General features: G+C 46.1%; 35 protein-coding genes, 2 long non-coding RNA genes, 8 other non-coding genes and 2 pseudogenes across 128 annotated transcripts in view; 22 read left to right on the top strand and 25 right to left on the bottom strand.

Annotated features, from left to right (window-relative positions):
• Window positions 1-50,332: 50,332 nt before the first annotated feature.
• Window positions 50,333-215,449, bottom strand: KCNN3 (potassium calcium-activated channel subfamily N member 3). Of its 5 annotated transcripts, XM_066362354.1 has the most exons (9): window positions 214,203-215,449; window positions 166,247-166,342; window positions 118,546-118,964; window positions 79,399-79,540; window positions 72,351-72,461; window positions 62,923-63,050; window positions 61,957-62,026; window positions 55,346-55,591; window positions 50,333-55,099 (listed from the first exon to the last, which is right to left on the bottom strand). In XM_066362354.1, the coding sequence occupies exons 1-9, from the start codon at window positions 215,145-215,147 to the stop codon at window positions 55,067-55,069; spliced, it is 2,190 nt and encodes a 729-aa protein (XP_066218451.1). In that variant the 5' UTR covers window positions 215,148-215,449; the 3' UTR covers window positions 50,333-55,066. The 5 variants fall into 5 exon arrangements, with proteins under 5 accessions (XP_066218451.1, XP_066218450.1, XP_066218452.1 ...); XM_066362353.1 differs by having other exon boundaries at window positions 50,333-55,591; XM_066362355.1 differs by lacking the exon at window positions 214,203-215,449 and adding an exon at window positions 213,155-213,302 and having other exon boundaries at window positions 50,333-55,591.
• A 60,820-nt stretch (window positions 215,450-276,269) lies between these two features.
• PMVK (phosphomevalonate kinase) lies at window positions 276,270-291,156 on the bottom strand. 2 transcript variants are annotated; one of them, XM_066362351.1, is made up of 5 exons: window positions 290,792-291,156; window positions 288,367-288,430; window positions 284,351-284,503; window positions 281,276-281,405; window positions 276,270-280,244 (listed from the first exon to the last, which is right to left on the bottom strand). In XM_066362351.1, exons 1-5 carry the CDS (start codon window positions 290,884-290,886, stop codon window positions 280,108-280,110), a joined length of 579 nt encoding a protein of 192 aa, XP_066218448.1. In that variant the 5' UTR covers window positions 290,887-291,156; the 3' UTR covers window positions 276,270-280,107. The 2 variants fall into 2 exon arrangements, with proteins under 2 accessions (XP_066218448.1, XP_066218449.1); XM_066362352.1 differs by lacking the exon at window positions 284,351-284,503.
• A 21,726-nt stretch (window positions 291,157-312,882) lies between these two features.
• PBXIP1 (PBX homeobox interacting protein 1) lies at window positions 312,883-323,295 on the bottom strand. 5 transcript variants are annotated; one of them, XM_066362343.1, is made up of 13 exons: window positions 323,164-323,263; window positions 321,907-321,956; window positions 321,768-321,821; window positions 320,705-320,791; window positions 318,814-318,940; window positions 318,499-318,563; window positions 318,260-318,425; window positions 316,562-316,795; window positions 316,411-316,437; window positions 316,051-316,133; window positions 315,819-315,950; window positions 313,980-315,199; window positions 312,883-313,485 (listed from the first exon to the last, which is right to left on the bottom strand). In XM_066362343.1, the coding sequence occupies exons 4-13, from the start codon at window positions 320,753-320,755 to the stop codon at window positions 313,404-313,406; spliced, it is 2,187 nt and encodes a 728-aa protein (XP_066218440.1). In that variant the 5' UTR covers window positions 320,756-320,791; window positions 321,768-321,821; window positions 321,907-321,956; window positions 323,164-323,263; the 3' UTR covers window positions 312,883-313,403. The 5 variants fall into 5 exon arrangements, with proteins under 5 accessions (XP_066218440.1, XP_066218439.1, XP_066218436.1 ...); XM_066362342.1 differs by lacking the exon at window positions 321,907-321,956 and having other exon boundaries at window positions 323,164-323,232; XM_066362339.1 differs by lacking the exon at window positions 321,907-321,956 and having other exon boundaries at window positions 321,768-321,878; window positions 323,164-323,213.
• Window positions 323,296-324,067: 772 nt separating this feature from the next.
• On the bottom strand, window positions 324,068-328,365 carry PYGO2 (pygopus family PHD finger 2). Of its 5 annotated transcripts, none has more exons than XM_066362347.1 (4): window positions 328,064-328,128; window positions 327,586-327,635; window positions 327,185-327,336; window positions 324,068-326,759 (listed from the first exon to the last, which is right to left on the bottom strand). In XM_066362347.1, exon 4 carries the CDS (start codon window positions 326,709-326,711, stop codon window positions 325,695-325,697), a length of 1,017 nt encoding a protein of 338 aa, XP_066218444.1. In that variant the 5' UTR covers window positions 326,712-326,759; window positions 327,185-327,336; window positions 327,586-327,635; window positions 328,064-328,128; the 3' UTR covers window positions 324,068-325,694. The 5 variants fall into 5 exon arrangements, with proteins under 5 accessions (XP_066218444.1, XP_066218445.1, XP_066218446.1 ...); XM_066362348.1 differs by having other exon boundaries at window positions 327,221-327,336; XM_066362349.1 differs by lacking the exon at window positions 328,064-328,128 and adding an exon at window positions 328,002-328,048.
• Window positions 328,366-328,757: 392 nt separating this feature from the next.
• Window positions 328,758-341,622, bottom strand: SHC1 (SHC adaptor protein 1). Of its 3 annotated transcripts, XM_066362337.1 has the most exons (13): window positions 341,461-341,622; window positions 335,623-335,790; window positions 335,007-335,077; window positions 334,473-334,536; window positions 334,196-334,315; window positions 333,873-333,926; window positions 333,634-333,685; window positions 333,335-333,461; window positions 332,357-332,555; window positions 332,200-332,269; window positions 331,986-332,120; window positions 331,177-331,415; window positions 328,758-330,370 (listed from the first exon to the last, which is right to left on the bottom strand). In XM_066362337.1, the coding sequence occupies exons 2-13, from the start codon at window positions 335,785-335,787 to the stop codon at window positions 330,242-330,244; spliced, it is 1,425 nt and encodes a 474-aa protein (XP_066218434.1). In that variant the 5' UTR covers window positions 335,788-335,790; window positions 341,461-341,622; the 3' UTR covers window positions 328,758-330,241. The 3 variants fall into 3 exon arrangements, with proteins under 3 accessions (XP_066218434.1, XP_066218432.1, XP_066218433.1); XM_066362335.1 differs by lacking the exon at window positions 341,461-341,622 and having other exon boundaries at window positions 335,623-336,329; XM_066362336.1 differs by lacking the exon at window positions 341,461-341,622 and having other exon boundaries at window positions 331,986-332,117; window positions 335,623-336,329.
• Window positions 341,623-341,880: 258 nt separating this feature from the next.
• Window positions 341,881-345,977, top strand: CKS1B (CDC28 protein kinase regulatory subunit 1B). The gene is made up of 3 exons (XM_066362338.1): window positions 341,881-342,016; window positions 344,020-344,147; window positions 345,182-345,977. The coding sequence occupies exons 1-3, from the start codon at window positions 341,958-341,960 to the stop codon at window positions 345,232-345,234; spliced, it is 240 nt and encodes a 79-aa protein (XP_066218435.1). The 5' UTR covers window positions 341,881-341,957; the 3' UTR covers window positions 345,235-345,977.
• Window positions 344,696-344,771, bottom strand: TRNAV-AAC (transfer RNA valine (anticodon AAC)). The gene has a single exon. It is a non-coding gene; the product is annotated as a tRNA-Val (tRNA).
• Window positions 345,978-349,371: 3,394 nt separating the features above from the next.
• Window positions 349,372-355,327, top strand: FLAD1 (flavin adenine dinucleotide synthetase 1). Of its 2 annotated transcripts, XM_066362333.1 has the most exons (8): window positions 349,372-349,439; window positions 349,879-350,103; window positions 351,493-352,237; window positions 352,868-353,015; window positions 353,476-353,574; window positions 353,656-353,845; window positions 354,932-355,005; window positions 355,104-355,327. In XM_066362333.1, the coding sequence occupies exons 2-8, from the start codon at window positions 350,023-350,025 to the stop codon at window positions 355,237-355,239; spliced, it is 1,473 nt and encodes a 490-aa protein (XP_066218430.1). In that variant the 5' UTR covers window positions 349,372-349,439; window positions 349,879-350,022; the 3' UTR covers window positions 355,240-355,327. The 2 variants fall into 2 exon arrangements, with proteins under 2 accessions (XP_066218430.1, XP_066218429.1); XM_066362332.1 differs by lacking the exon at window positions 349,372-349,439 and having other exon boundaries at window positions 349,885-350,103; window positions 353,656-353,810.
• Window positions 355,328-355,783: 456 nt separating this feature from the next.
• On the top strand, window positions 355,784-356,502 carry LENEP (lens epithelial protein). Its single transcript, XM_066362334.1, has 2 exons — window positions 355,784-356,051; window positions 356,135-356,502. The coding sequence occupies exon 1, from the start codon at window positions 355,817-355,819 to the stop codon at window positions 356,000-356,002; it is 186 nt and encodes a 61-aa protein (XP_066218431.1). The 5' UTR covers window positions 355,784-355,816; the 3' UTR covers window positions 356,003-356,051; window positions 356,135-356,502.
• A 9,932-nt stretch (window positions 356,503-366,434) lies between these two features.
• On the top strand, window positions 366,435-382,739 carry ZBTB7B (zinc finger and BTB domain containing 7B). 3 transcript variants are annotated; one of them, XM_066362328.1, is made up of 4 exons: window positions 366,435-366,486; window positions 366,643-366,743; window positions 378,950-380,109; window positions 380,478-382,739. In XM_066362328.1, exons 3-4 carry the CDS (start codon window positions 378,956-378,958, stop codon window positions 380,941-380,943), a joined length of 1,620 nt encoding a protein of 539 aa, XP_066218425.1. In that variant the 5' UTR covers window positions 366,435-366,486; window positions 366,643-366,743; window positions 378,950-378,955; the 3' UTR covers window positions 380,944-382,739. The 3 variants fall into 3 exon arrangements, with proteins under 3 accessions (XP_066218425.1, XP_066218426.1, XP_066218427.1); XM_066362329.1 differs by having other exon boundaries at window positions 366,441-366,469; XM_066362330.1 differs by lacking the exons at window positions 366,435-366,486; window positions 366,643-366,743 and adding an exon at window positions 372,170-372,759.
• On the bottom strand, window positions 366,818-375,940 carry LOC136391023 (uncharacterized). Its single transcript, XR_010748804.1, has 2 exons — window positions 375,881-375,940; window positions 366,818-367,428 (listed from the first exon to the last, which is right to left on the bottom strand). It is a non-coding gene; the product is annotated as an uncharacterized lncRNA (long non-coding RNA).
• A 133-nt stretch (window positions 382,740-382,872) lies between the features above and the next one.
• DCST2 (DC-STAMP domain containing 2) lies at window positions 382,873-393,016 on the bottom strand. Its single transcript, XM_066364055.1, is given in 15 exon segments — window positions 382,873-382,975; window positions 385,658-385,798; window positions 385,904-385,997; window positions 386,341-386,468; window positions 387,438-387,568; window positions 388,245-388,345; window positions 388,472-388,639; window positions 389,363-389,527; window positions 390,238-390,395; window positions 390,548-390,761; window positions 391,240-391,305; window positions 391,622-391,819; window positions 392,069-392,170; window positions 392,401-392,571; window positions 392,749-393,016. Coding segments are annotated over 15 exon segments (2,208 nt in total).
• Window positions 393,017-399,224: 6,208 nt separating this feature from the next.
• On the top strand, window positions 399,225-410,683 carry DCST1 (DC-STAMP domain containing 1). 6 transcript variants are annotated; one of them, XM_066362324.1, is made up of 14 exons: window positions 399,225-399,307; window positions 399,801-399,929; window positions 400,266-400,405; window positions 401,457-401,673; window positions 401,773-401,916; window positions 402,443-402,564; window positions 403,010-403,167; window positions 405,768-405,846; window positions 405,974-406,069; window positions 406,192-406,318; window positions 406,664-406,780; window positions 407,265-407,407; window positions 407,957-408,070; window positions 410,374-410,683. In XM_066362324.1, the coding sequence occupies exons 2-14, from the start codon at window positions 399,869-399,871 to the stop codon at window positions 410,623-410,625; spliced, it is 1,770 nt and encodes a 589-aa protein (XP_066218421.1). In that variant the 5' UTR covers window positions 399,225-399,307; window positions 399,801-399,868; the 3' UTR covers window positions 410,626-410,683. The 6 variants fall into 6 exon arrangements, with proteins under 6 accessions (XP_066218421.1, XP_066218420.1, XP_066218418.1 ...); XM_066362323.1 differs by having other exon boundaries at window positions 405,747-405,846; window positions 406,198-406,318; XM_066362321.1 differs by having other exon boundaries at window positions 405,747-405,846.
• Window positions 410,684-411,035: 352 nt separating this feature from the next.
• Window positions 411,036-421,780, top strand: ADAM15 (ADAM metallopeptidase domain 15). 10 transcript variants are annotated; one of them, XM_066362311.1, is made up of 23 exons: window positions 411,036-411,279; window positions 412,409-412,515; window positions 413,375-413,451; window positions 413,865-413,943; window positions 414,112-414,188; window positions 414,274-414,466; window positions 415,210-415,275; window positions 415,358-415,426; window positions 415,505-415,674; window positions 415,812-415,896; window positions 416,353-416,501; window positions 416,587-416,761; window positions 417,033-417,125; window positions 417,246-417,550; window positions 417,635-417,830; window positions 418,095-418,172; window positions 418,914-418,986; window positions 419,204-419,342; window positions 419,738-419,807; window positions 420,415-420,486; window positions 420,901-420,972; window positions 421,233-421,357; window positions 421,448-421,780. In XM_066362311.1, exons 1-23 carry the CDS (start codon window positions 411,201-411,203, stop codon window positions 421,488-421,490), a joined length of 2,592 nt encoding a protein of 863 aa, XP_066218408.1. In that variant the 5' UTR covers window positions 411,036-411,200; the 3' UTR covers window positions 421,491-421,780. The 10 variants fall into 10 exon arrangements, with proteins under 10 accessions (XP_066218408.1, XP_066218407.1, XP_066218414.1 ...); XM_066362310.1 differs by having other exon boundaries at window positions 420,412-420,486; XM_066362317.1 differs by having other exon boundaries at window positions 412,399-412,515; window positions 420,412-420,486.
• Window positions 421,781-422,979: 1,199 nt separating this feature from the next.
• Window positions 422,980-426,950, top strand: EFNA4 (ephrin A4). The gene is made up of 4 exons (XM_066362309.1): window positions 422,980-423,152; window positions 425,092-425,387; window positions 425,758-425,826; window positions 426,254-426,950. The coding sequence occupies exons 1-4, from the start codon at window positions 423,040-423,042 to the stop codon at window positions 426,388-426,390; spliced, it is 615 nt and encodes a 204-aa protein (XP_066218406.1). The 5' UTR covers window positions 422,980-423,039; the 3' UTR covers window positions 426,391-426,950.
• A 9,931-nt stretch (window positions 426,951-436,881) lies between these two features.
• EFNA3 (ephrin A3) lies at window positions 436,882-445,662 on the top strand. 2 transcript variants are annotated; one of them, XM_066362307.1, is made up of 5 exons: window positions 436,882-437,097; window positions 443,866-444,155; window positions 444,568-444,633; window positions 444,823-444,900; window positions 445,114-445,662. In XM_066362307.1, exons 1-5 carry the CDS (start codon window positions 436,970-436,972, stop codon window positions 445,242-445,244), a joined length of 693 nt encoding a protein of 230 aa, XP_066218404.1. In that variant the 5' UTR covers window positions 436,882-436,969; the 3' UTR covers window positions 445,245-445,662. The 2 variants fall into 2 exon arrangements, with proteins under 2 accessions (XP_066218404.1, XP_066218405.1); XM_066362308.1 differs by lacking the exon at window positions 444,823-444,900.
• A 20,504-nt stretch (window positions 445,663-466,166) lies between these two features.
• LOC136396507 (U6 spliceosomal RNA) lies at window positions 466,167-466,272 on the bottom strand. Its single transcript, XR_010749792.1, has one exon. It is a non-coding gene; the product is annotated as a U6 spliceosomal RNA (small nuclear RNA).
• Window positions 466,273-494,577: 28,305 nt separating this feature from the next.
• Window positions 494,578-503,502, top strand: EFNA1 (ephrin A1). 2 transcript variants are annotated; one of them, XM_066362306.1, is made up of 6 exons: window positions 494,578-494,712; window positions 496,508-496,668; window positions 500,473-500,768; window positions 502,148-502,213; window positions 502,375-502,425; window positions 502,598-503,502. In XM_066362306.1, exons 2-6 carry the CDS (start codon window positions 496,577-496,579, stop codon window positions 502,708-502,710), a joined length of 618 nt encoding a protein of 205 aa, XP_066218403.1. In that variant the 5' UTR covers window positions 494,578-494,712; window positions 496,508-496,576; the 3' UTR covers window positions 502,711-503,502. The 2 variants fall into 2 exon arrangements, with proteins under 2 accessions (XP_066218403.1, XP_066218402.1); XM_066362305.1 differs by lacking the exon at window positions 494,578-494,712 and having other exon boundaries at window positions 496,452-496,668.
• A 446-nt stretch (window positions 503,503-503,948) lies between these two features.
• Window positions 503,949-506,840, top strand: SLC50A1 (solute carrier family 50 member 1). Of its 5 annotated transcripts, XM_066362301.1 has the most exons (7): window positions 503,949-504,545; window positions 504,849-504,935; window positions 504,991-505,001; window positions 505,056-505,179; window positions 505,832-505,993; window positions 506,229-506,348; window positions 506,430-506,840. In XM_066362301.1, the coding sequence occupies exons 1-7, from the start codon at window positions 504,114-504,116 to the stop codon at window positions 506,529-506,531; spliced, it is 1,038 nt and encodes a 345-aa protein (XP_066218398.1). In that variant the 5' UTR covers window positions 503,949-504,113; the 3' UTR covers window positions 506,532-506,840. The 5 variants fall into 5 exon arrangements, with proteins under 5 accessions (XP_066218398.1, XP_066218395.1, XP_066218397.1 ...); XM_066362298.1 differs by lacking the exon at window positions 504,991-505,001 and having other exon boundaries at window positions 504,355-504,526; window positions 504,849-504,926; window positions 505,850-505,993; XM_066362297.1 differs by lacking the exon at window positions 504,991-505,001 and having other exon boundaries at window positions 504,361-504,526; window positions 504,849-504,926.
• A 1,013-nt stretch (window positions 506,841-507,853) lies between these two features.
• DPM3 (dolichyl-phosphate mannosyltransferase subunit 3, regulatory) lies at window positions 507,854-508,399 on the bottom strand. Of its 2 annotated transcripts, none has more exons than XM_066362304.1 (2): window positions 508,358-508,399; window positions 507,854-508,195 (listed from the first exon to the last, which is right to left on the bottom strand). In XM_066362304.1, the coding sequence occupies exon 2, from the start codon at window positions 508,188-508,190 to the stop codon at window positions 507,912-507,914; it is 279 nt and encodes a 92-aa protein (XP_066218401.1). In that variant the 5' UTR covers window positions 508,191-508,195; window positions 508,358-508,399; the 3' UTR covers window positions 507,854-507,911. The 2 variants fall into 2 exon arrangements, with proteins under 2 accessions (XP_066218401.1, XP_066218399.1); XM_066362302.1 differs by having other exon boundaries at window positions 508,287-508,384.
• Window positions 508,400-534,211: 25,812 nt separating this feature from the next.
• On the bottom strand, window positions 534,212-542,119 carry KRTCAP2 (keratinocyte associated protein 2). Its single transcript, XM_066362296.1, is given in 6 exon segments — window positions 534,212-534,358; window positions 534,597-534,663; window positions 541,351-541,414; window positions 541,538-541,692; window positions 541,997-542,042; window positions 542,045-542,119. Coding segments are annotated over 6 exon segments (489 nt in total). The 5' UTR covers window positions 542,081-542,119; the 3' UTR covers window positions 534,212-534,237.
• Window positions 542,120-542,732: 613 nt separating this feature from the next.
• On the top strand, window positions 542,733-551,938 carry TRIM46 (tripartite motif containing 46). Of its 4 annotated transcripts, none has more exons than XM_066362294.1 (10): window positions 542,733-542,830; window positions 544,162-544,423; window positions 544,727-545,001; window positions 545,660-545,803; window positions 545,933-546,028; window positions 546,709-546,962; window positions 547,222-547,343; window positions 548,278-548,580; window positions 549,425-549,722; window positions 550,795-551,938. In XM_066362294.1, exons 1-10 carry the CDS (start codon window positions 542,768-542,770, stop codon window positions 551,186-551,188), a joined length of 2,211 nt encoding a protein of 736 aa, XP_066218391.1. In that variant the 5' UTR covers window positions 542,733-542,767; the 3' UTR covers window positions 551,189-551,938. The 4 variants fall into 4 exon arrangements, with proteins under 4 accessions (XP_066218391.1, XP_066218388.1, XP_066218392.1 ...); XM_066362291.1 differs by having other exon boundaries at window positions 544,658-545,001; XM_066362292.1 differs by lacking the exon at window positions 542,733-542,830 and adding an exon at window positions 543,408-543,442 and having other exon boundaries at window positions 544,658-545,001.
• A 902-nt stretch (window positions 551,939-552,840) lies between these two features.
• MUC1 (mucin 1, cell surface associated) lies at window positions 552,841-557,388 on the bottom strand. Its single transcript, XM_066362290.1, has 7 exons — window positions 557,238-557,388; window positions 555,091-556,790; window positions 554,946-555,001; window positions 554,674-554,807; window positions 554,393-554,514; window positions 554,160-554,309; window positions 552,841-553,202 (listed from the first exon to the last, which is right to left on the bottom strand). The coding sequence occupies exons 1-7, from the start codon at window positions 557,296-557,298 to the stop codon at window positions 553,134-553,136; spliced, it is 2,292 nt and encodes a 763-aa protein (XP_066218387.1). The 5' UTR covers window positions 557,299-557,388; the 3' UTR covers window positions 552,841-553,133.
• Window positions 557,389-559,672: 2,284 nt separating this feature from the next.
• THBS3 (thrombospondin 3) lies at window positions 559,673-571,500 on the bottom strand. Of its 6 annotated transcripts, none has more exons than XM_066362278.1 (24): window positions 571,478-571,500; window positions 570,147-570,263; window positions 568,900-569,106; window positions 568,068-568,324; window positions 567,865-567,967; window positions 566,697-566,723; window positions 566,398-566,480; window positions 566,266-566,317; window positions 565,993-566,141; window positions 565,462-565,602; window positions 565,146-565,223; window positions 564,453-564,605; window positions 564,132-564,242; window positions 563,934-564,041; window positions 563,461-563,620; window positions 563,051-563,169; window positions 562,879-562,931; window positions 562,403-562,596; window positions 562,035-562,213; window positions 561,877-561,925; window positions 561,502-561,698; window positions 561,100-561,272; window positions 560,063-560,202; window positions 559,673-559,976 (listed from the first exon to the last, which is right to left on the bottom strand). In XM_066362278.1, the coding sequence occupies exons 2-24, from the start codon at window positions 570,223-570,225 to the stop codon at window positions 559,918-559,920; spliced, it is 2,871 nt and encodes a 956-aa protein (XP_066218375.1). In that variant the 5' UTR covers window positions 570,226-570,263; window positions 571,478-571,500; the 3' UTR covers window positions 559,673-559,917. The 6 variants fall into 6 exon arrangements, with proteins under 6 accessions (XP_066218375.1, XP_066218378.1, XP_066218377.1 ...); XM_066362281.1 differs by lacking the exon at window positions 570,147-570,263 and adding an exon at window positions 569,972-570,092 and having other exon boundaries at window positions 571,478-571,493; XM_066362280.1 differs by lacking the exons at window positions 570,147-570,263; window positions 571,478-571,500 and adding an exon at window positions 569,840-569,891.
• A 42-nt stretch (window positions 571,501-571,542) lies between these two features.
• MTX1 (metaxin 1) lies at window positions 571,543-576,627 on the top strand. Its single transcript, XM_066362289.1, has 8 exons — window positions 571,543-571,681; window positions 573,066-573,135; window positions 573,277-573,356; window positions 574,909-575,001; window positions 575,184-575,366; window positions 575,491-575,567; window positions 576,016-576,170; window positions 576,267-576,627. Exons 1-8 carry the CDS (start codon window positions 571,601-571,603, stop codon window positions 576,479-576,481), a joined length of 954 nt encoding a protein of 317 aa, XP_066218386.1. The 5' UTR covers window positions 571,543-571,600; the 3' UTR covers window positions 576,482-576,627.
• A 488-nt stretch (window positions 576,628-577,115) lies between these two features.
• On the bottom strand, window positions 577,116-582,008 carry GBA1 (glucosylceramidase beta 1). 4 transcript variants are annotated; one of them, XM_066362286.1, is made up of 11 exons: window positions 581,845-582,008; window positions 581,395-581,482; window positions 580,776-580,991; window positions 580,505-580,651; window positions 580,076-580,209; window positions 579,741-579,913; window positions 579,291-579,528; window positions 578,408-578,632; window positions 577,853-578,016; window positions 577,371-577,487; window positions 577,116-577,279 (listed from the first exon to the last, which is right to left on the bottom strand). In XM_066362286.1, the coding sequence occupies exons 1-11, from the start codon at window positions 581,869-581,871 to the stop codon at window positions 577,177-577,179; spliced, it is 1,632 nt and encodes a 543-aa protein (XP_066218383.1). In that variant the 5' UTR covers window positions 581,872-582,008; the 3' UTR covers window positions 577,116-577,176. The 4 variants fall into 4 exon arrangements, with proteins under 4 accessions (XP_066218383.1, XP_066218382.1, XP_066218384.1 ...); XM_066362285.1 differs by having other exon boundaries at window positions 580,776-580,967; window positions 581,845-581,922; XM_066362287.1 differs by lacking the exon at window positions 581,845-582,008 and adding an exon at window positions 581,591-581,705.
• Window positions 582,009-613,554: 31,546 nt separating this feature from the next.
• ENTREP3 (endosomal transmembrane epsin interactor 3) lies at window positions 613,555-619,964 on the bottom strand. 3 transcript variants are annotated; one of them, XM_066362275.1, is made up of 12 exons: window positions 619,142-619,964; window positions 618,889-618,945; window positions 618,591-618,701; window positions 618,363-618,482; window positions 618,111-618,218; window positions 617,165-617,340; window positions 616,932-617,031; window positions 616,528-616,597; window positions 615,715-616,266; window positions 614,710-614,778; window positions 614,356-614,609; window positions 613,555-614,264 (listed from the first exon to the last, which is right to left on the bottom strand). In XM_066362275.1, the coding sequence occupies exons 1-12, from the start codon at window positions 619,364-619,366 to the stop codon at window positions 614,091-614,093; spliced, it is 2,016 nt and encodes a 671-aa protein (XP_066218372.1). In that variant the 5' UTR covers window positions 619,367-619,964; the 3' UTR covers window positions 613,555-614,090. The 3 variants fall into 3 exon arrangements, with proteins under 3 accessions (XP_066218372.1, XP_066218373.1, XP_066218374.1); XM_066362276.1 differs by having other exon boundaries at window positions 617,165-617,337; XM_066362277.1 differs by lacking the exon at window positions 618,889-618,945.
• Window positions 619,965-620,481: 517 nt separating this feature from the next.
• On the bottom strand, window positions 620,482-629,052 carry SCAMP3 (secretory carrier membrane protein 3). Of its 2 annotated transcripts, XM_066362272.1 has the most exons (9): window positions 628,788-629,052; window positions 628,370-628,447; window positions 626,299-626,418; window positions 626,099-626,219; window positions 624,256-624,384; window positions 623,256-623,415; window positions 623,053-623,154; window positions 621,225-621,342; window positions 620,482-620,943 (listed from the first exon to the last, which is right to left on the bottom strand). In XM_066362272.1, the coding sequence occupies exons 1-9, from the start codon at window positions 628,851-628,853 to the stop codon at window positions 620,797-620,799; spliced, it is 1,041 nt and encodes a 346-aa protein (XP_066218369.1). In that variant the 5' UTR covers window positions 628,854-629,052; the 3' UTR covers window positions 620,482-620,796. The 2 variants fall into 2 exon arrangements, with proteins under 2 accessions (XP_066218369.1, XP_066218370.1); XM_066362273.1 differs by lacking the exon at window positions 628,370-628,447.
• A 506-nt stretch (window positions 629,053-629,558) lies between these two features.
• CLK2 (CDC like kinase 2) lies at window positions 629,559-641,610 on the bottom strand. 5 transcript variants are annotated; one of them, XM_066362267.1, is made up of 13 exons: window positions 641,340-641,610; window positions 639,627-639,796; window positions 637,152-637,380; window positions 636,376-636,463; window positions 635,960-636,026; window positions 635,680-635,796; window positions 633,985-634,151; window positions 632,944-633,038; window positions 631,634-631,763; window positions 631,448-631,530; window positions 631,206-631,285; window positions 630,934-631,024; window positions 629,559-630,077 (listed from the first exon to the last, which is right to left on the bottom strand). In XM_066362267.1, exons 2-13 carry the CDS (start codon window positions 639,794-639,796, stop codon window positions 629,892-629,894), a joined length of 1,503 nt encoding a protein of 500 aa, XP_066218364.1. In that variant the 5' UTR covers window positions 641,340-641,610; the 3' UTR covers window positions 629,559-629,891. The 5 variants fall into 5 exon arrangements, with proteins under 5 accessions (XP_066218364.1, XP_066218365.1, XP_066218366.1 ...); XM_066362268.1 differs by having other exon boundaries at window positions 636,376-636,460; XM_066362269.1 differs by having other exon boundaries at window positions 637,152-637,377.
• Window positions 641,611-643,611: 2,001 nt separating this feature from the next.
• HCN3 (hyperpolarization activated cyclic nucleotide gated potassium channel 3) lies at window positions 643,612-655,865 on the top strand. The gene is made up of 8 exons (XM_066362261.1): window positions 643,612-644,112; window positions 649,832-650,261; window positions 651,148-651,309; window positions 652,108-652,326; window positions 652,747-652,893; window positions 653,299-653,539; window positions 654,360-654,524; window positions 655,165-655,865. The coding sequence occupies exons 1-8, from the start codon at window positions 643,829-643,831 to the stop codon at window positions 655,863-655,865; spliced, it is 2,349 nt and encodes a 782-aa protein (XP_066218358.1). The 5' UTR covers window positions 643,612-643,828.
• On the bottom strand, window positions 648,886-648,992 carry LOC136396492 (U6 spliceosomal RNA). The gene has a single exon (XR_010749778.1). It is a non-coding gene; the product is annotated as a U6 spliceosomal RNA (small nuclear RNA).
• Window positions 654,921-655,027, bottom strand: LOC136396473 (U6 spliceosomal RNA). The gene has a single exon (XR_010749759.1). It is a non-coding gene; the product is annotated as a U6 spliceosomal RNA (small nuclear RNA).
• A 32-nt stretch (window positions 655,866-655,897) lies between the features above and the next one.
• Window positions 655,898-667,851, bottom strand: PKLR (pyruvate kinase L/R). 4 transcript variants are annotated; one of them, XM_066362262.1, is made up of 11 exons: window positions 667,748-667,851; window positions 666,589-666,771; window positions 661,791-661,882; window positions 661,571-661,702; window positions 661,274-661,460; window positions 660,617-660,887; window positions 660,344-660,494; window positions 659,910-660,062; window positions 659,649-659,815; window positions 658,726-658,907; window positions 655,898-657,960 (listed from the first exon to the last, which is right to left on the bottom strand). In XM_066362262.1, the coding sequence occupies exons 1-11, from the start codon at window positions 667,848-667,850 to the stop codon at window positions 657,854-657,856; spliced, it is 1,728 nt and encodes a 575-aa protein (XP_066218359.1). In that variant the 5' UTR covers window position 667,851; the 3' UTR covers window positions 655,898-657,853. The 4 variants fall into 4 exon arrangements, with proteins under 4 accessions (XP_066218359.1, XP_066218362.1, XP_066218363.1 ...); XM_066362265.1 differs by having other exon boundaries at window positions 658,726-658,840; XM_066362266.1 differs by lacking the exon at window positions 667,748-667,851 and adding an exon at window positions 667,360-667,458.
• Window positions 667,852-678,238: 10,387 nt separating this feature from the next.
• Window positions 678,239-692,345, top strand: FDPS (farnesyl diphosphate synthase). Of its 3 annotated transcripts, XM_066362246.1 has the most exons (11): window positions 678,239-678,404; window positions 679,503-679,725; window positions 679,802-679,964; window positions 681,510-681,650; window positions 689,690-689,770; window positions 689,919-690,041; window positions 690,405-690,493; window positions 690,583-690,655; window positions 691,301-691,378; window positions 691,476-691,610; window positions 692,088-692,345. In XM_066362246.1, exons 2-11 carry the CDS (start codon window positions 679,544-679,546, stop codon window positions 692,286-692,288), a joined length of 1,266 nt encoding a protein of 421 aa, XP_066218343.1. In that variant the 5' UTR covers window positions 678,239-678,404; window positions 679,503-679,543; the 3' UTR covers window positions 692,289-692,345. The 3 variants fall into 3 exon arrangements, with proteins under 3 accessions (XP_066218343.1, XP_066218346.1, XP_066218345.1); XM_066362249.1 differs by lacking the exon at window positions 679,503-679,725 and having other exon boundaries at window positions 678,241-678,404; window positions 679,823-679,964; XM_066362248.1 differs by lacking the exon at window positions 679,503-679,725 and having other exon boundaries at window positions 678,241-678,404.
• Window positions 690,036-697,130, bottom strand: LOC136391001 (uncharacterized). Of its 4 annotated transcripts, none has more exons than XR_010748801.1 (3): window positions 696,791-697,129; window positions 695,000-695,132; window positions 690,036-690,149 (listed from the first exon to the last, which is right to left on the bottom strand). It is a non-coding gene; the product is annotated as an uncharacterized lncRNA (long non-coding RNA). The 4 variants fall into 4 exon arrangements; XR_010748800.1 differs by lacking the exon at window positions 690,036-690,149 and adding an exon at window positions 692,991-693,387; XR_010748803.1 differs by lacking the exon at window positions 690,036-690,149 and adding an exon at window positions 692,993-693,287 and having other exon boundaries at window positions 696,791-697,130.
• Window positions 693,584-703,385, top strand: RUSC1 (RUN and SH3 domain containing 1). 2 transcript variants are annotated; one of them, XM_066362240.1, is made up of 11 exons: window positions 693,584-693,667; window positions 694,335-695,774; window positions 696,056-696,466; window positions 697,444-697,542; window positions 697,698-697,774; window positions 697,894-698,068; window positions 698,150-698,255; window positions 698,444-698,490; window positions 699,158-699,707; window positions 700,466-700,591; window positions 702,654-703,385. In XM_066362240.1, the coding sequence occupies exons 2-11, from the start codon at window positions 694,421-694,423 to the stop codon at window positions 702,820-702,822; spliced, it is 3,114 nt and encodes a 1,037-aa protein (XP_066218337.1). In that variant the 5' UTR covers window positions 693,584-693,667; window positions 694,335-694,420; the 3' UTR covers window positions 702,823-703,385. The 2 variants fall into 2 exon arrangements, with proteins under 2 accessions (XP_066218337.1, XP_066218338.1); XM_066362241.1 differs by lacking the exon at window positions 696,056-696,466.
• Window positions 703,386-707,984: 4,599 nt separating this feature from the next.
• Window positions 707,985-1,032,046, bottom strand: ASH1L (ASH1 like histone lysine methyltransferase). Of its 3 annotated transcripts, none has more exons than XM_066362231.1 (28): window positions 1,031,997-1,032,046; window positions 979,629-980,149; window positions 931,381-935,944; window positions 903,808-903,909; window positions 885,767-886,508; window positions 867,308-867,487; window positions 805,870-805,964; window positions 760,531-760,604; window positions 758,937-758,982; window positions 758,716-758,824; window positions 747,739-747,945; window positions 747,473-747,619; window positions 733,175-733,283; window positions 732,591-732,755; window positions 732,352-732,446; window positions 729,119-729,276; window positions 726,902-727,054; window positions 724,902-724,956; window positions 724,683-724,815; window positions 723,410-723,658; window positions 722,454-722,540; window positions 718,929-719,019; window positions 718,217-718,355; window positions 717,930-718,102; window positions 714,333-714,499; window positions 711,737-711,777; window positions 710,543-710,844; window positions 707,985-710,199 (listed from the first exon to the last, which is right to left on the bottom strand). In XM_066362231.1, exons 2-28 carry the CDS (start codon window positions 980,046-980,048, stop codon window positions 710,108-710,110), a joined length of 8,895 nt encoding a protein of 2,964 aa, XP_066218328.1. In that variant the 5' UTR covers window positions 980,049-980,149; window positions 1,031,997-1,032,046; the 3' UTR covers window positions 707,985-710,107. The 3 variants fall into 3 exon arrangements, with proteins under 3 accessions (XP_066218328.1, XP_066218327.1, XP_066218329.1); XM_066362230.1 differs by lacking the exon at window positions 1,031,997-1,032,046 and adding an exon at window positions 1,031,387-1,031,521; XM_066362232.1 differs by lacking the exons at window positions 867,308-867,487; window positions 1,031,997-1,032,046 and adding an exon at window positions 1,031,387-1,031,521.
• On the top strand, window positions 823,286-825,643 carry LOC136390996 (NADP-dependent malic enzyme-like; annotated as a pseudogene).
• Window positions 863,605-863,743, bottom strand: LOC136396153 (small nucleolar RNA SNORA48). The gene has a single exon (XR_010749561.1). It is a non-coding gene; the product is annotated as a small nucleolar RNA SNORA48 (small nucleolar RNA).
• Window positions 925,739-990,245, top strand: LOC136391000 (large ribosomal subunit protein eL28-like). 2 transcript variants are annotated; one of them, XM_066362260.1, is made up of 4 exons: window positions 925,739-926,098; window positions 951,040-951,116; window positions 989,719-989,889; window positions 989,925-990,245. In XM_066362260.1, exons 3-4 carry the CDS (start codon window positions 989,769-989,771, stop codon window positions 990,191-990,193), a joined length of 390 nt encoding a protein of 129 aa, XP_066218357.1. In that variant the 5' UTR covers window positions 925,739-926,098; window positions 951,040-951,116; window positions 989,719-989,768; the 3' UTR covers window positions 990,194-990,245. The 2 variants fall into 2 exon arrangements, 1 of the variants encoding a protein (XP_066218357.1); XR_010748799.1 differs by lacking the exons at window positions 989,719-989,889; window positions 989,925-990,245 and adding an exon at window positions 953,380-953,631.
• On the bottom strand, window positions 928,270-928,345 carry TRNAT-AGU (transfer RNA threonine (anticodon AGU)). The gene has a single exon. It is a non-coding gene; the product is annotated as a tRNA-Thr (tRNA).
• Window positions 953,330-953,724, top strand: LOC136393999 (activated RNA polymerase II transcriptional coactivator p15 pseudogene; annotated as a pseudogene).
• On the top strand, window positions 1,012,551-1,012,765 carry LOC136396331 (small nucleolar RNA U3). Its single transcript, XR_010749669.1, has one exon. It is a non-coding gene; the product is annotated as a small nucleolar RNA U3 (small nucleolar RNA).
• DAP3 (death associated protein 3) lies at window positions 1,031,285-1,093,860 on the top strand. 9 transcript variants are annotated; one of them, XM_066362251.1, is made up of 13 exons: window positions 1,031,286-1,031,515; window positions 1,064,050-1,064,096; window positions 1,074,888-1,075,010; window positions 1,076,913-1,077,014; window positions 1,079,398-1,079,506; window positions 1,079,643-1,079,735; window positions 1,081,308-1,081,438; window positions 1,082,116-1,082,196; window positions 1,082,288-1,082,446; window positions 1,083,392-1,083,451; window positions 1,084,131-1,084,220; window positions 1,088,438-1,088,555; window positions 1,091,011-1,093,860. In XM_066362251.1, the coding sequence occupies exons 2-13, from the start codon at window positions 1,064,055-1,064,057 to the stop codon at window positions 1,091,094-1,091,096; spliced, it is 1,194 nt and encodes a 397-aa protein (XP_066218348.1). In that variant the 5' UTR covers window positions 1,031,286-1,031,515; window positions 1,064,050-1,064,054; the 3' UTR covers window positions 1,091,097-1,093,860. The 9 variants fall into 9 exon arrangements, with proteins under 9 accessions (XP_066218352.1, XP_066218348.1, XP_066218349.1 ...); XM_066362250.1 differs by lacking the exon at window positions 1,031,286-1,031,515 and adding an exon at window positions 1,032,214-1,032,559; XM_066362255.1 differs by lacking the exon at window positions 1,074,888-1,075,010 and having other exon boundaries at window positions 1,031,285-1,031,515.
• On the top strand, window positions 1,072,902-1,072,977 carry TRNAP-GGG (transfer RNA proline (anticodon GGG)). The gene has a single exon. It is a non-coding gene; the product is annotated as a tRNA-Pro (tRNA).
• Window positions 1,093,861-1,109,521: 15,661 nt separating the features above from the next.
• Window positions 1,109,522-1,114,507, top strand: MSTO1 (misato mitochondrial distribution and morphology regulator 1). Of its 2 annotated transcripts, none has more exons than XM_066362242.1 (14): window positions 1,109,522-1,109,647; window positions 1,109,758-1,109,893; window positions 1,110,318-1,110,387; window positions 1,110,475-1,110,550; window positions 1,111,273-1,111,327; window positions 1,111,414-1,111,552; window positions 1,111,724-1,111,841; window positions 1,112,155-1,112,289; window positions 1,112,397-1,112,549; window positions 1,112,768-1,112,899; window positions 1,113,153-1,113,337; window positions 1,113,571-1,113,675; window positions 1,113,759-1,113,871; window positions 1,114,161-1,114,507. In XM_066362242.1, the coding sequence occupies exons 1-14, from the start codon at window positions 1,109,564-1,109,566 to the stop codon at window positions 1,114,373-1,114,375; spliced, it is 1,716 nt and encodes a 571-aa protein (XP_066218339.1). In that variant the 5' UTR covers window positions 1,109,522-1,109,563; the 3' UTR covers window positions 1,114,376-1,114,507. The 2 variants fall into 2 exon arrangements, with proteins under 2 accessions (XP_066218339.1, XP_066218340.1); XM_066362243.1 differs by having other exon boundaries at window positions 1,114,136-1,114,507.
• GON4L (gon-4 like) overlaps window positions 1,111,431-1,131,787 on the bottom strand; it is a 105,878-nt gene continuing 85,521 nt past the window's right edge. For all 6 annotated transcript variants that reach the window (XM_066362234.1, XM_066362233.1, XM_066362236.1 and 3 more), the window contains 14 exons: window positions 1,129,414-1,131,111; window positions 1,128,429-1,128,684; window positions 1,127,342-1,127,526; window positions 1,126,833-1,127,030; window positions 1,125,462-1,125,605; window positions 1,122,603-1,122,746; window positions 1,122,378-1,122,497; window positions 1,120,143-1,120,256; window positions 1,116,618-1,116,828; window positions 1,115,511-1,116,138; window positions 1,115,319-1,115,421; window positions 1,114,800-1,114,945; window positions 1,113,922-1,114,018; window positions 1,111,431-1,111,522 (listed from right to left, as the gene is read on the bottom strand). In XM_066362234.1, the coding sequence (XP_066218331.1) occupies window positions 1,113,970-1,114,018; window positions 1,114,800-1,114,945; window positions 1,115,319-1,115,421; window positions 1,115,511-1,116,138; window positions 1,116,618-1,116,828; window positions 1,120,143-1,120,256; window positions 1,122,378-1,122,497; window positions 1,122,603-1,122,746; window positions 1,125,462-1,125,605; window positions 1,126,833-1,127,030; window positions 1,127,342-1,127,526; window positions 1,128,429-1,128,684; window positions 1,129,414-1,131,111 (3,996 nt within the window). In that variant the 3' untranslated portion in view covers window positions 1,111,431-1,111,522; window positions 1,113,922-1,113,969. The remainder of the gene's footprint in view (window positions 1,111,523-1,113,921; window positions 1,114,019-1,114,799; window positions 1,114,946-1,115,318; window positions 1,115,422-1,115,510; window positions 1,116,139-1,116,617; window positions 1,116,829-1,120,142; window positions 1,120,257-1,122,377; window positions 1,122,498-1,122,602; window positions 1,122,747-1,125,461; window positions 1,125,606-1,126,832; window positions 1,127,031-1,127,341; window positions 1,127,527-1,128,428; window positions 1,128,685-1,129,413; window positions 1,131,112-1,131,787) is intronic.

The raw sequence follows: 1,131,787 nt of genomic DNA, 5'->3' as shown, positions 1-1,131,787 counted from the left end.
CAATATATTTGTATTAGTTTTTGTATTTTGGAATTTTAATCTAGTGTTCTGGACTTATATTTTCAGAAACATGTTACTAATGTCTTAATCCATCCAGGCCCTCTAAAAAAATACCAGATTTATAAACAATAGAAATTTACTATACACAGTTCTGGTGGCTGGAAGTCAGGGTGCAAGCATGGTGGGTGATGACCTTTCTCCAGGTGGAAGACTTTTCCTTGTGTGGTAGAAAGAACTAGGGATCTCTGTGGGGGTCTCTTATAAGAACACCAAGTCAGTTCATGAGGGTTCCACCCTCACGATTTAAGCACCTCCCTAAGGCCTCACCTCTTAAGACCATGGGATTTTTTATTATTATTTTTTTTGTATTTTTCTGAAGCTAGAAACGGGAAGAGACAGTCAGACAGACTCCCGCATGCGCCCGACCGGGATCCACCCGGCATGCCCACCAGGGGCGAAGCTCTTCCCACCAGGGGGCGATGCTCTGCCCCTCCGGGACATCGCTCTGTTGCGACCAGAGCCACTCTAGCGCCTGGGGCAGAGGCCAAGGAGCCATCCCCAGCGCCGGGGCTATCTTTGCTCCAATGGAGCCTCGGCTGCGGGAGGGGAAGAGAGAGACAGAGAGGAAGGAGAGGGGGAGGGGTGGAGAAGCAGATGGGCGCTTCTCCTGTGTGCCCTGGCCGGGAATCGAACCCGGGTCCCCCACACACCAGGCCGACGCTCTACCGCTGAGCCAACCGGCCAGGGCCGACCATGGGATTTTAATATGTGAATTCTAAGGGGACATAAGCATTCAGACCACAACATTAAGATTCATCTTTTTTGTTGAGTAAAGTTGAGTTTCATTCATTTTTCACTGCTACATAACTATCTATTATGTGAGAGTACCATAATTTATGCATTTTCAGGCTGCTTGATATTAATGCAATTTCTAGGGTTTTCTTTTGCTGTTTTAATCAATATTGCCTTTGGTGCTTCTGTACAAAAATTTCTCCTGGGTGTATTTACCTAGGAGTGGAATCTGTAGGTCTTGGGTATTTAGTGTTCAACCTTATATGATAATGCCAAATCTTTATTCAAATTGGTTATACTAGTTTACACTCCTTCCAGCATCAACATCTTCTCTAAGACTTCAGATTTTTTGATGTTTGGCAATGAAGTGGGAGTTAAATTCTGGTCTTGTTGGCATATCCCTGAGGTTAACCATCTCATGTATTTATAAGCCACCTGTAGCTCCTTTTCTATAAATTTCAGTATTCAGGGTTCAAGCAATTTCCAGGCAGATCAAGGAAGAAGATATGATCATGAGATGACAGTAGCACACATAAGCTTTATCTGGGCAATCTTCGACAGATTTGCATGCAGGAGTCCCTAGTAGAACTACTAGACAATACTGAGATTATGGGAGGAGGGTGGCAGGAACACATCCATAAAGAGAAGGGCAAGGAAATTCCCACATTTTTAAGAGATGTTGCTCAGAAGCCTAGCAAAAGTCTCTGGGAAAGAAAGCTCCTAGGGCATCAGCAGCTTGAGGTCTTTACAACTACAATGTTTACCTTGTCTATGACTAGCAGATGTTGGGTGCAGTTTCGGGAAGTATGCAGAGCAGACAGCTTTAAATGGCTAAAATTCTGCTTATTGGGGGGATATGTTTAAGAAAACTGGATGTGGGTGAGGGAGTTGTGAGGCTGGGTGAGAACACTGAAGGTATTAAGGGGGAAAAAACCTCATAGAGACAACAGTATGGTGATAACAAGAGGGAAAGAGGGGTGGGGGAGGTAGAAGAGAGTATTAGGGGAATAAATGGTGATGGAAGATGACTTAATTTGAGGTGATGAATACACAATGCTTTATACAGATGATGGGTTATAGAATTGTACACCTGAAACCTATATAGTGTTTTGTTTTGTTTTTAGCAAGAGAGACAGACAGGAAGGGAGAGAGATGAGAAGAATCGACTCGTAGTTGCAGCACTTTAGTTGTTCATTGATTGCTTCTCATATGTGCTTTAATGGGGGGCTCTAACTGAGCCAGTGACCCTTTGCTCAAGGGACCTTGGGCTCAAGCCAGTGACCTTGGGCTTCAAGACAGTGACCTTTGGGCTCAAGCCAGTGACCATGGGATCATGTGGATGACCCCACATTCAAGGTGGGGACCCCGTACTCAAGTCAGATGAGCCATTGCTCAATCCAGCGACCTCATGGTTTTGAACCTGGGACCTCAGCGTCCCAGGTTGTGCTCTATTCACTGCACCACCAGCAGTCAGCTAAAACCTATGTAACAGGGGTCGGGAACCTTTTTGGCTGAGAGAGCCATGAACGCCACATATTTTAATATGTAATTCCATGAGAGCCATACAACGACCCATGTACGTTATGCATTATCCAATAAAAATTTGGTGTTGTCTCGGAAGACAGCTGTGATTGGCTCCAGCTACCCACAACCATGAACATGAGTGGTAGTAAATGAATGGATTGTAATACATGAGAATGTTTTATATTTTTAACGTTATTATTTTTTTTATTAAAGATTTGTTTGCGAGTCAGATGCAGCCATCAAAAGAGCCACATCTGGCTCATGAGCTATAGGTTCCCGACCCCTGCTATATAATTTTATTAACCAATGTCATCCTACTAAATTCAATTAAAAAATAAAGAAAAAAATGGCGCGAACCAGCACAGCTAGTAATTCCAGGTCCCTGAGTGGGAACGGGCAGAATTAAGGATGGGCTCAGGAGACCTCTGCAATGCTGATGGCAAGAGCAGAGTGCACTCCAGGCAAGAGCAGAGCGTGCTTCACACCCGCTTCTTGCTTTATTTATAGGGCAAAGTGGGCCATTAGCAAATCAGAGATCTCTGATCACATTTCCAAGGCAACCCAAGAATTTTACAGAGTGCAGAAAATCCTCACCATACATAACATCTTAACTTCATAAAACAAAGGATAAAAGAAACATACCTCCAGTCTTTACCGGGGACATGATGAGTAGGATGAGTATAAACAATCCAGCACCACAGCTTAACAGCCTTTAGCAACTTCACAGAACAAGTGAGGTGGGGGGTTGGGCAGACTGTTAGCTTACTGCCAGTTCCCCACACCTCTGTTCCCCAAAAATCTAAACTACAAAGACCCTGTTGTCTTTCAGTCCCCAACAAAAAAGCACAAAACTCTCCTAGAGTGAACCAGAGTAAAGAAAAGCAATTAGGGATACCAAGTATATTTTGTCACAAGTTTTCACTTCTTTTATTAAGAAGATATGGGTTTTGGCCCTGGCTGGTGGCTCAGTGGATAGAGAACATCAGCCCAGCATATGGATGTGCCAAGTTCAATTTCTGGTCAGGGCCCACAGGAGAAGTGGCCATCTGCTTCTCTTCCCCTTCTCTTTCCCTTCCCCTCCCACAGCTAGTAGCTCGATTGGTTTGAGTGTGGCCTGGCGCTGAGGATGGCTTGGTTGGTCAGAGTGCATCACTCTCAGGTGCTAAAAATAGCTTGGTTGATCTGAGCATTGGCCTCAGATGGGGTTGCTGGGTGGATCCCGGTCAGGGCGCATGCTGGAGCCTAACTATCTCCCCTTTTCTCACTTAAAAAAAAAAGAAGAAGACGATATGGGGTTTACCCTAGTTTTAATTTAACATTAATATATCTTTCAGTATTTATAGTGTTGATCAAGAGATCAAGATTGCATTCAGTAAGATGGTGACTGACCTGTTCTCTGTTCACCGATTTTCTGAGCCTTTAATGCCACTGATAATAGCCCATATTACTGTGTCCTGCCCAGGTAACTCTAAAGTATTTAGTCATTATACAGTAGGTACTGTGTAAAACCAAAGTGAAGTCTTGGGACTATTATTATTGTCATTTTGAGAAGAAGTAGGGGACATATAGTCTTGGTAGGCATGGCAAGAGAACAACCTTCACTGATCTGATACCAGAACTGCAACAGACTTTAGACGCTGGACTTTTTTTTAGGAAAGATGTTAATCTTTCTTTTTGCTTCTTTTCTGAACACATCTGATTTGATCATATATTTTGGTGTAGTGTGGCATCTGCTTAAGAAATTTCAGATAACAGAGGATTCTGCTTAATGGAATAATCTGTGTATATGTGTATGTACATGTGTGCCTGCAAGTGTGTACATGTATGTATGTGCATATTTCCACCTCTTAACTCTCCTGCCCTGAACCACCAAGCAGTGCTGTGACAATGAGAGTTTCCTCTTGTGCTCCCAGACTCTTTCAACACTTCTTTTTATCCTGGATAACTTTTCATGAGTTACAAAAAAAAAAAAAAAGAAAAAGAAAAAATACCTTAAAAATTATAGGACTAATTTAACATTAACAAATTAATTTTAAGTGGTATTGCTCATGAAAGCAAACAAGAGCTTTTGAACTTATAGGTCCCAGCCTACTGTGAAGAAATAAAAAACCTAGGGGCCAATATATAGAGGCTGTCCTGTCTTATTTTTATAATAGTCAGCTTATGTCTTTTGCCCCCCTTTTTTTAGTGGCTTCTCAAATTCTTTATATACTCTAAACACCAAAATTTTTATTTTTGTAATTTACACGCGTTGCAAATTTCTTCATTCATATGTAACTTGTCTTCTCTATTTTGATAAATGGGTGTTCTTAATTTTGAATTTATAAATATTTATTGTGCTTTTCTTTCTACCCTAATATATATTAACTTACTCTTCTAAAAGTATTTAGTTTTGCTTTTGACATTTAAATCCTTATTCTTTCTGGAATTTACTTTTGTTTATGGTGTGAGGTAGTGATCCAATTTTACTTTTTACATACAAATGACTTTTTTTCCAGATTTGTTTGTTTACCAGACTCATCTTTTCCAACTGATCCATCATGCCAACTTGGTCATATATCAATATTCATTTATGTATGGGTGTTTTTCTGAGCCGTCTATTCTGTTTTACTGGACAATTTGTCTATTTTAGTGTCAACACCACACTGTTTAATTACCATAGCTTTATAAAAGTCTTCATTATTTAGTAGGGCAAGTCTTCCTTATTTTTCTTCTTCATCTTCTGTCATGGCTATTCTGGGTCCTTTGTTTTTCCATACATATTTTAGAACAAGACACTCAAGTCATATGCTGCACATGCGCACACATAACCTGTTGAGTTGGGGTTTTTTTAGATTTTATTTATTCATTTTAGAGAGAGGAGAAAGAGAGAGAGAGAGAAGGGAGAGAGGAGCAGGAAGCATCAACTCCCATATGTGCCTTGACCAGACAAGCCCAGGATTTGAACCAATGGCCTCAGTGTTCCAGGTTGACATTTTATCCACTGTGCCACCATTGGTCAGGCAACCTGTTGTGACTTTAATTGGCATTGAATGAACATAGATAGATAGATGATAGATAGATAGATAGATAGATAGATAGATAGATAGATAGATGATAGATAGATAAATTTGAAGAGGATTAACATTTTTATAATTCTGAGTCTTCCAATTCATGAACAAGGGATAGCTCTCTTTTTATTAGGTTTTAATTAATGTATTTCAGTAAATGTTCATTATCTTCTGTCTGGATCTTCCACTTTTGTTGGATTTATTCCTAGATACTTTGTAGTTTTGTTGCTATTGTAAATTATGTACTTTAAAATTATGTTTTCTAATTGTTTGTTGCTGTTGTAGAGATAAATTGGACTTTTGTATATTGATAGTGTATTCAGCCAACTTGCTGGATACAGTAATTTGTCTTTGATTCTAATCATTTGTCTATTGATTCTTTTGGATTTTCTAATGTTAAACAATCATTACCTGACAACAGCGCCAGTTTTTTTCCCCTCTCCTGTCTGGGGGGGCGTGGGGGAGGGGATGTCCTGCCTTTTGTTTTTCTTTAGGTATTACACTGATTAGGACCTCCACTACAATGTTAACAGAAATGTGATATTTTCTTGACATTCTTGATTCAGGTACTCTAGACTTGATCTTGATTTTTGAGGACATTTAGAATTATTTTTGTAAATTTTTTTATAAATAAATTTGTAATGATATTTTGGTAGGCTTTTTGTAAATCCCTTTTTTCAAGTTAAAGAATGTTCCTTTCATTTTTAGTTTACTAAAGATTTTTAGAATCTTGATATATACAGAATGTATATTGAATTTAATCAGTTTTCTACACCTATTGAGATGATCATATATATTTTCTCTCCCTTTAATATTTTAATATGATAGATGACTTTTATAGATTTTTCTAAAATTAAATTATCCTTGTGTTTTTTGTTTTTTTTTTGTATTTTTCCGAAGCTGGAAATGGGCAGGTAGTCAGACAGACTCCCGCATGGGCCTGACCGGGATCCACCCGGCATGCCCACCAGGGGGCGATGCTCTGTCCATCTTGGGGCGTCGCTCTGCTGCAATCAGAGCCATTCTAGCGCTTGAGGCAAAGGTCACAGAGCCATCCTTAGCGCCTGGGCCATCTTTGCTCCAGTGGAGCTTTGGCTGCGGGAGGGGAAGAGAGAGACAGAGAGGAAGGAGAGGGGGAAGGGTGGAGGGGCAGATGGGCGCTTCTCCTGTGTGCCCCGGCCGGGAATCGAACCCGGGACTTCTGCACACCAGGCCGACGCTCTACCACTGAGCCAACCGGCCAGGGCCATTATCCTTGTGTTCTTAAGTAAACAACTTGACCATAAATGCTATTGAACCCAGCTTACAATTTGTGTAGAATTTTTGCATTTTTATTAATGAGCAACATGGGTTTATGATTTTCCTTTCTCGTTTCATCTTCATCTGTTTGGACATAAAGCCTCATAGAATGATAAGAGGCATATTCCTTCTGTTTATATGTCATCTGAAAGAATTTTAATAAGATTGAAATAATCTTTTCCTTTAAGTTGCAGTAGGATTCACCTATAACACTGGATATTTTCTTTGTGGGAAGATTTTTAAATACTGCTCTCATTTCTTAAATAATTATGGGTCAATACAGGTAACTATTTCTCCTTGAATCCGTTAAATAAGTACTATGTTTCCATAAATTTTTCCATTTTATCAAAGATTTCAAATTTATTAGTATAAAGTTGTTTTCTTCTTAATCTCTGCTGTATTGCAGTCATTCCTTTTTCATTTTTAATATGTCTTATGGTAGACTGTATTTATTGCTCCCCAAATATGAATAATCCTTCTTGTAAGAGGACTATACATTCCCACCGATTGCTGTATGATTGGAAGTGCCTCTTGTGTGAGGAATATGCATATCCACCCTGCTGACAATAGATTTGGTCACAGTGACATCATAGCTGAGCAGGAACTTTAAAAGATATTGTGTGTTTTCACTATGCCTCTTGCTCATTTCCCTCTTCTATGAGAATAGCATGTTTCTGAATGGGGATCCCAGAATGAAGAAGATACATGAAGCAGAGTCTAGCAGTGGAACCTATAGTCAGCATGTACAGCAAGCAAAAAATAAACTGAGACTTGGGATTTTGTTAGTTATCATAACATTATAGTGAAAACCGATAAATGATCTATGCCTTCTCCTCTTTTTTTCTTAGATAAATCATTGCAGAGGTTTGTTTATTTTGTTGATCTTTTCGAACTGAATTTTGGCCTTGTTTATTCTCTCTATTGTATCTTTGTTTTCTATTTCATTTCCTATTTCTGTTTCTACCCTTATAATAATTATCATCTTTATCATTCTACTTTCTTTTTCTTGTATTTTTCCAAAGTGAGGAGCTGGAAGGCAGACAGACAGACTCCCGCATGCACCCAACTGGGATCCACCTGGCATGCCCACCAGGGAGCGATGCTCTGCCCATCTGGGGCGTCACTCCGCTGCAACTGGAGTCATTCTAGTGCCTGAGGCAGAGGCCATGGAGCCATCCTAAGTGCCAGGCCCACTTTACTCCAGTGGAGTCTTAGCTGTGGGAGAGGAAGAGAGAAATAGAGAGAAAAGAGGGGGGAAGGGTGGAGAAGCTGGTGGGTACTTCTCCTGTGTGCCCTGGCTGGGAATCGAACCCGGGACTTCCACACACCAGGCCAATGCTCTACTGCTGAGCCAACCAGCCAGGGCCTCCTTCCACATTCTTTGCATTTATTTTGTTGTTTGTTTTCTTCCTCCTCCTCTTCTTCTTCCTCCTCCTCCTTCTTCTTCTTTTTGACAGACAGAGAGGGACAGACAGACAGGAAAAGAGAAAGATGAGAAGCATCAATTTTTTGTTGTGGCATCTTAGTTGTTTGTTGATTGCTTGTTTATTGATTGCTTTCTCATATATGCTTTGACTGGGAGGCACCAGCAGAGCGAGTGACCTGTTACTCAAGCCATTGACCTTGGGCTCAAGCCATTGACCTTGGGCTCAAGCCAGTGACCTTTGGGCTCAAGCCAGCAACCATGGGGTCATGTCTATGATCCCATGCTAAAGCCAGTGACCCAGTGCTCAAGCTGGTGAGCCTGCGCTCAAGCCAGCAACCTCGGGATTTAGAACCTGGGTCCTCCACATCCCAGTCCAACACTATATCCACTGTGCCACCGCCTGGTCAGTCTGTTTTCTACTTCTTAAGTTGTGTGCTTAGTCCATTCATTTTCTTTTTTTGTAAAAATTATTTAAGGTGCCTGACCAAGCACCTCCCTCCCTCTTCCCCTTCTCTCCCTCTTCCCCTCCCATAGCCGGTGGCTTGCTTGGTTCAAGTGTCCGCCTGAGGTGGGGGTTGCCAAGTTACCAGTTGCGGCTTATGCAGGAGTCTATCTCCTCTCTTCTCAAAAAAAGTGTGGACCTGAATGCCTACTTTGGTTTGTCCCATGTCACTTCTGTCCCTCTTCTTGTAGTAGAACCCCCCTTCTTTCTTATGAGAAATCTATCTGATTGGTCAGTTTGGGCTAACCTTCCCCTCTCTGGGGTGGGCCTATGACCTGTCTAGCCAACCAGAATCCTCTTCTACTCTTCTGCCACCCAGATTAGTTGATGGCTGGGCATGCAACTCATTCTACAGGGGACCAATCAGAATTTCTTCTAGCTTTTGTAAGGCTTTTTCCTCCAGGTTGTTAAACTAGGCTGGTATGAGAAGAGACCTTCCTGAGGTCATCTCACCACCATTTGGGGAGTGAATGTAGAAGAAGAATGAAGTCAAAGAGGGATAAATAAAACTAAAAGATAAAGCAAGCAGAATCCCGAGGAAATCTCTGATCCATTAGAATCCAGAGATGCCCTTGGCCTTCTCAATTTGGGGAGTCAGCACATTCCCTTTTACTGCTTAAGTTTCTGTCATCTATATTCAAAAGAACCTTATCTTACATAAGAATTATATTGACCTTTATTTGAATTTAATAAAAACAAAGCAAAATTGAAATGTAGTGGAAGAAATAATAAATTTGAGATAAAAGCTTTTTTGGGAAACAGATAATTTCTAAAATGACTTTTAAAGTTAACATTATGAAAACACTTCAAGATTGAGGCAATTGTGTTTTATAGTTTAACTTGGTTTCTTAATAAACATAAGTTTAAGTTTCCAGAACAACTTAGTCAATTGTCTTAATAACTGAAAGCCACCTCTGATGTCTCACCAGTCAACCAACCAACCAAACAAACTCCTTAATATATTTTTTAAAGCAAAACAAACCATCTTTTAAAATGTAAGCCTACATTTAGGGTCATTCTTTAAATTAGTAGGGGAAGAAATTAATAATGAAGTGACTAATCTAGAAGCAAAATATTCTTTATGAGAAGAAAACACTTTTCAGGAAAAAGAAAAACACCCAAAAGAGGAGAAATAATGATTGCTATTGCTTATAATAGATTTGAGGTAAACTCACTTAATCCAAATAGTTCCAAAGCATCATTCAAACAATTCCCTTCTCTCTCTCTTGCATGTGGCCGTGTAGATTAAAGCCCATTGTTATTGTGTTCATGTGTTCATTGTTAATGTGTCCAATTTCTTTTAATGTCCCAAGGGTTAAAAAAAAAACCAATTCTCTTTGAGAAGCTTCAGAATATTTGGGAAAATATTTAAGCTAATTTAGCTACTGGCACCAAATATTCCCCAGTGCATTTTATTCCAGGAAGAACCATTTAGTCTATATTCTATTGAAAGTAATCTGGTTATCAGAGGGAAGAGCCTATCTTGTCAAATGGCATATTTAATAAAAGTAAAACATACTTTGTATGACCATCTTCTCATTCTGAGAATGAAGGTTGCTCTGCAGTGGAAGTGTGACCTGTTCATAGGTCCACCAACTTGGAAAGGATCAACCTCAACCTGGGCAGTTGTATGTGACTTTAGGGAGGCCAGCTGAGGGTCCTGGTTCAGTGAATGCTATAGATTAGCAATGCTCAGATGAGGAAAAATTCTCTCATGCTCATATCTCTTGTGGGGGTTTTAGCTATTCTGAGAATTCCTTTTACCATAAGCTTTCCTGTGACTTCATAATAAATGGGGTAAAACATTTTAATCAGTTAGCATAAAAATTGTAGTTATACTGTATTTTAGTTATTGTCTTTTATTCTAGCAAATACTTGTGTGTTTTTTTTATAATTATTTTTATTTATTTTATTTTATTTTTTTACAGAGACAGAGTCAGAGTGGGGGATAGACAGGGACAGACAGACAGGAACGGAGAAATGAGAAGCATCAATCATTCGTTTTTCGTTGCGACACTTTAGTTGTTCATTGATTGCTTTCTCATATGTGCCTTGACCGTGGGCCTTCAGCAGACTGAATAACACCTTGCTCGAGCCAGCGACCTTCGGTCCAAGCTGGCGAGCTTTTTGCTCAAGCCAGATGAGCCCGCGCTCAAACTGGCAACCTCGGGGTCTCGAACCTGGGTCTTCCACATCCCAGTCTGACGCTCTATCCACTGTGCCACCGCCTGGCCAGGCCAAATACATGTGTTTTTAAGCTGACTAATAGATTTCTATATGACAGGGAAAGCTGTGTGGTGCTGTCAAGGATGGGGCGGCCTAAGATCAGACCTTTGAGTCCTGGCTCTCCTGAGTGTGAGCACTTTGACCCTCTTTAGCCAAATCCTGAAATGGTCAGAGCCTCAGTTTTCACATGTATGAAACTGGCATGATAAAATAGTAATGGATAGGAAAGGGCTTTGGAAATGAAAGGGGGCTGGATAAATATGTTGCTTATTGCCCACATAGCATTCTGAACTATTTTTAAAAAATTCCTTCATTTGTTAGAACTTGCACACCTAATTATCAAAACACCATTTGTACAAGGCTGTCACGTCTATGAAGTTTCAATAAAATAACTTCCTTACTTAATTCCTAAGTAAACCACCACCACAACAAACCTATTTAGTGAAATGTAAAAACATGTACTTTTAAACTTCCAAGAGTAATGTTCTTCCCTTTTGCATTGGAAATTAGGTGTAAACCTTCCTCATTGCCTGCTGCTAATAAGCTGCACGTTAACAAATAGCCCTCTGGTTCCTGGAGAGAGAGATCTTTCAGGGATCCGCTTTTTTCCAGATGTTGGCAATTTTTCTCACCCACCTTGGAGGTTGTGACTAGGGCTCCCCCTGCAGTTGATTAGAGCTCTGGCAGCTGCTGGGGGGGCTGGGGCTGTGGCTGTAGTCCTGCTGTCTCTGAGGACAGGAGCCAGGGCACTGCTCCATTTGCTATTTGGCCACTAGTCTGCTTCTCTGGATGGTGCGGTTTTTCTTTAAATGTTGGCTTCCCAATGTGGCTGAGCATTTGGCCCAATGATAACACAAGTCATTTTGCTAATAGCTGTCTTTTAGCCTATCAGCTTGGGAAGAAGAATTGAGGCTTTAAGATACCGTTTAAATACCAAGACAATATTAGTTATATATAGGAACAAACAAAAAAATAAGCCTTCTATGAAGAAAGTTGTAAACCATTACTGAGACAATTAAAAAGAAAAAAAAAAAAACATTCATGGATAGGATGACTCACTATCATGGCAGTTGCAATTCCAATAAATTTCCAGGCTCCCTCTCCTTGGCTACTCAACCACCTGTTGGTTTTGCTTCCTTCTCTTCCATCTGTCCACTTCTCTCTCTCTCTCTCTCTCACGGATTCTAATTTATTCCAAGTCCTCCTATATCTCTCCTAAATTACCGAAACAGCCTCTTAACTGTGTTCCTTTCTAAAACATCTTTCCACAACTGCAGCTAAATTTAGCTTTCTAAAGTGCTTATCTAAGCATGTCATTCTTGCGTCCCACCCTCCAACGACTCGGCATCACCCTTGGAACAGAGCCTAATCTGTATAGCCAGGCATCCGAGGACTCCTCTCTCCTCCCACTCCAGCTTCCCTGGCTGATGTACTGGTTTCCCAGGAGGCCCCCGTTCCTTTTGCCAGGCACACTTCTTCCTGTACCCCTCATCTTCTCTTCCCTTTGTCACCCGACGAACTCCTGCTAATCATTCCAAACTGAACTTGACTCTAACCTCCTCTGGGAAGTTTTCCTTGGTTTGCTAAGGCTCAAGGAGCTGCCCTTCTTTTTTTTTTTTTTTTTTGTATTTTTCTGAAGCTAGAAACGGGGAGAGACAGTCAGACAGACTCCCGCATGTGCCTGACCGGGATCCACCCGGCACGCCCACCAGGGGGCGACGCTCTGCCCACCAGGGGGCGATGCTCTGCCCCTCCGGGGTGTCGCTCTGCCGCGACCAGAGCCACTCCAGCGCCTGGGGCAGAGGCCAAGGAGCCATCCCCAGTGCCCGGGGCCATCTTTGCTCCAATGGAGCCTCGGCTGTGGGAGGGGAAGAGAGAGACAGAGAGGAAGGAGAGGGGGAGGGGTGGAGAAGCAGATGGGCGCTTCTCCTGTGTGCCCTGGCCAGGAATCGAACCCGGGACTTCTGCACACCAGGCCGACGTTCTACCACTGAGCCAACCGGCCAGGGCCAGGAGCTGCCCTTCTTAATGTCCACTACGCTGTACAAGCAGTCCCTGGGTTCCAAACGAGACAGGTTCTGTAGGTTTGTTCTTAAGTTGATTTGTATGTAAGTTGGAACCTATTAGATGTTTGTCTTAACACAGTATTTATTTTTACCTTTCTGTGCATATAAAAACTTAAACATTTTCAAACTTACAGAACCTATCTCACTTATAAACTGGAGAGTACCTTTAGATCTCCAGAACGTATTTATCCTGAATACCTGAAACTTTATGCTCTTCGATGGTCTCATTTCCCTCCCCCCTGCCCCTGGCAACCATCATTCTACTCTCTTTCTATGAGTCTCCTTTTTTAGGTTCCATATAATTGAGATTATGAAGTATTTGTCTTTCTGTGTCTGGCTTATTTTCCTTACTATAATGTCCTCCAGGTTGTCACAAATGACAAAGTTTCCTTCTTTCTTAATGCTAAATAATATTTCATTGTGTGTGTGCATAGGTGTGCATGTGTGCATGTGTGTGAATGTCTGCATCACATTTTCTTTATACATTTTTTTTGTTAAGAGAAACTTAGGTAATTTCCATAGCCTGGCTATTGTAAATGATGCTCCAATAAATGTGGGAGTGCAGGTATCTCTTCAAGATGTTGATTTTGCCTGGCTTGTGGTGGTGCAGTGGATAGAGCATCAACCTAGAATGCTGAGGTCACTAGTTCCAGACCTTGGGCTTGCCTGGTCAAGCCACATACAACAAACAATCAATGAACAACTAAAGTGAAGCAACTATTAGTTGATACTTCTCGTTCCCCCTCCTCCTTTCTCTGTAAAATTAATACATAAAATCTTTAAAAATTAGATATTGATCTCATTTCCTTTGGATATGTACCTAGCAGTGTGATTGCTGGATCAGACGGTTAGTTCTATTTAATTGTTTTAGGAACCTCCATATACAGGGTTTGACAAAAGTAGCTTTACAGTTGTTTGTATGGAAAATAATACAATAATAATAATACAAGAATGAAACTGTTTCACGCACTCACAATTGTAAACCTACTTTTGCCCTACCCTGTATTTTTTATTATGTCTGTACCAATTTACATTCTGTGTGATGGGATTTAAAAACTGTGTAGAAAAACAGTATGGAAGTTCCCCCAAAATTGAAAATAGAACTACCCTACGGCCTACCATTTCCACTTCAGGGTATTTAATCAAAGAAAATGAAAATGCTAACTTGAAAAGAGATATGCACCTCCATGTTCATTGCAGCATTATCTAAAATAGCCAAGATAGGAAAACAACCTAAATGTCCATAGAATGGATAAAGAAAATGTGGTGTGTTTATATTGGAATATGATTCAGCCACAAAATGAGTGAAATCTTGGCATTTGCGACAACAGGAATGGACCCCAAGGGCACTATGCTAAGTGAAATAAGTCAGACAGAATAATACAAATAACATATGATTTTGCTTATATGGAATCTCAGAAAAACAAACAAACAAAAAAACAAACTAAAAAATACAGAGAACAGATTGGTAATTGCCGGAGGCTAGGCAGTGGGGATGGGAGGGTAGGAGGAGAACACACTGGGTTAAGGGAATCAAAACGTACAAACCTGCAGTTCTAAAATAAATATCATGGGAATGTAATGTACAGTATGGCAGCTATAGTTAATAATACTGTATTGCATGTTTGATAGTTGCTAAGAGAGTAAATCTTAAAAGTTTTCATCACAAAAAATTCTATAATTATGGTGACAGATATTAACTAGACTTATGGTAATGATCATTTTGCAGTATATAGAATTATAGAGTCATAATGTTGTACACCTGAAACTAATATAATGTGTATGTTGATTACATCTCAATAAAAATAAATTTAAAAGTATCCTATTTTTCATCAAACTTTTTTTTTTTTTTTTTTTTTAAGAGAGCGACAAGGAGAGAGAGACAGAGAGACAGGAACATTAAGCTGCTCCTGTTCCTGTATGTATCCTAACCGGGAATCGAATCAGCAACCTCTGAGCTTTGGGATGACACTTCAATCAATTGAGCTATCTGGCCAGGGCTTCAGACTTTTTTTTTTTTTTTTTTTTGAAAAAGAGAGAGACAGGAAGGGAGAGGGATGAAAAGCATCCTCTCATAACTGTGTCACTTTAATTGTTCATTGATTGTTTCTCCTATGTTCCTTGATGGGGGTGGTTGGGGTTGGATGGGGGGTAGGGGGCTCCAGCCAAGCCAGTGACCCTTTGCTCAAGCCAGAAATCTTGGCTCAAACCAGCAACCATGGGGTCACGTCTATGATCCCACGCTCAATCCGGCAACCCAGTGCTCAAGCTGGCGAGCCTGTGCTCAAGCTGGGGATATCAGGGTTTTGAACCTGGAACCTCATTGTCACAAGTCGACACTTTATCCACTGTGCCACCACCAGTCAGGTTTTTATCAAACTTTTTATTTAATTTATTTAGATCAGTATATAGACTCATGTTTCCTATTTTATTTAATGAGCTATAATCATTGTTTTTCAGATTTGGCCATTGGGAGTGCTTTCAAGCTGCCTTCCAAATCTTTTTTGACATATTCCACCATTGTTTTAGCCAGTTTCTCATTCTGGTAGGTAGATAAGTATTATATTTTTTTCTTTTTCTGAAAGTCTGAATTAGGTATACACAGAATTCAAGTTAGTTACATTTGCTCAAAGGATGGCATTTTTGTGTTAAAATGAAATATCCTCCCAGGACTTTAAATCATGAGGAGTGAACAGATACAAATGAGAGCCTCAGTTTATCAATGAGAGCTCACAGAGCCTATGTTACATCAGGAGAGAAATGAATCCATTCCACATTTTCTCCATTAAGAGACTATAATTAGAAATGGCCTTTGAATAGCATTTTAAAATTTCTCTTAATTTTTAGTTTCTCACTTAAAAATCTGTATATTTGTTGTTTTGTGAAACGTTATTAATAGTTCTGCAAATTCTCTGCTGCCCTTAGGGAACAGATTGTATATTTAAATAGTCTTTTCAGGCACTAGAAAGTAAGTAAACACCTCCTTCCACTGGCCCTGCACTGGGTACATACTGTCTGTTCATATGCTCCTCAGGCCAGGGGCTTCAGAGGCTACACCTCTGTACCGGCCTGGACCCAGATTGGGGCTGGTATGTGATAGGTGCCCAGCATTGCTGGTTGGATTGCCAAGTGGTCATGAACTATCTCTCGCTTCTGCCCACAGGATGGCAGCATTTAGTCAAGGCTTCAGCCCCACCAGTGGCTCGGCTGTTTGGGAATTGGAAAGTACCTGGTTTCTTTTTGAAATGAAGAAACCTCCTCCTATGAAGGAGCCACATAAAATAATGCACCATGTTATCTGCCCACCTTCTCTTCAGTGTGCTTCCTGGAAGATGGCTTCTCTGAGCTGAATTACATAATGTTTTGGGACTGAGGGCATCCATCCTGGAAGGACGGTTTTGTTTAGAGTTTGTGTTATATGAAACCAATCAAGGAGGCTGGAATCATTAGCTCATTTCACGTCTGAGTCATTAGGTACAAAGAATTGCTGGTGCTATGTAAAGAGAAAGAAGGAAAACTGAACTATTGAGCATTTGCTGTATGTCACGTTCTTTAAACCAGGTGCTCTCACATGGGAGTGGCCGTCAGAATCACCTGGAGGACTGGTTAAACCAGAACTGCTGGGCCCCACCTCAAGAGCTTCTGATTCAGTAGGCCTGGGCAGGGCCTGAATTATGCATTTGAACAAGATTCCAGGTGCTGCTGATGCTGGTCCAGGGAATCACTGCTTTCAAACAATCACATTGATTTCTAAGCAGCCCTTTCCCATAAGTATTATTGTCTTCATTTTGCCGGTGAGAAAACTGAGATTCAGAAGCTTAAATAACTTGCCTAATGATACACCTAATAAAAGTAAGACTGGAATGTGAACTTGGTCAGTCTGACTCCAAACCCTGGCTCTGTCCACTACATCGTTCTGTAAGAAAAAGGGAAAGACTCTGTATGAAAGTGAGAGGTGTGTGGGGGGGTGTTTCGTAAATCATACTTCTCCTAAAAATGTGAAACAGTGCCCAATGTCAGAGTGATGCTTTTTACATTTAAGAGTATAGTAATAACAATTAATCTTTGCAATTCTTCTGATATGAAAGTAGTGAAGGAAATGGCCAAACTGGAATAAACAGGTGCACTTGTATATGATGCTTTGCAATATTCATTTAAAATTAAAGTGTCTTTGGAAACAAAATATTGATGTTATAGGTATTTAATCATCAAACCCCAACTTTTAAACTCAAATAGGATGTGAAAATAAGGCAGAAGTAAGTCATTATAAAATTCATTAGCTTGCCCATGGAGAGGAAGTACAGTTTGTCTATGGAAATAAATGAGGAAATCAAAGCTGGTGGGCTTTGTCTGGAAGTGAGTCAGCAGATGAGAGAGTACAGGTTCCAGCAATTGTTGAGTCCCTGATGTGTCAGCCTATGATGTATTGAGAATCTGTTTTGTATTTATTATTCCGGCACAACTTACCTCCAACTCTCTTCCTCCAATTTTGTAAAAAAAAAAAAAAAAATTAAACTTGATCTCTCAGAGGCAGGGATAGATTTTATTGTAAACATTTGTGGAGAAGGGGTGGCACATGGAGCAAGAGACTATAAAGAGAGAGACGACTTTGGCTAAAGCTGAGGCTTCCCATCTGGCTGAACAAAATGGTGCCCTCCCTTTGATGGCTCCTGTTTCTCCTCTGCAGTCAGGCGTCACCTGTCTGGTTCAAACTGATCAGGTCTGCTCGTGCTGGCTTTTGAATGCAGCCATCAATGACTTATTAGTTCATGGAGGGGAAGACGTGGCCAAGCTGGAGGCCTTGACACTCAGGATATTGCCATGCTGCCCACTTCCGGTCACCTCCAGGTGAGTCTCACCTGCTGCCTGGAGTAGTTGTCTCTAAAGAGAAACTTGTTTATTATAACCTGTTTGATCTGAACTTCCAGAGCCTGCCTCAGACCTAAGGGTTCCTAAATATTTCCTCTGACTTCCTTCCCCAAAAGGGGTTATAACCAAACACCCGGAAAAGAGAATTGTCTCTGTTGGGGAAGGGGTGGTTCTCTGAGATGTGGGGTCACCCTGCAGGGCACCGGGAACAGGGAGTGTGGAGACAGCCTGTGTGCCTGTGGAGCATCCCGTCCCCTCCCAGCCAGCAGGGTCCCAGGTCAAAGGCTGGGCTGCAGTCCCTTCACCCTCACACAATGCACTTCCCAGGGAATCTGAGCTCACAGAAGGAAACAGAGGCTTTTGAGGAACAGAATGCTATAAAATAAAGACAATAAAATGAGAAGCTTATACGATACAAAGTAAAAATAATAACTGAAAATATTACTTGGTGGTCTGGAAGTTGGGAACCATATTGTGATCTTGACTCATGGTCCTCATTCTTTACTACCCACTGAGCTCCAACACTGGTCCCTGAGGCACAGAGTGACACCTTGCTGGTTTAGAGCCGGCTTAGGCTCTCTTTCCAGGTTCAGGTGTTGGTCACTGCCTCTCTCCCAGCCAGAGGGAGCTGTAGTCACATGACTTCCACCCACCACAGAATGATTCCTCTTCATTAAATTCGGTTTTCACTGCTGTTCCATTGACCAGTTGCTCCTCCAGGCCTCCCTGGGTGAATGAAGTCCCTACAACCTACCACATGCCTCCTTCATGAGACACATATGCTTTAAAAAAACCAAACACAGCCTGACCAGGTGGTGGCTCAGTGGATAGAGCATCAGACTGGGATGTGGAGGACCCAGGTTTGAAACCCCGAGGTCATCAGATCGGGCACAGGCTCATCTAGTTTGAGCAAGGTTCACCAGCTTGAGCCCAAGGTCTCTGGCTTGAGCAAGGGGTCATTCAGTCTGCTGTAGCCCCCCAGTCAAGGCACATATGAGAAAGCAATCAATGAAAAACTAAGGAGAGGAGAGACAAGATGGCGCTGGAGTAGGTGGACGTACCAACATCTACCTCCCAGAACCAAAGTGGATTACAAACTAATTTTAAGAACGATCATCTGGAAAAACCAACTTTGGACTAAACTAAGAGGACTCTTCAACCAAGGAACACTGAAGAAGCCACACCGAGACTGGTAGGAAAAGCGGAAACGCGGAGAGGGCTGCTCAGCTCCCTGGAGCGAATGGCAGCAGGGAGAGACTCACGTGGCGGGAAGTGAGTTTAGCAGAGGGGGAAGGATCCTAAGCCCCAGGAACAAAGCCCCAGCCTGCAGCCCCAGAGCCCAGAAGAGGCATAAGGACAGTATTTAGCTGGAAACAAGTCAGGATACTGTTTGTGAGAAAGAGTCTGATTTCTCAGACCCAGGATCCTTCTTAAAGGGACCGCGCAGAACATCTCTCTCACAACCACTCACCCGGGGCTCCTGGGGATGGGGAGAGAGGAGAGGACCAGAGTAACAGGAAGAGAGTGTAATCTAGGAGGCACAGGGAGAAACATTTTGGGAGATAGCCACCCTAACCCCTGGGACGAGTCACTCCCCAAAGCGGAAGTGAATATTTCCCCCGGAAACAGCAATACCAGCAAAGGGAAGCAGGAGAGCAGCCAAACAAGCTCCCCCGCGGCACTCAGAGCAGAGTTGCATAGAAGGAGGGAGCTTTTGGGTCTACAGTAGTGAGTCTTAGGGTCCAAGCTACAACGCCTCCAACCACGCGGCTGAGGGCTCGCTGGAGGGTGGGCGGCAGCGGGAGACAAAAGCACGGTTCTGCTGGCAGGGGTAGAAGCCAGCTGGCCACCACTGGGCTCAGATGTGAGCTCAATCTTGCCCGGCCGGGGAGAAGGGGGTGAAGGGGGCGTGCAAAAGCGGTCAAGCTCAGCTGCCAGCAGCCTGTAATCCATCCTGCGGGAGAAGGGCGGGAACCCCGGAAAGGGTGGAGACCAGCCCCTGAGCAAGGGCACAGGAGCACAGCCTTGCCCCACCCATGCAACCCAGGCTTGCGGTCTGACTTGGTAGCTGACCCCTCCAACATGGGTGGAGCCAAAAGCCCAGAAGAGGCAGAGTTCTGCTACTGAGCTGAGCTTGGGCACGCAGTTCTGCCTGGTGGTAGAGCCAAGGCTAGCAGCTGTTCCTCGAGCGGGCTCCTCCTGTAAGGGCAGGGCAAAAGCCCGGAAACAGGTGGAGACCCGCAGCTGAGCAAAGGTGCTCGCCAGTGCCCTCAGGACCGAGCATAACGTCACACACGGGGGCGGGGCAAAGGCCAAGGCCACCCCAGCGCGTGATCACAGCCACTCCCGTGAAGAGAAAATGCGGAGGCAGAGAAATACAACACAAATAAACCAAGAGAAATCCCCAGAAAAGGACCTAAGTGAATCAGATATAACCAAATTACCAGATGCAGAGTTTAAAATAATGATTGTTAGGATGCTCAAAGATATTAGAACAACCATAGATGGCCATTACGAAAACCTAAATAAAGAGATAACAAATATAAAAAAGGACATTGAAATAATAAAAAAGAATCAGTCAGAAATGACAAATACAATATCTGAAATAAAGAATACAATGGAAGGAATTAAAAGCAGGATGGATGAAGCAGAGAATCGAATCAGCGAGTTAGAGGACACGATAAATAAAGGCACGGAAGCAGAGCAGAAAAAAGAAAAGAGACTCAAAAAGTCTGAGGAAACTCTAAGAGAGCTCTGTGACAACATAAAGAGAAATAACATCCGCATCATAGGGGTTCCTGAAGAAGAAGAGAAAGAACAAGGGATAGAGACTTTGTTCAAACATATCATAGTGGAAAACTTCCCCCAATTAAGGCAGGAAAACATTTCACATGTTCAGGAAGCACAGAAAACTCCATTAAGGAGAAACCCAAAGAAACCAACACCAAGACACATCATAATTAAAATACCAAAGCTAAATGATAAAGAGAAAATATTAAAAGCTGCTAGAGAAAAAAAGACTATCATCTACAAAGGAGCCCCCATAAGGATGACTTCTGACTTCTCAACAGAAACACTTGAGGCCAGAAGGGAATGGCAAGAAATATTCAAAGTAATGCAGAACAAGAACCTACAACCAAGACTACTTTATCCAGCAAGGCTATCATTTAAAATTGAAGGAGAAATAAAAAGCTTTACAGACAAAAAAAAAACTCAAGGAATTCACTGCACCAAACCAAGGCTGCAAGAAATGCTAAGGGACCTGTTGTAAACAGATCAATGGAAAAAAAGAATATAGCAAAAGAGGAATACAGTTTTAAAGAAGAAAATGGCAATAAACAATTACATATCAGTAATAACCTTAAATGTTAATGGATTAAATAATCTGATCAAGAGACATAGGGTAGCTGCGTGGATAAGAAAACAGGACCCATACATATGCTGTCTATAAGAGACACACCTTAAATCAAAAGATGCACACAGGCTGAAGATAAAAGGATGGAAAAAAATATTTCACGCAAATGGAAATGAAAAAAAAGCTGGGGTAGCAATACTTATATCAGACAAAATGGACTTTAAAACAAAGACCATAGTTAGAGATAAAGAAGGTCACTACATAATGATAAAGGGAGCAATCCAAAAGGAAGATATAGCCATTATAAATATCTACGCACCTAATATAGGAGCACCTAAATATATAAAGCAGACTTTGATGGACTTAAAGGGAGAGATCAACAGCAATACTATAATAGTAGGGGATTTCAATACCCCATTAACATCATTAGATAGATCCTCAAGAAAGAAAATTAACAAAGAAACAGCAGACTTAAAGGACATATTAGACCAACTCGATTTAATAGATATCTTCAGAACCTTTCACCCTAAAACAGCAGAATATACATTCTTTTCAAGCGCTCATGGTACATTCTCTAGAATAGACCACATGTTAGGGCACAAAAGTGGTCTCAACAAATTTAAGAAGATTGAAATCATATCAAGCACTTTCTCTGATCACAATGGCATTAAACTAGAAATCAACCACAATAGAAAAATTGAAAAACATTTAAACACTTGGAAACTAAATAGCATGTTATTAAATAACGAATGGGTTAACATTGAGATCAAAGAAGAAATTAAAAAATTCATAGAAACAAATGATAATGAGCATACATCAACTCAAAATTTATGGGATACAGCAAAAGCAGTCCTGAGAGGGAAGTTTATAGCATTAGAGGCATACCTCAAGAAGCTAGAAAAAGCTCAATTAAACAACTTAACCCTGCATCTAAAAGAACTAGAAAAAAGAACAGCAAGTAAAGCCCAGAGCTAGTAGAAGGAAGGAAATAATAAAGATCAGAGCAGAAATAAATGACATAGAGGCTAAAGAAACAATACAGAGGATCAATGAAACCAGGAGCTGGTTCTTTGAAAAGGTAAACAAGATCGATGAACCTTTAATGAGACTCACTAAGAAAAAAAGAGAGAGGACTCAAATAAATAAAATTAGAAACGAGAGTGGAGAAATAACAACTGACACAACAGAAATACAAAATATTGTAAGAAAATACTATGAAGAACTGTACGCCAAAAAACTAGACAACCTAGATAAATGGACAAATTCCTTGAATCATATAATCTTCCAAAAATCAATCTGGAAGAATCAGAAAACCTAAACAGACCAATTACAACAAATGAGATTGAAACAGCTATCAAAAAACTCCCAAAAAAGAAAAGTCCTGGGCCTGAGGGCTTCACAAGTGAATTCTACCAAATATTCAAAGAAGAACTAACTCCTATCCTTCTCAAGCTATTTCAAAAAATTCAAGAGGAAGGAAGACTTCCAAACTCCTTTTATGAGGCGAGCATAATTCTGATTCCAAAACCAGGCAAAGACAACACAAAGAAAGAAAATTATAGGCCAATATCCCTGATGAACTTAGATGCAAAAATCCTCAACAAAATATTAGCAAACTGGATCCAGCAATATATGAAAAAAATCATACACCATGATCAAGTGGGATTTATTCTTGGGAGGCAAGGCTGGTACAATATTCGCAAATCAATCAATGTGATTCATCACATAAAGAAAAGAAAGGAGAAAAACCACATGATAATTTCAATAGATGCAGAAAAAGCATTTGATAAAATCCAGCACCCATTCATGATCAAAACTCTCAGCAAAGTGGGAATACAGGGAACATACCTCAACATGATAAAGGCCATCTATGACAAACCCACAGCTAACATCATACTCAATGGGAAAAAATTAAAAGCCATCCCCTTAAGATCAGGAACAAGGCAGGGGTGCCCCCTTTCACCACTCTTATTCAACATAGTTCTGGAAGTCCTAGCCACAGCAATCAGACAACAAGAAGAAATAAAAGGCATCCAAATTGGAAAAGAAGAAGTAAAAGTATCATTATTTGCAGATGATATGATATTGTATATAGAAAACCCTAAAGTCTCAGTCAAAAAACTACTAGACCTGATAAATGAATTCGGCAAGGTGGCAGGATATAAAATCAATACTCAGAAATCAGAGGCATTTTTTTTATTTTATTTATTAATTTTTAGAGAGGAGAGAGAGAGGGAGAGAGAGAAAGGGGGAGGAGCTGGAAGCATCAACTCCCATATGTGCCTTGACCAGGCAAGCCTGGGGTTTCGAACTGGCGACCTCAGCATTTCCAGGTCGATGCTTTATCCACTGCGCCACCACAGGTCAGGCATCAGAGGCATTTTTATACACTAATAATGAACTGTCAGAAAGAGAAATCAAGGAATCAATCCCCTTTACCATTGCAACCAAAAAAATAAAGTACCTAGGAATAAATCTAACCAAGGAGATTAAAGACTTGTACTCAGAAAATTATAAAACATTGATAAAAGAAATCAGGGAAGATACGAATAAGTGGAGGCATATACTGTACTCATGGTTAGGAAGAATAAACATCATTAAAATGTCTATATTACCCAAAGCAATTTATAAATTCAATGCAATACCAATTAAAATACCGATGACTTACTTCAAAGATATAGAACACATATTCCAAAAATTTATATGGAACCAAAAGAGAACACGAATAGCCTCAGCAATCTTGAAAAGGAAGAATAAAGCGGGAGGGATCACACTTCCGGATATCAAGTTATATTATAAGGCCATTGTACTCAAAACAGCAGGGTACTGGCATAAGAACAGGCACATAGATCAATGGAACAGAACAGAGAACCCAGAAATAAACCCACAGCTCTATGGACAACTGATATTTGACAAAAGAGGTAAGGAAATACAATGGAGTAAAGACAGCCTCTTCAACAAATGGTGTTGGGAAAATTGGACAGCTACCTGCAAAAAAATGAAACTAGACCACCAACTTACACCACTCACAAAAATAAACTCAAAATGGATAAAAGACTTAAATGTAAGCCGTGAAACCATAAGCATCTTAGAAGAAAACATAGGCAGTAAGCTCTCTGACATCTCTTGCAGCAATATATTTGCTGATTTGTCTCCACAGGCAAGTGAAATAAAAGACAGTATAAACAAATGGGACTATATCAAACTAAAAAGCTTTTGCACAGCTAAAGACAATAAGAACAGAATAAAAAGACAAACTACACAATGGGAGAATATATTTGACATTGTGTCTGATATAATAACCAAAATTTATAAAGAACTTGTAAAACTTAATACCAGGAAGACAAACAATCCAATCCAAAAATGGGCAAAAGAACTGAATAGACACTTCTCCAAAGAGGACACACAGATGGCCAATAGGCATATGAAAAAATGTTCAACATCACTAATGATTAGAGAAATGCAAATTAAAACCACAATGAGATATCACCTCACACCAGTCAGAATGGCGCTCATCAATAAAACAACACAGAACAAGTGCTGGCAAGGATGTGGAGAAAAGGGAACCCTCCTGCACTGCTGGTGGGAATGCAGACTGGTGCAGCCACTGTGGAAAACAGTATGGAGATTCCTCAAGAAATTAAAAATCGAACTGCCTTTTGACCCAGCTATACCACTGTTAGGAATATACCCCAAGAACACCATAGCACTGTTTGAAAAGAAGAAATGCACCCCCATGTTTATGGCAACATTGTTCACAATAGCAAAAATCTGGAAACAGCCCAAGTGTCCATCAGAGGACGAGTGGATTAAAAAGCTTTGGTATATATATACTATGGAATACTACTCAGCCATAAGAAATGATGACATAGGATCTTTTACAACAACATGGATGGGCCTTGATAATATTATACTGAGCGAAAGAAGTAAATCAGAAAAAACTGAGAACTATATGATTTCATACATAGGTGGGACATAAAGATGAGACTCAGAGACATGGACAACAGTGTTGGGGTTACAGGGTGGGGGGAGGAGAGGGAGGGGGTTGGGGAAGGGGAGGGGCACAAAGATCATGGCTTTTCAGCATTTGCCATATTCCCCCTTTAATCTATAGACAGACAGAAAATATTTACTTATGGTGTTTCCACTATAAAGACTGCTGTCTTCAGGACAAATGCTGATGAACTATTTCAGCAGTTCCTCCTTCTTCAAAGACTTATATGTCAACATAGAGCTCCATGTTTCATAGGACATACTCAAGCCACTCCATACTTCCTGGAGCTTTAGCACAAGGGAATGTCCTTTTTTATCTCCTCTCTTTTCTTTTTTTTTTGGTTGTATTTTTTCTTTTATTTATTTATTTTTTGTATTTTTCTGAAGATGGAAATGGGGAGGCAGTCAGACAAACTCCCGCATGCACCTGACCGGGATCCACCTGGCATGCCTACCAGGGGGGATTGCTCTGCCCATCTGGGGTGTTGCTCTGTTGCAACCAGAGCCATTCTAGCGACTGAGGCAGAGGCCATGGGGCCATCCTTAGTGCCCGGGGTGGCTTTGCTCTGGTGGAGCCTTGGCTGCGGGAGGGGAAGAGAGAGACAGAGAGGAAGGGGAGGGGGAGGGGTGGAGAAATAGATGGGTGCTTCTCCTGTGTGCTCTGGCCAGGAATTGAACCCAGGAATTCTGCACACCAGGCCAATGCTCTACCACTGAGCCAACCAGCCAGGGCCTAGGAATGCCCTTGTTGATCAAGCTACCCAAAAGAAAATTATATGGAGCAACCATGACAGACTGAGCAAGTCAGTCTCATACTATTCATCACCAGAACGCTGCAGCCTGGTGTAAACAGTTTCAACTTTCTCGGGAAGCAGCATGGCAGATTGGGAAATCCTGTCCAAGGGGTCCTATACTGCCCCTTCATTTGGAGTAAACCCTCAAGGACCCCTACCAGGACAACTTTGGCAGATGGATGTTACTCATATACCTTCATTTGGCAAACAGTCGTATGTCCACATTACAGTGGATACATATTCCAGATCTATAGTAACCTCTGTCAGAACAGGAGAGGCTGCTAAGCATGTTAAAGCTCATGGTCTGTATGCATTGTTCTATTATTGGATTTCCTAAACTGGCTAAACTGAAAATGCTCCTGCATATGGAGCAAAAACATTTACTGTATTTTGTCATGCTTACAATCTTTAAAGTTAAAGTATTATTAAAGTGTACTCAGCAAACATTTTAAGGTCAATTAAAAAAAAAACTAAAAGGGGGTAGTCATATCCTGGAACTCCTACGGGTCTACCATATCATGCTTTTTACTTAAAAAAAAATTTACATTTCTTTTGAATGCTGATGAACAGGAGACACCAAATCTTTTTTGCCTGCAAACTACTACCTTCTTTATTAGATCCAGCTAATAACACTGGTTTGTCTTTTTCCAAATAGCTCCAGATATATGGAAAAGATTTATATAGGTGGATGGGGATCCTCAAACCCCTCAGCGAGATCTTCTGAGCATGGCTTTTAAGATACCTAGAGGCAGAAAAAGCCCAATAGAGATCAGGGGAACTACCAGCTTTTAGGATACACCCTTAAAGGCTCCAACGCCCCAAAGGGGGTCTCATAGGATGCCATCTGGGTCCTGCTTCAATAGTGGAAAGGAAGGTCATTGAGCTAAAGCCTGCCAGGCTTACATGCCTCTGCTGTGAGGAAACAGGGACACTGGAAGGTAGGCTTTCCCCTTGCTCCTCTAAGGGAGGGTTCAGTCTCTTCCAGCCCTGCTCCAGCCACCTATGACCTAACCTTGCCCAGAAAGCAAGAGTTTGCCACTGAAGGCTGAAGGTGCCCAGGGCCGTCGGCCCCATCTACGACACTGTGGACGAGCCTAGGGTATTTCTTCCAAGAAGCAGGTAAACTGATCTCATTTGCACAAGGGCCACTTAACTATGTTTTGCCTAAATAGTCAGGTTTTTTATTCTTCCCTCAAAGATCTCTGTTGTGGGTGTTGATAGTCCCATTTTATGCTGCTTTGCTTAATATATAGTGTTTCCTTTATCCCTCCTACCTCAATGCCCCACTCATATTTCAGGCTGCGACCTACTCCTGATTTAGAGCTCTCTTTCCCCCTTTTGCCAACTTCTATTATGAATCTACCTTTGCCACCCAGCTTAGTGTATCCCAAGGTTCTCTTTACCATGCCACAGTCACAGAGCTCCAGGGAAAAGCAACCTGGTCTCATCTCTCCAGGCAGAGGAGAACAGAAGCTCCATATCCATGCATGCTGCAAATGGCTTTTCCAGTCTACCTGAATCATTACCAGCTAGAAGCAGCGGTTATTGGGACTTGAACATGAGCTGCAAAGTATAGAATGGTGACAACAATTCCAGTGCCACGCGGACTTTTCCTGTGTAGACTTTTCCTGGACTCCTGCTCCCTGTGACAGCTCCTAACAGACTGAACTGTGGTTGGGTTGCATTTTTCAGGGATTTGGCATGGTGATGGGGCCAACTTGGACTTGGTGAACATGTTAAGGACACCACTCTTTTATGGATTCTTGCTGTATTGGCCAAGAGTTTGCTTAAAGGCTTTCAATCACTGTAAAAAAAAATAGAAGACTGGATAAAGAAGATGGGGCACATATACACCATGGTATTCTATTCAGCTAGAAGAAATGATGACATCGGATCACTTACAGCAGAATGGTGGAATCTTGATAACATTATGCGGAGTGAAATAAGCGAATCAGAAAAAAACAAGAACTGCAGGATTCCATACATTGGTGGGACATAAAAGCGAGACTAAGAGACATGGACAGGAGTGTGGTGGTTACGGGGGGTGGGGGGAGGGAAGGAGGGAGAGGGGGAGGGGTACAAAGAAAACTGGATATAGGGTGACGGAGGATGATCTCTCTTTGGGTGATGTGTGCAACAGAACTAAATGACAAGATAACCTGGAAATGTTTTCTTTGAATATATGTACCCTGATTTATTGATGTCACCCCATTAAAATAAAAATTTATTTGTAAAAAACAAAAAACAAAAAAAAAAAACTAAGGAGACCAAGGAGTCACAACGAAGAATTAATGCTTCTTATCTCTATCCTTTCCTGTCTTTCAGTCCCTATCTGTCCCTCTCTCTGTTTCTCTGTCTCTGTCACCAAAAAACCCCACAAAAAACAAAAACAAAACAAAACACGTGTTCATCAAGTCTTCCAAAGGGCAGTCCTCACAGTGGGCAGAGGCAGCACAAATATTTACATTTCTTTTTTCTTTTCTTTTTAGGTATTTGCATTTCTATTAATTAGAGAACATTAGCAAGCAGGAATGATAGAATTCCACCCCTTCTCTCAAGGAAATAAATTTTGGTAAAAGCAACATCAATAACAAAACTTTGTTAATTGATTTATATACTATCTGTTTTCATAGGTGATTTGGAAGTGGCTTACTATATTCAAATACAGATAGAAAACCACAATGAGATATCACCTCACACCTGTTAGAATGGCGATTATCAAAAAGACAAGAGATAACAAGTGTTGGTGAAGATGTGGAGAAAAGGAAGCCCTAATTTGCTGTTGGAGGAATTGTAAATTGGTGCAATCATTATAATGAACAGTATGGAGGTTCCTCCAAAAATTAAAGACAAAACAGTTATATGATCCAGCTATTTTACTTCTGGGCATTAATCCAAAGAAAAAAAAAACACATTACCTCTAAAAGATATATGTGCCCCCATGTACACTGCAGCATTATTTATAATACCCAAGCTATGGAAACAACCTAAATGTCCATTAATAGATGAATGGATAAGGAAAATGTATGTATATACAATGGAATATTTTTCAGCCATAAAAAGGAAATCTTGCCATTTGCAACATGAATGGACCTCGAGGGCACATGCCAAGTGAAATAAGTCAGACAGAAAAAGACAAATGATCTCACTTCTATGCGAAATCTAAAACACAAAAACAAAACCAAGGTACAGAGAACAGACTGATGGTTGCCAGAGGTGGGGGAGGGAGTTTGTGGGCAAAATGAGTGCAGGGAGTCAAAAGGTACAAAGTTCCAGTTATATAATAAATAAATCTTGGGAATATAATGTACAGAATGGTGACTATAGTTAATAATACTGTATTACATATTTGAAAGTTCCTAATAGAACTTAAAAATTCTCATCACAAGAGAAAAAAACTTGTAACTATGTATGATGATGAAGTTTAACTAGACTTATTGTGGCGATCGTTTCCAATGTATACAAATATCAAATCATTATGTTGGACACCTGAAACTAATACAATGTTACATGTCATTATACCTTAACAAAAAAAAATTTGAATACACATGGAATAGAATATGTAAACTAAAGATAAGTAATCAAGTGATTCACAAACCACAACTATTCTCTGCCTCCATCTTCTTATCTTTACAATAGGGATAATAATATCCTTGTGGATTTTAGTGGGGTGTGAAAGATATATTGTTTGTAAAGACATCCAAAGGGTGGTGCTGTGGGGGAGCAGCTGTGTTAGGCTTGCTCACTGGTTTACCGGATGCAAGCACTTTGCCTGATTGGTGCATGGAGCCTGTGACAGCACCGTGTGTGTGTGTGTGTGTGTGTGTGTGTGTGTGTGTGTGTGTGTGGTGTCTCTGTAAGGCTATGAGTGCATTTCCTTGCTGGCAATTCTCCCACATCGCTCACCTGCCACTGTGAGGTGCGGTTTTTCTGCTCCCTTGCCCTTAACTGCGAAAAGCAGGCTTTCCTTAGTTTATTAGCCCTTTTTCTGTTTTGTTTATTCGCTTGCCTGTCTTTGTGAGTCTCCAATAAACGAAAATCCTGGCTCCACAGTTCCTCTACTGTCTGCCTGAATCCAACGTGAACCTGCCTGGCCTCGGCCACTGGCATTACAATGGCACAATTTCAATCTCAGGAGCAGCTCAAGGACTCAGACCACTGCTGCTTGACGATTCTCTCCCTTCCTCTTTTCTTATTTTCTTTATTCATCCATATTTCAGCCACTATTTATTGAGGCCTCTTAGATGGTATTTATTGTGCTAGGTGTTGGGGATACAAAAATGCCCAAGACATAGATTCTACTTAAAAGGGACTTAGCCTGACCTGTGGTGGCGCAGTGGATAAAGCATCGACCTGGAAATGCTGAGGTTGCCGGTTTGAAACCCTGGGCTTGCCTGGTCAAGGCACATATGGGAGTTGATGCTTCCAGCTCCTCCCCCCTTCTCTCTCTCCTCTCTCTCTCTCCCTCTCTGTCTCTCTCTCTCCCCTTCTCTCTCCTCTCTATAATGAATAAAAAAAAATTTTTTTTTAAAAAGAAAATTTAATAAATTGTTCAGTATCTTTTTTTTTTAAAAAAAAAGGGGACTTAACATTCATTGTCAAGTGGCCCACCCAAAAGGAATGACCATCTCAATGGGACACCCAGCACAAACACAAGGCACAGCGGGGTTAACTGGACAGGACATGTGCTTTCTCCCTCTGAGCTTCAGATCCCTCATTGTCAGCTATAATTAACAATAACTATTTTTCAGGGTTATTGTGAAGATTATTTGAAATGTGTGCCAGAGAGACACAATAATAGTTAACATCTATTGAACCCTGTAGGGCAGCTGTGTTTGGCTTGCTCGCTAGTTTACTGGCTGCAAGCACTTTGCCTGACTGATGTGTGAGTGTGTGACTGTGCCACGTGTGTATGGCCTATGTAAGGCTGTGGGTGCTTGTGCTCAGTTGCAGATGGTGGACTGCCTGCCCACCACTGTGAGGGCCACTTTGCTATTTGTTTGCCTGAGAGGCGGTTTCCCCTGCCTGTGTGCTCGTCCGCCATTGTGAGACACTATTAAACAGAATGGCCCGACACTTTCCAGCTCTGTAGTCTCTTTACTGTCTGCCCGAATCCAATGCGGACCTACCTGGCTTTGGCCACCGGCATTACATCTGGCAGAGTGGGTAGGATTTGGAGCAGGTTGATATGGAGCTGCTGACACCTTTGAGAAGTGGAATAGAGGAGAGGCTCTTCCTGGTGGCTCTCCTGTTGGGGACCGTGAGCTGGGTGTTTTTTACCATCCTGGGAGAAGAAACCAAGAACTCTGTGTGAGAAGCTGAGTGAGGTCAAAAGCTCCAGGATGAGCTGCATACTAAGCAGCAATGACAGTGTGAACTGGAACAAGTGCTGGAGAGGGAGGCTGACCTGGTCCGAGAGTTGCAGTGTGAGGTGCAGGCTGAGTGCCAACAGTGCCTGGAACGGGAGTAGTCTCAGGATAAGGAGTTACGGGTTCACAAGTTGCAGTTTGCCCTGGAAGCTGAATGTTGGCAGTGACGGTTGTTAGAGAAACAACTGCAGGTGCAGGAACTCGAGTCTCAGCTTCAGGCCGAGAGCCAGCAACTGCAGGAGCCGAAGCAGGCATGGAAGATGGAGCTGCATTCCTGCCGGTGGAGCGGCTCTGAGTTGGCAGGAGCAGGCGTTTCCAACTCTTCTGAGGGGGGAGGCTTGGGCTGCAACTGACATCCGCAGACTCGAAGCCTGGCTGGTGGTCGCCAAGAAGGTAAAGACCCAGCAGCCAAAAGTCCCTCAGGGGCAGCCACAGCCTCCTCCCCCGGTAGTAGAGCACTCTTGTGGTCTGGCCCTACACCCAGGCAGGGCCGGTGGAGTTGGGGGTGAAATTCAGGTAGAAACCCACCGAGCTGCTGGCAGCTTGCTTGCTGCAGTTGCAGGACATAGGGATGGGTGGTATCATGCTCTCCAGAACAGAGATGGACTGTAAGGCTGTGAGGGCTGCTGCCCACGCTGCCCCCCTGACTAACAGGAGAAACGGGTCTGTAAAGGTTACCTGAACACAGATGTGGGTGGATTTGACTGTGGCCGGGGCAGATAGGGAGAAATTAGATGGCATACCTAATAGAGTCTTGTTGGAGCTTTGGCGGCAGCTTGAGTCAGAACAGAGGTTCCATCCCCTGAAAAAGCAGGGGAAGTGGGTAGCCCTGGCATCTGCCAGGAAAATGGCTGGTGTTCATGTTCAGCTAAGATAACTGTCAAGGCAGCACAAGCCTCAAATGTGTTTGGCCCTGCCAGGCCCTGTGAGCTTGCTGAGGAGTTTGGATGGGGCTTGTGGTAACAGACAGAGCACTTATGGAAAGCTGCTGAGGTCCATTAACAAAGAGCTATATGGCTAGTTGCCCAAAATGGACTTTTACCTTGGTGATTTGCACAGAGAGCTGGCTGTCTATTGTGGACCAGAGGGGGGCACTGGCTCCCTTGCTGGATGGACACACTGCTTGTGGATAAGAGACCTTGTAAAGGCGGCTGTGGCACCTGTGGAGACCCTTCTGCAGTGAGAGGCTGTTCCTATCCAGTTGCACCCAGGACACTTTTTGGGTTTGATGGACATGGCCCTGGACTGTACACCCTCCCCCCCCCCACCATGGGGTGGGGAGCTGGAGTTGGGCCTCCAGCTAACTCCCTGGGCAGCGTGCTCAGGGAGACATTGTGAAGGGCACCTTTGAAATTATTGTCTAACTGTTTGTTTCCTGTCATGTAGATTGTGAAGTGAGCAACCCTAAAGGGTTGGGATGTGGGGCAGCTGTGTTAGGCTTGCTCGCTGGTTTACCGGCTACAAGCCCTTTGCCTGACTGGTACGTGAGTGAGTGGCAGCACCGCGTGTGTATGGCCTGTGTGAGGCTGTGGGTGCTTGCGCTCAGGGGAACTGCAGATGGTGGATTGCCTGCCCGCCCCTGCGAGGGGCCATTTTGCTGTTTGTTTGCCTGAGAGGCGGTTTCCCCTGCCTATGTGCTTGTCCGCTGTTCTGAGACTTTATTAAACGGAATGGCCCAACACCTTCTGGCTCCACAGTTTCTTTACTGCTGCCCGAGTCCAGTGTGGACCTGCCTGGCCTTGGTGACCAGCATTACAAATAGTGACCAGCATTACAAACCCCTACTCTATGCCAGACACTTTTCTTATATTAACTTGCTTAAAACTCAAAGCAAACCTACGACGCAGATAATATTATTGTTGCCAGGCCTGTTTTGTTGAGTGGCTTGCCCAAGGTCAGGCAGCCAGTTAGCAGCACAGCTGGGCTTCAAACCCAGAGTAAGAGTTTTGAGCCTCTGACCATTGTTGCTGAGCAGCACATCTTCTCAGGCAGGCCAGGCATTAGAGTAACCTGGGCAGCTCAGGAGCAGATGAGTGCTTTGTTCCAAGGCAGTAGGTCTGGGATGAGGTCCAGAAATATGCATTTTTAAAGAGTTCTGAGGAGATCCTGATGTGCAGGCTGAGAACCAATGGTGTTTAGATAAGTGGCAGACGTTATGAGAGTGAGGGAGATGGAATGGGCTTTCGAGAAGTGGGTCTTGAAGAATGTGGTAGAGTTTTCTGGGCAAAATGTAGGTAACGGTTTTCCAGGCAGGAGGATGAGCACGTGCTAACCCATCGGGAATTAAGTATACGAAGCCCAGACTTGGCTAGGTAGCTCAGTTGGTTAGAGCGTTGTTCCAATATGACAGGTTGAGGGTTTGATCCCATTAGGGGCACAGACAAGAATCAACCAAAAGCTCTGGCTGTGTGGCTCAGTGGATGGAGGGTTGTTCCGGCGCACGGAGGTTTTGTGTTTGACACCTACCTGGTCAGGGCACATACAAGATGCACAACTAGCCTGCCCAGGCGGTGGTGCAAGGGATAGAGCAGGGGTCCCCAAACATTTTACACAGGGGGCCAGTTCACTGTCCCTCAGACCATTGGAGGGCCGGACTATAAAAACAACTATGAACAAATCCCTATGCACACTGCACATATCTTATTTTAAAGTAAAAAAATGAAACGGGAACAAATACAATATTTAAAATAAAGAACAAGTAAATTTAAATCAACAAACTGACCAGCATTTCAATGGGAACTATGCTCCTCTCACTGACCACCAATGAAAGAAGTGCCCCTTCCGGATTTGCGGCGGGGGCGGATAAATGGCCTCAGGGGGCCTCATGTGGCCCGCGGGCCGTAGTTTGGGGACCCCTGGGATAGAGCGTCTGACTGGGATGCAGAGGACCCAGGTTCGAGACCCCAAGGTCACCAGCTTGAGCATGGGCTCATCTAGTTTGAGCAAGGCTCACCAGCTTGAGCCCAAGGTCACTGGCTGGAGCTAAGGGTCAGTCACTCTTCTGTAGCCCCCCGGTCAAGGCACATATGAGAAATCAATCAATGAACAACTAAGGAGCTGCAGTGAAGAATTGATGTTTCTCATCTCTCTCACTTCCTGTCTGTCTGTTCCTATACAGCTGTCCCTCTCTCTGACCCTCTCTGTCTCTGCCACAAAAAACAAAACAAAACAAAACAAAAGACACACAACTAAAAGGAATGACTGAGTAGAACAGTGAGTTGATGCTTCTCTCTCTCTCTCTCTCTCCCTTTCTGTCTTTCTTTCTCCCTTTCTCTCTCTCAAATTGTTCGGAAAATTGAAAAAAAAAACCCAACCAATAAATGCATAAATAAGTGGAACAAGAAATCGATGTTTCTTTCTCTCCTCCCCCCCTTCCTTTCTCTCTAAAATCAATAATAATAATAATAAACAAGTATATGAAGCCAAGTTATATAAGTGTGGGCCAGGGTGACTGAAGAAGGAGGGAGGGGTGAGTTAGGAGGGGAGTAGTCAGAGAGAGAGAAGGAGGCTGGGAAGTGTGTCGGGGTTGCCCTATGACAGGATTAGAAATCCTGCTGAGAAATATGAACTTTATCCTCATACAGGGAGCACACCTGAATTTTCGTGCAACGCTGACCAGAATTTGATCTCTATGTGGTCTTTATTTCAAAGCTCATCTTTTTTATTCCAATAATTTCGACATATTGAAGGAAATGAACACAAGCAGGAAAAGAAAGATGGCAATTCCTAATTCATTTCGCCAGAAGCATCATAGCACTTTTGGTGAGAGAAGAGAGAAGGCTGTTGAAAATTGAATGCACTGTGAAGCGGCTATTATTTCACTGACTTAACTCATTTTGGAAGAAAAAGGATGAAGAAGGAGTATTTTCACAGCACAAGATATGGAGGCACAGCTGGGCGAATCGAACTCTGTGCCTGGCCTAACCCTGGAGCAGGCAGGAAAGAGGCCATGAGGGGGCAGCCTCAGGGCAGAGGAGGCCAGTGCCCACTGCTGCCTGGGGGACGAGAGTGTGTGGTGGCTCCCCAGGGTGGCTGGGAATGAGATGCAGCAGGAATGGTTCCCTGGCATTCTCCATGGGAACAAGGAGCTGCCGCCGCCCCGGGCCCCCTGGTTTTCCCCAGTGTTCTGTGCCTCCTTTTGAATGCTCTTAAGAAAGGCAGACCTCTGTAAAATTAGATTGGGAGGAGATATTTGTCAATTCTCAATTTTTGATGATTGGGAGGATTGTCACGATTGTAGTTTTTGAGGCAGTAAAACCTCTTTCTAAATCACATTGCATGATGTACTTTAGACCCCGGGTGTGAGATGAATTGTGTGAGCTGCATTCTTGATTTGCAGCCCCTGGGACACAGTGTTGAGATTCCCAGCCCCCTCTCTTTTATGCCGATAGAGTCAGTTGAAGCTAGGCATAGCAGAAACTAGAAAGCACCATTATTGGATGAAAAGAAGCAATGGCTGAGTGAGTCAGCTCTCTCTTAAAACACAAAGCTTGGAAATAAGCCACTGTAGCAGCAGCAGTGCCCCCCTCCAGTTCTGTGGGAGGTGACCTCATGTGCTACTGCATTTTGTCTTCATAGCAACAGTCTGGCAGGAATACTATTAATATTCCCATCTCATAGATGGGAAAACTGAGGCTCAGAGTTCTTCTTCCTCAGAAGATAACCAGCTAATAAGCACCTAAGTCGGCATAAGAACTCCAGTCTAGCTGACTAAATCCAGGTGTTGGGTACTTGAGTCATTCTTGATTAAATAAGACAGCTTTGACAGGGCTCCTTGTCTTCTATGAAAACCTAGAAGGAGTGCTCTCTCCTGCTTTCTCAGTTGTCAGGAGGTCCTGTCATGTGCTCAAAGTCAAAGTTCTCTGGTGATAAAAGCTCTGCTCTTAACTGAAGATGTATGGATGTCATTTACGGGCAGCTCTTTTGTTTTCTAATGTCCAGAACAACTTGGGAGGCCTCGTGGTGGACTGTCAGTTTTGCCCTGCTTTTCTGGATGTTGGGTCACGCTCCCTCCTCACCTTGGATGCTACTACTGTTCTTTGTGCCAACCAGCTGGAATGGACCAGAAGACAACCTTGCACATTTTGGCTGCTGTTTTATTAACTTTTTTTAAAAAACTATGAACTATAGCAGGTATACAGAAGAGTGTGTAAATATATCTTTCTACAGAATAAAGAATAATAAAATGAACATCTGTGTCTTATCTAACCCAGATTGAAATCTAAAAAGTGTTCAGAAGGTTAGAAATCTCCTGTTACCTCTCCCCAATCCCATCCCCCTTTCTTCCCCATGACACACTGATGTCTGTATCTATAAGCAAGATATCATTTAGTTCTGCCTTGTTCAGAGCATCATATCATGGGCACATATAGTGTATATTCTTCCTCCGCTTGCTTCTTCCCTCAGTGTTGTATGACTGGGAGTCATTCCTGAAGATGCACGTGGCTGTACTTCATGGGTTTCATTTTCACTGCTGCATAATATTCTATTGCATGACTAATTTAGCTACTCATTCTATTCTTGATTTGGGTTGATTCTGGTGGCATTATGTTTGTTTCTTTGTTTCACAAATAATTCTGGGTCATTGCATATGCACATGCTCAACTTTTCTAAATAATGCCAAATTGTTTTCCAAAGTGGCTGTACAAATTTACACTTCCACTAGCAGTGGATGAGACTTTCAGTAGCTCCACATACTCATAACACTTGGTATTATCTGATTTTTCAGATTTTTTCTGTCACTCTAGGGGTGTGAGGTAGTAACTTGTGATTTGTTTGTGCTTCCTTGATCATTAATGAAGTTGACCACCTTTTCATGTTTACAAACATTTGTGGTTCCTTTTCTGTGAAATTCCTATTCCTGTCTTTTGCCCATTTTTTTTTCTTATGGCTTGCCTGACTTTATAAGTAGAGGAGTTGTAACTCACTTTACACTTTAATAAAATTATGGAATGAAAGGTCTTAATATACTCAATTTGTCAATCATTCCCCCTACATTTGAGCTTCTGGAGTCTTGTTTAAAAAAATGTTTTCTTTTATCTTCTGAAAGTGTCACAGTTTTTCTTTACATTTATGTTTTGAATCTAATCAGAATTAATTTTGTGTATGAATTTAGATAATCATTGTTTCAATGCTATTCACTGAATAGTCCATTTTTTCTCAACTGATTTGCAAGGCCAGCCCTATACAAATCAAGTTTCCATAAATGTGTAAGTCTGTCAGCTCTCTGTTGTGTTCCATTGTTCAATTGTCTACCTCTCCCTGTACAAGATCACATTGCCTTAATTACCAGAACTTCCTGACTAACATTTTTGATTTATGGTAAGTTCTTCTACCTTTTTCTGCTTCAAAAATGTCAAGGCCTCTTTTCTTTTTGTATCAATTTTACAGTCATTGTGTCATGTTACACACACAAAAAAAATATTTGGGCCTGACCAGGCAGTGGTACAGTGGATAGAGCTTCAGACTGAGATGTGGAGGACCCAGGTTCAAAACCCTGAGGTTGCTGGCTTGAGTGCAGGCTCAATTGGCTTGAGTGTGGGGTCACTGGCTTGAGCAAGGGGTCACTTGCTCTACTGTAGCCCCTTGGTCAAGGCACATATGAGAAAGCAGTCAATGAACAACTAAGGTGCCGCAATGCAGAATTGATGCTTCTCATCTCTCTCCCTGTCTGTCTGTTCCTATCTGTCTCTCTCTCTGTCTCTGTCACACAAAAACAACAACAACAAAAAAAACCTATTTGGATTTTGATTGGCATTGATTACATTTATATATTAATTTAAGGAAAAATAAACATATTTACAATTCTAAACATGAATATTTTTCCGCTTACTTACATTTTATTTATTGTCCTTTAATAATATTTTATTTTCTCTGTAAAGCTTCAATGTCTTTTGTTAGTATATTGCTAGATTTTAATATTTTTGCATGCTATTATAAATGGTTTCATTTTTAAATTTTTATTTTCTAGCTTCTTATAGATATAGACATGTAAGTAAGTTGTATCTATTGAAGTTGTATACAGAAATTACAGTCCCATTAGTTCTAATGATTTATCTTTAGATGCTCTTGGGTAAACAAGCAGACAGTAATATCAGTTGCAAATAATGACAAATTTTCTTCCTTTCTGATCCTTTTTCTTCTGTTTTTCCACCCATATTACACTGTTTGGACCTCCTGTAGAGGTGGTAATAGCGGCCATCTTCATTACACCATTAAGTATGATATATGCTTTAGGAAGGTATCATTTTGTAGATGCCATTTATTGGATTAAGGAAGTTCCCTTTTGCATTAATTATTTTATTACTGCATAACAAATTACCACAAGTTTAATGACTCAAAACAACACACATCTATTATCTCAATTTCCATAGGTTAGGAGAGTAGGCACAGCTTCATTGGGTCATTCACTCAGTCTCACAAGGATACAGTTATTGTATCAGCCAGGCTGTAGTCTCATGTGGAGACTCAAGTAGGGAAGGCTCCTTTTCCCAAGCTCATTCAAATTGTTGACAGAATTCATTGCTGTATGATTGAGGATGCTGACTTCTTACTGCTTGCCCTCAGCTCCTAGAGGCTGCCCACAATTTCTTGCAACATGACCCTCTCCGTGGGCAGTTCTGTTTGCTTCTTCAAAGTCAACAGGAAACTTTCTGGTCCACTAAGATAGAATCTTCTATAACAAAGCCTAATGATGGGAAGGACAGCCCATCACCTTTGCCATATTCTATTGGCTAGCAACAAGTCGTAGGTCCTGCCCACACAAGGGAGAGGAAAACACAAAAGCTGTATCATTGGGTGATTCTACCCCACTTTCTTTGTCTACTTTACTAATCCCCCCCCCCACAAGCTGGAAACGGGGAGAAACAGTCAGACAGACTCCCGCATGCGCCCGACCGGGATCCACCCGGCACGCCCACCAGGGGCGACGCTCTGCCCACCAGGGGGCGATGCTCTGCCCCTCCAGGGCGTCGCTCTGCCGCGACCAGAGCCACTCTAGCGCCTGGGCCAGAGGCCAAGGAGCCATCCCCAGCGCCCGGGCCATCTTTGCTCCAATGGAGCCTTGGCTGCGGGAGGGGAAGAGAGAGACAGAGAGGAAGGAGGGGGGGCGGGGGCGGGGGTGGAGAAGCAAATGGGCGCTTCTCCTATGTGCCCTGGCCGGGAATCGAACCCGGGTTCCCCGCACGCCAGGCCGACGCTCTACCGCTGAGCCAACCGGCCAGGGCCACTAATTTTTTTAAATTAACCATTGTTGAGTTAATCTTTTAAAAAATCTATTATTATTAAATGATTTTCTCCTTTGTTCTATTAATATGGTAAATTTCATTATTTTTCTAATATTAGACAAAGTTATTTTGGGGGCCAACCCTAATTTAATTATGATGTATCTCCCCCCCATTTCTAGATTTGGTTGGATAATACTATAGTATGTTCAGGAGGTTTGCATCTACCGTCATAAGTAAAACTGGTCTATGATTTTTCTTTCTAGCGCTATTCTTGCCAGGTTCTGATATCAATGCTATGCTAGCTTCATAAAATGAGTTGGGGAGTGGCCCGCCCATATTTTTATGCTTTGGGAAAAATATGTAAGATTAGAATTATTTTACTCCTTGAATATTTGGTACAGTTTACTGATTTAATCCTTGGCCGGGTGTTTTCTTTGTGGAAAAATGTTTATTTATTTATTTTTAATGATTTTATGACTTGTATATTTTTGTTTTTGAGTCAGTTTTGGTAAGTGATATTTTTCTAGAATCTATCTTTTTTATTTATTTGCTAATATTCTCTCTCTCTCTCTTTTTTAGTGATGGTAGCATTATTCTTAATATTAACTGTGGTTTTCTCTGTCTCTCCTTCTCCCTTTCTCCCTTTCTCTGTTTCCTTTTGTTCAATCCTGCTAGAGGATTATCAATTTGATTAGTATTTTCAGAGGCTTAACTTTTGGGTTTTTTAAAAATCTAGTGCATATCTACTTAATCTGTTTAATTTATTTCTGTTCTTATCTCTATTTGTCCATTCTGCTTTCCTTAAAATTTTATTGAACTCATTTTGAAATGTATTTTCATTCAGATGCTATTTTATATATTTAAAAATTTCCATTATTATTTATTTATTTTTTATTTTTATTTTTTATTTTTCTTGAGAGAGAGAGAAGGGGAGGGATGGGAACATCAAATTGCTCCTGTGTGTACGTTGACTGGGGAATCGAACTGGCAACCTCCTTGCTCTGAGATGATGCTTTAACCCAGTGATAGTCAACCTGGTCCCTACCACCCACTAGTGGGCATTCTGGCTTTCATGGTGGGTGATAGCAGAGCAACCAAAATATAAATGAAAATATAGATTTAACTATAGTATTCTGCCAAACCTAGCGAAAATCCAACATAAAGTACTTGGTAAGTAATTATTATTATATGCTTTAACTTGCTGTAACTCTGCTTTATAAATTTTATAAAGTAAAGTTACTTCCCTACTTTATAAATCACCATTACTGTGGAACCGGTGAGTGGTTAGAAAATTTTACTACTAACAGAGATACAAAAGTGGGCGGTAGGTATAAAAAGGTTGACTACCCCTGCTTTAACCAATCAAGGTATCCAACCAGGGCTTAATTTTTTAAAATTTATTGATTGATTCTTAGAGAGACAGAGAGAGTACAGAAGAGAGAGGGGCAGGAAAAGGGAAGCATTCATTTGTTTTTCCACTCAGTTGTGCATTCACTGTTTGCTTCTTGTGTGTGCCCTGACTAGGGATCAAACCGGCTACCTTGTCGTTTTGAAACAACACTATTAACCACTGAGCTAACCTGTCAGGGCCTATATTTATTCTTTTTTTCATGAATTACTTATGTTTCTTAATTTGTAAAGGAATTTCTGGTGTAATTTTTTGATGATTTTTAGTATATATTGCATTGTTGCCAGAGAATGTTGTTTGTATGGTACCAGTCCTTTAAAATTTGTTGACTTGTCTCTATGGCTCATTAAGTGGTCAATTTTTATTAATGTTCTGTAGACTTGGGAAAAGTGTGTACTATAGACTTTATGATTATTATCAAATTTTCTGTCTTTTCCTGTCTTTTATCTGCTTGATCTCAATCAGAGAAAAATGTTAAAATTTCCTATTATAATTATAGGTTTGTCTGTGTTTTGTTGTAATTCCATAAATGTTTGTTTTATGTTTTTCAGGGCCAAGTGATTAAATGTATTATGTAAATTTAGAATATTTTCTTGGTAAACTCAATGTTTTTTACATTAAAATATATTTCCCCTGATATTTATATAGCTATAACTCACTCTCTTTTATTTCCATTATTCTTTATCTTTCTTTATGGTTTAGGTGTATCTCTTATAATTAGCATTGATTTGGTTAATTTAAAACTTTTAGCCTTGACAATCCTTTTCTTTTGCCTAGAGCATTTAATCCATTAATTTCACTGTGATTACAAAAATATTTGAATATATTTATTCTATTTTGTTTTATCTTTTCAATTTGTTCCACCTTATCTGTGTTTTCTTTCTCCTTTGAATTGACTTTTTCTTCAGTTTTTCAACTCCTACCGGTTTTGAAGTTATGAACTCTATTTCAATTGTTATTGATTACTTTGTAATGATCAAACTCTAAAAGTTATCAATATTTACCTTCCATCCAAACAATAGCTAGATCACTCTTATCCCACTCATCACTCCCACCTATTAGATCATTGCCTCTTTAGTCTCTTCTTGTGAAAACCATTTTTTTCTTTTAACAAAATCTCATTCTGTGGCTCTTTCTCCCTCACCTTTCTACCTTGGTGTTCAAGGTGCACTTTAGAGTTAATTTTGACTTTCCCAATTTTCTTGTTATTCTATTTAGTTTTTGTGTTTCAAACTTTTAAATGCCAGAACAACTGAATAAGCATTTCCTTTTAATTTTCATTCTGTCTATACCTCTAGGAAAACAGACATGTGTACAGGGTTTGGTTCTTTTCCATTAGGACTTTATGTTAAATGTGGCAGAAAATTCACCTTCAAATGACTTCACTGTAAAGCAAAGTTACTGGTTCAGGTAATTAAAAAACTCAGTGGCTCCAAGGATGTCCCCAAATGTCCCCATTTCTCTCTTCCTCTCCCCTCTGTTTTCTGTGGTCTTGGCTTCATCACAATGTTCTTCATGGTGCTTGGTACCCTGCTATCCCACCCTCTCACCTCATGAAACAAAGTGGACACATTAGCTCCTGACAAAATCCTTACACCATACCTTTCTAGAGAAGACTATCTTTTCTAGTAGCTGCTGCCCAAGCTCTGGGCTCTGGGATTCATTTGCTCATGTTGACCTGATTTAGGCCTAGTGTCCACTGTTTGGCAAGGGTGATAAGGTTCTCTACCTGGCTTAAGCGTTTGCAAATGAAATTAATTGCACCCAAATACATAGTGGAGATGGACAGGGTGATTTACCAAATTAAAATCCTTGTACTGTCGGCTGGGAGTTGGAAGAATGGGTGCTGTGGAAGTAATGAGTGAATGCCCTCTGTAGCTCTCTCACTATATTCCTGAAGGAAGAGTTGAGGGTGCCAGCTCCTCTTGTTGATGTTCAGAAAAAGCTAGATGATCATCTTCTCATTTAAACCAAGACTAAACAGTGTTCTAGTAGATTTCCAAATTTGTGAGTAAACATTGCTTTGTCACTCTTGGAAAAAAATTCTCTAGAAAATCCTAAGTATAAATCAGAATTCCTAAATTCTAAAGTTCTGACTGAGCTATGTATCTACCTTCTCATTCCAAGAAGTGGGAGGTGAAGAGGGTGTTTGAAGAAAGGGCAATTGAATCACGGCATATAGGAGCTCACAGAAGACCTGACATTTCCCCTGATGAGTGACTGGGGTGTGGGTGCCCACTGCTGTATGTATTCTTTCTTGAGAAATACTTGATTGCTTTAAGTGATACCCCACTGCTGGAAGTGGGAGGCAGTTCAGATTTGGAAAGAAGCTTTACTAAGTGAAGAGGAAATCGCCTGAAGGCAGCAGTAACACTGCATTTGTATTTTCCACCTTTGTTTTTCCAGGGGACAGGACTGCATCTTAAGAGATGCTATTAAGTGTGACTTGATCACAGAAAAAATAAAGTAAAAATTTCTAATTCATGCTACAAAATAAGATTAAGCTAATTCTGGCTAATCTTCATGTACTATTTGCAGTAGAGACTGAAATAAAGATTAATAACATTGACCACCATTAGCATAATCCACTGTAATGCCGGATATAAAATTGCATTATTTTAATAATCTAATTTAATTTTTCCTAACCAGTGTGGTTTTGGGGGTAGATTTGCAAGTATTAACTCTAAATTCTTTAAAGACAGATAAATTTGAAAATGATCAATGCCTATGCCTCTGGAATAGAAAATACACGAGTTATCTAGCCAATCACAATATGCGTATCTTTGTTTTCAGTGAGAGATTGATAATGTGGTGTATGCGTGTGTGTCTGTGTATATGCACACGAATATGTGTGTAGAGGGGAAACAGGCTTTTTGTTTTTATCTAACGTCTGAAAATCAATGAGTGTAGGAAGAGCACGACGAGGCTCTAAGCAGGCCTCAGTTTTCCAGCACAGAGGAGTCTCACTGTGGCATGACGATGCTCCGTCCAGTTTCTGCCCTAAGTCTCTATTTGGTTTTGGACAAATCAGTGCTCTTGGCTTTCCATTTCCTATGTGTAAGGTAACAAAGTGACATACAAAAGGCTTTCTCCCAGGTGCCAGAGGAGTTTCTGAGTTCCTTGAATGGATGTACGGATTTCTGTCTGAACTGCAGGGGGTAGTGTTACTCAGAGGGCTGTAACTTAGCAGAATTGTTCAGTTTAGAGAACTGGAGCTCCTTTGAGTTCTAGTGTTCTGTTTCTCCAACTTTCACAGCCATGCATAAGGGAAGGCAACATATTTAATGGTGAAATATAGTTAGGCCTGGCAGGTTACCCCAACTAGTTTTGTGTTAGGTTTAGTGAGACACCTGCTAGCAAGGAGACAGTTTTCATCTTAATGTTGTTTGTCTAATGAGAAATGTCATGAAGGTCCTCCCCAAACCTTGCCCAGAGCAGAGGCCAAAGAAAGACATTAAGCCCAGAGAGACTATGTGCCAGGAGAAAGCAGAAGGCTGCAGCAGTGAGGCAGAGAAATACTAAGTGAATAATAACCTGGCAGCATTGTTTGCCGATACGTGTGGAGCCTGAATGCAAATTAGCTCAGGTTCATGGGTCCAGAATTGAAAAGAAATGAGAGTAAAATGGAAAAGAATGGAGCTTCGAGCAGTTCTCCATCTTGATGAAAATCTTGCCCCTCTTGCCTTGATTTTCCCTTTCCCCACCACTTCTCACCAACTGGGGGGAGCATAGACATTTTGGGGAGCACCTGCCAGCCTGGGAGCTGGTGGGAAGGGATCAGTGCTCAACTCTGGGCACCCCTCGTATTACCTGCTGGGTGTCAGGAAAATGTCTAGGAGTCACCCAGACTCTGCCTCTGAACCTCCAGGGGTTGAGGGCACTGACTTGGGTGTTTTCAAAAGCTTCTTAGATGATCTAGTGAAGCATGGGTTGAGAATCTGCTCAGGTAAATGTAACTACTGTAGTGTTGAACTGTCTGATCCTTTACTTGAACATAGCTGCGAGTTTGCCTTATCACACCTTGATGTGTCTATATGTTCTTGTTGGTGAATAGCTGCTCACCTTAGAAACGGTTCTCACTTTCTCTCTAGGTTGTTAAAACTGAGTTAGGTGTTAAACCTTTTATGTGTTTGCATGGTGGCAGGGCCGATCTCCTGAGTCAACTGCCATCCACACCAGGGCCACCCTAGCCTTGCTGAAGAGATAACTGTTTCCAGTCTCAATGAAGATTTCCTCCTTTAAAAAATCCCTGTTTTCACTACTGCAGACATAGGAAGGAAGAAGATAAAATTAAAGGAGATCAGCTGCTTGCATTTTGGTTTTTGCTTTGAGTCAGTCCCCCTCCTGTTTTTATTTAATGTCATCAATCATATCATACCAGCATTTGCTAGAACAAGTTTGAAATGCTCTTTCTATCTAGCTGCAGCTCAAGAGGAAGTGGTGAAGGCCACAGACCCAGCCCACCCAGTGGCCCACTCCCACACTTGGCCCAGAGAAGAGACCATCTCCCACCCAGACCTCAGAAGCCGTACGCCAGCCCACCACCCACATTCCAAACATCCCAAGCCTGGGTCTTGACCACACATGGTCAACACACAGTCCCAGTCTTACTCATCCAAAAGTGGCCAGCAAGAGAATTTGAGCCACCTAGTTTTTATTCACTCCCCAAATGTGCTGAGAACATAAGCTGAATTTTCTGCTGTTTCCTCTAGCTCAATTCTCCCATTTGAATATTGGAAATAATATTGTCACTCACCTCACAGGGTGCCAACTAACTTATTAATAGTTGAGGCCCTTGGATGAAAGGTACTGTTTATAAGTACAAAGTATTTATAATTTACTAATCACTGAGTTGGTAAATGTATCCATTCTTAAGGGGTTTTTGGAAGAGAGTTTTAAGGATGAACAGCAGCAGAAATGTAGCTAGATAAATTTTTGAAAATATTTTTGGGTCTACTATGTAGAAAAAGCCCCAAATATTAGCTATCATTTCCAAAAGCATCTAAATTGCATTATTTTTCATATTATTTTTGTCTAGAGCTACAGAAAAATTCTCAGGGAAAAGTGACTATATGGGGTTTTAATTTGGGGACTTGATTCCCCTTCCCCTGGCTGGGAATGTGGCTGCAGCTGTGGGGACTGTTGGAGAGCACTGTTGTCTTTCTGGTCCTCTCTGACATCTTGCAGTGTCTCTTCTGATTGACACAGTAAATGGGCATTGTCGCCACTTGGGCAGGGAGTTAGAAGATTTAGTTGGTTTAAAGAAAAAAATGGGCCCTGGCCGGTTGGCTCAGCGGTAGAGCGTCGGCCTGGCGTGCGGGGGACCCGGGTTCGATTCCCAGCCAGGGCACTTAGGAGAAGCGCCCATTTGCTTCTCCACCCCACCCCCCTCCTTCCTCTCTGTCTCTCTCTTCCCCTCCCGCAGCCAAGGCTCCATTGGAGCAAAGATGGCCCAGGAGCTGGGGATGGCTCCTTGGCCTCTGCCCCAGGCGCTAGAGTGGCTCTGGTCGCAGCAGAGTGACGCCCCGGAGGGGCAGAGCATCGCCCCCTGGTGGGCAGAGCGTCGCCCCTGGTGGGCATGCCGGGTGGATCCCGGTCGGGCGCATGCGGGAGTCTGTCTGACTGTCTCTCCCTGTTTCCAGCTTCAGAAAAATACAAAAAAAAAAAAAAAAAAAAAAAAAAGCCTCTATCAGCTCATGAACAGAGCAGTGGAAACTTGGTGACTCTCCTTGGAGTTCTGGGGGCTTCTAACCAGAGAGATTGGTTCCTTACAAGTTGTCACACCACAGAAAGAGAAACCTTTGGCTAACAGAGAGCTTGACTGATACAGGTGGTTGTATTACTGTAGAAAGGCAGGGTGCAGGAGCCCTAAAAAGTTCACTGGGGGCTCTCTGCCAGTCTTCAGGGAAGGTACTTCCTACGTGTCCTCCTGTCTGTGCTACTGGAAAGAAGCAGTATTTAGAGCTGGTCTAAACTCCATTCCTGTGAGTTTAGTCTGCCCCATGCTGAGACCAGGCATAGCATGTAAAAGCAAGGCCCTTCTGATGCCGATGCATGAAAATAATTGGACTGAACAAAATTTCTGCTGTTGCATTATGGGAACCACAAAAATGGATTATAATAAAATTACCAAATCACTGTAACCACATCTTATTTATGCACTCCCGCCGAGGGAAAACAAAGTTGCTGGAACAGAAAAATGTTTCCCAAAGGAAAATATGGTTTTCTCTTTGGTGACCTGAGAAAGTTTACCACAACTCCATTCAACACCTTCAAGCACTTGACTTTTTTTTTTTTAATATCCTTTACCTTTTTAATAAAAAGTAAAAAACAAACAAAAAAATACATCAATGTCCTGAATAGAACCTCTCTATGTAAAGGTCTCACTAAACAAATAAACATAGGTCCAGACAAAAGAAATGGAGCTGCAAATAGCAATATAATATATTATGAAGCGTTTATATATGTATGTATATATTATATATGAATGTGCGGGTATATGTGTGTGCACCTATGTATGTATACATATGTAAATATTTGCCTACATACGTCACACACACACACACACATATATTTATACTGACCTCTTTAGATTGAAGTCCAAGGCACTTTTTACAATGAACAGGTTAAAGCCATTAATTTAGAACATAACTGTTTCTGGGTACATATCGATTTATGGCGCCAATATCACAGTTCACATCTTTTTTTGCTCACCTCGGAGTGTCTCTGGTTGGTGTAATGAATAAGAGAATTGGTTTAAGAAGAGATTAGGAATGTTTCTGGATGGTTAGACTAACTCCTCTTGCTAGCTTCCTCTGAGGAGGAGAGTTTCCCCGCAGGGATGCTCGTTTCCCAGGGGAGGACCGCTGTTTCCACACTGTGCTGAACAGAACTTCTGGGGGGCCTGCTCTAGGGGCCACCTAATATTCTGATGGCCCTGGCAGCACTGGCTAAAGTAAAACACCTAAAAGGGGCTTTGAGGTGGTTTAAAGCTATGAATGAGCAAGCGTTTTAAAAATTAGACTGGAGAAATACTCTATTTGCATACCACCCAAGGTGTGTTTTTGAAAACACCTAAATTGCTATATGACCACAGGGGAATTTTAAGGTGCATTTGATTTTATCCTTATGATCATACAAGACCTTTGCATCATCAAATAATTCTGCAAAAGGAAGAAATGGTTTAATTTTCTGATGACTAATAACATTGGTTACCATTGCTGTGTGGTAAGGCCAGCACTTCTCAACATTTAATGTGTATAAAGATCACCTGGGCATTCTGTTAAAATGCCAAATTTGATTAAGTGGGTCTGGTGTGGGACCTGAGATTCTGCATTTCTAACAAGTTCCCAGGTGATGCCGCTGCTGCTGGGCCATGGACCACACTCGAGGGGCAATGGTCGCCATACAGCACACACCTGAATCATTGTCTAGAGGTCTGGTTTCCCCAAACCAGGAATTTGTATTGGTTTCCTTGATCTAGATAGAATAATAACTTGGAGGGGAAAGATCAGAATATATTCATTTTCTATAAATGTAAGAGTTTTTGAGAAGTGCTAGGAGGAAAAGCAAAGAAGACAGTTCAGGTCTATTTAGTAGCAGAAAAATATAAAGAGACAGAGCAATTATCACCAGTACATTCATCAGTCAATTATAAAACAGAATAAACTAATTTCCATTACCCAGTGAGTGAGTAACCTGCTAAAAACAGGTGCCCTGGAGTTCTGATGGCTTTGATGGAGCTCAGCCTACCATGTAACTGAGGAGCAGTACAGACACTGAGAGAATGTAGTTCAATCAGAACAAAATGTGTGTACAAGTTAGGTCTCAGCTGCACACGCAGATTGAAGCTGAGTATTTAGATATTTGTCCTTCAAAGAGCATGAATAACTAATACCAAGGCCCAAGCCTTATCTGTACTTAAGCTCAAATAAATGGAAGTTTGAGAGGATTCCAGCATTTTTCCCAGGAGAAAACCTATTGTTTTGCATTATCAGTATATCTATGTGGATTTACAGAGTTAGTGAAAGGAGTAGATAGCACGGGCAGTTAATTCTACCCCGATGCTACTTATCTTGCACCTGTACAATGTTACCCCAAAGTGATGGTAACAAGTGGGGGGTCCTCTCTGGGGAGGAAACCATTGCTTCTAGAAAACCTTTGCTCTGTAACCGACACATCTTGCTTTCACCTAGTCCCTCCATATTCAAAAGAAGGAAGTGAGAAATTCTCTGTCTCCACTGCTGTATCAGAGAAGGAGAGCAATGGACTTCGTGTTGCTTACGTAGAGAATTTTCCACCATTTTGCTAACAATGGAAACATCTGGATTGAACTCTTCCTTTTCTCCCAGCTAGAGTAAACTAGTAGAAAAGGAAGCCTGGCCCTTTGCTTGGTCTTGCTTTGCATGTCCTGCCCCTGCCCTCATTCCCTTAGGAGCTGTGCCCCATGTCACGGGTACACAGTGGGAACCTCGCTCCCTCCAAGGTGCTGGCAACTCAGAAAAGCACACCTGATGCTGGGCTTCCACCGGGCCCCGTGCAAGAGGAATTCCCATCCAGCTTTTACTCAGACATAGAGAAACTCGTAATATTTGAGTTTTTAGTGTCACAGGAGAACAAAACTCTTCCTTTATGCCCAATTATGACATTGCCAAAGGAAAAGCTGGTTGGCAGGGTTTGAGACATAGAATTCATGTAATGTGGCCTTTGAATTTACATAGAAAGAGCCTGCACTTTTATTAAACTGGCTTTGCACAGTTACTAAAGGAGTAATGGCTTTTAAAAATCTCTTCTGGAATGGCTTGATAGTGTTTAGGATTAAATTAGTCTTCTAAGCTTGGAATAATGTTCTTTAGTCTCTAATAGCCAGGTCTTGGAGAATTAGAATATGGCAGTTCTGTAGGCTGAGGACCCTTGTTCTGGGGAGTCAGGCAATCCCTAGCAGTGATGTGTACTCAGAAACAGTCACTGGGAGAGCAGGCTGACACTTGACCTGCTAGAGACTAATTTGATACAAAACGTTAATTGAAAGTTACAATATATTTTGTAATATAGCAATATATTTCATATTTAAAATAAACTGATATGCTTTCTCCTATCATTAAAAAATAGCAAGCAGTACAGAGGCAAGATGCAAATTCATATTGAAGCTCATCAGATTCTGAATATAAACACTTCAGTTGCTGCGTTTGCCATGACAATGTTTCCTCCATTAACATCCTGTTGTTCTCTTTTGTTGTTCGCTTCTGGTCGGTGCAGAATGAGAGTTCTGGGACCAAAACTGAGCTGCTGTGCCATTAAAAACTGTGTCCAATGAAGGTGAATCAGTCCTGGTTTAGATTCAGAAGCTGAATTAATATGACACAACTAGAGAATGTTATTTATTCCCTGTCCTTCTGTGAATCTGGATGTTGGCTGTTCCAGTCAGATTCAGATTTGATTTGTCATTGATTTTTTTTGGCTATAAATTCAGCATCTCTTTGGGATCATAACTTCAGGTTGATATTGAATTTTGTGCTTTTCCTCCATCAGCCTGGTTGGTCACAACATCTCTTTTGTTTGTTTTGATACATGGCCCAGGTCCAAGATTACAGCTTCCAGAATGCGTTTCTCAGGAGTGTAAGTAAGGGTTGCAGGGCACTTGGCACCTAGGTTGGAGGTCATACGTTGAAGATCTGATAATGGTTTTGTTCAGAGGGAACTCCAGTTCTAGTTTGGGTGCTTCCAGTAATGGTGTAAGAAAAAAAGATCACAGTTATTTTTTTTTCTCTAGTCTGTATATATTTAGATACCATTGCACTGAGTACTTTTTAATAAGCTTCAGTCTACTTCAGTAAAAAGCTACATATTACTTGCCCGACAGAAGTTTAGTGTTAATTTCTATTCATGCAACCTGGCACAAGCTTTCATAATGAAGAGCACTCACCTATATTCTATACCAGAGGCAGACAGTTAATATTGCTATCCCTGTAACATTCCTTTCTTAGTGGTATCAATAATCCCATTTCCATAATGAATACTTTGGCAGCAGTAGCAAAGGAAGGGATACTGTCCAGAGCAGTCATCAAGCAGACTGACTGCATTGGGAGGGAAGGGGCTAGTCTGTGCCTACCAGGAAACTACCAGATAGCTGTCTAAGGTACTGAAACCGAAAGCCACAGAGTCAATAGGGACAGCAAAATGACCACTACCGGCTCCTTAATCTGCTTCTCAGCAACTTCCAGGGAACTAGCATGACTATAGCACTGGGGACATACTTTAGGATTTAAAAGTAGTAACTTAAAAAGATTAGTAACCTACTGGTAGTGCAATACTTTCATAGTGTCCCAGTTGTGGTACTGTGATGGTAGTAATGCCCTTTGTTCTGGGATGAAGCGCTGATTCTTAATTTAGGGTGAACTGTTTGTGGAGGTACACTCTGAAGAGGAGAGAGGTCCTGGACCTGTGAGCTCCCCCTATATTTCTCCCTGATCATCTTATTATCTAGTTGATATACAATAATTACTTTTTGGTAGCTACTGATTGAATTCAGATGTAACATCAAAGTGTGAACTAGATAGAGTCAGTCTGACCTGCCGTTGACAACAATGGTGATTCCATTAAAAATATTTATTGAATACTTTGGACTTATGAATATTAATTATTATCTTCATTTTAAGTACAGATAAACTGAGGTATGAGGTGGTTATATTAATTGGCTAAAGATGTGGATCCAGTGTTAGAATCTTATTTATTCTGATTCTGAATCTCTAGTTTTTTCCTTTTTTGTGATTACTTATTCACAAGAAACTTACTGAAAATGTAAGGGGAAATCCTCAAATATATTAAAGTCATTATTTCTCTCATGCTGTTCCTTCTTGTCCTTAAATGAATAACAAAAGCTTGCACTTGCTCAGCACCTTAGAATTTACTTGCACATACATTTTCTCCACCTCCTAAGTTGCGAGATTGTTGTTACATCTCTGGTCCCTGCTGGGGTCACTAGATAGTGGTGACTCAGATCTTACCCCTCTAGCTCTTTTGGATTATACTCAGTATTTCTGGAGATATGAATTTATGAAGTTACATATTATGAGGATGGCAAGAGCAGTTCATAGATACTTTATGAAAATGTATTCATGATGGTCATACATATATGGCCTTTGAGCCAAAGGTGATTTTTATTTGGATTTCAATCTAAGGAGGAGTGAGCCCCTGGTCTGGTATGATTGAACAACTGATGCTATGTCCTGAAATTCCACTGAGATTAGTGGTCTTAAAGTATCACAGTACATCCCTGACTTTACAGTACATGAAGCTATAATATGGCTTAAGCAATGAGGGGGTGGCTCTGTATTTCCAATTCAAGTGTCTAGATATTTTAAGGAACATTAAGGTACTTTGATCTGTCACTAAGTGATCAGTAAGGTTATAGTAAAGGCTCTGCCACTGGGCCAGCCTCCAGGAGTGGGCAGAACTCAACCAGTTCAATATTAGAGTGAGGTTATCACAATCCACAGATTTTACATATAGCCAATTCTTGAGTAGATAATTAAACCTCCTCCACAATCAAACTTGAAAATAAGGAACAAGAAGGCATGGTATGAGAATCCACCTGCTCCCTTTTCCTATCTGACTGTGATGCTGAAGCACAGTGGAATTAGCCTTAAAGTTGGATGTAGGAGGAATACTACCTGGGTGAGCTACACCCTGGGTAATCAATACCTAAGTCATCAAGGGTTAATTGTACTTACAGGAGAATGGGTAACTTTCCATATAAAGCTGAATTACCAGTACAGAGAAACAGTCTTCCATTTACCATTGCAGGATCAACATGCAAATTTGACCACTTTGTGGGGAAAGATTAAGTATACTTTTTCCAATGATAAATCCATACATAGCTATTGCACTACCAATAGGTCAAGTTATGCCCCAAATGCCCATGTTTCTAAGATGCCGGTGGCTACTGCTACTAGAAATAGCTCCAACCATGTCCTTCACTAGTCTTGCTAGTTTGGTATTCAGGGCTAAACTAAATGTACAATATTCATGAGGGATTACAGAAGAATTATCCACAGACTTGGATGGGTCAATGATGGTCTGTGCACATCTTTGGGCAGAGGGAATGGCAGTGGAATCTTGCATGTCATTTATTTGAAATGAAGACAAAATTGCTATATGTGTGCACATGCACACTCACACACACACATCCAGGGTTACAGCAGAATGGAAAGGACAAATAGGAATGAACAGTTGAGGGCTGTAGGTTAAATGACCAGAATTGGCACACAGTTGACCTGTCAGTGGTCTTCACTTTGTGAAATGGAACGGATGCCACGAAGAAACTACATGGTTATTTCATCTGTTCATCTGTTCAGCTGAACTGTCACTGAAAACAGGAGCACTGTTCTTGGGGTATCAAAAGGAGAGGGATATTTCAGATAGTCAATAGTTAAAAGAACAAGTAAAAAAAATAGAAAAAACCAATAGTGAGTGTGGCATCTGCGGTATGCAAAACAACCAGTGAAAATGTTCGAAGGGATTATCAAAATAAAGAGGAGGCCATTAAAGGAACAGCAACAGCAATAAAAATAGATAAACGAAGAAGTTTAGCAAGAGACCAGATCTTGAAAGCCTTAGTTCTAGGATCATCTACCTTTTTTGGATTTCCTAGTCCTTAGAGACCAGTGCCACAGAGGCACACCCTGTACAGCCAGACACTGCCTTTGGAACGGCGATGATGTCCTCTGCAAAGTGAAGCCCAACAGGGCAACCGTACACACAGAACGCCCTTTTGTTTTACCCTAAACAGATGAAATATTCCATGCAGTATCACTTAACTTCCCACAAGCAGATGTCAAAGACCTCAGAAAAAGAAAGTGATGAATGGCACGATGGCTGTCACATCACAAATGTGGAGTTAGGTTACAGAGCAATGACAGTGTTTTGCTTCTACAAGCCCACTCCTCACAATGCCTGTCACTGTACTGGATATTAATATTTCTGAAGTCTCTTGGAGTTTGAGAGATATTAGAATAGTTTTTGCACCAAGGTTAACATGGCACAGTAGGAACAGGCTACTGACAAATCCATGTCATCTTACCCAACCCACAAGGTTCCCTTAAGGGCTCCCTTTATTCTCATGATCTTTCATTTTGAGGTGATTTCAGGTCAGGTAGAAGGGACCACATTAGGCACTTGACCCTTTTGTACTCTGACCATCTGGACCTGGAAACCTGTTGCTGGGTTAATCTAGCTGAGCAAGTCGCCAGGCAGTGCATCTATTCATTCAGGTGTCACTAGGTCACAGCTGTCTGTGCATGTGTAGGCACATGTGCACAGTCTGTCTCCCATCCCTCACATGCACACACCTGCTCATATGCTCCATGGGAACATACTTGTTTGGATAGCAGAAGAAAACTCTGCAAAGCTGTTATTTTTAGAAGGCAGCTTATCCCTCCAGAATGCCAACAATTTTAGCTTGGCATCATCTCAAACCGAGCAAACACAGCGCTTCCAGGAGGAAGCAACCTGTATCGTGTCTGAAGGGACCTGCAGCTTCTGTGAAGCTCAGAATGTGGTCAACACCAGCAAAGTTCCTGAACTGAAAGCACCTACATTCGGATTCAAACCAAGTCAACACACATTTAGAGAGTGCCTACTGTGTGCAGGGTAATGTACCAGGTCCCTTCTCATTTGCATCAAATTCAAACAAGAAAAGACCTGGGTTGAATGTGGGACGTGTGTGTGTGTGTGTGTGTGTGTGTACACACATGCTTGCAAACACACAGGTTCATATGAGTATTGATATTAGATGGAAAATCTGACTTTTTATGTTTCTGATTTTTTTTTTCTGTCTCGATTGGGTTTTATGATTGTATAAGGTATGGGAGGAAAGAATGCTTGTTTTGGCAAGTTGCGGACAGCTCTCTTTTCCTTATGTCATCCAGCGCCTTCTTCAGACAAAAGGAAAAGAAAAAGAGGTGTGCTCGAGGACCCCAGTGGCGAGGAGCCCACTCCCCAAGCCTGACATGCCCCTCCCCCAGGGAGACCCTTTTCTGCATGGTGCACTGTTGGCCACTTCCGTGCATCTGACTCCCAGCCCCCCGTGTGAACACCTGAGATTGAGCGTGGATTTCTGTTCTCCACCAACTCTGCAGCAAGGGCCCCGCCAGAGGCGTCACTTCCTGTCATCTCAGCTTCCTGCTCCCAAGTTGAGGCACCTAAACAGAGATTAGATTTCTGGTTTCAAGGCATATCAAACCAAGCACGCTGAATGAACATGAGTTAGTTAATTAGCTCGGTCTCTCTTCTTTACATTCCCTGGTCTCCGTGTTCCTTGATGGCAAAGTGACCAGGAGAGAGTTGATTTGCATCTTAAGACCTATGGGTAATGCTTCTGGAGTGGGGAGGTTTATTTAGCAACTGCTTGAACTTGTGTATGGGGTCGGGAAGGAGGTGGAGCTGACCCCAATCGGGCTGTCGGAGAGTGGGGTGTGGGTAGTGCCCACTGCCACGCTGACACCCCGGGCCTCGATGATGGCAGATAGCAGCTGCTGCTGCTGCTGGCGCAGCGTGTCCGCGATGAGCAAGGGCAGGGAATTGAAGCTGGCAGTGAGATGCTCCAGCTTGGACTCCAGGCTCCCAATTTGCTTCTCTAGGTCTTCACTCCGATCATTGAGTTCTGTGATTAAGTCATACATGACATTCTGCATCTGTACGGAGAGGCAGAGAGATGAGAGACAGGGAGATGACAGGTCATCACAGAGAAATCTGCAATGGGAAAAATGAAAAACTCCTCCAGATCACAACAGGAGCAACTTCCACCCCAGAGATTCCCGATGTGGCCAAGAAGAAGCAGCTCAAGGGGAATAATGTTATTTTCCCCCTCATTACAAAAATAATGCATACTAATTATAACAAGATATTAGAGAATATATATAATAAAAAAGAAGCAGCACTCTTTTCTTAAATGGAGCGAGTCTCTACATCATTCTCATGTTCTTATTCTTCCCAACCTCTCAGCACATGTGGTGCTGGCCCCTGATGATTAAAGAGAAGGCACTGGTGGGGAGTGGACAATAAAACAGACTTACAGTTGGTAGGCCAGGGTTCAAGTACAAGTTTGAAGCTCACTAATAGTGTGCCCCTTAACCTCTGTGAACCCTGGTTTCCTTATAAAACAGGTGTTAATAATAACTACACTTCGTTATGAAGCTATTGTAGCCCTGCCCGTTTTCAACACAGCAGCCAGAATGTACAACATATAGCCACACTCACTCCTGGGACCTGGACCTTAGTGACAGGGAGCTGTGTCACTGAGGTGACAGCCCCACCTTGGTCTGGTCAATGAGGAGGTACACAGCCTCAATCTGCGACATCCCTGAAGGGACCGTCCACCTCCACAGGTCGCCTGAGGCCTCTGTCAATTGTATCCCAGTTCAAGCTCTCCCTCTGCCCCGTCCTGCTTCTCTTTCTTCCTGACAGGTGTCCCAATAAACCTGTGCTCAGTGCATTCGCCAGTGGTCCAGGGACCCAACCAATCACCAGTGCTCCCCCCACATCCCATGTCTGACAACCTTGCCTCCAACAAGCACCCTCTTAAAAATCACCTTCTCAATGGAGCCATGCCGACACCCTGCTCACCCTACCAAACCTTGTTGCACCCCCACCGCCGAGCCCACTAACCCTGCTCTCCTCTTTCCGTCTTCCATGCCACCTTCTAATGCATGAGCTAATTTGCTTTCTCCTGATTATTGCTGTTCTGTCATCTCCCACAAGAAGGAAAGCTCCTCCAGGGTGGGGACATTTGCCTGCTGTGCCCACTGATGGGTACAAGGGGCCTAAAACAGTGCCTAAGACATAGGAGATGCTCAACTAACATTTTTTTTTTTTGTATTTTTCTGAAGCTGGAAACGGGGAGGCAGTCAGACAGACTCCCGCATGCACCCGACCGGGATCCACCCGGCACGCCCACCAGGGGGTGATGCTCTGCCCACCAGGGGGAGATGCTCTGCCCCTCCAGGGCGTCACTCTGTCGCGACCAGAGCCACTCTAGTGCCTGGGGCAAAGGCCAAGGAGCCATCCCCAGCGCCCGGGCCATCTTTTGCTCCAATGGAGCCTTGGCTGCAGGAGAGGAAGAGAGAGACAGAGAGGAAGGAGAGGGGGAGGGGTGGAGAAGCAGATGGGTGCCTCTCCTGTGTGCCCTGGCCGGGAATCAAACCCGGGACTTCCGCACGCCAGGCCGACGCTCCACCACTGAGCCAACCGGCCAGAGCCTCAACTAACATTTTTTGATGGACAAATATACCATAACTTAAGGGGGTCTGGTGCACACAATTGTCACTAAAAGATGATGGGAGAGCCAGTGAGTGAATCAAGTCCTGGCACAAGTAAAATTCACCACCCCTGCCACCCTTTGGCCAAGGTAGCAGTTTTAGTGATGGAGACAGACCTTTAGCACCAGCAATTACTTCCATATACCACAAAGTTTCTCAGTGTTCATCACCGAGGCCTAAGTGCCAAGGAAGTCAGAGCTCGGGTCCAGCAGGACTCCTGAGCAGGTGCTCAGCAAGTGCCTGTGAGTGAATAAGAAAGAGGTGAGCGAGCAGGAGAGCAAAGCAGTCCTGCAGGGAGCGGAAAGAAATAAAATGTGAAAGCAAAACAATACACTGGCCTTCAAGAGTTAAGTTGTAAAACCAGGTCAGAGCAGAGCTAAGCAAAGGGGGCTCATGCCAAGGATCCCTTTTTCCTTCCTGAATTTGCTCTTTGCCATGAGAGGCAGTATCGTACATCAGGTTCTCCTGACCGGAAACCTGGGCATCATCTTCTCCCTCACCCCTCACAGCTCACCAGTCGAAAGTCCTGCCTACCTCTCCCATAAAGATCCCTCAGAATCAACTCATTTAACTGCAACCAAACCACTTCCGTTTCAACCAGAACCATCCAGCAGCCTGCAGCGGACTCTTATCAGGCAATGCTCTGATTGTAATCTGGCTTCCCGGATTGGGGTATAGAGCCCCTGTCTACATGACAGCCACATCTCTCCCACAAACTGACACATGCTATCGGACTGGAAAGCAAGGTTCACGAGCATCTTCACCCTCCCAGGTGTTCCAGTGGCTGTGACAGCAGAGGGCCGGGTCGCAAGTGGCTTTGTGCCATGTCCCCCTCCCACCACCAGGGACTGTGGCTCTTAGAGCTTCTGATCATCTGCCAGCGATACCCTGGTTCTATTTCACCTGAAATTTCAAATTACTCTGGAAGATACAGAAACACTGGTGCCCTCAGAGGCCCAGAGAATAAGAAATAAGGTGAGAGAGAAAAAAAGAGGAGTAAAGGCAGGTGGCAAGTATGAGAAACCAGAGAGGAGGTGAGGGAAAGAGGGGTTGAAAATGTAGCAATACCTTCCCAGCCGATGGCACGCCCCACAGGAACTGACGGGGACCCCAAAGAGCGGTCCCAGAGGTAGGATGAAGGCAGGGATGCCCTTGCGAGAACAGGACACTGTTGTGGACGACCTCAGAAGAGAGGGTGGCTTTGGACGTGAAAGTGCTCCCTTCATTAATTAACATTCAAGAACCTCTTCAAGGTGCCCATTCTTCCCGGAATGTACAAAACCGCAAATTCATCTGACCACAGGGCACCCTGACGAGCTCGGGACCGAGGTCGGGCCCCTGGGTCTTGGCTCCAGCACTGCCGTTTGCCAACTGCTTGACCTTGGGACGGTCACTTTGTTCCTTTGGATCTTGGTTTTCTCATCTATATTCATAATCAGAACAACCATTTGCAAACCCTTTATAATTTACAAAGCCTTTTCACAGATATCATCTCACTTGATCACTTAAGCCTCAGACACTCGGAATAGTTTTTACATTTCAGTTGAGGAAATTGAAGTTAGGAAATAAAGAGCCCAACCCTCCCAGCCCTTCCACCGCCTCTTCATTATAGCAACTAATACTTGGAGGCCACGTGACGTTTTCTCTTCATCTAGAGGGGACCAAAGGGCAGGGCTGGAAAGGTGGTGAGCTGGGAAGGAGAACAAAGCACAGAAAGAAAAGAGAGAGAGAACACAGCATTATCGACTTCCCTGTACCGTTGCTTGGTGACAGGAGGCCTGGGGGAATGTGGACCAATAGGAAATTGCTAAGCTGCTAAGCTGCTGCCAGGACCTTGGTGAGTCTCCTGGGAGGAAAAGACAAAGCCTGGATATAACATCAGCACTCCTTCTCTCCAGGTCTCACACCACCCTGCCCTGTGGAAGTCTTCCCTTGACCCTCTCCTCCACATCCTTTCCAGATAACTCATTCCCAGATTATTGATGTACGCCCTCTCTCACGTTCACACGAGCCTCTTTCCAATTCGTGGAGGTTTCTCTTCACCCTGTCTGCCCCTCGCTAGGCCCACTCCTATGAGATGCTGCGGCTCGCACTGAAGAAATGCAGGCTTGAAAGTTCAGTTTGCCTGATGGTCCTGGGCCTGTCAAGTCAGAGGTGAGGTAGGAAATGCTGCTACTTCTAGAAGAAATGTCTTGGGGTATGCTGTGGGGCCATTCCTGCATCTCACGGGGTGGGCCCCCACCATGTTAGCCATACATGACCCTCTTCCTGGCCACATCTGATTGGTCCGAGGGTGGACACATGACCCAAACTGGTCAGTCATCTCATCTCTTCTGAGAGTTTAGAATGAAAATCAACAGACAGCCAACTGTCTTTGCCTGTGGCTAGAACCAGAACACTTACTCTCTGGACAGGGCCTGCCGTGGCCTGCCGTGGAGACAGGGGCGAGGGGAGGGTGAGAAAGAGAGTACTGAAGCAGGAGCTTCAACCGAAGGAGAGAGCAGAGAGGGTGAGAGAGTATTTCCTGCCTGTGAGGGCTTCCCAGGTTGGGTTCTAGTTAGTTCCTTCCCGAAGCTGACCACATACCTGCTTTGAGGTTCTGCCTGGAATGATACTTTGTTGTATCCTTATAATAAATGCCTCCATTTTTAAACTGAGTCCCAGGGCGTTTCTGATACAGGATACACCTAAGACCCCAGGGGGCTCCCTCCCTCCCCTCTCAGGAGCCCTGCACTCTACCTCAGTGCCCCCTCCAAAGGCACACAGGCCTGTGGCTTCCCCACTGTACAAGCCGTGCATTCCCTGATTGGAGTCCCCCACTCTCCCGGGGCCTGGGGACCCTTTCTATGGCTTGATCCCTCACTGAACAAAGTGCCTGCACCTGGCCCGACAACCGGCAATTCCTCTGATTGTACCCTCTTTTGCAAAGAGTGTTTAATTTGCCTGAGGGGCTTTCCCTTGCTTACCCAGGGAACATGTGCCATTATGATAATTGACATCTGCTAGAATATTCTGTCAGCCTGGCTCAGGGCTGTACACTTGATATACGATGTCTATCAGGAGTCAATGAGGAGGGTCTGCGGGGGCGGGTGGGGGCCTTCAGTGGCGCCCACGCTCCGCTCCACCAGCAGGGCAGCCTTAGGTTCCTTCACTTCAGGGATTTGCAAGAGGAGCAAGTTTCTTTACAGTATTTATGCAGAATGATGGTGTGATACCCAGCCCCAGGGCTCTCCGAGGTGGACTCTCATTTTTGGCATCTTTATATTCATCATAGGCTACTGGCCAACAATTTGGGCCAGAAAATCTGGGTTATTAGGATTGAAGGATGCAAGAAAATGAATGTCCAATTATAACAGCAAATCGGAAGGATTTTTCTGGGTGTGACCTCAACAGTATCATGGCCATTCCTGTGCAAACTTAAGATCATCTTAGAAGCCCTCAACATTCAGCTAATAAAACAACATGCTGAAAAGATTTAGGAGATCAGCTAATTAATTCCAAGCATAAAAACATGAGCAACTGAATTTAAGAAATAAATGCCAGTGCTTAACCAGTGGTGACGCAGTGGATAGAGCACCAACTTGGGACACTGAGGTCCCAGGTTTGAAACCCTGAGGTTGCCAGATTGAGCACAGGCTCACAAACTTGAGTGTAAGATTGCTGACTTGAGGTCGCTGATCATTGACATGAACCTGTGGTCACTGGCTTGAAACCAAAGGTCATTGATTTGAAGCCCAAGGTCACTGGTTGAGCAAGGGATCACTGGCTCTGCTGTAGCCCCCCAGTCAAGACACGTATGAGAAGCAATCAATGAATAACTAAAGTGCCGCAACTATGAGTTGATGCTTCTCATCTCTCTCCCTTCCTGTCTGTCTCTCTCTACTGCTACTACTACTACTCTCTCTCTCACTAAAAAAGAAAAAGAAAGAAAGAAAAAAGAAACAAGTGCTAGGTTTTTTTAAAATTTTTTTTTACTTTATTTATTTATTTTTTAGAGAGGAAAGAGAGAAGGGGGGAGGAGCTGGAAGCATCAACTCCCATATGTGCCTTGACCAGACAAGCCCAGGGTTTCGGGCCGGCGACCTCAGCATTTCCAGGTCGACGCTTTATCCACTGCGCCACCACAGGTCAGGCACAAGTGCTAGGTTTTAAAAGACAACTAAACACACTAGTAGACTACAGATGTTAATAACTTGAACCTAGATTATTATTATTATATTATTTTATTAAGTGAGAGGTGGGAGGGCGGGGAGGCAGGGAGGCAGAGAGACGGACTCCCACATGCGCCCTGACCGGGATCCATCCAGCAAGCCCACTACAGGGCGATGCTCTGCGCATCTGGGGCCGCTGCTTCGTTGCTCCAAACAGAGCTATTTCAGTGCCTGAGGCGAGGCCATGGAGCCATCCTCAGTGCCTAGGGCCAACTTGCTTGAACCATTTGAGCCATGACTGCAGGAGGGGAAGAGAAAGAGAGAGAGAGAAAAGGGAGAGGGGTGGAGAAGTAGATGGGCACTTCTCCTGTATGCCCTGACTGGGAACTTCCACACGCTGGGCTGACACTCTACCACTGAGCCAACCGGCCAGGGCCAAACCTAGATTATTTTTTAACCAAAGAGTTTTTCTTTGTTTTCCCATCCTGCACTGCGCAGTTTGAACATTGCTCATCTTCACAGCCACATCTGAGAAGTCTAAATGCCAGCATCTGACAACTATTTAGGATGTCTTTAGATTTTGCCACTCACCTTGGAAAGGTCCACCAGAGTGTTGGCTTGGTCGCTCAACTTCCTCTGCTCCATCTTGACACTCCTCAGCCTGTGGAGAGAGTTGTAACCGCCGTAGTCTTCAAGTGCATGTTAAGGTTTAGCCCCACAAGCAGAGTCCACATTCACGTTAGTTAATCTAGTTTTGGAACCCAGCATGGGGACCTCAGATATGGGTGGCAGCTGACCAGAACCAAGGGCTTGCCAGGTCCCGAAGAAATTAAAATTTGTTTCCATGTATGCTTGCCTTCACTCACTTTGGTTTCCTCACTAGTCCCAGGTCACTTTCCAGCCTCTGTGCCTTTATCTAGGCCAGGCATCCCCAAACTACAGCCTGCGGGCTGCATGCGGCCCCCTGAGGCCATTTATCTGCCGCCCCCCTCGCACTTCTGGAAGTGGCACCTCTTTCATTGGTGGTCAGTGAGAAGAGCACTGTATGTGGCAGCCCTCCAACGGTCTGAGGGACAGTGAACTGGCCCCCAGTGTAAAAAGTTTGGGGACTCCTGATCTAGGCTGTGCTTTCTACCTTGAATGGCCTATACTTCACCTTTCAGGGTTTCCCCAAAACCCCCAGATCAGAATAACTGTTTTCATCCTCTACTTTATCACTGTACTTTTAAAATAAGTCTCCTATAGAAAGCACTGACCACAATTTGTTCTGCTTTGAGTTGCAACATGGGGTGTGTGTGTGAACTGCCAGCACCCTTAAAGGCTCTTATTCTAATTTTCACCTTCCACAGCAACCTGCCCAGTATCTGGCAGTGGCAGTTGCACCAATGAATGAACAGAGTGATCTGGGTTCTATTCACTGCCCCCAGTGCTTATTGAGTGGAAGCAAATGGATTTCTCCTGGGCTTTCAAGTGTACAAGGAGATATTGGCAGAGCTGTGGGAGGCTCAGCCCTCCTAATCTGGGTGTCTGATGGCCAAGCTTCCCTGGCATACTCACTGGTGGATGGCTTGGAGGAACTTCCTCTGGTGTTTCCTGACTTTGGCATGGTCTATCTTCTTTAGCAGCTTTGTGTGTTTATAGATGAGCCACGTTTCCCGAAGGACATTGGCTGCAGCATTCTTGATCTAAGGAAAAATAAATAAAGCAGGTTGCTATCAGGTTAATTTTCCTACTTTCAGATAAATGTTTTTCTGTTTGCTGATATAGTCTGCCTTATGGGGAAACGATTCTACAATGATCTAATTCCTTAATCAAATCATGAACTCTTAGGATGGATGATTAAAATTCATCCCTTACTAATCCTGTATTGGATGCAGTACACTGGAGCCTGAAGTTCAGGGGTGTTTCTTGTTCTTTCTTAATTATGTCAGGACTGCCTCTCGACTGCTGTTGCTGGTGCTATATTTAGATAAGCTGCATTAACAAGACCTGGGGCCTGGGGCACCGTTTGAATAGATAAATATATACCACTGCTGCCCTTGCACGCAGAGTTCCAGCTCTACCTGAGACTTCCATTTAGTGCACATGGTACATTTTTTGCATTCAGAGAGTGAACAGATTTCCTATCAGCTGGAGATTTTTAAAGGCCTTTGAGTTAGTCTTTCCTACCAAACAGGACAATAGATGTCAACAAGCCCGTTATTTCGTTTCCCAAATGACCAAAAACATTTACACTGCAATTTTACATGTAACTGTAATTGCGTTACACTGAAATAATTTAAAGCAGTATCTGAAAATCGGTAAAATATTTAGGTGTGAAAACAGAGCTGCCTCTTCCCCAAGGCTGGCTCGTTCACTGTGCACTGCAATCACACGTTTCAACATATGACACTGTGATCTGTTGACATGGAAACCACTGATATCACCTGGCCTGAGACTGAGCTGAGACACATCGATGGCATCCAGATGGCTGGGGACAAAGTTTTAGTCCAAACACAGACATCTTCAGCAATTAGTTACAAGAGCAAAAGGAAACATTTCTTATTAAGCACAAGCTAAACAGATTTTTGGTTCACCATTCCCATTTCTGTCAGCCATGCAAATTGGCACAGGCCCGGGGCCTGGAAGTAAGTAGGCTAGCCTAGTAGAAATCAAGTTACTAGCCAGAAAAGATTTTAATAAAACTGGAGAGTACAGACCTGCTTCTTCAGACTGACATCAACAGATGGGACGTTGTTAAAATACTGAGGCATGTGGGAAGGCCTAGGAAACATCATTCTGCAGGCTGATAACTTTTGTGTGTATATGTTTTAAAAATTTATTACTAAGGTTGGATTACATTTTTCATTGGCGCAGAAGTGACATTTTAAAAAGAACAGCTAAGTCTTCTCAGACATGTCTAAGTGACATAAATATTGCTTTTTTGTTCAGTTAAAGTCCACTGTGAAAATGGTTTTAATGACTTAATTGCTCCCCTCTGATAATTTCTTGCTTGAAAGAAAACAGGTAGAGTCGAGTATAAGCTGGAATAGTGAGTGTCCAGGCGAGCGGGGGGAAGTGGAGGAGGGAGTGGTCTCGGGGTACTGTCCAGGGCCTGAGGCGATAGTGGCCAGGCTGCACGGAAGGGAGCCCCTTCTCTCTGTATAGCACATTCTCCTGCTGTCTTTTGCAGTGAGAGGGCAACTTAACACATGCTCTCTTCAGTTTCCCTGGGTACTTAGCCTCTAAGGAAAGCCTCACAGAAAAACAGCAGGGAAAAACCCTGCCGTGGCCTCTAGAATGACCAGCAGAGCCCCGGCTCCAACAGTCTTCTCTTTGGGTAGAGTTAAGGAATATCAGTGCTGATGGGCCTTTGACAATCGTCTCTGTGTTGGTGTGGAACACACATTTGCAGTTGAAAAGACTGCAAGTGAATTCTTGTTTCAGTAGTTATTAAGCAGTTGAGGAGTAAATGCTTAATTATATATAAGCTAGGAAAAATAAATCCTCACTTTAAGGGTCGGTAAGAGGCTCAGAGGAGGCAGTGATGATGGTCTGAAGCTAACAGCTAACATTACCAGGCACAGGTCTGAGTACTTCATGTGTGTGAAATCAGTTAATCTTCACAACAGTCCCATTGGGCAGGTATTCATATTATTCCCATTTTATGGATGAAGAAACTGAGACACAGACCAAGACCATAAAGTTCTAAATGACAAACTGAGTCAACATGGATTTAAGTGTTACATAAACTGTAAAAACACTGATATTAGTTACCGTCTAGCCGAAACCCCTATTTAAAAGGGACCAGCTTCAGAGACAGGATGTGAGGGCCAGAATCACACAGCTAGCTAATGGCAAAGTCAAAACAAGAGCCAGGTCCAAGAAGAGCATAAGGTTTTCATATGGTCTGAAGAATGACCTGACTAGATTTCATCTCTACACAAACAAAATTATTTCCTGTTTTCTAGCATCAAGGAATTGGAAAGGACATTAGAAAAATTTTAAATCATCTTGGCCTTTACTTAGCAATATGACAGAACAGGAAGTCCATGTCCTACACATAACTTCAGCCCAAATGTGAGGTACTGAAATCACAGCACAGCCTGGGCAGCTGAGAGAGGCAGTCACATCATCTTTATGGGTCTGAACAGGAGGCCCCTGTGTATTCGGGAAAGTGATGTTAAATGCAAGCTCTGGTACTGACTCCAAAATTAATTGCTAGCAAGCAGCCTGGCATGAAGCTAAGTAGATCAATATCTACAAAAGAAAAAGAAATAGGCTTTTAACTGCACTGCGTTTTCCCAGGTTGGCAGTAACTGCTACTGCGACCAGGGTCTCCCCTCAATTCACCTGGCTGACGAGCATCGTCAGGATGGGGGGCGGTTGAGGTCATGCACCTTTTCTGGGATTCACTGAGCCCTTGATGGGGGCTGGTGTACCCTCTGAGCTCTCCTGGCAGGCAAGGACACCAGGGCCCAAAGGTGCTCCTCGGGGTGGGATGGGTGAGGGCACTGGGAAAACCTGAGCAAGGCTGGCCGCAGTCAGATGGGCTCAGGGAGAGTTAGAAGAGGGCCTTTGTGTGTGGATGGCTGGCTGTTCTGTTTACCAAACCTGTGAGCTGATTGTTTCTTCTCCATATGTTCTCTACCAAAAATAAAGTATGCTTTCATTCTGATGAAGGCCAGAGAACGGGTTCAGTGACCTGCAAAGTTTAGGAAGGGCTCTAAGATTAATGGAGTTGAACAAGAAAGTCATCCAAATGTGATCTTGCAAATAATAGTAACAGCTAACAATTACTGAGCACTTACTATGTGCTGGGCTCTGTGCTATAAACACCTTATGTCGATTATTATCTCCTCCTTGGATCCATTGCTAAACCTCCCTGGGACTTAATTTTCTTATTTAGTCCTTCAAAAAACATTTACTAAGCCCCTACGATGCGGCAGACACTGTTCTAAAAAGTGAGAACACCATGATGCACAGATCCATAACATTCAAGCCCTCGTGGTGTTTCTAACTTTGTGGAGACAGTATGAAGTTTGCGATATAGTCTCATGTAATAAATACTTCAGGAGAAAAATGCAGCAGGGAGGTAGGTGCCTAGAGATGATGCAAGAGCTACCGATCAGTGAAATGGGGCTGCAGTGTTGATTAGGTGAGAATACACTTCAAACACTTTGCACAGAGCCACTGTGTTCTTTAATACATAGTAGCTTCATTAATATTCTCCCTTCCCCTCAAATAAAGGTCAGGCTTCCTTCCTCCTTTCTAACAAAAGAGAACATTAAACAGAACAGATATGTCTGTTCCTTGAGCTCCTGGCTATATCATCCATGTCATTGGCTTGCTCCTGCTCCTTTCTGCCAGGGTGACCTGCCACTGGATATTACTGCCAGGAGGACTGTCAGTTGCAGGAGGAACAACAGGCAGGGGGAGAGAGGCACCCCCGTTGGATTCCCCATGCCTCCAGAGCCACAAGGAGACCTGGAAGAATAATCCCAGGAGCCTCGCTGGAAGCCATAATTAGCATGCCTATCATTGTCAGAAATCCTGCCCAGGGGAAGGATATTCATGGGGAGGTTGAAGAAGGGCGAAGGGAGGCTGCAAGTTAAGTGTGACTTAACTCTAAAGCAGGGGTCCCCAAACTACGGGCCCGGCGGGCCACATGCGGCCCCCTGAGGCCATTTATCCAGCCCTGCTGCACTTCCGGAAGGGGAACCTCTTTCATTGGTGGTCAGTGAGAGGAGCATAGTTCCCATTGAAATACTGGTCAGTTTGTTGATTTAAATTTACTTGTTCTTTATTTTAAATATTGTATTTGTTCCCATTTTGTTTCTTACTTTAAAATAAGATATGTGCAGTGTGCATAAGGATTTGTTCATAGTTTTTTTTATAGTCTGGCCCTCCAATGGTCTGAGGGACAGTGAACTGGCCCCCTGTGTAAAAAGTTTGGGGACCCCTGCTCTAAAGAGTCACGCTGATTGCATTTAGATTACCTGAGGGCTGCTAAACATCACAATCTGAGAACCTAAAGTGAGCTCCGTCTTCAGACATGTGACCAAAGATGTCCACTGGACACACAGCTGGGGAACAAGACCAGCCCCTCTTCCACTTCTGCCAACGCCTCCCCTCCTCAGCCACACAGACTTCCTCCTGGCTTCCTGCAGCTGCCAACTCTTTCATCTCCATACTTAAACCCTCTCCTCTTTCTTCCCCATCCTATTCCATAGTCCCTTCTCTGCCCACCTCACCTGGAAGCCCTCCATGAACTGGAAGCGCCAGCCCTGTGGCTGGCAGGAAATTGGGACAGGAAGCGAGAAGAGATGTATTTCTGTGGTTCAGAGTTGGAGTTTGAAGCTCTTTCCCTACAGCAGTACAGTCATGAATGGTGGTTAATTCTATAATGCTCTTCATATGATGCTCAGTGAGTTTGGAGGAGAGCTGGCTTTTCTCTCCAGCAGGCCTGGGACCTCAACCACCATGCTGAGTTTCAAGAAACTTGACTGCTTTAGAGAGCCCACTGGGTGATGGCTGGAGAGCTGCCTGCAGGCCTGAGAACAAATTGCAGCCCTGGATAGGACCCAGATCTCTGTGCACAGCTGGGCCACCCGTACCCACACTGGGCCCAAGAGGCACATCCCTAAGGGTCCTCCCAGCTCAGAAACTCAGTTTCTATTACCACTGTCTCTATCTGAGTGGGACAGAACCCGTTTGGGAAATAGAATTTGCAGTTCCTTTCTGTGGAGAATTAGCATTCCTGATAACTGCTCAATAGGTTATCTGATAAATTTTAAAGAGATTAAGATTTGTTCTGGGAATCTACTCTTGGGACCAACTACTTGTCAGTCACAAATCTAGTGTTCTTCAGCCAGAATTTCTGCATCTAGTATAACAATGACTGTTTGTCTATTTCTATAAAATACCCTACTACGAGACTCTGGCTGGTTGCTCAGTAGTAGAGTATCGGCCCAGCGTGTGGATGTTCTGGGTTTGATTTCCAGTCAGGGCACACAGGAGAAGTGCCTATCTGCTTCTTCACCCCTCCACCTTTCACTTCTCTCTCTCTCTCTCTCTCTCTCTCTGTCTCTCTCTCTCTCCCCTTCCTGCAGCCATGGCTCAATTGGAGCGAGTTGGTCCCAGGCACAGAGGATGGCTCCATGGCCTCTGCCTCGGGTGCTAAGAAGAGCTTGGTTGCTGAGCAACAGAGAAACACCCCAGATAGGCAGAGACTTCCCCCTAGTGGGCTTGCCTGGTGGATCCCGGTCAGTCAAAGCGCATGTGGGAGTCTGTCTCTCTGCCTCCCCTCCTCTCACTGGATAAAAAAAGAAAGAAAGAAAAAGGAAAAAAGTACCCCTACTATGAGTAAATCTTTGAATTAATCTGCTGTGAAAACAATTACTGTGATAAAACTTTGGCACAGGTTCATAATTAAAGAAAAGTTTTCTTTAACACTGTTTAGTAGGTCCAGAGGGGTTACCAAAGGTTTCTGAGCAGAGTGTTAATATGTTCAGAGCTCAGTCTTAGGGGACGTTAGAGTCTAAGGGGATCCATCGGGAGGCAAAGTGGAGGCTGACTGGGGTAAGGGAGACCCATAAACAGAAAGGATAGCAAGCAGCTGTGGTGGCGCAAGACTGAGCCGATAGCAGAGCAGGGGGCCTGGGAGCCCGGCATGCGTGAACCCACGGCAAGCTCAAACCAGGCTCAGAAACTGCCTGATGAGACCCTGTGGGTTCAGATGGTGCTAAGTTTTCAGACAGGGAGAATAGTGATGTCATTAGCCAACCAGGGAAGTTAGGAGAAAGAACCAGTTTAAGGAAGATATGGTTTGGTTTTGGTCTTACCCATTGATTTCATGGGGAAATGTGCTTGGATGAAGAATTTGGATCAAGAACCCCTGTGGCAAGGATAAAGAGACATAATCCTCAGCCAGTGGCATACACCGGGCTACTGTTGGAAGGTCAGAAGTGGAGAGTAAGCACAGCCCATGGTGCCTCTTAACCCAAGTGTGTCCCTGGGCGGCCTATCTTGCCTTTAGAAAGGATAGAGGCAGGCAGTCAGGGTGAGGGCAGGGACCATCTCTTACTCATCCTGATGTACCCAGGGCACAAAGTGTGGTGCCCAGTGGGTGACCCTGTGATGGATGTGTTTAGTTACATAAAACAGAGAGATATGGACATGTAATGTCAAGTGGGAGAAAAGATGGGGAGCTAGCATCTTTTTTACAGTCTCTCTGTGTGTCATTTACATACATATTATCTAATGGCCTAGAGGTTAGCAATAAATTATAGAATAATAATAGCAGTAACAGAGATCCAATGACATTAAATACAGACATAATGTTGTCATCATGGTTGACAAGTTATACAAGTGAAAGAAGAAAAGCCACAGGAATCAGGAAATCCAGAAACTATGTTCCTACCCTGTGCTACCAGATACCCCTCACTGTAGAAATCATATGACTCCAATGGTAGAGGCTGGCTGAAGCCTTTACAGCAGGACAGACAGGACGATTAAACACTAGAACAATTTAAGTATTTTTATGATTAATAGGTTCAGTTTCTCTCTCTGTTTTTTTTTTGCTTAGGTGTTTGAAGAATGAAAGTTGCATGTACTTGTGAGAAATTGCTTTTAACTGTGAAATTGAATTGTCCACTCCTGAGAGGTGTGGAATCACACCTCACTGGCTCCTCCCACAATTGGATCTTATGACTAGAATGAGCCTTGCATTGCTTTGACCCATGGGCCACTCCTGCTGGACACACTAGGCCATTTGGAGAGGGCAGAGGGTAGATGAGCCATCCCCAGTAGAAGAAAGGTGGGCTTCTCTGAGCAGACCAAGCTTGCAGCCAGTTTCCTTCATCAAGATTATGTCTCAGAACCGTTAGGAGTCCCAGTCCCATCAGCTTTGAAAATCCTCTCTGTGTCAGAGTCCTCCCTTTTGTGTTGTTTGGTTCTCTGGGAAAAGACACTAGACACTAACAGGACATTTCAACAGATTTAAGTGTTCTCAGAAAAGTGAGATGTTATTTGATTAAGAAGGTGCCTTGCACTCGTGAATGAGCAATAACTATTTGCTGGTTTGGTTTTCAGTTCTACTTTTCAAGGAGTAAGTGAACTGACTTGAGGAAGATTTTAGAGAATTATATCTGAAAGACTGAAATTAGCAACCACAATCTCATTTCCTTTGCAATTGCATTGGAGAAAAATTGTTTATTTTCTTGTCATATGAGGGAGCTGGCTTTCCTCGGCTTTATTTCCCTCTAGAGTCTGACTTCTGGAGTGAAAAATGGAGAGGACAAGGGAATAACATGAAATACAAAGTATTTTCTTGGTTTTAAAAAGCAAACCAGAACAGAAAGACTGTTAATATCTCTGCTCTAAGGAAAGAGCTTCTGAGAAGATTTTGGAGGCAACGCTCTTTTGCCCTTCACTCTTGCACTAAACTGCTTCAAGAAAAAAGATGCAAGTGTATTTGCATTTAAGTGTTCCGATCACTTGTGGAATTTGCTCATAACTTCTGCACGTGTATTATGGGGCTGAACGAGAGAGCCCCTGGGTTACAGGCTAGTGGATGAAACCCAGCTGGCGCACCCATAGGTACAATCCTGTCATCTTAATGTTGCGAGTTATGTTTTCTTTTATACAATGGACAGCTCAGGTCCACTATATACCATGTACAGTAAGTCCTCACTTAACGTTGTTGACAGGTTCTTGGAACTGCGATGAAACAACGTATAATGAACCAAATTTTACCTAAGGCTAACATAAACAAGAAGTAAGTTGCTACAGCATCACATCGATCTTTTAACAACACATCATTATTTGAAGACCTGCTGTACTCTATCTATATGTCAGCAACATAAGACTCTTTGCCTGTACCCATTCCTTTTAACATCTGGGGAGGCTCTTTAGAGAATCCAGTACATGTAATCAAAGACCAAACAATCACGCACCATAAATAATTCCGCTGTGAAACTGGAGAGGCCTTGGCAGCAACACACACTGACTGCCTTCTCGCACTCTGCTGTTTTCCTCTGTCTTTTGTTCTCCTTTCCAGCCTTTGTCTCTATTTCTAACACGTTTTTACTGTGCTGCAACATTGATCACTGAAGATTTTCTCTAGCTTTCAAAAACCCAAATCAAAAATTGGGTTTGGCTTATGGGCCTTCTAACCGACTTTAGTCCTAAATGAGAAGCACTCGCTGTGGCTGCCAAGACCCCAGCAGAGGGTCTGGATTCTCGCTCATCTCAGAAAGAGGAGATTTTGCAGGAAATCCTATTACTGACCTCCGTTCAGCCTGCAGCTCTAAAGAACGTTCCCTAAGAGCTGCCATGAAATAAACAGCTCCTGCCTGCTTGTTTCTGTTTCTTCTAAATGGGCCTTTTCTTCCCTGACAATTCAGTGGGGTGTCAGACTCTCCGCAGCGAAATGCTCTCCGTTCCTGCGTATTTTTGGTTTCAGCCTTCCTAACCACTTTTCTAAGGGTACAAGTGAGAAATATTAGCCAGAAAATCCAAGAGGAAAGTCGGATAATGACGTTTTTGGGGAATGTGGGTTTTACAACAATGATCATCTTTAATGTCTTTTTTTTTTAAAGGATTGGATTTAGATATATTTCCAATATTGTTTTTAAGACTCTCCACTGTCCTTCCTTATGAGAATCATGAAAATATTTGAGCATAAACAAAACCATTGTCTCATGCAGGGTGATTTACTCAATTACCATTAGGCTAGTGGGTGGTTTACACCACTGTGTGCTTTAGATTTAACCATCAGGAAAACAATTTGGTTGCCTGAACCGTTGCATAGTCATTTAATGGACAGGCCCTGGGATGTTGAGGCATGTGCCCGTTTTGTGGAGGTTGTTTGCAGGTGTCTGGGGCTCCCTCAACCCTCTACTGCAAGGTGTGGCCCTAGCCCATACCATGGGACTAGTTCTTTTCTGACTGGCTTCCACGTTGGTCTGAAGTCACCTGTTAAGATGCGGACAATGGTATTTTACCCGTTTGGTGAGCTGAGTGTCCATCATGAAATTGTGAACGTGTTTCTCCGCTTTGGTGAGTTCCAGCTTTCGGGCCACCACGGCCACCACGAGGGCAGTGCAGCCCGCGCCCTGTGGGAGGACAGCAAGAGGACCGGGGAAGAGAGCACATCATTAAAAGGCAAAGTAAGGGCTTGAGCTCTCTGGCTAGTACAAGTCACAGACCTTTTGGGCCCTGATTCCTGCACCCATGAAGGGGTCTGCAATGCTCTCGGCTCAGCTGCAGAGCTGACCTCTGGGAAACTGGGTCTTCATAGGACTTGCCAAGTTCTTAATTGAGCAGGACACTGAATGTGACTGAAGCTTTGGGGAATTTAAAACAATGGACAATCACCTGGTCATTTGCCAGGCTGTGCAAGGAACACAGAGGGTCGGGCACACACAGGCTCTCTCCCTCATGCGTGTCCCAACCCTGCTCCAGTCCTGGGCCGGGGTGCCCAGAAAGATCGAAGGCTACATGTACACAGGAGTATGGCTGGAACACCTGCTGACGGTGAAGAGTTTTTCTGAAAATAATCTAATAGAGAGGTAACACACATCCCCCCAGACCGCTTCCCAGGGACACTGGCTGGCACGAGTCTGTTCCCTTGGCACTGCTTGCTCCTCGGTGTGATTCTTTCTTGCTTTCACCAGGAGGCTCATGAATTCACCATGATGCAGAGATTTTAAAGATGACAACAGTCTTGCCTCAAACCAGGATTTTAAGGGAACCTACAGGGGGCCTCAATATTCCCCAGAGCAGCGTTCCTAGTCTGCCAGCGGGGGTCCATTCCAGGGGCACAGGGGAGGGTGAGTAAAAGAAGCAGAGTTTGCCTGCAAACACCCTCTCTCTCCTAATCCTCTGGGCGCATGCTTGACTGTCTTGGAAATGAGCAGGAAAAGGAAAGTGGCTCATTCCAACACTCTCCTGATGGATTTTCAAGGCCCCTCACTGTGCTTCTTGACTGGCCTGTGAGCACAGAGGACGTAGAATCAGTCCTCCTCTGACTCTTCTGCTGGCCGCAGAAGTCAGCCCTGCGCTTGCCTGGTCCTTGGAAGAGAGCGCACCCTCCTCAGCGGCCACTGCTCTCCCTGCACACTGGGCCCCGACCGTCCTGACCTCCACTTGTGTAAAGAGATGAGAAGCTCAGCAAAGTCAACAGTCTAATCTTCAGTTACAGCAGTAATTAGAGTTGCCACAGAGCCAGTTCAGTAGTTGAGGTTCCAGGACTGAATGACTCAATAACATTTCTGGCTCATCAGGTCTAACAGAATGTGTTAGAAATGGCAAAGAATGTTCTCAAAGGTACATTATCTGTACCGGAGATGGGAGGAATGTATATGAGCAGATCAGTGTGTCTCCTTTATAATCTCTTTCTTTCCTTTTCCTAAGATTGGCAAAGGCTGTAAGGTTTTGGCATGGCTGAAGTTGGCAACACTTTCTCTTAGCTTTGAACAAGGATTCCCATTAAAACAACCTCAATGTTTCTTGATACATTTGGTCATTTGATCAGCCACCCATTGTCTGCTCATTTCTAGCACAACAAGCTGAAAGGAACTGAGTCTGTGCGAACCTTCCTTTTCTGACCTCATTTTATTCTCTTGTTCAGGGATGGCCATGTTTTCCTGGCATCTCTGACTTGCAGGAGACTCTGTGCCTGATTTTCAAAAGATATATATGAGCAGTTGGGCAGCCTGGTCTATAGCTGTAATCAATTTAGCCAGGCCTCCAAAAGCAAAAAATAGCTTAAAAGAATCTCTCCTAGAGGGCAGATGTGTGCTCAATTCTGCTCAACCAGATCAAGTATAATCACTCTCCTTTATATGGAGTTCCAAAGGCACTTTGGGCTGGAAGCCCAAAAAGAGGGCTATATCATAGTGGTAAAAACGGGCCATCAGATGAAGAGGGTTCTTCCCGTGCTCCATTCTCCCTTCTTTCTTTGGATCCAGGCAAAACCCTACTTATATCACCCCTGAAAGTGTGTGTGGGGTGGGGTGGGGTGGGGGGCAGAATAAACCCGAAGAGGGAGTTTCCCTGCTCACCATACCACTTAAGGAATTTCATCAAGACAATCTATATCTTCCCAAATTTCCAGGGTCAAGATGGAGTGGTCCATGGTGTTGCCAGAGCTCACAGTATAGCAGCTTGAATGCAGGGGGCTTCTAATTAGAAGCTAGAGTGTTTTACCAAGGAACCATCTATCTTATATGATTAAGATAAATTTCTACATGGAGGCAGGAGGGTGGACTAGAAAACGTTCCGTAGTTTCTTTCTGCTTAAACATGTCAAAACTCCCTTGTGGCTATCTCTCTGGAGGATGTGGGCTCTTAACTCCTAATTCTAACTTGAATAGAGAACAGTGGATACTCCCAACTTTATCTTTCTTTTAGAAAATCCACCATCTGAATGTAATTAGGGAAGTCACCAATAAGGAAGCCTAACTTGGTTATTTTCATTAAGAAGCAACCTTGTAAAGATGGGGTCAGACATCTGCAACCTTCAGAAAGTGGTGGGCAGGGTGCTGAAACCCAGACTGTAGTCCTCTCCACAGTGTGTGTGTGTGTGTGTGTGTGTGTGTGTGTGTGAGAGAGAGAGAGAGAGAGAGAGAGAGAGAGAGACAGAGAGAGAGAGAGAGAGAGATAGGGAGAGAGAGAAGGGAAAGAAAGGGAAGGGAAGGGGAAGGAGGGTATGCAGAGAGAGAGAGAGAGAGAGAGAGAGAGAGCTAGAATGGAGACTGAGACAGAGAACAAATTGTACTCTATCCTAAACAGCATGGGACAGACAGGGAAAGAGGAAAGGAAGAAGCAGAGGCAATTAGAGAGGAAGGCAGGAGGAACAAGAAGCCTAAAACTTGAGTCAAAAGTTAACGGTCAATTTTGGCTCTTTAGAGGCAATAAAGGAAGTGGTATGGGATCCCCTCCTTCCTGTTGGGTTCACCTCAAAGTGGTATAATGCTCACCTATGTTCCTTTTGGAATCATGAGCCTTTTTATTTACAGGTTTTTACTTACAGCCTATGAGTCTGATGTTCCCATGGTGGCAGGGTGGGAAGACTGTGGGATGTGGCAGTCATGCAGGTTGGTTGTAAGAAACAAATTGCCAAGGACTTGGCTGATAAGGGGTATGAGAGTGCACACTGTCCTGGCGTGGAGTGTCAGAAACGGCAGAGGGAGCAAGTGAGGAGAGGATGGACTGGGGCAGAAAAGGGTCAGCAGCTGCTGCTGTGACATCCAGGGGTCAGATTGTGCAGATAATCTATGACTCAGACTTCTGTCTTCCGATGTGCCAAGCCCTGAATCACAGTTGACACCAGCTGGATCCCCTGTGTCTTCTCTGTCCAACTCCTATTTCACAGGAGGCAGGTAAGATGAGGTAGGGTCCACCTCTAATGAAGTCATACTGCCCAAGGTACAAGGTGAGCTGGGGCACAGGCGTGAGCAAAGAGAGAGTGGCTGGCATGGGGTGAACACGCTTAACTCATCTATAGATTTGGACCCAAATGGGCGACCAAAGCTTCTCCACATGGCTCCGCCCACTTCTGGTTTCCAAGACACATTTTCCAGCTGGAAAACCTTAGAATCTGGAGAAACAAGTACCCCAAGGGGGAAAGTATGAGGTGTTCTTAACTGAAGGAGCATAAAATAAAATAAACCATAAATAAAAGTGACAAATGGAGGAGAGAAGCCTGGAGGGTTTACAGTTGGATTCTGTTTCTGCAACAGATTCCATGTAACAACTAAAATAACATCAATTGGTTTGAAACCAAGGTGTTTTAGGGAGAAGCTTGTCTTCTAAAACTGACATTAAGCAGATGTCTTGCTGAGTCCTCTGTTTCCCTCCTCCCAAAGGTGACTCAGTTTGTGCCACCTTTTACTTCCTCGTCACTTTCCTTTTGCAGTTCAAAGCAGCATCTCTCAGGAAGCCTTGGGGGAAAGCTCAGTGTCCCCAGCAGACATCCTGGAAGCTTTTGTCTATTTGTACATAACTCATGAAAGGTCCGCAGAGTGAGTCTGGCTTTAGAAAGTGGCTCTATTGAAACAGGGCTCCTACTAAGCAGTGTCGGGGCCCCAGAGGTCTCCCAGATGCCTGCAGAACCAAAAAGCCTCCAAAGGCATCTCTGTCAGATTTGTTGTCATTTCCCATTCTGGATGCTAAATATTGAAAGCTTTCTCTCTGTGTGATAACTGTCGTCATAAAACTCTTTGTGGAAAGATGCCGGACTTTGACATATCTGCTTTGGTGGGTGAGATCTCTCAAACACACCAGGTCTGTGCCAACAATGTCAAGTTGTTCAGACAATTACATACCCTGCTTAATGGTAGATAATTACACCGTTACTGGGATTGCCAAGGGAAAACAATGATTAAGACTATTTACAGCCTGCACACTCAAATCCTTCCTTTCCCTTCCCAAGCAGGCCTTGTCCTGGCCTGCAAGGTGTCCATGGTAACCAAACAGGAAGCCATACCTTTAGTTAAGGCACTTGCAATAATAATCGGGGGATGTACACAGTGCTGGGAGGCTGGTGGAGGGGATGAAAGGGTTTTCAGCAACCCAAAACCCTCGAAAGGAGTGACTCAGCTAGAAAAGTCACGTTTGTTACTAAAATGCCACCAGGGTTCCTCACTGTGGCTGATCCTAGAGTGAGGCAGCTGACTTTAATTTGGGTAAAAACACTGTAATGAATGGAGGATACCTCCCTGTTTCTGTGTATAGAGAGGTATAGGTTTATGCCACAGAGTTCATGCAAAAAGAGAAGATGGAAGTTGTGTTGTATCTTTAATATGGGAGGTGGTATCAATTCCTCCTCATCTGTTCGTTCTTCCCACTTTGATTACAACTCTCTCCACAAGGTACAAACTCCCTTCCAAGGAGCTGCTGCAGAACAGATGCAAAAATGGGTGCTAAAGAGGACCATGGGGTCCCACCTGCCCAACTTGGCTTTGTCAGAGTGGAAGCCAGGAGATGCCTGCCAGAGGGAAGGAATCAGCGGAATGCTTGCTAGGGGGCCTCTTCTTGGACGGGGCCCAGCTCCTCGCTGAGAGGGAGGATGGCTGGCATCTGTACCAGAGGCTCCCAGCAGGGCCCATCCAGCGATGGCCATCTGCCCCACTGCCCACCACCTACTCTGTGCGCCCCGGCTGAGCGCTGGCTCTGAGGCACGAAGCCCCCGCCCGGCAGTGCCTCTAAGACAGGAAAGCTCTGGCTTCCAGGCAGCATTTCACTCCTTTCTGGAAGAAGGAATTGTTCCCTGGTTTCCTGGTGACAGCTGGAGCTGTGCCAGACAGACTCCTACTAACCAATGAGAGGTGTTTGTTCCAAGTCCTTACACTCACCCATGATTTATCCCAACCCTGGTGTTAAACCTTTTGTCATTAACTGCTGTTCAGGAGGACCTGCCTGCTAGTGTGCGTCTGCCCCGGGTTACAGTGGGAACGGCGAGAAGACGGTGCCCAGTGGTGACACGAGAGCACTGGGCCCTCCTGCTCACAGGGCCCCGACCCGGGGCTCTGCCCTGTGCGGCACTGCCTCATCACCGAGATCCGTCTCTGCCTCAGCACCGAGATCCGTCTCTGCCTCAGCACCGAGATCCACCTCTGCCTCAGCACCGAGATCGTCTCGGGAGGACCCCCGCAGTCGCCAGCCTGTGGTGAGGCGGGAGCAAGGCAGCCCTCCCACTGTATGAGGACCTAATGCCTTTCCTACTGCAGAAAGAAGTCCTTCTCATTCCCGAAGGAGGGTCTCCTTTCCTCCTCGGAGGACGAGGGAAACCTGAGGGGACCCAGAAAGGAAAGATATTCATGGGAGCTTAATGGGGCACAGAAACGGTTCCCCTGGAGTGTTGTGGCAACCACCAGGGAGACCTAGCACAAGTTGCAGACATCCTGTTCACCCTCACACCCCCCCCCCCACGACCCCAGGGACGCCCAGGCTTAGGTGGGTGCTTTCTTCTCTGGAGCCTGTGGTCTAGGATTCTAGGGAGGAGGGCAGAGAGCAGTGGCTGCCCATCCTGGATCTAAAGGTCAACAAGGCCAAAAAGTGCATCACCTGGCCAGGGAAGGAGGGCGGAGGTCAGGGATGCCGAGGACTTCGCCAGCCAGTTCCTCATGCTGACAGAGCACATTAACATAAAGCGTTGCCATCCATCCTCATCACCAGCCAGAGAGGAGGGCGGGGCAAGCCTTCCATGCTCACTTTATACTGAGTGCTGAGGTCCACCAGGCAGCGGGAATTCAGTCCAATTCTGATTCCCTTTCCCGGTCCCTCCCAGACACAGGGCGACAACGGCCATATGCTGGCCAAGAGTGTGTGCGGGTGGGGGTGGCAGGGCGATGGGCGTGAAAAATACACGTTGAAAGAATGCAGCCCAGCGGCTGGGCACTTGGGGAGAGGTGGGGATGGAGTCACAGTCTCGCTGATGCCAAAACCGGAAAGGACCTGGCACTCAGAGCCCAGCACCCACCGTGCAGACGTGGAAGCCCAAGTCTGGGGAAGTCAAGGGCTGGCTCGAGGCCCTGGAACAAAACCAGTGGCCCACCCAGGCCAGGACACAGGTCTGTGCCCAGTTCTGTGCTCTTTCCCCAATCCCTGCCTCCGTCAGTTCCAGCTAAGTTTAGCAGATGTGGTGCCAAGGTCTGTGGGGCCTAAGCGACAGGAAGGACAATTAACTGCAAGCCTGGACGTTCACTGGGGTTGAGCACACCAGGCAGTAGGGTGATGCTGAGTGGGAAGTGGGTCAGACCCACCACCAGCTTCGCCCAGTCCGTTTTGGTGTGGGGGTGGGGGGTAGGACTGTGAGCAGGTCATTAACTGTTAGGAGCCAGGACCTATTTCCGTTTTGGAAAAGGAAACGAAAAAATGAGAAGCCATTGCAGATTTCACATCTGCCTCTCTCTGTGCAGAGTCATGCATGCTGGCCTGTGAACTAACAGCTGGCCCCACGCTCTGACCAAGAAGGCCCCTCAGTGCTCACGAGAAAGGGCTCTCACTCTGAGGGGGGGGAGGGTAACGGGCAGAGGCAGGTACTCACCATGATGCCGGTGAGAAGACAGACACCTTTCCCACAGTATGTATGGGGCACCATGTCCCCATAACCAATGGAAAGGAATGTGATGGAGATGAGCCACATGGCACCCAGAAAGTTACTAGTTACGTCTTGCTGGTCATGGTACCTGCCAAGGGGAAGATAGGAGTTAGTTGATGGATCTGCCATTTCCGAGCGTAAAGGCTGTGGGCAAGTCAGGGCGGGGAGGGAGTAAGACCGTTTGCTGAGGCTGAGGCAACAGCACTGGCGACACAGGGATCTTCTCAGGTGACGAAAGGTGCCACGACTCTGCCCACCCAGATCCTGCCTGCAACTCCCTGATCCCCCAGCCCCTGGCCACACGCTTGGTCCCAGAGGTAAAATGTTGCGTCATGATTTGTACCGTATTATAGATGTCCTTTTGGTGCTGGTAAAATAGATTTGGATGAAATCATGCAGTAATAAAATTTAGATTTTCCCTTTCAAGTCGACAGTCTAAAAGTATGTGGATGTGATTAATCTGAAATCACAAGTTCTTGAACAGGGAAAATGTCAAAAAAAAAAATCACCAAACACATTTAGCAATTTCCTGAAGGTTGATGGATCCCCAAGATTGGCCCCTCCTGCTGTCTGGGTGCGAGCCAGGCAGGTTCTCAAGGGGCTGTTTCCTGGGCCAGTTCTGGGCTCTCCACAGAGGAGCAGCCTATACTGCTGAGGCCTCGTGACTGCAACACCAGGGAGGGGCCAGCTGGAAACCTATCACCCCGTTCTCTCTGCCCCATGCTCATTCCACCTCACCCTTTCCCTCCCTCCCTCCCTCCCTCCCTCCCTCCCTCCCTTCTTCTCCGACACCAAGGCCCCCTGTGTGCCAGGTTCTGTGCTGAGTACTGAAATACAGAGATGAACAGGGCACATCCCCTGCCTCAGGGCTCTCAGCCCAGGGGAAGAATCCAGGGAGGATGCAGACATTTGCAGAAAGGTCAGTAAGTGAGTGAACAAGGCAGCTTGGGGGCAGCAGGGGAAGGACAATGACCTTTGTCCCAAACGTAGAAGGGTTAGACAGAGACTTCCATTTTCCAGGCAGGCAGGGGAGGATGATCCAGGCTGACGGGGCCCCTGGTAAAAGCCCAGCCCTGACTCCAGGGCAATAGGTGGGGCTGGCTGCATTGGGGGTGGCAGGGCAGGTGACCCTGGGTCCTTTCTCAAAATGTTCTCTAACAGGGTCAGCCTGAATGATACACAAGGGATTCTGCATTTTATCCTGCAGGGACATCACTCCTTGATAATATCTCCCCTTCAGCCTCCGGGAGGCCATTGGATGGGAAAGTTGAGGTGGGTCTGAGAGACCAAACCATCCTGGTTGGGTAGAGCAGGCAGCCATTTAGGAACCCTGATCAGCACAGAGTTACTAAGGAGCTTACATGAGTCAAAGCACGTGGCATGCTGGGGCTGGAGTCTGGCACAGGGAGGCCCCCAGAAAGTGTTAGCTACTATCATCATTGCCCAGTGGATAATTGGCAAATGTTGCTTTTCCTCCCTTTTTTCCTAGGTCAGGTGTTCAGAGAATGCTGCAGGTAGGTACAAGTGCATCTGCTGGTCAGAAAGAAGATGGTGGGTACTTGAGTCAGGAAACAGCAAGGGCACAGAGTAATGGACGTCGTTTATAGACTCCTACTGTCCTAGTGGGAGTCACACAGCACAACCTACCATGTGGCTGGCACTTTGCATACAATCACTCTCTAATCCTCACAGCAGCATGTAAAGTATTTTCACGGGTAAGTAACTGGAAGCACAGAGACACCGAGTGACTTGTTGGAGAACACACAGGAAGTAACCGAAGCAAAGCCCATGTTCTTTTCGTTGTTCCATTCAGCATCAGAGAGGTGGAAGCAACTACTGTGTGCCTCGGGGAGCGGTGAGGAAGTTTTAGAAAGAGAAGGGCACCTGGGCTCCAGTGGCTGGTAATGAGGAGGTTTTGGAGACCAGGGTCTGAATTTGGAAGGCCTTGAATTCTAGGATGAGAGGTTTGGATTTGTTTTTAGAGATTTGATTCCTGAGCAGATGAGTGACAAAATGGCATGGCCTGCTGGGAAGAGTGGTCTGTGGGTGGCGAGCAGCATTTAAAAAGATGGAACACAGAGCCAGGTGAAAAGCAGGTGTGCAAAGCCAGGAGAGAGGTGCAGGCACAGCCTTTATTGCCCTGTGAGAACATCACTGAGGGGCTGGACAGCCCACGACCAGCAACCAGAAGGGGGTGGCATTAGCCTTTGCATAGTTGTCCTCACAGGGCATGCATTCCTGGAACTTCGGGACATCTGAAGAGCAGACATCCTTCCCCAAAGCTCACCCATAAGACACCTTACCTGCCTTCTCCCACCTGCTTAACTCACTCCCTAGCAATGTTCTTTTGCTACCTGGAGCTGGCTGTGGCTTCTGCCAGTTGCCTCATTTCCCCTGGGTCCGGGCCCGTGTCTACTCATCTGGTCACATTGGAATAACATAGATAGGTGGTGCCTAGCTTTGAACCCCAGGATGGAGTGCACTCTTGCTTTGACCAGTGTGCCAGCCCCATCCCAGCTCTGACATGGTTTTGGAGGGGTAACCACCCTCCTCATCCCATTCCCCCAGCCCGAGGCTCTGCCAGGCCTTCAGGTCACCACAGTCCCCTCCACTCCTGGTATGCTTTTGGCTGGGAGGGATGGCAGCTGACTCTGGCTCTCAGGACCTGTAGTGAGGCAGTGATGGAACATCCTTTCCCAGAGGGGGCTCAGGGCCTGTGAAACAACAAGAGTCAGTAACAGCTGAGTGGCTCCATGCCACAAGCCAGCAGCATGCAAACACATGTTGTAGAGTCAGAATGGGCATCAGCTCATCAGAATGCATTTCTTAGAAGAAGTCCTGGGTCAGGATGATGAGGTTAAATTGGTGGGTAGGGAACAGGTGAGACAGAGGTCTAGGGCTCAGCTTTCCTGGCTTCAAGCCCCAGCTCCACCTTAAGTAGCACCATGGCTGTGGGCAAGGGACTTAACCTCTCTGTGGCCCAGTTTTCTTATCTGCTGATGGGAGGATTAAGGAAAATAATCCACAGTGCTCAGCCCAGAGTCAGTGCACTAAATGTCAGCGGTTACTACAGTTGTTGAGAGGGGCAGTGCTATCAGTCTAAGAAAGTCTACAGAACAATACAGGGTGGGATATACAAGGGAAGTGGGGAGAGAGGGTCTCCACAAGGTCATGATGAGGTCGTTGAGAGATTTAGGCTGGAGAACTATTTGATGCAAGGATGAAAGGAACTGTTGGACAAAGAAGGGACATGAAACACTTGGTATCTGAAATGATTCTTCTAGCAGCTGAAGGCAAAAGTGATTCAAAAGATCAGGAGCCAGGCCCTGGCCGGTTAGCTCAGTTAGGAGCATCATCCCTAAACGACAATGTTGCAGGTTCAATCCCCGGTTAGGGCACACATGGGAATCAACCAATGAATGCACGACTGAGCGGAACAACAAATGAATGCTTCCCTTCCCCCTCCTCTCTCTTTCCTTTTCTCTCTCTGTCTCTAAAAAATTAAGCCTTGGCCAGATAGCTTGGTTGGAGCATTGTCCTGGAGTGCAGAGGTTGCCAGTTCGATTCCCTGGTCAGGCCACATACAGGGGCAGCTCAATGTTCCTGTTTCTCTCTCTCTCTTTCAAAAAAAAGAAAGAAAAATCAGGCGCCAGACAGTGAGAACTATTAGAAAATTTGCAGGTGCCCAAGGAAAAGCAATGAAGAACCTTGAATGCCACCCATGGGGTTTGCATTTAGTTTGCAGCCTCTCTTCCATGTGTTTTCTTGGCTTTGCTATGCATATAGGTCTCCACAGTCCTCCTTCCATTGCAAACCCTGAGGCTTAAGCAAGTGATCCCTGGCTGCTCCACTGCCTTCAGGACCATGGACCACCCTACTCATACATGGACACGGGAGTAAAGAGATGAAAGCTCAACGTGGAAGTAAGCATATGGCAGCCAGTAATCTCTTTTTAAAGTCAATGTTTGATTTACTGCTTTATTTTTCTCTAAATTCCCTTTATGTTCTTTTGGGTTTCTTTTTCATTCATCACATAAAATCCTCCTGGTGCTAACTATACGTGCTGAGGAGAGCAGAGCAGATCTTGAGGATGTCTCTCATTCATCATTTGTCAGACTTCAACAATCTGTCCTCTGGCAGGGGCTCTAAAAGACGCCACGATGAATCGGACAGACACCCTACACTCCCGTGGCTTGGAGCATCGTCATAGAGACAAGACACGAATGCAACTCGCCAAGCAGGAAGTGATGAGCGAGAGAGCGGGCCCGGTGATTCAGACTGTGGGAGTGGGGAGGAGGCAGATTTATATCCAAACCTATTCACAATTTTAGAGTGGTTTACACTTGTCACAAATTCACATATGAATTTCATGCTATTTTTTACAATAGAGAATTTTTGGGAAAGAATAGTTTGAGGGGTTTTTTCTAGGGCTAAGAAGGAAAAGGTGTAGTTTTGGGAGAAGATTATACTTCTTCATTTATCATTAGGGTGTGGACTACAGTTTTTTCTCTTTTCTATATTATAAAATAAACGCATGACTGCGTAAAGATGGTGGATTAAACACACGTGTGCTTTCGCTTCCTTCTCAAATCCCTCTACAACCGACAGTTTTAGCCCCATTCTTTTAAAAACAAGCAAAGGCCAAGAATCCCCAGACAGCTGAGTCAGGTCTCTAACATTTAAGACACAGACCAAATCAGTTAATTAAACAAAGAAATAGAACTCTGTATCAAATACAGACCATTCACAGAGAAGAACTCTTGGGGGGGGGGAATCCTATAATTAACATTGCAAGAGAGATAATACAAAATATCGGACCCACACAACAAGAACGGCATGCTATACCAAAAAGGTCTTCCTAGAGTGCTGGAAGATAAACTGAGGAAGGTTCCTAAAAGGCAGAAAAAGACAGAGAGAAATAAAAATAGGAGAGAAAATAGAAAATCAGTCTACCAATTCAAATAATAATAGTTTTAGAACAAGAACTGGGAAAAAAGAAGGAGGAGGAGGAGGGAAAAAAGAATGAAGAAGAAATAATCATTAAAGAAATCACTTCCCATAACTGAAGAAAACAAGTTTCTAGATCAAGGGCCCACTGTCCCTAGCAAAGTGGATGAAAATAGAGTCATACCAAGGCACATTATTGTGAAATTTCAGAATACCAGGGTGAGGAGGTGATTCTATGGAGCTTCCAGAGAGAGAGAGAGAGAGAGAGAGAGAGAGAGAGAGAGAGAGAGAGAAAGAGGTCAAATACAAAGAATCAGAAATCTAAGTGACTTCAGACTTTTTCACAGCAACACTAGAAGCTAGAGGGGACATGGAATGGACTTCAAATTTCTGAAGAAAAATGATCTCCAGATAAGAATTCTACACTAGAGAGACCAGAATTCCACACGGGCCAAAGTGTCAGTTAAATCTCAGAGTGGAATGAAGACATTTAAGGATGTGCAAGGTTCTCAAAGGTTTGCCTCCTCTGCACCCCTTCTCAGGAAGCCACAGGCAAGTATGTGTCACCAAAACAAAGGAGTACACCGAAACTAAGGAAGCCCTGGGGCAGAGAGCACTGGAGAAAGGCCGCGGAAAGAGGCCCAGAGTGAAGGCTATGGACCAGGCATGGAGGGTCACCACCAGACTGGAGCAGGTCAGAGGCGGGGAGACATTACTCTAAGAAGATGAAACTGATGGAAAATCTGATGTGCCTGAACATCTGGAGAATAGATTTAGACAATGACCAGCATTTGGAGTTGAATTAATGATAGAAACGTAGGAAACTAAGCAAATGAATAAACACGATAATTAACCAGGAAGAAACAAGATTTCTGCAGGAAAGGAGAAGTTATCATCCATTACTACAAAGGCTCAACTTTGAATGGAGCTAAATTAGTGTTGACTGGGTAATGAGAACACTGATTACAGAGCTAACCAATACTATAATGTAATTATGAAAGGAGGATGGGGAACAGGAAGAATATGAGGGGCAGAAAGAAAATTAACTCCTCATCTTCCAGGGAGGGAAGGGAATAGTTGTGCCAAAACCAAAGCACAAAAAGTAGCGATACAAGGCCCTGGCCAGTTGGCTAAGTGGTAGAGTGTTGGCATGGCAGGTGGATGTCCCAGGTTAGATTCCTGGTCAGGGCACACAGGGGAAGCACCCATCTGCTTCTCCACCCCTCCTCCTCTCACTTCTGTCTCTCTCTACTCCTCCTGCAGCCATGGCTCAATTGGAGTGAATTGGCCCTGGGCACAGAAGATGGCTCCATGGCCTCTACTTCAGGTGCTAAGAAAAACTTGGAGCAATGGAGCAGTGGCCCCAGATGGGCAGAGCATCACCCCCTAGTGGGCTTGCCGGGTAGATCCTGGTTGGGACACATGCAGAAGTCTATCTCTGCCTCCCCTCCTCTCACTGAATTAAAACAAAAAAGTAGCAATACAAGCCTGTTATTTAGAGACACGGAGACAAACACTAAAATCAATTAGCAAAAGGAAATAAAAGTATTAGTTATCTATTGCTGTATAACAATTTACCCTATGGCTTAGCAGCTTAAAACAACATTTACTATTTCACCATTGTTATGGGTCAGGAACTCAGGGGCAGCTTGCATGAGTACTTATGGCTCAAGGTCTCTCATGAGTTTGCAGTCAAGTTCTGGAGAAGGGTAAATTGGAAGAACAATCGACTCTAAAGTGTATGCATGTATAATATAAGTTCCATAAATCAAACATAAACCAAACCTGAGAGAAAGAAACCCAAAATACACATAATGTAAAATTAAGCTAGGAAGCATGAAAATAAAATAAGCATTCCTGAACTCACTATCCAACCCTGCCTTGTTGAATCTACTTGTGTGCTCTCTCCATTCAAGTCCTGCCACTTCCCCCAGACATAATCAACATCTTGAATTTCATGCTTATCACGACCTTGTTATTTTTACAGTGTTTCCACACAGGTGTGTATATCTAAATCACAACTACGTGAGTAAGCTTGAACACAGAAACCCCGTAAGTCAAGCCTCGAGGTGAGATCACAGCCCTGGCTGAGAGCTTGACTACAATCTCCTGAGAGACCTTGAGTCAGAAGTACCTATGCACGCTGTCCCATAGCAACGGTGAGATGGTCAATGTTTTAAGCTGCTAAGATATGGGGCAACTTGATATATGGCAATAGATAACTGATACAACGAACTCCTCTATGAACTGTTTTTTTTTTCCATTCAATGTGTGTGTTGATATATGTGGTCCTATTGTATTTTCATTCCTCTACTGTGTTTCACCATATGAATGGATCATTATTTATTCATTTTCCTATTGATGGACATTTGGGTGGTTTCCATATTTTTCCTCCAATGAGGAATAATGTACACTTTTTATTTTTAATTAAATATATATATTTAATTAATTTGACAGAGAGAGAAGCATCAACTTGTTGTTCCACTTAGTTGTGTACTCATTAGTTGCTTTTCATACGTGCCCTGACTGGGGATGGAACCCCCAACCTCTGTGCTAGGATGACACTCTATCCACTTAGCAACCCGGCCAGCCCAATACTGTACATTCTTAATCATAGTTCCTGTATGTTCTGTAAGAGTTTCTCTAGGACACATACCTAAGAGTAGATTTGCTGGTTTGTAGGATATATACCTACTTAATTTCACTAGAAAATGCCAAATTGTTTTTCCAAAATGGTGGTACCATCAGGCTTCCATTTGCAGTAGCGAAGAGTTCCTGTTGCTTCATATACATATCAACACTGGTCATCATCTGTCTTTACTTTTTGCCAAACTAGTTAACAAATTGGTATCTTGCCATGCTTTTATTTTGCATTTCCTTAATAAGAGCTTGACTATTCCTTTAGACGTTTATTGGTCATCCATGTTTCCTCTTCTGTAAAATAGCATTCATGACTTTTGCCCATTATTCTATTGGTTTGTTTTTGCTTTTTTTTTTCTTCTTATAATTCTAAGAGCTCTTTATATATCCTAGATAAGAAGAACTCTGTCGGTTTATAAATTGCAAGTATCTTCTTCCAGTTTGTGCCTGGTCTTTTTATTGACTTTGTAGTATTTTATAAATATAGTATTTTTAAAGCATTCTTGATAAATAAAAGATAATTTTTTAGGTGTGTCATCCTTTCCATTTATAGTTAGTGACTTGAATAATTTTTAAAGAAATCTTTCCTTACCTGCAGCTATAAGATTTTCTTTTCAATGTTTCTAAATACTGCCTTTCACGTTTAAATCATGAATTCACCTGGAATTGATTTTGTGTCTAGTGTGAGGTAGGGGGTATTACTTCATTTTCTCGTATGGATAAACAATGACTCCAGGCCCACTTAATGAGCAGTCCATCCTTTTCCCCACTGACTCTCAATGCTGCCTCGCCATGTAGATTACATGTGGAAGTGATGCTATTTCTGGGCCTCCATTCTGCTTCATGGGCCTATTTTCTGATGCTGGAGTCATATTATAGTCTTCTTTGTAGGCTGTTCTAAGTATCATCTCAGAGCTCAGCACATAATGGATGCTCAGTAAAAAGCTGTGGAATGAATATGATCTGCTTGTTGCTTTCCCTGCCTTCCCGCAAAAGTGATGCTGCTGGAGTAATTCAGTCAAGTGCGTTAGAGTGACTTTGCTGTTCTCTTCAGCAGATAAACTTTTGTCAAAGTGGCTGCCAAATCTCTTGGGCTTGGAGTCGGTTCTCACAATAATAAGAACTCAGCTTCTTGATAGTAGTTATGGCCTAACTCTTTTCACATGAATCTTAGCGATTTGATGTCCCTAGCCATTTGTCCTGGGTCTGGTTTATTTGTTAGGCCTTCTGCAGCTCTCTAGCCAAGCGATTGCTTTGTCTTCACCTTCCAGTCATTCCCCTGCCTCACAGAGTCAAACTCTGGTCTCACAAAATTGTGGACACTGCTTGCTAAGTTCTCCAATAGAACACCCAATGACATGCACTTGACTTGATCCTTGGTGGCCTTTGACTCCATTGGTGCCCCCGTCCTCAGAACACCGCCCTCCTCTGGCATCTTCGGTGGCTTGCTCTCCTCCTGATTTCCTCCGGCTCTGACCATCCTTGGCTTCTTCCTCTGGCTGCCTCATCAGTGTGGCTGTGCTCCAACCTTGCCTTGTACATACACCTTTCTGGCTCCTGTCATGTCTGCCACTGTCTTTGATGATCCCTTCTAACTGACCCTTCAAGACCCAGCTCAAATCCAACCCTGACCCTCTCAGCCAAAGTGGGCTCTTTGTCTCAAATCCACATGGCACTCAGCCTCACACTGTCTTGTGTAGGAAACCACCAGGCTGATTGGGGTCATTGGTGATTGCACAGGCTCTGGGGCCAGACTACCTATGTTTGAAACCAGGTTTTACCCCTTAGTATCTGCATAACCTTGTCCTTAGTTTTCCCATCTGAAAAGGGGGCTAATACTTCAAGCCAGAGTTACCATTAGGGTTAAATAAGCTGATAGCTCTGAAACAATTAGCACACTGGTCACGCTAAAAAAATGTTGGCTATCATTGTGCTATTACCGTCTGTATATATAAGTCCAGCCTTGGCATAGCAGAAAGACTGCTTTTCATGCCCTAATGGCTTTGTGACCTTGAACGAATCTACTGTCTCAGGGTTTGTTTTCTCTTCAGGGAATCAGGGCATAATAACATCCCCCCCCACCCCCGCCTGTCTCAAGATGCTGTGGTGAGGAATGAATGTGGAAGGGCTTAGTTAACCTTGAATTTGTGATACAGATAGAGGCTTGTTATTGCCTCTCCGAGAGCCTCCCACCTAGGCCACCTCTTCTTTTTTTCTTTTTCTTTTTCTTTTTTTTTTGGTATATTTCTGAAGTGAGAAGAGGGGAGGCAGACAGACAGACTCCCACATGCACCCCACCGGGATCCACCCGGCATGCCCACCAGGGAGAGATGCTCTGCCCAACTGGGCTATTGCTCCATTGTGACCAGAGTCATTCTAACGCCTGAGGTGGAAGCCACAAAGCCATCCTCAGTGCCTGGGTCAACTTTGCTCCAATGGAGCCTTGGCTGCAGGAGGGGAAGAGAGAGATAAAGAGAGGAGAGGGGGAGGGGTGGAGAAGCAGAGGGTGCCTCTCCTATGTGCCCTGGCCGGGAATCAAACCCTGGACTTCCTCATACTGGGCCGACACTCTACTGCTGAGTCAACCGGCCAGGGCCTGGGCCACCTCTTATGGGGGTTTCCTCCTAGTGACAAAGGCAGCCACATGGGATGTGGAGGAAAAATAGCAGACACTGCCATGTAGGAAAACAGTCGTTTGTGCCCAGTTCTCCTTTTACTCAGCCTTGCCCCACATGCAGGGTTGACCCAGTGTGTGATCTGTGGTGTGAACCCCTTCTCTCTATCAAATCCTGTCTGTTCCACCTTCAAAATACATCCAGAATCTAACCACGCCCCATGCCTTTGCTGCTCCCACCAGGTCTAGGCCCTGTCTTCTCCCCTGGACCGCTGAGGAGTCACCTGACTGATCTCCCCCTTCTGCCGGTACAGCCCCACCCACCACCCCACTAATAGCAGCCAGCATGGTCTTGTCAAAAAGTCAGACAGACCATGTCACCTCTTTGCTCAAAAATTTCTATAATCCTCAGAACAAAAGCCAAAGTCTTCAGGCGGGGCAACCGGGCCTAAAGAACCACCCCCACCAGCCCCTGTGGTTTCTCTGACCCCGTCTCCCGGAAGGCGGCTCTTCACCAGCTCCCGTCCTGCCATCTGCTGTCTGCACAGCTCCTTCCTCAGCCCAGCTGGACTCTGTCTTAGCTTGGGTACACGCTATTCCTTCTACCCGAAAGCTCTCGCCCCACTGATTTCAGGCCTTTGCTCAAATGTCAGCTTCTCAGTAAAGCATTCCGTGACCACCCTGGTTACAGCCTCTCTGTGCCCACGCCCACCATGCCCACCTGCTTTCCTGGTGTTGCTTTCCTCCACGTGTGTATGCCAACCTGACACACTATATATGCGGCTTGTTCTGTGTCTATTGATTGTCAACCCCCCATTAGAATATAAACTTCATGAAGAAAAGGAAGTTTTCTACTCTGTTTACTGCTGTATCTCAAATGATCAATAAATCCTTGTCAAATGAATGAATTATTTCATTTTGTCTTTATCACAAGCCAGCCAGACCAGGTCAGCAGGACAGGAGCTGATACCCCGATTTTACAATGAAGCAATGAGAAGCTCAAGAGAGTTACTAACTTCTCACAACAAGTCAATGAAAGCCGGGACTGAAACCCATAATTTTTCTGATTCTCAGTACAGCAGCTGTGGCGAGCAGGGCATGGGTTGGGGAACGGCAGCGTCCTCTGTGCGCTCGGGCAGGGACCGGCCTGTCCTTGCTTGGCAAAGCAGCGCCCAGCCCCTGCCAGCGGGGTGATGACCAGGAGGCCGTGTGTGTGACCGGCGGTGCCCGTCTGCACAGGGAGCCGGGAAGCTGTAATGAGACTGGGGCATTGCCGCGGAGCCCTGGCTGTTACTCCCATCCCAAACCTGGCCTTTGTCCAGGCCTTTCCTATGATCAGCTCCTCATTATCAAGTGCCCTCCATGTGCTAGGAAATGTAAGCCCAGTTTTGGGAAGAAAATCGCCATTTCTTAAGGAGGATTTTGGAAATGTCTGAGGTCTGGGGCGGGGTACCAGTGCAGTGCAAAGTGTGCTGGGGAATAAATGGCTCACGGTGACTTTAGAGCCACTACTGTGTATTCCAGCTACACCAAGACGAAAAAAAAAGTTCTTCTTTTTCCTTAAAAGCAATTTTTTTAGCCTGACCTGTGGTGGCGCAGTGGATAAAGCATCAACCTGGAAATGCTGAGGTCGCCGGTTCGAAACCCTGGGCTTGCCTGGTCAAGGCAGTTATGGGGGTTGATGCTTCCAGCTCCTCCCCCTTTGTCTCTCTCTCCTCTCTCTCTGACTCTCTCTCTCCCTCTCTCTCTCCACTCTAAAAATGAATAAATAAAAATTAAAAAATAAGTAATTTGTTTTAATAAACATCTTTAAATGTGAAATAAATGACTTTGAAAACTCAGGGCTGACCTCAAGCCTATTGGCCCACATGCCCAGGACGACACATGCATATAAAAAGTCACTCCTTGTCACTTCATGCCTATAGCTACTGTCCTATTTTTTGAGTTGCCTTTGAATTTAGGAAAATAAGGACATTTCCCTCTACCAGGTAATTCAAGGCAACATCCCTCGATCTTTCCAACGCAAATATAAATCTAGTCTTTTATTTCCAGCCCAAGAACAAACAGCATGGGTGCAAGGCCTCAGCAATTTTAAAAGAGGAGAAAACCACCACCACCAAAACACGGCAGTTCCGACAGGTTGCAACTTGCCACAAAGAGACATGGCTGCTTCTCTGTGAACACGGTTGCTGTAGCTTTTTCCCCCCAGAGATGGCAGCATGCATGCAGTGTCACATGTGGAAGAGTCAGGACATCTGACTGATGATGTCACACATCTGGATGCAATGTCTCTGTAGACCTTGGTGGAAAGTCTAAACAAGGACACCAGCTCAGCTCTTAGTGTGTGCTTCTCTTCTCTTGTTTGCTAAGATGTTTTGTTCAAAGTCTCTCCTTCACAAATGGATGCACCATTAGAGGGAAGCCAGCTGCCGTTCCATCCACAGTCCATTCTCTTCATAAAGGGGAGGGCTGTCAACCTCTTTGAATGGTTATTAAGTTAAAAACCAGATGGCTCATCTGGCAAATCCTTCTGAAGCAGTTTCTCTATTTGCAATATTTTCTTCCTATTAAAAATATTTCCATGCTTCCTGATTTGGAAACAATTAATAAAGATGCATGAAAATGGAGAAAAACAATATGTTTGGAAGAAACACCGTTCCCATGGGAAGCATGTCTTCCGAGGCGTTTGGAGGGCGGGGTTCCGACCCCAGCCCTGCCACTGTCTATGGGACATCAGACAGGCGCTCACCTCGCCACGTCTCGGCTCTTCTTCTGTAAAAAGGAAGTGTGAAACTCTCTCATGGTGTCGTGCTCATGGTTTGATAAGATAGCAAACATAAGACCAGGCATAGCAGCTGGCACATATCTAGGGCTTCATAAATGAGTTTATCCAGTTAACAACTACACATGAGCCCCCACTATGTGCCAGACCTCATGGATCTTATAGTGCAGTGAAGGAGGCCAACACCAAGCAACAAGAGAGAGAAAAAAGACCGCCGAGTTACAACTGAGAAAGTGCCCAGGAGGGAGGGGACAGGTGCACTTAGCAGAAACTGTCTCTGAGGAGACAACATTTATAGCACCCAGGACAAACAGGGGTGGAGGGTCTAGCTTTGGAGAAGGAGGCAGGGGGGGGGGTGACCATGGAGGGAGAGGCAGGGCGGATAAAGAGGTGCTTTCTCAGAGTCAGCCAGCGCTGGGTTTCAATGAGTGGAGCTGAGTGAACAAATGGGAATGCTGACCTGCACTGTCACCTGCATCCCTGGGTCCTCGCTTCCTCTCTTCCCCCTCCTCTATTTTTTCTTCCCATTGCCTCTCTGTTCTGTCTTCTCTCTCATCCTTCTCTCTCTTCTCCTCCTGTGGCACCCCACCCTTGCCTCTCTCTATCTCTCCCCTCTCATTTCCCTTTCACTAGTTCAGCCTCTTTCTCACTCCCTCCTGGGAGGAACGACAGGGGGAGCCCCACCGTGAGGGGGCTGACAGTCCCTGTGAGGACACCAGTCTTTGCTTCAGGTTGGTTTTGCTTATCCAGTGAGCTGGCACTGCACACCTCCCGGAGGCCGGATGTCAATGGCATAAGACGGAGCTGCCAGCAGGGCCAGAGTCCTGTGATGTGAAGTGGGGGCTGCGTGGAGTAGGAACACAAATCTCGTCCTCCCAGGGCCACGGAGCACAGCACCCTGCTCTTTGGACAGTCATGTGTCCTTCATGGTTTCCCTGTCACCACCCAGACCTCTGAAATGGCCCCAACCTCCCCTCTGAGCTTCAGACTCGCACATCTCTCTGGCCATGTGGAACATCTCTGGGAGGGATAGCAGGTCAATTAAGCTTAACTTACCCTGAACCCTGCTCATTACCTGCCCCTTCCCTAATATCCTGGTCCCCTCCACATCCTCTTCTCTTCCTCCTGCATCTCCTTTCTGGGGACAATACCACCATCTCGCCATGCCGGGACCCCAGACACTCTTCTCTAACTTCCTCCATCATCATCCCACATCCGATGAGGCAGTCCCGTCAATCTGGGCTCTAGTTCTTTCAAACCTGTCCCTGACTCTCCATCTCGGTGGAAGTGGCTTCCTGTCCCATGTATATCACTACAGCAGTGTCCCCAACTGGTCTCCTTGTCTCACGGTCACCTTAGTGTTCCCCTCACACCTCCCTCTACATTGCAGCCAGGGAAATCTTTCCAGAACAAGACGCTTCCCTGCTCAAAAGCCACCAGTGGCTCTCACAGACCTTGGGTAGCAGGCACAGCGGTGCTCTGAGCCTCGAGTGGAGACACTGCAGTATCCAAACCCTCTATCTAGGACTAACAGTAGTGGAAGAACTGACATTTGTGAGTGATCTACTGTTTCACGTCAGGATAATTTCAAGGCTGCCCCTATGATAACGGCACTCTCACTCTCTTGTGTTCTGATTTGCTTTCTCCAGTGGCAAGGAAGGGGCAGCACTCCAACTAGCCCAATGGAAATGATTCATAACCTGGGCACACCCACAGCACTAGTCTGGTGTCTAAGTGTCATCTCTCCTGCATCACTGGGTTAAAAAAAACAAAAACAAAAAAATAAGTAAATAAATAGAATTGTTACTTTGAGAGAAGATTAAGCCCAAACTCTTTAAACTGATGGAAGAGGTCTGGCCCCTGCCTACTCCTCCAACACCGAGTGTAGCTGACCTCATGGCAAACTACTGCTGATTTTCTCTCCCACCCCATTTTCTTCCCACCTCTGAGCTCTGCTTATGCTGGAGCACTCTCAGGCCCCCAAAATCTCCTCCTTCAGGAAGCCCTCCCAGATCAAGTGCCCTCTGCAGAGCTCCCTTATCTCCCGAGCTCCTTGAGGTCCCCTCCCACCACGGGACCTATCCTGTACCTGTTCCTTGGGCCCTCACTTCTGCATGGCCTCTGCCAGCCTGGGTGGCCAGGCCCTTGAGGGAAGCTCAGCAGATGTGCTAAAGGAGGCATGAGTGAAGGATGGCTCCAGGGGTGGTAACAGTTAAACCTCGTCTTATCTCCTGCCCCTCTGTGGGCCTCTGCTTTCTCTCACAGCTGCTGTCTTTGGTTTTCATTCAGCTCCACCTGACAGGGCCTTCGTCTGCTGCCTGTGAGCTTTTCTCTCCTGGTTGAGCTTTTTCCAACATCCATCATCAGTCACAGAGCATGACTCAGAAACAAAGGGGCACCACAGCTTCGTTTTTCATATACAGAGACAAGAATAACAGTGGTTGGAATTCTTGCAAAATATTCCCTCAAAGACCTTACAGACAATTCCTTTCTCATCTCATTTTATTTCTGGGACTATGTCTGCGAGGTAGGTAGAACTAGACATTGACTCCTATTTTAAGAGATAACAATCATCATCATCTGCCAAGAATCAGCCGTGTGCCACATGGGCCAAAGCTGGTATGCATTATCGCATTTAATCCTCACACTATGAAGATTAGTAATGTCATTTCCCGTTTTCTTGAGTTGGAGACTCAGGCTCAGCCAGAGTAGGGAACTTGCACAAAATAAAACATCTACCGAGTGTGAGAACCTGAGTGTGATCTCGGGCTTGGCTGATTGCACAGCCCCATCTTTGACCATATTGTGCCCGTGAGGAAGTAGAGGCTCAGAGAGTTTCAGTGGAGAGCTTGCGGGGGCTTCTCCCTTTCTCAGGTTTCTGATCCTGGATCTGTATTGCCGTGTGCCAGCCTCACAGGGGAGTCAGCCAGATTCAGGGCTGCCCTGTTCAGTAGCATAGACTGTGGGCTGAGCAACTGCGGGAGTACCATTCACCAAGACTCCAATGTGAATAGCGCCCCCTGGAGGGAAGTGCTGCGTAAGCAGTGGTCCTGGCTGCAGCCTCAAAGGAAAGAAGGGTGTTTTTCTCCTCTCAGTCATGCTTCCCAAAGAGAATTAAAGGCAGGCAGCTCCCCAGGTGAGCAAATGTTGAGGAGGGTCCAGAACTGCAGTCTCACCTGGGCAGCGTTAGTGTGGGAAGGAGGTGGGACTGCCCTGTGACCAAGAACAAAGAGAAACCCGTTGGAAGAGATTCTCTGCGAAGCTTTCTTGTTACTATTTCCCAGGGCAGTGGAGCTTCAAGGGCAGGACGTGGGAGCTCTGGTTGGATGACTGACTCCCCCTGCCACTGGGAAGAGGGGTGGCTTAAGAAGAGCCTGGACACCAGGTGAGTGGGGAGAACTCTGACTCAACCCAGGCAAGCACCAGGTCTGGGGCACACGGCTGCAGGGCTCTGGGGGGCTGCGGGATGCTCCCTGGCCTCAAGCAGCCTGCCTGAGGAGAGCACTTGCCTCTAACCCCTAGCCTCTTTCCACAGGCTTGGGCGTCCTGGTGGCACACTTCTTTGGAATCGTGAGGTGGGCTTTGGTCATGTGAAAGGTTACAAAATCTGGGGCGGGCAGGGTCTCAGGTGCTGGTCCAGGCCTGCCAGTCACAGTGTCAAAACACCCAGACCTTGGTTTATACAATTAACTAGGAAGTCCTGGTACACATCGGAAATAATGCTAATTCTGAAGCTCGGTCCTAGATGGAGAAAAGAATGGAGATAGCCAGCACACATCCAGCTTTCCCCCCAAGGGGGCTTCTTGCCAAAGGAACTTCTAAACCTCCAGAGCTGGCGTGCCCCGAGAGCCCTGAGGGCAGCAGCTGGAAGGAAAGGTTCCCATCTGGAGGCTCAGACCAGCGGCCTCTGCAGCCCTCTCTGCTCATCACCACCACCCCAGCAAGGAAGGAAGGGCTGCAGCCACAGCCAGACTGTCCCCGGCTCAGCATCACCTTTTTCTGCCTCTTGAACTGAGAAATTCCTGCTGGAGGAAAAAAAGGGAGCAAGACAAAGAAGAAATGACCCATCTGGAGGTTTCTTCTGTTTGCAGGGCCTGAAGAGAATGGTATAAAATCCCCTTAGGGTTGCTGTGGTCTCAGAGATCTGGGCCTCCATCTGCTCATCTGAGAAATGAGGGGTCACAGGAGCTTTCTTTCGGGACCCTTCCAGCTCTGAGTGGCTATAACTCTCCAAGCACTTTGTCTTTCCCATTGCCACACAGGCAGAGAGCTGGTTGTTAGGTCGGGGAGTGGGCAGCTGCGGCTCCCATCCTGAGGCTTTAAGAGGCCGTGTTTGGGAAGACACAGATTTCCAGGAGGCTTGCCCTGTGCTGAGGGTCCCTTCCTGCAGAATGGGGTTCTCCTAGGGAACATTAGCCTGACTCCCCCCAACTTCTAGGCCTTTCTGGGGAAGGGAGAGAACAGCATGGACACATGGTCAAAAACCTGGCCTTTTGGGTCAGCTTTGTCTCTGGGAGTCACTGAATCTTGGGCTATGTCTAATCTGACAAACCTCATTCTTTCAGGTAAGGAAATGGAGGCCAGAGCACAGCGTGCTGGGCCCAAGTCCACTGTGTTTCTCACCTCTGTGCTGTCTCTTTATACCCTGTGAGGCACCAGTCATGCCAGCCCGGGAAGGTCAACCCCATCCCGGGAGCTAAACGGGAGCTCAGATTCTCTTCAACTTGCTGTGTGACTCTGGACAAATTGCTTTCTTTCTCTGGACCCTGGTTTCCTCACATGTAAAATGTGAGGATTTGATTAAATAAGCTCTAGAGCCCCTTCCAGTTCTAAGGTAGGTGTTTCTTTGGTCACACTCTACTACCTGCCACCAGCACTCCCCTCTACCCAGTCTCTGGGGAGCTTGTGCTGGTCAGACTGCAGCTCTAGAAGCCACACGGCTTCACAGACTGCCGGCCTTTGGCACCCCACGGGGAAGAAGATGAAATGAGAGTTCAGATAGAAACTGCCTAGCAGCTGTCACCAGGGTCAGACATACCTTGGGGGGCCACAGCAGGTGACCACCAAGTTACACAGAACCTCTGATGGACCCTAACCAAAACTTTTGACTAAAAAACACCTGTGATTCCTGCATCAGGACAGGAGAAGGTGAGCTGGTACCTCGGCCATTATGAAACAATCAGCATAGCTGCTCTCAGAGATACCATACAAGCCAATCTGTCTGCCAGTCTGTCTCTCTCCTCCCAGACAGGCCACCAGAGGCATCTTCATCCCAGCATCCCCAACCCTGGCTCTGTCTTACAGGAAGCAGCCATCACAGAAGACACTTGTTACATGTTGCCAGGCAACAAAATGCTTCCTGAAAACTGCAACCCACCTCTGACACTTCACAGGACTGGAACCAGCAGATGAGAGGAGGCTGCCAGAACAAAGGAGAAACTTCGGGAGGGAAAACGTTGGAAAGAAAAATGAAAGAGCCCAGACAATTGCATGAAGTGCCAAAAAGCAAACAGATGGGAGAAAAACTGACTCACTTAAATGAGGGAGACAGAGAAGGAGACGTGAAGGAAAGTCCTCATGTGTCAAGTCCTCAAAAGTCCTCCTTTCTCTCTCTCTCTCTCTCTCTCTCTCTTTGTCATATCTGTTGTGATTAGAGTGGAGTTGTTGATAAGGAAGACCATGGTCATGATAATGATGATGATGATTCCTTGGCTGAACACTTATCTATGGGCTTCTACTTTTATCTGATGGGTGATTTTATTAAAAACAACCTCAAGCAATGCCACAATTCTCCACAGACTTTCCAGGAAACACAATTATTCTCTAAAACAAAGATCACCACTGCCATCACTACTATTCCTTCACCCAAATATGGGGTCAGTCATTTGCTTGTCAGTCTAAGTGACCGTGGGCTCTGGTGTTTGAAGCAATGAGTGAGGAGGGAGAGCCAGAGCCAGCCCCCTGGATACTCAGGCTGGATGACCCCTGGTTGCCAAGGGGACCTGGGAGGGAGGTTTGGGGACAGCAGCGAGATTCTACTTCATTTACTTCTCAAAGCCCTCATTCCCTAATTTCTTTTTTTTTTTTTTTTAGACTTTTTATTCAATTTTCAGAGAGGAGAGAGAGAGAGAAGGGGGAGGAGCAGGAAGCATCAACTCCCATATGTGCCTTGACCAGGCAAGCCCAGGGTTTTGAACTGACGACCTCAGTGTTCCAGGTCGACGCTTTATCCCACTGCGCCACCACAGGTCAGGCTCATTCCCTAATTTCTAAGATGGGAAAATTACTCCGGCCACGTCCACTTCGCAGCATGCTGGGCCACAGAGAAGAAGCTATGTGGATTGTAAAGCTGTGAACTATCAGATAGTGTTTCTTATTTACTCAAAAACCACTAACCTCCTACAAGCACTAGGCAATCTAGAAGACATTTTCTCACTGGCCTACCATTTGCCAGGGGACGGGCAGTTAGACAGCAATCTCACACTAGGGTGGGCAAGTTACTCCACTGTCCTTGGCCTCACTGTTTCCTTCAGTGAAGTGGAGATAATACTGCAAAAGCTTATCGGAAGGGTTAAGTGGGATGATGTATGCAAAGCACTGACAGGCGCTTAATAAATGATGGCTCTCTGCTTCCTCAGGCCTGAGGCCGTCCTTGCCCAGGCTCCCGACCCTGGCTCGGAGGCTCACCAGCCCTCGGGCTTTGCCTAATTTGGCTGCAGTGACAGTCTGGCAATCCTCAAGAGAGCATAGTTTAATTTCTAAAATAATGAAAAGCCTCAAGACACATTTATTCCCTAAATAAAATGCACAGTCTAAATTATAAATAAGAACAAAACAAATTAAGAATGCTGGTAACTAAGTGGGAGCAATTTCGTATGTTAAACTTGACAAAGTAATTATAAAGCTACTGCCCAGTTAACTATATTCACATTTGCTTAACTCTGTAAGTTGAAAGTATAGTTGATTACTTTATTAATTTTGACATTTACTTTCTCAGAAAATGTCTAACCAGTCCCCAACACTGCCTACCCCCCAAAAACTGATGTGGCAGTCAAGGACAATAGGATGTTTCTTCTACCTGTATCCACTAACCCAGGGGTCGGGAACCTATGGCTCGCGAGCCAGATGTTACTCTTTTGATGGCTGCATCTGGCTCGCAGACAAATATTTAACAAAAAAAATAATAATAATAATAACGTTAAAATATAAAACATTCTCATGTATTACAATCCATTCATTTCCTACCACTCATGTTCATGGTTGCAGGTGGCTGGAGCCAATCACAGCTGTCCTCTGGGACAACACCAAATTTTTATTGGATAATGCCTAACATACACGGGTTGTTGTATGGCTCTCACGGAATTACATTTTAAAATATGTGGTGTTCATGGCTCTCTCAGCCAAAAAGATTCCCAACCCCTGCACTAACAGAAAGTGGCTTCCCATTAAAAATTACTGGTTTATTATAGTTCCAATCACAATTTCTGTCTAGGTAGCAGACAGCATGCCCTTAAATAAATTATAAAGTGACATCCAAGCCCAAAATAAAAGAAAAACTTATTTTTCTTTGCACATTACACTTTCTCCTTTGACCCTTGAACAGTAACATAAGATAACTCTCCAATTTAACAAATACCCCAAGAGTCCTGTGGCAGGCAATCAGGTTCCTGGGGTCCCAGGCTCCGCTGTCCTGCAAGTCAGGGGACAGGCCAAACCACTGAGTCTCATTGAGTCGCCATGTCCTAATTCACAAAACATCGACTCTGGACTCCATCCTGCCTGCTCGCTTCCTAGGGCCATTGGGAGAGACAGGGGAGCACAGTCTTTTTTTTTTTTTTTTTTTTCCCTGAAGTTGGAAATGGGGAGGCAGTCAGACAGACTCCCACATACGCCCAACTGGGATCCACCTGGCATGCCCACCAGGGGGCGATGCTCTGTTGCAACCAGAGCCATTCTAGCGCTGAGCCATCCTCAGCGCTCAGGCCAACCTTGTTCCAATGGAGCCTTGGCTGCGGGAGGGGAAGAGAGAGGCAGAGAGGAAGGAGAGGAGGAGGGGTGGAGAAGCAGATGGGCACCCCTCCTGTGTGCCCTGGCCGGGAATCGAACCCAGGACTCTTGCACGCCAGGCTGATGCTCTACCACTGAGCCAACCAGCCAGGACCAGAGGAGCACAGTCTTACATTTTATTGTTTCCACAGTTTTTCATGCCTTCTTATCTGAACTCCATAACCCACCTATGGAGCACGTAAGACAAGCTTTATCACCAACCTAAAGATCAAAAGAATGAGGCTCAGGAAAGGAAAAAGATCCGGTGTTTGTCCAGAACCAGCTACAGTTGTAGGCATTTGTCTTATTTAATAGACGGTTATTGACTTGCCCAAGGTCACCTGGCTGGTCCATTAAGATAGGCTGAGAGCCTGGGTTCTCTGAACTCCGGTACTAGTGCTCTCAATTTTGTACGCAATAAGACCTTACATTTCTACATTTGTGGTGGTATTATTGTGAAGATTCACAGTAGGCCTCCCCAAGATGTGCCACTTGGGCACATGAATTATTTTCAGCTGAAGGCAATCAAGAGCCTGAGGACTCGTGTGAAACTTTTACTTCTCCCTTAAAGAACTGAAATGAAGGGACTTGTCCATAATAAGAGTTATCACCAGAAATAACTTTTTTGACCTATATGGCAGTACAAGCATCTAATTTCTCAGTGTCTGCTCTTCTAATTGTCCACTAAGTGACCTTCCTCCCCTTTGAAGCCTCAGGCTCCTGACCACAGCCTCAGCTCAGAATGTAATATAATATACATCTCATTTTAACTTTCTGACTCTGAACCTTTCATGCATGTAGGGTTCCCATAGTACATATGTAATTAAATTTGGTCATTTCCTCTTGTTAATTTGTCTCACACATATTTAATTATTAGACCAACTGAAAGAACATTGAAGCAGAGGGAAGAGTTTCTTCTTCCCCCACATTACAATCATTGCTAATGTTACTGAAATTGAACCAAACTGGTTTTATCATAGGTTGACTGGGGTTGGACTGTAGAAGAACTTGGACATGAAAGCAAATAATATGGACTTAACCTTCTAGGGAGATATTGAAGGGTTTAGGGGTAATAGGATGTATGTAGTGATAGTATAATTTGAAGCCAGAGCAGTGATTTCTGTACTCTGATGTAATGACAGGGATCTGTATTAGTGAGGGTGCAGGAAAAGATAACCTCAACAGACATCATAGAGTAAGACCCACAGGGCTTGATGCCTGAATAGAAGGCGGAATGGAGTTAGATGTTGGTACAAGGACTAGTTTTCAGCCTAAAAGATAGTTATGGCCCAATAGCCTTTCTCCCTTTCTTCATGGGTAAAAAAAACAACAACCCAGGAATGAGCAATGATTACCAATAATAAAGACTACATTTTCCCAGGTATATGAAAGACCAGTGGCTGTGAATGGAAATGACACCTGTTACTTTTAGGAAATGCCTTTTTTTTTTAAAAAAGAGCACATCTTATATTGGCCCTTTCTCCCTCCTTCTGGCTAAAAGGTAGATGGAATGACCAGAGCTCCAGCAGCCTTCCTGAACTCTGAAAGAGGGGCCACGTACCAAGGCTGGCAGGGCAGCCAGGGAGCAAGAACCTGGGTCCCTGAGGCCGCTGAGCACTGTATCTGCTTTCAACTGACGCTTTTCCCGTCTTCTTTTGCATAACAAAGAAACTTCTGTTTTGTTTAAGCAACTGCTATTTTGGGTTTCCTGTCACTTGCAGCCAAAAACTAATATTAACGGATAAAATTCCCAAAGGAAAGAAGACAAGAACAGAGAAGCAGAGAGAAATTAGGGGCAGCATGATGAGTATGAACACACACTTGGTACACGGGATATGCAGTGCAGGAGAACGTGCGAATCAAACTTAGCCTGGTACGCAGGAGGCACTTAAGAACTCCACACGGCCACCAGCACTCTTCTAAGTCAGCTGCCTCTTGACTGGCCTGCTGCAATGGTTTCCTAACTCATCCTCCTAGTAGTTTTCTTCCAACTTTTTCTCCACAAAGATACAGGAGTGATACCCATCTGTAGCTCAGGTCCTGCTACACTCACATGCCCGTCCATTCCACTCTCCTTCCAGTAAGCCCACACACCACGCTCATCACCAGCTCAGGGCTTTTGGCCACATTGTTCTTTCTTTCTGGAGAGCTTTTCCTCTCTGTCTGTAAAAGGCTCAGTTCTTCTTATCCTTTAAGTCTCAGCTGAAACATAACCTCTTTAGAGAGACCTTCCAAGCAGGTCCCAGCTGAGTAGGATCCCTCTCCAACCTCATTACTTTTTGTAAAATCACTGCAACCATGTTTTTAACTCCTCCACAGATTTCACATTACACACTTGTTTCTTGACTTTTTATAAGTCTTCCCTTATAGACTGTAAACCTCATGAGGAAGAAAATCATGTGTAGTTTATTCTCTAAGGCATGTTTAATTCCTAATAATATTGCCTGGCAAATAGTAGGGCTCAATAATTATTAATAACATTATTATTTCTTAGCAAACTATTCATAATATGAGCATTACAGCCCAGGGAAGAGGCTTGCCTCAACATTTTGACTGAGGTGTGGATGCATCCTTGCGAGGGGATGCGTTCTCTGGGGGCAGGCATGATGAAGGGAAATGGCAGCGAATGTCCAGCCAGAAGAAGCAGATTCTGGTGGAACAGATAGTGACGAGGAGGGACCAGCCTGAAACGGGTCCTGAGGGGGAGAGGAGGCCGTCTCAATACCTGGTGCTCAGGCAATCCTGTTGAAGATCTGCCAGGGCCTGGCAACCACTGCTTTTAGCAGCAGGAAAACTAAAGCAGAGAAATAGACCCCTCAGGCCAGCCCCCCCTTCCCCTTGCTAAAACTGGGTGCAGGGTATGAGTCTCTTGACACTCGGAGTTCTATCTGTTCCCCACATGGCTTAACACCCTTCAGTCCTTAATTCAGCTGTGGCTCCTGTCAGGTGGTAGGCCATGTGGGGTGGGAGTGCCAGTTACTCTCTGCAGGCTCAGAGGCTAAGCAGGGTCTTCGCAATTGTATTGAGGCAAAGTTAACAATAAAGTGTGTGGCTGCGGAATGAGAGCTGTCAGAAGTGCCTAGCCTAACCAGAGCTGTGCCCTGGGTCTCAGTCCCCAGTTCCCAGGCCATTATTTCTGTTCTGGGCACCCCCTACCCTTCCTGTGGGCCTCTCCCAAGCTCATTAAAAGGAGAACAATGCTGAGAAAATGGAAGTTTGCCTAACACTTGGACACTGTGTCCACTGATGACCAGAGAGGTAAGTGAGCAGAATAATGGAGACTGACAGAGTCCTGTGATGAGTTGTTGGAGGATTAGAGGCCATTCATTTGGAGAAGATGAAACCTGTTCTCAAATATTTAAGGGACCATCAGTGGAAGAGGGAATACCAGCCTGCTTCACTGGGTGTTCACTGGGTGCCAAATGCTTTCCCCTATGCCAAGGGTTTTTTGTGAATTATCCCAGTTCCTGGATGTCTTGAGGCTAGCTTGCCCAAGGTTACCTGCTTGTCCGAGCATGAGCAAGACCCCACGTCCATACCTGCCTAAATGGCAATGGTTAAACCATCAAACAATGCTGCTTGAATTTCTTGTGTGTGGATACAGGTAACAGAGGTAGGACCCAAGATGGAAACTACAGGAGTTAAATTTTAACCAATGCTAGGAAGATATTTCTAAGTCAGAGCTGTCTGCACATAGATTGAAAGACCTTTTAAAGTGATAAATTCCCTGTCCCAAAAGGTGTTCAAAGAAATAGCATGTCTCTGGTCAAGTTAAGGACATTTACAGTGTGCAAGGTAAATGGTGGAACCAGGAGCCCAACTGTCCCTTTACCCTGAGCTCAGGCGGTACCTGCCACAGGGCTCAGCCTCTGGCACACAATGTTATTGCTAACATGTGTTGGCTCAGCTGAAATGCGTTTAAAATTTTCAAAAGAGCCCTGGCCGGTTGGCTCAGCAGTAGAGCGTCAGCCTGGCGTGCGGGGGACCCGGGTTCGATTCCCGGCCAGGGCACATAGGAGAAGCGCCCATTTGCTTCTCCACCCCCCACCCCCTCCTTCCTCTCTGTCTCTCTCTTCCCCTCCCGCAGCCAAGGCTCCATTGGAGCAAAGATGGCCCGGGCGCTGGGGATGGCTCCTTGGCCTCTGCCCCAGGCGCTAGAGTGGCTCTGGTCGCGGCAAAGCGACACCCCGGAGGGGCAGAGCATTGCCCCCTGGTGGGCAGAGCGTCACCCCTGGTGGGCGTGCCGGGTGGATCCCGGTCAGGAGCATGCGGGAGTCTGTCTGACTGTCTCTCCCCGTTTCCAGCTTCAGAAAAATACAAAAAAAAAAATTTTTTTTCAAAAGAAGTTTTACTTACTAGGGGTTGTGGCCCCTCTGTTGTGGGGGTGGCAGAGCCTATCAGACCTGTCTCAGAGTGTCTGGGCCAGCCTGCAGGGGTCTGTTAGCAGGCTGCTCCCACGAGCCTCTCAGGAGAACAAATGGCCAGGTGTGTTAGGGCTGGTAGGTTCCCAAGGCCACTACTCCCAAGGCACCAGGAGACTATGGTTGTGCCTAAACTCCTGGGCACAGAAGGGGTAGTGGGCATCTAGGCAGAGGGGACTGCGGAGTGCACTCAGTGAGGTGCTATTTGGAGTATAGCAAGCTCTCTCTCACCCATACTTGCCCTCAGCTAAGCTTCTCAGGAACTGGGGCCAAGGTTCTAGATGAAGGGGTTGGTACTAAATAGGAGAAAAGCTTATGAAAGATCCTTCAGTGGTTGGGGCTCCACACCAGCCAGGGCAGTGGAAGGAACAGAGGAGCAGAGAGAGCCCACTTGACACGGCCTGGGCCACCAAACACATGGACAGGCCTGTGGGTAAGCGTCTAGTCCCCTGCTGGCAGATGCCTGCACTGGAGATTCAGGGCACAGTGGGATCACCAGGGGCAAACAAAACAACCCAAAGTTGACATAATATGGATTTCCTGTCTCAGCTAATGTCAGCCCATAAATAGATGTGGCCAGGATGGCAATAGGAACCCCTCCCTTTTCCTTACCTGAGCTTTCTCCAAGGACCTTGTAGCAAGGTTTGTGGCACGGTCTCTTCCCAGAGGTGCCACCCTTTCAACTGATCCCAGAGGATGAGGTGTCAGCCAGGTGCCCTTCGGCATCCGTAAGAGACAAGCAACTTTCTGCGATACATCTAGCATGGTTCTTAGCTGTGTACCATCTTTGGCAAAATGGGAAGATGGTCATCCTAGCCCATATTTTTAGGGCTTAATTCTCTCATGGATTCCAAGTGGGGAAAGGTTGGATAATCCTTACCAACCGGAGAAAGAACCTGGCACGTAGCTGTGCTTACCTAAGGCAGAGGTCGGGAAACTTTTTGGCTGAGAGAGCCATGAACGCCACATATTTTAAAATGTAATTCCGTGAGAGCCATACAACGACCCATGTACATTACACATTATCCAATAAAAATTTGGTGTTGTCCCAGAGGACAGCTGTGATTGGCTCCAGCCACCAGCAACCATGAACATGAGTGGTAGGAAATGAATGGATTGTAATACATGAGACTGTTTTATATTTTTAAGGTTATTATTTTTTTTTTATTAAAGATTTGTCTGCAAGCCAGATGCAGCCATCAAAAGAGCCACATCTGGCTCGCGAGCCATAGGTTCCCAACCCCTGACCTAAGGCAAAGATCCTGGAAGCAGAAAGCCTTTGGTGATCACTTCCCAGAAGAGATAGTGTAGAGAAACCCAGGATAACACAGCCTGGGGTTATCTGGGGATGACCTAACTGGAAAAATGGAATGGTTTTACAGTGCAATATGGAGTTCACTTTGCATCCACTGTCCCTAACTTACGTGCTTTCGAATGCTAATTTTATGGAAATTTCCCTGTTTGCCCCAGTTCTTCATTCTCCTAAGAGGTGTCATTCATTCATTCATTCAAATATATAAGTAACATTATTTTTTAATATAAATAGAAGTACAAGGACACTTGTCACAAATTAATTCCCATGCTCAAGGCTCAAAGAGCACAAAATTACTGCAAATGAAAAAAGAGGAAAGAATTATTGAATCAGAAATAACAGAAAGAAAAAGCGGGCTGTGAAGGTGCAGGGATGGGGAAAAACGTAAAGTCTGCACAGGAAATGAGAGTGTGTGCTTCCAGAGACCCGAGTGAGAAACGGCCCTGGGGCAGAGCACCAGGCCCGGAGCCACCCGCGGGCGCTCGCGCCACAGCAGAATTGAACTTGAACTCGCGTGCAGCCTGCCTCTGCCGGTGGAGACCCCGCCCCTAGCCCCCCTTCACTCCCCTCCCCGCGCTCGTGCTCCTCCGCCCGCCCGGCGCCCCCTGGCGGAGAGAGCCTGGGCACAGCCCCGCACCAGCCTCCTCCGGCCTTCGCGGTGCAGAAACCACCTGCTGACACGCGGTTTCTCCCAACCCGATGGGCCACCAGAGCCTCTAAGGCCCAGAGCCGGTGCTGAAGAGCCAATAGAGCCGTGCCTCCGATCACCCGCGGCCACAGACGTCTTTAACTGACACAACGTCCCGGGGCAACGCGGGAGGGGGGGGGGGGGTTGGTATCCAGCCTAGGCTCGTCTTGTCCCGCAGCCTGGCTGCTAGGTCTGAAGGGGATCCCTCAGCAAGGAACTTTCATTGCGCTTTTCTGAGAGGGTTATTTGTAAAAACTGAGCCATTGAACTTGACTTTCCAAGCCCTGCTGATATAAAACATGAGTTCCTGTGGAAGATGAAAAGGGGTTTTGCGGAGGGAGAAAAAAAAAAAGTTACCTCTTTCCATTAAAAAACAACAAATACATATATATTAAGGCATGCATTCTCATTGTAGAAAATACAATACAATGTAACGAAAAATCACATATAACAGCCCACATAGAAAATAGCTTAATATTTACATATATTTTCCAAGCATTTTCTATACATATTTATATATTTAAATTATTATAATATTTATATATATATATATTTTTAACTGAATAACATCCTATGTAATATTGTATGCTCCTTTTCCAAATATCACACCACACTCTTTCTACCTTATTATAGTCTTCAAAAGGCTGATTTTTTTTTTTAAACTGTTGCCTAACTACTCATCATATGGACATGCTGAATTTATTTAACCATTTAAATCTTGGACAGTTACTTGGTTTCTGATTCTCCACTGCTGGAGACAGCAGAAAACTCTGAATATAAGTTGATTATTGCATTAGAATAGCTTCCTAGAAGAATTACTGGGTTAGAATTCCAAACCTGTACAGGCTAGCATGACATACTATTAAAATGTTCCCCAGAAAGACGGTGCTAGTTTTCCTTTTTGCCATCAGTGTGAGAGAAACAACCCCACCACTACCAATAACAACTTTCTAAGTAGTGAATTATATTTATTTAAATTTTTGTCAATTCCAGAGGAGAAAAAAGTCATCCTCCTTGCAGTTTTAACATGTAGTTCTTTGATTAGTGAGACTAAATATGTGTTTCATTTTATTGCCTTTTTGTACTTCTTCTTCCTTTATGGTTGTCTATTTTTAGCCTATTTTTTACTGAAAACCTGAGTTTTTCTGATTGGTGTCTAAGACAGCTTTGTACAATAGGAATATTTATCTTTTGTCATGTTTGCAGCAAATATTTTTCCTAGAGTAACATCTGCTTTTTTCTTTTTCTTTTTTTTCTGAAGTTGGAAACGGGGAGGCAGTCAGACTCCTGCATGCACCAACTGGGATCCACCTGGCACGCCCACCAGGGGGCGATGCTCTGCCCATCTGGGGCGCTCTGTGCAACCAGAGCCATTCTAGCGCCTGAGGCAGAGGCCATGGAGCCATCCTCAGCGCCCGGGCCAACTTTGCTCCAATGGAGCCTCGGCTGCGGGAGGGGAAGAGAGAGAGAGGAAGGAGGGGAGAGGGGGAGGGGTGGAGAAGCAGATGGGCGCTTCTCCTGTGCGCCCTGGCCAGGAATCGAACCCGGGACTCCTGCATGCCAGGCCGACGCTCTACCACTGAGCAAACCGGCCAGGGCCAACATCTGCTTTTTAAATAAGTTTATATTTCTGAAGGACAGAAATCTAAATTTGTGTATATGCGGTTATTAAATACACTAGTCTTTTCCTTCTTGTTTCTTCTCTTCTGACATTTTTTGCTTACCAGTTCTTTTTCATCTCAGAATTGATTAAATATTCAGTTTGATTTCTAGAGCTTGTTCATACTTCTTCTTTTATATTTGGCTCCACTTTGAATTTATTTTGGTGGCTAGTGAGAGATGTGGTTCTAATTTGATTTTTCATCCAAATAGCCAATCACCCTATTAACATTTATTAAATAATCTCTTGCTTCATAATTGGTTTTCTTTTCTATATATTGGGTTCTTACATACTAGGATTTATTACAGAGTTTTCCAATAGGTTTCATTGGTCTGTCATTACTAATTTTTTAGTAATGCCATAGGGACTTTACTTGAATTTTATAATACATTTTAAGATTGAGTAGAAAAAGTTCCCCTCACTGTTTTTGTTTTTTTTTTTTTTTACAAAAAAAGCCTGACCTATGGTGGTGCAGTGGATAGAGCAATAACCTGGAATGCTGAGGTCACCAGTTCGAAACCCTGGGCTTGCCCGGTCAAGGTACATACAATAAGCAATAAGCAAGTGATAACTAAAGTGAAGCAACTATGAGTAGATACTTCGCACTCCCTACCCTCCTCTCTCTGTAAAATCATTAAGATAAAATCTTTTAAAAAGAGAGAGAGAAAGAGAGATTTCCATTTGCTGAGCACCTGGGTCTTGTATTATCTGAGCATGCCCCACCCATGCACCTTTCTATTAAAAAAAAAAGTTAAGCTAGTCTTGTTTATTTCAACATCCTCAGAATCAGTAGTTATTCCCCCTTAAAATTTCTAATTTTGTTTGCGTTTCCTAACTTTTTTCTTAATGAGATTTATTAGACATTGGTATTGCTTGGATTTTTTTTTTTTTTTTTAAGGAAGAGGAGGGGAGATAGTGAGACAGTGATCCCATGTGCCCCACCTGGGATCTATCTATCCTGCAACCCCTGTCTGGGGCTGATGCTCGCAACTGAGCTATTTTTAGCACCTGAGGCTGATGCAATCAGACCAACCAAGCCATCCTCAGCATCTGGGGCCAATGCTCGAACCAGTGAGCCACTGGCCCTGGTAGGGGAGGAGGGAGAGAAATGGAAGAGGGAGGAGGAGAGAAGAAGATGGCAGATTCTCTGTGTGCCCTGACTGGGGATCAAACCTGGGACATCCATATGGTGGGTGGACGCTCTATCCACTGAGCCACTGGCCAGGGCCTCGTTTGGATTTATAAATTTGTTTTTTCAGTTTTTAAAATTCATTAGTTCCTGTCTTTGTCTTTGTTATAAACTTAATCTGCTCTCCTGAAGTTTGTTTATTCTTTTAATGAATTCAATTTATTTACTTTTTTCTTTTTTTTTTTTTTTTGTATTTTTCCGAAGCTGGAAACTGGGAGAGACAGACAGACTCCCGCGTGCGCCCGACTGGGATCCACCCGGCACGCCCACCAGGGGGCGACGCTCTGCCCCTCCGGGGCGTCGCTCTGTCGCGACCAGAGCCACTCTAGTGCCTGGGGCAGAGGCCAAGGAGCCATCCCCAGCTTCCGGGCCATCTTTGCTCCAATGGAGCCTCGCTGCGGGAGGGGAAGAGATAGAGAGAGAGAAAGGAGAGGGGGAGGGGTGGAGAAGCAGATGGGCGCTTCTCCTGTGTGCCCTGGCCAGGAATCAAACCCGGGACTCCTGTACGCCAGGCCGATGCTCTACCACTGAGCCAACCGGCCAGGGCCTGTTTTACTTTTTTTAACTGAAAAACTTTAAGGATTTTTCCATTGTAGTACAACTTTGATTACACCTTTAAGTTTTGATATATAGAATTGTCATTGTAATCTTTTAAATAGTAGTTTGAATCATTCTCTTTTGACCAAGATGTAATAGAGGAGATTGCTTTAAAACTCTCCCCAAAGAGTTTTTTAGTTGAAGTTTTACAGTCTTGTAGTTCCAAAATATATCTGAAAATTTTTTTCTGATGTTTTGAAATGTGTGGCTAAGAAGTTAACTGACTTCTGTAAATATTCTGCGGTGCTTTAAAAGGATCCTGTGGTGGCACAGTGGATGGAGCATTGACCTGGAACGCTGAGGTCAGCGGTCTGCAACCCCAGGCTTGCCGGGTCAAGGCACAAAGGAGGAGCAACTACTATGAGCTGATGCTTCCTGCTCCCCTCCCCTCATCTAAAATCAATGAATAAAATCTTTTTTTTTTTTAAAAAAAAAAAGGAGATGTATTATTTGTTTATAGGCTACAAAGTTCAGTATTTATCAGTTAATTAAAACATTCCATAATTCAGATTCTCAACCTCATTTATTTTTGCATAAAAGCAAAATATTACTATGTTTAGTCTTTTTATCTTTCTTAAAATGGTTGCTTTGAACTATTTAATGGTTTTTGCTTTGAATTCAGCTTGGTTTAAAACGGTGACTTCTACTCAGTTACCCTTTCATTTGCACTTGTCGAATAAATCTTTGATATTAATTTCTTTTTCTTGGTCCTTCCATTTAGGGTACCTCTTTTTTAAATAGCATGAAATTAAATTTTGCTTTTAAATCCTAACTAAGTAAGAGACATTATCTTCCAATAGGGGAGGTAAACTCAATTTTGTTGTTATAAATTTTAAGTTTAGTTTTTTTCTCATCTTGTTTCATGTGTCCTGTTTTTAAACTCTTCCTTCCTGCTTCCTTTATTTTTCTGTCTGATGTTTGTGTGTCTCATCCTGTGATGTGGTAAGTACATATTCTCAGGGTAGGTAAGGGCGAGGCTCTCAGGCAGGGTGTTGGGGCCTCAGGTCTGCCATACCCTGGCTCTGTGACCCAAAGCCATTGCTTAACCTCTCTGTGCCTCAGTTTTCTCACATGTGGAATGGAGAGGACAACAACCCCTGTACCTCACAGAACTGGGGTGCATGCAGGTTGAGCGAAACAATACCTGGCTGATGCTATTGTTATCATTATTGCTATTCTTTAAAAATTCTATCTGTGGTTATCTTTAGGTTTAAAAATGACTTACACTATATGTCTCCAATTATTAAAATCAAGTGATAAGGCTTTTTAAAATTCTCTTCTACCTAAGATGATGAATTTAGCATGCTTTCACTAATCCTTTCTAGCTTCCTCTCTTTCAACGTCTTAATCTGAGGGTTTGCAGCACTCTAATTATTATGGAATTACTGTTTTCCTTTCACACAGTTACTCTTTCCAGAAACTAGTTTTTCTAAAATTTGGTTCTGTAACCATGCTTAAATGTCATCTGGATTTCATGTTATCTGATTTCAATGCTGTGTGCCTATCTTTCACATTATTCCATTCTGAAGCTCTTAACTGGGATTCATCCCTGGGTCACCTGGTAGGCAAGCTCCCCCAAAAGTATTAGAGGCTGTTTACCTTCTGAGTCCACAGAACTCCAAGAATGACTTGTTTTTCTTGTTTCCTCATGTGAATGGCAGCAATGCCTTAACGTCCCCTGGGATTTAAGGTTCCTGAGGAAAAGTCTGCACTGTGTTGCCTGTGTGCTTCGAGGATTGCTTCACCTTATGATTCAGTTAATTTTCCAGAAAAAAAAAAAATTTCCTCCCCATTCTAACAGGATAACAGAAAGCCTTTCTGATTTGCTTAATCTTAACCTCCCATCACCCCTTAGCAGGCCAGTTCTGGAAAAGTTTTCTTCATGCATGTCCTTGATTATGCTTTTATCCACCTTATTCTGGTTTCTTTCTCCAAAACTAACACTAATTCTTGGATTTGGTCTTGAGTCTATAGCTTTTAGTTTGTTCCCATTCACTCTCTCCTCTCGTGTCTTTGCTCTTGTCTTCTATATTCAGTGAGAACTCTTCAGTTTGTCCTTCACATTCCACATTTTAAAAAATTCAGTGCCCCTGGTGTAGATTTTCTTTTCGCTAAAACAATTTTAGTTTTCTGAAACTTGATGTTTATGTGAAACAGATGTGTGTTTATGTCGCACGTGCCCACTCTTCTTTGTCACAGAGACCACATCGTTTGTACCCTGTGAGGGATGCCCAAGAATCTGCTTTTTGTTTCTCATAATTAGGAGTCTTCTGCATCTCCAGAACTATTTTCCTTTTATTAACGCGGCAGATTCGTTTCAAAGGGCTGGTGTAGGATCCCCTTCCCTCCCCTGTCCTTTCTCTTTTCCTCACTCTCCTCCCATCCCCTGCTGTAAAATTCCTCTTTGAATTACAGTGATCTTTCCAGAACTGGCACCAGACAGCAGGACTTCCTGAGGCAGCCCCTCTGCCCTATGGGGTGCTGACTTCTTTCTGTGGCTGGAGGGCAGGGTTCCTAGGTCTAACAGGTTTCATCCAGTGTGGCAGGATATGATCCCACTAACTAGTCCTCTGAGAGCCCAAACCAGTGGTTTACAAACTTTTAAAATCATATACTCCTACTACTAAAAATGTTTTGAGTATGTACTCTCCTCCTGCTACATGGATGTTCGTTATAAATTGCACCCATGTATTACTGTCTACCTGCATATTAAAATATTAGCAGAGCTAATTTTTTAGATAAAAATAACTATGACTAGAAGATCTAATCACTTCTTCCTGTTGCCTTGGGGGTCCTTGCAGGTGGTCCACATAGCAGGTTATGCTTCAAACCCAAGGGGCTGTGAGAAACCACAGTCCTCAACCCATGATTCTCAGGGCTCTTCTCAGCTCAGCCCAGCACACAAGGCCTCTTTGGGGGCTTGCATCTCCCGATGCAATGTGCTCCCTCCTGTCGATGGTCTCCCTACTGCTTCTTTGGAGTTGAAGGTTCTGCCGGAGGTGGGAGGAGCTTGTGGGAGGAGGGAGTTTATGCTCCTAGTCTTCTGGCTGGTGCTCAGCTGGGTGTCTGAGATAGAGGCAGAAGAAATGGAGGAAGGAAACCTCTTTTTACCTCCCATTATGATGGAGGTGGCTCTGTTTTAATGAAAGAAAGACTAGGCCACTAATTGTTTTTCTCCAGTTTCAAGGGCTAGGTCTCCAGAATCAAATTTCTTATTATAATACAAATAACCAGAAAAACATGAAAATTCATAACATCCTCACCAGAGACCTGTTGCCAAGCTGGAGATACTGAGGCAGCCCATGTGTACAACTTCAAGCCTCAGGAGGGAAGAGTCCAAAGGGAATCCATTCAAGAGGCTGTTAGGTCATTTATAAAACCCGGCTCCGCTCACAAGACTCAGCCCACTTTATCAATGTTATGAGAGGACTTGCTGCTCCTCCAATAGAGATAAACACAAACGTGTGAGCTGGCAAACCTCTGCTCAGGGTGCGCCAGAAAGGCCTGCTTCCCCTACCTGCTGGGCTTAGGATAAGAGCTGTGGAAGGTCTCTCCGTCGGCAAGCCTGCTCGGGGAGTGACAGTGTCTAATGAGGAGGTTCCTCGGATGGGCTCTGGGCAGCCTGTGGGAGGCGGGCAGGCAGCCAGGAGAATCCCAGAGAATGCCGAGTGCCACAACTGTCAAGCCTCGGAGCCCATGATGTAATGCCTCACTGGGGTCCAAGGAAAACAAGCCTGCTGTTGTCACTGCCCTCCCAGCAACCGGCTGCTGCCCTCCCAACAGCAGGCTGTTCTGGGTAATTACTAATTCCCCCTCCCTACTTGGAAGGAGGAAATGAGAAAAACCTTTATCATCATATAAAAAGCCAGCCCAAGACATGAGAAATGTCTTTCAAAATGCATCTTGCTGAAGTGGGATTTCCATAGCAACTTCAAAAGAGTGTGTATACAACCAGAGATAAGTCCAGGCTGATGGAAGCCACCTGGAATGTGAACAGCCCTCCTCCAGGCGTCAGCAGACAGGAGTTTTCCTAGAACCTGTCATGCTGCTATGTGACCTTAGGCAAGTCCTTTACCCTCTCCGCTGTCTCACGTAACAGAATCAGGATCAGGTCAGGCTGAGAGAGAACAAGGTCATCCTGCCCACATCACCCACCCCAGTCCAATGCGTTGGTCCCCCAAAGCAGCTCCTCTCCTAGTCTCTGTCCAGCCTCGGGGTGATAAATTCCTGTCTCGAGGTCTCTGCCCATCTTGCTTATTATTTGACGTTGGGAAAGGACAGTGGTCATTTAAGCTAGATTCTAAAAGAAACTGCTTGGTCTTTTTAAGAGAAGTGTGTTGCCTGATTCAGAAAAAAAACATACTTATTCATAAACTTTTCACAGTTCTCTATGCCAGGTTCCTGGAAAACAGTCTCTGAGACTGAGATTGGGGTGCAGGAAGTCCACGGAGCTGTGTTGGAGATTCACAGCCGCGAGGAGTGAGGGAAGTGGGACAGGGCGGAGGGAGAAGATGAAGCACTCTGTAGTCACAGTGGGGCCTCCAGTGACCCCTTCAGTGAGCCCTGTAGCCTGGGTGGCCCTGTAGAGTTGTCCTGTGGGAGGTGAGGGGGCTGGGCCTTTAAACTCCTGCACTGACATGTCACTGGATGCTTGCTGCTCTGGGCAGGGAGCTTGACCTTGGCTGAAGCCACTCCTTTTAGCCACAGTAACTCTGGGAGAGGACCGGGCCACAGCAGACACCCCAGCTGAGGGGCTGAGAGCCTGGGCCTACAGGGGAGGGGGCATCTGGGAGATGCACTGTGGCATCTACCACACTTGAATCTGTTTAAATTTAACATAAAGTCAGCCCTGAAGGTAGTGCAATAAAATGGTTAAGAGGCAGACAAAACAGCAAGACTGGGATTTAAGTGCAGTCCCAGTGGCTCTGAGACTCTCAGATGGGGAAAGTTATCAGGAGAGTTTAGGCTACAGTTTCCCTGGAAGTGCCAATTCAGCCTGGGGTGGCGAGGTAACTATGAAGTTCAGAGTCAGAATCCAGTTCAAGTCTTGGCTTCACAAATACTAGATGTGACCTCAGCTCATTTTAGACCTCCACTCTAAATTGGGGACAGCTATTCTACCTCTATCATGGGTCCATTGTAAAAGCAAATGGAGATAACATATAGGAATTATCTCTCATAGAACTGGCACAGACTGAACTCCCAAAAGATGGGAGCAATGAGAAAATCTACCATGGCTTTAATAAACCTCATGTTGGAGCTAAGCAGAAGCGTTTTGGTCAATGGGCCTTTTTGTAAGAGAAAGGGAAACTTTAGGCAAACTTCTGACTTGCTCACAGTTCTCTGTACCTTTGCATTAGGATCAGCTGGGGCTTGTCAGTCATGTCTGCAGACAGAGGCCTGCAGGGCCATTCAATGCCAAATAAAGTGCAACGGAGTATTTTGCAAATTATGTACTTTGAAGCACACTTATTCTCCAATAAAAAAAAGTCACCCATACTTGTTACACATTTAATAAACAAAGAAATCTCACTTGCAGTGACTTTGCCTCATGGTCAGCTCATTTGCTCTCTGAAAAATGAGGTGAGCGTACCTGCCAAATAGAGTTGATCTGAGGATGAGGAAGATTTCAAACACCCAAAAGGGCTATGCAAATCCAATCCTTGCTCTTTGAAAAATCAGTTCCAACCATTTAGAACAGAAAACAGGAAGAGCACAGGTCTGCATATAGTAGGAATTGGTTTGTACATATAGTAAGCAAAGGCAGCCACAAAATTCTTAAGAGTTATCAAGATTTCCATTATTATTATTAATAATAATTTTCACTATATTGCATTTCAGTGTACAGTTCATATGCACTGTCTTGTTTAACTCTGACAACAAATTTTGTAAAGTAGATATTACTATCTCCAGCTTGCAGATGAGAAAATTGAGTCCCAGAGAGGTAAAGTGACTGGCATTATATCGCTCAGCTAAGAGTACTATGAGGAGTTTGGGGTTGGAACCCAAGCACATGCTTTCTCCATTGCAGAAAGAGTGTCTGCTTACCAGAGAAGGTTCATGAAACATTGTGAAGTGAGGTCTTAAGTAGAGCAGATGTTGCAACGTCAGCTGCTAAGTAATAGTGGGGTTCTGAATAGTAGGAATCATGTGTCCCTGAGAATTTGTATGTAAGAAAGGTCTCCCAACTGTGCACTGGCTCTCAAAAACTGACCCTGCCTGGTTTAAGGGTCCTTGTCCTGCTGCAGAAGAATTCCCTTAGTTTGACTGTGTGTCTCCTAGCCAAATATCTGAAAGAAATGACTGCAGACAGAATATCTCAAAACAGGTGGGAAATCTGGCTCAACTTTCCCTTGAGATGTTTTAGGCTAACTCTCCTTCAGAATTCTTTTTGCTTATCTCCAATGGGTTGGACACTGGTGTATGAAAAATTTGCCAATACAATTGTATTGGCAAATTGTATGTGTTGCTTGATTAAGAGTGACTACCAGGATCCATGTAAATTACACAGGATGCTTGACCAAACCTCCCAACATAATAAAAATAACCTCTCAACTGAACATATCTTCCTTTTATCCTAAGAGATCCTCATTTTAAGATGAGGACACTGAAGCCAGAGAGGCTAAGTGACTTGCCCAAGGTCTCACAGTTACTTAGAAATACAGTGTGTCTGTAAAGTCATGGTGCACTTTTGACTGGTCACAGGAAAGCAACAAAAGACGATAGAAATGTGAAATCTGCACCAAATAAAAGGAAAACTCTCCCAGTTTCATACCTATTCAGTGCAGTTTGATGTAGGCTCACGCACAGATTTTTTAGGGCTCCTTAGGTAGCTATCCCGTATAGCCTCTACAGACTCGTCACTGACTGATGGCCTAACAGAACGGGGTTTCTCCACCAAACTGCCGGTTTCCTTCAACTGCTTATCCCACCGAGTAATGTTATTCCTATGTGGTGGCGCTTCGTTATAAACGCACCAATATTCACATTGCACTTTGGTCACGGATTTGAATTTAGCGAGCCACAGAACACACTGAACTCTCCTCTGTACTGTCCACATCTCGACTGGCATGGCCGTGGGCTGCTCCGCCGTATACACGGTGTTACATCATCATCTGCGCATGCGCACATGCTGCCACATCATCCTACAGAAACTGGGAAGGTTTTCCTTTTATTTGGTGCAGATTTCACATTTCTATCGTCTTTTGTTGCTTTCCTGTGACCAGTCAAAAGTGCACCATGACTTTACGGACACACTGTAGAATCCAGGTTTCTAACCTAGGTGTTCAGGCTCTACATGTGAAATCAGATTAAAATGACTATCCAGGGTCAGCCTGAAAGGGAGAGGAGTCACCGAGGACAGCTTGAGGGTGATGGTGGAAGGAGATAGTTCTACCCTCGAGCTTGGTGGCAGCAGTTCTGAGGGGCTGGCATTTTGTGCTAGAGCCCCAGATCTATTAGGCCATATCCCCCTTCTCTCCCACCAGCTGCTTCTGAGTCACTCTGCCCAACCACCAGCCTCCTAAAACAACGTTTCGCAAAATGTAGTCCATAAGTACAGTGCTTCTCAAACATAAAGATGCATGCAAATCACCTGGTGAACATGTTAAACTACAAATCCCATTCAGGAGTTCTGGGGAGGCCTGAGATTCTGCATTCTAACAAGTTCCCAGAGATGCTGAGGCTGCTGGTCTGCGGAGCAAGCTTTGAGTAGTGAGGCATCAGTAGGTTATACATTGAAAAGGGTTTGCAGGCAAACACTTTTGAGAAAATCTGGACTAAACAAAATCAAACCAGTTTCACTACCGTAGGACTTCTCAGACCCTTTTAAACGCTAGTAGCATAGTAGTCTCCAATGGGAAGAGATAATACAAAACTTGCGGTGTTACATCTGAGAAAAGTTAACAATGTAACTATTAGAATGCACTGATATATTTTGGTTTACAAGGAAGGAAAGGAATAATATTATATATGCATTTCCCCAGCTTACCTTGGTTACAGTGTTTTCACTTTGCAGTTCATATTCAGCCTGACTGGGTCCTCCCTTTTCCCATTCTCTCCTGAGGTGTGTGGGTACACGCCCCTCTCCTCTGCCAGGCACAGCATCCTGCACCCTGCTTCTCCTCCCTCCTCTACCCTGTGCAGGATCTGCGCTGGAAGACAGGGGCTGAGTGGAGACCGCGACCCGCAGGAATACCTTTCGCAGACGCGAACGGTCCAGGCCGCGATGATCCACAGCGAGATGCTGAACACCAGCAGCACGGTGCCAGGGCAGATGGTCATGAGGGTCTTCATGACGAAGCGGGTGTTGAAGTTGATCTTGTTGAGGGCCCCAATGCTGCGAGACGAGGCATCTGTGAAGAGCTTGCTATGCAGCAGCATGACGCGCGCGATCAGATACAGGCGCAGGAACATTGGGATGGACAGGATGATGTCCACGTCCGCCTCCGCCCGCGAGGGTGTGTAGGAGAAGGCCAGGCGAGCCGTCCAGAAGAACTTATACTCTCCGGGGATGGGGTGGATGGCACACACCAGCATCTCCAGACTGATGTAGAGGATGCGCTCGTAGGTCATGGCTATCCGCCAGTCGTCCGCACCATTGTCGATCACGAAGAGCTGGCAGGAGCAGAGAGCCCGTTAGTGTAGCCAAGATGGAACCCACAGTGCACGTGGGAGGACGGGTCAGCTGACCCACCTCAGAGCCCTTTCTGGAGCCCTAGATTGTGTGGTGAGCACTCTGGAAGGGGTGTGGGGAGACCTGGCTGAGGCATTCACTCTGGGGGCCTCCATTTATGTGAATTTCTTCCCAAGGTCTCTTCCAGCTTGAAGGTATCCTCAAACTGACTTTCATGAGGAGGAGGAAGAACAGCTCATTTGTGTTAAAAACAGGTCCCTAAACTCTGGCCAGGCCCTGAACTAAGCCCTAGAGGGGAATCCCGAGATGAAAAGTTAATTTCCTTTGTGAGCGAGCTCACAGGCCCGCAGAGACTCCTCTTCCCATTCAGAGAAGGGACCCACAAGTGTTGCTGGCAGCGCTTTGCTCTCACGCAGAGCAGCAGGGTGTTCAGGTGTGGGCCCTGGAGAGGAGCTTCCTGGGCCTGGATCCTGATCGCGACACCGACTAGCTCTGGGACCTTCGGTGCCTCTGTGAGCCTCTGTCTACCTAGTTTGCTCATCTGGGGGCAGTGATACCTGTAGCTGCACAGTGGTCACTGTGAGCCTGCAGTGGATTAGTATATACAGAGTGCATCGAACCTGCCTAACGCCCAGTAAACACTCTGTAAGTATTAGCTATTATTATTTTTAACATTATTAATGGACGGGGTCTCAGTCTTTCGGTGAAATAAGGGCTGGACTCCATGATGTCTAAGCTCCCTTCCAGCCCTAACCTTCCGTGAGGTTCCCACTGGCACAGCAGGAGGAAGGGCAAAACAGCTGAAACCAGCATTGACAGAGCACCTGCCGGGTGCCCAGCTCAGACAGTGCCGAGGTTCACACATGGGGAGGGCTCAGACTGCTCTCACGGAGGGCCCACTACGGGACTCAGGGTTGAACCACACATCTTTGAGCATTGGGTTCGTGGGTGGGAACTATGGGATGCACTATGGAAGCAACTGGTGGTGGGGTCGACTTCGGCCCAGGTGACTCTAAAGGAAGGTGTGATCTCTAAACAGGAGAGGATTCCCAGACTAGACTCCTCCACTCTGCATCCCCAGGGCAGCTAAGCCTGGGTGTTTTCAGACACAGGTTTCCACCACCTGCGGAAACATTAAATACCTAATGGCTGCTCAAAGAGTTCCCTTTGCTCTAATGCCACCAGCAAGCCAAGCCATGGCAACGTGACTGGCTGGCCAAACTCCTCAAATACAAAATGAAAACCATCCAACCTATCTACAATAAAGAATTGCATCAGGTTACTATAGTAACTGGGTTCACTCTGGGCAGGAACTGAAGCAACGAGTCATGGATTCCTTTGAGTCCCTGATGGGGAACGATATTGTATGCCATCTGAGTTAAAGGGAGGGTACATCATCACTGCCCAACATGACAGGAAGGTTCGGACTGGGGTGGTGTCACCACTGCCTCTCAGGTGCCCCGCTTCTGCTCCAGTTTCCTGATGCAGTGTGGGTGGGTGGGTGGGGGCAACATGCGGAGTGGAGCTAGGGGCCAGCGAGCTAGACTGAGGTCTCACACATTCGTTTATTAGCTGAGTGATCGTAGGCAGGTCACATCTCTTCTCTGAACCTGTCACCATATCTTTATCATGGGACTATTGCCCTTGACCCTGCCCACTCATGGGATCAGCATTAGGATCCAGTATTACAGATAATAAGAGGGAATGTGCTTTACTAACTACTCTAAAAATGCAAGGGATTATTAAGCTGCTGCCCTGGGGAGCATTCATAAACAGTGGGGGTGGAGTGTTTTTGGTGGGGGTTGGGGTGTATGAGCGACAGATAGCCACTTCATATTACAGATTGAGATTCTGCTCAGTAGAGCTCCCATGTAGGGATCTGTGGATCTGCAGGGGTGGGTGATATGTCCCAGAAGACTCCATTGCTGTCCCCTATCAGGACGGACACCCTGGGCCTGCTCTCATCTGGTCTTTGGAAGCACAGCTCTCTAAGCATATCAAATAATAAGACACCCCACCCTGCTGTGTCCTCACTCAGCATCCTGTTCATTCCTTACAAATCACAAATTGCAGTTGTGAATGTGTCTGTGTTTACTTGGTTTCTGTCTGTCCTTCCCCTAAAGCAGTGGTTCTCAACCTGGTTGCACATTAGAATCGCTTGGAGAACTTATTTAAAATACCCACGCTTGGGCCACCCTCTGGATCTCTGCTCATGAGGCGCTGGCATTCAGGTTTTTCTTAAAGCTTCCCCACTGATTCTAAAGTACAACCCAGATTAGGACTCACCAGTCAAGTTAGACTTTCAAAGGGATAGGGACTGTGTCTTCCTTGTTTCGTGTGCTATCTCCATGCCCAGCCAGATCTTAGTATATAGTAAATGATCAATAAATACTTGTTTAGTGAATGAATAATTACCACTTACTCTGTGACTCTAGATGTCTAAGCTCCCTCTCTTGGGCTCAGTTTCCTCCTCTAAGGAATGAGAGATGGATTGGATGAGGCATCTTCTGCTCTGAAGGGCCATAATTCTGTAGTCTTATGTAGCCCCTCTGGCTTGGTGCCTCCTACTTCATGTGAGTTCTCAGGGGACCTGAGCTCGCCAGAGACAGGACCCACGCCTGGCTTGTCTCACCTCCCTCCAATGCCTGAGATTGTGCCTGGCACACAGTGGGCAATCAGTATAAGTATAGTGAATAAAGTAGGTGGATGTCATAAAGAAAAGGAGACTGCCAGTGGACTTTTAACTGCTCAGAATGGGGATTCCTGTAGAAACTCATTCCTAAGCCTGTGACTAGTGAAGTCCCTGGCAATTCAGCTTATTCCCAAAGAGTGGTCCAATCTGGAATAAAATGTCCCAGTTGATCTTCAAGCCTTAGGGAATTCTGGAGTTAACCTAGAACCAGGATCTTGAGGAGGAGCACTGGACCAGAGGCATAAAGGGGGCTGTGCTAGCTGCTCCACAAAAGGGTTGCCCTCCCTACATTTGTGCTCAGCCACCACCCAGCCTGGTTCTAGAGCAGCCTGACTGTTTGCCCTGATGGATTCTGGAAGAGTTCTGAGGTGATGTGGACAGGACCTGGCATGCTCTGGGCTATCATGGAGCAGAAGGCCTGGGTCTGACAAACAAGTATTTTCCTGACCTGGCCTGGGTTTGCCCCCTGTGTGCTGGCTTCCCTGGGTGAGGGAGAAAAGCCATATTCTTCAAGTTGCTGAGTCTTTCTGCCTCCTAAGCCTAAATCAGTGATTTGACTCATGTGGGGTATGGTCAGACTGAAGATGCTTCAGTGCCAGGGCCTATAGTCTTCTACAAGTCCCACATTTTCCCCAGAGAGTTCCCTGAACAGAGTTGGCTTCAGACCTAATTGTCCTGCCACTTAACTGAGAGCCTGTAGGATTTCAGCCTGTTGGTATAATTCTGAGAGCTTCGGAAAAAGGATTTCATGTGATAGAGCGATTCCAAACTTGCCTTCAAGGAGCTTATAATTAGAAAAGAGAACCAACTCAATTCAGTTAAACTCAATTCAGTAAAAACAGTAAGAACCAATTAGTACTTGAAATTTGCTAAGAGAGTACATCTCACACATAGAAAAAAGTTAATGCGTGAGGTGATGGATGGGTTCATTAACTTGATTGTGGGTAATCACTTCACAATGTATACGTATATGAAATGATCACATTGTACACTTTAAATATATGCAATTTTATTTGTCAATTATTCCTCAATTAAAAAGAACCAACTAGGTGAGGACCCTGTGGTGATATAAATATGAATCAGACTCATCCCCTGAATCAGCTCATGATCTGAAGTAGCTCTAGCATGGGAGGCACCATTAGGCCCATCCTGGAAAGCTTTTGGGACAGGATGGGTTTCAATGGTGCCTGGGAGGCCTGTATCAGACAAACCTGGCGTGGCAGCTCATCCAAGTGGCCTTGGGTTCCTCCCATCCTCTTTGTTTGCTTCTTCACCTAGCAAGAGGTGCAGTGTATTTCTCAACCCCTTGAATCTGAACTTGGCCATGTGCCTTGCTTTGGCCAACGGAACATGAGAAAATGTGATGCAGTAGAGGGTTGAGAAATGCCATTGCAGTGGACCTCGCTGTAGACACATGGCCCCGTTTACAGCCAGGCTGTGAGTGAGGCCATCTTTGACCTCTGCATGACAGAAGTGCGCGCACCCCAAATGAGACCAACAGAAGAACTGAGCCGACTGAGCTCAGCCCAGGTTGCTGACCCATACAATCATGACCTAAATGATTATTGTTTTAAGCCATTAATTTTCAGGGTACTTTCTTATGCAACAAGACTAAGGCATAACAAAACTAGCTCATGCACTTAATTAGCATATGTTCTAGAAGAGTTGGGTAATTTGCCCAACATCTCTGTTAGCTTCTCATGTCACAGCCCCTAGAAGGAACTTCCATCCCCACCCTTCCACTCTCGCACAGTTGATCAGTCAGAACTGGCCAGACTTTCTCAAGTGACTGGGTAACTGGACCGGGGTGGGGTGCGGGGGGTCGTGATTAATGGACAGGCCAACCTCCCCCACTCAGTGGTCACATCATTTCATATATCAAAGAATAACTCAAAGGATTTAAAAAGTTATTTTGCAAGCCATATAATGATTCTGTATGCAAAGTGTTTCTCACATGTGAGGATGTCAGCTGTAGACTGAACCAAGGAACAAAGGCAAAGCAGGACTTACTAGGTCTGGGGGAGAGAAGACCTGCAAGGAGTCAGGGGACAGTGAATCTTGGTGTAATTCTGGGAGTAAATTGATTAGCTGGTAGCTAGCAAAGAGGTCAGTATGAACACTCCATCCTTGAATGACCATTAGAGGTTTCAAAGAACACAACTTCGGTTACTTATGGATTTTCCAGAAACCCTGGAATTTTACCTGTGGCACATGGGTGCATAATAGGCCTCTCTCTCTCTCTCTCTCTCTCTCTATCTCTCTCTTTCTCTCTCTCTCATCTGCCGGCCCCTTCTATCTGCACCACCACCTGAGCCAGACCAGGTCTGCTTGCTTTACGTTTAGAGTTTCTCACAGCTCCCATGTGGACCAATTCTGAAGGGCCATCTGGTCACCTTGAGACAAGTCAGTTCAAGTGGAATTTCTGGAGCCCACCATATGTCAGCTTCAGGGCCCAGGACAGGCTGCTGACAGGGAGACCGCCATCCCACAAGAGCCCCTGCAATTCCCTTGGAAGCACATAAGAACCTGCCCCCCTTTTTTTCTCTTTCCCTGTAAGTTTGGAGTTGATTCATTGGGTTCACTAGATTTCCCCATTCTATTTTGAAAGCCTGAGGCCTTTCAGGTTCTTTATTTTAAGCAATAGCTTTCATTAAAATGTTCTCAGCTGTTAGGGGAGATCCTGCTTAGACATTCTGACCAATTTGAAAAACTTTCATTCTTGTGCAACTATGAATTTTTTTAAATTAAGGAGAGAAAATGGAAAAGGCCTTTTGTGTTCTCCATTGTTCTCTCTCTGTGCGAGAAAACTCCAGGGAAAATTTCTATCATTTAAAAATATATATGCAGAACAAAAGCAAAGGAAAAAATGAAAGATTTTTCTTAAAATCCAGTAGTAATATATTTATTTTTTCAAACTCCCTGGAGCATATATTCTGCAAGTACACCATTACTATGGGGGTTTCCATGGAAACAACATCAAAAGTCCTGTAATACCTAATTAGGTTTCCCAGAGGACAAGAGCTGATCACCAGTGATGAAATGAACTCCTGGGTTTGCAGTGATGGTGAACATAAAATTTCCAGTCAGCAAATGTGCCATGGAACCAGCTGAAGAAAAGGAGGAAGAAGGAAAAAAGCAAAGGTAGAAAAAGTTACCCCTAAAACAGGCCAGTAAGTAAGTACGCTGCCAGAAAAAAAGTCTGTGATTCTACCACTGAGACTCTCAGAGGGCTGGGGTCCGTGCTAGCTCGCTCTGTGTCTTTCTAGGAAGAAATCCTTCCCTTCTGAAACTGCTGGTGTTTACTGAGCCAAATGGCACCTGGCCATGTGCATGATCCTACGGTGGCTCTTTGGCCTGCCTGGGCCAGGGTTCTCCTGAGTGGACCTCACAGAGTTCACCTGTGGTCTCCTGCAGTATGCACGAGAACCCACAGGGACTTTTGAGTCTGAAGTTTGTTTGGGACAATCACATACCCGTGATGACCACAAATCCCTTCCTGTTCCCAGTTCTTAGAGAATGAAGCCAAGTTACAGGATTTGAGGACGCCAGTATTTTTCTCATGTAACAAAAAAATTGCTTGATTCCTGAACGCAGCACTCCTGGAGACACAGCATTCTGCCACTGACCCTCTACGTGTGGGCAAGTCTCTTTTCTTTTCTGGTCCTCAAATTCTTCATCTGTAACAGGAAGGGTTGGATCCAATTTATGGATTTCTACTTTCTCTTAGCTGTGGAGACATTTCTTCTAATGAGATTTTTTTTTCATATAAACCCAATACAGAAACAGATAAACTCAGAGCTGTTCTAGTTGGAAGGGTAGAGAGAACATTCAAAGACCAACTCATTCACTGCCCCCTCCAGCCTAGCTCTCCATGGTGGTGCCCTGCCCCTCCATAGAACCATTCAGCTGTAAAATCATTGTATAAACCAGCTAGCCTCTAGTTGGAATGAGGGATAAGGTGTGGTGCTGGAAATCAAGGTGCTTTGGGTCTAGTTTAAGAGATGCTGGATGCACAGGCATGGAGCTTACCCAGATCAGTTGGTTCATTCATTCACTCATTCATTTATTCACTCATATTATGTGACAGTCACCATGCTAAGCTCTAGAGATACAGCAAGAACAAGTAGACAAGGCTTCTATCCTCATGAAGTTTAGATTCTAGTGGAGAAAAACAGATAATAAACAAGTAGACCATTTAATTCCATTGCGTAATGCCTGGTAGGATGAGACGAAGGCAGGGCAAAGGAAATGAGAGCAGTCTGAGTAGAAGCTGTGCTGCTTTAGGAAGGCACCCTGGGCAGGGCTCTCTGAGGAGTGGACCTCTGAGTGAAAGAAAAGTCCTGCAAAGGTATGTATTACAGGTGCGGAGGATCGCACGTGCAAAGGCCCAAGGCAGATGGAGCTTGGAGAGTGTGAAAGATGAAAGAAAGAAGGTCAATGTGGCAAATAAATGAGGGTGGTACAAGATGAGGCCAAGAAGGTAGCAGGGCCCAGACCACTGGGACCTTGGAGGTCATGAAAGGAGCTGCATCAAGGGACAGGGAGGCCACAGGCTGACCTCCACCAAGGCCATGTGTACTTGCTTATCACTTTCAGAAGACAGATCATCACCGGTTAAATATGAGACTGTGTTAGCCTGCTTGGTCTGCCATAACAAAGTACTGCAGATCGAATGGCTTAAACAACAGAACTTTATTTTCTCACAGTGATGGAGGCTGAAGTCTGAGATCCAGGTGTGGTTATGGCCCGGTTCTGGTGTGAGCTCTCACCGGGCTGGCACACGGCCACCTCCCACTGTGTCCTCACGTGGCAGAGATCCACACACTCTCTCTCCCTCTTCTTATAAGGCCATGGTCCTATCAGATTAGACCACTCTTGTGATGTCATTTCATCTTAATTGCCTCCTGAAGACCCTTTATTCAGTAGGCACACTGGAGTTAGGGCTTCAATATAAGAATTTGGGGAGGGACACAATTCAGTCCATAGTAGTGTCTTTATGTGTCAAAATTACCCCAAAACCCAACTACAGGTCAAGCCAGGTGATTTTACACATACTGCCTCATTGAAACCTTAAAACTTTCCTGTAAAAAAATGATATGCCCATGTCACAAATGAAGAAAGTAAAATGCAGAGAGGTTGAACCAATTTCCCAGGACCCTGCAGCATCCTGTGTGCTCCCAGGTCCCATGTCCTTACACTGCTAAGCAGAACCATCTGTTGGGGACTAGTCAATTTGGGCTTTACTTGGTTTTGTTCTAAAAAAAAAACACCTTAAGCTCACTCTTCAAAATGTTCATTTCTCAGAAGAGACTTTACTGACCACAGAATCAATATATAATTAAAATAGGCTGCGTCTGCACCCACATTGTGACAGCAATCGGATTGGTCTGTTTGTGGAACTAAGGCAGCTGTTTTCATTCCCACAGACAGACGATCCATGTGTCTCCTTTCCCATCCTCCTTGCCTCACCCCCTCAGGGTAGATCTGGTGGTGGAGTTCCCAGTGGGGCAGGGACCATCTTGTCTTAGGAGCCACCTCCATACCTAAGCGGATTTGCTAATGAAGAAGATTCCTTTTGGGCCAAGTTGGGGTTAGGTCGGAGGAGACCGACACAAGGCTTCACCTATCTTTCCTAGAAATGAATAGGAACATTGGAGGTTGGTGACTGTGGGCTGAGGAATCAGGAGGAGGGGGAAATAGCTGAGGAGCACCTGGGGCCAGTCCCAAAACAGGAGGGAAGATCAAGTCTACTCAGAAGCGGCAGGAACAGTCATGAGACTTTCAAGAGCAAGAGTATGCAAAGTTCAATGCCATGTTGTTTGTTATGCCACCAGCAACATCACACCTTCCCCTTGCTCTCAAACCACAGAAAAGTCAGTTAACCCAAAGGTCTTGACCATGGCTCCTATGGGAACAAAGGGACCAGGAGGTGAGCCAGTGCCTACAGAGCTCACCATGTGCAGAATGGAGCAAGAGAATTCAGCAGAGGCAAGAGGGGACATCAGATGGGGTTACCAAGAGAGAAACGGAAGTTCCTCGGACTCCCAGAGACCTGTGGAGAGATACTCTTCTTGTGTGGGGTGAGAGTTCATGCCCAATCTATTTGAAGCAGGAAGAGCACGGTGACATCCCTTGAGTTACAGTGGTCACACCCAGGTATCATAATGTGCCCCACCCCACCCATCTTCCACTCTGCTGCCTGAACAAATGGTCTCAGATGCAAACCAAACTGTATTACTTTTCTTCTTAGAGCCTTTCAGAGGCTCCTAGAGCATTCAGAATCAAGTCTGACCTCCTAACTGTCCTTGGCAAAAGGGCCCTTTCCTGAACACCCCCAGCCACCAGCCACCAGCCACCAGCCCCACCCCAACCTAGCATCTCATTCCAGCCAAACCAAGTTACTCGTGATCCCGAACTTCTGTTCAATGGAGTTTGTACAAGCTGTCCTCTCTTCTCAACTTCTTTACCAAGAAGTTCCTTCTCATTCTTGAAGATCCAGATCAAACATCTCCTTTTCACGTCTTAGCTGGCCTCTTCCCAACCACAGACAGGGTTAAGTGTCCTCCTTGGGGATTACCCTCTCCCTGTGCAGTCACAGAGCCAATCCTCAGATAGCAGCTGGATAGCCAGAGGTCTGGAGTGCTAGCCCCCCGTTTCAGGGAAGGAGGGGAAGGAACAGGGTGGCCTCTCCATCAGACACCTTGGATTACAGCCCTATGCTGTGTGCTTTACAGGCATTGTCTCATGTAGTCCTAACTGGGGCTCTGACAGAGGTATTATTATTCCTATTATACAGATAGGGAAACTGAGGTTCCGAGAGATTAAGTAATTTGCTAAAGGCCATACAGTTAATAAGAGGCAGACTTAGGCTCTAAAGCCAGGAAAGACATGTTCCAAAGTCTTTACCATTGTGTCCTGGTCCCAGGCTATACAAGGTGGTGGCTTTGGTGGGCCAACCCTGGGTGTTTGCTCACCTCAGGCCAGGCCAGTGGGTATTTCTGGGTCTCTATGTGCCTTGGCATATTAGGGAGTAAGAAGGTTTCTAAACTCCAGTTTAAGTCTTGAGTGAGAACAACCGTTTTCTCAACAGGAAGTTTCTGGTAAGTTTCTATTTCGTTCTGACACATGATGGATCCTGCTGAATGTTTGTGGAGTAACAGTGAGATTACTGGGGCTGCAGGACACCTCATCCACTGTAACTCAAAACCATTTGCCACTAGAGAGGGCTTCTTTAACCCTGGCTCAGAGGGTGTTTTTGCAACTAAAAATAAGGACAGTTCTGGATCTTGCAACAACCTGGGGTGCTGAAGAACCAAGTTAGAACCAGGTGTTAGTGGTGGGTGGGGTCTGTTTGCTTTTCACCTGCAGGCTAAAAGCCCTTCAGTTTATACTCAAGGACCAGCTGACACCCCTCAGAGGAGTTTCCTGACCTCCAGTAGAGGGGGCCCTGCAAACAGCAACTAAAGCTCACTAGTTGCTCCAACTTGCTAGCTTGGTCCAAAGTGCCTTTCTTTACATTAACCCTCTTAGTCCTCACAATGGCCCCATGAGAAAAGTACTGTTATTTTCCCTGCTTTATAGATGAGCCAACTTCTCCAAGGTTGCACAGCAAGGGAGTGGTGGTGACATCATTTGAATCCAGGGTCTACACTCGCAGCTGTTAAGCCTCTTGCGCTGCCGGCTGAAGCATTCCCGTCCACCTGCTTGCCGGGTGCCCAGCGCCCACACTACCACAGGGCTCATTGAAGACAGAACATCTATGAACACCACCATGTTCACTGCCCACATAAATGCATAAGTGCTGGCCAATAGTCCGAAAAATGTGACAGGTTAAGGTGACAAAACAATTTTTTTGACTGTTAAGAAAAACATTTTGTTTGACATTTTTATAATTTTCCCAAGGCAAAATAGTCTTTTGCAGCATATGCACAAGATAAAGAAAAAAAAACAAAATAAAAACAAAGAATATTTAAAAGAGAACTGCTAATAAGATCTGCTAACAATACAACAAAACAAAACACACCAACCTGGAAACAACCTGAATGTACATCAATAGAGAAACAGTTATATATTGTAAATAATGGTACTCATACTGTGGAACATTATTGGCTGTTTTCTAAAACGAAATGGATCTATGTGTATTGACTTACAAAATGTTTATGATATATACTAAGTAAAAAAAAAAAAGAAAGAAAATTGCGTATAAAATAAAAAAGTGTGATTTCTCTTTAAACAATAACCACCAACATAAAAAAATCCATATATATGACGGTGTATTTATTTATGTGGACACACACTCACAAAAGGTGAAGTCTTCTGGTTAATCACCAAATGGTTAATGCCTATACCTCTGGGGAGAGAGGGGGGTGGGATTAATGTTTTTCTTTAATAATTAGAATACATCTCTCTCTGTTAAACCAAGCCCATATTGCTTTTGTAATTTTGAAAACCTAATAAAGTATTTTTTAAAAAGAATCATCCTGGGGAAAGCCACTAGTTAAGCTTAATGGGTATGTTTTAAACATGCCATTCTTGGAGGAACAATGACCTCCTGAGTCCTTCAACCCAACAACCCTGTAATTTTCTATGCAGAACTTCAAAGCCCCAGGAGGCCCCACCCCAGGATTTGTGAACAAAACCCAGCAGGAAGGTGTTAATAGCAGGGCTCATCTCACAAGGTCCCCCCCCCCCCCCTGCTCCTCCCCGGCCCCTGCCCCAACCAAGGCTAATTTCATTACCTGTTTCATAGCCCTTCTGACTAAACCACCCTGTGAAATATAGTTCAAATGTACAAAAATTGAACAAAGACACTTATTTCAAGGCCCAGGCGCTGAAAGCCACATTCATCATTAGAAGGCTCTGACTTGTCCACAGCATGCCATGCACAGTGCCAGGCTCTGTGCGTTACAACGGAAATTAGGAGGCAAGTTTCTGCCCAACTGGGAGCTTAGAAATCAATAGAAGTAAACAAAGATAAGGCCGTGAAAGTGACCAGGTAGGCAATGAGGGCAGAGGAAGGATGATTAATTACTCTTTTATTCAGGGTCCTGTGACACTGCCCTGTCAGAGCCCTTACCTGGTACTGCCCGGATCCTGACACGTGGGGCCCCTGCACTGCGTTCTCCCCACTAGAGGGCGGTGCTCCCTCCCTCCTCTGGCCACACCTCTCCCCAAAAGCCCACAGCATCATGGGCCCTGTCCAACCTCACCTTGTAATCCATCCTTCAAATATCCAGGACTGCACATTCCCTATCTGAACCTGCTCCCAGGACTCCACCACCTCTGCCCCCAACTGTCCTGTAACAGGCAGACCATGGCTGCTTGTAGGCGAAGCCTTAAGCCTGCAGGTAACCAAGGGCCAGCTGGTGGGACGGGCTGGATAGATCTTAGGCCTGAGGAGTCCACAAGAGTCCTCAGGTACAGGATGAGCCAGGGTGAAAAAGAGGGGCACCCTAGCAGGTTGGCTCAGTGGTAGAGCATCAGCCCGGCTCAGGGTGTGGAAGTCCTAGGGTCGATTCCTGGTCAGGGCAGGAGAAACGGAGGAGAAACAACCATCTGCTTCTCTACCCCTCTCACTCCCCCTTCTCTCTCTCTTTCTCCCTCTCCCTCCCCTACCCTCCCGCAGCCAGGGCTCAAATGGTGAATGGTTTGCACAATTTAGCCTTGGGCGCTGAGGATGGCTCCATGGCCTCACCTCAGGTGCTGAAATGGCTTGGTGCCAGCAATGGAGCAGTGGCCCCAGATGGGCAGATCATTGCCCCCTAGTGGGCTTGCCACGTGGATCTCCATCAGGACACATGTTCTCTCTGCCGCCCCACCTCTCAATTAAAAAAAAAAAAAAGGAGGGGCATGTTAGGTGTGGGTGCTGGGGGCTTGAATGCCTCCATCTGAAGCTGGTTGAGGCCTGAAGATAGCAGAGGTGGATCTGTCCATAATGCTTTGACTGTCTGAAGTATGTATAATATATACTACAGCAGCCGCTCTGTTTTCCAGGTGGTTCCAAGATCAGACAAACAGGACCGAGGTATTCCCTCTCCTCTCAGATAGCCTGTTCTACCTTTCTCCCCTTCTATGGCAGACCTGCGCTCCCAGACTTGCTCTGAAGGGGTCCTCCAGATCCCGAACACTAGTCTTGTTGAAAACACCAGAAAAGGGGGGTCCAGTGATCAATGTTTGGAAACTGCCTCTGGGAGATTCACAAAGCTCATTTACATATGAAAAGTTCTGAAATTTTCTAAAGAAAAGAAACCTAGCCAGCTTTGAAATATAGTTTCTCAACCTTATCTGACCATGACTCTTGTTTTGGAGTAATCGCTATTCATGTTTCAGGGAAAACTGGAGAGCACAGGGGGTGGGGCGTTCACTGTAACAGATACTGTGTTTTACTAGAACCAAGCAGTCTTCCTGAAAGGCACCAGCTACTCCCTGCCTTTATCAACAGGCTCTGCTGAGCATATCAAAGCCACTAAACCAGTCACACAACCCGAGCTATCTAATCGTCTCCTGTGAACCGGGCCCATCCAGCTGCCTCATAGGTATTTTATTTAACAAGTGTACAATTCTTACCAGGCACTGTTCTCAGTACTTTACAAATATTAACTCCTTTAATCCACCTAATTACCCTGTGTGGGTGGCCTTATTATTTTCCTTATTTAAAGATGAAGAAACTGAGGCATGACGAGGTTAAATGACTTGCCCAAGGTCACAGCTGGTATGTGAGAAAGCCTGGATTAAACCCAGGCAGTCTGACTCCAGGGTCCATGTGTATTTGTTCCCTGTTGCTGCTGAAATAAATTAGCACAAAATTAGTGACTTAAAAAAATACAAATTTATTCTCTTCTAGTTCTGGAGGCCAGAAGTCTGAACTCAGTCTCATTGGACTAATGTCAAGGTTGTCGTGAGGGCTGGTTCTTTTTATTTATTTTTTTTTTTTTTTTTTATTCATTTTAGAGAGAAAAGAGAGAGAGGAGAGAGAGACAGAGAGAGAGAAGGGGGGGAGGAGCTGGAAGCATCAACTCCCATATGTGCCTTGACCAGGCAAGCCCAGGGTTTCGAACCGGCAACCTCAGCATTTCCAGGTCGACGCTTTATCCACTGCGCTACCACAGGTCAGGGGAGGGCTGGTTCCTTTGGAGGTTCTAGGGGGGGTTGTTTCCTTGTCTTTCCCTGCTCCTAGAGGCTGCCTGCATCCCTCGTCTCCCAGCTTCATTTGTCACATCTCCTTCCTCCTGTTCTGTAGTCAAATTTCCCTTTGCCTCACTTTTATTAGGACACCTGTGATTACACGTAGGACCCACCTAGAAAAATCCAACATTATCTCCCCATCTCAATATCCTGAATTTGACATCTGTGAAGTTCCTTTTGCCATATAAGGTAATAGTCACAGATTTCAGAGATTGGGACTTAGATATTTTGGGGGCCATTATTCACCCTGTCATACTGTTCTTTAACCATTGTGCTATGTTAGTTTAATTTTCCCAGCAAGTCTGGGAGCATGTTGTCATTATCCTTATCTTACAAATTAGAAGACTAAGGCTCCGAGAAGTCACATGAACTACCAAGGGTCCCCCAGGTAATAAGCAGCCCAGCTGGAATAGATGTGGGTGGATTTCTCCTGTCCCTCTGTGTCTGCTGCTGGGGAGGGCACAGGACGAGAGGGGCTCAGGTGCTGCTTTTGTTACCTTCTAGACCAAATCCTCTTGGCTTCCTAATCCCACTGAAAACCTCAATAGAGCTGTGGACTTGTGTTCCCCAGAACAAGCTACACTTACATACCACATTTTGCAGATAGTTTCTGGAATGTAACAGGCCTTAGGTTACAAACACTTGAAAGCAGGATCTCAAAGATGTAGCACAGCCATGTTCATAGTGACATTATTCACAGTAACCAAAAGCTGGAAGCATCCCAAGATGGATGAATGGATAAGCAAAATGTGGTATATATATATACAATAGAATATTATTTAGCCTTGAAAAGGAAGACAATTTTGGTACATGTTACAGCTTCGAGGACATTGTACCAAATAAAATAAGCCAGTAACAAAACAAAACAAAAAAAAGACAAATACTCTATGATTCCACTCATCTGAGGAACCTAGAGTAGACAAATTCATAGAGACAAAAAGCAGAATGGTGGTTGCCAGGGGCTGAGGGAGGGAAGGAACGGGGACCAGAGTTGCAGCTTTGCAAGATGAAGGAATTCTGGAGTTGATGGCAATACAACATGAATGTACCTAACACTACTGAACACTTAAAAATGGTTAAGATAGTACATTTTCTACTATGTGCATTTTACCACAAATTTTACAAAAAAGAATACACTAGCTTTGAACTGGGAGCTCTTGCAGGGTAGGGAGCAGCAGTCTTGTCCCTTCTTGCAGCTAGTGCAAGGTAGGGGCTCAACAGATGTCTGCTTGGGACCAATGAAGAGGGTGAACAGATGATTCTCCTGCTGCCCCAGGCTGAGGGTTGGCTTCTTCTAGAAGCCTTACACTGGCAATTAAACAATTCTCCCAAGATTCATTAAAAACAAAAACAACAAAAGCATTGAGAATTAAGATTGAGGTGAGACAGATAGGAAGAGGTTGAACGCAGTTGTCATTGTGGTAAAGAACGGGTGGCTGCCACCCATTCTTTTTTTTTTTTTTTTCATTTTTCTGAAGCTGGAAACAGGGAGAGACAGTCAGACAGACTCCCGCATGCGCCCGACCGGGATCCACCCGGCACGCCTACCAGGGGCGACGCTCTGCCCACCAGGGGGCGATGCTCTGCCCATCCTGGGCGTCGCCATGTTGCGACCAGAGCCACTCTAGCGCCTGAGGCAGAGGCCACAGAGCCATCCCCAGCGCCCGGGCCATCTTTGCTCCAATGGAGCCTTGGCTGCGGGAGGGGAAGAGAGAGACAGAGAGGAAGGAGAGGGGGAGGGGGTGGAGAAGCAAATGGGCGCGTCTCCTGTGTGCCCTGGCCAGGAATCGAACCCGGGTCCTCCGCACGCTAGGCCGACGCTCTACCGCTGAGCCAACCGGCCAGGGCTGACAACCATTCTTGAAAGGGATCTTGAAAGGAAACAAGGGACCCTGATGTTAATTTTACAAATAACTTGAGGCCCCTTTAACTTGAGTTTGACTCCAAGCCTCTCTCATGGCTGAAAGTGACAGCTGTGTCCCTTGGTTGCTAAATGAGCGGGGTTATAAGATTTTTAAAATCTTATAACCTGTTCTCTGCTGTTTGCATGAACTCAGAAGGAAGAAGCAAACCTCTTCCAAGAGCTGACTTGCATTCCTGTGGGCATCGTGGCAGCCCCTCAGCAATCTCCTCACCTGCCAACATGTCTGCAATACCCTGTCTATAAGAGCATCCTCCCACTGAGCCAGGAGGATGGCAAAGGAAACAATGTGATTGCAAGATTATCCTAGCCAGGGTGGCAGGCGGCATCTGTGCCATAACCAATGTAGAGTGACGCCATTAAGGGTTCAGAATTGAGAGTGGGTGGATGCAGACAGCCAGAGAATAAATCCTGTCACCATTGTGGTAAAAATGGGTGATGCTTACTGTGGGAATCTTGAAAGGGAACAAAAGGGTCCTGATGTTGCTAATGGGTGTCCCTTTGCAGAGGGTCAGGTGACTCATGCAGCACCTTGGGTAGGTAGTCCCTCTGTGTCCCTCTCACTGCTGTGCTCCTACAACATGCCAATCCTCTGCCTTTAATCAGGATTGCATTAACTAGCCTTTCATCCAGCAACAGAAGGAGGTGGGCTCTTAGTGGAGCCCAGTCTATAAATACAGGGTAACAACAGGAACCAGAATGCTCCTCAGGAAACTGCTGGGACTTGCCCCCCCCCCATGCAGAGTACAGAAGATTTTCACAGGGATTTCTGTGATTGTTCTTCCCAATTATCATCCCAGAATGGTAATAACAAACTGATGAGTTTATTCATGTAATATCCACGAGACATAATTCTCTTTAAAAGGAAAGGGAATTTGCATGTTTTGTTATCTCCATCCTTTATTCCAGTTTAACTGGTCCCTAAGAGGCTTTAACGATAGCAAGAGGGATTTTGGTTACAGAGATTGTCAAACCTGGGGGTGGGGGACATACACTCAGAGAAAGAGATAGCAAAATGGAGAAATTCCCCCTAGGGAAGCATTTTCAAAATAGAATCTGGACCTATCCATCTGGGAACATCTGTATGGATCCTGAAGGCTTTTCCAGTCTGTTTGGATGAACTGCCTTTCTTTGCCTGTGATCAAGGTAGAAGTTTCACATTTTTACCCCTGAAGGTGTTGGCAGAACTAAAAGGGGGTTTCTCTGCACACACTCCCTCCTTCAGCCAAGTCTCCGGCGACTTCTGACTTCCGGTGTGTTTCTCCCCATCATTTTCATTCCTATCCAGACCAAGGGGGTTCCCTGGGTTTCAGTCCTTGGTCCTGCACTAACAGCAGGAAGTCCCTAACCCAAAACATGGCATTCAGGAACGTTCTCACCACAAACACCTAAAAGCCAACCTTCCCATTTCAAATGAATACGGATAGTCAATCCAGAAAGAAGGCGCTATTTAAAAGCTGTAATAATTCATGTGCCAAGTGAGGTGTCAGACATGCAAACCAGCAAATGAAAAGTTGTAGGGTTGCAAATAAAGTGTTGTGTTGAATAGCTCACGACTCTCAGGCTCTTTCTGCCCACAGCAAAGGGCCAGGGCAGGGGAGGTGCCATCCCTGCTTCTCAGCCAGGGGACAGGGCACCCAAATGTCTGCTCCTTGGCAAGAGGCTGACAAGTTCAGGGTTGAAAGGTTCACAGCTAGATTTCCATCCCTGCATCTTACAGTGAAGAAGGTGGAGTGAGGGTGGATGGGCCAGTGTGGTCATGGAAGAAGAAAGCAACCAGTGAGAGTGGCGGACCCCAGTGCAGCCTACAGACAAAACCACCAGGCTTGGGAACTGACAGATCTCATTTGAAAATTACAAACCACGTAAGGACTACCATCAATGATAGTTATTAATCTAAACTTTAAATTCTCAATTAATTATTAATAATTCTAAATCTTGTAACATTCAAAATGCTAGACTATTATCTAACTGTCAGGGGTGCGGGACAGAGACTGACCATAAGATGCCTGTGGTGAAATAACTGCAAGGACAGCCGGAGCAGTAACTTAGCTGACTCAGCCATGGAATGCCAAAGACCTGAAGTTGAGATCCTGGCCTGCACCAGATCCCACAGCTGGCACCGGGGAAAGAGGCAAAGGGTGGGGATGGGCTGGCATCTATTCTGGGGTTTGCAAATGCTCCAGAGGGCACCCAGCATTCCATCATGCTCAGTCATCCCCTCCACGGATCCCTGCAGTCCTCATGGATGTGATGCCTCCATTCCTCAGCCACATGTGGCACTGTCCCACCCGGGAGCTGGAGACACCGACCGGTGGTCCTGCTCCGTGTTTCCTGTTGTGCAGAAGGAAGTCAAGGAATCTTCTCAGGGCCTGCGGGCTCCAGGGAGTCGGGTCCTTCCTCCGTGGCCTCCTTTAGCATATCATGTCCTCTTGCTCTCTCACTTCAGCCATACTGGCCACCTTTTGCTGTCGTGCTCATCTTCTCCTTCCTAACACCCAGCCGTTGTTCATGCTGCTCCTTCAGCTTAGGATCCTCTTCCCTTCACTGTGTGCCAAGTTAGTGCCTAGTCATCCTCCCATGGACTGAGTCAATCTTAGACTCTTTGTGGCATTTTTACAGCTATTTGTGCAATCATGCAACTGAGGTCTGATCTGTTGAAACTGCAGGCTATTTGAGGGCAGAGGGCACATCTATTTCCATCCCCATTATCCCCCCTGAGCCTGCCCTTAATACTAGGTATTTAATAACTACTTGATGAATGAAAAAAATTAAGCCTACCTTAACGGAGCTCACAGCCCTAGCCAGGTGGTTCGGTGGATAAAGCACTGACCGGCACACCAGAAGTGGTTGATTTGACTCCCAGTCAGGGCACGTACAAGAAGCAATTGATGAGTTCACAACTAAATGAAACAAAAGTTGCCGCTTCTCTCCCTCTCTCCCTTCCTCTCTCTCTCTCAAATCAATCGGGAAAAAATTTTTTTTTAATTAAATAAAAAAGGAGTTTACAAGCAGGTGGAGAGACCCTCTCTGGTCCTCCATGTAATGACTCCCTGCAGTGGTCAGCAAACTCATTAGTCAACAGGCCAAATATCAACAGTACAAAGATTAAATTTCTTTTGAGAGCCAAATTTTTTAAACTTAAACTATATAGGTAGGTACATTCATTATTGAGGTAGCGCCCGCACGTGGTATTTTGTGAAGAGCCACATTCAAGGGGCCAAAGAGCTGCATGTGGCTCGTGAGCCACAGTTTGCTGACCAGGGCTTGGGCAAGATCAGTTTTCAGAGTGAGGAATTGGGTCCTCTGGTGCAGGTCAGGGACCTCTGAGAAGAGAAAAGGCTTGGATTGTGTAGAGCAGACTATTGTTATGCTCAGTATACTTCCCTATTGCCTTTCTGGTCTCCCTTTAAATTAGTAAGTTACTCAGTGATACTGAAGCTCACAAGAACAGACACTTTGTGTTGAGCCAGAGTTGCAGGAGCAACTGTGGGCATGGACATCCGGCCCTGAGGTGCAGCAGGAGACAGCACTATGCAGGCAAAGACAGGCTCTTCTCTCATGACAGCTCTGAGTGATTGGAGGTGCTTGCCCAGAGTACTCTGTGAGGATTCTGGGAAGACATTTGAGCTCATCTAGAAGGAATGCTGGGATTGATTAGTCATGTCTGCTCTGGGCCTCATGGGATCCCAATGGCACGCCTGTCATGTGTCAGCCAGCCCTGCTCTGAAGAGGCAGGGGAAGTTATTTCTTGACCTTCTAGAGAGCTCTTTCCTGTCCAATCTCTGAGAGCCTGTCTCTGTGTAACAAGGGAGGCCATTTCTTCAAAGTTCCTGGTGAGGGTTGAATCCCATAGCTGGAGGCTTCCTTAAGTAGCCTCTACTTAAGTTACTGAGGCAGGCATCACCTTAGGTCATTCATATTTTTCACAGAACATTCTCTGAAATGCTGCTAATAAAACTTTGTCAGAGAATGACATCCTAACATGCCCAAGAGAACAGGCAGCCACAGCGCCCAGATTCTGGTCTTTGTGGTCTCAGTACACTTGCACAGCTATTAAATACAAATTTAAGTCCTGGCATTAGGTCACCTTTGTGTAATCTGGGAAGCCAAGTCCTTTCTCTGATTGGCTTCTGAGGAAAGAATCTGGATTCCTTGGTAGGCTGATCACCTGCAAGAAGCACCTTGTAAGCACAAAGGGGACATACAGGCATTCAACAGAGCCACCTTTTCAGGAACAGTGGCAAGTCCCTGAAGGCTGACCACAACATGAAAAGAAGCCTTGTTTGAGGGTGAAAGCTCAACAGTGGGGCCTCCCAAGATAACATCTGAAAGGATAGCAGGAGTTGTATATAATTCACTCACTTGCCAAACGTTCCATGAGACACTTCTATCAGATGCTATAAAAGGTCTGAGGGATTCAGAGAGGAATGGCATGAGATGCCTCAAAGAACTCACTAAAAGGAAAAAGTCATGTAAGCAGAGGGCTGTATTGCACATGACAGGTACAACAAGAGAGGTCTGTGTGCATGAGACTGTGCAGGGGGTCAAAAGAAGTCAGCTTCAACAAGGGAAGGCAGGGAGGCCTCCCAGCATGGGACGACTGAGGCTGGAGAGATGAGTTGGCATTCACCAACCAAGCAAGGCAGAGAAGGGCACTCAGCAGAGGGGTGGCATGTGCAAAGGCCCAGAGATGCAGAACAGCGGGGCACAGGAACTCCAGGGAGACCAGCACAGTGTTCACGGAGGAACTGGCAGAGATGTGGCTCAGAGCAGGGCAAGGCCAGCTTTTGGAGGGCCCTGAGTGCCACGCTGAGGAGTCTAGACTGTATTCTAAGGACAGTGAGGAGCTGCTGAAGGTTTTCAGACAAGGACAAGGCCAGAGTTGAATTCCTACATTGGCAGCAATGTAGGTGGGGTAGGGTGATGGAGGAAGGGCGAGGAGGCAGGGGTACTAGTTAGAGACTGTCCTAACTGTCCACATGAGATCTGTGACAGGGAGATGAGTGAAGACAGCAAATACTGCAGTTAAAAGGCATTTTACCTTGGAAGATACACACTCAGCAATGACAGAGAAGGAACTCATAAATTCTTGGACAGCTCGGCCTCCCAGGACCCTTTTTCTGGTCTCTACTCCATATCTGAAATTTTTGCCCTTCTCCTGGTCTCCATAGCTCTTCATTATTAGTCTGTCTTCCTTGAATTACAGTCCAGGGAGTCTTCTCCCACCCCATCTGAGATCACAAGGAGGGTAGAGCTGGCAACCCACACAGGTCTGTGTTCTGCCTGGCACACGCCTGATACCCAATGTGTGTATTTCATGCATACATGGATGTTTAGATATAATTTTTAATTGAATGAAAAATTTAGATGCACAGACTTCTCAGGCTACAACTTATCTGGCTGCAAAGGCCCACAGTGAACTGGTTGCAAATTTGTGGTTTGGAAGACAGCTATGATTCAGGAACTGATTGTGCACATAAAGTAGCGGGTTCAGATCTGCGGGCAGGAGTTCAGGGGGGACCAAGACCCCCACAGAGCCCAGCACGATGGCCCCACAGGTCGGTGTGCACAGCAAACACTTGCCCATGTGTGCAGGTGCTCCTGGGCACTTGTCAATAATGGGGCAGGAAACGAGGCAGCACCCAGAAGACAAGATATGGCTTTTTTGATTGTGTGGTTTGCTTTTGTGATAAATGAAAGGGTTTTTCAAATGGAGCTGGTGGAATTGAAACAATCACTAAACTAGGAAATGAAAAGGCATCTGGGAGCTGGGACTCGGGCCTGTCAGCCTGGTGTGCATTTGGAAACAGAAAGTGCTCTGCTTGGTTTCATAAGGAGCCTGGGACAAATTACTACCTAAAAAAGCGAGCCCTGGGAGAGTGTCATCTCCCTCCTAATGAGGACATTGTCAGGAGAGGCGGGAGCGAGGCCACCTGCATAATCCACCTCATTCCTTCCCCTAGGACAGGAGGCAGAGAAAGCCTAGCCATGGGGTCACTTAATGCTCATATTAATGGTTGCCATATTGCCATGAACATTAGGACAATGTTATCCTAATTCCTGGAGACAATCAAAGATGGTGGAAAGAACTTGAACTTTGGAGTCAGGCAGAGTAGGGTTCAAATTATCTCTCTTCAATTGACCAACTATGTGATCTTAGGCAAGTTAATTAACCCTCCTGAGCCTTACTTTCTGAGAAGATAATATTGTAGTACACATGGAAAAGAACTAATATTAATGGAAATAAATATCACATCAAAATAATCATTTTTAGCCTTAGACCAGGTTTGAAAACATAAGAAGGGAGGGAGGGACAGAGGAAGGAAAGGGATTGGTGGGCATGGACATGTGCCAGGCCCTATATAGGTACTTTGGCATGTATTAGCCTATCTGGTCCTCACATAGCCTGGCGATATAATTATCCTTATTCACAGGCCAGAGGATGTGTCAGTAATAAGAAGCATCAAGCGACGCAGGAAATAAAGCAGAGCCTTTGACTTGAGGTCTCCCACTCTGAAGAAGTTTGTGGAGTTTAGACTCCAGGCCTCTCATCTATGACTGTTAATCAGGATATACCTCAAGTGTAATTTGTGGCAAGAAGACACTTCTAATTCCAGGGCAACTCTATTTACACAAATGGGATAATAAGAGCAGCTAACATTTCCAGTGCGTTTCCTAAGGGTGCTGCAGGAACACTCTCGTGTTTTATCCTCACTGCGAGGAGTAGGCACTGATACCCCACCCACTGTGCAGATGAGGAGCCTGGCACTTGAAGAGGCAAAGTAACATAAGTACCTGAGGTCACACAGCTAGGGAGTGATGGAGCCAATATTGAAACTCTGGTGTTCAGTCCCACCACCTCATCTTACCCTGGGCAGAGACCCTTGGGATAAATTTGATTATATGATGCTAATATTTATTGTATTTGTCTTACATTAATATAATACTTACCATATACACATGTACAAAGTATACTATATGTAATGATTTATACCAATACAGTACTTATACTATGATCAAACCAAGATGAAAAAAGGTGAGTGTGGCCCTGGCCGGTTGGCTCAGCGGTAGAGCGTCGGCCTGGCGTGCGGGGGACCCGGGTTCGATTCCCGGCCAGGGCACATAGGAGAAGTGCCCATTTGCTTCTCCACCCCCACTCCTTCCTCTCTGTCTCTCTCTTCCCCTCGCGCAGCCAAGGCTCCATTGGAGCAAAGATGGCCCGGGCACTGGGGATGGCTCCTTGGCCTCTGCCCCAGGCGCTGGAGTGGCTCTGGTTGCGGCAGAGCGGCGCCCCGGAGGGGCAGAGCGTCGCCCCCTGGTGGGCAGAGCGTTGCCCCTGGTGGGCGTGCCGGGTGGATCCTGGTCGGGCGCATGCGGGAGTCTGTCTGACTGTCTCTCCCCGTTTCCAGCTTCAGAAAAATATCAACACTAACACCAAATGGTGTTAGGTCATTCTCTGGGGTGAGGTCAAAGGCTCAAGGTCACTGTCACTCGCTGGTGATGGATCAGTGGTGCTAGGCATTTGCTATGTTCTGGCCATGGAGCTGACATAGACTATCCAGGTGAACCATCCAAACAGTACAGCTAGTCTCTCCAGGGAACATGAACAGGTGGACCTGCTTTTGGAGCCCAGACACTCCACACACAAAAAATGAAGGTGCCAGGGGTCATGTAGCAATGCAGCTGCAGAGGGTCATGTAGGAATGCAGCTGTAAATGCTCTAAAGGGTGGCAAGTGAAATGGCTTCATTCTTAAAGGCAAAGAGGGCCTCCACTGCCCCCTCAGGGATACACAAGTATCCTAGGGATGGGGAGACCTGTGGCTAAAAGCTAGCAGGCCATTGCCTGGAGCTGCCTGGTCAGCATGGTGGCCTCACCCCTCAACGGATCAGGCAGCAAAACACAAGACCTTGGAAAGGTCACTGAGATTACTTTTATAGCTGGACTTGAAACAGCTTTGCATGCTTGGGGATCTGGGGCTTTGCACCCCAGATCGGAGACAGCAACCCTGCCTTGCTGTCTAATTCTGGATATATCCTTTGACCTGTCGGCCCCTCAACTGCCTTATCTGTGAACAGAAGCTAAACACCAATCTAGTCATATGACTCATGCATGGGAAACAGCTTTGTAGAACTATAGAATCCTGAACAAATGTAAGGAACTTTGACTTACTATTTTGTCCCCCAAATCATCACTGTCGTTGTGCTGTTTCAGATGGTTTTATTGGCCATGTTCTTACAGAATGGGCCATATGAGCAGCTCACACAAATAAAAGGAGGGCCTCTTGCTTTCTTGTCTCCTGACCCAGCCCAAGGCAGATCACAGCTGTGCCTGGAATCATGAGTAATCACCTATCCCTGCTGGAGAAGATGCTGTAAGTTCCTGTATTTGTCCATCCATTCATTCGTGGGTGGGTATTTATTGGATCCCCACTGAGTGTTTAGTGAGGTCCTTGTGCTGGTGTTGGTACCTCCCTCTTTCCTCACAGAGCTGCTGTTCTACCACAGGACATGGACGTGGGAGCCAGAGTTGGCTGGGAGAGGGTTTCTGACTCACCTTCAACTAGGAGAAGAGTGCTTAGGGCCACAGTTTGTTAGGGACCCAGTCAGAGCCCCAGAGCTGGCTTATTATAACTGGCCAGGACATATGACCCACAGGGGAAGCTGACATCACCCACCCCAGTGCAGACCAATGCTGGGCACCAGTGTGATGACAGCCAGTCTGGAAATTCTGTCCCTAGACTCTAGGCTTTACAAGGAGATAGCCGTTGGGAGGAAACATATTAAGATTCTATCCACAAAGCTGTCCTGGGCCAAGCTGGCCAGTGGAATCAAGCCTCCAGTCTCCTTTCTTTGAGATTCTGGGAGAGACCAGGAGAAGGGAGATGGGGAAGACTACACCCCACACTGGGAGACCGTTCAGTTTTACATAGAAAATCCTGCTTCTTTGCTCACTCTTTCTGACTAAAGAGAGCCATTTATCTTGCCAAAATGGGAGAAGGCCCTTTATATTCTGAAATGAAGTGTCAGCATGCAGTGACAGTTAAGGCCCCAAAAAACCCCTAGAGTCACTTTTTATTTTTTCTATTCACGATCATTAGGAGAAAATCTCTGCAGCTTCTGTAGAACCCATTCACCCGAAGGAAATAGATCAGTGAGAAAGCGCCAGCCCAGAGAGGCTGCACTGACGGCTCTGAAGCCAGGACGCTCATTCTTCCCCGTAGCCCACGCCCAAAGGACAAGTGATGCTTGCTTACACCCCTCAAAGAAGAGCTTGCCAAAATGTTCTTTACCTAGATATCTCGTTCTTATTTTTTATACAGTAAGAACAAAATCTCTTTCTGAGACTGACTTATCTTACACTTCAAACAAATGCAACTTTTGCCACTTATCTTTAAGTGTACTTGCCTGCTAAAGTGATAGCAAAAAATCCAGGAGGAAAAGGCAAGATGGCAGAGGCACGGCTTTCCACACAGCTGGCGTTGCCAGCCAACAGCTGCAGGACCTGAGAACGGTCCCTGAGAAGACCTTGAAGAGCTGACACCCCCATGAGGATGTGCAATCCAAGCGTGGAAAACTCCACCTCCAGTGCTCCAATTGTCACATCAGCTCCCGGGTGCTCTGAGAATCTCCATGGTGGTCAGGTGGGAGGGGTGGGCATGTGGGCCCCAAATGAGGGAGGGGCCACATCCACAAGTGGGAGAACAAGAACACAGCTCAACCTTCATTCACTTGTTTGTTGATTCTACAATTATGAGCACCTACTGTGTGCCAGGCACTGGCAATGAGGTGGGGATGAAACAAAAATAGAAACAAAACTAATAGCAATTCCCATATTGAACTCATACCCTGTGCCATCCCTCTGCCAAGTGCTTTCTGTGTGTTATTTCATCTAATGGTCACAGCAGCCCCTTAAGGAAAGTACTAAAATGATTCTGCTTTACAGATGAGGAAACTAAAGCAGAGAGGTTTAAGCAACTAGCCCAGGGTTGTATAGTTAATAAGAGGCAGAGCTGAAATCTGTACCAGGTCCTCTCGACTCCTAGCTAGAGAAGGACACACAGTCCACCTATACTTTCTAAGCTTGTCAGCGTGAACAGGCACTGCGTTCACCGCCCACAGAGAAGCACACACGCTGCATCCAGGAGCTTGCTTTCCAGCTAGGAAGGGTGAGAGTTCACATAAATGCAGGGAGGGGGGCAGGTAAGATCTAGTCCATATTCAATGTCCACTGGGCAGCTGACCTGGGCTGGCCCTGGACAGTAGGGACCCCAGCCACACTGTGGGGCCTTGAAGTCCAGGATCTGGGGTTTATCTAGAAGTCACTGGAGGGTGAGAGTACATAAAGAGAGTGACCTACTGAAAGTTGTGTTTTAGGAAGACTACCAGCTGCAAGTGAATATTTATAACCTAAGAATACAAGGCAAAACATAATATCTAGAATATTACAGAAAAAGATAGGATTCATTTACTAAAACCTTCCAGCCAGACTCAAGCTCAGAAACTTGAATTTGCCCAAGGCCCTCCCTGCTGACACGCACAGGCATGCAGCAGCCATATCAGGAGGGAGACTAAGGACCCCAGTCTCCCCGGCAGGTTTCCTGTGGCTGCCACTCAAGTTCCTCCTCAGCCTCATTCTCCAGACTTTTCATGTAGTCGTTCTACCCTGTTGAAAGGGAGAAGCTGTCTATATTGTGAGCTGTTGGGGCACATGACAAGTCACCATTCTACCTTCTCTTATGGCTCGCCAAGGCTGGAAAGACCTTTTGTTGGAGACAGATCTCTTTTTTTGCATGGCCTCTGCTCCAACTGTATGCTCTGGGCTTTGGTTTCTTGCCAGGCCTGTGAAATGGCTCAGAAATTCCCTGGAGCCTGACCCACCAGTGAACCTGAGGGTCCTTTTTCCCTGCACAGATTCTTAGAGACTCCAGTGGTTCGGGAACAAGAAAGGACATTTGTGACCACCAGCGAGGCGCAGGAATAGATTACTAGGGCATCCAAGCGGGCCCCAGGCAACTGCAAACATTTTGCCAAAATCACATCAGCGTTGCAGCTGAAAGGTCAGCAGCTTGGAGAAGGCTGCTCCAACAGAGGTGGGGTCTGAATGATATTCTGACAGCAAAACCCTCTGAGCTGTAGGCCAGAATTGACACCTGTCATTTTGGTAACCAGCGGTATCATTACTGGCTCACAGTATGACCCTCAAACACACTCATCAACATCTGTCTGCCCTGAGACAGGTGAGTTTCTTCAAAACAAGAAAACCGGCCCTGGCCGGTTGGCTCAGTAGTAGAGCATCGGCCTGGCGTGCAGAAGTCCTGGGTTTGATTCCCGGCCAGGGCACACAGGAGAAGCACCCATCTGCTTCTCCATCCCTCTCCCTCTCCTTCCTCTCTGTCTCTCTCTTCCCCTCCCGCAGCGAGGCTCCATTGGAGCAAAGATGGCCGGGGCGCTGGGGATGGCTCCTTGGCCTCTGCCCCAGGCGCTAGAGTGGCTCTGGTTGCGACAGAGTGACGCCCCGGAGGGGCAGAGCATCGCCCCCTGGTGGGCAGAGCGTCGCCCCCTGGTGGGCATGCCGGGTGGATCCCGGTCAGGCGCATGCGGGAGTCTGTCTGACTGTCTCTCCCCGTTTCCAGCTTCAGAAAAATACAAAAGAAAAAAAACAAAAAAAACCCAAGAAAACCTACAGCCTGACCAGGCAGTGGCACAATGGATAGAGTGTCAGACTGGGATGCAGAGGACCCAGGTTCGAGACCCCGAGGTCGCCAGCTTAAGCGCGGGCTCATCTGGTTTGAGCAAAACCAGCTTGGACCCAAGGTCGCTGGCTTGAGCAAGGGGTTGCTCGATCTGCTGAAGGCCCACAGTCAAGGCACATATGAGAAAGCAATCAATGAACAACTAAGGTGTCGCAACTAAAAACTAATGATTGATGCTTCTCATCTCTCTCCATTCCTGTCTGTCTGTCCCTGTCTATCCCTCTCTCTGACTCTCTCTCTGTCCCTGTAAAACAAAACAAAACAAAAAAAGAAAACCTACAGCCTATCAAGCTCTCACCCCACCATCCGCAGGCAGATAGGAGTGAGTTATTGTCCTCTGAGTACATATTTTACAGGTCAAACCCAAGGAGTGTTGAGTCCTGTTTTTTAGTGTGTTCAACCAACTGTGGCCTGGGAAACGTGCCAGGGGTAACAGCCCAGTGGCGGTGCACAGCTGTTCCCACAGCTGGCAGATACACCACAGCTGCCGGCAATGTGGGCCAACACTGAGCAAGGGAGTGGATGAGCCAAGTGAGAGGCCTGAGGGCGGGACCAGCGGCCACTTGGCTGGAGGGGATGGGCAGGCACAGTCAGCCAGGGCTCACACCAGGAACTACTCCTCTCCTTTCCTATTAACCCCTGGGCCATTCTAGCCCACTTCTGGGGGGGGGGGTTAAGGCCCCAGGGCATTCTAAGCAACTTTGCATTAATTGCTGCGATTGCCCCCTCCTTTCTTTGTATGACTTGCCTTCCTTCATTTCCCTCCCAGTTGGACTCCCACTGCTCTCTGGGATGTATCTGGTAAGGACTGTGAACCTTTCCATGCAGGGACCCAATTCTTTTTCAGTGGCAGGCTTTCCCAGTGAGGGGCATTTTCAGCAGGAAGGGGATACCACTCACGCCTCTCAGAGACACAGTGATGCATGCACTAGCAAATGCTTTTTGTTCAGAATTTTGGAGGTGTGCATGGTAGGGACAAAACCATTAGGGTTTTATTAGAGGCTAGAATTCATGACACAATTCCACATCTGTGGTCCCATTGAATCCTCACATCGCAGATATCCTCATCGTTATTATCCCATAGCAATTTGGTTCACGCTCAACACTGAAAATTAGCTGCCCATCTGTCTGACTCCTCCCCCTTTTTCTCAACACCCCTTCCCCCTCCCAAGACCTTGAGCTACAAGAGGGCAGGGAACACATCTCCCTCTTTCCTGTCCTGGCACTGAGTACAAAATCAATGTTGAATTTAGTTGAATCCCACAGGCCTATTTTAAGAGAATAAGAGCAGGAGCAAGAAACATAAGACTGGCAAATACTTAATACTTACATAGTCTTGCTAGTTCAAATTCCTTTTACATAGGTAAAACCATGAAGTCCCACCTAACCATAGGTAGGCACTAGTATTATCCCTATTTTATAGGTGAGGAAACTGAAGCACAGAGGGATGGAATAACTTGCCCCTAGCTCACAGTCAGGAGCTGGCAAACTTGATCCAGAGTCTGATCTCCCAATTCTCTCCACATGCCGCCTCTCAAGTTGAACTGCAGCAAACTCCCTAAAAAACAGTTCTTTGTATTTCTTACAAGAGACCTTTATAGAAATATAACATGTGGCCCTGGCCAGTTGGCTCAGTGAATAGAGCATCAGCCCAGCGTATGGATGTCCTGGGCTCAATTACTGGTCAGGGCCCACAGGAGAAGGGACCATCTGCTTCTCTCCCCCTTATTTCTTTCTTCTGCTCCTGAAGCCACTCAATTGGTTCAAGCATTGCTGCAGGTACTGAGGATAGCTTGGTTGGTCCCAGCGCATCAGCCTCAGGCACTAAAAATATCTCGTTTGATTTGAGCATCATCCCCAGACAGGAGTTGCTGAGTGGATCCTGGTTAGGGCATGTGTAGGAGTCTGTCTCACTATCTTCCCTCCTCTTACCTAAAAAAGAAAAAAGAAAGAGAGAAGGAAGGAAAGAAGGAAGGAAGGAAGGAAGGAAGGAAGGAAAGAGAGAGAGAGAGAGAAGAAAGAAAGAAAAAAGGGTAAAGGGAGGGAAAAAATATAACATGTACAAGGAGGAAATTAATAAAATTCAATTCTGCAGACAACCATGCAAAGGAGGCATGACAGACGCAGGAGGAAAATACGACCAGATCCCAAAGGTGACAGTCCTCTGTGCAAATTTGATGCTGTTCTGCACACAGCCAAGGCTCAAGGGAGCCAGCAAGGAAGAAACAAGAGAAACAGGCCATCAGTGCAGGGCCCAAGTACAAAGTCCTGGGCATGGGAGGGGAGTGAGGGTGGGGATGGGGGTAGGGTCCTGGGTTCCATCAAAGGAGACTGTGAACATAATGGGGGAGGGGGCATGGCTAGGGCCATGCACTAACTCTAAGCAATGATTCCCACATTCTACTGTGTCTTAGAATCACCTGGGAGCCTGTAAAAACACTTATACCCTGTGCCTCCCCTGAGCAATCACACCCTGTCTCCAGGGATGGGACGCAGGCACTGATATTATGTTAAAGCTCCGTGGGTGATTCCCACGGAATGTACAGCCAACTTTGAGGTTCACTCATTCAGAGTCTATGCATTACTATTCACCAGAGAAGACTGTTCTTTCATTTTGGACTTAGATGGTGCATAGAGACCCAACCTGGGTGAGTGCCTTCCATCTTCCCTTCCCGCACTGTCATAGTCTGTTTGGGGTCCATTCTGGGGGAATGTGTTTCCTCTGTGGCAGGTTTTAGATCCTGCAGCTCCAGTTCAAATTCCAACCTTGCCACTTGCCAACTGCATGGCTTTGGGCATGTTACTTCATATCCAAGCCTCAGTTTCCCCATCTGCAAATAGGGGACTGGGGCAGGCAGAATAATAGCACCTCAAAATGCCCACATCCTAATCCCCAGGACCTGTGAATATGTTACCTTTTGTGATAACTAGGAATTAAGAATGCAGACGTAATTACAGTGTCTAATCAGCTGACTTTAACACAGGGAGATTAGCCTGGGTTATCAGGGGGCACAATGTAATCACAAGGGTTCTTTAATGTGGAAGAAGGAGGCAAGGAGAGTCAGGGATGAGAAGTGAGAAAGGCTTGACTGGCTGGCTGTTGCCGACTTTGAAGATGGAAGGGCAGACAGGATCTAGACGTGAAGAGGCAAGGGTCTGGATTCTCCCGAGAGCCTCCAGAACGGAATGCAACTCTGCTGACACTGCTTTCAGCTCAGTGAGACTAACTTTAGATTTCCAACCTCCAGAACTGAAAGATAATAAATCTGTATTGTTTGAAACCACTAAGTCTGTGGTCATTTGTTATAGCAGCAATAGGAAATGAATACAGGATGGATGGGAATAAATCAGAGATAGTGTGAAGATCAAATGAGATAAATTTTGTAAAACATGTACCACTGTTCTTAGTGCTTTGTTGCTATTATTATTTTTACCGTCATCCTCCTGTCAGGGAGCTGCCACCTCCCGTGGTCCATGCACCTGCCATGGGCTGCCCACTCTCTGCCTACCATCCATAGATCTACTCCCTGGCTCCTGAGGCAGCTGAGTGGTCCCATGCCCCATGCGTTAGCAATAAGCCTGGTTTCGTGACCTGGGCCTGAGCTTTTAGAAACCAGCCTATCGTTCCTGAACAGGGCAACAGGCTTCCTAGAGCCCTGTGATGCCCATTAACACAGCACGCACCGGTGTTTCTGCTTCCTGACTCTGTTCATGAGAACAACAGGAAATGGGGCTGTGGGTAGGGGGAGGGGAGAGAGTTGGGAAGGGAGGCCCCAGGGAATGTTCCTGACCACCAGCTAAGAAAGGACCGTGGGAATGGTCAGCAAAGGCCTCAGCAACTTCATGTAAAAGGGCTCAGGTGTCCAACAGTTGCTTCTAGCAGGTAAGAGCTGGAGCACTGTGTCATCAGCAGAGGGCTTAGGTTTGCAATAGTGACTGACTTGGCAAGGAGGGTCCTAAATTAAACCTATCAAGCCCCTATTGTGCCAGGCCCTCACGGGTCCTTTCACCCAGCCCACATAGCTGATGCACACAACACTCCTGTGTGGCCATTAGGACCCTGTTACACAGAGGGGGGAACAGATTGAAGAAAGCTCCGTGATTTGCCTGAGTCACCTGTTAGCAGCAGAACTGGGTTCAAACTCTCGATTCTGAATCTAAAATGCTCCACTCTGTATCGTATTTCATTTTCTTCTCAGAAAGTTCCAATTAATACTTCAGTCCTTATTGATTTGATCTTAAGAACATGAGGACACAGCTAGCACAGCCTATTCTTCTGGATTTCCACCTTGAAATGTGCCAGCCATAAAAATGGAGAAGCTTCAAGAACTACAAAAACTAGAAAGGGGCTTGAAGGAGATTAGGTGCCAGATGAATAAATCCTGTGTTAGGTCAGGGTTGTAGAAACTGCACTTCTGCGTAATGGTCATAAGCCTTGGGTTTCCTGTGCCCCTAAAGTGGACCAGGCAGGTAAAGGAAGACATGTCCACTCCCTGCTGTGGGTGTCCAAGGACTCCCACCAAATTAGAATATTGTACCAGCCCTGGGGACTAAATTTATCCTGCAAGCTCACCCAGATCAGAATGTTCTCAGCTACAAGAGATCCTGTCCCTCGTTGTCCTGCTCTTTCTCTTTTTCCAGAGCCAGGCAGTATTGGCAGTAAAATTCAGCCCGGTCAATTCAGCTTGAAAGCCACACACACACACACACACACACACACACACACACACACACACACACGAAGCCAGCCCACAGCGACAGACACCACAGGTTAAGATAGGAAAGACTGAAGTGAGCAAGAAAGGGAGAGCCAGGTAGAACGAAGCAGGTTTCAATGATGCTGATAAAAGGGCTGACAAGAAACCAAGAAGAGGAAAAACTGTCTCAGGGCGGCTGCAGGCAAGCTCTCCCGCTAGAGTCAACAGCAGCATGAGCCACGGTCGACGGACGGTTCCGTGTGACGTCAGCTGCAACAAGCCACAGGCAGCTCACCTCCTCCCTTTCTACGGCATTTGTACCCGTCAAGCCCACTACAATCTGAGAAGCACCCCCTAAGACCCTCCTCGGTCTTGATGACAGCCAAGCCCTGAGGACTGGAGCCCATGCTGCCGGCACTCTGGGAGGACGGTCCTTCAGCACTCTGGGAGGACGGTCCTTCAGCACTCTGGGAGGACGGTCCTTCAGTTTGGGCCTTCAGTTTGGGCCAAGCCCCCTCCCCAAACCTGCAGGTGGCATGCTGCAGGCAAAGGAAAGACCAAAATCCCTACTAGAGGGGGCTCAGTCTCCCAGACTGCTGGGAGCGGAGTATTTTTAGGTGGAGGCTGGATTTGGGAACAAATAAGAAAAGAGCACAATTGTAAAATCCAGACATTCTTGTAAAGTCTCAGGGCATTTCCCCGCTAAACATCTGAAGAGATCTGACAGAGCCAGACAAACTGGACTCCTTAAAGGCCCTGGTCCTGGTGGCTCACGCTCTGTCCATGAGATCAAAGAACCTCAGGTTCTGGGACCAGGAGGGCTGTCTTCTCACTCCCGTCACTCTTGAACAAAAGTGACCTGCTGGAGAGTTTTTTCAATGTTTCCTCCAGAGCAATCAATCCTGGGCTTTAAAGTCAATGCAGGTACCAGGACTAGGGAGACGGTGGGCCTCTGCCATCATCTCTGCCAGTCTCCTGCCCCGGCCCACCCCTTGGTCTTACTACTGCCTAGTGATGTTTCCTCAATCCTACATAAAATGCTTTACTAACACAACTTGGGGATCAGTCCCCTGACTTCCCTGTGTCTATCGGATTGCCATTCCATCCCCTCCTAACTGACAGTTATGCAGCTACCTCTGTAAGTGTGGATCCCTAATCTCTCCTGCTCCAACTCGCCAGGACCTGACTCCAGCCTCCCTGTTCATTCTCACTCCTCACCACTGGCTTTATGGCCAACTGCGTCCCTCCCCTTCCCTGGAAGCCCTGAGCTTTCCCATTGCTCCACATCTGCGCAGGCAGGTCCCTTCCCCTGCAGCACCTCAGCCCACCTGCAGCTGTGAGAACTCTGCTCAGCCGGCAAGGCCCATTGCAAAGCCCCTCTCAGCACTTGGCAGCCACAGTGGGAGTATGAGTGCTTATCTCCCTGTTAGATCACAAGCCCATTCAGGGCAAGGACCTTGCTGTCCCCAAAGTGCCGGGCTCAGAACAGACCTTCAATAGCTCTGTGTAAAATGAATTAATCACCTTTTGTCCAGTCCTCAGGGGAGGCAGACTACAGTTGCTATTTCTAACAGCAGCAGGAAGACAAATATTGCCCTGCCCACACAGCCCCCAACCCCCATCCCACACACATACCCAATGGTGGTCATCTTTCTTTGCCCTCAAACTAAAAAGGTTTCCAGAACATTCTAGCAAGAGGCACCAGAGAGCCTGAAGGAGCCTTGGAGAGCACTCAGCTCCCGGCTTAGGTTGACAAAGGAGGAAACTGAGGACAGTGAGGGGCAGGGCCTGTGGTCACTGACACAGTAGACAGTGCCAGGGGCACACCTGCCTTGGTGGTGCTGAGTTCAGAAGCTCCAGCTGCTCTGCACCTGCTGGATAGTTAGTTCCATTTGGCTAGTTAGTGATCCCTGGTTTGTGGCAGCGGCCAGAGGTGCCACAGGTCAGCAGTCGTGGCCAAGCCCAGTGGTGGCTGAGAGTGGCTTTGGGAATGCTGGAGTCACAGAGACATGTGGCCATGCAGCAACACTCTCCTTCGACACAGCCTGTTGGGGCGACACTGCAACGAGCCACCCGGTCCTGTCAGGTGGCCAAGCACCCGCCTCACCTTTCATTTCACAGACCCTGAGTAGCACGGAGACAGCTCCATCCTGCTCCAGAGGGCAGGGAGGGAGGGAGCCCAGAACCACAGCCTAGGGGAGGCCACAAAATGTTGAGGAGAAAGATTTGCAAATCCTTGAGTTCTTTTTTCTCCACCTCTGTTGTCTATAATCCTTTGAGTAGTGAGTTTTTTTTTTCATGCTCACTGACCCCCAGGAGTGAGTTGTTTTTTTTTCTTCAAAAAATGAAATTAGTTACAGTTACAGTTGTATTAACTTAAAATCGTGTTTGTTTGATAACCAATTTATGGAAACAAGAAGAACATACATTTGCCTTTTTTTAATGTTGCCTTCCACATGTACTATTGTACTCTGGATGGTCAGGAGGCACGAGGACGTACATGAACGTTCGTACCACTCAAAGGGTTAATCCAACAAAAGGAAGTTGGCTTCCCCAGATTTCCTTTCTTATTCTGCATTTGTATCAACGCTTTAAATGAAGTGATCATAGTCAGGCTCATCCAATGGGGAAGGGCAGGAAGCTTGGAGGCCCAAACATGCCACTGAGTGAGAGAGGCTAAAACACCTGGACAGACGAGAATGAACAGCTAAAACGAATGTGGGGAAACCAACAGCGACAAATGAAATGGGCAACTCGCCCCCAAAGGCCAACTAGACAAGCAAGGGTAGGAGATGGGCAGGGAGCCTGTGGCTTAGTCACTCTCTGAAGCGTGCAGCAGGTTTTAATAAACATTTGATTCAATGTCAACTAACAGACTGCCATGCAAGTCAAAAGGTACCAGCTATCTTTGGCTGCAGTAAGGGAATAAAAAGCAGGCCTGACCAGGCGGTGGCACAGTGGCTAGAGCATTAGACTGGGATGCGGAGGACCCAGGTTCAAAACCCAAAGGTCACCAGCATGAGCAAGGGCTCATCTGACTTGAGTGCAGAATCAGCAGCTTGAGTGTGGGGTCGCTGGCTTGAGCATGGGATCATAGACATGACCTCATGGTTGCTGGCTTGAGCAAGGGGTCACTCACTCTGCTGGAGCCCCCCCCCCCCATCAAGGCACATATGAGAAAGCAATCAATGAACAACTAAAGAGCCACAACAAGGACTTTATGCTTCTCATCTCTCTCCCTTTCTGCCTGTCTGTCCCTATCTGTCCCTCTCTCTCTCTCTGTTTCTATCACTAAAAAAAAAAGTAAAAGTAAAAAATAAAATAAAAAGCAGGTAGGTGGCCCTCTGACTGACTGTCTCCTCACATCCCTGGATAGAGCAGTGGGGTCAGGACAAAGACATGGATGGAATCATGGGTCTCCTAATATGCCAGGAAGTTGGGGTGTTTCACCTAGGAAAAAGACCAACCCAGGGGGACTTGAGTGTGATGTTGCTGGCCCCTTACCACAGGGACAGTCAGAAAAAGGAGGAAATTGAGCGGGCTACCGAAGCCTGGCCACTCAGGACCCCTGCAGCCCAAGGCTCTGTTTCTAAAACACCAGAAGCAACCCAGGCAGCCTTGGCTTGCAGGTGTAGTCAGGTACGGTCCCAAGGGCCAGGTTACTGGCAGGGACACTACAGCTCCAGGTGAGCAGTGAGCAGGCACAGGAAGCAGGAGCCGGCCCCTTGGAGAACAGGGGAGAGAAAGAACGAGACAGAGTGGGCCTGGCCAGGCAGCCAGGGCTTATAGGAGACTGGAGCGCAGCAAAGCCCGGAGTGAGGGTAGGGAACCCAGAGCAGCATCCCAGTGCTGAGAATGCTGCTCTAGACAGCAACCCCAACTCCTTGTAGTGCTGGACCCCGCCTTCGGGGAAGGCCTGGGACTCACAGGGAGGACAGTAGGGAAACCAGGATAAGAAAGAGCTTTCTAACAGGCAAAGGAGCCACCAGAGGGCAGAGGCTGGGGCTCCCATCTGGAGGTGTGGCTGGGGTGGAGGATACAGGTGCTGCTTGGGGTTGGACCAACAGTGTCTGGGTGGCTCTTCAGCCTCGCTTCGTGTCCACTCTTCCTCCCTGTCTTGGAGGGGAGTCCCTGAGGCTCAGCCCAACTTTCAGGTATGCTCAGGGACTGCAGGGTAGGAGAGACAGTTTGGGGACAGAGCACTCTTCCCCACGCAGGGAAGACTAACAGGCTCGGAAACATCAACCTGGTTTGAGTCCAGCTCTGCCTCTCGCCATCCACACGAAACACATCACAGAATCCACCTCACAGGACTGCTGTGAGGATCCACTGAGGTCACAAAGTTAAGATATCAACAAACGGAGGCCGCCATTATTATCATTTGTGGAATAATAAGCCATTTTCCAAATCTAAACTGGGAATCAGAACCCAGGCCTGTGATGTGAGGAGATGAGGAGAGGGTGCAGGTAAGTTCAGGGGCTGAGCAGTAGGGTGGATGCTAGTAGGAGATTAGCGTGTGAAGAAAGTCCGCCAGGGGCCTCGGCGGGACACCCACAACCATAAGCCATCAAATGACAGGTTACATAAAAAATGACAAAGTCAGCTCTGTAAATGGACAGTGGTGATGACTCCACAAGAGTCCACATTGTGGATGTACTTACTGCCACTGAATTGTATACTTAAAAATGGTTAGGCCTGACCTGTGGCAGCACAGTGGATAGACCACTGACCTGGAATGCTGAGGTCACCAGTTTGAAACCCTGGGCTTGCCTGGGGCATGGTGCATATGAGAAGCAAACAATGAATAGCTAAAGTTGAAGCAACTATGAATTGATACTTCTCATTCCAACCCCCTCTTCTCTCTGTAAAATCAATCAAATTAAAAAATTTAGTGATTAAAATGGTAAATATTATGCTATGTATATTTTATGACAATTAAAAAAAATTTTTTTTAATGACAAAGTCACAGCTTGGCCCCTGATTTACTGAGCACAACAACCCATTGTCTTTCCCACCACCAGACAGGTCAGTAGTAGTGATGTGCTCAGAGGGAATGGAAGTCTGTTTCTATTGTATTGAATTATTTACTTCAAAGATAAACTAAGCACCATTCATATCTTTTCCAATTATTGAGTTTTGGAGATGTTGAACAGTGGTGACTCTGTTATCTTGTCTCTTAAAAACAGGAAAATGTCACTTTACCAGATTCCTGTTGAACAGACTAGAACAATCAAAATTTTCTTGGTAGTACAATGCAATGATAATTGTAAAGAAGCCTCCAAACACTAAAAATTTGTCAATACCTTCCAATTTCCCAAATCCTCAGAGAGTCACTTACGTTTAGCCCAGATTTAGAGTCCTGAGTTCCTACATGTACAAGACCCTTTACTGGCACAGCAGGGACATCCACAGAGATGGCTGAGAGAAGAGACAGACCTCGCTGAGCTTAAAGGGCGCACAGTGTTTCGTTAGGCACATGCACTGGAACTCCGTGGGGCTCTCAGAACACACATCCCAGGCAGTAGGGTTCTCTAGCTGCGGGGCCCAGACATGGCACAGGATCTGATGTCCATCCCTGACTGAGTATTGCTGCTGTGGGGACAAGATCATCGTTTAAAAATTGTAATGGCAACAATACAAAATAGAATGAATGACTGAAAAAGTCACAGGCAGTCTACACTGGCATTTTCAGGGAGGTAGAATATTCTATTAAGTTGACACTTGTCCCCCAGTGACTTTTGAGAAGTGGGAGTTTGTATTCATGGAAGGAGGTTGGAACACAGCACTGAGGAAGAAAACTCGGTCACTGACTTTAATTATCTTAAAAGCTTTAAGATGTCTGACCAATTTATATTTGCAAGAGTCTTAAGAGGAATCACCTTTAAACTTTAAGAACTGTCTTTTTTATTATTTACTGTTTCAAGTTCAAGGCTATACAAAGGGGACAGCTCATTCTCTTACTGGGCAGAGAGGCCAAGCAGTTAGGAGAAGGGACAAGGTTGCTTGAACAGTCCCCCACAAAGGGCTTCCTGAATACAAATTATATTGGTCATTGTCAGCAAAAAACCCCAGCTACTCTCCCTTCATTTTTCTCTCCTTATCACTGAGCATCCTTTAGACATGGACTCCTGGAAACAATCAGAGGTCCTAGGGAGCATCCGGTCCAAACTGCCCACTTTACAGATGACAAAACTGAGGCTGAGAGAAAAGGAACTCGTCCAAGCTCACACAGTGAATGGCATCCCAGACAGAAGACCGTGAGCCCCTCGAACCAGGTAAAGGTGGCAGAGGCTTGCTGGGCGGAAGCCCACAGGTGGGACAGGTACTGGGCTGTTTCAGTCAGAACCATTCATTCACTTAGCTGCCATGCTGGGAGGGTGATTTCTTGTACCCCTGAATTACAGTGGAAGCTTCTTGAGAGGTGTGATACCCCCTTTGCTTCACAGGACCCAGGTTGAGGACAGTGCGTGGTTTCCAAGGCAACGTACAGATGGGTGGATACAACCGCCCAGTGCCACTTCTGAGCCAGCAGGGGAGGAGAGCGAGAAGTGAGGCGACACCAACTTCCCATTCACAAACACTGACTCCTCCAAAACCAGCTTCCCCTCTGTCCCCCTGCCAGGGCTCATGGGCGGAGCACACCTCTACTAACATCCTGGACTCCTGGAGCCAAGGAAGCTTCTAGAGGACTTGGCAAGAAGTATTTACTTGCCTGGAAGTCAGTAAAGCTCCAGCAGGCTGACTCCAGAGATCCAGGACTGTTCTTCCCGGCAGGGGCAAGTCTTAACATGCCTGGGGCAACGGTTTTCACATCTCTTAATAGACACTGCACACACCCTGTTGAGAAGCTTGACACAGGATGACATTTCCAAGTGACAAAACAAAAAGTCAACGCAGGCAGCAGAGAAACCTGCCATTGCTACAACACCTGGCACACAGGCCCAGCAGCTCTGGGTTGCCGTGAGACTGGATGACCTGGTGACAGCAGCAGGAGGCCTTCACACTCACAGGAAGGGGCCGTGGGGCAGGAAGCCGTCTTTGAGGCAGAAAGGGTTAAGCCCACATGCTTAAATATTTAGCAAATAAAACTAAAATGTCACACAGAGACTGCCAGGGCTAGTGTGGTAACTATGGCAATCCATAGCCAGCAGCAGATCCAGGAGTGAAGAGGTGCCAGGACAGAGGCCAGCCACCAAGAGGGGACAAGAGGGTGGCAGGGACAGCCACAGTGAACATGGCCAGCTCACAGGGGCAGCCCTCAGAGACCCAAGATCCCTTATGAGGCAAAAGCACAGGCCAGAAGCTCTCAGCCATATAGAGACTCTGTATTCTCTTCTGTAGATGAGGGAAGAATAAACCTGCCCCCAGGTTGATCATCCATTCATTTGTTTATACTTACTGAATACCTGCTAGGTGCTAGGTGCTCTCTCCCCATCAGTCCCCACCATCTGGACACACAGCCAGGGAACAGGCATGGGCAAGATATAGTGTTTACCATGTCACACAAGACATGCCAATGTCAGACCAGTGCCAATGCTAAGCCATCTCCTAGAAAGGGATGCTTTGCTCAGAGTGGGATAGCCAGAAGGGCTCCAAGAGGAAGAACTATGTAGACTGAAATCTCAAAGTCTGAGAGGTGATGTCATGCAGGCAAAAGGTCTGATAATATATGTGAGAATACTCCAAAAAATACAAAGGACTAGACAAGATAATGCGATGCCATCATCACTGAGGCAGTTGCTAACATGCCAGCGTCTTGGCTTTCGATCTTCGAAGGGTAGTCTGACAAGGTCTGAGCAGGCTCTGGCGAAGGTTGAGCTGCTTCTCGCCTCCACTCATTCTTCCTTTCTTTTCAGCCTCACCCGGTACCAGTGGGCTGGTAGGAGGGTGGGTGATGTCCTCAGCTAATGCACAGTGCCCCTCCTTCGGGCATTGTATCCTTGGAACACACTTCCCATTTCCAATCTCCTGTATGTGCAGAGAGCTGTGCAGAGAGCATTCGTTAGAGTAGAGCAGGAGATGGATGTGAGCTTGGCAGAGGAGGCTGCCATCTGGAATTTTCCTGTCAATCTCCACATCCCTGTGGTCCTGCAGCCGCCCTGGGTGCTTGGAACTCCCTCCTCATCTCTGGGCAGCGTGCCTGGGTTACGGAGCTGATGTCTTCAGACCAATCAGGCTTAGAGGGCCGTCTGTCTGGAGGTCTCAAGATCTCAGGGGCCTCCAATCCATTCAGCTCAAAAAGAGTGCCTTGGCCATTGGCCCATCTCTGAGCCCAGTGAAGGCAATTCAAATTCATCAGCCAACCAGCCAGACACCCTTAGGAAATGTCTCCTAGGGGCTTGCAAGGATGGAGACCCCAGCACTTAGAGAATTAGGCAGCTGCCATCTCCACTAGAGGACAAACACACCTTCCTCTGTTCTCTCATCACTCCCCTAAAATGCTTCAGGCCAAGTTTCATCCCAAATACACATACCTTGCAGTATGGCACTTATAGCTTGGGTCACAGTGCATCAAAGTCTAGGACAAACAGCTTCCAAAAGCAGGGATTGGGTTTGAATTAATTCTGAATTCTCAATGCCTGACATAAAGTAGACTTTGCCTTACAGGTAAGTTGACGATGTGACTTGAGCCCACTTTCTTCTCCAGGGAGCAGGGAGGGTGAGGACACAAAGTAAGACTCAGCTGGAACCGTTCTTCCTGTTCCCTAATGTGAAGACACCGCTAGCTCATTCAGCAGAGGGACCCCCCAAGCATCTGAACAAGTGACACCTCCGGCATTTTAAATTCCTGCGTCCCTGTGACTATGGGTTATATATATATACCCAGGAGGGCGCTCCAATTTATGGACATCATGCTGTAGCAGGTAAGCTTTTTTGTAATGTGAGCTGTGTCTTGAATATAATTTATGTCCTATAATTTGAAGTAATTTCCCTGTCAGCTGAGAGCACTATTGGTATTTAATTAAAATATCCACTTTTACATACCTAATAAATTAAAAGTCTCCCCTTTTATTGGTCCCCCTGGGCTTCAAGTTGAAGAAGTTGAAGGCCCATCTCTTGTTACTATCTTACTTCTATCAAGTTTGAAGTACTAGAGGCCACTGGAGGCTCACACCAGATCTTCAGGGATTGATACTTCCAAACAAGAGTAGATACCCCACTCTTTTGATCTGATTGATGCTTCTCCTTTGAATATGGCTAATAAGCACAAACTGAAATTATTTCTAAAGTTCTCATCTACACACAGAACATGGTACATCTACTACTGAACTATGTCCTAGGTTAGGCTAACAGCAGTTCCCTCATTGTAATTTGACAAACACTAGTTGAGCACCTGCTATGTGCTAGGCACTGTCCTACAACTTCCTGCCCCTGCAGCTTCATCAAGGACACCAAGGCTCCTCTCTGGGCCTCCAGAGGCGGGGCTGTCTGTACCTCCCACCCCATCCATTCCCCACCCCTGTCCCCAGGCTCTGAGCCAGGGCACTTCCTGCCTGGGGTGCTCGATCCCTTCCCCTCCTTATGCTTCTGGACTAGAACCTGGTTATTTCTTCATCCTCTCAACTGGCTCCTTTCTGGCAGCTGATGGACACATGAGTCTCTCCAGTCTACATAAACAAATCAAACTTCCCTCCCTCAGCTGCCACTCTGGCTTCCCTCCACTCATAGCCAAACTTCTCAGAAGACTGGCCAGTATTCACTGTCTCCAGTTTCTTACATCCCACTCGGTTCCCCTTCCCCACCAATGCCCTGTGACTACTCTGGAGAGAGGCACAGTGACCTCCCCAGAACCTAATGCAACTCCTCGACTGCTTTGAGGCATACCCTACACTCCCTTCTTTGCCCCCGGCTTTATGTCTGGAAGTCCTCTGACCTCCCCAACTGTTCCTTCTCCATATCCTTTGAGGGCACCCTTCTTCCTCCCACTTCTCACCTCACCAATACCCCCCCCCCAGGGTTCTGTTCTAAGCCTTGCTCTCTTCTTGCTGTGCCCTGCTTATCCAGCCCTGGCCTCTGTATTACTGTCCTGGAGGCAGCTAGATGCCCACCCCCCAAACCTCAAACTCCACATGCCTAAGACTGACCTCGTTATCATTCCCCACCCAACTTCCTTCTGTGGTTTCAATTTTAATAAATGGTGCTCCCAGCCACTGAGTTACTTGAGCAAGTGCCAGATGTCTCCTCTTCCTTCAGATAAGTACCTCCATCCTAATTGGAGGCCAAATCTGGTCAATTCCACTTGCTTAGTGTCTCTCATGTCCAGCTCCTCCTCCTGTCCCGGCTCTTGTCTTGCCCTAACTCAAAGCATGATTGTCCCTTACTTGGACTATGGTAACATGCTTCTAATTCATTTTCCTGCCTCAGAAATTGGCTTTTTCAACATTTGCCAAGCTGAAGCTAAAATGTAAATCTGATGATCTTCCACCACCCCACCACCACCACCACCAACCCTCAGCTTGAAGCCTTTCGGTGGTTTCCACTGCTGCCTACAGAAGTTTCAAAGCCCTTCAGCAAAACAGATACGTTCCTGCTGGTCCTGCCCATGCTCCATAGTAAATGCACCCCGCTGCTCAGGACCTCGTCCTAGAGGTATTCCAAATGCACTCTACAGTTTCCCATCTCAGGGCCTTTGTTTGTTTGGAGACCTCTGCCTGGGACATCCTTCCCACCCTGTCTGCCAGGCAAACACATCCTCATTTAAACTAAGGTGTTTTGCATTTATTATCTAGTTTGATCTGCACAACAACCCTTTGTGGCAGGTACTATTTTTAGTGCCATTTTGCAAGAAGGAAATAGACCAAGAGGGATTAAGTAACTTGCTAAAAGTTACCATACACACTACACTGTGTCAAACAAAGAGTAGGATTTGAACCCAAGCCAGACTACTCTACAGTCCATGTGCTCAGCCACCTGCTATCCAGCCCTCCAGGATGGCACCAGAGACATTAATTAAAGACATAGATTTACTGAAGGTTGACAACCCCTTGGAGAAGCAAAGGTGATTTGGGGGTTTCTAGCACAGAAAACTGGGCTCCTGTCCCAGCTCCGTGTGAAGGAGACCCTCATAAGTCTATGCTGAATGAACCAGATGGGTAAGGAGTAGCAGCTGGAGGACACTGGGATGCAAAAGGAGCTCCGTGTTTTTTACGTTGGGCCAGAGACACGCCAATGACATTGAAAATGTGAGCCTGCCACCTGGGAGGCTGCCACTGCCCACCTGGGAGTTGGTGATCACCCAAGCACAGGGATAAACGGACTCTCCAATGGACAGTACGGTTGTCAATGTTTTGGTAAATAAACAAAATGCGTTGTTTTTTGTGTTTTCATTTCTTTCCAGGAACACTGGCCTGAGAATAACAGATACCTGAGCCTTTGAAGGCACCGGGCGCCACACCACCGAGACAAGAGGTGACTAAGTAGAGCCGGGCAGCCATCTCCAAGTGCCAGCAGCTGCCTCACGGGAGACACGAGGGCCACCTTTTCCCTGAGCCAGAGCCAGTGGAGTGGGAGCTCCAGGGAAGCCCGTTTCCTCCCTGTGGGATGGCAACACCTCATGCTGTCCATTAAGGGACAGTTTCCTTCAAGAGGCGGTGAGTCCCTGTCACGGGCAGGCCCACAGAGGTAAGAAGAGGTTCATGCATGGAAGAGGGGTACACCCAGTCACCTCTGAGAGCCTTCCAAGCCCGAGACTCTCTCGCTTACAGTCAGAGTTTGATCAAGAGTTACCCAATAGCGTTTCAGAATACTTCTCCCTCAAAAACACAAGCTTGTCCAAACTAACAAATAGGAATACCATTCTAGAAGAAGATACCCCAGCATCATGTGCATTCAGGGCCAGGGCCTGGGGCCTGGCTCTGAGCATCTGGGGCAGGATTGGGGGAGGTGGAGACATGGTCATCTGGTCCCTGCTAAAATTTAGTCAAGTGACCAACAACTAGTATGGATGAGAGAAGTGACAAGCAGATCCTTAACACAGCCACTGGCATCACCATGGAGGCAGTGAGCCACACCCTGACCCTGTCTGCTTCACAGCAGGTGGCCTTCCCCTACCGAGGTATGTTCCCAGGGCTCCCCTCAGGATAAGTGCTGGCAGTCCACCCTCTTTCAGGAAGCAGGTCCCCTCCTGGTCACACACCAGACCTCTATCAGATAACTGCAGAATTGGGGAGCTTAGGATCCCCAATTAACAGATAAGGAAACTGAGGCCTAAGACCACAAAGCTAAGTAATAGTCTAAATTGCTTTTGAAGCTAGATATCTTAAATCCAGCACCCTTCCATTCAAAACATGCACTGCAAACACCAACCTTATGTCAGACACTGTGAGTCCCTAAAAATGCAGAGATTAATGATGTCATTGTCCCTGAGGTGGGGGAGAAAAACACAGAACAAAAAATGACACTATGGCCGGGGTGCATACAAGAGGTGTAGGTACAGTAGCAAGCCCTCCCTGCCTTCCCCACCACACCTCCCATGACTATCTGGGCCCAAACCATTCCCAGTTCCCTCTGGCAGGAGAAGGGCCACCTATGTGCAGAAAGAACTTTACTGGAAAGGTAAGAGGCACAGAAGGAGCCAGATACTGGGGGCTCCCCATGAGCCTGAGGGTCAAGTAGGAGAAGGGGCTGGCAATGACACTGATAGTGCAGGCAGGGCTGGGCCAGACTGCAGAGGAAGCCCAGCCACCTGCCAGTGCCAGAAGCCATGACAATGACCATCTGGTGGGCCCACTTGTACATGAACAAGGCCCAGCCGGAAGCAGTGGGGCAAAAAAGGGGCTGAAGTTTTCATTTTGTGAAAGCCTACTCTATACGCTCTACTGTTCCCAGCCCTCTTAAGAGTTCAGCAAAGTGTATGATAGGACTCCCACAACTCAGACAGGGAAACTGCGGCCCAGAGAAGTTGTTACTGGCCCAAGGTCATTCACACTGAAGTGTCTCAGCCAGGATTCCAGACCACTGATTTCACTTTGTTTCTCTAAACTGTGAGTGCCAGGCCAAGTGACTGAAATAGTGTCCTTTATTGCCCTAACTTAGGACAAAGCAAAATTAGCCATGAGCTGAAGATGGGACAAAGGGTGCCCAGCTAGGTGCTGGCCCGTCAGCACAATGGCCCTGCCACCAGGCCAGAACTGATCCGAGAGCCAAGATCAGATATCGGCTGCAGCTGGGCCAGATCAGGTGTGAAGGCTGCAGGCCCTGAGCTGGAAACAAGAGCCCCAAGAGAATCAGAGGGAGCGATCCCTGGTTCTTCTAACCCCGATGCCTAGAGTGGAAAGGAAGCAGTCAGGCTTAGAGGAACCACACTGTGGGGTTGTAACTGGGAACTCCTCTTCCCCCTCCCCCAAGCGTGCATTGTAGCTGAGCTTTATGGTTCTGCTGTTTTCTTTGGCCTGTGTAACACCTTCCACACAGGTCAGGGTGATATGTAGTAAGACAAACTCCCTACAGATGAGGACATGGGACTGAGAGCGGCTAAGGGACTCCCTGCTCCGTGACTGGTTTAGGGAGTGTGAAACCTGGCCCGAGACCTAGACTGACTCCTGGTCTTGTCCGGTATTCCTGCCCCTCTCCCTCCTGCCTACACTTCTGGCTCCTTTTTGGGACTGACTGGACAATGGTTTGGTTAAAGGCCACACATTTTGTCTGGTTCAGGCTCCATGAGGGAAGCTGCTTGGTGGCATCTGGAACTGTCAACCCTCGAAGTATATCTCTCTGAGCACCTGTGACCTTCAGAGACTAAACAGTCCCAGCCTTCTGAATTAGTGACATCTGGTCATCAACAGACTAGAGCTCTGCCAAGGTGGCCTGGAGCCAAGGCCGGTCACAGCAGCCCCTGGCAGTCAGTAGGAAAGCAGACCCACACTCTAAGAAGAGGCGCGCACACCCACATCTGTCTGTGCAGCCAATCTACCTTGAAAACGATGAGTAACAAAAGGTCACTCAGTTTACCACGCATTCTCTCATAAGTTCCTCATTCTATCATCACAACAACCTGTGAAAGACAGAATCAAACCCTCATGTTCCAGATGAAGAAAGTTTCACATGTTCCAGCCCTGAGAGGTCACAGGACTGGCCAGACACTCCATGAGAGGAGAGCATGGCTGAGACCTCACCCCAGTTGTTCTGACGCTAAAGTTCTGGTCTTTGTCAATCTCCTGCCGCTGGCTAGGTGTGCATCTATCTCTGCTCCTCCGGCCAAAGGACCAGGATTATATCCAGATTCACATGTGTGAGAAACAACACCTGGATACCCAGGTCCCACTAGAGCAGGTCAGCCTGAAGGGCCAGTGATGGGGGAGACCCATTGTTACGAGAAGATGCCACAGATCTGCCCGCTCCCGCCTGCCTTTTCCACCCCAGGTCAAACCATGTTTCCTATGTCAGCCAACTGGAAGTGTACCCCAGAGGCCCAGCCAATATTCCTCTGGGTGCCAAGTCACTCCTGGGCAGCAGGAGTCATTTTCTACTAGATGCAAAATGAATCCTCCCACCCTGGCAGTGTCCAGAGGGGAAAAGTCTATACCACATGGTAATACAGACTCCTGGTGGTATTCAATGCAGATTGAGTGTGTGTGTATGTGTGTCTGTGTGTGCATGTGCATGTGGGAGGACACGAGGCAGGTCTGTCTTACTGGGGGGTGGGGGTGGGGGTTCTGTGGCTCAAGTTCAGAAAGGATCCAGCAAGATAGAAAAGTCATAGCAACTCACAAGGGCTCTCAGTACAATGGTACTAAATGAGGATCTCGCTCAGGCTGCCCCCTAAACAATAAAGCCACGTTTGCCGCTGAGATCCCTCAACAAAGATGATGTCACAGTTATTCTAAAAAGCCGCAGGGCAGCCTCATGATTGCCTCTCCCATGAGGGTCCAAACAAATAGAAGAGCCAAGATGGGACACCATCTTATAAAATCACCCAAGTAGCTGCTTAAGGGGTGATTTGGGGGGTGGGGACAGACTCAGCCAGGTGAAAGAAATGTCCACTGCATGAGTGGTAAAGGCCAGAGTACCTACCTGGACTTCACGTGTGTGATAGGCGATGATCAAACCCAAGAGGATGATGGTGGACAGACTGATAAGGCATTTCAGGGCCAATGAAAACATGGAATCCTGCAGGAGAAACAGAGAAAGAATTAGGGAGGGACGGGAATGGGACATCTCATTGTACTCGGAGGCCGTGTAAAGGTGAAAGCCTGGCGCAAAGGAGGGACTGTCACCAGCAAGTGCCTTCAGCTGGGCCCTGGGCCGGTTCCATCTCAGCAGCCACTCCCCAAACCCCAGCCTCTGTTCTCTGGGGTTAAATCATTTTTGCATTCCCAGGATGAGCTCTACTAGGGTGTGATGTATTATGTTCGTTATACGTGACTAGATTCAGTTTGCTGATGTGTTGTTTAGAATTTTTGCCTCCATGCTCATAAGTCATGTGAACATAATTCTTTTTTTGTACTGCTATTATATGGTTCGGGCATCAATACTGTGCCAGCTTGGGCCTCTTTTTTCTCTTAACAAACCTGAACAAGAGGATTCCTGAGATTCTTCCATCTCTGACCATGAAGAATTTTTTCAGGAATAAATTAGAATGTCCTGGCAGCTGCTCTCATCTCTTGTTTTAGGTCAAGGGCAGGGAGGGAGGCAAAGGTGGCAGAGGAGCTACAAAGAGGAGGTGGCTGAACACAGGAGCAAAGACGGGTCCTGGACAGCAGAAGGGCCCTGAGGCCCCTCCTGCAGAGGAGGGGGGGAGGCAGATCGGCTCCCTTGCCTTCCCGGCAGCCTTCCGGCCCCAGAGCAGCTTCGAGGACCCATGTGGTTGAGAGCACAAGCTCTAGAGCCAGCACACAGGGTCCCAATCCTGACACAGCCACTAAGTATGTGACCTCAGGCCACTCCCTCTCTGCCTCACGTGCGATATGGGGATAACCTACTTCATGAGGCTGCTGTGAGAACTAGAGGAAATTCGTGTAAGTGAAGTGATTGGAACAGTGGCTAGCCGTGGCAGGGTGAGCTACTACTGTCATTTACTTTGCTTCCTCTACAAATTCCAGGCTACTTTGTGCCTTCCTGGCATTTGAAAGCCAGGGAGTAGAGATGGCTCCCAATCCCAAAGGAAGAAAGGAACCCATCCCTGAGCAAAAGTAGCAGATGAGAGGCAGGGGGCCTGGGCACCCTGAGAGATAGACAGCGCACGAGAAACAGCCCCTGTGCTCCCAGAGCTGAGATCCTAACAGCACCTGATTTCTGTAAAGCACCTTATGGTTTAAAAGGTACGTTCACGGACCTTGGCTGGGTAGCTCAGTTATTTGGAGGGTCATCCTGATATACCAAGGTTGCGGGTTCAATCCCCAGTCAGGGCACATACAAGAAACAACCAATGAATGCATAAATAAATGGAACAACAAATTGATGTTTCTCTCTCCCTTCTTCTCTCTCTCTAAAAAAATTAATTAAGAAATAAAAAGCTTTAAAAGGTGCTTTCACATACTGGTTCTAATCCATTCTCACGACAGCCCTTGGCCTCTATCCCAGCTTTATAGATATCATAGGCAAGGGCTCAGAGATGTAAGTGGCTTGTGCTAGACTAGAGTTCAAAGCTAAGGTCTATGACACCCAGGTCAGACAACTGCCCACTCTCCAATGGGAAACAGAATAGAAACATAAGAAGTGTCCATTTAATCATACCCAAATGACAACTTATGACAATAATAGAAGGTATTTTATTTTTTAAAGATTTTATTTATCCATCTTTATTGGAGAGAGAGAGAGAAAGAAAGAGAGAGAGAGAGAGAGAGGAAAGACATAGAGAGAACAGGGGAAGGAGCAGGAAGCATTAACTCCCATATGTTTCTTGACAGGCAAGCCCAAGGTTTTGAACCAGCAACCTCAGCATTCCAGGTCGATGCTTTATCCACTGCACCACCACAGGTCAGGCCAATAGAAGGTATTTTATTTTATTTTTAAAATTTTTTAAAATATTTTATTTATTGATTTTTAGAGAGAGGGGAGAGAGAGAGAGAAGGAGGAGGAGCAGGAAGCATCAACTCCCATATGTGCCTTGACCAGGCAAGCCCAAGGTTTCGAACCGGCAACCTCAGTGTTCCAGGTCGATGCTTTATCCCATTGCGCCACCATAGGTCAGGCCCAATAGAAGGTATTTTAAAGGTAGGATATGATTAACTGCTTGGTGGAACTTACAGTAGAGCCAGGGTAGGGGTGGGGGTGAATCAAGAGAGGGAGACATCACTGTGACAAAAGCTTTCAGCCTGGTTTGTGGTGGCGCAGTAGATAGAGCATCGACCTGGAACACTGAGGTCACTGGTTTGAAACCCTGGGTTTGCCCAGTCGAGGCACATACAATAAGCAAGCAATGAACAACTGAAGTGAAGCCACTGTGAGATGATACTTCTCATTTTTCCCTCCTTTCTCTCCTCTCTCTGTAAAATCTATAAATAAAATCTTTAAATAAATAAATAAACAAACAAAAAGAAAGCTTTCAGAGACAGAGTGACAGGTGGCTGAGATCCGCAGTGTTAAGTAGTATTGTCCAATAACTGCTAGAGTCAAGCCTAAACCCATGCTTCTAGCCACACTCTGCAGACTGAGACAGAATGAAAGCAGCTCTCCGTGCTGTCTGTCCACCTTCCTTTCATTTATTTGATACAGTTACTTGGGCCCACTTTATGCCAGGCACGAGCTAGCACTGGGGATCCAAGGGAGAACTAAGGAAGTAGTTCATTCATTGTTTCTTTTGTTCAGGACAATTTCAACCACTTCTGTTTCTTGAGCACCTACTAGATCCCCAACAGTGTACTAGATGTGGTAAGATATTTATAGAGCGCTCCCAGCCACAAGAAGCTTCCCATGTGGCTTATACACAAACTCAAACTTTCTACATTGTGTGGGGTCATCCCACTGTGGGGAAAGGTCTCCATTCTGCACTGCCCAGACGATGATCTAAACATAAACCACATTCCTTAGCCTCTGCTATGGTCTACAGTTTAATGAAGAGCAGCCTGCAATCATTTACTCAGCATACATGTACGGGATCGGTGGTGTGCGGCTCTAGTTATAGGCACAAAGCAAAACAGATCACAATTGTAGGCCTTGAGGTCTTCGAAAGCAATACTTGATGCCTGAAACATGACCCAAACCACAGGTCTAGATGGGACTAAAAGAGCAAGCAGTGAGTTCAGGGACACTCAGACTGTTTTAGGATAAGACAACCTCCCTACAGGAATCAACTGGGAACAGCTCACAATGTTTTTGAGCCAGAAATGACCATAGCTTTCTTCTCAAGAGTCTGAAGGCGTCTGGGGAGCATCATGCCTCCTCAGGGAGGAGGTTGGGATCTGCTGCACATGTCAACCTCTAATTTATTTCTTTTGGCAGAAATTAACTGAAATCATTATCTAAGTCTATTTCCATCATTTTTAGAGGAAGAGGTGAAGGGAAGGAGGCCAGATGCCGTCTCCTCTCCTTCCAGCCTCTTCCTTTTGTTCTAAAACTCAAAGCCTTTACATAAGAGGCAACTCCCACCTGCTTCATGCGTTTGGCTGGTACAACCTCCTTGGCCAGCTCCAGCCCCACAGGGAGGTGAGCTGTGCACTGGATCAGTGGGAATGCTCACTACTTTACGGATTCCCTTGTACTGTCTATCATTAAGTCACTAAAAAATAAACCATCAACCATTTTTCATAGCTGGGAAACATGTTAACAAATTCTGGCTGGGCTAGAAATGTTCTCTATTGGTAAAATGTTTAATCATTATCTTTTCTTTGCTGCCTGAACTCCGCTGAAGCTTGAAATTGATATGGTTCCTGGGTGATAACAGCGATTCAGGGCTGGCTAATTAGCTGCTATACACCCCGTGCTGGAAACACCGGCCACACGCGCTCCGACCCACTCACTCCTGTCCCAGGGCCGGAAGGGACTCACAGGGCTGGAAGGGAGCCCTGCGGTCAACGGATCAGCCTTCTACCCTGCAACTCAGAACTTCTCAACAACAGAGTAATAATCCTTAATATACAGGAATGCATAGGAATTATATCCCAACAGATAAGGGCCATTTTTAAGTCATTTATTTCTCAGTGCCCCAAAATATTGAGTGTTAAGTGAATTTGAGAACAGCCAGTGATAGAACACTATGTAGCCACTTAAAAGCATTTCTATAGAGACTATTTGAAGACATGACAAAAGGATGGAATATCAAGTGAAAACCCCAGACCCCAAACTGTATATATGGAGTATTTCCAATTATTTTTAATTTTTTTTACTTTTTAAATGTAAAAACAAAGACTGAACATATCAAATAATGCTACAAAGTGGCAGGCAGGGTACACAACTCACAGCACAAGTTTGTACACTCCTACAAGCAAGAAACTGAGAATCTAGGACATGTTACATCGATACCGTACCGCCTCTGATGCTCTGAGTACAACAGGTGCTTACTAAGTGCTTCCTGAAACTACTTAATAATAGTACTTTTATTTTTACCTAACATCTATTGAGTAATGACTGTGTACCAGGTCCCAGACTAGGCCTGCTACACAATTTAACTCATGTCCTCACTCTACAAATGAGTTCATTATGTCTCCATTTTACCAAAAATGAAACTAAGGATCAGAGAGATAGACTTTTCCAAGATCATACAACTAGCCCAGATTTTAGCTATACACCAGATGTTTTTACATACCAGGCTTCTCTCCTTCCTTCAAATGAACGGGGCTTCCATGGGAGATAGTGAAGTCCTCCTGTCTTTCTAGTGGAGACTGGCTACAGCCATCAGGGTGCTGCAGAGTCAGAGGACGAACTGCCACACACCCCCACCCATGTGGTCCCTGCTCTGCTCCAGACGATAAGCCAGCCCCTCACAGATCTGTGATTTCTCATTGATGACACCATCTGTAACTAAACACTACTGTAGGGGCCCTGGCCAGGTTGCTCAGTGGATAGAGCGTCGTCCCCATCTGCCAAGGTCACAGGTTCGATCCTCCGTCAGGGATCATAGGAGAAGCCACCAATGAGTACACAACTAGTGGAACAATGAATTAATGCTTCTCTCCCTATCTCTCTCAAATCAATGGAAAAATTTAAAAAAAAAATAAAACATATTATTGTTGGGCTTATCATGCAAGGTGGGCATCACCAACCCACTTTTACAGAGGCAGAAACTGAGTCTCCAAGAAATCAGCTAATTTGATCAATTATGTGCCAACAATGGGCAAAGTCAGGATTGAATAAACCGAGATTTACTGCAGACCTGTCCACCTCCAGGTGCCATGCTGCCCCTGCACCCACACGCTGACCTGCCCCACCAGCCATGCCCTGCTGGCCTCGAGTTTCTGCAAAGAGGTTCTCAGACTGCTCCAGGCCTTCTTCCCCTGGGCAGTGTGATGGAGTGTGATGGAGTATGTTCCCAGCTTCTGAGCCAGCTGTATAAATTGCTCCCCTGCCTGCCTGTGGCTTCCAAAGACAGGCCAGAGTTGTAATGATGACAGCAGTTCTTCCCAGAGATATTGAAGTTCTAGGAACATTTGAAAAGAACAGAAAACTATGCTTGTGGGCCGAGTCATGGAGGGGCACTGAGCAGAAGTGAAACATCAGCTTCGCCAAGGTAAGCGTGTGCAGGTGCCTTCCCCAGCCAAGCTCATACCCCCAAAGTATCTGTGTGTGTGCACATATGTGGTCCATTCATGACTTTTGTCACTGGCTGGAAACCCAAATGGGAAGAGGTCATACCATCTAAAGTCTGTATTTAGTGAATTAAGATCTACATTTTGTGCAATTGGGGAAATAATTGATTTAGAAATCTTTTCTGTTTAATAAGGTCAATTTTTTCTTTAATTTCATGGAGAGGCTCCAAAATTGACTGATATTCAGCATCAGCTTAAATACTGTGACTCTGTAATGGTTGTCCTAATTAGACACTCTTGCTAATTAATACTATGAAAATTAAAACCAGCCCCTCATCCACTGGCAGGTAGGACGGCAACCCTGATTGCTGTTCTCTCCAGAGCTGTGACTTCTTTCCTCACCCAGGGCTCCCACAGCAGCACCAAGCCTCTGCATTCTGCCCTTCTCTGTGCCTATGCGGCCCCTCTCTCAGCTTCTCTCTGCATCTTTCACCCTTACGCTCACCTCTTAGCTCAGTCCCATCCTCCCAGGTTGAGCTGCCTGATTCAAGTCCAGTCATGGCACCTCCTGGCATCCCCAGCCTGGCTCCTACCAGAAGTCAGCCACCAGAATCTTATTTTGATCACTCATGGTCCAGAGTGGAATCACTCAGAGCCTCTATATCCTTGGATTGTCCAACTTGAGAGCAGTGGAAACAGATGAATCTGTCACAATGGTATGGAAGAGAGCGTCCTGGAGGCCTCAGAAGGATCTCCGACAGGCCTGAGAAGAGACAAGTTCCAAGAACCCAAGATGCTTCATAACCAAGGGGGCTCTGGAGCTGGGCCCTGAGCTGGGCATCAGAGGGCCCTCCATGGAAAATGTCTGGCTTTGGATAAGTCATTTCACCTTCTAAGCCTCGAACCCTGAGTAATATTTGACTCTTGGAACAAATAGTCCCTGAAGTTCAGCTAAGCCTAATGGCCAACAGCACGGGCACACACTGGCCATGACCCACACACAGGTCACAGGAACACGCCAAACCTTTCTTTTCTTTCTTTTCTTTTCTTTTATAAGCATTTCTGTACATGATGAAACTGAGTGTGAAATGGTCAGCAGCAAAATTCACTCAGCCACCTTCTCCTCAAAAAGAATAAGGTGACTAACAAAGATTACTGCTCTCTTTCTAAATAATGTGGAATTTCAAATCAAAATGCCAAAATTCAAATCACATTTCTCTGCTGCTCACGGTGTGATGCTGGACCTGTCACTTAATCTCTCTGGACTTCTGTTTCCTTCTCTGCAAGCCAGGTCTAACAGGACCTCCTCTCACTTTACTCACAGGTGTTGAAAGATGAAATAAAGTAATGCATACGAAAAAAACCCAGCTTATTTCACACAAAGAAAAACTCCTTTTTAGCCTAGCACCCTTTCTCTGCTGCACGGGTATCAGTACAGGTGAACTCAGCCGGGGCTGCTGAATGCACCTCCAACATCAGCATTTCAGGGTTGTGGTAATTTACAAAGGTGCTCCCGGGTTGCAGAAAGACACCTTTGACAGTCTGCAGTGGGCCAAACACCCATTCACTCATCCATTCATATATAAATATTTACTGAGCATCACTCGCCTAGGCCTTGTGCTGGATATTTGCAAAATGCCAGGGCTTTCCCCCACCCCTGCCTACTGAGCCTGAATCCCTGCGGGCAGACCAAAGGGCAGGTGAGCAGGGCCTGGAGGAGATGGGGCTGTGACAGGCAGAAATGGCCAGGAAGCCCAGGCTGAGAGAAGACCTGCAGGTGGCCCCTGAATGACCAGGCTATTACCAGAGGAGGTGACCCTAGAGAGGCAGCTGAACCTGAACCTGACCCTACATCTTGAGTGTGAAGTGTGGAGTGCAGACTAACCCAAAACGCTACTCACTGAGGCCACAGGCTCTCCACACAAACTGTGCACAGGAGGGGTCACAAGGCCTTCTCCTGCTCAGCACCCACCGGAGCTGAGCACCAAGCCTGGGTGCACCAAGCCTGGGTGCACCAAGCCCCCTGTGTGGGTAAGTGAATGTCTCTACCACATCTCAGGCACTGGAGATGGGGCTGAACACCCTTGCTGCCTTTTCTGCATCCAAGTCACCTTACAGGGAGCCTTGGCTCTGGCTCCCTCCCCCACCCACAGCATGGGGCATATTCCCAGTGCAGGGAAACCAAGGTGAAATCAACCACACTATCATCCGCTCTGCGCAGACACCAGCTGGGACATTCTGAGCCAGCTGACCAGGACCGGGGTCGGGGGGCGGATCTGACCAATGCCCATGGCCCATGGGAAGATGGCTCCTCAGAGCCCTGCCCTCAATGCTTGGGTCCTCAGACCCACTATCCAAGCTGAGACTTCTGTTCCTTGCCTAGATGTCATGCAGGGTAACCTCAGCACCAAGAATCCTACAATCCTGGCCTGGACCTTATGCCCTCCTTGAATAGACCCTGTCAGCCACTTTCTCTGCTCGGGTGACTAGAGCACGTATCACCATCTAAGCCCCTTTTACCCACTAATGTTCCCTGCCTCTTACTCGCCAGGATAGAAGTCTCAGAAGGGCAGGATTGGCCTGACCTGTGGTGGCGCAGTGGATAAAGCGTCAACCTGGAAATGCTGAGGTCGCCGGTTCGAAACCCTGGGCTTGCCTGGTCAAGGCACATATGGGAGTTGATGCTTCCAGCTCCTTCCCCCTTCTCTCTCTCTGTCTCTCTCTCCTTTCTGTCTCTCTCTCTCCCCCTCTCTCTCTCCTCTCTAAAAAATTAATAAATAAAAGTTAAAATAAAAAAAAAAGATTAAAAAAAAAAAGAAGAAGGGCAGGATTTTCCAGTTTCATTTGACTACCTCTATGTCCCCATGCCACGGACATTGTCCAGCACTTAGTAGGTCAAGAAATATTAGTTGAATATTGAATATTTGAATGAGAGAATAAAATTTTGAGATATATCAAGCAGATAGGCACACCCATCCTGAAATTTCAAATGTATGAAAACAAAGGGACATGATAAAAATAACAGCTAACATTTACTGTGTGCTTACCTCAGGCCAGGTACGGTTGTAATTGTTAAAGGTTCTCAGAACAACCACATCAGAGGCCCAGGGAGCTTTAGTCACTTGCCCACTGTCCCTGAGCAAGGAAGACGTGGAGGCCAGATTCAAACCCAGGCAAGTCAGACCCAAACGTCTGTGCTCTCCCCACCTGGTGAGTCTCATGACACAAGAACTGTTGGTCATTGGAATCTCACCCTTCTAGGCCCAGCCTTCCAGGGCTTGACTAATTCCCCATCTTGCCTGATCCCTGACAAAGCCCCAGCTATGTCCCATTAAACCTAAGGGCAGGGCTGGAGGTCTGCATCATCACTGCAGTGTGGCCCTGACAGGCCTGATGTGCGGAGCAGGGAGGAAATGCTTGTGGAGTGAAGGAAGCCAATGGGCTCAAAATAAAATGCATAAAGTCACATTGGCCTGGGGCACTTCTCTGTGGCCCTCCACTCTGTCACTCCCAGAAAGAGATGGAACCTGATGTCTGCGGGACATTGTGCAGTTAATAACAAGGGCATTCAGGTTTAAGCAGAGGGTGGCCTGGTAATGTTTAGTGAAGCCAGCACAATGACCAGGACGCCAATTAAGAGGAAATGATCCTCCCTAAGCCCTGGCTTTCCCACTGCATGATGCCCCAAGGAAGGAAAAAAGGCCATCTGGGATACCATGCTACCAAAATATCAAGTCAGACGGGTTAACCCTATGGCCACAAGCATAACTCCAATTAAGGAGATGGTTTCCTTTACAAGGTCTGAGAAGAGGGGAACTGGCATATCATGAATTCTCTGCTGCATGCTTGCTTATAATTTATTTTCCTGCCCCACTTACAACATTGGCAAAGATCCCATGCAATTCAATCAAATTTTTTATTACATGCTTGCCATGTGCCAGGCCCTGTGTTAAATGTGGGGCATAGAGCCCTGGCCGTTTGGCTCTGTGGTAGAGTGTCGGCCCAGCATGTGAAAGTCCCAGGTTTGATTCCTGGTTAGGACACATAGGAGAAGCGCCCATCTGTTTCTCCACCCTTCTCTCCTTTCTCTCCTTTTCTCTTTCTCTTCCCCTCCCGCAGCCAAAGCTCCACTTGAGCAAAGTTGGCCCAGGTGCTGAGGATGGCTCCATGACCTCTGCCTCAGGCACTTGAATGGCTCCAGTTGCAACAAAACAACGCCCCAGATGGGCAGAGCATCGCCCCCTGGTGGGCATGCTGGGTGGATCCTAGTCGGGCGCATGCAGGAGTCTGTCTCTCTGCCTCCCTGCTTCTCACTTCAGAAAAATACACACACACACACACACACACACACACACACACACACACACAATTTTTTTTAATGTGGGGCATAGAAATAAACACAACGAAGTCCTTCTAAAGGCAGTTTGATGCTTGCTACTCCTAAGGTAGCCAAACTGGCCTTCCTAAGACTCTTCCAGATACAAAGTACACACTTAACAAATGTTGGGTGATGAATTGTGGAAGGGAAAATATAGCCTCAAACTTTTGAGCTCTATCCCAGGACAGAATCAAACCAGAAGGGTTGTCTCTCTCCACCCATCAGGCAGTCTGAGGGTGGGATGGAAGCCAGTCAGGAACCAATATCCCAGGCCATACTAGAACGGAGGGGCCTTGGCCCTATTCCAAAAAAATTAAATCAGAATCTCTGCAGATGAGGCCTTGGACACTGACATTAAAAAAAAAAAATTTCAGGCCCTGGCTCAGTGGTAGAGCATCAACTCAGCATGTGGATGTCCTGGGTTTGATTCCCAGTCAGGGCACAGAGGAGAAGCAACCATCTGCTCCTCCAACTCCCTCCCTCGCACTTCTTTCTCTCTCTCTCTCTCTCTCTCTCTTTCTATCTCCCACAGTCATAGCTCAATTGGTTTGCCCTGGGCACTGAGGACAGCTCTGTGGAGCCTCCACCTCAGGTGCTAAAAATAGCCTGGTTGCAAGCATGGCCCCAGATGGGCAGAGCATCGGCTGCAGATAGGGGTTACCAGGTGGATCCCATTGGGGCTCATGCAGAATCTGTCTCTCTATCTCCCCTCCTTTCCCTTGGAAAAGAGGAAAAATAATAAATTAAAATATATATATATTAGTAATTCTAATATGCAGGCCAGGGATGAGAATTGCTGCTCTAGGAGCACAAGAAAGAAGTCCAGAAGGCTGGGGCACCATCCACCATCATAACCTTGAGGAGATGCTGTTGAATAGGCAGTCATACACAGAAGCAGTGAGCCCCAGAATCTTGGAGTTAAAAGGAAACCTAAAAGCCATCTAGTTAAATGGCCCATGACTCTCTGGATGATTTCTGGCCTGTGGTCATCCAGTCTCTGCTAGGGACAGAGAACTCCCTTCCTCTCAATGCAGTCCATCTCAACTTTAGAAAGCTCTGACTTTTATAAAGATCTGGCTTCAGATTTCTCAGGTACTTGGCCTCTTGTAAACTAAATAAGCCAACGCTTCTGTGAAGCCTCACTCTGATATTCTTGAAGAGTGAGCTCTTCCCTGAGACAAACACCCATAAACAGACAGAACGCCAGACGTGGAGGTGCCCTTGGAGATCAGCTAATCGCCCACCCCTTGTTCTATATGAGGCTATGGAGGCCCAGTGAGGCTGGTTCAACCCCTGTGTGGAAGCAAAGCTTTGAACCTGGAGACTGGGGCGTCTAGGCCTATGCTCATAGGGTTGGCAGCCCCGCCCTCTCGTCTTCCCTGTTTATCAAAATAACAGCCCTAAATTTATCTGTTTGCAAAAAGCTTACATCCCTATCCTGGAAGTCACCTCAAAATCCCTCAGCTAGCCTCCGTAATTCCTTCCCCAGTACATAATCTGCTCCTGCTTACCTTTCATCCTCCCCCGCTTACGGAATGAGTGTTTGGCCAGTCAGCAATTACATTACTCTGGTGGTGTTAAAAGGACCCTGTAGCCTTCTCCAGCGTTGATGAATGCACACCTGTCACTATGCATCCCATTCCGAAGGTCCTGCATCTGGGGGAGGCATACACCTAAGGCCTTTGGTCCCAGCCCCAGTATCCAGCCTGGCAGCCGGGGGTTCCAAGTTACAGGGAACTACTTAACCTTTATTCAGCGCCCCATCAGAGGGCTGCTCCATTTGCCATCACCATGAGGGGATCTTTTTACAAATATCCACCACTTCCCTCGCCAAGACCATGGTCTCCATACCTCCTCCAGCCACAGAAGCCTCCCTGCTCTTAAATGTTCTAGAATGTTTGAGACAAATAACTGTGCTTTCTGGATGGCTTGCTTTGAAGTCATTTTATTTTCCCTCATTAAAACCTATCTAGCCCACAAACCAATAAAACAGCAGGAAATTGCTCTGCAGAAAACTGTGTGTACTCTCTGAGTTTCTGGCTAGAACTGAACCAGCACAGTCCTGGGCTCCCCTCTCCCCATCCTGCCCCATGACACATGCCAGACTCCCAGCTTCTCTGTAGGAGCTGTGGTCAACCAACTGCAGTGAACTGGGCAAATTCACCTTTAGATGAATATAACTTGAAATAAGAGTGCTGATTCGCATCACCTGATAGCCACAGGAAAGCATGTGTTGGTTTTAAAAGACACAAAGTGAGGCTTCCCCACACACATACGTTCATCTCTTGGCCTCATCACCCCTCCAGTTCATCTTCCCTCTTTTCTCCCTGCAACCCCTGCTGCAGCAGAAGCAGCACTGTTGCCTCACCTGTACCTTCCAACCTCCTCAGAGAATTCCAGAGTGGACCTCTGTCCACTCCCAGCCTGCTGCCTGGAGGCAAACCCATCTTCATCCCCACATGGGGCAAAATCATACTCTGAGCCGGCCAGTGTTTGGGTCAAGTGAATATTTTAAGTTGCCCAGAAATCCTATATGGTGAGAAAAACAACTGCCAGGGCAGCCCCACAGACACCTCTGAAAGCTGGTTTGAGCCTCCCAGATAACAGACAACCCTGTCTGTGTTTCCCCTGCCACATTTCCAGGCTTCCTGGAGCAGCATTCTGCGGACAGCACCCCCTTCCTTCTGCTTCCACACCCACACCCTTGCCAATAAACGTGAGACAGCAAGTGCTCCATCCAACACTCAGGCTTCTCTGGAAGGGGCCTCTAGTCCAACTCCCCCATTCTGTAGGCAAGGAAACTGAAGGCCCGGGCCGGGCTCCACCTTACCCAAAGCCGTATGCCAGTACCAGAAAGGGCTAATATTGCCCTAAGTCATTAATTAGAAGGCTGGGCCAGTGTTTTCCCCATATCCCTGTTCTGCCTGTTCATCAGCCTGGATGACACTGAAAGGGGCAGGACCCTGTCTGATGGCTCCCCAACCCCTTTGCAAATACTCAATTCAGGTTTGGAGAAAAAACATTTGTTATACGGCTCATTCAAGGGCAAATCAGACATAATAGTTACCTTCTCTAGGTTCTCCATCTTCTTTTTGCTTAAACATATAAAAGCTTAAATATAAATAAAGGGAAATGGTCTGGAAAAATAACCAGTTGGCATGGAACAACTGGCATTTCAGAGCTGCATAAGAAGTGGAAATACCATTCTTCAGAAACTCGGCATAGCCTGAGTTAACTCCTAGTCACTTGGCACAGGCTGTTCAATTGTTTGGATGTGATGGATGATGTTGACAGAAATGGTGGAGCCCAAACATGGGCTATTAATAGGACCAACATGGCACTTTTATAAGTCTCTCTTTCCCTCGCCAGCTCTCTGGCACCAAACTGTTGCCAACCTGCCTACCTTTTGCTTTGAAGTGCCATCAATTCTAGCAGTGAGGCACCACGCAAGCCATGTCTCCTGACCATGTCCAAGCAAGCTTCTCCCTGAGCCTAGAAGAAGGCCAAGGCCCCAGGTCGATATGGGCTGCCCGCCTGTGCAGAGAGCTTCAAAGGCATCACAAGGTCGGCAGGTGCCTCACACAGTGCATATACTCAATTGTCTGCGGCCTAGGCGAATCGGGAATCTCTAGATTTCTCCATATATTGATATTTATTATATACACTTCCTTCCACCAAGAACCTGGGCCATCCCAATCTCAGGGTAGGAGCTTATCCACTTAAAACTAGACCAAAGCTCAACTTAGAGATATTTCAAAGCAGAAGGACCCCTGTGGCTCCCTAAAGGAGGATGTTTCTGGGATTTCTCTCCAGATTTAAGCTCTATAAGGATTTATTGAAGAGCTAGTGCATATCAGACTCTGAACCTATATCAGTGGTAGTCAACCTGGTCCCTACCGCCCACTAGTGGGCATTCCAGCTTTCATGGTGGGTGGTAGCAGAGCAACCAAAGTATAAATAAAAAGATAGATTTAACTATAGTAAGTTGTTTTATAAAGATTTATTCTGCCAAACTTAGCGAAAATCTGACATAAAGTACTTGGTAAGTAATTATTATTATATGCTTTAACTTGCTGTAACTCTGCTTTATAAATTTTATAAAGTAAAGTTACTTCCCTACTTTATAAATCACCATTACTGTGGAACTGGTGGGCGGTTAGAAAATTTTACTACTAACAGAGATACAAAAGTGGGCAGTAGGTATAAAAAGGTTGACTACCCCTGGCCTATAGGATCTCATTTAATTTTCACAGCAAGGGATTACTTCCCCCACTGGACAAACTGAGGCACAGAGTGATTATACAATTTGCAGAGAACACATAGCTAGTGCATGCAGGAGTCTTGGATTCCAAGCCTTAGATCAGGTAAAGTCCCTGCTGGACATGATCTCTGTGCTCCCTATGCAGCCACTCCACTGAAGCCAGAGTTGCAGGTTCTCTCCCTCTGAGATCTGTTTGTTTCCCTGACCAGCTGTCCTCTGTCTGCATGAGGTCAGCCACTGGAGAAGCCAGGTCAAAGACCACAGCTGGACTGGTTTGGCTTCATCACCATCTTTCACATTCATTAGATTAGAGTAAAAATTCTTCCTTCCTTCCAGAGTTACTAGGAGGAAGACCAGATAATGAATGTGGAAATGCTCTACTACCAAGGGTTCCCATGAGCTTAAAACAGTCTCTGCGTAGGGTGACTGTATATCCTGGTTTGCCTGGGGGAGTCCAGCGATGCCTCTTGTCTGGTGTAATTATAAATTTGAGTAGTAATTATTAATGTAATACTCTCAAAAGTGTCCCAGTTTAGGCAATGAATCATATGATCATCTTATATATGTAGCATTGGCTACCATAGGATGAGAGAATTGGGGCCCCTCCTTGCCCTTCTGCCCCCAAGCCTCCCAGCTTCCACACCCACCTTGTACAGCAGGGGTTGGGTGGGGAGAGAAGGCTCCATGCTGCCATTAGCAGGCACTTTGCCAGGGTCCCTGCTCCCAGGCTCCTGGACAGGCATCACTTTGCTAGATCAAAGCAATTACTAGTAGGCACTATTTTTAGTAGGGCAGTGTCACAGGGCCTGGATTAATTGCAATTATACTTTACTCCTTTAAGTTTTATTCCATCAATTATGGACAATCTCAGTTATGTGCCCAGCCTGCCTTAACCCTTTGTGGCTTGAATTTCTCAGCACAGAGGAGGCTATAACCATGGAGAGGACTGAATATCAGAATATATTTGATACTGGCCCTGGCCGGTTGGCTCAGCAGTAGAGCGTCGGCCTGGCGTGCGGGGGACCCGGGTTCGATTCCCGGCCAGGGCACACAGGAGAAGCGCCCATTTGCTTCTCCACCCCCCCCCTTCCTCTCTGTCTCTCTCTTCCCCTCCAGCAGCCAAGGCTCCATTGGAGCAAAGATGGCCCGGGCGCTGGGGATGGCTCCTTGGCCTCTGCCCCAGGCGCTAGAGTGGCTCTGGTCGCGGCAGAGCGATGCCCCGGAGGGGCAGAGCCATTGCCCCCTGGTGGGCAGAGCATCGCCCCCTGGTGGGCAGAGCATCGCCCCTGGTGGGCGTGCCGGGTGGATCCTGGTCGGGCGCATGCGGGAGTCTGTCTGACTGTCTCTCCCCATTTCCAGCTTCAGAAAAATACAAAAAAAAAAAAAATATATATATATATATATATATATTTGATACTGAATCATTGTGTCTGAGCTTTCCTGCTTATAAAGCATTTTCTTGGGCAGTTTCCTATTTGATCCCTGAGAGATAGGGAGAACCATTCCCATTTGGCAGATGGGAAAACTGAGGCTCAGCATATTTAAGCAATTACCCAACATCACATAGGTAGGATTCTAATACTGTGTTGACAAAGCATTGTCTTCTTTATAGATCAGTAAGTCTGTCCTGTATGAGAGCTCTTTGGAATTGTGACCCTTGGGGTCCATGGTCTAACACAGCCCCATGGCCAGGCATATGGGACAGTATTTGAGGAGACTGGAGTCCGGCCTGGCAGTGTAGTCCAATGCATCAGTAAGCATGTTTGCATTGCAGACAGTCCTGTACTTTGAGCATATCAAGTGACCTTACTGACAGAAAGAAATGAAAGAAACTCCAAGAAAAGTATGCCCATATCAGAAAGGATGCGCAAAAATGCAGAGACCCAGCTCTCCCTTTGGTGGTCAGCTGGGAGAGCAGCAGAAGTCACCTGTTTTTAGTGAGGAGAGGGCAGGACTCCCACAGGCCTGCTCTGGGTGTCTCACTGTTGAGATGGGAGAAGCCAAAGGAACCACGTCTTCTACTTGAAGGACCTGGATTTGGGCTCGTGCTCCATATCTGCTATGTCCTGCACTCATCACAGAATATTAGTTCAAAGGAGATCTCTGAGATCCCCCAGTCCAAAGCCTCATTTTACAGATGGGGAAACTGAGGCACGGGTGGGAGTAACCAGTCTGTGACCCAGCTTGCCAGAGCCGAGCTGAGAGAGAATGTGGGCTTTTCCCTCCATTGGGCCCTGCTGACTGGCTGTCTGGAGGGTCTCCCTCGTGGGAAAGCTTGCTGCTTCCTTGCTTTCATCGCTCTTTCCTCCAGCCTCACCTCACTCTCCACGCCCATGTTTCTCCCCTCTCCCACTATTTCTATTTCCCTATTTTCTGGGAACAGGGGTTAGGATTGTCAGCTAAAGCTTCTATGTCTGAATGAAACTTACTGTGCCTAAGCCCCTGAGATCTGGCAACCCCTGGGCTTCCCACTGGGTGGTCACCCAGACGCTGGGCTGTTTGGTGGCACCTTCTCATCCTGTCTCTCTGTCTCCGTTACCTCACACAGAGCCTGGCACATAGTAGCAGATATTCAATAACTACTTGATGAATTAGTGAGTGGGTAAATGACGGAATGAACGAATAATGAAACAGCAGGCCAAATACCCAAGGAGAGGAAAAATCAAGCAAAATGACTCCTTTTCAAGTCTGATCACTCAGACAGTAAATAGCACTTAGAATGGGGGGAGGGGAGTAGAATCACCTTCGATTTTCCCATTCCACTTACTAAACAGATACTTACTTGTTTAGAACCCATTGTTTGAGCATTTAAATATAACAGCTGGCCTGACCAGGCGGTGGCGCAGTGGATAGAGCATTGGATTGGGATGCGGAGGACCCAGGTTTGAGACCCCGAGGTCGCCAGCTTGAGCGCAGGCTCATCTGGCTTGAGCAAAAAAAAAAAGCTCACCAGCTTGGACCCAAGGTTGCTGGCTCAAGCAAGGGGTTACTCGGTCTGCTGAAGGCCCACGGTCAAGGCACGTACAAGAAAGCAATCAATGAACAACTAAGGTGTCACAACAAAAAACTGATGATTGATGCTTCTCATCTCTCTCCGTTCCTGTCTGTCTGTCCCTATCTATCCCTCTCTCTGACTCTCTCTGTCCCTTTAAAAATAAATAAATAAAAATAAATAAATAAATAAATATAACAGCTGTTTTCCTCAAAGACTGAGGAAAGCAGAAGCCCCAGGCCTCCCCCTCCTCCGGGCTACTTAGCCTGGAGCAGCTCTAGGACCAAGTGCCACTGCTGTAAAGGTAGCTGGACAAACCTGCTTCCACCTATAGCCATTCTCACGGCCTCCTGCAGAAGTGGCTCCCAGGGCTCCTGGGCAGGAAGAGTGAATGCCGGGCGTCTGGACAACCACTGCAGATGATGGATGACCTGCTAAGCTTTTAAAATCCAGGTGAGAGCTAAGGAAAAAGACTACATGGGCCAAAGGCACCGATATCTCTCCACACAGATGTCCCTGTCTTCCAGACAGTGACTCCAAATCAGCCACCTCTTTCCCCTTGGGGCCAGGTAGTTGCGGGGTATGGGCCCAGTGGAATGAATTGTTTCACTGAAGAAGCCAGGCTGAGCCAGGCTATGAGTTGTGGGGAGCCTAGTGAGTGGGCCAGGGAAAGTGTCCCTGCAGGGGCGGAAAAGGCCAGGCAGTCCATGAGCCTCTTCCGGCCAGGTGGTCAGGAGCGCACATTCTTCCTGGAGGACTCATTCCTCTTCCTCCAGCTGGCAGCAGCCACTGAGTGTGGTGGGACAGCCAGGAGACATGGGTCAGAGGCCAGAGGTGGATGGACAAGTACGAAACAAAGGGCGTGGTGGCCAGAGAGAGGGAGGTGTGGAGAATGTCAGACCTGAAACAGGCCTTAGAGTCTTCCCCTCTTACAGGCCAGAAGACTGAGGCCTAGACTTGGCCAGTGTCACCCAGCTGCTAGGTCCAGATCTAGAATTTAGAGCTCGAATTGAGCCTCCTAGACCCCCTTGCCCCAGTTCCCCCTGTGATACCATGTAGATTCCACAATGGCTAATATAAAGCACGGATTATGCAACCCCTCCACACAAAGCCTTTCTATGGCTTCTGTGGCCTCTAGGTTAAAGGTAGACCCCCTAAGTAAGGCACCTGCATAATCTGACCCCTGCCTACCTCCCCAGCCCCACTCACACCATAGAGTCCAGCCACAATAGGTTATATTCACACACCTCCAAAATGCATTTTACTCAGTCTCTGGGCCTTTGCACATGCTCATCGGGAAGGAAAGCCCTTCCTCTCTTGACCTATCACATTCCTTACCAGCCTTAAAGATCCACATGTGCTCTCGTATTCCCACTGAACCCCCTCTAGAGTCGCCTCCTTTGTGCTTCCTCCACCAGGCACGTTAAGCATCTCTGGAAGACAATCTAACTGCACTAAGTATCTTTAAAAGACCATGAGCTCTTGAGGATAAGGAACAAGGTCTTTTTCATCTTTTAGTCCCCCCCAGCACCTCACATAGTACAAAAACCCCATTAATGTTTGTGGAATTAATAATCAAATTAAGAAGGGAGGGAAACCCTGGGCAGCATTGATAGCTATTTATGTTCCTCGTGGTGCTACTTATCCTAGAGAAGAGCCAGCAGCACTCAGAATACTCTTGAACCTCCGTTTTCTTTCTCATCTCTCTTCTTCCCCATGTGGAAGGGTGGTGGTGGAGAAGAGTCATGTGAGATGGCATCTCTGCTGAGACCCAGGACACCTGAGTAATTCCTCCAGTTGACATGAATTCAGGTCACTGAACCGTGATGGCAAAGCAGCCAAGCTGGTAACTGAGTTCACTTATCCATTAAATGAGCCTGTCAACATGTGACCACTGCCATCTGGTAAACTACAATGAGCAGACTCTACGAAGCTGGGCATAGTTATGCACACCACCCCATTACTGCTCCAAGTCTCTGGGGACCTGCACTGGAAGGGGAGCAAGGGAGCAGTGAGGCCCCAGAAGACCCCTTAGGAACTCTAATTCGTGTGATTTTACAGGCCACTTGCCTCCCAAATTCTGTTTTCCCTACACAAAGTATGAACAGACTATTACACCTGGTTGGTATCCCCTGATCATTACTAACTAGTAGCAAGGGAAGTCGCCTAATGTGGCATGGTGAGACTCGGTGGGGACTTGAACTGGTGGGGGCCATAGAGGGGTGACCAAGGGCTGGCCCAAACACAGAGAATACTCCAGAGGGAGGGTCCCTGGGCTCAGACCCCAGGGTGGCCAAGGACTCCCCGCCACGTATCTGGGTCAGACCCAGCCAGCCGAGCATCTGAGCCTTTCCAAAGCAGCCCCCAACCACCCCCTAGACTCTAGGGCCTAGAGCATTCTGGGGGCTCTGGCCACCAGTGGGAGTGTTTTGAACGATGAAGTACAGAGGCAAACACAGACAGGACAAGGTGCCGGGAGCCACATACCAGAGCTGCCTCTCCAAGCTGCGAGTGGCTCTCAGAGGGCATCCCGCTTCTGAAGGAGCAGTGCACAGGGGAGTCCTTCAGGGCAGGGCTGGTCACACGGCTGGGGAGGGTGCACAGGGAGACAGGGATTTCAAAGACTCAGCCTGAGAACCTGGCAGGAAAGGTACTGGAAATTATACTTTTCAGTTTGGTTTGTCTATTTGTCTCTTGTAATTTATCTAGTATTTCCTGAAAGGTCACTCGGTGGTGATTTCAATATTGTAAAATTTGTAGAGATGCTCTAAAAGAAATGTACAAATTTCACAGGTTTATGCTGGCTTAAAGGTAATATATTTTATTAAAAGCATCTATTCTGAGTGCACTTTGGATAGGATTTGGCAACCAATTGGTTAGAGATCCAAAAGGCCTTGTGCTATTAAAAGATTCATTGTGTTTTTTGGGCGGTAAAAGAAATAGAAATCAAAGGCATTCACAAAGGTGTGGTTTGTGGATGGAGAAAAAGTGGCATGTGAGATCACAAAATGCCTTGTCACCTTCCATTTTCCCGAAGCTGGGAGCTGGGTAAGAAAGATGCCGGCTGAAAGCAGAAGGCGTCCTACCTCCCGAAATCTCACAGGACCCCTTCTCACTTCCCTCTCATAGCTCCTCATTAGCTAAAATCAGTCTTTGGAAACTGAACAGGCAGCAGGGTCTGAGGGAAGAGAGAGTCCTTCTGTGTGGAGAGAAGGGCTTCTGCACACACCTTCTCCCTCAGCCCCAGACAGAATTCTCTTTCTCTCTCCCAGCGACAGAGCCATTTCCTTCCTGTCAGCCTAGTGATGCACAACTTCCTGTCAGGACAGCTGAGGGATCTGGGAAAATGTGTCTTCCCTCACAGCCTCCCCTCAGGTTTGCCTCAAACCAAGCCAAAGCAGCAGTCCCTCCCCCACTCCATCCCCACCTACACCCTCCCCTGAGCCCTCATCAATCAAGACACCAAATCCAGACTGGGTGTAGCACATCCCAGCATCTTGGGCCTCTGACTCCCTGAGACCCCTTAAAGAGACCAACCCTTTCATCCTCAAAGCCATCAAGAGGAGACTCGTGGGAAGCTTGATCATGGAGCTCCCCTTTCAGGAGCCCTGTCTAATCATGAGCTCCCTGGGGCCTGCCAGGGAGACTGAGGCCTGCCCTAGAGTTGCAGAAACAGTGAGAGGGGTCAGGAATAGGATTTTCCTTGTAAAGCTGAGCTACTGCCTGACCAGTGGTGGCACACAGGATAGAACATTGACCTGGGATACACAGGTCCCAGGTTTGAAACCCCGAGTTTGAGTGCAAGTTCATTCAGTTTGAACGCGAGTTTGAGTGCAAGTTCATTCAGTTTGAACGCGAGGTCGCCAGCCTGAGTGTGGCATCATCGACCTGACCCCATGGTTGCTGGTTTGAGCCCAAGGTAGCTGACTTGAGCAAGAGGTCACTGGTTAAGCTTGAGCCCCCTGGTCAAGGTACATATGAGAAGTAATCAATGAACAACTAAAGTGACGCAACTCTGAGTTGATGCTTCTCATCTCTCTCCCTTCTTGTCTCTCTCTCGCTTAAAAAAAAAATGACACTGACAGCCACTTCAGGGTCAGCATTCATAGCAAACCTACCATGGAGCAGAGATGAAAATGTTCCCATCCTGCAGACCCCACAATAAATGAAGTGAAAGGCAGGGAAATGAACAACAACAACAAAAAATAATCACCTCTTTTCATCGAGTCCTCCCCAGGGGTCTACATTTTCCCTTTTAATCCCCTATAAACCTTGACAGTGGTCCCCAGTTTTGCAGCCTATTAATATCACTTGTGGAGGTTTTTGTTGGTTTGTTTTGAGAATTTTATAAGAGTTTGAGTTTATATGAGCCAAACTGATGACATGCTGAGAAGCAAGATCTCAAATGCTCCTCTACCTGGGGAGTTTTTAAAAACTCTTAATACACAGGTTGTACCCCAGACAAGCGAGATCAGCTCAGAAGCTGAAAGCCAGATATCAGAATTATTTAAAGATCCCAGGTGTTTCCAAAATGTAGCAAAGTTTGGAAACTACTGAGGTAGATGTTATTATTAACCCCATCTTATTAATGAGGAAACTGGTACTCAGAGAGGTTAAGTTATTTGCCTAAAGTCACACAGCTTATAAGCAATGGAGTCAGGACTTCAGTTCACATCTCTGTGGCTTCAACATGGAGCCCCTCCTCACTCCAAACTCCCTGCATAAAGTTGAATCTACCATGTTCTGTTCTCCCACTTTACCCCCACTCCCCAATCACAGCATCCTAGGCACTTACGCTCGTAAGCAGGAGCAAAGACCCCAGGGGAGGCTGGAGACAGTGGGCTGAATGTGTGTGTGAAGGACCCGCAGGTTCAGCTCCCTCATCTGACAATTCCATTTCAATTCTCCCAAGAAAGAAGTTCTGGCCTAAAAGGATCCTGAGAGGCTGGCCAGGTGTGAGGGAAACACAGCAAGAGTGTACCTGCATGGGTGAGCGAGCGTTCATGGTGGGTGCTAGGGAGGGGTGAGCAGGTAAGAGAGAACCCTGCAGTGGTGAGACTGGAAACCCAGGCGATGATCTGCTTCCTCACTGGCTGTGTGACTTGGGGCAAATCACTTTCTCTCTGAACCACTGATACCTCCCCTTCCAGCCCTGTCCTACTCAATGCAAAGAATTCCCAGGGATGTTTTGATGGTGGCCCCATTTTTGGGTGTCGAAGGGTGTGGGTGTGGGAACAGCTGTGGTTTTACCCCATGCATCAGAGTCCACAAACAGTCCAGAGTACACCCAACGATGCCTGTACTCAGAGCTTCCTGGCAAGGCCAGGGAGGCCAGTGCACTTGCTGAACATATGGGTCAAGGAGAGTTGCCCGTGGGGCAGCACCCCACACTTGCCCTGCCTGCCTGTCCCCGCCAAGACCCCCCTGAGCAGGACTAGAGTTGAAGGCTGTCAGCTCCAGCTCACCCAGTCCGCACACACACCCATCGCCATGGTGAATGAGGCAGGAAGGGGCTGAGAGTATCAGAAATTACTCTGCTCACATGAAAGCCCCCCACCCCTACCTGCTGACCTGCAGCCTATGCTGGCCTCTTTCCTGATTTCAGAATCTGGTTCCCGTTCTGGGCATTACTGAGGAGCCACCCCTCTGTGAACATTCCCTGACATAACTAAATACTCTGTGCTACTTCTGTTCTTAGTTCAAACCTCTCTCTTTGCACACCTCACACTGCACCGCCCTCACCATCTGCTTACACCTCCGTTATCCTAAGACCCTCAAGGGAAGGGTCTGGGTGGGAGTCAACAGAGGCAGCAAAGCATCATGGTCAGGAAAATGGGCCTTGGAGCTAGAAGACCTGGCTTATCCTCTGTTTTGCCACTTACTGGCCATATGACCAAGTCTCAACTTATTCATCTATAAAATAGAGAAATAGTGACTTCATAAAGTTGTCGAGGCCCTGGCTGGTTAGTTCAGTGGATAGAATGTTGGCCGGGCATGCAGAAATCCTGGGTTCAATCCCCAGTCAGGGCACACATGAGAAGTGACCATCTGTTTCTCCCCCACTTCCTCTCTCACTTCTCTCTCTCTTCCCTTCTCACAGCCAGTGGCTCAATTCGTCTGAGTATCAGCCTTAGGCACTAAGGATAGCTCAGTTGATTTGAACATTGGCCCCAGACGGGGGCTACCGGTTGGATCCCAGTTGGGGCACATGTGGGAGTCTTGTCTAACTATCTCCCTTCCTCTCACTTAAAAAAAAAGTTGTTGTAAGCATTGACATGACACATTTAAACAAGAGACTTAGCACAGGGCCTGACACTAAGAATAAAACTCAGTAAATAAGAGTTATGAGGACTTTTTTATCTCCATGGTCCCGGCATTTAGAGCAAGCCGTGGTCCACAGAGCTGAGCACTTAATAAGTGCATTGAACTGAGCTGAACCCCAGCCTTTGTACAGCCTTGACAGTCTGCTCACCCTTTCCAGAAACTGGATATCCCTGTCTACCCTCCAACTAGGGTGCGTCCCTGCACCCACCATGCAGAACATCTACCTTCTCCAGATCAAGAAGCTGCCTTACCCAGAGAAGTATCAGAGCTTTCTGGAGAAGCCAGCTGCCACACCCCCACACACCCAGGCCCAGCCCACCTCCACAGCCACCGCCTGCACCCTTTCAACGTAAGCCACATCTGCCCAGGCTTCCCGGCAGCACCCAGCAGGCTCAGGCCTCAAGTGCCCTCATCTAATTTAGTCCTAAGATTAGCAAGGCTCAGGGAGGCAGGGAGGGAAAAGCAGAGGTGGAACCCACTTTACAGACAGAGGCTGAAACCCTTCGGAGCAAAGATGAGAACTGCCCAAAGAGACAGGTCGGGTGAGTTCTTTCACTTCACTTCCCAAAAGCCAGAGAAAAAGGCACTTGGGAATAGTTACAATTCCAGATGGCACTTAATGAAGTCCACCTTCTCGGTGAGACGGACATTTGGAGAAATAATAGTCCGGGGGTCTTCTTGGGGAAAGCTACCTGTACCCGGAGGGGAGGCTGAGAGAGTCAATGAAGCCAGTTCCACAGGAGCGGTGAGCACAGGATGGTGTGCTCCTGCCTTGGTGACTAACCCTGAGAGGGGGACAGACACAAGGCCAGCAAAGAAGGGCTGAGGGTGGGCCACCCTCAGGACAGAAGGGGGTAGGGAAGGAGGAAAAAATGGTGTCCCCATTAAACAAATCTGGGCAGGCATCTTCAGCCCACTCTTTCCCCTCCCCAACCCTCCCCCAGCCCCTTCATTATGCAAACCAAGTGACAACACAGATTTGCGTAATTCATGCATTATTGGTATGTGCTCTTGTCAGGCTTTTAGACTATATAAAGAGATTTTGTTATCTTTAATGGAGAATAAGAGTCAATGGAAGAGATTCTCTGTCCTTTTCTCATTAAACACAAAAACAATCTCTAAATCTAAAGTTGGGGAGAGGGTCATGAGAGAAACAAAGTGACTTCCAATTGTACTCTTTGGCCAAAAGTGTATAAAGAGGCTGGGTGACAAAGTCTATATGGCCACTCATCATGTCAGCCGTGCCTTATATGCACTCAGACCATGAGTGGTCTGGTCCTCAGTGAGGCAGAGAAAGTAAAGACCACAGGCATTATTTATAGGTCATTTTGGGTTTCTGAGTGATTCAAGAACAAACACCAACACCACTACTACCATCATTATCACCATCACCACCACCACTATCACCACCATCACCACCATCACCACCACCACCACCACCACCATCACCACCATCACCACCATCATCACCACCACAATCACCACCACTACCATCACTACATCACCACCACCATCACAACCATCACCACCACAACCATCACCACCACTACCATCACCACATCACCACCACCACCACCCCCATCACCACCACAACCATCACCACCACCATCATCACCATCACCACCACCATCACCATCACCACCACCACCACCATCACTCCCATCACCACCAACTCCATCACCACCACCCCCATCACCACCACCATCACCCCCATCACCACCACCACCATCACCACCACCATCATCATCACCACAACCATCACCACCACCACCACCATCACCATCACCACAATCATCACCACCACCACCATCACCACAACCATCACCACCATCACCACTACAACCATTACCATCATCATCACCACAACCATCACCACCACCACCACCATCACCACCACCACCATCACCACCACCACCCCCATCACCACCACCCCCATCACCACCACCATCACCACCACCACCATCATCACCATCACCACCACCACCACCACCATCATCACCACCACCACCATCATCACCACCACAACCACAAGAACCAACACCACCATCATCACCACCACAACCATCACCACCACCACCACCATCATCACCACCACCACCACTACCACCACCACCACCACCACCACCACCACCACCACTCTACTCTGTGCTTGTATTTCGCAAAGTGCTTCCACTCCACTCTCTTACTTAGTCCCCACAATAAGCCTATCAGATTGGAAAGCAATATTTTTACCCCCATTTTAGAGATCAGGAAACTAGGTCCCAAGAGAGGTAAAAGTTACTCATCTAAGATCAAACACAGGCTCTCATCTTTCCACTACCCAGCAACGGGAAACGACTGGCCACTCCTCTGTCCTTCCTTGCCTGTATAGACATCACAAATCAATCACAGCACTCTTCCTACGAAGCTCAGAATGCACTGCAGAATCCTTTTCAACACAGCCCTTACAGCAGCTCCTACCAATTGTTCAGAATTGACACCCTGATAAAACCTCTTTGCTGTTCCCACACTACATCCTGCCAACTGCTCAACATCTAGCCAATACCTTGACAGTGCCATGAGTTTCTGGGAAGTGCCTCTGGGCTAAGCTTAACCTGGCTGCTCAGCCTGGTAGCCCCAGACAGCCACACACCAGCCCACTCACTGTTTCCAAATGGGCTCCAAATGGAACCAGATGCACCTGCTTCTGGGAGCAAATCCAGAAGAGTTCCCCAACTCTCCCAAGTCCCGGAGGTCTCTGCTCTCCTCACTGCAGGGGCCCCAGCTGTCTGCCTCCTAAACAGATCCAGGCTTGCTGCTCCCTCACAAAGAGCCCTCCAAGGGGTTCAAGCAGAAAGGGGCCAAACACCATCAGACCCCCATCCTAAACAGAGATGCTCCCACAACTCTTCCACATAGGCCCATCCCACAACCCTGCATGGAAACCTGTTTAAATCATGGTAATAAAACCTTAAAAGTGCTCATTTTGATCCTCATGCACTCCTTGCACGCAAGGTAAAATGTGAATTCCAGATCTCCTGCCTTTCCCAAGCCCCCCTCCAGCTCCCTGAGCCCCAGAGTAGCCCTGGCTCCTTTTTCCCAGCTGAGGGGAGCAAGGTGGCATAGCATCCACCCCAGACAGCACCATTGTCCCAGCTGGGGACCTTTCCTTCTGGAACCCACAGGGCTGTGCTGGCCTCCTACCAAATCCAAGGGAGATGGAATACGCCTTCTTCCTGCCCACGTCCAAAGGGCCTGGACAATGCCTCCCCAGCCTTAGCTCACAACCTTCACCTCCACTGCCTGAATCTGCTCACCACTCCTCTACCTACCCCCACTTCCCAGGAGGTCTCCTGGGCCCCAGATCCATGCTCCCACTGCAATCATAAATAGCTCACCCTCCAAGATCTTCGTTTCCTCTGCAGGGCCCAGTGAGCTTCTCTCCTGGGCTCTCTTCTGGGTGACCATTAGGAAGGGTCAAGCCAAGGGCAGGATGTAGGTACTTTTGTGCCAAGAGGAGGAGGGTTTTTATCACTGACCTTATTTATGAGCCAATGAAAATAAAAAGAAGACCAACTTTTAGTCGGTTTTACTTACTTTCTTACACTCTACAGACAGTGTGCTCCCTCACTGTCCACACAAGGACAGACTGCTCCCTGTTCCATGGTACACCGCTGCCCTGCTGTCTTTGCAGCCAGTTCCTATAGGGCTGGGTCACATCGCAGGAGAGGAGAGCAAAGGGATACGACATGCAGCGAGGGCAGAGAGAAAGCGCAGCCTCAGAAGCACCACTGCTCTGCATGGCCACAGTTGGGGCAATGTAGGCATTTGGGACTGCCCTTGAGGGCAATTTTGCCCTAACCGTCTACTGTACTTACTAAAGGAGGAATGCATGCAAATTAAGTATTTGGCATGGCCCTGGTACTGTTTATTCATCTAGACCAGTGGTTGGCAAACCGCGGCTCGCGAGCCACATGCGGCTCTTTGGCCCCCTGAGTGCAGCTCTTTGGCCAGCTTAGGAGTACCCTAATTAAGTTAATAACAATGTACCTACTTATATAGTTTAAGTTAAAAAAAATCTGGCTTTCAAAAGAAATTTCAATCATTGTACTGTTGATATTTGGCTCTGTTGACTAATGAGTTTGCTGACCACTGATCTAGACCCATCACTGTGTTGTAAGAGCCCACACATCTGTGAGGGAGGGGCAGAGCCAGTGTGAACATCAGGTCACTGATCCCACCTCCAGGGCTCTTCCCCTCCCACCCCCCACCCCCCAGAGCCTGAACTGGGCCAGATGCCGGCTACAGCCCTGAGCAGAGAGGTCAGCCAGGCTCCAGGAGGGAGACACTGAGGACCAAGGCTGGGCCAGCCATGCTGACTAACTCCTGAGTACCCAACACACTGCAGTCACCTGCAGTAATGATGTTTTGGAAAGTTCATTCACCTTTAGCTGGTAAAGGTTGTTCATACGAACTGCACTCCCAGAAGACCCCCAGCATTGCCTAATTCTTCAGACACCCTCCTGGTCTCCCACATTCTGCAAATCTGGGACCAGCCTCGCCATTCCGACTGTCTTTCAGGTGTCCATCTCCTTTATCGGCAGCACAGTCCTGCCTCTCCCCACCCCATCATGGCCAGTCGGTCCCTTTTTCTTGTCCATTAAAAATAGTGGCCATTTGTTAAGCTAAGAACTTTACCCTGTGTTATTTATTCCTCTCTCACAACCATACCCCATGGGCTAAGCATCATGATCCCCGTTTTACACATGCAGGGACCAAGGTCTAGGGAGGTCAGGCAACTTGCCCAACCGCACAGCCTGTCAGCACAGAGCTCTGATGGGAGCTCCAACACGCTACTGCTATTCCTCCCATATGTTTGAAAACGAGCAGAAGGAGGGTGTATTCTGTCTCCCTCAGGCCTGGCAGAAGGTCGGTGCCGAGCCCGGGGAGTTCCAGAAGGAAGCCCCCCAGCCTCGTGGCTGGTGCTGGCACTGCGCCTCCCCGCTCTCTGGGACTGGTAGGTTGTGTAAGCGCTCACAGCTTCCCACCCTCCCAGCAAGGACTGTTTGTATAGCCAAGCAGTAAGGGGATCAGGTCATGATCCCACTTTGACCTTCACACACAACCTGTTTATCCGGGGTGGAGATGTATCAAGCCCAACTCATTACCTACCGCCCCCAAGCCCCCCTCTGCTCCCACATCTTCCCTTCCCTTTGCCCCTCGCCTGGTTCAAGCCTTCACTTCTCTAGACCTATTACAATAACCTTCTAACCAGCCTCTGTGCTTTGAGCTTCCTCCTATTATAACCCATCCTCTGCAGTGACCTGACCACACCTCTGCACTGCTTAAAGACAAAAGTACAAACTCCTCAGCCTGGTGTGCAAGGCCCCCAGGAGCAGGAGCCACATCCATTTCCAGTCTCTTCTTCTCAACACTTCCAGGAAAACCTAGTCCCTTTGTCCCTCCCTGAGAACACCTGGCACTCTTGAACTCTGGACCTCTGCCCAGACTGTCCCTTCAATTTGGAATCCTCTTTTCTTTTTTTCTTTTTTTTTTTTCAATTTAGAAATTAAATTTAATGGGATGACATTGGTCAAGAAGAGTACATAGGTTTCAGGTAAACATTTCTATAGCATTTGAACTGTTGACTGCGTTGTGTGCCCATCACCCAAAGTCAAATCATTTTCTGTCACCCTATATTTGGCCCTCTTTACTCCCCTCACCCCTCACCTCTCCCCCCTCCCCCTGAACTACTTCACTTTTGTCTGTGTCCATGAGTCTCAGTTTTACATCCCACCTGTGTGTGACATCATATAGTTCTTAGCTTTTTATCCTCCTTGCCTTTTGATTCATGAAAGCCCAGCCCAACCCCAGTTCCTCTCAGAGACTCTAGACTTGAAAAGTTCCAGACGTGCCCTTAGCGTGATGCTGCACCTCTTCAACATACTTGTCACAGTCTGCCTTACTGCAGAGCGGCGGCAATCTGACCACTCTCTCAACCATGGACTGTCTATCTCTATGCCCCCTGATATTTCTGAGGCCAGTGCCTGGCACAGAACAGGTGTCAGTGAAAGTTTGTCGGTAGAATGTCCTTGGAACTTCAGCACTTGGGTGCAGACCCTTCCCTGATAGCAAGTTCTGTCTTTCCCGGGGGCTAGTCTTGAGCTCAGATATTACTTCCTGAGGTGGTCACTGGGGAATCCTGGCCCACTCACCCTAGCACGATCTTAGCAATGCCCAGGCTGGCACACTCAGCCACCTCTCTCAACCAGAAAGTCTGCCACTCACCCAGCTCTTTCTCCCACTCACCCAGCACAGAAATAATAGCCCTGCATTTTCCTGCAAATTCCATCTTCCCCAAATGGAGGCTTTACCTCCACCTGATCAAGGAAACACAAAATAAGAAAGATGGAGCAGGCCTGGGAACAGCCATGCGGCCTCACAGGGCAGAGGAATCCCTGGGCTTTGCCTCTCCTAAAGTTTCATCCAGTGCCAGGCAGAAAGTCCACCATCCTGCTGCCTCCCTTTTGTCGGCACATCATAGCTGACAAAGCATCTTCCCCACAAAGGCTGCCACTTGGTCCACACCACAGCCTATCAGGAGGGAAACACCACTGTCCCATTTACAGATGAGACCTGCCAGGATGAAAGACAACGAAGACTGGCAACAAGGAAACACTACTCGGGGTCAGGACTTGAACTCAGGTCTTCTGACTCCTGGTCCAGAGACCTGGATGACACCAGGCGGGGTGGGGGTGGGGGCGGGAGAAAGGGATTTAGAATGCACCTGAAGCTGATAGCCAACCTCTTCTGTGTTCTCATTTGTCCTCATAACACGCCTGTGAGAATGAGTCATCTAAAGCAGGATTTCCCAGCCTCAGTGCTAGTGCTAACGGCATTCGGAGCCTGGTAATTCTTTGTTGTGGGGACTATCCTGTGATTCGTAGAGTGTTTAACAGTGCCCCTAGAAACCACCCTTACTAGCAACCAGGGAATGAACTTTTCAAAACACCAGCCTCACTGCTGACGACCTCAGTGTGGTGCTCAGAAGCGGGGTCAGCATGGCCAGCCCAGCCTTGGTCCTCAACGCCTCCCTCCCAGAGGCTGGTCAGCCTCCGCCCAGCATCTACCTACTAGTTGCCTGGGACATCCTTCCCCAGTTATGATAACCAAAAATGTCTGCAGACATTGCTAAATGTCTCCCCTGGGGATCAAAATTGCCCTAGCTGAGGCCCCCTGATTAAAAAGTACAGTTAGATCCCAGGTCTCATGAAAGGTATGAAAGATTGAGGAGACCTTCCACTGTTCTCACACACACCCCCCCCCCCCCAGTCAGGCAGGTGCTTCTTTCTCTTCTACTCATTCTGCTCATCAGGCATCCTCACCCCAATACCGGTCAGAGGCTGCCTTCTGCACCATCTCCTCCACTCATGGGCAGAACTGCCCACCCACAGGCATTCTCTGCCTTTGCCATGGGAAGGGGAAGGGAAGCAATATTTGCTAAGTGTCGAGTCACTGTTAACATTAATGTCGCTTCACAAAACTCCTGCAAGGCCAGCACCATCACCCCCATTCAGCAGATAGGCAAATGGACTCAAAGATAAGATCACAGAGTCCCATAGCCAATCAGGGTCAGGGTCCAGATCTGGACCCAAGTCAGAAGGCCCAGGCTGCCAAAGCGGGGTGGCCTTAGTCAACAGGTCCCAAATGCCCACCCTCCAGGCCCAGGTCCAAGCATCAGACACTGCTGGGCTTGGAAGAAGACCTTAAAAGACATTCCTGTACCTTTGCCCAGCCACAAAGGAAACAGGTGTGAGGGCTCCCTGTATGGTCTGAGAGCCCTGGACTGGTGAACATGGGGCTGGGACCCCCATTGGCTGGTCCTCCCTGGCTTCCCACTGTGAGGCCTTGAAGAGGTTTCTCCAACCTCTCTGTGCCACAGCATTAATCCCTCCCACACCCCTGCGGAGTTGAAGAGCTGGAAAATTCAGAATGTATGTCTCTAGAGTTTTGAATTGTTTCAGTAACTTACCATAAAAGCAGGCTTTCGGGCCATGCTTGGGGAGCTGTTGACCATGTATAACTCTTTCTAATCATCACACTGCTCTGAGGTTGGCCCAGAGCAGGGGATATGATATAACCTTGAAATGTGAACTGACCCAGAAAGACCCAAGCAACTTCCAGTGGCCTTTGGAGAATGAGCACCTCTGAGGCTGGAGACCCAGAGAACTTATTTGAATTTTTTTTAAAAACGTGGCCAGCTACGCCATGACAGTCCTCTGGAAAGGGAAGGGGACCATCCCTCGTGGCGCAAGGGCCCATGAAAAAGCTTTCCATTTCCCAGGCCTCTGGCCTCCCATGATCTCTGGGCATGCGCTATCCACATATTGAAACTGACTCCCCTCACACCAGGCAAGTCCAATCCCAAACTCCGCTTTCTCGCCAAAACTGCTTCTCCCACAGCCTTCTCCATCCCAATTAACTCCATTCTTGCTTTGGCTTGGGCCAAAATCTTGGCCTCATCCTTGACTTCCCCTTTCTCTCCCTACCTCCCCACCATCACCGCATCCCTACATCCAATTTGTCAGAAGTGCCTTCCTTCTGAATATTCCAAGGATCCGACCACTGCTCACCATCTCACTGCTCCCACCTGTAAATTTTATGAACTCTAACAGATCAGGTACTTTCAGTGAAGATTTATTCTCCAATGGAGATGTCCTGTATGGTACACACCACACTTCAGAGGCTTCATACGAAAAATGGCGTGTAAGCTATCTCAATTAGTTTTTACACTAATTACATGTTGAAGTGGTAATATTTGCCCTAGTTTGGGTTAAACAAAAAATATTCACATTAATTTCACATTTCTCCTTTCTCCTTTCTTTAATATGACTACTGGGCAACTTAAAATGCCAAATGCAGCTCACATTCTATTTCTATCGCACAGCGCTGTCCAGACCTTGCCAGACATAGTCCTGACTCAGTGCCTTCACATCGCCATTTTCTCCTCCCCTAGATGCCTGCTCCAACCCCACCACCACCACCACCACCACACACACACACACACACACCTTTCCTCAAACGTTACCTCCTCAGGGAGGTCTTCCCTGAACACTTGTTTAAAGTCACTGACCTTTCCTCCAAACTCCCTTCCCTCCCATCCCAGCTTTATTTTTCATCATAGCCTTTACCACCATCTAACGTAATATATAATTAATTAACTTACATACTTTATTGTTAGTTTTACCTACAAAAATGTTAAGTTCCCGGAGGCCGAGGATTCCTATCTTTTGTGGGGGTTTTCTGCTGTATCTGTGGTGCCTAGAACAGCCCTCATACATAACAGGTGCTCAGTAACCAGTTGTTGAATGAACAAAGTGATCTATTTCCTGCCTGGGCTCCCTGCATGGCTGGAAATTTCTCAAAAGCAGGGCCAGGTTGTTGAGCAGCAGGCTGACCTGTCACCAGGATCACAGGGGAAACAGAGGCAGCTTAGCTGAGTCATCCCAAGGAACGGCAAAGGCAATTACCAGGGTCCTCGAATTGTCACTGTGTATCCTTCCCTCCCCCCCCCCCCCCGCTGCCTTGGCTCCTCTCTCCCCACCCCCAGGAAAGCTACCCCCATAGCCGTGGATACTCTGGGGTGGGGGGAGGTACAGTTCCTTTCCTTCCCATCGATTTTTATTCTCCCAGTGAGAAGACAAATCTGTCTCCCCTCGCCAAAAGGACCTGAGCCACACTCCTTACATTATAGTAATTAAATCCCTGCTGATAGGAGAGTTCAGGAGCTGACAGGCCTCAGGCCAAGGGCTGGCCTGCAGGGAGGAGGCAGCAGGCAGGGAAGCTGGCCAGAAAGGCTGTTTCCTGACAATGAGAAAATCCCCTCACACAACCCCTTTGCAGGTTTCACTCACAACCCCCAGCCCACCCCTGGGAAATGTGCCCATTTAACAACAAAGTGCTACTTCCGCTCAGGGTATCTATCACAGCTTTTTCCCTGTGCACTCCTGAATTCCAGGTGATCCTCACGACTCTCCCATGAGATGGCCAGTGGAGGAATTACCATCATCCTAACCTCACTTTTCCCCATGTTCTGATAACAAAACAGAAGCCAGAAACCACGTTTCCCCACTTCTAGTCCATGGCCTTTCTCATCACCGCAATCTTTACTGGTGCTCACCATGGGTCCAAAACTACATCAAAGCTTTATATACAGTGGTGTCTCATTTAATCCTCACAATGGCTCCAAGAGAGGGTTATGATTAACACCCAAGAAAACAGAATTCAAGCATTGAAGCAACTTATCCAAAGCCACACAGGCAGCAAACCCAGATCTGCTGTGTTAAAACCTGTTCTCCTAACACCAGGCTATATCACACGTGTATAAGAGGCAGAGGTGGTAGGAAACAGATATGAGGGAGGCTGGAAAGAATTGAAGGTGACATGGACCTGCTGGGAGTCAAAGGCAGAGGGACAGGCAGAAGGAACAGGAGGCTGACTCGGGGTTGGGGGTTGAATCCAGGCCTCATGAATGTGGTTCCTTCTTCCATAAAACTCATCATAACTGTCATACTTGTTCAACATCTACCCCCCCCCCTGCCGCCAGCATGTGAGCTCACTGTTGAACCCCAGAGCCAACTAAAACACCTGACACCTGTTGAGAAACAGGTGGATGTGGGGCTGGAGGAGGTCCTGGGATAGACATGGGAAGAGACTAGCAGAGGAGAGGGGGACAGTAAGGCACCAGAGTTTGCATGAAACTCAACTAGGGACAGGAGTGCAGGCCATGTGGTCAGGGAGGTCAATCTAGCCTTCTGGGTATGGAGTTGACAAAGAGTTAAACAATGAGAAAATTAACGGTGAAAACAGTCAGCATTAACCAAGGCCTTTACCATGAGCTCAGCGCCATGTCTTGTCTTGTTTGTTCTCCAGGACACACATTCCCATGAGGGTGAAACCATCGTCATCCTAGTCACCGATCTGGAGACTGAGGCTCATGGAGCTCAATTTTCTCATCTAGACTGCACAGCCAGGAAGCCACAGAGCTGGGACAGCAACAACAAGCATGCGCCATTGACTGCTCAGCTGACCCCTTTAGAACCCACGGAAGACCTCAGGGTTCAGTCCTCTGTCGATGTACCCATGGCTCCAAGAGGGTCAACAATCTTCTGCATTTAAACTGGCAGAGCTCCCTCCAGAGCTCGAATTGTCCACTGAGGCTCTGGGTGAGGCTGGCAGGGCAGTGAGGGTGGCACAGTAAAGGGGGTAGGGTAGGCCATGGTGGGGAGAGCTTCAAGAGAACAAGAACAGCCTTTGGGCTCAAAACAGCCCAGGTTAGGAGGTAATCTGCAAAAACATGTTTGTTACACAGGGCACGGAGCTTTGAGGATGCTTCTGATTCAAACCCCAACTATCTCCTGGCTGTGAGACCCAGAGCACATGAAAGGGAGATCACTGGGAGAATTCAATGAGATGAGATGTGTGAAAGCACAGAGAAGGCCTTAATAATGTTCATATTCTTCTCCTCCCCTATCTACCCCTCTTTCCAGTCCTGAATAAGATTCAGTGTAGCCTTAGAGTCATTTTTATGGAAAGGAAAAGAAGTTTCTGCTTTATGAGAATGGCAAATTCTCCCGAGCTGCTGGGCACAGAAGTGCTATAGATGATCCCTTCCACCAGCAAGGAAACCCTCATCATTCCACCTCCATCCTGGACTTGTTCTCGGTTCAAATCAACTTCATTTGAATTCTGGGGGATTTTTCCATAGCTGGCACACAGCATGGACTCAGTCTGACATCCTGTGCCAAAATGTCCTCCCAACAGGCCCAGCACCATTACTCCCCCAGGAGCAGGGGAATGCCAGGTCCAGCCTGGAGGAGGAGGAGCAAGGAATCATGGGTCCAGCTATGCAGGACCTTGTATGATCCCATGGTCACTGAGCTCTCGGAAAAAGCCATCAGGGTAAAGCCTGTCATGGGCCAGCATGGACCAGAGAGACCCAGGGCTCTGTGGGTGCCTCAGTAAATCCTCCACCTCCCTCTCAGCAAAAGGAAGGAGAACCCCACTTTCCTGATAAAAAGGCTACTGCTCAAGGCCACAAAGCTAAATAGTGCACAGCCAGGATTTGAACCCAGGTATGTGTTGAAAGCCTAAGGTCTTTTAGGAAGAATCGGTGTTGAGGACAGACTCCTATAGCTGACTTGAGTCCTCAAGGGCTCAGATCTTTTCCTTCCTGGGATGTAGAATGTGACCTGCCACCAACCATGTGATCAGTGGAACTAAAACCTGGAATTTCTGGATTCCAGCAGCACCCTTGCCACTTACAATGCTGAGTGGCTTTACACAAGTCGCATAACTCCTCTGGGCCTTGGGGTCCTGTAAAGAGGAGAATGGTTCCTGTCCTGCCTTCCTCCCGGAGGCAGAAGGTGTATACAGGGGCCCTGCCTACTTAAGCTGGCACATCTTGTGGGCCTGTCGAGTTTGGCCATTCAGGGAGGTATGATGCCACACCAGGCCGGATATGCAACCAGTTCCCCCCAGAGGAGGCCTCCCCTGGGGCATCCCACCAACGCCATCCAGCTCTGAGCTCCTCTAGAGGCAGTACAACAACCCAGAGCAACACACCCCAAGTCCTCATCTTGAAGGATGGTACCATCACCTGTTGGCGGCTCCGGGCACTCCCACATGTGGGAGCTATTCAGGGACTGACTGAGCAAGCCAACATCCTACCCAATGGAAGCCAGAAAAAAAGAGAAAATGGCTTAGCCCCAATTTGTTAAAATCAGAAATCTTCTTAAAAAGAAGAAAAGGCTTTGCATAAATCCTTGCTGGAGGCACCCTGTGAGGGTACAGGCAGGTGCCAACTCAGCGGAGGCGCGAGGAAGAACTGCTGTTTGTTGGCAGTCTGGGATATGCCAGCCACTAGGCTGGCCACTAGCCCAACCATTATCACGTTTAATTCTCACCAGACTTGTGAATGCCACTGTCTCCATTTATAAATGGGAAACTGAGGCTCAGAGAGGTAGAGACATTGACCTTACAGTCCCCTGACTGGGCCAGGGTTAGCCCCCAGTGTAGTCTCTTCCTCCAGCAGATCACCTGCCTCAAGCTAAGCACCAAACAACAGCTCCTGTAGATGCCGGCAGCAGAATGGTGCCCGTGAGCTCTCGGGCAGGCACAGCCCATGTAGCCCCTGTGGGAGTGTCCTATAAGGCAGCTTTCCTGTTCGTTTGACACTGAGCACCATGACTGTCCTTTAAGAAAAATGCCCAACAAACTGACTCAAAAATAACAGATGCCAATTCGCATGTTATTTCACACATCATTTGTATGTTGTTCATTTAGTGTCACCAAGCCTCTGCTCAGAATACAAATCTGGTTACCTTCTGACCAGGCCTTGTGGGAAAAAAATAGCCTCCACGCAAGGCCAGCCCTGATCCCCTGACATGCTCCTCCCCCACCCTGAGTGCCAGGCGGGAGAGTTTCCACCTGCCACAGCAGGAGGGGGAGAAAGAGTCTGGATTCAAAAGCCCCCACAACATTTTGAATCCAAGAAGGTGCCCTTTTGCAAGTCTTGAAGGAAAATGTGTGTTCTCTTAAAGACACCAGAGAGTCCTAGCATTTCTTTCCCTCCCTGGTCCGTCCCAGGACTGCCTCCTGGTGGCACTCTTCCATTGTCCCCTGCTCCCAGACTCTGCCTGGTCATTGTATGTTCCCTGATCATCCTCAAGGTCTTGCCGCCTCTGGCCCTGCTTCATGGGCTTATTTCTGTCCTCCCTCCTCCTGTCCCATTCCCATGTCCACACCCAATGAGCAGGGCCCAGGCCACAGATCACTGACTCTGAGTATAAAATAACTGGGTCCCATGAGGTAAGAAGGCTCCAGAAGTGCAGGCCAGATGGCCCCACCTTACAGGGCATACCCTGCCTCCATTTCAATGTGCTGACTCACCTATCCGAACCTATCCAGTAACATGACCGGGTGCCTTGCCACTCAAGGAGAAGCCATTTGATTTTATGAAAAACAGGGCACATTCTACATGTGCTGACCTTTTCCAGAGCCCAGAGGGGTGACCTGTGCATTCATGCCCCTCAATGGTCCTTGAAGTAGCTATGGTTTAGCAGAAGTATCAGGCATCCCCAAACTACGGCCCACAGGCCACATGCAGTCCCCTGAGGCCATTTATCCGGCCCCCCCCGCCACACTTCCGGAAGGGGCACCTCTTTCATTGGTGGTCAGTGAGAGGAGCACTGTATGTGGCGGCCCTCCAACAGTCTGAGGGACAGTGAGCTGGCCCCTTGTGTAAAAAGTTTGGGGACCCCTGTAAGCACTTGTCTCATAAAGGCAACAGCTGGCAGACATCAAGAGTCACTGTGTGCCCAGCTCTGTGCCGGGCACTATGCCTCAGGCAGGCGCATGATTCTTTCTGAACACTTGGGAAACAGGCTTCAAACTCAGTAAACTCCCTGAGGACCCACCACTGGTATGCCACCAGCCCAGAGTCCAAGCCCTCAACCACCACGGCAGGCCAGCTGTGCCAACTAAGATTTCCTCTCAGAGAATAGCATCAGGTCTCCAGGGCCTGAGAGTAAAAAGTTCTGAGCCCCTGGCAATTATATCAATAGATATCAATTAGCTATTACCCTGGCCAGTTGGCTGAGCTGTAGTGTGTGTCAGCTGGCATGTGGATGTCCTAGGTTTGATTCCCAGTCAGAGCACACAGAAGAAATGACCATCTGCTTCTCCATCCCTCCCCCTACCTCTTCTCTCTCTCTCTCTCTTCTCTTCCCTCAGCCATGGCTCGGTTGGAGCAACTTGGCCCCAAGTGCTGAGGATGGCTCTATGGCCTCACCTCTTGGTTGCTGAGCAACGGAGCAATGGCCCCAGATGGGCAGAGCATTACCACATTAGGGGACTTGCTGGGTGGATCCCAGTCGGGGCATATGCAGGAGTCTGTCTCTCTGACTCCCCACTTCCCCCTTAAAAAAAATAGCTATTAAATCACCCCTGTGCCCTCACCCTGGGCATGAGGGTTGCACTCCCTGCTCAGAAACTTGCTAGATGAGACCAGCCCAAACAACCTTCCCAGGCTCCTCTTTCCTCCCATCCTGCCACTCACACCACATGACAGGAATGGCGCAGGTCCATGTCCTACCCACTTTGGCCCCTACTCAGGCTTCCCAATGTTCTCAAACTCAGGCCCCGGCTCATGCCCCCTCCCATCTTGGTCTGTCTAACCCTTCAGAGGCCGCCCTGCCTCCTACAGGGAGCCTCCCTGATGTTCCAAATTACGGACTCCTCCCTCAGTGCTTCCAACACCACCACCAGAAACCACAGCCCACCCTGAGCGGATGGTTCCCAGGTGCAGGCCTGACTCCCCTCCAGAACTTCAGTTTGAGGACTAGGGCTACTGTCTCTGCAATGGAGCATGACAAATATTTGCTCAGTGGAGTCAGAAAGCTTTGGAGCAGGAAGGGAGTTCAGCACCAGAGTCTGGCCTCATTTTCAAAGTTAGAGAAACAAAGGCCCAGAGAGGAGGGACTTGACACAGCAAGAGATGGAAGCACCTCCTCAGAGCTCCTTCAAAGCAGAGACAGGTTTTTCTTTAACACTAAACTGCCAGTGACAGAGCTAAACAAAGCCTCATGCCAGGCAAGTGGGAAACTGGGACTCAAAGATAAAGAAGAAAATTCTAGAACCAGGGACGGAGAAGCCCTTGGAGATTCTCTCACTCAAATCCTAGCAGAGGTCCATAGTGGGGGTTGGAACAGGGAGGCAAGCCCTGTACTGGAGACTTGAGCTCTGGTTCTAGAACCATCTTTCCTGAGATGGGCACCTGGAATAAGTGACTCAACCCTTTTGTGACTCCATTTTCTCATCTGTAAAATACTGCGGATTGTATTGACTTCCAAGGCCATGGTGGGGTCTTGAGGAGCCACAGCATGAAAATATCTTGTGGGGCCCTGGCTGGTTTGCTCAGTGGATAGAGCGTCAGTCTGACATGCAGACATCCTGGGTTCAATCCCCGGTCAGGGCACACATGAGAAGCAACCATCTGCTTTTTTCCCCTCCCTCTCCCCATTTGAGCATCGGCCCCAGATAGGGGTTGCTGGGTAGATCCTGGTCAGGGTACATGTGGGAGTCTATCTCACTATCTACTTTCCTCTCACTTAAAAAAAAATTTTTTTTTAAAGAATAAGTAAACAAGCATCATCTGACCTCACCATATTCCGTACCTCTCACTAAGTGGCCCTCAGCCCTGTCACTAGCAGCAGCCAGCCTTGGTTAGTAGCTTGGCCTCTCCTGGGTACTCCAAGCCCAGAACAAGTAGCAGCCATATACAGATTGCTTTGTAGTTCATGCCGGTGACCCTGGGAAGAACACAGGCAGCAGCTGACCTTGGCCTGCACTTTCCTAGAGGTCTTGGAGCCACCACATCCAGTGAACATCTTCAGACTACATCAAAGCGTCATCACCCAACCACCTCCACAAGCAACACACTCAAAAGGCATCAGAGTCCCGCTGAAGTAAGTCCTGTTCTGTGGGGTGGGCCCCTGCACAGCTGATCCTCCATCATGGTCAGAGGTTGGTGGTCAGTGGTCACAGCCAGTCCCTGCTGATGACCGGCCTGGGGGTGAATACTTCCCATTGACGTGCCAACAGCAACCAAGTTCTACTACAAGAGGAGGGTGTACACAGCCCACTTGGCATGGGGCACTCCTCAAGTGTCCAGCTTAAATGATTAGAGAGGTGGTACCACTGGACCCTACAGAACACCTACGACATTAGGTCACTCTACCAAACCTGTGCGATGTAGCATACAAAGAAACAAACACAGGAAGGCTGCCAAAATGAGGAGACAAAGAAACATGTCACAAATGAAAGAACAGAACAAAATTTCAGAAAAACAACTAAACAAGATGGAGACAATCTACTAGATGCAGAGTTCACAACACTGGTTATAAGGATGTTCAATAAACTTAAGGAGAACCTCAACAGAAATGAAGGATAAACTAACTGAAATGAAGAACAATTTACCCGGAATCAATAGTAGAGTAGATGAAGCGATTGGCATATAAAGAAGCAAAAAATATCCAATCACAATAGCAAAAAGAAAAAAGAATCCAAAAAAATGAGGATAGTGTCAGGACCCTCTGGAACAACTTCAAGTGTACCAACTTTTGCATCATGGGAGCACCAGAAGAAGAGAAAGAGCAAGAAATTAAAAACCTATTTGAAAAAAAATGACAGAAAACTTTCCTAACTTGATGAAGGAAATAGACATACAAGTCCAGGAAATGCAGAGTCCCAAACAAGATGGACCTAAAGAGGCCCACACAAAGACACATCATAATTAAAATGCAAAATGTCAAAGACAAAGAGAGAATCTTAAAGGCAGCAAAAGCAAAGCAGTTAGTTACCTACAAGAAAGCTGCCATAAGATTATCAGCTGACTTCTCAACAGAAACTTCGCAAGCCAGAAGGGATTGGCAAAAAATATTCAAAGTGAAGAAAAGCAAGAACCTACAACCAAGATTATTCTACTCAGCAAAGCTACCATTTAGACTTGAAGGACAGATAAAGAGCTTCTCAGACAAGAAGCTAAAGGAGTTCAGCACCACCAAGCCAGTCTTATATGAAATGCTGAAGGGTCTTCTTTATTAAGAAGGAGGAAGATGGTGTACTATAGAATTGTACCCCTGAAACTTACATCATTTTATTTACCAGTGTCACTCCAATAAATGCAATAAAAAAATAAATTTGAAAAAGGAAAAAATTTTTTAAATAAACAATAAATACATATCTACCAACAACTGAATCTTAAAAATAAAATAAACAAAATGGGAGAGAGTTGAGGAATGAGTAGAAAAGCTGAAGGAATTAAGAAGTTCAAATTGGTTGCTACAGAATAGTCATGGGGATGTAAAGTACAGCATAGGAAATATGATCAATAATATTCTTTTTATTCTATATTTAACTTTTTCTCTTTTTTAGCAAAAAAGAGAGAGACAGGAAGAGAGAGAGAGATGAGAAGCATCAGCTTGTAGCTGCAGCACTTCGGTTATTCATTGCTTCTCATATATGCCTTGCGGGGGGGGGGGGTACAAACTGAGCCAGTGACACCCTTGCTCAAGGCAGTGACCATGGGCTCATGTGTATGACCCAACACTCAAGCCCAGCAACCTGATGCTCAAGCTGGATGAGCCAGCACTCAAGCCAGGGACTTCGGAGTTTCAAACCTAGGACCTCAAGTATCCCAGGTCAACGCTCTATCCACTGCACCACTATCAGTCAGGCTATAAGCAATAATATTCTAAATAACTACATATGGTGTCAGATGGGTGTGAGATTTATTGGGATGATCACTTAGTTATATAATGTCTAATCACTGGGGTGTACACCTGAAACTAATATAATAATGTATGTCAACTGTAATTGAAAAATAAAAATGATTTCAAAATGAAAAAAAAAAAAAAAAAAAAAAACGATGAGCAATTTAGCCAGCAACAGCAGGCAAGGAAGAAGGCCTAGACTTGTAAGTCAAATAGCCTGGGTTCTTACACTAGTGCGGTCACCCAATAGTCGCATCAGCTTGACCCAGGGACTTTACAAAGGGGTCTTGACTACCACCTACTTCCAGAACTCTCAAGCGTAAAGCTGATCCAGGGCTTGGAAAATGGTCTCTGCCTTCCCCTCTTGTCACACAGCAGCCCTCGCGGGCCCGATGCAGAGCAGCAGTCCCTGCCCCCAGCCCGCCTTTCCTCTTTCCTCCGCGGAGCTCCTGGAGGTGGAATGACAGGGTGGGGGAGGGGCACCTAAAAACCCATTAGCCTCCTCCGGACTTCCCTCACAGAAAAAAAGGCAAGAGAACTTCCCTCCCCGCAGCTCCTGACAACAGCATGGTCTTAGAATTCCCCACCTTCATTATTTAAAGAGAAATAGGTGACTTTCTGCTTTTTCCCTTCCTCCCTTTGGGGTTTTGAAAGAAAGAAGAAAAACAGCTACGAATGAACAAGCTGGTCTGGCTGCCACCGAGTTGAGTAAGGCGGGATTTCATCTATATACTGTCGCCCTCCCACAACCCCTTCTCTCATTCTTTCTCACACACTCTCACATTTTCTCCTCCAAATGTGCTTTACAAATAACTGCAACAAAACCAAATCTTTCTGTTCTGATTTTACATTTTTCCATCCGGGCCTCAGCTTCACTACAGATCTTACTCAAATTTTGTTTCATTTGGTTTTTCTTTACCTTATGTTATTTAGAGCAGATCTTTGGACCACAGCCTCACAAGAAGGCTCATTGAGGGAAATAAAAGGCCATCGCCAGCTTTCTAATTAGCCTGCACAGCAAACAGATGCCCCAGCGATGATGCAGTGCCCAAGCAGGGTGTCACTGCTGTGGGGAAGTCCATGAGTATTATGAAGTCTGTCCCCTGGACAATTATAAATAGCGTGATGACACGCAAAGGAGAAGCATATAGAAAAGTTAGCCGTCCCTTCTGTGGGTTACAAACAGTTGACTCATTGCAGACTGTCCACAAGGTTATAAATAAAGTCAACACCACCCTGGGTAGGAGATGGGCCTCATTTTTACCTTGCCAGAGCCACATTGCCCTCCTTGAGCCAAGACACTCAGTGTGACCTGTGAAGATAAAACGTATTCCTAGGGAGGGGCCCTTGGTGCCTGGCTCTCCAGCTCCCGCCTGTCGCCAATGGCTTACAAAGAGTCTCCTGCCTTCTACAACCCTGTACTGCATGCAGGTCATCCCACAGGGAGGGTCTATGAAAAGGTGTCTGGCCTATTCCTACTTTCCAAACACATCTGACACCACAGATACAAGTGCCCTGGGCATCTTCTTCCAAATGTCAAGACGGTCCTGACAGTCACCCACTTAACCCCCAGTGGCTCCTACATCTGACAGGAGGTGAGGCCACTCACACAGCTAACCCCAGCTGCTGCTCTGCCTCTCTGCAGAGAAGACCTCCATGACCAGGAGAGCAGGGATCAGAGGACCAGGGATCCTACTCCATCATTCAGGCTAGAAGCTGGATAGACTCACTGACCTCTGTGGGTTGGCCCAAAGGGATCCCATCCATCTTTTAAAAGTGAATGGCTGGGGACCATGGTCCCTTGTGCACGCCTTTTCAGGGCAGCTTCCCACAAGGAGGTCTGAAGATGGAGGAGTAACTAGTGATGAAAAAGAAAGCCATGCATGGGATAGACAGTAAAGCCAGGTGGACTATCATACCAGCTCCTCTGCCCATGGCCTGGGTGAGCCCAGCAACAAGGCCAGGGGGAGGAGCCAGCAGAGCAGAAGGGCAGGAAGTTGGTGAAGCAGTCAGGGGTGGGCACAGGGCAGGACAGGGAACCCACTCTGCCCAGGAAGCAAAACTCAAATGGATTGTGAGACCAGGGGTGGCCAAGTGGTTTGAGGTTGTACAAAACTGGAAACAGAGAGCCACCTGCTACACCAGCATTTCCCAGCCTCCCCTGAGATGACTCAACAGCCTGAGGTCCCTGAGACACAAGGTCCCACCTGTGACTGGCCAGCTGGACGGATTGAAAGAGGTACCAGCTCAGCGACCAGAAGGATGGCAGGGTGGGGTCCAGGAGTCCACAACCTGGGGAGGACAGGGAGGGCAAGCTGGGCCTCGTCCAGCCCCCACTATTTCTTGATCCGGTAGAGAGAACACAGCAGGCAGTGTAAGGCAACAAACTGGGTGTGCCTCAAACCAACTCTGGGAGAAAGTAAAGCACTAATGTGGCAGAGACAATGTCACTAAGATTTCTCAACAGGCTCTCTAGGTCTGGCCATGTCAATGATGTCTAAGCTCCCAGGGTAAATTCGCCTATTAAAAATTAAAAACAAACCTGGAGCCCTCCTTCAGCTTAGGGGCAGTCCAGAACCATTAAGAGCCTGTTTGGGCCATCTCTGATACTTTTCTGCAGTGTGGCCTCATGGCCCTGGGTATAAAATGGATAACTCTCCTGTTACCTGAGCCCCACCTCAGCCCATCTTCCTTCCTGTCATCACCTACAGCTTGTGAAGGGGGAGCCAGGATGCAGAGGCTCCCCAGTTTCTTACCTCCTCTCACTGGCTCCCTTGTGCATTAACTCTGAATATGCTCAGGGACATGCCATGTTTGTCTCAAAAGAGCCAGTCCTCATGGTGAATTCCTCCTCCAGTAACAGATATCAGTCAAAGACAGGCAAACAGGAAGTCCACAGCTCCAAGAAAAAAAGCAGAGAACTTCAGAAAGCAGCAGCTTAGTTTTCAATCATGGGGGGGGGGGGGGGGGGGGTTGTCCCTCTCCCTAGGGGCCTTTAAATGGAACCGCCACCGTCAGTGCAGAATTACCCAATCTGACTGGGGTGCCTGAGGTCAACCTGTCCATCCTCCTGTTTCCAGACACACAAAGCCAACCAATCAGACACACAAAGTTCTCCAACAAACAAAAACAAAACACTATCCATCCCACCTCTGGTCTGCTAACAATTTTGAGTTCCTCCAATTGGTGGTTCTTCAGTCTCACTCAAATCTTCTTGTCAGAATACAGTTAGCTTTCTCCATGAAGTGAACAGACAGTCACCTCCCCTACAACAGACCTATGTGGGGAGACAGTTTCCAGTGAGACCTATCTCCTTCTCAGAACTTCTCCCTCTAAGACATAACTTCTCACTTCACTGACAAGTCTTAGTTCCCAATCTATTAAGGCCCCAGAGTAAGATAACAGAAAAAGACATTTCTTTTCCTCTCATCAGCATTATCATTATTAATAAGAATAACAGTGGACTCATTTATCAAGCCGGCACTGTGCTAAGCACCTCACATTTAGTCTAATTCACTTCTCCCTGCTTGACAGCTGAGGAGACAGGTTTGCAGAAGCTACATGGCTTGTCCAAGATCACACAACTGGGAGTGACAGTGCTAGGATTCAAACTTTAGTCTGATTCTTTAAAATGATCCTATTTGCCTCCAGGAGAGGAGAGAGGTGGCTACCTTACCCGTTCCTGGGCCCACGGGGCCTGACACAGGAGACAGAGTACTTGTTTCATAATGACTCAACCTATGGATGGATAGACGGAAGGGTTGATGAGCAGGTAAGCAGGTTAAAGTGAGCCCTGTTGATCATAACCAGTACCAACCCCAAGGTGCACAGGAAGTGGCCACCTCACCAGCGGAGGCAAAAAGTACCTTACCGGTTGCTGTCCCCTGTGTGGCTTCCATCAGCCAGAGGGTCAGCGATTTAGAAATGGTTGAAGCCTGGCTCCTCGGATCACTTCATCCTTCCTTCACACCAGAGTCTGCTTTCTCTGACTCTGGGGAAGCCCCTCTCCCTGAACACTGCATCAGCCTGGCACCTGCTCCCAGCCCTTTCCTGCCCAGCAGCAACCCTGCCATTGCATTAAGACAAATGTGCACAGACCCATCACACTGGGAGCTGTCTCTAGGAAGAGCTCTGACCACAGGGGTCATTGAAAGAGGAGGTGCTTTTTTACCCCTTCCCTTCACCCCCAGACTTTGGGCCTTCATAGTTTCCCGGCAAGGGCTTCTGGTCCTCAGAGGGTGACTAAAGGGAGCCAGGGCTGGCTGAGAGTGGCTGCCAAGCTTGCCGAGGGTGGAAGCCCCCTCTCTCTGAATGCCCAGAGGGAGAGGCGGTTCTGAGAAGGCAGTGAGCAGAAGGACCTGCAGACTCAGAGGCTCATTACAGAGAATGACTAAGTGAGCTGCAAATCCAGGGGAAACCCCACTCACTTCTGCTCACGGAGGGGCTCAAATCCTTGAGCTATTTAGACGAAGGCAACTGCTAGGAGCTGCTCAGCTGAGCAGTCCCCCTCTGAGCAGCCAGGTTCCTGGGGAAACCCTCCACCTGGAAGTCTTGGCACTGACCAGGAGGTCGTCAGACAGGTCTGCCCCAGCCATTTCCAGAAAGGCCAAGACCGCCCCTCCCCTGTTAGAGCTCAAGGCAGGGAATGGGGGAAATCCGATCAGCACTTCCCAGGTTTTAGCGGCTGGATTTCAACAAGAATGTGACAGTCTCGCAGCAGCTGTGCCCAGCTTGAAACAAGCTCTATTTGAAACCTCCAACAGCTGAACCCCTCCCAGCTACAGGCGGCCAGCCCAGCCACCCCCTGCCCAAAATGACAAATAAGTCATTTTGGAGAAATGCAAGCAACATTTGCAACATTTGCATTTGGAGAAATGCAAGCAACAACAAGGAGTCACACACCCACAAACACACATACACCAACAAATTGGGGGGTGAGGAGTATATGGGGGGAAATCCACTTGTCCCACGACTCCCCAAGTCTTCAAGCCTTCGAGCCCACAGCAGGCAGAGCATAAACAGAAACCCACCTTTCTCAATCACCACTGTCTTGGAGGACGCGATTTCCAAGCACCCTCTGGGAGGGAGCCCCGTCCTCCCTCTGGGGCTGGACTGAGAGGTTGGAGTGATGAGGCCAGCTTCCCCACTAAAGCCGGTGCTGCCGGTCTCCATTGGCGCGCACTCACACACTTGCACACACACTCAGCCTTATTTATCCCGAGAGAAGGAGCTGGGGTGGGAGGGGAGAACCCGGGCTGAGCCTGGGAGCAGGCTCTCTGGACAGGGAAGCCCCGACATCCCATCCGAAGGAGAGGCACTACCCCCACCAAGGCTGGTGCCAAGGTGGCGCCCATCTGCTCTGCCCAGGAACACCTGTAGCCATTTTTAATCAAGGGATGTTTATGAGGCAGCAGCAGGTTTACTCTGAGTCCTCTTTCCTGAGGAAAAGGACCGCTGATTTCCTCTGCCTAAATTTTTACCCAAGGTACCCAGGAGACTCACGGCAAGGGTGCTTTTTGATTTTGCCCTAAGTCTCTCAGGGACAAGGAAACAGAAACTTGGGAAGAGAGGGAGCAGACAGAGAGAAGGGACTGGCATGGAATCCCCACCCCCACTCAGACATTTATTTCTTTTTTATCCTTGGGGAAAATGGAGTGGAGCAAGGAGGGGAGGAGAGAAGGGAAGTCACAGGAACTGGCAAGCACATCAAGGCAGAGTGTAATTAATCGGTGCGTTAAGCTGCTGGGTTATGCTTTAGTATGGGTGAGCCAGGAGAAAAAATGATTTCTCAGAAGGGATTCTTTAATCCTCCCTAACACAGAGTCTGCAAATTAGACACAGTGCATGGGGATGTCCCCTCACCCAGGAAGGGAGGAATGAATTCTCCCATGATTAAGAAGGAAAACCATGGGAAGTTAGAGTGTTCAATATAATTGAGCAACCGTTTCTCACCACCACCACCACCTCTCTCCCCAATCTCTCTCTCTCTCTCTCACTCTCCCTCTCTCAATCTCTCTCTCCTCTTGCTACCTATATATTCCTTTTGTTCAAGGTATAAAGAGAAACCACAGCCCCTACCTTTGAGTACAAACCCCAAGAGAGCTCGGTCTCTATCACCATAACAACAATTCCAAACATCCCAAAAATCAGAGCATAGTCACTCAGTCGCTTTCTCTTTTCAAACAGGGCCCTCCTGTGTCCCAGCTTATAGCCAATGTTTTGGTTTTTCCGCTTGTTGGCTTTGGGAAAGGTGGTGCTGCTGGGGGTGGTGCCGGCATGCTGGTGGTTGTGGGTGGCATTGGGGTGATGGAGCAGGGTCTGGTGGGCATGGTTGTCCTCCCGGGAGGAGATGACGATCTCTGGGGGGTTGCTGGGGCTGAAGAGCTGGAGGGGTTGGCCCTCAGGCTCAGCCTCGATGAGGTTCCTTCGGGAGGCGCTGAGGCGGCTTAGGGGCTTCATGACCCCACCACTGTACTTGCAGGAGCTCATAGCGATCTCTGTGAAGGGGTTGCTGTCCCGCCGGTGCACCAGGGGGCTGGCCTGCCGGTGCCGGCCGCCTCCACCAGGCCCACTTGTGGCTGTGGAACTTGGAGAGTGGCCAAGCAAGTGGTCATTGAGATTGAGCTGGCTGCCTTGCCTGGAGGAAGGGTGGAGGATGGCGGTGGAGTTGGACAAAGGGGGGGCCCTGAAAGCGGTGGGAGAGGAGTGTAGCAGGCTGGGGTGGACCGGCTGGCTCTGGAGTTGGGTAAGCTGAGACAAGGGATGCGGTGGCTGCTGCTGTTGCTGCTGCTGCTGCTGCTGCTGCTGCTGCTGCTGCTGCTGCTGTTGCTGCTGCTGCTGCTGATGCTGCAGAGGCTGAGGCTGCAGTGGGGGTCTGGGGGGCTGCTGGGGGGCTGCTGGTGGTGCTGGCGGCTGCTGCTGCTGCCGCTGCTGCTGCTCATCCCCGGAGGATGGACAGGGGCACTTGGGGTCTTCATCCAGGTCTCCCACCCCCGAGTCATGGAAGTGCCCAGAAGTGTCCATCTTGGGGCCTGGCTGGATTCCCTGCAGCACAACCCCCCACCCCAAAGCCACCCTTGCTCCAGAGATGTCCTCAAAGAGAGTCAGGCATCCAAGCTCCCCACCAGAGTATCCTGGCTCCAGTCCTCTCTCTGTGGTTGCTCCGGCTCTCCGGGGCTGCTTGGAGTCCAAACGCTGACAAGTCAAGAATGCATTGTACTAGGCAGGAAGCAAGGGCAGAAAGGGGGCTTAGAGAAAGGAGAAGTGGGGAAAAAGAGCTCTGTCTCAGGAGGTGGTCCTCTAGGAGCGTGCGAGGCCAGGCTCAGCTTCACTCCTCGCTGGCTCAATAGCTTTGCTCTCCTCCTCCTGCCACTGTTATATTGTAGGCCCAACCCACTTATTAGCAGCTGGTCTCATTGGCTTGGCTTAACTCTCCCACCACCTCCTAACTCCGCCCCCCCAATTGGCTCCTCCCCAGAGGAGGGGCCTGCCGCCCTCGGCTTTCAGCCCCGCAGCCGCAAAGGGCGGGCTGGGAACTGTAGTTTCCGCTTGCTATAGGGGAGCTGAGCAGCAGCCCCTTTCTTCCGACAGGTAGAAACTGGGAGCCCACAAAAAAAGCAGTGGGGAGGAGGAGCAGAGGGCCTCCGAAGGAGGGAAGCTGTGCACCCTGATGCGAGGGCAGGAAGCCGAGAAAACAAAGTTATTAATGACCAGGGTCTGCAGTAGGTTGTCTCACACATATTATCCAGTTATATCCAACAAACACCCACAAAGGTGAACATTATGTTCCTATTTTACATATTGAGTAGCAACTACAAGATCATAGAAGCAGAAGGGATCCATGTCCTCCTGACTTCAGGTGGATGGGTTCACCTATTGAACGCTTGCAATATGTGTGCAGGCGCCTCTCTGTTATTTCTAACCCTCACATCAGCCCTATGAAAATGTCATCCTTCTCCCTTTACAGAAAAAAACTTTAAAAAACAGAAATCGTTCAAGTACTGACAGGTAAGTTACCAGATGTCACCCAGCTTGTGGTTTAGGGTGCTAAGACTTGAATCCAGGTCAGTCGGACCCACACCTCCTATCTCCCAGGGTGCTTTCCCTCTAGGATACTCAGCACAAGGTGGTTCCTCCATAAATGTTGCTCAAATGATGGGTGGGAAAGAGCCAGAGAGAAGCTGAAGAGGAGAAACTAGCCTCCCCAAAGCAGGATGTGTAAAGTGGACCTGGCCCCAGCTGGTCATGGAGTCACTAGAGGGTCGGTCTGGCAGGAAGACTGAAGACCCCTATGGTCACTCCCCACCTGATCTGCCCCATGAGGCTCTGAGAGTCAGAGTTGGGAACAGCTGCTGGCTTCTCAGGTTCAGAACCATCATCAAGTATTTATTAAGCTCCCACTGTGTACAAAGGGAGTTCAAAAGAGATGGGACCAATGCTGAATTCATTTCCATTTCTATCTGCAGCAGTCCTGTTTTCCCCATCACCCCTGGGCCTCTGTCCAGCTGCTCCCTGGAAAGGGAAGGGGAAGAGTAGGAGAGTCAAGCATACACACACACTGATACATGCATGCAGGTGAACACATGGGCATAGGTGTGCACACACTGGCCCTCAAACATGCGTTGGCCCATCCATATACATGTACATGCACACACGCGCGCACACTCATTGAACTTATAAAACAGCTTTCTTGAATAATGAGCAGCAAGTGGCCAGGTCAGAAAGAGGCAGAGTTCCCACCAAATCAGCTCATAGTACCCTCTGTGTACTATTTCTCACCTATTCAAGCTTCTATGAGCCCGGATCATCAAGAGGTAAATATTATCTATAATATAAGCATAAACTCAGAACCCTGAATAATTGCAATTACACATAATAATCTTGATTATTGTAATTGTTACCAATGACATAATCATTCCTTCTTCTCCCTCTTCCCTCACCACAAGTCAGAGCACTGGGGTACTGACATAATCCTGAGGTCCCCTATATTTTCCAATGGCAAGGCAGGCCCTCCAATACACATACACACACACACACACACACACACACACACTCCAGAATGCCCTGGCTTTCCTCCCCTTCCCTTTGGTCTTGGTTTCCCGCCCTCCATTCCCAAACAGAGTCGCCTGTTTGATTCAAGGCTCCAAATCATATACTTAGGCTCCCTGTTGTTAGTAGCAGACTTGTGCTATTAGTATTGGTCCTGAGAGCCAGTACAACAACTAGGCTGTGACACACTCCAGGCCTGGACATTTCCGTGCCCACTCTGCCACCATAACCTGCCTCTGCCTCTGCCGCTGGTGGTCTTGATGGGCCAGCCTCTGCTTCCATTTCTTCTGGCTATGCCAGCTGGATCCTAATGTTAAAGTAAATCCTGCTATCCTTGATGAGGATGAGAAACACCTGGGGGCAGGGAGAGAGGGACCAAACTATGCTGGAGCCAAAGAACAACTGGAGATTCATCTGGAAATGGACTGGAGCCTGACAGCTAATGCCACTGAAGCAGCTTACGCCCCTCGACACGGTTGCCCCATTGAAATGGGAAGAGAACAATGTCATGTTTAGAACTTGAACTCTAGAGTCACAATGCCCAAGTTAGAGCACCTCTCTGCCACACAATGAATGGCTGTGTCTTCCCTGCCTCTCACCAGCACAACCTTTGCCACTTGCTTAACCTCTCAGGATTTTAACTTCCTTAGCTCCACCAAGGTAGCAAGCACTTTGTCACTGTAAAGTGCCTAATTGGTTAGTAAATCAACTTGAAGTCACTCAGCTACAGAGCCTGATCAGGTTGGGTTTTCCATCCTGCCCTACAGACGTATTGCTCTCAAGCCTCTGCCCACCATTGCTGCAGGTCTAACCCTTACTTTTGGAAAGCTCCCAATACTCCCCCTGGCCCACAGCTAAAACCATGTCTTCAAAACCACCCATGAGTTGGAGTTATTACCCATTTCATAGATGAGGAAACTGAGACATTAAACAGATTAAATTACTTGCCCACAGGTACTACTAACTAGTAACCAGTGGCATAGTAGGAATCAAACCCAGATCTCTCTGACCCCCAAGCCCAAGCACTTTCCTGAAATGTAAATCAATAGGATTCAATCTTACTGGTATTTATTAAACATTGCCATGTGAGTCACACAGCCAGCCCTCAGTAGCTTATGGTCTCACTGTATAGAAAAGCTGTACTCACATGGGATAAGAAAGAACCACAACAGAGATCCCTGTTGTGGTATAGACAATAGAGTTCACTGATGACAGAGGATAGTTAATGAAGGCTTCATGGAGGTGGTGGGATTTGAGCCACATGCATGCAGGTGAACACAAACAAATTAGGCCTCTTTGGTTTTATAAAGATGAAAGCTTATGGGATGTGGTGGAGTTTCTTAGCTCAGAGAGTACAGGGAAGTTGAACAAGGACATGCTCACCAAACCTAGTAAGGTGAAGGTAGCCTTTGGCCATACCAGCTCCATATCAGTCATACTTGGTCCCTGCCCTCCTTTCTACACTCATTCCTCAACATTTCCCTCTTTAAACTCCAACAACACTAACTTTTTTTTTAGGTGAGAAAAGAGGAGATAGTGAGGTAGACTCCCACATACATCTCAACTAGGAGCCACCTGGCAACCCCATCTGGGGCCAATGCTCAAGTACTGAGCTATTTTTAGTGCCTGAGGCTGATGCACTCCAATGAAGCTATCCTCAGCACCTGGGGCCACACTCAAACCAATCAAGCCACTGGCTGCAGGAGAAGAAGAGAGAGAGAAGGGTGAGAGGGAGGTGGGGAGAAGCAGTCTTCTATGTGCTCTGACCAGAAATCAAACCCAGGACGTCCATACTCCATATGCCAGCTGATGCTCTATCCACTGAGCTACTGGCCAGGGCTATTAGCTTCTTAAACTTCCTCCAATAAACTATATCTTGCACCTCCATGTCTTTGCTCATGCTGTTCCTCTGCCTAGAATGCTGTTCCCCTACATCTTCGCCTATACATTTCTTTTTTGGCTTTAAAGATATGGCTTGTGGGTTTTCTTTCTGAGAAGCCTCCCTCAAGTTCCCCAAAATCTAAATTAGGGGCACTTCTATATTTTCAGTACCTGGTGCTCACCTCTATCCCTGTCTTTATCAAAGAGTATAGCTATTATCTCTGTGTGTCTTTTTCCCCTAGACTATGACCAACTCAAGAGCAGGAATAGGGTCTGCTCCATCCTGTATCTGCAGCTCTTGCAGAGAGCCTGGCAATTAATAAATGCTTAATAAAGATAATTGAACTGAACTGAACTTGAAACCTGAGAGAGGTAATTTAGAAGCAAATAAAAGAAAGTAGTAGTACTTTCCACAACAAATAATAGCCCCAATTTCCCTACCAGTAAAATGAGTGAGATAGAAGAGGTGATTCCTAGGATCACTCAGCTTTAAAATCTCATAATTCGGGCCTGGCTGGTTGGCTCAGTGGTAAAGCATTGGCCCTGGATGCCCAGAGTTCGAGTTCCAGTCAGGGCACACAAGAGAAGTAAGTGCACACCTGCTTCTCCACTCCTCCCCCTCTCACTTCTATCTATCTATCTATCTATCTATCTATCTATCTATCTATCTATCTTCTCCTCCTGCAGCCATGGCTCAGTTGGAACAAGTTGGCCCTGAGCACTGAGGATGGCTCCATGGCCTCTGCCTCAGGAGCTAAGAAGAGCTCAGTTGCTGAGCAACGGAGCAATGCTCCTGATGGGCAGAGCACAGCCCCCTAGTGGGCTTGCTAGGTGGATTCTGGTTGGGGTGCATGCGGGAGTCTCTCTCTGTCTCCTCTCCTTTCACTGAATTAAAAGAAAAAAGAAAAAAGAAATTATAATCTGTTATCTGTGGAACTTGTTTCCCTCAAAAGTAGAACTGACTGAAAATAGGTTTAATAAAAATAATGATCTGTGGTTTATATGGTTGTCTTTCTAACTAGGTTTTGAACTCCTTCAGCACAGGGAAGGAGTCCAATTTTCTTCTGTATCCCTGGCACTGAGCAGAGTTCCTGGTCATGGAAACACTCATTAAAGGTTTATTAGACAGTTAAATGAGTGGATGAATGAATAAATAGTTGGATTGATGGATGAGTGAATGAATGAGTAAGTGAATGGATTAGTGGATTGGTGTCTGAGTGCATAGGTGGGTGGGTATATGGGTTGGGGGTGGGTAAGTGGGCGGATAGATAAGTAGATGGTTATATGGATAGATTGGCAAATCAATAGATGGATTGGTATATGGATGGATTGGTGGATGAGTGGATGAGTAGATAAGTAGGTGGATAAATGGGTGAATAGAGAGATGGATGGGTCTGTGGATGGATGGATGGATGGATGGATGGATGGATGGATGGATGGATAAATGAATGAATGGATGGGTCAGGAGATGGGTAAATGTATGGGTGAGTGAGTGGATAAATAGATCAGTGGATAAATGTGTGGGTATATGGGTGTATGGGTGGGTAGGTATTTAAGTGGATGGATGGATGAGTAGGCATGTGAATGGATGGATGGATAGATAGATGAATGGGTGTATGAGTTGGTGAATGGATGGATTAAAGGATATGTGGATAGATGGCATTTAGATACCATAATCAATAATACTGAGTTGTTTTGGGGGGGGTTGTTTGTTTGTTTGTTTGTTTAGAAAAACCAGTGGTGTTTATGCGATATCCTTAACCTTGCAGGATAGACAGTATCATAAAGATCACAATACACCCTCCCTCAGACCCTGTATGGTTGGATCAGAGCTCTAGGACCCAGGTTCGAAACCCTGAGGTCACCGGCTTAGGTGCAGACTCATCCGGCTTGAACACAGGCTCACCAGCTTGAGCACGGGGTCACTGGCTTGAGCGTGGGACCATAGACAAGACACCATGATCGCTGACTTGAGCCCAAAGGCCGCTGGCTTGAAGTCCAAGGTCACTGGCTTGAACAAGGAATCACTTGCTCTGCTGGAGTCCCCCAGTCAAGGAACATATGAGAAAGCAATCAATGATCAACTAAGTTGCCCCAACAAAGAACTGCTGCTTCTCATCTCTCTCCCTTCCTCTCTATATTCCTATCTGTCCCTCTCTCTGACTCTGTCTCTGTCAAAAAAAAAAAAAAAAAAGGAGCTTTCTTCTGGGTCAATTAATGCTTTAATAATAAAAGCAATCCCTGTGTTTGCATAGTACTTTATAGTTTTCCAACTACTTTCCCATTAAATGTTTCCATTTGTACCTCCTGGCAGCCCTGGAAGGCAGGCCAGGAAGGTCCTATTGTTCCAGCCTTTACACTCTCACCTCAGTAAACTAAAGTGTAGAAAGGTTTAACTGACTCGCCCAAGGTCACCAGTTAGTCATAGATTTAAGTCTAGATCTGTCTGGCCTCTAGACCCCTCACATTCGCTCTGCCTGGAACACCATTCGACCTCTCGCTCTCTGTTCAAGCCTATAAGAATTTGAAGCACACACCAGTGCTGCCTCCACCCAAAGCTTTCCAGACTACCCCTTCTCTGCTCTTTCTCCCTGATTTGACATTGTCTCCCTCTTCTGAATCCCCTTAGCACTCAATATCTCTGGGGATGCTTTTTACCTCTTGCCTTGTATTGGAGTTGTCTGTGCGTATGTCTTTCTCCTCTGCTTTCAATTTACACCAGAAGCTCCTTGATAACAGGAGCTTCTGGTGTAAATTGTAAAACACATATACACACAGCACTGCACCTCACCCCACACCCAAAATGTGCCTTGAATTAATAAGTGAGTGAGTGAGTTTATGCATGAGTGACAGTTCAGGGCACTTTGACCTCAAAACACATGGCCCTCACCTAAGCCACTGGCCACTAGGAGTGCTGATGGGCAAGTGTGGGTCTCCTGTCCATGCTTCTTTCGTCTGAGTTCCTGAATGGCCCAACTCTGGGGTGAGGCCTCTCAGAACTAAAGCCCACCCACCCTTCCCTAAACAAAGACAGAAGGAGTTAGGCAGGACTATAGCATATCCACCTGCCCCCAGGCCACTAACCACACTTCGCCACCTCTAGGTGCTGAGGCCTTTTAGCTTAATATGATTACCACCAGTATCCTGCTTTGCTGGAGAAAAACTGAAATTCTTGTGTCTTATCTGGATCTTTCTATAAAGGGAACATACAGCCCAACATCCTATGCCCTAGCACATTCACTGAGGGACATTCACTGTTCATATGTGACTCCAACACGCCAGTGGGCTAAGGTTAGTATCCCCATTCTACAGTTGAGGAAACTGAGCTAGCTAAGTTCCAGAGAAGATAAACTGGCTTGTCTTGTTCTCAGAGGAGGTAAGAGGCCACACCAAACAGGTTTGTCTACTTACACATGGGTCACCCTCTCCACTTATTTTTTTTTAAAGATTTTATTTATTCAATTTTCAGAGAGGAGAGAGAGAGAGAGAGAGAGAAAGGGAGGAGCAGGAAGCATCAACTCCCATATGTGCCTTGACCAGGCAAGCCCAGGGTATCGAACAGGCGACCTCAGCATTCCAGGTTGAAGCTTTATCCCACTGCACCACCACCGGTCAGGCCACCCTCTCCACTTAGCCACCTATACTGGGCTTCTTCCCCTCCTAGTGAAAGTACCCTCCTGTTCTAGGTTCTCCATAAAACCACTCTGGGAAAAGGAATGGGGGGGGGGCGGATTTCATAAGAACAGCTCTATGGAGAACTGTCTGGAAGAACGCTAACAATTCTTTTCTGTGACAGGCCAGGCAGGTTCCAGACATAGGGAGAAGACAAAGTGGAGCAGCCAGCCGGTGCCAGGAGTGCCCCGGGCTGGGAATCCGGCCATCTGGTTCAGAGCTGCCATTTTCCTGCTAGTGACTGCACAAGCAAGTAGCACCACCCTGAGCCTATAATACTGGACCCATTTGTGCTGTTTGTAAAAATCAAGACACATTTTTAAATGCTTCTCCTGACCCTTTCTCCATGGCTTTGGTGTGAGAGCTTGCTATTCTAGCCAGATGAGTCAACTGGATGGGAATATTTATTTATTTATTTATTTATTTATTTATTTATTTAAGGGGTCAAGGGTTAAATGAAAGGTGCTGAAAACATGACTGAAAAGAAGGCTTGGGAAATGGCACAGGGTGTCAGCATCTCGTCCTCATGATGTTCTACCAGGCTCACAAAGAGCTGGTATAGGTACACATGCTTTGCAAACTGTAAAGTGCTGCCCATGTCAGCTGGATAAGTGCAAGAAACTTAGTGGACTTGGTGGCTGAGGGACGGCCCTGCAGACACTTGCCTGGCCAGAGTTCAGTATCTGAGCCTCATCCCTATTTGCTGAGTTGGTGGAGATAGTCCATCACCTGCCCATCCTGAGAGAGGGCTGCGTTCATTCCCAGCCCCACACTGTAGTGTAGATGACGGCACCCTTCCCCCAATCAGATAGTCAGCTTCATGAGGATGGGATTTTTGCCCTTTTTGTTCACTGTTGAGTCCTTAGTCCCTAAAACAGTGCCTAGCATAGTGCATGCTCTCAATTCAGATTTTGGAATAAATCAGCTTCTTGGCCTCAGTCAGAAAAGAAAACTTACCTCTAACAGTTCCCCAAACCCAGAGCAGGGACCTGAGCTGCCCAAGGGAGGGCTCAAAACCAGGGTAGCCATGGGGCCTGGCACAGAGAGAAGCAGCCAGCACTCTGGCCTTGGATGACCTATCCTCCTGCAATGAGGGTAGCAGGTTAACTGACACAGCCCCCGGGCCTGGCTGGTGATGTGGGCCCATGCCCTCTGAGCCAGCCTAGTGCCGCCAGACCTCCCCTGACTGCAGCAGGCCAATGGCAGCTTCAGCAAGAAGGTCCTAGCAGCTCCCTGCCCAGCCTCGGATCTGAGATGGAGCCCAGCTGTCTGCTGCTCACTCACCGCCACCCACCTGAGGCGTCAACCTACAGTGGGTTTGTGAGGAGTGTGGCGGCCTCTGCTGGTGTCGAATGCACAGAGCTCTGCACTCGAGGCACCCTGCGGGCACTGCAGGAGATCCCAGTGGAGCCTGCACCTGGCCTGAACTTTCGGCCTCCGAGGAGGAGGCCCAGCCAGGACTGCATCTGGTGCCAGGATACCTCTGTTAGCATTTGCCAAGGTAGCTCCTATCTGGTAGCTTCCCTGAGTTTTTCCTCTTTTGGTCAGGAAGTGATTACCCCTGTCATCTGTCTTAGGTGAAGCAGCCTGGTCTTTGAGAGGGCTTGAAGGGACCACAGAGATGCTTCAGAGCCCGTTCTTATCAGTAAGAGAAGAAGACCTCCCAGAGATGGCAGGTAACATGCCTAAGCTCACATGTGAGTTAAAGACAAAGCTGGTACCTAAACCAGGGTCCTCTTTCAAGGGCCCTGTCATCTCTCAGTTGCTGTTGTACACTCAACAGCACAGCTCGCCATGTCCTCTCCCTCCGGTTATACCACCTTGTTCATCCCAAACCAAAGCTCCCAGCTACATCTCCACTCCGTGTCGCTGCTGCTAAGTGAGAAAAAGCACATCGACAGGCAAAGTCAGCAACCAAGGTCCTCTGTGCCCAGCACTTTGATGTAAATAATGCAAAAGGGCAGGCTTCTCGTTCACCTCCTTTCCTTTCTTTGCCTTCCCTCTCTCCCGGTAAAGGTGAAAGCTGGAGGGTTGCTATGGACACTGCACTGGGGCTCTCCCTCCTCAGTAATAATCTGTAGCTGCCCTCCCTGCTGGAGTCTGAGTCTCTAATTGCCAAGCCTGGGAGGCAGCGGGGTGCCTCACAGGAGGTACCAGGCAGCCAGAAGAAACTCGGGATTAGATGAGCTAAAGGGAAGAAGAGAGTGACAAGATGGAAATCGCCCAAAACTGGAAACAACAAGCTCGACCTATGTAGAGAGAATGACAAAACCAATGCTAACTTAACCAGAATTAGGAAAGCAATAGTGTCTTGACAGGCTCCCCATCGAATCAGATGCTTAATCACATTGACCAGCATCTGTCTGGCAGGATGCTAAAAGGAGGGAGAGGAGGAGAGAGGCCCGCAGCTGTGCATATGAGCAGTGCCCGCAGGAAAGATCTTGACAGCCCTTTTGCACCTATATAAGAACAACCATGGGTCCAGGAACTTTTCTGAGCTGGACTCCTGGCCGCACCCCAACTCCCCACTTTGACATAGCCCCATCGTTTATACTCACCGAGAGATTCTATCATTATCAGTACTGCTAGTGCCCCCATGAAAATAGAGCATGCTCCCCCCCACTAGGCTCCCACCATGTGGCCAGAATGATCACCTCTGATCCTAACCCTTTCATGAGGACCAAAACATATCATCTCTATGAATGTCCCCTTCAAGAGACCAGGACACTCACTGCTATGCTTGTTGCCACTATGAGACCAGAGCTTTTTCTCCACCCCTGGGCTCTCCACCATGAAATCAGAACATTGTTAGCTCTAGACATGCCCCATAGCTACCTACCTACACACCAGACCAGATCACCAAGTTCCACATAGCCACAGTCTCAGGTCCAACTGGACAAGGTCCAATGTGAAGCATCCTTTCTCTGTTTTCTCTGGGAAGGACACTCCAGAGCCTCCAGTGGCCACAACCTTTAAAGAGAGGGGTATAGGAAAGCATGTTGGGCCCCACAAGTCACTGAACACATGTATGGTGATGGGGTAGCTTCCTGGAGGCTGTGCCTGTGTCAGCACGCCCATGAGTAGGACAAAGTTAGCTTTTCTCTGCCCTGATCACACCACGCAAATCCCTCCCCACATGCATTAATCCTGGAGGGAGAGTGTAACTAGACTAGAGAAGCCCATCCCCATCTCCAAAAAACTCTTGAGATAGATATAGATATAGATGTAGATATCTGTATACATATATATGTGTGTATGTGTGTATACATGTATATATATATATGTATAATGAAACTGAGAAAAGAGGTGGACAGAGGTGATCAAATCCCCACATTTACCAATATCTTTTTTTTTTTTTCTGAAGCTGGAAACGGGGAGAGACAGTCAGACAGACTCCCGCATGCGCCCGACCAAAATCCACCCGGCACGCCCACCAGGGGCGACGCTCTGCCCACCAGGGGGCGATGCTCTGCCCCTCCGGGGCGTCGCTCTGCCGCGACCAGAGCCACTCTAGCGCCTGGGGCAGAGGCCAAGGAGCCATCCCCAGCGCCCGGGCCATCTTTGCTCCAATGGAGCCTTGGCTGCGGGAGGGGAAGAGAGAGACAGAGAGGAAGGAGGGGGTGGGGGTGGAGAAGCAAATGGGCGCTTCTCCTATGTGCCCTGGCCGGGAGTCAAACCCGGGTCCCCCGCACACCAGGCTGACGCTCTACCGCTGAGCCAACCGGCCAGGGCTACCAATATCTCTTATTTTTTATTTCTACTATTAAATACAATGAAGCAGAACAGAAAATTGTTCCTCCCTCAAGCCCTGTCATGAAAACTCTAAGGCTCACCTTAGAAAGAGGGTCACAAACTCACCCCAGGAACTTGGGTACAGGGCAGTCAGCTGAGCTCAGTCTAACACTGACTTTGTAACAGGTAGAACTCCAACTCACACTTCAGAAAAACCACCAATCCCTGCTCATCCTGGGCCATGGGAGCACTCAAAGAAAGTCTTTATTACAAACTCTGGGGCCAGAATGCTGAGGGTCTGCTGACTAGACAGGAGGATTCTAGGCCACTGCTGGCTTGACATTTACTGCAGCAAAGAAATCCCCTTTGGGTAGAGCCACAGCCCTGCCTTCCCACTCCAGATCCTCTGGAGAGTTTTTCTAATAAAGGAGAGACACTAAAGAAGTGGGGAGAGCTCAATTTTGGGAAATGCCATGAGCAGTAGCTCAGAGGGCACAGAACCTCCCCAAGGTCAGGTGGGGTCGCCACTTGAGTCCTTCCTGACTTGGCCTCTGTCCTCTACTGTAGGAGTTTCTCTTCCTGCTCAGGAGCTCAGGAGAGTCTCTGGAGGGTCAAGAGTAGAGAGAGCATTTTATTCTGGATTTCCAGGCTGCCTGTCATTGGATGGGGTGAAGAACACTCCCTCCATTGCCCTGGTACAAGGCCTGCACTGTAGTTCAGAATCAGAGTCAACCAACAGTTTTAGATTACCTCCAAGCTCCAGGCAGCAAGCAACGGCTTCCCATTCACCCTGGGACACTCTAGGAGGCAGTCGTGTTTATAAAGAGAAACTGGGACACAGAGAGGCCTAAAAACTTGCCTAAGATTAAATAACTGAGTTTTATACTCAACGGCCTAGCACCCTCATCTTGGCTATTTTCCCATCTGGCATTTGAAAGCCACACATCAGAATGGGAATGGGATGAGGCTGTACATCTCAGAAAGACTACCTGCCAAAAAATAAGCCATTGTTCTAAACAGGGAGTTTTTCCTACAATTTAGGAAAAATTGTTTCCTAAACAATCTTCCTCGGATTGTTTCCGAAATTGTGTTCCCAGAGTTGATTTTATGACAAGTCACAGCTCCAGCAGTCCCTGTGGCCCCTGTGGGAGCTCCTGGGAAGCCTGGTGAGTGCTAATCCTCGTTTCTTAACACAGGACAGTTTCCCTCCTGCAAACCCAATGATTAAGCCTCCCGATAGCCCCCGAAACTGGCTAATGTGAGCCCGAGAGCAGGAAAAGCCAGTGGCTTTCTACTTCCTTCTTGTCACTTTATTAGAGAAGCTTCTGCATCATCTAGGAAGGCCAGAGGAGGAAGAGGTGGGGGCGGGAGTGAATGAGCGCCTGCCCTGGTAGTCCCCGGCCATCACAGCTGCTCTGGTGCTGTGCCCCTTGACTGTGGGGCCCTTCTGCATCTCCCAATAAAGCCCCCAAAAACTATCAACTCCCCTTTGCCCAACGAAGAAGCTTCACATCGTCCAGTGCTCTCAGACCCAGGGAGCTCAGCTGATGAAACTCCTAGTGTAGAAAGAGAGGACAAGACAGCAAGAGATCCTGAGAGACCTGAACCCTGGGTCTGGGATGGTAGGAAATTGATTTGTGTTATTGGTACCAAGGCAGAAATTTTCCAGAAGAATAGATTGCCAGAGGCAAGTAAGCAGCTGGTATCTCCCACCTCAGGTTAGACAGATTCTAACTAGAAAAATCTGGTCTCCCATGAAGTTATAGCTGTGAAGGTTTTCGCACAGTGCTGGCATGTGATAGGTACTCAGTAAATATTCATTTCCTTCTCTCCTCTCTTTTCATCCCTCTTGTATAAAGGTTGTTTCACTGACTTAAAAGGGAGGCTTTGGAAAATAAAAAGGATCTGTTACCTGGGTCAAGAATCTAAAAGCTCTCAATTCAGTGAGTACAATTAATTTCAGTTCATGCTGTTGCTCAGGAAAGGAAAGCGGGTAAACATCCTCGGCTCCAAAGAATGGGTGACATATGGGAATGAGCTGTGAGCACAGAAGGTAGCTGTGCCTGGGGCCTCGGCAGGGTCCCGCTGAGGGGAGGAGCTGGTGCTCACTTCCACCTGTAAGATTCCTGTACTTTCTTGTCTTTGACCTCCTAAAGAGCATGGAGAAACTGAAGTCAAACTAGCCACAAGGATCCTCAGAGCCCAACTCCAAGGCCAAGCTCAGTCATGCAGCTTCCAAGCTATTGCTGGCCGGGGAGGTGGTGTTAGCTCCCTTGCTGTCTTCCATCGCTCTGGCCCTGGCCATTTCTTGAAGCGGCTCTGCCCAGTGATGCTCCTCTGTGCATCACTCAGGAGAGACACGCCTCTGTGTGGCAGTTTGTCAGCTGCACCAGAAAAGTGACGGTGGGGGAGGCAGCGGAAGTCAGTGACTCAAAGCAGGTTCAGGGATTATCTGCTGTTTTCAATTATCCACATCCCTCATCACCATGGAGAATTGAGAATTGGCTGTATTTGCCTCCCCCTCAATGCTGTTGCTGGCATTAGAGATGTGATTTGTACTTGGAACGACTGTGGGGAAAGGACTCAGAATGGTCTCCATATAAAATTCTCCCCAGCACTGAAATGTCATTAAATAACTCTCTGCACCTGGCCCCTCTTGGTCCCTTTAAATATAGCTGGAAGATAAATGTATCTAGGGAGAAGAGAACTGACAATTGAGCATCTGTGTGGAGCTCAATATTCATTTTGAGCCAAGGAAACTTCGGTTCAGAGAGGTTAGATGATTTGTCCATGACACAGAACAACAGAGCTGATGCTCCAACCCAGAGCCATCTGATGCCCACCTTACCCCTCTCTCAGTGAACTCATACGCTTTTTTAATAAAACATCTTGGACCTCTTTGTCTGTATCTACAAAGATGCTTTCAGTTAGCAGTAAAGAAAACCCAAATCAAGGGAGTTTTTAAAGCAAGGACATTAATTATCCTGTACACTAAGAACACAAGAGGTTGGACAGCTCCAGGGGTCATTAATTTGGTGGCACATATCACCATGAATATAGGTTTTTTCTGACTTTCTATTCTGCCATCTCAGCACGTTGGCCACTCCCTCCTAATCACAAGATGGCTGCAGCACCTCCAGGCATCCCATTTTCATCCTTCAAAGTGTAGAGACAATAAAAAGAAGCCCCCTGTCGTCGATATGTTTTTTATTAAGTAGGAAAATTGTCCCCAAAGTCCCTAAACTTTGCTCCACATTGACTGGTCAAAATGAGTTACATGCTCAGACTTAAGCCAGTCACTAGCAAGAAGTGGGTGGGATTGCTATGTTGGGTATATTGAGATGGGTCTTCCCCTAAAGCAGATCTTGAAGAGAGGAATGTGGACACAGTGGGGATTCAAGAAAGAAGTGAGGCAAATGCTGCATCTGCCAAGCCAGCCAAAGGTCCATATGCACCAGTGTGGACCCTGGGGACATATGTCAGTTCAGTGTCCTTGGAATTCAGATAAGAAGAGGTGAAGCACTGGCTTGCATCAAAATGAGAGCCCGCTGGCCTTATTGTGAGCTTGGTTATCTAGAAGACACACACAACCAACTTCATTAGAGAGACCTAGGAAAGAAATCTCATTAAAGATGTACTCTCACCTGTCAGGAGACCAGCGCCTTTCATGAAACCTAACAGGCCACGCAGGTGACGCGAGCAGTTACACAGTGCCAAGGTCTTTAATTTCCTGTAGGAAACCTGATGATTATCTGTCTGGAAATGTTTCTGCTCAAGTAAGATCTGTGGAAGCCTGAGTGAAAGAGCTCTTTCTGTTTTCATGCTATAAATTCAGACTCTTTAGAAAGATGCTTGTCAAGGGAGGCCAAAGCAGTTCAGAGTGTCCCACCACCTCTGTCCTTTTCCAATACCCTCAAAGGCAAGCTTGGGCTCCCTTCAATGGAAAAAAACAAGGGGTTGACTTGATGACAGGTGAGAGAGATGAGAAAGAGAAAGACAGAGAAAGGTGTGAAGAGCAAGAGACACAGAAAAACAGGAGACAGAGAGTGAAACCAAGAGACTAGAGAGAGAAGAAAAAGAGAAAAGAAGGTTGATGCGGCAAAGAAGGAGAAATAGGAGCTAGAGGAACCCTGAGAAAAGGAGGGGAGAAAGAACTAGACAGGCAAGAGATGCCCACAGTCACTTTTCCAAGGTTTCTTTTTTTTTTTTTTTTTCTGAAGTTGGAAACGGGGAGGCAGTCAGACAGACTTCCGCATGCACCTGACCGGGATCCACCCGGCATGCCCACCAGGGGGCAATGCTCTGCCCATCTGGGGTGTCGCTCTGTTGCAACCAGAGCCATTCTAGCGCCTGAGGCAGAGGCCATGGAGCCATCCTCAGCGCCCAGGCCAACTTTACTCCAATGGAGCCTTGGCTGCAAGAGGGGAAGAGAGAGACAGAGAGGAAAGAGAGGAGGAGGGGTGGAGAAGCAGATGGGCGCTTCTCTTGTGTGCCCTGGCCAGGAATCAAACCCGGGACTCCTGCACGCCAGACCGATGCTCTACCACTGAGCCAACCAGCCAGGGCCCCAAGGTTTCTTGTTAACTCTAATATTTACCACTGGAATTTCCAGTCCTGGGTCATCTTCTTGTACCTGTCACTTGCTTTCTGCATGAGGATAGAAATCCAGGGGCCACGCATTATTTTTCCAGCCCAGCAGGATCCAGATGTTTCCAGTTCCTGTACCAAGCAGAACTGATGGTTCAAGGGGGTCATCATTCCAAGAGACCTTGAGCAGGCATGACTTTTAGTTAAAGGTAGGGGAAGAAACAGCCAGGACTCAAAGGAGTTATTCTAACTTTGTGAGTGCAGACCTTTGAACTCACTTTTTATCCTGACTTCCAAAGCAGGGCTGAGGACAAGTGTCTATAAACAATCCACTATTCCATCTACCCTCCTAGCACACGTAGGCTTCGCCAAAAATAATTTCCAGCATAGCATAAGCTCCATTCCCCTCTATTTGCTGCATAGAGAACTTTTATTCATTTTTCGAGGCCCTGTTCAAATTAGTGGTGTTTATGAAGCCTTTCCTGACCTCCACAGCCCCGAACAGGGCCAGCTGCTTCCTCTGCTGTGCGATCTTCAACACTTTGTAGGAACTTTCACTGAGGCACTTCTTACATGGTATAATAATCTGTTTATGCTCCCTAGCATCTGGGACAATGCCTGGAACATAGCAGGAACTCCATAAATATTTGCTGAATCAATGAATGAGTATATAAATAAATCTGCTTCTCTGACTAGATTGTGAGCTTCTTAACTTGTATGAAATTAAGTTGAATCACAGAACTTCAGAGCCAAAGGGCTCTCAGATATCAGTGTGATCAAAATCTAGTGATCCCCAAGCTCTTCTCACATCCCTGGAGAGACCGTCCTCATTTATGCCAATCTGTAAACACAAGAGGGGTTCAGTGTTTTAATTTATTTCCTTTTCTGAATCTTCATAGTAAATACTTGCTCACTATAAAAAATAGAAAATAATAAAGAAGCAGAACAATCATGTATAATCTCTCTAACTAATGTTGATAATATTTAGCATATTTCAGTCTTTTGCTTTGCACTGTGTTTTCCCTACAATTGAGATCATAGTGCATATACATAGGTTTTACAGTAGTTCTGATTAGTGTGTACCTGATATTTTATGTTTTGCTTACTTCATTAAAGGAAATATCACACATACATTAAATCCCATCTTGTTAATACAGCAACATAATTCCACCTACTTAGTGTTTTAATTAGAAAGCGTCATGCTGTCCCATCATATGTCTATAATTTGCTCAGCCATTCACTGTTCTTGGAACTTGTTTCTTTCTAGCCATCACTGTTCTGAACCTCTAGCAATTAGGTATGTGTGTGGAGCAGGGGTCCCCAAACATTTTACACAGGGGGCCAGTTCACTGTCCCTCAGACCATTGGAGGGCCGCCACATACAGTGCTCCTCTTACTGACCACCAGTAAAAGAGGTGCCCCTTCCGGAATTGCGGTGGGGGAGCCAGATAAATGGCCTCAGGGGGCTGCATTTGGCCGCGGGCCATAGTTTGGGGACGCCTGGCCGGAGCTAAAGCTTCCAATTACAGCATCATCCATGGACCCTGGAAGTGCTGTGTCTCAGCCAGCTTAGAGGGAAGTGAAGATAACATGTGCTAGCGGACTCTAAAAGTCACTGTGGTGGCAGTGGCACCCCGAGTGTCTGGATGGGTGTGAAGTGCGTGAGTTCAAGGGGGCCAGCACCAGGACTGTCTCGTTTCCGTGATATACCCAAGCCAAGCACAGGGCCTGACACATAACAGGTGAATTAATTAATTAATCAATGGTGCATGGCTAGAGTGGATGGATGAACTGTGCTCAGATGCCTGCAAAATGAAAACCCAAGCTTCTGGGGATTTCCAGAAGTAGTGGTAGAAAACTGTTGCAAGCCCTTGGACTAAACACACTGCCCTGCAGCCAGACCATGCCCCCAACTAAGCAGTAAATGTTGATGAATGGTGGTGAGATGCTGAGTACAACACTCTCCCAACTTCATGTCTTCTTTCTCTCTCACACCTGGCCACACACACTGCTACTCACAGGTACCTCTCTGCTGTCATCTGGGTTAACCAGATGGTAAGAAAGAACATAACAGGACTTTCTCTTTGTCATCCAAAGAGCAGCCATGTGCTGGCCATTCAATCAACAAAGCAGGTTAGCAAGCCTGACAGCATCTGTCCAGTTGTTCACAAACAGTTCTTGGGCCCCCAATAGGCCCAACACCTGAGTATTAGAGGTGAATAATATGTCCATCCTTGAGGAACACACCCTTATGTCCTAAAGAGCTCTTGGTTTGCTCCCCACACCAGCCCCTTGTCCAGTGTCCCCACCTCAGCCATGGCCCCATCACCCCCAGATGAGAACAGCTATCTTCAGCACATGCTTCTCCCTAATCTTGCTGACCAAGCCTCTTAAACAGATCACAACATTGTCCTCCTTTTCTCTCCACTTCTCTAATCTAAGTCACGACACTAACATCTTCTAACTGGTCCCACTACCACGCCTCCAATCCTCAGATCCATCCGCCACACGACAGCAGAGAAATCTTTAGAAAATGCAAATCTGCTCATATTGCCCCTCTGCCCCAACCCCACAATGGCTTCCCAGAGCTCTCAGGATAAAAGCTGAAGGTCTCCTCGCCTGATCAGGTGGTGGCACAGTGGATAGAGCATCAGACTGGGTTGCGGAGGACCCAGGTTCAAGACCCCGAGCCCGCCAGCTTGAGTGCAGGCTCATCTGGTTTGAGCAAAGCTCACCAGCTTGGACCCAAAGTCACTGGCTCAAGCAAGGGGTTACTCAGTCTGCTGTAGCCCCACGGTCAAGGCACATATGAGAAAGCAGTCAATGAACAACTAAAGTGTCACAACAAAAAACTGATGATGAATGCTTCTCATCTCTCTCTGTTCCTCTCTGTCTGTCCCTATCTATCCCTCTCTCTGACTCTCTCTCTGTCTCTGAAAAAAAAAAAAAAAAAAGAAAAAAGCTGAAGATCTCAGTGAAGCACCGTGGCCTCCCTGGGCCAACTTCACTCTCCTCCTGTGTCATCCTGCACCACTCCCCGCATCTCTGCATACCAGCCACACGGGCTCCCTCTAGCTCCTCAAAGAGTCAGGTGACCTCACCGCTCAGGGCTCTCCCACGGTGGCAATCCTATCCCTGGAATGTCACCAGTACCCACTCCTACATCTTCTTCATTTGACTACCAACTCCTCCTCATCACTAGCGTTCCCACATAGCCATCACTTCCTCAGGAAAGCCATCCCTGATTCCTCAGCCTTAGTCAGGTCCTCTGTTGTTTACTCCTGTACCTTTTTAGCCTGGCATTGTCTCACGGGTGTCATCCAATAGTATGTGCTTAGTGTTGCAGCCCTCCAGCTCGACTCCCACTAAAAGGGTGGGAGTAGGTTATCCCAAGGCCTGGAGCACGGGAGGTGCAAACAAAACATTGTGAAGTGACAATTATAGTATAGAGCTAGGCGCTGAGACAGTGGAGGACAGAAGAGACACTTAAATTAAACCTGGAAAGCAGGTGGTGATGGGGATGTTTTCCAAGGATGGTAAACCTGAGCTGAGTCCTGAAGGATGAAGATTCAGGAACCAACAGGGGGCAAAAGTGAGATATACACTCAAGGCAGAAGAGAGAAAGCTTTGAAGAATTGCCTTGGAGAAACAGAATAATCCTACACAGTTTAAGTTCACATGAGTATAAGATTACTTTAAGAGATATGGATAAAGAAGTAAGGAGAAGGTAGACTTGAAGGGTTTTACAACCAGGAAAGGTCGTTTGATAAGGAAATGGAGAACATCAAAGGATTTAAGCAGGAGAGTGAGTTCAAAAGCACCCTCTGGCTCTGGTGTGGAGAAAGGATAGCTATACAGTACTATGTCTACAGGTTGGAGACAAGGAAATCAATTTGGAGGCTGCTACAGGTACCCAGGGATCCAATAGGGCCTGAACTAAGGCAGTCGGTAAGGAGAGAGAGGAGGGAAAGAAGGAAATTAGAGAGGCATTTGAAGACAGGATTGACAGGGCTTGGTGACAAAATGGATATGGGGTTAAGAGAAAGGGTCATTCCCAAATTCCTCTTCTGAGTGGCTCAATCAAGGTACATTTTTTAAGATAAGGAATACAGGAGGAAGAAGAGATCAGGACATGATGATGATACACCACTTATTTGAGATGTTGAGATTCAAATGTCTGTGGGACAAGCCAAATGTACATGTTAAAAAGGCCTGGAGCACAGAAGAGAGGCCAGCAGGGGCTGTAGTTCAGTTCAGAAAAGATTTATCAAGCACTTGAAATGAAAGGTTGGTGCTCAGAAATGTCAATATCACAAAGGACTAAGAGATGAATGCACAGGTGCTACAGGGACTACAGAGAGGTTCTTGGATCATCTGCAAGTGCCAGGAAGCTTCCCGGGGACAAAGATGCCTGATCTGAGCACTAAAGGATAATGGTGTGCTTTGGTTCCAGGTGGGGATTAGTGGGAGATTAGGCTGGCTGGAAAGGTAGATAAAGGTCAGGTCGTGGAAGCCTGGAGTGCCATTCTAGGAACTTGAAATTTAGTCAGATGTTATTGTGTAGCCATTGAAGGGTTTAATCAAAGACATCTGACCACACTGGGAGACAGAGTCAAAGAGAGGGAAACATATAACTGTCTCTCCACTTCCCCTTCTTTCTTATAACAGAGCCAAAGATTGGTTCTGGTACTTTATCCCTTATGTCTCAGATAAGGAGAACCACATCTCCAGTCTCAGGAGTTGAATCATAATTGATCTAATGCTACCATGGCGATCCCATTTCCCTTCATAGTGACTGGTTTAGGCGTGGAAAAGGGATGGCCAATGGAATGAGAAAGGAAGTGTGTGAGTGGCTTCTGAAAAAGTTTTCCTTTATGCTGGACATTTTGGGGTCTGTATGTAATACTTGACCCTATGGAAGCTATCTTGGGACTCTGAGGGGAGTTCACTTGAAGAGAATTCGATGAGATTGGCAGGGCAAAAGGATGAAAGGAAGCTAGGTGCTTGATGACATCTCTGATGTTGAATCAGCCAACTCTGGAGCTGCCTTCCTTCTAGTCTTTTTACTATGCGACCTTTTTAAAATGTGACCCATTATGTTCAAGCCAATCTGGGTTGGGTTTTCTGTAACTTGCAACCCAAATCATCATCATCAACACATGAGAAAGGATATAAGCCATAACACTGGTCAGGACAGCCATAAGAAGACTGGTAGCACAGAGGTTGTGGTTGAAGCTACATGTGTGGATGAAATGTCCTTGGCAGAAGGTATATGAAGTATGTATGCAGAGTCAGAATTTGAGGAGGGCAGAACAAGATCCTAGGGAAATATCAATTATAGGGCAAGGAGGAGAAACCCACATGGCAAACCTAGAGACATGGCTGAAAATAAAGAAGTATAAGAGAGTTGAGCAGCAAGAACCAGAGGGAATAAGAAAAGGAGTAATTAACAGCATCCCAGACAGCAGAGAGATCTAGATAGAAGCCTGTAAAATGGTCCTGGCTACAAGGAGTTCAAGATGACACTTGTAAGTGCTAGGTTAGTGGAGTTGGTGGAAAGGAGAGTGATAGTAACTTGATTGAAGAAAAGCAAATAAAAAAAAGAAAGAAAATAGAGTTAATCATGTTGATGACCGTTTTCTTAGAACTTGGTTACAAAAAGAAGGCGAGACTTATACACGGAGAAACTAGAAGAAAATGCAAAGAAGATGGATTGGTTATCTATTGCTTCATAGCAAATTACCCCAAAATTTGGTGGTAACATTTATTATCTCTGAGTTTCTCTGGGTCAAGAAGTGGAGTGCTGCCTAGCTGGGTGGTTGTGGTTCATGGTCTCTCCTGAGGTTGCCAGCTGAGCCTGACTGGTGGTAATGCAGTGCATAAAGCATCAACCTGAGATGCTGAGGTTCCTGGTTCAAAACCCTGAGGTCATTGGCTTGAGCACGGGATCATCAACATGATCCCAAGAGCACTGGCCCAAAGGTCAATGGCTTGAAGCCCAAGGTATCTGGCTTGAGCAAGGGGTCACTGGTTCAGCTTGAGCCTCCCCCCAACATGGTCAAGGCACGTATGAGAAGCAATCAAAGAAGAAATAAAAGTGAAATGACTACAAAGTTGATGTCTCTCATCTCACTTCCTCTCTCTCTCTCTCTAAAAAAAAAAATGCCAGCTATGTTTATATTTTTAGTCTTTTTTCTTTGTTTCATGTTAGGTATTTCTAGTTCTCTGTCTTCAAGTTCACTAATATGTCCAACAATGTCTAATCTGCTGTTAAAATCACCCAATATACTTTTCTCAGAGCATCAGGAAGCTGCAGGACAACTTCAAGTGGCCTAACACATGTGTAATTTGAGTCCCAGAAAAAAAAAAAGTAGGATGGACAGAACAGGAAAAAAAAATTAAATAAGTAATGGCCAAAATTATTCAACATCTTTATGAAAACTAAAACTTACAGAATCAAGAATCCCAATAAACCCCAAGTACAAGAAACATGGAGAAAATTATAGTATATACCACATGACTCAAAATGAGTGATAAAGAGAAAATCTTAAAAGCAACCAGAAACATAACATATGGGGGTGGGGGTGGGGAGAAGATAAGCATGACAAGGCCCTGGCCTGTTGGGTCAGTGAATAGAGTGTTGGCCTGGTATATGGACATCCTGAGTTTGATTCCCATTCAGGGCACACAGGAAAAGTGACCATCTGCTTCTCTCCCCCTTCTCTTCCTCTTTTCCTCCTACAGCCAGTGGTTCATTGGTTCAGGTGTTGGTTTCAGGCACAAATGATGGTTCAGTTGGTCTGAGCATCAGCCTCAGGCACTAAAAATAGCTCAGTTGATTTGACAATTGGCTCCAGCCAGGGTTGCCAGGTCAATCCCAGTCGGGGCACATGCAGGAGTCTGTCTCACTGTCTCCCCTCTTCTCACTTGAAAGATAAAAGGAAAGAAAGAAAGAAAGAAAGAAAGAAAGAAAGAAAGAAAGAAAGAAAGAAAGAAAGAAAGAAAGAGGAAGGAAGGAAGGAAGGAAGGAAGGAAGGAAGGAAGGAAGGAAGGAAGGAAGGAAGGAAGGAAGGAAAAGATAAGCATGACAGCAGACTTTCTGTCATAAATAATTCAAGCCAGAGAAGTACGGAACAACATCGTTAAACTACTGAAAGAAAAACACTGTCGACTTCGAATTATATACCCCAAGAAAGTAAAAGATAAGACAAAGATTTTTTTCAGCCATACAAAACCTAAAATATTTCATTATCAAGAATTTTGAACTATAACCAGTGTTAAAGGAAGTCCTTCAGGCAGAAGAAAAATGGTAACAGATAAACATATAGATCTACACAAAGAAATGAAGAGCATCAAAATTGGTAACTATGTGGATAAGCAAAAAAAAAAAGAGATTAAATGGAATTATTAAAAATATTCATTAAAGCCCTGGCCGGTTGGCTCAGCTGTAGAGCGTCGGCCTGGCGTGCGGGGGACCCGGGTTCGATTCCCAGCCAGGGCACACAGGAGAAGCGCCCATTTGCTTCTCCACCCCTCCGCCGCGCTTTCCTCTCTGTCTCTCTCTTCCCCTCCCGCAGCCAAGGCTCCATTGGAGCAAGGATGGCCCGGGCGCTGGGGATAGCTCTGTGGCCTCTGCCTCAGGCGCTAGAGTGGCTCTGGTCGCAACGTGGCGACGCCCAGGATGGGCAGAGCATCGCCCCCTGGTGGGCAGAGCGTCGCCCCTGGTGGGCGTGCCGGGTGGATCCCGGTTGGGCGCATGCGGGAGTCTGTCTAACTGTCTCTCCCTGTTTCCAGCTTCAGAAAAATGAAAAAAAAAAAATATATTCATTAAAGCCCTGGCCGGTTGGCTCAGCTGTAGAGCGTCGGCCTGGCGTGCGGGGGACCCGGGTTCGATTCCCGGCCAGGGCACATAGGCGAAGCGCCCATTTGCTTCTCCACCCTCCCCTTCTTCCTCTCTGTCTCTCTCTTCCCCTCCTGCAGCCAAGGCTCCATTGGAGCAAAGATGGCCCGGGCGCTGGGGATGGCTCCTTGGCCTCTGCCCCAGGCGCTAGAGTGGCTCTGGTCGCCGCAGAGCGACGCCCCGGAGGGGCAGAGCATCGCCCCCTGGTGGGCAGAGCGTCACCCCTGGTGGGCGTGCCAGGTGGATCCCGGTCGGGCACATGCGGGAGTCTGTCTGACTGTCTCTCCCCGTTTCCAGCTTCAGAAAAATACAAAAAAAAAAAAAGATATTCATTAATTTGCCTGACCAGACAGTGGTGCAGTGTATAGAGCATCGCACTGAGATGCTGAAGACCCAGGGTCAAAACCCCAGTCACTGGCTTGAGTATGGGCTCACCAGCTTGAGCACAGGGTCACTGACTTGAGCATGAGATCATAGATATAACCCCATGGTCACTGGCTTGAGCCCATAGGTCACTGGCTTGAAGCCCAAGGTCACTGACTTAGGCCCAAGGTCATTGGCTTAAGCAAGGGGTCACTGGCTTGGCTGGAGCCGCCCCCCTGTGAAGACACATATGAGAAAGCAATCAATGAACAACTAAAGTGCCCTAACTATGTGTTGATGCTTCTCTTGTCTCTCCCTTCCTTGTCTGTCTGTCTGTCTGTCAGTCTCTCTCTCTCTCACTAGAAAAAAAAAAGAAAGGAAAGAATAAAGATCTCAAATAAATTACTTCAGCTTTTATATTAAGAAATATAAAAAGAAGAGAAAATTAAATTGAAGTAAACAAAAGAAAGGAATATCAGAGTGAAAATCAGCAAAATAGAAAACATTACAAAAAATATCAAACCAAAAGCTGAATCTTTGAGAAGAGTAACAAAATTGATGAATCTCTAGTCAGACCAACAGGAAAAAAGAGAAAAGACAAAAATTCATCAGTATCAGGAAGAAGAAGGTAACATCCCTACAGATTCTTAGATATTAAAAGGATAGTAAGGATTATTATAAACAACTCTATGCCAATAAATCTGACAACTTAGATGAAATAAATTCTTTGAAAGATAAAACCACCAAAGTTCACACACAAGAAAATAGATAATATGAATAACCTATATCTATCTATTAAAGAAATTTGCCCTGGAGGGATAGCTCGGTTGGTTAGAGTGTCGTCTGGATACGCAAGCATTGCAGGTTTGGTCCCTACTCAGGGACAGGTCAATGTTTCTGTTCCTCTCTCCTATCTTCTCTCTCTAAAAAAAACCCAATCAATAAATTGTTTTCAAAAGAAATTAAATTTGTAGTTTAAAGCTTCCCACAGCCCTGGCCAGATAGCTCAGTTGATTGGAGCATCATCATGAAATGCAGAGTTTGCCAGTTCAATCCCCAGTCAGTGCATGTACGGGAAAGGCTAGCTCAAGATTCCTGTCTCTCTATATATATAAATAAATAAGTAAATAAATAAATTAAATTAAATTAAATGAGCTCAGAAGCTTTCCTTCCTTTATAAGCTTCCCACAAAGAAATCCCAGTCCAGGTTCATTGGTGAATTGTACCAAACAGTTGAGGAAGAAATCATACTAGTTCTACACAATTCCTCCAGAAAATTGAAGAGAAGGAAATAGTCCCAACTCATTCTATGAGGTTAAAATTACTATGATACCAAAGCAAGACAAAGACATAAGAAAGTGCAGACCAAAATTATTCATAAATATCGATGTAAAAATTTTAACCCAAAATTTAGCAAATTGAATCCAACAATATTAAATAAAAGGATAAAAGATCATGATCAAGTGGAATTTAGCCAAGAAATGCAAGATTGGTTTAACATTTGAAAATCAATCAATATAATTCACTATCTTGACAAATTAAAAAAAATAAAAAGAAGGTATTTTTAGATGCAGGAAAAATATTTGATAAGATCCAACACACATTCTTGAGTGTGTTGGACAATCTTTAGTAAACTAGGAATAGGAATAGAACAAACTTTCTCAACCTGATAAAGGGCACCTACCAAAAAATTTAGAGCTAACATACTTAATGGTTAAATATTAAAAGCTTTCCCCCTAAGATTGGGAATAAGTCAAATTCACTCTCCTTACCTGTTCAACATTGCATGGTGGTTCTAGCCAGTGCAACAAGACAAGAAAGAGAAATAAAAGGCATCTATAATAGAAAGGAAGAAGTAAAATTGTCTTTATTTAGAGATGACATAATCATCTATGAAAAAAATTTGATGAAAATCTTCAAAAAAGACTGGTGAGTTCAACAAGGTTGCAGGATATAAGATCAATATACAAAATTCAATTGTATTTCTACTTATTAGCAATGAGCAATCAAAAATTGAAATGCCATACAATAGTATCAAAAAAATAAAATTGTTAAGGATAGATATGATGAAAAACATGCAACATCTGTACACTGAAAATTACAAAACATTACTAAGAAAAATTAAAACTCTAAATAAATGGAAAGATGTATACCATGATCATGGAGCAGAGACTCAAGATTGTTAAGATGCCAATTCTCTATAAATTGGTCTATATATTCAATGCAATCCCAATCAAAAACCGAACAAGCTTTCTAATATATATTTATGAGTTTCTTCTAAAGTTTATGTTAAAATGCAAAGGACCAGCCCTGGCTGGTTGGCTCAGCAGTAAAGCATTGGCCAGGTGTGTGGAAGTACTGGGTTCAATTCCTGATCAGGGCACACAGGAGAGGTGCCCAGCTGCCTCTCCACCCTTCCCCCTCTCTTTCCTCTCTATCTCTCTCTTCCCTCCCGCAGCCAAGGCTCCATTGGAGCAAAGTTGGCCTGGATGCTGAGGACGGCTCCATGATCTCCACCTCAGATGCTAGACTGGCTCTTGCCAAAACAGAGCAATGCCCCAGATGGGCAGAGCATCACCCCCTGGTGGGCATGCTGGGTGGATCCTGGTCTGGTGCATGCAGGAGTCTGACTGCCTCCCCACTTCTAACTTCGGAAAAATACAAAAAAATAAAAATAAAGCAAAGGACCTAGAGGAATTGAAACAACTTTGATCCATGCCGGGGTCCAGCCCCGGGGGGATCCAGGGGTCCCACAGGAGGAGACGGCGTCGGCGAAAATCGAGTGAGAGAGCCAAATTCTTTTCTTTCTCTTTATTCTCTAGTTAGCATTTACTGCCAGGCATCTCCGCCAATGGCTGGTTTAACTTTACTTTTTATGCACACACACTAAGTTACAATCACATGGTATTTTGAATACATCATTGTTTTAGTTTCACTATGGTTACATATTTCTAGATAACAGTTAATTCATATCTATAAGCTACAAATCAGGTGGTAAGTTATTCAAAGTACAGTTATACAATAACTTGAATAGTAATAACAATATCGGTACAAACTTCTAAAAGATTAGTACTAATTAATAACTCTATTTTACTGTTGTTGTGAGTCAAGGGCGCAGAGAGAGATAGCAGACAAAATTATCAAGGACTAGCAAAGGACCACCTCTTGCTCAGGCAAATAGCCTTGAGTTCATGTAGTGTCCTAATTCTTTTTTCACAAGACTACAAAAGGCTTGCTATTTAAGAAACTGACATAGTATTAAGAGTAATTTTTACTTAAAGATACATAGAGTGCACCTGCAAGATAGCTAGTAGCAACATAATCAGAAGGCATTAGTTGCTATTGCTGCTATGAATCCCACCACATTCCTCTCCTTATTCTTGGAAAATACAAAAATCTCATGAGAATGTTTTACTGAGAAAAGCCCAGCAACTGCCTTCAGTCACAAAACAAGTCTTTTAACAAAACATTCTTTACTTGCCAGCTGCACCCCTATCCAAGGCCACGCAACAGGCCACTCCACTACACTTTACCTAAGATTCTAATGTCTAGTCAAATTTTATTTATTTACTATATTCATACACTAGTTAAGTTCTAACTTTATTCTTTCTAACATGATTAATAAAAAGAAATTCTCCTACAAACTTAACCCTTTATGAGGGATATCATAGCCAGCCTCTTATGTTTATGAGCCCAGTTCAAGGGGCTTACAGGCTTTTCTGTGGAACTTACACCTTCTGTCTCATTTCCAAAGAAATTACTACAAATCTACAGGGAAAGCACGGTACTATTATTCCTGTGCCATAAATAATAGCACACACCCAGAAAAGGGGGGAATATAAGGCCAGATTAATTCAAAAGATTAAAGGGGGAAGTATCGTTGTGCCTTTCCTTTGTGGTGACTTTGTCAACCTGCAGCTGTTGGTCTTCACTGCGGTGACTCTATCTTCTTTTGCTGTGACTTTGTCAACCAGCAGTTGTGGATCTTCTCCTGCTGTGACCTAGTTAGCCAGCATTAGTGGATCGGCTCCCAACAGATCCATACACAAAAATTAACTTAAAATGCTCACAGTCTTAGCCCTGGCCGGTGGCTCAGTGGTAGAGCGTCAGCCTGGCGTGTAGAAGTCCCGGGTTCGATTCCCAGCCAGGGCACACAGGAGAGGCGCCCATTTGCTTCTCCACCCCTCTCCCTCTCCTTCCTCTCTGTCTCTCTCTTCCCCTCCCGCAGCCGAGGCTCCATTGGAGCAAAGATGGCCCGGGCGCTGGGGATGGCTCCTTGGCCTCTGCCCCAGGTGCTAAAGTGGCTCTGGTCGTTGCAGAGCGACGCCCCGAAGGGGCAGAGCATCGCCCCCTGGTGGGCATGCCGGGTGGATCCTGGTCGGGCGCATGCGGGAGTCTGTCTGATTGTCTCTCCCGGTTTCTAGCTTCAGAAAAATACAAAAAAAAAAAAAAATGCTCACAGTCTTAAATGTAAAACTTAAATCTATGTAACTTCTAGAAGAAAACATAAAAAATCTTTGCGACCATAGGTTAGACTGGGTTTTTTCTTCTTCTTCTTTTTTTTTTTTTAATTCATTTTAGAGAGAAGAGGGAGAGACAGAGAGAGAGAGAGAGGAGAGACAGAGAGAGAGAAGGGGGGAGGAGCTGGAAGCATCAACTCCCATATGTGCCTTGACCAGGCAAGCCCAGGGTTTTGAACCGGCGACCTCAGCATTCCAGGTCGACGCTTTATCCACTGCACCACCACAAGTCAGGCTAGACTGGGGTTTTTATTGGGACTACATTGGATCTATACTAAAAGCACAATCCAAAAGAGAAAAAATGATGATTGAACTTCATCAAAATTAAAAGGACTTGGAGAACCTAACATAAGTGCACATGATTTTAGTATGGTCCATGAGTACCATGGAGTATAGTAGTTGCTTGTTGTTGCATACCCATACTCTTTCCTGAAAGCTTTCCCTTTGGGAACCACCCCACTCATACTTCATAGCAGCCACATGTTTGGTTGGGATTGATCCCACCCCAGTGCCAAGGTGGTCTTTGCCTGGCATAATTTCATCTTTTGTACCACACACTGACATTCAGGAAGAGGAGGTAATGCCAACCTAAGTCAATCGATGCATGGATTCTCTTGTCCAATTCAGGCTATCCAACCACAGTGAGGCTTAGGGCTTTGGCTGAAGGAGAAGACATTCCCTCTTCCGGTTGTAAATGAGCAAGAACAAATGTAGGCTTCATGCTGGTAGCAGCCACTTTGCCTCCTTAGAAGTCAGTCTGAGAACAAAGTCAACACATCAGTGAAGGGATAAACAGAGCCAGAGTCCTGATCAAACTATACCTGAAGCTAATTACTCCTGAAATTCTCAGTCATTTAGATAATAAATTCTCCTTATTGTTTGAGTTCATTTGAACTGATTTTCCTCTGTCACTTGCACCCAAAAGCATCTTTACTGACACAGAAGCCTGGAAGAGGGCCTATGAATTGTGTCTGTGAACATTCAGGGAAGTCTTCCCAGAGGGGTCATCACTTGAGCTTTGATTTATAGGATGAGTAGTAGAAGTTCACCAGGAAACAAGAAAGGTAGAAACAATGGGAGCTAAATCTGTTAGGTGGCTAGGTCATTCCCTCCAGAACCGCCAGGTGACCTGAGGGCAGCCTGACTTCCCTCCAGCCCTGATGCTAAAATTCTCTCCTCCCCCAGGAATCTGCACACTGTCATCTCCATTCACCATGCAGCAGCTTATCGCCAGTGAGAGGAGACATTAGAGCTGACTCTTCTGCCTGGGAAATGGAAAGAACCCAGGAGAATTAGCTGGAGAAAACCTATTAAGCAACAGAGAACATACCCAGCTGTCGAGTCATCTTAAGAAATTTAAATAGGGTATGTTGCCTTCTGAGTAGCTTTCCCAACTTGTAAGGGCTCTTCACTTCAAGAAGGCCTTGGAGACCAGCGGGGTCTGGAATGTTCCCGGCCTGGGCACACCTCGTTCATCTCCCCTGTGTGCCCTTCTCTAGTCAGATACAAGACTTTAACAATAAGATCTATATTGTCATAAAGCCCCAAATAAGTATGATGAATCCTCTTTCCTTTTGAAAATCAATTCTTTCCCTCTTGGGCCAAGATTAAAATCCAGCCTTTGATGTGGCCTATGAGCTTTGCGTTGATAAGAGTTTCCTCTTGCACAGAGCTCTCTGGCATATTATCTCATGGGAGCTTCACAGTAACTCTGAGAACCAGGCAAGGATTACTGGCCCCAAGCAGCAGATGGGACCCAGAAACTCTAAGAGATTAAATGGCTTGCTCAAGGTCATGAGGCTGACCCCTGGTATGGCCAAGATTTTAACACAGGCCTTTGAGGCTTGTTCCTGGACCCCTGAACTGCCTCTTTTCTTACATAAAAATTCTCAGAAAACCATCTTCACTGTGCCTACCCAGTCTGCCATGCAAACAGCAGCAAACCTCACCAGAACAACAAAGTATTCTGTCCTTCCAGAAATCTAGGAATCCCCCGGTGGACCATGACAGGGCTCAGATGCCAAAGTGAGGCCTTGGGAATTATTCGATGTGTCTGAGCTCCATGTGAAATGGCAGCAGGAAGAATAAACAGAGTCAGTGCTCGTCGACGGGCAGGCTTTCACCCTCAGCCAGTGTGAGAACCCGCTGTGGGGACAGCCCCCTGACACATACACGCTGGCCAGAGCCGTGCTGGAGTAGGCATGGGTGCTAAGGGGTCTAGCTGACTAACAGCATGCTCAACAAGGACGATGAAAAAGCCACTTATGGCAGAAAGTCAGGAGAAAGGTAACTTCCTACTTGCTCTGTGGGAACCGGAGCAGAACCTCCCCAGGGCTGAAACCTGCACACCACACTCAAAGTTTCCATCCTTCTCACATGGCAGCCACGCTTCCGTTCCCACACTGGTGTCAACGCCTGAAACCGCCTCCCTTCTCCTGCCCAGCCTCACCCAGAACAATAGAACCAGAGGCCTCCTAAAATTAGCCAACTCTGCCTTCAGCCCTGCTCCAGTCTGCCCAGACAGGTCTCCTGCCACTGCTCAGGGTCATGGTGGGACTTCCTGAGCAGGGGACAAAGAGCCAGCTTGGTTTTATTTCACTGTGCATGCCCATTCTCCTTGCTGACCTCCTCCTTCCTTTCCCCTAGTTTAGATGCCACTGAGGAAATCTAAAGTGAGCAAAGCTATGGGTGCAGGAAAGCTGGGCCTGGAGGAAGGACAGGAGGCCTCCCACTGGGTAAACAGCTGGAGACAGTTATAAATCAATCCTGAATGGGTACCCCCATGCCCAGTGGGCCCAGCACACTCTCCTGGAATGGATATTTTCCATTTCCACAGTGATAAGCTCATCTGTCCCCAGCATTCCTCAGACCTCCTACATTCTCCCTCTACCATGATGACCTTCCTTCATGCTTCCTGGGGGAAAACTGGTGCAATCAGACCACCTGAACTGCCTCATCTCTCTGCCACCAAACCACCAGCTAACCCATATCCAGACCACCTTCTTGCTTCCCTCCTGTGATGAGGGAGAGTATCCCAGCACCATTCATTCATGTGTCCCAATTCCATCCTTCTGAAGGACAAGACTCCTACACATGTCCTCTCTCCTGAATCATTGATCTATCTCTCCTTTTCTACTGAATCCACTCATCACTATATAAACATGCTCTCATAGCTCTCATCTTTAAAAAATCTTCCCATGGCCTTGGTCAGATGGTTGCGTGGATAGAGAGTCATCCTGGCATGCAGAGGTTGGAGGTTCCATTCCTGGTCTGAACACATAGGAGAAGCAACCAATGAGTAAAGAACTAAGTGGAACAAGTTGATACTTCTCTCTCTCTCTCTCTCTCTCCTTTTCTTTCTCTCTTTTTATCTCTATCTCTCTCTTTCTCTCCCTCTCTCTCTCAATAGAAAAATATTTAAATAATGATAAACAAGCTTTGGCCAGTTGGCTCAGTAGGTAGAGCATCAGCCCAGCATGTGGATGTCCCAGGTTTGATCCCCAGTCAGGGCACACAAGAGAAGCAACCATCTGCTTCTCCCCCCTTCCCTCTCCCACTTCTCTCTCTCTTCTCCTCTCACGGCCAGTGGCTCAGTTGATTCAAGCATCAATCCCAGATGAGGTTGCCAGGTGGATCCCTGTGGGAGTCTGTCTCTCTATCTCCCCACCTCTCACTTAAAATAATAATAATAATACTGTAATAATAAATTAATTAATTAATAAAAACTCTCCTGCAACCTCATATTCCCTTCTAGGTGCTCCCCATTGCATCTCCCCTCTCCTCCACAACAAAGCTTCTATAGGACAATGGCTGCAGGCCCAGATTTCACCCATTTATTCCTCATTCTCTCTACAGCACACCCCACTGAGATTGCTTGGGTCAAGGAGACTCATGCCTCCCATGTTGCCAAATCAAACAATTACCTCCATCAGCATTTTCCACAGTTGACCATTTTCTCCTTAAGTCACACTATTCTCTTTATTTCTCTACTCCATGTTTTCCTAATTTGACTTTCCTCCAGCCTCCAAGGCTACTCCTTCTCAGTCTTCTCCTTAGTAAGTTCTTCCTCTTTTATTTTATTTTATTTGTGTGTGTGTGTGTGTGTGTGGGAGAGAGAGAGAGAGAGAGAGAGAGAGAGAGAGGAAGGGATAGAGATGAGAAGGATCCATTCATAGTTGCATCACTTTAGTTGTTCATTGATTGTTTCTCTTATGTGCCTTGACTCAAGCCTCGCCAGTGACCCCTTGCTCAAGCCAATGACCTTGGGATCATGTTGATACTGTGCTCAAGCCAGAAACCCCACGCTCAAGTTGGTGAGCCTGAGCTGAAGCTGGATGAATCCATGCTCAAGCCAGAGATCTCAGGGTTTCAAACCTGGGACCTCAGTGTCCCAGGTTGACACTCTATTCACAGTGCCACACATTTTCTTGACCTTTCAACACTGGAGGAATTCAGGACTGAGTCCCAGGACCCTTTCTCCTCTTTGTCATACTCTCCCTGCCTATTTATCTCCCATCCCAAAGTTTTAAATTTCATCTATATGGTTATGGATCCCAAATCTACATCTATAATCTTAAACTCTGTATCTCCCTGGACTTCTAAACTCAGATATGTGCTGTCTACAAGACATCTCCACATGAATATTTGATAAGTATCTCAAACTTTGCCTTGGACAAAACAGAACTCTGATTTCCTCACCTAAATCCATTTTTCCCTTGGTCTTCCCCATCTCAATAAATAATTCCACCATCTACCTAGTTACTCCATCTAAAATCTGTCCACTCCTCTCCATCTGCATTGCCTTCACTCTTGTCCGAGCCACCACGGTCTCTCCTGATGGGTCTCCTTCTTCCTCTCTGACCCAATTGCAATCCATCTTCCACACCCAGTAGAGTGATCTTCTGAAAGCATAACTTGGATCGGGTTACTTCCATGATTAAAATCTTTCAATGGCTTCTCATCACAGTTAAAATTCAAAGTCCTTAGCCCTGGCCGGTTGGCTCAGTGGTAGAGTGTCGGCCTGGCATGCAGGAGTCCCAGGTTCAATTCCCGGCCAGGGCACACAGGAGAAGTGCCCATCTGCTTCTCCAGCCCTCCTCCTCTCCTTTCTCTCTGTCTCTCTCTTCCCCTCCCGCAGCCAAGGCTCCATTGGAGCAAAGTTGGCCCGGGCGCTGAGGATGGGTCCATGGTCTCTGCCTCAGGTGCTAGAATGGCTCTGGTGGCAACAGAGCAATGCCCCAGATGGGCATAGCATCGCCCCCCTGGTGGGCATGCCGGGTGGATCCCGGTCGGGCGCATGCGGGAGTCTGTCTGACTGCCTCCCTGTTTCTAACTTCAGAGAGATACAAAAAAAAATTCAAAGTCCTTGCCCTGGTTCACAAAACTGTACCCATGCAGACCCAGGCTAATCCTCTATGGTCACAAGGTCCCGTTCTGCCCAACACCCCCTCCACTGCACTCCAGCCACTCTGGCTTTTCCATCTCCTGACCATGCCAAGCTCCTTCTTACTTTCTGGCCTTTGTGCATTCTGTTCCCTCTGCCTAGTATGTTCTTCCACAATATTTGTTCTTGTCATGCAGAGCTCAGTTTAAGTGTTTTCTCCTCAGAAATTATTTTCTTGACTACCCAATCTGCACCAGCCTCCCAGTAACCATCGCATCTCCCTATATTAATTCTCAAGATAACACTATAACTCTCTGATAATTTTTTGCTTCTTTATTTGTGGTTTGTCTCCCACTATAAGAATTAAATTCTAGGCCCTGGCCGGTTGGCTCAGTGGTAGAGCGTCGGCCTGGCGTGCAGAAGTCCCGGGTTCGATTCCCGGCTAGGGCACACAGGAGGGGCGCCCATCTGCTTCTCCACCCCTCCCCCTCTCCTTCCTCTCTGTCTCTCTCTTCCCCTCCTGCAGCAAAGCTCCACTGGAGCAGAGAGATGGCCCGGGTGCTGGGGATGGCTCCTTGGCCTCTGCCCCAGGCGCTAGAGTGGCTCTGGTCGTGACAGAGCGACGCCCCCTGGTGGGCGTGCCGGGTGGATCCCCGTCGGGCGCATGCGGGAGTCTGTCTGACTATCTCTCCCCGTTTCCAGCTTCGGAAAAATACAAAAAAAAAAAAAAAAAAGAATTAAATTCTACAACAGTAGAACCCTTATCAATTTTGTTTGGTGGTATGCTTTATTTATTTATTTATATATTTTTTGTATTTTTCTGAAGCTGGAAACGGGGAGAGACAGTCAGACAGACCCCGCATGCGCCCGACCAGGATCCACCCAGCACGCCCAGCAGGGGCGACGCTCTGCCCACCAGGGGGCGATGCTCTACCCCTCCGGGGCATCGCTCTGTTGCGACCGGAGCCACTCTAGCTCCTGGGGCAGAGGCCAAGGAGCCATCCCCAGCGCCCGGGCCATCTTTGCTCCAATGGAGCCTCGGCTGCGGGAGGGGAAGAGAGAGACAGACAGGAATGAGAGGGGGAGGGATGGAGAAGCAGATGAGCGCTTCTCCTGTGTGCCTTGGCCGGGAATCGAACCTGGGACTTCTGCACGCCAGGCCGACGCTCTACCACTGAGCCAACCGGCCAGGGTGGGTGGTATCAGAGGTCCCCAAACTTTTTACACAGGGGGCCAGTTCACTGTCCCTCAGACCGTTGGAGGGCCGCCACATACAGTGCTCCTCTCACTGACCACCAATGAAAGAGGTGCCCCTTCCGGGAGTGCGGCGGGGGGGCCGGATAAATGGCCTCAGGGGGCCACATGCGGCCCACGGGCCGTAGTTTGGGGACGCCTGCTAGACAGTGCCTGGCACATAATGAATAGTCAATAACTATTTGTTGGTTGAATAAATAAATAAAGGGGTCCTGGACAGGCCTATTTCAATTTTCTAAAGGGCTTTTTGAGTTGACACGATCATAATTAAAATGAAATATTGGGCAGATTAATATGCAAAAGCAGGGAAGTTGAGCATAGAGGGACCTTTAGGAGGCCAATGCAACAAGAGAGGCAGGAGAGCATGCTTCCCTGGCCAGTGGTGCAATAGCTAGAGCATTGTCCCAGAGCCCAGAGGTCACCAGTTCAATCCTGAATTCTCCAGCTCAAGCCCAGGGTCACCAGTTCTGAAGTCACTGACTTGACCCCAAGACACCGAGTCACCAGTTCCAGCCCCAGTCAGAGAACATACAAGAAACAATCAATGGCACAAGCTAGTGGACCAACAAGTTGATGCTTCTCCCTCTTTATCTTTCTTCCTCTCTATATATATAAGAAGGAAGGGAGGAAGGAAGGAAGGAAGGAAGGAAGGAAGGAAGGAAGGAAGGAAGGAAGGAAGGGAGGGAGGGAGGGAGGGAGGAGGGAAGGAGGGAAGGAGGGAGGGAGGAAGGAAGGGGAGAGGGAGGAAGAGAAAGAAAGAGAGGGAGAGAGAAAGAAAGAAAGAAAGAAAGAAAGAAAGAAAGAAAGAAAGAAAGAAAGAAAGAAAGAAAGAAAGAAAGAAAGGATGGAAGGGAAGGGAAGGGAAGGGAAGGGAAGGGAAGGAGGGAGGGAGGGAGGGAGGGAGGGAGGGAGGGAGGAAGGAAGGAAGGAAGGAAGGAAGGAAGGAAGGAAGGAAGGGGAGAGGGAGGGAGAGAAAGAAAGAAAGAAAGAAAGAAAGAAAGAAAGAAAGAAAGAAAGAAAGAAAGAAAGAAAGAAAGGAAGATGAGGTCATGCTGCCGAGCTTAGTAAAGACACAAATCAATAGTATCCAGTGCTTGGAAGGGCAAGGAGAAAAGCAGTCTCGTGAACTATTGATGACAGTGTAAACTGTATAATGCTTTTGGAGGGAGATTTGGTAGTATTTATTTAAAGTACTGTAGTCAATTTTTTGCCTGGCCAGTGGCGGTGCAGTGGATAGAAAATTGACCTAGGATGCTGAGGACCCAGGTTCCAAACCCCAAGGTCACCAGCTTGAGCACAGCTTCATCCAGCTTAAGCTCAGGCTCACCAGCTTTAGCGCGATGTCACTGGCTTGAGGATTGAGCAAGAGGTCACTGGCTCTGCTGGAGCCCCCTAGTCAAGGTACATATGAGAAGCAATCAATGAACAACTAAGAGTGCCACAACTACAAGTTGATGCTTCTCATCTCTCTCCCTTCCTGCCTGCCTGTTTCTCGCTCGCTAAAAAAATAATAATAATAATAATTAAAATAAAATAGTCCATTTTTATGTCCTCTGATAAATATTTCTACTTCTGGTAGTTTATCCTACAATAACTCCCACAAATGCAAAAGAAAAATAGGAGTACAAAAACACTCATTGCAACATTGTTTATAATATCAGAAACTTGGAAACCACCCAAATGTCCATAAATAGGGGACTAGCTACATAAACTATTGTATAGCCACATAATAGACTACATATTGCTATTTAAAAGAATGAAGTAGATTTATATATTTTTTTCATGGAAAGGTGTCTAAAGTATGTTGATAGGGGAAAAAAGGCAACTTTCAAGATAAACAGTATACACAACACTATCTTATTTTTGGTTTTAAAAAATAAAAATATGGTAGTGTGTGCATAAAAATTTTAGAAGAGAATACAATAAGCTGTTAATGACATTCTTGGAGGATTCAATATGAGGGGTTCTATTTTCTATATTTTGTATTTCTGCAATATTTTGGGTTTGTATATCTGCAGATTTGTACTTCTGTGATCTGAAAATATAAAAGGCAAATAAGAAGTAATCAGTAATGAGAGGCTAGACAAGAACAGTGCCAGAGGGAGCGGAGAGAAGAGGACAAGTGTGAGAGCCGCTGATGATGAAACAGGACACACAGAACTTCTGCCACGAAATTTAGGTCTGGGTGATTGGGAAAGTGGTTGTCCTATAACAGGTATGTTAACACTTCACCAGAATAGAATCACAAAATAAGCTCACGTTTCATGTAAATACCCAAATTATAATTGGCCATCTCCCATAGGCGACAGCCACCACTCTGGCCTTACCCTTTTCTGGTCATTTGTCCCCAGTGTGACAAAAGCCTCCTCCTTCATTCCCTGTTGCATAGCAGAGGTCAAGCTGCCAACACGCCTCTTAGATCTAGGCAAAAGGGGCCCTGCCCTGGGACCTGTGAGCGAGCATATGCATGCACACACACACACTGTTAAAGAACACAAGTGACCCTGCAGTTCCTTTCCTAGTATATCCCCAAGAGCATAGACAACATTGGTCCACACACAAATTGGTACATAAATGTTCACAGCACTATTATTCATAATAATCAAAACATGGGAACAATCCAAATGTGTATTAATGATGGAACACGAAACGTGTATCCAATCAATGGAATCTTATTCAGCCATGAAAAGGAATGAACAACTGATACATGTTTCAACACAGATAAACTCTGAAATCATTATGTTAAGTGAAATAAGCCAGTCACAAAAGGCCACAAAATATATATATGATTCCATTTATATTAAATGTCCAGAAAAGACAAATCCATAGAGACAGAAAGTAGATTAGTGGTTTCCAGGGACTTGGAAGAGGGGACAATGGGAAGTGGCTGCTAATGGGGACAGAATTTCTTTTGAAAGTGACAAAAACACTGAAATTAGTGGTGATGTTTGCACAGCTCTGTGAATGTACTAAAAGCCACTGAGCTATTCACTTTAAATGGGTAAATTATATGGTATGTGAATACTGTTACAATAAATCTGTTATAATAAAACACAAACACAGAGGCACCCTCCTCTCTCAGGAGCATAGCTCAGTGCTGGCTCAGTGCAACACACAACCCATAAAGATCCTCTTGTGTGACTGATGTTTCTCCACATCTCTTCCCCTGTGGCTTCCAGACAAAAGCAACTAAGCCAAATGCCAAGACATTGTGTGGGTTTTGACACAACCAACGCTAGAGATGAACTTGGTTTAGAGGGCAAGAAAGATTTCAGTGGAGGAGTGCTCAGGGAAAAGAAAGACAGATTAATTGATTTGTCAAGTCCTTCCTTCCAGATACCACAACAAAATATCCTTTACCAGCAGGCTGTTCATTTTCTAGCTTCCCTTCTTGTTTCAATCATTACTGTGGAAGTATTCATGTGTTAGCAGAGTATTCACAACTGTTGCACATGATAGTTGAGAAATATTTTTAATATTAAATCATATTACACTTAAGTTTTTAAATGTGTAGGTCTAGATGTAAATGCATAAATTTTTATATTGATTTTTTACATTGGCCACCAGATGGATGTTGAATACTGGAATTAGAAATAGTTTTATTTTTGCCTGACCTGTGGTGGCACAGTGGATAAAGCATCGACCTGGAACGCTGAGGTTGCCAGTTCGATACCCTGGGCTTGCCTGGTATAGGCACATATGGGAGTTGATGCTTCCTGCTCCTCCCTCCTTCTCTCTCCCTTCTCTCTCTCTCTCTCTCTCTCTCTCTCTCTCTCTCTCTCTCTCCCCTCTGTCTAAAATGAATAAATAAGGCCCTGACCGGTTGGCTCGGCGGTAGAGCATCAGCCTGGCGTGCGGGGGACCCAGGTTCGATTCCCGGCCAGGGCACATGGGAGAGGCGCCCATTTGCTTCTCCACCCCCCACCCCCTCCTTCCTCTCTGTCTCTCTCTTCCCCTCCTGCAGCCGAGGCTCCATTGGAGCAAGGATGGCCCGGGCGCTGGGGATGGCTCCTTGGCCTCTGCCCCAGGCGCTGGAGTGGCTCTGGTCACAGCGGAGCAACGCCCCGGAGGGGCAGAGCATCACCCCCTGGTGGGCAGAGCGTCGCCCCTGGTGGGCATGCTGGGTGGATCCCGGTCAGGCACATGCGGGAGTCTGTCTGACTGTCTCTCCCAGTTTCCAGCTTCAGAAAGATGCAAAAAAAAAAAAAAAAAGAAAAGAAAAGAAAGAAAGAATAAATAAAATCTTTAAAAAAAAGAAATAGTTTTATTTTGCCTGACCAAGCAGTGGCACAGTGGATAAAGCATTGACCTGGAAGGCTGAAGACCAAGGTTTGAAACCCTGAGGTCACCGGCTTGATTGTGGGGTCGCCTGCTTGTGTGTGGGATCATAGACAGGACTCTGGTTGCTGGCTTAAGCCCAAAGGTTGCTGGCTTGAGCCCAAGGTCACTGACTTGAGCAAGGGGTTCCCTGTCTCTCACACACGCAAAAAAAAGAAAAATGACATTTGTCTTTATTACTTATCCAATTATCTTGACTCATTATCAGAACACCCAGACATGCTAAATAATAATTCAATTAATTTGGATATTTTGCTAACTTTGAGTTACACTATTTTCCAATTTTGTCATTACAAAGTAGGAGGTTAGAACATATTTATTTAGCAGTTTGTTAGTTTCATTTTTAACCTTTAAATATTTAGACAGGTAGTACGTAGTCCTCTTGCCCCAGCCCCACAAACCTGAGGGGCAGGCCCCACTGGCTGTGCCTCCAGATTGCCGCTGAGGGTAACAGAAGGAAAGCAGAACACAGAGATAAACAACCTGACTATTAGAGACAGGGCCTCTCCTGGGGCCCATAGGTCCCTCCTTGCCTCACCTTCAGTCCACCTAAAAAGGGAAGAAAGAGGTCCCCCCTTCCCACCCCACCCCCACCAGGTGATAGAAAACCTGCCTTCTTGACCTAGGATCATCCCTCTCCCAGAATGATGAACCCTACCAAAAGAGGGCGCTCTTGCTCTATGGCCTTAGGTACAGCTGAACAAAAAATGTATCCATCTGTTAATCTGAGGAACACTGGCTGATGTACCCTCCCTGACCTCATGCTGCCTTCAGTCTAGTGGAGGGGTGATGTTGGGCAAACAAGTTTGTTTTTTAGGTTTACTCGCTTGTATTGGGGCAGCGCCATGTGTGTATAGTCTATAGAAGGCTGTGGGTGCTTGCCCTCAGGGCAGGAGATTGCAAATTGCTGATTACATTCCTGCTTGAGAGGAGGCCATTATTTGTTATCATTTGCTGAAGAAGGGGTTTTTTCCCCCCCAGCCTGTTTTGGCTGGAGAGTCTAGAAAGAGAGATGGAGTACTGAGGGGCTTGGGAGCCCTAAGAGAAAGGGAAGCAGTCATCCCTGCCTGTTTGCTCGTCTGTCGTTATGAGACTTTAATAAACAGAATGAATGGTCTACCATCTTCTGGCTCCACAGTTCCTTGACTGTCTGCCCAAATCCAGTGAGAACTTGCATGGCCACGGTGGCAGCCACTGGTCCTACAGGTGACAACCTGATCACATAGATCAGCCACTCATAGACCAACTAGTTAGTTAGATAAGTCAGGTCCCAACTGTTCTGGCTTCAGTCTCTTCTCCCTGTGAGGTGTGAGCACACCAGGGGTCCCGCCCTTGGTCTTTTTCACTCAGCCCTGGATGCCCACATATCACGGCCAAGAACACAGCCCATAAAGACAAACAGCAGTCTGCTGCTCAGTGTCCTCTAAATTCATACAGATTCAAGAAAGACTTCTCCCTACAACCTCTCAAAAGTGAGAAGTTCTCAGAGGCAGAGCTCTGGCTCAACTATACGCAAGAGCTGATATTACCAAACAGAGGGCTGGACTATATTGAGTGCACTCAGGTAACAGGTGACTAGTTCTCCCACCAATCAATGGGTAAATATTTACTTCATATGTTTGTAATGAAAGAGCCCTTTTGGGCAATTTCCCTGAAACAAAGGAATTGCCTGCTCCAAATGTGAATTGAAGTCACCACTTCCAGAGACAAAAACACTTCTTGTGACTTTTTTTAAACTAATTTTAGAGAGGAGAGAGAGTGAGGGTGAGAGAGAGAGAGAGAGAGAGAGAGAAAGAGAGAGAGAGAAAGAGAGAGAGAGAAAGGGGGAAGGAACAGGAAGCATCAACTCCCATATGTGCCTTGACCAGACAAGTGCAGGGTTTTGAACCAACGACATTAGTGTTCCAGGTCAATGCTTTATCCACTGCCCCACCATTGGTCGGACCTTCTTGTGACTTTTCAGTGACAGTTTTTCCCTTTTTAATTTATCAAGATTTCAAAATCTGAGGGTTCACTCTGAGCCAGGGCTCCCTGTTTCAGTCTGAGCGAATGGCTCACAGAAGAGAAGGAACCGGCTCTGCATCCACGTTGAGACGGGCTCACCCAGAGAGGAGGAAGAGAAAGAACAGAGAGTGAGGGCCCAAGGACAAGAAGAAAGGAGGAATCAGAAATAGACAAGAGAGGAGCAGAGAGCAGGAGAACCAAAGAAGTGAATGTGAGAAAGAGGGAATGGATGATCATATTGGCTGCTGCAGGCAGGGCATAAATAAGAGCTGGACTTGCTATGTCCATGGTAGGTGACCGTCAAGAAGCAATTTCACTGGAGATGAGAACAGAGTTCAAATTGTGTAGTGTTAAGGAATGAAGGGGAGAAGAGAGCTGAGACAGTACTTGAGTGCTCAGCAGACAGAAGAGAAGCTGTTTTAGGACAGGCGAAGACGGAGAAACTAGAAAATTCAAAGGAGAGGGGCTAATTGATGCAGCAAAGTCCTCGTTGGGGGGGATGGGACACTAGTGGGGATGACCATTGGAGAGAACCAGGGACAAGCTTCCCACCACCAACACAGACGGAACAGCAGAAGATGGAGCTAAGAACAGGAGGTGGGGGACACAGGTTGGGGCTCAGCCACTCTGCTGCCACCACTTGCCCAGCCTCCCTGATGCCTAGGAAGTAAACAATGTCAGCATGGCCACATCACCACTGTGTGTCTGGGATCTGAGCTAAAGCAGCGTCTGCCCCAGAGCCCAATCACTTTGGCAGTCATAATCATAGCTTCAGGCTCTCACTCACTACTCATTCTACAACACTTACTGCCCCCCTGCTATGTGATAGGTACACGCTAAGTGCTGGGACTTACATAAGAGGAACCAGGTCCCTACACCACAGAGCTCCAAGGGGAGCAGGCAACACTATTAAGCCAACTTTCACGAGGGTGGGGGAATAAGCCTAGAGGATGCTCTGAACACCTCCTCTTGGGGAGGGGCCGTGGGGAATAGTGAAATCAGAGAAGGAGACAACACATAAGCAGAGAACCAGAGAAGAGAAGGAGCCAGGGGAACAGAAGGGGCAGGGTTATTCAGAGCAGAGGGTATAGTTCACACAAAGGTGCAGAGGTGAACAAGAGCCTGGTGATTTCAAGAACTCGGATCCAAAGTCAGGATGGCTGGAGAGCAGAGCATAGGACAGTCATCCAAGGGATGGGGCTGAAATCATAGGAACAAGTCTTTCTGAGGATGCTGAACAGAGAACAAAAAATATAATAATTACCTAATTATGAGTTCAGGCCTCCATATGTCACTATATCCTGGAACCAAAACAACTGTGTACATTGTGGACTGAATAAAATCCAAAACCTTTGCAGAGAGGAATTGTGACAGTAGTTAAATCAGTGACCATCAGATGTATGAAAAGAAGGAAGGAAGGACCGGCCCGTACTGGGCTGGCTTAATGGGAGATGAATGTAATCGACTATACTGGTTTTTTTGGCTTTGTTTTTGTTTTGTTTTTACAGAGAGAAAGTCAAAGAGAGGGATAGATACAGACAGGAATGGAGAGAGATGAGAAGCATCAATCATCAGTTTTTCGTTGCGACACCTTAGTTGTTCATTGATTGCTTTCTCATATGTGCCTTGACTGTGGGGCTACAGCAGACTGAGTGACCCCTTGCTCAAGCCGGTGACCTTGGGTCCAAGCTGGTGAGCTTTTGCTCAAACCAGATGAGTCCATGCTCAAGTTGGCGATCTTGGGGTCTCGAACCTGGGTCCTCCGCATCCTAGTCCAACGCTCTATCCACTGAGCCACCGCCTGGTCAGGCTGTTTTTTGGGGTTTTTTGAGCTAGTCAAATTCAGTCCCACCAGATGTCATGAAAGGGAGGCCTATGAAGAATGATTGACAGAAGGAAACAAGGTATGAACAAACCCTGAATTGCCCCCTGATTCATGCCTGCGTGTCCGATACCATTCCAAGTGTGAGCCTCCCAAATGCATCACTGTTATCAATTTAAAAACCTGCGCGCCATGGAGGGGAGGGGTTCAAGTCTTGGGCTGTGCTGGCTGAGAAGCTGCTTTCAGCCACCAAAGGGTGCAGCTGAGCCCACTCCAAGGCTGGCTCTGGTTGGCCACCCCCTCCCAGTTCCAGGAGGGCTCAAACCATCCATCAGTAAGCCTATCTTTAAAGCCCACTCTCAGAGCAGGCAGGAGCAGCTTTCAGGAGGGTCCAAGGACCCTGAAGGACCTTCCAGGGTGCCTGTGCAAGTCTCAACTAGCCAGACAAGCAGGGAGGGGACAGAAGAGCAGGGGCAGGTGGGGTGAACCCCACACAAGCCAGACAGAAACTCAGCATCTCACAAACTAAGTGTCAGCACCCTACCCTTTTCTTCACACGTGCATTTCGATAGTTCTTTATTTCTTAAGAAGAATTCCTTTTCCAAAAATGCTAAGTTTATCTCACACAGACCAAAGGGTAAGTGGGAAGGAGGGACACCAAAAATGGGAGAGAAACTCAATTCCAGGCCCAACTTCACCATTTCTGGGAAAGAAGAAAGACAGTGGCCAAGCTCTAAGAGGGCGAGCTCTGTGCTGCCTGAACAGCCCTGTGCCTTGAGTGGCAAGATCCTCACTTTGTAAGTAGGAATCAAGGCTCAGAAAGTGAACTAACTTGCTTAAAGTCCCACCGGTAGATAATGACAGGTGGGATTCAAACCTGACTATGAAGCATGTTAAGCAAAGTCACTTCACCTTTCTGTGTCCCGACTTCTTCAGTTTAAAATGGGAATAATAATAGGACTGCTTTGAGAATGAAATGAATATGCATAAAAACACATGGTAGATGGCAAAGTGTATGAGTGCCTTCCCAATGACCCTTTCTCATGACCAAGGGCAAAGGCAGTATTTCCCTCACTGGTGCTCGGTGCAGGAGACCAGTTGATGAGAATGACTCTGCCAAACATATCTAAGGCCTCAGCTCCCTGCCCTTCCTGGCTCACTTGGCCAATACTCAACAGGATTTACTGCATGGTTCCTGGAACATCCCAGATATGCTAGAACAAAGCCAGCCCAGGCCAGCTGTCCTGAGGCCTCCCACCATCCTGCAGGACAGCCACTGCAGCCGGACAGACCAAGGTGCCAAGACCACCACTTGGTCAGGTCAGGACATGCCTGGAAATCCACTAGCACTGTCATGACAGAGAGATATTGCTGGGAATGTCTCTACTTAGCAGACACTATCTATACCCAGATGGAAACAGCCATGGTTCAGGGCAGGGCCCTCCACCTCCAGAATCCCAGCCCAGCTTCTCAGAAACAATAGGTCTAAATCTACACCTATTTCTCTTCTTTGTCTCCCTGCACACCTGTAGTCTTCCCTTCTAGGAAGTGGCTTCTGTGGCCTCCTTATCCTGATACAGCTTGATTCACCTATATAAGGCAAGCTAGGTGGCATAGGCAGGTGGCCTGGACTCTCAAGGAAGTCTGAGAAAACCTAGGAAGTGCCCCTGGCCAGTTGGCTCAGTGGTAGGGCATTGGCCTGGCATGCAGGAGTCCTGGGCTTGATTCCCGGCCAGGGCACACAGGAGAAGTGCCCATCTGCTTCTCCACCCCTCCCCCTCTCCTTCCTCTCTGTCTCTCTCTTCCCCTCCCGCAGCCAAGGCTCCATTGGAGCAAAGTTGGCCCGGGCGCTGAGGATGGCTCCATGGCCTCTGCCTCAGGCGCTAGAATGGCTCTGGTTGCAACAGAGCAACGCCCCAGATGGGCAGAGCATCGCCCCCTGGTGGGCATGCCGGGTGGATCCTGGTCGGGCGCATGCAGGCGTCTGTCTGACTGCCTCCCCATTTCCGGCTTCAGAAAAATACAAAGAAAACAAAACAAAACAAAACAAAACCCTAGGAAGCAAGGAACCAGGCCACGGTCCTGAGGGATCAAGCAGGGCCTTCTGTGCCACCTCCAATAAAGGGTACTGGGTTGATGTTCTCTCAGAGACACAAAGGGCAGGGGACAAGACCTGGGCAAGGAGTCAGGAGCCCTGTGGCCTAGACCTGGCATTGCCACCCACCAGTTGCTATATGACCTTGAGCAAAGCACTTCTCCTCACTGGGCCTCAGTTTCCTCACCTATAAGTAAAGAAACTGGAGCTAGATCACTGAGGCCAGTTACAATACTTGTTCTCTGTGATGTCACATATCATGGTGACCTTTCAGAAAGCCTCACACAGTTCCTAACACAGACCTTCCAAAAGCCCTGAAACTGGGAAGCCATTTAAGACAAAACCAGCCAGCAGGGAGAGGGTCTGCTTTTCACCTTCTGGGGGAGCTGTCATCACCCTCAGCTTGGGTTCCCCAGGAACTCAGCTTTACTGGTATTCCTTGGACTCAGCTGAAAGAAAAAAGGTTAAACTCCCAAACTACGAAGAGGGACCCAGCACTTCACTTGGCCGTCAGACAAGGCACTGTCCAGAACCTCAATTAGGCTATGAAAGTGATAGCAACTGATGCCCATATAATAAAAGTTGCTAAATTTGCTGTCTCCTGTTCATCAGGTCACAAGGGAACATGACAAAAGCCACCATTCATCAAAGCTCAGCTGCAGGCCAGCAGGGATGTCCCAGGGATGTTCAGGGTCCTTGGGTCCAGACAGCCTCACCTCAACACCAGCAAACATAAGATTGGGCAAAGCACACAGCTCTCTAGCTCTTCATGGTCCGGCAGGGAGCTCCAGTGAGAATAAACCCAGGAAAAGACAGGAAAGCTTGGCTGCCTTGGAAATGTTCCTTAGTCTCTAATTTTTTTTTAATTTTTTTTTTGTATTTTTCTGAAGCTGGAAACGGGGAGAGACAGTCAGACAGACTCCCGCATGCGCCCGACCGGAATCCACCCGGCACGCCCACCAGGGGCGACGCTCTGCCCACCAGGGGGCGATGCTCTGCCCCTCCGGGGCGTCGCTCTGCCGCGACCAGAGCCTCTCTAGTGCCTGGGGCAGAGGCCAAGGAGCCATCCCCAGCGCCCGGGCCATCTTTGCTCCAATAGAGCCTTGGCTGCGGGAGGGGAAGAGAGAGACAGAGAGGAAGGGGGGGTGGGGAATGGAGAAGCAAATGGGTGCTTCTCCTATGTGCCCTGGCCGGGAATCGAACCCGGGTCCCCCGCATGCCAGGCCGACGCTCTACCGCTGAGCCAACCAGCCAGGGCCTGTTCCTTAGTCTCTAGACCTCATTTTACTTCCTGTAAAATGGGAATAAGAGTAATGATAGGATTGATGCAAGAGATAAAATGTACAATATGTAGACATGTGCTGTACCAACAAAAGGGCCACTTGAATAAACTGATAAAGGTGGAAAAACATAGGAGGTGTAGAATTTTTGTAGTAGGGAAGGGAGCCAACTTGCAAGAGACTATTGCTAAATGTTCAGTAATTTTGCTAGCCAGTTGACCTTGAAATCAGTGGGTAGCTTGAAATCACTTTTAGTGGGAGCATTTACACCAGAGAAACACAAAATATCAGGGTTTTTCCCCCCAGAGAATTGTTTGTTTGGCATTTACCAGAACACCACAGCGTATAAACAAGAGTAAGTTTGTTGTCGCTTCAAACATACCATAACCATACACGTCCAACTAAATGTGACTACTTCAGGACAGTAAGCTTTGGAGGTCCTATTGTTTCCTACCATTTATAAAACTTTTCCATTTCTACATTTATTGAGACCTACTACATGCCAGGGATCAGCCAAAACAACAAAAAAAAGAAACTAAAAATTCTTTCCTGAAATGCCTACAAGGTGGTAGAAGAATGAGAAAGCACACACTGTGAGATCTTCCGGAGGGGAGAGGTCCAAGTCCCAGCTTGGGGTCCGAGGCTGAGCCACTGGGAAGGCAATTAGGCACAGAGAATGCGTACCCAAAGGCATGGAGTCGTGGATGACAAGACAACTTTTTAAAAATTCCTCTCTAAGAACTGGCTTTCAGAAAGTTTTAGAGTTGTCACATTACAGGTATCATTTATTCTAGGGGCGGAAAAAAGTTCATCCTTCACCAGAATTTAGTACCAAATTTCCTTTGACTGAAATCCACTTGTAGAGGGTGGAATTTGCCATCCCTGAGACCAGTTCCTCAAAACAAAGAACTTCTCTGAAAGACATTTGATAGCAGCAATATCCCTGAAGTATACAAGCCCAAACTCCTAAGGTGACTGCTTCAGGTTGCAGCAGGCACTTAGATGTCCAAGACCATTTAAATGTCCATCTCATTACTCAATAATGCTTTACAGGGAACAATGAGCACCAATGTCTCTTAAGATGCATCCACATTCCACCTTGGAGAATGCCATAATTTCAAAAATGAAGGAAAAATCCAAAAGCATTCAGACAGAAAAATTAAAACTACCTCAAAGGAACAAAAGTCATGGTGACCTGAGACTGTGCAACATTAAACACTATCAGGCAGTGGAACCATGTCATGAACCCTAAGCCTGCCAACTCATTGTCCACATGTAGAGGTAACAGAACGTCATTCTCTTGTTCAAAGGAGTTCATAAAATACATTTCACATGCCCTTTTAAAAAAAAATAAAAAAGATTGGCTCTCACTGGATGCTCAGTTGGTTAGAACATCATCCTGAAGTGCAGAAGTTGCTGGTTCAATCCCTGGTCAAGGCACATACAGAAACAGATTGATGTTCCTGTCTCTCTCTCTCTCTCCCTTCCACTCTCTAAAAAGTCAATAAAAATTTTGAAAATAAAAAAATTAAAAACTATTTTAAAAATCTTTGAAGGCACATCAACTGCCAGGAGAGGAATTAAAACACAATTCAAAGACGGGAAGTTGCGGTATCATATCAGGATTAAAAGTGCGCAGCAAACCAGTTAAGTCTAAAAAATAAGTAATTGTTGTAAATTTGGTTTAAAATTGGATGTTAATCATTTATATGAAGTTCTAGAATAGATAAAACAAATCTATGGTGAAAGAAATCAAAATAGTCATTGTTTTTGAAGGGCAGGGATTTACTAGAAAGGGTTAAAAAAACTTTTTTTTTTTGGAAATTTCTAGAGTGATGGAAATGTTTTTTGGTTTTGTTGTTTAGTAAGAGGAGGGGAGACTCCAACATGCGCCCTGACTAGGATTCACCCGGCAACCCCTGTTAGGGGCCGACGCTCGGACCAACCAAGCTATCCTCAGTGCCCGAGGACTGACACTTGAACCAATTGAACCACTGGCTGCAAGAAGGGAAGAGAGAGAGAAGGGGGAGGAGGGGAAGAGAAGCAGATGGTTGTTTCTCTTGCATATCCCTGGGGATCGAACCCAGGATGTCTGCACACTGGGCCAACACTCTATCTGCTGAACCAACTGGCCAAGGCCAGGAAATGTTTTTTATCTTAAAAGGCTTTGTGTTATTCAGGTGTGTACATTTCTCAAAACTTGAATTGTACACTTAAGACTAGCATATTTTAGCCTGACCCGTGGTGGTGCAATGGATAAACCATCAACCCAGAATACTGAGGTCGCCAGTTCAAAACCCTGGTCAAGGCACCTATGGGAGTTGATGCTTCCTGCTCCTCTTCCTCCTTCTCTCTTCCTGTTCTTTCTAAAATGAATTTTTAAAAATACTAGCATATTTCACTGTATATCAGTATATCTCATTTAAATAAATGATTATCTTAATATTAAGGTTCCTAATCCATGAATATAGTATACTCTCTGTTTCTTTAGGTCTTCTTTCATTTTTCTCAGCAGCTTTAGTTTTCAGTGTACAGGCCTTGCATGTCTTTTGTCAGATTTATAAATTTATCCCTATTTCATATTTTTATGCTACTGAAATTAGCATTATTTATTTTTTATTTTCCATTGCTAATAAATAGAAATATAATTGATTTTTATATATTGCTGTTTTATCCTGCAATCCTATTGAATACACTTATTAGTTCTATTACTTTTTCTGAAAATTCCACCAATTTTTTGACAGCTGAACATGTCATATATATATATTGTCATATTGCACTGACTAGAACCTCCAGTATAATGTTGTACAGGCAATGAAAGTGGACATCTTGCTCATCCCCAATCTTAGAGAAAAAGCATTTAGTATTTCACCATTCAGTATGCTATTAGCTATTGGGTCTTTTGTAGATGCTCTTTTTCAGGTAGGTGATGTTTCATTATATTACTACTTTCCTGAGATATTTTATCAAAACTGAAGTGGGAGTCATGTCAAATAAATAATTAGAGAAATGCAAATAAAATACTGATGAGATACTACTACATACCTACTAGAATGGCTAAAATTAAAAAGACTAATCATACCAAGTACTGGTGAGGATATGAAGCAATTGGAACTCTTACTCAGTACTGGTGGGCATAAGAAAACCACTCTGGAAAACAGTTTGACAGTTTATTTTAAAATCAAGAAGGTATTGCCTATCCTGTGGTGGCACAGTGGACAAAGCATCAACCTGGAATGCTGAGGTTGCTGGTTCAAAACCCTGGGCTTACCCAGTCAAGGCGCATATGAGAGAAGCAACTACTATGAGTTGATGCTTCCCACTCCCTTCCACTTCTTTCTCTCTCTCCTCTCTCAAAAATCAATAAATAAAATCTTTAAAGAAAAGGTATTTATACAGAAGAAATGAAAGCACATGTCCACATCAAAACTTGTACATAAATGTTCATAGTTGCTTTATTTGTTATATACAAACACTGAAAACTCAAATGTTCATCAAGAGGTGATAAACAATTGTGTAATATTCATACCGCACACCACAATAAAAGAAAGAAATAAACTATTGATACCTGAAATAATGTGGATGAATCTTAAATAATTATGCTGAGTGAAAAAAATAAGACAAAAAAATAATATATTCTATTATATGATTCATTTATGTAAAATGATTGAAAATGCAAATTAACCTACAGAGACAAAAAGCAGAGCAGTGGCTGCCTAGGGATGAGCATACAGGGGAGAGGCAAGAGGAGGGGAAACAGGAGGAAGCTTTTGGGGGTGATGACTATGTCCATTGTGGTTGCGGTGATGGTTTCAGGGGTGTATAAAAATATCAAAACTTAAAATTTGTGTACACTTAAAATATGTGCTATTATTCCATGTCAATTAGATCTCAATAAAGCTGTTTAGAAATGAAATAATAGCCTGACCAAGCAGTGGTGCAGTGGATAGAACATCAAACTGTGACACAGAGGAGCCAGGTTCAAAACCCCGAGGTCACTAGCTTAGGCGTGGGCTCATCCGACTTGAACGTGGGCTCACCAGCTTGAGCATGGGGTCGCCGGCTTGAGCATGGAATCACAGACATGACCCCAGGGTCACTGCCTTGAGCCCAACGGTTGCTGGCTTGAAGCCCAAGGTTGCTGGCTTGAGCCCAAGGTCACTGGCTTAAGCCCAACATTGCTGGTTTGAGCAAGGGGCACTCACTCTGCTGGAGTGTTGTAGACCGTAAGTGGCAAAAAGCCTTTGTAGATTCGAGGCTTAGCAAAAGGCTAAGTTCTCCCCCCTTCACCTCCATATTGGCTATGATATTTGCACCCACTTCACTTGCTTCCTTAAGTTGTTGGAAGCAATTTACATGCCCTTCTTCTTACTCTTTGTTTGTTCAGATGTTGGTTGATTTCACTTATGCATGGTAAGGGATTCCTGTTTATGCCTTGGGAGAGTTCCTGTCTTAGCCTCGGATATGTAACTTTGTATCAAGGACTTCCTTGATTTGCATATGACTATAAAATAAATAAAACTGGGGCTATGGGGCACTCGGATATTGCCATCAGCATTGAAGAGTCCTCCCAATCCCATCCTTTTTTCTTAATGAGTCTGTTTTCTTCATTCCGCACTGTTCTCACTCAAAACCCAGAATTAGGAGCCGCACTGGTCCGCGGCAAGTGGCACCTGAACAGAAGACTTGAGTACGAGAAAACTAAACTGAAGGCAGGTGACAGAATTCCCCAAGTGAAGTGTGCACAGTGAGTAAAGAACGTTTTTGGGGAAAGTGTAGTCGGGAGTAAAAAATTATGGGGCAGTAAGAGTAAAAAATAAGGGACTTTTTCATAGAAATGTTTCTGTATGAGGACAAATCATTGTCTGAAGAGTATCGGGGTGAAGCTGGAAACAGAGGGATGTGAATACGAGAACAATTTGGAGTCTGAGGATGACTTGGGATAAAAAATCCACGGCTATGGCTGCCTTAGCCACAGGGCCTCTGCTGCCCTTGACTCCTTCCTACGTTCAACCCTCTGCTCCTCCGTTCCCTTATCAGGCTGATTCCAGAGTCTATAGCTCAAAATCTGGGAAATCCCCTCTCCAAAATCTATAGACCAGGCTCAAAATATAGGGGAAACAATAAGTGGCTTTACCTGTTTTCCTGTTGTAGAAAGACAGGATGATACAGGGAGACTAGTGTGAGAACACAAACCTGTACCTTTTAGAACTCTGAAAGAGCTTGTGTTCAAGCAAGGGGCCTACTGCCCCTTTTTCACTTGGTTTATTAGATACTATTAGTGTAAATGCTCTTCCCCCAAATGACTGGAAGGCAATTGCTCGTGCTTGTCTCTCGGGGGGTGATTATTTGCTGTGTAAGTCAGATTTTCATGAGAAGGCCATAGAGGTAGGGGAGAAATCTCAGCATAGTCAACCGGAGCCTCCGGTTACAGCGACTATAAAATTTGAGAATGGATAGGATAGAAGACTCAGGTATTAGGAAAGTTACAGCTTTTCTTGTTATGGTCTGATTTTCTTTAATGTTTTAACTACAATCTTCTGAACTGTCATTTTGTTTCTTTCTTATTCTTTGCCTGAAAATTGAGGCAGGGGACCTGTGTTCGATCTGACTATAGAAAATATCCCAGCAGCTGCCGAGAGTAAATTTTCTTGGGGAGATTTTGTTTAGTCCCATCCTTCAGTCCCTCTGTCAGAAAATGCCCTGACTAAAATCAGGCAGGCATCTTTCTAATCTGGTAGTGCTCTGAAATCCCAGGTTTCTCTCTGGTTTGTCTGGTTCGTCTAATTCTTGTTTCTGTTTAGTCTTTGTTTAATGTTGTCTAAAAATGTGTCTTTTTAAGGCTTGAATTAAGTTCTTTTTTTTGCATGCAAAAATTGTAAATGCTGGCTCTAATACTTAGAAAAAATAAAATGATTTTAGAACTTGTAAGGAGCGCTCATTTAAATTTAGTTTTTGTGTTTTTTTTTTTGTTGTTGTTGTTGTTTTTATATTTTTCTGAAGCTGGAAACGGGGAGAGACAGTCAGACAGACTCCTGCATGCGCCCGACCGGGATCCACCCAGCATGCCCACCAGGGGCGACGCTCTGCCCACCAGGGGGCGATGCTCTGCCCCTCCGGGGCGTCGCTCTGTGGCGACCAGAGCCACTCTAGCGCCTGGGGCAGAGGCCAAGGAGCCATCCCCAGCGCCCGGGCCATCTTTGCTCCAATGGAGCGTTGGCTGCGGGAGGGGAAGAGAGAGACAGAGAGGAAGGAGGGGGTGGGGGTGGAGAAGCAAATGGGTGCTTCTCCTATGTGCCCTGGCCGGGAATTGAACCCGGGTCCCCCGCACGCCAGGCCGACGCTCTACCGCTGAGCCAACCGGCCAGGGCCTCATTTAAATTTAAATAGAATAGAATGTAGATCCTTAAGACTTATTAATTTGGTTAGTGCATTGTGAAGTGTGTTCAGAGTTAGGGGCCAAATAGCAATTCAAGTATTAGGATTAATCAAAGTTATATATTATACCTGAGTTTTTTGTACATAAATTGTCTTGTTTACGTGTAAGGTTATACTCTGGTAGGCAAAACAAAGAAATTGAGCAAAATTAAGCAGGGCCTTAATAAGTTGTTTCAAGAATTTGTCTCAAGCTGCTTCAGGCAGTTAGAAGAATAGTATAAGGATGCTAATTCTGCTTCTCAGGCCACATCCTGCAAAAGGGGCCCCAAGGAAATTGGTGATTTGGCTCCTCTGATTTTGCCTATTGGATTCAAAAGATAGGTCAGGAATGCCCTGAAATGGAACTAACAATACAAGGGCATAAATTTAAAGGACTTTTAGATACTGGAGCTGATGTATCTGTTATTGCTAAGCCACATTGGCCTCCTTCCTGGCCCACTCATGCAGCAGCCACAGAATTACAAGGTATAGGGCAGAGTAAATCCCCTCAACAAAGCTCTAGTTTTTTACAATGGGAAGATAAAGAAGGTCATTCTGGACTTTTTCAGCCTTATGTGCTCCCTGGATTTCCAGTTAATTTGTGGGGTAGAGATGTTTTGAAAAAATGGGAGCATTGCTTGTCAGTCAATACTCAAATACTTGATCAGGGATTTTTACCCACTAAGGGACTAGGGAAAGAACATCGGAGAATTCTCACCCCCATAGAAGTGGCATCCAATACTAGAAGGCATGGATTAGGATATCAAAATTTAGCATAGGGGCCTTGGTAGCTCCTGCTACCCCAATAATGCATTGTGCAGCCCAATTACTTAGAAATCAGATAATCCTGTATAGGTAGACAAATGGCCCCTTTCTCAGGAGAAACTTAAGGCAGCTGCTCGATTGGTACAAGAGCAGTTACAGCTTGGGCACATTGAACTATCTAATAGCCCATGGAATACGCCTATATTTGTCATTAAAAGAAATCAGGAAACTGGAGTCTATTACAAGATATGAGAGCAATAAATAAGACTATGGAAATTATGGGTCCTCTCCAGCTAGGATTCCCTTCTCCTACTGCCATTCCATGGAATTTTCACCTTGTAATTATTGACTTGAAGGATTGCTTTTTTACTATTCCTTTAAGCCCTCATGATTGCAAGCATTTTATTAATTTATTCATTTTAGAGAAGAGAGAATGAGAGTGAGAGAGAGAAAGGAGGAGGAGCAAGAAGCATCAACTCCCATATGTGCCTTAACCAGGCAAGCCCAGGGTTTTGAACTGGTGACCTCAGCGTTCCAGGTCAACGCTTTATCCACTGCACCACCACAGGTCAGGCATGATTGCAAGCATTTTGCATTCAGTGTTCCTTCACTTAATTTCCAGGCTCCAATGGAGCGATACCAGTGGAGAGTTTTGCCTCCAGGTATGGCTGACAGTCCTACCTTGTGCCAAAAATGTTTCTCAAGCTATCTCTCCAATATGAAGGCAGCACCCTAAGGCATACATAATTCATTATATGGATGATATTCTTATTGCTCATCCAGATAAATTCCAAAGGTGGAATCTGCCACCCCCACTGTGTTGACCATTTTGCAAAAACTAGAATATTCTTTGAAAGAATCAGGACTTTATATAGCTCCTGAAAAGGTGCAGCAATCTTTACCTTTCTCTTATTTAGGACAAATTATTGAGGGGCAAAAATTCGTCCACAAAAATTAGAAATCAGAACAGATCTTTTGCAAATTTTAAACAATTTCCAGAAATTATTAAGAGATATTAATTGGCTTAGACCTTCCTTGAAATTAACTACTGGAAAACTGAAACCACTTTTTGATATTCTTAGAGGCTCGGCTCATCCAGCTTCTCCTCAGCTACTCACAGCTGTGGAACAGCAAGCTTTAAAGCAGTGGTTCTCAACCTTTCTAATGCCGTGACCCCGCAATACAGTTCCTCATGTTGTGGTGACCCCAAACCAAAAAATAATTTTGGTGGCTACTTCATAACTGTAATTTTGCTACAGTTATGATTCGGAATGTAAATACCTGATATGCATTATGTATTCTCATTGCTACAAATCAAACATAATTTAAACATAGTGATTAATCACAAAAACAATATTTAATTATATATTGAGAAATATTTATTACTAATGGACCTCCTTACCTAGTGTATTGGGGCTACCATTCCGTAAATAGCTGCTTAACTAATGGATCTGTTTTTTCCAGGTTAGTGGCAAGTTTTCTATATAGAACAGTGTGAACTACATCATAGGATACACTGCAGTTTCTGCACAGCATGGTATCTTTCAGGGCTCTTTCACACTATAAAGCAGCGGTTTCTGCGGTGGAATCCACATCTCATTTACTTCAATGGGAGACCCGTGGATTCCGCAGAAGAGAGATCCCCTGTACGGCAGAAATGCAGTTCCGACACATTTCTTCCTCTCCTATTCAAGTCAATGGGAGGTCGCAGCAGATTCCACTCAAATATAGAGCATGTTGCTTAATTTTTTCCACGCTAGAACTTTTCCTAGAGCAGAAAAATTCCAAAGGTTGAATCTGCCAACCCCAATAGACTTCTATAGGAGGCAGATCTTTTACACTGCAGATTACGCACAGCAGATTCCTCAGTGTGAGGCCTCTTTCAGTCTTTCAGGCCTGATTTCAGCAGTTTCCTCATTCAGAATATGGGGAGATAGTGGGAGATATGGGAGATAATTATACATTGGGGAACAGTGTGAACTACATCTTATAGTGGTCTCTTATAGTATAAGACCGATGGAGTTCACACTGTGTAAATGTATGGTGCTTTGTATACTGTGTAATGATTACACACAAAGCACTTTACACTTAAACAGTATTGTGTGTATGGTGTGTGTACTGTTTTTACATTATTAACCTTTTTTACACCAGCAGGCTGTCTCGCAGGCTCTCTTGGCTCTCCGCCTCTTAGGCTTCTGTCCTCTGGTGCTTGCTGCACCCGCCCACTGATGACGTCAGCAAGCGCCGGACACACGTAATGTGCTGCTATGGACTGTGGAGTGTCCCCCTCCCCCCCCTCTCGCTTCCCCTACCCCTTAGACCCTGGACGGATGATGCAATCACATCTGCGCATGACCGCAGGCATTCAGTTTGGAACGCACGTCCATAACAGCGTGCGTTCAAGCTGAATAGCGCTGCTGCAGACGGCAGCGCGGCTTCTCAGCAGCTAAAGCCATCGGAAATATGTATTTTCCGATGGCTTTAGGTGACCCCTGTGTTTTGGTCGTTTGACCCCCACCGGGGTCGCGACCCACAGGTTGAGAACCGCTGCTTTAAAGCTTGTAGAAAAAGCCTTGCAACAAGCATAACTAAAACACATAAATTCTGAAGGCTCAATTGCCTTACTCATTTGTCCCTCAAGTTACACTCCAACAGGACTATTGTGGCAAGCTTCAGGTTCTATTGAATGGATTCATTTAGCTGTTCTTACTCCTAAGAAAGTTTTATCTCCATATTTTTTATCTTGTTGCCTCCTTGATTATCAAGGGGCATAGGCGACTCTTACAGCTTATAGGTTTTGAGCCTCAAATTATAGTTGTTCCTTTTTCAAAGGATCAACAACAATGGCTCTGGGAAACTTCCACTAAATGGCAAATTGCTTTTGCAAATTTTACAGGCCAAATTGATTCTCACTATCCAGCTGATAAAATAGTTCAATTTTCATTAATTACTACATTTGCTTTTCCTAAAACAATTGTTAATGAGCCCATTCCTGAAGCACCTACCATCTTTACTGATGGGTCCAGCTCAGGAATATCAGGCTTAATAATCGATGGACAAGTTTATACTGAAACAGTTGCTTTAAAATCAGCTCAAAGAGTAGAATTACATGCTATTATCATGACTATTCAGCATTTGCCATGTTCCTCCTTTAGTCTGTATACAGACAGCAAATATTTACTTATGGTTGTTTCCACTATAGAGACTGCTGTCTTAGGGACAACTGCTGATGAGGAACTATTTCAGCAATTTCTCCTTCTTCAAAGACTTGTACATCAACACAGAGCTCCATGTTTTTTATAGGACATATTCGAGCTCACTCCATGCTCCCTGGAGCTTTAGCACAAGGGAATGCCCTTGTTGATCAAACTACCCAAAAGAAAATTATTGGAGCAACCATGACAGTCAAGCAATCCAGTCTCATACTATTCATCACCAGAACACTGCAGCACTGCGTAAACAGTTTCAACTTTCTCGGGAAGCAGCATGGCAGATTGTTAAATCCTGTCCAAGGTGTCCTATACTACAATCTGTCCTTTTGATTGGAGTTAACCCTCAAGGACTCCTACCAGGACAACTTTGGCAAATGAATGTTACTCATATACCTTCATTTGGCAAACAGACCTTTGTTCACGTTACAATGGATACTTATTCTGGATTTATAGTAGCCTCTGCCAGAACAGGAGAGGCTGCTAAACATGTTATAACTCATTGTCTGTATGCATTTTCTATTCTTGGACTTCCTAAACTGGTTAAAACGACAATGCTCCTGCATATGTAAGAAAAGCATTTACTATATTTTGTAAACCTTACAAATTATGGGTATTTCTTACAATCTTTATAGTCAAGGTATTATTAAAGTGTACCCAGCAAATATTTAAGGTCAATTATAAAAAATATATATAAAAGGGGGAGTCTTATCCTGGAACTCCTGCAGGTCTATCTTATCATGCCTTTTACTTTTAAAAAATTTCTTCTGAATGCTGATGTACGGGAAATGCCAATTTTTTTTCTCCTACAAACTTCTACCCTTTTATTTGATCTAGCTAATAACACTGTTTTTTTTTTGTTTGTTTGTTTTTGTTGTTTTTGAAATAGCTCTAGATATATGGAAAAAGTTTATTTAAGTGGATGGGAACCCTCAAACCCCTCAGCGAGATCTTCTGAGCATGGTTTTTAAGGTCTATAATGACCAAGAGGCAGACAAAGCCCAAAAGAAATCAGGTGAACTACCAGCTCTTGGCATATGCCCTTAAAGGCTCCAATGCCCCGAAGGGGCCTCATAGGACTCCATCTGGACCCTGCTTCAATAGTGGAAAGGAAGGTCATTAAGCCAAAGCCTGCCAGGCTTACATGCCTTTGCTGTGAGGAAAAAGGGACACTGGAAGGTAAGCTGCCCCCTCGCTCCTCTAAGGGAGGGTTCAGTCTCTTCCAGCCCTGCTCCAGCCACCTGTGATCTGACTTTGCCCAACCTGTTGGGACTTGCCACTGAAGGCTAAAGGTGCCCAGGGCTGTCAGCCCCATCTCACGTGGACAAGCCAAGGGTATTTCTTCCAAGTAGCAGGTAAACTGATCTCATTTCTTACGGACACAAGGGCCACTTAGCATGTCTTGCCTGAATATTAGGGTTTTTACTCATCCCTCGAAGATCTCTGTTGTGGGTGTTGATAGTCTTATTTTCTGCTGCTTTGTTTAATATGTAGTGTCTCCTTTATTCATCTTGCCTCAATGCCCCATTCATATTTTAGGCTGGAACCTACTCCTAATTTATAGCTCTTTTTCTCCTTTTTGCTAACTTCTGTTATGAACTTACCTTTGCCACCCAGCATAGTGTATCCCAAGGTTCTCTTCACTACCCCACAGCTGTAAAGCTCCAGGAAAAAGCCCCCTGGGTTCATCTCTCCAGAGAATGGAAGCTCCATCTTCACACATGCCTGCAGATGGCTTTTCCAGTCTACCTGAATCATTACCAGCTAGAAACAGCGGTCATTGGGACTTGGACGAAAGCTGCAAAGTATAGAAATGTGACAACAATTCCAGTGCCATGCGGACTTTTCCTGGATGTGGACTTTTCCTGGACTCCTGCTCCTGTGACAGCTCTTAATAGACTGAACTAGGGTTGGATTGCATTTGCAGGGAATGCAATAATTTTGTGTCAGCATGGACTTGGTAAGTACACAAGACTCAAAACAGCAAAGACTCTTTTATAGATCCTGTTATATTGGCTAAGAATTTGCTTGAAGGCTTTAATTCCTGTAATGTATTAGAATGCTTGTTTGGGTATCTGTTAGCATTGGCTATGCTAATTTTGTGTTTATTCTGTATTTTTTCAGTCTGCCTCCAAATTAGAATCTGGGAAACTAGGTAATCAGATGAGTGCAAATCTCAGCACACAAATTAAAAAGAAAAAAGAAAAGGGGGATATGTTGTGGACTGTAAATGGCAAAAAGCCTTTGTAGATTCAAGTCTTAGCAAAAGACTAAGTTCTTCCCCCTTCACTTCCATATTGGCTATGATGCTGAGTATTTGCACCCACTTCACTTGCTTCCTTAAGTTGTTGGAAGCAGTTTACATGCCCTTCTTCTTACTCTTTGTTTGTTCAGATGTTGGTTGATTTCACTTATGCATAGTAGAAGGATTCCTGTTTATGCCTTGGGAGAGTTCCTGTCTTAGCAGCAGATGTGTAACTTTGTATCAAGGACTTCCTTGATTTGCATATGACTATATAATAAATAAAACTGGGGCTATGGGGCACTAGGATATTGCCATCAGCATTGAAGAGTCCTTCCAATTCCATCCTTTTTTCTTAAGTCTCAGAACTAGGAGCCATGCTGGTCTGTGGCACTGGAGCCCCCGGGGTCAAGGCAAATATGAGAAAGCAATAAACGGACAACTAAGGAGCCACACAAAGAATTGATACTTTTCATCTCTCTCCTGTCCCTATCTGTCTCTCTCTCTCTGACTCTCTCTCTGTCTCTGTCAAAAAAAAATTTAAATAATAGAATAATGTTAAGAGAATGTTGTCCTGGCCAGATAGTTCAGTTGGTTAGAGCATCACCCCAAAACAGTTGCTGGTTTGATTCCTGGTCAGGGCATATACGGGAACAGATCGGTGTTCTTTCTTGTCTCTCTCTCTCTCTCTTACCCTTCCTCTAAAACCAATAAAATAAACATTAAAAAAGAGAGAGAGAATGTTAGTACAAATCATTATTAAAATAACATATACATAATACGTATTACAAAATAACTTAATAGCAATACTCTGAGATTATAATCACAGACAAGGCTAATGAAGACTAGTAGGGTGGGAAGAATGTCCTGAAATAAAAGCAGCTATAGCTCTCATCATAACACAGGGTTTCAGAAGTTGGGGTTATTCTTGATTTTGATAGAGAAATATTAGCATTTTTATTTTGTTATTTTAAGTATAGAGGAACTCCAAGTGCAGCAACAGTGAGTCCAGTTAGCCACTGGAGTCTCCCATTTTAAGAATCATCAGTGCCACCATGTCAGAGAGTGGGGGAAGGGCCTGTTGGCTTCTCATGTCATATCCTACGACTCTTCCAAATTCCCAGAGCCAGGAACTAGGTCAGCGCCCCTTCCAACGACATATGAGACCCTCCAGCTCCATTTCCTCTCTCTGCTTCATCCCTGCCTCCTTGATGTTTAAACTTAACACTATAAGTCAAGCCTGACCAGGCAGTGGCGCAGTGAATAGAGTGTCTGACGGGGATGCAGAAGACCCAGGTTCGAAATCCTGAGGTCGCCAGCTTGAGTGCAGGCTCATCTGGCTTGAGCAGGGCTCACCAGCTTGAGCCCAAAGTTGCTGGCTCGAGCGAGGGGTCACTAGATCTATTGTAGCCCCCCCTGGTTAAGGCGCATATGAGAAAAGCAATCAATGAACAACTAAGGTGCCACAACAAAGAATTGATGCTTCTCATCTCTCTCCCTTCCTGTCTGTCTGTCCCTCTCTCTGTCTCTGTCACACACACACACACACACACACACGTCACCATCCAACAACCCTACTGCTGGGTACATACCTAAAGGAAAAGAAATCACTATCTCAAAGATATATCTGCACTGACATGTTTATTTAAGCATTACTCACAATAGCCAATACATGGAAACACCTAAATGTCCAAGGATGGATGAATAAAGAAAATATTATACATATAACATTTTATATATATGTATATGTATTTTATGTACATAGGGTATATTATATGTATGGTACATTATATATACATACATACACACACAAAAAAGAAAACAACTCTGGAACATTATTCAACCAAAACAAAGGAGGAGATTCTGCCTTTTGCAACAACACGGATGGACCCTGAGAGCATTAGGCATTATACTATGTGAAAATAGAGTAATGATTGCTAGGGACTGGTGGGTAGGGGAATTGGGGAGGTTCACCTCCAGTTATGAGAACAGTAAGTTCTGGGATCCAATGCACAACATGGTCACTATACTTAACAATACTGCATTATTTAGTTGAAAACTGCTAAGGGAATAGATCTTTTTTGTTTGTTTGTTTGTTTGTTTTTTGTATTTTTCTGAAGTTGGAAACGGGGAGGCAGTCAGACTCCCGCATGCGCCCAACTGGGATCCACCCGGCATGCCCACCAGGGAGCGATGCTCTGCCCAGGGCAGAGCATCGCTCTGTTGCAACCAGAGCCACTCTAGCGCCTGAGGCAGAGGCCATGGAGCCATCCCCAGCGCCCGGGCCATCTTTGCTCCAATGGAGCCTTGGCTGCGGGAGGGGAAGAGAGAGACAGAGAGAAAGGAGAGGGGGAGGGGTGGAGAAGTAGATGGGCGCTTCTCCTGTGTGCCCTGGCCAGGAATCAAACCCAGGACTTCTGCACGCCAGGCCAACGCTCTACCACTGAGCCAACTGGCCAGGGCCAAAGGGAATAGATCTTAAATGTTTTCACCACCAAAAAAAATGTGGCAATTATGTGAGGCGATGGAGGTTTAACAGATCTTATTTTGCAATAATCATTTTGCAATATACATATGTATCAAATCATATTGTACCCCTTAAACTTACACAATGTTATATGTCAATTATATCTCAATAAAGCAGGGGAAAAAAACAATTAGTGATCTGTTAGTCTGGTACCACACTGTATAAGTTCACATCCATCCTAAGCTTTGAATCTCTCACCTATGAAGGCAGGAATAGGCTGCTTTCAAAACTAAGGAGGTAGCACCTAAACAAGAACACTGAGGACCCAGGTTCAAAACCCTAAGGTCACTGGCTTGAGTGCAGGCTTATCCAGTTTGAAAGCAGGCTCACCAGCTTGAGCATCGGGTCACTCACTTGAGTGTGGGATCATAAACATGATTGATCCCATCGTCGCTGGCTTGAAGCCCAAAGTTGGTGGCTTGAGCAAGGGGTTACTGGCTTGGCTGAAGTCCCTAGGTCAAGGCACGTATGGGAAAGCAATCAATAAACAACTAAGGTGCCGCAACTATTAAGTTGATGCTTCTCATCTCTCTACTCCCTCATTGCACCCACCCCCAGCCACTCTTGCTAAGGAAAAAAACCAAAAAAACTAAGGAGGCACCACTGCATTCTCTCACACTGACAGAGACAGGGCTTCCAAGCACAGGCTTTGGGGCCAGACACACTGCCCCTGGCGCTGGCTCTGCAGTCACTACTGAGCCCACAGGAGGATCCACAGGGGTCCTCAGGTTAAATGGGAATAAAACCACCTACCTCTGTATGAAAGGCTTTTGCACAATATCTGAAATAGCAATCCTGAAAAACACACAGTTGTTATTACTGAGAGCTTTAAATTTGGTCAATATTATTCTTTTATTCTTTTTTTTCCCATTAATTCTGAAAACATCCCCTTGCGGGTGACAGGCACTGGGGACACAAAGGTGGACAGGGCTCAGGCTCACTCCCCAAGGAGCTCTCAGTCTAGGGGAAAGGGAGAGGTGTACCCCAAGCTGCCAGGGAACCTGAAATCAGTGTCGCAGAGAATGTCAGGAAGGAGGATGGGATTCCACGACCCCGCAGCTGAGGTGCCCTGGCGAGCACCATCCTGTGTCCTAGGGCACTGCCGCTGCTGCCTGGAGATGCCCCTCTGGAGCCCACTGCAGATGCTTTTGAAAAATACCAGTCGCAGAAATGACCAACTGTTGCTGGGGAATCAGGAGACAAACTCTTTGGGTTGCAAACTTAGGATGACTATAAAGTGCTCAGAGGAGGGGGGGCAGGCTCACAAACAGTCCCTGCCAGACCTCCGAGAGGAACCCCGAAAGGCCAGCGCTCCACATTGGAAAGGGTTCCAGCAGCGTTTAAGCCAGTCCTGGCTTGAGCCAGCATGGGAACAGGGAACAGAGCTCCAGGCCCTGGAGCTTGGACAGAGTTCCTGGTTGGGAGTGAAGAAATGTGTACTGCACAAAATGATCACCTACTAGATTTCAGCGTGACTTCTGCAGTCCTGCCTCACCACACGTTCAGTTGCACCCATTTTCTGTGTACCAGCACAGCTCCAGGAGCCAGGGGCACACTCTAAGAGAAACATGGCCCCAGCTACCAGAAAGCTGTCTATCTTCCTGTGAGAACCCCAAAAGGAGACACAGGCAGGTCAGATTAACAAAACATGGTGGCCAATTAGCCCCAGCAGTCAAGGAACAGAGAGGAGTTCGTGACAACTGTTAAGCTCTCAAGCCTGGATAACGGGATAAAGCAGGAAACTAGTACCAGGAACAGGTGATCTAAAGGGAGGAGATTTGGGCAGAAGTGTGTGAAGTTCAGTTTGGGTCATGTTGAGACTAATGTAATTTCTTTGGTTGGCCCCTCCTGTGAGAAACAACAAAATTTGCAAGAGAAAAACAAAGCCAGGGCCAGAGAGTAGGATGCTTAGGCCGGGCTTGAGGATGGCAAGGAGCAATGGGACTTTGTACTATACCCAAAGGCATGTGGCAGAGGGCACCTGGTCGGGAGTAAAGCAGCCTACTTGTGTTCCAGTCTGAGCACTGACCTCTAACCCTGAGCAAGCTGTTTCACTTTTCGAGTTCTTGGCATCTGCTAAATGCAGATGAAAATATTCTCCTTGCCCATTTCACAGGTGGCTTTGAAGAATCTAGAAGAAATTTACAAATTGTATAAGGCTACCTATATAAAAGGAGTCAAGTCCAAGGCCCTATATGGGAAAGTTGAGGCATATAGTAATGTTTCTTGCCCAGAGCCACTCAGTGGTTACTAGGAACCACTGATCTCTGGTGCCTTTGCCCCTCTCCAATACGTCTATCCCTAAGGGTACTTGTTGTACTGAGCCTCTCTTGGGGCCATCCCAGAAGATGAGACCCTAAGACCCCAATCTTGTCTCTGACACAGACCTGTTGCCCGCATGGCCCAGGTCAAGGTGGCTTCCCGTGTCAGATCCAAGGTCAGCCTCTGCAGGGTACATTCCAGCCCATGTGGAAGGCAAAACAGGAACCTACAGCTACCTGGACAACCCAAGCCTTCTGAGCCCCACACAGGATGGGCTGGCACCTGGGAAATGAGAGATGTCCAGTTCTGAGCATGTGCTCCAAGGAGGTTTATTAGTGCCCGTACTCTTGCCCAGAACAAGGGGCTGAGAGCACCCTGATGAGGAAGCAAGGCCACCACAGGCTGACAGGCCAGGTACCCATGGAGATGGTGATATTTCTGCTTCAAACACAGCCCTTTGTCCTTTAATTCTCCTCCTAAGCGGCAGGGCAGTCGAGTCCATAAAGAAGTAAAGTCCTAGAAGTTTCTTGACTTGTCTGGCACCTGCTGGCCTCCCAGAGACCTGGACCGAGGCCCTCCACATACTCCTCACATTGGCCAGCATCAGCAACCACAGGTCCAGCCCAATTCGCCCCCCACCCCCTTCACCCCAGCAGCTTCTGGTGCTCCTAGCACCTGACAACTAAAGTTTGGAGCGGACAAATGCTATCAGGTTCTCCAACTGCTCCTCCAGGCGCTGCTCATCTCCGTGGTTCTCAATGACCCAGTCGAAGTCCGCAAAGTTGTCCAGGCCACATTCTGACTCACCATCGTCCACTCCTGTGGAAGAGGCATAGTGAGGTCAAGCCTACTCCCTCCAGACAAATAGCAGGCAGCAGGCATGGAGGCCTGCAGGTCCTAGGTGAAGCAGCACCCGCTTGGCCTCTCTTCTGCCACTCCAGAGCCAAGCTCCACCCACCCCCACGAAGATATGTCCCAACCCCCTGAAACACCCTGAGAGCAGGTTCAGTAGCCCACAGCCGCCTAAGCCCTCAGAGGGTTCCACCAAATAAACTCTCCACTTGCCACTTCCTACAGAAGGTGGACTGGGTCACCTAAAACCAGACACTCCAAAAGAGCGCTGCACTTTCCTTTATGTGAAACTCGATATGTTATTTGCTTTCTATCCCTAAATCTGTGATTCAATCCTCTAGGGAGGCAGTGTGTGCCCTACTCATCTGACAAGGAGAAGAGTAATACCAGCATCACCTGGCAGGTTTGTTTTACCTATAAAGTGAGTTTCAAAGCACTTAGTACAGGAGATGAGCAGCCATGAGGAGGGGCCGTACCCACTGGATCTGAATGTCCCCGAGTCACAGTGAGACTGCTTCTTTAGGGCAGGAGGAGGCTGAACTGCGTCTCTGAATTGCCACAGAGCAGGTCCTGGGCTTGCACCACTGAGGCTGCCTGGTACTGCTTCCTCTTGCCCCCGCCCTCCACTCTGTTAACCAAACAGGAGTGAGTTATCAGGCCTGCCTCTGACCCACTGTCAGCCCCCACTGGGCTGGGGGTGGGCCTCAGCCAGACCTCTAGGAGTCCACTGACTTAGAAAGGACAGCCTAGGTAAGGGTACGAGGTGAAAATCATGGGAAACCTCTACCCCTTGGGACACCTGCCCCCACCCTACTCCACTTTCTAACCTGGAGATACTCCTGAGTCTCAGATTCCTTTTTCTAACCCCTTGCTCACTCTCCCACAGCCTTCCAGGGAAAGAGCAGATGGCCTAGAACACAGGAGCAGTTGGCCTTGTCTATAGGTAGGGTGGCAGCCTGTGTGCCGAGTCTCGGGGGCAAAGGTTGTGAGCAGCTCACCTGGTGTGAACACCCAGCCCCTCTGCTGTCGGCTCTTCTCCAAGGCCACCACGCGGACTGTCTGTGTCACAGCCCCATAGGCCTCCCGGAACCACTGGATGTCAGACATCCTCCGTGTGTCACTCACCAGCTGCAGAGAAGGGACACAGACAGGTGACCAGCAGGACATGGTGCAGGGAGCAGCAGGACAGGAGGGCACTGAGGGTAAGGGGGAAAGAAGGGAAGACCCAGCCCCCCTCTGAATAAGCAGGAGCACGATAGGGTTACTGGGGGGCTACCAAACCCAGACAAGTGTACTCCCATCCCCAACCAGCTGGGACAGATATCCCCTCGTCCTCCAGGCAGCCCTTCCTGATTGCTGCACCCTGCAGCCCACTCTGCCCACACTCTCTGACACGGACATACTTGTGATCTGTGGTCATGCTGGTCATCATTGTGCTAAAGAAGAGGCCTCAGGCTCTGAAATCAGTTCAGCCAAATCAGCACACTCATTTTACAGATAAAGCAGGCCAGGGGTATGAGGCCAGAACTGGGCCAGAAACAAGATACTGTAACAAGTCCCTGCTCTCACCCAGCACCTCTTAAAACATAAATGTAACTCTTGTCAGCCCACTGCCCTAAACCTCTCAAAGGCTTCCCATCATTCTAATAAAATCCAAAGTTCTCACCCCAACTTATAAACCCTAGGACATCTGGTACCTATTTCATATCATCTTCCCCTCATTTATTCCACTGCAGCCAACTGACCTCCTTGCTGTTTCGCAAACATGCCAACCGGGTCTCCCCCTCAGGGCCTTTGCACGTCCAACTCCCTTTGCCTGGATAATCATAAGGTCGGTTCCCTCACCTCATAGAAGTCTCTGCTCAAATGTCACCTCCTCAGAGAGGCTTTCCTTACCAACCTGGTGTCCTACCTGTCCTTCTTGATTCTGATATGCTACTTATTTTTCTCTGAGCACTAAGTACTCTTAAAATCATCACTATTTATTTGTTTGTATGTTTATTGTCTGTTTGCCCTACACGAGTCAGTTACATGAGAGAAAGGCTTTGTCTCATTCACTGCTATGTCCCTGGCCCCTAGTGCACTGTTTGACACATAAACACTCAGGAACATATGTTCAATGAATGAATGAATCATCAAGTACTATAGCAGGTGCCTACTGTGTGCCAGGAGCTGTAAATAGAGTGGTGAACAAAAAAGACCTGCTGTTCACCCTCTCAGAGCTTCTAGTCTTGTGGGAGACGGACATTAAGCAAGCATCTTCACTAATAACTGTAATCATGGTGCATGTCCACAAGTATCTCAACCTCACCACTGCCAAAACGGACTCTTGATTTTCTCCCAAACTTGTTCCTCCCACACCTTTCCTGTCTTAGAAAACGACAACTTTATTTGACCAGCTGCTCAAAATAAGATCTTTGGCTCTGTCTTCTGTCCTTGTACCCATAGCCAACACACCAGTAAGTCCCATTGGTTCGACCTTCGAAAGCTATGCTGAATCAAGCCCTTCTCTCCTTTCCCCCACCACTCAGAGCCGGGACACAGCCACTGTGCCTATCTGGTGGGAAGATCCTCTCCCCAGCTCTCTGCTTCCACTCCTGCACTTCCCCCCAGAGCCAGGGGGAGCCTTTAAACCTCAGATCGCATCATGTCCCTACTCTGTTCAAAACCCTCCACTGAGCCTGGCCTGCAGTGGTGCAGCGGATGAGTATCAACCTGAAACACTGAAGTTTACGGTTTGAAGCCCTGGGCTTGTCTGGTTTAGGCACATAGAACAAGGAATCAGTGAACAACTAAAGTGAAGCTGCTATGAGTTGATATTTCTCATTCCCCTCCCTCTCTTTCTCTTCTCTCTGTAAAGTCAATAAATAAGATCTTAATTAAAAAAAAAAAAGAACCCTCATTGAGTCACCATCTCATACAGAGAAATATCTAGGCTCTTCCAAAGAACCTACATGATCTGACCTCCTGCCACTCACTCCCCCCCCCTCAATATCTGTTCGGCTTACTCTCTTACCTTCTTCAGGTCCTGCTCAAATGTCATCATATCAGAGAGGCCTTCTTATACCCTTAGTAAAGCAGCAACCCAGCCTTTCTCATACCCCTGGCCTGCTTTGTGTTGCCACTTACTGTTTATCTCCACCTAACAGATTCTATATTACATTAGGGTCTACCTCCCTCTACCCCCAGCTACAATGTAAGCTCCCTGAAGGCAGGAACTTCATTGCATGTTTACACTAATGCATCCCCAAATCATCTGGAACCAGACTTCATACAGGAAATAATGCCAAGATTAATGTGGAAGGAAAAGGGTAAGGTGCTGTGGGAGCACCTGACAGGGAGCACCAGTTAAGACATGGGTATCAAGGAAGACTTCCCTACAGAGGTGCCAAGGAAGTTGAGCTGAAGCTAATCAGGTGAAAAGGGAAAGAAAGGGCAGTCCAGGCAGGTAGAAGAATATGTGCAAAGGCCCTGATACCAGAAGGAACTCAATTTATTTGTGGAACAAGAAAAAAAAAAAAAGGCAGTGTACCTGCAGCTTAAAGAGTAAGGAGGCTAATAAAGTGTCGACCTGGAACACTGAGGTCACCAGTTCAAAACCAAAACCCCAGGCCTGCCCGGTCAAAACATGTACAAGAAGCAACTATGAGTTGATGCTTTCTGCTTCTCACTGCCACCTTTCTCTCTCTCTCTCCGCTCTAAAAATCAATAAATAAAATCTTTAAAAAAAAAAGAGTAAGGAGGCTAAAGGGTAGCAGAAGCCAGATCATTCTAGGCCCAAAGAAGAAGTTTGGTTTTGTTCATTAGAACAGTGGAATAAAGAAGTAACATGACTTGGTTTATGTTTTCAAAAGTCACTCTGGCTGTTGCGTGGTCAATGACTCATAGCGGGACAAGAGCTAAAGCTGGGAGCAGTGTGGAGCTACTAGGTTGTCTGGGGCGGGGAATGGGGGGCCTTGGAACATGGGAAGTGGCAGTGGAAATAGAGAAATGAACACACTGGATATTTATTTGGGGAAAGGCAAGGATTGGAGAAATGGGGTTTTCTTAATGCTGCCTTACAGCACTCTTACCCAAACCGGCTGGGAGACGCCCTCCACAATCTTCCTACAGAAGAAGCCTGGGTCAGCCTGGCGCTTCTCCTCTCCCCAAAGGATCATGTCCCTCCGATAGGCCTCCTTATAGGTGCTGGCATCTAGGAGTCTCTTGAAGTTCAAGCCATGCTCCTGCCCAAAGCATATTATGTGTATGCCCCAGCCTCTCAACCTCGATGGCCTTTCCTAAAACAGAGGACGGGCCATCCCTTCTCTCACCCACCCTTCCCCAGGACAATGCAGGAACCAACAAGGTTTCCACCAAGACAGAGGCCTGCAAGGAATAGGCTCTGGAAACAAAGAAATCCCAAACATGTACAGAAGAAATTTTTCCACTTAGTCTTTTAAATGTGTAGTGTGGTTTTATGTTTGTTTTTGCAACAGTTTTACCTTCCCAATTATTTCTGACTTAAACTAATCCTGAAATTAATTTGGGCCCTGGTCAGTTGGCTCAGTGGTAGAGCGTCAGTCCGGCATGTGGATGTCCCAGGTTCGATTCCCAGTCAGGGCACATAGGAGAAACAACCATCTGCTTCTCAACCCCTCTCCCCTCTTCCCCTCTCACAGCCATGGCTTGATGGTTCAAGATGGTTCAAGTGAGTTGGCCCTGAGTGCTGAGGATGGTTCCGTGGCCTCAGTCTCAGGTGCTAAAAAGAGCTAGCTCAGTTGCTGAGCAATAGAGCAACAACCCCAGATGGGCAGAGCATCACCCCATAGGGAATTTGCCAGGTAGTTCCCAGTCAGATCACATGCAAGAGTCTGTCTCTCTGCCTCCCCTCTTCTCACTTTAAAAAAAAGTTATTTTGCACTTCCTGGCATAGGCTTAGCCTTCAACTAAAGTTGGAAATCTGAAAACACTGCATCCCATATCTTCCCATTACCCACTCTGGCATCATTTGCCCCTATCTCAAAGCCCAGGAGATATGGCTTCCCTGACTTCTTTCCTTCTCCCATTACCCCCAAATCACTGGCACCTCTGCTGAAACAGCATCATTCCCTTTGGCTCTGGGCACTCCTGGGGCCTCCCACACCCAGAGGACTCTTGGAGGAGAGGCTGCTCTGATCCCCTGGGGAGCTGCTTCCAGACCAGGCTTTCCCTTCTCCAAGGACACTGACAAGGAGGCGGGGTCTGTCCAGAGGGCCCCAGGACAGGAAGGGTCTGAAAAACATCACATAGTTCGGATTCTAGCTCCTACAACTCAATGCAACAGACCTTCTACCCTCGAACTCTGTTTCTTCATCTGTGAACTGAGGGGCTATGACCTGGCCAGTCAAATTACTTCTACCTATACCTCCTGTTCCAAGGTGATGTCAGCAGCCACAAACTGGTTAAACTGCCCTTTTTTTTTTTTTTTTTTTTTTTACAGAGACAGAGAGAGAGTCAGAGAGAGGGATAGACAGAAGGAATGGAGAGATGAGAAGCATCAATTAGTTTTTCGTTGCACATTGCGACACCTTAGTTGTTCATTGATTGCTTTCTCATATATGCCTTGACCGCAGGCCTTCAGCAGACCGAGTAACCCCTTGCTTGAGCCAGCGACCTTGGGTCCAAGCTGGTGAGCTTTTGCTCAAACCAGATGAGCCCACGCTCAAGCTGGTGACCTCGGGGTCTCAAACCTGGGTCCTCCGCATCCCAGTCCGACGCTCTATCCACTGCGCCACCACCTGGTCAGGCATAAACTGCCTTTTACCACAGGGAAAGAGTGGCCACTAGGAGCATTATAGTCTACTTGTCAGTTATATTTCCCACTGTGACTTAAATCAATACATTAACACTTAGTTTTGTTTCTGTGTTTGAATGAGAGTGGGGGATGGAGTGGTGCTGGACTTCCAGACAGCAGGGGCAGGCTGGCCTATCTGAGACTTGTACTGAGTTTACAAAAATGCAAACTCCTGCCTGACTGGTGGTGACACAGTAGATAGAGCAGCTGAGGTCATGAGTTCGAAACCTGGGGTCACTGCCTTGATCCTGGCCAAGACATATATGAAAAACAATCCTGAAGGCCCGCGGTCAAGGCACATGTGAGAAAGCAATCAATGAACAACTAAGGTGTCGCAATGAAAAACTGATGATTGATGCTTCTCATCTCTCCGTTCCTGTCTGTCTGTCCCTGTCTATCCCTCTCTCTGACTCTCTGTCTCTGAAAAAAAAAAAAAATGATGCTTGTCATCTCTCTCCCTTCCTGTTTGTCTGTTCCTATCTATCTCTCCCTCTGACTCTCTCTGTAAAAAACAAAAAACTGGCCCTGGCCGGTTGGCTCAGCGGTAGAGCGTCGGCCTGGCGTGCAGGGATCCCGGGTTTGATTCCTGGCCAGGGCACATAGGAGAAGCGCCCATTTGCTTCTCCACCCCCCCTCCTTCCTCTCTGTCTCTCTCTTCCCCTCCCGCAGCCAAGGCTCCATTGGAGCAAAGATGGCCCGGGCGCTGGGGATGGCTCCTTGGCCTCTGCCCCAGGCGCTAGAGTGGCTCTGGTCTAGGCAGAGCGACGCCCCGGAGGGGCATCGCCCCCTGGTGGGCAGAGCGTTGCCCCTGGTGGGCGTGCCGGGTGGATCCCGGTCAGGCGCATGCGGGAGTCTGTCTGACTGTCTCTCCCCATTTCCAGCTTCAGAAAAATACAAAAAAAAAAAAAAAAAACAATCAATGGATGCACAACTAAAGTTGAGCAATGAGTTGATGCTTCTCTCTCTCTTTCTCTCTCTCTGTCCTCCTTCCTCTCTCTCTCTCAAAAAAAAAAAAAGGATCAAACTCCTACCCCTCCAACCCCAGACTCCTGGCTAATAGTCTGAGCCATGCCCAATCTGAGAAATGTGGAGTCATACTGTAGTCCCCCTTGGAGGCCTGAGGTACTTCAGAAGTGCCCAGGTCCCACTAGGGAAGGCATCCCAGTGCCCCCAGTCAGAGTCACTCCTGGCCTGTCTACTGAATATCAGGAACTTCAGCATCCAAAGGTTCCCACTAAAAAAAAAAAAGTGAAAACCACTGACCCAGGATTCCCCAGGCTGTAATTCTATGATGGCGTCTGTTTAGCTGATGGGAGAAGTCTCAGTGGTACAGGAGATGCTTCCCATGTGATAGGGCTGTCATACGGAAGAGGGGGACAAGTGTGCCACAGACTTAGGCTAACTGACCAAGGGGCCATGAACACAGGTGCCTGGAAGGGGGTACCTAGAGGTCAAGGACAGAAAGGCAGGCCGCCACGGGGCTCTTCATAATGGACAACTGACCCTCCACATTTCCTTTCTAAGTCTAAGGGTCTACAAGTTCCCATTTATTTGTTTAAATCCTATTTTAAGAATCTTATTTATTTTTACAAAATCCACATGGTTCAAAATTCAAACGATACACATTCATTTACAGTGAAAAAATCTCTCTCCCACCCCTGTCACCCAGCCTGTAGCTCCCCTCCCTGGAGGCCACTGATGGTACAGTCTCTTATGTGTCCTTCCCGGTTTTTAACACATCCCAAGCACCAGAACAGTGTTTAACACAATGCAGACACCCCATAAATATTTGTTGGATGGCTGAATATATTTACAATTTTTCCCATTTTTATACAGCATTCCCTATACAATGTTCCAAATCTTATTTTTTTCACTTCATACTATATCTTGACAATTCACACAACTAAATTTCTTAGGGGAGAGTTTCAGGGGATGTGGCAGGCCAGCTGAGGTGGTGATGCGTGGTGTTATACTTTCTGAGTAAGAGAATATATGTAGATCCTTGCTAATTCCACAGCATCAGAGCTGCCAACTCACCTCTCCAGCCCTTCCTGCACATGCTTTCCTGCACGTGCTCCAGGGAGGCAGCCTGAGGTGTAAGCTGAAAACGCCCGCACAAAGTCCACCCACAGAAAACTGAGAGCTGGCTACTACCCTGCCAATAGCAGCCACAGGGACACTATGACTAGTGACTCAAAAAACAGCCACAACAACCAAAGCCAGGAAGCTGGCTCCTTCTGACCCACCAGATGTCAGAGAGAGCCACCACCTTACCTGAGCATACTGCTCCTTGAGGGGACTGGAGAGCCGGAGGACAGCACAGATGTCAGCTCCAAGTCTGTGGGACAGGGAGATCCAAACCCCATTAGCTGGGACCTTCTAGGCCCCAGAAGGGTCCAGAGGCCTGGATTGAAATTCATTTCTGCTTCTGTATCTATCTAACTTTATCAGGTTTCAACTTCCCTGACCCTATTTTCTCATCTGTAAGATGGGGATACCAGTTTCTGTTCTGTCTCCCACAGGATTTTCTATAAAGATTTTATTTATTGATTTTATGGAGGTTTGGGGGGACGAGAAGTATCAACTCATAGTTGCTTCACTTTAGTTGTTCATTGATGGCTTGTCGTATGTGCCTTGACCAAGCAAGCCCACGGTTTCAAACCAGCAACTTCAGCATTTCAGGTTGACACTCTATCCACTGTGCTACCACAGGCCAGGATTCCATAGATTGTGAAACAAATAAATGTGAAAGACCTCTGAAACTAAAAGGTAAAATAAAATTTTGACAGTGTGATATTCTGGCTAGATTAGGTTACTGCTGGACCCCTGAACTAGTTGTCTGACAGCAGGGATATCTCAGTCTTAACTGACTTGGTCACCACATCATCAATAATTCATTCAGTTCAATTTATTCAACCACCGGTTTACTGTATTATACTGTATGCTCACAGATTCACTTAAACACTGACATAGTAAGATAAGTGTTCTTATTTCCATGTTTCAAATGAGGAAACTGAGATTGAGTGAAAAGAACTGACTCATCCAAAGCAACATTGCAAGTAATGAAACTAGTGTTGGTTAAATAAAACTAACAGTCAACATTTAGTTCCTGCACCTTTAGGAGGTGTCAAAAATTCTTCTAAGCCCTTCACATGCATTCTTTCTTTTAATCCTTACACTCACCCAATAATTACTCCCATCCCACAAATGACAAAACTGAGGCTCCATATGGGTAAGAAACTCATACAAGATCTTATATTAAGAAGCGGTGAGTCAGGATTTGAATCCCAGCAGTCTTAATTCCAGAGCCTGTGTTTCTGACCACTATTTGACTTGTGTTTGCAGGTAAGGAAAAACGCAACTTAGGAAAAGGTGATGGATATTTGATGGTAAAAAATTAAGGTGCTGAACTCTCCCCTGGGCCCTACTCAACCTCTTAGAACCCATCTGATGCCCAAAAGCAACTTCCAGGTACCCCCACCACCCTGGTCTTCAAGAGGAAAGGAGCCCCACCCTGCTTTCTTCCTGGCTCCACTGCTCCCCTAGTCACTGCCTCAGCAAAAACGCTCCCACACAGAACATCTTGCTTTGAGAGAAAACACTGAGTGAAAGGTATTATTTGGGAAGGCAGGCAGGTTTAGCAGAAAGAACCCATTCCTTGAAGCTAAAGTCTAATTTTTATTTATTTATCTTTTTAAGCTAAAGTCTAATTTGAGTCCTGGATCTGAAGATGACTTTGTGATCTAGCAAGTTTAGCTTTGGTTTGGTTTTTTTACTTTCAGAACCTCAGTCTCTTCATCTGTGAAATGGAGAAACTGACTAATCACACCTTAAAAAGAGGTTTGGGGGATTAAATGAGATAATATATACACAGTGCCTGGCACATAATATAAAGGCTCACTAAACCCCACCTATTAGGTGGTGTGCTGGGCAAGGATTTGTCTCTGGAGTCAAGACACAATTGGGGTGCGGTCTTAGGCAAATTCTTTGCCTGTGACTCAGTTTCCTCGTCTTTTAACAGTTACCTTGCAACACTGTTGTGTGCATTAGGAATAGTGTGTAAAAAGTGCCTTGGTAGTAACTATTATTAATGCTTCTTGAAGAGAGACCTACAGCCTGACCAGGCGGTGGCACAGTGGATAGAGTGTGGGACTGGGATGCGGAGGACCAAGGTTCGAGACCTGGAGCTCGCCAGCTTGAGCACGGGCTCATCTGCCTTGAGCAAAAAGCTCACCAGCTTGAACCCAAGGCCGCTGGCTCCAGCAAGGGGTTACTGGGTCTGCTGAAGGCATGCGGTCAAGGCACATATGAGAAAGCAATCAATGAACAACTAAGGTGTCGCAATGAAAAACTGATGATTGATGCTTCTCATCTCTCTCCGTTCCTGTCTGTCTCTAATCTATCTCTCTCTCTGTCCCTGTAAAAAAAAAAGAGAGAGAGAGAGAGAGAGACCTACAGCTCACAGTCTGCAGAGGTGGTTGCTTGGTTCTTTGAGGTCGGCGTGGGTAGACTGCTCTTTTAAGTACTGGTGACAATCTCCCCCACTTCCCGCCGCTCAGTGGTCGCTCAGTGGTCTCTCACAAGTAACCCGAGGCCCCTACTCCAAAGCTCACTCCATCACACCCAAACACACCCCTTCGTGTCACGTGATACGGGATTTCTCTTTTTCCCTCTTTCCTCCCTCCCGACGCCCTCCCACCTGCTCTGCAGTTCCTCGGTCACGAAGTCCTTCCCGGATTTCCTCTTCCCGCTGAACAGCAGCACCAGCCGGGGGCCTCCTCCCACCTGGGCCATGGGGGCCCCCACGCTTTACGATCCCTAAAGACGACACTACTCCCAACTCTTAAATTGGGCCACCCGCGCAAAGCAGATGTGGCCACTAGATGGAGCGGCAACAGAGAGCTTCCGCATGCGTCTTCTCCACAGCTGTAAAAAGGACTGCCAGCCGCATATGCACTTCTGTACGTTTTAATTAACTTATAAACAAATTAAATTTTGAGGCAAAGAAGGCTAATTCCCAGAGCAGCCATCTCTGCAGCAGAAGCTCCCCTCCCAGCCCTCATTTAGAACAGCCCAGCCCCGCCCAGAACCAGACGTCACAGCCCCGCCTTCTTAGCTGACAGGCAGGGGGGAGTGTACTGGATGCAACTATTTTCTTCCTAGGGAGGTGACATCTTAAAATCTCCTAATATGAACCTCATATTCCGTTCCTCATAACCCTACGAATATTATTTGAAAAGAATACACATGGTCATGTGGAATAAGTTTTCCAAACTGTCTTTGTATTTGTGAATTACAAAGCATGTGCTAAAGCAAATCTGTATTTACCCCACAATGAAAATGGGTCTTTCTGGAGATGAAGCGAGACAATGACACGGAAGGGTGGTCTGATGGCGTCATACTAGGGTAGGGGCTTAATCGCACTCATGCTACATCGTTGTTAACCAGGCTTTTATAAGAAGCTTACATCGCTTTTCTAGCTGCTGCCTCCTCTCCAAAGGTGTTGGAAAGCGAGAGAACTTGTACGTAGGTGACATCCATAGCAGAGGTTAAAAGCAGTGGTGGGATTCAGCCGGTTTGCACCGTTGGGCAGAACGGATACTGTAAAGCCAGAAGCCACGGCCACTACTACTATCACAGCAGCCTTCTGGCCCATGCAGGTTCGCATTGGATTCAGACAGTCGGTAAAGAAACAGCGGAGCCAAAAACTGATGGGCCATAGTCTTTAATTCTAGCTTGCACCCGGCGGGCAAGTAAAAACATACACTGGGCTCCAAAACCCAATCACATTCAGTGCTCACAAAGCCACTGACTTATCCGAGTTTCCTAGAATCAAAGGTTTCTAGCTCACCAGCCTTATTCTCCTCAGTTCCCCATCTCCTTCCTTATCCCAGATACAAACTGCACAAACTGGCATCTCACTCAGCACTTCGCCATCTTGGCTGCTTCTCCTGGCCTCCTCCACGTGGCCTCCTTCTGCTCTCTGCTCTGCTCTCTCCTCTAATGCTAATCTCAGGAGCCAAGAGAGGGCAAGCCCCCCGTTCTGCCCCCATTTTATAGTGTAGAAATCCAAACCTTTAATCCAATATACAAAATAGGGAAGTCTCTAATACAAAGTCACTTCTCTGAGGCATGATTGGATTGTACCGCCCCACATCAAAAAGGGTGAGAAAGGCTTAATCCCAAAACCAAGCCCCAGGCTACAACGATCCTGCCTGCCCCCAACACACATTAATATCACCTGGGCAACGGCCTCCACGTGGGCAACGTTATCTTTTACAAAGTAAGCATAATACATTTTATCTACCCAACAGATACCTAATTTTTTTATTTTTTATTTTTTACAGCGACAGAGAGAGTCAGATAGGAACAGACAGACAGGAACGGAGAGAGATAAGAAGAAGCAATCATCAGTTTTTCGTTGGGACTCCTTAGTTGTTCATTGATTGCTTTCTCATATGTGCCTTGACCACGGGCCTTCAGCAGACCGAGTAACCCCCTTGCTCCAGCCAGCGACCTTGGGTCCAAGCTGGTGAGCTTTTTTTTTTTTTTTGGCTCAAGCCAGATGAGCCCGCGCTCAAGCTGCCGACCTCGGGGTCTCGAACCTGGGTCCTTCCGCATCCCAGTCCAACGCTCTACTCACTGCGCCACCACCTGGTCAGGCCCTAATTTTTTGTTGAGTTCAGTGAACCAGTTGTTAAAATGGCGCTTGTAATCAGTCACCCAATGTGGAAATCACAAATTTACATTCCTTACTCTTTTTTAACTTTCATCTGCACAACGGCATATTCTAAGCACCGCTTAGTAATGTTCATTCTGTCCATAGGTGAAAAAGATTTGCAAGTGAGGATGCCAATCAAGAAGCAACATGGAAAAAAAAAAAAAAAAAAGAAGCAACATGGAAATATCTTAAGTTTTATTGTTTTTGGTCAGGTAATATTTAATGTCTTTTCATTAATATTTTAAAATTCTTTCATATAATCTAGTTTTGTGTATCTCTTTTGTTGTTCTTAAGTATTAAATGCATGAAATAATAAACTACCTTTCAGTATATCTATTTTTATACTTAAAACTGGCACTAAGGCCTGACCAGGCGGTGGCGCAATGGATAGAGCATTGGACTGGGATGCCGAGGACCCAGGTTCGAGACCCCCGAGGTCGCCAGCTTGAGCGCGGGCTCATCTGGGTTGAGCAAAATAAAAAATGCTCACCAGCTTAGACCCAAGGTTGCTGGCTCAAGCAAGGGGTTACTCGGTCTGCTGAAGGCCCGCAGTCAAGGCACATATGAGAAAGCAATCAATGAACAACTAAGGTGTCGCAACGAAAAACTGATGATTGATACTTCTCATCTCTCTTTGTTCCTGTCTGTCTGTCCCTATCTATCCCTCTCTCTGACTCTCTCTCTGTATCCCTGTAAAGAAAAAAAGAAAAAAATAAACTTAAAAAAAAAACCAATTTGCCCAATAATTAAAGAAAAAAACAACAAACAAAACCTGGCATTAAGGCAGAGAATCAGTTGTTAAATTATTTGAATCTTACCCCTGGTGAAAAGTAGGCCTTGAAGCCACCCCCTACTAATATTACTTAGTTTTATCTGGATTCCAGCTTCCATCTAGGAGTTCAGAGGCAGAAGTAAGTGGTCGAGATCTGTCCCCTCCTCAAATTACCAGTTCCACCCCTGCCCACAGCATCTGACAGCCAGTCCCAGTTGAGTAAGTGGAATTGTCTTTATTCCTGACTCACTGTCCTATATTTCTCTGAGCTTGTCAAAAAAAAGCCTGTAATCCATTACTGCCTCCATTTTAGGAGCAATAAAGTCATGCAAAGACAAAAAGGGAGGTAAGGAAGCCTACTTCTATTAATGGTTTGAGAAACCATTAATTCCCTTAATACTGAAAAGATGGCACGGAAGCTAAGGATAGAGTAGTGAGATGCAAAATAAATGGACTTCAGAAAGGTGGGGTTTTTTTTAAGCAACTCTGAAAAGTGCTGCTTTCATCAATGCATTTAGAAGGCAGTATAGAGTGGAGTTTAATCCTACCTTTGAAACTTCACAGGAATGCAACTGTCAGCAAGTCACTTAGTTTATCATCGACAACGCCCACCTCACAGGGTTCTGTTAAGGAAATGACAAAAATATATGTTAAAATACTTTGTAAATCCTCAAGTATCATCCAAATGTAGAGCTGCGATTTATTCTGAGCACTTTGTGATTTTAGAGTTTATACTTTAACATGGGATCAGATTTTTCCAGCTCACCTTCAGTAAGTATTTATTTGGGACTCCCCTGAAAGCCCAAATCCCAGCTATACCAACAGAAAAGAAAAGGCTGAATGGGACATTCCTGCCTCCCTGAGTCTCTACTAGGAAGGACTCAGAACTCCCTCTCAGAGTCTCTTCCCCCACCTCAGCCAAATACCCCTGCTGCCATTCCTCTTCCCACTGGAATGGAGTTCCCTGGAATTCCCAGTCAGTGATCAGAATTATCCTAGTCTCTTCTCAAACGTTTCCCTCTTCTCCCTGAGGTTTTTTATTCTTCCCCAACCCTCAAAGCTCAGCAAAGATTCTGTGTCAGTCTGCGGCCTCCCTCCCTCCCCATTTCAGCTTCAGACCGTTACTCCGCAGCCTCTTAAAACGCTGGCTGCTTTAAAGCTCATATCATCACCTGGCTGGCCTACCCTTTCCCCTCCTCACTGTTGACAACCACCAATCCTGAGACTTATCCTCACTTACTGAGACTTGGCCACTGGCTCCTGGTCTTTTCCACCCACTTCCTGCTATTCCTCTTAAGTGAGTTCACTATGCACATGGTCAGCGTGTCCAACACCTTGATTATTCAATGCCTTGGCCTCCGATGTCCAAAGGCCTTTTTGTCCTCTCCTCCTCAGACCCCAGCTCCCACGGACACACCCTGGCCCTTGTCATCACTAGAGGCCATTCAACCTACAAGATCACTTGCTCATCTACTGCCCAAAGCAGTGCTTTCCTCCCAGGGCACCACTAGCCCATGAAACTCTTTACATTATATAACATCTGCTCTCATGTCTTCCACAACCAAAGACAATATCGAGTAAGGGAAGATGTGTTAAAAACCTTTACCTGACCTGTGGTGACACAGTAGATAAAGTGTCGACCTGGAACGCTAAGTTCGCTGGTTCTAAACCCTGGGCTTGCCTGGTCAAGGCACATATGGGAGTTGATGCTTCCTGCTTGATAGGGTTGCAGGTAGGGGCCATGATCTCCTCCTCAAGTGGACAAAGGGACACTGACAAACTGGATGTTCCAGGTCACTACCCCCTGGGCATCCAGGTGACTAACCTGGGGTTGGAAGGTCCCCTAGTTATTTACAGTTAATCTTGCATAAATTGCTGAAAGCTACATTTTTCCTTAATGACCACCAACCCCCACCCTCAAATCCCCTATTTAACCCTACCTCCAAATGATTCTGTCACTGCTTCTTGCCCCCACCTCCTTCATCTCTCCTCTCTAAAATAAATAAGTAAATAAATTTAAAAAGAAAAGAAAACCTTTGTAAGCTGTTCAGGGATGCACAAATGTAAGGCACTATTTTGGGGACAGAACCACTGGCCTGAAGGTTGGAGTGCTACTGAAGTTAGGGCTGCAAAGTGGGGAGCAGCAAGATTGTCTGGGAGTAGAGACAACCCAGATGTGGTTAGGGTGCTTGGCAAATGAAATCAGAAGCCAGAGATGCCAGACACCCTTGCATAATGGAGGGTCCAGAAGATGATGCTTAAGGAAGCAAGTGCTGACATTGGACAAAAAAAGAAGTGTCTCCAGAAGTGAGAAACACAATTACCCCTAAGAATCACCTCTCACTTCAGGGGTAGACCATTTAATTTTTTTTTTTATTCATTTTTTTTTTTTAGAGAGGAGAGGGAGAGACAGAGAGAGAGAGAAGGGGGGAGGAGCTGGAAGCATCAACTTCCATATGTGCCTTGACCAGGCAAGCCCAGGGTTTTGAACTGGTGACCTCAGCATTTCCAGGTCAACGCTTTATCCACTGCGCCACCACAGGTCAGGCCAGGGGTAGACCATTTAAAGAGAAGTTTGCCTCACTGTAATGCTGTAGGTTGAGACCAGGCAGGTTCACATTGAATTCGAGCAGAGGGTAGAGGAACTGTAGAGCCGGAAAGCATCGGGCCATTACTGGTTTATTGGAGGAGGCTTGCAGATACAGGCGAGTGAATGAACAAAAGAAAAGGAGCCCATTGCTTTTGCAGCGAAGGGCAAAGGGTCAGGAAAACTGCCCCTCATGGTTGCAGCTGAGGGAATCAGGGAGCCGCACCTCGCAGTGGCAGGAGGGTGATCTGGGAGAATCACCCCTGAGAGAAAGCACCCACAGCTTTTCACAGAGACACACACTTGGCTTTCTGCCACGTGCTCACACACTAGTCATGCAATGTGCTTGCAGCCAAAAAACCAGCTAGCAGGCCTAACACAGCTGTTTCCCCACATTCCACCCCTTTAGGGTTGCTAGCTCACAATCTACGCAACAGGAATCTTCCACAATGGTCCTTGTATGAGTGAGGTACATTACATAAACAGAAACTATACAGACTACAGCAGTAGAATTACAAAAGCACAAGCTATATGACAATAAAATGGTGCACCAGCCTGATGCTAAAGACGCCACTATTCTTGGAGGGGGTCCTCCGTTTGGTGTTCCACCTCCTGGGTCTCCTCCGCCAGGGCATGCAAGGCCTGGCTTACAATGTCCAGTAAGATATGGGTGAAAGAGAGAGTGGTCAGTGGCACCAAGAGAGACAAATCTTTCACTCTGGTAGAATACAGGCCAGAGTTTTATCCACAGACCGCTGGTACCAGAGGCTGCACCCGGGCGGGCATACCAAACCTTATTGGCCTGTACATCAGGATCTGATGGTTCTATGTGCAACAAAATGGGAGAACTCATTATAGACCATAAAGAAATTACAAAGGTGCCCTCATAATGCTATCTTATCTCCCTGAGCACTCAAGGGATAATACATATTTCTATCTTAGGCAGCCAGGTGCTGGTTGCTCAGAGAGTTAACTGGAGCCCCACCTCTAGCCCCCTTCCCCAAGGTGCCAACAAAGCCATCTGTCATAGGTGGTGTGGGGGTTGTACAGTCCAGGGTCATGTCCATTGAAGCCACTGGCCTTTAAGGAGGGTCGTTAGGGCAGGCAAAAGCACATTACCCTGTCACCCAAAGCCTGGCTTGAGTAAAGCTCCTTTGGTGTGTATCTGCAACTGGACGGGAGCAGCTGCCCAGTGCAGGAGCGCCTCCACCAGAGTTGGGTCCCCCTGTCGAGGGCCTCTCATTCAAAACCCAGAGTACCATCCACAAGTGGCATGTCCATCCAGTAAGGGAGCTAGTGCCTCCCCTCTTGTCGCAGTCCCTGCTTCTTAAGAGCCTGTTATACCGCTCAGTGATACCAGCGGCCTGTGGGTGGTAGGAAACATGGCACTTCCAGTCCACCCCTAGGTCTTGAGCCCATTGCTTCACCACAAAACCAGTGAAATGGGAACTGTTGTCACTCTCAAGAACCAGTGGCCGCCTGTAGGCAGCACTCAGGTGGTCCAGAATCTGTATGACTGCCCTCTGGTCAGGGTTATGGGCGGGCTAAGCAGCAGGCAGACTGGTGGCAGTATCTACACAGGTGACTGCATATTGGTACCTGTCCAACTTTGGTAATGGTTCAATGACATCTATCTCCCACCATGTCAGTGGGACACTGACCTCTCTGGATCTGTCCAGGTGATGCCAGTTGTCTCTAAGGGTACTCCCTGGAACACACTGCATATTGATTGCAAGCTGCAAGTACTTCTGCATAGGACACAGGTAAGTCCCATGCCTTAACCGTAGCCCACATAGTTTTCTGTCCTGCATGGAGCAGGCGCCAGTGGAGCCACTGTACCATGTCACCTGTAGATGCAGCCTCCAACCATTGCACCCTTGCCAGGGTGTCTGGCCTCATCATTCCCAGGATGGGCTAGAGGGGCATGCCCCGTGACATGATATACTGTCACCTGCTTCTGGTGTCCTATTTCCCATAAGTCCTGCCACATGGCCTGACTCCATAGTGGACGGTGCATTACCATCCACTGGTTAACATGCCAAGTAGCAATCCAAAGGGTCAGTCCATGATAGACAGCTCAGCTGTTGGTGCAAATCACCAGAGGTAAAGGTTCATTATGGGCAACTAGCCATATGGCTCTTAATTCTGCCCACTGGCTGCTTTTCCCCATACCAGTATCCATTCAAATAGTCTCCATGACTGGATGGAAGCCATCCACCTGGCAGCTTGGCCCCCACTAGAACCATCAGTATACCAGGCATCCTTGGGGATAGGTGTCTGCCCCTCCTGGTGGGGACTGACTGGACCCAAGACTTCCTGCAGTTCTGCCCTCAATGGGCTGGTGCTAACAGCACAGCATTGTTGCAGGTAGACACTCCACTTGGCCAGAGTGGAGATTTAGGCCATACCACTATGTGGTTTTGTTGCCGAATCTCTCACCCATCCTGCAATGGGGGTACATTGTCTTGACCGTAACTGGAGTTGTGGTCATAATATTCTCAGTGGCTAGGAGGATGGCATACACAGCTACCAACTGTTTCTCCACCAATAAGTAATGAACTTCAGCACCTTTCTACAATTGGGACAAAAACCCAATAGGTTGCTGAGAGAGCTCTGTCCATTGCTACAAGCCCTATCCAAATCCCTCAGAGGTTACATGGACATCAAGGTCACAGGGCCTGGCTGGACCAAACACATTCAAGGCCTGTCCTGCCTTGACAGCTGTCTTAGCTGCTGCAAAAGCACCTTGTGCCTGCTCAGTCCAATTCCAAAGAACCCCCTTCCAAATAAGGTTATATAAGAGACACAGTAACTGAGCCAAATGGGGTATGAATGCTCGCCAATACCCCCAATAGACCTAGGAATTCCCATAACTGTTTTACTGTAGTGAGCATGGGGAACACCTGGATCTTATCTATAACCACATCAGGGATAACTTTCATCTTACCCAACTAAACAACCCCAAAAACTTAATAGATAACCAGGTCCTTGTAATTTGCCCTTGTTGACCACCCAGCTACATGCTTTCAAATGAGACAGCAGAGTAGGCACTGCTTGCTCCAATTCTGGAAGAGTCACTGTTTAGCATGATATCATCAATATAATGGTACATAAGAACCACCTCTGGCTGGCTCCATTTAGCCAGGTCAGCAGCCACCAAGCCATGACACAAGGCAGGGCTATGCAAATAGCCCTGTGATAATACTGTAAAGGTCCATTGCCGCCCTTCCCAAGTGAAGGCAAATTAGCCTGGACTCTCTACAGCTATATCAATAGAGAAAAACACGTTAACCAAATCTGCCACAAAGTGGTATGTCCCCAACTTATGGTTCAGACAATTCATCAGGTTAGCTATTGAGGGAACAGCAGCATGCAAAGGGGGAATAACTTCATTAAGTTCTCTGTAATATACTGTCATTCACCAGGTTCCATCTGGTTTGTGCAGAGGCCATACTGGAGATTTGTAAAGGCTGTGTGCCGGCCAAATGATCTCCACTTTTTCTAGTTCAAGGCTCGTCCCTGTGATTTCTTCATAACTATCTGGCAGGAAGTACTAGTTTGTGCTAATCATGCACAGGGGAATGGGTAATTGCAAAAGGGACTGTGCTGTATGTCCCCACAACACTGCCTTCATGATCCAGACCTGCAAGCAGAACTCCCAGGCTGTGGTTTTCAACCACAGTCCTTGTAAGACATCTACCCCCAAAATATATGCAGAAATAGGACATACACATACTTATATGGCTTAGGAGGCAGTCATCCTATCCCCAGTGGAATAGTTATTAGCTTCCCTTGAACAGTTTGGCCCCCATAACCATCATTGGCCACCAGGTTTCCAGAGAACCACTCTGGATTCCCACAGAAGAGGGAACATTCTGCACCTGTATCCATCAAGGCCAACACCCATTGTATATTAGAAGGGGACCAGTGGATTGCCAATTTCACATGGGGCTTCTGGTCCCCACCCATCCCTGTTAGATGGGTCCCTCAGCCTTCCCTCTGTTCAAACTGGAAAAATGGATCTTGGGGATTCTCCTTTCCCTCAGCTGACTCCAACATATAATCTCACAACCATGCCACCTGAACACCAACCATTTTATTGGTAGCTGCTGGGGCTGTTTGTTTCAGTGGCTGGAACCTCTGCTCTGGTTTAAGCTGCTGCCAAAGCTCCAAAAGAACTTCATTAGATTTGCTATCTAATTTCTCCCTATCTGCCCTGGCCACAATCAAATCTACCCACATCTGTGTTTGGGTAACCTTTACAGACCTGTTTCTCTTGTTAGTTGTGTGGGGAGGGGGGAAGCACAGGCAGCAGCCCACACAGCCTATGGTTTCATTCTGCCTCCAGCTCCCCCAAATCTGCCACTGTCTGTGTAACTGCCCTGATGGGCTGCCCCTCATAGGGGCCACTAGTGACCCAAAAGAAGCTGACAGGGCACTACAGAGAATAAAGTCCCTCATCCCTGCCATACAAACTTCTTCATCTAGCCCATGGGACCTCAGGTTGAAAGTAGAATTCTTTTATTTATTTATTTATTTATTTATTTATTTATTTATTTATATTTTTCTGACGCTGGAAACGAGGAGAGACAGTCAGACAGACTCCCGCATGCGACCGGGATCCACCCGGCATGCCCACAAGGAGCAACGCTCTGCCCACCAGGGGGCGATGCTCTGCCCCTCCGGGGCATCGCTCTGCCGCGACCAGAGCCACTCCAGCGCCTGGGGCAGAGGCCAAGGAGCCATCCCCAGCGCCCGGGCCATCTTTGCTCCAATGGAGCCTTGGCTGCGGGAGGGGAAGAGAGAGACAGAGAGGAAGGAGGGGGGGGTAGAGAAGCAAATGGGCGCTTCTCCTATGTGCCCTGGCCAGGAACCGAACCCTGGTCCCCCGCACGCCAGGCCGACGCTCTACCGCTGAGTCAACCGGCCAGGGCCAAGAGTAGAATTCTTCATACCTAGTTCCCAGAGGACCCACTGCAGCTCAATATGTGACTGGCATCGACTCACTTCCCCCAGCATGTCTCCAGGATTCTGTCAGACTGTATGAATGGCAACCATCACCCATTCTAATAAGGTATGGTTTCCTGGGTTGTCATGGCAGTTCTGAAGATGCTGCCTCAAAGAATGTGCAGTAATGGCTGCTAATTTCTCCATCTCTGTTTCAGAGAGCATAATGCCATCCACCGCTGTGTTCCACAACCTCAGCAACCAAGCTGCCAGGAACTCAGTGGGTTTCTGCCTGAATTTTGCCCCTGGCTCCATCAACTCTGTCTAGGTGTAGGGCCAGACCATCGAGTGCTCAACTACTTATAGAGAGGGTTGTGCCTGCCCCTGAGGCACTCTTGGCTGCTGGGGTTTTGCCTTCTTGGTGACCATCAGCTGGGGTCTGAGTCACAGACAGCAATTTCAGCCTGAACTTCCTTCTCCTCAGAAGAGGAGGGATTGGAAACACCTGCTACAGTCAACTCAGAGCCACTCTGCCAGCACAAATGCAGCTCCTTCTTCAGCGACCTCTTCAGCTCTTGTGGCTGCCAGCTCTCAGCCTGAAGCTGAAGCTCAACCTCTTGAACCTGTAGTTGTTTCTCTAACAACCGTCACTGCCAGCATTCAGTTTCTAGGGCAAACTGCAACTCTCAGACTGCAGAGGAACTGCACAGTGGGAAAGTATCAGGCCATTATCCACTTATTGGAGGCTCGCAAAGATGGGCAAGTGAATAAACAAAGGAAAACTGTATTTCCTTCTCAAGCAACCATTCCAATTCCAGGCACCACTGGTATGCAGCCTGCATTTCAGACTGGAGCTCTCAGAAGCAGTTGCCTCCTTCTCTAGCACTTGTTCCAGTTCAAGCCATCATTGGCTCTCAGCCTGTAGCCTGAACTGCAGTTCTTGAATCTGGTTGGAGGTTCCATACCAATCTGATCCAAATCCTGCCAACTACACAAGATGTAATACCAGTGGTCAAGGCCAAGAAGGTTTACATTGAATTCAGGCAGATGGTAGAGGAACTGCGGAGCCAGAAAGTATCAGGCCATTACCCATTTATTAGAGGCTCACGTGCTCAAGCCAGTGACCGTGAGGTTTCAAACCTGGGTCCTCCGCATCCCAGTCTGACACTCTATCCACTGTGCCACCGCCTGGTCAGTCTATCATAACATCTTAAACTACACTATAATTATCAACTTATTCATGTCTCTTCCCCAGATGGTTAATACTTATTGAGCATTTACTGTGTGCCAGACCTTTTCCTAATCATATGATATAAATACTACTACCCCTACTCTGAAAGGAGACAACTAAAGCTCATTATAGTTAAGAGATTTGCCCAGGCATTTATCAGAACTACTGTACATATGCCACCTGGGATCCCACTCCAGAGAGGAGCAAAAAACTTCTAAAAAAACAACAACAAAAGAGTCAGAGACTTAGATGCCACTCCTGTCATGAATCCCTCCCCTAAATTTGTAAAATACCCAGTGAGACAGATGACTATAGATTTATTATAGTGATCATTTTCTAAATTATGTATGTTGAATCATTATGTTGTACACCTGAAACTAATAAAATATTGTGTCAAATATATATATATATACACGTGTGTGTGTGTGTGTGTATATATATATATTTTTTTTTTTAGAGAAAGACAGGTAGGGAGAGGGGCAGGGGAGGGAGACATGAGAAACAACTGCTAGTTCTTTCACTTTAGTTGTTTTTATTGATTGCTTCTCATATGTGCCTTGGCCCAGAGGCTCAAGCTGAGCCAGTGACCCCTTGCTCAAGCCAGCAATCTTGGGCTCAACCTAGTGACCTTGGGCTTCAAGCCAAAGACCTTGGGATCATGTCAATCCCGCACTGAAACCTGTGACCCCACTCAAGCTGACAAGCCCAGGCTCAAGCCAATGAGCCTGTGCTCTATACCGCCACCTTAGAGTTTCCAATGGGAGCCCTCAGCATCCTGGGTAGATGCTTTATCCTCTCTGCCACCACCGTCAGGCTATAATTAAAAATAATTTAAACTTTAGGCCCTGGCCGGTTGGCTCAGCGGTAGAGCATCGGCCCGGCGTGCGGAAGCCCTGGGTTCAATTCCCCACCAGGGTACACAGGAGAAGTGCCTATCTGCTTCTCCAGCTTTCCCCCCTCTCCTTTCTCTCTATCTCTCTCTCCCTCCCGCAGCCAAGGCTCCATTGGAGCAAAGTTGGCCTGGACGCTGAGAATGGCTCCATGGCCTCTGCCTCAGGTGCTAGAATGGCTCCAATTGCAGCAGAGCAACGTCTAGAGGGGCTGAGCATCACCCCCCAGGTGGATCCTGGTCCGGCACATGCGGGAATCTTTCTGTCTGCCCCCCCACCCCACCCCTGGCTTCTCACTTCAGAAAAATACAAAATAAATAAATAAATAAATAAATATAATTTAAACTTTAAAAGTACAAAAAAAAAAGATTATTAAAAATATCAGCAAAGGCAAAGCCAGAGGAACTAGAAGGTATTGGCCAGCTCTGACTTTGTAGGGTTCCTAGCTTTAGAAAATGCCGCCAGCAGATATCCTTTCAGGTGAGAGGCTGCTCACGTGAGGAAGGTATCAGGGTGGCTTCCAGTCTCTCACAGGACAGTGTGCCTCTCCAGCAGACCAATGGCAGGTTGGAGTCTCCTACTCAATCTTTGGTCTACAAATTACTCCCATCATTATGAGGTAGGTATATTCCCTTCACTTTTATAGCCGAGAAAAGTAAGAAACAATTCCATGAGTATTGTGCACCTAGATAAAATTTGAACATTGAAAGAGGATTTACTATTGTCTGTAAATATTTTTGAGTTCATACTCTTATTTTATCACACTCATAATGTAAGCAAAGCAAGGATCTTCTCATTTTCAAAAGAAACTAACTCCAAAATTTTTACTAGTGTACTTAAGGATGGCAGCTACGCCTGGGGGCGCGACAGATAAAGTGTCAACCTGGAGCACTGCGCTCTCGCCACTTCAAAGCCCTGAGGTCCCGACCTCTGAGCACAGGCTCATCAGGACAGAGTAGCTGACTTGAGCAGTGATCTCCCAGGCTGCTGGCATGAGAAGGGGACACTGACTTGGCCCTGATCAAGGCATGAACGAGAAGCAATCACTGAACTATTAAAGCAAAAGCAACTGCAAGTTGGTGCTTCTTGCTCTCTTTCCTCCCTTCCTGTCTTTCTCTCTCACTCTCAGAAAAAGAGAGAGAGAGAGAGAGAGAGATGGTAGCTATATCTAAATCTGTAATACAATGAGAGAACAAAGAAGATTTTTTTAAAAACAAATACTCATGATTTAGAGAAATATTTTTGTTTCCTGTTATTTTTTAGTGAATGTAAACCTTGGAGCTAGAAAACTAACCTCACTTCAAACACTATTAAAGAGTGATTTATTGATTTCATTTTACTGGGTATTTTTAAACAATCTTAGTGATAAAGTTTGATATTTATTTATTTATTTATTTATTTATTTTTCCTTTTTGTATTTTTCTGAAGTTGGAAACGGGAAGCAGTCAGACAGATTCCCGCATGCGCCCGACCAGGATCCACCCAGCATGCCCACCAGAGGGCGATGCTCTGCCCATCCAGGGCGTCGCTCTGCTGCAACCAGAGCCATTCTAGCGCCTGAGGCAGAGGCTACAGAGCCATCCTCAGCGCCCGGGTCAACTTTGCTCCAATGAAGCCTTGGCTGTGGGAGAGGAAGAGAGAGACAGAGAGGAAGGAGAGGGGGAGGGGTGGAGAAGCAGATGGGTGCTTCTCCTGTGTGCCCTGGCCGGGAATTGAACCCGGGACTCCCACACGCCAGGCCGACGCTCTACCACTGAGCCAACCGGCCAGGGCCAATATTTATTTTAAAAAGGAGATTGAGAGAACTGCCTCAAAGTCTGGAGCTATAAATGGTGAGCTGGGTCAGTGTTTCTCCAAAGCTGACCATTTCCCCAGGAAGGACAACCTCCTGGACATGTAAGCCCTGACTCGGCAGGCAGTGGTCACTCCTTCCCTGTGGTCCTCCCCCCAACACTGCACCTAACACTGCACAGGCTGCTGGAAAGCACATCAAGTGGTACCAGCGCAGGGCCAGGCTTAGGGTAAGCGCACTACTAATGATTGATGAATAGATGAATAAGCAAATGAATGGGGGCTCTTTGGGGATAGCTGGGAGGCCAGGATTTCACTCCTAAGGCCAAAAGGGCCATTTGTGGAATCCTCAAAGCTGAGACCTCCTAATGCCAGACCCAGTTGCTCAGGTTTCTGGGGCAGCTCCTGGAGACCCCTCTCTCCCTCCCATCCCATCCCAAACCTTGGCAGGTCAGGTTTCCTGTCCCTCTTGATGCTATTCTCCTGTGGCTACCACCAGACATTCTGCAGAAGGAGCCATGAGTGAAGTCATTGGAGACAGGAAGAGAAGGAAACTGTCTTGTAACAAGCAGCTCCTCCAGATCTCATGTCAGAGCCTAAATACCCAGCTCGAATAGCCAGAGAGAGGAGGGGAGGGGAGAGAGGAGGAACAGGGGCACACTTAGTCAGGGGTCAGCAGCTGTGGGCTCTGGTCTCCACTATGTCCTTAGTAAGCTTTGTGACCATGCACAAGTCACTTCCCTCTGTGGGCCTCAGTTTCTACCTCTGTAGACATGATGCTCATGAAGGATCCTTCCACAGCTGGCCTTCTTCTCCCCACAAGCTGGGACCCATAAGGTCTGGTGGCCAGAGAGGAAATCCTTCTGAATCAGGTGCCCAGGTAGCTGAAGTGGGATACACAGAGGCCCAGGGAGGAGGAGTCTGCTAAAGAGACACACAGATGGGAGCTTAGATATTGTTTCCAACCTCCGGGTCAGCTGGCAGGGAGGGAAGGGGGTGAACAGCAGTACTGGACATTTCAAATGCTACTGGTTTCCTAAGGGCTGCCTGGGGCCAGTCTTACTACACTGTCACTGTCTGGCTATGATGGTGAAGGAAATGTTTAACTCGGGTTCTTTTCTTCAACTGATTTCCCAACCCCCTTCATGCGGATTCCTCTGACCGGGGAATAGACTGAGAAATAGCTAACTTGTTCACCAATCCCCCAGCCCCCTTCATCCGCTCACCCAACCATTCCTCAACCCCCTTACCTAGTTAATGGTATCCCCATCTCTCCCTTCCACCTTGGTGCAGCCATTTAAACTAGCCAATCAGGAAAAAATAAGATTGTACAGTCAACACTCCAGCCAATGAAGCAAGACCCAGCATCTTAGGGCCTGTGTTCGAGATAAAAACAGAATTTGCCCTCTGCCCTAGGCTTGCTGGCTGGTTTTCGATAGTGGTGGCATGTCCTTCTGCAGAAGTTATTAAAGTTGCCTTGCTGAGGTATTTTGTCTCCACAAGTCTTGCTTAATTTCATTTCTAACAATGGGACCTTAAGCAAGTCACGTCATCTTTCTATATCAGTTTCTTCACCTGTAAAGTAGAGATATATTTGGCCATACCTTCTTTTTTTTCTTTTAATTCATTTTTAGAGAGGAAAGAGAGAGGGAGAGAGACAGACAGACAGAGAGAAGGGGGGAGGAGCTGGAAGCATCAACTCCCATATGTGCCTTGACCAGGCAAGCCCAGGGCTTCGAACCAGCAACCTCAGCATTTCCAGGTCAACGCTTTATCCACTGTGCCACCACAGGTCAGGCTGGCCGTACCTTCTTTAAGGTCTACTTCTCAGTGAGATAAAAGGTATAGAATTTCTCTGAGAAGTTCATGGCCCGAGTAGATGAGAGGGTGGCCTGTCTCTTCTCAGGCCTCATGCCATGGCTCCTGCACTAGGCCCTCCCCACGAAGCTGAGGCTGCGTCAGGGTCAGCAGAGCCCAAGGCCACATTCCAGATGAACAAGCATTTATGGCGGGCCTGTCCAGCCCATGGGTAGTTGACCTTCGGGGGAGGTGGGGGGGCCTGTAACATTTTCCTCTCCACAGCTCCTGACTTCAGGTTTTTGCCTGTCCTGCCACAGTCCCATGACCTGTCCCTTTGAGTTTGGAAAGGATCACTCCTTTTTGCTGGGTGCCTCCCCTCAGGCTTAGTCGAGGGAAGTATCTGATACTGGTAAGAATTTCTCCAAAGGGGCCCCACCCTGGAGAGGAATTGGGGGCATGATGAGACATGCAACTTGGTGGAGCAGAGAGGTGATCTATCCAGTCCCATACCCTGTAAATCAAGCCCAGCAGCTTCCTCCCACCTTCCCCCAAGAGAACCAGCTTGGCCTTTCCTCCTTTCCCAGCATTGCTTGAGGATGTAGTCATCCTCCTGTCATGAGGCTGGGAGCTGAGTGTGTTCTTGACTCCTCCCTTGCCCGTCCTTGTTCCACCCAAGGCCAGTCCATTCTAATTCACTAATTTAAATCAGGCCCCTGTCACCCACCACCTGCACTTGTTGGCTGACACCTCCTTAATTACCTTCAATTTCACATGTCTATTCCAGCCCCTGACCAGCAGCTACACTGCACCATGCATGCCTTCCTTCACACAGATGCCTCAAATGTCTTCAGTGGCACACACACCCCACCCGCCACCCCTCACCCCTGTGCATTTCCTACAGTAAAATGTCCCCCTTAGACATGTAGGCAGTCCTGTGGGGAGAATTTGGTCCCTTGTGAACATGAACTTAACCCTCTGGCCACACCTATGCCTAGTATGAAATCCACTCCTCCATCACAAATTCTATTGTCTTTTAAGGTCCAACTCAAAGGCCACCCCCTCCTTTCTCTTCACTTCCTTGGCTGACTCCTCCGTGGCACAATTAAGAGAGGACTTTTTTTTTTTTTTTTGTATTTTTCTGAAGCTGGAAACGGGGAGAGACAGTCAGACAGACTCCCGCATGCGCCCGACCGGGATCCACCCGGCACGCCCACCAGGGGCGAAGCTCTGCCCACCAGGGGGCGATACTCTGCCCCTCCGGGGCGTCGCTCTGCCGCGACCAGAGCCACTCTAGCACCTGAGGCAGAGGCCAAGGAGCCATCCCCAGCGCCCGGGCCATCTTTGCTCCAATGGAGCCTTGGCTGCGGGAGGGGAAGAGAGAGACAGAGAGGAAGAAGGGGGGGTGGAGAAGCAAATGGGCGCTTCTCCTATGTGCCCTAGCCGGGAATCGAACCCAGGTCCCCTGCACGCCAGGCCGACACTCTACCGCTGAGCCAACCGGCCAGGGCCTTAAGAGAGGACTTTTAAAATTCTGCTTTGTGCCTGACCTGCGGTGGCACAGTGGATAAAGCATCCATCAACCTGGAATGCTGAGGTTGCTGGTTCAAAACCCTGGGCTTGCCTGGTCAAGGCACATATGGGAGTTGACGCTTCCTGCTTCTCCCTCCCTTCTCTCTCTCTCTCCTCCTCTCTTACTCTAAAAATGAATAAACAAACTCAAAAAAAGTTTAAAAAAAATAAAATTCTGCTTTGTGTTAAACTAATCCAGTTAGCCTCAGGGACAAGAATTGGGGTCCCCACAGTATCTTGTGGTAGGACTTGCATGTAGTCAGCATCGTTCCCTGCCAGCTCTGCCGCAGGTTTGGGAGCCAGCACCCTCTACTCCTATCTCAGGAGCTCACAGAGGCCTCAGCTTTCCCCTTAGAGCTCAATAAAATAAAAATAACTACTATTTTTAACAGTACTCTACAGTTTGAAAAACCTTTTCATTTATCTTCAAGTGACTAATTTTATCCTCACAGCAACCTATAAAGAAACTATCGAGTTTCCACTTTAACGATGAGAAAACAAGGAGGGCCCTGGCTGGTTGGCTCAGTGGTAGAGCATCAGCCTGGCGTGCAGGGGACCCGGGTTTGATTCCCGGCCAGGGCACACAGGAGAAGCGCCCATTTGCTTCTCCACCCCTCCCCCTCTCCTTCCTCTCTGTCTCTCTCTTCCCTTCCCACAGCCAAGGCTCCATTGGAGCAAAGTTGGCCCGGGCGCTGAGGATGGCTCTATGGCCTCTGCCTCAGGCGCTAGAATGACTCTGATTGCAGCAGAGCGACACCCCAGATGGGCAGAGCATCGCCCCCTGGTGGGCGTGCCGGGTAGATCTTGGTCGGGTGCATGCGGGAGTCTGTCTGACTGCCTCCCCGTTTCCAACTTCAGAAAATACAAAAAAAGGGGAAAGAAAAAAAAAAACAAGGAGGGACAGCTTACCCAAGGCCCTAGGTAGGCAATGGTGGAGCCCAGAGACTGAGTTTTCTTTTTTTTTTTTTAAGATTTTATTTATTCTTTTTATAGAGGAGAGAGAGAAAGAGAATGAGAGAGAGAGGGAGAGAGAAAAGAGGGAGGAGCAGGGAGCACCAATTCCCACATGTGCCTTGACCGGGCAAGCCCAGGGTTTTGAACCAGTAACCTCAGCATTCCAGGTCGACGCTTTATCCACTGCGCTACCACAGGTCAGGTGAGAATGGGTTTTCTGATGTCAAAGTCATCCCAGGATAAAGGTCTAGTTAAAATAAGCTGGGCTGGGCCTCCATCTGGCCCAGCATAAAGAACAGGTGAGTGGGAAACGGGCCCACTTTTGTCCTAACAGGCAGTGCCTATTCTGGAAGCCAAGGACTATAAAGAAGATGGGCAGCAACCTTAAAGGAAAGACCATAAGGGAAGGGATTGGGAACTCAAACAACACAACAAGAATTGCTGACAAGGGGCTTCTGTGGCTCAGAAGGCTGAATGGTGAAAAGGGAGGGAAGGTACCTGTTGTCCAGATTTAGGGTAATAACACCACCCTACAGGGTCCCTACGAGACCCACTGTGAGCATGTGAAGTCTGAAGGAATCAGAAACACCTGTGTCCCAGAACAAGACCGAATGAGATGTCCCTGCATCAGGGTGGCCCCATGGAAACAGCCAGCCAGTCCATCATCTGTCCTTGGGCCCAGCAGTGAGAGAAGGGGGAAGGGAGGGTGGCCTCTGGGGACCAACTTTCAAAACAGACACATGCCTCTTACCCTTAAGGAGTTTATGTGAGTTGTACAAGTTGAAGGTGATCCACCACAAAATTCTAGCCACCACTCCAACCTGTTATCCCGGGATGGGTGGGAATGGAAGCAGTGGGCAAAGGCTGGGGCCTGGAGGACCTGGAAGATGGGGAGAGACAGGAGCTTGGGGGAGTTAAGGACTGGAGGGGGCATGGTGAGAGAAGGCTGAGCTGAGGGCAAATGGGAAGGTCTGCCGGAAGAGCAGAGAAAAGGGGATGCGGCTAACGAATGAGGGAGGGAGAGATGGCAGATTGGGTGACAGTGGAGGAAATGAGCACTGGGAACTGGCCAAACAAAGCAGAATTTCCATTTGAGAGGGGAAGGCACAAGAAGACCACCTACTACTCCAGTGATTCCCCCACAGCATCTGGAATCGAGCTGCTAGCTGGGGGAATTCCCAGAGGAAAGGGCAGAAAAGCCAGGTGCTCAAAGTAACAAGTGTTTACACTGGAAGGGCCCAGAGCAGACACTCAGAGGACAAGCAAGTCGGCCCACAGGTTTCTTGTTCCCCTGCCCAGCCAAGAGCTGTCCCCAAGCCTTGTGGGGAGGGAAGAATGCTGTCACCCAGCACCAGTATCCCTTGGCTCATCACACACTGACCCATAACCAAGAGAGCATCCTATGATCTGGGACGTGGGACCCCCCATCTTGACCAGTGATACTGTAGGTGCGTGGGTTTGATGGAGGGGCCAAATGACATGATGGGCATGAGGATACCTGCCAGGGCATCCCAGAGAGAGGGTCACCTAGAGTGGCCAATGTCCCTGGTGTCCTGGCTCTCTTTTATTTGCATTGTAGTTAAATTGAATGCCCCTCTCTCCTATCCAATCCTTTATTATTTTTTATTGGTTTTAATTATTGTGTTTACATAGATTCAAGTGTCCCACCAAATACATCGCCCCCACCCCCGTGTCCTGGCTCTCTTTTTCTCCGATTAAGCAGTTTGAGAAACCTCCAGCTCAGCATATCTACTTCCTGAGCGGGATCGAAGGGGTGCTTGGGGGAACTCCTAGCCTCCCTGAGAGTCCGTTATGCAAAAGGAAACAGGCCCTAGAAATGAAACTGAGAAGCCCCGAGCGACCCAAGTGAGAGTCATACCCACCGAGAACTCAGGGAGAGCAGGCTGTGTCCCCTCCCCTAAGTCCAGCCCGCCCTCTCCGAGACAGAATCCTGCCAACCTGCTAGCCTGAATCCCTCTCCTGGAAACCCAGGTTACCATCAGCAGACATTTTGAGCAAGGTGAATAGGGTAAGAGGGCTTCCTCAAGAGGGACAATGGGCCTGACCAGGAGGTAGCAGAGTGGAGAGAGCATCGGACTGGGACACAGAGGACCCAGGTTCAAAACCTTAAGGTCACTGGCTTGAGCATGGGGTCACTGGCTTGAGCGTGGGATAGTAGACAAGCCCCATGGTTAATGGCTTGATCCTTCCTAAAGGTTGCTGGCTTGAAGCCCAAGGTTGCTGGCTTGAGGCCAAGGTCGCTGGTTTGAACAAGGGGTCACTCACTCTGCTGTAGCCCTCTAGTCCAGGCACATATGAGAAAGCAATCAATGAACAACTAAGGAGCCACAACAAAGAACTGATGCTTCTCATCTTTCTTCCTATCTGTCCTTTTCTGTCCCTCTGTCTCTGTCACACACACAAAAAAGGGACAATGGTCCAAAGTTGAGATGCCAACTCCAGACCCTGGCCCTCCACACACCTGTACTTGCTCCTTCAAATCCACCCCCACCCCCCACAGAAACAGAATCCTCCTTTCCTAAACCACCCCTTGGCCCCCATCATTGACCCTCTGCCTGAGAGGAAATTCTTCCTCAGGTCTCACTGCAAGCCCTTTTGCTGCAGAAGTACACAACAGACTTTATAAATGTTGAATGTGGTCCGTTTCATCCCCAGTCATCCCTGCTCCCCACCCTACCCCACAGCTGAATTAAATGAGCTGATAGACTCACAGCCCTTTACCAGTGAGTGGCACATTATGATGTTACATAGTGTTACATAAGCACTTGCTATTCATTATAGCCCCTTCTGGAGCCGGCAGGCCCTTTCCTCTTTACTAGTAACACTCCTGATGTGGCCTGAAGTCATAGTTCATCCTGCCCCCTAGGGGATTCTCAGGGTATCGAGGCACCCAGTCAGGATGAACTTCCTAAAGCATAGCCTAAGGGAATCTGGGTCTTCTTGGGAAAGCTAGCCAGTGAGCAGGCCCCAGTCAGTGTGGTGGAGTCCAAGATTCCGAGATTTGGGGAACTAAGTAGTGGGGGAGCCAAGGAATGGAGCAAATGTGGGGCCAGTGCGCCACCTAGTGGCTTTGTCATCTCCCCAACCCAGAAGCTGGGGAGGGAGGGTGGCGGGTGGGGGTTCTCTCCTGCAAAAGGGAGTGAAATAACTTTTGAGTGCCAAATACTAGACATTTTGCTTACATTGCTTTAATCCCCCAGTCCCTCAATTCCCCTTTATGATAATAAGAAACACAAGGCTCCTAGAGATTAATTGGCCCTAGATCACTAAACTTGGATTTGAGCCCAAGGCTCAGACTCTAAAACCCATGCTCATTTTTCTACATATCCCAGGGGTGCAGGCAAGGCAGCTGTAAGCAAATGGGGTGTTCCAGTCTAGAGGACCTGAAACTGTTGGGAGGGTGAGAAGGGAAAGGAGTATATGGGAGAAGACAAGTACCAGTGCCTACGAGGTGGTGGGAGTGTGTCTGAGCTTAGAAACCACCCAAGCAACAGAGGCCCCTTGACGTCACAGCTCCAACAGCTCTTTATTGGGATCTGAAACTACAGTTAAAATGGGGCGGTGAGGCCACATGAGAAGCCAGAGTAAAAAGAGGATTTCACTCGCTAGGGATTAAGAGCTGCTTTCAAATCTAACAAAACCACAGGGAAAGCCCTGATGCTGGGACTCCAGCCAACAACTGTCAAACCCCAGGGGGCTCGGGTCAGGGTGCGGTGCCCAGTGGAGGAAAAGCTCTTTGGTTTCAGAATCAGAATGCTATCTCCCCCAACCTTTCTCTCCCATCTCGCCTTTCGCATTTGGCATGACACAATCAGATTGCCAAGGGTCATGGCCCAGGGCCCTGGACATTTGTATATATTTGCATAGACAACAAGGCAAGCCCATCCATAAGGCCTTTCTTTAGTGGCAGTGGCATCAGTGCAGGGTGGAGTGATTTTGCTCTCTTCTGTGAAGGACATCCAAGGACACCAACCAAGCCAGGGGAGATGGCAGTTTAACAGTCCCCAAGCGTTAGATAATAGCAGATCTCAGCCCCTGTGGTGGTGACTGTGCTCCTCCCTGGGTCCCACAACTCTGGGGCCCCGAAAGTGTTTGTCTTTCTTCCTGAGCCTGTGGGGAGACAGGGGGATGGGACAAGAAAAAACTTTAGAGGACAATGCCATGTGATGAGAAGGAGTTCCCTGAAAAGAGGGGGAATTTATCCCTCCTAAGGCAGCCTACAGGCAGCCACCACCAATTATACTGGGGGCCAGACTGGTCTCCCAGGATGAAGGTCCCTGTTGGGGAGGCAGGAAGGTAGAAGCAATCTCCTTTACCCATTGGGCCATGCAGGTGTAGGTAGGCCAGGACAACTGGAGAAGAAAAATCCCCCAGCCCAAAGGGGACTCTCTTGGGGTGAGCAGTGGCAGCTTCCTGCCTTCAAAGGAAGCCAGGAAAGTGTCTGAATGCCTTAAGAGAAGAGAAGCCGAGCAGGGGACTAAAGTGGACAGAAGGACTCTGACTGGACGACCCCGGACTCAGGACCCCTGCTCCTTCTCACACACACCCCCACCTCTCCCCTTCTCCTCTGTCCCACCTGGCTCAACACCCCCACAGCTGCCCACCTCTTCTTCAGTGCTTTGTCTCCAAAGAAGTGGCTGAAGATGAAGTTCTCAAAGTCATCCACCTCATCATCATCCCCTGTCTGTCTCACAGCCACCTCCTCCAGGCTGTCCTCCAAGGCATTCACAAAGTCCCGAAAGTGGAGGCGATCGTGACGAAAAATGCCATCTTCACCAAAGAAAGCAGGGGAGAGGGGTAGCTCCTTGGTCAACTGCCCAGCCCAGGGCAGCCGTGCCAGGTATGTCCTCAGCAGAGAGGCCAGCTCCTGTTGCTGCACTGGAGCCAACTCCATGCCAAAGAAGGCCAGGCCCTCCTGTCGGGCACACTCCTGCACACCCGAGCAGCCTTGGGGAGCCCGGTACTTGTGCCTAGATAGCTCTGCCCAGAATGGCAGGGGATCATGTCTGTCTTTAGCCCCTTCCTTCCACTGAAGGTGCTTCTGCCTTTCTCCAGAGTGGGGGCGCCCATTTTTCCTGGAGGGTTCCTTGGGGCCCTTTCCCTTACCATCCTTCTTACCCCACTCCTCTGCCCTTGACTTGCCCTCCTTCCACCTCCCTACCAGCTGCCTGTCCTTCTCACCCCCCCAGTTCATCCTTTCCCAGCCAGATTCCTCCTTTTTATGCTTCCACTGTTCAGCCTTCCGGTCCCCCTGCCCATCCCACTTTTCTTTTCCACTCTGCTCTCTGGAACTCTGGAAGCGGGGCTCCTGATGCCAGGCTTCTGAGGCATTAGCAGGCACCCAAGGGTGCTGGCCCCGGTTCCCTAGGCCTTGCAGCTTCTGGGCAAGCCTGTGGCCCAGCTCAGCAAGGCCAGCATGAGCTGGATCCCCTTGGCCTGCATCCCTCAAGCTCTGCTCCAGGTCCTGCTGCACAGACCCCAGTAGCCGCTGCTGCCTCTCCAACTCTTGTCTTAATGCCTGGGCCTCGGCCTCTAGCCGTTCCTTCTGCTCTAGGAAGCCAGTGCCTGTCTCCTGCCTCAGAGGCCCTTGCTCTTTAGTGACCTGGCCACCCTGTGGGCCTCTGCCCCAGTTGAGGCAGACTCCATCTGTTCCCCTGATGCAGTCAGCCTCAAACCCCTGGAGACGGGCCCGTAGCTGCTGCAGCTCTGACTCCAGGGCCCTCTGGGAGGCCTTGCCCTGCTGCAGGGCCCCTCGGAGCTGGGCATTCTCCTCTTCTAGCCTTTTGGGCTGTTGCATCAGGCGCTGAAGCTCCTCCTTCTGGGCCTGAAATGGGTGTAGAGATGGAGGGCACCACAGGAAAGTCTTTTCAAGATGGGTACAGTGCCTTTTACCCCAATTCTATTCCAGTATAATGGGCAGGTAGCCCATGCCCCTTTTATGGCCTGGGACACACAGAGGATTTTGTTCTAGTTTCCCTCCCCATCCACAACCTGTGTCAGACCCTGGAATCCCCAAATTCCATCACACGCCCAACTTCCAAATCCTTTTATAAGCACACACTTCAATTCACCTAAGGATACCCAATATGTGGCTCTCATCGCCATGTTTCCACCTCCTGTGCCCAGAACAGACATTATCAATCACGGCCCTTCTTTTCCATTGAGCCTTGGCATTTCTTCAAATCCTTATCCACACATTGTTCCAGGCAGACCATACCAATCAATCAGAGGTGGCATTCACATGAAACACATATGCCAGCCCTGGCCTAAACTTTAGCATGAGGGACATGAGTAGGGAACTATAGGAAGATACCCTGACTATAGTGGGAAAGGAGAGAAAATGTACGGGTAAATAGAGGAAATTTCTTTTGGGAGAGGGTACTACAACAGACACCTGGCCTAGGGGGGGCTGGCCTGCTCTACCCCTTCCCGCTCGTGTCTACCTGCAGCTGCGCCTGTAGCAGCCGGATATCCTGATTCTCCTTGGCCAACTTGTCCAGCAGAAGGGCCATGTTCTGCAGGCTGGGGACACTGTCAGGGGGCGCTGAGGCCTGCAGCTGCCGCCTTAGCCCATCCTGAGGGCAAAAGAGCCAGTTACCCCACTCTGCCCCACAGCCTGGGCAGCCCTGAACTCCCCTACCAGGCCCACACACTGATGGACATGTTGACAGATACCGGCCGATCCCCCACAGCACCCGGCATCTCGGGGTCCACCGTGGCATCTGGAAAGACCTGCAGTTCCACTTCCTCCATGGGCTCTGTGGGAAAGTGAAGTCCCAGACTGGCTCCAAGGCCCAAAGAACCCACTCCTCCCATACACACACAATCATCACCCTCCTTCCCTGGACCCACCTATGACTTAGAGGCACAGCCAGGTAAAGGGCAAGGGCTACTCTGAGCAGCTGTCAAGGCACAACTGAGAGATAAATGTACAGCCCCCTGCATCCCTACTTCTGACCCAAAAAGCCACCCTCATAGTCTCCCTCGGGGCTGGGTGGGAACAGACGTAAACAAGCCAGGGTCCTCCCCACTCACCATCGCTCTCAGACTCTGAGAGGCCACCTGAGGATAGAGACGGAGCAGCACGGTGAGGCCCCCAGAGCAGGGGGTGGGGTGAGGTGAAGGGCAGAAGGGCAGTAGGGACCAGGTAAAGGCTCAAGAACCCAGGAGGGGAGGCAAAACTCACCTGAGAAGAGGAGGATCCCCAGGCCCAGCAGAACCAGGGCCCCCAGGAGGCACATGTTGAGGGAGATGCCCAGCTCCCTGCTTACACCCTCGTCTGTGGCCTCGTCCTCCACACCCAGAGACACCAGAGGCTGAGGAGCGCTGGGCTGCCGGCCCCACCGTCTCCGCAGACCCTCCACGTCCACGTCAGTGTCGTCGTCACTGCTGGTGCGGTGGGTCTCCTCCCTGATCCAGTCTGGAGGAAGGAATGGGGACAAGGCAGTGAGGCAACTGGAGAGACAGGACATAGGAAGAGAGGGGGCGTGGAGGAAGACATGGGGAGGCGCCAGCCCTAACCACAGAGAGGGGCACACAGAAGCCCAACCCACATCTGCCTGGGCTTCGATGACCACTCCTGCACAGTCTGGAGGCAGGAAACCAGTCTCCGTCTGCAGACTACTGCAGCTTCATCATAAAAGCACCCTCCTTCCTCCCACATGGGCCTCACATCAAGCTTTTACAGCTAGTACAGGCCTCCTAGGTCAGTCCTAACTCCGCCCACTCCTCAGCCAGTTCCTCTCCGGCTCCTCCTGGTCCTAAAGGTGCTAGTCTCCTGACACCCCTTCTGCCCTCTGCTCTCCTCACTGTGCACACAGTCACCACTCTGTCACCCACACTGCTGACAGCCCCCTGAGCAGACGAACCCAGGCCTCCCTAGAGCTCCAGGTCCAGACATCTGCCTGCCCACTGGTCACTGGGTATCCTGCAGGGACCAACTACTCAACACACTGCCCTCCAAACTAGTTCTTTTCTGGTGTTCCCCCAATTCATGGAAAGGCACACTGCTATTGTCTAGCCAATCTAAGCCTTCACCTCACACCCAGACAATCTGACACTTAAACACTTTGACATCACATGCCTTGTAGCCACCTTAGTTCAGGTCTTCATCAGTTTTGCTTGACCACGGCAGATGTCTCCTAAATGGCGCCCAAGGCCCTGGCCTCTCCCTCCACCCTGTCACCTCCAACAGAGATGGATTTATACGCTCCTCTGCTACAAATCTTGAATGCAGCCTCCTTAGCAAGGGACAGGTGGCCCGCAACCCTTCGTTAATGTTGCAGCCTTGGCCTGGAATGTTCTCTTCCCCCTACCCTACCTACCAAAAAGCCTGCTCTGCTCTAGGCTCCACTCAAATGTCATGTCCAGTGTCAGCCTTGCCCCAGCCACCCCTGCCTCTCCTTTGCTCATCCTGTCCCTGACTGAACCACCCTTCCCCTCCTGTAGGACCAACTCAATTTTACTGTATCTCCTTTTGCACCCCTTATAGGTCTGACTTTCATCTTCGCTCAGTCTAGTCTGCCTCTTACATAAGCCATGAACCATCCACCCTCCATCCTCCCCCAAGCAAAGAGCTAACATAAAAGGAACTCAGGGAATGAAAGTTGAATCTAGAGACAAGGAAAGAGGAGCCCCCTTGGCAGAGAAGAAAGAGTCAACCAGATCTGGGCCCTGCCACTTATCAGCTGTGTGATCTTGATCAAGCCATTTAACCTCTCTGAGCCTCAAGGGTAATGATGAGGACTCACTGATATAATTTAAGGAGGCACCAAGCCACTCAGTCCTAGGGCCTGGCCCAAAGCTGTGCTCAGTAGTGATGGCTACTCCCACAAGAATACCTTCTAGAAGGATAGTGCCAAGGGGAAACAAGGATGACTCTTACCTGCTTTAGGGGATGAGGGAAGGCTCTGTTGGGGACTCTGACCCTCTAGGTCCTGTGTATCTGGTCCCAGGTCTGTCACCGTGAGGGTCTCCTCCAAGTCTTCCTGGTCCATTGTGTCTCCTGAGCCAGGGGACTCCATACCATGACCATCACCTTCCATGATGCCCTGATTTAGACAGAGCTGTGAGCAGCTTCTGACTCTCCCCACTTCCTTCCCTTCCCCCAGTGAAGGTCCTCACCTTAGCCTCAGTCTCCTCTGGCAGAATGAGACCAGACTGGGAGCTTTCACTCTGGAAGAGCATCTCTGTAGTACAAGAAAAGATCCAGGAAAAACACACAGTCCCCCAACTAAACTTCCTACACAACCTTCTGGCTCCTGCAGGCCCCAACCAGGTTGGAAGACGCAGGAAAAAAGAATTGAATGAAGGAACAATATCTTAAACTGGTATTAGTAAGGGAAATAAGACTAACCAGCCTCCCTTTCCCTGTGAAGCTGGGAACCCTAGAACATGAAGAGAGATATCTGCACCCCACCCTCAGCCAGATCCTTTTACCTTCTCCATCCAAGGTCTCGGCTAATTCTTCCTCATCTGCCTTAGCGGGGCTCCAAGGGACCTGGGCAGCTCTCTGAGGTTCTGGGTCCATGCTGGATTCTGGGCCCAGGGTCTCCACAGGCAGGTTCTGAGGAAAGGGGCGCAAACAGGATGTGCTCCAGAGAAAGGACAACAGGAAAAACCCAGGAGCACGGGGTCCTCTGATAGGGTCCCTGGGACCAGCTGCACTACTCAGGGACTCCAAACCAGATGTCACACAAATCTAATACACTGAGTAGTGAGCTGACCCACAGTGAGGGGAAGGGGTCAGTGGTACTGCAGCACCAGCTCAACACTGTGCTGGACCCTTCCCTAACCTCACTTGCTGCTCTAAGGGACTTTCGGAGGCTTGGTTTCTGTTAAATGAAGAAGCACTGCTAGACCAAGGCACTGGACTCTATACAAACCTGCCCCTACCCGAACCTGGCTAGTTAGAACCTGGGTCTCTGTCCCCTCCAAGATCATCAGCACATCCCTCCCTCCTGACAAATGACCAGTTATTGGCTGGAAGGTGGGAGGACAGCAAGAAAACAAAGTCCTCTGGGTGCTTAAGGGCCATAGCCACGTTCCCCACAGCCGTCCCTGCAGTTGCCCTCACAAAAGGCTGCCCACTTCACTACACCTTCTAAGTTTTTCCAGCCTTTCCCACTCTCCCACATACCCCTCTCCCAGTGGCTGCTGGCAGAAACCCCACCCCTGCCTATCCCCTACTGCGCTCTCAGCCTGCTTGGCCAGGCTCAGCCTCTTCTCTCTCCTGCTTACCCCATCCGTGGCTCCCGCCATCCTTCCAAGAATAATTCCTAGCTTTAGTATATTTTTTGAAATTTTCAACTCGCTTTTTTCTCCTAACCAGTTCTACAAGGCAAGAATCACACACACACACACACACACACACACACACACACACACACACACACACGCACTGGGCCTTTTACGGAGAAGACATCAAGATAAAATGGCCAGCTGTCAGCAAAGGCACCCAGGGCTCTGGGTGAGTGAGAGCAGTGTCTGCTCTCTTCTACTGGCAAGCCCCAGCCCGTGTGTCCTGCTCCAGGGTCGTCCTTGACGTCGGCTTCCTCACCCCTACCTGGGCTCCTCCAGGGCACTCAAACTCCACGTGCCTCACTCAAGCTCTTCACCTTCTCTCCTCCTGTCAGTTCTAACATACCAAGCCATGGGGGCTTGCACCCCTTGGCAAACTCTCCAGCCATTCAGTCCCCCATCCCAGTGGCCCCTTCATCCTTCTCAGTGGCTTCAGGAGCACAGAAGTCCACTGGGTCCCTGCCCCACCAACTACTACCTGGACTACAGGATCTTTAAAACCCTCTCCTCTGTTCCCACCCAGCCCACACAGTGGCTCCCTCTGCCCAGGCAAGGAGTGTCCGAACTCCTTCAGGCTCAGAGCTCTTCGGTGATCTCCCATCAGGATGAGTCCTGAATGCCTGAGCCAGGCCCTTCAGAGGTTCTCTTCCATAGGTTCCCAGGTTCTTCCCCTAACCTCACTCCAACACTCTGACCCATGTCACAATCTTACCCAATGGGCATCCTCAGTCTCCTGCAGAATGGCTTTCCCACCATTGTCTCAGATCCTCTGCTCATGCTGGTTTCCCCACCAAAATTTCTTCCTGCCTTCTCACAGCTTACCACAGCAGTACCCTTCTTTCCAGGCCTGGTCCAAGTCCTAGCACCTGACTTCTGGGGGCTGATTTCCTTCCCCTGCCATGAGAGTTCCTTTCACAGGCAGCAGGAGGTGATGCGGGTGACCATCAGGACCAAGGAAGGAACAGACCCAGAAAGCAGCCCAGCCCTGCAAGAATCCCCCTCCATGTGGTACCCAGACCTGCTTTCCTACCTCTGAACCAGCAAGCACCCAGCTATTGTCCGAAGCTGGGCAGGAGGCCATAGCTGCCGAGGTCCCTGAGGTTGCTGTGGCTGCCACCTACAGAGAAAAGCTTCAGTGCCCCTGCTCCCTTCAGAGGAGGGAGGGTGCAAGGAGCAGCCTTGGCTGGCTTCCAAGGTTTAACGACTGAGCACCAGCTTCCAGAACCAGCACCTGACTGGTTCCAGTCCTTCTGACCCTAACACTTCAAAACTGTTCTGGGCAGTATTTGCCTTGCAAATCAGAACCTGTGAACAGCTACAGAGAAGCTTGCCTCTCCCAGGACCAACAGGGACTGGGAAAACTGAACTGACCTTGAAAGGGCAATTGAAGCAGAGGGCTGGAAAGGCTTTGGGGAATAACCAGCCAACTCTCTCATGCTATGGTCAGGGTCGATGAAGACCAGAAAGTAACTGATCTAACTCGCAAAGACAAACAGCTAAGAAGAGGAATGAATCCAGCCTCCCTTTATCCCCAATATGCTTCCTCATAATCATTATCTCCTCCCCCAAGACTAGGAAGAGAAGATCCCACAGTCTCCTTCAGCCCTAAGTCTCCCACTCACCCACCCACCATAGGTCCTTAGCATGGTCTGGTTCAGGGTTTCTCAACACTGAATGCACACTGGAATCATCTCAGATTGTGAATCAATTGATATCAGGGTCAGGCTTGGGCATGGATCTTTTTTTAAAACCTCCCAAGTGATTCTCACCTGCAGACAAGGTTAAGAATAACAGGCATAGCTTAGATTCATCTGAATGTACCTTTAGTGAACACTCCATTACTCTCACTCTCCATTCTAAATTGTTTGCTTCTTAGTAACCCCCAGAGTTTCTTTTCATCTTAGGGAACTTTAAAGTGACTGGGAAAAGGGCTTTCTGGCAACTACCGCGTATAAAGACTTTATAGTTTATAAAGCATGGACAAAAATCAAGGCTGTGGTCCTGCCCAGGTTGATCTGGTCTGACTTGGCAGGGTAGAGTCCCTCCAGCTTACAAAGCCTGACACAAAGCAGGGTAAAAAGAAAGGGACCTACCCCTTCATCCACGGCCCAGACTGTCCCCTCAGGCTGGGCAGCTGAAACTGGAACCTGGCATAGAAGTGGAGGAATAGAAGGACTGGCTTCCCAGAGTCCTGAACTGTAATACTTCAGAGGAGGATAAATAACTCCTTACTGAGTGGCTGGAAGAGTGGCAGGCACATGGGAAGGGACTGTAAAGACATCCTGGGGAAGGAAAGGGAGGCTGGGGAAGACAGATGGCCATCCTAACTTGGGAAACCACATGCTGCCCCCTTCCATCTGTGTGGATATAAGGTGCACAGTGCCCTAATAGCCTGTTGTGGCCCTTCAAGATCCAAGCCCAGGGCAGAAGAAGGATACCTCACAGTGTCTTTCCCAATGCCTATGCCTCCCAGACATACACACCCACCCCACAAGGAGAGAGGAGAATGACTGCACTGACTCCCCATACCAAGTTCAACAGGACACCGATGATCAGCTCTAACCCTAACCCTAACCCTAACCCTACAGACATCCATAGAGCCGTCATCACTGGGCAGCCTTCTGCTCTCAGGCCCCTCCTCCACTGTAATGTCATCATCTCCCCATCTCCAGTTGCTGTGTGTGACTGTTAACAGGTGATGGCAGGAAGGAAGTGGTAGCAGCTTGGGCTGAAGTCCTTGTTTATCCCTGGCTATGTACAGCCTGCTCAGGTCCTCCAGAACCAAACACCATGGCAACCAGGGTGATGTCAGACCCAGTGTCTCCATGGAAACCAGCAATGGGTATTTGGGTCAACAAGACAAACACTTCTGAGACCCAAACAGGAGACAGTTCTGGAACCCCTGCACTCCAAGTTCTAAGCCTCTCTTGGTTGGGTTCACCCAAGATTCCAAAAGATCCTCGTTCTCCCAAGCAAGCATCTCACTACCTTATTAGGAAGTTCCTTCTGCTGTCTAACCTCCCCCATTCCCCTCTGTTTTCAGATCTCTTTACCATGGGCCTCTGAGAAGAAAACCCACCACCACTGCTCCCCCACTACCCTTCTGTTTTCATTCAGGCAAGCGTAAACAAAAACATCCTAAGGATTGTCAGAGACTTCTGCTATTTTTAAAAGACAGCTAAAGGGGGAGCTCTCCCACTCTGTACAAAGCTGGGAACTCTGGTCTAGCTAGTTTCAACCCCTGTAAGAGTTGTTCCCCCAAACCTCTAAAGCAAAGGACCTAGGGTCACAAGTACTTGCCAGACGGACCCAGAGCAAGTTTTTGTTTTGGAAACAGCTACCCATGATCTTCCTTCCCCCAGTCCAGCAGTGACAAGTAGCTCTGTAGATCCCCGATGGAGCCTAACCCTTTGTGTTCTGCCCTTCCTCCCCATTACCCTCTCTCCCACAGCCTGATCCGCGGGCCCTCACTCCCCGCTAGGGAATTACCTGATCCAGCTCTTGCTAGTCTTCAGATGAACTTGCTGCGGCCTCCCCTGGTTCCCAGCCCCAGAAAGGAGGGAGTCATGTGACCAGAACTGGCCAATGGGGAGTCAACTTCTCCGAGGGGGCGGAAACTTTTAGCCAATAAGAGCTGGAGCTGAGAGACAGGGAGAAGGGGGAACAAGCACAGCGCTGAAATCTGGACTTTCCGTTGGGAGACTGAAATTACAACAAACTGAATTTAGGGTGACCATCCCTCCTTCCCCAGTGTCTAGTTACTAGAAGGAAGACCCTAAACTAAAAGCAAACGTTGGCATCTCCGGAGACGACAGGGACAGAAGCCGATTGGTCCCAGGATTGACACAGGCAGCTGCAGGATGGGGGAGGGGAAAGTGGCAAATCGTGGCTTGGAAATAGCCCTCGTGTCACCCTCTCCACTCTGCTCCAGCACAGATTAAGGATGCCACTGCTACTTCTTTAATAGGATGGGTCTAAAAAAGCATCCAAAAATGACACCTGAATCCAGAGTAGCCCCTTCTCCACCCTTGGAGCTACATGACTCCTAACCCAAAAAACTAGGGGTTGGAGGGTGGGCACTAAACCCAGCAACGTTAAAAACACTTGTTTACCAGACACCTAGGAGCCAAAGCTCCCGCTTGGCTCCAGGCCCAGCCCAGGAATGTGCTCAGAAAAGAAACTTTCTCATTGCAGGACACAGGAGCGTGGAGCACACAGGACTCCCTCCACCCAGGCTCAGCAGCTTGTACCAGGGTCAGCTTCAGGGCCGGATCTTTCTGCCATTCCCACTAACTGGTACCCTCAGGGCACACATCCCAAGTACCCTTCCCAATGGTGATGGTGGCTCATTCCAACCATTGAGCACATGAACAGCAAGGAGTCCTTGTCTGGATTTTCATGTCATTTTATTAACCCAACAATACAAAAGACCCTTCCCCCACCACATCTTCGCCACCCCCACTTTCTTCCAAAACAGCAGGGAGGGCGTAAGCAGACATTTCCCTAGGAGCCACCTACAAAATGCCAACATGAGGGGAGCACAAAAATAGCAACAGATAAAAGACAGAAAACACAACCACAATAAAACCAAAAGTTGAGCATTGGGGGGGGGGGGGGTGCTCTCTCTGCTGTTTTAGAGTGGGGGAGACACTGAAAAAGAGGTCCAGAAGCCGTGGCTGCTTTCACACAGCCTAAAAGCCTGCTGACTCCACCTGGGCAGTTCTGCAGTATTCCTGTCTTCTCTTCACATGCTAGGGTACAGAAGACCACTAACTCCTCTCAGGCCTGCCTTCCACACCCCACTAAGGAATGTATGCATAAACTGTAAGAGCAGCTGTGAGGTTCTCCTGATTAGGCCCCAGGCCCTTCTCTTGCAGGCAGTGCTTTAAAAATAAAAGCAAATAAAGCCCAAGTACAGGACTCTGGCTGAGACAAATGAGAACTACTAGAACACCAGGTCCAAAATGTAACAAAGAGCAAGGAAAGAGAATATCCAGGCTCTGAACTGTATTTCAGTACCTTGGCAATGAGGGTCCTACTGCCTCCCCCATCCACAGACTGTGACAATCCTTTTATCAGAAGAAATGAGGTATAAGGGCTCTGTGCCCTTTCAAGCTTTCCTTCAATCAAGCCAGGGAGGTGAGGGAATGAGGGCATCAGAAGCTGAAGACCGACACTGAGAATGATGTGCAACAGATGGGCAGGGCGATGGGAGGTGGTACAACAGAGTCCAGGCTTCCAGGACTGTCCAAATTTCAAATATTCTGGCATGTCAGACCACATATCCCAATTTTTGGCAAAAAATATGCTCCTTAGAAGAAAAACACAAGAGAAGCTGAGAAATAACCAGTGACTTTGGTATGAGGAAGGTATATCCCAACAGCATCTCTTACCTACTGTTTTGAAGCCCCGAATCACCATGAAACTGCCATAGCAAGAACTCTCCTGTTTCTTAGGGAAGCTATTGGTTCTCTAAGGGAGGAGAGTTGAGCAGGTTTTGGAGGAGGCAAGGGGAAAAATCCCTTTTATTCCCTAAAGCTGTCTTCCAGAGCCCATGAAAGGACTAGAGCAGGGATGGGAAGAAACCCAAACTCCTCTGGCCAGAAACCTTTAACACTTGATCCAAAAAACTAACAATGGAGCTGTGGGGCTACATAGCAGTGTTAGGCACAGGTGTTGAGGGGTGTCCATCATCTGCAGAGGGAACACCCCTGCCTTCTAGATCTTTCTCCAGCCTCTTTTCTCTTGCAGCCGTACCCCTTGGCCTCCAGAGATAGCCACCAAAAAATGGCTCTGCTTGCAGGGCTTTGGTTTCCTGGATCTCTGTAGATCTCAACATGAAAGTTTCCAGAACAGTGAGTGATCCAGGATCTGCCCACCTCAGTTCCTCTTCTGCCCGCAGGAGCCACTGCATTTCTGCCCCAGGAGATGGGAAGCAAGGACCAAGAGCCAGACATGAAACAATCACCCTGGAAGAGCAGGGAGAAACGTATGCACTTCCCTGGGTCACCTTGCCAGTATCACCCATCATTGGCAGCCACCAGCTGCCCCATGCCCTCACGGATGTAGACAGATTGGATCTCCTTGGTCTTGAGGCAGAGATCACAGGCCCAGACTGCAGAGGCCTCAGTGGTCAGCAGTCCATAGGCGCTCTCAGTCATGCCTGTGCACTCTCGGTGGAACCACTTCTGGCAGGAGGCCTCACACAGAATTGCATCCTGGTCATCGTTCACCTCACTCCGACAGGCACCACATGGATACACCAGGCCTGGAGGAGGCTGGGGCCCTGAGCCCCCACCTGCCTTGCCAGGGGGTGCTAGGCTATTGGCATCTGGAGTGCCCCCACCCCGCCCACTGTTGTTTGGGGGGAAACTGGGCTGATTCCCATTAACAGCAGCAACTGGGGAGCCTGAGTGGGGCTCCTGGGGAAAAGCAGTGGGAGCAGGTGGATTCAGGGGCTTCCCCCCATCCTCACCACCAGGACCAGGAAAGCCAGGGTCTGGACCAGGGAAAGGACTTGTGTTGGGAGGCAAGCTAGGGAGCCCCTGACCAGGTCTCTGAAGAGGAGATGGGCCAAAAGGCACCCCTGGCTGGGCAAAGCGTTGGGGAAGAGAAGGAGGGCCCAGCTCCCCTCTGGGAGGTTGTCCCATGGTGGGTGAGATCATGGGGCCAAACCCTCCCACTGGGCCTGGCATCATCTGCCCACCAGAAGGGCTAAAGTTCTGACCCAGAGGCTGATTGAAGGGTTGACTAGAAAAGTTCATGTTGCCGGGAGGTGGGTAGCCAGGTCCCTGAGGCATGTTGAAAGCAGGGCCCATAGGGTTGGGAGGGAAAGGGGGGGGCTGACGACGAAGAGGTTGGGGACCCCCTCCACCTCCAGTGCCGTAGCCTGGGGGTACTTGGCCTGCCATGCCACCCTGTACACGGAAGCCTCCAAAGGGGACAGGACTGCCAAGGAATGGAGGGGCTGCACCCCCCACCTTAGGGGCTCCAAAGTCATCCTCAAAAGGGTTGGATGCAACCAGGTGATCCACCATAGGAGTCGGGGGTGGTGCAAACTCCGTCAGATGTGAGTATGCAGGGCCCTAGTAGGAAACAAATGAGGGAAAGAGGGTCATGGAGGGAAGCGCAGAGCTACACCAGAAGAGCACCAGAACACAGTACACATTTTGGGGGCTGGTTCCAGCCAGCTCAGATCTAAAATCAAGATGGACCTTATAATACAACAAAGAAGTAGAGGGCGGAGCACAGTGCAGTAATTGTGTTTTGAAAACAGGCAGAACTATGCTGGAATCCCAGCTCTGACACTGAATAACCTCAAGACCATAAAGCAAATATTTAACTTTTTTAAGCCTCAGATTCCTCATCTCAAAACTATTAAAGCACTATAAAGCACAATCCCTCACACTTAGAAAAAATAAGTGGTAGGTGTTATCATCAGAAGAGAACCGGGACAGGGAAAATGGGAGAGGAAGATTCTGATCCTGACTGATAAGATCTTTGGTCAAACCTGATCAGTGGTGGTGCAGTGAATTAGAGGATTGACCTGGGATGCCGAGGTCCCAGGTTTGAAACCCCGACGTCACTGGCTTGAGCACCAGATCAGACATGAGCCCATGGTCGCAGGTTTGATTAAGGGGTCACTGGCTCAGCTTGAGCCCCCTGGTCAAGGCACATATAAGAAGCAATCAGTAAACAAACTAAAGTGTCTCTCTCTCAAAAAAAAAATCTTTGGTCAAATCATCTCATCCCCTTGTCCCCACACCAAATTTATTATGAAGCTGAAGGAAAAGGCCAGAAACAGCTTTCTCTTCTCCCTGCATCTGATTAAGATACAGATATTGGAGTGACAGAGTGGAGAGCACAGGTAGGGACTACTAGGAATTCTCCCGCCCACCAACCACCATTCACCTGAGTATTTGACTTCCTCCTCTTCTTTTCTGGGCTCTTCATTTGCAAGCCTGGAAGAGCAGCAAAAAGCAAACACAAGTTTCTCTAAGGTTTTCCCAACCTCCTTTCTCCCAGCCACGCTTGGAGGAACTCTTCTAACTTCGTTATAAGCTTGCTTATTTACCTAACAAATGAATACTAACAGAGGTGTAATATGAAAAGTAAATTCTATTACCACACTCTCAGCTGCCTCTTCCTTTAAATGAGAGCCCATCTCGATGCCCTCAGATTCCCAGTTGGCTCCTAAATTCCACGTGCTTCCAAATCCTGGAGTCCTCAGTCTATGACACCCTACCCCTAACCTCTGGAGAGCTTCACCCACCCATCTTCTTCAGGCCCCTTGACCTAATGACCCCCTGCTCCTACCATTAGCCCACCCTCCTTCCAAGGTCCTCAAATCCTCAGTTTCTCCAGCCCCATGTCCTCACGGCGCTCTCACCGGCTTTGCCCTGCTTCCTCCCGGTGCTGGGCGGTGCAGGGGGCGGTGCGGGGCCACCACCTCCCTCCAGCTTGTCCGGTGGGGGCGGCGCCGAGGCTGCCATGGAGGGGGGGACCCGGGTCAGCGGCAACGGGAGACGGACGCGCCCTCGGGTCGCACCATCGCCCAAAAAGGTGTCCGGGGCAACACAAGCCCCTGCGCTGTGGCTACCGAAAGTATGAAGGGCAAGAGACGAGTTGGAACGCCCAGTGCGCTCTCGCCCCAGCTCACAGCCCGCCTGCGGCCGCAGCCACCGGAACCGGAACTCGGCTCGGCCGCCACCACTGAGCCGGCTAGAGGAGGCGGGGACTGGGCTACACGCTCCCAGAGCCCGGCTCAGGGTAGGGCCGTACCACTGTACGACCTAGGCGGGGAGCGTGTACCGCGCAGCAGCGGCGTTGGCCAGCTCCGCGGGTCGGACTGCGCCACCGGGCCGAAGGGCCTCCGCAGAGCGGCGCTTGCCCGAGAGGCCTGGCCACTCCGGACCGCGGTCCCCATTGCAAACGTGAATGTCGCCCCAAGGCGGCGGTCCCCATCCCAGTGCTCGCTGGCGGCCACCAGCTCAAGCGAAGCAAGGCGGGTTCTGCCACCCAATTCTCTGCCACGGAGGGCCCACGGCGAACAATGGGTAGCAGCAGTGACTGAGAGGCCGAGGTAGAAGAAATATGGATTTTAATGAAGATTCTTTTCCTTTGGTATAAGTGAGACCCGTGAAAACATCCAAACAACAAAAAGGAGGCGAGGGTTGATTCAACTCTCCCTTAAGAGACGCGGTAGGGCTGCCCCAGCCCAGTGCCAGTCGGCCTATAGAAGGTATTCAGTAACTGCCCGTTTTAAGTAACCCCCACCTCTACCCTAACCCACCCCACCAACCCATCGGTAAAACTAACGCTCATTCAGCCAGTCTTCCCCCTGCCAGCCTCAGGGTAAGAGGCCCAAGTGTTTCTGATCCTAGCTCACAATAAACTTCTGACTTGGGTCTCTCTAGAAAAGATAATGCTGCGAGGAAAAGGCCAGTAGTTGTAAAAGGGCTTTGAAAAGTCAAAAGAGATGTGTAAATGTAATCGATTACCATCATTTTATGCTCAAGAATAAGCATACATGGAAAACAAATTAGAAAAGTAAATCTACACCCCTAAAATATATGTATAAAGTAAAAAATAAATGCAGTTCCAAATCTACAGATGGTATTTGGGGACTGTCTACTGCTTTTGAGTCTCAATGCGTTTTCCTGCCTCTCCACAAACTCCATCTGGGAGAGCTAACAGTTCAGGGGGCCCAAATTCAGTCATCTCCCCCACCACTGTAGCACGGGGAGGCAGGGCTCGGGATACAGGAAGGGATACACTTTGGCTGTAGAATATAACATGCATGCAACATGGAAGGGGTGGGGTTAATGACAGTTATGTACAGACCCCTGAGGTCAGGGGCCCCGGCCAGGAGGCACTGAGCAAATAAGGGGTCCATCTCCCCACCTGGCCGGGAGGGGGGCTCTGAGGCAATCTATAGATGTGGCTTATGCCCAGGGAAAGGGAACAGCTGCCACTCCTGTTTCTGTTCTCCCAACCTAAACTGGAGGGGGTGCTGAGCAAGGAGAGGATGGTCCCAGAAGCCAAGGTGTCACCACCCCTATCCTTGACCTCAGGGGCCCAAAAACTCTTTGCATAAAATATCTTCTGAACTAGGAGATGGTCAAAGGCACAAAGTTTAAACACTGGGAAGGGAGGGCTATTGAGAAGAGCTAAAGTACCCTGAGCCCAGGGGTAGACCACAGGTGTGATTTGTTGCCTATTCCCTGGAAAGGTGACTGGCTATCACCACAGGACATTTTTCATTATGAGGCACACTGCCCAGGCCTTAAGCACCCACCTTCTTGAGGAAGGGTTATCAGGTTGGCACAGGAAAGGCCCTGGGAAAGGGGCCACTCTAGATTAATACTTTGGTGAGGTCTGGGGAGAAGTAGGACTCTACCCCAGGCTCCTGACTCAGACCCTCTCCCTGAGTTGAATGCTGAACCCAGTGTCCACACTACCCCCAGCTCCTATACAAAGCCAAGCCCACAGAACACTCCAAGTGAGGTCCTGAGAGTCAGGGAATAGTGGAGGGGATGGGCATCTTCTAGAAAGCACCTGGGACGGATCATAATTTCCGCTCCACAGGCTGCTGTAGACACAGTTCGCTGCCCGCAGAGATGATGGGCAAGTGATTGTCCATGTGGTAACTGATGAGGTGACTGACACTGTCAAAGCGGTGATCCTTTGTTCGAACCTGGGAAGTGGGAAGGGAAAGGGTCATTTCAGATGAAATCAAATAAGATCTGAGTCAAATAAGACCTCAGCCCCCAAGCCTGAGTAAACTGCAATATTCAAGAGGTTGAGAAAGAAGAAAAAGGTGGCAGGGGTGGGAACGCTGTCTCTCCTGATCACTGAGGCTTCAGAAAAAGAAGCTAGAGAGAGCCATGGGAATGGGAAGGTCGTGAACTGGTAAAAAGCTGAGGAGACATCAGAAATTGTGAGAGTTATCTACTCCTCCTTTGACCTAAAGGAAGGTGTCAAGATTCAGGAGAATAAATAGCACAAAAAGGATGTGGAAAGGAGGCCGAGATGGCTACAGAAGAGACCTAAGTTATAAGGGCAGAGGGACGTGGGGCAGTGCAGATAGAAAGCAGGACACTGGGCTGAGCCCTGAGTCTGGAGAAGGGAAAGAGCCCCAGGCTCCGCTTGTAAGAGGAGACTTGGGGTATCCAGCTATAACCGTCTCCAGATAGTTACCTCATCTGTTAAAGAAAAAAGGAGGGCTTGGGTAAGAGAAGCACCTTCCAACTCTCCTGGGCATAAAGCTTATGGACTTGAGGACTGGCCAGGGCTGAAGGGAACACAGCTCAGGCTCAGTAATGTGAGAAGGGAAATAACCCTAAGCCGCTAGGTGGGGGATGCCAGGCACCTTGAGAGCAGGGGAGGCCCATACAGGTGTCCAGCAGGGAAAACCTAAGAAGCAATAAGGGAAGGAACAGGGCTGCACAGGGCACTGCGCCTTCCTTTCAGACACCCCACCCATACCCCTGCCACACTCACCACACCCTCAGGGTCCACCAGTAGCAGGTGCTTGGGCTGCCCACTTTGCAAGCCAGTAAGCACATACTGGCCAGGTGTGGTTGTGCTTTCCCGCACCAGGAAATCCCCATTGAGCTGCAGCAGGGCCTCAGCCTCCCGCCGGCTCAGCTTTCCATGAAACCAGGGCTCCCCTCTGAGCTGCTCAGCCATAGCCGCTGACTGGAGAGGCGGAGGCACCCGAAGGGCATCTTCAAAGGGCTCTGGGGGATGCAGAGGATAAAGTGTCAACCTGGAATGCTGAGGTTGTGGGTTCAAAACCCTGGGCTCGTCTGGTTAAGGCACATACAAAAGGCAAGGCACATATGAGAAGCAACTATTACAAGCTGATGCTTCCAGCTCCATTCCCCCCCATCTCCCCTACTCTCTAAGATCAATATATAAAATCTTTACTGCAATTTTCGTTTTTAGAGAGGCATTTATTTTTATTATAGATTTTATTTATTTTATTATAGATTTTATTTATTCGTTTTTCGAGAGAAAGAGAGCAAGAGAGAGAGAGAGAAGGGAGGGAGGAGCTGGAAGCATCAACTCCCATATGTGCCTTGATCAGGCAAGCCCAGGGCTTTGAACCGACGACCTCAGCATTCCAGGTCGACATTTTATCCACTGCGCCACCACAGGTCAGGCCAATAAATAAAATCTTAAAAAAAAAAAGCATGCCTAAGACCCAGAACCTTCAGGAAGAAGTGGCCAGTAAGGAAAGGGCAGATAGGCCAGGGAAGAGGAGGAACCAAGTAGGAAGTGGAGATGCAGAATGGAGAAACACTCACTCATGTCAAAGAGATCTCGGGGTGCACTGCCATTGACAGCGAGATTGGGGGGCCCAGCCCCACCCCCTGCTTGCCGAGCCTTGTCCAGGTTCTGGACGTTGACGTAGGAGGGATCATCAAAGAGTTCTCTGCCTGCTGAGGAAAGGGAGGCTTTTAGTGACCCCAGCCCTGCCTCCTGCACCCCTGGCTCTGTTCCTCTCAGCCCCCTCCAAACCTGGGCAGGGTGGCAGAGGTGGCATCTGCTTGTGGACTTCTGGGTCTCCCCCAACTGGCTGCCCCACAGGCTGAAGGGACAAAAATAAGGTGAGACCAGAGACCATAACCAGTCACTCCTATCCTGGGCCCAGCCCATCTCTATCCAAGCAACTTACCAGCGTAGCTCCCAAGTGGCTGGGGGTCTGGGCACCGGGCAGAGTGGGTCGAGCAGGCCCTGGAGGGGCTCCTTCCCGAAGCCTCATGTCCACCACCCCCCCAAGAGGGGGTTCTTTCCCCGGAAAATCATTATAGTATTGATGGTCAGGTGGTTCTTCCTCCTCCTCATCCCAAGCTGAGCCATCAAAGCCAGCCATCCTGAGAGGAACAGGAGGGAGTGAGGAATCCAACTGGTGGGACGGAGGGAGGGGAAGAGAACAATGGCCATGTATGGGGATTTCCTTCAGGGTAGGCCCTAGGCTGGGTGTTTTATATAATCATTTCATCCTCCTATACAGTAGGTAGTATTTCCTTCCCCAGCTTTATAGATGAGGAGAATGAGGGTCAGAGATGAAAAGATTTGCCCAAGGTCTCACAAGGAGAGGTGGTTCAGCTGAGATGTAAATTCAGATTTGACTTTAAAGTTTATGCCCTTGACCATTACACTGTCTCCTAAGAGGGAGGGGAAACACGAAGCAACAGGGAGGCAGTGCTCTAAACACTCAATACCTACTGGCATGAGGAAAGGTAGGGATCTCGGAAAAGAGCCATCCTCCCTCACTCAAACTTTCAATGGCTTCTAGGGGAAGGAAAACAACTAAGATTGGAGAAATGAGCAAGAAAGAGGGACAGACCAGATACAAGGCAGCTAGGAATGAAAAGCCCATCTAGCCAGGAATGTGCTGCAGTGTGAGGTCCTGGACTACAGCCCCACCATAGGCAAATAAGGGAAAAGCTGTCCCTGCAACAGGCAGGGGCTCAAAAGACTTTCCTGATAGCCACAGGAAATGTAAGAATAGCAGGAAGTGGGAAGCAGGGACACACAGGTTATTTCCTTCCCTGAACCATTCTGAGCTCAAGTGTGGAAACAGCAGACCCACTTTCCCAATTCTGGTCTAGGATCCAAGAGCTGCCCCACACTCTCCTCACCCGCTCACCTGTCATGGGGGGTGACCAGCTTAGGCGGGTTCCTGAGGTATTGTTTGAATCGTAATTCGAAGGCCTGGCCAATGGTGCTGATGACGTCCTGAGCAAGCCCATCGGGACACTCCAGGATGTGACAGGCTGGAGACAGAGAGGATGTCAGTGAGCTCTGAGGTGGGGTTGCTGGGAGGAGATACAGACAAGAGCCCCTGCTTGGCTCCCCAGGTTCTGCTCACCTGCCTCATGGACAGTCAGCCCCACCCAGCGATTCCCACCCAGCGATTCCCACCCAGCGATTCCCACCTTGCCTCACCTCTCTGATTCACTGGATCTTTGGCAACATAGGCAACATACTCAGCTGTGTCCTGGGGTGGACAGAGTCAGAAGAGGCCAGTTAGCTAAATTTGATAACCCCAACTCACTCCTGACCCCTAAATCCCAGGCCTTTTCAGATATTCCCTCCATCCTAGCATGCCGACTCCTCTGGCCAGCATTTTACCAATCCCTGTCCCTTAGTCTTCTCCCACCCCCTTGCTCTGCTCCCCAACTCACCGGGTCCCCGCCGGATGCAAATGAGATAGACTGCATGTGGTGGTTGGCGATGATCTGAGGGTGAGGGCAGGAGATGGAGAAGGAAAGGAATGACGTGTGTCAGGCAGCCTCCGGGCTCACCTGAGCACCTCCCACCCCTGGCCCAGTACCCAAGAGACTCAGTCTCATCCTACCGGGTTCTTAACCCCATGTCCTCCTAATCTCCTACTTCCCTACTGTCCTGCTGCTCCCAAGCTTTCTCTCCTAGTGTCTCATCCCCACAGCCAGGTCCCCGCTTAGCCCTCCCATCAGTGTTTCTGGTCCTCCTGCCAGGCCCCACCAACCTGTTTGCAGTCTGCGGCCATGAGGTTGAGGCTGCTGGTAGAGACGGTGAGAGTGATTGGCATTCCAGCAAATTTCAGGTTACTCTTCCCCAGAATGGAACTGAGTGGGCGGCTACAGGGCTAAAGAAGCATCCAAGGATCTCAAAACTGGGGGTTCCCAACACCTAGAAAACCCCAAACTCTTCCCTTTTGGCTTTCCCCGTATGTCCCACACTCGCCTTTGCCCTGCCCCTCCACATCTCCCAGCAGCATCCATAGCCCCATCAATACCAGGTACCTTTCTCCTTCTGGTAGCCCCCTTAGCACCTGGCACAGCCTCACACACCAGACTGATGGCCTCCCTGGGGAAAGATGGGTACTCAGAGTCTGCCAATCACTCAGCTGGGGCTGCCACAGGCTGGGGGAGGGGAAGGCCAAACCAGACTCCAGGGGCACTCCAGGCTCTTTGTCGTTGTGGATTGAATTAAAACCCTTTAATATTTGATGACACTGAGAGGCCGCTTCCTGGCTGATTGGGTTAGGGCCTCAGTAGACTGGCCCCACCCCCTTCCAGCTAACAAATGTCCCATCCCTTCCCAAAGGCAGCAGCAACCTTCTATCTATCCCCATTTTCTACTCAAGCTCCAGCTGCCAGCTGCCTCTGCAACCTCCCCCAACTTCCAAGGCTAGATAAATAAGAAGGATCCAGGCCAGACTTGCCTCTTTTCATTCAGACTTAGACTCACTCCCCTTTCTCTCAATCCCCTTTACCACTCTCCTTCTCCCCTCACTAGCTTCAGGATTCCCACATTCTGCCCCCCTCCCCACTAACCTGGTGACCTGAGTCCGGGTGTTGAAGTCTAGGGCACGCATTGACTGCAGGACTTCCACACAGCCCATGTACTAAGGGGAGGGATGGCAGGATTATGAGTCAGCTGTCTCCCTCCAACCCCCCCAAAGGGTCCTAGGACTTTTCTCTACATGGTGCCTAAGTGAAGTAAAGATGAAGTTCCGCCATAGCCCACAACATGCAAGGAAAAGGGAATGAATAGAGAAGGGCAAGCTGGGAGGGCCTCATACGTCTAAGAAGAGAATTTGGAAAAGAGTAACAGGCATTGGGTGGGATGAACTGACATCTCTAGAAAGAAGGAGGAGACTGGAGGAACAATCAAGAGTCACTCATTCCAATAGTTACTAAGGGCCTCCCATGGGCTGGGCATTGTGCTAGGCATGACAGAGTGGGGGTGGGGTGGGGAGTCACAAGAAGGAAAGGGGGGTCAGGCAGAGCTGGAAGGGGCTGCAGAATCAGAGAAGGAGCAAGACAAGTTTGGGAAAAGGGACACTGAAACCAAGGGAGTTGCTGAGTAAAAACAGGAAAAAAAAAAAAGAGACTCCAGCAAAGCTAGAGTGAGCAGAGGAACTGGAGGGGAGGGAGGATGTTCACTCACCCGAACCAAGTAGGAAACTCCCGGTCCCATGACTTTGTCGTTAGGATGCAGCCAGCCCCTCGTGGGCTTATTGACAAAGCTCCCGTGGCGGGTCCACTCCTCGCCCCCCAGCTGGCCGCCTTCCACCCGAGTCCTGCGCCCGCCGCCTCCACTCAGCTTGTTCATGTCCTGGAGGAGGGGCAGGGGGCCTGAGTCTGGCATAGCTGTCCCCATAATCCCTTCCCCATCCTCAGCCACCCTGCCTGGCTCCCCCTTCTGTCCAGGGCGCCCCCCAGCTGGGTTGGCCAGCTTTAGGTTGCTCATCCGAGGGAAGAAGGAGCACAGCGTAGTGGGACTATGGTCCCCAGGCAGAGGTGGCAGGATGGGCCCCAGGGAAGAGGCTGATGGGGAAGGCAGCTCCTCCGGAGGGGTGGACCCTGAAGTCCCCTCCTCCAGCGATGATAGAGACTCATTCCGAAGTGGGTTGTACTTGGGCTTGGGGGGCAGGAGATCCATGGCTGGAGTGAGGAGGCTGCTACCCAGCCTGGCCCCCCTGCCAGTCAGGGCAAGGGGGCCAGGCAGGGGGCATCCCCAAGCCCTTAGCCTGATTGGCCCTTTATGGCCCAGGGCTCTCAAAGGTCCTAGGAAAGGAGACGGACAAGTGGCTCCAACTCCTTTGGCTCCCCCAGCTCAGACCCAGACAGTTTCATGCCCCATCCCCGCCCAGCGTGGAGCCTCTTCTCAGGCTGAGAGAAGAACAGGCTGGACCTAGAGCTGCTTGGCTCCTCCCCAGAGGCGGGGAGCTAAGGGGAGAGACCAATCCCGAAGACAGTGCTGACTCACAGGCTATGAGGGGCTGAGCCCCCACCACTGCCCCAATCTAGAACTCCTGCAGAGGTAGAGTTATCCATGCCCAACCCCCACCCTACCCCACCCCCATGCAAATAATTAGTATCTGGGGAGGAGTAAAGTGGGGGTGGGTGGGAAGGATACAGGAGTGAGAAGGAGATTAGAGGGATGAGAGGAGGTCTGGCTCAATTCAAACCGGACAAGGGCAGGCCAAAGGGAGCAGGAAGCTGAGGGAGGAAACAGAGGCAGCTGAGGGTGGAAAAGGGAGGGATCCATGAACTCAGCATTTCCCTTCCTATTCTGGTTGAATACTCAAATTCCCCCATCTTCCAGCCCAGGCACCCCCCACCACTACTACAGGGAGTGGTAGCCCCAGGGAGCCTGAGCTATTAGCATCCTCAGCTAGAACAGCTGTGAACAGGAGCTAAAGAAATGCAGAAAGGAAGTGTTCCCAGTGAGTGCAGAGAAGAGCCAAGAAGGGCACAGCTGGGAGGTAAGGGGATGAAGTCAGAAGGGAGAGAAGCTGGGGCAGAGGGCAAGCTGGTGGACCCTGTTCTCTATGCAAAACACCTACCATGCCAAGGACCAGAGGCCCACAGACAAGCACTCTTCTGCCACCTTTTCCACAGGCCTAGTTAGCAAAGCCAGCTGTCAAAGGTAGAGGGGGGGGGGGGCAGAACGCTGACGGTAAGGTCAGCTCCCTGGACCTGCCATGTATGCCATATCACTCTTTTTGCAGTGACTGGTGAGGGCACATGTGTCCACAAGGGAACACAGTTCCTTTCATACCAGGGGCAAAGTCTGTCTGGAGGAGATGGGACTGTGAAATAGAGACCGTGAAGGCCTAAAAGAGGCAGAAGACAAATCTGTGCTACATACAGGAGAAAGGAGTGCCAGAAGATGACCTGAGGCGGGACACAGGGAAACCATCCCAAACCCATTCCTTCCACCCACAACTTCCTGCCACAGCTCTGCTTGAAGGAGCCATAGAGGAAGTTGGAAAGTGACCAAAAAGGAAGTAGTAAGACATATATACCCCCTAAACTCGCCTCGGATATACCTATTCTTTTTTTTTTTTTTTTTTTTTGTATTTTTCTGAAGTTGGAAAAGGGGAGGCAGTCAGACAGACTCCCACATACGCCCCACCAGGATCCACCTGGCATGCCCACCAGGGGGCGATGCTCTGCCCATCTGGGGCAACGCTCTGTTGTAACCAGAGCCACTCTAGCTCCTGAGGCAGAGGCCATGGAGCCATCCTCAGCGCTCGGGCCAACTTTGCTCCAATGGAGGCTTGGCTGTGGGAGGGAAAGAGAGAGACAGGAAGGAGAGGGGGAGGGGTGGAGAAGCAGATGGGCGCCTCCCCTGTGTGCCCTGGCCGGGAATCGAACCCGGGACTCCTGCACATCAAGCCAACGCTCTACCACTGAGCAAACCGGCCAGGGCCCTATTCTTAAATTACTTCAGAAGATAAAAAGATGCAAATAATCATGATTATAGTGATTAACAATACCAGTGTTGGGCCAGTAGCCACGGCCACCATCACAGCCCCTGGCCCATTAAGGTTCTCATTGGATTTGGACAGACGGTAATTAAACAACGGAGCCTGACCAGGCAGTGGTGCAGTGGACAGAGTGTTGGACTGGGATGCGGAGGACCCAGGTTCGAGACCTCGAGATCGCCAGCTTGAGCGCAGGCTCATCTGGTTTGAGCAAAAAGCTCACCAGCTTGGACCCAAGGTCGCTGACTCGAGCAAGGGGTTACTTACCCGGTCTGCTGAAGGCCCGCGGTCAAGGCACATATGAGAAAGCAATCAATGAATAACTAAGGTATTGCAACAAAAAACTGATGATTGATGCTTCTCATGTGTCTCTGATCCTATCTGTCTGTCCCTATCTATCCCTCTCTCTGACTCTCTGTCCCTGTAAAAATAAATAAATAAAAATAAATAAATAAACAATGGAGCCAAAAACTGGTGGGCCATTACCTTTAATCCTAGCTCGTACCCGGCAGGCAAAAAATACACACAGTGGGAAAACACTTCCCATTCCATTCAGGGCTCCCAAAGCCACTGACTCATCCGAGTATTCCTAGAATTAAAGGTTTCTACCTCATCAGCCTTATTCACCTCTGTTCCCCATCTCTTCTCTGCCCAAACTGGCTTCTCCTTCAGCACTCCGCCATCTTGGCTGCCTCTCCTCTGCCATGCTGATGACAGGGTCTGAGTGAGCATGCACCAAGTCTGCCTCATTTTATAGTGTAGAAATTAAAGCCTTTAAGCCAATATACAAATAAAGAAGTCTCTGATACAAAGCCTGAGGCATGAATGGGATTCCTCATAAGAGTGCACCACCCCACATCATACAACAGTCAAGGGTGTGGGGAAAAGCTTAGTTCTGAGAAGATCTTAGTATTAGAAGGATGTTGAAAAGACCTTAGTATTTGCCTGACCAGGTGGTGGTGCAGTGTATAGAGCGTCGGACTGGGATGCGGAGGACCCAGGTTCAAGACCCCGAGGTCGCCAGCTTAAGCGCAGGCTCATCTGGTTTGGGCAAAGCTCACTAGCTTGGACCCAAGGTTGCTGGCTCAAGCAAAGGGTTACTCGGTCTGCTTGAAGGCCCACGGTCAAGGCACATATGAGAAAGCAATCAATGAACAACTAAGGTGTCACAACGAAAAACGATGATTGATGCTTCTCATCTCTCTCCATTCCTGTCTGTCTGTCCCTATCTATCCCTCTCTCTGTATCTCTAAAAAAATAAAATAGCCTGACCTATGGTGGCACAGTGGATAAAGCGTTGACTTGGAACATTGAGGTCACTGGTTCGAAACTCTGGGCTTGCCTGGTCAAGGCACATATAGGAGTTGATGCTTCCTGCTCCTCCCCCTACCTCTCACTCTCCTCTCTAAAAATGAATAAATTAAAACAAAACAAAACACATAAAAAATAAAATAAAATAAAAAAGATCTTAGTATTAAAAGGGTGGGAAAGGCTAAGTCTTAAAACTACGCCTCAGGCTATAATGACTTTGCCAGTTTACTGCCTGTCTCCCACACCCCATGCAAACTCTAAGAGAGCAAACATAGGACCCTGGCCGGTTGGCTCAGTGGTAGAGCATCAGCCTAGCGTGCAGGAGTCCCAGGTTCGATTCCAGGCCAGGGCACACAGGAGAAGCGCCCATCTGCTTCTCCACCCCTCCCCCTCTTCTTTCTCTCTGTCTCTCTCTTCCCCTCCTGCAGCCGAGGCTCCATTGGAGCAAGGTTGGCCCGGCCGCTTGGGGCTGGCTCTATGGCCTCTGTCTCAGGCTCTAGAATGGCTCTGGTTGCAACAGAGCAACGCCCAGATGGGCAGAGCATCGCCCCCTGGTGGGCGTGCCGGGTGGATCCCCGTTGGGTGCATGCAGGAGTCTGTCTGACAGCCTCCCCATTTCCAACTTCAGAAAAATACAAAAAAAATAAAATAAAAAAACAAATAAAACAGAAAGAGAGCAAACATATATATCATATTTACAAACTTATTTGACTAACAACCAGCATTTAAACCTTTCAGATACCATGCTAAGCTATGTTACCTCCCCTTAGTCCTCACCAGAGGAGAGCTTTGTCATTTCATCTACCACTCCTGAGATGGAATTCTGTCACTCCATTTCCTAAGGCTTAGTGCTCAGGCATAGAGGATTCTGCCATAACCTCACACCCCTGACATAAGGAAACACACACCAGGATATCTACATATTTAGAAAAGGGTGTTCTGTAGGAGCCTGCAGCATACAGAGGCAGAGAATGACCAACAAGTGTGGGCATTTGGAAGAAAGAGGAAGTAGGGCTCATTCTGCATAGAAAGAAAAGAGATTGCCTACTGGGAATGGGGTGATTGGGTTTGGGGAAGAAGCTGCATGTGCCTTCTAGACCAGCAGGGAGGAGGAGGCAAAAGCAGCGGGAAGTAGCAGGAAATGTCGAAAGCCTCAGGAATGTTTCCAGAAAGGAAGGCTGGGCAAGCGGGACCAGAAGGAATGCCCAAACAAGAACTCCGGTTAGGGGGAGGGTAAGAGCCAGAGAAGTGGTGGAGAATGGGCAGACAGTCCCTTAAAAAAAAATCCAACAGCAAAAAGGTCACTGTCCCCTAGATCCACCGAAGACAAATGGCCCCACCTAAATCCCTTGGTTCAGGTATGAAACATAACAGTTTGTGGGGTGGGTCGGTCCTGGGAAGGAAAACTCAGAAGTGGGGCCAGAAATCTGAGCAAGTCTCCCTTCCGTCTTCGTGCCAAACCCCAAGTCCAGCCCCCTTCAAGTTGCCACCCTTGGAAGGAGGTAAAGGAGAGGAAAAGGGCTGTCTCGACTCTCAGACCCAGAGTTGGAACTTTTGACTTCCCACCTGGCGGACCGTGCGAAACTAAGGAAAACTGAGCCAAAGGCCAAAAGACAAAAGGAGCAAGTAACTATAAGCAGGTGAAGTTTCTCGGGTTGAAGGCAAAGCTTATGAGGTGAAGAAGACACGGGTTCCGAAGGAGTATAGTCCGTACTTTGGACACTTTTAGGCGGCGAGGCTTCGAAACATAAGGACGTGGATTAAGGAAAGGGCGTGGCTTCTAGAGGGGCGGAGCCCCTAGAAAGGCGTGGCTTCACGAATTCAAATACTGTAGTTCTTTGAAGGGTAGGGTTTTGCCCTTTTGGGAGATCAGCTTTTCGATAGGCAGCAGTTAGCGGAGAATCGTCGCGTTGAGGAGTTTTGGGGAATTGGAAGGGCTAACGTGGGGTTTCTTGTAATAGGGTTTGGAAGCAAGTCTAGGGGTGGGACTTCCAGGAAAGTTGGGCGACAGGGTGGGGTGGGGACAATAAAGAAAAAACAACTCGGGGTTCAGAGAGCCCCCTGAAGCTGGTAGGTGGGACTTCCGGGGAGGGGGTCTCAGGGGCGGGACTTAAAAATAAAGAGCGGAAGTAGGGTCCCGGGAGAGGGGTTCCGGGGAGGAGGAGTGGGTCACCTAAGGAGAAAAGAAAGTCCCAACTCACCAGGGCCTCATGGAGTCTCCGCACCGCACCGCGGGATGATTTGGTTATGGATCACGCCACTGCCTCTTTAGGTCGCTGCTCCAACTTTCTCCCCGGGCAGGCCTCCCTGGAGAAACTTTATTGCACTCACTTCCGGCCTCGCTAACCCCTGACCCTCTACCTCACTGTCCCCCATTCACCCGTCCCACTTTACCAAATTAGCCAATGGCAGTGCGAGAACATGAACAGAAGCAGTGCTAGCCAATAAGAGGGCTATTTTTGACCTAAACTCATTCTGGAAAAACGTAAGAAATACGCTCCAATAAGGAGTCGACGAGAAGCAAATCTAAGCCAATGGGAGGCGTGGAGATGGAGTTATCCCGCCTTAAACCGGAGGGACCAATAGAAAGCCCAGGCGGCGTGTTTGAAAGTGAGGCCAAAGAAGGTGGGAGCGCGTGCTGCTGGGAGTTGTTTGGAGGTTGGCGGCGCGGGGCTGATGGTCCTCAGACAGAGCGGTCATGTCGCACAAACAAATTTACTATTCGGACAAATACGACGACGAGGAGTTCGAGTACCGGTTAGTGCCGGCGCGGGGGCCATAACGAAGTCGTGAGCTTTGACAAGTCAGGGCACGAGGAGCTAGTAACCGGGACTGAAGAGACAATCGGCGCATGCGCAGCAGATTAACCGGACGGGGTGCTATTGAGAGCATAAAGTGCATGCGCGAAGGGTAGGCGGTGATTGTAAAAGTAACAAAGTAGCGAATTTGGAGTAAGACCTTTTGGGAGAGGCGCATGTCGGTGTGATTGTTAGCTTGCAGACCACCTTCACCTTTGGAGTTCTTGGATCATTCTAAACTTTACAGTATTTGGCAAGTTGAACTTGCATTCTTTCCAGCAACACCATAGAATCGCAGGACCTAACTGGGAAAGGCGGCAAAGGCGGAGCTCGAATTTTCCTTGCGTCTTCATTGCAAAGGGAGTTAGAGAGCCTGAGTGTCACTAATTTATGGAAAGGGGCGTGGTTGTCCGGCTTGTTTTTAGGGAGGGTTCTTCGAAGAACTGGGATGTAATAAACCTGTCCAGGAACATTGAGAAAAGACTTAACAGGGACCTAATCGATACCCTTCAAATACTTTAAGAATTGGAAACAATTTTGGAGTGCTTATAAGTTTCAGGTGTTCTACTAAAGTGCAAGGATAAGCATGATCTTTGCTCTATTGAAGAATTACAGAAGACAGGGGTTTCTACAAATGTTGGCGTTCCACTAATTGTATTAAGTGTAATAGTTAAAACAACTTCCTAGTTTGTATCTTGTCTCTCAATTGGAGACCATAAAATGGAAACTTGCTTGTGTTTCTTCTCCAGCCTAATACAGGCTTCTGGGCCCTCTGGAGAATTCCGTGTGTGCTGATAAATACGTTAATCATCTGTATGCCAGGTCTTTGGAAAAGACCTCAGGCCCAATTAACTTTCTTTTTTTCTTTGCTTGGGCCCAGTTAACTTTCTTTTTCTCAGCCTCTTTATATCTGAACTGAGCTGTCTAAAATTATGTGCTTATAACACATTGCAGGGCTAGGGAGAAGTCAGGAGTTTCATCCTCTGGAAGATGTGTTAGCAGTGATATTTAGGTTTAAAAAAGGCTTTTGTTTTTTTGTGCGGTTTTGATTTTGGTTTGGTTTTTGTCTAATTAGATATTTAAGCTAATCTTTGTGCCAGGGACTTGTAGAATGTGAGCTATTTTCAGATATTTAGACTAGAATTATATTACGTCTTTAGGGGAAAAAATCTGTTACTGTACATTTTGTTGAGCATGATGAAGTCTATCTGGGTTATCCCAATTCAAATCAGAGTAATAATTTCTTGGCCATGAAAGGAGATTTTATTCTTGGTTAGGAAAGCACAGATTCCCAAAAGAAGTCTCATGGCACATCTCTTTAGATTTAGGAAAATGAAATTGAGAACAGATTTTAAAGGCAAAGTCACTGACATTTCATCCTTTGTAATGGCTTTTTCCCACAGCACTCCATAATAGGCTCTTCACAAAAATCACTTCTTTCCCTTACCATTCCTGTTCAAAACCACCTTTAATTTGCTTGGCCAGCGGTGGCACAGTGGATAGAGCGTTGACCTGGGACGCTGAAGTCCCAGGTTAAAAACCCAAGATTGTTGGCTTGAGCGCAGGGTCACCAGCTTGAGTGTGGTCAAGGCACATGTGAGAAGTGATCAATAAACAACTAAAGTGACACAACTATGAGTTGATGCTTCTCATCTCTCTCTCTAAAAAAAAAAACAAAAAAAAATACCTCTAATAACACCATGTGTGCTATGGGGCCCCCATTACATTGTTTTTAGGACAATCAACTAGAAGACCTTTTAATATATTTTTGTGAGGCTTTACATATGTTGGCTTTTATTTCTACCTGTCTCTAACCTTAATAATTTCAGATTATTAAACTCCCTGCCATCAGAAATTGGTTTCTCTCTATATTTGTCTCTAGGCTTTGTATGCAGGCACGTGCATAACAAACTGTACCCAGTACTGACACAAATTTCCTACCTTCCCATATTTCTGTTACAGGCATGTCATGTTGCCCAAGGACATAGCCAAGCTGGTCCCTAAAACCCATTTGATGTCTGAATCTGAATGGAGGAATCTTGGTGTTCAGCAGAGTCAGGGATGGGTCCATTATATGATCCATGAACCAGGTCGGTGCAATGGCTGAAGGAACCACGTGAGGCTGCTTCACTGAGGGAATGATAGGTCATATAACCCAAAGAAATAAGGGAAAGGTTTGGGTGGTTTACTGGTTTCCTACTCCACCAGTCATCTAGAAAAACTGGAGTGACCAAAAACAGACAACCTGACACTGAAAAACCATCTTTAATATATAATTCAATCAGAGGATACTCTTTTTTTTATTATTATTATTTTTTTTTTTTTTTTTTGCACTTTTCTGAAGCTGGAAACAGGGAGAGACAGTCAGACAGACTCCCGCATGCGCCCGACCGGGATCCACCTGGCACGCCCACCATGGGGCGATGCTCTGCCCACCAGGGGGCGATGCTCTGCCCATCCTGGGCGTCGCCATGTTGCGACCAGAGCCACTCTAGCGCCTGAGGCAGAGGCCACAGAGCCATCCCCAGCGCCAGGGCCATCTTTGCTCCAATGGAGCCTTGGCTGCGGGAGGGGAAGAGAGAGACAGAAAGGAAAGCACGGCGGAGGGGTGGAGAAGCAAATGGGCGCTTCTCCTGTGTGCCCTGGCCGGGAATCGAACCCGGGTCCTCTGCACGTTAGGCCGACGCTCTACCGCTGAGCCAACTGGCCAGGGCAGAGGATACTCTTTTTTTGAGGTCACATATACCCTGGGAGAGTAAGTTATGGCCCTTGTTTCATTTTCTATCAGAAAGAGAATTCTTGGGTGTGTTCCAAATAAACTAAGAAAAGTGTATTTCCTAGTAAGACACCAGACACCAAGTTGTCAGGGGAAACTAATAAAGTATGCCTTAGGGCTTTAAAAACATAACAAAATAACTGATATTAACAATTCTATATTTGACAGACAAGCCTGGCTTATGGCTCTGCTTGTAAGGTCGTGTGCTTAAATCATTTTTTTTCTTAAATCTTAATTTAGTTACTAAGATTTGAATGGGTGATAGCTGGGAAATGGGAGTGGGATAACCTATAGATTGTGCATAGAATGGTGTGAGTTTTTCCTCTTAGATTTCACCCACTCTTTCAGAACCTCACATCTTGCTGTTCCGGAGGCCACTGCCCAAGAAGACAAAGAAATGAAGCTGATGAGCCAGTTTTCAGCCTCAAGCTTTACACAGCTGTCCTCACTTGATAACATCTTTCTGATAACATGTTGCCTTGTTTCTCACTTTGGTATTTAAAGATGTTTAAAATACACTGTTTTAATGTGCTCATGACTGCTTTGCTTCTTGAGCAGAGCCAGCAGCACCACGGCCCAGCCAGAGCAGTTCTCTTTGGCTGCAGCCTCTGCTGAGTGTGACCCCAGAAACCATGGTGAGCTCTGTATCCAGCAGAATACACTTGGCAGATGGAGGAAGCATCTGAGAATAAGACCATGGCTGTGACAGGGATTTGTAAATTATCAAATTTTTTTGTTTTCCTGCCAGGTGATGTTCGTATGGTGATTTATGTTTCAATGTATTGGAAACTTTCCATTTTATTCAAGAAATCTCTTTCATGTTAAAAGCCTTGATTAAAGAGAAAGTTTTTTTACAATCTAATTCTCTATTTGTAAAGGTGTTTCCCCCTCTCAGGATGAACATCACAGACAATATCATGTTTTTAATTATATGCCCTTCAGTTAGATAATGAAGCTCAAACTTTTGTTCATAATGAGGTTTATTTCCACATTCAGGTAACTGGTTTTAATCTATCTAATCTTAAAAACAGACTTGGCTGTCAGACATCTACTGAAATACTATATTCTGATCTAACTTCTGGCGGAAGATAGAGGTTATATAGGTATAACATCTCATCAAAAGAACTGAACTGTCTGACCTGTGGTGGCACAGTGGATAAAATGTCGACCTGGAACGCTGAGGCACCAGTTCAAAACCCTGGGCTTGCCTGGTCAAGACACACATTGGAGTTGATGCTTTCTGCTCCTCCCCCCTTCTCTCTTTCTCTCTCTCTCCTCTCTGTCTAAAAATGAATAAATATCTAAAAAAAACCAAGTGAACTATTTCCCATAGTCAGGGATACTGCCTTTAATATCGTCCCAATATTTGAAGGGCATATGAGGTTAAATGGGGGAGGAGACTCAGCCAGAGGCTGCTAGTATGCTCCACTTCCTGCCAGGCCTAAGGCTCGGGCACACCTAAGGCCTGTTGGGGTTGTTTTCAGAGGTTCTCACTTTGGCTGAGCATTGGAATCACCTGGGTAGTTTTAAAAGTACTTGATCATGTCTGGCCTGTGGTGATGCAATGGATAAAGCTTTGACCTGGAATGCTGAGGTCACTGGTTTAAAGCCCCTGCCTTGCCAGGTCAAAGCACATACAAGGAACCAACTACAAGTTGATGCTTCTTGCTTCTCCCCTCCTTCACCCCTACCTTTTTCTCTCCTCTAAAAACAATAAAAAAAATAATATAAAAAAAGTACTTGATAGTAAATTATTCCAAGAGGTATTGACCTAATTGGCTTGGGATATAGCCTGGATGTGGGGATTTTAAGCATTGTTATGCAGATAATTACAGCACTACTTTTTGAAAAAACAAGTGCAAACTAGCTGTTCAAGAAAACATTTCACAGCCCTAGCTGGTGTCACAGTGGATAGAGCAGAGAGCATTCTTCTGGAGTGCTGAGGGTGCCAGCCTGACCCCAAGGTCACTGGTTCAAGCCCCAGACAGGACACAATCAGTGGTTATACAATGAAGTTGAACAGCAAGCTTATGTATCTCTCAAATCAATGGAAAAAAAGTTTCACCAAATCATAACAGCTTACCCTCTGCTTTTAAAAATAACAGAAGAGGCCTGACCTGTGGTGGTGCAGTGGATAAAGTGTCGACCTGGAACACTGAGGTCACCAGTTCAAAACCCTGGGCTTGCCTGGTCAAGGCACATATGGGAGTTGATGCTTCCTGCTCTGCTCCCCCTTCTCTCTCTCTTCTCTCTAAAATGAATAAATAAAATCTTTTAAAAATAATAATAGCCTGACCAGGCGGTGGCACAGTGGATAGAGCGTCGGACTGGGATGTGGAAGGACCCAGGTTCAAGACTCTGAGCTCGCCAGCTTGAGTGCGGGCTCATCTGGTTTGGGCAAGGCTCACCAGCTTGGACCCAAGGTCGCTGGCTCCAGCAAGGGATAGTTTGGTCTGCTGAAGGCCCGGGGTCAAGGCACATGTGAGAAAGCAATCAATGAACAACTAAGGTGTTGCAATGCGCAATGAAAAACTAATGATTGATGCTTCTCATCTCTCTCTGTTCCTGTCTGTCTGTCCCTGTCTATCCCTCTCTCTTACTCTGTCTCTGTAAAAAATAAATAAATAAAAATTTAAAAGAGAAACCACTGGTAAAGGACTGGGCCAGAGCTATTTGGGGTTTTGGAGGGTTTCACCCCCAAAAATATCACCATCATTACTAATAGAACACATGGCTATGTCATTAGGCATATACGACTTTTATTTATTTACTTATTTTTATTTTCTAGGACTTTATTTTTTAGAGCTGAGTTTAATTGGAAAAACAGGGTTTATTACTTCAGAACAAATGGTCAAAGCAGCGGTTCTCAACCGCCGGGGTCGCGACCCACAGGTTGAGAACCGCTGGTCTAAAGCCTGGATCTACTATTCACTTTGTTTTGTGGGATCCCTTCACCTTTCTAAGCCTGTGGCCCATCTGTAAAACAGGCATATCTATCTTAGAAGGTTTTTAGAAGTCAAATTTGTCCAGGTGTGGTCCAAATGGTGAATGAATTTTAAACCTTTACTACAGAGGCCCTGGCCAGTTGGCTCAGTGGTAGAGCGTTGGCCTGGCGTGCAAGAGTCCCAGGTTCGATTCCCGGCCAGCACACACAGGAGAAGCGCCCATCTGCTTCTCCACCCCTCCCCCTCTCCTTCCTCTCTGTCTCTCTCTTCCCCTCCTACAGCCAGGGCTCCATTGGAGCAAGGTTGGCCCTGTCGCCCAGGATGGCTCTATGGCCTCTGCCTCAGGCGCTAGAATGGCTCTGGTTGCAACAGAGCAACGCCCCCTGGTGGGCATGCCGGGTGGATCCCAGTCAGGCACATGCGGGAGTCTGTCTGACTGCCTCCCCGTTTCCAACTTCAGAAAAATACAAAAACAACAACAACAAAAAACAAACAAACAAAAACTTTGCCTGACCTGTGGTGGCGCAGTGTATAAAGCATCATTCTGGAAACACTGAGGTTGCTGGTTCAAAACCCTGGGCTTGCCTGGTCAAGGCAAATATGGGAGTTGATGCTTCCTGCTCCTCCCCCCCTCCCCTCTCTATAATGAATAAATAAAATCTTTAAAAAATAAAAAAATTTAAAAAAACCTTTACTACAGAAAACAAAGTCCATAGACCAGTAGCATCAGCATGACTTGAGAGCTTGTTAAATGCATGTGAGGCCCCACCCAAGGTACCCAGATGATTAGTATGAACATTAAGGTTTGAGAAGCACTTTTAGACCTAACGCAACCGAAATGAGAAGTTACAATGATGTAAGTTAGGAGAGTAGTCTAAAGTGGACACATGGCACTCCCTGGCTGCTGCCCTCACTTGTAGCTGTGAGAGCAATAAATGGGAGGGGTGATGTTTAAACTAAGCACTACCTGGAGCAAGGTGGGGTAAAGGTTTTTATCAGAGGTTTAGTAATTTGCTTTATCATTTATATCAGAGACAAATGAAAGTTCTACACACTAAAAACCCACCTCCAGGATCTTCCTACCTCACAGGCAATGCTGATAATTATTCTTGTTGTCCCTCCAACTTACATCTGCTACAGTGTCAAATCCCTTCTGATACCAGTAGCAGTATACCATAATCCCTTAGTCTCTAACAGAGTCATGGTTAATGAAAACAACCATGCACCCAAGAATCTGAATACAGAACACAGGTTACTGTCAAGTTTCCCTTTATTTCCAGCAGCAAAAAGGAGCACCTAAAAATCTTTAGAGTACCTCCAACAACCACTCCTTTCGCGCCGCAGCCTTTCTGCCACCACCCCACACCCCCACCCCTACATCCATATCCACAAATACCAGATCCTGGCCTCTACAATTCCGGGTGAGGGGTGACCACGTGGTTGTCGCTAATAATGACCCAGCACTGCTCCCGCCCTCTAGTTAAGGCTCGCGAGCGACAGTTGGCTTCACCAATGGACCCGTGGAAGTAGTCTGAGCGACAGCCAAATGACCAATTAATATGAGGTAAGTCTAGGACTAGGGCGGGACTGCAAGTACGGAAGCTGCCCTGGGACAGAAGGAAAGGAGAGAGGAAAAGAATTGCCGAAGGAGTCAAAAGCAGGTGAGAACATGAGAAAAATCTGTAGTAGGAAGAATGGTAGGAGAGAAGGGATTCCGGGCTAGAAAGAGTGCGGAAATCTGCAGAAGAAAGCGGCTGAATTCTGATCGGGATGGAGGGAGGAAACGCATTTAAAGAGGCCAAACTCCAGGAACAGGTAGATATTAAAGGGACAGATGCCCCAAAGAGAAGAGACATTTAAAGGTGCAGGTGCGCAAGATAAAGCAGACCCGAGGAGCAGAGCTCTACGGACACAAGACATGAAAAGTGGTAGCTGCTTGGGAGAGCATGACATTTTAAGAAGACAAGAGCTAAGCTTAGAAGACATTTAAAGAGGCAGGGGCCGGGGTTTGAGAACATGTTTATTAAAGAGGCATCTAGGGCTTGGTGAGGAAGATCATGCACTCCTGCTCTCCCCCATTGTACTTTCTGGTTCCTCCAGGTTCCCTCAACCCCGGACCCCCTGTTCCCAGGCTATGGCCCCCAGTGCCCTTTAGATCTGGCGGGACTCCCGTCCTGGCGACCCCTATTTGGGGGTCTGGGTGGCTACTGGAGGGCCTTGCAGTGGGGCAGAGAAGGCAGGACAATGGCATCTAGGGCTTCTGAACCTCCCCCAGGGCGCAGCGTGACAGCGGGCATCATCATTGTTGGAGATGAGATCCTCAAGGTGTGTCTGGGACAGAAGAGGGGGGAGAGTGGGGTGTTCTGTCCTTAAGAGTCTTCACGTTGTGTTGAGGGAGGATGAACCAGGGTGGGGCTTCCTTGCTGCAGTAGGATCCTGGATTGAGTCCAATATGGTGGATGAAAAGTGACCCTCAGTCTTTCAATTACTCTGTTGAAAATTTTATAGTACATAAAGTCCCTACAATTTGCCAAGCAGTATAGTATGAGGAGGGGCTTCACATAAATGACAAGGAATCCAGCATGTAAAGGAAGTACAGGTGCATGTATTATTTAAAACTTAAATCCAGCTAAACTGGGAAATGATCCAAAGCACTCAGCAGAGTAGATAAATGAGATAGAAGGAAATTACTAGAAGAGAAATTCTTCAGGGAAGTCATGGTAGGTATCAGGTTTGTAATAGTAAATAGTGATACCTATTTTTTGAAGTGCTTACTAGAACCTGACAATGGGCTTATTACATCACATGTGATTTTAATAATCCTCACAACAACATCATGAGACTGGTACTTTATTATAAATCTTAATAGATTATGAGACTAAGGCTCAGAGAGGTTGAGAAACTTTCCCAAGGTAACACAGCTAGGAAGTAGTAGATGGACTTCCAACCTGATTATCTCTTACTCCCTTAACCCTGTAGAGCAGTAGTGGAGATGGAGCTGGAAAAGGAGATTGCATACACACCGTGGACAGACAACCTCAAATATTCTACAAAAGAATTTGAACTTTATTCTATATGTGGTTGGAAACAACAAATGGCTTTTGAACCCAAGAGTGATGCAATCACAGTGACATATTAGGAAGGGTATTCAGAAGGCACCAGGCAGAGAGAGCACTGTGGCTGGAGGCTGGGAGCCTGGCCAGGGTGCTGTTGCAACTGTCCAGGTGAAAGGTGCCAAGAACCTACTTGGTGGCAGTAGGGACAGAGAAGAGAGCAGATGGGGAGACATTTCAGAAGTGGAGTTGACAGCATGAAGAGGCCACTAGCTATGGACAGTGTCTTGGGATGCCATTGAGAGCCAGGGATAGGGTGATGATGCCCCATAGGCACTTGGAGTCAGGAAACTGAGACTGTCTTGGTTGGTGAGGATGTAGAGGAGTTGTCCACATAGAATTGATAATTGAATTTATAAGCATAGATGAGGTCAAAATCACAGTGCAGAGAAAGAGGCCCAAGGGATATCACATCATCCCTGACTCCGTTCACATGGATCTTCCCACTCTTGTGCTCAGTCCAGAATTCTTAGCAGCCTGAGATGGTATCCCCCAGAGAACAGTGCCCCATCATCAGGCGGATACAGCTTTCATCCCTGCCCCCTTTGCCCTTTATCCCATAACAATAACACTCTCATCTTCTCCATCTCCAATCTCCCAGGGACATACTCAGGACACCAACACCTACTTCCTGTGCCGGACACTGCGCTCCCTGGGGGTCCAGGTGTGCCGAGTCTCTGTTGTACCCGATGAGGTAGCCACCATTGCTGCTGAGGTCACCTCTTTTTCCAACCGCTTCACCCACGTCCTCACGGCAGGGGGCATTGGTCCCACTCATGATGATGTGACCTTTGAAGCAGTAGCACAGGCCTTTGGGGATGAGCTCAAGCCACACCCTGAGCTGGAAGCAGCCATAAAAGCCCTAGGAAGGGAGGGCTGGGAGAAGCTGTCACTGGTGCCCTCCTCTGCCCGCCTGCATTACGGGACAGATCCTCACACAGGCCACCCCTTCAGATTCCCACTGGTCTCGGTCCGCAACGTCTACCTCTTCCCAGGCATTCCAGAGCTGCTACGGCGGGTGCTGGAGGGGCTGAAGGGGTTGTTTCAAAACTCAGCTGTTCAGTTCCACTTGCGGGAGCTGTATGTGGCAGCTGACGAGGCCTCTATTGCCCCCATCCTGGCTGAGGCCCAGGCCCACTTTGGACACAGGCTTGGCCTTGGTTCCTACCCTGACTGGGGCAGCAACTACTATCAGGTGAAGCTGACACTGGACTCAGAGGAAGAAGGGCCTCTGGAGGAATGCCTAGCTTACCTGACTGCCCGTCTGCCTCAAGGATCATTGGTCCCCTACATACCCAATGCCATGGAGAAGGCCAGTGAGGCTGTATACAAACTTGCCAAATCAGGTAGGGGCATAGGCACCAAATCACAGGTGCTACCCTAGGTCCCAGGAATCTAAGGGTTGTTGGAGGCTTCCCAAAAATCCAGAAGAAGATAGAGGATAGCTACAGTTGATTCACTCATTCTTTCAATAAATATTGATTGAGTACCCACTTTCACCAGCACTGTGTTGGGGCTTGGGGAGGTAGCTCAACAGGACAAATGTATACCCTATTGTATGGGCCAGGAAAGGTAGGTGTTAAACAGGCAATCATGCATGAGATGTCGGTAATGAAGGACTACACAGCAAGAAGCTCGGCCTTGATCTGGGGTCAAAGAAGGCTTTGGGCAAGTGACATATAAGCTGCGTGATAAGGATTTGGCCAGACCAGGAGTGGGACAAGAGCACACAGTATGAGAGAGGGCTTAGAAGGAAGCAGCAGGAGGTTTAGGAGAATGGAAAGAAACTAGGACCCGGGAGGGGAGACACTGAGATGTGTGGCTGAATGACAGTCACGGAGCAGAAGGAATCTGAACTTCATCCTGGGAACACTGGGAAGATATTGAAGGGTTTTAAGCAAGGGTATAATGGTCCCCACTGCCTTTTGACATCCATATATGTCTGTCTGATGGCCTCTTCCCTATCTGTCTGGCAGGGTCTTCTCTGGGGAAAAAGGTGGCAGGTGCCCTGCATATCATCGAGACTGCCTTGGCTCGATACAACCTCACCCAGCTCTGTGTGGGCTTCAATGGAGGCAAGGACTGCACTGCCCTCCTGCACCTCTTCCACGCGGCTGTGCAGAGGTGAGCCTATCCCCTGGAGGCAAAACCCCAGAGATACCAAGATACTGGATCTGCCCCATCCTCTAGTTCCCCATCCTAGGAAGCAAGGAGAAAAACTGGTGTCTGAGTCGGGTTGGAGAAGGAGGTACCCACAGTGACCTCTCGGTTCCCTTCCCCCACCATATTATTGAGCATCTGGCCCTCGGGGTGGATGTGCAGGCCACCATCCCTGACCACAGGGAGGTCCTGTTCCTGTTGAGGAGGTGAGATTTACTTACCTGAAACAGGATATATACTCCAGATTTAAGAGGTAAGAGATCTGCGCGGGCTTCCAGAGGATGTAGGTACTGATGTGTGGGAAAGACCAAGAAAGAGGAAGAAGGGAAGATATGCATCCCAGAGGCCAAAGAGAACAATACAGACTCTCTGGAGGGCATTTCCCTGCCCATGCTGGCAAGCCTGTGGTTTCTCCCCTCCCCAGGAAGCACCCTGATACTCGAGAACCCCTCCAGATCCTATATATCCGCAGCATCTCCCCTTTCCCTGAGCTGGAGCAGTTTCTACAGGATACCATCAAGAGGTACTAGGGGCCTGGAGGTTTGGGCTCCAAAAGGGACTTGGCAGTGCTCGTTCATGACTCCCAGGCCTCCCCCTTTCTCAGGTACAATCTGCAGGTGCTGGAGGCTGAGGGTGACATGAAGCAAGCCCTGAGCCAGCTGCAGGCACGGTACCCCCAGCTGGAGGCCGCCTTGATGGGCACCCGCCGCACAGACCCCTACTCCTGCAGCCTCAGCCCCTTCAGCCCCACCGACCCAGGCTGGCCCACATTCATGCGCATCAACCCACTGCTGGTAATGTGGAAGAGGACTTCCTGCTTTCAGGCTCATGTCCCCTATCAGTCGTTGCACCCTGGCCTCCTGAGGTGGGGACATTGAAGCCTGGGGCTTGGATGAAGGATCCCCGTCATCCAAGGAAGGCTGTGCTGTTTGTTCATTCAGCCTTTTGACAAGTATTTATTGAGCATTAATTCAGTAGCAGGCATTATGCTTTTTCACTATGGACAGAACAGTGACCTAGACCTGTACTATCCAATATGGTAGTCATTAGTCATTTATTTACATTCAAATCATAATTAAAATGAAATACAAATGACTAGAACACTGACTTATGTATTTTAAAAGGATGATTTTTTTTTTTTTACAGAGACAGTCAGAGGAATAGATAGGGACAGACAGACAGGAACGGAGAGAGATGAGAAGCATCAATCATCAGTTTTTTGTTGTGTCCCTTTAGTTGTTCATTGATTGCTTTCTCATATGTGCCTTGACCGTGGGGCTAGAGCAGACCGAGTAACCCCTTGCTCAAGCCAGCGACCTTGGGCTCAAGCTGGTGAGCTTTTTTGCTCAAACCAGATGAGCCTGTGCTCAAGCTGGTGACCTCAGGGTCTTGAACCTGGGTCCTCCGCATCCCAGTCTGACGCTCTATCCACTGCGCCACTGCCTGGTCAGGCAAAAGGATGAATATTTTTAAAGGATGAATTTTAATGGCATGTGAATTATATCAATTTTAAAAATTAAACCCAATTTAAAATTTAGTTCTTCAGTTAAACTAGCCACATTTCAAGGACCCACCATGTTAGATAGCACAGAAAGAGAACATTTCACATTGCAGAAAGTTCTGGCCAGCTGTGACTGACACAAATATAGCCCCTCCCTATCATGCCAGTGGAGGGTGGATTGGAAATGGAAAGGGCACAGGATGAAGTTTCTCTTTCTTATTGTTTGGCCTACACAGAGCAAGATGTACCAGCGAATAAGATAGCAGGTCCTCAGTGGCCAAGGTAGCAGAAGAGCCCTGAACGGCCCCTTTCCCAGGCAGCAGAGGGTAGAGTAGGAGAGGGCATTATTTGTGACTCTTCTCTGACTCTGACCTCCCAGGACTGGACCTACAGAGACATCTGGGACTTTCTACGTCAGCTGTTTGTCCCGTACTGTATCCTGTATGACCAAGGGTAAGGGTGCTGGAAGAGAATAGGTATGGGGAAACGTGTGGGTGCTGAGATAGGGAGCCACCCCACCACACACTTGCCCTCTATTCTCCCGGCTCCAGCTACACATCACTGGGGAGCCAGGAGAACACTGTGCAGAATCCAGCCCTGAAGTACCTGGGCCCAGGAGGACAGCCCACCTACCGTCCAGCCTACCTACTTGAGAACGAAGAGGAAGAGCGGAACTCCCGCAAGTGACCTCCCACTCTTGCCCACTCCAGGAGGAAGAGAAGGAGGCTGCCCTGCGGTATAACCTCTCAATAAACTGTGCCTCTCTTCTCTTGTGCCTGTTGCTGTGGCTGTGTCTTCCTGCTCCCAGGGGGATGGGAAAAGCAGAGTGGGCCAGGCCCTACCAGTTCTGAGCTGGCAGTTCTCACTCTGAGGGGCTGGCAAGGAGCTCTTAGTGGTGATTCTGACTGAATGCTGAACTGGGCAGGAGCCCACCAGAGGGTGGGAGCAGGGAATTGTGCTAACCACTGGGGGTACCAGCAACCAAGCAGGGCACCCGAGATTTCTAGGCTCAGGCTAGAGGAGGGAAGCTGAGCTGGCCTGGCTGTGGAGGATGAAAGATGGAATGGCCAAGTCCTCCTCCTCCTAACCCAACCCCGCCTCCACCACTGTGCACAGGGGCTGACTCAGCCCATTCTCAGGCCCAGAACCTTCCCTGTTAGACCCTGGGGCCTTTGTCCCTGTAGTCATGAGGCCTGAGGGGGTGGGGACACTGCTGATAAAAGGCACCGGAGGCATCTCCCACACCCTCAGAGCTGCTGCCCACATGCAGGCCCGAACACAGCCCCTAGCCCAGGCCTTGCCCTTCTCCCTCAGAGGGGCCCTGCGAGACGCTGGGCTCCGAGTGCCTGTTGTAAAGATGGGCACTAGGTGGGAAGGCCTGGAGCGCACCCTAAAGGAAGTTGCCTATATCCTCCTCTGCTGCTGGTGTGTGAAGGAGCTGCTGGATTAAAGGCAGCAGGGAGCTGCATCCTGCCAGCACCACGGCTGGCGTCCCTCTGGTGAGCGGGATAGGGCAAACAGGAGGCATGACTGCAGTTTCTGTGGTAGAGCCTGTCTCTCAGCTTCCTATTCTCTTCTTTAGTGCCCAGCCCAACCCCCATCAAGACTCCTGGCGCCAGCTGCACTGGACCAAGGATGGGCCACAAACAACGAGTGAAGTGTGGATCCTGCTTTGAGTTGGTGCCGTCTCTCAGACTTGCCTTGTCTCTGGGCCTCCATTCCCAAACCCCACCTCTGGTGAACTGCTGGTGCACAGGACCTTGGCCTGCTGGCTAGGACCCCAATAAGACTGCAGTAGGACCTGGCACTCCTCCAAACCTGGCACAGTGAGCCCACCAGCCCGGATGGTTGATCTTACCATACTCTCTTAGTGGCAGGAATGGGCTGCCCCTAATATCTCTGAAAGTCACTGAACTATATATAAAATAAATAGGCCTTAAGGCCAAAGTTCCCAATGTCTAAAGAAAAATCAGTAAAAGTCATCACTGGAAGGGTCTTGGAGCCAGGGTGCTGACCAGGGAGGGAAGGAGGTTGTCCTCTATGAAACAGACTGAACGCCAGGTTTCCTGACTCACTAATACCTGAGTGGGAAGGATGGAAAGGCCAAGTTGTTCCCACCTTGTGGGTAGGGAGGGGTCCAGTTTGGGTGGGGTCTTCTGTGAGGCCCTGTGCATTAGGATGGGAACCCAAATAGAAGAACTGGTCTTGCCAATTTTTGCCTCTGAGAATTTTGGGGGAAAGCCCTACTCCCCAGCTCATGGAGGAAGTAAGGGCCCTGCTCCTCCAGCTCACAAAGTTGCAAGGAAAATGCACCTATGTGGGCACACAGGTTCCTCAGGCTTATCACGGGACACAACAGCCAGAAGGAGCAGAATCAACCCTTCACTTGCCCCTGGCTGGCACCAGCAATTGCTTTCCCTGAATTACTCCCAGTGGTAGGTACACATGACCATTTACATCATCTTGCTCATGCTTACTCATGCTTATTGACATACCCATTCACAGCCCCCTACAACATCAGAGCCAGCTATAGGGTCCCCCCGATCATAGCCTCTCATACCCTGGCCCTTCTTGGAGCCCAATTATTGCTTCCCATTTCTCTCCTGGGGAACTGGCCTGGGGATGGTATATGGGTCCCTCCCTTTTCTCCCAGGAGCTGGCTCTTCCTCAGCCTTCTTCTTGGTTAACTGCTTTTTCTCCAGGTTTACTTTATTTTTATTTTATTTATTTATTTATTTTTAGCAAAAGAGAGAGAGGCAGGCAGGCAGGCAGGCAGGGAGATGAGAAGTATCAACTTGTAGTTGTGGCACTGTGGTTGTTCATTGATTGCTTTTTCATATGTGCCCTGACCAGGGGGCTCCAGCTGAGCCAGTGACCCCTTGCTCAAGCCCGGGCTTAAAGCCAGTGACTATGGGGTCATGTGTATGATCCCACACTCAAGTTGGTGATCTTGCACTCAAGCTGGTGAGCCCCGTGCTCAAGCTGGCAACATCAGGGTTTTAAACCTGGGTCCTCAGCATCCCAAGTTGATGCTCTATTCATTGTACCACCTGGTCAGGCTATTTAATTTTTCAGAGAGAGAGACAGACAGACAGACAGACAGACAGTTGATGAGAAGTATCAACTCGTAGTTGCAGCACTTTAATTGTTCATGGATTGCTTCTCATACATGCCTTGATGGGGGGGGGGGCTCCAACTGAGTGAGTGACCCCTTGCTCAAGCCAATGACCTTGGGCTCAAGCCAGCAACCATAGGATTATGTTGATAATCTCACACTCAGGTTGGCAACCCTGCGCTCAAGCCAGATGAGACCATGTTCAAACCGGCAACCTCAGGATTTCAAACCTGAGTCCTCAGCATTCCAGATTGGTGCTCTATCCACTGCACCACCACTAATCAGGCTTATTTTTCTTTTTGTAAAAGTAACATATGCTGAAAGTAAATAATTTTGATAGTAAAAGGTAAAGCTCCCTTCTATACCTATTCCCTAGCCCCCAGCTCTCATCCCTGGAGGTAACTATGGTTACCGGTTTCTTAGCATTATAAAGATAGTCCATGCATAGTATATTCATTCACTTAACAAATATATTTTTTTCATGTTTATTTTATTGATTTTTAGAGAGGAAGGGAGACAGACAGAGACAGGAACATCAATCTGTTCCTGTATGTGCCCTGACCAGGAATCAAACTGGCAACTTATGTGCTTTGGGCCGATGCTGTAACCAACTGAACTATCTGGCCAGGCCTTAACAAATACTATTGAGCATCCACTAGTATATACCAATATGGGTGCCTTGAATAGAGCACTGAGTAAAATAGATCCCGCCTGACCAGGCGGTGGCGCAGTGGTTAGAGCGTCAGACTGGGATGCAGAGGACCCAGGTTCAAGACCCCGAGGTCGCCAGCTTGAGCGTGGGCTCATCTGCTTTGAGCAAAAGCTCACCAGCTTGGACCCAAGGTTGCTGGCTCGAGCAAGAGGTTACTTGGTCTGCTGAAGGCCTGTGGTGAAGGCACATATGAGAAAGCAATCAATGAACAACTAAGGTCTCGCAATGAAAAACTGATGCGATGCTTCTCATCTCTCTCCGTTCCTGTCTGTCTGTCCCTGTCTATCCCTATCTCTGACTCTCTCTCTGTCCCTGTAAAAAAAAAGAGAGAGAGATCCCTATACTGGTGAACCTAATATTCTGGTGGGTGGATACAGAAAATAAAATATAAACATAAAAAATAAATATAGAGCCTGACCAGGTGGTGGCGCAGTGGATAGAACGTCGGACTGGAACGCGGAGGACCCAGGTTCGAAACCCCGAGGTCCCAGCTTGAGCGCGGGCCCTTCTGGCTTGAGTGCAGAGTTGCTGGCTTGAGCATGGGATCATATACATGATGGCTTGAGCCCAAGGTTACTAGCTTGAGCAAGGGGTCACTCACTCTGCTGTAGCCCACCCCATCAAGGCACATATGAGAAAGCAACCAATGAATAACTAAGGAGCTGCAACGAAGGATTGATGCTTCTCATCTCTCGCCCTTCCTGTCTGACTGTCCCTATCTGTCTCTCTCTCTGCTTAAGTCACACAAAAATAAAATATATAGAGATATTATTAGGTCATAGGTGCTATGAAAAAAAGAAAAGGTTTAACAAGAGATGTAAGTGGAGGCAGGTCAGAGGTGGGGGGTCAGGGGAGGGATGGGGGGACTAGTGAACCATGATAAGAATTTGAGATTTTATGAGGAGTTATTGCTGGGTGTTGAGCATGAACTGATTTTTTATTTAAAAGGCTCACACTGGCTGCTGTGTTAAAAATAGACTTAAGGAGAAAAAGGTAGCAGAAGAGAGACCTATTAGGTAGTAATGGACACAATCCAGGACAGCCATGTTGTTGGCTTGTAGCAGGCTTACAGTAATAGCAGTGGTGAGAAGGGGCCAGATTCTGCATACACTTAATTCATTTAGTTGATGACATACTCTACTCATGGTTCTATATCTTTTTTTTTTTTATGGTTCTTTTTTTTTTTTTAATTTTTTATTAAACTTTTTTTTAAATTTTTTTTATTATTCATTTTTAGAGAGGAGAGAGAGAGGGAGAGACAGAGAGGGAGAGAGAGGAGAGAGAGAAGGGGGGAGGAGCTGGAAGCATCAATTCCCATATGTGCCTTGACCAGGCAAGCCCAGGGTTTCGAACCGGTGACCTCAGCATTTCCAGGTCGACACTTTATCCACTGCGCCACCACAGGTCAGGCCTTTTTTATGGTTCTATATCTTGCTTTTTCCCTTAAAATATCTTGTACAGGATTCCACATCAGTACATTTACAGCCTGCTCATTCTTTTTTGTGGCAGTGTAGTACTACAACTCAAGATTATATCTTATCCCTGGCAGCTCAGCACGCCTCTTTAGGCAGCCACAAAATGCAGGTCAGTGCTCTTGCCTGGTACCTTCAGAGCCCCACCCTCATCCCAGGGCACATAAATGAGGAGGGTTAAGGTTCTAAATCCAACTAGAGAGAGCTTAGTGGTGGAGGCAGACACAGAATTTATCTATCTGAATTGGGGCTCATAACCTGTTTCTTTCCTGGCCAGCTCCAGCCCTTCCCTGGCCTTCTGCCTCCTTTTCCTTTCTTAGGCCCCACTCCCACCAAGCTGAGCTGTGCCCGGAGGTAGATCCTGGAGTCTGAGAGTTCTGAGCATGAGGGTCTTGGCCAAGGGAGGGGATGTCTTTGTCCCAGGGCAAAGACCACTGGGAAAGTGGTAGGTGGAGGAAGTAAGGGCCCAAGGCTAAGGCCTGTGGTGGGACCTGTAATGAGGAGCTGAAGGAGAGGCATAGAGATGTCCAGTGGCCCAAGGAGAGTGGTCAAAGCTGAAAAAAGAGCCCTGAATGTGGCAAGACTGAGAGGTATGGGGAGAATAACAAAAACCTCATATATCATTTTAAGAACCCTTTTCACACTACAGAGTGCTTTGAGCCTTACAAAAGTCCTTCAAAAGGAGACAAAACAGAGGTAATTATCCCATTTTAACAGTGAAAGAAACAGGCCCTGAGAGGTAAAGTGACCCATCCAAGGTCATACCCACAGCACACTGTGGTAGGGTAGTTCATTAGTAAATCAGATTTTCTCATCTCAAATTCAGGGCTTCTTTCTATTAGCTTGCCTTCCTCTTCTGAACTGGTGCTAGGGATGGTGGCCTAGGTGACCTGGGAAGCAGGGCCAGGCAAAAAAAAAAAAAATTGTGGAGGGGACTGCTACCCCCATTCTGCGCCCATCCCATGCTTACCAACTTCCACCTCACCCCTAAGCTCCCCTTGTTCTTGGTTTCCCGACATCATTTGGGGGCCTCAGTTTCCTCATTTTCACCTAATCCACACAGGCCAGGAGATGGTTCCTTGGTCTACACTTCCCACTCCTCTAGGACAAAAAAGAGATGCGGCAGCTTTCCTGCAATGCTCTCTTTCCAATGAGAGTAAACTCGGGTTTGTTGTTGTTTGTTTGTTTTTATTGATTTTAGCGAGATAGGATGGGAGAGAGAGAAAGAGACAGAAAGAGAGAGAAAGAGACAGAAACAGTGATCCTGTATATGCCCTTACCAGGGACCCAACCCACAATCTTTGCATGTCCAGAGGATGTTCTACCAACCAAGCCATCCAGCCAGGGTGTAAACTCGGGGCTTTGTTTTGTTTAGTAAGCTCAGGTTTTTTGTGGGTTTTTGTTTGTTTGTTTTTGTGGCAGAGACAGGGAGAGTCAAAGAGAGAGATAGACAGACAGGAAGGGAGAGAGATGAGAAACATCAATTCGTCGTTGCAGCTCCTTAGTTCATTGATTGATTTCTTTTTTTATTTTTTATTTTTATTTTTATTTTTGTATTTTTCTGAAGTTAGAAACAGGGAGGCAGTCAGACTCCCGCATGCCCCCGACCAGGATCCACCCAGCATGCCCACCAGGGGGCGATGCTCTGCCCATCTGGGGCGTTGCTCTGTTGCAACCAGAGCCATTCTAGCACCTGAGGCAGAGGCCATAGAGCCACCTCCAGCGCCCAGGCCAACTTTGCTCCAATGGAGCCCTGGCTGCGGGAGGGAGAGAGAGAGACAGAGAGAAAGGGGAGGGGGAGGGGTGGAGAAGCAGATGGGCGCTTCTCCTGTGTGCCCTGGCTGGGAATCGAACCCGGGACTCCTGCACGCCAGGCCAACGCTCTACCACTGAGCAAACCGGCCAGGGCCTGATTGATTTCTCATATGTGCCTTGACCCGGGAACTACAGCAGATTGAGTGACCCCTTGCTCGAGCCAGCGACCTTGGGTCCAAGCTGGTGAGCCTTGCTCAAACCAGAGGAGCCCGCACTCAAGCTGGCAACCTCGGGGTCTCGACCCTGAGTCCTCCACATCCCAGTCCGACGCTCTATCCACTGCGCCACCGCCTGGTCAGGCTTGAGTGAGTTCTTGAGAGAGTAGTTTGGATACTCAAAACCTGAGCTTACCTGACCTGGCGGTGATGCAGTGGATAGAGCGTCGGACTGGGATGCAGAGGACTCGGGTTCAAGACCCCGAGGTCACCAGCTTGAGTGCGGGCTCATCTGGTTTGAGGAAAAGCCCACCAGCTTGAACCCAAGGTCGCTGGCTCCAGCAAGGGGTTACTCAGTCTGCGGAAGGCCCGCGGTCAAGGCACATATGAGAAAGCAATCAATGAACAACTAAGGTCTCGCAATGAAAAACTGATGCGATGCTTCTCATCTCTCTCCGTTCCTGTCTGTCTGTCCCTGTCTATCCCTCTCTCGGACTCACTCACTGTCTCTGTAAAAAATAAAGAAATTAAAAAAAAAAAAAAGAACTCGCTCAAAGGTTATGGGGTTAGTAATAATGTACAGGGAAGGGGGTAAAGAGAAGCAAAGTGCCAAAATAGGGATTAGATAAGATTTCACCTACCCCCCTGTGCCCTACGGCCCTCTAGTGGCCACAAGGGGTAGGGAAACGGGCGGGGTAAAATAGGGAAGGAAACAAGGTAGAGCTGGAAAAGACCCCCAAGGGTGATGTCCTGAGGTGGAGGAGCGGCCTGACACCAGGATTCCCAGCTGATTTCGTAGGATATAAGACCCTAAGTGGTGTATGAAAGTCAGGTGAAAGGGAGGGAGCATAGTGAAGTGGTCTGAGTAACCACGAACAATAAATGGGATTTTATAGTTACAGTAATGATCTTGGGAGGGTCCCACGTTTTCCCAGGAGGGCCCGTTGGAAAGGGAGGTGTGGCAATCCTTTCAATAGCGCCCCCTTTTTAACAGCCCCCTCGAGGGCACAGGCTCTTATTTGCATCTCTATTTGCATCTCGTCTGCATATGAGTTATTTCCCCTTCAAAAGGCAGAAGTTGTCAGCCCCTTTCTCAATTATTGCAAGCTGAGGCTTTGTACTCCGGACTCTCGGGGTCATACCCATTCTTCAGGCCATTCTCTGGACCCTCAGACTTCCTGCCAGCCCTCAGTATCCTCCCATATTTCGCCTTCAGCTATCCTAGCTTCAATGCTGTGCCCCAAACTCCTAAGTGGGTTTCAGGAACCTAGCGATCTGCGCCGCCTGGTGGCTAGCCGGAGGGAGGCTGAGAGCAGAGGGGTTTTGATTCGCTTTCTCTGGGACGTGGAGTTTTGGAAAATGTTCCCCCGAGCTTCCTGAAGCTAAATTTATCTCCCCCAGCCCTGGGGGGCGCAAAGATCCAGGCGACGATTAGCACTGCGCTGCAGCCCGCTCTCGCCCGGAGGCCCGGAATAGGCGCTGAGTTATAAATAGTGCCGCCCGCAGGTGTGGGGGGAGTCGGCGGGAGGGGGGCAACCCTTGCAGCCACGGCCCCTTCAGGTGGGTTGGGCGGTCGCGGTAGGGGCGCCGGGCGGGTTGGGGTGGGGCTGCGGTCTGAGCGCCCCCAGTGGTTTCCTGGGCGGCGGGTTTTTCGAGGGAAGCGGAGGCAGCCGGCGGAAGGAGGGCCCTAGGGAAGAGGTGGTCGCCTGGCACAGGCTGACGCTCCACTTCCAGCTCGGTCCCCCACTTTCCAGAACAGGCCCCTGGACCCAATCACTCATTACCCCGCCCAGGCAGAACCTGGCCTTTCCTCCCGCCAGAATCCCTCTCTCCTTCAGGCTCTTGCAAGCATCTAATTCCTCTGCGGATGCCCTTTCGAGCACGTGGCTCAGCCAGCCGTCACTTCAGATTCCCTGTCCCAGGCCAGTCCCAGGTATCAGTCATTCCTAGGAGGGTTAACTTCCAGCCGGGGCTTTCATCCTTCTCTTTGGTCATACATATCATTCTCCGGGTATTTATCCACTTCCCGCTACTTTACCACCCCAAATTAAGGTCTAATTTGTCGCCTGAAGATTTAAGTTAGAATGTGTGTATCTAGAACGCTCCCTTATCCCCAGGAGGCCGCTGCAGGCCGGACACCTGCCCTCCAATTCCCAGTTCCAGTCTGGGGGCGGAGCAGGGGTGGCGGCAGGCCCTTGGGGCCCGGCCCGGGTATCGTGGGAGGGAGCGGCCCCCCAGTCAGCGTTTCTTGGCCGCAGCTGTCTCGGTGGTTTGGCGCGGTAAGGGACCGAAGTTGGGGGGTAGGCGGGAATTTCAAGTTGGGGTTCCCCCTCTGACTTCTGAGCAAGGAAGGTAGATATAAGGACCAGAGAGAAACGTGGGAGGGGGGGTCACTGAGAAACTATCAGGAGGGCTGTAGAGAATCAAATGGGGAATGGCATTTCGGCCGCTGAAAGATCCAAGTTGGGTCCAGCAAGACGTCTGATGTGACCCCTAATGTAGAGGACGGGGCAAGCCCGAGGCACTGGGCCCCGTTCTCTTATCTGTATCTAAGGGCTAGTGCCAAACAAGGCGCCCGCCCTTCTATTGCCTCTAGAGGCCCTAGCTCTTCCTTTCCTGGGGCTCTCCCGCCCTCCTTTCTCTCGGCCATGCCCCCTACTCCCCGAAGCACCCTTTCTCCAGTGCATCTGGCACTGCTGTCTAGACCCAGGCACGGCCATTCCCCAGACTAGCACGACCCCGAGGGCTAGAGAAGGGAGAGAAAAACCCTGGCCTGGACCCCGACGGCCTCGGGCCCTTACCAGCCAGAATCAGACCAGCGGGGCCGAGAAGAAAACCCGGAGAAGTGACCAACCTCCGGACCCAAGGGGGACAGGGACGATAGGAAAACCTGGAGCGGATTATCGTAGCGGGAGCTTCCCATGCCTGTGCAGCCCCTCCTTTCTACAGCCCCCCTAATTCTCCAGTGAGATAATGTCTGGGGTGGGGGGCTGTTTGGTTTGGCCTGGGCCCTCAGGGGCGCCTCACACTTTCCGCCTCTGGCTGGGAAGCAGGGCAGCGGCCCGAGGCTGAGTCACGGCCGGAGAGAGGGGAGGGAGGGACCGGGACTCCGTCCCTCCCCCTGCGCGGGGATCCCGGGTCAGCCCGGGTGAGGGCCAGGGCCACCCTGGCACCGCCCATTGTGGTCCAACAGGTTGAGCTAGTGTCCCGCGGAGCCACCTGCTTGAAAGGGAGGGAGGCCCCCTGCGGAGGAGGCTGGGGAGGAGAAAGCGAGTCCCACCCAGTTCGGCTCAGGTGGTCGCGGGTAGCGGAACCTGGCCCGAAGTGTCTGAATTTGATTTCGTCTTCTACTAGTGGGAGGGGCCCTTTGGGGTACGTAGCACTGCAGGCCCAGTTGGAAGTGTCCCTCACAGGCTACCTTCCTCAGTTGAAGGGCACTGAAATTTGTATCCTGCTCCCATACAAACCCACATCCTAAACACCCAGTATCCCTCCCCACCTGGATCTCAGCGAATCCCAATCAAGATGTCCCTTCTTCGCGGAGACTCAGTTTCTCCACTTCGGGAACCGGCAGGATGGAGGCGGGGAGAAGTGAGAGCGCGCCTCCCCCTCCCCCTCCGCTATCCTGACTCCTCCCCTCTGACAATGCCAAGGCCGCAGCAACGGCTGGAGCGCAGAATCTGCTTGCCTAGGGAGCCGATCCCTTCCCGCGGGGTTCCGTCACGCGTGGGGAGGGACGCAGGGTGCCTGCTGCCTCAACTCCCCCGCTCCCTCTGGCGGGGGTGGAATGGGGCGTAGGAGCTGGAGCCCAAGGCCTGGTGGCTCCCCTCCCCCTACCTCCCGGGGCCCTGACCTGATTATAGCCCATCACGGGACCCCCCCCCCCCCCCGCGCCCATCAATCCTCTAAGTCCCCGCCTCACCCCATCTAGCCTATCTTTCACCTCTCATACCCTTCCCTCCCGAGGTGCTGACCCTACAGAAGCCCCTCTTGGAGGAGTGGGAGCCCTTGATGAGGGTGCTCGGTTCCCCGGCTGCTACGGACACTACCCCCTCCCCTTTCCCTTCCCCTTCCTCCAGCTTTCAGGCCAGCCCCTCGGTTCCGCCCCCTCCCTGACCGAACGCAAGGCGGGACCTAGTTGGAATAGGCGGGTTTTCAGGCCAATGGGCCGATGGGGCGGTGTAGTGCCTGGGGCAGGGAGGAGCCGTAGCGGAGGGCTGGATAGGGGTCCGGGGCGGAGCTCAAGTTAAGGTGGACTGCGAGAGATAGGGGCTAGAGAGGAGAGAGAGTGAGAAAGGGAGAGAGAGAGAGAGAGAGAGAGAGAGAGACCGCGGCAGGTGAAGGGAGAAAGAGAGAAGGAAAGAGGGTGGGAAAAGAGGAGGGTGGGAAAGGCTCAGAGAGCAAAGTAAGAGTTTGGACTGAGGGAGCGAAAAAGGAGGGAGGGACGCGTTTGAGCCCTGCAGGGACTGGCTGGACCAAGGGGTTGAAGTTTATGTCCTTATTGGGTGGAGGGAGGGGGGCCTGGGGGGGCGGGTGAAAAACCAGGAAGTGACAGAGGGTGTTGCTAAGGGTTGGGGGGGGAGTTGGGGGGGTGGCAGGGGAGGGGGGAGGGAGGGGAGGGATGGGGGGAAAGCAAGCAGGAGGACAGGTGAGACAGCAGGACAGGTGAGGCGGGCCCTGAGGGGGGGGCGGGTGGGAGCCAGGTGAATGTACGGTTCTCGCGGCCGAGGGGGGGGCGGGCGGCAGGAGGAGGCAGAGGGCTGCGGAGGAGGAGCCCCCCAGCAGAGAGCGGCGAGCGACTGACCGCGGCCTTCTGACCAGGACCGAAGCAGGGCCCCAAGCCCCCGGGCCTGGCGGGGGACACGCTTCTCCCCACACACTGTGCCTCAGCAGCTTCAGCCAGCGGACCCAACGGCGGAGAGGTGAGTGTACCCCACTTTCGTCTCCCAACTCGAGGTCCCCCACACTACTGCAGTGTCCTTCGTCCGTCCTGTAAATGGGACCCCCCCCCACACACACACGCATGCAGACTAGATTCCCACCACTCCCATTCCCAGTGCCTTTCCAATACCCTGGCTCTTTGGAATTTATTTTAACTGAGAGGAAAGGTAGAAAAGGAACTACGGCCGCTCCCAACCCAGGCGGAGGGTCCCCAGAAACTTTCTCTGCACTTCAGGGAACAGACAGACTGGCGGCTCTGGGATGCAGAGAGGGCGAAGCGGAGCCGAGCGCTTCCCCAGTCTCCTTCTTGACTTTAGGGGTAGACCCCCGACCCGACTGAGTTGAGGGAATGGAAACGCTGACGGACGGACTCTAACTAGGACAACGCGCTCCCCCCCCCCCCCGCGCCCCCTGGCGCTGTGGGTTGGACCCAGGCCAGTTGCATGGGGGGTGGGGGAGCGCTGGAGGAGCGGCGGCCGGGGGGAAAGTTACCAGCTAGACTATTCGGTTTCTTGCGCTTCCAGAGCCGCGCGCTCTCTCCGGTAGTGGGGCTCAGCGACAACCTCCGAGCGACATCGAACGACCCCGTTCTCCGCCGTCCCTCAATTTCACTCCCTTCCTCAGGCTCCAGTCCCGCCGCCACCTTTTCAAAGCCAGCTCATGCCCCTAGATAGACCCAAAAGCGAGGCGGGGTGACTAGGAAGTATTCTACCTACCACTCGCACCCCCATCGGCTCCGGCGCACCTGCCCCTACCCAGAGTGGGGGTCGCTACTGTGTAGTAGAGCCTACATTAAGCGCCAATGGGAGGGGGCTGCCATTCAGAGGGGTGGGGAACGCTACTTTACACTTCCAGCTTTCTTTTCTCCCACCCCACCCCAAGTGAGCAAGCGACGTGTCCCGGCCAGAGCGGGGGGGGGGGGGGGGGGCGGCGTGGGCAGCGGGTTGTGCCCGGACACGTGCCTGCCCAGGCGCCCCGGCCCTGCTGGTGTTTGGAGAGAGGGCGGGTCCCCTGCCCCCCGCCCCGCACAACCCCCACGTATCAAAGGGCGGCTGAGACGTGGTGAGACCTCGGGGCGCCCTGGGCGGGGGGAAGCCTGGGTCCGGAGCAGGGGAGGGGCAGAGGCGCTGGTGCTAACTGACCCACAGGAAACGAGCGCTGCTGACCTAGTTTGGGACACCGGAAGTGGGTGCTGGGGAGAGGGGGAGACCAGCAGGCTGTCCTGGCTTCCGGGCCAGGTGGAGGGCGTTCTCGAATTGACCCCCACCCTAATACCTTAGAGACCCTTAGCTGCAGCTGAAAATGGGAATGAGTCAGCGAAGCTATTTCCCCTTCCCCCAACTTATTCCTAGAGGAGGGAGACAGTTTATCAGGGGGGGGGAGCCAGATTGGGCAGTGAGGGGTTAAACCAGGATAGGAACTCTCTGTTCCCTGAGGATGTCTGTGTGTGGGGGTGAGGCCTGGAGGATTATTACACCCACCAACTGGTTTGGTCACCCCTGTACCTGCCTGGCACTGCTGGGAGAGCTGGCATGGAGTGGGCATCAGGTTGGGAGGGGAGAGTGGGTGGGTATAAGGAGTGTTGTGCTGGTCTGGAGAGGAACGTATTTGTGACTGGGTTTGGGTGGTAGTTAGTATTCCTCCTTAGTGGTGTCTGGGAAGAAGGGCAGGGGGCTCCCTCTGGAGCAGCTGATGAAATAAGAAGAAATCTCTGTCAGTGCCTACTCTCCCTGGCCCGCGGGACCCCAGCTCCCCCAGCGTGCCTCTATTGCATGGTTGCTGTGGGCACAACGCAACCCGCTGGCACCCCCAGACACTGTCCTCTCCCTTGAGTACCACACCCCCAGCCTCTGGGGTCAGGAAGGGGTTAATGCCAACTGAAAGGGGCTCTGGGGAAGAAAGAAGGCAGTGCCCACTAGGCTCAGGTGTCAAGGAGAGAGGCCTGCTCTAATGGAGCACTCTCATCCGTACTTGGCTCTGGCTGATATGTACCCCAGTGTCTGGGGGACAGGTGCTGACCTCTTCCCCCTTCCATGTGGTGCCCCCTGGCACCCAGGGCCCCCAGCTCCTCCTTGGCCTAGTGCCTGCCCCAGGAGGGCGCGGCGGGCAGCGGGGGCTGGGCTAACAATGCACCATCAGGCCCTTTGTGTGCTTGCACTTGGCACCCTGGGGAAGGATGGGGGAGGGGGGCCCAGCAGGCGTGGGGGACAGAGTGCCTCTGAGGGGACAGCAAAAGCTGGGGGAGAGAAGCAGAGAATGAAAGCAGGTGGAGAGGAAAGGGAAGTAGGTCAGATAGGGTGCTATCCCCCCATCCCAAGCCAAGGCTGAAAGAAGCAGCCCCTGATTTTATGGCTGCCCAGATGGCATTATACTGCCTGAGGTACATCCAAGGACTGTGTATTTGGGGTCAGAAGTCACTGCCTAGGGGACTGCTCAGATAGAGGAAGCCTGGCCTAGTACTGCCTCCTTCTTGGTGGTTGAGAGACCCAGTTTTGGCCCAAGGCAGAGGCCCCACGATGGGTAGTGAATGGACTCCAGGCAGAGCACTGCCCTCTGATAGAAGCCTCTGGGTCTGCTTTAGGGCTTCCTGCCTCTGACCTGCTTGGTTCTCTGACCTTCTGACAGTTAGGACTGCTGTGCCACCAGGCCTTAGGACCTATGCCTGTTTTGGCCTAGGGCTGAAGAGAAGGGTGAGGGAGGAAGGTGGGGACGGATAGGACCCTGGCATGGGGTGTGCCTGCCCTGGCTTCTTCCCCCCTCCTTCTGCTGAGTAAACTCGTGAGTAAACTTGACGTTTTGCCCGGACAGTTTGAAGTTGCCTCGCTGCCCCCCCCCCCCTCAGTCCTGCCAACACACACGGCCAGGCGCCAAGGCAGGACTGGGGGACTGAGGGGAAGGGGTTAGGACTACTGTGTGGTCTACCATCAAGGGTTTCCGAGAGGTATAGAAGACCCCCACACACAGGCAGACTCAGGTCTTGGCAAGTCTTGGCTGGAGCCAGTAAGCACCTGTGGTACAGCGTTGGGGAACCCAAGCAAAGTGGCCTCGAAGCAGAGCTGCCCACTTCTGACCTCCACTCCCACTAAGAAAAGGCACCCAGCTGCCATCTGGCCCCTGAGTTTCCACCTTTAATGTTCACAGGCTTCCAGGCATAGGGGGACACTCCCCTTAGCAAATACCACAGGGATGCCAGTGAGGGCTACCCTCTTCATGCTGTCCCACAGCCCGAGGTGGGTGGGAAGCTGGTGGCCTTGGCATCTCAGCCCTCTCTTCAGTGGAGCCTCCCAGCTGCCATGGCTTCGGCCCTGGAGGATAGTGTTCTCATTTTCCAGCACAATTCCTTGACTTCACACCTGGGCCTGACTTCACACATACCTCACTCCACCAAACTCCCCTCATGCCTGGCCCTGGTCTCCCTGAGCCCCTTTCTCTGCCTGCTAGCATCCCAGAACCAAGTCAGCCTTTAGAGCTCCCCAGCCAGCAAATACCTGTGCCAGATCCAGGGTTTAGGGTGCTCCAAACAAAAATGGGCTGGTGGCAGGCAGAGTGAGCCAGTGACCCATTACAAACACATCAATTTGCTGTTACTTGACATCACTAATTCCTCTTATGCCTCCCCAAGCCACCAGAATGGCAAGGGAAAATGTCTTCCCAGTCCCTGCCAGGCCTCAGAGTGGGGCTCAGGCCCTTGCTTTCGACCTCATGTCTCTGGCTTTGGTTTCCTTCCTGTTTCCACTGCCCCCCCACTCCTCCCCACCCATATGCCCCTTTCAACAGACATCCTCTCTTCCTTCCTTCCTCCTTTCTTCCCCCTTTGCCTGGGAGCAGAGGTCCTCTCCCCCCACCATGGATCTCCTAGTCTTTTACCTCTTCTAAACACAGTCCCCTTGGAGATTCATGACTTAAGTTCTCTGCTCTGTCCTCCCCCCCCCCCCCCCATCAGCAAGGTTCTAGGGAAGAGAAGAATGAGAGCACCTGGCTTCTTGAAGGAACTACAACTCCCAAGGTACATGAAAATAATTATAGTGCATACTGGGAGTTGTAGTCCTTGGATCTCTTAATTTGCTTAAATCGGGAAATGTTTCTGGATCAGAGTAAAAGCCAGGGATTGGAAAGAATTGGAACATGGGTACCCTCTACATCCCCTCCCCTCAAACTGGTTCTCATCATCCTGTTCCCCTGTGACATCTTGTACCCATGGTTGACACCCATCTCCTCTGCTGAGACATTCTATGCATTGTCACCTTAGGGGCCCCACCTAACAGATGCCCACACCCTGCCCTGCTGCCCCTGGCAGGGGTGAAATGGAGGGGCCCCATGGACTACCTCCTTGTCCCCTGCCCTCTAGGCCAGTTCCCTCCTTTATGAGGATCAAAGGGCAGACAGCAGCCCCACCCCACTTCTTCTTAGGCATCTGGCATTAAGGTTCTCAGCAATTGCAGGGACTTTGGTGCCCAAGCATTTGCTTGGGCAGGGGAAATGCTGGGAGGCTGGTACCTGGTAGCAGGGAGAAACACTGGCCCCCACCTTAGGGAGTGGAGACTTCCATAACTTTTTCATAGCCTCCTGTACTGTCTTTGTGTAGCCCTGACCCATGTGCTACCTCTTGAGTAGATGGTTTGAGAACAGGGTCTTGGGCCTTATCTGTAGGACCTAGGGGCATGGGCCCGCCAGGCTGGCACCAAGGCACAGGGGTGACCCTCCCCCACCCCAGGCCCACAGTTGGCATGGGGCGCTGGGAGCAGGGGGGTAGGAGGGAGAGAGGGCACAACTGCCAGCATCCTGGTGGGTAGGTGCCAACCGGGACGGGAGCTGGTGAGGGGCAGCAGGCCAGCGGCATTGAGCCAGCAGCTGTTGGGGGGAAAGGGGAAGGGATATTTTGGGGGGCATTTCTGTGGTCCCCCAGCCAAGCAGGACTTGGGACTAGTGTATGAGGGACACTAGAGTGCCCCTCATACCAGGAATAAGAGACCCTGGAATTGTTTAAGTAGGACTTTGTGGCCCACCCATCTCTGGGCTTAGAGCCCTCCTGAGTTGCCCCTCAGGCTCAGGCGGGTCCCACCCAACCGGCCAGGGTGGCAGCAGCTTGCTTGCGCAAGGGGTGGGGCTAGGCGCGCTTCCCAGCAGATGCCCCCTCTCAGCTCCTTCCTCTTTCAGTGCCCACAGCTCCCCCATCTGCCCACTCCCCTCAGGCCAGTTCTGTCCCCCTGATCCCCCTGGCCATTGGGGGCTGGCACAAGTGCTGCCCCCTAGCCTGGTTGGCAAGGGTTGGCACTGGAGCAAGGAACTGTGGTATGTGAGTGGGTTTGGGGTGAGGCATGGGGAGGGCGGGGTGCTGCCTTGCCCAGCCCCTAAGGGCCCCAGCCCAGTATAGGGTGGGGAGAATTCGGCCAGCTCCCAAGAGAGTTGAGGGGCCTATTGGGGTCTGGAGGGCCTCCTTATGGTCCCCTACCACACTACATGCCCTAAGGGGCTGGGGCCTGGGCACCTGTCACCCCTGGCACTGACTGTCCAGGGTTCCCCTCCTCCCTCTTCTGGCCACTGCCGCCTCCTGTCCCCTCCCCTCCCTTCTTCCTTCTCCTGGTCCCACCTCCAGCAGCCTCTCCCATTGCTCCTCCTCACCTCTGTCCTCCTGGACTGTCCTAGCTCCTACCTTTCGTCCTGCTCACCTTTTTCCCCTTTTAGGACTAAGGACAGGCGGGGGTGTGTACAGCTGGGGCTTCGGGCACCACAGGCAGAGACTTTAGGCTGTCTCCCACGCTAACAGCCCTCTGGTAACCCCTCCCTCCAAGCTGGGGGGAGGGGGGTAGCACCCAGAGGGTTAAGGCTCTAGGGGGGAGGGGCTGGACCAGGTCGTGGGCGGCCCCTTTGAAGGAGGGAGCTGGAGCGGGGAACAGCCACCCTACCTACCCCCCAGCCTGGCCCTCCCCCACCCCTCCCAACCTGCTCCCCCCCAGGGGCCAAGAGGAGTTGCCGGCAAGGCCCCTCAGCGTTCAGGTGAGTAGGCCCTGCTCTGGCTTGGGAGATCAGGACCTAGGGGAGGCTGGAGGCCTAAAATTGGACAAGGGTCAGAGAGGGACTGAAACACAGGCTAGGAAGAGGGTGTCCAAACTTGGTTGGGAGGTTTAAGGAGCTGAGGTTTTGAGGAGCTGATGTATGGGGAAATTCAGTGTCTAGGGGATCCAGGAGGACAGCAGAGCAGAAGAGGGGCCTACAGGAGCCGCCGGATTGCTGGGCCAGGACAGGAGGTTGGACAGGCTGGCAGCGAGCCGGCTCCGGGGATCAAGCTGGGGTGTCCTCTGGGGCTGGGGGGCTCAGGTTTCTGCTGTCGGCTTGGCGGGTGTGGGGTTACCAGCCGGCTCAGTTACCCAGCCAGAGACACTAGGCTGGGGGGGGGGGGGCACAGGGCCGACCCTGGCACCCTGTGCCGTTTCTTCAGGCCCTAAGGGGAACTGGCAATCCCAGGTAGACCCTGCTGGGAACCCTGATGGCTAGGGTCTGTCCAAGTGCACAGTTTCCTAGCTCAGGGTGGGCACCCTCTGGGGAAAGTCCAGCAGCTTCAGCGCTGGAAATTTTGACGGGCATAGAGGCCTAGGTTGTCCTCCCCACTCCCCCACATCCGCTCTCACTGTACCCCCTCACCCATCCTCCCCAACTGGCCCCCAAATTTTGGTTCTGTTCTTCACCTAGAAGGATAGCATGGGTGCCCTAAATGTGGCCACCCATGGCAAGACCAGGCCTTGGAGGGCTGACCAGCCTCCTTGATTTATTTCCTCTGCCCCTTTATACACTGAGCCTGCCTGGGGAGGAGGGAAGAGATCTTGGAGTAGGGTGAAATAACGAATGTGGGAAATGTGAAAGAACTGCAAGGGAAAGGAAGAGGCAGAAATGGTTTCTAGGAGGCCTCCAGACACAGATGTGTCGAGGAGGCAGGAGCCTGGCAAAGACCAAAGAAAGGAAAGCCGAGGATGAGTGGTGGAGAAAGGACAAGGGTAGGAGAAAGCACTAAGAGGACAGAATTGGGAGCCAAGAAAAGGGGCCAAGAATGAAGAGTGGCTGATGGGCAGGGTTCCCCCAAGGTAAAGGGAAGGCTGGGGAAGAGAGAGGTGCCCCCATTCCTTCCTCCGCCATCTTTTCTCTCTCTCATAGTCCCTGATGCAGGCTGAGAGGCTGTGGGCTAGACCTGGTGTCATGGAAAAGAAAATATGGGGGAACACTGAGGTCTTCCTCATGACAGGAGTTGAAATACCAGGAATTGGGGATTTTGAGGGAGGATAGGCTTAACCCCCACAGCACCGGGAAGCAGCCAGCTCCCCTTGCCTCCTTCCCCCTTCGTGGCTTGCGGTCTCTCTTCCCCGCCTAGGCCCCCAGGAAGTGTGAGTGCTGGGGGTGGTGAGGTTAGGAGGGGGGAAGCGGCATATGGGGGATGGGGAAGTCATGCACCAGCCTTGGAGGGGCTAGGGTGGGGACAGAAGGGCTCCGCAAATGCCTCGGACTGACGTCCCTGGGCAGAGTGCCTTTTCAGCGAAGCCCTTCCAACCTACCCGGGGATTCACCTCAGCCCCTCACCCTGCCTTCCCAACTGGGCAGTCCAGATAACTTCAGCCCCTGGGCCCTGGAGGCCCTGGGAAGGGGTGGAAAAAACTGGGGAACCATGATTCCTTGGTCCCTGAGATCTTTGGACTGGCTGTCTGATTTCCCCAACCCCCTGATCCAGCCACAGGCCAAAGCCCTGGCTTCGTGCAAACTTAGCTCCAAAAAAACAGGAAGAGAACCTGAGGCTGGAGTTGGGGTGGGAGTTGAGGGATAGCAAGGAGAAAGAAGTAAGGGGGAGGGGTGGCTGGCCAACGTGCCGAGGCACTGGGAAGAGCCCAGGTCTCTCCATCATCCCTGATGAGAGGATGTCACAGCCTGGTCCTCATCCTCCCTCACCCCAAGCTGGGGCACCTGGAGAAGCCGGGCCAGGTTCTTCTCAGGCTCCCTGGCAGATCCTGGGAGGTGGGGGTCTGTATGCCTGTGTCTCAGGCCCATATCTATTTTCTCCACTGCTAATCCTGGTTCCGCCTGCTGCCCCCCACACTAAGCCTCACTCCCCTAATCCCCAGGGTGTGGAGAAGGGGGGCCAGCTTTACTCAGCTGCCCTATTCAAGGCCTTGTATCCCTGCTCTTCAGCTGGCTCAAGCCAGTAATGTTGGCCCTGGTGCCCTAGGCCTGCACTGGACACTGCCTGAGGTCAGCCCTGGAAAGAGTTCTGGCCTATTTTTCCTTTCCAAGCCCTTTTCCTTTTCATTGCTCTCTACCTTTTGGTTCTTGGTGGTGGACCCACCCTGGCAGGTGCCCTTGGGCACTGAGGAGTAGGTGATAGGGGCTCCTCCTACCTTTGCCCCCTCCTACCTTTCTCACCCCAAAGTCTTCCCCCCACCAACATAGGGGCAGGCTTGACTCAGGGCCCAGTTTCAAGAGAGCTGCCCACTGGCTTGGCCGGTCTAGCAGGCCTGACAGTGAGGGGAGCCTGGGGGGTGGAGTGGAAAGGGGGGAGTGATGGGGTGGGGCCCCCAGTTCTTCCCCCTACCAGGCAAACAGACCAAACAGACCTCGCCTGGTTCCCTGGCACAGCTGCCCCCCCCAACTACCACACACACCCATGCCCACAAGGTCTTAGCAAGAGGGGGCATGCCAGGCTGGGTGGGGATAGGCCGCCCTCATGGGGCGCCAGGGGGCCGGGCCCTCTGGGATGCAGAGGTGGGAATGGTGCCCGAGGTGGGGTGGGCATCCTGGCACCGGTGCCCCACCCTGGCAGAAAGAAGGGGGAGGCTCCCCCCCACCCCTCCCAGGTGATGGGGCTAGGAGTGCCCCCTTGGCCTGGTTGGCACCAACATAGTTCCAGGTGGCACCTAAGTTGGCATGGGTGCCAGAGCCCTGGGTAAGGGCTGGGGGAGTTTCCCAGAAGCTAGAGAACCATATGAATACCCGCCCTTCTCACGTATGTCCTCTTCCTTTCCCCTCCTTCATTGCTACCTAATGGCCATGGGCTTTGGAGTTGGACCTATGGGGTTAAATACCCACTCTTGCCCAAGCCCAGTGTGAGTTCTATGGTGAACCAGCCTGAGCCTCTTACCTGATAGCAGGGTCAGCCAATCAATGCCCCTGCCACACCAAGTTGCCTGGAGACTGGCCCAGGGGTGGGAGAAAGGAGGCAGGCTTAGCAGCAGGGATGGGTGGGGTGGGGAGGGAAGGAGGGAGAGGGATTCAGTGAACCACGTGCCTGTGGGTGTCCAGCTCTTGGCCAATGGGCAGTGAGGACAGCCCCAGCCACCCTTCTCTGGAGGTACAGGATCTGCTTGGGCCCAGGAGGGTGCCCACTACTGCTTAAGTGGCTACTGCTACTACCCACTGGATTTTTGTTTGTTCCTGAGTACTGGAGCCATTTGATACTTGTACTATTTGTAATGTACAGGCAGGAAAACCAATGGGAACTGGGCGAGTTCCCACACTGCTTGGCCCCTGGGGAGAGAAGTGATTTGGGAACTTAATGTGAGAATGGGTGGACTATTCTAAGGGTACAAGCCCAGATAGATATCTGGGTACTGCTCACAGCTTTCATGCAGGAGTTTTGGCATCACCATGAAGGTGTCAGGCAGGGAAGTAGGCTCAGACAATGCAGTTCTTATGTCCTAAAGAGGAAATGTGTGGCCCTTGACTCCACCAACACCCCCACCACCACCAAATACCTTTCCCCATCAATGGCCAGAGCTGAGGAGCTATTGCGAGTGGCATTGAAGACACTAACAAAATGTCAGTGGGACTTGTCCTAAAGATCATCCAGGTCAATCTTTAATATTACAGCTGAGGAAACAGGTTTCCTCAGGAAAGGAAGTGACTTGTCCAAGGTCATGTAGCTGGTAGTAACCTGACTCCCTGGGGGTGATTTAAGAAAGGGAGACAGATCTGTCTCCAAGTAGTTTTCCCAGCAGAGGCCATCCTACAGTGGAATCTGCCCTCAAGCGAGGCCTTGCCTCTCTTCTTCCTAAAGGCCAGAACATTTATTGAGCCCCTACTGTGTGCCAGGCCCTGTGAGGAAGGAGGTTCGGAGATTAAATCGCTTGTTTAAGGTCATAGAGCAATCAGCACAGAATAAGGATTCCAACTCAAGCCTGGCTGACTCCAGAGCCCAACTCTTTCCTAGCCCCAACTCGGTCTCCAGTTGCTCCAGACCCACCAAATGTCAGGGCTAACCCTTCAGTCTTCCACCCCCACCCCCTCCTTGTTCGGTTAAGGAGATTAAAGCACACAGAGAAATGACTTGCCCAAGCTCATTCAGCAAGCTAGTAGCAGAGCCAGGACCTGAAGCAGATAGATCTCCCCACCTCCAGGCCAGGCTCACTCCACTACCTGTTCCCCTGCCTCCACCAGCTTTGGGATTGCTGGCAGCCAGCTCTGTGCCTTCTGTGGGCATGCCTCATAAGGGAAATAAATCATAGAGGTTGAAAGATGGCCTTCTGGAGGTGGTGGAGACTCTCCTGACTGGCCAGGAATGGGAAGGGAGAGGTGGTGGTGATGTTGGTGGTAGCAGAGGTGGAGAGGGGTGGGACTGGAACTTGGCCTATTGGCAGTGGGGGAGGGGTGGGGACGATGCTTATCTGTGCGGGGCAGGAAGCACCCGCGCCAGCCAGCGACACCCCAGCAAAGCACTGCTGCTCCTTGGCCCCGTGGGGGAGGGAAGGATGTGGGGAGGCACGGGATGCTGGGAGCTGTGCTTCCCTTTTGGCCTCTAGAAGAGGGGATATAGAAGGGGAGATGCATTTTTAGTGGTGGGGGAGGGGCAGGAGGAGGAGGGCACTGGGAAGCTGCCTCTCCTGTTTGCATTGAGTTTTACAGTGCACCAAATGCTTTGCGGAGATAACTTGAGTTTAAGCACCTGAAATGCCTCCAGCATACTCTGGTCCAATGTGAATCTGAAATCTCATTGATCTCTGTTAGGAGGTTCCATCACAGGCTGTCACCTCACTTTTCAGATGACTGAGGCCAGTTTTCATAGCCACCTAGATTCCTTCAGCCAATTCTTCATGAAGCCTTAATCAGGACCCAGGCAACCTCTCTCCCAGTCCAGTACTTCTTCCAAGGGATGGGGAATGGGCCAGGTGAAGCAGATTGGTCTCCAGGCAAAGGCCAGAAAGTCAGGGCACCTGTTCTCACAGAGGTTGAACAGTGGTGAGGAATACAGACTTCTGCACCTCTGCCTGTGATTGAACCCCATCTTGCTTAACTTGGAAAGTCAAGCCAGTCTGTGCCTCAGGTTCCTTGTCTATGAAATGAATGATAATCATTACTTCAGAGAGTTGTGGAAGAGTAAGAGTGTAAAGGGCTTACCAGAGTGTCTGGTATGGCCTGACCAAGCAGTGGCGCAGTGGATAGATCATTGGACTGGGATGCGGAGGACCCAGGTTCAAGACCCCGAGGTTGCCAGCTTGAGCGCAGGCTCATGTGGTTTGAGCAAAAGCTCACCAGCTTGGACCCAAGGCCCCTAGCTTGAGCAAGGGGTTACTCAGTCTCCTGTAGACCCATGGTCAAGGCACATATGAGAAAGCAATCAATGAACAACTAAGACAGGGGTAGTCAACCTTTTTATACCTACCTCCCACTTATGTATCTCTGTTAGTAGTAAAATTTTCTAACTGCCCACCGGTTCCACAGTAATGGTGATTTATAAAGTAGGGAAGTAACTTTACTTTATAAAATTTATAAAGCAGAGTTATAGCAAGTTAAAGCATATAATAATAATTACTTACAAAGTACTTTATGTCAGATTTTCGCTAAGTTTGGCAGAATAAATCTTTATAAAACAACTTACTATAGTTAAATCTATCTTTTTATTTATACTTTGGTTGCTCTGCTACCGCCCACCATGAAAGCTGGAACGCCCACTATTGGGCGGTAGGGACCAGGTTGACTACCACTGAACTAAGGTGTCACAACGAAAAACTAATGATTGATGCTTCTCATCTCTCTCCATTCCTGTCTGATGTCCCTATCTCTCTCTCTCTCTCTCTGACTCTCTCTCTGTGTCTCTGTAAAAAAAAAAAAAAAGAGTGTCTGGCATGTAGTACCCATCAATAAGCCTTGGCCAATATTGTACTCCTTCCCTGGGCTGAGCACGTTTAACCTCCCCATCTACTTGACTCTGCAGGAGAAGATGGGGAGCCCTGAGGATGATCTGATTGGGATTCCATTCCCGGACCACAGCAGTGAGCTCCTGAGCTGCCTCAACGAGCAGCGCCAGCTGGGCCACCTCTGCGACCTCACCATCAGGACGCAGGGCCTTGAATACCGCACCCACCGGGCTGTGCTTGCTGCCTGCAGCCACTACTTCAAGAAGCTCTTCACTGAGGGTGGTGGCGGAGCTGTCCTGGGGTCTGGGGGCAGTGGGACAGCTGTTGGGGGAGCAGGGGCTGGTGTGTGTGAGTTGGACTTTGTGGGGCCAGAGGCGTTGGGGGCCTTGCTCGAGTTTGCCTATACAGCCACGCTGACCACCAGCAGTGCCAACATGCCGGCAGTGCTCCAGGCGGCCCAGCTGCTGGAGATCCCCTGTGTCATCGCCGCCTGCATGGAGATTTTGCAGGGCAGTGGGCTAGAAGCTCCTAGCCCTGATGAGGATGACTGTGAGCGAGCCCGCCAGTACCTGGAGGCCTTTGCCACTGCCACGGCCTCAGGAGTTCCCAACGGTGAAGACAGCTCTCCACAGGTGCCCCTCCCTCCGCCACCGCCACCACCTCCATCTCGGCCTGTTGCCCGCCGTAGCCGCAAACCCCGAAAAGCTTTCCTGCAGACCAAGGGGGCCCGGGCAAATCACCTAGTACCTGAGGTACCCACAGTACCCACCCATCCTTTGACCTATGAGGAGGAGGAGGCAGGCAGAGTTGGCAGCAGTGGGGGCAGTGGGCTGGGAGACAGCTACAGCCCTCCCACAGAGACTGCTTCACCTCCTGAGGGGCCCCTGAGCTATGAGCCCTATGAAGGTGAGGAAGAGGAGGAGGAGCTGGTATACCCCCCAGGCTACAGGATGACACAGGTTGGTGGGCCCCCGCTGTCCCCAGAGGAGCTGGGCTCAGATGAGGATGCCATTGATCCTGACCTGATGGCCTACCTAAGTTCCCTGCACCAGGATGCCCTGGCACCAGGCTTGGACGGTCAAGACAAACTGGTGCGCAAACGCCGCTCCCAGATGCCCCAGGAGTGCCCAGTCTGCCACAAGATCATCCACGGGGCGGGCAAACTGCCACGCCACATGAGGACCCATACGGGCGAGAAGCCTTTTGCCTGTGAGGTCTGCGGTGTCCGCTTTACACGGTGAGCACCAGTGGGCCATGTCATGGGGGAAGGAGAACAGAGCTGAGACCTGAGGTGGGGAGGTGGGTGATCCTGGAGGGTCTGGTGGGGTGGGGATTATCAGAGTGAGGAGAGACTAGGATAGGAAGACCAGGAGAAAGGGAGTCAAGAGGGGTGGATCTGGGACATGAAAGATTTGGTGTCTAAGAAGACTGTGTTGGAGACAGTGGGTGATGGCTAGGCCTAGCTAAACTGAGGACAAGTCAGCAAGGCTATTTTGGGGCAATAATGGGGAACCAAACGGTGAGGACAAGGCCTGGGAATCTGGCTAGGAGAAGCCAAGGACCCTATTCTGAGTGTCCCTTGACCCTCCCCCCTGCCTGTGCCAGGAATGACAAGCTGAAGATCCACATGCGGAAGCACACTGGAGAGCGCCCCTACTCCTGCCCACACTGCCCAGCCCGCTTCCTGCACAGCTACGACCTCAAGAACCACATGCACCTGCACACAGGGGACCGGCCCTATGAGTGCCACCTGTGCCACAAGGCTTTCGCCAAGGAGGACCACCTGCAGCGCCATCTCAAGGGCCAGAACTGCTTGGAGGTGCGCACCAGGAGGCGTCGCAAGGACGATGCACCACCCCACTATCCACCACCCTCTGCCGCCACCCCGTCCCCTGCTGGCCTCGACCTCTCCAATGGCCACTTGGACAACTTCCGCCTCTCTCTGGCTCGATTCTGGGAGCAGCCAGCCCCCACTGGGCCCCCGGTCTCCACCCCGGGGCCCCCTGATGACGATGAGGAGGAGGGGGCACCCACCACTCCTCAGGCCGAAGGTGCCATGGAATCCTCTTAAAGAGGGATGAGTGGCCAGGCTGGAGCAGCACAAGGCTGGGGCCATCCGTCCATGCCAAGCAGTGGGAGCCTGCAGGACAGACAGCTGGGGTTAGAGCACTGAGCCTCCCTGGCATCACAAATCAGCGCCTTCTGCCCAGAACCCTCATTCCAGTTCCAAGCTGAGAAGGTTTTGGGGCAAAGATTCCCCAGATTGGGGTGATCTCCCAAGGAGCTATCTATAAGATATTATGTATATATTTACAGCTCTATTGTAAAGGTGGGGTCCCTGTCCCCAGCCATGTTTGGGGAGTAGAAGCAATAATGTATTTCTGATTTATGGGGTCCCTCTTCGGCTATGCGGGTTTCTAGGGGGTGGGGGGCTTGGGACCAAAGCCTTGCCCTGCCCCCATGCCCCTTGGGGCTTTGGCTGTGTAAGGGGGTGAACGACTGCCCCTCCCTTCCGAGACCCCTCCTTCCTGGTTTCTGTTCCCTTTTGCTGACAGTGAATTATGCAAGGGGTGGGGGCAGCAAGAGAAGGGTAAGGGAGGGAAAGCAAGGTTGAAGCTTGAATGATGGGGCGGCGGGGGTGGGGGGGGACTGGGCCTGTAAGGAAGGAGCCATCCCAGTCCCCTCCGCCCTGCTCCCAGCGCTGAGTCATGGGGTCCTGGAGAAGAAGGGGCGGGGTGGCCCGATTGGCTCGCCTGCCCCTGGGGGCAGCGGGAGGGGCCCCGCCCAACTAGGGGTGCTGCTCCGCTGTTCTCCTCAGCCTTCTCCTCCCCTCCCGCGTCCCCGGGCAGGGAATGTCTTGTTCCCGCCGCTCCCTCCCCGGGGCCAGAGGGCAGGGCGGGCCGGGCTGTGTCTTACCCTCTTCTCCTCCCCCCCCCCCTCTCCCCGCCCAGGTGTGAGCCGCTGCCGCCCCTGACTCACGCCGCCCCCGGGCTGGCGCAGTGCAGGGTGTGGGACGAGGTGAGGGGTTAGGGTAGCCTTGCAGAGAGCGGGCGAGCGGGCGCCATCTGGCGGCCACTTCGCCTTGCCTCAATCACGCAGCTGTGAGCCGGGTCCCCTTAGTAAGACAGGGCGAATAACTTCTTGCTGGGCCACTGGGAAAGTGGGCTGTGGAGTTGTGGGAAAAGAATCCTTTTCCCAGAACCTTGCCAGCCAGGCTCCCTTTGGGTCGGGAGAATAATCCCCTCACCCTCCTAAGATCTAATCCCCCCCTTCTCTGTACATAGCCTCTTCTGTTGGTCTTGCTGAAATCTAGTTTCAGATTTTTAACTACCCAATTCGGCTGGGGGTGGGGGTATCTTCCCCTCCCCTTCCTCGATGGGTGCTGGACCTCCGTTGCAGCCTGGGCTCTGCCTTGCACTATTTACCTACCCTGGCCTGGTGGCCCCTCCCCCTCCTTAAAAGGGGCAGGTTCAGGGGTCCGGTGCTCTCCCTCCCTCCCATGCACCCCCATGCCCATTTGCACAGCTGCCCAGGTACCCCCAATAGTGGGGGGATCACAGGGAGGGGGTAGTGGGACCAGTCCCTGTATCTATTTAAAAAGTGATGATGTAATATATTGGTGTAGTGGGAGGTCGGGTTGCCCTGGGCCTCATCTTAGCATTTCAGGTGATAGGGGAGCCCAGGGTTGGGGACACCTGGGGCCTATCCCCAGGGAGTGAGGACAGTGTGGCCTCCGCCCTCCCCCCTTGTGGCTTCTCCACTCAGTGCCTTAGGGGGGAGGCAATCCCCCCCACCTCTCCTGTTACCTTCCCCTACCCCCACTTCTGGTGTAAGCGACAGGAAGAAATAATAATAATTTAAGATTCACACTGTCCACCTTTGGTTCTTTTATTTTGGGGTTGGTGAGAGGGGCCAGCAGGAGAAGAGGATGAGAGACAAAGTGCCTGGAGTTCCAAAGCCGGGGACGGGCCGTTTTGGAAGCAGAAGACTTAGAGGGTAATTATTGGGGCTGAGAAGACTTGGGAATGCGGACAGATGGGACCTCAGGTAGGGGCTATGGCCTGTGCTTCCTCTGCCAATGCCCCTTCTCCTCCTCCAGGTCACTAGTGAGGCAAGCAGGGGGATGGCCCAGTTGGTCACCAACATTCTGTTCTCACAGGTACATTTCTGCCCCTGTCCCATCTGTTCAGATTTGCTTCCTGTTACACACCAGCCCACTGCTCTCAGGCCCCCAGGCGCACTAGCCCATGACTGGATGGATATCTGATTTCAGGCCGATGCTGAGAGACCAGCGGGCAATGACTTGCCCAAGGTCACATGTCTAGTGAGGGCAGAACCTGTAATGACCTCATGATAATACCTACTCAAGGCTCAAGCTACCTCTCTGGTGACTCAGCTTTTAACTTCCCTGAGCCCTCTGGAGCCTTTAGAAATAAAGCTTCTCATCCCCTTCAACCTCTCCTCTCAACACTGCGCCCAGCCCCCATCACATGGAATGTGCCCACTGGACATTCCTCCCAAGTAGACTCTACTTGTCTCTCAAACCCCACTGGCCAATGACATTTTGCAAAGCCCCTGGCTGCCATGGCAGCCACACCACTAGCGTTTGGCTGTCTCCCCAGGCCTCCCAGATGCCCTGCCATACCTTTCCAGGTTGCTGTCTCAGATTGGCTGCGTGGCCCAGCAGCCTCCTTGGAGGGCTCATCCATCTCTGGCTTTTCAATCCTTGGCCTTGCCCTGATGACTTTCACCTCTGCTCCCACTTAGGCATTCCCCTCAACTTTGACCACTCACTGTAACTATCCCAGATTTCTCCCCTAGCTGTGGCTCATTTTCTCTGTCCCTCCTGGCCAGTGCCCCTGTTCTAACACATCCTACATAGACGCTGGACTCCCACCGGAGGTCTCCGGCCCTTCTCTTCCCCAAGGCCAGTCATCTCAGACACTCTCACTGAAGAGACCTCAATTCTCTCCCCATCTTGTCCTTCCTCTGACTCACCCAGAAAAAAGCCTTCAGTGCTTTTATCCTGTCCATGACTACCACATGTGCACAAAACACCCCACATAACCAAGCACACTGGTCAGTCATTACAGGTTGTGGTTTTCGACATCATCTGGGCCTCTAACACTACCTGGAAACCCGTAACCTCTCCTCTCAACTTCTTTGCACATTCCCCAAGGCAGCTATTTCACTGTCCACCTTGAAACCTCTATTTGATTCCCAGCCCCTCCTTTGCTCTCTCAGCAGGTGCCCATGCCTCCTACTCCCCAGAGGAAAGTGAGGCCTTGGGAGCTTGCTCCACTCTGCTCAGAGGAACACACCTCTGCCCTCCTGCCTGGGGCGAGCACACCCTATCACACCCTGTCCAAAGCCACCTTGTCCACCTGGTCCCTGATCCATCTCTCTGGCAGCCTTCTCTCTTCAATGCTCTTTTTCACCTCCTAAGTACTCAGCTCTCCCTACCCTTGGATATAGAAAAACCCACTAGTGCTGGATCCCCTTCAAGCCACTCTCTTGCTGTGTGAAGCAAACTTCTCTCCCCTCATCACCGTCAAGCTTCCTTTTTCTTTTTTAAACTACAGCAGTGATATTTTTTTTTAAAAAATTTCAAATTCCTTGCAACAATGATTTGGAGCCTTGTCTGTTTCTGTTTCTGAGTCCTCTATACCAGTCACCCTTCAATCCATGATGGTCTGGTTTGGGCCTTTCAGGTACCATGAAAAATGTTCCCACCAGCTACTCCAGTGGTCTCTCAACCACAAGATTCAGTGGCCGGTCTTCAGTTCTTATCCTACTCGAGCATCTCACAGCATTTGATATGCTTGGTTCTCATATTCTTGAGCCTCTCTCCTCCTTGATTTATGATTGAGCTTCTCAGGGTTCTATACCCCTATCCCCTTATCTCCCGCCACACCCACTGCCAGGATGATCTAACTCTACCTCCTTACAGTCTCTAAGTCAACAACCCCCTAAACACACACTCGGCCCAGAGCCCTGCCCTTTTCCAACAGTTTCCTGGGCATCTCCAGTTGGATTCTGTATAGATAAGTCAAAGGTCTTGAACTGGGCCATTCCCCTTTCCTCAGACCTGCCCCCCTCTTGCCCTAGCACCTGCCCTGCCTCAAGCATAAACTCCTAGTCATTCAGCACCTTAATCCTGAGGCTACCACCAACTTTTGAACTCTCTGCCTTCTTAGCTTATTGTCCTGAAGGATAAATTATGAACATGTCACTTTCTGACCGAGGATTTTCAGATGGCAAGTCATGCTTTCTCCCATCTCTCTCCATCTTGACTTCAACCTGTACCTGCCAACATTCTCTGAGGTCCTACCCAGACACACACACACCGTCCCTGAGGGTCTCCCCTCCTAAGTGTCTCACATTCTTCAGACGCACACCCCCTGCCCGGAATGCTTTCCTCTGCTCTTCAGCCTAACAAACCACCAGGTCGCTGCCAACCCCACCTCTTATTTGAAGCCTTCATTAATGTATGCCCATTTCAGATTGGTTGTTCGTGCTCTGTACTGCGCAGAGCCTGCTTCGCTCCTCGAATGGGGCATTCTCCACACTGTTGTCACTTATCTGTCCCATTTATTCTCCCCCATTCAGTGGGCTCCTTCAGGGCAGGAGTTCCGACAGAGCACGCACTCGGGAAACCTCCATTCCTCCCCTCTTTTTATCTCTGTCTCCGGCTCTAGCAGAGGTCCAGGCACCCCAGAAGTCCTTTGTCAGTGTGACAGAACATGCTTAGGCCTCCCAGGCCCGGCCTCCCGCTTTCTGCTCACCTGAACTCAGAGCTGGACTCCGATGAGAGGGTCCTGTCCAGCGCTTCTTGGAGCCGATGCCTCAGTAGCCCCTCCTGCTCAGGGGCTTTTCTTCGAGCTGCAGCCAGCCACAGCCGAGGGCCTTCCTCGTCACTGGAGTCCCTAGAGAAGCCACCCATTTCAGTGGCCCACAGAGGTCCTGGGGGAGGGGTGGCTGCTCCCACTCCCCACACACATGCCAGCCACCCCATCTTGCTGGAGACTCACAGCTCCAGGTCTAGTTCTCCCTGATAGGAGAGCGGAGATGCACACACGGAGCAGGTGTTGTCCAGGAGGCGGAAGCAGGTGGGGCAGAAGAGACCTGGAGAGGGCCAGAAGGCAAGGCCACCTTGAGCTGACCCACCCACAGTGCTCCCTGGCTCTCTCCCCCGAGGGTTACCATCCTTGTCAAGCGGTACACACTAGGAAATGGCTGCAATGCCACTTTGCATATAAATCCTGCTCACATATGGGAGAATTAAGGCAAACATAAAGAAAGTGAGCTACCCAAGGGTTCTGTGTAAATGAGAATAACATGCTCAGTAATGAGAGGAGGGATACAAAAGGTGAGATATAGAAGTCCCTAAGTGAAAGATCACAGCTGACTGTCATATGCAAATATAGTGAGTCCCAGCAGGGAGAGGCACACTGCCCAGGAATCTTACCTCGGCAGGCCGGGGTACTGCAGGACACTAAGTTCTCTGTGCCCCCCTTGTCCTGGGGCTGTCCACAGCCTAGGCAGTATACCTGGTGCTGCCGAAAGCGGTTGATAAATGGAGCCAGACAGAAGCACCTGAGGAGAAGGGTCCAGACCCTAAGCAGGACAGCCCACACAGCCTAACCATCCATCTCTCCAGCACGACCCACTAAACCAAGTGTAGGCCTTTCTACAGTCTCACCTCTTTTCCTCTCTGACTGTAGCAACAACCTCTGTTTCCTGTCCTCCTCCCTTCATTCCCCACCTCTAAGAATGCTCATGCCTGATTCTCTCAGTGCAAGAGTGGCATGGAGTGGCATCCTCTTCAACCAAACCTCTGGATGCTTAAGAAGGACAGTGATTCACCTGACCTGTGGTGGCACAGTGGATAAAGTGTCAACCTGAAATGCTGAGGTCGCTGGTTTGCAACCCTGGGCTTTGCCCTGTCAGGGTACATATGGGAGTTGATGCTTCCTACTCCTCCCCCCCCCTTTTCTGTCTCTCACCCTCTCTCTCCTCTCTCTAAAATGAATAAATAAAATCTTAAATAAAAAAAAAAAAAAAAAAAAAAAAAAACAACGGCCCTGGCCGGTTGGCTCAGCGGTAGAGCGTCGGCCTGGCATGCGGGGGACCCGGGTTCGATTCCCGGCCAGGGCACATAGGAGAAGCGCCCATTTGCTTCTCCACCCCCCACCCCCTCCTTCCTCTCTGTCTCTCTCTTCCCCTCCCGCAGCCAAGGCTCCAATGGAGCAAAGATGGACCGGGCGCTGGGGATGGCTCCTTGACCTCTGCCCCAGGTGCTAGAGTGGCTCTGGTCGCGGCAGAGGGACGCCCCGGAGGGGCGGAGCATAGCCCACTGGTGGGCAGAGCGTCGCCCCTGGTGGGCGTGCCGGTGGATCCCGGTCAGGCGTATGCGGGAGTCTGTCTGACTGTCTCTCCCCGTTTCCAGCTTCAGAAAAATACAAAAAAAAAAAAAAAAAAAAAAGGACAGTGATTCATTCTGACTTCTGGCTCTTTTCTATGTCCCCTCTTGCGACACTTTTTAAGAAAGGACAATGGGCTCACCTTCTGGCCAGCACTAGGAGGGCACTCGTGTGGCCTTGGTCAGCTGCCCGCCGCCTCACTGCTCGGTTGAGGGCAGCCACCGGGTTGGTTCGGCGGCACAAAAGTACGTTGTAGAGGTAGGAGATCCTCTCCTGGTGGAGGGCAGATCAGCGATGGGGTCCTCTTTATCCTGTTTCATCTGCCTGGAATGCCCTCTACACTCATTTCCACTCTATCTTTGCCTTCTGTCCAACTCCTCTGACCTCTCTAGGCTTGGCTCAAATGCCCCTTCCTCTGAAAAGCCTTCCGCATTCCCCCAGGCAGTTACCCATGCCCTCCTCTGTGTTTCCTTAGCACTTTACTCATTCCTTAGTAAAAACACTTGTTTACTTGAATGTCTTATTAAGAGCCTGTCTGGCCTGCCTTGGAGACTGTGAGCTCCAGGCTGTGTCTGGTTCACCTTGGCATCCTCGAGGCCAACACAGGGACGGGCATACTGTAGATACTCACTCAGTAAGTGATTCGTAAACGAATGAGCAAATGGTAAATTTCCACTCACACCTCAACACCCCAGCATGGCCCTTTCCCCCACAATTTTAACAAAACTTTGGAGGCAAGCTCTGTCTCAGGAAGCCCTGCCCCAAGAGGTCCTATTTCCCTCAGCCTCATCTGTCATCTAGAGATCTTCAGTCTAGGTAGTTTGCTTTGGGGTTCAGCCAGAGGAGAGAAGGCTGGGCTGCTGAAGGACTCAAAGCTCCCCTGAACAAAGACAGAAAGCCATAAGCTTAGCCCCCTTGGGGGGTCAGGGACTGACTTTGGGGCCCTCACCTGCTCCCGGGATGGATAGTAGGAAGCACAGATGACCCGCCGCAGTCGGCTGATGTAGCTTCCAAACAAGGTGATGAAGAAGCATAGGCCATACATGATGCCTAGGAGCACAGCAGACACAGTAGCTGCTGCTGGTGGGCGCAGGTGCCAGCCACGTACACCCTCAGCAGTCTGCACCCCTCATGCTCTGAGTATTTCCCCAGCACCCTCAGGGGTGTGGTTCTTACCAATGAGCACATAACCAGTGGTATTGGGCTCCGAGGGATGCAAGAGACAGCGCTGGGACAAGATCGTGATGTTGCCTTGCTGCAGGACGTCAAATGCTGATACCAGGTCACGATAAATCTTCCCAGCATAGCCTTTGCCTTCCACAGTTATGGATACTAACACAGGACCTGATACAAAAACACTGTGTGACATGCACTGTGGCAGCTGCCCACTCCACCATACAGCTAAAAGCCATGCCTTCTGGAGGGTGGAGAGTGGAGCAGTGCAGGTCTTAGGGATGGCCCAATACCTTCAGCCAGTGGCCTTTGATACACCTGGAACTGGCTCCATGATGCAGAGCTGGCTGGTACTGTGCCTGATTTGCCTATCCAGGCCACCAGATCTGAGATGACCTTAACGGTCGGTGAATCCATGCCCCACCTCCACAACTGCCCAGAAGCATTTGATTTAAAGCATTTGCTAAGCAGGCATGGACTAAGTGCTTTATTGATTGCTTGGGGTGTTTTTTACTTTTTCTGTTGGTCCTCTGGTACACAGGATTAGATTCATTGTATTCTGTGGTTTTCAACACAATCAATGGTCTGCCAGGCAGTCAACACCCATATTCTCATTTACTCCTTAGAGTGACCCTGAGAAGTTGCTGCCATTATTATCCTATTGTTCAGATGAGGAAACTAAAGCTCTGGGATGTTAAATAACTTGCTCTAGGTGACCTGAGTATAGGGCTTACTGGGCAGGGAATAGAGTTGGAAGAGGGGCAAAATTAGAGGCTAGTGAGTAACAGTGACAGCAGGGGATCATTCAGGCAAACCCCCAGGATTGGGAAGGTGGAGATGATGCAAGGGCGGGCCCAGGGGGCTGCGGTGGGGCAGGGAGGTTCAGGCGCTCACTGCGGGCCACGATCTGCCCCTGTAGCTGGTGTCGGGCCAGGTCCAGCACCCAGAAGACGGAATAGTCCAGGAAGACCAGGAGCAACACAAGGAGGAGGTGCCGAATAAGGTGGAAGATTTTCAGGATGTAAAAGATCCGCTCCCACCGAGTCAGGGAGATGGAGCCTGGATGGGGGAAGATTGGTCAGGAAGATGCTCTGTCATTCAGCAGATCCCAGACCTGGAGGGATCTCTCTCCTGGGGAGGCCTCCTGCTTTTGATCAGGCTGGGGCCTGTGTGCTCATCTGGCAGGTGTGGTAGCTATGAGGACCCCTGGACAGGATGGGAAGCACTATTCAAGGGCAGGGGCTCCGTGACTAGAGGTGGAAGCTTAGCACCTGCACCTGGGCCTGGTGGCCTATTTCCAGTCTCCAGGAACCCTCCCTCCTGGGGCACTCCTGCTCTCCGTACCTGACCCGCTGCCTCACAAACAGCTCCCCTCAAGCTGCGTCTCCCCCGTATTACCACATGCATACTCCTGCCCACCCCGAAGCTTTTCTAACTTCACTCTCCTTGCCCCATGTCTACTCCCCACCTTTCCTTCCCTCTGTCCTGACACCCAGGTGCTCCTAGAAGCATCTTCTGCCTCTTCTCTGTCTATGAGAAGCAGGGCTGTGCAGGGCCCTGCTTTCCCTTTCCATAGCGAGGGCTCCACAAGGACAGAGCAGTGTCTCAGACCCCCCAGCCTGAAACTGCCTTAAGCTCTGTGTTGTCCCTCCCTACTCTGGTCCTGTCCTGAGCCCAGCCTGTGCAAAGGGTTTAAGGTCAAGACAGTGGGGTTGGGGAAGCCTTGACCTCACTCAGGCTCCCTGTCTCCTGGCCCTCAAGGCCCTCACCGGGCCGGATGTAGTGTCTGGCCTCACGGGCACTAAGGGGCAGCACCGTGGGCAGTCCTGCCATGGAGCGAACAGCCTCCATGCGCACGAATCGGCTGGTGATATAGACGTTGTCATAACTGTCTCGGTTCAGGTAACAGTACCGGTAAAATAGGGCTCTGGGGGAACAAAAGTGAGGCTCCTCAGTATCCCTGACCAGACCCCACAGGGCACCAGCCTCCGCACCTGGCCACCCAGGACCTCCAGCCTTCAGGTTGCCATGGGGATGAGCTGGGCCCAGCAGCCCCCGCCGCCCGCCCCAGCCCCTCACTGGAGGTAGAGAAGCACGAGCAGCAGAGGCGTGATGTAGCCCATCAGAGCCAGGGCCTCTCGGATGCGGTACAGCTTCATGCTGACAGCTTCACAGAGGTCCAGAGTGACCTGCGACAGGCTCCGAGAGGCATTGAGATCCACAGAGAAGTAGTGGGTGGCTGTCACGTTGAACTCAAACTCTTGACGCACCCGGTTAATCAAATTCTGCACAGCTGGGGTCAGCAGTTCATGGGAGATGTGAGCAAGGACAGTTAGCAGGAGACAGAGCCTCAACTGGGGTGGGGATTGGAACAGCCCAGGGGTGACAATACTAACAGACCAACCAGGAACCCCCAGTGTTCAGACTTACGGTGGACTGAGGAAGGGACAAAGCCTCCCCAAGCTGTGCCTTCGCACTGTATGCTCAGCACCAGTGTTCTGTCTCCATAATGTCGTGTCCAAGGGCAAGAGGCCCTGGTTCTCCTCCTACTCTACAGTCCAGCTTTGGTGAGGCACCTCCCCTTTGCTGGGTCTCCACTTCCTAATCTGTATAGCACAGACATTGGCCTAGATGATCTAGTGAGGACCTTTCCTGCTCTTGCATTTTCACCCATGGCCTGGGAGCACTTCCAGGCTGGCAGCGGCCACACCAGGATGAGAGAGGAAGAATGCTCAGGAGCACTGCACGTGGGGCTCAGAAGGGTCACTCACGGATGCCTATGGTCTTGCGCAAGAAAGGTTGGATGTACTTGGGGATGATGCAGAACACCTGGACCACTGAGAGCCAGAGACTAAGTGTCAGGAGGGCAGAGAGTTGCGGCCTGCCTCTCCTACCTCCAGGGACCTTGTTTTCACAGGGCCCTCTCAACCTTTGCTTTTCCTACTGGCCTCAAAACCTTTGGCTCAAAACTTTTTTGTCTTCTCCCTATTACCCCACCTTCCCACACAGGTTCCTCACTATCTTTCCCCACACACACACATGCTGGGCCAGCATCTTTATTGGCCCCATATTCATCACCCCAGTGGTCCCCTGGACCTGCCCTCCCAACATTGCTGTCCCCCAATCCTGCCAGCAAGCCCCTGGCTCTCTCACCACTGGCAAGTCCACAGAGCACCAGCTTGAAGGGCATGAGCACGTAACACAGGTGGTAGGCTTGTGGTATGACCTTCATGCAGCTGTCCTTGGCATCATCAAAGACCCGTGCACACTTCAAGTAAGGGTTGCCCAGCTCTGAGTTGCACACATCTCCAATATGCAGAAGCCAATACCATACATTGCGCAGGGCCCTGGCTGGGGACAGCTGTGGGGTTGGTACCCAGGGCCAGAGACCTGCAGCATTTTTTCAGGGGTTTGGGGAACACCAAGATAACACCCAGAGCTGGAGAGGCCTATGGTTAGGGGCCTGGCTGCACTGTATCACTAGGAACTAGTCAGCACTCAGGAGGGGCCCCAAAAGTCCTGGACAAAGGTGAGGGTGAGGAGACTGGGTGAAGTTTGGCCCCCTCCCTCCAAAACAGACACATTAATGTGCTGACTGACCTACATGCTTCACGCCATCCATGATTGACCGAAAGAACTTGCGGAGCCGGTCGGCCACCTCTTTGGCCTTCTGCGCAATGGCTTTAATCTTGTTCAGGGCACCTGAGCGGCATGGAGCAGGGGAACTGTGGAATCTTCTCTAGGGGCTGGTTCTTACCATTGTCCCTGGGGTAGGGAGTGGGGGGTCTGCCACTGGGAAGTGGGGAGCATGGATAATGGGGGGTTTAATTAGGCAGTTTTTGGTTGGGGCCCAGGATGATCAGAGAGGAATAAAGCTGGAGGACCATAGAACACATAGGACAAGGGGACGTGGGTGACATGAGGGACCTTACTGACAAGGGGCTGCTTAGCTCGCTCCACCATTTCAGCAGTCTGGTTCAGAGCCAGCTCTGCCCCACAGGCCACGGCCTCACTGGCTTGAGTGAAGTTGTGCAGAGTGTTGGCACAAGGTCCTTGCAGCACCAACCCAAAGGCAGCCACCAACAGCAGTGTCCGTCCCTGCTCTGGGGGGACGTGGGGGGAGTTCCTTCAGAACCAGGACCCCAGCCTTGCACATGGCAGCACATCCAAGTCCCTTACAGAAGCCTTCAGAGTATTTCCCTCCACCTCCCCACAGGTCCCCGCTGCCTTAGCCCCTGTCCCAGGACCTGCCCCTCTCAGTGGGTGGGTGCCCCGCTTACTGGAGAAGGCCTGGGGCAGCAGCAGGAAAACAGTGACTCGGACCTGGCGAGAAAATCCCATGCCCAGGCCGAGGAAGGCAGCCAGAGTCAGCGTGCCCACCAGGCAGCCCCAGGGGCTGTGCCCTTCTACCAGCAGTTCCAGGAGCCCATAGGCCGTGGCCAGGGACAAGCCCAGGCTGAAACCTCCCAGACTGCGCACCACCGCCCGCGCCATGCTCGGCTCCCCTGCTCCTGAGGGGTGCACAACATCCTTCAGGACTTTGGACATGGCTGTTGAAACCAAATGTTTGTCCGTTTCCAGGAGACACCCACTAGGTTCTGTAGCTCTTACGGGGGGTCCTAGAATTTCTCACAGTATTCTAAGGTTCCAGGGGGCTTTATGTGTGCACATTGGAATTCCTTCCCCAGTTGGGGGATTAGGTAAATCTCTACAATCTTTATCCCCACATCTCAGAGAAGAGAGGGGATTGGAAGACACAGACTTCAAGCAAGTTGTGGGTGAGGCAGAGGAGACAGCAGCAAAACCTCATATTCCAGGACATCCTCGAGGAGACTTCTGGAGTGAGAGAGGTCCCTCAGAGCAGACACTATGGACACCGGACTTCACCAGAATGGAACCAAAGGGCAAAGGAGGAGACTACCCCACACCAGTGAGTTCGTCATCGGGGAATCTCCCTTCCAAGCACCTTTAGCCCCCAATCCTCTCATCCAATCTCTCCTCAAGACCCCCCTTCTCCATACCCCTTTCATCCAGGGCCCCCCTTTAGGCAAGCCCTTTCTTCTTCTTCATTCATGGTTGCCCCACTTCCGTCAGGATCCCTCAATCTCCCGCCACCCTCACCCAGTACCCCCAGCAAACCCCTAACCCTAATGAACTACACCCTGGCCAGGAGAGCAAGATGTCGGCTCTGATAGGCTAAATTCCTTGGCCCTTCAGCGGTGCAGAGGTTCCTGAGGTGGGGACTGCCAGCGTCCTGTCACCAGTTCCTGTGGCGCCGGCCAGGCGAGTTTCCTGTCACTGCTGTCCTGCTGGGAGCAGGCACTGGGGGACTCTTGGCCATAGGTGAGTGTGGAGCAGAGGTAGGGGGAGGAGCAACTTTTTTTTTATTATTATTTTTCTTTTCTTTTCTTTTCTTTTCTTTTAGAATGAAAGGGGGAAAGCGAGAGAAAGAGAAACATCAATTTTTTTTCATTTATTTATACATTCATTGGTTGACTCTTGTATGTGCCCTGACCAGGGATTGCACTTGCAACCTTGGCATATTGGGACAACGCTCTGACCAACTGAGCTACCCAACTATTGTTTTTAAGAGAGAGGAAGGGGGAGAGGGGGTTCATCTTTTTATCTTTGGTTTGACCCTGTCACCTTAGGTCTCTTTCAGCTCCTGGTGAACCCTATGAAAATCTATGAAGATCAGAAGATGATAGCGTTGTACGGCTTGGTTGGTTAGTGCTGGGCTAAGGACAGGGATATCCAAGAGGCCTGTGGAACATGGCCTAGTCTTGAGTCCCCAAGAAGAAGTCTGAGCTTGTTTCTTCTGTACCCAAATGTCCCTTGTGGTCTCAGCCTTGTCTTGGGCTTCCAGGAGAAATCCAGAGGGAAGAGGCACCCCGTCTGTGGAAGACATAGTCCCTATTACCCACATGATGCAGTCCAAACCCCATAACCCTTCTTTTTTGTGTGTGTGAGCGAGTGACCCCTTGCTCAAGCCAGTGTGCTTGGGCTCAAGCTGGTGAGACTTGCTCAAACCAGATGAGCCCATGCTCAAGCTGGCGACCTCGGGGTTTTGAACCTGAGTCCTCTGCATCCCTTTCTGATGCTCTATCTACTGCGCCACCACCTGGTCAGGCCCCATGACTCTTTTTAATCCACATCTCTTTTCACATCTCTGGCCTTGTTTCCTGCTCATCTTTTGATAGGTTCAATTCATTCACTCAGCACTAACTGCACTCTTGCTGAGAATTCAGCAATGAACAAGACTGACAAGCACTCAGCTCTTTTGGAGTTTACATTCTAGTAGAGAGTGTTAGACATTAAATGAACAAGAAATAAGCAAGAACATTTCTGATAGTGACAAGTGGTATGAAAAAAAAAGTTAACCAGGGGAATATAATGGAAAGGGGCTAGGGAGTTATCCTAGCTTGAGTAGTCAGGAAAGGCTTCTCAAAGAAGGTGACATCTGAATATTAGGAGGTGTTGGGCTCTAAGAATCCAGCTTAATGCAGTTTAACCATAGAGAAAGTTTATGATCTTATATAATAAATTTCAAGTTAGAGTGGAATTTGGAGTTTGGATAATTCAACAGCTCAGTAAACCCACCAAGGAACCAGGTTCCTTTCACCTTTTTTTTCTCTGCCATCTTTGGCTTGTCGACCACTCCTCCTCAGGTCATGGAATGGCTGCAGCAACTCCAGGCATCACATCTTCTTATAACAAGGTCAGAAGATCAGAGCATCCCTTCCTGTTTTCTCTTTTAAAAACAAGGAAAACTTTCCTGTAATCCCGCAGCCAGACAGCTTGCCCTCACGTCTCATTAGTCAGCACTGCCACACATGCCCTTTCCTAAGCCTGTCCCCGGCCAGGAGCATGGAATTGGCACCACCACCAGTTTGTTGAATGAACTGATCTCTATGGGATACCTACAGGAAACTAGTTTTTCTCTAACCACTGTGTTCAAACCTGTTCTGTCACTGACGACCTTTCATGTAGACCTTTAGCTTTCTGGTTATTTTCATGTAGAAGATTTAGTCCTGCTTCTGTAATAATGACTATTTTTAGGTTTAAAAGATCCAATCCAGTCTATATCGAAATTTTAATATCATGTTTCTTTGTACTCAATCCTCCTCCCTCCTTCCCGCTTCGCCCCCCAACATAGGCCTGACCCTGGTGGGGTCCCTGTCGTGGAGAAGGGGTACGGCCACTCCTTTACTTTGTCTCCACTTCCTTTCCCTCTGGTTCTTCCTTTCCCTCTGGTTCTCTGGGATCTGAAGAATCAGAGGAAAAGGGACAAAAGTCTGAAGTCACCAATACTGTTATAATCCCTGTGTGTGGCAGACACTCACACCCTGGCTGTCTCAGGGGCCCATTTATGTATGGTCTCTTTGGAGGCTCTGTGTGGACTTCTAAGAGACTAGGTTTCTGCTGGGGCCAGTTCTATTTGACTGGCCTCCAATGAAGCTCCCTACAGCTCCTGCGGACATCCCACAGCCTCTTAGTTTTTGAATCCCTCCCCCAGGCAGGTGCCTTGTTGGATGGGGAACCTTGCAGATGACTTCAGACCTGCTACCCTCCAGAATGGCCTCTTGTCACAGAGGAAATGCACAGTTTTAGTCCTGCCTGCCAAACTGGGAAAGGAGGGCACCTTGCACTGCCCTCTCTCCTGCCATGATGAGAGCACGTGCCCACTCCATGAACTGTCCTTGGGCTTTGTGCTCTGGTAGCAGCCCAGGTTCGGCAGCTCAGTAGGAGTCTAGCCCAAGAGAGATGACAGGTTCCCCTTCTTGAAACACCAGTTTCTAAAGGGTACTCTTGGAGTCTCTCACTCAACATGGGGAAGTGAATACCCATCCTCCTCACAGGCTTGCCTCCTATGTCTGCCTCCTCCAACTGCTTCTCTCCACTTCCAGAAAATTCAGATTTCTGGTCTTCGTCTTTACATTGACTGGTTAGGGTGAGAGACTAGCTTTGCTTCTTTGGGACTTAAGAGAGGAGGTTGGCATGCCTCACTGGTGGTGGCGCAGTGGATAGAGCATTAACCTGGGACACTGAGGTCCCAGGTTCAAAACCCTGAGGTTGCCAGCTTGAGCTCAGGCTTATCAGCTTGAGCGCAGGGTCACCGGGCTTGAGCATGGGATCATAGACATGACCCCAAGGTCAATGACTTGAGATCAAAGATCACTGGTTTGAAGCCCAAGGTCTCTGGCTTGAGCAAGGAGTCACTGGCTCAGCTGGGCTCCCCATAACCCCCCGCCCCAGTCAAGGCACATATGAGCAACAACCAATGAACAACTAAGATGTCACAACTACAAGTTAATGCTTCTCATTTCTCTCCCTTCCTGTCTTTCTCTCTCTCTCTCCTGCCAAATAAAATAAAATCATTATAAAAAAAAAAAAGAGTGAGAGATGGGGGTCTCAACAGCTCCATGGGGCTCTCTTTATTTTTTCTTTCTTTCTTTCTTTCTTTCTTTCTTTCTTTCTTTCTTTCTTTCTTTCTTTCTTTCCTTCTTTCTTTCTTTTGTGACAGAAACAAAGTCAGAGAGAGACAGATAGGGACAGACAGACTAGAAGGGAGAGAAATGAGAAGCATCAATTCTTTGTTGAAGCACCTTAGTTGTTCATTGACTGCTTTCTCATATGTGCCTTGACCCAGGCAAGGGTGGTGGCTACAGCAGAGCAAGTGACCCCTTGCTCAAGCCAGCGACCATGGGGTCACGTCTGTGATCTCACGCTCAAGCCAGTGACCCCGTGCTCATGCTGGTGAGCCTCTGTTCAAGCTAGATGAGCCCACGCTCAATCCAGCGACCTCAGGGTTTTGAACCTGGGTCCTCTGTGTCCTAGTCCAATGCTGTATCCACTGTGCCACAGTCTGGTCAGGCTATTTCTTTAATTTTTTTTTATAAATAAATTTTTATTAATTTTAATGGGGTGACATCAATAAGTCAGGGTACATATATTCAAAGAAAACATGTCCAGGTTATCTTGTCATTCAATTATGTTACATACCCATCACCCAAAGTCAGATTGTCCTCCGTCACCTTCTACTAGTTTTCCTTGTGCCCCTCCCCCTCTCCCTCCCCTCCCCCAACCACCACACTCTTGTCCATGTCTCTTAGTCTCGTTTTTTATGTCCCACCAATGTATGGAATCATGCAGTTCTTGTTTTTTTCTGATTTATTTCTTTCACTCCGAACAATGTTATCAAGATCCCATCATTTTGTTGTAAATGATCTGATGTCATCATTTCTTATGGCTGAGTAGTATACCATAGTGTATATGTGCCACATCATCTTTATCCAGTCTTCTATATATATATAATATATATTTTTTACAGTGATTAAAGCCTTTAAGCAAATTCTTGGCCAATACAACAAGAATCCATAAAAGAGTATTTTTCTTTAATTTTAAAAATGTTTATTTATTGATTTTAGCAAGAGAGGAACAGGGAGAGAGAGACAGACAGGAGCATAGATCTGTTCCTGTATGTGCCCTGACCAGGGATTGAACTGGCAACCTCTGTACGTCGGGATGATGCTCCAACCAACTGAGCTACCTGGCCAGAACTTTTTTTTTAAATTTATTTACTAATTTTAGAGAGAGAGGAAGGGAAAGAGAAAGAGAGAGAGAGAGAGAGGTAAATTTGTTGGTCCACTTATTTATGCATTCATTGGTTAATTCTTGTATGTGCCCTGATTGAACCCACAACCTTGGCATATCAGGACAATGCTCCAACCTACTGAGTTATCCCACCAGGGTAGGACTCTCTTTAAAATGTAGGGCAACTATGTCAACTATTGTCCTCAGCTTGAGTCTTTGGCGAAAAAGCCAAGACCAAAGAAAAAACCCCTTTCAATGTCCTGTTTTACCATGATTGGGTTAGACAAGTCCAGGTTTACTCTCAGGAGCCAGGGCAGGGACAGGCCATTGCTCTTGAACAGAATTCATGTTAGCAAGAAAGAAGACAGATACACTGTTGGGTGGCACTCAACAGGGTTTACAGCAAACCTGTATGACTAGGTGGAGCCAGCCAGGTGAACAATGGGGGAAAGGAGTGCTCCTGACAAGGGGAACAGCCAAGGCAAAGACCTGAGAGGAGGAATGAGCTGAGCTTGACATGTTCTAGGAACAGCAGCAACGTCTGTGTGGGCGGCCATGGCGGGTGAAGGGCTGAGTAGCATGTGATCACTTCAGGAGGGAGGCAGGGGCCGGATCACAGGAATCTATAGACCATGTTGAGGGAGTTTGGATTTGGTCCCAAGTGTCATAGACAGTCGTTGGGTGGTTTGAAGCAGAAAGGGGACATGATCTGATTTATGTTTTTACAAGATCTCTCTGGCTGCCTTGTGAATTCAAAATATAGGTTAGCAAGAGAGGACGTAGGAGACTAGTTAGTCCCAGTGAGAGGTGATGGAGACTCTCTGAAGGCAGTGGAGACAGAGTGGAGCTTAATGACTTGGGATTTGCTTTGGAGACCCTTGGGTGAACACTGTACACTGTAGCAACACAGGAGTCTTCTAGGTTCCCTGACCAGCTTATGCTGTTCCTTTAGCCTGGAATGCCATCTTTGCTTCCTAAAGACACTTACTCACCTTCCAGGCCCAGCTGACACATCATCTTCTTTGTCCAGCCTCCACAGCCCCACCCCTCCCTGCAGAAATGCCCACTCCCTCCTTTGCTCTCACAGCTCTTTATAAGCACCTCCCTGTGCGCTGAGCACGTGGTGCTGTAGTCATTTGTTTACTTGTCTGTCTCTTTCCCTGGATTATGAGCTTCAAGGAACTCACTGTCTCCTTTCCCAGACCACAGGGCGACACATGTGAAACTGCTACAACACATCAGGAGGTACATGCTTAAGGGCTAAATTAGGGGCAGAGGTTGTAGTGCTGTAGGTGTCAGAGCATGGGCAATATCAAGGTGTCTCTGACCTCTCTGCTGACTGGTCTGAGCACCAGTGCCTGTTTCCAGTATTTTTCTCTTCCTCTCTCTGCCTCCTCAGCACCTAGGGTAAGCACGGATCCAACCTGGAAATGGGAACACACACGCTCATGTACACACACAGAGTCAATCACTGACCATGGCTTTTCCATTTCCAGCCGTCTATCCAAGCCCTTCTAGAGATGGGCACACAGTTGAATTCTGTAAATGCTGTTGAATAAGTGAATGAGTGAGTGGCCTGGAAGGCCTATCAGAGTCAGTATAAATGAGGACAAGAGCAATTATGGTGGTAGTTCTAGAAGGAAGTTGGGTGTGTGTGTGTGTGGGGGTGCTCTGGTAAACCTGGTAGACAATCCAGCTTCCTCACTCTACCTCACTGCCTCCTGGGCTCTCCTGACAGGCTTTGGGGCCGTGGGCTGGGGGACCTCCCCTCATATCCGTTGTGCCAGCCTCCTGCTAGTAATCAAGATGCTGGGCAAAGAAGGCAGACTCTTTTTGTTAGGATACGCCTTGGCCGCCATCTATGAGGGTGAGTGTGCCCCTGTGTACCAGTTAGTGCTACTGAAGCAGTGACCTTGGGTGGGATACCCAAAGAGAGGCAGACGAGGTGAAGGAGAAAGGGCGGGAATCTAATCCCAGCTGCTCTAACTTGCTGTGTGTCCCTGAGAGAGTTCCTCCCCATCTCTGGGCTTCTCTAGTTTACACAGGTGAAATCAGGGGTTGAATAAAATGACCTCTCACAGGCTTCTAGGCCCCATCATAGATATAGAAGGTGGTCACTGCATGTAGAGCAGGAGTTAGGATGGGCTTAAGAAAGTTACTTAGCCCTGGAGGGAGATGACTCATCGGGGCATCTTCTCCCCAGGACCCGTGACCAACCTGCGGCACAACCTTAATGAGGTGGTAGCATCGTTGGGCTGCACTGTGGAACTGCAGATCAACAACAGCCGCGCAGCCTGGCGCGTCTCCACAGCCCCTCTGCGTGCGGTGTTCAAGGACCTGATGGTCAGGACCCTCCATGGGCAGGGCCTAGGGGTCCCGATTCCCAGGGGGCCTAGATGATGTGAGCTGGGAGCTGGGACCCTGGATTTACAATTTCCCAGTAGGGGTACTGCTAGCATTTTTTTTTTTCAGGACTGTCCTTAAACATTGCAAGATGTGTCCTGGTCCCTGAGCACTAAATGCCAGGAGAACTCCTGTCCCCAGTCATTGGGCCATGCCCCTTCTCCTACATTTCAAAACATCTAAGTGGGAGGTTCTTTGGACAGCTGAACTAGAATGTCAGGAAATTGGGGGCCTCGGCCTTGAGGATTTAGAAGGTTTAAAGACCAGGGGCTTAGAGACTGGGGTTTTGGGAGGATTGGAGAGTTGAGCTGGGGAGATAGGGGCTGAGGGACTTGGGAGTTGGGGACATTAAGATGGCATAGGGGGACCCTGGCTGGTTGGCTCAGTGGATACAGCATTGGCCCAGCATGTAGACATCCCAGATTTGATCCCCAGTCAGGGCACACATGAGAAGAGACCATCTGCTTCTCTTCCCCTCCCTCTCCCCATTCTCTCGCTCTTCCCCTCTTGCAGCCAATGGCTCGATTGGTTCAAGCGTCAGTCCCCAGGTGCTGAGGATAGCTTGGTTGGTCCAAGCATCAGCCCCAGATGGGGGTTGCCGGGTAGATCCAGGTCAGGTGCATGTGGGAGTCTGTTTCTCTATCTCCCCTCCTCTTCCTTAAAAAAAAGATGGCATAGTGATCTGAAAGATGGATGATGTGGGGTGAAGTCCGAGGACCTGGGGAGTCCTTCCCTGACTAGCAAGGATCTGGGATGGGAGGCCTGAGGACCTAGGAGCCTAGGCAGTGAGCAGAGCAACTGGGAAGAGAAGAGGGCTCCCAGGAACTATGAGCAGTAGAGAATTTGATGTGAGAAGCTGTTTCAGGCTCTAGGCTCCTATAGGCCTAAAGTAAGAGTCCAAACTGTGGCTAATGGGGGAGAGACAATTGGGCAGAAAAAGCTCTAAGCTCCCATCCCTGACCCTTTTCCACCCTCCCCTTCTATCCCCCAGGGCAGCAAAGAATCCCTGAGAGTCAAGACTAAAAACATCTCCAACTCCTTCAAGGACCTGGATGCCCAGGTGAATAGTGAGACTGGCTACACCCCTGAGAATGCCACGAGTCCCAAAGAGGCAGCCCAAGGTGTGGGGACCGACCAAGCCATGGCGTCCAGACACCACCTCTCCACACAGAAGATGTATGAGCTGAAGACCAAGCTGCGTTGCTCCAGTGAGTGGGGTCCCCAGGAGAGCAGGGTGGGCAGCTCATGGGGCCAGGGCTCCAGGTCAGGGCGTGGGGACCTCAGACAGCTGTTGCTCCTCCCCACAGATGTGGTGAACCAAGCCATACTCAGCTGCCGCCGCTGGTTTGACAAAAAACATGAACAATGCATGCAACGCATCTCGGTCCCACTCCTCAACCACCTGCTCTGCCTGCCAATGAAGTTCAAGTTCTTCTGTGGCGTTGCCAAGGGTCAGCACAGAGGCAGGAGAGTGGGCGCACCGGGACGAGGGGGTTGAGTCCTTGGGAGTGCACTGGGTAGGTGTGGGACAGGAAGCAATCAGGTGGGGAGGCTTTAGGCTCTGAGGACACAACATCCTCAGAGCCAGCCCTTCTGCTAAGTGGCTTTGTAACGTAGGGTGAGTTTTAGCCAAGCTCTGAAGTGTGTCTTTTCACCTGAAATGGGCATAATAATACTGCTTACCCCATCGAGGGTAACACCTGTGAAGAAGGTAACAGAGCTGGCACATGGAGATGTCTATGAGTATTGACTATCTTTATTCATATTTGGGATGGTTATAGACAGGTGAAAAATGAGAGGGGGAATCAGGCCTTTTTCCTGGGAAAAAGAATTCAAGGAAAGCAGAAAGAGGATAGGCCAGGGTGATAGAAAGTCATGGGCAGAAAAGCAAAACGCAGGATGAAGAGGGTCACCAGAAGGGAAGCCTGGAGGCTGGCACAGGGAGGCAGCCCCTGACCTGGTCCTACTGCCTGCCAGCAATGGAAGTTTGGTGCCGCAGTCGCATCCCAGTGGAAGGCAACTTTGGGCAGACTTACGACTCCGTTAACCAGTCTATTCATAGTCTGGATGGGGAATTTTCAGCCACTATTGACTTCAAGGTAGGAAGCAGGGGCAGGTTGGAAGGGGCGGGGTTGATAGGGAGTGGGAGGAAGGCACAGGGAACAGGGCCTGAGGAAGGGAAAGTGAGGGGCCCAGAAAAAGGTGACTGGGTGAGTGTGTGTGGGGGGAACTAGGAGGGACATAGCATGGGTGTTGGTGTTGAGTGAGGGGGAGGGAGGAACAGTGCTGAGCCTGTGATATGCATGAGCCTGACTTGGGGATGGAAGGGTCATCCAGGTGTGAGATGGTGTCAGCTTATATAGGTGCAGGGGAGCAAGACTGTGTCAAGGAGGGTATCAAATAGAAGGAAGCAGCAGCTCCCACAGGTCCTGCGACCAGCCAAGGGACATGACATGAGTGGGGTACCAGGGAGAGATGCCTTAGAGAGGCTGGGTCTGGACACGTGAGGCTGCAGCCGGTTGGGCCTGTACCTCTGCCGAGCAGGAAGAGAAGCAGGCCGGGCTACTGGGACACAAAACCAGCTGGGAACATGTGAGCGCTGGGTTGCGGGACTATGTGAGATGCCAGGAGGCCAGGCTGGAGTGGACCTTGGAGCTGCTGCAAGTACTGCTTTCCTGTACCTTCCTGATCATCCTCCACGCGTAAGTCCTGAGCCCCTGCTCCAGAAGCCCCTTCTCGAGCTCTGGATAGGAGTCCTGACCTGAGGGAGGCTGTAAGAATGGACCATCAGAGCCCACCTCCAATTTAATGTAAATGTTCATGGCCTGCCTGACCAGTGGTGGCTCAGTGGATAGAGCATCAACCTGGGACACTGAGGTCTCAGGTTCAAAACCCAAGGTCACCAGTTTGAGCACGGGCTTAAGCACAGGCTCACCCTCTTGAGCACAGGATTACTGGCTTGAGCATGGGATCATCGACATGACCTCATGGTCACTGGCTTGAGCCCAAAGGTTGCTGGCTGGAGCCCAAGGTCTCTGGTTTGAGCAAAGGGGTCACTGGTTCAGCCTGAGCTACCCAGTCAAGGCATGTATGAGCAGCAATCAGTGAACAACTAAAGTAATGCAACTACGAGTTGATGCTTCTCATCTCTCTCCCTTTCTTTCTCTCTCTCTCTCTCTCTCTCTTTCTCTGTGTCCCTTTCTCTCGCATGCTCATGGGCCTTTAACTTCGCCTTTTATAAATCTCAGTTCATTGTTTACACAAAGTTAAAGGAAATGTGGGCATTGTGTCAGAAGAAATGTCACCCATGTTCCTGCCACCTTAAAAGGATGGCCATCTTCATTCATCTACTTCCTTCTAGCCTTTATCCCAACGCTGACTTTTTTACTTTTCGCTTTGACTTTTGATTTTTTTTTTCTTGCCCTTCATATTCCCCTTGGCTCTGACTTTGTGCCATTTTTATCGTCCAATTCTGCTTTCATTTTCTCCCGCCTGCTGCGTTGGCAGCTACTTTCCATCCATTTGGACCAAAGTCCTCAGCCCCACCTAGCCTGGTGTCCAGCTTGGCTGCCCTGGGCCTTGCTCTCTGTCCCCTGCTGACCTCTGGACCCTGTTCCCTGTCTCCACCCTCAAATGCCTGAGGTGGGCAGAGGCTAGGCAGGCACAGCCCCAGGGGCTCCTGCTTTGTTTGTCCCTGCCCCTATTTGTAGGGCCTAGAGTAACTGTCAGTGAGGATGTGTGTGCTTTTGGGAGGACAAAGATGAATAAGACATACTCTTGCCCTCAAGAAGCTCATGGTTGAGAGCAGTCAAGAGAGGTATCTGCCCCGGACCTGTGGTGGCGCAGTGGATAAAGCGTCGACCTGGAATGCTGAGGTTGCCGGTTTGAAACCCTGCACTTGCCTGGCCAAGGCATATATAGGAGTTGATGCTTCCTGCTCCTCCCTTCTCTCTCTCTCTCTCCTCTCTCTCTAAAAATGAATAAATAAAATATAAAGAGAGAGAGAGGCATCCCCAAAACGGAGATGACACCAGAACTGTGGGACAGGTGTGGGACTGAGGAAGGGTCCCTGCAAGAGCCATAAATGGGCTTGAAAAGGCTGAAGATGAGGGGCCATGGCCTAGGAGAGAAAGGGTGTTCTCCTGAGCAAGGATCATGGCATTTGTAAGATGTGGACGGTGGAGGACTAGGCTGAAGGGGGCAGGGCCAGAACAGTCTGGAAAGCCCTGGGGGCAGTTTCAGGATGGACTGGGGCTAACTGGAGACAGTAGGTCAAAGGTTAGGGAGCCTGGCTGGATTGGGAAAGGTGTAGCAGTTCTCAGTGCTAGCTTGGGCAGGGAAGGAAGGAGGCAGAGAGTCTAAAAGGCCCTTCCAGGTTTTCAACGAGGTCACTCACCGAAAGGGCAGCAATGGTGAGAGGGCAGGGCCCAGGTTCCTGAGCCCTTTGCAGGTCTCTCCACTAGGGGGCGCTCACAATCTTTCTTTGCATTTATAGTTATTTCTACCTTAAAGGAAAAGATGTATGGATTTTTACAAGGTCCCAAAACCAATAGCATTGGAAGCTATATTCCACAATTTACAGAGATTATTTAATGTAATTTTATAGTATCAAACACCTTTCAACAGTTAACATATTTTCCTTAGGAAACTGAAGCATTATGTGGGACCTTGGTACACACACAGAAGCGAATGACACATGCATTTGTATGCACACACACAGAAGAGAATGACACATGCATGTGCACGCACACACAAAGAAAGCACTGCTGGACTCCAGGATGTGTCAGAGGGGAAGGGAAATGGTGGTTGAAGGGACCTCCCAGGAGATGTTTTGCAGGCTCAGCTGAGAGGCAGGGAGAGACTCAAGAGGAGAGAATGTGGGAATTATAATGGATCAGATAACTCCTGCAACCTTGAAGGATTCCTCCCATCTCTGTGCCCTTGCTCCTGCTGTTTCCTCTGCTTGATATTTATCCTACAAGATCCACGCCTGGGAAACCCCCCCTACCTCCCCTGCACACAGAGGCACTTAGGGGTCCCTCTCTCTCAGACAGCTGAGCCGCCACCACGTCTCCTCCTCACCTCCGTTGTTTCACCAGCTGTGTAGATGTCTTTCACTAGACCATGGGTTGATGGAAGGCAGGGCAGTCTTCTTCACCTAGGATGTAGATGATGCTCAGTGCATACTGGCCGGTCGGTTGAATGACTATACCTTAAGGAAGCCCAGGATTGGGGGTGGCTGCAGAGAACTAGAAAAATATAAAGACAGTCTCATCCACAGGTCCTTCTCCTACATGGACAGCTACAATGGGGACATACGCTTTGACAATATCTACATCAGCACCTACTTCTGTCAGATTGACGAACGCAGGAAGAAGCTGGTGAGTGGGCCGAGCCTTACCCAAGGGTGCCCTGCTGTGTGCTCTGTGTGGCTTCAAGCTCCAGGAAGGCAGAGGGGATAGGGGAGAGGGCCCTTGCTGTTCCTTACTGTGTGGACATTTTCCCCAGGGTAAACGAACTTTGTTGCCGCTCCGCAAAGCTGAGAAGAAAACTGTCATCTTCCCCTATGACCCCACTATCCAGGCCTCAGAAATGAGAAATGTGGTAAGGATGGTAGGGGAGACAACTATAGCCACAAATCTGAGGGTGGAGGGCAAAGTATCAGAGACTGCTCCATGCAGAGGCAGGTTGTGCTGCCCTACTCCATCCCTCCTGCTCCTGGGCAGGTGAAGGAGCTGACGGAGACACTGCCTGTTCTGCTGCTGCTGGTGGTACTGTGTGTACTGGACTGGGCTCTCTACTCCATCTTCGACACCATCCGCCACAACTCCTTCCTGCAGTACTCCTTCCACAGTGAGCCCACACACCCAGGGACAACTCCCTGGAGGACTCCCACCCCCTGCAGCCAACCCACTCCAATTCTTCCATTTTTGTCACCTCCTTCTGGGTCTCAGCCCCTCCCTGTCCTTCTCTGGGTCAAATCTCAGTTCTGAAACCTGACAGCTGTTACTAGGTGCCTCAGTTTCCAACCCCCTTTATACCTACAATTGAAAGGGGTTAGTATTGAGTGAAAGGATGGAATATGCAGTTGGGAAGTATTTCTATGCCTGGACCTCTCCCCATGCCCTTAGCTCAACTCTTTCCTGACATACCCGCTACCCCAACCCTCCATCCTATGGCCCCCAATCTTTGCCTCAGGCAGTCATAAATTGGAGGTGAAAGTTGGGGGAGACTCCATGCTTGCCAGGCTTCTTCGGAAAACCATTGGGGCCCTGAACACCTCCTCGGAGACAGTGGTGGAATCAAACAACATGCGTGAGTGATGCTGAGATTTTGGATCAGAGGAATTGAGGGTTTAGGGGCAAGGCTCTTTCCAAGGCCAAGAGTCGGAGGACTGAGCCTTGGGTATGGTGAGACAGGGATCAGCCTGCTTGGGTCAGGAAATCAGAGCAGGAAATATCAGGTCCAACTTGAAGAGTTGGAGGATGACAGGCTTGGGTTAGAGGAGTCTGGGGACTGGGGCCTTAGGGCCACAGGGTCCCAGGTCCTCTGGAGCAGCACTGTCCAACAGAACTCTCTGCTATGATGAAAATTTTCTACATCTATGCTGTATTGAATGAATAGCCACTGGGTCTAGTCGCTACAGTTTTAATGGCAAGATCTTCAGAGGGAAAGGGATACAGGAGTATAGCAGGGTATAAGAGACCTAACTTGCACCCTCACTCAGGGCTCAGAATTCAACCAGGGCTGCCTCAGCTGGTCCTGGCCAGACCCTTGACAAGCCCTCTGTCGCCCCCAGCCTGTCTGCCTCAGCCTGTTTGCCTGAATGCCAGAGCCTATTTGAGGACTGGACTACCTACTGGTCTACTAGTGTGTCTCTGCCTGCTCCAGGCTTTCAGCTACCGGCTCCGGAGGGTCGTTGCAGCCTTCTACTTCCCCAAGGTGTGCCCTCCCCTGACCTCTCCAGCCCTACAAGACTGGCTCATATACACCATCCCTTCATGGAACTCCCCACAGGATGCTTTCCCTCTCAGCACTGTTACTATTATTATTATTTTTTTTTTTTTGTATTTTTCTGAAGCTGGAAACAGGGAGAGACAGTCAGACAGACTCCCGCATGCGCCTGACCGGGATCCACCCGGCATGCCCACCAGGGGGCGACGCTCTGCCCACCAGGTGGCGATGCTCTGCCCCTCCGGGGCTTCGCTGTGTCACGACCAGAGCCACTCTAGCGCCTGGGGCAGAGGCCAAGGAGCCATCCCCAGCGCCTGGGCCATCTTTGCTCCAATGGAGCCTCGCTGCAGGAGGGGAAGAGAGAGACAGAGAGGAAGGAGAGGGGGAGGGGTGGAGAAGCAGATGGGCGCTTCTCCTGTGTGCCCTGGCCGGGAATCGAACCCGGGACTTCTGCACGCCAGGCCGACGCTCTACCACTGAGCCAACCGGCCAGGGCAGCACTGTCACTATTATTTACTCCCCTCTCCCTGGCCCCAGCGAGAGAAGAAGCGGATCCTGTTCTTTTACAATGAGCTCCTGAGGAAAAGAGCAGCCTTCACCCAACTTAGGAGGGCAGCCATCCTGAGGCGGGCACAAGAGCAGAGAGCTCCAGTAAGTTCAGGCCTGTGCCCCTCTGGCTCCTGGCTGGGTCTGAGAACTGTGAGGGAAGGGCATCTCCCTTCAGTCCACCAGCCTCTACCAGGGTCCCAGGCCTACTGAAGCTCAGTGAGTTATAATATGATTCACACCAAGGGTACTGGTCATCCAGCTCCTGGAGGTCAGGGCTGTGTTAATTTCTCTACCCCAGAAATCCGCCCAGCCTGAGATACTCAATAGATCATCAGGAAGCAGGCAGAAAAGGGGAGTCAGATTTGTTATGGTTTGGTTGAAGGAAAGCACGAGGGGTACATTAGAAACAAGGAACCCAAAGAAAAGCCACAGGTTCTAGAGAGGGCTGCAACCCAGAAGCTCAGTGCAATTCACAGGAGGGTGGTGAGGCAAATGGGCTGGAAGTCCGGGAGACCTCATGAAGGGGTACATGGTATATGGAAACATTATGGAGTTGGAAGAACCAGGTTCCAGTCCATACACCCTCATAAAACTGTGTGACTGACCTCAGCTAGAGTCCTCACTGGACCTGTCTTTCCTTCTGAAGAATGGGGAGGTTAGACAGATCTATAAGTCTTGTTCACTAGATGTTAGTAATAGAGTGATGGTCAGTGTAGAGCCCTGGAGGCAGAGGGCCTGGGTTTAAATTCTGGCTCCTTCCCTTATTACTATGACAACTGTACAAACTTGAGCACTTATTTAAATGCTGTGCCTTGGTTCTTCCCTTCTGTAAAAGGGAGTTAAAACTCCATTTGGTTGTTATAAGGATTAAATGAGTTTCACTCTCATCAGGCACATAGCAAGTTCTATACAGATGTTAGTTGTCATTTTGTGACCATAGGCAAGTGACCACCTCTCCAACCATCAGTCTTCTCATCTGAAAAAGAGATGATGATGATAACAATATCTGCCAATATATGGTTATTGTTTGAATTGAGTTTGCTTACAGTTTCTTAGTACTGGGCCCAACATTAGTTTTTTTAAATGAGTGGTAACCATTCTTATTTAATCAGCTCTAACCAACCTCATAAAAGTGAGACTGTTTGCTTAACTTTTTCCTTCAGTGCCCAGATCTCCCATCCCCTATGACATGCAATAGGAACTGAGTGGATATCTGGAAAAAAAGATCACACTGTGATTCCATGACCCAGTCCTGAAGTAAACTGGATTTGATGAGCAGATGGAAATGTGAAGGGCATTTATTCGAAACCAGGGGAACACAATGTGCAAAGACTCAGAATCCAAAGAGAATGCCAAGTGCCAGAGCTAGTCTAAAGAGACACTGACACAGCCCAACCAGGCAGTGGCACAGTGGATAGAACCTGGGACACTGAGGACCCAGGTTCAAAACCCCAAGAGTGCCAGCTTGAACGTGGGTCTTAGGCTTGAGTGTGGAATCATAGACATGACCCCATGGTCACTGGCTTGAACCCAAGGTCGTTGGCTTGAGCAAGGGGTCACTGGCTCAGCTGGAACCCCCAGTTCAAGGCACATATGAGGAAACAATCAGTGAACAACTAAAGTACTACAACTACAAGTTAATGTTTCTCATCTCTCTCCCTTCCTGTCTGTCCCTGTCTGTCTGTCTCTTTCTCTTCGCTAAAGAAAGAGAGAGAGAGAGACTGGCACAGAGGATGTTCAGGGAAGGGTAAGCTGGAGCAGAGGCTAGAAAGGGACCAGACTGTAGAAGACTATGAAAGCTAAGGCCAGGAGTTATGCCTTTATCTGGCAGGCAGTGGGGCTCCTGGAGTTTTTTGAGCAAAGAGTGACCTGATAAGATGGCCAGTGGAGATGTGTGTGTGTGTGTGGGGGGGCGCTGGATGGGGAGAAGAGGAGCATAATGCACCAGGCTTGTGATTTGGAATCAGGGTAACTGGGTCCAGCCAGGTTTAACTGTTTACTGTGTGTCTTTGGGAAAGTCACTGAACCTTTGTGAGATTCATGTTTCTCATCTGTAAAGTGGGAAACACAATTGTGATAGTCTTATCTGCCTTACTCACTTCTCAGCCCTACCCTAAGAACTAAATAAGATGATTTATAGGAAAGTGCAAATGATAGTTATTGCTGTTACTAGCTAGGGGAGCGCAGGCTGCATTCTCCCACTCTCCATTATGAAGTCATGGAGTACGGGAGGGAAGCTCTTTAGGCCCCACTTCTATACCACCCTTGCTCTTCAGAGGTCTTATTTGCCCAATCCAGCTTCCTCCAACATGTGAGCATTGTTATGCCTTGAGACTTCAGACAGGAAGCGCTGTTTCCCCCCCTCGCTCCTCAATTAGTTCTAAACCTTCCTCGCCGCCCAACAGCGCCACCCCTTGGTGGACATCCTGTACCGCCGCTGCCCACTCCTGCGCTACTGGCTGCGCCGGCGCTGCGTGGTATGCCAGGCACCGGAGACGCCCGATTCCTACGTGTGCCTGACTCCGGACTGCGAGGCCGTGTACTGCATGTCGTGCTGGGACGACATGCGTCAGCGGTGCCCGGTCTGCACATCCCAAGAGGAACTCTCCTCCTCCGCCTACAGCGACAGCAATGATGACACTGTCTACGCGGAGTAAAGGGGCGTCCTGCTCGCCCTCCCACCTCACTCCTTCCTATTCAATAAAATGCCATGTACACTCCCGCTGCCCGCGCTTCGCAGGGGTCTGTTACAGGGCCAGGGGTGTGGGGGTGATCCGGGAGCTGCCTGGCGGGCAGTGGGGAGAACTGGCCCGCCTGATCGTTGCAGGGCCGGACTAGGAGTGGGAGGGCAGCAAAACTACTAGGAAGAGGTCCGAACCTGCGGCTGGATGGAGACGCGACGCCCATCGGATCCCATCGGATCCCATCGGATCGGGCCTCAGCCTCTACCCCGCACTGTAGTAGGAAAGCGACTGTACGGAGAAGAGCCCGCAGAGCGGAAGTCCAGGGCTGGGCGCCGGCTTCAGCGGAATCCGGCGCGCGATGGGGGCGGGGCTTCTCCCGGGGCGGAGCCGAGGAGGGGCGGGCCTGGCTGGAGACCCCGTGAGAGGGACCCGGCGGGACCTGGCGGCTGCACTGCACAGCTGGGCGCGCGAGGCAGACCCAGCCGTACTTGCCGCTCGGCGCGCGGCCCAGCACCTGCTCCCCTCCGCAGGCCTGGGGAGCCGCTGTCATGCGGCTGACACTGCTGTGGGTCCTGGGGTTCCTGGGCGCGGGCAGCCCTCTGCCTTTCCGGCAGCTTCCAGATACAGGTGAGTGTCAGGCCAGGAGTGGTCCAGGGGAGGACTGGAAAGAGGCTCAGGGAAGTCGGGAGGCACTGGTGTTCCGGGGTCGGAAGGAGACCCTGAGAGATCCCAACTAGAACGCGGCCAGCCCTGGTCTGCCGAGGGCCTGACGAATGGGCGATGGGGTGGAGAGAAAAGGAGGGCTATCCTCGGCACGGTCCCCGCGGACTCTTCCAGGCTCCGGTACCCGGCAACCAGGGGCCTGGCGCAGCGTCCTGCCTCTCAAGCTCGTGGGAGAGGGTCGCTGCTCCCCAAGACTGAAGTCTCAGTCCTTTGGGGCCTAGCTGACCGCTTCACCCGGTGCCAGGGTGCCGAATGGACACTCTCATAGGGTTTGGCAGAGAGAATTTTCTCCCGCACCTCCTCCTAGGCCTGAGCAGCCAGATACCCCTCACTCTGGTGCTGATGCCACCAGAAATCTGGCTGAGTTGAAGGGGCTCTGGAGGAGCCAAGAGGGGAGAATTGGCCAGGGAAGAGGCTGGAATACCAACTCCTCCTTGAAACTTTCACTTCCCGCTGCTGTCTTGGGCTAGGGGCCGAGAAGGCGGCGAGGGTGGAGTGTCCGGAGGAGAGAGGGCCATTGTGTGGGGGGGTGAGGGGACATAGGGAGGAAGTGGAGGCTGTTGAGAGCAGAGCGGGTGTGCCTGACTGGGCATGAGGGGTGTTTAGGGAGGGGGGTGTTTGCACTGCTCACCCAGAAATGGGCGTTCCCAGCATCTCCAATGTGAGAAAAGGGGAGGGTGAGTGGACACCCAGCCACAGGGCTTCCCTCAGTCCTCAGAAAGGGCGTTGGGGGGAGGCAGGGAGAAGGAAAGGGTCCCTATGACAACCTGGGATTGGGCAACCGGGAGGAACCACAGGCTGAGCTAGCTGCACTTCCTTCTGTGGGGATTTGTGGATGTGATGGTGGGATGAAGCACACTATTGGAGAGAAGCCCCCTTATCCCCCAGTATTCTCCTTTAAGTCCCAGCATGCAATGCAGGAGTCCTGCAGACAGAGAAGGGCCTTGATGTGCTGGGAACCAGGGGGGTCAGGGCGCACCTGCTGTTGCTGAGTCTCTCAGCACTCTCTTGGGGTATTCTGAGGATGCTGCAGGTGGCACCAAGGAGAAGCAAGCAATTCCAGAGAGGGCCATGAGTGGGACTTTGGAGCCCAAGATCCTTCAGAACAACCTCACACTTAGTCTAGCAGAGATGCTTCAGGTGAGCCTCCCTCTCCCCTCAAATAAAGAAGTACACCCCTTGCCCTAGCTGGATGGCTTAGTTGTTTAAAGCATCATTTTGAAGCACAGAGGTTGTTGATTTGACCCCGGTCAGGGCACATACAGGAACAGATCTATGTTCATATCTCTCTCTCTCTCTCTCTCTCTCTCTCTCTCTCTCCCCCTTCCTCTTTTGCTAAAATCAATAAGTAAAAAAAATTTTTTTAATTAAAAAAAAAGTACACTCCCACCACCGTGCCACCCCACCTATTCAAGTGCTTCAAGACAAAGCTTGGCTGAAAAGTAGGTGAGTGGACCTCAACTGTGGCATGGCCACCCCAGATCTGGCTGCCTCTCCCATTGCACACAAGCAACTGGCTTCATCTCTCTCCGTCTCCCCTCTACACACATCTCTCTGCCTCCGGGACACCAAACCCATCTGTGGCCACTAGGGAATTCCGAAATCAAACTTACCTTTCTGGTTCTATTTGTTGGTTTTCTCAGTGGGGACACTTAGAGAGTCAGGACCTCACCAAACACCCTTCTTCTTACCCCCAATTCTGAAGCTGAGTCAGAGGAAGGGCTGGGGCCTGCACTGGGTCCTCCATGATGCTTCCTCTCTGGACAGGAAGGCGAGAAGGGGTGGCTCAAGATACCTTTCTTGACCTCCCGACACAACCCCCCAGAACAATGCCCCAGGCCAGGCAAGGCTTTCCTGGCCCCTCCCTTGGGACACCCCTGCCCCCCCCCATCAGTGATCTTATCATTGGTGCTCTCCTAAGGGCCTGACATTTTCTGGTTAGGGAGAATAGGAATTTCGGACAGGGCCAGGGAGGTGACCTGCTCTCTGGTACCCACAGACCAACCTGCCTGAGACTTTTTGGATCAAATTGGAATTGGATGGTGAGAGTCATATCCTGGAGCTGCTACAGAATAGGTAATGGTAGTGGTAATAATAATAATGATAACATGGCTAACAACTTATATAGCATGTACTATGTGTTAAGTATTATGTGCTTGAATTCATTTAATCCTTATAACAATCCTATAAGTAGATGCAGTTATGTATTATTATTGTCTTCATTTTCTATGTAAAACAGTCAAGGCACAAAGAGGATAAATAACTTGCCCAAGGTCACACAGCTAGTGTGTAGTGAAAACCAGGTTGGAACCCAGATAGCCTGGCAGAGTCTGTGGCCCAGCCACTCTACTCTGCTGTCTCAGCGGAAAGCAGGAAGGTTGGGGTGTCACCTGGTACCCAGCTACCCCTCTACCACCTTCAGGCCTCAGGCTGGCACTGCACCACCCTGGCAGACATGATACTGCCCCTCCTTTGTCTTCACTCCACAGAGAGCTAGTCCCAGGCCACCCAACCCTGGTGTGGTACCAACCTGATGGCACCCGGGTCGTCAGTGAGGGACACACACTGGTGAGTCGGGCCCCTTTGCACCCTGTTTCTGGCCTGAATGAAGGAGGGAGGGGGCAACTGGAGGGTGTCATTCCTGGAAGGTGTGAAAGGCTGCTGCATATCTTCACCAAAAGGCAGGTCTCCTGGGCTGAAACCCTTGCGAGCTGGCACTATGTTTCTGTGCTATAGGAGAACTGCTGCTACCAGGGAGGAGTGCAGGGCCATGTAGACTCCTGGGCCTCCATCTGCACCTGCTCTGGGCTCAGGTACAAGGAGTGGGGGGAGCCCAAAAAGGTGGAGAATGTGGCAGGACATGATTTAAAAAGTCTGACTTCCTGCATCTTTCCCTAGGGGCTTGGTGATTCTGTCCCCAGAGAAAAGCTATACCCTGGAGCTGAGGCCTGGGGATCTTCCGGGTCCTCCCATTATCTCCCAGATCCACGACCTCCTCCTACCAGGTCACACTTGTGCCCTGAGGTGGCATGAATCAGTGCCCACTCAGGCTCCACCAGAGCACCCCCTGGGACAGCGACACATTCGCCGGGTAAGGGGGAATGGCAGGAGGGCTGGCCTGGGGATGCTCAGAGCTATTTGTGCACAGTAACAACAGCTCCTGCTAATGAAGAGATTTCCATGTGCCAGTACTTTATGAACATTATCTCCTTTACTCTTCCCAACAACCCTGGGAGGTGGGTGATATTGATAGCTCTATTTTAGTAGGAGTGGTTAAGTGACTTGCCCAAGGCCATTCCACTAATAAATGGCATATCCAGGATTTAGATTAGACATAGGTACTAGACTCAGATACCTCATGTCTATGTTTCCATATGCAGAGAGCTCACTTGTACATAGGAAATACATAGTTACCAATTATAAACCAATAAAAACTGAGTTTCCTAATTTGTAAAATAGGGATAATAAAACTACTTACCTTATGGGGTTGCTATGAAGATTAAGTGACTCAATATATATGTAAAATGCTTAGAACTGTGCCTGGCATATGGTAAGTATTTGATGGTGTTGGCTATTATTATTATTTTTTTTAATTTGGAAAAAGTACTGACTTTGGAGCCAGAAAAGCGGGGTTCTACTCCTAGCTTCCTAACCTACTTCTTGGCCACCTTGGGCAAGTACCTGGCCTCTTAGTCTCAGCAGTTCATCTGTAAAAGAGGCTCTTCACTCTCCTCTGTTTGACCACACCAGGTGGGAGTGGACACCTGGTCAGCCCTACATGGCAGTCGGCAGTGGGCAGCCAGTGTTTCTGATGTTCCTTCTTCTTGTCCACAGTGGAGACGGGATGTGGTGACAGAGACCAAGATTATTGAGCTAGTGATTGTAGCTGATCATTCAGAGGTGAGCTTGCTGGCCCCTGCATGTCCTGCCCTGACCCCCTCTTACCTTGCCACCTTTCATGGTCACGTCTCTTAACCCACAGGTCCAGAGGTACCCAGACTTCCAGCACCTGCTGAACCGCACACTGGAAGTGGCCCTCCTTCTGGACACAGTGAGTGTTGGGCTGGGTGGCATCCTTACGGCCCCCTAACTATGAGAACCCCTCTCCTAAGCCCCATTTCTGTTTCAGTTCTTCAGGCCCCTGAATGTGCGTGTGGCGCTAGTGGGCTTGGAGGCTTGGACCCAACAAGACCTGATAGAGATAAGCCAAGACCCGAGTGTCACACTACACAGCTTCCTCCACTGGCGCCAGACCAACTTACTGCCTCGTTTGCCCCACGACAGTGCCCAACTGGTGATGTAAGACCCTCAGGCTCAGTCAGTGGAGCCAGCTCTGCCCTGCTCTGGCCAATTTCACAGCCCAGCTCCCTACCAGAGGCCCTGAAGTTTTGGTCCCCTGGCTTTTGGCCTTGACCTTTGACCCCTCAATTCCACAGAGGTACTTCATTCTCTGGGCCCATGGTGGGCATGGCCATTCAGAACTCCATCTGTTCTCCTGAATTCTCAGGAGGTGTGAACATGGTGAGCTATTTCCAGGTCTTTTCCCCATTCCCAATTAAGTTTCTCTCAACAGTGGTACAATTTATTCACTGAAACCCCCTGCAAAGTTACCCAAACCCAAGTTGTGCGTATATAGAACAGGGATGCATCATGTGGCCTCTGCTGTCAAGGCACCTTCACTGATGTCCAGCTCATCAGTGCGCAGTCTTCACGGAGGAGGTCTTCCATTATGGGGCAGGGGTGGGGGTGGGGCAGCTGAGAACAAAGAACGGAGGTGATCTCCCAGGGCCAAACAGTGAGGAAAGGGGAACAGCTGAGCTAGAAGCCAGGTTCCCTGCCACCCAAGCCTGGAGTCTCCTCCTACTTTAGAAGCAACTAAGGAGGGAGGCAGTACATACTGAGTACCTAAGAGGTCAGGTGAGGAGAGAACAGGAGCAGTTAGGCTGGTACTGGACCTGGGATATCCCTTCTGCACAGGACCACTCCACAAGCATCCTGGGAGTTGCCTCCTCAATAGCCCATGAGTTGGGCCATAGCCTGGGCCTGGACCATGACTCACCTGGGAACAGTTGCCCCTGTCCAGGCCCAGCCCCAGCTAAGAGCTGCATCATGGAGGCCTCCACAGAGTGAGTAACTGCAGGATGTAGAGAGAGAATGGGCAAGGGGCAGGGAGTAGTCTTCAGCCCCAACCTTTCTTACCACCCTTCCCAGCTTTCTGCCAGGGCTGAACTTCAGCAACTGCAGTCGACAGGCCCTGGAGAAGGCCCTCCTAGATGGGATGGGCAGCTGCCTCTTTGAACAGCTGCCCCGCCTGCCCTCCATGGCTACTGTCTGTGGAAATAAGATTGTGGAGCTGAGCAATCAGTACGACTGTGGCTTCCCAGATGTGAGCCCCTCACCCAAAGCCTTGCCCCACTCCTGGTGCCCTCACTCTGGCTGAAGGGCTCTCTCCAAGCCTCCTGAGCCCCTCTCTGGTTCTGAAGGCCCCTCTCATCCCTCTCCCATCTCCCTGTATGCAGGGACAGCACATGCATTGCTGTATTCTAGCTTTCACTTGCTGTGGGCGTCTTTTGGGTTCAGGCTCTGGGAGGAGGGGTTGGAGGTAGGCTCTCAGGCCAGCCTGCTCTGATGCTCATCCCCTCTGCCCTGACCCACAGGACTGCACTGATCCCTGCTGTGATTACTTCACCTGCCAGCTAAGGCCAGGGGCACAGTGTGCATCTGATGGACCCTGTTGTCAAAATTGTCAGGTGGGCACAGATTAGACTAGAGCTCACCTTCCAGGAGCTAGAGTGGAAAGGGTCATTCTGACCCCGGGGCCTGGCTGGATTAGCCCAGCACCCACAGTGATGCTCACTCACCCTCCACAGCTGCGTCCAGCTGGCTGGCTGTGCCGTCCAACGAGAGGTGACTGTGACCTGCCCGAGTTCTGCTCAGGAGACAGTTCCCAGTGCCCTCCCGATGTCAGTCTGGGGGATGGTGAACCATGTGCTGGTGGACAGGCTGTGTGCATGCAAGGGCGTTGTGCTTCCTATGCCCAACAGTGCCAGGCTCTATGGGGACCTGAAGCCCAGCCTGCCACACCACTTTGCCTCCTCACTGCCAATACTCGGGGGGATGCCTTTGGGAGCTGTGGGCGCAGCCCTACTGGTAGTTACATGTCCTGTGAGCCTAGGTAAGTGAGAAAATGGCTCCTCCCCTGGATTTGTGGAAATCTTGACCCCATTCCCACTGACCCTGTGCCTCCTCCCTATCCCAGAGATGCCATTTGCGGGCAGCTCCAGTGCCAGGGGGGCATGGCCCAGCCTCTACTGGGCTCAGCCCGGGGCCTGCACTGGGAGACACTAGAAGCCAATGGGACCCAGCTGAATTGCAGCTGGGTATACCTGGACCTGGGCAACGATGTGGCCCAGCCCCTCCTGACTCTACCTGGCACAGCCTGTGGCCCTGGCCTGGTGAGCAGCCTGGGTGAGCAAGACCAGGTTGGGGGGGGCGGGTATCTGGACCATGGTGAGCAGTGCCCAGGTCTCACAGTCCTCCAGTATAAAAGGCACAGACTCTCAGGGGAATTCAGATTCTTGTGATTGAGCAAAATCCTGTCATCCTGTGAGCCTTGGTTTTCCCATCTGTAAAAGCAGGGCGTGGTCTCAGCCATGTTGGCCTCCAGTGCTAATAAGCTCTGTAAGAATATGATTTTTGCTCTTCGTCCCCACTGGCAGGTGTGCATCAACCATCGATGCCAACCTGTGGGTCTCCTGGGAGCACAGGAATGTCGAAGCAAATGCCATGGGCATGGGGTGAGTTGGTATCGGGAGGGTAGAGAGAAGCAAGGAACCTCTAGGGGGGAAAAGGATAATGACCTTTGGAAACAGACATACCTGGTTCTAATCCCTGCTTTACCATGGCCTCGCTCAATGATCTGAGGAGGTTATTAACCTCTCTGAGCTCAGTGTCCTCATCTGTCCAATGGGCATAATAATAGTACCTGCTTCCTGAGTTACAGGAGATGAGTATGAAAGCTCCTAGCCCGGTGTCCAGCATATAGAACACATTCAAAGTGGTTGTTCGATCTAATTTCCTCAGCATGAATAGACTCCCTAGAGCAGTGCTCCCCAACCCCCGGGCCGCGGACTGGTACCGGTCCATGGGCCATTTGGTACCGGTCCGCAGAGAAAGAATAAGTAACTTACATTATTTCCGTTTTATTTATATTTAAGTCTGAACGATGTTTTATTTTTTTTTAAATGACCATATTCCCTCTGTTACATCTGTCTAAGACTCACTCTTGACGCTTGTCTCGGTCACGTAATACATTTATCCATCCCACCCTAAGGCTGGTCTGTGAAAATATTTTCTGACATTAAACCAGTCCTTGGCCCAAAAAAAGGTTGGGGACCACTGCCCTAGAGCACTGGTCCTCTGCACACCTTCACCCCCAGCACAACTGCCAGTGTGGCTATCTGAGATCTTATAAAGGTGGGGACAGGAAAACAGCCCGAGAGCACACAGCCCCTCATTGTTCAACCTGTACCTCCTAGGTCTGCGACAGCAATAGGCACTGTCACTGTGAGGAGGGCTGGGCACCCCCTGACTGCAGCGCCCGGATCAGCGGTAGCATGACCTGGGGACAGGGGCAGCTGGGAGGGCAAAATGGCTTATCATTTACCCCAGTCTTTTTCCTACCCCTTCACTGCTGGTTCCCTGACTCTCTCTGACCCCTGGTCCCCTCACTTTCCTTGAGCACTTGACTTCACTCCCTGCCCCCTGCCCCTTCCTGGGTATGAAGTTCTCAGCCCTGCCCACCTTCCAACCTGCCTCCACCATGCAGCCTCCAGTTCCCTGACCACAGGGCTGCCCCTCAGCCTCCTGTTGTTGCTGATCCTGGTACTGCTTGGTGCCAGCTACTGGCACCGTGCCCGCCTGCACCAGCGACTTTGCCAGATCAAGGGACACAGCTGCCAATATAGGTACCAGCCTCCCTGTCTTGAGGACATAGCCTAGAGCCCTGTCCCCACTGCCTTTGCAGCCCCTGCCACCTGGCTCTGACCTCAAGCCCCTTGGGACACACCCTACACACCTCCCTTCCCTCCATGTGCCCTGGAACTCTTCACCTCACATGTAGACCCACAGACCTGAGTGGGCAAGCTGGGATGCAGGGTCACTTCCCCCCAGGAGCTGCTGTACTGGGGAGGTGGGACCCTCAGGCTGATCAGCTTCCCCTCCCTACCCGATTGGGCCTAAGCCCTATACACATTTCTCTCCAAGAGGTTGCAAAGGGTTAACTCTACTCAAGGGTGGCTTAAAGGTGGAGAACAGAGTCTGAGGCTTCGTCCTCTCCCTCCTTGACTTCCTCCATGCTCAGGGCAGCCCAGCCTGGTCCCCCAGAATGCCCAGGACCCCCACAGAGAGCCCTGCTGATGCCAGCTACTAAGGTGGGTCCTGGATGCCAGAGGAGAGAGGGCCCCATCTTGGTTGGACATCCAGCTTGAGCCCTGGGGTGGGGGTATCTAAGGCTCTAGACTCAGAGAAAGACTCACATTGCCCAAGAGTCAAAGGAATCAGGGCCAGTCCCCACTTCTCCCCATTGCAGTCTGAGAAACAAAAGCCTGGAGTAGGGAGGGGCAGTCACCTAGAGAAGAGTCTCCTGAGTTCTTTGAGATGGCCAAGTTGGTGGCTTTGAGAAGCAGCCGACCTCTGCTTCCAGCAGTGGCCCCTGGAAGGAAAAGGAGGGTGGGACCCAGGATGACCTTCAGTGTGCAAAGGATCTGTTGAGGCCCAGTTCACCATGTGTAGAGGGCTGGTGAGTGCCCCTGCCCTGAGCCCTCTGGATCTGATTATAGTAGTATGTGTGTGGAGGTGGTCTCCACGCCCACTCCACCACTTGTCACCCCTTCTGCATGCAACTGAATAACAGTGTGCACATGGCCCCTGGGGTCTTGCCTGCCCCTCCCTAGGCACTAACCCCTCTCTGCCCACATCTGTCTCTGCTCCTTCCCCCTACCCCACTGTGCCTGTCTACTTCTCCTGCTCTCTCAGCAGCCCAGTGCTCTTGGCTTACCGGCTCCCCCTTCCAGGCCACTGCCTCCTGACCCTGTGTCCAAGAGACTCCAGGTAAATCTGAGCCAGGCCCTGCCCTCGCCCAGGGCAGGTGGGAGGCATGGTACCCAACTGCATTTCTCATCCCTGTTCCTTGCCAGTGGTGCTCTTCATTAGGGGACCAGGGTGCCCATCAGCCTTCAGACACTCTGAGCCCCAGAAGCAGCAAAGGGTGAGCCTCCTGCCTTGGTTTCTACCACCATCTGGTGGTCATTGGCGGGGCTGCAGTGGGCCAGGAACAGCACGGTGACCCATACATACCTTCTTCTCCTGGACATCTGCTGGCATGCACCCAAGCCCTATGTGCATGTCCCCATTCTCCTGCCCTCTGGCTGATTTTGCATGTTGACTTGAGCCCTTTGGGAGAACCTCAGCATGCCCACTGCCCCTCACTGTGCTCTCACAGCCACTGCCCCTCTCTCTGTTCAGGCTGAGCTGGCTGGCCGACCCAATCCCCCCACCCGCCCTCTGCCCGCTGACCCGGTGGTGAGGCACCAGAAGGTAACAGTGAGGGGAGAAAAGGTCACAGCCTCTTCCACCACCCAGGGCTGTGATGGTGGTGATTCTGGTGAGATGCCCCCTCTGTGCTCGAGGGTACATACCCCAGTGGCATTTCTAAAGGTGACAGGTTTGCTTGGAAACAAAGGTGATCTCTGGTGCTTCCCCCCCCCCCAGCTGGTGTTCTCCAGCACCAATACATTGGGGGGTGGTCAAAATGACACACCCTCCCAAGTCGGCATTCTGCCTTCTGTCTCTCTCAGTCTCAGGGGCCTGCCAAGCCCCCACCACCGAGGAAGCCACTGCCTGCTGACCCCCAGGGTCGGTACCCTTCAAGTGACCTGCCTGTTCCAGGAACTGGAATCCCTCCCTTAGTGGTACCCTCCAGGTGAGCAAGGAGGGGAAGCTGAGGGTGGGTGGGTGCGGAGTCTGGGAAAATAGGACTTCTGAACTTTTTTCTCTTCTTCTGGCTCCCCAGGCCTGCACCACCTCCCCCGGCAGTGTCCTCCCTCTACCTCTGACCTCTGCTGAAGTTTCTCCTGCCTTCAGCCCAACTTAGGAGTTAAAGAATCATGGGCCAATCCCCTGGAGTATCCCCAAACACACATCCCAAGGTGATGGAAGGGGCCAGACCCTGGACACCGCAGAGTAGGCGTCTTAAAGCACTTGAGCTGTCGCGAGCACACCCTGGGGACGCACTCATACAATTGCAGCTGGGGGTTAGGGAGAACTGGGAGATGGACCTGCGTGAGGGAGGAGCGCATAGCCTGCCTCTGCTAGTTGTAATAAACGGAAGATTTTGTGAGCGTTATCTCGGCGTTTGTCAGCTCGGGGAAGGCCGGACCACCCTGGCTGCCCTTCGTCTGGCCGCCAGGAGACGCTGCCGCCTCAGATGAAGACAGGAAAGGGAGAATGAAAGTCCCAGGCCGAAGTAGCCTGTGTTCCCCCGGATGCTCACGGCTTATTTCTGCCCAACCTAGGGATGACTGGGCAGTCCAGTACCAAATAGAGTTGTACGCCCTTTGCCATCCCGAGTCACAAGCCCTTGCCCCCAACGCCTAGGGGTGACCATCGGACAAACAAGCCCAGCTGTTGTACCTGCCGTCCCCACCCACTGACTGGTAGCTGGGAAAAGTGGATCTGGCTGGTGTTCTCAGAGCCCCAAAGCTGGGGCGGAGCCGGGCAGTGGCTCCCACGATCCCAAGGCCACGCACCTGCCTCGTACCCCGCCCCCACCTGAGGGCTCGGGAACAAAGGTGCTTTGTACAAGCCGCAACAACCTTATTACTTCGTCTCTAGGACTGGGGCTGCGTGGGCCCCCAGCCGAGAATGGAGGTGGGGCGGGGAGAGGGACAGGCGCCAACTCTAAGGTGGTCATTGAGCTCACCATTGAAAGCGGAGGCGGGAGCGGGCAGGAGGAGATTTGTCCCTTCCCTATCCCTAGATAAGAAAACAGGGCAATGCGCTAAAATGGCTGGACAGGTTTCCTGGGTCCTTGCCCAGGCCTCACTTTACTCTTTCTGAGAGCAAAGGGCGTGCGCTCCTATTTAAATCTTCCAAAACTCCTTTTTTTTTTCTTTTCATTGAATTTATTGGAGTGACACTGGCTAACATACAGGTTTCAGGTGCACAATTCTACAAGTCGTTGTACATTGTATTGTGTGTTCACCACCCCAAGTCGTCTCTGCCCATCAGTATTTAAATCTTCCAAACTTCTAATAACGCTTTCTACCTTGTACTAATGCAGACACAAAAAATACAACCTCCTTTAATAACCATCAGGAATAGTGGAATATTCCCCTTCCGCCCCCTCGCAATTCCGGCCAGCTTCGGTAGGAACCTTGTAGGTAACCTGGCCTTGGTAACCGGATCATAGGGGGTTAACAGGAGTTGGCGCTGAGTGGAGAGGCGGAGACGCCCTCCCATTGGTGAGAAGTTATCCAGGGGCGTGGCCTGTGAGTCTCCGCACCCCACCCCCTTTCCCGCACCCCCTCTTCTCCACTTTGTACCTTTCTCGCGGCGACGGCGAGTGGGCCGGGCCGAACCACACCAGATCGGACCGCGGGGGCGATGCGGCTGCTGCCCCTGCTACGGACTGTCCTCTGGGCCGCACTCCTCGGCTCCTTTCTGCAAGGGGGCTCTGGCCTCCGTCACGACTTCTATTGGAACTCAAGTAACCCCAGGTAGCCGGACCGAACCCGGCCAGCGACCAACGGGGCCTGTGCGCTCCCGGGCTGGGCGCGCGTCCCTCCGACTTTCACTCTGTGCGCAGCGCCGCCTGCACCGGGCCGCGCGCTGGGGCTCCTTTGTTTGAGTCGGCGGGGGAAGGGGGAGGGGCGAGGCGTGCCCCGAGTCTCCCCGGACCCGCACGTGTTGGGGGACGCACAGAGGATCCGAGCTCCAAGAACCGTAGATCGATTCTTAGAGCTGGGAGCTGAGGGACCTTGGTCTGCACTCTTGAGCCCCGCCCCCCTCTCTTCTCTTCTGGTGACCCCCAGCCTCCCTCCAGCCTGAGCTGGAGCGGGTGGACTGAGAGCAAGGAAGGGGGCTTTACTCTTGTGAAAGAGAGTGGGTTCCTCTCCTGCTCACTTGGCCTCCCCTCTGGCGCTTACTTTGTTTCCTGATCACTCACTTGGCATCTCTGTTTTTCATCTCCGTCATTTATCGTCCTTTTATTTCTCTCACTCCAGTCTCGGCCCTGCCCTTCCAGCTGAATCATCGTTGGGCAAGTTGTTTGACCTCCCTGTTTCCATCCTCCTTCCCAATTCCTTCTGCCTCTATCTGCTTTCTTCGTCTGTTTTTCTTTCTGATTTTCTACTTGAGACAATCTGTGACTGTGCATTTATTCACTCACTAACATTTATTATGTGCATACTGTGTACCGGAATCTGTACTAGGGTGCTGGGGATTAGAGATGTGAAGACATAGACAGCCCTCTGGGAGCCCAAAGAACCCCCGGGAGGGCAAGTCACGGGATAGGTCATTGCAATACTAATACAGTGTAAGAGCGATTGTTGTCTTCTAACTCAGAATTCCTCTCTCTCTGTTCCAGACCAGTGCCTCTGCATCACTTAGAGGACTTGCTAAAAATTCAGGTTAGGTTACTAGCCCTCAACTCTGAGATTTCTGGTTCATTCATTCTATCCACAAATATTTATTGAGATCTGTCCTTGTGCAGGACACTTTTCCAGGCACTAAGTATGCAGTGGAAGAAAACATGCAAAGGCCTGGCTTGTATTCTAGTAGGTCTGAGCTGGGCCCAGTAATCTGCATTTCTAATCAGAACTGGTGGTCCTTGGACCACCTGCTGAGGGACAGTTGGAGGCCTTTCCTAAGTCAAGCTGGGTTGTATGTGTGGTGGGGAGAGGGCAAGTGGTTCCTGCTGTATTTGATCCTGTGGGGAAGCAGTCTGTCCCAGTCCTTCTCACCTGTACTGGTTCACCCAGGTGGCTCCCAAGAGGTAGGGGAGTCCTAAGGAAGTTAAAGGTTGGGTGATATGTGGAGGGGGCTCCCCTCCTTGTCTGGCACTTCCTTACCTTGGCAAAAAAAAAAAAAAAAAAGGGAGACATCCACCATGCACTCCCTCATGGGCATTCTTTTCAGCATTGGATTGAGGTCTAACAGGTAGTCTCCCTTTCTGTGCATCTTTTAAGGAGTACTGTTCCCAGGCTCCATCTCTGCGTCTGTGACTGCCCTGTGGGCCAAGATCTCTGCCCCTTGTCTCTGCTCCCGCTCCTTCACAGCAGCCATCCACTTGACATTTACCCAACACAGGTGTGTGCCAGGCCCTGGTTGGGCACTGGGGCTAGAGAGATAGATGGCAGCTCCAACACAAAAAGCAGGGTGTGGTGAGCGGCTCTCTTACATTTGAACCTCACGGCTATGGGCATTTCAGTCCCCTAACCTCTCTGAAGCTATGAATCTGTTGCCTCATCCATTTCTTGCTCTCTTTGTCTCTCAACAGTTGTCAGTCTGGAGAACTCAGGCCTTGCTGAGCTGCTCCCTCTTCAGAGGGTGGGGGAGAGGCTGGCAGAGACCCTCAGGAAGGGGTATCTCTGGCCCTTGTGTCCCAAGTGTGTCCTGCCATGACCCCCTCAGCCCACATCTACCTTGTGCCTGCAGGCTGCTTCGAGGAGACGCTGTGGTGGAGCTGGGCCTCAACGACTACCTAGACATCTTCTGCCCACACTATGAGGGTCCAGGGCCCCCCGAGGGCCCTGAGACATTTGCTTTATACATGGTGGATTGGTCGGGCTATGAGGCCTGCCAGGCACAGGGGGCAGGTGCCTTCAAGCGCTGGGAGTGCTCCCTCCCCTTCACTCCCTTTGGTCCTGTTAAATTCTCAGAGAAGATTCAGCGCTTCACGCCCTTCTCCCTTGGCTTCGAGTTTTTGCCTGGAGAGACCTACTACTATATCTGTGAGTGAGGGGAGGGCACATTGGCCACCTCTGGGGGAGGTGGGGAGAGGAATGGGGTGCCTGACTTTGCCATCCAAGGCAGAGAATTTGAAATGAAAGGGAAGGATGGGACTGGGAATGAAGGCCAAACCTGGGAGGGGAGAGGGGCCCTGAGTCCACCTGAGGAGGGGGCATCTAGAGTAAGTCTATAGAGAGGAGGAAAAGGAGCTAGGAAAGGGGATGAGGAGGGGCCATGGCTGGGGCCTGGCACCGGGAAGGGGCCCATAAGGAAGGAAAAGCTTTCCAGGGAACTAGAGAGAAGAGAAGTTGGGAGGGTCTGAAACAGAGTCCGCAAACCAGCCTGTGCTAACTTTTTCCTCCCACCACCCAGCGGTACCAACTCCCGGGAGTCCTGGTCAGTGCTTGAGGCTCCAGGTGTCTGTCTGCTGCAAGGAGAGCAGTAAGTGGGTTGGGGCAGAGGGAGCAACCCTTCTAGCTAGGGACCTTTCTTGGGAATGAGGGAAGGCAGGGGGAGAACCTGGGAGCATCAGACTCAGAGGGGCCTAGGCAAGGGGGCGGGCTGTAAGCTATGGCCTCTTTTCCCCTATTGAGTCTGTGGGAGCTTCCACTGCAGCTTGTGTGTTGGGCCAACAGAAAGGCATCTCCAGGGGCAAGATCCTTAAAGGCTGTAACTGCACTGGTGGCTATATTGGCAATGTGGAGGAGACTTAGAAGTTGGAGTTTAGAGAGGACAGGGTGGTAAATTATGGGAAGGAAGTGGCTGATCTGAGAGACCCTGGAGAACAGATGGGAGTGAACAGCTAATGGGGAGAGCAAAATGAGGCTGCTGGAATGGAGAACATTGGTGCTACCCCTCCCCCTCACAGAGTCTGAGTCAGCTCATCCTGTTGGAAGCCCTGGAGAGAGTGGCACATCAGGGTGGCAAGGTGGGGGCACTCCTAGCCCCCTCTGTCTCTTGCTGCTGCTGCTGCTCCCAATTCTGCGTCTCCTGCGAGTTCTCTGAGCCAAGCGGATCCTTCCTGCCACACCAGGAGCCAGAGCCCTCCAAAGACTCTCTGGAGCAGGAGCCCCGCCACCTGAGCTGGGAGTGTCAAGCTAGACAAACAAGGTGAAGAAATGATGAAGGAAGTCAGAGGGTCTGAGGTGACCTTTGCAGGTGCTGGCCCCCTCATCTCAGGCTGAAGAGGAACTTCGGGGGGCTGCAGACAGCCCCGAGCATCTGAAGCTAAGGCAAGATAAACACAGGGTCTCCAAGATTTGATGGTCTTATCCCATTTCCCAGAAAGACTGGAAGTTGGTGGGATTAAATCCTTGAGCCTGCTGGGGGTCAAGGCTGAAGACCTGGGGCAGGAGGATTGTGGGACCAGGGCAAGGAAGCAGCCTAGGCTTGCCATCTGTGCCCAGTGTCCTGTGGGCCCCTTCCCTGGGGCAGCTCCTTTCTCTCCCAGGGGGTCACTTGTCTTCTGTGAAGACAGACTTGCCATGAGGCTGAATTTCATATCAATTTGTATTTTTATAAGTGTCTGGACCAAACCCTAATAAACCACCCATCTTTTTTGTTGCTTTCAACCTGCTGCCCTCTGGCTCCTTCCCTGATACCAGGACTCCCTGCAGCCTCTGCTCTTGGTTTGGCTTGGCCTGACCTCCATGCCAGCTGTGCCCAGACCATCTATGCCAGACCTCAGTGGACACCTTCTGGGCAGTGTGGAGTGGGTGCCAGCAGCAGCTGTGGAGCTTGGCACCCTCTCCCACCTCCCTAGCTGGCTTCCTGTGCTGAGGAGGGGGCAGATGCTCCTGACAGCTCACCCACTTGGGGCACTGCCCAAACTATGGTAGCACCAGACAGGACTACTACAAAGAGCACTTGCCCTGGCTGGGTGGTTCAGTGGATAGAGCATCATCTGGTGTGCTGAGGTTGCAGATTCAACCCCTGGTCAGAGCACTTAAGAGACGCAACCAATGAGTGCACAACTAAATGGAACAAGAAGTTGGTGCCTCTCTCCCTACCCCCCCCCCCCAAATCAATGGGAAAATTAAAATAAAAGAAAGCAAGCAAGCACCAGGACGCCAGGGTTCCTGACAGCTGGGCATCTCAACCCCTCCCAAAGGCAATCTGGGTGGTGCCTGGTCTAGAACTGGGAAGGTGGGGTCAGATCAAAGCCTCCTTCCCCAGCGGCCTCTTTGTTCCTTGCTTTTATAAGGAGGGAGGGGGTGGGCGAAGGAGGAAGGGCCCCCTTTGCTCTTAGCCCCACGCTGTTGCTCCCCCCATCTCTAGCAGACAAGGCTGTGATCCCCTCAAGCCTAGCCGAGGCCCTATTTCTGAATGATCCCCTGGATGGAGCAGGGGAATGGGCTCTACCACCCCAGTGCCCGGCAGCCTCCACGGGCACAGTGCCGGCCCGCCTGGCACGCAGCCCGCGATCAATAGGTGGATGTTGTGCTGATTAGCTCCGCGGCTGCGGCAGTGAGAGGTAGCGTGTGAACCCGCGGGGTTCGGGGGTGGGAGCTGAGTGGGGAACGGAGACTGACGGATGGAAATGCTGGGGATTGAGAACCTTTCCCCAACCTCTTGCGCACCTAGGTCAGACCCTGGTCCCTCTGGTTAATTAATTCCATTGCCTGGGATGAAGGACTGCAGCGCAGGCAGAGAAGACATGAGTCGACCCCCTCCCCCGTTTGAGGCCACTTTCAGAAAATGCCGCCTGTAGGTATGCGCGCCTGCACGTGGGTGTCAGGGCTCTCAACCAAAACGATCTTTAGCCGGTGAAGGGGAGGGGCTGGAGTGCGGAGGTAATCTGAACTGAAGAAAAAGATAGTGGCTTGGCCTTCTGGTCCTGGGTTCGAGTTCCATCTCTACTGTTATCCAGAATGTATGTCTATATGTAGTCGTGGAATCCGACTCTACTGCTGCCTCCACCCCTCTCGGTGAAACCATAGGCGGGGCAGGCCGTGGGTACCTGGTTAGTAGCCCCTACTCTGCATTGAGAACTGTGGGGACTCTCAATCTGCTCCCAATAGACCAAGTCAGGTGCGCTCACTCCGGAATCAGGCCGGCACCCAGGTCCGCGGCAGATAACGCCAGTGAGAACGAGACCCGGGCCCTGCCGGCTTTGCCCACGCTCCTACACACAGCCCCCCTCTCCGTCGCAGTCTTGACACAGACACACGCCTCCGCCGGCAGCCCATCTCCCTGCAGGTTTGAGGGCAGACACCTGGGCAGCCGCGCACTGGTGTGTGTGGTGGGGGCAGCAAATTCAGGCCAGTGGCCGCAGGCCTCAAGCAGCCCAGCCCTCCCTGCTCTCACTTTCCGCGCAGCCTGGGCCCTGATTCAGTCCGTGGGCATTTCCCCATGGAAAGCGAGAGCCAAGTCTGCTTCTGGGGCCCAGGCGGGCTGAAGGCGCTGGGCGGTCTTCCCGTACAAGGCCCTGCCTACCCACGAGAAGTCCTCCAGGCGTGTTCCGGGGCGCGGTTCCAAGAGGCTTGGGCAGGTCTGCAAGTTTTGGGGCGTCACCGATCTCCCCTAAACTCAGCGGCGCTAGACGGCCAAGGGTGGGGCCCTCAATTTGCCAGGCCTGCCCTAGTCTCTCCCAAACAGATGCGAAAATTCCCCTCGTCTTGGCCTCAATCTATTTCTCTGTCCCAAGATCCTGAGAGACCGAGTCTGTTACCGGATCCTGCTCCACACTTTCCGGGCTTGCAAATCTCCCTCTTTTCCTAAAGGCTTAAACCCTGAAGTTTTGGTCTTTTTGTGACCCGTCCCTTTTTTCTGCACTTTTATGAATTCCTTCCTTTCTGTATTCAATCATTCAACAAATTGTGAACTCCCAGCACTCTCTTTTTTCAGTCGGCCACCTTGGCGGCGGTCGTCGGGGGATCCCAAGCGGTGACGCAGCTGGAGAGGGGTACTCTGGCTTCTAAATAGCCAATAGAATTCGGTAGCCTAGGCCGTGAGGTCATCAGAGGTGATGCTCATTGGTTCAGGCCTGGACGTGGGAGAGGTCCCCATAGCAACCGATAGTGCGTCCAAGAGTAACCTGGAAAGTGGCTAGTGTTTGAGCTTCAGTCGCTGCTAAGATAGTGCTTGGGCTGGGGGCGGGGAGGCTGGGGTGGAGCTCAGCTTCCCAAGTCCCGCAACTCTTATCTTCCTTGACAGTCAGTGCCACCTAACTCAGGAAGGTTAAGAGGGGAGTACTGGTAACAGCGTTGCAGTCCTGGGTACAGAGCTGCTGCCACCTGGAATGTTAATTCTGAGATCCTTGTGTTCATCTGCATATCATCTGCGTCTCATTTGTATTCTCTTCATTTAAGGTCAAATTGGGCAGATCTCTCCATGTCCCCAGCCCAGTTGCTGTCTAGCGCTGTCCTTGTCTGTATGCTGAATCTATGCCTTAGTGTAATCTTTCAGTTGTCCATTTCCTTATCACACCCCTCTCCGGAACCTCAGCGTCTTTTGAAGTGGAAAGGGGCATAGCCTAGCTAAAGGAGAAAGGACAAGAAGTCTGACTACCCTCTGAATGTTTGGTGACAGATGGAGAGGCCTGGTCTGTACTGCCTAGAGTCTAAATTGGCAAAGCAAATGGTGGAGGGAGGTGCCCGACTGGGTTAAGGATCTCCAGGGCCAAATCATGTACACACCTAGCAGGGTGCTGGAACAGAGGATGTCTGCTTTCAGCCAGGGCAGACCTGCCCTCTGGTTTGGTGCCAGGGCAGCTTCCTTCCTCCAATTAAACCCTAATGAGGTGTCATTAACCCTTACCTTGCCTGCCAGCCCTTATGTGGAACTCAAATTCATGGTCTCACTCTGATTAAAGATGGAGAAAGAAGCTGAGAGGTAGTAAGATCAGGGAACTAAGAGACAAGAAGGTGGGGCCAGAGACATCAGTAGCATGCACTCAGTATCCTCTATGTGCTTCAGAAGGGTTCTTGGGGAGGAGGATCCCACTGTCTGGATGCATTTATTCTTCTGTTCATCAATTCAACAACTATTTATTAAGCACCTCACCTACTTCTACTAACTAAACACCAAGCTGCATGCTAGACTCTGAGGACAGCAGTTGTGCAAGACAAGATCCCTTCCCTTAAGAAATCTTCAGATTACTCAAGAAGACAAACTGGCCAACAAATAATCATAACGCCAAGTGCAAATCTATTACAGAGCTATGTACAGAGTGCTAAGGGAACACAGGGAAATAGGCTATCAGAGAAGGCTTGGGTTTTGAAGGACAAAGTTTATGGTAGGGAGGGGATGTGTGTTTGACTCAGTGTAGGTCCATGCTTAGCTATTTTCAGGACTGCTGGTGTCTGTCCTCCTAGAGCTGTATGTTTTGCATCTGTGCATATGTGTGTATGTCTTTGTGTTGTCGGGATTTCTCTGTCTGTAACCCCCTCTTCTGAACACACGTTGTGGTTTTATTACAGATCAATGTTTGCTGTGAAGCTCTTGCACAGATTAGCCTGAACCTGCCCAGCCCAAGGGAGGGGAAGTGGAGAACCAATGTTGGCTCTTTGGAAAGGGGTGGGCAGGCACCATTTTCACACCTGAGGGCCCAGACCCTTGGCTCTCCAAATGGCAGCAGACTGGCCAAGAGAGGCAAAGGGGTGGGCCCCAGGCTATGGTAGGGTGTGCCTAGGTTGTAGTCCCTCTGCCCCAGCTCCCCAGAGGAGCCATGGGGGTTACATCCACCAGTCCCCACCAAGATCTCAGGCCCACTCCCCCAGCATGTTCTGTCTGCAGGAGAGGAGCAGGCCAGCTCAGACCTGTCTGCTGTTTTCTCCCGCAGGGAGCGGATCCTTTCCAGGGGACAGGAGAGGGCTGGGGAATGCTGGAGCCTACTGAGAGGCCCCAGGTCCTCCACCCTGGCTCTCTCTGGTTCTCTTCTGCCTGGATTCTCCCCACCCACTCTGGGGTGTCATTTCTCTGGGTTTTGCCCAGAAATAGCCACCTTTGTCAGGGAAGCCCTCGACTGCTATAGGCAAAGAGTGGGGGCTAGAGCTCTGGCAGTGAGGACAGGCATGAAGGGTGAGAGGAAAGGACAAGGAGATCATGATGGTCTCTATACTGAGAGACCTCTACCACAGTGCCCTGTCTCCTTGCAGCCATTTACTAGAAAACTAAATTTTAGTGGCAGGAAAGAGAAGAGGGTCTGTATCAAGGGAGAATTTTAGAAGTTCAGGAAAGGCCCTGAGGTCTGAGGAGAAGGTCAAGGACACTTCCTTCCACAATGTTCAGGATGGAGACCTCCGTTTTTGGCTGTAACTTCCCCTCTCCATGATTTTATCTAATTTTTTCCCACCCATCCCTACTCCCCAAATGCTAGGCCACCTCTCCCCCCTGTGATAACTACTAGAGAAGCTTGGAGATGGGGAGAACACAAGGAAAAAGGAGTCTGGGGGCTAGTCTCGATGGGTGGACAAGAGATAACCTCTTCATAATAATGACAAGGAGGCCTCCATTAATCAAACACACTGCACTTCCTAAACACTGTGCAAAGTGCTTCCCAGACATGAATCTTAATCCCCACAACAACCAACTCCTCCAGGTAGGGTATGATTAGCCCCACTTTACAGTTTCAGAGGAGAAAAGTGACTAGCACAGCCAATGAGTGATAGAACTGGAATTTGAACCCAAGCCCATCCTGTTAACTGCTAAGCCAGACTGCCTCCCTTTCAGCTTTTCTTGAAGGACACTCAGAGGAGTCACACACATCTCCAGTGTAACATCCCAGAGATGCCTTCCTGATTCAGGCTTCTCAGCTTGTCCAGCTCATTAGAGGGACCAGGGCATGACTAGGATCAGAGGCTAATACTCCCAGACCCACCTATCTAGCCCTGCATTCTCATTTCCTGTGTCCAGGACCACACATCAGAGTACTGTGTTCCCTGCTATTAGTCATGTATGTAGTTCCATGTCAACTCAGGGATGTTAGAGCACCACATAGCCATGCTGACACAAACACCTGGAAGTCAGATAACCCATGCAATACCCTCCTTATTAGTACCTAGGTCTCCATGTTAGGACTGCACCAACCACCTCCCTACATGGGGCACATACATGAGCCCTATGCAAGGTGCAGAACCTGTGAATATTTTATGTCTGTGGCTGGCGGCTGCTTCTCCCATTCACACACATGTTTAATCCTCCCTCTCACAGGCTCCTTGTTTATTTTTTTAATGAATTATTTATTCATGGCCACCCTTCCCTCTGGCCTCCCTCTCCCCCAGGCCTTAGATTCTATGATTTATTGAACACAGGGCAGCTCTCTGATTGCCACACGATGTCCTGGGAGCTGCCTTGGGCCACACAGCCTGAGTACTCCCTTGGTCCCAGAGGAAGAGGGATGAGGTACCATGCTCAGAGAGTTCCCAGGAGCCTGAGCTCAGTGTCCCAGGAGAGAACATGGCAGCCATCAGTGTACTGCAAGCCTGAGGGTAAGAGGGAAATGAAGGCAAAGGCTGCAAGAGAGGAGAAAGAGGCCTGAAACCCTAGAGAGAAAGGACCAGCTCATAGAGAGAACGCCAGGCTCAACAGAGGCCCTTAACCTACAGAGAGGTGTTGATCAGGGCCCAGGCCACCATAGATACTAGTGTTTCAAACTATAGCTCATGACCCATTAGGGTTAGTGAAATCAAGAAATCAGTTTTATGGATCTCAACTAGCTTTTTATTTTATTTTTTTAATTTAAAGACTAAAAGAGAAGAAAAATATGAGTATATCCTCTGTAGTAAAGGTAGGTATTGTTTCATAAAAATTATTGTTTCAGTTATATGTGTATGTGCGTGCTTGGTATGTGCATGCATGTGTCTACTGAATTGCAATACAAAATATACATCTCATTGTGATGGCTCAGTCAGGAAATATTTGACTCACAGTTATAAACAGAGACCTAGACCCCCCCCCCTTTTTAAGTGAGAGAGAGAGAGGGACAGACAGACAGGAAGGGAGAGAGATGAGAAGCATCACCTCATAGTTGTACATTGATTGCTCTCTCATATGTGCCTTGATCAGGGGGCTCCAGCTGAGCCAGTGACCCCTTGCTCAAGCCAGCACCCTTGGGCTCAAACCAGCGATCACTGGGTCATGTCTATGATCCCACACTCAAGCCAATGACCCTGCGCTCTAGCTGGTGAGCCCACGCTTAAACCGGTGACCTCAGGGTTTTGAACCTGGGTCCTCAGCATCCCAGGTTGATGCTCTATCCACTGCACCACCACCTGGGCCTAGACCCCATTGATGGAAACCTAGATCCTTCCATGACCCAGATGCCACAGAAAGAGGTTTGCATTAGGTCAGGTCCCAGGCATGTAGACAGTGGCCCAGATATTATAAACAGAGAACCCTAGAGAAGCTCAGACCCCATGAGTAGTGGCCTATAGATAGGCCTTGGTATTATAGCTGGAACTACATGCCCTGTAGTCAGAACTGACCCATATCATTGTGCAGTTTGTGCATGGCACAAAGAAGTCACTCAGGCGTGAGTTGAGGCTGACATCAGCCCAAACTCTCTCACTAAGATGGGGAAACACATAGGGCCACCTTCTGCTGAAGGAAGCGGCACCTTTATTTTTGCACACAGGCACCACTTGCCAGGAGATGCACTCTCAGGACTGGGTCTGCATAGAGGGATGTTTTCTCTAATTCACACAGCAGATTTCGATAGAGTCCCAGATAGGCAAAGCACCAAATCCTACAGACAGAGGCCTAGGTCCTATAGAGCAGTGGTCCCCAACCCCTGGGCCGTGGACCGGTATCAGTCTGCAGAGAAAGAATAAATAACTTACATTATTTCCGTTTTATTTATATTTAAGTCTGAACGATGTTTTATTTTTAAAAAATGACCAGATTCCCTCTATTACATCCATCTAAGACTCACTCTTGACGCTTGTCTCGGTCACATGATACATTTCTCTGTCCCACCCTAAAGGCCGGTCCGTGAAAATATTTTCTGACATTAAACCGGTCCATGACCCAAAAAGGTTGGGGACCACTGCTATAGAGAGTATCTAAACCCTAAGGCTTAGTTAGACCCCATACAGAGAGTTGCTTAATTAAATCCTCTCAAGAGGACTCCAGATTCTAGAGAGAAAGGCTCAGTTATTATTGGAGAGTGAGTGTGGGAGTGTTAGTTTCTAAAGAGGAAAATTAGGGCCCACAATCCCTGGCTGGTTAATACAGTTGGCTAGAGCATTGTCCTGACACGCCAAGTTTGTAGGTTCAATCCCCAGTCAGGACACATACAAGAATCAACCAATGAATGCATAAATAATGAAATAACAAATTGATGTTTCTCTCTTCTCTCTGCCTTTCTCTCTCTAAAATCAATCAATAAATTAAAACAAAGAAATAAAAGGACCCACATCCATAAGTGGAATCCAGATTCTACAAACAAGGGCCTGACCAGGCAATGGTGCAATGAATAGAGCATTGACCAGGGACACTAAGGACATGGGTTTGAAACCCTGAGGTCACTGGCTTGAGCACCTACAGCCTCATCCAGGTTGAGCACAGGCTCACCAGCTTGAGTGTGGGGTTACTGACTTGAGTGTGGGATCATAGACATGATCCCATGGTCGCTGGCTTGAGCCCAAGGTTGCTGGCTGGAGCAAGGGGTCACTGGCTCAGTTGGAGCCCCCTGGCCAAGGCATGTATGAGAAAGCAATTAATGAACAACTAAGGTGCTGCAACTATGAGTTGAGGCTTCTCATCTCTCTCACTTCCTGTCTGTCCCTGTCTGTCTGTGTCTCTCTTGGGCGGGGGGGGGGGGGATTTAAGGATTCTAAAATGGACTCTAAAGTCCTAAACCAGCAATTCTCACTCCCTGTGAATATGGACAGTATCTCTGCCAACTGTGAACCCCACAGAGAGAAGCCTCCTTTTGCAGAGCAGGGAGTGTGGGTGGCGGGGAGGGGGCTGGGATCTCTGACACCTGGAGTAGGCAGGTTAGCATCATGTGAGTGAAACAAATCTCCCTAGGGATGAGGGAAGGGAGAGCTGTTTGTGAAGTCCCTTTCTCCACCCCAAAGGGCTTAATTTATTTTCTGACTCCTGAGAAGGCAGAGGAGATCTCCTGGGTGGAGTGGAGCTGAGAGAGAACAGAGCCTGCGCTTGCCTGGCAGCAGCTAGGCATGGGACCTGTTCTGGGTGACAATGCCCCTCCCCCCAAACCAGCACCAGAGGTGGACTGGTAGTCAGAACTTCTATCCCACAAAGGAGAAGTAGATGAAGGGTGCCTGTATGTTCTCTACTGTAGTAAAGAAGAAAAGAACCACCTGGGCACAGGTGGTTGGCTTGAGTTCTGAGAACCTGGCCCAAGATCTGGTCCTCCTGGCCACTCAGTGTGAGCCTCTCCAAAATAGAAGAGATGAGGGGTGAACAGCCCATAGGTCTACATTCTAGACTCTTTTGCTCAACTTCTACTTCCTAGGAAAAGAAAGAAGAGCACAGAGTTTTGTGTATGTCAGTGGGTGCATGTGGACCTATGTGGGTAGTGTGTGTGTGTGCTCCCATCTCTGTGTATCTAAATGCCTGTGTTTCTACACGTATCCAGTTGTCCAATATTACCTTAACCTGTATGTGCATGTGCGTGTGTGAAGGGTTAGCTGTGTGTCTATATGTTGGTGTCAGCCTCTGGGTGTCTGCTTTTTCTCCTGAATGTGTGTGTGTGTAACGTCTATAGTTGGGTGTCACTGTGAAGACAACGACTGTGGTGAGAGCTGGAACACAGGGTGCTCTGCCTTCTGCCCTCCTGTTAGTATTTGTAAGAGTAGGAGTGAGAATGCCTGGGCACACCACTGGCCACACTAGGATGGGTTCCTGCTAGAAAGTGAGTCAGGAGTCTTTCGTATGTGTCCCAGGAAAGCCTGGTTTGCTGTAGCTGACTCTCCTTGGTCCCTCCTCTACCTTAGGCCCTGGATTGCCAAAGGCCCTTCCAGCACCCAGTATTGACATTCTTGAGGGCTGAGCTCCTCTAACCTACCTCCAAGAAAAATAATTCTCATGCTCAGGTGGGGGCTTCAGGTCACCAGCTGTCAGGTCTTGGTGCCAGCTGAGAGCTTCTCCACACCCTCTGCAAATCCCTGACTCTTCATTCCCATAGGAAGAGGCTCATGGAAAGAGCAGAGGATCAGACAAGTCAAAAAGGAGGGTCTAGTTTTATTAAGAGGTCCTGGAGCCCCAGCTTCTTTTCAAGTCTCCACCTCATCCCAGTAAATGAATGTGCTCACTCGAGATCGAGATCCCTGTGTTGGCCTCCCTAATACTCCTGAGAACTCCAGATTGGGGAGCAGAAAGCCTAGAACCGCCTGTAGCAAATTAAACCTAGGAGGGAGAGGCGAGGAACCTGCGGGTTGTTCCTGAGCGGATAACAAGGTTCCAACCTCCCACGCGCCGCGCGCTCCAAGAAGAGCGGGGACTCGCGGGAGCGCGCCCAGGGCGGGGCTTCGGGAGCGCGCCCACGGGCAGAGGGAAGGGCTGGGGGCGTGGCCTGAGGCTCGGGGGTTGGCGGCAGCGGCAGCAGGGAGCTGGGAAGCGAGAAGCCGGGAGCGCGGGGCTCAGTCGGGGGGCGGCGGCGGCGGCGGCTCCGGGGATGGCGGCGGCTCCGTTGCTGCTGCTGCTGCTGCTCGTGCCGGTGCCGCTGCTGCCGCTGCTGGCCCAAGGGCCCGGGGGGGCGCTGGGAAACAGGCATACAGTGTACTGGAACAGCTCCAACCAGCAGTGAGTCGGGTGGGGGGGCGGCCGGGGAGCTCTTGCGTCCGGCGTCAGGGAAGGGGGAGCTGGTGGGCCAGGAAGTCCTGTGGGAACCTGGGGTGGGAGTCCTGGGAGAGCACGGCTGGGTGCTGGGAGGCGAGGGAGAGGGGAGCACACTCTGTGGGCGTCTGGGAAACTCGGGGGGGCTGTCTGAAAGAGGTTGTTGAGGTGTAGTGAGGAGGGCTTACGCCGTTCAGAGAAGGCTGCTCGGGGTCTCCTCCGCCCCACCTTGGCTTTCTCCATACCCGCCACTGGAATAGCGCACTCCCAACCCACAGTGCCCCCGTCCTCACCCCTCAGTCGGGCTGGGGTTGGGGAGCACCGGCGTGCCGGGGAGAGGCCGCCTGTACTTGGAGGGGGCAGGGATGACCTGTTTTCAGTGGTGAGGGTTTTCAAGGGGTTCTGTCTGGACTCCTGCTTTTAAAAGTGAGGTCCAGAGCAGCGGCAGGGGATCCGGCCGAGCGCCGCCTCAGAACGAAGGCGACGGGGTTGCCCTGGTTGTGAGGCTAAGCCCGGCTGTGGTGATCTGGGCTGGGTCTCCGAGTCAGGGGGCCTTCGGGGCACTGCTCGGTTAGCACGGGGATGTGAGAGAGGGGGGAAAGGAGGAAGCAGGGAGGTAACGGCTGGTCACACGTACACACACACACCCGGCTTGGGGACGGCGTGTGGCTCCAAGTGTGAGCGGGCGTGCGCGGCTGTCAGTGTGCGTGTTTGTCTGAGTGTGTGATTTGTGTGTCTGCGTCGGCGATCGTCTGAGGGTGGGAGCAGGGGAGGGGGCTGCGGTCTCTATCCGCGTGGCCGGCCGCGTCTGGTTCGGGGGCTGTCGGCGCCGCCGTGGTTTGGGCGGGTGTCAGGGAGGCCCTGTGGTTTCCCGGGTGTGTGGCGTGGCGGCTGCGGGGCCGGGTTCTCATTCTGCTCAGTCCTTGCTGCCCTTGTCTTTTCCTCCTGGCCAAGCCGCTGTGTGGATCACCCTGGCCGCCGCCGTGTGTGTCTGTGTGTTGGGGGGGGGAGTCCCTGGGGATGCGGGGGTCACTGTCACACCTGTCCAGGCGGCGGCGGCATTGCCTCTGGCTCCCTACCCCGGGAGGCAACTCGGGAGCAATGGCGAGACCCCAGGGGAGGAGACCAGGAGGGCGGGCGGCTGCGACCCCCAACCTCCCGGAGGAGGGGCTGCCGCTCGCCGCTCAGCTCTTTGTTGTTTAGGGCTCCGCGCCTCCCCCCTCTCTCCCTCCTCGCACCCGGAGTGTTAGACTGGGGGTGGGGATGAGCCAACTGCGGCCTCCCCCCCCCCACTTCCCATGGAAACCTCTTGGTGGGGATGGGGCCCCTCCCAACCAATGGGACTCGGAGAACTCCGGGGGTGCTAGGGGCCGACTCCCCTGCTCTATCTAGCTCGTCCTCCTCCCCCAGACTCACACGTCTGCCCCCTGCCCCCCTAGAATCTGGCGGGGTGTAAAGAGCGCGCAGGTGAGGAGCCCGGGTTCCCCACCATCCTCGGGACGCCCCCCCCCCAAGGAGCCGGAGAAAGAGGGATGCGGGAATGGCTGGGGGTGGGGAGGACGTTGTTGATCAGGCTCCCCTCCCCCGCATACACCTGGGCGCAGGTGAAAGCCCTGGGAGAGGACGGGGGGAGCCCGGATTCCGGAAGCCTTCTTTCTGTGGTCCCCGCTCCCTGCGGGTCTGGACCCGTAGAGGCAGGAGGGGGTGCGCACCGGGTCGGGAGGCCTTCGCCGCCGCCCCCGCCTTGCATCCTCGGCCTTTGTTGCCGCTGTGCCCGGGCTCCCCGGCTCCCTCACTGCGGCAGCCTCGGCCCCATAAATCGTGAGAGCGACGTGCTCGGTAGCCGGGAGTGGAGAGGGCCAGGGAGCTGGGGGCGGGGCCGGGCCGGGCTGAGCCACAGGCTCCTGCGCCCCTTCCCCCAGTCACGTGAGCTGGGCTACGGGCTCCCACCCCCAGTCACGTGCGTGCGGAGGGTCTCTGCCCCTCGGGGTCACGTGGAGGGGCTCTTGCGACCCTCCTCCTGGGGGTCACGTGGGAGTGTGCCAGGGGGACACGTGCAGCGGCCTTCTTTGACAGACTTGGGGGCCATGCCCTCCAGGAGGTCGCGATCTCACCTCTTGCCCCCACTCAGCCCCTTCGTTTGATCCTGTGGAATAGGCGAGACCTGTTCTCAGTCTGGCCCAGAAACTGGGGCTGCGAGGGCTATACTGGAGAGAACCGTGAGAGTGTGAGGTCCAGGATTCCCCAGAGCCCGGAATTGAATTTGAGGAGTGGACGGGAAAACGGTCCATGGCCTATTATAGCGCCCTGGCCTGTGCTTCCTTTCTTTGCAGAACTGAGCAGTTGTGTTGGTATCCGCCCCTACTCAAGAAGCCTCAGAATCATCTTTCTCTAGCTGTCTCTCTCCTTACCTCTTTATCTCTGAAATGTTTCGGTTCTTTCATTCATACATTCATTAACAAGTATTTATTAAGGCTTGCCCCGACCGAATAGCTGGGTTGGTTAGAGCACCATCCCCAAGCGCAGAGGTTGCAGGTTCTATCCCACACTTAAATATAGATATGCTCTACTACTTCCACGCTGGGCTCTCTGTGCTTTCTTCCTGTCACTAGGTGTGCTTCCCGTCCCTTCCTTGCTCCTGGTCACCTCCGTGTCTCGCCATCTCCCTCTCTGCTGTGTGTGGGCCTCTCTGGGCCCGCCTCTATGTCTCTCCCTTTCTCCAAGTCTCTGGGTTTTCACTCTCTTCTTTCTCTCTCTCGGTTTCTGGATCCCTCTCTTTCTCTGTGTCTCACTCCTTTTCCCAAATATCGCAGTGGATCTGGTCTCTATTTATCTCCCTTCTCCGTGTGCGTCTTCCTCTCACTCGGTTTCTGTGTGTCTCGCTTTCAGCGAGGCTCTCGCGCTTCTCCGCTGCTGCAGATCAATAAACCTTCGCCGCCGCCGCTGCTGTCGCAGAGAGGAGGGGCGGAGATGTGGGGCGCGCTGATTTTCTCCCACCCGATGCCCGCCAGGCCAGTGAAGCTCGGGGCCCCAGGCACTGTCTGGCCGACCTGGCCAGGTGGAGTGCTGATGCCTAGCGAGCCGGAGAGTTGGGGGGTGTTAGTGTGCACCTGCCGCCCCTCAAGCGTCCCCGCCACCCACCCACCCCCAGCCAGGCACGGTGCGGGCGGGGGGGGGGGGCACGCTGCGCACACGTGGTCGGGCCTCGCCTGTAGGAGCGAGCGGCGCGCGGCCTGGGGAGCGCGCGCTAGAGGGGAGAAGAACCCAGTCTGGAGTCTTCCCATCCCTCCTCCACTTTCTTAGCTCTGCATTCCCACCTCTAGGGGTGGGAACAGGAATTTAGAAAGATCAGGGCTCCTTAGGATCCTTTCCCTACTCCCTGGTCATTTAGACACCCAGTTTAACTACTCCTAATTGCCCCGGGGAGAGAGGTTTGCATCTTCCTGCTCCCCGCCTCCCACCCACCAGGCTCCAGCAGACAGAGCGCTGAAGGAGTGGAAGAGGGGTCGGAATGCACATCGGAGGCAGTGAGAGCCGGGAGAGACGAAATAACGGGAAGAGGGGTCTCCCCCTTCAGGTGGGTTGAAGTCGACACTCGCCTTTCTTCAAGAAGGTGGGAGTCTAGTAGGAGGTGGTGTGAGGAGAAATAGAGAACTGTTTAAAGGGGCAGTGAAGTTACAACCTAGTCTTCAGATCCCAGCTCACCCCACCCCCTGCCTGGGGTGCGGCTCTAAGTTGCAGAGGTACAGCCCTGGAGGAGGGGTTAGCAGCGAACTTGGCTGGACTTAGCGTCAGCTCCCTCTTCACTCCAAGACAGGGAGGATGCCATTTAATGAAAGCACCCAAGCCAAGCAGACACCTCAGGTCTTCTAGCAGTGTGGCTAAGGATTCCTGACACCCAGCCTTTCTGCCTCTAGTTTGCCAGATTCCAGCTGGACACAGCCATTCCACAAGCAGGTCTTTTTCCCCCACGTGCCCAGCCTTGGGGACATTTCATGGGCTGTTCCTGCCACCCAGCCCTTGGGTTGGTAAGAGATGGCTTCTCTTCATTTGTGGTCACCCAGCAACCTTTCTATAAGGCTAATCCTTACCCCATTGGGAAAACTGAGGTACCTGTAGGAATAGCTCTACCTTTGGCTTACTCCCTGCTGGTATGAGATGTGTACAGGGGGAACTGGGCAGTGCCCCCAGGGAGGAGCCACTTCAGAGCAGGGCTGGGAGCCTGGATGAGGCTTAAGAACAGAGGCCTCAGTGTAGCTATGCAGCTGTTCAGACCTGACCCCCTACCATAAGCAGCTCTTCCTCAAAGCATGTGGGGGAGGAACGTAGACTTTGGGGTTGGGAATAGAGAGGCAAACCTGGGGTGGTGACTGGGAGCCAGTCCTGGTCTAACCCGTTTTCCTGCTCCCAGTGCCCTGGGCCGACTCCTGCCCACCTGAGTGCCAGGGCCAGGGAGTGCCCTGAGTGACCCATCACTCCCGTGGGAACCGAGTGGGGCTAGTAGCATTCCTGATGACTCAAGGAAGCTCTGCCTATTCTTACTGAGGTGCCCAAGCTCTAGTGCTCACCTGGCTGCCTTACTGCCAGGCTTGGAAGGGAATGATTAGGGAAAGGGTGACACAGGTAAGGCCAAGGAAGGAGGGTAAGGTGAGGAGGGACCCTTAAGGCCCCACCCCATGCAGAGGCCTCCAAACTCTTTTCCCTAATAGATCTAATTACTGTTTGTGGAACTGAAAGGTGCCTGGCAACATGGGGAGCCCTTTCCTCAAGGAGTTTTCAGAAACTCCAGTGGTGTGACATTTTGCCAAGTATTTCATGCTTTCCTGTGTCCACCACTCTCCCTCACTCTGCCAAGATGTATGTATTCCTACCCTAAGGAAATTGGGGGGAACTTCTGCCTAATTCTCTGAGTTTCTTTCTCCACTCAAATATTTTTCTCATTCCCACATCATTCAGTACCACCAACAACAGTGTTAAGACCACCACTTTGCCCTGGCTGGGTAGCTCAGTTGGTTTAGAGTATCATCCTAATACACTAATGTTGCGGGTTTGATCCTGGGTCAGGGCATATACAAGAATCAATCAACGAAGCCTGACCAGGCGGTGGCGCAGTGGATAGAGCGTCGGACTGGGATGCGGAGGAAACCAGGTTCGAGACCCCGAGGTCTCCAGCTTAAGCGCAGGCTCATCTGGTTTGAGCAAAAGCTCACCAGCTTGGACCCAAGGTTGCTGGCTTGAGCAAGGGGTTACTCGGTCTGCTCAAGCCCATGGTCAAGGCACATATGAGAAAGCAATCAATGAACAACTAAGGTGTCGCAAGGAAAAACTGATGATTGATGCTTCCCATCTCTCTCCATTCCTGTCTGTCTGTCCCTATCTATCCCTCTCTCTGTAAAAAAAAGTCAATCAATGGATATAAAATTTTTTTAAGATTTTATTTATTCATTATAGAGAGGGGAGAGAGAGAGAGAGAAAGGAGAGAGAGACAGGGGGGAGGAGCTGGAAGCATCAACTCCCATATGTGCCTTGACCAGGCAAGCCCAGGGTTTTGAACCAGCAACCTCAGCGTTTCCAGGTTGATGCTTTATCCACTGCGCTACCACAGGTCAGGCCAATCAATGGATATATAAATAAGTGGAACAACAACCAAAAAAAAAAAAAAAGACCAGCACTTTCATGATGACTAGTAAGGCAGGTGGGAAATACAAAGGACCCAACATCTGCTTCTCTGTCCCATTGGAAGCTCAGGAAAGTTAGAGGCACAGCCATCTTGTCTGGGCACTATGCCCACTGCTCTGTCTAGCATCATTAAGGGGCATTGGTGCACAGGTTGAGGAGGGAGTTGTATAAATACAGAAGTTTTTGCTGGTTGGCATGATACCACTTGGAGCTTTGATATTGAGTACCTGATATATTGTGTCACATTGGGGACCTAAGTGCCCATTGACTCAAGGTGGAGGTCAGTGGGACTTAAGGTACAGAGACTAGTGATCCCATAGAGAGAGCATGTGCCAGAGTGTGTGTGGGACAGGGATGTAGAGCAGAGAGAGCTTGAGATTGTGGAGGTCAACCAATACTGGCATACAAGTCCAGCACACATACAACCAAGAGTTTCTGTGTGTCTGCAGCCAATGAGTGTGTGTAGTGGACATATTTGTGTGTGTGATCTGGAGCTATGCATTTATATACATGAAGCCTCCGTATATGTTGGTGTGAGGGCAGGTCCCATCAGACTGGCAGCTGCAGGAAAGCATGCAGGGAGGTGCTGAAGGGTGCTATCTATCCGAAGGGGTCCCTCCCACTTTCACTCTTCCCTTCCCTGCTTCTATCCTCCCGCCCCACTGGTGAATTATGGGGAATGGACGAAGGAAATCCGGGCCTGGGTCTGCGAGTCAGAGGGGCCTGCGCCGTTTCTGTGGTAACCAAAGCGTGCGTGCGTTTCCTACTTCCCTCCACCTTTCTCCCCGCCTCTTTTCCTTGGAGGCCGATTAGGCTTCCCTGCGCCTTTGCTGCCCTCTGGTGGTCATCTGGAGGACAGAACAAGGAACAAGATAGAAATCTAATGGGAGACTGGCGGCAGCACTAGGGTCCTGGGGACTGATAGGGACTGAGAAGAGTGAATACTCAGAAGAGCCAGGAAACTCGAGGACCCTGGGGAAAGGGTGCGGGGCAGTGAAGTGGAGAGCGGGTAGGCGTGGGGGCTTCTTCTCTCTGACCCGCTGCTGGTCCCTGCAGCCTGCGGCGAGAGGGCTACACGGTGCAGGTGAACGTGAACGACTACCTGGATATTTACTGCCCGCACTACAACAGCTCGGGGCCCGGCGGCGGGGCGGAGCAGTACGTGCTGTACATGGTGAGCCGCGCCGGCTACCGCTCCTGCAACGCCAGCCAGGGCTTCAAGCGCTGGGAGTGCAATCGGCCACACGCGCCGCACAGCCCCATCAAGTTCTCGGAAAAGTTCCAGCGCTACAGCGCCTTCTCGCTGGGCTACGAGTTTCACGCCGGCCACGAATACTACTACATCTGTGAGTGACAGCCAGAGGGGTGAGGTCCCCAGAGGCCAGGGCGGGCCGACACACTGTCACTAGGAGTGATACCCCAGTACCTGGCGTGGGGACTGGGGACCTCGGGATTTTGGCTCGGACAGGGTCGTGAGGCTGAGAGAAGCGTTTGGTGACAGTCCTAAGTTTGGGTCGCAGTCACTTTCTGTGATGAACATTCTGGGGACGGGACCTCAGGGGTCAGGGTTTCTTGAGGTCTGGGACCGAAGGGGCTTTTGGAGCTGATGGTAGAGCCCGTGACCAGTATGCGAAGGATACTTCCCGGGAGGGGCAGTGGCGAGAGTGAGGAGAAGTTCTGAGTGAGAGCACGGTGGTGGTGGGGGGGGGGGGGAGGTACAAACCCGGAGACGACCACTCCTCTCCATCTTCTCCCCAGCCACGCCCACCCACAACCTGCACTGGAAATGTCTGAGGATGAAGGTGTTCGTCTGCTGCGCCTCCAGTGAGTATAACTGACTCCCAGCCACGAGCCCATCCTCAGCTCCCCTGCTTTGGGGCTCCCCTGACTTTCCTGGGGGTGAGGACGGAGGGTACAGGACAGAGGGACTCGCTCCCCAGCTGTAGCACGGGGAGGGGATCCCGGCCCTGACTCTCCCCTCCCCTCTTTCCCCACCCAAACCCCACCCCGCAGCATCGCATTCCGGGGAGAAGCCGGTCCCCACTCTCCCCCAGTTCACCATGGGCCCCAATGTGAAGATCAACGTACTGGGTGAGTGCGCAGCGCCCTCTGGTGGCCACTGCTGGAACCGCAGCCCCCTCCCCGGTGCCTGCTCACCTCGCATGCCTTCCCCCCGGGGACCCCGATCCCTCCCACCCCCGTGGGTGGTCACGTCCCTGGCTCCCCTGCTGCTGCCGCTGCCGTGTGCCCCCCTTCCGATGCGCAGCACAGCCCTCACCAGACCGTCTCTTTATCTATCCACAGAAAACTTTGAAGGAGAGAACCCCCAGGTGCCCAAGCTTGAGAAAAGCATTAGCGGGACCAGCCCCAAGCGGGAACATCTACCCCTGGCGGTGGGCATCGCCTTCTTCCTTATGATACTCTTGGCCTCCTAGCTCTGCACCCTTCCTTGATGGGGGAGAGATGGGATGGGGCTGGGCCCCAACAGAGAGACTTTGGCTTCTCCAAAGGAAGCCTAGCCAGTGGCCGGAGCCCCAGCAGCGCAGACCCCTCCTCTGATAGCTGAAAGTGGGGTCTGCAGGATATATCTGTGCCCGTCCCTCCTGCCCCCTCCCTCCAGATAGGGCACTGTAGTGGACTAGGCACAGGGACAGCCATGGGTCCCAGTGGCTTTGTGGCTCCGGTAATGTTTAGTACCAAACTGTGGGCCATAAAAGGCAGTGCTCAGGACTCCCTGTCCACTGGTATCGTTCTCTGACCCCTGGTGCCCTCCCCTTCTGTCCCCCCAGAGAGAACAGATATGCCCCAAAGAGAGCAAATAATTGAAATGTGGGAGACACCTCCATCCCTCTCTTCCAGGGGCAAAACATGGGGAGGGGACTAGATGGGTGAGGGGGTGGCATCACCTACTGCCCCCTTGCCCTGTTTACAGCAATAAGCACGTCCTCCTCCCCCGCTCCCACTCCCAGGATTGTGGTTTGGATTGAATCCAAGTTTACAAGTAGACACCCCTAGGGGGGCGGGCAGTGGAAAGGGTGACAAGGGGTGGACATTGGGGTGCCAGGCAGGCATGTACAGACTCTATATCTCTATATATAATGTACAGACAGACAGAGTCCCTCCCCTTCCTTAATCCCCTGACCTTCCTTGACTTACCCTCCAACTTCAGACCCCTTCCCCTCCAGGCTAGGCCTCCCACTGGGGGACTCCCCTGGCCCCTCTTTTGTCTTCTGTGAAGACAAGACCTATGCAACGCACAGACACTTTTGGACACCATGAGACAACAATGCCCCTTCCCCCCCAGCCCTGAGCCGGGACTCAGCTCCCTGGACCTTACCCTGCCCCCCCTCTGTGGTCCTCTCCCATCCTCCTGGGCCTTTTTCAAGTGCTTTGGCTGTGACTTTCATACTCTGCTCTTAGTCTAAAAAAATAAACTGGAGATAAAAAATAACTAAGGTGTGTATGATTTCCAGGTACCGTGAGCTTTCTGTACACTAGTGAGACCCCGCCCCCACCCTAGGTCACAGGGCCTGCATTGGGAGGGAAGTCAGGGCCAAAGGGACAATTTGTTTACCTTAAGGAGGCAGCTCTGTGTGGAGGGAGCAACAGAAGCTTCCCAGCTGGGCCTGGGTGACTTTGGGCAACTCATTCAACTTCTCTGAGCCTCAAATATCTCATCAGAAAATATGGGTTATAATACATCTCTCTCAGGGTTTGTACAAGGATTAAATGACAGGAATATAAGGCTCAATCAATGGTGGTTTCCTTCTTTTCTTCCCACTCCAGGTTGTGAACCTAAATAGGAAAAAAATTATATCTTTATTTTTACTCACATGTAACTGAAATGTAACATTCTCTTATGTACTTGGACAACAAGCTACAATAGTTAACAGTGCCTGTGACTTTGTAACCAACAGAAATCACAAATATTTACATGCTGCATTATAGTTTCTGGAGATATCTCAAAATAGGGTTTACTGTCAACACTACTTTGAAATGACCATAGTTATTAGACCTTCCTTTTTTTTACCATGTTAATAAAAAGTATATCTATTACTGTGCCAAAAAAAGTGAATGTTTTGATAACTGTGTTTCAACATAATCGGTTTCCTCCGTAATTTTATTTTATTTATTTTAAAAGTTATGGCCAGCCTGACAAGGTAGTGGCACAGTCGATAGGGCATTGGTGCCTGACCTGTGGTGGTGCAGTGGATAAAGCGTCAACCTGGAAACGCTGAGGTTGCCAGTTCAAAACCCTGGGCTTGCCTGGTCAAGGCACATATGGGAGTTGATGCTTCCTGCTCCTCCCCCCCCTTCTCTATAATAAATAGAGCATTGGCCTGGGATGCTGATGACCCAGGTTCGAAACCCCAAGGTCACCGGTTTGAGTGCAGCGTCATCCAGCTTGAGCGTGGGATCATAGACATGACCCCATAGTCACTGGCTTGAGGAAGGGGTCACTGGCTCAGCTGGAGCCCTCCAGTCAAGGCACATATTAGAGCAATTAATGAACAACTAAGGTGCTGCAACTGTGAGTTGATGCTTCTCATCTTTCTCTCTTCCTGTCTGTCCCTCTCTCTCATTCTCTCTCTGAAAAAAAAAAAAAAAAAAAGTTATGGCCAAAGAAGCTGCGAGTTTGCTGGTGGGCTGGGGCCACACCTGCTACAGCACCCTGCGGCCATCGGGAGAGTGAGAGGACAGAAGGGAGAGAGGGAGGAAGTCCTGGTGCAGGCTATGCGAGCTCAGGGTTGTACAGGTGGGCATTGCTTGGCGCATGCGGATAGGAGACAAACTCCACCCCGCCTCTGCTTGCCCAGCAGGCCCAGGAGGGAGTGCCTTTTTCTCTCTGCCAAGCTGTTCACCCTTGGGACTCCATCTCAACCAGGCTCTCTAATTGACACTGTGTGGGCAGGCTGGGTCCTGGGTGAGTGCCCCCCCATGTGCCCCTGTGGCTCTTGCCAGCAGCATTGTAGGAGTCCCTGGGCAGCAGGGACTGTGTCTTCTCCTCCTCTGTACTCATGGGAAATGAAATTTCAGCTATACCCTGAAGGGTGAAGAGGTTTACCACTGGCAGAGCAGGGAGGAGTGGGGGTGGGAAGACAGGTAGAGAAAGAACAGGGACAGCAGTGTACCAGTCTGGGGCTCCCAGCCCTCAGACACGACTAAAAAGGTAGGCTCATTCATTCAGTCGACTGTGAAGTCAGTTGACATTTATTGAACGCCTGCTGATTGCCAGGCTCTGTCCTGGGTACTGAGGATATAAAGAAAATGGTCTCGACCCTCAAATAAGTTCATAATTTAGTATGTGTTGAGAGGTGTGTGAGTATGAGGGAAAAGCACATTCTCACCTGAGGACATAGGGAGGAGGCTGCCAGGGGGAGGAGGTACACGTAGCTGGGGCCCTACAGGGCAGCGTCTTGAGGGCTTTGAAGGCCAAGGAGTGTGGGTTTGTCCCATGAAGGAACCGTATCAGTGGGCCTAGGCTGCAGACTCCCTGGGCCCTGCGGCTCGTGGAGCAGGGTGTGACTGGCTTAGATGGGAGGGCCTAGCGGGCTCAAAATCCAGGAATGAGAAGGCTGGAAAAGGGCAGGCATTCATAATCAGGAACTAGAACCAGCTAGCTTCCATTTACTGAGCACCGGCTATGTGCTAGACACTGTGTCCAATGTTTCATGTGCCTTGTGAACGTTGTGCCCTTGAGAGAGTTACTATCCCAATAGCACAACTGGGAAAACTGAGTCTAAGAGGCTCTGTTCCTTGACTTGGGTCACACATCCTGGTAAAGCTGGCATTCAAAGTAGGTCTGACTGTCACCATGCTTTGACCACTGGAACCTGTGCTATCACCTGGAACCTTTTCCCACAAATCCTGCTTGCCTCCTGTCAGCCCTCCACCAAAGTTACTCAGAGTTTTTGGAGAAAGACATCAAAGGACCTCAGATCTGGATTGGGTGAGCCAATCTGAATTCCACGTTTTACAGATGGGAAAACCGAGGTTTAGACAGAGCAAGTGATTTGTCCCCATCACTTAGATGTCGATGGCAGAGCCAGAGCTGGAACTCCGGGTCCTGAATCCTATGTTTTTTCTTTTTCTTTTTTTAAATTTTTATTTATTTGTTTATTTATTTTTACAGAGACAGAGAGTGAGTCAGAGAGAGGGATAGACAGGGACAGACAGACAGGAACAGAGAAAGATGAGAAGCATCAATCACCAGTTTTTCATTGCGCGTTGCAACACCCTAGTTGCTCATTGATTGCTTTCTCATATGTGCCTTGACCGCGGGCCTTCAGCAGACCGAGTAACCCCTTGCTGGAGCCAGCGACCCTGGGTCCAAGCTGGTGAGCCTTGCCCAAACCAGATGAGCCTACACTCAAGCTGGCGACCTCGGGGTCCCGAACCCGGGTCCTCTGCATCCCAGTCCGATGCTCTATCCACTGCGCCACCGCCTGGTCAGGCATATCCTATGTTTTTTCTATCACACTGTGATGCATCTTCCCAGGAACCTAAGGATAATATTTGAAACCTCTTAAACCAGCACAAGCTGTGATTAAGGTGGAGGCACCACTCACCTCAGATATCCCTCTTCATTTCCCTGAGACCTGGGCCTCCAGGAGATCTGGTGTCCTGCTGGGATCTCCCCTCAGAACTGTAGTTCCCAGAGCACTAAAGAGAGTGAACCTGACCAGGCGGTGGCGCAGTGGATAGAGCGTCGGACTGGGATGCGGAAGGACCCAGGTTCGAGACTCAGCTCACCAGCTTGAGTGCGGGCTGATCTGGTTTGAGCAAAAGCTCACCAGCTTGAGCCCAAGGTCGCTGGCTCGAGCAAGGGGTTACTCAGTCTGCTGAAGGCCCGTGGTCAAGGCACATATGAGAAAGCAATCAATGAACAACTAAGGTGTCTCAACGAAAAACTAATGATTGATGCTTCTCATCTCTCCGTTCCTGTCTGTCTGTCCCTGTCTATCCCTCTCTCTGACTCTCTCTCTGTCTCTGTAAAAAAATAAAATAAAAATAAAAAAGTTAAGAGAGTGAGGTGAGGGATCAGCACTTAGATGGACTGACGCCAGTGACCTTAAGACTTGGCACAGGACCCCCTGCCTTGTGGCATCGAGGTCTGTGCAGCACAGGGTGTCCTGGCCAAAGCAGAGTGGAGATGTCACCAGTGGCAGGGCCTGCGGGAAGGGCTGGTGGCAGGTTTGGGGGGAGATAAGGAAGGTGCCCACAGTCCAGAACAAGTGTCTACTGACAATAGCACTGGGCAGGATGGGAGAGCCTAGAACAGCTTTGAATATGAGGCTGAGTGAAATATTGAGGGAGTAAAGCAGAGGGCAACGAGACAAGGACAGGGAAAGGAAGGGCCAGGCTCAGCTGCCTTCTCCCTGCTGCCGCACACCTGCCCCCAGGGTGCCGATAGAGTCTGCTGATACCTGGAGGCGTCCTAGTGCCTGGACACTCTGTAGTTGTGCTGTCCCCACCCCAAAGCCCAGGGTCCTGAAGCAGGGGGAGTTCAGTGAGCTGTGCTCCAAACAACAAAGACCTGAGCACAGATTTTGGCTGGAGGAGTCAGGTTCAGAACCAGGCCCTCTCCTTCAGGGTGAGAGAGGTCCGTCTAGCCTTGCTCTGGGCAGGGGAAAGGAACAGGGGCATTTGCACTTCATATTGAGTTCAAGCCTTGTCCCCTGGGTTGGGGGTGTGAACAAAAAAGGGTATCTATGGAAAGTAACTCCATAGGGTAATCTTGATCATAAATTTCTAACTGGGCAGATCAAGCCCCAGGCATATAACTTCTTTAGGAAAAGGTTTATCTTTGCTTTAAGCAAGTCCTGACTCTTGACAAGAGAATCTAGGTTAACACGCATTTGAAATAAGCCATACCGTCTGTAAGAAAGCAGTTAATCTTGTTAACCATCCGTAATCCGATCCCCGCCTTGCTCTTTCCCACCTTCCTGTAATCTTCCTTACTTACCCTTCTAATTTTCAAATGCATAAAAGAAGCTTCGAAACTATTATCCTTTAGGCATTTGAGATCTTGTTCTCTGGCATATGTCCTCAGTTTGGCTCAGATAAACTCCTATGAAAGTTCTCGACAGGTATGGATATTTCTTACGTTGACAGGAGCCAAAGGGAACAGGGGGCGTGCTGGTTGGTGTGCTGGGCTCAGCCGGTTCTTAGGCCAGGAGGTAAGAGAGGGAGGTCCCAGTCCACCCTCCATTCCAGAATTTCTCTTCCCACTTTCCCTCCCTCTAGTTTTCAAAACTAAGGGGTTGGAAGTGAACTTAGGCCTAGTCCACATCTGTCCAACCTAGAGCTACTCAGCTACAAAGACTTGTATGTTCTCCCTCAGCATCCTTGCTCTGCTCAGTTGGCAAACTCGGGGCCTGGTCTGGGCTTGAAGGGATATGGTCATGAGCTGGATGTGACAGTGACAGGGCTGGGAGAGGGCAGGGCTTGGAATGAAGGGACATGAGCTAGGATGAGCAGATATGGACTGGGATGGAGAGATACAGGTTGGGATGAAGGACATGAGCTAGGTAGGGGCACAGGCTGGCATAAAAGACACAGGTGGGAAGTGGTGGAGATACACAGGTTGGGTAGCTCAGCCCCTGGATGACAGGCTAGGTGTGGAGTAGTCCAAATGTGCTCGGGCCAGGCCGGCCAGAGACACTTTGGGCCTGGAGCTGGAAGAACAGCTTCAGACAGAACCCTGGGTTCTGCCGGCCTGAGATCTGATCCTGGGGCAGTCTGGCCTCCGTCTTGGGCAGGGCAGGGAGTACATATACCGTCCCTCCCCCAAAGTGTCAGGGCCAAATTCTTGGCTTTCACCACAGCGTCTGGCCCAGGCTAATTACAGGGCTGTCTCCAAGACTGGCTATAAAAGGGTGAATGAACCCGCCCAGGAACCTGGGAGAGCTCTGTTCAAATGGCATGGGTTCCCCAAACTGGCCCTTGACAGGCTGGTGTTAGCCAGGGACCCTTGGGCACACTTCATTTCACACCCAGTCATATAACCTCACAACCTTTCAAGCCCACACAGTCAGTCAAACTCACTGCGGGGTGAGGGAAGACAACCCTGAAGGGGCCTCAGAAAGGAAGGCAGAGACTGTGTTTACACAGCTGAAGTGGAAGGGGCCTCACCAGTCCGGAGGGAGCAGCCCAGGCGCCTCAGGCACACGGGCCACCTCCATCCCCTGCACACAGCAGGCAGGAACGCTGACACACTCCCTTCCACTTCCACACACATTCAGGCAAGCATGTTCAACAAACTTCAAAAACATACTCACACCCTTCATAGGCATCAGGCACACACAGGAATGTCACACCATCTAACACACTCAGTGGAGGGGTTGACAGGCACCCCAAGTTATTCTTGGATCCAGGGTCACACAGACTGATGATACACTTAAGGGCTGGCATCCAACATGTGACAGTTGCCAGCAAACACCTTGCTGACAGTCTCAAGTAAACAATGTTTTACGCCAGGGAAGGCAGCAGCCAAATTGAGTGGACAAAGTCTGGAGTCCAGGAAAGTCTAGGGGAGAAAGGAGGTGGGGTTTGGGAGAAAGCAGTACTACATCCACACCCCTGGAAAGCTATCGGTCATATCAACAGCCACACAGGACACAGACACAACTCCTAGGGCCCCGAAGATGTAGCCAGACAGGGTCACTAACACAGAGTGAGTCAGGGGCTTCTCACTCATATCCACATGTACACAGAGACCTGGGGCCATGCCAGGCATTAGAAACCATACTCACCTAGCTGCACTCAGGCCCCTGCATGGCCCTCCCTCCATTGCCATATGCTGGTGAAGCAGAAGACAATAAAAGATTTGAGTTTGGGACTAGAGAAACTCCTCTCTTCACACCTTAGGCGCGCGGGCGCACACACACCAAACCCTGAACCTGGGGGAGGGACCCAGGGAGAGACCAACAGAGCCTGCCCCAATCCATGTGGGGCTATGTCCCCATATCTGTCTCCCTGGAGGACACCAGCACAGCCCACTCCGGGCATAGACCCCCTGCCCAGGCCCTGGTATGCAGTGTAGAATAATAAAAGAGCCGTTTGAAGAGATGAGAAGCTTGAGGGGTGGTTGGCAGGTTGGCAGCTCGGGTGTGGCTACTGTCTTGGGGGGACTAGGAAGGTAGAAAGGCTTTTCAGAGGGGGCATCGTGACCAAAAGGTCAGAAGCTGTTATGTTTATGTTTCATAATATAAGCAGTCACAAAAACATTCACACTCTCAGTAGAGCACACCCTTTCCACACAGGGCGCCTTTATGCACGCGCACACCCTCCCTGAGCACCAGTCAGCAGTCCCCTTCCCTCCTAGGACAACCCTCCGGGCACCATTCCCATGGGATCTATGTGCATGGCGCCCTCTAGAGGTTCTCCCGCACATCTGCACTCGGACTGAAGGGCTGCCTGTCCTGGGTACCCACAAGTAAGCACCCACGGCAAATGGGCCTCTTCTTCTGGCACAGGTGGCTGGGAAACTGGGAGCATCCTCTCAGTCCAGGAGTCTTTCTAGGCTGGGGAGAGCTGGGAAGCCAGGGATACTGTGGCGGCCCGGGGGACTCAGAAGAGGTCGGTTTTCTTTTAGCCCAAGGCACTTATGCAGAGGCCTTAAAAATAGGCTGGATTGACTGCCAGAAGGTGGCAGTAAAGCTTTTTACTGACAGTCTAGTCCAGTCCAAATAAGTATACTGCTTATTCTGTACCAAACACCTGGAAATTCTGCAGGACCCCTGGTCCTGGGAACCAAACCCAAGGGGTCTGTCTGCAGGGTGGGACGTGGGGGTGCCCCTGAGGGTGCCCGTTCTAGGATCTCCATTTTGTCTCCTTTATTAGCTTATTAAGTTACACTTTAATTTTTTTTCCTCTAGGAGTACAGAATGCATCTTAACTTATCATAGTCTATTTTCTTCAATATTACACCACTTTACTTAGAATGTAAGCACCTTGTTTCTATTTCCCACCTCCCAGACTTAGTGCAATTATTGTCCTGCATTTTATTTCTATATATCCTATGAATCCAATACACATTTTCTCAATTATCATTTAAAGAGAATTTTAAATCAAGAAAAAATATTTTCTTTATTTACCATTTCTGGTGCTTTTTATTCCTTTGTGTAGGTGGAAATTTTCATCTGGAATCATTTTTCTTCTGCTTGAAGCACTTATAAAATTTTCTTAAAGTGCAGGTCGGCAAATGATGAATTCTTTCAGCTTTCTAATATCTGAAAGCATCTTTATTTCATCTTCAGTTTTGAAAGTGATCTCCACTGAGTTCTAGGTTGACGGTTTTTATATTTTAGCACTTTAAAGACGTTGCTCCGCTGTCTTGTGTTGTTTCTGATGAGAAGTCTGCTTCTCTTTATCCCCTTTACGTAATGCTTTTTCCTCCGGCTGCTCTGAGTATCTTCTCTTTGTCACTGTTGTTCAGCAGTGATTAAGGCAGATTATGATGTGCTTTCATGCAGTTTTCATCCTATTTCCTGTGCGTAAGAGTTTGTTGAGCTTCTTAGCTATATGGTTTATAGTTTTCATCAAAATTAGAAAGTCTTTTGGCTGGTATTTCTTCAAATATTTTTCTGTCACCTTTCTCCTCACTTTTCTGGGTATCCAAACAGGTACATAGGCTGTTGATATTATTCCTCAGCTCACTAATTTCTTCTCTCCCCACCCCTCCTGTTCTCTTTATATTTCATTTTGGATAGTTTCTATTGCTAAGTCTTCAAGTTCATCAATTTTTCTGCAATGTCTAATCTGCTTTTAATTTTTTTTTTACTTTTATTAATTTTTAGAGAAGAGAGAGAATGGGGGGGGGGGGAGGGAGGATCAGGAAGCATCAACTCCCATATGTGCCTTGACCAGGCAAGCCCAGGGTTTTGAACCGGCAACCTCAGCATTCCAGGTTGACGCTTTATCCACTGCGCCACCACAGGTCAGGCCTCTAATCTGCTTTTAATTCCATCCAGTACATGTTCATCTCAAACTTTGTAATTTTCATCTCTAAAAGTTCAGTTGGGGTTTTATTTTATTTTACTAATTTTAGAGAGGGGAGGAAGAGAGAGAGAAAAAGAAACATCAACTCATAGTTGCTTCACTTTAGTTGTTCATTGATTGTTTTTCATATGTGACCTGACCGGGCAAGCCTGGGGTTGTGAACCTGAGTGCTCAGCATTCCAGGCTGACACTGCACCTACTGCGCCACCACAGGTCAGGCAATTAGGGTCTTATTTTATATCTTCAGCATCTATTCTTATCATTTTCATGTGTTTCTTTATCTTCTTGAATATATGAAATATATTTAGTAATAACTATTTTAAATAATTTGTTTACTAATTTTATCACCTGTGTCATTTTTGCATCTATTTTGATTTTCCCCCCTTCATTTAAAAAATTATTTTCTTATTTATTGATTTTAGTAAGAGAGAGAAAGGGAGAGAGAGACAGAAACATTGATCTGTTCCTGTATGTGCTCTTACTGGGAATCGAACCAGCAACCTCTGTGCTTTGGGATAATGCTCCAACCAACTGAGCTATCCGACCAGGGCATCCCCTCATTTTGGGAAATACTTTTCCTCTTCTTTGCATGTGTGGTAGTTATCAATTATATGCCAAACATTGTGATGAATTTTATGTTGTTTGATGCTGGACTTCTTGGGACCAGATTAATCCTTTTAAGACTTAATTTTTTAATTATTTATTGATTCTATTTTTAAATTTATTGATTGATTTTGGAGAGAGAAGAATGGGGAGAGAGAGAGAGAGAGAGAGAGAGATTGATTTGTTGCCCCACTTATTCATGCATTCATTGGTTGATCCGTGTACCCTGACAGGGTGTGGAAGGATTGAACTCGCAACCTTGGTCAACAGTCTAACCCAGTGGTTCTCAAACTTTTTTGAAGTCTGGGCGCATTTAAAATCCTACAAATAATTGTAGGCACACTATATACAAATTTCTGAGAAATATGTTATAATAAGTCAAATATTAAAGAAAAAAAATAAAGTCCAAGCGTGCTTTTATGGTAATTAAATGAAATAAATGCCTGACCTGTGGTGGCGCAGTGGATAAAGCATCGACCTGGAATGCTGAGGTCACCGGTTCAAAACCCTGGGCTTGCCTGGTCAAGGCACATATGAGAGTTGATGCTTCCTGCTCCTCCCCCTGTTCTCTCTCTATCTCTCCCTCTCTCTCTCCCCTCTCTCTCTAATAAAAATGAATAAATAAAATCTTAAAAAATAAATAAATAAAAAATTAAAAAAAATAAATGAAATAAATATGACAAAATTAAATTTATTCTGACATTAAAAAACATTTTATGTTACATTTCTTGAGTTATGCTTTTTAGAATCTGTAAGAAAGAGGGGTTAAAAAATAAAAAAAATGAGCCTGACCAGGCAGTGGCGCAGTGGATAGAGCATCGGACTGGGATGCGGAGGACCCAGGTTTGAGAACCTGAGGTCGCCAGCTTGAGCGCGGGCTCAGCTGGTTTGAGCAAAGCTCAACAGCTTGGACCCAAGGTTGCTGGCTTGAGCAAGGGGTTATTCGGTCTGCTGAAGGCCCACAGTCCAGGCACATATGAGAAAGCAATCAATGAACAACTAAGGTGTCGCAACAAAAAACTGATGATTGATACTTCTTATCTCTCTCTGTTCCTGTCTGTCCCTATCTATCCCTCTCTCTGACTCTCGCTCTGTCTCTGTAAAAAAATAAATAAAAAATAAATAAATAAAAATTGAAAAGTGACAAAAAAGTTATCTTTTTATATACTGTATATAAATACATTCTTAGTAAGATTTAGTAAATTCGGCAGGTCCTGGTGCAAATGTGTTAAGTTTTTTCATTCTTGTGTTTATGAAAAACATGAGCCTGATGTATCCTAGCAATTTCTTCAATGTTTGGGCATATATTTGAAAGGCGAACTCTCATTTCCTCGTCAATACATTGAAGAATTCCTCTTTTTACTCTTAGTTGTGTTGAGTGCAGAAAACCCCCACCATACATATCATCTTAACTTGACACCAAACAAAGGATAAAAGAAACTTGCCTCCAGTCTTTCCAGGGACCATGGGGGTAGTGTAAACAATCCAGCACCACAGCTTAACAGCCTTTGCAACCTAATCAGGCAAGTGAGGTGGGGTATTGGGCAGACTGTCAGCTTACAACCAATTCCCTACACTTCTGTCCCCCCAAAATCTAATTTTTTTATTTTTTTTTTTTACAGAGACAGAGAGTGAGTCAGAGAGACGGATAGACAGGGACAGACAGACAGGAACGGAGAGAGATGAGAAGCATCAATCATCAGTTTCTCGTTGCGCGTTGCGACTTCTTAGTTGTTCATTGATTGCTTTCTCACATGTGCCTTGACCACGGGCCTTCAGCAGAGCGAGTAACCCCCTGCTGGAGCCAGCGACCTTGTGTCTAATCTGGTGAGCTCTTTGCTCAAGCCAGATGAGCCCGTGCTCAAGCTGGCGACCTCGGGGTCTCGAACCTGGGTCCTTCCGCATCCCAGTCCGACGCTTTATCCACTGCGCCACCACCTGGTCAGGCTGATTGCTTTCTCATATGTGCCTTGACCGTGGGTCTTCAGCAGACTGAGTAACCCCTTGCTGGAGCCAGCGACCTTGGGTTCAAGCTGGTGGGCTTTTGCTCAAACCAGATGAGCCTGCGCTCAAGCTGGTGACCACGGGGTCTCGAACCTGGGTCGTCTGCATCCCAGTCCAACGCTCTATCCACTGCGCCACCGCCTGGTCAGGCTGTCCCCCAAAAATCTAAATGCTAAAAACTCTGTTAGTTTTTTGATCCCCAACAGGCACATATTTCTCTGGAATACCATAAGGCACACCTGGAAATCTAGGGCGCACCAGTGCGCCCTGGCGCACACTTTGAGAACAACTGGTCTAACCAAATGAGCTACCTGACCAAGGTCAAGACATGATTGTAAGTGCCATTTGGCAAGACAAAAATAGTCTTTCATTTAGGACTAATTTGGTCTGGCCACTGAGACAATAGCCTTCTGAGGACACTACTTGATGTCTTTGTTTCACCAGTATCCAATCAGGGGACAAAAACCAAATGGTAATTTGAACAGGGAATGTTTAATATACAGAATTATTGACTGTAACAAGAGATTGGCCAGCCAGAAATAAACAGAACTCAGAGCATTTAGGTATAGCAGATATCAGGAGAAGCCACTACTTCTAGGGCTGAGATAGAGCTTCGGAGGAAGAGCCCTTCCTCCCCCAGCTGCATCTGAGAAGCTCCAGAAACCTGCCAAGAGAACACACCAGAATCCCAAAGGAAACTCTCTTCCTCCTACAACATCTCTCCAGCACCCTCCACTGGCATAGCTTACCACCATGCCCACTGGCAGAGGAAAAGGACTTAAAGGGCTCATCTTCATTTTCACAGAGCAGGCAATGAAGAATCCATTTAGAATAGGTATATGAAAAAATGCTCAACATCACTAATCATTAGAGAAAAGCAAATTAAAACCACAATGAGATATCACCTCACACCTGTCAGAATGGCGCTCATCAACAAAACAACACAGAATAAGTGCTGGCGAGGATGTGGAGAAAAAGGAACCCTCCTGCACTGCTGGTGGGAATGCAGACTGGTGCAGCCACTGTGGAAAACAGTATGGAGATTCCTCAAGAAATTAAAAATCGAACTGCCTTTTGACCCAGCTAATATCACTTTTAGGAATATACCCCAAGAATACCATAGCACTGTTTGAAAAGAAGAAATGCACCCCCATGTTTATGGCAACATTGTTCACAATAGCCAAGATCTGGAAACAGCCCAAGTGTCCGTCAGTGGATGAGTGGATTAAAAAGCTTTGATACAAAGGCCCTGGCCGGTTGGCTCAGTGGTAGAGTGTCGGGCTGGTGTGCAGGAGTCCTGGGTTCGATTCCCGGCCAGGGCACACAGGAGAAGCGCCCATCTGCTTCTCCACCCCTCCCCCTCTCCTTTCTCTCTGTCTCTCTCTTCCCCTCCTGCAGCCAAGGCTCCACTGGAGCAAAGTTTGCGTGGGTGCTGAGGATGGCTCTGGGGCCTCTGCCTCAGGAGCTAGAATGGCTCTGATTGCAGCAGAGCGACACCCCAAGATGGGCAGAGCATCCCCCCCCCCCCCAGTGGGCATGCCGGTGGATCCCGGTGGGGCGCATGCGGGAGTCTGTCTGACTGCCTCCCCGTTTCCGGCTTTGGAAAAATACAAAAAAAAAAAAAAAGCTTTGGTACATATATACTATGGAATACTACTCAGCCATAAGAAATGATGACATCGGATCATTTACAACAACATGGATGGACCTTGATAACATTATACTGAGCGAAATAAGTAAATTAGAAAAACCTAAAAACTATATGATTCCATACATAGGTGGAACATAAAAATGAGACTCAGAGACATGGACAAGAGTGTGGGGGTTATGGGGTGGGGGGGAGGAGAGGGAGGGGGTTGGGGGAGGGGAGGGGCACAAAGAAAACCAGTTAGAAGGTGACAAAAGACAATTGGACTTTGGATGATGGGAATGCAGCATAATCAAATGTCAAAATAACCTAGAGATATTTTCTCTGAACATATGTACCCTGATTTATCAATGTCACCCCATTAAAATTAATTTAAAAAAGAATTCATTTAGAGCTGAGAAACAATAAATTAATAACTGGCACAAAATTTTAACTAGCTGGTCTTTCCACTCTGGCTATGGGAACACAGACTGTTACTGCCCCTGACTGAGCCCTGGGGGATGGCTTCTCCTTTCTTATGGTTCTTTCCCTACCTGTACACACTTCTCAGCACACAGATGAAGACTTGAGGGGAAGGCTCTGCAAATTTTCAGAATTCTCTCTCTGTGCAGCTCTCTCCTCTCCACTACCCTACCCAGAGAGCTGCCCGCTTCGGCCTCCCAGACTCCTTGCTCCCTCTCCCCCACACTAGAGTACCAGGCGCAGCCTGGCTGCTCCTCTCTGCACTGCAGCCTGGAGTTCTCTTCAGGCAATAATCTTGGGCAATCCTAAAGCTCACTTTGTTTCTTCTCTCTCAGGGATCACTACCTGTTGTAATATCTAATATAGTTATTTTATATAGTCTGTGCATTAAAATTTTTTCAATTTTTTTTCAATTTTTAAATGTTTGTTTTATTGATTTTAAAGAGAGGAAGGGGGAGAGAGAGACAGACAGGAACCTCAATCTGTCCCTGCATGTGCCCTGACCGGTGATTGAACCAGCAACTTCTGTGCTTTGGGAGGATGTTCTAACTAACCTAGCTATCTGACCAGGGCAAAAAAAAAATTCTTTTTTATTTATTGATTTTTAGAGAGAGAGGAAGGGAGAGACAGAGACAGAAAAACATTGATTTTTTTGTTCCATTCATTTATTGGTTGATTTTTTTATGTGCCCTGACTGCAGGTTCGAACCCACAACCTCGGCATGTCTGGATGACGCTTTAACCAACTGAGCTACCTGGCCAGAGCCAGTCTGTCCATTTATTTAGTTGTTTAATACAGTAGGGTAGAGGATGGCCCCTGTTACTCCATCATGGCCAGAATCAGAAGTTGGCCTGTGATTTCAGAAGAGACTTCCCTGCCAACATAATTTGTTTGCTTTTCAAAAAGCCCTTACTGAGTTGTTTTTTTGTTTTTTTTTTCTGAAGCTGGAAACGGGGAGGCAGTCAGACAGACTCCCACATGTGCCCGACCGGGATCCACCTGGCACATCCACCAGGGGGCGATGCTCTGCCCCTCCGGGGTGTTGCTCTGTCGTGACCAGAGCCACTCTAGCGCCTGGGGCAGAGGCCAAGGAGCCATCCCCAGTGCCCGGGCCATCTTTTGCTTCAATGGAGCCTTGGCTGCGGAAGGGGAAGAGAAAGACAGAGAGGAAGGAGAGAGGGAGAGGGGTGGAGAGGCAGATGGGCGCCTCTCCTGTGTGCCCTGGCCGGGAATTGAACCCGCGACTCCCGCACGCCAGGCCAACGCTCTACCACTGAGCCAACCGGCCAGGGCGCCCTTACTGAGTTTTGTTCCGTTTTTTAATCCTTTCTGGCTGTAATAACTAGCACAAACACTCTTGTATGTCACATTCTATAATATCCCTCAATTGAAGAAAAGGAGGCTTTAAACTGTAATTTATATACTGTTCCTTTTAATTGTATATAATTCATTTTGTTTTATCACAGTAATGCATTATATCATTTAAAAAGTCATAAAGGGCCTGACCAGGCCGTGACGCAGTGGATAGAGCATTGGACTGGGACACAGAGGACTCAAGTTCCAAACCCTGAGCTCGCCGACTTGAGCGCACGTGCTCACATTCATCTGGTTTGAGGACAGCTCACCAGCTTGAGCCCAAGGTCGCTGGCTGGAGCAAGGGGTTACTCAGTCTGCTGTAGCCCCACGGTCAAGGCACATATGAGAAAGCAATCAATGAACAACTAAGATGCCACAACAAGAATTGATGCTTCTCACCTCTCTCCCTTCCTCTTTGTCCCTCTCTCTGTCTCTCTCTGTCTCTGTTACACACACAAAAAAAAGTCAAATAGGACTAAGTAGTTTTTATGAAAAATGATAGTCCTTGCTACACCTCTCCCCAAATCCCCATCCAGCCCAGTTCCCAGAGGCAACCAACCTCGAACCTTCTAGTTGTTTCTTCTGATATTTACCCTCATATTTTAAATAATCTTATTTAGCTGGTACTGCTATTTTTTTCCTTTTTTTAAAAAAAATATTTGACTTCATCTATTGCTGTCCTCTTATTGGAAGATGAAGATTTAGTTCTCTGTGTCCTACCCTTCAATGCATGAACACACACTTTGCCTCTACACTCCCAGTATAGTTAAATCCAAAATACTTAAATCAATAATTAGCATTTAAATTGTTATGAAACTGTAACAATTATTCACAACTGAGTCATATAATATCATATGATCCATTCTATTTCTTCAAAAACTTTTTATTTTCCTTGTAGTTAATAATTATCTGGAAATTCCAACAACCCAACAGAGAAATAGCCAAAGAACTTGAAAATTAGCCCTAGCTGCCCTGACCAGGTGGTGGCACAGTGGATAGAGCGTCAGGCTGGGATGCGGAGGACCCAGGTTCGGGACCCCGAGGTCGCCAGTTTGAGTGCAGGCTCATCTGGTGTGAGCAAAAGCTCACCAGCTTAGACCCAAGGTCTCTGGCTTGAGCGAGGGGTTACTCAGCCCACTGAAGGCCCGCGGTCAAGGCACATATGAGAAAGCAATCAATGAACAACTAAGCTGTCACAACGAAAAACTGATGATTGATGCTTCTCATCTCTCTCCGTTCCTGTCTGTCCCTGTCTATCTCTCTCTCTGACTCTCTCTCTCTGTGTCTCTGTAAAAAAAAAAAAAAAAAGTCCTAGCTGGATAGCTCAGTTGATTAGAGCATTGTCCCAATATGCCATGGTTGTGGGTTTGATTCCTTGTCAGGGCACATACAACAATCAACCAATGTATGCACAAATAAGTGGAACAACAAATTGATATCTCTCTCTCTTTCTAAATGTCTCTCTCTCTTTCTAAAAATCAATCAAGAAAAAAATTTTAAGAACATGAAAAGCCCTGGTCAGGTAGCTCGGTTTGTAGAGCATGGTTTGATCCCTGGTCAGGGTACATACGGAAACAGATGTTCCTGTTTCTTCCTTGCTCTCTCCCTTCTTCTCTCTAAAATCAATAAAATAAACATTTAAAAAAAAAAGAGCATTAACATTTCACAGAAAAGAAATGCAAATGGCTTTTGAATTTTTAAAAAAGATGTTCAATCTCACACATAAGATAAATGAAAATTAAAACTATGTTAAGATAGTATTATGGGAGGCCCATGCAGAAGTCTCCTCACTATCTCCCCTCCTCTCACCTAAAAAATAAGAGAGAGAGAAAGATAGCATTTTACATTTATCAGCTTGGCAAAATTCCAAAAGTTTACTACCCAGTCTGTTGACGAGGCTTCGGGGAACAGGCGTTTTCACATATATTGCCAGTGGGAAGGCAAGAAAAGCGCAGCTCACATGGAAGAAGAGCTGGAGACACCAAGCAAAATTGCAAATGCATTCTTCATCCTTTGACCCTGTAATACCACTTCTGGAACTTGTTCTGTAGTTATATCTGCACACATTTGAAACAATCTTTGTATACAGTTATTCACTGTGGCATTCATGTACAATAGTAAAGTATTAGAATAAACCCAGGTGTCTTTTTATAGAGAATTGGTCAAATAAACTACTGTACCTCCACACAATGGAACACTAAGCCACTAGACAATAGAATGAGGAAGTTCTTCGTGGAAAGAGCTCCAGGATATAATGTAAAGCCAAAACAGCAAAGCGTAGAACAATGTGTATAGAATGTAAGGGAAAATAAGATTATATATTCATATTTACTTATACCTTATTTAAAAACACTAAAAAATAACAATGTGAAATGTCATTAACACTACTGAACTATATGCTTAAAAATGGTTACAACAGTAAATTTTATGTTATGTGCTTTTTACCACAATTAAAAAAAATTGGAAATATCCATGAGAAACTAACAAAAATGGTTGCCTCTCTGGGAGGAGATGGGGTACATGGAGTCAGTTAATTTGCTTTTTTATATCATTTTGATGTTTCAATCATGTAAATGTATTACCTATTCAAAAATGAATTTAAATGTAAAATATGGTTCTCTTATTTATTTATTTTCATTTTCTTTTCCTTATTGCTTAGTTATCCTTAAACTCTGATCAGTCCTTCCTTTTAATATAGTCAAGAGCATCAGGTAGCTTGGCCTTGCCCCTTTTCGTATGTATGTATGTATGTATGTATGTATGTGTATATTTTCAGTGCCCTTTTTTCTTGGAGACACTCTTCCCGGAGACCTTCACTCTCTGCTCCAATCTGGGCTGATTGGTCTTTAGTTCAGTTGTGCAGCTGCCACCTCAAGCTTCCTTCCAACTACAGTCTGGGAATTCTCTTCCCTCTTTCCTGGGTTAGAGCCCTGTTTCCTGGATACCATGTTGCATTTTTTCTGTGTTTGTTTCTCATTTTGTAGACCTCCAAGAGCTTCCTGTAAAACACTGCATGAAAAGGAAATGTCTGTGTCACTGAATGACTCAAAGTGCTCTTTAACCTAACCCCATTCTTCATTGCTAGTTTGGTCGGGGGTATAATTTTAGGTTAGAAACATTTTCCCTCTGGATTTTGAGGTCTCCTTATATTTTCAGGTCTCTTAGCTTCTACTGTTGCTATTGAGAAATATAAGACTCGGCTGATGCCTGATCCTTTGTCTGAGTGCAAATCTTTATCACAATCACTCTAAAATTTCCACTATGAGAAAGTTTCTTGTATCAGTTACCATTATTTAAATGATTTCTTCTATTTTCTTGTGGTTTCTTTTTCTTTGTGTACTTTATCACTGTCTTCTTCCCATAGGAGGCTCCCTCAAATGCCTGCCGACCCTCGGCTATCCATTCTTTTCTCAACACAAGGCACAAAAATGCTGTTGGGTATCTGTACGTACAAGTCAGGTTTGTGACTGCACCACAGTGGAATACTAGCTCTTCAAGACAAAGATCTATGTCAGTTTTGTTTACAGATAGGGTCTAAGCACCAAGAATATTGTCTGGCCCATAGTAGGTGCTTAACAGATATTTGTGGAAGGAAGGGAGGGAAAGATGAAAGGAGTGAAGGATGGAAGGAAGAAATAAAAGGACATCTAGTGGCTTTCTCATCTTTTCTAAATGTTGACCTTTTCTCTGGGACCATTCTCTGAGACTTTTTCAAGAAGAATCTTCTAATTTGTCTCCTTGGAGTGCAACCCTGGTTCACAAGAAACAGGTAGGGAAAAGGGTAGGGGACTCACCACTTAGCGTGCAGATTGTGATTTTTATCTATATGTTCTTTTTACCTATTTTGCTTGGTGTTCTTGAGGCTGTGTGAGAAGCCTCATAGTGAATACCAGGATGTGAACTCTGGTTTTTATCAGAAACTGCAAGCAGCACCAGCTCCCCCGACTCTCTGGGCTGTGTTCCTTAGTAGCAGCTCCCCCGCATATTAAAGCTAGCTGACTTAGCCTTAGTTCCCAGGCGTTTCTAGGTCAGCCGCCTGCCTGGAAGACTACCTTTTTAGGTATAGGCTAGCTAGCTGAGCAAGTGGACATCAGCACACTGATGTAATAATGGTTGATGTGATATTGGCTCCATGCCGCTGTCCTTAAGCCCAGTATCTACCCACACAGGCACTGCTAGCGGGGACATCAGAATTAAGACGACGGGAGACATCAGAATCCAGGAGACTTGAGACTGAGGAGACCAAGGGGAGCATCAGAAGCAGAGATGAATCAGCAATAAAGCATTGAAAAATGTACCACCATGTCTTCGGCTCCTCGTGTTTTTCTTCACCTTGGGGATCTCACCGCCTAAGTCAGGGGTCCCCAAACTTTTTACACAGGGGGCCAGTTCACTGTCCCTCAGACCATTGGAGGGCCGGACTATAAAAAAAAACTATGAACAAATCCCTATGCACACTGCACATAACTTATTTTAAAGTAAAAAAACAAAACGGGAACAAATATAACATTTAAAATAAAGAACAAGTAAATTTAAATCAACAAACTGACCAGTATTTCAATGGGAACTATGCTCCTCTCACTGACCACCAATGAAAGAGGTGTCCCTTCCGGAAGTGCGGTGGGGGCCGGATAAATGGCCTCAGGGGGCCGCATGTGGCCCGCGGGCCATAGTTTGGGGACCCCTGGCCTAAGTCATCCCTCATGGAGCAGGTGTGCTCTGGCAGGCTGGAGTCATGCCCTTCTTACTTTTCTAATCTGACTATATGATTGGCACCATTCTCTACAGTAGGGAACAAAGTCCATTCCTCATGAAGCTTACAATCTTCTGGGGAAAAACATAAAATAGACAAATATATCTGTACATACATATATACACACACCTACAGATATACAGATATGTATATCGATGTCAGGTAGTGACAAGTGCTATGAGAAAAATAAGGCAAAATAAGCAGATGAGGAGGTACAGGAGGGCGTGTGTGAGCTTGTTCATGCAACCTCATGTGTACTAGAGTCAGAAATGTCTTGGTTAGAGGTGACATCTGAATGAGTCGTGTTTATCCTTGGGGAAGAGTTTTCAGTCTGAGGTTTGAAGTGCAAATTCCCTGAGGCATAGTTGGGGAGGTCAAGGAGCACAGGAAGGCCAATGTGGCTGGACAATGGTGAGTAAGGAGAAAATGTTTTGAGATCAGGTGGGGGAGGAAGTGAAGGGTCAGACCATGCAGGGCCTGGAAGAGTGCAGTCAGCCCCTGGATTTCTTTCTTTCTTTCTTTTCTTTTTAAAATATGAAACGATTCACAAATTTGTGTGACATTCTTGTTCAGGGGCATGCTGATCTTCTCTGTATTGTTCCAGTGTTAGTGTATGTGCTGCCAAAGCAGGCACGGCCCCTGGGTTTCATTAGATGTGTGACTGGTGGCCATTGGAGGGTTTGGCCAGGGTATCTCAGGATAAAAGTTACTTTTAAAAGGATCTCTTGGCTGTTCTGTAAAAAATAGGATCGTAAGGTCTGACTGGTAGTGGCGCAGTGGATAGAGCATAAACCTAGAAGTATGAGGCCCCTGGTTTGAAACCCTGAGGTCACCAGCTTGAGCAGAGGCTCATCAGCTTGAGTGCAGGGTCACCAACTTGAGCATGGGATCATAGATATGACCCCATGGTCACTGGCTTGAACCCAAAGGTCGCTGGCTTGAGCCCAAGGTGGCTGGCTTGAGCCCAAAGGTCGCTGGCTTGAGCAAGGGGTCACTCACTCTGCTGTAGCCCCCTGGTCAAGGCACATATGAGAAGCAGTCAATGAACAACTAAAGTGAAGCAACTATGAGTTTATGCTTCTCATCTCTCCCTTCCCTCTCTTGCCCTTTTTCTCTCTCTCAAAATCCATTTCTAAAAATTGGATTATAAGGGTGTCAGTGGAAGATAAAAGACCTAAGGGCACCATCTCGGTCCACGGGAGAGGTGAGGGTGACCCAGCCCAGGTGGTAGAGGTAGAAGTAGTAAGATAAATTCAGGATGAAGCCTGGATACTGGATGAGGGAGAGGGTAGTCAAGGACGACTCCTGTTTTGGTTTGAACAATTAGGTAGTGCATTTTCTGAGGTGGGAGTCACTGGGGAAGAATGAATTTGGGTGGGAATCCAGACAGCATTTTGACAGTGTTGAGTGTGGGGTGTCTATTAGTCATCCTGGTAGAGATGTCCAGTAAGAATGGATCAGTAAATGTACAGATGAGGGCAAGACATGGGTTAGATAGAAACTGGCTCCTCAGCTATGGATGGTGTTCACAGCAAGGAGCCTGCTGAGTTCTCTTAGGGAGTCAGTGCACTCAAGGCAGTGAGGAGGTTTCTTATGAGTAAACTTTCATAGGAAGGTCAGAGCAAACAATACCTGAACAGGAAGGAACAGGGGTGGTGAAGGTGATCACAGAGGGGGTGGAGGGAGGCTCCCTTCCCCCGACCTGGAGGTGGCAGTGGGCAGGGGTGTAGCTGTCTAGTTTCTGGAGGTGCAGACAAGACCTGGGGGCCTAACTGTCCCAGGTCTCTTCTGTCCCCATTTCTAGCTATGGGCTACATCGTGCATTGAGAGAGGCCTTACTCTTCCAAAATCCTGAGCCCTCCCTGGGGTCTGGGGAGCCAACAGACTGAGTTTTGGCAAGATTTCAGTCGGCAGGTACCCACTTGAGAGCTTCTTCCTCTCTCAAAAAATCAGTTGCCACTCCTCCACCAACTGTCCAGCTTCCAAAATGTGTTAAACATCTCAGGTAATGCGGGTTCTCCCACCCTGGGAGAAGATATACTAGTATTATGTAATGATTCAGAAGCATTTTATCGATTGATTGGTTTTTAGAAAGGGAGAGAGAGAAACATTGAATTGTTGTTCCACTTATGTATGCATTCACTGATTTTTATTCTTTCTTTTTAAGCAGGGGGGTGGGGAGGGACAGGAAGGGAGAGAGATGGAAAGCATTAACTCGTAGTTGCAGCACTTTACTTGTTCATTGAACATATGAGAAGAAGCATCTCATATGTGCCTTGACCTGGAGGGCTCCTGCCGAGCTAGTGACCCCTTGCTCAAGCCAGCAACTTTTGGGCTCAAATCAGCGACCATAGGATCATGTTGATGATCCCACGCTCAAGCTGGTGAGCCGGCACTCAAGTCTGTGACCTCAAGGTTTTGAACTTGAGACCTCAGCATTCCAGATTGACGCTCTATCTACTGTACCACCACCAGTCAGGCCACTGGTTGATTCTTGTATGTGCCCTAACCACGGATTGAACCTGCATTCTTGCCATGTCAGGATGATGCTCTAACTATCCAGCCAGGGCAAATCAGAGGCATTTTAATGTGGTTTTGAAAAATAAACATGTGTCATTAACACCTCATGTTTTCCCAGGTCTTTTTTTTTAATTGATTTTAATTTATTGTGTTTACATAGATTCTAGTGTTGCCCCGAATGCATCCCCTCCTCCCCCGTATTCCCCTCAACATCTCCCTTGCCCCCCTCCCGATAGCACCCTCCCCACTTCCCTTCAGGTTTATCCCATCCTATCATCCCCTTTCCCTCTGTCCTCTTTTCCTCTGGTCCCTTTGATCCCTCCTCTGTCTCAATTCCGTTCCTCAGTTCACACTGTTCATTGGATTCCTCAAATGAGTGAGGTCATATGATATTTTTCTTTCTCTGCCTGGCTTATTTCACTTAACATAATAGTTTCCAGGTCCATCCATGTTGTCACAAAAAATAATATTTCCTTCTTTTTCATGGCCCCATAGTATTCCATTGCATATATGTACCAAAACTTTTTAATCCATTTGTCCTCTGACGGACACTTGGGCTGTTTCCAGATCTTCGCTATTGTGAACAATGCTGCCATAAACATGGGGGTGCTTTTCTTCTTTTGAATCAGTGATATGGTGTTCTTGGGATATATTTCTAAAAGTAGGATGGCTGGGTCAAAAGGCAGTTCCATTTTTAATTTTTTGAGGAATCTCCATACTGTTTTCCACAGTGGCTGCACCAGTCTGCATTCCCACCAGCAGTGCAGGAGGGTTCCCTTTTCTCCACATCCTCACCAGCACTTATTCTATGTTGTTTGTTAACAAGCACCATTCTGACTGGTGTGAGGTGATATCTCATTGTAGTTTTTTTTTTTTTTAAAATAATAACGTGTTTTTTTTTTCATTTTAGAGAGGAGAGAGAGAGAGACAGACAGAGAGAGGAGAGAGAGACAGGGGGGAGGAGCTGGAAGCATCAACTCCCATATGTGCCTTGACCAGGCAAGCCCAGGGTTTCGAACCGGTGACCTCAGCATTTCCAGGTCGACGCTTTATCCACTGCACCACCACAGGTCAGGCCTCATTGTAGTTTTAATTTGCATTTCTCTAATGATTAGTTATGTCAAACATTTTTTCATCTGCCTATTAGCAATATGTATGTCCTCTTTGGAGAAGTATCTGTTCATTTCTTTTGATTGGATTGATTATCTTCCTGGTGTTGAGTTTTACAAGTTCTTTACAAATTTTGGTTATTAACCCCTTATTAGACGTATTGTCAAATATGTTCTATTGCTGTGATGGCGAACCTTTTTTTAAAAACCGCCCACTTTTGCAGTGCTGGTCAACCTGGTCCCTCCCACCCACTAGTGGGTTTTCCAGCTTTCATAGTGGGCAGTAGTGGAGCAACCAAACTTGGCCCACCTTGAAAGCTGGACTGCTCACTAGTGGGCGGGAGGGACCAGGTTGACCAGCACTGCAAAAGTGGGCAGTTTTTATAAAAAGGTTCACCATAACGGTGACCTATTGTGTGGTTTGTCTTTTTATTCTGTTTATATTGTCTTTAGCTGTGCAAAAGCTTTTTAGTTTGATATAGTCCCATTTGTTTATCCTGTCTTTTATTTCACTTGCCCGTGGAGATAAATCAGCAAATATATTTTTGTGAGAGATATCAGAGAGCTTACTGTTTCTGTTTTCTTCTAAGATGCTTACAGTTTCACGACTTACATTTAAATCTTTTATCCAGTTTGAGTTTATTTTTGTGAATGGTGTAAGTTAGTGGTCTAGTTTCATTTTTTTGCAAGTAACTGTTCAGTTTTTCAACACCATTTGTTAAAGAGGCTGTCTTTATTCCATTGTATGCTTTTACCTCCTTTGTCAAATATCAATTGTCCATAAAGGTGTGGGTTTATTTCTGGGTTCTCTGTTCTTATGCCAGTACCAAGCTGTTTTGAGTACCATGGCCTTGTAGTATAACTTGATAACAGGAAGTGTGATACTACCCACTTTATTCTTCTTTTTCAAGACTGCTGAGGCTATTCATGTTATTTTATGGTTCCATATAAATTTTTGGAATATGTGTTCTATATCTTTGAAGTATGTCATGGGTATTTTAATTGGTATTGCATTGAATTTATAAATTGCTTTGGGTGGCCAGTTGGCTCAGTGATAGAGCGTCGGCCTGGCATGCAGGAGTCCCGGGTTCGATTCCCAGCCAGGGCACACAGGAGAAGCACCCATCTGCTTCTCCACCCCTACCCCTCTCCTTCCTCTCTGTTTCTCTCTTCCCCTCCTGCAGCCAAGGCTCCATTGGAGTAAAAGTTGGCCTGGGCGCTGAGGATGGCTCTATGGCCTCTGCCTCAGGCACTGGAATGGCTCTGGTTGCAGCAGAGCAATGCCCCAGATGGGCAGAGTATCGCCCCCCTGGTGGGCATGCTGGGTGGATCCCAGTCGGGCGCATGCAGGAGTCTGTCTGACTGCCTCCCCGTTTCCAACTTCAGAAAAATACAAAAAAATAAAATAAATAAAATAAAATAAAAATAAATTGCTTTGGGTAATATAGACATTTTAATGATTTTTATTCTTCCTATCCATGAACATGGTATATGCTTTCACTTGTTTGTATCATCCTTGATTTATTTTATCAATGTTTTATAATTTTCCGAGTACAAGTCTTTAATCTCCTTGGTTAAATTTACTCCTAGTTACTTTATTTTGTTGTTGTTGCAATAGTGAAGGGGATTGTTTCCTTAATTTCTTTTTCTAACAGTTCATTGTTGGTGTATAAAAATGCCTCTGATTTCTGAGTATTAATTTAATTTAATTTTTTTTATTTTATTTATTCATTTTAGAAAGGAGAGAGAGAGAGAGACAGGGAGAGAGAAGGGGGGGAGGAGCAGGAAGCATCAACTCCCATATGTGCCTTGACCAGGCAAGCCCAGGGTTTCGAACCTGCGACCTCAGCATTTCCAGGTCGACGCTTTATCCACTGCGCCACCACAGGTCAGACCTGAGTATTAATTTTATATCCTGCCACCTGCTGAATTCATTTATCAGGTTCAGTAGTTTTTTGATGGAGACTTCAGGGTTTTCTATACACAGTATCATATCATCTGCAAATAATGATAGCTTTACTTCTTCTTTTCCAATTTGGATGCCTTTTATTTCTTCTTCTTGTCTGATTGCTGTGGCTATGACTTCTAGAACTATGTTGAATACGAGTGGTGAAAAGGGGCACCCCTGCCTTGTTCCTGATCTTAAGGGGATTGCTTTTAATTTTTGCCCATTGAGTATGATGTTGGCTGTGGGTTTGTCATAGGTGGCCTTTATTATGTTGAGGTATGTTCCCTGTATTCCCACTTTGCTGAGAGTTTTGATCATAAATGGGTGCTGGGTTTTATCAAATGCTTTTTCTGTATCTATTGATATTATTGTGTGATTTTTTTCCTTCCATTTGTTTATGTGATGAATCACATTGATTGATTTGCGAATATTGTACCAGCCTTGCCTCCCCAGAATAAATCCCACTTGATCATGATGTATGATTTTTTTTCATGGTTTGCTGGATCCGGTTTGCTAATATTTTGTTGAGGATTTTAGCATCTAAATTCATCAGGGATATTGGCCTATAATTTTCTTTCTTTGTGTTGTCTTTGCCTGGTTTTGGAATCAGAATTATGCTCGCCTCATAAAGGAGCTTGGAAGTCTTCCTTCCTCTTGAATTTTTTGAAATAGCTTGAGGATAGGAGTCAGTTCTTCTTTGATATTTGGTAGAATTTGCCTGTGAAGCCAATCTGGACCAGGGCTTTTATTTGTTGGGAGTTTTTTGATAACTGTTTTGATCTCATTTGTTGTAATCGGTCTGTTTAGGTTTTCTGATTCTTCCAGATTAATTTTTGAAAGATTATATGTTTCAAGAAATTTGTCTATTTCACCTAGGTTGTCTAATTTTTTGGCATACAGTTCTTCATAGTATTTTCTTACAATCCTTTGTATTTCTATTGTGTCAGTTGTTATTTCTCCACTCTCATTTCTAATTTTATTTATTTGAGTCCTCTCTTTTTTTTTCTTGATGAGTCTGGTTAAAGGTTCATCGATCTTGTTTACCTTTTCAAAGAACCAGCTCTTGGTTTCATTGATCCTCCCAAGTCTTTTGAAAGACAGAATTCGAGTGTCACCATGGAAAGAGCTGAGAATTAAAAGTTAGACAGACCTGAGTTCAAGTACCTGCTTCACCATTTACAAGTTTGAGAGCTTGGAAAGGCTTTAAACTTCCCTTTTAGTGTCCACTCTGGAATGGAGATGATACTTGCTACTTGGTTATCACCAGGAGAGATCAGTGCCTCCACACTCCCCACCCTCTTTTAAAGTTAACTCCCTAGAATTTATATAAGTTAGAATGGGAATAAAAATAGACAAGGGACAGATAAAAAGGAAAGAGGCAGCCAGCCTTTCAGGGACAAAGGTCCACCCTTAGCTCAGGTATATTCACAGCAATATCCATTCCTGCTCATCACTGTCACTTCTTTCTGTCTTAGGAATTAAATGTGCTTGACCTAACTTCAATGTGTTTGTCTAACTTCAAAGCACTAGCAAGGGAGTAATATTAATATAACAATTGAGGATCAACAATAAAGGAAGCTGCATTTCCATTTGGTAATTACAAACTTATCTTACTCCTCCCTCAGCAGCTGAGTAAAGAACATCTACAGAAATGAGTATCAGAAATGACCGCTTAGTTATGCCTAACATCTTCTCCAAAAAGAACCACAGCTTCTTTCAGTTGATTTCCAAACTTAAAAAAAAGCCACAAAAGTATGGATGTTCTCAGTTCTGGCTTGCCCAGCTCTCTGCTACATACCATGTATACACTGTGCATCCCACAGCACGCCATATCACAGGTCATAGCAGAGAGAACTTTGCTCAGGGACAGGTTTCACAATACTTCCAGCAACAATGCTAGAGTTATCTACATGTTAAAGGGAACAGCACCTTAGAAAGCCTAAGGTTTAGAAACTTTCTTGTTCTTATCTGAAAGCCCATGTCTTTGTCATAATAAAATTTAGAACTCAGGAAACAGATCACAGTCTCACCGTCCCCAAATCAGTTTCTTTTCTTTCTTTCTTTCTTTCTTTCTTTCTTTCTTTCTTTCTTTCTTTCTTTCTTTCTTTCTTTCTTTCTTTTCTTTTTTTTTTTAAGATTTACTCATTGATTTTACAGAGAGGAGGGGAGCGAAAAGTATCACCTCATAGTTGTTTCACTTTAGTTGTTCCTTGGTTGCTTTTTGTGTGTTGTATGTGCCTTGACTAGGTAAGCCCAGGGTCTCACACTGATAACCTCAACATTCCAGGTCAATGCTCTATCCAGGCATCCCCAAACTATGGCCCGCGGTCACATGTGGCCCCCTGAGGCCATTTATCTGCCCCTCCCTCCCCCCCCCTGCACTTCCGGAAGGGGCACCTCTTTCATTGGTGGTCAGTGAGAGGAGCACTGTATGTGGCAGCCCTCCAATGGTCTGAGGGACAGTGAACTGGCCCCCTGTGTAAAAAGTTTGGGGACCCCTGCTGCGTCACCACAGGTCAGGCCCCAAATCAGTTTTTGTTTTGGGTTTTTTTTTTTATTTATTTATTCATTATAGAGAGGAGAGAGAGAGAGAGAGAAGGGGGGAGGAACAGGAAGCATCAACTCCCATATGTGCCTTGACCAGGCAAGCCCAGGGTTTTGAACCAGCAACCTCAGTGTTTCCAGGTTGACGCTTTATCCACTGCACCACCACAGGTCAGGCGCCCAAATCAGTTTTGATAGTGGTGCTGCAACATTAGAATATCACTTCGTAACAGTTAATAGGGCTGATGCCACTGTGGGCCGGGCACTGGCCGAGGCCTGAGGTGTCAGCCCTGGTCCCTCCTACCAGTAACGGCAACGTGGGCTTCAGAGTCCAGTTTTGCACACTTGAGCCTGAAGCATGATGCCACTGTGTACCAACTGGGTGGCGTTGACTCTCCTTCGGCTTCAATGAGGACACTAATTTCAGCCTTGTAGCATTACTGTGAGGGTTAATATGACATGTTATATAAAGCTGCTACGTGCCTGGTACTCATACAAGTGGTTATCGTTACTATTAATAAGTAAAAGTGGTGCTGTTTCCAGGATGTCACACAAATGTCAAAGTCATGAAGGGCTGCAGGAGTTCAGAGGATAAAGCTGTTACTAAGTTGACCCGGGGTGGGGTGGGGGGGTTGTTCAAGAAGGAAGTAGAACTTGACATAGTGTTGTCAAATAAACTACAAAACTCCCAGTTGAATTTGCCATTCAGTTACACAATAAGTACTTTTTTAGTATAAGTATATCCTAAATATTGCATAGGAGGTACTCATACTAAAAAAGTATACATTGTTTATCTGAAATTCAAATTCAATTGAGCATGCCCTATTTTTATTTGCTAAATCCTAAACTTGAAGAAAGGGTAACAAAGATGAGCTAGAAGAAGATAAAGGAAATGTCCCATGCTGAGTGGAAGAACTAACATGCTTGCGTGCTTACATCTGCCAGACACTATGCTTGCTGGACAATTTCTAAGAGGACCACAACCCCCTGTACGGTGTTTATTATTCCTTACACTGACAGATGAGGAAACTCGGACTCAGACTCAAGACCACTGCTAATTGGTATCTAAACCCTGGTCTGCCTCTCTCCTAAGCACCTGTTTCTTCCAAAGCACCATATCCTGCTTGGGACACAGGAAGTGGAGGAAAGAGAGTGAGTACCCACCTTCTTGTGAGAGCCTACCCCAGGCTCTGTGCCAATGCAGCTTCACTATTTCACGCCAACGATCTGTAATTTTCTGTGTGTGTGATTTCTCTTTGAGAGTTAAACGCAATAGCCAGACTCTTAGATTGCCACTCCTTTTAACATTTCCATTATACAGACTGCATCTTGGATGCCTTTGAATTATTCATGTGAATCAAGCGTTCCTTCCATGCTTAGTTTTGAGTTCCACAATATCCATCCCAGAAACCACCACAGGGACTAGTGCCCAGATACCAGAGAATCACCATCTTCCATCAATCAGATGCCGGGAAGTTTCGTAATAAATACAAATTTAGCTCTGGCCAGATAACTTGCATGGTTAGAGCATCGTCCCGAAGCACAGGGGTTGCCGGTTTGATTCCCAGTCAAGGCACGTGCAGGAGCAAATCAATGTTCCTTTCTCTCTCTCTCTCTCTCTCTCTCTTTCTCTTTTTCTTTTCCTCTCTAAAGTCAATAAATTTTTAAAATTAAAAAAAAATTTACCATAGATCATCTTGTACCCCACAAATGTTATCCCTGAACAAAGGCTTTCCTAACAAGATAAACATTATACCTACCATGTATTTATCAGAACTGCAATAAAATAAAACTACATTTTCTTCAAATTATAGTTTCAATTTCATTAATTTTAAATTCAATGCAATTATGTCTACATTCTAAATGAGACAAAGTTCAAAAACTATGAAGTAAAAAAATATCCAAGTATGTGATGGCTTTTACCAAATTATGCGAGGTCTTTATTGTCTGCAAATTAATCTTAAAAAAAAAAAAGTTTAATTCAGCAAGCATTGACCAAGAGTCCATTCTAGACACAGAGCTTCAGGGAAGACACTGACAGCCAAAATACAGTCCTCAAAGGACATGTGAGAGGGAATAGACACATATTCATCTCAATTTCAAAAGAGAAAGAACAAAGTAAACATTGTAAAAGACAAAATGTCAGGAGAACTCAGAAGAGGCAGTGATTAATTCACACTGTGGGGAGGTGGTACTTAGCCAGCGGGATGGATGACTAGGATTCTGACAGCTGGTGAAGGCCTCCCCGGCAGAAGGAACAGCTGACGCCAAGGTACACGGCCAGGATGTGTGGAGGACTAATCAGCACTATCTGCCTGAGCAAAATGTATATCACAATATTCTAATTATTACATGTTGTCAAATATTATCACACCTACTTGCTTCAGAAGTAAAAATCACATACCTGCATTATTACCCCTAAAGGTCTTTAACTAAGGATTTATAAGTGTAGTGTTTTTTTTTAAAGATGCTAATATCCCAGACTAAACCACCCTCCCAAGTCCCGGGGCCCTTTACACACATTCCAACACTGGAACACACACCCTGAGCAACAACAGACTCCTTTTCTTGCCCCTGATTCTTGTCGGCTCCTTGGCATCACTACCTCTAAACCCCCTCGTTAATGCATACTCCAGGCCACACATGCACACGTATTACCAGCTCCCCATCCACAGTGCCAGACAGGAAATACATTTGCAGGATTTTAAACAATTTTAAAATGTGCCTTCAAATTTTACAACTTGCTTTACTTGCCTGAGGGAGGAACCAAGCCCCTTGTATAAATATCACCCCAAACAGGCCTGCTCCACATCCCACCCGGCTCTGGGATCCTGGCTTTTCTATGTGAGGCCCAGGGTGGGTTTGGGGAGTTTTGTTTATTTTGATTTTTTTTTTCATTTCATCTGTGTCTTCTGTGGTCACTGGCTTTTCCAGTCATGTTTGTTTTACACACACTCCCAGTAGCCAGTGGAGAGGAGGAGCGTTCCTTGCCAGCCTCACAGGCAGTCCAGCACAAAACTATGTTTCAGGCTTTGGGTGCACTTATGAGGAAACATCTCAAGGAAATAGTTTCCTGGCCACGAATCCAACAGCTCCTAGAAACAGAGCAGCTGTGAGCAAAGGAAAGATTTTGTCTTCATAGCAGGGACTGGGGGCGTCCAGAGGGTGCTGAGTGAGATGGACCAGTCTCAGCGCTCCAGCCCCTACCCCAGTGCCTTTATCTACAAGGGCTCCTCAGGGTGTCTATTAGGAAAAGGAGAGAGTTGCACTGAAGCAGGAGCTTAGGAAGAGAGGTCTTGGCAGGTGACCTGAGAACAGGTTCTTGTGACTTTCCTCCAATACCTCTCAGCCCTCCCACCATCTCCCTACCTGCTACACTCTGAGAAACAGTTGCTCCCCTTCAACGAAATGGACTCCTACCCTCTTCCCCGAACTCCATCCCCACATCTTCATTCTGAGCCTATTCGTCCATTTTACCATGCATCCCAAGCCTCTCTCTTTATCTACAACTAGGCCCGGATTCTGCCATTCAAAAAGAGGCTTTCTCTCCATTCTGAAACTTTCTCAAACTATCGATTTCTCCTGGTTGACATCTGCTTGTTTACTTGCTCATTTTCCTTTCCCCCTTCCAGGGACGAAAACCCAATTTTCCTTGGGAACCAACCTCTCATCTTCGGTCCACCTTCCAGGTCCAGTGGTGAGCCAGTGTCCTAAGCTTGGCCAGTCCCCGCACAACAGCGCGAGACCACAAGGACTGCTCTGGGAGTGGGCAAGTTGCCCACAGCAGGACAGTGAGAGTCCTCCTCAGAATCTTGTTGAAGCAGTAGAGGTATTCTCCTTTTTGGGGGGATAACTAAGGTAATGGATGCTACCTGAAGCCTATGTGTCTTCTATTTTCTGAGAAATGTTGATGTAAAAAACATCCAAACCAGTAGATAATTTTTTAGGAGTTTATTTGGGCCAAACTGATGACATACGCTGGGGAGCAAGATCTCAAATGCTCCAGAGAGTAACAGTTTTTATAGCTGCTTCTATGCATTTGAAATTAAGGAGGGGACATAAGAGAACATTACATGGAGATGGGAGAAAACAAGGTGGAGATTGGATTACAGGATAGTTTAGAACAGTGGTCCCCAACCTTTTTTGGGCCACAGACTGGTTTAATGTCAGAAAATATTTTCACGGGCCGGCCTTGAGGGTGAGACGGATAAATGTATCACGTGACCGAGACAAGTGGCAAGAATGAGTCTTAGACGGATGTAACAGAGGGAATCTGGTCATTTTTTAAAAATAAAACATTGAGCCCTGGCCGGTTGGCTCAGCGGTAGAGCATCGGCCTGGCGTGCGGGGGACCCGGGTTCGATTCCCGGCCAGGGCACATAGGAGAAGCGCCCATTTGCTTCTCCACCCCCCCCCCTTCCTCTCTGTCTCTCTCTTCCCCTCCCGCAGCCAAGGCTCCATTGGAGCAAAGATGGCCCGGGCGCTGGGGATGGCTCCTTGGCCTCTGCCCTAGGTGCTGGAGTGGCTCTGGTCGCGGCAGAGCGATGCCCTGGAGGGGCAGAGCATCGCCCCCTGGTGGGCAGAGTTTAGCCCCTGGTGGGCGTGCCGGGTGGATCCCGGTCGGGCGCATGCGGGAGTCTGTCTGACTGTCTCTCCCCGTTTCCAGCTTCAGAAAAATACAAAAAAAAAAAAAAAAGAAAAGAAAAGAAAAAAAATAAAACATCGTTCAGACTTAAATATAAATAAAACAGAAATAATGTAAGTTATTTATTTATTCTTTCTCTGTGGACTGGTACCAAATGGCCCACGGACCGGTACCGGTCAGCGGCCCGGGGGTTGGAGACCACTGGTTTAGAAGATTATGTACTCTCTTCAGAGTTAATACTCACTTCCAGGAATATTCTGGTATTTCCAAGGTGTGTTAATCTGGATGCACAAGAACAATAGACATAGCTTGCTTAAAACCTTTCACTAAAGAAGTAATAAGCCTGGGACATGACCGCCCACCATGACCTGCCCAGTTAGGAATTTATGATCAGATCACCCTGTGAAGTTACTTTCCATAGCACCTCCTTTTCCCTGTCCACACAAACATACCTGGTCCTCTCACTCTTTTATGATCCCTGACTGGCTCCTTGCAGGCACTCTGTGTATAAGCCAGTCCTCCACTCTCTGATGTCATCCCCAGGGCCTCAAATCCAGTCCTCTCATCCATCTCTACACCTCTAACTCAAATCTGCAACTTCTCAGCCCACTCTCCAGGCATTTCCAAGCACTTTAACCTGATGAAATAGAGTTCCCTGTCCTCCCCCAAAACACACACTTCCATTAATTGAGAAAAATGATATAAACAGAGCCACTTCAACATGGCTGCTGTTTCAGAGGATCTTCCTCGTATGTCTTCCTCCTCAAACCTTTGGGATGTCAAAACTGGGAAAAATAACTTTTGCACTGGACCTAAAGCAGCACACTATCCTGAACCACTGTTTGCAAAAACAACAAGAAAGCAGATATTATGAATGCAGGTCTGAAAAGTAAAAGTATATTTTACAATTAGCATCACTATGTTAATTTACGTACTGAAAGTAACCTCACAGGGTGATCTGATCATAAATTCTTAACTGGTCAGGTCATGGTGGGCAGTCATGCCCCGGGCCTATAGCTTCTTTAGTAGAAGGTTTTTCTTTGCCTTAAGCAAGCCCTGTGCTTTGATTCTGTGCATGTAGGTTAACACACCTTGGAAATGTCGCCTTTCAGACCCCTCCTTATAAAGGGTGACCACCAGTGGTGGGATTCAAATAATTTAACAGCTGGTTCTCTGCCCTAATGACCGTTTTAAGTATAAAAAAAGATATACTGAAAGGTAATTTATTATTCCATGCATTTAGTACTTAAATAAGAACAATGAAAGAGGTACACAAAACTAGACTGTTACAAGAGTTTTTATTTATTTATTTTAGAAAGGAGAGAGAGAGGGAGAGAGAGAGAGAGAGAGAGAGAGAGAGAGAGCGGAGAGACAGAGAGAGAAGGTGGGAGGAGCAGGAAGCATCAACTCCCATATGTGCCTTGACCAGGCCAGCCCAGGGTTTCGAACCGGCGACCTCAGCATTTCCAGGTGGTGTTTTATTCACTGCGCCACCACAGGTCAGGCAAGAGTTTTAAAATATTAATGAAAAAATATTAAGTAATACTTGACAAAAAAACAATTAAAACTGTTATTTAAGATATTTCCATATTGCTTCTTTTTTTTTAATTTGACAGAGACAGAGAGAGACTCAGAGAGGGGGTTAGATAGGGACAGACAGACAGGAAGAGAAAGAGATGAGAAGCATCAATTCTTCATTGCAGCACTTTAGTTATTCATTGATTGCTTTCTCATATATGCCCTGACCCAGGAGCTACAGCAGACCGAGCAACCCCTTGCTCAAGCCAGTGACCTTGGGCTCAAGCTGGTGTGCTTTGCTTAAGCCAGATGAACCCACGCTTCAACTGGCGACTGCGGGGTTTCAAACCTGGGTCCTCCGCCTCCCAGTCCGACGCTCTATCCACTGCACCACCGTCAGGTTAGGCTCCATATTGCTTCTTGATTGGCATCCTCATTTGTGATTTTTTTCACCTATAGACAGAATGAACATTACTACAGGGGCTTAGAATACGCTGTTATACTGATGAATGTTAAAAAAAAGTAAGGAATGTAAATTTGTGATTTCCACATTGGGCGGCTGCCCAGGTGCCCACCTTAGAGAGAACCCTGATTACAAGTGCCATTTTAACAACCAGTTTGCCAAACTCAACAAAAAATTAGTTATCAGCTCTGCCAAACTGGTGAAAACCAACTGAATCCCACCACTGGTTACTACCCTCTAGATAGCACATAATCTTTTTTTTTAGAAAGGGAAGGGAGAGAAATGATCCTCCTTTAGGGAGGACAGTCTTTCTTTTGTAAGTTCCGTCCTCCTTTGAAAAGTGTCCTCCTACATGTCCTCCTTTTTGATATTGGAAGACTAATCTGTAAACGTCCATATTTGATCAATGCAGAGTTGATCCATTGCATGTAATGTGATGTATTTGTATCTAAATGAGTACTTTTTTCTTATAATTATTATTAAAAATTAATAGGCATGTAAGCATAATTACAATATAAAATATTAGAAGTTTTAATTATGCATTTATCATATTATAGTATATTGCTGTTGCAATGAAAAAATGTTTCTTTTATTTACGATATTGTTTTCTTCAATTTATTTTTGTCCTCCTTTTCATTGTAAAAACGTTGGTCACCTTAGAGATGAGAAACATCAACTTGTAGTTGTGTCACTTTAGTTGCTCAGTGATTGCTTCTCATATGTGCCTTGAAGGGGGCAGTACTCAAGCTGAGCCACTGATCCCTTGCTTATGCCAACAACTTTGGGCTCAAGCCAGTGACCTTGGGCTTTAAGCCAGTGACCTTTGAGCTCAACCCAGCAACTTTGGGATCAAGTCGATGATCCTACACTCAGGCTGGCAACGCCATGCTCAAACTGGTAAATCTGTGTTCAAGCCAGATGACCCCAGGCTCAAGTCCGTGACCTCTGGGTTTCGAACCTGAGAGCACATAATCTTTTTCTTCTTCCTTTTTTTTACAAGAGAGAGAGAGACAGAGACAAACAGACACAAACAGACAGACAGGAAGAGAGATGAAAAGAATCAACTCCTAGTTGCAGTACTTTAGTTGTTCATTGACTGCTTTCTCATACATGCCTTGACCAGGGTGCTCCAGCAAAGCCAGTGACACCCTTGCTCAATCCAGAGACCTTGGGCTAAAGCCAGTGACCTTGGCGTCATGTCTATGATCCCACGCTCAAGTCAGCAATCCCACGCTCATGCTGGTGAGCCCGCTGAGAGCACATAATCTTATTTATCCTGTAATGCAATCCCCATATGGCTTTCTCCCACCTTCTTGTAATCTTCCCTCCTTAATCTCAAACGAATAAAAGGAACTGCAAAACTATTATTCTCTGGAGCATTTGAAATCATGTTTCCTGGCATATGTCTTTAGTTTGGATCAGATAAACTCTTATAAAAATTCTCTACAGGTTTCTTACATCAACACTTCTATCTCTTTATTGATGTACTTATTTCCCTTCCCTTCCTCATAAGTAACCCTTGCTTTTACCTCCCAATCAGAACACTATTGGGTTTCTGCCTGAATCAGTACTCTCAGAATAACTAACTATTCTTCTGGACCTCGAACAAATGCTTGTTGCCGCTCACTCTGGCCTTCAGTTTTATGTTAATATGATCTTTCTACTCTCCAGGACTTTTTTTTTTGTATTTTTTCGAAGTTAGAAGTGGGGAGGCGGTCAGACAGACTCCCGCATGCACTGGAACAGGATCCACCCTGCTTGCCCACCAGGAGGCGATGATCTGCCCATCTGGGGCATCGCTCCATTGCAGCTGGAGCCATTCTAGCACCTGAGGTGGAGGCCATGGAGCCGTCCTCAGTGCCCAAGGCCAACTTTGCTCCAATGGAGCCTTGGTTGTGGGAGGGGAAGAGAGAGACAGAGAGGAAGGAGAGAGAGAAGGGTGGAGAAGCAGATGGGCACTTCTCCTGTGTGCCCTGATCGGGAATTTTATTTATTTATTTATTTATTTTTAATTTTTATTTTATTTATTCATTTTTAAAGAGGAGAGAGAGACAGAGAGAGAGAGAAGGGGGGAGGAGCTGGAAGCATCAACTCCCATATGTGCCTTGACCAGGCAAGCCCAGGGTTTTGAACCAGTGACCTCAGCATTTCCAGGTTGACACTTTATCCACTGCGCCACCACAGGTCAGGCCCTGACCAGGAATTGAACCCGGGACTTCAAGACACCAGGCTGACACTCTACCACTGAGCCAACCGGCCAGGGCCTAGTCTCCTGGACTTTTGATCTTGGTACTATCTCCCATTCAGTGCATCAGTCCAGGTTCTGTCTTACCAATGACAGAAACTGACTCTAGGTCACTTCAAGCAGAAAACACTGCAGGAACCAGAGCATTTACTGGAAAGAAATCCAGTAGTTCACAATGGATGGGAAAACCAGGCACTTGCCTTCGTAGATGGGCAGGAACTATGGTACCTGGGGCAGCCATAGCTACAGCTAGGATCACGGGAAGAGTCTACTGGGAAATGAATTGTAAACTCTCCACATCACTAAGTCCTTCCTTTGCATTTGAAGCCCTGGGTTTACGCATCTGATTGACTGAGTTTTAGCAGAAAAGGCCTGGAGACCAAGTATTTTAACTCTAGGCTTTCATAGCCCTGTCTCCTAGGCTCCTGATACTGAAACAGATGACTCCACCTGCCCACCACATCCAGACAGCTACTGCATCCTGTAAAGATTGTTTCCATAAGTCTGGTGTCTCTCTCTATCCCCAGTGATCTACACCCCAAACTAACACTCACCCCACTCTAGGAACAGCTGCCAGAATAGCTGGATAGTATGGTGCAGTGGTTGAACTGCCTTGTTTCAGACTACTAGCTGTGTGACATGAGGGAGGTTATTGATTTTTCTGTGCTTTCAGTTCGCTCATCTGTAAAGAAAAGGATAACAACGCTATCTATCTCTTATGGTGATTGTGAAGAGAAGTGCATTTGTGTATGCAAAGTGCATCAGATGAGCTGGGAATGGTGATCATGTTCTATAAATGTGAATTGATATTATTATTCCCAGGGCACCTTGCCCATTATCCACTCCTGAGTCTCCAAAACTTCCTTCTCTTTCTGCCTCCCCACTGCTTATGGTCCCCTGATGAAATACAACCTTTTGGCTTGTTTCCTAAGCTATTCTAGGTTGGCCCAAGGGCCTTTACCCAGCACATTTGGAATGTCCTCAGCCCATTTAAAACCAGTGTCCCTGTGAGCCTCCTCCAGGTTGTCTGTCCCTTACATAGGGATTCATGCTGGGAGGAGCTCTTTCTTCTGAGTCACACAGCAGCATGTGCATGTCTCCTCCAAGGTATTTATCACATTCCACCTTCAATGGTCTTGTCTATACTCAAATATTCCAGCTGCTATATTCCAACTACTATCTTTGTACATTACTGCCCTTCCTCTCTGGGTGGTTCCAACCCTCCGCTTATGCCCAACCCCAAGCTGTGTCACCCTTACAGACTTGTGTGCCCTTCCCTCACCTTTACATAGTCAATTCCTACTTCTCTCTTAAGACCCAGCTGGAGTCTGGCTCATAGTTAGTGTTCACTAATGATGACAAGACCATGTAGATGAAAAAAGGGCCACATACTAAATAGATAAGCTCAGGAGAGGCCTGCATGGCAGACCTTTCAAACCCAGAGACCAAAGTAATCATGCAGCGTGACCTGAACTTAAAAATCCCTAACTAGCCTGACCAGGTAATGGCACAGTGGATAGAGCATCAGACTGGGATGCAGAGGGCCCAGGTTCAAAACCGCGAGGTCGCCAGCTTGAGGACAGGCTCAACTGGCTTGAGCAGGGGTTCACCAACTTGAGCTCAGGGTCACTGGCTTGAGCATGGGATCATCAACATGACCCCATGGTGACTGGCTTGAGTCCAAGGTTGTTGGTTCAAGCCCAAAGTCACTAACTTGAGCAAGGGGTCACTCACTCTGCTATAGCCCCCTGGGTCCAGGCACATATGAGAAAGCAATCAGTGAACAACTAAAGTGCTGCAACAAAGAATTGATGCTTCTCATCTCTCTCCATTCCTGTCTATCTATCCCTATCTGTCCCTCTCTCTCTCTGTCTCTGTCTCTGTCTCTGTCACACACACACGCACACAAATTCCTAACTAAATGCAGGTCATGGTGGGTAGTCACGTCCTAGGCCTGTAGCCTCACTTGGCAAAGGTCAATCTTTAACTTTGAAATTGTCTTTTGTCTTTGTGCATCTAAGATAGCATACCTTTGAAATATCAGAGTAATTTTCTTTTCCAGACCCCCTCGAAGGCACAACTGCAGGCATCAGAGCATGAGATCACACTGTTATCTGTTGCCCACATACCATCTCCACGTGCTGTAAATGTTAACTATCCTATTCCCACCAATGTAAAGAAATATGTCTCTCTGTTATACTCTTTATCCAGTCTCAGAGATTTTCCTGCTTTGCTTTCTCCCATCCTCCTTAATCTACCACTGATGGACTTCCTATAACCCTCCTTCCACCTCCTCTTTGATTCTTTTTTTTTTTTTTTTTTTTTTGTATTTTTCTGAAATTGGAAACGGGGAGGGAGTCAGACAGACTCCCGCATGCGCCCGACCGGGATCCATCTGGCACGCCCACCAGGGAGCAATGCTCTGCCCATCTGGGGCGTCGCTCTGTTGCGACCAGAGCCATTCTAGTGCCTGAGGCAGAGGCCACAGAGCCATCCTCAGTGCCCAGGCCAACTTTCCTCCAATGGAGCCTTGGCTGTGGGAGGGGAAGAGAGAGACAGAGAGGAAGGAGAGGGGGAGGGGTGGAGAAGCAGATGGGCGTCTCTCCTATGTGCCCTGGCTGGGAATCGAACCCGGGACTCCTGCACGCCAGGTTGACACTCTACCACTGAGCCAACCGGCCAGGGCATTGATTCTAATATATAAAATAAACTGCAACACTGTCGTTCTCTGGAGTGTTTTCTCAAACCATTGAGATTTTGCTTCCTGGAAATTGTCATCAGTTTGGCTCAAATAAGCTCTTATAAGACTTTTTCTTAGAGAGCATGTCCTTTTTTCGGTTTTTTTTTTTGTTTGTTTGTTTGTTTTTTTACAGGGACAGAGAGAGAGAGTCAGAGAGAGGGATAGATAGGACAGACAGACAGGAAGGGAGAGAGATGAGAAGCATCAGTCATCAGATTTTCGTTGTGACACCTTAGTTGTTCATTGATTGCTCTCTCATATGTGCCTTAACTGGGGGGCTACAACAGACTGAGTAACCCTTGCTCAAGCCAGCGACCTTGGGTCCAAGCTGGTGAACTTTTTGCTCAAGCCAGATGAGCCTGCGCTCAAGCTGGCAACCCCAGGGTCTTGAACCTGGGTCCTCGACATCCCAGTTCGACGCTTTATCCACTGCACCACCACCTGGTCAGGCTGTTTTTGTTTTGTTTTTTATTTTCTTTTATTTATTGATTTTAGAGAGAGGGAAAGGGAAGGGGAGAAAGGGAAACATCAATTTGTTGTTCCACTTATTTACATATTCATTGATTGATCCTTATATGTGCCCTGACCAGGTATTGAACCACAAACTTGGCATAGTGGGACAATGCTCCAACCAACTGATCTACCCAGCCAGGACAGAGTGTATGTTCTTTTGACAATAGCCATGAAAAAGAGTGGGAGCTAATAGGGTGAGGGAGGGGGGAAAGGAACATGGAGGAGGGATATCTGAGGGATATATTTTCTCCCCATCTCTTTCACTTTACCTCTGCAGGTCAGGGCAGTGTGGCCTCACCATCCCTTTGGGCATAAAATGCCCTTACTGCTTACTGACCATCCCTACTTAGGAAAAATCTCAAAAGTATTTCCCCCACCGAATTCTCTGTTCCCATGGAACCTCAGAGCTCCTGACTGCCGTGTCCCTGGGGCATTTATAAAGTACTACCTGGTAGAATAAATTGTGTTCCTGGGTCTCCTCCTCCCTATATCCTGAAGTCTTCACCTGCTTATCCCCAATATCAGCACAGTTACCCCCAGGCAGGCCAGACAGGCTAGGCCATGAAAAGAGAAATACATACCCAGGGTTCAATTATAGCCTACTCCCCAGGCTTAGCACCAGGTCCTCCCAATATTGTAGGGATTCTTTGGATTGCTATAATAATACTACGAAAAAAGTCATCTTGCCTCCATCTTACAGATGAAAAAGGCTAAAATAAAAAGGGAGGCTCAGCCTGGCCTGTGGTGGTACAATGGATAGAGCATTGACCCAGAGTGCTGAGGTCACTGGTTTAAAACCCTGGACTTATCTAATCAAGGCATATATGACAAGCAACTAATGAACAACTAAAATGAAGCAATTATGAGTTGATAATTCTCACTCCTTGCCTCCTCCTCTCTCTTTAAAATCAATAAATATAATATTGCCTGGCGTGTGTTGGCACAGTGGATAAAGCGTCAACCTGGAACACTGAGGTCTCTAGTTCAAAACCCTGGGCTTACCCAGTCAAGGCACATATGAGAGTTGATGCTTACTGCTCCCCCCCCCTCTCCTTTTTCTCTCTCTCTCTTCTCTAAAAATGAATAAATAAAATATTAAATAAATAAAATATTTAAATATATATTAAGGGAGGCTCAGAGAGGTTAAATAACTTTCTCAAGTTTCCACAGCTGGGACTCAAACCTAGGTCTTTTCCTCATTCTCTCCCTGGTCATAGGTGGCCTTATCTGGCATGCCCTGCAGCACCTTACAGAATGCTTAGTACACAAACGAAATGACCTCAGTGAAAGTTTGGTGAAGCGGAAAGTACCCATTATCTGGACATCTCCTGCCTGCAGGGACAGGCCAGAGCAGGCATAAGCTCTTCCTGGAGGACTGCATCTCAGGAGCCTGTGTCACAAAATGCCCTCAGGTCCCTTCTAGGACTCACCTACTTCACTGTTCCCTCTCCTTCCCCTCCCCATGGGCTCTGGTGCTGGAACGAGCTGCCCCCTCCCCTGCCCTTTTCTGTTCCTTCACTATACATGCTCTGTCCATCTGCCCACAGCAAACTCAGCACTCTGTGCCAAGCCTTTTCTTTATACCTAGGACAACGGGACAGCAAGGTGTGGAATAAATGACACAATGTGGCCGCAAGCCCAATCAAAGGTACCCATCTGAGTTCTGAACACCATCACCTTTCTGAGACTCAGTTTCCTCATCTGGTTGGGAAGGGGGGAGATAATTTCTGCCTTTGCCCACCTCGTAATGTATAGGAGTCTATAAACATGAACTAGTACCTGATAAAATACACAGCTGAAAACCCTGGAAGGTCATAAAATGCTACACAACTGTAAGGGATTCCTAGCTGGTTGTAACACGCGCATTAAACTGTAACCTCTCAAAGATATTTACCATAAAAAAGTACAGAGCCCTGGGGAAAGAATCAAGAAATGTGCTTGCTCTTGGGGGTTATTATTTTTTTCATTTGTGCTTCTCCTAGTTTTCTGCACTGATCATTTATTTTTTCAGTAATCAGAAGAAAAATTTATATAAAAGAAATGCTTCTGAAATAAAAGTATCTAAACTCCTACTCTTGCCCTGGCCATATAGCTCAGTTGGTCAGCACATCATCCCGACACTCCAAGGTTGCAGGTTCAGTCCATGGTCATGGCACATACAAGAATCAACCACTGAATGCATAAATAAATGGAACAACAAACTGATGTTTCTTGCTCTTTCTTACTCCCTCCTTCCTTCCTCTCTCTAAAATCAATCAATCAATCAATTCCTGCTCTTATACTATGTTATAGTGAAAGGCTAACCAATGCTAAAAAAGAGATTTATTGGCTGCACTGAGAGTGAATATCCTCCGGCCCACCCTCACCCTCACCTAGCTTTTCCACCTGTGAAGCTGGGAAGCTGAGAAAGAGGGATTTCTCCCCAATCAAAACCACAAGAAAGAGATTCCTGGTCCTTTGTCCACCACGCTCTCCTTCCCTGCCTGTAGCATGCAGTCTAGAGGAAGCCTTCCCTGAGAGCCCTAAGGTTCACCATGACATCCCAAATGGACAAGGTTCTGAGCTTCGAACCTTCCTGAGCTCTAGACTCCCATCTCCACCTGCCCGGAGAAACCTTCACCTGAAGTACCACTGGCCCCTCTGTAAAGCCAGTAGCCAGGGCTACCATCACAGCTGCCTGGCCTATGCAGGTTCGCATTGGATTTGGACAGTCGGTAAAGAAACAACGGAGCCAAGAACTGGTGGGCCATCATCTTTAATCCTAGCTTGCACCCGGCGGGCAAGTAGAACACACACTGGGCTCCAAAACCCACTCACATTCAGTGCTCACAAAGCTACTGACTTATCTGAGTTTTCTAGAATCAAAGGTTTCTATTTCACCAGACTTATTCACCTCTGTTCCCCATCTTCTTCCTTCTCCCTGCACAAACTGGTTTCTCACTCAACACTCCGCCATCTTGGCTGCTTCTCCTGGCCTCCTCCACATGGCTTCTCTCTGCTCTCTGCTCTCTCCTCTCTAATGCTAATCTCAGGAACTAAGAGAGCAAGCTCCCATTCAGCCCCCATTTTAAAATGTAGATTCGCCTGACCAGGAGGTGGCGCAGTGGATAGAGCGTTGGACTGGGATGCAGAGGACACAGGTTCGAAACCCCAAAGTCACCATCGTGAGCATGGGCTCATCTGGTTTGAGCAAAAATCCCACCAGCTTGAACCCAAGGTCGCTGGCTCCAGCAAGGGGTTACTCAGTCTGCTGAAGGCCCGTGGTCAAGGCACATATGAGAAAGCAATCAATGAACAACTAAGGTGCTGCAACGCACAATGAAAAACTAATGATTGATGCCTCTCATCTCTCTCCGATCCTGTCTGTCTGTCCCTGTCTATCCCTCTCTGACTCACTCTCTGTCTCTGTAAAAAAAAAAAAAAAAAAAGTAAAGTGTAGATTCATAACCTTTAATCCAATATACAAAATAGGGGAAGTCTCTAATACAAGGTCACTTGTCTGAGGCATGATGGGATTGTACCACCCCACATTAAAAAGGGTGGGAAAGGCTTAGTCCTAAAACTAAGCCCCAGGCTACAAGGATCCTGCCTGCCCACAGCCCGCCCCCAACACACATTAATATCACCTGGGCTACAGCTTCCATGTGGGCAGCGCCATCTTTAACAAAGTGAGCATAATATATTTTATCTGCCCAACACCCTCAAATATAACATGTCTGTGGCAGACACTGTCAGGGCTTACCCCGGCTCTCAGGCTAACAGACACCACCAGTTCTGTTACTTGCAGGCAAAATCATTACAATTTGATACAATAACCAAAGCTGCCCTCTGTTTTTTTAAACATTTTATTTTATTTTTTTATTTACTTATTGAGTTTAGAGAAAGAGGAGGGGGTAGAGGAGAGAAAGATAGAAACATCAATCTGCTCCTGTATATGCTCTGACTTGGGACCGAACCAGCAACCTTTGCATATTGGGACATGCTCTAACCCAGTGGTCCCCAACCCCTGGGCCACTGACCGGTACCGGTCCATGGGCCATTTGGTACTGGTCCACAGAGAAAGAATAAATAACTTACATTATTTCTGTTTTGTTTATATTTAAGTCTGAATGATGTTTAATTTTTTATTTATTTTATTTATTTTTTTTATTCATTTTAGAGAGGAGAGAGAATGGGAGGGAGAGAGACAGAGAGGGAGAGAGAGAGGAGAGAGAGACAGAGAGAGAAGGTGGGGAGGAGCTGGAAGCATCAACTCCCATATGTGCCTTGACCAGGCAAGCCCAGGGTTTCAAACCAGCGACCTCAGCATTTCCAGGTCGACGTTTTATCCACTGCGCCACCACAGGGCAGGCTGAATGATGTTTAATTTTTTTTAAATGACCAGATTCCCTCTGTTACATCCATCTAAGACTCACTCCTTTTTTTTTTTTTTTTTTTTTTTTTTGTATTTTTTCTGAAGTTGGAAATGGGGAGGCAGTCAGACAGACTCCCACATGTGCCCAACCGGGATCCATCCGGCATGCCCACCAGGGGGCGATGCTCTGCCCATCTGGGGCATCGCTCTGTTGCGACCAGAGCCATTCTAGCGCCTGAGGCAGAGGCCGCAGAGCCATCCTCAGTGCCTGGGCCAATTTTGCTCCAATGGAGCCTCAGCTGCAGGAGGGGAAGAGAGAGACAGAGTAGAAGGAGAGGGGGAGGGGTGGAGAAGCAGATGGGTGCTTCTCCTGTGTGCCCTGGCTGGGAATCGAACCCGGGACTCCTGCACTCCAGGCCGACGCTCTACCACTGAGCCAACCGGCCAGGGCCTAAGACTCACTCTTGACGCTTGTCTCGGTCACGTGATACATTTATCCGTCCCACCCTAAAGTCTGGTCCGTGAAAATATTTTCTGACATTAAACCGGTCCGTGGCCTGTAAAAGGTTGGGGACCACTGCTCTAACCAATGGAGCTTTCCAGCCAGGGCAAAAACGTGCACTCTTCATTTCTCCTTCCCTGCCTCTTACCCACAGCTCAGGTCTCATTCAAATCTGTCTAATTTATCCTTTGCTCTCTCCGCCTCCACCACTCCTCAGCTTCAGGCCCTCCTCACTCCCACCAGAGCTCCTGCAGCTAGGAACTAACCAGCCTCCCTAGCTCTGAGCTCCCTCCTCTACCCACATTCTATCAGCCACAATGATTTTTTTTTAAATAGAAATTGAATTATGTTTCCTGTTTAAGCATCTATGGGCTACAGAATAATGTTCAAAATCCTGAGCATGGATTGAAGGTTCTTGGCAACATAGTCCCCAAACCACCTTCTGCTCTCATCTACAATTCCCCCAGACCTACTTTGTAATTTTAACTACCTCAGAGTATTCACTGCACAAACTCTCACCCCTATACCATGTTTTTTGCTCCCTAATCCTTGACTGTGAATGCCTACTTATCCTCCAAAATCCATTTCAAATGTCCCCTCTTCTGTAAAATCCTCCTTACCACAAATAAGCATTCCTACCTCTGTAAACACATAACTTCCACTTATACCTCTATTATAATTCTTATATTCAAATTATATATTTGCCAATAGACTAGATACCTTTAGTGTAAGAATATATTCCAGAATCCACAGTACTTCTCAGTACAGTGTTTGACATAAGCAATTAGTCCATTTTCTTTTTTTTAATTTTTTTATTATTTCTTTTTATTAGTAATTTTTTTAGAGACAAAGAGAGAGTCAGAGAGACGAATAGACAGGGACAGACAGACAGGAATGGAGAGATGAGAAGCATCAATCATTAGTTTTTTGTTGCGCGTTGCGACACCTTAGTTGTTCATTGATTGTTTTCTCAAATGTGCCTTGACCGCGGGTCTTCAGCAGACTGAGTAACTCCTTGCTGAAGCCAGCGACTTTGGGTCCAAGCTGGTGAGCTTTGCTCCAACCAGATGAGCCTGTGCTCAAACTGGCAACCTCGAGGTCTCAAACCTGGGTCCTTGGCATCCCAGTCCGATGCTCTATCCACTGCACCACTGCCTGGTCAGGCGCAGTTAGTCCATTTTCAGTGGAAGAGGCAGCAGTACAAGACACCTTCTGGAACAGTCCCATCCTCCTTACCACTTCTCATCCTGCCCAAACTCCTCTTCCCTGCAGTGAACTCCCAGGGAAAGAATTCCACCGTCTCCCATGGAGTTTGGCCTCCTCCTGAGTTGGATGTGTGTAAGTGGGGACAGAGCCATTAGGTTCGGTCACCTTGGCCTTCAGTAAAAGAACTGGACTAGAAAATAGTCAAAAGAATCTGGCTTTAGCTTGGCAATATCAAATGCATTTTCCCACATCTGTGAAAATCTTCAAAGTCTATAAAAGCAAATGCCCTGACTTCATCTAAAACATAAGCTCCATGAGAACCAGGCCCTTCCCTGTTGTGCCCCACTGAGTCCCCAACCCCAATCCAGAGTCCTGTCCAGAGTAGGTGCTCCATAAATATTTATTGAATGAAAGTCAACCTCAGGTTTATTTCTAACTGCTAAGAACCAGTCAATTCATGTTCTCAGCAACTGAGGAGAGCCTCAGTGTGTGTATGTAGATGTGCTTATTAATACCTACCCTGCAATGGCAAACTCTAAAAAACTCACTGGAATATTATGCTGCCATTAAAAATATTATTTATAAAGATGACCTGACCTGTGGTGGCGCAGTGGATAAAGCATCAACCTGGAAACACTGAGGTCACCAGTTCAAAACCCTGGGCTTGCCTGGTCAAGGCACATATGGGAGTTGATGCTTCCAGCTCCTCCCCCCTTTCTCTCTCTCTGTCTCTTCTCTCTCTCTCTCTCTGTCACTCCCTCTCCTCTCTAAAATGAATAAATAAAAAATAAATAAAAATTTAAAATATATATATTATTTATAAAGAGTTTGAAACATGGAAAATGTCTTCTATCATAATGTTAAAGGGGTCTGATCTGTGGTGGCCAGTGGTAAAGCATCAACCTCGAATGCTGTGGTTCCCAGTTCAAATCCCTGGGGTTTCCCTGTCAAGGCACATACAAGAAGAAACTACTACGAGTTGATGTTTCCTGCTTCTCCCACCTCTCTCTCTCTCTCTCTCTGTCTTTCTCTCCACTCTCTCTAAAGATCAAAACATTAAAAATATCTAAAAAGGATAATAAAGTTAAAGGGAAAAATGGAAGTACACAATAGAAATGTGTGGTATTTATCACACTAGGAAGAAGCAAGCATCCGCCCTCCCCCCCCCCCCCAAATCTCACAAACAAAAGGCTGGCAGGGAAGGTATGAAAATATTAACAGTAGCTGGTGTCTCCTCCTCCCCATTATTCTCCTGTTTCCTTTTTTCCAACTCTACACACATTATTTGTAAAGTGAGGAAATATACACACATTACTAATAAAGCGGGAGACATTCCCTTTCTTTTTCAAAATGACACTGAGGGAGTGGAACAGAGGCTGCTCCATGCTCAGGCCTCCCACCCCCATCCCATATTCTAGAGATGCTCTCAGGGGCTGGGCCAGGATGGCAGGGTGCTCAGTAAAGAAGTAGCAATCAATTAGCTCTCTGCCTGCTCCAGACTGGCAATGGCGCTTCCAGGCGGGCAGTGCCCCCACTGGTGGACGCACTCCCTCCAGAGGTTGGGCTCCTCACAAGGCACTCAAAGGGTTCATCCGTCTTTCAGAAATTCACAAAAAAAGGTTATTAAGGGGAATTTCCCAGACAGGCAGACAGACAGACACCTCAGACAGCTCACGCAGCAAAGCACAGATGTTTGCCTGGGGGTGGCGGTGCTGAAAGCCTTTATAAGCGCACAAGTTTGCGGTGAGAGGTAGCCCAAAGCCAGAGCCAAGACGGACCCGCCTGGGCAGGCTAGAGGTTAGGCGTGGGGGATGGGACAAGATGGAGGCTGAGTTGGTCTTCAGGTCGAGTTCCTAAGCCTACTTCTCTTCTGTTGTCACTGTCTGGGTCGCACAATACCTGCAACTCTCCTTTCCGTCCAGTAGGCGTCGTAGCGGCTCTCAAAGTGTCAGGGCAGTGCGAGTGCGGATTGTGGGTCTGGAGTCCGTGCTGTTTAACACTTAAAGGTAAGCTTGTATAAATGGTGATTTGCCTATTTCTCCTACTGGCCTGAAGGCTCCTCCTCAAGGGCAGGAATTTTATCTTAGACGCACCCCTACCTACGTTGTTCATCACAACACCCTCTCTCTAGGGCTGCCTAGGCCTGAAGAACGACCCCCAAACGCACAAATATATGCACGAAAAGTAATGAGATCAAAGCCTAAAGTGAGACACTGGGGACTGCGCTAAACCGGGGAAGGAGGGCTCCGTATCTCATTCATGCCTCGAATTTTCCCCCACCTTTTCTCCACCCGGCATGCCCCAGCCCTAGACGCAGCTAGGGCGGGGAACGGACGTAGCCCAGCCGGGCTAGGCGGAGCGAGCCTGAACCTGCCCGGCCCCAGTGGCACAGCCCAGGGACCCTACAAGTTCCCGCCCTGCAGTCCCAGCAGCCAGAGAAACGGGGGAATGTGCCCCAAACCGTCTCCAGGGGGCAACCCTTGGCCACCCTCTCTTTAGCGCTACCATCCCCCTCCCCTCCCTACCCTTCTCTGGTTTCTTTTCAGAGCAGTATGTACGCCAAGTTAGGCACCTTCACTGAACAGTGATGTCACCCACACAACAAATATTTATTGACCAGCTACTACGTGTGCTAAGTGCTGTGCCAGGCGTTGGCAATACAGCAGAGTACAAAAATATCCCTGTCCTCGTGGAGCTTTAATTCTGTGCGACACAGGCGCAGGGATGGGATAATCTCTCCGGGGGTACATGGGAGGCCGACACCCAGGTGAGTAAAACGCGCGTGAGGAACCGCCCTGGAGCTGGTCCGCGGGTAGACTTCGGCCCCGGCGGGAAGGACGGGCTGCACATCGGGTAAACGCTGAGCTGCGCACGTCGCCGGGGGCAGGTGCACGCCAGAGGGTGGAGGCTGGTGGGGGCGGCACGCAAAGCCTGACCTAGACCCTAGTAGGCGTTGGGTAAATATTTACCGTCAGTAAGTCGAGCTGGACCTCCAGTTACTTGCGCCCCGGGGGTGGGGGCCAGCCTGGGCCCTCCTCCACCCCAGGCTTCTCCCCACGGGGTCAGCGCCGGACTAACCGTGGCGTCCCGGCCCCGCGTAATTACAGAGGCTGTCGCCAGGCCTGGCAGTAAAAGAGGAGGATGAAACAGCCTGAGAACCAGAGGGGCTGGGTCCTTGCCGGCCGGGGCCAGAGTCTGCGGCTACCCGCGCTGCGCAGCCGCGTGGAGAGCTGGCCAGGGATGCGCACACACTCCAACCCAACTGGGGGCGCGCGCACAGACACGCGATCACACAGAAGCCACCAGACACCCAGGCACACAGCACTCGACCCTCCCGCGCCAGACACTCGAGCCCAATCAAACACCTGCCTGCCTGCTCCACCCTTCGACCTGGGAGGCAGACACCCACCCCACAGTGGACCCTGCGGGGAGGGGGCTCCGAAAGCGAATTCCAGCGGGTTTGTTTACAGGGCGCGGAGGAGGGGGCCAAACTGGGTCTCGGGTCTTGACTACTGACAGGGGACGCCACGCAAACATTCCTGCCTCCACCCCACATACCCTGCTCGCCTATGCACATTTCCCTTCCTCTTCACACAAACATTGGCATGCACACATCAAAACTGCACACGTTTCCCCACCCCACACGCAGCTGTAGTCTACTCACAAATGCTTTCACACTTGCATGCCATCACACGCATCTGCACATGCCAGATGCACATGTGTGGTTTGTCACCCTTCGGGCTCAGATTCTCGCAGCTCAAAGTCCATTCGCACGGTACACACGTGTGTCCACACGTACACAACACACACAGGTCGTTAGAACCCTATGGAGCACTACAAACAGGAGTGAACCCTCTCGCGGGCCCAAGATCCCGAGTGTCTCCCTCTCACAGACACAGAGGCGCGCCCTTAACCCCGGCCACACATAATACACACTTGATCACTCAGGGTCGCACTTTATTCCCGGCATCTAGGCGATGACACAATCTACTGAACAAAGACAACATTGACAAACCCAACAAAAACAAACAGCCGCGTGAGTGGGGAGGTGCAACCGAGCGCAGAGTCCGGGGAGGAGACGGGGGGGGGGGGGGGCGGTGGCGGCGAGGAGAGTGTGGGAACGCGACGCCGCAGCCTGGTAGTGCGAGGCTCGGGAAAGGTGCCAGACCTATCAACAACCTTGCACCCCGCAAGATCGAAAAGCTGGGTCTCGCCACCGCGTGTTCACAGAGCTGCTAGTGTAGCTGGTTCCCCTCACTCGCACGCGCGACTGCTCCGAGGGACACAAACCCACCACCCCGCATAGGCCCAGAAAGTGGCATGCAGAACACAAGTGAGCTAACACGCAGCGCACAGCGAATCTACCCCGGCTGAGTCGCGCGCTCAGCTCTGCTCCCTCCCCTGCGCTCTCCTCCCCCACCTCCCCAGCCCCCAAGCCCCAGGGCAGCCGCACGCCGGGCGGGGCGGGGGGCGGGGCGGGGTGTCGGGCGGCGCTGGCCCAAAAGGCGGAGTCCTGAGGCGCAGAAGCCAGACCTGAGAGTGCTGTGCGGGCTGTTCCGCAGAGAAAACCCGCAGGAACCCAGAGCTCGACGAGCCCCTCGTCCTCGCCCGGCCTGGCCAGGCCCCGCGCTATGGAGTTCTTCTGGGCCCCTCTCTTGGGTCTCTGCTACAGTCTGGCCGCTGCCGACCGCCACACCGTCTTCTGGAACAGTTCAAACCCCAAGTAAGCCCTTAGTCTCCGGCCGACAGCCTGAGCGTCCTGTTGGCACTGTCCTCTACCCCAGTTTAACTGTCCCGACCAGCCCCTGACTGGAGTCTTGAGGTAGTGACCAGAGGCGGGAGGGATTCCTCAGATGTCCTTTCCTTCACTTCTCCCCCATAACTGGGAGTGGGCCCCCCACCCCAGGGTAAGAACACAGGCAGTATTTCTGCTTGTCTTTTCTTTCCCTCTGGCACCTCTGTTTCTCCGAAGTGAGGAACCCATGCTGAACAGTTCCTGCCTCTAGGATGGACCACCCTCCCTGGCCACCAGGGCTCTTGTAGATCTTTCCCCCCATGAAAGCCTGTGTGTCTCTCCTTGTCTGTCACTTGGTCATCTGCCTATACTGACAGGCACCTGATATGACATCAGGAGTAAGCAGAATGCTCACTGTAATCCTAGAAGGGCCTCTCAGGAGAGTCCTGGGCTGTGGGCATTAAGTGTTCACTCTGTATTTAAGGTGACTACGGAAAGTCCCCCCTCCCCAAGGGATGTTTGAGGTGACGTGAGTAAAGTACATGCTGTGTGAGTAGGTCAGGGTAGTCACCTGAGGTTCCAGTAGTAAAACCAAAGAGATTGGGGGGTGGGGTTTACAAGGGGTCTGGGCAGGAAAGAGTTAATTTCTCCTGGGCAGGTTTAGGACTGAGGCAAATGGTACTGGATGGAAGAAGCTCCATAGGACCCTTTGTTCTTGCCCTTGAGTTTTCTGAAGTTATGAGAACAATATTTGCAGAAAAACCTGAGAGGGGGTTAGGGGAAAGAATGGAGAGGAGGGCTGGAGGAGCTTGGGGTCAGGAAAAACTGCACTCAGTTCAGCCTCCCCCAGCCCTAGGGCGCCTGCCACCCAGTCCCCTTGAGAAATATATTGTACCAGCTTTCTCTAATCCTGTGGCGACAGTGCCTGGTGAGGGGTTCTGTGTCTGTGGCAGTGGTGGGGAGAGAACAGCTAGCTGGCAGCTCCAGAGGGCAGTGCCCTATTGCCCGTGATTTAAAGGGGCAGTCTGGCCAGTCCTCCCCCACCCCACTCCTTGCTGCCTGCTCTTTGCTTCCTTGACCCAATCTTGTCCTAGTGGAAGAGAGCAAAGTCCCTGTTTATGCCCATGCCAGGTGTTGGCTGAAGGAGGAGGAGGGGACAGGAAGCTGTGAGTAGGGAGGGGGTGACCCTGGCCTTTTCCGTTCCCAAGCTCCCAGGTTTCCTCTCTTTCAGGAAGGAGCCTCTTCCTTGCCCCCTTCCCCGCCTTCCCTGACGCCATTGCCCCCCTTTCTCAAATGGAGAGCAAGAGTCAAAAGGGCCTGAAGTGGAGCAGATTGTACCCCAGGAGGGAGGGGTGACAGTGCCCCCACCAAGCAGAGCTTATGCCCTGTTCGTACCCAGGACTAAAAAGAAGCCAGCCCAGAGTGGAGTATACACGCAGCCAAGCTGAGCCCAGCTCGGGGGCAAAGATGAAGTGGCAATAAGCTGGGCGGGTGTGAGGCTGGCAAGGGTGACTCAGGGCAGTGGGCATCTGCCCTGGGATCTTGGGGGGGGGCAGCATGGGAAGAAGGGTGGTGCCACTGTGAGCTGGGTACTGTCCTCGATGCTAGAAGGGCAAATACCCTGCCCATTCAGACCTGCCAGCTCCCTTTGCCTAGAGGAGAGGACCTAGGGCAAGTGGACACTGCTGTCCTGGGGTCCCAGGGACTATCCACATTTGACAAGGTAAATTTTCACAGACTTATGAATGCTGGGGCGGGTGGCAGAGGTGGATGAAGAATGAGTCAGTGCCCGTCACTGGAATGGGGGAAGGATGCCAGGCCCAGAGCTGAAATACCTGTTTTGAAATGGCTTCTATGTTTATCTCTCCAGAGAGGAATTTTAAAAGCCTCCCTCTGCTTCTCTCCCCCCTCCCTGTCTCCCTCTCTCCTCTCACTCTCTCACTCTCTTACTCTCTTACTCTCTTTCCCAGGGTGGCGGAGGGGCCCTTGTAAGCCTAGCTTGAGAACTGGCATGCTGCTTCAAGGCCAGGCCTCTTAGGGGTCATGCTGACTAGGCAGTGGGTGCCCACCTCCAAGGCATCTTGGCCTAATTCCTGCTCCTCCTCCCACCACCCATGCCCAGGGCTTTGGTTTGTAGCAAGTTGGCAGCCAACTCTGCTGAGTGTCTCACTGGCAGTGCTTGGGGGAATTCAGAGAAGCTGACCAGCTTGGAGAGGGAGGTAGGGAGGCACTTTTCCCCCTACTAGGACCCCACCCAGACTGGAGCCAGGTGTCTGGAGCTGGGGGGGGAGGGGCTGGTGGGCAGTCAGGCTGGAGCCTGTGGAGCCTGGAGGGAATGGGCTGGGGGAGGGGAGCTGGCTCCACCTTGGGAGGAGGGGAGAGGCAGCCTCAGATCTAAGAACTTCAGCATTTGTGGTGCTCACTTCACAACGGAATGTGTGACTTTTGGAGATAAAGGGACAGGGATGTTTTGGGGTCCTTTGAGAGAAGTGGACAAGGAGACCTGAGCATCATTTTGAGTATAGATTTGAGGGGAATGAATAATTAATGCGAGTGATTTAACTTAAAGGATTCAGGCATTATTTGTGGTCCTGGGTATACTGGAGGCTTGGGGGGAAATGAAACTGAGAAATGTGAGATTTCAGTGGGTCAGGAGGGAAAAAATGAATAAGAAATGAAGACATATATGTGGCCCTGGCTGGATAGCTCAGTTAATTAGACTGTCATTTCATATGCATGTTGTGGTTTCAATCCCCAGTCAGGGCACATACAGAAATCAACCAATGAGCCTGACCAGAGGTGGTGCAATGGATAGAGCATTGATCTGGGTTGCTGAAGTCCCAGGTTCAAAACCCCGAGGTCGCCGGCTTGAGCTTGGAATCACAGACATGATCCCATGGTCGCTGGTTTGAAACCCAAGGTTGACAGTCAAAGCATGTATGAGAAACAATCAATGAACAACTAAAAGTGCCACAATTACAAGACTACAAGTTGATGCTTCTCATCTCTTTCCCTACCTCCCTCTCTCTCTTCAATTTCTTTTTAAGACTTTATTCATTTTAGAGAGAAGACAGAAAAGGGAGGTAGGAACAGGAAGCATCAACTCCCATATGTGCCTTGACCAGGCAAGCCCAGGGCCTTAAACCAGCGACCTCAACTTTGATGCTTTACCCACTGCACCACCATAGGTCAGGCATCTCTCTTTTAAAAAAAAAAAGAAGAATCAACCAATAAATGCATAAATAAATGAACAGCAAATCAATGTCTCTTTCTTTCGCTCTCTCTCTAAAATCAATTTTTAAAAAAAGATATAAATGTGTTGTGGCTGAATGCTAGCCTGGTAAAGAGAAAGAGTTCCTTGGATCCTTTGATAGCATGGGCCAGTAGGGTCTCAGCCTGAGGTCTAATAGCATTTAAAGGAACACCAGGTACAAAAGATTTGGGGAAATATTTATGGGTTAAAGAGACTGATGAGAGAGCTAAGGAAATATTTAGAAGCCCACCCTTGGGTAAATATCAGGGGGGTTATGGGAAATGTTTTGTTATCTGAAAGATACTAAGTGAATGCTATTTATTGGATTATGGGAAACAATGATGGTAGGGGATGTTTGGAGATGGTGGAAAGATATTTAAGAGATCAAGATCAGTAAATATTGGGAGTTGAGACTGTCAAAACAAATTTCCATGGGGGTCCAGTGTAAAGCATGAGGGGCCATGTAAACATTTGGATACTCAAGGCTCTGGCTGGCTTTTAAGTGACAGCTTGCTTTCTTCTCTTCTGCACATGCCCAGGTTCCGGAATGAGGACTACACAGTATACGTGCAGCTGAATGACTACCTAGACATCATCTGTCCCCATTATGAGGATGACTCTGTGGCAGCCACTGCCATGGAGCAGTATACACTGTACCTGGTGGAGTTCGAACAGTACCATCTGTGCCAGCCCCAATCCAAGGACCAGGTTCGCTGGCAGTGCAACCATCCCAGTGCCAGGCATGGCCCAGAAAAGCTGTCTGAGAAGTTCCTGCGCTTCACACCTTTTACCCTTGGCAAGGAGTTCAAAGAGGGACATAGCTACTACTACATCTGTGAGTGCTCGGGAGGCATGCACAAAGGTGCACATACCTGGGGACACAGCTGGCATGATGTGTATGCTTGAGTACATGCTTAGTGAGGAGTCAAGCAGCAGAGGGCCTCTCCAATACTGGATTCTGTTTTCATTCATTCACATTGTACAGTGAGCTACTGTGTACTGTGCACTCTGCATGACATTACCGGCTCAAAGATAAATAAAATACTACAGGGTCTTTGTCCTCAAGGAAGCTGGGAAGAAACACACATAGGTTAACAGACCATTAGAACAATGTAATATGGCAGACATGAGCACAGGGGCCCTGGAAAAATGGCTTAGGTACTTTCCAGGTTAGAGGGGATCAGAGAAGGCTTCTTGGCTTCCCAGACCTTAAGACAAACAGAGCCTGACCAGGTGGTGGCGCAGTGGATAAAGCGTCGGACTGGGATGCTGAGGACCCAGGTTTGAGACCCCGAGGTTGCCAGCTTGAGCACGGGCTCATCTGGTTTGAGCAAAGCTCACCAGCTTGAGCGTGGGGTCACTGGCTTGAGCAAGGGGTTACTCGGTCTACTGAAGGCCCGCGGTCAAGGCACATATGAGAAAGCAATCAATGAACAACTGAGGTGTTGCAACGAAAAACTGATGACTGATGCTTCTCATCTCTCCATTCCTGTCTGTCTGTCCCTGTCTATCCCTCTCTTTGACTCTCTCTCTCTGTCCCTGTAAAAAAGACAAGCAGAGGGGTTGGCCATAAATGAGGGGGGAACATATGCAAAGGAAACATAACATCTTTAGGGAACTCCATAGAGTTAGCCTGTCTAGAGTAGGAGGGACACTTTAAAGTGGGGGATATGAGCTTGGAGAAGTGGACTGGACAGGACAGATCATAGGGACGTAAGAAGTGCTAAGGAGTTTATCCTGAAGGCAGTGGAGAGCCACTGTTAGGTTTTAACAATGATCAGATCAGCTTTGTGTAGAATGCCTCTAGGCCTCACTCGTTCGGTGTTGTCTTGGCAGGGGGAGTACAGAATGGCCAGGTAAGGGAAGATTATTGTGCAGGCCTCACCCCTCCAGCTGGCAGGAATGAAGGATGGATTGTGAACAAGGGACAATGGCTGTGTTCTTTTTATCACCATCTCCAAAGCCAAGGATTATTCCAAAAACAAGGGAGGTTGGGCCTAGGGTCCCTCCCAAAGCCCCAGTCCTGGGAACCACTCTAACCACATGGGGCAGAAAGTGGGCAAAGCCTAAGAAAGGTAAGAATCAAAGCTTAGAGGGAAGAAAGGGATTCAAATAAGCAAAGACTGAGAAAGCAAGGTCAGAGGCATTTGTGCTTGTTTTCTTCCACCAAAGGGTCTTTCCCTTTCCATATCACCATGTGGGTTTATCTTGCAGCCAAACCCATCCACCACCAAGAAGACCAGTGCTTGAGGTTGAAGGTGACTGTCAATGGCAAAATCAGTGAGTGTCAGGGCCCTATGGGTCTCCTTTTTATACCCGTATGGTGGGCCTGGCCTAATGACCTGGGCTAGTGGGCAATTTCTACTGCCTGACCCACCCAGCACCCCCACCCCTCTGCCTCCTTGGCACAGTACCTGATCTATGGCCACCCTGTCTTTTAGCTCACAGTCCTCAGGCCCATGCCAATCCACAGGAGAAGAAACTTCCAGCAGGTAGGTATCTGGAACAAATTGGGTCTGAGGCAAACAAAGGGTTCTGCTTGAGGAGACTGGGTACAGAGGTGGCTCCTTTGCCAGGCAGGGGCTAAGGAAACCTTGTTGGGCTGAGGGCCAGTGCTAGTAGTGGGATTGCTCACCTGGGAGCCTTTGCCCTCCCACCTTGCAGATGACCCAGAGGTGCAGGTTCTACATAGCATCGGTCACAGTGCTGCCCCCCGCCTCTTCCCACTTGCCTGGGCTGTGCTGCTCCTGCCATTCCTGCTGCTGCAAACCCCGTGAAGTTATATGCCACATCTGGCCTTAGGATTGGACCTGAGCTGAGGAGGCAGAAGCAGGCACCCTCACCTGTCCTGGGGTCGCTTCCAAAGCCCCAGTCCTGGGAACCACTCCCACCATATGCACAAGCTGCCACCCAGCAGCCTCAAAACGGGTCAGTATTAAGGGTTTCAACCCAATGGAGGTCAGCAAGCCTAGTAGTGCCATCCCTGCCTCCACCTCAGAGGGATAAACAAAGAAGTGTGGACAGTTCTTCCTCTGCCATTCCTGCCTTTAAGCCAAAAACTCAAGCTGTGCAGACATGGACTCAAGAAGGGTACTGTGGGAGCTGAGCTGGGAAGGGTCTGGGGTCATGTTGGTGGACACTGAGCTTTGCAAAGATGCTCCTCCACAGAGAGCCAGGATGCCAGGATGAACTGACTGAAGGAAAAGCAAAAGACAGTTTCCTGCCTGGGAGCCAGGGACAGAAGAGGCAGTATTCTTGGGCCCTCCCAGCATCTCCCATTTGTGGAGCTGCCGTGGAGAGGTTTGCAGTCAACCACTGCACCCTCTCCTACCCTGGGGCAGTACTCCCCAGAGCTGTGCCAGCAGGGGGCTGTGCCAACCTGTTCCTAGAGTGTAGTTGTAAGGGCAGTGCCCATGTGCCCAGAATCTGCCTAGAGTGTAGCCTGAAGGGCAGGGCCCACATGTACAGGATCTGTATATAAACTTGCTGTGTGTCTGTGCTGTTTTCTACAACTGGAGATTTTTTTATACAATGTTATTTGTTTCAAAATAAAGCTGTGTTTGTTTGTTTTTGTTTTTTGGACATGCTTTTCTGCTCCTCCATACTAATTTATGACCATTGAGTCCCTGCTATAGGCAATACCAGTAGCGACTGGGTTTTTTTTCCTTTTCTGGAAAGAATACATACCCCTCACCAGCCCCAAAGAGGGGTGTTTTCTCAGGGTTGTCCAAGATAGGAATGTTCCCACATAGTCTGTTTGGTTCTAGATTGACCCCATTCTGGAAGTTCTTCCTATCATACTTCTGCCCCATTCCCACCCTTGCAGCACTGGGCCTTGGGCTTGGCATACCATGCAGGTACTCATGGGTGAGTTAGGACAACCCTCAAGCAACACCAGCTGAGCGCCTCGCAGCACGAACAGAGATATGTGGGAATCTAGGAGCGCGAAAGTTCCCTGCAACAAGTCGGGTTGGCAGGGATATCAAAATATGTGCTTCAGTGGGCCGGCTAAGATGGTGGTGTGACTGAAGGGGAAAGGCACTTGACAGAATTGGTGATTCCTGGCAATCCTTGTTAACTGGGAGAAACCTCCCAAAATCTGGAGGTTTTGATCTGAGCTCGGGTGGGTGGCGCGTTGAAATCTGGTTGGGTCCAACAAGCTTTTGTTTTGAGGTCTACCATGTCGACTTGCGGACCTGTGTGTGAGTTGAGGCTGGGGGTCTACGTGAGAAAAGGGGTTAGCAGAGAGTGGGAAACGACGGGTGCCAGGGCAAGTCTGAGGAGCCCTAGTAAGCAAACGGGCAGAGACCGGGAGGATAACATCGGAACCTGGAACCTCGGGAGCCGGCGCCGAGCCAGGGGGGCGGGGCCTGAGTTCCTGGTTTACGTCCTAGGCCGGGTTCCGGTTCAGTTTCCGGGGGACAGCGGAGCGCGCGGGTGGGGGCCGCCGGGGGGCGGGGCTCCGGCGTCTGGGGCCCTACCCCCAGCTAGCCTTTCCCCGGCGCCCCGCGCGGGAGCCGGATTTGAGAGCGATGGAGGCGGGCAGCGTGGCAAACACGCTCCTTTCCGGAGCTTGCGTGCTCTTCACCCTCGGCATGTTCTCCACCGGCCTGTGAGAGCGCGGCCGGGCCGGGTTAGGGCAGGACCAGGAAGTCAGGAAAGGAGCGAGAGGGAACGGAGACGTGGGTGCAGCGCCAGGCTGCGTCCAGAACATGGGGTCAAAGTGGAATCGGGTCGAGGGGACCGAGGTACCAAGGCGAGGCTGGCCACTTGTCCTGAAGAAGGCCAGGGAGCTGAGGGCGGGGCCGGGGGTCTGCAGTTGTCAGGGGAGGATGACAGGCATTGGGAATCTCCATTCCCCAGCAGCCTGGTTATCCATTCTCTTCTCACTCCTGCCTTCGGGGTCCCGTTACAGCTCGGACCTCAGGCACATGCGGATGACCCGGAGAGTGGACAATGTCCAGTTCCTGCCCTTTCTTACCACGGATGTCAAGTGAGAGGGGCGACGGCTGAGGCGGGAAAGACAGGGGCGTGGGGTGGGGTGAGGATCACGGAAGAGGCTCCTTGGGTCCCCCTCTCACATTCAGCCCCGCGGCAAATGTCCCTGCCCTCCATCCTGCAGCAACCTGAGCTGGCTGAGTTATGGGATCTTGAAGGGTGACGGGACCCTAATCGTCGTCAACACCGTGGGCGCTGTGCTTCAGACCCTATATATCTCGGTGTATCTGCACTACTGCCCTCGGAAGGTAGATCCTCCCCCCCCCCCCCCCTGCACCTACCTCTCTGCTGCATGCCCTGCCACGCTGGCAGGGCAAACAGTGCTTCCTAGAAGGCTATAACAGGCTGGCTCAGCCACGTTTTCCTGGAAGGCATTGCAGTCCTTCCTCCATGAAGCCAGTCTTCTGAGACTCACACATCATCCCCATCCTGGCAAAGCGGGTAGCTCTGCCTACCCGATGGTGCCCTGCTGCCCAACAAGCTGAGGAAAAGGGCTTTTGTCTCCCATAGTTCCACCAGAGCCAGTGACTGAGAATGAGATGATAGGCTGTTTCCCCACTCAATCATACAAGCATTTATTAATAGCTCCTCTTGTGTATACCAAGCTCACACACAAAAAAGATATCTTTCCCTCCCCTAGAAACTTCCAGTGTTGTGGTGGATCAAGTCACTAGTGGGAAAAAGGCTGTGACAAGTGCTGTACTGGAAGCCTAGACAAAAGTTGGCTCCCCCCCCCAAAAAAAAAGAAAAAAAGTTGGCTCCCCTACTGAAGCATGGGAAAGGGCAGGATGAATTAATTCCAGCAGGGGAGTCAAGAGAGGGCTCCTGGCACATCTACAATAGAAGGAAGGCTGTTTCTTCCTCCATGAAGCCAGCCTTCTGAGACTCTCTCCCCTGCAGCGTGCTGTGCTCCTACAGACTGCAACCCTGCTGGGGGTCCTTCTCCTGGGTTTTGGCTACTTTTGGCTCCTGGTGCCCAACATTGAGGCCAGGCTTCAGCAGCTGGGCCTCTTCTGCAGTGTCTTCACCATCAGTATGTACCTCTCACCATTGACTGATTTGGTGAGTAGAGGTGTCCATGGAGGTGGGGAGATAAGGGCCAGGCTCCCATAGCCAGAGACTAGCTTACATTCCAGAGGAAGGGAAGATTCAAATCCTGGAAGGAGACAGGGCAGTAGAGGTGGGTGAGTGGAAGGCAGGAGGAAAAGGTTGGGTGACAGATCAGGGAGGATATTATTAGGCAAGATGGAAGCTTTACTGTGTGTCTGGGCTAGGAGTGTCTCATCCTTTCCCACAGGCCAAAGTTATTCAGACTAAATCAACCCAAAGTCTCTCTTTCTCACTGACCATTGCCACTCTCCTCACCTCTGCCTCCTGGACGCTCTATGGGTTTCAACTTAGAGATCCCTACATCATGGTAAGCAGCACAGGGATGGGGTTTCAAGTGTACAAGGTGGAAAATCAGCGCCTCTCCTCACAGCAGCCCTTGTGATTTCAGGTACCCAACTTTCCAGGAATCCTCACCAGCTTCATTCGTCTCTGGCTTTTCTGGAAATACCCTCAGGAGCAAGACAGGAACTATCAGCTCCTACAAACCTGAAGCAGTTCACCTGACCACAGGGCACCTTAATGCCAAACTGTTACCAAAGAGGTTCCAAACCAACAGTTAAAGCAACCTGTTTCAACTGTACCTGCTAACCAGTTCCACGGTGCTGAGGGTTATGGGAAAGAAAAAGAAACAATTTTAAGAATCTGAGGACCAACAAAAGAGCTTTACTTAGAAGATTGGGTGGGACCTGGGAGATGAAGCACTTATTTTTTAAAGATTATATTTTTTAATTTTAGAGGTTGGGTTGAAATCTTTACAATGTGCCTTAAAATAAACTGTTCCCTACCCCTGCCCATCAAAGCTCATTCTCTCTTCAGTGATTCTCAACCTGCCTAGTTTGGTGAAGGGTAGTGGTGCAATGCCTGATCCAGAGTTATTCTTGGGCTGGTAGGATTGGCTCAGAAAAGGTATCTAAAAGAACCAGAGCATGCCTGACCTGTGGTGGCGCAGTGGATAAAGTGTCAACCTGGAAATGCTGAGGTCACCGGTTCGAAACCCTGGGCTTGCCTGGTCAAGGAACATATGGGAGTTGATGCTTCCAGCTCCTCCCCACCTTCTCTCTCTCCCTTTCTCTCTCCTCTCTAAAATGAATTAAAAAAATTTTTAAAATTAAAAAATAAAAAAAGAACCAGAGCAGCCTGACCAGGCGGTGGCGCAGTGGATAGAGCGTCGGACTGGGATGCAGAGGACCCAGGTTCGAGACCCCCAGGTCGCCAGCGTGAGCACGGGCTCATCTGGTTTGAGCAAAAGTCCACCAGCTTGAACCCAAGGTTGCTGGCTCCAGCAAGGGGTTATTTAGTCTGCTGAAGGCCCACGGTCAAGGCACATATGAGAAAGAAATCAATGAACAACTAAGGTGTTGCAACACACAATGAAAAACTAATGATTGATGCTTCTCATCTCTCTCCGTTCCTGTCTGTCTGTCCCTGTCTATCCCTCTCTCTGACTCACTCTCTGTCTCTGTAAATAAATAAATAAATAGATAGATAGATAAAGAAAGAAAGAAACAGAGCAGCCTGGGCAGACCTGGGAAGGCCTTAAAAAGGACAGCTTGGATGTTATGATGACGAATGTAAGTTAGGCTTCAGGAAGTACTTCCTAACAGTGTTAAAAAGGATCAGAAAAGTGAAACATTTCCATCCTGGAAGATCTTGAGAATGGGTCTTTGCCTCTTTTGGAGAAAAAGGAGGAGGAAAACCAGCTGGATGCAAAGATAAAGGCTGGATGGCCTTAGGAAGGTGGCTTGTCCCCCTCTCACTTCTCAACAGCTGGTACACACAATCCCCAATTCCCATTCTCCATACTAAACAAAGTTAGAAAGTAAACTTCCTCTTTAATGGGGGCGGTTCGGGCGGAAATGAGGTTAGGGTGTCAGAAGCGCATCCCCCTGCGGGATAAATCGGCTCTGGCTTCCTGGATCTGGCTCTGCAGCTCGCGGGCGGCATCCTCGCAATCGTGAAAAGTGGCCACACGATAGCCCACAGTGCCCAGGGCATAGCAGCCGGCTGACACCAGCAAGTAGGCGGGCAGTGGCCACAGGACCTCCTGGCATGATGAAGGCAGCTCCAGGCCCAGGGCCCCCATGGTCAGGGCCGCCCAGGCGGAGCCCAGGAGCACCAGTACCCAAAGCCACTGTGCTAATTTCGTCATGGTCGCTGCGGGAATAAAAAGCAGAGCTCGAGATCTTTCCGCCCCGCGACCCCCGTTTCGTCTTTCTCCCTCACCAGCCCCTTCCATCTCACCTACCCTCAGGGCCATTAGGCCATCGTTTTCACCCTCCTCTCTCCCTCCATTCAGCTCTCAACCTAGAGACGTACCTATGCCTGCAGCTTCCCGGTTCCACACGGCTCTGACGTCAGCGTGCAAAACTCCAAGGCTCGCTCCCCGCCTTTGCTCGGCCTTCTGGGAGCTGTAGTCCTCGTGGAGGCGCTTGGAGAGCTCGCAGCCTCCGTCTTTCACTTCGCTGAGTTCAGACGTCTTTGCTCCGCAAACTGCGGCTTGGGTTCCAAAGGATTCTGTGCCACTTCTATCTCAGGGCCGCGCTCCAAGATGGCGTAGACTTTGCAGAAAGCCTAAGGCCACCCTTAAACCTTGCAATAATCGTTTTCCTTAAACCACTTACGCACACAAATCCCATTCATTCATTCACTGATTTATTCTTTCTTTTACTTATTTTATATATACTGTATATGTAAGGCCAGTGGCCACAACCACCATCACAGCCGCCTAGCCCATGCAGGTTCGCATTTGATTCAAACAGATGGTAATGAAAACGACGGAGCCAAGATCTGGTGGGCCATTTGCTTTAATCCTAGCTTGCACCTGGTGGGCAAGAACTACACACAGTGGGAAAACACTTCTCTATCCATTCAGGGCTCCCAAAGCCACTGACTTATCCGAGTTTCCTAGAATCAAAGGTTTGTACCTCAACAGCCTTATTCACCTCTGTTCCCCATCTCCTTCTCTCTGCACAGACTGCACAAACTGGCTTCTCCTTCAGCACTCCACGATCTTGGCTGCTTCTCCTCTCCTCCGTGTGGCCTTTCTCTGCTCTCCTCCAGCATGGGCTCCTCTGCCCCATTTTATAGTGTAGAAATCAAAATCTTTAATCCAATATACAAACAAGGAAGTCTGTGATACAAAGTCACTTATCTGAGGCATAAATGGGATTCCTCATTAGAGTGCACCACCCCCTATCATGCAACAGTCAAGGTGTGGGAAAAAGCTTAGTCTTAAAACTAAGCCTTAGGCTATAATGACTCTGCCTGCTTACAGCCTGTCCCCCACACCCAATGCAAACTATAAGCTAGCAAACATATATATTATATTTAGAAACTTATTTGACCAACATTTATATATGTAATTTATTTTAATTTTTATTTATTTTATTTTTGAGAGAGAAAGGGAGAGATGGAGGGAAAGAGACATTTGTTGTTCCACTCATTCCTGCTGTAATTGGTTGATTCTTGTGTGTGCCCTGAGGGGGTGATCAAATCTGCAGCCTTCCCTTGTGGATACACCTCCAACCAACTGAACTACCCGGTCAGGGCCTCATTTATTCATTTGTTCCAAGGTTTCTTGAGTGTCATGATAGCCTTTGGAGAAATTAGAGATGTCAAAACACTTGCCTCTCCTGGGGTAAAGGAGAAAAGGAGGAGCCAGAGAAACAGATGCATTGACAATTAATCATGATGATTTGAGATAGGTGTTAGAGCAAAGGTTGTCATATTTTTAAAAGTAAAGAGGCCTGGTCTGTGGTGACCAGTGGATAAAGCGTCTACCACCTGTAATACTCAGGCCACTGGTTGGAAACCTTGGGTTTGCCTGGTCAAGGCACATAGGATAAGCAATCAATGAACAACTAAAGTGAAGCAACTTCTTGTTCCACCATCTCCTTTCTTCGCTGTAAAATCAATAAGTAAAAATATATTTTTTTAATATATATATATATTTTTAGAGAGAGACAGAAAGGGAGAGAGATGGCCTGACCAGGCGGTGGCGCAATGGATAGAGCGTCAAACTGAGATACAGAGGATCCAGGTTTGAGACCCTGAGGTCACCAGTTTGAGCGCAGGTTCATCTGGTTTGAGCAAAGCTCACCAGCTTGGACCCAAGGTCGCTGGCTTGAGCAAGGGGTCACTCCATCTGCTGTAGCCCCACGGTCAAGGCACATATGAGAAAGCAATCAATGAACAACTAAAGTGCAGCAACGAAAAATTGATGCTTCTCATCTCTCTCCCTTCCTGTCTGTCCATATCTATCCCTCTCTCTGTCTGTGTTGAAAAAAAAGGGGGGAGAGAGATGAGAAGCACCAATTTTTCGTTGCTGCACTTTAGCTGTTTATTGATTGCTTCTCATAGGTGCCCTAACGGGGGAGGGGGGAGGCTAGGGAGGGGGCGAGGGCTTCAGCTGAGCCAGTGAGCCCTTGTTTGAGCCAGCCACCTAAGGCTCAAGCCAGCGACCATGGGATCATGTCTATCATCCCACACTCAAGCCAGCGACCCTGTGCTCAAGCTGGTGAGCGTGCTCAAACCAGATGAGTCTTTGCTCAAGCCAGCAACCTCGGGATCTACAGCTGCTCACAAAAAATAAAATAAATAACATTTTATAGCTTCATATTCATTTTTGAAATATCCCCTAACTCTGGGAGCAGTATATTTGTTTTTTTGTTTTGTTTTGTTTTGTTTTACATGAGAGGAGGGGAGACAGTGAGGCAAACTCCCATATGCAACCCCAACCGGAATCCACCCAGCAAACCCTATCTGGGGCCAATACTGGAGTACAGGGCTATTTTTAACACCTGAAGCTCCAAGGGAGCTATCCTCAGCGACCAGGGGCATGCTCAAACCAATAGAACCACTGGCTGCAGGAAGGAAAGAGAGAGAGAAGGGGGGAAGGGGGGCCAGAGAAGCAGATGGTTGCTTCTTCTGTGTGCCCTGACCAGAAATCAAACCCAGGATGTCCATATGTCATGTGGACATTCTATCCAGTACACCACTACCGGTCAGGCTACTTTTAATTTTTTTTAAAGATTTTATTGGCCCTGGGTGGTTAGTTCAGTCAGTTCAAAGTGTCGTTTTGAAACAACTAGGTTGCGAGTTCAATCCCTAGTCAGGGTACACATGAGGAGCAACCAATGAATGCACAACTGAGTAGAACAGCAAATGAATGCTTCCCTTTCTTCTTCCCTTTCTCTCTCTCTCTCTCTCTCTCTTAAAAATAAAATTAAGCCCTGGCCAGATAACTAGGTTTGTTGGAGCTTCGTCCTGCAGCATGGAGGTTGCCAGTTCAATTCCCCAGTCAGGGTATATACAGGAGCCGCTCAATGTTCCTGTCTCTCTCTCCTAGCCTCCGAATAAATAAATAAATAAATAAATAAATGTTGTACTTATTGATTTTACAGAGGGGGGCTGAGACAAGAAATAGTTGCTTCACTCTAGCTGTTCACTGGTTGCTTATCATATATGCCTTGACTGGGCAAGCCCAGGATTTCAAACTGCCAACCTCAGCATTCCAGGTTGGCTCTCTATCCACTGCACCACCACAGGCCACGCAATAAATAAAAATATTTTTAAAAGAAAAGTAGAAATAAAAAACCACACATACCACTGACCTGTAGTGGCACAGTAAATAAAACGCCAGCCTTGAATGCTGAGGTTGCCAGTTCGAAACCCCAGGCTTCCCAGGTCAAGACACATACAAGAAGCAACTACTACTAGTAGATGCTTCCTGCTTCACCATATACACTCCATGTTTCTGTCTCTCTAAAATCAATTAGTAAAATCTTTAAAAAAATTTTTTTGAGACTTTATTCATTTTAGAGAAAGAGCAAGAGAAAGAAAGGGTGAGGAGCAGGAAGCATCAACTCCTGTATGTGCCTTGATCAGGCCAGCCCAGGGTTTTGAACTGGTGACCTCAGCATTCCAGGTCAACATTTTATCCACTGCACCATTGCAGGTCAGGCAAATAAAATCTTTAAAAAAAGAAAAAGAAACACAGGAAAGAAACTAGTACAGCTTGGAGCCAAGGGGAGAAGGGCTCCAGGAGGGTGTTTATTTTGTTTTGTTTTTAAATTTTAATTTATTTTTTTTTATAGGGATAGAGAGAGAGTCAGAGAGAGAGCTAGACCAGAATAGACAGACAGGAACGGAGAGAGATGATAAGCATCAATCATCAGTTTTTTATGACACCTTAGTTCATTAATTGCTTTCTCATATGTGCCTTGACCTCGGGCCTTCAGCAGACCGAATAAGCTCTTGCTCAAGCCAGCGACCTTGGGTCCAAGCTGGTGAGCTTTTTGCTCAAGTCATGAGACCAGCTCAAGCTGGCGACCTTGGGGTCTCGAACCTGGGTCCTCCACATCCCAGTCCAATGCTCTTTTTTTTTTTTTTTTCATTTTTCCGAAGCTGGAAACGGGGAGGCAGTCAGACAGACTCCCGCATGCGCCCGACCAGGATCCACCCGGCACGCCCACCAGGGGGCGATGCTCTGCCCATCCGGGGCGTCGCTCTGTTGCATCCAGAGCCATTCTAGCGCCTGAGGCAGAGGCCACAGAGCCATCCTCAGTGCCCGAGCCATCCTTGCTCCAATGGAGCCTCAGCTGCGGGAGGGGAAGAGAGAGACAGAGAGGAAGGAGAAGGGGAGGGGTGGAGAATCAGATGGGCACTTCTCCTGTGTGCCCTGGCCGGGAATCGAACCTGGGACTCCTGCACGCCAGGCCGACGCTCTACCGCTGAGCCAACCAGCTAGGGCCCCAGTCCAATGCTCTATCCACTGTGCCACCACCTGGTCAGGCTCCAGGAGGGTGTTTTTTAAGTGAAAAAGTGTGGGACATAAGAATTTCCTGATGTGTTTAAGGCATTGAGAGAAGGTATATATATACATCTTTCAGAGTTTTGGGGATGAACTCATGATAGATATATAGAAAACCAAGTAAAAGAAGAGGTTAGGCAATTATCAAATTTAGGGAAAACAAAGAACTATATAAAGGAAGGAAAGAGAATTTATAAAAAGCCTGCCTGATAAAGACCAGTAGAAACATAACTGTAGGTTGTTGGACAGTTAGGTTTATTAACTTGCTGCTGCAAGAAAGAACATACACCAGCCTGACCAGGCGGTGGCACAGTGGATAGAGCGTTGGACTGGGATGCGTAGGACCCAGGTTCGAGACCCTGAGGTTGCCAGCTTGAGCACGGGCTCATCTGGCTTGAGCAAAGCTCACCAGCTTGGACCCAAGGTTGCTGGCTTGAGCAAGGGGTTACTCAGTCTGCTGTAGCCCCATGGTCAAGGCACATATGAGAAAGCAATCAATGAACAACTAAGGTGTCACAACGCGCGACGAAAAACTGATGATTGATGCTTCTCATCTCTCTCCGTTCCTGTCTGTCTGTCCCTATCTATCCCTCTCTCTGACTCTCTCTCTGTCTCTGTAAAAAAAAAAAAAAAAAAAGAACATACACCGTACACCAGAGGAACATATGGAGCGGTTCATCAAAGGAAAAAAACAGGGTCATTACAGAATATGGAAAAGGTGAGTTTAGGTAATATTTAAATAAAGCAGTGTTTTGATAGGTTCAAGGTAAGCACAAATATATGTGAGGGAATCAACAGCTGAGCAGTGGACTGAGGGTTCACTTAGAAACTACAAAATGAAGATAATTAATTTTACATAATTATGTAACAGATAGCTACGTAATTAAGATAAACCTACTGTTGTGTCCAAAACCCCATTATCTGAAGCCTAGCATCTAGGTTGGAATTCAAGGCTGCTTCTTTTTCTTTTTTAAGAGAGAGACAGGAGGAAGAGGGTGGGGAGGAGAAAGATGAAAAGCAACAACTCGTAGTTGCTTCACTTTAGTTATTTGTTGATTGCTTCTCATATGTGCCTGATCAGAGGGCTCATGTCAAGTCAGTGGCCCCTTGCTCAAGCCAGCAACCTTGGGCTCAAACCAGCAACCTTGGGCTCAAGCAAGTAACCTTGGGATCATGCCAATGATCCCACACTCAAGCTGGTGACCATGTGCTCAAGCTGGCAAGCCTGCACTCGAGGCAAGGAGCCGGTGCTGTAGCCAGTAACCTTGGGGTTTCAAACCAGGGTCCTCAGCATCCTGGCCCAATGTTCAATCCACTGTGCCACAAAAGTCAGGCAAAGCTGCTTCTTTTATATATATAATGTTTTTTTAATTTAGGGAGGGGAGGCAGTGGCAGACTCTTGCATGCGCCCTGACCAGGATCCACCCAGCAAACCCACTAGAGGGTGATGCTCTGCCCATCTGGGACATTGTTCCATTGTTCAGCAACTGAGCTGGAAGCCATAGAGTCATTCTCAGCGCCCATGGTCAACTCACTCCAATCAAGCCATGGCTGCAGGAGGGAAAGAGAGAGAAAGAAAAGTGAGAGGGGAGGGATGGAAAAGCAGATGAGTGCTTCTCCTGTGTGCCCTGACTGGGACTTGAACCCAGGACATCCACATGCCAGGCTGATGCTCTAATACTGATCAAACTGGCCAGGGCCTTTTATAGATATTTTAAAAAATATTTTATTTATTGAGTTTAGAGGAGAGGGAGAAAAATGGGGTGGGAGAGGAGCAGAAATCATCTTACAGCAATTGCTTCTCCTGGGGTGCCATGACTGGGTAAGTCCAGGGTTTGGGGTGTTTTTTTTTTTTTTTTTACAGGGACAGAGAGAGAGAGGGATAGATAGGGACAGATAGGAATGGAGAAAGATGAAAAGCATCAATCATCAGTTTTTCGTTGCGAGACCTTAGTTGTTCATTGATTGCTTTCTCATATGTGCCTTGACCATGGACCTTCAGCAGACCGAGAAACCCCTTGCTTGAGCCAGGGGTTACTTAGTGGTGAGCTTTTTTTTTTCTTTCTTTCTTTTTTTTTTTTTTTTTTTCATTTTTCTGAAGCTGGAAACAGGGAGAGACAGTCAGACAGACTCCCGCATGCGCCCGACCGGGATCCACCAGGCACGCCCACCAGGGGCGATGCTCTGCCCACCAGGGGGCGATGCTCTGCCCCTCCGGGGCATCGCCATGTTGCGACCAGAGCCACTCTAGCGCCTGGGGCAGAAGCCACAGAGCCATCCCCAGCGCCCGGCCATCTTTGCTCCAATGGAGCCTTGGCTGCGGGAGGGGAAGAGAGAGACAGAGAGGAAAGTGCGGCGGAGGGGTGGAGAAGCAAATGGGCGCTTCTCCTATGTGCCCTGGCCGGGAATCGAACCCGGGTCCTCCGCACGCTAGGCCGACGCTCTACCGCTGAGCCAACCGGCCAGGGCTTTTTTTTTTTTTTTTTCTCTCAAGCCAGATGAGCCCACGCTCAAGCTGGCGACCTCAGGGTCTCGAACCTGGGTCCTTCCTGGTCCTTCCGCATCCCAGTCCAATGCTCTATCCACTGCACCACCACCTGGTCAGGCAAGTCCAGGGTTTTAAACCAGCACTTCAGCATTCCAGGTCGACACTTTATCCACTGCACCACCACAGGTCAGAAAAGGCTGCGCTTTTTAATTTTTATTTTTTTTTACGGAGACAGAGAGAGGGACAGAAAGGAATAAACAGACAGAAAGAGAGAAAGATGAGAAGCATCAATTCTTCGTTGTGGTTCCTTAGTTGTTCATTGATTGCTTTTTTTTATGTGCCTTGACCAAGGGGCTACAGTGGTCACTGAGTGACCCCTTGCTCAAGCCAGCAACCTTGGGCTCAAGCCAGTGACCATGGGGTTTGTCTATGATCCCATGCTCAAGCCAACCACCCTACGCTCAAGTTGTATGAGCCCGTGCTCAAGCCTGTGACCTTGGGGTTTCAAACCTGGGTCCTCTACATCCCAGTCCAATGCTCTATCCACTGCGGAGAGGCTGCATCTTCATGTCAGAGTAATCCACATAGCTCAGAATGTTCCATTCTCACCGACTGATTTCAAATAGCAAAGTTTATGGCTATAATTTTAGAGAATAAGGTTTCTCAGCCCCAACTTACCTGTGATGGCGTAGTGGATAAATGGTAATCTAGCATGCTAAGGTTTCCAGTGAAGGTACATACAAGAAGCAAATGCTGGCCCTGGCCGGTTGGCTCAGCGTTAGAGCATTGGCCCGGCATGTGGAAGTCCTGGGTTCAATTCCCCACCACAGCACACAGGAGAAGCGCCCATTTGCTTCTCCACCCCTCCCCCTCTCCTTCCTCTCTGTCTCTCTCTTCCCCTCCCACAGCCAAGGCTCCATTGGAGCAAAGTTGGCCCGAGTGCTGAGGATGGCTCCATGGCCTCTGCCTCAGACGCTAGAATGGCTCCAGAGGAAGCCTCTGAGGTTTGCAGAGGTTGCAGCAGAGGAACGCTCCAGATGGGCAGAGCATCACTTCCTGGTGAGCATGCCAGGATCCCGGTTGGGTGCATGCAAGAGTCTGCCTCTCCTCCCTCTCCACCACTCCACCTCTGCCCCCGCTTCTCGGAAAAATTCATAAATAAATAAATAAATGGCCTTGGCCAGTGGCACAGTGGATAGAGTGTAGTCCCGGAAAGCCAGGGTCGTGGGTTGAAGCCTGGAGTTACTGTTTCAATCCTAGGGTCGCCAGCTCGATTCCGGGGTCACTGGCTCCATCCCAAGTGTCCTGGCTCCACCCCAAGGTCACCAGTTCAAGCCTAGGTTAGAGCACCTATGAGAAGCAATCAGTGGATGCACAACTAAGTGGAACAATGAGTTGATGCTTCTCTCTCTCCTTCCCCTCCCCCTTCCTCTCTTTCTCAAAAAATAAATAGAGAGCTAGAGAGAGAAAGAGATAGATAAAATTAAATATAAAAAAGAAATAATAATATAAGCATGTTATATATTATTTTGTTTTCTTCTTTTTGTTGTTGTTGTTTTTCTTTACTTTTCTTTTCTTTTTGAGAGAAGGGAAGATAGTGAGACAGACTCTCACATGCACCCCAACCGGGATCTACCAGGCGACCCCTGTCTGGGGCTGATGCTCAAATCAATAGAGCTATTTTGCTATGGGACCAACAGAGCTATCCTCAGCAGGGTGGGGTAGGGTGGGCACCTCAACACTCAAACCAAGTGCATATGCAGGAGGGGAAGATGGAGAGAAGGGGGGAGCCCATAGTTGCTTTTCTTGTGTGTCCTGACTGGGAATCGAACCCAAGGCATCCATAGCTGGGCTGACGCTCTGTCCACTGAGCAACCGACCAGGGCCTCTTTCTTTCTTTTAAATTTTTTATTTATTAATTTTAGAGGGAGAGGGAGAGAGAGAAACATGAGCATCACTCTTTTCCTGTATGTGCCCTGACCAGAGGTTGAACCGGCAACATCTGTGCATCAGAACAATACTCCAACAGAGCTATCAGGGCTCGCCCTTTTTTTTTTTTTTTTTTTTTTTTTTTTTTTTTTTGTATTTTTCTGAAGTTGGAAATGGGGAGGCAGTCAGACAGATTCCCGCATGCACCCAACCGGGATCCACCCGGCATGCCCACCAGGGGGCGATGCTCTGCCCATCTGGGGTGTTGCTCTGCAACCAGAGCCATTCTAGCGTCTGAGGCAGAGGCCACAGAGCCATCCTCAGCACTCGGGCCAACTTTGCTCCAAAGGAGCCCTGGCTGCGGGAGGGGAAGAGAGAGACAGAGAGGAAGGAGAGGGGGAGGGGTGGAGAAGCAGATGGGCGCTTCTCCTGTGTGCCCTGGCCGGGAATCAAACCCGGGACTCCTGCACGCCAGGCCGACGCTCTACCACTGAGCCAACCGGCCAGGGCCCCTTTTTTATTTTATAAGCATGTTATTTAGAAATATAAAAGCAAGTACTGAAAGAAGCAACCAAGAAACTGGAGAATGATTTCTGTGGCAGGGTGTGTGTGCGTGTAGGGGTGGGAAAGAGGAGCAGGAAGAGTTATTTTTCACTAAATGCCTTGTAAGATTAATTGGCTTTTTAAACTGCAAATTTTTTTGTTAAAGTAAGAACTAATACATTTTTTGTGTGTGTGTGGCAGAGACAGAGAGAGTCAGAGAGAGAGAGACAGATACGGACAGACAGACAGGAAGGGAGAAAGATGAGAAACATCAATTCTTCGTTGAGGTTCCTTAGTTGTCCATTGATTGATTTCTCATATGTGCCTTGACCTGGGGGCTAAGCTGACTGAGTGACCCCTTGCTCAAGTCAGTGACCTTGGGCTCAAGCTGGTGAGCTTTGCTCAAACCCGATGAGCCTGCGCTCAAGCTGGTGACCTCGGGGTCTTGAACCTGGGTCCTCCGCATCCCAGTCCAACGCTCTATCCACTGCGTCACTGCCTGGTCAGGCTAATACACTTTTTAAAACCTGCTATATGGGCCTGACTGGATGGTGGCACAGTGGATAGAGTGTCAGACTGGGATGCGCAAGACCCGGGTTCGAGACCCCCAAGGTCTCCAGCTTGAGCGAGGACTCATCTGGTTTGAGCCAAAGCTCACCAGCTTGAGCCCAAGGTCACTGGCTCAAGCAAGGGGTTACTTGGTCTGCTGAAGGTCTGCGGTCAAGGCACGTATGAGAAAGCAATCAATGAACAATTAAGGTGTTGCAACGCACAACGAAAAACTAATGATTGATGCTTCTCATCTCTCTCCCTTTCTGTCTGTCCCTGTCTATCCCTCTCTCTCACTCTCTCTCTGTCTCTGTAAAAAATAAAAATATTTTTAAAAATTAAAAAAAAAAAAACCCTGCTATATGGCCCTGGCCGGTTAACTCAGTGGTAGAGCTTTGGCCTGGCATGCAGAAGTCCTGGGTTCGATTCCCGGCCAGGGCACATAGGAGAAGCGCCCATCTGCTTCTCCACCCTTTCCCTTCTCCTTTCTCTCTATCTCTCTTCCCCTCCCGCAGCCAAGGCTCCATTGGAGCAAAGTTGGCCCGGGCGCTGAGGATGGCTCTGTGGCCTCTGCCTCAGGTGCTAGTATGGCTCTGGTTGCAACAGAGCGACACCCCAGATGGGCAGAGCATCGCCCCTGGTGGGCATGCCGGGTGGATCCCGGTGGTCGGGCACATGTGAGAGTCTGTTTCTTTCCCTCCCCGCTTATCACATCAGAAAAAAAAAATTTTTTTTTAAAAAAGGAACAACTAAATGGAATGTCAAGTTAATGCTTCTCTTTCTCTTTCTCTCCCTCTTTCTCTCTTCCCCCTTCCTCTCTCTCTCAAAAAAAAAACCCAGAAAAAGAAATAATAAAATACTTTTTAAAATCCTTCTATATGAACTTCAAAGCCCCACCCTTCTGTCGTCCCCCCCCCCCAATCCTACTGGTTACTCACTCAGGACTTCACTGGTCACAAAGATTTTCAGTGCAGGTCAGGGGATAGGCATCAACTTTGCAGATCCAGAAATTCTATTTTATTCAGCCACAGTATGTTATTTAGCCACAGTAGACCATAAAATTTTGGGCAGAAAGATAATGAGAAGAGGCTACAACACATAAAGACAGATAAGTTACAACATTGTCATAATAATTAGCAGAATAAACATTCATCAAGAGGTCTGACATTGTCATATTTAATATTCAAAACATGCTGCAGTAGATACTTTTATATCCTCATTATGAGTGGCGAAACCAGAGCAGAGAGATAGTAAAAGGTAAGGAACTTGCCTGACCTGTGGTGGCGCAGTGGATAACGAGTAAACCTGGAACGCTGTGGTCGCCAGTTCGAAACCCTGCACTTGTCTGGTCAAGGCACATGTGGGAGTTGATGCTTCCTGCTCCTCCCCCCTTTCTCTCTCTCTCTCTTTTTCTTTCTCTCTCTCTCTAAAATTAATAAATAAATAAAAGGTAGGAACTCGCCCAAGGCCATGCAGAGGGTAAGTAGCAGAGCTGTCCCACCAACTCAAAGCTATGTGCTTAGTAATTTCACCCTCCTGAGTTACTGGTCCAGGAATGGGAAGATAGAGATCATCACGGCAGCTGATGTTCATTGATTGCTTACTCTGTGCCAGGCATTGTAATAAGTACTTCATATGCATTATCTCATTCCATCTTCACAGTCATCATATGAAATAGGTACTATTATTATCTTCATTTCACAAATGAGGGAACTGAGGCACACCCTAAATAATATGATTTCAGAACCTGCAAAGTTTGCCACTACAATATAGTATCTTCCTCTCAAGATCAGTGGAACAGAAAAGTTAAAAAAAGAAAAGATCAAAATACACCAATTTAACACATAACAGAAATGGCATCTCAAGTAAGTGAGGAAAGGTGAATTGCATGAAAACTATTCCCAACTAGCTTACCATTTGAAAAAGTAAAGTTAGCCTGACCAGGCAGTGGTGCAGTGGATAGAGCATTGGACTGGGATGTGGAAGACCCAGGTTCGAGACCCCGAGGTCGCCAGCTTGAGCGTGGGCTTATCTGGTTTGAGCAAAAATTCACCAGCTTGAACCCAAGGTCACTGGCTCAAGCAAGGGGTTACTCGGTCTGCTGAAGGCCCATGGTCAAGGTACATATGAGAAAGCAATCAATGAACAACTAAGGTGTCGCAATGTGCAACAAAAAACTAATGATTGATGCTTCTCATCTCTCCGTTCCTGTCTGTCTGTCCCTGTCTATCCCTCACTCTGACTCTCTCTGTCTCTGTAAAAAAATAAAAATAAAATAAAATAAAAATAAAAAGTAAAGTTAGATTTCAACCTTATATCTTATACCAAAATTAATTCCTGGTACACTAAAAAAAAAAAAATGTACTGCCTGACTGGTCATGGCACAGTGGGTAGAGTGTTGACCTGGGATGCTGAGGATGCTGAAGACCCAGCTTCAAAATCCCAAAGTTGTGGTGCCTGGTGGTGCAGTGGTTAAAGTATCAACCTGGAATGCTGAGGTTGTAGGTTCGAACCCCCAGGCTTGCCCAGTCAAGGCACATATGGAAGTTGATGCTTTCTGCTCCTCCCCCTCTTCACTCTCCCCAAACAAATAAATAAAATCTTAAAAAAAAAAAAAAATCCCAAAGTTGTGGCTTGAGTGGGACTCAGCAGGTTGAGCACAGGGTCACTAGCAAAGCATGGGATTATCGACATGACCTCAGATAATGGTTGCTGGACAGAGCCCAGAGGTCGCTGGCTTGAAGCCCAAGGTCACTGGCTTGAGCACAAGGTCGCTGGCTTGAGCAAGGGGTCACTGGCTCAGCTGGAGTCCCCTGGTCAGGCACATATAAGAAAGCAATCAATGAACAACTAAAGTGATACAAGTTGATGTTTCTCTCATCTCTCTCCCTTACTGTCTGTCTGTTGGTCTTTCTCTGTCTCTCTCACAAAAAAAAAAAAAAAAAAAAAAAGAATTCACTGTGAAAAGTGAAACCCTATATATGCCACAAGAAATGTGGATACATATTTCTCTAGTTTAGCTCAACCATCATGTCCTCTAAGCAGCCTTCCTGGTTTTGACCTTGTCTTGCAGGGTTGGTCACCATCTTCCTCCTCTGAACATTCATTGTCTCTCCTTTTTATTTATTTTTAAAAACTTTTTTTTTTTTTGAGAGCGAGAGAGAGAGGAGCATCAAGCTGCTCCTGTATGTGCCGTGACCAGAGAATGAAACCAGCAACCTCCATGCTCTAGGACAACACTCCAACCAACTGAGCTGTCCAGCCAGGTCTTCATCGCCTCTCTTTTATAGATGGCACTTACTGGGTTGAGCTGTAAGTTTTTTGTTTCTCTGCTTGGTCTGCCCAAGACTATTGTATCTCCAGGAACAAGTACAATGTGGGACACCCAGCAGGTCTTCTCTCTAAACGTAAAATGAGGGACAGAGGGAAGGACAGGTTAGCATTTGCTGGTCTCCAGGGAAATTGACCCAGCTTACCTGGTTGCAGAAAATATAACTACTCCAGAGACTAGAATCTGCCAGACATCGGGGCTTTGGCCTTGAATAGCACAAGACAAATGCCAGCAGATTCTGATGGTTTAACTCGTAGCTGTCAATCTTTTTGTATACCATCACCTTCTGCTGCCACAACAGGACACAATATGGCCTTACCTGTGGTGGTGCAGTGGATAAAGCATTGGCCTGGAACGCTGAGGTCGCCAGTTCAAAACCCTGGGCTTACCAGGTCAAGGCACATATGGGAGTTGATGCTTCCTGCCCCTCCCCCCTTTCTCTCTCTCTCTTTCTGTCTCTCTTCTCTAAAATGAATTAAAAAATTAAAAAACAGCCTGACCAGGCAGTGGCGCAGTGGATAGAGCGTCGAACTGGGATGCAGAAAACTCAGGTTCGAGACCCCAAGGTCGCCAGCTTGAGTGCGGGCTCATCTGGTGTGAGCAAAAGCCCATCAGCTTGAACCCAAGGTCATTGGCTCCAGCAAGGGGTTAGTCGGTCTGCTGAAGGCCCGCGGTCAAGGCACATATGAGAAAGCAATCAATGAACAACTAAGGTGTCGCAACGCGCAACGAAAAACTAATGATTGATGCTTCTCATCTCTCTCCGTTCCTGTCTGTCCCTGTCTATCCCTCTCTCTGACTCACTCTCTGTCTCTGTAAATAAATAAATAAATAAATAAATAAATAAATAAAATAAAATAAAAAAAATTAAAAAACAGCCTGACCAGGCAGTGGCGCAGTGGATAGAGCGTCGAACTGGGATGCAGAAAACTCAGGTTCGAGACCCCAAGGTCGCCAGCTTGAGCCCAACGTCCCTGGTTTGAGCAAGGGGTTACTCGGTCTGCTGAAAGGCCTGCGGTCAAGGCACATAAAAAAAAACAAAACAAAACAAAACAAAAAAACAGGACACAATACATGTGGTTATAGCAGGGTTGAGAGGCAGTACACCTTGGGGGTTAAAATGTGCACTTTTATAGCCCAGTTGTCCAGAGCATAGATACTGGTGCTTTCTTTCTTTTTGGGTGGTGGGGGAGGAAGAGGCAGACAGACAGGAAGAGAGAGATACGAGAAGCATCAACTCCTAGTTGTGTCACATTAGTTGTTCATTGATTGCTTTCTCATATGTGCCTTGATTGGGGTACTCCAGCTGAGCCAGAGACCCCTTGCTCAAGCCAGTGACTTTGGGCTCAAGCCAGTAACCTTGGCATCATGTCTATGATCCCACGCTCAAGCCAGCGACCCCTTGCTCAAGCTGGTGAGTCCGCACTCAAGAGGGCAATCTCGGGGTTTCGAACCTGGGTCATTAGCATTCCAGGTCAATGCCAGTGCGCCACCACCTGGTCAGGCCCAGCACTTTCCTTTACTTGGCTACATGGTCTTGGGCAAGCAACTTAGCTTCTCTGAGCCTGTTTTTTCAGTTGTACAATGGAATCAATAATCGATCCTCTTTGATGGGGTTGCTCTCAAGATGAAATAAGATAGTGTAGGTAGGGCACTTAAACTAATTTGAGGCATTTGGAAAGCACATAATGGGTGTTACTCTTGTAAAGAATAGCTGTCATTAGCTACATCTCAGGGCTGAGGATGCAGCCTCCCTCCCATTATTCCCAAACCATCTTTTTTTTTTATTATTTTTTTTATTTACAGAGACAAAGAGAGAGTCAGAGGGAGGAGAGATTGGAATAGATAGCAACAGACAGACAGGAACGGAGAGAGATGAGAAGCATCAATTATTAGTTTTTCGTTGCGACACCTTAGTTGTTCATTGATTGCTTTCTCATATGTGCCTTGACCGTGAGCCTTCAGCAGACCGAGTAACCCCTTGCTCGAGCCAGGGACCTTGGGTCCAAGCTGATGAGCCCTACTCAAACCAGATGAGCTCACGCTCAAGCTGGCAACCTCGGGGTCTTGAACTTGGGTCCTCTGCATCCCTGTTCAATGCTCTATCCACTGCGCCACCACCTGGTCAGGTCCCAAACCATCCTCTGATGTAAGTTATTTCCGCAGAAAGATAAACTCATGCTTGTTGGGCTTTTCTGTTTTTGCAAGCTTAGGTTTCAGAGGGAGACAAATTCCAAATCTGGGAACTTTCTTTCTAAAGTGCATGGAAAATGAGGGAATATGCAAAATTACATACAACGAAAAGGGAATTTGCTGGGCAGAAGGCTTCACAAAGGCCCTGACACTGGAGTTGGTACTAAAAAAATAAATAAGAGTTGTTCAGATGGAGGTCACGCGGGGCATGTGAGGCCAAGGGAAAGTCTGAACAAAGGTACAGAGGCATGAGCATCCATGGTGAGTAATCCTCTGTGGCTGTTTCTGGGACAAAGACAACTTACTGGGCAGCAGTGAGATTTAAATAATTTTATTTTTTTTTTTGGATTTTTCTGAAGCTGGAAACAGGGAGAGACAGTCAGACAGACTCCCGCATGCGCCCGACCGGGATCCGGGATCCACCCGGCACGCCCACCAGGGGCGATGCTTTGCCCACCAGGGGGCAATGCTCTGCCCCTCCAGGGCATCGCTCTGCCGCGACCAGAGCCACTCCAGTGCCTGAGGCAGAGGCCAAGGAGCCATCCCCAGCGCCCGGGCCATCTTTGCTCCAATGGAGCCTTGGCTGCGGGAGGGGAAGAGAGAGACAGAGAGGAAGGGGGGAGGTGGAGAAGCAAATGGGCACCTCTCCTATGTGCTCTGGCCGGGAATCAAACCAGGGTCCCCCGCACGCCAGGCCGACGCTCTACCGCTGAGCCAACCGGCCAGGGCTGGATTTAAATAATTTAACAACCAGCCTGACCAGGCGGTGGCGCAGTAGATAGAACGTCGGACTGGGATGCAGAAGGACCCACGTTTGAGACCCGAGGTCGCCAGCTTGAGCTCGGGCTCATCTGGTTTGAGCAAAAAGCTCACCAGCTTGGGCCCAAGGTCACTGGCTCGAGCAAGGGGTTGCTCAGCTTGCTGAAGGCCCATGGTTAAAGCACATATGAGAAAGCAATTAATGAACAACTAAGGTGTCGCAACAAAAAACTGATGATTGATGCTTCTCATCTCTCTCCATTCCTGTCTGTCTGTCCCTATCTATCCCTCTCTCTGACTCTCTCTCTATCCCTGTAAAACAAAAAACAAAAAATTAAATAAATAAATAAATAAATAATTTAACAACCAGTTCTCTGCCCTAATGACCATTTTAAGAATAAACGAAACAGCCTGACCTGTGGTGGCGCAGTGGATAAAGCGTCGACCTGGAAATGCTGAGGTCGCCGGTTCGAAACCCTGGGCTTGCCTGGTCAAGGCACATATGGGAGTTGATGCTTCTAGCTCCTCCCCCCTTCTCTCTCTCTGTCTCTCCCTCTCCTCTCTAAAATGAATAAATAAAAAATAAAGAAAACATTAAAAAAAAAAAAAAGAATAAACGAAACAATATACTGAAAGGTAGTTTATTATTTCATGCATTTAGTACTTAAATAAGAACAATAAAAGAGGTACACAAAACTATATTGTTATGTTTTAAAATTTTAAATGTTTTTTAACTTTATTTATTTATTAATTTTAGAGAGGAGAGAGAGTGAGAGAGAGAGAGAGAAGGGGGGGAGGAGCAGGAAGCATCAACTCCCATATGTGCCTTGAGAAGAGCAGGGTTTTGAACCCGTGACTTCAGCATTCCAGGTTGACGCTTTATCCACTGCGCCACCACAGATCAGGCTTTTTAAAAAATTTTTTATTTTTTTATTTTTATTTTTTTGTATTTTTCTGAAGCTGGAAACAGGGAGAGACAGTCAGACAGACTCCCGCATGCGCCCGACCAGGATCCACCCGGCACGCCCACCAGGGGCGACGCTCTGCCCACCAGGGGGCGATGCTCTGCCCCTCCGGGGCGTCGCTCTGCCGCGACCAGAGCCACTCTAGCGCCTGGGGCAGAGGCCAAGGAGCCATCCCCAGCGCCCGGGCCATCTTTGCTCCAATGGAGTCTTGGCGGCTGGAGGGGAAGAGAGAGAGAGGAAGGAGGGGGGGAGGGGTGGAGAAGCAAATGGGCACTTCTCCTATGTGCCCTGGCCAGGAATCGAACCCGGGTCCCCCGCACACCAGGCCGACGCTCTACCGCTGAGCCAACCGGCCAGGGCCCAGGCTTTTTTTTTTAAATAAATATGTTTTAAAATATTAAATAATACCTGACTAAAAACAATAAAATTATTATTTAAGACATTTCCATATTGCTTCTTGATTGGTATCCTCACTTACAATTTTTTTCACCTGTGGACGGAATGAACATTACTACGGGTGCTTAGAATACGCTGTTGCGCAGATTAATATTAAAAGAGAATAAGGAATGTAAATTTGTGATTTCCACATTGGCAGCTGCCCACCTTAGAGAGAACTCTGATTACAAATGCCATTTTAACAACTGGTTTACCGAACTCAGCAAAAAATTGGTTATCAGTTCTGCTGATCTGGTGCGAACCGGCTGAATCCCACCACTGTTCCTGGGGAGTGGTAGGAAAAGAGGCTGGAAAAGCAGGTCAGGCTATTATAATAAAAACCCCTTCAAAGTATTTGCGTTGGGGGGGAGTATAGGGTTAGTCCCTCAGGTCAAAAGCTTCACACCTTAGAGAAGTGGGTGACCCCTACACATTCCTGTGTATTATGTCAGGCAGTATAGCTTTCTGTATGCTCAAGTGTGATTACTGGTCCTTGGCAAAGGTTCCAAATGGTCAGGTTGTGTTGACTCCGTCCCTGTCCTCAGGGCACTCACAGCTCCATTGGCGAGACAGGACGGACACATATGTAATCAACAAGAATACATACTTACAGAATTATAGCCAGGCTTTAGGAGGGAATGGTAGATCAGAGATCCTGTTGCTGATTGGAGAAGGGGCTAGGTGAGTCAGGAATTCCTAGAGAAAGTTAAGCTAGAGAAGACCAAGATGGGACAAGAAGATAGCCTGAGAGAGGAACAACCAGGAACAGGCCTGCCAGTTGAGAGAAACATTTGGCTGATTCTAGGGATTCAGCAATTTGGAATTGAGGCAGGGTGGACCCGTTTCAGCAAAGAGCTCAAAGTATGACAGTGGTGGGTTGCTAATGGGATCCTTGGTTCTTCTTTTAACATATTTGTATTGAGCATCTACTAGACCCCAAGCAGTGTTCTAGTGAACAAAACAGACAAATTCCCTGCTTTCAACGAAGAGGTGAGAGACAGACAAGAAACAATCAAATATTTAATATATAAAGCAATGAGAAGTACTATGAAGAAAAATATAGCCAGGTAAAAAGCTCAAGGGTGACAGAATGTGCTATGTAACACAGCACAGTCAGAAAGGCCCACTGAGATGGAGGTAGATGTGTTGCAGTTCAAGTCCAACGGCCTGCTGCTGCTGAGTTCCCTCTTGCTCTGGGGGCGTGCGCGGGGGGGGGGGGGCGGTCTTTTATTCACTGTAGGCCTTCAATGGATTCGATGAGGCCCAGCCACATTGTGGACAATTTTCTTTACTCATATTTTAAATGTAAATTCCACTCAAAAACACCCTCATAGAAACATCTGGAATAGTATTTGACCAAATATCTGGGCACCGTGGCCCAGTCAAGTTGAGACATAAAATTAAGTATCACATAGAATAAGCGTAGCAATAGGTTAATGTGAAGATTGAAACTGAATCTATCTGTAAAGCACTAGGTACATGAACTGGCAAGTGGTAAATATTCAATTAAAGGTGTTTTTGTCATCACATAGAAGAAAATAACATTTGTCAAACACCTGGTAGGTCAAGCACTATACTAGCTAGGCTCTTCCATGTTGTTATTTAATTCAAATCTTTACCACAATTTGACATAGGTATTATTATTCCCACTTTATAGTTGAGGAATATAAGGTAGAGAGGTCACTCAACTTACCCAATGACCCTCATCTGGTAAGGTTCAGAGCCCATACTAGAAACTCAGGTCTGTCTGATTTCAAGACTCAGGATTTCCCCAGTGTCCCACATACGTATTTCCTTGACCCTGAAATTTATGAGTCAGAAGGAGGCCCTGGTCACAGGAGCTAGAAATGGGGGCTGGAGGCTGAGAACAGGAAGGGTTGCTCCCTGCCAAATTACTCCTAGTATCTACCACACAGGTGTATACACACACCTTAGTCCCAGAAATTCTCTTGAAGCAGCCTGAAGTCAGCCCTCATGGTAACTCTTGGCCCAAGAAGGGGTATGTGCAAGGTTTTTTTGTGTGGGATCCTGGGCTGTGCCAAATAGATCTTTAGTACCTCTTAACAGTGCAGCCTCAGACTGAAATGGGTAAGGGAAACTTCCCCTGCTCTTCCACCATATTTGGGATGAGGGGAGTTCTCCTCACAGGCCTTCCGGGCAATTTAGCTCAGGACTTATTGTTCCACAGGGTCTCAAATTTAGACTTCTGTTGTTATCTCCAAGTGTAGTTACAGACCATCACACTGTTACTCTCTGATAGAAATGAAAGAACGGACTTGTTGCACAAGTGATTTAACTTTTACTATGGAATTTTCAAATATATACAAATGTGGAAAGAATCATACAATGAATCTGGTCTGCCTATCATCATAAGACTATACATTATAAAATAGGGTCTATAGTTCCCTGTGAAGAAAATTTCTAAAAATCCTGTAATGAGCCTGGACCAGGCAGTGGGGCAGTGGATAGTGTCCTCCTGGGATGCAGAGGAACGAGGTTTGAAACCCCGAGGTTGCTGGCTTGAGCACAAGCTCACCAGCTTAAGTGCAGGTCACTGGCTTGAGCATGAGACCACAGACATGACTCTATGGTCACTAGCTTGAGCCCAAAGGTTGGTGACTTGAGCAAGGGGTCACTGGCTCAGCTGGAGTATCCCAATCAAGGCACATATGAGAAAGCAATCAGTGGACAACTAAGGTGCTACAACAAAGAATTGATGCTTCTCATCTCTCGCTTCCTGTTTCTCTAAAAAAAAAAAAATCCTGTAAAGTTCTTGTGACTAGCAAGATCATTACATTGTATTATGATTTTGTGTTAAAAAGTATCAATTTGAAAAACATTTCAAAGATGTCTCAGCTTTTCTTCATTTTAAAGCATATCTGGGGCCCTGGTCAAATAGCTCAGTTGGTTAGAGCATCATACCAATATACCACAGTTGTAGGTTCAATCCCCAGTCAGGGCACATACAAGAATCAAGTAATGGCCTGGCCAGGTGGTGGTGTAGTGGATAGAGTGTCAACCTGGGACACTGAGGACCCAGGTTCGAAACTCCAAGGTCACCAGGTTAAGCACAGGCTCACCAGCCTGAGTGCGGGGTCACTGGCTTGAGCCTGGGGTCATAGACATGACCCCATGGTCACTAGCTTGAGCCCAAGGCCACCAGCTTGAACAAGGGTCACTGGCTCAGCTGGAGCCCCTTGGTCAAGAACTAAAGTGCCGCAACTATGAGTTGATGCTTCTTTGTGTGTGTGTGTGTGTGTGTGTGTGACAGAGAGAGAGAGAGAGAGAGAGAAAGAAGGAGAGGAGAGGGAGAAAGGAATAGACAGGGACAGACAGGAAGGGAGAGAGATGAGAAGCATCAATTCTTTCTTTTCTTTTTTTTTTTAATATTTTATTTATTGATTTTTAGAGAGAGAGAGAGAGAGAGAGAGAGAAAGGGGAGGAGCAGGAAGCATTAACTCCCATACGTGCCTTGACCAGGCAAGCCCAGGGTTTCAAACCGGCAACCTCAGTGGCATCAATTCTTTCTTGCAGCACCTTAGTTGTTCATTGACTGCTTTCTCATATGTGCCTTGATTGGGGGCGGGGCGGGGGGGCGGGTATACAGCAGAGCGAGTGACCCTTTGCTCAAGCCAGCGACCTTGGGCTCAAGCTGGTAAGCCTTGCTCAAACCGGATGAGCCCGTGCTCAAGCTGGGTGACCTCGGGGTTTCAAACCTGGGGCCCCCATGTCCCAGTCTAACACTCTATCCACTGTGCCACCGCCTGGTCAGGCTTGAGTTGATGCTTCTCATCTCTGAATGTCTCTCTGTCTCCCTCTCTTGCTAAAAAATTTTTTAAAAATTTAAAAATCGCCCTGGCCGGTTGGCTCAGTGGTAGAGCATTGGCCTGGCCTGGCGTGCAGAAGTCCTGGGTTCGATTCCCGGCCAGGGCACACAGGAGAGGTGCCCATCTGCTTCTCCACCCCTCCCCCTCTCCTTCCTCTCTGTCTCTCTCTTCCCCTCCCGCAGCCGAGGCTCCATTGGAGCAAAAGATGGCCCGGGCGCTGGGGATGGCTCCTTGGCCTCTGCCCCAGGCGCTAGAGTGGCTCTGGTCGCGACAGAGCAACGCCCCAGATGGGCAGAGCATCGCCTCCTGGTGGGCGTGCCGGGTGGATCCCAGTCGGGCGCATGCGGGAGTCTGTCTGACTGCCTCCCCGTTTCCAGCTTCAGAAAAATACAAAAACAAAACAACAAAAAAATTAAAAATCAATAAATGCATAAGTGGAACAATAAATTGATCTTTGTCTCTTTCAAAATAAATTTTAAAAAACATTTTTTAGGTGAGAGGAGGGGAGATAGTCAGACAGATTCTCACGTGTGCCCCAACCAGGATCCACCCAGCAAACCCTGTCTGGGGCTGATGCTCAAATCAACCGAGCTACTTTTAGCACCTGAGGCTGATGCTAGGACCAACTAAGCTATCCTTAGCACCCAGGGCCAACACTCAAACCAATCAAGCTACTTCTGTGGGAGAAGAAGAGGGAGAGAAGGAGGAGAGGGAGGGGGAAGAGAAGCAGATGGTTGTTTCTCTTGTGTGCCCTGACCAGGAAACAAACCCAGGAGCACCACCCAGGGCCTAAAAAATTTTTAAGAAAAAAACAAAAATAAAGCCTATCTGGAGCCTCAGTAGTTGAAGGGAACTGAATCCTCTCTGGATCTGCTGATAACTGTGGGCCCAAATAGAAGAGTTAGAAGGAAGGGTACCAGCCCCCCAACCCCTGGCCCACATTCCAGGTTGCAGAGTCTGGGGTGGGAACAGCTGACTCTATACAGCAGAGAGAAAGCTCTACAATGTACCAGAAGGAATTCCTGCAGCAGGTGGTGGGTGCCTAACTCCAGGGCCAACTAGGGGCTCTCACCTGGCCTCCATAGGAACTCAGCCAAACAGCATTACAGTGCAACCTGTTTGGTCAGCTTGCTCTCAGGTTTGGGTGGGATCTCGGATCTTGGCCCTGCCCCATTATGAACTTCCAGTCTGGCCCTGGCCGGTTGGCTCAGCGGTAGAGCGTCGGCCTAGCGTGCGGAGGACCCGGGTTCGATTCCCGGCCAGGGCACATAGGAGAAGCGCCCATTTGCTTCTCCACCCCTCCGCCGCGCTTTCCTCTCTGTCTCTCTCTTCCCCTCCCGCAGCCAAGGCTCCAGTGGAGCAAAGATGGCCCGGGCGCTGGGGATGGCTCTGTGGCCTCTGCCTCAGGCGCTAGAGTGGCTCTGGTCGCAATATGGCGACGCCCAGGATGGGCAGAGCATCGCCCCCTGGGGGGCAGAGCGCCGCCCCTGGTGGGCGTGCCGGGTGGATCCCGGTCGGGCGCGTGCGGGAGTCTGTCTGACTGTCTCTCCCTGTTTCCAGCTTCAGAAAAATGAAAAAAAAAAAAAAAAATGAACTTCCAGTCTGTTGAAAAGGAGGCAAAGAAATGTATCTGAAGCAGAGTAATTGCCACCATCTGTGCTGCACAAGGGTTCAGGCCATTGTTTGCTTAGATGGTGGTTCTGTGGGTGATCTTAAGTCAAGGAGGACTGCATCCAGGGCAGGCCAGCCCCGAGGTCCCTGAGGGCAGGGCCTCCAGCTTCTCATTCTTTTGTGGTTCCCACAGTGCTTAGGGCCTGCTGGGCTCACAATAAACTTCAATGTTTGCTTTTGACTGAAATTTTCCCCTTTGTGTCTGTCTCTGTGTCTCTCAGCATCTCTGTCTCTAGTCTCTGGCTCACTCTAGTTTCCCAACATCCTTCTTCATTCCCCAGGGAGCAGAGCTGGAGGAGGGGTGGGCAGTGGGAATGAGACTGCGTCCTGTTCTCACCAAGGACAATAAGGGCCGGAAAGGGCTGGCTTGGCATAGACTCCCCCTCCGTGCCTGCCCTGAGCACCCCCACCCTGTCCTGACCCTCTCGTGTGCCCTACATGCAAGGCATCCCCTCTTGCCAGTGCCAGTCCAAAGGAAGTCCAGCCTCTGCAGGGCTGGGGAGGCTTCTTGACCTGTCTCACACCCTGCCCTCTCCTTGGTGCTGTCACCTCCTGCCTCAGGGAGCACCCTACTGGGCCAGCCTCCCCACTCACATTCCCTTCCCTTGTATTATTTACTCGTTTCTGGAGCAAGGCTCTGGTGTCAGGGCCACGTGTTAGGGAGCAGGAGGCTGGAGGAAACATCTGGCTTCCCTCTGTCCTCCAGGAGTGGGAGCCCCCCTCCTTCCCCCCAGGCCAGGGGCCAAGAGGTTAGCACCTTTGCCCTTCTCACCTTCAGGTCTCCAGAAACCATGATGGCATCCCGCCCCCTAACTTAATGATGGTGATCAGGCAGATGGGATACCCTTGCCAGGGTTAACTAGTAGGTCTGGTGCTGCCCGCCTGCAACTAGGCACCCCAGAGATAGGCTGGGTGGAGGACCAAGGTTGGCGCCAACCTGCCTTGTAAATGCATTCCCGGAGGAAGGGATTATTATTGCTGGGCCATCTGCTGTACTGGGTGCCTACGCAGATGCCTTGGCACCTGCTCACCAGCTCCTCCCTCCCCTCCCCTAGCCTGGCCCCACCTTTGCTCTCATCTTGGGAGGCAAGGTGCCCTCAGGTGGCCAGATACTCCCAGCTGTGTCTATGCTCACCTGGCCTGGGCCTGACCCTCTGCCCATTGCTCCCACCCCAGGTCAGGAGAAAGTCAAGGTTTGACAGAGTGAGACCCAGATCCAACCCAGCTTCTCCATAGGTCCACAGCCCACTTTAGACAACCTCTCCTCCTCCCTCAGAGGGTCTCACATACTGCAACTCCCAGAACATAACTAGATAAGTTGGCGTCTAGGGCTGGAATTCTCTCAGGGAGGCTCTGGTCTCCAATGAACTCTTCATCTCTGCTCCCAGCCTAGGGAAGGACACTCGATTCAGGCTTCAGCACTCCCAAGTAAGCTGGTCTTTTGGGTCCTCCAAGGTTGGCATCCACGGGAGCAACAATCCTCCCCAGCCCTCAGGATGGGCTTGCAGGGGAGAGGGGTTGCCAGTCTCCGGGAGATGAGCTGATGCGCCCTCTACAGGAGTCCTGGGTAAACTGCATAGAACTCCAGCAGTCTGGTGACAGAAGGGTTTGGGCTTCAGGCCACAAATGGGAATAAGTAGGTTGGGGTGAGTCTCTAATTAGAGGAGGTGGGGGGGGGGCTATAATTTATAACAAGAACTTCTCTGACTCACTTCATCTTCATTGGGTCTTCTTCCCTCACAATAGGCACATCTCACATACAGGATTTTCTGTTCTAGAAGGGCAGGTTCTTTCGATCAACCAACCAGTCTTTCCCCATTATTAGGAACTGCTAACACAGAACTGACCAAGGCCCTGTGCACACTCAAAAGCCCACACCACCCATCAGGAGGGCGGGTGCCTAGGTGTCCTCAGGACAGGTATTCTGGACAGAAGTGCCCCTCCTGGCAGAGCACAGACAGAGTAGAACGCGAGGCCCCCTCTCATTTCCTTTCAATGGTGCCTCCAAGGTTGACAGCCTTGTCTCTATCGTTTTATATACTTTGCTAAAACTTGGGAAGTTCCTAATCTATTGGCTACGAAAACAGGAGGAAAATGAAGGCAGCAGAACAAAGGGGATGAAGCAGTGATCATCACCCTTGGGAGTCTTTCTAAACACAGGCATCGTATGTCCATGCTGGGCTAGAAGAGACCAGCCTAGGCGGGCAACATCAGCAGGAAATCCCACGCACAGACACGGAGCAGAATGGGCAGGGGCTCATTTGCTGAGTGGGAAGCTGGGAGTAACAAGGCCCCCACAGGTGTAAACGGAACTCATGAGGAAGGATGGCAGCAAGGAGCCTTTCTTTATTCTTCTATTCCAAGATCTATTCCAGTTCTGAGGTTCTTCCTTCCTGCACTGCAGCCTTTACCCCTTTTTCCAAAGGTCAAGTCTGCAGATCATTGGTGCACTTTTCTTCTGTGAAACACAAGCAATACGCCACTCCAGTGCCTAGCAGAGTACTTAGCCACTCATGGCACTCCATAAATATTTGGTAAAAATAAACTTTGGTGGAAAACCCCACCATTCCCAATTCTGAAAACATCGGGTACCTATGTGCCCTAATGTTTTGTACACCTATGCAGTCTCTGGCAGAAGAGGGTCACCGCTTTATCACAGCTCACAGAGCTACAAAGAATCAACTTTATTGGATATTCAGTTTCTCTTTTTGCCCTTGCCAGTGACCTTGGCTGGTGTGAGGACTGGAGCTGTTGCCTGATACATAGTGGAGGAGATCTTGTTGATGTAGTACAGACCAACCATGGAGAAGATGAAGCTACAGGGTAAAGACAAAAAGGTCACAGCATCAGTGGGCATGCTGCCAGCCTGGAGCCTCCCAGGGCAGACACGAGCATCAGGGAAAGAATCCAGGCTGAGGTTTAGCAAAACGGGGGAGGGGGAAAAAAGAAGAGAGAGGGAGGGAGGAAGGTATGGGGAAGGATGGAACCATCACAGGAGGATCCAGGGCCAAAGGGCAGGATACTGTACCCCTTAACCAGCTGTCAGGCACTTACCAGGTGGTGACACAGACACGGTGGATGAGGCCAGAAGCAAAAAGAGCCAACAGGAGGCAGAGGAGAACTGGGGAGATAAGAGGGGACAAGAAGGGGAGAGGTCAGAATGGAAATACCAGGCATCATACGTGACGTCTAGGAGAAATCTGGGGCCTCCTGAATCTTGGAGCTAATAACAGCAGAACCTCAGATGGCCGTAATGACGCCCAGGACAAGGTGGTAGGACAGGCATGCTCATCACCAGCTCTGCCCCAGGTATCACCTAACTTTCCTCTCCTGGCTTTCTTCTGGAGAAAAGGAAAGTGATAGCAGAGCCTGAAGGGCAAGGCTTGTTCCCATTTGGGGAGCAGGGTCAGGGCCTTTTCAACAGAAGCCAGACAGTGGGGATCAATTCATTAAACTGGTCGATAGTGGAGGCTGAGGGCCTCACTCCCTGGACATCGGATGGAGAGCAGAGTGCCAGGATACGCACACCCATGGTGGCAGGACAGGGTCTCAGGCTGCCTAGAGAGCAGGCCTGGGGAGCTGGGAGGGCAGGAAGCAAGGGCAAGCACCACCTGCCAGTTGGGGAGAACACGGCCGGCCGGTAAAGAGGGCCAAGAACCCTGCCCCACAACAAAGATTTCTTTTACAAGTAAATAAAAACAATTCATATGGAAACAAAATAAAACAGAGAGGTCCTGGAGCTGGTAAATGGAAGGAGCTCTGGCAGCTTACAACAGAGCTAGAGAGCAAGACCTGGAGGAAAAGTGATAAATCCTTATTCTACCAAATGAAGGCTTCAACAACATGGCATCTACTGGCAATTTTTTTAACATTTATAAGACATGGCCTGACCTGCGGTGGCGCAGTAGATAAAGCATCGACCTGGAATGCTGAGGTCGCTGGTTCGAAACCCTGGGCTTGCCTGGTCAAGCCACATATGGGAGTTGATGCTTCCTGCTCCTCCCCCTTCTCTCTCTCTCTCTCTCCCTGCCTCTCTCTCTCCTCTCTAAAAATGGAATAAAGTCTTAAAAAAATTAAAAACAAAAACATTTATGAGACATAGTTATTACTTTTCTGACCAAAGTGCAGTGATTTTTAAATCATCTTAAATCTGCCTTCTCTCCATGATCTTGTTCCAACCTTGAAGGTTGTCTTCATTTCTTGGAAACCTATCAATCAAGAATTTATTCTTGGATGCGAGGGCGATCTGGTTGTGACATCTGTCACCCCACTGATCACCAGGGTTGATTCGGCTGATCCAGCTGGACAGGTAGGTGTTCCCTTCCTCCCTCACCACTCCATGTGCGTCCTTCCCGAAGCTGTGTGCTCGGTCGAAGAGGACGACCTTCTCTGATAAAAGAGAGGACTCTTCTCCAGTCACGGGTATAAGAGTAGTTGCACTCCCCTGCTAGAACTTCCACACAAGCTCTCAAGAATTTATTCTTCTGGTCTTGGCCAATTTGCTAAGTGGAAAGAACATTGGCCAGGCATATGGACGTCCCAGGTTTGATTCCCAGTCATGGCACACAGGAGAAGCGACCATCTGCTTCTCTCCCCTACCCTCTCCCACTTCTCACCCTCTTCCCCACCCACAGCCAGTGGCTTGATTGGTTCAAGCATGGCCCCAGGCACTAAAGACAGCCCATTGATTGGAGCACATCAGCTTCAAGCTCTAAAAATATCTCAGTTAATTCGAACACTGGCCCAAGACAGGGGTTGCCAGATTGGGCACATGCAGGAGTCTATCTCTCCTCCTCTCATTAAAATTAAAAAAAAAAAAATTTATTCTTTTGCCCTGGTGTGATAGCTCAGTTAGTTAGACCACTGTGCCAAAGTGCAGAGGTTGCTGGTTCAATCCCCAGTCAGGACACTTACAGGAACAGATCAATGTTCCTGTCTCTCTCTCTCTCTCTCTCTCTCCCTCTCTCTCTCTCTTGCTCTCCTTTCCTCTCTCACTAAAATCAATTCTATAAATAAATAAAAAAGACCTGACCTGCAGTGGCACAGTTGATACAGTGATGACCTGGAATAATGCTGAGGTTGCTGGTTCAAGGCCCTAAGCTTGCCTGGTCAAAGCAACTAAGAGTTGATGCTTCTGGCTCCCCCACCCCACCACCTTTTTCTCTCTCTCTCTAAAAAGTCAATAAATAAAATCTTTTTTAAAAAGTATTCTTAAAATACATTTATTATTCTGATCATTGGCACCCATTGTCTAATCCATTTCCCTCTTTAAAAAAGTGATGGTTTGCCTGACCAGGTGGTGGCGCAGTGGATAGAGCATCGGACTGGGATGCTGAGGACCCAGGTTCGAGACCCTGAGGTCGCCAGCTTGAGCGAGGGCTCATCTGATTTGAGCAAAGCTCACCAGCTTGGACCCACGGTCACTGGCTCAAGCAAGGGGTTACTTGGTCTGAAGGCCGAGGTCAAGGCACAGGTGAGAAAGCAATCAATGAACAACTAAGGTATCGCAATGCGCAACAAAAAACTAATGATTGATGCTTCTCATCTCTCCATTCTTGTCTGTCTCTGTCTATCCCTCACTCTCTCTCTCTCTCTGTCTCTGTAAAATAAATAAATTAATTAATTAATTAAAAAAAAGTGATGGTTTGCCTGACCTATGGTGGCGCAGTGGATAAAGCGTTGACCTGGAACACTGAGGTCACCAGTTCAGAACCCTGAGCTTGCCTGGTCAAGGCACATATGGGAAGCAATTATGAGTTGATGCTTCCCATTCCTCCACACACCCCCTTTCTCTCTCTCTCCTCTTTCTAAAATGAATAAATATTTAACTTTTTAAAAAGACTTTATTTATTTGTTTTGAGAGAAGAGAGAGAGAGAGAAAAGGGGGGAGGAGCAGGAAGCATCAACTCCCATTATGTGCCTTGACCAGGCAAGCCCAGGGTTTCGAAATGGCAACCTCAGCGTTCCAGGCCAACGCTTTATCCATTGCGCCACCACAGGTCAGGCTAATAAAATCTTTGGCCTGACCTGTGGTGGCACAGCAGATGGAGCATTGACCTGGAACGCTGGGGTTGCCGGCTCGAGGCCCCGGGCTTGCCCGGTCGGGGCACATATGGGAGTTGGTGCTTCTTGCTCCTCCTCCCTTCTCTCTCTCTCTCTCTCTCTCTCTCTCTCCTTTAAAATGAATAAATAAAATCTTTAAAAAATATATAAAAACCTGACGGCTCTGGCTGAGTGGCTTAGTGGATAAAGCGTCATCTCAGCACACCAAGATTGTGTGTTTGACCCTGTCAGGGCACATACAAGAAGCAATTCATGAGTACACAGCTAAATGGAACAACTAAGTGGAATGAGTTGATGCCTCTCTCTCTCTCCCTTCCTCTCTCTCAAATCAATTAAAAAAATTTTTTTTTAAGCCTGACTCGTGGTGGTGCAGTGGACAGTGTCAACCTGGGATGCTGAAGTCCCAAGTTCAAAACCCTGAGGTCACCACCTTAAGCACAGGGTTGCCAGCTGAGCATGCGATCATCAACATGCTCCCATGGTTGCTAGCCTGAACAAGGGGTCACCGGCTCAGCTGGAGCCCCCCTGTCAAGGAACGTATGAGAAGCAATCAATGAACAGCTAAGGTGCCGCAACTACGAGTTGATGCTTCTCATCTCTCTCCCTTCCTGTGTCTCTCTCTCAAAAAAATTTTTAAACTGATGGTTATCTCAACTGACAATCTTTCCATCTTTTTTTTTTTTTTTTTTTTGTATTTTTCTGAAGTTGGAAATGGGGAGGCAGTCAGACAGACTCCTGCATGTGCCCGACCGGGATCCACCTGGCATGCCCACCAGGGGGATGCTCTGCCCATTTGGGGTGTTGCTCTGTTGCAACCAGAGCCATCCTCAGTGCCCGGGCCAACTTTGCTCCAATGGAGCCTTGGCTGCGGGAGGGGAAGAGAGAGACAGAGAGGAAGGAGAGGGGAAGGGGTGGAGAAGCAGATGGGCGCTTCTCCTGTGTGCCCTGGCTGGGAATCAAACCCAGGACTCCTGCACGCCAGGCCGACGCTCTACCACTGAGCCAAACAGCCAGGGTAATCTTTCCATCTTTAATGAAATTTTTTTAATGTTTATTTATTGACTTTAGCGTGAGAGGGAAAGAGATAGCGAGAGACAGGAACATTGATCTGTTCCCGTCTGTACCCAGACTGGGGATCGAACCAACAACCTCCGCACTTCAGAACGATGCTCTAACCAACTGAACTATCTGGCCAGGAATGATGTACTTTTCAATGAGTTCACCATACTGTGAACTCGAGTTTTCCCATTCATCACGAAGAATTTCTCCTGCAGAAAGGTGTGTGTAGCCATATCCCTCCATGACGCAGGTGTATTGGGTCCTAGTGGCTTCATGAGGCAATGAGAGCAGGGGAAAAGTGGCAGGCGGGCCAGCAGCAGTAGGCAGCAGGGGGAAGCTAAAGACAAGAACTTGCAGCCGCCCACAGTCCTAGCAGCTCAGCATCCAGTATCTCTGCCTTGACACTGAGGGAGCTGACAACAGCCTGGCAGTGGAGGCACAGGGCTGGCTGCGAGGAGGGGGGTGGCTGAGTCCTAGTAGATGCAGGCCAGGTTGTCTTGGCTGCCTGCACTGAGGCTTTTGAGGGGCCTCTGCTGTCAATTTTTGAGCATGTGGCATTCCTGGTATGATCTGGCCTTGATGCCTAATTTCCTTTATGAAATTAATTCTCCATAAATAATTAAGTCATCAAATCTCAATTACATGAACAATAACAAGGATCATTTCAAACAGGACACAAAATGGCCTTGGTCAGGGAGTTCAGTTGGTTACAATGTCCTCCCAAGGTTGCGAGTTCGATCTCTCATCAGGGCATATACAAAAATCAACCAATGACGACGGCATGAAAAAGTGGAGGAACAAATTGATGTTTCTGTCTCTCTCCCTTCTTCTCTCTAAAAATTAATTTGAAAAAATTCAAACAGGAAACACTCTTAACAGTTATTCTGATTTGATCAGGACTCCTGCTGACATAGAAACTTGGTGTAATATTTAGGTTCTTCAAAATAATCTTTTTAAGAGAGACAGACAGCATCAACTCATAGTTACAGCACCTTAGTTGTTCTTTTTTTTTTTTAATTTATTCATTTTAGAGCGAAAGAGAGAGAAGGGTTGAGGAGCAGGAAGCATCAGCTCCCGTATGTGCTTTGACCAAGCAAGCCCAATGTTTTGAACCAGCTACCTCAGTGTTCCAGGTCGATGTTTTATCTGCTGCGCCACCACAGGTCTGTTCATTTTTTTTTAAGACTTTTTATTTTTTATTTTTTTTTATTCATTTTAGAGAGAGGGAGAGACAGAGAGAGAGAAGGGGGGGAGGAGCTGGAAGCATCAACTCCCATATGTGCCTTGAGCAGGCAAGCCCAGGGTTTCGAACCGGCGACCTCAGCATTTCCAGGTCGACGCTTTATCCACTGCGCCACCACAGGTCAGGCAAGACTTTATTTATTCATTTTAGAGAGGAGAGAGGGAAAAGGGGGGAGGAGCAGGAAGCACCAACTCCCACACTTGCCTTGACCAGGCAAGCCCAGAGTCTCAAACCAGCAATCTCAACATTTCAGGTCAAATGCTTTATCTACTGCGCCACCACAGTAGTAGTTGCTCATTGATTGCTTCCCCACACGTGCCTTGATGGGGGTGGGGGGCTCCAGCCAAGCCAATGACCCCTTACTCAAGCCAGAGACCTTCCCACACTCAAGCTGGCGACCCTGTGCTCAAGCTTGTGAACTACACTCAAGCCAGCAACGTCAGGGCTTCAAAACCTGGGTGCTCAACATTCCAGGCTGATGCTCTATCCACTACAATACCGCCCAGTCAGGCTAGGCTCTTCAAAATAACCTTAATTCACTAAATATTGGGTCAATTTCATACCAGAACCCCTCAATGATCTTGGTCCTTCCTGCTGCTGCTTCTGGTGGGAACAAAAACACCTCCCCATGGATGTATGCAAAACAGGTCCAACCTGGCCCTGGCCATGTGGCTCAGTGGTAGAGCGTCGGCTTGGCGTGTAGGAGTCCCAGGTTCAATTCCCAGCCAGGGCACACAGGAGAAGCGCCTATCTGCTTCTCCACCCCTCCCCTTCTCCTTCCTCTCTGTCTCTCTTCCCCTCCTGCAGCCAAGGCTCCATTGAAGCAAAGTTGGCCTGGGCGCTGAGGATGGCTCTGTGGCCTCTGCCTCTGGCGCTAGAATGGCTCTGGTTGCAACAGAGCATCGCCCCCTGGTGGGCATGCCAGATGGATCCCGGTCGGGCGTATGCGAGAGTCTGTCTGACTGCCTCCCCGTTTCTAACTTCAGAAAAAAAATACAAAAACAAAAAACAGGTCCAACCTGACCAGTGGTGGTGCAGTGAACAGAGCATCAGCCTGGAGTGCTGAGGTCTCTACTAGAGCCTGAGGTCACCAAATTGATCCCTGGTCAAAGCATGTATGAGAAGCTATCAATGGATGCACAACTATGTGGAACAGTTGATGCTTTTCTCTCCCTCCCTTTCTGGAAAAAAGTAGCCTGCTCTCCTCAAACATTCCGAACTAGACAAAAGGCACTGTGTTTCTTGCTTTCAGAGAACTTTTCCAGCTCCAATTCCATGAGCTACATAAAGTGCTAGATCCTAAAGTATCACTTGTTTACAGTCTTATTATCATATTTCCTTCTCCTAAACAATCTTGACCTTCTAAGCACCTGGAAGCTCAGTATCATATTGGGGAAGATTAGAGAAGAGGGTTCAAATTCCCAACCCCCAGTTTTCACTTACTCTCAGGGAAGATCTTTGCTTGGAATCCTTTGCCAAAGACAATATTCTCCAGATTATTGAAGGCCTGGGTTGAAGGAATTAAGGAGTAGGGCAGAGCTGTGTGAGTAATGGGATCCTCACAAGCCTGCGTAGCTCTCCACCCTTCCTACCCTCAAACATCTCTCCCCACTCCACCGCAGGAGGATACAGTGAGAGAAAAGACGAAAAGGCCGGAGCCAAGCATGCCGCCTTGGATGGTGAGCCACTCGGTGGAGGCCAGCTGGCGGCTGTACATCTGCATCCCAGCGAAGAGCAGCAGAGACAGGAGGGAGGACAGCGCCAACGAGGTGCCCGTACCCACCACTGGAGGGATGAGAAAAACGGAAAGTCAGGCCCGATCCTCGCTCCAGGAGCCGTAGGCAGATTCGACAGGTCCCGGAGTTCGAGGGCCCGACCCCTGCCAAGCATTAAGGAGTATGGATCCCCACGGCGACCCTCAGGAATTCCTCAGCCCGGGACGCCCGGCACCCTCCGGTCGCGTGCAAATTTTGGCCCGCCCCCTGGAATCCAGGACACGTCAGCTCTGCGGGGAGAGGACCCGGAAAGCTGGCCCGCCCCATCTCCGACCCCCACTAGTCCGTCCGGAGGACCCCGCCGGTCCCGTTACCCATCACGTTCTGCTCGTGGGTCCAATACACGACTCCGGCCAAGAAAGAGGGGAGACGAACCGGGTGTAGTTGCCTGTGCGCATGCGTCAGCACCCAGCTCAAACTTTCATCCTCCACGTCTCCCTTTTTCTCCCTCTGGCACCTGTACGTAGCGCCCTCTTCTGGAAGGGAGGAAATATTACGTCAAAGAGCATCTTGGGCCACCGCCCTAGTACCGCCTTTACCAGCACACGGAGCAACTGCAGCCTCTCAATGCAACCTGCATTTAACTCTTTAAGTCACTGAGGTTAAACGGCCCATAGCCTCTAGCCCATCTCTGTCTTCGTTGCCATTTATGTCACCTCTAATGCCTGTTCTCAGACCTCCCTCCCCAATGATCATTGCCTCGACATCTACCGTAGACCCTGGGCCAAACCAAAATCTAGTCCTGCCATCCTGGAAGGCATCATTCCCTGAAAATATTCTTTCACTTTATATGAGAAAGATTAGGAGCCAATGAAGAATGCGAGCATAAGAAATGGTTTTCCCTTCAAACGCCATCCCGTGTTACCTCCCCACCCCCCCGCCCACCGCCTCTGAGAACCACGTGGGGAAACTATTTCCCTACCCCTCACTGGCGCTGTTTGAGGCTTATCCCTGGAGCATGCGCAGTAATATTTCACCCCCCACCCCACCCCTCCCCACACCCCCACCGAGCTCCTGCATTAAGCCCGGGGTTCTCAGCCGCTGCCGGGATCGGGCAGCTGGGGGCGGGAGGGCAAGGTAGGACCATGGCTGAGGGTGAGGATATGCAGACCTTCACTTCCATCATGGATGCTCTGGTCCGCATCAGTGTGAGTTAAGGAGGGGTCGAGGGGAAGGGGAGGTGGAGTATAGGGGTCCGGGGAGCTGGGACCTCGAACAGGTGGCGATCCGGCGAGACCCTGGAATGTAGACAGGGGGCTGGTGATGGTAGAAAGGACTGGAAGGTCGGGATGCACGTATGAGAGGATAATCCCGGGGGCAGCCCGAAGGTGGGTGCCGTAAAGGCGTCCATCTGCTGGGGTGTGAAGAACAAGGAGCTGCCCGGACACAGCGGGTGGGCTGGGGTAGTGGCCAACAGTGCACCTAGATTGTGGCTGCAGGGTAATGGGGCTATACCGTGAGGAGGGGGCGCGTGTAAGTTTGGAAATTTTCCAAGAAAACTGAGGACAGGGGCGAAGAAGGTGCGCCCTGAGAGGTAGTTTCTAATTTGGACAGCTCCCTAAGACCCCACCCTACCGCACCCCCATTCCCGGCTGCCTCGGAGCCTCCTGCGGTTGTCATGGCAACCCATGCCCGGCTCTCCCAGGGGCGGTGCCAACCCTGCTCCCCCCCCCCCACTTCCTTCCCCCTCCCTCCGTGTCCCTCCCTCCTTTGTGTCAGCTGCGCCCCTGACCGGGATGGCTGCAAAGAGAGGGACCAAGGTGAGGTGAGGAGGTGGGGCATAGCTTGAGGACCCCCGCCACTAAGAAAGGGAGGGATACTTCCGGTGGGTAGGGGGCGAGTATGTGAAGCGCTTGTTTCCCCTTTTCGGGATGGCTTTGCGACTAGCCCGGTTGCGCCGGGGGATGGAACGGGAGGTCCAGGGGGCGAAGGAAAATGGGTTAGCATCCGTGGACAGGTGGAGATAGCTAGGGAAGTGAAAGACGGTGGATGGAGGCTGCAGGCAGCCACAGGCCGGAGCCGCGGCTGAAGACGGCCGGCGCGAGCAGGAGGATGGAGAGAGCGGTGCCTGCCTATAGGAAGGAGTCACGCGATAGTTGGGGGGCAGGGGTGTGTGTCAGAGAAAGGGGCGAGGGTCCGTACCTAGGTGTCAATTAGGCCGTGTCCTTGAGAGAAGGGCCGGAGCTGGAGCAGAGATGGGGGAAACAGCGGCTACCGTCGGGCGAGAGGGGCTGCAAGCAAAGAAGGTGGGGCTTGAGGGGAGGCGCGAGCTCCAACCATCTTTTAGCTCTGCAGAAGGGAAACAGAGGCCAGAGACAGAGCTGGGAAGTACTGTGAACCAGGCTAGGCTGGTGCTGGGTAAAAGCCATAAGTAGATTGTTTTGCTCCGTCCTGAGACCCCCTTTGGGTCTCTAAGGGCAACTGAGGGGCCTGTCAAGATATGTCCAAGCTCTGATCCAACCTCCTGGTCCCTCCACAGACGAGCATGAAGAACATGGAGAAGGAACTGCTGTGTCCAGTGTGCCAAGAGATGTACAAGCAGCCACTGGTGCTGCCCTGTACCCACAACGTGTGCCAGGCCTGTGCCCGGGAGGTGCTGGGCCAGCAGGGCTATGTAGGCCATGGTGGGGACCCCAGCTCTGAGCCCACCTCTCCTGCCTCCACTCCTTCCACCCGCAGCCCCCGCCTGTCCCGCAGAACTCTTCCCAAGCCAGATCGGTTGGACCGGCTGCTTAAGTCAGGTAGGGCTGGGGCCTGTGGGATGGGGGTGAGGATGCTGGGATGTCCATCAGGAAGATGGAACAGGTCCATCTCTGGTCAGGGGCATCTGTCCCTTGCAGGAGGTGGCTCAATCAGGCTTCTAATAACTCAGCTGAGCTATGGCATAATAAAAATTAATTTTTTAATTGAACAGACTCCCCATACCTCCAACCAGCTATAATTTTCACCTCCCTACATCCCCGGCCCATCCACAGGCTTTGGGACATACCCCGGGAGGAAGCGAGGTGCTTTGCACCCCCAGGTGATCATGTTCCCGTGCCCAGCCTGCCAGGGCGATGTGGAGCTGGGGGAGCGGGGCCTGGGAGGCCTGTTCCGAAACCTGACCCTGGAGCGTGTGGTGGAGCGGTACCGCCAGAGTGTGAGTGTGGGTGGCGTCATCCTGTGCCAGCTGTGCAAGCCCCCGCCACTAGAGGCCACCAAGGGCTGCACTGAGTGTCGTGCCACCTTCTGCAATGAGTGCTTCAAGCTCTTCCACCCCTGGGGCACCCAGAAGGCCCAGCATGAGCCCACGCTGCCTACCCTCTCCTTCCGCCCTAAGGTGAGCCAGCCTTTGCAGGGCCTGGGATGGGTAGAGCTGGGTGGGTGGGGGTGCCTGGTGTTGTGGGCCTCCAAAAGGAGGTGGGCAGGGGTTTGCCATTGCCAAGCTCCTTTTCAGTAACAACAACCAAAAAAGGCATTTGGACATCTTTGAGCCTTCATCTCATCTGCTGAATGAGGCTGATAATTATCTTCCCTGCAATATTCACATCTGCAGGGCTGTTCAGAGGATCACATGAGATAATGTTTGTGAAAGTTATCTGTACACTAAAAGGTTTGTATGCATTTATTCATTGAACAAATATGTATCAGCCACCTATGTGCCTAGTACTACTGTTCTAGGCGTTGGAATGTGACAGAGAACAAGATGGACAAAGTTAATTATTAACCACAAGGCAAAGATTAATTATTATTATTGTCATTACCACACATATCCTGAGGTAGATGAAGGGAGGAGCAATGCTGGTGCCTGGAGGGTGCAGAAAGGCTCTCTTTGATGCCAGTATGTACCACCAGATGGCACTGTGGAACACCACCAGCTGGGCTCTCCTCCAGCCCCATCTGGCCAGTGGAAGGAGGGCACCAAACTGCTCTCATGGTAGGTGAGCACCTTTACACCCACTATTGGCTGAGTATGCTGTCGCTCTTTCTGTCCCTAGGGCCTAATGTGCCCAGACCACAAGGAAGAGGTGACCCACTATTGCAAGACATGCCAGCGGCTGGTATGCCAACTCTGTCGAGTAAGGCGCACCCACAGTGGGCACAAGATTACACCAGTGCTCAATGCCTATCAAGCCCTCAAGGTGAGGACCCCACACACACACACACTCAACACCAGTGGTAACCTACTCACATCCCTTTACACCCCCTCTTAACTAACTGCTGACTGCTGTCGAACTAGGTGTGATGCCCACCTCTTTCTTCCCCCTCAGGACAAACTGACGAAGAGCCTGACATACATCCTAGGAAACCAGGACACAGTACAGACCCAGATCTGTGAGCTGGAGGAGACTGTGAGGCACACTGAGGTGAGGGAGGCATAGAGGTTGCTCTTGGCCCTTACTGGATGTGGAAGCAATAAGGGGGTGTGGATGTGCATGACCCAGTCACCTGATTGCAAGCTCAGAGAGCCAGTGTGGGCCCCATGAATGCATCAAGGTTCTGGTTAAACCAGGTTGGCAGGATCATCAGTGCCTCAGGCCAGGCTGTGCCCAAATCTACAGTGGGGACCAGGTGGCTATTGCCCAGGACAGGGAGAGCTTGAAAAGCCCCAGGGACGCAGCTCAGATGCCACTCAGGTTCACTTGCCTGCTCAGAATGGCACACATCCCTGGAGCTAGGGTAAAACAATGGCTATGGTACCTTCTTTCAGATTGCATGCATAAGCTGACATGCAGATGGCCATTAAGGATGGCACACATGTTGGTGGATGTTCGTGCAGTTCAAGTGGACATTAGTGTACTTGTGATCTCTTTTATTTGGGGGAGTTCTTAGGAATTAAGGTGTGGGCTCCAGGAAGGTTAGCATAAATAAATGGTCAGGAATTGAGCCCATCTGGGTATACAGGTGCCTTTGGAAACTTGGCCCTGTTGAAATGGGTGGGTAGAATTTCCCCAGGTCCTCTGTGATCCTAGCCATAGTTTGATGTCCTAGGAGCCTGGAACAGGCACTGCCTTCAAGAAGGTAGTAAGTGTTGCTCTCTGGGCAGGTGAGTGGTCAGCAGGCCAAGGAAGAGGTGTCCCAGCTGGTACGGGGGCTCGGGGCTGTGCTGGAGGAGAAGAGGGCATCGCTGCTTCAGGCCATAGAGGAATGCCAGCAGGAGCGGCTGGCCCGTCTCAGCACCCAGCTCCAGGAGCACCGGAGCCTGCTGGATGGCTCAGGTCTGGTGGGCTATGCTCAGGAGGTCCTTAAGGAAACAGACCAGCCTTGTTTTGTGCAAGCAGCCAAGCAGTTACATAACAGGTACTCTGGGGCACACAGCTCAGGGACACAGGCTCCCAGGGGAGCAGGGGCATCATGGGTATAGCCAATGTCCAAGACAATGTCTCAAGTACTGTCCAATGGAGAGCTGGGCCCTGAGGATTTTCACCAGGCCAAACCCAGCTTGCCTGAAGGGATGAGGAAGAGACTCAAAGCTGAGTTCTAGGGGCAGGCAGGCAGAATCAAGGGGAAGGGTGGCTGCACAGATGGCAGTGCCTGACCCTTGGGTCCCCCATCCCAGGATTGCCCGAGCTACAGAAGCCCTCCAGACGTTTCGGCCAGCTGCCAGCTCCTCCTTCCGCCATTGCCAGCTGGACGTGGGGCGTGAAATAAAGCTGCTGACAGAGCTTAACTTCCTTAGAGGTAAGGAGATGGCCAGGCCCCATGCCCAATTACAGCCTTCCTCCCTTCTTCCCCAGCAGCGGACCCGGGGGGCAGTGCCCACCGGGGACCTCCCAGCCTACTGCCTGGCCTGGCCAGTCGCCCCCACCCCCACCTAGCCCACTGGCCACACCGTCCCACTGCGCTCAGCGCTGCTTCTCCCTCTCTTTGTTTGTAGGCTGTGGCCACCGCGGACTCTGCTCCGGAGCACCCCAGGCAAGTCAGCGGCCCGGGCCCCCTGCTCCACCCGCAGCCCCCATGCAGCTCGGCCTCCCACTCTTTGCTTCCTTCTCTGTCCCCTCCAGACCAATGCCCTGTCTCTCTTCTACTTTCCTTGGGTATATGCCTAATCCTTGCCCTCCTGACCTTTTGCCCCTGTGATCCTCCTCCTCTGGACATTTCTTCTTTTCTTTGATTTTTGTCCCCTGCTATCAAGCTTTTGCTTGCCCTCTGTTGTCCTCCATTTTCTGTCTTGCTGACTCTTGTGTCTAGTTTTCTCCTACTCAGTCCCCTCCTTCCTGTTCAGTGCCCTCCTGCCTTCCTCTTCCAGTGGCCTTTTCCTGGGGTTCCTCTGTATTCATAGAATAAAAATGACAATAGAAAGAAGGGTCCCCATCTGGTCTGACGTCCTCATTTGACAGAGGAGGAAACTGAGACCTAGAAAAGGGAAGTAACTGACCTAAGGCCAGTGTGGCAGACAGGACTAATGCCCAAGCCTCCTACTTGCTCAGCGTGCACCTGCCTCTCTCCTTCTGCCTTGGGCTCTGCCTGCCCACCCCCTGCCCAGTGCCCCGACAGGTCACTTCCCCAGGTCCCTCTCACCCTCACTCACCCCCCCGGCTCCCGCTGCTTTCCCTTTTCCTCCATGCCCAGCCAGTGGCCAGGCCTTGACTGACCCTGCTGTCTCTCCCAACAGTGCCTGAGGCTCCAGTCATTGACACCCAGCGCACTTTTGCCTACGACCAGATCTTCCTGTGCTGGCGACTGCCCCCCCACTCACCACCTGCCTGGCACTACACCATTGAGTTCCGGCGCACAGATGTGCCTGCCCAGCCGGGCCCCACCCGCTGGCAGCGGCGGGAAGAGGTGAGGGGCACCAGTGCCCTGCTGGAGAACCCTGACACAGGCTCTGTGTATGTGCTGCGTGTCCGTGGCTGTAACAAAGCTGGCTATGGCGAGTACAGTGAAGATGTGCACCTGCACACACCCCCAGCACCCGGTGAGTGGGCACATGAGTGGGCAGTGTGGCACAGAAAGAGCACAGGGTATGCTGGGATCCAGGAGCTAACAGCCGGGGCTGGGTGAGCACTGGAGACAGAATGAAACCGTGGGTCATGCTCACTAACGCTGGAGCTACACTTCTTGCATTCAAATCCCAGCTCTGCCTCTTGCCAACTGTGTGATTTTGGGCAAGTTATTCATCCTCTCTGAACTTCAAGTTCCTCTTCTATAGAAGTATTTCAATACTTACCTCATAGAGTTGTTGTGAGAATTAATTGAATTGATACATATAAAGTCTTAGCAGAGTTTTCCACCTTGAGTAAGGGCTCAATAAATGATAGTAAAGTGACTCTCCAGAAAATAGTGTGGGCCCTAGGATGCAGGCATAATAAAGGAGGCAGAGGGGGCAGAAGAGGTAGCGGTTGGGTGTAAGGACCAGATGTGAACACCAGAGTGTGGGCTGGAAAGTGTAGTCAGACGGTGGTGGTGATGTCACCACATGAAATGGAACTAGAGGGGACTATACATGGGGCCAGCCGTGGAAAAGGGGTTGAAGGAAGCGTTGTGAGTGAACTGGGTCTGCGAGACTGGCTTCTGTGTCCACTAGTCATCACTAAAACTCTTCCTGCAGTCCCATGCCCATTTGGAATACCCCTTCTTTTTTTCCATATGCCCCTCATTCCAGTTCTCCAGGCTCTTTTCCCAAAGCTTCCTGCCCATCCCTCAGCAGCTTGTTCCATGTTCTGAAATTTCCCAGTGTCTTTTGCTAACACCTCACAATACCCAGTGTCGGTGTTTGTCCCTGAAGTTCTTCCGTTTGTCTCAACCCTCCTCTACTCCAGTCCTTCACTTCTTCCTCGATGGCCGCTGGGGCACAAGCCGAGAGAGGCTGGCCATCAGCAAGGACCAGCGAGCAGTGCGGAGCGTTCCAGGGCTGCCCCTGCTGTTGGCTGCTGAGCGGCTGCTTACTGGCTGCCACCTGAGTGTGGATGTGGTCCTGGGCGATGTGGCTGTGACACAGGGCCGCAGCTACTGGGCCTGCGCTGTAGACCCAGCCTCTTACTTGGTCAAGGTGGGCGTCGGGCTGGAGAGCAAGCTTCAGGAAAGCTTCCAGGGTGCCTCGGATGTGATCAGCCCCAGGTCAGGCCACGCTGGCAGGGAAGGGGTGTGGGGGCCCTCGGTGAGGGAGCTGGGGGTAGGGTGGGGGTGGGAAGGGGAGCCCAGACTTGCTGGGGTGGAGCTGGGAGAAGACTAGGAGGAAGCAGTAAGATCATGGAAGCCAGGCCGAGGGGCATGTGGCCAGGAGAAATGTGGGGTCAGTAGAAAGGCACTAAGGATTGATTTTTGGAGTGTGTGGCTGAGGAAAGAGATGATAGAAAAGGGAACCATCTCCACTTTGTTCCATCTGTCACTCAGGACTAATACACCATCTCTCCAAGCCTCCATGTCTTTCTTTCTAATACCCCATTTCCAACATCCTTTCCCCATAAAATCTTTTCTCTGCCATGCCTTTTTCAACCATATGTTTTCTTAACACTTTAAAAGTCTTTCCTTAAACTTTCCATCTCCAAACCCTCTTATCTCTAACATCCCACTTAACAGCCTTCCATGCATGCCTTCTTCTTGAACACTTTCTTCCCAGCACTCTATCCCCCGGGGCCCCATTTCTTCAAAATACTTTCTGTTCAACAGCAGCGCTGTCCCCAGCCCCATATCTTTCTGACATCTCTTCTGGTGACACTGATCCGCCCTCATCTGTCTCCCAACATTTACCTTCCCAACACCCTTCCTCTGCTCCTCCCCTCACCCCAGCCCCTTAGTCACTACCTCCTCACCCTTCCAGCCCCCTCTGACCTCAGGACCCTTTCCCAGCATGACATCCCCAAAACCATATTACTCACCACCTTCTCTCCTCAATATGGCTGCTTTTCTTCAATGTGCTTTATCAATGTCTTGCCTTTTCTTTGCCCCAGTACCTCTCTTGCCAGTGTGATTTCCTCTCATTACGCCTTTTCTGCCAAACCAAACCCCCAACCCGACCTTCTAACCCCTGTGTCTTCAACATGTTTTCCCCTCAGTACCCCAGATCCAGCCTTTCAACCAACATTGCCATTCCCTTCTTCCAGCATCTCAGCCCTCTGATAACCCATCCCCCACTCCTTTATTCCACCCCTCAACAGTCTCCTACCCATTCTCAATGACCGTCCTGCAGGTACGACCCAGACAGTGGACACGACAGCGGAGCCGAGGATGCCACCGTGGAGGCGTCGCCGCCCTTTGCTTTCCTCACCATTGGCATGGGCAAGATTCTGCTGGGATCCGGGGCCAGCTCCAATGCGGGGCTGACAGGGAGGGACGGCCCAGCGGCCAGCTGCACAGTGCCCCTGCCACCCCGCCTGGGCATCTGCCTGGACTACGAGCAGGGTCGGGTTTCCTTCCTGGATGCTGTGTCCTTCCGTGGACTCCTGGAGTGCCCCTTGGACTGCTCCGGGCCTGTGTGCCCTGCCTTCTGCTTCATTGGGGGGGGTGCTGTACAGCTGCAGGAGCCTGTGGGCACTAAGCCTGAGAGGAAGGTCACCATTGGGGGCTTTGCCAAACTGGACTGATGTTCTCAGGCCCTTCCTGGGCCCTCGCCCTCCAAGGTTCCTAGAGCCGGGTTATTCCTCCAGCAGCTTTTCCCTTAAACCATGTAGTCTTGTCCTTTACCCCATGTCTGTGTCTTCCCAGGGCCCTCTCTGACCAAGGGACACTCCTGCTCACCTCTCTGGATGTCCCCCATTTTCTTCATTGCCTGTTAATCCAGATCCCAGTCCCACCAAGTTTCTGCTCCACGCTCTGCCCTTGGCATTTTATTCAGTCATGGAAAGAACCCCTTCGTCCATCCCTGCCTTGTGCTCCTCCTCCTCAGGACAGTTGGGACGGAAGGCTCCTGGAACACTAGGAATGATCCCAGGCCTGCCCTCTGCCCTACCAGGCTCCCTGCCCGGCTCCTTGCCCCACTGATGCTGAGCTGTAGCTTTAAGGCGGGCAGGCTCTTTGGCTGGACACTGTCCAGGCACTCCCTAGTGAGGGGAAGAGGACCCTATCCTCTTTTGTTTATGTGGGTCCCCATACCCTTCAGCCGCATGCCTCTTATACCCCTCTTCTCGCTCTTGCATGCTTCACTTGTCACACACCCATGCCAATGTGCCAAGTCTCCTTTTGCGGCCCCAATGGAAGTTGGATGTCCCCATTGGGTAGGGCCAGGCAAGACCTCTGGTGCCCACTGCTGCCTCCCTGTGGTAGGGACCGCTAGGCCTGTGCCAAGCAATAGCTGTCATTTTCATGGTTTATAAACAATAAACTGATACCAGGCACATCTCTGCCTTCCCTGAGCCCCACCATTCCTCTTAAGTTTCTGTGCTGGGTGTGGCTTCCGGGAGGGATCCAGGGTGCTTTGCTATTGCTCAGAGCAGAGCCGCCTGGTGGATGTGGCACCTGAGAGAAGGATGTCCCCAAGCCAGGTGCTCCCAAGCCTCCTGCCCACACATGTACCCAGCCCAGGCCTGAGCCGACCATGGACCATGGCCACCAGCCAGTGCATTGCCCTGGTGACCTCCTGCTTCAGCCCTGATGAGGCATCTGGGCAGTGGCTCCCAGACCCTGAGGGAAAGGGATGGAGGGGGCAGACACTGCCTGGGCCCAAGGGGGCAGAGAACCAGAACCACTTCCCCATTCCCAGGGTGCAGGGAGCAGACCCCAGAGCCAGTGGGCCGGGCAGATGGGCTGCCTGCAGCCAGGGAGGTGGTGACCAGGCTTGGTGCCAGCCCCGGATCTAACACTTACCATGGCGTGTTGACACTGAGGCTGTTATCACTGCCTGAGGACTTACTTCACACCCAGGCAGCTCAGAATAGAACCGCCGCCTGGGGGCATCGAGCCAAGGGGAGAGGAGGGTGCGTCCTGCCAGCCCCCAGCCTGAGTGAAACCAGGGGCACAAAAGCCCCAGGAGCCCAGCCACCTAGGTTTCGTTTCCTCCTTCCTCTTGTGCTGCCAGCAATGGGGTAGAGGTGACTCAAATTCTTCCCCTAGCCACTCCTGCAACCCAATGTCATCTCTCCAGCCCCCTGCTGCTCAAATAAACCCTGCTCCTTGTATCTTTCCTCCCTGTCTCCTCCCACAGAGGCCCCTTCCAGACCGACCTCACCCCACCACCACATACATTCTGACTGCTCCCTCCTATCTAAGGGTCCCAGACGACAGATCAGAAGTTGGCAGTCAACAGAGCTGGCCCCTATTTTATTCAACCATGTACAGGTTCCCACTTCCACCCGGGGGCTTTCTAGGCCAGTCCTGGGAGCCACTGCCCCAGGCAGACCCCCAGAGATCTGATGGGCATCACCAGGGTTAAGGTGGGTAGGGAACTTAGTGGGGTCTGTGAAGGCAGCTGTGAGCAGCCCGCTTGAACCCCCAGCTCACCAGTTCAGAAAGGGGTGGGGGAATACTGGCAGTGAAGACCAGGAGGGAAGCAACTGGCTGGCACTGGCTGGATGCTCAGAAGGCAACGTGCCCCTACAAGTTGGCAGAAGTGGCTGCTGGGTTCATGTAAGATAGGCTGCTGCCACCGTTTCCTGCAGAAACCTAGATGAGGGGAGAAGGGATCCAGGCTGAAGGGCAGAAACTTTCCCGAGAGAGGCTACCACCTCAGGTCCCCTGGATGGCACCTTACATCCAAGAGTCTGATTAGCTCTCAAAGGGTTAATTTGGAGAGAGCACCTGCCAGGCACCACCAGCAGCCAGGTGACTGTAAACAGGGCCTTTTCTCCTCCCTCTGCTCCCATTCTCCTCCTCCCCTTGGTTCTAATCAGTCCCCGTGCTCTCCCCTCCTGCCCCTGTCTCCCTCCATTCTCTGCTTTTCCAGCCCAAGAAGGTGTGTGTGCTCATCTGTGTAAAACTCAGAGAAGGAAGTCCCAGGAGAGGGAAAACAAGGTCAAGAAAAGGAAAGTCCCCCTCCCCCACCTGAAGTTCCAGCCCCAGGTGACCAAAGTAATTATTTACTAGGCCCTGCAGAGAAAGGCCAGGAGAAGAAAGGGGAGGAGGGGGTTCTTGCTTTCCTGAGACTCCTAAGAACCCCACTCAGGCTCACCTGGCTTGGTGAGACTTCTTCTTCCAAATCAGAGATCCTCCTACCCTTCCCCAGCCTTTCTCAATCTACCCTCCGTTCTTAGAAGAGTGGGGTATAGGTGCTCACTCCTTATGAGTCCTGTATGAAGGGCTTGCCCTGGGCACCGTGCCCACCCATTTCACCTGTGGGCATCCCATCCACAGCAGTGGCGCCAGTTCAGACGAACAGTGAATGCTCTTTTGGAAATACTGCTAGTGTGGACATTCCCTCTTGAAGTCCCCTTTCTTCCGTGGTCTCCTCCCCAGGCCTTTCCTCAGAACTCTTCTGGCCTCCCCATCCTTGCCAGGCCCTCCCCTGCTTACTTCATGTCACCTCTCACGTCTTCTAAGTTCTTTGGATTTTGCAAGTACCCCTTCAAGGAGCTTTCCCAGCTAAAGCCTCCATCCCCCTCCACCTGTGGGGCCCATTCTCACCTCTTCATAAGGGCTACGTGTGGTACTGGCAGGAGGCACATAGCGCCCATGGGTGTGGTAGGTGGGGTACTCGCTCATAGGATGATAGGCATCTCGGGTTGGGAAGATGTCCAGCTGCCCACAGTTCTTTCGACGGCACTGACACACAGCCTAGGGAGATAGGAGGTTGTGAGGGGCCGTGCAGTTCCCTTTAGCAGGGGGACTCTGGTTAAGGCTGAAGACTGAGCACTTACCAGGGCAATGAGATAGATGATGGCCAGCACAACCAGAACACAGACCAGCACCAGCAGGGCGATACCCCAGCCAGGTACCCCAGACCCAGACTGGGCAGAGGAAGGAAATGACACATCATCCACTAAAAAGAAAAGCAATGATGAGAGCAGTCTCCCAAAGGAGGTGACCCTCCCTCTATTACCACCCAGGGGAAAAGCAAGAATCCAGATGCCGATGCCGGACAGACAGAGAGGGACGCTGGCAGTGTGGTGCTGGCCTGAAGCAAGGGAAGGGGCCTCACCGCTAACTCTCGAGATGACCAGGTTGTATCTGTTTGCTTCTGATTCACGTTGAACAAACCATGCCTCTACATTGTTGGCATTGGCAGTGCCCTCTCGGAAGGCCAGAATTGATTTCACCACCACAGATCCTGGCCTGCTCACAGGGAAATGGGCAATTCAGCTGCAGGTCCCAGCTTCTGGGCACCTCCCCCAACCACAAGTGAACCAATCCCTCCTCACAGTCATGACAACATCTTCCCACTCCAGACAAAGTCCACACCCAGAACTGTACCTGAACTTTACATTAGAGGAACCCAGAAAATTCTCTTGTTTATAAATCTGTAAAAACTGGGGTGAGAGGGAAAGCACTAAGGCTTGGTGCATGGATTCCAGCAGTTCCGAAGGCTGTTTCAGGGGAGCACGTGGCAGATACTCACCAACTCAGTAATGTTTCTCTGCAGTTCCTGATAGTAGTTAGTGCTGGGATCTTCCAGGGAAGAGTTAAATGGGAGGTTTAAAATACTAAAAGACAGGAGGAAGAAAGAGATCCTATGACTGGAGAAGGTGAGGGGCACTGTGCTACCGTTAGTGTAACTGGCAGTAGTCTTGGTTCTGCGACTAGCAGGGGTGGTAGCAGTATCAGAGTGGTGGATGGGGACTGAAGATGGAGTACCAATTGGGGTTCTGGTAGCATTGGCAGAGGTGCCCTTGGATGCTGGAGTGGCAGCTGAGCTTGAGGCAAGGCTGGTGGCCAGGGACGAGGTGGCAGCGTGGGCTGGAGTGGTGGCCGGGCCGGTGGCCGGGGAAGAGGAGGCAGCGTGGTCTGGAGTGGTGGCTGGGCTGGAGGCCGATCCGGTGGCCAGGGAAGAGGTGGCAGTGTGGTCTGGAGTGGTGGCCGGACTGGAGGCCAATCCGGTGGCCAGGGAAGAGGTGGCAGCATGGTCTGCAGTGGTGGCCGGGCCGGTGGCCGGGGAAGAGGAGGCAGCGTGGTCTGCAGTGGTGGCCGGGCCGGTGGCCGGGGAAGAGGAGGCAGTGTGGTCTGCAGTGGTGGCCAATCCGGAGGCCGGGGAAGAGGAGGCAGCGTGGTCTGGAGTGGTGGCCGGGCCGGTGGCCGGGGAAGAGGAGGCAGCGTGGTCTGCAGTGGTGGCCGGGCCGGTGGCCGGGGAAGAGGAGGCAGCGTGGTCTGGAGTGGTGGCCAATCCGGAGGCCGGGGAAGAGGAGGCAGCGTGGTCTGGAGTGGTGGCCGGGCCGGTGGCCGGGGAAGAGGAGGCAGCGTGGTCTGGAGTGGTGGCCAATCCGGAGGCCGGGGAAGAGGAGGCAGCGTGGTCTGGAGTGGTGGCCGGGCCGGTGGCCGGGGAAGAGGAGGCAGCGTGGTCTGGAGTGGTGGCCATGCCGATGGCTGGGGAAGAGGTGGCAGCGTGGTCTGGAGTGGTGACCATGCCGATGGCTGGGGAAAAGGTGGCAGCGTGGTCTGGAGTGGTGGCCGATCCGGTGGCCGGGGAAGAGGAGGCAGTGTGGTCTGGAGTGGTGGCCAATCCGGTGGCCGGGGAAGAGGAGGCAGCGTGGTCTGGAGTGGTGGCCGGGCCGGTGGCCAGGGAAGAGGTGGCAGTGTGGTCTGGAGTGGTAGCCAGGCTGGAGGCCGATCCGGTGGCCGGGGAAGAGGAGGCAGCGTGGTCTGGAGTGGTGGCCAATCCGGTGGCCGGGGAAGAGGAGGCAGCGTGGTCTGGAGTGGTGGCCGATCCGGTGGCCGGGGAAGAAGAGGCAGCGTGGTCTGGAGTGGTGGCCGATCCGGTGGCCGGGGAAGAGGAGGCAGTGTGGTCTGGAGTGGTGGCCGGGCCGGTGGCCGGGGAAGAGGAGGCAGTGTGGTCTGGAGTGGTGGCCGATCCGGTGGCCGGGGAAGAGGAGGCAGTGTGGTCTGGAGTGGTGGCTGATCCGGTGGCTGGGGAAGAGGTGGCAGTGTGGTCTGGAGTGGTGGCCGGGCTGGAGGCAGGTCTGTGAGTTGGGAGTGAGCTGCTGGTTTTGCTCACAGAACTTCTGTCAGTGAACTTGGATGTTGGACTGCTTTGGGGATTCAAAGTCTGTATATTTCCACTGCTGTTGGTGTGGTCAGAGGTTTGGGGATAAGGGTTGGTGGTAGCTGTAAGAAGGTGAGGGTTGGGTTCCAGCATAAATTGGAACAAGGAGAAAATATATCCTCTAGCATGGAGAAGTAATGCCAGGATTTGGGGAGCAGGACCCTGTGTTAGCCCTCCTCCTCCTTCCTAGTTGGTAGTTTCCCTCTCTTCCCACACCCCTTTACTCCTGGTTTAACTATTCTCCACTCCTAAGATATACCTCTCCCGCTGCTTCCACCACCCTCACCGCCATCCTGACCCCGGACTTCTCCTAAGGAAATTCGCCTGAACTTGGCACCCACTCTCCTGGGGAATCAGCTCTTTAGCCTGTCCTTAGCCTGTCTCTTTTATTCTGGCACAGACTACACCACCTGCCTGCAACTTCTGCCTTGTGTGGTGCCATCTGCCAGGAAACAAAACCCACAGAAAGGCTGTGCAGAGCAGCCCCCACCCCACTTTGTGTCCCTCACCTGTAAGCACTCGAAATAGCAGCAGCACAAGGAAGAAAGGGGCCTGGATGCCCGGTGTCATGGTGGTGGTGAACCGGGTGGGGAGGGGGCAGAACAGACTCAGGCAGGCACTGCGTGTGAGGTGGGGCGAGCACAGGCGCCTGCTGCTTTATACTGGTCCCCCGCCCGCCCTAGGCTCAGCCAGAGCAGGTGACAGGTGACAAAACCCCGCCCTCTCCCCCATTCCCTACCTCCGATCTCTTCCTCCTTCTCCCCAACCATTCCTGCCCCTAAGGTAGGGCACATGGGCTCCAATCACTCAACCCTCTGACAACCTGTTTGTTCTCCAGTTGGCCTCCCCCCTTTCAGCAACCACTCCCTGGTTCCAGAATGTGGTGTGTGTGGGAAAAAATGGGGGAATCTGGGACCTGAGTTTCCAAGGCTTTAGTTTTAACCCAGGGCAACAGCCAAGATGAGAAAAATAATAAAGGGACTAGGTTAAGGTCTGGAAGTTCACTCTAGTCCCCCACTTCACTTCTCCCTGGTCCCCTTGAAGCCCCTCTGGGGGCTAGGAAGACATGGGAAGGCTTGATAAGGAGTGGACTAGGTGCTAGTTTTGGACGCCCTCCCCCCACCACTTCCCGGAATAGCCCCACCTTGCTAACCGCTCCCTGTACCGTTCTACACGCAATTCTACCCTAAAACCCACAGTCCTTGCCCCTGACGGACTTTCCAGTAGTCTGAATTCCTTCATTGGCTTTCCCCCGAGAAGGGAGCGGGGGAAGAAATATCCACTTAAAGAAGGCCGAGACCTGGGCTCCGTGGAACCATACGATCTTTCCCTCACAGTCCTCCACCTGCTAGTGGCAGATAGCCCGTTGGGCTGACCAGCCAGGCTCTCCTGCCCTCTAGTGGTCACCAGGAGCCTCACGGCGCCTGCCCAGGCGGGTTGCGGAGCTATCGGGTGCGGAGAGAGGTCGTCAGACTGCGCTGCCTAAGTGTGGGCCGAGAGAAGCTAGGCAGGGTAGCGCCCTAGCGAGAACAGTCAGTGGCTTGGACAGAGAAGGGGAAGAACGCACTGTGCCATCGACCGAGAGGCTGGAAACTTTAGGGAGTGTAAGGCGCGTGGGGCGGTATCTGGAGAAAATGGCGTTAAGTGTGTGGGATCCTGAGGTAGTGGAAGGGTCGGCGAGGTAAGTAGGAGAGTACATCTGAATGTGGAGGGCGGTGGGACAGGTTACGTATTTAGGAGGCTGAGGGGTATTGGGGCACTGAGCTATCTTTTGGGAGGCAGATAAACACATGGTAGTAATGAGGGTCAAACTGCATATGAGGGTACGTAATTTTGAAGAAACGAGAGCTGTTTTGAAGGGCAGAAATACATGGATCCAGGAAAGTATAAGGGGTCACAGCGACACGTGTTGCTTAGGGTATCCGGTCTTATCCACCTGGGTTGTGGTGTCGGCCGACGAAAGCAATTGCGTCCGCGTTAGGAAAACAATTCCTAGCCCCCAAAAATACACATAAAAAGGAACTTTAAAAACTCTTCGAAGCATGTAGGAAGCCAGGAACTTCGGCTCTACCTTGTTGGTGTAGCTTTGTCCAGAGCCCGAGGAGAGCGAGGCGTGACGTCAGCGTCCCGCGCGCCGGCCGGAGAGGCGTGGAAGCCCTCCACCAGCTAGAGGACTCGCGGGTATTTAGGTGGGCGGCCTCAAAACTTCCACCCCCAGCGTTGCCAAGCAACAGCCATTTATTTCAGTTGCTGGGATACGCGTTACCATGGCGGCGGCTCCGCGCCGCGCAGTCGGAGTATTTAAAGAGCAAGCGCGCGCACCGCTTGGGCACCAGAAACCTGCCTTCCGGGATGCCGCTGTCGTTCCTTCTGCCTTCTCCCCTCCCCCTTACTACCCCCTTCATCCTCTTCCGGGTGCCAAGTGTCTCTGGCCTCCGAAGTGAACCCAACTTCCCAGCGCGCCCCCGGTCCTTGGGCTGGTCCCGCTTCAAGCGGTGGGGAGTGGGATCCCGGGCCCCGGGCGGGCGGGAGGGACGGGACGCGGTGCAGTGTTGTTCTTTCCCCCGCCAATATTGCACTCGTCCCGGCCTCCGGCCCCCCCGGCTTCCCGGCCTCCCACTCACCCAGAGCGGGGCGGCCTTAGCCCTCCTGGCTGTCGATCCCGGCTGATCCAAGATTGATTGGAGTGTCGCCGCTACAGTTGTGAGTAAGTGGGGCTGGGAGGACTTTAACCATCCTCCGTCCAGCACCTAATCCTTCACCTAAACCCCCCATCTTTCACCTAACCCTCATCCAGCATCTTCCTCACCATGCTCCAAATTCAGCCAAACTTCCTCTAGATCTTTAACTTCCATCCTACCAGCCCCTCTCCCTTACCCCTCTTAGTCTCCTTCCTGCTCCCACAGTACCCCGGAAAATCCCTAAAATAAGCAACCGCACTGGCTTAGAAAACAACTGGAACTTTATGGCAATGTGCTGTTATCTTTCCTGGGGTTAGCGCCTGAGAAATACCCCTTGAAAAACTTCTCATCTCCTCAACAGTCACCACCTCTCTGGAGCTGAACTGGTTGGTGCCAAAGGAGGGTGTGTGTTTGTCTGAGGGGCTGTAGATTAGACCCAGGGGCCTCCAGAATGAACCCCAAGGCCAAAAGTTCTAAAATCAGGATTCTGAAGCTGGTAGCCACCTCTTTACACTCTTCCCTGGAGCAGCTGCCGCCGAAATGGCTCAAAGTCCTCGGGAACTGTGTCTAAGGAGGGAGAAATGATTGAGGTCAGAGATGTGACTCTCCCACAAGAACATGGGAGGTCAGGTTGATGTGGGTACAGGCCTCACCATTGCATCGGTACTGGAGATTGGACCAAATAATGTTTTCTTGGGAGAAGCAGAATACACCAAGACGGCCCCCTCGCATGGATGTGTCAATGATCACCCCTGAATCCGCTACTAGCTGGGGACCCTCATAGAGCTTCACTCTGTCCAGGATAGGGGTTTCCATTGGTGGCAGGGTACCGGTGGGCACTTTGCCACTATGCCAGGGCCCTGTGCATCCCCAACCCCCCTCAGTTCAGCAGGCCTGAGAGAAGGAAGGAAAGGGGAGGGAAAGGGGTGCTTTTCTCAGGCCTGGGGCCCCTGGCTCTTTGTCCAGCCCCCTTTGCATCTCAAAGCACCACAAAGCACCAGCCACATTCCAAGCAAGGATTGGGTTGCCATGACAATGAGCACAATGGACTGGGGGGTGAAGTCACCGGCTTCCCAGGCTCTAGTCCACACCCCCACTGCCCCACCCCCGCTTATTCCCTGCCCTAGCACCCCACAGCACCAGGCACCTTAAAGGCAAAACAACCCAAGTGCCTAGACTCTGGGACCTTGGCTATTTCCTCTCCCTTCCCTGTCATTCCACCAACTAAGAAATGCAAAGTTGTGGACAAAGTGCTGAACTGAGAGGTCTCAGCTCTGCTGCAAAGAGATGTGATGTCTGGGGGCTTAGTTTGTGCTTCTGTAAATGATGGTCCGTTCCAGGTCTGACACTTGACCAGTGAAGGGGCTGGATGTGGTATGCCTCTCCACAGACTGGCCTGGGCTTTGGAGACAACCAGAGATGCCCCAGTTTTACAGAGGGGATAATGGAGTACAGAAAAGGAGAGACTTGCCCAACATTGCCTATATGTCCTTGGCACCACAGCCCAGGCCGCCTGATGCTAGGAGAGCAGGGCTGAGGTGACGTGTCTGTGGTGAGAGGAGATGGAGAGAAGTGGTGCTAGTCCAGGACCACAGCACCAAGGCACTGAGTAGAAGGATCACTTCCCACCTAAAGGGGAAGGAAAGACTGGGCCTGGGGTCCCTCAGGAGGGTTCAGCCCCTCCCCTCACCGAATGTAGCCCACTTGAGGCCGATGCAGCAGCTGCCAGCGATAGGAGGTCTTGTCACGCCAGCCCACATTTCGTGGGTCAGTCCACAGCAGTCGTACCTGGTCAGGGGTGTGGCCAGTATGCCACAGGGCATTCCGGAGGTGCTCACCTGGGCCAGACACTGATGTCACTGCCTGGGGGTCATTGGCAAAGACATTGGGTTAACAAAGGACCCAAATGAGGGGAGACAACAGGTTGATAAGTACAGGTGGGAAAAGCAATCAAGGTGGTAAGGAGACTGTTCTGGAGCCCCAGGGAGCCAACCTCCAGGCCCAATCTCTGAGTAAGAGAGTTCCCATCCAGATAGGGGGGAGAGGTTTTAGGAAAGGGTCTTGAATTGGGGAATATGGACAGCTGCGGGACCTTGAGCTGCAGCCCAGGCTGGGCAACAGCCCGAAAAGGTGTGGCCTGCCAGTACGTCTGCTCTGTCTGCTTCCACATAACCACATAGAAGCGGCCACTGTCTTGGTAGCTGAAGAGGAAGCCTGCATAGTCATCATCGGTCACTGTGTTCACATGGAAGGTGCCTTCAAAGTCCACACCGTTGAAGGCTGTATATCCTAGTGGTGGGTGGGTGAGTGGGATCAAGGTCAGGAGCAGCAAAGCTACTAGTGGCTCATTGTGTAGAGGGGATGGGAGGGGATGCCTGCTGTATAGTGTGGCCAGCTTGTCTCCCACCCTCAGCCCCTGCTGGATTCCTCTGTTTAGAAATTATTGAACTGGGTATCCCTCACATACCAACAGCCAGGCCGGGGTCACTGTTCATGGTCTGAACGATTTCCATGCCCTGGTGATGGGCAATAAAGAAGAAAGAGCTGATCCAGGTGCGCTATCCCACTTAGGCCTTGCCCAGGCGTCCAGTCTGACAGCACCCGCCCAGCCCACTGCCCTAGTACCTGGTTGAGCACAACCCAGTTTGGGTCAATCTGAGCATCCCCCTCAGGGTCCAGGACGACGGTCTGATAGGCCCGAAAATCTGTGAGGGTTACCTCTGCACTTTCAGGGCACACATCCAGGGGGTCCACCACTGCATCATTGTCAAAGTCATCCTCACAAACATCACCAATGCCATTGCCTAGAAAGAGTGAGGCTAGGCACTCAGGAAGGCCCTGGCCACTGCCACTAGCCAACACTATTACCTCTTGGGCCTTGCATTCCTGACCTCTCTCCCCACTCTACCCTTTCTCACTCCCCTGCAAGGCTTGCCACCTCTCCATGAGCAAAGCCCACTCTAGTCCAATCCTCTGTGGGACCCTAGCCTTACCATCTGAGTCCTTCTGATTGGGATTGGGTACCAGGCGACAGTTATCAGGACCAGGAGGCACGTAATCTGGGACACCATCATTGTCATCGTCCCCATCACACTCATCTCCAAGTCCATCATTGTCTGAGTCCAGCTGGGAACTATTGGGTAGCTGTGGGCAGTTGTCCTTGGTGTCCTGGTGTCCATCTCCATCGCTGCCCAGAATAGGCACCAAATAAAGGCTCTAAAGGTACCATATCCTTCCCTTGTCTCCTGCTTAGGAGTCTCTCTGAGGTATAGCATCCATACAACCAGACCCCTTGCAGTCAGCCAGATGAGGTGAAGATCCAGCAGTAGAAATGTAGGGTAGATTACAGGAATAAGTTCTTACTCAGCAGTAGTGGAGAGTTAAGGCTAAACCATAGAGAATTGAGAATATACTAGAGGAAAGTAAAGTATCCCCTGTAAGACCTTTTATCTCTTGGCCAAGACCCTACCTGTCTTCATTGGTGTCACAGACATCCCCCACCAGGTCACTGTCTGCATCTGTCTGAGATAGAGGGGGCCTGTTCTCACCATCTCTCCTGATAACTGAAGATGGTGACCACTTTCCATCACCCATCAATCCCCCCCGCCCCCCGCTTCCCTGCCCTCTCCATTCCCCTGTACCTGGGTAGGATTGCTCATTTCAGGGCAGCTGTCACAAGCATCTCCCACTCCATCCTCATCTCTGTCTGTCTGCAGGGGGTTGGGGACTTTAGGGCAATTGTCCAGTCCATTGGGGATGCCTAGAAGACATGAGGATAGCAAAAGGTTGTCACACTCTCTCCTGGGTTGGTGAAAGCTTTGTCTCCCATCCTGAGGATAGCTGTTCAGGAAATCTGACTACTTCGTCTCACCCTCTTGCCTATTCTCTCCCTGCCTAGCTACACTCTATCTCACATTCCCATTGACATCTGCCATAGGTCATTTTCCATAAGAACACCCTCCCCGATTCTCAGACTTCCTAGCTTCCCTGCTTCATTCCCACTATATTCAAATTCTTACAAGTCTCCCACCCCCTCAGCCCAGGCATGCACCATCCCCATCCACGTCGTTGTCACAGGCATCCCCTTCCCCATTGCCATCTGTGTCCTTCTGGTCATTGTTGGGAACGTTGGGGCAGTTGTCACAAGCATCACCAAATGAATCTGTATCTGAGTTTTGCTGGTCCTTGTTGGGGAACAGCCGGCAATTGTCCTAGGGTGGGAGGGAAAGAGTCAGGCCTCACTCAAACCACTGGCCACCTAGCACCCACCTTGTCTCTGTACCCTTGTCTATGATCACCAATCCTGTGATGGTCCACCTGCTTGGCACAGTCCCACCCATCCAACCTCCAGGTAGTCCACCTTGTCCTGGGCACTGAGCTTATGCTTTCCTAATTTGTAATACTGGAGCCCTTCCTGTAGAGCTGCCCAGGGCCAGGGGTTGGGGGGCCAGGTTTATGGAACCAGGCAACAGAGACAGGGAGGAAAGCATAGGAGCTGGGAGGAGCAGGATGTTTGGGAGCCACCTCAACGTTCTTGATCCCGTCCCCATCAGCATCATCATCACACTGGTCCCCCACGCCGTCATTATCAGCATCTTCCTGCCCAGAGTTTGGTGTCAAAAGGCAGTTGTCCTAAAGGTCAGGGGAGGAGGAGAATGGATGAATTCTGGCCTGCCCAGCCTGGGGCACCCACCCTGCTCATGTGTCTGCCTCAGCCTGCACCTGCTTGCAGTGTTTGTTGTTGTCCATGCAGGGTAGTGCCTGATCCGGGTAGCCATCGATGTCTGTGTCAGGCCCACACACGTTCCCGTTCCCGGCCCAGCCCACGTTACACTGGGGCAACACAAAGGGTCGGAGTTAGTGTCCCCCACCCCACCCTTTTTTCTGCCTTAGGCTCTATTCTCACCACCCAGTTCCTGGGCCTGGGCCCAGGCCCACTTCTCTTTCACATGAAGGTCTTCATCCCAATTCCTAAACATGTTCACTAGCCCTCCCCCTCCCCCAGATTCTCCCTTTTCTTTCCAAGCCCCAGGCCTAGCTCACCGAGCAGGACACTGCACCATTGCGTTCAAAGAGACAGTGTGCGTGGACATGGCAGGGACTGTGGGCTGGGCTGTGGCAAGTCCGGGCTGGGAGGCAGCCCTGGCTTTGGTTGCCCAGGAAGCCCAGGCGACAGGGACCACACTTGAAAGAGCCCTAAGAGTAAAGAAACCCTATCTTAGGAAGGAGGGCCAGCCTACCAGATGCCCAGGACCAGCGCTGTCCCACCTGATGTGTGTAGAATGGGCACTCAGCTTGATGCCAGGTCAGTCAATTATCTCCTTTAGGTTTTCCTGGCAACCTTTAAAAGTAAACAACCCCTGCCTGACCTGTGGTGGCACAGTGCATAGAGCATTGACCTGAAATGCTGGGGTTGGCAGTTCAAAACCCCAAGCTTACCTGGTCAAGACACATACAGGAAAGTAATCAATGAACAACTAAAGTAAAGCATCTATGATCTCATTCCCTTTCTCTCTAAAAAAATCAAAGAAAAGTAAATAGCCCCATTTTTCAAGTGAGGAATCTGAGACTCAGAAAAGCTGATGGTCATAACTAGTAAGGGACAAAACCAGAATTCATACCAGGTCCACATAGAACACCTACTATGAGTGCCCTGGGGAAGGAGGAGAGGAAGCAGGAAGTTTGAGAGGGAGTTGCATAAACCACTACACCAGACACACAGGGTATTCAGCTCACCACTGTATTGGTGCAGATGGAGTTTGGGTCACAGCCACCATTGTTCCCATCATTACATTCATCAACATCATTGCAGACCTGAAAGGGCAGACTTTGGGTAGAACCAGACCTGTGGTAGGTCTCCAACAAAGGAGAGAGCACTGATGTGGCCTTATCTGTGAACATTGACATGAAGCCCAGACCCAAAACCAATGCAAAGCCAGTAGATGAGCCAGTAGCCTCATCCCATTCATCACAAGGGCCCCATAGCCAACCCAGAAGCCTCTGGCCCCTGCAAGGCCAACCTCTCTTACCCACACACTCTACCCAACCTGACCTGTTTGCTGGCTCGGGCATAGTCAATGCCCACACCAGACACCCGTGTGCCTTTGTAGCCTTGAGGACAAGCCTCACAGTGGAAGCCAGGCATGGTGTTGATGCAACTTGAGCCAGGGAAACAAGGGTCAGCGTGAGCACACTGGGGACCAGATGAGAAGAAAGAAGTCAGGCCCCTGCCTATGATCCTAGGACCACTGCTCTTAGTGTCCCATTTGCAGCCCTTCCCACCCAACATCACTGTGCTCTGAGTGCCACCCCCCCACCCCCCCCACCCCGTCTCCCTCTGGGTTCCCTCCTGACTAGATATCTCAAACTGTCCCTGCCACTCCCCTAACACCTTTCCTGTGTGGACCTCAGTCTTTGCCTCAGGCCTTCTGTCTCCCTCCCTTCTCACACTTCTTTTCTGGTCTACAGCCTCTCCTAAACCCAAGGTTCCTCTCCTTTAGACCAACATTTGCCCTACCTTCTTGGGCCTCTCCTACCCCCCTCCCCAGCTTTCTATGCCCTTCCAGATTCTGCCCTTCCCCACCTCATTGATGTCAGTGCAGTGGGTGCCGTTGCCCTGCAGGCCAGGGGGGCAGGGCCCACAGCGGTAGCCAGGGTACTCGTACACTTCCATGCAGTCCACGCCTCGGAAGCAGGGGTTGGGGCTGCAGTGGGAACGTTGCTCATGGAAGCCTGGGGGGAGGGCACAGTCAGAGCCACCAAGAGGTCACCATTCAAACTATCAGAATTGGAGGCTCAAGTCAGGGGGTAGGAAGCAGTGATACCACCTTGAGCCCTCCCCTACTCTCCCACTCACCGCACACCTGACACTCCATGATGGTGTTTCGGATCAGGGACATTTCCTTTACCTGGTGGATGGGGAGGAGTCAGCTCTCAGCATCTGCCACCCCACCCCAGAGTCTGCGACCCTTCTCTGGCCCACTCCAACCTGGTCTCGGATATCATCCCGCAGCTCCACCAGGATCTGGTTGAAGAGGGTGAGTTGGGTGACCAGTGCCTTGGTTTGCTCCCCTGTCAAGGCCCAGGGTGCAGAGAGGCTCAGAACTGGGACACCAGCCCTGGTCCCTCTTTGGGTAATAAGCCAGCTCCTGCCCCTGCTGACCACCCCACCACCACCTTTAAACTCCATCCTATTTCCGTTGAAGGATTTACTTCTCAGGCAGCTGCCAAAGCCTGGGACCTCTTCCCCATCCTCATGCCCCGTCCACTTCATTGTGACCTACTCACCTAGGATGGAGTGGAGTGTGTTGGTCACTAGATAGAAGAAAACACAATCAGAGGGTGGAGATGTGGAGGGGCCTGCCTGGTGAAGTAGCAGAAGAGGGACAGAAACAAAGGGCTGGAGCTTTGGAACAAAGGTAGGGTGTTGGATAGTAGGAGGGCAGAGGTGACAGGCAAGCAGCACTAAGCTCTTTCCACAAGGTAAGGGACCCTCTTAGGGAGTTGCCTCAGTCAAAACCCAAACGCCTCTAATTTCCAAGCATAGTGGTGGCAGAAGGGATCTGAGTAAGGCAATCCAAAGCAGGACCAGGGACACAATACAGTCCATTTCCTCCCTTATAAGCTTCTACCTCAGGAACGCTTTCTATGAAATATCTGTAAGAAGTGGGTACTTTATTTAGATAAAAGCCTCTGAACATCTCTGTCAGAGAGAGCAGGAAAATGGGCAATGCTCAGAGAAATTGCTGGTAGGTGACAGCAACCAATGGGAGCTTAAAAAGAAAAGACCCAAAACCCTTATCTCAGTCAAAATCAAGACCAAGCCGCCCAGCCGGTGGCACAGATGCTGAGGACCCAGGTTTGAAACCCCATGGCTTGAGCATGGGGTTGCTGGTTTGAGCATGGGGTCACTGGCTCAGCTGGAGCCCCCTAGTCAAGGCACATATGAAAAGCAATCAATGAACAATTAAAGTGATGCTCTATGAGTTGATGATTTCATCCCTCCCTCGCTGTCCATCTTCCTCTCTCGCTTAAAAAAAAAAAAAGACCAAGCCCTGGTTGGATAGCTTGGTTGGAGCATTGTCTGAAGCACAGAGGTTGCTGGTTCAATCATCCCTGGTCAGGACAGGAGCAGATTGATAGTCCTGTCTTCCTCTCAAAGTTAATTAAAAAACAAAAAGACCAAGCAGTAACATCCTAACTGCACTCAGAGTTCTTCAGAGTTACAGTCTGCTCTTGTATCACTTTATTTTTCTGGCTACACTGGTAGGCAAGATGACCTGAACAGGGATATCTTTTGGGATGGCTTTATTATTTGGAGATCAGAGTCAGAGCTCCAGGAACACGTGAACCAAAGGAATGAGTGTTAAGGAGAAGGTCAAAAGGATGTGAATCACCAAAGACCACAGGATGTGATCTGCGGTTCAGGATGTCAGCTAACGGAAGTCTGTGTTACCTGCACTGTGGATGGACTCATCCCCCTGGAACGGACACTCACTCAGGGCTCCTACTCGGGCCATGGACCCACCCAGAATCATTTTCATAGATTCCATAAATCCCTGGGGGGACAAAAGTAGAATAGGGTGGGAGGACCTACCAACTCCCACCACTGGAGCAAACTGTTTCCACAAAAAACCGAGGCTCCTCCCTTCTGCTCACCTGCATCCTCAAATAAGCCTTCTGTCCAGTCCTAATCTCCAGCCCATCAACCTCCGCTGGAGGGATGGGGGCCAGTGCTGGAAGACCAGCATGCTGATCGCCCAGTTTGCAGTCCACATAGAGCTGCAGGGCAGGACTGGGGCGGGATGGACCTTGAAGTCGCAGGAGAGCTGTGTGTGTGCGCCCATCAGCCAGGCCTGCTTGCTGTAGGTTCACTGCATGGACTTTGCCATCCTCCCGCTGATACCGCACCAGCACTGCCCAGAAGGGGAGGTCAGTATGGGTACCCCACCCACCCCCCATCTCCCAGTTGAGCCTTGGATCAACTCTTCTGGGTGCCCCACATCTCTAGGACTATTATCCTTTACTCATCTATGTATCTCTAAACACCTTGTATATAATATGTGAACAATATATGTTTTTAAAATTGGTTCAAAGACTAAGACTTTCTTAGTATTCAGTGGCATCAGATTACTCTATCCCCTGCGAGGTGGTAGCTAGTTATATATCCACTGAACTGTCCCAGGGATGTGAGAGACCTCTCTATACTCCTGCTGAGGCATAGTGTCAGGATTTCCTCCTCCCCCCAGGAATTCCCAAGTACAACATCCCGTCCCTACAAATACCAGGCATCACCCTACTGTTTGGGTACCTGGCCTTCTGAGGCACCGCCTAAGTACCCCATACCAGGTGGCCCCTGGTGCCTGGACATAGCCTGATAGGTCCATGGTCCCCAGTGGAGCCCAAGGAAAATTAAGAGATGTGGGAGTGGGGATAAGGGAGAGTGCTCAAGGGGATCACCACTTCAGGAAAGGAGATGCCCACAAGTCACCTTTGTTGATCTTGCCCACAACAGAGGCCTCCAGCCATCGTGTGTTGTCTTGGCGAGAGTAGAGGCCAAAGAGGACACCACCCTGCTTAGGAGGCAGGCGGAAGGTGGACAAGAGGTAGATGTCCCCAGCAGTAAGCAGGGCTGCCCGGATCTTCTCTGCCACAGCTACCATCTGCCGGGACTCACCCACAGTCAGCAGGTCAATCACTGGCCAGGCAGGGATTATCAAAGTCAGGGAAAAGGGTTAGATGCTAGGGCCTGCCCACTTCCCTGAGTCCTCAGGGTTGGGGCATCCTTCATCACTCTCCCCATCCTCACCACCAGTGTCAGTCACCTCAAAATTCAACCCTTGCTGCTATCAGAGGACAAGGTATTATGCCTTTCCCTCAACACTGCCTACAGCCACCCTCTGGGAATCCACAGGCCTGAGGCTCATTTGGAAATAGAAACAGTGCCCCATAAACTTGAGATGTCTCCACTAGGTGTCGCAAGGGAGTCATTGCTGATTCTAGTCAGGAGCAGCACCTGGTGCCCACAGCCCAAAAATTGGAAGGCAGTTTCTCTTTACACTGCTGGCTTTGGCTCATTCTACACCCTAATGCCCCTCCTCCCATTCTGGGGGCTCAGCACACTCGTTCTGGATGAGAACAGCTGCCCACTGAGGGCTCCAACCCTCCCACTGTCTGGCTCTCTCCCTCGGGAATGTAGGACCCAGCTCCTTTGCCGCCTGTGTCCTGGCCAATCTGTGGTTTCCCTTCCAGCCAGTAAAGAATCTGTGCCTGTGTCATCTGCTCCAGCTACCTCTCCCACACCCACAGGCCCATCCCACTACCAGACCTCCGGGAGAGCCCAGACCTCTCGGTCCCAACCCCCACTCTGTCCTTGGGCAGCCAGGAGCCCAGGGGAGGAATAAGCCTAGGGGACCACATAGTGCACCCACCTTCCACGCTGCTCTCCCAGATCCTGAGGTGCCCAGGGATGCTCAGACACCGACCCAGCCAGGCAGCCCTAGCATCCAGCTCCTGAGTCCTCTGCCATGGCCTTATGCTGATTCTGGCCAGTTCCCACTCACCTACCACCCTCTGGTGTTCACGTCTTCCATAGGGCCATAATGCAGCATTTCATCGCTCTGGCTCAATTTCAGGACTCTCCCCTTCTCCTTCTCTCTTACCCACATGTTCCCTGCTACTAGGCTGAGGGCAAATGGGGAGGAGGCAGGGGGTCGAAGAGGATGGAGACAGGCTTACCCTGCAGGTCCTGAATGGCAGATGCGAAAGTGCAAAGGAGAAGAAGAGCCAGGGCCCCCCGAAGTTCCTGTGTCTCCATGCCGCTCAGCCGGCTCACTACCCCTGGCAGGCAGGCGGCTGGGAGGGGAAAAGGCTAGGCGGAGAGAGCAGGAGCGGGAGGGGGGCGGGGGGACTGGAAGGGGGAGTTTAAGGGGGGGCAGCAGGCGGGTAAGGGGGGGTGCTGAAACAAAGAGCTGCCAATCACCCTGGAGGCATCCCCAGCTCCAGGAACCAGGGGCACTGGGAAGAGCCCTGGAGGCCTCCCTGCCTCTCCCTAATGGTCCTCTCATCCGGCTGCCTCTCTCTCTCCTCGCACCTCGTTGTTGGGGGCCACTACCAAATGCTACCGTTTTCTGGAAGTCACAGCTGGGGGCCGCAGAAAACCCTGGCAAGGTAGTACCCGACAGTGGGCATTATTCCACAGCTGGCATGAAAGGAAGCCAAGGGAGTGGTGGAAACTAGCTCGCTATAGTGCCCAGGGGATGCCCATAGTGCATGAAACGTGCTCTCTGAAATGGCAAGTGCTCTTTATTAGGGTAAGGGTCCCATGACATGTGCCTGTGCCTCCATTTTCCCTTTCCTAGGAAAACCTAGACGGGTTCCATGGGAACTGGAGAGAACGTCTAAAACAGTGGTCACTGAGGTCGGAGTGAAGAAATAAGAGGAAAAGGACACCAGAAGCAGGAGTAGACCAGGCAAAGGGGACCAGGCTGGGAACACCGGGGGTACTGGCTGACAGACGGTGACGCGGCTGAAGCGGAGGGGCGCCTTAGTTCGCGTTACCAAGGCAATAGCCCGTGAGCCCCCCCACCTCCCCTACCCCCACCCAAGCCCTAGCTCGGCCTCACTCCCGCCGCCGCCGCCGCCCCTGTTTTGTTTCCATGGCGACAGGCGGCGCGGGGCCCGCTCCAAGCATAACGCGCTGTGGAAAACATGCGCCTCGGGGGATCACCCCCCCCCCCGCACCTCCGGCCATGGGCCGAGGCCTGAGGGGCTCTGGAGCAGTGGAGGCTACGTGCAGATTTGCGAGACACCCCCCAACAACACCACCACCACCACCAGGGCCGGTCCAAGCGCTCGAGACCCCTTGTCCCGGGCCTGCCACTCCTCTGGGGCTTCGGGGAATCCCCTCGGTCTAGGCGTCCCGACTCTCCAAGGCGCACCCGGTCGAGGGCCCTTCCCCCCCTCCCCCCTCGGGAGCCGCCTCTGAATCAGGCGGCGGCCTCCCACCCCAGAGGTCCTCAGCTCCGCCCCTGCCGCCCGGCAGCCTCTTGGGCCACGAGAAGCCGCACCTCTCCGGGAGCCTCCCTCAGCCCTCCGCCTCCAGCGACCAAAGGAGCCGCAGTGTGGGGCGGATCCATTCAGGGGCGGGCACAAGAGCGAGGAAAGTGCTTCCGGGACAGAGGGCGGGCAAGATGGCGGCGCCCATGGAGTTGTTCTGCTGGTCGGGGGGCTGGGGGCTGCCGTCAGTGGACCTGGACAGCCTGGCCGTACTGGTGAGGGTTGGTGCAGACGCCCTCTGCTGCGCCCTGGAGGACTAGTGAGGGACCCCTAACTGGCTGATCATCCGAGTTTTGCCAGGGCGCCTCACGGGCGAATTGGGATAAACTGAGGCAATCAAAGAGCGTGCCAGCAATATGGACTCAGCGCCTTATGCCTTAGCCTCATAGGTTTTGTGTAGCAATAAAAAGAGGCGTGGTCGGGGGTTCAGGAAATGGGTTTTAGTCCTCTCTCATCTATTTACTAGCTGTGTGACCTTGGGGCAATCCCTTCTCCTATCTGGGCGCTATTTCTATATGCGGGTCTTGACTAAAGCTGAACAATCTCAGGGTTCTCAGACTTGGCATTTATATCTTTCCTTCAGCCTCTCTTTCTTGCTCCTCCCTTTCCTCCTCCTCACTAAAGAGCATTTACTGAGCTTATTGTTTTTTTGAACCAAAAGAACCACAGTCAGGTTCTGTAGAAAGACCTCTGGATTCAAACTAGTTCATTTCACTCATTCACACCTTCATTTAATAAGCATGTACTGTATTAGGCCTCTTCCAAATACCAAACATTGGCATGCAAAAATAAGTAAGACTTGGTCCCCACCCTGGCGTTATTTACAGAAAGGCAGACGTGTCAGCAAATAAATATAGTAAAATGTTCAGGTGCTAAGGTATAAGTGGGACAGGCCAAAGTGACTGCCAAAAAAGGGCATGGTCAGTTTTTCCAAGAAAAGTAGTATACTGGTTAGAAAAAAACAGGATAAGTGTTCACCAGGTAGATGGTAGGCGAGGAGGTGAAAGGATTCACCTAGCTGACTTGTTTTTCTTTTTTTTTTTCTTAAGTGAGAAGTGGGGAGGCACAGACAGACTCCTGCATGCGCCCTGACCGGGATCCACCCGGCAAGCCCCCTAACAGGCAATGCTCTGCCCATCTGAGCTTGTTGTTCCATTGTTTGGCAGCTTAGCCATTCTAGCGCCTGAATGGGGTCCACGGAATCATTCTCAGCGCCCTAGGCCAACCTGCTCCAACAGAGCCATGGCTACAAGGGGCTAAGAGAGAGAGAGAAGGGGGAGGGGTGAAGAACCAAATGGTCACTTCTGTGTGCCTTGACCAGGAATCGAACCTGGGATATCCACATGTGGGGCCAGTGCTCTACCACTGAGCCAACCGGCCAGGGATCCTAGCTGACTTGTAATCGTGGACATATCCATAAACTCTGAACCCAGTGTTGCCCATTGTAAAGTGTACACAATAATGTTTGTGTGTGTGTGTGTGTGTGAAGTACTAAGCATAGATCATCACACAAAAGGTATTCAGTAAATGTTATTTCTCTCGATTCCACTGTGGGGGCCATATTCCTAGCCTCTCTGCCTTCTGCTTCCTTCCCTGCAGACTTATGCCAGATTTACTGGTGCCCCACTCAAGGTGCACAAGATCACCAACCCCTGGCGGAGCCCTTCAGGTATCCAGTGTCTGCGGGTGGGTGAGGAAGAGAGCTGTACAAGGGGAGAAACAGGAGACAGACAGGAATGTGGTCCTGTGATCCAATATGTACGGATAGTCAGCTAAGAGTCTGGTGGGCATACTTCTTTCTCAATGTCAGGAATTTTGCCTGCCCTTCGGACCAGTCACGGAGAGGTCATCTCGGTACCACACAAGATCATCACCCACCTTCGAAAAGAGGTAGGTGGTTTGCCAAGGGGGTTGCCAGTGAGAAAAGTTCAGTCAATTCAGTGCAAGACACATTTATTGAGCACCAAGTAAATGCCAAACTAAATGCAGGTGACCCAGAGCTTAAAGGAACACAAAGTGTGATTGGGGGGGAGGGGGGTCACATACATTGTTGGTATGATACATTAAGCAGTAGACCAGAGATTAAGCTGGGGCACTTTGGGGCATATGGAGGCACTGTGCCTTCTACCTGCTGGGCAGAGAGAGAGAAATGAACAAGCTGATGACATAAGGGAGAGAGAGTAGAAGAGAGCAGTTGACTCAGATGAGACCCTTGAAAATGGGACCAGGGAGGGACTCCTCAGAGCCATTGCCCTTTTTTCAGGGACCAGATCAGGCAGGATATGGGGCTTGGGATGGACAAGGCTTAGAACCAGGGTGGGGAAGTTGGAAGAGCATTATATGAAGAATGGGGAGGCATAAGCTATGATCTTCACTCTTTTCTTTACTCTGTGACCTTTGGCAAGTCGCTTAATGTTCCAGAGCCATAAGCTTCTTATTTGTAAAATTAGGGGGCTTAACCAGGATGCTTTCCAAGGGTTTTTCTACCTTTCACGGTCTAATTCCAAAAGAGAACACATTGTCAGAGGTGGGAGCCTCTTCTACATTTGTACTTTTCCCAAAGACTAAGGAGCTGGAGAATCAAGAGAGACTTGAGAGGCATGGAGAGAGGGGATCCAGGTAAAAGTCAAAGTTCCTGACAGGAACTATAGCCACTGCCCTGTTTCCTTCTATATGAGCACAACTTTTCCAGTTTCCAGAGTTTTTCCCTAATGCAGGCACATCGAGAGGAAGGTATTAGTATCCCCATTCTACACAGGAGAAAAGGAGGCTCAGAAAGACTTAAGGATCATGTTCAAGAGGATATTTGGGGCCAGAGCTTAATCAGGATGTGGAGGGGATGCTAAGAAAGACACTGGAGCCTAGGAAAGTGAGGCAGCCTGAGGCCTGGGATTTCCTTTGGAATGTGTGTGTTGTGGTGGTGGCGCCTGGGCCAGGCAACGAAATAGAGGAAATAGCCAAGAACTAGGCATTGAGAATACAAGCCAAGGAACCCTGGGCATGAGTTCCCTAGGTCCCAGGAGCATGATAACAGAGTCTTCTAGTTCCTGAAGCATGAATGGAGGGGCCCAGCATGCCTCTAGCTCCACTCGGCTAGCTTTGTGGTACCTGGATTGAGGAAGTTACTGTTAGAAAGTTGCTGTCAGCAGGCATGTTGCCACCTTTCTGTGGAAATTCTGGGAGCTGCTCCTGGTTTGCGGCTGGGCCTTCCTTCTTCCCCCCAATGGGTGCAGGACCTCAAAGGCCAACAGGCTCCAAGGTCCTGGATGTCTGCCAACAGCAACAGGCTATTGGCTGTGCCCAGGCCAAGGGGCCTCAGCGGGAAAAACTCATTACTCTACCTCTGCTATATTCAGAGGCTAGTGAGAGGTACCAGATAGGATGTTCCTGGGAAAGTGCTCTGAAGTCAGCATCCATGTCATGGTGGACATTTCCTCCACAGAAATACAATGCTGATTATGATCTGTCTGCCCGGCAAGGGGCAGACACCTTAGCCTTCCTATCTCTGCTGGAGGAGAAGCTGCTCCCAGTGCTGGTGAGTGTGCCCAGACCTCCCAGTGTTCATGGTCAGTGGGGAAGGGGGCCAGGGACACACACACCCTACTCCTCACCCCCTATCCCCCAGCCTTGGAGCAGTATGGTGATCAGAAGCCCACCCTTAGGCAGGCAGGTGCACTGGCTCAGACCTGCCTTTTCCTTCCTCTGTGCCCAATCCAGATACATACTTTTTGGATAGACACCAAGAACTACGTAGAAGTGACCCGGAAGTGGTATGCAGAAGCTATGCCTTTCCCCCTCAACTTCTTCCTGCCTGGCCGCATGCAGCGGCAGTACATGGAACGGCTGCAGCTGCTGTGTGGGGAGCACAGGCCTGAGAATGAGGAAGAACTGGAGAAGGAGGTACCTCTGGGATAGGGAGCTATTGTATGAGAGGAACCCCAAGGTTGACAGTGGGATGGGAGTGCCTCGGAGGGAAGGTGGCATGGTACCCACAGCCACAAGCCTACCTGTGTCCTCCCTGTAGCTGTACCAAGAGGCTCGGGAATGCCTGACCCTCCTATCTCAGCGCCTGGGCTCTCAGAAATTCTTCTTTGCAGATGCGTGAGTCTGACTCCAGGGGAATAAGAGGTGGCTTTGAAGAAGATGCACTTTTGAATATAGCTGCCAGCACTGGGGTGGGCTCAGCTCTGGACAAGAGGTCCTCGGGACAGATACTGGGTCTGGTGACAGTGGGGCTCTGTGTAGGGCTGGAGCCTCCTCGGTGGTACAGGAGGGTGGGAGGGCTGCCAGGCACAGGAGGGGCCTGCAGGGCTGGGGGGGGGCACTCAATGTGCCCTTTATGCAGCCCTGGGATAGAGTCCCATTCAGGGCCAGGCTGGCTCCACCTAGGGGCCTCCCCACACAAGGCCCAGAACAGCATGTCCTCTCCCACTCTGGTGGCCCCTGCTGCCAGAACCTACCTCCCAGGGCTGAATCTTCCTCTGACTCCATCTCTAGCCACTCTGCCGAAGTTGTCCTCCTCCATCACATCCCTCTCTCTATGCTTCAGCCCTGCCTCCCTGGACGCCTTTGTCTTTAGCTACCTGGCCCTGCTGCTGCAGGTAAAGCTGCCTAGCGGGAAGCTGCAGGCCCACCTGCGGGGGCTGCACAACCTCTGTGGCTACTGTACCCACATCCTCAGTCTCTACTTCCCCTGGGATGGAGGTAAGGGCCAGGTGGATGGGGGGGCACCAGCCTGGGGAGCATGGGCAGGGGTCTAGGAACTATTCCCCCTGCCCACCTCCCTTCCTTGTTCCTCAGCTGAGGTGCCACCTCCACACCAGACACCAGCAGGCCCAGAGACTGAGGAAGATCCATACCGGCGCCGGAACCAGATCTTATCTGTGTTGGCAGGGCTGGCAGCCATGGTGGGCTATGCCTTACTCAGTGGCATTGTCTCTATCCAGAGGGCAACGCCTGCCCGGACACCAGGCTCGCGGGCCCTGGGCATGACTGAGGAGGATGAAGAGGAATGATTTGTCCTCATGCTCCCAGGACTGATTTTTTTACTATTATGCATTCCAGAGGTCCCTGTGTCCCCTGTTGTCGGTACAGCCAGAAATGGGTGTCTTCCCCCCCCACACACACACACCCAGAATAAACCTGCTCACACTGACTGGAATTAGAAATTCTCTCCTTTAAGGGGCCACCATTTTTCCTAGCTGGTGCCAAGGGGCCATCTGTGTGCCTGAGCCATCCCACTGGTGCTTGGCTTCTTAGTTGCCTGTGCCCTGATGCTGACATTGCTCCTGCATGGGCTCATTTCTGCATCCCCAGGAAAGACAAACAGTCCTCAGTTCTAGGTCCAGCTTTCCTATTCTCTTCATTTTCTTACCCTTTCCCCACCCCCATCTTGTGTTTGTACAGACAGTGAGCTCACCCTGGGCCTGGGCCCAGTTTCCACAGGCAACCAGCACAGAACACACACTCACAGAAGCTTGGGGGTGGGGTGAGGGGGGCCACTGGGGCTTCCCAATCATTTCCCAAAGGGCCTTCAGCCCCTGGCACCAGCTAGAGGGGAAAGTGAGTCACCCAAACCACTGTTCCTGGGCTTACATCACTTAAGCTTACCCCAACCCTGCTGTACCCTCTTTAGCCACAGACAGCATGTGAGCTGACTCTGTCCCTTTAATGTTGAGCCCCGGCATCTGCTTGGGTATCTGATTCACCACTAGCGACGCCACAAATAGGTGTGAATGGAGTAAGCAGGTGAGATAGTCTCCAGGAAGCCCACAGCAGGATCCTTGATGGTAAGAGGCACATCCTTAGAGGAGCTGGGAAGAGGGGAGGAGAAGCTGAGTGTGATCCTGCCAAACCCACCATCCTGTCCTCAGCCCAGTTCCCAGGCCCTGCTGCTGCTCTTACCGGTTCAGCACCACCATAACTGCAGAGCCATCCGGATGCATCAGTGCCACTGTGTCCAAGTCGTTCTTCTCACTAGCAACTAGCCCCACTCTCTGGGAGCCCTCAGGAATGAACTTGCTGAAGTGGGAACAGGAAGAGTCAGGGAGCCCAGCCCAGCCCTCTGGCCCTGAGGGTAGTTCTCATCGATTTGTAACCCAGGAAGTCATTCCCCCCCCCCCAAAACCTTGCCAAAATTCTGCCCTAATTCTCCAGGTCTCAAGCCACGCTGCTCTTGCCCTCTTGCCTCCCAGCCCCAGCATTGGCATTCGACTTGTGTCTGATGCCATCAAGTTACTTCCTGCCCAGATGGTGTATGATGGACAGGTGTGCCTCACCCAAGGTTCCCACCCTAAGCACCTACTGCTCCTCATGTGGGGTGGTGCACATTCAGTACAGGAGATGCTAGACCTGGTGTAGAGTGGGGGTGCCTGCCGGCCACTCACCTGAAGTGACCAAGGTGGTAGAACATGGGTTGTTTGTAAAACATGTCCTTGGCAATGTCTACAATGATGGGACTGTCAACAAAGTTGCGTACCCAATTGGGTCCCCCTTCAGGGTTCAGGGCGAGGTTCCAGTCAGTCCAGCCAACCACATGGTAGAGGAGGTTCTAGGGTAGGAAGGGCAGAGAGAGGGGCTCCACACTGGGTACCCAGATAACGAAGTTAATCAGGTAGCTGGACTACGGTGCCTCAGGCCTGTGAAAGGGGTGTTCTAGATCCTGAACATCTCAGGAGAGAAATTGTGAGGATAGAGACATCCCAAAAGAAGCTGAGAAATCGGAGGCAGTTCTAACTGCTTGAGACCCAAGCATTTGGAAAAAGGGTGACGGGATGTACAGATCTGTGAAGGGAAGGCAAGATAGGGCATCTCATATCCCGAAATGTCCCCCAAGCAAGCCAGCTGGGGAAAGGTTGGAGAGAAGTACCTATCATCAACCTTTAGTGAAACTAGGGAGGGTCAGGTGGCCTGCGTCGTGGGAAGGGAGACGGGTGGCTCACCGTGATGATGCTGTGGCTGTACTGCATCCCTCGATCCCAGGAGCCGAGTCGCACACTCTGCTCCCAGAACTTGGAGCCCACACAGGCCTCTGAGGCAAAGAGCATGGTGTTGGGGAACAGGCGGTGTGTCTCCCCCAGGGTGGCTTTCGCTGGAGCCAGAAAGTCCAGGTACCAATGTACAGCAATGCCATGAACATACTTAGCTGCCTCTGGGTCTGCTAACACCTGTACCGGGAATGGGAAGAACTATTGAGGAAAGGGAGCCACTGAACCTGGCCCATGTATGGATGGTTCTGAAAGAAGTATTAGGGAACCAGAGAAATAGGCAGTGAGATAAACACAAGTAAAGGGGTTGAAGCAACAACAATGGGGGATCCATGGGACCTTGGTGATCCAAAGGGGGTTACTAACACCCTAGCACTCCAAGGGTGCCATCTTGGCACCTGCATCAAGCCCAGAATGCTCCAAGAATCAAGAGTTGGGGCAGGTCCTGGCCAGTTTGCTCAGTGGATAGAGCATCAGCTTGGTGTGTGGATGTCCCGGCTTCAGCTTCTATCCTTAGTCAGGGCACACATAAGAAGCAACCATCTGCTTCTATTCCCCCTCCCTCTCCCCCTTCTCTCCCCCTCTCGCAGCCAGTGGCTCAGTTCATCCAAGCATTACCCCTCAGGCACTGAGGATAGCTCAGTTGATTTGAGCATTAGCCCAGACGGGGGTTGCCAGGTGGATCCCGGTCGGGGCACATGTGGGAGTCTGTGAGAGATCTCCCCTCCTCTGACTTAAAAAAAGGAGTTGGGGCAGGAAGGCACTTCGTTTGAGAGCCAGTCATTTAAATCATGGATTTAAGGGTCACTAGGGTAGCCATGGAGGTCCCGGGTCTTACCACCTGGGCCCAGCGGGGCAGCAGCAAGCGTTGGTCATCCAGCATGAGCAGCTGGACATTGCGATGTGTACTGTTGGCCAGGGTGGGACCCAGGTCACGGGCAATGAAGTCTCGCTGGTGTTCAGGGGTGAAGCCCAGGCACTGGAAAGGGTACCCACTAAGTAGACCTGCAGAAGGCTCGTTCTCAGCTGTCACTGCCCAGAACTTTAACTTATGCTCAGCATAAGCATCCAGGAACCTGGCAGGGGAAGGGTATGTGTGACCATGACCAAGAAAGGGGACCAAGACTCTGGGAAGGAAGAGGCCCAATGAAATGAGAAATACTGGGAGCCCAAGTCTGAAAGAACCAGAAGATAGAAAGGTGAGAGGAGGAGAGTCAGATCTGAAGTTGAAACAGGTTGGGATATAGACGAGGCTGGTTCAGACCTCATGCCCTTGCTCCTCCCTTACTTGACAAAGTATCTGGCCCAAGTCTGGTGGTAGAGGTCTCCTGGCTGACCCTTAAGCGACCCCCTCCCATTCACTGCCCCATTGGTCTTGAGCCAAGTGGGTGATGTCCAGGGACTGGCGAAGAGTGAGACAGGGCGCCGGGCCATCTCTAGGGCTTGGTGAATCAGGGGTATCTAGAAACAAAAGTAGTGAGGAGAGAGACACCCAGAGTTGGAACATAGACAGACTGGCCCAACCAGTGCATCAGGCCTAGCTATCAGCCCCCGCCCTCCCACCCTTAGGACAAAACACCAGGCATCAATGCCACCAGGGCCTGAGGAAGCCAGAATGCCCACCTTGAGCTTGACATCTTCCTCTGGGAGGCTAAAGTTGTGCAACTGGAAGTCATCAGGTGTGTCGGCATAGGTGTAGGTGCGAATAGAGAAGTCACAGCTGGCCATGGGTACCCGAATGATATTGTATTCAATTCCTGCAGAAAAAGGCAAGATCTGGGAGTCTGAGTCAATAGGGGAATGTGGGGCCTGGCCTGCTACTTGCCAGTCCTAAAGTATGTCTGGGCTCCTGGACTGGGCACTATGGAGCCAGGCACCTGAGTGAAACACAGCTTTCTGAGCCTGCGAGTGTCCGAGCACTCAGTGGAAGATGGACAGGACAATCTTATTTATTTGGGTATTAAGAGAGACCCAAGTATCAGGGACAGGTAGAAGTCAGGGTCAAAGGAAATTTCAGTCAAATGTACTATGTCACCTTGCCCCCCTTCTCACCTTCTTCAGAGAAGTACGATTTGAGTAGCAAATTCCGGACTGGGGGTGACAGGGCAAGGATATTGAGAGCAGCAGCATCTGTCATGGCCCCTCCAAATCCCTTCACTTTCTGGAACTTCTGATCTGGCTGCAGGGTCAGTAACAGCCCTGAGAACATATTCAGGGAATTAAGGGTGTCAGTGCACAGAGGAGAAACCCCGTGGTGATCACGGGCATGATTCAGCTCCAGGAGGACCCAGCCTACCTTAAAGGTAAAAGGTGTAGCAGTTACCTGTGCCTGTTTGGTTGGCCTGGATGTGTCCCAGACTCAGCTCCATCCGGCGCCCACTGCGTGTGCTCTCATAGCGCATGAAGGTGCCAGGGGCAGGTAGGGTCAGGGGATCAAGAGAGTCACAGTATGTGGCATTGCAGACACAGACCACTGAACTATAGCCAAAGCTTTTAGGGCTGCAGGGGTGGGCACCTGGGAGGGAGGGACAGGCAAGGACTGAAGGATGAAGCCAAGATAAGACACACCAGTCAGGAGAGCCTGAACACCGTTTTCAAAAACCCTCTCACTGTACCCCCATCCCAAGCATTTGTTGCCTGACCTGTGGTGGTGCACTAGATAGAGTGCTAACCTGGAACACTGAGGTTGCAGGTTCAAAACCCTAGACTTGCCCGGTCAAGGCACATATGACAAGCAACCAATGAAAAGCTAGAACAACGCAACTATGTCTTGTCCTACTCCCTCCTCTCTATAAAATGAAAAAATAAAATCTTAAAAAAGAAAAGAAAAAAAGCATTTGTTGAGCACATATTGAAGTCCACCACCAGTTTTATAGAATGCTACAAAAGAACCACAAAGCAGAGGGGAGCCTTGGGGCTACCTCTCTTCTCGACTCACTCACCTGATGCCCAAGAAACAGCCTGGAGTAGAAGCAATCCCGCAAGTCTGGCAGCCATGATGCCTATCCTACCCAGGACCTTGGGACATTCCTGAAAAGAGAATGAGGAGTGGCTGGAAGGCAAGCACCTCTCCACCTCTTAACTACTCTGCTGGGCAGCACTTGGCTGCCTATGGGCACCCACAGCCTAGTCTCCTACCTTTAATAGGAATAGAACGGACTCTGCTGTTGTGACAGCTCTCCCTCCAAGCCCTCTCTGTTAGTGACAATCCCACTTCAGACAGGACTCTCCTCCTCGCCTCTTCTCACCCATTTCTCCCTTGACCTGTTCATAAAAATGCCATGATGGCCTGCCTGAGTTTGAAGAGAGCCAGTCATTCATTGAATTCCAGAACCTGGATGGTCAGGATTCCAGAAGCAGACAAGATCAATTGGGAGCCCTGGCCCACATACCTCTCTGGAACGACTAGAAAGCTCCATCACCAGATGAGAAGACTGCAGAGTTCCCAAGCCTCGGAGTGGATAGAGAGTCCACTAAATAAAAACAGGAACACAGGTACCTGGGTAGCTACAAACACCAGATTAGCCTTGTAGAGTAATTCCGGCATAATGGAGTGGATGGGTCATGTGACGACTATGCAAGAGTCACATGATACAGGAAGTGAGGCAACTGCAACCATAATTGTAAAGGGCGACTGGCAGTCCTCCAGGTTGTTAGTAATTACACATCCTCTGAAATTCTGGAAGGCATGTGTGGATGACATCTTTAGGAAGAATCTAAATTAAAGATCTGAGTGGAGGATTGGGTAGAAGCTCCCGAATCCCAAAGGATGGAAATAATAGTAGGCACATTGCTTTCTTGAGGAAAAAAAAGGTTAAAGTAATACTAATTAAATTAATACTAATTAGCCTGACCTGCAGCGGCACAGTGGATAAAGCCTCGACCTGGGACGCTGAAACGCTGAGGTTGCTGAGGGTGCTGGTTCAAAACCCTGGGCTTGCCTGGTCAAGGCACATATGGGAGTTGATGCTTCCTGCTGCTCCTCCCTTTCTCTCTCTCTCTCTCTCTCTCTCTCTCCCCTCTAAAATGAATGAATGAATTAATTAATTAATTAATACTAATTAAATTAATACTAATAAAAGAGGTTCACTGTGCAAAACAGTATAACCAAAACTGAGGTATGATTAAGACAGTCTTTGCTCTATATAGAGCTGTGAAGCTGGGGAGTCAGACATTTACACAGATAGTTACAGATAAAGACAAACAAGTAACAGGTGTGCATCAAGGGACACTCCATGGTGATGAGTTAACTTAGAAGGCTTCATGGAGGAGAAAGGGCAGGGATCATTAACCAGCGGCATGCCGGGAGGCTGGGCCCTGGGAGAGGAAAGACATGATTGAAGGGAGGGAGTCCTCAACATTGCGCCTCTCCAGGCCTCCCTTGTTACATCATCAGGTACAGGTTGTACAATGGCTTCTCCTTTCTCATAGGACAGGGAGGTTGTGTAAAGTAGTTCAGAAACTGGGAAGTGCTGTACAAGCTGCATCCTTAGTGGATATAAGAAGGGGGTTGTCCGTAATGTTGCAGCCACATCACACATGAACCACACATCACAAATAATTTAGTGGGAGTGACACACACAATTATGACTTGACCAACTCCAGTCCTCTGAGTCTTTTTTTTTTTTTTACTTTATTAGGGTGACATTGGTTAATAACATTACATAGGTTTCAGGTGCTCTGAACCTATTTTCTAACTAGTAAAAGAGAGGCCACACCACAACCTCTCAGGGTTATTATTGGGATCAGTGAGATAAGCGTGAGCCTGGCACATAAGAGGTGTTCAGTAACCGCTTGTTTGTTGTCTATTAGAATTCTCTCAGTGAGCCTGGCCTGTGGTGGCACAGTAGATGAAGCGTCAACCTGAAATGCTGAAGTTGCCAGTTTGAAACCCTGGGCTTGCCTGGTCAAGGCACATATGAGAAGCAATTACTTCAAGTTGATGCTTTCCACTCCTCCCCCTGCCTTTCTCTCTCTCTCTCTCTCTCTCTCTCTATATATATATATATATATGTATATATATATATATATATGTATATACATATATATATATCCTCTCTCTAAAATCAATAAATAAAAAATTTTAAATAATAAAATAAAATTATTTCAGTGATGAAGTCTTTCCAGACAAACTCTCAGCCTCTGTTTCTTGTCTGTAAAAGGGGAGTGATAGCTCCTATCTCATAGAATTGAATTGTTGTGAGGTACCATAATGTGTGTGTCTAGTAAGCTGCTGGGCATCAAATATTGCAATCAGTTGTCTTTAAAGAGTTCAGTAAAGGAATATCTTACTCATTCTACGTAGATGTCCTGACACATCATTATGTGTCAGTAGCTGCCCCATCCAGACTTCCTGTTTTTCCAGGAAATGTTGAGCAGTACTCATTCTTAGGAGGAGAGCAGGTGATATCTATACAGCTAGTGCTCGACTTATGACCATGATTAGTTCCAACGGACTGGTCGTAACACGATTTGGTCGTAAGTTGAGTAGGCTATATGTACAGCAGTGGTCCCCAACCTTTTTTGGGCCACGGACCAGTTTAATGTTAGAAAATATTTTCTCAGACCAGCCTTTAGGGTGGGACGGATAAATGCACAAAATAAAATTATGCGACCGGCATAAAAACTGTGGTATCAATATTTTTAAATATAATTGTCGAACTTACGAGACAAGCATCAAGAGTGAGTCTTAGAGAACTGTGCTATGGAGACATTACAACCACTGCATGGCAAGAATGTGTACAAACCTGTCCGTGCCACAAATATCAGATCCTAGTTCTAAAGACTATTAATAGCTGGAAAAAAAGATTCTCTAAAGACAACAATGACCGTGATCTTGCACCAACACTTTCTTTTTATCCTTTTTATTATATTTCTTTAGCTCTCTTTCTAGGGGGAATAAAATGCTTTACCAAAAGAGAATAAAAAGTGGAAAAAAAAAAAAAAGAGTGAGTCTTAGATGGATGTAACAGAGGGAATCTGGTCATTTTTTTAAAACAAAACACCGTTCAGACTTAAATATAAATAAAACGGAAATAATGTAACTTATTTATTCCTTCTCTGTGGACCAGTACCAAATGGACCACGGACCAGTACCAGTCCGCAGCCCGGGGGTTGGGGACCACTGATGTACAGTACTGTGAAATGATGTTATAAAAATCTTTAAGTCAGCCTGACCTGTGTTGGCACAGTGGATAAAGCATCGACCTGGAATGCTGAGGTCACTGGTTCGAAGCCCTAGGCTTCCCTGGTCAAGGCACATATGGGAGTTGATGCTTCCTGCTCCTCCCCCCCCTTTCTCTCTCTCCTCTCTAAAATGAATAAATAGCCTGACAAGGTGGTGGCGCAGTGGATAGAACGTTGGACTGGGATGTGGAAGGACCCAGGTTCGAGACCCCAAGGTCTCCAGCTCATCTAGCGCGGGCTCATCTAGCTTGAGCAAAAGCTCACCAGCTTGGACCCAGGATCGCTGGCTCCAGCAAGGGGTTACTCAGTCTGCTGAAGGCCCATGGTCAAGGCACATATGAGAAAGCAATCAATGAACAACTAAGAAGTCACAACGCACAACGAAAAACTAATGATTGATGCGTCTCATCTGTCTCCATTCCTATCTGTCTGTCCCTGTCTATCCTTCTGACTCTCTCTCTGCCTCTGTAAAAAATAAATAAATAAATAAATAAATAAAAAAAAATAAAATAAAAATGAATAAATAAAATCTTTTAAAAAATCTTTAAGTCGCCTGACCAGGCGGTGGTGCAGTGGAGGGAGCGTCAGACTGGGATGCAGAGGACCCAGGTTCGAGACCCCGAGGTCGCCAGATTGAGCGCGGGCTCATCTGGTTTGAGCGAAAGCCCACCAGCTTGGACCCAGGGTCGCTGGCTCCAACAAGGGGCTACTTGGTCTGCTGAAGGCCCGCTGTCAAGGCACATATGAAAAAGCAATCAATGAACAACTAAGGTGTTGCAACGCGCAATGAAGAACTGATGATTGCCCTGGCCGTTTGGCTGAGTGGTAGAGCGTCGGCCTGGTGTGCAGAAGTCCCGGGTTCCATTCCCGGCCAGGGCACACAGGAGAAGCGCCCATCTGCTTCTCCACCCCTCCCCCTCTCCCTCCTCTCTGTCTCTCTCTTCCCCTCCCGCAGCTGAGGCTCCAATGGAGCAAAGATGGCCTGGGCGCTGGGGATGGCTCCTTGGCCTCTGCCCCAGGTGCTAGAGTAGCTCTGGTCGCGGCAGAGCAACGTCCCAGAGGAGCAGAGCATCGCCCCCTGGTGGGCAGAGCATCGCCCCCTGGTGGGCGTGCCGGGTGGATCCCGGTCGGGCGCATGCGGGAGTCTGTCTGACTGTCTCTCCCCCGTTTCTAGCTTCGGAAAAATACAAAAAAAAAAAAAAGAACTGATGATTGATGCTTCTCATCTCTCTCCGTTCCTGTCTGTTTGTCCCCGTCTATCCCTCTCTCTGACTCACTCTCTGTCTCTGTAAAAAAAAAAAAAAAAAGTCTTGGCCTGACCTGTGGTAGTGCAGTGGATAAAGCGTCAACCTGGAAATGCTGAGGTTGCTGGTTCAAAACCCTGGGCTTGCCTGGTCAAGGCACATATAGGAGTTGATGCTTCCTGCTCCTCCCCCCGTTTTTTTTCTCTCTCTCTCTCTCCTCTCTATAATGAATAAATAAAATCTTTTTAAAAAATCTTTGTCATATTTTATCATAATTTTCTTTCATTATTGTTATATATCATAATTTTCTTTGTTCATTTTATGCCATTTGTATCATCTCTACACCATTTTGTTTCTTATTTTTACATTCGTCAGGTTTAAGTAAAACACTGCATTACCAGTACAACTGGTTTAATATAAATATTTGCAAAGACAATTTCCTCTTGGTAGACATCTTGGGAGGGGTTTGATGAAAAATATCCAAGACAGGTCCTGGCCGGTTGGCTCAGTGGTAGAGCGTCGGCCTGGCGTGCAGGAGTCCCGGGTTCGATTCCCGGCCAGGGCACACAGGAGAAGCGCCCATCTGCTTCTCCACCCCTCCCCCTCTCCTTCCTCTCTGTCTCTCTCTTCCCCTCCCGCAGCCAAGGCTCCATTGGAGCAAGGATGGCCTGGGCACTGGGGATGGCTCCTTGGCCTCTGCCCCAGGCGCTAGAGTGGCTCTGGTCGCGACAGAGAGAAGCCCCAGAGGGGCAGAGCATCGCCCCCTGGTGGGCAGAGCGTCGCCCGCTGGTGGGCGTGCCGGGTGGATCCCGGTCGGGTGCATGCGGGAGTCTGTCTGACTGTCTCTCTCCATTTCCAGCTTCAGAAAAATACAAATATATATATATATATATATATATATATATATATATATATATATCCAAGACACAAAACACAAATTGCTGTATCGAGTCTGGGATAACAGTTGAAATGGTGCACGTGGAGATGGTAGTGCTGCCGGAAGCTAGTCCGCACTGTCGTAGGCCCAGCTGGGCAACACTTGTGCTGCCAGATGCTGAGCAGTCGTGGCTAGCGATTGTGGTTGTAAAGTCAAATGATCGTAAGTTGCATAGGTCGTAAGTCAATCAATATTTGTACCTTACTCCTCTCTAGTTCATTCATTCCACAAGTATTTATTAAACACACTACATTCATCCCTGCCTGTTCTGTTGAATTTAGGGGCCCCTTTCCTTCCCTGTTTCACTCTGTAGGAACTGTATTTGTGAGTCTCTTATTTCTTCTTCTTCTTATTATTATTATTATTATTTTTAAGTGAGAGGAGGGGAGATACAGAGACAGACTCCTGCATACTCCCAAAGATCCACCATCTGGGGCGATGCTCTGTCCATCTGGGGCCACTTGCAACCAAGCTATTTTTAGTGCCTGAGGCAGAGGCTCCATGGAGCCATACTCAGCACCCGGGCCAACGAGCTGAATTCAATCAAGCCATGGCTGCAGGAAGGAAAGAGAGAGAAAGAGAGAAAAGGGGGAGAGAAAGAGGGAGAGAAGCAGATGGGCACTTCTCCTGTGTGCCTTGACGGGGGGTCAAACCCGGGACATCCACACACTGGGCTGATGCTCTACCACTGGGTCAACTGGCCAGGGCCTTTTATTTTGTTTTTATATCCTTCAGTTTATATATTTTCCAGAGTTGATACCACCTCGTATTACAGATTTCTCTCACAATGTGATTTGTCCTTTAACTTTTATATTTTATTTTCTAAATAAAGTTGGTTATAATAATGGCTAATGTTTATAGAGTACTTATTCTATGCTACTTTATGTGCTTTCGACCCTTACCTCATTCTCAGTTCATTCTCACAAGGCAGATGCTATTATTTCCCCCATTTTAGAGATGAAGAACCTAAGACTCTGAAAGGTCATTAAGTTGCCCAAAGTCTCCTGGCTACCCAGTGGCAGAGACTGGATTTATATCCAGAGTCCTGTGACACACATATCAAACTGAAAGAGTGTCTCTGGTGTGCCAAATGCTATGCTAGTTGCTGATTATTTTCAAAAGCTGCAGTGTTGGTCTGAGGTGTTTGCTTTGTATTCTTTTTTTTTTTTTTTTTTTTTACAGAGACAGACAGGAACAGATAGACAGGAACAGAGAGGTGAGAAGCATCAGTCATCAGTTTCTCATTGCGCATTGCAACACCTTAGTTGTTCATTGACCGCTCTCTCATATGTGCCTTGACCGTGGGCCTTCAGCAAACTGAGTAACCCCTTGCTGGAGCCAGCGACCTTGGGTCCAAGCTGGTGAGCTTTGCTCAAACCAGATGAGCCCACGCTCAAGCTGGCGACCTCGGGGTCTCGAACCTGGGTCCTTACGCATCCCAGTCCGACGCTCTATCCACTGCGCCACCGCCTGGTCAGGCTTTGTATCCTTTTTTAATTGTCCCTTATTTTCTACAGAGGGTTCTACCTGTCCAATATGAAAGGCCAAGTTGGCTTCTGAGTGCTGGCTATATGGCAACATATCTGGATCAGTGTTCTCCAAAGGCATCAAAAGATACTGCTTAAATAATAAAACAAAATCCAGAACTCCCAAGTTAGCCAGAAATGGTTGATTTCAGCTGGGGAGGTGGTGACTCTGCCTCTGTCTCTGAGCTCCACTCTCCCAGCCTGGAAATCTCAGCCCAAGCACCCTCTTTTCATAACAAGTATTTTTTTTAATTTTTTTTTTTAACAGAGTCAGAGAGAGAGTCAGAGAGAGGGATAGACAGACAGGAACGGAGAGATGAGAAGCATCAATCATTAGTTTCTCATTGCGCGTTGCAACACTTTAATTGTTCATTGATTGCTTTCTCATATGTGCCTTGACCGTGGGCCTTCAGCAGACGAAGTAACCCCTTGCTCGAGCCAGCGACCTTGGGTCCAAGCTGGTGAGCCTCAGGGTCTCGAACCTGGGTCTTCCGCATCCCAGTCCGACGCTCTATCCACTGTGCCACCACCCAGTCAGGCTCATAACAAGTATTTTCTTTTTTTTTTTTTTTTTTTTTTTTTTTTCTTTCTTTTTTCATTTTTCTGAAGCTGGAAACAGGGAGAGACAGCCAGACAGACTCCCGCATGCGCCCGACCGGGATCCACCCGGCACGCCCACCAGGGGCGACGCTCTGCCCACCAGGGGGCGATGCTCTGCCCATCCTGGGCGTCGCCATATTGTGACCAGAGCCACTCTAGCGCCTGAGGCAGAGGCCACAGAGCCATCCCCAGCGCCCGGGCCATCTTTGCTCCAATGGAGCCTTGGCTGCGGGAGGGGAAGAGAGAGACAGAGAGGAAAGCGCGGCGGAGGGGTGGAGAAGCAAATGGGCGCTTCTCCTGTGTGCCCTGGCCGGGAATCGAACCCGGGTCCTCCGCACGCTAGGCCGACGCTCTACCGCTGAGCCAACCGGCCAGGGCAAGTATTTTCTAATGTACTTGTTATTATCCCAAAATGAACATATAGGTAATATGACTTAACCTACATACATTATTTAAAAGAATCAATATAGTTTCCTTAATTGGATATAAAGGAAAAATAATAGAATATTTTTATAATGTTTTTTAAATTTTTATTTATTGATTGACTTTAGAGAGAGAGAGAATTGGGGAGAGAGAAACATCAATTTTTTTTTCCTGTATTTTTCTGAAGCCAGAAATGGGGAGAGACAGACAGACTCCTGCATGCACCTGACCGGGATCCACCCGGCACGCCCACCAGGAGGCGACGCTCTGCCCCTCCGGGGCGTCGCTCTGTTGCGACCAGAGCCACTCTAGCGCCTGGGGCAGAGGCCAAGGAGCCATCCCCAGCGCCCAGGCCATCTTTGCTCCAATGGAGCCTCAGCTGAGGGAGGGGAAGAGAGAGACAGAGAGGAAGGAGAGGGGGAGGGGTGGAGAAGCAGATGGGCGCTTCTCCTGTGTGCCCTGGCCGGGAATCGAACCCGGAACTTCCACACGCCAGGCCTACGCTCTACCACTGAGCCAACCGGCCAGGGCTGAAACATCAATTTTTTGTTCCACTTATTTATGTGTTCATTGGTTGATTTTTGTATGTGCCTTGACCAAGGATCAAACCAGCAACCTTGGTGTAGTGGGATGAGGTTCTAACCAACAATACTTTTTTTGTTTCCCTATGTCACCCCAACAAACTCAATTAAAAAAAACAATTTTTATTTCCCACTTGTCCTCCCTTGGTGTTTAGCTAAGTATCTACATAGCTATTCCCCATCTAAGTATCTACGTAAGAGAACTGAAAAGATATCCATACAATGACTGGCTTGTGAATATTTAAAGCACCATTATTCACAGAAAAAATCTAAATGTTCATCAATTAGTGAATAAACAAATTGTGGTATTTCCATACAATATAATACTATTCAGCTATAAAAAGTAACAAAATACTGATATATATACTAGGACTTGAATAAACCTCAAAAACATTATGTTAAGTGAAAGAAACCAGACACACAGACCACACACTATATAATTTCATTTATATTAAATTCTAGAATAGGTGAAGCTGTAGAGACAAAATAGGTTAGTACCTGTAGTTGCCTGGAGTGGGGTGGGAATGGAGATTACTGTTGTACAACGCAAAAAAAACATTGAACTATACACTTAAAAAAAGAGACTTTTGCCTGACCTGTGTTGGTGCAATGGGATAAAGCATCAACCTGGAATGCTGAGGTTGCCGGTTCGAAACCCTGGGCTTGCCTGGTCAAGGTACATATGGGAGTTGATGCTTCCTGCTCCTCCTCTCTCTCTCTCTCTCTCTCTCTCTTTCTTTCTCTACTTATCTCTCTCGTCTCTAAAAATGAAATAAATAAAGTCTTTTTTTTTTTAAAAAAAGAGAGACTTTTATAGAATGTAAACTACATCTCAATCTAGTAAAAAATTTTAATTACATACTTGCAGTCAGTTAATTGCTTTTGCGGGAACTGTACTACCACATAGAAACTTTTTTTTTTTTTTTTTTTTTGGACAGAGACAGAGAGTCAGAGAGAGGAACAGATAGGGACAGATGGACAGGAAGGGAGAGAGATGAGAGGCATCAGTTAGTTCTTTATTGCGGCACCTTAGTTGTTCACTGATTGCCTTCTCATATGTGCCTTGACAGGGGCTGGGGGAGGGGAGAGCTACAGCAAAGCGAGTGACCCCTTGCTCAAGCCAGCAACCTTGGGCTTCAAGACAGCGACCTTTGGGCTCAAGCAAGCGACCATAGGATTATGTCTGTGATCTCATGCTCAAGCCAGCGACCCCACACTCAAACTGGTGAGTCCACGCTGAAGCCTCCACAGCCTAGTCTGATGTTTTATCCACTGTGCCACCACCTGGTCAGGCTAGAAACTCTTTTCAACATTCAATATTACATACTTGGAAATGTATTTTATTTAGGCCTTCCTTCTCTATAAATGATTATTATATAATAAATTCATGCTTATTTGTATCTTTTTTTTTTGTATTGAGAGAGAACAAATGAGACACAGACAGACAGACAGACGGAAGAAAGAGAGATGAGAAGCATCAACTCATAGTTGTGGCACTTCAGTTGTTCATTGATTGCTTTCTCATATATGCTTTAACCAGAGGGCTCCAGCCAAGCCAGTGATCCCTTGCTCAATCCAGTGACCTTGGACTCAAGCCAGCGACCTTGGGGTCATATCTATAATCCTGTGCTCAAGCTTGCAAGTCCGCGCTCAAGCTGGCTTAGCCCACTCTCAAGCTAGAGACCTTGGGGTTTTGAACCTGGGTCTTCAACATCCCAGGTTGACTCTCTATCCACTGTGCCACTTTCTGGTCAGGATATATTTTATTTTATTTTATTTGTTTATTTATTTATTTTAGTGAGCGAGAGAGACCGAGACAGAGGCAGGGAGAGGGACAGAGACTAACAGACAGTCAGGAAGGGAGAGAGGTGAGAAGCATCAATTCTTGCTTTTTTTTTTTGCATTTTTCTGAAGCTGGAAACGGGGAGAGACAGACTCCTGCACGCGCCCGACTGGGATCCACCTGGCATGCCCACCAGGGGTGATGCTCTGCCCATCCGGGGCATTGCTATGCTGCGACCAGAGCCACTCCAGCACCTGAGGCAGAGGCCACAGAGCCATCCCCAGCTCCCGGGGCCATCCTTGCTCCAATGGAGCCTTGGCTGCGGGAGGGGAAGAGAGAGACAGAGAGGAAGGAGAGGGGGAGGGGTGGAGAAGCAGATGGGCATTTTTCCTGTGTGCCCTGGCCGGGAATCGAACCCGGGACTTCTGCACGCCAGGCCGACGCTCTACCACTGAGCAAACCGGCCAGGGCCAAGTATCAATTCTTCATTGCAACACCTTAGTTGTTCATTGATTGCATTCTCAAATATGCCTTGACCCAGGGGCTCCACCCGATCCAGTAACCCCTTGCTCAAGCCAACAACCTTGGGCTGCAAACCAGTGACCTTTGGACTCAAGCCAACAACCATGAGGTCATGTTAATGATCCCATGCTCAAGCCAGCAACCCCAAGCTCAAGCCGGTGAGCCTATGCTCAAGCTGGATGAGCCCACACTCAAGCTGGCAACCTCGAGGTTTCTAACCTGAGTCCTCTGCATCCCAGGCCGATGCTCTATCCACTGCACCACCCCCTGGTCAGACTGATTTTATATTTACATATGTTGTTGAGTGGAAATTTCCAAAGTCAAGTAGAATGAGAGAAATATTCCTCACGCAGGACTGTCTTGCATATTATCGAACATCTACCTTTCCTGTCCATTTAATCCTTAAATTGTTTTCTAATCCTGATCTCCACTAAAGACACAAATTTCCAAAATGTCCCCTAGGGGACGACTGAGAACCACTGCCCTAGTAAGTCACTTCAAACACCTAGGCCTTGTGGCAGTGGCCACTAGGGGCGTACTAGGTGTCCACAAATGCCTTCCTTTTAAAAGACTTAGCTAAACACCAAGTGACGCCAACTGAGAAATAAATATGAACAAAGCAGAAGTACAAAAATAGTTTGGCTCACCCAGCATCAGAGTTCTGATCCCACTTCTGTCAGCCCTGTACCGGGCCACAGGATCAGCTCAGATAGCACACCGCTGCCCTGGAGACTGGGAAGTACCATGTCAGAGGCTCTTTACTCTTTAGGCGTCAGACCATGTCCCCAAGGAGGAGCCTCCTTTCAGTCCCACTGTTACTTCCATGAGCACGTCAAAGAGAGACACTTTGTTATTCCATGCACATCAGAGAGTAGGTGCTCAAAAAATAATTACTAGATGAATAAATGAATAAACCTTACCTATCAACCCAGAACCTGTACTTTCAGCTCAGTTTCTGATCTGAAGATACACCACTCCTCCTGATTACTGATGCCAAAAAGGAGTCTCCAGTGAGACTAGACCCTTCTGCCCCTTACTAGCACATGGCTTCACTCTGGAATTCATCTGGTTAAACAACTTTTTTTTTCAACTTTATTGAGATATAATTGACATATAACTAGTGGTGGGATTCAGCTTAACTGATACCTAATTTTTTGTTGAGCTCGGCAAACTGGTTGTTAAAATGGCACTTTTAGTCAGGATTCTCTCTAAGGTGGGCACCTGAGCAGCCGCCCAATGTGGAAATCACAAATTTAACATTCCTTACCTCCTTTTTTTTTATACCTTGAACTTTACTGTCTACTTTTTTTTTTTTAAGATTTTAAAATTTTATTAGAAAGAGAGATGATAGAGAGAGAGAGAGAGAGGAAAGAGATAAAACAGGGGGAGGAGCAAGAAGCATCAACTCCCATATGTGCCTTGACCTGGCAAGCTTGGGGTTTCGAACCAGCAATCTCAGCATTCCAGGTTGATGCTTTATCCACTGCACCACCACAGGTCAGGCCCTCCCTTTTTTTTTTTTTTTTTTTTTTTTTTTCATTTTTCTGAAGCTGGAAACAGGGAGAGACAGTCAGACAGACTCCCGCATGCACCCGACCGGGATCCACCCGGCACACCCACCAGGGGACGATGCTCTGCCCATCCTGGGCCTTGCCATGTTGCGACCAGAGCCACTCTAGCGCCTGAGGCAGAGGCCACAGAGCCATCCCCAGCGCCTGGGCCATCTTTGCTCCAATGGAGCCTTGGCTGCGGGAGGGGAAAAGAGAGACAGAGAGGAAAGCACGGCGGAGGGGTGGAGAAGCAAATGGGCGCTTCTCCTGTGTGCCCTGGCCGGGAATCGAACTCGGGTCCTCCGCACGCTAGGCCGACGCTCTACCGCTGAGCCAACCGGCCAGGGCCCTCCCTTTTTTTTAATGAGAGAGAGAGAGAGAGAGAGATGAGAAGCTTTGACTGGGGACTACAACTGAACCAGTGATCCCTTGCTCAAGCCAGCGACCTTGAGGTTTCAAACCTGGATCCTTTGCATCCCAGGCCAACGCTCTATCCACTGTGCGCACTTGCCTGGTCAGGGTATTCCTTATTCTTTTTTAATGTTCGTATGCGCTACAGCATATTCTACGGGCCCATAGTAATGTTCATTCTGTCAATAGGTGAAAAAAATTGCAAGTGAGGATGCCAATCAAGAAGCAATATGGAAATATCTTAAATAACAGATTTCTTGTTTTCTTTTCTTTTTTTTTTATAGGGACAGAGAGAGAGTCAGATAGAGGGATGGACAGGGACCGACAGACAGGAATGGAGAGAGATGAGAAGCATCAATCATCAGTTTTTCATTGCGACACCATAGTTGTTCATTGATTGCTTTCTCATATGTGCCATGACTGCGGGCCTTCAGCAGACTGAGTCAGTGACCCCCCGCTCGAGCCAGTGACCTTGGGTCCAAGCTAGTGAGCTTTTTTTTGCTTAAACCAGATGAGCCCATGCTCAAGCTGGCAACCTCGGGGTCTCGAACCTGGGTCCTTTCGCATCCCAGTCCGACGCTCTATCCACTGCGCCACTGCATGGTCAGGCTTGTTTTCTTGTCAGGTATTATTTAATATTTTACAACTCTTATAACACTCTAGTTTTGTGTACCTCTTTTATTGTTCTTTTTTTTTTTCTTTTCATTTTTCTGAAGCTGGAAGCAGGGAGAGACAGTCAGACAGACTCCCGCATGCGCCCGACCGGGATCCACCCGGCACGCCCACCAGGGGCGAAGCTCTGCCCACCAGGGGGCAATGCTCTGCCCATCCTGGGCGTCGCCTTGTTGTGACCAGAGCCACTCTAGCGCCTGAGGCAGAGGCCACAGAGCCATCCCCAGCGCCCGGGCCATCTTTGCTCCAATGGAGCCTTGGCTGCGGGAGGGGAAGAGAGAGACAGAGAGGAAAGCGCGGCGGAGGGGTGGAGAAGCAAATGGGCGCTTCTCCTGTGTGCCCTGGCCGGGAATCGAGCCCGGGTCCTCCGCACGCTAGGCCGACGCTCTACCGCTGAGCCAACCGGCCAGGGCCTTATTGTTCTTTCATGAAATAATAAACTACCTTTCTGTATATCTCTTTTTATACTTAAAACGGTCATTAGGGCAGAGAACCGGTTGTTAAATTATTTGAATCCCATCACTGCATATAACATTGTGTAAGTTTAAAGTGTGTAAAGTGATTTGATACCACAACTCTTTTTTTGTGTGTGACAGCGACAGAGACACAGTCAGAGAGAGGGACAGTTAGGAACACACAGACAGGAAGGGAGAGAGATGAGAAGCATCAATTCTTTGTTGTGGCTCCTTAGTTGTTCATTGATTGCTTTCTCATATGTGCCTTGACCGGGGGGCTGCAGCAGAGCGAGTGACCCTTTGCTCAAGCCAGTGACCTTGCACTCAAGCCAGTGACCTTGGGCTTCAAGCCAGTGACATTTGGGCTCAAACCAGCGATCATGGGGCCATGTCTATGATCCCACGCTTAAGCCAGTGACCCCTCACTCAAGCCAGCGACCTTGGGGTTTCAAACGTGGATCCTCTGTGTCCCAGTTTGATGCTTATCCACTATGCCACTGCCTGGTCAGGCACCGCTACAACTCTTAAACAATAACCACAATATTCACTGTAAAGCCCAGTGAAAATAAAAAGTACTTGTACCTTATGTGCTGTCTTATATTTTTTCTCAAGATAATAGCCAATCTTTCATGAGTGCTTATTACATGCATTCATCTGACATCTCCATGTTACAGATGAGAATACTGAGACTTAGAGAAGTTAATAAGCGGCAGAGCCACCCTGGCCAGGTTAGAGCATCATCCCGATAAACCAAGGTTGCAAGTTCAATCCCCAGTCAGGGCACATACAAGAATTAATTAATGAATGTGTAAATAAGTGGAACAACAAATTATGTTTCTCTCTCTCAAATCAATTTTTAAAAATGACTTACAGATAGGGACAGACAGACAGGAAGGGAGGAGAGAGATGAGAAGCATCACTTCTTCATTGTGGCTCCTTAGTCTCCTTAGTTGTTCATTGACTGCTTTCTCAACTTTCTCATATGTGCTTTGACCAGGGGGCTACAGTAGAGTGAGTGATCCCTTGCTCAAGCCAGCAACCTTGGGATCAAGCAGCGACCATGGGGTCCTGTCTATGATCCCACACTCAAGCCAGCGACCCGTGCTCAAACTGGTGATCCTGCACTCAAGCTGGCAACCTCAGGGTTTTGAAGCTGGGTCCTCTGCTTCCCAGTCCGACACTCTATCCACTGCACCACATCCTGGCCAGGCATTGTTGATTCATTTTGGAGAGAGAAGAGAAAGAGAGAGAGAAGGGCTGGGGAGGAGCAGGAAGCATCAACTCATAGTTGCTTCCCATATGTGCCTTGACTGGGCAAGCCCAAGGTTTCGAAACAGTGGCCTCAGCATTGTAGGTCAACACTTTATCCACTGCACCACCATAGATCAGGCATTGCTTCCTATTTCTTTGAAATCTCAAAACGCTTCACTCAGAGGCAAGTACAGAATTGGGGCTCAATGTTTTCTGAATGAATAAATAGGTTAAGTTACCACCCACACCCTGCTATTCAAGGCTTGGCTTGACAGTGTTTCAGAGACAGTCTTTGGTATGGTTTCAGGCAAAGAAGTGTGAAATTCAGGAAAAATGAGGCTAACTCTGTGTAAAGCCAGTAGCCAGGGCCACCATCACAGCAGCCTGGCCCATGCAGGTTCACACTGGATTCGGACAGTCAGTAAAGAAACAACGGAGCCAAAAACTGATGGGCCATCATTTTTAATCCTAGCTTGCACCCGGCGGGCAAGTAAAAACACACACTGGGCTCCCAAACCCACTCACATTCAGTGCTCACAAAGCTACTGACTTATTCGAGTTTCCTAGAATCAAAGGTTTCTAGCTCACCAGACTTATTCACCTCTGTTCCCCATCTCCTTCCTTCTCCCTGCACAAACTCTGCACAAACTGACTTCTTACTCAGCACTCCACCATCTTGGCTGCTTCTCCTGGCCTCTTCCATGTGGCCTTTCTCTGCTCTCTGCCCTCTAATGCTAATCTCAGGAACCAAGAGAGCAAGCTCCCGTTCTGCTCCCATTTTATAGTGTAGAAATCCGAACCTTAAATCCAATATACAAAATAGGGAAGTCTCTAATACAAAGTCACTTATCTGAGACATGATGGGATTGCACCACCCCACATCAAAAAGGGTGGGAAAGGCTTAGTCCTAAAACCAAGCCCCAGGCTACAATGATCCTGCCTGCCCACAGCCCACAGAGACACACATTAATATCACCTGGGCAACGACCTTCACATGGGCAGCGCCTACTTTAAGAAAGTGAGCATAATACATTTTATCTGCCCAACACTCTGACCATGATTTTTATAGTTAAAATAAGACCAAATGGCCTGACCAGGCAGTGGATCAGTGGATAGAGCATTGGCCTGGAACGCTGAGGACCACATACAAAACTCTAAGGTCACTGGCTTGAGTGTGGCTCATCCGGCTTGAGTGTTAGGTCACTGACTTGAGTGTGGGATCATAGACATGACCCATGGTCACTGGCTTGAGTCCAAAGGTGGTTGGCTTGAAGCTCAAGGTCACTGGCTTGACTCAAAGTCACTGGTTTTAACAAGGGGTTACTGTCTCAGCTGAAGTCCCCCAATCAAGGCATGTGCCACAACTACTGTGAGTTGATGCTTTGCATCTGTTGGGCAGATAAAATGTATTATGCTCACTTTGTAAAAGATAACGCTGCCCACATGGAGGCTGTTGCCCAGGTGATATTAATGTGTGTTGGGGGCAGGCAGGATCGTTGTAGCCTGGGGCTTGGTTTTGGGATTAAGCCTTTCCCACCCTTTTTGATGTGGGGCGGTACAATCCAATCATGCCTCAGAGAAGTGACTTTGTATTAGAGACTTTCCTATTTTGTATATTGGATTAAAGGTTTTGAATCTACACTATAAAATGGGGGCAGAACGGGAGCTTGCGCTCTTGGTTCCTGGGATGATTAGCATGAGAGAGCAGAGGGAGCAGAGCAGAGAGCAGAAAGAGGCCATGTGGCCAGGAGAAGCAGCCAAGATGGCGGATTGTTGAGTGAGAAGCCAGTTTGTGCAGTTTGTGTAGGGAGAAGGAAGGAGATGGGGAACAGAGGTGAATAAGTCTGGTGAGCTAGAAACCTTTGATTCTAGGAAACTCGGATAAGTCAGTAGCTTTGTGAGCACTGAATGTGAGTGGGTTTTGGAGCCCAGTGTGTATTTTTTACTTGCCCGCCGGGTGCAAGCTAGAATTAAAGAAAATGGCCCATCAGTTTTTGGCTCCATTGTTTCTTTACTGACTGTCCAAATCCAATGTGAACCTGCATGGGACAGGCTGCTGTGATGGTGGCCCTAGCCGTGACTACTGGCTTTACAGCATCTCTCTCCTTATCTCTCTCACTAAAAAAAAAGAAAAGACCATATGAAGGGGACTTGGTTGAGGCTACAAAAGTATTCATTTAAATACTGAACATCTGCCCTGGCCGGAAGGCTTGGTTGGCTGCATATGAGCATTGTCTTCATATGCAGAAGCTGGGGATTTGATCCTGTCAGGGAACATGCAGAAACAGATAGATGTTTCTGTCTCTCTCCTTCTCCCTTCCTCTCTGACTAAAATCAATAAATAAATTTAAAACAAACAAACAAATGAATACTAAACATCTGTGAACCTGCTGGCACAATCCTTACTGATCTGACCCTCCCATGTAGGGCTGTAATGAGGCTCACAGAAGAGAATAATGTCTGTGGAGGTACACCCTGTGATCTATGAAGTTCCGTATAGATGGCAGGAAATATTACTGTTATCGTCATTCAGTCTTTATTTCTTCCTTCCAGGTAGTCAACTGACTCATCTGTCTAAGACTTCCACTTCCTCTCTTGCTTCCACTTGTTGCCACCATTTATCTCTTGTCCCATTAGGGAGAGGCAATATGAGTGGGTAGTTTAGCATGAACACCAGAGTGATTACACAGGATTTAAATTCTTGCTTCATTACTCACTAGATCTGAGGTATTGGGAAGTTAATTGACTTTTCTTTCTTTTTTTTTTTTCCTGAAGCCGGAAACTGGAAGGCAGTCAGACAGACTCCCGCATGCGCCCGACCGGGATCCACCTGGTATGCCCACCAGGGGGTGATGTTCTGCCCATCTTGGGGCATCACTCTGCCGCCATCAGAGCCATTCCAGTGCCTGAGGCAGAGGCCATGGAGCCATCCTCAGCACCCGGGCAAACTTTGCTCCAGTGGAGCCTTGGCTGTGGGAGGGGAAGAGAGAGACAGAGAGGAAGGAGAGGGGGAGGGGTGGAGAAGCAGATGGGCACTTCTCCTGTGTGCCCTGGCCGGGAATCGAACCTGGGACTCCTAGAACGCCAGGCCGATGCTCTACCACTGAGCCAACCGGCCAGGGCTTGACTTTTCTTGAGCTTCAGTTTCCTCATCTCCAAAACTCTTGCCTTGATCCTTCCCTTTTTTTTTTGGACAGAGAGAGAGAGAGAGTCAGAGAGAGGGACAGATAGGGACAGAGAGACAGGAAGGGAGAGAGATGAAAAATATCAATTCTTCGTTGCAGCTCCTTAATTGTTCAGTGATTGCTTTCTCATATATGCCTTGACCCGGGCAGAGGGGGCTACAGCAGACCAAGTGACCCCTTGCTCAAGCCAGCGACCTTGGGCTCAAGCCAGCGACCACGGAGTCCTGTCTATAATTCCATGCTCAAGCTGGTGAACCCATGCTCACACTGGATGAGCCTGCTGGTGACCTCAGGGTTTCAAACCTGGGTCTTCCTCATCCCAGTGCAATGCTCTATCCACTGCACTACCGCCTGGTCAGGCAACCCCTCTCTTCTTGAAGTGTTCTCCTTTGTTTCCATGACTTCTCTCTCTACTGGTTGGATATCCTCCTACTTTTCTGGCTGCTATTTTTCCTTTGCAGGTTTTACCTCTTTCTGCCTGTGGGTGTTCCTTAGGGTTTTTTGTTCAAGGCCTTCTCTTCTCATACATCATGCTCTCTCCAAACAGATAACCCCATGGCTTTGATTCCTCCTAGTTGGTTTTGGTGCCACAATACCCACCTCCAATCCCAATCTTCCTCCTGGGATTGATTCTGGGACATGACTCTGACCTCCAGGCCTTTACTCTGGTGTCTCACAAAAACCTTGGCAGGACCATCATGAGATTATCATCACCTTCAGCCAAACCTGTTCTTCCTCCTGTGTTCTCTTTCCCCATAAATGGAACCTCTTCCTTCCTGAAACTGGGGCTCTTTTCTTTTTTTTTCACTTGCCAAACTTTTGCTTATTTTATTTTAGCCTTACATCCCTATGGGACTCATTTTTTTTTTTTTTCCTGAAGTGAGAAGCAGGGAGGCAGAAAGACAGACTCCTATATGTGCATGACCGGGATCCACCCCGCATGCCCACTAGGGGGCAATACTCTGCCTATTGGGCAGAGTATTGGGCTCCCATTGCAACTGGAGCCATTTGGGCTCCCATTGCAACTGGAGCCATTCTAGTGCCTGAGGCAGAGGCCATGAAGCCATCCATAGTGTCCGGGCCAACTTTGCTCCAATGGAGCCTTGGCTGCGGGAAGGGAAGAGAGAGACAGAGAGGAAGGAGAAGGGGAAGGGTGGAGAAGCAAATGGGTGCTTCTGTGTGCCCTGGCTGGGAATCAAACACAGGACTTCCACACGCCCGGCCAACACTCTACCACTGAGCCAACCAGCCAGGGCCGGGACTAATTCTTTACTGTGTCCTCTCTCTGTCCCCTTCTTCCCATTATTTCTCTCATGAACTACAGAAACATTTTTCTCAGTCTCATAACCTCCACTTTTCTCCACCAACCTATTCTCTGAGAAGAGCTGCTTGGTGTAATTAAAATAGAAATTTGGAAGCTACCATTCTCTTCCTCAAATCTTTCAATGGCACCACCCTGCCTTTAAGAGGGTTTATGGCCGGCCCTGGCCGGTTGGCTCAGTGGTAGAGCGTCGGCCTGGCGTACAGAAGTCCCAGGTTCGATTCCCGGCCAGGGCACACAGGAGAAGCACCCATCTGCTTCTCCACCCCTCCCCCTCTCCTTCCTCTCTGTCTCTCTCTTCCTCTCCCGCAGCCAAGTCTCCATTGGAGCGAAGATGGCCTGGTCGCTGGGGATGGCTCCTTGGCCTCTGCCGCAGGCGCTAGAGTGGCTCTGGTTGCGACAGAGCAACGCCCCCCTGGTGGGCGTGCTGGGTGGATCCCGGTCGGGCGCATGCGGGAGTCTGTCTGACTGTCTCTCCCTTTTTCCAGCTTCAGAAAAATACAAAAAAAAAAAAAAAAAAAAAAAGAGGGTTTATGGGAGATTTATTTATTTATTTATTTATTTATTCTTCTTTTTCCAAGTGAGAAGAGGATAGATAGACTCCTGCATATGCCCTGACCCAGGATCCACCTGGCAACCCCCATCTGGCACCTATGCTCTGCCCTTCTGGGTCCATGCTCGCAACCAAGCTATTTTTAGCACCTGAAGCAGAGGCTTCAAGGAGCCATCATCAGTGCCTGGGGACAATGTGCTCTAAACAATCAAGCCATGGCCGTGTGAGGAGAAGAGAGAGAGAGAGAAGGGGGAAAGTGAAGGTTTGGGAAGCAACTGGTCGCTTCTCCTGTGTGCCCTGATGGGGAATCGAACCTGGGACATCCACATGCTGGGCCAACACTCTACCACTGAGCCAACCGGCCAGGGAATCTTTGTTCCACCCTCATTTCTCATTTCTCCATTTGCACCATATGCTCAATTCCCATTTCTTTTGATAGACTGCACTCCATCTTTCCTTTGTTCTCCCTCCCACTGCCATAAGTACTTTCTTCTTCTCTTGGTAAAAATTAATTCTTCTTCTTTTTCTTCTTCTTCTTCTTCCTTCTTCTTCTTCTTCTTCTTCTTCTTCTTCCTTCTTTCTTCTTCTTCTTCTTCTTCTTCTTCTTCTTCTTCTTCTTCTTCTTCTTCTTCTTCTTCCTTCTTCTTCTTCTGCTTCTTCTTCTTCTTATTCTTCTTCTTCTTCTTCTTCTTCTTCTTCTTCTTCTTCTTCTTCTTCTTCTTCTTCTTCTTCTTCTTCTTCTTCTTCTTCTCCTCCTCCTCCTCCTCCTCCTCCTTCTTCTTCTTCTCTTTCTTTTTTTAATTTTAATTTAATTTTTTTTAATTTTTATTTTTTAGCATGTATGCATGCAAGAAAGACAGACAGACAGGAAGGGACAGAGATAAGAAGCATCAACTTGTAGTTGCTGCACTTTAGTTGTTCCTTGATTGCTTCTCATATGTGTCTTGACTGGGGGCTCCAGCTGAGCCAGTGACCCCTCACTTAAGCCAGTGACCTTGGACTCAAACCAGCAGCCATGGGACCATATCTATGATCCCATGCTCAAGCTGGTAAGCCTGTGCTCAAGCCAGCGGCCTCAGGCTCTTGAACCTGGGATTTCAGCATCCCATGTCAATGCTTTATCCACTGTGCCACCACCTGGTCAGGCAATAACGCTTCTATTTATTCTTTTTTTAAAATTTATTTATTTATTTATTCATTTTTAGAGAGGAGAGAGAGAGAGAGACGAGAGGGAGAGAGAGGAGAGAGAGACAGAGAGAGAGAAGGGGGAGGAGCTAGAAGCATCAACTCCCATATGTACCTTGACCAGGCAAGCCAAGGGTTTTGAACCGGCGACCTCAGCATTTCCAGGTCAACGCTTTATCTACTGCGCCACCACAGGTCAGGCCAATAACTCTTCTATTTAATCAACAAGGGCTCAACCTTAATATCACTGCCATCAGTACCATTTTCCTGACACCCCTGACTTGGTTAGGCACTCTTGCTATGTCCTCCCCAATTTACACATTCAACAAATAATAATTTGGCATCTGGTATCAGGCATTGTTTTAGATCCTGGGGATACAGCCATGAATAAGGTGACAAATTTTCTGGCTATATGAAGCTTATGCCCTAGTGGATGGTAGACAAAACAAACAAACAAACAAAAAACCAGATAATTTCATGGGGTCCTAAGAACTATGAAGTAAAATAAAGAGTTAGGGAGTGATGGATAGAGCCAGTGACAGATAACTTTAAGAAGTGAGGTTTGGCCTGACCTGTGGTGGTGCAGTGGATAAAGCGTCGACCTGGAAATGCTGAGGTCGCCGGTTCGAAACCCTGGGCTTGCCTGGTCAAGGCACATATGGGAGTTGATGCTTCCAGCTCCTCCCCCCTGTCTCTCTCTCCTCTCCCTCTCTCTCTCCTCTCTAAAATGAATAAGTAAAATAAAATAAAAAATTTAAAAAAAAAGAAAAAAGAAGAAGTGAGGTTACCCTGACCAGGAGGTGGCACAGTGGATAGAGCGTCAGACTGGGATACAGAGGACCCAGGTTCGAAACACTGAGGTCAATGGCTTAAGCATGGGCTCATCCAACTTAAGTGCAGGCTCACCAGCTTGAGCACAGGGTTGCTGGCTTGAGTGTGGGATCATAGACATGACCCCATGGTCGCTGGCTTGAAGCCCAAGGTCACGGGCTTGAGCCCAAGGTCTCTGACCTGAGAAAGGGGTCACTTGCTCTGCTATAGCAACCCCTTCCTGTCAAGGCACATATGAGAAAGCAATCAATAAACAACTAAAGGTGCCACAACAACAAAGAATTGATGTTTCTCCTCTTTCTCCATTCCTGCCTGTCTGTCCCTATCTGTCCCTCTCTCTGACTCTCTCTCCCTGTCTCTGTCTCTCTGTCTCTCTGTCTCTCTGTCTCTCTCTCTCTCTCACACACACACACACACACAGAGTTTAGAAAATTGGGAAGAAATTTTGTAGGCTTTGGTGGCCACAGTAAAGAGTCTGAATTTTGTTCTAAGATGGAAATTCACTGGAGAGTTTGTGCAGGGAAACGACAAGATCAGTTTTACAGCCCTGGTCAGCTTGCTCAGTGGATAGGGTGTCCACTGAGCCCTATATGCCTGTGCTCAAGCCAGTGACCTCTGGGTTTTGAACCTAAGTCTGCATCCCAGGCTGATGCTCTATCCACTGTGCCACCGCCTGGTCCAACTTTATATATATATTTTTTCTGTATTTTTCTGAAGTTAGAAGTGGGGAGGCAGTCAGACAGACTCCATGCGCCCGACCGAGATCTACACGGCATGCCCACCAGGGGGCGATGCTCTGCCCATCTGGGGTGTTGCTCCGCTGCAACCAGAGCCATTCTAGTGCCTGAGGCAGAGGCCATGGAGTCATCCTCAGCGCCTGGGCCAACTTTGCTCCAATGGAGCCTTGGCTATGGGAGGGGGAGAGATAGAGAGAAAGGAGAGGGGGAAAGGTGGAGAAGCAGATGGGCGCTTCTCCTGTGTGCCCTGGCTGGGAATTGAATCCTGGGCTTCCACATGCCATGCCAAGACTCTACCACTGAGCCAACTTGCCAGGGCCCCAGCTTTAATTTATATATATATATATATATATATATATATATATTTTTTTTTTTTTTTTTTTTTTTTTTTTTTACAGAGACAGAGAGAGGGATAGATAGGGACAGATAGACAGGAACACAGAGAGATGAGAAGCATCAATCATCAGGGTTTTTTTTGTTTTTTTTGGGGGGGTTGTATTTTTCTGAAGTTGGAAACGGGAGGCAGTCAGACAGACTCCCACATGCGCATGACCAGGATCCACCCGGCATGTCCACCAGGGGGCAATGCTCTGCCCATCTGGGGCATTGCTCTGTTGCAACCAGGGTCATTCTAGCGCTTGAGGCAGAGGCCATGGAGCCATCCTCAGTGCCCGGGCCAACTTTGCTCCAATGGAGCCTTGGCTGCGGGAGGGGAAGAGAGAGACAGAGAGGAAGGAGAGGGGGAGGGGTGGAGAAGCAGATGGGTGCTTCTCCTGTGTACCCTGGTTGGGAATCGAACCCGGGACTCCTGTACGCCAGGCCGATGCTCTACCACTGAGCCAACCGGCCAGGGCCAATCATCAGTTTTTCATTGCAACACCTTAGTTGTTCATTGATTGCTTTCTCATATGTGCCTTGACTGCAGGCCTTCAGTAGACCGAGTAACCCCTTGCTCAAGCGGGCAACCTTGGGCTCAAGCTGGAGAGCTTTTGCTCAAACCAGATGAGCTCGTGCCCAAGCTGGCAACCTCGGGGTCCTGAACCCGCGTCCCAGTTTGACACTCTGTCCACTGCGCTACCACATGGTCAGGCACCAGCTTTATATTTTTAAGGTGATTTTGACTATGTAGAGATCAGAGGGTGGGAAGGAGGTGCCAAGACATTGAGACCAGTTGCCAATTAAAGCCTGCCATGACTTGCCCCTCATTCTACATCCATTGTACCTCATAGTCCTTACAAAGGCTCTTCCTTCAGTATGTATCACTCTTCACCTCCAATTAGCGTTGTGTTCATGACTATTCATCTTTCAAAACTCATTTTAGATGTCTATTTCTCTAAAAATTCTCTCCCTCTATGTACAGCGCTTTACCACAAGCTCATAGTCCTTACATCTACTTTGTAGCTCTTATCACAATTAACTGTACATGTGGCTTAATGTCAGTTATAGCATTCAGTATGGCCTGCTAACTCATTTGCCTGCTAATCAATCAGTGCATGAGCCCAGTAGGGTATGTGAAAGGTTGAAACTGGGGGCGGGGGGGGGGGAGGCTGGTCTACGGGAGAAGGTGAAAAGCCTATTGTCAATCTCCCTTGTCAACTGGCAGGTCAGTATAAACTCCCAGCTGGGTCAGACCCAGAGGGACTCCAGCTGGACTGCCTTATCCCATACAGAAGAGCTGACAGGCTAAATCCCTTGAACCCGAATGGAAGGTGGCCATAGGGAAGGGGGAAAGCCTCCTTTCAGCTTCTCTTGGCATCTGGCAAGGGAACTCCAGCTGGACTGCCTTATCCCGTATGAGATAGCTGACAGGTTAATCCCTTTCCTAGGTCTATGGGTGGGCACTGGGGAGAGCCAAACCAAAAATACAAGGCTGGTCTGACCAGGCGGTGGTGCAGTGGATGGGGCGTCGGACTGGGATGAGGAAAGACCTACGTTCGAGACCCCAAGGTTGCCAGTTTGAGCGCGGGCTCATCTGGTTTGAGCAAAAGCTCACCAGCGTGGACCCAAGGTCACTGGCTCGAGCAAGGAATTACTCAGTCTGCTGAAGGCCCGCGGTCAAGGCACATATGAGAGAGCAGTCAATGAACAACTAAGGTGTCGCAACGAAAAACTGATGATTGATGCTTCTCATCTCTCTCCATTCCTGTCTGTCTGTCCCTTTCTATCCCTCTCTCTGACTCTCTCTGTCTCTGTGAAAAAAAAAAAAAACCAAAAAACCAAAAACCCACAAGGCTGTTTTATGTTCCAAAAGGAAAATTTATTTAAAATGCCTGGGCCTGACCTGTGGTGGCGCAGTGCATAAAGCGTTGATCTGGAACACTGAGCTCGCCGGTTCAAAACCCTGGTCAAGGTACATATGGCAGTTGATGCTTCCTGCTCCTCCCCTCCACTCTAAAAAATAATTTTAAAAGATTTTTAAAAATTAAAAAATAAAATAAATGCGGGGGTGCCGGTGGCCAAGATAGATGAAGCCATGTCAGTGCCAAATAGGGTTAGAGCAAGGTTTTTTGGGGGGTTTTTTTGTTTGTATTTTTCTGAAGTTGGAAACAGGGAGGCAGTCAGACAGACTCCTGCATGCGCCCGACCGGGATCGACCCGGCACGCCCACCAGGGGGCGATGCTCTGCCCATCCGGAGCATCGCTCTGTTGTGACCAGAGCCATTCTAGCGCCTGAGGCAGAGGCCATAGAGCCATCCTCAGAGCCCGGGCCATCTTTGCTCCAATGGAGCCTTGGCTGCGGGAAGGGAACAGAGAGACAGAGAGGAAGGAGAGGAGGAGGGGTGGAGAAGCAGATGGGCGCTTCTCCTGTGTGCCCTGGCCGGAAATCGAACCCGGGACTCTTGTACGCCAGGACAACGCTCTACCACTGAGCCAACTGGCCAGGGCCAGAGCAGGGTTTTTATAGATTAGTCAGGGGTCTTGGAAAAACGTGACTAACATCGTTGCCTTAATAGGTGCAAGGGGCCCTGGCCGGTTGGCTCAGTGGTAGAGCGTCAGCCTGGTGTGCGGAAGTCCCGGGTTCCATTCCCGGCCAGGGCACACAGGAGAAGCGCCCATCTGCTTCTCCACCCCTCCTCTTCTCCTTCCTCTCTGTCTCTCTCTTCCCCTCCCGCAGCCAAGGCTCCATTGGAGCAAAGATGGCCCGGGCATTGAGGATGGCTCTGTGGCCTCTGCCTCAGGTGCTAGACTGGCTCTGGTGGCAACAGAGCGATGCCTCGGATGGGCAGAGCGCCACCCCCTGGTGGGTGTGCCCGGTGGATCCCGGTCGGGCGCACGCGGGAGTCTGTTTGACTGCCTCCCCGTTTCCAGCTTCAGAAAAATACAAAAAAAAAAAAAAAAATAGGTACAAGGTAATTTTTTTAATGTGGATTGGAGTGGCGCCACAGCTCCTCCAAATTGTTTATCTCCCAGCTAGACTGTCTAAAAAAGTCCTGGGCCGGTTCAAAAGTTCCTGGCCAGCTGGGGCTTCAAGCAATCCAGTCCTCCCTCCTCCCAAGGGTTTGTACTGAGGGCTGATCTATCAGAAGACAGCGTTTCTGGGTCTGTGGCTAGGCTTTTACAAACAACGATTGCAATTTAAACTCCCCTGTCAGGTCCCTTCCCAATGTAAGCTTTCCCTGAATTTCTGCAAAGATAAAACTTTTGCTACATTTCAAAGTGAAGGCCAGGAAGCTATTAAGAGAGAATAGCAACCTAAATAACTACAACCTCACAGTGGGGGATGAGAAAGTTCTGTTTTAAGCCCAGGCGAGAAAATGAATGAGGGGAATTTGAGTTTTAAAGGGGCTCTGGATTTAAAGGAGCCCTGAACCTAAACCTAACAGTATGGAGAAGTCTGTCCTCATTCTTCTCCTATCCCCAGTGGGAATTTTCCCAATGCATAGCATAGCACCTAGCACTAGCCTGGTGCCCAGAGAACGTTTGCCAAATGACTGAAGAATAGATAAGTTACATGCTTATTCCCACTCCTCCCCTCAAAAAGCAAGTGGATAGAGGAGAATTTGAAGATTTTATCCTCTCTTCCTCATTAGTAAATTACGACTGTCTCTCAAATAATAATGACGATGAAAAGGTGTAGTGCAAACGCCGGGACGGGAGAATTAAGATGCAAGTAGTACTACATCCAGTGAAACAGCAACCCACCGCAACCTGCCCAGTAAGGTGGGCCGGACTAGAGGAGCGGCGCTCTGCTTACTAACAAGGTTGTACTCCTTAACGCGCAACCAGAAGACTCTCAGGGTCGATGGGGCGGGGTCTCGCTTAGGAATGTAGATCATTAATGGTCAGGAGGCGGGTCGAAGGCCTTTTCCGCACGCCTTATTGGTCTTTCTAGGACCAACAGCTCTCGCTAACCAGCCGTAGCCTAGGTGGAGCTTAAGTTGATTGTGGGGGAGGGGGGCGGTCTACTCAGAAAGGGGGCGGGGAGTGAAGTGCGCACATGCGTTTCGGGTACCCACGCCCGCACGCCGTATAATATGGGGAAGGGCGGATTGACAGTTCCCGCGATGCATCTGGCCCCTTAGAACTAAAGGTTCTTGAGCTCCCTCCCCTGGGAGCCTCAGGATAGGGAACATTCAGTGCCCAGAAACTGCCCTGTTGGGAACTCAAATCTCCACCCTGGCCACTTTATTTTGTTGTTCTGGCCGCACCACAACCCTCCCTGAGGCGGGGTTATGATGATGAATTATTCAAGAAGCGTTGCAGCCTGACGCCATCTGTGGGCAGTGCACCTCCTTCCTTCCTTCCCAATAAAGCACTGAGGCTATCCCCAAAATCATAGGGTCCTGAAGTTGCTTTCAAGGTTCCACTTGCCACTTAAGTAACTTGAGTTTGTTGATGACCTCCTAGGTGTTAGGCCCAGTGCAATGAGCAAGTCCCTGATGTCGTGAGCTTACATTCTATGGGTATCAAACAAAACAAGATAATTTTAGATACTGTGACAAGTGCTCAAAACAGTGTGATAAAATGACTGGGGGGTTGCTCAAGGAGAAGGTGAGAATGGAACTAACACGGAATTAGGCCTAGGCAAAGGCAATAGCCATAGGGCAGAGCGTTTAATGCTTAGAACAAAGCAAGTGCAAGGAAAGGCTCTTACTTAGGCAGACCAGGACTTGTACCTGACCACAGCCTCTGAAGAGTTTGGAGATTATTCTAAATCAGTGGTTCTCAACCTTCCTAATGCTGTGACCCCACAATACAGTTCCTCATGTTGCGGTGACCCCAAACCAAAAAATAATTTTGGTGGCTACTTCATAACTGTAATTTTGCTACAGTTATGATTCTGAATGTAAATACCTGATATGCATTATGTATTTTCCGATGGTCGCAACCCACAGGTTGAGAACCGCTGTTCTAAATACAATTGGAAGACATTAGAATTGAGCGGCACCTTTTTTTTTTTTTTTTTTTATTCATTTTAGAGAGGAGAGGAAGAGACAGAGGAGAGACAGAAGGGGGGGAGGAGCTGGAAGCATCAACTCCCATATGTGCCTTGACCAGGCAAGCCCAGGGTTTCGAACCAGTGACCTCAGCATTTCCAGGTCAACGTTTTATCCACTGCGCCACCACAGGTCAGGCGAGCAGCATCTTGATGTGACATGATTTCTTATTTTGCTGAGTAGAGAATGGATTGTTAGGAAGAGAGGAAATAGATAAATTCAGATGATGGTAGAAAATGGTGGTTTGAACTAGGTAGCTAAAACATGGATGAATTCAGAATAGAATTGGGTTTGTTGGATGAGGGAAAAGAAATCAGGCTGAGTCCCAAGCTTTTGGAATATGCAACTGGGTGAATGATGGTGCCACTTGTTTTTTGGTTGTTTTTTTTTTTTTTTTTTTACAGAGACAGAGAGAGAGTCAGAGAGAGGGATAGATAGGGACAGACAGATAGAAACAGAGAGAGATAAGAAGCATCAATTATTAGTTTTTTGTTGTGGCACCTTAGTTGTTCATTGATTGCTTTCTCATATGTGCCTTGACCGTGGAGCTACAGCAGACCAAGTAACCCCTTGCTCAAGCCAGGGACCTTGGGTCCAAGCTGGTGAGCTTTGCTCAAACCAGATGAGCCCGCACTCAAGCTGGTGACCTCAGGGTCTTGAACCTGGGTCTTCCGCACCCTAGTCTGATGCTTTATCCACTGCGCCACCGCCTGGTCAGGCAATGGTGGTGCCACTTGTTGAGATTAAACAGTGGAAGAGGAACAGGTGCTGGAGGTGGGAATCAAGAGTTCAGTTGTGGCCGTGTTGAGGCTAGGTGCCCATTAAGACATCCAAGCAGAGATGTCAGTTGGAGGCTTGAGACCACGGGGAGACCAAGTAGGGAGTTATCCATGAACACTTAGATGGTATTTAAGCCATGGGTCTTTGTAGAGCTATCTACAGACAAGTGAAAGTAGAGAAGGATTGAGGGGAGAGCCCTGGGGCCCTCTAGTGTTAAGCAGTCCTGTAAAGGTGTAAAAGCTGCAAAGGATACCGAGAGGGTAAAGTAGGAGGAAAAATAGGAGAACATGATATCTTCAAAGACAAGAAGGGAAAAGTCAAGAGGAAAGATGCTGATTTTCTGGGTAAGTGCTTCTTAGAGACTGAGATGCAGGCATAGAAATGGCCATCTTTGGGTTGCAGAAGACTTTATTAAAAGCAGTGCCTGGGTCTGATATGTGGTGGCACAGTGGGTAAAGGGTCAAACTGGAATGCTGAAGTCACCAGTTTAAAACCCCAGGCTTGCCTGGTCAAAGCACACGCGAGAAACAACTACTATGAGTTGATGTTTCCCTCTCTTCTATCCCCCCCCCCACACACACCCTTTCTCTCTCTCTCTCTCTCTCTCTTTTTTTCTAAAATCAGTTAGTATTTCTTTTTTTTTTTTGTATTTTTCTGAAGCTGGAAACGGGGAGAGACAGTCAGACAGACTCCCGCATGCGCCCGACCGGGATCCACCCGGCACGCCCACCAGGGGCGGAGGCTCTGCCCACCAGGGAGCGATGCTCTGCCCCTCCAGGGGGTCGCTCTGCCGCGACCAGAGCCACTCCAGCGCCTGGGGCAGAGGCCAAGGAGCCATCCCCAGCGCCTGGGCCATCTTTGTTCCAATGGAGCCTCCGCTGCGGGAGGGGAAGAGAGAGACAGAGAGGAAGGGGGGGGGTGGAGAAGCAAATGGGCGCTTCTCCTATGTGCCCTGGCCGGGAATCGAACCCGGGTCCCCCACACGCCAGGCCGACGCTCTACCGCTGAGCCAACCGGCCAGGGCTCAGTTAGTATTTTTAATTTTTTTTTATTAAGTGAGAGGCAGGGAGGCAGAGACAGACTCCTGCATGCACCCTGACCAGGATCCACCCGGTAAGCCCCTGCCAGACAATGCTCTGCCCAGCTGGGCCATAGCTCCATTGCTTGGCAACAGAGCTATTTTAGTGCTTCAGGTGAGGCCATGGAGCCATCCTCAGTACCTGGGCCCAACTTTGCTAGAATCCTTTGAGCCATGGCTGTGGAAAAGGAGAAGAGAGAGATGGGGGGAGGGGTGGAGATCACTTCTCCTTTGCCCTGACCAGGAATTGAACCCGGGACTGCCACCTGCCAGGCCAACACTCTACCACTGAGCCAATTGGGGTAAGTAAAAATCTTTTTTAAAAATTTAAATAAAAAGAATCCACCAGCTTGACCAGGCGGTGGTACAGTGGATAGAGCATCGGCCTGGGACATATAGAACCCAGATTCGAAACCCTGAGGTAGTGGCTTGAGCACAAGTTTGCTGGCTTGAGCATGGGATCATAGACATGACCCCATGAACACTGGCTTGAGCCCAGAAGTTGCTGCTTGAAGCCCAAGGTTGCTGGCTTGAGCAATGGGGTCACAGGTTCAGCTGGAGCCCACCCCCCCATCAAGGCACATATGAGGAGAAAGCAATCAATGAACAACTAAGGTGCTGCAATGAAAAATTGATGCTTATCATCTCCCTCCCTGTTTGTCCCTATCTTTCCCTCTGTCTTTCTGTGTCTCCCATAAAAAAAAAAACACCAACCAATGATGGCATTAATGGGTAGAACAACAAATCAATGTTTCTTTCTCTCTAAAAATCAACTAAAAAAGAAAAGAAGGCTCAGTATTATAGCATCGGCCCAGCGTGTGGATATCCCGGGTTCAATTCCCAGTCAGGGCACACAGAAGCGCCCATCTGCTTCTCCACTCTTCCCCCTCTCCTTTCTATCTCTCTCTTCATCTCCTACAGCCAAGGCTCCATTGGAGCAAAGTTCGCCCAGGTGCTGAGGATGGCTCCATGGCCTCCGCCTCAGGCGCTAATGGCTCTGGTTGCAATAAAGCAACGCCTGAGATGGGCAGAGCATCATCCCCTGGTGGGCGTGCCGGGTGGATCCCTGGTGAGGTGCATGCAGGAATCTCTTTGCCTTCCCGCTTCTCACTTCAGAAAAATTAAAAAAAAAAAGACAAAAGCAGTACCTGGGAAGAGGTAGTGGAGTGGGTAAGGAGGTTCAGAGAAGAAAGAGAAAATGTTCTATCATGAAAAGTATCAGAAAAGAAAAAGCAGTAGAGCCCTGCCCAGTTTGGTTGGTTAGAGCATAGTTTTGAAGCACAGAGGCTGCTGGTTCAATCCCTAGTCAAGGCACATATAGGAACGGATCAATGCTCATGTGTCTCTACTTTTTTTTTTTAACCTAAAATCAATTAAAAAAATAAAAGCAGCAGAGATACAGTGTGGCAGCCCGAAAGAATTATTTTATTTTATTTTTTTGGCGTGTGGGCACACACACGAGAGAAAGAGACAGAGACAGGAAGAGAGATGAGAAGCATCAACTCATAGTTGCAGCGCTTTAGTTGTTCACTGATTGCTTCTCATAATGCCTTGACTGGGGGGCTCCAGCCAAGCCAGTGACCCCTTACTCTAGCCAGTGACCTTGGGATCATGCCAATGATCCCACACTCAAGCCAGTGCCACTATGCTTAAGCTGGTGAACCTGTGCTCAAGCCAGATGAGTCCCGTGCTCAAGCTGGCAACCTAGGGGTTTCAAACCTGGGACCTCAGCACCCCATGTCATGCTCTATTCTCTGCGTCACCACTGGCCAGGTAAGAATTGTCTTGATAGTTTTATTATCTGTGAGAGATGCTAGAACAAATTTCACTGATGAGAAAAAAATGATCCAGAAGAGAGGGTAAAAATAAAATTTATTGAAGGCTTACGTAGTGTTGAGCTTTACAAACATTTGTCCTCACAATGTTTTACAGGTCAGGAAATTGAGGTTAAGTAACTTGTCCAAGATCATGCAGCTAGAGGTGTCAGAGGTGAGAGGCCACCCAGATTTTTATGACTTTCATGCTTCACCACCCAACTGCACAGGCATATAACCCCTGATGTTTAAACACCTGGGACATGCCTTGCCCTGGCTTTAGTTCCCCTGACAAATCAGAGAGAGCTACTCTCATGCTGGGAGGTGGAGGTGAGGCAGGACTTGATTATTTTCTTCCTCCTGTGCTGTAAGCAGGGTATATCCCCCCATAACCTGAATACCCATGCAGTACAGGACAAAAGCTCTCCCAGGCTGGAGGAGCGGAGGCAAGCAGCAGGAGCCCCCAGAGGTAGGAGGGAAAGGAATAATTCTGGGGCGTACAGCGCGTTTCTTTTTGTGTCAGCCAGTGTAAGGAAATGCAAAGGCTGCTGATCCCAGCAATCTGAAGCCCACTTTCAGAGCCCGGTCTCCCGGTTGCCCCCATTGAGGCTTAGGCTGTGGGGGCGGGTACCACGCTCCAGCCTGCGGCCAGACAGAAGGCGCCGCAGGGAGGAGCCAGAGCTCAGATCCCCACAGCTTCGAAGATGGAGGCTCTCTCGTCCTGGCCGTCCCCAAGGGCTCCGGGGTACCTGAAGGGGGTCACAGGAGAGGACATAAATGTGGCCCAACCTGAAGCTCCAGGCTTTCCTGGGTATCCTCCCAGGCTCTCCTACTGCCTACCTGCTTATGCCCATGGGCTCCATTCCCACTGGAGTCTGGGACCTTCCTCGACATCTGAAGGAAACGAGAGACCAAGCCCCGGCCTGGCCAGCTGCCCTTCAGGTCCCCCAGAGATTGGGCAGGCGTGGGGCCCGAAGGCAAGGGGACCTTCTGGTAGGTGGGAACAGGGCGCCGTTTCTCAGCTGAACGAGCACGTAGCAACTTGGGGGAAGGGCAGTGGGCTAGGCGGAAGAGGCAGGCTTCAGAGCAGAGACCTGAAAAGAGAGAGGGAGACAGAATGAGTAGAATGGGAGATGCAGAGAGGGCCAGCACTCCCCCAGCTCCCAAGCCTTGAGCAATAACCGCATGCCTGACCTGTATCTGCAGAGGAAACAGAAGCAGCTTCTTCCTCAAGCACTTTGGTATAAAGGTCCCTGAAGGTAGCTGGGGAGGAGAGAGAGAAACAGGGACTGAGTGATAGTGCTTACTGGATATACCCACCCATCCTACCATACTCCTGTGAGAATTCAAGCCCAGAAGAGCTTTCACAGCTCCCACACCCTGTCCCCAACCAAGGGGGAATCACCTCTGCCCACAGATCATACAACTCACCAAGACTGGGACTAAGGCAGTATCGTTTACAGGGGAATCCTCCCCAGTAACTGGCACATAATGGTGATAATGAGCACTTTTGTGCTAAGCATTTTATTTGCATTACCTCATTTCTCAATAACTCTATAGTACCTATGGTAGAGGTACTATTGTTATACCTGTTTTATTTGTGAGAAATGGAAGCTTGGTAACTGGTCCAAGATGGTAGCTGAGAAATTTGGTTTCAAAAAACAAATCTTCCTGCCTGACCAGTGATGGCGCATTGGATAGAGCATCAACCTAGGACATTGAGGTCCCAGGTTTGAAACTCCGAAGTTTCTGGCTTGAGTGCAGGGTTGCTGGCTTGAGCATGGGATCATAGACATGACCCCATGGTCACTGGCTTGAGCCAAAAGTCACTGGCTTGAGCAAAGGGTCACTAGCCCAGCTGGAGCCCCTCAGTCAAGGCACATATGAGAAGCAATCAGTGAACAACTAAAGTGCTGCAACTACTAGTTGATGCTTCTCATCTCTTCATTCCTATCTGTCTCTCTCTGAAAACAAAGAAAAATTCCTCCTCTTTTAGCCACTAAGCTATTGATACTGTGTTTCTAGGAGGTGAGCTCTCAAGAATTGACTACTGCAGGAGCAAACACACCCTTTCATCCTCTTCAGGGACCTTAGTCATGTCCTAGAATAGATCCTAGTGGCCATCACTGGCTCTCTAACTCCCAGTGCCTGCCCTTTCCTGAACCTTGGTGGGTGGATTTGGGGGTAGGGATTGCTCACCAGTGTCACTGGAGGTGGTGATGCCTGGGTCACTGTGGGACCGTGGCAGCAGCAGCGGTGGTGGGGGAGCCGGATGAGGAGGCCGGTGCCCCGGTGAAGCGAGAGAACCTGAGCTATCACTGAAGCGGCGGGTGGGGGCTCTTGTGGGAGGGACTGCACCTGGCCTGCTGCCTCCCCTGGGGACCCTCCGCCTTAGCTCTGGGAAGCAGGGTCCCACCCAGGGGGGCCAGCCCTCTAGCCGGTGACAGCTGCGGGCAGCGGTTGGGGCACCCAGTGTGGGTGGAGGTGGGGCCTCTGGGGCAGAGCAGGAATAGGAGCGGGCAGCCCGAGGGGGCCGTCGGGGCAGTGGGCTGTCCTCAAAAGGGCCGCGAAGGCCGCAGTCCAGGCTGAGGCAGTAGCCTGCACGGCTGCGCTGAATGGAACGGAAGAGGACGTAGTCCACTGAGCGGACGGAGCCTTGCAGCTCCAGCAGACATGAGTCTTCTGATGGGCTGGAGCCCCCGGGAAGGTCTCCAATGGCTGACAGCACCAGAGACCCACTATCCATGGACACTGTGGGCAACAGGAGGCGAAAGGTAGCACCAGCCTGAGCCAGCCTAGGCAGTTTCTCTTTTCTCAGGTCCAGCCTTTGGGGAGCCACTCTGCCTCCAGTTTTATTTCAGAGGAGACAGTTAAGTCCAGGATTTCAAGAAGCCACCACCCTCATTTGTCCACACACCACCAATTCAGCCTTGTCTCCCCTTTCTTTGCCTCCACCCAGCTCTGCTGTCCAAGGCAGTCAGCCCTTGTCCACCCTCCCTACTTTCTGCTCACCATCCACAATGGAGGCCACTCGTTCACAGATGCAGGCACCATCATGAAGCTGAGGATCAAACAAGGTGGCCTGCAGAAGACACAAAGGTCAGGGATCTAGCTTTACACACTGATCTGGCCACCCCCCTGTGCTGGACAGAACTCTGGAGAACTAGACTCCAGGCCAGCTTTGTCACTTAATACAAGTCACTTATGTGGGCCTCGGTTTCTATATCTATAAAATGGAAATAATGGTCCCTACCTTACCCAGCTCACTAGGCGTTAGGGAAGATCAAAGCAACAGTGGATATGCTAGTGCTATAAGGTCAGGAAAACTATTATAATCTTTATCTAGTGATTGCAGCTCACTCAGCTTTTCAGGCTCTAGCCCTGGCTCCCTGGCCCGCATCAAGCCCAGCTCTCACCTGGCTGTCTCCTCGTAGCCCCATGACGGCCTCATAAGAAGGGGGGCAATCTGTAGGGTACAAGGGCACTGGGCTATCCATGGAGCCATTGTAGGTGATGCTGGTGGGAGGAGGGGAAGGGTCAAAGCCTGGAGAAGAACTATTCCACAAAGATCCTCCCCACCAATCCAGGCTGCAGCTGAAGCCCCCTTCCCCTTCCTTAGTTTCCCCAGCAGGACTCCACCATGCCTCACCTCTGTGCATCTGTTTCTGAGCTGCAGGTGTACTCTGGGGGATAGTAGGGAGGTGGGGGCACAGGCGGTACAAATTCCTCCAAGTCCAACATGGTGTGTAGGAGAGGGGCTGGGGGTGAGGATGTACAGCCCAGAGGCCCCAGGGGACCTGAGACTGAGCGCTCAGGGGCCAGCTGCTGGAGAGCAAGCAGGTCAGCAAGCCTGATTTCTGGGAATACAACTCTCTGACTCCCCAACTCCTCACTCATCTGGCCCCACCCCCTCCAAAGAGCTCAGTTCTGGCTCCTCCTTTAGCCAGAACCAGCTCCTCCTCTAATCCTGTCCCAACCCATGACCTCCAGCTTTGGCCCTGCCCAACTAAAAATTCCTCCTCCTGCCCTTGCCCTGGCTGGATAGCTCTGTTGGTTGGTTAGAGTATCATCTCAATATGCAGAGGTTACCGGTTCAATCCCTGGGCAGGGCACATATAGAAACAGATTGATGTTCCTGTCTCTCCCTCGCTCTCCCTTCCTCTCTCTTAAATCAATAAAACAAACATTAAAAAAAAAAGTAAATAAAAATTCCTCCTTTTTGTGACCCCCTCAATCTGCATCCCAAATCACCACCTGCTGCTTTCTGTCCTCACCAGAACATCAACCCTTTATCCCCACCCCCATTTAGGACCTTCTTGACTCCACCTAAATTCTAGTCCCACTCTCTAATGCCCCTCTCCTGGCTCCAGACTGGCATCATGTACTTCTCTTACTCCCAGTCATTACCCTCCTTACCTACCTTGGACCACCTACACATACCTACAATAATAGACATTCCAAATAGGTGATCTGCAGCTCCTTGTGCTTAGAAGCCAGGGCTGTAGTCACCCCCTTAATCCCAGTCCCAACACATACACCCCTGCCCCACCCACTGCATTATACCTGCTATACTTTGACCCCAGGTCCCCCCTTACCGTGTGCACGAGGTCCAAGGAAAAGATTTGGATGCAGCAGACAATAGCTGAGAGGGCACAGATTATGGCGGCACAAATTGTGAGCCCACAGACGCTGAAGAGCAGGTTCTGGAAAAGGAAAAAGAGAGAGAGATGTAGGAGGAGCTTGGAAAGGGATTAAATCCCATATGTTCTGGGCCTGTGAGGACCCTGTGAGGGGAGGCATGCTGGGGCAGGAAGAAATGGTAGAGTTGGGGGGGGGTGCATGCTCACCTTGAGGGCCCTTCGGGCTTCATCACAGGTGGAATTAAGGGCAACTCTTAGTTCCTGCCCTGATTCTGGGCAGGACCGGAGGAGGGAAACGGAGGGGCAGCACACACAGACCTTTCCATCCTGAGCAGGGAAGTGGGGAGGGTGAGGCAGACTGAGTCAGGACAGACCCAGATGTCCCTCACATCTCCCCCAACCAGTTCTCTCTGGCTCGCCTTCCTCAAATCTCACCACAGAGCAGTCTTGTAAGTCTCGGGCCAGCTGAGCATTGTTACAGGAGAGAACAGAGCCAGCCATGCTGAGCATGGCACACAGCACCGAAAGCAAAGAGAAGAAGGAGATCTGGGAAAAACAGGGTTCAGATTCAGGACTGGGACCCTCAGGATTGGAGGGCTACCAAGGAAGGAGCCACTCTCCACAACCTGGGTGACAGAACTGGAGAACCAGTTCCCTTCTTAAGGGCATAAATGGGTATCCCCTCAGGTGCTAGGCACCTGCCTCCCAGTGGGCACCAGACCCTGGCACCTACCACTAAAGTGAATGGCCGCTTCCAGGACACAATGCCAACCACCCCGGAGAACGCCAGCTGGGGACAAAGTGGGCACAGGCTCAGCCTGGCAGGGGAGGCACCTGAGTGGGACCCTCACCACAGGGGTGCACCCAGCCCTGTAAGGAGGGAGAGATCAAAAGAGGGAGGAGAGGCCAGGATTTGGACTGGCAGCTGGTGTGGAGGGGTCGGGCCCAAGGAGCCGCCCCACCCAACAACTCTGCACCCAACTCACCGAGAATCCAGCCCAAGACGGGCAGGACCTCTTGATGCTCTCAGTGGTGGTGACGGAGGAGGCCACCATGCTGAAGGTGACCACCAGGATGCCCAGGAACACCTGGGCCAGCCCCAGCGTGAGCAGGGCCTGCAGCCAGGGTCGGTGGAGGCGTAGGTGGGTAAGGCCTCGGGTACTGGGCCGGCTGGTAAGCGAACGGCTGGAGTCACTAGGCGAGGGCATCATGCCTGCCGCCCGGATGCCTCGCTCCGGCCCCCCCTGGCACTTGGAAGCATCTCAGAGGCGCCCAAGGCCCCGTCCTTCCTCCTCTGCACCTCACTAGCTCTAAAGCCCACCCCTAGGCTGGGTCCCCTGGGGCATGGCCCAGGGACTCCAGTTGTTTGGGGGGGGGCAAGGGAGGGATGTCACAGAGGTGCCTCACAATACTCCCTCCCCACCAGGGGCACTGGACGTGCACAGTGCCCAGGATGGCGATGAGGACACCGGGGCAAAGGCTCATCGCATTTCCCTAGGGAAGAAGGGCGCTGAGAAGGGCCGGTCCGGTCTGGGAATGAGGAAAGGGGATGAGGGGAGGATGGAGATTGGGAACCCAGGAAAGGGTGGGGAGGGTAATAACCGAGAGGATGGGAAAGAAGTATAGAGAAGAGGGGACGGGTCGGCGTGGGTGACTCTAGAGGGGCGGTCGATGTGCCCCAGGAGTGTCCAGTGGGATCCGAGGCCGGTTGGTGGGGAGAGGCCAGGACGTTTCGGTCTCCTGAGCTGCCTGCCCGGTTCCCCTCCCCACCACGATCTGCACCCCCAGCTCCGGCTGCGGCGGGTTTGGAGGCGGGGGATGGGGACAGAATGATGCGAGAGGAGGGGCGTGGCTGCGCGATGCAGCCCGGGAATTGTAGTCAGAGCCAAAGATTCTGCAGGAGTGGGGAGGGTAGAAGCTGGCGACCGAGTAGGCAGGTGAATCTGTTCCTTCCTCTACCCGGACCCAGGCCCAAGCTAACAACTCTTTGGTCGCCCACTTGTGCACCACCCAGCCTCTCAGGCTCGTGGTCCCCTAGGTTCTGAGCAGAGGCAGAGGCTCTTTCTGGGCCTTTAATGGAGGGATGGGGAGCAGGGCTCCCTGTTGGCTCTGTGATTCCACGCCCAGCTATGGAGTTCCCTCCCTCTTCCTGTGCCAACCACCCAGTCACCCGGCTCTGCTGCCCCACCCTAGACCGCTCACAGGTCACAGTAAAGCCAAGCCCTATCTTCCCTCTGGAATTCACACTAATTGCCACTCCAGTTACCACCATACTCTTTCAGTTCCAGAAGTCCTAGTTCCCAGTAAAAATCCCAGAAACAGTAAGTTGAGTTCCAGTTCCACTTTCTTTTTATTTAAATAACTGAAGAAACAGCCTTGGCACAGCAGAGGGAAGCTGGGTTAGGGTGTGTAGGGGTGGCACAGTGTGGCCTGATGGGGTGGTGGGGGGTAGGCAGAGCAGTGACTGGGTCACAGTGGGTTCCCCCGCACCCCTAAGTCTGGTTCAGCAGTAACAGCTGTGGAATTGGGATACTATAGAGGAGACATCAAGTAGTAATGTCTCACCAAGTCCCAGAGATCTCAGGGATGGGGGCTAAGGGTGCCCCCTCAAGTGGCAGGGCCAGGACATCCCAGTCAGGGATCATGGGGCCCGAAAGGCATTTTCAGCAGCCCCAGCGGCCGCATTGGCAGCTGCAGTTCGCACTGCAGGGTTGGAGAAGACACCAGCAGCAAATTCTTGCTGGGCCTTCTGAAAACTGGCACCTGTGCGGCGGTACAAGGAGTGGATCTGAAAGCAGAGGGCAGAGAAATCACAGCATGTTACAGCCGCTGTTAACTGTATTCCAACCTAACACTACTATCACCACTCCCCAGCGTGCTCTAGCGGTTCCTTCTTGGCTCCCCTCCAACACACACACACACACAAATAATCCCCCTACCCCAGAGGTCCATTAGCTCAGAACCTGCCCATCAGCTTGGCCCTCCCCCGTTCCCCCTGAATGTTCCACTCAGGCCCCTAGTGACACACGATCTCACACCCCTGGTACCACCTTCAACACAGCCCCTCACCCGCTGTAGCATCACAATTCCTAGCACAGCGATGCCAGTGAAGAATAGGGCAACCAGCATCATGAGCACAGCTACAGCCACGTTGGTCTTCAGCAACACCATGGCAGAGATCCAGCCACTATAAGGAGAGACAAACATGTGACCCTGAACAGGGGCTGCTCACAGCTGGGTCTGCCTTTCCAACTTCTCCACTGGTTATGTCGCAAACATGCCCTACCTCCACCCTTCCCATTGAGGGTCACTCCAGTCAGTCTGGCAGCTTTCCATGCACCACAATCCCAAACTACATCTACTCTTTTCATAGTTTAACCCCAGCTTCTGCACCATTAGCTCCTAATTCTCCAAGCTCTTCCAGATATCTTCACTCTAAATAGACCCTTCTGTTGAAGATTCTCCCTCTCCTCTTCAACCATGGTTACATATACCTCTTCCAGGAAGACTTCTAAGATTGACCTTCTTCCCCTCAATCTATGCCTGTCTAGAGTTCTGTCTGGACTCTATCCTGGAAGTATGTTCTGTCTCTTGGTAAACTAGTACTTTTCAAGTGTAAAAACCACAGCCTGGCCTGACTAGGCAGTGGCACAGTGGATAGAGCGTTGGACTAGGATGCAGAGGACCCAGGCTTAAAACCTTGAGGTTGCCAGCTTGAGCATGGGCTCATCCAGCTTGAATGTAGGGTCGCTGGCTTGAGCATCACCCCACGGTCACTGGCCTGAAGCCCAAGGTTGCTGGCTAGAACAGGGGGTCACTTGCTATGCTGTGGCCCCCCAGTCAAGGCACATATGAGAAAGCAATCAATGAACAACTAAGGTGCCACAACAAAGAATTGATTCTTCTCATCTCTCTCCCTTCCTGTCTGTCCCTATCTGTCCCTCTCTGTCTCTGTCACAAAAAACAAAACAAAACAAAAAAACAGTCTGATCTGTGGTAACACACTGGACTCAGAATGCTGAGATTGCTGGTTCAATTCAAAACCCTGGGCTTGCCCAGTCAAGGGATACACAGAAAGCAAACAGTTCAAGTCAATGATTCCTGCTCCCCAACCCTGCCCTCCCTAAAATCAACAAATTCACTTTCTTGGTTTTTTTTGGGGGGGTTTTTTTTTGTGACAGAGAGAGGGACAGACAGACAGGAAGGAAGAGAGATGAGAAGCATCAATTCTTCGTTGCGGCACCTTAGTTAAATGATTGCTTTCTCATATGTGCCTTGACTGGGGGGCTACAGCAGATTGAGTGACCCCTTGCTCAAGTTAGCACCTTGGGCTCAAACAAGCGACCTCGGGGTCTCGAACCTGAGTCCTCCGGGTCTCGGTCTAACGCTCTATCCACTGTGCCACCACCTGGTCAGGCAAATAAAATCTGTAAAAAACAAACATACCACACTTCCTTTTTTTTTTTTTTTAACAGGGACAGAGATAGTCAGAGAGAGGGATAGATAGGGACAGACAGGACGGAGAGAGATGAGAAGCATCAATCATCAGTTTTTCATTGCGACACCTTAGTTGTTCATTGATTGCTTTCTTATATGTGCCTTGACCGTGGGCCTTCAGCAGACCGAGTAACCCCTTGCTTGAGCCAGCGACCTTGGGTCCAAGCTGATGAGCTTTGCTCAAACCAGATGAGCCCTCGCTCAAGCTGGCGACCTCGGGTTCTTGAACCTGGGTCCTCCGCATCCCAGTCCGACGCTCTATCCACTGCGCCACCGGCTGGTCAGGCATACCACACTTCCTTTTGCTAAACAATTCCTACCCCAGTACCCGGTACCCAGTACCTGACTTGGTCTAGAAGAGTGGGAGAAAGGGATGAGGGTAGATTGCAACTTCACGAACCTGAACCCCCAACCTGGATTGCCAATGGCCTGGAGGACAAAGAGTACATCCTGGGCGAAGAAAATGAAGAAGAAAATGAAGAAATTGAATGAACTGTCACTCCTGCAAGGAGAAAAAGTGGGGGAGAGTGGGAGAATTAGGGTTGGAAGTGCAGACTGTGAGGGTCCATTCAGATTCCCCTATCACCCCAGTTCCCAACTTACCGGAAAGCCTTATACATGGGGCGGTACCAGCAGACGAAGGAGCAGGGAGTGAAAAGGAGGACCCAGAGGAAGGAGAGCCCGAAGCCTGAGCCATTGCTGGACTCCACACAGAAGCTGGCAAGGCAGGCGAAGAAATTCAGGAGAAGAGCCAGAGTACTGCCTAACAGATGAAGGGACAGGATGATGGCTCCTTTTGGACTGCAATCAAAGATTCTTTCTGTAAGCCTACCCGATAACCCTCACCACTGTAGCAGAATAAGTAAAGAAATATAATTTCTGCCTTTACAGAATCCTCAACTCAATAAGGGAGACAGAATGAACAAATCTAATTATGTGTAATCCTCTTTTAAAAGATATTTAAAGGATTCAGAATAATTTACACATTAGGACAAGAGAGGGGGAAAGGGCAAGAACACATTTGCGGCCCTGGCCGATTGGCTCAGCGGTAGAGCGTCGGCCTGACGTGTGGGGGACCCAGGTTCGATTCCCGGCCAGGGCACATAGGGGAGGCGCCCATTTGCCTCTCCACCCCCCCCTCCTTCCTCTCTGTCTCTCTCTTCCCCTCCCGCAGCTGGGGCTCCCTTGGAGCAGGGATGGCCCGGGCGCTGGGGATGGCTCCTTGGCCTCTGCCCCCGGGCGCTGGAGTGGCTCTGGTCTCGGCGGAGCGACGCCCCAGAGGGGCAGAGCATCGCCCCCTGGTGGGCAGAGCATCGCCCCTGGTGGGCGTGCCGGGTGGATCCCGGTCGGGCGCATGCGGGAGTCTGTCTGACTGTCTCTCCCCGTTTCCAGCTTAAAAAAAAAAAAAAAAGAACACATTTGCTAGAAAGCTGAAGAGTAAGTTCTAAATTGTATAAAAGGAATAACCAAGAAGATCCTAGAGAGCTTACCCTTAAACTCCAAGAGAGGTAGCATCTAGTTCTGTGTGAGTGGGCTCCAATGCAGCAAAGATGTACAAGTTACTACCTACACTCTTGCTCAAGAAAGGTTTCTCACTACTTACACATCCAGAGGTAGTACATGGTGGACACTGTCTTCTGAAATTCTTGTGGGATCTCCATGGAGATGTCCTGGAAAAAGCAGGGCTGTACTGGGCAAAATGAAGGCAGAGGGGGCCAATTGTTCTGTCGAGCTGTAAGGCACAGAGAGAGCAGGAGGTGAGGCAGAGACTAATGAGGAATTAGTCCCCCTTCCTTCCACCCCTAGGTTCATTCTTCTATATCCAATTTGGGGTCCAAGGAGATAAGAGTGAGGAACAAAAATATTGAGAGTAGTATTATTTACAACTTTTATTTTTTTAGATTTTATTATTATGTTTTTGGAGAGAGGGAGGGAGAAAAACAGAGAAAGGGGGAGAAGCGGGAAGCATCTACTTGTAGCAGTTGTTTCCTGTATGTGCCTTGACCCGACAAGCCCAGGGATTCACACTGGCAACTTCAGCGTTACATGTCGCCACTTGATCCACTGTACCACCACAGGTCAGGCTTTTTTTTTTTTTTTAAGTGAGAGAGGAGGGGAGATAGAGAGACAGACTCCCGCAGGTGCCCTGACTGGGATCCACTTGGCAACCCTGTCTGGGGCCGATGCTCAAATCAACCAAGCTATCCTCAGCACCTAAGGCTGACACTCGGACCAACCAACCTATCCTCAGTGCTTGGGGCTGATGCTCAAACCAATCAAGTCACTGGCTGTGAGAGAGGGAGAGAGAGTAGGGGGAAAGGGAAAGAAGAAAAGTAGATGGTCACTTCTGCTTTATAGAATCCTCAACGCAGGAGGTCACAAGAAAAGTAGATGTGTGCCCTGACTGGGGATCAAACCCAGGAATTCCGCACGCCGGGACAACGCTCTATCTACTAAGCCAACCGATCAGGGCCCATATTTACAACTTTTAAGTACTGTGCCAAGCACTTTGTATATATGATCTTGTCTAACCCCCACAACAATCCTGTCAAACAGGTACAAACATTCACATTTTACAATTACAGAAACTGAGACACTTGACATTGAGTTGCTTAAGAGTTCACTATTAATAAGTGATAGCAGCCTAAGTGGTGGTACAGTAGATAGAGAACCGGCCTAGAATGCCAAGGACCCAGGTTCAAAACCCCAAGGTTGGCCCTGGCCAGTTGGCTCAGTGGTAGAGCGTCGACCTGGTGTGCAGGAGTCCCAGGTTTGATTCCCGGCCAGGGCACACAGGAGAAGTGCCCATCTGCTTCTCCACCCCTCCCCCTCTCCTTCCTCTCTCTCTCTTCCCCTCCCGCAGCCAAGGCTCAACTGGAGTAAAGTTGGCCCGGGTGCTGAGGATGGCTCTGTGGCCTCTGCCTCAGGCGCTAGAATGGCTCTGGTTGCAACAGAGCAACACCCCAGATGGGTAAAGCATCGCCCCCTGGTGGGCATGCCGGGTGGATCCATCCCAGTCGGGTGCATGCGGGAGTCTGTCTGACTGCCTACCCGTTTCCAACTTCAGAAAAATACCAAACCCCCCCCCAAAAAACCCCAAGGTTGCTGGCTTGAGTATTGACTCACTGGCTTGAGCACGAAGCTCATTGGCTTGAAGCCCAAAGTTGCTGGCTTGAGCAAGGGGTCACTAGTTTGGCTGAAGCCCCCAGGTAAAGGCACATATGTGAAAGCAATCAATGAATAAGATGCCGCAACAAAGAACTGATGCTTCTCATCTCTCTACCTGTCTATCCCCCCCTCTCTCTCTCTCTCATAAAAAAAATATTAATAAGCAATAGCATCCAAATTCAAACTCAGCAATCTGACTCCAGTGTCCATGCTCTCAGGTTTTTTCATTCCTTTAAAACTGTCAGATTCCTTTGCCACCCCTTTAAGGATTCACTTACTAGCTGTGCCCCCCAGGGCAGCATGCTGCAGCTCTCGCTCTCTCCGGTCCAACTCCTCTGCCTTCCTGTTAAGCTCCTCCTGTTTCTTCAGCAGCTCTGCTGTGGCTGCTGCAGCTGAAGCCTGCCCAGTATGAGCAGAGGGAGATGTGAACCCTTAGTCCCTGGGTTGGCCCCACTTCCCACCCACATACCCTCTTTACCTGGGTGCTGTATGATCCATAGTTCTTGGGTTCTGTGGGGCTGAGCTTTCTCGAGGACTGCGAGGGAGCTGAGGGTGGAGGCAATGAGGCAGGGGCAGGAGGCTCATAGGTTGGTGGTGGCTGTTGGATTTAAACAGACCTTACAGCTGGCAGTAACAACACCCATTTTGACATTGCTTCTAAATACAAGTTGGATTTAACTTCTCTAACTGCTAAAGTAAATAATGCCAGCCTGATTGAACAGGGGTTATATAATCAGATTCTTTGACCATGAGTCAAACTGATCCTATCAGCTTTAACTGATAGAAAGAACTTCAATGCAGGAGGTCACAAGGTTGGGTTGGGATTTGATCTAGAAGCTTAACAAGTTTTATTATTTCTTTTTTTAATGTGGTATTGAATAAAGCATCATATTTATACCTAGAGATGAAGAGAAATGACCCCATTATGATTTGGCCTTAAAATTCTTCTCTGAAATTTCAAAAGTGTGAACTTTTATTCTTCCAAAGAATTGTAATGCTTCCCACACTGAAGTCTAGATATTCCAAGTCCATCCTAAGGGAGGTGCTTGAAGGCATACCTGGATGTTGTCATGTTTGTGCCACATTTCAGTTCAGTTCCACAGTATTATTTTAAATGTGTCCCTCAGTGCCTGACCTGTGGTGGCGCAGTGGATAAAGTGTCAACCTGGAAATGCTGAGGTCGCCAGTTCGAAACCCTGGGCTTGCCTGGTCAAGGCACATATGGGAGTTGATGCTTCCTGCTCCTCCCCCTGTTCTATCTCTTTCCTCTCTCTCTCCCCTCTCTCTCTAATAAGAATGAATAAAATCTAAAATAATTAAATAAATAATAAAAAACCAAATGTGTCCTTCAGCGACAATGTCGTGTCACGTTATAAAGGAAATAACCGGATCCTCCAGTTTGTACATCACATCCTGCATGTCCCAAACAACTTTTTCATGACCTTTAAATATACTGGTCTCTGTGCTGTAGTGGAATCTTTGGTTTTGCATCAGAGTAAAATAAAATAAGCCCAGCCCTGGACAGTTCGCTCAGTAGTAGAGCGTCAATTTGGCGTGTAGATGTTCCAGGTTTGATTCCTGGTCAGGGCACACAGGAGAAGCAATCATCTGCTTCTCCACCCCCCCTTCTCTATTTTTTCTCCTCCCACAGCCATGGCTCAATTGGTTCGAGCACATCAGCCCAGCCCGGTGCTGAGGATGGCTCCGTGAAACCTAAGCATTGCCTCAGATGGGGGTGGGGGTGGGGTTACCAGGTGGATCCCAGTCAGAACGCATGTGAGAATCTGTCTATCTCCCCTCCTCACACTTGGAAAAAGAAGAAAATAAAATAAAAGATAAAATACATTCATCACATTTGAACATAATAGTAATAATAAACCTTACAGATCATCTAGTCCCTCATAACACAGGAATCTAGTGTCTGATTGAATACTTTTAGATCCAGGACTCATTACTTAAGGCAGCAGCAGCTCCTCTCTGTTATTAGAAAGCTAGTTCTTGTGTTTATTATCAGAGAACTCCTATACAACTTGCAGCAAGCTTCATTACCCCTTACCTCAAATTCTTTAGCCAGAACTCAAAAGCATTCACCTATAACATCTATTTCCATAGCTTTTTAAAACTCTACTTCCTATTCCAGTGAGACAGATGTCTAGTCCTCCTCATTCCTTGCCTTTTTTTTTTTTTTCTTTTTTTTATTCCTTGCCTTTTAATTGCACACATAAGCAGTCTGGTTTCTCCTTAACTATAACCAATTGCATTTTTTATTTTCTTCAAAGAGGGCACCTCAGACAGAGCCTTGGTTATGACCTGGCCAGCCTCCAGGTCCTCACAGGACCGACATTTAGAGCTTCTACTGGATGGATCATTGGCCCTGGTGTCTCCAGAATTAGGCACCCCATGGCAGACTGGCCTCTCTCTCAGAGTTAAGATCATGCTGCTTCTTTCTTCCTTTGCATGCAGAAAAGCTCCCTATACCCTGACAGAAAGGGCTTATTGGCATACCCTCCCTCCCCTTCCTTGCCCTCCTGTGCTCTGCAGAATCTCACCTCTCGGGTCTCAAAAGGGTTGTAGACGTCAAGCGTGGCATAATGCGGACTGGGTCGGTGCTGGATCACAGCTGGGTCCTGCGGGCAGAGACCTGGGGCTCAGCTGGTACCTGATACATCACAGAGAACTTACAGGGTCTTCTAAATTGCCTCAGACTCCAAGGACTTAATCCTGAGGCCACGCTGTTATCCCAACATTTGCTCCAAATCCTTCACCCCACACTACTAATTAATACCAGTTCCTTAGGACCAGGGCCCGCCCGCCAGGGTACTCACTGGTCTAGAATCACCGTCAACCCCACGTGGCACCCCTTCCACGGATCAAATGTCACAAATGGGAATTCGAGTTAGCCCCATCTTCCAGAACCGACAAGAGTAAACTAAACCTAGTTGCCCAAAGGAGGCCGGCGCAAGTCACCTGAAAAGGGTTGTCAAGCTCGCCGGGTTCGGCGAATGGGTTTCCACCGTCTTGGCTTTGAGCCATAGTTCCGACCACGGCCTAAGCCGGCCCCTGCCCTCCACGCCCCGGCCGTGGCACTGGGGGCAGTGGCGACTCTCAGCATTCGCTCTGCTCCTCTCGGTGCCCCCCCACCTCCAATTGTCTGCGCACGGATTGGCTGTACCGACCGGAAAAGTCGCAAAGATTCCTGCAGCAATAGCGACTTGCGCCTGCGTCCCGGTTAAAGGCGAAGCCGGAAGTGCACCATGTGACACCTCTAAGCCAGTTCCTTAGCGAATACCGCCTTCCCCCACGTGACGGCCCTCCAGTAACAAACTACATCTCCCAGGAGGCTCCGTGTCAGAATCCTGGTTTATCCGTCGCTCGAGATGTATGATGGGAGTTTTCCCACCAGTGGTGGCAGCCTTCCCAGATGCCGAATTGAGCAGTTTTTTGTTTTTTTTAAACTTGGATTTCTGGCTCTAGCCTGGAGCCCAGCCTATCGCTCCAGTAGTTGGATCTCTTTCTTAACCCTTATTATTCCCAAAGTGCCACTTTGTAACCTTTCTCCATTCTAACGTGCAAGAAATGTTTTCCCATTCATCACTACCCTCTCCTGAGACAACCTAGATAAACTGGTGGCCTAATTTAGAGGGTAAGATGGGATTCTACATCCAAACTCAGAAAGGCTGCCTGTCTTCTTATCCCTCTGCCCCAGCATCCCCAAACCTCAAACTCCTGGGATGGAGGTCAGATGAAGCATGTCATTTTATTTCACAAAGACTATACAAAATTCCTTATAAAACATGGGATGGATGCCACTTGGTTACCTCATTCAACCCCCATCCAACTCAACTGTCAAGGAGCAAGTGAGGGTGGTACAAGTGTAGAATGGAATAGCATTATGTACAAGGCAAGGTACAAGATTTTTCATATTTACACTATTTCACATATTCACAGGTATATAGGGAGCCAGGAGGAAGGAGTGGGCTCTGGCTCTGTCCTCTTGTATAAAAAAGCACCAGTGTCCTTGACTGGACACCCACTGCTGCTAGAGATGCAGGGGGGCCCAGGGTGTGATCGTCACCGACTGATATCCCGACTGGAGTCCCACAACTTGGCATTGGGTGGCTCAGCCCGAAGGCGGGTGAAGAAAGGATGCTGAAGGGCTTCACCCAAGGTCAGACGTTTAGCAGGTTCATACTCTAGCATGCTTTCAATGAGATCGAAGAGCTGGTGGTGTTCCTCTGCCTCTGAGGTCAGATACCGCTGGTGGTGGAGGGCAGGAAAAAAGTGAGGCACAATGCCTTACAAACCCTGCCTCCTTCTTCTCATAGGCCCTAGATTTAATCTTGGAGGACCAAGGCTTGCTTACAACCATTATAAATGCTACTTTAGAAACTGGTCTTAACCTCTTGCGCGTCCCCTCCTTAATGAGCTAAATAAAAATGGTTGACGTGAAAAAATAAAAAAATAAATAAATGCTACTTTAGCATGACCATGCCATGGCCATTTCTGATAATATAGCTTAATCTACCTGAAATCTCTTTCTACTTGTATAGCCTTTTGTCAACTCCATGAATCTTTAGCTCCACATTAAAACTAAAACTCTTCAAAGTGGTTTATTCTTTTGTCTGACCCAAGGAATTTAGGACATTGCTTTGATATCTGATAGGCTCATAAAGGACATGGCTGTCCAAGGCTCCATTGGAGCAAAGATGGCCTGGGTGCTGGGGATGGCTCCTTGGCCTCTGCCCCAGGCGCTAGAGTGGCTCTGGTCGCGGCAGAGCATCGCCCCCTGGTGGGCAGAGCATCGCCTGGACGTGCCGGGTGGATCCCGGTCGGGCGCATGCGGGAGTCTGTCTGACTGTCTCTCCCCGTTTCCAGCTTCAGAAAAATAAAAAATAAATAAAATAAAAATTTAAAAAAAAAGGACATGGCTGTCTAACCTCCTTCACTCCACAAAACCAGTCCCTCTCATTTCTCTTCTATTAACTAAAAATGTTCTTTCAGTATTCCCCTTCTTCCCTAACCCTCTGCTTGTGAAATGCATTCCAGAAGCAAAACACCTTAAGAAAGAAGTGACCTCTGTGTGATGGGCACTACTGATCCCAGCCTGGCTCACCCGCAGTGGTTTGCAGTTTTCTCGAACATAGCGCCCAGCTGACGTATTCTCATCCCAATCCAGGCGACCCCGATAAAAATATTTCTGCTTCCTAGAGGGGAAGGGGATGTTGAGGAATCAGGAGGTTCCTCTTACTGTGGGATAATTCCCTTATTTCCCCGTCTGAGTAGTTGGAGGAGGGGAGGTGTCAAAGAAAAAAGAAAATGATATGATATTGACCATTTGTAGAGAGAAAAGGAAAAAGGGTTAAGTCCCTCCCCCTCAAAGTTCACCTTGTTTTTCGGGTCATCCGCGAAGGGATTGGACCCAAGATCCTTTCCATCATGGCTAGATGCTCTCTGTTGTCATGGGTCTGAGAAAGAAAGCCAGAAAGAACTGAGCATGGGACTGGGAAGGGAATGTTGAGGACGAGCTGCCAGGTAGATAAGCAATGTGAAGGAGTAAGCAGGCAGGTCTCAGCCAACAAAGATACCAGGGAGAAGAATGCCAGGTGGTCATATAATCAACCACTTACTTGGAAGAGGGTGAAGCCAACATAGTACTCAAAGATGATGCAGCCTATGCTCCACACATCACAAGGCTGTGACCAGCCCAACTCTGGGTAGGAATGTGAGGGAAAAGATGTTAGGAGATTAAAGAGATACCACCCTCACCACCACACCCATTCACACATTTGGGCAACTTTGCCCTTCCCCCTTACCAAGGATGACCTCTGGTGCTCGGTAATGGCGAGTGGAGACAATAGTACTATGGTGTTCATGGTCAAAGGTGGCACTGCCAAAGTCTACCACCCGCACAGCTGTGCTCTTCACACTGCGCTCATCTCGCTTCTAGGAGCAAAGCAGAAAGAGAATGAACCTCTGTACCATAGACTGAGACTCCACAATTGTCTGAAGTGCTTTTGAGCCTTAAAAAGGCAACTTTAATCTCCTGCTTGCCCCACACACTCCAGTCTCTTGACCTAGAGCCTCCCCAATACCTGGCTGAGTATTTTGGGAGTTGGGGAAGAAAAAAATTAAGAAATAATTATAGTGTAGCATGCAAGTCTCTGTGCATGTGAAGGCTATACCCAAGTGACTGGAGTTTTTCTGAAAATAAGTAACAGGTGGCAAAGGGAGGGAGAGCTTACTTTGGTGAGATCTGCATGATCTCTAAGTTAGTCATGCAGCTGAGTTTCATTACAAAAAGAAGTCCAAAGCAAGAACCTTAAAAGCACTTCCATTAGATTGGAAAGTTATCTAAGGTCCTTTTTCCAAGTTCTTTTCCAATTTAAGTCTTCTTAAATCTCTCCCTTTCAAACAATTTATTAAAAAAAAAAAATTAGCCCTGGCTGGTTGGCTCAGTGGTGGAGCGTTGGCCTGGTGTGCAGGAGTCCCGGGTTCAATTCCAAGCCAGGGCACACAGGAGAAGCGCCCATTTGCTTCTCCACCCTTCCCCCTCTCCTTTCTCTCTGTTTCTCTCTTCCCTTCCCACAGCCAAGGGTCCATTGGAGCAAAATTGGCCCAGGAGCTGAGGATGGCTCCATGGCTTCCGCCTCAGGTGCTAAAATGGCTCCAATTGCAACAGAGCAACGCCCCAGATGGGCAGAGCATCGTCCCCTAGTGGTCATGCCCGGTGGATCCCAGTCGGGAGCATGTGGGAGTCTGTCTCTCTGCCTCCCTGCTTCTCACTTCAGAAAAATACAAACAAAAAACAAAAAATTTTTTGATTTTAGAAATATAGAAACAGCATTCATTTGTTTTTCCACTTAGTTGTGCATTTATTGGTTGTCTCCATATGTGCCCTGACCAAGAATCGAACTCACAATCTTATTGTTTCAGTAGAACACTGACGGCGCTAACCTGCCAGGCCTCAATCTATTCTGGTACTCTGGTTTTCAGTCAGTTGAAGCTAGACTAGCAGAAAATGTGGGAGAAAGAAGTAAAAGGAGTCCAGAAATGTCTAAGAAAAAGGCAAATACGCACAACTCCCTGCCCCCACTGGCCAAGTAGGAGACCCCACCCATCTTACCTTCTCTAGGTTGTAGGTAAGCTCGTAGTCTGAATTCACAAACAGAATATTTTCAGGCTTGAGGTCCGTATGTGTCAGCTTGTTATCATGGAGAACTACAGAGGAAAAGGCCAGGTCATATTTGGTCTGGGCAGCCAAGGCTAACTGGCACCAGCTGACCCCAGGCTTGATCACCTAACTCAGTGGTTGGCAAACTGCGGCTTGTGAGCCACATAGGGCTCTTTGGCCAGCTTGGGAGTACCCTAATTAAGTTAACAACAATGTAGCTACCTATATAGTTTACGTATAAAAAATTTGGTTGTCAAAAGAAATTTCAATCATTGTACTGTTGATATTTGGCTGTTGACTAATGAGTTCGCCAACCACTGACCTAGCTCTAAGCTGGTGAGGAGGTAGATCCAGAGTAATTAGGCTGCTTTCTGCTCTACATCCAAATGAAATGCCTGGTCTAAGACACCCTATGCTTATTAATATCTATATGTGTAACTCTTATAAACATAGTTCATTACGGCTTCTATTTTTTTTGTACTGACTCTGACATATGTGTATCTGACATTGTATGAATTCAACTCTGCAACACTGTATTGTTATGAACACTCAAGAGAAACTATGTAGTAGTCTAAAATCCCTACCTGGGCCCTGTGGCTGCACTATATCCTGCTTCCATCTCCCTTGCTGGGAATGAAGAGCATCTCAGCTTAGTTACATGTAAACCTCTAGCTTGAAGTGTCCTTTTGTCTCTTTGTGCTTGCTGCCTTACACTTCCCCAGGAAGGGAATAAAGGAAAAAAGAGGTATGTAAATTCTTTGATTTCAAAAGCTTTGTCTTCCAGCTCCTGCTTGGTTAGATGTGGAATAAGAGCAATCAGTGACAATGAGGACATGAGTCAAGGAGTTAAGTCAGAAGAGATGTCAACATGACAGTGAATAACAAAAGTGCAGATAAATAAGTGGACTAGGGGCTTCCCCAGTGCACAACTGAGACAGAAGTCCAATGGAGGAAGGGGCTGCCCCAGAGTCCACCTCGGCCCACCCCACTCACACTTGACGGCCTGGCACAGCTGGAAGGCCATGTGGCGCACTTGGTGGATGGGGTAGGGCAGGTAGTTGTTGTCTTTGAGGAAATCGAAGGTGCTAAGGCCCAGGAGCTCAAAGGAGATACACATGTGGCCATGGTAGTCAAACCAGTCAAACATCTGGACACAGAGGCTGGGAAGAGAAGGGAGAAGGGGAATGTCTGATGAGCTCCCATCTGCCACAATCCCTCCAAAAAGGGATGACAGGGCTGTCGATTCCACACGCTTGGGTAAAAAAAACATGCCAGCTAGTATTACCAACAAAATTCAGTTAAGCTAGGGAATGGCCTTTCTGGAAGACCCAAGGAGAGGTACCTAGCAAGAGTCAAACAATTTACCTGCAAAATTTTAAAGTTAAAAAAAAAAGATATTTGCTCGAGTTGTTGAGTGCCAGACTCTAGTGTTGATCCTGAATTGTCCACCTGTCACTCCTAAGTCCTGACACCATCTTCCATTCCTGAAATTCACTCACCGTCAGCCACCATTGGTCCCATGTTTATACCTATTGTCTTTTTATGTCTTGATTTAATGCTTATATATTTGGCTTATAGAATGTGTACAAACAGAAATATTACATATAAATGCGTGTAGCCTCATCAACATACATAGTTCTAGGTATTAAAGCTCGATTGTTTTTAAGATTTTCTTTCTCTATTTGAGAGGCAGGGAGAGAGAGAAACATCGAATTGCTCCACAGAAATATTGCAGTGCTCCTTTATGTGCCCTGACTGAGGAATCAAACCAGCAACCTCTGCACTCCAGGACAATGCTCCAGAGCTATCTGGCCAGGGCCCTTTTTTTTTTTAAGATTTTATTTATTCATTTTTAGAGGAAGAGAGAGTGTGTGTATGTGAGAGAGGAGGAGGAGGAGCAGGAAGCATCAACTCCCATATGTGCCTTGACCAGGCAAGCCCAGGGTTTCGAACTAGCAACCTCAGTGTTCCAGGTCAACGCTTTATCTACTGTGCCACCACTGGTCAGGCCAGGCTTTAACTTTTATTGATTTTTAGAGACAGACAGAGGAAGGGAGAAAGAGGGGAGTGGGACAGGAAGCATTTGTCGTTTCACTCAATCGTGCATTTTTTGGTTGCTTCCTGTATGTGCCCTGACCAGGGATCGAACCCACAACCGTATTGTTTCGGGATGACTCTTAACCAACTCGGCTAACTGACCTGGGCTGATTTTATTTCATTTTAGAGAGAAGAGAGAAGGGGGTAGGGAACCGGAAGCATCAACTCCTTCCTAGTTGCTTCCGCATGTGCTTTGACGAGGCAAGCCCAGGGTTTCCAACTGGCGACCTCAGCATTCGAAGTTGACTCTTTATCCACTGCACCACTCCAGGTCAGGAAAAACTCAATGAATTTTTTTATGAAAATGTTAATTCTCAGTCTCAGGGTCATTTCCAGGGCAGATCCCTACAGAGGCCATTTTGGGCTGCAGTGAAACTACAGAGCAATCTGTCCCCAAAAGAAGGGAAATGAAAGAGACTATCCCAGACCCTCCTCTGCTTCTCTAATGTTCTACTAGTCTAAGATGATGAACAAAATATGAATGGATGGGAAGGTCTAGGACTCCCATGCCTGCCTAACCCGAGTTGGGAAGGTTTTCCTGTATAGGGCTGGAGTCTCCCAGACTCCCCACATACTCCTTCGCTTGCTTACTTCTTGTTGTCAGGGTCCTTCTCATTGATTTTCTCCAGGACGTTGATTTCAAGTCGAGCAGCTTCCTTGTACTTTTCTACATTCTTAATGATCTTCAAGGCAACTCGAGCCCCACCCCTGTAGGTTGGCAAAAGCAGCTTTTGCTGGGTTCTCGCGAACATCTCAAATTGAATGGGGTGTGTGGGCATTAAGAAATCCTACCTTAGGCAAATGAACCCCAGATAACCCTCACTACCTCCTTATGTCTAACAGGTATGGGGGTGGGGTGGCTGACAGTTACCTGCGATGGTCAACACATTGTACAACTCTGCCGAAGGTCCCCTCTCCCAAGGTGCTTACAATTTCATCTGAAATGAAAAAGAGCAGGGTCGGGGAGAGGGAGGGAGAGAAGGTGGGGAATGAGCCAAGTTGGAAGAAAAAAGGGTACAGCAACCTGGGGTGAAATGAAGGAGGGGGAACAGATACAGATGGTCACAGGGGAAGAAAACCCCTGTGTGATTCCCACCACCTTTAACCCAAGGGCCATGAGAGCTGGGAGTGGACAGCAGAGGTCAATTCTCAACAGCAACTCAAACCACCCAGATAAACAACACCACTGAGAAAAGGCAAAAGAGAACGTGACTTGGGTTGGCTTGGGACATTAGGATGGCTATGGGACCATTACAGGCTATAGGATTGTTACGATTTGGCTTGTACATCGCTCTTGTAGCCAGTCCCCGACGTGGTAGATGAGGTGGCCCTCAGCGTCGTCCTCTACACTCTTGGCTCTCCGGCTGCTGTGCTGCTGTCGGGGGGCGGGGGGGGTCGGAGCAAGCCAGGTGTCGGAGCGGGGGCCGAAGGGAGGCGGGGTGGGTGGTGGAGGGGCCACCGGTCACAGGCGCCCAGCCAAGGGGGACAGACGATGATGGGGGACAGTGGAAGGGAACACGTCAGATGCAGTAAGGCGGATTGGGGTGAGAAGAGAGAGTGGCGCATAACCCCAAGTCCCAAACCCAAAACGGGAACAAGGAGAGGCACGGGCAGAGCAGAGAAGTGGTGTCGTTGCCAAAGTCACCCACAACCCCATGCTCTACACAACGCTCTTCCAGGCAGGCACAGATCTTCCCTTTCCCCCACCCAAGCCCACCTGCTGAGGGGGCCATGGAGCCCAGGGCTTGGGGGAGAAAAGCAGTTTACAAGCAAAGTCCTCATTAGAGTTCAGGCCTCTGAGGGTGGAGAAGCTGCTCCCAACATAGTAAGGCCAGCATGCCACAGAAGGCACTGGGGTTCACAAATGCTCTGTGCCCGTCCATCTCCAAAGCAGATTCTGGGGCCCTCCAAGAGGTGAAGAGCTTCCAAGAGAGTAGACAGACTCAGTGCCCACCTCAGTGTTCATGCCCCAATGCTCAGCTGAGAACAGGATACTTCTCACTTACCAGGGTCCCAGAGGACTGAGGAGGAGTAGGGAGAGAAGGGTCTGGGCGGGCACTCACCGAAGATGAACGGCTGAACGTCCGGCTGCGCCGCCTCCGCCGCCTGTGCTTCCTTCGGCTGCTGCGCTGGCTGCGGTAACTGCTGTTCTCACGATGATACTCATAGGAGTGCCGGTAGTCTGTGTCATAGTAGGCATCGCCCCGATCCCGGCTATAGTCATTGCGTCTGTAGCTGCCACAGTATCGCCGGTCATATGCTCTCCGGTCAGAGGAACGGTCATCATAGCTGCTGTTGGACAATAAACACCCATTAGGAGCATCTGTTCAGGCCACACCATGTGACAAGGTCCTCCCTCAGTGAGTACAAAGAGTACCGCTGAAAAAATGGTTCTCAGACACCTATCAAGTTTCTGAGAGGACCAAAGACCAGAGAAGTGAAGTAACTAAGCACAGAGGAGGACTCACCATTTGCATGCCACCAAAAAATTTGACCTCTGAAAAGACATGTGCAGAACTAAGAAGTATATCCTCTGGGAGCCATCTCCTCCCCTCCAGTAATTTATCATTATTATTTTTTATTTTTTTAGCAAGAGAGACAGAGACAAACGGAGAGAGAGACAGGAAGGGACAGAGATGAGAATCATCAACTCACTGTTGCATTTTAGTTGTTCATTGATTGCTTTTCATATGTGCCTTGACTGGGTGGCTCCAGCTGAGCCAGTGACCTCTTGCTCAAGCCAGTGACTTTGGGCTCAAGTACGACATTTGGGCTCAAGCCAGCGACCATGGGGTCATGCTTATGAGCCCAAACTCAAGCCAGCAACCTCGGGGTTTTGAAGCTGGGTCCTCAGCATCCTAGGTCAACACTCTATCCATGAGCCACTGCCTGGTCGGGCCCTCCAGTGATTTAACCCTTTGAGTAGTGAGTTTTTTGTTAACCCTTTGAGTGAGGACATACATGAATGTTCATACTATTCAAAGGGCTAATGAGCAAGAAGCCATTTCTTTTTTTTAAATTTTTAAATTTTTTATTTATTCATTTTTAGAGAGGAGAGAGAGACAGAGAGGGAGAGAGAGGAGGGAGGGACAGAGAAGGGGGGAGGAGCTGGAAGCATCAACTCCATATGTGCCTTGACCAGGCAAGCCCAGGGTTTCGAACCGGCGACCTCAGCATTTCCAGGTCGATGCTTTATTCACTGCGCCACCACAGGTCAGGCAATAAGTCATTTCTTTTTTAAGCCTTTCCTGATATCCAACATTGGTCCAAACTATCCCTAACCCATCCTTCCCACTGAATATGCCACTAAGTTAATTAAACCATGCAAACCTAACTCTGTCTTGTCTATTAGCTCATTAGCAACCACCAGCTCCTAGTCTTTTTTTTTTTTTTTTTTTGTATTTTTCTGAAGCTGGAAACAGGAAGGCAGTCAGACAGACTCCCGCATGCGCCCAACCGGGATCCACCCGGCACGCCCACCAGGGGGCGATGCTCTGCCCATCGGGGCATCGCTCTGTTGCGACCAGAGCCACTCTAGCGCCTGAGGCAGAGGCCACGGAGCCACCCCAGCACCCGGGGCCATCCTTGCTCCAATGGAGCCTTGGCTGCGGGAAGGGAAGAGAGAGACAGAGAGGAAGGAGAGGGGGAGGGATGGAGAAGCAGATGGGCGCTTCTCCTGTGTGCCCTGGACGGGAATCGAACCTGGGACTTCCACATGCCAGGCCGACGCTCTACCACTGAGCCAACCAGCCAGGGCCCAGCTCCTAGCCTTTTGCATTTCTTTTCCCTTCACCTGGGACACTTCACCCTCTATTTCAGATGAGCTTAGATGTCACATTCTCTGGAAAATTTTCCTTGAATTACACATCCTGTCCCACTCCAACCAAACCTGCTGGATACTTCCTCTCTGATAACATTCTTCACACCACAGTGCAAATGCCTAATCCATCTTGAGCATCAGCTTCACCTAATCAGTGGTCAGCAAACTCATTAGTCAACAGAGCCAAATATCAACAGTACAACAACTGAAATTTCTTTTGAGAGTCAAATTTTTTTAATTTAAACTATATAGGTAGGTACATTCCTTATCAAGGTAGTGCCCACACGTGGTATTTTGTGGAAGAGCCACACTCAAGGGGCCAAAAAGCCGCATGTGGCTTGCGAGCTGCAGTTTGCTGACCAGAGACCTAAGTGCTTATCGTGTAACCAATCTATCTTTTCTTTTTCAGCAAGAGAGACAGAAAGAGGGACAGATAGGGACAGACAGGAAGGGAAAAAGAAGTATTCTTCGTTGCGGCACCTTAGTTGTTCATTGATTGCTTTCTCATGTATGCCTTGAGCAGGGAGCACCAACTGAGCCAGTGACCCCTTGCTCAAGCTGGTGAACCCATGCACAAGCCGGCGATCTCAAAGTTTTGAACCTGGGTCCTCTGTGTCCTAGGCCGGTGCTCTATCCATTGCACCACCACCTGGTCAGGCACCAATAAATCTTTGTTGAATGAATGAATGAGTGAGTGAACTAGAGTATGTGGCCTCACCTCCGGGAACGAACATGGTAGCTGTCTTCTCGTCGATGCCGTCGTGTTCGATCACTGCTACTTGACCAGGAGCGGCTTCTTCTTCTCTTATGCTTTCGGCTTCGATAGTGCTCATGATAACTCCCCCGGCTGCCTCGTTCTGAGGAGTGGTATCTTCGGGGATGAGGCATCTGGAAGGGAAGGAAAAACAGAAATAGTGGGGAAAACTGAGTTTTCAGAAGTCCCCTTTGAGGACTGGCTGCTCCAGAAGTACTAAGTGGCTTGCTTCTTCTCTTTTATTTACAGTATTTACCTACTAATTCTGGCTGAAAACTCTAGGAAGCTTCCCCCTAACTCCCTTATTTATGCTCCACTCAGCATGTTGCTCTACTCTGATTTTCCTTAAACATGGCTCTATGAAGACCTCCAGATCTGGGCCGAAGCTCACTATAGGTGAGACAGTGTAACTGATGGAGACTGCTATATTATAGGTGAGACGGTGTAACTGATGGAGACTGCTTATAGTACCTTAGCTGAGATCTAAGATAGATCCGCATTGCACTGAGTTCCTCACAACTCAGTACTATAAAGCTTTAATACACACTATTATGATAAATGTTTTACAGTTATTCAGAGTATATCTTATCTCCCCAACTAGACCATCCGTATCCTGAAGGCAGGAATCCAGTTTACCAGGTTTCTATATACAGCAGTGTATATCAAATATAAACAAGTTCTAGGGATCTAGGTCTGGCCCCTTGAAATGTCTTAATCATCTCTCATAGCTCTGGCCAAACACCCCTCAAGAGGTTTTAATACAAGAGGCCCCAGCAGCTTCCCATCTGGCCCCTCCTCTTTTGTGCTTAGGAAATACAAATTAACTAGTTTGCAATTAATATCAGTACTACTTGGCTAAGAGCCAGCCCCCTTCCAGTTACTGGAATTGGAATGGCATGGTGCACAAATCCTTTTCCTCCTTCAGGGAAAGAATCAGAGAGAAATCACTGTCACAATCCAGGAGGATAAGAATAGAAGGACAGAATAAAATGAAATAGGCCTAGGGACAGAAGTCTTGGTGTGAGGAGAGGTTTAGGTGTGGGAAGGCCAATGACTCCAAGATTTGGCTCCTCCTCTGAGCTACTTTGGCCTACTATCCTTAAATTGAAGAGGGATATTTGATTCATTCTTGGCTTATAGAAGACAAGAAGATGCAAGGACAAGACTTTCCCAGATAAAATAACATTGTTTAGCTACATAAATGTCATCTACCATAAAGACACTGCAACCAAAGTTCTTCATAGGCTTTCCCCCATAAAGCATCTCCAGCCTACAATCTTTCTCAACTTCTAAATCTTTATTTTTCCTTTCTCACTCAGGAAATTCACAATTAATTTCTGGAGTCAACTAACACAGTGGTGTCTTCCCTCTTCCCAGCCTTAGTCCAACTTTGACATTCTGCTTTTTCTCATCTCTGGAACCACTCTATCCCACCCCACATTCTCTTACTTTGATCCCTCCCAAGTTTCCAAGTTTCTTATGGGTCTTTCGGATACAACTAAGACAAGCTGATCCTCCACCTCAACTCTCTAGTCCTCACCTCTACCGTTTCGCAGGTCTCAACCCTCTTCCTCTCCTAGTCTCAACCGGGTCCCTTGCCCCCAATACACTACCCCTCCCGCCCCGCGATCGCCATCTTTCCGCGCGGCCCCGCGGCCCTCCAGCCCGCGCGCTCACCGTTCTGGCGGCGAGGCCCGTGCGCTTGTCCCACAGGAAGTCCGTGATGGCGGCAGCACTACGGCCGGGAGTCCCGGCACCTCCGCAGCGACGAAGTGCGGCTCCACCCCCACCAACCCGAGACCCTGGGACCTCCCGCCTCTTTCCCGGGCTCCGCTCCAGTCCCGCCCGCCCCGGCTCCGTCCCCGCCCCGAGGATCCGCTAGGCGCCACTCGCACCGCCCCCGCCCGGGGCCCGATCCCAGCTGGGTCTCCGGCCCTGGCCTCTCCGATCCGCCGCCGCCACCGTGAGCGAGCACGTACGCACTCACGTCCTGCGTCGCTTCCCAGTTACCTCTGGGCTCCGCCCCTAGGGCCGCGCACGCCATTGCGTCTTCGCCTAGCTCGGGGCCTCAGCCAGTGAGAGCTCGAGGAGGTGCGGAAGGCGGAAGTTCATGGGCATCGTGAGGGAGTTGCTCGGATTTACTGTGCCCTCTCCGCCCCGCCTCGTGTTCTTTTCTATTCCTCCTCAATCTTTTGCTCCTTTAATGAGACGAGACCTAGGTGACTGAATTAGGTTTGGATATTTAAAAGAGAAGGTTGTTATTTAAGGAGTGTTACCGCTCCTCAAACTTTTTGAAGCTTGGTGGTGAGGTCTGATTCTCCAACATAACCTGGAACTATCTAGTACATAAAGCAGTTCGGCTGCCTAACCACAACAAAGAGAGACCTTTTTTTTCCTAGACTAAAACTATGCACGTGGGGATCAGGGGCATGGCAGTGAAGGAAGGGTTTGAGAAGGAAGGAGTGGAGAATCGGATGCGGAAAAAGGGGAAATCACTTGAGAACTGTATGTTATGTACTTATACAAAACATGAGAAGTGTAATTTCCTGAATTGGAAAAATTCAGTGGATAGAGCCTCGGACTGGGACGCGTAGGAAGCAGAGGACCCGGGTTTGAGACCCCGAGGTCGCCAGCTTGAGCCCAAGGTCGCTGGCTCAAGCAAGGGGTCACTCGGTCTGCTGTAGCCCCCTGGTCAAGGCACATATGAGAAATCAATCAATGATCAACTAAGGAGCCGCAACGAAGAATTGATGTTTCTCCTCTCTCCCTTCCTGTCTGTCCCTATCTGTCCCTCTCTCTGACTCTGTCTCTGCCACAAAAAAAAAGAGAAGCAACTACTCTACTATGAGTTGATGCTTCCACTCCTATTCTCTTTTCTCTCTCTCCTCTGTCAAAAATCAATAAATAGAATCTTTAAAAAAAAAAAAAAAGAGGAAAGAGACAAACTGGGCGGAGTTACAGACGCTATAGAAGGAATCGAGAAATACAAAGGGAAAAATTTTAAAAACCCTGAGGGTAAGTATATTAAAGTTGGAATATCAGAGGGGAGCTGAGATGGAGGATTGTCAGGTAGAGATTAGTTCAGCCAAAAATCGTTTTGGAAAAGTACCCTAAAATAGAAGAGGAAGGGTAATGAGGGGCCGAGAGGACAGAATGGCAAAATCACTTCCTCCTCCAAGAACACTTTCCCAGATCATTCATTCAACAAGCATTTACTAAGTGTCTGCTATATGTCCAGCACTGCCAGGTGCAAGGCTTCTTCTGTTCTTTGGAGCTTCACAGTCTAATGGGAGAAAAAGACCTGTAAATAGATAACAGCAGCCTTGTGACAAGAGTGGTTATGGACAGTGATGCACTGGATACTTTTGTAAAGCTCTAGACTAGACCCTACCTGGGAAAGGGAGATTTGGAAATGTCTCTAGGTTTCCTAGAGATGAGATCTGAAACAATTGTATCCTCAGCATCCACTCAGTGACGGGCAGAGTCGCATTTGGTGAAGGTTGGCAAAAGGAATTCAGAAAGTGAAATACCAGGGAAAAGTACGGAGAACAGAAGAAAGGAATATGTCTAATATGCCTGCCTATAGAGCGCTGAGAGAAAGTGGAATACAGGCGACTTTCAAAAGCCATTCCCCACCCCTAACATTGATCCCCAATCCCTCGCCCTCCTTAGTTTCACCAGCTACAACCCGCATCCGGTTTTCCCGCCACTTGCAGAGGCTCCACCTCCCAGGCAATCAGTGAATAAAAGCCAATCAACTCTAGGCCACGCCCTCTCCATGGCTCCTGTTGAGTTTCCCCTTCTCTTCCTCCTCCACTTGGACAACAGCATCCTCTTCGCTAAGTCACGCCCATCTCGGAGTCCCTCCCGGATACCTACTTAATTGGCTCCGCCCCCTCCGGGGATGACTCTGGAGAGCCGGGTCCCGCCTGCCCTGCCCAGTTTTCGCCGCGGACCTCGCCAGGGGGCGCAGCGCAACCCGCTCACAGCGGGAGGGAGGGCTGTCCCACACACCCACTCTGCCCCGCGTGCGGGCAGTTCCGAGCCGACTACGCCTCAGTTCCGAGCTCGCGGAGCTGCGCCGGCTCCGACACCTGGAGGGCCTGGAGGGTCGGAGATGGCCTTGGCAGGGTCTGGGAGGCCAAGCGTGTAAATCGTGGGGCGTCATGGAGGCGGAGCCGCGGCCTACGACGGCGGCCAGCGACGGGACGACCCCTGGGCTGGAGACCGCGCCTCCTGCTGCCCCGGCGCCTGCGACTGCCACCTGGGGTCAGATCCCCGGGTCCTCATCCGGACCCGAGCCCAAGAGGAGGCAGCTTGGGACGCTGCTCCAGCCCACGGTCAACAAGTTCTCCCTTCGCGTGTTCGGCAGCCACAAAGCAGTGGAAATCGAACAGGAGCGGGTCAAGTCAGCGGGGGCCTGGATCATCCATCCCTACAGCGACTTCCGGTACTGGGGGCCCAGCAGAGAGGGTGGAAAGGCGCGATACATCCCCACAGGCGCGATAAGGGAACTGAACCCGCCCCACCCTCCACGGTCACTTTATTTCCGGCCCAGGGGTCCTCGGTGGGGTGACAGAGTATCTTCCACCAACCTAGCCTGGGAATTCTCGGTGACTTTTCAGGGTGGGGGCACCTGCAGGGACAAGCAGACACCAGAGACCTGGATTTCCCCTTTCAGGACCCCAGCACCCGACCTGGACTACAGGGAATACTAGAGTTAGGAATCCTTGCCTGCTCCAGTACTGCTTTTTGGTGATATGGGAAATTATGTCATATTCGATAGCTCAGGGTCAGCCTAAGGGGGAAACCGAGCTCTGCTATCTTTCCCTTACCCCTTACTCAAACCCCCAGCATCTGCCTAGTTTAGCTGGTTAGGCGACCAGGAAAAATAGGGACGCTGGAGGAAGGGTGGCGGGGTTTTCTGACAGCAGTTCTGGTAGCTGTCCTTGGTGCTGACGGCGGCATGCGGCGGGACAGGGCTGGGATGCACACTGACTGAAGCAGCAACACAGGGGCACGGCCAACACCAGGGAGAAAGACGGAGAGTGAAGGCAGGGCCATTTCATAGTCCCTATCGGGCTGTACCTTTACATCAAGGGCACTAAGGGAGGAAAATAGCCCTGTCCTTGGAGGAATGAAGGACAGTTTTTGGATGAGTTGAGAATGTGTGCAAAGCACCTAACCTGGGGAGCAAAATGAGCCAAAAAGATGAGGTGTGAATCAGGAGTCTGGAGATACAATTGGAGACCTAGACATCATCTTGAATTCACATTCATACACATTCCCTAAATGTTCCTTTCTCCCATTGCTTTTTCCACTCCCACCTTCTTTACTGCCTCATTCCCACCCCGTTATTCATTTTTCCTAGTCTCCTGTAGCTCTCCCTTCCTTCCTCCATTTTACCCTCAGACATATCCCCAGAAACTGTGTCTCCCCTTATTGTTGTGCTTCTCTGTTCTCTCTACTGCATCACCCGCCAGGCTTGTGACTGCTTGTGAGTCAGATTGAGAGGATGCTCTATGGCTAGGCAAACCCTCTTTTCTCTCTCTTCTCCTCACTCATAGTATGGGATTTCTCCAGTGGCCCAGGAGGGAGAGGAAGAGGGCTTTGAGGATTTTTTGCTGACTGAAAGCACACTGTCTAAGAGGCTGCTTGGAGCCTGGACTTGGGGACCACAAAACTTCTTTCAGGGGCTGAAGTAATTGATTTTGCAATCAAAATCAGAAGGGGCTCGGTCCTGGGTCAATGCTATGATTATATGTGTCCTAGAGTTAAAACCATCATTGCTGCCTTACTGGATGATGTTGCAGTGAATAGGGCATCAGATTGGGATGCAGAGGACCCAGGTACAAAACCCCGAGGCTGCCAGCTTGAGCATGGGCTTATCTGGCTTGAGTGCAAGCTCACCAACTTGAATGCAGGGTCGCTGTCTTGAACATGGGATCATAGACATGACCCCATGGTTGCTGGCTTGAGCCCAAAGGTCACTGACTTGAAGCCCATGGTCACTGGCTTGAGTCCAAGGTCACTGACTTGAGCAAGGTGCCACTCGCTCTGCCGGAAACCCCCAGTCATTGAGAAAGCAATCAATGAACAGCTAAGGTGCTGCAACAAAGAATTGATGCTTCTCATCTCTTTCCCTATCTGTCCCTCTCTCTGTCTTTCTCTCTCTCTCTCTCTCTCTCTCTCTCTCTCTCACACACACACACACACACACACAAAATTGCTAATTGGAACCCTCAGATTCTCCAGCGATTTTTTTTCTGAATGAAGTTTTCACTTAGCTCCTTCCTGAACCCTTCTCCCCACAGCTTTCACCACAGCAGTGTGGCTTTCCCCTGCCCATGTCCATGGCTGGGCTCAGCCAGAGTCTCAGGGGGCACAGGAAGTTTAGGGAAGAAAAGGAGTGCAGAAATTCAAACCTTGTTCCTTCAGGATCTATGGAGCTTCTCTCTGTGTGCAGCCCTACCTGAGGTGCTGTGGAGGGGTTGAGGAGTCCCTGAAAAGCTCAGTTGAGATTTGAGGCAGGACAGACCAACCCCACCCTGGGACACAGATAAACAGATCCCAGCAGAGAAACAGGAACCAATGATCCACTGTGTTGGGAGAAGAACTGGGGCAGGGAAGGCTGGGGAGAGCATGATGTCCTAGACCACCAATGGGCTTCAGAAATCTCAGGATGAAAAGTGGTAAGTCATAACACTAACTAGTGCTTGTAAGGCACTATCACATCCCTTGTCACAGTGCATATATTTTTCAACCTTGTGAGATTAGCATAGGATACTTTGACTTTTTAAATTTTTTTCATTGATTTGAGAAAGAGGAAGAAAGGTAGGGAAGGGAGAGAAAGAGAGAGAGAGAAGTATCAACTCACTGTTCCACAAAGTTGTTCCATTTAGTTGTGTATTTGTTGATTGCTTCTTGCACATGCCCTGACCAGGAACTGAACCCGTGACCTCGGTGTGCCAGGATGACACTTTATCCATTAAGCCACCCAGTCAAGGTCACTTTATTTCAAGCCGTGGCTAGGTAGCTCAGTTGGTTAGACTCTAATCGTTAGAGCAACGTCCTGATATGCCAGGGTTGCGGGTTCAATCACTGGTCAATCAGTGGCCTTGGCCAAGTGGCTCAGTTGATTAGAGCATTGTTCTCAAGCACAGAGATTGCCATTTGATACCTAATCAAGGCACATATAGGAACAGATTGATGTTCCTGTCTCTCTCCCTTTCTTTCTCTCTAAAATCAATAAAATAAACATTAAACCTGACCAGGCGGTGGCGCGGTATATAGAGTGTCTGCCTGGGATGCAGAAGACCCAGGTTTGAAACTGAGGTCACTAGCTTGAGCACATGCTCATCAGCTTGAGCGCAGGCTCAACAACTTGAGCACAGGGTCGCCAGCTTGAGCATGGGATCATAGACATGACCCCATGGTTGCTGACTTGAACTTCAAAGGTTTCTGGCTTGATGCCCAAGGTTGTTGGCTTGAGCCCAAGGTCCCTGGCTTGAGCAAGGGGTCACTGGCTCAGCTGGAGCCCACCCCTCATCCCCCTATCAAGGCACTTATGAGAAAGCAATCAGTGGTCCCTGGCCGGTTGGCTCAGCGGTAGAGCGTCGGCCTGGTGTGCGGGGGACCCGGGTTTGATTCCCGGCCAGGGCACATAGGAGAAGCGTCCATTTGCTTCTCCACCCTCTCCCCTCCTTCCTCTCTGTCTCTCTCTTCCCCTCCCGCAGCCAAGGCTCCATTGGAGCAAAGATAGCCCGGGCGCTGGGGATGGCTCCTTGGCCTCTGCCCCAGGCACTAGAGTGGCTCTGGTCGTGGCAGAGCGACGCCCTGGAGGGGCAGAGCATCGCCCCCTGGTGGGCAGAGCGTCGCCCCCTGGTGGGCGTGCTGGGTGGATCCCGGTCGGGCGCATGCGGGAGTCTGTCTGACTGTCTCTCCCCGTTTCCAGCTTCAGAGAAAGCGAGAAAAATAAAAGCAAAAAAAAAAAAAAAAAAAAAAAGAAAGCAATCAGTGAACTAAGGTGCTGCAATGAAGAACTGATGTTTCTCATCTCTCTCCCTTCCAGTCTGTCTGTCTGTCTCTCTCTTTTGTTAAAAAATATTAAAAAAATTTTTTTAAATAAACATTAAAAATGTTACCGGGGGAAAGAGATGTGGAGGAGGGGTGGGAGAAGTGAGTAAAGAGAGACACATATACGGTGATGGAAAATGATTTGATTTTGGGTGATGAGTATCCAACATAATCAACAGTTCAAATGCTATACAAACATTTACCTGAAACCTGTGTACTCTTATTGATCAATGTCACCCTATTAAATTTAATTTTCTGAATAAAATTTTTTTAAAAATTAAAAAAGAATCAACCAATGAATGCATAGATAGATGGGACAACAAATCCATTTTTTTCTTTCTCTCCCTTACCCTTTCTCTCTAAAATCAATAAATAAAAATAATTAGATAAAAATAAAATTATTTCATAATAGTGACATAGGTCATATATATAATAAGTATATTACATATATATTGTATGTAGGGTGGGGCAAAAATAGGTTTACAATTGTGAGAATGCAAAACACAGAGTTTATTCTTGTATTATTATTAATTATTGCATTTTTAAATTTTTTTTAAGGACTTGGCCCTGGCCGGTTGGCTCAGTGGTAGAGCGTTGGCCTGGCGTGCGGGGGACCCGGGTTCGATTCCCAGCCAGGGCACATAGGAGAGGCGCCCATTTGCTTCTCCACCCCCCCTCCTTCCTCTCTGTCTCTCTCTTCCCCTCCCGCAGCCGAGGCTCCATTGGAGCAAAGATGGCCCGGGCGCTGGGGATGGCTCCTTGGCCTCTGCCCCAGGCGCTGGAGTGGCTCTGGTCGCAGCAGAGCATCGCCCCCTGGTGGGCAGAGCGTCGCCCCTGGTGGGCGTGCCGGGTGGGTCCCGGTTGGGCGCATGCGGGAGTCTGTCTGACTGTCTCTCCCCGTTTCCAGATTCAGAAAAATACCAAAAAAAAAAAATTTTTTTTAAGGACTTTATTAATTTTTCAGAGAGGAGAGAAAGAGAGAGGGAAAGAGGAATAGAGAGTGAGAGAGAGAAGGGGGAGGAGCAGGAAGCATCAACTCCCATATGTGCCTTGACCAGGCAAGCCCAGGGTTTTGAACTGGCGACCTCAGTGTTCCAGGTCAACGCTTTATCCACTGAGCCACCACAGGTCAGGCTAATTATTGCATTTTTTAATGGAATGCTCCACGAATTTACATGTCATCTTTGTGCAGGGGCCATGCTAATCTTCTCTGTATTGTTTCAATTTTAGTATGTGTGCTGCTGAAGCGAGCATAATTATTGCATCATTTTCCATAGGAACTACTGTAAACCTAGGTTTACCTGACCCTGCATAGTAAGGAGATATAGATACATAGTATATTTATCTATACAGTAGATATATATAGAGAGTAGTATACTATTGGAGATACACACACACACACACACACACACACACACATTTGAAAGGAATTCTAAAGCACACTCCTGTGTAACAACTATTAGGTCAAGAGAGACTACATTGATGGCACCCCAGAAACCTTCCTACTGCTCTCACATTCTTTTCCAACCCCCTACCGTAACTTTTATGGCACTCATTTTCTTATTTTCTTTATAGCTTTACCATCCATAGAATACCTAAATTATGCAGTTTAGTTTTGCTGTTTTTGAACTTTGTTCATGTGGAATTTTCCAGTGTGTAAACTTTTGTATCTTGCTTCTTTTGCTCCACATTAAATTTGTGAGATTCATTTCTACTGGAGAGTGTAGCTATAATTGCATGATTTTACAGTTGTATAGTATTCCAGGGCATGAATATATTACAGTGGATTTATCTTACTTAGCTACATTTCTCTACTGATAGACATCCAGATTGTTTCTAGACTCATATTCCTGTATATATCTCCTCAAATGTCTATATGGAATTGCTGGGAATGCAAATATTTAATTTTACTAAATAATGACAAACTATTTTGCTAAATGGTGGTACCAATTTACACTCCTAACAGCTGTAAATGGCCAACCCCTTTCTCTGTATCCTTGTCCACTCTTGGCAGGGTCAGATCATCTGCTGTTAATCTAGGTGGCTGATGAAATATCACTGTGGTCTTACTCCCTATCCCACCCCTACCTTAGGTTTTACTGGGACCTGATCATGCTCCTGCTGATGGTGGGGAACCTCATTGTGCTGCCTGTAGGCATCACTTTCTTCAAGGAGGAAAACTCCCCACCTTGGATTGTCTTCAACGTCCTCTCTGACACTTTCTTCCTGCTGGACCTGATGCTCAACTTCCGCACAGGCATTGTGGTGGAGGAAGGCGCTGAGATTCTGCTGGCACCACAGGCCATCCGCATACGCTACCTGCGCACCTGGTTCCTAGTTGACCTCATCTCTTCTATCCCTGTGGATTACATCTTCCTGGTGGTGGAGTTGGAATCACGACTGGACACTGAGGTCTACAAAACAGCGCGCGCCTTACGCATAGTGCGCTTCACGAAGATCCTCAGCCTCCTGAGGCTGCTCCGCCTCTCCCGCCTCATCCGCTACATACACCAGTGGGAGGAGGTGGGGTGGGGAAGTGGGCAGTGGGACTCACAGACTTCTCCGAGACAGTGCTGTGGGTGGGACTCCTAGTGACTTTATGGGGTGGGCAGACATGTGGAGCTTCCGAGGGTGGGCTCTCTCCAATGTTGGTGAGGGAGAAGCAGGAACAGAATGAGGGTTCAGGGTTGGGGTCTTGAGGTCAGGATGATGGTGCAGGGGGGTGGAGCACAACTGCTGGATAAATACTTGAGGGTTAGTTGGACTCTGGGAGGAAGATTTGGGAGGAGAGCTGGGAATTGCAGAGTGTGGAAGAGGCTGGAGTTTCAGCTTTAGGGCAGCAGAATTTAGTGGTTTAGAGTGTGGGCTCTGCAATCTCATTGTGATCAGATCCCAGTTTTACCATTTACTATATGAGACTTGTTTCCTCTTCTATAAAGTGAGAATATTAAATATGTTTATGTATGATAAGGTTATACAGATTATAGGAGTTAATACCTGTGAAGCACTTAGAGTGATGCTGGCACATAGTAAGTTCTTAGCAAATTACCTACTATCTTTGGAGAGGTGGAGGGCTGCTGGCATTAATCCTTATATACATGCCCTGGGGACATTACACTGTTAAATGCCCTCTTTTTCAGGTGATACCTGGGCAGCTTGTGCAGCAGAGCTTTTTGCTTCTGCTGTGACATGGTGTGATTTTGAGCACATAATTGGCAGCAATTTTCCAATCTCTGAGAGTAGCAGCACAGCTTTGAATTAGCAGTGCTCTAAAGCTCTGTAGAAATAATGGCCACATCTTTAAAATTTGTGCGGCTAGAGAGAAGTTTAAAGAGAATTTGTAAGGCTGGGAATGGAGGACTGTCAGGAAGGGTTCCTGTCCACAGCGGCCCCTCCTCGGAATCCTTAGATCTTTCACATGACCTATGACCTGGCCAGTGCTGTCGTTCGCATCTTCAACCTCATCGGGATGATGCTGCTGCTATGTCACTGGGATGGCTGTCTGCAGTTCCTGGTCCCCATGCTGCAGGACTTCCCTCCCGACTGCTGGGTCTCCATCAACCACATGGTGGTGAGAAATCCCCCAGTTCTACCTCTCCTGGGCATTCTGAGGGCTCTTCTTCCTGAGTAGTGGGATGACCACAGTGGGCAAGAGGTGGGGGATGATGGAGATATACCAAGAGAGAAGACAGGAGTGAGGAGGTGGGGAAGGGAGAGGAGAGGGGAAAGAGACCCAGAGGTTTTTTTTTGTTTTGTTTTGTTTTTTTGTATTTTTCTGAAGCTGGAAACGGGGAGGCAGTCAGACAGACTCCCGCATGCTCCCGACCCGGATCCACCCGGCATGCCCACCAGGGGGCGATGCTCTGCCCATTCAGGGCGTTGCTCTGTCGCGACCAGAGCCACTCTAGCGCCTGGGGCAGAGGCCAAGGAGCCATCCCCAGCGCCCGGGCCATCTTTTGCTCCAATGGAGCCTCAGCTGCGGGAGGGGAAGAGAGAGACAGAGAGGAAGGAGAGGGGGAGGGGTGGAGAAGCAGATGGGCGCCTCTCCTGTGTGCCCTGGCCGGGAATCGAACCCGGGACTTCCGCACGCCAGGCCGACGCTCTACCACTGAGCCAAGCGGCCAGAAGAGACCCAGAGTTTTGTTGGAGAGAGCAGACAGGGAAGGAAACCTAGACAGAAACTGAGGCTCCCAAGCTGCAAAAGGGGCCATTTCTGCCTCAGGGCTTCCCCAAAACTTAAGTGCCTCCTGGAGGTAGATCTGAAGTAAAGAGGGCAGGCAGAAGGACTAAAAGAGAAAAAAGGGGTCAGGAGGAGAATAAGGCTCTGAGGGCCCTTTGCCCAGCTGTGCAATAATACTTTGTTCTCCAGAACCACTCGTGGGGCCGCCAGTATTCTCATGCCCTGTTCAAGGCCATGAGCCACATGCTGTGCATTGGCTATGGGCAGCAGGCACCTGTAGGCATGCCTGACGTCTGGCTCACCATGCTCAGCATGATTGTGGGCGCCACCTGCTATGCCATGTTCATTGGCCACGCCACTGCCCTCATCCAGTCCCTGGACTCCTCCCGGCGTCAGTACCAAGAGAAGGTCAGCAGGGACAGGAGAAGGAAAGGGTGGGCATGAAGGGGTCCTGGAGGCTGCGTAGCTGAACTTGAGGCCCATTCTGACACTACCCCCATTGGTTCTCTGTGTCTTTACTTGCCCTATGTTAATTTGTCCCATGTCCCTCTGTGTACCTTTTCCTTGTTTGGAACTATGCCTCTGTCCTTGGACCCCTCTTCTGCCTGTGTATGGGTTTTCCTGTGACTGCGCTTCGTGTCATCCCTGTATCTACCGTTATCCATATGCCCTTCTGTCACCCTAGGTGCCCCCTTCTTTCTCCATGTATTACTTCTCTGGGTTTGGTCCATGTCTGTGACCTTCCTCCACATACACCCACCTCCACTGTTCTGGCCTCACATCTGTCTCTGTGTCCTCATGCCTGCCGGCCATTGGCTGGCCCTCCAGTACAAGCAGGTGGAGCAGTACATGTCCTTCCACAAGCTGCCAGCTGACACCCGGCAGCGCATCCATGAGTACTATGAGCACCGCTACCAGGGGAAAATGTTCGATGAGGAGAACATCCTAGGCGAGCTGAGTGAGCCGCTTCGGGAGGTAGGTCAGGGTCGGGCCCTGGAGGGGGCTGTTCAAGGACTTGGGCTTCTAGGATACCATCTGGGTTTGGGCTATTGATCAGCAGAGGGCCCCATGGAAGGCCAGGCCTTTGGGGGGCTTTCAGGAACTAAGGTCGTTTTTTTTTTTTTTTAAGGTCTTTCTTAAAGGTCTTATAGGATGAAGTGTACATGGGGAGGGGCAGCAGGGATCTCTGTTTTGGGGGATATGGTCCTTTGAGGGCTCCTGGGAGAGCTCTGAAGGCAGGGATGGTCTCAGGTCCACTGAAGCATCCCCATCCTTGCAGATCATGACCCTGGGGGTGGGGCATCTGGAGACAGATGAACTCGATAAGGGCACCTCATGGCAGGGGGCACAGCCTCATTGACAGGCCCTTCTTCTTCCTAGGAGATCATTAACTTCACCTGCAGGGGCCTAGTGGCCCACATGCCACTGTTCGCCCATGCTGACCCCAGCTTCGTCACAGCAGTGCTCACTAAGCTGCGCTTTGAGGTCTTCCAGCCAGGGGACCTCGTGGTGCGTGAGGGCTCCGTGGGCAGGAAGATGTACTTCATCCAGCATGGGCTGCTCAGTGTGCTGGCACGTGGCGCCCGGGACACCCGCCTCACTGATGGATCCTACTTTGGGGGTCAGCAGCCCTCAGGGAGGGTGAGGGGACTAGAGCACAGGATTGGAGGGTGATTGCTCCCCTGAGTCTGCAGAATCACCAGTTCCAGCCCCTCCTCAGGCCTACTTAATCAGAATCTTGGCCTGGGGCCTGGAGCTCTGTATTTTTAAGAAGCTTCTTAGGAGATTCCATTGCACAGCCAGGTTGAACATTTCTGGGCCAGTGGGCTATTTAGAACCCATAATTGGTGAAATCTGAGGATCCTATGAAATTAGGGACAGAGAGAAATAAAGCAGTGCTGTCCCAGGGGCTTGAGCTTGGTGACTCCTTGGTGGTGGGATTCAGGGGCCCAGCCTATGACAGTGGGGGTAGTTCTGCCAGCTGTTTCCCAGAGTGACTTGAAGCTCATATAATCTCTCACAGTCTCCAAACCACCTGCCACCCTCCAGCATTTCTCTCATGTTGCCCTTTGCCCTTTGGCACTGCTTTTCTACTTTTGAGCTGTCCTTGGAGTTCATTTGAAGGGGTGTTTCCCCAGAGCTACCCTTTGGGCTAGAGCAGTAGAGGTGGGGTCAGAATTAAAGTGGAAAAGAATAACAGGGAGTGTGGGGGCCAGCAAGACCTGCCTGATTGTCCGCTTTAACTTGGAGAGAGTGAGGACAATAGTGCAAGTCTGGACAGTGATAGTGCTTGGAGTATATAGGGACCCTGGGGCGGGCGAATAATCATTAGTTTCTTCCATCTGGGGAGGAGCCTGAGGAAGCTGGGTCAGCTGCTGCAGGCCCAGTGAGAGGGAGTTCTGGGGACACTGGTTCTGAAGGCCTCCTCCCAACTTTGGCAGAGATCTGTCTGCTGACTCGGGGCCGGCGCACAGCCAGCGTCCGGGCCGACACCTACTGCCGCCTCTACTCACTCAGCGTGGACCATTTCAATGCTGTGCTCGAGGAGTTCCCCATGATGCGCCGGGCCTTTGAGACTGTGGCCATGGATCGGCTGCGCCGCATTGGTGAGACCTGTCTACTGTGTCTTCTGTGGGTCCACCCTGGGCCCCCACCCATCTCCATAGCAAGAAGCCCACCCCAGTCCCAGCAAATGCACCCCTAGGCCTTTCAGTACTGTGGCTCATGGTCCTTGTCACTCAGTATCTCCTACCCCTAGAGATATTGCCCTGAGTCTTTCTCTGAGTCCCTGACCCTCACCATCTCTGATTCATACTCTCATCTCCTGACCCTCTTCTTCCAACCTCATCTCCCAACCCCTCATCCTCATCTACATCTCCATATTCTTTTTTCAATTTAGAAATTAAAATTAATGGGTGGCATTGATCAACAAGAATTTATAGGTTTTAGGTAAACATTTCTATAGCATCTGAGCTATTGATTACATTGTGTGCCCATCACCCAAGACTATGGAACACTTCATGAATTTGCGTGTCATCTTTGCACAAGGGCCATGCTAATCCTCTCTGTATTGTTCCAGTTTTAGTATATGTGCTGCTGAAGCAAGCACTACATCTCCATATTCTTGACCTTCATCCCCTATCTTCAATCCACCACCATCACCTGACCCTCACACTCTTTGATATTCAACCTTGATCTTAGATTCCTTTCTTATCCTTCACTCCTCTCTCCTGGGACAACCTCTAGGTAAGAAAAATTCCATACTGCAGAGGAAGCGCTCTGAGCGAAGTCCAGGCAGCAGTGGGGGACTCGTGGAGCAGCATTTGGTGCAACATGACAGGGACATGGCTCGAGGTGTTTGGGGCTTGGCCCCAGGCACAGGAGCTCGGCTCAGCGGAAAACCAGTGCTGTGGGAGCCACTGGTGCATGCGCCCCTGCAGGCAGCCGCCATGACCTCCAATGTGGCCATTGCCCTGACTCATCAGCAGGGACCCCTGCCTCTCTCCCCCGACTCTCCAGCCACCTTCCTTGCTCGCTCTGCTCGACGCTCATCAGGCTCCCCAGCCTCTCCACTGGTGCCTGTTCGAGCTGGCCCTCTGCTGGCTCAGGGGCCATGGGCATCTACCTCCCGCCTGCCCGCCCCACCTGCCCGAACCCTCCACGCCAGCCTATCCCGGGCTGGGCGTTCCCAGGTATCCCTGCTGGGCCCCCCCCCAGGAGGAGGTGGACGTCGACTAGGACCTCGAGGCCGCCCACTCTCAGCCTCCCAACCCTCTCTGCCTCAGCGGGCAGCAGGAGATGGCTCTCCTGGGCGCAAGAGCTCAAGAAGTGAACGCCTGGCCCCCTCAGGGCTCCTGGCCAAGTTTCCAGGGACAGCCCAGGCCTCCAGGCCACCAGCGCCTGAGCCAGCTACTCCTAAGGGCCCCCAGCTCTCTGCCAACATGTGAAACCCTTAGGTAAGCTCTCTGGTGCAGTAGTGTTTGCCTGAGGGCAGACACCTCTTAGGGAAAGCCAAGAGGACCTAAAACACTGCCCTATGGGAATACCTCCCCTTACCGCCAAGAAGATAGTTTCTGCCTTCAGCTCAGGCACCCTGCAGCCTAATTCATTCACCCATTCATCAAATGTACTGAGTGCCTACCATGTTCCAGGTACTGTCTCCACTGCCAAATAGAAGTGACTCTAAGCACTCTGACGAAGTATTCCCCCAGCCATAGTCCTGCCAGGCGCAGGCCCAGGCCCAGGATCCCACCTTATTAAGCACAAGCACTTGCCACTGCCATCACTGCCAAGTAACTAGATGTCTGATTCCCCGCCCATAACCTTGCAGGTTCTGCCTGGATTGGTTATCTTCCCTTCCTCCTAGCATAGCCAGCCCCCATTGCTGTCAACAAATGTTTTGGGTCCCCAAAGTGGGCATCTACCTTCACTGCCATGTGTAGGCCCTCCCTGTCTGTACTCCCTGAATGGGAGCATGTCTCCTGCCAAGTTCCCTGCACTGTCTCTGTGGTAGATCTGTCTCTTTGTAAACTGGGAGCCACCTCCTCCCTGTGTCCCTGCCCCAGTGGTGTCCCCATTGAAGCTAAGGGATGTTTGACATCTCCTTATTTACTGTGCCAGCCTAGATCCTCCCAGATGAGGGGCAAGTAGCTGAATCCTTAGATGGCACTTTTTTCTTTCCTTCTTCTCTTCCTTATTTTTTATTCAATTATTTAATAATTATATTTATTCATTTGCTACTTTATTATGGATTCATTTTATTCATCTATTTTTTCCATCCATTCCTCCTCTGCCCTCCTAGTAGGGAGAAAGGAAGGGGTAAGACCCCCATGCCAGCTCCTCTGGTCCTTGTCCAGCTCCATCAGCAGCAACACTGGAACCCTCTCCCTATCTAGGTAGGGGCAGAGGGCCACCTGAGGTGTGGGGTGGGGAGGGACTGTTCTTTCTTTTAGGTTTTTTCCTCTACTGAGTTTGCTGTTGGTGCAGGAGTAAGGGCAGGGCCCACGGTATCTGAGCCTGGGGAAGGGCAGGCTAGCCAGCACCTCTGCCTTCTCAGGGACAAGAGAAATCCCTCACCCCAGCCCTGTCTCCATGTCTATTCTACAGCATCAAAGAATGTGGAGCCAGGACCCCAAATCTCCTTTGCTCCTGGGTGAGGAGTTCTGGGATACTGGATATGTGGGAGAAGTTTTATAATTGCTTCCAAACAGCTGGGTTTAAAAAGAAAATAGAAACACTGATTTGGCTCCTAGTTTGTGTGTTGGAACAAAGTGGGCATGAAAGGAACTTCTGGGTGCGGGAGGAGGCAACTCACCTAGCAAGGCATGAGATAGCCCTGAGAGCAGCCAGGGAATGGTCTGCAATCCCAGCACAGGTTGTGAAGACAGTGGTAAGATGTATTCCCCATAATCCATGTACTCTAGCTTCCCTCAAAGGGTAGCACTTTGATATCACTAATAGTTACAATAACGGAAGAGGTCCTCCAGAGATAACCACATTACCATGAAGGCCACATATGAGAACAGCAGACTGCAAGGATATAAACTATTTCTAAAACAGTGAATTTGTGGAGATTGAACATGATTGTCCTGTTCCCCTCTCCCCTACCCCCAGGTGTGGGAAGCCTGGGAAAATAGAATCAACCAGTTAAGCTGGGATTAAAGGCTCAGAGCATCTTAGGGTCCAGCTGAGAGCATTGTGTGCAGGCACTGCATGATTGATGCTGCCGGATGGCCAGTGCTTAATTGAACAGACTCTAAGGGCCTGAGTGAAATGGAGAGGGGGAAGAGGAAGCCGGGAATGGGGCTAGATGGCAGATGCGGCCTCAGATACCCAGGACTGAGTAGAGAAGACAGATGAAGGGCATCAGGGAGTGGAGGGAAGAGGGAGGAGGGATGGAGTCCAGAGCAGGCTGGGTCAGAGGGGGAGGGGCATCTCAGGATATGCTTAGCACCCGCATGATGTTGGTATAGCCAGAGCCAGGTCGCCAGCCTGTCACCACAATCACCAGGTCCCCAACACGGAGAAAGCCACGAAGCTTTCCTGGGGGAGGGGAAGAAGATGACAATCAGCCACTGAGGGACCCAGGCCAGCCCTGTAATGAGAACCAGCCACCACCTTCTACCACCTCAGGGCTAGCCCGTAGGGAATGAGGTGCCTGAGGTAAACTGTACAATGTGTGCCACGGTAGCACCACAAGAAATGTGACAAGTGCATTATATTAAAGCAGCAGGTGTGTCCAGGGGTGACATGTGGAATGTTGCTAAGCTTCAAGCCTGTCCACCTGTGTTGCTATACCAGTAGGAAGAGGTGGGGTATAATCATAGTTTTAAATTAGATTTTAGTTCCAGCTGTAGGGGACTGGGTCCCTTTATTCCTTTCATCTTCTGGCTTCTGGTTCCAGATGTCACCAACAAGCTATGTGACCCAAGCTGGGTAAGTCATATTTCTCTGAGCCTTGGTTTTTCTCACCTGTAGAGTGGGTATAAGAATGCCTACCCTCCTTACTGCACAAAGAAGATGCGAGATGATAAAGGATACATCAAATGAAATATGTCACATCAGGCTCTAGCCATCTAGTTCAGGCAACAATTGGGCTGGCTTCTTAGGGATGGCCCTGACCTCTCTCCCTACTCCCTCTCAGCATGTCCCATGGAGGTAAAAATATCTGAGTCTTAGTGAATCTCACAGAGTAAATCTGGGACGAGAGGATAGAGGCAAGGCCCTTTGGGTGGGTGTGGAGTGTGGGATGGGAGGACTTGTGATACAAATCCAAGGGTGGGTGAGGAGGAAGTCTAGATAGCTCACCACTTTCAATGCCAAACTGAACCCGGCGATCCACATCATCTGCCCAGATGGCTTCTGGAGGATCAAGGTAAAGCAAGGGGAAGACTCCTCGGCATAGGTGGGCCTGGCGGGCAGCCTGGGCAGAACGGGTGACAGCAATGACCACTGCCCGAGGTCGGTACCGAGACAGAAGCTGTGCTGAGCTGAAGGAAGCAGAAAGGGTCAGCCCAGAACAGTGAAAGAGTACTGAATCAGGAAAACAGAGTTTGGGTTCTGGTTCCAGGTGTCATCAACAAGCTATGTGACCCAAGCTGGGTAAGTCATATTTCTCTGAGCCCTGGTTTTTCTCACCTGTAAAGTGGGTATAAGAATGCCTACCCTTTTCACCACACAAAGAAGACATGAGATAATAAAAGATGTATCAAATTAAATAATAAGGAATGACCTCTTTGAGAAACAAAGCCCTTCTGAGAAGGTACCTTTATACACCTAGGATTGTAGTACTAATGTCTGTGGTTAATCCTCACAAGCCCATGAGGAAACGGAGGCTTATACAGCCTGGGTGACTTACTCAAGGTGTCATTTCAGAGCAAAGACTTGATCTCAAACCTTCTGGACCCTTCTGCAATACCTCAGCTGTGTAAGGCTTTATGAGCTAGATGCAGAGGACCTGCCTCTGAGTCCTAGGAACCCAAATGGCCTGGAAGCCAATGCTCTCAATGATGCCACCACCTCCTCCAACACCACCCTGGAGTTCACTGGCACAATTCCTATTGTGCTCCAAGATCTCCCTCTCCTGGCCTCCAGATCTCATAGCTACCTCTCCTCTTGCCCCAGAATGATACTTTTTATCTCTTATGACAAGACAAAACCCAAGCCTGTGGCTCATCCCAGCCTTCCCCTGACCCAAAGGCTTGTCTTGGTATTCCCAGTATCTCCCTCACCGGCCAGTTTTGGTCAGCACAATGATGGCAGCAGCACAGCACTTGAAGGCAGCCTCCACAGCGCCAATGGCAGTCACTTCTGTAGGATCACGACTCAGTGGTGCTGCCCGCCGCAGCTCCTCAAACAGTTGCCGGTGGTATACTGCAGCCTCTGCCTCCCGGGCAATCTGCAGGCAGCAGGAGGTCAGGCTGGGCAGGGGCACTGGGGTCTGGCAGGGGTTTGGCTGTCCAGCCCCTCTACCTTGCATTCTGAGCTCCTACCGCATGCTGCATCATTACAGCCTCCACAGGAAAGCTACCCTTGGCAGTTTCCCCCGACAGCATGATGCAATCTGCACCATCCAGCACAGCGTTGGCCACGTCGCTCGTCTCTGCCCGTGTTGGCCGGGGCTTACTAATCATACTCTCCAGCATCTGGGGGACATCAGGATGTCAGAGCTGTAGGAGTCATACCCTGATCAGGGAAGCTACTTCTCTGACATCCACATTCTCAGAGTGCCCTGAAAGCCAGGGTCACAGTCACAAACAGTTGACCCTGGCCCTTCAGTCTCCTTATCTGAAAACGGGGAGGGGGGGGGGTTGTCACAATATCTCTTTCTAAGAGGAAGGTCTTACAGACCTAAAGTACAGGTATTTACCCTCAGTTGTCCTCAAACCCACAGAGTGCCCCAGCCCTCTCCAGGCTCACTCCAGACCTGTGTGGCACAAACAACTGGTTTGCCCGCCAAGTTGCAGCGTCCAATCATCATCTTCTGAGCCAGGAAAACCTTCTCAGCTGGGATCTCGATGCCCAGGTCACCCCGTGCCACCATGATGCCATCACTCACCTCCAGGATTTCATCAAACCTGGGCGGTTGGGGGAGTCAGGGTTGAGGAAGAACCAGGAGATACCAAGGAGAGGAGGTGGGAGAAGAGGAGGAACTATAGGGCTAGTTAAGGGTCTGGTAGGGACAAAGACCAAGCCTCACTTCTTCACGCCTTCATGGTTCTCGATTTTGCTAATGATCTTGATGGCCTGTCCTTCGGGCCCCAGAGCAGCCCGGACTGCAGCCACGTCGCCGGCTTTCCGCACAAAAGAGACAAAGACGATGTCTATGCCATGCTCCACTCCAAAGCGCAGGTCCCGAACATCTTGATCGGACAAGCCGGGCAAGTCTACCTGGGCGCCAGGCAAATTCACGCCCTTCCGGCTGCCCAGGACACCGCCAATCTCCACCTCGGTCTCCAGCCCCTCTGGGCCTGTGGGCACGGAAAGAGCCAGCCCAGGTCAGGGGTGAGGCCGAGGGCAGATTCACAGAATAGGGAACAGGGGCTTGGACACCCCCACTCCACACCCCCGCCAACAGATTAGGAACCACGGACTATTCTATTCCTCTGTCCGCCCTCGGCCTGGGCTCCGTACTTTAATAGGCATCGGGTGGACGTCTGTGGAAGAAATGACTACCCCGTCAGTCCAGCCTCAAGCTAGGTTGAGCCCAGGAATCTGGATGCTGGGGACTCCTGGGACTAGTGGAGAAGGACGCCGACCCGGGGAAGGTGTGGTGGGTGTACAGGGCAAATGCAGGAGCCAGAGGGGAGAGAGAGCGTCCAGCTCAGAGAGCGGACAGGGCGGAGAGCGTCCGCACCGATTTTCTTGACCTCTAGGGCGATGAGCCCGTCGTCAATGTAGATGCATCCCCCCACTGGCACGACTCTGACGATGTTGGGGTAGTCCACCCACACGGTGTTCGCATCACCCCGCGTCCGGAATGCCGGGTCCACAGTCACCAGCACGCGGGAGCCCTTCACTAGCTCCACTTCCGACTCGGGGCCCTGGGGGCGGAGCCACGAGTTCTGAGTGCCGCTTCTCCCCACGCTCCGCCTCCGCGCCCTACCGCCCCCTGAAGGCCGCAGCGACCTAGCCAGGGCTGGGCCCGCCTCACCCCCTGCAGGATCCCAGTGCGAATTTCCGGTCCTTTGGTATCCAGAGCTATGGCCACTGGTCGGTAGCTGAGCGGGGAAACGGCAAAGCTCTCCACCGCCTTTCGGACGTTGGCAATGGACTCAGCGTGGTACTGAGGACAGAACCGAGCGGGGATTTCAGGGGAAGATGGCCAGGACTCGGGGCATCCTCTAGCCCCACCGCCGCCCGCCTTCCTGAACCTCGTGTGAGCCGTGGGAGAAGTTGAGTCGCGCAATGTTCATCCCGGCCTTGATCATCTCCTTGAGGCGCTCCACGGAGCGAGATGCCGGCCCTGGAATCAGAGATCCCACTCAGACAACTATTCCCCAAAACCTGAGAAACAACCAAACTCACGACCACCCTCGGAGACGCCGCATGCCACAGAAGCCTTGTTACCTGACCTTTATTGCCAGATCAACCTGGTTAGAAACTCCATTCCCCTCTCTAGCCAACACCTTGGGGAGGCAGCCGTGCGCACGGGTGTGTGTGTGTGTGTGTGTGTGTGTGTGTGTGCACGGGTGTGTGTGTGTGTGTGTGCGCACGGGTGTGTGTGTGTGTGTGTGTGTGTGTGTGCGCGTGTACGGGTGTGTGTGTGTGTGTGTGTGTGTGTGTGTGTATGCGCGCGCTTGGAGGGGGGTATTCTCAGCTTGGTCTGAGGTAACTGTCTTCAGTGATTAAATGGGGCAGTGTGGGAGTAACCGCAGTATATGGGGTGGGTACAGCAGGGCATTTAGGGCACGGGGGCTGTGTAGCTGATAGGCCTCATTCTGATTGAGGAGAATTGAAGTCTACCCCGTTTGTTTTTCTTTTTTTAGATTTTATTTATTTATTTATTGACAGAGACAGAAAGAGGGGCAGATAGGGACAGACAGACAGGAAGGGAGAGAGATGAGAAGCATCAGTTCTTCATTGCGGCTCTTTAGCTATTCACTGATTGCTTTTTCATATGTGCCTTGATGGGAGGGGGGGCTCCAGCAGAGCAAGTGACCCCTTGCTCAAGCCAGCAACCTTGGGCTTCAAGCCAGCGACCATGGGTTCATGTCTTTGATCCCACACTCAAGCCAGTGACCCTGTGCTCAAGCCGGATGAGCCCAGGTTAAGCCTGCGACCTCGAATTTCGAACCAGGGTCCTCCGCATCCCAGTTCAATGCACCACTGCCTAGTCAGGCAGATTTTATTTATTCATTTTTAGAGAGAGAAGAAAGAGAGAGAGAGAAGGGGAAGGAATAGGAAGTATCAACTTCCATATGTGCTTTGACCAGGCAAGACCGGAGTTTTGAACTGGTGACCTCAGTGTTCCAGGTTGACACTTTATCCTCTGTGCCACCACAGGTCAGGCTCTAACCCATTTCTGCTCTACTGACAGGGCAGTTGTGTAACTGAGAACCAGCTGGCTATGCTCTCCAGCCCCTACCTAAAGCCAGCTCTTTCACTTATGCATTAGGTCTCCTCCTGCTCATCTGTTCAAAAACTTAGATTCTGCCATGCTCCAGTCCTCTATGTCATCAATGTTTTCCTTTTTTTTTTTTTTTTTTTTTTTTTAAAGAGGAAGGTTTATTATGTGATGTTAAGTCAGTACTTTCTTTTTTTTTAATTAATTTATTCATTTTTTTAGAGAGGAGAGGGAGAGACAGAGAGAGAGAGAGAAGGGGGGAGGAGCTAGAAGCATCAACTCCCATATGTGCCTTGACCAGGCAAGCCCAGGGTTTCGAACCGGCGACCTCAGCATTTCCAGGTCAACACTTTATCCACTGCGCCACCACAGGTCAGGCAATGTTTTCCTTTTAATTGGATCATTTTCATCAGCATGTAAACCTGCTGTTATTTATTTCATCATAAAAAAATTCTCCTGGCCTGGCCTGTGGTGGTGCAGTGGATAAAGTTCAACCTGGAACGCTGAGGTCGCTGGTTCGAAACCCTGGGCTTGCCTGGTCAAGGCGCATATGGGAGTTGATGCTTCCTCTCCTCCTCCACTTCTCTCTCTCTTTCTCTCCTCTTTAAAATGAATAAATAAAATCTTTTTTAAAATTCTCTTATTCCCCTGCAGCTACAGTCCTATTTCTTTGCTCTCTCTTTTTTTTTTTTTTAAACATTGTTTTCTAAGGTTTTCAATTTATTCATTTTAGAGAGGAGAGAGAAAGGGGGAGAGAGAGACAGAGAGAGAAGGTGGGGAGGAGCAGGAAGCATCAACTCCCATATGTGCCTTGACCAGGTAAGCCCAGGGTTTTGAACTGGCAACCTCAGTATTTCCAAGTCGATACTTTATCCACTGCGCCACCACAGGTCAGGCATCTTTGCTCTCTTTTACAGCAAAACTCATTATAATAAGAGTTATCTGTACTTGTTGCTTCCAGTTCCCCAACCCCTATTTGTACCTACTCTAGTTAGATGTCCCCCTCATCTCTCCACTACATCTGTTCTTGTTAACATCACCAAGAATTGTCGTGTTGCTACTAAATCTAATGGTCAGGTTTCAGTCCTGACCTGTGGTGGCACAGTGGATAAAGTATCGACCCGGAACGCTGAGGTCGCTGGTTCGAAACCCTGGGCTTGGCACATATGGGAAGCAACTACTAAGACTTGATGCTTCCTGCTTCTCCTCTTCTATCTAAAAATCAATCAATCAATAAATATTTAAGAAAAAAAATTTTCAGTCTTCATCTTCCCCGACCTATCGGCAGCATTGGACACATGTCCTTGACGTACATTCTTCACTTGGCCTCCAGGACTCCACGCTCTCTTGATTCACTTCCACCTCACTGGCTCTCCTTCTCAGCCTCACTTGCTCCTCCCTTGCCTTACATTAGATATCCCAGTCTGTTCTTCGTCATTTCACATTCACTCCCCTCGTGGTCTCAACTAGTGTTGTAGCTTTAAATACCATCTATATACTGACAACTTATATCTCCAATTTTGTATCCCAAATTTAATCTCCAACTCAGACCTCTCTTCCAAACCCAGACTCGTATATCTGATTGCCTACTCTGTCTCACACTTGGAGTGCCTAATATGCATCTCAACCTGAGCTTTCCCCAAACTGAACACCTGATCTCCTCCCCACAAACGTTTCCACCACAGTCTTTCCTGCTCAGTTGATAGTGCATCCTTTTAGTTCCTCCCACCAAAAACCTTTGGAGTCATCCTTGATTCTTTTTTCACCTTCACCCCACCCCACATCAGGAAATCCTTCAAAATACATTCAGAATCTGATCACTTTGTTTTAATTTAATTTTTATTTTTCAATTACAGTTTATATTCAATAAAATCTGATCGCTTCTCACCAACTCCACTGCCACCACCTGGTCTGACCCAGGAATACTGCAGGAGCAGCTTCTCCTCCCCCCACTCTATTTTCAATACAGCAGCCAGCTGGCTCTATTAAAGCATAAGTAAGAGTGTGTCTATTTCCCCCACTCAAAACTCTGCAGTAGTTTCCCATTTACTCAGATTTAAACTCTAAAAATTCTACTAGGTCCTACATGAGCTCCCCCTCTCCTGCAATCCCTTTATTTCTGATATTCTTCCCCCCTGATGGTTTCTAGCCTTCTCAGCCTCCTTAACTTGGGATCTTTGAGCTGACCATTCCCTCTGCCTATAACTCTCTTCCCTGGATATCTGCATGGCTCATTCTCTCAAATCTTTGCTCAGGTCTAATTTTCAAAATAATGGCTTCTCTGACTTTCTCTCTCTCTCTCTCTCTCTCTCTCTCTCTCTCTCTCTCTTTTTAATAAGGGGGAGAACCTTTTTCCTCCACCACTTCTTTTATTTTATTTATTTTATTTTTTAAAATTATTTTTATTGATTGATTTTAGAGAGGGAGGAAGATAGAGACAGAAGCATCAATCTGCTCTTGTATGTGCCCTGACCTGGGATCGAACCCGCAACCTCTGCGCATCAGGATGGTGCTCAAACCAACCAAGCTATCTGGCCAGGGCTATTTTATTTTATTTTTTACAGAGACAGAGAGAGAGTCAGCGAGAGAGATAGACAGGGACAGACAGACAGGAATGGAGGGATGAGAAGCATCAATCATTAGTTTTTCGTTGCACATGTGACACCTTAGTTGTTCATTGACTGCTTTCTCATATGTGCCTTGACTGCGGGCCTTCAGCAGACCGAGTAACCCCTTGCTTGAGCCAGCGACCTTGGGTCCAAGCTGGTGAGCTTTTGCTCAAACCAGATGAGCCCATGCTCAAGCTGGCGACCTCAGGGTCTCGAACCTGGGTCTTCGGCATCCTAGTTCGACACTCTATCCACTGTGCCACCGCCTGGTCAGGCTCTGACTTTCTCTTTAAGATTGCAGCCTGCCTCCCACCCAGGCATCCCTGATACCTCTCACCATGCTCTGTTGCTCTTTTTTCCATAGTATTTATCACTGTCTAACATACTAAATAATTTATTGTTTGTTTGTTTATTTATTTATTTATTTATTTTACAGAGACAGAGAGAGAGTCAGAGAGAGGGATAGACAGGGACAGAGAGATGAGAAGCATCAATCATTAGTTTTTCGTTGCGCATTGCAACACCTTAATTGTTCATTGATTGCCTTCTCATACATGCCTTGACCACGAGCCTTCAGCAGAGCGAGTAACCCCTTGCTCGAGCCAGCGACCTTGGGCTCAAGCTAGTGAGCTTTTGCTCAAACCAGATGAGCCCTCGCTCAACCTGGTGACCTCGGGGCCTCGAACCTGGGTCCTCTGCATCCCAGTCCGACGCTCTATCCACTGCGCCACTGCCCGGTCAGGCAATTTATTGTTTATTATTTATTTTCTCACCCAGCTACATTGTCAGCTCCCCAAAGATAGTGATCTTTTTCTGTTTACTTCACTGATCTACTCTCAGGACCTAAAACCTTATCTACCAAGTGCTCAACAAATATTTGTTGAATGAATGACTCTGCCAAGCATGGAGTGGTTTCAAAGAAGACATAAGATGAGGAAGCACCTTGAGAAGCACTCCAGAGGCCCTGTGATATTGAGGGGAATAGAGAGTGCTTACCTATAGTGGCAATAATGCTAGTACTGCGAGCGGCCACAGGCTCTGAGTCGATGTCCAGCAGGCAGAGGTGTTCCAGGAAGGTGTCTGCCATTGCGGCTGGTAGCTGCTGCCTCTGGAAGAAGGCAGTGCCCAGCTCTTGGGTCAGTTGGGCCACGCTCGCCCGCCTCAGGTATCCCGCTGGCCCTGCAGTAGAAAGAGGCTTCATGGCACCTGCCTCTCCTCCCTTTCATCTCAGCATATCCTCTATTCCTTCCCTCAGCTCTCCAGTTTTTGTTGAGTCCTTCTTATGAGCTGGGCATTATGCATGCATTATCTTACAGTCATAAGGATCCTATCAAGCAGGTTCTATTAAATGCTCTACAATGATCCTCATTTTATAGACAAGGAAGAGAAAGATTAAATAAATTGCCCAATATCATATAGCTTCTAAGTAACAGAGACAGGATTCACATCCAGGTCTGACTAACTTCAGGCTCAAGTCTAGCTATCTGATCCCCCACAAACCCTGACTTCTTGCCCTTCAGCTGCTAACTTCCCTCAGACTCAGCTCCTCATTGCTATCTAGTCCACAGTAGCCCCTCATTTTCCAGGCCCAGAATCACCCAGTTCCCTTTCCTAAGGTCCTGTTGTCTTCCTTCCAATTCCTGGCTTCTCCACCCCCTCCTAGGAGTTTCCTCAGTCCCTTCAATGCTGCTCCTGGTCCTGAAGTCCCTGTAGCTTGACTCAGCCCAGAGGAGCCACTCTAGCCATACCTTCCATGCTACTGCACACCTGCCAGTCTCTGGTGGTTTGTTCCACACTGTCAGGCTATCAGAGGTGTAAGGCCCGGCTAGGCTGAGGATCAGTTCTGCCTATTGGTTAAAGTGTCACCAGTGTCTCCCCTGTCACTGGAAGCCCTGTGCACCAGGGGTCAGAGTCCAGGAACCATGGGATTGCCCCATGGCTCCCATGCTGCAAGCTTCCCCTCTGCTGCTCGGGGCTGGGAGAAGAGGCCCAGACCAGGGTCCATAAGTTAACATAGGGGAGACCCTGATGAACACAGACCCCCCCACCCTTCTTTGACAGCAGTAGGTATGCATTGTTTGTACCCTCCACTCCCCTCGCCATTTCTACCCTCATCCTCCCCCTCTTTTCACTGGCTTATGTTGATTCTTTTTACCTCCTGGAGCCCCAATCAGGATGGACTTTGCTAAGTCTCTTTGGGACTTAGAGATCCATGACCAAAGCTGCTGGGGTTGTGTGTTCTTCTCTTGGATCGACATGCTTCCAAAGTGTGGGCTGGGGCTGCTCGGACTGTGGAGACCGGGGGGCGGGGTGAGGTGGGGAGGGGGAGAGGATGACAAAACTGCTGGTCTTATCTAAGGGAGCCAGAAAGAAGAAAAGGGACACACCCAGTAGGCCGCCCCTGTCCCCACAGAGAGGCCCTCCCACAGACCTACTGGTTCTCTTTCCTTGCTTCTTTTTTTATTTTTAAAATTATTTATTAGTTGATTAATTTTTAGAGAGAGAGGGAGAGAGCAAGTGAAAGAGAAACAGAGACAGGGAGAGAGAGATCAATTTATTGTTCCGTTTATTTATGCATTCATTGGTTGATTCTTGCATGTGCCCTGACCTGGGATTCAACCTGCAACCTTGGTGTATGGGGACAATGCTCTAACCAACTGAGCTACCTGGCCAGGGCCCTTCCCTTGTCTCCTGGCATTTGCCTTCTCTCATCTGTATTTCCTGACAAATTTTCAATCCATTCACCTGAATAGAGATTTTGTTTTTCTTGCCAGTGATATGTCCCCCTTTTTCCTTCCTTTCTTCCTTCCTTCCTTCCTTCCTTCCTTCCTTCCTTCCTTCCTTCCTTCCTTCCTTCCTTCCTTCTCTCTCTCTCCTTTCTTTCTTTCTTTCTTTCTTTCTTTCTTTCTTTCTTTCTTTCTTTCTTTCTTTCTTTCTTTCTTTCCTCTTCCTCCCTCCTTCTCTCCCTCCCTTCCTTCTTTCCTTCCATCCTTCTTTCCTTCCTTTCTTCTTTTTCTTTTTTTTTTAGTGAGTGAGAGAAAGACAGACAGAAAGGGAGAGAGATGAAAAGTATTAACTCGTAGTTGTGTCACTTTAGTTGCTAATTGATTGCTTTCTCATACGTGTCTTGACTGGGGGGCTCCAGATGAACCAATGATCCCTTGCTCAAGCCGGCAACCCCATGCTCAAGCCAAATGAGCCTGCACTCAAGCTGGTGATCTTGGGGCTTCGAACCTGGGATGCTCTATCCATCATCTGGTCAGGTGGCCCCTTTTCTTTTGTATGTACTGAAGTTAGCCCTAGACGATTCTGGAAAGCATGGGATTTAGAGTAGTGACGAGCCTGAGGAAAGAGGATGGGAAATACTGTGATAATGTGGTAGGATTCTCTGGAAGGGCTCTGATAGCATGTTAAAATTAGTTACCATTTGCTCATTGACCACTCTCTAATATTTATTGAGCATCTACTCTGTGCCAGGTCCTGAGGATACTGTGCTGAGCAAAACAGATAGGGCCTTTGTTCTTCTATGGTGTCTACAATGTGTTGGGCAGACAGACTATAAACAAATTTCAAATAAATAAATCTATAACTACAAACCGTGTAAGTGCTATAATGGAATTGATCAGGATGCTAGAACAGAGATGCCAGTGAGAGAAGGGAGGGCAATGTATTTTATTTTATTTTGGGGGGGTGACAGAGACAGAGAGAGCGACAGATAGGAACAGACAGACAGGAAGGGAGAGAGATGAGAAGCATCAATTCTTCGTTGTGACTCTTTAGTCTCCTTAGTTGTTCATCGATTGCTTTCTCATATGTGCCTTGACCGGGGGGGCTACAGCAGACAGAGTGACCCCTTGCTCAAGCCAGTGATCTTGGGCTCAAGCTGGTGAGCCCACGCTCAAGCAGGCAACCTCGGGGTTTCTAACCTGGGTCCTCCACATCCCAGTCCGAAGCTCTATCCACTGCGCCACTGCCTGGTCAGGCACGACAATGTTCTTCAGTTCTTCATTGCGGCTCTTTAGCTATTCACTGATTGCTTTCTCATATATGCCTTGATTTGGGGGCTATAGCAGAGTGAGTGACCCCTTGCTCAAACCAGCGACCTTGGGCTCAAGCTGGTGAGCCTTGCTCAAACCAGATGAGCCCATGCCAAACTGGCGACCACAGGGTTTCAAACCTGGGTCCTCTGCATCCCAGACCGATGCTCTATCTACCGCGGCACTGCCTGGTCAGGTTGGCCTGTCAATTTTGAACTGATTCTAGGACAGTTGGGTGGACAAGAATCCCATGGATTCATTCCAGCCCCAAGTGGCCAAGAGGAAGTAGGGGTTGATGCCCCAAAATATCTCTGTCCTATCTAGCCAAGAGACAGAAACTTTGACTGAAATCAGGCCAAACAGGAGAAGCAGTCTAGCTGACCCTGGGTCCACAAGCAACCATGTGAGAAAATCTGCACTTTGCCACAGGGTTAGGCCGGCCTGAACAGAATGTACGAGGGTGAGAAAACAGGGAGAAAGACAACGTGCCTCCAAACAGAACAGGTGAATTCAACTTTTTAGACAAAAGCCCCCCCCCCCCCCCCGTGCATGTATTCAGCTGTCCTCAGACATCACACGGGGCTGCTCTCACGATGTCAAACACACATAGACTCAGGCACAAGCATGGAGGGAGCCTCCACCACATGTCCTGTCCCATCCAGACTCTGAGGGTATGAGATCACCAGTCAGGTCCCTGCCCAGACTGAAGTGGGACAGGAATGCTAGCAGTTAGGTTTCATAAAGAGTGACTGGTGGGGTGATCAAGTTGTGTTCAGGACATAGAGGAACACTAGAAAAAACTGAGCCTTGTGGGTGAGGATGAGATCAGGGTTGCTTCACAGAGAAGGTGACAACAGAGCTCAACAGAATCAAAACTGGAGCAGCCTGACCTGTGGTGGCGCAGTGGATAAAGCATCAACCTGGAAATGCTGAGGTCGCCGGTTCGAAACCCTGGGCTTGCCTGGTCAAGGCAGATATGGGAGTTGATGCTTCCAGCTCCTCCCCCCTTCTCTCTCTCTGTCTCTCCTCTCTCTCTCTCTGCTCTCTGTCTCTCCCTCTCCTCTCTAAAATGAATAAATAAATTAAAAAAAAAACAAAAAAACGAGCATGAGCAGGGCAGAGACACATGAACATGCAGGTATGCACACACATGTGCACACACACAAACACTCATTCCACCCCATGCACACACACCTAACCATAACACACACACAGTCCATGCACCACAAGCACATGCTCATACAACACACACCATTACACAGACTCACCTGACTTCCCACACGTTTTCTCACAAAAATATACACATGCATGTACACACAAGCTCCTGTTCTCACAAAGGCACACAAAGTCCAGGCTTCTGTCCTTCAGCCTAAGGCGGCTTTATTCTTCAAACCACCCAATACCCGCCCAGCCTCGCCCCGGGAAAGGTCCCCTGTCCCGCCTGCGAGGGGCGCCCAAGAGCTGAGCAGTCGCTGGCAGAAAGGCGAGTCCGGGAAGCGACTCGCCCACGCCCTACGGCGGCGCGGGCCTGGGTGGAAGTGTCAGTGCGTCTGGTTCGTCCTCTGCAAACCCAGATAAGAAACAAACACCTAAAACCCTTTGGAAGGGTGCAGTGTGACACCATCTGCCTACATGCTCTGGTTGTTTTGGTGCGTATAGGGTGCCTCCTCTCCAACCTCAGTAATCAGAACATCGCCTGTGGGGCTTTGCGTCTATATTCCCAAAAGTACCATAGAATTTGTTCAAGAACCTGATGTGTGGTGGTGCAGTGGGTCAAACGTCGACCTGGAATGCTGAGGTCACCGGTTCGAAATCCTGGGCTTGCTGGGTCAAGGCACATACGGGAGTTGATGCTTCCTGCTCCTTCCCTTCTCTCTGTGTGTGTCTCTCTTTTCTAAAATGAATTTTTTTAAAAAAGAATTTGTTTGGAATGTGTTTGCACTTACTCCAGTAGATTTTTGCGCAATATATACAATTTAGAGATACAGGGTACAGGTGAAGCCTTTCCCCTTTCCAACTTTATCCCCTCTTCCCAGCCACTCAGTTCCACCCAGTAAGTTATCAGATTTCTGAATTTTCTGTGTTCTCCCAGAAATAGACAATGCAGGAACAAACAATATATTTTACAATCTTTCCTATTTTAATACAAAAGGCATGGTACTATACATTCCAGTCTATGCTTTTCCCCCCACATAGATCCTAGACTCTTTGCTCATGAAGAGGTCTTAATTTTGCTCACAGGTTTTGAAATGAACTCTTTAAACTCCATCCATGGAATCCTCTTGGGTTCTCACTTGGATATGGGAAACTAGCCAGAGAGGAGCTAGAGGCAGAGGCCAGACTGGGCAGAGGCCCAGGTCTCCTTTTCCTATGTATGTATGTATGTATGTATGTATGTATGTATGTATGTATTTGAGACATGGGGGGGGGTAGAGAGAGAGAAAAAACCCCCAACAATTTGTTGTTCCACTTTTTGTGCATTCATTGCTTGATTCTTGTATGTGCCCTGATTGGGATCGAACCCTGAACCTTGGTGTATCAGGACAATGCTCTAAGCAACTGAGCTACCCCTCCAGGGCTCTTCTTTATTCTTAATAAATTGTGGTAAAATATACATACAGTAAAATTTACCATTTTAACCATTTTTAGGTATAAAATTCAGTGGCATCAAGTACATTCACAATGTTACTCACCTATCACCACTATACATTTCCAAAGCTTTTTCATCAACTCAGACAGAAACTCTACCATTTATTTATTTATTAGAAAAAGAGACAGACAGACAGATAGGCAGAGAGATGAAGAAGGATCACTCCTAGTTGCAACACTTAAGTTGTACATTGATTGCTTTGTACATTGATTGCTTTCTCATATGTGCCTTGACGGGGTGCTCCCGCAGAGCCAGTGACCCCTTGCTCAAGCCAGCCACCTTGGGCTCAAGCCAGCAATCATGGGATCATAGATGATCCCACGCTCAAGCTGGCTACCTCAGGGTTTTGAACCTGAGACCCTAGCATCCCAGGTTGATGCTCCATCTACTGTGCCACTGTGGGTGAGGTGAAACTCTGCCCTTTAAACAGTAGTTCCCAATTTCCCACTCTACCCTCAGCCCCTGGTAGCCTCTATTTTCTTGTCTCTATGAATTTGTCTCTTTTAGGTACCTCATATAAGTGGAATCATACAGTATTGTCTCTTTGTGCCTGGCTTATTTCATTTAGCACAGTATTTTCTTTTTTATAATTTTTTTATTTTATTTATTCATTTTTAGAGAGGAGAGAGAGAGAGACAGAGAGAGAGAAGGGGGGAGGAGCTGGAAGCATCAACTCCCATATGTGCCTTGACCAGGCAAGCCCAGGGTTTCGAACCGGTGACCTCAGCATTTCCAGGTCGATGCTTTATCCACTGCGCCACCACAGAGCAGGCCATGCACAGTATTTTCAAGGTTCTAGGTAACATGTATCATAATTACTTTCCTTTTTTTTTTTTGTATTTTTAAAAAATATTTTATTGATTGATTTTTTAGAGAGAGAGGAGTGACAGAGAGAGACAGAGAGAGAGAGAAGGGGGAGGAGCAGGAAGCATCAACTCCCATATGTGCCTTGACCAGGCAAGCCCAGGGTTTCAAACCAGCGACCTCAGTGTTCCAGGTCGACGCTTTATCCCACTGTGTCACCATAGGTCAGGCTTTTGTGTTTTTTTGAAGCTGGAAACTGGGAGGCAGTCAGACAGACTCCTGCATGCGCCCGACCAGGATCCACCTGCACGCCCACCAGGGGGCGATGCTCTGCCCATCCGGGGCGTCGCTCTGTTGCGACCAGAGCCACTCTAGCGCCTGGGGCAGAGGCCATGGAGCCATCCCCAGCGCCCGGGCCATCTTTTGCTCCAGTGGAGCCTCGGCTGCGGGAGGGGAAGAGAGAGACAGAGAGGAAGGAGAGGGGGAGGTGTGGAGAAGCAGAAGGTCGCTTCTCCTGTGTGCCCTGACTTGAAGTTGAACCCCAGACATCCACATGCCAGATGGATGCTCTATTGCTGAACCAACTGGCCAGGTGGTTAAATGTGTTCCCACCCCACCTAGAAAGTCATTTTCAGAAGGGCAGGGAGTTTGTCTGTTTGCCCACTGTTATACTACTAGTGCCTAGTGGGCACTCGTAATAAATAACTTTGAATGATGAATGAATGGGAGGGGTTCTAGCTTTCAATGTGACTCAACAGTATCTAGCGCACCTCAGCCTCTCTTCTGGGCTGCAGACTTCATTTCTTTTCTTTTCTTTTTTTTCTTTTTTACAGAGACAGAGAGTGAGTCAGAGAGAGGGATAGACAAGGACAGAGAGAGAGATGAGAAGCATCAATCATTAGTTTTTCATTGCGCGTTGCAACACCTTAGTTGTTCATTGATTGCTTTCTCATCTGTGCCTTGCCCGCGGGCCTTCAGCAGACCGAGTAACCCCTTGCTGGAGCCAGCAATCTTGGGTCCAAGCTGGTGGGCTTTTCCTCAAACCAGATGAGCCCAAACTCAAACTGGCGACCTCGGGGTCTTGAACCCAGGTCCTCTGCATCCCAGTCCGACGCTCTATCCTCTGCGCCACCGCCTGGTCAGGCCAGACTTCATTTCTAAAGGCACATCTTCTACCCCTGTGATGGGGTCATGGTCCACTGTTCAGCATCTCTCTGGTGCATCTTCTACTAAACCAACTTAACTTCTTTTCCTTTCCTTACCCTCACCGCATCCTGCTCCACCTCCTCAACTCTCTCTCTGTATCTTTGTCTAACTATGAAAATTTCACCACCTACATCCAACATCAGTAAACAAAATGTACAGATTCCAATCATTTCCCAAATCCACCTCTTCTCCATCCTCACTGCCATGGACTGTGGCCTGCTTCTCTCATCAGTTGCCCAGAATTTTTCCTGCCTGGGGTCTTCATCACTGAGGTTTTCATGTGCAAAGGAGCCTCCCACTGCAGCCCAAGTTGTCTAAAAATCAGATCTGATCAGCCTGCTCTGATCAAGGACATTGCTGACTCATCAGGGCATGCAAAGCAGGTTATTTCTCTAGACACATTCAGTTTCTCCACACCTCATCCAATACCAAAACCCTTACATTTCCTGAATGTGACTTGATCTCTTTCAATGCCATGGCTTTGAACGTACTGTTTCCTGCATCTGTGTGAGCTTCCCTTTCTTTTATGTTAAAAAATTTTCTAGCCTGACCAGACAGCGGCGCAGTGGATAGAGCGTCAGACTGGGACACGGAGGACCCAGATTCGAAACCTCGAGGTCCCTGGCTTAAGGACGGGCTAATGCAGCTTGGGCACAAGCTCACCAGCTTGAGCCCAAATGTCACAGCTCAAAGCCCAAGGTTGCTGGCTTGAGTCCAAAGTGACTACTCACTCTGTTGGAGCCCCCAACAGAGAGATGAGAATCATCAATCATCAGTTTTTTGTTGCAACACTTTAGTTGTTCATTAAAAAAAATTTTTTTTTAATTTATTTTTATTTTTTACAGAGACTGAGAGAGTCAGAGAGAGGGATAGATAGGGACAGACAGACAGGAATGGAGAGAGATGAGAAGCATCAATCATTAGTTTTTCGTTGCGACCCCTTAGTTGTTCATTGATTGCTTTCTCATATGTGCCTTGACCATGGGCCTTCAACAGACCAGTAACCCCTTGCTCGAGCCAGTGACCTTGGGTTCAAGCTGGTGGGCTTTTCCTCAAACCAGATGAGTCCGCACTCAAGCTTGGGACCTCGGGGTCTCGAACCTGGGTCTTCCGCATCCCAGTCTGATGCTCTATCCACTGTGCCACCGCCTGGTCAGGCCTTAGTTGTTCATTGATTGCTTTCTCACATGTGCCCTGACCGCGGGCCTTCAGCAGACCGAGCAACCCCTTGCTCGAGCCAGTGACCTTGGGTCCAAGCTGGTGGGCTTTTTCCTCAAGCCAGATGAACCCGTGCTCAAGCTGGCTACCTCGGGGCCTCGAATCTGGGTCTTCTGCACCCCAGTCCAATGCTCTATCCACTGTGCCACCGCCTGGTCAGGCCCTGGGACTATTTTGTGACTACCAATTTGTTGTTCCTTTTTTTTTAAAAAAAATTATTTATTTATTCATTTTAGAGAGGAGGGGGGGAGAGAGAGAGAGAGAGAGGAGAGGAGGAGCAGGAAGTATCAACTCCCATATGTGCTTTGACCAGGCAAACAGGTTTTGAACCGGCAACCTCAGTGTTTCCAGGTTGACGCTTTATCCACTGCGCCACCACAGGTCAAGCCTGTTGTTCCTTTTTAAAAAGATTAATTAATTAATTTTAGTAAATGAGGAAGGGAAAGAAATATATATATATATATATATATATATATATATATATATATATATATATAGAGAGAGAGAGAGAGAGAGAGAGAGAGAGAGAGAGAGACACAGGAACATTGATCTGTTCCTGTATGTGCCCTGACCAGGTATTGAACTGGCAATCTCTGTGCTTCGGGATGATGCTCTAACGGTCAGTTGGTTAGAGTCTAACTGACTGAGCTAACTAGCCATGGACAATTTGTAGTTCTTAATCCCTTCACCTTTTTCACCTGGCCCCCAGGTCTCCTCCCCTCTGGCAACCATCAGTGTTTTTTGTGCATGTATGAGTCTGTTTCTATTTTATTTGTTTATTTATTTTGCTCTTTAAATTCCATAGATAAGTGAAATCATATGGTATTTGTCTTTCTTTGCCTGACTTACATTCCTCAGCATAACACCCTTTAGGTCCATCCATGCTGTCACAGATGGTAAGATTTTATTCTTTTTTATGGCCAAGTAATAGTTCATTGTATATATGTACCACTACTTTTTTTGGAGGGGGGGATAGAGACAGTATCCTGCATGCGCTCTGACTGGGATGCACCTGGCAATCCCCATCTGGGATCAATGCTAAATTAACTGAGCTATCTTCAGTGCCTGAGGCCAATGCTTGGACCAACCATACCACTGGCTGCAAGAGGGAAAGAGAGAGAAGAGGGAGAGGGAAGGGAAGAGAAACAGATGTTTGCTTTCTCACTTATGCCCTGACTGGGAATTGAACTCAAGACATCCACATTGCCAAACTGATGGTCTACCATTGAACCAACTGGCTAGGGCCTAAATAAAAAATCTTAATAAAAAATAATCATATGCCTTGATGGGGGGGGCTCCAGCAGAGCCAGTGCCTCCTTGCTCAAGCTAGTGACCTTGGGGTCAAGCCAGCAACCTTGGGCTTCAAGCCAGTGACCTTTGGGCTCAAGCCAACACTCATGGGAACATGTGTATGATCCCACTCTCAAGCCGGCGATCCTGTGCTCAAGCCGGTGAGCCTGCGCTCATGCCCTGTGAGCTCGCACTGCCCTGTGAGCTCACACTCAAGTCCCGACGTTGCTGGCTTGAGCGCGGGTTCATCTGACTCAGTGTCCCAGGTCAACATTATATCCGCTGCGTCACCACCAGTCAGGCTTCTAGTATAATGTTGATTTCACCAGTACAGTGGTGAAATTGGGTATCCTTGTACAATTATTTTTTTCTCTCGCACAATTAATTTTGTTCCATAATGAGAAAACCCACTTATGTCCTAGGTGTTTGGGGTTTCAGGCATCTTTTTTTTTTTTAATTAATTAATTTATTTATTTTTAGAGAGGAGAGAGAGACAGAGAGGGAGAGAGAGAGACAGAGAGAGAGAAGGGGGGAGGAGCTGGAAGCATCAACTCCCATATGTGCCTTGACCAAGCAAGCCCAGGGTTTTGAACCGGTGACTTCAGCATTTCCAGGTCGACACTTTATCCACTGCGCCACCACAGGTCAGGCAGTTTCAGGCATCTTGCCCTAATGGGTCAAGTTACTAGGATTTGGAAGAATTAATGAAGAGAGAGTCAACGGGTCAAGTCATGGTGGGCTAAGCTGTGTGTTTGTAGGGCTAAGGCTTCTAGCTTCTGCTCTGACTCTTATTTTATTTTCCAGCTTTTATTTTAAATTATTTTTTACTTATTCAGTTTTTTAGAGAGAAAGAAAGAGAGAGAGAGAGAGAGATAAGGGCGGAGGAGCAGGAAGTATCAACTCCCATTATGTGCCTTGACTAAGCAAGCTAGAGTTTCGAACTGGCAACCTTGGCATTCCAGGTTGACACTTTATCCCCTGCGCCACCACAGGTCAGGCTTTTTCAGCACTTAAAGCACTTTATATACATTACCTCCTGGTATTACCCTCGATAGCAGATGAGGAAGGCCAGTTTTAAGAAAGTTAACAGAGGATCAGAGTTAAATGATTTGTTCAAGTTAGCGAACCAATAAATGACAAAACTGGTCTGCTGGGTTTGTACTAACATGCTAATCAGCTGCACAGGAAGATAATGAAAGCTGAAGTGTGTAGTAAAAGTGACCACTAGGAACCAGACTGGAGGGCATTCCCAGCTTGCTCCACGTAAGCAACAGGTGGCTCTACTCTACCCCATTCAGTGCGACCACACCCTCCTCCCACTCCCTCTCTATTTAGGCTTTGCTCCATTGGCTCTCTGATACAGGCCCCATGCTCATACGAGGGGAAGCAGCCAATCAGTGCGACTCGGTCTCGCCCAGCCAGCTCGTGATAGATCGCGTTGTTTCAGTCCCTCCCGCAGTAAGCCGGGAATTGGAGTCGAATGAGGCGTTTCTGTCCATAGTGAAAGAAGATCGAGAACTACTAAACCCAGAGAGCTGAGCGCGGAGGGGGTACAACTTTAAGGAATACCCCGCCAACGATCCTGAACTAGGTCCCACCAGAAACAGGTGAGAATGGTTGTGGCCTGGGACCGGAGGCAGGGGTAGAGACTCGGCTTTACCTCTGGAGCGATACTTTGAGGCACGGGAGGCCTGGTCTTTTGCGTCGGAGTTCCCGGGTTTTGGGGGTGGGTAGACTCGACTGGCTGTTCCTCCGGATGTGCGGAAACTCCTTAGCTCAGTCGTGTACTTTCCTAGCATCCCCCAATATTCCCGAACCAGGTTTGCTTTTTTACTGAGAACCCTCCGTACTAGCCCAGTGTTGTTCCGAGGCTGTCTCCGCCTGCCCTGCACTCCCTGTAGGGCTCGGGACACCCAGTCTCAGAGCCCCAGACCTCTTGGCCGTAGCACCCAGAGTTTTCGGCTCCTCTCCTTGGGACGTCTCAGAGCCTCCACACTCCTCTCCCCGCCTACTAAGGGAGTCTGGGTTCTAGATTTGGTGCTACCACTGCCTATATATTTGTCTACCTCCTAGCACCTCAGCTTGACTTCTGTGAGATAGGGTGATTTAAGGGTTCACAGCCCCTAGTCCTGAGGAACTTGACTCTGGATCCTTTTAGCTGTACTCCAGGATTTGGGGGAAGAAGTCAAGAGAGTAACAATTCCAGAGGGTCCTTGGAGAAGGTGTTGATGGAGGATAAAGTTAGGTAGCATTAAGTTCTTTAGAATTTCATTAAGTTCTTGCTATCTTATTTTATTTTATTTATTTTATTTTTTATTTTTTTTATTTATTCATTTTAGAGAGGAGAGGGAGGGGGGGGGGAGAGAGAGAGGAGGGGGGAGGAGCTGGAAGCATCAACTCCCATATGTGCCTTGACCAGGCAAGCCCAGGGTTTCGAACCAGCGACCTCAACATTTCCAGTTTGACACTTTACCCACTGCGCCACCACAGGTCAGGCTTGCTATCTTATTTTAAAGTGTGATCAGTTGAGCGTCAGTCATCCAGCTGTACTTTTTGTTTCTTGCATTTCCTTTTTTTTTTTTGTAAATGCCAAGCTCTGTTCAGAATAGGACGGGATTAGGGCCTGGTGGTAAAAAGTTGGGGGGTCGTAAGGGTGACCTGGAGAGCTGACACCATGCATCTGCCTTTGGTGCTTGCTCCTGCAGGGAGTGCTTGGCGCCTCCTCCCTCTGCCAGTCCCTCCCTCCATGATGCCCTTGTCCCGCTGCCTGAGGTCTATGGGGGTCTTCTTGCTACCAGCCCCCTGCTGGGTGCCCCGGGAGAGGTGGCTGGGTCCCCTACTGCGGCCCTCCTTGGTGCACAGGGGCTTAGTCCTGAGAGCATGGCACAGTGCCCGCTGCTGGTGCCAAGCATGGACAGAGGAGCCTCGGTGAGTGTGGTAGGGGTGAGGGGCCTTGGGGAGGGGAACTCTGATCAGGTTTCTGACTTGTCCTCCCTTTCCTTAGAGTACTTTACTCCTCCCTCAGAATGAACGGAGACCAGAAATTGGATGTTTATGACCAAAAAATACAAGATTTCATTCAGCACTTCTCCCAGATTGTTAAGGTGCTGACTGAGGATGGCATGGAGCACCCAGAGATAGGAGATGCTATTGCCCGGCTCAAGGAGGTGAGGGATTTGTGACTTGAGGGAGTGAATCTTTGTTCACTATGTATATGTGTGGGATTCAGCATTGGTGCCATGGTTTTGGGGGCAGGCTTTTACCAAAGTAACTCCAGGTTAGCTCTGGAGGACTGTGCCTGGACAGATATACTTCCTCAGCCCATCAATTCCACCTTGTGGTTCTGGTGGGCCTGTGAGGGCGAAGGCTTTTTAAAAAAGCATTTAATTAATTAATTAATTAATTAAAGAAAGCTTTGAACTTGGTTGGTCTTTTTATTTTGTTGGGAAAGAAAGTTATTTAGGTGTCCAGAAATCATAAGGTGCTATGTTCTTGGCAGGGATCAGTGAGGAAGGCAGTCTGAGGTGGCCCTGAGGGAAGCTAGTCTATCCTCAGATACCTTTGTTCTGGATAGAACTATGGCTGGGATACTTAAGTTGCCTAATTCTTTTGGAGTATCTATATCTATGTCTATGTATCTATATGTATCTATATGTATAGATACATATAGATATTTTAATTCAATGAGAGGAGGGGAGGCAGAGACAGACTCCTGCATGCGCCCTGACTGGGATCCACCTAGCAAGCCCATGGTACAGCGTGGTACTCTGCCCATCTGGGGTGCTGCTCTGTTGCTCAGCAACCGAGTTCTTAGCACCTGAGGTGGAGGCCATGGAGCCATCCTTAGCACCCAGGGCCAACTCACTCCAATAGAGCCATGGCTGCAGGAGGGGAAGGGACAGAGAGAGAGAGAGAGAGAGAGAGAAAGAGAGAGAGAGAGAAAAGTGAGAGGGGGAGGGGTGGAGAAGCAGATGGGCATTTCTCCTGGGTGCCCTGACTGGGAATTGAACCTTGTACATCCACATGCTGAGCTGATGTTCTCTACCACTGAGCCAACCCACCAGGGCTTAGTAATTCTTTTATAAATGCTGTCTCATTTGTCTGAGGGGAACCATGGAAAAGGAGAGGGTTTGTCTACATTGGGATGGAGATTAAAAGGGAAGTCTTTCCAGTGAATTAGATCTGGTTGTCAGCAGGGCAGCAGAAGTCATTATGAACAGGAGGAGATACAATTGGAGGAGTGGGGGATGGATTCCCCAACCTGGGTCCTCTCTAAGCTCTCCTCTGACCAACTTTGAGGAGGGTGGAGCTTTTCTTCAATACAGTGAGAGGCTTTTCATTTGCAGATAGGTTGAACTGTGGGTAGGAGAAAGTGGCTGAAAGAGGAAGTCTAGGGGAGGTGGGGCTGGGGCTGGAACCTGAGAAAGAGACCTGAGTATGCCAGCCATTCCTGTAGCATGAACAGAGTTTTTCCTGCACTATTAAATGTACTGAGGAATACAATGCAGAGAGCCTGAGGACTAGGGAACTCTTCTGTGTTCCAGGACTTGGGGAAAATAATCAGAGAGTAGCCATTTCAGAGGCTCCCTGGAGGAGGAGTCCAGGTTAGGGAGGATTTTACAGTTAAGTTGTGGATGGAGGTAGAGGGCAAGAAAGAAAACTCATAGCTGCTCTGTGAACACTGATACCCTGTCCCTCTGGCTGCCCCCCAGGTCTTGGAGTACAATGTCATTGGAGGCAAGTACCAGCGCGGTATGACAGTGCTTGTAACATTCCAGGATCTGGTGGAACCAAGAAAGCAGGATGCTGACAGTCTCCAGCGGGCCATGACTGTGGGCTGGTGTGTGGAACTGGTGAGAGGATGGGGGAAGGGCAGGAGAGGTTTGGGGGGGGGGGGAAGGGGGTGGTGCCTTGGTTGGGAAGGATGGACCTGAATCTCATTTCTTTTTCTTTCTTATTTTATTTTATTTTATTTTTTTACAGGGACAGAGAGAGAGTCAGATAGAGGGATACATAGGGACAGACAGACAGGAATGGAGAGAGATGAGAAGCATCAATTATCAGTTTTTCGTTGCGACACCGTAGTTGTTCATTGATTGTTTTCTCATATGTGCCATGACTGCGGGCCTTTAGCAGACTGAGTAACCCCTCGCTCGAGCCAGTAACCTTGGGTCCATGCTAGTGAGCTTTTTGCTCAAGCCGGATGAGCCCATGCTCAAGCTGGCTATCCTGGGGTCTCGAACCTGGGTCCTCGGCATCCTAGTCTGACGTTCTATCCACTGCGCCACCGCCTGGTCAGGCTGAATCTCATTTCTTGATTATTTGTGTTTCTGTGTCTTTAGTGTGCTACAGCTGAATTTAGAAAGTAAATTACTCCATAGGTTAACAAATGTGGGGACCTCTTCTCCCAGCAGGGACATATTTTATCTGTAGACTACCTGTTGGCCAGGGCCTTAGAACTGGGTGTGAAGGTATTAACTCTCTGAGTAAAGTGACACAGTTCTTCCAGATTATTCTAAAGCAGAGATTGAAAACTGTCATTCCCTGATAGTTTTGAAAATCTTTTAAAATTAAGTGTCCTAAATTTAACAGAGGAGGTTTCACATAAAAACACAAATTTAGCCTGCCCAGGTGGTGGTGCAGTGGATAGAGCATCGGACTGGGATGGGGAAGACCCAGGTTTGAGACCCCGAGGTCACCAGCTTGAGCGCAGGCTCATCTGGTTTGAGCAAAAGCTCACCAGCTTGGACCCAAGGTCACTGGCTTGAGCAAGGGATTACTTGGTCTGCTGAAGGCCCGCGGTCAAGGCACATATGAGAAAGCAATCAATGAACAACTAGGAGCTGCAATGAAAAACTGATGATTGATGCTTCTCATCTCTCTCCGTTCCTGTCTGTCCCTGTCTATCCCTCTCTCTGTAAAAAAAAAAAAAGAAATGGAAAAACACAAATTTCTAGCATCACTTGGAAAATTGCTAGATCTGGAACAGCTGGGCAAAGTTTAATTGAGGTCACTTGCCCAAGACAGGGCATGGGCTTTCTTGTGTGGGTCTGACTCTCTGCTTTGCTGCACTGCCTATGTTCCTTGTCTCCTGTGCCCAGCTCACTTGGTCCTTGAAGGTGTATGGTTTCAGGCCTGGCCTAAAGGTTTCATCAGTGACAGGGGGACAGGATACTGGGATGGGTGCAATGAGGCCAAAAAGGAAGACACTCAGGCCTGACCAGGTGGTGGCGCAGTGGATAGAGCGTCGGACTGGGATGCGGAAGGACCCAGGTTCGAGACCCCGAGGTCGCCAGCTTGAGCGCGGGCTCATCTGGCTTGAGCAAAGAGCTCACCAGCTTAGACCCAAGGTCGCTGGCTCCAGCAAGGGGTTACTCAGTCTGCTGAAGGCCCACGGTCAAGGCACATGTGAGAAAGCAATCAATGAACAACTAAGAAGTCGCAACACGCAACGAGAAACTGATGATTGATGCTTTTCATCTCTCTCCGTTCCTGTCTGTCTGTCCCTGTCTATCTCTGCCTCTGTAAAAAAAAAAAAAAAAGGAAGACACTCAGGACTTGGTAGATGACGGGTGATGCTGAGGCTCCTGGCCCGAGGAAAGGAGCAGCTGGCTCAGGGTAGGAATGGTGAGCTCAGAATCAGCCACATTGCATTCTTGGTACCAGCAGAGCATGTGGAGCTGTCTGTCCTGCGGGTGTTGAAATTCCAGTCCGGAGCCTGGGCTATAAGGCTGGAGAATGGGGATTTGCCTCCAAGGGCAATGGCATTATTAAAGGACAAGGCCCTGGGTGATGGGTGTCCCTGTAGGGGTCAGGAGGGTCTGAGGAGCCCATAAAATTGGAGGAAACGGGTAAGGAAGGAAGGGCAGGAGAATCAGAGCAGAGAAGAGTAGCAGAGCTGTGGGGTCATAACTTGAGGGCCAGCAGCTCACCTGTAGAATCAGTTGGTATTAACCCTAGCTGCACCTAGATGTGATTTTTATTTTTATTTTTTTAAGTTAAAGGAGGGGAGATAGACTTCCAGATACTCCCTGACCGGGATCCACCCGGCAACCTCTGTCTGGGGGGCAATGCTCGAATCAGCCGAGCTATCCTCAGGGCCCGGTCTGAAGCTTGAACCAATCAAGCCATGGGCTCTGAGAGGGGAACAGAGAGAGAAGGGGGAGAGGGAGGGGAAGAGCAACAGATGGTTGCTTTTCCTGTGTGCCCTGGCCGGGAATCCAATCTGGGATGTCTGTATGTCGGGCCAGTGATCTATCCACTGATGCAGGAGGCCAGGGCCTAGGTGTGGTTTTTTAAAAATGATTTTATAGTTATTGATTTTAGAGAGAGAGGAACATCAATTTGTTGTTCGACTTATTTATGCATTCATTGGTTGATTCTTGTATGTGCCTTGACCTGGAATTGAATATACAACCTTGGTGTATCAAGATGATACTTTAACTCACTGAGCTACTTAGCCAGGCTCCGGGAATGTTTTTTTAAAAACACGATTGAGGCCCTGGCCAGTTGGCTCAGCGGTAGAGCGTCGGCCTGGCGTGCGGGGGACCCGGGTTTGATTCCCGGCCAGGGCACATAAGGAGAAGTGCCCATTTGCTTCTCCACCCCACCCCCCTCCTTCCTCTCTGTCTCTCTCTTCCCCTCCCGCAGCCAAGGCTCCATTGGAGCAAAGATGGCCCGGGCGCTGGGGATGGCTCCTTGGCCTCTGCCCCAGGCGCTAGAGTGGCTCTGGTTGCGGCGGAGTGACCCCCCCGGAGGGGCAGAGCATCGCCTCCTGGTGGGCAGAGCATCACCCCTGGTGGGCGTGCCGGGTGGATCCCGGTCGGGTGCATGTGGGAGTCTATCTGACTATCTCTCCCTGTTTCCAGCTTCAGAAAAATACAAAAACAAAACAAAACACAAAACAAAACAAAACAAAAAAAACACGGCCCTGGCTGGTTGGCTCAGCGGTAGAGCGTCGGCCTGGCGTGCGGAGGACCCGGGTTCGATTCCCGGCCAGGGCACACGGGAGAAGCGCCCATTTGCTTCTCCACCCCTCCGCCACACCTTCCTCTCTGTCTCTCTCTTCCCCTCCCGCAGCCAAGGCTCCATTGGAGCAAAGATGGCCCGGGCGCTGGGGATGGCTCCTTGGCCTCTGCCCCAGGCGCTAGAGTGGCTCTGGTCGCAACATGGCGACGCCCAGGATGGGCAGAGCATCGCCCCATGGTGGGCAGAGCATCGCCCCTGGTGGGCGTGCCGGGTGGATCCCGGTCGGGCGCATGCGGGAGTCTGTCTGACTGTCTCTCCCTGTTTCCAGCTTCAGAAAATAGCAAAAAAAAAAAGAGGAAAAAAAAAAAAAAAAACACAATTGAAATGCTATCACTTCTCCAAGATGCCATTTGAGCTATCCACCATTGTTTTTGCTTGGGTGACTTTAGTTATAATTTCTGCTTATGTCTTCTTTCTAATTCTACCTTATCTCCTTCAGCCTCTTTATTTTTCTACTTTAGCGTTTATGCCTAAAAACAAGGACGGACATTTGCCTATATCACTACAATACCATTATCAAACTTGCCTTACTCTGTTTAGGCTGCTTCAACAATATCAAAAACTGGGTAGTTTAGAAATAACAGAAATTTATTCCTCAGAGTTCTGGAGGCTGGGAAGATCAAGGCACCACCACGGTGGGGTGAAGGCCTGCTTCTTGGTTTATAGTTGGCCCATTCTTGCTATAGTTTCATGTGGTGGATGTGATTAGGGAGCTCCATGGGGGTCTCCCTTATAGGGGCACTAATCCTATACTTTAGGGCTCCATTCTCATTACCTAGTTACCTTCCAAAGTCTCCTTTTTTTTTTAAGCGGGAGGAGGGGAGATAGACAGACTTCTGCATACTATTGACTGGGATCCACCTGGCAACCCTGTCTAGGGCTGATGCTGGAATCAACCGAGCTGTTTTTAGCACCTGAGGCTGATGCTGGACCAACTACCTATCCTCAATGCCCAGGGCACCGTGAATTAACCAAGCCACTTGCTGGGGAAGGGTAAGAAGGACTGAAGGGAGAGGAAGGGGGAGAGAAGCAGATGGTTGCTTCTCCTATGTGCCCTGACTGGGGTTCAAACCTGAGATGTCCACATGCTGGGCCGACACTCGATTCACTGTGCCACCAGCCAGGGCCAAGGCCTGACCTTCTAATACCATCATCTTTGAGGGTTAAAATTTCAACATAAGAATTTTTGGGGAGTGTGACCAGGTGGTGGCGCAGTGGATAGAGCATCATATTGGGACACAAAGGACCCAGGTTAGAAACCCCAAGGTCGCTGGCTTGAGCAAGGGGTCACTCACTGTGTTTTAGCCCCCCAGTCAAGGCACATATGAGAAAGCAATTAATGAACAACTAAGGTGCTGCAATGAACAATTGATGCTTCTCATCTCTCTCCCTTCCTGTCTGTCTGTCCCTATCTATCCCTCTCTCTGTCTCTCACTAAAAAAAAATTTTGGATACATTCAGAACATAACAACATCCAAGATATTTAATTTAACACTGATATAATAATGTTACAGTATATTATATTATATAATATAGTAATATATTAATATTATTAATATTAATTATATATTATGTAATAATATATCTAATGTATAGTCCATATTTAAATATTCCTAATGCTCCCCAAAATATATAGGTAGTTTTTTTAACATCCAGGATCCAGTCAAGATGCATTGTATTTGGTAGTTTTTCTTCAGTCTTTTTTTTTTTTTTTTTTTTTTCCCTTCATTTCTCTGAAGTCGGAAACGGGAGGCAGTCAGACAGACTCCTGCATGCACCCGACCGGGATCCACCCAGCATGCCCACCAGGGGGTGATGCTCTGCCGCAATCAGAGCCATTCTAGTGCCTGAGGCAGAGGCCACAGAGCCATCCTCTGCGCCCGGGGCCAACTTTGCTCCAATGGAGCCTTGGCTGCGGGAGGGGAAGAGAGAGACAGAGAGGAAGGAGAGGGGGAGGGGTGGAGAAGCAGATGGGCGCTTCTCCTGTGTGCCCTGGCCGGGAATCGAACCCGGGACTCCCACACGCTAGGCCCATGCTCTGCCACTGAGCTAACCAGCCAGGGCCTTCTTCAGTCTTAAATCTAGAATAGTCTCTCCATCATAACTACTTTGTTTAAAAGTCCAGGACAGCCTGACCTGTGTGGTGGCACAGTGGATAAAGCGTCAACCTGGAAATGCTGAGGTCGCCGGTTTGAAACCCTGGGCTTGCCTGGTCAAGGCACATATGGGAGTTGATGCCTCCAGCTCCTCCCCCCTGTCTCTCTCTCTCCTCTCTCTCTCTCCTCTCTAAAATGAATAAATAAAATAAAAACAAAATAAAATGTTAAAAAAAAAAAAAAAAAAAAGTCCAGGACAGGTGTTTTGTAGAGTGGCTCAGAATCCAGTCTGTATTTGTCTGATTCTTTCTTTTTTTTTAATATTGACATTTAAGTTTTCATTTATTTTATTTTTATTATTATTTTTAAAATTATTTATTTATTCATTTTTAGAGAGGACAGAGAGAGGGAGAGAGAGAGAGACAGAAGGAGAGAGAGGAGAGAGAGAGAAGGGGGGAGGAGCAGGAAGCATCAACTCCCATATGTGCCTTGACCAGGCAAGCCCAGGGTTTCGAACCGGTGACCTCAGCATTTCCAGGTCGATGCTTTATCCACTGCGCCACCACAGGTCAGGCTGTCTGATTATTTCTTCATGATTACAACCAGACTAAACATTTGCCAAGAACGCTGTATGGGTAATGTGGTACATGCTTCCCATTACTTACCACTCCAGCACATACCTGGGAAGACTACTGAGAAACCACCACCCAGTGCTGAGGCACCACCTTACAGAGTTCACATTTACTTGATCTGGGGTAGAGCTCTGGAACTGGTATTTTCTAAAGTCTAAAAACTGGAAAGCGCAGTTGGGTCAGAATCATTGCTGGGCAGTGGGCAGAGGAGACTGAGGGAGGCCACAGTGTAAAGAAATGTCTTTCAGAGACAATCCAGTTGAGTGGTAATGCTTAAAACCAGGTGACCCTTGCAATCACTTTTGGGAGAGGCAGCAGACCAGTGGTTTCTGGGTAACCATGCCACTCTTACTAAACAGTGTGTAAATAAAATATGTGCCTTCAATGTGGAAAGCCCAGACCTCACCACCGGGTGAGTTCAGAGGTAAATGTGCACACTGGTGCCTCCTCGAGGAGTTGGCTTGGAACAAGAGCGGTGATTGCCACGGCTGTTTTTGCACTGCCTACACTTAAGTTGAAGCTGGTGGGCAGCGTTGGGTGCTTCCTCCGAGCAATACAGATTCAGTAGAGCACACATACAGATCAGGATGAGGTGAAGATTTTAAAACCATGCCTTGAGGCCCTGGCTCGTTGGCTCAGTGGATAGAGTGTTGGCTGGATGTGAGGAAGACCCAGGTTCAATCCTTGGTCAAGGCACCCATGAGAAGTGACCATCTGCTTCTCTTCCCGTCTTTCTACCCCTTCTCTCTCCCTCTTGCAGCCAGTGGCTTGATTGGTTCGAGTGTTGGCCCTGGGCACCGAGGACAGCTTGGTTGATTTGAGCATTGGCCCAGACAGCGCTTGCCAAGTGGATCCCGGTTGGAATGCATGCGGGAGTGTTTCTCTGTCTCTCCTTCTCTCACTTAATAAACAAGAAAAGACATGCCTCCGAAAGCTGTTTTAAGGAACCAGGATATGTATAGCCTGATGGCAAGCAAGAAGTACCATGAGGAACATTATGGCATTTCATCCTTTCATTTATTTATCATACAAGAATTTATGACACACCCACTGTGGGTCCAGTGCTCTGGTAGGCTCTGGGAATGCTAAGAGGGCTAATTTTATTTATTTATTTATTTATTCATTTATTTTTTACAGAGAGAGAGTAAGTCAGAGAGAGGGATAGACAAGGACAGACAGATAGGAATGGAGAGAGATGAGAAGAATCAATCATTGGTTTTTTATTGCGCGTTGTAACACCTTAGTTGTTCATTGATTGCTTTCTCATAAGTGCCTTGACTGCGGGCCTTCAGCAGACTGAGTAACCCCTTGCTGGAGCCAGCGACCTTGGGTTCAAGCTGGGGAGCTTTTGCTCAAACCAGATGAGCTCGTGCTCAAGCTGGCGACCTCGGGGTCTCAAACCTGGGTCCTCCACATCCCAGTCCAACGCTCCATCCACTGCGCCATCGCCTGGTCAGGCAAGAGGGCTAATTTCAAACCTGCCTCCAAGGAGTTCAGTCTAGTGGGAAAACCACTACAGTAAAGTACCTTCAAGTAGGCTGGCACTTGGAAGAGTTAGCTCTTTGCTGATATGTAAGAGTGTTTAAAGATGTTTAAGATCCACATGTGCAAGTTACCAGGAGTCAGACTTCAGTTCTGTCCTATCATACCTGCACCCCCAAATGAGCTCTCTGAGGTGGAGCTTTGTTCCCGGTCAGTGGCGTGTGTAAACGGAGTGCCCAGGGATAATATGGGAACAGCCTTTTGTTTCAGAAGTCATGCATGCAAAGTCAAGTTGCATTAAGAAATAATTACTTTAAGTGTTCACTGAAGTTTTTGTTAAGAGAAGAATACGGTATGTAAAGATGTCTCATCATCTTCCTGATGCCCATGATCGTTTACGGCTGCTTGTCTGGAGGTGGCAGAGATCTGTTGTAGTTTCTTATTCTGAAAACGAGTTTTAGTCCCATTTTGTAGCTGGGAAGCCTGAGTCAAAGAAGTCATATGACTTGTCAGAGTCCAACAGCACAGAACAAGGTCTCCCCATCTTGACCTTCCTTCTCAGCTCATAGTGATTTTCAAAAGCAGCTCTGTTGCTGGTGGAAAGGACAGTAATAAGAATGCTGGGGGTCCTTACTCCACTCTTCCTTCTCCTAGCTCCAAGCTTTCTTCCTGGTGTCAGACGACATTATGGATTCATCCTTGACCCGGCGGGGACACATCTGCTGGTATCGGAAGGTAAAGTGGGAGGGAAAGTGGCAGTGGGCATGGGAGCAGGCAGCAGGGAGGTGGTTACATAGAGCCTACTGAGGTGTTCAGAGTGACAGGTTCCTGGTGTGAGTCTAGGCTGGAGACTGATTGCTTGTCTTTTCTGTTCCCCTGACAGCCAGGCATAGGTTTGGATGCCATCAATGATGGTTTCCTTCTGGAAGCGTGCATCTACCAACTGCTGAAGTTCTACTGCCGGGAGCAGCCCTATTACCTGAACCTGATCGAGCTCTTCCTGCAGGTGTGCTGCGGACCAGGGCTCCGTGCCCAGAGGTTGCCGGCAGTACCCTTGGCCTCTACAGGACATTCTCATCTAGTTGGTTTCAGGGCACAGGAGACCTAGGTTTGCCTGGAAGAGGAAGAAAGTGAGGGAGTTGAGAAGGGTGGTGGTAATAGCAAGGAGAGTTCTTTGTCCCCGTGTGACTAGAAAGAATGATAAAGGATGGCGTATGTGTGAATATGGACCTTGAGTTTTGGGGCCTTCCCTGCCACCTGCTGCCTTTTTGACTGACCAGTTGTTAACTGGTATGTAATATGGGGCCCAGGATTTCAGGGTTCCTCAGTCCTGGAGAAAGGTCATCTCACGGGCCATCTTCCTCCTTAGAGTTCCTATCAGACTGAAATTGGACAGACCTTGGACCTCATCACAGCCCCGCAGGGCAACGTTGATCTTGGCAGATTTACTGAAAAGAGGTGAGGGACAGTGGGAACTACATCTGGATAGTGAGGGAAGGCTCCAGGTGGGCATTGCCATTCTGAGTTTATCTTCTACCCCTACTCAGGTACAAATCTATTGTCAAGTATAAGACAGCTTTCTACTCCTTTTATCTTCCTGTAGCTGCTGCCATGTATATGGTGAGTGAGCCTCCCCATCCCCTTTTGCCCACTAACCTGGGCTTTTGGACAGTCTAGTGCCCATACTTAATGGCTGTGTGATATTGAGCAAGTTATGTATATTCTCTCTGAATATATTTGCTCAGCTGTAAGATGAGGATAAAATCTCCACTTCATAGGATTGTTGTAAAAATTAAATGGGGCAAGTGATATGAAAGTGGTTGGCCTATCATAGAAATGAAAAATTCTCCATCTGAGTATGGTTGGTGTGGTGGGGCAATGATGGTTCACGCTGAAAAGACTGGATTTACAAGCAGTAAGTGGGATTGACTGTCTACCCTGACCTTGCTTCTCCAAGTTTCCTTTTCATTCTGAAAGAAGGTGGAAATGGCAAAAAGATTATGAAGGAAGATCAATGACTCTCGGACTGAGCCTCATGAAAGAAGAGAGAGTCTGAGGGCCTCCAGAATGGATTAATCTCTGTTTGCAGGAAGGCCTAGCTAACACTAACAATCAGGACTTCCTAGATCAGGGAAACCAGGGATGTCTGAAAGGAGAGCAGAGAACATTTTGGGGCTGCACTTGGGTAACACTTCATGGGAGGAAGCAGCCAGGAAGATGAAGGCATCTCTGGTGTTTGGCTTATTAATCCTCTTTTCACTGTAGGCGGGCATTGATGGGGAGAAGGAACATGCTGTTGCCAAGAAGATCCTGCTGGAGATGGGAGAGCTCTTTCAGGTTCAGGTAGGAAGGCATGAGGCACTGGGCAGAAAACAGATTCCAACTTTCCTCCTTCCCTGCCTTGGAGCTTCTTCATTTCTCTTTCTGCCCTCTTGCCTAGGACGATTATCTTGACCTCTTTGGGGACCCCAGTGTGACGGGCAAGATTGGCACTGACATCCAGGACAACAAATGCAGCTGGCTGGTGGTTCAGTGTCTGCAACGGGCCTCTCAGGAACAGCGGCAGATCCTACAGGTGCCCAAGAGAGAGCTGTGGATCCCTGAGCTGCTGAGAAAGGGATAGAGCAGTGGTTCTCAAGTGGGGGCAGTTTTGTACCCCAGGGGACATTTGGCAATAGCAGCAGACATTTTTTATCATAACTTGGTGTGTGTGCATGTGCTGCGGGCATATCTCTAGTGGGTAGAGTCCAGAAATGCTGCCAGACATCTTACAATATATACAGCACAAGATTCTGGCTCCAAATTTCAATAGTGCCAAAGTTGAGAAACCCTGGGGTAAAGGAGGCTGAGGGCTAAGCCAATATCTGAGCATTTGGGTTGGGGAGGGGAAAGTTCAAGATCTTTGACAATCTTAGACACACAGAGACACCTGAAATCAGAGACAGGAGTCAGGTGAATCGAGGTGTTCAATATGTAGATGAAGGGTGTGGAGGGGACCTGGAGGTGCTGGGGGAAGGTTAAGCCTGTTTTCCTACTTGCAACTCCCTTCCAGGAGAATTATGGGCAGAAAGAGCCTGAGAAGGTGGCCCGGGTGAAGGCGCTCTATGAGGAGCTGAATCTGCAGGCTGTGTTTATGCAGTATGAGGAAGACAGATACAGTCAACTTTTGGGTCTCATCGAGCAGTGCCCTTCGCCCCTGCCTCCAGCCATTTTCCTGAGGCTAGCACATAAGATCTACAAGCGGAAAAAGTGACCTAGAGACTGCTATGGTGGGGAGGGGAGGCTCTTAATAAATTACAGTAAATCCTCACTTACATGTCATCCATAGGTTCTTGAATAGTGCGACATAGGCTAACTGATATAAACATGAGTTAAGCTCCTATGGCATACTTCTGGTCACAAAAACAATACCAAACACTTCCAATATTAACAAATAAAAATGTGGGCTATACACACATTTAAGGAATGAATGAAAACAGGTAAGATTATTTTCCAACCTGCTTATTCTAGTTAAGGGTTGTGGGTGACAGGAGCCTGTCGGCAGCTTAAAGTGGGAGCCAACCAGCCTGTTGGCTCAGTGGTAGAGCGTCAGCCTGGCGTGCGGGAGTCCCGGGTTCGATTCCCGGCCAGGGCACACAGGAGAAGAGCCCATCTGCTTCTCCACTCCTCCCCCAGCCAAGGCTCCATTGGAGCAAAAGATGGCCCGGGCGCTGGGGATGGCTCCTTGGTCTCTGCCCTAGGCGCTAGAGTGGCTCTGGCCGTGACAGAGCGACACCCCAGATGGGCAGAGCATCGCCCCCTGGCGGGCGTGCCGGGTGGATCCTGGTCGGGCGCATGCGGGAGTCTGACTGCCTCCCCGTTTACAGCTTCAGAAAAATACAAAAAAAAAAAAAAAAGTGGGAGCCAACCGTGGACAGGAGGGTGTTCCAATCAATTGCAGGGCTCACTCATACCCACACCCACTCAAGCAATTTAGACACACCAATTCACCTGACCTGCATGTCTTTGGGATGTGGGGAGAAACCCTGACAAGGGAAGAACATGCAAGCTCCACACAATGGACCTTGTTGGAATTGGTTTTCTCAATAGTATAAGAAAATGAATGAAATGATATTCCAGGACCTGCTGTACTATCTAACTTTGTGGTTCTATTCTTGCACGTACCAGTCAGGGGTGTAGCTCTGGCCTGAGTGGTTTGGGTGTAGGGGTGATTGCACGGAAGTCAGGATTGTGGGCCTTTGCTTCAGGATCCCTTAGGACAGAAAGCCTAGGATATATCAAAAAGTGCCAGAGGGGTTCCTGGCGGGGTAGCTCAGTTGGATCATTGTCTTGACCTGCGGGTTTCATCTGGTCTGGGGGCAGACAAGAATCAACCAATGATGGCGTGAATAAAAGAACAAGTTGCTGTTTCTCTCTCCCTTCCTCTAAAAAATTAACTGCGAGACGTCCAGGTAGGTGACACGCAAGACGTCAAGTGTTGGGGGCGGGGTATGAGTTATGCCACGCCCATACGTGAAGAGGCGCGGCTGCGCAGCGCTGGCTGGTAGTCTTAGCTCCCCACCCCTCCAGTCTGCCTGGATTGTGGGAGCCGCAGGGGAGTCCAACGCCTGGAGCGGTTGCAGTAGGACCGTGGTGAGGAGGTCTCGGTCTGGGGATGGGATGAGTGGATCAGGCATGCGGGGTGGGGTAGGAGAGTGAGCAGTAAAAATGAATAGGGGTGGGGTGGTGGCTGGATGATAGACAAGTGCGGAGAAAATGGACAGAAACACTGGGTTTCCAGCAGGGTGGAGGTGCTGCAGAGATTAAAGCTGAAGCCCTGTGGGGGTCTGTACCGGCTGGTCTGACAGCTAGACTGCTGCTCCATCTTTCCTCTCCACGCCTGCCCCTTTTCTGCAATTAAGCAGCCAGATGCATCCTCTCCCCCCCCCCCCCCCCCCCCATTTCATAGCATCTGGGCAAGGCCTCCCCAAGCTCTTTACTCTGGGAGTGATTGCGGCAGAGAGGACCCAGGGTCCATTCTGGGGCGCATTTTTCAAGCCCCCGCATCATCTCTACTGGGACCCAGAAAGCAGCCTCATTCTCTGACCCTCCCAGGCCTCTTCCTGGGGGGTTACATTCGACTCCACCTGCAAACACTGCAGAGGAAACTAATGGCCTGTGGATGGTCATTTGCATCTCATTTGAATATTGCTTAAAGCAGCCGGCCCCTCCCCAGGCCTGCTCCTGCCGTCAATCACCTCAGTGTCCTTCCCGCGGCCCGCACCCTCACTGGCTGGGTTTCACCATCCCTGTCTTCTAGGTCAGTATCTGCGGTTGCCAGGTAGGCGGATGTGAGAGACCCGGTCTTCCTGATTCTTTAGAGGCCATCCCGTTGCCGCTGGCACTATGCTGTCCCCTCAGAGGGCTTTACTCTGCAACCTCAACCACATCCATCTCCAGCATATCTCTCTGGGCCTGCACTTGTCCCGCCGTCCTGAGCTATGGGAGGGGCCCTTGAGCACATCCTTTCCCCCAGGGGATACCGGGGGCAAGAAAAGCCGGGGCGCCTGCAGCGGGACCCTGGTAGATGCCAATTCTAACAGCCCTGCCGTGCCCTGCCGATGCTGCCCCGAGCAGGGGCCAGGCTTAGAAACCCAGCAGGACCCAGCACAAGAGGAAGAAGGGGCTGCCTCTCCCTCGGACCCTGGCTGCTCTTCTTCTCTCAGCTCCTGCTCAGATCTTAGCCCTGATGAGTCCCCAATCTCAGTCTACTCTCGGGATCTCCCTGGCAATGAAGACGTCTATCCTCAGCCCAGCATCATCCCACTGGAGCAGGGCTCCCCTCTGGCCTCTGCAGGCCCTGGCGCCTGCTCTCCAGACAGCTTCTGCTGTTCTCCTGATTCCTGCTCCGGAGCTTCCTTACCATCCGGCCCTGGTCTGGACCCAAACAGGAACGACCTGACCACCTGCCAGGACATCCCTTACCCAGAGCTAGGGGAGGACGAGGGTGGGGAGCAAGATCTTCCTACTTCCGAGCTCCCAGAGGCGGATGAGCTCCCAGAGGCGGATGACGAGAAGATCGACGCTGGGAAAATCGAACCCAGTTGGAAAATCAACCCTATTTGGAAAATTGACAAAGAGAAAACAGATGCTAGCTGGAAAATCACTGAGAACAATAACTCTGTCTGGAAAATCAACGGGAATACTAAGTCTGTTTGGAAAACCAACATAGGAATAAGTGATTCTGGCTTGAAAACAGACGCAGGGAAAAGTGATGGGGGATGGAGAAGTGACGTCAGCGAGGAGCTGGTGCCCCACCGGACAATCACATCCTTCCATGAGCTGGCCCAGAAGCGCAAGCGGGGCCCGGGGCTGCCTCTCGTGCCGCAGGCCAAGAAAGACCGCAGTGACTGGCTTATAGTCTTTTCGCCGGACACTGAACAGCCCCCCACTGGGTCGTTGGGAGGGTCCTCAGCGGCTCCCCGGGAAGTCACCACTTTCAAGGAACTTCGGTCCCGAAGCCGAGCCCCGCCCCCGCCAGTCCCACCCCGAGACCCTCCAGCAGGCTGGGCTTTGGTCCCGCCTCGGCCCCCACCCCCACCCCCACCCGTCCCTCCCCGGAGGAAGAAGAACCGACCTGGGTTGCAGCCTATAGCGGAGGGGCAGCCCGAGGAGGGCAGAGCGGTCAGCCCCGAGGCTGGAGAGAAGGCCCCATCCCCGAAGAAGCAGAAGGACCCCGGCGCACAGGCTGGCCTTGAGGGTAAGAGGCCGCAGGAGAAAGTGGAAGGAGGGCTGGGCTTCTGCCTTGCTCAAGCCTCCAAGGCTTACATCCTGTCCCCCTGTGTTCCCCTACCCCCTTTCTGTGTCACCCATTCTCCCGTCCCCTTCTACCAGGCAGCGCTCCGGGAAAGGGAAACTGGGTGGGTCATTGGGTTACGGGACTAACTTTTTGCTCCCTCTTTCTCCCGCCCTTCCTTGCCTGGCTGCCCATCCCGCTGTCTTTCTTTCCCTCCGTACCTGCCCCGCCAATCCTGCCTGCAGCCGGTCCCCTCCTGCTCCCTCGGTCCCTGGTTTTACGGTTTTCGGCCGACGGGCGCCCCCTGTTGGAGGGTGGGGGCGCGGGCACAGCTGGGCCTCTGCTCCTGGCGCCTCTGGCTGGCTGGCCCGGTGCGGGGCTGCGGTTACTGGGGGCGCCCAGTCCCTCAGAGGAGCAACTGCTGCCGGTCCGCCTGTCCCCCGTGGGAGCCTATTCTCCTCCGGCTCGAGGGGCCCTGTCCTGCCTGGCCAGCCCCGAACTGGCACTGCTGCTGTCCCCGCTCTTTCCCAGAAGTAGTACCTTCCCTGCCGCGGCTCCCCAACCCCGCCAGGTACCCGCTCCCCCGCTGTCACAGCCACCTCGTCAGCAGAAGGCCCCTCGCTGGACCAGGAGCCCACCGCCTCCACCCAGGCTACGTAAGACCAACCCGGGCCGCCCCCGCAGGCCACGCCTCAGGCGGGTCGCCCCGCCTACTCCAAAGTCCGGGGCACACCTCCGCTTTAGTTTTTCCCGGGTTACAGTGTTTGGCTCCACCCTTTAATCTGGGGTCGATTCCTAACAAGCTCACTGGTTCTGGGGAGTCTGGCTCAGTTTCTATGCAGAGTTCCCCGCGTACTGGACGCGGGCTTGTCCAGCTTCCATACTCAAGGGGATCCCAGCAAATCTATCATTAGGGACCTTGGGTTACCCCCACCCCCCATGGAATTCCCTGACCAGTGCAGTTCTGACTTGACCCTCACCTTGCTTGGGAAACATGCAGGGTGAAGCTCCACGACCCCCTTGGCTGACGAGGTCCTAGTTAGGTCTTCCTCACCAGGCCAGACTCACATGGGCTGTGGGGGCCGCCCTCTGCGGATTTCCTGGCATGGGACCTGGGTTTCCCTTTTCCGGCGCCTTCCAGTCTCCCAGTCCTAGGTCTCCTCTCCCTCCCTCTCTTTTCCATTATCGTTTGTCTGTCTTTCCATTGGTCCGGGCTCCCCACGTGCTCTCCGGTCCCTGGGGCGGGACCAGGGTTGGGGTGGGCGCAGGGTGCTCCTCCCTTCCCTCGCCTTGTCATCTGGCGTCCTATAGGCCACAGCTGGCGGGCAGGAGGTGAGCGCGGCTGTCCCTTCACCGGGACTTCCGGGATCGAGGAGGTGGGAGCTGGGCCCTGAGGAAGGGAATGGAAACGGGGAAGAGGTGGGTAGAGAGGGGTAGCCAGTGCTGAAATCTGAGCAGGATTTCACTTTGGGGCTCCGGGTTGAGCTGCCCCGTGGTCTACCTAATCCCCTCTCCCAAGATTCTTCAGGGCTGGGGCGCTGTGGACCCGCAGGAGATAGCCTGTGCAGAAGAAGCTTGGAGTCCTGGAATAACCCTTGGTAAGTGTCACCGCGCTCTTCTTCCGTTTCCCCAGTTCGGAGTTCCTGGTCCTTTGCCGGTGTCCCCGGGGCCCAGCAACTGTGGATGGCAGAAGCCCAGAGTGGGACTGGCCAGCTGCAAGAGCAGAAGAAAGGTAAGGACACCCTAACCCTGGCTTCAGAATCAATTGCCCCTCATTTTGGCCCTCCATTCTCAGGGTCAGATTGCGTAAACCAGTCGTTAGTCTTTTGGATATGCTGGGGAGAGACAGGGGGGTTGAGGCTTCTTCCCTCCCCTGTTCCTTTCCAGGTCTCTTGATAGCTGTCAGCGCCTCAGTGGATAAAATCATCTTGCACTTTGGGGCAGCCCGAAACTTGGTTCAGAAGGTGAAGTTGTCTGTGGGAAGGTTCTGGGGTGAGATGAATGTAGCTCTAACGGTGCAGAACAGTTCTCAGGGAGGGCGCTGGTGGTATCTTTGGACCCATGCCCACTGTGCTGCCTCTAGGCCCAGTTAGGGGATAGCCGGCTGAGCCCAGATGTGGGGCACCTAGTGCTGACCACCCTCTGTCCTGCCCTCCATGCCCTGGTGGCTGACGGGCTGAAGCCTTTCCGGAAGGACCTCATCACTGGGCAGCGCAGGAGCAGTCCCTGGAGCGTGGTAGAAGCATCAGTGAAGCCAGGTGAAGGCGGGGAGTGGGGCCTGGGCCTGGAGCTGGGATGGGGGCAGGCTATGGCTTGGCTGACAGCTCCATTGTCTTTAGGCTCCAGCACCCGGTCCTTTGGAGCCCTGTATAGCCAGGTCAGCCGCCTGGCCCCACTGAGCAGCAGCCGAAGTCGCTTTCATGCCTTCATCCTGGGCCTCCTCAAGTGAGTGGCGTTCTTTCTGGCACCCCTTCCCATGGCTTGGGGACTGCAGGTGGGACACAGTTGTGATGCCTCATGTTGCCAGAGTAGAAGACCTCTCCCATTCAAATTTCATCTCCCATCCTCTACCAGAGGGGGCTGGAACCCTCTACGTTCCTGAACTTCTTTCTGTTCCTTCTTTTCTTCCCCAGCACCAAGCAGTTGGAGCTGTGGTTTTCCAGTCTCCAGGAAGATGCAGGTCAGAGGTTCAAATGGGAGAGAATGGGGTTGCTAGGCTATGAGGGAGGGAGGGAAAGGGATCTGTTCTGCTGGTTCCCACTGATGTCAGAATGATCTTAATCCACTCTCCGATTTTACCACTCTTCTGATTAAAGCACTTTCAAGGACCCCCATAGCCCAAAGTGGGAAAGACCCAAACCCTCACTATAACCTTCAAGGTCTTGATTGTTTGGCCTCGGCCTTTATCCCCTGCCTCCAAGTCTGGTGCTTTCCCTGGTCTTTTGACCGTCTTCCTTTCTGGTTCTTTCTTCCACCTAGAATAGGCTTTCCTGCTCCTCCTCACTAACTTTCATTCATCCTTTGGGTTCTACAGTGAGATTTCACCCGTGTCCTCAGATTAGGCTAACCCTCTCCCACCATTTTGTTCCCATGGCCGGGTCTTCCTCTCTGTTACTCAATTCTTTTATTTTTTTTTAAATCACTTGTTCTATATGTGCCTCCCTTCCTAGCCTTTGTTTCTACGTGGACAGGAATGTGTCAGCCCTGTTCCCCACCATGCTATTCTCTGCCCAGTACTTGGCATAGAATGCAGCCCGGGGGGATGTTTGTTGATGGGTGGGCAGATGCAGGGAGTCCTCTGGGGCTAGGCTGAGGAAAGGGGCTGACGTTAGCCTGCTTTTTCCCAGGCCTGCTGTCCCTCCTGTATCTGCCCACTGGATTCTTTTCCATGGCCCGGGGTGGCTGTCCCTCCTTGTCCACAGAGCTGCTGCTCCTGCTGCAGCCACTGTCGGTGCTCACCTTCCACTTGGATCTGCTCTTTGAGCACCACCACCACCTGCCCCTGGGCCCATCTCAGGCTCCTGCCCCACCAGGCTCGCCTCCAGCCCTGCAGCAGACTGTGCAAGCTGTGCTGCACTGGGGCGGTCGGCTGGCCCAGAGCCTTCGAGGGTCTTCTGGGGAGACCCCTCCAGGCCCTTCAGCCCCCTCAAGCCCTCCCAAACCAGGCAGCTGGTGGGAACAGCTGACCCAGGCCTCCCGGGTGTACGCCTCCGGGGGCACGGAGGGCTTCTCCCGACCTCGGTGGGGATCCAGGCGTCACGGGACTGCGGCTGAGGGAGCACAGGAAAGATCGCTGTCCACAGAGGATGTGACACCAGGCAGAGGCATGTGGCTGGGGAGACTGTTTGGAGTGTCTGGTGGCCTCACAGAAACTGAAAGTGGAGTTCTGAAGTCCAGGTAATGGGGTACCGAGTCCCTTCCATGACCCCTGACCCCATCCTAGAGCCACCAGTCACCACAATCACAATTTGAAACTGGAGTGATCCTTTAGGTCAGAAGTTGGCAGTCTTTTTTTACAGCCATGAAGTAAAAATGGTTACATTCTTAAGTGGTTCCATCTTAATGGTTATATAAGCACCGACATGATATTCTCCATCTTGCTTCTTGGCCCTCAAAATCAAAAATATTTGCTATATGTCCCTTTAGAAAAAAGAAAATAGCCTGACCTGTGGTGGCGCAGTGGATAAAGCGTCAACCTGGAAACACTGAGGTTGCCGGTTCAAAACCCTGGGCTTGCCTGGTCAAGGCACATATGGGAGTTGATGCTTCCTGTTCCTCCCCCCTTCTCTCTCTCTCTCCCCTCTCTATAATAAATAAATAAAATCTTAAAAAAAAAAGAAAAAAAAAAAAAAGAAAATATTGGCTGAGTTTTGCTCTCGAGTTTGACCATTGGTGGCTCTAAAATGGCTTCAGGCACTTTCTAGTGATCCTCTGGATCTCTCTGAGTGTACTGGTTACATAAGCCCTTTAGTGACTTTCGGTGTTGTACACCTTTGTTGTCACCTGCTTAATCACCCTAACAAACTGCCATCTGCCCTGAGCAGTGACCAACTCCTGATGTCTTTGAAACACGCAGGGCCCCAGCTGTTTCCTCCCTCCAGAGTCCTGTTTTTTTCTGGAGGTGGGTGACCTTTGTACCGTGTCCCTTCCTCCAGGAGACCGTCCAGCTGGCTGCCTCCTACAGTGAGTGTGTTGGCTCTAGTGAAGAGGGTGGCACCTCTTGAGACTCCCTGTCCTGAAGAACTTGAGGCCTCAGCACCCAGCACGGTGCAGACACACAGGTAAGCAGGATTGGAAAGGGTGCACTGGTTGTACATGTGTGTTATGTTATGTGCGTGTGTGTGCATTTCTGTCTTCACAGGGGAGGTGGTTTCAAAGGCCTTGGGGCTGTAAAGTCAGACAGTGCTTACTTTGCATTAGATTTCTGCTGTCACTGGTGTGAACTCATTTTTCTGAGTGTTAGTTTCTCTGTTAAGAGGATAATTTATACCTTTATTATGATCATTATAAAGACCAAACATATTTAGGGATAGACAGGGACAGACAGACAGGAAGGGAGATTGGTGAGAAGCATCAACTCACAGTTGTGGCACCTTATTGTTCATTGATTGCTTTCTCATATATGCCTTGACCAGGGAGCTCCAACCAAGTCAGTGACCTCTTGCTTAAGCCAGCAACTTTGGGCTCAAGCCAACAACCTGTGGGCTCAAGCTAGCAACCATGGGGTCATATCTACAATCCCATCATGCTCAAGCTAGCAACTTCAGGGTTTCAAACTTGGGTCCTCAGCATCCCAGGCTGGTGCTCTATCCACTGTGCCACTGCCTGGTTAGGCTAAACATAATTTTATAAAAGCATTTGGCACAGAGGAGGTTCCCAGTTAATGGTAATTATGCACCAGATGTGCCCATGTGCATATCCTGAGGGGTTGTACTTCCTTTTAGTGGGGTCTTCTAATTTGGCACCATGGGTTGCTTCTACTTTGGGGTCTGGCTTCCTTTGGTTTCTCAGTCCACTGAATTAAGCTTCTTGATTTTTCCTTCATTCAGCAATATTTTTCAAGTACTTACTATGTGCCAGACATTATGCTGGCGGGGGGGTGGGAGGGATACAAAGTAAACATATTGGAGTCCCTGGCTTCAAGGAGTTTTTAGTCCAATGGAGATACCAATGCGTAAACGAATGAACAGTTAAAATTCTGCGTGGAAAAGACTTCAGGAAAGGAAGACTGAGTTTTTTGGGGCCGTGTAGACAAGGCTTCTTCCCCAGGTATGGGAACTCAGGGAAGGCTCAGTGATGGTGTAGGATGTGCATATGTCAGAAAGAAGAGGATGCAAAGGCAGAGAGGCCCAAGTGTGGTGAGGAACTGTGGGTACATGATTGCTTGTGTGGCTGGAATGGAGGATGCTGGCAGCAGTGACAGGGAGACTAGAGGCTTTGGTATGCTGGTTATAGAGCCTAGACCTCATTGTGATGTAGTGGGAGTCATTAAAGAGGGAAGAATGAATGATATGCTTGTGTTTTTTTTCTTTTTGACAGAGACTGAGAGAGGGACAGATAGAGACAGGCAGACAGGAAGGGAGACAGATGAGAAGCATCAATTCTTTGTTGTGGCTCTTTAGTTGTTCATTGATTGCTTTCACATATGTTCCTTGACGGGAAGGCAGGAGGCTATAGCAGAGCAGTGACCCCTTGATCAGGCCAGTGACGCTGCACTCAAGCTGGATGAGCTCAAGCCAGAGACCTCGGGGTTTTGAACCTGGCTCCTCTGCATCCTAGTCCGATGCTCTATCCACTGCACTGTGCCACCGCCTGGTTAGGCATATGCTTGTGTTTTTGAAGGATCTCTGACTCCTGTGTGGAGAATGGAGTTGGGGAGGGAGGTCATAAAATGTTAAAGGATACCAGTTAGATTATATGCTGTGGTTCAGAGAGAGGACAGAGGCTTAAACTAGGGTGAGGGCAGTGGAGTTGATGAGAAAGATAGATGGAATTGTGGGAGATAAAAAAACACCAAGCCAGTTTTGGTGATTGATTGGATGTGAGGACTGAGACACCCTGGTATAGGGGACACAAGAGGTGCAGGGTTTAGTTTGTGGATGTTGAATTTGAAGTACCAGAAAAGTACAAATCATGTCAAATAAGTAGCTGAAGAGTGGGGTTGGAGCTAAGGAGAGGGTTGGAGCTCCAGAGAATCCACATGTCGGTAGATGGTCCACACAAGCCCAGTCAGTGTTCAATGAGCTGAACCAAAGGGATGCTCCACACAGTGGGAAGGTGAGGCCAGGGGCAGCTGGCATCCCACCTCACTTCAACCTAGCATCTCCCTCTGGCTTCCTACAGGGCAGTCCGTGCTCTCTGTGACCACACTGCTGCAGGACCTGACCAGCTGAGCTTCCGGCGTGGGGAAGTGCTGCGTGTCATTGCCACTGTGGATGAGGATTGGCTTCGCTGTGGGCAAGATGGAGTGGAGGGGCTGGTACCTGTGGGGTATACCTCTCTTGTTCTGTAGTCCTAGGACCTTTCTCTTTCTTGCATATGGCCCTCCCTCCTGTGACCTGGGAACGGAATGGCCTCTGAACAATGACCTGTGTAAACTGAGCATCCCAGAAGCATTCTTCCCATTTGCAAAAATGACACTTTTCTCCCACATCAGGTTCTGCTAATACGTAAAATAAGTTTTCCTTCCCTTCCATTCCCATGTATGTAAGTTGAAATCTGCTCTTCTTCCAAATATATACAATGGAATTTCCTACCCATGCTCTTTCCTCTTGCCCATCTTTGTAAGGGAGCATCTCCCTTTCTATCTGCAGAATGGAATTCTAGCCCCCATCTACCTTCTCCATGTGTAAGTGGACTCTGCCAGTACAGTATATGCCTCAGTTCCCAAGGCTAGAGGGTCTCTAGTCTCCTTCCTGTGTATGAATCTTCCCCTACTCCACCCATCCCATGTTGCCTGTATTTATTATGTACTCATGTTGTACTAGGTGCTGAAGTCTGGACACCCCTGGTGGGTGGCCTGTGGTGTTGGTCTGCCTCCTTCTTCCTTTGTGGCAATAAAGTGTGGGAGTTGAATGTGTGTGTGTCACTGGGTTTCAGGACATAGGTAGTGGGGGAAGGGAGGGAGGCACTCTCTTGGAAAGCTCAAGGGAGATGCTTCCTTTATAGCCCAGGTTCAGTTCCTACTGCTTCCTGAGGAATGAAGTGGCTCTTAATTGTGCCTGATTCTCAGAAGTGCCTCTCTGTTTCGAGACTTGATTGCTTTGTTTTGTGAGATTGATAGGTAGAAGCCTGAGTAAATATGGGAGAGTAGGGAAGATGTAGCCCTTGAAATTGTACTCATTGGATCTCTGAGGGAATGGAAGGATTAAAGGGTTGCAAGAAGTGACACCTTTTTACTTATCATATATATTTTTTTAAAGTAAAGTTACTTCCTTTTTTTTTCAATTTAAATTTTTATATTTTTACAGGGACAGAGAGAGAGTCAGATACAGGGAATATATAGGGATAGACAGGAACGGAGAGAGATGAGAAGCATCAATCATCAGTTTTTCATTGCGACACAGTTGTTGTTCATTGATTACTTTCTCATATGTGCCTTGACCGTGGGCCTTCAGCAGACCGAGTAACCCCCCGCTCGAGCCAGCGACCTTAGGTCCGTGCTAGTGAGCTTTTTGCTCAAGCCAGATGAGCCTGCACTCAAGCTGGCAACCCCGGGGTCCTGAACCTGGGTCCTTCTGCATCCCAGTCCGACGCTCTATCCACTGCGCCACCGCCTGGTCAGGCTATATATTTTCTTATCTATATATATATATTCTTATCTATATATATATATTTGTGTATCTATATATACACACACATACACATATATACATGTATATGTATGTATAGATATATATATATACACATACTTAATTTTATTGATTTTAGAGAGAGACAGTAAGGGAGAGAGATGAGGAGGAGAGAGATAAGCATCACCTTGTAGTTGCTTTAGTTTAGTTGTTCATTGATTGCTTTTCATACATGCCTTAAGACTGCACTCAAGCCAGCAACCTTCGGGTTTTGAAATGGGGACCTCAGTGTTCTGGGTTGATGCTTTATCCACTGTGCCACTACCAGTCAGGTCACATTTTTTCTATTTAACATCACCATTTTATGGGGATATAATTTCAGAAAGCATAGTAACTTGACATCTATAATTTTGTTGGGAGTTAATGAGTTTCAGTCTTTTGAAATGAGAATAGTTAAGACGCTCTGGAGTTTTGATGAAGTTAGAAATCAGTATGCTGTACATGGCTGCCTAGAGGAGAGTCACCAAAACTTTAGGAGAGTTGAAAGCTGTAAAGCTGTATAACAAGGCAAGGGGGAAGTTAGGGGAAAGGTGAAAATTATGAAGTGGAACAGGGGAAAGATATCTGGAAGCTTTCCTTCATCTCAGGGAACTTGGTTGGAGAGGACAATGGGCAATGATAGAGAAATAACAGATCCAAAACTTTGTAAATACTTGGAGCAGGCTTTGTTAACTTCAACTCTCATACTTTTGTCATTTCCTTTTCTTTCTTTCTTTCTTTTTTTAACAGAGACAGAGTCAGAGAGAGAGGGATAGATAGGGACTGACAGACTGGAACGGAGAGAGATGAGAAGCATCAATCATTAGTTTTTCATTGTGACACTTTAGTTGTTCATTGATTGCTTTCTCATATGAGCCTTGATGGCAGGCCTTCAGCAGACCGAGTGACCCCTTGCTCAAGCCAGCGACCTTGGGTCCAAGCTGGTGAACTTTACTCAAAGCAGATGAGCCTGTGCTCAAGCTGGCGACATCAGGGGTCTCAAACCTGGGTCCTCCACATCCCAGTCCAACGTTCTATCCACTGTGCCACTGCCTGGTCAGGCACCTTTGTTATTTCTAAAACTTATTCTTAGACTCTATTCCTGGCCAATTCATATTATTCATCTGCCCTTGCTTTAATTTTGCATTTGTGTTTGACCGCTGTTTTGATTTCTACCTGTTTGCATTCCAGATGTTTTCTAGGGTGATGTTTTGCCAACTGGATTCTGAGAGCCTCTGGGGATTCCTAGTTATATTCTCAGGGAGTCTGAATACTCAAGTTTATGAAGATTCAATTGCAAAATTACTACTACAAAAGAAGTTTTGTTTTTATAATGTTTGAAGTTATGAAACAGTAGATATGGAAAACTACCCATACTTTAACTTTGGGACCAATGTTTCTCAAAGTGAGATCTGTAGAGTAATCTTAGAGATGCCATGATTTCTTTTTTTGTGTGTGTGGCAGAGACAGAGAAAGGGACAGATGGTGACAGACAGGAAGGGAGAGAGATGAGAAACATCAATTCTTTGTTGTGGCTCCTTAGTTGTTTATTGATTGATTTCTCCTATGTGCCTTGATGGGGGGGGGGGGGCTACAGCAGACCAGTGACCCCTTGCTTGAGCCAGCGACCATGGGCTCAAGCTGGTGACCTCAGGGTCTTGAACCTGGGTCCTCCACATCCCAGTTCGACGCTCTATCCACTGCACCACCACCTGGTCAGGTAGAGGAGCCATGATTTCTAATTTATTTTCCATGACTCAACCTGCCCACTCCTTTTTCTGACTTCTACCCCATTTACTTGGTTTTACAGTGGGTAATCCTAGTAAGATGAGCTCAAAGCTCAGTATTTTAGAGCATGAGTGAAATGTGTTGATATCTGCAGTCAGAGCTTAATGGTTCTCAGGGTTGTACAGGTGGTAACAGCAGTGGGACTTCCTTGCAGAACATCATGAAATAGATTAAACACTAATGTGAAATTAAATTTAGTTTTATAGTATTACTATATATTATCTAGAAGTCAACAAACTGTATTAGATAACAAAGGTTAAAAAACAAATTAAGAAAATTTACTGCCTGACCAGGCGGTGGCGCAGTGGATAGAGCGTTGGACTGGGATGCCGAGTACCCAGGTTCAAGATCCCAAGGTCAGCAGCTTGAGCGTGGGCTCATCTGGTTTGTGCATGCTCACCAGCTTGTACCCAAGGTCTCTGGCTCGAGCAAGGGGTTACTCTGTCTGCTGAAGGCCTGCCATCAAGGCTCATATGAGAAAGCAATCAATGAACAACTAAGGTGTCACAACGAAAAACTAATGATTGATGCTTCTCATCTCTCTCCGTTCCTGTCTGTCTGTCCCTATCTATCCCTCTCTCTGACTCTCTCTGTGTCTCTAAAAAAAAAAAAAAATTTAACTACTAATGTATTGTTTTTGTAGTCATAAGTGACTATTTTATCTGTGGGGTGAACCCCTAGTCCTTGTAGAAGAGATTGAGCTCCTGTTGTCTTGATGCTTCTGAGCAACTATATTCTAGCTGAAGTCAAAGCCTAAATGTCGGATCTATGTCTGGGACAACATTCTGTTAGGTCTTTCAGTTGTTGGCAGAAGTGGATTTATCTCCTTTAGTTAGGAGAGTCACACTGGGTATTTGATACTTTTCTATTTGCGATGAATGTAAAGATTTTGCAGTTCTTGCTCTAACATTAGTTACTGAGTGATCTCTGGCAAGTTACCCACCCTCCTGAGCTTTAGCTTTTTTTTTTTTTTTTTTTTTTTACAGAGACAGAGAGAGTCAGAGAGAGAGAGACAGGGACAGAAAGACAGGAACAGAGAGATGAGAAGCATCAATCATTAGTTTTTCATTGCGCGTTGCGACACCTTAGTTGTTCATTGATTGCTTTCTCATATGTGCCTTGACCACGGGCCTTCAGCAGACCGAGTAACCCCTTCCTCAAGCCAGTGACCTTGGGTCCAAGCTGGTGAGCTTTTGCTCAAACCAGATGAGCCCGCGCTCAAGCTGGCGACCTCGGGGTCTCGAACTTGGGTCCTCGGCATCCCAGTAGACGCTCTATCCACTGCGCCACCACCTGGTCAGGCCTGAGCTTTAGCTTTTGCTTCTACAATATAGGCATAACTATAGAGGGTTATTAGGAGGATTAACTAAATTACCTATTAAGACCTCTGGCAAACTAGTTAACTTCAACTTCTCTGTTCCCTCAGTTTACACATACATAAAATTGTTTTTTTGTACCTACTTGAAAAGGCTGTTGTGAAGATTAAGTAAATAAATGAATATGTGTAAACTATTTACAATGGGAATAGTCTAACATTGTGGGCTAAAAAATGTGGCCTAAAGTTATTGCCAACCTTGGAGGTTGTTAATGAGTATTAAATGAGGTGATGTATAGATGACGTATGTGTGTGCACGAGATGGAGGTGTAGATGATTATGATGTTGATTGGTTAGGCTGGGCCCAGACCAAAAAAGATCCTAGTATCGAGGAAATGGCTTTATCCAATAGTCAATAGTGGTGAGTGTGCCCATTAGGATGCTGATAATATGGTTTTAAAAAGATCTTTTTATCAACAGGATGGAAAAGATCCTAGATGATAAACGAAGGATAGGAAAGAGGGAAAAAATTGCAAGCTCACCACTCTGTAGTTAGGAAAAGTTTTTCCATTTAATACTAGACTTTCAAGGATTGAGATGCAAGCCTTTTTATGCAATTACATCCAATGTTAAAATTGGTAATACATAATTTACAAAGATTAACATCAAAACAATCATCTATTTAGATATGCTTTTGTAAAAAGGAAATATATTAGCAGCATTTATATTTTCCGCAATCACACAGCCTACAGACATGCAGACTAACTGTATCTATTTGCAGTGATGTAGTGCTTTACCCCGCATTTCAAACACCAAAACCCACCTGGCAGCTAGGGGGTTCTTTTAATTTTGTTATTATAAAATAACCAAAAAATAAAAAAGGCATTAATTTCTATACCAGTAAGAAAAAACAAGTTTTTGCACTTACCTAACATTTGATTGTCTAAAAAACATTTCAGTTTTTAGTCTTTCAACAAAAGAAAGATAAAATGACAGAGCGTAGTATCTTTTGCTTCTGTTCACGCATTTTACAAAGTTTTCTTTTTTTGTCTTTTTTAAAATTTTAGTGTTTAACACTATTAAAGGAAATATTGAATTTTAAACTCTTTCTTGTCACTTTCCTGCTTTTGACTAAAAGGAGACTCCCAAAGTGCCCCTATCCCCACCTCCCTCCCTCCTGGCTCCCTGAAATGAAAACCAAAAGAAATCACTCAAATGGGCTTGGACATGCGATTTTTCCAGCTCCACACATGAGTATCTTATACCCAGGCCTCTTAGTAATGTACAGTGCTTCTCTACAGTAAGAAAATACTCCAAACTATTTTCTTAATTCTTTTTTCTTTAATAAAATATTTATTCTGCTTTTTCTCTGCTCAAGGGGATCTTTGGCATCCCCTGTCTTTTGTTTATTCCTCAAGATTGACACAGAAAGGAGAAAAGGAAAAAAGACTCAATGGAATGGAAGGTGGTCAATGTCTCTACCTAAATAAGTCAGAGCGTCGTCATCATAAGGGGAAATGTACAATTAGGACAACATTGGTCCAATATTCGAAAAAAGTAATGGGGACTTGTTTACTATTGTATTGCTTACTAATCACGCAGCAGATACACACACGCGCACACACACACAGAACTTGGCACATTTAAAAACCATCTTTTCTCTTATAAGAACATCTGAAACATATATGCATATGTATGTCTGAGAAGACAACAAAGCAAAGCTTTTTAAAATTTATTTTTAAAGAGACAGTATTGTCTGGTAACTTCTGGCCAAGAGAATGGGAAGGAGAGAAACACCCTGGATATCCCTCCTGATGATCAGGAGGGTGGAAGAAAGATGGAACTAGGGGTGGGGAGAACACACTGTCTCTTTAAGATATGGACACTGAAAACTGTACAATTAAGAAAACAAGAGTAGTGTTTTCAATTGATAATCTACACTTACAACAAATAGTCTGATAGGTAAATACTGTTCAACAGTTTATGTAGTGACTTTTGTTTGGTGGTTAGAGTTCATTTTTATGTAGGTTTTAAAATGGTTTTATTTTGAAATGAATCTCCATTCGCACAGCACAGCAGACACACAAACTACAGTGCATAACCATACATGTGCGGGGGTGGGGGATGCGGGGCCTGGCCTTTCCATTTGAAAAAAATACGTTCGCAGGTTATGAAGGTTAAAACAAAAAGAATTAAATAAGTGCTGTGCCCTCTGACCCCATGGGGGCCTTCCCTATTCCATGATTCCATTTTGGGGAGTAGAGATAGGGAGAAGGGCAGCAGTTAGAAGTGCTTTGAGTTACCATGTTTTACTTTGACCTGGTTGGGCAAGAAAGGAGAGAAACTTTCCTATTCAGGTATCTGGAAAGAGGCCCCCGCCATTGTTTCTGTCATAGGTCTCTTGGATAGCTCTTAGAGCCTACAGAAAACAGATGGGGTAGGTAGGGATGGGTGGCTCGATCCCTCTGGGTTTTGAATTATACTTAGGTATAGAAAGCAGCTTCTTAGCAGTGCCTGTGGGATCAGAGGATGACAGAAAAACCCAAGCTGGGGGAAGGGCAAGTGTTGTAAAGTACCAAAAGGTTTTGGTCATCCTTAATGTACTCTGCCTTTCTCCCCACATTATTATTAACCTTCTAGATGAAGCAATGGAGAGGAAAACAAGTTAAATTGAACTGGTTAGACATAACTGTTTCCCCTTCCTCTCCGCTAGCTCCAAGATGTATTAAGTACCTAATGTTAATGACGTGGCCTCATTCCCCTTGCTGGACGGACCTTTCCCACCCTTGTCTACACTCAGAACAGGTGGCAGGACTGTTAGCTCCAATGGATCCCAGATGCTTGAGGTTCTCATTCTTTGAGGTTCACTTCCGAAAGCTGTTTTCTGGGATAAACAGAGTACGCCTTCGCAGTTTCCTGCCTGATCCTTCCTCCAGCAAGTAGGTCACATCGATGGCTGAAAACAGAACCAAGGAGGCTGATCAAATTCCACCAGCCTACTCCTTATTCCAGATTTGAGCTCTAAGAAGACTTGAGAAGTTCAACAATTCCTCTTCTGACTTATAAGCAATTTAGGCCTTCCTGTAGCCCTAGATAAAAAAGTTGTTCTCTAGGGAGGAGATCCTCTCACCTCCCAGTTTCACTGCCAATATAGAAGTAAAAGGCCCATGAAAGAACTATACCATTTTCTTAGAATACTTTCTGTTCTGGGCAAGTAATTAGATGTTGTTCTTTTTCATTCCCTCTCCCCTAATTTTCTATTTATCTTATACCCTAAATATTAGCCTGATTCTTCTTACCATTTTTTCCAGGGATTTTGTCAAGGAGATTGAGCAAGATCTGGTTGAGTCGTTCCCGTTGGTTATGCCGTCGTTGCTCAGGGGTGCAGGCTGATTGAGCTTCTTGACTACTCTCCTCTGTTTTTTTTTCACCCTCATGGACTTCAGCAGTGGCCTCCTCCTGTTCCGGCTCCTCCAGGCTGGGCATCTCATTAACTGCTTGCTCTTGGCTGGCCAGAACCTCTTCAATCAATGGCAGAGCATCATCCTCCTGGCCCAAGTCTTTTAGGGGTGGCTTTGAGCGCTCAGACTTCCAGGATGATCTGCCAGAAAGATATGTAAACTTAGAGCCAGGCTGACAAGGGCACGTGGGAATGGAAAAGGCATGAAGGGAAGAGAGCTCAGGGTGGTTTGAGGCCCCGGAGCCCAGCTGTCAGAGCCCTGGTTCCAGAGATAAGGAACCTGGCTCTGGTCTTCACTTTATTATTATTTGGACAAGCCACTACCTTTCTCTGAAATTTAAATTCTATTAGTAAAATTCAATTTTTCTTTTTTCTTTCAGGAATTCAACAAATCTATAAAATATTCCAGAGCTGGTAAAATTGCTTAGCTAGTTCTGACTGCTTCATGAGTAATGTAATGTCAAAAATTCAACCGCCCAATAATTAAATGGAGTTTTTACTTTTCCGAAATCTCTTTTCACATCTATTATCCAATATTTTTTCCCTTATGATAAGCTATTGATATAGGTAAAGCAGCTGTTATGCTTCCATTAAACAGAAAAAAAAAAACGGAAGAAAAACCTTTGGAGTTCTTTCTCCAAGAATACCCATTATGTGCAAAACAAGCGAATAAAAACTATGAACTCACATGGCTTAGTGAAAACTGCATTTCTAACTACTTTTGTTCCTTGATAAAGGTCCCAAGAGTGGCTATACCTTGGTGTAATGGAGAAAGCTTGCAGAAATCTAAAATAGAAACTTTTCTGAAATCTAGAAAAGTTGTTCTAAATCCTAGAGTTGTTCTAAATCCTCTTCTTTATCTGTGATCTTTGCAAAACCTCCCTCCCTGCCCTTACTGTTGGCACTACATTGGGCTACTCTGTCAGAGAATCCCCAACCCTATGGGTAGGTCTGAGTGGGTAGGTGGTGGTTCTTCCTCCATTCAAGTTGTTGGTAAACCCCTTAGGCTTGTCACATCCCCAATGGGACTCACCGCCCTCCGTTCCTCTTGTAGTTGTCCGGGACATAATGAGGCTGCAGAGAAGAAAAGGAAGCGGTAAGTGGAATGTAGAAGCTGGCAAAGCTGGATCACATCACCTGGGGCCAACTTAGGATAGGGAGATAGGGAGGTTGGGAGGTGGGGAAGTAAAGGAAGTAAAATATAGGACTAAAGCCTTGACAAGCTGAGTGACTATTTCCACGTCAGAAGTTCAGTACTACTGCTTTTTTTAGGTGAGAGGAGGGAAGATAGTAAGACACACTTCCATATGTGCCCCAACTGGGATCCACCCGGCAACCCCATCTGGGGCCAATGCTTGAGTACTGAGCTATTTTTAGTGCCTCAGGCTGATGAGCTTCAACGGAGCTATCCTCAGCACCCAGGGCCACACCTGAACCAATCGAGCCACTGGCTGCAGGAGGGGAAGAGGGAGAGGAGTAGAGGGAAGGGGAGAGAAGCAGATGGTCACTTCTCCTGTGTGCCCTGACCAGGAATCAACCTGGGATGTCCATAAGCCGGGCATACCCTCTAGCCACTGAGCCACTGGCCACGGCCTCAGTACTTCTATTAATCTGTAGGACACAGTGCTTTTTATAGTATTTGTAAGCCTAGAAGGATGGTAAAGGAGTAGGCTCACAATTCTTTATGCACCATCCCAACTTTTAAGTAGTTATGGTTGGGGTTTCAAAGGTAATCGGTGGGCTGTTGACTGAGCAAACAAGACCAGAGAAGTCTAGATGAGAGGCAGGGTTTGGTGTGGGTAGAAAGAATATAAAATAAATACTATTTAGAGAAGTCTGAAAATAATAGAAAAAATAGGGACATCAACGTTTGCTTTCTGGTTAGACTATTTCTAAGCATTCCAGATGACAGTAATGAATTTTGACAGTGCCACTTAAAAGAATGGGACATAGGATAAAGAGAGCTTAGTTCAGGGTTTCATTACAGAAAACAGATGGCTAGGTGACCAAAACTTTTATGGAATGATGAATGGCACAGAATAATCAGAGGAGTATATTCACAACAATTTGAAAGAAAAAATACATACAGGAAAATGGCTGATAATAAAAATGTTAACGGTGGTTATTTTCTGGGTAGTGGGATAATACAGTCATGTGCTGCTTAATGATGGGAGATGCGTGGTTAGGCGATTTTGTTGTGCAAACATCAGAGTGCCCTTACATAAAACTAGATGGTATATAGCCTATTACACACCTAGGCTGTATGGTATGGCCTATTGCTCCTAGGGTACAAACCTGTACAGCAAACTACTATAATGAATACTATAAGCAACTATAACACAATGGTAAGTATTTGTATATCTAAACAAAGAAAAGGTACAGTAAAAGCACAGTATAAAAGATAAAAAATTATAATACACCTGTATAGGGCACTTACCATGAATGGAGCTTGCAGGACTGGAAGTTGCTCTGGCTGAGTCAGTGAGTGAGTGGTGAGTGAATGTAAAGGCCTAGAACATGATTGTAAACTATTGTAGACTTTATAAACACTACATTTAAGCTATACCAAGCTTATAAAACAACACAAGATTAAATCAAGCACAAGAGAAAATGTTACAATAAAAGAAATGCAGTAAACATGAGATGTGTGAGGCTGCTGCTGGTGAAACACAACATACTGTTTACATTAAACAATTTTTTTATAAGCAAAAAGAGTACACTTTAAAATAACAATAAAAGCATAGTAGACCCTTGCTGGATTGCTCAGTGGATAGTGTTATCCCAGTGTGCTGAGGTCGTGGGTTGGATCCCTGGTCAGGGCACATATAAGAAGCAACCAAAGAATGTACAACCAGTGGAACCAAGTGGAACAAGTTGATGCTTCTCTCTCTCTTAAATCTTCTCTCTCTCTTAAAAAACAGTACAGTAACTACATGAGCCAGTGACAGGTGTTTGTTAATCATTCGCAAGTATGATGTGTTGTACATAATTGTATGTGCTGTAGTTTTGTACCAGTGGAAGCACAGTAGGTTTGTTTAACCAGCATCCCCACAATGACACGAGCCATGCACTGTGCTATGATGTTACAGTGTGACTAGATAAAAGGAATTTTTCAACTCCATTATAATCTTATGGGACTACCATCATTATGCAGCGCATGACTGTATACAATTTTTCTTATTAATGCTTTGTACTTTTATAATTTTATATAATGATGTTTTATATTTTTAATCCAGGGACAAAAAAAAAAGGAATGAATTATTTTTATCAAAAGTTTCTCAGTTTCTTGATTCTACTTGCTTCTTAAAAGTATGGGTGTAAAATATCAGAAAACTATAATATGGGGATCACAGACAAAGATTATAAAGAGGTGAGAGAAAAAAAGAGGAAAATCTCACTAAGGTGTAATCAGGAAATTAAAAATTTCATGAGACATAGCTCATATCAGGAAATGCAGAATAAAAGTGGTAATGCTGTTCAAACATCCAAAATAGAGATAGAGATTTCCAGAGTTTGGGATGGAAAGAGGATGAAGAAGCAGAGAGCCACTTGAGAATTCTTCATCTGTGAATTCCAGGAATGAACTAGACTGTCCTGACACATACAGTTAGGAGAGAAAGGAGACTTACTGAGAAATCTCTTTTGGGAGTGAGCTTCTTGGGGAAGTGATCAAAGGCATAGGGTTTGGTGCAGACAGGATAGCGGTTCCGGTGGATCTTGTAAAACAGGTGTGCTGACTTGTCAAGCCGATAATCACAGATGTACACATCTTGCTCCTTCACTCCTTTGGGTCTCCCTAAGGATCCAAACACTGTTAAATAACCCTTCTATTTTCCCTTCTCTTCTGGAGCTGCCCAGAGACTACCACACACCACTGGGAGAGCAGTCAGGAGGAGGGAAACACTGTAGCTATTACTTAGCATTTGGTGACTGCAGAAGAAAAGAGAATTATGAGAACTAGCAACAAAAAAGGAAAAAAGATGTTGTCTAGGATTGAAGGGCATACTATAGGATGGGAGGAAACCAGAAATGTAGATTATCTGAGTGCTGCAGGAATTTCTGAGGGAAGATTTTGAGGGACAAACAGAACAGACTATGGGGAAATTATCAGAAAAGAAAGGCAGTATAAGAAAAGTATATTTGAAAAAAAACACTATAAAATTAGGAGAACAAAGGAGTCATCAATATCATGAAGTTCTAAAAAGTCAATTTTTGAATGGAACATATATTCTTCTGGATTACTATGATACTAAGAGGAAGAGCTAGGCAACTGAATTACGCAACAACTAACATACACTGAACTTTGTGACTGTGAGCCATAAACTGGGCTAAGTGCTTTCATAGATTATTTCATTTAATCTTTATAAAACTCTCTAAAATAAGATATTAATCCCTATTTTCAAAAGTTTAAATGACTTGCCCAAGAGCACATAGATAAAAAGTGGTCGAGCTGGAATATGAAATTAGATTGTCTGACTTTGTAGCCTATATTGCAGGGATCCCCAAACTTTTTACACAGGGGGCCAGTTCACTGTCCCTCAGACCGTTGGAGGGCTGCTACATACAGTGCTCCTCTCACTGACCACCAATGAAAGAGGTGCCCCTTCTGGAAGTGTGGCGGGGGCCAGATAAATAGCCTCAGGGGGCCGCATGTGGCCCGCGGGCCGTAGTTTGGGGACGCCTGCTATATTGCTTGACCAGGCGGTGGCGCAGTGGATAGAGCATCGGACTGGGATGCAGAGGACCCAGGTTCGAGACCCCGAGGTTGCCAGCTTGAGCGCGGGCTCATCTGGTTTGAGCAAAATTCCACCAGCTTGAGCCAAGGTTGCTGGCTCCAGCAAGGGGTTACTCGGTCTGCTGAAGGCCCATGGTCAAGGCACATATGAGAAAGCAATTAATGAACAATTAAGGTGTTGCAGTGCGCAATGAAAAACTAATGATCGATGCTTCTCATCTCTCCATTCCTGTCTGTCGGTCCCTATCTATCCCTCTCTCTGACTCACTGTCTCTGTAAAAAAAAAAAAAAAAAATCATAGTCTACATTGTTAACCATAAAGCTTTAGAACAATTGTGCTTTTTAAATTTGTTTATTCAATGCAGTGGTTCTCAAAGTGTGCGCCAGGACACACTGGTGCGCTCTAGAAGATTTCCAGGTGTGCCCTATGGTATTCCACAGAAATATGTGCCTGTTGGGGATCAAAACACCAACAGGGTTTTGGAGTTTAGATATTTGGGGGACAGAGGTGTGGGGAACTGGCTGTAAGCTGACAGTCTGCACAACCCCCCACCTCACTTGCCTGATTAGGTTGCAAAAGGCTGTTAAGCTATGGTGCTGGATTGTTTACACTACCCCCCATGTTCCCCGGAAAGACTGGAGGCAAGTTTCTTCTATCCCAGTGGTAGTCAACCTGGTCCCTACCACCCACTAGTGGGCATTCTAGCTTTCATGGTGGGTAGTAGTGGAGCAACCAAAGTATAAATAAAAAGGTAGATTTAGACCAACCAGGCGGTAGCACAGTGGATAGAGCATAGGACTGGGATGCAGAGGACCCAGGTTCGAGACCCTGGGTTGCCAGCTTGAGCACGGACTCATCTGCTTTGAGCAAAGTTCATCATCAGCTTGGACCTAAGGTTGCTGGCTCGAGCAAGGGGTTACTCGGTCTGCTGTAGCCCCATGGTAAAGGCACATATGAGAAAGTAATCAATGAATAACTAAGGTGTCGCAATGAAAAACTAATGATTGATGCTTCTCATCTCTCTCCATTCCTGTCTGTCTGTCTCTATCTATCCCTCTCTCTGACTCTCTCTCTGTATAAAAAAAAAAAGATAGATTTAACTATAGTAAGTTGTTTTATAATAAAGATTTATTCTGCCAAATTTAGCGAAAATCCAACATAAAGTACTTGGTAAGTAGTTATTATTATATGCTTTAACTTGCTATAACTCTGCTTTATAAATTTTATAAGGCAAAGTTACTTCCCTACTTTATAAATCACCATTACTATGGAACTGGTGGGCAGTTAGAAAATTTTACTATTAACAGAGATATAAAAGTGGGCGGTAGGTATAAAAAGGTTGACTACCCTTGTTCTATCCTTTGTTTGGTGTAAAGTTAAGATGATATGTATGGTGGGGGTTTTCTGCACTCAACACAATTAAGAGTAAAAAGAGAGGAATTCTTCAATGTGTTGACGAGGAAATGAGAGTTTGCCTTTCAAATATATGCCCAATCATTGAAGAAATCGCTAGGATAGTCTGACCAGGAGGTGGCACAGTGGATAGAGCATCGGACTGGGACACGGAGGACCCAGGTTTGAAACCCCGAGGTCACCAGCTTTAGCGTGGGCTCATCTGGTGTGAGCAAGGCTCACCAGCTTGAACCCAAGGTTGCTGGCTTGAGCAAGGGGTCACTCGGTCTTCTGTAGCCCCTGGTCAAGGCACATATGAAAAAGCAATCAATGAACAACTGAGGTGCCACAACGAAGAATTGGTGCTTCTTATCTTTCTCCCTTCCTGTCTGTCTGTCCCTATCTGTCCCTCTCTCTGACTCTGTCTCTGTCACAAAAAAAAAAATAAAAGAAATCACTGGGACACATCAGGCTCATGTTTCTCATAAACACAAGAATGAAAAAACTTAACACAACTTTTTTGTCCATTTTTTATTTTTTAACCCCTCTTTTTTATGAATTCTAAAAAGCATAACTAAAAAAATGTAACATAAAAATGTTTTTTAATGTCAGAATAAATTAATTTTGTCATATTTATTTCATTTAATTACTATAAAAGCATGCTTGGATTTTATATTTTTTCTTTAATATTTGACTTAATTATAACATATTTCTCAGAAATTTGTATATAGTGCACCTATAATTATTTGTAGGATTTTAAATGTGCCCTGACTTCAAAAAGTTTGAGAACCACTAGTTTAATGTATAGAGTTGACAATGGCCTTAAGGATTTTGAACTAAGTAGGTGAAGGAACATTATCTTCCCATAAATACTAACAGAGTGCTAATTATGCAGTATTACAAATAAAAAATTTTAAAAAGAGAATTACCATTATTGAGTACCAAGCACTAGGTAAAAGAAAGAAAAAATACAGTATAGCTCCCAGACTAGCCCTGGAGAATCTTTTATCAGACAGAGACAGTAAGAATGGAGTGGGCAATTGTAGCTCAATGACTAGGGGATAGGAGGTCATTTCTTAAGTAACCCAGATCACTTACCTTTACAATATGTATAAAGGTCCAATACACAGCAGGTCCCAACTACAGCCTCTAAGGGAATGATCTCATAGAGTGGCACCCGAAATAGTTCATTGTGATAGAACCGACGGGATGGAGAATGGTGGGTTTCATGGGGACGGAAATAATGGTGGCCAAAGGCAAACCGTTCTTCTCTAAAAAAAGAAAACAGAGAAGGGAGAAATTTAGTTGGTAAGATCCTAGTCAATATTCAGCTCTGTGCAGGTAGGGCACAGCTGGAAGAAAAGAGATAGAACCTCAACACATACTTTTCATTCTTCCAAAGCTTCTCAATGCGGAAGATGTCAAGTTTATCTCTGTTAATGTGAGATAACAGTCGATAGGACTGACGGACTGGGTGGCCGTCAGGGGTGCGCCGACTATCCCTCATCAGATACACACAGTCACCTAGTAAGGTAGATAACACAGGAGAAGGTTAAAGTGATTTTTGCATGAATTCTGTTAGGTATCTATTGGACTGACCTAAGGTCTACATAGAAATGACTTAAAATCTAAAACAATAAATTCAACCAGCAGTCTACTGGTAATGATAATCAACTCTAGACTATGGGAATGACACGAGGGAGGTCTTCCATCTTTTAGAATCCTATGTCCTTCCTAGTCTTAAAATTAACTTTTTTTTAAAAAGACTTTATTCATTTTAGAGAGGAGAGAGAAAGAGAGAAAGAGAAAGAGAGAAAGAGGGAGGAGCAGAAAGCATCAACTCCTATATATGCCTTGAGCAGGCAAGTCCAAGGTTTCAAACTGGTGACCTCAGTCCAGGTCAATGCTTTATCCATATTAGTTTTATCTGGGGAAGTGGAAATGCATGTAAATCTAAGGACTAAAGGGTATAAAAACCTTTATTCTATTGCTACTAAAGGTCATATGGAGACAATGACTACTATGCAGACAGCCAGACACCTTGTACTGTACTACTCAGAAAGGTCAGCTATGACAAGTCAGCTCCTATATACGCACCTTGACGAAGCAGCAAGTCATCTCGGAGCAAACAGATGAAATAGACACAGCCAGGTTGGGCATAGTGGGGCCGAGGGATCATGGGTACCTCCTGATAAGAGCAGAAAGCCAATCAATAAGGGCTGGGACTATAACATCCAGCCTACTGATCTCCACTCTAGGGGAAGATAACTAAAACCAAGAATTCGCAACCAATTAAATATATAATGAAAGATGAAGGCAAGTTGAGTTGTTAAATTTGGGAAAATGAAGGTGGAGGACAAGATGGACAAGGTAAGTACCCCAGACTATATTCTATGAAGCATTAATTGTGTGGTTGTCCTGCGCCATCTAGAGGGCATGTGAAAATGTGTGAAGGGGAACTCGGTCACAATTGGGGGAGGCTAGTAATATTTAGTGCATAAGGGCCAGGAAAGCCAAGTATTCTGCAATGTATCCCTCACAACAAAGAACTGTCTACTCAAAATGACACCAGCACCACTGTTAAAAAAATACTGGCTAGGCCCTGGCCAGGTGGCTCAGTGGTAGAGCGTCAGCCCAGCATGTGGATGTCCCGGGTTCAGTTGCCGGTCAGGGCTCAAAGAAGTGCCTGTTTCTCTGTTCTTCCCCCTCTCCTTTCTCTCTCTTCCCCTCCCGCAGCCAAGGCTCAATTGGAGCAAAATTGGCCAGGCATGGCCAACATATGGCCCGCAACTAAATTTTTAATATTCTCCACTACTTTAAAATCTCAGCTACTCAGAAGCGGAAGCATCTTTGATTATTGGAAATCGAGATATTTAAGAAGATAGTGATACGTGGAAAAGAATTCCACGTGTGACTAATCTAGGGTTAACTTCCAATAATTCATCAAATGGATTCGTGATACTTCTTTATTTTATTTTTTTAAAATTCCATTATAAAGATTTACAACTTTTATACTCGTCTGTACAGGTATTGATTGACTTATGACCTATGCAACTTACGACTATTCAACTTTACGACCACAATCGCTAGCCACGACTGCTCCGCGTCTGGCAGCACAAGCGTTGCCCAGTTGGGTGTACAACAGTGCTGGCCAATAAAATGTTTCGTACATGTTTATATATTTTGATATGTTTTTCAATTGGAAAAATGTTTCCTATGGTATTTTTTACACCTGTATTTTGTATACACCTGTATTTTGTAATTTTGTATGTTTTGCAAATATTAAACCAGTTGTACTGGTAATGCAGTATTTTACTTAAACCTAACGAATGTAAAAATAAGAAACAAAATGGTGTAGAGATGATACAAATGGCATAAAATGAACAAAGAAAATTATGATATATAACAATAATGAAAGAAAATTATGATAAAATACAACTTAAAGATTTTTGGCCCTGGCCGGTTGGCTCAGCGGTAGAGCGTCGGCCTGGCATGCGGGGGACCCGAGTTCGATTCCCGGCCAGGGCACATAGGAGAAGCGCCCATTTGCTTCTCCACCCCCCCCTCCTTCCTCTCTGTCTCTCTCTTCCCCTCCCGCAGCCAAGGCTCCATTGGAGCAAAGATGGCCTGGGTGCTGGGGATGGCTCCTTGGCCTCTGCCCCAGGCGCTGGTCTGGTCTGGCAGAGCGACGCCCTGGAGGGGCAGAGCATCGCCCCCTGGTGGGCAGAGCGTTGCCCCTGGTGAGCGTGCCGGGTGGATCCCGGTCGGGTGCATGCGGGAGTCTGTCTGACTGTCTCTCCCCGTTTCCAGCTTCAGAAAAAAAAAAAAAAAAAAAAAAAGATTTTTATAACATCATTTCACAGTATTGTACATATAGCCTACTCAACTTATGACCAAATCGTGTTACGACCAGTCTGTCGGAACCAATTGTGGTCGTAATTCGAGCACTAGCTGTACTCGATATGAACTGTTTGACATTTAGCGGTGATGTGAAACCCACATTCTTTTAGGCGGAGTTTGCCAGTGCGCACCCAAGGTTAAACAATTCGTTATTTTTGTGGTCAAGTGTGCTGAATCAAGTGGCACTGTAGCATAGACAATAGCTGCAGTTGATAATAAAAATGTGTCCAGGCTGTTTGTAAAACGAAATAATTGTTTTATTTGCGATATAACCCCTTCGAGCTCATTCTATTAATTAAATATTGTTTCAATTGATTGCGATACAGTTTGGATATTTATACGGTATGTAATTATATTTTTATTAAAAAATATTTTTATTAAAATAATATTGTATATTAAAATGTTTTTCACTCACATTTATTCATAAACAAATTACATAATAAAATTTTGTTTACTTAAACGAATTGGTTTTTGTATTTAACATTTTTAATTTTAAAATTTTGGCCCGTGATTCCTGGCCAGTTGGCTCAGTGGTAGAGCGTTGGCCTGGCGTGCAGAAGTCCCGGGTTCGATTTCCGGCCAGGGCACACAGGAGAAGCGCCCATTTGCTTCTCCACCCCCCCCCCTCCTTCCTCTCTGTCTCTCTCTTCCCCTCCCGCAGCCGAGGCTCCATTGGAGCAAGGATGGCCCGGGTGCTGGGGATGGCTCCTTGGCCTCTGCCCCAGGCACTAGAGTGGCTCTGGTTGCAACAGAGCGACGCCCCGGAGGGGCAGAGCATCACCTCCTGGTGGGCAGAGCGTCGCCCCCTGGTGGGCGTGCCGGGTGGATCCCGGTCGGGCGCATGTGGGAGTCTGTCTGTCTATCCCCGTTTCCAGCTTCGGAAAAATACAAAAACAAAACAAAAAAACAAACAAACAAAAAAACAACAAAAAAAATTTTGGCCCATGAGAAAAGTTTTCTTTCTAATCTAGCTCGGGGGCAAAAACTGTTGGTCATGCCTGACCTAGGCGCTGAGGATGGCTCCAAGGCCTCCGCCTCAGGTGCTTGAATGGCTCTGGTGGTAACGGATAAAAGCCCTAGATGGGCAGAGCATCGCCCCTAGTGGGCATGCTGGGGTGGATCCCGGTCAGGCCAGGCATATGTGGGAGTCTGTCTCTCTGCTTCCTCACTTCAGAAAAATACAAAACAACAACAACAACAACAACAAAACTTGCCTAAATCCTCTTTTTATAGAGGTGACTTGCCCAATACCACACATATAAATATGTCAGAGCCAAGACAAAAAAACAATTTAATATCTTGGACAAGTTACCCAACCCATAGTTTCTCCTGCAGTACAGGGCTAAGGCTAACTTTTGTTGACTTTGAGTACAGTGCTCTTTTTACTTAAACATTGCTTAATATAAGTGGTATTTAGAGTACTCAAGTTCTGGACTTTACAAACTACTTCTTTTATAAATAGTTGATAATGTTCATAAAAATCAGTTTTATATAATATTATTTCTTCCATAGATTTCTAGTTATTTTATTTTCCCTTTGACCACACTCCTGAGAAAAGGAAGAACAGAATCATTACCCTCAATATAAAGTGTAAGAAACTGAGGCCCAGAGAGGCTGAGTGACTCATCAAAAGAAATTCAGTATATCAGGTGCAGGGCAGATAAGTTTAATGCACTACATCTCCCTACTTTTAGATCTGAGTCTTATCAGAGGATGGCTTACTCTGTCCATGGGCCTTGGGTCGCACTGCTCACACAGGTAGTGCTCCACATCCGAGTTCACTCCCATACAGTCACAGTGCTGCCACACCTGTAGGGAAAAGTGTGGTGGGGAGAGGTGGGCGCCTTAGACTTGGAGAAATCCTGGGGCTAAGAATAAAAGAATTAGCAATAGGAGAGGGTAAAGTAAAACAGGAATGAACTAAGGGATAAGGTAGGTGTGTGAAAAAAATAGAGATAAGTGATAAAATAGGGGAAGAAAAGATAAGGATTTGTCTGAATGTAAGTATACAGATTGCTTCACAATGTATAGATCTGGGCAAATAAAATGGGAAGATGGACAGAGAATGGGAGAATGAATGAATATAGTACCAAACTATTACTTAATAAATAATACGAATCAATGATATAGTTATTATGAAAGGCTTTACACTTACAAAATGTTTTTACTTATCCTTATCTAATTATATTCTCTCAACAACCCTGTGTATTACTCTTAGCTCCACTTTCCATATAAGATAACAAGTTCAAATCAAATGGGATAGGTCTCAAATCCGAGCCTTGACTCCTTCATCAGGATTAATTAATCCATCTGGATTAATGCTATATACAGTTAGTACCTCTAATGTATTTCACCTCCCTCTAATGCTTTTCAAGGTAAACCACTATCCTAAATACTGTCATTCTTTTTGATCCAGATTATTTGAGACATGCACAGTGGGAAGTGGGTAGAAAGAACAGAAGTTAGAAAAAGAAGAGAAGGATAAAATGAAAGAGACAGAGATATACAAAAGGAGAAAGATAATATGGTAACTCGTGAGGGATAACTGAAACCAAGGCATAAAGTTCAAGTTCATAAAAATCCTGTCAAGCCAAGCCAAAAGAGGCGTGAGCTGCTTCTTTGAATATGGTCACCATGTTCATCAGGACTAGGTTTCTGAATCACCTCCTGACCCTCACCATGCACTTGTCACACTGGATCATGAGGCCTTCGTCCTTGTAGAGACCACAGATACAGCGGATAACATCATCATCCTTCTCATGCCCATTCTCCTTCTCAGAGACTGAGGTCTCACTGCTGTCTGCCTCACTTGCTGTCTCTCCCACAATCTCATCAATTTGGGCTGATGCCTCATGCCTGGCGTTATAATAGGCCTTTCGTAGGCGGCAAACATCTCTTCCAATTGGGGATTTACGCCCGTAGTACTTCTGAAGAAAGCAGAAGAAAGAAATCAAGTTTGGTCTTCTCAATATGACTTAAAATTATAACTGAAGAGGTAGCAGAATTTTCTCTATCCTTCCATTTTGTTTAACAGATTTTCAGTACCATCAAATGTAGTGCCAGGTATTTGAAAACAACTTAAATTGAACTAAAACGAATCAACACTAGACTGTGCATGGTAACTTTCCATTTTGCTCTACTGATCTCTCATTCAACTCCTTTCACAGGTCTAATGTCCACTTGATAAAATACATAGTGACCATGATATATGAATTAATTTCACAGGAATAATGCTGTGAAGCAGCTTTTCATTTACCTTTGTCTTGAGCTATAAGCTTTAAATATATATGAAAGCTGGGTTTCAGTAAAAAGCTAGTTACAATTCAAGAGTGCTTTAATTATTCACCCACTTCTCTGTTTTTCTCTCATTTCTTATCTTCAAACCCAATTTTTCCTTCATTTAGTAGCCTCTTTTATCCTTCAAATACCTCTCCATGGTATTTCAAAATCACTGAATAATTTTCTCTCTTCTATGCACCATACAATATTCTATCCTCTCCTTTAAATCAGTTCAAAACCACCTTCTTTCTAATAAGCTTCACCTATTCTACAACCTATTCATGTAACACCCCTCAATTCCATTTCATTTATTTATAGCTATTTACCTATAATACTTCTGTGTATTTCACATATACTTATTGTACTGAGGAGAGAAACTGGATAAATGTAGCAAAATGTATATTTATGTAAATATAAAGGTTCAATACTTAAATTAGGTTTTTAAAAAAACTGCTTTTTTGGGGAGTATAATTTAACCTTCTATTTTAGTCATATCAATGCCTTTATTATAAAACATTCTATAATATGTAGTACACTGTAATCCTTACTCAAAAAAACTGTTGCCTTTCTTAACCAGATATATGAAATTTGATAAAGGTAAAAAACTTAAAACTCCTAGAATAGTTCTCTTTAGAACAAACTTCTTAAATATGTGTTTGAAGTGAGAAATACCTCAGCATTTCGAAAGACCTTGAGCATATCAGCATCAAAAGCCTCCACTGTTTTATAATAACCAATGAGGATCTGCTTCTCTATAGTAGAAAGATCTAGAGGATCAGAGATCTTCTCATAATAATCAGCATTCCTGGAACATAAAGCCAAGGTGTCAGTCTGGTACACTTAGTACTTTTCTAAATTTCAGACATGTATTTCCCACCTTTGTGAACTTACTTTTTCTTTGGGGGGAGGTTCAAAAGTGGTGCTGCCAATGCTTGCTGGGAAGAATCTGCAAAAGAATGCAAGGTTTAGTAGAAGGACAATATGATACAAGGTAGGCAAGTATTAACTCTTAAATAAAAAAGTAAAATCCCCAAAATCAAAAAGTTAGAAAGAAATCTAAGATTTTTTTGAGGCCAAGGGTTATGACAAATGCAAGGGTTTTTCAGAAATGTGGGTAAAGGCAGGGATCAGAAGATACTTTCAGGACTGTCTGAAATCTAACAGATAAAGATTATCTGCCAAAACTGTGACACAATGTTAGATGGATGAGAAAAACTTTCTATGAAGAATGAGAGATGGAAAACTTATTTAGGTAGCTAGGCTGCTTAGCGTAAATTTTAGCTCAACAAATCATGTATATTACAGTAAAGATCATCTCATCCAAAAATTTTTCTAGTTCTTGTTAATATTACTCTGTTGGTTTGAATTAAATTCCAGATAATGGATAACTTAGTACTGTAAATATTTTCTGGAATCTTTTTTTCATAATAGTTACTTTGTATTATAAAAATAGAATTCATGCTGTGGGGCTACTTCTTATTTGCTACCTTACTTCCCTTCTAGCAATTTACTAGAAAGAAGGCTGTTACTTCATGCCCAGAATGTAGTGAACCTGTAGATTTGTCTAATGCAGTTTCACATAAGATCAGATCGGGCTGGCTGAAAGGCAGACTGTGATCTTTTGGGAATGAAAGGGAATAGGTGCCACAACACTTTACATTTTAGGACAGGTTGGCTCCCCTTTCTTCTCTATTACCTTAGGTTAACAAAACTAAAAAGCTACTAAAATATGAAGAAAAATAAAGAGAAAAAAAATTCCTTAGAATTTAGTAAAAGACCAGCCAAAACTTATAGCAAAAAGCTGCACTTATTTGTTTAAATCTCTCATTTTAAATATCTCCAAATTTATATTGGTCATAAAAAGTCATGTACACTATTCACCCAAAATTAAAATTTCTCTCCTTCCTCACTATTACCCTCAACACACATCCAAAAGACATGCTTTGAAAGAGGAATGGAGTAAAGGTATTTGTGTAAAAATGCTTTTAAAGTAATTTTCTTGCAATTTTAGGTCCTTTCCCTTAGTGGAGAGGTTAGGGCCTGTGAACCTTCCAAAATATATGCAAAGTCATGTCTATGCATTTTTCTAGGAAAAGGGTACAGAGTTTTTATTAGATTCTCAAAAATATTTGTCAATCAAAAGAGTTAAGAACTGCTGATGTCATGCGCTCATAATGCTTTTTTCTTAAATTGCTGTTTCACTGCCTCACTTAGGAAAATTATATACAAGACAGAGACCTGTTTCTTTTTATGCCATAGCTAAAAAATGTGATGTCTAAATATAGTACTTCATTATGGTAAATCTGGCAAATACAAAAAAAATTGACATATAAGATCTAGGGATTTAAAAACAATCCCAAAGACTATAATCAGTCCTATAATTCTATACTCTGTCAAGAGATAAAACTAAGTATATTTCCTAAATTCCTAATCCTAAACTGTCACTTGTTCTTGGTCTTGGATGTTTCAGGTGAGGGTAAGTAATGCGAGTTTTTTTTAGAGAGAGAGACAGACAGATAGAAAGACAAACAAGAGGGAAGAGAGATGAGAAGCATCAACTTATAGTTGTTCACTGATTGCTTTCTTATATGTGCTGTGACAGGGTGGGGCGGGGGCATGGTCTAACCAAGCCAGTGACTCCTTGCTTAAGCCAGCAACCTTGGGATTCAAGCCAGTGACTTTGGGCTCAAGCCAGTTGACCATGGGGTCATGCCTATGATCTCATGCTCAAGCCTGGTGAGCCTGTGCTCAAGCTGGCAACCTTGGGGTTTCAAACATGGGTCCTCAGTGTCCCAGGCCAATGCTCTATCCACTGCGCCACCGCCTGGTCAGGCATAAGTAACACAAGTTTAAAAAGCTAAGAAAAATGAATTTAGAGTGGATATGATCACCTTTATAAGAGATGATACCATCACAGATCTCTTTGAAGATCTGGGCTAGGCGGGCTGCTCGAGCTACTTCAATGTTTTCCTCTGCAGCTGCCAACCGTCTTGTTCGAACAGATCGGGCTGTCTGCAGGGCGGAGAACTGGGTCATGAAGACGTCTGGAAGGATAAAGTGAAAATTAGCTTCAGGAAAAGAGGAGCTCTGTGTAGCTTTCTCTTTCCAAATGGATTCCTGCCCTTTGCTCAATTTTCCCTGAGGTGATTAGCAGATTAGTGGTCATGGAGTACTTTCTCTCCTCCATACAGAAAAATCAGGAAACATTAGAGTTTACTAGAGAGACAAATGCTGCAAGTTAGAAGGATATTATTTTAGCGGCCAAACGCTACATAGTAGCAGTGTAGTAGTTGCAAGTCTGGGCTTCAAAAGGAGTCTGTCTGCCTTTTGTATTCTGGCTTCAATTCTTACTAGCTGTGTGATCTTGGGCAAGTTACTAAAACTCTCTGTGTCTCAGTTTCTTAACTGTAAAATGGGAATAGTGATAGTACTTTCCTCATGAGGTAATTGTGAAGATTAAATGAGATCATCCATCTTTTTAAAAAAAATTATTTTTAGAGAGAGAATAAGGGAGAGAGAGAGACAAAGAGATAGGAATATTGATTTGTTCCTGTATGTGTGCTGATTAGGGATTGAACCTGCAACCTCTGCTTTGAGGCAATACTCTAACCAACCGAGCTATCTGGCCAGGGCTAAATGATATCATTTTTTTAAATGTGTTTAGCTCAGTGCCTGACCTCTAATAAAGATTCAGGAAATAATTATTGTTATTACCAGAAGATTCAAACTAACTGAATTATAAATTCAGAGAACTTATACGAAACAAATCACTGAGAGGACAGAAAATTTGGGGCAAATTTCTAAATCTGTCTAGTTCCCACTTAGCATATTCCCTCATACACAAAGCAGAATACTTGTACTTTTTTTTTTTTTTTTTTTGTATTTTTTCTGAAGCTGGAAACGGGTAGAGGCAGTCAGACAGACTCCCGCATGCGCCCGACCGGGAACCACCCGGCACGCCCACCAGGGGGCGATGCTCTGCCCCTCTGGGCGTCGCTCTGCCTCGACCAGAGCCACTCTAGCGCCTGGGGCAGAGGCCAAGGAACCATCCCCAGCGCCCGGGCCATCTTTGCTCCAATGGAGCCTTGGCTGCGGGAGGGGAAGAGAGAGAGACAGAGAGGAAGGAGGGGGGGTGGAGAAGCAAATGGGCGCTTCTCCTATGTGCCTTGGCAGGGAATCGAACCCAGGTCCCCCGCATGCCAGGCCGACGCTCTACCGCTGAGCCAACCGGCCAGGGCCTGCTTGTACTTTTTGAGGGAAGGAAAATAATAAAAGCATGAGCTTTTGAACACTTTATTTTAGTTAGAAAGGGTATTTGGACATGCCAGATTTTCTGCTTTCAACCTGTTTGGGATAACAAATCCGTTTCAGGAGTGCTGTTATATTATTTATTTGTGAAGGTTAGAAAAAGGAAAACTGAAGATCTGTGTGTATAATGCTGATCTAAAATGTAGGGGCAAAACATCTTCAAATGAACACTGGCGTGTATCATTTTCCTCTTCATTTGTCATCACTATTTACCCTGTCTGCAAGTTTATTTTCCAGGTAGAAAAAAAAGACAAAGGACCTCTACCTATTTCATGTCTAGTGACTTTCAAGCTGTAGGCAGAGGTGGATTAAGGTTGGTTGAGGCCCTGGGTGCAGAAGAAAATAATGGGCCCCTTAAGAAAAAAGAGAGAGACAGGGAAAATAAAAATACATGTTAACCATATTTTTAAATAAATAAAAAATATTATGTACTATTAATGTTAAAATTGCACATATAAAACCAAACTTGGTATCATTAGAAAAAAGTGCAGAGTTGGGGTTTTGCGGGGCTCTTCAGAAGTCGGGGCCCAGGATGCACACCTGGTGTGCCTGCTGTTAAATCTGCCTCTGGCTGTAGGTGATGTTTGGGAGGCAGGTGGGAGGGAGTTTCTTTCTATTTCTCAGAGTAGAAACAAGGAAGGTGGAGAGCTGGGAGAGCTGATTGGTGTTTCTATGCTTGGATCTTAACTTTTTTTGGACCACACTAAAAGGAATCTTTGAATAAACTGTTTGAAAGTAACTAAAATAAATCACTTTTGAGATAATCTTTCGGATTAATAAGAATGTTTCCCAGTCCTTACCAGACTTGATGTTCCCATCATCTCGGCAAATGCCATTCCAGCGGGTATATAACGATGCTGAGTGAATATTATCACTGGTGTGCTTTACTTCCTCCTGTTTCTGCCGAATCGTCTCCCAGTTTCGGACCAAGAACACATGATGCTTTAATACAAAGTTCCTGCAAGAAACGAAGAAAAGAGTTCCTTTATTCATTAATTCAATAAGCATTTATTATATGTCTGTTCTATGTGAGCCACTGCTAAAATGTTATAAATGATTACTTACAGTGCATTTAGCTTTTATAAGCAGAATTATATATGGGGAGACATTTAATTTAAAAAATTTTAATTTTCTTTTTTTTATTTTTAAAATATTTTTATTTATTTATTCATTTTGGAGAAGAGAGAGAGAGAGAGAGAGAGAGAGAGAGAGAGAGAAGGGGGGAGGAGCAGGAAGCATCAACTCCCACATGTGCCTTGACCAGGCAGGTCCAGGGCTTTGAACTGGCGACCTCAGTGTTTCCAGGTCGACGCTTCATCCACTGCACTGCCATAGGTCAGGCCAAAAAAATTTAGTTATTGATATTTGGAGAGAGAGAAAGAGAGAAAGGTAGGGGGAGAAGGAGCAGGAAGCATAGCTGCTTCTCGTATATGCCCTGACCAGGCAAGTTGGGGGTCTTGAAACAGCAACCTTAGACTCCAGGTCAATGCTTTATTCTCTGTGCTACCGCAGGTCAGGCGATATTATTCAGTTTTGCATCTTGTATTTTTCATATAACGTAAAACATTTCCTTATATTTTTTATAAATATATGGCAAATATAATCTAAAAGCTACAAAAATTTTGGAAGTGAAGCCACCTGACTTAAAGGCAGAACTTTATGGAGTATTTGTACAAAATCTAGATAAAAGTGCCCAGATGATGTACAGACTTAGCATTAGCTATCACAAAAAAAAAAAAACTGGCCCTGGCCGGTTGGCTCAGCGGTAGAGCGTCGGCCTGGCGTGCGGGGGACCCGGGTTCGATCCCCGGCCAGGGCACATAGGAGAAGCGCCCATTTGCTTCTCCACCCCCCCCCCCTTCCTCTCTGTCTCTCACTTCCCCTCCCATAGCCAAGGCTCCATTGGAGCAAAGATGGCCCGGGCGCTGGGGATGGCTCCTTGGCCTCTGCCCCAGGCGCTAGAGTGGCTCTGGTTGCAGCAGAGCGACGCCCGGGAGGGGCAGAGCCGCGCCCCTGGTGGGCGTGCCGGGTGGATCCCGGTCGGGCGCATGCGGGAGTCTGTCTGACTGTCTCTCCCTGTTTCCAGTTTCAAAAAACAAAAACAAAAAACTGAATTGCCAGGTAAGAGCAAAGATATGTAAAGTGGATATGCACTGTGCAAATGACGTTAGGTGCAGTGACTATAATGGATCTCTCAACTTAAATGGGATATGTGTATTTTAATTGACCCTACACAATTTTGATGATTCCATAATTTGATTTTTAGCATAGCACACATATAAAGAGATGTGACCTTGAATAATTTTCAAACTATGGGCCTTAGTAAATGAAGATTAGACTAATTTTATAGTTCTTGACATTGGCTGCACATTGAAATCACTTAGGGAGCTTTATAAACTACTGATGCCTGGTTTATAACTCTAAAATTCTGGTATAAGAAGTCCTGGGCATCAGAACTTTTGAAAAACTATCTAAACTAATATGCAGCTAAAGTAGAGAACCATCGGATTTAGATCACTTCTGTTTCACTGAAGTTTAAAATTTCTATGACAGCCTGAACTGTGGTGGTGCAGTGCATAAAGCATTGACCTGGAATGCTGAGGTCACCAGTTTGAAATCCTAGGCTTGCGAGGTCAAGGCACATACAACAATCAATGAACAACTAAAGTGAAACAACTATGAGTTGATACTTCTTGCTCCCCATACCTCCTCTCTCTCTAAAATCAAGATATAAAATCTTTCAAATAAATAAATAATTAAAAAGTTCTAAGACAAAGTAAAATAGAATAAAAGAGCCTAAAGTTATAGTAAAGTTATAAATGAGGATAAACTTTCTAAGATATTGAAATCTGTGGCCCTGGCTGATTGGCTCAGCGGTATAGCATTGGCCCAGTGTGTAGAAGTCCTGGGTTCAGTTCTGGTCAGGGCACACAGAAGAAGTGACTATTTGCTTCTCCACCACACCTTCCTTTTCTCTCTCCCCCCCCCCCCCCCCAGCTATAGCTCATTCGAGCAAGATAGCCCAAGGTGCTGAGGATGGCACCATGGCTTCACCTCAAGCACTAAAATATTTCACTTGTTGAGCAACGGAGCAACAGCCTCAGATGGGCAGAGTATCGCCCCACAGGGGACTTGCTGGGTGGATCCTGGTCAGGGCGCATGTGGAATCTGTGTACCTGCCCTCTTTTCACTTAGAAGAACAAAAAAACAAAAGAAAAAACAAAAAATCCCCAACAACTTGAAATTGTGACATAGAAATAAACATTGATTTTTTTACACATGACAAGATCTAGTTGTGAGTTTTACAACCATAGTAATTCTGAAGTAGAGATGAATGTGATATTTTGAGATATTTGTAACACATAATATGAAAATATGAATACTGGTGACATAGTTAATGGAAACTGCAACCCCCCCCCCTTTTGGCCTATAGTCATATCAAAAGGAAATGCTCAATTTCAGATATAAATTAGGGAAAATAAGGACATAACCCCCACTCCCACATCCAAGCTCATAGATCTCTTGAATCACTATTTATTTATTTATTTTTTTGTATTTTTCTGAAGTTGGAAACGGGGAAGCAGTCAGACAGACTCCCGCATGTGCCCGGCCGGGATCCACCCGGCATGCCCACCAGGGGGCGATGCTCTGCCCATCTGGGGCGTCGCTCTGTCCTGACCAGAGCCATTCTAGCGCCTGAGGTAGAGGCCATGGAGCCATCCTCGGTGCCCAGGCCAACTTTGCTCCAATGGAGCCTCAGCTGTGAAAGGGGAAGAGAGAGAAAGAGAGGAAGGAGAGGGGGAGGGGTGGAGAAGCAGATGGGTGCTTCTCCTGTGTGCCCTGGCCGGGAATCAAACCTGGGACTCCTGCACGCCAGGCTGGCACTCTACCACTGAGCCAACCGGCCAGGGATGAATCATTGTTTAAAGACCTCCTGCACACACACAAAAAATGGCTCAACTACACACATTGAATAAGCCAAACCAGCATATCACATAATATAAAGAGCTCAGTAAGAAACTCTCCTTTTTACCTCTCTCGATTGGACATGGGCTTCATTTGTAGTTGAGGGGCCAATCTTGTTGGAGTGTTGATGTTTTCATCGTGTTCCTCAGAGAGGTGGCCTTTCTGAAAAAGAGATGTACCAGAATGTAGGAAAAAAACAATCAGAAATCACCTCAAAGAATATTAAAGACGCCACCCTTTGGTATTTCCCTTATTTTAGTAATTGCCTCTATGCAATTATTTGAGGAAAGCCATGAGATTATTCACCCTTTTTTTCAGCTTGTGCTTAGACTTCCTCTTTTCTTTTGATCGTCCAGACTTTTTATGTGAGGCCATAGGCTGGCTGCTTTTGCTACTGGTGAGTCCATTCATACGTTGACTCTTGCCGCCGATGATTCCTCGACATTTCTCAAAACCACACTTACAAAGTTGCTTTGAAAGAAAAGAGAATAATGCTTTTAGCCTGTCATCTCATTTACAAGTTCAAATAGGATGCCAGAGCATCTGCATAACCACCAATAAGTTTGAATCAAGAAAGTTTCATATAGAGGAAAATAACTAATTGAGAATATAAGTACAAATGGATTTCCCCTATAATTGAAAGATTCAAGGTTGGAAAAATTGCACCAGAATAGCTAAGAACTAACATGAGGACAAAAATGATTAAGCAATATCTTTTTACAGAGTTCTAAAAGAATAACAGAGACCTATAAATGGAGTTAAAAGTAAAAAATTGTTTTCTTCATTGTACTTCTCAATGGCTACAAGTCAGTAATATTTACTAAAAGGCCTTTATTATACAGAACACTTGTGACAAAATTCAATCTCCCTCCTGAATTTATTATTGTTACCTGTTTTTCAACATTGAAGGAATGAAAGTTGTAATCATAAGTGAGTTCAGTACCAGCTGGCATATCTTTAAGAGCATATAGTCCAATCCGGTATACTCCATTAACAGACCTACAGAAAAGGGAAAAGAATCAGAGATTCACTTTTTTTTTTTTTTGAGAGAGAGAAAGAGAGAGAGAGGGAGGGAGGAAGAGAGATGAGAAGCATCAACTAGTAGTTGTGGCACTTTAGTTTTCATGACTACTTCTCATAAGTGCCTTGATGAGGGGGTGGGAGGGCATTACAGCTGAACCAGTGAACCCTTGCTCAAATCAGTGACCTTGGATTTAAACTAGTGAGCCTGCAGTCAAGCTGGCAACCTTGAGATTTTGAATCCAGGACCTCAGTGTCCCAGGTTGACACTATCCACTATGATGCTACCTGGTCAAGCAAAGGTAGAGATTCTATAATATTATGCCTGAAAACCACAAAAAAATGGTACACTGATTTCAAATATGCCTTTGTTTCTGTATCCAATTACTCGAGTTTCCTGGATAAGTTCTACACTTTTAATCTATCTGTTCTATTCAGACTGTATAATACTGTGAGACTAATAGTCCTAATTAGTTTTCTGGAAAACATGCTCTATGTTGTCAGTTAGAATAGGTCTTAACTTTTGCTGTTTGATAAACAAACTCTTTCTAAAACATAATTTTAGTCTACTTATTAGATACATTAAAATTATTTCTTATGGCTTACCTAAAAAAATTTTCTAATTCCCAGTGGGGAGGTAGAGAGACAGACTCCTGCATGCACCTTGACTGGGATCCACCAGACAAGTCCCTTAGGGGGCAATACTCTGCCCATCTGGCACCACTGCTCCACAACCAAGCTATTTTAGTACCTGAGGCGAGGCCATGGAACCATCCTCAGTGCCCAGGGCCAACTTGTTTCAGTTGAGCCATTGTGGCAGGAGGGGAAGAGAGAGATAGAGAGAAGGGAGAGAGGAAGGGGTGGAGATGTAGATGGTTGCTTCTCCTGTGTGCCCTGATGGGGAATTGAACCCGGGACATCCACACACTGGGCCAACACTCTACCACAAAGCCAACCAGCCAGGGTGATCTCCATCTTTCTTTTCTGAACATGATTACTCTTTTGTTCTATTTTATATTAAGTTATTAATGACCTATTGTATATTTTATGTAATAACTATAACTAAGATTTTAAAAAGGCATTTTTCCATTGATGAGGGGAAGGGGAGAGAAAGAGAAAGAGAAGCATCAACTACCATCGTTTTTCCATTTAGTTGTACCATTTAGTTGTGCACTCATTGTTTCCCATATGTGACCTCGGTACATTGGAATGATGCTTTATCCACACCTACCCAAGCCAGGGCCACTAACATTTATTGCTCTCTCTCTCTCTCTCTCTCTCTCTATATATATATATATATATATATATATATATATATTTTTTTTTTTTTTTTTTTTGGTATTTTTCTGAAGCTGGAAACGGGGAGAGACAGTCAGACAGACTCTCGCATGCGCCCGACCGGGAACCACCCGGCACGCCCACCAGGGGGCGATGCTCTGCCCCTCCGGGGCATCGCTCTGCCGCGACCAGAGCCACTCTAGCGCCTGGGGCAGAGGCCAAGGAGCCATCCCCAGCGCCCGGGCCATCTTTGCTCCAATGGAGCCTTGGCTGCGGGAGGGGAAGAGAGAGACAGAGAAGAAGGAGGGGGGGGGGTGGAGAAGCAAATGGGCGCTTCTCCTATGTGCCCTGGCCGGGAATCGAACCCGGGTCCCCCGCACGCCAGGCCGACGCTCTACCGCTGAGCCAACCGGCCAGGGCCAATTGCTATATTAATTATAGCATTTTGTTGTACTAACTTTTTTTTGTGTGTATGTGACAGAGACAGAGAGAGAGAGAGAGAGGGACAGATAGGGACAGACAGACAGGAAGGGAGAGAGATGAGAAGCATCAATTCTTCACTGTGGCACCTTAGTTGTTCATTGATTGCTTTCTCATATGTTCCTTGACCTGGGGGCTACAGCAGACCGAGTAACCCCTTGCTCAAGCTGGTGAGCCTTGCTCAAACCAGATGAGCCCGCGCTCAAGCTAGCGGCCTCAGGATTTCAAACCTGGATCTTCCGCATCCCAGTACTATGCTCTATACACTGCACCACCACTTGGTCAGGCTGTTGTACTAACTTATTTAATACTCTTAATAATTGTAAATAAAAAAAAAAAAGGTAGTATTATAATCCCCATTTTCTAAATGAGGAAGCTGAGGCACAGAGAGGATAAGTAACCTGCCCAAAGTCAAGACAGCTATTGGGAGAATCGAATTTCTAAACAAGGCAGTCTGGCTTCAAAAGCTTGGTCACTATGCTGATGATTAATTAGCTCATTAATTCTCAGAAAAACCCTGTGAGATAGGTATTATGATTCCCATTTTATATATGAGGTATTTGTGACTTAGTTTGTTCACAGTCACATAGCAATTGCATTCAAAACCAGGGGTTTAAAACCTAGACTGTTTGATACCACTGTTTCTCTTCCCTTGCTTTCTCCTGGCCAATGTGGAAGACATCAAGGTTTAGCTTGGATACTACCTTATCAAACGCAAATTTATCTAGTCTTCCGTATTTGATACTCTTATTTTAAATTTACAAAGCATTTTTAGTCTATATCAGTGGTTGGGAAACTATGGCAGACAAAATGCCCCCATGCCTTTGTAAATTTTTACTGGCTCACAGCCACATCCCAAAGTTTGCTGACCTTTGGTCTCCAGTGGTCGGCAAACTCATTAGTCAACAGAGCCAAATATCAACAGTACAACGATTGAAATTTCTTTTGAGAGCCAAATTTTTAAAACTTAAACTATATACGTAGGTACATTCCTTACGGAGGTAGTGCCTGCACGTGGTATTCTGTGGAAGAGCCACACTCAAGGAGCCAAAGAGCTGCATGTGGCTTGCGAGCCGCAGTTTGCCAACCAGGAGTCTATACCATAACATTTAAATTTTGATTATATACTATTATTGTATGGAAAAAATTTGGGGGGCATAAGTTACATGAAGTAGAATACACAAATCTGAATATTATACATCTGTAACCCCTCCCCCTGTAATCTCCCAGAAAGCTCCTGTCTCTCTTAATCAGTACCCTCCCCACAAAGGATTGCTATTATTCTGATCTCTATCACATTCATTTTGTTGTTTCACTTATTTATATGAATTCATTGGTTGATTTTTTTTTTTTTTCCTGAAGCTGGAAACGGGGAGAGACAGTCAGACAGACTCCCGCATGCGCCCGACCGGGATCCACCCGGCACGCCCACCAGGGGCAACACTCTGTCCCTCTGGGGCGTCGCTCTGCCGCGACCAGAGCCACTCTAGCGCCTGGGGCAGAGGCCAAGGAGCCATCCCCAGCGCCCGGGTCATCTTTGCTCCAATGGAGCCTTGGCTGCGGGAGGGGAAGAGAGAGACAGAGAGGAAGGAAGGGAGGGGGTGGAGAAGCAAATGGGCGCTTCTCCTATGTGCCCTGGCCGGGAATCGAACCCGGGTCCCCCGCACGCCAGGCCGACGCTCTACCGCTGAGCCAACCGGCCAGGGCCCATTGGTTGATTCTTGTATGTGCCTGGACCCAGGACCGAACCCTCACTCTTGGCATATCAAGACCATGTTCTAGTCAACTGAGCAACCAGCCAGAGCCAAATAATACTGTCTTTTAAATTTTACTTTCTACTTAGTTGATGGTAATATATTAACATACATTAAATATACTGACTTTTATACACTGATCTTGTTTCCACCAATCTTACTAAATTCACTTATTTATAAAGAATTACAAGGGGGTCAAGATAGTGGCATAAGCAAACATAATCCTCTGAACCTCCTACAACCATATCAAAATTACAACTTAATTACAGAACCACTATCATTCAGAATGCTTCAAATCTAGCTGAACAGAAGTCTTATAACTAAGGATATGTAGCAAAAGCCACATAGAAAGCGATAGCAGGGGTGGAGACTAAAAAATGGGATAGTCTTACACCATACATGGCAGTTAAAAATCAGAAGGGAGGCCCTGGCCGGTTGGCTCAGTGGTAGAGCATAGGCCCAGTGTGTGGAAGTCCCAGGTTCGATTCTCGTTCAGGGTACACAGGAGAAGCAACCATCTGCTTCTCCACCCCTCCTTCTCTCACTTCTCTGTCTCTCTTTTCCCCTTCCACAGCCAGGCTCGGTTGGAGCAAGTTGATTCTGGGTGCAGAGGATGGCTCCATGGCCTTGCCTCAGGTGCTAAAATAGCTCGGTTGCTGAGCAACAGAGCAACAGCCTCAGACAGGCAGAGCATCACCTGGTAGAGGGCTTGCCAGGTGTATCCTGGTCAGGGTGCATGTGGGAGTCTGTCTCTCTGCCTTCCTGCTTCTCACTTAAGAAAATAAAAATCGAAAGGGATGACTCAACTGCAAAGGTTCCCCCTAAGAAAAGAGGGGTGGGTCTCAGCCCGACATTAGAACCCCCAGTCCAGTTTCTGGTGCTAGAAAGAGAAATACCCATAACTTCTGGTTATAAAACCCAGCAGGAACTGTGGTTGTGAGACAGAGGGCTGCTGGAGTACCAGGCATTCCTCTTTTTTTTTTTTACAGAGACAGAGAGAGTCAGAGAGAGGGATAGATAGGGAGGGACAGACAGGAACGAAGAGAGATGAGAAGCATCAATTATCAGTTTTTCATTGCGACACCTTAGTTGTTCATTGATTGCTTTCTCATATGTGCCTTGACCATGGGGCTACAGCAGACCGAGTAACCCCTTGCTCGAGCCAGCGACCTTGGGTTCAAGCTGGTGATCTCGAGGTCTCAAACCTAGGTCCTCCACATCCCAAGTCCGACGCTCTATCCACTGTGCCACTGCCTGGTCAGGCCCAGGCATTCCTCTTAAAGGAACAGACTTACTTGGACTCCCCTGCTCTAAGCTCCAATGCTGGGGAAGCAGCTTAAAAGGCACCAAGGAGCCTGACCTGTGGTGGCGCAGTGGGTAAAGTGTCAACCTGGAAACGCTGAGGTCGCCGGTTCTAAACCCTGGGCTTGCCTGGTCAAGGCACATAGGGGAGTTGATGCTTTCTGCTCCTTCCCCCTTCTCTCTCTCTCTCTCTCTCTCCCCTCTCTATAAGGAATAAATAAAATTTTTATTAAAAAAAAAAAAAAGGCACCAGGGACATAGGGGAGGAATTGAATAGTCTGGTTTCAGGATGAACCTGAGGGCACCTTTCTCCCAGACAGAAGTGTCCACAGAGGCCATTTTGCACTGCTGAGTCCTTCTCCATTGAGCCTGAAGGTAGCCACCATAATATGAGTCTTGGTCAACCTAGCCAATGTTGTTTGACCTACCCTAGTAATTCCCTGAGACCCTGTCCCATCCAACTTGTGGCCCACCCAAGATATTTCCAGTGGCATTTTTCATAGAAATGACCTCTCTTGCCTCAAGCTTCAGACTTCTCCAAAATCTCTCAAACAAATCGCATCTGGCCTCAGTGTACCCTGTACCTCTTGAAGTGGCTGCAAGCCTGGTACTAATGGTAGTTGGTCTCGGTTCACAGTTTGGCCTCTCCTAGGTACCTCCAAGACCACTACAAGTAGCAGCCATCTGCAGATTGCTGTGTAGCTCATGCACAGTGGCTCTAGGAGGGAACGTGTGGTGGTTGACCTTGAAGCTCCTAGGAGGGCACAAAGCCAGTGCACCCCGTGGACAGTTTCAGAGCATGCCAAATTACAACCCAACTACCTCCATGAGCAACACGTTGAAGGGATGGACTTGATGGGCATCAAAGCCCCGCTGAAGCAAGTCCTTATCCATGGGATTAGCCAGTGCATAGCAGCTCCTCTTCTATAGTTGCTGCTGGTCCTCACAGCCCATTAGCCTGGGAGTAATTCCCTCCCAATGCTGTGCCAACAGCAATCAAGGCTCAACTATAATAGAACAGTGCACACAGTCCACACAGGGGGTGCACCCAGACTGCCTAGTTTGGGTGAGCTGCGAAGTTGTGCCACTAAGCCCTACAGGACACCTATTACATAAGGCCACTCACCAAGACTGGAAGATGTAGTAGCTCTACTTAATAAATAGAGACAAACACAGAGAAGCAGCCTAATAAGGAGACAAAGAAACAGGTCCTAAATAAAAGGTAAATCTCCAGAAAAATAACTAAATGACATTACCAGATAGAGTTGAAAACAGTGGTTATAAGGATACTCAAGAAACTTAGTGTCCACTTAGCATAAAAAAGAACTAGTCAGAAATAAAGGATACACTAACTGAAATCAAGAATAAATTAAGAGGAATCAGCCATAGAGAAAGAATCAAATCAGCAATCTGGAAGATAAGGAAGCCAAAAACACCCAATTGGAACAGCAAAAAAGAATAAAAATTTTAAAAAGGATAGTAGAAGGAGCCTCCGGGGCAACTTCAAGCATGCCAACATTCGCATCATGGGAGAGTGCCAGAAAAAGAGAGCAAGTAATTGAAAACCTATTTAAAAAAATAATGATGGCAAATTTTCCTAACATGGTGAAGGAAGTAGACATACGAGTCCAGGAAGTGCAGAGTCCCAAACAAGTTAAACCCAAAGAAGCCCACACCAAGATACATCATAATTAAAATGCCAAACGTTAAAGACAAAGAGAGAATCTTAAAAGCAGCAAGTTAGTTACCTAGAGGTGATTTCATAACAGAAACTTTGCAGTGCAGAAGGAATTGGCACAAAATATTCAAAGTAATGAAAAGCAAGAAAATACAAGCAAGATTACTCTATATAGCAAAGTTATCATTCTGAATTGGATGACAGATAAAGAGCTTCCCAGACAAGAAAAACCTAAAAGTGGCCATTACCATTAAACTCGTATTACAAGAAATGTTAAAGGGGCTTCTTCAAGAAGAAAAGAATAATGAAAAATATGCCTTGGCTGGTTAGCTCAGTCTGTTAAGAGCACTGTCCTGAAACAACAAGGTTGGGGGTTCAATCCCTGGTCAGGGCACATGTGGAAAGCGACCAAAGAATTCACGACTGAGTGGAACAACAAATGGATACTTCCCTCTCTCTTTCTCTCAAAATCAGTAAAAATTAAGCCCTGGCCAGACAGCTCAGTCTCTCTTCTCCTTATTTTCTCTCTAAAATAAAAAAACAATGTATTTTAATTAAAAATTTAAAAAATATTAAAAATATGAATAAAAAAATGGCAATACATACATATTTATCAACAATTACTTTAAATGCAAGTGGCTAAGCCTGACCAGTGGTGGTACAGTGGATAGAGTGTTGACCCAGGGTGCTGAGGGTCCTGCTTCAAAACCCCAAGGTCTCAGGCTAGAGCATGAGCTTGGCAGCTTGAGTGTGGGATCAACATGATCCCAAAGTCACTTGCTTGAGGAAGGGGTCACTGGCTCAGTTTGAGCCTCCCCCTCCACCCTGCCTCCAGTCAAGACATGTAAGAGAAGCCTGATGAGGCGGTGGTACAGTGGACAGAGTGTCGGACTGGGATGTGGAGACCCCGAGGCCGCCAGCTTGAGCAAGGGCTCATCTGGTTTGAGCAAAGCTCACCAGGTCGCTGGCTTGAGCAAGGGGTCACTCGGTCTGCTGTAGCCAGCCCCCCCCCCCGTCAAGGCACATATGAGAAAGCAATCAATGAACAACTAAGGAACTGCAAGAAGAATTGATGTTTCTCATCTCCCTCCCTTCCTGTCAGTCCCTATCTGTCCCTCTCTCTGACTCTCTGTCTCTGCCACACACAAAAAAAAGACATGTATGAGAAGCAATCAATAAACAACTGAAGTGAAGCATCTACAGGTTGATGCTTCTCATTTTTTTTCTCCTTCCTTCTTGCCCTTCCAGTCTCTCTCTCAAACAAACAAACAAACAAAACAAAACAAATGGCTGAAATGTTCTAAACGTAGACTAAAAGTAAAGGGAAATATAAAGATATTTCTAAAAAATGAAAAATAGACAAAACTAGAAGCTGGATTAGCAGTACTTATATCAGACAAAATAGAGTTCAAAACAAAAGCTATAACAAGAGACAAAGAAGGACCCAGTGAAGACACTTCTGGGTATTTACCTCAAGAAACCCAAAATACCAAGTTGAAAAGGCATATACATTTATATGTTTATTGCAGCATTATTTACAACAGCCAAAAGATGGAAACAACATAAGTGACCATCAATAGATTAATGTATAACTGGTGCATATATACAATGGAATACAATCCAGCCATCAAAAAGAATGAAATATTAACATCTGCAACAACAGAGATAAAACTATTACGTTAAGTGAGTAAGTCAGAGAAGGACAAATGCCAGATGATTTCACTTATATGTAGAATTTATAAAACAAAATACACAAATAAGCAAACAGAAACACTCCTAGAGCCTGACCAGTGGTGGAACAGTGAATAGTGTTGACCTGGAATGCTGAGGTCACTGGTTTGAAATCCTGAGGTCACTACCTCTGAGCTCGTCAGCATGGGGTCTCTGGCTTGAGAGGGGGAATCATCCATATGATCCCAAAGCGTGCCAACTTGATTGCAAAGGTTGCTGGCATTAGAAGCCCAAGGTTGCTGGATTGAGCAAGGGGACACTGGCATTGCCTGGGAAGGCACATATGAGAAGCAGTCAATGCATAACTAAAGTGAAAGCAACTATGAGTTGATGCCTCTCACTTTCCCTTCCCGTCTCTATTAAACCCCCCCCCCCCCCAAGACAAAAAAACAAAAACCACCCTCATAGATATGGAGAGCATTTGATAGCTGCCAGATGGGAGAGTGGTTGGGGGGATTGGTGAAAAAAATAAAGGGATTTAGAAGTACAAATTAATACTTACAAAACAGTCACAGAGATGTAAAGTACAGCATAGGGAATATAGTTAATAGTATTGTAGTAACTATATATGGTATCAGATGGGTGCTATATTAAACGGTTATTATGTAAGTTATATAAGTGTCTAATCATGGGGTTGTATACCTGAAACTAATATCATATCGTATGTCAACTGTAATTTTTTTTTTAAGTGAGAGGAGGGGAGATAAACTCCATGTGCCCCAACTGGGGCTCATGCTCAAATCAACCCAACTATCCTCAGTGCCTAGGGCTGATGCTCAGATCAAAGGAGCTATCCTCCGTGCCCAGCGCCAACCCTTGAAACAACTGAGTAACTGCTGTGAGAGGGGAAGAGAGAGAAAAGGGGGAGAGAGATGGGGAAGAGAAGCAGATGATTTCTTCTCATGTGTGCCTTGACCAAATATTGAACCTGGGACGTCTGCACACCAGGTTGACACTCTATCTACTGAGGCAATTGGCCAGGGACAACAGTTGATTTTTTTGTAGTGGAATGTTTAAATTTCTTCTTAATTTATTTTTGTATATGTCTACAGCTATTGTCTTTGGGTTTACCATGAAGATTATATTTAACATCCTAAAACTGCAACACTGTAATTATTTTTTAAAATTTTATTTATTGATTTTTAAAGAGCAGGGAGAGAGGGAGAGAGAGAGAAAGGGGGGGGAGGAGTGGGAAGCATCTATTTGTAGTAGTTGCTTTGACCAGGCAAGTAGGAAGTTTAGAACCAATGACCTCAGCATTCCAAGTCAACGCTTTATCCACTGTGACAACACAGGTCAGGCATAACACTGTAATTTTAATTTACAAAAATTCTGTTCCTTTATAGCTCTGTCTTTACCCTTTTGGGTATTGATGTCACAAACTACATCTTTATACACTGTGTGCACAAAAATATAAACTAATAAGTCTGTTTTTTAAACAATGTTTATTGTATTGATTTGAGAGATAGAAAAAGAGACAGGAACATTGATCTGTTCCTGTTATGTGTCCTGACTGGGGAGCGAACCAGCAACCTCTCTGCTTCAGGATGATGCCCTAACCAACTGAGCTATCTATTCAGAGCTAATTATTCTCTTAAATGCATAAGTCTTCTAAATTATGTAGAAAACAATATATTTTTTTACATTAATTGCTTCTTTTACTCTAAATATGTTAGTATCTTAAATCATGTAGAAAACAAAAAGTACAGTTACAAACCATTTACCTATGTATTTACCTTTATTGACAGATTTTTCCTGACCTGTGGTGGCGCAGTGGATTAAGCATCAACCTGGAATACTGAGGTCACTGGTTCAAAACCCTGGGCTTGCCTGGTCAAAGTATATATGGGAGTTGATGCTTCCCGCTCATCCCCGCCCCCTCTTCCTCTCCCCTCTCTAAAATGAATAAATAAAATCTTAAAAAAAAAAAAAGAGATTTTTCCATTTTGCTTCAAAGTACTATTTAGTGCCTTTTCATCATTTCACTTTGGAGAGCTCCCTTGAACATTTCTTTTTCTTTTTTTTTTTTAAATATAGAGCAGGTCTAGTGGTCATAAACACCCTCAGCTTTAGTTTACCTGGGAATGTCTTGATCTTCCTATCTTTTTTTAAACCAAATTTACTTGGGGTGACATTGGTTGATAGAATTATAGTGATTTCAGGTGTACAATTCTACTATGTAATACATCATCTGTACATTGTACTGTGTTTACCACATGTTCTTCTTCTCTTTTAGCTACTTTTTTTTAAGATTTAAAAAAATTATTGATTTTATGGGGAGGTGGAGGCGAGAAGTATCAACTCACAGTTGCTTCACTTTTAGTTGTTTATTGCTTGCTTGTTGTATGTGCCTTGGCCGAGCAAGCCCAGGGTTTTGAACTGGCAACCTCAGAGTTGCACATTGATCCTCTATCCACTGTGCCACCACAGACCAGGCTTTCTTCTCTTTTGAAGGACAGTTTTGCTAGATATATGATATTTTCTTTTAGTAATCTGAATATATTAGTACATTGGCTTCTGGTTTCCAAAGTTTCTAATAAGAAATTTGCAAATTTTCTTATTGAGACTCTCTTGTGTGTGATGGTTCACTTGCTGCTTTCATTATTTGCATATCATTTAGTTCATCCTGAGAGTTCAGTGAGCTTATTAGATATTTATATTCATGTCTCTCATCAAATTTGGGAAGTTTTCAACCATAATTTCTTCATATCGTTTCTTTCTCTTTATTCATCTGGGACACCCATGATGCATATATTAGTCTGCCTGATGGTATCTCAGAGGTCCCTGAGGATCTGCTCTTTTTCTTCAATCTTTTTTCTTTCTGTTCTTCAGGGTTGATAATTTCAATTGTCCAATCTTCAAGTTCACCCAATCTTTCATCTACCTGCTCATATTTGCCAATGAATCTCTCTAGTGAACTCTTTATTTCAATTTTTATACTTTTCAGCTCCAATATGTCTATTTAGGCAATCTCTTTTCTTAAAGATTTTTAAAGTTTTTATTTATTGATTTTAATGAGAGAGGAAGGGAGAGAGAGAGAAAATCAGGAACATCGACCTGTTACTGTTTGTGCCCTGGCTGGGGATTAAACTGGCAACCTCTGTGTTTCATGATAACACTCCAACCAACTAAGATCTCTGACCAAGGCAGGCTTTCTATCTCTGTGTGTGTGTGTGTGTGTGTGTGTGTGTGTTATGTGTGTGACTGAGACAGAGTCAGAGAGAGGGACAGACAGGCAGGAATACAGAGAGATGAGAAGCATCAATTCTTTGTTGTGGCTCCTTTTTTTTAGTTGTTCACTGACTGCTTTCTCATATGTGCCTTGGCGGGGGGGAGGGGACTACAGCAGAGCAAGTGACCCCTTGCTCAAGCCAGTGATTTTGAGCTTCAAGCTAGCGACCTCTGGGCTCAAGTCAGTGACAATGCAATCATGTCTACAATCCTACGCTTGAGCTGGTGACCCTGCACTCAAGATGGTGAGTCTGGGCCCTGGCCGGTTGGCTCAGTGGTAGAGTGTCAGCCTGGCATGCGGGAGTCCCGGGTTCGATTCCTGGCCAGGGCACACAGGAGAAGCACCCATCTGCTTCTGAACCCCTCCCCCCTCCTTCCTCTCTGTCTCTCTCTTCCCCTCCCGCAGCCAAGGCTCCACTGGAGCAAAGTTGGCCAGGGTGCTGAGGATGGCTCCATGGTCTCTGCCTCAGGCGCTAGAATGGCTCTGGTGCGGCAAAGCGATGCCCCAGAGGGGCAGAGCATCGCCCCCTGGTGGGCATGCCGGGTGGATCCCAGTCAGGCGCATGCGGGAGTCTGTCTGACTGCCTCCCCGTTTCCAACTTCAGAAAAATACAAAAGAAAAAGATGGTGAGTCTGTGCTCAAGCCAGATGAGCCCATACTCAAGCCAGTGACCTTGGGGTTTCAAACCTGAGTCCTCAGCATCCCAGGTTGATGCTTTTTCCACTGTGCACTGCCAGTCAGGCTGTTCACTGTTGTTTTTACAACCCTCTTTCCCCACATCTTTCTTTAGGTCTTTGAGCATCTTTAGGTCAGTTGTTTTTTCTTTTTCTTTGTATTTTTCTGAAGTTAGAAGCAAGGAGGCAGTCAGACAGATTCCTGCATGCGCCTGACTGGGATCCAACTGGCATGCCAACCATGGGGTGATGCTCTGCCCATTTAGGACATTGCTTCGTTGCGGCCAGAGCCATTCTAGCACCTGAGGAGGAGGCCATGGAGCCATCCTCAGTGCCCGGGCCAACTGTGCTCCAATGGAAGAGAGAGATAGAGAGGAAGGAGAGGGGGAAGGGTGGAGAAGCAGATGGGTGCTTCTTCTGTGTGCCCTGGCCAGGAATCAAACCCAGGACTTCCACATACCGGGCTGACGATCTACCACTGAGCAAACCGGCCAGGGCCTAGATCAGTTGTTTTAAAGTCTTTGTCTAATGTATCTGTCATTAAGTCTTTTTAGGGGACAGAGTCTATTGAAAAATTTTTTTCCTTTGAGTGGGCCATACTTTCCTGGTTTCTTTATATTCCTTGTGATTTTAAGCTGAACATCGAGCATTTAAATCTAATAATGTGGTAACTATAGAAATCAGATTCTTCCCCTTCTCCAGGGTTTGCTATTTTTCTGTATTATTTTATTTTTTGACTGCTGTAGGCTACTTCTGTGCCAAGGATCAGCCTGAAGTATTAGGTCTTTTTTAAAACTTTCCTTGGATATACGGCTACTTTGCATTTCCCCCCATATATGCAGTTGTTTTTAAATGTTTTAGTCTTTAAGGTTTGGCTCCTGAAACAGGAAAAGCAAAAAATGAAGGGGGTAAGAGAGGGTGCTGGTCCCTTAAATCTCTCTCCTAAATGTCACTTTAGCTGGAGGGAAAGAGGTTTGCAAAAATGGTGTAGTAGGCCTGACCAGGTGGTGACGAAGTGGATAGAGCATTGGACTGGGACATGGAGTACCCAGGTTCGAAACCCCAAGGTCGCCAGCTTGAGCTTAAGGTCGCTGGCTTGAGCAAGGGGTCACTCAGTCTGCTGGAGCCCCCCAGTCAAGGCATATGTGAGAAAGCAATCAATGAACAACTAAGGTGCTGCAATGAAGAACTGATGCTTCTCATCTCTCTCCCTTCCTGTCTGTCCTTATCTGTCCCTCTCTCTGACTCTCTCTGTCACAAAAAATAAAAATAAAAATAAATGGTGTAGTGGGATGTGAAACAATGGTTGCCTGCCTCTTTTGCACCTCTGTGATCAAAGTAGCAGTCAACAATCAAAGTACAGATCCCAGTGTTTGGAGAACATTGTCCTTCCCACCCACCCAAACTTCTGCAAGCTGTTCCAGAATGTTTGTACTATTGCCTGACATTGCTACTGTTCTAAGAGCTCAAATTGACTAAAACAAATTGTAATTTACCATCTATGCCTTCCCCTGGAAGTTGCAAGCCTTCAATATACTTCAGAATTCCAAAATCATTCCATCACATGAATTCTGCTAGTGCAATTATCTAAGGGGAGATAGAATTCTGATGCTTCCTATTCCACCACCTTCCTAGAATTCTGTGCTATCCTATTCTATTTTTAGATGTAATTTTTTCCTTCTCAATTGAATTCTAACCTGTTCTAATTGTTTTTATATCTCATGGTGACAAATCCAGTGGACATGTAAGAAGTATGTTGAATGAACTGATATGAGAACAATGTAACACAGTACCTAGGACATAGTAAATAGTCAATAAATACTAAACATTATATACATATTTATATAAAACTTTCTAGGAGTAGGATAAAGTGAAGAAATAGCAGGAGTTTCCTCTCTGCATGGAGGATCTGGTATAATAGGGAATTGCATGAGTTGCTCTGTGTAAGCTGACTGACATTGTAGAAAGTCAATCTCTGGATGACCTCAATGCCTTCTCTTCTGTGGGATTATTGGTTTCACCTTCCCCTGCTTCCTTACCATTTCTGCATTTCACAGTTTGGGTCACAGCTGTGGTTGATGAATCGAGCCTCATTTCCCATGCGATAACTGTCAATCACCATCCCACTATCCAGGTTCAGACAATAGTGGTCACTGTGATTATGATACTGTTCAATCATTCTGTTCCTGAAGAGGAGAAAGATGATTGAAAGCCACTTAATAATTAAACTGAAAGTAAATTTCAAATCTTCCATTTTCCATTTTAATCTGGTACCTTTACCATTTTACTGAGTATCATCATTTACCTGAACTCCTGTTCGCTGACAACCTCCCCTAGGTATTCAATGATGAATTGTCCAGCTTTTAGGGGTTCTTTGGTTCTGATTCCCCAACCTTTCTCCTCAGCTCGAAATCGTTCTAGACATGGCACCCACTCATGTCTCTGTATCCTCTGGTTACAGCACTGCTCACCACAGGGACAAGTGTTGGGGGAACACTCAGCAAAGATCATTCTAGAAAGAAAAGTAATAACTGTATATAAGTTAACATTAATATGCCCTCATAAACCCACTTGATGTTTTATAGAAATTCATAAAATGAATACCTGAAATTATTTTAACAAGATTACATTGGTTAAAAGGTTAACAAGGTAATAATAATATATAACTACAAATATTAATAACACTTAAAATTTCCAAGTCAAGTTGCAAACACTGAATGCTTCTTGTAAATTATCAAGCTAATTATCCACTTAGCATCCTGGGTAAAAATTATCTAATTTAGCTCTGTGCTAACAATAAATGAACTGCAACCCACAGACAAATTAATAATTTGATGATTATACTGCACTTGTGTTTTGAAGTAGCTCATGGCTATTTGCAAAAAAAAAAAAAAAAAAGCTGCTCCTGTATGTGCCCTGAATGGGCAATCAAACAGGCAACCACTATGCTACAGGATGACACTCCAGAGCTATCCAGCCAGGGCTTAACTTTTATTAATTTTTTTAAAAGAGAGAGACAGGGAAAGGAAGGAAGAGAGAAGGGAGGGGGAAGGGAAGCATCTGTTGTTCCACTCAGTTGTGCATGTTTTGGTTGCTTTTCTGACTGGGGATCGAACCTGCAACCTTGTTGTTTCAGGACTGTGCTCTTAACTGATTGAGCTAACCACCCAAGGCCAAAATTTTTTTTAATTGTGGGAAAAGACATATAAAATTTAACATCATAATCAGTTTTAAATGTGAAGGTCAGTAAATTCACACTGTTGTTCTTTTTAGATAGAAATTCTTATTTTATTAGTGTAAATGACATTTCCATGTTGCAAATAACATTTACAGTCTAGCTGAACCTATAATCTGGAATGAATAAGGAAGTAAAAAATTCTGAAGATAGTAGATGAAAGCTGTTATGCACATGTCCTCTCATTGCTTTCCTTTTCAAATTTCTAGATCTTAAACAGAAGCCAGTGTTATATAGTCCTAGTATGCTTATTTAACATAAACAAAGGAGGAACAAGAATACAATGGTAAATTAAAACACGAAATTATGTTTATAATCGTAAATCACAAACTTCGTAAATAAAGTATTTAGCCTGACCAGGCAGTGGTTCAGTGGACAGAGCATTGGACTAGGACTTGGAGAATCCAGGTTCAAAACGCTGAGGTCGGCCCTGGCCAGTTGGCTCAGCGGTAGAGCTTCGGCTGGGCTTTTAAAGTCACGGGTTGGATTCCCCACCAGGGCACACAGGAGAAGCGCCCATCTGCTTCTCCAACTTTCCCCCTCTCCTTTCTCTCTGTCTCTCTCTTCCCCTCCCACAGCCAAGGCTCCATCATAGCAAGGTGCTCCGTGGCCCCCACCTCAGGCACTGGAATGGCTCCAATTGCAGCGGTGGAGCAATGCCCCAGAAGGGCCGAGCATCGCCCCCTGGTGGGCATGCCAGTTGGATCCTGGTTGGGCATATGCAGGAGTCTGACTGCCTCCCCACTTCTAGCTTGGGAAAAATACAAAACAAACAAACAAATAGAAAACAACAACAACAAAAGAAACAAAAAAACCCAAAACGCTGAGGTCGCTGGCTTGAGTGTGGGATCACAGACATGATCCCACAGTTGCTGGCTTGAAGGTCATTGGCTTGAAGCTCAAGGTCACTGGCTTGAGCAAGAGGTCATTTGTTCTGCTGTAGCCCCCCAGTCAAGGCACATACGAGAAAGCAATTGATGAACAACTAAGGTGCCACAATGAAGAATCGATGCTTCTCATCTCTCTCCCTTCCTGTCTGTCTCTATCTGTCCCTCTCTCTGACTCTCTATCGAAAAAAAAAAAAAAAAAAAGGTTTTTAACACTTTACAATCTAAAGTACTTTCAGTCACCTGACCTGTGGTGGAACAGTGGATAAAGCACTGACCTGGAATGCTAAGGTCACAGGTTCTAAACCCTGGGCTTGCCTAGTCAAGGCACACAGGGGAAGCAAATACAAGTTGATATTTCCTGCTCTCCTCCCATCCTTTCTCTCCCTCCCTAAAGTCCATAAATAAAATCTTAAAAAAAATTACTTTCAGTCATTTGATTTTTCAAAAAATAAAACATTACCCTTATCTAAAGGGTAGAGTAGTGTCAAATCACATAAATGAGCAGTAAACAGAGTATCCACTGAACTATTCTTCAACTTAATCAACTTATGAAAAGACATTGCTTTACTGTCAAATTTATCATCTTTAGTTTTTCTTTTGCTGACTTCTTTGTTGCAAGAATACTGTTGAACAGTCCTCCTGAAAATGCCCTCTCTTTTTGTGGGGTCTCTGCTTGATCTCTGTGATAATAGATTTCCCACCTCTCCTCCAATAACAATTCCTGTCTTTTTCTTTATACACAAAGCCTTTTTTCCTGTCTGCCTTTCACAACACATTTCTTGTTCTTTTCTTTAGAAGACTCATTTATTTTCATGGTTTCAATTATACACCTCTGTTCATAAAACTCCACACCTGTATTTTCAGACTTCATAACACACACAACAATACAATTTAGGTGGATAAAAGAACTAAAATATAAGGTCTACCGGAAAGTTCTGTCCATTTCTTTTTTTTTTTTTTTAATTTTATTTATTTATTCATTTTAGAGAGAGGGAGAGACAGAGAGAGAGAGAAGAGAGAGAGAGAGAGAAGGGGGGAGGAGCTGGAAGCATCAACTCCCATATGTGCCTTGACCAGGCGAGCCCAGGGTTTCAAACCAGCGACCTCAGCATTTCCAGGTCAATGCTTTATCCACTGTGCCACCACAGGTCAGGCCTGTCCATTTCTATCACAACAAGTTTCGACACATAAGCACATTTATTTGGCGCATCTGTGCCTCTCTATTTTTATCACTTAACGTATACATACTGACGTAGCAGATTAACTAAAACAAAGTTGATTCACGTTAGTCTTATGTGTGAAGCGATAGTGTACCCACGGCTACTGATAAAGTTCATTTACGCCACTGTAATTTTTACGAATTTCAACAAGGAAGAAATGCTACAGAAGCATGTATGTCGCATCCACCATATTCCCTGGTCTTAGCAGCTTCCTACTATCACTTGTTTTTGTCCTTGCAAAATTTTTTGAAGGGCAAAAAATTCAAAAATGAAGAATATATCAAACAAGCACTGGTTCAATTTTTCCCATCAAAAGATAAAACATTTTTCAAAAATGGGATATACAAATTGCCCTCACACTGGCAAGAAATCATTAATAATAATGGCAATTATATTATTTAATAAAGTTTATTGACGGTAAGAAAAATTTGTATTTTGTTTTATTCCAGAAACGGACAGAACTTTCCTTATATAAATCTAACAGAATGTTGAGAGAAAAGTCTTCAATTTTAGAAAGATTTCTGCCAGAGAACAATCAATCAGAACTTTCTAAAATCTGTGGTCTCTAGAGTTGAAGGCACTGAATATATATATATATATATATATAAAATTTTTATTTTTATTTTTGCAAGAATGACAGAGGGACAGACAGAGATAAAAAGGGAGAGAGATGAGAAGCATAAATTTTTTTTAAAGATTTTATTTATTCATTTTAGAGAGGAGAGAGAGAGAGACAGAAGAGGGAGGAGCAGGAAGCATCAACTCCCATATATGCCTTGACCAGGCAAGCCCAGGGTCTTGAACTGAAGACCTCAGTATTCCAGGTTGACGCTTTATCCACTGCGCCACCACAGGCCAGGCAGAAGCATCAGTTCTTTGTTGAGGCACCTTAGTTGTTCATTGATTGCTTTCTCATATGTACCGTGACTTGGCTCTTTAATTGTGACCTTTGAAGTCACGCCAGCGACCATGGGGTCATGTCTATGATCCCATGAACCCGTGCTCAAGCCAGTGACCTTGGGGTTTTGAACCTGGGTCCTCAGCGTCCCAAGCCAACACTCTATCCACTGTACCACCTTGTCAGGCTTTTTAAAGATTTTTTTTATTTGTTGATTTTTGAGAGAGGGTAGATGGGTGTGTGTGTGTGTGTGTGTGTGTGTAATGGATAAGTGGAAAGCATCAACTCATAGTAGCTGCTTCCTGTATGTGCCCTGACCGGGCAAGCCCAGGGTTTCGAACCGACGTTTTATCCACTGTGCCACCACAAGTCAGGCTTCATTTGTTTTGATAAATAACCGAATAAGCCCTTTAATTATATAAAAAGTAAAACATGGCCTGACCTGTGGTGGCGCAGTGGATAAAGCGTCGACCTGGAAATGCTGAGGTCGCTGGTTCGAAACCCTGGGCTTGCCTGGTCAAGGCACATATGGGAGTTGATGCTTCCTGCTCCTCCCCCCTTCTCTCTCTCTCTCTCTGTCTCTCTCTCTCCCTCTCCTCTCTAAAATGAATTAAAAAAAAAAGTAAAACATGTTTCTATACATTGTGCCTGAAAAACAGAACTGTAAATCTATCAAAATATGAAAGAAGATGCTGCAAACTAAGAAGTTAAGACTTTGATTTAGCAATATAAATTGTCATTATTTTTAGCTAGATAATGCCCTTGAAAACTAGAGTATTTTTCCCTTCTGAATATAAATCTAGACTGGAAAGCTCTTTCCCTCACATGGTTAGATTTAAAGTTAAATAGTTATTGGGAAATGTACTAATGTGATTGAGGTAACCAACTATGGAGGTCACCCTGTGAGTGGAGATAAATTTTAATATACTTAAACAAAATGAATACTTGTGCCAAGTTAGGCAGGATAGAAGATCATTCCTACGTTTTGGGATCAAGAATTTGAGGACCTAGTTCTCTTCTAAAGCAAAAGAGAAATGTTTCTAGAGATTCTTATTGGTGAGCAAGTGGAAATGCACTGTACTGAACAAAGGAGCATAGACAGGATCTAACAGGGAGTTAGAGAGGGACCCTGATGTTAAGTTTAGGGCCCATGAATTCTGAGAATAATCAGGGTAGATAGCATAAGTTTCACTAGAGAAATACACTTTTATCTTTCCCGAAGTATCTGGTTTTTTTATATGCCCTATCTTTGTGGAGAGCTGAGAGAGTGGGCACTATACATGCTGTGAGGAAATGGGTACAGGGTTAAAAAGGTGCTTGAAATGAATTACAAGACTTTGCTCTACATGAAGAATGTTCTGTAGTAGTAATGGGTTTGATATGATAGTTTATAGAAATAAAAAACCACCAGGAAAGATTTGTAGAATTTATAAATAATATTGGTGATTCCTAGAAACTGTTTGAAAGAGAGGATGACAAGTTTTTTTTTTTTTAAAGATTGTATTTATTGCCCTGGCAGGTTGGCTCAGCGGTAGAGCGTTGGCCTGGCGTGCGGGGGACCCGGGTTCGATTCCCGGCTAGGGCACATAGGAGACGCGCCAATTTGCTTCTCCACCCCACCCCCCCTTCCTCTCTGTCTCTCTCTTCCCCTCCCGCAGCCAAGGCTCCATTGGAGCAAAGATGGCCCGGGCACTGGGGATGGCTCCTTGGCCTCTGCCCCAGGCGCTAGAGTGGCTCTGGTCGTGGCAGAGCGACGCCCGGAGGTGCAGAGCATCGCCCCCTGGTGGGCAGAGCATTGCCCCTGGTGGGCGTGCCGGGTGGATCCCGGTCGGGCGCATGCGGGAGTCTGTCTGACTGTCTCTCCCCGTTTCCAGCTTCAGAAAAAGAAAAAAAAAAAAAAGATTGTATTTATTGATTTAGAGAGTGGGGGGAGAGGGAAAGGGATGGGGAGAGGGAGGGGAATAGAGAGAGAGCAAGAGAAAGGAATGAGAGAGAGAAGGGGAAGTAGTGGGAAGTGCCAACTCATAGTAGTCATTTCTCATCTGTGCCCTGACTGGGCAAGTCTGAAGCTTTGAATTGGCAACTCCAGATTGCCATTCAATAGACTGCACCACCATAGGTCAGGCAAATTTATATATAAAAAATTTTTTTTTCCTCATGGAGAGGAGAGAGAGAGAAGGGGCAGGGAGAGGAGTGGGAAGAATCAACTCATAGTAGTTGCTTCTCGCATGTGCCTTGACCAGGCAAGCACAGGGTTCAAACCTGCAACCTCAGCATTCCAGGTTGACACTTTATCTACTGCGCCACCACAGGTCAGGGTATAAAACACATTTTTAAAGTATTTATTTGAAATAATTTTTAAAACTCTCTATTTGTTTTTAAAAAATAGTACTGAGCCTGACTGGTGGGAGCGTTGACCTGGGATGCTGAGGGCCCAGGTTTGAAATCCTGAGGTCGCCAGCTTGAGCATAGGATCATCAACACAATCTCATGGTTGCTGGCTTGAGCAAGGGGTCACTGGCTAATTGGAACCCCCCAGTCAAGGCACATATGAGAAAGCAATCAATGAACAACTAAAGTGATGCAACAATGAATTGATACTTCTGATCTCTCTGCCTTCCCATCTCTATCTCACTTGCAAAAAAAGAAAAAGTGTCCTCAATAAAGTTTACTTTGGGCTACCTGCAAGTGAGTGCCATTATACATATGAATCTTACATAGATGTGAAAGTGGCTCCTGAAGATCTTTTAACTTTTCACCCACAAATATTTATAGAACCTGAATACAAAGACAGGAAAGACAAAGATGCCCTATCTTTTAGGTGGTGCTATTTAACTGAATTTTTATGTGGGTTACTTTTAAATATGTAAGCATCCATTGAATATTTTATTATTATAATTTTTTGACAGAGACAGAGATAGAGTCAAGAGAGAGGGACAGAGAGACAGGAAGGGATAGAGATGAGAAGCATCAATTCTTCGTTGTGGCACCTTAGTTGTTCATCAACTGCTTTCTCATATGTGGCTTGACCAGGGGGCTATAGCAAAGTGAGTGACTCCTTGCTTAAGCCAGCGACCCTGGGGTCATGTCTATGATCCCATGCTCAAGCCAGTGACCCCGAACCCAAGTTGGTCAGCCTGTGCTCAAGCTTGGATGAGGCCACCCAAGATGACGACCTGGTGGTTTCGAACCTGGGTACTCTGCGTCCCAGTCCAATGCTCTATCCACTGCGCCTCCACCTGGTCAGGCACATACTTTAATTTTTCTTAGGTATTTATGCATTTACCACATTCCTAAGGTGCATGGTTACATAGTGATCATCATATTCTAATGATATAAAGTTGGCAGCACTGTATTTGAGTATTTGTTTTTTCTTAGAAGTTTTTTTTTTATTAATGAGAGAAGGAAAGACAGTGAGACAGACTCCCACATGTTCCCTGACCAGGATCCACCAGCAACTCTTGTCTGGGATTGATGCTTGAATCAGCGCTTGGACCAACAGTTATCGCCGTCACTTGAACCAATCGAGCCACTGGCTGCAAGAGGGGAAGAGAAAGAGAAGAGGGAAAAGGAGGGGAATAGAAGCAGACAGTCACTTCTCATTTGTGTCCTGATCAGGGATTGAACCTGGACGTCCATACACTGGGCTCATACTCTATCCACTGAGTCAACTGGCCAAGGCAGTTTGTTTTTCTTCCCCAAAACGGCAACACAATGGGAAGCCTAATGTGACATACATAGTAACAGAAATGATATAGACAACCAATGTAATTATGTAAAGGAAAATATCTAAATTTCAATTAAAAATTTTTCTCCATTGATTTGAGAAAGAGAGAGGGGAGAGGGGTATATAAAGGGGGTGAGAAACAGAGAGAGAGAAGGGGAGAGAGAGTGAGAGAGAAAGAAAGAGAAAGAAGCATCAACTTGTTCTATTTAGTTGTTCCATTTAGGTGTGCACTCATTGATTGCTTCTTGTGCATGCCCTGGCTGGAGATAGAATCAGCAACCTTGGTGTCCAGTGTGCAGGATGATGCTGTATCCATTGACCTAACCATCCAGGGCCTAAATTTAAATTTTGAAAGTGATTAAAAGACTACTTATACAATAAGCAGTGTGGTATAGTGAAAAGAATAGGGCTTTATTTTAATTTTTATTAATTTTTAGAGAGGAGAGAGAGTGAGAAAGAGAGAGAGAAGGGGGAGGGAGGAGCAGGAAGCATCAACTCCCATATGTGCCTTGACCAGGCAAGCCCCGGGTTTTGAACCGGCGACCTCAGAGTTGTAGGTCGACGCTTGATCCACTGCGCCACCACAGGCCAGGCAAAGAATAGGGCTTTTTAAAAACTCTTTTAAAAAAAAACTGGTTTTAGGGAGAGAAAGGGGGAAAAAGGAGGGACAGAGTGAGAATGTGTGTGTATGGGAGGAAGGGAGAGAGACAGAGAGATATTTGTTGTTTCACTTATTTATGTATTTAGTGGCTGATTGTTGTATGTGCACTGGCTGGGGATTCAACCCACCACACCTTGATGTACAGGGACACACTCCAACCAACTAAGCTACCTAGCCATGGTAAACATGGCTTTCTTTGAATCAATTCTGTCTTTGTCATTAAGTGTTGTGTAATGTGGAGCAATTTACTATTCATTTTCTAAGTTCCTTCATTTATAAAATGTAAAACTATCACCTACCTCACTGGACTATTTGAGAAAGACAGAAACTAGCCAATGAAACAGCAGCTATGTTATGATAATTTCACAGACAATAAAGTATCATTAAAAAAAAACAACACAGAGCCTGACCAGACGGTGGCATAATGGATGAAGCGTTGGACTGGGACGTGGAGGACCCAGGTTCAAAACCTCGAGGTCACTGCTTAAGCGTGGGCTCATCTGGTTTGAGCAAGGCTCACTAGCTTGAGTGCAAGGTCACTGGCTTGAGCAAGGGGTCACTTGCTCTGTTATAACCCCCACCCCCCCATCAAGGCACATATGAGAAAGCAATCAATGAACAATTAAGGTGCAGCAATAAAGAATGATGCTTCTCATCTCTCTCCCTTCCTGTCTGTCCCTCTCTCTGTCTCTGTCACAAAAATAACAACAACCCCCCCCCCACAGAAATATTAGCATATAAAGAAATGCATATTTAAACAACCTTTAAGGAAATATAATACACCCAAATATTAAACCATTAAATACTAAAGCACCAAAAATTTAGTTATGTGAATACCCAAATGAGGTGGAACTATGGTTAAATAAGTACACTGATACATTCATTGGTGGAGATACTAAAATTAATAAATACTATATACAATAAAAATTATATAAATGTTCATATAGTTTGTACAAGTAATTCTTCTTCTGAGAATATACTCTAAGGATTAAAAAACTGAATCTACACAAAGAATTATACAGAGTAGTGCTATTTTAATAAAAAAAAAATTGAAAATAACTTGAATGCAAACAATAGGAAAATGGTGAACTATGGCATATCAACTTTATGAAGTTCCTAAAAATGATGAACTTGTACATCATACTGATACATAAAAATGTATTTATAAAATGTGTGTGAAAAAAATAAGTGCACAAAACATATACTATCTATACCACCAGCTATTACTATGTAAAACTGTATGTATATACAATGACAAGATATATATTTACAAAGATGTAGATAAGGTACAATTTCCAAACTGACATGTGGAAGCAGAGGTACTGAAACACTGATTCTCCCAGCCATGAGGACAGATGACTAGAGACCAGGAAAGCAGTTGCCTTTGCCCAGGAAAACAACATAGAACAGGAAGTACTGATGTGAATTTCATTGGTTCTTTTTTGGTATAAATTTGCTTATGTTACTAAAAACAAAAAACTATTTTCACTACTTTGTCTTTATTAGACATTTCCATTTTGAAATCTCATTGTTATTTTAAACTCCATGGTCCAAAATGAAAACTGTAATTATCTCCAAACCAGTCAGATTCCATATTTTCTGTCTCTGACAATAGCATTACTAACTCTCATTGATATCACTGACTCAATTCTCATGTGTAGCTGCTATATACTAATGGTTTATTAATCCACTGCCCCATGCTCTTCTTCTCTCTAACTACCATCATCCTATATTACTCCCTCATCATGGCTACCATATACTGAGATCTAGGAAGACTTCTAGAACTATGCTTAATACTTTACGAATACTGTCTCATACAATCCTCACAAACCTCCCACAAAAAGACATTTTTATTAAAGGGGTTAAATAACTTCCCTTAGATCTCTAAATCTCATTCTTTTTTTACTACTCTATTCATCCCATGTATGAGCTGAATGTTTATGTATCCCCAAAATTCATAGTTGAAGCCCTATCCCCAATGTGACGGTATCTGGAAGTAGTGCCTTTGGGAGGAAAATAGGTTATATTAGGTCATAAGGGTGGGAAACTCATGATGGGATTAGTGCCCCTGTATGAAGGTACTAATTTTCTTTTTTTTTATTTTTTATTTATTTTTATTTTTAGAGAGGAGGGGGGAGAGAGAAAGAAAGAGAGAGAGAGAGAAGGGGGAGGAGCAGGAAGCATCAACTCCCATATGTGCCTTGACCAGGCAAGCCAAGGTTTTGAACCGGCAACCTCAGTGTTTCCAGGTTGACACTTTATCCACTGCACCACCATAGGTTAGGCTGAAGGTACTAATTTTCCATGAGCATGTACCGAGAAAAGACCATGTAAGCACACAGGTAGAAGGCCGTTGTCTGTAAGCCAGAAAATTGGTCCTCACTAGTCATTGAATCTACTGGTATCTTGACCTTGGACTTCACAGCCTCCTGAACTATGGAAATAAATTTCTGTTATTTAAGCTACCTAGTCTATGGTATTTTGTTATAGCAGCCCAAGCAGACTAAAACAGTCCATCAATTATGTTTTATATATCTCTGTGTAACTTCTTGAGGAAAAACATTAAAGAGCTCATTTAACTTTTCCCTCCAACTGAAGTATCTTATAGATCTTAAGCCTACGTTTTTAGAGGAATCAGTTTGGTACAGTACCTATTGAGGCAGTCATCAACACAGCCCTTCCTGGTGTCATCATCTGGCTTCTTACAGTTACAGGTGGTAGCCTCGTAACCAGAAAGGGGTTTGACATCAACGTAGACATCTTGAAAGAAGACAGTAAAAGAAGAGTTTGTAAACATACAAGATAAAAAGTATCAGACTAAGAGGAACACTGACAGTACGGAGGCAGAAAAAATAACTCCCAAGTTACTCACTTGAACGGATTTTTTTATATAGTGGAACATCTGGTTTTTTGTATAGCTAGAAGAAAAAGAGAAAAGAAAAATCTTGATATAGCATTTAAGTTCAAATGCCAGACAGCAGTATTAATCACTAAAAATACAGGAAATTATCCATGTGCTCTGCCCATGTGGAAATATTTACAAGACTTTCTGGGCTGGATACATTTGAGGGGAATTCTTGGTGTGATCACTTTTTACCCTGAAATAGAAGGTGACTTACTAGATCAGGGTAAGAGATAACTAGGTTCAACAGAAGAAATAAAGAAATATAAACATAAAATGGTTTAAAGAAAGTAGATTTTGAATGATGTTTCTTTAGCATATTGTTAGATAGAAGTAAATGAAAAATCACACTGTAAATCAAAGCTATTCATTTGGATAAATTAAGATTCTATTTGTCTCTATGAAAAAAGAGGAAAACTTGTCTAGGGCTTGTTTATATGATCTGGATAAGTATATGAAATGAAAACCTTGAGTACCCTGGCTTTTTCAGGGTAGGTATTATAGGAAAATACATTTCACATATTAATTAGAGCAAATAATTTAGTGAATAAAGAGGATAGGGCAGGCAGGAAAATGGAGCTCTCACATTGTAATCAAGAATGCATAAAAAAAAGAAAAGAAGGTATTATTATAGAATAGAGGCAATCAGTTAATCAGTGTTTTACCACAGAGGACAGTACAAAAAACAATAGCAAGTTGGTTTAAGCTAGTGTATTAATCTATAAGAATAACCCCAGCATCATTTCTCAGTGGGTATAGTCAAAACACTGTCTCTCCTTCAATGTTAGAAACTGAGACAAGTATCTAACATACTGATTTTCTCAGAATTCAAGAAAGGCCACCAGAGAAGAGAATGCAGAGGAAAATGTCAACTGCTTTTGGCTTTCCAAAATTAAACTTTGCTGGAATTTTGGCAAAACTCAGGAGCTTACTCATGTTGTTTACATGACTATTTTTATTTCCCAATGGTTGCTCTCACTATGGGGTCTGAGGCCTATAGTTTAATATAAAAATTACTGGGGGGAACTTTTCAATTAGGTAAGGAAGAGAGAAAAATAGCACCTTCCTCTTTTTAGTTCCCAATATATTTAAAGAACTTTTAAAAGTATACGAGTGTTACATTTTTTCTATTCCTTTGGTAGAAGAATTTCTTTCATATGTGAAAAATAAATTCCAAACTGATGGGAAGGAGCCAAGAAAAATAAAGCCTGAAATTTCTTACTGCTGCTGGCAGTACATCTAAATTCTCTGGAGACCTGCATCAAACAGGATTCTTACAGAACAGAATCTATGCTACCAAAATAAAAGTCGAAAATAGTAACAGAAGGTTGCCCAGGGAAATAGAAACTTACTGCTATTCTGAAGTATGAGTAAAGGCAAATAGGTTACATTAAATATGGATGCAAATTCATTTTTTTTAGTCTCTAACCTTCACAGGGACACTTCTCTATATTTCCTAAAATAAAATGAAATAAAAACAAGGAGGTAGAGAAAAAGACTTGCTTTCTCTCCCCACCACACCTTACCACTTAAGAATGAAATCTGGTAGATAGGTTAATTGTACCTGATTATGTTTCCACTGCCAAAGGATGTCATAGGGAAGCTGGAAGTCAATCCTTTTTTGCCTTAGATATTTTCCTGAAACAACAACAATAAAATATACTATCAATTTCAACATCTATTCATACAACAGTCCAAAAAGCCATAAGATCTAATATGTACTGAGAAGAAAAAGAAAAATCTAATTTTCAATTTTATAAATTTTTCCATTACTAATTTATTTTTATTTTTAGGTAAGAGAAGGAGAGATAGTGAGGCAAACTCCCACATGGTCTCCACCCGGGATCCACCTGGCAACCCTATCTGGGGCCAATGCTTGAGTACTGACATACTTTTAGTGCCTGAGGCTGATGTGCTCAGACCAACCAAACTATCCTTAGTGTCTGGGGTCATGCTCAAACCAATTGAGCCACTGGCTGCAGAAGAGGAAGGTGAGAAGGGAGAGAGGGAGGGAGAGAGAAGCAGATGGTCGCTTCTCCTGTGTGCCCTAAACAGGAATTGAACCCAGAACATCCATACACCGGGCCAACACTCTACCCACTGAGCCACTGGCCAGGGCCCCATTACCAATTTTTAATTTTGCCAGCTTTTTTCACCATGTAGTATAGTATATGATAAAGATATATTTTAACAGGAGTGTATATAAAACAACTAACATATCCATCATTCACTTTTGCCAAATCAACTTCCTATGCTGTGTAGAGAAAAACTCATGATACAGTAATAATTATTTAAAGTTAAAAAGTAAATGTCACATTTAAGTTTAATAGTTAAGATCATAAGTTTGAATATTTAAAAAAGTATAAGAATACATTGCTGTTTTTCAATAAAGATGTTTTGCAAAATCGCTTTATATCTTAATAAAGGAAGTTGACAGCTGCACTAAAATTTTGGTATTTCCTAGCTTTGCCCTCTGAGATTTCTTGATCTAAAAAACCTAACTGATCCTGGCCAGCTGGCTCAGCAGTAGAGTGTCGGCCCAGCGTGTGGGAGTCCCAGGTTTGATTCCCAGTCAGGGCACACAGGAGAAGTGACCATCTATTCTCCCTTGCTTCCTTCCCATAGCCATGGCTTGAATGGTTTGAGCAATTTGGCCCTGGGAGCTGAGGATGGCTCCATGGCCTCACCTCAGGTGCGGAAACAGCTCAGTTCGAAGCAACCGAGCAGCAACCTCAGATGGGCAGAGCACCGCACTCTAGTGGGCTTACTGGGTGGATCCCAGTCAGGGTGCATGTGGGAGTTTGTCTCTCTGCCTCCATGCCTCCAACTTAATTAAAAACAAACAAACAAAACCCTAAATGCAACCTTTCAATAGCACAAAATAAAATCAATAGCTCTTAAAGTTCAATATATGTTTATACGTCTTTATTTTTATTTTTTATTTATTGATTTTAGAGAGAGAGGAGAGAAAGAAAGGCAGTGGGGGAGGAATGGGAAGCATCAACTCATATGTGCCTTGACTAGGCAAGACCAGGTTTTAAATCAGGGATCTTAGTATTCCAGTTTGACACTTTATCACTGTACCACCACAGGTCAGGCTGTTTATACATGTTTAAATAAGTACTATACCAAATCATTTTAGTAAAGTTGCTATAGAATATTGTCTGTGCCAAAGAAGTTAGGCATATTGTGTTCAGTCCAAGAGAGTAAAAGAAGAAAATGACATATAACACCAACTTCAAGAGCATGTAATGTCATAATGGAACCTGGTTTTAAGTTTTAAAACTGCTGTATTTATGGAATAACATCTTGGTGATTAATTTATTCCCTTTTAGATATCTGAGTATTTCTCATCTGAAATCTGTGGCTTTAAAAAAATTCTCAAATCTGACCAAGCTGAACTCAGTATGCCTACTTATAAAATTTACAGGGAACACTGGGGAAAAAAATGATAGAAGAATGGGATAATCCCACTGGCTATATTGTGGGATCCCCTCCAACCTTGTATCTATCTATATATATTTTTTGGTGACACAGAGTCAGAGAGAGGGACAGATAGGGACAGACAGACAAGGGAGAGAGATGAGAAGCATCAATTCTTCATTGTGGCTCCTCAGTTGTTCATCGATTGCTTTCTCATATGTGCCTTGACCAGGGTGCTACAAAGTGAGTGACCCCTTACTCAAGCCAGCGACCATGGGGTCATGTCTATGAACCCATGCTCAAGCCAGATGAGCCTGCGCTCAAGTTGGCAACCTCAGGGTTCCGAACCGGGTCCTCTGCATCCCAATCTGATGCCTTATCTACTGCGCCACACCTGGTCAGGCTTCTATCTATAATTCTTTTTTTTTTCTTTTTTTTTTTTACAGAGGTAGAGATAGACAGGGACAGACATACAGGAACGGAGAGAGATGAGAAGCATCAATCATCAGTTTCTCGTTGCGAGTTGCAAATTCTTAGTTGTTCATTGATTGCTTTCTCACATGTGCCTTGACCGTGGTCCTTCAGCAGACAGAGTAATACCCTGCTGGAGCCAGCGACCTTGGGTCCAAGCTGGTGAGCTCTTTGCTCAAGCCAGATGAGCCCGCGCTCAAGCTGGCAACCTCGGGGTCTCGAACCTGGGTCCTTCCGCATCCCAGTCCGACACTCTATCCACTGCGCCACCACCTGGTCAGGCTAATTCTTAAATGAATCAAATATTTGAACTTGTTATGCCAGTTATAGGCAAATCAATTTGAAGAAGGTGGTGTTTCTCTGTTTCTGTTTTTTTTTTTTTTAATTTTTGTATTCAGTGAGAAAAGGGGAGGCAAAGAGATCGAGACTTCTCCATGTGCCCCAACCAGGATCCATCTGGCAAGCCCACTAGGGGGGATGCTCTGCCCATCTGGGGTGTTGCTCCATTGCTCAGCAACCAAGCTTTTCTTAGTGCCTGAGGCAGATGCCATTGGAGCCATCCTCAGCACCTGGGGCCAACTTGCTCCAATTGAGACATGGCTGCAGGAGGGGGGGAGGGGGAGGGAGAGAGAGAGGAAAAAGGAGAGGGGGAGGGAGAGGGGGAGAGAGAGAAAGAGAGAGAGAAGTGAGAGGGGGGAGGGTGGAGAAGCAGATGGTTACTTCTCCTGTGTGCCCTGACTGGGAATCAAACCCAGGATATCCACCACATGCTGGGCTGACACTCTACCACTGAGCCAACTGGCAGAGGCCTGTTGTGGTTGTTGGGAAACAGCTGAGTGTCTTAGAATGACTCAATCAATTAACAAGGAGGCCATGGCATCCATAAATTCCTATTCACTTTAGCTTACCACTACAGATTAACTACTTGTGATGGTTAATTTTTTAAGTTAACTTGACTGGGCCCAAATATTTGGTAAAACATTATTTTGAGGGTGTATATGAGGGTGTTTCAGGATGAGATTAAAGTTTATATTGGTAGACTATGTAAAGCAGATTTGCTCTCCCCAATCAATCAGCTGAACGCCTGAAAAATAAAAAGACTGAGTAAGTGTAAAGTTCTCCTGCCTGACTAAACTCAAACATTCTTTTCTCCTGGCTCTTCCTGGATTTCAAGCCAGCCAACATTTGAATGGGAACTTAGACAACTGGCTCTCCTCTAAGTCTCTGGTTTGCTGACTGCAAATCTTGGCACCTGTCAGCCTCCATAATCATGAATGTTAATTCCTTATTATAATTCTCTTTATATATATTTATATATATGTATATATATATTTGCAGAGACAGAGAGAGTCAGAGAGAGGGATAGACAGTAACAGAGAGAGATGAGAAGCATCAATTATCAGTTTTTCGTTGTGACATCTTAGTTGTTCATTGATTGCTTTCTCATATGTGCCTTGACTGTGGGCCTTCAGCAGACCGAGTGACCCCTTGCTCAAGCCAGTGACCTTGGGTCCAAGCTGGTGAGCTTTGCTCAAACCAGATGAGCCTGAGCTCAAGCTGGCGACCTTGGGGTCTCAAAACTGGGTCCCCTGCATCCCAGTCTGATGCTCTATCCACTGCGCCACTGCCTGGTCAGGCTAAAACAGACTATTTTTAAAAGTAGTTTTAGGTTCAAAGCAGTATTGAATAGAAAATATACAGATTTTCCATATATCCCCTGATCCTAATTATGCATAGCCATTATCAACATCCTTCACCAGAGCGGTCCATTTACTAACAACTGATAAATCTAATGTTTAATGTTTGTTTGTTTGTTTTTAACAGAGACAGAGAGAGAGTCAGAGAGAGGGATAGACAGGGACAGACAGACAGAGAGGAATGGAGAGATGAGAAGCATCAATCATTAGTTTTTCTTTGTGCATTGTGACACCTTAGTTGTTCATTAATTGCTTTCTCATATGTGCCTTGACCACGGGCCGTCAGCAGACCAAGTAACCCTTTGCTCGAGCCAGCTACCTTGGGTCCAAGCTGGTGAGCTTTTGCTCAAACCAGATGAGTCCGCGCTCAAGCTGGCAACCTCAGGGTCTCAAACCTGGGTCCTCAGCATCCCAGTCCGACGCTCTATCCACTAAGCCACCGCCTGGTCAGGCACAACTGATAAATCTATATTGACATATTACTCTCACTCAAAGTCCACAATTTATATTAGAGTTCACTCTTGATGTTATATACTCTGATTCTGGAGAAATGTATAATGCCATGTATCTATCATACAGTATCACACAGAATAGTTTCATTACACTAAATTTCTTCTGTGTTCTGCCCTTTCATCCCATCCTACTCCCCAACCCCTTGCAACCACTGATTTTATTAATGTCTCCACAGTTTTGCCTTTTTCTGAATGTCATATAGTTGGAATCATCCAGTATGTAGTCCTTCTTAGATTGCCTTCTTTCACTTAGTATCATGAATTTAAAGTCCCCAGTTATTTTTATAGCTTAATAGCTCTTTTTTTCTTGGTGCTGAACAATATTACATTGTCTGGATATACCAGTTTGTCCATTCACCTAGTGAAGGACATCTTGGTTGTTTCTAAGTTTTGGCAATTATGACTAAAGCTGGTATAAATACCTGTGTGTAGGTTCATGCATAGACCCAAGTTTTCTTTAGGTAAATAACAAGAGTGCAATTGTTAGATTATAAGATAAGAGTATGCTTAATTTTGAAAGAATATAACTAATTTTGTTTTCAGTAACCTTGCTACTAGTTTTAGTAGCTTTTTGTGAATCTCTGGATCTTCTACATACATGATCATGTAATATGCAAACACAAAGTTTTACTTCTTTTCTGATCCTTAACACTTTTATTCATCTTCTTGCCTTACTGCACTGGCTAGAACATCAGAATAATGCTAAGGAGAAGTAGTGAGAGTGAACATTTTTACCTTCTTTCCAATTTTAGGAGAAAGCACTCAATATTTTATTGTTAAGTATGATGTTAACGGTAGATTCCTTCTTTTTTGTTTAAGAGAGGAAAGGGGGGGAAGGAAGCATCAACTTGTCGTAGTTGCTTCTTATATGTGTCTTTTTTTTTTTTTTTGGACAAGACAGAGAGAGAGTCAGAGAGAGAGAGAGACAGATGCGGAAAGACAGACAAGAAGGGAGAGAGATGAGAAGCATCAATTCTTCATTGCAGCTTCTTAGTTGTTCATTGATTGCTTTTTAATATGTACCTTGACTGGAATGCTACAGAAAAGCAAGTGACCCCTTGCTCAAGCCAGCGACCTTGGGGTCATGTCTATGATCCCATGCCCAAGCCAGCGACCGTGTGCTCAATCTGGTGAGCCCGTGCCCAAGTCAGAGACCTTGGGTTTCAAACCTGGATCCTCTGTGTCCCAGTCTGATGCTCTATCCATTGTGCAACTGCCTGGTCAGGCTTATTTGAGTCTTGACCAGGCAAGCCTGGGGTTTCGAGCTGGCGACCTCAGCATTCCAGGTCAATGCTTTATCCACTGTGCCACCACAGGTCAGGCTATAGATGCTTTTATAAGATTGAGAAAATTCCTTTCTAGTTTTAAGAGTTTTTTTTTTGTTTTTCCTATATGTTCATAAAGAACTTTATTTCTGCCTGATCAGGCAGTGGCGCAGTGGATTGAGCGTTGGACTGGGATGCAGAGGACCCAGGTTTGAACCCCGAGGTTGCTGGCTTTAGTGCCAGCTCATCTGGCTTAAGCATGGGTTCACCAGCTTGAGTGTGGGATCATAGACATGAGCCTAAGGTCGCTGGCTTGAGCAAGGGGTCACTTACTCTGCTGTAGCCCCCCGGTCAAGGCACATATGAGAAAGCAATCAATGAACAACTAAGAAGCTGCAATGAAGAATTAATGCTTCCCATCTCTCTCCCTTCCTGTTGTTTTGTTTCCCTAAAATCCTTGTCAGGTTTTGTATCAGGATTAAGACTAGCCTCATAATATGAGTTGGGAAGTGTTTTTCCCTTATTTTCTGAACATGTTTGTTAAAGACTGGTGTTGGTTCTTTCTCAAATATATAACAATTCACAAGGAAAATCATTTAGTTCTAGGATTTTTATGTGAAGGATTTATAAGGGTTTAATTTCTTTAAATGATATAGGCTATTCAGATGTTCTATTTCACCTTGTATGAGTTTTAAATTATATTTTAAAGGTATTTTTTCATTTTATATATATTAAATGTCTTGCCGTAAAGTTATTCAGCGTATTCCCTTATTAGACTCTTAATGACAACAGGACCTATTTCTTTGTTACTGGTGATCTATGTTATCTCATATTTAGTTATAGATAAGTCAAGGGGAAGGGGTATTCACTTTGTGTTAAGTACAAAATAAGTATCACTTAATCCTTACAACTCAGGTCAAAGCAATCTCAATATATATATAAAATGTTGAGATGCAGAGTAGACAGGTCATTTTTTCAAAGTTATTTAGGTCTGACCAGGTGGTGGCACAATAGATAAGAACGTTGACCTGGGACACTGAGGACCCAGGTTCGAAACCCTGGGATCATCTGGCTTGAGCGCAGGCTCACCAGCTTGAGCATGGGGTTGCCAGCTTGAGTTTGGGATCATAGACATGACCCTATGGTAGCTGGCTTGAGTAAGGGGTCACTGGCTTGGCTGGATTCCCCCCAGTCAAGGCACATATAAGAAAGTAATCAATGAACAACTAAGGTGACGCAATGAAGAATTGATGCTTCTTATCTCTCTCCCTATCTGTCTCATGCTAAAAAACAAACAAGCAAAACAAACAAACAAACAAATATTATTTAGATATAAGAGTATGGAATGGTTCATATGTGTTTGATTCTAAGGAGTGTTAAGGGTCTTGAAGAACACATTCATGTTTGGTGACTCACAAGGATTCAGCATATAGTCACACTCATGGCTATTACAGCAAAAGAATACAAAGCAAAATCAGTAAAGGGAAAAAGTGCATTGGGCAAAATCTGGAGAAAACCAGGCACAAATTTAAAAGGTTCTTTCCCAATAGAGTCATACAGATGCAATCTTTGGCAATGAAATGTGACAATGTGTGTGACATGTTGTCTATCAAGGATGCTCATTAGAAATTCAGTGCTCAAGGTTTTTAAAAATTTTTTTTATATATATTTATTCATTTTAGAGAGGAGAGGAGAGAGAGAGAGAAAGAGAGAAGGGGGGAGGAGAAGGAAGAATCAACTCCCACATGTGTCTTGACCAGGCAAGCCTAGGGTTTTGAGCTGGTGACCTCAGCATTCCAGTTCAATGCTTTATCCATTGCACCACCATGGGTCAGGCTATTTATTGTTTTTCTTTTTAGATTTTACTTAGGAAATGAACTTTAACAGAGTGACATTGATCAATAAGAGTACATAGGTTTCAGTTGAACATTTTTATAGCATTTGAACTGTTCATTATGTTGTATAGTGGCTCGTTATATGGGTACCTTCTGCCTACAATGTACCAAAATACCAGATTCTTAGAATGGAAGCAGGTATTCTAAGGAAACCATACAATTTATACACAGTAAAACACTTTTACTATCTAGGGAAAGTTTTATATCAATAGGGGAAACTGTTTATTTACTGTTTTCAAGTTCCCAGATGCTAGCCAATGGCCAACCTTGCAAAAAGTCTTAAGTCTGCAATTTTAAATTTTTTCCTGCACATAGGCTCATGGTCTTACCACTATATGAGGAAAAGTAGTCAAGATTTGGCATAAGTCTGAATGAGTGGCAACCAACAAGAGTTATGATGAAGAGGATTCTGAATTCTGAGCTCAGTAGGTAAAGATATCATGATACAATAACAAGGGTTACATGATACAGTAAAGGGTATCAGAAGAATAACTGCCAGCAGTCGTAGAAGGGCGGAGCTGTGTACTAAGGAATAGATTCTTTTTTTTTTTTTTTTTTTTTTTTTTTTACAGAGGCAGAGAGAGTCAGAGATACAGACAGGAACGGAGAGAGATGAGAAGCATCAATCATTAGTTTTTCATTGCGCGTTGCGACTTCTTAGTTGTTCATTGATTGCTTTCTCATATGTGCCTTGACCGCGGGCCTTCAGCAGACCGAGTAACCCCCTGCTGGAGCCAGCGACCTTGGGTCCAAGCTGGTGAGCTTTTTGCTCAAGCCAGATGAGCCCGCACTCAAGCTGGCGACCTCGGGTCTCGAACCTGGGTCCTTCCGTATCCCAGTATGATGCTCTATCCACTGCGCCACCACCTGGTCAGGCCTAAGGAATAGATTCTTGCTGAGAAAAACTCTTGCAGAATTTTTTTAGTTTGATATAGACCCATTCATTTATTTTTGCCTTTACTTTCCTTGCCTTTTGGGTCAAATTCATAAATTGTTCTCAATGACCAAGGTCCATGAATTTATTCTATGTAATTTATTTTTTCAGATGTTATATTCAGGTTTTTGATTCATTCTGAATTAATTTTTGTGCAGAAGAACAAACCGTAGTCAAGTTTCATTCTTTTGATTGTGGCTTTCCAATTTTACCAGCACCATTTATTAAAGAGGCTTTCTTTTCACCATTGTGTTTTTGGTTTCTTTTTCTTTTTTGTATCCTTCCGAAGCTGGAAACGGGGAGGCAGTCAGACAGACTCCCGCATGCGCCTGACCGGGATCCCCCTGGCATGCCCACCAGGGGGCGATGCTCCGCCCATCTTGGGGCATCGCTCTGCCGCAATCAGAGCCATTTCAGCGCCTGAGGCAGAGGCCACAGAGCCATCCTCAGCGCCTGGGCAAACCCTGCTCCAGTGGAGCCCCAGCTGTGGGAGGGGAAGAGAGAGACAGAGAGGAAGGAGAGGGGCAGGGGTGGAAAAGCAGATGGGCACCTCTCCTGTGTGCCCCGGCCGGGAATCGAACCCGGGACTCCCACACGCCAGGCCGACGCTCCACCACTGAGCCAACCGGCAGGGCCTGTTTTTGGTTTCTTCATTGAAGATTATTTGTTCATATATATACGTGGATTTATTTCTGGGCTCTCGATTCTGTTCCATTGGTCTGTATGTCTGTTTTTCTGCCAATACCATGCCATTTTGATTACTGTGGCTCTATAGAATAATCTGAAGTCAAGAAAGTGTGATAACTCTGGATTCACTCATTTTTCTCAAGATTGCTTTGGCTATCGGGGTTTTTTATGGTTCCATGCAAACCTGTAATTATTTGTTCTATTTCTTTAAAAAGTGACATTGGGATTTTTTTAAAAATTATTTTTATTTATTCATTTTAGAGGAGAGAGAGAGAGAGATTTTGAGAGAGAGAGAGAGAGAGAGAGAGAGAGAGAGAGAAGGGGGGAGGAGCAGGAAGCTTCAACTCCCATTTGTGCCTTGACCGGGCAAGCCCAGGGTTTTGAACTGACAACCTCAGCATTCCAGGTCAACGCTTTATCCACTGCGCCATCACAGGTCAGGCAACATTGGGATTTTGATGGGGATTGCATTAAATTTGTATAATGCTTTGGGTAATACGGTCATTTTAACTATGTTGATTCTTCTAATACATGAACATAAAATATTTTTCCATTTCTATGTCTTTTTCAATTTCTTTCAACAATGCTTTGTAGTTTTCAGTATATAGGTCCTTCACATCCTTTGTTAAATTTATTCCTAGGTATTTTTTTAAATTACAATTGTAAAAGGAATTTTTTTTTTAGTTCATTTTCTGAAATTTCACCATTGGCATATAGGAGTATAGGACAGCACATTAGATGCAGGTGGGAATGCAAACCAGTACAACCATTATGGAAGAAAGTATGGTGGTTCCTCAAAAAAACATTTAAAAAAAATTCAGAGAGAGAAAGGGAGACAGAGAGACAGATTCCTACATGCGCCAGGACTGGGATCCACCTAGCAAGTCCACAAGGGGGCAATGCTCTGCCTATCTGGAGCCATGCTTGCAACTAAGATCTTAATGCCTGAGGTGGAGGCCATGGAGCCATTCTCAGCACCTGGGCCAACTTTGCTCCAATGGAGCCTTGGCTGTGGGAGAGGAAGAGAAAGAGAGAAAGGAGAGGGATAAGGAGAGCAGATGGGCACTTCTCCTGTGTGCCCTGACCAGGAATTGAACCCAGGACATCCACACGCCAGGCCAACAATCTAACAATGAGCCAACCGGCCAGTATGGTTCCTCAAAAAATTAAGAATAGATCTACCATATGACCCAACAATCCCTCTACTGGGTATCTACCCTCAAAACTAAAAAAAAAACCTGGTATGCAAAGACACATATACCACCATGTTCATTGTAACATTATTCACAGTGGCCAAGCCATGGAAATAGCCAAAGTGTCTCCTCAATAGCAGATTGGATAAAGAAGATGTGGTGTATATAGATATATACAATGGAATATTACTCAACCATAAGAAATGATGACACAGTGCCATTTCCAACAACATGGATGGACCTTGAGAACATTATACTGAGTGAAATAAGTAAATCAGAAAAAGCTAAGAACTGTATGATTTCACACATAGGTGGGACATAAAACTGAGACTCATGGACATAGATAAAAGTGAAGTGGTTACTGGGGGAGGAGAAAGGAGTGGGGGAAGGGACAGGAGGAAGGGAGTAAAGAGGGACAAATATACTGTGAAAAAGAAATAGAAACTCTACTGGAAACACAACTTCATTACAAATTTTTTTTTTTTTTTTTGGTACTTTTCTGAAGCTCCAAACGGGGAGAGACAGTCAGACAGACTCCCGCATGCACCTGACCGGGATCCACCCGGCACGCCCACCAGGGGGCGACGCTCTGCCCACCAGGGGGCGATGCTCTGCCCCTCCGGGGCGTTGCTTTGTTGCGACCAGAGCCACTCTAGCGCCTGGGGCAGAGGCCAAGGAGCCATCTCCAGCGCCCGGGCCATCTTTGCTCCAATGGAGCCTCGCTGCAGGAGGGGAAGAAAGAGACAGAGAGGAAGGAGAGGGGGGAGGGGTGGAGAAGCAGATGGGCGCTTCTCCTGTGTGCCCTGGCTGGGAATCGAACCCGGGACTCCTGCACGCCAGGCTGATGCTCTACCACTGAGCCAACCGGCCAGGGCATCATTATAAATTTTTATTGAATGATTCCTTTGTGTTAGGTATTGTGCTAAGAATTCTTTTGTTGTTGTTGCTGTTCTTTGTTTACAGAGACAGAGAAAGAGTCAGAGAGAGCGAGTCAGAGAGAAGGATAGATAGGGACAGACAGGAATGGAGAGAGACGAGAAGCATCAATCAATCAATCATCAGTTTTTCATTGCAACACCTTAGTTGTTCATTGACTGCTTTCTCATATGTGCCCTGACCATGGGGCCACAGCTGACCAAGTAACAACCCCTTTCTCAAGCCAGAGACCTTGGGTCCAAGCTAGTGAGTTTTGCTCAAACCAGATGAGCCCATGCTCAAGCTGGTGACCTCGGGGTCTCGAACCTGGGTCCTCCGCATCCCAGTTCGACGCTCTATCCACTGTGCCACCGCCTGGTCAGGCTTCTGCTAAGAATTTTACATACATTATTTTATTTAATATTCATACTAATTTCTGTTTTACAATAAAGAATCTGAGGCCTTGAGGTATGTCAGTCAACTCGCACAAAATCACAGATAGTAATTGGTAGACATGGAGGGAGTATGAATCAAGCCCAGCTGATTCCAAAAGCCAGATGCGAAAGATCAAGTCTTCAAATTTTTTGCTCCCATACTCCCCAGAACAATTTTGGAAAACTATGACTACCTTATGCATTTTCAAGTATAACTTTAAACAACTGAAAATGGTATAATACCTGGTTATATTATTTAAAAATGATAAATCTGGCCCTGGCCAGCTGGTTCAGCAGTAGAGTGTCGGCCTGGTGTGTGGGAATCCAGGGTTCGATTCCCGGCCAGGGCACACAGGGGAAGCGCCCATCTACTTCTCCACCCTTCCTCCTCTCCCTTCTCTCTGTCTCTCTCTTCCCCTCCTGCAGCCAAGGCTTCACTGGAACAAAGTTGGCCCGGGTACTGAGGATGGCTCCATGGCCTCTGCCTCAGGCACTAGAATGGCTTTGGTCGCATTGGAGCAACGGCCCAGATGGGCCAAGCATCACCCACTGTGGGCATACCTAGTGGATCCCAGTCGGGCGTATGCGGGAGTCTATCTGCCTCCCTGCTTTTAACTTCAGAAAAATACAAAAAAAAAAAAAAAAAAAAAAAAAGGTAACTTTGTATACCATAAAGACTTAAAACTTGCCACTATTCATAACGTGTTTTCAAGTCAACAGCTTTATTGGGGCTTGAGTCACATCCCCTTTTTAAGTATATTTCTTTTTCTTCATGTTTAAAACATGTTTATTTTAGTGATTTTGGAGAGAGGAAGCGGGGAAAGAGACAGGAACATCGATCTTTCCTGTATATGCTCTGACCAGGGATTGACCTGGCAACCTATGTGCTTTGGGATGATGTTCTAATCAACTGAGCTATCTGGCCAGGGCTAAGTATATTTCAACGGATTTTAATATACAAAGTTGTGTAACCATCACCAATGAGATGGTTAATTTTATGTGTCAACTTGGTTAGGTCCAGTACCAAGATATTTGGTCAAACATTATTCTAGATGTGCCTGTAAATGTATTTTTTTTTTAAGTGAGAGGAGGGGAGATAGTGAGACAGACTCCCACATGCGCCCTGACCAGAACACACCTGGCAACCATTGTCTATGGCTGATGCTCGAATCAAATGAGCTATTTTTAGCGCCTGAGGCTTAAATGCTTGGACCAACCAAGTTATCCTCAGTGCCTGGGGCCAATGCTTGAACCACTCAAGCCACTGGCTGGGTGAGCGGAAGAGAGAAGGGGGAGAGAGAATCACACCTAGGATATCCATACACTGGGCTGATTCCCTATCAACTGAGCAAACTGGCCAGGGCCATATATATTTTAAAATAAGATTAACATTTAAATGAACAGATTTTGAGTAAATCAGACTACTTTACATATTGTGTGGGTGAGATATACCCAATCAAATGAAGGTCTTACAAGAAAAAAAGACTGCCTGACCTGTGGTGGCGCAGTGGATAAATCGTCGACCTTGGAATGCTGAGGTCACCAGTTCAAAAAACTCTGGGCTTGCCTGGTCAAGGCACATATGGGAGTTCATGCTTCCTGATCCTCCCTCCCCCTTCTCTCTCTCTCTCTCTCTCTCTCTCTCCTCTCGAAAAATTAATAAAAAAAGAAAATATTAAAAAAAAAAAAAAAAAAAAAAAGAAAAAAAGACTGAACTCCCTACAGGTAATTGTGTTAGTAGACTGCCTTCAGACTTCTTCATTTTCTTTTTCTTTTTTTAAGTGAGAGGAGGGGAAATAGACAGATTCTCACATGCGTCCAGTGGTGGGATTCAGCCAATTAGCACTGGTTCAGTAGAACCAGTACCTAATTTTTGTTGATTTTGGTGAACCTGTTATTAAAATGGCACTTGTAATCAGGGTTCTCTTTAAGATCTGGGAAGCTGTCCAATGTGGAAATCAGAAATTTACACTCCTTACTCTTTTTTGTGTGTGTGACAGAGACAGAGAGAGAGGGGGGGACAGATAGAAACAGACAGGAAGGTGGAGATAAGAAGCATCAATTCTACAGCAGAGTGAGAGACCCCTCACTCAAGCCAGAGACTTTGGGCTCAATTTAGTGACCTTTGGGCTCAAGCCAGTGACCATGGGGTCATGTTTATGATCCCACGCTCAAGCCAGCTACCCTGTGTGCAAGCTGGTGAGCCTGCCCTTAAGCTGACAACCTTGGGGTTTGTTTTTTTTTTGTTTTTTTTTCATTTTTCTGAAGCTGGAAACAGGGAGAGACAGTCAGACAGACTCCCGCATGCGCCCGACCGGGATCCACCCGGCACGCCCACCAGGGGCGACGCTCTGCCCACCAGGGGGCGATGCTCTGCCCCTCCGGGGCATCGCTCTGCCGCGACCAGAGCCACTCTAGCGCCTGGGGCAGAGGCCAAGGAGCCATCCCCAGCGCCCGGGCCATCTTTGCTCCAATGGAGCCTTGGCTGCGGGAGGGGAAGAGAGAGACAGAGAGGAAGGCGCGACGGAGGGGTGGAGAAGCAAATGGGCGCTTCTCCTGTGTGCCCTGGCCGGGAATCGAACCCGGGTCCTCCGCACGCTAGGCCGACGCTCTACCGCTGAGCCAACCGGCCAGGGCAACCTTGGGGTTTTGAACCCTGGGTCCTCTACATTCCAGTCCAATGCTCTATCCACTGCGCCACTGCCTCATCAGGCCTCCATACTCTTTTGTAATGTTCATCTGCGCAACAGCATATTTAAGCTCCCGTAGATTTAAGTCCATAGATGAAAAAAATTGCAAGTGAGGACTCCAAACAAGAAGCAATATGGAAATAACTTAAATAACAGTTTTACTGGGGTTTTTTGGTCAGGTATTATTTAATTTTTTCATTCATATTTTTTTATTGTTCTTATTTAATTATTAAATACATGAAATAATAAACTACCTTTTGGTATAACATTTTTTTATATTTAAAATGATCATTAGGGCAGAGAACTGGTTGTTAAATTATTTGAATCCCACCACAGCAGGTGCCCCAACCAGAATCCACCTGGCAACCCCCATCTTCGGCTAATGCTTGAATTAACTAAGCTATCCTCAGCACCTCAGGGCTGATGCTTGGTCCCACCAAGCTATCCTCAATGCCTGGAATCCACTAGCTGTGGGAGAAGAAGAGAGAAAGATAGGGGAAAAGTAGGGGGAAGAGAAGCAGATAGATGGTTGCTTCTCATGTGTGCCCTGACCAGATATCAAACCCGGCAAGTCCACACATAGGACCTGAACTCTATTCACTGAACCAACTGGCCAGGGCTGCCTTCAGACGCCTTGAGCTGCAATATCAAATCTTTCCTTGTTCTCCATGCTGCTGGCCTACACCCTACAGATTTTGGGCTGACCAGACTCCACAACTGGCATGAGCCAAGTCCTTAAAATAAATCTTCCTTTCCCCTGGCAGGATTGCTCAGTGGACTGACATCGGCCTGGCATGCGGACATCTCAGGTTCAATCCCAGGTTAGGGCACACATGAGAAATAAGCACCTGATAAGTATCTGGTTCTCTTCAACTACTTCTCCCCCTTCTCTCTCTCTTCCGTTCTCCCAGCCAGTGTCTCAATGGGTTTGAGCAGTGGCCTCAGATGCTGAGGATAGCTCAGCTGATTTGAACATTGGCCCCAGATGGGGGTTGCTGGGTGGATCTAGGTCAGGGTGTATGCAAGAGTCTATCTCCTCTCCTCCCACTTAAAAAAAAATCTAGCCTGGTCAAGGCACATATGGGAGTTGAAGCTTCCTGCTCTTCCCCATTTTCTCCCTCTCTCTCCTTTCTAAAATGAATTTTTTAAAAAGTTACTTTCCCTAAAAACAGTCTTAAAAAAAAAAATCTAGAGATTCCAAGATGGTGACAGAGTAGGCAGATATCCCAACTGCCACCTCCCAAGACCAAATTGGATGACAACTTATTTTAAAAACAATTATCTTAAAAAACCAACATTGGGTTAAACCAGTGGTAGTCAACCTGGTCCCTACCGCCCACTAGTGGGCGTTCCAGCTTTCTGATGGGCGGTAGCGGAGCAACCAAAGTATAAATAAAAAGATAGATTTTAACTATAATAAGTTGTTTTATAAAGATTTATTCTGCCAAACTTAGCAAAAATCTGACATAAAGTACTTGGTAAGTAATTATTATTATATGCTTTAACTTGCTGTAACTCTGTTTATAAATTTTATAAAGTAAAGTTATTTCCCTACTTTATAAATCACCATTACTGTGGAACCGGCGGGTGGTTAGAAAATTTTACTACTAACAGAGATACATAAATGGGTGGTAGGTATAAAAAGGCTGACTACCCCTGGATTAAACAAAGAGAAGTACATAACCAAGGATCAAAAAAGAAGCCACAATGAGACTGGTAGGAAGGGTGGAGATGCGGAAAGGGCTGCCCTATCCAAGGAGTGAGCAGCAGTAGAGGGTCTAGACTAGAGAGACTCTCAGGGCATGGAGTTTTTTGTTTTTGTTTTTGCTTTTTTGTATTTTTCCAAAGCTGGAAACGGGGAAGGCAGTCAGACAGACTCCCGCATGTGCCCGACCGGGATCCACCCGGCATGCCCACCAGGGGGCGAAGCTCTGCCCATCTGGGGTGTTGCTCTGCTGCAATCAGAGCCATTCTAGCGCCTGAGGCAGAGGCCACAGAGCCATCCTCAGCGCCCGGGCTAAATTTGCTCCAGTGGAGCCTTGGCTGCGGGAGGGGAAGAGAGAGACAGAGAGGAAGGAGAGGGGGAGGGGTGGAGAAGCAGATGGGCGCTTCTCCTGTGTGCCCTGACCGGGAATAGAACCCAGGACTCCTGCACGCCAGGCCAACGCTCTACTACTGAGCCAACCTGGAGTTTTGCTCTGAGAGGGTACAGTCTTAAAACCCAGGCTGGGTGCCCCAGCCTAGAGAACCAGAACCTGGAAGAGGTTCCCACACAGCATTTGGCAGTGAAAAACGTAGAGGTTTCTGTCTGCAAGAAAGAGCTGGGAGCTCTCAGAGATGCTGGCTGTCTTAAAGGGCCGGTGCAGAAAGTCTCATTCACAGCCACTTACCTGGGACTCTGGCAGAGGGGAGGGATGAAAGGACTAGAGTTGCGTGAGGAGGGTGTGAAGTTGGTGGCCCAGGGAGACACATTGTGGGGGATGGCCAATGGAACCCCTCTGCTGAGTCAATCTCCAATACTGGAGTCGCTATCTTTCTTATGTGAAGCAGTCCCCTCCCTATGGCATCAGCCTGGGGGAAAACAACAGCTTTGGGAATCTCTCCTGCTCCACCCTATAGAGATTAGGTCTTGCTGAGATGTCAGCCAGGAAGCAAGGGGTGCATCAGTGTTCCAGTTTTCTGGAACTGAGGCCAGAGCCCCGCCCCACACCCCACTCCGCACAGTGAGACAATGACTGGTGCGTCCGTTGCACCGGAGACTCAGTAGAAACTGTATGGATTATGGGCTGGCCTCTTTTTTTTTTTTGTATTATTCCGAAGCTGGAAACAGGGAGGCAGTCAGACAGACTCCTGCATGCGCCAGACCAGGATCCACCTAGCATGCCCACCAGGGGACGATGCTCTGCCCATCTGGGGCGTTGCTCTGCTGCAACCAGAGCCATACTAGCACCTGAGGCAGAGGCCACGGAGCCATCCTAAGCGCCCCGGCCAACCTTGCTCCAATGGAGCCTTGGCTGCGGGAGGGGAAGAGATAGACAGGGAGGAAGGAGAGGGGGGGGGTGGAGAAGCAGATGGGTGCCTCTCCTGTGTGCCCCGGCTGGGAATCAAACCTGGGACTCCCGCACGCCAGGCCGACGCTCTACCACTGAGCCAACTGGCCAGGGCGGGCTGACCTCTTGAGTTTCAGAGGCCACATCCACCAGATTCCAGGTGGCCACACACCATTGAGGTCTGTGAAAAAGTCAAGGACAGGTTGACACCTGGGGCAAAGGGGCAGAAACCACACCCACCTCCTTTCCTAATCTCTAAATTGCGCCAGGCTCTAGACTCTACCAGAGGTTTTATTTCAGTGTCTGAGCCCAACAAGCAGTTATGAGGCAAAGGCTGCAGGAGACAACTCTCAGAGAACCTTGGCCTTTTGCTGACCTTCCCCGGGGCCAGTGTGGGTAAAAGCCAGCCAAGGTCTGCAGCTTAGTATTTTCATGTGTACCTGGGCCCAGCAGAGGCAGCCACAAACTCTGGATTGCTGGTAGCTCCAAGAAGGTTGCTGAGGGCCAGTCACAGGCAGTGTCTCCCACTGGTTTGTGCTGAGTTCCCTCCAGGAAGGCTCACGGCTAGCATATCCAGAGGTCAGCTACAGAGAGGATCAGTTCAGGACCTAACAAACCTTGCTGATGGAGTGTCTTAAGGGAGGGCTCATCGGACATTGGACCCAGCTGAGGTGAGTTCTGTTCTCTGTGGTCAGCACTGGCACAGTGGTTCATATGCATTGGACAGGGTGAAGCTTCACAGTTGGCTGGCCCAAGTCCTGGATATCCTACCCCGTCACTGGGCTAGATTCCACAGAGGAAAGGGAGAGAGGCTTGGAGCACGAACATTCAAGGTGTGGGTGCCTTCGAGTCTACTGTTTAGTTTGATTGAGGGGCTTAGCTACTTTCTGGGTGGGGGGCGCACAGTTAACCCCAGGGAAGGGCTCCCTCAGTATTCCTGTTGGGCAGATAAAATATATTATATTCACTTTGTTAAAGATGGTGCTGCCCACGTGGAAGCCTGTTGCCCCGGTGATTGCTTGGGATGGGTCTGATTATGTTAATATGTGTTGGGGGAGGGCTTTTGCGCCAAAAGGTTTTAAAAGGAAGAGAGATCACGTTGTTCTGGGGGAAGAGTGATTACATTCTAGGAGAAGCCCATGTTGGAGGAGAGCAGAGAAAGGCCACGTGGATGAGGCCAGGAGAAGCAGCCAAGATGGTAGAGTGCTGAAGGAGAAGCCAGTTTGTACAGTTTGTGCGGAGAGAAGGAGATGGGGAACAGAGGTGAATAAGGCTGGTGACTAGAAACCTTTGATTCTAGGAATACTCGGATAAGTCAGTGGCTTTGGGAGCCCTGAATGGAAAGGGAAGTGTTTTTCCAATGTGTGTATTTCTTGTCTGCCGGGTGCAAACTAGGATTAAAGTTAATGGCCCACCAGTTCTTGGCTCTGTTGTTTCATTACCATCTGTCCGAATCTAATGCGAACCTGCATGGGCCAGGCGGCTGTGATGGTGGCCATGGCTACCGGCTTTATACTTCCTCCCTAAGATCAGGGGCTCCTCACTGGAAGAACTTTGCAGAGGAGACAGTTGATACCACCCAATCTGAATGTCCTGCTCACCTCACTGGGGAGAAAGGGAATTGGAGTATCCAGGAGTGACAGAGGGATTAGGCTCTGGAGTAGGGGCCGCTTTCCCCATACAGAGCTCCTAACCAAGAGACCGCTGAAGTGGGGGTCCCAGTAAGATTGTATTCCCAACCTCAGCTGCCCTAACCCACCAAACTTGTAACTTGTAGAGTGGTTGATGGGGTGAGGCCAGTCTGAGCCCACACTACAGTCTCTTTACAGAAGAGTGGGAAGGCCAGGCAGCTGCAAAAGGAGGTGGAGCAGCTGAAAAGTAGAGACAAATATTACAGAGCTTGGGGCTTTTATGGAGCTGCTGTCATCTCTAAGCAGGGGGATGATCCTTATACACAGGTTGGCCTTTCCCACACTACCCACGCACAGACAACACAGACACAAACAGTTAACAGAGCAATAGCTCTAGACCAATGGTCTCCAAACCCCGGGCTGCGGACCGGTACTGGTCTGTGGGCCATTTGGTACCGGTCCGCAGAGAAAGAATAAATAACTTATATTATTTCCGTTTTATTTATATTTAAGTCTGAACGATGTTTTATTTTTCAAAAATGACCAGATTCCCTCTGTTACATCTGTCTAAGACTTACTCTTGACGCTTGTCTCAGTCACGTGATACATTTATCCGTCCCATCCTAAAGGCCAGTCCGTGAAAATATTTTCTGACATTAAACCGGTCTGTGGCCCAAAAAGGGTTGAGGACCACTGCTCTAGACAAGTAGCCCATGGTGGGTTACAAACAATGGCTGATGCCAACCCAAGAAGAGCCAGAACCACAGCAATCAGTAGTGTGTGGTAGATAGCACCAATGCTAGACTCGGCTAGCTACATAAGCAGCACACTCAAAGGAGGAGTTCAGCAGGTACCAGACACTGTGAAGAATAAATACACCCAACAGAACAAACATTGCACAGTACCTAAAACACATGATTAAGGTTGACCCTTAGAGCCAGCCAGCTGGAAGGGATAACCCCACCCACAAAAGGACCAACTGCATTCAATACTCACATATAACAGGAGGGTAAATGTTACCCTCAAGAAGCATTGAACAAGGAGATAGCAAGCATCAAAAAGGACATTGAAATCATAAAAAAGAACCAATCAGAAATGACAAACACAATATCAGAAATGAATACTGCCCAAGAAGGAATGAGCAGGCTGGATGAAGTGGAGGATGGAATCAGTGATTTAGAGGACAACATAAATGTAAGCACAGAATCAGAGCAGCAAAAAGAAAAGAGGCTCAAAAAGACTGAGGAAACTCTAAGAGACCTCTGTGACAACATGAAGAGAAACAACATCCATATCACAGGGGTTCCTCAAGAAGAAGAGAACAAACAAAGGATAGAGAACTTGTTTGAAGAAATCATAGATGAAAATTTCCCTAACTCAAGAAGCACATAGAGTCCCATTAAGGAGGAACCCAAGGAGGCCTACACCAAGACATCATAATTAAATGCCAAAGTTAAAAGACAAAGAAAGAATACTAAAAGCTGCAAGAGAAAGCAGTTAATTACGTATAGAAAAGCCCCAACGAGAATGACATCAGACTTCTCAACAGACACACTTCAGGCCAGAAGGGATTGCAAAGAAATATTCAAAGTGATACAAAACAAGAACCTACAACCAATACTACTTTATCCAGCAAGGCTATCATTTAAAATTGAAGGAGAAAGAAAAAGTCTCCTAGACAAAAAAAGACTCAAGGAATTCATTACAACCAAACCAGTGCTGCAAGAAATGTTAAAGGGTCCACTCTAAAAAGAGCAAAGGGAAAAAAAATCGAGAAAAAGAGGATTGTAGGTTTAAAGAATAAAATGTCAATAAATAAATAAGTACGTATCAATAATAACATTAAGGCCCTGGCTGGTGGCTCAGTGGCAGAGTGTCAGCCCAATGTGTGGATGTTCCAGGTTCAATTCCTGGTCAGGGCACACAGGAGAAGCAACCATCTGCTCCCCCCCCCTCTACCCTTCCCTTTCTGCAGCCATGGCTTGCTGGTTTGAGCAAGTTGGCCCACGGAGCTAAGGAGGGTTCTGTGGGCCCTGCCTCAGGAACTAAAAATAGCTTGGTTTCCAAGCAATGGAACAATAGCCCAGATGGGCTGACCATTGCCTTTAGGGGACTTGCCAGGTGTCTCCCAGTTGTGGTGCAGGTAGGAGTCTGTCACTCTGTCTTCCCTCCTTAATAATAACCTTAAATGTAAATAGATTAAATGCTCCAATCAAAAGACATAAGGTAGCTGCATGAATAATAAAACAAGACTCGTATATATTCTGTCTACAAGAGATCTACCTCAGAAAAAAAGATACACATAGACTGAAAGTGAAGGGATAGAAAAAAATATTTCATGCAAATGGAAATGAAAAAAAAGCTGGAGTAGCAATACTTGTATCTGACAAAACAGCCTTTAAAACAAAGGCTATATATAGTAAGGGACAAAGGAGGTCATTACATAATGATAAAGAAAGAAATCCAAAAAGAGGATATAACCATTGTAAATATTTATGCACCCAAAATAGGAGCACCTAAATATATAAAGCAGATTTTGATAGACATAAAGGGTGAGATCGACAGCAATATTATATAATAGTAGGACATTTTAATACCCCGCTAACATCAATCCTTCAGACAGAAAATTAGTAAAGAAACAGCAGCGTTAAATGACACACTAGATCAACTGGATTTGATATTTTTAAAACTTTTCACCCCAAGGCACCAGAATATACATTGTTTTCAAGTGCTCATGATACACTTTTTAGGACAGACCACATGTTAGGACAGAAAACAAGTTTCAATAAATTTAAGAAGATTGAAACCATATCAAGCATCTTCTCTGATCACAATGGCATGAAACTAGAAATCTACTACAATAGAAAAACTGAAAAACATTCAAACACTTGGAGGCTAAATAACATGTTATTAAATAACAAATGGGTTAACAATGAGACTAAGAAAGAAATAAAAAAATTTCCTTGAAACAAATGAAAATGAACATACAACAACCCCAAATCTATGAGAAACAGTGAAAGCAGTCCTGAGAGGGAAGTTCAAAGCATTATAGGGACACCTTAAGAAGAAAAAGCTCAAAAAAACAACCTAACCCTACACCTATAAGAATTAGAAAAGGAGCCTGACCAGGCAGTGGCGCAGTGGATGGAGAATAGGACTGGGATGCGAAAGACCCAGGTTCGAGACCCCGAGGTCACCAGCTTGAGCGAGGGCTCATCTGGTTTGAGCAAAAGCTCACCAGCTTGACCCCAATGTCACTGGCTCAAGCAATGGGTTACTCGGTCTGCTGAAGGCCTGCGGTCAAGGCACATAAAAAAAAAAAAAAAGAATTAGAAAAAGAAAACAAATAAATCCCAGAGGAAGTAGAAGGAAGAAAATAATAAAGATAAGAGTGGAAATAAATGGCATAGAGGCTGAAAAAACAATACAAAGATCCATGAAGCCAAGGGCTGGCTCTTTGAAAAGGTAACCAAGATCAACAAACTTTTAACCAGACTCATCAAGAAAAAAATAAAACCCAAACACGTAAAATTAGAAATGAAAGTGGAGAAATAACAACTGACATCACAGAAACACAAAGGATTGTAAGAAAATACTATGAAGATCTATATGGCAAAAAAATTGGACAACCTGGGTGAAATGGATAAACTCCTAGAAATATATACTCTTCCAAAACTGAGTATGGAAGAGTCAGAAAACCTAAGCAGACCGATTACAACAAATGAAACTGAAACAGTTATCAAAAATTTCCAGCAAACAAAAGTCCTGGACCAGGTGGCTTCACAGGTGAATTTAACCAAACATTCAAAGAAGAACTAACTCCCATCCTTCTCAATCTATTCCAAAAAATTCAAGAAGAGGGAAGACCTCCAAGCTCATTTTATGAGGCAAGTATGATCCTCATTCCAAAACCAGGTAACGACACTACAAAGAAAGAAAACTATAGGCCGATATCTCTGATGAATATAGACGCTATAATTCTTAACAAAATATCAGCAAACTGGAACTAGCCATACATTAAAAAGATCATACATCATGATCCAGTGAGATTTATTCTGGGCAGGCAAGGCTGGTACAATACTTGCAATTCAATGAACATAACTCATCATATAAACAAAAGGAAGGATAAAAAACACATGATCATATCAATAGATGCAGAAAAGCATTTGATAAAATCCAGCACCTATTTATGATTTAACTTTGAACAAAGTGGGAATACAGGGAACATACCTCAGCAACATAAAGGCCATCTATGACAAACTGACAGCCAACATCATACTCAATGGGAAAAATGAAAGGCAATCCCCTTAAGATAAGAAACAAGACAGGGGTGCCCCCTTTCACCACTCTTATTGAACATAGTTCTAGAAGTCTTAGCCACAGCAGTCAGACAATAAGAAGAAATAAAAAGCATCCAAATTGGAAAAGAAGAAGTAAAGCTGTCATTATTTGCCGATGACATGATACTGTCCATAGAAAACCCTAAAGTCTCAGAAAAAAAACTACTAGATCTGATAAATGAAACTGGCAAGGTGGTGGGATATAAAATTAATATTCCGAAATAAGTGGCATTTTTATACAACAACAATAAACTGTCAGAAAGAGAAATAAAGAAAAAAATCCCCTTCACTATTACAACAACAACAACAACAAATAAAGTACTTGGGAATAAATTTAACCAAGGAGGTAAATGACTTGTGCTCGGAAAATTATTAGACACAAAAAAAGAAATCGAGGAACAAACAATTGGAAGCATATATCGTATTCCTGGATATGAAGAACTGACTCAATTAAAATGTCCATACTACTCAAAGCAATTTACTGATTCAATGCAATTCCTATTAAAATGTCAATGGCATACTTCACAAATCTAGAACAAATATTCCAAAAATGCATATGGAACCAAAAAAGAACCCGAATAGCCTCAGCAACCTTGAAAATGAAGAACAAAGTGGGGTATCACACTTCCTGATATCAAGTTATACTACAAGGCCCTTGTAATCAAAACAGCTTGGTACTGGCATAAGAACAGGCATACAGTTTGCTGATATTTTGTTAAGATATCAATGGAGCAGAACAGAGAACCCAGAAATAAACTCACACCTTTATGGTCAACTGATGTTTGGCAAAGCAGGCAAGAGTACACAATGGAGTAAAGACAGTCTCTAATAAATGGTGTTTGAAAATTGGACAGGTACATGCAAAAAAATGAAAACAGACCAACTTAACACCATTAATAAAACAACAACTCAAAATGGATAAAGGACTTAAATTTAAGTCGCAAAACCATAAAAATCTAGGAAGAAGTCATAGACAGTAAACTCTCTAATATCTCTTGTAGCAATATATTTGCCAATATATCTCCTTGGGCAAGTGAAATAAAGGACAAAATAAAGAAAAGGGACTATATTAAACTAAAAAGTTTTTGCACAGCAAAAGACATCATTAACAAAACATAAAGACAACCCATTCAATGGGAGACATATTTTTCAATACGTCCGATAAGGAGTTAATAACCAAAATTTATAAAAAACTTCTAAAGCTGAACACCAGAAAGGCAAATAATCCAATTAAAAAGTGGGCAAAGAAATAGAATAGACACTTCTCCAAAGAGGACATTCAGACAGCCAACAGACACATGAAAAGGTGTTTTACCGTCACAAATCATCAGAGAAACACAAATTAAAACCACCATAAGATACCACCTCACACCTGTCAGAATGGCTCTCACTAACAAATCAATGCACAACAAATGCTGATGAGGATGTGGAGAAAAGGGAACCCTCCTGCACTATTGGTGGGAATGCAGACTTGTGCAACCACTGTGGAAAACAGTATGGTGTTTCCTTAAAAAATTAAAAATGGAACTGCCTTTTGCCTAGCTATCCCACTTTTACAAATATATTCTATGAATCCCAAAACACTAACTCAAAAGAAGATATTCACCCCAGCATATTTCCCAATGTGGAAACAGCCCAAGTGTCCATTAGTATACAAATGGCTAAAAAAAGCTGTGGTACATACATACTTTCATGTGGAATACTACATGACTATGAAAAAGAAGGATATCTTATTTTTATTTACTTATTCATTTTTTTAGAGGGGGGAGAGAGAGAGAGAGAGAAGGGGGGAAGGAGCAGGAAGCTTCAACTCCCATATGTGCCTTGACCAGGCAAGTCCAGGGTTTTGAACCAGCAACCTCAGCATTCCAGGTTGATGCTTTATCCACTGCGCCACCACAGGTCAGGCAAAAAAGAAGGATATCTTACCTTTTGCAATGGCATGGATGAACCTGGAGATGATTATGCTAAGTACAATAAGCAAGGCAGAGAAAGATAAAGATCTTATGATCTCACTTATATGTGGAATCTAATAAATATGGTGAACTGAGGAATGGAACAGAAGCAGAGATGGGGTCACGGGGAGGAGAGAGACAGCTGTTGGAAGGGGAATAAGGGGATGGGATAAGAGAAGGTGAAGGGATTAGCCAAATTATATATAGATAACAGGAGAGCAAATCCCAGAGGAAAAGAAGGAAGAGAGGTTGACAAAAGGGGTGAAATGGGAGGCACATTGTTGGGAGTTGAGGGTGTTACATTGAGTAGAACACTTGAATCCATGTTATTAACACAATAAATTTAAAATTTTAATAAAAAATAATTTTTAAAAATCTTCCTCTATCTTATTGGAGAGCTCTGCCTAATACAATCAACATCATCTCAGCACATTTTCATCACCCCCCCCCAAAAAAACTCCTGTATCCAGTATTAGTCGCTACTCATTCTTCCCTACCCTCAGTCTCTGGAAGCCATTAACCTAGTTTGCATTTCTATGTATTCGCCTGCTATGCACATTTCATATAAATGGAATTATAAAACATGTGGCATTTTGTGACTCTTCTTTCACACAAAATAATGTATCCCATTTTTCATCCATGTTGTTGCAAGTCTCAGCAATCCTTGTTATTGCTGAGTAGCATTCCATTGTATGGGTATATCACATTTTGTTTACCCTTTTATTTACTAATGGAAATGTGGGTTACTTCCACCCTTGGCTGTTATAAATATTGTTGCAGTGAGCATTAAAAATTTTTCTCCCCATTGGTTTGAGAGAGAGAGAAAGAGAGAAAGAGCAGAAGGTGAAAGGTAGAAAGAGAAGCATCAACATGTAGCTTCACTTAGTTGTTGCATTTAGTTGTGTACTCATTGGTTATGCCACACAGAAGACCTAACCAATTAAATCTGTAAACTCAGTGTGCTGGGACAATACTCTATCCACTAAGCAACCTGGCCAGGACCTGCAATGAGCATTTGTGTATAAGCTTTTGTGTGGACATATGTTTTCAATTCTCTGGGATATATACCTAATAGTCGAATTTCTGGGCCATATGATAACTATGTTTAACTTTTTGAGGACCTTCCAAAATGTTTTCCAAATAGGTTTAGATTACTTAACATTGTTACCAGCAATGTGTGAGGGTTCCAATTTCTTCACATCTTTGTCAATCCTTGAATTAAAGCCATCCTAGTGAGTGTGAAGTGATACCTCATTATGGTTTTGATTTTCATTTCCCTACTAATAATACTGAGCATCCTTTTATGTACTTATTGACAAGTGGTGTATCTATTTTGGAGAATGATTATTCAAATAGTTTGCCCTTTTAAAAGGTTGTGTTGTCTTTTTTTAGAGTTACACAGTTCTTTATATGTATGGGATTTGAATAAAAGTCTCTTACTTGATATATATAGATTTTGCAAATGTTTCTCCCATTCTGTGGTGGGTGTTTCAGTTTTTTGATGATGTTCCTTAATGAACAAAAGTTGATGAAGTCCACTTTGTCTCTTTTTTCTTTTGTTGCACATTTTGATGTTGTATCTTATAAATTACTGCTTAATCCAAGGGAAAGATTCACTCCTATGTTTTCTTTTCTTTCTTTCTTTTTTTTTTTTTTTGTATTTTTCTGAAGCTGGAAACGGGGAGGCAGTCAGACAGACTCCCGCATGCACCCGACCGGGATCCACCCCGTACGCCCACCAGGGGGCGACGCTCTGCCCATCCGGGGCGTCGCTCTATCGCGACCAGAGCCACTCTAGCGCCTGGGGCAGAGGCCAAGGAGCCATCCCCAGCGCCCGGACATCTTTTGCTCCAATGGAGCCTCGGCTGCAGGAGGAGAAGAGAGAGACAGAGAGGAAGGAGAGGGGGAGGGGTGGAGAAGCAGATGGGCGCTTTCTCCTATGTGCCCTGGCTGGGAATCGAACCCGGGACTCCTGCACGCCAGGTCGACGCTCCACCACTGAGCCAACCGGCCAGGGCTCCTATGTTTTCTTCTAAGAGCTTTATAGTTTTAGGTCTTATATTTAGGTTGATGATCCATTTTGAGTTAAATTGCTTATATGGTGTGAGGCAGGAGTCCAATTCATCCTTTTGTATGACTATATCCAGCTATCACAAAACCATCTGTTGAAAAGATTATGCTTTCCTCATTGAACCATTGTGATATTCTTGTCAAAAATCAATGACCATAAATTTAAGGGTATAACACATTTTGATAAATATATATATGTATATCATTGTAGGAAAATGGCCAAAGATTAGATTAGTGGTAGTCAATCTGGTCCCTACTGCCCACTAGTGGGCGTTCTAGATTTCATGGTGAGGGTAGCAGAGCAACCAAAGTATAAATAAAAAGATAGATTTAACTATAGTAAATTGTTTTATAAAGATTTATTCTGCCAAATTTAGTGAAAATCTGACATAAAGTACTTGGTAAGTAATTATTATTATATGCTTTAACTTTGGAAACCCAAGTCCTGCGGGGGCAGAATGCTGCCCCAGCAAGTGCTGATAAGACTGTTTAAAAGAAACAGCTGATCCCTATGGCCTTTTCCCTACATATCTGAAAGGTATAAGTTAAACATCCTTCTCTGTACCTGAATCCATGCTCTGCTAATTTGACCCAGGCTCTATTAATTTGATTAATGAGCAAAGAGACAAATAAATACAATGAGGCTGCAGTGATGTGGGCTCTCAATCCTAGAGGCTGGGAGTCCCCTGTACCCATCTTTCCTATATGTTGTGTCTTGTGTGTTTTTTATTAAGACCTGCAGCACCTTCCTTTTGTGCACTCCCTTTGCCGAGCTGGTCTCAGTAAGTGGCGCATGAACAGGGACCTGATTGAAACAGGGACCCGACTGAAACAGTGACATGATTGGAAGAAGGATTGCCAGAGTGATAAATAAGGTAAGGAAATAACTGCTGGACCCCAAGAGGAAATAGAGGCCTCAGCTCAGTCCTTCACAGGAAAGTGGTAAGGACATCCTCAGGAATATGCAGAGTAACAATGGGGATTGGGGACAGTTTTATGAAATGCCGTTCCTATATTTGTCTCTTAAAACAATTGTTGAAGGCTGGCAGGGCTAAATCCAGCGAAGTGAAACTTTTAGAATTGTTATAAGTAATTGAGAAGCATTGTACTTGGTTCCTGACTTTAGAAAGTCTAGATTTACATGACTGGGAAGAGGTAGGAAAAGAGTTGAAAAAATTATATACTCAAGGTATTCCATTGCTAGTTGCTATCTGGCAAATTTGGATCTTAGTAAAATCTGTTTTAGAACCTATACAAACTGATGATGATGATGATGATGAGGGAGATGAAAAATTTGAGATTAAATACACTGAGCCTGAAAGTGCTCCGAAGGTTGACAAACCTTCTTGGCCATCTGCTCCTTTCATTGATTTTGTGGAACTTTTGCTACCCGCTCCACTGCCTGTTTTTGTACCTAGAGAGTCTCTGCCACAGTTATCTGCTGCTCTTTAGAAAGGAATATTACAGGCCTGTAGAGAAAGAGATTTGGAGCATTACAGATGGTTTTTCCAGTAACAGCTACAGAGAGAGTAGCTCCTGGGGTGGATCCCCAAAATCCTAATAGTGTTTATGAATTCACCCATGAGTCAATTCCTTTTAAAATACTGAAGGAGGTTACAACTCCCATTTCCCAGAACCAAAGTGGATTATAACTTAATTTAGGAACAATCATCTTGAAAAACCAACTTTGGACTAAACTAAGAGGAATCCATAAGCAAGCATCACCGAAGGAACCACACTGAGCTGGTAGGAAAGGCGGAGATGCAGAAAGGGCTGCCCTGCTCCCAGGAGTGAGCGTGGCCCGGAGGGTCTCTCACGGCGAGGTGGGTTTGAGGAGAGTTGTGGACCCTCGGCCCTAGGACCAGAGCCCCAGCGACTAGAGGAAGCATACAGACAGTAGTTAGCTGAAAGAAGAGCTGGGTTACTGTTTGCAAGAAGGACACAGAACTTTCCTTCTAAAAACTCTCCTTTTAAGGTAGACCCAGGCTCTACCTTAAAATGACTGCGCAGAAAACCTCATTCAGAGCCACTTACCTGGGGCTCCAGGAATGGGGGGTGCCGAGAGGACTAGAGTTGCAAGAGGAGACTGTAGTCTTGGAGGCACAGGAAATGACTGTGGGGGATAGCAACCCTGACCTCTGTACTGGGTCACTTGCCAAACCTAAAGTGCCCATTCTTCCTGGGAGAAACAAGCCAGCAAAAGGAAGCAATTAAACCCATCCAACAGAGGCTTTCCTGTTCCAATCAGTGCAGAGAGACAATTAGAAGCAGGGGGCACATCAGGGACACAGGATTTGAGGGCTGAGGTCTGGGCTACATGGCCCCCCAACCTGCTGAGTACCCTCCAAAGGGCAGGAGGGCCCGGTTGTGATGGCGGCGTGGCGCTTGGCCCACGCGGCGGTCAGGGGTAGAGCCCAGTGAGGTCTACACCCACGAGGGGCGGACACCAGTGGGGTGAGGCATCCTTCATGCCCATGGAAAGTGGAGGCTGGTGAGGGGTGCTGTGTGCCTGTGGGGGGGGGGCGAAGACAGGCGGCCCGAGCGGAGATGGGGAAGGGTGGAGCCTGGAGAGCTTTCCTGCTTGTCTGCAGGGGGCGAAGCCTAGAGAGGCAGCCCACGTACCCACGAAGAGTGGAGCCTAGTGGCCCGCGGTGGAAAGGAGAGGGGTAGAGGCAGAAGAGGCATCCTATATGCTGGCAGAGCAGCCCGAGCTATGGCCTGCGAGCCTGTGCTGGTGCCTAAGTGCCTGAGGAGGTGGAGGCAGAGGTAGGCAGGTGGAAAGACCTCACATCAGGAATAGAGAGGCCACAAACACTGGCCAAGAGTAGATAAAAGCCAGCTTAGGAGTGCAGCTGATAGTTACAACGGCATCAGGGCCCAGGAGAGGCAGCCACAAATTCTAGATTGCCTGTAGCTCCAAGAAGGTTGCTAAGGACCAGCCAAAAGCAGTGACCCCCACTGGTCTGCACCAGGTTGCAGCCAGAGAGGTCCAGGGTTGGTACATCCAACGGCAGATACAGAGAGCATCAACTCAGGACCTAACAACGATAGAGTGGTACCTAGTCTATACAGAGACAAAATTGGAAGACAGAGAAGTGTAATTCAAATGAATCAACAAGAGAAATCCTCAGAAAAAGAACTGACTAAAATGGAAATAAACAAGATACCAGATGCAGAGTTTAGAATAATGATGGTTAGGATGGAACAACAGATGGACAAAATGAGGACCTATACAAAGAGGTAACTGGCATCAAAAAGGACATTGAAATCATAAAAAAGAGCCTGACCAGGCGGTGGCGCAGTGGATAAAGCGTTGGACTGGGATGCTGAGGACCCAGGTTCAAGACCTTGAGGTTGCCAGCTTGAGCACGGGCTCATCTGGCTTGAGCAAAATAAAAAAAATGCTCACCAGCTTAGACCCAAGGTTGCTGGCTCAAGCAAGGGGTTACTCGGTCTGCTGAAGGCCCGCGGTCAAGGCACATATGAGAAAGCAATCAATGAACAACTAAGGTGTCGCAACACAAAACTGATGATTAATGCTTCTCATCTCTCTCCGTTCCTGTCTGTCTGTCCCTGTCTATCCCTCTCTGACTCTCTCTATCCCTGTAAAGGAAAAAAAAAAAAAAAGTCTTCAGATGGCTCCTTGCTTTTCCAGATCCAGTTCACGGGTTCCATCTGTGTACCTGCCCATCGCTGCAGAATTAACCAGCCCTCATTTTTGCTCTGGGCCTTACAAAAAAAAAAAAAAAAAAAGAATCAGACAGAAATAACATAACAAACATCATATTAGAAATGAAGACTACACTAGAAAAAAATTAAAAGAAGGCTGGACAAAGCAGAGGATCGAATCAGCAATTTAGAGAACAAGAGAAGCGAAAGCACAGAAGTAGAACAGAAAAAAGGAAAGAGCCCTGGCCGGTTGTCTCAGTGGTAGAGCGTCGGCCTGGCGTGCAGAAGTCCCGGGTTCGATTCCTGGCCAGGGCACACAGGAGAAGTGCCCATCTGCTTCTCCACCCCTCCCCCTCTCCTTCCTCTCTGTCTCTCTCTTCCCCTCCTGCAGCGAGGCTCCATTGGAGCAAAGATGGCCCGGGCGCTGGGGATGGCTCCTTGACCTCTGCCCCAGGTGCTGGAGTGGCTCTGGTCGCAACAGAGCGACGCCCCCAGAGGGGCAGAGCATCGCCCCCTGGTGGGCAGAGCGTCGCCCCTGGTGGGCGTGCCGGGTGGATCCCGGTCGGGCGCATGCGGGAGTCTGTCTGACTGTCTCTCCCCGTTGCCAGCTTCAGAAAAATAAAAAATAAATAAAAAAAGAAAAAAGGAAAGAGGATCAAAAAGTCTGAGGAAACTCTAAGAGAGCTTTGTGGCAACATGAAGAGAAACAACATCCACATAATAGGGGTTCCTGAAGGAGAAGAGAAAGAACAAAGGATAGAGAACCTGATTCAAGAAATCATAGAAGAAAACTTCCCTAAATTAATGCAGGAAAATGTCACACAAGTTCAAGAAGCACAGAGAATCCCATTAAAATGGAACCCAAAGAGAACTACAACAAGAAACATCATAATTAAAATACCAAAGCTAAGAGATAAAGAAAGAATACTAAAAGCTGCAAGAGAAAAGCAGTAAATCACCTACAAAGGAGCCTTCATAAGCATGATACCCGACTTTTGAACAGAAATACTTGAGGTCAGAAGGAAATGGCAAGAAATATTCAAAGTAATACAGAACAAGAACCTACACCCAAGACTTCTTTATCCAGCAAGGCTATCGTTTAAAATTCAAGGAGAAATAAAAAGTTTTCCAGACCAAAAAAAAAAAACAAACACCAAAAAACAAAAAACCTCAATGAATTCATTACAACCAAATCAATGCTGCAAGAAATGTTAAGGGGCCTCTTGTAAACAGAACAAAAGGGGGAAAAATCTAGTAAAACAGGAATGTAGATTTGGCAATAAACAACTACATATCAATAATTACCTTAGATTTAATGGTTTAAATGCTCCAATCAAAAGACACAGGGTAGCTGCGTGAATAAAACAGGATCTGTACAAATGCTGTCTACAAGAGACACACTTCAAAACAAAAGATACACATAGACTGAAAGTAAAGGGATAGAAAAAAAATATTTCATGGAAATGGAAATAAAAAAAAAGTTGGGGTAGCAATACTTATAACTGACAAAATAGACTTTGAAACAAAGGCTATATAGTAAGAGATAAAGAAGGAGCACTCCAACAGGAAGATATAACCATTATAAATATTTATGCACCTAATATGGGAGTACCTAAATATATACAGCAGATTTTGATGGACATAAAGGGAGAGATCAATAGCAACACTATAATAGTAGGGGATTTCAATACCCTACTAATAGCACTGGATAGATCCTCAAGAAAGAAAATTAACAAAGAAACAGCAGACTTAAAGGATACACTAGATTAACTGAATTTAATAGATATCTTCAGAACCTTTCACCCTAAAGCACCAGAATATACATTCTTTTCAAGTGCTCATAGTACATTCTCTAGGGTAGAACACATGTTAGGACACAAAACGAGTCTCAATAAATTTAAGAAGACTGAAATCATATCAAGCATCTTCTCGGATCACAATGGCATGAAACTAGAATAATCAACTACAACATAAAAACTAAAAAATGTCACTAAAAAATGTCACTCAAACACTTGGAAAGGAAATACCATGTCATTAAATAACAAATGGGTTAACAATGAGATCAAGGAAGAAATAAAATTTCCTTGAAACAAATGAAAATGAACATACAACAACTCAAAATTTATGGGACATAGCAAAAGCAGTCCTGAGAGAGAAGTTCATAGCATTACAGGCATACCTTAAGAAGCTAGAAAAAGCTCAAATAAACAATTCAACCCTGCATCTATAAGAACTAGAAAAAGAACAGCAAGTAAAGCCCAGAGGAAGTAGAAGGAAGGAAATAATAAAGATCAGAGTGAAAATAAATGACATAGAGGCTAAAAAAACAAAATAGAGGATCAATGAAACCAAGAGCTAGTTCTTTGAAAAGGTAAACAAGATTGATGAACCTTTAACCAGACTCACCAAGAAAAAAAGAGAGGACTCAAATAAATAAAATTAGAAATGTGGAGAAGTAACAACTGACAATGCAGAAATAAAAAGGATTATAAGAAAATACTATGAAGAACAGTATGCCAAAAAATTAAACAACATAGGTGAAATGGACAAATTCCTTGAAACATATAATCTTTCAAAAATCAATCTGGAAGAATCAGAAAACTTAAACAGACCGATTACAACAAATGAGATCAAAGCAGTTATCAAAAACTCTCCCAACAAACAAAAGCCCTGGGCCAAATGGCTTCACAGGAGAATTCTACAAATATTCAAAGAAGAACTAAATCCTAGCTTTCTCAAGCTATTTTAAAAAATTCAAGAGGGTGGAAAACTTCTAAGCTCCTTTTATGATGTGAGCATAATTCTGATTCCAAAACTAGGCAAAGACAATACAAAGAAAGAAAACTATAGGCCAATATCCCTGATGAATTTAGCTGCTAAAATTTCAACAAAATATTAGCAAACCAGATCCAGCAATACATGAAAAAAAATCATACATCATGATCAAGTCGGATTTATTCTGGGGAGGCAAAGCTGGTTCAGTATTCGCAAGTCAATCAATGTGATTCATCACATAAACAAAAGGAGAAAAATCACATGGTAATATCAATAGATGCAGAAAAAGCATTTGCTAAAATCCAGCACCTATTTATGATCAAAACTCTCAGCAAAGTGGGAATACAGGGAACACATCTCAACATGATAAAGGCCATCTACGACAGACCCACAGCCAACATTATACTCAATGGACAAAAATTAAAAGGAATCCCCTTAAGATCAGGAACAAGGCAGGGATGCCCCCCCTTCACCACTCTTATTCAACATAGTGCTGGAAGTCCTAGCCACAGCAATCGGACAAGAAGAAGAAATAAAAGGCATCCAAATTGGAAAAGAAGAAGTAAAACTATCACTATTTGCAGATGATATGATACTGTACATAGTAAACGCTAAAGTCTCAGTCAAAAAACTACTGAACCTGATAAATGAATTCAGCAAGGTGGCAGGATATAAAATTAATACTCAGAAATCAGAGGCATTTTTATACTCCAACAATGAACTGTCTGAAAGAGAAATTAAGAAAATCCCCTTCACTATTGCAACAAAAGAAATAAAGTACCTAGGAGTAAATTTAACCAAGGAGGTTAAAGACTTGTACTCGGAAAATTATAAAACAGTGATAAAAATCAAAGAAGATACAAACAAGTGTAAGCATATTCTGTGTTCATGGATAGGAAGAATAAACATCATTAAAATGTCTATATTACCCAAAGAAATTTATAAATTCAACGCAATTCCTATTAAAATATCAGTGACATTCTTCAAAGATATAGAACAAATATTCCAAAAATTTATATGGAACCAAAAAAGAATATGAATAGCCTCAGAAATCTTGAAAAAGAAGAATAAAGTGGGTGGTATCACACTTCCTGATACTACAAGGCCATTGTACTCAAAACAGCTTGGTACTGGCATAAGAACAGGCATATAGCCCTGGCCGGTTGGCTCAGTGGTAGAGCATCGGCCTGGCGTGCAGGAGTCCCAGGTTCGATTCCCGGCCAGGGCACACAGGAGAAGTGCCCATCTGCTTCTCTACTCCTCCCCCTCTCCTTCCTCTCAGTCTCTCTCTTCCCCTCCCGCAGCCAAGACTCCACTGGAGCAAAGTTGGCCTGGGCACTGAGGATGGCTCTGTGGCCTCTGCCTCAGGTGCTAGAATGGCTCTGATTGTGGCAGAGCGACGCCCCAAGATGGGCACAGCATGGCCCCCTGGTGGGCGTGCCGGGTGGATCCTGGTCGGGCGCATGCGGGAGTCTATCTGACTGCCTCCCCATTTCCAGCTTCGGAAAAATACAAAAAATAAAAAAATAAATAAGAGAACAGGCATACAGATCAATGGAACAAAACAGAGAACACAGAAATAAACCTACACCTTTATGGATAATTGATATTTGACAAAGGAGACAGAGCACTCAAAGGAGTAAAGACAATCTCTTTAACAAATGGTGTTGGGAAAATTGGACAGCTACCTGGAAAATAAAAATGAAACTAGACCACCAACTTACACCATGCACAAAAATAAGCTCAAAATGGATAAGACATAAATGTAAGTTGGGAAACCATAAGCATTTTAGAAGAAAACATAGGCAGTAAGCTCTCCGACATCTCTCGCAGCAATGTATTTGCTGATTTTTCTCCATGGGCAAGTGAAATAAAGGACAGGATGAATAAATGAAACTATATCAAACTAAAAAGCTTTTGCATAGCTAAAGATAATATGAACAAAATGAAAATACAAACCACATATTTGACAATATGTCTGATAAGGCAGTGGTTCCCAACCCCCCGGCCGCAGACCGGTACCGGTCCGTGGGCCATTTGATACTGGTCCGCTGAGAAAGAATAACTTACATTATTTCCATTTTATTTATATTTAAGTCTGAACGATGTTTTATTTTTTAAAAATGACCGGATTCCCTCTGTTACATCCATCTAAGACTCACTCTTGACGCTTGCCTTGTAAGTTCGACAACTATATTTAAAAATACCACAGTTTTTACGCCGGTCGCATAATTTTATTTTGTGCATTTATCTGTCCAACCCTAAAGGCCGGTCCATGAAATATTTTCTGACATTAAACTGGTCCTTGGCCCAAAAAAGGTTGGGGACCACTGTGATAGGGGTTAATAGCTAAAATTTATAAAGAACTTGTAAAACTCAACACCAGGAAGATAAACAATCCAATCAAAAAATGGGCAAAAGAAATGAATCGACACTTCTCCAAAGAGGACATACAGATGGCCAATAGGCAGATGAATAAATGTTCAACATCACTAGTAATTAGAGAAATGCAAATTAAAACTACAATGAGATATCACCTCACCCCAGTCAGAATGGCGCTCATCAACAAAACAACACTAAGTGCTGGCGAGAATGTGGAGAAAAGGGAACCCTCTTGCACCGCTGATGAGAAAGCAGAGTGGTACAGCCACTGTGGGAAACAGTATGGAGATTCCTCAAAAAATTAAAAATGGAACTGCCTTTTGACCCAGCCATCCCACTCTTAGGAATATACCCCAAGAACACCACATCACTGATTCAAAAGAAGAAATGCACCCCCATGTTTATGGCAGCATTGTTTATAATAGCTAAGATCTGGAAACAGCCCAAGTGTCCGTCGGTTGACGAGGGGATTAAAAAAGCTGTGGTACATATACACAATGGATTACTACAGGGCCATCAAAAAGAAGGAAATCTTACCTTTTTCGACAACATGGATGGACTTGGAAACTATTGTGTTAAGTGAAATAAGCCAGGCAGAGAAAAAAAAATATATTGAGGAGCCACTGAGCCACTTCACCCGCAGATGTTGTAAAGTACCAAAAGCTACAGAATTAATATTAATATTTTGGGAGGCTTGAGAAACATTTTGTTGATTTGGGTTAAGATGTGCAGAGAAATTGTGAGAATAGTCTCTGTACTGTGTGATTGGCATAGTCAGGATGGCCCTTGGCATTGTGTTGCAAATGCAGAGGGGAGAAAAACATGGATCCCCAGACATTCCACTACCCCTGTGGGGAAAGGGGTGAATGGCTAGCCAGGTACAGGGAGAGAAAAGCCAAAATAAACCTTTTCTCATAGCAATGAGCCATTTGCGGGAATTTGTCCCCACTGAAACTACCTCTCCTATGTAAATGCGTGTGTTTAATACGTGTGACTCTGAACAGCAGATGAACACTAGATAATACAGGAATGCCTTTTAATATGTAAAGAGACATCTTTCTACCATTGTGTTGGCTTGTAAACTTCGTTTTCCCCAAAAGGATGTATGGCTTGCAAATTGAACGTGGTCCTATCATGTTAAAGAACATATAACTATAACCAATAGTGGTAAGGGGCTCCTAATTGCAATTTTTGCTTCTGTATTTCCCACTTACAAAACTATAAAAACTAAGTAGAACAAAGGGCCAGCACGCTTTCTTTCAGAATTCTGTCGGAGTAGCCGCTGCTTGGCCAAGCTAGACAATAAAGCTTTGATGTGTAACCGACGGACCTTGTCCCTGTCTTCAATGTTATGGGTCCCTCCGAATTAGGCTTAACAATATGACCTTCTTCAATTGAGGAATCTAATGAACAATGTGAACTGAGGAATGAAATAGAGACAGAGGCAAGATCAAAGGGACCAGAGTGAAAGTGGACAGAGAGAAAGGGGATGATAGGATGGGATCAGAAAAGGGAAAGAGATTGGTGAAATTATACAGACATTACAGCATTATAGAGAGCAGAAAAGCAAATCCTGGAGGGAAGGGAGGAGGGCGTTGTGGGGAGGGGGGCAAGGGGGATGTTGAGGGGAACGGGGGGGGGGAATGCATTCGGGAGGGGACGCTAGAATCTACGTAAACACAATAAATTAAAAAAAAAATTAAAAAAAATACTGAAGGAACTGAAATTAGCTGTATACAACATTATGGAACTAATTCTTTCATTTACGACCTGATCAGGGTCCTGCTGAAGGTTCTCGCTTAATTCCTGTTGATTGGAACACTTTGGCTAAAACTGTATTAAGTTCTGGGGAATCTCTGCAATTTAAGACTTGGTGGCATGCCTGACCAGGCGGTGGCGCAGTGGATAGAGCCTCGGACTGGGATGCAGAGGACCCAGGTTCGAGACCGAGGTCTCCAGCTTGAGCGCGGCTCATCTGGTTTGAGCAAAAGCCCACTAGCTTGAACCCAAGGTTACTGGCCCCAGCAAGGGGTTGCTCCGTCTGCTGAAGGCCCGCGGTCAAGGCACATATGAGAAAGCAATCAATGAACAACTAAGGTGTTGCAACACGCAATGAAAAACTAATGATTGATGCTTCTCATCTCTCTCCATTCCTGTCTGTCTGTCCCTGTCTATCCCTCTCTCTGACTCATTGTCTCTGTAAAAAAAAAATAATAATAATAAAATAAAAAAAAAGACTTGGTGGCATGATCATGCCGAAACTCAAGCTGCACATAACAGAGCCCATAATGTTCCTATTTAATTAGAACAATTGGTGGGCTCTGGAGCATGGGCAGGTGCTCCAAATCAACTTCCTAGGAAAGATCTGGCCATTGCCCAAATTAGGAAATGTTCCTTGCAAGCCTGGGAGAAAACTGAATCTAAGGGACAAGTGGATATCTCTTTTCAAAAGGTATTGCAAGGACCAAAGGAGCCCTATACTGAATTCATTGCCTGGCTCCAAGAGGCTATTCAAAAACAAATTACCACCTGACCAGGCGGTGGCGCAGTGGATAGAGCGTTGGACTGGGATGCAGAGAACCCAGGTTCGAGACCCCAAGGTTGCCAACTTGAGCGCGGGCTCATCTGGTTGGAGCAAAAGTTCACCAGCTTGGACCCAAGGTCGCTGGCTCGAGCAAAGGGTTACTCGGTCTGCTGAAGGCCCGCAGTCAAGGCACACATGAGAAAGCAATCAATGAACAACTAAGGTGTCACAATGTTCAACGAAATACTAATGATTGATGCTTCTCATCTCTCCGTTCCTGTCTGTCTCTGTAAAAAAACAACAACAAATTACCAATGTTGAAGCTGCTGATACTTTACTCCAACTATTAGCCTTTGAAAACGCTAACCAAGATGCCAAAGAAGGGGATTATTCTTTTGAGTTCGTTCTCAAATGTTTCATTGTTGGCATATAGAAAGGCTATTGACTTCTGTATGTTAATTTTGTATCCTGCGACCTTACTGTATTGGCTTATTGTTTCTAGTAGTCTTTTTGTGGATTCTTTGGGGTTTTCGATGTATAGGATCATATCATCTGCAAAAAGTGATACTTTTACTTCTTCTTTTCCGATATGGATGCCTTTTATTTCTTTGTCTTGTCTGATTGCTCTGGCTAGAACCTCTAGTACCACATTAAATAAGAATGGAGAGAGTGGACAACCCTGTCTTGTTCCTGATTTAAGGGGGAAAGCCTTCAGTTTAGTGCCATTTAATATGATGTTAGCTGATGGTTTATCATATATGGCCTTTATCATGTTGAGATATTTTCCTTCTATACCCATTTTGTTGAGAGTCTTAAACATAAAATTGTGTTATATTTTATTGAAAGCCTTTTCTGCGTCTATTGATAAGATCATGTGGTTTTTGTTCTTTGTTTTGTTGATATGGTGTATTACGTTAACCGTTTTACGTATGTTGAACCATCCTTGAGATTCTGGGATGAATCCCACTTGATCATGATGTATTATTTTTTTAATATGTTGTTGTATTCGATTTGCTAGTATCTTGTTTAGTATTTTAGCATCTGTATTCATTAGAGATATTGGTCTGTAGTTTTCTTTTTTTGTACCATCCTTGCCTGGTTTTGGTATGAGGGTTATGTTGGCCTCATAAAATGTGTTTGGAAGTATTGCTTCTTCAATTTTTTGGAAGACTTTCAGTAGAATAGGAACCAAGTCTTCTTTGAATGTTTGATAAAATTCGCTGGTATAGCCGTCAGGGCCTGGACTTTTATTTTTGGGGAGGTTTTTAATGGTTTTTTCTATTTCTTCTCTAATAGGTCTGTTTAGGCTTTCTGCTTCTTCTTGACTCAGTCTAGGAAGGTTGTATTGTTCTAGGAATTTATCCATTTCTTCTAGGTTGTTGAATTTAGTGGCATAAAGATTTTCATAGTATTCTACAATAATTCTTTGTATATCTACGGTGTCCGTGGTGATTTCTCCTCTTTCATTTTGGATTTTGTTTAAATGAGTTTTTTCTCTTTTTTCCTTGGTAAGTCTTGCCAAGGGTTTGTCAATTTTGTTGATCTTTTCAAAGAACCAGCTCCTTGTTCTATTAATTTTTTCTGTAGTTTTTCTGTTCTCTATTTCATTTATTTCTGCTCTGATTTTTATTATCTCCTTTCTTTGGCTGGTTTTGGGTTGTCTTTGTTCTTCTTTTTCTAGTTCCTTAAGGTGTGAAGTTAAGTGGTTCACTTGGGCTCTCTCTTGTTTGTTCATATATGCCTAAAGTGATATGAACTTCCCTCTTATCACTGCTTTTGCTGCATCCCATAGATTCTGATATGTCGTATTGTCATTTTCATTTGTCTGTATATATCTTTTGATCTCTGCACTTATTTCTTCTTTGACCCATTCATTTTTTAAAAGTATGTTGTTTAATTTCCACATTTTTGTGGGATTCGGGGGTCTTTTTAACAGAAAAAATTTTAGATGAAAGTCCCACCTGTGAAGTTACTATACAAAATAAAAAACTCACTCATATTCATTCACATACTAATCTACCAGGACCCTTAGCTGTAGGCAATACTATAGCTGACAAACTGGTTATGCCCACTCTTACTAAGGCAAGTCAGATTCATGACTTGATTCATGTTAATGCCTCAGGACTCTGCTACATTCCAACTGTACTGGAAACAGGCTGAAGATATTGTACGCACATGTCCTAAATGTCAAATCATTAACAATCCAAAACAGTGGCCTCCTGGGATTAATCTCCAAGGCTTGGAACCAAATCACATTTGGCAGATGGATGTGATGCACATTCCATTTTTTTGGTAAACAGTCACCTTCCAAAAGGGTTATTGCAATGCTAATAGCTGCTATTACAGGCATTATAACCCTTACTACTGTTGCAGTGGTATCAGTAGTAACCTTACATCAAAGTATCTAAACTACTAAATTGATTCAAAAATGGCATAAAAATGCTAGTTTAGCATGGTAAAATCAAATTCACATTGATCAAGAAATCAACACACACTTGGTAGATTTAGAAAATGCAGTTGTTGCTACTCGGGGAAGAACTAACTGTAAAGACACAGCTTAAACGTCAATGTGACTGGAATCACACCCCCTTTTGAGTAACCCCACATAGTTATAATGAGACTCTTCTTGGAATAGTGTCTGATGTCATAATCTTAGTTTAGACATTGCACAGCTTCAAGCTGATGATGTTTTTAACATGCAAAATGAAGTTACAAGTTTTATTAGCTTCTAATACTGTGCGTGGCATTGCTGATGGTCTTCAATCACTTAATCCCATTTTTTGGATAAAACAGTGGGGTACTGAATTATTGGGAGATCTCATTGGGATATGTATTATTTTAGTATATTTTTCTTTAGTCCTCAGATGCTTGAAACAAACCCTCAGACAATTAATGCAGACGGAGGCTGCAAAATTATAAAAAGTAAAATTTTATTTAAAATGTATTTCTCTAATGAGATAAATAAACCTGATTTCATTAAACATTAAAATAAACATTACTTTCTATTTATTGAATCTGATGCCATCAATGGTAAGATACATTTAATTTTGTTTATATAACTATATTACTCATAAATAATACAGCAAAGATAGAAGAAAACTAGGTCTGGCTGGCTTAAGTTAAGCTCTTTATTTACATGATATTAGAAATGACCTGTTTAAAATGACTGAGGAGCCATCCTCCCTATCCTATCAAAAATGATTATTTGAAAAACAAAATAGCATTGTCCAAAAAAAAAATTCCATCCTCCATCTGATTCAAAGCCTTGTTTCACAGGAATAAAGACCTATTACTTGGATAGTTTTTCCATTATTTATTCACTTTGTAAACCATGAAGTACAAATTAGTATTAGTGAGAGCTAAAGTGGGGACTCAAATAAAATATTTAAATTAAGGAGTTTCCATTTGGGACCTCTTACTTCATGCCAGAGACACGACAGAGATTTTAGTTTATCCATTATTCTCCCATTTAACCTTGAATTTAACTAACTCTTTCATTTCCTTGAATAGTTAAGAGCTTCATCCAATTTTGAAGCCTATTTCCGAAAGAGGGCAAAACCAGTAAGACCAAAATGGTTGTGTGTTTTTTTTTAAAGTGAGCGAGAGAGAGACAGACACAGGAAGTGAGAGAGATAAGAAGCATCAACTCATAGTTGTGTAACTTTACTTCTTCACTGATTATTTTCTCACATGTGCCTTGACTGGAAAGCTCCAGCTGAGCCAGTGATGCCTTGCTCAAGTCAGTGACCTTGGGCTTCAAGCTAGCAACATGGAGTTTTGAACCTGGGTCTTAAGCGTCCAAGGTCAACACTATCCACTGTGCCACCACTGATTAGGCTTAAATTACTTCTTATTTTCAAAGCCTATTTATTATTAGCAGGTTCTATGAAATAGCTAAATCTGCTAAGAATCTGCTTTCCCTGCTATGATGTCACTAATAAAAACAAGAGGTTTATTTAAGAGATTTTAGGCATTACCCCTAGAGAATATGGAATTTAACTCTTATCTTCATTAGGTAAGCACTACCATAGTTATCTAGCTGAGAATTAAGCCTGATAACTCTATACTGTACTTACACCATTCTCCAGTCACTCAATACACAATAACTAATCTTTACTGAAAATATTATCTAAACCTGCTGCTTTAAACACCCTCCTGGTGCTGGCCCCTCCAAGGATGAAAAGGGAATTAGATAATCATAACCAAGAAAAGAGCCCCATAGTCAAAAGGGTCAAGAGTCATAGTTGATGAAAAAACGATAAAGCATAAGATCAGCATATGTTACACAAGTAAACTGTTCCTGAGAAAAAATTTTCATTTATATTCAGCAATTTATCCTGATTTCTCCTAACAAATAATTGTTAAATTTCTATTATGTATCAGATACTGGGAAATCAAAGGAGAATAAGAGACACAAAAAAATCTTATACTCCTAGAGTTTATAATATAACAGAGGGGGGTATAAAACAAATGACTAGCAAATATAGGAATTATAGATTATAAAAGTAAAAACATGATGTAGAATAAAAGGGGGGACCCTCTTTGGTGGGTGGGACAATCAGAAAAAACAATTTTAAATAAAATGATATTTAAGCTGATATTGACATTATGCTCATCCTAAAAAGACGAGAGGAAACCAATTATGAGAAGAGTTTGAAGAAAAGATTTTCAGGCAGTAGAAATAATAAGCATAACAATCTTCTGATGGGAAAGAGCGTGGTATGTTCTAGGATTTGAAAGACCAACATGATGTAACACAATGCAGGGAAAGATAGGAACAGATATATTGGGAATAATGGGGTAGTCAGGGGCCAGATCATTCTTGAAAGTCGGAATAAAGGTAAGCCACTGGAAGACTATAAGTAAAATATGTTTAAATTATAAAACCATTTCTCTTTTCAGAATGTGGAGAGTGGACTGAATAGAAAAAAAACTGAGTGGACAGATCTGTTAGAAGGCTGTTACACAATGCAGTAGCCTGAGCAAAAGAGAATAGTGGCATGGACTTGAGTGATAGCAATGGAATTTGGAGAGAGTAGGATATATTTTAAGAATGGAAATAATAAAAATTCCAGATGGACTGATTAAAGCATTGAAAAAATAGGAGGGGGCTGGGGGGAAGGGTGTAAAGAGGGACAAATATAAGGTGATAGAAAATGATTTGACTTTTGGTGATGGATATATAACATGATCAACAGTCCAAATGCTATAGAAATGTTTCCTTGAAACCTATGTACTCCCCCCCCCCCCGGAAGTTAGAAGCAGGGAGGCAGTCAGACTCCCGCATGTGTCCCAACAGGGTCCACCTAGCATGCTCACGAGGACACAAAGCTCTGCCCATCTGGGGCGTTGCTCTGTTGTGGTGGGAGCTGTTCTAGCGCCTGAGGCAGAGGCTATGGAGCCGTCCTCAGTGCTTGGGTCAATTTTGCTCCAATGGAGCCTTGGCTGTGGGAGGGGAAGAGAGAGAGAAGAAGGAGAGGGGGAAGGGTGGATAAGCAGATGGGTGCTTCTCTTATGTGCCCTGACCGGGAATCGAACCCAGGACTTCTACACACCAGGTCAATGCTCTACTGCTAAGCCAACCAGCCAGGGCGAAACCTATGTACCTTATTGATTAATGTCACTCTGTTGAAGTTAATTTTCTAAATAAAATTTTAAAACAAATAAAAGAAAAAAATAGGAGGAATTTAGAACGTCTTCTAGGTACTTTTTACTTGTTTGATAAGCTTATAGCAGAACCCTAGAAGGTATTATTATTACTCAAATGCTAAATAAAGCCTTGACATTTCTCCCCTAAATAAACAGAAAGATAAATCTTACTCAACTTTCAAGCAGATAAATGATCAGGAAAAGCAGGGGCCTTCTTCCTTTGATTATTACATATCCATAAATCATCTTATTTCTTTAGAATATGGAAAAAAAATTTTAAAAATATTTTACTTATTGATTTTTAGCGAGGAGGAGTGGTAAGCATCAACTTGTAGTAGTTGCTTCTCATAGGTGCTTTGACTAGGCAAGCCTGGGGTTTCGAACTGGCGACGTCAGTGCTCCAGGTTGACACTTTATCCACTGTGCCACCACAGGTCAGGCTGAACATGGATAATATTTGAAACTGAACTGATGAAGAGTTGGGTTTTCCTAGATGACATACTTAGGAAATCAAATGCTACAGATACAGAGTTGTTTATTGAAAGTTCAGTGAGGAAGATTTATGTCATTCTGACTCCTAGACAGCAGACTTCTTCAGAGTGAGTATAAATTAAATGGTAAAGAAAAAAGCTTGACCCTACTGGAAATACATAAATAACAACAAGAACGCAAAAACACTTTACCCAAACTCAAGAAATACCGTTTTTCCCCATAGTAATATATTGTGTATACTGATACTCACCAACATGAATGGGGGCTGGGAATAACCCATATTCATGCTCTCCTGGAGAGTATTCGAGCTTCTCTTTCTTTAATTGAATCAATCGGCTCTTTGGGCTATGATTTAAAAAGAAAAAGAAAAAAAGACTGTTAGAGGCAGGCAACATTTTCTCCTGTGGTAATATATAGAAAACAGATCATACTATCAAGAGTATTTGTTTTAAAAATCTACATTTCTGAAATAATCTTTTAGAAATTATATATAAGAACCTCATTAGTATTCTGCAACAGTTATGCATAAGAAACCTCAATTTCAGATCTGATCATAATGATTACCTTGTATTTTGTTAACAATTTATAGTTTATAAAGTACTTTCACATATTATAATTTAAATCAACCCTATGTTGACCAGTGGTGATGCAGTGGATAGAGCATCAACCTGGGATGCTGAGGTCCCAGGTTTGAAACTGAGGTCACCAAGTTGAGCGCAGGCTCATCCAGCTTGAGCACAGGCTCACCAGCTTGGGCATGGGATTGCCAGCTTGAGCATAGATCACAGACATGATCCTATGGTTGTATGGATCACAGACATGATCCCATGGTTGCTGGCTTGAGAACCCCTCAAGCCCATCAAAGCATGTAAGAGAAACAATCAATGAACAACTAAAGTGACGTAGCTATGAATTGATGCTTCTTGTCTCTCTCCCTTTCAGTCTTTCTCTCTCTCCCTCTCTCTTGCTAAAATAAACAAACAAACAAACAAATAAATAAATAAACCCTGTGTAGTAGACAAGAGGAAATACTAACTAGTTTATAGGTTTGAAAATACACACTATATGAGACTGCCTTAATTTCATTAACTGGTAAGGAGATTTATGATGAAAAAATTCAGTTTCTTATTCAACTCTGATTTATTTTATTCCATGATGTTCTTATAGGTTTGTCTCTTTCACTCAACCTATTAATTTGTGTTCCTAATGTTTGGTATGTCACGAAATATGACAAATAGGAAGGGAAGTAAAAAGAAGGGGGAAAATGAGAAAAAAGAAAGAGGAAAATGGGCTCAGGAGAGCCTCATTTAGTCTACTCTTATTTTATTTTGGCTTAAAGTTCCAATAAATAAAGCAAGGCTAATATATTTCTTTTCTCTATGAATGACAACATATTGTCTTTTAAAAACAAAGCTACTATATTTTGTAACAAGTACTATATCTTGTTACAAGTAGGTAAACTAATACACATTTTGAAAATAAGAAAATCGAGGTCCAAATAAGTTATCTACAGACCTGAAGTTCTTTTTTTTTTTTTTTTTAATTATTCATTTTAGAGAGGAGAGAGAGAGAGTCAGAGAGAGAGAGAGGAGAGAGAGATAGGGGGGAGGTGCTGGAAGCATCAACTCCCATATGTGCCTTGACCAGGTAAGCCCAGGGTTTCGAACCGGCGACCTCAGCATTTCCAGGTCGACGCTTTATCCACTGCGCCACCACAAGACCTGAAGTTCTTAAATTTGAAGACTGGTTCTTTCTAGTGGATCACTTATTTGTTTACTCAACAGTTAGTTAGCACTCATTAAGTCCAGATCCTGTTCTAAGTTCTAAGAAACAGTGGTGAATATGATTGTTTACATTTTACTTGGACAGATATGACAATAAGAAAAACTAAGAAAACAGGGAAAATAATCATCTAATAATAAATGCCAGGCAGCCTGACCTGTGGTAGCACAGTGGATAAAGCGTTGACCTGGAAATGCTGAGGTCGCCGGTTCGAAACCCTGGGCTTACCTAGTCAAGGCACATATGGGAGTTGATGCTTCCAGCTCCTCCCCCCCCTTCTCTCTCTCTGTTTCTCCTCTCTCTCCCTCTCCTCTCTGAAATGAATAAATAAATAAATAAAATTAAAAAAAAAAAAAAAAGTAAACAGAAACAGGTAAAATTTAAATAAATGCCAGGCAAACAACTAAAATGTGATAAATAGATAATAATATGAAAATAGTTTTCTAAGGTCATGACATTAAGCTAAGATGTAAATGTTCCTGAGATATCAGTCATGAGAGCATCTGGGAAGTGGAGGAAGATCAAGCAGAGGAGATAGCTAGTATAAGATCAAAGCAGGAATGAGACTGGAGAATCAGAAAAAAATGAAAGGCTGCTGACGTAGTCCATTTGGAATCAGAAATTAGGTCATATAAATTTTTTTAAAGCAGTGGTAAAGGAGTTTCTGAAACAGTTACAGTTACAGTTCTGTTTCAGTTACAAAGGAGGAAAGGGACAGATACTATATGTAGATTGTTCTATCTGTATATATCTAAATTTCTCAATTTAAAAAAAAGTTACCCAAAATAATGACTGAATAGAAAGGTGAATTTTTTCCCCGTCACCTTTTATTTGTTTCTTTTTATGCCTCTCCCCCTCACCCACTCCTCTCTCTCATTCCTCCCCCTGGTAACCACTGCACTCTTATCTATTTCCATGAGTCTTTTGTGTCCCACTCATGTATGGAATCATATAGTTCTTAGCTTTTTCTGATTTACTTTTTTCACTCCGTAAATGTTATCAAGGTACATCCATGTTGTCGCAAATGATTCCATGTCATCATTTCTTATGGCTGAGTAGTATTCCATTGTATATATGTACCACTTCTTCTTCTTCTTTTTTTTTTTTTTTTTTAATCTTCTTTATTTAATGATCTATTGAAGAGCATTTTGGTTGTTTCCGTGTTTTGGCCACCGTGAACAATGCTGTGATGAACATGGGGGTGCACGTGTCATTATGTACCAAAGTTTTCAAGTTTTGGGGGTATACATCCAGTAGAGAGATTGCTGGGTCATATGGTAGTTCTACTCTTAATATTTTGAGGAACCATCATACTTTTTTCCATAATAATTGTACTACTTTACATTCCCACCAACAGTGAATGAGGGTTCCTTTTTCTCCACAGCCTCTCCAATACTTATTACCTGTCTTGTTGATAATAGCTAATCTAACAGGTGTGAGGTGGTATCTCATTGTAGTTTTGATATGCATTTCTCTAATAGATGAATTTTTAAAGCCAAGTAAAAAAATTTTTTCTTCTTTTTAAAGTTTTTTTTTTTTTTAAATTTTATTTATTCATTTTCAGAGAGGAGAGAGAGAGAGGGAGAGAGAGAAACAGAGAGAGAGAAGGGGGAGGAGCTGGAAGCATCAACTCCCATATGTGCCTTGACCAGGCAAGCCCAGGGTTTCGAACTGGCGACCTCAGCATTTCCAGGTCGACGCTTTATCCACTGCGCCACCACAGGTCAGGCCTTTTTTCTTCTTTATCAAAGTCAAATATGTAGATTAGAATATTACTGTGTGCAGAACCAAGTACTCTATATGAAAGGAAATTTGGTCTATACTTTATTAGATTCAAGACTTACACAAACTGATTAACTAGAGAATATAAAAGTTTTAAGTTAGCTAAAACAGGAATGAAAGCAAAGTACACATTTTACCCTGTTGCCATTAGGGTAAGAAAGCATATAATAGACAGTAGCAGGGATGAAAAGACTTGGCCACCCTAAAGTGAACAAAAATACAATACCATAGAAAAGCCAAAAAGTAAGTATAGTTCTACTCCCCCAAATAAATGAAACCTTGAATACATCTCCTCAATCACTGATTGGCTCCATACCAAAAGCAATTTTATCCTTGACTTTGCAATACTGATATCTAAAATATGTGATACCATTATGCACATAATAATCATAAGAGAAACTATTTTCGTAGTTCTCAGCCAAGTCTAATTTTGGTTTTAATTTAGGCATGGCTGCTTATTTTTCTGTTGGTAACCACAAGGAACTATTACTTTTTTTTTTAAGCAAGAGAGACAGAGTCAGACAGACTGACAGAAAGGGACAGAGATGAGAAGCAGCAACTGGTAGTGTGGCACTTTAATTGTTCATTGATTGCTTCTCATATGCACCTTAACTGGGGCGGTGGGGGGTGAGCGGGAGTGGGGGTGGCTCCAGTCAAGCCACTGACCTTGGGCTTAAACTAGTGACCTTAAGCTTCAAATCAGTGACCTCTGGGATCAAGCCAGGGACTTTGGGATCATGTTGATGATCCTAAGATCAAGCGGATAAGCCTGTGTTCAAGCCAGTAAGGCAGCGTTCAGCAGGATGGCCCACGCTCAAGCTGGTGACCTCAGTGTCCCAGGTCAACAGACTATCCACTGTGCCACCAATGGTCTGGCTCTCTGTTATTTTTGTAATATTGTTCTGGGTGAGCTCTGCAGAGTAACAGATTAAGAGAGATAATTAGGTTGTCTTTGTCAGTTTTTCTTGGATATTTTGAACACTCCTAGCATTTTCTGTGATATTCATTTGTTTGTATGCTGTTAGTTCAAATCACTCAGGAGAAAAATCTTTATACCTGTAGGAATGAAGAGTAGCCGCTTCAGATACAAAACTGTGATAATTTATAGTAAACTTTTTGTGATAGGTGTTTACTTTTGACCTATGGCTTATGCTGCAAAAATAAAACCACTTAGTTCTAGGTATATGTGTGTGAATAAACCGCTCCCTCCCTTTTAAAACTGTTTATTTTAGAGAAAGGAAGAAAGAGAAGGAAAAACAAGAACATCAATCTGTTCCTATATGTGCTCTGACTAGGGATCAAACTGGCAAACCTCTGTGATCAACTGGGATTCATTCCAGGAGCATAAGGATGGTTCAACATATATGTCGATCAACATAATATACCATATCAATGAAACAAAGAACAAAACTCATATGATCCTAGCAACAGATGCAGAAAAGGCATCTGATAAGATACAACATCCCTTTATATTTAAAACACTCAATAAAATGGGTATAGAAGGAAAGTACCTCAACATAATCAAGGCCAGACTGACCATATGCTGGCGCAGTGTATAGAGTACTGGCCTGGAATGCTGAAGACCCAGGTTCAAAACTGCAAGGTCGTTGACTTGAGTGCAGGATCACCAGCTTGTGCATGGGATCATAGACATGACCCCATGGTTGCTGGCTTGATCCCAAAGGTCACAGGCTTGAATACCAAGGTCACTGACTTGGCTGAAGCCCCTGGTCAATCTATTAACAACTAAAGTGCTGTAACAGCAAGTTGATGCTTCTCATCTCTTTCCTGTCTGTCCCTGCCTTTCCTTCTCTCTTTCTCTCAAAAAACAAACAAACAAAAAACAAACAAAAAACCCATAATAGAGGCCATATATGACAAATCATCAGCTAATATCATACTAAATGGTGAAAAAAATGAAGATTTTTCCTTTAAAATCAGGAACAAGACAAGGCTGCCCACTCTCTCCATCTTTATTCAACATAGTTCCAGGAGGTTTAGCCAGAGCAATCAGACAAGAGAAAGAAATAAAATGCATCCATTTCAGGAAAGAAGTAGTAGAGGTATCACTTTTTGCAGATGACATGATCCTGTATATAGAAAACCCAAAGATTCCACTGAAAAACTATTAGAAACACACCAATACAGTAAAATCACAGAATACAAAAATCAATATATAAGGTCTACTGAAAAGTTCTGTCCGTTTTTAGAATAAAACAAAATACAAATTTTCCTTACCGTCAATAAACTTTATTAAATAATATAATTGCCATTATTATTAATGATTTCTTGCCAGCATGAGGGTAATTTGTATATCCCATTTTTGAAAAATGTTTTATCTTTTGATGTGAAAAATTGAACCAGTGCTTGTTTGATATCTTCTTCATTTTTGAATTTTTTGCCCTTCAAAAAATTCTGTAAGGACAAAAACAAGTGATAGTCGGTATTATTCCTTCACCAAACACTTTCAATAAATTTCTACATGCTTCTGTAGCATTTCTTCCTTGTTGAAATTTGTAAAAATTATAGTGGTGTAAATGATCTTTATCAGTAGCCACGGGTATACTATCGCTTCACACAAAAGACTAACATGAATCAACTTTGTTTTAGTTAATTTGCTACGTATGTATACATCAAGTGATAAAAACAGAGAGGCACACATGCGCCAAATAAACATGTGCTTACGTGTCGAAACTTGTGATAGAAATGAACAGAACTTGCCGGTAGACCTTATACAAGTCTATTGTTTTCCTATATGCCAATGATGAAACTTGAGAAAATGGAACTAAAAAACCTCCAATTCCTTTTACAATTGCAACAACAACAACAAAAATATCTAGGAACAAACTTAATAAAGGATTTGAAGGACCTATCTACTGAAAACTACAAAGCATTATTGAATGAAATTAATAAAGAATGAAATGAAAAAATATTCCCTGTTCCATTGGAAGAATCAATATACATACTTAAAATGACCATATTAACCAAAGCAATACACAAATTTAATGCAATACTATCAAAATCACAGTGTCATTTTTAATTTAAAAAAATTTTTCTTTAAGTGAGAGGAGGGTAGATAGTGAGGCAGACTCCTGCATGTGTCCCAATCGTGACCCACCCAGAAATCCCACTGGGGGACAATGCTCAAGCACTGAGCTATTTTTAGTGCCTGATGTTGATTTGCTCCAATGGAGTTACCCTCAACACCCAGGGCCAATGCTCAAACCTACTGAGGCACTAGCTGCAGGAGGAAAGTGGGAGAAAAGGGGTAGGAGGGGGAGAAGCAGATGGTTGCTTCTCCTGTGTGCCCTGAATGGGAATTGAATCTGACACATCCATATGTTAGGCCAATGCTCTATCCCAGGAGTAGTCAACCTTTTTATACCTACTGCCCACTTTTGTATCTCTGTTAGTAGTAAAATTTTCTAACCACCCACCGGTTCCACAGTAACGTGATTTATAAAGTAGGGAAGTAACTTTACTTTATAAAATTTATAAAGCAGAGTTACAACAAGTTAAAGCATATAATATTAATTACTTACCAAGTACTTTATGTCAAATTTTCCTAAGTTTGGCAGAATAAATCTTTATAAAACAACTTACTATAGTTAAATCTTTTTATTTATACTTTGGTTGCTCCGCTACCGCCCACCATGAAAGCTGGAACGCCCACTAGTGGGCGGTAGGGACCAGGTTGACTACCACCGCTCTATCCACTGAGCCACTGGCTATGGCCTACCAATGTCATTAAAAAACAAAACAAAACAAAAAAATCACCAGGTTTGTATGGGACCATGAAAGACCTTGAATAAATAGCTAAAGCAATCCTGAGAAAAAAAGAATAAAGCTGGAGGTATCATATTACCTGACTTAAAATTATACTGTAGAGCCACAATAATCAAAACAGCATGTATTAGCAAAAAAACAAAAACAAAACAAAACCACAAAAAAAAACAGATATACAGACCAACGGAACAAAATGGAGAGCCCAGAAATAAAACCACTTATATACGGACAAATCATCTTCAACAAAGGAACCAAAAACACACAATAGAGAAAAGAAGCCTCTTCAATAAATGGTGCTGGCAAAACTGGAAAACCTCATGCAAAAGAATAAAACTTGCCTGACCTGTTGTGGCACAGTGGATAAAGTGTCGACCTGGAATGCTGAGGTCGCCGGTTCAAAACCCCAGGCTTGCCTGGTCAAGGCACATATGGGAGTCAATGCTTCCTGCTCCTCCCCCCTTCTCTCTCTCTCTCTCTCTCTCTCTCTCTTCTCTAAAATAAATTAAAAAGTAAAAATAATTTTAAAAAACCAGAAAATGCATTAAAAAGAAAAAAGAATAAAACTTGACTACAGTTTAACCCCTTGCATAAAAATTAATTCAAAATGGATAAAGACCTAAATATAAGATCTAAAACAATAAATTACATAGAAGGAAACATAGGCACTAAACTCATGGTCCTGGGCCGTAGAGAACAATTCATGAATTTGACCTCAAAGGCAAGGGAAATAAAAGCAAAAATAAATTAATGAGGCTATAGCAAACGAAAAAGCTTCTGCAGAGCAAAAGAACCTGACAACAAAACAAATAGGCAGCCAACTAAATGGGAGATGATACTTCAAACAATAGTTCCAATAAGTGGTTAATGTCCAAAATATATAAAGAACTCACAAAGCTCAGCTACAAACAAGCAAACAATACAATTAAAAACTGGGGAGAGAGAGAGAGACAAGATGGCGCTGGAGTAGGCGGACGTACCAACATCTACCTCCCAGAACCAAAGTGGATTACAAACTAATTTTATGAACTATCATCTGGAAAAACCAACTTTGGACTAAACTAAGAGGACTCTTCAACCAAGGAACGCTGAAGAAGCCACACAGAGACTGGTAGGAAAAGCGGAAACGAGGAAACGCGGAGAGGGCTGCCCAGCTCCGGAGCAAACGGCAGCAGGGAGAGACTCACGTGGCGGAAAGTGAGTTTAGCAGAGGGGGAAGGGTCCTGAACCCCAGGAACAAAGCCCCAGCCTGCAGCCCCAGATCCCAGAAGAGGCGTAAGGATAGTATTTAGTTGGAAACAAGTCGGGATACTGTTTTTGAGAAAGAGTCTGATTTCTCAGACCCAGGATCCTTCTTAAAGGGACCACGCAGAACATCTCTCTCATAACCACCCACCCGGGGCTCCTGGGGATGGGGGGAGAGAGGAGAGGACCAGAGTAACAGGAAGAGAGTGTAATCTAGGAGGCACAGGGAGAAGCATTTTGGGAGAGCCACCCTAACCCCTGGGACAAGTCACTCCCCAAAGCTGAAGTGAATATTTCCCCCGGAAAAAGCAATACCAGCAAAGGGAAGCAGGAGAGCAGCCAAACAAGCTCCCCCGCGGCATTCAGAGCAGAGTCGCATAGAAGGAGGGAGCTTTTGGGTCTACAGTAGTGAGTCTTAGGGTCCGAGCTACAGCGCCCCCACCCATGCAGCTGAGGGCGCGCCGCAGGGCGGGTGGCAGTGGGAGACAAAAGCGCGGTTCTGCTGGCAGGGGCGGAAGCCAGGTGGCCACCACTGGGCTCAGGTGTGAGCTCAATCTTGCCCGGCTGGGGAGAATGGGGCGTGCAAAAGCGGTCAAGCTCAGCTGCTAGCAGCCTGTAATCCAGACTGCAGGGAAAAGGGCGGGAACCCCGGAAAGGGTGGAGACCAGCCCCTGAGCAAGGGCAGAGGAGCACAGCCTTGCCCCGCCCATGCAACCCAGGCTTGCGGTCTTACTTGGTAGCCAGCTCCTCCCATGGGGGTGGAGCCAAAAGCCCAGAAGAGGCGGAGTTCTGCTACTGAGCTGAGCTTGGGAACGCAGTCCTGCTGGTGGTAGAGCCAAGGCTAGCAGCTGTTCCTCGAGCGGGCTCCTCCTGCAAGGGCAGGGCGAAAGCCTGGAAACAGGCGGAGACCCGCAGCTGAGCAAAGGTGCTCGCCAGTGCCCTCAGGACTGAGCATAACGTCATACACGGGGACGGGGCAAAGGCCAAGGCCACCAACGCTTGTGCACCCGAGCACGTGATCACAGCCACTCCCGTGAAGAGAAAATGCGGAGGCAGAGAAATACAACACAAATAAATCAAGAGAAATCCCCAGAAAAGGACCTAAGTGAATCAGATATAACCAAATTACCAGATGCAGAGTTTAAAATAACGATTGTTAGGATGCTCAAAGATATCAGAACAACCATAGATGGCCATTACGAAAACCTAAATAAAGAGATAACAAATATAAAAAAGGACATTGAAATAATAAAAAAGAATCAGTCAGAAATGACAAATACAATATCTGAAATAAAGAATACAATGGAAGGAATTAAAAGCAGGATGGATGAAGCAGAGAATCGAATCAGTGAGAGGACACAATAAATAAAGGCACGGAAGCAGAGCAGAAAAAAGAAAAAAGACTCAAAAAGTCTGAGGAAACTCTAAGAGAGCTCTGTGACAACATGAAGAGAAATAACATCCGCATCATAGGGGTTCCTGAAGAAGAAGAGAAAGAACAGGGATAGAGACTTTGTTCAAACATATTATAGCGGAAAACTTCCCCCAATTAAGGCAGGAAAACCTTACACATGTTCAGGAAGCACAGAGAACTCCATTAAGGAGAAACCCAAAGAAACCAACACCAAGACACATCATAATTAAAATACCAAAGCTAAATGATAAAGAGAAAATATTAAAAGCTGCTAGAGAAAAAAAGACTATCACCTACAAAGGAGCCCCCATAAGGATGACTTCTGACTTCTCAACAGAAACACTTGAGGCCAGAAGGGAATGGCAAGAAATATTCAAAGTAATGCAGAACAAGAACCTACAACCAAGACTACTTTATCCAGCAAGGCTATCATTCAAAATTGAAGGAGAAATAAAAAGCTTTACAGACAAAAAAAAACTCAAGGAATTCACTGCAACCAAACCAAGGCTGCAAGAAATGCTAAGGGACCTGTTGTAAACAGATCAAAGGAAAAAAAGAATATAGCAAAAGAGGAATATAGTTTCAAAGAAAAAAAATGGCAATAAACAATTACATATCAGTAATAACCTTAAATGTTAATGGATTAAATGATCCGAGCAAGAGACATAGGGTAGCTGCGTGGATAAGAAAACAGGACCCATACATATGCTGTCTACAAGAGACACACCTTAAATCAAAAGATGCACACAGACCGAAGATAAAAGGATGGAAAAAAATATTTCACGCAAATGGAAATGAAAAAAAAGCTGGGGTAGCAATACTTATATCAGACAAAATGGACTTTAAAACCAAGACCATAGTTAGAGATAAAGAAGGTCACTACATAATGATAAAGGGAGCAATCCAAAAGGAAGATATAACCATTATAAATATCTACGCACCAAATATATAAAGCAGACTTGGATGAACTTAAAGGGCAAGATCAACAGCAATACTATAATAGTAGGGGATTTCAATACCCCATTAACATCATTAGATAGATCCTCAAGAAAGAAAATCAACAAAGACACAGCAGACTTAAAGGACATATTAGATCAACTCGATTTAATAGATAACGTCAGAACCTTTCACCCTAAAACAGCAGAATATACATTCTTTTCAAGCGCTCATGGTACATTCTCTAGAATAGACCACATGTTAGGGCACAAAAGCGGTCTCAACAAATTTAAGAAGATTGAAATCATATCAAGCACTTTCTCTGATCACAATGGCATTAAACTAGAAATCAACCACAATAGAAAAATTGAAAAACATTCAAACACTTGGAAACTAAATAGCACGTTATTAAATAACAAATGGGTTAACATTGAGATCAAAGAAGAAATTTAAAAATTCCTAGAAACAAACGATAATGAGCATACATCAACTCAAAATTTGTGGGACACAGCAAAAGTAGTCCTGAGAGGGAAGTTTATAGCATTACAGGCATACCTCAAGAAGCTAGAAAAAGCTCAAATAAACAACTTAACCCTGCATCTAAAAGAACTAGAAAAAGAACAGCAAGTAAAGCCCAGAGCTGGTAGAAGGAAGGAAATAATAAAGATCAGAGCAGAAATAAATGACACAGAGGCTAAAGAAACAATACAGAGGACCAATGAAACCAGGAGCTGGTTCTTTGAAAAGGTAAACAAGATTGATGAACCTTTAACAAGACTCACCAAGAAAAAAAGAGAGAGGACTCAAATAAATAAAATTAGAAATGAGAGTGGAGAAATAACAACTGACACAACAGAAATACAAAATATTGTAAGAAAATACTATGAAGAACTGTATGCCAAAAAACTAGACAATCTAGATGAAATGGACAAATTCCTTGAATCATATAATCTTCCAAAAATCAATCTGGAAGAATCAGAAAACCTAAACAGACCAATTACAACAAATGAGATTCAAACACAGCTATCAAAAAACTCCCAAAAAAGAAAAGTCCTGGGCCTGATGGCTTCACAAGTGAATTCTACCAAGTATTCAAAGAAGAACTAACTCCTATCCTTCTCAAGCTATTTCAAAAAATTCAAAAGGAAGACTTCCAAACTCCTTTTATGAGGCGAGCAGAATTCTGATTCCAAAACCAGGCAAAGACAACACGAAAAAAGAAAATTATAGGCCAATATCCCTGATGAATTAGATGCAAAAATCCTCAACAAATTATTAGCAAACCGGATCCAGTAATATATGAAAAAAATCATACACCATGATCAAGTGGGATTTATTCTTGGGAGGCAAGGCTGGTACAATATTCGCAAATCAATCAATGTGATTCATCACATAAACAAAAGAAAGGAGAAAAACCACATGATAATTTCAATAGATGCAGAAAAAGCATTTGATAAAGTCCAGCACCCATTCATGATCAAAACTCTCAGCAAAGTGGGAATACAGGGAACATACCTCAACATGATAAAGGCCATCTATGACAAACCCACAGCCAACATTATACTCAATGGGCAAAAATTAAAAGCAATCCACTTAAGATCAAGAACAAGGCAGGGGTGCCCCCTTTCACCACTTATTCAACATAGTTCTGGAAGTCCTAGTCACAGCAATCAGACAAGAAAAAGAAATAAAAGGCATCCGAATTGGAAAAGAAGAAGTAAAACTATCATTATTTGCAGATGATATGATATTGTATATAGAAAACCCTAAAGTCTCAGGCAAAAACTACTAGACCTGATAAATGAATTCGGCAAGGTGGCAGGATATAAAATCAATACTCAGAAACCAGAGGCATTTTTATACACTAATAATGAACTGTCACAAAGAGAAATCAAGGAATCAATCCCTTTTACCATTGCAACCAAAAAAACAAAGTACCTAGGAATAAATCTAACCAAGGAGATTAAAGACTTGTACTTGGAAAATTATAAAACATTGATAAAATAAATCAGGGAAGATACGAATAAGTGGAGGCATATACCGTGCTCATGGTTAGGAAGAATAAACATCATTAAAATGTCTGTATTACCCAAAGCAATTTATAAATTCAATGCAATACCGATTAAAATACCGATGACTTACTTCAAAGATATAGAACACATATTCCAAAAATTTATATGGAACCAAAAGAGAACACGAATAGCCTCAGCAATCTTGAAAAGGAAGAATAAAACGGGAGGTATCACACTTCCGGATATCAAGTTATATTATAAGGCCATTGTACTCAAAAGAGCATGGTACTGGCATAAGAACAGGCACATAGATTAATGGAACAGAACAGAGAACCCAGAAATAAACCCACAGCTCTATGGACAACTGATATTTGACAAAGGAGGTAAGGAAATACAATGGAGTAAAGACAGCCTCTTCAACAAATGGTGTTGGGAAAATTGGACAGCTACCTGCAAAAAATGAAACTAGACCACCAACTTACACCACTTACAAAAATAAACTCAAAATGGATAAAAGACTTAAATGTAAGCCGTGAAACCATAAGCATCTTAGAAGAAAACACAGGCAGTAAGCTCTCTGACATCTGTCACAGCAATATATTTGCTGATATGTCTCCACAGACAAGTGAAATAAAAGACAGGATAAACAAATGGGACTTTATCAAATAAAAAGCTTCTGCACAGCTAAAGACAATAAGAACAGAATAAAAAGACAAACTACACAATGGGAGAATATATTTGACATTGTGTCTGATAAGGGGTTAATAACCAAAATTTATAAAGAACTTGTAAAACTTATTACCAGGAAGACAAACAATCCAATCCAAAAATGGGCAAGAGAAATGAATAGACACTTCTCCAAAGAGGACACACAGATGGCCAATAGGCATATGAGAAAATGTTCAACATCACTAATGATTAGAGAAATGCAAATTAAAACCACAATGAGATATCACCTCACACCAGTAAGAATGGCGCTCATCAATAAAACAACACAGAATAAGTGCTGGCGAGTATGTGGAGAAAAGGGAACCCACCTGCACTGCTGGTGGGAATGCAGACTGGTGCAGCCACTGTGGAAAACAGTATGGAGATTCCTCAAGAAATTAAAAATCGAACTGCCTTTTGACCCAGCTATACCACTGTTAGGAATATACCTCAAGAACACCATAGCACCGTTTGAAAAGAAAAAATGCACCCCCATGTTTATGGCAGCATTGTTCACAATAGCAAAGATCTGGAAACAGCCCAAGTGTCCATCAGAGGACGAGTGGATTAAAAAGCTTTGGTATATATATATATATACTATGGAATACTACTCAGCCATAAGAAATGATGACATAGGATCTTTTACAACAACATGGATGGGCCTTGATAACATTATACTGAGTGAAAGAAGTAAATCAGAAAAAACTAAGAACTATATGATTCCATACATAGGTGGGACATAAAGATGAGACTCAGAGACATGGACAACAGTGTTGGGGGTACAGGGGGGGGTAGGAGACGGAGGGGGTTGGGGGAGGGGAGGGGCACAAAGAGCATGGCTTTTCAGCATTTGCCATATTCCCCCTTTAATCTATAGACAGACAGCAAATATTTACTTACGGTGTTTCCACTATAAAGACTGCTGTCTTAGGGACAAATGCTGATGAACTATTTCAGCAGTTTCCTCCTTCTTCAAAGACTTGTATGTCAACATAGAGCTCCATGTTTCATAGGACATACTCAAGCTCACTCCATGCTCCCTGGAGCTTTAACACAAGGTAATGCCCTTTTTTCTCTTTCCTCTTTTCTTTTTCTTTTTTTTGTTGTTGTTGTATTTTTTCTTTTATTTATTTATTTTATTTTTCTGAGGATAGAAATGGGGAGGCAGTCAGACAGACTCCCGCATGCGCCTGACCAGGATCCACCTGGCATGCCTACGAGGGGGGAATGCTCTGCCCATCTGTGGTGTTGCTCTGTTACAACCAGAGTCATTCTGGCGACTGGGGCGGAGGCCATGGGGCCATCCTTAGTGCCCGGGGTGGCTTTGCTCCGGTGGAGCCTTGGCTGCGGGAGGGGAGGTGAGAGGCAGAGAGGAGGGAGAGGGGGAGGGGTGGAGAGGTAGATGGGCGCTTCTCCTGTGTGCTCTGGCCAAGAATCGAACCCGGGAATCCTGCACACCAGGCCAATGACTCCTACGGGTCTACCATATCATGCTTTTTACTTAAAAAAAAAAAATTTACATTTCTTTTGAAGGCTGATGAACAGGAGACACCAAATCTTTTTCGCCTGCAAACTACTACCTTATTTATTAGATCCAGCTAATAACACTATTTTGTCTTTTTCCAAATAGCTCCAGATATATGGAAAAGATTTATATAGGCGGAAGGGGATCCTCAAACCCCTCAAGCGAGATCTTCTGAGCATGGCTTTTAAGATACCTAGAGGCAGAAAAAGCCCAATAGAGATCAGGGGAACTACCAGCTTTTAGGATACACCCTTAAAGGCTCCAACGCCCCAAAGGGGTCTCATAGGATGCCATCTGGGTTCAGCTTCAATAGTGGAAAGGAAGGTCATTGAGCTAAATAAAGCCTGCCAGGCTTACATGCCTCTGCTGTGAGGAAACAGGGACACTGGAAGGTAGGCTTCCCCCTCGCTCCTCTAAGGGAGGGTTCAGTCTCTTCCAGCCCTGCTCCAGCCACCTATGACCTAACTTTGCCCAGAAAGCTGGGGTTTGCCACTGAAGGCTGAAGGTGCCCAGGGCCGTCGGCCCCATCTATGACACTGTGGACGAGCCTAGGGTATTTCTTCCAAGAAGCAGGTAAACTGATCTCATTTGCACAAGGGCCACTTAACTATGTTTTGCCTGAATAGTCAGGTTTTTTATTCTTCCGTCAAAGATCTCTGTTGTGGGTGTTCATAGTCCTATTTTCTGCTGCTTTGCTTAATATATAGTGTTTCCTTTATCCCTCCTACCTCAATGTCCCACTCATATTTCAGGCTGGGACCTACTCCTAATTTAGAGCTCTCTTTCCCCCTTTTGCCAACTTCTATTATGAATTTACCTTTGCCACCCAGCTTAGTGTATCCCAAGGTTCTCTTTACCATGCCACAGTCGCAGAGCTCCAAGGAAAAGCAACCTGGTCTCAACTCTCCAGGCAGAGGAGAACAGAAGCTCCATATCCACGCATGCTGCAAATGGCTTTTCCAGTCTACCTGAATCATTACTAGCTAGAAGCAGCGGTCATTGGGACTTGGACATGAGCTGCAAAGTATAGAATGGTGACAACAATTCCAGTGCCATGCGGACTTTTCCTGTGTGGACTTTTCCTGGACTCCTGCTCCCTGTGACAGCTCCTAACAGACTGAACTGTGGTTGGGTTGCATTTTTCAGGGATTTGGCATGGTGATGGGGCCAACTTGGACTTGGTGAACATGTTAAGGACACTACTCTTTTAGGGATTATCGCTGTATTGGCCAAAAGTTTGCTTAAAGGCTTTAAATCACTGTAAAAAAAAATAGAAGACTGGATAAAGAAGATGGGGCACATATACACCATGGTATACTATTCAGCTAGAAGAAATGATGACATCGGATCACTTACAGCAGAATGGTGGAATCTTGATAACATTATGCGGAGTGAAATAAGTAAATCAGAAAAAAACAAGAACTGCAGGATTCCATACATTGGTGGGACATAAAAGCGAGACTAAGAGACATGGACAGGAGTGTGGTGGTTACGGGGGGTGGGGGGAGGGAAGGAGGGAGAGGAGGAAGGGGAGGGGGAGGGGTACAAAGAAAACTGGATAGAGGGTGACGGAAGATGATCTCTCTTTGGGGGATGGGTATGCAACAGAACTAAATAACAAGATAACCTGGAAATGTTTTCTTTGAATATATGTACCCTGATTTATTGATGTCACCCCATTAAAGTAAAAATTTATTTATAAAAAAAAACAAAAAACTGGGGAGAGGACTTGCACAGACATTTCTTCCAAGAGGACATACAAATGGCTAACAGATATATGAAAAAATGCTCATCTTCACTAGCTATTAGAGAAATGCAAACCAAAACTACAATGAGATACCATCTCATACCTGTTAGATTGACTGTTATCAACAAGACAAGTAATAACAAGTGCTGGAGATGCTGTGGAGAAAAAGGAACCCTTATTCATGTTGGTGGGAATGTAAAGTAGTTCAACCATTATGGAAGAAAGTAGGGTGGTTCCTCAAAAAAATTAAGAAATAAAGAGATGCTTAGGGCAAGATATGAGGGAAGAGGTGCAGAGCTTCCAGGCCTCTCTGCTTGTGCCCTTCTCCTCATAACTCTGTTATTAACATGGAAGATCTCTGAACATCATGTGATTGGGATTTTATGGAGGCTTCTTCACATAGGCATGATTATTAACTTCAATTTCCAGGCCCTCTCCCCTCTGGACAATGGGGATTGGGGCTGAAAACTCCAAGCTTCTAATCATGGCTTGGTCTTTCTGATGATCAGCCCCCAACCAGGAGCTCACTGCAAGTTACCTCATCAGAACAAGAGATACTCCTACTACTGTAATCACTAAGGAATTTTCAAGGATTTTAGGTGGCCTGTGTCAGGGACAGGCTCAAAGACAAATAAGTGGGCTCTTGCTCTCCCCTGCTGCTTTACCATGCACCACGATGGAGGCCAAAACCTCCCCTGCTGCTGCCACACCCAACAGTGTGTATGCTAAGTCATGATGCAGAACCCCTACCTCAACAAGAACTTGGTTTTTTAACCTAGGAGACAACAATTGAGTATTTATGGATTTTTGTCACCTTGCTTCATCAGTTAGGTTATCCAGGTTCTTAATTAAAAAGTTTGAGCATCTGGCCTGACCAGGCAGTGGCACAGTGAATAGAGCGTCAGACTGGGACACGGAGGACCCAGGTTTGAAACCCTAAGGTCGTGGCTTGAGTGCGGGCTTACCAGCTGAAGTGAGGGGTCACTTGCTTGAGAGTGAGATCATAGACATGATGCCAAGGTCGCTGGACTGAGCAAGCGGTCGCTAGCTCTGCTGTAGCCCCCCGGTCAAGGCACATATGAGAAAGCAGTCAATGAGCAACTAAAGTGCCACAAAGAAGAATTGATGCTTCTCACCTCTCTCCCTTCCTGTCTCTCTGTCCCTATCTGTCCGATTCTCACTCTTTCAAAAAAAAAAGTTTGAGCATCTGAATTCTGACTTTGACAGGAATTCTCTTTTAATGGGTCTTCAGGATAAAAATAAAAAGCTACTGTATAGAGTGCTAATGTCTGACATTGAGAAATTCATGCCTATTGTTTAAGCCCTCACCGTGGGTCAGGTCTCTTTATTACTATCAGTGATGAAGGACATATTGCTTCAACTTTTTTTTTAAGTGAGAGGAAGGGAAATAGAAAGACAGACTCCCACATTCTCCCTGACTAGGATCCACCCAGCAACACCTGTCTGGGGCCAGTGCTTCAATCAACTGAGCTATCCTCAGTGCTCGGGGCCAACGCTCAAGTTTCTTCATTTCTTCATGTTCATGAGCAAATTCATTTCTCTCTTTTGCTAAAAATAACACATCAACCATATCCTCCCCCAAGCTAAGAATATGCTTTCCATTTGTCACCACAAATGCCTTGATGATCTCTTCTGGTCATGAATTACAAAGCTGAAGCAGGCTGAGGCCAGTGCGAGGGGAAAAAAAAGAGAAGGGGGAAGTGAGGGAGAGGAGAAGCAGATGGTCGCCTCTCATGTGTGCCATGACTAAGGGATCAAACCCAGGACGTCTGCAAGCTGGGCTGAAGCTGTATGCACTGAGCAAACTGGCCTGAGCCTGCTTCAGCTTTGTAATTCATGGCCAAAAGAGATCATCAAGGCTTTTGTAGTGATGAATGGAAAGCATATTCTTGGCTTGGGAGACCTTGACTGTAATGGAATGGGCATCCCTGTGGGTAAACTAGCTCTGTATGTAGTTTGTGAAGAGATGAGTGCTCAAGAATATCTGCCTGTCAGTCTGGATGTGGAAACTCTGGAAACACAAAAAGAGGGGTTAAAGATCCATTGGGTACATTGGACTATAGCCGAGAAGAGTGAGAGGTACTGAATATGATGTTTAGGATGAATTAATGGAGGGACTTTCTTCCAAGTATGGCATGAATTGCCTACTTCAGTTTAAAGATTTTACCAACATAAATGCATTGTCTCCTGAACAAGTATCAAAATAAGTACTGCACATTCAATGATGTTATTCAAGGAACAGTATCTGTTGTAGTTATAGGTATCCTTGCAGCCCTTCCAATAATGAAGAACAAACTGTCTGATCAAACAATACTATTTCAAAGAGCTGGAGAGACTGTCTTAGGGATTGCACACCTGATGGTAATGGTCATAGAAAATGAAGGTTTATAAAAGGAGAAAGCAATAACAACGATACGGTTGATGTGTTATTTTTAGCAAAAGAGAGAAATGAATTTGCTCATGAACATGAAGAAATGAAGAACCTAGAAGATACTGTTTAAGAAATAAAACCAACTGCTCTCATAGGAGTTGCTGCAATTGGTGGTGTATTTTCAGAACAAATTCTAAAAGCTATGGCCTTCAATGAATGACCTATCATTTTGCTTTGAAGAACCCAAATAGCAAAGCAGAATATAGCACAAAACAGTGCTATGAACTAACCAAAGGGCATGCAATTTTACCAGGGGCGGTCCTGAACCAGTCACTACTCCAAATGGATGGACCCTATATTCTAGCCAAGGCAACAATTCCTAGGTGTTTCATGGAGTTGCTCTTGGTGTTGTGGTATGTGCACTGAGGCATATCATAGATAAGATTTTGCTCACTACTGCTGAGGTTATGATGCGCTAGCTTTATTCTCCTTTGAACACTGTTAGAGATACTTCCATGAAAATCACAGAAAAGATTGTGAAAGATGCATACCAAGAAAAGAGAGCCAAAATTTACATATCTTGAACCCCAAACAAGGAACGGATCAGATATATAGTAGTGATTATGACTAGATTCTACCTGGTTATTATTCTTGGCTTAAAGAGGGTTCAGAAAATACAAATAAAACTTGACCAGTAGTATAACTGCTAACATTTCCAGCTCCATTAATGAGATCTTTAAGTCTTTCATAACATTTAAAGACTAGAATATTTATAACAATTCCAAATATGCTAGATTGAGATAATTTTACCTTAAGAATCTAATAACTTAGGGAAAAATATTAATGTATTTTAGGGTAAGCATCACATTAGACAGGTTTGCTTCATTTACTTTCTGATTATTTATGGTTTCTATCTTATTTTGCCCATGTTTTCTTCAGAAACTATTATACCTACTACTATGAAACTCATCTTTTTTATATAGGGAACTAATGGAAAGACCAAAACTAGCAATAAATTGATATTATCAAAATAAAATTAAAAAGAACAAGAGATGCTCCTAGTGTTCTTATCATTTGGAAATTACAGGGGCTTTAGGAACTTTGTGCCTGGAACTTGGGGCAGAGAGCAATACTATATATGCATATTTTCTTCTATTCCTATACTTTCTATAACCATTTAGTTAATTACATAGGCTCAATAAGATATACAGTGTGTCCGTAAAGTCATGGTGCACTTTTGACCAGTAACAGGAAAGCAACAAAAGATGATAGAAATGTGAAATCTGCACCAAATAAAAGGAAAACCCTCCCAGTTTCTGTAGGATGATGTGGCAGCATGTGCGCATGCGCAGATGATGACGTAACACCATGTATACAGCGGAGCAGCCCACGGCCATGCCAGTTGAGATGTGGACAGTACAGCGGAAAGTTCAGTGTGTTCTGTGGCTCGCTAAATTTGAATCCGTGACCAAAGTGCAAGTGAATATCGGCGCGTTTATAACAAAGCGCCACCACATAGGAATAACATTACTTGGTGGAATAAGCAGTTGAAGGAAACCGGCAGTTTGGTGGAGAAACCCCGTTCTGGTAGGCCATCAGTCAGTGACGAGTCTGTAGAGGCTATACGATGGGATAGCTACTTAAGGAGCCCTAAAAAATCTGTGCATGAGCCCACATCGAACTGCACTGAATAGGTATGAAACTGGGAGAGTTTTCCTTTTATTTGGTGTAGATTTCACATTTCTATCGTCTTTTGTTGCTTTCCTGTGACCGGTCAAAAGTGCACCATGACTTTACGGACACACTGCATAATTGGATAAAACAAATTGGTAATCAGAAATAATCTCATTTAATTTTGTATAACAAAATTACTAATATGGAAAAGAAGTACATTTCATAAACATAAATGATACCTATAAAATCCTCTTAGGAAACTGGCCTGCTATCTGCTCTATGGCTTTAAAATCCCATAATAATGGGAGTAAGTTATGTCACTTCTTAGCAGGTGAGAGACACTGACAAATGTGGGGAGTTTAGAGAAAGAGGTTCCTATCTGGTTATAAGTCTTCCATGTGAAACTTGTTGGAGGTAAGTTGGAAGGCTTTTGGTTTCTGATCTTCATCATAGATGAGTTGGTAAGGGCAATAATATACTTTTAACACATAAAAGTAAGTTGAAACTTATAAATGTTTCCAAGCAAAAGCTGATTCTGAAGCCGTAAGCATACTGTTCTAGTTATAGTAACCAAACCACATAATCTCTGTGTATTAATCAATATGGTACATTAAATACATGTAAACAAAACTGGTCAAGTAAACATAGAAAAAAACTATACTGAATCAGAAAAAACTCTGAAAAATTTTATGTAATAATATCTTCACCTTATAGGTAGAGACTTTAACTACAAAGAAAAATTGTGAAGATAAAACTGACACCTGACACAATAGCCATTTTGGATAAATTTGAGACTCCCTGACAATTTTGTCAGTAATTTTTGCAATGGTGATTGATATCTAGAGATATGATGTTATGATCTTTGTGAATACAACTACATGAGAAAACTGATATTTTTCCTCACCTAGAAGAGACAAATATAAACTTGGTATTTGTGTGTGTGTGTGTGTGTGTGTGTGTGTGTTTTCACTGAAATTCACCCAATACATTTTTCATATGAAAAAAACATCTTTTAGCCCTGGCCGGTTGGCTCAGCGGTAGAGCGTCGGCCTAGCGTGCGGAGGACCCGGGTTCGATTCCCGGCCAGGGCACATAGGAGAAGCGCCCATTTGCTTCTCCACCCCTCCGCAGCGCTTTCCTCTCTGTCTCTCTCTTCCCCTCCCGCAGCCAAGGCTCCATTGGAGCAAAGATGGCCCGGGCGCTGGGCATGGCTCTGTGGCCTCTGCCTCAGGCGCTAGAGTGGCTCTGGTCGCAACATGGCGACGCCCAGGATGGGCAGAGCATCGCCCCCTGGTGGGCAGAGCATCGCCCCTGGTGGGCGTGCGGGGTGGATCCCGGTCGGGCGCATGCGGGAGTCTGTCTGACTGTCTCTCCCTGTTTCCAGCTTCAGAAAAATACAAAAAAAAAAAAAAAAAAGAAAAAAAACATCTTTTAAAGCCTAGATTTGCTTGCAAAACTTCTGGAATTAATATATTTTTTTCTTTTTCTTTGTCTATAGTCTTTTAATTTTTTTCTAGTCTTTTTTAAAAAACAATGATAAACTTCATTAAGTTTATATTGTTTTTGTACTGTTAGTAGAGTACAGAAATGATTCATAGTATAAGTTCTAATTGGCTAGACATTGTTCATAGTAAGTAGCTGACAAACTGGGAACAAACCCAAAAATTAGAACATGTACTTAAAAATTTAAGTCACTTTGGTAACAAAAGCAGTTTCCCAAGTCAAGCAAAGAGACTTTTCATCAAAGACAAAATAGACAAAAAAACACACACAAAAACCATAAAAAATCAATAGCAAATTCCTAAATATAAACAGTAAAGACATAAAATATCAAAAGAAATATCTGTCATAATACCATTTATTTATAAATTTTGCTACCTATGTTAATAGTCATTCAGATATGAAAACTATGAAATAAGAGGCAATAAATAATATGTCATAGGAGTTTATCTGGAAGAAAAAAGATAGTTGATGATTTTTAAGAAATGAGATATTATTCTCGTAACTCCTTTCACTTGGATTCAGGAGAAAAAGAAACATAGCACTGACCATTATCTTTCAACATACACAAAAATCAAATTGAAATGGAATAAAGTCATGAACATAATATCTAAAACCATAAAACTCCTTGGTGATGATTTTTTGGGTTTGACACCAGAAGCAAAGGCAACAAAAGCAAAAATAAACAAGTGGGACTATATCAAACAAAAAAACATCTAAAGCTTGACCAGGCAGTGACACAGTGGATAGAACATTGGACCGGGATACAGAAGACCCAGTTTTGAAACCTTGAGGTCACCGCTTGAGCACGGGCTCTTCCGGCTTGAGTGCCGGGCTCACCAGCTTGAGCATGGGATCATAGACATGATGCCAGGGTCGCTGGCTTGAGCCCAAAGGCCACTGGCTTGAGCAAAGGTTCCCTAGGTCTGCTGTAGCTCCTGGCCAAGGCACATATGAGAAAGCACTCAATGAACAACTAAGGAGCCACAGTGAAGAACTGATGCTTCTCATCTCTCTCCCTTCCTGACTATCTGTTCCTATTGGTCCCTCTCTCTCACACAAAAAAATAAAAAGCTTCTAAAAAGGAAAGGAAATCATTTAGAAAATAAAAAGAAAACCTCCTGAATAGGAGAAAATATTAGCAAATCATCACTGACAAAGGGCTTAATTACCAAAATGGATTAAAAAACTAATACAACTTGCCTGACCAGGCAGTGGAGTAGTGGACAGAGCGTTGGACTGGGACTCAGAAGAACCAGGTTTGAAACCCCAAGGTCGCTGGTTTGAGCACAGGGTCGCTGGCTTGAGCGTGGGATCATAGACATGACCCCATGGTCACTGGCTTGAGCCCAAAGGTCGCTGACTTAAAGCCCAAGGTTGTTGACTTGAGCCCAAGGTTGCTGGCTTGAGCAAGGAGTTACTAGCTCTGCTGTAGTCCCCCTGCCCCCATCAAGGCACATGTGAGAAAGCAATCAATGAATAAGTAATCAACGAACAACTAAGATGCCGCAACAAAGAACTGATGTTTCCCATCTCTCTCTCTTCCTGTCTGCCGCTATCTGTACCTCTGACTCTGTCTCTGTAAAAAAACAAACAAACAAAAAAACACCTCACAAAGCCCTGGCCGGTTGGCTCAGCGGTAGAGCGTCGACCTAGCGTGCGGAGGACCCGGGTTCGATTCCCGGCCAGGGCACATAGGAGAAGCGCCCAGTTGCTTCTCCACCCCTCCGCAGCGCTTTCCTCTCTGTCTCTCTCTTCCCCTCCCGCAGCCAAGGCTCCATTGGAGCAAAGATGGCCCGGGCGCTGGGCATGGCTCTGTGGCCTCTGCCTCAGGCGCTAGAGTGGCTCTGGTCGCAATATGGCGACGCCCAGGATGGGCAGAGCATCGCCCCCTGGGGGGCAGAGTACCGCCCCTGGTGGGCGTGCCCGGTGGATCCCGGTCGGGCGCATGCGGGAGTCTGTCAGACTGTCTCTCCCTGTTTCCAGCTTCAGAAAAATGAAAAAAAAAAAAAAAAAACAACAACAAACAAACAAACAAAAAAAACACCTCACAACTCAATAGGAAAAAGACAAAAAATTTGATTAGAAAATGGGCTTGATTGGCGGTGGTAGAGTGGATAGAGTGTTGATCTGGACACTGAGGGCCCAGAGTTGAAACCCAGAAGTCACCAGCTTGAGTGTGGGCTCTTCCCACATGAGTGTGGGGTCGCTGGCTTGGCTGGAGCAACCCAGTCAAGGCATGTATGAAAAAGAATCAATAAACAACTAAAGTGATGCAACTATGAATTGATGCTTCTCATCCTCTCTTTAACTTAAAAAAAAAAAAAAAAAAAAAAGGCTGGCCTGACCAGGTGCAGTGGACAGAGCGTTGGACTGGGATGCGGAGAACCCAGGTTTGAGACCCTGAGGTCGCCAGCTTGAGCGCAGGCTCATCTGGTTTGAGCAAAGATCACCAGCTTGGACCCAAGGTCGCTGGCTCGAGCAAGGGGTTACTCAGTCTGCTGTAGCCCCCCCCCCCCCCCCCCCCCCGTCAAGGCACATTCGAGAAAGTAATCAATGAACAACTAAGGTGTCGCAACAAAACACTAATGATTTATGCTTCTCATCTCTCTCTGTTCCTGTCTGTCGGTCCCTATCTCTCTCTCTCTCTCTCTCTCTGTAAAAAAAAAAAGTCTGAATGAACATCTTTCTAAAGAAAATATATAGTGTGTCAACAGGTATATGAAACAGTGCTCGACATCACTAGACATTGGGAAAATGCAAATCAAAACCACAATGAGACACAGCCTCACAACTCCTAGAATGGCTATTATCAAAGACAAGAAATAATAAGAATTGGTGCAACTGTGGAGGAAAAGGGTGTCTTTGTATACTACTGGTGGGAATGGAAATTGGTGTAGTCACTATATAAAATGTTATGGAGGTTTCTCAAAAAATTAAAAATAATACCATATGATCCAATAATTCTACTTCTGGGTATTTATTCCAAGAAAATGAAATGCTTAACTCAAAAAGATATTTACTCCTCCATATTCATTGCAACATTATTTACAATAGCCAAGACACGGGAACAACCTAACGGTCCATCAAAAAAATGACCTGTGGTGGTGCAGTGGATAAAGTGTCGACCTGGAAACACTGAGGTTGCTGGTTCAAAACCCTGGGCTTGCCTGGTCAAGGCACATATGAGAGTTGATGCTTCCAGCTCCTCCCCTCCTTCTCTCTCTCTGTCTCTCCTCTCTCTGTCTCTCCCTCTGTCTCTCCCTCTCCTCTCTAAAATGAATAAAAAAAAAAATGAATGAATAAAGAAAATGTGTTATATATACAAAACAAAATATTTAGCCATTAAAAAGAAAAAGTCTTGTCATTTGTGGAATGCCATGGATGGAACTTGAGGGCATTATACTAAGTGAGATAAATCAGACAAAGACAAATATTTGCATATAGGTGGAATCTGAAAAACAAAAACAAACCTAAACTCATAGATACAGAGAACAGATTGGTGGTTGCCAGAGGTACAAGATGAGTTGGGTGAAATGGGTAAAGGTGGTCAAAAGGTGCAAACTTTTGTTATAAATAAATAATTCCTGGGCATGTAGTATATATCACACGGTGACTATTATTAATGATACTGAATTACAGATTTGAAGGTTGCTAACAGAGTGGATCTTAAATGCTCTCACCATAAGAAAACAGTACTATGTGGGGTGATGGATGTTGACTTACTGTGGTAATCATTTTGCAATATGTACATGTATTAAATCATTATGCTGTATACCTGAAACGAGTATAATGTTATATGTCAATTATATCTCAGTATAAATCTTTGTAGCCTGGCTTTTGGTGGTGCAGTGGATAGAGCATCAAACTGGAACACTAAGGTCACCAGTTTGAAAGCCTGGACTTGGCCAGTCAAGGCACATACGATGAGCAGTGAACAACTAAAGTGAAGCAAGTATGAGTTGATACTCTTGCTCCCCATCTCTCTCTCACCTCCCTCTGTAAAATCAGTAAAACAATCTTTTTAAAAAAAGTATGTAAAGTTCAGAAATTAGAAGTACAGGTATATAAACTTATACTTTATCTATAATGCTAATCCAATGTCACATGGCTATTCTTCACCTTCCCTCATACTATATTTCTCATCTTTCCATAAAGAGAACTCTCTTGTCAACAGCATAAAGTTATCTACTCAATTGCTCAATTGAATAAATTGATAAGACAAACAACATAGTTCTCCCAGCTCCATTAATGTCCTTACAAAATTTTTAGTGAGTCTTTCCAAACACAGATGAAGTCTAAAATAATTGTATAAAATAAATCCTTATATCCACCATCTAAAATATACAATTCGAATTTTGTTTTATCATATATCTCCCTTCAAAATATCCAAAACATAGAGTGTTGGACTGGGATGCAGAGGACCCAAGTTCAAGACCCCGAGGTCACCAGCTTGAGCGCGGGCTCTTCTGGCTTGAGCAAAAAGCTCACCAGCTTGGACCCAAGGTTGCTGACTCAAGCAAGGGGTTACTGGGTCTGCTGAAGGCCCGCTGTCAAGGCACATATGAGAAAGCAATCAATGAACTAAAGTGCCACAATGAAAAACTGATGATTGATGCTTCTCGTCTCTCTCCCTTCCTGCCTGTCTCTCCCTATCTGTCCCTCTCTCTGACTCTCTCTGTCTCTGTAAAAAAATTAAAAAAAAAAAATAGTACAACCATTATGGAAGAAAGTATGGTGGTTCCTCAAAATATCCAAAACATCCTTCCCTCTTACCCACCCATCAATGTTGATTTTATTTTATATTTTGAAAATGAAACAAAAGTTTAAAAAAATGATGGGACTATACTTGAAGTGACTACTAATGGCCAAATCTAGAAAATTTGAGCCAGAAAATGACAGCAATAAATTATAATTCATTAAATAAAGTATTATGTATTTGTGAATCCATACTGATAAATAAGGGAAAGTTCTTCATTATGCTAGAATTCCCATTAATAGATGTAGAAATTGTGTTAGTAAATATAACCAATGGCACAGTGGTATCTCGTTCTTTCTGTTATGATTTACTCAGAAAACATTACTTTTATGGTATTCCTGCCAAAATACATAACAGCATTACTCTAATCATTAGGAAACATTAGTCAAACTAAAATTTAAAAACCTTCTGTGAAGCAATAACTCTCTAATCTTCAAAAATGCCAATATGGCCTGACCAGGTGATGGTGCAGTGGATGGAGTGTCGGACTGCGATGCAGAAGACCCAGGTTTGAGACCCCAAGTCGCCAGCTTGAGCACGGGCTCATCTAGTTTGAGGAAAGCTCACCAGCTTGGACTCAAGGTTGCTGGCTCGAGCAAGGGGTTACTCAGTCTGCTGAGGGCCATGGTCAAGGCACATATGAGAAAGCAATCAATGAACAACTAGGGTGTCGCAACGAAAAGCTGATGATTGATGCTTCTCATCGCTCTCCATTCCTGTCTGTCCCTGTCTATCCTTCTCTCTGACTCTCGCTCTGTCTCTGTAAAAAAAAAAAAAAAAAGCCAATATGATGTAAGACAAAGACAGACTAAAGAACTGCTCCAAATTATAAGAGAATAAAGAGATGTGATAAATAAATGCAATGCATGATAAAATATTAGATGTTGAGCCTGACCAGGCGGTGGCGCAGTGGATAGAGCGTCGTCCTGGGATACAGAGGACCCAGGTTCGAGACCCCGAGGTCGCCAGCTTGAGCGTGGGCTCATCTGGTTTGAGCAAAAGTCTACCAGCCTGAACCCAAGGTCGCTGGGTCCAACAAGGGGTTACTCGGTCTGCTGAAGGCCTGCGGTCAAGGCACATATGAGAAAGCAATCAATGAACAACTAAGGTGTTGCAAGCGCAATGAAAAACGAATGATTGATGCTTCTCATCTCTCTCCGTTCCTGTCTGTCGGTCCCTGTCTATCCCTCGCTCTGACTCACTCTCTGTCTCTGTAATAAATAAATAAATAAATAATAAAGACTTAAAAAAAAAAGAAACTAAAGATTACCTTTAAAAAAATAAATAAATAAAATATTAGATGTTGAATCCCTGTTAAAAAATTGTTATACACTGATACGTAAAGACACATGCAGCCCCATGTCCACTGCAGCATTGTTCACAGTGGCCAGGACATGGAAACAACCAAAAAACCCTTCAATAGATGACTGGATAAAGAAGATGTGGCACATATACACTATGGAATACTACTCAGCCATAAGAAATGATGACATCGGATCATTTACAGCAAAATGGTGGGATCTTGATAACATTATACGAAGTGAAATAAGTAAATAAAAAAAAACCAGGAACTGCATTATTCCATATGTAGGTGGGACATAAAAGTGAAACTAAGAGACATTGATAAGAGTGTGGTGGTTACGAAGGGAGGGGGGAGAGGGAGAAGGAAAGGGGGAGGGGCACAAAGAAAACTAGATAGAAGGTGACAGAGGACAATCTGACTTTGAGTGATGGGTATGTAACATAATTGAACGACAAGATAACCTGGACTTGTTATCTTTGAATATATGTATCCTGATTTATTGATGTCGCCCCATTAAAAATAAAATTATTTAAAAAAAAATTGTTATAAAAAACATTATTGTCAGCCCTGGCCAGTTTTCTCAGTGGTAGAGTGTCCGCCCAGTGTGTGGACGTCCCAGGTTTGATTCCCGGTCAGGGCACACAGGAAAAGCAACCATCTGCTTCTTCACTCCTCCTCCTCCTTCCCCTCCCCTCTTTCTCTTTTCTTCCTGTAGCCATGGCTTGATTGGTTCAAGATCATTACCCCAGGCACTGAGGATGGCTCTGTGGAACCTCTGCCTCAGGTGCTGAAAATAGCTCAGCTGCATGGCACCAGATTGGTAGAGCATCAACCCCAGATGGGGGTTATTTGGTGGATCCTGGTTGGGGCGCATGCAGGTCTGTTTATCTCCCCTCATCTCACTTAGAAAAGGAAAAAAAATGTAGAAGACCTAAAGCTAAAAGGAAGTCCATAGTAGAGAAGTTCCTCCATACAAAACAAATCAAAACAAAAAAATTGTCAAAATTAGTGACACTTTATTTATTTTTCTTCCTTCGATTTTAGCCCCGGGGACCAATGAGCTTGAACCAATCAAGCCATGGCTGCAGGAGAGGAAGAGAGAGATAAAGAGAAAGAGAGAGAATAGAGAGGAGGAGGGAAAGAGAAGCAGATGGTCACTTCTCCTGTGTACCCTGACCGAGAATCAAACCTGGGACATCCACATGCCAGGTTGATGCTCCACCACTGAGCCAACCAGTCAGGGCCTATTTTATTGATTTTTTTTTTTTTAGAGAGAGAGAAAGACAGGAACATTGATCTGTTCCTTTATGTGCCCTGGCAACCTCTGTGCTTTAGATGATGCTCTAATCAACTGAGCTATCAATCCAGGGCTGAAATATTATCAAAAACCATATATTAGATAATAGTACTACAGTAATGTTAAAGATCCTGAATTTAATTATTTGTAACCTGTTTATATAAGAAAATGTACTTGTTGTGAAGAAACATATACTGAAATATTGATGAATAATGGGTCAAAAATGTCTATAGCTTTTTATTAAATAAGTGAGAAAAAATGTGTTTGTGTGTTTTTGTGTGAGAGAGAGAAGAGGCAGGGATGGAGGTGAAGAAAGATCAACATTTGATGAATTAGGGTAAAAGGTATACAACGTTTTTGTATAATCGTGCAATCTTCTGTATTTTTTATTTTATTTTTTTACAGAGACAGAGAGAGTCAGAGAGAGGGATAGATAGGGACAGACAGACAGGAACGGAGAGAGATGAGAAGCATCAATCATCAGTTTTTCGTTGCGACACTTTAGTTGTTCATTGATTGCTTTCTCATATGTGCCTTGACCGTGGGCCTTCAGCAGACTGAGTAACCCCTTGCTCAAGCCAGCGAGCTTGGGTCCAAGCTGGTGAGCTTTTGCTCAAACCAGATGAGCCCGCACTCAAGCTGGCGACCTTGGGGTCTCGAACCTGGATCCTCCACATCCCAGTCTGATACTCTATCCACTGTGCCACTGCCTGGTCAGGCTCCTGCAATCTTCTTTAAGTTGTCACCAAGTATGTCTAAGAATCGATAATACTTATATAATATGCTCTGGGAAAATATTAAATAATTTTTTTACAGGCCCTGGCCGCTTGGCTCAGTGGTAGAGCATCGGCCTGGTGTGCAGGAGTCCCGGGTTCGATTCCTGGCCAGGGCACACAGGAGAAGCGTTCATCTGCTTCTCCACCCCTCCCCCTCTCCTTCCTCTCTGTCTCTCTCTTCCCCTCCTGCAGCCGAGGCTCCACTGGAGCAAAGATGGCCCAGGCGCTGAGGATGGCTCTGTGGCCTCTGCCTCAGGCGCTAGAATGGCTCTGGTTACAACAGAGTGACCCCCCAGATGGGCAGAGCATCGCCAATGGTGGGCATGCTGGGTGGATCCTAGCCAGGCACATGCAGGAGTCTGTCTGCCTGCCTCCCCGTTTCCAACTTCAGAAAAATACAAAAAAATAAATAAATTTTTTTTTACAACCAATCAATTTACTTTCTTTTTTTTTTTTTTTTATTCATTTTAGAGAGGAGAGGGAGAGACAGAGAGAGAGAAGTGGGGGAGGAGCTGGAAGCATGAACTCCCATATGTGCCTTGACCAGGCAAGCCCAGGGTTTCAAACTGGCGACCTCAGCATTTCCAGGTCGATGCTTTATCCACTGCGCCACCACAGGTCAGGCTCAACTTACTTTCGTAATAAGAATTTATTTAGATTAATGTTAAGTATTTGTTTCTTAAGCACCAAAAACAACTCTGAAAAAATAAGACCAAATCATATGAAAATGTAAAAAAAAAGTTGAGTTAAAACATTGTTCTAATGGAAAACACATTGATAGGACACATTGGTAAAGATTCTGACATGAACTCTTAAGAATTTAGGATTATGACATAGATGTACTTAAATATAACATAACTGATAAAATGAGAATGTATGTAAAAGCTCTTTGTAAATGTCAAGGGAGCATACAAACAAAATATAATGTAACAGTAATAGTTGATAAAACAGTTTTTTATACACACACACACTGCAAACATTTCTTTTTCTTTTTTTGAATTTTTCTGAAGTGAGAAGTGGGGAGGCAGAGAGACAAACTCCTGCATGCACCCAACCAGAATCCACCCGGCATGCCCACTAGGGGTGATGCTCTGCCCATCTGGGGCATTGCTCTGTTGCAACTGGAGCCATTCTAGCACCTGAGGCAGAGGCCGTGGGGCCATCCACAGTGGCCGAGACAACTTTGCTCCAATGGAGCCTTGGCTGTGGGAAGGGAGGAGAAAGATAGAGAAGAAGGAGAGGGGGAGGGGTGGAGAAGCAGATGGGCCGCTTCTCCTATGTGCCCTGGCCGGGAATCAAACCTGGGACATCCACACACTGAGCTGATGCTCTATCGCTGAGCCAACTGGCCAGGGCCTTGAAAACTTTTCAAGACAACATTTGGCATTTACTAAATTTTGTAATGTCTTTCCTTGGTGAATATGAAAAGGATAAACCAAAATAATTATATCTATAAAACCAAGTGAAAAGGGAGGTAAGAATCAATAACAAGAATGACTTCAGAGTAGAGTAACAGCAGTGTGTGAGATATTCCTGATCTCTCCCTTTGAAATTTCAACAAATTGAACAACAATAATGCAGCAAAGGAAATCCAGCTGGGCTCACAGGAGCATTGGAAAGATCCACACAGCAAACGGACTAAAGGTGGGACTGGATGAAAAGGGGAGCAGAAGGAAAAACACACTTGCTGTTGGATGCGAGGAGACAAACCTGGTGTGGTTGGTTTTTTTTTTTCCTGCTAAACTACAGGGAGGGAAGCTCAGTTTGGATTTTGTCTGAGGGTTACAGAGAAGGAAATCTGTAGTGACTGGGTCTACTTTTGCCAAAAGGAGTGGTGAGTAAGAGGGACAGAGGTGGAGATAAACCAAAGCAGCCACAGCGTGTGGTCACAGCCACTGTTCCTGCAGTCTGTATGCAGTCTACACTCGGCAGAGAAAAAGAAAACTGAAGTGTGATCCCCCAGTTTCCCAGATCCTGCCTCTCTCACCTCGCGGTACTGAGAGTGGCAGAGACAAACCCCACAGCTAGTTTTCCAGAGACACTCTATCCCCTGAAGAACGGAGGGGCTCCACATCCGGTATCCAGGTCTGTTGAGATGTGGAAAGGTGCGCCTGGAAGCCGGAGATCCTGATTGCTAGAGCCATAAATCTATAAAGGTGAAGCCATAAAGCCCTCCCTAACAACACGCCCCACCCTGCATTGTGAATGCGGCCCCATCTACATCATTGCAACAGCATCATCTCAGCTGTGGACAGCCCAGGAACTTCACAGAGCTAAAAGTTGTAATACAGTGACACCGACTGGAAGAAACCTCTTGAAATCAAATTTATATTTTCCTCTTTTTTTAAAACTTTTTTCCTTCTTTTTTTCTTTGGAATTTCATCTTCTTTAAATTTTATATTTTTATTCTTATTTTATATGGTATTTTGGTTTTGATTTTTTTTGTTAGACTTTGATCTTATCTGTGGTTTTCCTGTCATAATTTTTAAATTTTTTATATTTTTATTGTATTTCTTTTTCATTTTTTAGTTGGCTTTTTGTTAGGGTTTGTAACAATACCACTCTCAACTGCCATCAAGGGAGAAGAAATCAGCCCTGGCCGGTTGGCTCAGCAGTAGAGCGTCGGCCTGGCGTGCTGGGGACCCGGGTTCGATTCCCAGCCAGGGCACGCAGGAGAAGCGCCCATTTGCTTCTCCACCCCCCCTCCTTCCTCTCTGTCTCTCTCTTCCCCTCCCGCAGCTGAGGCTCCATTGGAGCAAAGATGGCCCAGGCACTGGGGATGGCTCCTTGGCCTCTGCCTCAGGTGCTAGAGTGGCTCTGGTCGTGGCAGAGCGACGCCCTGGAGGGGCAGAGTATCACCCCCTGGTGGGCAGAGCTCGCCCCTGGTGGGCGTGCCGGGTGGATTCCGGTCGGGCGCATGCGGGAGTCTGTCTGTCTCTCCCTGTTTCCAGCTTCAGAAAAATACAAAAAAAAAAAAAGGGAGAAGAAATCGAATACCATAGCTACACAAGACAGATATGTGGTTCAGAGAGAAAATGAAAAATCTCCAGAAAAAATCTCAATCACATGGAAACCTTGGCGTTAAATGATAGAGAATTCAAAATTGAAGTTCTGAAAATACTTAACGAGATGTGAGAAGAAACCAACAGACAACTTAATGAGCTCAGAAAACAAATTAATTAACAAAACGAATAACTTATCAAGGAGATTGAAACTTTGAAAACAGAGATGAAGAACTCAATACATGAACTGAAGAATGAGGTAGCAAGTATAGCTAATAAAACAAGCCAGATAGAGGAAAGAATCAGTGACATCAAAAACGAGTGACTAGAGATGCTACAGAGAGAAGATTAGAGAGACTCACGAATTAAAAAAACTGAGAGACCTTTACGAGAATTATCTGACTCCATCAGAAAGAGTAATATAAGAATAATGGGTATATCAGAAGAAAAAGAGAGGGAGAAGGGAATGGAGAGCCTATTCAAACAAATAATTGATGAGAATTTCCCAAGCCTATGGAAAGAGTTAGAGCCTCGAATCCAAGAAACAAACAGAACGACAAGTTACTGCAACCCAAACAAACCTACTCCAAGGCACATCATAATAAAATTGTCAAAAATCAATGACAAAGAGAATCATCAAGGCAACTAGAGAAAAGAAAAACATAACATTTAAAGGAGAGCCTATTAGTTATCGTCAGACTTCTCTGCAGAAACTTTTTTTTAAAAGATTTTATTTATTCATTTTAGAGAGGAAAGAGAGAGAGAGAGAGAGAAGAGGGAGGAGCAGGAAGCATCAACTTCCATATATGCCTTAACCAGGAAGGCCCAGGGTTTTGAACCAGTGACCTCAGCGTTCCAGGTCGATGCTTTATCCACTGTGCCACCACAGGTCAGGCTCCACAGAAACTCTTGATAGTAGACCCAAACATTCAAAATAGTGAAAGAGAGAAATTACCAGACAAGAATACTATATCCATCAAAGTTATCTTTCAAATATGTAGGAAGAATAAAAACTTGTATGGACATACAGAAGCTGAGGAAATTTATCACCAGAAAACCCCCACGGCAGGAAATACTCAAGGGGATTATCCAACCAGATACAAGGAATAAAACAAATCAAAACTACAAGTAAAAGTTCTAACAGTCACAATAAAAACAATGATAATCTGTGACAAGAGCATAAAAGGGGAGAGGATAAAGGTCTGCAGTAGCAAAGGAGGATGGAATGCAGAAGCCCTCAAAAGACAAAGGACTCTTAGCCCTGGCCAGCTGGCTCAGTGGTGGAACACTGGCCCAGTGTGTGGAAGTCCCGGGTTCGATTCCCAGCCAGGACACACAGGAGAAGTGCCTATCTGCCTCTCCACCCCTTCCCCCTCTCCCTTCTCTATCTCTCTCTTCTCCTCACGCAGCCAAGGCTCCATTGGAGCAAGTTGGCCTGGGTGCTGAGGATGGATTCATGGCCTCTGCCTCAGGCACTAGAATGGTTCCAGTTGCAATAGAGCAATGCCCCAGATGGGCAGAGCATCGCCCCTTAGTGGGCATGCTGGGTGGATCCCGGTTAGGCGCATGCAGGAGTCTGTTTTTCTGCCTCCCTGCTTCTCACTTCAGAAAAATACAAAAAAAAAACAAACCTCTTGCAAATATGAACATTTTTATCTTAATAACCTAATGGTAACCACTTATGAAAAAGCCACCACTGAAACACACAGCTTAAAAAAAAAGAAGAAACAGGGGAAAGACCAACTGACAGAAACAAAAAATAGAAAAACCAAACAAGGCACAGCTACCAGAAAACAAAACATAAAATGGCTATAGGAAATCCTCAAGTGTCAATAATTACCCGAAACATAAGTGGACTGAACTCACCAATAAAGAGGCACAGAGTAGCAGATTGGATCAAAAAGCAAAATCCAACCATATGCTGCTTTCAAGAGACACATCTAAGCTGCAAGGGCAAAAGTAGATTCAAAGCAAAAGTAGAAAATGATCCTCCAAGCAAATAATATCCAAAGAAAAGCAGGTGTAACCATACTCATATCTGACAATGCTGACTTCAAGACAACAAAGGTAACCAGAGACAAAGATGGACATTTCATAATGATAAAGGAGATACTGTATCAAGAAGACACAATACTTTTTAATATACTGCTCACAAATATTAAGGGATATTTTATCGCTTCATATTCCTTTTGATATATCCCCTAATTTTTGTGAGCAATGTATATAAGACATCTACTAACTGATCTAAAAATAAAAGCAGACAAAAACATGTTCTGAGCTAACCAGCCAGGGCATATTTTTCTATTCTTTTTTTTTTTTGACAGAGACGGAGTCAGAGAGAAAGATAGATAGGGACAGACAGACAGGAAGAGAGAGAGATGAGAAGCATCAATTTTTTGTTGCAGCACTTCAGTTGTTCATTGATTGCTTTCCCATATGTGTCTTGACGGGGGTGGGGATGTTACAGCAGACCGAGTGACCCCTTGCTCAAACCAGCGACCTTGGGTCCAAGCTGGTGAGCTTTGCTCAAACCAGATGAACCTGCACTCAAACTGGCAACCTCGGGATCTCGAACCTGGGTCCTCTGCGTCCCAGTCTGACGCTGTATGCACTGTGCCACTGCCTGGTCAGGCTATTTTTCTATTCTTAAATCTCATTTTATTCCTAAAATATTCACTCCTTTAGCTACATCATCAGATGTTTTTGCCTAATTACTCCCATCCAGTAACACCAAAAAACCATGGCTTCTGAGTTAAGCTATGTAATTTTTCAGTGCAAATACAGATCATTAGAGCTAATGGCTCTTCCTGAAAAGTTGGGATATCCACTTTAAATTAGTAATTTTTTAAAATATCGTGGTAAAATATATGTAACATAAAACTTACTATTTTGACAATTTAAATTTATTATTTTTTTAAACTTAATTTTTATTTAAGTGAGAGGAAGGGAGGTAGTGAGACTCCCACATGTCTCCTGACTGGGACTGACCTGGCAACCCCAGTCTGGGATGGATACTCGAGTCAACCAAGCTGTCCTCAGCGCCTGAGGCTGATGCTCGGACCAATCTAGCCACTGGCTGCGAGAAAGGAAGAGAGAGAAGGGGGAGAGGGAGGGAGAGAGAAGCAGATGGTTGATTCTCATGTGTGCCCTGACTGGGGATTGAACCTGGGATGTTCGCATGCTGGGCTGATTCTCTATCCACTGAGCAAATACAGCCAGGGCCTATTTTAACAATTTTGAAGTGTAAAGTTCAGCAGAATTAAGTATGTTCACATTATTGTACAACCATCACCACCATCCATCTAGAGAACATTATTCCTCTGTACTCATTAAACAATTAACTGCCACCAGCCCCTGGCAATATCATTCTGCAAATAGTATTTGTCTTTTTTTGTGAATGGCCTGCTTCACATAGCATAGTGGTTTTTGAGGGAGTTGTCCAAATTTCCTTCCTTTTTCAGAACAAATAATATTCCATTTTATGTATGAAATACAACTTTTTTTTTAAATACAACCTTTTGAAGTATCTTAAATTTTGTTATTATTACAGTATATTAACTTTTGTTATTTATGAAACCTATCAGGCCTTTATTAAAGAATAGTTAAGTCAGGAGGTTCTGGTCAAGATAACAGAGTAGGAAAATGCTGGTGTCCAACCAAGATCACATCAAAATTACAACTGAACTACAGAACCATCATTCAGAACTACTGAATCTGAAATCTAGCTGAAGAGAAGTCCTATAACTAAGGATAGAACTAAGGAAGCCACATTGAAATTGGTAGAAGGATCTGAGACACTGAACTGGGCTGGTCACACACACACACACACACACACACACACACACACACACACACACACACGGCAATTAAAAATTGGGAGCAATGGGTTCCCAGGAGCCCAGGGTTCTAGTGCCAAGAAGAAAAGTCCCTGTAACATCTGGCTATAAAAACCAGTAGGGATTGTGGCTGATGGATGGATGAGACAAAGGGCTGTTGGAGTCCCAGGTGTTCTTAAAGGCCAAAGCACAGACTTAATCACAGACAAACTCACTTGATCAAAAAGTAACTGGGATATCAATGGAGGAACTGAATTGTCTGGCTTCAAGATCGGAACCAGAGCGTCAGCATTCTTCCAGTCAAAAGTGCTGGCAGAAGCGTTCCTTTCTTGAGCTCTCCACCTTTTCAGCCTGTAGGTACCATATCTGAGTTTCTAACAATCTGCCTAACACAGTTCGCCCTACCCTGGTAATTCTCTGACTCCAACTCACCCAAACTACAGGTCTACCAAAGGTACTACCAATAAATTATCCATACAAATGCCTATCTTGGCTTATGCTGGGGCCTTTCCTTTCTAAAAGATTTTATTTATTGATTTTACGGAGATTGGAGGCTGGGGGAGTGAGAAGTATGAACTCATAGTTGCTTCACTTTAGTTGTTTACGGCTTGCTTCTTGCTTGTTGCATGTGCTTTGACCAAGCAAGCCCAGTGTTTTGAATCAGCATCCTCAGTGTTCCAGGTCAGTGCTCTATCTACTGTGCCATCACTGGCCAGGCAAGGGGACTTTTCTAAAATCTCTCAAAGGTTCACAAATTGCAAACAATGAAATTCTGGCCTCATAATGCCCTGTACCTCTTGCCAAGGGGTCCCAAGCCTAGCAGTAGTGGTAGCCAACTTCTGTTGGCAGCTTAACATCCCCAAGATAACTCCAAGCCTAGCACAAGTTGTAATCATGGGAAAATCACTTAGCAGCTTATACCAAGTGGCCCCAGGCAGGGCACAGGCAGAAGGTGACTTTGGACTGTACCTCCCGGGAGCCCCAGAGCCCGCACACTTGTAGCCAGCTTCAAACCATGCTGCAATATACTCAATTACCTGTATGAGCAACACAATCAAGGCACAGATTTGGCAGGCACCACAACCTTGCTGAAGTAAATTTTGTTTCATGGGTTTGGCTGATACATAGCAGCTCCTCTGTAGTTGAGGCAGGTACTTGTAGTTGATCAACCTGGGGTTCTTTAATTCCTGCTATTGATGTGTCAATAGCCATCAAAGCTCAACTACAACAGGAGGCTACACACAGCCTATACAGGGGCATACCTAAAGTGCCTGGTTCAGGTGACTAGGGAGGGTAGGCTCTACAGGACACCTACTATATAAGGTCACTCTACCAAGACCAGAATACACAGCACATCTACCTAATACATAGAAACAAATACAAAGCGGCGGTCTAAACAGGGAGAAAAACATGTCCCAAATGAAAGGACAGAACTTTTCAGAAAAATAACTAAATAAAATAGATATAAGAGGCCCTGGCCAGTTTGCTCAGTGGTAGAGCATCAGCCCAGCATGTGGATGTCCTGGGTTCAATTACCAGTCAGGGCACACAGGAGAAGCAACCATCTGCTTCTCCACCCCTTCCCCTTTTATCTCTCTCTCCCCCTCCCGCAGCCATGGCTCGATTGGTTCAAGTGAGTTAGCCTTCAGCACTGAAGATGGCTCAGTGGCCTCTGCCTCAGGTGCTAAAAAAAATGGCTCAGTTGCTGAACAATGGAGCAATGGCCCCAGGTGGGCAGAGCATCACCCTCTAGTGGGCTTGCCAAATGGATCCTGGTCAGGGCACATGCAGGAATCCATCTTTCTGCCTCCCTCCTCTCACTAAAATAAAAATAAAAATAAAATACATACAAGAAAACTAACCATATATAGAGTTCAAACAATGATTATAAAGATGCTAAAAAAAACTTAGAACTTGCATAGCATAAAAAAGGACACAGAGGCCCTGGCCGGTTGGCTCAGCGGTAGAGCGTCGGCCTGGCGTGCTGGGGACCCGGGTTCGATTCCCGGCCAGGGCACATAGGAGAAGCGCCCATTTGCTTCTCCACCCCCTCCCCCTCCTTCCTCTCTGTCTCTCTCTTCCCCTCCCGCAGCCAAGGCTCCATTGGAGCAAAGATGGCCCAGGCGCTGGGGATGGCTCCTTGACCTCTGCCCCAGGCGCTAGAGTGGCTCTGGTCGTGGCAGAGCGACGCCCCGGAGGGCAGATCATCGCCCCCTGGTGGGCAGAGCATCGCCCCTGGTGGGCGTGCCCGGTGGATCCCGGTCGGGCGCATGCGAGAGTCTGTCTGACTGTCTCTTCCCATTTCCAGCTTCAGAAACATAAAAAAAAAAAAAAAAAAAAGGACACAGAAACCATAAAAAATGAACTAGCCAGAAATAAAGAATATAGTAACTGATATAAAGACTACACGAGAAGCAATCAAGAGATTAGATGAAGCAGAGAATTGAATCAGCAATTTGGAAGACAAAGTAGAAGAAAACATCTAATCAGGACAGCAAAAAAACCCCAAAAACAAGAGAAAAAGAGAATCCCCCCCAAATGAGAACAGTTTAAGGAACCTCTGGGATCATTTCAAGCATAACAACATCCACATCATAGGGGTATCAGGAGAAAAGAGAGAACAGGGATTGAGAACCTATGTGAAGAAATATGACAGAAAACTTCCCTAACATGATGAAAAAAATAAACATACAAGTAGAAAAAGTGCAGTGTTCCACAAGATGAACCTAAAGAAGCTCTCAGAAAGACACATCATAATTAAAATGACAAAGGTTAAAGAAAAGAGAATTTTAAAATATTTGTTTAACTTACTAATTTTTAGAGATAGGAAGAATGAGAGGAAAAGAGGGAAAGGAAGAAAGAGAGAGAAGGAAGAAAGAGGGAGGAAGAGAAACATCAATTTGTGTTGTTCCACTTACTTATGCATTCATTGGTTGATTTTTGTAGGTGCTCTGATCAGGGATTGAACCTGCAACATTGATGTACCCGGATGATACTCTAACCAACTGAACTACCTGGCCTGGTCCAAAGAGAAAATCTTAGAAGCAGCAAGAGAAAAGCAGTTAGTTATAAGGGAGATCCCTGTCAGCTGATTTCTCAACAGAAACTTTGCAGGCCAAAAGGATTGGCATGAAATATTCAAAGTGATGAAAAGCAAAGATCTATAACCAAGATTACTCTTCCCAGCAAAGCTATCATTCAGAATTGAATGACTAATAAAGTTTCCCAGACAATAAAAACATAAAGAAACCCTAGCCGGTTGGCTCAGTGGTAGAGCGTCGGCCTGGCGTGCGGAGGACCCGCATTCGATTCCCGGCCAGGGCACATAGGAGAAGCGCCCATTTGCTCCTCCACACCCCCCCTCCTTCCTCTCTGTCTCTCTCTTCCCCTCCCGCAGCCAAGGCTCCATTCGAGCAAAGATGGCCCGGGCGCTGAGGATGGCTCCTTGGCCTCTGCCCCAGGCGCTAGAGTGGCTCTGGTCGTGACAGAGCGACGCCCCGGAGGGGCAGAGCGTCGCCCCTGGTGGGCGTGCCGGGTGGATCCCGGTCGGGAGCATGCGAGAGTCTGTCTGTCTCTCCCCATTTCCAGCTGCAGAAAAATACAAAAAAAAAAAACAAAAGAAAAAAAAAAACATAAAGAAGTTCACCACCAAACTAGTATAACAAATGTTAAAGGGTCTTCTTTAAGAAGAAGAAAAAAGGATAAATAATATGAATAATAAAACGGCAATACCAACATAGCTATCAATAATTACGTACTTTAAATGCAAATGCATGAAATTCACCAATCAGAAAACATATAATTGCTGACTAGATAACAAAACAAGACCCTTACATAATGCTGTTTACAAGAGACTAACTTCACATTGAAAGACACACATAAAGACTTGAAAGTAGCCTGACCAGGCAGTGGTGCAGTTGACAGAGCATTGGGCTCTGGATGTGAAGGATCTAGGTTCAAAACCCCAAGATCGCCAGCTTGAGCACGGGCTCATTTGGTTTGAGCAAGGCTTACCAGCTTGAACCCAAGGTCATTGGCATGAGCAAGGGGGCACTCGGTCTGTTGTAGCCCCATGGTCAAGGCACATATGAGAAAACAATCAATGAACAACTAAGGAGACTAAGGAGCCACAATGAAGAAATGATGCTTCTCATCTCTCTCCCTTCCTGCCTGTCTGTCCCTATCTGTACCTCTCTCTCTGTCACACACACACAAAAAAGACTTGAAAGTAAAGAAATGGAAAAAGTATTTCATAAAACTAGAAATGAATTAAAAAAAAACCCTCGGTTAGCAATACTTATACCAGACAAAATAGACTTTAAAGCAAAGAGTGTAACAAGAGACAAAGAAGAAATCAGCAATTCCACTTATGATATTTATCCAAACAAACTCAAAACACTAAAATGAAAAGATATATGGTACATCCATATGTTCATTGCAGCATTATTTACAATAGCCAAGATGTAGAAGCAAATTAAGTGTCCATCAATGGATGAATGGATAAAGAAGTGATGCGTGTACATATATGTGTATGTGTATATATGTACACACCCACATACACACAAAATGGAATATGACTTGGCCATAAAAAGGAATGAATTCTTGTCATTTGCAATAACATGAATGTATAATACCCTCCTAGAGGATATTATTGTGATGAGTAAAATGAGTCAGAGAAAGACAAATGTCATATAATTTCATTTGTATGTGGAATCTAAAAAACAAAATAAATGAGCAATAAGAATATAAACAGAGGCAGAGAGAAAACATTTTGACGGTTGCTAGATGGGAGGATGTTTGGGAAAATGGGTAAAAAAGGTAGATTGAGAAATACAAATTGGTAGTTACAGAACAGTCATGGGCATGAAATAAATGGAATATTGTCAATAATGTAATAAGTAGTATAGTGTCAGCTGGGTACTAGATTTATTGGGGTGATACTTTATAAATCATATAAATGTCTAATCATTGGGTTGTACACCTGAAAGTAATATTGTATGTCAACTGTAACTTAAAAATTAAAAAAAAATTAGAATATTAAAAAAAAGAATAGTCAAGTCAGAAATAGTAGCTGTTAATGAAGTCACTTTAACATCAATAGAGGGGGCTAGAGAAACAGAGCTGCTGCCTATTCAATGCCAACTATAAAACACATTTCCTGCCTGACCTGTGGTGGCGCAGTGGATAAAGCGTCGACCTGGAAATGCTGAGGTCGCCAGTTTGAAACCCTGGGCTTGCCTGGTCAAGGCACATATGGGAGTTGATGCTTTCTGCTTCTCCCCCCTTCTCTCTCTCTGTCTCCCTCTCCTTTCCCCTCTCCCTCTCTCTCCGTTCTAAAATGAATAAATAAAAATAAAATAATAAAACAAAAAAAAAACACCCACATTTCCTGGTCCTGGCTGGTGGCTCAGTGGATAGAGCATCAGCTTATCATATGGATGTCCAGGGTTCAATTTCCGGTCAGTGCACACAGGAGAAACAAACACCTGCTTTTCTCCCCCTCCTCTCCCTTGGTTCCAATGTGGCCTCAGACACTAAGGATAGCTTGGTTGTTCTGAGTGAATCAGCCTCAGGTGCTAAAAATAGCTTGGTACTGGAGCTTTGGCCCCAGACAGGTCCCCGGGGTGGATCCCAGTCAGGGCACATGCAGGAATCTGCCTCACTCTCTCCCCTCCTCTCACTTAAAAACAAACAAACAACCCTCTCCATTTTCCTTAGCCAAAAAACTGGACATAGCCAAACCTCTATAAAAAATAGAGCAGAATGTAAATGTAAATGTGATTTTGGACTCCCTTTCAACCCTTCTCCATTTCTAAGTGGCAGAGTGAGTTTTCATAAGTGATGATTTATAATTTCTGAGAATATAAACAATGATGATCTAATATGTTCTACTCCACATTAGGAGCCAAATCACAGATGGAGAGCTCTTGAATCATTTCTGTTAATGCAGTCTTATTTCTTCTTTTATAAAATCAAGCACATACCTCATTTATACATATGTGTTGACAAACATATATCACTTATAATTATTAAAAATAATTTTTTTTAAGAAAAAAGACAGAAAAGGCTCTTATAGTTTCATCATGATGGTGACTGTAGAGAAGAGATAGAAAATAGGATTTAAAAGATATAAATATAAATGTTTTGCCTGACTGCTGGTGGCACAGTGGATAGAGTGTCGACTGGGATGTGAGGTCCCCAGATTCAAAACCCTGAGGTCGCCAGTTTCAAAACCCTACCAGCTTGAGTACAGGGTTGCCAGCTTGAACATGGGATCTCAGATATGATCCCATGGTCACTGGCTTGAGCCCAAAGGTTGCTGGCTTGAAGCCCAAGGTCATCGGCTTGAGCAAGGGGTCACTGGCTCAGCTGGAGCCCCTAGGTCAAGACACATATAAGAAAGCAATCAGCCTGACCGAGCAGTGGCGCAGTGGATAGAGCATCAGACTGGGATGCAGAAGACCCAACCAAGTTCGAGACCCCGAGCTCGCCAGCTTGAGCGTGGGCTCACCTGGTTTGAGCAAAAGCTCACCAGCTTGAGCCCAAGGTCACTGGCTCGAGCAAGGGGTTACTCAGTCTGCTGAAGGCCTGCAGTCAAGGCACATATGAGAAAGCAATCAATGAACAATTAAGGTGTTGCAATGCACAACGAAAAACTAATGATTGAGCCTGACCTGTGGTGGCCCAGTGGATAAAGCGTCGACCTGGAAATGCTGAGGTCGCCGGTTCGAAACCCTGGGCTTGCCTGGTCAAGACACATATGGGAGTTGATGCTTCCAGCTCCTCCCCCCTTCTCTCTCTCTCTGTTTCTCTCTCTCTCCTCTCTAAAAATGAATAAATAAAATAAAATAAAAAACAAAAAAAACCCCAAAAACTAATGATTGATGCTTCTCATCTCTCTGTCCCTGTCTATCCCCTCTCTCTGACACTCTCTCTCTGTAAAAAAAAACACACAAAAAAAACCCCCAAAAAACAATCAACGAACAACTACGAATAGTGCAACTACTAGTTGATGCTTTTCATCTCTCTCCCTTCCAGTCTGTCTTGCTCTCTCTCTCAAAACAAACAAACAAAAATGTAGGTTTTTGAATAAAGATGTAATTTTAACTTCAATAACATAAAAGAAGGGGTATGGAGATTTATAAAAGTAGTTTTTGTATGTGACTGAAGTTAAGCTGGTATAAATTCAAATTAATTAGTTATACTTTTATGAAGTTATATGGAAACCACAGAGAAAAGAGCTATACACAGTATACAAAAGGATATGATTAGGGATTAAAAATGTATCATTACAGAAACAACTAAGCAGAAAAAGAGGGCAACAATGGAAGAAATGAGGAACATGAAGCTCTAAAAAAAAAGGAAAACAAAATAGCAAGTATCTTTCTTCATTGATAATTACTTTAAATGTAAATGGATCAAACTCTCTAATCAAAAGGTAAAGAGTAAATAAAAGAATAAAAAATATGATCCAACTATGCTGTTTACAAGATATTTACTACAGATCCAAGGATACAAACAAGTTGTTTTTAGTTACCATTCCATGCAGTGACCAAAAGAAAGGTGTAGAGGTTATACTACTACCAGTCAAAGAGACTTTAAGTTATAAGACATTCTTCCTGCCCTGGCCGGTTGGCTCAGCGGTAGAGCGTCGGCCTAGCGTGCGGAGGACCCGGGTTCGATTCCCGGCCAGGGCACACAGGAGAAGCGCCCATTTGCTTCTCCACCCCTCCGCCGCGCTTTCCTCTCTGTCTCTCTCTTCCCCTCCCGCAGCCAAGGCTCCATTGGAGCAAAGATGGCCCGGGCGCTGGGGATGGCTCCTCGGCCTCTGCCCCAGGCGCTAGAGTGGCTCTGGTCGCAATATGGCGACGCCCAGGATGGGCAGAGCATCGCCCCCTGGTGGGCAGAGCGCCGCCCCATGGTGGGCGTGCAGGGTGGATCCCGGTCGGGCGCATGCGGGAGTCTGTCTGACTGTCTCTCCCTGTTTCCAGCTTCAGAAAAATGAAAAAAAAAAAAAAAAAAAAGACATTCTTCCTGACCAGGTATAGAGCGTTGATCTGGGACACCGAGGACCCAGGTTTGAAACCCTGAGGTCACCAAGTTGAGTGTGGGCTGACCAGCTTAAATGCGGGGTTACCGGCTTGAGTGTGGGATCATAGAACTGAGCTCATGGTCAATGGCTTGAAGCCCAAGGTTGCTTGGCTTGAGCAAGGGGTCACTCACTCAGTTGGATCCCACCGGTCAAGGCACATAAGAGAAGCGATCCATGAACAACTAAAGTGCCACAACTAAGAGTTGATGCTTTTCCTTTCTCCTTTCCTGTCTGTCTGATATACGATCTCTCTCTCTCTCAAAAAAAAAAAAAAAAAAGACATTCCAAGATGGATGCATAGTAGGCAAAAGCTACACTCACCTGCTCCCTGTGCCAAACCGGATTTACAGCTAAATTATAGAGCAACCAACCTCAATAGCTTACTAAAGGCTAACTGAACTATTATAATCAAGGATTTACAGAAGTCACAGAGAGAAGAGGGAAATGGGCATAGACGTGAAAAGGGCTAGTACTGCAACCATGCAGCAGGCACCAGGATATCTCGGTAGCAAATCTACTTTCCCTAGGAGAGTGGGGTCTCAACCTCATACAAGGACCCTCAACCAAAATCAGTAGAGATGGGAAGAGGAGTCTGCATAGGATCTGGTGGTTAAAATCAGCAAGGAATTCAATCTGCCTGGGAAGGGAGGGAGTCTGTTAGAGACCCAGACATGACCTTCCCAGGGTCAAGAACTTCTACTGTTATGGCACTGGCACTGGTCTGGGGAGTTCACTTCCCAGTCCTCCAACTACTAGCGGAAACCTGTCTGTTTTGCTAGAGTTCTGCAGAGGTGTCTGCTGGCAGCACCCAGACTTTTGGGGTGCTCTTTTTCTGGAGAAGCTCTAAGCAGAAACTCAGACAGTGACTGAACTGTGAGTTTTGGAAAGGGGACCATTCTTCCGCACTCTGAAGATATAGCAGCACCCTCCCCCACCTGGTGAATCACTTGGCCTACCCTACCACTCTGTTCAGTTGCTGGGGGGGGACGGACGGACGGACAGATTGTTGCCCTGAGCTGGGAATTTTGGAGTGCTATCTCCTGGAGGTTTTTTTTTTTTTACAGAGGCAGAGATAGACAGGGACAGACAGACAGGAACAGAGAGAGATGAGCAGCATCAATCATTAGTTTTTTGTTGCACTTTGCGACTTCTCAGTTGTTCATTGATTGCTTTATCATATGTGCCTTGACCGCGGGCCTTCAGCAGACCGAGTAACCCCTTGCTGGAGCCAGTGACCTTGGGTCCAAGCTGATGAGCTTTTTGCTCAAGCCAGATGAGCCCGCACTCAAGCTGGCGACCTCGGGGTCTCGAACCTGGGTCCTTCCGCATACCCGTCCGATGCTCTATCCACTGCGCCACCACCTGGTCAGGCTCCTGGAGGTTTTTTGTTCAGGTATCACAAGGTGAGTGCTGAGTTGTGTGGCTATGTCACAAGGGGGCCACTCCTATCTCTCCTGCATGCTCAACCTGTGCTATCCTGGGAAGGCGAAGAAGTACCTGCCTACCTCCTATAGACTATATGGATCTGCCCTCCCAACTCCCAGGGGTCCTGTCTTGCTGAGTTCAGTTCTGTGAGAAGAAAGGGCTGCTTGGAGTAGGAGCAGCTGAATTAATTGTGTTTCTTTGAAGTCTACTGCCTTGGACCTGGACAAGTGCTTGGGCCCCTCCTGTGGTTCTGCTGGCACTAATCCCAAAAGGAGACTCTTTTGATTTGTCCCCTCAGCCCCAGTGGCTCTGCCCTGCTGAGCTTGATTCTACAGAGGGGACAGCTGGCTGTACCCAACCTGAAACTGCAACATGTTCCTCCTGGGGGAAATAAGAGTTGGAGACTCTGGCAAAGACAGAGTGGCTTGGCTGTAGAGTAAGGGCCACTTCCTTCTTATAGAGTGCCTGACCATGTGGCCCCCATGGAGGGAACCCAATAATCCTGTCCTTTTGACTCAGTTGTCCTGCCATATAGAGTGGGAAACCTGTGAAAGGGTCTGTGAGTTGTGGTCAGCCTGGGCTCACTCTACAGTCTTTCTTCAGAAGCCTCTGGAGGAAGACCAGGCAAGCTCAGACAGCCTCAGACCTTTTATAGAACTTCCTGCAGCTCTAAACTGGAAGAAGCTACCCTTGTACACAGATTGGCCCCTCCCATACATACCCAGACCTAGCAGATGCAACTGCAAAAAGTGAATAGTATGGTAGCTCCAGACAGGTAGGCCAAGGCCAGTTACACACAAAGTTTGACATAACCTGTCCCTGAAACCCACCCAAGTTAACCCAGAATCAACACAACCAGAGGGGGGCTTCAGACCACAACAGAGCTTGACACAACTAGCCACACAAGCAACAAACCCCTAAAAAGATTCTGGCAGGCACCAGACCCTACTGGGAACAACTCTGCCTCAGAGTGTAGCCCTTGCACAGTGATTCATACACAATGATCAAGGTTTATACTTATACTCATCCAGCCTAAAGGGTTAACTATATATAACCACAAAAGCAGGGTGCAAAACTGCAAAAGCAGTGTGCATATAACCCACAACAAACATTACTGGAGCATGGAGCTCACGTGATCTGGAAGATTGTACCACTGAGTCCAACAACAGCAGATCTACGTAATACAGGATGCTCAAGAATCTTAGGGGAAGAATTGGTGATCTCAGTGAGAACTTAAATATATATAGTAAGTATTAAAAGGGAAATAGAAAGCATAAAAAAGAATCAGTCAGAAATGAAGAATACAGTTTCTGAAATGAAGACTACACTAGAAGCAATCAATAGCAGGTTAGATGAAGCAGAGGATGAAATTAGCAATTGAGAAGATAATAGTAAGCATCCAAGCAGACAATAAAATAAAAAAGAGAATTTTAAAAAATGAGAAAAGTCTAAAGGAACTCTTGAGACAATATCAAGCATTACAACATCTATATCATAGAAGTACCAAAAGAAGAAGAGAGTCAACAAGAAATAGATAACCTGTTTAAAGACATAATGGCTAAAAACCTCCCTAACCTGTGAAGGAAAATGTCACACAAGTTCAGGAAGCACAGAGATTCCCAATTAAACCAAACCCAAAGAGGTCTACACCAAGACATATCATAATTAAAATGCCAAAGGATAAAAACAAAGAATCTTAAAAGCAGCAAAGGGAAAGACAGTTACTTACAATGGAGTTCCAATTGTAAGTTGTCAGGTTGTTCCCATTGTAAGAAATCAGGTTGTCAGCTGATTTCTCAGTGGAAATACTTCAGGTCAGAAGGGATTGGCATTAAATATTCAAAGTGATAAAAAGCAAGGACCTACAACCAAGACTACTACTCTATCTGCAAGACTATCATTTAAAATTAAAGGTGAAATAAAGAGCTTCCCTGACAATAAAAAGCAAAAGGAATTCATTACCAAGTCAGTATTGCAAAAACTGTTAAAGGGGCTGCTTTAAAAATTAGAATAAAAAAAGAAGGTCCTGGCCAAATAGCATGGTTAGTATCATCCAGAAGCAAAGGCTTTTGGTTCTATTCCCAGTCAGGGCACATACAAGAACAGATCGATGTTCTTGTCTCTCTCTCTCCTTTCCCCTCTTTCTAAAATCAATTTAAAAAAGAGAAGAATAAAAAAAGAAATAGAGGAATGTAGGTATAAAAAATAAAATGGTGCCTGACCTGTGGTGGCGCAGTGGATAAAGCGTCAACCTGGAACACTGAGGTTGCAGGTTCAAAACCCTGGGCTTATCTGGTCAAGGCACATATGGGAGTTGATGCTTCCTGTTCCTCCCCCCTTTCTCTCTCTCTCTCTCTCTCTCTCTCTCTTCTCTAAAATAAATAAATAATGTAAAAAAATGCATTTAAAAATAAATAAAATGGCAATAAATAAAGTACTTATCAATAATAACATTAAATGTAAATGAATTAAATGCTCAAATCAAAAGACATACGGGAGGGCTGAATGGTTAAGAAAACATGGCCCATATATATGCTGTCTACAAGAAAACTGCCTCAAAATAAACACAAACTGAAAAATTCAAACACATGGAGGCTAATTAATGTGTTATTAAAAAACAAATGAGTTAACAATGAGATCAAGGAAAAAATAGAAACTTACCTGGAATCAAATGAAAATGAACACACAACAATCCAAAATCTATGGGATACAGAAAAAGCAGTACTGAGAGGGAAGTTCATAGCATTATAGGCCTAACTCAAGACACAAGAAAAAATCTCAAATAATCTAACCCTACACATAAAAGAACTAGAAAAGGAACAGCAAACAAACCCCAGTGCAAGTAGAAGGAAGGAAACAATAAAGATCAGAGAGAAAATAAATAACACAGAGATTAAATAAAAAAAGATCAATGAAACCAAGAACTGGTTATTTGACAGGATAAACAAGGCTGACGATGAACCTTTAACCAGACTCATCAAGAAAAAAAGAGAGAGGCCCTAATTAAATAAAATCAGAAATGAAAGAGAAGTATCAATTGACATCACAGAAATACAAAGAATTGTAAGAAAATACTATGAACAAGTATATGCTAACAAATTGGACAACCTGGGCAAAAATGGATAAATTGCTACAAACATACAATCTTGCAAAACTGAATCATGAAGAATCAGAAAGTCTAAATAGACCAATTACAACTAATGAAATCAAAGCAGCAATCAAAACACTCCCAAAAGACAAATGTCCTGGACCCGACAGCTTCACAGGCAAATTTTTCAAACATTCAAAGAAGAACTAACAATCATCCTTCTCACACTATTTCAAAAAATTCAAGAGGAGAGAAGGCTTCCAAGCTCTTTTTACAAGACCAGCATTATCTTAATATCAAAAGCATATAAAAATACTACAAAGAAAGAAAATTATATACCATTATCCCTGATGAACAGAAATGGTAAAATCATCAACAAAATATTAATAAACTGGATCCAGAAATATATTTAAAAGGTCAAACATAAACAAGTAAGATTTACTCCAAGCATGCAAAGTTGGTACAATATTTACAAATCAATAAAGGTGATACAACACATAAACAAAATAAAGAATAAAAATCACATGATATCAATAAATGCAAAAGAAAGCATTTGATAAAATGCAGCACACACTTATGATAAAAATTCTCAGCAAAGTGAGAATAGAGGGATTGTACCTAAACATAATAAAGGCCATGTATGACAAACCCATAGCCAACATTATACTCAATGGACAAAATTAAAATGTTTCCCTTAAGATCAGAAAAAAGACAGGGATGTATGCTTACACCCCTCTTATTCAACACAGGACTGGAAGTTCTAGCCATAGCAATCAGACAAGAAAAAATAAAAGACATCCAAATTGGAAAGGAGGAAGTAAAACTGTCATTATTCACAGAGAACATTGTACATAAGAAAACCTTAAAGACTCCACCAAAAACTATAAGAACTAATAAATGTATTTGGCAAAGTGGACAATATAAAATTAATATTTAATAAAAATTGGTGGCATTTTTACACACCAATGGTGAACTATCAAAAAAAGAAATTATGAAAATAATCCCATTTACTCTTACAACAAAATATAAGGTACCTAGGAATAAATTTAATCAAGCAGGTAAAAGGTCTGTACTCAGAAAATTATAAGATACTGCAGAAAGAAAATGAGGAAGATATAAATAAGTGAAAGCATATGCCATATTCATGGATAGAAAAGATTAACATCATCACAATGTCCACACTACCCAAAGGAATCTACAGATTCAAAGCAATTACCATTAATATACCAAATGGCATATCTCACAGATCTAGAATAAATTTATATGGAACCACAAAAGACCCTAAAAAGCCTCACCAATCTTGAGAAAGAAAAGCAAAATTACAGGTATCACATTACCTGATATTAAAGTATACTACAAGGCCATATTAATTAAAACAACATGGTACTGGCACAACAACAGGAATATATATCAATAGAATAGAATAAAAAACCCAGAAATAAACCCATGCCTTTATGGTCAATTAATATTTGACAAAGGATGCAAGAACATACAGTGGGGTAAAGACAGTCTCTTTAATAAATGGTGATGAGAAAATTGGACAGACATTTGCAAAAAAAATGAAGCTAGACCACCAACTTCAACCATACACAAGAAAAAACTCAAAATGGATTAAAGACTTACTCCAAGTAACGAAACCATGAAAATCATAAAACACAGGTAGAAAAACTTCAGACATTTTTTGTATCAATATTTTTTCTGATATATCTTCCTAGGCAAGGGAAACAAAGAAAAAATAAACAAATGAAACTACATCAAACTAAAAAGCTTTTATACAGCAAAAGAAATTGTCAACAAAGTTAAAAGAGAACCAATTGAATAGAAGAACATATTTGCTAATGATACATCTGATAAGGGGTTAATTTCCAAAATACCATATATAAAGAATTATACAACTAACCCCAGGAAGACAAACAATTCAATTTAAAAAATGGGCTAAGGACCTGTATAGATGCTTCTCCAAAGAGGACATACAGATAGCCAGCAGACATTAAAAAATGCACAACATTACCTATCATCAGAAAGATGCAAATTAAAACCACAATGAGATACCACCTCATGACTGTCAGAATGGCTATCATCACAGCCTGACCAGGTAGTGGTGCAGTGGATAAAGCATTGTACTGGGACGCAGAGGATCCAGGTTTAAAACCCCGAGGTCACCAGCTTGAGCGTGGGCTCATCAGGCTTGAGCACGGGATCACAGACATGACACCATGGTTGCTGGCTTGAGCCCAAAGGTCGCTGGCTTGAGCCCAAGGTCGCTGGCTTGAGCAAGGGGTCACTTGCTCTGCTGTAGTCCCCCAGTCAGGCACATATGAGAAAGCAGTCTATGAACAACTAAGGTGCCGCAACGAAGAATTGATGCTTCTCATCTCTCTCCCTTCCTGTATGTCTCTTATCTGTCGCTTTCTCTGTCTCTCTGTCACAACAACAAAAAAAAGAATGGCTATCATTAATAAATCAACAAATAAGTGCTGGCAGTGGATAAAGCGTTGACCTGGAAATGCTGAGGTCGCTGGTTCGAAACCCTGGGCTTGCCTGGTCAAGGCACATATGGGAGTTGATGCTTCCAGCTCCTCCCCACCTTCTCTCTCTGTCTCTCTCTCCTCTCTCTCTCCTCTCTAAAATGCATAAAATAAAAAAAATAAAAAAGTGCTGGTGAGAATGTGAAAAAAAGGGAACTCTTGTGAACTGTTGGTGGAAATGCAGACTGGTGCAGCCACTGTAAAAACAGGATGGACTTCCCTCAAAATATTAAAACTGAAACTGTCCTTTGACCCAGTAATCTCACTTCTGGAAATATATCTGAAAATAACCCGAAACACTAATTTGAAAGAATATATGCATATCTACTTTCGTTCATTACAGCATTATTTACAAGAGCCAAGATTGGGAAACAGCCCAAGTGCCGATCAGGAGATGAGTGGATAAAAAAAGGTGTAGTACATTTACATAAAAGAATACTAATCAGCTATAAAAAAATAAAAAAAAGGAAATCTAACCCTTTGTGAGAGTATGGATTGACCTGAAGATTCTAAACTAAGTGAAATAAGCCAGTCAGAGAAAGACAAATACCTCATGATCTCAATTATCTGCGGAATCTAGTGAACAAAATAAAATGACAAACTAAATAGAAACAGAACCACGGATACAGGGAAACAGACTGATAGCTGTCAGAGGGGATGCGGGTTGGGGAATGGATGGAAGATAGTGAGAAGGGGTTAAGCAAAAAAGACAAAAGAAAAAACTATATATATATAACACAGAAACTGACAACAGTGTGGATGATAGATGAAAAAAGGGTTGGGGGGAAGGTGGAGGTGGGCAAAGGGGTAAAAAAGAAAGACAGAAGGAGACTTTGCTTGGGGTGACAGGCTCACAATGCAGTGTGCAGATACTGTTGTAGTGATTCACACACTTGAAACCTGTATGGTTTTGCAAACCAATGTCACCCCAATAAATTCAATACCAAAATGTTCAAAGAGACAAAGAAGAACATGAAATAATGACAAGAGTCTCTCTACCTACAGGCAAAAACAACTATAAACATATTCACCAAACAAAAGCCCTAAAATATATGAAGGAAACAGTGACAGAATTGAAGGGAGAAATAGACAGCAATACAGTAACTGTTGCCGACTTCAATATATCATTTCTTTTTCATGTGAGAGAAGGGGAAGATAGTGAGACAGCCTTCCACATGTACCCCAACCAGAATCTACCCGCCAACCTAGGTCTGGGGCTGACACTCAAATCAACCACACTATTTTTATTTTTTTATTTTTATTATTTTTTTTAATTTTCTGAAGCTGGAAATGGGGAGAGACAGTCAGACAGACTCCCGCATGCGCCCGACCGGGATCCACCTGGCACGCCCACCAGGGGCAACACTCTGCCCACCAGGGGGCAATGCTCTGGCCCTCCGGGGGGTCGCTCTGCCGCGACCAGAGCCACTCTAGCACCTGGGGCAGAGGCCAAGGAGCCATCCCCAGCGCCCGGGCCATCTTTGCTCCAATGGAGCCTCGGCTGCGGGAGGGGAAGAGAGAGACAGAGAGGAAAGGAGGGGGGGTGGAAAAGCAAATGGGCGCTTCTCCTATGTGCCCTGGCTGGGAATCAAACCCGGGTCCCCCGCACGCCAGGCCGGCGCTCTACCACTGAGCCAACCGGCCAGGGCCAACCACACTATTTTTTAGCACTTAAGGGCTGACATGCTCTGGCCAACCAAACTATCCTCAATGCCTGGGGCCAACACTTGAACCAGTCAAGCCATTGCGCCAACCAGCCAAGGCCAATATATCAATTTCAATATTGGTTAGAAGACCCAAACAGAAGCTCAGTAAGAATTTGAAAATAATGAACCAATTAGATTAAAAAACAACAACACCCGCAATATAGCAGATTATATAGTTTAGTCAAGGGCACACAGAAAATTCTCCAGGACAGACCATATGTTAGCCCACAAAACAAAAACAAGTCTTAATGAATTTAAAAACACTGGAATCATACAGAATATCTTTTTCAATCACTAAGAATTAAAACTTGGTATGAATAAAAAGAAAAAAAAAACCAAATATACAAATGTGTGAAAAACAATATTCTCTTAAACAATGAATCACAGAGGAAATCACAAGAGATATTGAGAAATAGCTAGAAAGGAATGAAAAAAAAAAAACCAACAAAAAAACAACACAGCAGTGCTAAGAAGAAAATTAAGTAAAAACATATAATTTAAAAATTAAGCCTGATCAGGCGGTGGCGCAGTGGATAGAGCATTGGACTGAGACGCAAAGGACCCAGATTTAAAACCCTGAGGTCGCCAGTTTGAGCTTGGGCTCATCCAGCTTGAGCTCGGGGTCACTGGCTTGAGCATGGGATCATAGACATGACCCCGTGGTAGCTGGCTTAAGTCCAAAGGTTGCTGGCTTGAGCCCAAAGTTGCTGGTTTGAGCAAGGGGTCACTCACTCTGCTATAGCCCCCCGGTCAAGGCACATATGAGAAAGCAATCACTGAACTAAGGAGCTGCAATGAAGAATTGATGCTTCTCATCTCTCTCCCTTCCTATCTGTTCCTATCTGTCCCTCTCTCTGACTCTGTCAAAAAAAAATTTAAAAATTAAGATCTCAAATCAATAACTTAATTGCATGATAAATGTCAATGGTACAGCCATTGTGGAAAAGTTTGGTGGTCGTTTAAAAAGCTAAACATAGAATTATCAAATGATCTTTAAAAACACTAAACAGCCTGACCTGTGGTGGCGCAGTGGGATAAAGCGTCGACCTGGAACACTGAGGTCGCCGGTTCGAAACCTTGGGCTTGCCTGGTCAAGGCACATATGGGAGTTGATGCTTCCTGCTCCTCCCCCTTCTCTCTCTCTCTGTCTCTCTCTCTCACTCCTCTCTCTCACAAAAAATCAATAAATAAAATATAAAAAAAAAAAGATATAGTTTAAAAAAAAAAAACACTAAACATAGAATTATTATATCTACCATATGTATGTATACTCCCAAGTATATTTATATAAGATTGAAAGAAAGAACCTGAAAAGATACATATATGCCACTGTTCAGTGCAGTAGTATTCACAATAGCCAAAAGGTAGAAACAAGCCAAGTGTAATCAATAGATAGACAAGAAAATGTGGTATATACACAGAATGAAATATTGTCATAAAGAGGAAATGAAGTTCTGATATGTGCTACAATATGAATGACCACTGAAGATGGTAAATGAAATAATCTAGACAAAAAAAGCACAAATGTTGTATGATTCCACTTACATGAGGTACCTAAAATTGGCAAATTCATAGAGAAGGAAAGCACATTTGACATAATTAAGAGCTGGGGAGTAGGGAGTTACTGCTTTATGGTTACAGAGTTTATGCATGAGGTGATGAAAAATTCTAAAATAGTGGTAATGGCTGCAACACATGTGACTATATAATGCCACTAAACTGTACACTTAAAAAATGTTTCAAATGACAAATTTTATGTTATATGTATTTTACCAGAATTTAAAAAAACTAATGTAATATAACAAGAACCACTGACTTGTAAACCTGAAATAGGTTAATTATATAGTATGTGAATTACATCTCAATAAAACTGGGTTTTTTTTGTTTTGTTTTTTTAAAAAGAGGATAGGAAACATCCCTTGGCAGTGAGATGCAGAAGAAATAACTAATATTTACTCTGAGTACCTACTGTAAGCCAGTCATTTTACATATCTTACTTGCATAGCAGTGGAGAAACTGAAATTCCTACTTTAGAAATAAAACAATTCAGTTTGGTATGATGAAAAAGTTCTAGACAGTAATAGTGGTGATGGTTCTTATTGAATGATGCACTTAAAATGATTAAAATAGTAAATTAAATATCATGTATATTGAATCATGCAGCATACCTGAAACTGACACATCAATTATACCAAAAGGAAAAAATAAAGTTATTAAAAAACCACTTTACTTGGGTTATCTTCATTTTCATTTTTTTTTAAAGAGAGAGAGACTGAAACAGGAAGTGAGAGAGATGAGAAGCATCAACTCATAGATGTGGCACTTTAGTAGTTCACTGATTACATGACTTGACCAGGGGAAGAGGGGAGCTGAGCCAATGACCCCTTGCTCAATCCAGCAACCTTTGGGCTCAAGCCAGCGACCATGGGGTCATGTATATGATCCCATGCTCAAGACAGCAGTCCTGTGCTCAAGCTGGTGACCCTGGGGTTTCGAACCTGGATCCTTAGTATCCCAGGCCAACACTCTATCCACTGTGCCACTGCCTGGTCAGGCTATTTTCATTTTCTTAATGAGTATAATAAAAATCGAATAAACAATTTTTAACCTAGTTTAGCTGAAAATAATGTGTGTATTGAGTATGTCATTTAACCTTTAATTAACTTTAGTTTTCTTATCTGTCAAATAAATGAAGGATTCAGACTAGCATAAATATGGGAGACTGTGTAGGACAGGCACCAGGAGTATCTGTACTTTCTGCTCAGTTTTGTTGTGAACCTAGAACTGCCTTAAAAAATAAAGATTGCCTGACCAGGCGGTAGTGCAGTAGATAGAGCGTCAGCCTGGGATGCTGAGGACTCAGGTTTGAAACCCTGAGGTCATCAGCTTGAGCACAGGCTCACCTGGTTTGAGCAAAGGGTCACTGACTTGAGCGTGGGATCACAGACATGACCCCATGGTCGCTGGATTGAGCAAGGGGTCATTGGCTCAGCTGGAGATCCCTGGTCAAGTCATGTATGAGAAGTAATCAATGAACAACTAAAGTGCCACATCTTGTGGTAGCCTCTTGACACTGGAAAGGTAAGTAAAAGGATTCTCCCTTAGAATCTCCAGAAGGCACAAAGACTTGCCAGCACCTTTATTTTGCTTGGAGAAACTCCTATTGGAAGTCTGACCTCAGAAACTATAAGATAATAAATTTGTGGGTTTTTTTTAAATTTGTGGGTTTTTTAAGCAATTCAAGTTATTACAGCAGGCACAGAAAACTAATACATAGGTTAACTTCCTTTGATAGTTTAATGACTTTATCACTTGAATTTATTTAGACATTAATAATAGAGGTTTTCTTAAACCAAGTACTGGCTTTACCACCTTTATCTGTAACTTAGCTAATGACATCATCATTAACACAGGAATACACAATTTAAAACTAGAATCATCATTGGCTCTAGCCTTATACTATACTTTACTCCATACCATCCAATCAGTCTTTGTAATTCCTTTCAATTTTATTGTCAAGAAATTTCAAGAGTCCAAGCTTTCTAACATCCAGTCACTATCACCTTAGTTCATGACATTACTTCTATCCTGGAAAACCTCAAAGGTGTCCTGTGTTTTAAATGGTCTTCTAACTTCTAATACTTCCTTATCTAATTCATCTTCCATACTGATATTGTGTGCCCAGAGAAGGAACCAGGCACAGGCACAGACCAAAAGCCAAGTTGGGATAAACAAGGAGTTACTTTGTTCCTAGCTATTCAGAAACAAGCAGCACCACAAAACCAGGCGCAGCTTGACCCAGATCAGGGACACCCATTGCAGCTTTTTAAGACCTTTCATGATTTATATTCAGAAAGGTAACCTTGATATGTGGAATCTAAAGAACAAAATAAATAAAACAGAAACAGACTCATAGATACTGAAAACAGACTGAAAGTTAGCCAGAGGGGAGAAGAATTGGGGTGCTGGGTGAAAAAAGGTGAAGAGATTAAGAACTACATAATTGGTAGGCAAAAAAGAGTCCTGGGGATATAAAGTAGAGCATAGAGAATATAGTCAATAATATTGTAATAAATATGCACGAAGCCATGTGAGTACTTGACATATTGCAGACAACTATAAAAATACTTGATTGCCTAACCACTATTCAGCACACCTGAAAATAACATAGAATAATTCCGAATGTATACTGTGATTGAAAAAAGAGTAACCATGCCATTTATTTGTACTTCTGTGGCACAAATTGCCAGAGCATGGAGGGATTTTAGGATAGTGAAACTATGCTGTATGATACTCCACTGGTGAATACATGTCATTATACATTTATCAAAACCTATAAAATGTACACCAAGGAAGACCACTAATGTCAACTACAGTGTGATCACTTTGGAAGTTCATAAATGTCTAATCATTGAGTAGTATACCTGAAGCCAATACTATATTGTATGTCGACTTTAACTGAAAAATAAAAAATTATTTCATTTGAAAAAAGGCAAAAATACTGAAGTAGTTGATCAGTTTAATTAGTTTTGAAACATGGTCTGATTTTATTATTATTTAAAATTTTTTTATTTATTGATTTTAGAAAAAGGAAAGACAGAGAGAAAGAGAATTGGAGGGGAGGAGCAGGAAGCATCTATTCATAGTAGTTGTTTCTCCTACGTACCTTATCTGGACAAGCCCAGGGTTTTGAACTAGTTACCTCAGCATTCCAGGTCAACACTCTTTACTGTGTCACCACAGGCCAGGCTGATTATATTATTAATCTCTCATTTTTAGAGGTTTAATCCAGAAAAAGCATACCAGTAAAAATAAAACTTGAACCTTATTTTTTTTATCAAAAAAATTTGAAAAACATATTTTACTTTCTCTATTCAGTAAAAATATTCCTTTAAATTTATAACTATATTAGATATTTCCAAATGCATTTCCATTTTCTCATTTGTAGTGACAGAATGCTAATTCTTTTCAGACATTCTTAGATAGAATAATGACAATTATTTCCCAGTTTTTCCCTGGGGCTGAAGTGTGGTTACATGACTATATTCTAGCCAGTGGCTATATGTGAGGTTTAGTCATTTGGGGCTACTAAATCAAATAACAATAGACTAGGTGGTTTAAACAACAAATATTTATTTTTCACTGTTCTGGAGGTAAGTGAAGTCCAAGATCAGCGTTAGATTCTGGTGAGAGCCCACTTCCTGGTTTGCAGATTGTATCTTCTTGTTGTATCCTCACATGGCAGAGAGAAATTACCTCTATCAGTGTCTCTTATTTTTTTTCATTCTTTCTTTTCTCTCTTTTTTTTTAAGGTGAGAGTAGGGGAGATATGAGACTCTCACATGCAACCTGACCAGAATCCCCCCAGTAAACCCATCTGGGGTCAATGCTCAAGACCTGAGCTAATTTTAGTGCCTGAGGTGATGCACTCAGACCAATTGAGCTATCCTCAGTGCCTGGGGTCGCACGTGAACCAACTGAGCCACTGGCTGTGGAAGGGGAAAAGGGAAAGAAGGATGAGAAGGAGGGGAGGAGAAGCAGATGGTCACTTCATCTGTGTGCCCTGACTGGGAATCAAACCTGGATGTCCATACACTGGGCTGACACTATCCAATGAGCCACCAGCCAAGCTCAGTGTTTCTTCTCCAAAGATTTATTTTTATTTTATTTATTCATTTTTAGAGAGGAGAGAGAGAGAGAGAATGGGGAAGAGCTGGAAGCATCAACTCCCATATGTGCCTTGACCAGGCAAGCCCAGGGTTTCGAACCGGCGACCTCAGCATTTCCAGGTCGACGCTTTATCCACTGCGCCACCACAGGTCAGGCTCAGTGTCTCTTCTTATAACAGCATTAATCCTATTCAGGAGAGTTCCATCTTCATGACCTAATTACTTTCCAAAGGCCCTACTTTCAAGTATCGACACATTAGGGATTAGGGCTTCAGCACATGAATTTGGGGGGAGGCATATTCACTCCATAGTGTTTCCTTACAAAAAAAAGCGTACACTTTTTACTCCCTTTTCTCTTTTCCTGCTCTCTGTAATGAAGACCTTAAGACTGGACTCCAGCAATTATGATGAAACAAGAGAGAAGCATAGGAACAAATGGTGTTAAAATGGAAAAAAAAAGAAAAAAAGTCTAGGTTCCTGAAGACACCATAGTGATACCATATTAACCTCAAACTGTGTACTCCACAACTTCTTTTAAATTAGAGGCAAATAAATGTCTATCTTTTAAGTCTTAGTTATTTGAGAGAATTTCTTTTATTGGAACAAGCTAAATAAAACATTTTCATGACCAAGAAGCAAGAATAGAGTTCAAAGAGCTGTGATTTACATGATGATCACTTAAGTCACATGTATTTTTAAAATCTAAACTCTCATCTTTCAATTTCACTTTTTGGCCTAAATTCAGAGTTTCATGACCTTTTGATGAATAGTGTGAATTTCTGCCATTAGTAACTCTCCCATTCAATTCACTTTCTACTACTCTGTTGCCAGTTATCATTTTAAAACATATTCTTATACGTTTCACTTCCTTTTCTAAAAATATTTTTAATTTCTTATAGCTTAATGAGATAAATATCTTACAGTCAATAAAGTCTATGCTTTTGTAGTTTCTCAGAGTCCAATCCATTCTGGTAGGCATTTATGTTACTTGTAGATCAACTTGGCTTCTGGAAAACATTGTTTATTTTCCATAACACCATTGCATTTCAGCAACACTGAACTTTTGAGTTGTACTAATATATGAAAAAATCTTTGCAAACTGGTAGGTGCCTTTGTACATTCTGTTCTTTCTAAATGTAATGCCCCTAACCTTGCAAACTACTACTGACTCTGTAAAACCTAATTCAAATATATTCTGTAAAATACTTGTTATTCAATGATATAGTTGGTTGATATCTCTTTTGGGGCTTTAGAACTTCTCAATCAGAGTGCTTATCTAGCTGTACTTTCCCAAGGAAATAGAAAGTTTTTAAAAGTAAGGTGTATTTTACTCATCTGACAAAGTGCTTGGAACACAAAAAGCATTTAATCAATAAGGAATGAGTGTAGAAAATCACCAATATCATTTTATGTACATGCATAAGGGCATTTTTCTTATTTTTAATTAACAAAAAAAGCACCATTAGAATCCAAACTATAGAAATGTAATCTAGAAAGACAGAGAGCAGATAAAGATCAAGGAAGATGTATCAGCTCCAAACAACATGGTGTGATAGCATGAGTACAGTGAATATGGAAGTATTTGTGATAAAATTCACATAAGTGTTTATTACATTTTAATTGTTTTTTGATAGTCAAAGTGTGTTTTCAAACATGGAAGAATAAAAGGTCTTTAAAGGATGTCAGCTGATAGGAACTATTACTTACTCTGTAGTTTTGTAAACGTCAGAATACAGCCCTGCTTTCTGATACTTCTTCTTTGGGGGACGTGGGGCCTTCTTTTCTCTTGGGATGAGAGAAAGCACAGGCTGCAAGGTACTTTCAGGCTCAAGAGGTTTGGCTGGGGTTTCAGGAGGACTGGGAATCTCAACTGCTGCTTCAGTAAAGCTATAAAAAGAAGTTTAAAGATATTTTTTATGGAGAAAAAATATTTTCCTATAAATTATTGTTTATTTTAAAAACATAACAGCAATTAAAAAAAGAAATATGGAGTCTTCCTCATCTGGTCATGCTGGAGTAACAGATACCAGATTTGTCCTCCTGAGAGAAACTAGTAGAAAACAGTAAAATGCTATAAACCTGGACAAAGTTTACAAAACCATCATCAGACATCAGACAATAGTGCAGCACTGTGATCCCTGAGAAAAAATGAGAGAGAGAGATGAGTCCTATAACCATCTTTTCTTTATGAGGACTTTGGTAGAACCAAAGTAGAGAACTTCCAACTTGATGAGTTAAAAAGAGAGAGTGCCTAGCTGGTTGGATCAGTGGACAGAGCATCAGTCCAGTGTGTAGAAGTCCCAGGGTTGATCCCTGATCAGGGCACACATGAGAAGCGACATCTGCCTCTCTCCCTCTTTTCCCCTGTTCTTCCCTACTTGCAGTGGCTCAAGGCTCAAGTAGTTTCAGCTCAGTTGGTCCTGGCATTGGCCTCAGGCACTGAGGATAGCTCGGTTAATCCGAGCCTCAGCTCCAGAAGGGGGTTGCCGGATGAATCCTGGTAGGGCACATGTGGGAGTCTGTCTCTCTAGCTCCTCTCCTCTCACTTAAAACAAGAAAAGAAAGAAGAGAGTGACCAGAATATGAAGAGGCTAAGGCAGCTCGAATTTATGGGGCAGAATATTGTAGTGAAAAAAGTTATGGGGAAAACAAACAAACAAACAAAAAAACCAAACAAAAAAAATAAAGTTATGGGGAAAAAAACCCTCTAGAAATCTGTGCATAGGTCTCCTTTAATATAATGCTAAATATAAATACTAACTTGTGCAGTACAGAGTGAAATTCTATAAGGCTAGACAAAGAACCACCAGAGTAGTATAACCAGAAAAGTTCCCAGAGTTCAAACATGATAGTAGATACTCAGATTCCATTAGGCAGAGTAGAAAGACATCACCCACTACTGGGGACCTTCAACAGAGATTCCAGAGGGTAATATTACCCATTTTTGTAGGGTTCAATTATCCCTGGAATAAAGGTAGGTCCTAATAAATCTGAAAAACAATCTTCAAATGAATCCAAGCTGAACTACAAGTACTTTAACTGCCTACCAAAATAAATTGAGCACTACGGGCTGACTGGTGATAGCACAATCGATAGAGCATTGACTTGCAATACTGAGGTCACAGGCTCAAAAGTCCAAAGTAGCCAGCTTAGGTATTGGGTTGCTGGCTTGAGCTTGGGATCACCAACATATTATCAGCCAAAAGTTTGCTGGCTTGAGTAAGGAGTCACTTGGCTCGACTTAAGCCTGAGGTACGATTCCTGATGAGGGCGCATACAAGAAGCAATCAACACGTTATTTAAGTGAAGCAAATATGAGTTGATACTTCTCACTCTCTCTTCTTCCCTCCCTTTCCCCCTCTCTTCTTTCCTGTCTCTCTCTCAAAAACAAGCAAAACAACAACAGCCGCCTGACCAGGTGGTGGTGCAGTGGATAGAGTGTTGTACTGGGATGCAGACGACCCAGGTTCGAGACCCTGAGGCCGCCAGCTTGAGCGCGGGCTCATCTGGTTTGAGCAAAGCTCACCAGCTTGGACCCAAGGTCGCTGGCTTGAGCAAGAGGTTACTCGGTCTGCTGTAGCCCCACGGTCAAGGCACATATGAGAAAGCAATCAATGAACAACTAAGGTGTCATAACATAAAACTAATGATTGATGCTTCTCATCTCTCTCTGTTCCAGTCTCTCTGTCCCTCTCTCTGACTCTGTCTCTGAAAAAAAAAAGAAAAAAAGAAAAAAAACCAACAACAGCCCGACTAGGCAGTGGTGCAATAGAGAGAGCATTGGAATGGGATGCTGAGGACCCAGGTTCAAAACCCTGAGGTCACCAACTTGAGAGTGGGCTCATCCAGCTTGAGCATGGCCTAATAGACATAACCCCATGGTCGCTGGCTTGAGCAAGAGGTCACTGGCTCAGCTGAAGCCCCCCCAGTTTACCACATATGAGAAAGCAATTAATGAACAACTAAGGTGCCATGCTTCTCATCTCTTTCCCTTCCTGTCTTTCTGTCCCTTTCTGTCCTCTCGTGCGCACACACACCAAAACAACAACAAAACAAAGTAAATGAACTCTAGGAAAAGAACAAAAACTAGACACAAAATAATATGACATTCACAATATTAAAAAATTCATAAGAAAAATTTTTTTATTGTTATGGTCAAAATTTTTTCTAAATCTGATAAAAAGTTTAAACTCAAAAGTTCTATGAAGCTAAACAAACCATAAGGAATATAAACTCAAATAAAACAAGGAAGGCATATCATAATAAACTTGTTGAAAACCATTTGATAAAGAAAATAAAGAGCCAGACAAAAAAGACATGATAATATACAGGAGTACAAAAATGAGTACAGATTTCATGTATGAAAATACAAGCCAGAAAGCAATGAAATATCATCTACAGTGCCAAAAAGTAAGGGGACAGGCTTCTAACTTCATTAAGAATTCTAAATAAATAAAAACAATTAAGTAAAACAAAAACAAAATAAAAAACAATTAAGTTAAAATAAATTAAGGTGAGCCCAAGCAGGCAGTGGCATAGTAGTATATAGAGCATTGGACTGGGACACAGAGGACCTAGGTTCGAAACCTCAAGGTCACTGGTTTGAGCGTGAGCCCACTGGCTTGAGCATGGGACCATAGACATGACCCCATGGTTGCTGGCTTTAACTAAAGGTCACTGGCTTGAGCAAGGGGTCACTCACTCCGCTGTAGCCTTCTGGTCAAGACACATACGAGAAAGCAATCAATGAACAAATAAGGTGCCAAAATGAGTAATTGGTGCTTCTCATCCCTCTCCCTTCCTGCCTGTCTGTTCCTATCTGTCTCTCTGCCTCTGTCTCACACACACACACACACACACAAAAGTGATTCCAGTTCCAGACAAAGATGGAGTAGACACTTCTACTTATCCTCCAACTAAGTACACCTAAAAGTCCTGGAAATTGCCTGAACAGGCGGTGGCGCAGTGGGTAGAGCATTGGCTGACTGGGATGCAGAGGACCCAGGTTCGAGACCCCGAGGTCGCCAGCTTGAGCGCGGGCCCACCTGGTTTGAGCAAAATCCCACCAGCTTGAACCCAAGGTCGCTGGCTCCAGCAAGGGGTTACTCGGTTTGCTGAAGGCCTGCGGTCAAGGCACGTATGAGAAAGCAATTAATGAACAACTAAAGTGTTGCAACACGCAATGAAAAACTAATGATTGAAGCTTCTCATCTCTCTCCATTCCTGTCTATCACTCTCTCTGACTCACTCTCTGTCTCTGTAAAAAATAAAGGATCTTTAAAAAAAAAAAAAGCCCTGGAAATTACATATAAAATAAACATATGCAAATAGCTTAGCTAGAAACCTTGGGACCTACGCAATGACACTAAAGGAAATTTCCTAGGTTTTCTTTTTGCTTCATATTTAATGGTGAAAGACTATACAAGTTACCTAATATTAAAGACAAAGCAAAGGTCTATCTACTCTCATCACTTAAATTCAGCCTGATAGTAAAAATCCCATCCTGTGCCAAAATGAAAAAGAAAAAATCTTGAATCGTGAGTCCTCCAAATTCATTATTTTTCAAGACTGTTTTAGCTATTTGGGATTGCTTGGAATTTCTTATGAAATTCAGGATGGCCTGACCGGGCGGTGACACAGTGGCTAGAGCATCAGACTGGGATGCGGAAAACCCAGATTCGAGACACCAAGGTAACCAGCTTGAGCGAGGGCTCATCTGGTTTGAGCAAAAGCTCACCAGCTTGAGCCCAAGGTCGCTGGCTCGAGCAAGGGGTTACTTGGTCTGCTGCAGGCCCGCGGTCAAGGCACATATGAGAAAGCAATCAATGAACAATTAAAGTGTTGCAACGTGCAACGAAAAACTAATGATTGATGCTGCTCATCTCTCCGTTTCTGTCTGTCTGTCCCTGTCTATCCCTCTCTCTGACTCTCTCTCTGTAAAAAGAAAAAAAAAAAAAATTCAGGATGGATTTTTCTATTTCTGCAAAAAACATCATTGGGATTTTGAAAAGGACTGCACTGAATCTGTAGATTACTTTGGGTAGTACTGATTTAGTAACAACATTAAATCTTTTCCTCCATAAACACAGGCTGTCTTTGCATTTATTTGTTTTCTTTAATTTCGCTCAACAATAATTTATAATTTTTTTTAATTTTTTTATTTATTCATTTTTAGAGAGGAGAGAGAGAGAGAGAGAGAGAGAGAGAGAGAGAGAGAGAGAAACAGGGAGAGAGAAGGGGGGAGGAGCTGGAAGCATCAACTCCTATATGTGCCTTGACCAGACAAGCCCAGGGTTTCGAACCAGCAACCTCAGCATTTCCAGGTCGACGCTTTATCCACTGCGCCACCACAGGTCAGGCAATATTTTATAATTTTTTAATAAGCCTTTTGCCTTCCTAAGTTTATTTTTGAGTATTATTCTCTTTTTGATGTTACAGTAAATGAAACTGTTTTTCTTAATTTCCTTTTTTGGAAAACAGTGTATAGAAATGAAAATGATTTTAGTATGGTGATTTTGCTAAATTGGTTTAGTACAGCGGTTCTCAACCTGTGGGTCGCGACCCCGGTGGGGGTGGAACGACCAAAACACAGGGGTCGCCTAAAGCCATCGGAAAAATTTAGGCGACCCCTGTGTTTTGGTGTTCGACCCCCGCCGGGGTCACGACCCACAGGTTGAGAACCACTGGTTTAGTAGCTTTAACTGTTTCTGTGTGTGTATGGAATTTTTAGGGTTTTCCAAATATAAGATGTGGTATCTGAAAACAAATTTCACTTTTTCCTGTACAACTTGGATGCCTTTTACTTCTTTTTCTTTCTTTTCTTTTTTTAAATTAGTGACAATATAAAGCTCCCGCTTATCAAGGTTTTTTGTTTTTTTTTTTTATTTCTTTTGTGAGACAGACAGAGAGGGATAGATAGGAAGGACAGACAGGCAGGAGGGAGAGAGATGAGAAGCATCAATTCTTCGTTGCGGCACCTTAGATGTTCTTTGATTGCTTTCTCATATGTGCCTTGACCAGGGGCTCCAGCAGAGTGTGTGACCCCTTGCTCCAGCCAGTGACCCTGGGCTTCAAGCTAGTAACCTTTGGGCTCAAGCCAGTGACCATGGGGTTATGTCTATGATCCCATGCTCAAGCCAACGACCCCGCGTTTAAGCCAGATGAGCCCATGCTCAAGATGGCAACCTCGGGGTTTCAAACTTGGGTCCTCTGAGTCCCAGTCCAATGCTTTATCCACTGTATCACTGCCTGGTCAGACTCTTACTTTTTTTTCTTGCCCAATTGCTCTGGTTAGGAATTTCTTTTTTTTTTTTTTTTTACAGGGACAGAGAGAGAGTCAGATAGGGACAGACAGACAGGAACAGAGAGAGATGAGAAACATCAATCATCAGTTTTTTGTTGCGACACCTTAGTTGTTCATTGATTGCTTTCTCATATGTGCCATGACCGCGGGCCTTTAGCAGACTGAGTAACCCCTGCTGGAGTCAGTGACCTTGGGTTCATTCTAGTGAGCTTTTTGCTCAAGCCAGATGAACCCGCGCTCAAGCTGGCAACCCCGGGGTCCCGAACCTGGGTACTTGTGCATTCCAGTCCGACGCTCTATCCACTGCGCCACTGCCTGGTCAGGCAGGAATTTCAATAGTATGATGCATTGAAGTTGCAAAACTGAGCATCCTTTCCTTGTCTGGACGTTAGGGGGAAAGCACTGTCTTTTATCATTGAAGTTTGTTAGCTGTGGGTTTTTACATATGGTCTTTATTATGTTGAGGTAGTTTCTTCTATTCCTAGACTGCTGAGAGTTTTTACCATGTGTTTTATCAATTTCATTTTCTGCATTTACTGATATAATTATGAGATTTACTTATTTTTTAGCCAACCGATGAGACTGATTACATTAATTAATTTTGGCATATTAAATAAGTCTTACAAAACTTCTTGGTCATAGAATCTGTTTACTATTTATTTACTTAACCATTTATTATTATATTTTTACTGTTCTTACCAGCCAAATTCACTTCTACTTCTATGCCTTACCTTATGTTTCTTTCTTCTGTGATCAAAAATGTTTTCTGCTTTCCTGCTTATTCTCAACATATATAAATTCACCAAATGCCATGATTTTCCCAAGTGCCATTTGTAGGCCATACACATCATAATCATCTTGAGGGCTTATGACACTCTCCTGCTAACTCCATAACCTAACGCCCTCTCCCCATTAAGGCTCTAAAACCCAGCTTAGGAATACCATGGTTTCAATACTCCTTATGAGTATCCACCAAATGGCTTTAAGACTGAATATTTCAGCCTGACCAGGCGGTGACGCAGTGGATAGAGCGTTGGCCTGGGATGCGGAAGACCCAGGTTCGACACCCCAAGGTCGCCAGCTTGAGCATGGGCTCATCTGGTTTGAGCAAAGTGTGGACCCAAGGTCGCTGGCTTGAGCAAGGGGTTACTCAGTCTGCTGAAGGCCCACAGTCAAGGCACATATAGGAAAGCAATCAATGAGCAACTAAGGTGTCGCAACGAAAAACTGATGCTTCTCATCTCTCCCCGTTCCTGTCTGTCTCTATCTATCCCTCTCTCTCTCTCTGTCTGAAAAAAAAAAAAAAAAAGACTGAATATTTCAGAAAAGAAAAGAAAAAAAGGAAAAGGTATGGCATTTTAAAATATGGTTTATGATCATTTAACCTACAACAATAGAATGTTCAGTTTCTGGGTTTTTTTTGTTTGTTTCTTTTTTAATAAAAATAGCATCAGTTACTATATCATTTTTAGGGATCTACCTATTTGTTTATTTAGTGAGAGGAGGGGAGATAGACTCCACCATGTGCCCTGAACAGGATCCACTCAGCAAACCCCGTCTGGGACTTGAATTAACTCAGCTATCCTCAGTGCCTGAGGCTGATGCTTGGACCAACCAAGCTATCCTCAGCACCAGGGAGGACGCTCAAATCAATCGAGCCACTGGCTGTGACAGAGGAAGAGAGAGAGAGAAGGGAAAGAGGGAGGAGAAGAGAAGTAGATGGTCTTCTCATGTGTGCCCTGACTGGGGATTAAACCTAGGACTGAACCCAGGATGTGGGCACACGGGGCCGGTGCTCTATCCACTAAGCCAGTGTTTTTCAACCAGTGTGCTGTGAGACATGATCAGGTGCGCCGTGGGGAAATTAAACATGGGTCCCCAAACTACAGCCCGCATGCCGGATATGGACCGCGGAGGCTATTTATCCGGCCCGCCGCCAGCCGCCTCCATCTGAACATAAACATTCCCTTCACAATCCCTCCAGCTATCAGTGACAGGAAGAGTGGAGGCACAGGACCACTAGCAATGAACCGATAGTAGGCCGCCTCTCATCCACACCCAGGAAGGTCCCCGCTCGGGCTCCCGCGCACTTGTCATTGTGTGGCCGCAGCGAGTAGTTGAAGCTGCTACTCCTCCCCATGGTCCCGATTTCTAATCCTGGTCAGGACTGGAGGTAAATGTTGCCACCACTAGATGAAGCCTCAGCCTCAGCTGGTTATGTCTATCCTGATGGTGTATATAGATATTTGACCTTTTTCTTTTTAAAAGAGGCCCCCGCAGAGGGTGATGTACAACGCATCACAATGCATCACAATGTTATCTAACTTTAAAGCTAAAGTTTGCTGATCTTTCTTTGGACAGTTTTTGGTTATCTGTTGCCAAGGAGTTCCCCATTCTGGCCAACAAAGCTATTTTGACATTGCTCCCGTTTTCAACCACATATCTATGTGAGCTGAGCTTCTCAAGCTTGACTGCGATAAAAACTAAAAACAGAGAGAGACTGAGAACTGTTGAGGAAGAGCTTCGTGTGTGTCTTTCTACCATTCCAGCCAGGATATCCCTTTTGTGTTCATCGAAACAGGCCCAGGTTTCACACTAAGTAAGTATAAATACATTTAGAAACTATATTATTAACTATATGTATAATATGTACTGTGTTAGAGTGTCGTTTTGTGTCATTTTGGTAGGTGGTGTGCCCCAGGATTTTTTTTTTTTATTTAATTTTTTTTTTTTTTAAGATTTTTTTTTACTTTATTTATTTATTTTTAGAGAGGAGAGAGACAGAGAGGGAGAGAGAGGGAGAGAGAGACAGAGAGAGAGAAGGGGGGAGGAGCTGGAAGCATCAACTCCCATATGTGCCTTGACCAGGCAAGCCCAGGGTTTCGAACCGGCAACCTCAGCATTTCCAGGTCGACGTTTTATCCACTGCGCCACCACAGGTCAGGCTTTTTTTTTTTTTTTTTTTGAGAAAGAGAGATGGTAGTAGATGGCGAATAAGAAACAGGTTTCTGCGAAGGGAGGGGAGGGGGCTCTCAGAGGGAAGAGAGACCCGTGCACAAAAGAGGTCCTCAGAGGGACCAGAGAAAAGTCCCGAGAGAGGGAGAAAGAGAGAAAGAGTGAGGGAGAGGCGCCCCCGGGGGTCAGGCAGGAGGGAGAGAGAGTTGGGAGTCCACGGAGAAGGAAAGATTAGGAATAGAGGTTTTAGGTGAGGTTTCTCTGGCCAGAAAAAGACCTGCGCAGTGAAACAGGCGGCACAGAGATTAAGGACAGGTGCGCGAATAATTAGAAGACATGTAAGAGATCTCCAATCAGTTCCCAGCTTTTCTGGCGATAGTTAAATTGGTGAGAGTGTCAACACCGAAAGTCCCTTCAGGAGGCTAATTGAGTGGGCTCTGTGGCCTGGCCACAGCAGAGAAGAACAGTTTCTTCTTCCCTAGGGAGGGAGATTCCTGTGCCTCAACAGCTGCACTCAGTTCTCGGAGTGGTCAGACTTGAGCATTAGCGTCCTAAAAACTCAAGGTTCAGCCTCGGACGAAAGTGGATGTGCTTGGGGACAAGCACACGCACTCAGACAGACGGAAAAGACTTCCCTGATGTAGCTACGGTTTCGGACAGGGAGTCTCGGAGGAAAGAACTGAGAGGAATGCTGGAGGCAGGGGACTTACCGCACCGAGCGCCGAAGTGGGTGGAAGTCAGAGATCCTGGTTCTTTCTCGGAGGGGAGGGGAAAGGAGCGGTCCTTGCGGACTTCTAATTCCTTCCGGGTTTTCAGCACCAAAATGTAAGGTATTTTTCCCCGCCGAGAAGGAAGGAACGGGCCAGAGCCACAAAGTGTGGAATAGCAAAAGGCTTTATTGAGTTCAGAGCGCACATCCCGCCCATCAAGGTTCCCTGGCCCCGAGGAAAGAAAGATGGAGGAGAGATGGAGGTCAGGGAAGTTGCCCAGGATTTTGTAAATGTAAAAAATGTGCCGCGGCTCAATAAAGGTTGAAAATCACTGCACTAAGCCAACTGGCCAGGGCTAATTCGTTAACTTTTATTACCATATCACATTTCATTGTGTACAAATCTACAATATATTTATTTCTTCTGATAATCTAGGACATTTCCATTTTCTATCTATTATAACTAACCTTACTACTACTTTTCCAAAAAGTGTTTTCTGGTGTTGCCCAAGAGCTTTTCTAAAGTATCTAAAAGGAAATTGATAGATTATATACTAATGATTTGCAACATTTTTTTGTTTGTTTGTTGTTATATATTCTGGATACCAAAAATGCATAAATTATGTTATAAATTTCTCCTCTCTAGCCTGACCTGTAGTAGCACAGTGGATAAAGCATCAACCTGGAATGCTGAGGTTGCTGGTTCAAACCCCTGGGCTTGCCTGGTCAAGGCATATACAAGAAGCAACTACTATGAGTTGATGCTTCCTTCTGCTCCCCCACTTTCTTTCTTCCTCTCTAAAATCAATAAATAAAAGCTTTAAATTTTTTTTCTTCTGTTTGTAGCAAGTCTTCATATGTTTGTCAGATGTCTGATGAATAGAAATTCTTAGTTTTAATATAATCTATCAATTTTTACCTGTACCCCTATGGTTGTTTTGTGGGTTTTTTTGAGAGAAAGAGAAAGAGAAAGAGAATGAGAGAGAGAAAGAGAGAGAGAGAGAAGCAGAGGAGGGTAGCAGAGGAGAGAAAGGGAGAAAGAAGCATCAACTCGTAGTTGTGACACTTTGGTTGTTCATTGATTGCTTCTCATACCTACCTTGACCAGGTATGAGCCAATGACCCTGTGTACAAACTGGATGAGCCCGTGCTCAAGACAGTGACCTCAGGGTTTCAAACCTGAGCCCTCAGCATCCAGGTCAGTGCTCTATCCATTTCACCACCACTGGTCAGGCTAGTTATTGCTTTTGATACCTTGTTTGTGAAATCCTTTCTGTCAGCAAGGTCATGAAGTTTCTCCTTCCATATCAGCATTTCAAACATTAAACTTTTGCTTTTTAGATTTATGTATTTAATCAATTGGGAATTAATATTTATTGATTTTTTTTTCTTTTTAGAGAGAGGAGAGAGGAGAAAGGGAAGGGGACAGGAAAAGAAGCATTAATTTGTAGTAGTTGCTTCTTCCGTTTTTGTTTTTTTTTTGTATTTTTCTTAAGTTGGAAACGGGGAGGCAGTCAGACAGACTCCCGCATGCACCCGACCGGGATCCACCTGGCATGCCCACCAGGGGGCGATGTTCTGCCCATCTGGGGCATTGCTCTGTTGCAACCAGAGCCATTCTAGCGCCTGAGGCAGAGGCCATAGAGCCATCCTTAGTGCCCGGGCTAACTTTGCTCCAATGGAGCCTTGGCTGCGGGAGGGGAAGAGACAGACAGAGAGGAAGAGAGGGGAAGGGGTGGAGAAGCAGATGGGCGCTTCTCCTGTGTGCCTGGCCAGGAATCGAACCCGGGACTCCTGCACACCAGGCCGACGCTCTACCACTGAGCCAACCGGCCAGGGCCAGTAGTTGCTTCTTGTATGTACCTTGATGGACAAGCCCAGGGTTTCAAACCAGCAACCTCAGCATTCCAGGTCAATGCTTTATCCCCTACTCCACCACAGGTCAGGCAGGAATTAACTTTTGTATATGGGGTAAGACAGAATCCAATTTCATTTCCACTCTTAAACAATTCAAACTTACTGAATATTATTTTCTTTCTCTATTGGTATACAGTGCTAACTCTGTCATATAGCTTACATACGTGCATGGGTCTATTTCTCATACTCAGTTCCATATGAGCTTATTAACGTGGCATATCTTGAAATTAAGTCTTGGGAAAAATTCATTACTTTATTCAGTTAATTCCATTCCTATGGATATACCTCAGAGAAATCAGTGTCCATATCCACCAGTAGATATTAGAGGAATAGTAAGAGCAGCATTTTTGGATAATAGCTTCAAACTGGAAATAACCCAACAGTAAAATGGAAAAAATGTATTATCTACAAACAATGGATTACTACACAGTAAGAAAACAAAGGTAACTACAGCAACATGCAACAACAAAGACAGTTTAACATGTGTATGTTGAGCAAAAAGGGTAAGACACAAAAACATTCATCTTGAAAATTCCATTTCAGTGAATTTCAGGAAGAATAAACTAAACTATATTGTCTACAGTTACATAGTTAAATGGTATAAAAACAGGTAAAGATGTGGTTACCTAAAAAGTCAGGAGATTGACTACAGTTATAGGTGGGAAGCAGTTTATGACTGGAAAGAAATACAAGGTGCTGGTGCTAGCAGAGCTCTATGTAGTCATTTTATGGGTATTTATAAAAAAATTTTAAAACTGCTTACTTACATTTATATACTTTCTCTTGTATATATCCTCCTCACTCCCCTCATATTTCCTAAAGTGCATTAATCAGCCTCGAATGACCTTTTTTCTTTAAAGTATGGTAGAACTCTCTTTTAAACTGTCTGGTCCTAGTGCTTTCTTTGTGGAACAATTTTAAATTATAGAGTCAATTTACATAAATAGAAGCACTCAGGCTATGTTTTCTAGAGTAGGTTTCTTTCCTAGAAATATATACATTTCAACTGAATTTTCCAATCTGTTGGGCATAAAGTTCTTCTTTTTAATTTTACTGATTTTAGAAAAAGAGGAAGAGGGAGAGGAAGGGAGAGAGGAGGGCAGGAGAGAGAAAGAGAGAGAAATAGAGAAATATCAATCTGCTCCTGTATGTGCCCTGACTAGGGATTAAAATGGCAACCTTGATGCTATCTGGCCAAGGCTAAAAAGTTCTTACAGTAGTCACTTTATAATCTTTCATATATATCTTTTTAAAAATTCCTTACTCTACTATTCACTTTCTCTTTCTTTACTGATTAATCTTACCAGAAGTTTGTATATTTTACTAGTTTTCAAGAAACCTTGGTCTTCAGTGATTATATTGTACTAAAGCTTTATTTTCTTAATTCCATGTATATGTTTTATTTCTTTTCTTTACCATATTGTGGCTTATTCTCTTGTTTTACTAATTTTTTAATTGAACTTCTAAGTTCATGAACTTTTAAGCATTTAAAAAGATAATATAAACATTAACGCCTATGAACCTCATTCTAAGTATTGCTTTAGATATAACACATAAGTTTCAGTATGTAGCATAGTATTTAGTTTTAAATATTTTTATTATGATTTCATTTCTTACCCAAGTTTAAAAAATTTACCTTTCTTCCTACAGAACCAGAAGTTGAACCCAGTCTAGAACTCATTGTATAACCATTATACTATTCTTTTGAACTCTGGTTTGTTATTAATCACAAATAGTGACCAAACTCTTTAACATGACACAGATGACCTTCTGTATGATCTGGTCCCAACCTTTTCTCTGGACTCTTCCATCACCATACTACTCTAATTCTTTGTGTTTTAAACACAAAAGGTTTTTCAACTCCCCTGAAACTTCCATGCATTTTCACGCTTACCAGCCCGTGTATGTTCCAGCTTTGCTCCTTTAAATAACAGATTATGTCCACTCTTGATATTTTAGCTTAATCATTACTTCCACAGGAAAAATAACTTCTATGATATATCTTTATAACACTAAATAACTTTATAACAGCACTTAAGACTATAAGATCCGTGAGGAAAAGAAATAAATCTGTATTTGCTTATACTGTATCTATCCTCAGCATGTGGAATAAACAATTATACAATAAATACTTTCTTTTTTTTTTTTCTTTTTTTTTTTTTTTTACAGAGGCAGAGATAGACAGGGACAGACAGAAAGGAACGGAGAGAGATGAGAAGCATCAATCATTAATTTCTCGTTGCACGTTGCTACTTCTTAGTTGTTCATTGATTGCTTTCTCATATGTGCCTTGACCATGGGCCTTCAGCAGACCGAGTAACCCCTTGCTGGAGCCAGCGACCTTGGGTCCAAGCCAGTGAGCTTTTTGCTCAAACCAGATGAGCCCGCGCTCAAGCTGGCGACCTTGGGGTCTCAAACCTGGATCCTTCCACATCCCAGTCCAACGCTCTATCTACTGCGCCACCGCCTGGTCAGGCACAATAAATACTTTCTGAATAAACAAATGAACAAACTCCTGATACATAACAAGTACTATATAGTAGGTTCCAGTTAGAGAAAGGTGAAAAACTGGCTATCTCTGGGAACTCACTCTGTCATGTCCCTACCTGTACAATCTCTTGAGAGTAGCAATTGTATCTTTCTCTTCATGATGTTATCAAATTTCAGAATATAGTTTCATGGAAAATAAATATTTAATATTGCTGACAAAGACACTAAAATTTATCGAGACAGAAAAGCTTATATGAAATAAAGCCTCTTCTCTTTGAAGCACATTTCCTTTGTAAAGTGAATGATCAAGATATTATAAACTGTCACTTTTCTATTACCTTGAAGGCAGAAATCATTCTCTTTGCAGAATGATTTTAAAGCTACAGTAATTAAACCAAAATAACACTGATACCAAAACAAACTGATGGGAAGAGAATATAATAATATAAAAAAATACTCTCAGATCCAAAGATATAAGAATTTAGGATATGATAAAGTTGTAATTTCAAATAAGTAGGTAAAGGATAAAATAAGTAGTAGTAAAATCATCATTTAAAACTATAAAAAAAGCCTGACCAGGCAGTGGTGCAGTGGATAGAGCGTTGGACTGAGATGCCGAGGACCCAGGTTCGAGACCCCGAGGTTGCCAGCTTGAGCGCGGGCTCATCTGGCTTGAGCAAAATAAAAAATGCTCACCAGCTCTCTGGATCAAGCAAGGGGTTACTCGGTCTCCTGAAGGCCCGCGGTCAAGGCACATATGAGAAAGCAATCAATGAACAACTAAGGTGTCGCAACGAAAAACTGATGATTGAGGCTTCTCATCTCTCTCCGTTCCTGTCTGTCTGTCCCTATCTATCCCCCCCCTCTGTCCCTGTAAAGAAAAAAAAAACTATAAAAACATTAAATCTTTTTTTAAGTTAAATCTTTTTTTGTCTGACTGGCCATAAACATAACATTAACTTATACCTTATATGAAAGTAAATTTCAACTGATTTGATAAAGTTTTACATGTAAAAAGTAATATGTAATCAAAAAGGAGAATAATTAAATTATGATATATTCTTGGCATAGAATAGGATAATTCATATATACTAATGAAAAGATCTCCAAGATACATGAAGAGAATAGTTAAGCTACAAAATTAAGCAGACATGTTACCAATTACATAAAGAACAGCTCTGCTTACACACATATTTATAAATGCATAAGAAAATGTATCAAAGGACATACAACAAACTGTCTAAAACTTTTACCCATGAGAAGAACAGGTTTGGGAGGAATGAGATCATGTAAATGAATTTGAACTTTTTCCCCCCCTTCTTTTCCAAATGAGAGGAGGGGAAATAGAAAGACTCCTGCATGTGCCCCAACCAGGGAGGGCCATGTTCTGCCCAACTGGGGCCATGCTCACAACCCAGCTACTGTTAGTACCTGAGGTGGAGGCTCCATGGAGCCATCCTGAATGCCCGGAGTAAATGCACTCAAACCAATTGAGCCTTGACTGTGGGAGAGGAAGAGAGAAAGAAAGAGAGAGAGAGAGAGAGAGAAAAGGAAGAGGGGGAGGGCTAGAGAAGCAGATGGTCATTTCTCCTGTGTGCCTTGTGACCAGGAATTGAACCCAGGACATCCACATGCTGGGCTGATGCTCTACCACTACGCCAATCGGCCAGGGCAGAATTTTAACTTTTTTTGTTTTTTGTATTTTTCCAAAGTTATAAGCAGGGAGGCAATCAGACACATTCCCACATGCACGCAACCAAGATCCACTCAGCATGCCCACCAGGGGGTGACGCTTTGCCCATCTGGAGCGTTGCTCCATTTCCGAAGGAGCCATTCTAGCGCCTGAGGTGAAGGCCATGAAGCCATTCTCATCACCCGAGCCAACTTTGCTCAAGTGGAGCCTTGCTGCAGAAGGGGAAGAGAGAGATAGAGAGAAAGGAGAGGGGGGAAGGATGGAGAAGCAGATGGGCGCTTATCCTGTGTGCCCTGGCTGGGAATCGAACCCGGGACTTCTACATGCTGGGCCAACGCTCTACGGCTGAGCTAACCGGCCAGGGCCCAGAATTTTAACTTCTGAATCAGTAAATTTCTAGTTCTAGCCTGACCAGTGGTGGTGCAGTAGATAGAGCTTTGCCTTGGGATGCTGAGGTCCCAGGTTCAAAACCCTAAGGTTGCAGGCTTGAACACAGACTCATCTGGCTTGAGTGCAGGCTCACCAGCTTGAGCACAGAGTCTTCAGCTTGAACATGGGATCATCAACATGATCCCATGGTCACTGGCTAGAAAAAGCAGTCACTGGCTCAGCTGTCAGCCCCCAGTCAAGGAACGAATGAGAAGCAATCAATGAACACTAAAGGGCTGCAACTATGAGTTGATGTTTCTCGTCTCTCTACCTTCCTTTCTCTTGCTTAAAAAATAAAGAATTCTAGTTCCACTGATTTATTTACAAGTATGTATTCCTCACAAAAAACATTTAAATCCTATATTTTCTCTAGAAAAAAAAGCATTTTTTTAATAGATGCATAGAGAGATACGAAAAAGTCTCTATGTATTGGATTCTCCAAGGTAGATAAGAGATAAAGGATGATACTTCAACTGTTCTGTTGATGTATGGGAAGAAAATATAAAGAAAATAAAATGTCAAAGAACAGACACAAAAATATTCTGAATGTATAAGTATTTAAAAAGTAGAAAAAATAGCCTGACTAGTGGTGCGCAGTGCATCAATAGTTGAACTAGGTTGCTGAGGTCCCAGGTTCGAAACCTCAAGGTCACTGGCTTTAATGTGGGCTTGTCCAGGTTGACAGCAGGTTCACAAGTTTGAGCACTGCAGCACCAGCTTTAGCCCAAGGTCACAGGCTTGGCTGGTGCCCCCAACCTCCCATCACAGCACAAATGAGAAGCAATCAGAAAAGAACTAAAGTACCAAAACTACAAACTGATGCTTCTCATCACTCTTCTTTACTGCCTGTCTCTCTCACTTAAAAGAAAGAAAAAAAAGCGCGAATCCCTAAGATTTACTTTAAAAAAAAGAAATAGGCAGGAAACAGAAACAAATACTACTTTCTAGTACCCAAATAAGTGCAAATTGAAACACGTAGGATGTAACACTTAGGAAACATATTTCACTTATATTGGATTGATCAAGATTAAAAAAGATAACATTCAGGGTAGATAAGGGTAGGGTAAGTAGTATACAACTATTACTTTATAATGTTAGTAAAAGTACAAACAGGTGTGGCTTTTAAGAGGGCAATTTAAAAATATATGCTAATGTATTATAGACAAAATGTGCCTAGCATTTTTAATTTGTATTTCTCTAATTATGAACAAGGATTGTAATGTGAGAATAACCACGCTTTATTTAGTAAAGCTAAAGCCATTTAAAATTGGTGAATATTGTATTGATTCATTAAAAAATATCAAACTCTCAAAGAAAGAAATGGTTGCATACAACCCTGGACGATAGCACAGCTGGTTTAGAGCAGTGGTAGTCAACCTGGTCCCTACCACCCACTAATGGGCATTCCAGCTTTCATGGTGGGCGGTAGCGGAGCAACCAAAGTATAAATAAAAAGATAGATTTAACTACAGTAAGTTGTTTTTTAAAGATTTATTCTGAGAAAATCCAACATAAAGTACTTGGTAAGTAATTATTATTATATGCTTTAACTTGCTGTAACTCTGCTTTATAAATTTTATAAAGTAAAATTACTTCCCTACTTTATAAATCACCATTACTGTGGAACCAGTGGGTGGTTAGAAAATTTTACTACTAACAGAGATACAAAAGTGGACGGTGGGTATAAAAAGGTTGAGTACCCCTGGTTTAGAGCACTGTCCCAACACGTCAAGGTTTTGGGTTTGATCCCCAATTAGGGCACATATAGATGTTTCTGTCTGTCTCTTTCTTTCTCCCTGCCTCTCTCTCTAAAATTACTAAATAATTTTTTTTAAATGGCTGGATATATAACAAAAGAATTAAGTGGTCTTTTTTGTGTGTGATTTTTGGCTTTCTGCTCTATACCTTTCAGAAAAAAGTAAAAATATAAAAAGAAAATTATGAATAAATCTAACATGCAAGAAGATTTAAAAATGTACCTGATAAGAGGAAAAGTTTAGAGCACAGTAGAAATAAAATAATGTGATAGTAAAAATAATTCCACTCACATAGCTATATACGGGATAAAATACATAATCTCTCTGGGCATTATTAATTTCCTCATCTGTAAAGTGAGGGGCTTGAACTGGATCACTACATCCCCTTTTACTTTTTATTTATTTATAATTTTGGACAGCCATCAGAACACTTTTATTTTTTAATTTTTTTGTGACAGAGAGAGAGAGAGAGACAAAGAAAGGGAAAGATAGGGACAGACAGACAGGAAGGGAGAGAGATGAGAAGCATCAATTCTTAATTGTGGCAACTCAGTTGTTCATTGACTACTTTCTCATGTGCCTTGACCAGAGGGCTACAGCAGAGCAAGTGACCCCTTGCTCAAGCCAGCAACCTTGGGTACAAGCTGGTGAGTTGTGCTCAAACCAGATGAGCCCGCATTCAAGCCGGCAACCTCAGGGTTTCAAACCTGGGTCCTCTTTGTCCCAGTCCAATGCTCTATCCACTGCGCCACCGTCTGCTCAGGCAATAAGAACACTTTTAAATAGAACAGAGAACAGATCTTATATAATAAAATGTTTTAAGAATAACTGAATTATACAGATGCATAGATTTGTTACATTTGTATAAAAGCTCGTTTCCTATATTCAGATAAAATGTTAAACAAGGAATTACCTTTTAGTATTCTCTTGTTCTTCTTGTTCTGGGAATGGCTTCTGCTTTTTCTTGGCCTGTTCTTCTAAAAGCCAACTTTTCCTCTTTAATCCCTTCTTATGTTCTGAATTCAGGTTTACACTCTGAACAACAGCTTCAATGACATCTGTCACTGTATCAGGACCAAGGTGTAGTGCTGCTCCTTCTTCACTTTCATTCAATTTTGGGCTGACAAACTGGGTAGCCTGGAATGCTTGCATTGATACCACAGCCTGGAGAGGACATTTCCGAGGTCGACCTGGTCTGCGTTTCACAAAATTATTTCCTGTCCTGGCCTGTCTTTGAAGTTTTTTGGCTTTTAAAATTTTATTAACATGGTCCAGGTTTTTCTTGGTGGCCAAGATTTTGTCATAATTGCACATTTTCCGAGCTTGGCGCTGCATAGCTTCCACTACACTTCTCCTAATATGATGAGGGGAACAGCTGCTTGGCAACTTTTCAGAAAGGAGTGAGATGCTATTACTGCAAGGGGCATTGGGGACTGCAGGCACTAGAAGGCTGTCTGGTTTTCCCAGGGTTCGCTCCTTGTTGTGGCTATGGCCTGGACTGGAGGAAGGTGGCACAGAGGCAGATGCAATCACAGCATCAATATTTTTCTCCAGAGGCTCTTGGTCCTCATGTTGTACCATCCGCTGCAGCAAACTATCCACAGAGTCATCCCCAGAAGGTACCAATCTTGGACTTCGAGAAGGAACTCCATTCACTAAATAAGATGACAAATTACATATAGATAAAAATTGAACGCAGCTAGTTAAAACAACTTTTTAGGCATGACAAAAGACAAGGAATACTGCTCTATTTTTTTCATAGCAAAATTAAACATCATAATACCATATGCATCTGTCTTTCAAAAGCAAGCTGATAGTTTACTTTTCTGAATAGGGTATATTAGAGTAACCAAAATAAATTCAAAATTGGCCCATATTTCCCTAATAATATGTGGGTTAAAACACAATAATTCTCTCTCAGAAATGAGGAGCAGAAAGAAATAAGAGTTCATTTCTTCAAAAATGAATGTCCTGTTAAAAACCTGACAGTTAAAGCAATCTTGAAAAAGATGTAAATTTTAAATATAGATGATATTGCTAAATCAGTACTTTTTCTGACAATGTTTTAAGTGCAAAGGAATAAAAGTGAAACTCTCTTCTTGGGCAAAGCTTTAAAATTAGAATAAAAAACATCTGTGCTCTCTCCCTCCGAGGAGCATATGCCCACTTTTCCCTTCTTCCTCCCCTCAGGCATTTCTCTTTCTCTTAAGCTCCCCTTATTTTGCTTCTATAACTTGTTTTCTTTCTTTTTCTTTTTTTATTCTCTTCTTTTTTATTTTCAGTAAGAGGAGGGGAGGCAGAGAGACAGGCTCCCAAATGTGCACCAACTAGAATCCACCCGGCAAGCCCACTAGGGGGTGATGCTCTGCCCGTCTGGGGCATTGCTCCAACACTCAGCAACCAAGCTCTTCTTACAGCTTGAGGTGGAGGCCATGGAGCCATCCTCAGTGCCAACGGCCAAATCACTCCATCCGAACCATGGCTGCAGGGGGGCGGAGAAAAGCGAGAGGGGGAGGGATAGAGAAGCAGATGGGTGCTTCTACTGTGTCCTGACGAAGAATCGAACCCAGGACACCCACATGCCAGGCCGATGCTCAACCACTAAGCCAACTTGCCAGGGCCTGTAACTTGTTTTCTAAAGCCCATTTCTTCTACCTTTGTGACAGAAAGAATAAAAAAAAAATCTGTACAAATTAGTTCAGAAAGAATATATGCTGACAGTAAGAATAGAAAATAAGTAGTAACTTCTTATCTTAGTGGCTCAATGATTTGGTAATCTTTGTTTCTTCAGATACCGCTCAGCAGCTTTTTATGACTATAATTAATGTGGGAAATGCTCAACTCCTCTGGCAAGCTATGTTAGTTTTACATTATAAAAATCAGATCATGATTAGCCACTTCCCAAGATGTTGGTTTACTACTAATGATCATGTCATACTTTCCCAAAGTCAATCAATGATTTCTTATCTATACGACTTTAAAAAGTATAGTATTATAGATATTCCATTAAAAGCACCAGGCAAACAAACAGACCAACAAAAAAAAACACATACATACATACATACATACATATATACATAAATACATACATAAATGCCCCAGGCATTCTATATTTCAATCTCATCAGACTACATTGGAATTTTTCTCAAATTATCAATAACTTCCTTCAAATAATCTCTAATAGTCTTGTTTAAATTCAGTATTTTTTTTAAAATTTCAAACTTTCTATTTTATATCACTATTTACTAAAATCCTTCCTCCACCTGACCTGGAACTAAGGTCTGGATCAAAGTTCCTGCAGTTGACACAGAATGACCCAAGATAATTTTCTACAATTGTAATTGGAGGATCATGGGTAATCATTCTTTCTCCTTCCCAAGTTTATGTAGACACAGGCATGGAATGCAGTTCCATTTTTCTCCCCTGTAAGTTGATGTGTTTTTCTGATTATTTCCCTGTCTCTAATAGTCTACTATGCTCACAGAAATTATTTTTCCCTGTATATGCAAATTGTACATTTATAAGTGAAAATAATATGTTAATGATGTTAACCTTAAAAAATCCTGCTCCCGCTGTTTCTGTGATACTATACTTTATCTTCCAATTACTTGTCATACCATTAAATTGAACTCTAGAGGTCCTCAATCCCCAGTACTTGTGTTTTTTGTTGTTGATTTTTTAAGTGAGAGAGACAGAGAGAGGGACAGACAGACAGGAAGGGAGAGAGATGAGAAGCATCAATTCTCCTTTGCTTTCTCATATGTGCCTTGATTGCGGGGCTCCATCCAAGCTAGTGACCTCTTACTCAAGCCAGTGACCATTGGGCTCAAGCCAGTGACCACGTGGTCGTGTCTATGATCCCACACTCAAACTGGAGACCTCAGGGTTTCAAACCTGGGTCCTCTGCGTCCCAGGCCGACGCTCTACCCACTGCACCCCGCCTGGTAAGGCCATCTCCAGTACCTGTAATTTACCTTTTCTACTAGGAACAACTTTATTTAATTTTTTTTTTACAATTTATTATTTTTTACATTTTATTTATTCATTTTTTTTAGAGAGAGGAAAAAGATAGAAATAACAGAGGGAGGAGCAGGAAGCATCAACTCCCATATGTGCCTTGACCAGACAAGCCTGGGATTTCGAACCAGCGACCTCAGTGGTCCAGGTCGACGCTTTTACCCACTGCACTACCACAGGTCAGGCCTTATATGTCTAATTTAAATGATCAGAATATACATATTAATTTTTAATTTTATGTGAAAATAATCAAACTGAAAACTTATCCCTTCCTTTTTCCCAACCTTCAAATGCTGTAGTTTATCAACTTCCCTAGTTCAACTCCTTTTCTTGTTTCAAATCTATACTCTTTCTTTGGCAATTCATTAAATTATTATCTATATTCTAATGACACCTGAATTTCCATTTTATGAATATAATTTTTTCTAATTCTCTACTTTTGCATGTTTTATAGATTTCTCAAACTCTTATTTACAATTTAATTACCCCCTCCTCCTTTAACCTTGCTCTTCCTCCTGATTATCTATTTCAGTGAATGATATCATAAAGCCAACTATATTCCAAACAGACTTTAAAACAAAGGCTGTAATAAGAGAAAAGGACATTATATGATGATAAATGGATCAACCCAACATGAGAATATAACCCTTAAAAACATTTATGCACCCAATATAGGAAAACCTGAATATATAAGCAAATACTGATGGACATACAGAGAGAGAGAGAGAGAGAGAGAGAGAGAGAGAGAGAGAGACAGTCACAGGAGAAGACTTTAACATCCAATTGATAATAATGAATAGGTCTTTCAGACAGAAAATCAAGATAAAAACAGGGCTTGTAATGATGACACATTAGGCCAGATAAATTTAATTGGTATTTTCAGAGAATATCTCCCCAAAGTGGCAGAATTTACATTCTTTTCAAATACTCATGGAACATTTTCAAGGACAGGCCACAGGTTAGGCTAAGAAGTAAGTTTCAATAAATTTAAGAATATTAAGATCAAGATATCATTCTCGCCCTGGCCAGTTTGCTCAGTGGTTGAGCATTATCCCAGAGTGTGGAAGTCCTGGGTTTGATTCCCGGTCAGGGCACACAGGAGAAGCACCCATCTCTTCTCCACCCCTCCCCCACTCACTTCTCTCTCCTTCCTCTCCTCCTGCAGCCATGGCTCGATTAGAGCGAGTTGGCCCGGGCACTGAGGATGGCTCCATGGCCTCCACCTCAGGCACTGAAAAATGGCTCTGGCTGCAATGGAGCAAAGGTCCCAGATGGGCAGAGCATCACCACCTAGTGGGCTTGCCAGGTGAATCCCAGTCAGGGTGCATGCGGGAGTCCATCTCTGCCTCCCCTTCTCACACTAAAAAAAAACACACAAAAAAAACCCAGAAATCATTCTCCAACCAGAATAGTACGAAAGTAGAAATCAATTACAAGAAAAAAACTGAGTAACACAAAAGCATAAGGAGGCTAATCAACAAATGGTGCAACAGTCAGATCAAGGAAGAAATCAAAAGATACTTTGAGACAAATGAAAATGAAAACACAACTCCTCAAAATCTATGGGACATAGTGAAAGTAGTCATGAAAGAAAAATTCATAGCAATACAAGCCTACCTCAACCTAAAGGAACTAAAAAAACCCCACAAATAAGGCCCAAAGTGAGTATAAGGAAGAAAATATATAATAAAGACGAGAGCCTGGCTGGATAGCTCAGTTGGTTAGTGTATCGTCCCAAAGCACAAAGGCTGCCAGTTAAATCCCTGATCAGGATACATGCAAGAACAGCTTGATGTTCCCCTCTCTCTCTCCCCACCCCCTTCCTCTCTGGCTAAAATCAATAAATAAAAATTAAAAAAAAAAAAACTTAGAGCGGAAATAAACAAAACAGAGTCTAAATATACAATAAAAATATCAATGAAATTGAGGGACAGTTCTTTGAAAAGGTGAACAAAACTGATAAACCTTTAACTAGACTCATCATGCAAAAAAAGAGAGGACCAAAATAAAACCACACATTAAAAAGAAAAAGGGAAAACTGATAGTATAAAAATACGAAGGTTAGAGGGTCATCCCAATACACCAAGGTTGCTGGTTTAACTCCCAGTCAGGACATATGCAAAAATCAACCAATGAATACACAAGTAAGTAGAAGAAAAAATTGATGTTTTACTCTCTCTCTCAAAACAGTAAAATTTTTAGAAAACATTATAATTATACACCAACAAATTGGACAACTTGGAATACATAAATTCCTAGAAACATACAGTCATCTAAAACTGAATAAAAAAGAAACAGAAAATCTGAACCGAGACTGTTAACGGCTAATAAAATCAAATCAGTAATCAAAAAACTCTCAACAAACAGAAGTCCTGGACCAGATGGCTTCATACGTGAATTTTACCGAACATTCAGAAAAAAATGAACACCTGGCTTTCTCAAACTATTCCAAAAAATTCAAAAGGAGAACAGGCTGCCAACCTCATTTTACGAGACAGTATTACCCTGATTTTAAAAGCAGATGAAAACATCACAAAAAACATGTTATAAACCAAATTCAACAATATATTAAAAGGATCATATACCATGATCAAGTGGCATTTATTCTTGGGATACAATATGAGTTCAGTTTCTGCAAATCACTTAAAAGTGATACACCACATAAACAAAATAAAAAGTAAAAAGATGCTGAAACGGTATTTAAAAAATCAATACCCATTTATGATAAAAACTCTCAGCAAAGTAGAAATAATAAAAATATATATCAACACAATAAAGGCAGTACATGACAAACCCATAGCTAACATCATTCTTAATGGTGAAAAGCTAAAAGTGTTATACTTAAGATCAGGAAAAGACAAGGATGTCTATTTTCATCACATTTATTCACTATAGTATTAGAAATCCTAGACACAGCAATAAGACAAGAACAAGAAATAAAGGCATCAAAATTGGAAAGGAAAATATAAAACTGCCATTATTTGCAGGTGACATACTACAAGAACCCTATAAGATTCCAGCAAATAACTATGAAGACTAATAAATGAATTCAGTAAAGTAGCAGAATGTAAAACTAATATTCAGAAACTAGTTGCATTTTTATGCACTAATAATGAACTATCAGAAACAGAAATTAAGAAAACAATCTTATTTACAATTACATAAAAAAAATACCTTTAACCAAGAAGGTGAAAGTCCTATTCTCTAAAAATTATACAATAGTGTATAAGTTATATATTGTGCTCATAGATAAGGAAGAATAAACATTGTTAAAATGTCCATACTACCCAAAACAATCTACAGATTCAGTGCAATTCCTATAAAAATATCAATGGTATTTTTCACAGAACTAGAACAAATAATTCTAAAATTTACATGGAACCACAAAACACCCAAATAGACACAGCAATCTTGAGAAAGTATAAAGTCAGAAGTATAAAACTACCTTGATATCAAACTATACTTACAAGGCTATAGTAATTAAAACAACATGGACTGGCATAAAAACAGACACATAAAATGATGGAACAGAATAGAGAGCTAGAAATAAATCCATACCTATCTGGTGACTTAACCTATGACAAGAGGAAAGAATATACAATGAGATAAAGACAGTCTTTTCAATAAATGGTATTGAAGAAACAGATATATGCAAAAAAAAAAAAGAAAGAAAGAAAGAAAAGAAAGGAACTAGATCAGTTTCTTACACCACATACAAGAATAAACTGAAAATGAATTCAATACATATGTGTAAGACCTAAAACCATAAATCTCTTAGAAGACTGGCAATACACTCTTTGACACTGGTCTTAGTATTATCATTTTGGGTATCTCCTCAGGCAAGAGAAATAAACAAACAAAATAGGCCCTGGCCAGGCAGCTCAGTAGATAGATCATCGGCCTGGCATACGGAGATCCCAGATTTTATTCCTGATCAGGGCACACAAGAGAAGTGACCATCTGCTTCTCTTCCACTCCCTCTCCCCTTTCTCTTCCCCTCCTGCAGCCAGTGGCTCTATTGGTTCAGATGCCAAGGATAGTTCAACTGGTCCCACAGATTAGCCTCAGGTGCTAAAAATAGCTTGGTTGATTCAAGCAGGAACTCAGACAAGGATTGCCGGTGGATCCTGGTCAGGGTGCATGCGGGAGTCTGTCTTACTATCTCCCCTCCTCTAACATGAAAAAATTAAAAAATAAAAAATAAACAAATAAGACTGCATCAAACTAAATAAAAAGATAGCCTAATAGATGGGAGAAGACTTTCACCGATAATACATCCAGTCAGGGGTTAATATCCCAAATATATAAAGAGCACATACAACTTAACACCAAAAAACATCAAAACAATCCAATTAAAAAATGAACAGAGGACCTGAACAGACATTTCTCCAAAGAAAACATACAGATGAACAACAGACATGAAAAGATGCTCAACGTCACTACTCATCGGAGAAGTGCAAGTTAAAACTACAATGAGCTGGCCCTGCCGGTTGGCTCAGTGGTAGAGCCTCGGCCTGGCGTGCGGAAGTCCCGGGTTCGATTCCTGGCCAGGGCACACAGGAAAGGCGCCCATCTGCTTCTCTACCCTTCCCCCTCTCCTTCCTCTCTCTCTCTTCCCCTCCCGCAGCCGAGGCTCCATTGGAGCAAAAGATGGCCCGGGCGCTGGGGATGGCTCTATGGCCTCTGCCTCAGGCGCTAGAGTGGCTCTGGTCGGGACAGAGCGACGCCCTGGATGGGCAGAGCATCGCCCCCTGGTGGGCGTGCCGGGTGGATCCCGGTCGGGCGCATGCAGGAGTCTGACTGCCTCCCCGTTTCCAGCTTCAGAAATATACAAAAAAAAAAAACTACAATGAGCTATCACCTTCAACATATTAGAATGATTATCATCAATCAACAAACAAGTATTGACAAGGATGTAGAGAAAATGGAACCCTACTTGTATGTAAACTATTGGTGGAATTGTAAATTGGTGCAGAACTATGAAAAACAATATGGAGATTTCTCAAAAATTCAAAAATAGAACTACCATGTGACCCAGCCATTTCATTTCTGGGTATTTACTCAATGACATTCAAAACACTAATTCAAAATGATATATACATCCCCATGTTCACTGCAGTGTTATTTACAATATTTAATATATGAAAGGAATCTAAGTGCCCATCCATGGAAGAGTAAATAAAGAAGATTTGGCCTGACCAGGCAGTGATGCAGGACATAGAGCATCAGATTGGGACACGGAGGACCCAGGTTCAAAACCCCAGGGTCGCTGGCTTGAGTGTGGGCTCACCAGCTTGAGCATGGTGTCACTGGCTTGAGCCCAAAGGTTGCTGGCTTGAGCAAGGGGTCACTCGCTCTGCTGCTGTCCCCTGGTCAAGGCACATATAAGAAAGCAATTAATGAACAACTAAGGAGCCACAACAAAGAATTGATGTTCCTTATCTCCCTCCCTTCCTGTCTGTCCCTATCTGTCCCTCTCTCTGTCACACAAAAAATAAATAAATAAAAATAAAGAAGATTTGGTTCATATTTACAATAAAGTATAACTTGGTCATAAAAAGAATGAAATCTTACCATTTGAGACAAATGGATGGACCTAGAGGGTATTATGCTAAGTGAAATAGGTCAGAAAGAGAAAGACAAATACCATATGATTTCACTTATAAATTGAATTTGAAAAAAAAAAATGAACAAGCAAAACAAATAAACTCATAGATATAGAAGGAAGGGTGGTTGATGGGTAGATAAAAAAGTTGAAGGAATTAAGTACAAATTGGCAGTTACAAAATAGTCATGGGGATATAAAGTACAACATAGGGAATCAGTCAATATTATTGTAATAACTAGGTATGGTACCAGTTGGGTATTAGATGTATCAGGGTGATTACTTTATAAGTTATATAGATGTCTAATCATTATGTTGTACACCTGAAATAAAACTTTAATTGAAAAAAATTTTAAATTAAACAAAAAGAATGGAAGCTAAACCATGATTGAGGATATACTGATCAAAAAATCTTAGCTTTATATCATATGGAATTAAGTTTGGTGTAACAGGCAACTGGGCTTTACCAATCTATGACAAATTTTAATTAATTTTTTTCTGAGTGTCACAGGCAATATAATTGTGCATGAAGAAAGAAGGTATGAGCTTGTGGTTAGGAACTCTATGCAGATGTCAAGCAGGTCTAATGCTCTTTATTTCTGTTGAGACAAGCTTTCTAAAAGTTTCTAGTTTCCTATTTATTTAATTCAAAGTTCAGAAACGTTTTAAGAAATATTTTCCATCTTATTTAGTATTTTTAGTTTTAGCTACCAAGAAGTTTGTTCTGCACATCTAATCTACTACAGTGCTGAAAATAAAGAGCTCTAATTTATTCCACTGCCTCCTGAATTCTAACAGACTCCTTTCCTTCTCTAAAGTCACCAAATTGCTCTACCTCTACTCCTGCAAACTCGTTTTTTAGGAAGCATTCTCCCACCTGACCAAGCGGTGGAGAAGTGGATAGAGCATTAGTCTGGGACGCTGTGGACTCAGGTTCAAAACCCCAAGGTCGCCAGCTTGAGTGTGGGCTCACCACTCACCACTGAGTTGGGGTTGCTGGCTTGAGTGTGGTATCGCAGATATGATCCCATGGTCGCTGGCTTGAGCCCAAAAGTTGCTGGCTTGAAGCCCAAGGTTGCTGGCTTGAGCCCAAGGTCGCTGGCTTGAGCAAGGGGTCACTGGCTTGGCTGGAGCCCCCTGGTCAAGGTACATATGAGAAAGCAATCAATGAACTATTTAAATGCCACAACTATGAGTTGATGCTTCTCATCCCTCTCCTTTCCTGTGTGTCTATCTGTCTCTCACAAAAACAGGAAGGCAGGAAGGAAGCATTTTCCCAATCATTTGACACTGTCTGTCCAAATCTCAACCTCTTTGTGATATCAGACATTAAGAGACTTCTATCAGCCCTGTCTGCATAGGTTGGTTGGTTAAAGCAGTGTTTGTCAAACACTAGTCTGCCAGAAACACTGTGCTGGTCCAGCTCCTGCAATTGCACCTTGGTGGCTCTCTGACTCAAGTTGGCTGACAGATATGGGGTGATAAGGATGATGGGCACTGGGCATCAGGTTGGCAAAGGCTCTGCCATGGCCAGGTGAGGGGTTGATGCGAGCAAACAAACGTGAAGGCCACACTGAGGCCTGACCAAGCCAGTGTTCCTATAACTCAGGCATGCTGCCACCATCTATGTGCCTGATTTTTCTATTTTAAAATTTATTTAAAAAGCTTAGTGCCCTGGCTGGTTGGCTCAGTGGTAGAGCATTGGCCAGGCATGTGAAAGTTCCAGGTTCAATTCCTGGCAAGGCTCACAGGAGAAGCAACCACATGCTTCTCCACCCTTCCTCTGTCTATCTATCTATCTATCTATCTATCTATCTATCTATCTATCTATCTATCTATCATCTATCTATCTAATCTTCCCCTAGCTCTCTTCCCCTCAAGCAAAGTTGGCCCCGGGTGCTGAGGATGGCTCCATGGCCTCGCCTCAGATGCTAAAATAGTTTGGTCACTGAGTAATAAAGCAGCAGCCCCATGGGCAAAGCATCCTCTGGTCGGAGGCTTGCTGGGTGGATCCCAGTCAAGGCTCATGAGGGAGCCTGCGTTTCTGCCTCCCTGCCTCTCACTTAAAAAAAATAATAAATTTAAAAATAATCTTAGAAAAAATATATTAGCCCTAGCCAGTTAGCATGTTGTCCCAAAACACCAAGGTTATAGGGCAGAACTCCAGTCAGGGCATATATGGGAAGCAACCGATGAATGCACAACTAAGTGGAACACACAAATGAATGCTTCCTCCTCTCTTTTTCTGGAAAATCAATTTAAAACATTCTTATGTCATTCACTTACATCTTTTCTTCCACTTCCTTTTCAAATGCTATTATTTCTTAAATCTCCATTTCTGTTTTCATCTCAATTTACACTTTGTCCTTGGGCAATCTCATTCACTGTCAGATTCAAGTTTATATATAATGCTAGATTGGTATCTCTACCATGTCTCTCAAAGTATCATATAAACCACTACTTGCAAGTGGGCTATCCAACATCTCCATCGAAATAGCACAAAGTCAGTTCAAACTTAATATATCCAACCTGAAGCCATTATCTACTGTCTTCATGCATTTGTTTAACCACACTCCACTCTCTAAACTGTAATGTTTTAGCAGTTTCCTAAAAATGCATATGTGATAGGTAGATTTATTATTCATAAATATTTGCTGCTCCTTCCTTCAATAGGATTATACTTTCCACACCACATTGACTTAAGATTTAACAATATGACTTGTTTTGGCATTGAAATGTAAGAAATAACATATGTTACTTGAGTAGAAATTTTAAGAGCCAGTTAGTGCTATGGCTACTATGATCCTCTTCTACAAACCAAGCAACATTCCAGACAGAGGCCACCCTATCAGACAGAATCCTAGGGGGAAGACAACATAAAAAAAACCCGTGAACAAAAACTAAGACTTTGTTGTTTTGTTTTGCCTTTATCAGAGGTAGGGAGAGAGACACAGAAACATCAATGTGGTCTGGTACGTGCCCTGACCAGGGAACTGAACCACCAACCTCCGCTCTCTGGGACAACGCTCCAATCAACTGAGCTATCTGACCAGGCTTAATTTTATTGATTGAATGATTCTTAGAAAGACAAAGAAAGGAAAGAGGGGGAGGAAGGGAAGCATTTATTTGTTGTTCCACTCAATTGTGCACTCACTGGTTGCTTCCTGTGTCTGCCCTGACCGGGAAGCAAACCTGTTACCTTGTCCTTTTGAACAACGCTCTTAACTGAATGAGCTAACTGGCTAGGGCCAAAATAAGCCTTTGTTTCATTCATTCATTCATTCATTCATTCAGTATTTTTCTGAATTGAGAAGCGAGGAGGCAAAGAGACAGACTTCCGCATATGCCTGACCAGGATCCATCCACCCAGCATGTCCACCAGGGGGCGATGCTCTGCCCATCTGGGGTGTTGCTCCGTTTCCTCAGGAACCATTTCAGCACCTGATGCAGAGGTCATGGAGCCATCCTCAGTGCCTGGGCCAACTTTGCTCCAAAGTTGGAGCCTTGGCTGTGGGAGGGGAAGAGAGAGAGAGAAAGGAGAGGGAGAAGAATGTAGAGGCAGATGGGTATTTCTCCTGTGTGCCCTGGACAGGAATCAAACCTAGGACTTCCGACACTCTATCACTAAGCCAAGTGGCCAGGGCCCAAAATCAGTTTTTGTTTTAGATTTTCTTTTTTATTTATTCATTTTACAGAGGGGAGAAAGAGGGAGAGAGAAAATGAGGAGGGCAGAAGCAGGAAGCATTAATTTCCATATGTGTCTTGACCAGGCAAGCCTGGGGTTTCAAACTGGGGACCTCAGCGTTCCAGGTTGATGCTTTATCTACTGCGCCACCACAGGTCAGGCACCCTTTGTTTTAAGCTACTGAAATGTTGGCAATTTTTTTTTTTAGCATTCAAATCTAGCCTATTCTGATTGATACAAAATATTAAACAATTTTTACATTCCCTATTCAAATTCCTTCAGTGGCTTCCAATTGCTTTACCTTCAAATGAATAAAAACATAGTTTATGTGAGTTTAAAAGACCCTTTGAAGTAGTATAAAAACAAAGCACTATGAGATAATCAATGCTGTTAGAATTCCATTATATTTCCTTATTACTTTTACAGCTTCATTTCTAACCACCATCACACAATACTTCTTGAACATTATAATATCAAATGATGCGTTGCTCTCCATAAATACCATTCTATTTTAGTTTTGTGCCTTTCTTTGGACATGCGGTTATCAGTGTGTAAAATACATTCTTACCCTTTATTTTGCCCCAACTATCTAATCAAATTATAGTAGTATATATGTCACATCTTCAGGAATATCTTCTTTAGTCAACCCAAGTGGTTAGTGCTCTTAGTTTCCCTGTGTCTCATAATATTTTGTGCTCTCGTCTGTTAGAGACTTTAACACAATTTTTATTAGTGAGTATGTCCAAATCTTTGAAGGCAGGAACCTTACCTTATTCATGCTTGTATCCCCAGTGATCAGTACTCATAGTAACCTCCCATAAATAGTTATTTGAATGAATAAAAGTCTTATATTAAGAGAAACTTCATGGATATAGATATTATTTCTTTGGTTTCCTAAAGTAAAATATTTTCTTCATTTAATATGTCTCTTACTGAAATCTCATTCTTTTCATGGGTGACAATCTTTTTTTTATAAAAGACTAAATGGTAAGTATTTTAGGCTTTTGAGGACACATTATGGTGTCTCACATATACTTTTTACTCTCCCTTTAATGCTTTTAAAAATAACTTTATTCATTTTAGAGTGGGGAGAGAGAAGGAGAGAGGGAGGGAGAGAGAGAGAGAAGAGGCGGGGAGGAGCAAAAAGCATCAACTCCCATTATGTGCCTTGACCAGGCAAGTCCAGGGTTTCAAACTGGCAACCTCAGCATTCCAGGTCAATGCATAATTTATCCATGTGCCACCACAGTCAGGCTCCCTTTAATGCTTTTAAACAACGCTTTAAAATGTATAAACAATCCTCAGCTTGAGGGCTACACAAAGAGAGACCTTGGACCACATTTGTCCATAGGGTGTGTTTGCTGAACACTGATCTAGACCGACACCATCAAAATTAGTTACTAACTATACTACCTGAGTTTAAAAGACCCTTTGAAGTAGTATAAAAACAAAGCACTATGAGATAATCAATGCTGTTAGAATTCCATTCTATTTTTTGGCACAAAAGTATTAATAAAAAGTTTCCAATATGTTAAAGATAATCATCAAATAAATTCAACTAATACCTATTGATATAATTTGGCAGTAAGAACTTGTGCTGATGAAGAAATTAAATTTTCTGACCGTAAGTCTCAAGTGATCTCCTAATCAAAATCACTTGGGTAGAAATCTACAAAATGAATAATCACAATTTAGGTTATAACCTTAAGACTCAAAGTCATTGTGGAGAAATGTGCCTAAAGAGATGTACAAATTCCACTTCCTTTTTTGCCTGTGGTTAAAATAGCCTACTATGTTTGTTTTCTTCTAAGATCCTCGAAAAAGGTCTTTTCAAGCAATATTATGAATTTTTTTAAAAAGTCATTTGTTAGTGGTAACATGTTGCCCATAAATTTGGTGGCGTGGGGCAAGTATTTTAGAACTGAATGAAAGAAAAACACATTAAAATAGCTTTTATGATACAGTTATATATATATGACTAATCACTTTCTTGTTTAAAACTTCCAATGGCTTCTAAGTGTTATTAATAAAGCTATACTGCCTGACCAGGTGGTGGCGCAGTGGATAGAGCGTCGGACTGGGATGCAGAGGACCCGGGTTCGAGACCCCGAGCTCGCCAGCTTGAGTGCAGGCTCATCTGGTTTGAGGAAAAGCCCACCAGCTTGAACCCAAGGTCGCTGCCTCTAGCAAGGGGTTACTTGGTCTGCTGAAGGCCTGCGGTCAAGGCACATATGAGAAAGCAACCAATAAACAACTAAGGTGTTGCAATGCGCAATGAAAAACTAATGATTGACGCTTCTCATCTCTCTCTGTTCCTGTCTGTCTGTCCCTGTTTATCCCTCTCTCTGACTCACTCTCTGTCTCTATAAAAAAATAAATAAATAAATAAAAATAAAGCTATACATAACTGATCCCTTCTTTCTTTACAGCCTCATATTCGGTCATTGTCTTTGCTCAACCATACTGGTTCTTTTGTTTAGTTTCTTGAACTCACTTTCTTCCCTTTACATATATTAATGCCTAGAATGAAGCTATTACATTCCTCATCTATCCTGATAACACTGATAGATGAAAAATGACTGCTTACTCTCTAATCCTCAGTAAAGTTACCATACCAGTATCTCCTCTCTCTGTCTTTTGAAAACACACATATTATCAATAAGAGAAAACAAAAAGCAAAACCTAAATCTAAGTATAAATTATAAAATATGTTGTTATACCTCATTAGGACATTATGTGTGTATATATATATATTTTTTTAATTTTATTATTGATTTTAGATAGAGGAGTGGGAGAGAGAGAGTAAGAGAGAGAGAAAGGTGATGGGAGAGGAGCAGGAAGCATCAACTCATAGTTGTTGCTTCTTATATGTGCCTTGACTCAACAAGCCCAGGGTTTTGAATCAGTAAATTCAGCATTCCAGGTCAATACTTGACTCATTGTGCCACCACAGGTCAGGCATATATTACTGATTTTAAAAGTTGAGGTTAGAGGCTCTGGCCCGTTGGTTCAGTGGTAGAGCATCGGCCTGGCGTGCAGGAGTCCTGGGTTTGATTCCCGGCCAGGGCACACAGGAGAAGCGCCCATCTGCTTCTCCACCCCTCTCCCTCTCCTTCCTCTCTGTCTCTCTCTTCCCCTCCCGCAGCCAAGGCTCTATTGGAGCAAGGATGGCCCGGGCGCTGAGGATGGCTCCGTGGCCTCTGCCTCAGGTGCTAGAATGGCTCTGGTTGCAAGAGAGCAACGCCCCAGATGGGCAGAGCATCACCCCCAGTGGGTGTGCCGGGTGGATCCCGGTTGGGCACATGCAGGAGTCTGACTGCCTCCCCGTTTCCAGCTTCAGAAAAATACAAAAAAAAAAAAAAAAAAAAAAAAGATAAAAGTTGAGGTTAGAAATAAATATTAATAGAGATTCTTTTTACAACCTAAAAAATGTTTTGCATATCTGAGATTTGTGAATGCTACTTTGGAAACTATGACTTTACTAACAACTTTATATAGTATAACTAAGTCTTTATTATAAACACAACATTTACTTCAACTCAACTTTAAAAATCTCTATTTTTGTGTCTGCCTACCATTGCACCTATCATTTTGAATTATTCCTTCTGGACTATAGTAGTCTCTACCCTTACAAGCCGTTTTGCTTTCCACCGTTTCAGTTACCTGCAGTCAACTATGGTCCAAAAATATTAAGTGGAAAATTCCTGAAATAAACAATGTATAAGTTTTAAATTTCTCAGTGTTATGAGTAGCATGATGAATCTCCTGCAGTCCTTCTCTGTCACACCCAGTATGTGAAATATCCCTTTGTCCAGTGTATCCATGCTGTATATGCTATCTACACCTCATTAGTCACTTAGTAGCATTCTCAGTTGCCAGATCAACTGTGCAGTACTGCAGTGCGTGTGTGCAATTAGCTGTTATTATATTACTTAATAGCCCCAAAGTGCAAGAGTAGTGATGCTGGTAATTGAGATATCCCAAAAAGAAACCATAAAGTACTCCCTTTAAATGAAAAGGTGAAAGTTTTTAACTTAAAGGGAAAGAAAAAAAATCATATACTGAGGTTATAAAGATCTATGGTGAAAATGTATATTCTATCCAAAAAATTGTAGAGAAAGAAAAAGAAATTCATATTAGTTTTGCTGTTACATCTCAAATTGCAAAAGCTACAGGACATGGTGTGTGATAAATACTTAGTTAAAATGGAAAAGCAATAAATTTGTGGGTAGAAGACATGAATATAAGTATATATATATATATATAATTCAGTACAATCTGTGATTTTAGGCATCCACTAGGGGTCTTGAAACAGATTCCCTGTGGATAAAGGAGGATTACTGCACCTTTAGCTGGACACAAACAGGGGTAAAAAAGGAAGACTATTATACTGCTCACAAAAATTAGGGATATTTCAAAATGAATATTGAGTGATATAAAATAGGAGCATTTGCCTGACCAGGCAGTGGTGCAGTGGATAGAGCACTGACTGAAATGCAGAGGGCCCAGGTTTAAAACCCCGAGGTTTCTGGCTTGAGCGTAGGCTCATCTGGCTTGAGCACAGGCTCACCAGCTTGAGCAAGGGGTCACTGGCTTGAGCATGGGATCATAGACATGACCTCATGGTCACTGGCTTGAGCCCAAAGGTCGCTGGCTTGAAGCCCAAGGTCTCTGGCTTTAGACCAAGGTCGCTGGCTTAAGCAAGGGGTTACTTGCTCTGCTATAGCTCCGGGGTCAAGGCACATATGAGAAAGCAATCACTGAACAACTAAGGAGCTGCAATGAAGAATTGATGTTTTTCATCCCTCTCCCTTTCTGTCTGTCTCTATCTGTCCTTCTCTTTGACTCTGTCTCTGTCAAAAAAACAAAAGAAACATTTGATTTTTTAAAATTAAACAAGATCAGCAAAGCAAAAAGTTGATTATGCAAATGAGTTGTAAAATCAACTTTTATTTCATTGGTGAAAATGCCCTATACAAAGGGCTGAAAGTACAGGAGTACCTGCACTTTCCCTGATCTCCTAATTTTTGTGAGCATTTTATACTGTCTCAATATACATTATTACTGATTCTCTCATCCAAGAGCCAATTTTTTTTAATTAAGTGAGAGGCAGAAAGGCAGAGAGAAGACTCTTGCATATGTCCCAACCAGGATCCACCCAGCAAGCCCTCTATCCAGTGGGGGGCAGGGGGGCTCTGTCCATCTGGGGCTGCTGCTCCGTTGCTCAGCAACCAAGCTATTTTAGCACATAAGGTGAGGCCATAGAGCCATCCTCAGCGCCCCGGACCAACTTGCTCATTCGAGCCATGGCTGTGGGAAAGGAAGACAGAGAGAAACAGAGAGAGACAGAGACAGAGACAGAGAGAGAGAGAGAGAAGGGGGAGGGGGAGGGGTGGAGAAGCAGATGTGTGGGGGTTTCCCTGTGTGCCTTGACTGGGAATCGAATCTGGGACTTCCACACGCCAGGGCAACATTCTACCACTGAGCCAACTGGCTGCGGCCCAATTTTGTTTTGTTTTTTATATAATATTATATAAGTCAGTATAAATAATATTTTTTATTGTAAGTATACAATATATTTTAAGTCTATTCACAAGTAACAGATGGAAAATTATCTTCAAAGTCTGGTAAAATGAATAGTACTTGCCTGTCGAAGAAGTACTTTCAGATAAAGACCTCTTCCGGGTAGGGCTACTGTTCTTGCTCTCTGATGGTCGCTGGGAAGAGTTATCTAAGGTTGGTTGGGAACCTGGGGAGACAGGAAAAGATAGAAATCATAGGAAAATACAAGTCTAAAAATAATGTTAAACCATTCTGTGTTAGCACTGTAACATTTTAGTTGCTGCCACTGCCATTCCCTGTAATAATATGATTTTTAAGCTGACAATAAGAGGACAATAAGCAGAGGACAAACCGCACTAGATGTTGCTGACAGAATTTCACAGGTTTCATATACATAATTTATCCTGTTAGGTTAACAGAGGGAAAACTAATTTTAGTGAAAGCATGATCAGAGTAAATAATTGAGATTTTAGGTATTACTACATGAAACATAATTGAGATATTAATAAAAATCACTAACAATATTCTAATCAAATATCCCTGATTCTTGATTCAAATTTACCATATAAACTAACAAACAAAATTACAATGCAACATGATGGTTTCATTTAATAGAATTAGAGATGATAATTAAAGAGTTAGATCTAAAATCTATATACCCTATCTAACCTACAGAAGTCATTTTCATATCTTATGATTTTCCTCTGCACCATATACTAGAAGTGATTAATTTATCCACAGAATAGCATAAACCGCCTTTAAAACTGAACATTTAAGGTTCTTTTGTTTTGTACGTAAAAACTCATAAAGGCAAAGAAACTCAATTTCCTTTCAATATGTCTCATAGTTTTACCAAAACCCCAAGACAATGCAGCATAATTAAACACATCTCTTATTCAAGAGAAAAGTATGTCAATCAGGAAAGATTATTTTCCCGAATAAAATATACTTGGTTCTCACTGGATTCCTTATAACCTAAAACACTAGCTGTTAAAAATATATAAATAATGTCCATTTCATATTTGCCAAAAAACAAGTAGCACTCTGAAATTTTTGAAAAACATTACAAATAAAAAGCCTTACATATAACTGGAGGCACAAAAGGGAAAAGAAATCAAATACCTGAAGATGAGATTTTATAGATCTGCCTCTAAATGAGAATTAACTCATTAATGAAGAAGTGAAGGATAAACTCCTTAATGAAGAAATGAAGGATAAATTGAAGAACTGAATATAGCTAAGTTTCTAGTGTCTCCCTTTCTCTAAGAAAAACAGTAAACCATGAGCTTTGTTTCAAGTAAATAATTATCTTCAATCACTGTAAATATTCTTTTAGCATTGTTCAGGTGAGATAAAAGACAAGTTAGATTTCTGGGAAATTGATGTTACTTCTGAAACACAGTGATGACTAATGCAAGACCTAATCTAGAAGCAAGACTTTATTATTGAATCTTAAAAATAGATACAAAGGGATTTTAAAATCCCCTAGACTGTGATTCTGATGAGATAGGATTTCCATTACACAGCTAAATATAATACAACACCTAAGAAATAAAAACCCAGGCATCAATGAAGACATAACATTTATTTTTCCAGTATTAATAATGGAAAATTTATGTACTGGACAGATAAATATTTCCTACTCAGACACACAGCCAGACAGAAGACAACAGTGGCCAAGAAGCTTGAGACATCATTGAACTGTGTTTATCATTATTCTCCTAATAAATGGGCACACAATTTTAGATTGAATGTCAAGAAAAGAAGGGGTTGGAGAGCACTTTCTATAAAGTCCTCTCTCTCAGCCATAAACTAACATTTACTGAAGATAGTTTATATGTTTGGCACTATGCTAGATATTGTAGAGGTGGGGGAAGAGATGTAAAAACAGCATAATAGCCTATGCCCTCAAGGAGCTTATTTAGGGTCTTATATGTCAGCATGTATTACATTTCAGGTGGCATTTGTGCCATCCATTCTTGAGCTCCGTCTTCAGTTTCTAGGCTATTTGGTAAGGTTTCCCATATTTCTTGGTCATCTTCAAGAAATTCTTGATGAAGGCTTCAGCTATACCTTTGATCATCAGGATATCCTAAGAATCACCCTGCCTAGCCTCACCCACCTCAGGGTAAAAGAGAGTACAGGCACTTTCTTCAAAGCTCCTTCTTTTGATGGCATCTGGAGCTGCAGAGGAGGCAGTGGGAGGTGGAATGGGGGTCAGATCCCCGGAGATCGTTATTGGCAGCATTGTACAGCAATTCCTGAGAAACTGAAACAATTGAGAGAGAGATGGCTTAGCTTCCTTAGCTTCTGAGCCATTTGTCATTTCCTGAAAGTAATGGTGGCCAGCAACCTATTTTAGGATTTAATAGATTAGATTAAAACTTCACTCAGGAAGGTTCTCATTTTTCATTTTTGAAAGTCTGTTTGATTTCCTTATTCACAGAAAGCAGAGATGTTCTTGAAAATATTCCATGTTTAAGGGGAATAAAGCTGTATCCCTGAGACAAAGATCTCTAGGGCTTCATAATCATCAGGCTAGACCCTTATTTCATTTACAAACAATGCTCAAGCAGTAAGAGAATGAGGTTACCCGAAAAAAGTATTACTTAATGATGTAAAGCAACCAAGTTTAGGACTGGAAAATGATGATACTTATGAGCAAGAGGTAGCAACCTACAAAAGATGTTCAAAAGCATGTTAAAACTGAGCTAATCATATGAAATCTACAAACATCATCTCTAATACTGCCAGAAGTATACTGTTTTATAAGTGCCATTATGCAGTTGGGTGGGTGGGGAACAAGATAATACCCAAAGAGAACAAGCATATCCATTTCAAAAGAGGCCAATATATCTGTGTTTCAAAACTAAACCAATGTAATGCAGAGTGGAATAGTGTTAACATGGACTACGGAGTAAGGCATGGTGAGTTTGATTCCTGACTCTGCTACCAATTAAACTATAAAATGTAGGGAAGTAAATATATGTATACTTTAATGTTGGAATAATAAAGCACTCTCGCTCATATCTGCCTAATTAGGAACTAGAACTAATCTAAAACATCAAGCGTTTCTCTTAAACATAAAGAAGTACTAGTAAAATGAGTGCAAGTGGCCTGACCTGTGGTGGCACAGTGGATAGAGTTGACCTGGAACACTGAAGTCCCCAGTTCGAAACCCTGGGCTTGCCTGGTCAGGGCACATATAGGAGTTGATGCTTCCTGCTCCCCCCTCTCTCTCTCTCCCCTCTCTAAAATGAATAAAGTCTTCAAGATTAAAAAAAAAAAAAAAAGTACTGGTAAGATAGGTATCTCCAATGCTGGTAGGTAACTGCAAAGTTGGAAAAGCTCCTATGCAGTGAATCTTTTAAACTTTTAAAGAAAAATTTAATGATTTCAGAGAGAGAGAGAAATATAGATTTGTTGTTCCATTTATTTATGCATTCACTGGTTGTTTCTTGTATGTGCCCTGACTGTGGGACTGAACCTGCAACCTTGGAGTGCCGGGAGGATGTTCTCAACAACTGCTATACCTGGCTAGGGCCCTGAAGTAAATCTGCTAATTCATTAATTCTTCACTTTCTCCAAGGTTGGGATTATGTTCAATATTACATCAATGTAAAGCCAGTATCTACGGTCACCATCACAGCCGCCTGGCCCATGCAGGTTCGCATTAGATTCGGACAGACGGTAATGAAACAATGGAGCCGCGAACTGGTGGGCCATTAGCTTTAATCCTAGCTTGCACCCGGCAGGCAAGTAAAAACACACAGTGGGCTCCAAAAAGCTACTGACTTATCCGAGTTTCCTAGAATCAAAGGTTTCTAGCTCACTAGCCTCATTTTCCTTTGTTCCCCATCTCCTCCTCTCTCCCCAAACTCTGCACTAACTGGCTTCTCTTTCAGCATTCCGCCACCTTGACTGCCTCTCCTCTCCTCCACGTGGCATTATTCTGCTCTCTCCTCTAATACTAATCTCAGGAACCAAGAGAGCAAGCTCTTGGTCTGCCCCACTTTATAGTGCAGAAATCAAAACCTTTAATCCAATATAGAAAATAGGAAAGTCTCTAATACAAAGTCACTTATCTGAGGCATGATGGGATTGCACCACCCCACATCAAAAAGGGTGGGAAAGGCTTAGTCCTAAAACCAAGACCCAGGCTACAAGGATCCTGCCTGCCCACAGCCCACCCCCAACACATTAATATCACCTGGGCAACAGGCTTCCATGTGGGCAGCGCCATCTTTAACAAAGTGAGCATAATATATTTTATCTGCTCAACAATCAATAAAACCAGATGTGTCCAAATAATGAGTTAGAACTTGGAGGTATCCCTGGTACAGAGGAGAAAGTAGTAGGTTGTTTTTTTTTTTTCTATTTTGCTCTTTGGTTCTTCTAAATCATGGTTCATTCCTCAGAGGAGTTACTGCTTTCTTGTTGTCTCCATAATGTGAAAACAATTTGTTCATGTCTCATCTGTAGTCATTTTAGATCTGCCTGAAGGGATATGTGAAGACTCTCCACTACTCAAAGGACAAGAAGTTTCTATACTATATTCCAGTTCAAGAAAATCAAATACTTCCATAAATAATAAACATGAAGGACATATAATTTTAGATACCAGAGAGTTTCCATCATTTCTCACTTAATATAGTATAAAATCAAATAACTAAGCACTTTAGAAGTAAACAGAATATAAATGGGAATTCCTTATTTCTATTGGGTAGAAATACTACTGAATGTCTCATCACACAGACAGCAGCTTCAAAAATAAGTTTAGGCCCTGGCCGGTTGGCTCAGCGGTAGAGCGTTGGCCTGACGTGCAGGGGACCCGGGTTCAATTCCCGGCCAGGGCACATAGGAGAGGCGCCCATTTACTTCTCCACCCCCCCCCCTTCCTCTCTGTCTCTCTCTTCCCCTCCCGCAGCCAAGGCTCCATTCGAGCAAAGATGGCCCGGGCGCTGGGGATGGCTCCTTGGCCTCTGCCCCAGGTGCTAGAGTGGCTCTGGTCGCGGCAGAGCGACGCCCCGGAGGGGCAGAGCATCACCCCCTGGTGGGCAGAGCGTGGCCCCTGGTGGGCGTGCCAGGTGGATCCCGGTCAGGCGCATGCGGGAGTCTGTCTGACTGTCTCTCCCCGTTTCCAGCTTCAGAAAAATACAAAAAAAAAAAGTTTAGAAATTCCACATGCATAAATGAAGGAAGCAGAAATTATAGATTAAGCACAAAGTCCTAAATAAAACTGGACTTCAACATAAATGTAAGTGATTACAACAAGAAAAAAATTTTTTTTTTCAGTTAGAAAAATAGAGGCTTTCATGTAAAAGAAGAAGGCTGACTACTAGTAAGAAAAACTGAAAATAGAGAATCAGAAAATCGGGATAATAAAAAGGGAATTAAGATTTAAAAGCAAACTTGGAAATGTGAGGGAGCCCTGGAAGTTGTTTTGATAGTAGGATCTCTGGATTATATTTGGTTATTATTCAATGAGTTTTTAAAGATTAAGACAGGCTCTATGTCCAATTAGACAAAAAGGGAAAAGATGGTATGAAATCATGATTAAGAATGCCAGAAAGTTGAGAAAATAAAAAAGGACATAACTGGATTTTAAAGGGATAAGAATCTGGACATCTTCACATTATACACAACAATGAATGAAAGCCAAGATGATGTTCTGAAATTAATCTGTCACAAGCAATCTTGATTGACACACAGGAGGAAATCCAACAAATCTAAGATAAAAAAGGAATACTGCATTTACATGGCGCCTGGGTATTAGGATAGTCAAATGGACAAAGGTATCAGCATAAAAATAGAAAACTCCCACTGATAACAGTGTCTAAGCAGGTGAGAAAAGACAGCACAAAGAAAATAGTGTAATAAAGAGGCAAATTACTTCATTGAAGCCCTGAGTAACTTAGATAACAAAACAAGAAATTTCCAAATGAAGTTAGCAAAAAACCCCTACAGTGATTGAAACCAACAGCTGTTAGATAAACATGTATTTCTTTAGTCTAAATACACAATTAAAACTTTCAGAACTTAACATAGCATGAATTTTGGTCACAAGAAGTTTGGGTGTTCAACACGAAAGACCCAAGTCACTATAGAATGGTTTCAAAGAGTAGGCTGTTTGATGTTTCTAATGCCAGATATAATTTGGGGCAAACCAAGATAAAACAGAGTATGCTAGATTTGGAAGGATACTATGCAATGGTAAGTTCAAAGATGAGAAAAATTTATTATACAATAACATTTAAAACAAATATCTAACACTTTTAAATCACTGCTTCCCACCAACACTAAAACAGCTGCAAAATTTTAACTTTTAAAAAAGAAATTCCTCTTCTATCTTTTGTAAGTCAAGGCTATTATTGACAATGGTTGTTAAACAATAAATGAATCAAAACTGGTTATAAGAAAAATGGACACCACAGTAAAAGAATATAAACATAAAATACCAACCTATTTGGAAAAATCTGATCAAATTTTTTTTGTTTCAAGTTCTGAATCCTTTGCTAAGTTTCACAGTTCATAGTAGCCCTTAAAGCTTCTTCTGAACAAGGTGACTGTTAAGAGCTGGTTCCACAATAAAAACAGCTGTTTCCAATTGTGGGAAGTACATTTACGGGAAGAACTATATTTTATCTGACTCACCAATTAAACGTACTATGAGAATAATTCAGAGCCTATGTTTGTGATTTTTAAACTAAAAAGTGTTTTCCTCCTTTTAATTAGGCTTTATTTGTAATACCAATATCAGATCGTTCACTGAAATGAAATTCCCAAAACTGCACTAACCACCAAAATCGATTTTCTAATTTCATCTCCATATGTTCATACTTCACTTATAGGTGTAGCTTACACACTATGCTAGAAAAAATGTGAATAATCAGAAAATTCTGAAATGCTTACATTCTTCAGTTTAAAAAAACAAAACATAACAAACCTCAGTATACTAGCTTCTACCACTGTGCTTTTACAGTGTATATCCTTTTCCTAAACAAAAGAAAATTTACCTCTAATTTATTCCTGGAGGACAAAACGGTTATCAACACCTACAATAATTTGCCACTATCTGCTTTTTCCGTAATTTGTAAATGTAAAAATATTACATGATACTGCTAGCCTCATTTTTTAAATCAGGTTGCCAGTTTTGGCCTATGTAGCCAGGTATGAGTTGAAAAGCTAAAAAACAGGAATGATGTATGTACTTGACACTATAGTTCAGAAACTCTTTCTCACTAGACCTGTTTTAGGCTACCTAACACAGATACTTAATAGAATTAGCTTTCAGGATTGGGTGAAACCAGAAACCTGGTGTCACTTAAACTTGTATAATTTCACTTCATTTGAATCAAGCTAATTTTAGACTCTTAGTATATAAGACTATTTAACTTAAAAACAAACAAACAAAAGACACTAACCATGATATGCACATGATTTATACAACAATTTGACGTTATTCTTTTTATTTTCCTTTTTACTGAATTTACTAGGTTGACATTGGTTAACAAAATTACACAGGTTTCAGGTGCAAACCTGAACACATCATCTGTACACTGTATTGTGCTCAACCTGTTATTCTTTTTAAAAGTTTATGAGATTTAATTTGCTTAGTCCCAAACTGCTTGAGTGATTAAGTCAATTTGAGTCACCATCTATAAAAGGACAGGTTAAATGCCTTACTTCAGACAACATATGAAGAACTATTATTCCTGCCTGTGTGCCTGATCTGATTTCATTTACTTTTCCTCAAATCTGCATCAAGCCTGACTAAGCGGTGGTGCAGTGGATAGAGCATCAGACTGGGATGCGGAGGACACAGGTTTGAAATCCCGAGGTCGCCAGCTTGAGCGCAGGCTCATCTGGTTTGAGCAAGGGGTCAGTCTGCTGTAACCCCTCCTCCCCCATTAACGCACATGAGAAAGCAATCAATGAACTAAGGAGCTGCAACGAGGAATTGATGCTTCTCATCTCTCTCCCTTCCTGTCTGTCTGTCCCTATTTGTCCCTCTTTATCTCCCTGTCTCTGTCACAAAACCAAAATCTCTGATCAACATAACTTATCGAGTATGTTTTATTCCAACTAACATGAAGTGACTCCTTCAATAACTCCAGTACCTACCTGGTACATGTAGTTATTACAATATTATTGACTGTATTCTCAATGCTGCCATTTTTTATCCCTGTAACTATTCTTAACAACCTTTTGTACTTCTTAGCCCCTTCACATTTTTACTCATTCCTCCCAACCGTTCTCCCATCTGGCAACTGTCAATATGTTCTTTTTATCTGTGCGTCTGTTTCTGTCCTGCTTGCTGAATTTGTTTTTAGATGAAATTATTGATGAATGTGTATATATTGTCATTTTATTGTTCTTATTTTTGTATATATTTATTTTCTTCTTCTTAAAAACAACTCTTTAACATTTCCTATTATACTGGATTGGTATACTGGCTTAGCTTTCCTTGTCTGGGAAGTTCTTTATCTGTCCTTCAATTCTAAATGATAGCTTTGCTGGGTAGAGTCATTCTTGGTTGTAGGTCCTTAGTTTTCTTCACTTTGAATATTCTTGCCACTCACTTTTGGCCTACAAAGCTTCTGTTGAAAAATCAGCTGACAGTCTTATGGGAGTTCCCATGTAGGTAATTGCTTTTTCTTGCTGCTTTTAAGATTCTGTCTTTAACATTTTGCATTTTAATTATGTGTCTTGGTGTGGGCCTCTGGATTCATATTGTCTGGCAATCTCTGAACTTCCTGGACTTGTATGTCTATTTCCTTCAACAAGATGGGGAAGTTTTCTGTCATTCAAGTAAGTTTTCAATTCCTTGTTCTGCAGCACCTACATGATGTAAATGTTAAGGCATCCTCATTTAAAAAATTATTTTGCTGTTCTGATTGTCTTTTTGCTTCCTTATATTCCAAATTGCTGATTTGATGCTTGGCTTCATCTACTCTGTTGATTCCCTGTAAATTATTCATTTCAATTTAGTGTATCCTTTATTTCTGATTAGCTCTTTTTTTTTATGGTTTCCATGCCTTTTATGCTGAAGTTATAACTAAAATTCATTGAGCATTTGTAAAACCAGAGTTTTGAACTTAACATCTAGTAGATTGCCTGTCTCCATTTTGTTGTTTTCTGAAGTTCTGTTCTGTACTTTCATTTGGGATGCTTTGTTGCATTTTGGGAGCCTCCATGTTTGTTTCTACATACTAGGTAGATCTGCTGCATCTCCCAGGCTTTGTAAAAGTGGCCTAATATAGTGGGTGTCTGGTAGGTCCAGGGGCATAGCCTCCATAACCACCCAAGCTGGGCACTCAAAGTGCACCCACTGTGTGGGTTGTGTACACCCTCCTCTTGTAGTTTAGCCTTGATTGCTATTGACATGTCAACGGGAGGGATTTACACCCAGGCCAATAAGCTGCAAGCACTGGGTGTGTCCACTTAGTACTAAGGAGGATCATAAGTGCAGGGACTCACCGCCCGCCCCCCCCCCCCCAGAACAGAACATACTTCAGCAGGACTCTGGTGCCCACAGTTTGACCCTTGAGTGTGTTGCTTGTGAAGGTGGCTAGGTGGTGTAGTTTCTACATGGTCTGAAGCAGACCACGCAGTGTGCTGGCTCTGGGATCTGCCAGAATGTGCAGCCAATGTATGCTACTTCTTGTGTTCTGCCCAGGGCGGCTCAGCATGAGCTACAAAATGATTTGCAGATGGGTGCTACTTATGCAGGACTTGAAGGTGAACGGGAAATGCCAACCTGTGAACCAAGGCCAGCTGCTGCTAGTCTTATGGGAGCTACTTAGTAAGAGGTATGGGGCTTGCTGAGGCCAGATGCTACTTGTTTCAGAGATCTTAGGAAAATCTGAAGCATAAGCAAAGACAGGCCATTCCTATAGAGAAACCTGAAAACAGCTTGGATGGGCCCAAAAAATAGGTGGGGCAAAGCTTCAAGGAATCACCAGGGTGGGGCAAACAGTATGACCCAGATTGATAGAGTCTCAGATATGGCACGTACTGGCCAGCTTGGGAGGCGGACTCATCAAAGGAACAATGGCCTCTTACAAAACTTCATTCAGGAAGAAAGCTGCCTGCTCCCCCTTTCCTCCCTGCTCTCCTAAGGGACAATTATCTCCTGATGCTCCTCCCCATGTGTCTCTGATGCCTTTCAAGCTTCTGCCTGAGCGCTGGAGTTTAGAGGGAGTGCCTGTGACTATTCTGTAACTACCAATTTGTACTTCCTCATCCTTCACCTTTTTTACTCCAATCCCTAACTGACCAATCAAATGACAACCATCATTTTATTCTATCTCCGAGTTTGTTCTTGTTCTGATTGTTCATTTTTCAGATTCCACATAACTGAAATCACATGGTATTTGTCTCTCTCTGACTTATTTCACTAACCATAATCCCCTTGAGTAGTACAAATGTTCATGAACGTTCTCATGCCTCCTGACCATCCAGAGTATGATCGTATATGTGTAAGACAACATTAAAAAAAGGCAAATGTTCTTCTTGTTTCCATAAATTGGTTATCAAATAAACATAATTTTAAGTAAATAAAACTGGAACTGAAACTAATTTCATTTTATGGAAAAAAAACCCCACCTCACTCCAGGGGGTCAGTGAGCATGAAAAAAACTCAATATTCAAAGGGTTAAGTCCATCCATGTTTGTTGCAAATAGTTAAGATTTCATTCATTCTTTTTTATGGCCAATATTCCATTGTATATACATATATATCACATCAGCTTTATCCAACCATCTATTGATGGATGCTTAGGTTGTTTACATATTGTATATACAGATGGTGGTTACTATATATGCAAATGTCTTCATTCTCTTATTACAGCCTTGTTTTAAAGTCTATTTTGTCTACTGTAAGTATTGCTACCTCACATTTTTTTTCATTTGCATGAAGTGTCTTTTTCTATCCCCTTACTTTCTGTCTGGGTGTCTTTCAATCTGAAGTGTGTCTCTTGTAGATAGCATATGTATGGGTCTTCTTTTCTTCTCCATTCAGCCACCGTTTTTTTGTTGTTGTTGTTTTGTTTTGTTTTTTTAAATTTCTGAAGCTGGAAATGGGGAGAAACAGTCAGACTCCCGCATGCGCCCGACCGGGATCCACCCAGCACGCCCACCAGGGGCGACGCTCTGCCCACCAGGGGGTGATGCTCTGCCCCTCTGGGGCGTCACTCTGCTGCGACCAGAGCCACTCTAGCGCCTGGGGCAGAGGCCAAGGAGCCATCCCCAGCGCCCGGGCTATCTTTGCTCCAATGGAGCCTTGGCTGCGGGAGGGGAAGAGAGAGACAGAGAGGAAGGGGGGGGGGGTGGAGAAGCAAATGGGCGCTTCTCCTATGTGCCCTGGCCAGGAATCGAACCCGGGTCCCCCGCATGCCAGGCCGACGCTCTACCACTGAGCCAACCAGCCAGGGCCCAGCCACCCTGTTTTTTGATTGGAGAATTTAATCTATTTACATTTAGCATAATTATAACTACACTTAATACCTTATTGTCACCTCATTATTTATATATTTTATTTTTTTCTTTGTGTTCTTAAAGAATTTCCTTTAACTTTTCTTATAATACTAGTTGGGTAAAGATGAACTTTAGCTTTCTTGTCTGGGAGGCTCTTCATCTCTCCTTGGATTCTAAATGATAGCATTACAGGGTAGAATAATCTTAGTTGTAGGTCCTTGTTTCTCTCTCTCTTTTTTTAAATTTTTTTTATTTATTCATTTTTAGAGAGGAGAGAGAGAGGGAAAGAGATAGAGACAGAGGAGAGAGAGACAGAGAGAAGGGGGAGGTGCTGGAAGCATCAACTCCCATATGTGCCTTGACCAGGCAAGCCCAGGGTTTCGAACCAGCAACCTCAGCATTTCCAGGTTGACGCTTTATCCACTGTGCCACCACAGGTCAGGCTCTCTCTTTTTTTTTTAAGAGGAGAGGAAATAGAGAGAGACTCCCACATGTACCCCGACCAGGATCCTCCTGGCAACTCCCATCTGGGGCCGATGCTTGAATCAACTGAGCTATCCTTAGCACCTGAGGCTGATGCTCGGAACAACCAACTTATCCTCAGTGCCTGGGGCTGACACTTGAACCTATCGAGCCACTGGCTGCGAGAGGGGAAGAGAGATAGAAGGAGGAGAGAGAGGGGAAGAGAAGCAGATGGTCACTTCTCATGTGTGACCTGACTGAGGATCAAACCCAAGTGTCTCCACACTGGGTCAACATTCTATCCACTAATCCAACATGCCAGGGCCAAGTCCTTGTTTTTCATCACTTTAAATATTTCTTGACAATCTCCTCTGGTCTGCAAAGCTTCTGTTGAGAAATCAGCTGACAGTCTTATGAAAGTTCCCTTGTATGTAACTTACTGCTTTTCCCTTGCTGCTTTTAGGATTCTCTTGATTTTTTTTTTTTCATAGGCAGAGATAGACAGGGACAGACAGACAGGAACGGAAAGAGAGATGAGAAGCATCAATCATTAGTTTTTCATTGCATGTTGCAACTTCTTAGTTGTTCATTGATTGCTTTCTCATATGTGCCCTGAACACAGGCCTTCAGCAGACTGAGTAACCCCTTGCTGGAGCCAGCGACCCCGGGTCCAAGCTGGTGAGCTTTTTGCTCAAGCCAGATGAGCCCGTGCTCAAGCCAGTAACCTCGGGGTCTCAAACCTGGGTCCTTCCGCATCCCAGTCCGACGCTCTATCCACTGTGCCACCACCTGGTCAGGCTCTCTTTCGATTTTTAATTATGTGTCTTGGTGTAGGTCTCTGTGGGTTCTCCCTCTTTGGGTCTCTCTGCACTTCCTTGACTTGTAGGTCTATTTCTTTCACCAGATTAGGGAAGTTTTCAGTCATTATTACTTCAAATGTCACCCATCAACCTTTTCTTTCTCCTTCCAGTACCTCTATAATGCAAATGTTATCCCAGAGTTCACTCAAAGTGTCCACATTTAAAAACATTTTTAAGGCCTGGGCCAGTTGGTTCAGTAGACAGAGCGTTGGCCTAGCATATGGACTTTCCGGGTTTGATTCCCAGTCCGAGTACACAAGAGAAATGATGATCTGCTTCTCTCCCTCTTCCTCTCCTGCAGCCAGTGGCTCAACTGGTTTGAGTGTTGGTTCTGGGTGTTGAGGATACCTCAGTTGGTCAGAGGAGCAGCTTCAAGTGCTAAAAATAGCTCAGCCTATTCGAGCATTGGTCCCAGACAGGGGTTGCTGAGTGGATCCTGGCTGGGGTAGATGCAGGAGTCTATGTCCTCTCCTCTCACTTAAAAATATTTTTTAATTTTCTTCTATTTTGATTGGGCATTTTCTACTACCTTGTATTTCAAATTATTGATTCGATTCTCTGCTTATTCTAATCTGCTGTTGATTCCATCTAATGTAGTTATCTTCTTCTTTTCTTCTTTCTTTTTAATGGTTTTATCTGTGTAAGTTCTCCCTGACTTCATCTATTCTTCCTTTAAATTTGAGTCGCCTTATAACCAGTGTTTTGAACTCTGTATCTGGGAGACTGCTTACCTCCGTTAAAAGTTTTTTCATTTATTCATTTTAGAGACAGGAAGGGAGGTTGGGAAGTGAGGGCCAAGGGGGGAGAGAGGAAGGAAAGAGAGATTTTTATTGTTCCACTTATTTAAGAATTCAATGGTTTTTATTTTATTTTAAATTTTTATTTATTTTATTTTTTTATGACACAGACAGAGACAGAGAGAGGGACAGATAGGAACAGACAAGCAGGAAGGAATAAATGAGAAGCATTAATTCTTCGTTGCAGAACTTTAGTTGTTCACTGACTGCTTTCTCATATGTGCCTTGACAGGGGGGCTACAGCAGACCAAGTGACTCCTTGCTCAAGCCAGTGACCTTGGGCTCAAACTGGTGAGCCTTGTTCAAACCAGATGAGCCTGTGCTCAAGCTGGTGACCTTGGGGCTTCCAACCTGGGTCCTCCGTGTCCCAGTCTGACACTCTATCCACTGTGCCAACACCTGGTCAGGCTTTAATTTTTATTTATTGATTTTTTTTTTTTTTTTTAGAAAAAAAGAGGGAGGGGGAGAGAGAGAGAAGGAAGGAGAATGGAGGGGAGGAAGAGCAGGAAGCATCAACTTATATTTGTTTCTGGTATGTGCCTTGACCAGGCAAATCCAGGGTTTTGAACCAGCATTCTCAGCACTCCAGATTGACGCTTTATCCACTGCACCACCACAGGTCAGACTCATTGGTTGATTCTTGTATCTACCTTCACAGGGGATTGAACCCACAATCTTGGCACATAGGGATAATGCTCTAATCCAGTGGTCCCCAACCCCCAGGCCGCGAACCGGTACCAGTCCATGGGCCATTTGGTAGTGGTCCGCAGAGAAAGAATAAGTAACTTACATTATTTCTGTTTTATTTGTATTTAAGTCTGAATGACATTTTATTTTTAAAACATGACCAGGCCCTGGCCGGTTGGCTCAGTGGTAGAGCATTGGCCTGGCGTGCAGAAGTCCCGGGTTCGATTCCCAGCCAGGGCACACAGGAGAAGCGCCCATCTGCTTCTCCACCCCTCCCCCTCTCCTTCCTCTCTGTCTCTCTCTTCCCTTCCCGCAGCCAAGGCTCCATTGGAGCAAGGATGGCCCGGGCGCTGAGGATGGCTCCTTGGCCTCTGCCCCAGGTGCTAGAGTGGCTCTGGTCACGGCAGAGCGACGCCCCGGAGGGGCAGAGCATCGCCCCCTAGTGGGTGTGCCGGGTGGATCCCAGTCGGGCGCATGCGGGAGTCTGTCTATCTCTCCCGTTTCTAGCTTCAGAAAAATACAAAAATAAATAAATAAATAAAACATGACCAGATTCTCTGTTACATCCGTCTAAGACTCACTCTTGACGCTTGTCTCAGTCACGTGATACATTTATCCGTCCCACCCTAAAGGCTGGTCTGTGAAAATATTTTCTGACATTAAACCGGTCCGAGGCCCAAAAAAGGTTGGGGACCACTGCTCTAACCAACTGAGCTATCTGGACATGGTCCCTCTATTTTTGTTTCACTCTTTCTCTGTTTTGTTTTGTTCTTTCATTTGGACCATGTTTGTTTGTCTCATTTTGGCTGCCTCCCTGTGTTTGTTTTTATGCATTAGGTAGATCTCCTAGTCTTTGCATGGTGGCATTAAGTAGTAAGTGTTCTATGGGGCCCAGTGACAGACTCCCAAATGACCTGAACCAAGTGCTCCAAGGGTGTTCCATGGGTGTTGGTTTTGTGTGTCCTTCTGTTGTAGTTGACCTTTGATTGATGTTGGTACTTCATTGGGTGCAACTGACCCTCAGGCTGATTGGCTGTGAGGACTGTCCATAACTACAATATACGCGCTGTTATTTGGGGGCTGACCCCACAGAGCAGGATTTGCTTTAGTGGGCTCTGTTGCCTGCTGAGTTCCCCAAAGGGTGTGTCATTTGTGCAGCTAACTAGATGGTGGTCTGGTGTCATATGAAGCTGACCATCAGGTTTACTGGTTCTGTGGACCCTTGGGAGGGGTTCTTGTCCAGGTCTAGGGAAGCAACTGCCTGTGTCTGACCCAGGGCTATCTGGTAGAAACTATAAAATGATCTGTGGTTAGTAGTTGACTGTGCTGGGCTTGAAGGCACCTTGGAGAGGCTGGCTGTCACTCGTGCCTGGGGTCACTTAGCAAGAGGTATGGGGCATACAGAAACCAGCCACAGCTTGTCTGGGGTTTGCAAATCTTTGAAAAATTTAAGAGAAGTCCATACTGTGGGTTGAGGCTGGGCACTTGTGAGAAACAGCTGCTGAACGAGGTTTGGGATGGTGTGCAGTTTGGGTATGGCAGTTCTCAAGGAAATCATCAGCACAGTGAGACAAATGTTGTTAACCAAGTAGATGAACTCATTTATGGCATCTGCTTGCACCTCATGGCTATGTGGGAGAGGGCTCAATAATGGAAAAACTGTACCTGCCAACACTTCTGTATGGGAGAGAGAGTGGCCCAACCAGCTCTTGCTTAGAAGCCAAACAACTCAGTTCCTCCCCATATGTCCCTGGAGCTTAAGCTGCTGTCCCTTCTTCGGAACTCAGGATTAGTGTGGACAATCAAGTCTGTGCTCAGGAACTTTAAGAGGACAACTGGTCTATAGCAGACAACTGTCACCTGGATGGAATCCTTGATGATTTTCATAGCCAGATATTGCAGGGACTCCTCTTACCAGTACTGGTATTCTGGCCTAGGAAGCCTGGGGATCTCCCTGCTCAGGAAGGACCTGTACATCTAAGATCCTCCTTCTCATTCTTTTTTTTTTTTTTTCTTTTTTTTTTTTTTTCATTTTTCTGAAGCTGGAAACAGGGAGAGACAGTCAGACAGACTCCCGCATGCGCCCGACCGGGATCCACCCGGCACGCCCACCATGGGGCGACGCTCTGCCCACCAGGGGGCGATGCTCTGCCCATCCTGGGCGTCGCCATATTGCGACCAGAGCCACTCTAGCGCCTGAGGCAGAGGCCACAGAGCCATCCCCAGCGCCCGGGCCATCTTTGCTCCAATGGAGCCTCGGCTGCAGGAGGGGAAGAGAGAGACAGAGAGGGAGGCGCGGCGGAGGGGTGGAGAAGCAAATGGGCGCTTCTCCTATGTGCCCTGGCCGGGAATCGAACCCGGGTCCTCCGCACGCTAGGCCGACGCTCTACCGCTGAGCCAACCGGCCAGGGCCCTCCTTCTCATTCTTAACCACCACATGTGAGGTGAAACCAGCCCGTTTTGAGTCTCTGCACCTTCTACCAATCTTATTGTGGCTTCTACTTATATCCTTAGCTATAGGAGTTCTGTTTACCTAGTCTTCAGGTATTTCTCAGGGTGGTGGTTCTATAATTTAGTTGCAATTTTCATGTAGTCATGGGAGGCGGCGAGCATAGTATTTACTTCTCCATCTTGACTGGAAGTCTCTAGTAATCCACTCTTAAAAAACACTAAACTGGTTTTGGAATAATTTTAAATTTACAGAAAAGTTGCAAAGACAGTACAGAGCAAAAATTCTCTTTCTTTATCCAACGTCTGCTAATCATAGTGTCTAACATAATTATGGTACATTTGGTAAAACTATGAAACTAAAATTCATATAATTGTTCCACTTATTTCCTTCTCATGTTTGAGTTCAATTTAGGATATCACGTTGTATTTAGTTGTCATGTCTCCTAAATCTCCTCTGATTTGTGACATTCTCAATCTTTCCTTGTTTTTTTTTAACGTCCTTGATACTTTAGTGGAATACTAGTCAGGATTTAAAAAAAAAATGTTTTTATGATTACTCTGGGGTTATGGGTTTATGGAAAGAATATCAGAGGCTTAAGTTCCTGCCTAACCATATTAAATCAAAAAGTACATGTTACCATGATTTATTATTGGTGAGGTCAACCTTACATTTGGTTAAGCTGCTATCTGCTAGACTTCTTTACTATAAAGTTACTATTTTTTCCTTTATATACTCTGTTCTTTAGAATTAAGTCACTAAATACAGTCCATAATCAACAACAAGAGAATTAAGTTCCACCTCTTTGAATAGTTTACATACATCATAAGAAAGATGTGTCCTGTTCCTTCATTTATTCATTTAATCAATCATTTACATAAATTGGCATGGGATCATGGATATTTACCTTATTCTTTAGGTTAGAATCCAAAACTGTTATTTATTTTGTTGCTTAAATTGTTCTAGTTTTGGCCTTTGAGAGTTGTTTTGGGATAACAATGACATGAAAATAATTGACAATTTTGTAATACAGAGTATAATAAGTAGTTTTTTGGACATTTAAAGAAGATACCAATTACTGTATAATGAGTATATCTTCAAGTTCTGTATAGAAAAAATATCAACTGAAGACAACGAAGGTCAATTTAAAATAACATGATATTGCCCTGGCCAAGTAGCTCAGCTGGTTAGAACATTGTTCTTATACGGGTTCAGTCCCTGGTCAGGACACAAAAATCAACCAAGGAATGGATAAATAAGTGGAACAACAAATCAATGTTTTTCTCTCTCCCTCCCTTCTTCTAGTTCTCTAAAATCAATAAATAAAAAAATTTTTTTTTTTTTAAATCAGTGTAGCTGGTCCTGAGATCAGCTGCTGAGTCACTTGTTTGTTTTGCTGCTTTTCTGGATCTGGAGCTGAAAAACAACTGAGGCCTGGCCTGTTGTCCTTGCTTTGGTGACCTTCTGTACCTGGTTCATTTTCCTTGCTCTGCTCATTTCTGTCTAACTGCCTATCACATCTCAAAGCTCCCTTTTCTCTTTCTTCCTGCATGGCCAATAAATTTATTTCTTTATTCATTGCAAAATAATAATAATAAAAATGAATAAAATAACGATGTTTAGTTATGCTCTTTTTATTTAAGAAGGAAAACTGTGTGATACTGAAATAATCACAGATTGAGAAAATGCAATTATTACCCTGACATAATAAGGAATGAGTAAATAATAAACCAGTCATCATGCTATAAAATTTAAAGCTGTAAGAATTTTAATTTTCTGCATTTCTTCATTTCCCTTTCATTCCTTTAACCCCCAGAAATCTAACATTTGACACCATAAAAACGGCAATTAGATCACAAAAGGTAATGTACCACACAAAGCAAACTGTCTACTTTTAGTTCTTATCTAACTCATCTCTTAGTACTCTTCACTACAAGCTCCTTTAGGAAACTCTGTATGTTCACCTGAAATATCATTCCTCCTCCTGACTTCAACAATCATATCTAAAACTTGTATGTTCAGGTTTGATTTCTCTCTTGAGCACAGATCCACTTATCTCACTGAATAGCATACAACCCACATCCATTTTCTATCTCCAACTTTTTCCTTTTTATACCTCCTTTTCACTTAATGACATACCATTCAACTAACTGTTCAAGAAAGGTATCTTGAAGAAATTCTTTCGGATAATGAGCACACAACACAATTAACAGTTCAAAATGCTATACAGATGTTTACCTAAAACCTATGTACTTTTTTTAAATGAGAGAGACACACACAGACAGAGACAGAGATGAGAAGCATCAATTCTTCATTGCGTCACTTTAGTTATACACTGATTGCTTTCTCATATGTGCCTTGACCGGGGTGCTACAGCCGAACCAGAGTCGTCTCGCTCAAGCCAGCAACCTTGGGCTTAAGCCAGCAACCATGGGGTCACATCTATGATCCCATACTCAAGCCAGTGACCTGGAGCTCAAGCTGGTGAGTCCATGGTCAAGCTAGATGAGTTTGCACTCAAGCCGGTAACCTTGGGGTTTCGAACCTAGGTCTCCAGGCCAATGCTCTATCCACTGCATCACCACTTCGTCAGGCAAAAACCTATGCACTCTTATTGATCAATGTCACCCTGTTAAATATAATTGTCTAAATAAAAAAAAATCTAAAATCTTTCCCCATTTCCTTCTCTTTTTGTAAATCTATTTGATTTCTTCTCAATTACTACCTAGTTTAAGCTCCATATAATATTTGGGTGGGACAATTTCTAAACTGGTCCACCTATTGTTTTTCCAATCTATCTATTCTACTGCCATCAATACAAGCTGAGCAAATCATTATTCTGCTTTAAAATCTTTTACTTACCATTGTCTATAGGGTAAATGCCAAAATCCTTGGTGTCTTTTTTTTTTAGCAAAAGAGACAGAGAGAGGGACAGATAGGAATGACAGGCAGGCAGAAAGGGAGAAAGATGAGAAGCATCAATTCTTCGTTGCGGCACCTTTAGTTGTTCACTGAGTGCTTTCTCACTTGTGTGCTGACCGGGGGGCCACAGGAGACCAAGTGACCCCTTGCTCAAGCCAGCAACCTTGGGCTCAAGATGGTGAGCCTTGCTCAAACCAGATGAGCCCACAGTCAAGCTGGCGACCTCAGGGCTTCAAACCTGGGTCCTCTGCATCCCAGTCCAACACCCTATCCACTCTGCCACTAGCCTGGTCAGGCTCCTTGTTGTCTTATATAGACAAGAGGCTTTATGATCATCATCTCCTGGGTATAATATCAGAATATTTATAGTTACCTAAGCACAGTATCAGACCCAGAGAAGCCTATTTATAAGATACAGTCCTCACCCTCTATTCTTGGCACACCAAAATTCAAAACATTTTCCTAGCTTCTTTTAAATAAGTCCCTCTCTATGTGCTCCCCAAAATACATTGTAAATATCTCAAGTTTAGAAACTATCAATAATTATTTGTATATACATCTATGTTTTATTTTGATTTATTCATTTTTGGAGAGAGAGGAGAGAAAGAGGAGAGAGAGAAACAGAGAGAGAAGCAGGGAGGAGCAGGAAGCATCAACTCCCACATGTGCCTTGACCAGTCAAGCCCAGGGTTCCAAACCAGCAACCTCAGCGTTCCAGGTCGACACTTTATCCACTGTGCCACCACAAGTCAGGACAAACACATATGCTTTTTGCTGAACTTGAAATTCCTTGAGATCTGAAATTATATCTTATTCACGTTTGTACTCCTTGTACCTGGCAAACAATAGACACAGAATAATCACTGAAGGGATAGCTACTATCAGAACAAAGATTAAAAATTCAAATATTTAAAGCTTTTCCAAAACAAACAAGTTCCGGCTTTCAAAGTGATCAGATTAGAAGCTGTTCCATGATTTACTGAGTACTTTTTACTTCCTAAAATTTTTTTCCTCAACTTGTTTTAAGCAGATAGGTAAGCCAGTTTTCATATGTACCTGAAAAAAATTCCTATTAGAAAATCAAACTGACCAGTGGTGGCACAGTGGATAGAGCATCCACCTGGGACACTGAGGTCCCAGGTTTGAAATCTCAGGGTCGCTGGCTGGAGTGTGGGATCATCGAAATAATCCCATGGTCGCTGGCTTAAGCCCAAAGGTTGCTGGGTTGAACAAGAAGTCAATGGCTCGGCTTGAGCCCTTTGAACAAGGCACATATGAGAAGCAATCAATGAACAACTAAAGTACCACAAGTACGAAGTTATGCTTCTCATCTCTCTCCCTTTCTCTTGCTAAAAAAAAAAAAAAAAAGAAAAAAAAATCAAGTCACACTTCTATCCACTTAAGAGTAATTATGAAGAAGAAAAGATTCCAAGATACAGACAAAGTAAAAGAAGAATTTAAATTTGTGATACAATAAATAATATAGGGGTAGGCAAAAGTTTACAATTGTTTATATGGAAAATAATACAATAATAAATAATAATACAAGAATAAACTGTTTCATGTACTAAAAACTGTACCTACTTTTGCTCACCCTTGTATGTCTGTTGTCTCTGATTCCTGGCATACAGTTTCAAAGTTTCAAAAACCCTCGGAATTCCCCGAGTATAGGAGTGTCTTTGTCACGCAAAACAAGTAACTTAAGGTGGAACCTCAGACAGACTCAGGATTCAGGTTGGCCACTAGGAGACCAACCACATGATTAGAGGGTTGAAAATGTGAGCCAGTGGATTAAGGGAAGCTAGAGATTGAGTTCAAGTACACGCCAATCATTATTCAACCATGTTATAATGAAGGCCTGGTGGAGATTCTTGGTTTACGAATACAATGAAATGCTGGGAGGGCAACACTCTCAGACTCCACAAGGAGAGGGTGTGGAAGCTCTGTGTCCCCTGTCCTGCCTAGACAGTGCCCTATGCATCTTTTCATTTCCTGATCTGTATCATTTACTTAAAAAATTGTAATCATAAGTGATTTTAGTAAATTCTGTGAGTAGTTCTACCAAATTATCAAACCTGAAGGACTGTGGGAAGGCCCAAATTTGTAGCAGGCTAGGCAGAAGCATAGGTAAATTGGGGACAATGAAATCTGCAGCAAGCATCTTAAGTGAAGGCAGTCATTAAAGGACTTTGCTCTTGGCGCTGGCTGGGTGGTGATAGATATGTGAATTCCAAACTGCCCTCTTGATGTTCCCTTTATCTGTCAGACCTCACCCTTACTGGACTATCGTCCCTGAGGCACAGGAATTCCAAGAAGCTGACAAGGCACCCAAGCAGGGGCATTCCGGACATACCAGGACTTTTGATTCAACACCCACTTGCTAGAGATTCTCCTTTTACCCTATAAATTCGTCCCCCTAGCTTGTACTGGTGCCCTTCTCCATGGAGAAGTGCCCAGCAGGGTTCCTTTCTTCCTTTCAATAAAGCCTGTTACTCTGGTCTTTTCGGACTCTCATAGATGCCAACATTTGGTGCTGAAACCCGGGACAGGGTACTAACTGCCTGGACAATCCCTTCTTGCCGTCCAAACTTACAACCAGGGAAGCAATGGGCAGCGGCAGCTCATCCCGGGCTTACTCCCTGATTCTGTTTGGACATGTAATTGTAGGTTGATTGGCCAGTGATCTGTCCCTGTACCGAACCCCTGCCGGACCAGAGAAAGGTAAGGAGTTTCTCCCTCCCCCTTCCACGGTTGGCCTCCAAATTTCTCTCTAAAAACACCCCTTCCGGGTCGGATGGTTTTGACTTCAGACCCCATATCTACGAGTGGTCTGCCTCTACTCCTTTATGGACTTCTACGAAAGTCTAGGCGCGCCTAGCCAGGCCCCTCTCCTACGTTCCGGGATCTCATCCTTGAGGTGACGACCTCCTGTCTGAGACTCTCTTTCTAAGGAGATTTTCTCCTCTCAGAACTGTGACTGAAGGAGGGAACGCCCCCTTCTCAACTTGAGAAGCTAGTGGCTTCTCATCTTAAAAGTTACAACGTGTTCATCCTCAAGTCATAGCTAATAATTCTAATTGAAATACACACCCATTCCCCCTAATTAATCACCCAACAATGCTATTATTAACTTGACAGGATTTTTCTCATATGTGCCATTATTGAGCCTGATCTGTGGTGGCGCAGTGGATAAAGCGTCAACCTGGAAATGCTGAGGTCGCCTGTTCGAAACCCTGGGCTTGCCTGGTCAAGGCACATATGGGAGTTGATGCTTCCAGCTCTTCCCCCACTTCTCTCTCTCTGTATCTCCTCTCTCTCTTTCTCTCTGTCTCTTCCTCTCCTCTCTAAAAAAAAAAAAAAAAAAAAAAGGTGCCATTATTTATGTGCCTAGCACTGTATTGTTTATTTTTCTTTACTAAGTTGAAAAATTAATGAGGTCAGATATCATGTCTTTACTCTCTACTACATGCAAGTGAATAGAAGAATGCTAGATATTTTGTAATTCCATAAATAAATGAATGAGTAGACTTCTGTTTCCCTAACTGCTACTCCTCCTTCAGGAAATAGTTTAGGGTTCCTTTTTCAGGGAAACCTTGCTAGTTAGGCCACCATTTCATGCTTTCACAGAACACTGTGCTTATTTTTCCTTATAATGACTTTAATGACTTACTATGTTTTTTTTTTTTCATTTATCACCCATCTCCTACAGTATAAGGTTCATGAGAAGAATTAATCTATTATATCACAAAGACCCACAAAGTAGAATGCTAGGCAGATAATATTCAAAAACTGTTGATTAAATATTTGTCAAAAATTTGATTAAGATGGTTACTTGAGTTATTGTGGTGATCACTTTGTAAGGTATATAGATTTTGAATCACTATGCTATATACCTGAAACTAATATAATATTGCATATCAACTATAATTAAAAATAAAGTTTAAAAATAAATACAATCTAAAAAAATGGGTAATGACTGAACAATACCCTATTTACTCCAAGAGTATAATTAAATACTTTACAAAAAGGTCTCGATTGCCTGACCAGGCAGTGGCACAGTGGATAGAGCGTTAAACTGGGATGTTGAGGACCCAGGTTCAAAACCCTGAGGTTGCAGGCTTGAGCACGGTTCATCCGGCTTGAGCCCAAGGTCACTGGCTTGAGCAAGGGGTCACTGGTTCAGCTGAAGCTATCACGTCAAGAAACATATGAGAATGTAATCAATGAACAACTAAAAGTGCAGCAACTACGAGTTGATTCTTCTCATTTCTCTCCCTATCTGTCCGTCTTTGTCTTTCTCTAAGAAAAGAAAAACAGTCTTGATTGCCTATCTTTCTATCATTAAACAAAATTTAAAGATGTAAAAAAAAAAAAATTCTGTTGAATGACCCAATTAAATTTTAGAATTTTTTCCTCTTAATTACATTGTTAAAAAATAAAAAATGTTCAGCTTTTCCAGTAAGGTAGCTTTTATTTTTCAAAAGTTTGTGAATAGTGAAAATCAGGAACAAAAACTTGTTTTTAGGGGTTCATCATTTCCTGAAATGCACAAGTTTCTAATCTTTTTTTTTTTTTTTTTTTTTCATTTTTCTGAAGCTGGAAACGGGGAGAGACAGTCAGACAGACTCCCGCATGCGCCCGACCGGGATCCACCCGGCACGCCTACCAGGGGCAATGCTCTGCCCACCAGGGGGCGATGCTCTGCCCATCCTGGGCGTCGCCATGTTGCGACCAGAGCCACTCTAGCGCCTGAGGCAGAGGCCACAGAGCCATCCCCAGCGCCCGGGCCATCTTCGCTCCAATGGAGCCTCGGCTGCGGGAGGGGAAGAGAGAGACAGAGAGGAAAGCGCGGCGGCGGAGGGGTGGAGAAGCAAATGGGCGCTTCTCCTGTGTGCCCTGGCCGGGAATCGAACCCGGGTCCTCCGCACACTAGGCCGACGCTCTACCGCTGAGCCAACCGGCCAGGGCCAAGTTTCTAATCTTTTGAGTGAATAATACCAATTAACATCTGTGTGCTTTCTATGTGCAAATCACTTTGATATATACTATAATCTCATTTACTCCTTATCATAACCCTACCAATCCCATTTTATAGGAAGAAACATTGAGGCTTAACAGTTTGGAGAAGCTGATGAAATGTATGAACTTTCTCCTGAAAAATACACACAAGCATATTAAAACATCAGAGGTTCTATGGACTTCCTAGAATTATTTATACTGTATCAGACATTTTCAATTTGTGTGCCACAAGAATTTTTAAAACACACAATTTAGTCAGGGTTACTGACCTGTTTTCTCTTAGATTGTCAAATTATAAAATGACAACAGCCAATACAACAATAGCCATCTGGTGAGAATGAATAAAAATTACCATATTCCCCCATGTGTCAGATGTACCTTAATTTGGGGGCCCGAAATTTGAAAAAATAAATGTATTACATAAAGTTATTGAACTCAAGTTTTATTCATCATAAAATTCATACAACTCCTCATCACTGTCAAAACTCCCAACCATTAGCTTGTCTTCATCTGTGTCTGATGACAAATCACCGTCTTCATATATTGCCTCGTCCTCAATTCCATCTATGGCATTTGAAATGCCACAATTTTTAAATGACTTGACAATGATCTCAATCTTGATATTATTCCAGGAGCTTTTCACCCAGGTACAAACTTTTCCTATAGTTGGTTTCTTCACTCTTCATGCTGGTGTCAAATTGTCCTAAGACTTCATCCATTGGTTCTATTCATCTCTACGGCAGCTTTGAAGGGTTTGTTAATGCTGACATCAAGTGGTTGGAGCTGAGATGTCAAGCCTCCAGGCATGACGGCAAGTTTTTTTTGCTCTGCAGTAATCTTCTTTGTGTTTTTTGTTATGTGTGTCCTAAACTGATCAAGCACCAATAGGGCAGATGTGCATAAGAACCCACCTGGTCTCCTCCAAACTTGCTCAAACCACATCTTCATCCCATCCTGATCCATCCAACCCTTGTCATGAATGTGGACAATCACTCCTGGAGGAATGTCTTCTGGCATTGTTTTGCGTTTGAAAATCAGCATAGGAGGCAGCTTGGTTCCATTGGCACAAGCTAGAACAACTGTATAATGGCTCTTTTTATGTACACTTGTCTTCACAGTTACAGTTTTCACCCCTTCTTATCAACAGCTCTGTTACTTTGGGACATCAAATGGAAGGGGGACTTTGTCCATATTCGCAATCTGTCCCCAACTCAAACTGGTGTGTCTTCCAACATTGAATGACAAAACGATGAAATTCAAGGCATCTTTTGGGCAAGTCTGGTGCATGTACGCATGCTTAGTCCATTTTGTTTCATGTAGTACCAATTGTGTCCTCCTTTGAAAACAGTAACTTCTTTTTGATCAGCAATTCTTCTTGCCTCATGCTGAACAATCTTTGTGGACACAGGAATTCCAATTGCCCTTAGCTCTTCAATCCATAGCTTCAATTTCTTCTCTAAATTAGGCCATTCTGCTCACTTGCCTCTCATGACCTTCTTTTGCTGTGGCATTTTCAGTAGTGTTTCTTCTTTCCATAGACAGTTTTGGATGGATATCTTAGTTGGAGGAGGACCAAACTTATGTTAAGCAGCACAATTTCCATTCACTTTTGCAAACTGAATCACTTTTAACTTGAATTCAGCACTGTACAAAAATCTTTTCTGAGCCATTTCTGGGCAGAACATGTCAAAATGTAACCTACTGTAATATACTGATAACAAGTGCAAAACAATGAATGCAAAGACAAGTGTGAAAAAGCAGGAAATGAAAGTAAAAAAATCTACGAGTGCAAGAACAAGCGCGAAAAAGCGGAAAATGCAAGTTAAAAAATCTGCAACCACTGTATAAGATGCACCCAGTTTTTTGACCCCAAATTTTTCAAAAAATTGTGCATCTTATACATGAGGAAATACGGTATACATATTTTTTGTCAATTCTGCATAAAATTAATTTTTTTGGTGTGCCACAGAATTTTAGTAATTAGTTTATGTGCCATGAGATGAAAAATGTCGAAAATCATTTTTCTATATGAATGGGTAAAGCTTCCTCTTTCTTAGTTTCTATCTTCAATTCTTAAAAGATACTTTCTAGACATTACAAATGCATTATCAAAATTTTTTCATGTGATTTTATATCCAAGTGAAGCAGCTTTTATAAAGATATTTAAAGGTACTCTACAAATTGAAGTCTCACTGAATATTATTACAAAGTTGATCATTTGAATGCTTAGATTTTTATTATGCGATATACAGAATTAATAATATACTATTCCAATAACAAACAAACTATTGGGTAGTGCATACGAAAAATCCTGTAAAGCTACTAACAGATATCCATGAGCCATTTCTCACTAAAGAAACTGTAATAGCCTACTTGAGTAAGAAAAATAAATTTTTCTTGGTTTCCAAAAGATTATTTTTTGTTTTGATAATGACATCTCTTCTCAAAACTCAAAATTAATGCAAAGGCCTGACCAGGTAGTGGTGCAGTGCATAGCGTGTCAGACTGGGACACGGAGAACCCAGGTTCAAAACCCTGAGGTCGCCAGCTTGAGTATGGGATCATCTGGTTTGAGCAAGGCTCACCAGCTTGAGCCCAAGGTAGCTGGCTTGAGCAAGAAGTCACTCACTCTGCTGTAACACTCCAGCCAAGGTACATATGAGAAAGCAATCAATGAACTAAGATGTCGCAATGAAGAACTGATGGTTCTCATCTCTCTCCCTTCCTGTCTGTCTGTCCCTATCTGTTCCTGTTTGACTCTCTGTCTCTGACAAAAAAAAAGTAAAAACTTAATGCAAAGACATGACTTAGCTTACTTCTTACGTCTACTGAAAATGAGAACTTTGAAGACAGCATTTCAAAATGTTTATGAAAACAAAAATCAGTAGATCTATTAAAAGTTCATGTACAGCTATCAAGCAACCAGTGGGCAAAATAATCTATTTCTCTAACACAAGTAACAGGCAACAAAATGACCCTCTTACCTGTTACAGTCTGTACTGCCCTTTCGCTGGAAGGCAGTGGCTCCTTTCTGTGAGGCCGATTTACAGAATTGTCCTGTGTAGAAAATAGTCCAGGACTGTCAGTTAACTTCTTCCGGCCACTGGAGTTAGGGTTTGAAACTCTGCAGCTGCCTATTGCACTTGTGAAAAGGTTTGTATGTTCATCACTGCTGGCCAGATCAGAATTGGGAGTGAATCCTCCAAGGGATAAACTTGGAGAACTTTCTGAACAGTCAATCTGTAAAGGTGTCTGCAATCCCAAGGCCAACGAATTAGATTCTGAAGGCTCTCGGTGGATCCACTGTTCTTCTCTGTTTAAGCTTTTTGAAGGAGAAAGATGAGGGCAGGACATATGACACCGGTGCTTTTCCTTATGTTTATATCGTTCTCCAACAGTATCCTTTCCAAATCTATAGCGCTTCAAAGTCTCCAAAACAGATCTGGAAGAACCAGTGTCCATGGAAACTTGGGGTTGCTCAGAAGAACGGTGTTCTCTGTGTTTGTGACGGTGCCTGTGTTTGTGCTCTACCATCCAACCATAGGCCATTTCAGGAGGGACACTAGGGTAGGTACTCATGGAAAGGAGGGGAGTCCTGCTGGTTGTAAGAAAGGCCTCCTGTCGAAGTAGCTTATGCTTTTTCTTATGGTATTTGGTGGGATTGAGAAGTAAATGACCAGCATGCATATAAGAAGGAGGTGGAAGTGGAGTGGTAAAAGAAGGAGATGGAGGAGGTGGATAAAGAGTGGGGGGATACCTTCCATAGTATCCTAATCCTATGGGAGCAGCTGTAAGAGGTGAGGGAGAATAAGGCATGCCGTAAGAGGGATAGAATCCAGTACTAGAAAGAGGAAAACTAAGGCTATGCATAAAAGGCATTTCTGCCATTGCCTCCCTCATCTTAGGGGGCCTCCCTCTCTTCTTTTTTAAGTCAGGTTTTCGAATGTAGTGCAAAGGATCTAAGGGGAAAGAAGGATGTGTATAGAAACTATTAAAGTTGATTCGAAAAATAGTTGGCAGGAGGTCTCGGGGGATAAAATGATGACTTCGATGGGTAATTCGAATTTCACTTAGACGACTTATTAATTCCTCCAGATCTGCAATAAAGTCTGGATCCTGTCTATTTCGTAGTTGGGGATATTTCTTTTTCCGTTTTCGTTTCTGCCTTTTCATCTTGTCATAGCTGAGGTAATCATGATTCCTGCGTTTACATTTATGTTTATGTTTTTCTTTAAGACTGCTTAGAACTGTAGAGGTTTCAGGAGGAATCAGTGAAACATGCTCAAAGGAATGCCTCCTCTTTTTTTGCCCACAAAATTTCTCTGCCCTGTCTGATGTGCTGTTATTATCTGTTCCAATTCCACTATCACTGGGAATTGTCTCATCACTATGAGACTCACTAATGGGAGAAGGAGTCGCTTCTTTCAGAGATGTGAGTTCACTCAAATGTGAAGGAGAATTTGGCAACAAAGTAGGAGGAGATAATCGCCTCCTCCCCTTTGAGGCCTTCTTCATTGCAAGAGTCTGAATCATACTGCCTGGTCTGGAGTGTAAATGCAAATATGGCACTGAACTGGGTTCAATGAAGCCTGCATCACTACTTACAGGGCTCTGACCTCCACTAGTCCCAGAAGACTGAGAGCAAATAGGTGATGGAAGAATCTCAGAACTACTAGCAGATGATGGCAGTAAAGGGGGAAGGATCTGTCCTAATGCTGATCCAGCAGCCTGCTGAGCTGTTTGCTCAAGAACTGCAAGGCTGGTAGGGCTACCAGAAAGAATGCCATTTAAGACAGTTTTTGGTTTTCGACCCCTCCTCTTTCCTATATAAATGGTTCCTTTCTTGCTGACATTTATCTGTTGGCCCAATTTAGAGCCAAATGTGGCAGCAAGACTTGACACTGTATTATGGAGTTTGGATTGCACTTTCCCTTTATTACTTGATTCTACAGAGCTTGAAAGAATCTGATTCAACAGTTTCTTTCTCTTTAAAGTCTTCATTTTATTTATTTTGCGGATAATTGTTTTCATCAATTGTCCATTGTTTCTCTTGATAATTTTTTTATCTGGTTCCATCTCAAGGTCACTCATACTACAGACAGTTGGCCTATGACTGTCATCTAGGTCATCTGGATCCTGAAGTTGATCCTCACTCTCAAAGAAATCACTGCTACTTCTGTGGTTGTCACTTTCAGACTCTAGCTTGCTTGGACTTTCCGTGGCAACAAATGGAGCCACTGATAGAACAGGTGGCTTCATCTTGACTGGTGATCTCATTTGCCTCTTAGGTCTGCCTCTCTTTTTCGGAAAAGGAGACACAGACAGACTTTGTTTGAAGGAAGGAATTTCAATTTCTGGTTGTAAAATTGGGGGTTCTTGTTCTTCTTTAGACTGCAAAGAAAAAACTTTAGAGGCAGGGATTTTTAAAGTCCTCTTAGGTGGACCTTCCAGTTGAGGCATCTCCTTAGATTTAGGTCTTCCTCTTTTGGGCTTATAAATATCAGACAAAAGGTCACTAGAAACACACATGCTGGAGGATAATTTGTGAGTAGCAAAAGACTTATGAGATGGTTTATCACTGTCAGTTAAGAGAGCAAGAGATGGAGTTGTAGATTTGCTCAATTTTGGCAATCGGCGTTTAAGGAAGTCATGATCTACAAATGAAGATGTTCCAATGTTTTTCATAAACTTGGCAGGCTCAGAATTACTATTTGATAGTGAGCTACAAGAAACATTTTTAAAAAGCTCTGATCTTTCTAATTCTAGCCCTTTTGGAGACCGGCATGTGCTTTTTGCCACCACTTTAGTCCACCGAGGTTTTCTTCCTTTCCGTTTTTTTAATGGTTTAGACTGCAAACTAGCGCTTAGGCTTTCAGCAACTTGGCAGTGTTTGTCAGAAGCAGTTACTGCACCAAGTTTTAGAAAGGGCTTGTTACTAAATAAACTAGTGAAGTTAACAACTGAAGGGGTAATTGTATGAATACTGGATTCAGAAGTCAAACTTGGCTTTTTTCCCAGAGAAGAGCTTATTCTTGCAATATCTATATGTGTAGTTTTTGAATCACTTAGCTCTTTATCAATCCCTTTACATTCAATATTCATGCTATGACCCACAGACCTATGACCAATGTTCACATGGGTACTTTCAGAAGTAAATTGGTTCTTCCCACCAGATTCAGAAATTTCTTCCATTAACTCGGTGGTAGGACTTAAAAGTAATGAATTAGGAGCCAAATGTGGAGAAGTTTCAGGGGGACTTCTGGTTAAGGGATTAACAGATACAGTAGGTGATGGGGAAGGGAGAGTGCTTTCTCCTACTGCACTAAAAGGGGATTTAGCTGTAGATGCATCAGAAGCACCTCCCATATGAAAGTCTGGAGAAGTGCAATATACGGGAGGCTGCTTTTCATGCTTTGAGGTTTCATATGACCCCCTTTCACTGGAAGAGAAACTGTCTTGCTGAATGCATGTTCCGTCATGAAACATTTGTTTCTCCAAATTAATTATTTCTTTTCGAATTGAGAACTTTTCCAATATACTTTCTTTACTCTGCCGTATAACACTCTTCTCAAAAGTTTTGCTGGTGGCACTGTCTTTCAGGGATTCAGAAAGTTCCTGACTTTCATGACTATTGATGTTTGTACTACAAGAAGCCTTAAGTGATTCCTGAGTGGAGAGCAGTGCTTCAGCTTTAAGGTTTAGGGCATCTTTATTGACCAGTCCTGCCACAGAACAACTCACTAGTTTCTTTCCAATGTCCTTGTTAACTAATCCCATTGTTGAATTTGCTACAATCTTCTTTGTACAGTCCTTGGCCATTAGGCCAACAGTAGAACCCAATTTCTTCCCCAAGTCTTTATTAACTAGTCCAACCACAGTGCCAAACCCTAACTTCTTTCCGGACTCCTTATTCACTAAACCTGGAACAATACCAATTCCTAGCTTCTTTCCTGAATCCTTGCTCAGCAGTCCTACTGTAGTGATAGTCCCTGGCTTTTTGCCTAAGTCTTTATTAATGAAAACTGCTGTAGTGCCAGTTCCTAGTTTTTTCACAGAGTCCTTATTGACCAATCCTACTGTTGCATTAAACATTGGCTTCTTCCCAGGGTCTTTAGTTACCAATCCAACTGCTGTGCTGATAGCTGGCTTTTTAATTAGGTCCTTACGTATTATTCCAGCTACAGAGCCAACGCCTGCTTTCCTGATCAAATCCTTGCTAATCAATCCTGCAGTAGTAGTGCCAGTCCCTAACTTCTTCAGTTTTGTCTTGGAAGACTTGGAGGGAGGACAAGTTGCAATAAGCTGGGCCAACTTTTCTGTTACACTCGTTCCTCCATTAAGTAATGTTCTGTCCTTTAAATCAGGATCCCGGCTACCAATAAGAGTAGATGATGTTGCATTAATGTAATCTGTCATTTCTGAGTGTACTGGAGAAAGCTTCTTGGACAAAGGATTGTTTTCTCCCTGTGAATGAAGATGGATGCTTTCTTCAGATTGGCACTGAATGGCTGCAACATCACCTGCTTTCTTGTACAACTTTGAAGGGTCCTAAAATTTGAACAAGAAAAAGGTTTCAGAGAGGGTAAACCTTATACCAATTCAATTTAGTATTACTAAACGAACTGAACATACTGATCACATGTCTGATATAAGATAAGCAATAGTGTTTTAAGAAAAACACCTAACTGAACTAGAACAATCCTAAAATGTTTATAGAATCACAAAAGACCATGAGTAGCCAAAGCACTCTTGAAAAAAAGAACAAAGTTGAAGCTATGATGCTCCCTGATTTCAAATTATATTATAAAGCTACAATAATCAAAAAGTATGGTACTTGCACAAAAAATAAACACATAGATCAATGAAACAAAATACAGAGGCCAGGAATAAACCCGCACTTATACAGCCAATTAATCTATAAAGGAGGCAAGGATATACAATGGAAAAATGACAGTCTCTTCAACAAGTCATGTTGGACAGATACATGGGAAAAAATGAACAGATGATACTAAAACCGTATGTTTCAATACTTTGAAAAGATTCATTTTTCCTTTTTGTATTCCTGTAGAAATTCCTTGTTATTTTGTTTATAGCAATATTTTTGAGAAATAATTCAAATATCATAAAATTCACCTGTTTAAAGCACAAATTCAGTAATTTTTAGTATATTCACAGAATTGTGAAACCATCACCAGCAATTTTAGAACTTTTCATATGGCTCCATGGTTATTTTTTCATTTGTATAGTTCCAAAGATCCACTTGAAAGTTATAAAAAAAATAAACTCAAAATGGTTCTAACTTTGTATATTAATAAAGGAAAAAAGATATCTCAACATCAACTTTAGCTCCACAATAACAAAATAAATTTATTTACCTAGTCAAGCTTTTTGGTGCTACAGGATATTTAATTTTATTCATCTAGATCCTAAATATGCACTGTCAAGTTTATCTCTAAATATCTCATAAATACTGCTATTGCTTTTTTTTTTTTTTGACAAAGATAGAGAGTCAGAGAGAGGGACAGATAGGGTCAGACAGACATGAACGGAGAGAGATAAGAAGCATCAATTTTTTCTTGTGGCACCTTAGTTGTTCAATGATTGCTTTCTCATATATGCCTTGACAGTGGGGGAGGGCTACAGCAGAGCAAGTGACCCCTTGCTCAAGCCAGCAACCATGGGTCATGTCTTCTATGATCCCATGCCCAAGCCGGCAACCTCAGGGTTTCAAACCTGGCTCCTCCAGGTACTTGTCCGATGCTCTATCCACTGTGCCACTCCTGGTCAGGCACTGCTGTTACTTATATAAATAAATTTTTTGTTGTTATATTTTCTAACTCTATAAACTGATGGTATTCAAGAACACTAGTGATTTTATTTACTTTATAATTTTAAATTCTTGCTGCATCATGAATTCATTTCTTCAGCATATAGGTATTAAGCACCTATTGTTTTAAGTGCTAAGAATAACAGCAGTGGGAAAAAATCCCTTTCAACATGGAAGTTTCATTCTAATGCATGAGAGGGGTAGAGGCAATAAGTGAAATATACTATGAAGAAAATCAGCATGAAAGGAAAAGAGAAAAAGACTAGGGTTGGAAAGGATTTACAGTATTAAAATACGTTGCCAAGGAAATCCTGAGAAGATTACATTTACAGAGAAACCCAAAGGAGATGGGAGAGGGAGCTATGACTACATAGCTACATGAGAAAAGAACAATACCAAAAAGAGAAAAGAACAAGAGCAAAGGAGCCTGTCTGGTAGAGTCAAGGAATCCATGGTTTTCTGGAATAATCAAGAGAAGAGTAGTCCAACAGGAGGTAGGAGGACAGACTGTTTTAGTCTAAGAGAGAGGAAGCTATTGGAACATTTTATGCAGAAAAGTGTGTGACCTAATTCTTTATTTAACGAATATTGGACAAGTCTACTCACTGTTGAAGATAGAGCAAAACACAATAAAGACAAAACTCCCTGCTCTCATGAAGCTTATATTTTTGTGGGAGAGAAACAAAATGAACAAAAAACAGCAATTTTAAAAAATATTTTTTGTTAGAAGGTGGTAACTGCTATGGGAAAAACAGAAGGCAAATGAGGATGCAGAACTAAGTCAGGTGACTGGGTTAGGTTTCACTGATCATCTGAGGTAACATCTGAGCAAAGACAAGTGAGGAAGTTAACAGGAACATCCAGAATGGTAGTGCAGCCAAACTTAAGCAATTGACTAGGAAGAGTAATATAATATGTAATCAGAGAGAGCTAGTTAAATCATGGAGGGCCTTTAGGCCATTATAATGGCTTGTGCTTTTACTCTGAATGAAATGGGGAAAGCACTAAAAGTTTCTGAGCAGAAGAGAAACTTCTATTACATGTAACTCTATTCTATTAGATGTAACTCCATTACATCTTTAAGTATTCCATCCCTCTAGCTCAGGGGTCAAGAACCTATGGTTCCCGAGCCAGATGTGGCTCTTTTGATGGCTGCATCTGGCTCACAGACAAATCTTTAATAAAAAAAGTAACGTTAAAAATATAAAACATTCTCATGTATTACAACCCATTCATTTCCTACCGCTCACGTTCATGGTTGCAGGTGGCTGGAGCCAATCACAGCTTTCTTCCGGAACACCACCAAATTTTTATTGGATAATGCATAACATACATGGGTCGTTGTATGGCTCTCACAGAATTACATTTTAAAATATGTGGCGTTCATGGCTCTCTCAGCCAAAAAGGTTCCCGACCCCTGCTCTAGCTACTTTCTTCATCAAATAAAAATGACAACATACATTTGTTGAGTTTAGCATTGTGGGGGTCTTTGGTAACCAACCAATAGCAGTTCTATAAAGTTCAAGAGAAAAACCTGATTAGAATGAGTTTAAATGAGAATGGGCAGACACAAATCTAAAATGATGTAAAGAACAGCAGGGAAAGAAATGGGGATCAGCACTGGATAAAAAGGAATCAGAGTAGATTATTATTATTATTTTATTTTATTTTATTTTATTTTTGTGGGGAGGCAGCCAGACTCCCACATGGGCCTGACCGGGATCCACCAGGCACGCCCACCAGGGGGCAATGCTCTGCCTATCTGCAGCTTTGATCCTTTGTATCCAGAACAATTCTAGCACCTGAGGCGGTGGCCATGGAGCTGTCCTCAGCACCTGCGCCAACTTTGCTCCAATGGAGCCCTGGCTCCGGGAGGGGAAGAGAGAGACAGAGAGGAAGGAGAGTGGGAAGGGTGGAGAAGCAGGTGGTCACTTCTCCTGTGTGCCTTGACCGGGAATCAAACCCGGGACTTCCACACACCAGGCCAACGCAATCAGAGTACATTATTTTTAAAAAAATTTTATTTACTGATTTTAGCCAGAAAGGAAGGGAGAGAGCAAGAGAAAGAAACAGGAATATTGATCCATTATGTGCCCTGACTGGGGACCAAACCTGCAATCTATGTGCTTTGGGCCAATGCTCCAAGCAATGGAGCTATCTGGACAGGGCAATTAAAGTAGTTTTTAAATGTGGAAAACAATACATCTTTTTATTCTCAAAGAAAACAGAGCAGTGAAGCCAAACCATTGGTGGTGCAGTGGACAGAGCGTTAGACCAGGGACACTGAGGACCCAGGTTCAAAATTCCAAGGTCACCTGCTAGAGCATAGGAACCCCACCCCACTCAAGGCACATATGAGAAGCAATCAATGAACAATAAAATGATGCAAAGATGAATGCTTCTTATCTCCCTTCCTTTGTCTCTAGCTACAGAGAAAACAAAAGAAAGAAAATACAAGCAGTGAAATAGAGATGAAAAGCAACATACTCCTGAAGTTTAATATATACATATGCTATCTCCTGGACAGCTACCCAGTTCTAATAATATTTTTTTTTCAGTTCTAATATTTATTGAATCATCTCCTCATGCATCCTCTAATGTGAAATGTTATACTTCTTATGCAATAAATTCTCATACATACTTGGGTCTATTGCTAAATAACTGTACTGCATTCTGGGTCACTGGTTTTCTGTCTATCCATTCACTGTTACCACACTGTTCTAATCATTTTAACTAATAAGTTGGATTCTTACATTACAGTTCTTTTCAGAAATGTCTTGGCTTTTCTATTTTTTTTTTTTTTGCAGTGGCAGGGGGGTGGGAGGGAAGGAAAGAGATAGAAATGAGAAGCATCAACTTGTAGTTGCGTCACTTTAGCTGTTCACTGATTGCTTCTGATATTTGCCTTGACCAGGGGGCTCAAGCTGAACCAATGATCCTTTGTTTAAGCCAGGAACCTTGGGTTTCAAGCCAGAGACCTTTGGGCTTAAGCCATTGACTATGGAATCACGTGATGACCCCATGCTCAAGCCGGTGATCTCATGGTTTCTAACCCAGGACCTCAGCATCCCAGGTTTACAATTTATTCATTGCACCACCACTGGTCAAGCATTGTTTATTCTTCCATATAACTCTACAGGCAACTTATCAAGTACGAAAAAATGTTACATTGATTGTTAAATTTGCAAATATTCCAAAGAAGTAAAAGGAGGAATTTGTACAGATACTTATACACTGATGTTCACAGCAGAATTATACACAAATAGCCAAAAGGTAAAAACGACTCCATCAATTTCCATTAAAAGATGAATGATAAACAAAAAGTGGTATATACATAAAATTGATTACTATTCAGCCTTAAAATGGAAATGTTGACACGTTACAATATTGATGTACCTTGAAGACACTAGACTAAATGAAATATCCCCATCCCAAAAAGACAAATACTGTGATTCCACTTATATGAGGTACCTAGAGCAGTCAAATTCATCAATAGAAAGTAGAATGGTAGTTGCCAGATGTTGTGGGAAGGGGGGGATGTCACTATTTATTTGTTTTTAGATTTTATTTATTCATTTTAAGAGAGTATTTCAAAATAAACATTAGCAAAGTTATGAACAGACAATTCAAAGCAGAGAATTAAAAAGAAGAAAAATAAAAAAATGTTCAAACTCACTACTAAAGAAAAAATGTATGTTCAAATTATAAATTTCGCCTGACTAGGCGGTGGCACAGTGGATAGAGTGTCAGATTGTGATGTGGAGGACCCAGGTTCAAGACCTCGAGATCGCCAGCTTGAGCACGGGTCCATCTGGTTTGAGCAAAGCTCACCAGCTTGATACCAAGGTCACTGGTTCGAGCAAGGGGTCACTTGGTATGCTGTAGCCCCATGGTCAAGGCACATACGAGAAAGCAATCAATGAACAACTAAGGAGCCACAACAAAGAACTGATGTTTCTCATCTCTCTCCCTTCCTGTCTGTCTGTCCCTCTCTCTGACTTTCTCTGTTTCTGTCACCACACATACACAAAAATAAATAAATTATAAATTTCATATTTTGCCATTATCATGACTAACAACCAAGAAGTAGAGGAGAATAAAGAAAGTAAATAACAATGTCACTCCGTTAAAATTAATAATAAAACCTGACCGGGTGATGGAGCAGTAGATAGAGCATCGGACTGGGATGTGGAAGACCCAGGTTCAAGACCCCAAGGTCGCGAGTTTGAGCAAGGGCTCACCTGGTTTGAGCAAAAGCTCACCAGCTTGAGCCCAAGGTCGCTGGCTCAAGTAAGGGGTTACTCAGTCTGCTGAAGGCCCGCGGTCAAGGCACATATAAGAATGCAATCAGCCTGACCAGGTGGTGGTGCGGTGGATAGAGCGTCGAACTGGGATGCGGAAGGACCCAGGTTCGAGACCCCGAGGTCACCAGCTTGAGCGCGGGCTCATCTGGCTTGAGCAAAGAGCTCACCAGCTTGGACCCAAGGTCGCTGGCTCCAGCAGGGGGTTACAAAGTCTGCTGAAGGCCCACGGTCAAGGCATATGTGAGAAAGCAATCAATGAACAACTAAAAAGTCGCAACGCACAATGAGAAACTGATGATTGATGCTTCTCATCTCTCTCCGTTCCTGTATGTCTGTCCCTGTCTATCTCTGCCTCTGTAAAAAAAAAAAAAAAAAGAAAGCAATCAATGAAGAATTAAGGTGTTGCAACATGCAACGAAAAACTAATGATTAATGCTTCTCATATCTCTGTTCCTGTCTGTCTGTCCCTGTCTATCCCTCTCTCTGACTCTGTCTCTGTTATTAAAAAAATTAATAATAAAAAAAATTTTGGAAAAAAAAAGTAAATAAGACCTCTAAAAATATATTCACAGAAGCTAATGAAAGGGTAAGGTACAAACAAGGAGATAGGAAAAAAGATTAAATTAGAAAAATATTGTAAATATCCTCCTTTAAAAGATATTATAAATACTTAAAAGTAGATTGTTACCAAGTTTGGCTTCGGTATCAGGAAAGCAAAACAACTAAATGTTTACTTCAATGTTAATTCTGATATCATAAAATTTGTGAGTAATCAGCATGATAGAATAAATTACTATGAATTATAACCAGTTCAACACTGTCAGTAATAAAACCAAGGGATGAACCCTCGAATTTAAGGTATTATTTAAATATTCACTTTTATTAAAGATAATAATTCTAAAAACACAGAGTGAAGAAATTCCTACGGGCATCATTCAGCCAATTGGTGTGGGTATAAACCCTATCATTGACAAGCCAACATCAATCAAGGTTCAACTACAACAAGAGTGTGTAGAAAGCCCACAAGGCAGGGTGGAGCATACCTGGAGCACCCAGCTCAGCTGAATGAAGAGGCTGTGCCACTGGATACTACAAGAAACCTACTATATCTACAAGGCCATTCTGCCAAGCCTGGAAGACACAGCACCTCTACCTAATACACAGAAATACATAAAAGTTGCTAAAATGAGGAGACAAAAAAACATATCTCAGATGAAAAAACAAAACTCCAGAAAAAATTAAATAAAATGAAAACAAGAAATCTACTAGACGAAGAGTTCAAAATACTGGCAGAAAAGTGTTCAATGAGCCTGACCACGTGGTAGCACAGTGGGTGGAGCATCAACCTGGCATGCTTAGGTTCCAGGTTCGAAAATTTGAGGTTGCCAAATTGAGCACAGTCTCATCTGGCTTGAGCAGAGGTTCACCACTTTGAGTGCAGGGTCACTGGCTTGAGCCCAAAGGTCACTGGCTTGAAGCCCAAGGTTGCTGGCTTGAAGCCCAAGGTCACTGACTTGAGTCTAACTAAGGTCATTGGCTTGAGTAAGGGGTCACTGGCTCGGCTGGAGCTCTCTCGGTCAAGGCACATATGAGAAAGCAATCATTAAACAACTAAAGTGATGCAACTACTAGTTGATGATTCTCATCTCTCTCCCATCCTGTCTGTTCTGTTTCTTGGGGAAAAAAAGAAAAGAAAAATGTTCAATAAACTAGGGGAAGAGTAGATGAACTTAATGAGAACTTCAACAAAGAGACAGGAAACACAAAAATGAATATAGAGAGAAAACATAAAAAGAGAGCCAGTAAGAAATAAAGAACATATTTACTTAAGTGAAGAATATTATAACGGAAATCAACAGTGGACTATGAGGGAGAGGATCAAATCAGCCATTGAAAGATAAGATAGCCAAAAACACCCATCAGAACAGGAAAAAGAAAAAAGAATAAAAAAAGAGGACAGTATAAGAAGCTTCTGTGACAACTTCAAGTATATGCATCAAGGGGATGCCAGAAGAAGAAAGAGAACAAAGCATTAAAAACCTATTTGAAAAAATGACAGAAAACTTCACTAGCATGGTGAAGAAACAGACAAACAAGTCCAAGAAGCTCAGAGATTCCCAATCAAGATGAACCCAAAGTAGTTCACACAGACACATCATAATTTAAAATGCCAAAGGTTAAAGACAAAAAGAGAATACTAAAAGTAGAAAGAGAAAAGCACTTAGTTACCTACCAGGGAACTCCCATATGACTGTTAGCTGATTTCTCAAAAGGATATTTGCAGGCTAAAAGGGATTGACAAATATTCAAAGTAATGGAAAGCAAGGACCTACAACCAAGATTACTATACCAGGCCCTGGCTGGTTGGCTCGGCGGTGGAGTGTCGGCGTAGCATTCGGGGGACCCGGGTTCGATTCCCGGCCGGGGCACGTGGGAGAGGCGCCCATTTGCTTCTCCACCCCTCCCCTCCTTCCTCTCTGTCTCTCTCTTCCCCTCCCGCAGCTGAGGCTCCATTGGAGCGAGGATGGCCAGGGCGCTGGGGGTGGCTCCTTGGCCTCTGCCCCGGGCGCTGGAGTGGCTCTGGTCTCAGCGAAGCGACGCCCCGGAGGGGCAGAGCATCGCCCCCTGGTGGGCAGAGCATCGCCCCTGGTGGGCGTGCCGGGTGGATCCTGGTCGAGCGCATGCGGGAGTCTGTCTGGCTGTCTCTCCCCATTTCCAGCTTCAGAGAGATGCAAAAAGAAAAAAAAAAAAAAAATTACTATACCAAGCAAAGCTATCATTATAATCAAAGGACAGGTAAAGAGATTCCCAGACCAAAAGAAAAGCTAAAGGAGTTCATCACCACTAAACTAGTATTACAGGAAATGTTAAAGGGTCTTCCTTTAGACCAGGGGTCTCAAACTCGCGGCCCGCCGAACAATTTTGGGCGGCCCGCAGACTAATCCACGAAGTTCAAAATATTTTGGATAAAATTAAGTAAGCCTAGGGGCCTACTTGTATTTTTCATTTCTCTAGCATCCTAGCTAGATATTAGCTTAGTTAACAGCAGTTGTGATGCGAACTACAGTTTCTGGTCGTTTTGTGACACTGAGTAAACTGCATGTACGATTGTGCTTGTTGTACTGATTTTTTTTTGTTTTCAACTGCAGTGAGAAAAGTGTTGCGTAACAGTTGCCTTTTGTAGACCTAGTGCGGCCCGCCGAACGGCTGTGATCTTGCTCTGCGGTCCACATGCTGAGTTGAGTTTGAGACCCCTGCTTTAGACGAAGGGAAAAAAAAAGATAGAACATATAGACCCTGGCCAGGTAGCTAAGTTGGTTAGTCATCCTGACATGCCAAGGTTTCAAGTTTAATCACCAGTCAGGGTACATACAAGAATCGACTAGCCTGACCAGGCGGTAGCGCAGTGGATGGAGCATCAGACTGGGATGTGGAGGACCCAGGTTCAAGACCCCGAGGTCACCAGCTTGAGCACGGGCTCATCTGGCTTGAGCAAAAAGCTCACCAGCTTGGACCCAAGGTCACTGGCTTGAGCAAGGGGTTCCTTGGTCTGCTGAAGGCCCACGGTTAAGGCACATATGAGAAGCAATCAATGAACAACTAAGGTGTCGCAACGAAAAACTGATGATTAATGCTTCTCATCTCTCTCCATTCCTGTCTGTCTGTCCCTATAAAAAAATAAATAAAATCAACTAATGGTGGCATGAATAGGTAAAACAATGAGTCAATGTTTCTGTGTCTCTCTCCCTTCCTTTCTCTCTAAAAATCAATCAATAAATTAAAAATATGAAAAAAAATGATAGTATCTTCCAACAATTGAATCTAAAAAACAAAATAAACAGAAAAGCAGTACAGGTCCTGGCCGGTTGGCTCAATGGTAGAGTGTAGGTCCAGTATATGGATGTCCCTGGTTCGATTTCCCATCAGGGCACATAGGAGAAGCAACCATCTCCTTCTCCATTGCTCCCTCTCTCGCTTCTCTCTCTCTCTCTCTCTCTCTCTCCCGCTCCATCCCTATAATGCAACCATGGCTCAACTGGAGCAAGTTGGCCCTGGGGTGCTGAGGATGGCTCCATGGCCTCTGCCTCAAGAACTAAGAAAAGCTTGGTTGCTGAGCAACAGAGCAATGCCCCAGATGGGCAAATCATCGCCTCATAGGGGGCTTGCTGGGCACTAGAGGGAGTCTTTCTCTGCCTCCCCGCCTCCACTTAATTAAAAAAAATTTTTTTAATCAAAAAAGCAGTACAGAAACAGACTCATAGATACAGACAACATTTTGACGGTTGAAGGATGTGTGAAAACGATGAAGGAATTAAGAAATATAAATTGGTAGTTATAGAATAATCAAGGGGATGTAAAGTTCAGCAAAGGTAATGTAGTCAATAATATAAAAACTATATATGGTGTCAGATGTGTATGAAATTTATTGCCATGATCACTTAAGTTACATAATGTCTAATCACTTCGTTGTACACCTGAAATTAATGTTGTATGCCTACTCTAAATAAAAATTTATTTAAAGTGAAAAAACATATAAAGTACGAAATCATTATTTGGTGCTACACTTGAAGTATGTATTCCAGAATAAAGCCCAAACTTTATGCTCATTCTTATTATACTATATTGATCCCTTTATCATCAAGTCAACCAAAATATATTAGAGAAAAGTCTAATTCCTTCAGGGAATATTGTGATAAAAGTATAGCAATATTAATATGGAAATTGTGTAATATGAACTCCCACCAGTAGAGAGCTCTTCTTGCTATTTAATACAATTTAAGGAACAAACAAGATGGCAATCTCTCCCAGTTATCAACAGCAGAAATCTTTATACTCTTCTTTAATACCTATTTTATTTTTGAAGTGAAAAAATCACCACCACAGTACCTAACTTAATTTATAATCTTTCTCAGTATTTCTCCCACCCCCAAATCCCTATCTAATAGAAAAAGAGGCAAAATTTAGAACTATGCACCCAATGATTTTGACTCATAAAATGAGGTCAGACAGGAAACAACTTCTCTTTCATCACTGTATTTAACCCTGACTCCCTATTAAGGAAGTTTCAAAAAAACTCAAGAGGTTTTTGGTTTTTTCATCTCATCACACAGGGTCTTTAATTCTGATGTCTCCCAAAAAGTCTTCATTCATTTCTAAGCAACTATATCTCAGATTCATTAGCATATGCACTTATGAAGGAGTCTGTATGTGAGCATCTCTGGAGTGATTTAGGGTCATTAAAATGAAATAAATGGCCCTGGCCGGTTGGCTCAGTGGTAGAGCGTCGGCCTGGCGTGCAGAAGTCCCAGGTTCGATTCCCAGCCAGGGCACAAAGGAGAAGCGCCCATCTGCTTCTCCACCCCTCCCCCTCTCCTTCCTCTCTGTCTGTCTCTTCCCCTCCTGCAGCCGAGGCTCCATTGGAGCAAAGATGGCCCGGGCGCTGGGGATGGCTCCTTGGCCTCTGCCCCAGGCGCTAGAGTGGCTCTGGTTGCAAAAGAGCGACGCCCCGGAGGGGCAGAGCATCGCTCCCTGGTGGGCAGAGCGTCACTCCCTGGTGGGCATGCCGGGTGGATCCCGGTCGGGTGCATGCGGGAGTCTGTCTGTTTCTCCCCGTTTCCAGCTTCAGAAAAATACAAATAAATAAATAACAGGAACAGTAAACCATAAAAAGCAGCATGCAAATTAGCAGGTCAATATGATATTTAGGCTTAATTTTCTGAGACTGAAGAAGCTTTGCCTTCTATCATTTTGGTTCAATAATGACTTTTTCCATAGCAAGATTAACAAAATGAGAAACATTCATATTCCCCACACCTCAGCATGTACACGGTTAAAACAAACCATGATACAGACTAAAGCAGATATCCCTCACATTTTACACTTTAATAGAAAGTGAACTGCTCAATCAGCTAAATGCAGTGCTGATTAGAGAAGTTTCTGATATAAAATGAAAGCAAAAATTGAGGATGAATGTGATGAAAATAATTATGGTAGTTTTAATCTTCCTGGTATATTTATAACAGAAGCTGCACAGTACAATGGAAAGGATCTGCTTTGCCCCTCAATTTATGGGAGCATATGCTTTCATAATAGATGCTATTTTGAAAAAACAGTGGCATGGCACCTTGTTTTGTCTCCAAGGCTTAAGATAGACCACGTTATGTCCCCTTGTATGTAGGCTTTATATGTCCTCTGTGTATGTAGAGAAAAAAAAGAATGCTTTATTGAAATGTGAAAATCCAGGGAAATTTGCATAATAGCTGCTGGGCTCCATGCCAACTGTTCTCTTCTTCTGTACTACAAAATAACTCTAGCTCAAGCACCTTCCAAAATAAACAACCAATATAAAGGTAAGACAACAGAACTCTATTGAAAGAAGGAACTGAAGTTGCCTATATACCATCAGATTCCCCCTTTTTAATAACTTTTGTCAACAAGAACATGGGAGTGGAAAGGTAGTAGTGGGATAATGTAGACTCATCCTCTGGACCTTTTTATGAGTTAGTATAAGAAAGACTACATTCATAGATGGCACTCAGCCCACAAGATACAGGTAATATGAGAAAATGTGACCACCTTCCCTATTTAGCAAGTCTCTCAAATTCTCTAGTTAGACCTAAGGAGCCTAGACACAAAAAAACGTATTTAAAAAAAAGGCATTGGGATAAACATAATACCAATAAAACTAACAACAAAAAAGTTTCCCTTAGATTTAGCTGGTACCTTTTAGTGAATAAGTCACTAACATGTGAAATATTTTCAAAAAGTGTCTGACATCTAAAAACTAGTTTTCATAAAGTAAGAATATAATGTGGGGTTGTTTTAAAATGGAGGTACTATAGACATCTTAGTTTACCACTGTGTTGGAAAAAAATACCTACAGGAACTTTTTTGTTTGACCTATTATAACATAAATAGGTTGTGCATTAAAGTTATCCTTTAGCAGGAAATTCATACAACAACCACAGGTAGTAACATTACTAACAATAACACTAATTTCTTTCTTTGTTTCTTCCTTTCCTTTCTTTTTGGGTGACAGAGACAGAGAGACAGACAGAGAGCAGCACAGACAGGGAAGGAGAGAGATGAGAAGCATCAATTCTTTGTTGCAGCTCCTTAGTTGTTCATTGATTGCTTCTCATATGTGCCTTGAGGGGCGGGGGCTCCAGCAGAGCAAGTGACTCCTTGCACAAGCCAGCGACCTTGGGCTCCAAGTCAGTGACCATGAGGTCATATCTATGATCCCACACTCAAGCCAGTTACTTCAAGGTTTCAAACCTAGGTCCTCTGTGTCCCAGTCCAATGGTCTATCCACTGTGCCACTGCCTGGTCAGGTTGTTTCTCCTTACCCTTTACCCTTTCCTTCCTTCCCTCCCCCCTCCCCTCTTTCCTTCTCTCCTTCCTTTCCTTTCCCTCCCTCCCTTTCTTTTAGAAACTTAATAATCTTAAATTTATTGTTGTAATTTTTCTTTTTTTTTCTTTTTGACAGAGACAGAGAGTCAGAGAAAGGGACAGATAGGGACAAACAGGAAGGTAAAGAGATGAGAAGCATCAATTCTTTTTTTTTTTTTTTTCCAAAGCTGGAAACGAGGAGGCAGTCAGACAGATTCCTGCATGCGCCTCACTGGGATCCACCCGGCATGCCCACCAGGGGGCGATGCTCTGCCCCTCTGGGGTGTTGCTCTGTTGCAACCAGAGCCATTCTAGTGCCTGAAGCAGAGGCCACAGAGCCATCCTCAGTGCCCAGGCAAACTCTGCTCCAATGGAGCCTGGGCTGCGAGAGGAGAAGAGAGAGACAGAGAGGAAGCAGAGGGGGAGGGGTGGAGAAGCAGATGGGCGCTTCTCCTGTGTGCCCTGGCCGGGAATTGAACCCAGGACTCCCGCACGCCAGGCCGACGCTGTACCACTGAGCCAACCGGCCAGGGCCGAGAAGCATCAATTCTTCATTACAGCACCTTAGTTGTTCATTGATTGCATTCTCATACTGTTGTAATTTTTCATTTTTACCTAAGATAATTTGCTTTTTGAGGATGAAATAAAAATGTCATGAGCCTGACCATGGTGTAGCAGCAGACGGAGCATTGACCTAGGACACTGAGGTCCCAGGTTTGAAACCTAGATGTCGCAGGCTTGAGCAAGGGGTCACTGGCTCAGCTAGAGTCCCCTGGTCAAGGAACGTATGAGAAGAAATTAATAAACAACTAAGGTGCCGCAACTACAAGTGGATGCTTATCTCTCTCCCTTCCTTTCTCACTTGAAAAAAAAAAAAGTCATGAAGAATGCTTAGGAAAATTTCTACTTATTTGATAATTCCAAACAGTCATAAACAAGTTTTGTTTTTTTATAAGTTACCAGCCTTTGGGAATTTTCAGTATCTGTCATTTCTTCAAGTCTTCTGTAGGCCCCTATCCACAAAATCAAGGACTAAACAAGAGCTACAGTATAATCACACTTCAGCAATTTTGCCAAAAAATAAAAACGTAAAGTTCCGAGCAGGTTCCACATTGTTTTACTACTTTTACTAGGAAAGTTACCACTGAATCCTGCAATTGTTAGGATTATTTTATCTTTCTGCCTTCACATATATTCTCAGATGTTAGAATTCTATGTAGCTTGACTAAAAATATGTAAAATATTCTAGTGTATGGTATTATCTACCATCTGTGCATTTGTGTCAAAATGCTTTTGCAGACCTCTTAAACTCTTTCTAATATAGCAGCAGCACTTTATATTGTCAGCTTGTTGTATATTTGTCTTTGAAATATTTTCCAAAAATGGAGGTAAAATATACATTGTAGATCAGGACTTGGCTATTAAAAAAAAAAAAGAGTAGAAAAAGAACAAATTTATTAGTTCAGAACCTATTTTGTTTAAAGACTGAGTTCTGGTTGCTATTATTATTTCACTTTAATAACACTTATCTGACATTATCTTCTTTTCCTAATCTGTACTCTCTCAATTTAGATAATAGATTCTGGAGAAACTAAAGCTTTAAGAGTATCAAAAATCCTGCTTGAAAGAAAGATCCTTATTTCTATTAAGGGGTTCCAAAGGCAGCCACAGTTAATATGCAAACTATCATTCCTTTCCCTGGTAGGTCCTTACCCAATAATAAATACCTCTCTTAATTCCTGACATTAGGTACTTGCCAGTACAATGCAATACTCATTTATAACAAAAAGGCAAAGTTTATTAAGTAGATTCTGGATGATATGCTCATATTTTCCCACATTTTAGTTAGAAGGGGAGAGGAGGATATTAGACTTACAACAAAAGTTTGCTTTCCTTTTCGGAAGAGAATTCTTAATTGCTAGATTTTGAAGTAGTTGGTTTAAAAAATACACATATAGTTTCAGATAATCTTTATATAAACAAATGACACTCAAGCGTCATGCTAAGCTTTGCCAGCTGTACCATAAACCCCCATACACTTCACTCTACTTTCCCCTTAAATAGTCAAATCCTTGCAACTTATCCTTAAACCTGAACTCCAATATCACTGGCTGTTGCAGGTTGTGTCAAGAAGCTCTACAAATCCTCCCCAGTACTATTATTCCTGCATGACTTTACCTCCTGCATGAAGACCAAGGTAATTCACTACTAACAATTTTTTAAAATATTTTATTTATTGATTTTACAGAGAGAGGAGGGGCGGAGCAAGAAGTAACAACTCGTAGTTGCTTCATTTCAGATGTTTATTGGTTGTTTATCATAGGTGCCTTTATAAGGCAAACTCAGGGTTTCAAACCAGCGATCTCATCATTCCAGGTCAACACTACCCACTGTGCCACCACAGACCAGGCACTATTAACAGATTTGTAAAATAATATTTAGTTACAACATCTTTGGAAAGACTTAACATTAAAGTTATAAACAATAGGGCTCCTACTTACTACAAGTACACAAAACCACGACTTTCTCAGCAAAAACGTTCCAAAAAAGCAATTTTAATTTCAAAAAGTTTCCTCTTTCTAAGAACACTAAGATAAAGTACAATAGTACCACAAAATTTTAAAACTTTAAAAATAAAGAAAAGAACCCTAAGAAGAAATGGGTATGCTCATGCAATTTTTATTTTAAAATTTATAATGTTAAAAGCAACACTACATAATTAAAAAAAATCCATTTTATAAATCAAAACAGGGAACTTCAACCCAAGATCAGTTAATGAAGAAAAGTAGGAACTGGCTGGTTGGCTCAGTGGTAGAGCATAGGCCCAGCCTGGATATTCCAAGTTCAATTCCTGATCAGGGCACTCAGGAGAAGCAACCATCTGCTTCTCCATCCCTCCCCCTCTCCCTTCTTTCTCTATTTCTATCTTCCCCTCCTACAGCCATGGCTTGGTTGGAGCAAGCTGGCCCTGGGTGTTGAAGATGGCTCCAGGGCCTCACCTCAGGTGCTAAAACAGCTTGGTTGCAGAGCAATGGCCCTAGATGGGCAGAGCATCATCTCATAGGGGGCTTTTCAGGTGCATCCCGGTCAGGGCACATGTAGGAGTCTGCCTGTCTCTGCCTCTCTATTTGTCACTTAGAAAATTTTCAAAAAGAAAGGAAAGTAGACAAAATAGGAAGTGCAGACTCTTAAGTTTTTAAGTATAACACAAAAAGTTAATTTTTTAGTACCCCACTTGTCCTCCATTCTTTATATTTTCTTAATATTCAACTACACTAAAGGGATGCCAAATTCTTGTTTCACAAACAGACAAAAGTGTGGGAGACATGCTGGATGTGCTTTTGCTTTTTGGTTTGACCCCAGAGTTTTTCTAGCAAATTCTAACAAAGAAGTAAACACCTAATTTGAAATATTTGCTACTCTGTAAAGCTTTCCTTGTATATATATACTCCTGCTCACCACTTTCTCCCAATGCTTCTGTGATTCTATAAACACTGTGTACTTCTATTATGAATGTTACCATATTACATCATAATTACTTGACTACTACACAGGATAGGAACTTAGATGTTTTATGGAGAAATAAACAAATACCATGAATCTAGAGTCAAGATTATGTTCAAAAGTAAGTGATACAGCCTGACCAGGAGGTGGCATAGTGGATAAAGAGTTGCCTGTGATGCAGAGGACCCAGGTTTGAAAACCTGAGGTCCCTGGTTTGAGCACAGGCTCATACGGCTTGAGCACAGGATTGCAGGCTTGAGCCCAAAAGTTGCTGTCTTGGTCACAGGCTCAGCTCAAGCACCCCGGTCGAAGCACATATGAGAAAGCAATCAATGAAAAACTAAAGTGCTGAAATGAAGAATTGATGCTTCTCATCTCATTCCTATCTGTCCCTATCTGTTCCCCAACCCTCTATCTCTGTCTCTCTCGTTTAAAAAAAAAATTAAGTGATATCAACTGGATCCTCCTTTGTGAAAATACTGGTATTTGTCCTTTCATAAAACAGACACAATAAGAATACATACTTAGGGTAAAGAAAATGTTCTGAAATTAGTGGTAATGATTGTACAATTTTGTAGAGAGCTAATACACTTAACACCACTGAACTGTATACTTTAAGAGTAAATTTTTATAGTATTTAAATTATATCTCAATAAAATATATACATTTTATCTAAAGTGGGGATAATCTAAAATAGGGCACAATTTAAATATTATATATGTAGAAAACCTAATATATTATTAGGAATTTATTTAGCAGAAATGTCAAGGAAAGGAAAAGCCAAAACCCATGTAATATTACTCATTTTTCCCTTGACATTTCATTTCAAAACAACTGGAATTTGTATGTAGCAATTTCAAAACTGCCAGGCAAATTAGAGCCACCAGTGAGCGAGCACACGCTGTTCCAGAGCAGGAACGTAGCAATGCCTAAATCAAAAAAACTTGTTCCTTCAGGCTATTCTGGCAGCGATTCTGGCAGTGAAGTTGACAAAAAGTTAAAGAGGAAAAAGCAAGTTACTTCAGAAAACCTGTAAAGAAGCAAAACACTGATGAAACTGCTAGAGCCCTCCCTATCATCTTCTAAGCAGAGCAGCAAGAGTAGAGATGTTTCAAATTGGGAAAATGAGGTAATCCACATTCATTTAAAGGAAAAAACTTCTAGCTGACACTAGAGAATATTGGATGGATCCTGAAGATGAGATGAAATGGGGAAAAGAAGGTATTCCTGTAAATTCTAAGCAATGGAGCTAGCTGAAGAAAGAGATTTCTAACATTCTTGATACAATAAGAAAACAATAAAATATCAGAGCCATATAAAACTTTTACTGTTCTAGTTGTGTTAACCTGTCTGTTTACACTGGTCTTTGTTTTCTAAACACTGTTTTACAAGCTACTGTATATTTGGATTGCAGAACAACTTGTAAGAATACTTTTTTTAACATGAAATTTATTTTAATTTATTGTTTACATAGACTCTAGTGTCTCCCTGAATACATCCTCCCCTCCCCCGTGTTTCCCAGTACAACTCCCCGTCTCTTTTTCCGAAACGCCCTCCTCCCCTCCCTCCAGGATTTGATTCCTGCTCTCATCCCAGCCTATCATCCTATCATCCCATTTCCCTCTGTCCACTTTCCCTCTGGATCCTTTCATTCCGCCTGTCTCTATTATGTTCTTCAGTTCATACTGTTCGTCGGATTCCTCATATGAGTAAGGTCCATGATATTTTTCTTTCTCTGCCTGGTTTCTTTCCTAAACATAATAGTTTCCAGGTCCATCCAGGTTGTCGCAAAAAGTGTATTTTCTTCTTTTTCGTGGCCCCATAGTATTACATTGTGTATATTTACCAAAACTTTTTAATCCAAACATCCTCTCACGGACACTTGAGCTGTTTCCAGATCCTGGCTATTGTAAACAATGCTGCCATAAACATGGGGGTGCATTTCTCCTTTTGAATCACTGATGTGGTGTTCTTGGGATATATTCCTAAAAGTGGGATGGCTGGGTCAAAAGGCAGTTCCATTTTTAATTTTTTGAGGAATCTCCACACTGTTTTCCACAGTGAATGCACTAGTCTGCATTTCCACCAGTAGCGCAGAAGGGTTCCCTTTTCTCCACATCCTCGCCAGCACTTATTATGTGTTGTTTTGTTGATGAGCATACATTCTGACTGGTGTGAGGTGATATCTCATTGTGGTTTTAATTTGCATTTTGCTAATGATTAGTGATGTTGAGCATTTTTTCATATGCCTATTGGCCATCTGTATGTTTCCTTTGGAGAAGTGTCTACTCATTTCTCTTGCCCATTTTTTCACTGAATTGTTTATCTTCCTGGTGTTGAGATTTACAAGTTCTTTATAAATTTTGGTTATTAACCCCTTATCAGACATATTTTCAAATATGTTCTATCATTGTTTGCTTAGCCTTTTTATTTTGTTCATATTGTCTTTGGCTATGCAAAAACTTTTTAGCTTGATATAGTCCCATTTGCTTATCCTGTACTTTACTTACCTTGTGCGAGTAGATAAATCAGCATATTATATTGCTGTGAGTGATGTCAGAGAGCTTATTGCCTATCTTTCTCTCTAGGATGCTTATGGTTTCATGACATATTTAAGTCTCTTATCCACTTTGAGTTTATTTTTCTGAATGGTTTAAGTTGGTGGTCTACTTTTATTTTCTTGCAGGTAGCTGTCCAATTTTTCCAATAACATTTGTTAAAGAGACTATCTTTACTCCCTTGTATGCTATTACCACCCTTTTCAAGTATCAATTGTCCATAAAGGTGCAGGTTTATTTCTGGGTTCTCTCTTCTGTTCCATTGATCTATATCCTTGTTCTTATGCCAGTCCCAAGCTGTTTTGAGTACAATGGCCTTGTAGTATAACTTGACATCCAGAAGTGTGATACCACCCGCTTTATTCTTCTTTTTCAAGATTGCTGAGGCTGTTGCCTTGACCAGGTGGTGGCGCAGAGGATAGAGCGTCGAACTGCGATGCAGAGGACCCAGGTTCGAGAACCAGAGGTCTCCAGCTTGAGCGCGGGCTCATCTGGTTTGAGCAAAAGCCCACCAGCTTGAACCCAAGGTTGCTGGCTCCAGTAAGGGGTTACTCGGTCTGCTGAAGGCCCACGGTCAAGGCACATATGAGAAAGCAATCAATGAACAGCTAAGGTGTTGCAACGCGCAATGAAAAATTAATGATTGATGCTTCTCATCTCTCTGTTCCTGTCTGTCTGTCCCTGTCCATCCATCCCTCTCTCTGACTGACTCTCTGTCTCTGTAAAAAATATAAATAAATAAATAAATAAAATAAAAATTTAATAATAAAAAAAAGATTGCTGAGGCTGTTCGGCTTGTTTGTTGGTTCCGTATGAATTTTTGAAATATTTGTTCTATATCTTTAAAGTATGTCATTGGTATTTTAATAGGAATTACATTGAATTTGTCAATTGCTTTGGGTAATATAGACTTTTTTCAATTTCAAATCCTGTGGGGTTTATTTATTTTTTTATAAATAAATTTTTATTAATTTTAATGGGGTGACATCAATAAATCAGGGTACATATATTCAAAGAAAACATGTCCAGGTTATCTTGTCATTCAATTATGTTGCATACCCATCACCCAAAGTCAGATTGTCCTCCATCACCTTCTATCTAGTTTTCTTTGTGCCCCTCCCCCTCCCCCTCCTTCCCTACCCCACCCCCGCACCCCATAACCACCACACTCTTGTCCATGTCTCTTAGTCTCGTTTTTATGTCCCACCAATGTATGGAATCCTGCAGTTCTTGTTTTTATTCTGATTTACTTATTTCACTCCATATAATGTTATCAAGATCCCACCATTTTGTTGTAAATGATCCGATGTCATCATTTCTTATGGCTGAATAGCATACAATGGTGTATATGTGCCACATCTTCTTTATTCAGTCTTCTATTTTTTTTTTTACAGTGATTACAGCCTTTAAGCAAAGTCTTGGCCAATACAGCAAGAATCCATAAAAGAAGAGTGTCCTTAACATGTTCACCAAGTCCAAGTTGGCACCATCACCATGCCAAATCCCTGAAAAAGGCAACCCAACCCCAGTTCAGTCTGTTAGGAGCTGTCACAAGGAGCAGGAGTCTAGGAAAAGTCTGCATGGCACTGGAATTGATGTCACAATTCTATACTTTGCAGCTCACGTCCAAGACCCAATGACCGCTGCTTCTAGCTGGTAATGATTCAGGTACACCGGAAAAGCCATTTGCAGCATGTGTGGAGATGGAGCTTCTGTTCTCCTCTGCCTGGAGAGATGAGACCAGGTTGTTATTTCCTAGAGCTCTGCGAATGTGGCATGGTAAAGAGAACCTTGGGATACACTAAGCTGGGTGGCAAAGGTAGATTCATAATAGAAGCTGGCAAAAGGGGGAAAGAGAGCTCTAATTAGGAGTAGGTCCCAGCCTGAAATATGAGTGGGGCATTGAGGTAGGAGGAATAAAGGAAACACTATATATTAAGCAAAGCAGCAGAAAATAGGACTATCAACACCCACAACAGAGATCTTCGAGGGAAGAATAAAAAACCTGACTATTCAGGCAAGACATAGTTAAGTGGCCCTTGTGCAAATGAGATCACTTTACCTGCTTCTTGGAAGAAATACCCTAGGCTCGTCCACAGTGTTGTAGATGGGGCCGACGGCCTTGGGCACCTTCAGCCTTCAGTGGCAAACCCCAGCACTCTGGGCAAGGTTAGGTCATAGGTGGCTTGAGCAGGGCTGGAAGAGACTGAACCCTCCCTTAGAGGAGCGAAGGGGAAGCCTACCTTCCAGTGAGCTAAAAGCCTGCCAGACTTACATGCCTCTTGTGTAATATAGACACTTAAATGATGTTTATGTTTCTTAACCATGAACACGGTATATGCTTCCACTTGTTTGTATCTTCCTTGATTTCTTTTATCAATGTTTTATAGTTTTCTGAGTACAAGTCTTTAATTTCCTTGGTTAAATTTACTCCTAGGTACTTTATTTTTTTTGTTGCAATAATAAAGGGGAGTTTCCTTAATTTCTCTTTCTGACTGTTCATTGTTCATTGTTGGTGTATAAAACTGCCTCTGATTTCTGTGTATTAATTTTATATCCTGACACCTTGCTGAATTCATTTATCAGGTCCAGTAGTTTTTTCAATGAGACTTTAGAGTTTTCTATGTACAGTAGCATATCATCAGCAAATAATAATAGTTTTACTTTTTCTTTTCCAATCTGTATGACTTTTATTTCTTCTTCTTGTCTGATTGCTGTGGCTATGACTTCCAGAAATATATGGAATAAGAGTGGTGAAAGGGGGCACCCCTGCCTTGTTCCAGATCATAAGGGGATTGCTTTTAACTTTTGCCCACTGAGTATGATGTTGGTTGTGGGCTTGCTGTAGATGACCTTTATCATGTTGAGGTATGTTTCCTGTATTCTCACTTTGCTGAGAGTTTTGATCATAAATGGGTGCTAAATTGTATGAAATGCTTATTCTGCATCTATTGAAATTATCATGTGGTTTTTCTCCTTCCTTTTGCTTATGTGATGAATCACATTGATTGATTTGCAAATATTGTACCAGCCTTTCTCCCAAAAATAAATTCCACTTGATCATGATGTATGATTTTTTTCATGTATTTCTGTATCCAGTTTGCTATTATTTTCTTGAGAATTTTAGTATCTATTCAATAAATTCATCAGGGATATTGGACTATATTTTATTTTCTTCGTGTTGTCTTTGCCTGGTTTTGGAATCAGAATTATGCTTGCCTCATAAAAAGAGCTTGGAAGTTTTCCCTCCTCTTGAATTTTTTGAAATAGCTTGAGAAGGATAGGAGTTAGTTCTTCTTTGAATATTGGGTAGAATTTGCCTGTGAAGCCATCTGGCCCAGGGCTTTTGTTTGTTTGGGAGTTTCTTGATAACTATTTCTATCTCATTTGTTGAAATCAGTCTGTTTAGGTTTTCTGATTCTTCCAGATTGATTTTTGAAAGATTCTATGTTTCAATGTCCATTTCACCTAGGTTGTCTAACTTTTGGTATACAGTTCTTCATAGTATTTTCTTACAATCCTTTGTGTTTCTGCTGTACCCATTGTTTTCCACTCTAATTTTATTTATTTGGGTCCTTTCTCTTTTTTTCTTGGTGAGCCTAGCTAAAGGTTCATCTATCTTTTTTACTTTTTCAAAGAACCAGCTCTTGGTTTCATTGATCCTCTTATTGTTTTTTTAGTTTCTATGTCATTTATTTTCACTCTGATCTTTATTATTTCCTTCCTTCTGCGTCCTCTGGGCTTTACTTGCTGTTCCTTTTCTAGTTCTTTCAGTTGCAGGATTAAGTTGTTTATCTCAGCCTTTTCCAGCTTGTCAAGGTATGCCTATAATGCTAAGAACTTCCCTCTCAGGACTGCTTTTGCTGTGTCCCACAGATTTTGAGTTGTTGTATGCTAATTTTAATTTGTTTCAAGGAATTTTTTTATTTATTCCTTGATCTCATTATTGACCCAATCATTATTTAAAAACATGCTGTTTCGCATCCAAGTGATTGTTTTTCAGTTTTTCTATTATACTTTTCTTTTTTTTTTTTTTTTTTTGCAGAGACAGAGAGTGAATCAGAGAGAGGGATAGACAGGGACAGACAGACAGAAACAGAGAGATGAGAAGCATCAATCATTAGTTTTTCATTGGGTGTGGCAACACCTTAGTTGTTCATTGATTGCTTTCTCATATGTGCCTTGACCGCGGGCCTTCAGCAGACCGAGTAACCCCTTGCTGGAGCCAGCGACCCTGGGTTCAAGCTGGTGGGCTTTTCCTCAAACCAGATGAGCCCGCACTCAAGCTGGCGACCTCTGGGTCCTCTGCATCGCAGTCCAACGCTCTATCCACTGCGCCACCGCCTGGTCAGGCTCTATTATACTTGATTTCTAGTTTCATGCCATTGTGGTCAGAGAAGATGCTGGATACGATTTCAATCTCCTTAAATTTGTTGAGATATGTTTTATGCCCTAATATGTAGTCTATCGTAGAAAATGTACCATGCGCACTTGAAAAGAATGTATATTCTGCTGTTTTAGGGTTAAAGGTTCTGAAGATATCTATTAAATCCAGTGGATCTAGTGTGTCCCTTAATTCTACTGTTTCTTTGTTAATTTTCTTTCTTGAGGATCTATCCAGTGATGTTAGTAGGTATTGAAATCCCCTACTATTATAGGATTGCTGTTGATCTCTCCCTTTATGTCCTTCAAAATCTGCTTTATACATTTAGGTGCTCCTATATTAGGTGCATAGATATTTATAATGGTTACCTCTTCCTGTTGAATTGCTCCCTTTATCATTATGTAGTAACCTTCTTAATCCCTTACTATAGTCTTTGTTTTAAAGTCTATTTTGTCAGATATAAATAAAAATATTGCTACCCAGCTTTTTTTTTTCATTTCCATCTGCATAAATTTTTTTTTTCCATCCTCTTACTTTCAGTCTATGTGTATCTTTTGTTTTGAGGTGCATCTCCTGTAGACAGCATATGTATGGGTCCAAGTCTTTTGATTGGTGCATTCAATCAATTTACATTTAAGGTTATTATTCAATGTAGTTGTTTACTGTCATTTTATCTTTAAATCTACATTCCTCATTTACTATATATATATTTTTTTTTTCTTCCCCAATTTGTTCTGTCTACAGCAGGCCCCTTAACATTTCTTGCAGCATTGGTTTGGTTGTGATGAATCCCTTGAGTTTTTTTTCTGGAAAGCTTTTTATTTCTCCTTCAATTTTAAACTATAGTCTTGCTAAATAAAAAAGTCTTGGTTGTAGGTTCTTGCTCTGCACTACTTTGAATATTTCTGCCATTCCCTTCGGGCATCCAGTGTTTCTGTTGAAAAGTCGGATGTCATCTTTATGGGGGTTCCTTTGTAAGTGATTGTTTTTCTCTTACAGCTTTTTATATTCTTTCTTCATCTCTTACCTTTGGTATTTTGATTATAATGTCTTGGTATGGGTCTCTCTGGGTTCTTTTTTAATGGGGTTCTATAATGTCTTGGTATGGGTCTCTCCGGGTTCTTTTTTAATGGGGTTCTCACTGCTTCTTGAACCTGTGTGACTCTTTCCTGCATTAATTTAGGGATATTTTCAGCTATAATTTCTTTAAACAGTTTCTCTATTCCTTGTTCTTTTTCTTATCCTTCAGGAACCCCTGTTATGCAAATATTGTTTCTCTTGTTTCTCTTCATGTTGTCACAGAGCTTTCTTAGAGTTTCCTCAGATTTATTGATCCTCTTTCCTTTCTGCTGTTCTGCTTCCATGATTTCACTTATCTTGTCCTCTAAGTCGCTGATTTGATCCTCTGCTTCATCCAGCCTGCTTTTAATTCCTTCTAGTGTAGTCTTCATTTCTGATATTGTTTGTCATTTCTGTCTGATTCTTCTTTATGATTTCCGAGTCCTTTTTGATGCTTACAATTTTTTTACTGAAGTGTCCATTAATCCATCCATTGTAGCTTTGAGATCCTTAAGCATCCTAACAATCATTATTTTATACTCTGCATCCAGTAATTTGATTAGTTCCTTTTCATCCAGGACTTTTTCTGAGGATTTGTCTTGTTGAAGCGTATGACTTATGTTTCTTTGCCTTCCCATTGTTCTGTGTATGGCTTGTATACTTGTTCTAGTTGTGGTCTACTTACCTAGTACAGCTGCTTTGAAGTCTTTTTTTTTTTTTTTAACAGGGACAGAGAGAGAAAGAGTCAGAGAGAGGGATAGATAGGGACAGACAGACAGGAACAGAGAGAGATGAGAAGCATCAATCATCAGTTTTTCATTGCAACACCTTAGTTGTTCATTGATTGCTTTCTCATATGTGCCTTGACCACGGGCCTTCAGCAGACCGAGTAACCCCTTGCTCGAGCCAGCGAACTTGGGTCCAAGCTGGTGAGCTTTGCTCAAACCTAATGAGCCTGCACTCAAGCTGGCGACCTCGGGGTCTTGAACCTGGGTCCTCCGCATCCCAGTCTGACACTCTATCCAGTGCGCCACCACCTGGTCAGGCTGCTTTGAAGTCTTGATTTGTTTATTTTCTGCTCACTTTTCTTAACTCAGTGGTAATCTTGTTTACTGATCTCAGCGGGGGGACTTGTTTGAAACTGCATCCAGGAATGTGGTGGGTGTAAGCTTTGAGAATCTGAAGGCAGTTCTGCCAGCTGCTCTCTGGGCCGGGGTGCTTTTTTAGCTTCAGTAGGGGGAGGTATATCTCAGATCTCCCTGGAGACTTGAGTTACTGCCCTCCTCCCCACTTCCTGCTTTCAGCTGTATCTTTTGCACTGATTGGAGCTGGAGAACTTTCTGGAAGTGGGTAACCCGGAACCACTTTAGGTTTGTGCTGTGTGGAGGTGTCAATCCCTCCCCTAGCTATGGCCACAACCACACTGGATGAGTCAGCTTCTCAGATCATCCCAGGCATTCCTCTATCCATCACTGTCTGTCTCGCTTTCTCCACTTTCCTTTTGAAAGACAAGTCAGTTCTTTCCGCCCTCCTCGGCCCCAGGGCCCCAGGCAAGTGGCTGTGAGCGATATTTTCTGCTCTGTCCCTTTAAGGCACCCCTGCATCTTCCCACTCACAGATATTTGCTCTTCTAAATGGTTTCTGTCTATCTCCTCCAGTCTCTGGATTTCTAGACTGGATCTCCAGTTCTGAAAGTGAGGACCCCACTTCTTTCAGGGTCTCTCTCCTTGTAATGAGAACCCTTCTGGGCTCTCAGCCTCACCCCCCTTCTGCTCCTGGAAGCAGGGGAGCCCCTACCACACCTCTGCACTCCATAGCAGGCTTGATGTGACTTCTTTATTGCTCCTTGGTTTCTGAGACCTATTCTTTTAGTCCAAAGTTGGTTTTTCATGCTGATTGTTCCTAAATTAATTTGGAATCCAGTTTGGTGGTGTGAGCTGGAAATCTGTGCGTCTGCCTACTTTGCTGCCATCTACTCTCCCATTCGGTTCGCTGGCTCTTGATGAATGATGGCTATTTTCACACTTATTCTTGCTTGGCTCTGGTGTCAACCCTGCCCCCCCCCCCAACACACACACGCACACTCTCACATCTGGAAGGGAAGGGGATTTATCAGAATACTTTTTTAATGTACATTAATAAAAATGTTCTGAGTGAAGCTGTCAATTATATTAAAAAGGATTGCATTGTGCCCACTACCTCATATAAAATAAAAATAATATTAACTATACTAAGCACAAGCTAATATACAACTAACTATAACTGTCCATAAATTTTCTTATTAAAGAAACCACATTAATCTATCAGTTTTATAATAAAATCTCAGGGTAACACCCCTTTTTTACAATACTTGGTTCACCTACCCTGTGGTGGCACAGTGGATAGACCAACAACGTGAGACACTGAGGTCACTGGTTTGAAATCCTAAGCTTTCCTGCTCAAGGCACATAAAACAAGCAAGAAAGGAACAACTAAAGTGAGGCAACTATGAGTTGATATTTTTCACTCCCCTGCTCTCTCCTCTCTCTGTAAAAACAATATATAAAATCTTTAAAAGAAAAAAAGAATCCTTGGATTCATGTGGGTTTTAATAATTCTCCATAAAAATCACTTCACTCAAAATTCAAAATTATATCTCCAACGAACTTTTTTTTTTTTTTTTTTCTTCTGAAGCTGGAAACGGGGAGGCAGTCAGACAGACTCCTGCATGTGCCCGACCGGGATCCACCCGGCACGCCCACCAGGGGGCGATGCTCTGCCCATCTGGGGCGTCGTTCTGTCACGACCAGAGCCAGTCTAGCGCCTGGGGCAGATGCCAAGGAGCTATCCCCAGCACCCGGGCCATCTTTTACTCCAATGGAGCCTTGGCTGAGGGAGGGGAAGAGAGAGACAGAGAGGAAGGAGAGGGACATGGGGTGGAGAAGCAGATGGGCGCCTCTCCTGTGTGCCCTGGCGGGGAATCGAACCCGGGACTTCCGCACCCCAGGCCGACGCTCTAACACTGAGCCAACCGGCCAGGGCCGAACTATTTCTTAATTTATGTTTCAAATATTGACATAATTTTTAAATATTTTCTTTTTTTAACCAAAATTTTTGGCAGTGACACTGGTTAATAAAATTATGTAGACCCTCTGTATATTGCATTGTGTTTTCTACTTAAAGTCAAATCTCCTATCACCATATATTTGACTCCCTTTAAATTTTACTAGCTTTCCTGCACTCCCCTTTTCCTATGGTAACCAACATATTGTTGTATATGTCTATGAGGGGTTTTTTTTGTTTGTTTTTGTATTTTTCTGAAGCTGGAAACAGGGAGAGACAGGCAGACAGACTCCCGCATGCGCCGGACCGGGATCCACCTGGCACGCCCACCAGGGGGCAACGCTCTGCCCACCAGAGGGTGTTGCTCTGCTGCGACCAGAGCCACTCTAGCGCCTGGGGCAGAGGCCAAGGAGCCATCCCCAGTGCCCGGGCCATCTTTGCTCCAATGGAGCTTCGGTTGCGGGAGGGGAAGACAGAGAGGAAGGCGAGGGGGAGGGGTGGAGAAGCAGATGGGCGCTTCTCCTGTATGCCCTGGCCGGGAATTGAACCTGGGACCTCTGCACGCCAGGCCGACACTCTACCACTGAGGAAACCAGCCAGGGCCTGTCTATGAGCTTTTGTTTGTTCATCTGTTGCTTCCTGTTTTATATCCCACGTGAGGTAAACCATATGGTTCTTGAACTTTTATATCTGACTTACTTCATTTAGCATAGTCTGAAGATCCATCCATGTTTCTGTGAATGGCAGTATGCTATCTTTTCTTATGGTTGAGTAGTATTCTACTGTATATTTGTACCACACCTTCTTTATGCAATCATCTATTAAAAGATACTTTAGTTGTTTCCATGTCTTGACCACCATGCATAATGATGAAGGGGACACAATGTAACATATGTCTTTACAAATAAATGTTTTAAAACTTTTTGGGTAGATAACCAGAAGAGGGGCTACTGGTTCATACGCTAATTCTATTCTCAATTTTTTTATTTTTTAAGAGAGAGGAGGGGAGATAGACAGACAGACTCCTACATGTGCCCAACCAAGATCCAACTGGCAACCCCCATCTGGGGCTGATGCTCAAATGAATGAGCTACTTTTAGCACCTGAGGGCTGATGTGTTGGGACCAGCTGAGCTGTGAGCGCTGAGGGCCTATGATCAAATCAATCAAGCCACTGGCTGCAGGGAAGAGGGAGAGAAAGGGGAAAAGGAGGGGGATAGAAGCAGATGATTACTTCTTTTGTGTGCCCTGACTGGGAATCAAACTTGGGATGTCTATACACTGGGCTGAAACTCTATTCACAGAGCCAATCAGCCATGGCCTATTCTTAATTTTTTGATGAATCTCCATACTGTTTTCCATAGTGGCTGTACCCAGTTTACATTACTAGCATTAGTCAATGAGGATTCTTTTTCTCCAAAAATTTTTCTCAATACTTGTTACTACAGTTGTACCTTGAGATATGAGCAGACCAACATACAAAATTTTTCTTTAAGATACAAGCTGTGACTTGGTTCGAGCTGTGACTTGGTTCGTATTACTGTTCAAGATCCGAGCAAAATTCCGAGATACAAGTCATGATTAGGGAAGCTGCCGCTAGTTGGTATGTCGGTACACGGGTCCAGTATTGGCAGTACAACACCAACATCTCGTTCTTTCTCATGTGTTATCCACAGATTCAAGTAGAATCTCGTGTGCTGTACTAGTTCTTGTATCATTTTTGCATTTTTTACTAACTTGTTTGTGTGTTATCATGCGGTCAAAAAAATGAGTGTAAAGGACAGTGTTGAGAAGGAAATAATGTCGCTAAAAGTAAAGCAAGAAATAATAGAAAAACATGAACGTGGTGTACTAGTGATTGAACTGGCAACGCTGTACAACCACAATACATCTACAATTTGAACCATCCTTAAACAAAAGGATGCCATCAGAAGTGCAAATCCAGCAAAAGGAACTACAATTCTGTCCCAATTAAGGACAAATATCCATGAAGAAATGGAGAAGCTTCTGCTGGTGTGGGTGAAAGAGAAAAAGCTGGCAGGAGATACAGTGATGGAGACTAATATGCGAAAAAGCACATATTATTTACGGCGAGTTGAATTAAGAAAGAACCATCAACCTCAAAAGAGGAAGCAGAAGATATGTTAAAGGCAAGTCACGGCTGGTTTAAAAATATATATCAAGAAGAGATCTGGCATCCACTCGGTGGTGAGGCATGGTGAAGCTACAAGTACTGACGTTAAGGCAACTGAGGAGTACATCGCACATTTTGCTGCACTTATCACAAAGGAAGGCTACATCCCCTTGTTCAACTGTGACGAAAGAGGATTATTTTGGAAAAAAATGCCTTGGAGGATTTTCATCAACGCAAAGAAGTTGCCAGGCCATAAACCCATGAAGTACCGTCTGACACTTTCTTACATTGTGTGCAAATGCTAGCAGTGACTATAAAGTAAAGGCACTGCAAGTGTTATCATTCTGAAAATCCTCGAGCCTTTAATACTCAGAAGATTCTTGCCTGACTAGGCAGTGGTGCAGTGGATAGAGCGTCGGACTGGGATGCAGAAGGACCCAGGTTTGAGACCCGGAGGTCGCCAGCTTGAGCGTGGGCTCAACTGGTTTGAGCAAAAGTTCACCAGCTTAGACCCAAGGTCGGTGGCTTGAACAAAGGGTTACTACATCTGATGAAGGCCCGCAGTCAAGGCACATATGAGAAAGCAATCAATGAACAACTAAGGTGTTGCAAAGAAAAACTGATGATTGATGCTTCTCATCTCTCTCCATTCCTGTCTGTCTGTCCCTATCTATCCCTCTCTCTAACTCTCTCTGTCTCAGTAAAAAAAAAAAAAAAAAGACTCAAGATTCTTAAAGAAAAACTGCAGGTTATGTGGCATGCCAATGCAAGGGCATGGGTTACAAGGCAGTTTTTTATTGAATGGGTAAATCTTGTCTTTGGTCCTGTAGTGAAGAAATATCTTCAAGAAAATAAACTCCCAATGAAAGCATTACTAATCCTTGATAATGCTCCAGCCCACCCACCTGGTCTTGAAGATGACATTCTCGATTGGTTTAAATTTGTAAAAGTCCTCTACCTCCCACCCAACAAGACTTCAATCTTGCAACCTATGGATCAGCAGACATTGCCAACTTTAAAAAGCTTTACACAAAGCACTTGTTCCGCCGCTGCTTTGAGGTGACTGACAACACAATCCTAAACCTTCGAGGGTTTTTTTTTTTTTAAACACAGTCAGAAAGAGAGTCAGAGAGAGGGATAGACAGGGACAGACAGACAGGTATGGAGAGAGATGAGAAGCATCAATCATCAGTTTTTCGTTGTGACACCTTAGTTGTTCATTGATTGCTTTCTCATATGACTGCAGGGCTTTCAGCAAGCCGAGTAACCCCTTGCTCGAACCAACGACCTTGGGTCCAAGCTGATGAGCTTTTACTCAAACCAGATGAGCCCACGCTCAAGCTGGCAACCTCGGGGTCTCGAACCTGGATCTTCCACATCCCAGTCTGACGCTCTATCCACTGTGCCACCGCCTGGTCAGGCACCCTTCGAGAGTTTTGAAAATATCACTCACTACAACATCGTGATATGTTTACGGATTATTGATTTGGTATGGCAAGAGGATACAAGAAGAACCTTGAACACTGCATGGAAAACGTATGGCCTTATGTTGTTGCAGACAGGGACTTCGAAGAATTCAAACCAGAGACTGAGACCGAGGTAGAAGTGTTGGAGGAGACTGTGTCCCTCAGAAAGTCGATGGGCCTGGAGGTAGATGAGGGTGAAGTAAACGAGCTCGTCGAGGAACATGAGGAGGAACTCTCAACTGAGGAGTTGAAGGAGCTACAGATGATGCAACATAGCTTCTGCAAGAGATTAGTAGTGAGGAGGAGGTAGAGTTGGAGGAAGTGATTTCTGCAAGTGAAATTAAAGACATGCTGGCAATGTAGGAGAAGATTTCAAGTTTCATTGAAAAGAAACACCCAGAAAAAGGTTCAAATGGTCATGTATCAGCACTTTTTAATGACACTTGTTACATTTCCGTAACATTTTAAAAGGCAGGCAAAAGCAAACCTCTTTGGATAGATTTTTATTCAAAAGTTCTGTAGGCCCTGGCCAGTTGGCTCGGTGGTAGAGAGTTGGCCTGGCATGCGGAAGTCCCGGGTTCGATTCTCGGCCAGGACACACAGGAGAGGCGCCCATATGCTTCTCCACCCCTCCCCCTCTCCTTCCTCTCTGTCTCTCTCTTCCCCTCCCACAGCCAAGGCTCCATTGGAGCAAAAGATGGCCCGGGCACTGGGGATGGCTCTTTGGCCTCTGCCCTAGGCGCTAGCTAGAGTGGCTCTGGTCGTTGACAGAGCGACGCCCTGGATGGGCAGAGCATCGCGCCCTGGTGGGCGTGCCGGGTGGATCCCGGTTGGGCATATGCGGGAGTCTGTCTAACTGCCTCCCCATTTCCAGCTTCAGGAAAAAAAAGTTCTGCAAATGAAAGTGACAAAAGTGCAGTCAAAAAACAAAAACAGGCCCTGGCTGGTTGGCTCAGTGGTAGAGCGTCGGCCTGGCGTGCAGAAGTCCCGGGTTCGACTCCCGGCCAGGGCACACAGGAGAAGCGCCCATCTGCTTCTCCACCCCTCCCCTCTCCTTCCTCTCTGTCTCTCTCTTCCCCTCCCGCAGTGAGGCTCCACTGGAGCAAAGATGGCCCGGGCGCTGGGGATGGCTCCTTGGCCTCTGCCCCAGGCGCTAGAGTGGCTCTGGTGGCGACAGAGCGACACCCTGGATGGGCAGAGCATCGCCCCCTGGTGAGCAGAGCGTCAGCCCTGGTGGGCGTGCCAGGTGGATCCCGGTAGGGCGCATGCGGGAGTCTGTCTGACTGTCTCTCCCCGTTTCTAGCTTCAGAAAAATACAAAAAAAAAACAAGCAAAAACAGCCTGACCAGGTAGTGGCACAGTGGATAGTGCATCGGACTGCGATGCGGAAGGACCCAGGTTCGAGATCCCGAGGTCGCCGACTTGAGCGCGGGCTCATCTGGCTTGAGCAAAGAGCTCACCAGCTTGGACCCAAGGTCGCTGGCTCCAGCAGGGGGTTACTCAGTCTGCTGAAGGCCCACGGTCAAGGCACATGTGAGAAAGCAATCAATGAACAACTAAAAAGTCGCAACGCGCAATGAGAAACTGATGATTGATGCTTCTTATCTCTCTCCGTTCCTGTCTGTCTGTCCCTGTCTATCTCTGCCTCTGTAAAAAAAAAAAAGAAAAAAAAGAAAAAACAGGTGATGATTAAATGAAAAGTACATAATGTTAAGCTTAGGTTAAGTTTAAGAAAGTGCATTTTTTTTACAATTAAGTATTTTTTATTTCATTTTAAATGAAGAAAATGCAGTTTTAGTTTACATTTAGTGTCAAAAAAGTGGTTTTAGTTTACGTGTCTACAGTGCCTGCATCCCTTCCTCCCTCCTCTTCGCCATTCACCTCTGTTAGCCCCACTCATATATCTCCAAAGTAAGAATACAGTACTAAATAACTTTTTTCTTTTATTTCATATATGTTGTTACACACTGGTAAAATAAACATGTTTCTTAATTAAAAACACGTCTTTTTCATAATTTAGGATGGTTTGGGGATGTTTCACAGGGCTGGAATAAATTAAATCTATTTCAGTTATTTTAAATGGGAGAAATTTGTTTGATATACTAGTTGACTGACTTACGAGCTCAGTTATAGAACGAATTAAACTCATATCTCAAGGTACCAGTGTACTTGTCTTTGATAATAGCAATTCTAACAGATATGAGGTTGTACTGCATTGTACTTTAGATTTTTATTTCTCTAATGAAGTTAAATGTCATTTTATATATCTGTTGGCCATTTATATGTCTTTTTGGGAGAAGTGTCTGTCAAGATTCACTGTAGATTTTTTTTTCTAAGATCTTTTTTATTTTATTTTATTTTTTAGAGATACAGAGAGAGTCAGAGAGAGAGATAGATAGGGACAGACAGACAGGAATGAAGAGAGATGAGAAGCATCAATCATCATTTTTCGTTGTGACACCTTAGTTGTTCATTGGCTGCTTTCTCATATATGCCTTGATCATGGGCCTTCAGCAGACCAAGTGACCCCTTGCTCAAGCCAGCAACTTTGGGTCCAAGCTGGTGAGCTTATCCCAAACCAGATGAGCCCGCGCTTAAGCTGGCGACCTCGGGGTCTCGAACCTGGATCCTCCACATTCCAGTCCGACGATCTATCCACTGCGCCACCACCTGGTCAGGCCCACTGTAGATTTTTTAATTGGACTGTTGAGTTTGTTTTGTTGTTGAGTTGTATAAGTTATTTATATATTTTGAATATTATCCCCTTCATCAAAGATGTTTGCAAGCATCTTTTCATTTGATTTATCTTTTGTTTTGTTGGTGGTTTCTTTTGCTGTGCAGAAGCCTTTTAATTTTTTTTTTTTGTATTTATTCATTTTCGAGAGAAGAGTGAGTGAGAGAGAGAGGGCGAGAGAGAGAATGGGCGAGGAGCAGGAAGCATCAACTCTCATATGTGCCTTGACCAGGCAGGCCCAGGGTTTTGAACCAGCAACCTCAGTGTTCCAGGTCGATGTTTCTTCCACTACGCCACCACAGGTCAGGGAAGCCTTTTAATTTGATATAGTCCCATGCATTTATTTTTTGCTTTACTTCCCTTGCCTTTGAGGTCAAATTCATAAAATACTAAGATCAATGTCAATAAGTTTAGTACCTCTTTTAAAAGTGTTTTCTTCTATGTAATTTATTATTTCACACCTTATATTTAGGTCTTTAATCCATGATAAGTTAATTTTTGTGTATGGTGTCAAGTAGCAGTCATTCTTTTGAACACAGCTTTCAAATTTTACCAACACAATTTATTGAAGAGTATTTTTTTATTTGTTGTTTTTTCACTTTTTTGTCAAAAATGAGTTGTCCATATACATGTGGGATTATTTCTGGTTTCTCAATTCTGTTTCATTGGTCTGTGTGTGTTTTTTTTCCAATACCATGCTGATTTGATTATTGTAGCTTTGGATATAATTTGAAGTCAGGGAGTATGATACCTCTCTGGCTTTGTCCCCACACCCCTACACTGCCCCAGGATTGCTTTGGCTAGTAAAAGTCCATTGTGGTTCCATATTAATTTGATGAATTTTTCATGTTCTATTTCCATGAAAAATGCCATTGGGATTTTTATGGGCATTGCATTAAATCCCTGTATCACTTTAGGTAATATGGCCATTTGAAACTACATTGAGTTTTCCAATCCATAAGCATGGAATGAGTATTTTTCCATTTCTTTGGGCATTCAATTTCTTTTTTTTTTTAATGATAGAGACACACACAGCCTGACCAGCCATTGGCACAGTGAATAGAGCATCGAACTAGGATGCAAAGGACCCAGGTTTGAAACTCTGAGTACGCCAGCTTCAGTGTGGACTCATCTCGCTTTTTTGCAGGCTTACTAGTTTGAGCGCAGGGTCACTGGCTTGAAGCCCAAGGTTGCTGGCTTGAGCCCACGGTCTCTGGCTTGAGCAAGGGGGCACTCGTTCTGCTGTAGCCCCTCAGTCAGGGAACATATGAAAAAGCAATCAATGAACAACTAAGGAGCCGCAAAGAAGAATTGATGCTTCTTATTTCTCTCCCTTCCTCTCTATCCCTATATGTCCCTCTCACTCTCGCTCACATACACACACACACACACACACAAATAAGAAACAGAGAGAAAGAGAGGGAGAGATGAGAAGCATCAACTCAGTTGTACACTTTTAATTGTTCACTAATTGCTTCTCATACATGCCAGCCACCATAAGTTCACATCTATGATTCCACGCTCAAACCGGCGACCTTGCACTCAGGCCGGCAACCTCGGGGTTTCAAACCTGGGTCCTCAGTGTCCCAGTCCAATGCTCTAACCACTGCACAACTGCCTGGTCAGGCTGTACCCATTTTCTTGAGTGTTTTAATCACAAATGAATGTTGTTATCTTGTCAAATATTTTTCTGCATCTATTGATAAGATCATATAATTTTCATCCTTTATTTTATTAATGTGGTACATCACATTGATTGATTTGCATATGGTGAACCATCCTTGTGGTCCTGGAAGAAACCCCACTTGATGTGGTATATTATTATTAATGTATTATTGTATTTGATTTGCTAGTATTTTCCTTTTCAGGATTTTTCATTTGTATTCACCACGGATATTAGTCTGTAGTTTTCTTTTTTTATGTTATCCTGGCCAGATTTTGGATCAGGGCTATGTTGGCCTCATAAAATATGTTAGAAACTACTGCCCCCTCTTCCATTGTTTTTTTTTTCTTTAGAGTTTAATAAGAAGAGGTATTAAATCATCTTTGAATATTTGGTAGAATTCACCAGTGAAGCCATGTGGTCCTGGACTTTAAGTTTTTGGAGGTTTTTGATAATTGCTTCAATTTCCTTCCTGTTGTTCACTCTATTTAGATTTTCCAGGTAATAAACTGTTTTCTTAAATAAGCAATTAAATCAGAATAGGCAGTTCTTCCCTCCCACCCACACCCCCCCAAAAAAACTACCTCTTAGGAGAAAAATTATAATTAGAGCTGTAAATTTTGTTTATAATTTATTGTGCTTATTAAATCACTAGTCTAAATAAAGTACATATTCACTGACAAATTGTTAGGCAAAATAGCATCAAATTTCAATGCTATCTGACCTAATTTATACTCAGAATATATTAGTATTAAAACATCTCAAATCTGTTTCTGCTCACGCAAGTTTCCGTTTTGAATCACCTAGTAAAGAAAACTGATATTTTGGTTATTTTCATTTGTCACAGAAGTGCTTTTGGGGGGCTTAGAATCCTAATATGTATAATTAAGTTGTACAATCCCAAATTGAAATTTTGTTTAAATGCTAGAAAGAAATATGCCATTGTCTCTTTTCCGTCTAGGTGAGTGTGATAAATATAAATATGACTTCCACGTCTACTTTCACTACCTAAAAAACTGGTACAAAGAATGAATATACTGCCTGACCAGGTGGTGATGCAGTGGATAGTGTCCGACTGGGACACTGAGGACGCAGGTTAGAAACCCTGAGATCGCAGGCTTGAGCACGGGCTCATCCAGCTTCAGTGCAGGCTCTCCAGATTGAGCATGGGGCTGCTGGCCTGAAACCCAAGGTCGCTGGCTTAAGCAAGGGGTTACTGGCTCAGCTGGAGCGTCCCGGTCAAGGTACATATGAGAAAGGAACCAATGAACAAGTAAGGTACTGAATGTATGAGTTGATGTTTCTCATCTCTCTTCCTCCCTAATCTGTCCCTATCTGTCCATCTCTCTGTCTCTGTTACCCCCCCCCCCAAAATTACTGTATTCCTCATGTGTAAGACACACCCTTTATCAAAAAGTTTGGGGTCTAAGAACTGGGTGTATCCTATACGGTGATTGTCAAAGTCATTTAAGAAGTGTGGCATTTCAAACGCCATAGATGGAACCGAGGACAAGGTAATATATGAAGACAGTGATGAGGAGTTGCATGAATTTAATAATGAATAAAACGTGAGCTCAATAACGTTATGCAATACATTTTTTTTTTTAATTTTAGGCCTCCAAATTAAGGTGTGTCTTATATATGGGACCATATCATACATGGGGAAATATGGTAATAATGTTGCCCTGGCCAGTTGCCTCAGTGGTAGAGTACTGGCCTGGCATGTGGGTGTCCCAGGTTTGATTTCCAGTCAAGGCACACGAGAAGCACCCATCTGCTTCTCCACCTTTCCCCTTCTCTCTTCTCTCCCCCTCCCCCTTCTTCTGTAGCTGTTGCTTGATTGTGGCAAGTTGGCCCAAGGTCTTAGGATGGCTCCATGGCCTCTGCCACAGGTACTAATAAATGGCTCCAGTTGCAACAGAGCAAGGAACCCAGATGGGCAGAGCACCACCCCTTAATGGTATTGCTGGGTAGATCCCGGTAAGGGCGCATGTGGGAGTCTGTCTCTGCCTCCTCTCCTCTCACTAAAGAAAAATAATAATAATAATAATAATAATAAAGTAATATACAAAAAAACATTGACCTGTACACTTTAAATGGGTGGATCATATGATGACCTATATCTCAATAAACACACTTTTAAAAAAATGCCCTGACATACAAAGTAAGAATCAACAGAAGGCATCAGAAATCAACACTTTGAATAAATATCTTATATATACAACTTGATGCATACTTGCAAGTATTTCTGTAAGAGTTTCTTAGAAGTGACAATGTGGAACCAAGAAATTGTCCATTTTAAATTGTGACATATACACGCAAACTACGCTCAAAAAGTACTCTATAGGCCTTGGCCACTTGGCTCAGTGGTAGAGCATCAGCCTGGCGTGCAGGAGTCCTGGGTTCGATTTCCAGCTAGGGCACACAGGAGAAGCGTCCATCTGCTTCTCTACCCCTCCCCCTCTCCTCCTTCTCCCTCTCTTTCTTCCCCTCCCGCAGCCAAGGCTCCATTGGAGCAAAGTTGGCCCAGGTGCTGAGGATGGCTCTGTTACAAGGACAACAACACACACACAGACCATTCCAGACATCCCTATTGTGAAGCACTACCTTACGCTATAAAAAAAGAGAATATTCACAAAAACCTATCACATGTCAGATACTATATAAATATTTAATTATTTACATTCATTAAGACAGGCATACTAATCCCATGTTATAAATAAGAAAAACTAAGCACAGTAAAATAAACCAAATTGCTCGTGTAGTTATTAAGCCAGTACTTGATTTATTTCTGATTCATTATATAACCCATGATTTTTCCATTATTTCTCAAGAGCTAATTCAGAGAGTAGTAATCTATTCAACATCCTAAAGTAATTGTTGGAAAAATAAATACCTACCCGGTCACCAGCAGTTTTGTAAATATACAGATACTTTCCCTCAGACACTGTATTCTACTATAAGCAAGATACATGAGATATAGACTTTATATATATATATAAATACACACATACACACATACATATATATATATCTTTATCACTGAATATTTTTTAAAACACTACAAAAACAATTCTAAAGACAATAATTCTAAAGCCCTTTACAAATTAGCTGTGCAAATAAACTATAACATTGTTTCAAGTAAAGAGATCTAAATAAAAATCATTTTTCTGACCCATGGTGGCGCAGTGGATAAAGCGTCGACCTGGAAATGCTGAGGTCGCTGGTTCGAAACCCTGGGCTTGCCTGGTCAAGGCACATATGGGAGTTGATGCTTCCAGCTCCTCCCCCCTTCTCTCTCTCTGTCTCTCCTCTCTCTCTCTCTCTCTCTCTGTCTCTCCCTCTCCTCTCTAAAATGAATAAATTAAAAAAAAAAATCGTTTTTCAATCAACCTTCTGAAAATTCTTGAGGTGAGCAGAAACAAATATTATCTTTATTTCAAAGATAAAAAATATAAGGCTCAGTTTAGATTTATCAATTTAGCTAAGATTCATCCAATTAATTTTTCTCATGAATTTGTACAATACACATTTTTCCCTGACTTATAGTCTAACTCATGCATACTTGATTTTATCAATAAAACTTCCCAAGCCACAATATATTTATATGATCCTGTGCAGAATGACAACTAATAAAAATTCCTGGCCTGGCCAATGGTGGCACAGTGGATAGAGCATCGATCTGGAATGCTGAGGTCCCAGGTTTGAAACCCCAATGTCACCAGCTTGAGTGCAGGGTCATCGGCTTGAGTGTGAGATCATCGATATGATCCCATGGTTGCAGCTGGCTTGAGACCAAGGTAGTTGGCTTGAGCAAGGGGTCCCTGATTCAGCTGGAGCCCCTGAGTCAAGGCACGTATGAGAAGTAATCAATGAACTAAAAGTGACTCAACTATGAGTTGATGCTTTTCATCTCTTCTACCTGTCTGTCTGTCTCTCTCCTCTCTTGCTTAAAAAAATAAAATAAAAAATAAATTCCTGAATCTCTTGGCAGATTAGCTCAGTTGTTTAGAGCAGTGGTTCCCAACCTTTTTTGGGCCACGGACTGGTTTAATGTCAGAAAATATTTTCAAGGACTGGCCTTTAGGGTGGGACAAATAAATGTATCACATGACCGAGACAAGTGTCAAGAGTGAGTCTTGGCCCTGGCTGGTTGGTCAGTGGTGGGGCATTGGCCTGGCGTGCGGGAGTCCCGGGTTCGATTCCCAGCCAGGGCACACAGGAGAAGCGCCCGTCTGCTTCTCCACCCCTCCCCCTCTCCTTCCTCTCTCTCTCTTCCCATCCTGCAGCCTAGGCTCCATTGGAGCAGAGTTTGCCCAGGCGCTGAGGATGGCTCTGCGGTCTCTGCCTCAGGCGCTAGAATGGCTCTGATTGCGGCAGAGCGATGCCCCACATGGGTGGAGCATCGCCCCGTGGTGGGCATGCCGGGTGGATCCCGGTTGGGCGCACGCGGGAGTCTGTCTGACTGCCTCCCTGTTTCCAACTTAAGAAAAATACAAAAAATATACAAAAAAAAAAAAAAGAGTGAGTCTCAGACAGATGTAACAGAGGGAATCTGGTCATTTTTAAAAAATAAAACACCATTCAGACTTAAATATATATAAAACGGAAATAATGTAAGTTATTTATTCCTTCTCTGTGGATTGGTACCAAATGGCCCACGGACCGATACCGGTCCAATGTTGTGGGCCTCAGGTCAGAATACATAAAAGAATCAACCAACGAATGTAAAAGTGCAACAACAAATTGATGTTTTCCACCCTCTTTCCCTCTCCCTTTTTCTCTCCACTTCATCTGTCTCTAAAATCAATTTTAAAAAATTTTAGGCCCCGCCTGACCAGGCGGTGTGCACTGAATAGAGAGTCAGCCTGAAATGCAGAGAACCCAGGTTCAAAACCCTGAGGTTACCGACTTGAGCACAGGGTTGAAGGCTTGATCGTGGGATCACAGACATGACCCATAGTCGCTGGCTCGAGCCCAACGGTCCCTAGCTTGAAGCCCAAGGTTGCTGGCTCGGCTGTACACTCCCCTCCCCCCATCAAGGCACAGATGAGAAAGCAATCAATGAACTACTAAGATGATGCAACAAAGAACTGATGCTTCTCATCTCTCTCCCTTCCTGTCTGTCCCAATCTGTCCCTCTCTCTGTCTGTCTCTCTCTCTCTGTCGCTTAAAAGAAAAAAAAATTTTAAGCCCTGGCCGGAGGCTCAGCAGTCAGCCCAGACTATGGATGTCCCGGGTTTGATTCTCAGTCAGGACACACAGGAGAAGCTACCATTCGCTTCTCCCGCCATCTCTCACTCATGTCTCTCCCTCTTCCCCTCCTGAAGCCAGTGGCTCAATTGGTTCAAGCATCACTCCGGGTACTGAGGATAGCTCGGCTAGTCCAAGAGTATCAACCTCAGCCACTAAAAACAGCTTGGTTGTTTCCAGCAACCGCCCCAGACAGGGTTAACAAATGGATCCCAGTCGGGGCATATGCGGGGAGTCTGCCTCACTATCTCCCCTCCTCTTACTTAAAAAAAAATTTTACATAAGTAAATAAATAATTTTTAGATGCCATGACAATTTGAAGAACGAAGAGTCTGCATCATTATGGTTTCTGGTAACATGCAGAAAGCATATGAATTTGATGATAAGAAATTAACAGTAAAAACAGTTATTACACACACTCAGGAATTTTCCTAAATTTCAGTGAAAATAATTCAGCCAATTCTTTCTCTGTAAGTCCATTATTTTATATTTGTATACATATAATTTAAATATGCTTATAGGCACATATGGTACCTACAGTCTGAAATTAAGATACTGTAATTGTACCGACTAAAATTTGTGGTCAACACATAATCCCAAACACATTTAATATCTTTACTAGACAGAGTAAAAAGAGTTAAGGAAAATTAGTTGTTATAGTTTAATAGTTGGTAAGAAAGAGGAGACAACTTTTAATATATAACTGCTCACAAAAATTCGGGTATTTTATAACTTCATATACATTTTTGAAATATGAGGAACAGGAATAAATAGTTGTATGGACCAACTGATTTAACAAAACTTCCATCCTTAGACCAATCCTAAAAGGCAGGTGGTATTATAATAATTTAAGATCTTTAAGCCCTGGTTGTATGAATCTACTGGTTAAAGCAGTGGTTCTCAAAGTGTGCGCCAGGGCGCAATGGTGTGCCCATAAGATTTCCAGGTGCGCCCTATGGTATTCCAGAGAAATATGTGCCTGTTGGGAACCAAAAAACCAACAGAGTTTTTAGAGTTTAGATTTTGGGGGGACAGGGTTGTGGGGAATTGGCTGTAAATTGACAGTCTGTCCAACCCCCTACCTCACTTGCCTGATTAGGTTGCAAAAGGCTGTTAAGCTGTGGTGCTGGATTGTTTACACTACCCCCCATGTTCCCCAGGAGGCAAGTTTCTTCTATCCTTTGTTTGGTGTAAAGTTAAGGTAATATGTATGGTGGGGTTTTTTTGCACTCAACACAATTAAGAGTAAAAAGAAAGGAATTCTTTAATGTATGGACGAGGAAATGAGAGTTTGCTTTTCAAATATGTGCCCAAACACTGAAGAAATCACTAGGACACATCAGGCTCATGTTTTTCATAAACACAAGAATGAAAAAGCTTAACACATTTGTGCTGGAACCTGCCGAATTTACTAAATCTTATTAAGAATGTATCTATAGCCTGACCAGGTGGTGGCGCAGTGGATAGTGTTGAACTGGGATGTGGAGGACCCAGGTTCAAGACCCCGAGGTCACCAGCTTGAGTGCAGGCTCATCTGGTTTGAGCAAGGCTCACTAGTTTGAGCCCAAGGTTGCTGGCTCAAGCAAGGGGTCACTCGGTCTGCTGTAGCCCCCTAGTCAAGGCACATGAGAAATCAATCAGTGAACGACTAAAGACCTGCAAAGAAAAATTGATGTTTCTCATCTCCCACCCTTCCTGTCTGTCCCTATCTGTCCCTCTCTCTGACTCTCTCTGTCACCAAAAAAAAAAAAAAAGACTATCTATATATATATAAAAAGATAACTTTTTTGGTCATTTTTTTTTTATTTTTTAACCCCCATTTTTTACAAATTCTAAAAAGCATAACTCAAAAAATGTAACATAAAAATGTTTTTTGCCTGACCAGGCGGTGGCGCAGTGGATCGAGTGTTGGACTGGGATGCAGAGGTCCCAGGTTCGAGACCCCGAGGTCGCCAGCTTGAGCACAGGTTCACCTGGTTTGAGCAAAAGCTCACCAGCTTGGACCCAAGGTCGCTGGTTCGAGCAAGGGGTTACTCAGTCTGCTGAAGGCCCGCAGTCAAGGCACATATGAGAAAGCAATCAATGAACAACTAAGGTCTCGCAACAAAAAAACTGATGATTGATGCTTCTCATCTCTCTCCGTTCCTGTCTGTCTATCCCTCTCTCTCACTCTCTCTCTGTCCCTGTAAAAGAAAAAAAAAGTTTTTTAATGTCAGAATAAATTTAATTTTGTTGTATTTATTTCATTTTATTACCATAAAAGCACGCTTGAACTTTATATTTTTTCTTTAATATTTGACTTAATTATTATAACATATTTCTCAGAAATTTGTATATAATGCACCTACAATTACTTGTAGGATTTTAAATGCACCCTGACTTCAAAAAGTTTGAGAACCACTGGGTTAGAGCATCATCCCAAGGTACAGAGGTTGCCAGTTTGATCCCCGGTTAGGGCATATAGAGTAACATATGAATGTTTGTGTTTCTCTGTCCTTTCCTAACTTGCTAAAATCAATAAATAAAATAAAATTTAGAAAAACTCTGGGCCTCAGTGACTTCTCTGTTGATTTGTCTACGGTCACATTACTGGTAAATAAGAAAGCAAGATTCAGATCCAGGTTTCCTAACTACAAATCCAGTATTCTTTCTGCTATGCTACTAAAAGCAGCAATCTGGGAATACACCATTTAAAATATCTGCCATAATTTTACAAACACAAATACATACATGGTAATACTATCACTCACCATTATGACAAGCCTCAAAGCTATTTCATGCTTACAAAAGACTATTGTGAAATTATGCATAAAGATTAAAAGTCAAACTTCATGGAACATGTATATAGGTTAGATAAAAATTAATTGAGAAATGCAAATATTGTTACCACATATCGTTGGGAATTCTACTCACTCGTTTTGAAGGACAGTGTTCATTCTTTTCATCTGTCATCTTTCCACTTTTAAGTGCTTTCCTTGGGTGCTTGATAGTTGTTTTTATGGCAGGTCGACATACATAGTTCTCCAAGTTCTTTGGAGGTTTTTTGGTTCTCTTCGCCTGAAGGCCAATTTTCAATTTCAAATTTCCCTCTGAAAAGTTTGTTTCTTTAACTGAAAATTGTTGCTGTGCATCAGTCAAACCATCATCTTTCCCTGCTTCAATGTTTCTTTCCCGATTCCACTTGCGAAGGCACTCTTCCTCCTTTGTGTTCTTTTCTAGCTCTACGTCTCTCTTGTTGACCAGTGTGCCAGCATTGACAGCAGAGGGACTCTTTCTTGAAAATCCTTCGGAATCAGAACCCAATCCTAACATAGCAGTATTTCTAGAGTCCATCACAAGTGTATGTTATTGCCAAGGAATTCTATGAATACTTTACAGAACTGTGTTCCATGAAAACCAGGAATCTCCACAACTTGCAACCAGCATCACTTTCTCTGTAGGACAGATCACAACAAAAATTTATCAGAATAGAGGTAACTGTGATTAACATGAGAAATGGGTATAGGGTGAGGAGGGACAAGGAAATCAGGAAGAACCCAAAATCACAGTTAAAACAAGCAAAATGTACTTCAACATGAATTTAAATTCATTCAGTTATGATAAGATTTAAAATTTCAGAGTACGTGTATTATTCTACAGATGGCATAAAGAAGCTGTTGTGGTATGGTACAAATCAATGTTTAAAACCACTGGAACAATAACTCAACCAAAAAGCTTCTATAAACACAGCAAAAGATAAAAATAATTTCATATATTTTAGCAATCCTCACTTTCAAGAAATGTATTTCCTACATTTATTCCTACATTTTAGTTGAATAAAATCAGTTTCACCTAGGGTAAAGAATCATATTTTTGGCTCGTTTCAGTGCCCCAACCATTTTTATAAGAGGTTGTCAGGCTTTTTGAATTAGGACTTTTAGTCTGAAATTCTCTCTGTTGTACAATTCAACTCTGAATTCATTAAAAAATGTTTCTGAGCACTTATAATGTGCCAGGGATAGTACAACACCCTGGAAATACAGTATTCAACAAAAACAGATTCAGTTTCTAAACTTAGAAGCCTTATACTCTAGTGAGAAAGACAAGCATTAAACAACTAATCACAAAAATGATTTATAACAATTGTTATAAAAACTTTTGAGGCCCTGGCCGGTTGGCTCGGCAGTAGAGTGTCAGCCCGGCCTGTGGAAGTTCCAGGCTCAATTCCGGTCAGGGTACATTCGAAGCACCCATCTGCTTCTCCACCCTTCCCCTTCTCCTTCCTCTCTACCTTTCTCTTCTCCTCCCCTGCCAAGGCTCCACTGAAGTAAAGTTGGCCCATGGCCTCCACCTCAGGTGCTATAATGGCTCCTACCACAACAGAACGACAACCCAGATGGGCAGAGCATTGCCCCTTGTGGGCATGACGGATGCATCTTGGTCAGGCACATGTGGGGACTGCCTCCCTGCTAACTTCGGAAAAATACAAAAAAAATACAAAAAAAACCCTTTGAAAACCAGAAATTTATTACAAATTCTCCTAAGAGCAAATAGTAGTCAGTTGGAATGCCTCAGTTCCCAAAATTCATAAACTATTTTTAAAGCAGCATGCAAATTTATTATTTTACAGTAGGTGGCACATACTTATGAATCTGAATAATCAACACAGGGCAAGCCCTTTCTCATAAATAAAGATCCTCAAGAAACCAGATTACCATATTATAATCAGAAGGATGACTAGTAAAAATAAAACCAAAACTATTCTTGAGGATTGGTAGGCTAGTCTTCATTTTAAACATATACCTGAATCAAGATCCAGGACTAGTATCTGAAAAAAGAAGAACATCCTATCCCTTAGCAAGTTCATTTATGAAATACAATATTTCATAGTTAAAACTATGCACCTTAAGACTTTTCTTTCCAATAAGATTATAAGAGTCTCAAGGACAGAGACCAAATGATTTAATTGTTCTATAACTCTTACAAGGAATGTGTGCAAAATGTATAGCCCAAATGACTGGCACATAGCATGGCTCAATAAAAAGTTATCAACAACTTATTGTTATTACTATTAATAGTAGCAGCAGTTCTTTAAGTAATTACTCAACAAATATTGGCCAATTGACTAAAACTATTCATTTGTTCTCACTCTATTCATTCACACAAACAGCTGAAAGAGCAATCTTCCAATTAGTTTAACTGACAATTCTTGCTGTCTACCACTTCATATATTAATACTTCATAATTGCATTCAAAGCTTTTCATAATCTGTCTCTAACTATTCAAACTTGCTTATCCTTACTATCCAACACACAATGCCTATGATTTTTAGTCAATTCAGTTTTCTTTACTGTCCATAACAAATCCCATCTATTTCCGCTTCTGTGCCATGCATTTTTTTTCCCTTTAAATGTACAAAGGGAAAAGATGATGGGTTCACAATCCTGAAATTCAGAAGTCTGAAAAACAAAATTATTTTCATAATTCACTAGTGACAAAGCCTGGTATGACCTGATCTGAATATATTTTTATCTTAATTACAAATTTCTGTGAATAGTCCTACACTTCAATGGTGAAATATTAATGCGTTTGATTAAGGAGTGATACTCTAAACACCACAGTGGAAGTAACCTAACCCACATTATATTATCTTCCTAAAAGCATCAAAAAAACCTTTTGGATAATTGAGGACCTATGTTCTCAGCTTATACTGAAGCCTGTAGTGACCTGATCCTTCCCTGAATAGCTATTATCCATATAGAATCACAATTTGGGTAACTTTTTATTCTTGCTCCACATTTATCAGCTGCATTCCAAAATACACTATCATTAAAATGTAAGCATGATACAGGTAGACACCTCTTTGGGCTTGCTCACTACATCCCCAGTCCCTGGAACATTAAATATCACATATTTTAGCACCCAATAAGTAGTGGGAGGAAGGAAAGAATTTTAAGAGCCCTATAGCTTTTAATATAATTTTTGGCATGTAGAAAATACTTCTTTTTAAAAAAAATAACTTCATTTTGTGTTATAAATGAGAAACCTATATATCTTTAATTCTTATTGTACGCTATTTCATATAAGTGGTTTTCTAAAAACTTACTAAAATATCTTAATTGCACTACTAATAGTTTACAAATCATATCTTCTACCTCTTCTATCTCTATACCATCACAATTTAAGAAAAACAATTATGTTCACTAATGTCATATTATATTCCTGACCAACCTCAAGTGGTAGTTAGCATTGTAACACATTTCTGTAATCTAATCACACCACCACTTTCCTAGACAGCTATTTCATATCATCTCCACTCTTACTGATTTTGCTTCCAATCTGATGATGGCAGTAGAAACAATCAGAAGAAAAATGCCACAAGCACCCATCATATATCTATCTACACACCTGCCTGTGCAGCTTTCTTCCTATCATAATGTATAGTAAATTGTCTCTACTATCAATCCAACCACTTGAGGACTTAATCCTATTCCTGGTACCTTCTAAAAAGCATTATTCAGGTAACTATTCTCAAGTCATCCATTTCTCACCTTTCCTCTGGATAACGCAATCAGCATGAAAACACACTACAATATTTCTCATCTAAGAAAATTTCTCCTGCTCAGCTGGTTAGAACATCATCCGAAGCACAGAGGATACTGGTTCAAGCACTGGTCAGGGCATGTACAGAAACAGACCGATGTTCCTGTCTCTCTTTCTCTTCCTTCTTCTCTCTCTCTAAAATCAATTTAAAAAAAGAAAAAAGAAAATTCCTCTTGATCCCATCTCCTCTGCCAGATTCCCATTACAACAAAACTTTCTAAAAGTATTGTCTATGCTCCCCATCTTCAAATCCTGGTCTTTTCTTTTTCTCTTGAACACAGCAATTCACTTTCACCACCTCCTCTGCACAAAAACTGCTGGTCAAGTTCACCAATGTACTCTACATTACTCACTTCTTGGTCCTCTCATCTTACTTGATCAACAGAATTTAACAAAGCTGAACAGCTCCTTCACTTCTTCACCTGACTTCCAGGATACCTCTCTGGATTCTTCCCCTTCATTCACTAGCCAACCTCAGTCTCCTTGGCTGGTTAGTTGCTTCTTTTCTCCCTAACCTCGAAACATTGGATTACCCCTGAACATGCTCTTCCCTTTTCTATTTACACTCACTTAAAACATGACAAGATCTTTTGACTTTAAATGCCATCTAACATTTTTATCTCCAGATAGAGACTAGCTATGCCCTCTTCCTAGAATTCCAGACTCATATATATAAATGCCTACCTGACACACTGACTGGATGTCTAATTATTAGGAATTTCAAATTTAGTATGTATAAAGTCGATTCATCTTCACCTGTCTGCCTCCCACCACTCCAATGTGTTCCACAGTAATGGTGATTTATAAAGTAGGGAAGTAACTTTAAAAAATTTATAAAGCAGTTACAGCAAGTTTAAGCATATAATAATAATTACTTACCAAGTACTTTTATGTCAGATTTTCACTAAGTTTGGCAGAATAAATCTTTATAAAACAACTTACTATAGTTAAATCTATCTTTTTATTTATACTTTGGTTGCTCCGCTACCGCCCTCCATGAAAGTTGGAAGCCCACTAGTGGGCGGTAGGGACAAGTTGACTACCACTGAGTTAGAGCATAAGACAGAAGCACAGGTTGCAGGTTTGATCCACAGTCAGGGCATACAGAAGAAGAGATCGATGTTCCCCTTTCTCAATCTCTCCCCTCCTCTCTGGTGCAGTGGATAAAATATCGGCATGGGACACTGAGGACCCAGGTTTAAAACCCAAAGGTCACCAGTTTGAGCCCAGGGTTACAGGCTTGAGCATGGGATCAGAGACATGACCTCATGCTCATGGGCTTGAGCTCAAAGGTCGCTGGCCTGAAGCCCAAGGTCACTGGCTTGAGCAAGGGGTCATTGGCTTGGCTGATGCCTCCAGTCAAGGCACACATGAGAAAGCAATCAATGAACAACTATGGTGCCACAACTATGAGTTGATGCTTCTCATCTCTCTCCCTATGTGTCCCTCTCTGTCTCTATAAAAATAAACAAACAAACAAACCCTAAAATTTACTGAGCTCTTAATATTTGCAAAGTTCCATGCTAAATGTTTTATATACACTGCTCACAAAAATTAGGGGATCAGGGACCGTGCAGATACTCTAATACTTTCAGCCTTTTGTACAGTTTATTTTCACCAATAAAATAAAAATTGGTTTTGCATCTCATTAGCATAATCAAACAACCTTTTTGGACTTGTTTGCTTTTCTGATGTTCTTGTTTAATATTAAAAAAAAAAAAAAATCAGGCCCTGGCTGGTTAGCTCAGCGGTAGAGTGTCAGCCTGGTGTGCGGGGGGTCCGGGTTCGATTCCCGGCCAGGGCACATAGGAGAAGCACCCATTTGCTTTTCCACACCCCCCCTTCCTCTCTGTCTCTCTCTTCCCCTCCTGCAGCCAAGGCTCCATTGGAGCAAAGATGGCCCGGGCGCTGGGGATGGCTCCTTGGCCTCTGCCCCAGGCGCTAGAGTGGCTCTGGTCGCGGCAGAGCGACACCCTGGAGGGGCAGAGCATCGCCCCCTGGTGGGCAGAGCGTCGCCCCCTGGTGGGCGTGCCGGGTGGATCCCAGTCGGGCGCATGCGGGAGTCTGTCTGACTGTCTCTCCCGGTTTCTAACTTCAGAAAAATACCAAAAAAAAAAAAATCAAATGCTTTTTTATCATTTCATATTCATTTTGAAATATCCCCAAATTTTTGTAAGCAGTACAGATTATCTTATTTAAGCCTTACAATCACCATGAGGTAGTTACTATTATTCCCTTTCTAAAGATGAAAAACAGGTTAACAGCTAATAAAATGTAAAGCCCAGGTCTGTCTGGTTCCTCTTAAATAATATGCTATACTGACTCCCAAAGATCAATTTTAGTACTGATTTTACTACTGCTCCCTACCACATTTGGCATATTTTCTACTAGAAACTCTCACTTGGCTTCTATGATGATATATTCTACTGGTTCTCCAAATACTGTTTTAACCATTCCATAATTTCCTTTATAAATTCATCATTCTTAATCTATCCCTTTATTCAATAAATATTTAAAGAGCCTGAAAATATGTTTTGAGAATTGTGACATCCACTGTAGTAAAAAATATAGAAATAGCTTGACCTGTGGTGGTGCAGTGGATAAAGTGTCGACCTCGAAATGCTGAGGTCGCCAGTTTGAAACCCTGGGCTTGCCTGGTCAAGGCACATATGGGAGTTGATGCTTTCAGCTCCTCCCCCCGTCTCTCTCTGTGTCTCTCTCTCTCTCTCTCCTCTCTAAAATGAATAAATAAAAAATAAAATAAAAATTAAAAAATTCATTTAAAAAAAATATAGAAATATAGTTCTTGGTCTCATGAACTTTATATTCTAGAGAGGAAGGCAGCCAAATGACGAATCACATAAACTGTTATTATAGCAAAATACGTGAAGGTACTACTACATAAAGTAGTATATCAAGAGAACTTGGAGGGACAAGGAACATATCTTAGAAAAACAGTTAACGTTAAGCAAGGTCCAGTCTGTGTCGGGAATAGCCTGGCAAAAAAAGGAGGTAAATACCCAAAAATTAAGGGCCAGTATGTATAAAAAGCACCTGAGATTATAAAGATTAACAGTAGATAAACCAAAGGCAGAACAACACAAAATGGAAATAACTTTGCAAAGGACTTTGTTAGACTATATTAAGTATGAGAAATCCAAAAAGAAGCTCCGAGTAATGGAGTAACGAGATACACATAAGAATGCTTAGAGGTCCTGGCCAGTTGGCTCAGTGGTAGAGCATCAGCCTGGCATGCAGGAGTCCCGGGTTCAATTCCCAGCCAGGGCACACAGGAGAAGCGCCCATCTGCTTCTCCAACCCTCCCCCTCTCCTTCCTCTCTGTCTCTCTCTTCCCCTCCAGCAGCGCAGGCTCCATTGGAGCAAGGTTGGCCCGGGTGCTGAGGATGGCTCCGTGGCCTCTGCCTCAGGCACTAGAATGGCTCTGGTTGCAACAGAGCGACGCCCCAGATGGGCAGAGCATTGCCCCCTGGTGAGCGATCCCAGTGGATCCCGGTCGGGCGCATACGGGAGTCTGTCTGACTGCCTCCCCATTTCCAACTTCAGAAAAATACAAAAAATAAAAATAAAAAAATAAAAAATAAAGAATGCTTAGACATGCCTGATATATGGTAGCACAGTGGATTAAGTGTTGACCTGGACTGCAGAGGTTACTGGTTTGGAACACTGGGTTTACCTGGTCAAGGCACAGATGAGAAGCAACTAAGTTGATCCTTTGTCTTTCTTCCTTTTTGCCCCCCTTCTAAAATCAATAAATAAAATCTTTAAAAATGTTTCTCAAAAAATGCTTATACAGCTAAAGTTGATTCTGGAATACCAATCACAAGATTGAAAAATTAGGGTGGTAACACTGGAAATAAAGAAAAATGGGTGGCCTGACCAGGCAGTGGCACAGTGAACAGAGCATCGGCCTGGGACACAGAGGACCCTGGTTTGAAACCCCAAGGTCACCAGCTTGAGCACAGGCTCATCCCATTTGAGCATGGGCTCACCAGCTTGAGAACGGGGTTGCCGGCTTGAGCGTTAGGTCACCGGCTTCAGCCCAAGGTCATTGGCTTAAGCAAAGGGTCACTCGCTCTGCTGTAGCCCCCCATTCAAGGCACACATGAGAAAGCAATCAATGAACTAAGGTGTCGCAACAAAGAACTGATGCTTATTATCTCTCTCCCTTCCCGTCTGTCTTGCCCTCTCTCTGACTCCCTCTGTCCAACCGCCCCAAAAAATGGTAGATTGAGAGATACGTTAGAGGTATAACTTGACAAATTATGTCAAGTTATAAAAGAGAAGAAAAAAACATTTAAAGACTTGGGCAACTGATGAATTGTATGGTGGTACCATTAAGATACTACTACAGCCTGACCTGGTGGTGGCACAGTGGATAAAGCGTCAGACTGGGATGCGGTAGACCCAGGTTCGAGACCCCGAGTTGCCAGCTTGAGCCCAAGGTCGCTGGCCCAAGCAAGAGGTTACTCGGTCTGCTGAAGGCCCGCAGTCAAAGCACATGTGAGAAGGCAATCAATGAACAACTAAGGTGTTGCAATGCACAAAAAAACTAATGATTGATGCTTGTCATCTCTCCGTTCCTGTCTGTCCCTGTCTATGCCCCTCTTTCTCTGTCTCTGTAAAAAAAAAAAAAAAAAAAAAAAAAAAAAAGATATTCCTAAAACTAATAAATATTTATTGAGTGTCCACTATGTAACATGAACTGGGGACACAGCAGTGCAAAAAAACACAAAAGAGTCCTGCCTTCTTGGGGCTGACATTTTTGTTTGCCAGGATGAGACAGAAAAGGGAGATCAAGAGTTCAGTAATACATTTACTAAGTTTTAGCCTGACCAGGAGATGGCACAGTAGATAGAGAGTCGGACGAAGATGTGGAAGACCCACGTTTGAAACCCCAAGGTTGTCTCCTGAGCACAGGCTCACCAGCTTGAGCGTGGGGTCATTGGCTTGAATGTGGGTTCATAGACATGACCTCATAGTCGCTGATTTGAGTCCATGGTCACTGGCTTGAAGCCCAAGGTCTCTGGCTTGAGAACAAGGTCACCAGCTTGAGCAAGGGGTCACTCGCTCTGCTGTAGTCCCTGGTCAAGGTACATGTGAGAAAGCAATCAGTGAACAACTAAGGTTCTCAAACTTTTTGAAGTCGGGGTGCATTTAAAATCCTACAAATAATTGTAGGCACATTATATACAAATTTCTGAGAAATGTTATAATAAGTCAAATATTAAAGAAAAAATATATAAAGTCCAAGCATGCTTTTATGGTAAACTAAATAAATACGACAAAATTAAATTTATTTTGACATTAAAAAAACATTTTTGTTACATTTTTTGAGTTATACTTTTTACAATTTGTAAAAAAGAGGGATTAAAAAATAAAACGACAAAAAAGTTATAGATACATTCTTAGCTAACATTTAGTAAATTCGGCAGGTCCCAGCACGAATGTGTTATTTTCATTCTTGTGTTTATGAAAAACATGAGCCTGATGCGTCCTAGCAATTTCTTCAATGTTTAGACATATATTTGAAAGGCAAACTCTCATTTCCTCATCAATACATTGAAGAATTCCTCTTTTTACTCTTGTGTTGAGTGCAGAAACCCCCACCATACATATCAGCTTAACTTTACAGCAAAGGATAAAAGAAACTTGCCTCTAGTCTTTCCCGGGAACATGGGGGGTAGTGTAAACAATCCAGCACCACAACTTAACAGCCTTTTGCAAATTAATCAAGCAAATGAGGTCAGTTAGGCAGACTGTCAGCTTACAGACAATTCCCCACACCTCTGTCCCCCCAAAATCTAAACTCCAAAATCCCTGTTGGTCCCCAACAGGCACATATTTCTCCGGAATACCACAGGGCATACCTGGAAATCTTATGGGCACACCAGTGCGCCCTGGCGCACACTTTGAGAACTACTGAACTAAGGTATTGCAACAAAGAATTGATGCTTCTCCTTTCTCTCCCTTCCTGTCTGTCCCTCTCTCTGTCCCGTTCTATCATAAAAATAAATAATACTAAAATAAAAAATAAAAAAAATTTTAGATACCTGTGAAACATTTAAATAGAAAGGTCAAGCAGATTTGTGAATATATATTCATGATATATACAAAGAAAGGCAGTATGATAATATATAAATTGAATGAATTTTTATAGGTTTTTAAACTTTGTAAAAAAGGTAATTTATCTTAACTGTTTATAATATTTAAGAATAAGTTTTTCTTTTTGAGCAAGTACACCTACCTAAAATTGCCATTGCAGATTGAACAATGTTGGCAGATTTTTAGCTTAAAATAACTAAAATCCAATTTGTCTCACCTGTGATAAATTCTTTTTGTGGTCTTTATTAAACATAAGAGACTGTAATCTCTGTTCTATTTCTCAACATTTAAAGAAAAGGTATAGGCCTCTTTTCATCTCCCGCTGTGGCAGGGAGAGGAGCTGCCGCCATGTCTGCCCACCTGCAATGGTCGGTCCTATGGAACTGCTCCAGCTTCCTGATCAAGAGGAACAAACAGACCTACAGCACCGAACCCAATAACCTGAAGGCTCGCAACTCCTTCCGCTATCCGCTAGAACGGGCTGAACCACCGCAAGACCGCAAGACCGCAAGACCGCGGCCGTGGAGCCGGCGGCCGACGGCAAAGGCGTGGTGATCGTTATGAAGCGGCCAGCAAAAGCTGGCCACCTCCTACGTGTGGACCATCAACAAGAACGCCCGGCCCACCCTGAGCAGCATCCGGCACATGATCCGCAAGAACAGGTACCGCCCAGATCTCCACATGGCCGCCATCCGCAGGACCAGCACCATCCTGTGCAACCAGAAGTTCGTGATGGTCAAGAGGAAGCGCACCGCCCCACGAAGAGCTCCTGAGCACACCCCCACCCCCACTGCCTGAAAAGCAATAAAAGGCATCACTCAGCCCTCCCCCCAAAAAGATATAAAGTAGTCCTGGCCGGTTGGCTCAGCGGTAGAGCGTCGGCCTGGCATGCGGGGGACCCGGGTTCGATTCCCGGCCAGGGCACATAGGAGAAGCGCCCATTTGCTTCTCCACACCTCCCTTTCCTCTCTGTCTCTCTCTTCCCCTCCCGCAGCCAAGGCTCCATTGGAACAAAGATGGCCCTGGCGCTGGGGATGGCTCCTTGGCCTCTGCCCCAGGCGCTAGAGTGGCTCTGGTCTCGGCAGAGCGACGCCCCGGAGGGGCAGAGCATCGCCCCCTGATGGGCAGAGCTTCGTGCTGGGTGGATCCCGGTCGGGCGCATGCGGGAGTCTGTCTGACTGTCTCTACCCGTTTCCAGCTTCAGAAAAATACCAAAAAAAAAAAAAAAAGATATAAAGTATGTAAGACTTTAAAATTTTTATACCACATTATTGCATTCTAATTTCCTAGGTTTCATAGTCTTTAAATTTTTATAGCTCATCATCATATTTCTTAGGATGCATCATATTAGCTAAGAAATCATGGTACTACCAGTTGCTCAAGCCAGAAATCTGGCAGTCTTCTTTGATTCCTCTTACTCCCTTATTTCCAAACTTAAATCTAACACAAACATTTGTGAATACCATATATATAATTTTTTCATTGCAAGCACTTCTCTAATTCCATTGTTACCAACCTGTCCAAGAAAACATTTCTTGCCCACAAAATAGCAGTGGCATTTCCAACATGTTTGTATATTCCCCTTCCTCTCCTGCAGTTCCTTTTCCAAGATGTAGCCAGAAAAGTGATTTAACAACCTGATTATGTCATTTCCCTACTTAAAACCTTTGAATTGTTTTATACTGGTCTTCAGATATAACAATTCCCAATTTTAGTCATAACTTATGTTAGATATGCATTGCACTATGGTGTAGTGCTTAATGATACAAACTCTGGACCCAGAATGTATAGTCTCAGATGCCAGTTCTGCTATATTAATTTTGGTCAAGGCACTGCATGCCTCAGTTCTCACTTGTGAATAAAAACTATTGTTAGGGTTCAATGAACATATGAAAAATACTTAGCCTGACTTGTGGTGGCACAGTGGATAAGGTGTTGATCTGGGACACTGAGGTCACAAGTTCAAAACCCTGGGCATGTTCGCTCAAGGCACATACAAGAATTAATTACTATGAGTTGATGTTTTCAAGCTTCCCCCACCTTTCTCTCTCTCTCCTATCTCTAAAATGAATAAATAAAATCTAAAAGAAAAAAGAAAAGTACTTCACACACATGTCAGTGTTTACTTTTTTTTTTTTTTTTTGTATTTTTCCGAAGCTGGAAACGGGGAGGCAGACAGACCCCCGCATGCGCCCGACCGGGATCCACCCAGCATGCCCACCAGGGGGCGATGCTCTGCCCATCTTGGGGTGTCGTTCTGCCGCAATCAGAGCCATTCTAGTGCCTGAGGCAGAGAGGCCACAGAGCCATCCTCAGCGCCCCGGCAAACTTTGCTCCAGTGGAGCCTTGGCTACGGGAGGGGAAGAGAGAGACAGAGAGGAAGGAGAGGGGGAGGAGGAGAGAAGCAGATGGGCGCTTCTCCTGTGTGCCCTGGCCGGGAATCGAACCTGGGACTCCTGCACACCAGGCTGACGCTCTACCACTGAGCAAACCGGCCAGGGCCCAGTGTTTACTTTTATTGCTGCTGTTGTTATCTGCCCCTACCTTCTTCTAGTCTCACCATTTCCCACTCTGCTATGAGCAAAGCACGGGCAAATGACAACCAGAAAAAGCATGTTATGTGTGACATATGTGTTCTAAGTGCTTTCCAGTTCATCAAACATCTGCGTTCCATTCCCTAGGAGATACATAGTTCTCTATCCTTAAGACTCTCTTCTGCCTGCTTCCCAGATGACTTCTACTCATCCTTTTCATCTCAGATTAAAGGTACTTCGTCAGGGAGATGTTTCTTAACCCCTTCGACCATCGAGGATCTTCCTGTTAAGTGCTCATGCAGCATATTGTAATTCTTTTAACACTTATCATACTAGTAAGTTTAATATCCGTATTTTCCTCTATACCAGGGGTAGGGAACCTATGGCTTGCGAGCCAGATGTGGCTCTTTTGATGGCTGCATCTGGCTCACAGACAAATCTTTAATAAAAAAAATAATAATGTTAAAAATATAAAACATTCTCATGTATTACAATCCATTCATTTCCTTCCGCTCATGTTCATGGTTGTGGGTGGCTGGAGCCAATCACAGCTGTCCTCTGGGACACCACCAAATTTTTATTGGATAATGCATAACGAACACGGGTCGTTGTGTGGCTCTCACGGACTTACATTTTAAAATATGTAGCGTTCATGGCTCTCTCAGCCAAAAAAGTTCCTGACCCCTGCACTAGACCATCTATTCCACAAGAATAAGAATCCTGTCTGCCTTATTCACTGCTGTAGCCTTAAGCAAAAAGTACCTGGAATATAAAAGATATTCAATAAATACCTAGTGACTGAATAAACAATATATTTATTACTATATTTTTGTTTTTGTTTTTTTTTTAAACATTTTTTTTTATTTTATTTTTATTTATTCATTTTTAGAGAAGAGAGAGAGAGACAGAAAGGGAGAGAGAGGAGAGAGAGAAGGGGGGAGGAGCTGGAAGCATCAACTCCCATATGTGCCTTGACCAGGCAAGCCCAGGTTTCAAACCGGCGACCTCAGCATTTCCAGGTCAACGCTTTATCCACTGCGCCACCACAGGTCAGGCCTATTACTATATTTTTAACTATGTATATAAAGACTAAAAAACACTAAACAAAATAAAAATATTAAAGAATATTTTTCTTTAAATATTTTATAAGCTCTTACTGTTTATACAACTTAAAAAATAAATACTATGTATATAACAATGAAATTAGCTCCTCAAAAGTCAAAAGGTAAGCAGTTTTCTGGTTTAAGATGTTTTACATTAAACCACTGAATCACTGACATTACCTAAGTCACTGAAATTATAAAATACTTAAAATATCTTCATGAAGATACCAATAAAATCTGAACTATGGTCTGACCTGTGGTGGCGCAGTGGATAAAGCGTCGACCTGGAAATGCTGAGGTCGCCGGTTCGAAACCCTGGGCTTGCCTGGTCAAGGCACATATGGGAGTTGATGCTTCCAGCTCCTCCCCCTTCTCTCTCTCTGTCTCTCTCCTCTCTAAAAAATGAATAAAATAAAAAAATCTGAACTATGTTCCTAAAAAATTTACTCATCATAATTTATAAAATATAAAGTACACTTACAAAGAGAAACAAACTAAGCTTTTTCACTCAACCACAGGACCCTTCATTTAAAACAGTGGTAGTCAACCAGGTCCCTACCGCCCACTAGTGGGCGTTCCAGCTTTCATGGTGGGCGGTAGCAGAGCAACCACAGTATAAATAAAAAGATAGATTTAACTATAGTAAGTTGTTTTATAAAGATTTATTCTGCCAACTTAGCAAAAATCTGACATAAAGTACTTGGTAAGTAATTATTATTATATGCTTTAACTTGCTGTAACTCTGCTTTATAAATTTTATAAAGTAAAGTTACTTCCTACTTTATAAATCACCATTACTGTGGAATCGGTGGGCGGTTAGAAAATTTTACTACTAACAGAGATACAAAAGTGGGCGGTAGGTATAAAATGCTTGACTACCCCTGGTTTAAAAGATGGTGAGGCCCTGGCCAGTTGGCTCAGTGGTAGAGCATCAGCCCTCGATGTGTGGATGTCCCAAGTTCGATTCCCAGCTGGGGCACAAGGAGAAGCGCCCATCTGTTACTCCATGCTTCCTCCTCTCCTTTTTCTCTCTCTACCCCTCCTACAGCCAAGGCTCCATTGGAGCAAAGTTGGCCCGCGCGCTGAGGATGGCTCTATGGCCTCTGCCTCAGGCGCTAGAATGGCTCTGGTTGCAACAGAGCAATGCCCCAGATGGGCAGAGCACTGCCCCCTGGTGGGCATGCTGGGTGGATCCCGGTCGGGCATATGTGAGAGTCTGTCTCTCTGCCTCCCTGCTTCTCACTGCAGAAAGAAAAAAAAAGATGGTGACAATTGCCAACAACTCCTAATTTTCAAAGGACTCATCATAAATAAACCTAGTTATTTTCGTATTTATATACTGCATATGTTTGTTAAGTTCCAAGATGCCACTAATTTTAAAGGCTTCATGAATTAGTGACCACATTTTCAGGGTAAAAAAAATTTAAAAGCCATTGTCTTATTAAATGTGGTTATCAATTTTGTTATTTTCTAATTTCAGGAACACTAAACTGAAGGAAAGAATGTATCTCATAACCAAAAGAACTATTATACCAACAAACCACTTCTAGAAACTTAGAACAAAAAGAGAAAGAGCAGACATAAATTAAAATTAGTAAGCCGCAAAGGGAAAATATACACAAAAAGCACCCCCAAAGCTAAATCATAAGGAAAAAAATTCTATTCGTTGACTGTCGGATGATAAACTACTCAAATCTTATTTAGCTCTTCCTGAGAAGCAAAATTAACATGGATCATTTATATAACTTCAATTCTATTTTTTAAAAGAGGTGGGATAGGGCTGTGGTTGCAAGGAATATATAGAGACACTGATCTCTATCCCTAGGGATTTCTAAACTGGCAGCAGGAGAGAAGCAGAAGTTACATTAGAAAGATTTTTCCACTAGGGTAAGAGGCAATCAACTCAGAGCCAGTGCATATGGTTGTGCACTAAACAAAAAAGTCACTTGTTATTTTATTAAAATTTTTCTGTGAAGTCTGACCACAGGGAGGTGCAATGGATAGAGCATCATCAGTTTGAAACACTGAGGACCCAGGTTTGAAACCCCAAGGTTGCTGGCTTGAGCATGGGCTCCTCTGGCTAGAGCACGGGCTCACCACTTGAGCACAGGATTGCCAGCTTGAGTGTAGCATCATAAACATTACCCCATGGTTGCTGGCATGAGCCCAAGGTCACTAGCTTAAGAAAGGGTCACTGGCTTGGCTGGAGCCCCCCAGTCAAGGCACATGTGAGATGAAGAACTAAGGTGCCTCAACGAAGAACTGATACTTTTCATCTCTCTCCCGTCCTGTGTGTCTGTCCCTGTCTCTTATGCACATGGTAAAATAAATAAATAAATAAATTTCTGAGGAGAAACTGGAGTAAAAATATAAAACAGTACATCTGCTTTGGAAACGTCTAGCAGTTCTTCTAAAGGTTAAACAGTATTACCATATGACCCAGGAATTTCACCCCTAGGTATAGAAATAAAAAGAAAATTTATGTCCATACAAAAACTTATACACAAGTGTTCAAAGCAACATGATCCCTACAATGAAATATTACTCATAAATAAAAAGGAATGAAATACTGAACATGCTACAGCAAATACAAACACTGAAAACATTATGTTAAATGAAAGAAGGTTCAAAGACATTATATTATGACTCCATTTATGTGAAATGTTCATAAAAGGCAAATCTATAAAGAAAGAGAGTAGATAGTGGTTAGCTAGGGAATAGGGGGAATGCTAGGGATGGAGAGTGACTATTAATGGGTACCAAGATGAAAGGTTCTAAAATTAGGTGTTGGTGATGATTATATAACTATGTGAATATACTAATAATTATTGAATTGTATATTTTAAATTAGAACATGAATTATATCTTAATAAAGCCATTTAAAAATTATCTGGCAGATCAAAATAAAGTACCTTGTGAAAAGTATTCCTTTCCTACTTTGCATAAAAACTTTTCACTGTAGTCCTCTTGAAAACTAAAACTTATTTTAATTGATTTGATTTTAGAGATACAGGCAGAGTAAGGGAGAGAGAGGGAAGCATTCATTTGTTGTTCCACTTAGTTGTACATTCACTGACCACTTCCCATATGTGCCCTGACCAGGGATCAAACCCGCAACCTTGGTGTTTCCATGTGATGCTCTAACCCAGTGGTAGTCAACCTGGTCCCTACTGCCCACTAGTGGGCGTTCCAGCTTTCATGGTGGGCAGTGGTGGAGCAACCAAAGTATAAATAAAAGGATAGATTTAACTATAGTAAGTTGTTTTATAAAGATTTATTCTGCCAAACAGTGAAAATCCGACATAAAGTACTTGATAAGTAATTATTATTTATATGCTTTAACTTGCTGTAACTCTGCTTTATAAATTTTATAAAGTAAAGTTACTTCCCTACTTTATAAATCACCATTACTGTGGAACCGGTGGGCGGTTAGAAAATTTTACTACTAACAGAGATACAAAAGTGGGCGGTAGGTATAAAATGCTTGACTACCCCTGCTCTAACCAACTGAGCTATCCAGCCAAGGCTGAAAACATTTCAATTAATAGATTTCAATATGACAAGAAGCTGACTTAATAATGGTGCTGCATACTGGCCTAATTGGCAATCCATTTGGAGAAAACAAAGTTAGACCCATTCTTCATGTTACATACAAAAATAATTCCCTCATGGGTTTAAGAGCTATATATAAAAATAAAAGAATATGAAGAATATTTGTGAATATCTCTGTAGCCTACGGGGGAGAAACCTTCTTAAACAAATCAGGAAACAAGAAGCCATAAAAGGAAATACAGAATTAATTATATAAAAGCATTATATATATATATGTAAGGTACTATAAACAAAAAAAAATACATTGGAAGAAAATGCAATGAACACAAAAAAGGATTATACATACTTATTCTATGAACTAGCAAATAAGAAAAAAAATTCAGATATATCTACAGGTAATTACAAGAAGAGATAGAAATAATCAACTAGAAAAAAATGTACCACCTCATTAGTGGTTTGGAAGGTATGTATTAAAACTAGGTAATTTTCATTCATCAGTTTGGTTGAAAATTTTTTAAAGTGGTAAGAGTTAGTACTAGCAATGAAAAATAAGCACTAGTGGCCACCATCATTTTGGAATAAAGCTTTCATGGTATCTACTACAATTTAAAATTTTACAGAGTCTAACTTCAATAGCAATTCGAGACTATCATAAAAACACACACAAATAAAAGAATTATAGTGCTCATTCACATGGCCACAAAAATAGGACACACACACATATGCAGACATACACAAATATAAAATGTCTGCTATTTTTAAGTTAAAAAGCAAGCAAAATCTCATATTTGTAAAGAACAAAAGAAAATCATATGTATTTGTATGCATACAGAAATATAAGTACAGATGATTATATAACAATTGATAGCACTGGTTACTTTAGGGAGAAAGGTTTGGAAGTAAAAAAATTATATATATTTTTTCTTAACCTATTAAAAAAACTGTATTACTTTTAAAATAAACAAAAATCCAATGAAAACTTATTTTGAAAAGATCTGAAATACATATAGCTACCATAAGCACACATCTCTCAAAGTTGTTTTGTTCATATCTATGTAAAACTGAAAAAACTAACCCAGTAACTTCTAGACCAGTGGTTTTCAACCTTTTTACTTTTAAACTTGGGAACACTGGTGAAAACAGAGGAGAAATATTTTGGGAACCACAAAGGCAGAGAGAAATCATCCTGATGATAGGCAAACTCAACTAAGGTCACTGGGTTTACACTCTTCATACAACAAAGGATAGTTAACTGGCATCTGAAAAACACTATATCTAGACATCCTTTCTAACTCCATTATTCTATAACTATCTGTTTTCTTAATTCATTCCTGTCTTTTTTTGTTTTCATTCAGTGGACTGTTACCTACAACACAGATAATTGTTATTTTATTTTATTGTGGTGATAACATTTAACATGAGACCTCTCCTCTTAAAATTTTAAGTGTATAATTCGGTGTTGTTGACTATAGGTACAATGCTGTACAACACATCAATAGAGCATGTTCATTTTGTTTCAAACTTTATGCCTATTAAGTAATTCTCCATTTGCCTCCTAGTCCCCCCAAAATACCTTTCAAACTAGATCAAAATCTTTCTTTTTTAAAAACAAACTGAAATTGAGCCTGACCAAGCAGTGGCGCAGTGGATAGAGTGTCGGACTGGGATGCAGAAGATCCAGGTTCGAGACATCAAGGTCGCCAGCTTAAGCGCGGGCTCATCTTGTGTGAGCAAAAAGCTCACCAGCTTGGACGCAAGGTCGCTGACTTGAGCAAGTGGTTACTCAGTCTGCTGAAGGCCCATGGTCAAGACACATGAGAAAGCAATCAATGAACAACTAAGGTGTCACAACGAAAAACTGATGATTGATGCTTCTCATCTCTCTTCGTTCCTGTCTGTCTGTCCCTATCTATCCCTCTCTCTGACTCTATCTCTGTAAAAAATAAAATTTAAAAAAAAATGAAATTGATCAAAAATAAAAAATTCTGTTCATCAAAAGATATCACCAAGAAAGTGAAAAGTCTCACATTGGATAAAATATTTGCAATGCATATATCTAAAAAAAGAAATACAGCCCTGGCCGGTTGGCTCAGCGGTAGAGCATCGGCCTGGCGTGCAGGAGTCCCGGGTTCGATTCCCGGCCAGGGCACACAGGAGAAGCGCCCATCTGCTTCTCCACTCCTCCCCCTCTCCTTCCTCTCTGTCTCTCTCTTCCCCTCCTGCAGCCAAGGCTCCATTGGAGCAAAGATGGCCCGGGCGCTGGGGATGGCTCTGTGGCCTCTGCCCCAGGCACTAGAATGGCTCTAGATGCAACAGAGCGACCCCCCAGAGGGGCAGAACATCGCTCCCTGGTGGGCATGCCGGGTGGATCCCGGTCGGGCGCATGCGGGAGTCTGTCTGACTGCCTCCCCGTTTCCAGCTTCGGAAAAATGAAAAAAAAAAAAAAAAAAAAAAGAAAATACATTTAGAAAATATATTAAAAGCAGGTACATTACAAAAGAGGATGTCCAAATGTACAGCCAGCACATAAAAAGATGCTCAACCTCACCAGTCATTAGGGAAACGTACATCAATACCTCAATGAAATACTATTATCCACCAGAATGGCTGAAATGAAAAGAATGACAACACCAGCTAGATGAGGCAGTAGCATAGTGGAAAGAGTGTTGGCTTGAGAAGCTGAAGACCCAGATTTGGAAGCCTGAGGTTGCTGGCTTGAGTGTGGGTTCACCAGTTTGAGTGCGGGGTTGCCAGCATGAGCATGGGATCATAGACATGACCCCAAGGTCACTGGCTTGAGCTCAAAGGTTCTAGATTGAAGACCAAGGTCATTGGCTTGAGTAAGAGGTATTGGCTCGGCTGTAGTACCCCATTCAAGGCATGAACAAAAAGCAATCAATGAACTCAAGTGCCGCAACTACAAATTGATGTTCTCATCTCTCTACCTCCTGTCTGTCCCTGTCTGCTGCGCCTCTCTCCCTCTCTCTCTCTCTCTCTCTCTCTCTCTCTCTCTCAGAAAATATAAATAAATAAAATAAAAACCAGGTAAAAAAAACAAAAACAACCAGGTGGATATATGGAGCAACTGCAGCACCACATTACTAGTAAAATCACCCAATCATTTGGAAAACTGACAGTATTTGCTAAAGATAAAAAACATGCTTACCCTGTGGCCCAGTAATCCATTTCTAGATATATGCCAAAAAGAAATAGTGCATATTGTTCACTAGAAGAGGGGAGGTGGGAAGATAAGCCTTCACAGTATCAACTTAAACTTATTGTCAGAAGATGGGTAGGTGTTCTCTAAGCAGCCTGGCACTGGGAGGAACACGAAAGCCACAGAGACATAAACAAACCATGCCTGGGAATGATGGCATTTCCAACAGCTGGAACACAAGGTTAAGAAGCCCAATGAGACCCTGGCCCATTTGCTCAGCGGTAGAGCATCGGCCCAGCATGTGGAAGTCCCAGGTTGATTCCTGGTCAGGGCACATAGGAGAAGTGACCATTTGCTTCCCCACTCCTCCATCTCCCCCTTTTCTCTTTCTCTTCTCCTCCTGCAGCCATGGCTCGAATAGGTCGAGCAAGTTTGCCCTGGGCACTAAGGATGGCTCTATGGCCTAGCATCAGGCACTGAAGTAGCTCAGTTGCCAAGCAACATAGCAGTGGCCCCAGATGGGCAGAGCAATGGCTCCAGATGGGGCTTGAAGGATGGATCCTGGTTGGGGTGCATACAGGAGTCTATCTCTCGGCCTCCTCACCTCTCACTTAATACAAAAAAAAAAAAAAAAAATGCCCAGTGAGACAAAAAGCTGAAGAGGTGGGCAGCATCTTGAAGAGAATGGTAAAGAGTCTGTTCTGTCAAGGAATATGGTCAGGTTTGGATTTAGAAATTGCATTCAGAGAGGTAGGTGGAGTGTAGGTAGGGAAGCTATGTAACTATACATAGGAAGCCAATCAGAATGGCACACAGGCCCTGGCCGGTTTGCTAAGTGCTAGAGCGTCAGCCCAGCATGTGGAAATCTCAGGTTCAATTCCTGACCAGGGCACACAGGAGAAACGCCCATCTGCTTCTCCACACTTACCCTCTACTTTCTCTCTGTCTCTCTCTTCCTCTCCTGCAGCCAAGGCTCCATTGGAGCAAAGTTAGCCCAGGTGCTGAGGACAGCTCCACGGCCTCCACCTCAGGCACTAGAATGGCTCCGGTTGCAATGGAGCAATGCCCCAGATGGGCAGAGCATCACCCCCTGGTGGACATGCCAGGTGGATCCCGGACAGGCGCATACAGGAGTCTGTCTGACTGCCTCCCTGCTTCTAACTTCAGAAAAATACAAAAAATAAAAAAAAAATTTTAAAATAAAAAATGAGGCATAGATGTATATCCTTTTGCTCCCATTTTAACCAATTTTGGAAAATGACTTTTCTTTTTTTTTAGAGAGAGACAGACAGGGAGGAGAGAGGCGAGAAGCAACAACTCATAGCTGCTTCACTTTAGTTGTTCACTAATTGCTGCTCATATGTACCTTGACTGGGGGGCCTCAAGCTGAGCTAGTGACTGCTTACTCAAGCCAGTGATCTTGGGCTCATGCCAGCAATGTCGGGCTGCAAGCTAGAGACCCCACATTCAACCCGGCAAGACCACACTCAAGCCAATAAGTCCATGCTCTAGCCCTCAACTTCAGGGTTTCAAACTGGGGACCTCAGCATCCCGAGTCAACACTCTATCCACTGCATCACTATCAGACAGGAAAGAATGACTTTTCTTATATCCAGTCTGACATTCTATCACTGGTATGCTGCTTTAACTAATGATTCTCCAGAAACCACTGCATTACCAAAATGGTAAAAGGGAAAAGAAAGTGAACAGATGACAAACAAGTATTTATTTAAATCACCCTCATTCTTACATAGAATTATTTCCATTTTTCAGAGCATCTGTTGAAGAACAGGTCAAGAATGCAAATGTCGCCCTGGCCAGTTGGCTCAGTGGTAGAGCGTCGGCCTGGCATGCAGAAGTCCCGGGTTCGATTCCCGGACAGGGCACACAGGAGAAGCGCCCATCTGCTTCTCCACCCCTCCCCCTCTCCTTCCTCTCTGTCTCTCTCTTCCCCTCCCGCAGCCGAGGCTTCATTGGAGCAAAGATGGCCCAGGCGCTGGGGATGGCTCCTTGGCCTCTGCCCCAGGCGCTAGAGTGGCTCTGGTCTCGGCAGAGCGACGCCCCGGAGGGGCAGAGCATCGCCCCCTGGTGGGCAGAGCGTCGCCCCCTGGTGGGCGTGCCGGGTGGATCCCGGTCGGGCGCATGCGGGAGTCTGTCTGACTGTCTCTCCCCGTTTCTAGCTTTGGAAAAATACAAAAAAAAAAAAAAAAAAAAAAAAGAATGCAACTGTCAGGATGATGTCAAAGTAATGGCAGCAATGAGAGAAACCCTTGATCTCTCCCCTTGAAATTTCAACAATTTTGAAAACTGAACAGCTATAACTCACCCAAAGAACCCCATCTGGGCTCACAGAATTGCCTAAAAGATCCTCACACTAAATCGACTAAAGAGGGAAGAAGGGTTGAGAAAGGGGTTGAAAGATAAAGATGCAATTGTGGTCGGGATTCCCGACAGCGAGAAACCTGAAATGACTAGGTCTCCTTCTGCATGCAGGAGCAGAGAGACTGGGCAGAATTTGGGGAGATACTGAACCAAAGCAGCAGAGCATGGGGTCATCACCAGTTTTCCCACAGAATGCCACCAACCTATATTCAGACAGAGACACAAAATCACAAAGTGAGGTCCCCCTAGCCTCCCAGATCCGGCCTCACTCCCTTCATGGGTACAGAGTGGCAGAGACATACCCCACAGCTAGTACTACAGTCACTCTTTCCCCTGTTTTGTTGAGACACAGAGAGGAGCACTCTGAGTCCTAAGATTGCCACTACTAAAATTGTAAACCTCATAGCAAGCCCCAGCCATCATCGTGACTACAGCCCCACCTCCCTCGTAGTGACATCAGCCTCTCCAGGGAGGCCACCCTAAAAATTTCACAGAGCTAAAATGAATAATCCAGCGCCATCTGCTGGGGAAAAAAAAAATCTTGGAAGTGTGTTTGCTTGGGTGTTTGGGGAAGATATTTCTTCTAATATTTTTTCCTTAATTATTTTATTTTGTTTTTGATTATTGTTTTATGGATTTTGTTCTTTGTATTTGTTTTTCTCTTTTATTATTTTTATTTTTTAATTTATCATTTAGTTGTTTTTAGCCTGATTTCTTAGTAATACAACTCTCAAATGCCTTCAAGGGAAACACCATGGCTACACAAGGAAGAGTTGCAGTTAAGAAAGAAAAATAAACAATCATGAGAAAAAAAAACCTGATTTCATATCATACTACGGAGCCACAATAATCAAAACAGCATGGTATTGGATGAAAAACACACACAAAGACCAATGGAACAGAATTGAGAGCACAGAAATAAAACCACATATATATGAACAAAAAATCTATGACAAAGGAACCAAAAACACACAATGGAGAAAAGAAAGCCTCTTTAACAAATGGTGTTGGCAAAATTGGAAAGTCACATGCAAAAGAATGAAACTTGAATACAGTTTGCCCCACGCACAAAAATTAATACAAAATGGATTAAAGACCTAAATACAAGATCTGAAACAATAAATTACATGGAAGAAAATAGGCCTGACCTGTGGTGGTGCAGTGGATAAAGCGTCGACCTGGAAATGCTGAGTTCGCCGGTTCGAAACCCTGGGATTGCCTGGTCAAGGCACATATGGGAGTTGATGCTTCCAGCTCCTCCCCCCTTCTCTCTCTCTGTTTCTCTCTCTCCCTCTCTCTCTCCTCTCTAAAAATGAATAAATAAATTTAAAGAAAGATGCATTCTTAAAAAAAAAAGAAAATATAGATACTGAATTTATAAACCTTGGCCTTAGAGAACATTTTATAAATTTGACCCCAAAGGCAAGAGAAGTAAAGGCAACAATAAATGAATGGGACTATATCAAACTAAAAAGCTTCTGCACAGCAAAAGAAACTAATAAAAAAAACAAAAAGGGAGCCAACCAAATAGCAGATGATATACACAAACAATAACTCTGATAAGGAATATTCAAAATATATGATATACACAAACAATAACTGTGATAAGGGATTAATATTCAAAATATATAAAGGATTCACAAAGCTCAGCAACAATCAGGTAATTAAGAAATGGGGAGGGCACCTGAAGAAACACTTCTCCCAAGAAGACATACAAATGGCCAACAGATATATGGAAAGATGCTCATCTTCACTAGCTATTAGAGAAATGCCTGGGAGAAATAAAAACTACAATGAGATACCACCTCATACCTGTTCAACTGGCTGTTAATCAACAACACAGGTAATAACAAGTTTCTGAGAGGCTGTGGATAAAAAGGAATCTTCATTCAATGCTGGTGGGAATGTAAACTGGTACGGCCATTACGGAAAACAATATGGTGGTACCTCAAAAACTTAAGAATAGAAGTGCCCTTTACTATCTACCTAAAAACTCAAAAACATTGGTACACAAAGACACATGTACTCCCATATTTATCACAGCATTATTGATAGTGGCCAAGACACAGAAATAACCAAAGTGCCCCTCAAAAGAGGATTAAAGCAGATGTGGTACATACAATGAAATACTACTCAGCCATAAGAAATGAAGAAATATTGCCATTTGTGTCAACACGGATGGACCTTGAGAATATTATGCTAAGTGGAATAAGTAAATCAGAAAAGCTAAGAACTGTATGATTTCACACATAGGTGGGATATAAAACTGAAACACATGGACACAGACAAAAGTGAAGTAGTTACGGGAGAGGGTGGTAAAGAGGGACATATATATGGTGACTGAAAATAATCTGACTTTGTGTGATGGGTACACTACATAACCAACAGTTCAAATGCTATACAGAAATGTTTACCTGAAACCTATGTACTCTTATTTATCAATGTCACCACATTAAATTTAATTTTCTAAATAAAATTTAAAAAGAAAAAAGAAAGAAAATGAAAAATCTCTAGAAAACAATCTTAATCACACGGAAACCTTGGAGTTAAACAATAGAGAATACAAAACTGAAGTCTTGAAAATACTCAACAAAATGTGAGAAAATACTGATAGGCAACTTTACAGCTCAGAAAACAAAATGAGTACATTACCAAGGAGATTGAAACTTTGAAAACAGAGATGAAGAACTCAATATATGAACTGAAAAATGAGAGAGCAAGTTTAGCTAATAAAACAGGCCAGATAGAGGAGAATCAGTGACATCGAAGACAGACAACTAGAGACGATACAGAGGAAAGAAGAGAGACTCAAGAATGAAAAGAAATGAGATCTCACCAAAAATTGACTCTATCAGAAAGAGCAATATAAGAATAATGGGTATTTCAGAAGAAAAAGAGAGAGAGAAAGGAATAGAGAGCATATTCAAACAAATAATTGATGAAAACTCCCGTAGCCTATTGGAAGAGACAGATCCTTGAATCCAAGAAGCAAACAGAACGTTGAGTTACCACACCCAAAACAGGCCTTCCCCAAGGAATAAAACAGCCACAAATCAATGACAAAGAAAGAATCCTCAAGGCAGCTATGGAAAAGAAGAACAAAACATATAAAGGAAGGCTCATCAGGTTATCATTGGACTTCTCAGAAGAAACTCTACAAGCCAAAAGAGAATGGACTCCAACATCCAAAGTACTGAAAGAGAAGAGTTACCAGCCAAGAATACTATATCCACCAAAGTTATCCTTCCAATAAGGAGAAATAAAAATTTTCCAGACATACAGAAGATGAGGGAATTTATCACCAGAAAACCTCCACTACAGGAAATACTCAAAGGGGTTATTCTACCAAATACAAACAACAAAACTTCAGGTAACAGCTCCAACAAAGTTACAATATTAATAAGGATAATCTGTGATGGACAGAAACATAAAAGGGGCCTGACCAGGCGGTGGCGCAGTGGATAGAGCATTGGACTGGGATGCGGAGGACTCAGGTTCGAGACCCCAAGGTCGCCAGCTTGAGCATGGGCTCATCTGGTTTGAGCAAAGCTCACCAGCTTGGACCCAAGGTCGCTGGCTCAAGCAAGGGGTTACTCGGTCCGCTGAAGGCCCGCAGTCAAGACACATATGAGAAAGCAATCAGCCCTGGCCGGTTGGCTCAGCGGTAGAGCGTCGGCCTAGCGTGCAGAGGACCCGGGTTCGATTCCCGGCCAGGGCACACAGGAGAAGCGCCCATTTGCTTCTCCACCCCTCCGCCGCGCTTTCCTCTCTGTCTCTCTCTTCCCCTCCCGCAGCCAAGGCTCCATTGGAGCAAAGATGGCCCGGGCGCTGGGGATGGCTCCTTGGCCTCTGCCCCAGGCGCTAGAGTGGCTCTGGTCGCAACATGGCGACACCCAGGATGGGCAGAGCATCGCCCCCTGGTGGGCAGAGCATCGCCCCTGGTGGGCGTGCCGGGTGGATCCCGGTCGGGCGCATGCGGGAGTCTATCTGACTGTCTCTCCCTGTTTCCAGTTTCAGAAAAATGGAAAAAAAAAAAAAAAAAAAAAAAAAAAAAAGCAAGCAATCAATGAACAACTAAGGTGTCGCACACACAACGAAAAACTAATGATTGATGCTTCTCATCTCTCCGTTCCTGTCTGTCTGTCCCTGTCTATCCCTCTCTCTGACTCTCTGTTTAAAAAAAAAAAAAAAAAAAAAAAGACACATAAAAGGGGAGAGGATAAAGGTCTAAAGTAGCAAAGAAGGATGGAGTGAAGAAGCACTTATAATTTTTCTCAATAACCATGAAAAAAAACAAAACTGAAATACATAGCTTTAAAAAAAAAGAAGAAATAAAAGAAAGAAGCATGGAATACCACCAAACAAAAACAACTGACAGAAACACAAAGGAAACGAACCAAAGTAGACAGAGTTTCCAGAAAACAAAACATAATATGGCTATAGGAAATCCTCATGTGTCAATAATTACCTTAAATGTGCCCTGGCTGGTTGGCTCAGAGGTAGAGTGTTGCCCCAGCATGTGGAAGTCACAGTTTTGTTTCCAGGTCAGGGCACACAGTATAAGCAACCATCTGCTTCTCCATCCCTCCCCAGCCATCTCTCTCTCTCTTCCCCTCCTGCAGCCATGGTTGGAGCAAAGTTGGCCCCAGGCGATGAAGATGGCTCCATGGCCATGGCCTCAGGCACTATTAAAATAGCTCAGTGTGAGCAAGGGAACAGCCCCAGATGGACAGAGCATCACCTAGTAGTAGTTTGCCGGGTAGATCCCGGTTGGGGCACATGCAGGAGCCTGCCTCACTACCTCCTATCCTCTCACCTATTTAAAAAAAAAAAAGTCTGACCTCTGGCGGCACAGTGGATAAAGCACCTACCTAGAATGCTGAAACTGCTGGTTCGAAACCCTTGGCTTGCCCAGTCAAGGCATGTATGAGAAGCAACTACTACGAATTGATGCTTCCCACTCCCCCTGCCTTTCTCCTTTCTCTCTCTAAAATCAATATATAAAATCTTAAAAATAAAAATAAGACACACCCAAATAAAGATGTATACAGACAAACAAGAATGACACGACATGAAAACTTCTGAAATGCAGTGAAAGCAGTAATAAGAGGAAATTTTATATGATTATAGGTTTATAACAAGAAACAAGAGAGACCCCAAGTAAATAATCTAACATCACATCTGAAGGAACTAGAAAAAGAAGAACAGGCCCTGGCCGATTGGCTCAGTGGTAGAGTGTTGGCCCAGCATGTGGTTCCCAGTCAGGGCACACATCTGCTTCTCCACTCATTCCCCTCTCCCTTCTTTCTCTCTCTTCTCCTCCCACAGCCATGGCTCAGTTGGAGCAAGTTGGCCCTGGGCACTGAGGATGGTTCCATGGCCTCACCTCAGGCACTGGAATAGCTTGGTTGCAGAACAAGGGGACAACAGCCCCAGATGTGCAGAGCATCACCCCACAGGAGGCTTGCCGGGTGAATCCCAGTAGGGATGCATACAGGAGTCTGCCTCTACCTCCCTGCTTCTCACTTAAGAAAAAAAGAATAAGAAGAATAAAGTCAACCCAAAGTCACCAAAAAAAAGGAAATAATATAAATTAGAGAACTAAATGAAATGGAGAACAAAAAAACTATAGAAAAAGTTAATACAAGAAAGAGCTGGTTCTTGGAAAAGATCCATGAAATTGACAAACCTCTCGGCTAGACTAAGGAAAAGAGAAATGACTCATATAAACAAAATATAAAATGAAAGAGAATTACCACAGACATCATAGATATACAAAGGATTATACTAGAATACTATGAAAGATTACATGCTATCAAATTCAATAATCTAGAAGAAATGGATAAATTCCTAGAACTATACAATCTTCCTGTCTGATCTCGAAGTGGAAAACCTAAATAGACCTATAAGCAGGGAGGAATCAGAACTAACAAAAATCTCCCCAAAAATAAAAGTTCAGGACCAAATAGCTATACTAATGAATTCTACCAATCAAAGATTTGGTACCTATCCTTCCCAAAGCCTTCCAAAAAATAGTAGAAGCAATACTCCCTTATTTTATGAGGCCAACATAACTCTGATACCAAAACCTGGCAAGGACAACACAAAAAAAGAAAACTACAGACTAATATCACTAATGAATACAGATGCAAAAATCTTAAACAAACCACTAGCAAATCGAATACACCAATACATTAAAAAAAATAATACATAATCAAGTGGGATTGGTTCCAGGAGTACAAGGATGGTTCAACATATGTAAATCAATCAACATAATATACCATATCAACAAAACAAAGGACAAAAATCATATGATCCTATCAATAGATGCAGAAAAGGAATTCAGTAAAACATCCATTTTTGTTTAAAACACTCAAAAAATGGGTATAAGAAAGTACCTCTATATAATAAAGCCCATATATGACAAACCATCAGCCAATATCATACTGAATGGTGCAAAATTGAAAGCTTTTCCTCTAAAATCACTAACAAGGATGCCACCCTGGCCAGCTGGTTCAGTGGATCAAATGTCCACCCAGTGTGCCAATGTCCTGGTTTGATCCTGGGTTAGGGTACATATTCCCCTCCCTCTCCCCACATCCTTTCTCCTTTCACAGCCAGTGGCTTGACTGGTTCCAGCATCTGCCCCAGGCACTGAGGATACCAGGGGGAAGGGATGGAAAGGAAGGGAGTAAAGAGGGACAAATATACAGTGACAGGAAATTATTTGACTTTGGGTGATGGGGGTATACAACAGGATCAACAGTTCAAATGCTATAGAGATGTTCACCTGAAAGCTATGTTCTCTTATTGATCAATGCCATCCCATTAATTTCATAAGAAAAAAGAAAAAAAAAGGAATGCAACTGTCATTCCATAACATCTGTAATAAAGGTGCTTATGAAACAAGGGAAATTGGCCTATAGTCAAAACAGTACAAGATCCCTGGCCCAGTATCTCTGTTGGTTAGAATGACATCCCAACATGCCAAGGTTGCAGGTTCAATTCTGGTAGGGCATGTACAAGAATAAAGCAATAAATAAATAAATAAATAAATAAGTGGAAGAATAATTGGATGTTTCTTTCTCTCTACTCCTTTCTCCACCTCCTTCCTCTCCCTCTCTAAAAATAAATTAATTAATTTAAAAAATAATGTGAGCTCTGGCCTGGTGGCTCAGTGGATATTGTCATCCCGTCACACCAAGGTCGCAGTTTGAATCTCTGGTCAAGGCACATACCAGAAGCAACCAGTAAGTGCACACGTAAATGGAACAACTAAGGGGAACAATGAGTTGATGTTTTTCTCTCCCACTTCCCCTATCCCATTCAATCAATAAAAAAAATAATAATTTTAAATAATGTGAAAAGAGTTCTCCATTAAAAAAATTGCCCATGACTCCAAAAAATTATATACCAAAGAATTTATGTGCATATGTGCAATTTTTGAGAATAGGTACAAAGGTTTCACTGATTTTTTTTTTTTTTTTTTAGTGAGAGAGACGGAGAGAGATGAGAAGCATCAACTGGTAGTTGCAGACTTTATGTGTGTTTTTTTTTAAGGTTTTATTAATTTTAGAGAAAGGAGGAGGACAGGAGGAGGAAGCAATGACTCCCATACGTGTATTGACCAGGTAAGCCCCGGGTTTCAAATTGGTGACCTCAGCATTCTAGGTCGATGCTCTATCCACTGCACCACCATAGGTCAGCCTTTAGCTGTTGATTGATTGCTTTCTCATACATGCCTTAACCAGGGGGCTCTAGCTGAGCCAGTGACCCGTTGCTCAAGCCAGCAACCTTGAGCTCAAGCTGGTAACCTAGAGGTTTTGAACCTCAGCATCCCAGGTAGATGTGCTATCCATTGCGCAGCCACGTGGTCAGGCTCACTGCATTTTTAATAGGGTCAATGACTACTACCACAGTTACCATCACCAGAGTTATGATTCTCTATTTTTAAGGCCAGCTCCTAAGTAAAGGTTAAGAATGAGTGCCCACATTGCCTGGCCTATGGTGGCACCGTGGACAGGGCATCAACCTGGAATACTGAGGTCACATGTTCAAAACAGTGGGCTTGGCTGGTCAAGGCACGTATGACAAAGCAAACAATAAACTGAAAAATGAAAAAACTATGACTTGATACTTCTCACTCCTCTCACCCTCTGTAAAATCAATAAATAAAATCTTAAAGGCCCTAGCCAGTTGGATCAGTGGTAGAGTGTTGGACAAGCATGTGGAAATCCTGGGTTCAATTCCCAGTCAGGACACAGAGGAAAAGTGACTATCTGTTTTTCCACCCCTCTCCCTCATCTCTCTCTTCTGCTCACACAGCCATGGCTTGATTGGTTTGAGCAAGTTGGCCCCAGGTGCTGAGGATGGCTCCATGGCCTATCTGCAGGTGCTAAAATAGCTCGGTTGCCAAGCAAGAAAGCAATGGCCTCAGATGCACAGAGCATCGCCCACTATGGGGCCTGCAGGGTGATACCTGGTCAGGGCATGTGCAGGAGTCTGTCTTTCTGCCTCCCTGCCTCTCACTGAATTAAAAAAAAAAAAAGAAAAAAGTGCCCATGAAACTAAGAGCTACCCACTTTAAACCATCTAGTTCTAAGTGAAGTCTCCAGACTTTTCTGCAACAAACTCATCTAGAAATCTTTTTAGAGGATTATCTGAATCCCAAATAATATCACTATCCTTTTTTTTTTTTTTTACAAAGACAGAAAGAGGGATAGATAGGGACAGACAGACAGGAACAAAGAGAGATGAGAAGCATCAATCATTAGTTTTTCCTTGCAACACCTTAGTTGTTCATTGATTGCTTTCTCTTATGTGCCTTGACCATGGGCCTTCAGCAGAACGAGTAACCCCTTGCTCAAGCCAGCGACCTTGGGTTCAAGCTGGTGAGCTTTGCTCAAACCAGATGAGCCCACGCTCAAGCTGGCAACCTCGGGGTCTCGAACCTGGGTCCTCCGCATCCCAGTCCAATGCTCTATTCACTGCACCACCGCCTGGTCAGGCTATGATATCACTATCTTAAGCATCTCAGTCTTAAGAAGACTGACTCTAGGCCCTGGCCGGTTGGCTCAGTGGTAGAGCGTCGGCCTGGAGTGTAGAAGTCCCGGGTTCAATTCCTGGCCAGGGCACACAGGAGAAGCGCCCATTTGCTTCTCCACCCCTCCCCCTCTCCTTCATCTCTGTCTCTCTCTTCCCCTCCTGCAGCGAGGCTCCATTGGAGCAAAGATGGCCCGAGCGTCGCCCCCTGGTGGGCGTGCCGGGTGGATCCCGGTCGGGCGCATGCGGGAGTCTGTCTGACTGTCTCTCCCGGTTTCTAGCTTCAGAAAAATACAAAAAAAAAAAAAAAAAAAGAAGACTGACTCTAAAAACTATTATGGAAATATTTGGTAGTCTCCTCATAAGGACAACATTTACTTGGAAGAGAACTTTCTCATGCCCTCAACTAATGAATATTACTTTGACTTGAAAAAAACTAAATCATACATGATATAGATGCTAATTCTCTGGCAATTTCTATAAAATAGCAAAAAGAGGTCAAACAAACCCTGGAGACTATGTCATTAGAAATGTTTCCTCTTGGCCCTGGCAGGTTGGCTCAGCGGTAGAGCATCGGCCTGGCGTGCAGGAGTCCCGGGTTCGATTCCCGGCCAGGGCACACAGGAGAAGCGCCCATTTGCTTCTTCACCCCTCCCCCTCTCCTTCCTCTCTCTCTCTCTCTCTCTCTCTCTCTCTCTCTCTCTCTCTCTCCCCCTCCCGCAGCCGAGGCTCCATTGGAGCAAAGATGGCCCGGGCGCTGGGGATAGTTCTGTGGCCTCTGCCTCAGGCGCTAGAATGGCTCTGAATGCAGCAGAGCAACGCCCCAGAGGGGCAGAACATTGCCCCCTGGTGGGCGTGTCGGGTGGATCTGGTCGGGCGCATGCGGGAGTCTGACTGCCTCCCCGTTTCCAGCTTCAGAAAAATGAAAAAAAAAAAAAATTAATTTCCCTTCCAGGACTGACAAAGTCCAGAACTACTGGCCATTTAGGCATAGTGCCAATTCAACAGATTGGACCCTACAGTTTCCTAATGGCAGAGGTGGATTGGGAAGTGTGAAGTCATGTACTAAAGCAAGAGAGTAGTATATGTTTCAGGCATTCACTAACCTGATTTCTGAAAGGTTTTTAAATCAACAACAAATAACCTATATGTTGTGACTGACTTTATTGTGTTATTCTACACCTTTCAATTTCTGACACCTCAAATACATTTTAAATAGATCCTCTCCCACAACCATAAATGTCCCTAAAAAGGCAATAAGTCAACCTAAATGATATTAAGCCCCTAACATATACAAGTATTGGATTTTATACACATATTCCAGAATATTAGATGTGTTGAATCATTAAGTCTACATATGAAGACTATACTTTCAGGGATCATTTCTATAGTTCGTTACTAGGGAAGTTTCTCTGATCATGTAGAGCCCCCGAAACCACAAGGAGGAGTTGCAGTGTTCTCTCCTGAGCATGAAGCCGGCTCTTGGTGTTTTATGCAAATGCCTTTTGCCATTGATGATCGTTCTTCTCTTCCTTTGGGAGAGTAAGAGGGAGAGGATGCGCCTGACCAGGCGGTGGCACAGTGGATAGAGTATTGGACTGGGATGCAGAGGACCCAGGTTCAAGACCCCGAGGTTGCCAGCTTGAGCGCGGGCTCATCTAGATTGAGCAAAGCTCACCAGCTTGGACCCAAGGTCGCTGGCTTGAGCAAGGGGTTACGCGGTCTGCTGTAGCCCCACGGTCAAGGCACATATGAGAAAGCAACCAGTGAACAACTAAGGTGTCGCAACGAAAAACTAATAATTGATGCTTCTCATCTCTCTCTGTTCCTGTTTGTCTGTCCCTATCTATCCCTCTGACTCTGTCTCTGTAAAAAAATAAATAAATAAAATAAAGTAAGTGGGAGAGTATGCAGTCTGAGTGGTAGGAAAAAAAAATAGAAAAAAAGAAAAATCTACATATGAAAAACCAGCTTCTTTAAAGGAAGGTTTCAAAATGTCCAGTGACAGAATAAATAAGAAATTAGGAGGTAGACTGATCTCACTCTTACTCTGTAAAATTTCCCCAAAAGCTAGAAATGGTTATCATGTTAATAGGTAAGAAGCTTCATGTCTTTTGACACCTCAATCATCATTTTTAAATTGTGTGAATTTTTTTAAACTTATATTGTCTTCCACAATGGACATCTAGAAAGACAATGACCATTCTGGCTATTTTTCAGAATAATCATGTAGAAATAGGCACTCTTGCTATTAATTTCATTTAAAATGAGTGTTCTGATCACTGTGACACAAAGAGTATTTTTAACAGATAAAAAATAGCAATTTGTTCATCAACCATTTTATTTATGTCTCTTTTGATTAGTTAGTACTTGCTACATTTTCTTAGCAAGGAAGATATTATTCCTAAAATATCAAAAGATCCTTTCAATCCCATCGTTCTTAAATAAATTCTTCTAAGTCAAGAATATCCCACAATTCACCCAATAACTTCAACTCCCCAGGTAATCTCATCAACTCCCATTGCTCTAAATATAGTACCAACTCTACAACAATCAACTCCCAAATTTTTATATCTAACTGCCTATTCAACTTCACAACCTGAAACATTTAATAAAAAAACGCAAAAGTCAGCAAATATAAACTAGATTGTTGCACACCCACAACCTGGCTCTCCCAGTGTTCCTCATTTCTTAAAATGGCATCCAACTTTTGAAGCTACCATTGGAGTTATTTTGGACCACTCTTACTCAGATCCAACATCTACTCCAAGTTATCATCCCCAGTCCATTCAAAATATATCCCAAATCCATCTCCCTGATAATACCCTAGATTTAACTCAAAATCACCTCTTGTCTTATCACAGTGCCCTCTTAACTGGACACTCTGGTTGCATCATGTTTTCTTTTCAAAGTGTATACATTAGATCAAGCCATGACCCTTCTCAACACCTACCCTTAGCTAGCTTCTTATCAAATATAGAATAAAACCTAGACACTTAGTCAAGTCTTATAAGTCCCTATATTATCTTGTCCCTGGCTACCTCTTCTATTTATTTCCTATCCTTCTTCCCCAACTTATTTACTATTCCAGCCCTACTTCTTAAACATACCAAATACACTATAGCCTCAGGGCTTATGATCATGCCCCAGATAGTTGCATGGGTTCCTTTTCAGGGGTAGTCAACCTTTTTATACCTACCGCCCACTTTTGTATCTGTTAGTAGTAAAATTTTCTAACCGCCCACCGGTTCCACAGTAATGGTGATTTATAAAGTAGGAAGTAACTTTACTTTATAAAATTTATAAAGCAAAGTTACAGCAAGTTAAAGCATAGAATAATAATTACTTACCAAGTACTTTATGTCGGATTTTCGCTAAGTTTGGCAGAATAAATCTTTATAAAACAACTTACTATAGTTAAATCTATCTTTTTATTTATACTTTCGTTGATCTGCTACCGCCCACCATGAAAGCTGGAACGCCCACTAGTGGGCGGTAGGGACCAGGTTGACTACCACTGTTTTACATGATTCAGATCTCTGCTCAAATGTCACTGCCTCAAAGGACTTTCCTAACCACCCTGACTACATCTCCTTTTTAACATTTATCATCAAAATGCTATGATATCAAGCCCTGGCTGGTTGGCTCAGCAGCAGAACTTCGTCCCATCATGTGGAAGACCTGGGTTCGATTCCGGTCATGGCACACAGAAGCACCAATCTGCTTCTCCACCCCTCCCCCTCTCCTTCCTCTCTCTCTCTCTCTCTCTCTCTCTCTCTCTAACCTCCCACAGCCAAGGCTCCATTGGAGCAAAGTTGGCCCGGGCGCTGAGGATGGCTCTATGGCCTCCGCCTCAGGCGCTGCAGCACAACAGAGCAATGCCTCACATTGGCAGAGCATTGCCCCCTGGTGGGCATGCTGGTGGATCCTGGTCAGGCACATGCGAGAGTCTGTCTGCCTCCCCGCATCTAACTTTAGAAAAATACAAAAAATTTTAAAAAAAGCTATCACATCATATCCCTTTACTTAGTATCTATCTTACTAGAAAGTGAGTATGTATGAGGACAGCAATTTTTGACTTTTATTTAATGCTGTACCCCATGGGTTTATAAAAGTATAAAGTATATAATAAATACTTGTTGAGTGAAATAATATTTCTTCTGTTAGAAGGCACAGGAGGCAGAATGCTGGTTTTGTTTGTTTTGTGAAAGAGAGAGAAGGACAGCTAGGGACAGAAATGAGAAGCATCAACACTTCCTTGTGGCACCTTAGTTGTTCACTGTTTGCTTTCTCATATGTACCCTGACCAAGGGGCTACAGGACAGTGTGACTCCTTGCTCAAGTCAGCAACTATGGGGTCACGTCTATGATCCCACACTCAGGTCAGGGACCCCACACTCAAGCTGGTGAGCCCGCATTCAAGCCAGCGACCTTGGAGTTTTAAACCTGGGTCCTTTGCGTTCCAGTCCAATGTCCTATCCACTGCGCCACCACCTGGTCAGGCCAGAATGCTGGTTTTTATCTGACTCTGAACAGAGGTCTTAAACCGGTGATATCCCAAAGGACTAACTGAGCAATGGATTGCCTGGATAAAACACAGGCACACAATACAGATCCCTCAAGAGGAAGAGATTTTTGTCCTAGAATTGATTTAATCTAGCAAAAGATAATCATATTCAAAGACATTCCTTCAGTAATCTCTAGTATACCTAAGAACAAATCTTGCTTAACCACATATAATATAAGCAGTATGTTACAGCAGTACTGAAAGACCTTGTCCTGGAAAAGGAAAATAAAAATGCCCACAGACCTTATTTTATCACTGTATCCCAGTATCTGGCATATAATAAACACTGAATAAATGTTTAGTGAGAGAGATGGGTTCTGCTTTAAAAGAATACACTAGGCACGCCTGACCAGGCGGTAGCGCAGTGGATAGAGCGTTGGACTGGGATGTGGAAGGACCCAGGTTCGAGACCCCAAGGTCGCCAGCTTGAGCGAGGGCTCATCTGGCTTAAGCAAAAGCTCACCAGCTTGGACCCAGGATCGCTGGCTCCAGCAAGGGGTTACTCAGTCTGCTGAAGGCCCGCGGTCAAGGCACATATGAGAAAGCAATCAATGAACAACTAAGAAGTCGCAATGCACAACAAAAAACTAATGATTGATGCTTCTCATCTCTCCGTTCCTGTCTGTCTGTCCCTCTCTCTGACTTTCTCCCCCTCTCTCTGTCTCTGTAAAAAAAAAAAAAAAAAAAAGTACCCTAGGCTCCTAAAAATCAGTTCTTTTTGTTTTTTGTATTTTTCCTAAATTAGAAGCGAGGAGGCAGTAAGACTCCCACATGCGCCCAACCAAGATCCACCCAGCATGCCCACCAGGGGGCGAAGCACTCCCCATCTGGGGTGTTGCTCCATTGAGCCCGAAGCCATTCTAGTGCCTGAGGTGGAGGCCATGGAGCTGTCCTCAGTGCCCGGGGCCAACTTTGCTCCCATGGAGCCTTGGCTGCAGGAAGGGAAGAGAGAGACAGAGAGAACGAAAGGGAGAAGGGTGGAGAAGCAGATGGGCGCTACTCCTTTGTGCCTTGACTGGGAATCGAACCCAGGACTTCCACATGCCGAGCCAACGCTCTACCACTGAGCCAACCAGTCAGGGCAAAAAATCAGTTTTAAAAAGAGAACTGTAATAATTAAACGCACTACAGTTCAAAGATTCAAGGTTCTCCATTCCAAAAAAATTTACACAATATATAGACACATGCTTGTTCATTTTGGAGACAAATTGTTGACTTGGTAAGAATAAAAAGCAGCCTGACCAGGCGGTGGTGCAGTGGATAGAGCATCAGACTGGGTTGCGGAAGGACCCAGGTTCAAGACCCCGAGAACACCAGCTTGAGCGTGGGCTCATCTGGTTTGAGCAAGGCTCACCAGCTTGAGCCCAAGGTTGCTGGCTCAAGTAAGGGGTTACTCAGTCTGCTGAAGGCCCGCAGTCAAGGCACATATGAGAAAGCAATCAATGAACAATTAAAGTGTTGCAACACGCAACGAAAAACTAATGACTGATGCTTCTCATCTCTCCATTTCTGTCTGTCTGTCCCTATCTATCCCTCTCTCTGACTCTCTGTCTGTTAAAAAAAAAAAAAAAAAAAGAATAAAAAGCAGCCTAACCTGGAGATGGTGCAGTGGATAAAGCATCGGACTGGGTCACCGAGGTCCCAGAATCCCAAGGTTACCGGCTTGAGCGTGGGGTTGCTAGCTTGAGTGTAGGATTGCTAGCTTGAGCGTGGGATTGCTAGGCATGGGATTACAGACATGACCCCATGGTCCTGGCTTGAGCTTAAAGGTTGCTGGCTTGAAGTCCAAGGTCACTGGCTTCAGTTCAGCAAGGGCCACTCGCTTGGCTGTAACTCCCCCCCCCCCCATAAAGGCATATATGAGAAAGTAATCAATGAACAACTAAGGAGACTAAGAAGCCACAACAAAGAATTTATGCTTCTCATCTCTCTCCCTTCCTGCCCGTCTATCCCTAGCTGTTCCTCTCTCTGTACCTCTCTGTCTCTGTCACACACACACACACACACACACACACACACACACACACGAATTCGAAGCCTGACCAGGCAGTGGCACAGTGGATAGAGCATCAGCCTGGGACGCTAAGAACCCAGGTCCAAAACACCAAGGCCGCCAGCATGAGTGTGGGCCCATGTAACTTGAGCATGGGCTCACCAGCTTTAGTGCAGGGACAACGGCTTGGGAGCAGGGTCGCCAGCTTGAGCATGGGATCACAGACATGATCTGATTGTCGCTGGCTTAAGCTCCAAGTCACTACCTCAAGCAAGGGGTCACTGGCTCAGCTGGAGTCCCACAGTCAAGGCACATATGAGAAAGCAATCAATGAACTACTAAGGTGCTGCAATGAAGAATTGATGCTTCTAATCTCTTTCCCTTCCTGTCTGTACCCCCCTTCAAAAAAAAAAAAAAGAATTAGAAAAAATAAATATACATGTATAAAAATTATTTATATATAATAACAGAGAGACAGGGAGAGAGAGAGGGAGGAGAGAGATGAGAAGCATCAACTCATAGTTGCTTTACTTTAGTTCAGAGGTTCTCAAAGTGTGCGCCAGGATGCACTGGTGCGCCTGAGAAGATTTCCAGGTGCACCCTATGGTATTCCAGAGAAATATGTGCCTGTTGGAGACCAAAAAACCAACAGGGTTTTTGGAGTTTAGATTTTAGGGGGACAGAGGTGTGGGGAATTGGCTGTAAGCTGACATTCTGCCTAACCCCCCACCTCACATGCCTGATTAGGTTGCAAAGGGCTGTTATGCTGTGGTGCTGGATTGTTTACACTACCTCCCATGTTCCCTGGAAAGACTGGAAGCCAGTTTCTTCTATCCTTTGTTTGGTGTAAAGTTAAAATGATATGTATGGTGGGGGTTTCTGCACTTGGTAAAATTCTTGAGTTGCCTTGGAAACATGATCAAAGATCTCATTGATTTGCTAATGGCCCACTTTGCCCTATAAATAAAGCAATAAGTGGTTTTTGGGCACGCTTTGTTCTTGTCAGCAGCTATTACAGGGCCTTCCCAACCCTGTATTTTCTTAATTCCACATATTTCCTTAATTCCGCACCGTTCCCACTTGAGACCTGGCATTACTAGTTGCGCTGGTTCGCAGCATGTGCCCAGATATAAAAATAAATATAGTTACTCTATTATACCATTTCATTATGGAAACACCGCTGTTTTTGTTAACACATCATTATTATATTTATTATTAACACATCATTATATTACTTTTAGATAAATACACCCAAATAAAATGGATCGATTTCTCAAAAAGAAGTGTGATATTGAAGAATTTGATTCTGGAAGTGAGCAAAAGTTAAGTGTAAATAAAATAGGAGTTGAAGGTTGATGGGCAGAATTTAATTTATAGCACTTTCCATCACTTAACACTGAACAATACGATTGGATTAGAAACCCATTCATGTAAGCTTCAAGTGGTTTTGGTTTAACATTAACAGAAGAAGAACTGGCAGCTATATCCACTGATCATGGATTGATGATTAAAATAAGGAATTGTCTCTTGAAGCCTTTTGGATTTCTATGAAAGAATATGTGGCAACATCTAAAAAAGCTTTGAACATTTTACTTCAATTTTCAACATCTATTTATGTGAATTAGGATTTTCTATCCTCAACACAATTAAGAGTAAAAAGAGAGTAATTCTTCAATGTATTGACGAGGAAATGAGAGTTTGCCTTTCAAATATATGCCCAAACATTGAAGAAATTGCAAGAACACATCAGGCTCATGTTTCTCATAAACACAAAAATGAAAAAAACACATTCGCACTGAGACCTGCCGAATTTACTAAATCTTACTAAGAATGTATCTATATATATAAAAAGATAACATTTTTTATTTTTAACCCCTCTTTTTTACAAATTCTAAAAAGCATAACTCAAAAAATATAACATAAAAATGTTTTTTTAATGTCAAAATAAGTTTAATTTTGTCGTATTTATTTCGTTTAATTACCATAAAACCACAATTGGACTTCACGTTTTTTCTTTAATATTTGACTTAATTATTATAACATTTCTCAGAAATCTGTATATAATGTGCCTACAATTATCTGTAGGATTTTAAATGCGCCTGACTTCAAAAAGTTTGAGAACCACTGCTTTAGTTATTTGTTGATTGCTCCTTATATGTGCCTTGACCCGGGGGTTCAATCTGACCCAGTGATCCCCTGCTTAAGCTGGTGACATGGGGATTTCAAACCAGAGACCTCTGCCTTCCAGGTGGATGCTCTATCCATTGTGTTTCACCATTAGTCAAGCTTTTTTATTCTTTTTAATACATGTACTATAAAAAATGTACTTTGACATTCTAACCTTTTGCTAGAAAAAATATTTATTTTTCTCTTTTCAGGGTATAAGCAAAATAAAAATAACAAACATGTATTACGCACTTGTTATAGGATATACATTATGCTAAGCACTTTACACATATTACCTCATATAATCCTCGAACCTTGTAAATATAACCATTATTTTATAGTCAAGGAAACCAATATTCATAAATATTTGCCAAAGATTACACCATCAGGCCCTGGCCCTAGCCAACTGGCTCTACCACTAAGCCTGACCGATTGGCTCAGATAGCGCACTGACTGGCTCAGATAGCGCACTGACCTGGCATGTAGAAGTCTGAGTTTCAATTCCCATTCAGGGCACACAAGAGAAGCAACCATCAGCTTCCCCAGTCCCTTTCTCTCTCTTTCTCTTCCCCTCCCACAGCCATGGCTCAACTGGTTTGAGTGCATCAACCCAGGTGCTGAGGACAGCTCTGTAGAGCCTCTGCCTCAGGTGCTAAAAATAGCTTGGTTGTAAGCATGGCCCAAGATGGGCAGAGCACCTGCCCCAGACAGAGGCTGCCAGGTGGATCCCAATCAGGGCGCATGTGGGAGTCTGTCTCTCTACCTCCCTTCCTCTCATTTAAAAAAAAAAACAAAACTACACCATCAGTATTAATATATAGCAAAACTATGATCTGTGCCGAGTCAATCTGATTTCCAAGTCCACGATCTTAATCTCTATTTGAGATTTTCAACAAATGGTGGGAAATTAAATCAATATGGAGGCTGGGAGATTTGTTCATTATCAAGAAAAACTGTGATGGTGCAGTGGATAAAACCACGACCTGGAATACTGAGGTCGCCAGTTTGAAACCCTAGGCTTGCCTGGTCAAGGCATATACAAGAAGCAACCACTATAAGTTGATGCTTCCCAATCCTCCTCCCTCCACACCCCTACCCCCCTCTAAAAATCAATAAATAAAATCTAAAAAATAAAAAAAAGAAATAAAAAACAATTATACATTTTTTATCTGGCTGGGTATCTAGCAAATTCAAAGACTAAATAAAATGCTGAAGGAGTGAGATGTACACTAGCAAAACTGTTCTAAATGAAAATATAACCAATTATTTTCTTCATTTTAATCTTTATATGGCCTGACCAGGTGGCGGGTGCAGTGGATAGAGCATTAGCTTGGGACACTGAGTACCCAGGTTCAAAATCCCAAGGTTGCTGGCTTGAGCACAGGCTCATCTGGCTTGAGTGTGGGTTCACCAGCTTGAGAACAGGATTGCTGGCTTTAGCATGGGATCACAGACATGATTCCACTATCCCTGGCATAAGCCCAAAGGTCACAGGTTGAAGGCCAAGGTCATTAGCTCAGCTGGAACCCCTCAACTCCCCCTCCCCAGTCAAGGCAGGTATGAAAAAGCAATCAATAAACAACTAAAAGTGCTGCAAGGGAAAAAAAAAAAGTGCTGCAAGGAGTTGATGCTTCATATCTTTCTCCCTTCCTATCTCTTTCTCTCTCACCAAAAAAATACCCAAAAAACTTTAAATGACCTTTAATTATAAACCAAATATTATTTTGTCCAAGTAGAGTGTATATAAACAGTTTCATTTTGATTTTTTTTTCATTTTGATTTTTTAAAGGGTTTTGGTTTTTTTTTATGATTTTTGGAGGAGAGAGGGGGAGGGGAAGGGGAGGAGGAAGGAGCAGGAAGCATCAATTAGTAGTGGTTGCTTCTGGTATATGCTTTGACCAGGCAAGCCTAAGGTTTCAAGCTAGCGACCTCAGTATTCCAGGTCAACGCTTTATCTAATGTACCACTACAGGTCGGGCAGTAGTGATTTTGTTGATGATGTCTAACTAAAAAGGCCAATCTTTTAGAGCAGGGGTCTCAAACTCGCGGCCCGCCCACCAATTTTGTGCGGCCGCAGACTGGCCCGCAGACTAATCCACGAAGTTTGATTAGTCTGCAGGCCGCACAAAATTGGTGGGCGGGCCGCATGCGGACCGCGGGCAGCGAGTTTGAGACCCCTGTTTTAGAGCATAGAACAGGGGTAATCAACCTTTATATACCTACCGCCCACTTTTGTATCTCTGTTAGTAGTAAAATTTTCTAACGGCCCACCAGTTCCACAGTAATGGTGATTTATAAAGGAAGTAACTTTACTTTATAAAATTTATAAAGCAGAGTTACAGCAAGTTAAAGCATATAATAATAATTACTTACCAAGTACTTTATGTCGGATTTTTGCTAAGTTTGGCAGAATAAATATTTATAAAACTTATTATAGTTAAATCTATCTTTTTATTTATACTTTGGTTGCTCTGCTACCGCCCACCATGAAAGCTGGAACACCCACTAGTGGGCGGTAGGGACCAGGTTGACTACCACTGGCATAGAAGATTGTAAGGAGAATGAAATCCAAATTAAAGTCACTTGAATTCATTGTTATGTTATATTCATTTTCATACCTTTGCAGATGATCTTCCTCTACATAAAATGCCCTAAGCCTTAATGAATTCATATTTATTCTTTAAAGCCTGGCTCTTTCTACTTATAGGAAGGCATCCCTATTCTCTTCCTTCTCTCCACAGACTTAATAACTTTCTCTCCTCTCTGTCTGGGAGAATTGTGTTATCCAGTATATTGAAATATGTTTGTTAACAAGACATTCCTCTTACTAGACTGACAACTCTCTAAGGCTAATAATAATAATAATAATCATGTCTTCTTTCCCAATACCTGAGCACATAAATGGGAATGGATTAAACACTAGAAAAATGTTAGTTGGTTGGATGATAAATAAATGAATGTACAAACAAATGAAAGAAATACTTGTTTAACCAAAAGTAACCTTGACCTTGTTCTACATTCATTCAAGTTTTTTTCCTTAAAGTTAAAGGTACACAAACACACGTGCAAATAAAAGTAACTTAAATCTCTAATTCATTGCCTGACCAGGCAGTGGCACAGTGGATAAAAGCATCGGCCTGGGATGCTGAGGACCCAGGTTCAAAACCCCGAAGTAGCTGGCTTGAGCATGGGCTAACCAGCTGAGAACAGAGTCCTGTCTTGAGCATGGGATCAAGCCATCACAGCCATGACCTTATGTTCGCTGGCTTGAGCCCAAGGTCATAGGCTTGAGTAAGGGAACACTGGCTCACTGGAGCCCAGGGGTCAAGGCACATATGAGAAAGCAATCAATGAACTATGGTGAGGCAACAAAGAACTGATGTTTCTCATCTTTCTCTCTCTTCCTTTCTGTCCCTCTCTCTCTCTCAATCTCTCTCTCTCTTGCTTAAAAAAATTATATGGCCTGACTGTGCAGTGGCACAGTGGATAGAGCGTCGGACTGGGATGTGGAAGACCCAGGTTCGAGACCACGAGGTCACCAGCTTGAGCGAGGGCTCATCTGGTTTGAGCAAAAGCTCACCAGCTTGAGCCCAGGGTCACTGGCTCGAGCAAGGGGTTACTCAGTCTGCTGAAGGCCCGCAGTCGGGGCACGCATGAGAGGGCAATCAATGAACAATTAAGGTGTTGCAATGCGCAGCGAGAAACTGATGATTGATGCTTCTCATCTCTCCGTTCCTGTCTATCTGTCCCTGTCTGTCCCTGTCTCTGTAAAAAAAAAAATTATATGTATTCTCTAATTCATTGCAGTTTCGAGGTGATGGCTCTTTATTCTTTTATAAACTCTGCATAACTCGAACTTCCCAACTTGTTATCATTTAGCTTGATGTGGAACCTTTTTTCTTGAGATTTATATTTTCCAATCTTCTTTGAAAAACTTTATACTTTAAATAATTATACATGACTAAGTCATTCTATCTTCTCAAATGTTATAGTTAGTTTCTTCTCTCGAAGACAGTCTCAAATTCTCTCCATTTAGCCCCATCAGTCTCCTTATGTTGGTAAATAGTTTAACTCTGGAGCTTTCATTTTCAGCACTGCTGAATTTAAGAAATCTTATCATAACGAATGACTCCTCCACATTCTAAATAATGTCATTTACACCAAGAAGCCATGATATGGATACTTTATAATCAGACGCACTGTTGCCTGGAGCCTTAGAACAAAAAAAAACTGAATGAGAAGTACCAAGTGTGGAAAAGATAGAATTATAAAACAAAAAGATTAAATCAAAAATTCATGATTTATCTACCATGGGATTGTAGCATATAACAAAAGTTAACCAAAATTTCACTAATGATTAAATTCACATTCATCTTAATTATAACTGTCAGCCTTCTGTGGAAAAAAAGAGTATGTATCTAAATTCTATTTTACTAGTAATCACTTGAAATCTCTATATAGTACTTTGATTCATTTTGAAACTTAAAAAGACTATCTACTTTCTCTTTCATAAATGTTTCTACTCATCATGCTAACCACTGTCTGCAACATACATGGTTTATTTAGCAATGGTATGGCCTTTCAAATGTCCACAGTTAACTTCAAAATTCCTAATAATGTGCATTTTATACTCTTTAAATAACAAACTGATTTTCGACCAATTTCAACTTCTGTTCAACATCACCAGATTTATCTGATTTCTTTGTAGTAACTAGATCCAGTTAGGAAAATCAAGACAAACTAAGAGGAATTAGAAAATGTTTTTAGAATCTTGTCTTCATGACTAAAAATAACACCAACAAAACAGAAAGCTGAAAGAGATTATAAGCTTTACCGGCAAACATAGGAACTAACTTGCATTTTTCAGTGCCAACATCTAAAAGCAGTGAGGTTAATTTCTAATTTAGCTCATTTCTTAACTTGCAAAGGATATCCCTATTAACAGGTAATATAAATTAGAAATATTTGGTAAAATAGTTCAGTTCCAAATATTATTATACACTTTATTTTTAAAATTATATAAATCTAACTATGAAGAAACAACCCATTTGAGTGAAATGATCCGGACCAGGTGGTAGCACAGTAGATAGCGTCAACTTGGAACATTAAGGACCCAAGTTCGAAACCCCGAGGCCGCCGCACAGAGCGTGGGCTCACCAGCTTGAGCGCAGGGTCACTCACTGGCTTTAACATGGGATCACAGACATAACCCCATGGTCACTGGCTTGAATCCAAAGGTCCTGGCTCCAAGGTCATTGGCTTGAGCAAGGGCTCACTGGCTCACCTGGAGCAACCCCCCATCAACACACAACGAGAAAGCAATCAATGAACTAAAGTGCAGCAACTACAAGTTGATGCTTTTCATCTTTCTCCCTTCCAGTCTGTCTGTCCCTGTCTCCATTCCCCCCTCCAAATTAAAAAAAGAAAAAAACTGAAATGAATGTACCCTTATTTATGGATGAAATATGTCTTCAAGATTTGCTTCAAATAAAGTGGAGAAAAGGGAGAGAGGCTAATAGTAGATGGAGATGTAGTGTGATAACTGGGTGTTGATAACTACTTAAGCTGGGTGCTGAATTCATGAGAACTCATTATATACTATTCTCTTTATCTCTATATATGTTTGAAATTTTTTACATTTAAAATATCAACACAATTAATGAATAAAGTATACAATCCTGTTACTAACTTCCATGTGTAAGAGCAAATGACTAAAACTATAAAAAGTAAAAACAATGCTAAAAATAATTTTATATTCTACAAACATAAATAAGATGTTCAACTCTGAAATAGCAGTAAGGTTATGTTAACTTTCTGTCATTACTTGAAGCCATCATTTATTATGTTGTGTCAATATCACACTGCCATTAACACCCCCAATGAGGAAGTCACTAAAAAAGTAATTTCTAAAACATGAAAGATTGACAGTTATCATTAAGTAAGATGACAAATCATAACTATGAAAATCTAACCTCTACTACAAAAGAATACAAAATTTAAAAAAAAAAATCAGGCTGACCAGTGGTGGTACAGAGGACAGAGCGTCAACTTAGGACACTGAGGACCCAGGTTCAAAATCCCAAGGTTGTCATCTTGAGCACAGGCTCACCAGCTGGAGCACAGAGTCACTGGCTTGAAGCCTAAGGTTGCTGGGTTAAACTCAAGGTCACTGGCCTGAGCAAGGGGTCACTGGCTCAGCTTGGGCCCCCCAAGTTTCGCCATTAAGGCACATATGAAAAGCAATCAATGAACTACTAGAGTGAAGCAATTATAAGTTCATTCTTCTCACTTCTGTCTTAAAAAAAAACCTAAAAATCACATTACAAATTTAAAGAAAAAAGGACTACAATAAAGTTCAAAACAAAACAAACACTGCTTTCATTCCCCTCTCATGCTCCCAAAAGATAGACACAAAGTAGACCTCACAGTGGATTTCAGTAAGGCTATATATATTATTACCTCTAAGAGATTCAGACCAACACACATAACTTAAATAGCAATATGAAATTATTTAACTGGAGACATACCACCTACACATATGATAAAACTTCACTGTGTGCAGATCTTTTTGGGCAGGATTAAACGTGGCCAATTTTTTATTCATAGGGTATGGAAGACTTAGAAGAAAGCCTCAAGTGGTACTGCCACAGTCCCTTGCAAGATACAGAAAAGTTCTGTTCTGTATTTTAAATCTTTTATTAAAAAAATGTTTTTGCCCTGGCCGGTTGGCTCAGTGGCAGAGCGTCGGCCTGGAGTGCAGGAGTCCCGGGTTAGATTCCCGGCCAGGGCACACAGGAGAAGTGCCCATCTGCTTCTCCACCCCTCCCCCTCTCCTTCCTCTCTGTCTCTCTCTTCCCCTCCCGCAGCCAAGGCTCCACTGGAGCAGTTTGCCCAGGCGCTGAGGATGGCTCTGTGGCCTCTGCCTCAGGCTCTAGAATGGCTCTGGTCGCAACAGAGCGACGCCCCGGATGGGCAGAGCATCACCCCCTGGTGGGCATGCCGGGTGGATCCCGGTCGGGTGCATGCAGGAGTCTGCCTGACTGCCTCCCTGTTTCTGGCTTTGGAAAAATACCAAAAAAAAAAAAAAAATTTTTTTTTAATTGACTTTAGAGAAAGAGGAAGGGGAGAGAGAAAAATCGACCTGTTGGTCCATCCATGCCTTCACTGCCTGACTCCTGTATGTACCCCGACAGGTGATCAAAGCTGCAACCTTGGCACATCAGGACAACACTCCAATCAACTGAGCTAAGTGGCCAGGGTAGTAATATTCTGTATTTTAGAATACAACTCAATAGGACATAAAAATTGCTTTCATTCTTGATATTTAAAATCCTCAATAATTTTTTGTGATTATTAGAAGCATTCTTTTTTGTGAAGTACAGTATCTCATATATAGAAGAGACTATATATATATACATATGTATCTAAATGCACAGATACATACACACATGATATGTTTTTAAAATACCAGAAATTACTATCCAAGTTAAAAATTAAAGAAAATCTAACTTTTCACAAGTTTGACATTCCTACACAAAGGCCATCACAGTAATCAGACCATTTTTCTCAAGATCTCTCCATTATCTTGATGAATCCTGTAATCTGTCCTATTAAAACAATGTTCTGAATTTCTTGTACTTTTAAAAATGCGGTTATAATTTTTAATTTCATGGGTACTAGATTCATGGGTAGTATGTCAAATAACTACTGGAATTTACCCCAGAAGTACTTTCTAGAAAATAACATTAAAGACGTTTTTCACATAAGCTTACTATTAGAAATACATCCAATACAAGATAAGAAATGCAACCAATGTCTGTCTCCCTTTCAAACCAGAGTTTCTCAATCCAAATACATCAGGTGATCAATTATTTGCTACCAAAGCACATTTTTAGCTACAAAGTTGCATTTACAGCATGAAGACTTTTTATAGCTTCCAAAGAATAAGTGGTAGCAAAAACTCTGCAATTAAGTCATGAAACCTTAACTTCTAGGAATATGGTTCCCTACTCCTTGCCCTTTTGGAAGCCCCATACTATCATACAATTCACAGCTTCAATTGGATTAGAATCTCTCCAAATGCAGAAGCCATGTATTATTCATCGTTGTGTCCCTTGCACAGAATTAACTCAATAATGTTATAATTAAGATAAACTCCAAGAAATGAGCTTCAAAACACCTCAGTCCCAATACAAAACTGAAAAGACAGAAATCTGAGAATAAAAAGATAATGACAAAGAATAAAACTATAAACATTTGTGCTACATTCTCTTATCACCTAATTCAGAATCACATACTAAGACTGTGCAAATAAGTATGCAAAGAAATAAAAAATAAGCCCTGGCCAATGGCTCTGTGGATAGAGCATTGGCCTGGCATATGGACGTCCTGGGTTCAATTCCCAGTCAGGGCACACATAAGCAATCATCTGCTTCTCCCTCTCTCTTTCCTCCTTCTCTCCTTCTTCCCTTGACACAACCAGTGTCTCAATTGGTTAGAACAGTGGTCCCCAACCTTTTTTGGGCCACAGATCGGTTTAATGTCAGAAAATATTTTCACAGACCGGCCTTAAGGGGGAGATGGATAAATGTATCACGTGACCGAGACAAGCGTCAAGAGTGAGTCTTAGACTGATGTAACAGAGGGAATCTGGTCATTTTTTTTTAAATAAAACATTGTTCAGACTTAAATATAAATAAAAAGGAAATAATGTAAGTTATTTATTCTTTCTCTCCGGACCGGTACCAAATGGCCCATGGACCAGTACCGGTCCGTGGCCCGGAGGTTGGGGACCACTGGGTTAGAACATGAGCCCCGGCACTGAGAATAGCTCCTTCGGAGCCCTTCAGCCTCAGGCGTTAAAAAATAGCACAGCACTGGAACATTGGCCCCAGACTGGAGCACTGGATCCCTGTGGGGGCGCATGCGGGAGTCTGCCTACCTATCTCCCCACCTCTCACCTAAAAATAAAGAAATAAAAATAAAAAACATGGCCTGAACTGTGGTAGCGCAGTGGATCAAGCTTCGACCTGGAACGCTGAGGTCGCTGGTTCAAAACCCTGGGCTTGCCCGGTCAAGGCACATATGGGAGTTGATGCTTCCTGCTCCCCCCCTCTTCTCTCTCTCTCTCTTTCCTTTAAAATGAATAAATAAATAAAAATTTAAAATTAAAAGTAAAAAATAAATAAATAAAAAACATGGATCTTAAAATTCTTACTGTCAGTATGCTCAAATATTGTCACAAAATCTTTCATTTTAACTCATACTAGCATCTCCACCCCCAAACACAACTATTTTATTTTTAAAAAAGGCTTTCAAATGAGACCTGAATACAAATTAGTTCTATTTCATTACAATTTAAGTCCTGAAATTGTGTGCATAATTTGTGTGGTTCTGCTTATGCTCATTTTCTACAGTAAGGGTCTTTCAATAGATTCACAGAAGGATGTGTCCCCCCAAACCCTTTAAGAACCACTAATTTAGCACATCAAAAAACATTTCATTTTCCAGAGAAATAAAGTTGGTTTTGTTCAAATCTTCTTCCTTCATGTTCATAGAGGGGATCCTTACTATAAAATTAGTCTTTCGAAGAATTCCTTCAGCCTAGCCAAAGTTTCAATATCCATAAGCACTTATAAGAACAATTTCCAGATCCCAAAACCAGTTTACTTATAAATGCAAAAAAGGAGAGAGGGGCAAAAGGCGGCACATCACAACCTGGTTACTCTGTTAGATAATTAAATACACTTGTATCCTTTCATATTAAGATGTTTAAAAGATCTAAACTCCCTCCCAACTAAAGACACTTTTTAGGAATGTTTTCTAGTTTCAATTCCACACTGATTTGTCTGCCTTGCTTGAGTTAATACAAAATCACTGTCAAGACAAGTCTCCCTTCATATATATCCAAAGTTTCAACAGGGTCACCTTGATTATTTTTAGCCTAATGCAGGACCATTTATTGAGCAATTATTCAATAAATATTTGTTGAATGAATGAAAGAAGATCATCCCATAGATTTAAGGTTAAGCTGTCAAACTGAAAGAAAAATATAAAGTTAAGCAGTCAGCCCCCAGGCAGCTGCTCTGGTACAAGTTAAGCTATGAAAGACATCCCTCTCTCAAACACACAAGCTTAAGTGTCAGAAATGCTCTGTTTTCTCCACAAAAAATAATATAGTCATGGATAGACATTTTCATACAGGACAACTTACATTCCATATACATGTCTGACACAATTGATCTGTACCAAATACATTATCCGATTACATATGCCCCTATCTTTCCAATAAGCTCAGATTTGCCTGACAAAGACCTCCTGAGTCTCCACTGTATGGTAAATATACTACTGGACTAGTGGTCAGAATACTTGGGTTATAGTTCAAAACTCTGTCCTCAATTTAACAGGTGACCTTGGAAAAATTCTCTTTATGCCTTAATTTCCTATTTTGTAAAAGAGGGAAACATCTATCTTACTGTTCTCACAGGTATTTAGAATCACAAAAAACTGAAAGTGCAGTTTGAAAAAACTAAGGTCCACAAAAAGGCCATGCACTCTTGACACATTCACAATAACTGTTCTGTTAAAGATGGTCTGGGCCTTCACATTTAAACGATTCACCCTCTTCAGAAAAACAAAGTATTCTTAAGGCCACAACTGGCTATGACAAGTTTCTCCCATCCCTGAACCCATGCATACACAGTATATAGTATATCTAAAGTATTACTGCTATGACTGCTCTTTCCCAACAAGAAGTAATACGGCGCTCCCAAACCCTAAAATACACACACACATACCAACCACCACGGCACATCCCAAGTTTTATTTTAAAAATAAGCTAAACTTATAAGGAAACTCCATCACCCTTATACACATACAAGCAAACTCTTCCGGAACAGTTTCCTTCCTTGCATACACACACAAACAGCCGCTATACACCGACAGGCCATCTGTCTTCTAGACCAAAAACATGTCTTTCCATTTACAAACTAACCAGTAACATTTATTACACTTAAAACACTCAGATCATCCTGTCGTTCCTACACGCATTTCAGCGTGTCAGGAACACCACAGACCTGATTGTATAGGTGAACTACCCTCAGAACATCACCTCTCCAGCTAGTCGTATCCCTCAGACACAAACTGGACCTTGGGGGATGCTCCAATCATGCCTACCCAACACACAAACTAAACCTGTCAGGGGCGCAGCCAACTCCGCCTCCACTCGCTTACTTTCCCGTCCCCCTCCCCCAAGCCAGGAGCCCGCCAGTCAGGGCCACCCCTTCACCCCCGACAGGAGGGACTTCCCGGTAAACTCAGGATCCCCTTTCCTACTCTCCCCTCCCCCATCCTTACCACCGCTCTCCTGGAGATACAGATCCGGGAGATGACAGGAGCGCCCAGAAAGCCAAGGATTGAGTAGCTGAGGAAGTATTTAGGCCCAAAGACCTCCCCAGGTGGTTCTACTCACCGTCACAGGCCAAGGCCGAGAGAGATGAGAGTGCAGGGAAGTGGGGAAGAGGGGACGGCCGCCACCAGGCTCCTCCGCTTCCCTTGGTCCACAGCGGATCCCTCCCGCTTGTCAAGAGGCGGCCTGCGGGTGAGCGGACTTGCGGAAATGCGAGAGAGGAGAAGGGAAAGGCGTGGGGCTAAGCTGGGCAAGCTGAGGGGAGGTGGGTCCAGCAACCGAGACAGGGATCGTCTCCCCCTCCGCAAAACGAAACCAAAATGGCGGCGGAGCGGCGGCGGCGGAGCGGCGGCGGCGGCGGCAGCTCCTCGGGAAGGAGGGAGGGAGGGAGCGAAGAGCTCCTCGTACCCCCCACCTCCCACTCCTCCCTCTTCGCCTTCTCTTCCTCTGTGCCCCCACCCTCACCCGACTCCAGCGGCGGAGCGCGAGCGTCCGGCCGCACGCGCCAGAATGTAGCTGGGCTCGTCGCTCGCTGCTCCCACCAACCACCGCCTTTGGTCGCCTTGCGCGCCCGCCAGCCCGGACGCGCTCGCTCTGGGGCGCGTCCTCGCACGGTCCCCTGCTTCCCCTCGGCCCCTGTCAAGCCGGCTCTGGCACGGGCCCTCACGCGTACCTCCAGCGGCGCGAGCCCAAGCCTCCTCCGCCTCCTCCTCCTCCTCCACCTCCTCCTCCTCCACCTCCACCTCCTCTTCTTTTTCTCCCCCCCCTTCCGCCCCCACTGCCACCAACAGCCGCCACGGCCGCCACCGCCTCCTCCTGCTCCGCCCCCCCCACATTCCCTCCACCCTTCGCGCGTGCGCCTCCCACAATCCCCCCGCGGGCCTGTTCCATTCCGTTGGCCGCAGGAGTGGGGGAGAAAAGGATGAGCGAAATAGGCACAGCAGGCCGTTATGACTGTAAGAACCCGAGCGGTGGACAGAGACTTATGACTACTTACCCCCCTGGCCACGGCACCGCAGCGTCCCAGCTCACTTCCCTCCTCCGCCCCCCGGCGGCGGTGAGCGGCTTGGGGGCGGCTTGGCGCCCCTCTGCTGGGCGGTGGTTGGAGGCCGCGGCGGCTGCGCGTTGAGTAGTTTCCTGCTGTAAGAAGCGAGCTCGAGTCTCCGCTGCGGGACAAGATCCGTGGAGCCAGGGACTGCTGGTCTCCGCGTTAGTAGAACTGAACCGCGACTCTCGGTAAGGGAATGAACCAGCACAGGGGTTGTACTCGTGAGGGAAGGGAGCGGGACTTCGAACTTCCAGGAGGTAGGAAGTGAACTAAATAGGGCCGACGACCCTTATAGAGGGCTTTTTTTCCGGGCTGAGTGTCGCGGGTTTGGGACCCAAGGAAGAACCCGCGCAGTGGTCCACTTTCTTTTTTTCTTTCTCTTTTTTTAAACCCCGCTTAGATTTCTCGAATTTCACATCACTGTGTTTACGCGATGTTTTCGTGTACTGCTACTCGTTCCTCATGGATGGATGATACATTTTCAACCTGATGTTAGAGAATGAGGAAACTATATTAGGGGATATTTCAAAATGAATGTGAAGCTATAAAATATCCCCTAATTTTTGTGAGTAGTATATTAATAGTTCAGTTCTTGACTCGATCTTCCATGGCTTGTATGTCCCTAAGAAAGTTATTTTCTTAGTTGCATATTAGCATATGTAAAGTAGAATTATCTCCTAGACACAGGGAAAGTGCAGAGTATGAAATGTTATTGTTCTTCAGTGTAGTGTTGATGTTGATAAGGTTTGTAGGTGTAATTGGTAGTTTGTGTCCTATTCTTTCAAATCGTTGCTAAAACAGTGCAAAACCAGACCTGTCAGATTTATGTGGCTAGTGATACTTGTTTCTCAAAGTTCTGCACGAACAAGAACATTTACTTTTTCTTTTTTTTTAAGTCGATATTCTTACTTTTTTTAAGATTTTATTTATTCATTTTAGAGAGAGAGGAGAGAGAGAGAGAGAGAGAAGGTGGGGGGAAGAGCGGGAAGCATCAACCTCCATATGTGCCTTGACCAGGCAAGCCCAGGGTTTCGAACCAGTAACCTCAGCATTCCAGGTCGATGCTTTATCCACTGCGCCACCACAGGTCAGGCCAACATTTACTCTTTCTTAATGATTGAATTCAGGAGAGCTATATTAAAATACATGGATAATCCCAAAGTTTGTATAATCTAGTAGTTTTTAGTTTCACCCAAAGGGTAAAGCAGAATAAATTAAGTAAGAGATTTCTGTGGGTTTTCCTTTCCTTCGACATCTGTGGATTTCTAGGGATCCAAGAAATAGTTTAAAAATCACTGTACAAGAATGATCTCAAATGCCTAGTCAAACTGTAAAGTTCAAGTAGACACTCCTAAATTTCCCCCTTAGCATACTTCAATGTATGAATCAGGTTTTGTTTGACTGCTTTATTTTTTTTTTAAGCTAAAGAAGAAATCAGTTTTGATTACCTGATTGTATATTTGCTTTTCCTAATCATGTGTTAGGTTCCAACCCTTTCATGGAGCCCATTTAGGTTTACATTGATCTTGATGTGTTACAAATGCAAGTGTGTTACCCCACCAACACGTTTTTAATTTGAATGGCTAACATTTCTTTTATATTCTCTTGTAGTCTCCTGCACAAAGAGTCATGGAAATGTTGAAATAAATGTTAGATACTTTAGCCTGACCAGGCGGTGGCACAGTGGATCTAGCATCGGACTAGGATGCAGAGAACTCAGGTTCGAGACCCCGAGGTCGCCAGCTTGAGCATGGGCTTATCTGGTTTGAGCAAAGCTCACCAGCTTGGACCCAAGGTCACTGTCTCGATCAAGGGGTTACTCCATCTGCTGAAGGCGGTCAAAGCACATATGAGAAAGCAATCAATGAGCAACAAAGGTGTCACAACGAAAACCTGATGATTGATGCTTCTCATCTCTCTCCATTCCTGTCTATCCCTCTCTCTGACTCTCTCAGTCCTTGTAAAAAAAAAAAAAAAAATGTTAGGTACTTTAAATATGAAAAGGAAAAGAGAATTTCCTGACCACTGGTAGTACAGTGCATAGTGTTGACCTGGGACGCTGAGGTGCCAGGTTCCAAACCCTAACATTGTGGGCTTGAGCATGCGCTCACTACTGTGATCCTGTGGTCACTGGCTTGAGCCCAGAGGTCACTGGCTTGAAGCCCAAGGTCACTGGCTTGAGCCCAAGGTCACTGGCTTGAGCAAGGAGTCACTGGCTCAGCTGGAGCCACCAATCAAGGCATGACTGACAATCAAAGAACAACTAAAGTGCAAGTACCACAACTACAAGTTGATGCTTCTCATCGCTGTCTGTCAGTCTGTCTCTCTCTCTCAAAAATAAAAGAAAAAGAGAGTTAACATTTGTGGAATACCTTGCCAGGAGAGCATGTGTTCCTGTTTAATATTTATAGCAACACTTTTTTTTTTCTATATTTTTCTGAAGCCAGAAACGGGGAGAGACAGTCAGATAGACTCCCACATGCGCCCGACCAGGATCCACCCGGCACGCCCACCAGGGGGCGACGCTCTGCCCCTCCGGGGGTGTCGCTCTGTTGAGACCAGAGCCACTCTAGCACCTGGGGCAGAGGCCAAGGAGCCATCCCCAGCGCCCGGGACATCTTTGCTCCAGTGGAGCCTCGGCTGCGGGAGGGGAAGAGAGAGACAGAGAGGAAGGAGAGGGGGAGGGGTGGAGAAGCAGATGGGCGCTTCTCCTGTGTGCCCTGGCTGGGAATCGAACCCAGGACCTCTGCACGCCAGGCCAACGCTCTACCACTGAGCCAACCGGCCAGGGCCTATAGCAACACTTTGAGATCACCTTATCCCCATTGTACAGATGAGAAGTCTGAGGCTCAGAGAAGTCCACTAACTTTATTTTAGACTTTAGTTTGCCTATCTCTTAAAAGCCTAAATTGTTTGACTATACCACATTGCCTTCATAGGAAAAAAGATTTTTTTAATTGGCGGGCCATAAACATTGACATCAATCTTAAATTTACTTATTTATTCTAACATTTATTTTATTGATTTTAGAGAGAGAGGAAGGGAAAGAAAGAAAGAGGGAAGGAAGTGAAAGAGGGGAAGGAAAGAAGGGAGAGACAGAAAGAAATGAAAAAAGGAAGATAGGAACATTTATGTGTTCATATATGTGCCCTGACCAGGGATCAAACTTTGCACTTCAGGATGATGCTCTAATCATCTGAGCAATCCAGTCCGAGCTTCATGGTACAGTTTTTCATCAGCAATATAATTCCATATGCTACAAAGAAAAATAGACTTTTAATTTAAAATTTTCATCATTCCAGTATATAAAGAGAGTTAGTTACTTATGGTCTCTGCCTTCAATTAGCTTTCAGTAACTGTACTAATTCATGAATTGTCTGCTAAATATAAGCAAATAAGGTAGTATTCTGTTCTTTTGTGTATGCCCCAGTACCTATCGAGACTAAAATATATTAGGTGCTTAGTAAAATGACCTAATTGCAAGAATAATTCAGCATGCGCTGAATTATTTGAACCAAGAAAGGTATGGAAGTCAAAACAATGGTTCCTAAACAAAGATGTCCATGTCCTAATCCCTGAAACCTGTAACTGTTATCACATGATGAAGGAATTAAGGATGCAGACGGGGCACTCTCCCTCCTGGGAGCACACCTTTGCCTTTCCCTTTCTTCTTCCTCCACAGTCATGCACCTCCCAAACTAACGGACCCAAGAGACTTGCAGCCAGGGGAGCATGGGCAGCAGCAGCTCGCCCTGGGGTAACCACCTGAACCTGTCTCCAAAGTCCGCTTTCTTCTGACTGTCCAGTGAACTGACAGCAACCCCGCCTAGGCTCGTGTCTTTCCTAGAACATTTCTAGAGAGCCAAAGCAGCCCTCCTAGGCTCTCCTCTTATTTCTTCTGTCCTAAGCCCTTCCTTGTTTCACTGTCAAGCTTTAATAAACATACTCTCAAAATAAAAATAAATAAATACATAAAGATACAGGGGGAAATGAGGTTGCTAATCAGCTAACCTTAAACTATGGAGATTATCCTGGATTATCTGGTAAGCCTACTGTAATTAAGAGTTCTGAAAAGGAAGAGGTAGAGAGAAGTGTCAAAGTGATGCAGTGTGATAAAGGCTTGAGCAGCTATTGCAGGCTTTGAAGGTGAAAGAGGAGCCTCTAAAATTCAAAGAAAAATAATAAAACAGAGCCTCTACTAGAGCCTTCAGAAAGAATACAACCCTACAGACAATTTGATTTGGACTTCTAAACCAGGGAACTCTAAAATGACATTTTGTATTGTTTTATGTCACTAAGTTTGTAACCCCCTGAACCTGTCTCCACAGTCCGCTTTCTTTATTCTAACATTTATTAGTTACAGCAGCAATAGAAAACTAATATAGAAAGGGGAGGCCCTGGCTGGTTAGCTCAGTTGGTTAGAATGTTGTCCTGAAACAAGGTTGCAGGTTCAGTCCCTGTTCAGGGCACATATTGGAAGCAACCAGTGAATGCACAACTAAGGGGAACAACAAGTGAATGCTTCTCTTTCTCAACAAACGAATGCTTCTCTCTTTACCCCCCCCCCCCCCATTTCTCTAAACTCAATCAATGAAAGAAAGAAAGAAAGACGAGCATGGCTAACCTCCAAAGTACTAAATCTTGGATTGTGATTTGTGCTTTAATTTAAACGAGGGTGTGGTTTAACTGAAAGTTTTCTGAAAGAAAATTATAGGCACTCAACAAAGCTGCCTAGATTTCCAGTACGAGCATAACGTGTTCTATTATGCTTCGCTTTAGAGGTGTTATGTTTTTTACATAATGGAAGGCAACACTCTCCACTAGCAAAAAGATTACGACTCGCATTATTGCAATACAAGGGGTCCCTGCGTTATGACAGTCTCGACATATGACATTTAGTCTTTATGATGCTCACTCCCATAAAAACTATTTGTTTGTTTGTTTATTTTTAGTGAGAGATATAGAGACAGAGAGAGGGACAGATAGGGACAGACAGGCAGGTAGAGAGAGAGATGAGAAGCAACAATTCTTTTTTTTTTTTTTTTTTTGTATTTTTCTGAAGTTGGAAATGGGGAAGCAGTCAGACTCCCGCATACGCCCAACCGGGATCTACCCGGCATGCCCACCAGGGGGCGATGCTCTGCCCATCTGGGGCATTGCTCTGTTGCAACCAGAGCCATTCTAGTGCCTGAGGCAGAGGCCATGGAGCCATCCTCAGCACCTGGGCCAACTTTGCTCCAGTGGAGCCTCAGCTACAGGAGGGGAAGAGAGAGACAGAGAGGAAGGAGAGGGGGATGGGTGGAGAAGCAGATGGGCACTTCACCTGTGTGCCCTGGCTGGGAATCGAACCTAGGACTCCTGCACGCCAGGCCGATGCTCTACCACTGAGCCAACCAGCCAGGGCCGAGAAGCATCAATTCTTCATTGAGGCACCTTAGTTGTTCATCTATTACTTTTCCACATGTGCCCTTACCCAGGGGCTCCAGCAGAGTGAGTGACCCCTTGCTTAAACCAGCGACCATGCGATCATGTTCATGATCCCATGCTCAAGCCAGCAAACCCACACACCAAGCTCAATGAGCCTATGCTCAAGCCGATGACTTCGGGGCTTAAACCTGGGTCCCCTGAGTCCCAGTCCCATGCTCTATCAACTGCACCACCGCCTTGTCAGGCACTCCCATTAAAACTTGAACTATTGATACGTGAGTGTTTTAGCTTATGCCATTAACTTCCTACTTATGGACTAGGTGCGCGAACTATTTTGGTTGTGAACAGCGGAAGGATATGCAGTAACATGTTATATGAGTGAGGGAGTTGGTGTCCCACAGTACACTTACCTACACCATTTTGGACTGTTAAAATCTCTAGTATTTCATTTGTGTTAGGCTAGGGTGTGTTTCGACTTACACCAAAATTGGGGTTACATCACTGTCTTAGGAATGGAACTGTGTTGTAACCTGAGGACCCCTTTCTTTGCTTTATTATGGGGATCTGGAACCAACCCTTCAATATCTCCAAGGTCTGTCTGTGTTTTCTTTATTGCTCTGCTTCTTCTGGCATCAGTCCTCAAGCTGTAAACAGACAGCTAGGCTATATGATATTGCTGTCCAGCAGCAGTCTAAGCTGCTCTCAAGACTTCCCCACTGGAATAGATGCAATTAATCATTTATTTTATGGTTCTCCATTGCTGGGATGTTATCTAAATACAATATACGTGGCCCTGGCCAGTAATTCGGTTGATTAGAGTGTTGTCCGAAAACAACAGGGTCAGGGCACAGATGGGAAACAATCCATGAATGCAAAACTAAGTGGAACAACAAATGAAAGCCACCCCCCTTCCTCTCCTGGTCTCTCTAAAAAGCAATTAAAAAAAAAAAGAAAAAGAAATAAAATATATATAAATAGGAAAAGCTCTTCAATATAAACTTGTAAAATAAAGTTTCAAATGTTAAAAGAAATTGTTAAAGGTAAAGCTTACTGGAGTATCTCCAGGATTGACTTTACATTTGACAGTTTATGGAAAATGCTATATAACCATAATGATCTGTGAATAATTTTCTTTAAAAGGGAAGAACTGAAATTTGTGTTAGTATACCAAGCTTTTAAACTCATGCTTTAGATGTTACCATTATCTCCAATTTAGAAATGAGGAAACAGATACAAAGTTTAAGTAACTTGCTCAAGGTTATGCGTCTATTAAGTAGAAGAACCAGGTTTGAAATCCCAGCAATTAGATTCTGAAGTCCATACTTTTAACCATTTTTCTATACTTGCCACTTTTTCATTGTCTGTAAATTAGAGATAATATTACCTACATCATAGTATTGTTATGAAGATAAAATGAGTTAAGTCAAATAAAGCACTTTGAACACGCTTGACAATAAAGTATTCAGTTAATGTTCACTATTGCTTTCATGGTTACTTGAGTTTTTTGGACTCCTAGATATTTTCTGATGTATTTTAGTAGCTAGAGGAAAGGGAACTTTGAAGTATATATGCTCCTTACTCCTGCCATTTCCAGCACAACCCTATTATTTTTTGTTTGTTTTGTTTTCTTCTTTTTTAATTGAGAGGAGGGGAAATAGAAACCCACATGTGCTGCGACCGGTAGCCATGTGCCATGACTGGGATCCACCAGGCAGACCCTATTTGGGGCCATGCTAGCAACCGAGCTATTTTTAGCACCTGAGGCAGAGGCACCACAGAGCCATCCTCTGCAACTGGGGCTGATGCACTTGAACCAAGCCATGGCTGCAGGAGGAGAAGAGAAAGAGAGAGGAGAGGTGGAGAAGCAGATGGTCTCATCTCCTGTGTGCCCTGACCAGGACTCAACCAGGATTTCCACACACTGGGCCAACCAGCCAGGGTTTTTTGTTTGTTTGTTTTTATTTATGTTAGTATTATAAATTGCTCTTAGCTTGGTAAAAATTGTATTACCATAGGGGAACAAATGTCTGGAAAACACTACTCTAGTTTATGCTTTTTGTTTTATAGATAGGAAACGTGGGCTGAGAGAAAAAGACTTTTATAAGCTTAAAACAATGTTATCTTTTTCTGTATAGAATGTTATGTGAAAGGTACTTACCTGAGAAACCAAAAGGTTTCTCAAACATTTTGGAGGTAGATTTATTATTTGAATTGGGGACCCAGTATAACACAATTTGATGCATCAGAATTTCCTGTATGGAGACCTGTGGTGACACAGTGGATAAAGCATTGACCTGGAACGGTGAGGTCGCTGATTTGAAGCCCTGGGCTTGCCCAGTCATGGGGCATATGGGAGTTAATGCTTCCTGCTCCTCCCTCCTCCCTTCTCTCTTCTCTCTAAAATGAATGTTTTTTTTTTTTAATTTTTTTTTTTTCTTTCTGAAGCTGGAAACAGGGAGAGATAGTCAGACAGACTCCCGCATGCGCCCTACCAGGATCCACCCGGCACGCCCACCAGGGGCGAGGCTCTGCCCACCAGGGGGCGATGCTCTGCCCATCCTGGGCGTCGCCATGTTGCGACCAGAGCCACTCTAGCGCCTGAGGCAGAGGCCACAGAGCCATCCCCAGCGCCCGGGCCATCTTTGCTCCAATGGAGCCTCAGCTGCGGGAGGGGAAGAGAGAGACAGAGAGGAAGGAGAGGGGGAGGGGTGGAGAAGCAGATGGGCGCTTCTCCTGTGTGCCCTGGCCGGGAATCGAACCCGGGTCCTCCGCACGCTAGGCCGACGCTCTACCGCTGAGCCAACCGGCCAGGGCCTTTTTTTTTTATTTTTAATAAATAAATAAAAGAATTTCCTATATAGAGAAATACACATACAGAATAATTCATACAGTGATATTCTTACAGAATAATTATTTGCTAACTTTATGGCTCACTAGGGGTTTATTGTTTTTTCTGTTTGTTTGTTGTTTGTTTTGGGGTTTTTTTGTTTTGTTTTGTTTTTGAGTGAGAGGACTGGAGGTAGTGAGACAGACTCCTACACGTGCCCTAACTGGGATCTACCCAGCAACCCCACTCTGGGGACAATGCTTGAATTAACCAAGCTATTATCCTCAGCGCCTGGAGCTGATGCTTGAACCAGTAGAGCCACTGGCTAAGAGAGGGGGAGAGAGAGATAAGGGGAGAGGGAGGGGAAGAGAAGTAGATGGTCGTTTTTCATGTGTGCTCTGACCAGGGATCAAACCCAGGATGACTACACACTGGGCTGACGCTCTATCCGTTGAGCAAACTGGCAGGGACAGGTTTATGGATTTAAATTTTGAAAATTTACTCTGCCTGGGTAATAGCAACCTGGTTCAGAATTCAAAAAGTGCAAAAGACACCCCTCTCCCTCTTTTTCTGTCCCCAAAGGAACCCATTTTCTCTCTGAAGGCAACTAGTGATACCAGTTTTTACATATTCTAAATATAGAGGAGGGCAAAAGCAGATTTATAGTTGTTTGTATGGAAAATAATACAATAATTAATAAATAATAATACAAGAACAAACTTTCATGTACTCAAAACTATACACCTACTTTTGCCTGACCCTGTTTTTACCTTTTTACAAGCAAATTGGACTTCTTTTTCTCCTTTTTTTAAAAAAAATTTGAATTTATTACTTATTTGAGATAAAACAAACTCAGGACCAAAACATACAACAAATTCTATCTATGCTTCAAGTTCTCTTCCAAAGCCCTGAAGTAAGTATTTGTTAAACCCCACAGTGAAAGAAGTTTATTTTTCCCAATGTCTGGTAAATCACTTTATAAAGACATAGTCAAGGGTGATTTAACCTTCAGCATAGAAGAGCATCCCTAACCTGAAATTTGCTAGTATAAAAATCAAAACATTTATTCTAAAATACCTCATTGCTAACTCAGAATTTAAAATCATTACTCATGAATTTTTTAGGTGACTTTTTTTTTAATTTAGAAATTAAATTTAATGGGGTGACTGATAAATAAGAGTACATTGGTCTCAGGTAAACGTTTCTATAGTATTTGAACTGTTGATTATGTTGTGTTCCCATCACCCAAAGTCAAATCATTTTCCATCACCGTATATTTGTCCCTCCTTTTTTTTTTTAGAGAGAGAGAGAGAGGGAGGGACAAACAGGAAGGGAGAGAGATGAGAAGCAACAACTTGTGTGGCACCTTAGTTGTTCATTGATTGCTTTCTCATATGTGCCTTGTCCTGGGGTTGGAGGGGCCCTCTAGGTGAGCCAGTGATGCCTTGCTCAAGCTACAGACATTAGCCTCAAGCCAATAACCCTGCACTCAAGCTGGTGAACCCACACTCAAGCCAGATGACCCCGAGCTCAAGGGGGCAACCTCTAGGTTTCAAATCTGGGTCCTAAGCATCCCAGGCCGATAATTCTATCCACTGCGTCACTGCCTAGTCAGACTATTTGTCCCTCTTTACTCCTCTCCCCCACTCTTTTTTATTTAAATAATAGCTTGCCATATACATTGTATATGCTTTTTTTAATTCTTCTTCTTCACTTAATATATTGAAGATTTTTCTCATTATTACTCAGAGAACTTCTGAGGTTGTTTTGTTTTTAAACAGCTGTATTCTGTTCCATTGTGTAAATATGCTGCTTATGCACTGTTGACAGATATTTAGGTTCTTTCCATTTTTTAAAAATTAGAAGCACTCAGCAGTACAGCGTCGGCTTGGCGTGTGGGGGACCCGGGTTCGATTCCCGGCCAGGGCACATAGGAGAAGCGCCCATTTGCTTCTCCACGCCCCCCCCTTCCTCTCTGTCTCTCTCTTCCCCTCCTGCAGCCAAGGCTCCATTGGAGCAAAGATGGCCCGGGCGCTGGGGATGGCTCCTTGGCCTCTGCCCCAGGCACTAGAGTGGCTCTGGTCGCAGCAGAGCGTCGCCCCTGGTAGGCATGCCGAGTGGATCCCGGTCGGGCGCATGCGGGAGTCTGTCTGACTGTCTCTCCCCGTTTCCAGCTTCAGAAAAATACAAAAAAAAAAAAAAAAATTAGAAGCAGTGTTGCAATTGAATAATCTTATAAATAGAGATTCCTATATTTTAATATCTCACTATAAAAATTGTTTTACTTATGTTTCATAAAAACTATTTTAAGCCTGACCTGTGGTGGCACAGTGGATAAAGCGTCGACCTGGAAACGCTGAGGTCGCCAGTTCGAAACCCTGGGCTTGCCTGGTCAAGGCACATATGGGAGTTGATGCTTCCAGCTTCTCCCCCCTTCTCTCTCTGTCTCCCCCCTCTCTCTCTCTCTGTCTCCCCCTCTCCTCTCTAAAATGAATTTTAAAAAATTTAAAAAAAAAACTATTTTAATATAGTTACCTTACTGAAACTTAGACAGTTTTTATTACATAAACAATATTAATATTGCTAGTATTCTACTATTATTGTTATTAACATTAGAAATAAATATCAAGAAAGAAAATTACCTAAAATTAGCATCACAATATATCTTTTTTTTTTTCCTTAAGGGAGAGAGAGACAGACACAGACAGGAAGGGAAATGAGAAGCATCTAGTCTTCATTGTCGAACCTCAGTTGTTCATTGCTTGCTTTCTCATATGTGCCTTGACATGGGGCTCCAGCCAAGCCAGCGACCATAGGGCCATGTCTATGATCCCACACTCAAGCTGGCAACTCCAAGCTTAAACCAGATGAGCCTGCGCTCATCCAGCGACCTCGAGGTCTTGATCCTAGGTCCTCACCGTCCCAGGCTAACGCTCCACCCACTGTGCAACCGCCTGGTCAGGCTTGAATTATTTTGTGTATATCTTTTGCTTTAAGTCTTTCTATTTATGCATCTCCACTGCAGAACCATAATCCAATGTACAGTTGATTTGAGATAAATAAAAGTGAATCACTGAGCCCTGGCCGGATGGCTTGAGCATCTCCCTGAAGCACAGAGGTTTCTAGTTCGATCCCCAGTCAGGGCACATATAGGAACAGATTGATGTTTCTGTCTATTTCCCTTCCTCTCTCACTAAATCAATAAATTAAAATTTTTAAAGAAGTATATCACTTAGCCCTGAAATTCTAGGGTGTTTACACTGGGCATGTGTGTACAGTAAACATGCCTGTTACGAAGCCTTTAGACAATCTGGAGTCGTTGTTTGGAAATATTTTAGGTTTATTGGCTATCTTTTTTTTTTTTACAGAGACGTAGAGAGAGGGATATATAGGTACAGACAGACAGGAACGGAGAGAGATGAGAAGCATCAATCAGCAGTTTTTCACTGCGACACCTTAGTTATTCACCGACTACCCTCCCATATGTGCCTTGACTGTGGGCCTTCAGCAGACCGAGTAACCCCTTGCTCGAGCCAGTGACCTTGGGTCCAAGCTGGTGAGGTTTGCTCAAACCAGATGAGCCCACACTTAAGCTGGCGACCTCGGGGTCTCGAACCTGGGTCCTCTGCATCCCAGTCCAACACCCCATCCACTGCGCCACCGCCCAGCCAGGCGGAAATATTTTAGGTTTAGTTTGTTGAGTAATAGCTAGAATATCCTCTAGCCCAGTGGTAGTCAACCTGGTCCCTACCGCCCACTAGTGGGTGTTCCAGCTTTCATGGTAGGCGGTAGTGGAGTAACCAAAGTATTAATAAAAAGATAGATTTAACTGTAGTAAGTTTTATAAAAATTTATTCTGCCAAACTTAGCAAAAATCCGACATAAAGTACTTGGTAAGTAATTATTATTATATGCTTTAACTAGCTGTAACTCTGCTTTATAAATTTTATAAAGTTACTTCCCTACTTTATAAATCACCATTACTGTGGAACCGGTAGGCAGTTAGAAAATTTTACTACTAACAGAGATACAAAAGTGCGCAGTAGGTATAAAAAGGTTGACTACCCCTGCTCTAGCCTATACAGCGATCATAGTCCATTTCATTTCCTTCCTTCTTTGCTTTTTCCATTAGAAGAGTTAGTGTACATTGCATCATCATTTGCTTCCTTATCATTTGGAGATTAACTGCATTTTGTTTCTAACAAAGGCCCCTGGAGGTACATTACTGAAAGATTGGAGAAGTTTGCACTTTTGAAATTTGTCATAATGGATGTGTTTCAGAGAAACTCCTTTACTTCTCTAACCCTAATGTTGCTCTTGAAATCTAAACTTGGGAAAATAGATATAATGAGGACTATAAAATACAGTATAACAAATTCTCTTTTTTCTAACTGAAATTATGAAAGCAAATATCAGATCAGTCTCCATGAAACAAACTTTTCCTGTAGGACTCAGAATTTAAAACAATCTCAGCCTCTGCACTATTGACATTTGGGCCTGGATAATTCTTTGTGTGGGAGCCTGTCCTGTGCATTGTAGGATGTATGTATAGCAGAATCCCTGACCTCTATTCACTAGATGCCAGTAGCAATGCTCCCCCAAATTGTGACAGCCTAAATAAAATGCTTCCAGACATTGCCACATGTCTCACAGGAGGCAAAATTGCCCTAGTTGAGAATCTCCAATTTAGAAAAAGAATTACTGCCTAATCTGTGATGATACAATGGATAGAGCATCGACCTGGAATGCTAAGGTCGCTGGTTTGAAACCCTGTGCTTGCGGTCTTAACTGCTCAAGGCACATAATGAGAAGCGACTATAAGTTAATGCTTCTCACTTCTCACCCTACTTTCTCTCTCTCTCTTTCTCTTCCCTCTCTCTAAAATGAATAAATAAAATCTTTTTTGAAAAAATTACTGATTATTAGGAAATCATATCAGCAGAGAAAAGTCATGGGAGACGTAGATCCTTTTCCTAGAATGGTAAATCAGAATAGTGCTATTATATATATCATGTCTTCATGAAAGTAAGGCTTTTGACAGTATCATTATGGCTTTTTGGAGAAATATGTACTGAATGTTCAATTGGTTTAACCGTACCCAAAAGCCTACATATTAAATGGATTGAAATTCCCTTAACCATTGACATCCATGCTATGGTTCTCATTCATGTATGCACTTTGGAATCAGCTGGGGAACTTTTAAAACTACTGATGTCTAAGTCTCACTACCAAAGATTGTGATTTAATTGGTCTGAGATAGTCTGGGTATCAGAAGTTTAATTATTCCCAGATATTTAAGTGCAGCCAAAATCGAGAAGCTGTTAATCTAGGTTATACTGCAGAACCTTACAGGTAACTGTATCCTGTTATTCATTACTTGAGTGAGATCACTGAGGATATGGTTTTTAAATCTGTCATTTTCAGCCTGACCAGGCAGTGGCGCAGAGCATTGAACTGGGATGCAGAGGACCCAGATTTGAGACCCTGAGGTCTCCAGCTTGAGTGCAGGCTCATCTGGTTTGAGCAAGGCTCACCAGCTTGAGCCCAAGGTCGCTGGCTCAAGCAAGGGGTCACTCAATCTGCTGTAGCCCCCTGGTCAAGGCACATATGAAAAAGCAATCAATGAACAACTAAGGAGCCACAACGAAGAATTGATGTTTCTCATCTCTCTCCCTTCCTGTCTGTCCCTCTCTCGGACTCTCTCTGTCTCTGCCACACACACAAAAAAAGGTAATTTTCACAAAAAATTTAAAGGGGGCCCTGGCCGGTTGGCTCAGCGGTAGAGCGTTGGCCTGGTGTGCAGGAGTCCCGGGTTCAATTCCTGGCCAGGGCACACAGGAGAGGCGCCCATTTGCTTCTCCACCCCTCCCCCTCTCCTTCCTCTCTGACTCTCTGTTCCCCTCCCGCAGCGAGGCTCCATTGGAGCAAAGATGGCCCGGGCGCTGGGGATGGATCTGTGGCCTCTGCCTCAGGCGCTAGAATGGCTCTAGACACAACAGAGCGACGCCCCAGAGGGGCAAAGCATCGCCCCCTGGTGGGCATGCCGGGTGGATCCCGGTCGGGCGCATGCGGGAGTCTGTCTGACTGCCTCCCCGTTTCCAACTTAGGAAAAATGAAAGAAAAAAAAATTTAAAGGGTAGATGCCTTACCAGACGGTAGTACAGTGTATAGAGCATTGGCCTAGGATGCTGAGGACCCAGGTTTGAAACCCTGAGGTCGCCAGCTTGGCTGGAGCCCCGCACCTCCCTCAAGGTGCACATATTAGAAAGCAATCAGTGAACAAATAAGGTGCTGCAACTAGGAGTTAATGCTTCTCTCTCTCTTTCTGTTTGTCCCCGTCTGTCCACACACACCCTCCTTGCTCTGTAAATATATATAAATATATATATATAAAAGGTATATAAGTGTATGTGATGGATTTAGAAAAACAAAAGGACCTCCATATGTTGGATTCTAGATTAGATCCTGTAACAGAAAGAGAACATCACAAAAAAGTTGGGGAAATCCAAATAAATTCTATAGTTTAGGTAGTAGTATTGTAAGCATGTTATTTTTGTGGGGTTTTTTGTTTGTTTGTTTTAGCAAAAGATGGAAAGGAAGGGAGAGAGATGAAAAAGCATCAACTTGTTGCGGTACTTTAGTTGTTTACTGATTGCTTTCTCAAAAGTACCTTGACGGGGGGGGAGGGGCTTCAGTTGAGCCAATGACCCCTTGCTCAAACCAGTGACCATGAAATCATGTCTATGATCCTGTGCTCAAGCTAGTGAGCCTGCACTCAAGCTAAATGAGCTCTCATTCAAGCCGGCAACTTCAGGGTTTCAAACCTGGGTCCTCAGCATCCCAGGTCAATGCTCTATTCACTGTGCCACTGCCTAATAAGGCTAATGTTAATTTCTTAATTTTGATGATTGACTATGATTATGTAAGATGTTAACATTAGGACCGTGATGACAAACCTTTTTATAAAAACCACCACTTTTGCAGTGCTGGTCAACCTGGTCCCTCCCGGCCCACTAGTGGGTTTTCCAGCTTTCATGGTGGGCCAATCCCGGCGCCGTTTGGTTGCTCCGCTACTGCTCATTGGTTACTTTTATGACTAAATGTTTAAAATAGTGAATTTGCCTGACCTATGGTGGCGCAATGAATAAAGCGTAAACCTGTAATGTTGAGGTATCTGGTTCAAAGCCTGGGCTTGGGCTTGCCTGGTCAAGGCACTACAAGTTGATGCTTCCTGCCCCCCCCCCCGTAAAATTAATAATTTAATATTTTTTAAGATTTTTATTGGTGTTTCAGAGACAGACAGACAGAGGGGAGAGAAGCAGCAAGTATTAACTCGTAGTAGTTGCTTCCCCATATGTGCCTTGACCAGGCAAGCCTAGGTTTTAAAACCAGTGACCTTGGCCCTGGCCGGTTTGCTCAGTGGTAGAGCGTCGGTCTGGCGTGCAGAAGTCCCGGGTTCGATTCCCGGCCAGGGCACACAGGAGAAGTGCCCATCTGCTTCTCCACCCCTTCCCCTCTCCTTCCTCTCTGTCTCTCTCTTCCTCTCCGGCAGCCGAGGCTCCATTGGAGCAGAGATGGCCCGGGCGCTGGGGATGGCTCCTTGGCCTCTGCCCCAGTCGACAGAGCTACGCCCGGAGGGGCAGAGCATTGCCCCCTGGTGGGCAGAGCTTCGCCCCTGGTGGGCGTGCCGGGTGGATACCGGTCCGGCGCATGCAGGAGTCTGTCTGACTGTCTTTCCCTGTTTCCAGCTTCAGAAAAATACAAAAAAAAAAAAAAAAAGAAAAAAAAAACCAGTGACCTCAGCGTTTCAGGTCAAAGCTTTATCCACTGCGTCACCACAGGTCAGGCTAAATAAAAATCTTTTAGCCTAACCAGGCGGTGGCACAGTGGATGGAGCATCGGACTGGGATGCCGAGGACCCAGGTTCGAGACCCCAAGGTCGCCAGCTTAAGCATGGGCTCATCTGGTTTGAGCAAAAGCTCACCAGCTTGGACCCAGGGTTGCTGGCTTGAGCAAGGGGTCACTTGGTCTGCTGTAGCCCCGCGGTCGAGGCACATAATGAGAAAGCAATCAGTAAACAACTAAGGTGTCACAATGAAAACCTAATGATTGATGCTTCTCATCTCTCTGTTTCTGTCTATCCCTGTCTATCTCTCTCTCTGACTCTCTCTGTCTCTGTAAAAAAAAAAAAAAAAAAAATCTTTTAAAAATTAATTTAGAAAAAATTTTTTCTCCGATTTTTTTGTTTGTTTTATTTTTTATTTTTTTACTTACTGATTTTAGAGAGAAGAAGGGAGAGAGAGAGAGACAGACAGAAACATCGATCTGTTCCTATATGTACCCTGACTGGGGATCAAATCCACAACCTTTGTGTATCAGGATGAAGCTCTAACCAACTAAGCTATCTGGCTAGGGTATAAAAAGTTTTATTAATAGAAAATATCAACAAACAAATTAGGTTCAAATTAAATTAATTTTAGTAATTTAGTTATTCTTCGCTAAGATCAAAATCAACAGATACTTGCACAAATAAGGGATTGAGGCCACCTAGGTAGAAATGTATAATTGGAAGAATGTGGCTCTTAAGTTCAATAGCCATGTTTACATTTAAGCTTTTCCATTTTTTTAACAGTATAATGGTTTCCATGCCAAAAAATGTGATTTTTCAGCTCTTCCCATACAGTGGTGAATTCTGCTTTCCACCTTTTGAATCTGGGTTGTCCAATAATAGGCTGCAATAGAATGTAACAGAAGACTGTGCTGGTTCTGAGCCAGGTTTAAAGAGGTCTTAAGGTACTTCAGCTCTGTTGGACCTTTGCCACTGCTATGACAGGTCCAGGATACATTGCTAGATGATGAGCAATAGTTTGAAGCAGAATCAGTCGTCCCAGCTGAGGCCAACCTTGACCAGCCAGCCAATCTCAGGTGCATGAGGAAACCCAACAAAGATCATCAAACCTGGTCCAGAGCAAAAAAAATAACCATCCTGTAGCTGTAAACTTATGAGCAATAATAGTTATTGTTTTAAGCCACTGAGTTTTGAGGTAGTCTGTTATGCAACAACAGCTGATATAATGCTTCAAAGGACGCTATGATGATAATATACAGCATGTAATGTATATATATAGCACCTTGTTTGGTATATAGTAATCAGTTCATGTTAGCTTAGCAATAATTAGTTGCTATTGCTGTTGTTTTAATATGGCTAAATAGCAGCATTTTTTAATATCAACTTTGTTGAGATTCACATACCTTAAAATTCTTATAACAGCCTGAGCTGTGGTGGCGCAGTGGATAAAGTGTTGACCTGGAAATGCTCAGGTCGCTGGTTCGAAACCCTGGGCTTGCCTGGTCAAGGCACATATGGTAGTTGATGCTTCCAGCTCCTCCCCCCTTCTCTCTTTCTGTCTCTCCTCTCTCTCTCTCTCTCCCTCTGTCTCTCCCTCTCCTCTCTAAAAAAAAAAAATGAATAAATAAAAAATTTTTTTTTTTTTTTTTTTAATTCTCATAACATAAAATTTAGCCTTACCAGGTGGTGGCACAATGCATAGAGTGTCAAGCTGGGATGCTGAGGTCCCAGGTTTGAAACCCCAAGGTCAGTTGCTTGAATGTGAAATCATTGACATGATCCCATGATCATGAGTTTGAAGCCCAAGGTCGCTGGCTTAAGCCCAAAACTGCTGGCTTGAACAAGAGGTCACTGGCTCAGCTTGAGCCACCTGGTCAAGGCATGTAGGAGAAGCAATCAGTGAACAACTAAAGTGATGCATCTACAAGTTCATACTCCTCATCACTCTCCCTTCCTGTCTGTCTCTCTCCTTCTCTCTCTCTCTCTCACTAAAAATACAACAACAAAAACATAAAATTCATTATCTTTAAAGTGTACAATTATGTAGATTTTTAGTTTGGTCACAGAGTTGTATAACTATCACTAATTTTTTTTTTTTTTTTTCTTTTTTCTGAAGCTGGAAACAGGGCGAGACAGTCAGACAGACTCCCGCATGCGCCCGACCGGGATCCACCCGGCACGCCCACCAGGGGCTGTGCTCTGCCCCCCAGGGGGCGATGCTCTGCCCATCCTGGGCGTCGCCATATTGCGACCAGAGCCACTCTAGCGCCTGAGGCAGAGGCCACAGAGCCATGCCCAGCGCCCGGGCCATCTTTGCTCCAATGGAGCCTTGGCTGCGGGAGGGGAAGAGAGAGACAGAGAGGAAAGCGCGGCGGAGGGGTGGAGAAGCAAATGGGCACTTCTCCTATGTGCCCTGGCCGGGAATTGAACCCGGGTCCTCCGCACGCTAGGCCGACGCTCTACCGCTGAGCCAACCGGCCAGGGCACTATCACTAATTTTAGAACATTTTTATCACCCTTAAAAGAACCCAGTCAGGCCCTGGCTGGTTGGCTCGGTGGTAGAGCGTCGGCCTGGCGTGCAGGAGTCCTGGGTTTGATTCCGGCCAGGGCACACAGGAGAAGCGCCCATCTGCTTCTCCACCCCTCCCCCTCTCCTTCCTCTCTCTCTCTCTTCCCCTCCTGCAGTCGAAGCTCCATTGGAGCAAAGATGGCCCGGGCACTGAGGATGCCTCTGTGGCCCCTGCCTCAGGTGCTAGAATGGCTCTGGATGCAACAGAGCGACGCCCCAGATGGGCAGAGCATCGCCCCCTGGTGGGCATGCCGGGTGGATCCCGGTCGGGCGCATGCAGTAGTCTGTCTGACTGCCTCCCCGTTTCCAGCTTCGGAAAAATGCAAAAGAATGCAAAAAAAAAAAAAAAAGAACCCAATCAGTAGTCTCCATTCTCCCCACTCCCAGCCCCTGGCAAACCCCTCATCTAATTTTCTATCTCAATAGATATGCCTATTGTGGACATTTTATTTTTTTTTTTATAACATTTTTTTTTAATATTTTTTTTATTTATTGATTTTTTAGAGAGAGAGAGACAGAGAGAGAGAGAAGGGGGAGGAGCAGGAAGCATCAACTCCCATATGTGCCTTGACCAGGCAAGCCCAAGGTTTCGAACCGGCGACCTCAGTGTTCTAGGTCAACGCTTTATCCCACTGCGCCACCACAGGTCAGGCTATTGTGGACATTTTAAATACCGTATTTCCCCATGTATCAGATGCTCCCATGTATAAGACACACCTTAATTTTGGGGCCCGAATTATGAAAAAAAAAAATTACATAGTTATTGAAGTGCAGTGTTTTTGTTTGTTTGTTTGTTTGTTTGTTTTTTAAGCTTTTTTATTTTATTTTTTTTTATTTCTTCATTTTAGAGAGGAGAGGGAGAGACAGATTTATAGAGAGAGAAGAGAGACGGAGAGAGAGAAGGGGGGGAGGAGCTGGAAGCATCAACTCCCATATGTGCCTTGACCAGGCAAGCCCAGTGTTTCGAACCGGCGACCTCAGCATTTCCAGGTCGACGCTTTATCCACTGCACCACCACAGGTCAGGCTGAAGTGCAGTTTTATTCATCACAAAATTCATACAACTCCATCTGTGCAAAAAAGTGGGAAATGCAAGTTAAAAAAATCTACAACCACTGTATAAGATACACCCAGTTTTTATTTATTTATTTATTTTTGTATTTTTCTGAAGCTGGAAACGGGGCGAGACAGTCAGACAGACTCCCGCCTGCACCCGACCAGGATCCACCCGGCTCACCCACCAGGGGGCGATGCTCTGCCCCTCCGGGGCATCGCTCTGTTGCGACCAGAGCCACTCTAGCGCCTGGGGCAGAGGCCAAGGAGCCATCCCCAGCGCCTGGGCCATCTTTGCTCCAATGGAGCTTCGGCTGCGGGAGGGGAAGAGAGAGACAGAGAGGAAGGAGAGGGGGAGGGGTGGAGAAGCAGATGGGTGCTTCTCCTGTGTGCCCTGGCCGGGAATCGAACCCGGGACTTCTGCACGCCAGGCCGACGCTCTACCGCTGAGCCAACCGGCCAGGGGACACACCCAGTTTTTAGACCCCAATTTTTTTTTGAAATATGTGCGTCTTATACATGGGGATATACGGTAATTAGAGTTTTGTGACAGACTTCTTTGCCTTTGTTTAAAGAATTCATATGCCTGACCAGGCGGTGGCGCAATGGATAGAGCATCAGACTGGGATTTGGAAGACCCAAGTTCGAGACCCCGAGGTTGCCAGCTTGAGCGCGGGCTCATCTGGTTTGAGCAAAAGCTCACCAGCTTGTACCCAAGGTTGCTGGCTCAAGCAAGGGGTTACTCGGTCTGCTGAAGGCCCACTTTCAAGGCACATATGAGAAAGCAATCAGTGAACAATTAAAGTGTCGCAGTAAAAAACTGATGATTTATGCTTCTCATCTCTCTCCATTCCTATCTGTCTCTCCCTATCTATCCCTCTCTCTGACTCTCTGTCTCTGTAAAAAAAAATAAAAAAGAATTCATCAATGGCCCTGGCCGGTTGCCTCAGTGGTAGAGCGTCAGCTCAGCATGTGGAAGTCTAGGGTTCGATTCCCAACCAGGGCACACAGGAGAAGCACCCATCTGCTTCTCCACCCTTCCCCCTCTACTTTCTCTCTGTCTCTCTCTTTATATCCTGCAGTACCAGTACCAGTCCATGGGCCATTTGGTACCGGTCCGCAGAGAAAGAGTAAATAAATTACATTATTTACGTTTTATTTATATTTTATTTTTAAAAAATGACCATATTCCCTCTGTTACATCCGCCTAAGACTCACTCTTGACGCTTGTCACATAAGTTCGACAATTATATTTAAAAATACCACAGTTTTTATGCCAGTCGCATAATTTTATTTTGTGCATTTATCTGGCCCACCCTAAAGGCCGGTTTGTGAAAATATTTTCTGACATTAAACCAGTCCGTGGCCCAAAAAAGGTTAGGGACCACTGTCCTAATGGGCTTGCCAGATGTATCCTGGTGGGGTACATGTGGGAGTCTGTCTCTCTGCTTTCCCGCTTCTCACTTTGGAAAACTACATTTGTATACATACATACATACATAACATACATAAAAGATTCATCCATGTTGTAGCATGTATCAGAACTTTTTTTTTTTTTTTTTTTTTTTTTTTGACAGAGAGAGGGGCAGATAGGGACAGACAGGAAGGGAGAGAGATGAGAAGCATCAATTCTTCATTTTGGCACCTTAATTGTGCATTGATTTGCTTTCTCATATGTGCCTTGACCAAGGGGCTACAGAAAACCAAGTGACCCCTTGCTCGAGCTATCAACCTTAGGCTCAATCTGGTGAGCCTTGCTCAAACCAGATGAGGCTGTGCTCAAGCTGGCAACCTCTGGGTCTTGACCTTGGGTCTTCCGCGTCCCAGTCCGACGCTCTGTCCACTGCGTCACTGCCTGGTCAGGCCAGAATTTCATTTCTTTTTTTTTTTCGGAGGTTTTTTTTTTTTTATATTTTTCTGAAGTTGGAAACGGGGAAGCAGTCAGACTCCCGCATGCGCCCGACTGGGATCCACCTGGCATGCCCACCAGGGAGCGATGCTCTGCCCATCTGGGGCGTTGCTCTGTTGCAACCAGAGCCATTCTAGCGCCTGAGGCAGAGAGGCCACAGAGCCATCCTCAGCGCCGGGGCAAACTTTGCTCCAATGGAGCCTTGGCTGCGGGAGGGGGAGAGAGAGACAGAGAGGAAGGAGAGGGGAAGAGGGAAGAGGTGGAGAAGCAGATGGGCGCTTCTCCTGTGTGCCCTGGCCGGGAATCAAACCCGGGACTCTCACACGCCAGGCCGACGCTCTACCAGTGAGCTAACCGGCCAAGGCCCAGAATTTCATTTCTTGTTGTCATTGAATAATATTCCATTGTATGGATATACCAAATTTTGTTTATCTTTTCACCAGTTGTCAGTTGATGGACATTTGGATCATTTCCACATTTCGATGATTATGAATAATGCTGCTTTGACCATTTGTGCACAAGTTCTTGTATGCACATGTTTTCTTTTCAGTTGGGTTATAACTAGAAGTAGAATTGTATCATCTGGTAACTCCATGTTTAATGTTTTGAGGAAATGCCAAACTGTTTTTCCAAAGTGGCTGCATCATTTTACAATCCCAACAGCAATGTATGAGGATTACAGAAAAACTGGAATCCTCCCCAACACTTGTTATTGTCCTTTTGATTTTAGCTATCCTTATGAGTGTGATGTGGGATCATGCTGTGTTTTGATTTACATTTGCCTAATAACTAATGGTCTTGAACATCTTCTCGTGTGCTTATTGGCGATTGTATATCTTCTTTAGTGAAATGTCTGTTTAAATTTTTTTCCCATTTTTGAGTTGTGTTGTTGTCTTTTTATTGTTGAGTTGTGAAAAGTTATTTATGGATTATGGATTCAAGTTCTCTATCAGATACATATTTTCTCCCAAGAGTTTTATAGTTTTAGCACTTCTATTTAGGCCAATGGTCTGTTTTAAATTAATTTTTATGTATGAGTATGGTAGGGGTCCAATTTTAGTTTTTTATATATGGATATCCAGTTGTTCTAGCACCATTTGTTGAAAATACTGTTCTTCCCCCATTGAATTGTCTTGGCAGTCTTGCTAAGAATCAACTGACTATGATGTAAAGATTTATTTCTGAACTCTCAGTCTGTTTCATTGATCTGTAGACATGGATCAGACACATACAATCCATAGGCATATGCTAGTACTGCAATGTCTTTATTGCTATAGCATTATAGTAAGTTTTGAAATAGGAAATGTGAGCCCTTGAACTTTTTTTTCAAAGTTATTTCTTCTATTCTAGGTTTATTTCATTTCCATATGAATTTTGAAATCAGCTTGTGAATTTCCATTAAAAAGCTGAATTCATGGTGGAAACTGAAGTGTCCTTTGATAGATGACTGGATAAAGATGTGGTACATGTATACGATGGAATTATACTCAGCCATAAAAAAAGTTGAGGCCTGACCTGTGGTGGCGCAGTGGATAAAGCGTCGACCTGGAAATGCTGAGGTTGCTGGTTTGAAAGCCTGGGCTTGCCTGGTCAAGGCACATATGGGAGTTGATGCTTCCAGCTCCTCCCCCCCTTCTCTCTCTCTGTCTCTCCCTCTCCTCTCTAAAATGAATAAATAAATAAAAAAAGTTGAAATACTGCCATGTTCGACAACATGGATGGGTCGATCTTGAGACGATCATGCTAACGAATAATTGAGATGGGAAAAGTCAAGAACTGTGTAATTTTACTCATGTGGGATGTAAAACTGAAAGCAACAAATGAACAAATAAGACAAACAACTCTGGCACGGACAATAGTATGGTGGAACTAGAGGAATGGGAGACTGGGTAGAGGAAGAAAAGGGATAAGTCGTTTAAATATTATATATATTGGTGAAAGGAAACTTGACTTTGGGTAAACACAATGCAGTATACAGTTGATGTATAAAAGAATTGTGCACTTGAAACATATATAATTTTATTAACCAATGTCACCCCAATAAATTTAATTTAAAAAAATGTTTAAAGGCTGTTGAGATTTTAATGGGTAACAATATTTGTTTTTAAAAAAGAACACAGTCCAGTGAACTGTGTTCTCAGTGAAACAGTGGTATGATAGAATTACAAAATAGTCACTCTTAGGAATGCAAAATCTAAAAGTGATTGATCATGCTTAAAGAGTATTGTTGAGTAATATAGAGAAAGGACTTGTATGATGATTGCTTTAAGAACTGAAGACAGCCTGACCAGGCGGTGGTGCGGTGGATAGAGCGTCGGACTGGGATGTGGAAGGACCCATGTTCGAGACCCCGTGGTCGCTAACTTGAGCGTGGGCTCATCTGGCTTGAGCAAGGGGTTGCTCGGTCTGCTGAAGGCCGCGGTCAAGGCACATATGAGAAAGCAATCAATGAACAACTAGGGTGTCGCAACGAAAAACTGATGATTGATGCTTCTCATCTCTCTTCATTCTGTCTGTCTGTCCTTATCTATCCTTCTCTCTGACTCTCTCTCTGTCCCTGTAATAAAAAAATAAAAAAAGAACTGAAGACAACCTGACTGGTGGTGGCCCAGTGGCTAGAGCGTCAGCCTGGGACTCTGAGGCCCCAGGTTCGAAACCCTGAGATGGCAGGCTCACCAGCTTGAGTACAGGGTAGCTGGCTTGTGCAAGGGATTGTCAACATGATCCCGTGGTCACTGACTTGAGCCCAAAGATTGCTGGCTTGAAACCCAAGGTTGCTGGCTTGAGCAAGGGGTCACTGGCTCTACTGGAGCTCCCAGTCAAGGCACATATGAGAAGCAATCAATGAACAACTAAAGTGATGCAATGATACATTGATGGTTCTCATCTCTTTTCCTTTCTTCTTGTCTGTCTGTCTGTCTCTCTCTCTCTCTCACACACACACACACACAGACACACAAAGAAAAAAACCCTGAAGACATTATTACCCAGGAAAAGAAAAAAACAGAGGACATAAGTGTTTCATTTTTTCATGTGGAAGAAGGCTTCTAAAATCTAAGAGAAAGACTAGGACAGTGAATAGAAGCTATAGGGAGACATTTTATCTCAGATTGTGAAAGAATTTCTCATAAAAGCTGTTTGAGAACTATATGGACTGCTGTGAGTTCCCTATTAGAAATGTACAAGCACTTGATGACTGACAATAGTGCTAATCGGAAAGGCTGCAAAGTCAAACATAGGTTTGAATTCCAAAACTGCCACTTTTAGGCTATATACTGTTAGGCAGGTTATTTAGTCTATCCAGCCTTACTCTCACCTGGGTATAATAATGTCTACTTCATAGGATTGCTTCTATTCATAGCTTCTATTCACTGTCCCAGTCCTTCTCTTGGATTTTAGAAGCCTCCTTCCACATGATAAAGTGAAGATGGTTATGTCCTCTGTTTCTTCTTTTCCTGGGTGCTGTCTTCAGTTTCTTAATGCAATCATCATACAAGTTCCTTCTTTACATTATTCATGACAATAAATTGCTTAATATAGAGCCTCTTTCTAAAAAGCAATCAGTGATTAATATTGAAATCATTGTAGCACTAATACTTTTTTTTTCTTTTTTTTTTCTTTTTTGGTGGCAGAGACAGAGTCAGAGAGAGGGACAGATAGGAACAGACAGACGGGAAGGGAGAGAGATGAGAAACATCAGTTCATCGTTGCGGCTCCTTAGTTGTTCATTGATTCATTTCTCATATGTGTCTTGACTGAGGGGGGGGGGGGGTTTACAGCAGACCAAGTGACTCCTTGCTCGAGCCAGTGACCTTGGGCTCAAACTGGTGAGCTTTGCTCAAACCCAATGAGCCTGCGCTCAAGCTGGAGACCTCGGGGTCTCAAACCTGGGTCCTCCACATCCCAGTCCGACGCTCTATCCACTGCGCCACCGCCTGGTCAGGCAGCACTAATTCAGTTTTGATCTAGGTCTTAAAAGTTCAGTTCTTGAACAGGTCATTTTAACCTTAAGAATTTATAATTCTCTAGCCTGACCAGGCAGTGGTGCAGTGGATAGAGCATCAGTCTGGTGTATGGACATCTCAGGTTCGGTTCCCAGTCAGGGTACACAGAAGAAGCAACCATCTGCTTCTCCCTTCCCTCTCTCCCCTTTCTCTCCCTATTCCCCTCCAGCAGCCAGTGACTCAACTGGTTCTAATGTTGGCCCCACACTTTGAGGATAGCTCCCTTGATTCCAGTGGCTCCACGCAGGGTTGCTAAGGTGAATCTCTGTCGGGGCTCCTGCAGGAGTCTGCTGCACTATCATCTTCCCTCTCCTCGCTTAAAAAAAAAAGTTATGTATAGTATGATTTCATTTATATAACATTCTTGAAATGACAAAATTATATAAATGGAGAACAGATTAGTGGTTGTCAGGGGTTAAGGAATGGGAGGGAAGTGAGAGGGAAGTAGGGAAGGCTATTAAAGGACAACATAAGAGATCCTTGAAGTGATGGAAATGTTCTCTACTTTGACTATCAATGTCAATTTCCTGGTTTTGATAGTGTAGTATAGTTTTGCGAGGTGTTACCTTTGGGGGAAACTGGGTACATGGAACATGTTTCTTTTAACTGCATGCCAATCTACAATTATCTCAATAGTAAAAGTTTAATTAAAAAAAAAAACAACCTCTGATTTCTGTGACCACCAAAGTCTTAGCATATAGATAGTCTTTAGGGAATACCTCTCTAAGTCAGGTACTAGCTTTTTCTTACTTCTCAGTGTACATCTACCCTAGCCTATCTGTTGAAAATAACTTTTTTTTTTTTTAAAGAAAGGAAGCTCTTCAAAATAAAATGCAACCTAATTTAAAAATTTAAAGAAAGGCTCCACCACTAGCTATATTGCACCAGAATTAGTGACCAAGTTTTAAATACAATGGTGAGTACATGCCCCTTCCAAGTATACCTGGAAAGGCTAAAGACTAAGGAAACACTTTTTCTCTGGGATTTGTTTGTTTTATCCAAATTTTAAACAGCAGATGACTGGAATTGGAGGGAGGACTCTTCTATCTTGAAATAGTACAAGTAGACAGTGGGTAGTCTCAGAATGATGTCTGTCTAACAATATTACAGAAGTATTTTAATGATATCTTTGAGAATTTTTTTCATTTTTGTTGCATAGAGGGCTTGAGGAAATTATCATTCATCTTTAATTTTTACCATCAGTCACTTTTTTGGTTTTGTTCTTTTTTTTCTATTGTAAAATACACATAACTTAAAATTCACTATCTTAACCATTTTTAAGTGTACAGTTATGTGATATTAAATGCATTCACATTATTGTGCAGCCATCACCATACCACCATCCATTTCCATAGCTCTTTTCATCTTGTACCATTAGTCACTTTTAATAGGAAGCTGTTCTCTTACCTTCCTTCCAGTAACAAGCAATATACGTAACTTGTGCTTTGCAAATAGTGTTGAAATGACATGAAAAAACTGAAAGGAGAAACCAGTTGATTTCATTTATATAACATTCATTCATTTTTATAACATTTAATGTAATTTATATAACATTAAATTTTTCATGGTATTAGTGGCTTTGAGCCACTAATCTTGAAGTGCGCTGACTTGCATATACCTTGGAAAGTGGAGTAAGCAAATATTCATCTCTCCTGCTCTCATTTAGCTTGTCAATAGGATTTTTTCTGCTTCTACCCTGTTTCCCCCTAAAATAAGACATCCCCTGAAATAAGATTTAGTACAATTTCTTTCAAGCTTAGAAATATATAAGGCCTCCCCTGAAAATAAGCCCTAGCGCGTCTTTAGGAGCAAAAATTAATATAAGACACTTTCTTATTTTCAGGGAAACGCTAGATTGTTGTACATGGAAATAGAGTCACAAGAAATTCTTGATGGAATTCAGAGTTTGGCTGGTTATGCTGATGTTTGTGATGATATAACGACAGTATATTAATAAGTGTTGATTTTTTTGTTCAACAATAAATGTGAATTCTTGTTCATGGAAAAATAGGACATCCACTAAAAATAAGACCTAGCGCATCTTTAGGAGCAAAAATTAATATAAGACACTGCTTATTTTCAGGGAAACACAGTAGGTATTTTAAAGGACATGAAAAATGTGGTTTAGGCCCTGGCTGGTTGTCTCAGTGGTAGTGTCGGCCCGGCATGTGGATGTCCCAGGTTCGATTCCCAGTCGGCACACAGAAGAGGTGACCATCTATTTTTCCACCCCTCCCCCTTTTTTCTTTCTCTCTCTTTCACTCTCTCGCTCTTGCTTATTCTCTTCCCCTCCTACAGCCATGGATCGATTGGCTTGAGTGAGTTGGCCTCAGGTGCTGAGGATGGCTCCATGGCCTCCACCTCAGAAGAAATGGCTCCAGTTCCAAAAGAGCAACGGCCCCAGATGGGCAGAGCATCACTGCCTAGTTGGCTTGCCAGGTGGATCTTGGTCGGGCACATGCAAGAGTCTGTCTGACTGCCTCCCCGTTTCCAACTTCAGAAAAATACAAAAATAAATAAATAAATAAAAATTAGCATGGGGGTTAGCTAGTCATAGATACGTGGAAGATAGTGTTGGAGGCAAGAGTTGAGTTTTTTAAGTAGGGAAAGATTGAGAAAAATGTGGGTTAAGAAAATTGAGCTGGTCGGCCCTGGCCGGTTGGCTCAGCGGTAGAGCATCGGCCTAGCGTGCGGAGGACCCGGGTTCGATTCCTGGCCAGGGCACACAGGAGAAGCGCCCATTTGCTTCTCCACCCCTCCGCCGCGCTTTCCTCTCTGTCTCTCTCTTCCCCTCCCGCAGCCAAGGCTCCATTGGAGCAAAGATGGCCCGGGCGCTGGGGATGGCTCTGTGGCCTCTGCCTCAGGCACTAGAGTGGCTCTGGTCGCAATATGGCGACGCCCAGGATGGGCAGAGCATCGCCCCCTGGTGGGCAGAGTGTCGCCCCTGGTGGGCGTGCCGGGTGGATCCCGGTCGGGCGCATGCGGGAGTCTGTCTGACTGTCTCTCCCTGTTTCCAGCTTCAGAAAAATGAAAAAAAAAAAAAAGAAAGAAAATTGAGCTGGTCAATGGACATTGGGTGTCATTGGGTGTCAGGTGGTTTGAGTATCAGGTGGATTGGGTGCCAGGTAAAGATGGATGCTGGGTGTTTTCAGGCACTTGGTGATTGTCAGTGGTTTCCAAGACCATCCCCAGATTCTATGATTTCCTGGACTTAGAAGTCAACACATACCTATGGATGTGATTTATTACAATGAAAAGTACAGAGCAGGCCCTGACCGGTTGGCTCAGTGGTAGAGCATCGGCCTGGCATGCAGGAGTCCCGGGTTCGATTCCCAGCCAGGGCACACAGGAGAAGCGCCCATCTGCTTCTTCACCCCTCCCCCTCTCCTTCCTCTCTGTCTCTCTCTTCCCCTCCCACAGCCAAGGCTCCATTGGAGCAAAGTTGGCCCGGGCACTGAGGATGGCTCTGTGGCCTCTGCCTCAGGCAATAGAATGGCTCTGGTTGCAACAGAGCGATGCCCCAGATAGGCAGAGCATCGCCCCCTGGTGGGCGTGCCGGGTGGATCCCGGTCGGGCTCATGCGGGAGTCTGTCTGACTGCCTCCCCGTTTCCAACTTCAGAAAAATACAAAAAAAAAAAAAAAAATTTTAAAAGTACAGAGCAGCCTGACCAGGTAGTGTCACACTGGATAGAGCGTTGGACTGGGACACGGAGGACCCAGGTTCGAAACCTCAAGGTCACTAGCTTGAGTGCAGGCTCATCTGGTTTGAGGAAGGCTCACCAGCTTAAGCCCAAGGTTGCTGTTTAGAGCAAGGGTTCACTCCGTCTGCTGTAGCCCCCCGTCAAGGCACAAATGAGAAAGCAATCAATGAGCAACTAAGATGCCCTAACGAAGAATTGATGCTTCTCATCTCTCTCCCTTCCTGTCTGCCTGTCCCTCTCCCTGTCTCTCTCTGTCCCTGTCACACACACGCAAAAAAAGTACAGAGCAAAATCAACAAAGGGTAAGGTATGAAGAAAACCAGGTGCAACCTTCCAGCAGTCCTTTTCCAATAGAGATCACACAGGACATACTTAATTTGTTCACCAACAAGTTGTAACAAACTTGTGAAATGTTCCCAACCAGGGAAATCCAATTGTGTCTCAATGCTCAAAATTTTTTTGTTTTTGTTATTTTGTGACAGAGACAGAGATAGGGACAGACAGACAGGAAGGGAGAGAGATGAGAAGCATCAATTCTTCGTTGTGGCATCTTAGTTGTTCATTGATTGCTTTCTCATATGTGCCTTGATGGGGGGGCTACAGCAGAGCGAGTGACCCCTTGTTCAAACCAGCGACCTTGGGTTCAAGCTGGTGAGCTGTGCTCAAACCAGATGAGCCCACGCTCAAGCCAGCAACCTCAGGTTTCGAAACCGGGTCTTCCACATCCCAGTCCGACGCTCTGTCCACTGTGCCACCTGGTCAGGCATCAGTGCTCAAGGCTTTTTGGGGTTGGTCATATAGTTATTTCTCTGGAATGTACTAAAATTTGAAACTCCCAGAAGGAAAGCAGGTATTCAGCATAAACCATGTTTATATAAATAATTTAGGCATAGTGACCCACTCTTACCAGTACTGGGAATGGTGAGAACTCTCCTGAAATCCAGGTTTCCAGATACCACCTAAGGAGTAGCCTTGGAAACAGGCTTTTCTAAGGATAGCAAGCAATCTCAGGTCTGCTCTTTTAACTATTCTGTACAGTTGTATTAGGCAGCAGGTGATAGTGATGTGCTTTGAGCGGTTTTGGAGGGCAAGAAGACGCTGTAGGCAGAGCTAAGGAGATCAGATGAAGAGCAGAGAACAGAGCAGCCCTCATTTCTGCCTGTGGCATAGTAGAACTTCATCTTCAGGCTGAGCACATTCTCACAGCCAGCACCTTACTCCACAGCAGTGGCCCCTATACTAGCATGTAGGAGAATGATGTTAATGGTTTGTTTGTTTTTTTGATTTTGTATTTTGTTTGGGGTTTTTTTGCAAGAGACAGAGAGAGGGACAGATAGGAAGGGAGAGAGATAAGAAGCATCAATTCTTCGTTGCAGCGCCTTAGTTGTTCATTGACTGCTTTTTCATATGTGCCTTGCCGTGGTGGGGGTACTACAGCAGAGCAAGTGACCCCTTGCTCAAGCGAGCAACCTTGGGCTCAAGGCAGTGACCATGGGGTCATGTCTGATCCCACGCTCAAGCTGGTGAGCCAGTGCTCAAGCCGGATGAGCCCGTGCTCAGGCAGGCAACCTTGGGGTTTTGAACCTGGGTCCTCAGCATCCCAGGCCGACACTCTATCCACTGCACCACCCCCTGGTCAGGCAGTGGGTTTTGGGGTTTTTTTTGTTTAATATTTCCATTGATTTGGGTGAGGGAGAGGCATCAACTCATTGTTTCACTTAGTTGTTCCATTTGCGCACTTATTGGTTGTTTCTCATATGCGCGTGACCAGGGATTGAACCTTTGACCTTGGCACACTGGGATGATGCTCTATCCACTGAGACATTCAGCCAGGACCTGGGTCTTTTTTTTTTTTTTGCAGTTTTTGATCATTCTTTGCTACTACGAACATTGTTATACACATTTCCTAGTGTAAATTAACACCAACGAGTAGAATACCTGGATCTCGGTCCTATACATTTTCAACTTTAGAAGATATTATCAGAGATCTTTTCTTAGATATTTGTATTTACGCTCTCCTTGACAGTGTATGAAAGTTCTCAGTACTTCACAGCCTCTTTGACATTTGCTATTGCCTGACCTTTTCATTTTTCCTAATATGGTGGTTGTGAATGGTCACTTTGTGGTGGTTTTAATTTCTATTTCTCTGATTTGTAATGAAAATAAAAATCTTTTCGTGAGTTTATTAGCCATTTGTATAAACCTTTTTGTGAAATGTCTGTGTCTTCTCATTTTTTTTGTCAATTTGTAGGCATTCTTTATATATTCTGGATATTAATCCATTGTGCAAATATCTTTTTCAGTTCTGTCTGACCTTTTCACTTTTTTAAAATGTGCAGGAACAATGCTGAAAGGAATGACAAGACTGTTCTTCAGGGTCCATAAGGTGAGTCCTAACTGACCTAAATGCTTTGTATAAACTATCTTTAGGTAGATTTCTTGTTTTTAGATGGATTTATTGTATGCAGAATTCAGTGCGTTGGAGAACTTCTGCTGACTTTAATTTACAAGCTCACACTCAAAAGAACAGTTACAATTCCATTTCTCTGCCCATTCACTTACTCCCGGCTGCCCTAAAAATCTTTAACAGGTCTCAGTACAATAGTTATGACTGAGAATTTACCATGTCATAGGAGAATTAATTTTTTTAAAGCTTGATTATAATTATCTTTATTAACTTTTATTAATATTCTCTAGTTGGGTTAATTATCTTTTTTTTTTTTTTTTTTTTTGTATTTTTCTGAAGCTGGAAACGGGGAGAGACAAACAGACTCCCACATGCGCCCGACTGGGATCCACCCAGCACGCCCACCAGGGGCGATGCTCTGCCCCTCCGGGGCGTCGCTCTGCCGTGACCAGAGCCACTCTAGCGCCTGGGGCAGAGACCAAGGAGCCATCCCCAGCGCCCGGGCCATCTTTGCTCCAATGGAGCCTCGGCTGCTGGAGGGGAAGAGAGAGACAGAGAGGAAGGAGGGGGAGGGGGTGGAGAAGCAAATGGGCGCTTCTCCTATGTGCCCTGGCCGGGAATCAAACCCGGGTCCCCCGCACGCCAGGCCGACGCTCTACCACTGAGCCAACCGGCCAGGGCCTAATTATCATTTTTTAATGAGTACTTAAATGAAAAATATGTCTCCAATTTAGACCTTCAGCATCTGATAACTGAATAAAGCAATATATGGAAAAAACATTCTGTTGCTTTACTTTATTTATTTTTTTTTTTTTACTTTATTCTTTTTTTTGTTTGTTTGTGGGTTTTTTTTATTCATTTTAGAGAGGAGAGGGAGAGACAGAGAGAGAGAAGGGGGGGAGGAGCTGTAACTCCCATATGTGCCTTGACCAGGCAAGCCCAGGGTTTTGAACCGGTGACCTCAGCATTTCCAGGTCAATGCTTTATCCACTGTGCCACCACAGGTCAGGCCTTTATTCTTTTATTAACCCTTTGAATAGTGAGTTTTTTTCATGCTCACTGACCCCTGGGAGAGGGGTTTGTTTTGTTTCGTGTTTTTTGGTTTTTGTTTTTTTTTTCAAAAAATGAAATTAGTTCCAATTACAGTTTTATTAACTTAAAATCATGTTTGTTTGATAACCAATTTATAGAAACAAAAAGAATATACATTTGCCTTTTTTTTTTTTATAATTTTATTTTTTTAATGAGGTGACATCAATAAATCAGGATACATATATTCAATGATAACATGTCCAGGTTATCTTGTCGTTCAATTATGTTGCATACCCATCACCTAAAGTCAGATTGTCCTCTGTCACCTTCTATCTAGTTTTCTTTGTGCCCCTCCCCCTCCCCCTTTCCCTTTCCTTCTCCCCCCTCCCCCCTCCCCCCGTAACCACCACACTCTTATCAATGTCTCTTAGTCTCACTTTTATGTCCCACCTACATATGGAATAATGCAGTTCCTGGTTTTTTCTGATTTACTTATTTCACTTCGTATAATGTTATCAAGATCCCACCATTTTGCTGTAAATGATCCGATGTTCTCATTTCTTATGGCTGAGTAGTATTCCATAGTGTATATGTGCCACATCTTTATCCAGTCATCTATTGATGGGGTTTTTGGTTGTTTCCATGTCCTGGCCACTGTGAACAATGCTGCAATGAACATGGGCTGCATGTGTCTTTGCGTATCAATGTTTCTGAGTTTTTGGGGTATATACCCAGTAGAGGGATTGCTGGGTCATAAAGGTAGTTCTATTTTCAGTTTTTTGAGGAACCACCATACTTTCTTCCATAATGGTTATACTACTTTACATTCCTACCAACAGTGTATGAGGGTTCCTTTTTCTCCACAGCCTCTCCAACATTTGCTATTACCTGTCTTGTTGATAATAGCTAATCTAACAGGTGTGAGGTGGTATCTCATTGCAGTTTTGATTTGCATTTCTCTAATAACTAAAGAAGATGAGCATCTTTTCATATATCTGTTGGCCATTTGTATTTCTTCCTGGGAGAAGTGTCTGTTCATGTCCTCTTCCCATTTTTTTATTGGATTGTTTGTTTGTTTGTTGTTGAGTTTTATGAGTTCTTCATATATTTTGGATATTAGGCCCTTATCTGAGCTGTTGTTTGAAAATATCATTTCCCATTTAGTTGGCTGTCTGTTTATTTTGTTATCAGTTTCTCTTGCTGAGCAAAAACTTCTTAGTCTGATGTAGTCCCATTCATTAATTTTTGCCTTCACTTCTCTTGCCTGTGGAGTCAATTCATAAAATGCTCTTTAAAACCCAGGTCCATGAGTTTAGTACCTATGTCTTCTTCTATGTACTTAATTGTTTCAGGTCTTATGTTTAGATCTTTGATCCATTTTGAGTTAATTTTAGTCCAGGGGGACAAACTGTAGTCCAGTTTCATTCTTTTGCATGTGGCTTTCCAGTTTTCCCAGCACCATTTATTGAAGAGGCTTTCTTTTCTCCATTGTGTGTTGTTGGCCCCTTTATCAAAAATTATTTGACTATATATATGTGGTTTTATTTCTGGGTTTTCTATTCTGTTCCATTGGTCTTAGTGTCTGTTTTTCTGCCAATACCATGCTGTTTTGATTGTCGTGGCCCTATAATAGAGTTTGAAGTCAGGTATTGTAGTGCCCCCAGTTTCATTCTTTTTCTTTAGGATTGCTTTGGCTATTTGGGGTTTTTTATATTTCCATATAAATGTGATGATTTTTTGCTCCATTTCTTTAAAAAATGTCATTGGAATTTAATGGGAATTGCATTAAATTTGTATATTGCTTTGGGTAATATGGCCATCTTGATTATATTTATTCTTCCTAACCAAGAACAAGGAATATTCTTCCATCTCATTATATCTTTTTCGATTTCCCTTAACAATGATTTATAGTTTTCATTATATAAGTCCTTTACATTCTTTGTTATGTTTATTCCTAGGTATTTTATTTTTTTTGTTGCAATCGTGAAGGGGATTATTCTTTTGAGTTCGTTTCAAATGTTTCATTGTTGGCATATAGAAAGGCTATTGACTTCTGTATGTTAATTTTGTATCCTGCGACCTTACTGTATTGGCTTATTGTTTCTAGTAGTCTTTCCTTCCTCAATTAGTAACCTGATAATCCAGCTATGGGGTTGCTGCTGCCTCTGCCTGGATAGTTAGAGGCTCAAAGAGCTGGCCACTCCCCACTCTATTCCCACTTAGCACAGGGCTTTGGGTAAGGCTCAGTCAGTCAGAGCTGCTAGCATAATCAGGCGGGGCTTCTGCCCACTCAAAGACCTCTGGCTCTGCCACTCTGTCCGGGTAACACAGGTGTGCACCCACTTCTGGGGCGCTTGGAGGAAACTCTCGCTCACTATCTGTGCACGCAGACCAGGATATCAGGCCGGAAGTCTCAGACTCTGAGTGAAACCCCCGCCCACACGGAAAAGTTCCAGCGTTGGAATCGGCTCTCGCTCCCTCCCCATGCGCGGCTTTTTTAGGGCACTGTGGCGGCCTGGAGATTCCGCTTTTGGCCCACACAAAGGCCCCTGACTCTGCCCCTCTGTGGGATAACATGGGCTCCCACTCCTGAGGTGCTGGGAGGAATCTCTTGCCCTCTCTCCCTGCACGCTGACCAGGATATCAGGCCAGCTGCTTCACCCTCTGAGTGAAACCCCTCCTGCAGGGAATAGTTGCAGCGTTGGAATTGGCTCTCACTCCCTCCCCGTGCGCGGCTCCCTCAGGACATTGGGGCGGCCTGGAGATTCCGCTTTCGGCCCACACAAAGGCCTCTGACTCTGCCTCTCTGTGGGATAACACGAGCACCCCCTGCTGAGGCGGTCGGAGGAATCTCTCGCCCACTATCTGTGCACGCCAACCAGGAGATTGGGGAAAATGGCTGCCCCACTTGTCTTTCTTTGTCTGGGTTTGGCGCGAGTCTTAGCTTGTATTGCCTGGGTTGCCACAGGAACAGTTTTTCCTCGGCTTGGATCTCCATGCTACAGCCTGGTTCGGCCGTTTGTGCCGCGGCCTAGATCTATTCACCCCCTTTACCCGCCTCAGTTTCTATATTCTCAGTTCCCAGTGAAAGCTGCCCTATTAAGGTTAGTGAGGAAAGTGGAGCATTTCTTACTCCCTATTTCCTTCGGGGTTTGATTATATATTTAGCCAATTTTTCACTCAACCATACCTTCAGGTGTATTGCGAAACATCTGGAGGCTCCAAGGATAGGTTTTTCTGTTTCTGGTTGAAGATCATGTTGAGTTTTGGGGGAGATTTATTGGTATCGCTTCCTACCACGCCATTACGATGACATCATGTTTTTCTTTTTATTAGCAATAATTTTTCTTTTTATTAGCAATAATTGTGCCTCACATAAACCTCATTGGCTATGATACTGCCACTGCACAAAGCTACATTTGCATTTTTTAAATGCTGCCTTACACATGTACGATCGTACTCTGGATGGTCAGGAGGCACGAGGACGTACATGAATGTTCGTACTACTCAAAAAGCTAATTTACCCAATAGTTTTTTATTACTTTTCATATGGCAAGTACTCAGAATTTTAAGATGACTCATTTCATCAGTGGTTACTCTTTTTTGGATATTTTTTGTGTGCCAGGTAATGGGCTAAGTGCTTTCCATTGTTAATCCTCATAACCAACACATGAAGTACAATAGATAATATCTTTGTTTCACAAATACAGAAATTGAGGATTAGAAAGTCTAAGTAACTTGGCTAAGGTGACAGGCTATGAAGTCACAGAGCCCTGACTAGATACGAGATCTGTCTGACCTCAAAGCCAGTGGCTCTAACCATTGTACTGTATTGCATTTGATGGTCCATATTCTCTAGGACCTCAAAGTCCAGTAGTAGAATCATGAATAAATGATTGTTATAGTGTAGTGCTGCTACAGCTCCCAGCAAGATCATCTAACCTGGGTTAGTAGGATCCAGAGGAAATCCTTCCAGAGCTAAATCCTAAATGATAAGAATTGAGCCAGAAGGGCTTAGTCACTTCCACCTCATTGTTGTTGTTTTAAATTTTTAAATATACTCAGTAATTAGAGAGGAATGGAGAGAGAGAAACATTGATTTGTTTTTCCACTGATTTATTCATTTGTTTGGTTCTTGTATGTGCTCTGTCTGGGGATTGAACGCACCACCTTGGCATGTTGGAGCAGTGCTCTAACCAACTGAGTGAGCTATCTGGCAAGGACCCCGTCTATTGTTTAATTACAGATTAGATTTCCTAGAAAAGCAGCCCTTTGTCCTGTAGAATTCTTCTTTTTTCCAAGGGTTCATGATAGACTTATATACATAAAATAATTCATTCATAGAAAATGAAAACAAAAGCAAAGATAAACAGAGGCGTTCTGGTCTCGACTGATTACATTAAAAGGCTAAAATTGGCCCTGGCTAGTTAGCTCAGTCAGTTAAGACCATTGTCCTGAAACAAGGTTACGGGTTCTATCCCTGATCAGGGTACACGTGGGAAGCAACCAAAAAATGCATGACTGAGTGGAACAAATGCTTCCCTTCCCCCTTCCTTTTCTCTCTCTTCCTTTCTCTGTCTTTCTAAAAATCAATGAAAGTTAAGCCCTGGCCAGATAGCTCTAGAGCAGTGATAGTCAACCTGGTCCCTACCACCCACTAGTGGGCGTTCCAGCTGTCATGGTGGGCAGTAGCGGAGCAACCAAAGTATAAATAAAAAGATAGATTTAACTATAGTAAGTTGTTTTATAAAGATTTATTCTGCCAAACTTAGCGAAAATCCGACATAAAGTACTTGGTAAGTAATTATTATTATATGCTTTAATTTGCTGTAACTCTGCTTTATAAATTTTATAAAGTAAAGTTATTTCCCTACTTTATAAATCACCATTACTATAGAACCGGTGGACGGTTAGAAAATTTTACTACTAACAGAGATACAAAAGTGAGCGGTAGGTATAAAAAGGTTGACTACCCCTGTTCTAGAACGTCATCCCGGAGCACGGAGGTTGCCCATTCAATTCCCCGGTCAGGACACATATGCTCCTATCGCTCGCTCTCTCTCTCTCTCTCTCTCTCTCTCTCCCTCTCTCCCTACCTTTCTCAAAAAAAGTGGGGGGGGGCTAAAATTTCTTTAATAGGAGAAAAGAAAGGGGAGTCCAAATGCAGAGATGTCTGAAGAATTTTGTGCTTCATGTAGATTGTTTAGAGTAACTGTCTTAGTTGACTTATGAATGCTGTTTTTCCTGCATGATGTTCATTCTGGAACTGTGTAGAAGCCATTGTACTTAGTGTCGTTTTCCCTGGAAGCAAGAGACTAGCTGGATATATATAATGCTGTAAGAAGTAAGGAATTCATTTTGCTAGCTCTTAATTTGCTTCAAAAAGCAGTTAACTAAAAAATCATAGGATTCTTATTGAAACACCACCACCTTGTGGCCCATGAATATCTTTTAATTATCCACTTGACTGCTACTTTTTTTAGAGACATAGTGCTTTCTCTCCAGTACAACTGAGAAAACTGAGTCCTATCAGTGGTAGGGTATACTGTTCAGATTGCTGTACTGAGGTAACAGGCTCTGGATTCTCATTGGCTTAACACAACAAATTAAATTATTTATGATGTATGCATGTGTTTTGTTTTGTTTTGTTTTTGGTCTTGCTGTATTTCCAAAGTGGTTTACAGGCAAACATGGGAAGGGGTAGATATAGGGATAAAATTCATCTTTGGATGTCATTCAGCATGTAGGTTACCACAGCAGGGGAAGAAGAGAGAATTTATATCCACTCATAAATTTTTTGTATTCATTTTAAAGAGAGAAAGAGAGAAGGGAGGGAGGGAGGAAGGGAGAGAGGAACAGGAAGCATCAACTCCCATACGTACCTTGACCAGGCAAGCCCAGGGTTTCGCACTGGCGACCTCAGTGTTCCAGGTTGACACTTTATCTATATCCACTCTTAGCTGGCTATCACTAGAAAAGATAAACCTTGTATGAACTTACAGCTCAATTGGACTGGGAGGCCGAGGACCCAGGTTCGAGACCCCGAGGTTGCCAATTTGAGCACGGGCTCATCTGGCTTGAGCAAAATAAAAAAAAAATGCTCACCAGCTTAGACCCAAGATCGCTGGCTCAAGCAAGGGGTTGCTCAGTCTGCTGAAGGCCCGTGGTCAAGGCACATATGAGAAAGCAATCAATGAACAACTAAGGTGTCACAACGAAAAACTGATGATTGATGCTTCTCAACTTACAGCTCATTAATTAGAACTAATTAAATGACCCCAATCTATCTGCAAGAGAGGGTAGGAAATGTAGAGAATTTGGATATTTGAGAAACATTGTTGTCCGTTGGTCTCAGACAATTGGAGAAACTCTGTTACTCAGTTAACTTTATATGATACTAAGTCTAACAGTCCTGGTTCCAGTGTTTCATTGTGAAGTTCATTAAGTTATATTAGTGCTGTTTGCTTTCAGATGCTTTACATACTCCCTATTATATGTCTCTAATGAAAAATTCTTTATTCCAAGGCACAAATATGAGGTTTTTGGGTGTGTTGAGTACTTAGAGAAGGAAATACAAAGATGAATTAAATAAGACTCATTTTCTTCCAAGTGTATGGCCAAAAAATGGGAAGCAAACTTGTGTATAAGATAACATGATATAATAAAAAGAATAGAGCCTGACCTGTGGTGGTGCAGTGGATAAAGCATCGACCTGGAACGCTGAGGTCGCCGGTTCAAAACCCTGGGCTTGCCCAGTCAAGGCATATATGGGAGTTGATGCTTCCTGCTCCTCTCCCCTCTCTCCCCCCTTCTCTAAAATGAATAAATAAAAATTAAAAATAAAAAAAAAGAATAGAGCCTGACCTGTGGTGGCACAGTGGATGGGGCGTCAACCTAGAAATGCTGAGGTTGCCGGTTCGAAACCCTGGGCTTGCCTGGTCAAGGTACATATGGAAGTTGATGCTTCCTGCTCCTCCCCCTTCTCTCTCTCTCTGTCTCTCTCTCTCCTTTCTAAAATGAATAAATAAAATAAAATTAAAAAAAAATAGAGATTTTGATATCAGACAAACTTGAATTTGAGTTCTGGCTTCACCACCTACCAACTCTGTGATCTTAGGCAAAATTAAGTGCTTAATTCCCCTGAACCTTGATTTCCCTCATTATAAAACAGGCATGATGATATTCTACCTGTCTTCTAGGATTCTTGGCTCAAAAGCAATGTGTTTAAAACTCTACATTGCCTAGCATCTCATAGGTACTCAGTTAACAAAAGCCACAAATACAGTTCAGGGCAGAGTAAAAAATGCCATGCAAAACAAAGAAACTGCTATCAGCAGAGAGGGAAAATAATTACTTTTGACTGGAGGTGTCTGGGAAGTCTTCACAGAGGATGTGATAGTTGAGATGAGCCTGAATGGAAGAGTAAGATTTAAATAGGGAGAGAGGGAAGTTGAAGTAGAATGAGCAGAAGTACAGATGCATAAAAGTGAATAACATATTTTAGCATGATGATATGGCTGGAATGTGGAGTTCATACAGGAATGAGACTAGAGAGGTCAGTTAAAGTCATGGCTTTGACCTCAACTGACCATGCTAAGTACTTTGCAGCTTATTTTGATATCAGCAGGCAACCATCCAACCTTTTTGATTAGAAGATTTAAATTTATTACTTGGGAAGACAAATCTTAGAATATGAAAAATGAAGAGTCAAAGATTTAAAGGTAAAGATACCAATTAGAAAGTTGTTATGGGGCCCTAGCCGGTTGGCTCAGCGGTAGAGCGTCGGCCTGGGGTGCGGAAGTCCCGGGTTCGATTCCCGGCCAGGGCACATAGGAGACGTGCCCATTTGCTTCTCCACCCCCCCCTTCCTCTTTGTCTCTCTCTTTCCCTCCCGCAGCCAACGCTCCATTGGAGCAAAGATGGCCCGGGCGCTGGGGATGGCTCCTTGGCCTCTGCCCCAGGCGCTAAAGTGGCTCTGGTCATGGCAGAGCAACACCCCGGAGGGGCAGAGCATCGCCCCCTGGTGGGCGTGCCGGGTGGATCCCGGTTGGGTGCATGCAGGAGTCTGTCTGACTGTCTCTCCCCATTTCCAGCTTCAGAAAAATACAAAAAAGAATAAAAAATAGAAAGGGAAAAAAAAAAAAGAAAGTTGTTATGGAATTTAAGATGTTTTTAAATGGATGTGTTATGAGGGGTGGCACAAAAGTAATATATTTATACATTTTCTGTGCTCATGAAGCTACTTCGTGAGACTGAATGGGCAGCTTTTATGTTAACATTGATTTATCAGGCAACTCTCTTATTACAGCTATCTCACATCTGCTTCTGCTGATTTCATATCCTAATCTTTCCCTTGTAACTGGTATCCTTCCACTTATACGTAAGCCTGTTATCCTCAAACAGTTTGGGAGTTGGTTCTCCAGTTTGTATTTTGTCAGATTTATGTCCTGAATATATGTCCTCATCTCCCTACACCAACCATCTCTTCCCAGTTCAGAGGTTTCTATGTGCAGTTCACTGAATAGAGCAGTATATTTTCACTTAGCTCGATGCTTTATACACTTCCTCATATTTTTATAAATGAAGATTATTTTCCAGCCTGACCAGGTGGTGGCAGAGTGGATAAAGCACTGGCATGGGACACTGATGACCCAGGTTCAAAACCCCGAGGTCACTAGCTTGAGCGCGGGGTTGCAGACCTGAGCATGGGATCATAAACATGACCCCAAGGTCACTGGCTTGAGCAGGGGGGTCACTGAGTTGGCTGGAGCCCCTGGTCAAGGCACATATGAGAAAGCAATCAGTGAACAACTAAAATGCCACAAACAACAAGTTGATGCTTCTCATCTCTCTCCCTTCCTGTCTATCTCTCTCCTTTGCTTAAAAAAAAAAAGATAAAGATTATTCATTCTAGGCTCTGGCCAGTTGGCTCAGTGGTAGAGCATCAGCCTGGCGTGTGGTTGTCCCAGGTTCAATTCCTGGCCAGGGCACACAGGAGAAGCACCCATCTGCTTCTCCACCCTTCCCCTTCCTCACTATCACTCTTCCCCTCCTACAGCCAAGGCTCCATTGGAACAAAGTTGGCCCAGGCACTAAGGATGGCTCCATGTCCTCCGCCTCAGGCGCTGGAATGGCTCTGGTGGCAACAGAGCAACACCCCAAATGGGTAGAGCATCACCACCTAGTGGGCTTGCTGGGTGGATCCTAGTCGGGCACATATGGGAGTCTGTCTCTGCCTCCCTGCTTCTCACTTCAGAAAAATACCAAAAAAAAAAAAAAAAGATTATTTATTCCAGGGCACAACTATCAAGAAAAGTGTTGCAGGGAGTGTAATAATACCTATTAAATAGAAACATTACACTAATCCCCTAATAACTGAAGTGACGTGATTAGGTACTGGCCACCATTCATCACGGTGGGCAAGAGCATTAAAGGAAGTTTCCTGTATTAGCTTGTTAATGGCTGTACTATGCTCCTGAAGCATCTCTAATGGAATTACTTGTTTCCATTTGAGACAGAGCCCTAACGTAGCACCATAAACTGGAACAGATTTAGAGGTTGAGTAATGTGATTGAATTTAGAGAACTGTCAATCATAATAAGGATACTCATTTTACATAAAACTAAAATGTACATTAGTGGCATTTTCCCCTGTTGCAGACATTGCTTAAAACTTCAGTGTTGTAGCAAGCATAAAAAGCCTTTTAATTTCAAAACACTAAAATAATTTCTTTTCTAGTTGGACCCTGGACGTTTTTTGCACATTGGGACCCAGGTACCCCAAAGCCTTGCTGCTCACCTGGATAACCAGGTTTCAATTGAGAGTCTCAGACCTATTTCCCGCACCAGTGAGAATGACCCGGTGAGTTACTGATGTATATATGGATTTTTATTCAGGGCATATAATTTATGTGGCTGTCATTCTACATGTTAGGAAAACTAAAACCCAGATTTACATGTAGTCAGGCAGTGTACCCAAGACAGCATTCTAGAACCCAGATCTTCCCCATTCCTGTCAGATACTGTGGTAGCATAAAATACTCAGGCGGGTCAGTCCACATTTGTTCTGATCTGATCCCTACCATTGAATTCACTTCATGCCTTCCTGGCTGGATAGCTCAGTTGGTTAGAGCATCGTCCTGAAGCAAAGAGGTTGCCAGTTCAATCCCTTGTCAGGGCACATACAGAAACAGACCTATGTTCCTGACTCCCTTTGTCTTTCTCTAAAAATAGAAATTTTAAAAGAAAAGAATTTACCTCATGCCAAGGACTATGCTGCACGTAGAGCAGGTGCATAGTATATATATACTTTTTGTTTGTTTTTGTTTTGACAGAGACAGAGAGAGAGGGATAGATAGGGACAGACAGGAAGAGAGAGATGAGAAGCATCAATTTTTCGTTGCGACACTTTAGTTGTTCATTGATTGCTTTCTCATATGTGCCTTGACCATGGGGCTACAGCAGACCAAGTAACCCCTTTCTCAAGCCAGCAACCTTGGGCTCCAGCTGGTGAGCTTTGCTCAAACCAGATGAATCTACACTCAAGCTGGAGACCTCAGGGTTTCAAACCTGGGTCCTCCACGTCCCAGTTCAACACTATCTACTGCATCACCACCTGCTCAGGCCATAATACATACTTATTAATTCAATTCCTTAGAAGTTAAATTTAACAGTTATTATTGATTAAAATTTAAAACATATGAGCCAAAGTGGTCTCTATCACAACTATATACTTAGTTATGTCATAAACAAATGGGTGAGACTGTATTCCAATAAAACTTTACTTACAAAAGGGATAGTCAGCTATAGTTTACTTAAAAGAGTCTGGTATGGATATTCCTAAAGAAATCAACCTCATTTGCCCAAGATGACAGCAGAGCAGTTACAAAACCTAGTTTTCCTAATAACCAACCTGGGGACTATTTTCTGTCTACCTTTCTAAGTAAATCTCCTAGTTCTGGAGAGGGAACTAACTTGATTTGTTGAGGAGAGCAGCATTTAAAGTGAGGTATGTCATCAGAAGCTAGGATTTCAGTGGTATTCAGTGTTGTATTTTCTACTTCAGATCCTATTAGGTTAGATGTTGATTTCTTTTTTCTGTTCCCAGCATTATTGCTGTCTCATAAACGAAGTTAGTTGTAAGGTCTGCGTTTAAATAAAACCAATTTTTTTTTCTTTTTGTCCATATTCCTACTCTCTGGGTCTCCCCATTCTTAACATAACGCTGCTGTGCATGTGGGAAGGAAAAAAATAGATTACCCAAAACACCATCTCAGAAAGATGTGTTTTATTTATGTCTCCAGTGTTCATCTACTTTCACAAGCACAGAATTAAATATAATAAGTAAATGAAATCATCAAAGTGTGTTTCAGCTTTCCCTGTGAATGTAGTCTCTCTATCTGCCAATTCCTCTATAGTTTCTATGGAAACAGCCGCATGCTTGTCATGTGACTGGAGCATCTCTATACACAGCACAGAAGAATCCAGATGGCAAGAATTGTTGCTGCTACCTCCACATCTAGGGTTTATGTTGCTGGGCAACTGGCTTCATCATTCAGGGAAAAGCCAGCTTTATATACACATTGTGGATTTAGGAACAACAACTAGCATTTCTTTTTGTCTAAGACAAGAAATGAAAGATAACTTTTCCAGCTCTGAGAGATGAGTGTTTCTCAGTATGGTCTATCAGGCCCCTTTCACTTTTTCAGTCTTTTGTCACTTTGTCTGTGGCCCCATTATACCTGTTTGCGTTCTTATTTCATAGGCCAAGCATGAGGAGCAGCACGAGGGTCAGCACTACAACCTTCCCCTCCAGGATATGAAGACTATATTCCCCCATGGCCTGCCTCCTCGATTTGTAATGCAGGTGCTCAAACGGGAGGGAATTGGAGAGAGCCCAGAACACAAGCCGTTGACAACAGAAGGGTAGAATTAAATGAATAGAAAACTATAAAAAATGAAATTTTAACTTTATTTTATTTTATTTATTTTAAGGGAGAGGGGGGCGGGGGGGACAGCCAGAAAGGGAGAGAGATGAGAAGCATCCACTTGTGGTTGCAGCACCTTGGTTGTTCATTCATTGCTTTCTCATATGTGCCTTAATGGGGGGGGGGGTGTCTCAGATGGGCCGGTGTCCCCCTTGCTCAAGCCAGCAACCTTCGTTCTCAAGCCAGGTCATTTTGATGTTCCTGCACTCAAGCTTATGAACCTTTGCTTCAGCCAGATGAGTCCACGCTTATGCTGACAACCTCAGTGTTTTGAACCTGGGACCTCAGCATCCTAGGTCAACGATCTGTCCACTGTACTATCATCAGGCAGGCTAGATAGTTTTCTTATTTTTTGTGACAGAGACAGAGAGGGACAGACAGACAGGAAGAGAGATGAGAAACATCAATTCTTCGTCGCGGCACCTTAGTTGTTCATTGATTGCTTTCTTCTATGTGCCTTGACTGGGGGGCTACATTACATGGAGTGACCCCTTGCTCAAGCCAGCGACCTCAGGGTTTTGAACCTGGGTCATCTGCATCCCAGTCCGACGCACTATCCACTGCACCGCCTGGTCAGGCAAGATAGTTTTATCAATAGACATTCATAAAGGCTTTATTTGCAAAACACTTTCATACATATCAATACTTGCCAAATTTTTCCACCAAAGTATTTCTGACGTCAAAAAGGAAATGAACTGTCCTGGCCAGTTAGCTCAGTCAGTCAGAGCATTGTCCCACAATAACAAGGTTGCCGGTTCAATTCCCAGTCAGGGCACACACAGGAAGCAACCAATGAATGCACGACTGAGTGGAACAACAAATGCTTCCCTTCCCCCATCCCTCTCTTTATTTTTCAGTCTCTAAATAATCAATAAATAAAAAATTAAACCTTGGCCATATAGTTCAGTTGATTTGAGCGTCATCCTGGAGTACAGAGATTGCCAGTTTGATCCCCCATCAGGGCACATGCATGAACAGCTTGATGTTCCTGTCTCTGTATCTCTCTCCCTCTTACAAAAAAGAAAAGGAAATGAGCTTTATGTCAGATATCTGGTTTGTTTGTATATTGATGGTGTCAGATATGGCCTCATACCTATGGGGCAGCTGGTCGGTCACCTTCTCCTGAGCTGCAAAATGAATAATTCTAGAGAAATGCCTAGAAGCTCATAGTAATAAGAATTAACTAAAGCCTGTCCAGGCAGTGACACAGTGTATAGAGCGTCAGCCTAGGATGCTGAGGACCCAGGTTCAAAACTCCAAGGTCACCAGTTTGTGCACGGGAACATCGAAATGATTCCATAGTTGCAGGCTTGAGCCCAAGGTCGCTAGCTCAAGCAAGAGGTCACTGACTTAGCTGAAGCCCCCCGGTCAAGGCACATATGAGAAAGCAATCAATGAACAACTAATGTGCCGTAACTATGAGTTGATGCTTCTCATCTCTCTCCCTTCCTGTCTTTCTCTCTCTCTTAAAAAAAAAAGAAAAGCTGGCCTGACCTGTGGTGGCGTAGTGGGATAAGGCGTCAACCTGAAATGCTGAGGTCGCTTGTTCGATACCAAATCTTTAAAAAAAAGAAGTAAAAAAAAAAAAGCTAAAAATAAGTTGAAAGGAATTAACATGAGTCAGTGCTTACCATATGTCAGGTACTTTATTAAGCTTTTTACATGCTTTTAATATTTACATCAACCCTAAGTGGTATACAAAGTTAATGTTGTGAGAAAGCTGTATTATTTATAGATTTCAATTAATTGATATAATATCTGTGCTCATTAACAGATTCAATTAAAAGTTGACTCTTTTGTTACTTGGTATGAGATTGTAATGTGTTTCAGTTTTCAGCTAATTTTTTTTGTGTGACAGAGACAGAGAGAGGGACAGATAGGAACAGAGAGACAGAAAGGGAGAGAGATGAGAAGCATCAATTCTTGTTGTGGCATATTAATTGTTCATTGATTGCTTTCTCGTATGTGCCTTGACCAGGGGGCTACAGCAGACAGAGCGACCCCTTGCTCAAGCTGGCAACCTTGGGGTTTCAAACCTGGGTCCTCTGAGTCCCAGTCTGATGCTCTATGCACTGCGCCACTGCCAGGTCAGGCAGTTTTCAGCTAAATATATGGATATATTTTCAAATTCTGAACCAACCCAACTTCTAACTGCATAAATGAAAAATATGCATTTTGTTGCTAATTAGGCTCAATGTCTATACCAAGACCTGGCTATAAGTTCACACCCACTCTCTCCTTTCTCCTTCCTCATTTTGTTAGGTGAAGACATTCAATGAAGCTTGCCTAATGGTAAGGAAACCAGCCCTAGAGCTTCTGCATCACCTGAAAAGCACCAATTTTGCACATCCAGCTGTACGGTATGTTCTCTGTATCCTTTCTGCCTATGTGGGCTGTCTTGAAGCAGTGCTTTCCTTCTTCAAATGAGAGAAAAGAAAGAATGCAGGAGTACTCTGTCAACATAGAAGTGTCCCATCTGGTAATGTTTTCTTTAACAAGTGCTTTAGATGGGGAGAAAGGAACAGGAAAAACCCTCAGTCTTTGTCATATTATTCATTTCTGTGCGAAACAGGACTGGCTGATACTGCATATTCCAGATGGTGAGAACTTTCTGTCTTAACTATGCCGGGGTTAGTTATCCTGTTACTGTGTAGCGTTGTGGCTTTAATTTTCTGACAAGTTTCTAATAGCTACAGGAGAGGTCTACGCTTCAGATGCAGAGTGGTCCAAATTAGTTCATCGTAATTTCTTCATATTACTGACAAGCAGGTTGCAAAGTGAAGTAAATACAATAAGAAGAAATTCAGCTAAAAGCTTTCTGGAGCCTTTTGATAAGAATGAAGTAGCCACCTGACCAGGTGGTGGCGCAGTGGATAGAGCATCGGACTGGGATGTGGAGGACCCAGGTTCGAGACCCCGAGGTCACCAGCTTGAGCATGGGCTCATCTGGCTTGAGCAAAGGAAAAAAAAAAAAAGACTCACCAGCTTGGATCCAAGGTCACTGACTCAAGCAAGGGGTTACTTGGTCAAGACACATATGAGAAAGCAATCAATGAACAACTAAACTGTCAATACAAAAAACTGATAATTGATGCTTCTCATCTCTCTCCGTTCCTGTCTGTCCCTATCTATCCCTCTCTCTGACTCTATCTCTGTTCCTGTATAAAAAAAGAAAAAGAAAAGAAAAGAATGAAGTAGCCTGACCAGGCGGTGGCGCAGTGGATAGAGCATTGGACTGGGATGCGGAGGACCCAGGTTCAGGACTCCGAAGTTGCCAGCTTGAGCGTGGGCTTATCTGTTTTGAGCAAAGCTCACCAGCTTGTACCCAAGGTTGCTGGCTCAAGCAAGGGGTTCCTCGGTCTGCTGTAGCCCCCCGGTCAAGGCACATATGAGAAAGTAATCAATGGACAACTAAGATGTCACAACAAAAAACTAATGATTGATGCTTTTCATCTCTCTCCATTCCTGTCTGTCTGTCCCTATCTATCCCTCTCTTTGACTCTGTCTCTGTAAAAAAAAAAAAAAAAAAAATGAGCCTGACCTGTAGTGGCACAGTGGATAAAGCGTCAACCTGGAAACGCTGAGGTTGCCGGTTCAAAACCCTGGGCTTGCCTGGTCAAGGCACATATGGGAGTTTATTCTTCCTGCTCCTCCCCTTCTCTATCTCTCTCTCTCTCTCCCCTCTCTATAATGAATAAAAAAAAAATGAGAATGAAGTATTTTGGCCCAGCAGTCCTCACTTTGATAGGTAATGATCAAGAGCATAAACTACCACGTTAGAGGTCATCACAGACATTATTGCCATCAGTCAACAATGTTGGGTTATCCAGAGAACCTTCCACATGGTACTGGTTATCAGCATCTAGACTTAGAAAACTTAAACTGTCATACTTTGTACGTATTTCTCCTTATTGTGTGTGTATCCACATTTTATGACTCTTTGGAAACCGCCAGGAAGCTGAGGTGACCTTTAATACACTTGGTATGCCTTGTGTATTGATTGTATTGATAATGTTTAATCTAAAGTGGACCAGATAAAAATAAATCTTGGAAACAAGATCTTAAGTAATACATGTAGGAGACTAAAGTCATTTCCCAGAACTTAGAATCAGAGTATTTTGAGCTGAATATGGTCAGTTTGTGCCTTGTTTTTTGTGCCCTTTTTTTTAAAGCTCATCTTTGGGTGAAAAACTGCCGGGATCTTCTGCAATCCACCTACAACAAACAGCGCTTTGATCAACCTTTAGAGGCTTCATTCTGGCTGAAGAATTTCAAAACTGCAAATGAACGTTTCTTGAGTCAGGTAACTAGACTTACAGAGTTTTGATGCTGGACATTCTTTCAATAGAGTCTGTCTTCTTTGTGCTTGAAGTAGCAGTAGACTGTAGAGAACTAGTATTGTGATTGAAATAACGATAACATTTTCCATTTCTTTCATATATTTTACTCACACTGAGCTTAAAATCTAAACTCATTTATCCATGTGAAGTAGTGGCAGCAGTAGGCTGTTTCCATTTTGAGGACAGCAAATTAAAGTCCAGATTATTTCATTGACTTTTCCAAGGTCACAGCCTCAAAGCCTCTAAAGCACATTTTCAACTACATACTTCAGATAAGAACATTTTTGGAACCATAAATATATTGGTAAAATGACTCTTTAGTAATCTTGTACATGATCTCTTGTACTGTAAGTACTCAGAATCATCTAGTAGTTTATTAAAAATGTAGATGCCAAGGCCTGATCGTGGACCTTTTTAGTCAGGGTGTGTGTGTGTGTGTGTGTGTGTGTGTGTGTATTTTTAAGCTCTAGGCAGAAGTGTGCTAGATAGCAACGACTTCCATACTGAGATCTCTTACAGGGCCTGAAAAATAGATTTAAAATTAATTCCTAACAACCTTAGTCTCCTACCTTCTCAACTAGAGATCAGTTCATTCTTCCACTGAGTAGCCATTTTTGGTTTTTATTTTGTTTGTTTTTAGATAAAAACTCAAGAGAAGTATGTCTGGAATAAGCGAGAAAGCACTGAGAAAGGCAGTCCTCTGGGAGAAATAGTTGAACAGGTACCTAAAAGAAGACACTGTGTCCTGTGCCATAACCAGAGAAGGCCTCTGACAGATAAGACTCTAAGCCACTGTCTCTCCTTTGCTACAGGGGATGACACGAGTGAGGAACGCCACAGATGCAGTTGGGATTGTGCTCAAAGAGCTAAAGAAGCAAAGTTCTTTGGGTATTTTTCACCTTCTGGTGGCAGTGGATGGAGTCAATGCCCTCTGGGGAAGGACCACACTGAAAAGAGAAGATAAAAGCCCAGTAGGAAAACTGAGTCTCTCTGTTCTGGTTTCTCTGACTTCTGGTGCTATCATATATGTAGGCTGGGGCACAGGGGCCATGCGATATGCCTAGGAGTTCTCTTGCCCTAGGAGTATTTGAATTAAGATGTATAATGAAATAGCATCAGAAAGAGGTGATACCAAGTTTTACTATCCATGAAAACTAAGGGAAAGTATTTTGAAAAAAGCATGACAGCAGAAGCTATGTTTTCTTTCTTTGTCAGTTTTGTTATTCTCTTTTTAAAATGAAGCTATGTTGTCTAAGCAGAAAAGATCAGAAGCATCAAGGAAGGGGGGTGGTAGTTTGGGACAATGAATGTTTTCTCCCTTGGGAACTGTTTTTAACCTCCAGAAGCACATCAGTTTTATTTTTTTTGTTTTTTTGGTTTTTTTGTTTGTTTGTTTGGTTTGTTTGTTTTTTACAGAGACAGAGAGAGAGTCAGAGAGAGGGATAGATAGGGACAGACAGACAGGAACAGAGAGAGATGAGAAGCATCAATCATCAGTTTTTTGTTGTGACACCTTAGTTGTTCATTGATTGCTTTCTCATATGTGCCTTGACTGTGGGCCTTCAGCAGACCGAGTAACCCCTTGCTCGAACCAGTGACCTTGGGTTCAAGCTGGTGAGCTTTGCTCAAACCAGATGAGCCCATGCTCTAGCTGGCGACCTCGGGGTCTCGAACCTGGGTCCTCGGCATCCCAGTCCGACGCTCTATCCACTATGCCACCGCCTGGTCAGGCTGCACATCAGTTTTAGAACCAACAGCTATGTAGCTTATCTCAGAAGCGAACTTCAGGTACATAGTTGAGGATTTTTTAATTGCTGTCGATTGTTGTCGAGAAGCATCCAGGCAAAGCAAGTAATGGCCTCTTCTTCCTGCTCCCATTCCCTTTCTCCCCCTCTCACACCTTGACCAATGTGCAGGTTGCCCCAGAGGAACTAGCACTTATTTACAATCTGAGGAAAATGGTGAAAAATGATTGGGTGAGTGTTAATGGTGCCTAACACATTGCAGAAAGAAATGTATTTTCATTTTAAAGATCTTCGACTACTTCATTGCTAGTATTTCCCAGTCTCTAATTTTATGGGCAGAGAGTTATTATATTTTATTTAATTCCCATAACTGTACCAAGTTTAAAATCTGTGTATTTGGTTCCTGGCTGGGTAGCTCAGTTGGTTAGATCGTTGGCCAGCTAACACCAATGTTATGGGTTTGATCCCAGTCAGGAACAACAAATCAATGTTTCTCTATCTCTATCGCTCTCCCTCTCTCCCTCCATCTCTTCCTCCCTCCCTCCTTCCTTCCCCTCCCTCTCCCTGCCTCTCCTTCCCTCACTCTCCCTCCTGCCACTCTCCTCCTTTCCCCTTCCTCTCTAGAATCAATAATTTTTTTTTTAATTTTTAAAGGATCAACCAATGAATGTATAAATAAGTGGAACAATGAACAGTGTTTCTCTCTTGCCCTCTCTCTCCCCTTCCTCTCCCTCTAAAATTACTGTGTTAAAAAAATCTATGCATTTGGTTTCTAATCTTTCCACTTGACTAGAATAATCTTATTCAAAACCATTTTATTTAAATATTGGTGTAATTACTTTGTTCAAAGTGTTTTTATATCTTCTGTCCTTTTTAGCTTTTTCTAAGTTTTCTGTTTCTCCTCTTTCAGAATGGAGGTGCCATTGTGTTGACTTTGAGCCAGACTGGGTCTCTTTTTAAACCTCGGAAAGCCTGTCTGCCTCAGGAGCTGCTGGGAAAGGTCAAGTCATTGAACAAGTTGTTGTTCATTAGATAGTCATTCTGTCTAAAGATAACTTTTTTTTTTACATAATTTAAGACTTGAAGAAAAATTATATTCCTATATGACTTTACCCAGGTTTACCATATTTGCTTTCTTCTTCTCTCTCTCTCCATTCATTTATTTCTGAATATGTCACAGTAACCTGAGACATAATGCCGCTTTCTCCCTAAATTATGTGTACTTCCTAAAATCAAAGATATCATACAGCAGTTATCAAAATCAGGAAATTGATATTGATATAATACTGTTACCTAATCTGTAGAATTTACTCTGTTTTGCCAGTTATTCCAGTATTGGGTTTTTTGTTTGTTTGGTTTTTTAAGGGAGAGGAAGGGAGATAGGCAGATCTTGTGTGTGGCCTGACCAGGATCCACCTGGCAACCCGATCCGGAGCCAGTGCTCAAGTACTGAGCTATTTTTAGATTCTGAGGCTATCGCGCTCTAACAAAGCTATTCTCAGCACTTGGGGCCATGCTCGAACCAATTGGCTGTGGAAGGGGAAGAAGTAAAGAAGGGGGCGAGGGATGTATGGAGAAGCAAATGTTTGCTTCTCCTGTGTGCCCTGACCAGGAATCAAATTCAGGATATCCATATGCCGGCTGATGCTCTATCCACTGAGCCACTGGCCAGGGCCATTATCCCAATATTCTTTTTTTTTTTTTTTTTTTTTTTTTTTTTTACAGAGACAGAGTCAGAGAGAGGGATAGACAGACAGGAACGAAAAGATGAGAAGCATCAATCATTAGTTTTTCCTTCAACGTTGCGACTCCTTAGTTGTTCATTGATTGCTTTCTCATATGTGCCTTGACCGTGGGCCTTCAGCAGACTGAGTAACCCCTTGCTGGAGCCAGCGACCTTAGGTCCAAGCTGGTGAGCTTTTTGCTCAAGCCACATGAGCCCGCGCTCAAGCTGGCGACCTCGGGGTCTCGAACCTGGGTCCTCTGCATCCCAGTCCAATGCTCCATCCACTGCGCCACCGCCTGGTCAGGCTATCCCAATATTCTTACAGAAATAAAAAAGTCCAGGACAGGCCCTGGCCGGTTGGCTTAGTGGTAGAGTGTCGGCCTGGCGTGTAGGAGTTCCGGATTCGATTCCTGGCCAGGGCACACAGGAGAAGTGCCCATCTGCTTCTCCGCCCTTCCCCCTCTCCTTCTTCTCTGTCTCTCTCTTCCCCTCCCACAACCAAGGCTCCATTGGAGCAAAGTTGGCCCGGGTGCTGAGGATGGCTCTGTGGCCTCTGCCTCAGGCGCTAGAATGGCTCTGGTTGCAACAGAGCGACGCCCCAGATGGGCAGAGCATCACCCCCTGGTGGGCGTGCCGGGTGGATCCTGGTCGGGTGTATGCGAAAGTCTGTCTGACTGCCTCCCGTTTCCAACTTCAGAAAAATACACAAAAAAAAAGAAAGAAAGAAAGTCCAGGACAACGTGTTGCATTCAGTTGTCATGTCTCTTTAGTCTCCTTTAATCTAAACAGTTCTTCAGTCTTTGCCTTATATAATATTAATATTTATATTTCTGTTTTTAAAGAATACATGCCAGTTATCTATGGGTTCTTTTATGAAGTTGTCTGATGTTTTCTCCAGATTATATGTGATATTAGGAGTGTTGTGTATTCTTAGTGCATAACATTAGGAGGCACATGAAACCTGTTCTCCTTCTACTGTGATACTAACTTTGAACACTTAGTTCGGGTGGTATCCATTTGGTTTCTCTCAGTAAAGTTCTATATTACTTTTATAATGAATAAATACCTTGTGGAGATAGACTTTGAGACTAGGCAAATATCGTGTTACTCCTCAAATTTCTCCTTACTAGTTTTAGTAAGGTTTTAGTTACAGCGAGTCTTCCCTAAATCAGTTATTCTGATAATTGCAAAATAGATACTTCCTAGTTCCATCATTTCCTCTAAATGTATCATTTTCTATTGGCTTTCTATTATATGTAAGAATTTTCCTTTCTTTCTGATGTATTTATTTGTTTCAGTACCAAGTATAGATTCTTAACCTTGACTATCAGTATTTATTTTGGTACTTAAATTTTCCATATTTGGCCAGTAGGACCCCCTTCAAGCTGGCTTCTATGTCCTCTGAACATGTACCCATCATTTTTTCTCTGCTTCTTCCTTTATGGCACAAGAATATCTTTCAGGCTCATCTTGTACTTTTCATGCCTAGTCCTAAAATCAGCCATTTCTCCAAGGAACCTTGATTCATTTTAGAGGAAAATGCTATTTAAAAGCAAGAGTGTTGGTGGCGCAGTGGATAGAGTGTCGGACTGGGATGCAGAGGACCCAGGTTTGAGACCCCAAGGTTGCCAGCTTGAGCACGGGTTCATCTGGTTTGAGCAAAGCTTACCAGCTTGGACCCAAGGTCGCTGGCTTGAGCAAGGGGTTACTCGGTCTGCTGAAGGCCCACAGTCAAGGTACATATGAGAAAGGGCCTGACCTGTGGTGGCGCAGTGAATAAAGCATCGACCTGGAAATGCTGAGGTCGCCGGTTCGAAACCCTGGGCTTGCCTGGTCAAGGCACATATGGGAGTTGATGCTTCCAGCTCCTCCCCCTTCTCTCTCCCTCTCAGTCTCCTCTCTAAAAATGAATAATAAATAAAATTAAAAAAAAAAAAAGAATCAATGAACAACTGAGGTGTCGCAATGAAAAACTGATGATTGATGCTTCTCATCTCTCTCTGTTCCTGTCTGTCTGTCCCTATCTATCCCTCTCTCTGACTCTCCCTCTGTCTCTGAAAAAAAAAAAATGAGACTCAGAGACATGGACAAGAGGGTGGTGGTTACCAGGGGGAGGGTAGGTAAAAGCATTGACTTGGAACGCTGAGGTTGCCGGTTCAAAACCCCGGGCTTGCCTGGTCAAGGCACATATGGAAGTTGATGCTTTCTGCTCCTCCCTTCCTTCTCTCCCTTGGCCTCTCTCTCTGTACCCTCTCTCTAAAATCAATAAATAAAATCTTTAAAATAATTTTTTTTAAGTTATTCCAATAAAAAAAAAGGAAGGAAAAGATAATATAAATGAATGATGAATAAACCATGTGTTCATACTGACAGTTCCAATTCCAGGCAAGTATCAAAGCATTCACAATATCCTTCCCCCTTTCTATATTTGCAACCCTCATCTCCAACAATAAGTAATCTGCTGTTATTATCCACAGTATATTTGATTAGTAGCTCAGTCTTAGAATACAGTAAAAGTAGCTTCTGAATTGCTAACCCTTCACTCTATAAAAAATAAGCTATGAACTAGAGTACAATATTTGTTTGAGTAGTTTTTTTCTTTTGCATAAAGGTTTTTAGTCCCAGTAATCTATTCAGAAATTAACTTGGTATGCACCTGAAACTAATATTAAATAATATTGAATGTCAAAATAAAATAAAATGTAAAAAAAGAACTTGACCTGACGATTAGCTCAGTGGGTTAGAGCGTTGTACCGAAACACCAAGGTTGCAGGTTCAGTCCCCATCAGAACACATAGGAGAAGTGACATAAATGTACAACTAAGTGGAACAACAAATGAATGCTTTGTTCTCTTCTATATATATATATCTCTCTCTCTCTTCTGTCTCTGTCTCCCTTCTTCAATAAAAATAAGTAAATAAATAAATAGAGAAAGGTATGTTGTGTAGGAGAAATACAGTATGTATAGGGTGCAGTGGTCTGCGGTCTCAGGAGTCAGTGGAGGTCTTAAAATGTATCCCGTGTGGATAAAGGGGGCTACTGTATAGTTTGATTGATTCATTTGTTTCAGTTTATGTTCCATTAAGCATCTCATACACATCCTTGTTAGTGTTATTTTCTGTTTTGAATATATGGAGCTGTAAAAAATTAATGTATATGTTGTTATATATATATATATTTTAAATATATATATATATATATACACACACACACACACAGTCAAACAAATGGCATCCCCCCTCAAGTATTTCTTATTCTTTTATAAATATAATACTTGTGACCATGAGAGCAACAATAACCAGCCCCTGTATGTAGAGCCCTGTATAAGGCAGGATAGCCAGAAAGGGAAGAGTATTGTAGAATGGAAGAAAAGCCAAGACTTTGCCCTCAAAGTGTTTAAATAAACTTGATCACTCTACTGATTTGTCACTTTTTTTTCCTCTTGATTCGTCACTTAATAGTTACCATATCTATCCTTTTTCTTCTCCAGGAAGGATTTGACACCCTGGATCCCTTTATTCCTATCCTGGTTTCTAACTATAACCCAAAAGAATTTGAAAGTTGTATGCAGTATTATTTGGAAAACAATTGGCTTCAACATGAGAAAGGTCAGTTGTTTAATATTTTCTTCTCAGGGCTCTATGCTCTCAGAGAGAGTCCTACTGAGTCAAAGCCTTGATCTCTTCTTTTTTTTTTTTTTTTTTTGTATTTTTTCTGAAGCTGGTAACGGGGAGAGACAGACAGACTCCCGCATGCGCCCGACCGGATCCACCCGGCACACCCACCAGGGGGCGACACACTGCCCCTCCGGGGCGTCGCTCTGTTGCCACCAGAGCCACTCTAGCGCCTGGGGCAGAGGCCAAGGAGCCATCCCCCGCACCCGGGCCATCTTTGCTCCAATGGAGCCTCGGCTGCGGGAGAGGAAGAGAGAGACAGAGAGGAAGGAGAGAGGGAGGGGTGGAAAAGCAGATGGGCGCTTCTCCTGTGTGCCCTGGCCGGGAATCGAACCCGGGACTTCTGCACGCCAGGCCAACGCTCTACCACTGAGCCAACCGGCCAGGGCCAGATCTCTTCTTCCCTAAGCAGCAGCCTATACTTTGTATTTCATCTTTTTTCCCTTTATCTTGACTTCTCTTTGGCTGACTGGATGGTACAGAAAAGTGTGGCAGTGGGGGGCTGGGTATGATCTAATTTACAAAGCCGTTATATCTCTCTCCAAATTCTCATAGCACTCTAAACTAAAATGCCCGCGCTTAAGAGCGGAGACTGAACCAAGCCCAGTGTTTTGGTTTGGGTTGCTGTCACATTCTCATTGTTGCATTTTCTTTGGTTTCTTTGCTTGTTTGTATCTTTGGTTGATTGGGTTTTTTTGTGTTTTTGTGTGTTTATGTTTTTTGATTTGGTTTTTTTTTTTGTTTTTGTTTTTGTTTTTGCAACAGAGGCAGAGAGAGGGACAGATAGGGATAGACAGACAGGAAGAGAGAAATGAGAAACATCAAGTCTTTGCTGTAGCACCTTAGTTAGTTGTTCATTGCTTTCCCAAATGTGCCCTGACCGGGGAGCTACAGTACAGTGAGTGACCCCTTGCTCAAGCCAGTGAATTGGGCTCAACCAGCAACCTTGAGCTTCAAGCCAGCAACCTTTGGGCTCAAGAAAGCGACCATGAGGTTATTTATGTCTAAGATCCCGCAGTCAAGACAAACGAGCCCTCATTCAAGCCATTGACCTTGGGATTTCGAACCTGGGTCCTCTGCATCCCAGTCTGAAGCTCTGTCTACTGCGCCACCACCTGGTCAGGCTTTTTTTTTGTTTTTGTTTCCTCTTTTAGCAAGAGAGTGAGAGACAAGAAGGGAGAGAGATGAAAAGAATCAACTCATAGTTGCTTCACTTTTAGTTGTTCACTGATTGCTTTTTCATATGTGCCTTGATGGGGGCTCCAGCTGAGCCAGTGACCCTTGCTCAGCAACATGGTTTGGCTGGAATGTTATTAAATAAATTAAGGAAAATTCCTAACCAAGTGGTGGCACAGTGGATAGGGCGTCAGACTGGGACACAGAGGACCCAGGTTCAAAATCCTGAGGTTGCTGGCTTGAGCAAAGGCTCATCCGGCTTGAGCGTGGGATCATAGACATGACTCCATGGTTGCTGGCTTGAACAAGGTGTCACTTGCTCTGCTGTAGCCACTGGGTCAAGGCACATGTGAGAAAGCAATTGGTGAACAACTAAGGAGACTAAAGGAGGTGCAACAAAGAATTGATGCTTCTCATCTCTTTCCCTTCCAGCCTGTCTCTCCCTGGCTGTCCCTCTCTCTGTCTCTGTCACACACAAAAAAGAAATAAAGAAAAGCTGCAGCATGGTGGTTTAGGAAGCACAGTGGAGAGATTTCTGAAGGGTTGGGAGACTCGACAAAACCCTAAAGTCCAGAAGATATTCTTGGAACAGAGGGAGAAATGGATTGGAACTATAGAGACTGAAAGGGAAATTATGGCTTAAAAATTATTTATTGGGCAGCCCTGGCCTGTTGGCTCACTGGTAGAGCATCAACCTGTTGTGTGGATGTCCCAGGTTCGATTCCCAGTCAGGGCACACAGGAGAAGCAACCATCTGCTTCTCCACTCCTCCCCCACCCTCCTTCTTTCTCTGTCTCTCTCTCTTTCTTCCTGTCCTGCAGCCATGGCTCGATTTGCTTGAGCAAGTTGGCCCTGGGTGCTGAGGATAACTCCGTGGCCTTGCCTCAGGTGTTAATAACAGCTCAATTGCAAGCAATGGCCCTAAATAGGCAGAGCATCACCCGCCCAGTAGGGGGCCTGCCTGGTGAATCCTGGTTGGGTCACATGTGGGAGTCTTTCTCTTTGCCTTCCTGCCTCTCACTCAATTAATAAAAAGAGAAAGAAAGAAAAAGAAAATAGTTTATTAGGATAAAGGATCTAGAAATGAGGTCTCTTGGGAATGCTAATTTAATCAGATTATAATCTGGATAATGTAGCCTCTGCCCACAGAATTTTCTGGTGCCATAACACTGCAGAGAAAACTTTTAATTATTTGTGTTTGACTCTATTTTAGCTCATACGGAAGAAGGAAAAAAGGAGCTGCTATTCCTAAGTAATGCGAATCCTGGGCAGCTGGAGCGGCTCTGTGCCTACCTCTAGGCCACAGTCTCAACAGATGTGGAAGACAATGGACATTTCCTTTAATAGACCCAATCAGATGGGACATCACGCAGAACACATGAAGAGCTCATGGGACTGGACAGGACTGCAGTCAACTCCCAACCTTCATTGAAATGGGTTCCTTGTAAAGTGACTGTAATGGCAATAAGACATCCTTTTCTTCCTGAAACTAATATCAGTGGTTTTAACATTTTAACTAATCATGGATCTTTTCCTTAAAAATTAAATTCAGTATCTTGCTTAAAGTCTTGTGTTAGATTTATAAGATTGAGTCTTGAGATAGGCCAAATTGAATTTCTCTGGTGTTCTGCTTCTTGGGTGTCTAAAAAGACTAAATTCCACAGATATTTCCAGTGGTACTATTTTCCAGACTTTATTCATTTATGGAGATTGAGATTCACAGCTTAACTTCTTCCCTGACATCATTTATTTCCTGTTTATCAGGGGTCCCATGAACCTTACTGAAACTCCATCTGAAACTGGCATCTTTGTACAGTATAGCTCCTTTGACAGGTTCCTGAAAGAATTAAGAAATAAATGTTATATGTTATGTGGAATGATTTTTTTTTTTTTTTTTTTTTTTAATACAGGGACAGAGCAAGAGTCAGAGAGAGGGATAGATAGAGACAGGCAGACAGGAACAGAGAGAGATGAGAAGCATCAATCATCAGTTTTTCGTTGCGACACCTTAGTTGTTCATTGATTGCTTTCTCATATGTGCCTTGACCGCGGGCCTTCAGCAGACCAAGTAACCCGTTGCTTGAGCCAGCAACCTTAGATCCAAGGTGGTGAGCTTTTCTTTTTCTTTTTTGCTCAAGCCAGATGAGCCCGCGCTCAAGCTGGCGACCTCAGGGTCTCGAACCTGGATCTTCCACATACCAGTCCGACGCTCTATCCACTGCGCCACCGCCTGGTCAGGCTGGAATGATTATTCTTAATGCATTTAGAGTAGTACTAGCTGTGTACCATTTTTGGGAGACTTTAGAAAATATTGACTCAAATTAATTTCAGTAGAGTTTAATTCTCTGACTATATCCAGGTTGTTTTATTTTTTTTCTTTTTCAATTTTTTTTTTTTTTATATACCCAGGTTGTTGGTTGGGAGTTTGAGTCCCAGATCTACCACATATTAGCTTTCTATCTTTGGGTCTTTTAAAACCTATTACCTTCTCTAATTTCACTTTTTCTCTATTTCACCTTACCTAATAGTAACAATAATGCCATACTTTTCAGGGGTTTATGAGAATTAAATCACATAATACTGTATATGTAAAGTACCTCGCATATAGTAGGTACCCATTAAATGGTAGGTGGCTACCATTTATAACATGGATTTTATAATGCATTAATTGGAAAGTTACCACAGGGGACTTGATCAAGATGGCAGCATAAGTAAATATGGTACCCGGAACTTCCCACAGCTACATCTAAATTACAGAACAGCTATCATTCAGAATGCCTGAAATCTAGCTGAACAGAAGTCCTATAACTATGTACAAGTCTTAAGGATATACAGAAGCAGCCGCATGATTACTGATAGGAGAGGTGAGACACGCAACAGCCTGGCCCCACGTACCTGTGTGGTGGTTAAAAAGCAGGAAGTACATCTTGACTGTGGAGGTTCCCCCAAGGAACGAGGAGTCCTAGCCCCACATCAGAACCCCTAGCCCAGGGTTCCAGTGCCAGGAAGGGAAGTCCCCATAACTCTGGCTGTGAAAACTGCAGGGATTGTACGTGAGACTGAAAACTGCCTGAGCTGCTGGAATCCCAGGCAGTTCCTCTTTAAGGTCCCATGCACAGATTTACTCGGACTCGCTCACTCTAAGCTCAATTGCTGGGGCAGCAGCTTGAAAGGCACCAGAGGCATATAGGGAGGAAGTAAATTGTTTGGCTTCTGAATGAGAGCTGGAGGGACAGCTTTCTCCCAGACAGAAGTGCTGACAGGCCATTGTTCATTTGTTGAACCCTCCCAAGCAGAACCAGCAGTTGGGTGCCATATCTGAGTCTCCATCAATCTGATGATTCCCTGAGACCCTGCCTCACCCAACTTGCAGGCCCACACAAGCCATTTTTCATGGCTTTCCCATACAAATGACCCCGTTTGCCTTAAGCTTTGGACTTTGCAGAAATCTCTCAAAAAAGCAGCATCTAGCCTGACCAGTGATGACTCAGTGGATAGAGCATCAACGTGGGATGCTGAGGTTTTTCAGGTTCAAAACCCCAAGGTTGCTTTCTTGAGTGCGGGCTCCACCACCTTGAGCACAGTCAGCAGCTTGAACATGGGATCATCAATATGAACCTGATGTTGCTGGCTTGAAGCCCCAGGTCACTGGCTTACGCAAGGGGTCACTGGCTCAGCTGGAGCCCCCGGTCAAAGCACAGATGAGAAGCAACTAATGAACAACTGAAGTGCTGCAACTGTCTCTCCCTCTCCTTTTCTCTGCCTCTCTAGAAGTAAAAATAAAAACTGATGGGCCTGACTGATGGTGACACAGTGGATAGAGTGTCAACCCAGAATATGGAGGTTGCCATTTGAAACAATGTTGCCAGCTTGAGTGCACAGTCTCCAGCTGGAGCACGGGATTATCAGCATGAGCCTGATGTTGCTGGCTTGACTTAAACTGAAGGTTGCTGGTTTGATCCCCAGTCAAGGCACATATAAGAAGCAATCGGTTAACAACTAAGGTGCTGCAATTATGAGTTGATGCTTCTCATCTCTTTCCCTTCTTGATTGTCCCTGTCTGTCTCGCACAAAAAATAATAATAATGGCAATATGACCGCTGTTGGGGGCGAGGTAATCAGTGTTTAGATACGTCTTTTCAGTAGCTCATGTACGCTTCCTCTTCTCAGTCCTCACTACCACTGCTTATCACCAAATTTCCTAAATTGATGTCATTTAGAGGCTTCACTATAACTTTGTTCTAATTATTTTTGCCATATATATGTTACAAAGTTCAGACCATACAATAACATGGAAAATCAGGCTCCTTTCTTTCCTCTTAGCTCCCTTTTCTAGAGGCAATTTTTATTACCAAATTCTAGCGACAAAATTCTACACACAAAAATAAAATACACATTTTTTTAAAACACAAAAGTATACTCTTATATGCCTTGGTGTTTTCACATGCAGTTGGTTCCTTGGTGGACAGGTTCCGTGACCCCAACCCCACTCCATCCCCACAGCTGTTCAAGTCCCTGAAACTGTCATACTTCATTCAAATTACGCACATCCTCTCATATACATGAAATTATCTCTAGGTTACTTATAAAACAATACAATGTAAAATCTATATAAATAGTCTGACTAGGTGGTGGCGCACTGGATAGAGCGTCAGACTGGGATGCGGAGGACCCAGGTTCGAGAACCCGAGGTTGCCAGCTTGAGCGCAGGCTCATCCGGTTTGAGCCAAAGCCCACCAGCTTGGCCCCAAGGTCGCTGGCTCGAGCAAGGGGTTACTCGGTCTGCTGAAGGCCCGTGGTCAAGGCACATACGAGAAATCAATCAATGAACAACTAAGGTGTAGCAACAAAAAACTGATGATTGATGCTTCTCATCTCTCTCTGTTCCTGTCTGTCCCTATCTGTCCCTTTCTCTGGCTCTGTGAAATTAATTAATTAATTAATTAATTCTATGTAAATAGTTAAACTGGGCCCTGGCCGGTTGGCTCAGCGGTAGAGCATCGGCCTGGCGTGCGGGGGACCTGGGTTCGATTCCCAGCCAGGGCACATAGGAGAAGCGCCCATTTGCTTCTCCACCCCCCCCCCTTCCTTCTTCTCTGTCTTTCTCCCGCAGCCGAGGCTCCATTGGAGCAAAGATGGCCCGGACGCTGGGGATGGCTCCTTGGCCTCTGCCCTAGGCGCTGGAGTGGCTCTGGTCGCGGCAGAGCGACGCCCCAGAGGGGCAGAGCATCGCCCCCTGGTGGGCAGAGCTTTGCCCCTGGTGGGCGTGCCGGGTGGATCCCGGTCGGGCGCATGCGGGAGTCTGTCTGACTGTCTCTCCCTGTTTCCAGCTTCAGAAAAATACAAAAAAAAAAAATAGTTAAACTGTATTTAAGAAATAATGACAAGGAAAAAAATACATTTTTAGTGCAAACAACCATCCTAGGCCTAACTACACAGCTACATTTTTTTTTCCGGAGTATTTTCCATCTGAGGTTGATTTAATCCATGGATGCACAACCCACAACTACAGAGGGTATGTGTCTTGGAAATTGTATTTATCAACATAATCAACAGTTCAAATGCTATACAAATGTTTACCTGAAACCTATGTACTATTATTGATCAATGTCATCCTGTTAAATTTAATTTTCTAAATAAAGTTCTACAAAAAGAAATTGTACTTATCAAGATTCTTTCTTGTAAATTGAGTACCCGCTCTAAAGGAATTAGGAGCACACAGAACCTCCGACAGCATCCGTGGCTCAGCAGCCACAGACAACATCCTAAACACAACAGGGGAGAGAAGTGCTGTGCGGAAGTCACCAGTGCTATTTGTAAACATTGACACTGCAGATGTTAATGACAATGGCACCTACACCCCAGAAACTCCAGTGCTGCTGGCTCCCAAATCAGTAAGATGCCATTGCCTTATTACTTGCCAGGACCTGAATCTGATTTACCTACCTGATCCTTAACTCCAAATAAAGCTAGGAAACTGGCTTCCATCTTTGAAAAACTAAATTCATATAATCATTATGCCTTACTTTGTTTTGAGAGAGATAGTGACAGAGACAAAGGGAGTGAGAAGTATCAACTTGAAATTTCTTTCACTTTTGTTGTATATTGATTGCTTCTTGTATGTACCTTGATCAGAAATTGGACCTTGGCCTGACCAGGCAGTGGCGCAGTGGATAGGGCATTAGACTGGAATGCGGAGGACCCAGGTTCAAGACCCCCAGGTCACCAGCTTGAGTGCGGGCTCATTTGGTTTAAGCAAAGCTCACCAACTTGGGCCCAAGGTCGCTGGCTCAAGCAAGGGTTCACTCGGTCTGCTGAAGGCCCGAGGTCAAGGCACATATGAGAAAGCAATCAATGAGCCTGACCAGGCGGTGGCGCAGTGGATAGAGCGTCAGACTGGGATGCAGAGGACCCAGGTTCAAGACCCCCGAGGTCGCCAGCTTGAGCGCGGGCTCATCTGGTTTGAGCAAAAGCCTACCAGCTTGAGCCCAAGGTCGCTGGGTCCAACAAGGGTTTACTCAATCTGCTGAAGGCCCGCAGTCAAGGTACATATGAGAAAGCAATCAATGAACAACTAAGGTGTCGCAACCCGCAATGAAAAACTAATAATTGATGCTTCTCATCTCTCTTCATTCCTGTCTGTCTGTCCCTGTCTATCCCTCTCTCTGACTCACTCTCTGTCTCTGTAAAAAAAAAAAATAATAAATAAATAAAAATTAAAATAATAAAGCAATCAATGAACAACTAAGGTGTTGCAATGAAAAACTAATGATTGATGCTTCTCATCTCTCTTCATTCCTGTCTGTCCCTATCTATCCCTCTCTCTGACTCTCTCTCTCTTTGTAAAAAATAAAAAAAGAAGTTGAGGGGAGGGGCACAAAGAAAACCAGATAGAAATTGACGGAAGACAATTGGACTTTGGGTGATGGGAATGCAGCATAATCAAATGTCAAAATAACCTAGAGATGTTTTTCTGAACATATGTACCCTGATTTATCAATGTCACTCCATTAAAATTAATTTTAAAAAAAAAGAAGAAAAGAAATTGGACCTTGGGCTCAAGCCAAGCCAGTCCCCTTGCTCAAGCCAGTGACCGGGCTCAAGCTGGCAAGGTTTGGGATTGTGTAAACCACCCCCTGCTCAAGCCAGCGATCCTGCGCTTACAAGCCAGTGTGCAGAGGAAGCGACCAAACCAGTTACCTCAGCATTCCAGGTTGATGCTTTAGCCACTGCATGCTCATTCTTTTTAATTAAAAAAATAGTAAGTTGTATGCCTACTGCATAATTTCTGTATGAAGTCCTTACTGAAGAATTCCCTCATTACTTTTATAGTTTGCTAAATATGGATTCTCTTTTTGAGAGTGCAGAGGAGGGGACATAGTGAGGCAGACTCCCACATGAAACCATCCGACAACCCCATCTGGGGCCAATGCTCAAGTACTGAGTTATTTTTAGCACCTGAGGCTGATGTACTCCAATGGAGCCATCCTCAGTGACAGGGCCACACTTGAATCAATTGGGCCACTGGCTGCGGAAAGGGAAGAAGGAGAGAAGGGGAGATGGAGAAAGGAGAAGCAGATAATTATTTCTCCTGTTTGCCCTGACATGGAATCAAACCCAGTATGTTCTTACACTGGGCCAACAATGCTCTATGCACTGATCCACCGGCCAGGTTCTAAATATGGATTCTTAATTTTTTCCCAAATACTCTATTGTAATCTATGTTATCCAGTCCTAGCCTTTTTTTAAGGCTCCTTCTACTACAGAGCTAGTCCTCATGTACCATTTTTTATTGTCTTCATGCTGAACTTGCTGCACAGCTGGTCTCTTGGGGCTTCTATTTACCACTAGATTGAATCTAGGTTGGAAAGTAAGAAGTTAAAAACTGTCATTTTTATGGCCCTGGCCGGTTGGCTCAGTGGTAGAGCGTCGGCCTGGCATGCAGGGGTCCCGGGTTCGATTCCCAGCCAGGGCACACAGGAGAAGCACCCATCTGCTTCTCCACTCCTCCCCCTCTCCTTCCTCTCTGTTCTCTCTTCCCCTCCCGCAGCCGAGGCTCTATTGGAGCAAAGTTGGCCCGGGCCCAGAGGATGGCTCTGTGGCCTCTGACTCAGGTGCTAGAGTGGCTCTGGTTGCAACAGAGCGAAGCCCCAGATGGGCAGAGCATCGCCCCCTGGTGGGCGTGCCGGGTGGATCCTGGTCGGGTCCATGCGGGAGTCTGTCTGACTGCCTCCCTGTTTCTGGCTTTGGAAAAATACAAAACAAACAAACAAACAAACAAAAAACCTGTCATTTTTAGATACATAATCTAAAAATGGTCTGTATACAGACCATTAGAAATCTCAAAATATCTACTAGAATTATGTTTTTATTAATTTATTCAGTTTGCCTGACCAGGCAGTGGTGCAGTGGATAGAGCATTGGCCTGGGACTCTGAAGGCCCAGGTTTGAAACCACGAGGTTGCCAGCTTGAGTGCAGACTCATCTGGCTTGAGCATGGGTTTACCAGCTTGAGCACAGGGTCACCGGCTTGAGCATAGGATCATAGACATGACCCCATGGTCACTGGCTTAACCACAAAAGTTGCTAGCTTGAAGCCCAAGGTCCCTGGTTTGAGCAAGGGGTCACTGGCTCAGCTGCAGTCCCCCAGTCAAGGCATATATCAGAAAGCAATCAATGAACAACTAAAGTGCCACAACTACAAGTTGATGCTTCTCATCTCTTTTTGTTATCTGTCCATTCATCTCTCTTTCTCTCTTAAAAAAAAAAAAAAAAAAAGACTTGCCCTGGCTAGTTGGCTCAGTGGTAGAGTGTTGGGCCGGCCTGTGGAGGTCTCGGGTTTGATTCCCAGTCAGGGCACACAGGAAAAGCGATCATCTGCTTCTCCACCCCTCCCACCACCCCATCCCACCCCCGCCATGGCTCATCCAAGCAAGTTGTCCCCCAGACGCTGAAGATGGCACCATAGCCTCGCCTCAGGCATTAAAATAGCTTGGTTGCCGAGGCAACAGAGCAAGGATCCCAGATGAGCAAAGCATCGCCCCCTAGTGGACTTGCCGGGTGGATCCCAGTTGGGATGCATGCAAGAGTCTGTCTCTGCCTCCCCGCCTGTCACTTAATAATTAAAAGAAAAAAATTTTATTCATTATATAGAGAAGAGACAGACAGAGAGAGGGTACGGGGAGGAGCAGGAAGCAGCAACTCCCATATGTGCCTTGACCAGACAAGTGCAGGGTTTCGAACAAGCAACCTCAGCGTTCCAGGTCGACGCTTTATCCACTGCGCCACCACAGGCCAGTCTTTTTTTTATTTTTTATTTTTTTTATTTATTCATTTTTAGAGAGGAGAGAGAGAGACAGAGAGGAGAGAGAGACAGAGAGAGAGAAGAGGGAGGAGCTGGAAGCATCAACTCCTATATGTGCCTTGACCAGGCAAGCCCAGGGTTTCAAACCGGCAACCTCAGCATTTCCAGGTCAATGCTTTATCCACTGCACCACCACAGGTCAGGCCAGGCCAGTCTTAATATTTTTAAAATGTTAAATTTTTCATATGACCCAACAATTTCACCTGAAGGTATCTATCCTAGAGAAATTAAAACATGCCCACACAAGATGTGTGTAAGCATGAGACTGTTTATAGTAACGTTATTCTGAATATAGCTGAAAAGGAAACAATCCAAATACCCACTGACTTGTAAATGGAAAACCAAAAAACCCCAAAATACTAATATCAGTATATATGCTACACTTGGAATCACAGAAACCTTATGCTGAAACTGTAGACAAGGAAGAGCACATATTGTATAATTATGTAAAACGTCCAGAAGTGGCACATTTATAAAGGCAAAAGCAGATTAGTAGTTGCCTAATGTAAGGGAATAAGAACAAGGTTTACCTGTAATCTCACAGAAGCAATTTTTTGGGGATGATGCAACTTCTTTAAAACTGAATTGTGGGGCCCTGGTATATTGGCTCGGTGGATAGAGCCTCAGCCCAGTGTGCGGATGTCCCGAGTTCAAACCCCAGTCAGGGCACACAATAAAAAATGACCATCTGAGCCTGACCTGTGGTGGCGCAGTGGATAAAGCTTCGACCTGGAATGCTGAGGTCGCCGGTTCAAAACCCTGGGCTTGCCTGGTCAAGGCACATATGGGAGTTGATGCTTCCTGCTCCTCCCTTCTCTCTCTCTCTTTCTCTCTCACTCTCTCTCCTCTCTAAAAAATGAATAAATAAATAAAGTTTAAAAAAAATGACCATCTGTTTCTCTTCTGTCCCTGTCCCCCTTCTCTCTCTCTTTCCCTCTTGTAGCCAGTGGCTCAACTGGTTTGAGCATCAAACTCTGGCATTGAGGATAGCTCAGTTGGTCCGAGCATCAGCCCCAGACAGGGGTTGCAGGGTCTGGATCCTGGTCCAGGCACATGCAGGAATCTGTCTCTCTACCTCCCCTCCTCTCACTTGAAAAAACAAACAAACAAAAACCTGAATTGTATTAAGGACTGTACAACACTAAATTGACAAAAGTATTTTAAACTTGAAATGTTTGTAAATGATACCTCAGTAAAAGTGGTTTTTTAAAAGTACTTCAGTCAGACCTGATCAGGTGGTGACACAGTGGATAGAGCATCTACCTGAGATGATCCCAGGTTCAAAACCCCAAGGTCACTGGCTTGAGCGCAGACTCTCTAGCTTAAGCACGGGGTTGCCGACTTGAGTGTTTGATCATCAACATGATTTCAGGGTCCCTGGCTCGAGCCCAAAGGTTACTGGCTTGAAGGCCAAGGTCACTGGCTTGAGCAAGGGGTTACTGACTCAGCTGGAGCACCCCGGTCAAGGCACATATATGAAGTAATCAATGTACAACTAAAGTGAAAGCAATTATGAGTTGATGTTTCTTACCTTCTCTCTACCTTCCTTTCTCTCACTTTCTCTTTCTCAAAAAAACAACAACAAGCCCTGGCTGGTTGGCTCAGCGGTAGAGCGTCGGCCTAGCGTGCGGAGGAACGGAGTTCGATTCCCGGCCAGGGCACACAGGAGACGCGCCCATTTGCTTCTCCACCCCTCTGCCACGCTTTCCCTCTCTGTCTCTCTCTTCCCCTCCCGCAGCCAAGGCTCCATTGGAGCAAAGATGGCCCGGGCGCTGGGGATGGCTCTGTGGCCTCTGCCCCAGGTGCTAGAGTGGCTCTGGTCGCAACATGGCGACGCCCAGGATGGGCAGAGCATCGCCCCCTGGTGGGCAGAGCATCGCCCCTGGTGGGCGTGCCGGGTGGATCCCGGTCGGGCGCATGCGGGAGTCTGTCTGACTGTCTCTCCCTGTTTCCAGCTTCAGAAAAATGAAAAAAAAAAAGAATATTAAAAAAAAAAAAAAAACAACAACAAAGCATCACACATTTAAGCTGAAATATTTCTTTAGTGTCCTTATCTTAATAGACCATCTTCTGATTTTTTTGTCATTTAATATTTTTGAACATGCCAGGCTAGTTGTTTTACACCGTCCCACATTTTGAATTTGTCTAATTGTTTCCTCCAGATCAAAAACAGGTTAAAGCCTTTTGGCAAGCATAAATATGTAAGTGATATTTCGTATTTGCCACACAGTCACATCATTTTAATTTGTTCTATTATTGGTGATACTAAGTTTGATCACTTGGTGAAATTATGACATCTGTCATTGTAAAACTAATTTCCCCCCGATGTAATTAACAATTTACCGGTGGAAGGTTACTTTGAAATCCTGAAATCATACTGTATTTGCCTGTTCTGTTCTGTTTTGTGGCAGAAAGAGTCAGAGAGAGGGACAGACAGGAACAGACAGGAAGGGAGAGAGATGAGAAATATCAATTCGTTGGGGTTCCTTAGTCGTTCATTGATTGCTTTCTCATATGTGCCTTGACCGCGGGCCTTCAGCAGACGGAGTAACCCCTTGCTTGAGCCAGCGACCTTGGGTCCAAGCTGGTGAGCTTTTGCTCAAACCAGATGAGCCTGCGCTCAAGCTGGCGACCTCGGGGTCTTGAAACTGGGTCCTCCACATCCCAGTCCCACGCTCTATCCACTGCGCCACTGCCTGGTCAGGTGAAATCACACTGTTTTCCAACAAATTATCACCCAATGATTTTAAGTCCGTTGATAACGTCATCTGAATAAATTCTTAAATTGACAGCTGCAATATTAATTTTTTTTAATTTTAAAAGATTTTATTTATTTAAATGTTTATTTTATTGATTTTAGAGAGAGGAAGGGAGAGAGCAGGAGAGAGAAACACCTGCTCCTGTATTTGCCCTGACCGGGGATTGAACCAGCAACCTCTGCACTTCCTCATGTTGCTCCAACCAACCAAGCTATCTATCCAAAGCTAAAATTTTATTTCTTGATTAGAGAGGAGAGAGAGAGAGAGAGAGAGAGAGAGAGGAGAAGGAGGAGCAGGAAGTATAAACTCTCAGCAGCTGCTTCTTGTATGCACCTCGACAGGACAAGCCCAGGCTTTCAAACCAGCGACCTCAGCATTCCAGGTTGACATCGATCCACTGCACCACCACAGGTCAGGTACAATCAAGATTTAAATTCTGCCTGACCTGTGGTGGCGCAGTGGATAAAGCGACGACCTGGAATGCTGAGGTCACCGGTTCAAAACCCTGGGCTTGCCTGGTCAAGGCACATATAGGAGTTGATGCTTCCTGCTCCTCCCTTCTCTCTCTCTCTCTCTCTCTCTCTCTCTCTCTCTCTCTCTCTCCTGTCTAAAATGAATAAAGTCTTTAAAAGAAAAAAAAATTCAAAAATTAAAAAAAAAAGATTTAAATTCCATCATCCTGTCTACATTTATTAACTGTCATTCTTCTGTCATGTCTAACACTCACCTTCCTCTCCCTTTTTTTTAGTCTCCTTATAGAGTCAGTGATCTAACACATTTTAAATATATATATATTGAACCGGCAACCTCTGCACTTTAAATATATATATTGAACCAGCAACCTCTGCACTTCCTGATGTTGCTCCAATATATATATAATGCTCTCTCTCTATATAATTTTCTTTTGTACTTTTCCGAAGTTGGAAACGGGGAGGCAGTCAGACAGACTCCCGCATGTGCCCGACCAGGATCCACCCGGCATGCCCACCAGGGGGCGATGCTCTGCCCATCTTGGGGCGTCGCTCTGCTGCAATCAGAGCTATTCTAGCGACTGAGGCAGAGGCCACAGAGCCATCCTCAGCGTCCGGGCAAACTTTGCTTCAGTGGAGCCTTGGCTGCGGGAGGGGAAGAGAGAGACAGAGAAGAAGGAGGGAGGAGGAGTGGAGAAGCAGATGGGCGCTTCTCCTGTGTGCCCTGGCCGGTAATCGAACCCAGGACTCTTGCACGCCAGGCTGACACTCTACCACTGAGCCAACCGGCCAGGGCCTATATATAATTTTTAAAAATTATTGGTTTCTTGAGTGACAGGCTACCTGGCCAGGATAAGACACTTTAACAGACTATAGAAATGATCCCTGAAAGTATAGTCTTGATAAGACACTTTAAGAAAACATTTTATATATGTATGTATGTATGTATGTATGTATGTATTTGAGAGAGCAAGACAGGAATTGAGAGAGATGAGAAGCATCAGTTCTTCGTTGCAGCACCTTAGTTGTTCATTGATTGCTTCCTCATATGTGCCTTGACTGGGAGGCTCCAGTCAATCCAGTGACCCCTTGCTCAAACCAGCGAACTTGGGTTCAAGCCAGTGATCTTGGGCTTCAAGCCACTGACCTTTGAGCTCAATCCAGCAACCATGGGGTTATATCTACACTCCCATGGTCAAGCCAACAATCCCACACTGAAGTTGCTAAGCCCATGTGTGCTCAAGCCGGCAACCTCAGGGTTTCCAACCTGGGTCCTCAGGGTCCCAGGCCAACCCTCTATCCACTGGGCCACCTTCTGGTCAGATTTTATTTATTTATTAAAATATTTTATTTATAATATGACCTTTGGTGGCGCAGTGGATAAAACATTGACCTGAAATGTTTAGGTCGTGGGTTTGAAACTCCGGGCTTGCCTGGTCAAGGCACATATGGGGAGTTGATACTTCCTGCTCTTCCCTCCTGCCACTTTCTCTCTGTCTCTTTACTCTCTCTAAAAAATTAATAAAAATAAAATCTTTAAAAAAATTTGTTCATTGCTTGCTTATTTTATGTGCCTTGACCAGGCAAGCCCAGAGTTTCAAACCAGTGACCTCAGTGTTCCAGGTCGACGCTCTATCTGCTGTACCACCACAGACTAGGCTATTTTTTAAAAATTTTTATTTATTGATTAATTTTAAGGAGAGAGAGAGAGAGAGAGAGAGAGAGAGAACCTTCAATCTGTTTCTGTATGTGCTCTGGCTGGTGATTTATTTAACTGGCAACTTTTGCATTTGGGGAAGTTGTTCTAACCAACCCAGACATCTGGCCAGGGCCATGGTATTTTTTTTTTTTAATTTTTTTAAAATCCATTTTAGAGAAGAGAGGGAGAGACAGAGGAGAGACAGGGAGAGAGAAGTGGGGGAGGAGCTGGAAGCACCAACTCCCATATGTGCCTTGACCAGGCAAGCCCAGGGTTTCGAACCGGCGACCTCAGCATTTCCAGGTCGACACTTTATCCACAGGGTCATGGTATTTAAAGACCAATAGAACAAGATCAAGAGCCCATAACAACATAAAATGCATTAGTAACTTTGGCCAGGTAGTTAAGTTGGTTAGAGTGTTGTCCAATATACCAAAGTTGTGGGTTGGAACCCCCTTCAGGGAATATACAAGAATCAACCCATAAAAGCCCTGGCTGGATGGCTTTGGAACGTCATCCCAGAGTGCGGAGGTTGCTGGTTCGATTCCCCAGTCAGGGCACATACAGGAGCAACTTCATGTTCTTGTGTCTCTGCTTGCCTCTCTCAAAAAACAAAAATAAGAGTCATCCTGGCTGGATAGCTTGGTTGGTTAGAGCATAATCTTGATATGCAGAGGTTGTGGGTTTGATCCCTGGTTGGGGCACATATAGAGACAGATCGGTGATTTTGTCTCTCTAAAAATCAGTAAATAAATTTTTTAAAAAGTGGTCTAAAAATCAATAAATTAAAGAAATAAAGAAAGAGAAAGAACTAATGAATGCATAGATAAGTGGAACAAATCAATGTCTCTCTCTAATCAAATAAACATTTTTACAATATTTCATTTATTGATTTTAGAGAGAGGAGAGAGGGGAGGGAAGGGGAGCAGGAAGCATCAACACATAGTAGTTGCTTCTCCTACGTGCCTTGATTGGGCAAGCCCTGGGTTTCAAAGCAGTGAAGTCAGCATTCTAGGTCGACGTTTTATCCACTGCTAGTCAAATAAATATTTAAAAAATTGAAAATACATTAGTATTTTCTTGAAAAGATCACTAAATGTGACTATATTAAAAAACAACAAAACTCTGTTCTTCAAATGACCCCCTTTAAGGAAATGTAAAGGGGTTCAGAAAAATACAAAAAAAAAAAAAAAAGAAAGAAAGAAAAGGAAATGTAAAGGCAATCAGAGCAGAAGATATTTTCAACATATATAACTTGACAAAGGACTTGTGTCCAGAATAAAGTACCCACTTCTACCAATCAGTAAGAGACAACCCCAAAGAAATATGGGCAAGAGACTTGAACATGCACTTCAAAAAAATGGATGTCCAGCCTGACCAGGCGATGGTGCAGTGGATAGAGCATTGAACTGGGATGTGGAAGGACCCAGGTTCGAGATCCTGAGGTCGCCAGCTTGAGCGCAGGCTCATCTGGCTTGAGCAAAAGCTCATCAGCTTGGACCCAGAGTCGCTGGCTCCAGCAAGGAGTTTCTCAGTCTGCTGAAGGCCCGCGGTCAAGGCACATATGAGAAAGTAATCAATGAACAACTAAGGAGTCGCAACACGCAACGAAAAACTAATGATTGATGCTTCTCATCTCTCCATTCCTGTCTGTCAGTCCCTGTCTATCTATCCCTCTGAATCTCTCTCTGTCTCTGTAAAAAAAAAAAAAAAAAAAAAAAAAAAAAGGATGTCCAAATGGCTGATAAACATATCAGAAGTGCTTTCAATCTTTATAGTAATCAGAAAAATTAAAATCAGTGTTAGGGAAGAACTAAAATTTGTAAATATTGGCAAAATTATGAAAAATCAACAGAAAATTCTCCTACATTGGTGGTGGAATTGTAAATTGGTAACAAAATTTATAAAACAACTTGGTGTTATGAAGTTCAAACATATTCAACCTTATGATCCAACAATTACACTCCTAGGTATAGATCCAATAGAAATGTGTGCACAGGCACAAAAGCACAAGAATGTTAATTGTAGCACTTAATAGGCAAAAACTGAAAACAATCCCAAAGTCTATTATCAGTAGATCATCTGTGGTATATTTATACAATCAACTACAGGGAGTCCTAAGGTTATGGCAGTCTTGACATATGATGTTTTGAGTTTAAGACACTCACTCCCAGAAAAATTGTAATAAATTGGCTCTGACCAGTTGGCTCAGTGGTAGAGAATTGGCCCGGCATGTGGAAGTCCCAGGTTCGATTCCCGGTCAGGGCACACATAAGCACCCATCTGCTTCTCCACCCTTCCCCTCTTCTTTCTAACTCTCTCTTCCTCTCCCACAGCCAAGGTTCCATTGGGGCAAAGTTGGCCCGTGCTCTGAGGATGGTTCCATGTCCTCCACCTCAGGCACTAGAATGGTTCCAGTTGCAGTGGAGCAACATCCCAGATGGACCGAGCATTGCCCCCTAGTGGGCATGCCGGGTGGATCTCGGTTGGGCGCATGCGGGAGTCTGTCTGTCTGTCTGCTTCCCTCTGCTTCTCATTTTGGAAAAATACAAAAAAAAAAAAACCTGTAAAAATTTGAGATGTGAGTGTTTCAGCTTATGCTGTTAGCATTGTACTTAGAGACTACGTGGGTAAACTAGTTCCAGATGAGCCTGGAACAATTCTTTAAGAAGGTAGAGAGGCTTGCAACAGATCCTGTACCCTCTACATCAGCTGCTTCTTGAGATGAAACACCTCAAGTACAGGTAGAATCATCTCCAGCATCTTCTGCATGTTCCTTTGGCAATACCGATTCACCTGACCAGTATCTCCAGTACTTTCTGCAGGTTTTCCTGCCTCTCCAGATTTCTTCTAATAGGTCACTCTCTTCCACCTTGCAATGCCCGTCCCAGTGTGCAAGTCAACCACAGGAATAACAGTAAGGAATTATTTTTACACTCATTTTTTCTGTTAATAAAGGACAGTGTAGAGTACGGTATGTTTATGTCCTTTTCCTTTTTCTGTGGCTTGGTTGTTTTTATGTTCTAGATTATGATTTTACAACTGTGTTAGAATAGGTAACTTAGGCTAGGGTATGTTTTGACTTACACCAGAATTCGGGTTACATCACTGTCATAGGAACAGAACTGTCATAACCTGAGGACACCCTGTATTCTGAAGCAATAAAAATGAATTGTAATTACATGGAAGAACTTCACAAATGATACAGAGCAAAAGGTAGAGGTTAAAGAACATTGAAAGGCAGAAACCATATGCCAAACTGAAAACACAAGGCTAGGGTGTTCAGAGGAAAATTTATTTAAAAAACACCTGGGTGCAAGTGGGCTGAGACCAACAGATGATGTCAGCCCTGAGCTGCAGGAAGGAGTGTTCGATACAGGGGCTAGGGGTGGATTAGCATATCTTGGTTTTTGGCCTTGGTCACAGACTTGATGAATAGAAGGTGGGTTGCAGAAGCACCTCCTCTTCAAGTGTTTTTGAGGTATCACAGGCCTAATCAGTGTGGTCCTATCTGGTGTCCTTGGTAAATTTTGAAGACAGTTGGAGTCAGGTATCTCCCAGGAACAGCTGGGGCCTGGCGCCTCTTGGAATTATCTGTGAAATTTCTCTTACAGACTCTTGTTTTCTTTAGGATAAAAAGTAAAGATTTTATATTGGTGAACTAAGTTTCTAATTAATTCACAGGCTTTAACTTTTTACAGTAAATCCTGTGGTTAGGCTTTTATAAACAACTATTGTGTTTTAAACTGCCTTAACTGTCAGATCCCTCCCCAGTATAAGCTTTTCCTGATATTCCTGGAAAGGTAAACTTTTTTTTTTTTGTATTTTTCTGAAGCTGGAAATGGGGAGGCAGTCAGACAGACTCCCGCATGCGCCCGACCAGGATCCACCCGGCACGCTCACCAGGGGGCGATGCTCTGCCCATCCGGGGCGTCACTCTGTTGCCACCAGAGCCATTCTAGCGCCTGGGGCAGAGGCCAAGGAGCCATCCCCAGCGCCCGGGCCATCTTTGCTCCAATGGAGCCTTGGCTGCGGGAGGGGAAGAGAGAGACAGAGAGGAAGGAGAGAGGGTGGGGTGGAGAAGCAGATGAACGCTTCTCCTGTGTACCCTGGCCGGAATTGAACCAGGGACTTCCGCACGCCAGGCTGACGCTCTACCACTGAGCCAACCGGCCAGGGCTGGTAAACTTTTTGCTACATTTCAAAGTAAAGGTCAGGAAGCCATTACAAGAGAATAGCAAAAAAGTTAACTATAACCATATAGTGGGGGATGAGATGAGAATGTTCTGCCCTTCTTCCGCCTTTGGGCCTGCATTGCTCTCAGGATAGCAGCTGAGCAGCCATTTTATCAGGAAGGCTATGTATTTTGGAGCGGAAAGAAGTAGGAAACTCAAGGGAAACATCGGGTTTTCTAACAAGGTTTTATTTTTGCCTGAAGCTTCAGAATCCCTTCGAGAATAAATAAAAGCTGCACGAGCAATAAGAAGTAGGGTGAGTGCTCGCTTTAGCAGCACATACACTAAAATTGAAACAGAGGCCCTGGCCGGTTGGCTCAGTGGTAGAGCGTCGGCCTGGCGTGCAGAAGTACGGGGTTCGATTCCTGGCCAGGGCACACAGGAGAAGTGCCCATCTGCTTCTCTACCCCTCCCCCTCTCCTTCCTCTCTGTCTCTCTCTTCCCCAACCGCAGCGAGGCTCCATTGGAGCAAGGGTGGCCAGGGCGCTGGGGATGGCTCCTTGGCCTCTGCCCCAGGCGCTGAGCGACGCCCCGCAGGGGCAGAGCATCGCCCCCTGGTGGGCGTGCTGGGTGGATCCCGGTCGGGCGCATGCGGGAGTCTGTCTGACTGTCTATCCCCGTTTCCAGCTTCAGAAAAATACAAAAAAAAAAAAAAAAGAAAGAAACAGAAGACTAGCACGGCCCCTACTCAAAGGCCACTGGCAAATTCATGAAGCTGGCCATATTTTATTTTATTTATTCATTTTAAGAGAGAGTGAGAAGGGGGTAGGAGCAGGAAGCATCAACTCCCATATGTGCCTTGACCAGGCAAGCCTAGGTTTTCGAACCAGCGACCGCAGTGTTCCAGATCGCTTTATCCAATGCGCTGCCACAGGTCAGGCCAAAGCTGGCCATATTTTAAAAAACGTTTGGTTAGCGCTGCCAGAGAATCCACGTGAGATGCAAAGAAAACAACACCAACAAGGCTCCAGCTTGGCGAATAGGTTCCGGAACCTACAACTTCCGTCGTGGAACCCGCCCCTTGACAGTCAAGAGTAAGCAGGACTGGTCCACGACAGGAAGAGGCGGTATTGTGGGGCTGTCTTAAAGTCCAATGAGTCGCTTATCCTCTAAGGAAAATACATTTGTGGACCAATAGGGAGCAGAGAACATGGCCCCGCCCACAAGCCAGCAGAGCCAATCGGTTGAAAGTAGCGAGTGGGCAGGAGGCGACTTTACAAGCCGGTGAAGCCGCGCAGCATGGCGGGCGGGGCAAAGGAGGTGCTCACTTTGCAGTTAGGACATTTTGCGGGTTTCGTGGGAGCGCACTGGTGGAATCAGCAGGTGAGGTCTTTAGGCGGCTGCCCCAGCGGAGCTTTTCCAGATCCCTCGTCCTTACTCCCGGCTTGGCCACATGAGCCACTCCCGAGTCCAGTCCTTCTGTGCCTCTACAGGATGCTGCACTGCGCGAACCGACCCATGCCCAGGAGCCCCCGGGGGAACTATGCCCCGATGTCCTGTACCGGATCGGCCAAACGCTACACGGCCAGGAGACATACACGCCCAGACTCATCCTCATGGATTTGAAGGGTGAGGCGGTGGCCGGGGTCAGCCAATGCCCATTTTCTTCTTCTAGGGCGGAGTTTCTAGCATCCCTAAGCTTCAAGATTTTCCGAACATACTAGGCTCAAGGGCAGAGATAACCTCAATATTCAAAAAACCCCACGGACGCGACAAGGCAAAACTTCATCCTGTTCAAGACCCATCTCTGGAATGGACTGCTTGTCCCTAGAGACCCTTGGGTGTGTTCTCTGTCCCAGGTCCCACAGCTAAAGATGGAATCTAGATTCTCTTAGGCAAGTCTTTTTTCCCCCCAACTCATGTATATAGTCAAGAAAACTTGGAAGCGCCAAGTGCTGGAGGGATGGTGACAGCAGGTTGTCAGGTGAGCAGAGGAAGGTTAGCTGAAGGCTGGGAGGGCTTTAATCTAACATTGCCTGGTTTTTTTGTGCAGGTAGTTTAAGCTCCCTAAAAGAAGAAAGTGGACTCTACAGGGACAAGCAACTAGACGCTGGAATAGCATGGTATTTAAGATTTGGAGAAGGGTGGAAAATGTTTACGGGAAGCTGGAAAACAAATGGAAACTATGACCAGTCTTCAATTCCTTTCAGGCAGGGGAAGCTCACCACACACAAAGAGGAACTCTGTTCCAAGAACCCTTATCTCCAGGATCTTCTGAGTGCAGAGGTGAGGGTCTCTGCCTGAACTTTTTTCAGTTTTTTAATTTCTATTTGAGATTTGTTGTTCCACTTATCTAAGCATTCGTTGGTTGATTTTTAAAAAAGATTTTATTGATTTTTGAGAGGAGAGAGGGAGAACAGTGGTAAGGGGGGCAAGGAGAGGGAAGCATCAATTCATAGTTGCTTCTCGCATGCGCCCAGCAAGCTCAGGGTTTAGAACCTGCAACCTCAGCATTCCAGGTCGACGCTTTACCTACTGAGCCACCACAGGTCAGTTCCATGGGATCATTCTTGTATGTGCCCTGACCAGGGCTAGAACCTGCAATGTTGATGTAACTGAGCTACCTGGGCAGGTTTTTGTTTTTTTTCCAAATTATAAGAAAAAGTTTAATTAGAAAGTCACAGACTTAGGAAAAGTGAGCTGTAGAAGAAATGGGCTAAGGAAACAAGTTAGAGATGCAAAAAAAGGGCCTTTGGGGCTGGGGAGGGGGAGCGAGAGACTTTTAAAGCCAGTGCTACCACCAGAGTGCCTTTCCCGGAGCAGAGAAATAGAGGATTTTTAATCTTAAATGCCTTAGAATAGTATTTTGGAAAAAAGCACTTTTCTTCCTCAAGGACTACATGAACAGAAAGAGGGTGATAGGGTGTGGCCAGCAAAATCAGGGGGGGATAAATCTTTTGCCTTTAGACTGCCTGGAACTAAATGTAGATTTTTCTCATCCCTTCTAGGGAGTCCTGAGTAGTGATGGTATCTGGAGGGTCAAATCCATTCCCAATGGCAAAGGTGAGACTTGTCCAGATACTGCAGGATAGGGAACCAGGCAGAACAGGAACATGGAGAAAGGTGTATTTCTTTGGCTTTTTCTTCAGGTCTCACACCACTCACCACTACTACAACTCCAAAGCCACTCATCCCCACAGAGGGCAGCATCAGAGTCTGGTCAGACTTCCTCAGAGTGCATCTCCATCCCCGGAGCATCTGTGTGATTCAGAAATACAACCATGATGGGTAGGGGGACCCCCAGAGACCGAGGCAAGAAACTATAGAAGGTCTCCACCAATGTTGGACGAGGCTCTTGAAGCCCATCTTCTCCTCCCTCCCTGAAACAAGAGATTTTGGGATGGGGGTGTGGAAGAGAAGGGAGTACTTTAAATTTTGAATTGTGTCTATGTATGATAGGGAAGCAGGTCGCCTGGAGGCTTTTGGCCAAGGGGAGAGCATCCTGAAAGAACCCAGGTACCTGGAAGAACTGGAGGACAGGCTGCACTTCTACGTGGAGGAATGTGACTACCTGCAGGTAGCGCTGTGGCATGGTGGATACTGGGGTAGAAACTCTTCTCATCCTACTATCTTTTTTTTTTTTTTTTTTTTTTAAATTTATTTTTATTTTATTTATTCATTTTAGAAAGGAGAGAGAGAGACAGAGAGAGAGGAGAGAGAGACAGGGGGGAGGAGCTGGAAGCATCAACTCCCATATGTGCCTTGACCAGGCAAGCCCAGGGTTTTGAACCGGCAACCTCAGCATTTCCAGGTCGACGCTTTATCCACTGTGCCACCACAGGTCAGGCTCATCCTACTATCTTTATCTTTCACCGCTCACCTCTCTTCAGGGCTTCCAGATCCTGTGTGACCTGCATGATGGCTTCTCTGGGGTAGGTGCTAAGGCTGCAGAGTTGCTACAAGATGAGTATTCAGGGCGAGGAATAATAACCTGGGGCCTGCTCCCTGGTCCCTACAGTCTTGGGGTGAGTAGAACTTGGGAAGAAAAAAACTCACAGGGTATGGAGGGAAAAATCAGGAAATGATAGCCCATTGAGAAAGTTGCTTAAAACAAACCATTTTCTTTCATTAGGAGCCCCAGAAAAACATCTATCGTCTGTTAAACACAGCTTTCGGTCTGGTGCACCTGTCTGCTCACAGCTCTCTGGTCTGCCCCTTGTCCCTGGGTGGGAGTCTCGGACTGCGACCTGAGCCACCGGTCAACTTCCCTCACCTGCATTATGACGTAAGGCTTGGTGCTCTTGTTTTGACTGCTAGTGACAGGGACCCCAGCATGTTCACCAAGCAGCCTGTTACTGGCTCTATTCTCAAAACCTCAGCTTGAATTCAGTTATGATGCGGCCTCTTAGAGCACTGTCCTGTGCTTGTCTGTTACTGTTATGCCTCCAACTATCTTTTCCAGAGTTGAAAGACCAAGTATTCTTCCCAATCTCCTCTCTATAGGCCACTCTGCCCTTCCACTGCAGTGCCATCTTGGCTACAGCCCTGGACACGGTCACTGTTCCTTACCGCCTACATTCCTTACCAGTTTCCATGGTTCAACTGGCTGATATGCTAACCTTCTCTGGGAGAAAGGTATGAAGCTTTTTGAGAGGTGGAGTCAGAACTGAGTAAAAGCTCTATAACTTGATTTTTTTTTAATGTTCAATGATTTTGAAAGAGAGGAAGGGAGAGAGAGAGAGAGAGAGAGAGAGACAGGAACATCAATCTGTTCCCATATGTGCCCTGACCGGGAACAAACTGGCAACCTCTGTGCTTCTGGACGATGCTCTCATCAACTGACCTATTTGGCCAGGGTTCTAACTTGACTTTGTCCTTAACCTTTAAGGTGGTGACAGCTGGAGCAACCATCCCCTTCCCTTTGGCTCCAACCCAGTCCCTTCCTGATACCCTGGTGCAGTTTGGAGGGGCCACCCCATGGACCCCACTGTCTGCATGTGGGGACCCTTCTGGAACACGCTGCTTTGCCCAATCAGTGGTGCTGAGGGGTCTAGACAGAACATGCCATACCAGGTGAGGACTGGTGGTCCCTAGGAATCCTTGTCAGACTTTTGTTTCATGTCCTTTCCCCCTAATACCTCTGAACAGTCTCATGGCATTGCCCCTCTCCTCTTCCCTCTGCCCCACTTAAAAAAAAAAAAAAAAAGACTGAGCATCCTGATTCAGCCAGTGGCCTGAGAACATAATTCCTAGTTTCTTATTCACGCTGCCCTAGATGAAAGGTGATTTTGGCTTTGTTCTGGCAGTCATCTCACTCCAGGGACACCTCTGCCCTCCCTGCTCCATGCATGCACCACTGGGGAAGAAGTCCTGGCCCAATATCTGCAACAGCAGCAGCCTAGAGTCAGGAGGTCAGTAAAGGCTTGCTCCTCCTCTCCTTCCAGACCTCAGACCTCCCTTGACCCTTTCTCAACTGCTGTTCTCTTGCCCCCAGTTCTTCCCATCTGCTGCTGACTCCCTGCAAGGTGGTTCCTCCTTATCCCTGCCTCTTCTCTTCAAGCTGCAGCGAGAAGAGTTTGGTTCTGGATGATCCGCCAAGTGGGACAGGTATGTGTAGGTGAAGAAAACCAAGATTTTAAACATGGGAGATGTTTTACCTGTCACTTCCTGGATAAGTTACTTTAAATGGTCAGACATTTCTTTATTCACTCTGATTCCTGAAGAGAAGTGTTCTTCTTCTGCAGTACTAGTATACTAAGGGGACGACACACAAAATTTTTTGAGTTTTACTTTACAATCAAGTTAACTAAAGAACCAGACTTCCCTATCTATGCAACAGAGTCTCAGGGTAGAACAATAATCTGACGACAGGTCTCCCTTTTCTCTTCCTCCACAGCAGTGGAGAGCATCTCAGTGCTTGCGGCCCTCTGCTCCTCTTCATCCTTGAACCGGGCCCTGGGAGACTTGGCCAAGGAGCTCACGAAACTCGACCTGCGGCGCTGGGCCAGCTTCCTGGATGCCGGAGTGGAAGAGGGGGACCTAGATGAGCTGCTGCAGGAGCTGTGCAGTCTGGCCCAGTGCTACCAGGGCAGTGACAGCCTCGTGGACTAAAGTTCTAAGAAAAGGAAAGTACTAGTTTACAATAAAAAGTGTTGGATGCAGGAGCTCAGTATCTTGGGACTGGCCACCAACACGTGCACTTAAATTGAGAAACACCGTGCTTTCAATCACAATAACTGTGTACCATCCGGACAAAAAATGTGAAAAGGGTAGAAGTGGAGCTGAGCCCCACTCTCCCTCAACGGTATTTACAAAGTAATTTCTAAAGGCTTCGTCACAGACCTAGAGTGAGACAGAGGATGGCAGAGCCACGCACACCCTCAGCCTTTTTTCTTGTCCTTGGCCCCTGCTCCTTCAGCTGTGTATACTGAGTTCAAGGTGTATGCAAGCAAGGAACAAACCACCCTCCCCTCATCAGAGTGCCTGTGGGGTTTGATCCTATGCACACGACACCCACAGGCTCGCTGAGTCTCACTCATCCAGCTCCTCCTCAGACAGAAGGTCCCCATGGTCAGATAACTGGTCTGCATTGCTGGTGCTGGCTGCATCATCCTCATCCTCAGAGCTGGCCTCACAGGCGGTGTGGAAGAGCTGCATGAGCTCCCGGAAACGGTGGGAGACCTAGGAGGAGAGGTGAAAGGCTGTGTCCCTGTTCCTAAGTTAGTGACATTTTAACATTAAGCACTACATACAAAGTTGAACAATCTTATTTGTTCTACACAGGTTGTGAAGGCTATGTTCTCCTAGACTATGAAACTCAGGTTCAGTGGCTAAATTTTTTTCCCAAAGTCCTAAAACAAAACTAGAATGGGATCTCGGGACCTTTCTCTTCTAGAACCACTACACCCTGACAAGTCGAGCCCTTTCTCAAGGCAGACCTCTAAAATGAGCAGTTGGTGCTTTCTCTTAGTTGGCCAACCCATCCTCTTTATGCCAGGCCCTCTCCTTGGTTCCTCTCGGGTTCGAAGCTTTTTGCAGGGCTGCACCCACTCACCTCCATAGGAGTCTTATTTCCTAGCTGCTGGGAGATGATGCGAAAAGTCTGGGGCTGTGCTCCCTGCTCCTGGCACATGGTGAGAATCACACGGTCAGCTTCCCTGTAACCCATGTATCATGATTAGTCCTAAATTAGTAACATGGATGTGGTCCATATGCTTTTCACACACACAGCTCCATCCCTACCTACCTTGTCCACAGGACCACCTTTTCCCCAGTGGAGCTGACCTTGCTGTTGTTCGCACACACAGTGACTTCTGTGGCCTTTGGCTGCTGCTCCCCCTCTGGACCCTTGACCTGTATCCCACTGTCCTTAGCCGAACCTCCTGCAGGGGTTTTGGGAGAAGTCTCTGATGTGTCAATTCCTGATGAAGATTCGTGGACAAGGGACTGCTTGTCTGATGTCTTCAACCCAACTCTGCTCGAAGGTAGCCAGCTCTCTTGAATATCTGGTTTCCCAGACACCTGTCTTCTTCCTGAGTCTCTGGTCCTTGAGGAAACGTGACTCCGGAAGGAAGCAGGGGATTCAACAGCTCCAGGCCATTTCTGAGTTTCTGAAGTATCCCAGACACGCACGGAAGTCTCAGAGCCGCTCACTTCCTTATGGGCCTCCCCTTCATGCTGAAGCCTGGGGGATGCCTCAGAGCAGGAGAGAACCTCAGGTGCAGCCTGGTTTGTCTTAGTGGTGTTTAGAACAGTTCCAGTTTTGGAGGGAAGCTGAGGAGTCTCTGGTGAGCAGGGCAGTGTGTCATCCAGGAGTCGCCCTTCTGTAAGAGTCAGTTCTTGAGGGGACAGCAAAGTGTTCCCCACTGACAATCCTACTTAGGAGAAAAACAAAGATCTAAAAGTATGGAAAGGATAGAGATGCACCTAAGAATTACAAATTACCACAGAGTCACTCTGCTGAGCTACTGTAACAAAATTCTAATCTGAAAGAGTGAGGTGGGGGTCAGGGCTAAAGTCACTAATAAAATAAAATCTGCCTGCCAAAGCTGAGAATGCTGTTTTTAGAATGCAAATCACAAAGGACTCGAGATAAAGGGAAGGGATTCAGGAATGGGAATAGGAAAGGTTGTATCACATGATTTTGCAGCACTCATAGTTCTGCAAGAGAATTGATGCCACAGGAAAGAAAATTAAGGCTGGACAGGAGAAGGGTTTTCTATTGGTTCATTAGTAAGAGAGGTGGTAGTCTATACCTGAAAAGACTTATTTATCCAGGTTTAAAGATGTTTTTGCTAGAAGTATGTGAGAGTAAGAAATAAAGAAAGGCTGGGCTGGCAGCCGGATTACTCACCTTGAATGGGCAGCTCTCCCTTTCGGGTACTCCTGCCAGTCCTGCTCTGGGTTGCCTCAGTGGTTTCTCGTTCCTCTGGGGCTTCCTCCTCCACCATGCCTTTGCCCTCCCCGGCTTCCTTAGCACCAAGCATAGGACTCGCCTCTCGGTTGGGGCTGCTACCCACCAACTCATGCAGCTCCTTGGTCTTGTATGATTTGCTGTCACAGACCTGCAGGGATGACCTTGTGGATAACGAGTCTCCTGACCTCCTTTGTCTTAGGGGCCAGCAAAAGAAAGAGGCCCTGCCATGATGCTCAACAAGTCAATGAAGGTGCATACCTGCTCCAAGGATTTTTAAATGCCCAGAATAGAGTGCTGGATTCAACCATTCCTTTACCTAAGGACTGTATTTTTGCTGCCAACCAATCCTTTTCTAGAGAACCAGCATTACCTTTAGAGTCTGTTTTCTTGAGACAGGTCTATTTCATTAAAAACAAACAAACAATACACACACACACATATATATGTACATACATATACGAGAATATATATATCATATATATTCCTGATTGGTGATGGTGCAGTAGATGGACCTGGGATACTGAGGTCCCAGGTTTGAAACCCCAAGGATGCAAGCTTGAGCATGGGATCATAGACATGCGTCACTGGCTTGGAGTAAGGGGTCACTGGCTCAGCTGGAGCCCCCTGGTCAAGGTCAAGGCACATATGAGAAGCAATCAATGACTAACTAAAAGTACCACAACTACAAGTTGATGTTTCTCGTCTGTTTCACCAACCCCCCCCCCAAAACAAACAAAAAACCCCGAAAATAACAAACAAAATATCTAAGAAACTATTTGATCTGGTTGATTTTTTTATTTGACCTGGTTGATTTTTAAAAAATTTTATTTATTGATTTGAGAGGAAAGAGAGAGAGAGGAAAGTAAGGGTGAGGGGGAGCAGGAAGCATCAACTCAATAGTTACTTCTTGTATGTGCCTTGACTGGGCAAGCCCAGAGTTTTGAGCCAGCAACCTCAGCATTCTATATTGAGGCTTTATTCACTGCATCACCACAGGTCAGGCGACCTGGTTGATTTTTTTGTTACAACTCCAAAAGCTTGACTCGCTGGATTCTCTTTTAAATGCAAAATCCATGATATACTTTTATTGATTTTTTTCTTAATTTTTATTTATTGATTTCAATGAGAGAGGAAGGGAGAGAAACAGTGATGGGATTAAAATAATTTAACAACCGGTTCTCTGCCCTAATGACTGTTTTAAGTATAAAAAAGTGATATAGGCCCTGGCCAGTTGGCTCAGTGGTAGAGCGTCGGCCTGGCGTGCAGGAGTCCTGGGTTCGATTCCCGGCCAGGGCACACAGGAGAAGCGCCCATCTGCTTCTCCACTCCTCCCCCTCTCCTTCCTCTCTCTCTCTTCCCCTCCCGCAGCCAAGGCTCCATTGGAGCAAAGTTGGCCCAGGCGCTGAGGATGGCTCCATGGCCTCTGCCTCAGGTGTTAGAATGGCTCTGGCTGCAACAGAGCAACGCCCCAGATGAGCAGAGCATCGCCCCCTGGTGGGCATGCCGGGTGGATCCTGGTTGGGCGCATGTGGGAGTCTGTCTGACTGCCTCCCCGTTTCCAACTTCAGAAAAATACAAAAAAAAAAAAAGTGATATACTGAAAGGTAGTTTATTATTTCATGCATTTAATACTGTATTTTTTGCTCCATAAGATGCACCTGACCATAATAAGACACACCTAAGGTTTTAAGGAGGAAAATAAGAAAAAAATATTCTGAACCAAATGGTGTGTTAAAATATTTAATAAAATACCGTATTTTTTTGCTCCATAATACACATGGGCATTTTCCTCTCCACTTTTTTTGGGAAAAAGTGTGATTTATGGAGCGAAAAATATGGTATTTAAATAAGAACAACAAAAGAGGTACACAAAACTAGATTATAAGAAAGAGTTTTAGAATATTAATAAAAAAATTAAATACCTGACAAAAAACAATAAAACTGTTATTTAAGATATTTCCAATGACAGCTTGTCACCCTCTGGTTGTTTGGCACTTTTTCTCTTTACATTATATGTGTTTTTTTTTACAGAGACAGAGAGAGAGAGTCAGAGGGACAGACAGGGACAGACAGACAGGAATGGAGAGATGAGAAGCATCAATTATTAGTTTTTCGTAACGCGTTGCGACTTCTTAGTTGTTCATTGATTGCTTTCTCATATGTGCCTTGACTGCGGGCCTTCAGCAGAGTGAGTAACTCCTTGCTGGAGCCAGTGACCCTGGGTCCAAGCTGGTGAGCTTTTTTTTTGCTCAAGCCAGATAAGCCGCGCTCAAGCTGGAGACCTCAGGGTCTCGAACCTCGGTCCTTCCACATCCCAGTCCAATGCTCTATCCACTGCGCCATCGCCTGGTCAGGCTATATGTTTTTTTTGCTGAAGTAAAAAATGTGAGGGAATTAAAAGGTAACATTTCATCAAAGGTATAATGAGTTTTATGAAATGAGTAAGTAACTATTATAAGCATAATTCTGTCAAATTTTATTCACCTATGGACAGAATGAACATTACTACAGGTGCTCAGAATACACTGTTGCTCAGATGAACGTTAAAAATGGTAAGGAATGTAAACTTGTGTTGTCCACATTGGGCGGCTGCCCAGGTGCCCACCTTAGAGAGAACCCTGATTACAAGTGCCATTTTAACAACCGGTTCGCTGTACTTAACAAATAATTAGGTATCGGTTCTGTCAAACTGGTGGGAACTGGCTGAATCCCACCACTGGAGAGAGACAGGAACATCAATCTGTTCCTGTATATGCCCTCACCGGGGATTGAACCAGCAACTTCTGTGCTTTGGTACGGTGCTCTAACCAATCAAGCTATCTGGCAAGAGCTTTTTTATTTCTTAGAGAGGAAGGGAGAGACACAGAGAGAGAAACATCAATTTTGTTGTTACACTCATTCATGCCATCATTGGTTCTTTGTTTTTTTTAAGTGAGAGGAAGGGTGATAGAGAGACAGAGTCCCACATGTGCTTCAACCAGAATAGAGGGCAGAAAAGAGGGCACACTGGGGCTGATGTGCTCAGACCAACCCAGCCATCCTCAGCACCTGGGATGAATGCTCAAACCAGTCAAGCACTGGCTGTGGGAGAGGAAGAGGGAAAGAAGGTAGAGAGGGAGGAGAGAAGCTGATGGTCGCTTCTCTTGGGTGCTCTGACTGGGAATCGAAATCAGGATGTCCATATGTTGGGCTGACGCTTTACCCACTAACCAACCAGCCAGGGCCTCAGTTAATTCTTGTATGTGCCCTGACGGGATCAAATCCACAACCTTGGGACAATGTTTTCATCAAATGAGCTACCTGGCCAGGGCCCATGATATATTACTAAATGATTCTATTTGTATTCTATGTGTGCATGCAAGGTCTGCATCTGTGGTAGAAAACAATACCCTTACAGTAAGGCAACCCAGAGCATCTAGGAAGCCAGCTCTGATACCCCTTGGTACCAGTTCCCCCTCTCACCTTGCTGCTGCAGTGGCTACAATTTCTCCTTTTGCTCTTCTTCTGCTTGGAATCGGGACCTCCTTCATGGCATGAACAGGCACAGTCCTTGGTGCCATCTGGCCACTCAGCCTCCTAGGATATACCTGGACTTGGTTAGGTGTTAAGCATTTTGGTAGTAAGAAAGAAAGCTCAACCTGGCACCTGTCCCCAAACCCCATCCTTTCTCTTATTATACACATTCTCTTCACATTGCCTGAGGAAATCAACACCAAAACTCGTTTAAAGCCTATTATAAATCTCTAAAGTAATCTTTAAATGATACTAAAACATATATTCCAGTTGCCAGATGTTTCAAGAAACTATTTAAGTCAAATATAAGGTGAGGCAATATCACTAGGCAATATCGCATATGATCTACTCACTCATCTGTCTGTTTCTCCCTCCCTGTGTCCTGTACTCTCCCATCTCTTTCAATCCCTTTGAGAGCTTTGTACATATGGAAGGCTCACTGATGATACCTTTCTGTTTAATGAACTCAAGGCATAAGTATCATTATCTTAATCGATGATGAAGAAACTAAAACAAAGAAAGATTAAATAAATCGCCCAAGGTCATTCAGCTACTGTGAAGCAGGTTTCTTTTTTCTTCCTTTTTTAAATGCGAGGTAGAGAGGCAGAGAAACAGACTCCCACATGAGCCCTGGCCAGAATCTACTCAGCAACTCCCTTATGGGGCCGATGCTCTGCCCATCTGGGACCAATGTAACTAAGCTGTTTTTAGCACCTGAGGTGGAGGCTTCATGGAACCATCCTCAGTGCCTACGGCCGGCACTCGAACCAGTCAAGCCATGGCTGCGGGAAGGGGGAAGGGAAAAGAGAGAAAGTGAGAGAGAGGGAGAGAGGGAGAGAGAGAGAGAGAGAGAGAGAGAGAGAGAAAGAGAAAGGAGAGAGAAGGGAGAGAGAAGGGAGAGAAGGAGGACTGGAGAAGCAGATGGTCACTTCTCCTATGTGTCTTAACCGGGAGTTGAATCCAGGGTGTCCACACGCTGGCCAACACTCTACCACTGAGGCAACTGGCCATGGCCAAGAAGCAGTTTTCCCCAAAGAAACAGTAAAAGACATGAAGTTCAGGGACATGGATTTAAAAGACTACTTTTTTGCCTGACCAGGTGGTGGCGCAGTGGATAAAGCATCAAACTAGGATGCCCAGGATCCAGGTTCAAAACCCTGAGGTTGCAAGTTTGAGCATGGGCTCATCTGGTTTTAGCACGGCTCATAAGCTTGAACCCAAGGTCACTGGCGTGAGCAAGGGGTCACTCAGTTTGCTGTAGGCCCCCAGTCAGGGCACATATGAGAAAGCAATCAATGAGCAATTAAGGTGCCGCAATGAAGAATTGATGCTTCTCATCTCTCTCCCTTTCTGTCTGTGTCTGTCCTTATCTGTCCCTCTCTGTCACACACACACAGAAAAAAAGACTACTTTTTTTTTAAAAAATTTGATTTTAGAGAGAGGAAATAGGGAGAGAGGGAGAGAGAAACATCAATTTGTTGTTCCACTTACTTAAGCATTCACTGGTTGATTCTTGTATGTGACCAGACAGGGAATCGAACTTACAATCTTGGTGTATCAAGACAACACTATAACCAACTGAGCTACCCTGCCAGGGCAAAAGACTACTTCTTGAAGAGCAGTAGACAGCAGCAAGTACGAGCAGACTCTGGAGCCAGGTTACCTGGGTTTATATCCTAGCACTGCCATTTATTAAATACGAGACCCTAGCAATGACCTCTCCCTGTACTTCAGTTTCCTATTCTGTAAAATGCAAATTAAGAGCAATCTTTTCATAGGATTACTGTGAGAATTAAATGAATAATCCATGTAAAATACTTCCAAGAGATACATGATATTTTGTAACACACCTAAGTACTAGCCATTATGATCATTATTAAACTTGTTAAAATGGGAAATCTTGGTTTTATTTCTTCACATGAACAGAAGAGAAAACATTAAGATCCTAGGGTAAGAGAAATAACTTTGACCAAAAACAAAAAAAGGGAACTAGCTCTTTCAAATGAAGCACTTGGGAGTGGGGCCTCCTTGGCAACTGCCCTGTTCTTCCCATGGGCTCTTCATGTCACAGCAGCCTCTGATCCTGGAGGCTCTGCACCACACTGACTAAGCCAGAGAAACACTTAGGCAGTAACTCAAGGCTTGATTCACAACAAATGGACAATCTGCAACAACTCGGTGTACCTTATAATGATTTTGGACTCCAATCTCCTTTCTCCTTTTGTTCTTTGAGGTTGTGGGTATCTTGGGAGGTTCTTCTTCCTCTTCCACGTCAGGCAGTGCCACTTCTTCAAAGCCATCAAACTGGGGAGAATTTAGTGCCACTCAAAACACAGACTCTGGAGAGATTATCCCTCCTACACAAGGCCTTCTCCCTTCCCAACCCTGCTGCAGCCTCAGGGCCTGTACCTCATACTCTTTCTCTTCAGTCCAATTGATCTCTTCAAAGTCACCCATCCGGCTAGCTGCTGGGCGCAGATGGTCAAAGAAGACGGAGAATTCATCCTGTAGGTGGTCGTGGCCCTTGAGGAGATGCCACATCTGTGTCTTGAGCTAGGAAGAGTTGTAGAGGGAAAATTGTTTCCAGAGCCTCTCTAGGCCATATTCCAAACCAATCCTATATACTTCCAAGTTCTAATTTCCTACTCAACTGGGAAACATACAGAAGCCTCTTTTGTTTAGACTTTTAAAATTTATTGATTTTAAAGAAAGAACGGTGTGGGGGAGAAAGGCAATGGGGAAGGAGCGGAAGCATCAATCCACAGCCACCTCTCCCATGTGTGCCCCAACCAGGCAAGCCCCGGGCCCCAATCTGGCGACGCCAGAATTCCAGGTCGAAACCCCATTCACTGTGCCACTCCAGGTCAGTCCTCTTTTTTCTTTTTTTTTTAATGAATTTTAGAGAGAGAGAAACATCAATTTGTTCTACTTATTTAAGCATTCACTGGATGATTCTTGTATGTGCCCTGACCAGAGATAGAACCCACAACCGTAGCATACTGGAACAATGCTCTAACCCAGTGGTCCCCAACCTTTTTTGGGCCACGGATCGGTTTAATGTCAGAAAATATTTTTACGGACCGGCCTTTAGGATGGGACGGATAAATGGATCACGTGACCGAGACAAGCGTCAAGAGTGAGTCTTAGATGGATGTAACAGAGGGAATCTGGTCATTTTTAAAAAAATAAAACATTGTTCAGACTTAAATATAAATAAAAAGGAAATAATGTAAGTTATTTATTCTTTCTCTGCGGACCGGTACCAAATGGCTCACAGACTGGTACCGGTCCGCAGCCCGGGGGTTGGGGACCACTGCTCTAACCAACTTAGCTACCTGAAAAGGGCCCAACAGCTAAAAATGTATTTTTTTAAAATTATTTTTATTTATTCATTTTAGAGAGAGACAGAGAAAGATAGAAGGGCGGAAGAGCAGGAAGCATCAACTCCCATATGTGCCTTGACCGGGCAAGCCCAGGGTTTTGAACTGGCGACCTCATGGTTCCAGGTCAGTGCTTGATCCACTGCGCCACCACAGGTCAGGCTAAAAATGTATTTTTTTTAAAGAAAATTGATTTTAGAGACAGAAAAAGGAAAGAAGAGAGAGAAAGGGAGGGAGGGAAGGAGGGAGAGGGAGAGAAAGAGGGAGAGAAAAAGGGGGAGGAGAGAAGCAGAGAGAAAGACAGAGGGAAAGAGAGGGAGACAGGGAGGGAGGGAGAGGAAGGGAGAGAGGGAGGAGAGGGAGACAGAGGGAGTGAGGAAGAGAGAGAGGGGGAAAGAGAGGGAGAGAGGGAAGAGAAAGAGAAAGAGAAGAGAGAGAGGGAGAGAGAAAAAGGATAGAGAGGGAGGGAGGGAGAGAGAGAGGAAGGGAAGGAGGGAGGACAGGAAAAGGAGAGAAAGAGGGAGAGAAAGAGGGAGAGGCAGGGAGGGAAGAAGGGAAGAAAAAGGAGAGAAACAGGGAGAGAGGGAGGGAGGGAGAGAAGGAGGCAGGGAGAGGAGGAGAGAGAGGGAGAGGCAGTGAAAGAGAGAAGGGAAGGAGAAGAAGGAAGAGAGAGGGAGGGAAGGAGTGTGAGAGGGAGGGGGAGGGAAGGAGTAAGAGGAAGAGAAGGAGAGAGGAAGGGGGAGAGGGAGAGAGGGAGAGAGGGAGAGAGGGAGAGAGGGAGGGAAGGAGAAAGAGGGAGGGAAAGGCATTCATTTGTTGGTCCACTTATTTATGCATTCTTTTGTCACTTCCCACATGTGCCAGACTGGGAACTGAACCCACAACTTTGGCATTTCAAGACAACACTCTAGACCTGTGGTGGCGCAGTGGATAAAGCGTCGACCTGGAAATGCTGAGGTCGCCGGTTTGAAACCCTGGGCTTGCCTGGTCAAGGCACATATGGGAGTTGATGCTTCCAGCTCCTCCCCCCTCCTCTCTCTCTTTCTCTCTGTCTCTCCCTCTCTCTCTCCTCTCTAAAAATGAATACTAATAATAAAAAAAAAAAAAGAAAAAAAAAAGACAACACTCTAATCAGTTGAGCTAACTGGCCATACCCTAAGAATTCTTAAACTTCCTCTCCCTACTTGCTTGCCTACATGAAAGGAGTAATAATATATTCGATTCTTTTTTTTTTTTTTTTAGTAAGAGAAAGTGTGTGTAAGAGAGAGAGAGATAAGAACAGACAGATACAAAGGGAGAGAGATGAGAAGCATCAACTCACAGTTGCAGCACCTTAGTTGTTCATTGATTGCTTTCTCATATGTCCCTTGACTAGGGGGCTACCGCTGAGCCAGTGACCTTGGGCTCAAGCCTGCAACCACAGGACCATGTCTATGATCCCAAGCTCAAGCCAGCAACCCAAAACTCAAGCCAGCGACCTCGGGATTTCAAGCCTGGGTCCTCAGTGTCCCAGGCTGACACTCTATCCACTGCGCCACCGCCTGGTCAGACAGGTTTATCCTGCTCCATTGATCAGGCATTAACCTAAGCAGAACAATGAGTCAAGCCTCTCTAAAGCCCCATCTCCTACGTCCTTAAAGTTTTCCCTTCCAGGGCACTGATGGCATTCCTGAGCCTGTGAAGATCAGTCAAGTTCTGGTTCAGGTGGCAACCACCCCCTATTTAAGTGTTTTACGCTTCTGTCAAGCCAAAAAAGTCACTGGCCTTCTTCATCCCTTCAGAAAGTGCATGGTACACCAGAAGCAAGAGGATATAGACTAGGTTAGGGAAAGAGAAAAGGGAAGGGCCTAAGGCCCAGATGACAATGGAAAGGAAGAGAAAAAAATACCTCAGCGATCTCCTGGGGCAGGCAGTCTGCACAACTTTGGAGAACCTTGATAATCTTCTGGTGGTGTGAGGGATTCTCTGCAAAGCAAATTTCCAGCTGCCGAAGAAACTTGCGACTTTTCTCAAAAGCCTGCTGCTCCTCAAACTACCAGAGTGAAAATAGGGCAAAAGAGGAGTCACCCATACAGCTAGAGCAGGAATGGAGGATTCTAAGCATAAGAACCAAGAAAAAATGGGCTAGGGTGTGGGGGCTCTAGTTTACAACTGTGCAATCTTTTTGAAGACCTCTAGAATCTATCCACCTTGGGTTACTGCAGTCTACTGACCCAAGATAACTAAAATGTGAATGAAAAAGCTTTAAGAGATGTACATATCCCAAGTTGTTTCTTGCTTCATGGATTGTGAAATCAGACAAACTGATGTAGCATTCACAGTTTACAAAGAATTTTCACATATACACTCTTCTGATCCTTATAACACAGGAAGAGAAGACTGGCATGATACACGCAACCACTCCGTTATCATTTAACTGCCTTAAGACTATCAACACAACCGCATTACATCCTTTATTACTGTGTTTACCAGTAGTGACAAAAAACCAGAACTACCTGTTCTGACACTTTCTCCAACATTTCAAATGTCAGCACAGTGGTCCTCTCAACCCACTATGTATAAAATTGCAACACCTCACCCCTCACCTATTTAATCAACTACTCTCTATTCCCACTTCCTACTTTATTTTCCTGTAGAACTTATCACTATAAAGCATCATATACTATATACTATTTACATCTATTTTATCATTTTTATACAGGGTGGGGGAAAGCAGATTTATAGTTGTTTGTATGAAAAATACTACAGTAATTAAAAAGAAATAATACAAGAATCAACTCATGTATTCACAGCTGCAAACCTACTTTTGCCACACCCTGTATATATATTTGCAATATCTTTTACTGTTGATTATCTGAATTTTCCTATGAGAATGTGAACTTCATGAGGGCAAGGATTTTAGTCTTTTATAATTATTATATTCCTAGTATCTAGGACTTCACCTGATACATGATAGGCTCTCATTAAATATCTGTTCAATAAGGCCTGTTTGACAATAACGAGAAACAAAGATCATACAATTTAACTAACGTCTTCACTGGCAACTAAAGGTAAACCCACCTATCCCCATGTGAAGTAAATGGGAGAATGGAGTTGAGAAGATCATTGTCTGTAAAGAAGGGGGCTCTTAATACCTCGGGTTAGGAGAAGGTTGACGGGAAGCAGTTGGGAGACTAGAATAGTGTTAAACAACTCTCTTCACACCCAGTCTTGCTCTGACCCAGGAATCCCAATGTGTTGTCTTTGCCCAATTACTTACTAATCCACAGGCCAGAGCTTGCTCAGGCAACAGGAAAGCAGCAAAGTCCTTCAACAGCTGAGGCCAGTCTTGGAGCAGAATTTGCAGGCTTTTGTAGAGATCCACAGCAGTCTGCTTCTGAGTACCTGACTCAAATTCATAGATAACTTGAAGGAAGTCCTCATACTTGCCAGGGACATTTTGCAGGGCTTCTCGTACCTGTACAGGAAGACTTTCAGTCATCTGAACCTGTCTTACTGATGATGGTGGTATCATCTTTCTCTAATTTTGGGGCAAAAGAGGGGTGATGCTAAGGTTTATTGATGACAATAAACCTGCTATGACTGAAAACTGTCTCCTTGGGATTGTCTCACAAAGATCTCTCGGTAACCCCAGAAGAGCAAAGGCAGAGGCATAGAAGGCTGTTGTGGAGCCTGAAAAGCAGACTTCATTTTAAAAACACCGACCCTTAATGGAGAAGCAGCCTCATTCAGAGGAAATGGCAGTTAACAGGAGTAGCATTTGCCTACCCTGGTCAGATAAGCCTGAGCAAAGGCCAAATCCTTCTGCTCCCGGAGTGGATCCCGCTCAAGAATGTTCTCATCATATAGCAACAGCAGCTTGGAGGTGTCCTTGCTGGCCCGTGCCCGACTGCCCCGCTTGTTGCGAGCTCGATGATTGCTCCGGCCCTTTCCAGCAGCTTTGATGCTCTCTCCTTAGAGTACATGTGAAAAAAAGACTAGTTCTTCATCCCTAAAACCCCTATTTTTCCCACCCCACCATATGCACCCCACCCCATCCAAACAACTCAGGAGAAAAGCTTCTGGGAGAATGGTACGAGAGGCATGCATGTCTGTGTGTGTCTGGTCAGCTCTCTCAGAGTCAGTAGTCTCTAGAGTGAGGATGGCCTTATGTGGGCTCTCAAGGGACTACGTCTTGTTGGATAAGCAGTGCTTTCTGAAATAAACAGCCTTTTAACCTTGTATGTGATTGATGAATTAAGAACCAGTATGAATCTGATTCAAATCTAGCAGCTGATGAGAATAACATTCTAAATTTCTAAGCATCTCTCCTCCGTGTTAAATGTGTTTTGGGGGCTCTGGCCGGTTGGCTCAGTGGTAGAGCGTCGGCCTGGCATGCATGAGTCCCGGGTTCGATTCCTGGCAGGGCACACAGGAGAAGCGCCCATCTGCTTCTCCACCCCTCCCCCTCTCCTTCTTCTCTGTCTCTCTCTTCCCCTCCCGCAGCCAAGGCTCCATTGGAGCAAAGATGGCCCGGGTGCTGGGGATGGCTTTGTGGCCTCTGCCTCAGGCGCTAGAATGGCTCTGGTTGCAACAGAGCGACGCCTCAATGGGCAGAGCATCGCCCACTGGTGGGCGTGCCGGGTGGATCCCGGTTGGGCACATGCGGGAGTCTGTCTGATTGCCTCCCTGTTTCCAGCTTCAGAAAAATACAAAAAAAAAAAAAAATGTGTTTTGGGGAAGCGAGGTTGTAGGCGCCATCCAAGAGTTCCCCTGAAAACTTGCCCCCTGGTTTACAAGCTAGCCACTTTGCACATGTCCTACAGAAAACAAGGCCAACTGAGACCTGCCTTTCATATAGACTTCCCAATCTCACCTGGTGGGGTCCTGCTGGTCTCCACTGCTGGAGCAGTCTGGGGTGAGGCAAAGATGCTAGGAGGATTCTCAGCAGGGTCTCCTATGGCTTCATCTGTCATTTCATCCTCTTTCTGCAGGCTTTCCATTCCTTCTGCTTCTTCTTCTTCTTCTTCTTCAGGCTCAGAGTTCTCTTCCTGGGAGTTCTCTTCCTCAGACTCACCCTCCTGACTCATGCGCCTTTCAGATGCGAGCCAAGTCAGTTTCTCCATTGTTTCCTGCAACCCCCCCAAAGAGTCTTCATAAGGGTTGGTAATGTCTCCCCAATTGCTGTCTGCATAGTTTTTCAAGAGGAATGGAGGTTAGCAATCCAAGTGTGTGTGTAAGGGGGGCAGGTACCACAACCATCTAGCCTCAATCTCTGAGTTATGGAATCACAGGGGCAGCTAGAATTGCTGTCTGACAGCAGGTGGGGGGCGGGTGGGGAGAGAGGATGTGTTTGGAAAGGTCCCCACTATCCTGAAGATAATTTTCCTATGCCATAGTCCATACTTCTGACCTATTTTTTAGGCATTCAAATAACATTAGAATGTGTTTAATTCAAACATAGTAAGTCAAATTTTACCCTTTCCCTCTCACTCATCTCAAACTCAAAGTTAAGTCCCATAATGCATTCAAAAGTCAAATAAAAATGATTTTAGAACTACCTATAGTGCAAGCAAGCAGGTAGCCAACTGATAAATTTTTTAAAGACTTTTTTTTGAAAAATTGGTTTTACAGAGAGGGGAGAGAGAGGGGGGTGGGTTAAGTATCAATTCATAGTTGCTTCACTTTAGTTGTTCACTGATTGCCTCTCATATGTGCCTTGACTGGGCAAGCCCAGGGTTTTGAACCAATGACCTCAGCATTCCAGGTCAATGCTTTATCTACTGCGCCACCGCAGAACAGGCCTCCAATTGATAAATTTAACATATCACTGAGTCCACAAAATATTTCTCAACTCTTACCTGGAGTTCTGGGACAGAGAGCACAGATTCCTCAGAAGCTGATGACATCTCATCTTCCTCATCTTGGGTAAGGTCGTCAAAGTCCTCTTCTTCCTCTTCCTCTGGCCCATCCTTCTCCCCTCCAGTTTCTGGCCCAGCTGGGATCCCTGCTGACTGAATATCAATGTTGGATAAGTCTTTTGGTTTCCCTGGGGGGTTGCTAAGCACCATTTCAGGGTCGGCAGAGGATGAAGTATTCTTTGGAGATTCTTTGCTCACGTTTCCCGAGTGTGCTCCATTAGGAGGCTCTTGAGAAGCAGAAGGGGTTTTAGCTGGTTGACTCCTCTCTTCCTTTTGTAAGACGGTCTGTTTCTTTGCTTCTCTTGCACCACCTGACTCTTCACTTGGGAAGCCAGTGTCTAATTCCACAGAGTATTCTTCTTTGATTTCATCACAAATGGTCTGCTCTGGGGATCCACTGGAAACTACCTCACCAGGATCTTTAGGTTCCATTTTGACACTTTTCTCTAAATCTCCAGGAGAACTCAGAGATTCTTGGAAGGCCTGAGGCAATGGTTCCACAACTTGCCTCCCCTCCTCTGTTTTCACAACAGTCCATACATAGGCACTGCTCTCTGACAGTTCTTCCTGGCAAACTCTATCTGATGGTGGAGGTCCTGGACTGTGCTCCTTTTTGGGGAAGACAGTAGAACACAGAGGAGATAGTTCCTGGGGTTCTAATTTGGGTACCAGTCCTTTAAAGGCCTTTTTCTGTTCATCCAAAGGACAACCAATGTCCATACTCACTTGGACCTTATCTTCAGGGGTAGACTGAACAGGAAGACTCACAGAGTTGCCAGAGACAATTAAGGGTGGGATGGAGGAGGCCACAAGGGGCTGGTTCAATGGACAGGGGAAAGAAGTAGGGTTAACCAGAAGTGTGGTGATGGGGAGGGTCTGAGAACTCTGGGCCACGGCGGCATTTACAGGCTGAATCATGTTGCAGCCACCGCCTAGGCTCACCACCTTCACAGTGGTGGCGGGAACAGTAAAGATAACAGGTGCAGAGTTGATGAGGGGGACCGACTTTAGACAGAGAGAAGCCTTGGTCCCTTTTCTCTTTGGGCCTCGCCGTTTCACATATGGCTTTCGAAACTTAGAAGGGCCAAGTGAGGGCAGCATGACTTTGGGCACAGGAGCAGAGGAGAGCAGGGTATGGGGCTCAGACAGAGGGAAGCTGGTCCTGGCCTCAGGGGGTATAGTAGGTAATACTGTTGAGGACTCAAAACTATCACCCCCAGTAACCCCTAGTGGAGGGCCAGCTGGCAGTGTCTGTAAAACAGTGGCTGGCTGGATTGTGTGAGGAATCCGGACCACCATTTTGCTTGGAGGGGCTTCAGACTGAGTTGATCTAGGCAGTATTTTCCCAGAGTTGGAGTTAGGCTGAAGAGAGGGGCTGGGTCTGATAAGGAGGGGCTTCAGGGTTGATGACCGCTTCTGTCTCCAGCCCTTCCTAGAAAAACAGTTGGCAACTGGCTTCAGTTTCAGGACTACGCCCTTAGGCAACAGCAGTGGGTACCGAGTCTCACAGCCCAATTCCGAGCTGCCTTTTCCTAGGTCTGGGTCTGGTTTGATCTCGGTGGTTCCAGTCACACTTCCTACCTCTCTGGCACCATCAGCTATGTGCTGCATTTCCTCCTGGATAGATGGCAGACTGGCCTGTTGAGAAAAAGAAACTCTGATCCAGCACATGTCAAAAATATGTCTAGAAAATAGGGTTTCCTAGATTTTAGGACCTTTCTAGCACAGTCTCAACATAATCTTTTTAGACAGATTTTTGTTTCTTAATTTTTTTTTTTTTTTTTTTTTCTGAAGCTGGAAACGGGGAGACAGTCAGACAGACTCCCGCATGCACCCGACCGGGATCCACCCGGCACGCCCACCAGGGGCAACGCTCTGCCCACCAGGGGGCGACGCTCTGCCCCTACGGGGCGTCGCTCCGCCGTGACCAGAGCCACTCTAGCGTCCGAGGCAGAGGCCACAGAGCCATCCCCAGTGCCCGGGCCATCCTTGCTCCAATGGAGCCCTGGCTGCGGGAGGGGAAGAGAGAGACAGAGAGGAAGGAGGGGGTGGGGGTGGAGAAGCAAATGGGCCCTTCTCCTATGTGCCCTGGCCGGGAATCAAACCCGGGTCCCCTGCACTCCAGGCCAACGCTCTACCGCTGAGCCAACCGGCCAGGGCCTGTTTCTTAATTTTTTTAAGTTATTCATTTCAGTGGTGGGGGGAGAGAGAGAAAGAAAGGGGGGGGGGGAGGAACAGGAAGCATCAACTCCCTTATCTGCCCCGACCAGGCAAGATTCTGAACCGGCAACCTCAGCATTCCAGGTCAATGCTT

The sequence above is a fragment of the Saccopteryx leptura genome, chromosome 2, assembly GCF_036850995.1.
Source record: "Saccopteryx leptura isolate mSacLep1 chromosome 2, mSacLep1_pri_phased_curated, whole genome shotgun sequence".
NCBI classification, from domain to species: Eukaryota; Metazoa; Chordata; class Mammalia; order Chiroptera; family Emballonuridae; genus Saccopteryx; species Saccopteryx leptura.
The sequence above is the reverse complement of the archived record's forward strand: the minus strand, read 5'-3'. Positions and strand labels throughout refer to the sequence as shown.

Coding starts and splice junctions, on each gene's coding strand:
- KCNN3 (XM_066362353.1), bottom strand. CDS start 215,147: ATGGACACTTCTGGGCACTTCCATGACTCGGGGGTGGGAGACCTGGAT. Junction 79,541..118,545: donor ACCGTTCGCGTCTGCGAAAG/GTATTCCTGCGG, acceptor TCCCCTTGGCAG/GTACCATGACCAGCAAGACG. Junction 55,592..61,956: donor CTCTGGTGGACCTTTCCAAG/GTGAGTGGCAAA, acceptor CTCTCCGTACAG/ATGCAGAATGTCATGTATGA.
- PMVK (XM_066362351.1), bottom strand. CDS start 290,886: ATGGCCCAGGTGGGAGGAGGCCCCCGGCTGGTGCTGCTGTTCAGCGGG. Junction 284,504..288,366: donor TCAAGGAGCAGTATGCTCAG/GTAAGGTGGTGG, acceptor TGCTTTGGGCAG/GAGCATGGCTTGAACTTCAA. Junction 280,245..281,275: donor GGGCTGGGTGTTCACACCAG/GTGAGCTGCTCA, acceptor CCTCTTCCACAG/GAGTGGACGATGGTGAGTCA.
- PBXIP1 (XM_066362341.1), bottom strand. CDS start 320,755: ATGGCCTCCTGCCCAGCTTCGGACAATAGCTGGGTGCTTGCTGGTTCA. Junction 315,200..315,818: donor TGCTACAGGCGCAGCTGCAG/GTAGACACGAGC, acceptor CACCCATTTCAG/GCCCAGAAGGAGGAGCTTCA. Junction 313,486..313,979: donor GACAAAGCACTGAAGAAGAG/GTGGGCAGCTGT, acceptor GTCTCCCCACAG/GCTCAGGAAGAAAGACAAAC.
- PYGO2 (XM_066362345.1), bottom strand. CDS start 328,166: ATGGCAGCCTCGGCGCCGCCCCCACCGGACAAGCTGGAGGGAGGTGGT. Junction 327,636..328,063: donor GAGGAAGCAGGGCAAAGCCG/GTGAGAGCGCCG, acceptor CTGCTCTTCCAG/GCTTGCAAATGAAGAGCCCA. Junction 326,760..327,585: donor GGAGGAAGTCAAATACTCAG/GTGAATGGTGGT, acceptor GTTTCCTACTAG/GGCCCTGCATACTCACATCT.
- SHC1 (XM_066362335.1), bottom strand. CDS start 336,117: ATGGATCTCCTGCCCCCCAAGCCCAAGTACAACCCACTTCGGAATGAG. Junction 335,078..335,622: donor GAGTTTCCTACTTGGTTCGG/GTGAGTGAACAT, acceptor CCCTCCCCTTAG/TACATGGGCTGTGTGGAAGT. Junction 332,556..333,334: donor CTGGTCACCCCCCATGACAG/GTGAGCGGGTGA, acceptor TGTTCCTCTCAG/GATGGCTGGCTTTGATGGCT.
- CKS1B (XM_066362338.1), top strand. CDS start 341,958: ATGTCGCACAAACAAATTTACTATTCGGACAAATACGACGACGAGGAG. Junction 342,017..344,019: donor GACGAGGAGTTCGAGTACCG/GTTAGTGCCGGC, acceptor TTTCTGTTACAG/GCATGTCATGTTGCCCAAGG. Junction 344,148..345,181: donor TTATATGATCCATGAACCAG/GTCGGTGCAATG, acceptor CCACTCTTTCAG/AACCTCACATCTTGCTGTTC.
- FLAD1 (XM_066362333.1), top strand. CDS start 350,023: ATGGCATCTAGGGCTTCTGAACCTCCCCCAGGGCGCAGCGTGACAGCG. Junction 350,104..351,492: donor TTGGAGATGAGATCCTCAAG/GTGTGTCTGGGA, acceptor CCAATCTCCCAG/GGACATACTCAGGACACCAA. Junction 352,238..352,867: donor ATACAAACTTGCCAAATCAG/GTAGGGGCATAG, acceptor TCTGTCTGGCAG/GGTCTTCTCTGGGGAAAAAG.
- LENEP (XM_066362334.1), top strand. CDS start 355,817: ATGCAGGCCCGAACACAGCCCCTAGCCCAGGCCTTGCCCTTCTCCCTC.
- ZBTB7B (XM_066362328.1), top strand. CDS start 378,956: ATGGGGAGCCCTGAGGATGATCTGATTGGGATTCCATTCCCGGACCAC. Junction 380,110..380,477: donor TGCGGTGTCCGCTTTACACG/GTGAGCACCAGT, acceptor TGCCTGTGCCAG/GAATGACAAGCTGAAGATCC.
- DCST1 (XM_066362321.1), top strand. CDS start 399,869: ATGCTGGGCAAAGAAGGCAGACTCTTTTTGTTAGGATACGCCTTGGCC. Junction 401,674..401,772: donor GACCAAGCTGCGTTGCTCCA/GTGAGTGGGGTC, acceptor TCCTCCCCACAG/ATGTGGTGAACCAAGCCATA. Junction 408,071..410,373: donor CACAAGAGCAGAGAGCTCCA/GTAAGTTCAGGC, acceptor GCCGCCCAACAG/CGCCACCCCTTGGTGGACAT.
- ADAM15 (XM_066362310.1), top strand. CDS start 411,201: ATGCGGCTGACACTGCTGTGGGTCCTGGGGTTCCTGGGCGCGGGCAGC. Junction 419,343..419,737: donor GGACACAGCTGCCAATATAG/GTACCAGCCTCC, acceptor CTCCATGCTCAG/GGCAGCCCAGCCTGGTCCCC. Junction 420,973..421,232: donor CGGTGGTGAGGCACCAGAAG/GTAACAGTGAGG, acceptor TGTCTCTCTCAG/TCTCAGGGGCCTGCCAAGCC.
- EFNA4 (XM_066362309.1), top strand. CDS start 423,040: ATGCGGCTGCTGCCCCTGCTACGGACTGTCCTCTGGGCCGCACTCCTC. Junction 423,153..425,091: donor TGGAACTCAAGTAACCCCAG/GTAGCCGGACCG, acceptor TTGTGCCTGCAG/GCTGCTTCGAGGAGACGCTG. Junction 425,827..426,253: donor TGTCTGCTGCAAGGAGAGCA/GTAAGTGGGTTG, acceptor TCCCCCTCACAG/AGTCTGAGTCAGCTCATCCT.
- EFNA3 (XM_066362307.1), top strand. CDS start 436,970: ATGGCGGCGGCTCCGTTGCTGCTGCTGCTGCTGCTCGTGCCGGTGCCG. Junction 444,156..444,567: donor CCACGAATACTACTACATCT/GTGAGTGACAGC, acceptor TCTTCTCCCCAG/CCACGCCCACCCACAACCTG. Junction 444,634..444,822: donor GTTCGTCTGCTGCGCCTCCA/GTGAGTATAACT, acceptor CCCACCCCGCAG/CATCGCATTCCGGGGAGAAG.
- EFNA1 (XM_066362306.1), top strand. CDS start 496,577: ATGGAGTTCTTCTGGGCCCCTCTCTTGGGTCTCTGCTACAGTCTGGCC. Junction 496,669..500,472: donor TGGAACAGTTCAAACCCCAA/GTAAGCCCTTAG, acceptor GCACATGCCCAG/GTTCCGGAATGAGGACTACA. Junction 502,426..502,597: donor GGAGAAGAAACTTCCAGCAG/GTAGGTATCTGG, acceptor CCCACCTTGCAG/ATGACCCAGAGGTGCAGGTT.
- SLC50A1 (XM_066362301.1), top strand. CDS start 504,114: ATGTCGACTTGCGGACCTGTGTGTGAGTTGAGGCTGGGGGTCTACGTG. Junction 505,180..505,831: donor TGCACTACTGCCCTCGGAAG/GTAGATCCTCCC, acceptor TCTCCCCTGCAG/CGTGCTGTGCTCCTACAGAC. Junction 505,994..506,228: donor TCTCACCATTGACTGATTTG/GTGAGTAGAGGT, acceptor CCTTTCCCACAG/GCCAAAGTTATTCAGACTAA.
- DPM3 (XM_066362304.1), bottom strand. CDS start 508,190: ATGACGAAATTAGCACAGTGGCTTTGGGTACTGGTGCTCCTGGGCTCC.
- TRIM46 (XM_066362291.1), top strand. CDS start 542,768: ATGGCTGAGGGTGAGGATATGCAGACCTTCACTTCCATCATGGATGCT. Junction 544,424..544,657: donor GGACCGGCTGCTTAAGTCAG/GTAGGGCTGGGG, acceptor GCCCATCCACAG/GCTTTGGGACATACCCCGGG. Junction 545,002..545,659: donor CCCTCTCCTTCCGCCCTAAG/GTGAGCCAGCCT, acceptor TTCTGTCCCTAG/GGCCTAATGTGCCCAGACCA.
- MUC1 (XM_066362290.1), bottom strand. CDS start 557,298: ATGACACCGGGCATCCAGGCCCCTTTCTTCCTTGTGCTGCTGCTATTT. Junction 556,791..557,237: donor GCTATTTCGAGTGCTTACAG/GTGAGGGACACA, acceptor ACCTTCTTACAG/CTACCACCAACCCTTATCCC. Junction 555,002..555,090: donor AGAGAAACATTACTGAGTTG/GTGAGTATCTGC, acceptor CTCTCACCCCAG/TTTTTACAGATTTATAAACA.
- THBS3 (XM_066362278.1), bottom strand. CDS start 570,225: ATGGAGACACAGGAACTTCGGGGGGCCCTGGCTCTTCTTCTCCTTTGC. Junction 566,481..566,696: donor CACACTCCACTCCATCCTAG/GTGAGTAGGTCA, acceptor GGGCCTTGACAG/GGGAGCAAACCAAGGCACTG. Junction 566,318..566,397: donor GGGATGATATCCGAGACCAG/GTTGGAGTGGGC, acceptor CCCATCCACCAG/GTAAAGGAAATGTCCCTGAT.
- MTX1 (XM_066362289.1), top strand. CDS start 571,601: ATGGCGGCGCCCATGGAGTTGTTCTGCTGGTCGGGGGGCTGGGGGCTG. Junction 575,367..575,490: donor AGGAAGAACTGGAGAAGGAG/GTACCTCTGGGA, acceptor TCCTCCCTGTAG/CTGTACCAAGAGGCTCGGGA. Junction 576,171..576,266: donor CTACTTCCCCTGGGATGGAG/GTAAGGGCCAGG, acceptor CTTGTTCCTCAG/CTGAGGTGCCACCTCCACAC.
- GBA1 (XM_066362286.1), bottom strand. CDS start 581,871: ATGGAGCTTTCTAGTCGTTCCAGAGAG. Junction 580,210..580,504: donor ATCGTACTTCTCTGAAGAAG/GTGAGAAGGGGG, acceptor CTTTTTCTGCAG/GAATTGAATACAATATCATT. Junction 579,529..579,740: donor TGGGCCAGATACTTTGTCAA/GTAAGGGAGGAG, acceptor TTCCCCTGCCAG/GTTCCTGGATGCTTATGCTG.
- ENTREP3 (XM_066362275.1), bottom strand. CDS start 619,366: ATGATGCCCTCGCCTAGTGACTCCAGCCGTTCGCTTACCAGCCGGCCC. Junction 618,702..618,888: donor AGCGGCCATTCACTTTAGTG/GTAGGTGCCAGG, acceptor TGTTTTTCCCAG/ATCTCCTTCTTCTCTTTGCT. Junction 614,265..614,355: donor GAGCCCATGGGCATAAGCAG/GTAGGCAGTAGG, acceptor GACCCCCTTCAG/GTACCCCGGAGCCCTTGGGG.
- SCAMP3 (XM_066362272.1), bottom strand. CDS start 628,853: ATGGCTCAAAGCCAAGACGGTGGAAACCCATTCGCCGAACCCGGCGAG. Junction 628,448..628,787: donor AGCTTGACAACCCTTTTCAG/GTGACTTGCGCC, acceptor CTCTGCCCGCAG/GACCCAGCTGTGATCCAGCA. Junction 620,944..621,224: donor GAATTGTGATGCTACAGCGG/GTGAGGGGCTGT, acceptor CTCTGCTTTCAG/ATCCACTCCTTGTACCGCCG.
- CLK2 (XM_066362267.1), bottom strand. CDS start 639,796: ATGCCTCATCCCCGAAGATACCACTCCTCAGAACGAGGCAGCCGGGGG. Junction 637,381..639,626: donor TACCATGTTCGTTCCCGGAG/GTGAGGCCACAT, acceptor ATTGTCCAACAG/CAGCTATGATGACCGTTCCT. Junction 633,039..633,984: donor GCTGTGCCAGGCCGTCAAGT/GTGAGTGGGGTG, acceptor TTTCCTCTGTAG/TTCTCCATGATAACAAGCTG.
- HCN3 (XM_066362261.1), top strand. CDS start 643,829: ATGGAGGCGGAGCCGCGGCCTACGACGGCGGCCAGCGACGGGACGACC. Junction 652,327..652,746: donor GGCGTCAGTACCAAGAGAAG/GTCAGCAGGGAC, acceptor CTGGCCCTCCAG/TACAAGCAGGTGGAGCAGTA. Junction 653,540..654,359: donor TGATGGATCCTACTTTGGGG/GTCAGCAGCCCT, acceptor CAACTTTGGCAG/AGATCTGTCTGCTGACTCGG.
- PKLR (XM_066362262.1), bottom strand. CDS start 667,850: ATGTCGATCCAAGAGAAGAACACACAACCCCAGCAGCTTTGGTCATGG. Junction 661,703..661,790: donor TCTCCCACGGCTCACACGAG/GTTCAGGAAGGC, acceptor TTCTGTCCTCAG/TACCACGCTGAGTCCATTGC. Junction 660,495..660,616: donor AACCATGAAGGCGTGAAGAA/GTGAGGCTTGGT, acceptor CCAACCGCCCAG/GTTTGATGAAATCCTGGAGG.
- FDPS (XM_066362246.1), top strand. CDS start 679,544: ATGATGCCCTTGTCCCGCTGCCTGAGGTCTATGGGGGTCTTCTTGCTA. Junction 679,965..681,509: donor CTATTGCCCGGCTCAAGGAG/GTGAGGGATTTG, acceptor GCTGCCCCCCAG/GTCTTGGAGTACAATGTCAT. Junction 681,651..689,689: donor TGGGCTGGTGTGTGGAACTG/GTGAGAGGATGG, acceptor TCCTTCTCCTAG/CTCCAAGCTTTCTTCCTGGT.
- RUSC1 (XM_066362240.1), top strand. CDS start 694,421: ATGCTGTCCCCTCAGAGGGCTTTACTCTGCAACCTCAACCACATCCAT. Junction 697,775..697,893: donor CCCGAAACTTGGTTCAGAAG/GTGAAGTTGTCT, acceptor TGCTGCCTCTAG/GCCCAGTTAGGGGATAGCCG. Junction 700,592..702,653: donor AGCACGGTGCAGACACACAG/GTAAGCAGGATT, acceptor GGCTTCCTACAG/GGCAGTCCGTGCTCTCTGTG.
- ASH1L (XM_066362231.1), bottom strand. CDS start 980,048: ATGGACTCTAGAAATACTGCTATGTTAGGATTGGGTTCTGATTCCGAA. Junction 747,946..758,715: donor GTTGATGACTGCCTCAATAG/GTACTGTACCAA, acceptor TTTTCTTTCTAG/AATGATCTTTGCTGAGTGTT. Junction 729,277..732,351: donor CCCATGTCCAATCGAGAGAG/GTAAAAAGGAGA, acceptor CGTTTCTTGCAG/GAACTTTGTATTAAAGCATC.
- LOC136391000 (XM_066362260.1), top strand. CDS start 989,769: ATGTCTGCCCACCTGCAATGGTCGGTCCTATGGAACTGCTCCAGCTTC. Junction 989,890..989,924: donor TCGCAACTCCTTCCGCTATC/CGCTAGAACGGG, acceptor CAAGACCGCAAG/ACCGCAAGACCGCGGCCGTG.
- DAP3 (XM_066362251.1), top strand. CDS start 1,064,055: ATGCTGAAAGGAATGACAAGACTGTTCTTCAGGGTCCATAAG. Junction 1,083,452..1,084,130: donor AAATGGTGAAAAATGATTGG/GTGAGTGTTAAT, acceptor CTCCTCTTTCAG/AATGGAGGTGCCATTGTGTT. Junction 1,088,556..1,091,010: donor TTGGCTTCAACATGAGAAAG/GTCAGTTGTTTA, acceptor ACTCTATTTTAG/CTCATACGGAAGAAGGAAAA.
- MSTO1 (XM_066362242.1), top strand. CDS start 1,109,564: ATGGCGGGCGGGGCAAAGGAGGTGCTCACTTTGCAGTTAGGACATTTT. Junction 1,109,648..1,109,757: donor CGCACTGGTGGAATCAGCAG/GTGAGGTCTTTA, acceptor GTGCCTCTACAG/GATGCTGCACTGCGCGAACC. Junction 1,110,388..1,110,474: donor CTAGACGCTGGAATAGCATG/GTATTTAAGATT, acceptor AATTCCTTTCAG/GCAGGGGAAGCTCACCACAC.